The 1,029,922-nt window shown below is 34.6% G+C and overlaps 4 protein-coding genes and 2 pseudogenes across 10 annotated transcripts; 3 read left to right on the top strand and 3 right to left on the bottom strand.

The window, feature by feature from the left end:
- The first annotated feature begins 25,839 nt into the window (after positions 1-25,839).
- LOC149375645 (uncharacterized) lies at positions 25,840-34,683 on the top strand (annotated as a pseudogene).
- A 73,420-nt stretch (positions 34,684-108,103) lies between these two features.
- Positions 108,104-820,768, top strand: PIP5K59B (Phosphatidylinositol 4-phosphate 5-kinase 59B). Of its 7 annotated transcripts, none has more exons than XM_089598110.1 (17): positions 108,104-108,197; positions 108,284-108,520; positions 216,322-216,359; positions 256,659-256,787; positions 257,292-257,540; positions 257,753-257,905; positions 257,990-258,154; positions 258,229-258,444; positions 258,521-258,729; positions 354,772-354,904; positions 355,014-355,101; positions 452,400-452,462; positions 477,565-477,642; positions 530,922-531,230; positions 651,947-652,163; positions 652,404-652,624; positions 819,733-820,768. In XM_089598110.1, the coding sequence occupies exons 2-17, from the start codon at positions 108,409-108,411 to the stop codon at positions 819,762-819,764; spliced, it is 2,412 nt and encodes an 803-aa protein (XP_089454236.1). In that variant the 5' UTR covers positions 108,104-108,197; positions 108,284-108,408; the 3' UTR covers positions 819,765-820,768. The 7 variants fall into 7 exon arrangements, with proteins under 7 accessions (XP_089454236.1, XP_089454235.1, XP_089454239.1 ...); XM_089598109.1 differs by having other exon boundaries at positions 108,104-108,201; XM_089598113.1 differs by having other exon boundaries at positions 108,104-108,520; positions 530,922-531,013; positions 531,098-531,230.
- LOC149375644 (uncharacterized) lies at positions 559,847-578,301 on the bottom strand (annotated as a pseudogene).
- Positions 820,769-823,459: 2,691 nt separating the features above from the next.
- On the bottom strand, positions 823,460-827,350 carry LOC106638281 (uncharacterized). Its single transcript, XM_089598070.1, has 7 exons — positions 826,613-827,350; positions 825,914-826,333; positions 825,110-825,772; positions 824,687-824,752; positions 824,359-824,461; positions 823,862-824,148; positions 823,460-823,732 (listed from the first exon to the last, which is right to left on the bottom strand). The coding sequence occupies exons 1-7, from the start codon at positions 827,348-827,350 to the stop codon at positions 823,460-823,462; spliced, it is 2,550 nt and encodes an 849-aa protein (XP_089454196.1).
- A 517-nt stretch (positions 827,351-827,867) lies between these two features.
- LOC106647235 (uncharacterized) lies at positions 827,868-828,482 on the bottom strand. Its single transcript, XM_014363540.2, has one exon. It carries the CDS (start codon positions 828,480-828,482, stop codon positions 827,868-827,870), a length of 615 nt encoding a protein of 204 aa, XP_014219026.2.
- A 119,190-nt stretch (positions 828,483-947,672) lies between these two features.
- Grx3 (Glutaredoxin 3) lies at positions 947,673-1,021,933 on the top strand. The gene is made up of 2 exons (XM_014352208.2): positions 947,673-948,168; positions 1,020,876-1,021,933. Exons 1-2 carry the CDS (start codon positions 948,119-948,121, stop codon positions 1,021,792-1,021,794), a joined length of 969 nt encoding a protein of 322 aa, XP_014207694.2. The 5' UTR covers positions 947,673-948,118; the 3' UTR covers positions 1,021,795-1,021,933.
- The last annotated feature ends 7,989 nt before the right edge of the window (positions 1,021,934-1,029,922 follow it).

The following is a 1,029,922-nucleotide window of genomic DNA, read 5'->3' as shown; positions in this document are numbered from 1 at the left end:
TTGCGCGTCGTTCGGACGTCCAAAACTCGAAGACACAGCGCGCAAAGACCGAAAACAAAAAATCCAAATACCTAATCTCCCACAACCCACTGCGTTAAAAGTTTTTTATGCTTTTTAACGTAAAATATGAGTTTTATCTAATCTCAAGTAAACAATCTTAATCAATCAAATAAAATTACTGGTATTTAAATAACATTCTACCTCTAATAGCTTAAATCCCAAGCAGCGTAATCCCAGTATTCACTGCACTCGCTACTTTAAAGTTTTATTTGCTTGAAAAACCAACAAACTTCCAAACCAGTCTTCCTTAACGACCCAACGCGCTCGCTTGTCCGTGCTTCTGTTTATTACCTAATTAAACAAAATCCCAAGCAGCTCATCCTTAGTTATCCAATGCAATCGTATACCTGGATTCATTATGAATTTAAACATAAACGAAAACTCAACAAACTAATGAGAGTCCTACCACGCTTGCAGCTAGGCCCATGCTAAAAAGCTTTTCTTCGAAATTTAAGGAAAACTGAAATATCCTAGTAAGCACAATTAATACAAAACTAAAATTTAAATGGAATCAACAAAAGCCTAAACAAGTAAAGGTTGAGCTCTGGTACTGACCATAAACATATGTAAGTTTTAAAGTAGATAAATCATATTGAGAGTTAGCTCAGTTAGATGTGCGGTTTGTTTTGGATCCGAAGATCATGGGTTCAAGACTATGGTACGAAATTTTTTTTCTTTTTTTTGTCATTTCATATTTGAAAGTAATTGATATTTATTCATTGATACATATTTGTTTACTCATAAATTATTAAGTGCAGTAAAGCATACATGAATAAAAAACTCACTCCCTTAAGCAAATACGCAAGGTTCACTTATTTTTAAATACGCTTATTAATCTACGTTTATAGTAATTAATTTCTAGCTATTCAATACACTCCACTACGTGAAATTTTGTCTATTTCATTAATAAACAAAATTTCAAGCTTAGCCACGTTTTTTTTATTATGAGCATTTTGAGAATTGGTATTGGATAGCTAGCAATAAATTACTTTAAACGTAGATTAATAAGCGTATTTAAAAATAAGTGAACCTTGCGTATTTGCTTAAGGAAGTGAGTTTTTTATTCATGTATGTTTTACTGCACTTAATAATTTATGAGTAAATAAATATGAATCAATGAATAAATATCAAGTACTTTAAAATATGAAATGACAAAAAAAAAAAAAAAAATTTCGTACCATAGTCTTAAACCCATGATCTTCGGATCCAAAACAAACCGCACATCTAACTGAGCTAACTCTCAACATGATCTATCTACTTTAAAACTTACATATGTTTATGGTCAGTGCCAGAGCTCAACCTTTACTTGTTTAGGCTTTTGTTGATTCCATTTAAATTTTAGTTTTGTATTAATTGTGCTTACTAGGATATTTCAGTTTTTCTTAAATTTCGAAGAAAAGCTTTTCAGCATGGGCCTAGCTGCAAGCGTGGTAGGACTCTCATTAGTTTGTTGAGTTTTCGTTTATGTTTAAATTCATAATGAATCCAGGTATACGATTGCACTGGATAACTAAGGATGAGCTGCTTAGGATTTTGTTTAATTAGGTAATAAACAAAAGCACGGACAAGCGAGCGTGTTGGGTCGTTAAGGAAGACTGGTTTGGAAGTTTGTTGGTTTTTCAAGCAAATAAAACTTCAGAGTAGCGAGCGCAGTGAATACTGGGATTATGCTGCTTGGGATTTAAGCTATTAGAGGTAGAATGTTATTTAAATACCAGTAATTTTATTTGATTAATTAAGATTATTTACTTGAGATTAGATAAAACTCATATTTTACGTTAAAAAGCATGAAAAACTTTTAACGCAGTGGGTTGTGGGAGATTAGGTATTTGGATTTTATGTTTTTGGTCTTTGCGCGCTGTGTCTTCGAGTTTTGGACGTCCGAACGACGCGCAAACGCTTGGCCAATCAGAACCTGGCTGCGCACAAGTGTGCGCGAGTTCTCAGTACGATCTCGGGTATGTTCCAGTAATGCTCTCCGACAACTTACCGACAACTTAATTAAGTCTTACGATATCTTGCATCATGTTCAAGTTGTCGGTAAGTTGTCAGAGAGCGCTACTGGAACACACGGCTCGGCACACTGTCACACTGGCTGCCACTCTCACCAGGTCAAGAGTCTACTAATCTCTGTCAGCGTTTATTATGTATAGTATTTGAATAAAAAAAAATCGACTTGTCAAAGCTGCTGGGTGATTCAGTAGCAAAAATATATAAATGAACTATGATGTAAGAAAAAGTAAATTAAGATTTTTTACATCCTGTACAAGATTGTTGTCCCCAACTAAAAATCAATCCAAAGCACACACAATTATTTTTGTAAGTAGTTAGACGATATTGTCATAGCTTACATCAATTATCATTTGTATGGTTTGTTCCTATTTAGCGCATTTATTCTTGACAATAATTTATGTGACTCCATGAAATTTGAATTAAACATGCAAGTATACAAATACTCGTACATGGATACGTGAGTTCGCGTACGCAAATATAAAAATGAATTGTATACCTAAAGAATCTGAACACAATTACTGCATAACATTTTGACTACCGAAACGGAGCATAATTATTTTCTAAAACGATGTATTTTTAAATGAAAAGTAAACAAAAATAAAAATGTCTGCAAAATACTGAAAACGTGGGGACAAATATTTGTAAAAAGAATATGTATATTCTGTACAATGGAAATAAAAATTATTAAACTTAAACTACTGAAAACGCAATTTTTCTTTATGTCAATACATTACAAAAATCACTTTAAAACACATACAACGAAAAGATATGGTCATTGGAAAATGAAACAAAATACTGTCTAGTATACAATCTGGCATTGAAAGCCTTGCACGTTTCTTGATGTACATCCAGCTGTCCAGTTCTAGCCTAAAGCGTAAACCTGGGATGGTATTTTTACGTATTGTGTAATTTTATTTCAGTCAAGAAGCTTTTATGCTAAAAAAAAAAGTACGCAATTTGCTATGTGCACAATATGGGACAGCGCAACGTCACCTCAGCCCCAGTAACATTAATTTCTAGCTCTTGGAAGATGTATGTATATAAGTATGAAAAAAAAAAATAAATTCAATACATTATGAAATTGTACACACAACAAAATTCGACTGGAGCTACTCCACAAAGTACCTTGGCGTAACGCTAGACCGTCGACTCACGTACGTTCGGCACATCAATATAGCACCCGCGGAAAGGCATATGGAGCCTTCGTGCAACTAAAGCCCTTCTTCAACAACAAAGCCGTCTCCCAGAAGACCAAGCTGCGCACCTTCAACACCATCATCAAGAGCATTAGCACCTATGCGATACCAACGTGGGGCGCTGCAAAGGGAAACCGACTACAGGGCATCCAGGGCCCTTTCATGAAGATTCTGAGGTCGGTCCTGGGCATTCCGTGGTACATCAGGAATACCCAGATTATCAAGGAGTTTAACATCGTCCCTCCAACACAAGCAGCCCCCGTCTTTGAGTCTAAAATCCGCGCCTCCATTACGGACCACCCAAACCCCACCATCGCCGCACTCGCGAACCTCCAACCCGGTCGCTTCGACCTTATGAGGCTCTTTTACAGTCAAGCTTGAATTAGATGGCGCCAGGGTACGTCGCGGCTGTCATGGCCGTCTCACTTACACAACATTACTTTTCAGTGTTGTATGTATACAGGAAATTAAAGTGTAGTGGTAAAGCGCAATATTTGAAATTTTGAAATGAATAAGGAAGACAAGAAAGAATGGAAGCTTAAAAGTTTCAGACGTCCCTGCGCTCTAGCACAGAACCCCGAGGACCCTCAATACACTCTAGATCTTCAATCTCCCCTGCTTCCATCGGATGCATCATCTCCATCTCCATGATCTCGACGAAACGAACGCGACTTCAATTCGTGCGCTCCCTTCAGGAGCACCCTTCTATCCGCTGTATCCTCTACGGCCTCAACCCTCAACCCTATACAAGACTTACACTAATCACAAGTACGCTTCCAAAATACACAATACCCAGCGGACTCACACATCTACACACACACACACATACAATAACACAAAATTTAAGCTTCTCTAACTCTATTCCAGCGCAAGCCAAGATTCAAGCTTCGCCCAGATGCGTAAGTGCCCCCTCCTCTCATCTGTTTCTCCCTGCACCTCCCACACAAATTCTCCATAACCTCAAATAGCCTTCCACAAAATGAGATGGAATTCCATTATTCTTCCTGACAGCCTCCTAGTGGCCTCCACACACTACCTTCATAATGTTTCTCGACCCCCCCCCATTTTCTCTCCACACTTCCTTACACAATTTTTTGTGGAATTGAACTAAAACCTCACGTATCATCATGGATCCTGATACCTTCCCACACACATACATGTATACATATTATTTATTTAGAAAATGTATTTTATTACCAAACTATACTGGGACATAAGCTTTGCAAATACATATATGTTAGTAAAAATTATTTGGGGGTATTGAGTCACGTGGGAGCACAACAAGGTTAGTTTAAAAAAGCAGACGAATCCTCGGTGGTTGCGCTACTGTTTACTTCAGATTTGCAGACTCAAATTTTTAAATACCAAAAAATAAATATTTTTGCCGGCATTCCTAATGTATTTTCGTTTAATTTAGTTTCATGAATCTTACTCCACAGCTTTACTTAAACTTAAAAATATAGGTAAAAAGTCGTAAAAACAACGAAAACGAGACATATGTATCTCAAAATGCTAAACATAAAATTTTTGTAGGCTGAGTCTCTGAAAAATATTCTTGTCGTTAAGTTAGCTGCAAGCCAAATTTTTTCTGTGTATAATTGGGATAGGCGTGTTCTTAAAATCAAGCAGAGCTGCCAACAGGACAGTGTCTATTCGGACACGTTCCGTGTATATTCCGTGAAATAGTTCGTGTAGACAACATCTAGATGGCGTGCCTTTCCGTTATCTTCCGTAATCTTTCCGTAAAAATCGTTGTCTACAATACCTCACGTAGTTTCTAGTGGAAACAAAACTCCGTATACTTCCGTGAGGAAAAAAAAAGTTGTCCCTATCAATCCGTGAAGGCAATACCAAGTCCGTAACGATCCGTAAGAGAAAAAACAAAGTTCGTAACGGTCCGTGAGGACAACGCCAAGTTCGTAATGGTCCGTGAGGACAAAGCCAAGTTCGTAATGGTCGTATAAATCCATTACGAACTTGGCTTTGTCCTCACGGACCGTTACGTACTTGGTTTTATACTCACGGACCATTACGAACTTGGCTTTGTTCTCACGGACCATTACGAACTTGGCTTTGTCCTCACGGACCGTTACGTACTTGGCTTTGTCCTCACGGACCGTTACAGACTTGGTTTTGTCCTCACGGACCACTACGAACTTTGTTTTTTCTCTCACGGACCATTACGAACTTGGCTTTGTCCTCACGGACCGTTACGTACTTGGTTTTTATACTCACGGACCATTACGAACTTGGCTTTGTCCTCACGGACCGTTACGTACTTGGTTTTTATACTCACGGACCATTACGAACTTGGCTTTGTTCTCACGGACCATTACGAACTTGGCTTTGTCCTCACGGACCGTTACGAACTTTGTTTTTTCTCTTACGGATCGTTACGGACTTGTTATTGCCTTCACGGATTGATAGGGACAACTTTTTTTTTCCTCACGGAAGTATACGGAGTTTTGTTTCCACTAGAAACTACGTGAGGTATTGTAGACAACGATTTTTACGAAAAGATTACGGAAGATAACGGAAAGGCACGCCATCTAGATGTTGTCTACACAGAGTGTATACGGACTATTTTACGGAGTATACACGGAACGCACGGAATATGCACGAAACGTGTCCGAATAGACACTATCTGCCAACAGCATGATATTGGTTACAAGTACTTCCTCATTCCACAGTAGATAGCGTGCAGTGTTGAGAGTTCTCAGTGGATAAGAGCGCTTGCTGACTGCCTGCAGCGTTGGGTTAGGCGGATTCAATATCGGAACTTTTTCCCTAGATCGTATATATAGCTATACGATCTAGGGAGAATGTTCCGTCGAGCAGACAGCACAGCAGTGAAGGGGCATTGCCAAAGACACGCGGAAATTCAAAATTGTAATATTAATAACACAAGCGCCTATCACCCAATGACCCGGGGCGCTAACTGGCCACTCTTTTAAATTAATAATTATTAATAACATAAGCGCCTATCACCCAATGACCCAGAGCGCTTACTGGCCACTCTGTTAAATAAATAATTTTAAATAACACAAGCACTTATCACCGTATAACCTGGGGCGCTAATTGCAAATCTAGTAAATAAATAATTATTAATAAATATGTCAAGCACCTTTTTCCTGATGATCCAGGACACTTATTTGTAACACTATTAAATAATAAAAACTTGATCGATAACATATGTAAACATATCACAATTTTGATTGCCTATCTAGTACGACAAAGATCGTTTTAAATGGCGCTCTTGTAATTCCTTGATAATTTATTATTCAATAGTAGCCATATACTTCTATAAATACTATTATAAAGTTGTGTTACAGCTGCAGCTGATCCATAGTGAGTTGACGTTATCTGTTAATCAATTGAAAGGAAGTTATGAAACATGCACAATAGCTTTGATTTAAAAAAAAATTAACTAGTGCAGAACCAATTGTTAAGGGCATAAGAGAAGCTCTCTCCATCTCCATGTGCGTATCGTTAGATGGCACTAGGAATATGGTAAGACATGGTCACGGTGGTTGCGGTCCGCCAACACTGCATCGCATTGGCGACAGAGTAAGCGAGAGACAATCGAAGGGTACACATCAGGAACCGAGTTTGCTGGTAGTCTCGTGGTCGCGCTGCCCTCTCGCTGTACGTGCGTATCTTGTATTTGTATCATGACTCTTTTGTGATTCATTCAATAAATTGTTCTTTTCCATTATTAAAACTCCTCACAACCTAAGTTATTTAACCCGAGCACCCACCACGCCTGAGACAAAGACTCGAATCATAACAATTCAGAAGTGGGATAGTGATTCGCGTTTGGCCTTTGAGCAAGGTCGTAAAAAAAAAAGTTTGAGTCCGTGTTGTCTTCTCTTTTTGGTGGGACTAGCGGGGGGGGGGGGTATAGCGTTTTGCTGCATGAATAACGATTGCGTCGAATTTGAGCTCTTCGTGAGAGAAAATCACTTGGGTAACCTGCTCCACGGAAATCCAGCCATCGTGGAAACGCAGCTGCGGGAAGCTTTGGCAGAGATCAAGCGGCAGAAGAAGTCTCAAGCAGAGAATCGACAGGTGTACGAGAAGGAGGTGGAAAGAATTAGAGCGGAGGCTCGAACAAAGTCACATGGGGCGGTTGCAGGGAACAGCTCAGACTCCGCCATATTGGGTGTAGTGCAGTAGTTGGCCAACTTAGTGCAAGTCCAAACCAGTTCGTTTGCGACGTTGCGGGGAGTGGTTGCGAATGCGCAGCCGGCACAGTTAACGTTGATGCAAGAGACCGTTCGAGAATACTCCGGAAGTGAGGGACCGAAAAAGGCTGAAAACAATGAAAATACTTAAAACACAAATTAAGGAAACCTGAGGATGTTTGTGCTAGTTTATTAGGAGACCCAGAAAACGCCATTTAGTGTGGTAACATTAACAAATGTGAGAATATAAGAAGCCACAGCATCAGCTAAATGAAGAAAGAAGTGGTATCCTGTCACAGTGCTAGTGACATGTGGTGAATGCCATAGAACTTTTTTTTTATACTTTCGAACTTTATATATTATCAATATTTTGCATATCTCTTAGCTCCATAAACCTAAATTAGCCTGCACTTTTTAGCATTTTACTGCACATACTTCCTTTTATCCTGTAACCTTAGAACTACAAAAATAGTAAAAAAATGTTCATTAGATTTTTTTCTTAACTTACCATTAATTAAAAGTGTTTAAAGTGGCTCCTCACTATAAATCCTACAAAAAGAGTAAGCATACTGCAACACAGCTTTTCATTGGCTGTGGATATATATATAGTCCCTTCAAAAGAAGTTTAGTCACATCTACACCGTTGACCTATATCGTACGATACAGTGACCCGAGCAGACGTATGTATACAAAAAGTACATAAGTCAGCCCCGCATTAAATTATTTTCTTGGTTCAGCGTCACACTTATTTTTATTATAATTACGATTCCCCACAACTCCTATTCATTTTACGTACAACTTTCTGACCAATTCAAACTACGCGGGCTACCACTCCTCCGTGTAGCAGACGCCCCACACTTTTCATCTGTTTTGTGACTTGAACAGTTATCTACTATTTTCACAAAATATCCTATAGAACCCATGGTAATGTCCAAGTACTTGAATGTCGTTAGAAAGATTCTGATTTCTTCTATCTGCTACATAGTTTTCTATTAAGAACTACAGTATCTTTGCTGAGATATCATACAACCTGTGCCACCAATTTGACGACTCTCCATAAGAGGCTATGTTACAGAGTTTCCAGTTAGTTTTTTTCAACAATTTTGGTGGTGACGAGGTCTAAAATTTTGGGAAAAGACTCCTTGCACCTTCAAGAATCATCCTTTAAAATATCACTTAACACCATAGAGGTATAAGAATAGAGGGGAAAAGCGCTATACTAGCCCATTAGCGGCAGCGACAGCATAACTAAGTGTAACGGGGCATCTGCATGTCCTTGTTGCCAAAGCCACGTTATTGGCTACTTCTTCGTCCTGAATCCTACAGTTGATTCAATCTCATGTATGACTCGACCAATAACATAACTGCCAGACAAAGACAGATGCCTCGTTACGTAGCGAATTCTGCTGTCGCATATCACGCCCCCTTTTCTCCTCTATTCTTATACCTCTATGCTTAACACTCCAGTATTTTGATTTAGTGAGGAGCCACCTTAAAGGTTACCAGAGCTGACGCAATAGCATTCACAAAGGTGCTACATACATAGAGATATCCCTATTGATCGTGCCCAATAAAAACCAATTAAACTTTTCCAAGTTATATTTGGATTCAAGTAAGCCAAATAGAAGTTTTTACGTGTTTTTACACGTAATGTATTTGAGCAGAGAATTTTATTCGATTTTATTCCGTCAGACCAATAAAAATTTGTTAGATATAGATTTACTGAAAACTATAAGTCTAACTTAATACACATTTTATGTAGTTTTATTGGAAAAACTGTACGTATAATTTTATATGAGCATACCAATACAACTCTAATTAGTATATATACGAATTTCCTACGTACATAAATCTTACGTCTTTATGCGGGAAATTACGTAAATTTTTATTGGAACGTATTGTATTAAACATTATTACATTTTACAAGGTTATCCTCATGATAAGGGTATTCACTTTTGTCTGGAAAACCGAGTGATTGATTGTCTTTTTTAACAATGCATGTTTGTACGCTTGTGTTTGAAAATACGGGTGCAGATACCGATACAATTCCAATTCAACTCACATTTAATGGTAAAGTATGCGAAACGCCACAAAGAATAAGCAATTAGAACTCGATAGCACTAATGCACTATGGACACTAAGTACCTTAGGTGGGGGGGGTAGCGGGACAAGGGGATGCCACAACAGGTGTTCTGTGGGTGGGGAAACCACTCGGGAAAAACCTGTCCCGGAACGGCCCGGAGCATCACCCGAGTTCCGACCGGGTGTCTATGCCTAAATGCCTATATGAGCATTCTGGCGATCTCAGTGAGAGACAACTTCTCTCACTCGGCGGCGCTACCTGTAATAAGCGCATAGCGAATACTATACTTTTTACTGCTTTTGCATCACCATTCCACAGACATGTGCGACCACGGCCTAAAAGTCAGATTGACTTCGAGTGATTGATCGTGTTCGTGCTTCCTTGCTTCATCGTTATACAGAAACGAAATCCACATTTACAGTATTTCTTAATAAGCATCCATATGAAATAATACAGTTGTTGTTTCAATCATAAGTTTCCAATTAACCTACTCAGTATATTGTACTTATAAAATTATTTGATTTTTTTTCTGTGATTTCGTGTTTTAACCTGCATATTGGAATTTCGCAAACAAGCAACTGGCTCCATGATCTTTGTGGTTCTACATAGCGACGATAATGTTGATGAACAGAGTGAGGCAAATGGAGTCGAAGACGAACAAAATAATACAAACGAAGATGAGATAAATGAAGCATTAGATGATGAAGATATATCAGACGGAGATGCGTAAATAAAATAAATATAATTTAGTGAAACATGATAAAGAGCAAAGTAATATATAAGAGAAGTAAGTTCATACTAAAGTATATTATATTCGTTTGATAATCTGCGCAAACCCAAAAATTAAAGATTGACGTATGTTGTCACATATTAAGAAAATGGCGACTTTATTTATTACTTGATGCCAAAGTTAATTCTTCTTAGATGTTTGTAAGTTATTCTACGGTTAATGAGTTACCTCCTATTATTACAACGTGTTTACTTAAACCAGTGATGGTTAAATGTTTTTTTGTGGAAAATACGCTATAAGTACAAATTTGATACATAAAGTTATTTACTAGCGATTGAGATGTTTGATGAATAGTATAACAAATAAAAAGGATAATCTGAGCAAACTAATTTCAGTAAAAATCATACTTCTAAACAAGTAGTAGAAAATTCATGTACAATAATTATTAACAAAGCATCAAATGAAAATTTTACTCATGTATTTCTGATGAATGATAAAATTTACCACCAAAATCGATACAACAATTTTCTGTTGGAGAAAGTTTTTTTAAAAGCACTAATATGTCTTATTGCATAAAATCTGTGCATATTAACAACAATAATTTTTTACGAAAAATATTAAAAAAATCAAATTAGTTACATTTTTTTTTACCCATCATAATTTCAATTTTCAAAGTTACATACTTACTATAATAAATAACAAAAATGAGAAATAGGAAAACTAAAAATACACAGAAAAAAATGCAATGCAATAAAGTATATGCAGTTTGACAGTTACTTGTTTGAGTCTGAACTAAAGTTCATTGTTGTAAGTTATTGATAAGTTATTCTTAAGATGTTTTCTCAATGTGTTCAATTAAACTAGAGCTGATTAAATAGTATTTTGCGGTAAATAAGCTTTATTATGCATTCGAGACTTGAAATTACTCATTAGTATTTGATATTAGTTTTTAAAATGTTATAATTAAATAGTATAAGAGATAAAAAAAATATAGAAATCATAATTTCAGTTCAAGTCATACTTTTGGATCTTAGAGTGATAAGTAGATGAATTACTTATAAAAAATATGTACTAAGCATCGAAAAATAATTTGCATATTTGTTTCTAACATGTGAAAAAATTTATTATATAAACAAATTTTATATAAGTGAAGTGTTTTTATATGCAGAAATAAATAAGCTTTGATATGTATTTGAGACTTGAAATTACTTATTAATGTTTATTATAAGTAGTCCGACTTGTTTGATTATGAACGTGAGTTCAAATACAATGTGTAAAGTAATAAAATTACGGTAAACGTATATAATTGCAGTCGCTGACAAATAAGTGTTTTTTTGTGGTTCTCGTTGTATCGGACCGCACGTATAAAAACTAATAAATTTACAGTTCAACAAAATATTGTAGTGTCTTTTCATTTCTTTACCATGAGGCCGTATAATGTAGTTTGTATTGGATATTACAGCCATGAACAGAATAATTTGAATTTAATATGGGTCGTTCTGTATTTCTCCACATCAATTAGAACAGCAATTCCGAACCGAAATAAATGTATTAATAACAATTGCTTTTTCTCAGATTTCGACATGGAGAAGGGCAGCTATCTCAAAAAAAAAAAACATTTTAAATCTTGTACTGCTACAAAATATTTATAAATACACATTCCTAATTAATGTTCCATGCATTTATAGATAAAATTAGAAAGTATATGTGATAAATCAAATACGTTCCAATAAAAAAAAAAATAATACAAACACGCATTTGGGCCGTACCTCTGAATACTTTAGTCTTGTACACTTTTCGCTTAATCGGTCTGAACATATAAGAACCAATGAGTTTATGATTGAAGTCTGAAATCTTAGTCTATTTAAATATATTCATAAAATACATCCGTGTGACTTTAATATAAATATATATATATATATATATGTACATATTTATATGTCAATGCTACAAAAACATTTCAGATAAAAATAGCTACTTCTTGGTTTTTCCACATAAAGAATGACAGCGATTTTTAATGCAGGCCTATTTAAATTCGCGATTCCAAAAAAAATCCAATAAAAAATCTAATTCTCACAAGTTACTACCGACAATATCATTAAGTAGTTTTATACTTGAGAAATCCATTACTTGCAGATAAAAACCTCTCGCTAAAATTTATTTTTATCGTACCTTATAAAATACCATAGAATCTTCTTCTTGTATTCATCATTTTGGATTAAGCATATAAAAACGAATACTTCTAACATTTTATTCGGATATCTCAGTACATTTTTTTTTTCTTCGCGCAAAACCGCATTAAAAACTAACTAGTTTATATTTGACATTCCTTATACGTACATATAAAAACTAAATTTGTATTATTCTTAATTGGATATTACGGGTGCAGATACCGACTACAAGTGAATGGAAATTTTTTTTTTATCGTTCTTTATTGGTCACGATCAATAGGGATTACTAATAGAGTAGGTAGGGGAGTGACTGCAGTGTTGTACATGAGTGAGTACCTAACGCATAAGTGTAAATGTCTCGTTGGAAGAGAAAGACAGAGAATTGAAAGACCTTTTATCACCCCACCTACAAGCATAAAAACTTCGGAAGTATATCTATATAAAGAGGATCACTTCATTTGCCCTCTTTTTCTACTGACAGGACAGATTTTGAGTCGACTCCCCTACTTTATTAGAAATATATCTATGGCTACATTAAACATAACATTAAAAATATTTTTGCGTTCTTTAATTACGGTAATTATTTCGTAGGTGCTAAGAAATTTTCCGATGTCAGCGTACGCAAGCGTTGATGTTGTTTTCGCGCAATCAGCGCGTCCGTTACTCAACAGATACTTGTGTGTACTATTCAAAAAATCACAAAATTACGCGATTTGCCAGACAATCCGTCATAGTATATTGCTTATTATACTTTCTACACTTATATACATATAAATATACTCGGAGCGTGCGGTAGCTCAGTCGGTTAGGTAATGGGTCGATACGAGGGAGACCGCTGTTCAATTCCCGGCCAGTGCGACTTTTCCAAGCTAGTGCATGTCCTTTTTCACCAAGCAATTCTCCTTTTAAAGAGGATGGGCGACTTTCTCGCAGCAAAATTAACTATTTACCGTCTAGTCTTCTTCCTTGTGGGTGGACGTTGTTAATATTTTTCTTTTAGTTGTTTAATAGATGACAAGTTTTACTTGAATGGTCTTGTCGTTCTAAAGAATGGAGCCTGCATTGATCCAAAGCTGTTTTCAAAAAATAAACTTACCTTATGTGTTATGATTTACTGCATTTGCAATTTATTGTTACGTCCTTATATTATTTGCAAAGAAAGAATTATACAGTTATACATTGTTTTTTTTTTAATATATTAAATTGTGATGGTTGTGTTTTTTATTGGGTTTTATGTTCTTCAATGAGGGACGCTAATATGAAGTAGTTGTAACTGGTCAATCTACCCAAAGTAAACTTTTATCTGCATTCTAATGTTTTCCAAATAAATAACTTTTCAATATTAATATTTAATTGTAAATAATCTCCTAAAATTAATGCGTCTGACTTCAATGCTGTGCTGCAGATAAAATTATCTTGTCAGATAAGAGTGACAACGGTAGTTGGTTATTTTTTATTTATTTATTTGTTTTACTTTAACATTTTTTATTTCTTTATAGCTCATGCAAGAACCAATGACAGCTGTGAGGTCCAAGGTTTAAAACAATTAGACGGAAAAGTAATTTTTTACTAATAATAAACAATAATAATAAGCAATCTTAATATCAGATCTTTTTCCTTGATGATAAACATATTCTGAATCTATAATTATGGTTAGATGTACTAGACAGATCAAGTTGCACTTATGAAATATATTTTTTAATAATGAATATTAATTTATACGTAGTATTTTAATGTACCAAGTGTTGACTGATCGATCTTTATATTTTTTCCATTCAGTAGTATATTATCTTGCTAAAAAAAGATATTCAACTTACTTAACCTATAATTAGAAGCGTCATAACTGATTTCATTGACAGGTAAAAAATAATCTTTCATATGTTTGAATCAAGTTTGAAAATAAACGCAACATTTTTTTTAATCTAACGACACTAACTTGAATGAAACGCAACATTTTGACGTTAAGTCATTGCCCTTAACGATGTAAAAAAAAAATTTATTTACATTGCCTCATGTAGTGGACGATTTCAAGCAGCTTGATAATGATAAATACGTGAAATATGTCTAATTTTAGTGAAATTGCTGTGCGAATTAAATTGGTGATGCAAACTTGGCGAATAATGCTAAAATGAAACGATGACGATAGAAATGTGTCGAAACATTATTAGGCATAGTTAAAATTCCAAAAGTTCATGTATATTTTTGCAATTAGAAAAGTACAATTTTCTCGATCAAGCTGTGTTCATTGTGAGTAGAAAATCTCTCGTGGATTGAATAATTAATGTATCGAGTCCCTCCTGAAGTAAAAGTGTGTAAATACTGAAAGTAGAATGGCTTTTTGACCGTCTGCTTCGACAAATATAGATAAAAATTAACAGCTTTATCTTTAATGCAAATATCTTTTTTGTTTGTCCACCCACTAATGAACAAAAATTGCATCATTGTAGTACAGAACTTGCACTTGGATATAAGTAATGATAGTTATTATGATATAAATAAGACACAAATTTATTTAATTTAAAGTAAAAAATTATACCACGAAAGTGAATAAAGTTCAAAGAAACCGTTTGTATTTCCTTCTGTCTAAGACTATAGTTGCATAAGAGTTTACAAGAAAAAAAAAAAACCGTAAGTCAATGAAATCGCAATGTAAAAAAAATGACATACGTCTTTCACGAGCACTTTTACAAATTCTTTTATTTGATGCTTTTTGGAATAAGAAATACTTAATTAAGCGTCTAACACTATTATGTACTCAACAAATTTAGTACGTCCATCATTATTATGGTTATTAATAAACATCAGTTATGTATTCCTAAACCAACGGCTATGTTTTTGTGAGTGTGTGTGTGTGTGTGTGTGTGTGTGTGTGTCAATGTTAAAAAAAAACCTATCGACTATTATAAATATTATTGACTATACAATAAATTTGTATACACTTTTTTTAATAAAAAACATACCTACTAATTTTAAATCATGATGATATCTTTAAAACATACTTGACACGTGTTTTCCGAAGTATAAATTAACGAGAAGTTACTTGAGTTTCTTAAAAAATCTTGAAAACCTACAAGGGGTTTATGCCAGTATTGAAGCATGTATTAATTTTTGTGTACTTTTTAGCAATGGCAATTAATTGCTACGGGATTTAAAAACCACATTTGAGAATGTTTATAGTGTTTTGACACGTGAATTCTTTTTAAAATCGTTATTGCATAATAGTATCGAGAAATAATATGTAATATTTTATGTTTGAATTGTTAAAAATAATTTTATTGACCGAAAACAGTTTAAGTGTGTTTTAAAAACTCATAACACCAAGTTGTTAAATATTCGTGTGAAAAATTGTTTAGGATTAAAAAAGGTTTTCATAATGATTTTAATTCAGACAGAGAGTTATACACACAGAATCAGATTATGAGTCTACTGTAAAGCCTTATTTTTCAAGGCTTACTTCATTTGTATTACATTAATCATCATACCTCTAAAGTGTGTCCATCTCATCAAATATGCATTATTTAAGAGATTAAAAGGTATTAACTGTAAAACGAAATAAAGAATGTTAATTTGTGTTGGCTAAGAGCACATCTATACATTCCCACAGGTCACATATGTATACAGATATATAATATTTTAACGCTCTTTCGTTTGTAAAACAAAATGAGTAAATATAGGTATTAAGAATAAGGGTATGCAACAATGCGTTGATTTTGAAATCCACTTTTCGTATTATGAATAAGTACAGTAATTATTTTTTATTCTTTACTATGCTCATATATATAATACCATTCTTGTAAATAATTGAATGATTTATTCTTCAAAAAAAATGAGAATAACTCAACCAGAAAGTGTTGATGCAAAGCTTCGGAGCAGAAAGTAGTTATATTTCTTACTATGTAATAAAATGAGACTCAACGATTTGTCATTTAATACGAATTTCAGATGCATAAAGACTTTTATAACAGGAATACTTCATGTGTAACTTGCTTTTTTTTTATTTTTTTATTTCTTTTTTTTTTGTATTTGCAAATGAATAAATAAAAAATTATTCTTGTACAAACATATATTTTTTCAATATTTGATTTTAATTTAAATATAAAAAATAATTATCTTATTCATAGGTGTAATAAAAAGTATTCTTTGTGAAAAAGTTGAAAAACTAAAAACAGTTGACTGTGCCAATGCACTTTTTGTTTTACTCGCATTTCTCAACGTACGTGTGGCATGATAAATCAATATAGCTAATAAAATTAAAGAAAAAAAAAAAAAAAAAAAGACAAAGAAAGTGTAGTATCTGAGAAGAGCGTCCTACGTTCAAAATTATTGTTAATTTAACGAAAAACTAACCAGCACTTGAGTGTCAATTAATTGTTGGAGTTAACAATCGCCTTTTCAATTTTATGGGTAGAAAATATCAAAGTAAATTATTGATATTCCAAGTTTTACTTTTTTATTTGGTTTCTTTGACGCAACTGCTTGAATGATTACTTGACACTTTGATGGCGTTAGCATAGTTTAGAAAAAAAAAAAATTGTAGTTTCAAAGTTATACTTAGCTTAACCAAAATTGCTTAATGTGCATAGAAAAAGATCTATGATAAACGTATTTAGCCATTCGCAAGATATGTTAATTTGAGAATATAAATCTAACCTTTTATAAATAAAAATTTAAAAATGTAGTGATTAAAGAAAAATCTTTCTACAACGTTAAGTGCTATCCATGTCATGTCTCTAATCTGATGAAAGAAACCACGACTATGAAGTAGTGAGTGAATATTTTTAATAAATGGAACATCAAATGATTAAAAATCTAGTTGTATTTTTATTTCAACCTTATGACTCTGACCTAAATTCTGTAAATGTAAAGTGTTAGTATGTGTTAGTATTATGTTAAAAAATTTTTTGAAGAAACAATTAAGAAACATTTTCTGCAAACATGTGAAACAACATTTTATGTGCCACTTGCCGACGAAACTTCGTTTACAGTCTCCGTGCACGTACGTTGGCGCTGCTTAAAATCTGTTCGCAACATGCATACACTTGATCAGACTCTCTCTCAATTTCTCCTCAATACATTTTTGCTTATTCATCCCCGTATATCGACTCGATCATTGTCACGTATAATATAATTATGTATAATTTTTGTGTTATTATTTACATGTAAGTGAACGCAGTTTATTTTAAAAATGTACGTTCCCTCGTTTCTTACAAATTAATTTCATCAGGTAGATAATAGTTATCATAGGAGCTAGACGCAAACGTTTTCACTGGGAAAATGATCTCTCAGTGTTTATTTCTTTCCCACTTACTCCTGAGCAACATTAGTTCACTAAAAATTAATGTGTCATATTCAACGCTTATATTACATTGATTTTTAGTAATCAATCGCTCCGAGCGCGCACACGTTACGCCAGTGAATCTTTCAAATCTTATTTATAATCACATTGTTTTCGTGTCGTCAAACGTGTTGCGATTATTGATGATCCCTGTTTCAATTTTTTCGTCATTCTTTCATTTTCAAACGGATCCCTAATTCTTTTTATTTACAACAAATGCATACACATTTTAAAAAAATTTCAATTCATACCACATTGTACTCACTCACTCACTCACTCACAACTAGATCACATTCGATGATCTTCGTAATCTTTTAATCGCAGTTCAAGTCTTGTAATATCGTTCATTACAGCTCGAGCTTTCGCTTTGCAGTCTATCAGTCCTCCAGTGTTGACTGTTTACTCCCTTTCGCATTTTTTTTATTCCACATATTTTTTTCATTTATTATGCTTCATCTGTTTACGTTAGATTTTTTTTTTTTTGTTTTATGTAATTGATAAGTGTCTACTCGCTACGACTTGAGTCGATTTGACTCGACACATTGATTTAGACAAATTGAAAGTTTAGATAAAATGTACAAGACATAAATTCTCTTTTTTTTTTTTTTTTTGCTTTTTTTTGCTTTTTTCTTTTTTTTTGTATTTCTGTGAAGAAAAGCTTCGTATCGCGGTTTTTTCGTCTATTTTTTAGTGATTGATGTACTTAAAGGGATGAAAATATAAACAAAATTCCACCCTTTTACTTTTTAACGAGTATCAAACTCTCACTTATTGTATTAAGTATGCGCGCGTATCAATAATAGTACGCAAAAAGGAATTTTTCATAATGCACGCATTATTTTAACGATAATACTATATTTTATGAAAAATGACAGAGTACTTACTTCGTGACAATGCCATGCTCAGTTTGTTTGTGACTTTACATTTTTGTGTAAATGTAAAAAAAGTAAGAAAACTACCATTACTGATCCGTTTTGTTATCCGCTTATTTTTTGTAAAGTTATTTTATTTTTTTATGAATTATCGTTAAATTTCGGAGCCGAATACCAAGACGCCAAGTAATACTTTTGGAAAAAAGTATAAAAGCATTGTTTCATTTTTCGGGTCAGGACGTGCAGCCAATTGGCCTTCGCCATTTACCTCTAAATTTTGGTACAGTCTCCTAGTTTGGCGGAACAATAAAGCTAGTTGATTATTGTTATTATGATTTAAAAAATAAAAAAAAATTGTAATGTTGATTTTTCCTGGTGAGAAAGTTATATCCCAAATTTTGAATTCAAGTGATTAAATGTTTTTTAAAATTAATTTTTCATCAACGAAATTTCATACATCAATTTAAAACGCTTTGTTTTCACAATTAACAATGATGAATAACGCACTTAAAAAGTTCTTTGTTCGAATATAAAATGAATTATTTACACGTTAAAGCTGACAAAATGTTGAAAAATGCAATTAATAGTAAATGGGCGATTTTTTTTTTAATTAAAGGATTTATTACAATATATACATTTTTTGCACTAACTTTCGTGATTCGTGTACCATATTTAATGTGTCAATATTAATCTAATTAACTAAGACTTGACGAATGTTACAACTGCAATTTTCTAATTTCAACTAACGGTTAATACAAAAAAAAAGAATATTTTATAAAATACTTCAAAATTGGAAAACTTACTGAAAAGCTTATCTCGAACATATCGCCTTACAAATAAGGTTAAACTAATATACGCGTGCACGTTATCATGTTTGTACGTGCCGACTCTACTAAAATAAGTATTCAGGCCTTTGTTCGGCAGATTATCTTTAGTTTTGATCAATTACTTCATAGCTGTAATTTAAAAAATATTTTTTTTTTAAAGTACTTTATTTGAGGTAAAGTTTAAGCCCCGGTAGATTAAAAATAATGCTTGTATTATAAAGTAATACAAGGTTGAAAATCCCAAATAAGTAATTTTTCAAATTTACTTGCATCTTTGAAGAATTTTTTTTAACATGAGCCAATGATTGTGAAAAAATGGATTTTAAACTGAACTTTTAAAAAAAAATTATTAATGCAATTTTTTGTTCACAATTGATTAGCAACGATCCGAAAAATTAATCTACAAGGGCTTAAGTTTTACCTCAAGTCAAGGAATTTAAAAAAAAAAAAAAAAAAAAAAAAACCACAACTATGAAATAACCGATCAAAACTATGCCGAACGAAGGCCCGAACACTTTGTTTAATAGAGTCGGCACGTACAAACATAATAACTTGCATGCGTAGATAAGGTTTATCTTATCTGTAAGGCGATAAAGCTCGAAATAAGTTTTTCAGTAAATTTTCCAATCTATAAGCATATTATAAAATATTCATTTTTTCAAATTAACAGTTTGAAATGAGAAAACTGTATTTGTAATATTTAGGGAAAAAATTACGTTCATCGTGCTAAGTAGATTAACATACATTAAATTAATAAGCTAAAGTGGGCCCCATGTTTCTATGGGAACCCCTCTAGCTCTTGGATACCACGGGTGGAAGTAAAGAATGCTCAGATCTCGGCTTGGCCTCGGGTGACAATACATACGAGATCTGGATTATTCTTTACTTAACCACCCTAGGCGTGTGAATAGTTAAGTTTGCACAATTAACAGTCACAAATGAACATTAATTCAGAATTTATTAAAGTAATCCTGTTAAGTTTCCAAAATTTTATTTTAATTAAAAATAACATTCAAGCTGTTACTCAGATTATTTTGCTTCTTCGTCTTCTAAGAAACCTTTTTAAGGTTTCTTAGCAGCTATCTATTGATTTTTTTTAAATTTTAATATACAAAATAAAAGAGTAACAGGCACAAGTTAACCACCCAATGCTCTGCAAAATAAACATCTCATCATTTTCGATTACGCGCTTTATCACGAATTATCCACGCCTCTTAAAATTATTTCAGTATTTTATTATGTAATTAGAGACGCTCCGATACTCCAAGGAGCATGATGATGATTTTCGACTGCATCGACAGTTCTAACAATGATTGTTTACGCAGGCGACCGTGTGCTCGCGATTACGTTGCTATCACCATTACTCGTTGGTCCATTATTCAACTGTTGGACCGACGCTGGTGCTGGGTGTTGCTGATGATTGGGATTAACTATTACCACGTTCGGATTACCCAGTTTACCGACGCCGGTGAGATATTGATCACTCATGAGCTGCCCAGCTTTGATAATTGGCGTACCGATTACCTTACCGGCTAGCGGACCTGCTGGCGTAAGGATAACCTGACTGTTACTACCTTGCGACAGTACAGTCATTGTAGGACCAATGACCAGCGTCAGGCTTGCGAGTTGCTGATGTCCCGATTGCGTTGTTACCAAATGACAATTTGCTTGAATACCTTCGTGATGTTGTTGGGCAGCTTGTTGCCCTAAAGACGGAGGAGCTATTGAGTTATTGTTGCTCGACGTCGTTTGCTGAACGAGAGTCGTTGTATGGGTCGCGGTCGTGGGCTTTGTTGGTTGTAGCGAGACACCTGCATGGCTCAGCGTTACACCTACCAAAAAAAATGAAGTTAATGCACCATAGTAAGAATATGTATACTGTTTATACTTTATTTTCGCTTTTATTTGCCAAGGTTCTATTAACAGCAGCAGTTTTAGCACTTATATCAGCTTGTTCGTTGCCCCTCGTTTATACATGCAAAGGAATCCATACAAAGCGAATGAAATTGTCTAGCTCAATAGCAACTTACTGGCAACTAAAAAGCGCCCCGGGTTGTGTGGGGATTGGCGCTTCTGTTATTTTATTTATTGTATTAATTAACAAAGCAACCATAAAGTGTTCCAGGTTGTGTGGTGATAGGCGCTTGTGTTATTTTATTTAGTCAATTAATAAGCAAATCGGCCAGTAAGCGCCCTGGGTTGTGTGGTGATTGGCACTTGCGTTAATTATTTTTTTAATTAATAAACCAAGCAACCAAAAAGTGCCCCGGGTTGTGTGGTGATAGGTGCTTGTGTTATTTTATTTATTTAATTAATAAACAAAGCGACCAGTAAGCATCCCGGGTTGTGTGGTGATAGGCGCTAGTGTTATTTTATTTTTTTTAATTTATAAACAAAGCGGCCAGTAAGCGCCCCGGGTTGTGTGGTGATTGGCGCTTGTGTTATTTTATTTAGTCAATTAATAAACAAAGCGGCCAGTAAGCGCCCCGGGTTGTGTGGGGATTGGCGCTAGTGTTATTTTATTGATTTGATTAATAAACAAAGTGGCGAGTAAGCGCCCCGGGTTGTGTGGAGATTGGCACTTCTGTTATTTTATTTTTTATATTAAAAAATAAAGTGTCCAGTAAGCGCTTCAGGTTGTGTGGGCATAGAAGCTTGCGTTATTGTTTAATGTATTCTGTTAATTAGTAAAGCTTGTGATACTGCTTTAAGGTGCGTTGAGTTATTGGGTTAAATAGCTTAGGATTAATTTATCAAGTTATGGTGTATAAAATGTTGTCGAGTTATCTAGGGTTTTGCGTCTTGCTCCATATAGCCAATTTGAATTTCCCGCAAGTTTGCCAGTCACATTTGAGAGCACTGATTACACCCAGAAGCAGCGAATCGCTGCTAGCGATGGGATATAGTTCCAGCCAGATTTGGGAATTCTCTAGGACCCAATCTCTCTGACGTTAAAAATCACTAGATCCAAAAAAAAAATGGTACCGAAGGTGACGCGCGATATTCAAATAAGGTCCAATAACACAAGCATCCATCACCTGATAACCCGGGGCACTTACTGGCCACTCTTCGAAATAAATAATTATTGAAAACACAAGCACCTATCACCTAATAACCCGGGGCGCTCACTGGCCCCTCTTTTAAATAAATAATTATTGGTAAATAACACAAGCGCCTATCACCTGTTGACCCGAATCGCTTACTGGCCACTCTGTTAAATAAATAATTATTAGTAAATAACACAAGCGCCTATTACCTGTTGACCCAGGGCGCTTACTGGCCACTCTGTTAAATAAATAATTATTAAAATAACACAAGCGCCTATCACCGTATAACCTGGGGCGCTAATAGCAATTCTAGTAAATAAATAATTATTTATAAATATGTCAAGCACCTTCTTCCTGATGATCCAGGACACTTATTTGCAACACTATTAAATGATAAAAAGTTGATCGATAACATATTAAACATATCACAATTTTGATTGCCTATCTAGTACGACAAAGAGCTTTTTAATTGGCGCTCTTGTAATTACTTAATAAGTAAGTCTTCAATAGTAGCCAGTTAGTACCTCGGGTCATTAGGTGATAGGCGCTTGTGTTATTTAAATAATTATTTATTTAACAGAGTAGCCAGTAAGCACCCCGGGTCAACAGGTGATAGGCGCTTGTTTTAGTTACTTATAATTATTTATTTAACAGAGTGGCCAGTGAGCGCCAAGGGTTATTAGGTGATAGGCGCTTGTGTTATTTACTAATAATTATTTATTTAAAAGAGCTGCCAGTAAGCGCCCTGGGTTATTAGGTGATAGGCGCTTGTGTTATTATTATTTATTTATTTAACAGAGTGGCCAGTAAGCGCCCCGGGTTATTGGGTGATAGGCGCTTGTGTTATTTACTAATAATTATTTATTTAACAGAGTCGCCAGTAAGCGCCCCGAGTCATCAGGCGATAGGCGCTTGTGTTATTTTAATAATTATTTATTTAACAGAGTGGCCAGTAAGCGCCCTGGGTTATTGGGTGTTCGGCGCTTGTGTTATTTACTAATAATTATTTATTTAAAAAAGTGGCCAGTAATCGCCCCGGGTTTTAGGGTGATAGGTGCTTGTGTTATTTACTAATAATTATTTATTTAAAAAAGTGGCCAGTAAGCGCCCCGGGTCAACAGGTCATAGGCGCTTCTGTTATTTACCAATAATTATTTATTTGAAAGAGTGGCCATTAAGCGCCCCGGGTCAATAGGTGATAGGCGCTTGTGTTATTAATATCTATTTATTTAAAAGAGTGGCCAGTAAGCGCCCCGGGTCATCAGGTGATGGATGCTTGTGTTATTTACTAATAATTATTTATGTTACAGAGTTGCCAGTAAGCACACTGGGTCAACAGGTGATAGGCGCTTGTGTTATTTACTAATAATTATTTATTTAAAAGAGTAGCCAGTAAGCGCCCTGGGTCAACAGGTGATAGGTGCTTGTGTTATTTTAATAATTATTCATTTAACAGAGTGGCCAGTACACGCTTCGGGTTATTAGGTGATAGGCGCTTGTGTTATTTACTAATAATTATTTATTCAACATAGTGGCCAGTAAGCGCCCCAAATCAACAGGTGATAGGCGCTTGTGTTATTTCAATAATTATTCATTTAAAAGAGTGGCCAGTAAGCGCCCCGGGTTATTAGGTGATAGGCGCTTGTGTTATTTACTAATAATTATTTATTCAACATAGTGGCCAGTAAGCGCCCCAAGTCAACAGGTGATAGGCGCTTGTGTTATTTTAATAATTATTTATTTAACAGAGTGGCCAGTAAGCGCCCCGGGTCAACAGGTGATAGGCGCTTGTGTTATTTACCAATTATTATTTATTTGAAAGAGTGGCCAGTAAGCGCCCCGGGTTATTAGGTGATAGGCGCTTGTGTTATTTACTAATAATTATTTATTTAACATAGTGGCCAGTAAGCGCCCCAAGTCAACAGGTGATAGGCGCTTGTGTTATTTTAATAATTATTTATTTAACAGAGTGGCCAGTAAGCGCCCCGGGTTAACAGGTGATAGGCGCTTGTGTTATTTACCAATTATTATTTATTTAAAAGAGTGGCCAGTAAGCGCCCCGGGTCATCAGGTGACGGATGCTTGTGTTATTGGGCCTTATTTGAATCTCACGCTTTACCTTTGGTACTATTTTTTTTTTGATCTAGTTATCTTCTACGTCAGAGAGGTTGGGTCCTAGAGAATTCCTAAATCTGGCCGGAACTATATCCCACCGCTGTACAGGGGTTTCTCTGATTGGTCATAACTCCGATTTAGTTCTTCCTCGCATAATAGCTAATGAGCAGTTAGTGAATTACGATGTGCCACCTGCCACATTGTTGGCGTGTCATTGCCGTCATTGGTGATGGAAACGAGACAAATATATATTATAGGCGGCACAAGTCTCCCGTTTTCCCGCCAACGGATCTCTCCGGCACTCTCTGCCGTCTTTATACCTTCAGTCGAAGCACAGGGCTACGCAGCTATAGTACATAACATACATTGCAGTTTTGGCTCTTTGACGTATATGTATTGTAACTTACATCCAAAAGTGCTGGTGCTTGGTTGGCAAGTGTGCAACTGTGCTCTTGAGTGATTGTGAGCAGCGTGAGCTGCGTGAGCGCATTTTGAGCGCAAAAGAGCTATACTAACCTAAATATATTGGTGTATAAATTATGTAATATATAAAATATTTTGGAAATATAAAATACTTTGACCACACTCACGAAGTGCAGTCTGTATCTATATTGTGTTAAGTAGTTAGTGTTCTTGTCGCACGGTTGATTATAAGTTGTATCCATTTGATTCGCGCACCGAAATAATATATACTTACGTGGTGCTCTCTCTGTGCTGGATGTATGCTTACTTATTTACTTCGGTTCGAAAGTTTTTAAAACGCCTGCGACAAGGCCAATGGTGAGACAAAAGTAACGGAGCTCTTAGCACGTGGCAGCAACAACAGCAACATTGTATATTATATACAATCGTGCAATTGCGGCTTCCGAGGAGCCCAAGAGGAGAGAAAGGAAAGAAGAACCAACGAGTAAGCTCGATTAGCGTTGCCATCGGAGAACCGGACTAAGTTAATTCAGGTCACAGATACAGGTTTCGGTCAGTATTATATACCTATAAGTAATACTTAACACTTGAGAAAATGTTGCCGCGCGGGCGACTAAATTTATCATATAGAGTATTGTAAGTAGGCGGATTGCCTTCAGGTCAGACCTGATCTTTGTCTCTGGAGACGAGCCAACGAGGGAAGCTAAAGCCGGAGCGGGAATTGGGTTTTACAACCTCACGACGGGCGTCAACGCGCACTCTCGCCAAGTGTGAACGTCCGACATGCTTAGTGTGGCTCAAGCACGTCATCGTCGAGCCGAAACGCCGGCTTCAACATCGCAACGTTCTGCATCAGGTGAGTCTTACTTTCCTTTTACACCCAAGTACTAAGTATACACACACTATCATTTATACAGCTTAAAATTTCATTTTTTATTTTTCCCACTTATGCATGTGTGTGTACATTATATACATAAATATATACGTTCTTGCTTTATACTCGCTGGCTCTTCTGCTTCTATTCATTCTGCCGCTGCTCTCTGCACATGATGGCTCCCTCTCATTATTATGGTTATTTTGACAAACGGAGTGTTCCTACATCTTTTTGCTTTCGTGTCAACGTTTTAACTTGAAACTTCACTCCGCTAAAAACCTTTTTTTTTTTTTTTTTTTTTTTCCAATCAAGTTTTCGTCACGGTAAAACTGATAAGTAGTCTAATTACTTACCTATTATACTTGATAACAGCAATCCGACTCTTGTGATATACACATGCATACCCACATATACATAGGCACACCGGTAGACTGATTATCGAGAGCGATAATACAAACATTTTTGTAATTATTTCTAGAAAATAATTTTACAAAATGTTAGTAGCAATATATTAAACACAACTTTATTTCATTGGGTGGCCTCCTAATACATACCTTCTGGTCTCAACTGAATATTCTCAAGTTTTTCTGCTACTTGCTGATAATGCAATACTCTGGTTCCGTGCTTCTGCGTTTGAGCACATTAGATCTCTCAGGTGACCATGGATGTACTGTAACAGAAAAAAATTGTTATTTGACAAGTTTTTTTATTACAAATTATGAAGTTGGACTTTGTACACTACGGTGAACCGTGAACCGGTGAACCGTAGTGTACAAAGTCCAACTTCATAATTTGTAATAAAAAAACTTGTCAAATAACAATTTTTTTCTCTTACAGTACATGCATGGTCACCTGAGAGATCTAATGTGCTCAAACGCAGAAGCACGGAACCAGAGTTTTGCATTATCAGCAAGAAGCAAAACTTTGACAATAAGAAAAATTATGTTGAGAACATTCAGTTGAGACCAGAAGGTATGTATTAGGAGGCCACCCATCCCTTTCCTAAGTGTTGAATGCCTTGAGTATGCCTCCCTCTTATTATTATGGTTATTCCGACAAACGGAGTGTTCCTACATCTTTTTGCTTTCGTGTCAACGTGTTAACTTGAAACTTCACTCCGCTTAATTACTTTTTTTTTTTTTTTTTTTTTTTTCAATCAAGTTTTCGTCACGGTAAAACTGATAAGTAGTCTAATTACTTACCTATTATACTTGATAACAGCAATCCGACTCTTGTGATATACACATGCATACCCACATATACATAGGCACACCGGTAGACTGATTATCGAGAGCGATAATACAAATATTTTTGCAATTATTTCTAGAAAATAATTTTACAAAATGTTAGTAGCAATATATTAAACACAAATTTGATGAACCGTAGTGTACAAAGTCCAGCTTCATAATTTGTAATAAAAAAACTTGTCAAATAACAATTTTTTTCTCTTACAGTACATGCATGGTCACCTGAGAGATCTAATGTGCTCAAACGCAGAAGCACGGAACCAGAGTTTTGCATTATCAGCTAGAAGCAAAATCTTGACAATGAGAAAAACTATGTTGAGAACATTCAGTTGAGACTAGAAGTTACTCTGACGCTTATTTCTAAAAATAGGGGTTCAACTGCAATCAAGGAAATATATCAATACAACATCAACATTCCCAATTCTTTTGACGAAAGTTATGAAGAGGCTTGTGATGAAAGCTTTGAAAAACTCAAAGATGAGAAAGTTAAAGAAACATCCGTCAATTTAACTAGAAATAATGATTTCAGTTATCTTGAAAATTACAAAGAAATTAAGTTGACGAGAATTAATCGAACTGGAAGTATTCAAGTACTAAACTAAGATGAATTGCATAATTTATGTTTGCCTGATGAAGTTCATGCAAAAGATTCCGAAGCATGTTTACAGCTTGATGAATCAGAGGCTCAAATATCAACCAAGTTGGTTGCTGATCTTCCAGAAGTTTCCATTGAGCCTTGTTTAAGTAATGCTAAAGCCAAAATTTCGGAATCCAAACCAAAAAAGCGCAGATCACATAAAAAAACTCAAGCAAGGCTCGAAAGAGCTGCTGAAGTATTGAAACAGCAAGAAGTTGGAAACGAAATTGCTACTAACTCTGATTTAGAGAACTACAGCAAGGATGGAAAATTGATTTCATCTACAATTCCAGTCAATGATGAAATCATTTCTGACCAAACCACATATCCCGAGGTATGTTCTTCATTGTTTGAAGAACCGCAAACACCTATTATTACTTATACAACTGCCCCTACTGTCTGTGATTATTATCTCTTCAGTAATGTTGGGATTCCCGTTAAAACTTATTGGTCTAAAGACAAACCCTACTATGCTCATGGATTGCCAAACCCAGTAACAGAAAACAGATGTTGGATTAATGCAACTTTACAAGTTTTGTTTCGACTACCTGTTTTCAACCATATTAGCTTGTTAGATATATCTAATTGTTCTAAATTGACAAGGTCACTTGAAAGTATTCAATTTTACTGGAAAAGAGGAATGACCAGAAACTACGCTTACAATACAAGTTTTCAGTAAGTAATTAACGCTAAGCTTGCTTCCTTACACGATTTATTAGTTTCTTTTGCAATCTTTAATTGTGTTATTTTTTGTTATAGTCATTTCAAAGAGGAGTTATCAATATTAGACAAAGGCTATTCATCCAAAGCCCAACAAGACGTTTCTGAATTTCTTATGAATCTATTGAATTTTATTAAAACGGAATTCGAAACAAAGTCCAAAGAATCACATAGTAATGAAATTGAAGATATACCTAATAATGAGCAAGACACACCCAGAAAGTCACAAAGTACTTCACATGATTTGAATAAAAGCATTGGCTGATATTTCTGCATCTACAGGTCAATCTAGAAGCAGTCATGTAACAAATAATGAACAACAAGAAAAGGGAAGTACTACAACTCTTTCCTCACCAAAGTCTCAAAATGATAAAGCTGAAGCTAGGCCTAATGTCATTGATGACAATTTTTTACTATACATGGTAGAAAATTATTCTTGCCTTTAATGCTCTAAGAAAAGACAACAAAACATAGAAAATTTAATGTTATTGATTGATTTGCCGTCCGACGATTGTGATGGTACTCTTGACTTAATTGACATGATTAATACAACCTACCATACGGAACAAAGAGAACTGACGTGTGAATCATGCAAGCACGATAGACATACTATGGATACCAAGTTAAAGGAGATTCCAAAAATTTTGATGGCTCAAATAAAGCGGTATCAAATGACTAGCGAAGGTATCATCAACAAAAAATCGACTAAAATTGATATTCCACGGTTATTGCAGCTTGACAGCCTTGTTATGTAAGTCTTTTTAATTTACCAGTATGCTGTACAAAAATTTGTTGTATCATTAATATAGTATTGGCTTTGTTTCAGACAAAACGATTCAGAGTTGAGTCTTTCTCCATCATATGAACCTGTTGGTATAATTAATATCACACATTGGTGACAGCATAGACTCGGGACATTACATTAGTTTTGTGAAACACAAAGATGAATGGTTTTGTTATGATGATGCAAATGTAAAAATACTAGATGAGGATAAAGTTTTTAAATGTGTACAAACGAATGCTTATGTAACATTCTTCCAAGAGACGGGTCGGCGACATTGTGCCTAAAACTAGGCTAGTACTTTTGTTTTATAAAATGTCAGATTTAGATTTATTATATTACAGACAATTTCAAAGTCATTCTACAGCAGAGCCGCAGCGCTCGGAGACAAAATATTTTTTCCGAGGATGCAAGGTTTAAGTTGGTAGCACCTTGCATCTTCGATTCCAGTTCCCAAGTCCAAACCGATCCCGTTCTAAAGCGCGAGAATTTGAATTACAATTTATAGACACTTGAAAAAAGAAAAAATGTATAATCATAGGGAAGCCAGTGCAAATTGCATTAGAGAGCAGTAATGTCTAATTTATAAATATATTTGTATAATTACTAATACATAACCTAATATTCGATTTCAATGAGGTTTTTTTACCGTCAAGCTTGAATCAGATGGCGCCAGGGCACGTCGCGGCTGTCATGGCCGTTGCACTTACACACCGTCAAATTTACAGTAGTAGTGTATTGTGTCTGTGAGCCTATCTGTGTGATGAGCAAAGCATAAGACATAACCTTTGTAAATGATTGCTGTTGTTTGCATTTACGTTTAAAGATAGTAGGAAAAATGAAGTGCAGTGTAATATCCTGCGATAAGGAAGTGCAATTTAAATTTCCTTCTGATAGTGTGATAAAAAAAAGTGGCTCGAAGCAAATGGGAGACTAATCATTAGTAAACAAATACATAAATAGCCTTGTAAATATAAACTAAAATGTACACTTACCTGTCCACGAGTTCTGCTTTTCTTCCACTGACTCTTGCTCTTTTCCCTTTCAAAAGCTTCTTTAATTCCGAAACTTTTAAGCTCCCATAATATTCTTTCTTGTCTTCCTTATTTATTTCAAAATTTCAAATATTGCGCTTTACCACTACACTTTAATTTCCTATGTACATACAATACTGAAAAGTAATGTTGTGTGAGTGAGACGGCTATGACAGTCGCGACGTACCCTGGCGCCATCTGATTGAAGCTTGACGGTAAAAGAGCCTCATAGATGTTAACCATAACTATTTTTGTTATTTATAAAGTTGCTATTATAGTACAGCAATACTATATGATCTATAGTAATAATAATAATGATAATTATAACAATAAAATTATTATTATTACAATAATAATAATAATAAAACTTAATATCATTACTATTATTAATTACTGAAATGACAAAATATTGTAACTACTCACATGGAATTCTCAATTTTTTAATTTTTGGTCTTGAAATAAGGATTTGTCATTATAATATTCCGAAAAATTCAATCCCAAAAATAATTAAACCAAAAAATTGTGTATAACAATAAGACTATTATTTTGTTAATTACGAAATGATACGCAAATATGGCTCGACAATTAAAAACACCACTTAGTCAAGATTTTTGTTATTTACTTACGAGGCTTGATGAAGTTATTCTAAAACAATAATCTAGTTCTTTTGATCTTCAAGAATATTACTTCCTATACAAACAAATATATCAGTTTTTCTGCAGCATATCAGCGTTAGACATTTTCTGCTTGTACGGCAGTAATTATGTGAATACAAAATAAAAAGTTTACATTGTATATGCTGTTTGCGGCAAGTTTTCAATACGTCTTTTACCTAAATGTTGATCTTTTATATGTTAGTACTTTTGGGTAAAAGACAAATGGTAAACTTGCCGCCAATAGTGCAAACGAAATCATCTTTTTATTTTACATCTATGAAAATTATTACGGCTTGTTTATAATCTATTGTTTTGCTCTAGGGCCAAAAATGCCTGAAACTCTCGTTGAGAATTTTAGGGCTACTTTTTAGTTCAAAAATCCGCAACGCTAGATGGCGCTGATCAAATAAATTGTTACTTATACTTACAGAAGAGCCATTTCATTAATTATAAACCAGCCGCAACTAATCTTGTAGATATAAAACAAAAAGATAACTTTGATTGTACTGTTTGCGGCAAGTTAACAATTTATCTTTTTTCCGAAAATCTACCTCCAAAAGTGTAAATATGTAGGAGGTCGATCACTCAAAAGTGTGCAGCACAATGGTATTTTTGAAAAATGTATACTTTCATAAATAGGTACTACTTGATGTGATAACTGTTTCTTGAAACACGGCTAAAATATAAAATAATAAATAGGCCTCACCACGTGATCTAGACATATGTTAAGAAAAAACGTGAAATTTGTTAATCCAAGTAAAAATAAAAGTTTTTGCGCCGAAGAAAATATATTTATATTATTACATACGAGGTTGTATCAAAGTTATTGTTGATTCTGTTAATTTCAAGTAATATTTTTATACTTTGGTGTAAAATATTTTGCCTTTACTCAAAACAACCCAACTTGTAGCGATTAATTTAAAACTTATGTGTGTTTTATAACCACACTTGTTTTCTTGGATGACAAATGGATTGATTGTACGTTTGTATATTAAAGCATATATATTTTTGTTATCAGTACAACAGTCACTGTACCAAATTATACGAAAAATTAAATAGCACAGCATGAAATTTTTATCAGATGTGAAATAAAAACCAAAATCATAAGTAAAGTGGTGTAAAATTTATTTTAAAAAAATATACACATATATAAATATTAGACTGTTACAAGATACGTATTAATGACAAACTGTATCGATTGTAGAACTTAATTGGTTTTAAAATTTTGCAAAGACTACTTGTGTTACTAAAGATGTACATCATTTTGGAGCAAAAAACAAATTGCACCAAATCTTACATGTAACGACATACTTTTCAAAGAGTCTTACAATACAATTCAATTATATGACATAGAAAATCACATATTCTGTTTTACAAAAAAAAATATATACATATATTAAGTACATCGATCTGTACCGATTTAGTTCTCTTATATTTACATACTATACAAGTCACGCACAACGGGTAAAACATAAAATGTCAATTTTTGGCAACGTGGTCAACAACATTGGGAGACTACTGCCTTAAAAATATCAAAAAAAATCGGATGCTGGGTCAACATTAAATCTACAAAATCCGGCTTATTGATGATATTCTTCGCATTAGTCGCGATAAACCGAAGAGCCCTGTGCCTTAACCTGTCAACGTCGTGTCTATCCGCGAGGACCATGTACTCGACAACGTTGTCGGCGCTCACTTTTTTCACGAGTTTGTCCACACACATCTTTTTTAGCTGCTCGATCTGGTACTTGTCCGCCGCGTACAAAAGGTCAACGGCCACGTCACCCAAACCCTTGACCTCCCCGGTGTACATGAACCGCAGCATTTCCCGCAGAGTTTTGTACTCAATGTCATCGACGTGGATGGTGCTCGTCTTCTGCTCCACCATCAAAGTGCGGAACATGCTGTCGAACACCGGACTCTTCACCGCCAGGACGCACCGGTGGGCGTACATCATTTTACCACCAGCCACGACAACCACGTCGCTGAACTGCTCGTTGTCCAGGAGCATCTTGTAGTCGTCGAACGCCTTGGCTTTTTGCCGCAACAGAGCGTACTTCTTCGGGTGTTCGTCCAACTCCTCCCAGTCGCTTCCCGAATCGTCGTCCTCCTCGACATCCATCGTCAGATAAACGTCGACCTTGTGAAACCAAAACTCCACCATAAACACCTGTGGCCCGGCCCTCGTGTCGAAGCAATCGCACTCCAGCATCGTGGACTCACTCGACCATTCGGTCCGTGAGAATTGGAAGCTCCGCGTGCCCGTGTTGTTGAGGAACCGCACTTCCACGTCACACTCGATTTTTTCCTCGTTTTTCAAATTACAATGCAATATCTGGTCGTATTCCGTTTTTTCGGAAGACTGTGCAAACGGGAACGATTGGGTGGTCAGTTGGAGCTGCCACTTGTAGCCCAGATAAGGGTCCTTGAACACTGGCGACACTACTCTCCCGTTTTGGCTGATGTCGCTCAGAAATACCGTCCACCGGTAGTGGTTCAGTTTCTGACCGATCACGCCGGACGTGCAATCGGTGTCCAAGTTGAATGATGCCATTTTCTTTCTTGTATTGAAATCGCACTGCACAACCTGTCCTTGGTCAACTTGTTTGTTTTGGTATTCTTTGACTGATGCCTTTGCGATGATTTTCAAAAAGTGAATATTCGAGGTGATACTCGTGGAACAGATAACTATTCTTTGACACTAACTTATTGTGGAAAACATAAGCTACGACTGATGCCTTTGCAATGATTTTCAACGTACAAATGTAACGAAGTGAAAATGGATATTTATCATCGTTCATTTAGTTGGTCGTTAATAGCCAAGTCGGTCTTGGGATTGGTCAGCTACCTGATAAGCGCTTAATGAATTTGGCCCCGGGGCCTTTCTTTTACCGGTTCACGGTTCACCGTAGTGTACAAAGTCCAACTTCATAATTTGTAATAAAAAAACTTGTCAAATAACAATTTTTTTCTGTTACAGTACATCCATGGTCACCTGAGAGATCTAATGTGCTCAAACGCAGAAGCACGGAACCAGAGTTTTGCATTATCAGCAAGAAGCAAAACTTTGACAATGAGAAAAATTATGTTGAGAACATTCAGTTGAGACCAGAAGGTATGTATTAGGGGGCCAGCCATCCCTTTCCTAAGTGTTGAATGCCTTGAGTATGCCTCCCTCTCATTATTATGGTTATTCCGACAAACGGAGTGTTCCTACATCTTTTTGCTTTCGTGTCAACGTGTCAACATGAAACTTCACTCCGCTTAATTACTTTTTTTTTTTTTTTTTTTTTTTTCCAATCAAGTTTTCGTCACGGTAAAACTGATAAGTAGTCTAATTACTTACCTATTATACTTGATAACAGCAATCCGACTCTTGTGATATACACATGCATACCCACATATACATAGGCACACCGGTAGACTGATTATCGAGAGCGATAATACAAATATTTTTGCAATTATTTCTAGAAAATAATTTTACAAAATGTTAGTAGCAATATATTAAACACAAATTTAATGAACCGTAGTGTACAAAGTCCAACTTCATAATTTGTAATAAAAAAACTTGTCAAATAACAATTTTTTTCTGTTACAGTACATCCATGGTCACCTGAGAGATCTAATGTGCTCAAACGCAGAAGCACGGAACCAGAGTATTGCATTATCAGCAAGTAGCAAAACCTTGACAATGAGGAAAACTATGTTGAGAATATTCAGTTGAGACTAGAAGGTATGTATAAGGAGGCCACCCAATGAATTAAATTTGTGTTTAATATATTGCTACTAACATTTTGTTAAATTATTTTCTAGAAATAATTACAAAAATATTTGTATTATCGCTCTTGATAATCAGTCTACCGGTGTGCCTATGTATATGTGGGTATGCATATGTATATCACAAGAGTCGGATTGCTGTTATCAAGTATAATAGGTAAGTAATTAGACTACTTATCAGTTTTACCGTGACGAAAACTTGATTGGAAAAAAAAAAAAAAAAAAAAAAAAAAAAAAAAAAAAAAAAAGTATTTAAGCGGAGTAAAGTTTTAAGTTAACACCTTGACGTTGACACGAAAGCAATAAGATGTAGAAACACTCCGTTTGTCAGAATAACCATAATGATGAGAGGGAGCCATCATGTGCAGAGAGCAGCGGCAGAATAAATAGAAGCAGAAGAGCTAGCGAGTATGAAGCAAGAACGTATATATTTATATATATAATGTACACACTCATGCGTAAGTGGGAAAAATAAAAAATGAAGTTTTAAGCTGTATAAATGATAGTGTGTGTATACTTAGTACTTGGGTGTAAAAGGAAAGTAAGACTCACCTGATGCAGAACGTTGCGATGTTAAAGCCGGCGTTTCGGCTGGACGATGACGTGCTTGAGCCACACTAAGCATGTCGGACGTTCACACTTGGCAAGAGTGCGCGTTGACGCTCGTCGTGAGGTTGTAAAACCCAATTCCCGCCCTGGCTTTGGCTTGCCTCGTTGGCTCGTCTCCAGAGACAAAGATCAGGCCCGACCTGAAGGCAATATGCCTACTTACAATACTCTATATGATTAATTTAGTCGCCCGCGCGGGAACATTCTCTCAAGTGTTAAGTATTACTTATAGGTATATGATACTGACCGAAACCTGTATCTGTGACCTGAATTAACTTAGTCCGGTTCTCCGACGGCAACGCTAATCGGGCTTACTCGTTGGTTTTTCTTTCCTTTCTCTCCTCTTGGGCTCTTCGGAAGCCGCAATTGCACGATTGTATAATATATACAATGTTGCTGTTGTTGCTGCCACGTGCTAAAAGCTCCGTTACTTTTGTCTCACCATTGGCCTTGTCACAGGCGTTTTAAAAACTTTCGAACCGAAGTAAATAAGTAAGCATATATCCAGCACAGAGAGAGCACCACGTAAGTATATATTATTTCGGTGCGCGAATCAAATGGATACAACTTACAATCAAACATGCGACAAGAACACTAACTACTCAACACAATATAGATACAGACTGCACTTCGTGAGTGTTGTCAAAGTATTTTATATTTCCAAAATATTTTATATATTATATAATTTATATACCAATATATTTAGGTAAGTATAGCACTTTTGCGCTCAAAATGCGCTTACGCAGCTCACGCTGCTCACAATCACTCAAGAGCACAGTTGCACACTTGCCAACCAAGCACCAGCACTTTTGGATGTAAGTTACAATACATAAACGTCAAAGAGCCAAAACTGCAATGTATGTTATGTACTGTAGCTGCGTAGCCTCGTGCTTCGACTGAAGGTATAAAGACGGCGGAGAGTGCCGAAGAGATCCGTTGGCGGAAAAACGGAAGACTTGTGCCGCCTATAATATATATTTGTCTCGTTTCCATCACCAATGACGGCAATGACACGCCAACAATGTGGCAGGTGGCACATTGTAATTTACTAACTGCTTATTAGCTATTATGCGAGAAAGAACTAAATCGGAGTTTTGACCAATCAGAGAAACCCCTGTACAGCGGTGAAATATAGTTCCGGCCAGATTTAGGAATTCTCTAGGACCCAACCTCTCTGACGTGGGAATTAACTAGATCAAAAAAAAAAATAGTACCAAAAGTAAAGCGCGAGATTCAAATTAGGTCCAATAACACAAGCATCCATCACCTGATAACCCGGGGCGCTGACTGGCCACTCTTTTAAATAAATAATTATTAAAAACACAAGCACCTATCACCTAATAACCTGGGGCGCTTTCTGGCCACTCTGTTAAATAAATAATTATTAAAATAACACAAGCGCCTATCACCTGTTGACCCGGAGCGCTTACTGGCCACTCTGTTAAATAAATAATTATTAGTAAATAACACAAGCGCCTATCACCTGTTTACCCAGGGCGCTTACTGGCCACTCTTTTAAATAAATAATTATTAATAACACAAGCGCCTATCACCTAATGACCCGGGGTACTAGCTGGCTACTATTGAAGACTAAATTATCAAGTAATTACAAGAGCGCCAATTAAAAAGTTTTTTGTCCTACTAGATAGGCAATCAAAATTGTGATATGTTAAATATGTTATTAATCAACTTTTTATTATTTAATAGTGTTGCAAATAAGTGTCCTGGATCATCAGGAAGAAGGTGCTTGACACATTTATGAATAATTATTTATTTACTAGATTTGCAATAAGCGCCCCAGGTTATACGGTGATAGGCGCTTGTGTAATTTACTAATAATTATTTATGTTACTGCAAGGGGGCACTTCTACGATCTAGAATTTATAATACACGCTTTACATTTATACTTATATTCTTTTATTTATTGTATTTTCTTATAATAAAAAATCCGTCTAATAGACAATTCAAATTTTTTGTACATACATATATTTCATTTTATAAGAAAAAATAAAAATTCCTATTTTTAAATTCAAATTTGAACGCCGCGCGCGGGGAATGTGCGTCTAGTACGTTAAGAAAACGCTAGAGTGCGGGAAAACCTGCTACTCAAAAGGAAATAACGTTAGCATAAAAGGCACCATTGCGCAATGCAAAGGCAGTTCATCTTCCAGCGACCCTGGGACGCGGTATATCCGTTGCTCACCCAGACCTGGAACTTTCCCGTGCACCGGTACCATACCGCGACGAGCACGAAGGGAGAGAAAGAGACGAAGAAAGGAAGAGACGAAGTACGAAGGCCGATAGCTGAAAAGTAAGTGTGTACACCATCACTAAGGTAACACTTCCACTAACCGGTACCTACTTGGACTTTCGGTGCTCGACCGCTTTAAGCGTGGAGACGACGCACCCCCAAGTAGTCGAGGCACTAGGGTTAGCGATCACGTTCTTAGGCGAAGTTCCTGGGTTGATGACTTGAGCAGTGCTCAAGACACCCAAGGGCCCTGAGAACGACCTAACCTTACGTGACTTGGTCGGATAGGTAGTTACCTGACACTAACTTTCCGCGGCTGTAATAAAATTTCGTATTAGTCTAACCTAACGTGTTCTAGCAAAGATACTAAAGAGGGAAATTTCAAATTGTCATTTTGTAAAATTTTCTATTAAAAAGGCGGATAAATTTTAAGTGAATTGTCGAGTATAGTATATATTGTTTTTTATTATTAACGTAAAAAAAATTGCGATCACTCAAATAAAATTAATACATGTAAAAATTTAAGATATAATTTCCTTAGAATCATATGATTGAATAAATATAAGATAATAAAAAATAAATTGATTGTACTTATTTAAGCAAACCTTCCCCTCCATATAAGATTGCGAGTTCCTTTTTATAGTTTAAAATAAAAACTAGAAAATAGCTGTTAAGATTTGAAATCATTTAATAAACTGAGAATATTATCTGAACCCCAAAAAGGGACAGGAATAAAATAAAAAAAAAAGATATTAGATTAGAAAAATATTGAATAAGTAAAAAAAAAGATATTAAATTATTAAATTGATTAAATTAAGGAAATATTCCGGAAAACTCAATAAAGTAATGATCAATGAACAATTGCTGTATATGGTGCAGGAATTAATTGATTATTCAACAGATAAATTTTGAAACTTGATAATAAATTTTTTCTAAGTATTGTATATAATCGGCAAAGTTGAGCAATTTCGCTCTTTTACACAGGGCCACGAACCCGCCCTCCGACATATAAACACAATCATTGTTTGTATGTTGGTTCCTAATCTTAGAGTTTCCTCGGTACAGATAATATTCTTAGCCGATTGTTACTACCACAAATTAACCGGGGTTATACTCAAAGAAAGGGAAGTCGTAAATGGTACCCCTGGTGGGACTCGCAATTGTAAGAGGGAGTGTTTGAATGGGTGCAAAAAATTTATATTAGTTTCTCCGCAATATGTTGTAGATGCCAAAATCCAAGGCGAATAATAAGCCAACTGCGTACTCTGGGCTCCATTATCAGGCAATAGTGCGACGAATTGAGGAGCTCGAGAGAGAAAACGCTACACAAAAACAACAACTACTAGAACTCGAAGCACAAATCACACACATATATTCCCTAGAGCCAGTCATAGATACTATTAACAGAAAAATAAATAAATTAAAATTAGTCCGACAAAAAGACCTTACTCAAATAGCCAACGAACTCAACAAATTTTATCTAACTGATTGTAATTTTAACAGATACTTCACCTTCCTTGATTCGGAAATTACACATATTTATAAAAAACTCCCGAATTATCGAGCACTACGGGATTTTCCAAACGAATTTGAATCGATAGAGAATTTGAAAAGTGATCATAAAGTCACAGAAAAGTTTAGTACCACTTTGGCTTGTATTATATTATAAATAAACACATTATTAAATTTTATTAAAAGTTTTATATTATTCGTTTGCCTTAAAAATGGTTAAAACACGACGAGGGGGCAATAATGAAGAAACACAACAAGTAACGGCTCAGATCCACGGGGAAAACGAAGATAACTTAAGTGGAATTTTTCCATTAGAGGAGTCACCTCAGCCAAATACAGTGGGTGGAAATGATGGAAATATTTTCGAGGTTATAGGGGTCCAAAAGCAGCTAATGGCTGAAATCCTACCTCTCAACCCCGAGAATAATTCGGAACAAATTATTGACAAAGTAAATAAAGTCATCACACAAACGAACACACTGAAAGAACAATCGATGCGACTTACACATACGTACGATGCACTGGAGACCCATATAGAACGACTCACACAAACACAAAATCAAATACGTACTAAAAACGCACAACGTCAGGCAGAACTTATTAGACAATCAGAAATACTCGATAACTTAAACAAACAATTCGATCAACTCGCACTAAACATAGGGAAAACAACACAAACATTCCAAAAACTCAATCAAACAGTCACGGCACAAACACAAGCCATAGTCAATTTAGAACAGGAAGATGATCGCATATACGAGGCTATCGCCCAACACAAAAAAGACGTGGAATCGATCATCACCCGAAAATTAAATAACGTACAAGGCAGAGGAGTTTCTCAATTGAAAGTAGATTTACCCACTTTTAGCGCAGCTGCAAGTGATCGACCAATCAAATTCCTTAAAGCCTTAAAAACTTACATTGAAATAACTTCCATAGAAACTGACACGATTAAATTAGTATTATCTCAAGCATTAAAAGGCCCGGCACTTGATTGGTTTGAGCACATCGAAGAAAGAATAAATTCCATGAATGATTTCGAAACTTTATTTTTTAATAAATATTGGAACACGACGGTACAAGCTAAAGTTCGTCGAGCGCTCGAATGGAATGCATACGAAGCCACGAATAATATGAGCCGTAGTGAATACGTGTTAAATTTGTATAGTTACGTGAAGATGTTATCAGCACCACCCACTGAAGCGGAGGCCGTTGAGAAATTCGCAAATCATTTTGACGAAGTCATACAGCAGTCTATAATTCTTCGGGGAATTAACAAAATTGACGATCTCATAAAACTCTTAGATTCTATGGATGCAGTAGGCGCGTTAAATAGCTCAATTTCGATTCGAGAAAATTCATACATAGATTCCGGGAGACAAATAAACTCAAGCCCTACGCGGAATCATAGCAACTTCCGAGCCTCAACACCAAACCCTCCCAATAGCAATTGGCGTGACCGCGGTAACAATACAAATAATACCACCATAAACCGAAATACGAACTCAGGTCAACAAACTAACAACAACAATAATAATTCCAATCGACCATACGTAGAAAGACCACAAAGTAGCTCATACAATCGAGGGACCCAGGGAACTCAAATAAATTTAATTGAAGAGATCCCAAATCAGGAAAACGAATAGACGTTGTATCCCAAACCCCTAAAGATTATCAAACCTATACTTCATGGGATACAACGATCAGAGGGGGCATTACAAAGACAAGTATATTAAAAAATTATGAATCCAAGCCCGAACAAAAAAATAACATAAACACCTTACACACTACCACGCTACCACATGGAAATAAAAATTTAAAAATAACGTCGAAAATTAACAATAATCAAGGGAATCTACTTATCAAGGCTCAAGAATGTTTGATACCTCGTACATATACAGTTTTGGTTCCATTTGATAACCAGCTTGAAAAAAAAGTGACTGAGGAGAATAAGTCTAATATTGTTACAAATGCATGCCATTCCTACTCAATTTGCCATAAAAATCAAATAAAAAGTTGTTCAGTAGTCAAACCAGAAATACATACAGTATTCGAAGATTTAAGACAGACACTACTAGAAGAACCACACAGCGAAAATCAGTTAACCAATAAAGCTTTTTTATGCCCGGAAATCAATATTGAGATAAAAGGCGTTGAACTAGAGGCCTTAATAGATACGGGGAGTAAACTCACATGTATATCTGAAGACACTTATGAAAAATATAACGAGGCATGGAAAATTTTCCCTACCCTTCCGGTAATTGGATTCCAAGCATGCGGTTTTATCGGTGAAAAATCACTTAAAGTTAAAAAACAGTTCAGAGCAGAAGTAAAAATAAAAAATATTCATTTAGAGATTGACTTTCTTATAATACCAAAACTGATTCGGGGTTGCATACTAGGAATTGATTTTTTAAAGAAAAATAAAGTAGAAATCCACTTAGACAAAGACGAAATTATTTTCCCTTACGAACATAAACATAAGGTAATACAATTTAATACATATAAAAAAGAACTAGACACAATAGAATTTATCCAAAACGAATCAGAGCTCAGTAATTCCAATGATGAGGTTCTGGTTACAGATTTACAAATATCTGATGACGAGATATCTGAGAAATTACAAAAGCTAAAAAACATTAATAATACACAGAAGAACCAACTTGAATGCTTAATAAAACATTATAGACATATTTTTCGTAAAGAACCGGGACAATTTAAGTCATACACATACAAATTGAAAGTCACTAATGATGAACCTTACTTTTTATACCCTTACCCTGTATCCACCAAGCTAAAAGAAAAGGTCGATAACGAGATTAAACGAATGCTTAAACTTAATATAATAGAACACTCGGATAGCGTATACGTAAACCCGCTTACTATAGTTTCAAAATCTGATGGTTCGGTACGAATATGCCTTGATGCACGAAAGTTGAATGAACGACTAGTAAGTGATCACGATGGAGCCGAGGAAATGGACGAAGTGTTAAGGAAATGTAGTAACATTGGGGTAATGACAAGCGTTGATCTAACAACAAGCTTTTGGCAGATCCCGTTGCACAAAGAATCACGGAAATACACGGCATTTTCGCATAAAAAAAGAACGTACCATTTCAAGGTTGTGCCTTTCGGTTTGAAGATAAGTAGCGCTGCTTTAACTAGAGCATCTGATTTTTTACTCAATGGTATCCGAGATTTTATAATCGATTTTGTAGATGATTATCTATGTGTGTCTAAAACATTTCCTGAACACTTGAACCACCTCAGGATCCTTTTTGAAAGAATTTCAAACGAAAATATAACTATAAATTTTAAAAAAGTCGAATTTTGTCGGGAAGAAATTAAATTTGTAGGACATATGCTATCTCTACATGGTATTAAACCCGACCCGGAAAAAATAGAAAAAATAAAAAACTTTCCAATACCCAGAAACGCCAAAGAAATCAAAGGATTTCAAGGGTTAGTAACCTTTTGTGCCAAATTCTCACATAGTGTTTGGGGACAAATGGAACCATTACTGGAATTGATCCGCAAGGAAAAAACCTGGAATTGGGGAGACAAGCATTTACAGGCCTTTAACAGAGTAAAGGAACTGTTCCACGACGATTTATTCTTAAATCACCCCGATTTAAACAAACCCTTTGTATTGTATACCGATGCGAGTAATATCGCACTTGGAGCTATCCTATGCCAAAAAGATCAAGATGAAAACGAAAGGGTAGTATACATGGCCAGTCGTACGATAAAAGGGGCGGAGAAAAATTACTTTACTACAGAACTTGAATTATTAGCAATCGTTTGGGCATTACACAAATTCCGTTCTTTCATTTTGGGTACCAAGGTTTATATTAAATGTGACCATCGTGCGTTATCATATTTAATGTCATGCAAATTTTTAAGTGCCCGATTAACGCGATGGATGCTTTCCATTCAGGATTATAATTTTGAAATAACATATATCAAGGGAAGCGAAAACGTTGCGGCCGATTCATTAAGTAGATACGCATATGAAAAGGACCAAAACAGGATTGAGGAATTTAATATATTTACAATATTAACTAGAAAACCGGATAACAATATATTAAAACAATTTAAAGACATATCAAACTTACAATCAACGGATAAAAGAATACGCGCCATTAAAGAAAAAATAAAGAATGGACATGAATATACCCGGTATAAACTGGAAGGAGAAATCCTCTATCAATTATGTAATCATAGAAAGAAAATTCTCCTACCAACATGCCTAGCCAAAGAAATTATTATAGAAGTGCATGAGTTATATGCACACATTGGGGCCAATAAATGTGTAGCAATGCTCAAAGACGATTTTGCATATCCAAAATTTAAAAAATTTGCAGCAAGAACACTTCGTACTTGCGATACGTGTCAAAGAACAAAAATATATACTACGGGATCACATTTTGAAACACGACCAATCCTACCCGACGGACCCAAAGATTTAATCTCGATTGATTTCTATGGACCATTGCCCATTTCACGGGGAGGGGTGCGCCACATTTTGGCCGTAATCGATGTTTTTACGAAATTTGTGGTATTGTATCCGATTAGGCGAGCCGACACGACAACAACAATTAAAAAATTATTCAATCACTACTTCCCGACATATGGTAAACCTAATCGTATACAATCAGATCACGGAACTCAGTTCACCGCGAATAAGTGGCGGAAAACACTCGAAGAAGCCGGGATTAAAATTTGTTTTTCCTCTATACGACACCCACAAAGTAATACAATTGAACGGGTGAATCGGGAGCTAGGACGATTTTTTCGAGTATTAGTCAAAGACAAACACAAAAATTGGGGAAACTGGGTAGATTTTATCCAAAATTGTATAAATGAAAGCCACCATGACACAACAGAATACACCCCTACAGAATTACAACTAGACACCTTACCTATACGATTTTGGCATAAGCATATCGAGGCCCCTGATAAAACACCAATACCCTACATTGATAAAGTTAACTTAGCAGCTAATAGGATTGAAAGAAAAGGAAGAAAAAGGGCAGATAAACATAACACACTAAAGAAATACACAGATTATAAGTTGGGAAGTCTAGTCCTAATAAAAACAAACCCAGTATCGTTTTCGGAAAGCGGGATTACTGCTAAATTTTCAGAACTATATGAAGGCCCTTATACCATCACTAAAATTATAAATCACTCCACCTTTATTTTAACTAACGACCAAAATAAAATCAGGGGAATGTTTCATGGTATTGAATTGCGTCCTTACTTTACACAGAATGAGGACAAAGAGACAACAACAACGGCTTAACCGCAAAATAAAGCGGACTAAACAACGCCTAGAGACATTATTACGAGAATTAAACCAGTCACAAATGGACCCTGGTCCATCAGAAGGCCCACGTAACCCATCACAGTCGCCTACAAAAAATCCGCCGCGAGAAACGAATACGGAGACACACGATGATTATATCGATATCGAAAATGACATCGCGATTGAGGACCTCGAGCGCCTCACATTATAATAAAACAGCATGAGGTGAGGGAAAATGTGTTGTCAGTGTCGTCAGTAGTTTGGGACAAATATCAACCGTATAAGCATAAATACATAAACAACAAACCCTTAATAGATGGGGAAGAATGCCGAAAGAAGAATAAAAAAAAAATTAGAAAAACTACAGGAAAGGGAGAAGCAACTCCAAACAGTTTCCCATGGGCCACGTGACCAACGAAGACAAGTTTCCATGGCACGAACGGAAAGGGAAAAGGAGAAAATGACGAAAATCCAGCAGATACGAGCGGAGCAATGGGTCATGGGGCTCCCGTACCCAACAAATACTCAGGCTCCAATCGTTGCACCCTCTACATCTATCCTTCCTACGATTCCCCTTCCCCCACCCCTAACCCAAACCCCACCACCACTCACGACTCATCCTTTTCATGAAACCTCCACATCAATATCCATCGAAAAAAAATTACGAGACGCCCTCAACGAACTTTTCGGTCCACCACCAACCAAAACAAAAACCACCTGCTCCCGACTTTTTGACTGCGCTCCTGTTCAAATCAGCCAACCCATCATTCCACCCACACAACCAAAAATCAAATCAATCATAGTCATCCCACCTCATTCCAAATTCAGTCAACAAAACAAAAAAACACAAGAAAACACGACAAACACGCCACCCACACCCAAGTTGACACCTACAACCACACCCATCGCTACACCTACAAAAACCATCACACAACCTCATCCCTTAAACAAGCCTCGACCACATCGCCTCCGTAAAAAGTTCAAGCCAGTACAAAACATTCAGATATACGAGGTAAATAACAATAAATAAAACTCGTTACTTCTAATCTAATTTGTTCATAGAAAAATATTTTTTTTATTTTCACAAATTAGAGGGGGCAGATGCAAGGGGGCACTTCTACGATCTAGAATTTATAATACACGCTTTACATTTATACTTATATTCTTTTATTTATTGTATTTTCTTATAATAAAAAATCCGTCTAATAGACAATTCAAATTTTTTGTACATACATATATTTCATTTTATAAAAAAAAATAAAAATTCCTATTTTCAAATTCAAATTTGAACGCCGCGCGCGGGGAATGTGCGTCTAGTACGTTAAGAAAACGCTAGAGTGCGGGAAAACCTGCTACTCAAAAGGAAATAACGTTAGCATAAAAGGCACCATTGCGCAATGCAAAGGCAGTTCATCTTCCAGCGACCCTGGGACGCGGTATATCCGTTGCTCACCCAGACCTGGAACTTTCCCGTGCACCGGTACCATACCGCGACGAGCACGAAGGGAGAGAAAGAGACGAAGAAAGGAAGAGACGAAGTACGAAGGCCGATAGCTGAAAAGTAAGTGTGTACACCATCACTAAGGTAACACTTCCACTAACCGGTACCTACTTGGACTTTCGGTGCTCGACCGCTTTAAGCGTGGAGACGACGCACCCCCAAGTAGTCGAGGCACTAGGGTTAGCGATCACGTTCTTAGGCGAAGTTCCTGGGTTGATGACTTGAGCAGTGCTCAAGACACCCAAGGGCCCTGAGAACGACCTAACCTTACGTGACTTGGTCGGATAGGTAGTTACCTGACACTAACTTTCCGCGGCTGTAATAAAATTTCGTATTAGTCTAACCTAACGTGTTCTAGCAAAGATACTAAAGAGGGAAATTTCAAATTGTCATTTTGTAAAATTTTCTATTAAAAAGGCGGATAAATTTTAAGTGAATTGTCGAGTATAGTATATATTGTTTTTTATTATTAACGTAAAAAAAATTGCGATCACTCAAATAAAATTAATACATGTAAAAATTTAAGATATAATTTCCTTAGAATCATATGATTGAATAAATATAAGATAATAAAAAATAAATTGATTGTACTTATTTAAGCAAACCTTCCCCTCCATATAAGATTGCGAGTTCCTTTTTATAGTTTAAGATAAAAACTAGAAAATAGCTGTTAAGATTTGAAATCATTTAATAAACTGAGAATATTATCTGAACCCCAAAAGGAGACAGGAGTAAAATAAAAAAAAAAGATATTAGATTAGAAAAATATTGAATAAGTAAAAAAAAAGATATTAAATTATTAAATTAATTAAATTAAGGAAATATTCCGGAAAACTCAATAAAGTAATGATCAATGAACAATTGCTGTATATGGTGCAGGAATTAATTGATTATTCAACAGATAAATTTTGAAACTTGATAATAAATTTTTTCTAAGTATTGTATATAATCGGCAAAGTTAAGCAATTTCGCTCTTTTACACAGGGCCACGAACCCGCCCTCCGACATATAAACACAATCATTGTTTGTATGTTGGTTCCTAATCTTAGAGTTTCCTCGGTACAAATAATATTCTTAGCCGATTGTTACTACCACAAATTAACCGGGGTTATACTCAAAGAAAGGGAAGTCGTATTACAGAGTGGCCAATAAGCGCCCTGGGTTATCGGGTGATAGGCGCTTGTGTTATTTACTAATAATTATTTATTTAACAGAGTGGCCAATAAGCGCCCCGGGTTATTAGGTGATAGGCGCTTGTGTTATTTACTAATAATTATTTATTTAAAAGAGTGGCCAGTAAGCGCCCCGGGTTATTGGGTGATAGGCGCTTGTGTTATTAATATTTATTTATTTAACAGAGTGGCCAGTAAGCGCTTTGGGTTATTAGGTGATAGGCGCTTGTGTTATTTTAATAATTATTTATTTAACAGAGTGGCCAGTAAGCGCCCGGGTCATCAGGTGATAGGCGCTTGTGTTATTTACTAATAATTATTTATTTAACAGATTGGCCAGTAAGCGCCCCGGGTCAACAGGTGATGGATGCTTGTGTTATTTACTAATAATTATTTATTTAACAGATTGGCCAGTAAGCGCCCCGGGTCAACAGGTGATGGATGCTTGTGTTATTGGACCTTATTTGAATATCGCGCGTCACCTTCGGTACCATTTTTTTTTGATCTAGTGATTTCTCACGTCAGAGAGGTTGGGTCCTAGAGAATTTTCAAATCTGGCTGGAACTATATCCCATCGCTGGCAGCGATTCGCTGCCCCTGGGTGTAATCAGTGCTCTCAAATGTGACTGGCAAACTTGCGGGAAATTCAAATTGGCTATATGGAGCAAGACTCAAAACCCCAGATAACTAGACAACATTGTATACACCATAACTTGATAAATTAATCCTAAGCTATTTATTTCAATAACTCAACGCACCTTAAAGCAGTATCACAAGCTTTACTAATTAATAAAATGCATTAAACAATAACGCACGCTTCTATCCCCACACAACCTGGAGCGCTTACTGGCCACTTTATTTTTTAATATAAAAAATAAAATAACAGAAGTGCCAATCTCTACACAACCCGGGGCGCTTACTGGCCACTTTATTTATTAATCAAATGAATAAAATAACACTAGCACCAATCCCCACACAACCCGGGGCCCTTACTGCCCGCTTTGTTTATCAATTGACTAAATAAAATAACACAAGCGCCAATCACCACACAACCCGGGGCGCTTACTGGCCGCTTTGTTTATAAATTAAAAAAAATAAAATAACACTAGCGCCTATCACCACACAACCCTGGGTGCTTACTGGCCCCTTTGTTTATCAATTAAATAAATAAAATAACACAAGCGCCTATCACCACACAACCCGGGGCACTTTTTGGTTGCTTGGTTTATTAATTAAAAAAATAATTAACGCAAGTGCCAATCACCACACAACCCAGGGCGCTTACTGGCCGATTTGTTTATTAATTGACTAAATAAAATAACACAAGCGCCTATCACCACACAACCTGGAACACTTTATGGTTGCTTTGTTAATTAATACAATAAATAAAATAACAGAAGCGCCAATCCCCACACAACCCGGGGCGCTTTTTAGTTGCTTTGTTTATAAATTGTAAAAACAATGAACGCAAGTGCCAATTACCAAACAATCCGGGGTGCTTACTGGCCGCTTTGTTTATTAATTGACTAAATAAAATAACACAAGCGCTAATACCTACGCAATCCGGGGCGCTTACTGGTTGCATTATTAGTTTGGAGAAAACATCAAATGATAAATAAAGTCAAGCGCAACTAGTAAGTGCTCTTTATAGTTTGGTAATAGGCATTCGTGTTATTACTTTATAAATTTTATTAATTTTCAAAATCATCATCTAGCTCTCCGGAATGTGTGGTGATTGGCACTTGCGTTAATTATTTTTTTAATTAATAATAAGAGTGGCCAGTAAGCTGCCCGGGTTGTGCGGGAATTGGCGCATGTGTTATTTTATTTGTTATATTAATTAACAAAGCGGCCAGTAAGCGCCCCGGGTTGTGTGGGGATTGGCGCTTGTGTTATTTTATTTATGATTTTAATTATCAAAGTTGCCAGTAAGTTGCTATTGAGCTAGACAATTTCATTCGCTTTGTATAGATTCCTTTGCATGTATAAACGAGGGGCAACGAACAAGCTGATATAAGTGCTAAAACTGCTGCTGTTAATGGAACCTTGGCAAATGAAAGCGAAAATAAAGTATAAACAGTATACATATTCTTACTATGGTGCATTAACTTCATTTTTTTTGGTAGGTGTAACGCTGAGCCATGCAGGTGTCTCGCTACAACCAACAAAGCCCACGACCGCGACCCATACAACGACTCTCGTTCAGCAAACGACGTCGAGCAACAATAACTCAATAGCTCCTCCGTCTTTAGGGCAACAAGCTGCCCAACAACATCACGAAGGTATTCAAGCAAATTGTCATTTGGTAACAACGCAATCGGGACATCAGCAACTCGCAAGCCTGACGCCGGTCATTGGTCCTGCAATGACTGTACTGTCGCAAGGTAGTAACAGTCAGGTTATCCTTACGCCAGCAGGTCCGCTAACCGGTAAGGTAATCGGTACGCCAATTATCAAAGCTGGGCAGCTCATGAGTGCTCAATATCTCACCGGCGTCGGTAAACTGGGTAATCCGAACGTGGTAATAGTTAATCCCAATCATCAGCAACACCCAGCACCAGCGACGGTCCAACAGTCGAATAATGGACCAACGAGTAATGGTGATAGCAACGTAATCACGAGCACACGGTCGCCTGCGTAAACAATCATTGTTAGAACTGTCGATGCAGTCAAAAATCATCATCATGCTCCTTGGAGCATTGGAGCGTCTCTAATTGCATAATGAAATACCGAAATATTTTTAAGAGGCGTGGATAATTCGTGATAAAGCGCGTAATCGAAAATGATAAAATGTTTATTTTGCAGAGCATTGGGTGGTTAACTCGTGCCTGTTACTCTTTTATTTTGTATATTAAAATTTAAAAAAAATTAATAGATAGCTGCTAAGAAACCTTAAAAGGTTTCTTAGAAGAAGAAGAAGCAAAATAATCTGAGTAACAGCTTGAATGTTATTTTTAATTAAAATAAAATTTTGGAAACTTAACAGGATTACTTTAATAAATTCTGAATTAATGTTCATTTGTGACTGTTAATTGTGCAAACTTAACTATTCACACGCCTAGGGTGGTTAAGTGAAGAATAATCCAGATCTCGTATGTATTGTCACCCGAGGCCAAGCCGAGATCTGAGCATTCCATACTTCCACCCGTGGTATCCAAGAGCTAGAGGGGTTCCCATAGAAACATGAGGCCCACCAAAGCTTATTAATTTAATGTATGTTAATCTACTGAGCACGATGAACGTAATTTTTTACCTAAATATTACAAATGCAGTTTTCTCATTTCGAACTGTTAATTTGAAAAAATGAATATTTTATAATATGCTTATAGTTTGGAAAATTTACTGAAAAACTTATTTCGAGCTTTATCGCTTTACAGATAAGATAAACCTTATTCACGCATGCAAGTTATTATGTTTGTACGTGCCGACTCTATTAGACAAAGCGTTCGGGCCTTTGTTCGGCATAGTTTTGATCGGTTATTTCATAGTTGTGGTTTTTTTTTTTTTTTTTTTTTTTTTAAATTCCTTGACTTGAGGTAAAACTTAAGCCCTTGTAGATTAATTTTTCAGATCGTTGCTAATCAATTGTGAACAAAAAATTGAATTAATAATTTTTTTTTTAAAGTTCAGTTTAAAATCCATTTTTTCACAATCATTGGCTTATGTTAAAAAAAATTCTTCAAAGATGCAAGTAAATTTAAAAAATTACTTATTTGGGATTTTCAACTGCGTATTACTTTATAATACAAGCATTATTTTTAATCTACCGGGGCTTAAACTTTACCTCAAATCAAGTACTTTTAAATAAAAAAATTTTCTAAATTACAGCTATGAAGTAATTGATCGAAACTAAAGATAATCTGCCGAACAAAGGCCTGAATACTTATTTTAGTAGAGTCGGCACGTACAAACATGATAACGTGCACGCGTATATTAGTTTTATCTTATTTGTAAGGCGATATGTTCGAGATAAGCTTTTCAGTAAGTTTTCCAATTTTAAAGTATTTTATAAAATATTCTTTTTTTTTGTATTAACCGTTAGTTCAAATTAGAAAATTGCAGTTGTAACATTCGTCAAGTCTTAGTTAATTAGATTAATATTGACACATTAAATATGGTACACGAATCACGAAAGTTAGTGCAAAAGATGTATATATTGTAATAAATCCTTAAATTAAAAAAAAAATCGCCTATTTACTATTAATTGCATTTTTTTTTAATTTTGTCAGCTTTAAAGTGTACATAATTCATTTTATATTCGAACAAAGAACTTTTTAAGTGCGTTATTCATCATTGTTAATTGTACAAACAAAGCGTTTTAAATTGATGTATGAAATTTCGTTGATGAAAAATTAATTTTAAAAAACATTTAATCACTTGAATTCTCAATTTGGGATATAACTTTCTCACCAGGAAAAATCCACATTACAATTTTTTTTTATTTTTTAAATCATGATAACAATATTCAACTAGCTTTATTGTTCCGCCAAACTAGGAGACTGTACCAAAATTTAGAGGTAAATAGCGAAGGCCAATTGGCTGCACGTCCTGACCCGAGAAATGAAACAATGCTTTTATACTTTTTTCTAAATGTATTACTCGGCGTCTTGGTATTCGGCTCCGAAATTTAACGATAATTCATAAAAAAATAAAATAACTTTACAAAAAATAAGCGGATAACAAAACGGATCAGTAATGGGAGTTTTCTTACTTTTTTTACATTTACACAAAAATGTAAAGTCACAAACAAACTGAGCATGGCATTATCACGAAGTAAGTACTCTGTCATTTCTCATAAAATATAGTATTATCGTTAAAATAATGCGTGCATTATGAAAAATTCCTTTTTGCGTACTATTATTGATACGCGCGCATACTTAATACAATAAGTGAGAGTTTGATACTCGTTAAAAAGTAAAAGGGTGGAATTTTGTTAATATTTTCATACCTTTAAGTACATCAATCACTGAAAAATAGACGAAAAAACCGCGATACGAAGCTTTTCTTCACAGAAATACAAAAAAAAAGAAAAAAGCAAAAAAAAGCAAAAAAAAAAAAAAAAGAGAATTTATGTCTTGTACATTTTATCTAAACTTTTAATTTGTCTAAATCAATGTGTCGAGTCAAATTGACTCAAGTCATAGCGAGTAGACACTTATCAATTACATAAAACAAAAAAAAAAAAATCCAACGTAAACAGATGAAGCATAATAAATGAAAAAAATATGTGGAATAAAAAAAATGCGAAAGGGAGTAAACAGTCAGAACTGGAGGACTGATAGACTGCAAAGCGAAAGCTCGAGCTGTAATAAACGATATCACAAGACTTGAACTGCGATTAAAAGATTACGAAGATCATCGAATGTGATCTAGTTGTGAGTAAGTGAGTGAGTGAGTACGATGTGGTATGAATTGAAATTTTTTTAAAATGTGTATGCATTTGTTGTAAATAAAAAGGATTAGGGATCCGTTTGAAAATAAAAGAATGACGAAAAAATTGAAACAGGGATCATTGATAATCGCAACATGTTGGACGACACGAAAACAATGTGATTATAAATAAGATTTGAAAGATTCACTGGCGTAACGTGTGCGCGCTCGGAGCGATTGATTACTAAAAATCAATGTAATATAAGCGTTGAATATGACACATTAATTTTTAGTGAACTAATGTTGCTCAGGAGTGAGTGGGAAAGAAATAAACACTGAGAGATCATTTTCCCAGTGAAAACGTTTGCGTCTAGCTCCTATGATAACTATTATCTACCTGATGAAATTAATTTGTAAGAAACGAGGGAACGTACATTTTTAAAATATACTGCGTTCACTTACATGTAAATAATAACACAAAAATTATACATAATTATATTATACGTGAAAATGATCGAGTCGATATATGAGGATGAATAAGCAAAAATGTATTGAGGAGAAATTGAGAGAGAGTTTGATCAAATGTATGCATGTTGCGAACAGATTTTAAGCAGCGCCAACGTACGTGCACGGAGACTGTAAACGAAGTTTCGTCGGCCAAGAACTGCAATAAATGACGGTGTTGTAAATAATGAATTTGTTCTATTTTCTTATCCCTTAACAACATAAGATATGCACTGGAGCTGCAGGATATCATTTGTAAGTATTGCATCGTTCAAGTGGCACATAAAATGTTGTTTTTTATGTTTGCAGAAAATGTTTCTTAATTGTTTCTTTAAAAAATTTTTTAACATAATACTAACACATACTAACACTTTACATTTACAGAATTTAGGTCAGAGTCATAAGGTTGAAATAAAAATACAACTAGATTTTTAATCATTTGATGTTCCATTTATTAAAAATATTCACTCACTAATTCATAGTCGTGGTTTCTTTCATCAGATTAGAGACATGACATGGATAGCACTTAACGTTGTAGAAAGATTTTTCTTTAATCACTACATTTTTAAATTTTTATTTATAAAAGGTTAGATTTATATTCTCAAATTAACATATCTTGCGAATGGCTAACTACGTTTATCATAGTTCTTTTTCTATGCACATTGAGGATTTTTTGGTTAAGCTAAGTATAACTTTGAAACCATAATTTTTTTTTTTGTAAACTCTGCTAACGCCATCAAAGTGTCAAGTAATCATTTAAGCAGTTGCGTCAAAGAAACTAAATAAAAAAGTAAAACTTAGAATATCAATAATTTACTTTAATATTTTCTACCCATAAAATTGAAAAGGCGATTGTTAACTCCAACAGTTAATTGTCACTCAAGTGCTGTTTAGTTTTTCGTTAAATTAACAATAATTTTGAACGTAGGACGCTCTTCTCAGATACTACACTTTCTTTTTCTTTTTTTTCTTTTTTTTTTTTTCTTTAATTTTATTAGCTATATTGATTTATCATGCCACACGTACGTTGAGGAATGTGAGTTAAACAAAAAGTGCATTGGCACAGTCAACTGTTTTCAGTTTTTCAACTTTTTCACAAAGAATACTTTTTATTACACCTATAAATAAAATAGTTATTTTTTATATTTAAATTAAAATCAAATATTGAAAAAATATATGTTTGTACAAGAATAATTTTTTATGTATTCATTTGCAAATACAAAAAAAAAAGAAATAAAAAAATAAAAAAAAAGCAAGTTACACATGAAGTATTCCTGTTTTAAAAGTCTTTATGCATCTGAAATTCGTATTAAATGACAAATCGTTGAGTCTCATTTTATTACATAGTAAGAAATATAACTACTTTCTGCTCCGAAGCTTTGCATCAACACTTTCTGGTTGAGTTATTCTCATTTTTTTTGAAGAATAAATCATTCAATTATTTACAAGAATGGTATTATATATATGAGGATAGTAAAGAATAAAAAATAATTACTGTACTTATTCATAATACGAAAAGTGGATTTCAAAATCAACGCATTGTTGCATACCCTTATTCTTAATACCTATATTTACTCATTTTGTTTTACAAACGAAAGAGCGTTAAAATATTATATATCTGTATACATATGTGACCTGTGGGAATGTATAGATGTGCTCTTAGCCAACACAAATTAACATTCTTTATTTCGTTTTACAGTTAATACCTTTTAATCTCTTAAATAATGCATATTTGATGAGATGGACACACTTTAGAGGTATGATGATTAATGTAATACAAATGAAGTAAGCCTTGAAAAATAAGGCTTTACAGTAGACTCATAATCTGATTCTGTGTGTATAACTCTCTGTCTGAATTAAAATCATTATGAAAACCTTTTTTAATCCTAAACAATTTTTCACACGAATATTTAACAACTTGGTGTTATGAGTTTTTAAAACACACTTAAACTGTTTTCGGTCAATAAAATTATTTTTAACAATTCAAACATAAAATATTACATATTATTTCTCGATACTATTATGCAATAACGATTTTAAAAAGAATTCACGTGTCAAAACACTATAAACATTCTCAAATGTGGTTTTTAAATCCCGTAGCAATTAATTGCCATTGCTAAAAAGTACACAAAAATTAATACATGCTTCAATACTGGCATAAACCCCTTGTAGGTTTTCAAGATTTTTTAAGAAACTCAAGTAACTTCTCGTTAATTTATACTTCGGGAAACACGTGTCAAGTATGTTTTAAAGATATCATCATGATTTAAAATTAGTAGGTATGTTTTTTATTAAAAAAAGTGTATACAAATTTATTGTATAGTCAATAATATTTATAATAGTCGATAGGTTTTTTTTTAACATTGACACACACACACACACACACACACACACTCACAAAAACATAGCCGTTGGTTTAGGAATACATAACTGATGTTTATTAATAACCATAATAATGATGGACGTACTAAATTTGTTGAGTACATAATAGTGTTAGACGCTTAATTAAGTAACTCTTATTCCAAAAAGCATCAAATAAAAGAATTTGTAAAAGTGCTTGTGAAAGACGTATGTCATTTTTTTTACATTGCGATTTCATTGACTTACGGTTTTTTTTTTTTCTTGTAAACTCTTATGCAACTATAGTCTTAGACAAAAGGAAATACAAACGGTTTTTTTGAACTTTATTCCCTTTCGTGGTATAATTTTTTACTTTAAATTAAATAAATTTGTGTCTTATTTATATCATAATAACTATCATTACTTATATCCAAGTGCAAGTTCTGTACTACAATGATGCAATTTTTGTTCATTAGTGGGTGGACAAACAAAAAAGATATTTGCATTAAAGATAAAGCTGTTAATTTTCATCTATATTTGTCGAAGCAGACGGTGAAAAAGCCATTCTACTTTCAGTATTTACACACTTTTACTCCAGGAGGGACTCGATACATTAATTATTCAATCCACGAGAGATTTCCTACTCACAATGAACACAGCTTGATCGAGAAAATTGTACTTTTCTAATTGCAAAAATATACATGAACTTTTGGAATTTTAACTATGCCTAATAATGTTTCGACACATTTCTATCGTCATCGTTTCATTTTAGCATTATTCGCCAAGTTTGCATCACCAATTTAATTCGCACAGCAATTTCACTAAAATTAGACATATTTCACGTATTTATCGTTATCAAGCTGCTTGAAATCGTCCACTACATAAGGCAATGTAAATAAATTTTTTTTTTACATCGTTAAGGGCAATGACTTAACGTCAAAATGTTGCGTTTCATTCAAGTTAGTGTCGTTAGATTAAAAAAAATGTTGCATTTATTTTCAAACTTGATTCAAACATATGAAAGATGATTTTTTACCTGTCAATGAAATCAGTTATGACGCTTCTAATTATAGGTTTAGTAAGTTGAATATCTTTTTTTAGCAAGATAATATACTACTGAATGGAAAAAATATAAAGATCGACCAGTCAACACTTGGTACATTAAAATACTACGTATAAATTAATATTCATTATTAAAAAATATATTTAATAAATGCAACTTGATCTGTCTAGTACATCTAACCATAATTATAGATTCAGAATATGTTTATCATCAAGGAAAAAGATCTGATATTAAGATTGCTTATTATTATTGTTTATTATTAGTAAAAAATTACTTTTCCGTCTAATTGTTTTAAACCTTGGACCTCACAGCTGTCATTGGTTCTTGCATGAGCTATAAAGAAATAAAAAATGTTAAAGTTAAACAAATACATAAATAAAAAATAACCGACTACCGTTGTCACTCTTATCTGACAGGATAATTTTATCTGCAGCACAGCATTGAAGTCAGACGCATTAATTTTAGGAGATTATTTACAATTAAATATTAATATTGAAAAGTTAATTATTTGGGAAACATTAGAATGCAGATAAAAGTTTACTTTGGGTAGATTGACCAGTTACAACTCCTTCAGATGAGCGTCCCTCATTGAAGAACATAAAACCCAAAAAAAAACACAACCATCACAATTTAATATATTTAAAAAAAACAATGTATAACTGTATAATTCTTTCTTTGCAAATAATATAAGGACGTAACAATAAATTGCAAATGCAGTAAATCATAACACATAAGGTAAGTTTATTTTTTGAAAACAGCTTTGGATCAATGCAGGCTCCATTCTTTAGAACGACAAGACCATTCAAGTTAAACTTGTCATCTATTAAACAACTAAAAGAAAAATATTAACAACGTCCACCCACAAGGAAGAAGACTAGAGGGTGAATAGTTAATTTTGGTGCGAGAAGGTTGCCCATCCTCTTTAAAAGGAGAATTGCTAGGTGAAAAAGGACATGCACTAGCTCGAAAAAGTCGCACTGGCCGGGAATTAAACAGCGGTCTCCCTCGTATCGACCCATTACCTAACTGACTGAGCTACCGCACGCTCCAAGTATATTTATATGTATATAAGTGTAGAAAGTATAATAAGCAATATACTATGACGGAGTGTCTGGTAAATCGCGTAATTTTGTGATTTTTCGAATAGTACACACAAGTATCTGTTGAGTAATGGACGCGCTGATTGCGCAAAAACAACATCAACGCTTGCGTACGCTGACATCGGAAAATTTCTTAGCACCTACGAAATAATTACCGTAATTAAAGAACGCAAAAATATTTTTAATGTTATGTCTTATGTAGCCATAGAGATATTTCTAATAAAGTAGGGGAGTCGACTTAAAATCTGTCCTGTCAGTAGAAAGAGAGGGCAAATGAAGTGATCCTCTATATATAGATATACTTCCGAAGTTTTCATGCTTGTAGGTGGGGTGATAAATGGTCTTTTAATTCTCTGTCTTTTTCTTCCAACGAGACATTTACACTTATGCGTTAGGTACTCACTCGGTATGTATGTAGATAAACATGTATATGTGTACACGTATTACCTTGGAAAGGTAACACTTATTTGTCGATCATACCTCACAGATATGAGCGTGTGGTTGGGGCTCTCACCATACATACAAAACAACACGCTCTCCTACAGGCAAACCAGAGAGAAGGAAGCTGTGCACAACCCCTAGCGCTTCGTGCAGAGTCGTAGCTGTCCGCACATGGTCGTGCACGTGGGCAGGGAAGGGGACGTGTGCTGGATTCGGCGTGTGCTCGTATCGGCCTTGTCTATCTACTAGTGACACCAGTAACCACCCTGGGTTGTGTGGGGATAGGCACTTGTGATATTATTTTATTAATCACAAATGATTAAAGCAGCCAGTTAGCGCTTCGGGTTGTACGGAGATAGGCTATTGATTTACTTGTTATGAATAATAACGTACTCTAGTACTGCACATTATATTATACCAGAAATTACACATGAGAAAGTAATGTGAGAAAATTACATGAGAAAATCTCATGAGAAGTCTAAGTTAGATTATGGCATGGGATCTCACGTGAGAACTCACGCTTGCGTTATTATTTCATTAATCACAAATAATTAAAGCAGACAGTATAAGCACCCCGGGTTATGTGGGGATAGGCGCTTGCGATATCCCTACTGAAAATATTCACGTGACTTGTCATGTTATTTGTCAGGTGACATGTCAGGTGAAAACTCGTGCCATATAGAAGTATCATGCAGAATTGTTATGTGGATTTTTATAAGCTATTTTCTCGGTGACTGATAAATAAAAAAGTATAAATTGTACTTCTTACTGCTTAAAAGCTGTTAGAATAGCTAATATAAATAGTAAAATCATAAAAAAGCATCCCTTACCTCCAGTAAAGGGATATGAACTTGGTTCGGAACATTGGTAGTCGAGTGTCTTTCCCACTTGGCCAGAGTAAATTAGAAACTCGGGACATAATTTACGTTCTTATCAGGTACATGTGAAACTAATGTTTATTTTATCATTTCGTGAATAACATTTACCGCCTAAGTTAACTAATTGATAATTAACATTTTATAAATGTACATTGTACATTGTTTCGTGTCTTTCAATACGTTCGTCAACAGTAAATCTAGTAATTGATTTTACAACTTCTTTTCGATCACGGATTTTACTGAAACTTTACAGATACTTTTTACGTTCCAAGGGAAAAAAGTCTATTTGTAAACGTGGAATAAATTTGTTTTCACTGCTACAACAAAGTGGTGAATTACCTTTTCCTCTTTAATACTTTAATGTGCGTATCGAATACAACCCCAGTGGAAATTGAAAAACGTAAAAAAAATGTTAGAAAAAGTGAACATGTGTAATAATATGCCGTAACTCCCTAGAAAATGTAAGAAAATGTAAGGAACTGTAAAAGTCTCATGGATTTCGGACGTTTCTTACACTTTATTTTGTTGTGTTACGTTTTCTTACATTTTCTTTACGCTTTGATATGATTTACCACATGCTGTTATGCACTTCCTTACAGTTTATTAGAGTTTACTACAGTTGCTTTTTCACGAGATTCAAGTGTCTTTTTAGAATTAAAAAAAAATGTAACTGTTGGCATGTACGACTTTTCAATAGGCTGTATATATAGTATGTGAGACAGCGCCACAGGCAAGGTGATACTTGCGGCAGAGATTAGTAGGGAGATTGCTGACTGCCATGCTACGGAGTGTGCCCACTTTTTTCCAGTGGTTCGAGCGCCCCGCCGCGGCCAAGCGGCCGAACCAGGCGCACATTTTTTTTTTTATTTGAGAAGCACGGTAGGGGTATGAGAAGAGTGGATTCGCGTGGAAATGTCCATATAGGCGCACATTTTGGAGACGCGTGGAAGGGGTATACCGAATGTGCGCCTACGAGGAGAGGAGTGGAAATATCGGCTATATAGCTGTATATATCTGAACGCACAGCCAAAGCAAGCGACGACACGAGTTTTGCTTTTTTGAGAGTCTTTGGACTCAGCAACTGAGTACATGCTATGTATAATATGTATATATTTAAGGTGGTTCTTCACGATGGTGCCGTATCAAAGCGACACGGGACCCTGTGGTTTTCTAATTTTCGATTAGCGTATTATTTGCCACATAAAATATGTTGTACTGGCACTTGACTATAATATCATTGCATTTACATACAAATAAACGTGCTAATAAAGTCAGAGTAAGAGTTATGAAAAAATTTTTTTTTGACGCAAGGTTCTGAAAATGGCATGTACGCTCCTACTCAAGCAGACGTTGCCACCGATTTCTGCATGATCGATAACTGATTACGTTTACGATTAAATATCGTATACTATTTCCCTGATTAGCCCATACTTTTGTTATATTATTACAAAGCTGAAAAGTTCTTCTTTCACTACAAACTTTTTCTATTACGATCTTAAGTCTACTTTACGAGATATTACATGATATTGTAGTATGGAAAAGTAACCTACATAAGAATACATGTTAAAAGTGCATTTTTTGACTGAGTTGTTTTCAAAAATTTGCCTGATAAAGGGACTTGAAATTTTAAGAGAAGATGCCTTATAACTTTAATAACAATCCCTGCAAGTTTCTCTGTAAGTTTAAGTAAATGAGTTAGGTGAAGAACCACCTTAACTGACTTGCTCTCGCTCTGGCTTCAGTGTTATCCATAAATCTTATTTAATCAAATCGTGGAACTAAATGCTCATTAATTATATACACATAATTTTGATTTCAATACATTATGTTTTGACTCTCCCGTACTCTTAAAATTCCCAAATCCATTTATGTTTTCAAAAAATTAACCACTAATTTATTAATTTCACACATCCTAACTTCTGTAAACTGTAGGACAAGCTCCGGAGGATATCCATGAACATATGTGACTTCGAAGGAACTACATCCTGTCCTTCGGATAGCTAAGATGGATAAGGCTTATGCCCATACATAGATTGTTTTGCACTTAAGGGTTCAAATCCACTTTATGGTAGATATTTTTTTTTTTTTTTTTTATTCAATGTATCATTTTGTCTTCATTTCTTTTATTTATGTTTCGTTAAAATATATGTATGTAGTCACCATTTTTTTTCGGATACATCAAAACAAATTAAATTAATATTGATACTTTGATACAAGGCAATTCTATAATTTTATAATACTAAAATAACTTTTAAGGATTTTAATATAATTTGTGTATTTTAAAACTCTACATAGCTCTACACATTAATTATTGATAATCATAGCTGAATTAATTTATCATAAAGAAGTATGCACTTAACTACAATAAACAATAATAGTTTGAATACTTCACGATTTTAAGAATAAAATGGAAAACTAGAATAAATAATTGGTCGATTTTTTCAGTAAACTGCAGATTTTTGAAAGATTTTGCACTACAAACATTTACATATATGTTGATACTATTTTGAGGGGGTTGTCGTGGTACAGTCAATTTCAAAATTGAATTTTCGTGTTAGAAATGTTTTTGTTGTGATTATTCTTAACAAAACAGGTAAATAATTTAAAATTTAGGTATATGAAACAGAAAAATGCCCAGGAAAGTAAACACAAACGTTAAAACAACAAATTAACCTAACTTTCGCCTCGGACTGTACCACTATATAGGTATTCTAGTAACGTTGTAACTGAACTTTAAACTGTTATATTTTAAAAACAGTGAGGCTAGGCTTCCTCAATTTTAGTGTACTTATTTCAACTATAATAAACCCTAACATATTAATTTTTTAAAAGATTCTTAAGAAAATTTCAAAAGTTATGAGTAAAAACGTGCATTTTCCGACAAGTCCATCTAAAAGCATGTGTATGAGTGGCCAACTTCGCGATTTTATTTCTCTAAAACGGTGAAACTAGGCTCTTTGAAATTTTAACATGTTATTTATGATACTGAAACATACCTATACAAATTTTTTCAGAAATTTCTTCAAACAATGAAATATCACAACATCCCCGTAACTTAATCGAAGTTTTTGCTAGCAGAAATAGACCCAGACTCAGTTTTTACTAATATAGAAATTCGTAGTTAAAAAATTTTGTTAGTTCTCACAATTCCTGATTCTAAATAATTTATCACGTTAGCATAATAAAGAGTCTTCTCAGAGTAATAGGCGTAAAAGAGCCTTTTCAAACTGAATATAAGAAAGAGCCTTTAATTTTTATTTCTCCGATTTTAAGTTGGTACTACATTTATGTGTGTATGTATATAATTGATCTATAAAAATGTATACATTACTACCCTAAAATAGAAGTAAACTAATTAGTTAAAAAGGCATTGATATCTTTTTGTTAAACTCCTCGTTTTGCTCTCAAGTATGAATTAATCAAGCAAGAATAAATGTGTGGATTCGTACAGGGGTACGAGACCAACCGAGAGCTGGGTGAGGAACAAATAAGAACTCAAAAATGTCTAAGAATAATCTTGAGCGATGATTCGTTGGGCTCAATCATACCAATCGACGCCAACACCTCAGTGCGAGTGTACCTCTGTATAAAAAGGCTTTTTCTTTTAGTTTAAGAGAACTTTATTCTGCCCGAAAATTTAAAAAGGCTCTTTCTTGACTTTTACTCTAAAAAGACTCTTTCTTGCACTCACCCGATTGTATCATTGTTAAAAATATTACGATGCTTTTCCTGCATTCAATATAAATGATTAAAGTTCCTTTATAATCTACAGCCTAAAAATATGTTTATAACAATCATCACCCTTAAAGGTAATTCACTTTTTTTTTTGTTTTTAACAAAATACTGCGGTATTATAAAAAATGTTTAGTCTCAGAATCTTGCCGAATAAATTTCATTACTTATTCATCGAACTGTTTCATTCATTATTCTTCTTCTGGCTGTCTAAAAATAAATAAAAGTAGCACACCTTATTAAAGATTTGCAAACAATTTTAAAATATTTACAAAACTATTTTATATTGTGTTCATCAAAATCATTTACTAATTAAAATTTCAACATTCAGTAAATAGCAGTAAACGGGCGGCTTGTTTTTGTCGCAAATAGGATGTTCACAATTTCTTAGGAGTTTTAAAATACACAAATTATATTGAAATCCTTAAAAGTTATTTTAGTATTATAAAATTATAGAATTGCCTTGTATCAAAGTATCAATATTAATTTAATTTGTTTTGATGTATCCGAAAAAAAATGGTGACTACATACATATATTTTAACGAAACATAAATAAAAGAAATGAAGACAAAATGATACATTGAATAAAAAAAAAAAAAAAAAAAAATATCTACCATAAAGTGGATTTGAACCCTTAAGTGCAAAACAATCTATGTATGGGCATAAGCCTTATCCATCTTAGCTATCCGAAGGACAGGATGTAGATCCTTTGAAGTCACATATGTTCATGGATATCCTCCGGAGCTTGTCCTACAGTTTACAGAAGTTAGGATGTGTGAAATTAATAAATTAGTGGTTAATTTTTTGAAAACATAAATGGATTTGGGAATTTTAAGAGTACGGGAGAGTCAAAACATAATGTATTGAAATCAAAATTATGTGTATATAATTAATGAGCATTTAGTTCCACGATTTAATGAAATAAGATTTATGGATAACACTGAAGCCAGAGCGAGAGCAAGTCAGTTAAATATATACATATTATACATAGCATGTACTCAGTTGCTGAGTCCAAAGACTCTCAAAAAAGCAAAACTCGTGTCGTCGCTTGCTTTGGCTGTGCGTTCAGATATATACAGCTATATAGCCGATATTTCCACTCCTCTCCTCGTAGGCGCACATTCGGTATACCCCTTCCACGCGTCTCCAAAATGTGCGCCTATATGGACATTTCCACGCGAATCCACTCTTCTCATACCCCTACCGTGCTTCTCAAATAAAAAAAAAAATGTGCGCCTGGTTCGGCCGCTTGGCCGCGGCGGGGCGCTCGAACCACTGGAAAAAAGTGGGCACACTCCGTAGCATGGCAGTCAGCAATCTCCCTACTAATCTCTGCTTGCGGGCCCTGTAGTTAGTACAGTGTAAGCCACCGTGCCTTCCACACCTCTCGTCGTTTCTAGATTCATTGTCTTTGTCTGATAAGTCGGTTGTAAGTCTGTAAAGTCAGTAAATTGTATCTGTTGTGTTCTACGTCGGTCGGCAGTTTTTATTAAATAAACTTTTTGTTTATCTTGTAATACTAGTTTTTATTATTTCGCGCACCCTCTTTACTCACACCTCTACAGGTTATGGGCCCAGCACGCTTCCACTGCGCGTGATCTTTGTTTTGTGTGGGCGAAAGTGATAAAAGGGAGGATGGCGGAAAGGGCTGAAACAGCAAGAGATGGACGGGAGAGTCCGATCGAGGAAGCGGCCGAGAGAGTGACCCCTGGTGACCAGACCGAGTCCGTTGTCGACCAGGCGTTGTCGACGCCGGTCGAGGAAAGGGGAGCAAATTTGGACGCCGGAACCGAGATCAGCAGTAGGTCAACACTTTGTCTTTTTCTTGAGTGATGCCTAGGTTGGACGCTACGACGTCAGGTAAAAAAGAGGATTTCTTGTGCATTCTGAGAAATGCGCGGGATTCCAAGAAACACGTGGCGTCGGTAGCATGACACGCGCATGCAAGAGCGGGGCGGATCGAGAGGGGGACAACATAAGGCAGCTGAGGAAAGAGTTCGGTCTCTCTTTCTCCCTCTCGTGATGACGCGAGGCTTTTTGACTGAAGGCATATTACGAGGCCGTTTGTGTTTTGTTTTCGTGCTTTCTCGCGTCTCTTGTTCTTGTCGCCTCGACTGTTGTGTGCGCTTTACAATATAAATGTCTGAACTGGGAAAGTTTGAACGTGTGTCGGCAGAAAATTATATATGTCCTTTCCCGGTGTTTTTAATTGATTGAACTCTAGGCAATAAATATTCAAGGCAGTTTTCAGATTTAGTCAGAAAAGGCTGATATTTTAAAAGTTTACATTTTCTTTTAGACGAGCAAACTATCGATGCTCTGTCGAGAATATGTCGGGGAATTTCATCCCAAGTCAAGTCAGAGGGGCGACCACAAGCTGCTATCTTGTTGGTGGATAAAAGGGGAATAATGGCATGTGTCGGGCAAAGGGATATTCCCGCCAAAGGTGTGTAAACGAAATTATTTTCCGTGTGACTCGCACAGTCACGTTAGACTTGTGTTCGGTCGCGCGCGGCTGTGTGAGTGCCCAGCGTGAAATCGTGCTTTGTGTTCGAGCACGAGAACACGCTTCGGGCCACGTTGACTAGATTCGGCTTGCGTTCGGTCGATTTCTAGTTGACTCCCTGAAAACAATGTCCGTCTTTTGTTTTAGATTACCTGATCAGTGACGATTACAAATACATCGTTGAATTCCTTTGTAAAAAGGGAGGCAAAGTGACGTTGCCAGAAAATCTATTCAGGGAAGACGGGGAATGCGAGGAACCTGCTCGTGATAAACCCGGGTTATTTGAAAAGTCGGTCGATGTGTTTAAAATGTCAGATGAGAAAAAGTCCGAAATGTCAAAAGTCCGAAACTTTGATGAGATAAATGTAGACAGTGAAAATCTTTGGCAGAAATTAGGCGGAAATGAGTCTGTACACGAAGCACCCCCCTCTTCCCCGTCGCGCACACCGGAAAATACCCAACTTAAAATAAAGAAAGTGCAAACCATTGAAAACAAATATAAATAGATAAACGTCAGCAAAACGAAGTTGCATATGGCAGATAAACAGAAAAATAAAAATTTTTCAGAAAACACCATGCTGGCCAGGTTCGACTCAATGTTGGCCGCGATTAGTCAGATGATCGAAAGGCAGGAGAAAGCAAACGAGGAGGCAAGGAAGGCAGAGGAAGAACGGGCAAGGAAGGCAGAGGAAGAAAGGCAGGAGGCTGAGAGAACAAGGGAGGAGATATTTATGGTCATGCGCAATTTTGACCAGAGGTTGTCCCGGTTGGGCGAGCGGGTGAACAGGGTCGAGTCATCCGAGACCCAATCGTCAACCGGGGCACCCCTGCAGTCATCAACTCCTCGCAACGACAGAAAACGGGTGAGTCTGCAAGACAAATTGAAAATGTTCTTGAATGACACAAAAAATGAAAATTTATCAAAAGGCAGCGCGGAACTTCTCGCGACAACCATCAGTCAAATACATAAATTCGGCCGTGATACTCAACACATATACAATTACCATCTGTCTAAAGATATAAAGTTCGAAGTTTTTCTCGATAAATTTAAGTCTGAACTCCGGTCTAAAGGATTATTACATGTCATTGATTCTTCGATTAAAAATACGGAATTTACTAACGAAGACATGATCAAAGAAGACAAATTAAAAGTCAGAGATATTTTATTAAGTAGAGTAACAGAAAAATATCATTTAAGAACTTTTCATCTGCAAGATCTGGTTGTAATATTAGAAAGTCTGAAAAAACTTAAAAAGGGGGAGACGCCCCTTACAACGGCCGCAATTCGTAAAAAATTGCATGAAATTAAATTTTACAAAGGGAAAGAATCGGTTGCTAAATTCATAGAAAAATTTGAGGAACTGGTCAGAAATTATGAGACTGTAAGTACGTCTGGTCCCTTTTCTGAAGAAGAAAAGCGAGATGCTTTTTATACTGCCGTAATCGGAGCGGTACCTAGCGTGCAGGTGACAGACTTCACGCTTAAAATGCAAAGCAGAGATGGAAAGGGTATGACATATGAAAACCTCATGTCATACATGTTTAAGGTCGAGTCAGAAGGCCCAGCAGAAGCCACTGGAGGTCGCCCCACGAGGGCAGCTTTGACTGCCTCTTGGCCCCAGGACCGTCTCCGTTGCTTCAACTGTGATGACTGGGACCACATGGCTGACAAGTGTCCGAAGGCAGGTACCGGACTCAAGAAGTGTTACACGTGTGGCACGTTCGTGTATGACATCCCAGCTCACAAGAGAAGCAGCCCGAGATGTGGTGAGCAAAATAAGTCTGATTCATGGGATTTTAAAAGGCAGGGCCATGGAAGTCGAGGGAATCGAGGTGGCCGTGGCGGTGGCCGTGGCAGTGGCCGAGGCCGCTCCAATTCCCGAAACTTTGGGCAGAAAAGGGACTCTAGCAACGTCAGGGACGAAAAAGATCCCAAAAGGCAGAAAGTTTCTGACCAGGGCCGGGAGACGAAGGGAAAACGAGATTCTTCAGGGTCGAATAAAGGTGAGTCTCTGACGTTGATCGAGCCCCCCAATACTCTGTTTTCAAGTTCTGCAGGTTGGGTAAATAATTCAGAATCGGATGGAGAAAATAAAATTAAATTTATCGCTGATTTGGGAGCTACTGATCATTTTGCGAAGTCAGAAAAATTATTTACAAATATTGACAGAAACAAAATTGGTAAAATAAAATGTGCAAACTCAGACTCATCCGCAGACTTGAAAACGGAGGGAGTGGGAAATTTGCTGCTTAAAAATTGCAATAACGACGTTGAGTTGCAGGGAGTGGTGTGTGCTCGCGACTTGATCGGGAATTTATTGTCGCTTCGGAAATTTGCTGATATGGGCTTGTCAATCTATTCAGATGACAAGGAGATTAGTATTTTCGATCCTAATACGAAAAATGTCTGGATATCGGGAATATATGAAAAACCCTATTGGAAGGTTGAATTTGTTAAGTCGGACAACAAAAGAATGAAAGTCTTGACGGCTGAGTCAAAAGCACACATTATTCCTGAAAATTCAACTGCAGATATAAAATTAAATAATAAGTCGGAAAATTCAGAGAGCTCGGTCGGTAAGTTAAATAATGACAGTTTTGAAGATGTATTTTTAATAAATGACAGAAAATTTCATGAAGTCGGAAAAGTCCTGACCGAAGAAATAAAAGACATTCAAAGTCCGTTTAGCGAAAATTATAAAAAATTCAAAGATAACAACGGGGCCATGCTGTGGCATGTCAGACTGGGCCATGCTTCGTTGGGGTATCTAAGGGAACTGCAGAAAAACTATCCGGAAGTAAAAAGTCTGAAAGAAGCCATATTTGATGATGTGATTAAGACTTGTGATGTGTGTTTAAGAACAAAATCCCAAAAACTGCCTTTCCCTTCGGTACGCGAACGAGCATCCCAACCTCTACAAATAATTCATTCAGATACAATGGGAATTATTAGTCCACCCTCTTACCCAAAAAGATACAGATTTATTTCGGTATTTATTGATGATTATTCCAAATTTGCAATTGCTTACCCGATGAAAAACAAAAGTGATACGGGTAAATGTTTAGATAATTTTGTTAAAGGCTGTAGAAATCTTCTTGGGTTTGAAGCTAAAGTGTGTTATTTGAGGTCTGATCAGGGTACCGAGTACACGGGAGGCTCCGTGCGGAAAATATTAAATGACCTTGGAGCTGAACTCCAACTAAATTGTCCGGATACCCCTGAACATAATGGCACGTCAGAAAGGCTGAACAAAACAATTCAAATGAAAGTCCGAGCTCTGATATGTGATTCGGGACTCCCGGAAAACATGTGGGACTTGGCACTAAACGCAGCTGTATTTGCGTTCAATCGTACTCCGCATCGCTCAAATAACATGGAAATCCCTTTAATGAAGCTGGCTCCGAATAAAAGGACAGACCTAAGTCAGATGAAAAGATTCGGCTGCATCGCGTATTTGAGAGTTCAGAGAAACACTGAAACTAAATTCCATGCAAAAGGGAAACGAGCAGTTATGGTAGGATACACGCCGACAGGGTATCGTCTGCTTTGTCCGGACGAAGGAAAGTTTTATGAAAGTCGGGACGTCAGATTTAACGAGCGTTTTGTGTATGGAGACGTTTTTGGTAAAAATTCAATTAAAAACAGGGAAAATGTGACTGTAGATATTAAATTAGACGAGTGGTTTTTAAAATTCGAAAAGGAAAGAGAAGAGACAGTGTCATCGGAGGAAGCGCCCCCGGTGGTACAACGGAAAAGAGGAAGGCCGAAAAGGCTGATAGAAACAATGGAGGCCAACTTGGTCCAAGAAAGTCGTGTAAAGGACGTCAGCTTTGCGGGCTTAGCTCTCGGGGAAGAATTAACAAAAGACCTAATTTTTAAGAACGGTGATACTGAAACGTCAGGAAATAATGCCATTTATGCGGAAGATCTAGTTTACCACTCTTTGCTGGCAGAAATAAATAAAGATCCAGCTTCATATAATGAAGCAATGAAGGCTGTGGATAAAGAAGGCTGGAATCAAGCCATCCAAGAAGAACTTGACTCAATGGCAAAGAATCAAGTCTGGAAGTTGGTAAATAAACCTGCAGGACTGGTAAATGGTAAACGTCCGAATATCATCGATTCTCGATGGGTTCTTAAGAAAAAGGTAGATGCTCAAGGATGTGAGAAACACAAAGCACGGCTGGTAATACGGGGTTTTAAAGATAAAAATGAGTATGATCTTACGGAGACTTACGCCCCGGTGTCAAGACTGACTTTAATAAGGACTGCTTTGGCTGTAATCAATAAATTAAATTTAGATACATGTCAGCTTGACGTTAAAACGGCATTTTTAAATGGTACTCTTGACGACGAGATATATATGGAGTTACCAGAAGGTTTGGTCTGTTCCGATCTGGAAAAACAAAGCAAGGTATGCAAGCTTCAGAGAGCCCTCTACGGCCTTAAAGTCAGTCCGAAAAAATGGCATGAAAGATTCTCTGAGGCAGCAACGAAAATAGGTCTGAGATCTCATATCTTGGAACCTTGCCTGTTTACTTGGTATGAGGCAGACAAAATCCTGATGTTGGTTCTCTATGTTGATGACATGCTTATAGCAAGTAATGATTCTGGCAAATTGAAGTCTGTGAAGGAAAGACTGCAAAGTGAGTTTGAAATGACTGACCTAGGAGAAGTTAAATCGTTTTTAGGCATTGAAGTCAGAAGAGACAGAGAAAACCAAGTTCTAACTTTAACCCAGACCAATTACATAAATAAGATACTTAAAAAGTTTGGGTTTGATGATTCTAAGCCAGTGAAAACTCCTATGGTCACAGGTCACGTGTTAAATCAACAAAGAAAACAAAGAGAGCAATCAGAAAGGCAGATTGACTTGAATGAGTCCAGATCGACTGAAAGCGTTCCCTACCGGGAGGCTGTTGGGAGCTTATTATATGCTGCCAATACTGTACGTCCGGATATAAGCTATGCAGTGAATGTGCTGAGTAGGTATCAAATAAGTCCGACTAACGAAGACTGGAATATGGTTAAAAGAGTGTTTCGGTATCTGGCAGGGACCAAATCTTATGGTCTAAGATATTGTGGAAGACAGCAAGGGCTGGAAGCATTTTCCGATGCCAGTTTTGGCGACTGTAAAGGGTCTCTAACCACAAGCGGTTACGTAATTAAAATCTTTGGAGACTCAGTGGCATGGAGAACTCACAAACAAACGTATGTGTCTTTGTCAACATGTCAGGCAGAGTATGTGTCGCTGAGTAAAGCATGTAGAGAACTGATGGCAGTTGATAATTCGATTAAAATCATACTGAATAATACTTTGTGTCCGGCAGATCTATGGTGCGACAATAAGGCAGCTAAGCAAAATGCTAAAATTATAGGCAGTGGTAAATTAAGACATATGACAGAAATTCATGAGCATTATGTTAAAGAATGTGTAAATTATGGTAGAGTAAACGTCAGATGGCTGAATACTAAAGAACAGATGGCCGATATATTCACAAAACCTCTACCGATCGAGCTCCATGAAAAATTTGCTAGCAGAATCGCGAACAGCTTTTGCGACTCTGACTGGTAACTAATAAGTTGTCTCTGTTTCAGATAGGCGATAAAGGAGCCATGGATTACTTGGGTGCATTCCCAGAGCCGTGGAGCCGAGTCAAGAACACACATTTATTTGTCTATTTATCCATTTTAAATCACAATTTTTGTCTAATATACTTAGCTATCTTAAGTCGGGAGGAAGTGTTGGCATGTACGACTTTTCAATAGGCTGTATATATAGTATGTGAGACAGCGCCACAGGCAAGGTGATACTTGCGGTCCCTGTAGTTAGTACAGTGTAAGCCACCGTGCCTTCCACACCTCTCGTCGTTTCTAGATTCATTGTCTTTGTCTGATAAGTCGGTTGTAAGTCTGTAAAGTCTGTGAATTGTATCTGTTGTGTTCTACGTCGGTCGGCAGTTTTTATTAAATAAACTTTTTGTTTATCTTGTAATACTAGTTTTTATTATTTCGCGCACCCTCTTTACTCACACCTCTACAGTAACTATTCGTAAGATAATGTGTGGGGTTGTAGTTGACTATAATCAAACGTAACAAAACGTAACAAAATGTAACTGTGGTCCGAAATCCAACCAAACTGTACAGTATATCACAGGAAGTTACGGTTTGCTACGTTTTTTCACACTAATTTTTTCGGTTGGGGAAGCAGAAAAAGTAATTTCTTACTTGTTTGTACAGTACTCACATAAATTATACAAATTCCTGCAACGTAGGCTTATACATAAGATAAGATTTTTTCGAAAATTATTAAATTCAAATAAAAATATAAAAAATGTTATCTTAACTAGAATTGGAGATTGCAAAAAGCATTATCTTAAAGACATTTCTGCTGGTATTCGATACGCACATTAAAGTATTAAATAGGAAAAGGTAATTCACCACTTTGTTGTAGCAGTGAAAACAAATTTATTCCACTTTTAAAAATAGACTTTTTTCCCTTGGAACGTAAAGTATCTGTACAGTTTCAGTAAAATCCGTGAACGAAAAGAAGTTGTAAAAACAATTACTAAATTTACGTATTGAGAGACACGAAACAATGTTAAATGTACATTTATAAAATGTTAATTATCAATTAGTTAACTAACGTGTCAAATGTTATTCACGAAATGATAAAATAAACATTAGTTTCACATCTACCTGATAAGAACGTAAATTATGTCCCGAGTTTCTAATTTACTCTGGCCAAGTGGGAAAGACACTCGACTACCAATGTTCCGAACCAGGTTCATATCCCTTTACTGGAGGTAAGGGATGCTTTTTTTTTGTTTTTACTATTTATATTAGCTAATCTAACAGCTTTTGAGCAGTTACAATAGCTAATATAAGTACAAGAAGTACAAGTTATACTTTTTTATTTTTCAGTCGCCGAAAAACTAGCTTATAGAAATCCACATGACAATTCTACATGACACTTCTATATGGTAAATTGGCACAAATTTTCACCTGACATGTCACCTGACAAATAATTTGCCAAGTTACATGACAAATAGCATGACAAGTGACCTGAATATTTTCAGTAGAGGGTATTATTTTATATATTATAAATAATTAAAGCGACGAGTAATTACATGCCTCGTGTTGTGTGGGGATAGGCGCTTGCAGTATTATTCACAGGAGAAACAAGTCTTTCCTTACACTCCTGCTGTAGCTCTGCTCTGATTGGCTTCGGAACTTTTCCAATGGAAGGTTCCGATAGCGGTGGGGGTATGCGAAGATGCTCTTTGTAAACACTGAAGCTCACTACCCTCTTTGCGACAACAATGCAATACGTGTCGTAAATAAACTAAGTTAGTTGATTTTTTATGACCCCCTGCTATAAAAGGTCGATTTTAGTTGATTCAAAAAATTTTCAATTGGTTCCAATGGTGAGTCTTAATACCACAAAATCCCATTGGAACCGATTAATTAAATGAATGCCGATTTAAGTCGATTGGAATGTACTAATTCAAGTCGATCCAACCCGATTCAAGAGAATACTATAAAAAAATATTGAAAAAATTTTTTATTTTTGAATGATTGTACCACTATTTTGGATGTATATAAATTGTTTTAGATTCTGAATTTTTTCCTATGAATTTACTATATTAATTTAAATGTTACAGTGGCGGACATTTGAACCCGGATCCTTGGGGTCGGGAGGCTAACACTGAGTCGACTGAGCTAAAAGAAACTTCGACAAATAATGTAATTTTATCGTATATGTACTCTAGTTGAATTAATTCAATTGATATTCATAGAATTTAAAGTGATTTTTATTAATCAGAAGTGTAATTAATTCAATTTTTATTTATATTGAGGAAAAAAAAATTTTTTTTATATGTACCACGTTGTTTGTAAATAAATCGACTCTAATAATTAAAAGAGGTATTAAAGTCACTTGACTTGAATCAGCATTTTTAATCTAGCCAAGTCAATCGGCTTCAATAGGCAAAAAAGGCATTAAAGTCAATCGGCTTGAATTGGCATTTTGGACGGGAGCAATTAACTTGGCTTTAATAATAGATTTTTGAGTCTATTTTATTCGACTTTATATGCGACTTTTAATAGTTTTAAGTTAGTAATCTCTGTTATTGATTTTATTTTTTCTGTTTTTCTTTATTTTCTGACGAACTAAATTAAAGCTCGCTAGTAGACTATATTTAAGTTAACGAACGTTATTTAACTCAATCGAAATACATACACGATGAAAAACTTAATGATAAAATGCACGAAGTTACTAAAAATTTCATTCGAAAAAATAGGGTAACAGACTTTCATCAGTGAAAATTGCTAGTATACTAAAGCCGATTTAAATAAAGAGTGCATTGAAAATTTTTTAATTGTGTCAATGATATAAAAGTAGGAAAAATGGTCCAAAATGCCGATTCAATTCAGTAGACTTCAGTATCACTTTTGCCTATTGAAACCGATTGATTTGCTCAGATCCAAAATGCCGATTCAAGTCGATTGACTTTAATGACACTTTTTAGTATTACAGTCGATTTAACATGAAAATATCTAAAAGTCTCATTAAACTCAGTTCATTTTAATTGACCAAATAGTACGTGTGAGCCGATTGGACCTATTCAAGTCGATTCAAGCCGATTAATTTTGAATCGACTCTTGAATCGACTTGAATCCATCCTCAATAGCAGGGACGGCATATATGTATACAGTATCTTACGTGACGCTGATTGAATTGGTGACATGACGTAAATGATACGCCTATCCCAGCCACCAGATCGTGGAAGGATCGAGGTCAACTCTGTCGCTCTGTCTCGATGCTTTCGGAATATCCACTCTTATCTAAGCCAGCGATGGCAATGCACTCTGCAAAGGTGTAATGCACCTACACCTTAATGGGGAGGTGTACTGGCATGGGAGAGTTCACTCTTTATTCTAGGTGTACATGCTTAAAATATATACTGAGTTGCCAACGTAAATGTGTATATAGTCTGTCTTTTGCACTGCTACTAGCATTTGTGTAAACAATAAACCGTTTCATGTTATAATTAATTTATATGAAATCAGTAATTGCAACAATTCATTGTTCGACTCAAGGAATCTCAGTATTTCATATTATCTGTTTTTTTTGTGTGTTGGTCATTGATATCTGCCAAAATTATCTCACAGAAAACAAATTGTTGTTTATACTTTCATGCATAAACTTTTAAAAATCTGGTAAATAAATAAAAACAGGTATCAGTGGGGATGAAATGGTGCAGTTTTGTTTTATATTCACCTGATAAACCTACAAACTTAGATATTACTGTTATAAAATCTGATATTTGACAATTTCTGGGTTAGGTAATATAGTGCTTGTTTTTAACAGTGATGCAAAAATTTGATGCGATACTCACTGAAAAATGTAACAAATTTTTTTATTTGTGGTCATACTTAAAAATTACACAGTGTAATGAAATTATCGTACTGTTTCAGAGCATACATTTTTTCAAATTATTACGTGTTTCGACAAACAAGGATTGATTGGTCTGGATTTTCAAAACTACGCAATGATGAAACACAAAAAATTGAAGCTGCTATTTGTAATAATTGCAAAAAAGTTTTCCAAACAATAAGTGAACATCGATTCCAGGATCACAGGTATTTATTTTATATTACTATGTAATGCACTATGACTTTTCAATTGCAAACACTTCTCAAGCAAACATTCACATGCACTTACGCCCGACCAGTAGGAAGCCTTATCATTACATACAATGTTATATCGCGTATTTTTTAGGAACAACTGTAGCAGGGGCAGAATGAAGAATGATTTAGATCCAAATGATCTCAACTGTTCTATGGATGTAGACCAGGTAATGCCTTTTTTAATAAAAATTTTATCTCAAGACAAACAACAATTGTTGTTATACTTGTTACATAACTTAAATTTTCTTTTCGTACTCTTTTATTTCCCAATAAGACTTCTACGCTTGTTCAATACTTGCTATTGCAGAAATAGACAGTTAACAATAAAAAAAAGCGCTTATTGAAACACCTGTTTTTAAATTTAATTTTTAATGCAGCAGTACAAGATGAGATTTTGACATACAGGTACACAGTGATAATATATATGTATGTATAAATATACCTCCTTACACGTGTATGTGTCTGTATACAGCTTAAAAAGTACTAAATACTAAAGAAAAGCATTATTTATTAATAAAATCGAATCCTCTATAATATCGACAAAATCACTGATACTTTCCTGAATGTATAGATCACTCCTTAGGACATATAGAATTCAGTTTATTGTAGAATTGTACTCATTAAAAATCATCTACGTTTCAATCTACAAACCCTACTTTACTTTACGGACTGTCTGGAGATAAAATAAGTTTCCTACCTCATTGATGGAGCCGACTTGAATTTGTTAATAATATTATTTAATCATAACCAGCCTCTTTATCGAGAAAAAAAGTAGACGAACATTTTCCACAGAATTATTTAAGCCCTGTTGTAAAAAACCATATAGTTTCAGCATATGGTGAAACCATGTGGTGAAACCATGTGGCGAAACCATGTGGTTTTTAAAAATAATCATTTAATAAATGAATTGCTGTGTGTGCCTTGAATATGCCGACGCTTCCAATGAAGGCTAGCACAACTCAGGCTTTTACGAAAACTAGCACTACTCAAGGCATTTGACAAAGACTAAAGTAAAACCCCGCTGAAAATGTCCTCGAGGATTTCCACGAGGAAAAAAAGTCCCCGAGGATTTTTTTCTATAGAATTTTTTTCGCTGAATACGACGTCCAGGAGGTGCGCTTCAGGAAGTTCAGCTTTCTCAAGCTCCCAGCGGTCGTGCACGATGTCTAGGTGGAATGAGTAGCAGAATACGACGTCCAGGAGGTGCGTTCCAGGAACTTAGGGTTTTTTTAGCTTTTAGAGGTTAAAAGTGATGTCCAGGTGTATATGCATGACGAAGATGGTGTCCAGGTGTCACGCTCCTGTGTCTTATGGTTTTGTTAGCTTTTAGAGGTTAAAAGTGATGTCCAGGTGTGTGTGCATGACAAAGATGGTGTCCAGGTGTCGCACTCCAGGAACTTAGGGTTTTTTCAAATTTTAGAGGTTAAAAGTGATGTCCAGGTGTCACGCTCTAGTAACATTGGTATTTTTAGCTCTTAGAGGTTCAAAGTAAAGTCCAGGTGTGTATGGACGACAAAGATGGTTGAATTGACAACTTAGGGTTGAATTGTGCAAAAAACTTAAGTTCCTGGAGCATAATACCTGGACATCTTCGTCGTGCACACACACCTGGACATCACTTTTAACCTCTAAAAGCTAAAAAACAAAAGTTCCTGGAGCGCAACACCTGGACACCATCTTTGTCGGGCCCACAAATCTGGGCATCACTTTTAACCCCTAAAAGCTGAAAAAACCCTAAGTTTCTAGAGCGCACCTCCTGGACGTCGTATTCTGCTACTCATTCCAACTAGACATTGTGCACGACCGCTGGGAGCTTGAGAAAGCTCAAGTTCCTGGAGCACACCTCCTGGACGTCGTATTTGGAGAAAAAAATTACAGAGGAAAAAATTCTCGAGAATTTTTTTTTGCTCGCGGAAATCCTCGAAGAAATCCACGCCGATATCAAGGCGGTTTTCCTGGATAAAATTTTCAGCGGGGAAGCTTACATTCAACTATATCCAATCATATTGAAATTTTGCATGCACCTTAAGTTTTAAAGATAGTACAATAAATTATATTCAATTATAGAGTAAATTTAATATGACAGCTATCACAAAATGGCAGATTACATATTTTTTTATAACCCCCCCGCCCCCCGACATGGGTTGGTATGGTGAGTAGAGTACAGCAGGTTGTATGACATTGTTGTTGTTGTCATTTTAAATGATGCAAAACGGAGGATTATCGTCTTCTTTGAAACCCCCTCGATGTGGGTATCGAATGAAAGAAAATGACATGTCAAACACAACTAGCTGTGTGACGTCATTTCAAATTTGAAAACTTTCGTTTGTCAAACATTTTTTAACATCACTAATGTTGTGGAAGGATAAGTAATCTACCAGTTTTCGGCAGCCACTTTATTGGATTAAAGATAACAAAATTTACTTAATTGCATTCTAAACGTGAAACGCCCTAACTTACTATACCTATGCTAAGGAGGTTTTGGAAAAATAGTTTATACGCCATCTCAAGGCAGTCACCATATTAGATTTTGTATGGCGTCACTAAGTATATCGTAGAATACTCGCTAAATCCTTATATTCAATACCCATATCAAGGGAATTATAAATAAATAAATAGGTAACCCACCATTTTGTGTCGGCCACCATTTTAAATTTAAAATGACGTGACACAGCTAGTTGTGTTTGACATGTCATATCCTTCCATTTGATACCCACATCGAGGGGGTTTCAAAAAAGACGGTAATCCTCCATTTTGCATCAGCCGCCATTTCTTGTATTTACAATAATGTCACAATTCCCGTCGTATATGTACTACTTGTCATGTTCTTTTATTTGATACCCATGTTGGATGGATTGGGAAGAAAATGGTTATCCGCCATTTTGTAGTAGCCGCCATGTTGGATTTGAAATGACGTCATACAACTTGCTGTACTCTACTCGCCATTCCAAGGGGGTTATGAAAAATTATGTAACCTGCCATTTTCTGATAGCTGCCATATTCCCTTTACTATATAATTAAATATAATTTATTGTACAATCTCCAAAACAGAAGGTGCACGCAAACTTTCAATATGATTACATATAGTTGAATGTAAGCTTTTCCTATAATCTTTGTTAAATGCCTTGAGTAGTGCTAGTTTTCGTAAAAGCCTGAGTTGTGCTACTCTTCATCGGAAGCGTCGACGTATTCGAGGCACACACAGTAATTCATGTATTAAATATAGAGCGCTCCAGTGGCACAGTAGTAGAGCGTTTGCCTTCCGTCCGGAGGGCTCGGGTTCGATTCCCCGCTCCATCCACTCGCGGAACCTCTGTGGAGTTTTTTCTCTACATGTTCGATCATCACTGTGATAGCTCCTGACTCTTCAGTGAAAATCCGTGCCGTCGCAGTCAGTAATTGAAAAATAACGGTGCAAAAGCTATAAAAAAAGTCCCACGTGGCACAAACTGGAAATGTGGCGTATCGGAGTGTCATTTGTGCACCCACTGCCATTAAAATAACAATAACAACAACAACATGTATTAAATGATTATTTTTAAAAACCATATGGTTTTTTACAATAGGGATCCTTGACGATTCAACGAGATTGATTGAGAAATGAAGGAGAAAAATAGAATCAGACGTCAAAGTAATAACGTTGTATTTGATTTTTCGTCTTTCTTTATCAAATTAAAATCAGTCTGTCTTTAATGTAGCTCTATTCGTTCTTTGCAAAAACAAGAATATGCGACAGCTATTTTTCTGTAATAAGTTTAATTAAGAGGGTTATAGCGATATTCGACTTGTCGACAGATTTCGATAAAAAAAATTCTACAAGTCCATTATCATGTTTTCTATAACACATTAAAATTACAGTTAGCCTGCCCACGTGGTTTTCAAGAAATAAAATCATGAAGTTGGACTCTCTTACACAGGCTCTTATGGAGACGTCTTCACAACGCTTTTGCGACGTGTCCGTTTTCAACCATAACTCTAAAACCAGTCGAGAGAATTTTGTAAAAAAGTAATATGTTAGTGTATAATATGTGTTGAACAATATACTAAAATTTGAGGAAGCCCATCGTCATAGTTTGAGAGATGTTTCAATTCAAAGTTCAAATGTAATACTATTAGTATATCTATATAGTGCGGACTAAAAAAAGACTACATGTAGGAATTTGGTTTTAAAGCAGTCCTTTATTATTTTTTCACTACTTTTTAATCTCTTACTGTACAATACAAAATAGTTTGCATCATTCATCAAGGATAATCATGTGATGAACAAATAATTAAGTAAAACTAACTTTTGAGGTTGAATATACTGCAATAACCCCCTTAAAAATTAATTTTCCTACTTTGGGCGTTTTTGAAAGGCTGGTGTGGAAAAATAGCGTTCGCCACTTATGTGCATCCGACCAGGGCAGTCCCAACGGTCCCTCGGGCGTTGCTTCGCAACCGCCTTCGGGCCCAGGGACCACCCTGGAGAGATGCACATTTGTGATGAAATCTACTATTTCCGCCCTCGGGTGGTTTTGGGAGGCTAGTACTTCCTCGGGCGAAAAAGCAGTTTTCCGGAACTCGTTCGAAAAGTCTCCTTTACGAACCTCGTTACGTCCCTCGCCTTCGGCTTGGGCCGCAAACCTCTCGGTTCGCAAACAGAGACTTTTCAAACTCGTAGAAAAACTACCATTTCTCCCTTACGAGCGCAAAGTGAGGGCCCAAAGTTCTTTCGGTACCTGTGTCATGGTGCAAAATTGAACTTTCCCGCCCTAGGGCGCAAAGTACTTTCCCGCCCTAGGGCCGAAAGTACTTTCCCGCCCTAGGTCAGGAAAGTTCCCTCAGTAAGATCTTGGTGCATGAAGTTAAATATTGCACTCTAAATGCACGATATTTTACAAATTTGAGAAATATATACATTTTGTTAATCTATTTACGTCTATGTACATGTAGTTACGTATATATAATAAATACCTCATAAAAAACATAATATGAATAGTACATTACACACCTACAGAGTTAATATAAAGAAGGTCTCAGATCTTACGTGTGTTGTCGTCCGAAGCGAAGCCAAGGGTTATAAACGTGAGATCTAATTCCTTATTACTTCCCGTGGTGGGTATACGATTTTCTTCCCGCACGCACGAAATAAAAAAAACTACTTTTCCTACTTCGGGCGTTTTTGAGAGGTTGCTGCGCCCTCAGTAGGAAAAATAGGGTTCGTCCCACATGTGCATCCGACCAAGGCGGTCCCAACAGTCCCTCGGGCGTTGCTTCGCAAGCGCCCTCGGGCCCAGGGACCGCCCTGGAGAGATGCACATTTGGGACGAAATCTACTATATCTTAATGAACTTTCAAATCTTATTGGACAGTCGGGGGGGGGGGGAGCCTGATTTATTAATCGAGTCCGTTCTATGTTCATAGTTTGTTTTTTTTTCCTCGGAATAGTAGTTAGTCCCTAATTTTAGAAGTTGGATCTCAATTTTATATTGATCGAGTCCGTTTGATGTTTTTCAGCGGGGGCTTCGCCCCCGTACCCCCACCGGGGCTGCCGGCCCTGGACCCCGCACTACCTTTATTACAAACCTCAGTTCAAATCTTCTTCCAATAGAGATGCAAACTTCTGACAAAATATACTATTTTGATAATTTTTTATTTTATCTCTTATATATCGGCATTTTGATATTTTTTTAATCGTTTGTCCTAACTTTGCTCCCTTGAGGAGAGTAGTAGATTTCGTCACGAATGTGCGTTAGATGCGCATCAGTGGCGAAATCTATTATTCTCCTCAAGGGAGCAAAGTTAGGACAAACGATTAAAAAAATATCAAAATGCCGATGTGTAAGATAAAATGAAAAATTATCAAAATAGTATATTTCGTCAGGAGTTCGCATCTCAATTGCGAATTCTATTTTTCCTACCGAAGGTACACCAGCCTCTCAACAATGCCCGAGGTAGGAAAAGTAACCAATTATACTTCTTACATACCTATTTCTAATCAAATGAATCCTCAATTATATATAAATTGTATCCTCACTTTTCACCCTTAAAGAGAAAAATAGGATACGCAACTCGGGCGCAAGCCTTCGCGCCCTTGTGCGCACTTTGCACCCTTCGAACACTTTGGGCCCTCGGACGGAAAAGTACTTTCCCGCTCGGGCCCAAAGTGTTTGGCGGGCGCAAAGTGCGCCCGTGGGCGCGAAGTGGGACTTTGCGCCCTAGTGGCGTAATATCGACGCCTCCGACGAAGAACCGTACAGGACGTCAACTTACAATGCTAAAGTAAATGGTAACGTACCGTCCTGTACGGTTCTTCGCCGGAAGCGTCGATATACTATTTTTTGAAAATAATTGCACTCACAGTAAATAATTTGTTCTGCGAATTTGTCGTAGAAATAATGGCTGATACACATACTTCTCGCATCCGAAAATAATTGAAAATTTATTTCAGTATAATCTATTGTAGTTTAAGGAAGGCGAAAATTCGGATCATCCATCGTTTGTTTGATGCCTGACTTTTTGTCTGTCTCCTTCATTTCTTCTATCTCAGTAAATGAGAGCTTAATTTATTCTGTATAATGTTGAGGATCTGTCAACTCTTCTTTTCTCGATAAAGTTGCCAGTTGTTTATAAATAACATGAAACTATACAAGCATGTCGATTTCATCGATAAGATAGGAAACTTAAACTCACATCTTCGGACTGCTCTCAATTTCTATTTTTCAACAAATGCTTTTTTTACACTCATTAAGATATTTAAAATCTTTAAAAACACCTTCAATCACTTTTTTTAACTATGTAAATGCTAGTGTTCATTATTACTTGCTTTTAAAAGTATAAGTTTTTTATTAATTGCAAATATCGAGATTGTTATTAAAAAAATTTTTTTTTCAGGATAATTGTAATCCAGATCTAGATATTGACAATCTTCAAAAATTTTTGCACATTCTTCTCGTCAAGTTTTTCGTCACCGCAAACATACCCTTCAAGCAAGTTGAAAACAAATATTTTTTAGATTTTATTGAAGCCCTTATAAAGTGCCCATTTAATTACAAGCCTCCATGCAGGACATCTTTAAGCACGACCGTGTTGGCACAGTTGCACCAAGAATTACAGAAAAAAAAATATATTCTGCTGAACGAAACAGATAGCGTGATGCTCATTGATGGGTGGAAAAATAAAACCACAAATCAGAAGTTGTTAGTTTTCTCTCTTCGTAATGTCAATACGTTTCAGACATTTTTTAAATATTGTAATTTCACTCAAGAAAAAGAAGATGGAGAAAATCTTGCCAAGTTTATCAGTGAAGCCATTATCGAAGCTAAAGAGAAGTACCAAACAAACGTCTACGCAGTAGTTACGGATAACGACTCCAAAGTTGTTCGAGGTGTTAGATTAGCCAAAACAACTGACAATAGACCTTTAATTCAGTCAACCTGTTCAAGTCACAGCGGAAACTTATTGATAAAATCTTTTGTTGATGATGATCTGGTAAAAATGATAAGAGAAATTATAAATACTTTTAAAGTTAATTGTGCAATGGAATCATTATTACTAAGCAGAGGTGGCACTAAATTAAGAAGTTTAGCGGACACACGATTTTGCTTTCTGCGAGATACTTGCTTCAGTATAGTAAAAAATATTGATATTTTAATAGGTACTTGTGAGAGCCATGAACCTGATGTTCCTCCAAGCGTTAAGCATTACTTAAAAGATGCAACCTTTCGAAAAATGTTGACTGATATAGTTAATACTTTGGATCCAATATGCCGTCTTATAAATACATGCCAAAGCCCTGATTGTAACGTTGCAGACGCAGCAGAGGCCTGGCTTTCTCTACGCATGCCAACGGATGAATATGATGAAATAATATCCAGTAGAAAAGATAAATGTATATGGCCAGTTGTTTACGCTGCGAATTTGCTGCATAATAAATACAGAGGTAAGCTTCTCAACGAAGCACAGAAAATGGTAGCCAAAGAATTTTTAGACGAAAACATGAATGCACAAGTAAAAAAAGAGTATAAAACTTTTCAAGAAACTCAAAGTAACCATCAATTTTATGATGAAAACTGTGACGATGTAATTTCTTATTGGAAATTAATTGGTTGGACGCTTCCATTGCTATCGAAGTTTGTTGTTAAGTTAATGGTATTGCAAGCATCAACAGCACTTCTAGAGTCAGTGTTCTCAAACTGGACCTATCTACACAATTCCTGGCGAAACCGACTGGGAGAACATAAATCAGCTTGCCTAGTCGATATTTATTACACTTTGACTCGTAAGCCGAATATTTGATAATGTACTACGACACTCAGTGTTGGGTATTGGTTTTGTTTTATTTTAAAAAAAGCACCGTGCACGGAGAGAAAAATCATGAGGTTATCGCATGAGAGCAACGATGCGAAAAACCCACTTGTCGTGAGATGAGCTTTTACTACAGTGGCTATAGGATAAGCGCAGGTAGCGATGCGAATATAGCATCGCGAGAGCCTATGCATTAAACGTATCGTGAGACATCAGTTAAGCGCTGGACTTACATGTGTGTAGTACGTTTAATGCACAGGCACTTGCGATGCTACATTCGCTGCCTGCGCTTATCCCATGGCCACTGTAGTTCAAGCTCATGTCACGACACGTGGGTTTTTCGGATCGTTGCTCTCATGCGGTAACCTCATGATTTTTTTCTCCGTGTGCCTACGAGATACCAGGTAAAGTAATGAATTTGTTTTTTTTTAATAAAACTAATAGACTGTCGAATGTAGGAAAACTGTAGGAAAAATGTAAAAAAAATTCTCCAGGCTAACAAATTTATCGTAGTTCAGAAAAAAAGTAACCTACATAATAACTAACGAAACCAGTGTGAAATTTGCATTCTGCATTTGTGACTTAACATAATTTATTTGTAAGTTTAATAGTGTAAATGATGAAATGCAACGTCTCTACAATTTAATTTTCAGACATAACCTCAAAACAACCAATTATTAACATTCAGTTTTCATTATGTAGCCTCCACTTATGTTCTTTTTATACTTGTAGGTTATTTTACATTAAGAAGATTGTAATAACTCAATTATTACTATACGTTAAATTATATCACAAGTAAATATAGAAAAGAGTTAACATTTACACATAACCTTAAAATGCTAGTTTCATAACCTTTAACTAAGTTTTGGAAATTCTTTTGCTTAGTTTTCGTAACGTTGCAAAAAAATATTTGAAACTTTATTAACATTAGTATAGTACTACTGCATATAGGTATATCTTACAGTTGCAACATAACTTCGAAATACCGCATTAATAACCTTCAAGTGTTTTTTCTAAATCTTCTTGCTTATTTAACATACATAAAATTTTACAACATTGTTAAATACTTTATAAACATCAGCTTAGTACTTGTGCATGCAGAAAAGTCCAATAGTTGTAACATAACCTGCAAGTAATCAATTTTTAACTTTAAATCATACGTCTTTTCCCATTATTTTTGCTTATTTTACGTAAAAGAAACTAAAAATTAATTTTTTATGAATATAATGACGTACTAGTGCATAAAGAACAGCACTGCATTTAAAACCTAACCCTCATGAACCACATTTGTAACCTTTAAAAATTTTTTTTTTCTGTGATTCATTGCTTATTTAAAAGATATAATATTGTAAAAAACTATAACATACTTTATGAACTTCGGTAAAGTAGAAAAGCATACAATTAAGTATTACAGTTGTAACAAAACCTCGAAAAAGTTTGTTAACAATTAAGTTTTTTTCTCCTTCCTTCGACTTATTTTGCAGCAACAAAAGTGTAAAAAATTTTCTCACTCAATACTTTTAATTGAGGTATGCGTAAGTATATGTTAATCATGTAAATAAAACTTAACCTCCAAATACTTTATCATATGCTGCAACTATGGTTTTTCTCATACTTTTCGCTTATTTTCCATGAATCAAATTTTCAACAACTTTTTATTACATTATGAACATTGTTTGAAGACCACGTAAATACAGTAAAATATTGCATTTTTTACTTACTCTCTTAATACTGTATCAACAACCAGTAAGTAACTTAAAAAGTATTTCATAATTTTTTATATCTTCATATATTCTTTGTCTTAAAATAAGCAAAAATAATAAGGTGAAACTTACTAAAGGTTATGAATGTGGTATTCACAGGTTGTGTTTTAACTGTTTTATTTTTCTTTGTGCAGTTGTAATAAACTCATGTTACTTGTGACTGTAAGGTAAGATAAATGTATTAAGGTTATATCGGCAATTTTCTATGCTATTAAGGTTCTATGTTACCATTAACACTGTATCAAGGTGACAAAATTGAATTACTTAACATAATACATGAAGAATGCTCATATCACTCACTGATTTTATTAGTTTTCTTATGTAGTTTCATTTATTTTTCAAATGTCCATGAATTTATTATCCCAGAAATTTATTTTGTAATTTTACTTTGCAGTTTCTCTATATTGTACAACCTACTAGCTTCCGTTCAAAAAAAATGTATTATTACTCCTGCTTTCGTATAGGCGCAATGTTTTTTTGAACGTAAAAGAGACCAATATCCTTACTTTGCGTTATTATAAGACACTAGGAAGCAGCGCCCTTTTTGCGTTACGCAAGCCGCCCCCCCCTGCAGTCTAACATATTCATTTGTACAAGTTAAAAAGTAGTATTACTGTAATCTTAGCATAACGTGGGAAACAATTGTTTTTATTTTCTTTTAAAAATAACTATCTTATTTATACGCTGTATAATTCCAGAACTAAAATAACTGCCAACGCAAAATGGTAAATTAGCATGTTCTTCACGATTCTTTTGATATGGGTGTAAAATTTTTCTCTTATCTTGTAATTCTCATGAATATTATTTAATTTCCAACTATTTTTTCTCCAGTCACGTGTCTTTACGTAGGAGATGCGAATGTACGTCTGAAGTGAATGTAAGCAAAAAAAATCGTTTAGTAATTGTTTGATTGTTAATTTTGTGGCTACATACACAATTTTAACAAATTAAATGATAATAAGTGTAGTCATTATAATCAAAGTAATTTTTCGTAGCCCATAGACTGATGTAAAATTAGAATACTGGATATTATGTGATTTACTGCCGTAAGTATAAGGTTGGGTTGTTATATTTGTTTCAATAAGATGTATTTCCTGTATAAGATTAATTTTTTACCAAATATTCATTCATTAAAAAATAAACTTTTGAAAAATTCAAATGATACATAGACTTAACACTATTAAATGAACACAATCATTCATCCTAATACATCTCACTCAAGGACCCATAGAAAATGAGGAAGGGTATCCAACATCAAGAGCTTTTAGTACACTAAAAGGAGGAGTATTCACTATACCGACTTTATCACTGATATGAACTTTAATTACTAATCGACGAAACAGCTGTTGCAAGGTTACATAACGAGAAGACTTGCAACGTAGGTACTTTGCAAAAATTCATAACAATCAGTTGTTAATTGAAGAAACAAGCCACAACTCGCGAGCATATCAGAATTTGGAAATATTCTTTTTAATATCTTATGGTGTTTTTTTTTTTAACAAAAAATTGTTTGACTTGGTAATGGGATATGACAGTTTCTTTTCAATTCACAATAGATTACCATAAATTTATGAATCATTGATTCTTAGATGAACAACTATGCGGTTCTTTTAATTTTTTTTCTTACATAACTTGTATTCTAATAAATATAACTCTAGACTGTGATTAACTTTAAGGACGTTCGGTAGTGTTAGCGGGGGGAAACATTTGCGCGGTGAGGGGAAACCAGCGATGAATGAAGATTTGGCAACGTCGTACGGGTCTTAAATGTGTGAGTGTTCATGTACACGCATCAGGTGTCTCTGCACACTCTACACTGTCTGCTCGTCTGCTGCGTGCTGCGTCGGTTACGTTTTGTTTTGGGATTTGTAGACACTTTACCTCTTTTTAGAAAACATTTTCCGAATAGGAAAAATCATAAGCTTTCAGATCTTGGAAAAGACTTATTGACATTGTCTGTTGAAAACGCTCATAATGCAATAGTTGATATTGATTTATTAGAAAAATTAACCGCTACATATCTTTCATGGGATGATATTTCAACGAACGTGTTTTCCGTAAAAGATGTTCTTGCGAAAATTCAAAGAATTTCTGATGAAAAAATGTATTCGCCAACTTTTTCCCCCATGTCGTCTATCATTCCCAAAACAGTGATTAAAAATCTTAGTCAAAATAAAGTAGATTTTAATATTATTGTTGATAAATTTATGGAAGGTAATGATGGTTTAAGATCGTTTCTAATAAATGGGCAAAGCCCTTTAATCAAAAGAGCTACCAGTGTAAATAAAATACTTGAATTTTTAAATGACTTGACAAGTCTCATACAGCATGGGATGTCAGATAAGTAGGATGATTTCTAAGATGAGTGATTCAAACTATGAGCATGTGATTTTGTAATGTGCAAAAAAATTGTATCTTAAGAAGAAATAATAAATTTGAAATTAAAAAAAAAAAATAAATAGCGTGTTATTAACATTTATTGTTTTTTATGGGAAGGGTAGGGCGTTCTGTACATACACTCACGCACACACGTAAGCTTGTATTTTATGCGTGAATGCATAAATATCTACAATAATATTGAGATATTTACTGATCAACATCCTGGAACATTTTGAATTTCCCGCCACTTGCGACGTTGCCGTTGCGTTTCGGTCGAGCTTTTATTTAATTTTTTATTTATAAACGAATCAGACGATCGTCGCAAAACTTGGTATACATCAAATTAATAACATTATCTGTAACATATAAAAAAATTGGCCAAATTCACTGGCCCAATTTGCTTAAAACTGTGATTTAGTCAGTTCTCCCATAAGCGACAGTATTAAAATGACTTAACTTTGAAATTCAATATCTCGAAAACGAAACAGAGGAACCTCTTTAAATTTTGACTGGTTTATTGTAACAACAGTAAAAACGTCTGGTCAAAATTTCAGAAAAATTCGTTGGAAAATTCAATCACTACCGAACGTCCTTAAGTGAATGTAAGGCATAACACACTAAATAAACGTATACATAGCTAATTTTATGTAATACTTTCTTGTACAAATCACATTCCATCACAGTATTTTCTCGTAAAAAATAAGAAAAAAAGATAAATGTAAGGTCATTACAATTTTTTTTTTGTATTCTCGTGAACAATAGAGAATATCAGTGCATTAAACTGAATGCAAGAACTCTTGTGGCTCACGATTTTTTGGTAAATTGCTTTCATGTCTACGAGAACTGTGGTTCCAGTAATTTCAAGTAATTCTAACACAAATTCTCCAATAACTCTCGTTCTCTTGTCCGATAAAGCATTGCTCCAAAATCGGGAGCAATCATGTCCCTCGCCGTAAAGCGTTGCAAAAAACCCGTCTTTATCTTTATAGTACCCTAACGAACTGTATGCACCTTTTGGCGCAATTCTTCTGACATATGACTCCATTTCCGAAAATAAAGTTGTATACTCAGCGAAATGTTTTCCTCTCATTTCAGAATGAAAGTAGTTGCAAGCTAGGTGTAAGCTTTGCATACTCTGGTGAAGTTTATCTTTAAATCTACAGGCGTGTCGCAAGCTTTGTAAAATCGAATGATTGTTTATCACCGTAAACAAAAGCTGAATTGCTTCTGACATTTTTAAATTTTCTACAAAAATTTTTGTCTTTAAATTGTTTAAGTCTTCATAAAATTGTATAAATAAAGGCATGTCGGCGATTGAGGCACTTATTGGCATTGTCTTAAAACTGTCGATCACAAAATCAATGCTCACCGTTACAGTGTAAGTAAACTGAACTAATCTTTCATTTCTAATGTTATTTCTGATTTCGAAGACTAAAAATGAAACTGCTTTTTCGTGGTAAAAATCAATAACACCATCATGCATGATAAATTTAACGCGAATCTCGTATAAATTAAAAGTTTTTTCAACAGAAGAAAAACAAAAGTTTTTTAAATTTTCAATAATCTGCTCTTTTGCATAATGCTTATTAATTATGGAACAATTAATAAAAGATGGCTCCGAATTATCAACGGTAGCCAATAAAGATATAACAAAGTATGAGTCATCAACAGTGTGTACTTTGAGATGTAACACATGAGAGTGTTCTTTCGCTTTGTTCGTGTCGTAATTTGCTTCTGTGGCTTGCCTCGTAACCTTAGTTTTGAAGTAATCGATCGAAGGAGGATTATAATTGCATTCACATTTTAAAATATCGGCATTACGTGGTAGTTCCAAATCATTTAAATCAATATTGTTGAACAATAAAAATTTTAAAATTTTTATGTTCCTCATTTTTTCCACATCAACTTCATAAATCTTCCTTTTTTTCGCATGTCTAGCTGCTGGTTTTCCTGAGTATGAATGCTCGACGACCTAAAAAAATAAAGAAAAAAATTGTGATCACTAAAATATATGTCTTGTAGCTTTTGAATGATATTGTGCTAAGATGTATCATAAAAGAAATTGAAGGTGGCTATTTCATCTAATAATACTCATTAAATTACACTTAAATAATTAACAGACCTTCTTCAGACTATTTAGTTTGTCACTGTATTTGTAAAAAGTTTGCAAGTTAGATAGTGTTTCTGAGATTAATTATAACCTTCAAACTGAAACTCCGAACAATAAAAGTGGGTAATGAATTTGTAAAAACTCGGAAGTTTTCAATACTGCATTATGAATTAAGCCTTTAAACATGAGGGTACAAAATTTTGGATTAAAATATTGAAAAGAAAAAATTTAAGAATGGTTTGGTAAAAAAAATACTGCCACACAGCGCTGCAGCATGCGATTTGGGCCAATTTTTTCACGTAATCGACTATAACTCTAAAAAGTCTACGATAACCTTGTATCCCAAAAATGATAATTTAGTCAGGAGTTTATAAGCCTTAACGATATGTATCGCTTGTTGTGCCTTATCGACATAGAACCATTCATTTTTGCTGAAGAATATAAGAGTACAATGATACAATTAGTGTGGGCGATATAGTCTATTCGTTGAAAAAAATCCTCCCCCTCCCCACTTTTTAATGGAATAATACAGAGGAAAATACAAAAAATAGCTGAGTATATTTTTATACAGCCAATTTCCACGGAACTTATGTAAAAAAAAGTATTTTGAGTCCCAATTGGTCCACAACTTGTCGCAGAAAAATAAAAACCGATGATAATGTTTAATTTTTCACATTTAATTACAGGGCTTATAATGGTTATGGGAACTTTTTTCGGGGCTTAAATTACAAGTATGAGTTATATGCAGCAATGTTAAAAATTTTGTCAAGAAACTATTGTAATTTTTGTCACAATTTGCAAAAACGTAAAAAAAAAGTGTTTTGCGAAAACGGCAAAGGAATCACTTAAAGTTTTCTTATGTTAATTTTTGAAAATAGTATTTTTTCAGATGTTCCTCTACAACACCATGATCATTAGAAGCCCTCCAATTGAAATTTAAAAAAATTGCTATTCTCAGTGAACTTACACAATAGTTTACAAACTTTTATGTTAGGAACGCAGAGAAACTCGTTGCAATGAAATGACGGAAAAAATTTCAGTTCAGCCAAAGCAAAAATTAAGGAAGTTCTAGGTATGTCATATAGGTGGCACTGCCAAAGAACGTGATTTAAATCCTGAACAGTTTGATTACATTTACGATTAGGGTCTGCAACAATATTGACCCTCGCAAGTGAAGCTGTAATGTTATAATGATTTGAACGACTACGATTTATTGTAACAATGAACTTCCTTGTAAATTTTTTGCCTTTAAACCAGGAAAAAAACTATCACAGAAAAAATTTTCGAAGTATTACTTGCCCTTAAACTTACCCACCTCTATAAAACTAGTTTCAGTACAGTCTTTAGCCTCTTTTTTGAACTTATATCTAAGGTCTGAGTAAGGAACAGCCAGATAATCACAGACAGTGAGGTGAGTGGCAACTTTCACAACATCCGCTCTATCATTCCCAGGAATAACACAGTGAGAGAGAATCCACGTGAATATTAAAGAACCTCTGTTATCTTGATCCAAATGTATATAAATTAAATTCAGTGATTTATGTAAATAGGAATTAGTACTGTGAAAGTAGTCAGAGTTATTCAAACTTTGTAACACACTGAGGGAATCCGAGAGAATGAGAAAGTCGGACGAGGGGGCACCTAGGGCAATTTTAGCAGCCTCATACAGCGCAATACACTAGGCGGTAAAAATAGATGCCTCTTTGGAGATGCTCTTAGAAATTGTAACATTGAGAGAAGGGCAGATAGCTGCAGCGCTAACATGCTTACTATCCGCGATCTTGCTGCCATCCGTATTGATCGGAACGACACTTAGGCTGTCAATCCATAAGGAGAATGCATCTCCAGCACCAGATATACCTTGAAAATTAGAGCCCAAGAGAAGATCAACATGACAGGAGAAAAAGACTTTTGAGACATTAGGGGAGAACGGTAAAATTGACCGGGCCATGGCCAAGGCGCTGGAAACGCATTTACCCAGGAAGATCCACCGCCTGGGAAATTACAGAAAGTAGTGTAAAATTCATGTATTTTGGTAAATAACAAGTAATTAGAGCCAGCAAGGACTTTAGCGATACGGGTTTTAAGTAAAAATTTAATACTCTCTTTAACAGATATCTTGGATTCAGCAAGTAAAAAATTGTTAAGGGTGGATATACGGTAACCGTAGGCCATACGGATAGCAGCATTTTGGATCTTTTCTAGCTTAAGAGACGTTTCTTTTTTATCAACTTAGTAAGCAATGGAACTATATTTTACAATCGACCTAACATAGCTTTTATACAAGACTACAAGTAAGGTAGGATCACTACCCCACCAGGTACCACAGAGAAACTTGAGAATGTGCAGCGCTTTGTAACATGAAGGTCTTATGGAGTCAATCTGCTTACTAAAATTAAGTTTATAATCAAAATATATACCTAAAAATTGTACAAATTCAGAAGAACACACATTAATACCGTTAATATTTATCGAGAGAGAACCAGATACAACGTTTTTTTTGTTTAAATGGACGAGAACCGTCTTTTCAAGAGCCAAATTAAGGCCCAAATTTACAAGATTCTACGTGGTTTGGCTAATCCTGCTCTGACATAACTGAGCCCTGAGACTGGGATGATCCCCCGTTGCTTAAGCACTTGAACTATGACCTTATGTGGTATGACAGGGTTGACATTGGATAGAACAACTCTTTTATTCTTCTCCAGTAAGGACCGAACTTTGAGGGAAGCTCCACCTATTTGCACACTTTTATTGATCATAGAACTGACAGCCGCTTCACCACTCAGAAATAAGCACACCCTGGCTCCAGAGATTTTTGATATAAATCTGATTTAAGTGGGGTTGACAATGTTTTCTAAACCATTGATGTATTCGTCGATGGAGACAACATCGACAGCATCCAGTATTACAGCGTGATCCTTGGAAGGAGAGGAAACAGCATTTGAAAAACTTTTCTTTACTTGAGATTGATATTGAGAGAGAAAATTTTGAGTTAGGTTAGGAGTACCTCTTTCCTGAATCGATAAGCGTCTGGGTCCGAAGCCCCGGATCAAAAACAACGATAGATTGAAAACAACAACGAGGGAGAGAAAAACACGTGTGCTCTCTGAAGCTCTCCAACCTAAACCTCATTACAGATTGTTAACTTCTAAGCAGATTATATCTTTAGAGCTATGAGGTAGCCGTATATTTTTTTAAGTTTTAATAGATTAGGTGAAAAAACGGCCTAAAACACGTGCTGCAGATTTGTGATGTAGTATGGCTTTCGAAAACTCGTCACACACTTTTATCGTTTGAAGTGTTATTTTAAGGTAAGAATTTATTTCAAGAACGACATTCGACTTACAAATATGACAAAAACGATGAGATTGTAGAGTATCAGGAAAGCCTATGAATTTTTTTAATGTGGTTTAGATAAGTATTCTTTAAGTGCTGACAAGTGGATGGAATTTCATGATAAGCAACCAAAAGTTGTAATAGATACGGTGCCTCGCTGGAGTCCTCTTAAGGAGGTTTCGGGGGTCAGAAAACAGCCTTATTTAAAATATTCGTAAAACAGCTTAGAGAAATCTAATAACTAAGAGATCAGCCTGATACTAAAGTATGATATTTTAACATGTCAAAGAAAATTTTTTTATAATTTTTGGAAAATTGTTTAGACGGTTATCGTCGATTGCACAAAAATTTACTAAAAATGCAAAAAAAAAATTATTTTCCATCTAAATTGCTAAAAATTATAAAAAAAATTTTTTTGACAAGTTAAAATATCGCAGTTTAGTATCAGACTGATCTCTTTGTTATTAGATTTCTTCAAGCCATTTTACAATTTGTTCGAATGAGGGCAGTTTTCTGACCCCCGAACCCCCTTAAGGTATTACTGTCGTATTTTAATTGACCCACACGATTTTTATAAAATTTAAAATATTAGATTATAAGTACCCAAAAATTTTGTAGTTAAATTTTTGTGAACCTAGGGTGCGTAGGAAAATAAATCATGGGCATTTTACTACTCATCAGTTTAACACGTAATTCAATTATGAAAGACGGCAGTTTATTCCGTATTTTAAGAAAATGACCTACAATATATTTATAAAAATTTACGAAGACGCTAAATACATAAATAAGATTTTGGTCACTTCAAAATATTTATTAGATGCCTGTGAGATCTTTAATTAGCGATTAATGAACAAAATTAAGAGGTTAAGCACGGATATTATATCTATATGTAGATACAATACATATAGATATACTAAAGCATTGCTATTGAAATTAAGTTCTCAGTTGATAAGTGCGGTATCAACAGTACTACCTTAAGGTGGCTTCGGCATTAGGTGCCGTAACAATCGAGGGTCATTTAAATATTTAAAAAAAAGTAGGGTTATACTTATTTTTTAAATATATTGGTCATATCTTTAATTATACGTGTTGTAATTACTTTAAAAGTCGTAAAAAATTACTAATCGAAGATTAGACTTCCCTTATTACTATCTGCGCATGCACAGAAGACGAAAGATCACTTTTCTCTCGATTTGCTCAAAATCTCAATCGTCAACATATTGTTTTCACAATATCAATAGATTTCTTATGAAAAACAGTTGTATATAAACTATATTGTTTGAGGTGTATCGCGTACTTCGAAAGTTTTTTTCAATTTCTGGACGATTCCCATAAGTGTCCAACGTATTAAATTGGTGATTTTTAGTAAGCAATTTTTTCGACAACTATATCGATGACCTCAGTCTTTCTTGATTGCAACATAATCTGGCATATTTTGTAAACACAATCCCTGAATCTTATAGACTTTTGACGGGTAGTTTTGAAGTGCCGAAGCTACCTTAATTGCAATCATTGAAATACGGTCGAGCTACGGATAGTGCTTTCGAAAATCATGTAAATAAAAATGTTCTGTGAATATATTTCATATAATTATTGTTATACTTGTCACTAGTAGACATTACGTAACCTTCGACACTGACAAAAATGGTTGTTTACTTGTAAAAAAATACAAAAACCAGATAAAAACATTATCACTAGATATAATATCACACTGAAAAAAAAATTACTAAATCCAAGAAAATATTTACTAGAATAGTTCCAAGAAAATATTTTCTTGAAACAAGTGTAAGTTTTCTTACTATTAGTAAATTTTTTAATTTTAAAAGAATGTTTTCTTGTTGTAAAAAAATATGATCTCACTAGAGAATATTTTCTTGGAACTATTCTAGTAAATATTTTTTTAGATTTAGTGTTTTTTTTTTTTTTAGTGCAGCTTACAAAGTAATGTTTCCATCAAAGATATGTTTGAAACGGCTCGAATGGGTTTCTAATCTTTTGTTACAGAAAGCGTATTCATAATTTTTCCATCATAGTCATTTTTTTTTTTTTTTTTTTTTTTAATCGTAAGATAATATTTGTAGTTATTGAAGACAGAAACTTTTAAATTACTCACTTGTAATTTACTACATTTTGTAAATTTGAAGTTAAGGTAATTTCGGCGCTTCAAATTAAACTACTCGATGGAAGTCTAAAACTCAGAGATAATGTTAATAAAATATGAAAAATTCATTTGCAGACAAGAAATACTGAGGTCACCGATATAATTTTTGAGAAAATTGATTCCGTAAAATCACCAATGTAACACTTAGACTTATAGGAACCGTCAAAAAATTGACTGTAACTCCGAAAGTACGTGATAGACAGTCAATAATAAAGTTAATTTACAAACTGTTTTTATCAGAAATCTATTGATATTGTGAAATCAATATTTTGATGACTAAGATTTTCAGAAAATCGATTAAAAAGTTGTCTGCCGTCTTTTACGCATGCCATGATAATGAGGAAGTCTAATCTTCGTTTTTGGCAATACTGTACAACCTTTGAAGTAATTACAATACATATAATTGAAAATATCACCAAGATCAATATTTTTTTAGGGGAGTAACCCTACTTTTAAAGGGGCCCCTCGCTTCTTACGGCTGTTACAGCTAAATTAAAATAAAAACAATTATTCCTGTCCGTCCACTAGACATCAAAATAATTTTTACCATACTGCGCCGGAAGAAGGACTTTTCCCCCCGCTTCGCGGGAAGAAAATTCCTTCTCCCGGCGCAGGATTGGTGAAAAATCGTATACGCACCACGGAAGGAAATAAAGAATGCTCAGATCACCCGTTTTCCACCCTCGGCTTCGCCTCAAGTGGCAATACACGTGTGATCTAGAGCATTCTTTAATTTTCCTCCCTCGGTGCGTAATATACTATTATCTTTATAAAAATTCCCGACGCACTAATTAGGCATCCAAGGAGTGAATAGAAAAGAACTTTCCAAAAAAAAGTTATATTCCAGCCTGAGATCATACGAACTAGCAGCAGCCATTTTAGGTCCGTATATTGGGCTAGTAAATTGTCACGTGACTATTGCCGTATATATAGACAAGTGGGTGCAAAATAACAGGCTTTATAGAAAAAAATTAGTTTTTATTTTTTCTACACTAAAAACGATAATGGTTTGGTAAAAGCATGCAAACAACGGATTCTAGAAAAGATAACGATATCGTAGATATTTTTTTTACAACTCAATTGTTTAGAGAAAGCTCAAAAATTTACTTCGAAGCTACGAAACGTGACTGTAACCTGTACCAAACTCTTTTTTTTTTTATTTATAACTACGGTGGTTTTAGTACAGGTTAAAGTCGCGTTTCATAACTTCAAAGTAAATTTTTAAGCTTTCCCTAAGCGATTGAGTTGAAAAAAAAATCTACTATACCGTTATCTTCTCACGGATCCGTTGTTTGCATGCTTTTACCAAACTATTATCGTTTTTAGTGTAGAAAAAATAAAAACTGATTTTTTCTTACAAGGCCTGTGTTATTTTGCACCTACTTGTCTATATATACGACGATAGTCACGTGACGTTTTACGAGCCCAATAGGAGTTATAGAGAGAGAGGCAAGCATAACTGACCTCTCTCTCGCGCTTACATGCTCTAATTGTTACTGTTTTGCTAAAAGTACTTCAAATAATTTCAGAAAACAATTTTTTTTTAATCTCTTAAGGGAGTTCAGTCCCCCGCTATAGTCAACGCAGCGCGCTCTATACTTTGGTGTGTCGTCTTTCCTTCTCACTCGCGTATGAAAACATAAGCCTGAACAGTTTTGACTGCGCTTATTTATCGATTTCTCATCTCACAAGAACCCTCGGTAATACTTAAGCGGTTATAAACAATTATTGAACATTCTTTTATCACGGTAAAAATTTTCATTGAAAGTTCATCGTTAACTAGTGAAATACACGAAATGAAAGTACCAAAAAGTGTGACTTCTCATAAGGTTACGTGTTAAATCCGTCACAGAAAAATATTAATTTCTTGGCTCAGAGAAACCCTCATGCCTCCAAATTTCGACAGTGTTCTTTTAAAGGTTCTATTTATACGTAAATAATCTAATTTGTTATAAACATTTGTATGTTTAATAATTTCTCTCAATTGAAAAAAAAAGAAATTTTTACATGGTTATGCTATACATTTCTCTTTTCTATCGCTTTGCTTCTGAAACATTTTAGCGACTGATGGCACTGGTAGTTTACCTAACGCATAAAGATAAGTCAGAGCTCGTCATTGGCTCAGTTGATAGTGTACTACCTTGAGAAACAACGCAGCTCGAGGGGTCGTGGGTTCGATTCCCGGTCAGGTCACAGTTTTTTTCTGTGGATTCTGGCTGGGAAAAAAATCCATGACACCGAATCAGGTTTAAGGAAATAGTTTTAAGGATTTAATGAGGATTTAAATGAAAATGATCTCGAAAAATAAACCATACTAAATTGTGTATATGGGTTCGACTACCTAGAAATAGAAAGTCAAAAATATGTACAACAAAAAATTATGTGCTCTTTGAAAAGAAAAATTGTAATAACGACATGTGTACTCTGGCTGTATATGTATACCCCGCTTCAAAAGTCCACGTGGAATTTCGCATGGATTATCCACCTGGAAATCCACGTGGAACATGGAATTCCTCGTGGAAAAATATCCTCGTGGATTTTTCTCGTGGAATTCCACGTGAACAAAATTCCACGTGGACAAAATTCCTCGCGCATGTTTCACGTGAAATTTCACGTAGAAAAAAATCCTCGTAACATTTCAGAAAGTCTAGATGCACTGGGGTGCAGATGACGATATCTAGGTGTCACGCTCCAGGAGTTTGGGTGTACTGAGGCTTTTCATAATCTACGCAAGTGTCTAGGTGTACCAGGGTGCCGATGGAGATTTCTAGGTGTCGCGCTCCAGGAGTTTTGGTGTATTGAGGTTTTTTATTATATAAGCAAGTGTCTAGGTGTACCAGGATGCCGATGACGATGTCCAAGTGTTGTGCTCCAGGAGTTTCAGCGTATTAAGGCTTTTGGTAACCTAACTAAGAGTATAGGTGTACCAGGATGCCGAAGACGAGGTCCAGATGTTGCGCTCCAGGAGTTTCAGCGTATTAAGGCTTTTCGTATCCAAAGCCTTAATTCGCTGAAAATCCTGGAGCGCGACTCCTAGACATCATCATTGGCTCTTTGGTACACATAGACTTTTTGTAAGGTTACCAAAAACCTTAATACACTAAAACTCCTGGAGCGCGGCACCTAGACATCGTCATCGGCACCCTGGTACACATATACTCTTAGTTAGGTTACAAAGGCCTTAATACACTGAAAATCCTCGAGCGTGACACCTGGACATCGTCATCGGCACCCCAGTGCACCTAGACTTTCTGAAATGTTACAAGGAATTTTTTTCCACATGAAATTTTACGTGGACATCCGTGAGAAATTTTGTCCACGTGGAATTTTTTCTACGTTAAATTCTACGAGAAAAATCTACGAGGAATTCTGTCCACGTTGAATTCCACGAGAAAAATCCACGAGGAATTCTATGTTCCACGTGGAAATCCACGAGGATTTCCACGTGAAAAATCGATGCAAAATTCCACGTGGACTTCTGAAGCGGGGATAATTCATGCCAATAAAGATACTATTATTATTTATACAAAGATAACTCAAGGCAAAAATATATTAGCTATATAGTATTTTACTTACAAATTATAGCTGTAATTACTGATGTTATCACCTAAAAAATAGCTGTAGTTATCTATAATGAAACTAAGAAAATGTTTTACAAGTAGCTATCAATATAGACGTAAATTCAGATGTTTTCAGCTAAAAATTTTATGCAAAATTATAAAGAAAAATTATTTTTAAATCTTATTGATTTGAAGATATTTTTGCCTTCAGAGTTACCATCATATGTATGATAGTAGCAAAACGAGGAAATTTAAGTAATTTTCAGCAATTTTAAAAATTTTTAAATGCTTGGAAACATTTCATTTTTTAAAGGATTGCTTTTAAATACTTTATTTACCCAGTTTTTAAATTATCAGACAGATTATATCATCGACGGTGGCTGATATACCTGCAAATAAATTAGATATGAAAACAATTGTTAAGGAAATTTAAATGAAAAAACTTGGAATCTTGGAGCATGGCTATTTATTTCATATATTAGTTGGACAATGTGATCCAATATTTTGGAGTCATACTGACTCCCTCTTCAGGGAACTACTATGCAGATGCGAACATGAAAATGCCAAACGCAGCATGACTGATAAAGACTAGTGTCAGTCATAAGCATGGCAATGGGAGTACTAATAATTAAATAAACTTAATATTATAAACCTTACCAGTCAAAATGTATATACAGTTAAGTTATCTACAATATAAGTCACATCCTGACTCAGCACATATAACTCTAATTGTTCTTTAAAACAATTGTTCTTTAAAATTTTGCGCAAAATTTTTAGGTGTAAGCACCTATAAAAATAGTTAGATTTATAGCTATTTTTTCCACATTTTAATAGCTATATTGTAGGTGATTATACTACCTATTATTGTCGGTCATTATAGTGTTAATTACAGCTATAATTAATTTATGGGTTTAATAATATAGCAAATAATTTTTGACTGAGAAACCTTGTTACATTCAAGATGTGCTTTTGCAAAGATGAAAGAGTGTGAAAATTATTATAATAGAAACATGCAAAAGAATATTGTATATAGATTTATATTAGAATTCAAGTTTATGGTTTCTTTTACTTTCTAAAGTTAAAATTTTTCCACTATATGAGAAAATTCATGAATTTTATATAAAATCATATCACCTTGTCTTACAGCTAAATAAAAAGTCTGCTTTAACCTGGTAAGCGTAATTGCACAAGAAATGTGCACTTCGGTGTATGCACACAGCAGATAATTTCAAATCTGCTGCAAGTTTTTTCTTTCGGACAAATCATGCTTATATGGTTTATATTTATAATGCCCCAGACTGTGCTCCTATAGTTCACATTGTGTGTTGTCAAAACGCACATTTTGCGATCTTAAATACACTATAAACTACAAAGTTGTAGTATACTTATTTTAAAAGAAATATTTTCTTTCAATTAAAAAAAATTGGATAACGTTTTTAAGAACATACAGTTGATGATTGAACGAACTAGTGAAGTTCAATCATAATTATACGAATAACTTGTTCGAGGATATTATTTTTATTATGGTATTTAACACGTGACGTGAAAGATTTATCGAAAAACTTTGTTTATTATTTTTTTAAGAAGCACGTCAGGTAAAAAATCAATTAAGCTACAGTAAATTATTTGATATATACCTCTGAACTTGATTCCACACTAGTATCAGCCACTGTTTCTTCAGCAAGTACTAGCGGAAGGTCTAAGCCTTGTAAAACATCACCAGACATAGAAAGCTCCGCAGAAAGCATGTCTGGATCAAACACATCTTCATCTAGGTGACTGTTTGATTCTTGAATGGGTACTCTATCAAAAACTTCAATGCTGAATCAATGCTGAATCAACATTGATTTTACCGTTGAATCAACGCTGAACCAACGTTGAATCAACGTTGATTCCATGAATGACGGAACATTGAAATCAGTCGTAATTTGCATTGTTGATTCAACACTGATTCAACGTTGAATCAGCGTTGATTCAGCGTCGATCAAAACGTTAAAATTAAATTTAAAAAAATTACAAAGTAGTATAGTAACATTTGGGGCAGATATATTGACGTTTATGGAGGTACTGTCGGTATGGTAACACCAAAACAGGGGGGCTCAGTTATTTGATGTGAAACTGTATTGAATACGCATTATATTTTTTTATTATTAAATTAACGTTTAAATCAACACTGATTCAACGCTGATTCACTGTTGAATCAGTGTTTATTCAACGTTGAATCATTGTTGAATCAAAAATGTAAATTACGACTGATTTCAGTGTTCCATCATTCATGGAATCAACGTTGGTTCAGCGTTGATGTATCGCTGAAATCAACGTTGATTCAGCATTGATTCAGCATTGAAGTTTTTGATTGGGTAGTACTTCTTCGTTGGAAAGATTGTTTTGACAAGTATCCTTTTGTCCGCTAGATGATCCTTGGCAAATTTCTCTGTCAAACAAAAATGCACGATGAGAGACTTGAAAAAGCAGAGCATTCATCGTATGAGACAAAATAACAGAAATAAAATTGAGTTAAGAAGAAACTATGGACTAAAACAATGTTTTGCCATTGAAATTCAATGATATTACATCAATGTATAAAAAATGCATGATTATATTCAAGATTAGCATTCAGAAAAAAGTACTTGTGTCTTTTGAGAGACTTGGCATCTCGCTTCTTTAAGAGTTTTTCACAAAGATTGCATTTAGCATGAGTTATCTTATTGTTATCCTTAATTTTGGTAAATCCATGCCACTCATCGTGTTCTTTTCCCATCATGAATCTGAAACAGTTAACTCATTTAATACTTAGATTACATCAATGTTTTAATAAACAATGTCGTGTAATTTATCTTCAGTATGTTTTTAAGTTATTAGTAATAATATTTACAAAAAATATTTTGTAAAGACTTACTTGTGACACAATTGTTTACAAAAATGCTAGTAGCAGTGCAAAAGACAGACTATATACACATTTACGTTGGCAACTCAGTATATATTTTATGCATGTACACCTAGAATAAAGAGTATACTCGCCCATGCCAGTACACCTCCCCATAAAGGTGTAGGTGCATTACACCTTTGCAGAGTGCATTGCCATCGCTGATCTAAGCTTTTCGATCGGGATCATTAGACCAAGAACTGAGGCCAGAGGGAGGTCAAAATTTTAACTAGCCGCTACTTCTACCAGAATTGAGAAGTTCTCAGATTAGTTGAGATCCGAAATATTTCCGTCATTGTTTCTTCTGGTGGAGAGTGTTGCTGTGACTTAACAAGTGCCATGTGGTTTTTATAAACCAACCACAATTAAGTTATAAGAAAGACAATAAAAAAGTGTCATGAAAATGCTATTTGCGGCAAGATTAAAATGCATCTTGTACCCAAAAATTGACCCTTAAAAATATAGATATCGTATTTTTGTTTATAACATTATCTACAATGCCTCATCTATCATCTTTAATACGAATGAAAGATAAGATACGGAAGGGGGTCTATATTTTTTAAGGTCGATTTTTGGGTACAAGATAACTCTAATCTTGCCGTAAATGTCACTTTTGATTGACAACTTTTTATTTACTATCTATTAACCTAAAGTTACATAGCACTTTTTAAATACCAACAAAACTCTTTACTAGAATAAAAGATGACAAAAATATTTTAAATATTTATAGATCATAAAATTCCTCAATTTCGGTAAAAGTGGTGGCTGGTTAAGATTTTGACCACCCTTTGGTCCCAGCTTTTTGTCTACATGGGATGTGGCCATGTGGCACAACTTCATTTTGTTACTGGGTGTACGGTGTAATCCGCAATCACCGCCAGCAGTTAAATATGTAAGACGTGACAACGTTGCGTGGTTGGGGGCGCTACTGTCGATTTACTAGTAATGTGATCCGCAATCCCGCCAGCAGTAATAGACCAGACGACGGAGATTTTTGCCTGTATTTTCCGGGCGGTAGCAATGTTTTGATTGATTCTTATGTATTTTTTACCGTAGAATACAATTATCATTACCCGTACTTTGTAAAAGTTGTGCTTCATTTTTTAATTTAACAATTTGTGAAAAAAAATGATTTTTTTTTTCATTTTCCTTTATATCTCCTTTCCTGTGCATTTTTAGCATTATGCATGTATGTAGTTATTTGTTTCTTACTTAATTATCTATAAAATGAGATCTGGTGCGATATCCCAAGTTCCATTGTTAACCTGCAAATTGTGTTGTAAGTTGAAAAAGTAAGTTTTTTTAAACATTCAATATCTCAACAATTAAAATACCTAAGAGCTTGAAATTCTCAGAAAATGTTGCTATTACTAATATAAATAACTGCACCTAATTCCAAAACGATCGCTTTTTAACTTTTAGAGTTATTAACGATCAAAATTTTTTTCGAAGCTTGATTGCAAAATGCGCCAAAGTTGCTGTGATCGTCTAATTTTGATCCAACTGGTCTCAAAAATTTAAAAAACTATTCAGTTTAATATCCCGTTTGAATTTTTTTAAAAAGGTAATTAGAACCTATTTTATAGCGATTTGTTTAACACTAGTAGTTTTATACACACGTATAAAACTATATAACTTTTGCAAAAATCAATATTGATGATTCTCGTTTGCACAACTTTGAAGCTGGTATTTTTTAATAAATTTAAAAACAAAAAATTGTCCTAGCATGCACGGGAGCCGAGATAATTTTTTGTTGTTGAAAAATTCGTGTGGACGTAGTATACGTCGTACAGTGGTCAGGTTTGGAGGGATTTAAGTTCAATACTTGTACTTTCAATAAAAAAATATATTGTACCTGCAGCGCATCAAATAGTATAAAATAACAATTGTTGAAGTTGACCGTGCGAGAGCCGAGCGCGCCGGCCGACGTGTGCTGCAGAGGTGGGGGGAGCGACTGCTGCGGCGGCGGCTCTCCGAGCGCAGCTCGGCGACATGACAGCAAGTGGTTTCAAATCATTCATTCCCGTTAAAATATATTATTTTCTCAGCTTCCTCTGCACGTACAAAAATCCTTTAGAAATCAATTTGGGGTAGCTTGACGATATATTTTCGATGGTTAATGAAAGTATTGTTGTTGAAAAAATGTGTATAGCTTACAAAACTCACATGCTATTTAATCCATAAAATTATTATTTTCCACTGTGCGCACACTTATTAATTTCGGAGCAAAACGTTGTATAGCACTAAACGAGAGGACATGAATTGTGTGACGTGATTCTCATTCGGACCAAGTAAACGCAAAAGCACCTACATGGTTGAAAACCGTTGATGAGAGAGCACGCAGCTCGCCTAATTTTAAAAAGGTTTAAGAATCATTTTCCTAAATTATACTACAGAGACGAGGGAAACAGTGCTTGAAAATTTTTACATTACTTTGAATAATAATGTTTAAAAACTGTATTTAACGGCATTTTTTTAGTGCATTATATTTGCTTTGCATTAACCAACTGATAAAGACGAAAACCTCAATTGCCCATAAAAATAGTAATAACAATCAATAATATATCGTCAAGCTACTCCAAATCCATTTCAAAAGGATTTTTGTACGTGCAGAGGAAGCTGAGAAAATGATATTTTAACGGTAATGAATGATTTAAAACCACTTGCTGTCTTGTCGCCGAGCTGCGCTCGGAGAGCCGCCGCCGCCGCAGTCGCTCCCCCCACCTCTGCAGCACACGTCGGCCAACGCGCTCGGCTCTCGCACGGTCAACTTCAACAATTGTCATTTTATACTATTTGATGCGCTGCAGGTACAATATATTTTATTATTGAAAGTACAAGTATTGAACTTAAATCCCTCCAAACCTGACCACTGTACGACGTATAATACGTCCACACGAATTTTTCAACAACAAAAAATTATCTCGGCTCCCGTGTATGCTAGGACAACTTTTTTTTTTTAAATTTATTAAAAAATACCAGCTTTAAAGTTGTGCAAACGAGAATCATCAATATTGATTTTTGCAAAAGTTATATAGTTTTATACGTGTGTATAAAACTACTAGTGTTAAACAAATCGCTATAAAATAGGTTCTAGTTACCTTTTTAAAAAAATTCAAACGGGATATTAAATTTAAATAGTTCTTTGAATTTTTAAGACCAGTTGGATCAAAATTAGACGATCACAGCAACTTTGGTGCATTATGCAATCAAGCTTCGAAAAAAATTTTGATCGTTAATAACTCTAAAAGTTAAAAAGTGATCGTTTTGGAATTTGGTGCAGTTATTTATATCAGTAATAGCAACATTTTCTGAGAATTTCAAGCTCCTAGGTATTTTAATTGTTGAGATATTGAATGTTTAAAAAAACGCACTTTTTCAACTTACAACACAATTTGCAGGTTAACAATGGCACTTGGGATATTGCACCAGATCTGATTTTGTAGACAATTAAGTAAGAAACAAATAACTACATACATGCATAATGCTAAAAATGCACAGGAAAGGAGATATAAAGGAAAATGTAAAAAAAAATAATTTTTTTTACTAATTGTTAAATTAAAAAATGAAGCTCAACTTTTACAAAGTACGGGTAACGATAATCGTTTTCTTCGGCAAAAATATATAAGAATTAATCGAAACATTGCTACCGCCCGGAAAATATACGTTTTCATATTATTTCGTCCCCGTCGTCTGGTCTATAAAGCAGACGACGTCAGCCGTCTACTTGCTCTTTTTCGTGACAATTTCTGATTGTAAAAAAATCATATTGTGCTCGACGTAAGCAATACGCAGACCAAAAAAAATAGTTTCAAGTGCCAAAAAAAAAAAAAAATGAAAATAACAGCCTTACTGCTAGCGGGATTGAGCGGGATCACAGCAAAAATGTCACGAAAAAGAGTAAGTAGACAGACGTTGTCTGCTTTACGGCTGGCGGGATTGCGGATCACATTACCAGTAAATTGACAGTAGTGCCCTCAACCACGCAACGTTGTCACGTCTTACATATGTAACTGCTGGCGGCGATTGCGGATTACACCCACTGTCCTATACCGTCCAAATAGAAATTGGAAGTGGGCGAAAACTGGGCCCAAGTTTGGCTGCCGAGCCGCCTCAGTTAAAAATTCATAGCTATAATTATACAACTACCTATAAAACAGCTGTAATAATGTATAAAATTCAGCTATAAATATAGCTATAAATTACAGCTGTAATCTTTTCACAAATTTTGAATAAAAATCAGTTTAAAATCAGATTTTTTTCAACATATATCGATCAGTAAGGACGGTATCATCCATGTGATAACAGTAAAACTGAGGTCCTAAGGTATTTTTAAACAATTTTTAAGAAACTTGAAACCGTATATGATTTCTTGTTTTTTTTTTCTACTTATTTAAAAATACTTTAGGTCCCCAATTTTACTGTTATCATACGGATAATACCATCTGTACTGATCGATGCATGTTGAAAAAATCTGATTTTAAACTAATTTTTATTCATTATTTGTGAAAAATTTACAGCTGTAGTTTATAGCTTTATTTATAGCTGAATTTTATACATTATTATAGCTATTTTATAAGTAGTTTTAGCTATAATTATAGCTATGAATTATAGGCACATTAATGTCTAAAAATTTTTTACTAAGCCCTACCTTGGCCGCAACTTGGCACCTGACTTGGTCTCAGGGATGGCTAGGTAGAAAAACGGTTGTAGAGAAGGTAAGTTTTCTAAGCGTAGAAAACACGTGAAATACTGTAGAGAATTCTAAGGCTCTTCTACATAGTATTCTACATGGAGTTCTCGACCCTGCATAACCTTAATTTCAAGTAAATGCACATAAATTCAGTCCACTAAGTGAGTGTAAGATACGTGTTAGTTGTTAAAATAAGATTTTAGGTGCTTTTAAAACAAGTATTTTTTCTTAGTCATGTCCTTATCCGTATTTAGTTTACCTTTCTTGATTCATTTTCCTCTGTATCTCAACAATTTACAGTTAGTAAACTTACAAGCATGTACACAGTCCAATAGAGAAGCTTTATTTTTAGTTATATATCGTGTTGAGGTTAACAAAATATTTCGATTCCGTTTTCTACGTTTTCTACAGTTTTCTACGTTGTTGACAGTTTCTTCTGAATCTACAGTAGAATACTGAAAATTTTGTAGAAAACCCATCCCTGCTCGGCCTCCAGTGGGTTTGTATAATACCATAATACGGCGCTGACTTGGACACAGCTTGTCCTGACTTGGCATGACTTTCGCCCAGTAACAGTTAGAGCAATGATGCGTAACTATAGCATTAGCAAAATAACCGCATGACACTATTTCCAACCTTTTGTCTACTTAGCTAATGCTCCCCATTTATCGAAAACCGAGATATGGGGTGATGAAAAAATTTTTTTTTTTTGCTTGTTGTTTTTTTAAAAATAATTTTGTGTTTCAAATCAGCGAGTAAGTTTTGGCTGGCAAAAATTGTGTGATATACGTTAGGTATATTCTTTCTGTTTACTGTAGTTTAGTTTGGTTAACAAGCAAAAAAAAATTGTTTTTTATTGCCCCATACCTTGGTTCTTGATGAATGGGGAGCATTAGTTTAAATGGACAAAAGGTTTGAAATCGCATCTACTGCAATTTTACATAGTTTCATTCGGTTATTTTGCTGATGCTATAATTACGCATCATTTCTCTTACTAGTAATTACACTTTTGTCTGCAGATTAGTATGATACCGAGATGTCTATGTTTGCATACAAATATAGTGTGATAAACGCGCGCGCAGCCATAGAGATATTATAGATAGAGTAGGCAAGCCTAGAAGTGCAAGCGTTGACACGTTAAAAAGAGATGCAACATCGAGCTACCTTTCTATCTCTCTCTGTGGTCGCTACTGATTGCCTATGACCACATATACGTAAAACATCTGTAGCCAATCAGCAGCGAGCACAGAGAGAGATAGAAAGGTAGCTCAATGTTGCATCTCTTTTTATCGTGTTAACGCTGCCACTTACAGAAGAATCGGTGGCTTGCCTACTCTATCTATAATATCTCTATGCGCGCAGCACACACATAAATATATATATATAGAAACTTACAATACCAGTGTAGACAAAAGTGGGTGATTACTGGGATAAAGCCATGTCAAGTCAGGCCAAGCTGCGCCCAAGTTAGCGCCGTATGCCCGTATTACAAACCCACGTGCGGCCAGGTTTGGTTGCTTGATTCTAGACCAAGAGCTGAGGCCAAAAAGTGGTCAAAATTTTTACCAGCCGCCACTTTTATTAGAATCGAGAAAACTTATAATTCGTGAGGATCCAAAATATTTTGGTCATATTTCATTCTTGTGAAGAGTTATGTGGTAAATATAGAAGTGCCACATAATCTTTTCTATTAACCAGCTGCACTAATGAATAGAAATTATAAATTTGTTAACTGGAAGAATTATTTGCGGCCAGATTAAAATGCATCTTGTACTTAAAAATTGACCTTGAAAAATATAGATGATGTATTCGTATCTATAAAGTTATCTACAATGCCTTATCTATTATCAGAGATGAGTATCATAGATAAGATCGGGTAGGGGGTCTATTTTTTGTATGGTCGATTTTGGGGTACAAATTGCATTTTGATCTTGCCGCAAGTGGTACTTCCGGTTAACAACTTTTCATTTTCTATCCATTGGTGTAAATTGCGGTCGGTTAAAATTTAGACCATTCTTGAGCCTTAGCTATTAGTCTATTTGGACCATGCGTTTAAGCTGGGCTACCCACTTTTATTTCTACTCAGGCGGCCGTGACTTAACTCTCATAAGTGTTATAACTACACAGGTGGGGTTAACTATAGTTATTGTCCCTTCACAACAATCAGTTTGTCATAAGGCAATGATGTGTTGTATCAACCTATTGTTAGGCGTAGTACTAGTAGGTATTAATTCGAGTTGAGTTTAAAGGATACGGAGGGTACTTAAGTTAGTAAGTGCGTTGTGACGAAAAAACTTGAGTTGTAGGAACATGTGTTATTGGTGCTTCCAAATGGTCAAGCTGTACAAGCTCCCGTACTTTTGGAATCTTCAGAAGGGAGTAGCTGTACGAGCGGTACCCTAGTTGATTTAGAAAAGCGACAATAGTTGTGATGGCCTCAGACAACAACGTCGATGAGATCGAGGTGGTAGAGACAGACATCCAACATGACCAAGTCAGCCTCAGCTGCCAGCGCAACAAAGATCACTTTTTTTTTGATGATCGTGAGTTTTTTCGTAAATCTTTATTACCTTGTTCTTGCTCCAAAGAATGTTCAGATCTTGAGATGAGCTTTCTTGACATCTTTAGGCTTATTTGGCTCATTTATTTGAGATAATATAACTGACCATAACGTTCAACTATTGTAAATGGAGTAGGCTTACGTGTATATGTAAAAATAAATATTGCTTCCAATTTATTATCATAATCGGTCAACGCAACCTTGTGCTGACATAGTGTGCAATATCTTACAATTGTGTACTTGTAGGAAGAATGACAAAGGCACTCTCCACTTGAATATTTCGTTGTAGGTGTTGTTTAATAGTATAGTAAATACTTGCAAATGCACAAGTTTCCCCAGAAATTGTTCAAGAATTTGCCAAGGATGTAATTTCAAAGTATTACTAATATTAAATACTTTTTAAAGTATGTCAAAACTGATTTCATCGTACTTTTATAACAAGTAATAGTTTATAAGTACTTAAAAAAGTTAAGACACCAGAAAGCTTATTGTCCATGATACATTTATATATCAAGGAATACAGTAGTGCACTCATGAAAGGTTTTGTAATCAAATTTTTATGAGTATTTAAATAATTATCATTACATTTTATTCAACACTCTGTTTACAAACTAAGCTCTTGTAGTCAACAAAAATTGTTTGAAATCCTGAATTTGTTATTATGAATTTACTTCATAAGTTTAAATGTTACAGTGGCAGGGATTTGAACCCGGATCCTTTGAGTTGAGAGGCTAACACTGAATCGACTGAGTTAAAAGAGACTTTGACAAATAATGTAATTTTATCGTACATATACTGTAGTTCAATTTCAATTAATATTTATAGAATTTAAGTTGATTTTTATTAATCAGAACTGTATTTAATTCAGTTTTTATTTATATGAAGGAAAAAAATTTTTTTTTTTAAATATGTACCACGTGGTTTGTATATAGATCGACTTTAATAGTCAAAAGTAAAATTAAAGTCAATCAACTTGAATCAGCATTTTGGATCTGGCCAAGTCAATCGACTCCAATAGGCAAAAGTGGCATTGAAGTAAATCGACTTGAATCGGCATTTTGGATCTGGCCAAGTCAATCGACTCCAATTGGGATGTAATATGGGCCATTGGAGGGGATAATAAATTCAACATGGCGCGGAAGAGTCAACGCATACACACGCGCAGCATCAGGCTTAAAGGCTAGTTTTCCTTCGTGTTTAAATGTTTGATGACAATGAGGCCCGTGCGTTTTTCTAAACTATATTTACATCAGAAAGCAGCTCCCAGTGCACTTGTTTTATTCTCTAGAGCTATGTAACTCACAAAAATCCGTAATAAAATACGTAGCTGCTGATAGAGTGCTGTACCTATATGTATACGAGTACTGCTGTAGATTTATGTTGTTGTGTATGTGCGTGTGCGATAGCTGCAATGTGTATGTGTGTCGTGTGCGCGTGCGAGTGAGCAACGAGGATAGATAGCGAGCGGGCAAGATCGGGAGATATTGGGATTATGCCTCTACCACGTGACCTCAGTATATATATGACTAATATAGATGCGAAATAACACAGGTCTTATGGGAGGAATCTTGTTTTTATTTTTTTTTCGCACTTAAAAAGATATTGAGCTTTAAAAGGTTGTTAATTCCATGTTACTGACATTATAAGAGTTACGTAGTTATTTTTTTCCTTTGGTGAATTCGTTCATGAAGGTTGAAACAGCGTTTTGAACGTATACGGAGTGCCGTTTAACCCTACTTTGAGCTGTTTGTTTACCTCTGAGCATCAGCAGCAGTGGCGCAGCAGTAGCAACAGCTGAACAAACAGCTCAAAGTAGGGTTAAACGGCACTCCGTAAACGTTCAAAACGCTGTTTCAACCTTCGTGAACGAATTCACCAAAGGAAAAAAATAACGACGTAACTCTTATAATGTCAGTAACATGGAATTAACAACCTTTTTAAGCTCAATATCTTTTTAAGTGCGAAAAAAAATAAAAACAAGATTCCTCTCATAAAACCTGTGTTATTTCGCATCTATGTTAGTCATATATATACTGAGGTCACGTGGTAGAGGCATAATCCCAATAGGGTCCGAGAGACTCGAGCCGATTAAGAGAAGTCAGTCCGGTATACGACCTTGCAAGTACGAGAACGGGCGCGCACTACCTTACTCATTTCTGTACTTAACATTACACTTACCCACAATAAATAATTACTATAATATATAGTTTGGCTTATTCTCTACACCTACGCCCAGCCCTTACGAATACAATAGTGGCGCAGTCGGTATAAGTTTTTTATTTAGTAATAAACAGTTCCTTTACTTACAAATTCAATACCTACACACATACGCCACAGCACAAGTTACAGTGTGCTTACAGACATACATACAAAGTGCATCTTTACTCATATACGTGCAAGTAGTAAGAAGTCATTACAATTACGAACGAAGGAAATACATCCAGTACAAGTACAGAGAGAACATTGAAACCGATACAAGTGCCGATTCAACCTTTCATACCCGATAAATCGATATGGAGCCGTTGGCTGCAAAGGTTTGAGGGCGCACTAAGAATCATGAAAATTGAAGAAACGGAAAAAGCAGCGTACCTCCTGCATTACATCGGTGAAGAAGCTTACAATAAGCTTGGAGACCATTGGGGAAGTGATGATCCATACGCTAAAACTTTCCAAGAAATCAAAGACACTCTAAAAGACCTTTACGAGCCTGCAGCTTTAGAGATTGCTGAAAACTTTAAATTCAATTCCCGGAAACAGCAACCAGGCGAAGACATACAGTCTTTCGCTGACGCATTAAACAAGCTAAGCATCACCTGTAATTTCAGAAATTTTAAAAACACCGCATTACGCAACCAACTAGTATACGGACTAGCTAACAGACGTATACAAGGCAGATTATTGGAAACCAAAGATTTGACCTACACCAGAGCCATGCAAACAGCTTTGGCGATGGAATTATCGGAAAAGGAAACAAATAGACTCCAACAAAGCTCTAGCTCTGTGGACTATTTATACTACAATACACGAGCAAGTAAGAATTCTAAGAACATACCCAAAGGTACATCAAATCCTGTACACAAAAAATCGATGACTCATAGTAAAATTTATTGTTTTAAGTGTGCGGGGCTACACAAAGCAAATGCCTGTACACTCCCACCGAATATTATATGTAATTTTTGTAAAAACAAAGGACATGTTGAAAAAGCATGCTTTAAGAAAAGAAATGCAGTACATGAAGCGCAACAAGAATCCAGTGGACAAAGTTCAAGCGACTGTGATGAAGTAAATTCTTTTGAAGTTGAAGACATTTTCAACGTAACGGACCTTTTATCGGAACACGCAGCAAGCAGGAAGAAATATCAAACCACACTCATCGTAAACGACAATCCGGTGACCTTTGAAGTGGACAGCGGAGCAGCCGTCACATTAATGCATAAGGACCAAGCGTTTAAGTTAAATAAGTACGATGCGCTTTGTAAAACTAAATTGCGGTTAGTGACTTTTTGCGAATCAAGTATTGGAGTGCTTAGCTATATGGAGGTAAGAGTGAGTGTGGGTGATATTACGCTTGCGTTAAATATATACGTTACCGATTTTAAGAGAGAACCTCTTCTGGGTCGAGAATGGATTAGACAGCTGATGGCTATAGGGGGTAAAAATTTTCTAGGCAAATTATTTGATACGATTAATGTAGTTGAAAAAAAAAAATAATAATAATAAACGATAATGATAGAAATTTAGCAGTAAAAAATTTACTCGCAAAATACAAGAATATAACAAGCGATCAGCTGTCTAAAATTAAAAATTTCAAAGCAAGTCTTTCTTTGAAACCGGACGCGAAACCAGTTTTTTTAAGGCCTAGAGCATTACCGTTCAAACTTGTTCCTTTAGTTGATAAAGAAATTGAGTTTTTGATTAAAGAAGGTATTTGTGAAAGAGTGGAAACCTCGGAGTTTGCCACGCCGCTGGTGCTGGTTTTAAAGAAAGACAACAGTGTACGATTGTGTGGCGATTATAGCGTCACAGTTAATCCTCAACTGTTGATTAACGAGTACCCTTTGCCAACAATCGATGAACTTTTCGCAGAGATGGCAGGGTGCAACGTGTTTACTAAAATTTATTTAAAAATGGCATATTCACAATTAGAAGTAGACGATGCTAGTGCTAAAATTTTGACACTAAACACTCATAGAGGGTTATTAAAATATAACAGACTAATGTATGGAGTAGCGTCTGCCCCGGCCATCTGGCAAAAATAAATGGAAGGTATTTTAAGTAAGATTGCGGGAATTAAAGTGTTTCTTGATGATATTCGCATTGCGGCTACATCTCACGAAGAATTTTTGTGCAGAATTAATTTGATTTTTGAAACATTAAATGAATATAACATTAAAATCAGATTACAGAAGTGCGAGTTTTTCAGCACTCAGATAGTTTACTGTGGTTACGTAATCGGTAAAGAGGGAATTTCAAAAGATAGAACAAAGATGGAAGCTATCACTGAAATAAAAAGACCCGAATCAATAGATGAAGTTCGTGCATTTATTGGAATGATCAATTATTATGGAAGATTTATTAAAAATGTTAGTATGATTTTAAACCCTCTTTACGAACTGTTGCGTAACGACAAGAAGTTTTTCTGGGCCGATCGCCAGGAAGAAGCCTTCGTCAAAGCGAAAGAGGAATTTATTAGTGAAAAGTGCCTGGCTTTCTACGACCCCGAACTCCCACTGATTCTGGCAACAGATGTGAGTCCGTATGGAGTCGGAGTGGTACTGTCCCATCGATACCCGGATGGATCAGAGCGCGCGATTCAGTATGTGTCGAAAAAGCTGAATCAAACGCAGTGCAAATATAGTCAGATTGACAATGAAGCATTTGCGATAGTTTTTGCCGTTAAACGCCTGTACCAGTATTTATGTGGGAAAAGGTTTACTTTGATTACGGATCACAGGCCTTTGACGCAAATTTTCTCTAACAGCAAAGAGCTGCCGGTTTTCAGCGCAATGCGCATGCAACATTACGCTATATTTTTGCGTGGGTTACAGTTTGATATTGTTTACAGGCGCTCTAATCTACACGAAAACGCCGATTGTTTGTCGCGTCTGCCCGTATGTCATAAAGAGGATAACAATAACATCATTGATGTTCTAGATTTATTTTTTATTGACCAGAAACAAAATTTACTGGTAGACGCGAAGATGATTAAAACGGCATTAAAAAACGAGCCAGACTTGAATAAAATATATACGGCTCTGCAACAAGGCATTGAGTTATCTCGTAAAGATACATGGGGTGTAGAGCCAAAAGATTTTGCGTTAGAGCAGGGATTATTAGTAAGTGTTCACAAAGTAATCATACCCAAAAGTTTGCGTAACACATTACTAAAAGAATTACATACAGGGCATTTTGGCATCGTTAAAATGAAATGCCTCGCTCGTGAGTACATCTGGTGGCCAGGAATAGATCAAGACATTGAGAAATTAGCAAAAACTTGCTCCGAATGTCAATTATTAATGAACAATCCAAGAAAAGTAGAATTACATATCTGGGAGCCACCAATTGAACCTTTTTAACGCGTACACATCGATTTCGCGGGACTGAAACTGAATTTTTTTTAATTTATTTTAGTTGACGCGTATACAAAATGGCCTGAAGCTCACGTAATGCAAAATATGTTAACAGAAACAACCGTCAATAAATTAAGAGAAATTTTCGCTATTTTCGGAATTCCGCAAATCACTGTTTCAGATAACGGTCGGACTTTTATATCAAAAACCTTGCAAGACTTTACGAAAGAATTTGGTATACAGCATAAATTCACGGCACCGTACCATCCCGCTAGCAATGGCCAAGCGGAACGTTTTGTTCAGACAAAAAAAAAAATCGATAGCCAAAGAAAAGAATCACAAAGAGTTAATAACAAAAATACAAATAATCCTTGCTCAATACAGAATCACACCGCATATTGCAACAGGGAAATCTCCCTCAGAATTGATTTTTAACCGGCGTATTAATTTTCAACTAGATTTATTGAGAAAGGAAATTAACATGACTAAAAGCACTCATTCTGGTAACGAATGTAATTTTTTTACAGTGGGTAAAAGAGTGATCGCTAGAGATTACGGCAAGCAAAAGTGGCAAATAGGTAACATAAAAAAACGCGTTGGACATTTGCATTACGAGGTATTGCTACAGGACGGCAGAGTATGGCGTAGACACGTCGACCAAGTACAAGCTGCTCCACCCGCCGAGCAGACAAATGAGCCGAACTGGGATTTCGATCATTTTGTACCGTTCGAAGAAATGATCAAGGTCTCTCCTCATTTACACTCTCACCAACAAGAATCGTCCAATAAAGCCCCAGGAGCTGTACCTGTAGCAGGATCTCAACCTACCGGGAACAATAGAAAAAGCCGCGGACGAGGTAGAGGTTTGAGTTTGGATACAACAGGAGCAGCTGGAAGTCGTCCACAAAGAAACAGAACAGCACCTGTGTATTTAAGGGACTATGAATGTAATTTTGATTAATTGAAATTATTTATATCCAGACGCCATCACGCGCATTCTTTTTGTACAGAGGGAAGTGTTGTGTATGTGCGTGTACTGCGTGTGCGATAGCTGCAATGTGTATGTGTGTCGTGTGCGCGTGCGAGTAAGCAACGAGGATAGATAGCGAGCGGGCAAGATCGGGAGATATAGGGTCCGAGAGACTCGAGCCGATTAAGAGAAGTCAGTCTGGTATACGACATTACAAGTATGAGAACGGGCGCGCACTACCTTACACATTTCTGTACTTACCATTATTACACTTACCTATAATAAATAATTACTATAATATATAGTATGGCTTATTCTTTACACCTACGCCCAGCCCTTACGAATACAATAGTAATACAATGTATACACGAGAAAGCTATCAGCAGCTGCGTACTTTGTTTCAGATTTCCGTGAGTCACATAGCTCAACAGTATAAAAAAAGTGCACCAGGATCTGCTCCCTGATGTAAATGTGGTTCAGAAAAACGCTAGGCCTCAGTGTCATCAAACATTTAAATACGGAGGAAAAATAGCCTCCGAGTCCTATGCTGCGCGTGTATATGCGTTGACTCTTTCGCGCCATGTTGAATTTATTATCCCCTCCAGTGGCCCATGTATCTGAAGTTTTGAATGTTAAAATCCAAAAAAAATTTAAAAATATTATTTTTGGTTTTATAGTTAGATTATTTTACGAAAATGTAACCAAAAAAACATATGGTACAGTAATTCATAAATAAAAACTACCAAAAAACAACATCTAAGTCAAAGAAACGATATATATGTAACATATACACTGTAGAATTAAGGGTACAAGTAGGAATTTTCAAACACATTAACCTATTAACATGTGACCTTAACGGGATAAAAAATTTCAATCAGTATTTGCGTACTCCAGTAAGACTACTTTAGGTATCATCACCCGCAAACATAACCTCAAGTATTTGAAAAACATTTTAATCGTAACAACGTTTGAAGTTTTAATGTTTTGATGATAGTAAGCCAGTAATTCTCATGGATAGGCCGGGGGCACACATGATCAAGGCAATGTATAATAACATTATCATAAACATTTTCGACCCCCGCTAACCTAACTGCGCTCTAATTGATGAAAAAACGCATTTATTGAAACCTAATCAAATCAGTACTCATCAGATATAGATATGGAAAGCACTCTTTGTTTAACGTGTACTATCTACTTCTTGAATCTGATGCAGTTAGGTTAACCACAGAAGCTACTCTTTCAGAAGATATAGAAGATCCTTGGCACATCAAGTACTTTAGAACAAGTACTGATAAAACAGGCTTGAATTGTCTACTTACTGCATAACCAGAATTAATCAGGATCAGATTCTTGTTTCATGAGAGGTTGATCAAGGTATTTCTTTAGTTTATTTGGTACACTCCCAAATCTAGGAACTTTTTTAATCTTTGCACTCTGAGAAACAAGCCTTTCGTGTCGAGACCAAAGTGATGTATTGTTCAAGTCTGCTGTCTGTGCAGATCTACTGTCTGTAGATCGTTTACCTCTCTTTCGGTGCTCGAAGCGAATCTTATCGCTTGATTGTGTGATTACTCCCGAAACTGCTTAACTAGATGTGAAGTGTAAACACTTAAATCTAGGGTCTGAAACGGTCACTGCAGCAAGGACTTTATTATTTTCAAATAGATTAGTCTTTTTAAGGCATATCAAGCTAGTTGGCTAAAACCAGATGCCACACTAGGCATAAAGTTTACAACTTCTTGCTAATTTGTTACGTTAATACCGATTTTGTCGCTCATTTCCCTTTTCAAATAACGATGAAAACGTTAGCTTGATATCGAGCTAGCTGGCCACACGTGCGTACCTCCGACTAGAAGGCAGATTGCTCCACGGGATTTGCGCGATAATTTGTAGCTGAAAGATCAGCCTATTTCTAATTTTGTTACCGATTATGAAACGAGCGGGAACGCGATTTCTGTCGATTGTCATATCAAGCTAGCTGGCCACACGTGCGTATCTCCGACAAGAAGGCAGATAGCGAGATGACATTGGTATCAGAATAATACACTTTTTTGTCGCCTTAAAACAGTCCAATATCGTATCTCCAGTTAGAATGCAGATATAGCTCAACAAGTTTTTCACTGTTCACGACGATGCGGTCAAGTATGTATCTACCTAATGCTGTGATATTTGCTTCGTGCAGCAATTTGAAACACCACCTGCAGGGAAAAATATGTCGATGCTAACTAACAAGAATACACAGTATCAGATAGACAGTGATAAATTACAAGTGTTTATTTCAACAATAACAAATATTCAACAATTGAAATAAGTTTTTTCCGCCATCTAACCTCAAAATAGTATACGAAACTCGTTCGAAAAGGCTTCTTTACGAACCTCGTTACGGCCCTCGCCTTCGGCTTGTGCCGTAAATCTCTTGGTTTGTAAATCGAAGCCTTTGCAAACTCGTACAAAATGTACTATTTTAGTCTCAAGTAGCGTATTACTATTGAATAATACTTTTTTTTTAATTTCATGAAAAAAATTGCGAGTGCGTGATAGCGGGGCTCAACGTGCCAACCCCCCATTAACAGAGTAACAATAAAGTATCAACAGTAAATTACTTAGTTAAAGGTGCGTGTGGTGCCACTTATGTATTTAGAGGTTAATCAACCTCTTTTAATTTGGTTGAACTAAATAGGTAAAAAAAAAATCAGGTGTGGGCCCCACGACAGATGTGAAACATTAAAGAATATGTTATTGAACTTGGTAGTATTTGATTGTCTATGATAAAAATAGTAGTTTTCGCCAGATAAGTGCTGTTTTCTTTGAGGCTATTTTGTGACCCGAAGGACCTGCGGAACAGAGCCCAAGAGACGTAAGGCAGCCACGGAGCAATGTCGCGTATGTGGCGAATCGTATTTTTTCTATCGAGCGCACACCTGCCTTTCAAAAACGCGTGAAATAGAAATAGTATTTACTTATTTTTTCTCTAAATAATCTTCATTTCATATTTTTATATTAAAAAGACAGTTTACTTATAAATACATAGTTTTTTCAGTGAATATTATAGATTAGAAAAAAGCAAATCATGCTTACATTTTTGTTTGTTCATTAACATATAAACAACGAGAAGAAAGAAGAACAACAATACACGGCAAAAAGTATATCTATACGACCTGCCTACACATAACACATACATTAGTTTAACAAGTGATCGTGTATATTGCTTTCTCTGTCTCTCTTTCTCTTATTGGAGACCTGTTTACTGTGCGCAGTTGCGCACGTGCGCGAATTTCGTTGGCTCTTTATTAAAGATGAATTAAAATGGAGTTTAAATAAACATAACTAGAAAACCCCGGAAAAACTTTGCATTATGGTCAAACATTAATATTTTAAATTAACCCTGTTCACAAAGAAGAAATTTTTTTTGAATAATGAAGAAATGATACTAATTCTATCATTAGATCATCATTTTCTACATGTGCAAAATATTTAGCAAGCCATGAAAAAGGCCTACCTGTATGAATACTATAGTGAGAGAAAGAGATTGATTGATAACAAGGTTTATTATGCCAAGAATTCAAGACCCGAATGGCAACGGTATACATATCAGATAATAATGAAAATTTACGACGTAAAAATAATGGCATACACATCAGCATTAGCTTAAAATACAGCGAATCATAAAGCCACGCAAGCAAGGCATCACTAAAACAGAACCAACAATATATAAACAACTAGTTACTTTAAATCGTTACAATATTTACAGTATTAACACAAAAGCCGCTAGATGGTTTGCAAGGTAGGGCTACACTGAGTCAAGTAAATATTTGTATAGTGCCTCCTTTAATGAGGATGGTGACTCGATCGTTTTGATGCCAATAGGCAACTCCTCCCATACCTGTAGCGCCGTGAGTGCAAAGGAACGCTGGTAAGTGACCGTACGGGCCACTGGCCTAAGTAACGTGGATGCCCCGATTCTCTCGGATCTCCGCATGTCGACCACCTCAGGAAAAAGACCCCTAATGTAGTCTGGGCGGCCGGTCATCAGCGTGCGATGCATTACCACCCCAAGGAAATATCGTCGACGCAGGAACCTCACGAAAGGGCCTCACCACTGCGGTGAAGACGGTGGAGCACGCCATGAACCCTAGAGCACACCCTCGACACATGTCGGTTCCAAGACGGGTCCTCACTGAAGATAACCCCCAGATTTATGACCGAGTCGGTCAAGGCAACAGGATGGCCTGTCAGCAATAGTGCTGTCAGACCGGCCTTATCGATGCACTTATGATGTTGTACTGAGGCATATGGCAACGCGAAAATTTTCTTGTCATTAAGCGTAAGTCCTCAATCGCCCGTACATCCGACCACCGCCTCAATATCAGCATTAAATAGATGTATAGTCTCCCCCAGGTCCGACGGCTTACGTTGAATGTACAGCTGCAGGTCGTCCGCAAACAGCATTGCTTTACTGTATCTCAGGGCAGAAATAATAGAATTGATGAATATCAGAAACAAAATAGGACCCTGAGACGACCCCTGGGGAACTCCCGCGGTAACAGAGCATGCCTCAGTGAGTTCACCGTCGAGCCCCAGCACAGCAATTAAGTGGTCAGAGATATAAGAGTGCACCCAACGAATAGCCTCAGCCGAGAAATTAAAACGAGCCAACGAACGCAAGAGAGCCGCATGACCAATTGTATCAAATGCGCGTCGATAGTCGAAATAAACAGCCAACGTGACAAGACCAAGATCCATTCCCAACTGTATGTCATCCGGTACTTTAAGCAACGCAGACTGAGTGCTGTAGCCACGCCGGAATCCAGACTGTAACGGCGAAAGAAGCGACTCGTCCTCCAAGTATTCACAGATCTGGTTTGTCACCAAAAAGTCAAAGACCTTGGCGAAATTAGCACCATTAGCAATCGGGCGCGTGTCACCTGCATCAACAGGGCACGGCACCTAAGAGTGAGGTACAATGGTGGAAAGTTTCTAAAGAGAAGGATAAACACTTGTTGACAGAGATTCATTAAAGAGATGCACCATGTAGTGGGAAACGTCACCAAAGACCCCAGAAAAATAAGCCAGGGACAATCCATCACCACTGCGCCCCCTCGACGTGCCAAGACAACGCTCCATAGCCCGGCGCACCTGGACAACATTAAACCGACCAAACCGAAAGGGGTCAGCTGAAGACGGCAACGAGTCAAGAATCTCTTCTAGCTCAAGTTGGGAGCAAGGAGGAGACGAGCAAGACACCATGGAGTAGTGACGCAGCGAGGGAGAGAGAGCAATCGCGACAGCAGAAGATCAATGGCTCTCTCTATCTCACTTACTCCCAATAAGTGAACGACTTTTTACTTATAATTAGTCAATATTGACTAATTCGACTTATCTAACTTTAGAAGGTACTTTTACAGGATCTGCCAAAATGCCTTTTTCATTTTTTGCTAAACATTTTGCAATAGTCGAAACAAAATTAAAATTGCTTATTGATGTTTTTCGCCCTACACGCTGGTATTTTAATTTTTCCTGTTCATCAAACCGTTAAAAGATATAAGCAAAACAAAATTTAAAACACAATTTGACATAATTTTAATATTATTAGACCACTCAAAAACAGTCATTAATATTTCTTTCGAAATTGGCAGGCTCATATATATAATATAAAAAACACCCTTTTATAGATCAATTTTCTAATTCAGAAGTTTCTCGGTTGGTATGCATAAGTAATAAGAATAGAGATCAGATCGGCATGCTGCGTAGCACAATCAATAAGGTCCCTGACTACCAATCCACACAATTTGGGTTCGATTCTTGGAGTCCGTAACATTTGAAAATTTTTTTTACACATGTAATATATAATATACTAGTTGCCCCCCGTCTCGGCTTTGCCCGAGACTTTCTAAATGAAACACCGTAGTGTGTTGACACGTAACGTAAAACGTTTTCAGTTAAAAATTTTACATATATTCCTGACACTCCTCAGAACGAAAATCTTATTAAAAACATATTTGTTCAGAATCCATACAGTTTATTTGGTCAAATAATAAGCTGTAAAAATTTAAAAAAGTACAATTATGCTGAAAAGTACCGTGCGTTCCTTATGCCATAAAATAATCGTTGGCCATAAGGGGCCATTCATTTGCAGTTTCTTCCGTATAATTTACGAAAAGGGCTATTTTTTAAAGCTGCTAAGATTTAAAATACCGAAAGAATATATACTAAAAAAAATTTTGTTTCTTTTATCTTACAACTTCATTACCAGAGCTGAAGCTTAATCTCTATATTTTTTATCGCCACAAAAATACAAATACATTTTCTACTTATTTAAAAAACTGAAAGATTTAAGAGATTACTGTGAGGGTACAATGTAAAACTGAACTCTCACGTACTGGATTCTTTATTTGTCGATTTTGACGCTGCTATTCCAATCTCGATAAATTTTCTGCGTCAGTTTCTTGACGCCTGAAATTGTATTTATTAGATATATTTAAAGTTTTCTTTCAAATTCACCCTCTTGTGACTTTTAGCATGCTTGAGACTTTTGTGACCCCTAAATTTCTGTCAAAATTATTAAGTTCTAATATATTTTTTGGCTACGTAGTTCGACGTCCGATGGCCTTAAGAAAGACCGGTGAGCTATTAAGTAAACTCTTTCTCGACTGAAGTTTACAGTAATTGTGACTGCCTGGATACCTCAGGGTGATCTTCTCTGTCCTGCTCTTAAAGCCCCAGATTGATTAGGAGAAAAATTACAAAGTCCGAAGCAAAGGAGCATCTGATGGCATCGGTGCCCTATTCAAGAGAGAAGCAGCCCGTACCAGCTTATTATGCCATCCATCTAATGCCATTCTAACGCCGGAAAAACTTTTTAATTGGGATAAGAATCATTTTAAATCGATCGAAACATTTTTCTACACCAAGGTTGAACATGAAAAAATCACAAGAAAATTAAAACGAAGGTTTGAAAAAGTGCCTAGCGTCCCCGACATACAAATTAGTCATTGTTTCATAGTCCAAAAGACTAATTGTCTGCAAATTAAACGATATTCTAACGCAATAACAGCAACGACGCTTCAATATGACATGAAATAAACGCTGTATAATGAATTATATCTTAGGCTTCCCAAAGAGATTTTCATTTTAAAAATTTTGTTTTATTTAAATAACCATCCCAAATAAAAAAATTTTATTTCTATCAATAACGTTTTTAATGATTCAACTTTAATAGTGTACAAGAACCTCATTTTTTTTTAAATTTAATTTTTTCGCTTTATACCGTTGTTTTATGATGTTTGAAGGCAGTACACAAAAAATGGTAGTTCCGTAAGCTCTAAAGCGTGTATCTCATTTTTTGCCTACTAATTTAATGGGGAAAAGAAAAATCATCAGTCATCTGCATAGATTTTTGGGATGATAGTTATAGAGGTAAATAAATTTGACTTTGTTACATTATTTTTAGAATGTTTGAACTGTAATAATAATAATAATAATAATAATAATAATAATAATAATAATAATAAAAATAATAATAATAATAATAATAAAAAACGTATTATATGTAGTGTATTTGAATATAAAGGCGTGCTTGATGTTGGTTTGTTTCTTATTTTTACCTTTTTCTTCAAAATTTAGCAAAAACTACTATGCTCTTTTACTATTAAATTTAAACACTTTTTTGACGTAAGGGTTCGTTTATCATGTTCGAAACCGTGTTTAAATATGTTTACGTTCATCCACACCAAATAAGCAAGATTAGTATGTTTCATTGCCTCCAACACGTACAAGAAGATACTTAATAGCGGAAAACAACTTTGGTAGTCAGTGTTTTGAAGTTAAGGACGATGCCTTTAGTTTTCAACCCAAGCCGCTGTATACGTAGTGATCAGAAATAACAAACGCACAATAAAAACTCTCTTCCCAATCTCCAAAACGTGCTAGGAACCGTTTTGCAGCGTAGAGCAGCTTTGTTTGTCACGTATTCGAGGTTAGGGTTGCTCAATGGCATTTGTAGTCGTACATTAAATAGTTATAAAGTCAATATATGATATTAGCATGAAATTAACTCATCACCGTAACTCAGAAGTGATTCCAGTTGCCAAAAACACGTTTTTTTCACTTGTTGATCTTTTTTTTTGGGTTAGGGATGGTTAAATGTGTTTTTAATCATAGCACATGCCATGACTATGTGAACTTATACTGTCTCTATAAATAAAACTTCTAAACCCGCCTTTTAATAGCTTTTTGGGGCTAAATAATTAAAAAAATTTGATTTTTTGGGTCCTTTCTCCTGCTTCTGGTTGCCATATTGGTCAGGATTTTTCGGAATCGCCACTCTGCATTTGAAATTAGAGGTCACAAGCTAAATTTTGACCCATCATACGTTTCCAGACAACTCACCAATTTTTGGCGAGATGGGGGTCTCACGTCCACTAAGAATGCCCCATATATATATATATATACCTATATATATATATGGGTCATTGTAAAAAAACTAGGACTTTTCGTGTTCTTGCTGTTTGCAAACAGTTAAATTGTTAAAATAATGTCTATGCACAAAAATTTTATTTGAAGTAATTGTGTTTTTTTATTTTTATACGAAAAATCCCGAATCAGATGCGATTTGCAAGCTTGAACTAAGAATATAGTGTTAAAATGTCATTTCCGTAACTCGTCTCCAATAAAAATTTTACATTCTCTACCTTTATTAAGACAAAATTTCGATTCTTTTAATTTTTCATACCGAGATATCTTAAAGGTAAGTCAAATACACTCAACTGTATGGAAAAAAAAGTTCTTTAAAAATTTTCTGTAGTACATATTGTTTTCTGAATTGTGTCTCTCTATTTTGATAATTCGAAAATTCCCGCTCAAATTCTTGCAGTACAAATGCTTTTTCGACTTCAGTGGGGTTGATACTGACGCCATCTGCTATTATTTGCATGGACTATGTTCATAAGCCTGCAAAGCGGTTGAAAATTCGAAAAATTCTTCTTTGCGACAGTCTTTTTTTCGTGCAGTTGGAGAAATAATGAAATCGGTTGTTACCGTAACCAGCTGTATCTTGTCTTCAAGGTGCACATACATAATTTAAGTGATGAGAACTCGAATTAGATGGTAAGTACAAGTTATGAATGCGCGGAAAACATTTCAAAATAATTATTTAGTTCTATTTGGAAATCCATTTTTTAAGACGATGTGTCATTACCGTAACCCCATAAAATAAATTTTACTGTTAATTATTTAAGCATATATATTTTTTACGTAGGTTACAGGTTTAAGAATTTAGAATGGCCCTGGTTTTGAGAAAAAGTATACGAAGTACCGTAAAATTAAAAAATTTCGAAGTTAACAAAGAGGAAAGAAAATCAAAAGTGAAAACGGTGAAACATTCAACTGGTAGAATAAAAAAAAAGTGTTACAGAAAATTATATAAAATTAGCCGAAAATGAATAAAAAGTCAAAAAGTGGCGTGATAAACTCAAAGAAAATTCTGAAAAACATCAAAATTATCTTAGTTCTGAAAAAGTTCGATACAACAAGCATAAAAAAGATAGAAAATTAAGAAGTATTGAGGATTTATCAGAAAAAGAAAAACGATTCCGCCGTAAGCAAAACAAAGAATCTCAAAGGCGCTGTAGATTACGAAAAAGAATATTAAATGCCATGAATAACGAAGTAAGTGGTGATAATAACAATAAAGTTATAAGCCAAAATACTGTAAAACCAAGTAGACAAACCAAAATGAGAAAAAATAAATCTTACAAAGACAGTCGTGCCTTACGAGCGAAAAATGAATTGTGGCGTAAAAAATTGCTTGATTTAATTGAAAATGTACAACCATTAGAGGTCAGGGGTGGTAACAAAAAAAAGGATTTATCGTCACCCAGGGCTGTAGTTAATAAATTTTTAAATAGTAGAAAAGTCCTTGAAGATATGAAAAAATGATTATTATTTAACGAAGTTGTGAAAAAACAACTAAAAAGCAACTATGACACAACTACGAAAAACGCTTACAAGCGGATTATAAAGCAAGCTTTGAGTGGGCAAATAATTAAAAAATGTAAAATGATTAAGGCGTTACGTAGTTCATATTTACCTCCAGATATTGATTACACTAAAAGAGTTCAAAATTCAGTTGCAATTAAAATAAGAAAATTTTATACAGAAAATAGTCAAATAGACCCTGGTAAAAAAACTTGCAGAAAATTTCAAAATAATAAGTTTGAAATACATTATTTAAATTGTTCAATGATAGATTTATACAACAAATTTTGTTCAGAAGAATCAGTAAAAATATGCTATAAAACTTTAACTACTGACAAAACTTCCTTACTTTATAGCTCCGAAAATAACAGCTCGAGATACATGTGCTTGTTTCAAACATGAAAATTTCTCGTTGATAATTACAGGGCTGTTACGTCGGCGCAACGTATTATTTGAGCCTAAGCTTTCGCTCAATAGCTCGGGATTCACACTGGGCGCGTAGGTGGGACGCGGGGTTAAAAGGGTAATTCAGCTTAAAGACGCGTTACTCAAAAAGGGGTACAATTGCTTTCACGCGACTAAGACTGACTGCTGTGCAATATTCCGATGCACTTTCTCGCGGCTTTCTTTTGTCAAGAGCGGTGTATACCTCGTTCACGATCTGAAAACAGTTAACACCGTCACGAATAAGGATATCGTACGTAATTTGACCTTGACACACTAATATCACGGTAGGCATTTGCCTTAACCCGATCGTTCGTTGTTATTCTGATAGTATTATTACCACGGAGGGCAACGGATTGTCCGTGGCTAATTTGCTATTACCGGTGACCGAAGGGTGCCAATACTGTGGCGAGTAATGGCGTTCGCAAAAAACACTTTATACTGGAGATTAATTTGCTATTACCGGTGACCGAAGGGTGCCAATACTGTGGCGAGTAGTGGCGTTCGCGAAAAACACTTTATACTTCCCGGTGATCCGCGGGTATTAATATGGCATTCGCGCAAACAAAACACTTTATACTTCCCGGTGATCCGCGGGTATCAATACTATGGCATTCGCGCAAACAAAACACTTTATACTTCCCGGTGATCCACGGGTGCCAATACTATAGCGAGTAATGGCGTTCGCGCAACAAAAACACTTCACACTTCCCGGTGATCCACGGGTACCAATACTATGGCGAGTAATGGTATTCGCGCAAAAGGAAACACTTGATCAAAAGAAAGAATATGATATTTGGTCCCTTACTTTTATTTATACGTGAAAGTTGCTACAGACGTTGAACCAGCGTGGATGTAAGTCGCTCTCGAAGAAGATCAAGTGGCAGTAGAGACGGACTCTGGCAACCAGTTGATCGTTCGAGGGTGGTGGCGAGATTCGACTGTGTCCTCGCTTCGCAGAAGACTGGGTTGTAGCAGAGTCGGGCTCTCACTACTCAGTCTACTTCGAAAGGTATCGTCGAATTTCGCGTGCCGAACTGAATTGCTTTACCTCGCTTCGCAGTAGACTGGGTTGTAGCAGAGGCGGACTCTTACTACTCAGTCCACTTTGAAGGGCTATCTTCGAGCCGAGTCGAGTCGAGTCAAACTCTGAACTACGAATTGCAAACTGATTTTCCTCTGGGCCTACGGGCCTTTTTATTGCGAGAAGCGGACCTCGGTCACGCGCTCGCTCAAAAAACGCTGGAAAACTTGCCGGGGGAAAATTTTGAAGAAAAGACAATAGCCGAAAATCTAATTGGCTAGGACTGCTCTAGTTTAGCCACTCAGAAATTGGCACATCCCACATCTGGCTTGTTCTCCTCTGTGCGTCAAGAGAAGGGAAGGTGATTCACTTACTGATGCCCTTCCTTTCTCTTTTACATCAAAAGTTGACAGAATTTTAATACATTTTAATCTTAACATTACGACCAGGTATTGTTAATATTTACTAACGCTACACATTGGTTGTTCGTTCAGCTAAGTTCATTGCAAAAAGAGCGGTGAAAATCGCTTAACAATTCGGTTGATGCTAGGGTGAACGAACGATCGCTGAGTTGTTAGTTAATACTACTACTTAAGCGCCAAAACGGTGGCTGGGGCCGTACTAACTTATAATTAGCGGTGGTACTTATAATAATAGTAATAACAATAATAATAAGAATAATAGTAATCATAATAATGATAATAAGAATAGCAGTTGTTAGAATACTAGTGCTTTGCTTGTTGTGAGTTAACATAATTTGTTTTACCGGTAGTTTGAATGTTTATAATGTTACGAAAATAATGCGGAATTTTGGTATAATTTTGGTAAACATGTTTTTCTGCTGCTAGTAGTTGGAGAGGGAGTCGTCTCGTGGTACTCTGGGGAATCAGGACTCTGTTACCCCTATTAGAGGCAGGCATACTGACTCTCTCTCCGAGTCAAGTAAAAGGGAAGGGTTATTTTCTGTTTTTCCTTTACATTCGGGAAAAAGTGTTAGCAATCAACTAGATTACAAATTAGACTATTGCAGTATGTCTATGAAATTATTCATTCAATGAAAAAATGGTTACTCTGTAAATTATGAGTTTGCTAACTTGAATGGTAAAAATCGGATAGTTCTTTGAAGGTTACTAAAGTTGTGTACCAAAGTTGTTATAGTTAATATGTAATGTAGTTGTTTGCTAGTGGTGTAGTACGTACTGGTTGTTTGTGACGATTCTGGCTTGTAATAATATTTTCGTTTATTTCTATGCATTAATTCTAAGCTATCCTAATGTTTAACCTTACGTTTATCCAACATTATACCTGCATTTAATATTTTAGTTTAACTGTTCCCAGTTAAACTTTTGTATCTATGGTTGTAGAAAAATATTTTATTTTGCATTTCCGGTCAGCGTGGGCCAGCGTGCATGTAAGTGAGTCATGCATGGTCGTAGTACCTTAGATACGAGCATTCTTGTAGGTGATTCACCTCTTTGCAGATGCACATTGGCCCCTGCGTTTTGTATTTTAAAATTGGCACGGAAAGATTTGAAGCAAGAGGAAAAAAAATTAATGTGGATACACCGATGTTACAGGGCTTTATAAAAACAAATTATTTAATGAAAATACATCTGCAAAAGTAATTCAAAAAATGTTATGCGAACGTTCAACAGAGGAATGTTATTCAAGACCTTGTAAATATTGCGAAAAAAATGAGATTGTATTGAGTATTTCAGAAATGAATTAATAAAAAAGAAAACAAAATTAGCGAAAATTCTGGAATACCTATTGCAGTAACTATAACGAAAAAAGAAATATTATGTATTAAAATAAAAGATATCGATACTCTATTAAAAAATGAACTCCAATTATTACTAGACCACGAATATAAAATCCTGCATCAATATCGAAAAATTGAAAGAAAATTTAAAAAGTGAAGACCGCTTTACACAAATAGGTTTCAGTGAAAATTGTTGTTGCAATTATTCTCGAGAAGTCCAAGCTGTTAATTTTGGAGCAAGTCGTATCCAACTAACACTACATACAGGAGTATTTTACAGCGAAAAATTTCGACAAGATTTTACCACGTTATCAGAGTCGTTAAAACATGATGCTGAAGCAGCCATTGCACATTTAGAAAAAACTCTGTCTTAAATTAAATTTCCTCAAATAAAGATTTTACATTTTATGAGTGATAACCCTGCGACTCAGTATAGAAATTACAAGATCTTTAATTAATGACTCAGTATATTCCAAAAAAATTTCAACAGATAAATAATATTACGTATAATTTTTCTGAAACTGGCCATGGAAAAGGACCTGCTGATGGTGTGGGTGCAGCTGTAAAACGGATTTTAGATGACTCGGTAAAATACGAGGATGAAATATTGAACTTGGACGATGCTTCAACCATTCTTAGGAAAAAAAAAAAAATTATGTATAGTTCTTCGATGTCATTTAAAGAGATAAAAGTTATTGATAAATATTTACCAAATAATATAAAAAATTTTTCTGGTACATCAAAAGTACATCAGTATATCTAGGATCAACAAAATGTCAATAAAGTTTGGTTCAATTGTTTGAGTTGCTTTTATTGCTCTCATAACTCATCATGAAACACTACACTGTAGGCAACCTAATTTATTCAGAGAATAAATTGAAAAGTTCTGCTCATGAAACTTTAAAAAAAGAAAATTTTTTACTCGAAAAAAGAAATCAAAACCCATAGTTATAAAAAAGACAAAAATTTCTACAGGAATACTTAATCAAAGACCTTCTTTACTTGTAAAAGTACCAGTGAAATATGAGTGTTCTTAACTGTAATAAATAAATTTAAATTATATTAATATTTTATTTAAGAAGTTTATTTTAATGTTAATAGCTCATGTTAATTGTTTATTGATGTTACACATTCCAGTTTAGGTTATGACTAAGTATAAAAAATTGCAATTTTTGAACTTCTAAACTGTAATCCATTTACATTTTATCAATAAAATTTTACTGATAAAACTTTTACTTTGTATTTAAATGTTTTCTTATTGTAATTATTTCGTAAGTGTTTTTTGAAAAATTGTGTCATGACTGAAACCACCAAAAATTTGAAATATGTATGTATTCACAGATGTTAACTTATGTAGGATGTGCCAATACTTTTTTCTTCTAGTTTTTACCTTACAAATCATGACAGAGCGAAAAAAAGTGATGATAAGACTAATTTCGCTTGGGGTCAAAATAACTATACATATATGTACTCAAAAGTGTGAATAAACAAAAACTACGTAGTATTGTATAATTTATTTTGATCTGTGCAACTCGTTACATTTCTTCTATGCATTTAATGTACTATGTACTTACATATAGATTTTTATATATTGGATCAGACAATTGTAATGCAGGAAAAGCTTCAATAATGCTTTGTGAAACTTTGATCGTAAAGGAGTGGGGTATATAACTGTAGGAATAATGTTATCTTTTCAAAAAATGTTACAGTTATTTACTATAGTTAAGTAACTCAAATACAGGTATTAAAAAAATTCTCCTTACACAGTATTCCAGATCTTTATAATTTTTTCGCAAAAAAATCTTCCCAGTTGACATTGGTGTTTATGGTCTAAAACAAATCCATTTTTTATTAGATCAATGACTTTGAAATCTCTGGGGACTTCATCGAACTCGTGAACCCACTCTCTTACAGGGACAGGAGTTAGTTCAATCTTGGCCTGTAACAAATTCAGTGTTGGTATTTTCTAAACATTAACTCTTGGTGTAGTTTTTAATTGTATACAAATTGATAAGGATAATACAATGTATTTATAACTATAAAAAATATACCTTTTCACTACGTACATAATTTGCATTATTTTATTTAAAAATAGTATTTTTTATCCAATAAAAGAATTACAATAAGAAACACTAACATGAAAAAATTAACGAGTTTTCACATTATGCAGAAGACTTATTTTTGTTCAAACGCATTGAGAATGACCTTTGTGGACCACAAATATAATGAAATTCTTAATTTTTAAGAAACTATCAGAGCCTTCAATTGAATAATCAATTTACATTTTAGGTTTTTACAAAGTTAACTTATTTAAGAGTAATTTGAATTTGTTTTTACGCGTTGCTTCAGTAAATGTCGTATAAAATCTTGTACATTTTCAGTTTGGAATCTCAAATATTAATTTTTTTCATCTTTTTTCCGATTACTGTTGTTTAGAATACCATAACAAAGATATTATGCCTCATACAAAAAGGTTGCTATTTTAATTTACGCATTAGCGATAAAAAATTTTTATACTTAATGATTTCATGAATATAAGTAGTTTGTTAATACAAGTACTATTTAATGATTATTAATAATAACACGTACTTTGACTGTGGCATCACACCGGCAGTATGTCTTTTCTTTTATAACCCCTGCAGTAGCTGCAGCATTCTCTTCGATTTTTTCTGCATCTTCATTTGGGTTAGTTTTATCATTCTGAGAAACACTACCATTAGTACTGATACTTTCTTTATCCTCATTTTGTGTTTCTTCGTCGATGATGACACCTTCTTGTACACTTAAAGGCAAACTACTCTCTGCTCTAGCAACTACTGGAAGACTTATGAGGGTCTCCTAAAATTAAAAATAGATCTTATTAAGTTTCGCGGCATGTATCATATCTTCGTATCATTCTAATTTTTAAAATAAAAATGGCTCTCAATTTTTTATTACCAATTGTCAAGCCTATTCTAACAAAAAGAAACTTTTATCACAATTTATTTTATTAATATAATGATTTTACATAAAAGAAAATGAAGCAAAAACGTATAAACATATAGTAATATTTTTATATGTTAAAGCATTTTTAAATTTTTAAAAATGTTAAATAAATCTTATACATATAGATAGAATCAAGAAAAATAACCTGAAAGATCGTGATTTACTTTATGATAGGCTTGTCAATTAACGAAATTCGATAAAATTAAGTAAAGTTATTTTTTAATATATTACGGAGAATCGAATTATCCATACGATACATAACATTAATCAGCAAATTTTTATGAAATTCTGCAATTCAGCTATTAATAAGCATATATAAGGAAGTTAACTCGTAATAAAAAGATAAATAATATTCTTTGCTCATTAAATATAGAATGATTCAAATCACATAGTTTTTTCATATCGTACTTGATTAAGTTATTTTATAACTCCGAAAAGTTAAATAATTATGATATAATTTATACAAAATTGAAACACACAGATAAATTAAAAAATTAAATAAAGACTTCATCCATAATACATTATTTCAGACTTTCTGTTTCTACACATCACTTCTAGGTGTAAAAAAAATTCACGACATTTATATTTAGTTCATTGATAAATCCACGTAATTTGATAAGAGGACCCTTTTGCGTTATTCCAAAATCTTTAAAATCACTCTGCTCTGCCATCTATCAATTCATCTAAAAAGAAAAAGAATACATAAATATCATTTTTAACTAAATACTACAGCTACCTAATTTTTTTAAGAGCGATAACATTCAAATTCAAATTCACAGAGCATGTTCAAAATAAGCCATCAGAACGGTACAATAGTTACAAAGTAACTATTTTTAACGTTCTCTTTTTTTTGTTAAAGTTATTTTTTTCCGTTCACTAACGTAATGAACTTTATGTGTTGTTTAAACTTTTTACAAAAAGCGTTCGCAAATACGTAGCCCAAATATTATTTTTAAACTTTTTATGTGTGATTCATAAAGTATTATTTCAAAAGTAAGAACGAGTTGACAATAATTGCAAGTTAAGTATTATGTATGGGTAGAAATATGATCCTAGCTGTTGAAACCCGTTAAAAATATGCCCTATTTTTCGGTCACTGGAAGTTGTGACAATAGGACTGATCATGCTCATCGTTTCTGCACACTAATAAACACGCACATTCAGTTATTATTATCGATTTGTTACCTTAGCATACACATAATAATTTGATTTTTGTCTTTTACTTCGTAGATGACAGTAACAACATGATTGCATTACTGTTATACTTGTAATGTCGGTAGATTAAAATTACAAACAAATTCTTTTTCCCTGCACATCCCCTAGGAATGTTGTTTTGAAGGCACTCGTGCAAAGACCAACGTGCATCTGAAAAGAGATAACTTACCTGCAAGTTACTGATACCTGCAGTACTAAGATGATTTATGGACATGCACGCTGGCCTATGCTGACCGGAAATGAAAAACAAAATATTTTTCGACAACCGCAGATACAAAAGTTTGACTGGGAACAGTTAAACTGAAATATTAAAGGCAAATATAATTTTAGGTTAACATTAGGATAGCTTAGAATTAATACATAGAAATAAGCGAAAACATTAGCAAAAGCCAGAATCGTCACAAACAACCAGTACGCACTACATCACTAGCAAATAACTATATTACATATTAACTATAACAAACCTGGTATACAATATTAGTAGCCTTCAAGGGATTACCCGATTTTTACCATTCAAGTTTTTTGAGCTCATAATTTACAAAGTAAGCCTTTTTGCTTCACATTAATAATTTCATAAACTTACTGCAATAGTCTCATTTGTAATCTAGTTAATTTCTAACACTTTCTCCCAAATGTAAAGGAAAACAAAAAGTAACCCTTACCTTTTTTTTGACTCGGAGAGAGAGTCCGTACGCCTGCCTCCAATTGGGGTAACAGAGTTTCTGATTCCCTAGGGTACCACGAGATGACTCCCTCTCCAACGACTAGCAGCAGAAAAACATGTCGACTAGAATTTTACCAAAATTCTGTATTATTTTTGCAACATTATAAATATTCAAACTACCAGTAAAACAAATTATGTTAACTCGCGACGGGCAGAGCACTATTATTGTCATCATTATTCTAACAACGGCTATTCTTATTATCATTATTACAATTATTATTATTACTATTATTATTATTAATATTATTATTATTATTATTATTATTATTATTATTATTATTATTATTATTATTATTATTATTATTATTATTATTATTACAACTACGACCACTAAAATTATAATTATAAGTTATTACGACAGTAGCCACCGTTTTGGCGGTTAAGTAGTAGTATTAATTAATAAATTACCAATCGTTTATTCACCCAAGCATCAATTGAATCGTTAAGCGATTTTCACCGCTCTTTTTGCAACGAGTTTTATTGAACAAACGACCGGTGTTTAGCATTAGTAAATATTAATAATATTCTGTCTTAATGTTGAGGTTCAATCATATTGAAATCCTGTCAACTTTGTATGTAAAAAGGAAAGGAAGGGCATGAGCAAATGAATCTCCTTCCCTTTTCTTAGTGTAAAGAGGAGAGTGAACCAAATGTGGGAAGTGCCAATTTCTAAGTGACTAAACTAGAGCAGTTCTAGCCAATTGGATGTTCGGCTATTGTCATTTTTGCAAGATTTTCCCCCGGCAAGCTCTCCTGCATTATTATCGAACCAGCGCGTGACCGACGTCCGCTACTCCTTATAAAAAGGCCTGGAGGCCCCGAAAAATCCAGTTAATTTTTGTTTTTCACCCTCGAACGGTCGACTGAATAGTTAGAGTCTGCCTCTACTATCACTCAGTCCTCCACGAGCGCTTAACGTTTGAGATACTTTACTTACCTCGGCTCGTACTGGTTCGCCGTGTACTTCAGTTTATATCTACATAAAAGTAAGTGTGCAAGTTATAATACAAAATTTATAATATTCCTTCTTTTCTCGTTTTTATTTTTTTTCGGCCGGGTCTATAACTAAATTGTTTTGCGTGTGCACTATTATCTGCCACAATATTGGTACCTGTGGACCATTGAAAATTATTAAGTTTGTTACGCGCGCATCAATATACGGCACGGTATTGGTACCCGTGGATCATCGAAAATTGTTAAGGTTCTTTACGCGCGCTTCAATATCCGCCATGGTATGGTACCCGTGGATCCTTGAAAATTGTTGAGTTTGTTTTACGTGCACGCCACTTTCTGCCACGGTAGTGGTACCATCGGAGCAAGAACAACTTAATCAGATTAAAGCAAAAATCAGTACTCATGATGGTATTAGTACATCCGAGTCAGGTCGCGAGTCAAATTACCATTTACCCCCACGTAATCTCTAGAAATGAAACTTTTTCCCGTAACGGTGCCGGTATCATCTAGATCGCGGACGAGATACCCTTCGGTACGCTGCTCCGGATAAAATCGATTAACTTTAGGCGCGCCGTGAGCAAGTTAAGTGCATCAGGATATTCCTTGCATAGTAGTCGCTTCAAGTTGTGTTAAAACAGTCGTAGCCCCTTTGCAAATATTGTGTCATTAGTTAGAACTATCCCTTTAGCTCCGTATCCCATTTACGTGCCCAGCGTGTGTCCCGAGTTATTAAGCGAAAGCTTAAACTCGAATAGTACGTCGCGTTGAACAGACGTAACATACTCCGTGTAGAATAGGCTACAGGCTATGTTGGTAATCGATTTTAGAGGAATATTTCGTCATGGACTCGTTACACTGTATATTATTTGCAAGCAGATTAAATGTCCATCTTAGACAGTACACAATGGATACTATTTTTCATGATGTAATTTATTGATAAGATTTGCTTCTGGGAAAAGTCTTCAGAATTCTTCATTATGGTGCTTTTATAATTCGTGTAAGTAGATTGAAGAGATGCGCAACAGTTGTGGAGAAAATATGATTTCGTTGATTTTATTAGAACGAAGTTCTTTATGTCGCGTACTGGGGGGGCTGAAATTTTAAAACCGACAGATTTGATGAAACGAAAGTGGATTACTGGAAGTCTCTTCATCCTAAGTGTCCCCCCTTACCCCGTCGCCCTCACCTTCAGCAGAGATGAGTAGAGAGATTGTTAATGCCAATGCTACGATGCGAGATAACTTTTTGGCACTGATTGGAGCGCCCCGCCGCGGCCAGCCGTCGAACCGGGCGCACATCTCAGTACTCGTATCGGACAGCGTGCGCCTACGAAAAAAGGAGTGGATTCGCTTGGAAATGGTCATATAGGCGCACATTTTGGAGACGTGGAAGGGGTTTACTGAATGTGTGTCTACGAGAAGAGGGGTGGAAATGTTGACTATAGCTATATATCTGAACGCACAGCCAAAGCAAGCGACGACACGAGTTTTTCTCTTTTGACTGCAACCAAGTATTTCGTATATATATTAAACTGATTTTTTCTCTCGCTCTTTTTTCTTTTTCCCCTACTTTTAATACTTATTTTGAAATTCAGTATTATTTTGAAAAAATGTTTAGCTATTTTTTCAAGGATGGCAGTTCAGTTATAAACCCTTATTTATTATTTTTCCTCATAATTGTTATGAACTGTAGGACAAGCTCCGAAGGTTATTAATGAATACAAGTGGCTTTTAGATTTCGAAGGACCGAAGTTTCGGTAGCCAAGTTGCTTGATGCTTATGCCACCGCTCGAATTGTTTTGCTATCACGGGATCGATTCCAACTTTCTGTAGATTTTTTTTTTAATGCAGTTCATCGTTCAGGTTAAATTTCTTTCATTTACGTTTTATTTAAATTTATAAATAATGTTGTTAACTTTTTTTTTTTTTTGATACGTTGACATAAATACATTTTTTATACTAAATCTATTCAAGAATTTCGGAAGTTAATACTTCCCGTTGGCAAGGCCAATTCGCAATTTCATAATAATAAAATAAATTTCTTAAGATTTAAGTATAAATTATACCTCTTAAAACTCACAAGAATATATAGACATCTAATATATAAAGAGAGAAAAAATCCGAAGGTACAAGAAAACTTATACAAAACTGCCTAAACATTTTGATTTGCGTCTTTTGTTGTAAAATGTAAAACATCCCATCAGCGCCCATCTACTGCAATTACTGCAGGTTAAAACTTTGATCGGTAAAAACATGCAATTAACAAATGAGAGAACAAATCCGGAGGTACAAGAAAACTCACTTTTAGTACAATAGCATCAAATTTGATTATTACCAGCGAAATTTTTCCGTTCCTCACAATTTATACATTATGGTAACAACTACTTGTTATTTAATTAATAAATTTATAGTGAGTGCGTGTGTGTGATTTTTTTAAGGAAATGATGAAGCTGCTCCGATCAATAATATTTTATACGATAGTTAATTATCCATGAAAATCGTTTAAAATATGTAATAACCAAAAAACACCGCTCTTAACGCTTAAATTTAAAAAATACAATCTTTATTATTATTCTGCATCACCCTGATAAGTTACAGTATCTTTTTTTATTAACAAATTATTAATATATTTGAAAAAAATCGTTATGCCTTAGCAACATACCAATTTTTTTTTTAAATTATTGTTTATCAACTCTTACATTAGATGTTTATAATTTCTTGAGAGTTTAAAGATGTATAAATTATACTTACATCTTAAGAAATTTATTTTATTATTATGAAATTTTGAAATGGCCTTGCCAACAAGAAGTATCAACTTACTAAATTATTGAATAGATTTAATATAAAAAACATATTTATTTCAACGTATCAAAAAAAAAAAAAAAAAGTTGACAACATTATTAATAAATTTAAATAAAACGTAAATGAAAGAAATTTAACCTGAACGATGAACTGCATTAAAAAAAAAATCTACAGAAAGTTGGAATCGATCCCGTGATAGCAAAACAATTCGAGCGGTGGCATAAGCATCAAGCAACTTGGCTACCGAAACTTCGGTCCTTCGAAATCTAAAAGCCACTTGTATTCATTAATAACCTTCGGAGCTTGTCCTACAGTTCATAACAATTATGAGGAAAAATAATAAATAAGGGTTTATAACTGAACTGCCATCCTTGAAAAAATAGCTAAACATTTTTTCAAAATAATACTGAATTTCAAAATAAGTATTAAAAGTAGGGGAAAAAGAAAAAAGAGCGAGAGAAAAAATCAGTTTAATATATATACGAAGTACTTGGTTGCAGTCAAAAGATAAAAACTCGTGTCGTCGCTTGCTTTGGCTGTGCGTTTAGATACATAGCTATAGTCAACATTCCCACTCCTCTTCTCGTAGACACACATTCGATAAACCCCTTCGACGTCTCTCCAAAATGTGTACCTATATGACTATTTCCACACAAATCCACTCCTCTTCTCGTATGCGCACGCTGTCCGATACGAGTACTGAGATGTGCGCCCAGTTCGACGGCTGGCCGCGGTGGGGCGCTCCGATCAGTGCCAAAAAGTCGTCTTGCATCGTAGCATTGGCGTTAGCAATCTCTCTACTCATCTCTGCCTTCAGTTTTCTACACACACTTTCCCTCACCCCACCATGTATCTGCCAACCGTGCTGCACTACTCTCCTGCACACCTCTGTCCACCATTCCCCTCCACACTCCCAAGCAATTAATTTTCAAACCAATTGTAATTTTTTTTTCCTACACTAATTTTTATTTGACTTTAAATTTTTTTCTTTTACAATTCTAAAAAAAAAAGAAAAAATAAATAAAAAACACTTTCCAATAAGAAGATTTAAATCCTCGACCACCTGAATACGAGTTGAGTACCTTACCCACTCTGCTACGAGCGCTGCCGACTATAAGCAATCGGTTTCTTGTACTTATCCTGTGGTTCGCAACTTATTTTTCATTTTCAAATGCATTTACTGATAGTACGTTCAACTAATAATTAATTTTTTATTTAATTATTTTGTAAAATGAAGTTCTTTCTGTCGCGTGCTTGGGGGGCTAAAATTTTAAAAACGACAGATTTCCATAAAACGGAAGTCACTTACTAGAAGTCTGTTGCTTCTAAAAAAAAATTTCTTTTCTAAATAATAAATTTAAAAAATTGTAAAATTTAATTAGCGTAAATATGATTATGTAGATTAATTCAAATAAGGTGCGTTATTACGCATTAAATATTAGTATTTTATGCATTTGATGCATAAAATACCAACCGATTTTTTTGGAACCTGATTTTTTTTTTGGCATTAAAATAATGCTAATAATTACTGTTATAAATAAATTATTTAATAAATGAATAAAACATTAAAACATTAAAATAAACATACACAACAGAGTTGAGGAACTTATCAATGGTTTTCAAGAGCGCTTATTTCGAATTTGACAAACAAATTATGTTACTAAGTCACATAATTATATGAATTTAGTAAATTATTAAATTAATAGTAAATAAATTATGTAAGATCATTATATATGTATATTCCGAGTTACATATTAGTTTTACGGTTTTTAAGGGTGCTTATTTTGAATTTGATAAACAAATAATAGAAAAACATCATTACGTAATTATATGAAAACAAAACAAAAATTTTATTAATCGGCTTTACAATTGAAAAAAAATAAGTGATAAGAAAAATAAAAAAAAATTTAATGAAATGAAATATCAAAATAAAATGAAATGAAATCAAAACAGACCTGAATAAAAACAATGGAATGAAAAAAAAAAAAAAAAACAAAAAAGGAAATGATAAAAAAAAGATAAAATAGAAAAATACAAAAAGAAATGAAATAAAGGAAGTACAAAAAAATGAAAAAAAAATTAATGAAATGAAATATGAAAAAATAACGAAATAAAATATGAAGAAAAAAAAAAAAAAAAAATTAAAAGAGATAAACTAGGAGGTATAAATGGGTCATGGGACCCACGATAAGAACGAAGTTCTTTAAACATGACATGAGTACAAAGACACACAATTTCTCAGGTAACAAGGGGGTCGCCAAACCCATAGAAAGAATGAAGCTCTATAAAAATAAGTACTGCATTCATGTAGTTCACTGAAACAAAAACTTGAAAAACGAATAAAAAAAATAAGAAAATTTAGTTCAGTACTCACGATAGTTGAACTTCGTGAGTACTATATTTATGCATGACGTACTCACGAAGTTCAACTATCGTGAGTACTGAACTAAATTTTCTTATTTTTTTTATTCGTTTTTCAAGTTTTTGTTTTAGTGAACTACATGAATGCAGTACTTATTTTTTAGAGCTTCGTTCTTTCTATGGGTTTGGCGACCCCCTTGTTACCTAAGGAAATTGTGTGTCTTTGTACTCATGTCATGTTTAAAGAACTTCGTTCTTATCGTGGGTCCCATGACCTATTTACACCCCCTGGTTTACATTTATGATGTGTAGTAAGTGTGGATCCTGCGGTGACACTTTTTCAGATATGAGAAACGGAAAAACTCTTAAAAGGCACCATGTTTGTGCAGCTCGCTCCTGTAGTTTATGGTCTGTTACTGCATTTTTAATACCACTGTAAGTTAATGTTGAGGCAGGCTTGTTATGTATCTTTGCAGTCCCATAGTTGAACTTATTGATTCTGTTGTTCCAGAGATCTACACAGAAAATAATTTTGAGCATAAGGAGATCAAGTACGTGTGCTTATAGAGTTTAAATAATTTCGAATTCCTACTACACAAGTATTTGGACTATCTAAAATCAAAGATTGTGTCACACTAGTTCAAATGTGCATTGAACTCGTAAAGCACAAGCATGAGAGCCACGCTGCCTATAGTTTGTGCGCGCACAGTACGGCGCAGCATTGAACTGTAGAAGCTTGTGGAGGGGAGCCCCTGGAGCTCAGTGATCGTGCTCTCACAGCACCAAGTCTGGGCTCATCTTATGTGGATAGTATAGGTATATACTAACGTGTGTGTATTAACGTGCTTTTGCAGTGCAAGCCTTTTGTCACTCTTGTGTTTACATTAATGTGTAGTATAGTGAGACAGTCTAATACGGTTAATGATAAAAAGTGATCATTTTGTAACGACCAGATACGATATTTAAGTTGAAAAAAAGCAACTTAAACTGTATTTTTTAAATAAATTATTCATTACACAAGAAAACATCATTTCGCCCCCACCCCCTCCAATTTTTTTATTCATGTCACCATTTAATAAAATATCACGTTTATGAATTGTTTAGTTAACTAGCTGTTAAAAAGGATCTAAGACTCTAAGACTAATATCTATTAGATCCATTTACTATACTAGTGTATTGAGTAACAAAATTCATATTGGTAGTTGTGTGATTCGAACAATTTTGGTTAAACTTATTAGATCTTGTTTTGCTCAGCACAGCTCTCTCAACTAACATTAATTGTGGCCTAAGGTATGTTTTGTATAAATAAATACAATATAATTAAAATTTGTTTCAATAATTTTTTGAAAAAAGTTGCAAACCAAATAACGTTTGGAAAATGTAGTTCCACGAAAGTTTTTTGATAAAATTTATTGATATTATAGTTAAAACGATTCTAATAAAAGTGCGCTTTAATAACTAAATGTAGTCAATCTTTTGATGATTTTAAAAAAATATATCCAAAACACATTATTGTTGCACTCAAGTATTTTCAAATATTGTAAAAACTTACGAGATGTAATCTGAACAAATAACTATTTTATTGAAATAAAATAGTTTTCATATCTTTGTTAAAAAACTATTTCCGTTGTACATATACATATACTCACCGTGGTCATTGGCCATAAGCCTTTAGTATATTAATTTAAGCCCAATTACTAGGCTCATGCAGTTCGATGATGTTTAGGGCCGAGTAGTTATACGCACGATTTAGCTTTCTCAGCCCAAAATACGACATTGCAGAGCTCAATGAAGCTTTGAACGCGCAGAGCCCAGACTTTGTGCTGTGAGAGCACGATCGCTAAGCTCCAGGGGCTTCCATCCACAAGCTTCTACAGTTCAATGCTGCGCCGTACTGTGCGCGCACAAACTATAGGCAGCGTGGCTCTCATGCTTGTGCTTTACGAGTTCAATGCACATTTGAACTAGTGTGACACAATCTTTGATTTTAGGTAGTCCAAATACTTGTGTAGTAGGAATTCAAAATGATTTAAACTCTATAAGCACACGTACTTGATCTCCTTATGCTCAAAATTATTGCAACTTTAAATCATGTTGAGCTTGACCTTCTAAAATATCATGCATGATATCAAAAACGGAATTCGTGGAACAATGAAAAAATCGCACCTCATTCAATATACTATTTTCCTTAACTCCAAATGTCAATAATAAGTCTTTGCTCTTTATGACCTTTTTGACACGTTTGGCGAAATTACATCTCTTAAAGGAGCTATGTTATACGGTGAGTTTTTTCGTTCAACAGATGTCATTGTGCACAATCTGCAAAAATATGTTGTAGACGGACTTAAGAAGTCTAAAATCTCGTGAGCTGCTACAGAATCAGCGCAAACACTTAAGAGACACGCTTTGAGGTTGTAATCCTTGCCATTAATTTTTACAGATAGGCCAGCATCTCTTTCGAGCTGCTTCATGTCATATACAAAGGGTTTTAATATTTCATTAATTCCATACTTGTTTACGTCAGTATTATAAGAAAATGCCAGAACATGGACATTACCAAGGTAATTTTTTGAATGGTCTGGTAATTTTTTGAATCTTACAAAGAAAGCAGAAATTTTTTGGTCTTTCTTACTTCCGAGTACATTATTTACAAAAAAATCATCATAATACAGATGCATGCCTATCGCATCAGAAAATTTAAAGAGAAAAGCATTTGCTGTGAATACTTCTCCATCTTCATAACTACAAAGTAAATCATCTGGAGTAAAATGATGTCTAGAAGTAACGTACATCATGATCTCGTTATTTGACAACACAGATTTTAATGTTTCTATTACAAAAACGTAATAAAAATTGACATTCTTTAATTTTGTTCCCTACTGTGGAGTCTTACTGTTTAATTCCTTTACTTGTTCACACCCAAGAAAAATTTCCTAAGCTTCTACATACGAAAATTTTTTCTTTAAAGCTCTTATTTGGCCTTCCATACTTGTGTACTTTTTAAAAGATTCATTAAATTAAATATTCTTATACTCTAGAAAGCTCTCTATTTTTAAGGAAATATCCGTTAGCACTTTTGATTATTAATCCTCAATAGAATCAATAAACCGTCCAAGATATGATCCAGTGGTAAATGCGGAAAATCGCAATCGAGCAATTAATTTTGCAATATCACTATTTAGTGCTAATAGTAAAGGTGTCCATTTGATTTTTGATCGTTCATTTTTTGGAACACTTTGTTTTATTTCAGCCGTAGTTTAATTAAGCAAATGAAATCTTTCAGTATGTAACAGTAAGTCTCTCACATTGTTGAAAGTTTTTGTGAAATGCTGGTTTTTTCAAACTAATCCACACAGCACAGTTATGTAAACATTTATGCAATGTTCTTTCTTAAAATGATACTCGGGTAAACTAGTATTATTACACGTATAATTACAAAATGAGAAATTAACAGAATCCATGGCGTTTTATATTGGGTAGAAAATTGGGGAAAAAAATGAAGGAAACAAATGGGAAACGAAGAAAACTGGTGCCGTGTCAGTTTATATTTCCAACCCTTAAATAATAAATTTGACTGGGTTAGCTATATAGTACTTATTTATGTTTTTATTACAAATATTTAATACTAGCAGCCCCCTGACTCGGCTTCGCCCGAGACTTACTAAATGGAACACCGTAGTGTGTTGAAATGTAATGGGAACGTTTTCAGTTGGAAATTTTACATCTATTCCTGACACTTCTCAGAACAGAAATCTTCTTATTATGAACATATTTGTTCGCAATCCATACAGTTTAGTTGGTCAAATAATAAGCTGTGAAAATTAAAAAAAATGTAATCATTCTTTAATGTACCGTGATTTCCTTACGCCATAAAACAATCGTTGGCTATAAGGAGCCGTTGATTTGCAGTTTCTCTCGTATAACTTACGAAAAGGACTATTTTTCAAAGCTGTTAAGATTTCAAACTCCCAAAAAATACATATTAAAAAAAAATTTTTTTTTCTCTCATCTCACAACTTTATTACCAGAGCAACAAAGTCTTGAAGCTTAATCTCTATATTTTTTGTAGCTTAAAAAATACAAATACATTTTCTACTTATTTAAAAATCTGAATTTAGATCTTTAAAGATTTAAGAGATTACTGTGAGGGTACAATAAAAAGCCGATCTCTCACGTAATGAATTCTTTAATTGTCGATTTTGAAGCTGCTGTTCCAATCTCGATATATTTTTAGCGTCAGTTTTTTGAAGCCTAAAATTGTATTTATTAGATAGATTTGAAGTTTTTCTTCCAATTCACCGTTATGCGACTATTGGCATGCTTACGACTTTAGAGACTCCTAAGGGCTGTTTTCTGTCATTTTTGTTAAGTTCTAATATATTTATTGGCAAGGTAGTTTGACGTCCGATTATCCTAAAAAAGACCAGTGAGCTTCTAAAGTAAACTCTTTCTTGACTGAAGTTAACAGCAATTGTGACTGCCTGGATACCTCAGGGTGATCTTCTCTGGCCTGCTGTTAAAACCTCAGAATATGGAGAGATTGGTTTGTGATGCTTGCCCGATGGATCAAGTTTATTTTCCTTCATAGCTGTTAGATTCTCCCATCGAAGACCTTGGAGAGGATCGATGATTCTTAGTTAAATGCTTAAAATCGAGAGGGTTATATAGGGTCGTCAGTCACTGGGGTTCCCAGCCTTGCGAAGGACAAATCCGCTCGTGACGATTGCCAGTGAATGACTGACTTGGTTTAATAAAACCGATGAGATTGATGGTTAAGTAGGGAACGTAAATACTTATACTGATGGTTATGTATATATATACCAGCTGAGCACCAATCAAACGCAACAGATTCCGAGTGTCAAACCCATCACGCTCCTTGCGTTTACCGCTCAAGTTTACTCCAGGCTTTCAGTGCTGCAACTTCGTGCTTTCAACGCAAGGGAAGCCGCATGCGCTGAAAGCCAGCTAACCTCCATGCGTTCAACGTGTGAATTTCCTCTCCGTGTACGGAGACCGTACATAAAAGAGGTATGCCGCTGACCAAAGAATATCTCGTCTTCAGGTCGTTTTTCGGATAATCAACCGCTCATCGTTAGTTAGGAAAGTGGGCCTGGAGAATACCTTCTCTGTAGATATGCCATGCCGTTGGAACGACCACTAAGAAATTGGCCGTTGTGGCTGTCCGTACTTTTCAGGGCTTACTTCCCTGGCTTATATTTGTAGTAAAAAATTCTCTGACGGCACCAAGCCAGATTGTGGTACAGCCACATAACTCTGAAGTGTTGAAGCAGGTTGTGCTCTGGCTAAACACGTCTCCTGGTATTCCGCTGGAGACGTTATGGGTTAGAATAAATTTTTTATTGTTGGCACTCATCATTCCTGGAGGTTCAGGGTGAAAGTAGACCTCGGTCACTTGCCCATTAGAGAAGAGTGTCGCATGTCGTTGGTAACCGGGATACCCAGCTGCACGACTATTACTTACATTCTCGATGCAGCTCGGGGACTTGCCAGTAAACGACGGCAGAAATTTTTGAGACGCTTTGGCCTATGATAACCACACTTATTTAATTCTGTTGCAAAAAGCTTTAATTTTATGTCGACGCCACCTAGCGAATCCTACTGAACTAACGTGAAAAGCTGGCGTTTTTTGCCAAACTTAAAACTTATTTATTTCTATTGTTATTAAATTTTTTAAGATAAAACTATACTAAAACCATCTAGGAAGTGTCAAGAATCGGTATGCAAAACTTTTGCAAAATCGGTTCAGTAGTTTTTGTGGCTAGCGGTTGCAACGGTTTCAGCGACTTTGCTTTACATATTAGTAAGATTATAAAACTCAATTCCAAAATGTATTTTAAAAATTTATTTTAAAAAATTAAGGTCTCTACTGTTGATCCAATTGTTAAAATGTACTTGTCCAAATGTACATAATTTCGACAAGTCAGATTGGTTGCTGTCATATAATGGTCTAATTGGCTTAATTATTCGTACATTGTTTAAGTAAAATAGTGTTATCGTATGTCTTTAAATTATTATAAGTGTTATGAGTTATTTTTATGTAAAATAATATCAAGTTAAACGAGATTACATTTTTTGTGATAACGAGTAAGCATTTATCGAACACATCTATTCAAAATCATGGAAACAGTACATTTTGTCACTAGAACAGAAAATATAACTACCGCTTCCATAGTGCGTTGTTGTTTATTTTTGCCCAAATTGTGCTACTTTTCGTAGGGACTGTCGAAATGTAAACTCATAAATAGAATGTAGTCAGTAAGATTGAAATGCTTGTTCATATACTGGATTGTGTTTTTTATTATTAAAGTAGTTATCACGTAAAAATATAAAAGGACCCTCATAGAATTTTGATTTTTACAGCATCTACGAAAATTTTAGTTTGTTTGAAATACTAGTATTGATAAAAATGATTTTCTGATTCAATGTTATAACTGAACTCTTTCTCGAAATCACGGAATAGTAGTTTTTTTCGAATAAGTGTCATCGTCTGCGGGGCTATTGTGCTGCTCGAGGGATTTGCGAAGCAGGGCCCGAGGGACCTAAGGTAGCCGTGGAGCGATGGCCCTTATGTGGCGAATCAAATTTTTCCTAACGAGGACACACCCGTCCGTCGGAAAAATTATTTTTCTCTCTCTAATCTCAACCAATTACAATATATTACGGAGTCCTCTCTGAGCCACCACAGAGTTCGTACGTGTTCTCGTAAGTTTCGTCTAACGAGTGATACACTGTATTCCGATGCTAAAAAATGTATAACTTGAATACATTTTTTGAAAAATTAAAAAAAAACTTTTTTGTTTTAAAAAAGACCAGTATGAAAAAAAAAGTTCTGCAGCAAAAGTGACAAGTCAGAGTGTTATTTTTCAAATAATTGTTTTCAAGCAAGTTCTGTTAATATTAGGTATAATTGATCAGTAAATTCTATATCTACACCAAAACATGTTTCAATATGAGTATGTATTGACTATACGGGCCCTCTTTCGTTTTTTTGCACCAACAGCAAGCCTTACTCACGTAATGTATTGGTAGCATCATTAAAGACTATTCATTTTGCATACACAACACCTTTAACATTAACAAAAACTATGACGTCCTAAAAATCTATATTGTGACTACTAATAAAAGAAGTGCTTTTGAAAAGTGTGAAAACATTTATACATCAAAAGTTAGTAACAATCAAAGTTTTTAAAAAAGCGACATTTCAAATCATTTAAAGTTCATAACTTTTCAGTTGTATTTTTCGATAACCGCACTAAAACACCTTTCTTCGTACAACAATTCATTTATTCAGTTATAATTCAGTTTTCCAGAAAGAAAAGTAACCAACTTTAAAAAAGATTTTTTTTTATTAGATGAAACTATTGCGTTTTACACAAATTGCCAGAGTTTTATGTTCAAACGACGAGTGAATTCAGATAGTACGCCAAAAATTACATGTAAGTCACTTTATTTTGCGAGTAGACAGCCTGTTGCACGGGATACTACCCAGAACCAATAAATCTTTCATTCAGGTTTATTTTCTATTCAGAATAAAGAGAGTTCATTTGAAGAAAAGTCTCTAGCATTGCAACTTGTTAAAATACACAGGTTCTTAAAAATTATAAGTTGATTTAATATTTTTATCAATGGTGGGGGGGGGAGAGGTTTCAGATCTCTGAATTAAGTGTGATCACTTTAAAGCTAGAGAGACTCAAAATTTGACCTATGCGGTCCAACCGCCCAGATTATAAATTTTTCCTGGTCATTTTATATTTCAACAAACAATATATTTAAATGTAAAATGGGATTGTAAACAAGTTTGTGCTCTTGCGATTTTTTTGTAGCAAACTTTTTTTTGTAGAAAAAAAGTTACACAACATTTTAGGTTTTGATTTTTCAGACTGACTGATGGAATGTTTTCTCCAGAAAATCTATTATAAATATTGTTCGAAGCATCTTAGCAAGACATTACAAAATACAGAGAACCGTGGTGCAAGATGCAGTTCAAGTAAAGAATAATAGTACCCTTTTAAACAATAGACAGAGAGAATTTTCATTATTGAGAATAACAAATAACTTTTGTAAATAGACAAACTTCTTTTTTGAATTAGTAATCACTTGAATAGCTATAAGATTACCCATTTTCAAACAATGGAAACAACAAATGTTTATTTTACTGAAATATAAAATATTTAATTTTGTAAGCAATTGAAATATTAATATGTCCACATTTTTTTATACATTTCACTGAAAGACTGAATACAATACCTTAATTACCTTATAGATAAAACAGAAAACTTATAGATCAATTCAGTATTCAGACATTCTAATAAGTATAAAATTATACGTACATGTACTGGTTTACATCTCTGCATAGCTAAAGAAAGTGGTTTATTTCATCTTCAAATGAAATGAACGTGTGTCCTACACATGGTTTGGAATTATAAAATTCCATAAGTCTTAAAGTTATGACCAGTTTCAGAATGAGATTTTTCTAATATCAAAAGTTATTTGTGATTCTCAACAGTGAAAATTCTTTCTGAGTTCTTTTCAAAAATCTATTATTCTCTAATTGAACTGCATCTTGCACCACTGTTCTCTGTACTTAAAATATCTTGCTAAGATATTTCAAACAACATTTATAATAGATTTTCTGATGAAAACATTCCATCGATCGGTCAAAACAATCAAAAACTGAAATGTTGTTTAACTTTTTTTCTAAGTTAGCTGCAAAAACATCACAAGACCACAAATTTGTTTAGCATCCCATTTCGCGTTGAAATGTTATTTGTTGAAATATGAAATTGTGATGTATTGGGTTAATAAATTACAAAGTAGAATGAAGTAAATATTATATTTAATAACAAGAAAAAAAGGTACAATCGCAGACATAGGCGCGGAGCGTGTTAAAGGCGCGACAGCTGCATACGCTCTGCCGGTTTGATTGCTCAAGTTTACAGTATGATTCAACGCTGATACATATAATTGGATACCTAACGTACATGTACATCACAACTACCTCTCTCTCTTATGAGTAAGAGTTTAACCTCGGGGAGCGTCTTAAAGCTGGCTTTGTATTTTTACAATCAATTATCTGATCTGCATGACGTTTCCGTAATATGTTGTTTGCATCTTGTACTAGGTAAGTAGAGGGAGCGGTTTGTTTAATAATTTTACCCTCGATTCGTTTTTCTGTGCGAACACCGTAATTATCAATCATAACGCTATCTTTTTCACCTATGTTTAACTGCCTTCTACCATACCTCGCTTTTATTTGAGCGCTTTGATTTTTAAGGACAGTCTCTAATACATTCGGTTTGAGTAAATCAAAAAGTGTCCTCACCTCTCGCTTATACATCAAGTATGCTGGCGTTCTACTCGTAGTACAATGTTCAATGCTACGGTAATCAAATAAGAACATACTTATCGCTGAATGTACCTTCTCACCCCCTTTTACAATTTTTGAGACTTAGTTCTAAAATGTTTGGACAAAATTTTCTGCCGCACCGTTAGTGGTGAGGTGATATGGAGGTGAAAAGTGTGTCTCACTCCAGTTCTCTCTAAAAACTCGTGGAAATCCCTACTTCTAAACTGCGGGCCTCCATCTGTAACATAATGCAATGGTAAGCCAAAACGCGCGAACAAATTTTCTAAATTCACTTATTAGTCTACATGATCTTGTATCTGTCTTGAAATCAATAATTTCTGGCCATTCGAATGCACATCAATCACTATAAAAAACATTTTATCATAAAATGGGCCCGCGAAATCACAATATATGCGGCTCCACGATTTGTGTGGCCATGGCCATGTAGTCAGTGGTGTTTGTGGTGGTTTTTTTAATCAAATTAAACAAATTTTACATTCTTTAACTACACTCTCAATATCCTTATCGATGTTTAGCCACCAGACGTTTTTTTAATTTTTATTTTCGCTATTCCTAAGTGAGTAGCATGCAATTCATTTAAGATCAACGTTTTTATAGTATCTGGAATGACGGCCCTCAGCCCCCAAAATAGGCAACCTTTTTTCACTGTAAATTCTAATTTAAAAAAAAAATAGCATTTCTCTTCAACCGAAAGTTTTTTTGCTTCAGGCCAATCGTTCGAGGCATATCTTATAACATTATTTATTACTTTGTCTTTTTTACTTTCTGTAGCTAATAATTTATAATCAAAAGCATTTATACTTTCTTCGAAAAAATTGATATGAGAAAAATCTGTATCAATAAGATCAGTGTTGTCCTTGACTGGAAGTCGGGACAACGCATCATAGTTCGCGGTTGCTTCAGATTTGATATGTTCAATTTTGTATCGAAACCCAGACAAGTAATAAGCTTATCTTTGAAGCTTATTATCCGCTGTCAATAGAATTCCTTTTCTTGGTCCTAAAATTAACTTTAATGATTTGTTATCCGTTCTTAAGATAATTTCTTTCCCGAAAATGAATTGATAAAAACGCTTGAATCCAAAATAACAGCCATTGCTTCTTGATCCAGTAATGTTCCACTTATTTCCTTCTTTGCTATCTTTTTTGACGCGTAAGCAATCGGCCTCTCTGATCCATCTTTATATTTGTGCGATAGTATCGCCGAAAGCCCGTAATTTGATGCGTCGCTCCAATACGCTCATTTTGGTCATAGTGTGCTAATATTCTTTGTGAAATTAATTCCTCTTTTACCCATTTGACCGCTAATTCACAATCTTTATTCCATTTAAAATCTTTTTGATTTAATAAATTATACAGTGGTTCTAATTTTTTGGATTTGTTATTGAGAGAACGCGCATGAAAATTCACAAGTCCTAAAAACGAAGCCAATTCTTTATTGTTTGTCGGACGCGGTGCATTTACCATCGCATCTACTTTTCATTTTTCCTTACGTAAGCCATTTTTATCGATAACAAAACCTAATATTTCTATTTGATCTTGCAATAGTTTACATTTCGTTTAATTAAGATGCAATCCACGTTCTTGTAACCTTGAGCATACTTGTTTTAAATTATGCAAGTGCTCTTCTTCTGTTCTTCCAGTGACATATATGTTGTATAAATATGCAATCACGTTATCTATCCCTATTAAACACTCGTCCATTTTCTTTTGTACATCTGCTGGAACTGGCGAGACGTCCTCAGGCGCTTTCGTACATCTAAAAAGCTCTTCATGATTTATTATTGTTAGTAATTTTTAAAATGGGCTTAATGTTATTTTGAAATCGCCATATATACGGATATTTCCATTGCTTTTAAATATTGGCACTATTAGCGTGGCCCATTTGCTTACATCGACTGCCTCTAAATGCCCCAATTTTGTTAATCGATTAATTTTCATCTCAATAAGTGGCTTCAACGTATGCGCAACGTGTCTACATTTCATTGCAATACGACGCGCGTCGCTTTTTAAATATATTTTGGTTTTACTCTTATGATATAATCCTACCATATCACTTAATAATTCTTTAAAATCTTTACATACATGTTCGCATAAATTTTCTATATCAGTTTTGTTCTAATGTTTTATAGTAGCGTTATTTTCAATTTTAAGGGGCCGTAACTCGAATGCTGAGAGCCACTGACGGCCTATCAAGGCAGTACTAGTACCAGGCAAAACAAAACATTCCAAAATTCGCGTCTTATTATCAAATTTTACGGTTAAATTTAGTAATTTTCCAATGGGTTTCCAAATTCTGTTATCGTATGCCTTTAATTCCATATCAGTTTTCGCAATCTTAACTTTACTTAAATACGTATCATATACTTTCTCCGAAATAACCGTCGCGTATGTCCCCGTATCAATTTCCATCTGTAAATTAACGTTGTTGATGATAATATTTACAAACATAGGAGTCGCATCTATCAAAGTACTTTTATTTTGTTTACGCATGTATTCTTCGTTTGTTTGATTAACTTCTAATAAAAAAAAAACTTCTCTATGCTCCGATGATGTTGATGCTTTTTCGTGGTCCTCTTCTAGAAGCTGTACTTTCTTCTGCAACTGTTTGTTTCCTTTCTTCTGTTTACACACGCTGTAAATGTCCCTTCTTATGGCATCGGTTACATGTGTAATCTTGAAAGCGACAGTCTTTAGCTGTGTGGTTTGGCTTACCACAACAATAGCAATCGAAACGATATTTATTTTTGCCAGATGTTTGATGATCGACCTCTGGGGATTTTAATCTCTGCGCGTCTTTGTTCTTCTGATATTTGTTTTGCCTTGACGAATTTGGAACTGCGTGTACATCTTGTAACGTGGTCTTGTGCTCCAATGTATTTATCACCGTATTTGCGTTTTTCATCACTATTTCTTTTGTAGAGGCTTCCTTAAATGCGTCATCAAAAGTTAACGTCTCTTTTTTGAAAAATTCCACTTGCGTTTCGTGATCTTTTATACCACACACAAACTGGTCACGTAGCGCTGTTTTCAAATCTCCAAAATTACTATGTAGTGCCAATTTTTTCAGTCTACATGCGAATTCCGTTACTGATTCCGATGATTCTTGTTTTTCTTGATTGAATAAGCACCTTTCCATAACCTCCGATGGCTTAAGATTCAGATGATTTGACATCACCTTTATCGATTCCGCATATGTTTTATCTGAAATTTTGCTTGGTGACACTAGTTGTTTCATCAACTTAAATGTATCCTCGTCAAGACGCCTCAGCGTAGTTGCGCATTTTTTTGCATCGGCTGTAATATCACGATTTACGTAACACCACTCTAGACGTTCCTGAAATATTTTCCAGTCATCCTTTCCCATGCAGAACTCCAATTTCACACTTTCGCTGGACATTGTGCTTCCGCTGTCCTTGTCTGAGTTGCTTACGTTAGGATCTATTGAGTCTGCTTTTTTAGTTTCTTCTCTTGTTCTAACGCCTTATTTTCGTCCTTGACAATGTTTCTCAACCGATTACGTAAATCTTCGTACTTCTTTTCATTATCACACTCCACGCCTCTAAGTCTCAATTCTTCTATAAGTTGATCCTTATTTTGAACTTAGATCCATCCTGTTTTCTTCTTACCGGCCATGTACAGAATCTTCCTACTTGCAGAACTTTTGCAAGTTCTGTAACTATTCGATCACACACAACAACAACAACAAAAGTTCGTTTGTCCTCGTTGCCATAATTGTGATGTATTGGGTTAATAAATTACAAAGTAGATTGAAGTAAATATTACATTTAATAATAAGAGAAAAAGGTACAATCGCAGACATAGGCGCGGAGCGTGTTAAAGGCGCGACGGCTGCATACGCTCTGCCGGTTTGATTGCTCAAGTTTACAGTATGACTCAATGCTGATATATATAATTTGATCCCTTACATACATGTACATCACAGAAATGACTAGGAAAAAATTTCAATCTGGGTGGTTGGACCGCATAGGTTAAATTTTGAGTACCTCTAGTTTTAAAGTGTCGAAAGTTTAGATAAAATCACACTTCTGTCTATCGGTGGTATAAATCATTTTTTTACGTGATTTTCATCAGTTAGTTAGTAATGTTGAAACCACTTTTGTTGCTTAGAGGTAAGTGTTAGTAAACATCAGTCATGAAGTAGGTGTTAGTAATTAAATACAATTTGTGTGTATGTGTGTGTACGTATAAACATGTCAAATAAATTTAATGTATATTTTCTTACCCTCAACGATTTGTGTGATTCTTGCATTTACACTCCGAACCAAGAGCATGGTTTGACAATAGAAGGGTCATCCACAAAACCCCTGCAAATCGTGGAACATTTCAGTAAAAGCCATTATTACACAGCACATTTAAACTTATAAGTATCTAATGGCTTCGACACTGTACACTTACGTTGGGTACATTCATTGTTCAAATCCATAAGATGACATCTGAGTACATCACAAAGGCCTAACCTCTTTATAGCTGACGCGCGAAAGCAGACAACGCTAAATACAAAATACAAATTTACTCTTGTGAAAAGTGCAGTTTCTTGAATTTCTTCTTTTCGAAAGAGTAAATATCGTTTTTATACTTTTGAAAATAGAAAGTCATAACTCAGATTAAATTTGCTCTTTTCAAAAGAGTGAATTTACGAGTTTCCTCTTTTCAAAGGAGTAATTTTTCAAAATTCCTTGCTTGAAAGGAGTAAAAATACAAAATTCCTCTTTCAAAGGTGGGAATTCGTGATTTCCTTGTTTAAAAAAAGTAGAAAAGAAGTTTTACTACTTTGAAAAGAGTAATTTGATAGAATTACTCTTCCTAGCTCTGATTTTTACTCTTTTAACGTTAGAGTGTACTTCATTATGAAAATAATTATTTGGGATTTGAAGGGTGGGGTCCGAAATAACGACAGTTCACTTCAATTTTGCAGTAAAACTATGAATGTTCATTTCAGCGACGTGTATTCCGGCGACAACGATAGCTCAGTGCAGCGACTGTTCAGTTTTTCGACAGCCAATCATTAGGCAGTTTACTTTGAATTTCTTCTTATACTGCTTCGCTATATATACTGCTTATTTAAAATAATTACTCTCTTCAAGAAAATAATAAACTATGTTTATACTACAGAATTCCAAAAACGTCGTTCATAAAATGCACATTTTCATTGACCAAGATTGTATTTAAAAAATCTTACATGGAAATAAAAAATATTTTGATTCCATATAAGAGGGGGCTAAGGGGAGGATAAAAAAAGCGTAAAAAGAGAATGAGGGTGAGAGCGAGCAGACGTAAAAACAAATTGAGTGGCAGTGAAAGAGGGATGATTGGGCGGGGGGGGGTAATAATAATAAATGTTATTAGGTTGATTTCACATTAAAATAAAAACAATTTTGCTTCATTTTGAGAGACGGTGAGTGGGCTAAGGGGCCTAAAAAAAAACGTAAAAAGAGGATGAGAGGGGAAAAGCAGGCACAGAAACAAATTTTTGGGTGGCAAGGGGGGCTTACAGGTGCCTGACAAGGAAGGTAAAAATGTTAGGTGGTTAAAGGGGGTCAAATTATGATACCGAGGAGCTATATTTGGTTAATCCTCCAATGAAATAAAAACAATTCTTCCTTGTTATGAGGGTAGCCAAGTGGGAGGGGTGGTCAAATAAGTTTAAGGGGGGGCAGTCCTTTCTATACAACTATATAATATAGGAATATATATATGCGCGCGCGCGCGCGCACGTGTATGTGTATTCTTGTATTAGTGAACTAAATCACGCTCTGCGGGCCCACCCCCGTAAAAATTTTCAAATCTGTTGTGGATTCGATTGAAGTATATATTTTTAAAGATTAACATGTGTTTTAAGAATCATTCAAAGATAAATTTTTGAAATTTACATGCAATTGCAAAAGATTAAGTACAAAGTTAAAAAGCAAAAATTCAAGTTTAAACAAAAATAATTTTAAATATAGGTAACGCATCTTCATTGCCATTAAACTACAGGTTAAAAAAAAAAATTTTTAATTTTGTCTAAATTCCAATTCCATCAATTATGTCACTTAATTACGCAGTCAGCCAAAAAATTTTCGTTTACGAATCATAAATATACTTATCTCAATTTTGGATTATGTCAGTGTAACACAATTTTATAAATATTTTCGTATTTACATAAATGATGTTAGATTCTCTAAAACAAAAATAATACTTTGATGTATTACACAAAAATTCTTTTACTTTTTTTAAAAATTTTAATTTAATTGATGTTAAATATTTCTCCCCCTGAATTAATTTTCTCGAATTTCGTTTCATTAGCGTAATTGGTATCAATGTAAAAATTTTAAAAATTATATAAAAAAAAAACTTTCAGTTAAGCTCTTGAGTTTTTGTTTTCATGTACACGTTTTTTTATTAAAAAATATTTGATGTTATACATTTGTTTCCTAATATTAATCATTTTGAATTTTGAATGTTGTTCCGACAGCCCCCAAAGCAATAATGTAAAAGTTTTAAAATTTATATTATGAAAATAAATTTAAAGTCTAGTTCTTCAGTTTCGTAAACGTTTATAAATCATATTTTTTTCAGTTTACATTATGCACTGTCTAGGTTGAAGACAGTGTAGTTAGATGGTGGATTTTTGTCATCTCGTGGTACGTAGGGTTACTAGCAAGGACCGCCGTTTAAATACTTAACAAAATCATACACTCTTTTTTTGTCTTACTACGATATATCGTTTTGTTACTTGTTTTTAATAATAAAATTGACAAACGTATTAAAGATTTTAAGAAAATTAATCTAATCTGCCATGGAAAAACCTCAAGGTGGTTGAAAAATTTGCTCAAATTTTATATTAATTAAATTTTTTATGTTATAACCTAGAAAATTTAATACAGTAGAAATATTTTTAAAAATAAATATAAATTAGGAGACGTATCCTTGCAAACTTATTTTGATGGCTACTTTAACAAAGATTGAACAGTAAAGTAAATTTTTAGGTATAATTCTATTTTCTACGTTTATTTTTCCAGTTACCACCGAATTGGTTGAATTACTTGCCATCAAATATCATAAGATTATCATGTAATTTTTTTCATAAAATAAAAATTAGTTTAGTTATAAAAAAATTAAAAAAGAGTAAAGGGGTCAGGTGTTGCAAGATTCCAAAATTACTATATTAAAACAAACGAATTCAACCTCAGTAGTTGGCGTGATTATGATACAATCGGATAGGGTAGCGAGGGGGTGAAAAAAATTGCAAGGGAGTCCGAAGGGGGATCGTCTCTAACTTCTCAAAATGTTTTTTTGTTAAAATAGTTGAGAAGGAAAGCGAATATTTCCTTACTTGAGGGGGGGGGGGGCAATGAAAAAAATTTGACTGGCAGTGTGGAGGAGAGTTGCATGACCCTCCAAAATTATTTTATCACATGGAAAGATGTATCTTTCCATATTATATAGTTTTTTTGGGTACAATCGTAATTTACCTTCTCTCACTGCCTCCCGCTTCCACCGCTTAACCTCGCAGCCACCTCAGCTCCCCATCAAAAAAGGTAGTCATTTTGTAGTTTTTTCGATAATTTTAACAAAATTACATTACACTATTTCACCCGTCGCCCCATCTTACTCCTTCACGCTACCTCTCAAACTTTTCCTGAGCTTTATTTTAACAATTTTGCAGCCATTGTCTTAACTTTTAATAATAAATCACCTAATAACATTAAAAAACTCGTAGTTACGATACTTTCTCGATCAGAATCTGAAAAAGCCTAAAAAACATGATTCGGGCATAAATTGCTGTATGCATAAAATAAAAGGCAGTGGTGATGTATTCCTGGTACTGAGAGTTACATTTTGTCCAACATATTCTTATAATGGACAAGAATTTTCAAATTTGTTCTTGAGCTGAAGGAATATTCTTAGTTAATCCTAATATATGGGATTAATTCTATAGAAACTAAAAGTTAATAGTCAGAAAAGCTGCGGGACTTAATGGTTATACTTGTCTGCTTGAATCACATTAGAATTTTGAATTTATAAATAAATAAGCAAGCTTAACTCATACATTGTGTCAATAAGCTTTAAATAAGCTCTGAACTTATAAGACACCATGATAACAGAGACAGCCGCTTTGTTTCACTGTTTACATGAAGATTAACTATATTATAACTATTGTTAAGTTTGGGGTAATAATAGTCTCTCTTCGCGATAAATTGCCTACTTTACTTTTACAATGGGTCAAAAGTAATACTTTTATGCAAGTAAAAGTTAATTTTATACAATTTAAAGTTAAAAGTTTAGTGATATTTGTATTTCTTGGATTGGACTTCAATATCTACCATTGACGTTATTCTAAATGTAGTTTAAGACTTTTTTCGTGTGTAAAACTTTATTATTTGAAAATTATTGGAACAAAAATTATTTGAAAATCATCCAAGTTTTGAGGAAACATCGACTTGTAAAAAAAGTACAAATCAAATTATAAAAAAATTGAGTAATATTCTGATTCAGGATCATATTCTGGTTAATTGGAAAGGTGAAAATTTCCTTCAAAGGCATTCCATCATTCAGAAAAACATACTGTTACAAGTGTGATACTCTTGAGAGTGTTAAGCATCAATTAACAAGTATTGGTAAGTTAGACTAAAACATTTTACCGTGATCAAGTTAAGTTGGCTCCAGCAACCCTCATGCTACAGTTTAAATATCTCTACAAGGATATATTAAATTATTGAGTTCATAACAAAAAAATATTATTATTATTATTATTGTTGACAAAAACTTTTATCTATAACACATGTACACGCAATGCTAGCGGAATAATCAATAAATTGCTAAACGTATATAAAAATTCGTAGTACGTAAAAACAAATATGTCGAAATCAGATAATCAAAAACTAGAGACACTTAAACTATCATTTATTTTTAACTATTATTTGACAAAAAAAGTGATTGAATTACTACTGTGACACCGCTCTTCAAAGTTAATGCAAAAAATTAATTTGCAACATGCAGAAATGTGTTGTTAAAAATTTAGCATTACAATTATTAATATAAACATGAGTAATATCATTTACCTTTTTCACAGGTGACGTAGTGATTTTTGGTATACACAGTAAAAATGATGTGAACTAGACGTCCTTTGAACAAGATAATTAAGAAAATAGATAACCCCATAAAAAAAGACAAAGAATTCCTCTTGTAAGGAGTTATTGGGTATGAAGGACGTGGAGGACAAACGATCCGACGAAGTGCCGAAACCATAGGACATTACGCTTCGTACATATACCGTCGGGGAAACACAGATTGGATGTGTTGTGATGGTCTCAATAGTAGTTCTAGATTTGCCGAAAAGTTAAACAAAATAGTTCCAAAATTGATCGTATTTGTCAAACAACCAGAAAATTAAAGATGTTTTTTTGTACAAAAATATTTTTGAAGTTTTAAAATGTACATAATGTCTCCTAAGTTAATTTTATTTGCCTATTTATAATAATAATATTTAAATTGTTATTATCAGTAAAAATGTTGAAAAAAAAAAAAATTTTTAATCTTATTATATCATTATTGATATTGTTTATATAATTTTATCATTCAACATTTGCTTGTGTCTTCATGGAATGTTAAAAAATGCTATATGATTTGAAATTATGATAAAAAACTATTTTTACGTTCTATGTGACTAAACTGTATTGAATATTAAATTTGAACTAAAAAACCCTACTTGCCTTAATAAGGTGTAAATCTCAAATTTTTTCTTCCATCCGTTTTAAGCATCCGTGAACTAAAATCGTAAATCATGATTTTTCTCAAGTGGTAGTCGGTTTCCTGATATAAGAATAATTTATGTAAAATTCTGATATTTTAGGAGAAAAAAAAATATTCAAAGGTAATTGAAATCGAAAAAGTAAGTTATTTTCATGCTCTAGGATGCATAATTATTTTGTAATTCAAATAGACATTTTTTCACCCTGATATAAGTAAAAAAAACTTTTATTAAAAATAAGAAATGCGTTGTGTTTACTTTAGTTAGGTATCAAACTTAAATTTTTTTTGAGCTGCATCGGAATTACCAAACAAAAAATTTTAAGCCCAGAATCATGACAATCGGTCGATAGATTTCAGAGATAAGGCTGATTATACACACGCACCTATATTATTAGATTATACACACATACACACACACACACAGAGAAAGAGGAAGAGAGAGGCAGACAAACATTTTTCAAAAATGTCTGATTTTCATTCCCAACGCTACAATAAACATTTCTAACAAGTTATTAAAAAAATCCTTTGTTACTGATAGAAAGCTACGAACAAGCAAAAAATTTGTTATGTCTATGTATTGTAAATATGCACACGAAATGTGACATGGAACACTTACAAATAAACAGGTATCTTATTCGACAACGATAGTAAACTGTTCGGTTGAGAAAATTTTATTTTTTTTTTTTTAATACTAAAAATACCATAAACAAGTAGTTAAGTAACACGCATTCTAATCGTAACTCTTTTTGGGTAACACACCCTTGGAAAAACAAAATTTTCTGAATCTATGTTTAGACATGAATAAATTCCTATCATTTTTTTAAATTCGTACAAACAGATTTTTCTATGAAAGCCAAAAAAAGAGCACTCAGTATCACTTGAAAAGTTGCTACGTCGCGTCGGCTCGAGACTTAAACGAAGGTTGAATAATTTTTACTTAAAAATAAATTTTAATTATCCATGTAACTGTACTTATAACTCGTACACTAATTGAATTTTCTTGTACTTACTATGTAAAATGAGAATAAATCGATCAGTAACGCAAAGATGGAGAGTACGGTGGAATTATTGGTACTCATCAAGTCTAATATATTATAACGTAAAGTTTTATTATTTCGAAGCTGTAGCCGTTAATCAGCAAAATTCAATGTTTCAGTATTGCCTGGGATTTCCAGTAAAAGAAGTGTACAACATTACAATCATGGAAATAACATGTTAAACATAAAAGTTAAGGCAAAAGTATAAATTAAACAACGTTTGTACATAAATGTCTTCCAAGGCAGTTGATCGAATGTTAAAAAAGCGGATTTTCTTGGTGGGAGCAAGGTTATTAGTGATGCGTATGCGGTGGTAAGAAAGATTTTATGTGAGTCAAAACTGTTAACCATGAGCTAATTTTGTTATTTCGCGATTTGTCCCAAGAAAGGAAAGTTGTCCCTTTGCATATTTAGCTAACTTCTGTCTTGTACATTTTTGTTCCTAACATCACCCCCTCCCCCCTGAATTACGGCCTAATAGAAGTAGCAAAGAGTGTTTGTTTATGTAAAAGAACATTTGGGAGAAAAGCCTCTAAACTACAATAAGTACAATTTTATTTGACATAACGCATCTCAAACACAAATTAACCTAAAAAAGTAAAAAATTTCGTACAATTTTTATTTATCGAAATAATGGGGAATGGCGATCTCGCTCGTTGCATGATAAGCAACAAAATCGGCAGTAGGCTGATATTTCAGTGACAAATTATCGAGCAAATCCCTTGGAGCTATCTGCCTCCTAGTTGGAGATACGCACGTGTGGCCAGCTAGCTTGATATCAATCCAACGTTTTCATCGTTATTTAAAAAGGGGAATGAGCGGCAAAATTGGTTTTGACGTAACAAATTAGCAACAAATTAGCGACAAATTGTAGACCTAATGCCTAGTGTGATATGAGGTTTTGGCCAGCAAAGACATCAAACGTTCTGGATGTGTCTTGAAATTTTTTTTTATGCCCGCCCGACTTTTGCTGATCTGAGACGAAGCCAAGGTTCTTAGAACTCCTTGGAGTGAAGCTTCTTTTATGGTACAACTGAAATTACTTGAGGGAGTTGCTTGTTCTATGACTTGTTTTAATAAAGTAGCAATGGGAATGGTGACGTAACTTGACCCAATAATTTCTTTTTTTGCTTGTTTAAATGTATTAAGAAGAACAATGATATCTCTTATAGTATTAAGATGCGAGGAGGCAACGACATCAGGAGTTTTTTTATTGGATTGATTTCTTTCAGCTCAAACCTTAGCAACTATGGTTTCCAATAGCACAAATTTCTTCAACATATAAAAATAATAGTTTCAACGCGTGTCGATAGCTTGGATTAAGGTTATAACTTTTTCTTTTCGTTCAGAATCCTCTTGGTCAGCTCTCCAGAGATCCATAGCATTTACTGATTGCTTAAAATATGTGACAATACTCTTGGCATAGTCACAAATAGCAGAAAAAGTCTTATTGCCACGAAAAGCATCGTCTAATTGTAAGTGCAAACAGTGAGCCATGCAAGATATCCTTTTACCATCACCTAAAAGGAGTCTAATTGCAGCTGCAATGTTGGCTTCATTATCTGTTGTAATACAAACTAGCTTATTCTTTTTACTTCCAAACTCTGCCCACATCTTAGTCCAACATTCTTAGATATGATCTCCTGAATGAGACTAAAACAAAATAATTATAATGTTTATAAATTCAAGAAAACTAAACTAAACACTATTACCCGCAATACTTCTATAAATATACCTGAACGCGTCTTTCTACAGGTAAGCTAATGCTTCGGAGAGCTGATGATCCTTTCCCAGGATTTATGAGATGTACGGTCAACACCAAAAAACTTCGTGTTGAGTTGGTGACTGTCAAGATATCACTAATGAATGATACAAACAACAGATCATCTAACTTTTTTTTACAATGGCTTTTGTTGTTACGTATCTTATTTTTATTAACTTAGTCACCTATAGATAGAACAAAAATCAATTTCTAAGTAGTGCAACCTTAATATTATTTATAAAAATGCACAAAAAGTAAATAAATACTTTTCGCAATAGTGTGTGGAAAACACCTATTTTCCTCACACTTGTTGCGAAAAAACTTGTACGCAACTCGTACGGGACGATTTCCTGCACTCGTGTGATAGACTCGCACTCGTGGCCGGTGACAGTAACTCGTGTCGTGTGATCACACTCGTTAATCACGACTCGTGCGGGAAATCGTCTTTTCCGCACTTGTTACGTAAATAACTATTTTTATGGAACTAGTGAGATTTCTTTTGTCTTGATGGCAGTTTATAGAGAGGACATGCGGCATGAATATGGTATGTTGTCAGTAGTTCTATCTAATCGCTTAAAAGAGTAGCAATCGCCTTCAAAGCTCGCACTCTGCTCCAAATAATCCAAAGTTGTTGTTTTCGTTTTTGTGAGGGTTGTTTCATCACTGGTTCAGATTCCGAGTCTTCAGAGCTCGTCATTGCTTTTATTTCTTCATTTGCCCACGAATAAAAACTAATAGATGGCCTAATATACTAAAAAAATAATTGTTAACTCTGCAACACTCTACCATCATTATTATAATATTGTTTTAGTGCACTACGCACCTAGTGAGTGCGGTTCAGAATGCCGCAGATTTCACATAAATAGACGTCCGAGGCGAAGCCAAGGGCGGTTAATGTTACTTAACTATTTGCTTAAATATATTGATGCATCTGCTAAAAAATATTGGCGTTTCCGATGTATCGATATAGTTTAACCATCCCTACTGCACCCTGCTGTAAGTAATGGAAATACTAAGATTTGTAAAAATTCACATAATGTAGGCAATAGTCTTTCGTTTACCAGTAATAAAAATTAGACCGGGAGAAGGAGTCGATTAAAAAAAATATCAACCGAAATAGTTTGACGGATTTAAGTTCGTCTCCGTATGTATTAATAACGAACCTAAAATCCAACAGGGTTTTTTTTATTCGTCGGTAAAGTTGCGGAAACGTAGTTGATTAATTATTGCACTTAAGTTTTATATTTATGAATGACAATGTACAAAGTTGTACAAAAGAGCTTTGATAACTTTAGAAATTTAGTAAAAACCATAATAATTGATAAAAAACAGTAGCGATAATATAATATAATAAAGGTTGAGTGTATAGACTGAAAAAAAATTAATGCCATAATTCGTCTTACCTAGCCAAGCTACCCCAAATTCGTTGGTCATAACTTTTTGTGCGACCACGGATTCAAGATATCGATACTTTTTCGAGCACGCCTGATTCGAAACAGCCGTGCTCAATTCTCGTAGCACCTGATGTCAGCTATTCCTACTTTGCACATGAAATCAATGTCGAATTTAACATCAGTTTAGCAACAATATGTGGCACTAAAATAACATGTAGTATTTTTGTACCAAAAATGTAAGTATTAAAATTTAAACCCTCAAAATTTCAGCCTCTTTGGTTATAAAATAAAGTTTTAAAAATTTTTACAAAAAAAAAAATTATCTCTGCTCCCATTGGTCGTGGGGCCTGAATTCGTTTTCATCAATTTAGAAAGAAATCATGCCAATCAAACGGCAAATGTTTCAAAATAATTATGTTCATATTTATTGAGTTGTTTCATTTTGCAGCTTAGCACTTTTTTGCACTTTGATTTTCAAGACCCTAGTTACAATAACCGATTAGCTATAAAAAAAAAGACTAGAAGTACAATTCTTGTAAAAGAGGATAAGCCCAAATAAAACATTTTCCAACCTACCAAAAATTTAATAAATAAGTTGCAAAAAAGTGATTTGTTAATGGACAAATAGATTTTTTTTAAAATTTGCAAAGAAAAAAAAATACCACTAATACTACCCGTCAAAGCGTACAGTCAGTTAAAATTTGGGACGTCTAGATATAAAATTGTTTGTTAAAAACGTTATTCAGAAAACATCGATTTTTAGCGGTTTTTTGCATTTGATAAAGTGACAAAACCAATTTGAACTTACCTGGTCTCATTTTGTTATTTTTTTTAATATGTACAATTTTTTTTGAAACATTATTTTCGAAATAGTCAAAAAAAATTGTATTTGCGAAAAACTACGTTCAAGATTGGGTTAGAGCAAACCTGCAAGCAAGAAAATTTGTTGCTCGTTTGTTGATCAAAGTCTGTGCCATTTACTATTTTTTCGCTAATGTTTTGAAGACCCAAATATAAAAGGGCCCTTTTCGCAAACATATAAAAATCTGATCTGTATGTGATTTGCTCTGGAACAAATGCCTCGTAGGGCATGAGATTGTGTTAAATGCTGGTTAGTTTAATGTTTCTTGAATGGAAAGTATAGTTAAAATTTTGAAACCTGTGCTCGGATTTTGGTGTATAATTTTTTTTTTTAATAGGTTTTAATTCTATCTTGAAAGTTTTATGGCCTTAGAGTGAAACCTCAACAGCATTGGCTACTGACTATTGGCTTACATTCGATTGATCATTGTCATAAAAGAGCTTCAATTTTTCCATCTTAAAATTTATGATGTTTTTGGTTGAGACAAATCATGTAGTCTTGGAAGTAAATAAATTAAATAATCAAATTTTAAGATAATGAAGTAAATAATACAATAAAGAAGTAGATTAAATACTTGCATCGAGGTAAAAAAAAATTTGGTAAAAAACTATTTATTTATTTAAAATTATTCATTCACTTAATTTTTTCTTAAATTATAAATAATACAAACATTTAATAACATTTTAGGTACTGGTGGGAAAGCGTTCTGGGTGTGGAGCTTCCTAGTGATAATTAAAAGTCTTTGAAGTAAATAAATTGAATAATCGAATTTAAAGATAATGAAGTAAATAATACAACAAATAAGTAGGTTAAATACTTGCATGGAGGTAAAAAAAAATTTGGTAAAAAACTATTCATTAATTTAAAATTATTCATTCACTTAATTATTTTTTAAATTATAAAAAATACAAACATTAAATAACATTTTAGGTACTTGTGGCAAAGCGTGCTGGGTGTGGAGCTTCCTAGTGATAATTTAAATTAAAAATAAAAGTAAATTTTCTGTGATATTATTTTGTGTATCAAAGATGTATTGAACAATTGTAGTTTATTTTGTAAATAACTTAAAAAGGGCCTGTAAAATGAGAAATAATCTAGTAAGTGTCGGAGATTCTAGTATAACTTATGCTCTGACATAAGAGAAAAATATAATAAGATGCAACTATCTTAAATAAAGCTAAAGTGAGCTGCTCTGCTGTATCAAAAGGTCTTGTGAACAACCGTTTTCAAATTTGAATTGAATAGGATTAGTTGAGCTTACCTCCTTTCCATTTATCGGTCTAATCACAGCATAAGTAATTTAATGACGTATGTTGGCAAATAAAAATTGATGATAAATGAGCTGCAAGTTTAAAATGAATAAGTGGTTTCTAAAGCAAAACGACACTGCAGAACTTTTTCTTTCAATGTTCAATGCACAATATCTGATTATGTGATTTGGGGTGCAGTAAATGGTACACAAAAAGCCTAAACTAAAAGATATTTTTTAACCATGAGAGAAAATTGCATTGAACATAATGTCAAAATTTATAGGCCATATTTATAGTGATTTTAAATAAGTTAATTAAAAAAAACTCATCTGTAATTGTTTCAGTACAGTTTACTCATTGCAGGGCTCTTACGTATCCTATAGTCCTATCTCTACCATCCTTTAGAAGATCACGTTAATATTGTGCAGTGTTTTAGGTGTGCTGGCTATGGTTATATTGCTGACAGTGAGTGTACATATAGTGTACAGTGAGAGACAGTGGAACTTTGAAGTGTCGTAATTGCATGAAAGCTGGTAGTGAGGCGTTCTTACATTCTGCATTTGTTAAAATTAAATGTCCGATTCTCTGAAAGAAAGTTGAGCGTAAAGTAAGACTTATCGAGTATGGATCAGCGCACTGATGCCTTATTCAATATAGGCCACATAAACGCTCAGTCATTTGAACCGCATTTTTTGGACATATTAAAAATAACATTAGATAACAAACTACACTTACTTGCAATTAGCGAGTCATGGATTAAGTCTACCAACTTAACATTTTTCTAACAGATTCTCCATAAAAGACTGTACATTACTACGAGTGGACCGTGTCGTTAAAAACAGTGGAGGGGTCGCAGTGTATGTTCATGACTCCATTCCTTGTAGGGCTATTTGTTGGTCTAATAGCCACGACAAGTACTCAAAAAGACCAGAATTTCTTTTTGCCATGCTAAACCTTCACTGTACAAGGGTGCTTCTCGGAGTGGTATACTCGCCACCGAAAGGTGGTTACTGGTCTGACGTCGAGGAGGCGTTGGTGAACTGCAACGTTTCGAATGATTTAGTGGTGCTGGTTGGCGATTTCAACATCAACTAGACCTTCAACTCTACCACGCGCCGTATTATTCGCGGCTCACTTACGATTTGTGGCCTTGAGCCTCTTCATTTTTTACCAACACATCACGTTGGGGAGTTCTACTCTACCATAGACTACATTTGTATTAGTGTCCCGGAGCGCGTAAATAGTCATACACAGAGGATATGCCCAGGTGTATCGGGACATGACCTTCTGTTGGCCTCGCTGTCGCTCGAGGTGCCTGGTATACACAGCAGCAAATCACCCGCCGATTGTTTCGGGGTTTCAACATTGACGCCTTTCACGTTAATCTGCGGCAGACGGACTAGAGCAGGATGCACGAGTTGGGTAGTGCCACTCAAAAAGTTGAATTTCTAACGGACACTCTTTCGAGTCTGTATGAAGTTCATGCCCCTTACAAATCATACATTCAAAAAAGATGGCAGCCACCGTGGCTTACTGCAGAGTTGCGGAGCCTTATTCGAGCACGTAAAAGAGAATTGGATGCGTACAAGCGTTATAAAAAGGCCTCGGATCACGCGATCCTCGCTGATGCGTCTTATTATGCAGGGAGAATCGAGGGCTTGAGAAACTTGGCGGAGATATGGAGATGCATTGGTGAAATGGGAGCTACTTCGAGGGACGTTGAACCATTTGCTCTCCCTGCTAGCTGCGACGAAATAAATAAATACTTCGCGGGATCTGATTGTGTAGTGCCATTGACGGATCCACGGCCCTTTGTCTTTATTTCTCCTGACTGCCGCTTCTACTTTTCCCATGTTTCACTGGATAGTGTCATGAGGGCAATTAGGTTAGCTAGGTCAAATGCTGCTGGATTTGATAATATCCTGATCAGTTACATTAAGAAGTGCCTTCCAGAGATACTGCCGGTGCTATTGTATATTTTTGACTGCTTGCTACAATCATGTGAGTTTCCGGACATATGGAAGATGGCCATTGTTCGCCCCATACCTAAGAGAAAGCAGCCGACGGAGGTGAGCTATCTGCGACCGATTAGCATCCTACCAGTAGCATCAAAGATCCTCAAAGCAGTAGCAGCAGAGTAGATCATGGAGTATGTGCAGCGCAACGACCTCTTGGATCCTTTTCAATCGGGCTTTAGAAAGCGCCACAGCACCCACACTGCTCTAATCCAGATGGTGGATGATATCCGGGAGGTGGCAGATAATCAATGGGTCACACTGCTGATTGCACTTGATTTATCTCGGCCATTTGACCGTGTAAATGTTGCTATGGTGGCGGAGAAGCTACATCGACTGGGCTTTTCTGACTCGGCTTCTGCGTGGGTTACATCATACCTTTCAAGCAGGCGTCAGGTGGTTGTGGACAGTCAGGGTGAAAAATCTCTTCCCTTGATTAAGAGCTCGGGGGTCCCGCAGGGGAGCGTCCTGGGTCCCCTGCTGTTTCCCCTATATGTTAATGATGCTTCAGCGCTGCTTAAGTACTGCAAGTACCACGTATATGCGGATGATTTTACGATTTACATACATGGACGTTCAAATGAGATTCCCCTCCTGGTTAAGAGGATGAACAAGGACCTCAGTAGGCTCGATGGGTGGGCTGTGACTGGTGGCCTTGAGATGCACCCGAGGAAGATGCATGCGGCTTGGTTTGCCTCTCTCGGCTTCATTAGTTGGATTCGTGAGATGCGTCTACCGGTTGTGCGTGTTGGTGCCCACAAGATCGGGTATAGTGAGGCAATAAAGATACTTGGCATAATCGTGGATAACGCTCTAACGTGGACGTACTAGATCATCGAGACTGCAAGAAAGAGTTACGTGGCATTATCTAGTATATCTTCTAATATTATAGTTGATTTGGCGGGTCTGTCCGTATCCCCCCCCCCTTATAATCGCCCCATAGCCATCCTACAGCCCCTTAATAGCCCCTAACAATACAAGGGAAGATAATCTATATTTCTCTGTGAATTTAAACCAACAAAAATATGTACGACCACCTATGCCCCGCCCTTTTCCCCGTTGACCACTCTCGCGAATTTAGTGCCCCCCGTCACTAGTTGAATCAAATTAGATGAAAACTACCCACTATTAAATGATAATCTAGACTGGGTAAAAAAATTCTTTGTATAGATAGAAACAAACGTATCTAAATAAGGACCGAAAAAAATTCTAGCAATAGGTCCAAAAAAATGGTATCAACGGCCAAAAGTAGGTTTTTTTTTTACTGAAGAAGCTAAAATTTAGTCAAAAAAAAAATGCTCATGAACAGCAAATAGATTATCACAGAACCCATGCTCTGTTAAAGTTGAAAGTCAAAATGTTAATTAGAACTCCAGTTACGAACTACTAAATAATAGGGAAAAATTGCCACTTTTTGGCAATTTTCCGGAAAAATGGCTAGACCGATTTAGGTCCACCAGAACCCGATTAGTTTGACCTACAATAGCGTATTTTTTTTATACAAAACGTTTTTTTGTCCGAATTTCAGCTTGTCGGTGGAAGCGAAAAACCTCTTTCAGCCAGTTTTACCTTTTTTTAAAATCTATTTCTGACGTTTTTTCGGTCGTCTTGTGGTTACATTTGTTGTCGGGCTCGAGACCTATACAAAAAAATATTTTTTGTCTTAGTCTGGATATTTCAGCCAGAAATCTAGTTTGCTGACATACTGAAAAATATTGTATTAATCCTGGTTTCTCACGCCCCCAACACCCTCTATAGTCCCCCATACCCCTACAAAATAAGAGAACATTTCTTAGTGATTTTTACCCAACAACAAATGTGTGAACCCCCTCCCCCCCCCTGAAAAAATTTTAATTTTTCAGTGAAAGAGAATAGAGGATTAGCCCCTCTCAATCCCAACAATACGTCATCTCTCAAAAAATTCTAAGTTGATGTGGGAAGGGGAGTCTTAAAGGGGGGGAGGGGTCTGTATGGGTAAGTAACCCACATCAACTCTACGATAAAGTATCTTTACAATACATTCTGAGTTTTTGTTGGGGGAATGAGAAAGGAGGGTGAGGCTATGGGGTACAAAATTACTCTACATGTATACTTTTATAACATATGAAACAAAAAAACTCTAAGATTTTGTGAAAGGACTGTAAGGGGCTGTTACAGAGACACCTAAATTTCGGAGTGGTGTGTGACAGAGAGGTGTGACATTTGGTTTTGCACATTTGTTGTTAGGTAAAAATTATACTGAAATGTAAATCATTTTCCCTTATTTTAGAGAGGGTGGAAAGTACTAAGGGGGTGTAGAGGCGTCAGAAAACAGAATTTTTATCACGTTCTCTCGAAATATTTTGTGTTTTTGTGTTGGGCCATCAAATTCGGGGGATTGTAGCGTAGAGGGCGTAGGGGGTTTATACATTTTTGTTGGGTTAAATTCACAGAAAAATATGGAGAATTTTTCCTAGTTTTGTAGGGAGATCTGAGTGGAATATGGGAGTGTAAGTAAGACGTGTGGACAGACTCACTACAATAACGATACTATACAGCGAGATTTACACATACATATAAATTTTTTTTTTATGTGCGTCGAGAAATGTTAATTATATTTTGATTATACTTTTGAGCCACATAAGGCTGTATGTGCAATGTTAAGACTCGACCATTTATGTTATCCTTTAGAGGAAATAATTTTTTTTGTAAGTAAGCCTTTGAAAGCCACTCTTCTCTCATTATATATTAAAAAATTTTTTTTTCTGTTAATTTTAATTTTTTTTTGTGTTGTAAGACGTTCCTGATGATGGCATTACTAGATTGCCAAAATATTAAGCAAATTAAATAATTTGCAACAATAAATAGTCCTCCTTATTCAACCAAATTGTAATCCATTTTTTATATGACAACATTTATAGTTCCATAATATGTTAGCTATCCTTTTTAAATCTTACATTTAAATTTTGGTGCTATCAACTGAACGTAGAGTGCATATACCGTGTATGGTTATAATTAGCATATAATATAGAACATGTAGTGCACGGCATCTGTAGTGGGGATAGTTGAAAAAAAAAATTATTTGTTTGTCGGTAGTAATATTGTGTTTTTATTTCTACATATTTTTTTTAACTTGGCAAAAAGTTTGCAAACAGTCTAAATACATCTCAGTATTGCAAAATTTTTCAGAGCTGAATAATTAAAGTTTTGAGATCCTTGCAGCAAAAAAACTTTTTTTTTAATAAGGAGTGCGAAGACAAAATTTGACAATTATTTTAATTGACTTTTTTAACGTTGCTAACGATTCCGCATTTTTTTGCATTTTTAAAATTTATTTACAGGCACCTCTTTAATAGGTTCGCAAGTCTGACCATAATTGATAATAACTGAGTCATTTGAAAGAAATTATGCAAGAGGCTCACAAAAAAGACTTGCATACTTCCGGAAAAGGAAGGTTATTGACAAAAATACCAAAAATGGTAGGGATAGAAATATAGAATACGTAAGAACTCTGCCATCGTAAATTATACTGAAACAATTATATCTAAGTCCTAGACAACCACATAAAAAAATTATACTGATAAATTTGTAGTAGAGTGTATACCTTATAATGTTTTTTTTAATTTACTCATTAAAGTACTAGCAAAATGGCCTATAAATTTTGACATTATTTTCAGTGCAATTTGTTCTCATGATTAAAAGCAATTTGTTTTCACGGTAAAGAATCCATCAATCATTTTTCTTGTGTCTGAGTTGTGTACAGATTATATAAGATAAATTATTTTTATCTATTTGTAATTAAAATAAATGCTAATTCGCTACTGTAAGAAAGTTTTTGTATGAAGTTGAAACTAACCGAATTATATAGAAAATAGTTGACTAGTTAACGAGCTTAATTATTTAATTAGCAAAAATAAAGAGATTTTTTAAATTTTTTCTTGTTGTCTCACTTGCAAAAAGTTAAAACAATATTTTGTTTAATAAATAAAGAATATATCTCCTAATCAGACATAATTCAATAGTTTTTAAAAGTGTGCACATCGTCGTTTAGCAATAATTTATTAGTTAATAAGCGGAAAAAAACGATTTTTTTAGTTTTTCGAACTTTCCCGCAGTTTTAGACTCCACACAATATTGAGTTGACAAATAAAGTACGTATCTTCTAAACAGTACGTACTTTAGATAAATCAATACATGTTTACATGTATGTATACATACATTTATATATATATATATATATATATATATATATATATGTGTGTGTGTGTGTGTGTGTGTGTGTGTGTGTGTGTGTGTGTATCAATAGAAAATGATGCGCTAAAACTATCCACCTGCTGGAGTAGCCTGGCCAGAGTCGAATCGGACCTGAAGGGGTCCTGGGGCATAAAAATTTTTTTTGTCCCAATCTATTGAAAAACCTTAAGGACGTTTATCACAGTTAGAGGGTAAATGTAGAGAGTGCAGTGAGGGGGGAGCGAGCGTGCGGCAGAGCCAGCAACTGTTTTGAATGCATTTGTATACCTATATATAGGTGTCTGACACTGTTTTTTTTATTTATCTACAAAAATAACCTGTCAATCTCTCTGAAAATTGAGAATAAGACCATTATTGTGGTATTGCGTCATGCAAAAAAAAATTGGAAAAATTCTACGTACCATTTTCTTATAAACTCCATTCTTATGTGACGCCTCCATAAGTTTACATGTTAAATTGAAATTTTTTCAATATTCAATATTTAAAAAACGGTGTTGTGAAACGATCTCAAATTTTACGTGTAACTTTCTCACATCGTTACGAGCATTCTGTTGAAATTTCAGAGAGATCGTACAGGAAACGCTATGTGTGATGAACGTCCTTGATATGTGGTCGCAATTCTCGCATACGCAGTACCAAAAATTTTTTTAAGCTGTAAAAGGTTGCCAGACATAAGATACGAAGAGTCTTAAGCAAATACGTAAATACGTGTATACATAAAAAAATCGAAAAAATATTATAACTTTCTTTAGAGCTCTTGTACCACCTTGCAAATTATTATAATTCATTTCCATCACTCATATAGGGGAAGGTGGGGCATACTCGACGTAGTAAAAGTGAATGTTTGTAAAAAACGTAAAATAGAACAAATCAAAATTTAAAAAGCACTAGTAGATAGACTGACCACTCCTTCTCATTAATTGATTGGTTAGAATGCCATTTTTGATAGTATAATAGATATTTCGTCAACTAAGTGAAAAGTAGAAAATTGGCTCGGTGTGCCTGCCTGAAGGGGTGTGGGTCATACCGAGCCGAGGTGTGGGTCATACCAATGCTTAGGATCAGATATCAAATTTTGACGACTGTACACAATGAGTAAATATATATAGTAATAATTTTACTTGATACACAATCTGAATTAATTTATTTATACAATAGTGTACGTATACAACAGTTCATGATGTGAAAATACTTTTGTTTCTTTTTATTTTACATTTTCAAATTGTTTTCTTCAAGATAAACAGCAAATATTTAATCAAATAATTTTTAATACTATTATACATAAATGTACACCCGTTTTTATCGAGGTAGAGATATCTTTTTTTTCTTTTTTTGATTTAATTTTTTTACGAAGTACCCTATTATATGCCTATTTTTCTTATAGTAAATAATATAATTCATCAATTTTTATGATATAGAGACAAGAATACCAGAACATTTCTTATTAATAAAACGTGAATCATAATCAAGGATGAAAAAATCACTCTTGAGTAAGAGATTTGAACCCACGACCTTCTGATTCGTAGATTATTGCTCTGCCGATTTGGCTAACGAAAGAGACTATAATTTCATCTACCCTTAGTCCTTATTTATTCATGCTATGAGTAAAATTTTTCACGATAATTTACGTTTAATCAGTTCAGTGTCATGCAGTGGCATTGGAGAGGTTAGGTACGCAGTATAAACAGAGCCGTTGACTGGAATGTGTCTGTCCCACCATCTGTGGCTATAAATGCTTAACGTTTTTTTTTTTTCAACTAGTGATAGTGACTTTCAGTTGCAGTTAAAACAAATTTTTTTTTATTCGTAATGAAAGTCAAAACTTCCAACTTTCGATTAAGTATGTTTTCGAATCCATTTAAGACTTTCTCCATGTTTTTCCAGACGTTTCAAAAATGATGCTGCATGACAACATTAACCTCTAAATTTGTGCTTTTTTTTTCTAAAAAACTACGTAACTTTTTAAAACTTTTTTGTGCCTAACAAATACCTTATGTTGACTGCTGCCAATAAAAAAATGAAGAAGTATTCAAAACTTATTAAATATTTAAAAAAGTAGGTGACCCCTTCTAACCGCCTGGTTCCGTATACCCCACTTTCCCCGACATAATCTCTATACGTTTTCCCACTTGTTCAAGACTGCTAGGCTTGGAAAAAAAAAAGATTTCCAACAAAAAATGAATGCGCGTATACGGTAAATTTTTTTTTACAAAATCATAACTTTTTTTGGAGCTCTTGTTCTACCTTTAAAATTATTAAGGTACGTTTCTATTACTTCTATACGTAATCCCCGTAAGTTTCTATGCAGTAAAAGGCTATCAGGATTGGAAAAAAGAGTCTCCGTAGGTACGTGTATACGTGTATAAATAAAAAATAGTAAAAAAATGTATAACTTTTCTTGCAGCTCTTGTGCCACCTTAAAAATTAAAATAAAACGTTACTCCTACTCCGATATACAATTCCTATGGATTTTCTAAGCCTTAATAGGTCACTGGGCCTGGAAAATAAAGAGTTTTCCGCCGATACACAAATACGCTCAAACGAAAAAAATTGGAAAAAATTTATAATTTTCTTTAGAGCACTTGTGTCACCTTGAAAATGAATAGAATACGTTTTTATTACCTCCATACATAATTTCGATGGGTTGTCTAAGCCTGAACAGACCGTCAGGGTTTGGAAATCAAAAGTTTTCCATAGTAACGCGTGTACGCGTATCTGAAAAATATAGTGAAAAAATTTCTTTTTTTTTTGTTTAATTTTTGTGCTACGATAAAAATAAATTTAATATGATTTTATTATATCTACTAAAAATTCGAATGCATTTTTCAAGCCCCGAAAGGCCGCTAGGTGTAGTAAATGAAGAGTTTTTCGTAGATACGTGTATACAAGTATTAAATGAAAAAGTAGACTTATTGTGTACTGTCGATCTTCACTTTATTCGTTAAAAACGTGTTACAGCTGTTTCGGTATCACAGTACCTTCGTCAGACAGATGTACATCAAGACTTAATAATATACAGCGCTCTCTCAAGAGCATACACGTTGCGCCGTGGTCGACAATCAGATAACAGGGGCTATACACATACATACATTCACACATTCATACGTACAAACTTAAATGCATACAATTCGTATATAGTCAATAATACTGGTCATTTCAAAGCTAAATTAAGTAGAGGCGAATTATTCAAATTTAACATGTCATTCAATAAGATATTTAATTTAATAATTTCTAGTGCTTCTAATGCATCTAATTTTAATCCTTTGATACATGTGTGTAAAATCTTAAAATCGTTATTGTAAATATGATTACATTTAAGAATGTGATTGGCATAACTAGGAGTATCTAGTTGTTTTTCGTAGGCATTTTCGTGTTCCTTGAGTCTGAACTTGAAAGCTCTACCTGTCTGTCGTCTATATTTCTTATCACAAGAACCACAACTAAGTTCGTAAATACCTGATTTGTTTTCTTTTTCCGTCTGATTATTATTTTTGATGATAGTTTGTAAAGTTTTGTTTGATTTAAAAGCTATGTTTATATTGTACTTCTTCAAGTGTTGTTTAATCTTTTCTGACAAATTGCTTACGTAAGTAATTACATGATACGGTGCAGTTTCTCTTGCGGACTGAGGGAAAACTTTGCTTATAGCTTTCTTATACTGTATATTTTTAATTAACTTGTCGATAATGTTGTAATCATAGCCATTATTGTGAGCTATTTGTTTAATTATTTGTAATTCTTTAGTATAGTTCTCAGAGTTTAAAGGTATGGAAAGGAGTCTGTGAATACAACTATTAAATGCAGACATTTTATGCGAGTACGGATGAATAGAATTTTTATGTATTGTGGAATCTGTGTAGGTAGGTTTATGGAAAATACTATACTCTAGTTGATCGTAAATTCTATGTATTGTTAAATCCAAAAAATTAATTCTAATGTTGTTTTCTTGTTCCATAGTGAATTCAATATTTTTATGTAATGTATTAATATGTTTGAAAAATGAATTTAGTTGCTTTTTTGTACCAGTCCAACAACAAATTACGTCATCTACGTACCGATACCAAAAGAGCAAATTTTTACTAAGACATTTTCCATAATTTTATTTTCTAAGTCATTCATAAAAATCTCTGCTAAGAGTGGACTTATGGGATCACCCATTCTAAGGCCATCTCTAGCTAAAAATATTTGGTTTTGGAATTGAAAATAGTTTTGTTTCAAGCAGACGTCAAGAATGTGTAAAATTTCTTCTGAAAATAATTGGCTAGTAGTGGATCTACTAAGTAAATTTTAAATAATGTTTCTTACTTCTAATACTGGTACGCTTCGAAAGAGATTTTTTACATCAAATGAAATCAGAGTTGAATTTTTGGGTAGTTGTTGATTTTTAAAATTATCTATAAGTTGTATGGAATTTTGTATTCTGTAGGTGGATGTGAATTTAGTGTTATATGTAATTAATTTAATTCACTTTTTGGATACTTTATACGATGGGGAACTATTGAATGAGACAACTGGTCTAATAGGCATATTGTTTTTGTGTAGTTTAATTAAAGAGTACAGTTTTGGTGGCTGGGGATTCATCTGGACAATCGCATAGTACGGAAGATTTGGTAGAATGGTTAGGTTTTTATGTAGACTTATAACATCTTGTTGGAATTTATGTGTAAATTCCAGTTATGTGTAAATCTGATATGGATCTTCATCGAGTGACGACCGATAATATAGAATATGTATACAAGTATTTGAAAAAAATAAAGAAAACATTTCTAACTTTTATTTTTACGTTTGTGTTAGGATGAAAATAAATAAAATATGTTTGAATTACACTTAGTCACAATTCTTATGTATTTTTCTATCCGTAAAAGTCCGCCAGGCTTGGAAAACACTGAGTTTCCCATCGGTTCAAATACAGTCGTATACGACAAAAATGGGATAAAAATTTGTAACTTTTTAAAAACTTATTGTACCACTTTAAAACTAAATAACATTTCTTCAGTCACACACGCAATTTATACTATTTTTTTTAAGCTGTAAATGACTGCCAGGCTTGGAAGACACTGATTTTTCTATTGATACGTACATACGCGCTAACATAAAAATTGAAAAAAAAATTAATAAAATATATTTACATTATATCTACTTACAATCCTAATGCATTTTTCTTTATAAAAATCGCCGCGAGGCATTAAAAATGAAGAGTCACGATTCGTCTCTGGTCAGGCTTATTCGGCGTCGGGCTAGTTTCAGCTTATTTGTACCCTAGCCAACGATGATGCAGGTTTTGGGTGAAACACCTGCGGCCAACTTTTATTTGCCTTTATTTCACATGACATCATTGATAGATGACTTTCTTGATGCAATATGCAGTTGCTTTACAGTAAAAAGGTTTAAAAATTATTGTTTAATTTTAGAAATTTACATGAAAAATTAATATTTCACGATAGTAAAGATTACTGAATCGCTAATATTGTTGTTCTCTTGAAGAAATTCTTGTTATTCTTCTCTTCATGCGCGTAATATTTACAATACATATTACTTATACAACATTGACAAGTAACATTAAAAATTAGTACTGCAGTGATATCTCCAAAGAGTACTGGGCAATGAAACTGATTTTCCAGATTTATTTGACCATGTTATTACTTACCATGCTATTTCATGATGACGGGAAGATGTTTTGTGTAAGGCAGCTCTGGATTCAAAAATTTTGCGCTCAATGCATATGCAATCACATTTACTGTTCACTATCTTATACTTTCACTGTATTTTTATTTTCGAGTAAAATATTTACATTAATGTTATTGTTTTAGTACAAATGTCAAGGTGTCATTAGAAAAACGAGAAATGAAAAAAAAAACTTTTTTTTTGTAAAAAAATTGTGCTAAAATAAGTTATTTAGAAAATGGTTAAGCACCAAACCATCAACGTTTATTAACTTTGTGAAGCAATACTAGGTACATGGAGACCATTTTGCAAAGATGTGAATGAATACATTAACTGGCTAGTCACGGTATCGCACAGTCACAATGCTTGCATTTGTTAATAAAAAAATTTTTAGTTATGTATTCAATATATCAGAACTCTGTCACTTTTAGTGCATCAAAAAATGTGTAAAAATAATTTTGTCTACAATATTGACAAAGTAAGATGCATTATCAAACGATAGTGCTGCAGCTCATGAGACTGACAAGTGTAGTCATATTTTCAGTAATAATTGCGATACTCCTATACGGAATGGTACAAGTGTTTGCTTATCATAATAACACAGTTGATGTATTTCTGCAAAAATTTATTTCTCATTCCAAAGATGAAGTGTATTGTAAGCCAATAAGAGCGTACAAACGAAAAGAACTATCAGATAAGCTATTATCACGATCCCCGAAAATTTAAAAACATGACATGTTAAGCGCAAAATCGGACGACGAACTAAAAAACGGAAATTTAATGATACATCGGATGATTAAGTACTAAAAAACGTTAGAAGAGAAAATAAAAGCCCAGAGGATTTTGATTTTAATTAGTACTTTTTTTTGGAAAAATTACAAAACTAGCTACGAGATAAAAACATAGATATTGTGTAAGACTACATTTAATTTAAAGCTTTTGACCCTTTAATGGTTATTTTTTTTTACTCAAAAGCAAATAGAGTATCGAGTTTCAACCAAAGATCCCTTTTTATTTTTGGATGCTACGGGGTCTCTTGTACAGCAGCCACCCTATACACGGTCTTTAATGACAATTTATTATTACTTACTGAATCTAGCTGGATCGATAGGAATACCTCCATTAGAAGTATTAGAAAGTTATCTCTCTATTCACACAGAGTCAGCTGTAACGTTTGTATTGAATTATTTTCTTGATAACGTTTAAATGATATCTGAGTCAAACAAAATTTCAAAAATAGAATCTGACTTTAGCAAAGTTATGATTAAGTCTGCTTGTTACGCATTTAATAAAGTTAATTTATAAGATTACATGAATCTCATATTTAATGAGGTAGAAAAAAAACAAACTGTTAGAAATTTAACAGTTATTCAAATATGCTTGTCACACATCATTAATGCGCTCAGAAAAAAATTAATCAAGCTATTTCCTGATGAGAATACGAAAAATTTTGAAAAATCTATTGCAATCAAATTAATATCTTAATTGGTTCATACAACAAATTTTAATGATGCTGTATTTCGTTTCACATTGCTATTAACAATTTATGGTTTTAAAAAAATACCCGATCTAGAAGCAATGATTGACAAAATATCTGTTACAAAAGAAAATATGAAGATGACGAGGAAGATAACGTAGGACAAGATACTTTACTTGCAGATACGAAAGTTGTGAGTCAGGCACGAACAAAACAATCCAAGTACTACTTCCTTACCGCGCTGTGTGGTCAGCAGTTGGAATTTTTCGATTTGGTTTCAGACGAGATACTAATGCCGCATTCTTTCAAGTTAATAAAACACACTTTCCTCAAAGAGCAGTTATAAATAATTTTAACTCGTGTAATGAAAGATTCTGAGGGTGTAATTATGTCTAAGCTAAAGGAACGACAATTTTCAATTGTAACTACGCGCAGAATAATGTCCTAATAAATAATTCCTGTTAATTCATAATAATTAACATTCCTGTTTCGTCATTTAAATAATTCCTGTTCAAGTCATAGATGTAACCTTTGTATTTTTAAACATATATTAGAAAATTAATGTTTTATATAAAAACGTTTTTACAGAACCTCCTGGGAGCCTTTTGGAAACTTTTGGAAACTTTTGGAAACTTTTTTGTGCAAATTTTTTGATGACTGGTAAGACATGGACTATTTTTACCAAAAGGTCCATGAAACATGTGTTTGATAACTAATCTTTGTATTCGTGAATCAAGTAGAATTTCCGCAGAAATATATTTATCTATATCTATAGTAGTAAATCGTTTGTTAAGATGCAATGTTACAATAGTATGAAAATGAGGTAATTCTCTTTTTTGAATTTCAATGGTAAACGTAAGCAATGACTTTTCCAAAAATGTTGTGTTCAGTTATTTCGCCTAAAATTAATTTCAATTTTGTATGAAATAATCTAACGGTTATATTCGGTATATCATTCGGAGTGGTACCTTTAGAAAAGTTTTTTAAAATTTGCTTTATTTATTTTTATTTAGGGTTAAATGTCACGGTGATGAAAAAATCAGGTTGTCCAAACTTTCGCATTATTGCAATTGCATCTTGATAATGTTTCTGCATATACTTAATACTACCGATGTATGTTGAAGGTAAAATAAACATTTTTCCAACTTAATTGTTTTCAAAATTTTTATAGTTATTTGAAACACTACGCATTATGTGATCTATTAACCCTTGATAACATTTGATCCTTGAAAGTTTTTGGTTATTGCGAAAAAAATTTATTCTATTGCTCTCTATTATAATATGTGCATACGAAAAAAATTATTGCGTTAATCTTCCAGCATAAGGTATGGGACTAAAATTTTTACTATTTTGTCGATAAGAAGTACGATACAAGTAATACTGAAGCAACGTAAGATATTCTGCTCTAGTTAAAAATTTTCTGCTCTGGTTGAAAATTTTTGTCCATCGTATGAACGTCATCCTACATCTCCGACTGAAAATAATAAAGGAAATACCATTAGATCGACATGCTGTATTTGGCCTACAGCATCGATAATACAACCTATAAAGGTGTTAATAAATCAGATGGTAATATTTATATAAATTTTCCTGTAGAAATGTTAAACAGCATTCCTGACGGCTTGCCACCTCATGAACATAAATTTAAAAGAGGTACAATAGTAGCGTTAATTTGAAATTTTTGTACATCAGACGGCTTATGTAACGATTCATGATTGTGAATTACTAAACTGTTAAAGTATAAGGTAGAAGGCAAAACGGTTATAGAAAAAAAATTGGTAATGAAATTGTTTATTTCAAAAATTAGATTAAATACTAAAAATACTTCATTATTACCCTTAATTTTCTACAGAAGACAATTCCTATTTGTTGTAGCATTTTCTATGACTATAATCAAGTCTCAAAGTCAAAGTTTTGATAATGTAGGATTATTCTTGAAAAAACCTTTATTTTCTCATGGTCAATCGTATGTGGTTTCATCGAAATGCAAGAATAAAAATGAAATTTTTGTTTAAATCGATAGAAAAAACATTCAAGATACTGAAAATATATTTTGAAAAAAAATTCTGGATTATAAGTTATAATTTATTACCTAACAATACATCCTATGAACGTATATTGTGTTGATCTATCGTACCAATTTCAACATTAATTTAGAACAGAATAGAGATAGACCTAAGTCTTTGTGATTCAATAGGGCTTAATAAGTTGAGGTATAAAATATATCATCTTAATGCGAAACTTCCACGGTTCGTTTTAATGATCAAGTAAATGTAATTTGGATTGAAGTATGTATTGGTTTTATTAACACATATACAAAATAATATAATACATATACTTAAAAGTTAACATTTCACACATAGTTTATCATAAATACTAATAAAAAAAAAACTAAGCCTACCAAGAACTTTGTACTTACTAATAAACTGATATACAATTCATATTAATTGGTTTTTTATCGTTCTCTAAGTTGTATAAATAAAATGGTTAATAATTATTTGTATGTATAAAGTCCATCTATTTGCCTCCCGAGCGATGTAGAAAAATAGATGAAAAAAAAGTTTATTGAAGAAAAAACCTTATTTTTATTAGTTAACATTCTTTAGAATTGAACATTTTCACAGTACAAAAATATATATTGTGATGTGGCGAAGCGAAGGTGTGTACAAGCACGTCACAGAGCCCTTATCATCGCGAATAAACGGCGAGAGTCTCAAAGATAGCTCTCTCTTTCCCTCGTGTATGTGGCTTACTAAGTATAACACGCGGAATTTCGATACAAGGCCCGGAGGCCGTAATAATACAAACAATCTAAGAGCTCGGCTTGACTCTCCCTCCCGTGGTCCTACAAAGGCACCTTAGTAATGTGTACATGAGAAATATCATGAAAGTAGGCTGTATGTCCGTGAGCGATAGGTGTCAGTGTATAGGGAGATAGCTTGGTAGCGGTGGTCGACCGGTGAGGCCGTGTTGGGTGGTGTGTGTGGCAGACCGTAGAGAGTACGATGCGCCTGCGCGGCGAGACAAGGATAGACACTTGGGCTCGCTGCGAGGCTGGTACTGGTGCTGCACGACGTGGCATCGTTAGACTCTCGCCTGCCGAGCCACTAAGTAGTCGCAACACTGCAAGCTAGTGCCAACACACAACCTCGACGACGTTAACCAGGTCGCCCAAGCTCTCCGCTGCCCGTGACGCACGCAGCATCGCCGGGAACAAGACGATTAGTCCGGCCGAAATATTGAACTGGTAGGTGACGCCAGGTTTTCTTAGCGTTGTGCATACAGTGAATGAAAGTGGTCCTCCCATAACTACCCATCCCTAAACGTTTAAATAGAGTCAACCCGAAGCATCCCTACGGAAGTTAGTAACGTATAGCAACACATAGACTAGTAAGCCACATCAGAGGGAGCGTCCTCGTGGTGTGCCAATCGAATCTTATATTTTAGTAACTAGGTGGATTTTAATAAACGCTCAGTTTACAACCAGACGCAAAGTGTTATTTCTAATTGGAGGTGCGCCGTGCTGATTGTAGTGGCAGCAGACTAGTGCCGTTACATTGGTCATAAAAAGCTAGTCCACAATACTTGCTATATTGCACTACATGCTGCTGCAGTCAGCACTGTACACTGCCAGCGGAATCCCGGTCCCTTTCCCTAGTAGAATCTAAATATAAGATTGTACTGAGTGTTGCTATAACTAATTAAAAAGATTAAGGTAAAAACCACACACAGACACGCTAGTCGTAATCCCCGGCTACCGTATCACAAAATGGCGCTCGACACTGTTCTCTCCGCGTAAAGGGATTTAGCAGAGAGAAGCGGGAAGACTACTTTCACTGCACGTAGATGGCCATTGTTGGTACAAAACGCTGCTACTGTAGCACGTGTGTTGTTATTCACACATTTTTACATTCACACAAAATACAATAAATATATAATTCATAAATATACACGTTCAATTTCACGTAACAATAACAATTTTTTTTTGTGGATAATTGAAATATTCATTTTAAAACAGATTAATTGTACTATAAATACATTTTGAGTACAGATATACTCTCTCTTCTCTTTCTCTTTTCTTTCTCCTACTCTATCTCGTTCTTCTTTTTTTTTTTTTTTGCTATACCTTACAGAATAAAATACCCTACAAGCACAGAACAATGGAATTCAACAACAGCGATTTGGATTTTAGTTTTAATAATAGTTTTGAATTAGGAGACGAATTAGCGTCACTAGACCCAACAACAGGTGGGCAAGTAATTAAACGAACAGTAAATGCATTATCGGAAGAAAACGTTAGAGAGTATCTAAAAAATCTTAACCTAGTGTATCTAGGACCGTCCTTAGATGTCAGGGATAGACTTGTAAGATATTTCGAGAAACGTTATTACAACAGTCCGATGACTAGATGGTCTCACTTAGAGGATCAACTGTACCCTACAGGTAGGCTCGAATTACCTCGCCCACCTCTACCGCAAATAACTGACAGAAATAGAAGAAGAGCGATTGTCCAATTAAATACGAATAATGAACGTGAAGAGATAAACACTTTAAATAGGGACAGGAATACTTTTGAAGATGTAGTCAGACAACAAGTTGAAAGAAATTTACAGAACCGGATGTCACTAATGAGATTGTCTGAGAACCCACAAGATGAGCAAGTAGCGTCAAATGGAATGAATAACTCTAATAGTTCGTACAACAGAAACCAACAGGATTTGCTTACCGATGACATCCAGACTAGAAGGGCACACGTGGAACGACGTGGTCAGGTAGAATTAAGTCAGTTGTTGGAAGAGAGGAGAAGAAGGCAAACTGCCATCATAGGGGATGCAGGTATGGAGGAAAATGACGACTTGGAAGGACGTAGAGAGGATGTGTATACGGAAGAAATAGAAAGAGGGAATCGATTGAGAAGCGAGTTGGGCCCACAAGATCAATCGACGATACATCAACTAAGAAGGACACAACAACAGTCGCTTCGCCCAGATACACACCAAGAGTTACACGAGGCTTCTAGAAGAGCGTACGGATGGAATCCAAGTCTTTTATTACCGTCAATAAACCTCGAGAATACCGATGAATCTAGGCAGTACGTGAATATAGACTACACTTCAGATACATACGACAACGTCCTCCCGCGCATGAGTTAGAAACGTCCAGGAATTACACAACAAATCATGGACAAAATCAGCAAATGTACAGACAGCCAAGTCTGTACCAAGTAGATAACTTGCATAATGAAACAAGCAGGCAACGGTGCAGTACAGATTTCAGACGTGAATTACAAACAGTGGATATATTTCATAAATGGGGAATAGAATTTCGTAATATTAGTAGGGACGATCCAGAGGGGCTTATAGCAAAATTATGCGAATGTACGCTAACCTATAGGCTAACATTAGAGGACGTGGTACGTGCTTTACCTGCAGTATTGGATACTGAGGCAAACCACTGGTTCCGTAGAGAGAAATTTTTGTGGCGGTCGATTTGGGAACTAGCGGATGCCTTTCGATTTTAGTTCGGGGTTGGGGAGCTACAAGAGAGATTATTGAGAGAGATCGATAGGCGCACACAAGGGCCAAACGAAGAAGTAGCAGCCTACCTGTCAAAAATTCGAACTCTCTTGGATTAAGTCAACCCTCCCCTTACCCTAGAGCAACAAGTAAACAGAGCGTATCGGAATCTACATCCTAGCTATCGAGGCAGAATCAACAGGGCCCATATTAGAAATTTCACAGATTTCTTAATTTTAGGTAAAGAAGTAGAGTTGATCAAAAGCCAAGATAAAGACTATAGACCCCCTCCCAGACCTAAAGAATCTCTCTTTCCCTTTACTGCATACCAGCCCCGCCGACAAGTAACAACCAGGAAAGTCGCAGTGGTAGATTCCATAATAAATAATAATAATGCACTAAGTGCTATCAAAAACGTAGAATCAATGACCAAAATTAGCACTAACGATCAATCAAATCAGGCATGCACACGAACAAACCCTACGGCAGAGCAGGGTCTCAACGGAAACACCTCCAGCAGCGATGGGCAAAGGAGCACGAAGTCAAGTGCATGCTTTATTTGCAAGCAAGGTGGACACTGGCGCAGGGATTGCCCGGAAGCCATCTACTGCTGGAAGTGTGGTAAGATTGGCAGCAAGAGAGTCAGATGTAGGAATTGTGATGCTCCTAGGCCGGAAAACCTGTAGGAGGGGATGCGTTAGGAGTCGGTGCTACCTCTCCGAACCGACAAAAGGCTCAAATACTATATAAGGCTAAGTTACCAATCGATGTTAAGTATCATGTAAATAGTTTAGTTAATAAGTTTTCGTTAGTATGCGCTAGATATACACCCATAATTGGAAAGTTATGGTGGCTCATCATACAAATCCTCTGGGGGTATACGTTAGGCAACATAACGATAAAAGGATTCGTAGGGAGAGCATGTAGTGTCGTCCCCAAACGAATAATGGGAACTGACAAAACCTGCGCGAGTCTTGTTAATTTAGATAAAAGTATTAGCACACAGATAAAAAGAATGCATTCGACAGGCTTAGGAATATGTGGTGGCGGAATATCCCCCATATTGCGAAGCAGGCGTTTGGGGTGGCAGCTATTAGGAAATAGTGGCACAACGCCAAAGGATACGGGTAGGTTAAACGGTAACAAAATAAGTCCGTGGACACTTACAGGTGCTAATGGGATATTAGAAGTATTGTCATTAAACAGCGAACCAAGGCATTTTCTCACTGTATATATTAACGGGACACGGGTATCCGCGTTAATTGATAGTGGGGCGGCCCATTGTTACTTGGGTAACAATTTTTCAAAAAAATTGGAGAAATTTAATCCATGTCAGTCCACAATAACAGTAGCAAATGGTATGCCCATCTTGTTACAAGGTACGATTAAGGTAGACCTTGAAATAGGTCGTATAAAGGAATCAATCGAGTTTGGACTGGCAGATGGACTGAAGTACGAAGCAATTCTAAGTATTGACTTCCTACGCCAATTTAAATTTCTGATAGATTACAATACTGACTCATGGAGTCAGGATAAATTGACATGGGAAAAATTCTATCCAATAGCAGAGGATTCTGCTTGTTGTTCAGCCACAGCAACGGTTGAAGGATTACATTCCCTGTCCCCTACAGAATTAGATGAGTTGACCCAAATTTTGGATGAAATGATACCACCACGTCCCAAAAAACTAGGCGTTACGACTGTTGCAAAACATCGGATAGATGTACAAGGACAAGCACCAATTAAACAACGACCACGGAGATATGCACCTAAAGTATTGCAAATAGCATATGACGAGATCGAAAGACTCAAACAAGAGAACATAATAGAGGAGTCTGAAAGTGCTTGGTGCAGCTGTACACTATTGGCCCCCAAAGCTAACGGGAAATTCCGATTTTGCATCGACTACAGAAAGCTAAATGAGGTCACAAAAAAGAATGCATACCCGATGCGTTTGATAGACGACATTCTAGATAAGCTCCGCAAAGCAAGATTTATCTCAAAAATAGACCTTAGCGAAGCGTACCATCAAATATTATTGGAAGAGGGCAGCAAAGAGCTAACAGCCTTTGCAGTACCGGGTCGAGGTCTCTACCAGTACGTACGGATGCCTTATGGCCTCACGAATGCACCTGCCACTTTTCAAGCGATCATGGACAAAATCATCAAGCCAGAATGGGAGCCCTACGTTTATACATACATGGACGATATCATAGTCGTGACAGAAAACTTCCAGGATCATAAGAAATGGCTAAAAATTGTCTTGAACGCTTTAAAAGATGCCAACTTAGTAATAAATCGAGAAAAATCAGAATTTGGCTGTGCCGAAGTTAAATACTTGGGATACAAAGTGGATAAATATGGACTGAGGGTAGACCCAGATAAACTCAAACCAATTGTTGATTACCCAGCGCCAGTAAACTTAAAACAACTGAAGCGATTTATTGGTATGGTTGGTTGGTACTCGCGTTTTATTAAAGGACTTGCTGATCTTAAAACACCCCTAACGAAGCTAATGGCTAAGGATATTAAATGGGAATGGTCCAGCGAACAAGAGAAGGCATTCGAAAACCTAAAGAAAGCACTAACCGAAGCGCCAGTATTGGCTAGACCGGACTTCTCTAAGCCGTTTGTGTTACAAACAGACGCCAGCGACTACGCCATTGCTGGTGTATTGACTCAGAAAGTCGATGGAGAGGAGCACCCTATTTGCTATGTAAGCAGGACTTTGAGTAAAGCCGAGCGGAATTATACGGTGACGGAGAAAGAATGTCTAGCAGTACTTTGGTCGGTAGATCGTCTTAGAGGGTATCTGCAAGGAGAAAGTTTTACGGTAATCACGGACCACAGTAGCCTATTATGGTTAAACAAGCTCAAGGATCCAGTGGGTAGGTTAGCTCGATGGAATACTGCACTGCAGGCATATGATGTGAAATTCATGCACAGGAAAGGGAAGTTACATCAGGTTCCAGAAGCGTTGTCGCGAGCATATGAAGGCCAGGTAGCTGCAATAGAGGAGATAACCTTAGCGACCCCTACAGACGATGACTGGTATAAAAGGCGGATAAAATCTGTAAAGCGAACTCCCCATAAATTCCCCAATTGGAAGATCTCCGAGGGTAAACTATGGTACCATAAACCGAATGCTCTTATAGACCCGGTAATGCCCGACCTCAATGCATGGAAGATAGTTCTCCCGAAAGAAGTAAGACGTAAAGTCCTACAGGAAGTCCATGCAGAGCCTCAAGCGGCACATTTGGGGGTTATTAATACCTACGCACGGTTGATCATGTACCATTACTGGCCAGGATGCTACCATGATGTCGCGGAATATGTTAGGGCGTGTCAGGAATGTCAGAAAAATAAGGTCTTGCAGCAAGCCCCGGCAGGACTGATGGGGGAACGGAATATCGAACATCCGTGGATGGTGGTGGCCGCGGATATATTAGGGCCAAAACCACCATCGAAGATTGGGAACCGATACGTCATAGTGTTCCAGGACCTCTTCACAAAATACGTGGGATTGCGACCTCTTCGCAAAGCAGACGGAAAGAATGTAAGGAAAGCGTTTGAGGAACTGATATTGAATCGGTGGGGAACTCCCAAATACATACTTACAGACAACGGGACGGAATTTATTAACAAAGATATGAAGGAAATGTGCACTGACGCAAATATCGAACATACAACAATTCCACCATATCACGCGCAAGCTAATCCTGCCGAGAGAGTGATGCGAACGTTAAACACAATGATCAGTTCATTCTTAGAAGAAGACCACCAGCTGTGGGACGTTCACCTACAAGAGTTTGCTTTTGCTATGAATACCATGGAAAACGCGTCCACAAAAATGACTCCAGCCTTTTTGAATTTTGGTAGAAATCCATTGCCAATAACAAATTCCAACAAGCCAGGGAACGCAGATAAACTAGACATGAGGGACACGAAAAACTGGGAAGATCGAATGCAGAGGTTGACTCTTATAAGAGATTTAACTAAGAAGCATGTCGACGAGGCTAGGGCTCGCCAAGAGAAATATTACAATAAACACCGTAGGCCCGCACAATACCAGATAGGAGAATTGGTGTTACGAAGAAATCATGTTCTGTCTGCGGCAGGCCAAACATTTTCAGCGAAATTAGCCCCCAAATTTATAGGTCCATGCGCGATCGTTAAGGCATTGTCGGAAGTGGTTATAGAGGTTAGAGACATAAACACCGGGAAAACAGTCAAAGCACACGTGTCAGATCTAAAAAAGTATACCCCACCCCTAACGACTACCTTAACCCCTACAGAGAATGCATCTGAGGAACACAAGGTCAGAATGGTCGTGGCTGATCCACCAGCGCCGGGATCCCAGGGTCCAAACCCTATACGAAGAGCCAGGAGACGACGAGGAGGCCGAGCCTCATCCCTTTGCGCCCAGCAGAGGCTGGATTCCAGAGCCCTGGGAGACAACACCGCTCCCCGACCTGGACGAAGTCTGAGACAGGCAGCGACTGAGGTGGGAGAAGCGGTGACGCCAAGCAATATCCAACCCAATATCGCTAACCCAGCCGATTGGGATCGACGATTACGATCCCGGAGAATGGGCCGTGAATCCAACCCAGCCTGATCAAGCGCCCTGTACTCCCCGCAACACCGTCGAGGAGCAGGCAGAGCCCGAACAGATACAAGTGGGAGGAGTGGAGGAGGCAGCCCCGGAGTTAATGGACACTGAAGACGTGGTGGGCAGACTGGCCGAAGAGCCTATCCATCCAGCCCCGATCCCGGCACTAATGGCCTTAAAAGTAACATGGCCGAGCGACACCACGTATCCAATCCCGGGCAGCTCACAGAACACACCCTCACTCCCAGAAGAGGAGGTATTACCTCCGGAACCAGCTCCGGAAACTGCTTGCTGGGGTTGCGGACAAGCTGGGCACCGGTTCGTACGATGTCGCTACACCCGAACGTGGAAATTTTGTTACCGGTGTGGACTCCGGAACGTAACAGTAGCACATTGTCCGTATTGCCGCGAGGGCTGGCTGGAAGAAAGGCGACAATACTTGGCTGAGCTGGCAAATGGCCACCCTTACCGACCCCCTACCGCCCCCTAATATTTTTTTTGTTGTTTTCTTTTCACACTTTTTTATTTTTTTTATTCTCTTTCCTTTACATTTCTCTTTCTTTTCTTTGCCCAATTTAAAATAAATTGCTTAAATAACTTTATTTATTTTTTTTTTGTTAGTAAATTTTCGTTTTTTTTAACTTTTGTAAATTCCCCTAAAGAGACTCAGTGATTATAGAGAAAATAAATCAGTATTTTTTTTATCTAATTGGAATAATTTATTTAACAACTATCAAAACCACATACATAACAATATACTATACTACAGTGGCCAACATGTATAGCGCTGGTAACCTGGTCGTTCAAAATACGACGAAATTCGTGTACAATTACACGCCAAGGTATTGGCGAAATTTGGGCACGAGGAGGCTGGGCGATCAGGTAAGCAATACACATGTAATACTCTATGGCACTAGTACCTGAGGAAGAAAGCAAAGTGGTCACAAGATTTATGGAATAAATTTTTACATTTCAAATAAATTTTCAATAGTAAACGAATAACGTAACCCTTTGCTTTCACCTCACTAATATAATTATTTTTATATAACTTCCATTATTATTAATATATACTTTATAGTTCTAACCATTCAGTAAAAAATAATTCTGTAAACGCCTGTACATTTCTCAGCAACGAATAATGTACAACCGTCTAATTTTTTTTTTGTCTTTGTTTCTTTTGTAACGATTTTTTTAAAATTATTTTTTGTAATAATTTTTTTTGTAAATGTATTGGCACACCACAAACTAGTAGGGACAATAGCAATAATAATACACTGAGTAAATGACATAACAACAGTGCGACATAACTACAAATACATACAACAAGGCAACATAATGCCGACCAGTATATCCTGAAAAGATCCGGAAGAAGAAGACGGTACATGACACTACACGAACAACTACGCTTTACACACTCACATCAATGCACACTTTCGTCAAGTTTTTGATAGTTTCTATGATAGGACCTACACCTGCAGATTAACTTGAACTGCGCAAGGTGGAAGTAGGGTTTGTGAGGGGGGATTTGTGACGTGGCGAAGCGAAGGTGTGTACAAGCACGTCACAGAGCCCTTATCATCGCGAATAAACGGCGAGAGTCTCAAAGATAGCTCTCTCTCTTTCCCTCGTGTATGTGGCTTACTAAGTATAACACGCGGAATTTTGATACAAGGCCCGGAGGCCGTAATAATACAAACAATCTAAGAGCTCGGCTTGACTCTCCCTCCCGTGGTCCTACAAAGGCACCTTAGTAATGTGTACATGAGAAATATCATGAAAGTAGGCTGTATGTCCGTGAGCGATAGCTGTCAGTGTATTGGAAGATAGCTTGGTAGCGGTGGTCGACCGGTGAGGCCGTGTTGGGTGGTGTGTGTGGCAGACCGTAGAGAGTACGTTGCGCCTGCGCGGCGAGACAAGGATAGACACTTGGGCTCGCTGTGAGGCTGGTACTGGTGCTGCACGACGTGGCATCGTTAGACTCTTGCCTGCCGAGCCACTAAGTAGTCGCAACACTGCAAGCTAGTGCCAACACACAACCTCGACGACGTTAACCAGGTCGCCCAAGCTCTACGCTGCCCGTGACGCATGCAGCATCGCCGGGAACAAGACGATTAGTCCGGCCGAAATATTGAACTGGTAGGTGACGCCAGGTTTTCTTAGCGTTGTGCATACAGTGAGTGAAAGTGGTCCTCCCATAACTACCCATCCCTAAACGTTTAAATAGAGTCAACCCGAAGCACCCCTACGGAAGTTAGTAACGTATAGCAACACATAGACTAGTAAGCCACATCAGAAGGAGCGTCCTCGTGGTGTGCCAATCGAATCTTATATTCTAGTAACTAGGTGGATTTTAATAAACGCTCAGTTCACAACCAGACGCAAAGTGTTATTTCTAATTGGAGGTGCGCCGTGCTGATTGTAGTGGCAGCAGACTAGTGCCGTTACATTGGTCATAAAAAGCTAGTCCACAATACTTGCTATATTGCACTACATGCTGCTGCAGTCAGCACTGTACACTGCCAGCGGAATCCCGGTCCCTTTCCCTAGTAGAATCTAAATATAATATTGTACTGAGTGTTGCTATAACTAATTAAAAAGATTAAGGTAAAAACCACACACAGACACGCTAGTCGTTATCCCCGGCTACCGTATCACAAAATATATGAAATTATTTTTATGATGTGTTAGATTATATTTTCATTGAAAGACTTCGAGTATCTTTTAACTACCGATAAAAATAATTTTATATGGTAAAACGTTGCTTGGAATGCCCTACACAGTTAACTATATAATACAACGGTTAACTTTATAATTTAATATATAATTATAATAACGCTTTGCGTAACGACCCTCTATAAATCAATCATAACTTTATATTTCTTCTTGACGATAAGATAATTCATGTTGATTAGACGGTTTTCTTTTTAATTAACTTAATAATAGAGTTTAAAAAAAAAATAGATTAATACACATACGACGCGTACACGTCTATATACACATCAAGGTCCGAGAAAGACTGTATGATCCCTGTCAGGTTCCCCAAAAGTAGCGTGGGGCATAGGGGGTCACAGGGTCGGTGGGGGGTTGAAGGATGCCTGAGGGGGCCGGGGGGTTTTTGGAAAAAATTGTGGTGCGTTAAAATAAGCGAGAAAATGCGGGTTCTTACCTAGTTTTGTGGGGTGACAATGAGGGTCTGTAGGGGGGCTGTGGGGTTTTTGCGTGGAATGACCCACCGAGATAACTATATAATATAGAAAAATATGTAATTACACGAGCTAAACGCGCGCAAACATACACAGAGGCACACCTAAACAATAAAAATCACAAAAATGTCTGACCGTGTCGATCTTTCCATCTCGTCTTTTCTTGGACTATGTCGATGCCCTAACGAAGACTAGAACCATTAATTTTTTCCCTATGTTAATCTAAATGAAAAATTCTGAACGGTGCTAGATTTTTCGAAAGGCGTCTATTTGTTCAATATAACAGCAATATCATTGTATTAGGTAGATACATACTTGACCGCATCGTCGTGAACAATGAAAAACCTGTGAAGCTATATCTGCATTCTCATTAGAGATACGGTATTTGGCTGTTTTTTCAGTGATAGAAAAACGATAAATTCCTGTATCAATATCGTCTCGCCATCTGCCTTCTAGTCAGAGATACGCACGTGTGGCCAGGTAGCTTGATATGCCGATTGGCAGAAATCACGTTTTTGCTCATTTTATGATCGGCAATAAGATCTGCAATAGGCTGATCTTTCTACGAAAAATTAGCGACAAATTATTGCGCTCATCCTGTGGAGCTATCTGCCTCCTAGTTATAGATACTCATGTTTGGCCAGCTAGCTTGACATGAAGCTAACGTTTTTGTCATTATTAAAAAAAGGGAATGAGCGGCAAAATCGGTTTTGATGTAACAAATTAGCAACAAATTTGCGACAAATTGTAGACCTGGTGCCTAGTGTGGCATGAGTTTTTCGCTCGCTAGCTTGATATACCTGATATTCGCCGAAAAGGCATCGCGCAAGCAGGTTCAGCAACACGTGCAACTGGGAAAAGTGCTCGAGGATCGATGACTCGCAGGTTTGAGTATCATAGCTAACGGGTGGTCTAGAAGTCAGGCTAAGCGGTATATTGGGTGGTCATTCTGCAGGGATCATCGAAAACTAGGCAGGACCATTCTACCATGGTGATTGAAGGTGCAGGTTGCTCATGTCAGCGCTAAGGGTACCGAGGTCCACTGGATTTGTGTGTAATGTTACGTACTGACAGCTGCTCGAAGGGAGCATCTCTTGAATCTAAGCGATTTAACTGTTTACTAGTGCGTTCTTATTTGGCTAGTCTGAGCAGACTTACTGCAAAACGATCATGGAGTTACACCAGGCGTGGTATCTCTCCATATAGACACCCAGCTCTTCAGTGGTTATCTGAAATGGTTTGGCCGCCAGTAGCTGTGCAGAGTTCTAAGCGAAGGATCGGCATCTGGATGATTAATGAAGGTGCTGGCTTAAAGCTGGAGCCATGAAATCAGAGCAATCTTCATATGGGCGATGAGTAGGTGGCACTGGACGTTATCTGTAATATCTTGTACGTTGGAGTACACTACAGATATCATGGAACCTCGACCGGCGTTGGAATACGCGTGTTAATAAATTTCCGTAGGAGTAGTTGTGCCAATCCAGTGAGGTAAAAAAATCCGAGATGGCTTCGATCTCAACTGCAAAGGCTGTTTATCGACGGGTCATAGACTCGAGAGCAAAATTCTTCCCAGTCAAGCTTGGCCTGCCAAAGATCCTGTTGCAGAAGTTAGGGGTTAACAATTATCGGGGCCAGACAGTCACACGGATTAAGCAAGCCTACCAGGGCCGCGAGTATGTAACGCTTAGTGGAGTATTGGGTGATGGTAGAAAGGCGAAGTTAAAACTGGTCTGAGACTGGATTACAACTCTGAGCTCGCTTACAAGGCCGTCTGCATGAAGCTTGCGCCAAGTGGCGCGTAAACGCTCCTCTTCATGGACATCTTTTAGTAGATCTAGAGTATTGGTGACTGATTGTTGGATCAGGAATTTCCCAGCGAGCATGAGTCTAATCACTTGGTCGTGGTGGCGTCGAGCGGTTGTGATGTCGTCTGCGCCAGCGAAGATGTGGACGTCGTAAGGGTCACGCATGACTATAGGCACGGCTTCGGGCCAATTTTGACCTTTATCCTCGCACAGTTGCTGTATGGTGCGGAGGGACAGGTATGCCAAGCAACAGGCTCCATACGTCCTAGTAAGTAGGTGGTAATTTTTGGGTGGCGTACTAGTATGCGGGCTCCACTGAATTCGCTGTAGATCGACGTCCTGCTTGCCGATCCGAATTTTATGGAACATCATGCACATGTTACTGCAAAATGCAATGCGATGTCAGAGCCAGTGTTCATGTACGTGAAGCAAAGTGGCCTAAAGTTTTGGTACAGAATGAATGATATTGTTTTAGCTGTGGACACTTAGCATCGGTTGCGATACGTTAAGAACGACGCGCAATTTAAGGCCCTAATCGGAGGTTTGCCAAATGCCATTGTGTTGGATGTTATGCACTGGATGAAAGGTGTTATTAAATTGAAAGTATGGGACAGGTCTCATGTGTCCAAAAGAGAGATACTCTTCTAATAGCATCGGTATTCGACTGTTATTTCGGGATCGTGTTCAACGCCATGAAGTAAAGGTCAAGTATGTTCAAACTAACAAATTTTTTTTTTTTTTTTTTTTTTTTTTTTTTTTTTTTGTACGAGGTTACCGTGACAGCTCTTAGACCACTCGCCGCTGTGTAGCCATTCCCCGGAAAGAACTTCATATTTTAGGATGTCCACTTCTCGCCAGTTACGCCGGCGCTTTCTGTCGAAGCATCAGATCCAGGCTAATTAGTATCCCCGGAGGAGCCCCATGTTTTAGGGATCACTCCTTGTCAGTAAGACCGGCGATACCTGCCTGGTGTATCGGATCCGCTAACCTCTATCTATAGCCCTAACACTGTTTTGCATTCACCCAGGCCCGAAGACCTGTGGGGCAAGGAAAAAACTCTGGAATTACTCTGAAGAAAATTTACACGGAAAAATCCGCCCTGAAACAGCCGCGGTTACAATGGAACTTTTCCCGATGAAAACAGTTTTAAAAAAAATTTGCGTTCACTGCGAATTGAATGCACGATCCCTAAAACAGTGTTGTATCAGTAACAAGCACGCTTACCACGCAGCCACTGCCGCTCCTTTTAAATATCTATTTTTAAAAGCAAACACATGATGTACCGGCCATCCGAGGTGCGTTTAAGATACAGGAAGCAGCGCTCGCACTCAAGGTCTTGTAGGGATTGATGTTAAATCGGTGATATTGTTTCAAGCGCTCAGAAGCGTTACAGCAATGCAGTGAGCTCGTGGTGCCACGGTGCACAGTGGGGCAAATCGCCAAAAAGCTGGCCAAAATTCACTTTTTCAAGTTTCGAATTTGCCATTTTTTGTGATGTTTACTTCTTTTTGATAGTCAAGAGCATATAAATCAGTGAAAATTATCACCCAAAAAACTTGAGTCTTAAACGTACGCAGCTTCCAAGTAAGTGAATTTTTCTTTTTTCGAATTTTTTCGATTTTTTGTGTTATTTTTGTTTTTTAAATAAATTGTAAAATTTTTTGGTTTGATTCAGCCATTATTTTTTTATTTATTTTTTTATTATATACGATATCAAAGTCAAATGTCTTATTGACTTAGAAAAATAAATAAATCTTAGGGTATTTAATTTTATTTTCAGAAAATGGTATATTCACGTAAATATTTCAAGAAAACGTAGAAAATCGAAAAGGTTTTTCTCGAGCTTCCACGGGCTCTCTAGCAATTTCATATACCTGAACATACCTAAATAGTAAATCTATCAAAAAATCTTGCCCATACTTGCCCCTCTTTAAATAAGATGAAAAATCATTTTTTAAGTAAGTGCCATAGTCCGAGGGCTAGGTCTTTTCTGGTGTACAACCAGTCTGCACCTGACGGATGAGGGTTTTTTCAGAGTTTTTTTTAAGTGTACATTTTTACGCAAAATCTGAATTGACTATTTACAGTTTGTTTGAAATGCAATTGTTTAGAAAATTATAAAAATATTCATAAAAATCGAAATTTTGGTTTCAAACATTTTTTTCCTAAGAATCTGGCATATTTTTAGCAGAAAAAGTCTGTTGTATTTTTTTCGTAAAAAGCTTATAAAAAAGTTATAAATTTTTGAAGTCCCCAAATCGGGCTTTTTTCACCAACTGTAATTGTTACTATCTTTTGATAGAAGCATTTTACAGAAAAGTATCAAGAGAACATTTCTACTTTAAATGGATTAATAAATCAGAAACATAAGTTTTTTCAAATATAAGTAACACTTTTTCATATTTGATGAAATGATTGCCTTTTTTTAAACAACCATGTACCGAATCTGACACTACTACGTATAACCGTGTGACTTAGAATTTCGCGCTATTCAATTGGACTAGAACTAGCAAAGGTAAGATGCAGTTGCATAGTGCAAAGAAAGAAACCTATCAGTAATCTACTACAATATTCTTGTTTTAAGTAAAGTAATATTGTCTTGTACATTGTAAATTTTCCTCGCGTGTGTATACAATTTAACGATGAATAAAATAGTTCATTATGCTAACCGGAAGACCACTGGAGAATCAATTGCCGAAAGGAAAGTCGAAATTATACAGAATTGAATAGATAAATTTAATGTTTCTAACGATTGTTTTACAAAAAAAAAACTCTTCAAGATAAACTAAACTCAGGATTTTCCAATAGATACAATGAAAAATGGAAAGCATCAAAACATAATAATGATCAATTTTTAAATTAATTTGTTAAAGTGCAAGACTGGTTTAATACCAAAATAGATTTTACATTTAACAGCCACTCTCGTAAGTTTCATTTAGTCTTCCAATATAATACGCATTTATTATTATCATGATTAACTCATAGAAAAAGAAAAAAACGCAAAAAGAGGAAGAAAATGATAGTCATTTGGCAAAAGTTCTGATCGTAGTAAAAGACGGAAAACAGAATCTCTTCGTAGTTTAAATAGTGTAAATGCGTTAACAACTGCAGCATCAATGGCCCTACGTTCTGATGGAAATAACGCTGCTGCAAAACTGTTAAAGGAAACCACAGAAGGTTCTCCAAATCGCCTAAAAAAAATTTTAGATTCATAAAAAAACTCACATAACAATATTACTAAGTATACGCCTAAAAAGGCCTTAACTTTTATAATTAAAAACTGCTTTACTAAGCGACAATACGAAGCCATACATCAAAATGCAAGAGCAAAAAATTGTGATCCAACTTACAAAAACATTGTAAAAGTTTGAAAAGCTGCTCATCCAGCTGATATTAAAATAACGAAAAAAACTTCTTAAACTTCATTGCAGTCTTTGTTAAATAATACTTGCAGTAAGATACTTTAAAGTCTTCCGGTTTCTTATGCTGAGCATGAAAATAATTTTTTGATAATATTGAAATATGAATTTGACGGGAGTTCTGGATATTCCTAGTGTAAGCAATCTTGGCACCGATTTATCGCGAGTATCGAGAATTTAGTTTTTACATTGATAGTTCCATTGAAATTTAAAAATGTAGACACTGGTGTGGTAGTGTAAAGTAATCCAAGGCCATACTCTACAAGATTTTGTCGACCTGTACGATTGCAATGGCAACTTGAAACCAAGGATTTAATCCATCAAAAAAATGAGCGTTTCAAAAAAAAAATTTCTCAGTTGAAACTATTTTTCGAAAAAATCAAAAATACTATTCTCACTCTATTTGACTATGGCTGATAATAAGGTTAATAGGTTTTTATTTGTATCACACTTTTGTTGAAAAGTTATTAAATAGTGAAGAACATTTTTTTCAAATTAATTTTTTTATAAGAAACTTGAAAGTTCTCATTTATAACATAAAAATTAAAAAAATAAATTTTCCTTTTTAGATAATTAATGAATTGATTGAAAAGTCAAGCATGCCCTGCTCTATTTGCAACTCTTCGATATTACAAATAAATGATCTGAATAAAGTTATTCAAAAAGAAGAAAATGATTAAGCATTGTCTTATAGCTTTTTCATATTACACACTTGGCTGTACTTCTACGATTGCTGCTTGCATATTTTTTACCAACTAGATTTTAAGCAATGGAAGGTTTATTTAATAAATGTTTGTCATCGAAAAATTAACAACTGAAAGTATTTTAAATAATAGAACTGTGTAGACTGTTGAAAATAAAAACGAATGAACATATAATTTTTACCCGAATATTTTTAGGCTTCAGTAGAAAATGGATAAAGAAACAATGGAAAACTGAAAAAAAAAAATTCAAAAAAAATTTTTATCTCAGTTGTCAGTATAAGTTGACTTTTCAAAACAAGGATTTGGAAATTCTAACGATGAAAACACCGCTCGAAGATTTTTTGAGAACTATTCAAAATTTGCAGAAATAACTGGTAGAAATTAATATTTTTGCAATTGTAACTAATTTTATGATAAGATTCATTTTAATTGACTTGTTGTTAAAGATCGAGAAAGAGCTAATACAGAGATTTCATAGTATACTTATAACAATAAATTGTAGATATACAATTGATGAAGTCGCTTTTAAAAAGTACTGCTTGGAAACCACAGAGCGATATGTAATGTTGTACTCTTGGTATTACATGCCACCAACAATTCATAAGTTAACTATTTTTTTTTTAACTTATTAGCAGACTACAGGGTATAAAATTTATAAACCACGACTCAAGTTCGGAACAACTGAAAAAGCTCTACGCTTTGCAACCTACCGAACAGGACTGAATTAATTTATCACCAATCTTAATTTTAACCTTTCTACGTGTCGGGAAAAAATCAAATCATCTACTAACCTGTACTGCGTTCCAGATTTTGATTCATGGCGCACAAGTGATACGAAGTTGCGTATTACCTCTTGGTCGATTTTTAGAAAAAGTTCAAGAAACTTTACACAAGGTTAAAAAACTATTAGGAAGAGACAATAGTAGAAAAATTTCGCATACTAAGACTGACGAAGATATCATTTATGGACTTCTTTTACACTCGGATCCTTACATTTTATTATCAGAAATTAAACATAAGAAAACAATAAAGTCATTTTCAACTGATGTTTTGAAATTATTAACTGATACTGGTTGTATTACAGTTCCTACTAACGAAGAAAACGAATCTAGTGATTCCGAATCAGAATTAGAGTTTGATTGAATACTAAAGTTTATTTTTGAGGTTTTGAAATTGCATTACAAGAAAAATAGAGAAGATAAATAAAAACTTATGATCAAGAATTCATATCTTACTTTCAATTTTGATTTCTTTATTTATACATCTAAAAAAACATCATTAAGGGGTAAAGTAGGTAGATTTTTGTATGTTTGATATAAAATTCGTAATCAGTAGCCCCAAAAGTCTCGAAAATTGTATACGACTTCGTAACTTTATAAATTATGTGGTATATTATGCAACGGGGAGGTTTTTACGTAGCCGAGGGGGGTGGATTTTGGTGTATTTGATATGAAATTCGTAAACAGTGACCCTTAAAACCTTGAAAATAGTATACGACTAGGTAACTTTATAAATTATGTGGTATTTTATACAAGGGGATGGATCTTAAGGAGTAAAGAGGTAGATTTTTGTATGTTTGATATGAAATTCGTAATCAGCAACCCTAAAAATCTTGAAACTGGTAGACAACTTGATAGTTTCATAAATTATGTGATGTTTCATGCAAGAGGGTGATTCTTGAGGGATGAAGGGGGTGAATTTTCGTATGTTTGATATGAAATTCGTAAACAGCTGCCTTAAAATCTCTTGAATACTGAATTTTTTATCAATTACTTAATTTTTCGATTTTTGGCCATCTCTTTGACGATTTGCCTTACTGTGCGGCGGATCAGTGTTAGTTTGCAGAGTTGCATAAACGACTGATGCGGTCGAAGCTGTGCCTGGCGCGTAGCCCGTAACTATCCAACTTGGAGGCCTTAACTTTGAAACGCTGAATACACCCTAACCTCTAAACCTTAGGGTACAAGTAGGCCTCAACGAGGAGGTTGACATCACGGGGGTGCTGAACAAAGGATCGGCCAAACGCTTAGTATTATGCCACAGTTGAATCACTGAGCGATGTAGAGCGGCTGGTGGTGATATGATACCAAGTCGACCTAGGCAGATCCCAGTCACAGTGATTGTGGGTGTACCGTCTGGTGGCTTGAGAATCACACGAGTTTTCGCGATAGAGTGGGCAGTATGATTACCATCGGTGCCCGAAATTCGACCAGCGCAGTTGGCAGTACGGGAAGTTATCCATGTGGAGGCTCATCAGATTTATTAATGTTTTCCATCTTCGCAAGCAGCCGATTGGCGTGTATGGTTAGAGTCATGGAGTAGGCGTTTATACGAAGTTTTGCAGAATCTGCAGTAATTTCTGGAGAGGCAGGCCTTCGCCGCATGTCCTGATCGAAGAAAATTAAAGTAAAGATACTCGTAGTAGACCGATTCGTGCTTGGCGCCAGACTTGAGGCCTTGGAAGCTGATGCAGTGTCCCTAGTAGTGCGTTTTTTGACAGGTCAGGCAAGTTTGGGACTGACTGCTGATTGAGAACGAACGATATGTGCGTTTCGTCGAGGTTGATGAGTGGGGCCGTGTGCTTGGCGTATTAGGCATCCACGCCGGCCGTAATGTCTTTATCGAGCTGAGCGTACGGCTGTGGTGCCAGAGAGAGATAGTCAGCACAAGGAATGTGACTGCATTTGTCTCTCCTGTTAAACCCGCATCTTCCAGCTTTTCTGTTTCGTCCTCCCAAGCACGCCTAGTGGTCGGCTCCATGCTCGATATTGCGCAAGAGACAAACAAGTCATTCCAAGTTTCTCTTGGACGTCCTAGGGCACGAAATTGCTCTCGATGACATTCCAGCGTGTCCAATAACCATTGCTGTCCTCCCGCAGATTTTTCACACAGGGGCTAGATATTTCACAGAGCAGAGATGTGATCATAAACGAGCAAGGCTCTATTGGAAACGCGTTTCCAGGGCTGCTCAGGTGGAAGCGTTGTTAGCGTTGGCAACGTAAATTGCATCAAGGGCTTCCTTAGCTTCGTATTTTACGAGGGTTTTGAGATGGATATGACGCCCGACGTTCGTCAGCTGTTGGTCCTCATGGACAAGCGGGTGGAACATATTGTGGAACGACTCCCAATCATCTCTTTTGCTGGAGAACATAAAGATACTGATCGGTGGGAACCTTGACCCGCGCTGTGGCATCAAACTGTTCTAGTTAATGTTGGACTCACTTTTCTTTGCCAACTGTATTAGACTTTACCGACTGAATCGAATCGTGTCTCAAAAGGGGAGCCATATAGGCCAAAAATAATTTCACGTATAGAAAATAATTATTGAGAAGCAAAAATTTATGTTACACTTATTCATTCAAACAATCGTAACAATTATAAAAATATTAGTCATATCTCAAAGGCAAAGCGACATCCTATGTATCCTAGCTATAAATTGATTCACTTTCTTTTCTCTATCATGTATTATATGAATAATTGTCACGTGACCAAAACCTATATTCTTATTAATTTTAATATTAGTAGAAATTAGTTATAAGCGTGGGTAAACTTTAATAGTAATTTATAAATAGTTATAGATAACGAATTGATTGACAAATTACAACTTTACAATGGAAAAAAGCTATACGTCAGTTGTTTTCCCTAATCTTAGTCAGATAGAGTGGATTATCTTACTTTTATGGTAGCTAAAATTTAAAAAAATTTGTCGGATACACCGATTCCAACAAGAATCAACTGTACGTATATGATATCATATTAAATGCATGAATTAAAAATTTTAAATCAAAAGAACTTTTGTCCCCCGTTACCAGACAAAATTACCTTTTTTCGGGGCACTATAGTAAAAATTTCTGTTTCGTTCTGCATTACATAACCAACAATTCGTACATATATTAATTGATATATTATAGCAATCATGGAAGTACTTAAGATGCATGTAACATGCGTCACATGTAACAAAAGTATATGTATTTTATGCACGTGTGGGCTCGAATACGTAATAATAATAATTTTACGATTTTAATATTGGATTCTAAAAGATCTTTTACAATTAGGTGTAATATAATTTTCTCAGTTTCTGTTATACCGAGTTTAGTAACATTAAAATTCGAAGTTTCACTTCTGCCAAAGGTCCTGAGACCCACTCTTGGTTTTTTTTTTTTTTTCTCAAGTATTGGTTGAAAAAAATAAAATTCATAAAATTCAAACAGAGTGGTGTGGTGGCATGGCGTTGTATAGTGCGGAGGGGACCGGCGCTGGACGGTACAGCAAGGAGGGTAGGGCGAAGGGGAAGTAATATGCAAAATCCACTTAAATCACACTTTTTCTGAAGGTCAAGAATCTGAAATCGTTGATTTACTCTCATGTATAACGTGCCTATAGAAGTATCACATAAAAAATCTAAGTGTCGTTATTATGATACATTTAAAGCAAATTACAAAAACCTTTTTTTATAATGATTCTCGCACATTGCATTGTTAATTTGACCATGTTCCGAACCTTTGATTTAGGATTAATTTCAGGACGATGTTGCTTGCATAGAATCGAATAAAATTAGCTATGTCCTAACCCTTTCGTAATGAAGTAAAAAAATGACCCTCTTTCGTCTAGTTCTTCTGGCCTATATTTAATTTGCTGAAATTTATAATTATTCTTATACTTTGTAATGTACTCTGATACTTTTTTAGCTCCTTCTTAGCTACCTTTACAGCAAGGTAAAACTATTACTGTTAATTTGTTATAAAACTTTGTGAGGGGACAACTCCTTTTTAATTTTCACTCTAATGAATATAACGAAAAGTTTTTTGGTTTTTTTGTTTTATTTAACGGGTTGAATTTTCTATTTAGTGCCTTTAAACCTATCATAAATATCGGAATATAACTTTATTTTTACTTGCAGTATTTAAATAATTATGTTTGTGTTTAGTTAATTATATATAATTAAGAGTAAAATTTGATTCAATTATTTTTCGTGTAAAATTTTTTAGCAACTTTACGAACTAACATTGAGGTATTGCTACATTACGATGATTTTTAGAAAATTTTAAATAATTTGATGCATTGTATTACTAAGGTAAATGTACTTATGTTTTGCCATCGCAGTAGGCCAATTTTTAAAATTGAAAAAAAAAAAAATGAAATTTTAGGGTTAAATGGGTACTATTTGATTGTTATTACACTATTTTTATCAATTATGAGAAGAAATTTTTCGCAAAAACAAAAAAAAAGTTTTCATTTATTATTTGAGTTGGTCGAATATCTCAATTATTGGCCACTGTAGGAAAAAGTTGTTCGTGTGGCTAAAACTTCAACTCCCTTTAACTGGCTTTTCTCATGAATTGTAGACAGTTTACATTAGCCAGTTATTCGGACGTACCAAAGGAGAGGTTACGTCGACATGTGTCCCAAAGCTTGACCAGCTGATTAAAGTCACTTTTTAGAAACACTTTTTCTTTAATTATTGGATTAGAGTATTATCAAGATAACCTTCGAAAATGTAGTGTATTTAGTTTATAAACGTGAGATTTAAAAAAACTATTTCTCACCGATGCAAACGTTGATATGAATCGTTAAATTATAATTGTGGCCAGGCTTTCTGATCAATTTTTTGGTAGCCAAATATTGGTACATTTATCTCAAACGTGTATAAGAGTATTAAATGGTTATGTCTTACTCAGTCAAAAAACAATAAATAAGCTTTCAGAATGTTTCTTCAGTGGACGTCACCAGTATCACTTCTCACCACGCAAAGACAAAAAAACTCTTTTCTTTTTTACTGAATACAAAGATTACTATGAGTAATTTGAACCTTTTCTTTTTAACTTAACATGGATAATCATTCATGGAAAACGAATATCTGGCGTTTACTGCATAATATTAAAGGTAATAATAATGCATTTTTTGCATTCATAGTCATTTACGCTTTCAAAACTTTTTCTAATTTTGAATCTGTTCATAGTTCTTGCTTGATTAAAAAGAAAAAATGAAATTGTATGAAAAAAGGTCAATAAAAATTTTAATTAAAAAAAAAATATCTGGTTAGTAAGAATTCGGAGGTAACATATACATGTTATTTTTTTGGTTCTTTCTTGTAGAAAGAATCGTTTATTTTATTACTTTAGTAGCTACCTATATAGTTCTAGCTTATCTCAATAATTGTGCTGTCAAACTGTTAGAGTAATAAAGTGAATTATTAAACGTTTAGTTACATTAGTACAAATTCCTTTTACCAAACGTGACTTATGTCCATATCCATCACAACAATAATATAATGACTTAAATAAAAGATAAAGTGTCATTTAATAAAAAACATTGAAAAGTATTTGTAATGGAGGAGAAGTTAATAAACATATAATGCAATAAGTATACGCTCAATACATAAAAATATGTGCAGTTACATTTCACTTTTTTGGACAACGATATGTAAGTTGTAGTATAATGTTAATTTAAAAAGAAACATCGTTAACTTAACAAATTTTTGAAAGATTTTTTCACGTCTTAAAATGTTCATACTTTTCTATGACTTGAAAAGATGAGTACTTGTTATGAATTTACAGAAAAATACATTTTAATAAATTTACCCAACGTAATGAATGTCACAGAGTAATAAAAATATAAGCATTACTTTGAAAAAAAACATTCTTACCCAAGAATGCGTTTTTTGTCAATTATCATGAATATAATTATTAAAAAATTATTTTTAAGAAAATATTTTACAGGTTTAATAATGGTTTTTTCGCAAAAATATTTACCGAGGTTTTACAACATTAAAATTACAATATCTTGCAAGGCGCTATTTTTTAATTGCGTTGCCTTAAAAGAGTGGGTGAGATTTTTGTCGACACAAAGGATTGAAGCAGGTTACAGGTAAAGAAAAGTCGATGTGAAACGTGTCTAAATGTAAATTATTAACCTCAATTAATTCATGTAACAATTTTAAACCAATTGCTCAAACTCACTGGCTCGCACGCTTAATTTGTCAGTGACATAAACGTTATTAAATCGAATTTTAATCAGAATAACTGTACGTGTAATTTTAACATAGTCGAAAATCCCCTACATACATTGAATCAGATTAATAGCTACATGGGTGTTACGCTACAAACGAAGCCGCTAATCTCACAACAATAATATTGTCTAGCTTCCTCGAATCACCTTAATCACATCAATCATCATCGTCTCGAAGACTCGAATGCTTACGCATCAAGTTAAAAATCAAAGCGCTTCTATACCTATATTTGTTGGACGACGTATGAAAGCGAGGTTGGATACTTCGGGTGGACAAATCGTTACAATTTAAAAGTTTACCCTTAATTTAAAATGATGAAAACAAAAATAAAAATGCTTCGTTGCAACCTCATCGCCGATAATGCGAGTCTCGTTTCATTAACACTTTGCTTATTTGAACAATAATAATGTTTGTATACACGAATACAGAGTTGACGAAATTCTTGTTCAATAAATTTGAATATAGTGCAACTTTATCGTGAACGTGCTTATAGAGTGTCTTTAATTCTTACCTTACTATAAATAAAATATTTATACTGTTGAGTACCCTTACTTAGTGAACTTTGAAATGAATCCCTTAAGTCGTACTTGACAACTGACGACGCTACAATCACAGCAAGATCTCTGAGTTGTGCAATTCTTAACTTCTTACTATGAACTAAAAACTAAGAAGCATAACTTAATTGTAACAAAATAAAAAGCAGTAGATCGAGGGAAAAATCTTAACACAATTTTTAACACTAAAACTTATTACACTATTCACCAAAAGCCGCCAGTGAACAACTCAAAAAAAATTTTACTAATCACCGCTACTAGAGAGAGAAGGACCGGGACCACGAAAAACCAACGTGCTATGCGATCGTATTGACTAAAAGAAATAGCATGGGAATACGGACGATACTTCGAGAACAACTGCGAACGAATGTCCCCAAGATACCTGATAAATGGAATTAGGATCACTCTTCGATTGATATATTAAACAATCGATGGCTCAATATCCCAACTGAATCTTAAAAGCCTTGCAACTTACGCCCCTTTAAGCCATAAAAAAATTCGCTCACCTCAATTTCCTTTGTAGTCCTCGCAGCACACCTCGGCTTGTCCCGTTCGATCCTCATTCCTCACCCGCACAACCGTGATCGCCAATTCCGCTGTGATACGCGACCAATCACGTATTAATACAGGAATCAATGACATAACCATGTCTCCTCCCCAGATGCCATCGGTCTTCGACGGAATGTCCCATGCAGTAGCATTATTCGAAACAAATTTATTTAGGAACCCTTTAAATATGGTTTAATACCAGGAGACGTTGAGACAAAGCACTATAAATAACTTCAAAGTTTCAGAGTGCTGTATTTTTCCTCTTACACAGTGTGGTGCTATAGTAGCAGGCGAGAAAATACCAGTCTAAGGTATCCAGGAAGTCACGTGTGCTAGAAATGATAGTTAAACAGAGTTTAGCTCACTGGTCCTTTTTAGGACCATCGAACGTTGAATTATTTTACCAACAAATGTATAACAACTTGAGAAAGTTGACAAAACATAGCCCTCAAGGCTCACAAAAGTTTCAACAATGCTTAAAGTCTCAAGATGTCGAATTGAAAGGAAGACTTCAAATGCTTCAAATGTATAGAATTTTAGGTGTCAAGAAACTGACGCACACTATTCATAACACCGGCACACAAAAAAAATTATCTGTACTTTTGACCAGACCCACTTGTCTTTATGTATTTTGACGTGCTGAATCCAAATCCGAGGTCCGTTTGACCCGTACACCCTCAAAATTTCGAGTAATTTGCGAAAAACTGCGACCTATAGCCGAAAATCGTAAAAAATCACATTTTCAGCTCTTCAAACATTCGAAAACATTTTTGTAAACATGTGTCAAGGTTCATTCTTATGTATTTTGACGTGCTGAATCCGAATTCGACGTCCGCTTGACCCGTACACCTTCAAAATTCCAATAAATTTGCAAAAAATAGCAGAAAAACCGCAAAAAGTAGCAGAAAATCTCAGTAAATCGCAAAAAATAGAATTTTCATGCTCTAGCTGAGTATAAAAAAAAATTTCACGCAGATTTTGTCCACTTCTCATGTAATTAGACAATTTAAAACAATTTGATGGTTTAATGAGTCCCAAATTACATTTTTTACATTCTCACCTTGACTATTTCCCAAAAAACCTTTTTTGCAAATTTATTGAAATTTTGAGGGTGTACAGGTCAAGCGGACGTCGAATTCGGATTCAGCACGTCAAAATATATAAGAATGAACCTTGACACATGTTTACAAAAATGTTTTCGAATGTTTTAAGAGCTAAAAATATGATTTGTTACGATTTTTGGCTATTTTCTGCAGTTTTTTGCAATTTACTCGAAATTTTGAGGGTGTACGGATCAAACGAACCTTGGATTCGGATTCAACGTATCAAAATACATATGAATCAACCTCGTAACATGTGTACGAAATTTTTTTTTAATGTTTGAAGAGCTGAAAATGTGATTTTTTACGATTTTGGGCTATTTTTTGCAGTTTTTCGCAATTTACTCGAAATTTTGAGGGTGTACGGGTCAAACGGACCTCGGATTCGGATTCAGCACGTCAAAATACATAAAGACAAGTGGGTCTGGTCAAAAGTACAGTCTACTTTTTTTGTGTGTGCTGGTGTAATGTTTCAAACAATAGCATTAAAATCGACAGATAAAAAATCCATTAAGTGAGAGATCAGGTTTTCATAATAACCCTGACAGTAATCACTAAAATCCTTCAGCTTTTTAATAAGTTAAATAATATATGTTTATATTTATTGTGTCGATGAAAAATTAAGAGATGATGCTTTAGGTCTATGTTACTCTGGTGATGCAATTTGAATATTAAAAAAAAAAATTTTAATTATGTATTATTTATTAGTTTTAAATCTTAAACAGTTTTAATAAATTTTCCTTTTCAAATATTATAACGTGCAAAAGTGGAAATCAACGGCCTTTTCGGGCCAACAACTATTTTATGTCGTGAAGAATGTACGGTACTTTTAAGCATGATTTTTTTAAAATCTTTTGACAAATTCTTTGACTAAAACTGCATGAATTCCAAAAAAAATTTTTTAAATTAAAATTACGTGTCGACGTAATACGCTTCTTTATTTAGTGAATTTCTGACGAAGCTAGACGAGAGGACCACTATTTTTATACAATGTGGACAATAACGTGTATTATTACATGAAAACAAATTCTTTTTTTTGTACAAATTTAAAAATGAAGTCTATTGTTTGTTATTAAAAATAAGGTTTGTTATTCAAAATGATATTTAATAAAAATAGGGTGTTATTTAATGTATTAAAGTATTATTTGGTCGTTATTCGTTGTATTTTACCAGTATCTAGTAGTGGGTGGGTACCGTATGGAGAGTGCAGAGAAAAGGCTTACTAGTATGTTTATATGTATACGAGTGGCCCCTCCAGGCTTCGCCTGAAGCTCACTGAATAAAACACCGTAGTATATTGACACGCAACGTTAAACGTTTTCAGTTGAAATTTTTACATCTATTGTTGAAACTTCTCGGAACAAAAAACTTAATAATAACATTTTTGTTCATAATCCATGTAGTTTATTTCATCAAATAATTAGCTGTAAAAAGTAAAGATATAAAATGATGCTCAAAAGTATAATGCGTCCCTTACAGCATAAAATAATTATTGACCCTAAAGGGCTCCTAATTTGCACTTTTTTACGTCGTGATAAATAAAAAGAGCTATTTGTTGAAATTGTCAAGATTTTAAACTGAAAAGAATACATAACTAAAAACTTTCTTTTCCAATCTTACAAGTCATTTCCAGATCAGCTAAGTTCTGTAGCTTTATCTCTCCATTTTTTTATCGCCACAGTTAATAAAAATACATATTTTTCTACGTAATTTAAACTCTAGAAGGTTTAAGTTATTACTGTCAGGTTTATAATGGAAAGCTTCTTGCTCACTTCATAAATGATTTGTTTATCAATTTTGATGCTGCTATTTCAATTCCCGTAAAGGTTTTGTGCCACTTTCTTTATGCCTAAAACTGTAAACATTTAAAGCATTTAAAGTTTTCCTTCTAATTCTCCCCCTTACGACTACAGGCATACTTAAAACTTTTGTGAGCCCCAAAGGCTATTTTTTGTTAATTTTATTAATTTGGTAAGGTAGTTTGACGTTTTAGGGCCATCAAAACAGCGAGTAAGTTGAACTATTTCTTGACTGAATTTTTCAGTAAACGTGGCTGACAGGATACCTCAAGGTGATCTTCTCTGGCCTGCTATTGTAGCACCAAACTGATTAGGAGGAAAACTACAACTTCTAAAGCGTTGCAGCTAGTTGTAAAGCTCTTTCCCAACATTTCCTGATGTTACACCAGAGACGTGGGTGTCGAAAGCATCTGATTTTTTTGCAGAGCTCAGTCGTTTCAATGATCTACACGTAAGGTGGGAAAATTGGTTCGTGACGCTTGCTTGTTGAAGAGTGCCTCGTAAGCTCAAGTATTTTTCCTTTACAGCTTCACTGTAAGGTTCACTCAGTGCAGACCTTAAAGAGTATTTGAGACTCCTCGTTGAATGCTAAGAGTCGAGAGGGTAATGTAGGATGTAACAAGGCAAATCTGGTTTTATTCGTTATGGCTCCCTGGATAAAGAGGCTAAGACGCGGCACCGGGCACAGCAGCAACATTGAAGAGAGAGCTCAAGTGGGCTCGCGCGCAACTCAGTTTGGGTTGCAGTGGCTGCCCTAGGGTATGAGAGAAAATAAGAGAGAGAGAAAGAGCTGCAGAGCTAGGCGCTGTGGATGCGGGAAAAGGCGAGAGACTAGCCGAGTAAGTCTCGAGTCGAGAGCCATCGCTAGTGGAGAGCATGAGGATAGAGAGCTTTTGTGTGCAAAAAAAAAAGGTTAAGTTTAAAAGAGAAAGAAAAAGATGCGCTTGTTGCCATTTTTTCTTTCTTTGGGTGGGCAACTATTCTTGAGAGGCCATAAGAGGAGAGAGAGAGGGAAAAGCCAAGACGAGCGAGAGAAAGGCGTAGCTATGTGCCTGCGCTAAGGACAACGGCCTCTCGGAATGAGCGAGAATCTCGTCGAGAAAAAGAGGGATCTGACGTACGGCTAACAGCCCAAGGACCACCAGGCAGCCCGAGGACCAGCAAGACGAAAGAGCGAGATATAGCGTGTCTTTCCCCATTTTCTTTCGTCATGCTCAGGCTTGTGAGCGCTGGCTGGTGCTGGATACCTGGACACCGATTTAGAGTAGAGGCTAGGGACAAGAAGAGAAGGCTGTGTGTGTGTGAGAGAGATAGAAAGTAAAGTGGTAGGAGAGATCGTGGGTGCATGCTTGGGATTGCCGCTTAATGATGTTTGCGCGTTTCCGTCTAGGGTATGTAGGGTGGGTGAGGATAGACGGACCTAGCCGAGAGAAGGAGAGAGAGCCGGGACAGAAGGTATGAGGAATGTTTATATATATAGAAGGAGAGAGAGAGAGAGTGAGAGAGAGTGAAAAGCTTGAGTAGCGTGACCAAGTGTGTGGTGACCGAGGTAGGATAAGGACGAAAAAGAGTGCAGAGTGAGGGTTAGAGTTAAAGTTATTTACTTAGTACTAAGTACTTAAAGATCCTATGTAACACGGCACTGTAATTACAATCATTGCTAGTACAGAGACAAATATATATATTTAGATTGCAATGTGGCATGCAGAACTGAACACTTATAAATATGATAAGAATAAACAAAATTAAGTACAGCAACATTTATGCCTTAAAATAACGCGTGGTTACATAGGGGTTTATTAAGTGCTAGTAAGTAAATTGTACCGTGGATACAACAGATAAAAATGTGTAGAAAAAAAAAAATAAATAAAAAATTAAATAAACAATAAAAGAGAATAAATAAATAAATAAATACATCAAAATCAACGAGTAATGTGCGCATATCTAAATGAAATAACTTGAACGAAGCAAAATCACACCAATAAATAACGAGAGTTTGCGGCAAACGAATAAAAATAACACCAGGCAGCAAAGAAACAAACAAAACAAGGTTTTAGAAACCAGGCATATGATGTCAAACAGAGGACACTAAAACACATTATTACCCTTAAATATCCCAAGCGCCCTGCAGAGTCACGGTTCATCTAATCTCGACGCAGATAGATGCATCTAAAGTAGAATCTTAAAGCAAGAGTCATTAATTTGTCTTCTAATAGTTAAAGACTGGTTATTCCAGAGTTTTGCAATATTTACTGTTAAAGAATGTTAACAATACTCAGTGCAAGCAAACGGTATAATTAAGTCCAATTCGAAGCGTCTCTTGGATACTGGACCGCCAGGGGGCTGAAGAAACAGTCCATCAAGCAGATAACCCGGTACTCCGTGGTGAAGCACTCTGGCCAGCAGACAAAGGCACAGATAAATATGGTGGTTTCCGTAGCTGGGAAAATTAAGCATCCTGTAGGCTGGGATGATATGTTTGTATATCTTGATTCCCGTGATAAAACGTAGTGCAGCGTTTTTACAACTACGTAGCTTGGTTCTAAGTTCAAAAGACAAATCCAAAAACAAACCAGGACAGTAATCAAGGTATAGCAAAAGTAATGCTTTAACAAGCAGGAGTCTTACTGATCCAGGCAATAATTTACTGCACTTTCTCCGACGCATCAAGGATTCATAAAATCTTCTGTTTGTAGCGCAAGTCTGCTGAGCTCCCGAGAGCGTGCTATCAATAGATACGCCCAATATCTTCAAGCAGTCCTGGTACTCGACAGCGCACTCCCCAATGCGGACCGGTGGCAAAAGATCCGTCTGCATCCGACCAATAAAGTTTCTGGTGGCTAGCCAGTAGGCCTGGGTTTTGCTAGGTTTTATTCGCATATAGTTTGACTGGGCCTAACCCGTCAATGCCTTAAAATTAGAATTGGACTCGCTGACAATACGAGCAGTCTCTTCAAACGGACCACTTCTCCAAATAATGAAGTCGTCAGCAAATAAATGGTAGGCACAGTGGCGCAAAACTTAAGGTGCTTCATTACTAAAGAGAGCAAACAGCATTGGACTGAGTAAACACACCTTAGACTTCACAGCATTAATTGCATCCACAATATCCACCGAAGTAACGTAGTGAAAGTAGAAGTCATCGGCCCCAGGTCCAAAGCCAGGAGCCAACTCGAGGCACGGTGGGGTGGTAGCTCCGTCGTTATCCGCAAAATGCGCATTCAACGCATCGATATCAATGGTGAGACCACCAGCGAGACTGGCCTTCACACGCATGCCAAGCTCATCAATGCAGCACCAGAGCTCCTCAGAGTCCCTGCAGTTCACCAGCCTATTACGGTTATACGAGCATTTGGTATTGCGTACCTTTGTTTTTACCTGGTTACGCAGTTGTTTAAAATCCAATAAAAATATCTCTCTGCCTGTTCTTCTGAAAGCGGTCCATGCTGTGTTGCGCCTGGCAATGATAGCCTTGATTTGCAGACTAAACCAAGGCGTGGGTCGTATTCTGAGCGTGAAAGTCCGATAAGGGGCATGATGACCGTAGAGTCCAGTCAGAGTTGTGGTAAAAAGGTCAATCTTATCGTTCACTGATCGCAGTACATGCAAAGTGTGCAGAAAGATCGGGTGTAAAATCCTCATTATTTAATGAGGTGAAGTCTCGGCGAAAAATGCCCCTCACCACCGATTTAGGCACCAAAAAATCAAACTCCGATAACAATACATCGTGCCGGGAGATCGACGGTACTCAGAATTAGACGATCGTGGTGACCTTGCAGCGGTTGCTGACACGTATATAATTAATTGTAGTGTACGAAGATTTTGTGTGATTGTTAGGGCTAAATGGCAGAGGCTCGAAGCCCTACGCATCAAAAAAGCTGGTGACTATTCTACCTGGCAGAGTCCGCTGCACAGTTGATGTTGAAATCACCAACCAGTAGAGTGAAGTCACATGTGTGGCCGCAGTTCAGCAAAGCTTCTTCCACGTCAGACCAGTAGCTGCTCTTGGGGGAACTGTGAACTACTCCTAGTAATATCGAAGTGTTGCCAAATCGTAATTTTAATCGTGTTGCTGAAACAGAGAGCGCGCATCAATGTCGCTGCGATATGAATCACTCATTTACACCCCCACCGATTCTCCCCTGTTCATCCACGCATAATAAGTAGTAGACTGGCACATCAAGAATATTGGAGTGTCTCTTAGGCTTCAACCAAGACTCACTGATGGCTAGAATGTGAGAGGTATGATCAGTGGTTAACTGCCTCACATCCAAGTAATGATGCTCGAGCGATTGCGCATTCACGTGACCGATTTTAAAAACAGAGGCACTATAGGGCGCCATAATCAATCGATAATATTTTTTGCTCTATTTGTTTGCGTAGTAGTGGGCATTGACCTCTATTCGTGGCTGCATGTGAAGTGACTGACAATTTACTCTTAAAGCAGTTGTTACAGCACACCGCGTTTTCACGGGTGCACTGTTTGGACTCATGCTTTCCTGCACAGAACCCGCAGTAAGAAGCAGCTCTACAGTTCCTTGCAATGTAGCTAAACTGAAGGTACTTATAGCACTGTACCAGAGAAATATGATCATTAAAGCGATATGCCAGCCAGCTGATGCTGATTCTTTCGCGCTGACGACGTGCCGCTCTGGCAGCCGACTTGACCGCAATAACACATGATCGCGATTTCTTACCATCACGTACCGGATTCAAATAAACAACTTTAATGTCTTAAGTGGTAAAGTTTGTAAGTTTTTGCTCAAGATTAGAATCAAAAATGTCTTCCTTGTCAAGTTCTATCGAAATGTCTTGCAGAATAAATCGTAGATTAAGTTTAAGGTCCGGCTTAACTTGGAGGCCAGCCGCCGTGAGTGCTGTGAAGCCAGATAGTGCCGAGACGTCTAACGACTCACTCTCGATGATAACAGAGCTCTTGGGCCTATAAAGAAGGCGTTGTACGTCTACTTTAAGGCTTCTGGGATTTATGGTACAAAGAGCAGCTTCCTTGGTGGCTCTTGATGACGGAAAGTCCGGTCAGTGACTCTCTATTGGGCCAATCGTTAGCTGTTAGGCTTACCTCGCCGAGAAAGGCTTGCCAGCACCCAGCGAAATTCTCGGCGCTGCATCAGCACCTGACGTGCGCGAAAAAACATCAGCAAAAGACAGGCCCCCAGAATTGGGCTGGGAAGCAGTGGCCGTAGACTTAGCCGCCTTTTCAATACGCTGGCATGTATCTCGAACTACAGTGTGTCGCATGTATGAACTGATTGCCCTGCGTGGAGATTTTAGTCAACGCATCAATAAAGGAGCTTACAGCCAATTGAATGGTCTTCCATTTTCCCCGTCTCCTTCTCGTTGGCCAGGTGCTCAAGACAAATATCACGGTCTTCGCTCGTGTGCTCAATCAGTTTCTTTACCTCATCAGCTGATAGGTAAGGGAAGCTGGTAATGTCGCCGTCGCTATCATCCATGTCGTTGCGTGGTCTTTTTCTAGCCCCATGACCTATAGGCTCCCCGTCTTTGTCCAGTGCCATCGGCAGCCTAATAAAGAGCAAGCGCTCCAACTGCTGTGGCTATGAGGATGCTCAATGTTGCAGTGAGAATAGCCTCGAGCAAAAATGTCGCACCAAACAAAAATACAAGCTACAGTGGGCGAAATCACAAGAGTTAACGTCTACATAATGATCAAAGCACCGTTGGAACGAAGCCAGCAAATAAGCACTTATTCAAGCAACTACAAATACACTTAAAGGTACGCAAATAATAGACAGTTTAAGATAAAATCAAGAGCCATCGTAGACGTGTGCCCTCGCAGCAACACAACTCTTGAAAACCTGGAGTGAGAGAGAGAAAGAGAGAGAGAGAGAATAGAGTAGGGAAGGACTCGTCAGACGAAGGTCGTGCGTGTGAGGGTAAGCGCGCGTGCGCGTGTGTGTGTGTGAGCCGCTGTAGTGCTGTCGATGTAACGTGCTATAGAATTTGTAGAGACGCAATAAATCATTTCCTTAAAAGTGGTTATGTTTTTCCTATTTATTTTTCTCCTTAGAAAGAGCGAAATCTGGCATATATCTCCCTTATTTCGGGAGTGGATATCCAGAGAACGAGGAACAAAGGTGACGTACGAAACGAGAAGTGCCCGCATCTTCAGTACCCCCTCCCCTTTTTCTTTACAGGTTCAGGAGCAGTGTAACAAGGGTCATTCGTGGCTGGAGTTCCCAGCCTCATGACGAATAACTCCGCTCGTGATGTCTGCCAATAAACGATTGACTTGGTTTCATAGCGACCAGCTTCATATAATTTTGTAGTGGACGAATCGTTTTTAAAAATGGTAGTCAAAATTTATTTGTTAGCAAAGTAGTTTAACGTTAGATGACCCTAAAGATTCCGATGAGATCGATGGTTAGTTAAGCATCGTCAATACTAATTATGGCCCTGGAAAGGGCCAGTAGTGATACTTCCAGTCATTCCTTATTATTATTCTCGATGGTGGAGAGCCAGCTAAGGGTAGCTTGACTCTTACCCTCAGAGTCTCTACGTACGGAGACCATCCTGGAGGAAGATACGCTGCTGGCCGAAGATTATCTTGTCTCCCATTCACTTTCTGCATAACTAACCGTTTACTGTTGGTCGGTAGAGGGGGCCTAGAGAATACCTTCTACGTGGGTATGCCGTTGGGACGAACCACTGACGAGGAGGTTGATGAAATTTTCAGCTAATGTGACTGCTTAAACTCCTTAGAGTTGTTTTCCCTAGCTAGCTGTTGTAGAAAAATTTGAGCTGGTAGCACTAGATCTGTTCGAAGAACGACCACGAAATCTTTAACTATTAGAGCAGATTGTGCTTTGGCTTAACGTCTCCTGGTGTTACACCGGAGACTTTAGCGTTCAGAACACCTTTTACTTGTAACAATCAGTATTTTTGGTGGTTCGGGATGACATTTGACGTAAAACGCTCGTTTATTGAAGAAGAGTATCATCGGTAGCCGGGATCTTCAGCTGCACGACTCCATATTCTATTTTTGACGTACTGTCGGTGAGCGTGAGAAATAACGCCCTCGTTGCTATTTGAAATTAAATTTATTATTTTTAGTTTGAGTTCATATTTTAAACATAAATATGTGTATTTGAATGAGTAAACACGACTTGCTTGTAACACATATACTAATAACATGGTGGAAGTATGCGGACGTTGTATGGGTAAAATTAACATGAAAATCATAAGTAAATAAATATATGCACATAGAAAAATTTTATCTTATTAATATTAAAGAGTCACATCATTTTAGCCATAGGTTAATTTCTTTGTTAATTTTATATTATAAGTTTTAGGTTCCCTGACAAAAATTCAATTTGATATGTGATTAATAAATTGATGTACGGTATACATATATATTTGTCAAAAAAGTTTTAACTTATAAAGACGTACTTCTTTCTGTAGGAGACCTATATAAACTTGCCGCAAGTATGAAGTTCTTTGAGCGCTAAGCTTTTTCTAAAAATTAGTGATAAATTATGTCAAAATTTAAATTTTTTTTGTGTTTTTGTATGACGTAATACACACTTAGTTAAGCGATTGCACTGTTGACATTTTATCAGTGCTTATTATAGCTTTATAAAATGTACTAACAAAAAGTGGTACTCTTTATTTTTGTGTCTGGTACCGCTTGAGCTTTAATTTCAACCATTGTGGAGTAGCTAATATTTGTCTCAATAAAATTTTCATACTTCGTGAATTATAGTGAGAAGGGGTTGAAAAATTTTTTAAAATATTTAAAATAACAGTGTGTAAACATACTTTGACCTATCCAATATTGTAACTTTTGCCTATATAATTCTACATTTTGTATACTTCCAATCTTAAAAAAAAAATTTGCTTTTTTTTTATTGCAGATAAACCTTCAGCTGCCAATAAACTTAACACTTCTGATGTAAGTATAAAATTTGTATCAGTCATTTGTTACATATAAAAAATTTAATTTCGTACATAGAAAGTACAGTCTTGATTATTTTCACAGCAGAATTTGATACAAATATTTATTAAAATTTAAGTGTATAGTAACGTAGGTTTAAAGACTATATTAGTTTGTACAGTTGAAAAAAACAGAAAATAAGCCATCTTTCATATTTTTATGTTAATTAAGTAATGGCAATCACTCTCTATAAAAATTAGGCAATAATAAATAATAAAAGCCCCTTTAACCAAGTTAGTTGGGGCGCTCACTGGCTACTTGTTTTATTCATTAACCAATGATTGAACATCTGTCAAGTTGGCACGCCACTTTTTAATAACAGCTTTCTGATTAGCACAGGAATTTGCAGTTTTTTGCATTTAATTTGCAGTTCAAATCCCAATTTTACAGTTGTTTATGAAAACAATAACAACTAAGGCACTGCCAACTTCACAGAAAGTTAGCAGTTCACTTGCCTCTACAACGACAACTGTGCCGACTGCAAAATTCTGCGTGGGCTAGGAATTTGCATTTTTTTGCGTTTCTCCGGATTGTCTGATGCCGATTTTGCGTTTGTTTATTTTTTTAACAATAACGACGTGCGCTGCCAACTTCACAGAAAGTTAGCAGTCCACTTACCCCTCCAACGACAACCAAGCCGACTGCAAAATTCTGCGTGGGCTAGGAATTTGCAGTTTTTTTGCATTTCTCTGAATAGCCCGATGCCGATTTGCATTTTTTTTTTAAAAATAACGACGTGCGCTGCTAACTTCACAGGAAATTGGTAGTCCACTTACCCCTACAGCAATAAATTATCAATAGTAATAACTAACACCTTAACGTGTAACAAGACAATTACCCGTGCGTGTAAGTGTGTCGTACTGTATAATCTTATAGGAAGAAGGTTCAACTAAAAGTTCAGTATTATTAACTAGACTCTCTAGTTTCTTATAGTTTTTGTCAAATGTTGATGAGTTTTGTTGGTTTTTCAAAAAAAAATTATAACCTTCAAATTCTATGTTCAATCGATACATATGTGATGATAATGTTTAAAAATTTAGAATTTTTTAGTGTACTTTTATGTAGTAACTTTTCAGGAACATGTTTACAAAGTTTCAGATCAAAATGTCGAAAAAAAAATTTTAGAGAAGCAGTAAGATGAAAAAAAAATTTTCGAATTTCATTCAGTACCTCGAGTAGTGTTGCAGTCAGATTTGGTGAAGATGATTTTTTACAAAAATTTAGTGTTACAAAAAACTTTGAAAAAAAATTTGATCGTTTAAGCAAGTGTTACGTACGATAGCATATAGCTATGCGTGCGTGCGCCTCTGCTGGCTTGGACCTGGAAGGTAGGGAAATAGAGAAGAGAGGTAATAGGAAAGGGAGAGAGAAGGGACAGAGAAATCAGCTAGAGACGCGAGAGCGTAAGAACGAAGTCTGCGAGATGAGAATACACGTACAACTTCCCTCAAATATAAATAATTCTAATAAAGCATAAGTTAACAACAAGTCACGCTTCTATTTATTACCGCACCGAAAATCCCATATAACAGCTGGTGTCAGAAGTGGGATACAGATAAAAATTTTTTACGGTCTCTCGCGTGCGCGGAAATAACTTAGTCTCGCGGAACAAAAAAAAAGAAATTTTTTTAATTATTTTCTTTCTCGACTTCATGGATGTAACAAAATAAAGAAATAAAAAGAATATATCGCTCGTCGCAAAGGAAAAAAAGTGTCAAAAGTGCCAGACGCCAAATCCAGCGTGTCAAGTGCCACAATATAAGGGAAACTGGAAAATCTTCGATAATGCAAGGATACCAGACAAGAAAAAACTGCATATCAACCCAGTGGACCAATATACCAGGACACTAGAGGCAGCTACCGTATATCAAACCCAGGAAAATACAGACAAAGAGAAGAAGCACGGTACGCCAAGCCTGGACTACAGCCACAGAACACGGGATACACGGCACAGCGACCCATATTTGCATGCACAAGCATATAACCGATATACAAACGACAAACACCCCATACAAAATTTTTTAAATTAATTAATAAGTACAAGGAGTGGCTAACTGAAAACAAAAATGAAAAAAGACTATTGACTAACACTCAATCGAGTGCGCGTATCTATCAGGCTAACACAAAATACACAGAAACGACAGCGTCTTACGACCAGGAAAAAAAATATATATATACAAACTAGAAAAGCACAAGACGAAATACAAAAAAAAGAGACTAAAGAGCAACACCATAAGTGACGAAGAAACAAATGATACTCTGGGAAGGGGAGTGCAGGAAGTCGTGTACGCTATTCAATAAAACTAAAGGAACAGACGGAAGTAGAAATAGATAAACTACTGCAGCAACAAATAATTGAGCTATCGACATCCCCATATAACTCAAATATGTGAATTGTTCTGAAAAACGTGATACCAAACGAAGAAAAACGCTAGAGGGTCGTATTTCCGGCTGTTAAACGAAATGACAGTCGGTACGTGCTATCCACTGCCATTCCAGAATGAAATTTTAAAAAATTTAGCAGCTGCAAAATGTATAACCGTGGTAGATCTGAAGAGTGGGTTTTTCCAAATAGAGATTCACGAGAAGGATGCTCATAAAACTGCGTTCTCAGGACCAAACGGACATATTAACAAATGCCGATGGGATGCATAGACTCGCCAAGTACATTCATGCGAGTGGTAACACTGGCACTAGCAGGCTTACAAGGTCGGGAGATAGAGGTATATATGGATGACATCATGGTATTCGCAGAAAACTTGGAACAACACAAGATAAGATTCAAAAGGCTCTTAAAACGGCTAGCCGATGCAAACCTTACAATAGAGCCAAGAAAATGCCGATTTCTTAGAAAAGAAGTGAAAGTGCTCAGTCATATTGTAGGCAACGGCCAGATCAAAACTAATCTGGAAAAAATTGAAGCAGTAAAAAGTTTTCCTAAACCAACAAATGCGAGAAAAATGAAACAATTTCTCGGGTTGGCGGGGTACTATCGATGCTTCATCAAGGATTACGCAAAAATAGCCCAAGCTCTCTCAAAGCTCACAAGAAAAACAGCCGAATTTAAATGGGAAGAAAAACAAGAACATGCATTTATAAAACTTAAAAACGCTTTATGCAGTGAGCCAGTGCTGAGAGCTCCAGATATAAACGAACCCTTTATCGTAACAACCGACGCATCCGACTATGCCATCAAAGCAATTTTAAGCCAGGGAGAGATAGGCAAAGATCACTCTGCTAATATGCATCCATATGCTTGAAGGGCAGTGAATTACGATATCCGACATACGACAAAGAATTATTGGCGATAGTCTACGCCAAGAAGCAGTTCAGGCCATATTTGTTCAGTCGTAAATTTACAGTCATAATTGACCATGAACCACTCAAACATTTCCAGACATCGAAGAAACCGGACTTAAAATTCACAAGATTGAAAGCACAACTTTGTGAATATGAGTTCGACGTTGTCTAAAGACCTGGGCAGAAAAATTAAGCACTGGGTGCTCTTTCTCGCAATCCAGTACTCGAAGAAGGGGAAAAAAACCCAGAACTACCACGCCGGAAGCTGTAGGAGCTTGCGGAAAAACAGAAAATGGACAATCACGAAGACATAAATGCACCACCAGCACGAATATATAAAATGCGTAGAAGGAAACAGAGAAATCTAATAAGAGAGAACAGGAAAGTCAAATTAGAAACGTCCGACTCAGACAAACCAGACAAGAAGGCAATTAAAAAGAAGCCCAGAAAACTTAGAGAAAGCGAACAGGTATCAAGTACCCGCAGCTGAAGTAGTAGAGAGACAGGATCAGAACAGAAAATGACAGAAAAACTAACAGATAAAATAAATAAAAACACCCTAACAGTGGTAAACGATGAAGAAGAAATTTTGTCGCAAGGACCAGCGGATGATAAACTGGCGTACATGTGCAAAGAGAAAAACATGTAAAAAGGGGTAAATGAGTAAACGATGAGCACACCATTTATCAACAAGGGTGTGACAGAGAAAAAACAACACAAAACTCGTAAACGACAGTTAGATAATCTACATAGGAAAAAGGCAAATTTCTCTAACACCGCCGAGCAACCGCACACAACTTAAAGGAAATTATTATCGCGCATTGTGATACACTAGCAGCAATGCAGAGGGAAACCAAACAAGAAAAAGATTAGGGTTACCAACTATCGTGGAATAGCGAGGCAGCAGAAAGAGCGAAGAAAGAGAGAGAGTGGAAAGCTAGGAAGGCAATAGGGGAAACGGCAGCAGCAAAAACACCTAACAGAGACAAAGAAAGTAAAGAGAAATCGGTAAATAAAAGAGGGGTACATGACCAGAGAGAGAGAGTAGAGCCAAAGGTAGAAAGCAAGTAGATGAGCGGGGGACAAAAATGACCGAACAAAGCCGAACGGCACCGAACGAACACGAGAGCCAATAACCGCCTGATACACAAGTACCCAACGGTGGAAACGATAAGTATAATAATAACAAAGGTCAAGTTACCAATTTAAGGTCAACATTTAATGAATTAACCAATCAATTCCGAACAAAGGTCTCAATTGACGTTGAGAAGAAAGACATCAAAGGAAAAGGAGGCATAGAAATCGATGTATGGGAAAGCGATAGCACACCAACTGCAATGAACAAAGAAGAGGATGCAGAGACTCAAGTATCAGGGACCCAATGCGCAGAACCTCACAGACAGCTAATAATGGTCGATGTCCCTAGAGACGGAAGTTGTCTGTTCCATTGCCTAAAACTTCTATACAAATTGACAGAATCAACAAACGAGCTCGGAAGAATTCTACTTGGGTCAGAATGGATAAATAAATGAAAGTACCCAAAAGGAACTAAACAAATACTAAATAACAGCCATGAATTCGGCGACGGAGAATGTGCTTTTATATTTTCACAAGAATATGAAGCAAACATATGTATACACCTACAAGTATCACCCGATAAGATGGTATACCAACAATTCATGGGGGGAAAGACGAGGAATTTAAACACATGCATCTCGGAAACGAACACTATTAAGCCCTCGTAGACGAAACTAGTGGCGATTACTCACCCAAATATAATAATGAGAATCAAAACGACGATTCCGACACCCAGGTACCTCGAGATAACACAGATGGAAATTTTGAAGGACATAGCAACGACCAAGACGGAGAGAACGATGAATAGGACGCATGGGTTACGGAGAGCGAGGAAAAGAGTAAGAGAGCGGAAGAAAGAGTGTGGGAGCCCAACGAAAAGCGCATAAGGCCCTCACTTGAACCACCACCCCTACCAGATCCTGAAAGCGACTGTAAGCCATTAACTGAAAAGAGTACAATGACGATAGTTATAACAATATTAATTATGTTAATAATAATAGTGATAGTGATGGAATAATAATAATAATAACAGAAGCAATGCAGAGTATAAAAGTAAGAAAGAAAATGTACCGATATAGTATATCGTATAGGAAGACAGGATACACAGAAACGTACGTGTATAAATATATATAGGAAAAAGCGTTATTTTTTATTAATTCGTGGCCCTCGGACGAGCCGCGAGTAAACAACAAATTATACGAAAAAAAATATAACATCTTACTAATAGATAAAGCAAAGTTGCTAAAACCGTTGTAATCGCTAACCGCGAAAACTACTGAACCGATTTTGCTGAAATTTTGCACACTGATTCATGATACTTTCTAGATGGTTTTAGTATAGTTTTTATCTTAAAAAATTTAATAACAATAGCAATAAATGAGCTCAAAGTTTTGCAAAAATACGCCAGCTTTTCACTTTAGTTCAGTAAATTCCGCTAGGTGGTGTCGACATAAAATCGAAGCCACCTGCAACATAATTAAATAAGTGTGGTTATAATAGGCCGAAGCGTATCGATAGTGGTATAGTCGAGCTTCGGCAGCTCAACAAACTGTACAGAGAATGCTGGTGATAGTCCTGCAGCTGGTTATCCCGGTTACGGACTATCCCGGTTACGGACGACACTCTTGTCTAGAGGGAAAGGGACCTAGATGTCCCTTAACCCTGAATCTCGACGAGTGCGATAAAAAAAAAAAAATTAATTCCAACCGATGCCGTCTCTGCCAGAATACCAGAAGACATATCTAGCCAGAGCACAATCTGCACCAACACTTCAGAGTTGTGTGGCAGTCCCACCTTCCCACCTGGTGTAGATAGAGAATTTGTGGCTACAAATGTAAGCAAGGGAAAACAGCTCTGAGGGGTACGGGAAGCCACAACGGCTACCTTCTTGGTTGTCGCGTCCCCAACGCGCTTACCCACATGTTCCCGTTTCAAGATAAGCAGTTGGTTATCCGGGGAACGACCCGGGACGAGATATTCTTTGGTCAGCGGTGTACCTCCCTCCATCACAGTCTCCGTACATCGAGACTCCCAGGGTAAGAATCAAGCAACCCGTAGCCAGCTCTTCATCATCAGGAATAATAATAAAGAATAGCCTGGAAGTTTCACCACTGGCGCTTTTTAGGGCCATTATAAGTATTTACGTTCCCTACTTAACCATCAATTTCATCGGTTTTTCTTAGAGGCCACCTAAGTGTAAACTACCTTGCCAACAAATACAATTTTATTACCATTTCCGGAAGCGGTTCGTCGACTAAAAGACTATATTAACTAAAGACGGGCACTATTAAACCAAGTCAGCTATTCACTTGCAGACGTCACCTGCGGAGTTGTTCTTTGCAAGGCTGGAAAACCCGGTGACCGACGACTCTATATTACCCTCTTGACTCTAAGCATTCAACCAGGAATCACTGATCCTCTCCAAGGTCTGCGCTGGTTAAACCTATAACAGCTATAAAGGAAAAAAACTTGAGCCAACGGGGCAGCCTCCACTAGACAAGTATCACTAACCAATCTCCCCATCTAAGATCACCAAAACAACTGAATCTGCACATAAAAAAGGTACTTTAGACACCAACGTCTTTGACGTTATACCAGGAGACGTTGGGAAAGAGCACTACAACTAGCCCCAAAGCTTCGGACTTTGTAATTTTTCTCCAGTATGGGGCTTCAACAACCGGCCAGAAAAGATCACCCTGAGGTATCCAGGCAGTCACAATTGTTATTAACTTTAGTCTAGAAAGAGTATACTTAAGGAGCTCACCGGTCTTTTTTAGGGCCATCAGACGTTGAACTACCTAGCCAACAAATATATTAAAATTAACAAAGTTGACTGAAAATAGCCTTTAGGGGTCATAAAAGTCGTAAGCATGCCAATAGTCGCAAAAGGGTATATTGGAAAGAAAACTTCAAATGTATCTAATGAATACAATTTGAGGCGTCAAGAAACTGACGCAGAAAATTTATCGAGATTGAAACAGCAGCGTTAAAATCGACAAATAAAGAATCCATTACGTGAGAGATCAGCTTTTCATTTTACCCTCACAGCAATCTCTGAAATCTTTAAAGATCCTACTTCAGATTTTTAAATAAGTAGAAAATGTATTTCTGTTTTTGTGGCAATAAAAATGTTGGGTTTAAGGTCCAGGACCTTGTTGCTCTGGTAATAAAATTGTGAGATATGAGAAAAAAAAATTCTTTTTTAATATACATTTTTTGGGGGCTTAAAATCTTAACAGTTTTGAAAAATAGCCCTTTTCGTGAATTACACAGAACAAACTGTAAATCAACAACTTCTTATAGCCATCGATTATTTTATGGCATAAAGAACGCACGGTACTTTTCAGTATAATAATTTTTTTGAATTTTTACACCTTATTATTTGACTAAATAAACTATATGGATTCCGAAAAAATATGTTTTTAATAAGAAGATTTTTGTCCTAAGATGTATCAGGAATATGTGTAAAATTTTCTAACTAAAAATGTTTCACATTACATGTCAACACACTACGGTGTTTTATTTAGTAAGTCTCGGGCGAAGCCGAGATGGGGGGCTGCTAGTCACTAATAACTACGTAACCAAGAGACATTCAGACAATTAACACCCTCCTCTTCTAAAGGAACAATATTGATAAAATACAAAACAAAAAAAACTTTTTCTCGTTGTGATATTCGGACGCACGCGCAAAATAGAGGCAAAGAAAAAAAAATAAGAAAGAGAAGAGTACACTTATGTGAAATTTTTTTGGCTGTACAACATCCAACATACAGGAAAATGGGTAGTAGGATAAAAGATAGAGTTATTATATTTTGCAACCCTCAAAAAGAAAAGGTATTGTCAAAAAAATTAAAAAAACCAATAAAAAATATTGGTTATAATAAAAATATTTCATGTTTATACTCGAAACCATAAAAAAAATATAATAAGAATAATAATAAAGAAGTAAATAAAAATAATTATTATTGTTTGCTATAAGAAAAAAACAATCAAAAGAAAAACGTTATTAAAAATACAAAAAAAGGGATATAATAACAAAATATTTACAAGTACAATTACGATTAAATGTGACGCATTTCAGAATAGTGTTTTAAGCAGATTTTAAATGACGTGAGACATGCAAAGTGCAACAAAAAAAAAAAAGAAAAAAAAGTCTTACTTTAAAATTATTTTGATTTTAATTATTAAGAAATACAGCTGCAATTAAAAAAGTTCTACCAATTGCACACTCAGCTGTAATGCGCCAAGTACTCTATTCATAGTCAATCCTAATATTTCTAAATTACTATTAAAATCAACGATTATCAGAGGATGACAATAAATACTGGAAATTCTGGAGATTCGGTCACATGACAAGACTAAAATAAAACTGAACAAGGGAAATACTCACACACATTTGGGTTGGAAGCCACATAAGATAGGGTTTCCTCCACTGTATGAGGGATCAAAATCACAATTAAATTTGAGACAGCATTTCACCATGACCGTGACAATAGCATCTACATGCATAGTAATACAACATAGCAGAGCCTATAGGGGATGGTTCTCAACAAAACAAAAAAAAACATTTACATACATTACATATGTACATACATACGTAACGGTATGGAAAAAACCCTATAATATGAGTCATCAGTCTCATAAACGAAGCCAGAACATCCTCAGCAGACGCCTGTGATAAAATTTCTCAAAATCCACAGCGGACATAAAACATAAATTGCCAAAACAATGGAGCAACCCTGCTACTAAAACACTGTACAATATTATTAGTAAATGCTAGTACTACCATGGCAGAAAAGATACACACCAGAAAAAAAACAGCTTAATTATGACAACGTAAATAGAAGTCAAAAACCCTCGTATTGCCTGACAAGATTATGTATCCAGTGAAGAAAAAAAAACCAAACATTTGCGAATCATACAGAAATAAAAAAAAAAAAAAAAAAAAAACCAACAAATTGCTGCCAAAATACCAACGAATTTTCTATACATTTCCCTTCAAACAACGTACATGGTTAACAATCAGAGAAAAAAACAAATATGTGTTATAGCTGAGAAATATTTTAAATTGATATCGGGCAGAAAGAACAAAACGCACTTCGTATATGATTGAATCGCGTATGCAATCAACACATCCTTCGGAGTCCACTAATATAAGCAATGAAAAAAAAAAAAAAAAACAATGTTATATTTAATAAGAAAATTAGTATAAGAATTTTGTACACAAAAAAAAAAAAAGTTGTTACAGAAAAATAAGAATTTAACACGAGGCCAGAAAAATATATGTGTAAAAGGGGTGCAAAAAATAAGTACCTAATGGCAAAATCTATTAGCATATAATAAATTTTAAACAAATTATTTTTACCCTGTTACGTTGGGTGCAAAGATTCAGCATATTTACTCAACTTGCCTTTTCTCTCTTATCACAATGGTCGAATTTAAGTACCGTTCCCACAGAAGGCCCCGCTGCTGACTTGTTATAGAATGATTTCAGGTAACAAGCGAAAGAACACCAGTCGGAGAGCCAACGAGACGTCACTGGACTATAGTTTGGCATTGAAACCGTCAATAATTTTACAGGAAGGCATCAAGACAAATCTAAGTGGCGTACTGATACAAGGGCAACAATTGTCCAAGCAACCAAAAAAAAAAAAAATTTATTAATAATAAAATTAATAAACGCAGTAAGACCTTAACCCTCGACATCCTTGACATCAAAAAAAAAAAAAAAAAAAAAAAAAAAAAAATATGAAACTGACAATTATACTAATTATTATCCAATGCAAGAGTAAATTGTTATCATATCCCTGTATAGTGAATATGTACATAAATAAAAAGTGAGAAAAATATAGTTAAGCGTTTATATAATATAAGTAACTAAGCGAATTCTAGAATAAATTTTCTTGTACAAGGGAAACGTGCAAACAATAAACAAAAAAAATGTACACACATAAAATATAGCGAATTAAACCAGTAGAGAAAATAGGAATAGAGCGCTTCAAACCACCTTCTTTCCTCTAACCGGAAAATGCTATACATCACAAACAACACAACACAGACATGCACTTCAAACATAAAATCGCTGCCAAGGACGTCGGCGTCGCGGCCTTAGACGTGTTACGTACGATAGTATATAGCTATGCGTGCGTGCGCCTCTTCTGGCTTGGGCCTGAAAGGTAGGGGAATAGAGAAGAGAGGTGATAGGAAAGGGAAAGAGAAGGGACAGGGAGATCAGCTAAAGATGCGAGAGCGTAAGGACGAAGTCCGCGAGACGAGAATACACGCACAACTTCCCTTAAATATAAGTAATTCTAATAAAGCATAAGTTAACAACAAGTCACGCTTCTATTTAGTCCCGCACCGAGAATCCCACATAACACAAGCAAAAATGAGACAATAGGCAAATGTTGTAAAATATTAAAAATAGTACTTGTAGTGCTTCAAATTTAATAAAAATCGCGTATGCTGCAGTTTTTTATATGCTCAAACATTTGCTACCAGTGTGACAACAAAATTTTTAAATAACGGCTTATTACAAAATTGTTAAAATTTTTTTTTACCGGGTTACCGCGTTACTTTTTTGGCCTTGTCACCGGTGCTACTCACTCACCACCTATATGTGCAAGTGTATTACCGCACCCATTTCACCAATCTTCGAACAATTGTTATACCTTATCATAACCATGGCCACAGTGGCAATTTCTTCGGTGAATTACCTTGCCAGTTAAGCTGGCACTTTTGTCACACCAGTGGTTCATCGGGTCCACTAGTCACTGTGTAGCCTTTTCCCAGAGAAGACTTAATATTTTAGGACGTCTACTCCTTGCCTGTTGAGCCGGCACTCTCTGCCGAAGCATCGGATCCAGGCTGATAACCATCCCTATAGATAAGCCCCATGTTTCAGGAACCGCTCCTCACCGGTAAGGCCAGCGCTTTCTGTTCCATCGCCTGGAATCGGATCCGCTAATCCCTGCCTATAGCCCTAACACTGTTTCGCATTCACTCAGACTCGAAAACCTTTGCGCAAGGAAAATACTCTGAAATCACTCTGAACGAAAATTCCGCAGGAAAACACGCCCCGAAACAGATAGGGCTTTATAGGAACTTTTTTACCGATGAAAACAGTTTTTGAAAAAATTTGCTTTTGCTTGGAATCGAAGTCATGACCCCTAGAACGGTGTTGTATCAGTACCAAGCCCGCTTACCATTGAACCAACCTCGCTACTTTGCAAAATTGTTAACTAAAAATTTCCATTTCTGTACACTTAGTACGGTATGAATCTGTACGCTTGATACAATATAGACACAATATTAATTGACATGTACTTTGCAGCAATTAGTATATATATCCAAAAAATGATAGCAATACCTTAAAAATTAAGATTTTCATATAAATAAACAAAAAAGTTTTTAAAACCTTATTACTAAGAACTGTAATGTCATCGCTTTGGAACATAAAGTTTGGCAACAAAGTCATTCAATTTTTACGGTAAAAGCAAAGGTACAGTTGTGACAAACGAATCTTGACTATAGTTGTTTAAATAGCTTCAGGGTGATTTTTTTGTAAAAATCTATCTCAATTAGCAATACTTTTTACCGTAAAGCTACAGTTATCAGTGAATAAGGTAATAATATTCACTATTGACAAACGATGGACTGTTGACGGCATTGTTTTACTTAATCAGGGGAAAACTTACTGTTGCTTTCACGTTTACAATAAATGAAAATTTTTTGGTCCGCGTAGGAGCCGAGTTACGATACATTTTACTTTTTTGGGCCGTAGCAGCCTCTTTTATTACTATGTTGACTTTGGACCTAGCCTAACCACATATGGAATGTTTACTTTGTATAAAAGAAAAACTTTTTCTGGATTTATTTCACCATCCCTTTTGTCAAAAGAAAAAGATTCAGTTGACAAAAATTCCTTCTGAAACTGCCACCTTAAGCGTCCGTTGCCTGCCGCGAGCCGAGCGCGCTAACGGCACATCGCCACAAGCAGCCCGAACAGCGGAAGGTCAACTGACGAGTTTGTCGATGCTGTTACCCGATATTTATTTGTGTGTCTTGTGTAATTAATTAATAGTCAACAAAACCATCCATGAATTCGCGTTTTGATCTACTCTTATAAAATTTTTTCTTAATTACGTGCTGGTGCTATTATTTACATTTTTGTATCGTTATTATAAGTCACAGTAACGCAGTATTTTCCAAAATATTCGCTTTAAAATCGTTACCGAAAAGTACCAATACCAGTTTAATTTTATAGTAATGTGGTATTCTGTATAATATTACGTTAGTGGCTGTTTATTGACATTTGACAAAAGATACAGTGCTGTTACATTACGAAGAATGCGGAAAAATTGTTCTCAAGATACAGTAATATAAATAGCATAACCGTACAGCTGAGAAAAAATTCCAAATGTGAATGGATCAATACGCTATTTTGTAGGTCGTTTTGTGACGAGTATTTAATTATCTGAGTAAATATCGGGTGACAACAACGGCTACCGGCCGGGAGTGGACGCTCAAGGTGTCAGTTTTAGTATGAATGTTGGCTAATTTATTTTTTTTCTTATGACAATTAAAGTATTGATACAATTAATCCGGAAAAATTTTCCTAATTTACAAAGTAATCAATTAAGAAAAGATTAGGCCAGGTCCAAAGGTGAAACAATAATTATAAGGGAGGCCGCTACAGTTAAAAAAATAGATATATTATATACTGTCTCCTTTTGGCCCTACAAGTAACATTTTTTGTAAAGTTAATAAAACAAAACGTGCAATAGTTAACACTCTATTCAACATTGACGAAATTATAGCCTTAGTAGAAAATGTTTTTAAAGTTTTTTTGTTAATTTATTGAAAAATCATAATTTTAAAGGCATTTATGACATTTCTAGTGCTTACTAATTTCAGCAAAATAGATCTCAATTTATATCGCAATATCAATTGTATATTCCTAATTCCAAATTCCTAGTCCACGTAGAATTTTGCAGTCAGCTTGGTTGTCGTTGTAGGGTTAAGTGGACTGCTAACTTCTTGTGAAGTTGGCAGCGCACGTCGTTATTGTTAAAAAAATAAACAAATGCAAAATTGGCATCAGACAATCCGGAGAAATGCAAAAAAATGCAAATTCCTAGCCCATGCAGAATTTTGCAGTCGGAATAGTTGTCGTTGTAGAGGCAAGTGAACTGCTTACTTTCTGTGAAGTTGGCAGTGCCTTAGTTGTTATTGTTTTAATAAACAACTGCGAAATTGGGATTTGAACTGCAAATTAAATGCAAAAAAACTTCAAATTCCTGTGCCAATCAGAAAGCTGTTACTATAAAGTGGCGTGCCAACTTTACAGACGCAATGATTAATAGCAGAAGCGCCGTCAACCGAATAAGTTGGGTCGCTCACTTACCCCTTACTTTGTTAATCAGGTAACAATAAATGATAAAAGCGCTCTTTATCAAGTTACACAGGACAATTATTGGCTGCTTTGAAAATAAAACAATGATTGATAACAAATGCTTATCGCACTAAGTAACTCCGGGCACCTGTTGATAAAAGAGTCGTAGATATTTTGCTCGAACGAATCAAGTTCACAATCATTAGTAAGCTCACTGTTGGAATAATGTTTTTTAATAATTAATGTAGTAAAATCTTAATAAAATACTCAAAAAAATTCTGGACTATATTAAAGAAACAATTTTATAAAATAATTTTTTTTTAAATTCTTCACAACATGCTTTAGAAAATTCCTTAAAATATTATATAGAAAGTTCTGCAGAACATTCTATACAAAATTCTTATAATAATTCCAGAAAAATTTTTTCGGATATTTCTTAAAAAGATGCTTCAGACAACTCTCTGGTAAATTCTATTGAAAATTCCCGAGAGCGATCTTAAAAAATCCTGTAAGAAAATTTTAAAAAAAATTTTCAGGACTATTGCTAAAACAATTTGACTTGACTATTATATAAAATAGGATAATATTTCTATAAATAGGTAACATAAACATTATTGAACGTATTTTTCGAGATTATTAGGATAATTGTGCTACAAAGACCTAAACACTCTGATGAATTTTTAAAGTAAAAATATGCAAATTCAGAAATCAAAATTATTCTTTGCAAAAATTAAATTTGTAATAGACAGTAGTATCATTATTTAAAAATGCATATTTTTTTACGAGCAAATTATACGTATGCTATAAACTGTAATATATTTCTACATTTACTACCATACATTTATATAATAATATTTAAAAGTAAAATTATTAAGCAGTATAATTTAAAAAAAATCGGGAAAAAAACTAAAATTGTCATTTTTTTGTTGACGAGTGGTACATTTTACAGTTTTATGTAACTTTTAAAATGACTAAACCTTATTACTTTGTTTACAGAAAAACAAATTTTGTTGTATATTTGAAAACTGCTCATTAAATTTATGAAAGACTTTATTAAACGAAAATTTTAGTCAACAGAGAGAAAATAACAATAGATATGATGCAACTTGAGGTCAAAGTGAGAAACGGTAAAGTTAAGTGGCAATACTTCTTTTCCTAATAAAATAGTTATTTTTTAAATAATTTGGTTTATTATCTAGATACTCAGAGGAATCTATTTGTTAAGGTAGAAAATCTTAATTTTCTTTGGAATATCCGTTATTTATTATCTATAACTTACATTTATCATATAAATCAAACTCATATTTTTATATATTTCACTCACATGGTTAATGCGTGTTTACTAACTATGAAGACCATAGGAACGGTACAACTTATTACTTAACACTGTAACTAAAAAATTATTTAGTTTAAGGGGCACAAAATTGAGGGTTAGGATTATATCATGTAATTGAGATATTAAAATTTTCTTGCTTCATTTACGATTTGCTGCCAAGTAAGTCTTCTATCTTATTAATGCCTTGTCTTGTCTAGCTTTTTTTAATGGCTGTAAAACGCGCGCACATACACACAACTTCGATTCGTCACATATTTTTCATTATTTGTATTATTGATTATCTATGGGACGATTTTACTCTGGGAGAGTCATTTATCCGCCCCCCTTTTCTAAGGCACTGTTGTTCTTTGCTCTTATTTGATAATCTGTATGCCACAGTAAAAAGCATTTTACTAGTTGCCTACATATATGGTATCCTAGTGATTAGATCGTATAAGAGGCATCTTATAGTTAACCGGGAGGAAGTGACGGAGTGAAGTCTCGAACTTAGGCTCTTCCAGGTGGGAAGCAAGCGCTCTACTATCTTAGCTACTGAGAACTTCTAACGCTGCGTGCTATCTACTGTGAAATTACAAAATATCTGTATCCGATATCACACTGTTAGTAGCTTTGCTTAACTGTAAGAACACGCCTATCCCAACTATACACAGGGAAATTTGGCTTGCAGTCAACTTTATGGTAATGTGGCATCCCATGTCATATACTTAATATTCATTATTTCGAAATACACAGCTCCGTTAAAAACTTATAAAAAGCGAGTGCTCAGCGATTGTTGAACATTGAGCTGTATACCTGCTTCTGCAATCTCGTGACATATAACTTACTTCCTTTGAAAAGAGCTGCCGTCGCAAAACTCTAACTACGCGTGCAATTTCCAAATAATCTCATACAGCGCTCATCTTACAAAAATCAATTTGCACTAAATGTCTGCAAGAATGAAAACAATCAGCAGTTTTAACATTTATTACTGAGAATGATCCACAGCGAATATCGTGAACAGTTTCAACATCAACTGTACCAAATGCAACAACCGAGAGATCAGCGATTTTAACCATTGTTCGCGGTATAGTTGTTGCACCACGTTTATGCTTGTGTAAATTTAGAGTAATTGGGTTAAGCTCTGATTGGTCGTTCGGATCCCCAACTTGACGTGTCCTCTTTAAATGCAAGAGTATAAAAACTCCTTGCACATACCAATAATTGCCTTTTCTCTTTCATCAAGTGCTCCAAAGTAACTATAAAGGTTGGAGAGTGAGTTCTATTGCGTCATTTAAGTGGATGTAAGACTTAGTTCAGTGATTAAGCTACGTGTTGAAAGAGTGCATTTTAAGCGGATGTAAGACTTAGTTCGGTAATTAAGCTACGTGTTAAAAGCGTGCTTTTCAAGCAAATGTAAGACTTAGTTCGGTGACTAATCTATGTGAGAAAAACTCGAGCAAGTCAGGCCACTGTAAGCTTGCCTAAAAAGTGAATCAAGGAGGAACAAGAAAGAAAGGACCGTCGACTTGGGTTCCGATGGTAAAAGCAGCAGCCTAATTATTTCCATCTCCACGAGTACTCTCGTGTAGGATTAAGATCATCGTTGCGGTCAACTTTGTAAGATCTTGCGACTGCGTGCGCGCAAGCAGCGGTTAACCAACGATCATTGAAGTAAGTTAAGTTAAGAAAAATAAAAACTTGTTAAAATATCCTAAACGCGAATCTGAACCTTCATAATTTATATTATTTGTAAAATTAATTATTATCGGTATCACGGAATAATTAACTCATCAGATAAGACATAACTTGGTTGTTGATTATATTTCTTTTCTTAATTAAAATACTCCAATTACTTAATTATATAAAGTATTCCAAGAATCAAAATTTTAATTGATAGAAATATAAATTTTACCTTGATGAATAAATTATATACCAAGGATAAATTAAATACATAACGGATGATAAAAACCTTACAAGGACGTAAGATAAAGAGATGAATAAAATGTGCTATGACCATATTACATCAGATAAATTCAAACAGCAGGTCAACGCCAGCTTGGCGTACGATATACCAACACCTCTGTACACATACTATTCGTTGAAACCTAACACCACAACGCCGAGTCAACGATCTAAAAGAAAAGCATACTGTAAGTAAGAGCAAATAAGGCCTTTGGGCCGACAGCTGGTTCCTGACGAATAAAAATTAAATTTATTTGTTTGTAGAACGAATCTACGAGCTTCGCCCTTCACTTTGAAGTTCGGACGTAACAGTAAAAATATTTTCAGGATTAAACTGAAACTAAAGAAATTTCAATTTGAGAATTTTGAGATACACACGTCTTGTTATCGCTGTGCTAACAAATTTTCGGCCTGTATTTGTCGGTAAAGCTATGAAATAGGAATAAAGAGACTGAAGTAAACCAAAATACATCAGGAACACCGGCTAAAATACTTAATTTTTGACATTTGAAAACTCGAGTACACAAATCTGAAATTAATAGTAGCTCAGTCGCCTCAGCTTCGTCTGCTTTTTCAAACTTACATCGTCGCGCTCCCACGTGACTTGATAAAGGATTTAAGCAAAGCTTGATTTATATGTGTCATTTCACATTACGATCGATAACTCAATTTACAAAGCTGTATGTATGAGATACATATAATTTAAATATGACAAAGGCTTACTTCGGTAAGAAAGAATACTAGAAACCTGTACAAAGTTGATCCGTTAAATCGATACTTTTAATAAAAAGTACCATTGCTTTTGAAATAAAATGTTTTGGAAAATTCGATGTGAAAAAAGAATATTCGCAACCTGTCCAGCGGCCAGTGCAGGAAGCTGCGCCCGCTGCAGTCTCGGCTGAAACGGCGTTCCATGGGCTGCTACATGCCTAATTTTAGAAATTGTTTGATACTGTGCAAGTATTTTAAAACTTTTTTTGTAGTAAAGTGCAATATATACGTATGCTTGCGCGTCAGCGTGCCTGCAAGCATCTTTATTAATAGCAATAATAATAAAAGTTGCTCGTATGATAATAATAATTATATTTTCCTATGTACATTTTCCTGATATTTTCATGTAGGCCTTGGGAGCCTTTTTTCGGCTGATTTCCAGAATTAGATTAGTGAGAACATGATGTAAGCATAGATGGCCTAATGGATTTTTTCATATTAATAATTGCGTATGGTAATTAACCCCACTGAACATTAATCCAAACAAAGTTCTAAACTACGAGAAAGTTAGGTTAGGCAGCACACGTAAAGGACTGTAAAGTAGATTAATGGACATTTAATCTGTACCAACATCCTGTTTATGCACCTGTCTGCTGGATGCATCAGGTTGGATGGGAGGGCTGGTACTACTAGCCACTTTAACATTGTTTATTATGCGATGTAAGGATCGATTCACCGTTGCCAGCCTCTTGCTGTATTGATGTGACAGGCATCAAACTTTTCACCATCGCTGCCAACGTTAACGTGGGCTCAGGGCGTTTGAAGTAACTATAGGACAGCACACGTCATCTATCTAGCCCATGTATAGGCATTTGCGAAAGAGATGTTTACAGGTTAAATTTGCGTTTTGCACTTTCGAAGTAAGGTACTAAACTTGACGCAAGGATTAAGTAAAAAAAAAAATGATATGCTGTTCCGTTATTTTCTTGAAAACGTGTTATTTGCACGTTTTTATAATATTACAATCGTTGTGTGTGTAAGAAAAACATAAACAGACTTGTCCCGTAGGGCCTGTGTTAATTGTCCCTGACTTGGCTTTATGTATTGAAAAAGTCACGTGATGTCTTAGGATTCTAATGACGAATTACATTAGTATAAAAAATTGCTAATTGCACAAAATTTGTAACCACTAGGTCCAGTGGATAAGGAATAAAATATAAACGAAGATAATTTCAGTAAATAAATTTTAAAATAACATTTCAAACAACTATTGCCAACGTTTTAACTATTTCGCTCCATAATATTTAACACTAGAAATAAATGCCAATGAGGGCAGCTCATGGATGCATGATTTGCAGATTGCTTCTTTTTGCAACATAGTTGAATGTTTTTCACAAAAAAAAAAATGAAGCTTACTAATTTTTTTTATCACAGAAAAAAGCAAATTTTTCTATGCATTTGTACCTAACATAGTCACTTGTAATAAGTATTTATCGCAAACTTACCAATTAACCCACACTATCACTGCTCTGCTGTAGAGGTATTATAACTTTTGAAAAGCGTTTTGCACATCGATGTAAATGCGGAAAAAATATTCATGCTGGTTTTTTTAGCAACATAATTTTACACTATCAATCAAAGCATAAAATCCTATAATATAAGTTGGAGTGAAAAAAATTATGTCCATAAATTCTCTAATAGGACTAAAATAACAGGGCACATAAGTAAAAAGGTAAGGGAAAGACAAGATAACCGCAAGAAGTATTCACTTTTTATTTGACTTTTTATCTTTTCGAATAAAAACAAATTTCATAATTATTTTATATTTTGTGTAGTTTTTACAGCTAAAGTTGACATTTAGAGCAGATAGAAAGTAGTTATAGATTCATATGTATACTAGTGGGGATCTGCCCCCCCTGCACCCTCCGTGTGCTAATCCCCCATTTACAGTTTGAAATTAATTAGTAAAGTAAAAAATTGTTCTCATTTTTCGTTTTTTCTTCCTACAATCTTCTATCGAAAAGTAACTTAATCGAAAATATTAACACATTGAATTTCAAGATAAAATATTAAACTATAACTTTTATAATTTAATAGTTAGTAAGACATTAAAAAACACAAAAAAATTAGCTATACTTTTGACAAATTAATTATTCATTATAAGCTGGTCTTTGCACCCTATTCGCATTCTTACCATTAACAGAGTATTGGATGAAGTAACTTAGAAATATTATATACTTATCAATTATAAAATATTTCATTATATTATAAAAAAACGTTATTAAAAATCAGTGTCTAATATATTCAGAAAAATATGTATTATAAAATTATAAAAATTCATCGTTCCTTTCGTACATAAAAATAATTTAATAGAAGTCATTCATTGTAAATGTTCTGAATAAAAAATTTTCAATGAAAAACAATTAAAAATTTAAATAACATTCAAATAAAATTTAATTCTTTTAATGACTATAATTATTGTAATGATTACCTCTTTCATGTAAATGTTTACGGTCACATTTTATAGCATCTTTTCGGAAAAAATTTTTACCACGCTGACGACACAGTATTCATCTTTTTTCTTTATGTATGAGTAAATGTCAGTTTAATTTTGTTTATGTTTTAAATGATTTGTTACAAATGATACGTAGTTTTGATAGGTAATACAAAGATTTGATGTTACACCTCATACATATTTAAATCAATTATCGCATTTCGTAGATCCAATCGTATTTCCTTAATTTTTTCCATACAGAGATCGAGGATGGAGTATAAATTATATTAAAAATTCAGCAAATAAAAGAACAAATTAACATGTTTACAATATTATTTGTATAGACTTCCATATAAGCCAAACTCTGAAAAGTTTAATCCTTTACTGTACGAAGGACAATTGACTTAAAAATTTTTGTTACTTACATGCATTATGATGAAGAGCAATAGAACGGATTTTTTTCGAAATAGTAAAAAAAAAAAAGAATAGAATGTTACCAAGGATTATAAAATCATGTTATAAATAGTGCATCAAATATTTCAAAAAATTTTGAAAATGTAGAAGTTGGCAATCATTTTATTTTACTTTTAGCATGTATAGGCAGTCTTCGATACATGCAGCAACATTACCTAGACGATGTAGCCATTATGAGAAAATTCGAAAAACCAGAATTATTTGCAACAGTTACGTGTAACCTAAAATAGAGGGAATTAAAAGAAATAAAAAAAATTTTCTACGGGAATGACTCCCAACGATGTTCCTAATATAACTGTTTGTTTGTTCCATTCACAATTACAGTCAATTTTAGATGACGTTATTCAAAAAGAATTTTTTGGTAAAGTTATTGCATATGTTTATACAATCGAATTTTAAAAAAGAGGATTACCACATGCCCACATTCTAGTTATATTACATCCAAACAATAAATTAATAAAATCAGAAGATGTAGATAAACATATATCAGCTGAATTTATAACTGACAATAAAAATTTTAAAAATTGAATATGTAACATATGCTTCATGTAACTTATAATAAAAATACTCCTTAATATAATTCAAACAAAAAAATTAATAAAAAAATTTTTCCAAAACAACTTTGTTTTAAAACTTCCTTTAAAAAAGATACTCATCCCCAATATAAAAAAAAGACAATACAAGTGATAATCATAATTATAAAATCAAAGACAGTAGCATAAAAATGCCTGTTAATAATTTAATAGTTGCTTCTTACAATAAATACTTATTAAAAAAAAAAATTGTCACATAAATGTAGAATGTTGTGCTTCTGTCCAAAGTATTTTATACATTTTTGATAACATTCACAAAGGTAGTGGCAGGGTTTTTGTGAATTTAAAAAAGAATGTCATCTAAAAATCCTGAAATAACGTATGAAATAAGTCAATCCGTTGATGGACGTTTCTTGAGTCCCATGGAAGCAGCATGGAAACTTCAAGAATTCCCTTTGTGTGGTAAAGGACATTCAGTATTCCATTTGCCAGTTCATTTAGAAAATGAACAAAAAATAATTTTTGAAGAGAATAAGGTAGAGAAATCAATTTATAATTGAAAAAATCCTAACATAAGGTACAAGTAGTTCATTATCACTTTTATTTTGTACAGAAAACAATTTCCCTTTGTATTACCTTTTTCGATGACTATTAACAAATCTCAATATCAAAGATTTAATTCTGTTGGACCATATGTTCAAAAATCTTCATTTTCTCATGGACAGTTATACGTTACCCTTTCAAGATGTAAAAATCTAAGTAATATTTTCGTTCAAATTGAAGCTAAAAATAAATTTGAAATACAAAATAATGTTTGGTCCGAAATTTTGGAATAATTCAAAAAAATTAAGATATTCATTTATTCACATTATCTACTTTGAAAAATGTTTCAAAAAATTTTAAGAGTGAAAATTTTTTAATTCATTTACGAATGTTCTATATTTTATTATATTTTTCGTAATTTGTAAATTTGTAGATTTTGTATTGTTTATTTTGAAAAATAAAAAATTTAGAAAACAAAGTAATTATCTGTTTTTTTAATGTTCACAAATATTTTCCAGGTTCTTTGACAATCTAATAGAAAATAATGCAAAAAAAATTATAATAAATAGACATTATCAATTGAAAAACAAAATTTGTTACTCATTTTAGGTCACACAAAGCAGTTAAGGTAAAAATATATTATTGAACTCACACAATTATTTAAATACAACTTGTGATACAAACGATGTTTCAGTATGAAAGATTTATTCATCTGCAATGCATACAAAACAAAATTTTCGGACCCTGAAAAGTTATTAGAACGTAAGAAGACACATCGAAAATTATTATATGTTTGTGATACTTCCAAAGTTGTATTTATTCTGAACCAATTATTCTGGTTGGACATCAAAAGGAACGCATTTTAGAAAAAACAATCACATATATGTATTGTGATAAAAAATTTAAGAGATCATCACATTTTAATATACATGTGAAAATTCACAATTTATAAATTTATGATGTACAATTTTTTTTAAGTAAATTATCATTTTGGTACACAAATAGTTTATTTTTCTTTATAGAATATTATTTTAAAAAATTTTAATAACATACCAGTTTAAGACTTCTCAAAAATATATCAAAACCTCTTGTACAACACTTGAATTGATTCGCGCAATCAAAACAACTACCCAACAAAATGCAATCATTTTTTAAACTGTTAAAGTTGTTTAGAAGTAAAGTGGGGATATAAGATAGTAGGGGGAGATTTCCCTATCCTTATACATTAGCCGCCGTAGATATTTTTTTGCCCTGTAAACTATACAACTATCTTAAAAATTTTTTACTTCATTAGTATGTTACAAAACAATATGAAATGAAACCTGTATTGATGTTATAATCAAATTCTTATTACTTATTTTTTTAAATTTAAAAGTTAATAATAACGTAATTTTTTATCTTCACGTTTAAATATTTTGCTTCAAAATCTCCAAATGTTAATGATCTTGGTATTGATCGATGTGGAATATTTTTAAGGATGTGTGGCTGTTTTTTCAAAAAAAGTAAAACGTAACGAAAAGAGCTATTGCTAGTTGATTGCGAGTACAACTAACTCTCTCTATTCACACTCTAGTGGAGCAGTTAAAATTATGCAACTTTACGATTTTTTTACTTTGTTAATAAGCTCCTAATCGACTTAAAATTTTACAGAGACATGGCCTAAATAGTTGATCATCTATACTATTAATTTAAATATTTTCTCATTAGGGGCTATACATAAACCACATGGCTCTGTAAGGGGGGGGGGTAGAGGTCTGAAAAAATGCTATGCTAAGTCATGTGAGGGGGGGGGGTGAACGCTTGAACAACGTGGTCTTATATTTTAAAAAGCGTAAAGATTGTTGAATTTTTGGCGTGCCTGATTTTGAACTAAAGCAGGTGAGCCAACCTTCGAACTTCTTCATGGAATGCATATCTTGGGCTCTAACCTAACCTACCATACATCGAAGTTCTTTGTTTACTCGCTCTCACTTTGACAGGTCCCGGCAAGTTAATACTGCTATTTCTAGTCACGCGAGTGCATCTACCATGTATATTAAGGAAATAGTTTATTTGGTCAATAATAATGTCTTATTCCACGAAGCTTTTCGAGGCTTATCGTAATTGCCACGCTAGTCATTTATCGAAAGAAAAAATACCATGTAATGTGAATGAGTTATTGAAGTGTTTTAAATAAAATAAAAAATTGTTTCCTGCAAATGTTTAACAAAAGTTAATTGAATTAATGCAAACAAAAATAAAAAACGACGTCGCTTTTAAAAGCTTCTTTATTCAAACGGTACTATTTCGTAGTTTTTGTATTCAATGCGTAAGTATTAGGCAACATTTTATTAATTTATATACTTTTTATATATTTTTTTTAGAAATCCCGTAATCAGAGTACAATCAACATTCTTCCATTTTGTCAACTGGTACTAGTTGTAAATCAATAAATATTGAATGTTTGTCTAAAAAAATCGATAGTTCCGAGAATGGTAAAAATAATTAAAAATAGTATTTTATCAAAAATAATTAAAAACAATCATCGTGTATATATACATCGTAGGAGAGCATAGAGAAATTTAATCAAATAATGTAGATAAAGACAGTGAAGTGAACGATACGCCGCCCAACGTTACGACTACGCGATCGTATTCTACTCCTGTACAAGATAATTTAAAAGCAAAGATAAGCTTTTTGGAGGGTCGTGATTCTGGGCTTGCTACTCCTGGTATTCAAAAAGAAATAGATCAATATAAACAAGAAAAAAAAAGTAGTAGAAAATTATTAGCGGCAAAACATAAAAAAACAAAACGTGAAAAATAATACAGACATCATCGAAATAAGATTTTGAAAAAAATCAAAATAGACAATTCCAGTTTGGCTAAAAGTTTACACGTAAATTATTTTTATTAATGATTCCTTGATTTTATTCATGTAACAAAGATTTTTTTTTTTAAATGTGTCACAAAAAAATGTTACATTTTCGATCCAAAATGATCCAGAACGTCCTCGACTTGAATGCAATCAACCAGACTTGTTAAAAACCATTATTGATATTAAAAAGAGATACAGAATTACTGTGAGAGCTTAATCTGCTAGAGCCAATTATTAAATGAATTGAGAAGAAGAACGTTAAGATGGATAACTACATCTAATATGATTGGAAATGAACAATTTCCTGTAATAAATAATTTACCAGATTGACTAGCCCCAATAGTTAACGATGTTGATAATTTTTATTGAAAATCTATAATTTATATAATTATTTTTTTATTTTATTTGAAAAACTTGAAAAAAACCACGTTGTTTAAGGATAGAGTAGTCAAGATAAAACCATAATGAACCATGTGGGGGAGGGGGGGGGTCAAAAAGTGTCGAAAAAAAAGTTATGTGGTTAATGTATAGCCCCTTACTCGTAATACTCTTCTAAACAACCTTAAATCCTTAAAAGCCATTGGGACCCGTGGTTTAACCGCACATGCAATTCACCCCTAAAGAATTAAACTAGCCCCAAGATAACCAAATATACTTATATAAATAATCCTTGACCATAAAATGGCTTAAATTGTGGGGATAGGTGGGCGTGGAGGGGATTGGTATAAGGTTTGAGGATAAATTAATTCAAAATAACTATGTAATAATAAAATATATATTTTCCTATATTATATAGTCGTAAGAGTGAGAGCAAAGTTTTTCTCACCCCCCCTCTCCCCCCAAATAAGGTGGTTTTTCTTTCATTTTCTTGCATTTTTCGAGTGATTCTACTTTTTTGCAAGCTCCCCCCGCTCTCTCCCACCTCCCCTTTGCTCCCCCCCATACTCCCCCCAGCTCACCCATCTATAATGTGAATAAATTTGTAAAGCCATATACATTAACCGTTACAAATGGTCTAATTTTCACATACATTTTTATTTGACCATAACAAAAAATTTTGTTACAATTAACTAACTAACGATGTTTATTTTGATTACATACTCTAAAATGTTTTTTCAAGTGCTCTGCTCTTACATAACCTTTTCCACCATTTTGAAAAATATTTTTTTGAACGTTTTTTTCATGACTTTTCAAATGTCTCTGTAAGTGATAATTTTTTTTAAAACTTTTTTCGCATTTAATACACTTAAAATTTTCTTCAATGTTTTGGTATTCCTTTGTGTGACGCAAATAGTTTTTTTTGTCTAATATTATAATGCTACACAGATCACATACAAAAAATTTTTTTTTTGAATTCTTACGTACGATCATAGACACTCTTAATTTGAAAATTGTGAGTTACATTTGTCACACTGATGAAATTTTGCATCCATGATGGTGTATCTGAAAACATATTACATAAAACGGATTTTTCATGATTTTATAAATCTGGATCCTAGAAGGTACTAATATTTGCTTTTTTGATAAAAAAAAAATTTTCAAGAAGGTATAAAAATAGTAATGAACTATAGAATAGTTTTTTTGTTACTTTAAGATTTCATTCTAAACAATATTTTTAATTTCAAATTTGTTTTCTGATTTAATTTGGGTAAAAATTTTTTTTGGGTTTCTACATCTAGACAATGCAACATCTCATTGCCCATGAGAAAATAATAGTTTTCTAAGGTATAATCCTAAGGCATCAAAACTTTGACCTTGAGATATATTGATAGTCATAGAAATAACTAAGGTAAATGGAAATTGTTTTCTGTACAATATAAATGGTAGTAAAGAAAAATTGTTTGTTTGTAGTGTTATTCTTACAATAAAGACTTTATTCCTTTTTTTTCACCTGTGATTATATCAGCTTCGATGTTGTGTTTAAATAATTTTGTAATTCGTAACCTTGTACCATTGCTAAGTCCTTCAGATACGTTTAAGTTCCGTATTAACATAACAATAGCGTTAATTTTTAAATTTAATTCGTGTAGAGGAAGACCTTCTTTAATACTATTCGAATATTCTGTAGGAAAATAATTATAAATATTTTCGTCTTATTTATTTACTCCTTGGTGAGTTGCTTTATCCATACTTAAATACGTTGCAAATGTTCCTACCATATTATTTAAAATTTTTTTGTTAAAAAAATGTGTGTGTTCATTGTAAGATGTTAAAATAGCTTTACTTATGAAAAAATCATCATCATTATTAAAAATTTTAGAACTTGTATTATTTGTGTTCTATGTCTAAGGAATTTTAAAAGTTTAAATCTTGCTTTCTTCTATATGCAGTAGCAATAAAGAAAATTTTTTATCAATCGAATGTATATTATTTTTTATATAAAAAATATAAAACAAAGGCCAAAAATTAAAAAGTTTTATTAATTCTTTAGCAATAGTAATGTTGCTTCTGTTTTTTACTACTTGTAGAATTTGACGAAAGTCTCTACCTAAAATTATTATTTTATTTCCAAAAAGTTAATTACTACTAGATAAATCTTTTAAGTCCTATCAACGATTTTTAACGCTTTTTTCGGTATCATAGAAGCTTCATCCCAAATAGTTACTTCTACATTATGTTATTTTTGTTTATTTGGCTCAAACTGGAAGAACGCACTTTCGATGGTGCTTACGTCTAAAGGAAGTCTGATAGTTCTGTAAGTGGTCATTTCCTTTGGAAGCAGAATAGAAGCAATACCTGTCCAAGCCATTGTAAGAATTTTTTTATCAATTGAAATGAAATAATAAATTAATGTTTTATATAGAAACGTTTTTCAAGATCCACCAGGCCCATGGATGGAAAAAAATTTTTTTTTTTAATTTTATTATTTCTTGAAAAATAGTATTAATACTAATAATTTTTTTACACAAATTTATCTCCAACTTTAAATTTAGACTTAAGTTCTATGTGGATGTAAAAGGAAAAATTATTTTTCGTTGCAAATTAGGAGTCTAATTCACTATCACATTTTTAATTAGACATTTTGTAACTTTTTAAAACAAATTTAACGAAGTTAAAGTAAACGAAGAAAAAAATCCCAATGGGCCAAAATTTTAGTTATAAAAAAATAAAATAAAAACAACAATCAACTAACGATACTGCTAAAACAAAATCAATTTGTGATTCTAACAATATCGTAATTTTTTAATTTTTGACGATATATCGAATCTTTCAATACGTTGTTGTCCCAAATCTATAAACATAGTCATTAGTTAGGGAAAATAAAAAATGGTTGTTAAAAATTTATGTTATCAATCATGATCAATATACATTTATTACATATACGAATTTTAAATAACAATTAATATAAATGATACACTCAAATTTCAAATGAATATTACTATTGTACCTTTTTTAAATTTGAGTTCATGAGGTAGCAAGCCTTCATGAATATTGTTTAACATTTTTATGGAAAGATTTATATAAATATTATCATCTGATTTATCAACACTTTGATAGGTTTCAGTGTCGATGTTGTAATAAGTTTTAGTTTCTCCATTTAATTTACTTCAAATCATATTGTTTAAAAAAAAAGTATATTTATTATGTAAAATAAGTATTACGTCATTACCGAAACAGTTGCTGTGATTACTAAGTATTTTGGTACAGACATCATTTGTTATCCAGGAGTTAGGAATGTTAAATGTTTCTGTGTCCCCTTCTCTAATTCTTAACAATAATTTGAAAAATTCTTTATCCCTAGAACGAATATCATTTTGTTATCTTAAAATCTTGAAGCAGTACCATAAAAATAATGATTTCATAGTTTCTTCTATTATCATAGCTATATTATCGTTTTTTATAACTGGAAGGATTTGTCGAAAATCTCCTCCTAATACTATTAATTTATTACCAAAGCTATGTTTTTTATCACACAAGTCTCTCAACGTGCTATCAACGATTTGTAGAGCTTTTTTCGTCATAATAGAAGCCTTGTCCCATATAATTAAATCAAGTTCTCTTAATTTTTTTTTTTAGTTTCAAATTCTATAAATACACTCTCAGTATTACCTAAGTCTAGAGGTAAACGGAAAGTTAAATGACTGGTCATACCTTTTAGTTGTAATGCAGATGCGATTCCTGTCTAAGCCATTGACAAAATATTTTTACCTCTCGAAATAAAGTATTAAACAAGTTTCTTATGTAAGTAAGTTTTTCCGAATCCTTCAGGACCATCTATGAAATATACTTTTTCATCTTGTTCACAAATAGTTTGAAAAAGTTTTTTTGATCGAGATTTAAATTTATGACCATTATATCAAACATTCTTTTACTGAAAGATATTTCCTCAATATTGCAATTTTGTATAAAGTTGCTAATGGTTGGTGTCGGTAAACTTAAAGACTAACATGATTTACCTTTCGTTACTAAAATATTATCATATTATCAATTTTTGAATTATGTTTAATTAAACTAATTGCAATTGCAATATCTTTGAAATTTTCATATGCTATTCCATTACGTTTTTTAACGTCTTCGAATGATGTAGCCCCATGTAATTTATTTAAAATAAATTTTAAAAAATAAGTGCTTGTGATCTTTTGGAGATGCTATGTTTAATCTACGTATAGAAATATTTTTAATTACAAATTTACTTTTTTTCCAAATTTTAAGTTTATTGTCAGAAATGTAATCTTCTGAATCGTCATCATATTTCAGAGATTTTGCAAAATTATCTATTTTATTTAATTTAAAATAAAGTGTGAGGGGTGCATAATTATTTTTTATTACGCTTTTGATATTATTTTCTTCAAATATAAGTTTTTGATTATTTTCAAGACGAACAGCTAGATTTACAACTGTATGACTTCAACCACAAATTGGATATTCTTAAAGTCTCCAAGCTGCTTCCATTTGACTTACATATCTAACATCTACATAACTACTTATTTCATCGAATATTTATTCATTTGGTTCGTTTGATTTTTCTATTTTGATGTATGCTCTGTCTCTACCTTTATGTATGTAGTTATAAATATATTTTATGCTTAAAATTGATGAAAAAAGTCCCCTCACCTCCATTTTAATAAAAATACATGTTTACGCTCTGACTGGCGTTACCGAGTAGTGTTAAGGTGTAATCCACAATGAGGGAGAATCAAAAAATTAATCACCAGAGGGCAGCATGTGTTTGTGAAGTACTGTATCATACCGCTGGCATATGTATATTTCATACGACGCGCTCGAACACGCAGCTTAAAGTTAGAAGCGTGATTTTTAAGCAAATGTCAGAATTAGTTCGGTGACTAAATTGTGTGAGAAAAGCTTGAGCAAACCAGGCCACTGTAGACTTTCCTAAAAAGTAAATCAAGGAGGAATAAGACGGAAAGTACCGTCGACTTGGGTTTATGATTCACTTGGTCAATTTATATTGAATTATTTGTACAATTTATACATTTATGTCAAATGATGTGCATCGTCATGAAACAATATTTTTAAAATAATTTTATCTATTTAAAACATTTATTTATTATTCAAATGAACTATGCAAGAATATTTCGGACAATTGTATACTTTTGCTAGTGTAAAGAAATTTAATTTTTTTTTTATTTCTTTAGTTAGTTAACGTCATAAATTTTTTTTCAAACAACATTTTTAATTTTTAAATTATCATCACGTTTGATATGAGTATAAATTTTATTATATATGTGTCGCAGAATCCGAAGGCGAACGATGAGACTCTAGTGCCACTGAGTTGCCGTGTATATATTCCTAATTCAGGCACCAACCCCCTTTGCCCCCCCCCTTTAAGTTTCAAATATTTTATTGAGCTCTCCCTAATAACAAAAAAAATCTCGAAATTTCTCCCTTAAATTGACGCAGTAATAAAAATCTTACGAAGATAAAGACTCCCTCGCCCCTTCTCAGGCTCCTTTTTAATTAGTGACCTCCCAACCCCCCTCCGGCGGCCTCCCCTCTGATACCATTCATAGTACTTGTTAAAAGAAAATTATCAATCATAATTTATGGCTGTATGATAAAAGTACCAAACAGTATACAGTACAATTATTGTTTGGGTGGTTACTTTATTACCATAATACATTTGTGTCGATTCTAGAAATTCAATTATTTTCATACTATTTTTATTAATAATGACATATTTTACTCTGAAGTATAATTTGTGATAAGTACTGCATGTTCATGTATGAATCAAATGAAATTTTATCTGAAATATAGTTATCAATGTCTGTAATAGTAAATAACTCATTAAAAGGATGCTATGTAACAATATTGTGAGTCTGGTAGACCTCTTTTTTACAATTCAGTTGTGTAAACGTACGAAATAACTCTTCTGAAAATATTTTGCTTGCTTACATCGTTTAATATGGATTTTAGTTCTGTATGAAATAATCTGAGAGTAATATTTAGTATATCATTAGGAGTGGTACCTTTAAGAAGATTTATCATAACTGTCCTTATTTTTTTTTTGTTTTAGGTTAAACGTAGCAGTAATGAATAAATCAGGTTTTCCGAATGTTCGCATTATTGCCATTGCATCTTGGTAAAGTTTTTGCATATACATTGCAGCACCAATGAATATTAAAAGTGAAATGAAAGTGTTTCCTACTTTATTGTGTTTAAATTTTTTGATTATTTGATGCACTACGCATTATACGATCTTTAAGACCTTGTCAGCATTTAATCCTTAACATTTCCTAATCATCATGAAAAAAAAAAAAAAAACCAAATTCTATACTTTCAATTTGATTTGAATGTTAGTATTTTTTTGCATACTGATTTTGTTTCATTATTTGTGTTAGTATTTCAATATGTTGCTTGGATAACATATGGTTTTATTCGAGTGATCAGGGGAAAGGTCAGAAGGTACCTTTCCCTCCATGTCTCCCTAGAGAGAGAAAGATACTCTTTCAACTCTATTGCTGTCTCTCAGTGTGTGCTTCAGCCGCCTTCATAAGACGAATATACATTTATCAATATTATAAGACCTCGGGACGTTGTGTATCATGGGTCATTGACATTGAAAATCTGACTACGTTGCTACACAGTCCTACTGGAATATCTCATAAGTTGTGTTAAGGACAATACGAACTAAATTTCGTACCTACGAGTCCCCATTGTCCCCTATCCCTCTTGAACATGAATCCTATAATACTAATATACATAAATATATGACGTCACGTAAAAGTACTCTATTAGAATAGTAAAATTTATTATACAATAAATATATCTATATACAATCACGACTCTGACACTGTATGGGACCTAACATTTTGTAATGGTACATAGAATGCTATGAAGTACAAGAACTTTCGACATTACTCCTCTGAACACTTCTTAAAATAATTTTTTTTTTATGGAATAATTTTGTTTTGTCTCATAGTTTACAATTGTTTACATCAAGTTTAATTTAAGTGTATAATGAAATTTGTATAATTAATTTAGTATATCTTAGTATAATGATCTTTTTTTTTAATTTTGTTGATATTTTATTTTAGATTTTCCGTAGAATTTTACATAGTATTTTTTATTATGCCGCTTAACAATTATTTTTGTAGGGCTGCTACATAATGATAGTTCTTTGAAATATAAAAAAAATTATTTTAAACCTAACAATTTGTGACATCAGGTGAGTATGTATTAGCTTTCCTGTAAAATAGAGTAATTTTTAGTACTATTATAACACTTTTTTCAACACTACTTTTCTCAGTGTAGATACTTGAGTGCATACACCTCAATGCCAATAAACGTGTACAGACTATAAAAATACAAAAATGATTTTTGTTTCTGATATAGTTTGTATATAATTTTTACTAAATTCTTTTTCGGTTGTATTACGTACAAAAAAAAATTTAACTTTAACAACCTCTTAATAATTTTTACACTACGTTGTGCAGGAAAAAAAATCCCATATAAAGGTGTTATTTTCAAAAAAATCATGAATTTATTTAAGTGTAAATTCACTGTTACGAACCTAATTTCTTGCCTTTCCGATACTTCTTGGTCATTTTACGTTCATTAAGAAAAAAAATTTTAAAAAGAACTGTCTGCTCACTTTAGGGAGATATCGAGAAAACAAGGTTAAATAACCATTTGTAATGTTGAGATACTATTGTTCAGTTTAATGTGAACTTATGCTAAAAATGTGCCGTGAAATTTATTGTTCTTCTAATTGCAAGCAGAAATTGATAAGATATTTAAATGACTGTTACTTATTCGTATTATTTTATTCGCTTCGTTCTTATTCGCTTGCTTACCTTTCATACATAACGTTACTTGGAATAAAACAATACTCTAGAGACTGTGATACATTTACACTTTAAAGGATATTTACCGTTTATAATCTAATCAAAGGTTGTTATCTGCAGAGACTAAATAAACTCTTATCTAATCTAATATTACTTAAAACTAAATCTTTTCGAACATTCGCATAAAAGTTAATACATGTATACCATGCTCTGCGTAGCACAGTCAGCCCAAGCAAGCGCTGCTGATAAGTTGAACGCTTCACTCAGTCAGCAAGTATACATATACCAATTGATGAAAAACAAATGCCGCTTTTAATTTGAACTTTAAAATATCTCGTTTATCCTTTTGCAAAATCTGATTTCGACGTGGTCTGGGCTTAGCTAGCAACAGAAACGGCCCTTCTACGAACAACTATGTAATAATATTATAACTATGTAGTAATATTTATAAGATTGGTTTGTGATACTAGGCTCTCGTCAAAGTTTTCTATAGTTTTGTGTATAGTTTGTACTAGTTTTGTATTATAGTTAGATTACAAGAATAACAACGTCGTATGGTCCACGTGCGGTTGCCATGTATTCTAAAGTATAAGCTCCACATAAATCCGTAGGTTAGTTTTGAACTAATCACCCTTCATTATGTTAAATTTATAATCAAACTTGAAAAAAATTACAATTATTTGCATTCGTCTTCGTATATGTACATCAGCATCTAAATATGATAAAATATTATTAGAGAGGTTAACATTTTTTAAACTTATTTCAAAATTTTTTTAAAATCTACGTCTAATTGAAAAATAAGTTACGAAGAAAATATTATTGAATCAGTTTGCGTTTACAAAATGAGCGAAATATTAAGAACATCAAGAGAAAACGAGCAGATTTAATTTTAGCAGATTCAGTTTCCAAACCCTTCTTACAGTTTTTTGTACATAAATTTGAAAGTAGAAAGAAATTATTTATCCTCGTTGTCTGTGCTGTATATTAAAATATTCAATAAAAATTTAGGATTCTGGTTGATATTTGTCCGATTTATACTGAATTACAAACATATTAAAACAGTTGTGTTTTCGAATGTTGGCAAGATATGTCAAATTTCAGAGGTGTCAATTTCTATTTTTTTAAGTTTCTTCACATTTATGTATGGAATCTAGAAAAAACTGAAAAAATTTCTAGATTTAACTTAGTACAAGAAAGAATTAGCTTTTCATCCCTTTGCATAAGCAAAATACCAAAAAAATAGTCTTTAATGCTAATTTTTAGGCTTTGGCCGTATTTTTTCTCAAATTAAGATGCAATAGCGAAGTAAATGAAAAAAATAATTGATTTTTATGTCTTTTTTCGTTCTCCAAATATATACGATTTAAAAAAAAAAATTAAGTATGCTTACAGTACGACTTCTGGCTGAATTGCTGATATCAAATAGCATATCGCATTGAAAATGACGAGAGATTAAACTCGATTGTATTTTTTAACATACTCACATAACCTATTCAAACGTTTTGTGTATCCCGCCATCGATTATGAAGTAAAGAAATCTTAAAAGAGTGCGTGTGTATGTGTTTGTGCAGCTGTGGCTTAGTCACGTAAGGTCAATACAGAGTGCAAAGAATCTTGACTTTAAGGCCACAAGCTTTGTTATTTGCGCTCTGCTTCTGTTTGTGTAAAACGTATGATAAGAAAGGAATTTTAGAAAATCAAGGTCAGTATTTTGCTTATTGTATCCAAAAATTAGAAGCCAAAAATTATACAGTCGATAAAGATTTGATATTTTTATAATTTGTTCTGTTGTTTTTTGAAAATGTTTTGATAAAATAAATTATAAAACTGGTGTTCATAACATCATTAAATATTAGTTCATTCTATAGTTCTCTTAACTTTGTTGATTAAATTTTTATTCCATGTAAGTAGTTGAAAAATAAAAACTCAAAAAGGAAATTATTAAAAACTCTGTACATAAAAAAATAATACTTAGGCGAGTGTTAGCACTCAATAGCTTTTGATGCTGCAAGTTACACTGAATTTCAAAACATTTACTCTTCAAGCATATAAAAATAATATAAGTGCCAAAAACTTGACTCATAGAAAATTCCCATCACACGTATTTCTATATGTTACATAACACGTCATATACTTGATATTTATTACTTGGGAACACTTAACTTCAATTCAAATGTAAGGGCAGTAAGTGCTTAGAAATTTCTTTAACGCTTAAAACGTGTGACCGCCCGCGTGCTTGTATATTAATGAGTTTGATTTTGCTGACTGCAGCACATATTTTCGCTCACAACATAATATTCTATTATTACAATAGTTTAGTCTAGAATTGGCTTATGTGATACAGTCGAAGTCAGTATAATGTGATTCTGGTGCTTTGTTCTTCTAGCCAACTCGTGTCTTTGATCCTGGTTTTAACTGTTAACATCCTTATTTCAGAATAATGTTCTTTATCTCAAAATTTATCTGCTTAGCATTCAAATCGAATGGTCTGGAGTAAGGCAGGGATCCGAATTAGAGTATGAGGTGGCTTTCTGTCCACAAGGTGGGGGTGGCCTCGTGTCTGTATCATAACGAGGCATAATGAGAGTAAGGAATGGGGATACTTAAGAGAGATCAGTAAAAGATAGAGTTTTATTAGTTGCTGGACACTGTTTAGGATAGACGTGTCTGTTCAGCATTTTCAACACTGACTGAGCCTTCTAGCCCTCTTAGCACTGCTTTGTGTTGACACGGTAGTGGGTAAATAAGCAAAAGTGGTAGAAAGGAAAAGTAGAAATCAGGAGAGGGAAAAGTGGAGATGATTAAAGTGAGATTAAATATGTTGAAGAAAATAGAGGGGACACCAGAGATATACTTTTAAAGAGGTAAGGCGAGTACAAAGGTGCAATGAACACAGAGCTTAGACGAACACAGATGACGGAGGGGGTGTGTTTGTACTTAGGTGGGATGGTCTAGTAACTGTGACGGTGGAGGGTGGTAGACTTGACTTAAGATCTTCGATCTGTATGTTTGTGAGGCAATGGATGGGTAATGTCACTACAAGCATAGGAGTAATACGAACATGAAAGTGCTACAAGCATAGAGATGTGCTTGTAACAGAGCGGCTGTTAACCACTAGCAAGTTTTATTACATTTTAGAATGGATTGGGTTAAATGTTGGAAGTATAATAAAATAAAACTTTGTAATCATTATGTTAGTTCTTAATGATTAACATTGAAAATTTTATATTAAGTACGAACTAAAATCCAAATTTTTGTATGTAAAAAAAAAGAAAAATGGCTGTCCTATTTTGAACTTAAAAAATTGTTTTCCTTATCAATTTTTCTTTCAGAAAATTCTAACTTAAACAAAAACAAAATTTCTGTCGAAATCATACAAGTACTCTGATCTAACGCTCATGCAAGACATAATTATCGTTGTCGTTTTTAATATTTCTTATGTAGTTCTTTTTTCGCATTACTACTTTCTGATGGTTTGCTCAATATAGTTCAAATCATAGTATTCATAATAATTGACAGAATCTTATAATTCACAAATTTTTCAGTATAAGTTTCAATTGTATATTTGTCTAGTCTGTAAACGTAGTTCAGTTTTTTTAACAGTGTTAAAAGTTGATTAAATAAAATAGTTATGAAAAATTTTCGTACACTACTGTGCACAGTTTCATCAAAGTGAATAATATTTTCTAGCTCTTAAATTAACATTTTTTGTCGAATTATCAGATTTTTAAATTGTATTGAAGTATTTAACTTAATGTGTTATTGTTTAAGAAAAAGAAACAAAAGGTAATTAGTGCTTCTTAGCATCTCATAAGGGGTTGTTATCAAATTCCGTGGACAATTTTTTCGATTTTTTGACCCCCCTTCCCTGTGTAAACTTGGTGTAAATCAGAATTAATCCCCCCTCTCCAAAGTTTCGTTGACTTACTTTTTTTTCTACATTTTCGAAAAATTTTTTAAATAATATATCTTTTGATCAGTTACTGTTAAATTTTGAAATATTATAAGTTTTCATTATATTACAATGGCACTTTTTAAAAACGAAGTATAACAGTTAATGAAGCAACGTTAGTTATGATAAGTATGAATATAAATATAAGCATATTTAGCAGTGTTGTCGAAGAATACCTTAATCAACAAAAGTCATAGTGGGATTTCAAAAGAAGTGACTTTAAATGAAATACAACATTTTTGTTCTTCAACTATTAGGTAAATATAATTTAAAAGCTAATATTTTAAAATAAATCAGAGTCTTTTGTTACACAGAAACTCACTAACTGCCCCTCCCTCTCCCCCAACGTAAACATCCTTATGATTCAACCACACCCCCTTTCCCCTAAAACTGTCTACAGTATTTGGGTACGACACCTTATTGGTATTTAGATTTCTAGTACAAAATTAATGATCAAATGACTAGAAATATTTATGTAAGAATTTAAGAATAACGTATTTAAACATTAACACGTAGTGAATTGTAAGAAAAATAGTAAGGAGTCACAGCTGAAAAAAAATTTTGTTTTGCCACTCTACTAAAAAAATTATTTTGCATTCTGAATGTTTCCATGCCTTAAAACTATAAGTGATAGTTTTCTTTCTGTATTATGGGAATTAAGAAATGTCTTACTCTATGAGAGCCAAGGCTATGTCCATTCAAATGGCCATAGGCATAGAAATATGGACATTCTTGTATTTTTATTCACTTCAATATAAAATAAGCACTTCACATTTGGCTGTTATACTTTTCCGTTAATATTAAAGGTATTTATGTGGAAATAATTCAAACTGGCCATTAAATTTAAGTTAAAAAAACTTTTTGACAGTCATTCCTAACACAGAGTGCTTGAACCTTACAAAAATATAATGGTTTCATAATGTTTAAGGATGTTACCATCTAAATGTTTTTCACGCATTATAAAAAACTGAATTTTTTAACATTTTTTCACCAAACTTAAATTTTATTATACCAAGAGTAATTTTTAAATATTTAACAATAATTATGTACTAGTATGCACTATGTTAAGTACAATCAAAATGAATTATTTCGAAACCTTTTGACTTCCTCTTAAGTTCTACGTTTTACAGAAATATTTTATTGCAGGTAAAAAAAACGTAAAACCTTTTGTATTAGTCAGAGGGACAGAGGTAGTGAGAGTTGAAGTCTTTTCAATATTAACCAATTTAGTCTTAAAATTTGAAACAAAAAAAAAATAAATAAAAAAAAAAATAAAAGCACACAGAATATCATTCTGAAGTCTTAGTGTTATGTTAAGCAAGGTCGAAAACATTTTAAATTAATGCAAAATAAAATTCTTCGTCCAATCCAAACTTTATTTTGCAATAATTTTAGCGATATAAGAGTAATGGAATTCAATTTCTCTGATTTTCTCACGAACTGAAAAAATAAAGAAGTAAAATTTATTCTACAACCAACGATAACCACGATACTCTATTCTCACTTTTTGCTCGTAGCGATTGTTTTATTCACTTTTTTGACTTTGTACTGCGCCCAGCGTCTTTTCCAATGTTAACTAAACATTAAGAATTTTTTTGGTGTCAATTGAAGCAATCGTCTCGTCATAAATCAATAATAAAGTTAGTGCTCTTTGACGAGTGGCAGCCTGCCACAAGCTGAGTGTGGTGAAGGTGTGCCGGAAGTGGCTCGAAGCCGTACAAAGAGCGTCAAAGTATGCGTGCGTGCAGATATTTAGTGAATAACATGGATAAACGATTTGCCATTACAAATTTTGTGTAATTCTTCCTTCTTAATTCACTGGTACTATTTATTTTATCGTATCAATGTAGGAGTGCATCGTAATAAGCATCAAAATGGAAGAAAAAATTACATCAAACACGTGTTAATAGATTGTTTTTCCCTTTTATTTCCTGAGTCCATGCATTTTTCTATAGGTAAGAAAGGAGATACATACAAATAAGTTGCACCATATAGCAATTACATGGAAAAATAATGTAGAAATACATTTTCGCACACTTTCATACACTATTTTATTACTGAGTAATGAATTAAATTTCTAAAAATCTCTGGTGGCAAAGCGCACGAATACTTCAACGCTTTTTGTGCTGCTTCGAGCCGCTTCAGGTACCGTTGGCGTGTTCTACTTGTGGTGGGCTGCTGCGCGCCGAAGTGCACTAACTTTATTATTCATGTGTGACAAGACGGATGCTCTCATTGAACAAGGAAAAAACTCCTAATCTTTATTTAATATTGGAAAAGACACTGAGCACGGTACGATGTCAAAAAACTAAATAGAACAGCCTACAAGAAATAAAGTGAAAATAGCGTATATCTGCTTCTGGTGGTCATAGAATGAACTTTCTTCTTTGAATTCATAAAAAAATTAGCACCATCTAACACACTTATTTTCAGATCACTGAAATAGATATTGATGAAAATAGGATTTTTTTAAATAACTATTTTATTTATTTGTTTGAAAATTTAAATTTTTGATGGATCACAGATATTGTCATTCAGTTTTATTCTTTTCAACTGCTATTTTGTGACATTTTCATTTTTTAGCTTTTTTTGTCTTCATTGCTTGGTTAAACAATAAAAAAAAATTTATAATCTTTCTAGAGTCCTTATACGTATGTAAAATCATAGCCTAAACAACTTTTCGAGGTATTTAATACTAACAAAAAAAAAACAAAAAAATTTTAATGTGCATTTAAAAACCATATTTTTGACCTCACACAATGTCAAGACTGTATAATAATATTTTGTGTATTTTCTAACAAATTTTAACACCAAAATCATTAATATGGAAAAAACAGAAAAAATTTCGACTTTTGGCAATTATTTGGCGTCTGGTGCCCTGTCTACATGTACAACCTTTGAAAACGAGCCACCCAATAGAAAAAGAAAGTATCTTATTTTCGTGATAAAGAAATTTGACGTATTATAAATGATAGTATGGTAGAATCTGTTCTCTTTTCAATGAATAATCTCTATACTGTAATACGACAGAATAATAACTAATAATTAAAAAATAATCGGAGGAATCTTTTTGTCTTAGAGGTACAACTAAGGTTTTTTACAAAAATCATAACGGTTCATCGTCATACGGTTAATAATGGCATCTAAGTAACATCAGAAAGTTATGCTATGTAGACTAAAGATATGAAGTGTTTTTAAGACAATATGTGTAATTGATTGATTTAAACAAGTTGTTTTTATTACGTAGCTTTGAATTAAATAAAGTTCTTACTGTATGCTGTATTTTCTATGAAACGAAAAGCTATGAATACATAAATACTTTCTCTACTGTTATAATGACTTTTAAATTGAAATTATTATTTACAAACATATATAACTGTATGTCTATTTTTTGTCATAGAGTTCAGCAATACAACATGAAACAACAGAAGCCAAAGCATATGCAAATGTTTCCAGGCAAAAGTTCGAGAAAGAAAGAAAAATTGGACATCGAAGAGTGGGAGTGGGGGGGGAAATCACTTACAAAAAGGTATGTGCAGGTACATGCAGGCGTGTGCACACGTGCATTCGCATTTGAAAATCTTACTTTTTATCGCTTTAAAAATACTTTAGACTTGGTGATGATTTTACAATAATTTCTGTCCCTCTTTCTTTGCCTCTATTGTTCAAACATGCATCATTATTTATAACGATTGATATAATGCTTATAAGAATGAATGAACATTATTAACAAACAGGGTAAGAAAAGGAATCAAAAACCTATCGATGAAAGTTATTAAAAACATGTTAAAAACTATAAATCAAGTAAGCGGAAAAATGAGAATTACATTAAAAATTACACAAAGGAACGCAAAAGACATTTGTTTTTAATTTTTTTTTTTTTTAGTGGTTAGTGTTTTTTGAAAACTTAGTATTGTAGTAACATAAAAAGTTTAAAATTTAACAAAATCTTAGCAATACTTTCTAGAAAGTTTATTGAACAAATTTATCGTGAAGAATACTAGTAATGGCTTTTTGTTATGTCAACGTATAGATCCAAACGACACAAATTATGGGATCCATTCAATTGGGTATTCAACTTGCAATCGGCGGTCTCGCAAGCAAGCCTGAAAGAGATCTGTTAATGCAAGATTTTATGACAGTGGAAACGACAAATTTTCCAAGCATTGGATCAAATCATACGCCTGCGCATCACTATTCAGAATTTAAGTTCAAAAACTATGCGCCTATTGCATTTCGTTACTTTCGAGACCTGTTTGGAATCCAACCAGACGACTTTTTGGTTAGCTTAGAGACAAATAATTTACATTAAGTAATAAACTTTCGCTGTATGCAAGTTGTTGAATAGGCACTGAACATAACTGTAACTTTTTATTTTATGGAAACGCCCTGTGTTATGGCTAATAACGACTGTTTTCGTGAAATAAGAGTATTACCAACCTTGCTTATAGCGAATTGTGTTTACCCACGTAATATATTAATTGAAAATTACAGATGTCAATGTGCAGTGCACCTTTACGGGAACTATCCAATCCTGGTGCTAGTGGTAGCATTTTTTATTTAACAGATAATGATGAATTTATTGTTAAAACAGTTCAGCACAAGGAAGGAGAATTTTTACAAAAATTACTAGCTGGTTATTACTTGGTAACTTATTGTGTGCCTATCATTCATTTTAGTCTGAAATTACTAATTATTACTTCTTATCAGTAAATATTTTTGTAATCTTAGAATCTTAACCAAAATCCTAGAACCTTGCTACCAAAATTCTTTGGACTGTACTGTTATCAGTGTAATAGTAAAAATGTCCGTCTTGTTGTTATGAATAATCTGCTACCGTCATTTGTCAAACTTCATCAAAAATATGACCTGAAAGGATCAACATACAAAAGAAAAGTATACTTTTCTCTGAGTTATTTGCGTATGTTAAGTTACTTTTCATATTCAAAATACTTCTATTAATTATCTAGGCATCTAAAGTAGAGAAAGAAAAGCATTCACCAACATACAAAGATTTAGATTTTATGGAACATCACCCGGAAGGTATTTTCTTAGAATTAGACACACATACTGCACTTATAAAAACTATTCAGCGAGATTGCAGAGTTTTGGAAAGTTTTAAAATCATGGATTACTCATTATTGCTTGGAATTCATAACCTTGATCTAGCCACGAAAGAGAAAGCTGTAAGCAAATTTTTTTTAATTTTGATATGCAATTATTTTGAAACTCAATTATCTCTCTGTTTCTCGCTGACGATAGGAATATAGATTGTCAACAAGTGGTAAAGAAGAAATTGGAGAAACTAGTGCTCATAGTGGTGATTGGAATAAAGAGAGAGAAAGTAGAGATGGCATGGTTTCTCTCAATAGATCACGTAGTATCAATCGGCAGAGGTTAGTTGCTCATAGCACAGCCATGGAAAGCATTCAAGCTGAAAGTGAACCCATTGACGAAGATGATGATGTACCGTAAGTCTCATTAATTTTTTTTTGTTTATTTGATAAATTTGTTCTTTCACCTTGAGAAGTACAAAAAAATCTTTTTGCTCAAAATATTGTACAACAAAAAGTACCATAGTACTACATTACAATAAAAAGAATATGTTATTTGTGTCTTAAAACCGCAAAGTTTGCTGTAGCAAGAAAAAAAGTGGCTTGAAAATTTTTTAACTGTATCTTATTTAATGTATAACGTAGAATTAGTGCACAATTGCTTTATTTTTCATTCTTTTTTTACCCAAATATAAAAAATTAAGCTCTGTACTAAGCTAGAGTATTTAAAAATCTTACTAACTTCACATCTTTTTGGAATGTCTTAAACTTTAAAATAATTTTTTAAGCAATATCTCTGTTTATACAACTTATGAAACAACATAAAATTTCTACTTAGTGTAAAATATCCAGTTATCTACTACTTGATAGTGGTATTAAAGACATAAATGATAAAAAACAGACGATTGTGCCATGCATGACACCGCAGAAGTGAGAGCTTCGAGGGGTATTAAATGTATTCATACTGCATGAAAGTGCTAAAAAAGAATAAGTGAGTCAGAGGGGTTTACAGTTGTATGGATGAATTTCAAATATTAAAATTAATCATTTTGATCATCACGTGTTACTGTTTTGCACAGAGTCGATGGTGAGAATTTTTAATATATTTTTTAACTCAACAGATGAATTATAATTTTATGAAAGATTACTTGCTGAAGTAAGCACATAGATTTTAACTAATTGAATGATAGTGCTCTAGTAACTGTAAAATTAAAAGAAATCTCAGTAAAAATTATGTTTCATAAGAACTCAGAAAAAACGTTTTTAGAAAAGAAGCATTTCTTAATAGTATTGATGTCTCAAAAATAAATTGTATTTTTTAATTAAAATTACTTATATGTATATAATTTTTTTTTCTTTTTTTTTTTAATTACCCGAAATTTCTTGCACCTTGAATGATAGATAAAATCATACATTCTAGATCTCTGAGCTCTTAAAGTAAGTTATTTTCGTAAAAATTGAACGTATAATCTACATAATGACTTATGAAATAAATTAATATAAAACTGTTATGCTAAAATATATATATGAAACAAATTTTATCTTATTATCCTTTTACTGGCGTTATAGACATTTTATAATTTACCGTACACTTACATGAAGTTGCAATTTTACATTTAAAAACATTATAATTAGAAAAAGCCGTAGTTATTCGTAACAAAATTAAGGCCACAGCAGTTTGTTATTATATTTAATACTATATACCATGTTTAAGTTAACAAGTATTGTAAGTTTTTGTCAATAAAAAAATGGAGTGTACTAAAAAAAGTATTGTAGAAATGGGGACATGCATACTGACATATCAGAAACGTCTAAAAAAGGTTAAAAAATGAAATTAGACCTAAACTTATGTGTGGCTCATACAAAATAGAGTAATTGCAGAAGATCACGATTCGAAAAATAGTGTTAGTAATAATGTCTAAGAAAAATAGAAATGTGCTCATACTGATAGTTTTGCACTCAAATACATATTTCAAGCGATTATAATTCATAGCGATTTAAAATGATGTGTAAAAAGAAGGAAACACGGAGATGAATAAAACTTGATGTTTTGTATGTGAAGTGATCAATTGAGAATTAAATAATTCTAGAAAACCTTAGTGATAATTAACATAATTATTAACAATGTTATGTGAATAAGTACCTTAACGACTTATGCTAATTTTTTTCCAAATTTAATCAAAATTAATTTTTGAACAACATTTTCATCATCGTTATTAAATTTTTTACAAAAATTTTTGAAAGATATTTTTCAAGTAAAAAATTTTAAACTAAGTGTCTAAGAGTAAACCCCAAAATAATACAGACAACGATAGATAAAAAAAAGTATACGTAGGTAAGTATGTGACTATGCCCATGATACGTAACCCCACGAGTGTAGGGTTACTCCACCGATATCCGTGGTATATAGTCATTTTTTGGCTACATTTTTTTGGCGTTCTCTTTTTTACTTCCATTCTTTTCTGACAAAATGAAAAAAAAAGAAATGTCGTTGGATATAAATTTTTGACAATATTTAACATCTACAATCTGTTGGTTAAATATCAACTATATAATAATATAGTGTAATATTGGACACGTGAAAAACGAACGTCTGATTGCTCATGATTCATTGAAATATTCGTGACTATCGCCCCCCCCCCCGTCTCGGCTACGTCTAAGACTCACTAAATAAAACACCGTAGTGTGTTGACATGTAATGTGAAAAATTTTCAGTTCAAAATTTTACATCTGTTCCTGACACTTTTCAGAAAAAATATTTTCTTATTAAAGACATATTTGTTCGTAATCCATACAGTTTATTTGGTCGAAAGTAAAAAAAATGTAACAATGCTGAAAAATACCGTGCGTTCCTGCCACAAAATAAGTTGATTGGCAGTTTCTCCCGTTTAATCTACGGAAAGGGCTGTCTTTTGGGCCTTGAAGATTTAAAACTCAAAAAAAATGTAACATTGGAGAAAAATTTTTCCCTTATCTCACAACTTTACTACCAAAGCAACAAAGTCCTAGAGCTTAATCTCTACAATTTTTATCGCCACAAAAATACAAATACATATTCTACCTATTTGAATATCTGAACAATTTAAGAGATGACTGTAAGGGTACAATAAAAAACTGATCCCTCACGCAATAGATTCTTTATTTACCGATTTTGATGCTGCTGTTTTAATCTAGATAAGTGTTCTGCGTCAGTTTCTTGACGCCTAAAATGGTATTCATGAGATGCATTTGAAGTTTTCCTTCTAATTCTCCCTCTTGCGACTTTTGGCACGGTTAAGACTTTTCTGAGCCATAAAACTCTTTCTTGACTGAAGTTTCTAGCAAACTTAACTGCCTGAGTACCTCAGGGTGATCTCTGGCCTGTTATTGTAGTACCACACTGATCGGGAAAAGAACTATAACGTTTGAAACTTTAAAGCTAGTTGTACAGCTTTTTCTCAACGTTGATGTCTAAGGCACCTTCTTTTTTTGTGGAACTCAGTCGTTTTAGTGATCTAAGGTGGGGAGATTGGTTCGTGATGCTTGCCAGTTGAAGACTGTCCCGTTTGCTCAAGTTTATTTTATAGTTGTTAGGTTCTCCTAGCGCAGACCTTGGAGAGAATCTGTGATTCCTGGTTGAATGTTTACAAAGTCAAGAGAGTCATGTAATGTAGAGTCGTTAGTGGCCGGGGTTCCCAGCCTTGCGACGAACAACTCAGCTCGTGACGTCTGCCAGTAAATGACTGACTTGGTTTAATAGTAACCGGCTTTATATAGTCTTTTATTTGACGAATCGTTGCCGAAAATGGAAGTAAAAATGTATTTGTTGGCAAAATAGTTTGATCTTAGGTGGTCCTTAAAAAAACCGATGAAATTGATGGTTAAGTAGGGAATGTCAATAGTTAAAGTGGCCCTGAAAAAGGCCGGTGGGGAAACTTCCAGCTATTTCTTATTATTATTCTTGATGATGAAGAACTGGGTGCGGATAGCTTAACTCTCACCCTCAAAGTCTCTGTGTACGGAGACCATGATAGAGGAAGGTACTCCGCTGACCAAGGAATATCTCGTCTTTGGGTCATTCTCCGGATAACCAACCGTTCATCGTTAGTTAGGAAAGTGGGCCTGGAGAATAACTTCTTTGTGGGTACGCTGTTGGGACGTCCAATGAGAAGGAAGCCGTTGTGGCTGCCCGTACTACTCACGGCTATCTTTCCTGGCTTGCATTTGCCGGAAAAAATTCTCAAATGGCACCAGGACGGATGCTTAAACGGTCATAAAACTCTAAAGCCTCGAAACAGGTTGTGCTCTGGCTAAACACGTCTCCTGGTATTTCGCCGGAAACGTTATCGTTTAGAAAATTTTTTTTATTGGTGACACTCGTCAATCCTGGTGATTCAGTGTAGAGTTATACGTAGGTGGCTTGTCTTTTGGAGAAGAGTGTCGTCGATAGCTGGGATACCCATTGGCACAACTAACATCTGTATTCTTGATGTACTGCCGGTAGACGACTATTGAAATCTCTGAGACGCTCCGGCCTATTATAACCACACTTATTCAATTATATTGCAGGTAGCTTCGATTTTATGTCCACACCATCTAGCGGATCCTACTGAACTGACGTGAAAAGCTATCGTAGTTTTGGAAACTTTTGAGCTTATGTATTGCTATTTTTATTAATTTTTCTAAAATAAAACCATACTTAAACCATCTTGGAAGTGTCAATAATCAGTATGCAAAATTTCAGCCAGATCGGTTGAGTAGTTTTCGTGGTTACTGATTACAACGGCTTTAGTGACTTTGCTTTAAATATTAGTAAGAGTGAGCGACTTCTTCATTTGTTCATGCAAATTTTGGCATTTATTTTACGCATCATTAATTTTATTGCAACTGATTTATTTTTAAACAATTTTTTAACAAACAATTTCGAGTCATCTTGATTGAACCAATTCAATAATGGTTGCTACAGTAACAAAAGAAGGTTGCCGTTGATATTTGACTATTCCAAAAAGTGGCAATCTAGAAAATTTAATACCGGAATACGGGTCAGCCCTTTCTCCAAGACCACCCCTTGTTCTGTGCCAGCTCTATCCGTTTTACTTGGGGGAAGAGAGATTTACAACAACAGCTGCTTCACTGCTGTAAAATGTGTGTGTGGGAGGGAGGGGAGAACGATACCACAAAGAAACTGTTTGAAGAAACGTTCACAGTGATACCTCAATTTTTAAGTACAGCTACAAGTGTTAGTCATCAGGTATAATTAAAGAAGTATCAAACGACAGTAAGTGACAATGATTTTTGAGTGCTCTTCAAAGTCCATAAGATAAGATGTTTTTTATTGTGTATATATGCTCTTTGACTTATCTTTAATAAACATCAGAAGACCGGTTGTTTCTAGTAACGGCTACCTATTGACTTCTACTTTAAGAGTGAAAATACAAGGTGTTTTTTTTTCTTTGCTGACCTGTGAGATATAATCATTAACCTTTAATTATTTTTGGTCAACTACTTGCTACTTTAAAGTTAGTTAATGATAGTTCTCAATGTTGTATGCTATCACGTGTAATGAAAACGATTTAATTTATAAAACCAGTAGTTAGTAGGTGCTTGAATTATTAAGTTATACTTCTTTGGCAGATAATATATAAATGTAGATATACATTTTCCAAAATAATATATGAAATAACTCACTGCCATGTATTAAAGGTGATGCAATTAACCTTAGAATTTATCATATATAAAAGTAAGATGTGGTATTACTAAATGTTTTCATATTTGATAAGTGAAAAATCATGAAGAATAATTTATATTTATATTATTATATTAATATATTTAAAATAACTTTCTTGGCTAATAACATTTTTAACGGGGTGCTTTTATTTGTCTTCTACACTCACTCGCTCATACACTCATTTTTAGTCGGATAGATAACACTTATGATATGTATTTAAAAGAACGGCTGAAAATTAAAAAAAAAAAAACTACAGTTATTAACAAATGCTTGTTCAATTATATGAAATGACTGATTAACATATTGTTGATGAAATATATTGTGAACATAGTAATTACTATGCACAATAAACGAATTTGGATAGCACGAACTGGTATGTTTTTTATGTGATTCAGAGAAAGAAAATCCTTATTAAATATGTAACTGAATGAAATAATTACGTAAAATTGCATTTATAAAAAAATGATAGTGATGATGTAGAAAACTCCCGATTTTTTCAACATGATGGAATACCTTTAAATCAACATACTAAATTTTCGAATAAAACTACAAGTTGGTTTTTATACCAAAATCATATACAAGAAGTTGAATATGCTTGAAAAGGTAAGTATAGGTTTATATATATGGACCAAACAGTTGCCACCGTTGCTGTATGTTTGTGCTACCCTCACCTCTCTAAACTTTCTCTCCACAAACTGTGAGAAATGTCCTTAAATCATAAAATGACCGTAGTTGCTTATAAGAAAAATGATGAAAAAATTAGGTGCAATAAAAATCAATTATGTATTAATAGTACCTTAAGGAAATAAGCTATTAAACGAAAAATAAATGTAAAACTACTTAAAATACTTTGAAGAAAACAAATTAAATAAACAATTATTCATTTATTTAAAAATTGACCAATTAACAAAAATATAATATTCATTGAAATATGGAGTAGCTGTTACCAAAAAACATTTTTGAAATTCAACAATTTTACACTATAAGATAACACTTAAAAAAATTAAAAGTGCCCTACCCCAGATATAGTGCACATTAAGTGAATATCGTGCTCAGCTGGTGTGAAAGAGGTCGTAAGCTTAAGCTTGGGGAAAAAAACGTTTTTTCTTTTAAACAGTAAAAAAACCAAAATTAAGAATGAACTTTTGTTGCTTTTCTCTCAGTCCAAAGACTAAAAACAAGGATGGAAATTTACTTCCGTAACATATTTTTAGAAAATTCTTAAACCTTCAATGTGTTTCCGTGCAAAATGCGCCCATGTAAGTAAAACTTAAAAAATCTTTAAAAAATATATTATAAAACACATTTAATTTTGTGTTCAGTCGTGTGTGCATGTGTACGAAGATGAAACTTATACATTAATACTAGTGGGGCTATGTTTCTCTACCTAGTCAACATCTAATGCTTAAAGTATAATTTTTTTTAGAATAAGTGTTACAATGTTACCTTACAAAGCCTTGAAAGAATATGTAATTCATTGTTGAGAAGGCAAAAAAATATAATAAATTAAATCTTAGCAGATTAGAGGCCTATGGTATTTGTGGAAAGTACTCGAGAAAAAAAGTTCTACATAGGGAGCTAAGGAAAATTGTGTATCTCCTCCTATGAAAAAAAGGACTGATTATGGCAAATAAAGGCTGTGAAGCTCACATAGAAAAAAGGATCTGCCTTTGACCTCTCTTTTTTCGAGTGACCTTTAGTGCCAAGGGCCCCCTGCTTGAAATAAGTAGTCTACCGTTTGTACGTTAATGAACATTCCTATAACTTTTTTGTTAAGTAAGCACACCTTAAATATTTTAACCCTAGTAAACATGTTGTGAATAAGTCAAATTATGTTACAATACATTAATGTGCATGCTGCCTTATTGTATGTAATACATAAAAATAAATTTCAGTGAACTATATCTGTTCAAGTTTAAAGTCCAAACTTCTATAAGTAAAGGGTGGAACTCGTAGATTTGTTCTACAAACAAATAAATTCAATTTTTGTTCGTCAGGAACCAGCCGTCGAATCAAAGGCCTTAATGGCTTTTACTTACGGTATATTTTTCTTTTAAATCCTTGACTCGGCGTTGTGGTGTTAGGTTTCACCGAGCGATATGTATAGAGTGCCGAGCTGGCCTTGACCTACTGTTGAAGTTTATGTCTTATGTCATACGGTAATAGCGTATTTTATTAGTCTTTTTACCTCACGTCCTTGTAAAGTTCTTTGTCATACGTTGTCTATTTAATTTTTCCTCGATATTCGATTTATTCATGAAGGTAAGAATTATATGTCAATCGATTAGAATGTTGGATCTTGAAATGTTTCATATAATTTAGTAATAGGAATGTTTTTAAATTAAGAAAATTAATTTAATCAAAAACCAACAAGTTACAATTAATCTAATGGTTTAATAATTTAGAAAAGCCAGAAATAGTTAATTTTACAAACAGTATAAGTAATAAAGTCTCAGATTCGCATTTACAATGTTTATACAATTTATAGTTTCTTTAACTTAGCTTACTTCTATGATCGTTGGTTAGCCGCTGCTTGCGCATACGCAGTCGCAAGATCTTACATGGTTGACCACAACGATGTTCCTAACCCTACACGAGAGTACTCGTGGCAATGACAAAAATTAGGCTTCTGCTTTTAACGTCAGAACCCAAGTTGACGGTCCTTTTTTTTCTTGTTTCTCCTTAATTCACGTTTTAGGCGAGTTTACAGTGGCCTAGTTTGCTCGAGCTTTTCTCACATAGCTTAGTCACCGAACCAAGTCTGATATTTGCTTGAAATGCATGCTTTTAACACGTAGCTTAATCACCAAACTAAGTCTTACATCCGCATAATAGACGCAACAGAACTCACTCTCCAACCTTTATAGTTGCTTTATAGCACTTGATGAAAGAGAAAAGGCGAATATTGTTATGTACGAAGAATTTTTATACTCTTGCGTTTAAGGAGGACGTGTCAAGTTGGGAATCCGAACGACCAATCAGAGCTTAACCTAATTACTGTCGATTGACGCGAGCACAGTCGTGGTGTTATAATAAACGCAGTAATTAATGGTTAAAACTACTGATCCCTCAGATTTTCTATTAGGCACAAGTTGTTGTCGAAATTGTGTATGAAATTTCTTGTGGACATACGCAGTAAAGAATATTGAAATTATTGATTATTCACATTCTTGGGTGTACCACTGCGAATTGATGTCGTAAGATGAGCGCTTTATAAGATTGTTGTAGGTTGCACGCGTAGTTCAATTTTTGCGACGGTAGCTTGTTTCAAAAGAAGTAAGTTACATGTCATGCGATTGTCATATGATGTTTTTAGATTGCTAAACTTTAACTTTTTATAATTTAAAAATGAATCTCTGTATTTCAAAGTAATAAATATTAAGTACGATTTAGGGGGTGTCACAAATGTATCATATCTGGCTTTACAATTTCTTAAATATGTTCAATTCTTTAGGATAGTAATCAATTTTAAAAGATATAATTGAACTGAATTGAATTAGTATTTTAAATTATTTCTTGTAGTTACAATTTAATTTTTACATCTTAAATGGTACAAGTAGTGAGTTTCTTAGAGTAAGTTTAAGTTACTGGTGTCGTCCCTCACAGTTGTAGTTCTTATTTACTGGTACAAATAAGTGGACAGTAATAACAACAATACTTGTATGATTATGAATGCACGCTGAGAGTGTGTTTACATCAGCATAACTAAGCAACAATAAGTAGATTGTGATACTGGCGCCCGCTAAGAAATTTGCTATTAGTAGTGTTTTTTACATACCATCAATTCTTGTAGTCAAAATAAAATATAAGGCATTCACTTTGGATTGCCGCAAATCGTAAGGTCTTTAAGGGGTATTTATTCCTGAGCTACATATGCATAAGACTACACCTAGCCACTTCTTTTTGCAGCTAGTTGCTGTCTCCTTTGATTGGGTAACGCTTGCTGCTGCTAGCTGTCACCAGCGGTAGCTCTATTTGTTTACTATAAACTATTCATAAAAATAACATGGTTTCAAATATATTTCAGAGGGGTAACAAAAAAAATAAAGAAACACTTTATTAGTTTAAAATAAACGAACCTGTAAATTTCTCCCTCATATAGGAAGGTGAGGATAGATTAGTTACTCGTTTACCAAATATAGTGGGAGGAGGCTCTAGAAGGTTACAAAAATGTTGCAGGGGCACTAACTCACAGGAACAGAATTCTTATTGGCTTAAAATAACAGACAAATTAACGGAACTTTTCCTTATTTTGCTGCGATGGTTGGGAGGGGGGGCAGCTAGGGGGTTGAGGAGAGCTCTTCAAATGTTGTAGGGTGACAGTGTGGGCTTGGTAGGCTTTAGATATCATTTTAATTAGTTCAAATAGAATAGATAGAAACAAAACTATCCCTTGTTTTGCGAGGATGCAAGGAAAAAAATTCAAAGTTTCTCTTCTTAATTGAACCAAACAATAAATATCCTACAAAAATAAAGACTCCCTTGCCCCCTCTTAGGCTCCCTTCCATTCCAAGTGGCCTCTCTCCAATCCTCTAATGCCCTTTATAGTACTTGTTAAAAGCAAATTAAAAATCATAATTTAGGGCTAGATAAAAATACCAAATGGTACTTAGTGCAATTATTGTTTAAGTAATTACTTAATTAACATTTTACGTTTATGTTGATCCAGAAATTTATATAAGTGTTAACAATTTTTGATTTCAAAACGATTATACATCTACATTTTTCTCTTACGGGTTTATTGTACTGATGATTTTCATTGTTATGTTTTCTTAAAAAGTTAGTTTTGTAGTTTTGAAGGCGATCTATATTTACAATTTGATTTAAATGTTTATTTTTTGCATACGGATTTAGTTTTATTATTCATGTTAGTATTTCAATACTTTGCTTAAACAACATTGAGTTCGATTTGAAACGTTTTTCTACAGAAGTGAAATCGTCATGAATACATTTATACATATATTTAACTGTAAAAATCATTATCAAAATTGATCACAATAGATTTAGATGTCATGCAACAAAGTGGACCTTGACTCTGTAAACTATTAATAGCTTTTTCTTTACTCACAAAATTTGCACTTAATGATACAAAAAAGAAAAAATTATTATAATATAGAATAAAATATGTACAGGTATCACCGATCAGCAATAACTGCATTTATTTATTACTGTACAGGCTTAAAGCATGTAAATTATTTTACTATTTGTGACACAGCCAGTTTTTGGTTTTTCATTAAAAATTTTAATGTTGATAATAACGTGCGTAGCGTGCAGGGAGGCAAAGCCTCACTTGTATATATGCAGTGAGAAGGCTGTGAGAGAGTTCAGTGGAATGCCAAACCCATTTAACTATTTCATATAGAAAGGTGTATATATATATATATATATACATTTCTTGCTATATTATATAGTCGTAAGAGTTGGAGCGAGGTTTTGCTCCCCCCCCCGCTCTCCCTCAGCTCCCCCGAAATAAGGTAGTTATTCTTTTATTTTCTAGCATTTTTCAAGTAATCCTACTTTTTTGCTAGCTCCCCCCCGCTTCCCCCAGCTCCCCTCCCCACTCCTCCCCAGCTCCCCCCCAGCTTCCCCATATATAATGTAAATATATTCGTAAAGCCTTATATATTAACTGTTACAAGTGGTCTAATTTTCACGTATGATTTTATTTGACCATAACAAGAAATTTTGTTACAATTATCTTACTTACAATGTTCATTTTTAATACATACTCTAAAATGTCTTTATAGGTGCTCTGCTCTTACATAACCTTTTCCACAATTTTGACAAATATTTTTTTTTAACGTTTTTTTCATGACTTTTTAAACGTCTCTGTAAGTAATAATTTCTTTTGAAACTTTTTTCGCATTTAATACACTTAAAACTTTCTTCAATGTTTTAGTATTCCTTTGTGTGACGCAAATAGTTTTTTTTGTCTTATATTATAATGCTACACAGATGACATGCAAAAAATTTTTTTTTTGTGAATTTTTTCGTGCAATAATAGACGCTCTTGATTTGAAAATTTTGAGTTACATTTGTCACACTGATAAAATTTTGCATCCATGATGGTGTATCTGAAAAAATATTTCAAAAAACGGATTGTTGATGATTACATAAATCTGGGTACTAGACGGTACTGAAATTTGCTTTTTTAATTAAAGAGAAAATTTGCAAAAAAGTTAAAAAATAGTAATGAACTATGAAATAGTTTTTTTGTTACTCTACAATTTCATTCCAAACAATATATTTAATTTCAAATTTGTTTTCTGATTCAATCTGGATAAAAATTTTTTTGGGTTTCTACATCTAGACAATGCAACATCTCATTGCCCATGAAAAAGTAATGGTTTTCTAAGGTATAATCCTAAGGCATCAAAACTTTGACCTTGAGATATATTGATAGTCATAGAAACAACTAAGGTAAATGGAAATTGTTTTCTGTACAATATAAATGGTAGTAAAGAAAAATTGTTTGTTGGTAGTGTTATTCTTGGAATAAAGACATTATTTCCTTTTTTTTTCACCTGTAATTATTTCAGCTTCGATGTTGTATTTAAATAATTTTGTAATTCGTTATCTTGTACCATTGCAAAGTCCTTCAGATATGTTTAAGTTTCGTATCAACATAACAATAGCGTTAATTTTCAAATTCAATCCATGTGGAGGAAGACCTTCTTTAATACTATTTAAATATTCTGTAGGAAAATTAATATAAATATTATTGTTTGATTCATCTACTCCTTTGTGAGTTGCTTTATCAATACTATAGTACGTTACTAATGTTCCTACCATATTATTTAAAATTTTTTTGTTTAAAAAATGAGTGTATTCATTGTAAGATGTTAATATAGCTTTACTTATAAAAGAATCATTATCATTATTAAAAATTTTAGAACATACATCATTTGTTGTCCATGTCTGAGGAATTATAAAAGTTTTAATTTTGCCTTCTCCTATATCCAGTAGCAATGAAGAAAATTTTCTATCAATTGAACGTATATGATTTTTTAAATAAAAAATATTAAATAAAGGCCAAAAATTAGAAAATTTCATGGTTTCTTGAACAATAGTAATTTTGCTTCCGTTTCTTACTACATGGAGAATTTGATGAAAGTCTCCACCTAAAATTATTATTTTATTTCCAAAAGGTTTATTACTACTAGATAAATCTTTCAAAGTCCTATCAACGATTTCTAACGCTTTTTTTGGTATCATAGAAGCTTCATCCCAAATAATTACTTCTTTATTACGTGATTTTTGTTTATCAGGCTTAATCTGGTGATAATACTCTCATGATAATTCGAAAGTGTACGTATGTTTTATATGTAATAAGAGTTTTTCAAACAAGAGCAATTATAATCGTCATATACATAAATGCTATGCGAATAAAAAACTGTGATAGAATGTAATTTCATTACAAAATAAATATTTTTCACTTTCTAAATTGTTTTTTCGATGTTTTTGAGTTTGGATGAAAATATAAATATATTTTATGAACTAATAACAGAAGTCGTAAAAAAAAACATTTAAAAAAAAATAATGATAAAAGCAGGATAGTAGTAGTAGTAATAGTAGTAGTAGTAATAGTACTAATAGTAGTAATAGTAGTATATATATATATTTATTTATTGATCAGCCTATTGGCCCAGAAAAAGGACTTGGTTTACAAAAGAAAATAAATTACTTATCTGATCCCACACATTCCATCCACATCTTACAATTAAATACTCACATGTCCCAGATAAAATCATACAAACATACCTCACAAACCCAGCTCTGTGGCTAATTTTCATCGCAATCCTCGCTAACAAAATCATACCGTCCGCTCTCTTTTTTTACATTCCTTCTCATACCTTATGAACAGTTTAATTATCTCATTTATTCCGAGCTCGCTAGTAACATATTTATTGATTATTCTTTTTATTTCCGCTCTGTTTTCATACCAATCCATACACACCTCACACCTATTTATAATACGATACAATGTACCCGAGTCTCTTTTGCATAGCATACATAACCTGTCTTCCGCTTTTAACCAATATTTATTCCTCGCATCAAAATTACCACACCTTATCTTCGCAATTATACTAATCTCACTTTCTTTCTACATCTAGTCAGGTACTTCGGTACTTCTTTGGGTATGATACTCGCGTATTTAGTATTAAATCTAGATTCCCTAATTTTACTATCCAATACCTGCCTTTCTATATCTTTCATCCTTTGACTGATTTCCGCAATAATATCCCTATCAGAGTTTAATCCTTGGTTAAAAATCATTGTGCTTAGACCTACGTAGTTACAAAATTTTTTTCTTTCCGCACTATATAAATCACACTCATTCCATTCCTCTTTCTCACTTCTACACACCTTCAATAACCTATTCTCTTCTAGACTTTGTATTTTCCGTTGAAATTTTAACGCTCTCACCCGCCACGCATCACATAGTTTATCTATGCCGGTTTCCCTATAGACTATGTATCTCGGTGTACAAAAATCCAGCCTTAATACCCATCTAAAATAATCCAGCTGTATTTTCTCCAATTCCTTTTTTTCCTCAAAACCCCAGATCTCCGCCCCATATGACATAACACTTCTAACCAGATAATTAAACAACATCTTCCTTCTCCTGAAATCATTTTTACACCTTTTTTTCCCCAGCCCTCACACTCTTTTCGCCGCAATAATCCCCTTTTTTTTAAGCTCCTCTATATGATCTTTAAAATTCGCTTCCCTATTAAAAATAAAACCTAAACATTTAACGGATTTAACCTCCTCCATCTCCTCTCCCTTGTACAGCCATTTTTCTTTCCCACTGTTCCTGCCATTATTAAACACTAGAATTTTTGTCTTTACTACGCTTAGAATCAGATCTCTGCCTTCCAAAAACCTCTTTAATACCCCCAACATATCTAACATTGCCTCCCTGTTTAATGCTAGTAGGACTAGATCGTCCGCATAAGCTAACGACCATACCCTTATTCCTCCAATAACTACCCCACCTACATTCCTATTTTTATATTCTTTTTCTAAAGCAGCTATATAAATGCAAAACAGGATCGGGCTCAGCACGCACCCCTGCCTCACACCTTTCGAACTCCAAAATTTGTCGGAGTACGTATTGTTCACTTTTACCGCAACCATCGTTTCTTCATATAGTTCTTTCACTCTTTCAATTAAACCTTTGCTTATGCCTTCCTCCTTCATCACCTTCCATAGCCTCTCTCTATTAACCGTATCAAAAGCCGCAGTTAGATCCACGAAGCTTGCAAAAACTTTTTCTTTCTTAGACCTTGCCGTTTGAACCACACGATTCAGGATATAAATGTTATCCATAGTAGACCTCCCCTTACGAAATCTGGCCTGCCCTTCCGGTAGAATTCCTTTCGCCTCCACCTCCCTCACCAGTCTACACCTCAATACTTCTGTGTACACCTTATGTGAGGTCGGCAGCAAGGAGATCCCCCTATAATTTTTTTCCTCGTTGACGTCACCTTTCTTGTAAAGCGGGACCACTACCGCCAACTTCCAATCTTCGGGCAAACCTTCTCCCGCCCATATCTTCTTTAACATAAACATCAATCTTTTGGATAATTTTGGTCCACCGTGTTTCCAGACTTCATTCGAAATATCATCGCGACCAGCTGCCTTCCTTTTTTTTAACGAATTAATCGCCATTATTACCTCCTCCTCCATTTGACTTTCAGTATCCTCTGCCTCCAATTTCCTTCTTGCTCCCACCATTCTCTCACAGCTCCCCTCAATGAGAACTCTAAAATATTCCTTCCATGCATCCATTGAAATGTCATTCTCAACAAAATTTTTCTTTTTACCAGCGCCTAAGAACTTCCACACATCTTTTTCGTGCTTGATGCTCCTAAGCTGTGCTGCTTCCATCTCCTTAAGGTTAGCTGCCTTATCTTCACACATCTTCCTCCATTCCCTTCTCTCTTTCAAATATACTACTTTTCCTACCAGATTTTTTCTCCATTTATAATACGCCTTCTTCACTTTTCTTTTCCTCTTCCTACATGCACTATCCCACCACTTTCTTTCGCCTAACCTCCATACCTTGTACTTGATCTCCTTTTTTATAACAGATCTGTCTACTATACTCTTGATTCCCTTCCAAATTTTCTGTACGGAATCCTTCTCCGTTACTATGCATTCTTCGCACAAATCTTCTGCCGCCTGCTGGAATTTCGCTGTATCTTCTTACGACCATGAACAAAATTTTTTTTTCATTTGCGCTCCGTACTCCCGCTCCGCTCTACTTTCAGCATCGTGTACTTCAAGGTAGAGGGGCAAGTGATCCGCATCCACCCTTTCCTTTATATCAAATTTATTAACCCAGTCCAAAGCAAAACAATTAACTAGCACGTAATCAATTACTGTACTTCCTCTTGGCCCTATGTATGTAAACTCACCTTCCTCATCCCCCTCATGCCACCCGTTTAAAATATAAAACCCTTTATTTTCCACTACCTCTATCAAATGCCTACCTTCATTTCCAATCCCTGAATCTTTGCTTTTCCTTCCTTTAAGTTCACCCGACTCCCCTTCCACAAAACTACCTAGCCCTCCCGTTCTGATATTAAAATCCCCCCCAATAATTACCTTCTCCCCCTCAACAAATTCATAAGCCTCTAAAAATTCGACCACCTCCTTTAGATTACCGGAATTGTACACCGACCATGCATTTACAACCTTATTATTATTTATAAAACTACTTATCACAATATTTTTTTCAACTGTTACATTCAAACCATTTCCATTTTTTAACCAATTTTTTCTAATACCTAACAAAAATCCGCCTTTCGCTCTACCCTTTTTATTTTCTCTTACCGCATCTATAGATTTCCAAATAAAGTTTTTTGACAGTTTTCTTTCTAAATTTAACCAACTTTTATTTTCTAACCATGTTTCGCATAAGCTTATAAAATCATATTTTTCAACGAAGTTCCAAAAATCTCTATCTTTATTTAAAATTCCCGCGCAGTTCCAAAAAATGAAATTTCTAGAACTTTTACAATTATTATAACCTATGACGTTCTTACATGCATTACCTTTCGTCTTTCGCACAGCGTCCAACACACTTTTTCCGGGCCCTACCGAAAAATCTCTTCCATACTCTTGGTAAACTCCGGTTGCGTCAAGTTACTTTTCTTCTTCTGCTGTCGCATTGCACCATCTTCCCCTTCCACATTCCCCCTTGTCTTCTGCTCACCGCTTTTATCGCCGTTGCCGTTACTCGCACGCTCTATTCTCACGCATACTTTCTCTGCTGCTTCTTCACCTAACCACTTAAACCATTTGTCATTTAGCCAAAAACCACCCATGCTACTTTTTATTTGATAACCTACCTCCTTTTTACTCTTTACCCACTTCCCCAGCAACTCCTGCCTCTTTCTCTCTTCATAGCTTAAATCATTCTCTATGTAAAATTTCGAGCCCCTTAGCTTATGCTTATTTTGCCAAACTAGATCCCTATCCTCCTTCTTGCTAAACCTTACTATGAACACACTTCCACTCTTTCTCACATGCTCTACATTCACATCGACATACAATTTTTCTTTTAAAAACACAATCATCCCAACTCGCCACTCACCGTGCAGAGATAAGCCTCTAAAGACTAAGTTTGCTTGTCTCGACATCTCATCCTGCCATTTGACTAATCTTTTCATCGCGCTTACTTCAAAATCTGAGAAACAGCTCCTACCGGCCAGCGATTTCCCATCGTTAGATATCGACCCTCCTGATTGTCCCGAAGCAACACTACTACTCGTTTTACTGCCTTCCCTCTTCTCCGCCCTCAATGCCTCCCCGATGCTACCTGCTTTATCGACCATTTTCTCAAAATTATTCATCGTAGCTTTGACTTTAGCCCTGAAATCCTGCCACCCATTCTCCAATTTCTCGATTCTTTCAGACAAATCAACTTCTATCGCCTTAATTTCAACTTTGTTTTTCTCACACACAACATTTTCTTGCCTCATCTTTTTCAGCTCTACCTCCATTTTTTCTATCATACTATCTCTCACTTTGTTAAACGTCTCCCGTTCTTTATTCAAACATTCTTTTAATTCACACACCTCCTCCCTCAACAATTCACAACCCCCGCATTCCAACACTTTCTCTCTCTTGTCGAATTTTACCGTTCTCGCAAAGCTATCCGTTATAGCTGGCTGCCTGTTTGTAGTCACGCTTGCTTTGTTTCGCCTCGTTTCCCCTATACCTTTCACCACCGCCTTCCCCCCCGCACACACCTCCACCGTCACACTTTTCTCTTTCGCACTGTCCTCGCTTTTCTCACCCTTCTTCTTAATGTCCATCGTCTTCTTATCAACTTTCTCACCGCTCTTCCCTGACATATTGTCTTCCGTATAGAAGAAAATCCTTTCCTATACTTTGTCTAAAACGCACACAAGCAGCCCGCGTCTTGCCGCGCCGCACGCCCTAACCTATAAAACACACACCTTCACTTTTTCGCTTAAAAATAACCGAGACGCACGGTTTCCACAAAAACTACCTGCATGATCCGATCTATTCTTATAACTCACTCAAAATCACACAGTTAACAATAATAAAGAATGCTTAAAACACACGATACAGATCGATTGCCACAGAGCTTCTCTCGGACGCAACCACTCACTCGCGCGGCCATTAACCAAGTCCCCAGTAGTAATAATAGTAATAATATCGAAATTCAAAGTGATCAGTGATCCGTTGGGGGCGAAATGTAAGAAAATAAATAAATACAAGTAAAGTGTACTTAAATTTTCTGCGTTGATTTATTGATGCGCAACGTTTCGCTGGCAATATGCGTCAGCCTCATCAGGCTACAAAATTAAAATTAAAAACACACAATGAGTGATCTGGAAGGCTCAAACACAAAAATACAATAAATTTTTTTGTAAATTGTTACCGCAGGTACGCGAGAATTTGTAAGTTTGGTTGACTTACTCGTCACCTGTCGTGCTATTGACTGACAATAAATTACAACAACAAGCCAACGCTTATATAGGCGAAGCCGCAAAGGTAGACGGTAAAGGGCGATGAACTCGATCGGGACATTTAAACTTTCGTAGTAAAAGAAGGTATGCTCTATTAAAGGAAAGCTCATTCTCCTTTCTATTAATGTTGTGTTTGTCGAGTTTGACCGATCATTTGGCACCAAAACCATCGGAGGTCATGGAGTGGTGCAAATTCAATCAAGCACGACAAGAAGCGCAAGAAAGGGTAGCCGATTTCGCAGCCAAATTAAAAAGATTGTCATTGAATTGCAACTACGAAAACTTGGCCATCGCGTGCCGAGATCAATTTGTGTGTGGGATTCACGATCATGAGACAAGAATCACATTGTTTAAAATAGAAAATTTGACTTTCGATAAAGCGCTGGTGGAAGCACAAGCAAGGGAAAGCGCTGTGCGGAACGCTTTTAGCTCATTGAAGGCTCTAGAAGGTGGAAAAGGCAGCAGCAGTAGTGTGTACAAATTAAATTGGCGTGGCAAGGAAAGTTACCGTGAAAAAAGCCAAGGACAAACGACTAACACTAACGATAATAAAGATGTGGTCAAGTGTTATTGTTGTGGGGGAGCCAATCACAAAAGCAACGATTGTAGATTCAAACAATACGAGAATAACAACTGCCATAAGAAGGGACATCTTCGAAAAATGTGTAAACAACAAACGTCGAAACTGGCTGTAAAGTGTGTCAACGAAGAAGATGCCAGCGAAGCCGAGCCACAAAACGAACAACAAAGGAGAATCCCAGAGATAAAAAAATTTTCGACGGCGAGTACATCGTCAGAGGAAAACTACTGGTTAAATAACTTTCATTTAATGCGCAAAAATAAGGGACATAAATGGCAAAATGTCAATAAAGCGGAACCGATGTTTATTAATGTGAAAATTAACGACGTAAAAGTGCGTATGGAGTTAAACACAGGCACATATTATTCAGTCATTTCTGAGAATTTTAAAAACACGTTTTTAAAAAAATTAAAATTAGAGGAATTAAATAATATGTTGTGCGGTTTTGACGATCATGCTTTTAAAATCTCGGGTGAACTAAATAATTTAAAAGTAGATTTTTTAAGCATGCAAAAGCAACTTAATTGTTTCGTGCTACCAGGCTCAGGACCACTAGGTCGCCAGTGGTTAGACACGTTTGAGTGCTGGCCACTCGAAAAATTGTTTGAGAAAATTAAAATCTATAAGCGTGTTTTTAGAATCACGAATGATAATATTAAAGATTACATCACAAGTAAATATGCGTTATTGTTCGAAAATTCACCGGGGTTGTATAACAAAATCAAAGTCAAGTTACACCAACGAGACACTGCCAAACCAATCGCGTTAAAAGCAAGGCACGTACCGCATGCACTCAAACCTTTAATTGAAACAGAGATTGAACGACTGATTAAATTAGGTAACGCGGAAAGAGTGGAAACTAGCGAGTGGGCTACGCCGATAGTCCCTATTATTAAAAGCAACGGCCAAGTGCGTACATGCGGTGACTATAAACTTACGATTAATCCCATGTTAATTATTAATAAATACCCTTTGCACCAAATGGATAACATTTTTGCAACACTTCAAGGAGGGGAATATTTTACTCAATTAGATTTGTGTCACGCATACATGCAATTCGCTGTGGATGAAGAAACGCGTAAGTTACTAACAGTCGTAACGCACACCGGGTTGCTACGATATAAAAAAATGGGAGAAGGAGTAGCGTCAGCTTCTGGCATTTTTCAGCAAAAAATTGACGAATGTTTAGCCGGCATTCCAGGCGTTAAAGCCTATTTAGACAATATATATGTAACGGGGAGAGACAATGAGGAGCATATCAAACGTTTAGAAGAAGTGTGTATGAGATTAAAAAATTGTAACTTAAGGTTAAATATTAAAAAAACTGAATTCATGAAAGAGCGCATAGAGGTTCTGGGTTTTGTCATTGATAAAAACGGTTTGCATAAGGCAAGATTTAAGATTAAACCAATGGTGGAAGCACCAACACCTTCAAATACAAAGGAAATGGCGTTTTTCTTCGGGTTAGTAAATTTTTACGTGCAATTTTTAAAGGACAGAGCGCAGAACCTCCAGCCACTCTATGATTGTGCTAGTAGCAAGACGTTCTACTGGAATGAAGAATGCGAAAAAGCATTCAATTGGGTAAAAGAAGAATTAATTTCGCCAAGAGTCCTCGCACACTGTGACCCAGAAAAAAAAATCGTTTTAGCTTGTGACGCGTCAGCGTACGGGTTATCAGCAGTACTTTCACATGTATACGCGGACGGTTGCTAACGTCCTATCGCTTATGCGTCGAAAAAAATTCCTAAGAAAGAGATGAATAGATCAGTGATTGATAAAGAGGCAAGTGCGATCGTTTTCAGATTGAAAAAATTCTATGATTATGTTTACGATAAAGAAATTACCTTGCGCACCGATCATAAGCCGTTACAGTTCTTATTTGGGCCGAAAAACGGCATACCACTTACAGCAGCAAGTAGACTGCAAAGATGGGCATATTTCTTGTCAGGTTTTCGATATAATATACAACACATTCGATCTGAAGAAAACGGAAACTGCGATGCGTTGTCGAGATTACCGGTAGAGGACGATACAGTAATTTTCGATAACGACTTTTCTCCGGTGTATCATATTGAACAGGGTATAGAAGTAATGGATTAGAAAAAAATCAAAACGGAAACATCGAAAGATGATATTCTTAAAAAAATTGTATTCTATGTTAAAACAAGCTGGTCTACGTCTACTGGAAATGAAGAAAAAAAATTTGAAAATAAAAAAAATTAATTACACGTGGAAAATGATTTCCTTTTTTGGGGCTACCGCATAGTCATACCTAGTACTCTTAGACCTGCCATCTTAAAAATTGTGCATGCTTCACATCTAGGGGTAGTTAAGATTAAAATTTTCGCGAGATCATATGTGTGGTGGCCGAACATCAATGCCGATATTGAACAAGCAATAAAAAGTTGTGCAGTTTGCGCGGAACAACAAAAAAATCCAAAAAAAGCAATACTCACACCGTGTCCGTGGCCAGAAAAAGCGTGGTCACGCATACACATGGATTTCTTAGAATTAATGGAAAAAATGTATTTAGTTGTAATCGATGCACACTCGAAGTGGCCAGTAATCATAGAGTTTAAACAAAATACGATAGCATGCAAAGTAGTGGAAGAATGTAAAAAATTGTTTGCAAGACATGGGCTACCTATACACATTGTAACCGACAACGGAAGGCAATTTACGAGTGCCGAGTTTGAAAATTTTGCTAAAGTTTTGGGAATCACTCACACCTTTTCGCCGCCGTACCATCCTGCAACAAACGGTGTGGTAGAAAACTTTGTAGGCACATTCAAGGATAAAGTCACAAAAATTGTAAAAGCGGGAGAAAGCGTGGATGATGCGATCGGTGTGTTTATGTTTGATTACAGAAGCGTACCGCACTGTACTACAGGCAAAAGCCCTGCGTGGCTAATGTACAAAAGAGAGTTGCGCACTAGATTGGATCTATTGCATCCAAGAGAAACAGCATCTAATGTACAAATAAAACAGAATGCACAAATAAACGCGTATCAAGGAGCACGTAAGGTTGAGTTTTTGCCAGGCGAAGAAGTGATGATTTCAAACTATAGCGTTAGTAAGAAAAAGCAAATTCCAGGCGTGATCAATACACAACTGTCACCTTCGACATTCGATGTAACTGCGAAATCGGGCATCAAGTGCAAGCGGCATGAAAATCAGATCGTGAGTGCCATTCCCAGTAGTGTAAAATTACGAAGTTAGGCTCGCCTGGCTGCGAAATGAAAAAGTGGAGGAGTTGTGATGCATGATGATAAACGCGAAGTATGAGTAGGAGCGCAACGCGTGTGTCAGTGCGTTTATGGTAAGCGCTGCGACGCATCGAGCCTGGTAGATCAGCCAGTGTCGTGCCGATCTATGAACGTGTTAGGCGTTGAGTTTGTATCGCTAAGTCTGTTACATTCTGTGCCCTATTACTTTATAATTACTTATATAATAAACTATCATCTTATCTTCACTATTGGAATACTAGTATCCTTGTGTTACCTTATTTTACCCTGCATACTATATTTATAGTAATTACCTATATCACATAACTTTTTAAAATGAATTTACGAAGTAAAAGTAAACGAAGAAATAAATACCAATTGGCCAAAATTTTGGTTGTAAAAATTTACCAATGGGCCAAAATTTTAGTTTTAAAAAATTAAAAGAAAAAAAAAAAAATAATCTAACAATACTGTTAAAACAAAATCCGTTTGTGATTCTAATAATATCATAATTTTGTAATTTTTTAATATATTTAAAATCTTTCAATACGTTGTCGTTTTAAATATATAAAAATTAGGCATTAGTCAAGGAAAATAAAAAGTGATTGTTAAAAACTCATGTAATTAGTTGAGATCAATATACGTTTATTACATATATAAATTTTAAGTAGCAATTAATAAAATTTAGGTTTTTTTCCACACTTCGTAAATCTAATTTGCAATTACGGGGATTGGTGCGCAGAGCGTGCAGAGGACATGTATGGTTATAACAGCTTAGAAATATCCATTGACACGTACAGGATAGACAGTTCATTTAAAAAAGGGAGCCACTAGAATAAATAACAAAGCTCACTAACAAAAATTCAAGGGCACATCTCTCTGTTGATATAAACTTTACCACTTTTATTTGAAATTAGCAGCTTGTTCTTTATATTTCATTAAAAGTAGACCAGTAATTATTTCCCAGCGTAGAAAACTTATTCCCGAGTATTTTCGAAAAATGCCATAGTCTTCTGAATTCTGTGAAATATGCTTTAACATATTATTTTTGATACTAACAATTAATTTTATTATTTTTTAAGGCTTTAAAAAATATTAATACAAACCTTATTTTGAAAAAATTACACTTACAACACAATAAAATGGGGCGTTGGCTCGCGGAGCGCGCAGGGAGACGGAGCACCACTAGTGTACAAATATGTATGTATGTGGGTGTATATATATATATATATATATATATATATATATATATATAATATATACAGGGATATTCTTAAGTACTTGAGGAGCGGGGACCAGCGTGTGGATCAGCTTCCCCTGAGTCAAAATCCGTTTACAGAATAATTTTTTAACAATTATTCATTAAGTAAATGGATTTACAAAAGTGCTCAATTTCAGCGTGTTTAGAACGCAAATTTCAATGGCGCGGGCTGCCATGAAGTGCAGTGTCATGGATCGCAACAACATAGCAACAAACCTCTAGGTCGGTAAACAAAGTCTGAATAGATCCCCTAGCGGGCATGAGATGGCGCTCAAATGTGATTAAAACAGTAAAAACGTGTAGCTATAAAATTATTAGAAAGAGATGAAGGGCTGAGTATCAGAAACGTAAAAACAAATAAATAAGCGTACAAAAAGGTTATTTAGTTAACCAGAGATATTATTATGAGATCATTCTACATACGATGAAATTGACAGTGACGATGAAGATGATGATGATAATGATGAAGATAATAAACATGATAATTAATGTAATAAAAAAAAGAAGATACAATTGTAAACAACATTAATAATAATAATAAAGAAAATGTTTAGCTTGAGCGGTTATCAGGTAAGACTTGGGCCGCACTTGGGTAGTACTTGAGCAGTGGCGCTTGGGCGGCACTTGGACGGCACTTTGGCGGCACTTGAGCAGAATGTGAAAAGCGGCACTTGGGCGGTACTTTAGCAGCACTTGGGCCGTACTTTGACGGTACTTGAGCGGCACTTGGGCCGTACTTTGGCGGTACTTCGGCCGTACTTTGGCAGAATGTGAAAAGCGGCACTTAGGCGGTACTTGGGCAGCACTTTGGCCGTACTTTGGCGGCACTTGGGCAGAATGTGAAAAGTGGCACTTGGGCGGTACTTGAACAGTGTGTAAAAGCGGCACTTGGGCGGTACTTGGGCAGAATTTAAGCAGCGGCACTTTGGCGGTACTTGGGCGGTACTTGGGCCGTACTTTGGCGGTACTTGGGCACAATGTGAAAAGCGGCACTTGGGCCGTACTTTGGCGGTACTTGAGCAGAATGTAAAAGCGGCACTTGGGCGGCACTTGGGCCGTACTTGGGTGGTACTTGGGCGTCACTTGGGCCGTACTTTGGCGGTACTTGGGCAGAATATGAGCGGCACTTGTGCGGTACTTGGGTGGCACTTGGGCCGTACTTTGGCGGTACTTGGGCAGAATGTAAAAGCGGTACTTGTGCGGTACTTGGGCGGCACTTGCCGGCAAGTGCCGCCCAAGTACCGCACAAGTACCGCTTTTACATTCTGCCCAAGTACCGCCAAAGTACGGCCCAAGTGCCGCCCAAGTACCACCCAAGTACCGCCTAAGTGCCGCTTTTCACATTCTGCCAAAGTACGGCCCAAGTACCGCCAAAGTACGGCCCAAGTGCCGCTCAAGTACCGTCAAAGTACGGCCCAAGTGCTGCCAAAGTACCGCCCAAGTGCCGCTTTTCACATTCTGCTCAAGTGCCGCCAAAGTGCCGTCCAAGTGCCGCCCAAGCGCCACTGCTCAAGTACTACCCAAGTGCGGCCCAAGTCTTACCTGATAACCGCTCAAGCTAAACATTTTCTTTATTATTATTATTAATGTTGTTTACAATTGTATCTTCTTTTTTTTATTACATTTATTATCATGTTTATTATCTTCATCATTATCATCATTATCTTCATCGTCACTGTCAATTTCATCGTATGTAGAATGATCTTATAATGATATCTCTGGTTAACTAAATAACCTTTTCGTACGCTTATTTATTTGTTTTTACGTTTCTGATACTCAGCCCTTCATCTCTTTCTAATAATTTTATAGCTGCACGTTTTTACTGTTTTAATCACATTTGAGCGCCATCTCCTGCCCGCTAGGGGATCTATTCAGACTTTGTTTACCGACCTAGAGGTTTGTTGCTATGTTGTTGCGATCCATGACACTGTACTTCATGGCAGCCCGTGCCATTGAAATTTGCGTTCTAAACACGCTGAAATTGAGCACTTTTGTAAATCCATTTACTTAATGAATAATTGTTAAAAAATTATTCTGTAAACGGATTTTGACTAAGGGGAAGCTGATCCACACGCTGGTCCCCGCTCCTCAAGTACTTAAGAATATCCCTGTATATATATATATATCTTTTCGTATGATATAAACTGGTTATGGCATTCCACTTAACTCTCACACTCACAGCCCTTCCTTAGCCCCCCACACATCCCTCCTAACTTCCCACAGACCCCAGCAAAACAAGATAGAATTTTATCATTTTTTCCCTTGTTTTGACAGATCACGATTTTTACCCTAACCCTCCATGGCCCTCAACAGATACCCACGCATTTATTTGCCCTTCCACCACTTCAGGACAATCTGCTAAAAACCTATCGATCTGAACGGGCCTTGATATATGTACATATATATGTGTACACGTGTATGTGTGAATATTTTTTAACTTATTTATACATTTCATTTTTATTCCACAGGTATATATGTTTACATGTATAATAAGATACATCTGCTTACATTGTATAGTTTATGTAAGGCATGATGTACACCCCCCCTCCCAAATTCATTTAGATATTCATCTCAACATTAAACAAAATTTTATGTTTTATACAAACAATTTTAAAAATAGTATAAAACTTTTAAACGCAACTGACAGCTTGGATGTAATTAAATAGACATGATTATTTTGCACAATGAAAAAAGTACGTCAACATCTTAGAATGTGGCATTTCCAATAACAAGCTGAAAATTCGGGGAAGAAATGAAAATGTAATAAAAATGATAGCAATAGGTAGATTAAACAAAATATCCTCAAATAACAATAAACGTTTTTTTTTTAATTATTTTTATTATAATAAGTGGTGCAACATTTTTCAAAGACATTTAAATATATAAAGAAATTAAGCACCAGACGTTTTAAAATGCTGCAATTGCAATGGATTAAGTAGATTATAGTACTAAAGTTGATAATACTTTTCAAGAAGCATTTACTTTTGGGTTTCCTAATCAATTAAGATAATTTTTGCTTGATTTTTAGTTCAGGAAAATATTGAAGGTATCAAAATACAAAATGAGTATAAAAAAATACTACAGTAGATTTTGTCAATAATCGCGCTCTTTCATACATCAACTAGAATTCATAGTTAGAAGATAAATCTTGCAAATGCTTTAATCTATCTATACCATAACAAAATTTTATGGATAGAAAAATGTCTTATATTGAAAAAAAGTTTGACTCTTCGTAATAAAATTTGAATAATGATAAAAAAAAAAATATATACAATTAGCTAGAAAATGAAGAAATTTTTTTTATTGACGTTTTTGGAGGTTAAAAAAAAACGTATTATTATGAAACATCAAGTAATTATTTTATTTCTCGAGGTAAATAAATTTTTTGATGATTTAGACTAACATATCATCTATTTAGCTTACAAAAATCGACAAGTTATGAAACTTTCAGATTTCCGTTGGACTAAAACAATGTATCAAGCGTGATCTTGGAATATAAAAATGATATCAAAAAATTATAAAAGTAGATTTGATTATTTAAGATGGAGGTTTACTGATCCCAAATAAAGCCTTAGAATTAGTCGACGGAAATTTAAAAGATATGTATAATACGGGAATTTTTTTTGAAACTAAATTAATTTTTGCAGAAGGAAACTTCTGTCTAATTCCTTGAATAAAAACAGTGATAAAAGTATAATTACTGAAAAAATTATTATATAGTTATTTTATAGATATTTAAAATTTTTTAATTTCAAATAACTTTTTGTTATTATATTAAGAAATGTAGATCAAATAATGTATGTTCTTAAATATTTGGTGATTTTAATAGTTATTTGGTTAAAAGCATTCTACTTATATAACATAACGAGTGTACCAGTTTTTTAAATAAAAGAATTTTTTTTAATGATATGGAGAAACTGGAACGTGTAACAGCAAAGATAACGAACTTATAAAGGAGTTGATAAGTCGAAAAACAACAACAAGTTTACCATTTTACGAACTCTGTTGAAAATGAAGAACTATGGTTATGCTAATTAGAAACTTGAATATATAGACGGTTTACGTAATGTTACTTCATTAGAAATTATAAAATCGTTCAAATTAACGTAGACGGAGAAATACTAGCTAGAGAACATATTAGATATAAACTTTTTACCTTAAGAACAACTTTGAACACTAAAAAAACCTCTTTGTAACCTTTTATTTTATATCGTTAGCAATTTTGAAAAATGGTGACATTAATTACAACTATCAGTAAATATCAATGTTAAAGTTGAGAATGTTTGTTGATACTTAAGAAAACTAGTATTCTCTCACGGCTAGTTATGCGTAGCTTTAATAAGTTAAAAAAATAAAAAAAGTTCATTCATTTAAGATCAAAGAGATAATTCATAAATCAAAAAGTTTGTTTGAAAAACAATTTAGAAAAAACTTTACTTTAAACAAAAATTGTAATGTTCAGATATAATTATGACTTTCAACATTTATTTAAAAGCTTATCGATTAATTATCATTCTATTATTTAATAACAATACTTGACATAATGCGCCTTTTTCTATGGATAAATTATTTGTTAAAATTAGTTTCTTTCAAACCGTTATATAATTTCTATTATTATTTCAATTTTTTTTTTTAAATCATTCGTAAAAAATTTTAATATACTAACCCCATCATGGTATTCTATTTTTGAAAGATTTATAGAATTGAAATTAAAATAGTATGAAACTGAATTTAGTTCTACCATCAATTGTTTAGACATGATTGATGTACAACTCTCACACGTCGAAGAATCGAGTAACATTAAAATTATTTATTTTTGAGTTTCGGAAAGAGCTATTTAATTATACAAAAGAAATAGTTAATTAAATGAATAATTTAACAATTGATACAATGTATAATTGGCTAACTAAAGAATAAACAGTAAATAAGTATTAAAATTGAAGATAAGTTACGAACCACACGAGAGTAAGGAGAAAGAGCTTTATTCAAGGGTTGCTTGTAACAGAATGGATATAGAGTGCATAAAAGGGAGTCTGGCTAAAGTGTCTGAAAGTTACTGATGGGCTCTGTGGACTACTGGAAAAATAACAAGCCAGGCGGAGATATGTATATGTATACGTGGAAGTCTGTGTTTTCCTGTATACTGTTTATATCACTATGTGATCTCAAAAATGGTATTTTCACACAAACTTCCTTATACCCTTTTTAAGTAAATAGAGTACTTACCGTGTGTGCAGAAGTTTGCTGGTTTAATTGTTGAGGAAATCTTTTTTTTTTAGGAGCATTAAGTATAAAATCGAGATCAAATTTAAAATTATACATATATTCGTCCGCGTACATCACTTTTTTTATAAACACACGCACGTGGGCGTACCGAACTATATACTCGTATATACACTAGTTGGACTCTGTCCTTATGCGCGCTTCGAGTGATAACTCCCACAGTTATTTCTTATACATTGTAGGTAATAACAAATATGTTTACGTATAAATATTTTTGTGTAATATGGGACAGTTCTTAGTCGGAATACGTAAGATAATAAAGAACTGCTTGCATGGGTCTCCCATTTTTATAACTTTTCCAGATTCTGATAGTCCTTCTGTGATTGCATAAGGAGCATTTTTTGATTTCATTTTTTTCCCTATTTAATGATATATTCGCTACGTAGAATTCTCTCTCCCGGAATGAAATTTGTTCAGGGATTAGTGAACAGTTTTCAAACGAACCTACTGCTACGAGCTCAACTCACATGTTTTTTCTTCAACTTTAAGAATAGAAAACTTTTTTTCATTTATACTGTATTGTACTCGAAATAGAAATAGTTACAAAACTCCCTTATGAAAATGTATACATCTTACAAAATGGATATTTACACAGATATACTAGTGGGACTTTGCCCCCCCTTCCCTGCGTATTTTGTGTGCCAACTCCCTGTTAATACATTTTAATTTTCTTTATAAATATAGGCTTCGAGGTAAGAGACAAAAGGTTTGAAAGTTAAAAAAAATTATCTAACTGATTAACACGAATTACATTACTATTTATAATAATTTCACAAAAAAATACAATAAATACCTTTCACAATACATTACGTACTGTTGTTATAAGAAAATCAGTTTTAATTACTCTTAAATAAACAACAAAGTCAGATTTATAATAAATGTAAATACAAAATGATATTTTAACTACATAGACAAAAGTTTTAGTTCTGTAGTTAACACTTGTTCTTACAATGAATATTATTATTTATTAGTTTTCCTTTTACAAATTTTTTAAATCAGTTTTGCATTTTTGAAATCATGTACGAGACTTGAGCAGAAATTTTATTTTAATTATTGCCTTCCGTTATTAACAAATTAAGTCAAGTCATTGTTTAAGGGAAATTTGAAGTAGACAAGTTTGACCAGACTAACGTAGTCCATGGGTTTTCGTGCATGTAATAATCAGCTGATTATTATAGCGAAACAAAAAAAAGCTTAAAAAAAATATTAAATAAACTTTAAAATAGTAAGTATAATGATTTTATAGTTACTACGCACATTCATGAATTCAACCATACTTTCGATTTTGACAATGTTTAAATTTTAGATGTGTTTGTATTTCGACCATGTCTTCTTTTCCTTTCTCTCTCTCTTTCTCTCTCTCTCTTGCTCCTCTCAAACGTTTCGCTACTCACACCTCAGCTTACACTGCCGCTCACAGTAGTAACATATCATCTACTGACTCAAAAAGACGTTTGTGTTGTGTGAGGCACCTTTAATCTTACGGAAAGAATAAATCAGTTTTGTCAAATAACAACTTTTAATTTTTGGGTCGTGTAATTTTAATCTTGATAAATTCGGCAGCCGTAGAAGCTGCCGAGGGACCAACGACGCCCACGAGCCAACAATTTCACACAAGGTTATAGAGAGTGGCAATGTGTTAAAAAATAAATAATACAAGGATAAAGGCTTCAAAAATTTTCTATAAAGTATATTAAACACCTATTAAAGGGCATAGGGGAGTCTTAATAACTCCTAGCCACATTTACTACCAATATGTACTACTGACACAGACTAAAAGACAATATTCAGCGACGCATTGGGCAATGCCTAGAGTACTGGTTCAAACAATTTGTAAGACTACAGAGTTAGCAGGCGATGCTAGCAATGGACATATCTGGTACGTTATTTGCGAAGGTTGCGCTCAATATCATTGAATATCATCGAATCCTATGTACAACTGATAGGGAAAATGATAGCGCAAAGTGCAATTTTGTGCCCTTGGGCCCAAAGTAATTCCAAGGGTGCAAAATATGACCCAGGGGTGCAAAGCGGCAGTTGCACTTTAGGTCTATGGTAAGAAATAATAGTCTTCGTCAGATAAGTGCCGTCGTTTCCGGAGCTACTTTGTGGCCCGAGAGATATAAGGAAGCCGTGGAGTGATGGCGCTTATGTGGCGACTTTTATTTTTCCTACCGAGGGCAAAACCGACCCTTAAAGATGCCCGAGGTTGGAAAAATACATAATTCTACGATGCATCATAGTAGCAACATAACTGCACGGAACATCGCGGTCAATAAACTAAGAACTGTAACTGCGATTGAAGTAAAGTTTTTTTAAGCTATTGCTGACCGACTACTAACAATAAAGAGTTCCAAGGGAAATAATATATTTATTTAGATTAGATGACATAATCTTACCCTGTACAATAAAAGGTAAGGGCAATGTTCGCAGGCGCAGCATAATCAAAATTGAATACTGAAAAATTTCAATTTTTCAAACAGAAGAAAGCCAATGTTTTGCCACTGATAACAAAGAAAATTAAAATAATACAGATCCATTTGCACTCATAAGTTTTGAATTCATCCACGTTGAAAAGTATGAGAGATCTCACGTCAAATCTTAGTAAAAAAATATTTAAATACAGTGCAGTAGAGAATTTTATAACAACAGGTGACAAGAAATTTAATAAGTTAACGTATAAGTTTATAAATGGACTTTAATATATGGTCACAGTTTCTGATGAGGCTATGTCTATTTAAATATATTCCAGTAGAAGTAGCATTGATGCAAACGAAGCACTGCTACACTAAAATCCCTGTAGACAACAATAGGTGAACGATTAAAACACGGCTGTTTTAATAACCTATAACTCAGATCACAAGACTTAGAAATAAGTGGCATCTAGCTACTGAGAGATCGCATACTGTTTCTGATTAAGAAAAATGGCTTAGCTCATAATATGAACAATCAACGGTTATGATGTGGCCCATAATAGCACACACAATGATTAAGTCATAAAAATCGCTACATTTAAACTATCAAGTACTATGACGGGGTCATTTTTCATACTGGCCCAAAAAACACCAAAACTCGACTCGATGTAAAATTTGAGGTTTTAGGCTCGTTTTAATGCCCTGTGTACGTGTGTTTATATTTTGTTATGTTTCATGCGAGGAAAGAGGAGAGAATGACGGAGACATACAGCCAGTGAGACGAGCAAAGAGGAGCGCGAGCGGGAAAAGTGAGAATCATAAGAAAAAATGTGTAATTAAAGGACTATAAGTGATGTTAACGTTAATACTGTGTGCGCAGATATATCTTTACGCGTACCTTTTAGTGTGAATCGGTAGGTTTGTGGGAAAATAGATGGGTTGTCGATTCGTAGCGATTATTGTAATTATTGATTGTATTTTTTATGTGTCTTTTGAAAAATTGTAATGCGCCGGAAAAATAAGGAGTGTTTGTGTTTATACGTGTAGTTAAGGAGGAAAACGAGACATGTGCAAGCTAGGTCGTATGAGAGAAGTAGGGGAAAGAAAGAGATAGAAGAGATTTGAGGAGTAGGACGCGAGCAGCGAGACTGAGAGGACTCCATGACAAGCCTTTGAGAGAGAAGGATGTAGAGCGTGTGCGCCATCGAGACGTCGTCCAAACTACGTCCGTCACACAGTAGGAGATAAAGCACTTTTTTTCCATAAATAAAATAACTATTTCCACCCAATCGATTTGAACAAATTTTTTTTTTAAGTAAAGGTAAGAGCATATGGATGACTAAAAAATTAGTCTGAACTGTAGATGGTGCTGCTAAAATTTATGAAAAATGGCTGAATCGACCAAAATTTAAAAAAATTTAATAACGATTGAAGTGCAAACACTTTGAACACAGTTACTCTCACCAAAATAAATAAGAAACTATCAACTATATTGCCACGTAAGAATACAATGCATTGTGAGTCTACATGATATTAGTAAATTCAATATGGCCGCCAATAAACGGTAAAAGAGGTAGTTAAAAGGTCCTTTTTTCCATAAATGAAACAACTCCAGTTCTACCCAACCGATTTCGACAATTTTTGTTTTTTAAATGAAGGTAAGAGCAGACAGATTACTTGAAAATTAGTCCGAACTGTAGATGGCGCTGCGAGCATTCGTGAAAAATGGCTGAATTGACAGAAATTAAACAAATCTGCGTGATGATTTAAGTGTAAGGACTTTTGACGGACTTATTCTTACCCGAATGGATAAAAAGTTATTTACTCAATTGCTAGTAATCATTACAAGTATTGTCAGTCCATGTGATATTTGTAAATTTAATATGGCAGCCAGAAAGACTAAAAAAATTTAAGAAAAAGAACATTTTTTCTTAAATAAAATAACTCTATTTCTACCCAACCGATTTAAACCAATCTTTTTTTTAATAAAGGTGAGAGCATACAGATCACTGAAAAATTAGTCCGAACTTTAGATAGCGCTGCTAGAATTTATAAAAAATGGCTAAATTGACCGAAATTTAAAACACTTTCGTAATACTTGAAGTTTAAACACTTTTGACGAACTTATTCTTACATGAATAGATTAACCATTATTTATTCAATTGCTTTGTAATCATAAAGAGCATCCTAAGTTCATGTGACAATAGTAAATTTAATATGTCCGCCAAAAAGTCTGAAAAAATTTATAAAAAGGCACATTTTTTTCCATAAATAGAATAACTCCATCTCTACCCCACTGATTTGGACTAATTTTTTTTTTAAGTAAATGTGAGAGATACTAACAAGCTAAATATTTAATAAAATTGATGAGATTCTTGCGCTAAACTTAAAACACTGTCTTGCACCGATTGCCTCTGCTTAAGATAAAAAAAATAACGTTTTTAAGCAAATGAGACAATTTTGGACTTTACTAAAGGCATTGTAAATTTGCAGTGTGAACAATCGTAAATTTATTATCATGACTGTGAAAAAAAATTATTGCTATAGTTAAATTACTACGTCCAGCATAGATCTCATTATTATCAATGCTAATCGTAGTTTTTCAATGCTCAGCATAGCAAAATTACAATAGTTGTAGTATATATACAAAAAATTTAGTAAGAATACTCATTTGACGTATTTTTATAACATGGGACGTTGTCATTTTTACAAGAGGCATAGAAGTTGTACGTCTTGATTTGAGCATTTTAAGATAAACATTTTTCATTTTCCGTGTTCTTGCGAATTTCTTGTCACTATTTTTGATGAAGCTTTATTTTAGCCTCAAAGATGTAGAATTGTACCAAATTATTAAATGTGCATCAATAAAAATAATTTTTTTCACGATATAAAAATTCGAGTGTGCGATTCTCGAGTAAATAGTAGCGCGGTTGCTCGAGGCTTCGTCTAGTTTGCAATCTTACCTCGTAGCGCTCACGTATTACTTAATATGGCCACCAAAAAGTGTTAAAATATGTTTAAAGATAATTTTTATGTGTACATACCTTTTATTCATAACAAATTCACGTCCCTACATGGTTGAAACATTTCAGTTAAAGATACTACTTTAGCAATGGATACATTAAGCTCATGTTAAATAGTAGAGCAGGATAAACTTATTATGGATACAACATTAATTTTTGTTTAGTACATCTGTTAAAAAATGTAACTAGAGGGGAGTTAGTTTATTATATTTGATTTGAGCTAATTTTGTTCTAAAAAATGTATCAACTAGAAAATTACAACGAAATGCAGGTTATAGAGTAGGGCAACATTTGGTCATAAATGAAAATCTTTTTATTAATATTACACAAATTCATAAGCATAATTGTCCGAGTAGTTATCTAATTGAATGATTTTGCGATATGAGTAGTACCTTTATTGATGAATTGATCTAAAGGCATTTAACAGTATTTATTACATATTATACTGTTTCGTTACAAATCAATACATCCGGAGTGAGATAAAAATGTATCCTGCTACGGCCTTGTTACTTTTGTTTTATAATGACTAGGTTTTATTTCACAAGGCTATATGTTTTACTCAGGATTTGTTGAGCTACTATTTACTTCTCCATGAAAAAGTTATATTGTATAGTAATTAAATGTTTAATTTGAACCACGAATCCTTAAAGAAAGTATAGGGCAGTTATGTTTTTTTTTCCTTAAGAAATCTGCTTTCTCTGTTGCATATGTAGAAAAAAGCGATTTAACCATTTTCGTAATACCATAAAAGTAACCTCTGATAATAATAATAAACTAAGGAATTAAAAAATTAATATCAACTTTATCATAAGTTAGCTCTGTATACATGTTACAATTAATTATCATGTTGAGTTTGAGTTCATCGCCCTTTACTGTCGCCTATATAAGCGCTGGCGTGTTGTACAATTTATTGTCAGTCAATAATTCGACAGGTGACGAGTAAGTCGATACATTTAGCTCAACAACGAATTCTCGCGTGCCTGCGGTAATGATTTATATTGTGAATTCATTGTGTTTTTTGTGTGTGAGTCTACCAAATCGCTTATTGTATGATTTTTTATTTTTTATTTTGTAGCCTGATAAGGCTGACACATATGTCAGCGAAACGTTGCGCATCAATAAAACAAAGTAAGAGAAAAAAATTTAAATACTCTCTAGTTGTGTTTATTTATTTCTCACATCTCGCCCCCAACGGATCACTGATCACCTTGAAGTTCCAATTTCTTCGAAGGGCACTGATAAAGTTTAAATAAACCAATCATCATGTCACTCAGAAGTTTTATTTAATAAACAATTGTAGTTAGATACAAATCTAATTTTTATTAACATAATTATTTAATAAAATCGTTGTATCAGATAAAATAAAAGTTTTAATCAGTTGCCTATAAAAGCATAGGTTACTGTACTATCTTATAAGTTGAGTAGTATCAAACGCATCTCAAGATCGCATGCAGCTACATTTTGACACTTATTAAAATTTATAATACACACAGATAATAACATTATTTAAAGGATAATCTCAAATGTTGTGCAATATTTATAAATGTTTGTCAATTCAGCCATTTTAATAAATTCTAGCAGCGCCATCTGCAGTTCGGACTAATTTTTCAGTGATCCGTATGCTTTTATCTTTATTTAAAGAAAAAAATGGTCGAAATCGGTTGGGTAGAACTAAAGTTGTTTTATTTATGAAAAAAAGGACATATTCGAACTTTTTTTACCGTTTATTGGCGGCCATATTAAATAAACTAATATCATGTATACTCACAATGCATTGTATTCTCACGTGGCAATATAGTTGATAGTTTCTTATTTATTTTGGCGAGAAAAACTGTCTCCAAAGTGCTTACACTTCAATTGTTATTAAATTTTTCTTGATTTTGGTCGATTCAGCCACTATTCATGAATTATAGCAGCGCCATCTACAGTTTAGACTAATTTTTTAGCAGCGTTGACAGCGATGGTCAAAAATTTGCTGCTGACCACAACCTTCAGAGCGCTTCTTTATCAGTGCCACCGCTGGCCAAGCTGTGAACTATCGCTGATGTATACATATAATGTATATATATACCAACGCCTATCACCCCATGACTTGGGACCCCCGGCGCCTACTGGCCACTTTATAGATTTATAAAATGTTAATTAATAACCCAAGGGCCTATCACCAAGTGACCGAGGGCGCTTACTGGACACATTAAAAAATAATAAAATGTTAACTTATAACACAAGCTCCTATCACTGAATAAGCCAAGGCGCTTACTGGCCACATTACAGAATAATAAAATGTTACCTCATAACAGAAGTGTCTATCACCTAATAACCCGGAGCGCTTACTGGCCACCAAAATAATTAATAAAATCTTAAATTATACAAGCGCCTATGACCCGATGACTCGGGGCGCTTACTGGCAACTCTAATAAATAGTAAAATTCTAAATAATAACACTAGCAACTATCACCCAATTACCCGGGGCGTTTACTGGCCACATTAAAAAATAATAATATGTTACCTCATAACACAAGTGCCTATCACCCAATGATCCGGGGCGCTTACTGACCACTCTGTAGATTAATAGAATGTTAATTAATAACCCAAGGGCCTATCACCAAGTGACCTGGGGCGCTTACTGAACACATTAAAAAAAAAAAATGTTAACTTATAACACAAGCTCCTATCACTGAGTAACCCAAGGTGCTTACTGGCCACATTAAAAAATAATAATATGTTACCTCATAACACACGTGCCTAGTAGCCAATGATCTGGGGCGCTTACTGGCCACTCTATAAATTAATAAAATGTTAATTAATAACCCAAGTGCTTATCACCCAACGACTCGGGACCCAGGGCGCTTACTTGCCACTAGAAGAATTAATAAAATCTTAAATTATATAAGTGCCTATGACCTGATGGCTCGGGGTGCTTACTGGGAACTCTAATTAATAGTAAACCCCTAAATAATAACACAAGTGCCTATCACCCAATGACCCGGAGCGCTTACTGGCCACTAAAATAATTAATAAAATCACAAATAATACAAGTGCCTATGACCCGATGACTCGGGGTGCTTACTAGTAATTCTAATAAATAGTAAAATCCCAATAATAACACAAGCGCCTATCACCTAATGACTTGGGGCGCTTACTAGCCACCAAAATAATCAATAAAATCTTAAATAATACAAGTGCCTATGACCCGATGACCCGGGGCGCTTACTGGCCACTCTGTTGATTAAAAAACGTTAATGTATAACACAAGCGCCTACCACTAGATATTTGAGGGCTCTATTTACAATTAAAGAAAAAAAAATGATTCTAGACGAGTATGTAGTTAAACAAAATAAATAATAAACTATTAATAAACACGGAAGCTCTTATTGGTTTCTTATATAGAAAGATATTAGTAAGGGCGATAGTCCATTATTTATTAATAATATTAATTATTAGAAGCGCAACGACTCATGATGCAACGTATAATAACGACAAAAAACTCTTGAAAAGATTTTGAAATTTATTAGTCATTAATTATTAGGTCTTAAGAACAATGGAACAATCTTATGGTACATCCCTTAAAACACTTTTTCTTTGTACTGATATATGGAAATTTAGCGTCCAAAAGGTACTATTTTATAGGGTTGCGATGTCATCAATTTAATATTTCAATTCATTGTAAAATTTGACAAGGATCTTTGGTAATAGACGCATGTGTTATTAGTTAACGATTTATTATTTAATAGTGCGGCCAGTAAACGCCCCGGGTTATTGGGTGATAGGTGCTAGTGTTATTATTTAGAATTTTACTATTTATTAGAGTTGCCAGTAAGCGCCCCGAGTCATCGGGTCATAGGTGCTTGTATAATTTAAGATTTTATTAATTATTTTAGTGGCCAGTAAGCGCTCCGGGTTATTGGGTGATAGGCCCTTGGGTTATTAATAACCATTTTATTAATCTATAGAGTGGTCAGTAAGCACCCGGGGTCCCGAGTCATCGGGTGATAGGCGCTGGTATACATATACAGAATTTGTATACATCAGCGATAGTTCAGAGCTTGGCCGGCGGTGTTACTGATAAAAAAGTGCTCTGAACGTTGCGGTTAGCAGCAAACTTTTGACCATCGCGGCTAACCTTGTTTTTCAGTGATCCGTATGCTCTTACCTTTATTTAAAAAAAAAATTTGTTTAAATCGGTTGGGTAGAAACAGAGTTATTTTATTCATGGAACAACAGTGCTTTATCTCTTACTGTGCGTCACTAGTTCTTGGCTATCTACGGGAGGCATCATCTGCAGCTTGGCTAAAAACTCCCCAATCACGAGGAACAGGATAGCAGTGGGCGACCTCCTGAGGACACGACGCCGACAACTTCCAGGAGATGGTGGCCTGGAGGTTTTTCGCGTAGTGCGTGGTTAGCGAGTAGTGGGGAAGTGAGGGAGAGCAACGTAGTATGGGGCGTCGAGGTGAGGTTGTGTGAGTGTAGGATGTTTTGAGGGTAAGGGTAAAAAGCGGGAGTGTGGATGAGTGTAAGGGGTTGAAGGTACTGGGTATTTCGTTAGGGTTGTGGAGAAGAGTGAGAAGTGTTAATGGGGGGGGAGGGTCGAGATTGCTAAAAGAGTGAGAGAGCGAGAATTAGTTGTTCTAGAGGAAGACGTTCGGGTCGGGGAAGAGAGCTTGGTGGGCGTGATCGCTTGAATCGCGGGTGAGTCAATGCATTTGAGATGACGGAAAACTTTAGCACTGCGTGAGAGAGAGCGAGAGAGAGAGAGAGAGAGAGTGTGTGTGTGTGTGTGTGTGTGTGTGTGTGTGTGGATCCAAAGCGAAGCAATGTCCGAGTCTTGGTAGTCGGCGAGAGGTTGACTGTCCGCTGCGGTAGGGCATAATACGTGTGTGGATTCGAAGCGAAACGTTGTCTGAGTCTCGGCAGTCGGTGAGAGGTCGACTGTTCGCTGCGGTAGGACGTAATACGTGTGTGTATTTAAAGCAAAACGTTGTCTGAGTCTCGGCAGTCGGCGGGAGTTCGACTGTTCGCTGTGGTAGGACGTAATGCGTGTGGGTATTCGAAGTAGGGATGGGCAAAATGTATCGATGTATCGGAAACACCGATATTTTTTTAATGATGTATCGATATATTAGGCCGATAGTTTTTTTCACTGATATATCGTATATCGATGTATTTTTAGTAATATCGAAATAATATCTTAAACGATATATTTTAGTCAATATCAAAATAAGTTTGTCCAGATAATCAAAAGCAAGGAAAATTATATAAAAAACTTACGCACTACAGCTATTGATTAATCAAAATGAAAAATAGCGCTGCAATTTACGTATGTGTATACATGTGTCGATGCTCTGTTTCCGTATGTTTGAATTTCACTTATAGATTTGTTATTTGTGCCTTTAGTCCACTATTATTTAATCAATGTGTTTTATATTAAGTTTGTATCCACTAATATTTAAATATGAGGTCCCTATGGTTCGCAAACTCAGCATAGATTGTGTACTGTAGCTAAGAGAAAAATGGCGTCAGATTGACACAAATGTAGTATTCATGATCTCCTTACGTCAGCGTGATGGATATGTTGTCACAAAAGTAAGTCCACATTGCCGTATACCGTTGTCACTTATAGCCGTAGTGTGTCAGTGACGCCATTTTTCTCTTTGCTACAGCACGCCATCTATGCTGAGTTTTCTGATCGTAGGAACATCATAAACCCAATTATTGTATATATATGCTCGATATATCGATATATCGATATAATTTTTTTACCAATATCGATATGTTTTCGATACAGTTTTAAAATATCGATATAATATGTATCGACATATTTTGTTAATTTGCCTATCCCTAATTCGAAGTGAAGTGTTGTCCGAGTCTCGGCCATCGGCGAGGGGCCGGCTGACCGTTTCGGTAGGATGTCATAGAGTTCGTGTGTGTGTGTGTGAGTATTTGCAGCGTTGTCTGAGACTCGGTAAACCAGCTGGTGAAGCCGCCGGTAGGACACCCTGTGGACCAAGAGAGGATGTGTGGTGTGTGTCCTCGTCATCGAGTTGATGCGTTAGGCAGCTCGTAATCGAAGGCATTTCGTGGTAGCCAAGTGTTCTCGTGATCGAACCGGGTTGTCGTAACCACGGAGCAAGCCATTCTCTAGGTCGAGTGCGGGAACTTTGGGTGTGTGCGTGTGCGTGTAGGTGTTGGTAGGTGTTCGAATACGGGGTATGAGAGCAAAAGAGTGCGTGTAGTGTGAATTGCGAATTAGCGCCGGAGGTTAGCGTCGATTCTTTAGAAGTGCTCATCTGTTGTTAATGAAATAAAAGTAGTCTAAAGGTGAAATTCGTGTTAGCGTGTTTATTTGTACAAGTGTGAGATATTCACATCCTGATCATTTCCCTCGGGAACTGTCCGCCTTCCGACGGACAGTCCGCGGCGGGGCCTCCTCTAGGTACGGAGTCTACATCGGGAGAGCAGAGCTGAGTCAAGCCAAGGCGTTCGAGAGAGTATTGGGTCGTACAGTTTAGTCGTTTTAGGTGTAGTACGTGATCGAAGGTGTTTTAGTGTGTTGTATCGGGACGGCTTTGCGTCGACGTGAAAACGTCGATTTTGACTGAAAATGCAATGCTACAGTACATAATTGCATAGAAAAATTAGCCAATTTGAAATCAAAGTGAGTGTGAAACAAGTTAACTGACTTTTTGACTGCAACCGTTGGTTTTGTTCTTTATTTTAGTTTGTTAACATACTAGTAGAAGCCATGATTACTAGGACAGATCCAGAAAAAAATTTTTTGAACTGGACGTCTAAAACGTGTTTTCTTAAGTATTTTTTTAACTAAATTTGAATCTGAAGTCAGAATGAAGGGTTACGCAAGAAAACTAAAGTAAATCACTGTTAAGAATCATTGAAATGTAACATTCAATTTTTTGCTTGTTGAAGTATCTTTTGACCCTTGAAAAATCTACGCAGAGGATTTAGTGTGTCTGTACATAATTGGAATCTTTACTTCCTCCAATTTTTATTAAAAAGGATTTTTGAAAAAATAAAACGCAAGAAAAACCAAACAATTTATTTATAAAATCTCGTATCTGTAAACTAATTAGGAAAAAAATAATGAAAACAATGTAAAACTTGGCTAAAAAATATTTTGCGAAAAAAAAGGATAAACCTAAGAAACAGTTATTTATTTTTTTTTAAATTAACGGTTCGTGAAAAAAATTACATCTTCAATTGAGGTTTTTACTTAAATATATAGAAAACGGTACAATTGATTTGATTTTTCATCATATATTATGCGTTTATTGTCATTACGTGTGGGTGTTATACACGCGACTAAAGATAAATGTAAGAGCGTACGTGTTGAGGAAATATTACTTCCAAGTTTATTCAGCTATTTTACAATTTTATTGACGTTTCAGAAGATTCTGATCAAACAGATGGCTTCGTGAAGAGTAAAATAAAAACGTTTGATTAAAAATGAAAGGAAAATAAAAGCAAAAACAGTTCAAGTTCGTTCAAAGCTGATGAACAAGAAACGGAGCATATTTTAAGTGTGGTAAATATGGATACTTCAAGTTTCAATGTATAAAAATGAGACAAAGTGATACTTCATGGAACCAAGGAGGTGGCCGCAAACAACAGTAACAACATTGAAAACACAGCAGTGGTGGAAAGCTGAAGGTTGAAGAAACAGTAAAACCTCAAGTCGACACGTAAAGAATAATATATGCGCCTGCTTGTCTGTTCAGTCCCGTAGCGTACTAATGAAGTGGCCATTATTTGATCAAGGCAATGGATAAGCTGGCGATCCACTGTAGACGCTATAATTCTAGTATAGTACAGGAAAAGCTCCACTGTGGTACGTTCATAGTACTATACTCATTAGTAGGGTAGAATTAGTTTTTTGGCCCAGAAAATTCTGACTAGCTCGAAAAAAAGGGGTATTAGTTTCAATGTATTATAACAAGTTGAAACAGAATTTAAAAAGTAGAAATGTCTGCTAGAGCTCCCAAAAATGGCAAAAATGACCAAAACCGAAGAATTAGACATAAAAAAGTGTTTCGTAAAAAAGATGTATAATTTGAAGACAAAAAAAGGGCCGCGTTGGGTTAGAATTAGATAAGCCGTATTCTCGCAAATCGCAAACTAAAATTTTATAAAATATTTAGAGCTGAAATTTTAAAACAAGACAGATATCATAGCCCTTATTATACACTTAGAATTTCAGCTTAATCATTTCAAAACTTTTTGCAAACCGCAGCAAAAACCGAAAAAAAGTCCTCTCGAAAAATGACCATAAAAAAGTTGTAAGCAAACAGGGGTACATTTTTTAATCGTATTTCGCTTCGTCTATATTTACTCTACAGCTACCTAAGACGCTATTCATTTTTACCAATTAAAAGTATCTTCAAAATTGATTGCAAAAGACAGCTTTTTGCTCTCTGGTCAGTGGAATCGGTGGCTTGACTAGCCGTCGCTGGAGGCCTCACCCATTTTCTGCATGCATGTTTTCCTCCAGCGCGTTCAAAACAAAATGTACTTTTTTTTGCAATTAATTTTTAAAATACTTTTGATTGGTAAAAATGAATGGCATTTAGGTACTTGTGGAACAAATATAGAAGAAAAGTAATACATTCGAAGCATGTTTGTACGATGGCTAACAACTTTTTTTTGGACATGTTTGGAGAGGACTTTTTTTTCTTTTTTGCTGCGGTTCACAAAAGATTTAGAACCGATTAAGCTGAAATTTTGTGTGTGTGTGTGTTAGGGGTTACATTATCTCTCTTGTATTTGAATTCCAGCTCTAAATATTCTGTACAATGCGAGTTGTTGAATTTCGAAAAAATTTCTCAAAATTGATGTTTTACTAAGGATATGTTATAGCCTTCTTTTTTTAGAAATAAACAACTATTAAATGATTTGGGTTATTGGGCTATTATTTTAAACATAAGCAAAATTTAAAAGAGTAAGTACGAATCGGTTAAACGCTAATTTGGTGATTACTTAAAATTTATGGTGCAAGATGTGACATGCCAACTTTTCCCTGTGAGGCCAAAAGTATATTTTATACAATTTTTCATTTATATATTCGAATATACCATCAAACCGAAGCTATCATGAATTTGAACCTGCATGCCATTAACAAATATAAAAGCGCCTTAACACTCAAACGTATTATATGTAGATACACCTATACTAAAGCTCGCAACTATTCTATCTGAGCCATCAAATCAAAGCTGCTGACACTGATGCTCCTCTGAAGAGCATAAAGGCCTATGCCAGCCCATGTTAATCACTTTTGCCTTTAGCAACGAGTCCAGCACTTTGGCTGAAAAGCTCTGCTCTTTAACGCGCTGTTGTACATTTATAATAAATAATAAATAATAACATAATAAATAGCGAAATTATACATACATATTTAATTATTACTTTCTATATTATACCTTACATATTATATACTACTCTAGCAAAACGGGTGACGACGAAGCTACTGCAGTCTTATAGGTTTCCCCGTTCACCAGTGATTTATTTCTCGTGTTACTCGAGTAATAAGGGGATCTCCGAGGCAGTTTAAACCGAAGCTGTCCTTTACGTGAGGTAGCTGGTGAACTTGTGGATCTTCAGGGCATTACAAACTGAAGTAATCCTGCATGATTGGTGAATTACCGCACCCAAAGGTATCGTAAGAGAATAAATAAATGTATACATAGTAATATCAATAACATTCGGACGTGGCGTACCACGAGTCAAGGGTATTGTGAATCTGACTGAGTTCATACATACTCTCGCTGAGTTTATCTCGTAATATATGTTGGGGACACTACAAACCTAGCGCTGTACCTACGACTCCTCATTGACTCTCATTCTTCTTCAAGGTGGATCCCAGAAATATTAACACACATGAATAAATGACGTCGCGTATAAGAACTCTAGTAGAATAGTATACATTAAATTCCAGTTAATATATCTATGTACATATAATCACGACCGTCACATCCCTTAAAAAATTGTGGGTGCGTGTATGCACACGTCAAAGTGCTTAAAAAGCTTTCGTAGATTCAAGTGGGAGGCTGTTCACATAATTAAAAATTCAGTAACATCATGTGATTTAATACTTTAAATTTCAAGTAATAAAAAAAAAATTTAATGTTTTAAATTTAAATTACAAGTAAAAGTTTTTTCCATTTATTTTGATTTAAAAAATAAATACTGTTATGGCTTACAGTTAGTTTTTCCGTCTTTTTAATTAATAACTAAAATAAGTTTTTGACAAAATAAAAATAACCGTCCGTTAAAAGATTAACACAGCGCAGCAAAAAAAAAAAAAAAAAAAAAAAAAATTCGTGAGAGGTCTACGTACCCCTGGTTGAAACAAAGTTCCATTAGCTTTTTTATAAACGTTGGCTGTATGCAGTCATAATATATAAGATTAAATAGTAAGTTAATTAGGTAAAAAAATTTATGATAAAATATATTTATTACGAAAAAAATAAATAACGATATCTTACTACAATATTTGAAAAAAAAACAACACATTATTAAGACTGAATAGACCAAATAAATCAGTGATTTGAGTATATATTAGGTTCAAGTACAGTAATAAACTTTGTTAAGTCTTGGCACATGTCCTACAAAATAAGAAAAAAATAAATAAAAACATGAATTGTGAGTGTGTCAACACAACAGTACAATTATTCTTTTAAACCAGCAATTCAATTTGTAATAACCTTTCAAAGGATCACTTGACAAAATTAATCTACTTTAAACTAATAATTATTCTTTAATTTTATGTATAGCTTTTTATCATACAACGTTATATCTATGTTACCTTATAGTTACTGCCAAATTATTTTGGTAGTTTTTTTTCCTCGTCGATCAAAAATAATTTGGTATGAAAAATTTTTTTTTGCCGTTTGCTACCATTGGTATGTTATAACAACAAATAATAAATTTTTAAAGGTGTCTGTTTTGTAGGAAACTTAATGAAAAAAGATTGTCGGTCATAAAATTACTCTATGAGAAATATTGGTGGAGATAAAATCATAGAACTAAATAAAAATTGGCAGCTAATCTTGAATTCCTTAATAAATGAGCAAATAAATAAAGTTAACTTCCAATTTGAACAAAACTATTTTTCCCTTATTACTGGGGAAATGACCAATTTTTTTTATTGGAAAACATAAAGATATTGTATTTTTTATTTTCGGGCAATGGACTAAACAGCGACTTTCATAGCCAGTGCAATATGTGTAATATCGCGAGGTGTGAAAAGCGGAAAGGGACTAATACGTTATACGTCGAGTCAAGCTATATGTATACGCTTACAGCAGCGGCTGTAAATGTGTTGGTAGTGACGATGATACGTTGCGCAAAGAGAAGCTGCTGATGGAGTAAAAGTAAAATCGAAGGAGGCCGAATAAAAAAGCCGTCGACTCCTTCGGTGGGCGTGCAGAAAACTTCTTATTTTTAATTAGTAAATTCTTAAGACTATATTTGTAAACGTTGTGTATGCAAATTATTTATAATGTTACGTTAAGCATCATAACAGTATAGCTTAGAAATATTGCATTCAAAATGTTACTTTGACTAAGTCTGTTACGGTCAAACCAAAGAACTTGCCAAACGTGGGGATCTTTTAATATAAATTGTTCAGGAATTACCGAGGATCAAAAAAACTTTCATTTGTTGTTAGTTGTTTAAAAAGCATTTATTTTAATAGCGTATGTGTTTGTTAAAATAAAAGTTAATGGAGCACAGAGTGCAATTGATGTCGGCTATTTGCTAGTTGAGACGTGTCTGAATTTATTCCATTAATAGCGGAGAGCATATCTCAATTTAACTATATACAAATATTTACAAGTAGTCATCATCAGTATTAAAATTGTTTAAATCGAAGTATGTATGAATATAGAGAGAAAGTTACTAAATTGATAAGTGATAATTTTATACAATAAAGCAAAGTTACAGCTATTACAACTCTAGGAAATCTAACTATTACATGAAACGAATCATATCATGGAAAATTAGAAACAAAGACAAGAAATTAAAAGTTCACAGTTGGTGTGAACAAATTCTTATTTGGCAAAAATTAAAATTAATATTCGTTAGATATTATGTTATGGATTTGACTGATTCATCCGTAATTTAATCTTAATTTAAATTACAAATCATGTCTTCTTCTTAGCCAAAAAATCTTCCGCAGGAAGTCATGCATAAATTTTTTCGTTTAAAAATTTTAATAGCTGTATGAAAATGTAAGTTTATAATATAAAGTCAATGAATTACAAAGTTCTATAAACATCAAACTTGGATATAGTTGTCTTAGATTTGTATTATTCAAATAGTATTCAATTGTGATTTTACTGCAATATTATTGTAATTAACCCTTTTTTGCACCTAACAATTTTACTACTTTGCTTATGTTTAACGTTGGCATAGTTTAAAATGTACTATAACATAACTTTGACAGTTATTTACTAAATATTAGAACAATAATTCATTTGCAGGTAAGTTTTAATGAGTAATTTGGCATTTCCTAACAAATTTACTTCATATTAACGTCAAAATTAAGGTTACGTCCTATATAATCCTATATTAATTACATAATCTTCATTTGTATAGTTCTTTTAAGTGACCTGAAAAAAAATTATTGAAAAAATTCATAGAAATTTGATGTATTTAAGATTATCAAGAAAAATTAATAATACATTGATCTCTGTATTTTATTATTATTCCTGAACTTTCTTAATACATTTTTGGTGCTGTCAATGAATATAAGTTAAGTACAACAATTTAAAGAATTTAACGTTGTTCAGAACAAAATCTAACTGTGACTTGCTTAGTTCTAATATTCCTATTAATTTTCATTTATATTTCAGTGGTATTCAATCGTCATTTGAATCTCAAATCATAAACTATTTTGATGTCTTCCTTTTCAACCAAAAACAATTTTCTGTGACTTGCATCTAAAATTGATACAGTTTTTTTTAGACGTGCGTAATATAACTCCAATTAATAGTGATGTACCTGTGATTTTATGTTGATTTGAATCACAATCACGTTTTCTATTACACACTTTTTGAAAACACTGACAAGAATTTTTTTTACATTTATCGTTAGTTCAAAAATATAGTTAGAATATTAAATACAAACAGATAAGGACAGTTTTCATTAAAGCCATAGCAAGGTGTGCTAATTAGATCTCTAACGTTACATTCACATCTGTCACGTACGGTCCCAGACTTGTCCCTAGTCTGTATTTATTACTTAATATATAATTGTATCGAAAACGTTAAAAAAAAATCATCCCGTAGTATCGCTTTCTTTAATAGGGTAGTATTACATATCAGTGAATGTCCCTTCATGACGTTTATCATACGTTGATTTTTTGACAGATATTATTTAATCGTCAAACGTATATTCGAAATAGCATAAAAAATATTCACAATATATTTAAGAATGATACCCTTTTCTGTATGTTTAATTTGAAAAAATCACAATTTAACTTGTGTCCTTATGGAAAAGTCACGTAAAATTGTATTTATATGATCTGTAGGAATCTCCTAATTTTTGTTTTGTATGAAAGATTGCTTTTAAATAAACCTTTTGAATTTTCAAATAGATCCATAAGTTATGTTCATTTATTTTTGTTTTTTTATTTTAATAAAACAGGAAAGAAGGGGTTAAGTATGCGTTAAAGCGTACATGTAAGTATATACATGTGAAAAAAAAGTTTCCAACGTTGCTGCATATTTGCGCTCCTCTTACCTCTCAAGCTTCCCCCAGCCAACTGTGATGAACGTCCTTAAGTACCGTTTATCAAAAAAATCAAACAATTACCTATTCACGATTAAAAAAACAGTATAAGAATAAAACACAATAATAGTCAATTAATGTATTAATAGAACTTCAAATAAATGAACCATTAACAAAAAACAAAAATGAAAAAAAGTGTATAACTGCTGCAAAATTTTTGAAAATTAAAAAAAAAATTAAAAAATCATCGAAACATTATTTATTCCTAGTAAAGTGAACGAATCATTGATACATAAATGAATATTCATTAATACGTAGAAAAGATGTTGCTAAAGTATACTACTTTGTTTTTGAGTTTAAAAAAAGTTATTTCACAAAAAGAATGTGTTTATTAAATGCATACTTTATCGATATCATTTTTATTCAACTAAATAAATCATTAAACAGTCAGTAAAAAAATTTTAAATAAAAATAAATTATAAACCACACCAGAATAAGAAGTAATTAAATAATGTACATTAGAACTTCTCGGAATAGTGGGTAAGGAGCTGAGCTTGGCTTTTGTGCAGGAAATCGCCGGTGAATATCTGAAAAAAAGTGTGTGTTTTTTTTTTTTTTTTTTTTTCAAACCAGTTGAACAATACGAAATGAAATTTAATAAAATTTAAAATATTTACTGTGACGGCATGACGTGGCAAGGCGTGGCTAGGTGTGGTGTGGATGGGATCGGTGCAGGGTGGTGCGGCAAAATGGGGTGCCGTAAGGAGGGAGTGAAATAAAAATAATCCACTTTCGTCACGTATTTTCTCAAGGTCAGAATTCTGGAATCGTTAATTTACTCTAGCGCATAACGCACCTGGAGAAGTATAATAAATTACTAGGCAAGCAAGCGTTGGTAGTAGGTAACTCAGCTGTTAATAAGTATTGTGAGATATAAACATGATTTGCTGGGTAAGAGAGTTGGTGATGATAATTGAAACTATTTATCAGTAAAAATTAATATCCCTACAAAGTAAAATTTTTAACTGGAGTAAACGGTTAGGCAATTCTGACGTTTTCCATTTAAAGTGTACTCTATTAATTAAAAAAAAATAAAAACTTATGTTTTTTTTTGCCAGTTATGCGTTTTTCCTCTTGTTTTCTTTGAAAAAAATATGTAACTGTACTTGTACATTAATTCTTGTCATAAAACCAAATACATGATAAAATAAATTGCAAATCGTTTACACATTCTAGATGCAAAATCACGATGTTACTTTTTTACATTTCATACAACAGCTTTTGTATTAGTTATTAATACTGAAAAATCTGAAATAGTTTTGAGAGACACAACTTCTGACTTGCAAAGTTATCAAATTGATTCTAAAACGTCAGTTTTTTCATATTGAAGTAAGGTTTTACGTAAAAAAAAATCTTTAGAAAAACTGAAACGTTCCCAACCCACTAATTATACAAAAACTTTTTTTTTTATTTTGCATCACCGTTGCAAATGATTGTGATCAATCAACTACCAAATGTTACGTATGTAAGAAACTGCACTGGAGAGAAGATATTTATTTTATAAAAAGTAAAAAAAAATGTTTTTTCTATATCTGTTGAATAAGAAAATTTTTTCCACACAACTCAGACTGTAGGCTTTAAGGAGGCTTGGGCGTTGGGTGTCGTATCTATTGAGGGGCCCCTGTGGGGTACTTGTCGTACAAATGATCCTTTGTGAAATTTTTTTTATAATCATTTTGATTATACACATGTGTGAACAAAATAGCAATAATACGCGGAAAAGTCATTGGGAAAATCGATATTAAAAAATTTATTAGTTTTCCCGAGGTACCTTGTGTAAAGATGACGGCCCTGCCACGATAAAGCTGACAATACTGTACTCTCTTTCTCTCATCTGCTATTGTATACCTATACTTGTGTTAGACTTAAATTTTCATGCTTGTATGTTTATGAATGTACAGCGCATGCGCAGTTACAGTACCTGAACAAAACAATTCTCATGTTCGATGTTTTCCTCGCTATTTTCTCAAAATTAACGTGTTGATCCTTTTTTTTTTTTAAATAATAGATTCTTTATACTTTTAAGTACATGTACCAATTTAATGTGTGGGCCCACAGCTTTTTATTACGGTACGGTAGTCTATTGAATTTCGGGTTCCGTAAGGTTGCGTATTAAAATGACGAATTTTCACAAGCGATTTTCTCGAAAATAAATGTGTTCACCTACCTATTTTGTTTTCCTAAAAAAATCTAGCAAACTTTATCTATATAATCTCTGAATTTCAGACCTAGCCAGCATTTAATTCAAAATCGCCCAAGCCTCCTTAAAAGTCGTAATCAGCGTATTTTCTTGCTAATTTATCATAATAAAAATGCGTCATTATGAAAAATTTCAGTCATTTTGTTTCCTTTACTGAACTTAAAATTTAAGAATTTCTTTTTACCCATGTTACGTTAGTGTTACGTATCATTTACGTCTAAGCTTGCGTTTAATAACCCGAGATTTTTACGGGTTCTGTAGATAAGTCACAGGGCTCAGAAACTATGAAGATCTAGCAGATAAGTATGTTTTGCTCGTATCTTAACTTATCGGTTGCTGCCCTCGCTGACTAGAGTGAAGGGGCACAAATACCTTTAAGCATGGGAGCAAGAGTTTCAACCGTTTAAAGTGGCATATGAGTTACTACTGTCATTCTGAGCTGTGGTGCATACTCCAGGGTTAACGTGGGGACAAAAATTATATTTAAACACTCGTGACGCGTCTAAAGTCACCAGAACTATTCGGAGCTGTGGTGCACACTTTAGTGTTAACGTAGAAAGGAAGTCATATTTGAACTTTCGTGACACGTCTACAGTTACCACTACTATTTAAAGTGGGGGTGTATACTCAAGTCTTCACGTAAAAAATGCGGTATATTTTCATTTACAATCTAGAGGCCACCACTACTACTTCCATTAGCAGTGCATACCTTAGAGCTCATGTCAAAACTAGTATAGTATTGACTCGCGAAAGATCTAGAGGGCACCACTGCCACGTCCAGTAGTGGTGCATACCTCAGAGCTTATACACGCGTAAGTAATACAAAAAAAAGTTAGAAAGTTAAAAATTACTTTAAAAACTTGCTTTTATTTAGAACTTTATTTCTAGTCTTGAAGTTATGAGTCATGTGATTGTATGAGTTAAAAAGTAACGTATATTGCACACAAATATATTGAGAAGGAAAAATAGAATTTTTGGGACAAAAGTAAAATTAAAAAGTTTGGTTGAAGTTGATGATATTTGTGTAACAATTAAATATAAGAATTAAAATTTCATAGTATTGAAAATAATTTAATTAATTTAAATTTTTAACTGTTTTCTGGTAATAATAATAGCAGGAATCATGACTCAATGTAACATAATAATGTCAGAATGAAGAAAAAACTATAGGAAATTATAAACAAAAATTATTATAATTCAAAAAAAAGCTTAAACGATGGTATAAACATTACAAAGTTTAATGAACAACAAAAAATTTTAATTGTCACAAATAGTATAACAAAATTGAAAAATAGTAGTTTCGGGTAAAATGTGTCAAGAAATGGAACAGATACTAATAAAGATGTTAATCGCAAAAAACAAAAATTTACATAAACAAGCTATTTAAAAATTTTTTTTTTGCAGAAAAGAATTGATCACGTGTATACACATGGTTAACTGTGAAAAGGATTATAACAATCGTTTTTAAGAGATTAAAGTGTCATGTGAGAAATTTTACCATCCATTTGTAAATTATAAGTAGCTTTTCTTATCACGCACGATATTGGCACTTAATAATGTTTAAAAAAGAAGGTTACTGTAGTATCAAATAAAATATCCAGAAGTATCATTGTTTAGCAAAAGTTACTTCAATTTATTATCAGACAGACTTAAAGCAGGTAAAAATACTTTTCCACATTAACAATAGTCCGATTTTTGTCTTTCTCTTGGCCAAAATTTTTCCTAATAAAACTCGCTATGTTACTATTGTATAATACTACTATTTTAATTTAGTAACAAGAACTTGGTTGAAACGATAAAGACCTTGAAATAGTTTAACAATAGATCGAATACACAGAGTGTGTCCTAAGAACTCGGAGTGTTTTTTTAAAACTAATATTAAATAGCGTTGATGGAGCAGAATCATTTGAAGAGTTAAGAAAACTTGACGAAATATTTTATAGTACATTTAAAGATGCTGCTTTTGCTTTAGGCTTAGTGAAACATGATTTCCAAATTCATAATATGTTTGAAGAAGCATGTGACGCTATGCTGCCATGGCAATTGAAAAAATTTTTTGCGTGGTTTTTAATGTCTAAAAATATTTGAGGCAAAAAATTATGAAAAACTTAAAACAATTTTTTATTGAAAATTTTGAAGAAAAAAAAGAGAATTATAGTTCATCGCAGCTTAATTAAGTTTTTAAATTTAAAAAAAAAAAACTTTGAAAAATTTCCAAAAAAGCTTAAAAAACAGTTAAATGACACTACGTGATTTAGGTAATTTGAACATATATTTTGGTAATAAATTAACTGTTTTAGGAGGTGATTTCAGATAGATTATTTTAGTTTTGAAATATAATTATAGAAGCATAATTATATCATTTCCCGTTGAAAATTATCGAGATTTTTTTACGAGCTTTTTCGATAGGACGAGTACCCAGGATAATAAAACACCACTTATTCAAATTTTCAAACAAACAGCCAATTTTTTTGGCGATGTCTGGGCCTCCAGGGGCTTCCTTTTCGAAGGAAAGCCAACACCTGGCCAGTACGTCGGGTAAAGTCACTGTTGGTTATGAAAATGTCGGTACAGCGAGTTCGTTAATTTATTGGAAAAATATCTTTCCATCAAACTTGATAATAGCTGGAGTGTGCTTGAAACAGTCGGTGCGCCTTAGAAAGTACCCAGTAGGATGAATGTCCGAGTTGTCTAAGGGGAACTTTGCAAAGAGCCCACACAAAAGACTCGCATACTTAGGGAAACAGGGGATGGCAATTACGAAAAAAAAAACAAGGAAGGTAGAGATTAGGGACATAGTTTACGTACAAACCCTTGGGTATATGTTGGAATCTTCATACAATGCAATACAAATAAAAGCATGATAATACAAAAAGTATTTAATAAGTATTAAATCACATTATCCCTGGTCATTTTTTCGTATTCTAGAACCTGTTATTAATATTTATTCAATTGACAAAACGTTTGTAAAACTATTATTAGATATTGAAGAAGAAAAAATTGAATAATTGCAAGTGCTTAATAAATGAAAAATAACTAATGTTTGTTCCGATATTTTCGTTAAAGATATTAATAATAAATAACTTTTTAATAAATAACGTTATACTTCTCATAACAAGTATATATTTTCGTTTTTAATAATAAAATTCTAAATTTTGTAAAAGGAGAAATGAAAACATATTACACATAGATCATGCTACATACATGGGTGTTGATAAATCTGATAGTGTTATTTATAAGAATTTTCAATTTAATTTTTTATCAGTATTCATGAAGGCTTATCTTTGCATGAGCTTATTTCGAAAATTAGAACAATTTTTCTGTTGATACGAAATAGTGCAATTAAAAAACTTATAATGATAAAAGGTTTAAGATAAAAAGATCAGCCTGCCATGACACTACCTCCAGGGTGGTGTAACAATGTGTTAACAAATGATATAGATAAATTAATTATGAAGGGAGTAGTGAAAAATGGCTAAAGAGGGCTAGCACAAATATTGGAGCGTCGCTTAGACAATGTGTTTGAAAAATGTTAGGGAGATAAGGGAAATTTTTTAAAAAGTATGAGAATAGTAGAGAGAGATGGTGTAAAAAGTAGTGTAATTAAAATTGACAAGATAACTAATATAATGTATCCTCACTTATAGATTCAGCATAGATTAAGGGAGACTTATTAGGTTATCCGGTTATTAACCTGTATAATTGTAAGGGTTTGGTGAAGTGGGGCTAAACAATTATTTGACCTAATGAAAATGAGGTAAGAACCGATAAAATTTGACGTACCAAGAGAGGTGGCTGAGGGAGACGGTGGGTGGCTAAGAAAGGCTCTTCAAAATCAAGCAGAATGGATGAAGAGGTCAGGTGGAGCGCTTATGATAAGTTTAACCCAATAAAAATAAGGTGAAAGTCAAATAAATTTCACGTTATTTAGAAAGATGGCAAAGGTGATGCTGAGGGGTTGGTGGAGGAGGAACGTGTGGAGCGACTCTCTCAAATCACTCCATAATGTAGGGAGATATATTTTTTGCTTACTGCAGGTGTCGTAAATGTAGCATGCTTATTTTTTTAGCTATTTAGTTCTACCACATTTCAATTTTATTTAAGTCTAGAAGTTTTAATTTCTTATTATTATTTATCAGTGTAGCCGTGTCCAGCTTAATTTTTGCAATAATTCCTTACTAAAAGTTGTTGGATTCGATTGTACTAAAAGCATTTAATTTTTTTTTTTCTTATTTCTGGTCAGCATAGGCTGGCGTGCAATTTTGTGAGTCATGTTGAGTCTTAGTATAGTAGCTGTGAGTGGACTTGGAGATCATTCTTTTTTTTTTATGCTTCTTGGTCTGTGCTTTAAAAGTTGACAAATTAGCATGGAAAATTTTGAAGCAACTTTACCAAGATCTGACATCTCAAACTCAGACTATAGACGAATTTTAATTTTCTTTAGTTTACTTACACAATTACTTGCTATCATAATATCGTCTACATACAGAATCAAGTTAAAAAAGTTCTCTTTTTCTCTTCGTGTGTAAAGGCAAGGTTTACTAGTGTGTGATTGTAATGCTAGTTTTGGTGCAGCCACACAAAAACACTAGTTTCATCTTTTGATCTTGAGTCCATAAAGGGCGTTTTCTAAATTATATACTTTATTTTTCTTCAGTTTATCTTCGTCGAGTAAACTTTCAGGAATCTTCGTATATATGTCTTCCTTGATTAAACCATCCAAGAAAGCTGTCTTGACATCTAGTTGTCAAGTTTCCAGATTCAATTTATTAATAACTGATATTACCGATATCACAAGAGCCAACTCAGATACAGGAGCATAAGTCTCTTGCAAGTCGTACTTATTCCTATCTTAAAATCCACGAATCACCAACCTCGCTTTGAACTTCGTGTTTTCCATCTTTGTCTATCTTTTTCTTCAGGACTCCTCTTGAGTCAATGCTGTTCAGCTTACTTTCTTCAACATTGATAGTTGGTCTACCTACAATTTTCCATACTTTATTTTTATGCATTGATTCAAATTCTTCGTCATTTGTTTTAAAGTTTTCTTGAACAAGCTCTTTATTATTCTTCGGTCGTCGTTGTTTTCTCTTGAATTCTTGTTCTCCCTCCGTTTCTAATAATACTTCGAAACTATCTCCACCAAGTTTTATGAACCATGCATCTTGTTTAACATCTATCTTATGACTATTTCAGTTTGTTATTTTATCTTTTCCCCAGATATCTCTAAATACAAGTATTTCATAAAATCTTACGTCCTGACGCTCATAAAATTTTCCACCCTCTAGTCTTAAAAAAATGTAGCCGGTAGTAGTATAGCCAACTAGTACTTTTTTTTTTTTTTTTTTTTTTTTTGTGGAGGGAGGGGAAATGCATTGAGGCACACCGCAGGGACAGCGGTAGTGTAGGACTCGGTGGATTTTTTTTATTAGACCACCCATACCAACTAAAACCCCCCCCCATGCCGCGTGGCTTTTGATCCACCCCGGAACCGCGTTAGCATTACTTCAGGGTGGAGCCACCAGGGAGACCATCGCGTCTCACAGCATTAACGAGCTAACTCGCCACCATTTGCTAGAGGTGATGATGCTCTCGAGTCCTGGAAAGGACTCGGGGTCCCTGAGGACCTGCACCTTGTCTAGCGCTTCATAGCAGGCCGCCCACTCAGCCAGCACCACTATAAGCTTAATGCTTTCCCTTGCTGATAGGTAAAAAGTACCGAGCGCAGCGTGGGTCCACATAAGCCTGTCTTTCAACTCAAGGCCTTTTTGCCTTATTTAATTCCTGCTTGGGCCTTATCCCTGGCCTCTTTCAGGGCTCTTCCAAATAAAGGGCAGCTTCCGCTGCCTGCTTCGTGCTTGTTGTCCGTTGTTGGGCAAAGGAAGCACCGTGCTGGGCCTGGACACTCTTTCTTCCGGTGGTTTGAGCTTCCACACCGGAAGCACAGCTTGGATCTGTTTTCGTTCTTACAGTTGCCCGAGACGTGTCCATATCTCAGGCATTTGTAACATCTTATTACTTCAATTCTTCTTCGTATTCGGCAGCTTACGAAGCCAACTCGTAACCTGCCTTCCTCTTCTACTTGTCTGGCAGTTGTTTCGTCCACCTTGATTAAGGCCAGCCTCTGTCCTCTGGCATTTGGCTTTAAGAGAGTAACTTCTGGCTCCTGGCTCTTAAGTCCAAAAGTCCTAGCGAAAGCCTTTTTGACCTCGTCTTCCTCAACAATGGCATCCAGGTCTCGGACCTCTAAGGTCACTTTTCTGCTGCTTATTTTGACAGTACCTTGTCCGGCTACCGACTTTTCAATTTGCTGTGAGAATGCAGTAGCATTCTCTACACCTTTAGCCTTAATAAGTATGTCTCCTTTTTTTGTAGTGACAACACTTTGGATTGACACGTCAGTCTTATCGGGGTCAAAATTCGCCTTCATCGTCTTCAGCACCGTTGCAAAGGTCTGTCCTCCAGCCATCTTCACTACTACTGTTGTTGTGGCGTCTACTTTTTTATTCTGGCTTGTTTTGTCATTTAGGGGAATTTCTTCTTGTTTGCCACTAACTGTTTTCTTTTTCTTTAAAGACATAATATGCTGGCGTTTCTCAGGGCTGTCCGATTGGCTCCTGTTTCTTTTACTACGTTCTATTTGTTTTAGGGCAGTGTTCAAGGTCTTCTTCTGAACATGCCGTCGAAAATTATCTCGCCTTTGTTCCCTCCACTGCAGGGATTTAAATGACGACTTCCAAGCGTTTACGTACATTTCTTCTTCGTAAAGAAAGCCTTTTCTTAGCACCTCTGCCTCTTGAAGGTGTTCTAGCGCGGCTTTTAGCCCATTCTTAACAGCGTTCGCTGTGTTGCCGTACTTATCGTTAATTAATTGTAGCGTCTCTGTTATATCTTTCGTTGCTGATTGGACTTTATCAGCCATTTGCTGTCGCTTAACTCTAAGCTTAGCACCATCTTCTTCAAAAGAGGCAAGCTTCTCCCTTGTCTGGTTGCTGAATACTGGCACGTTGCTGTCCTCGGTGTCGTTAGTGCCTATACTCGACAGGCTTCCTCTTCGTCCTTTGTCCGTTAGAAAAGGCCATGAAACATTTAGCAGTCCCTGTTGGCCATGAGACACGTCTTTGTGGCCCCCCCCCAGGAATCCGTGGGGCCTGCGTCAGTCACCCGGGCTTTCACCGGATCGGAACTGACGGCGGATTCCCTCAGAGAGGTTACCGCCTGGGGTACCTGTTTTACATCGACGTTTTTCATTTTGGCATCTTTATAGTGTCGTACTGACCCGCGAAGGCCAGCACTACCCTTTTTTCGAGAAATAAGTATTTGGAAAGGGTTAAAACCAGGGCAGCAGCCCTCTCTGTCACCAGAGAAGACCGCTACTTGCTCGGGCCGGCCGGGAGTCGCCACTCTCCCTCAGTCCCACCCGCGGAGACTGCCCTGGCGTTGAGTAACAAGTGTGAGAAGGGTGTTCGTGTGTAATGTGTGTATTTGTTGGTACACAACGGTCATCCCAGCGAGACGAGCGGCAGGTGGGCAGCCAACTAGTACTACTCGTATACCTTGTGGGCTGAAATTGATTCTAGTGTTCCTTTGTATCTTAATAAAATATCCTACAAGCAAATCTTCTATTTGATTTATGTTTATCTTTAGACTGGGGGTAAACTTCTCTAAGGGGACTATTATTTCGTTGGACTGGTGTGGTGTGCGATTATATGTATATACTGCAGCACCCAAGGCTAGATCTCACATGTTCTTCCTGAACCCGGAGTCATATATGTAGGCTCGCACTTTGTCCTGCAAGTACGTTCTGAAACGCCATTGTGTTAAGGAGTGTCTGGACAGGCCAGTCGATGCTCAGCTCCCAATCCCTAGAGAACTTCCACTATTCGACCTCCTGTAAACTCTGTGCCTTGATCAGTTCTTTAATAGCACATCTTTGCATTAAAGTCTAGTAAATTTTTTGCGCTGATAGCAAATTTGTCCAGACAACTTCCTGCTTCACTTTTTACTTTCACGGTGTATGCCATCGTCAATCTTGAATAGTCGTCTATGTATACTGTTATATATTTGTATCCTTTAGCATGAGTTGCCGGATGAGTAACCGATCCCATTGTGTTGGCGTAAACTATCTCAAGTGATTTCGAAGCCCTCTCTTTTTTAATGTTAAAAGGCAATATTTAAATTTTAGCAATTTGGCACTCCTCGTATGTTGCAATGAAGTTATCGAACACAGACTCATTCAAATCCTTATTGTCCAGAAACTTTCTCTGCAAAACGTTAGGATATTCCGCCGATGAATTGCCCGAATCTTGCGTATCATATGATGGCTCTGTTATTTCTTTTAAATATTTTATACTTTTCTGAAAAGGGACTTTGATCTTCTAAAATCTCACCAATTATTTATTAGTTCTTTACTATAAATAATTTTTCTATTTTTAATAGCTTTCTCAAACTCATTTTGCTGAGTGGTATCTGAATAATCGCCGTTAAATCCATTGTTTGGAATTACAGGGCAGCTCTTACTATAATTTGTGCTAATTTGCTGAGCATTCTCGGTCTTTGCCGCAAGGGCACTTTCTATCATTAAGCAATCTATAATTTCTTCACACTTCTCGTTGTTGCTTGTGCTCTGACCATCTTGCACTAGTTTCACTATCCAATAAAGACTGTAGGCGTCGGAAATTAACGTTTTGTTAGAACGTGGGTCAAATATATCTGTCTTAGTGTTTTCTAAATGGATATCCATGCCTCTATCAGCAAGCCACTGAAGCGACAGCAAGTTTCCAGCAAGCAGTTCGGTGTACATCGCTCTATCTAGGACCATTTCGTTTTTGTTATTATTACCCGGATCCCACCTTTCTCCCTTGGCTCTCAAGTCTGTGGAAAAATTTTCATTCGCGCATTTAATCAATCTTCTTTTACGATTTTTGAAGTTTCTGAAGTATAATTTCAAATGCTCTGTAGCACCTGAGTCTGCTACAAACTCGATTTTGTTATTTCTACAATCGCTTACTAGAGTTTTCTCCGTGCGCGTAGAGAGCAGAGTCTTGGATTTAATAACAAACATACTACTGCATGCATTGTATCTAAGCAATTCTATATTACTTTTACCTTCTTTATCCTCTTTTTTCATCAAAGAATTCGCAAAATTTAGTAGCACTTTGCTTTTTGGGGTCAAATCTAATAGTGTAAATTTTGTTGTGTATTTAAAATGCGTTCATTTTTATATCATTAATTTTTGCACCAACACGGTGGGATGGGTAATGTGGTATACTCTGTTTTAATGATCTACGGGTAATCTGCCTAGTATTAAATTTAAAGCCTGCTCTTTATCTTCTATCAAATTTTAAATCTCCTCAATATCTTTCTTGTAGGCTCCTGAAAGTTGGTTTAATACGTTTATGAAACGATGAGTCTGAATGTTTTGGGAGGTACTTATAGTCAGTTCTATCTTAAGATCGCAATTCGTGCCCGCTATTTTCTGATGTGAATCATCTATCTGTTTTTTTAAGCTATCTTTTCTATCTTTCAGATCCTTAATATGCTATTTAAAGTCCATGTGTTAATCGAATCTATTTTTCAATTTTTAAATTGCTATCTTGTTAAAGTATCAATTAAATCTATCTTTCTGTTTTGAAATCCTTAATTTGTTATCTTTAGTTAAAGTATTAATCAAATCTATCTTCTTATCTTAAAAACCTTCAATTGAAATGTGCTGCTTGTGTTTAGGGATAGTGTCAATTATACCACCACATATTTCCATCAAATTTAAAGAATCTTCTCTATTATGATCATCACTCTTATCTCCTGTAATAAGCCAGATCAAGTTATGTATATTATTTCCCGGTAACCAGTCGAACACAAGCTTTGTCACCGGGAAAAATGAGCAAGCACGCACATACGAACGCAATGCATGCGCACCCCCCATGAGATAAGATACAGCAGATGGCTTAAGTATGCGAACGCAACATGTCTGGAGTCATCCACAAAAGCAGCACAATTCCAACACGATCAAGCACAATCGAAAGTATAACAAGGGTGGAATAATAATGTTTCTTAGTAATGAAACTTTATCATTAGGCGAAATCAACGTTACGTTTTCACTACGTGTCACCATCACTTCGTCGAATTTTTCTATATTCTGTTTTATTATTGTGTATACAGCATATACAGTTAATTCATATTAAAAACACATTCTGCATAATATTACGACGTGATCATGCGCATTATACCAACATTAGAAATTTCGAATCTATGCATTTGGTTTGAGTCGGCATCTACCTCTAGTCCGAGCGTCAAAATCCACGCAAAAGGACTAAGGCCGCACTGTACGGGAACTTGTAAAGTTATACAAAAGTATATCTAAGATGGCCGCTCTGTGCGCATCATCAGCTACTAAGCCTGTCAAAAGGAACACGCACGCCCGGCCTGACCGAACGCAAGCCATGGCTAAAAGAAGAGTTCCTCTCCCCGCTTTAAGGCGTCTCCCTCAGCTGTAGCTATAGTTGTAGCAGCTAAACAAAAATCGTCGTACCCCAATGCAAACCTGCCTCACGAAAGGAAGAACACGTGCCAGTTTCTGAACTTTGAGAATTTCAGAGTATATTGCTTTATATTATTATGAAACACTTCACAAATCCTATCTTCTGTCATGTTTATCATACCAATAACATTTATCATTACAAATCTAGTAGAATTTCATTGTCAAAAAAACAAAAAACAAAACACATTATATCAACTTAATGACCGATAAAGACACTAAAAGTATTTTCATCGGTAACTTATTTTCTTCCTTCTTTAAATATTTCACAATCTTTCTCACCCTGCTAGTTGTCACCTGTTTGATCTGCTCGGTCTCACTGGTGGCTGATGTCAATTTTAACGCCGCCTCGTCGGTGGCCTGCAAGAAAAAAAGGAAAAAAACGCGAAGGGCAAGTAGAACGCAATAAAACGTGAGGTGGGCTTGGAAAAAAATGGTGGCTAAAAAGGTCTTGAGTACACAACCATACTACATTTTTTAAGGCCTATAACCTGTTAGCAGTATGAATGTATAATTATGTGCTCAGAAAATAGAATGTTCGACACTGACACTCTCATAACAAAATATGAACACGTTTATTCTCACTATTTTAAGTATACGCTATCTTTGGTCTTTACAATCAAAAATACAATCGTAAGCTAAACTGAAATAAAGCAAGATCAAATCAAATAAGGAAATATGAAAGCAGGGAGTGAGTGCCGACTGACTGAGAGCATAGAAATAAATTAAACTATACGTTTCCGATGCTGCAGTACAGCGCTGCAGTGTCTTGACTCCTCGCTACTACGCATGCGCTGAAATTCAGTTACGAGTGCTAAATATATAATCTCACAATTTTCAATAATAAATTTAATTAAGAATAATCTTAGACTTAGTGGGAACGAGACTGTGGGGCTGGAAGTTGTTTTAAATTAAAAAATATCAAGATTTGCCTGATGTACAAAGCGTATGATAGCATTTCTAGTTCCAATATTTAAAGATTAGCAAAAAATTTCTCCTGTTTTTGTAGGAAATTTTCAATAATTTCCTACAAAAACTCTTTTATTGATCGTTACAGAAATGAAAAAAAATTTACTAGCTTATTAATAGTGTCAAATGATTTGAGTGGTATTTTTGTTAAAAGACAGCGTAAAAATTGTTATTTCTGATATTTTTCTCATCAAATTTTGTATACTTTGAGGGCTATACAAGTTAGTCTACTAGTTCCAAAAGTGTTGTATGAATACATTGATTTATACAGAGCGTTCTGATTGACTCTGAAGTTTGCAACGTTATGCAACGAAAATAAAAAAAAATTTTATGTTTTTTTTTTCTTAACTAAAATGCTTTCAACGCTTTAACAAGTAATAAGAAAAGCACCTAACAATTTTTTTGATCATTAAAATGTACCCTTCATTAGACATAGGCATTAAAAAATTGATTAAAAAGTGTGGGCGTAAAAAATGCGTTTAAGTTTTTGAAACTATTAATTTGCGATTATCGTCGTGTATATAAACTAAGATAAGTCTCTGTCTATTCAACAAATCATAAAAATCTTGAAAAAAAATATTTACTACGATAACATCACGATATACCAATGACCCAAATAACCCAAAAACCCAACGAAGTTGAAATAAACTGTATAGGCATGTACAAATGACTTGAAAAATAAAAAATCACCCATACCAAAACTGTATTCTTAGTGCTAGTAAAATAAAATAACTGAAAATGTACATTTGTCGTCCTTGAAAACTTAATATATTAAATATTTTTATTAAAAAAAAAACAAAAAAAGATACATTTGTAAGAAACTGATATCACAAACTGCACGCCGCTGATAATGCCTACACTTACAGTGATATTATTAGGTATATATAAAAGTAATAAGTTTCAACGATTCTCGTCTTCCGGAAATATTAATTTTAAGTGTTATATCGCAAAAATTATCGAAAAATCTTAAAAGTTATAGAAAATTTATTAACGCTGGCTGCATGCCACTGATAAGACCCAGACATTCATCAATATTGCTTAGTACATATAAAAGTTATTGGTTTCAACAATTTTTGTCTTCCTGAATAATTAATTTACATTAATATATCGCACAAATGACTGAAAAGTATGGAAATCTAGGGTAAACACAGCGTTACGAGCTGCATGCCACTAATAATGCCTGGACAGCTATAACTATTTCTTAGTTTGTATGTAAGGAGTAATTTTCGAGAATTTTTGTCTTTCGGAACTATTAATTTTAAGTGTTCTATCGAAAATGACCAAAAATTCCTAAAAGCTAGGGAATTTTTGTTATCACAATGCACACCACTAATAATGCCTAGACAATTATTATCATATTTTAGTACGTATAATAGAAATAAGATTTGTAAATTTTCGATTCCTAGAATTATTAATTTCAAGTGTTATATCGCAAAAAGGACCGAAAAGTACAAATATTTAGGGTATATATAGCTTTACGAGCTGCACTTCTCTAATTATGCCTAGACACTTAGTGATATTATTAAGTTCTTGTAATAGTTGTAATTTTTTTGTCTTCCTGGATTATAATTTCAAGTTTTATATCGCGAAATTCACTGAAAAGTACGAAAATTTAGGGTAAATGCAGCATTACGAGCTGCATGCCACTGATAATGCCTAGACAATTATTATTGTTTTTTAGCACATAAGATAGAAATAAGTTATAACAGTTATTGTCTTTCGGAATTACAAATTTAAATGTTATTTCGCAAAATTGACCGAAAAATTATGAAAGTTAGGGAAATTCTCTCATCACAAGCTGTATGCCACTGATGATTCCTTAAGAATTATAATTGTTTTATAGTACATATAATTAAAATGAGCAGCAACAATAATTGTGTTCCAGAGTTCCTAATTTCGAGTGTTATATCGCAAACATGACCGAAAAGTACGGAAATTTGAGGTATATACAGCTTTACTAGCTGCACGCCACTGAAAATGCCTAGACACTGAGTAATATTATTTGGTTTTTATAATAGTTATTTGTTCGACAATGTTCGTCTTCCGGAATGATTAATGTTAAGTTTTATATCGCAAAAACGACTGAAAAGTATGGAAATTTGGGTTATACACAGTGTTACGAGCTCCACGCCGCAGATAATACCTAGACACTTAGTTATATCATTTGGTTCATATGATAGTTCTTAGATTCGACAGTTTTCGTCTTCCAGAATTATCAATTTCAAGTGCTATACTTCAAAAATGACCGAAAGTGCGGAAACTTAGAGAAAATTTATTATTGCACGCTGCACGCTGCTGATAATATCTAGACATTTACTAATATTACTCAGTTTATCTAGAAGTGATAAGTTTTAACAATTTTCGTCTCCCGGAATCATTAATTTCAAGTGTTCTATCTCAAAAATGAATGAAAAATACGGAAAGTGTGGAAAATTTTCTTATTACAATCTGCGTACTACTGATAATGCCTATACAATGACTACCGTTTCTTAGGACACGTAATAGAAATAAGTGGCAATAATTTTTGTTTTCCGGAATTATTAATTTCAAGTGATACATCGCAAAAGTGACCGAAAAATCCGAAAAGTTAAAGTAGATACAGCTTTACAATTTGCATGCCATTGATAATGCCTCTACACTTAGTAATAACATTTGTTTTACAACGTTTTCATAATAGTTTTCACTTTCAACAATTTTCGTCTTCCGAAATCATTAATTTCAAGTGTGACATTGCAAAAATGACCGAAAAGTACGGTTAGGGCCTAGCCGGATTAAGGGAGTAAAACTGCTTTAGCTCTAAGAAATCTGAAAAAACTTGCGTATTTAGTGTGCTGCAAAAAAAAATTTTTGAAAATTTTTCCAGACTCCAATCGACTCATGGGTTTGCTACAGGCTCCAAATGGTTAATTTTGGTTTTTTTAAAGATGTTTCCGCTATTTCTTATCGGTCCCAAAAATTCTTATTGGAAGTTAAAGACAAAAATAACTTATATGAACTGAAATTTTTATAAACGTTTTGGCGACAAATTTAAATATTGCTATGAATTTTTCTAGATTTTTCGAGACTTGGCAACCTGGATAAAAAAAACCAAAAACCGTTTTTTCACCTGTTTTTTGCTATAATGGCTTTAATATGCCTTAAATGAACGATAGAAAAAATTAATATTTAAATTTTTGGCACCTCACTCAAATTATTTACTCTTTAGAATACTTTATCAAGATGTATACTTTCGTAAAAAAGTGAAAAAAAAATTTGTACGATTTATAAAGCTGAAAATAATGTGAAAAAATAATTGCTAACAGAATTAAGTATACGCTGAATATGAGTTAGAGTAACAGGTACGTGCAAAGTATTATTTAAAAAGATATACGTAGTTACATACCTTTAGTATATAATATGTGAATTTATGTTTTTTATTCTTCAACTACCTTTTGTTATCTGTATGCTCAGTAGATGTACTGTCTAAGGGCGACTAGTGCCGAGCCACCGTCCGCACTCACCTACGCGTACAGAAAAGGCCGGAGAGAGAAGGGTATAGTGCGGTAGGACCTTGTTTTGACCGAAACAGATATAAATATTAACTGTTGCATTAATTAGACTGATTTGGTCAGATCTTAATAATGAATTCGTAAAAATTTAACAATCTTATTAACTGAACGTAACCTTATAAAATGAAATATTATGCATTCACTTAATCTGGATTTATCGTTTCGGTTTTTTTATGATATGATACAGGTAACCAAAAGTAGTTTGAGTATAAATAATTACGTTATGTGGTTTTTTAACCTTAAAAACTTGTTAAAAAATGTTTCTTTTGAAATTATTACAAAGTATACTATATAAGTTGTATGAAAACTTTTTATCAATACAATCAATTTGATACTGCAACATATGTAAGTTATATGACTTCAATATTTTTTAAGAACTTATATCAATAAGTATAGTTAATTGATTAATTATTGGTTTCAAGAGATAAAATGCTCAATACACGTATTTTTACATTTTCTTTTTCCCTTCTGCTAATCTATTTCTTTTTTTTTATACAACCTATACCATTAGTGAAATTTTTAATAACAATAAAAAATAAATATACTTCTTTGTACTGAGAATAAAAGTAAAAATATACGAAAAATAAGTTACGGTAAAAAATAAGCGTACTCCAGCGTTAAAATTCTTTTTTCTTAATAAACATGCCCTTGTAAGTCGTTTATTAGTACATTACTCTACAAGTTTGGTTTCAGTGAAGTAACTATTTAATAGTTTGATAAATTTTGTCTTTTAGCTAGATCGTTTTGTTTAATAATTATTTGGAATCTTGATAAAAATTGAATACGAAGAAATATTAAAAATACAAATTCCATCATTATCTATGTAACCCGTGTAGCTATGTAAATGTTCCATAGTGTGTATTGTAAATTTTAGAATTCCCATACACTATCTACATAACATCATGATTTACTAACTTAATGTTCATTTGTTTATTGATATATTGTACTTAAAGTTTGTTTTCGTAATAAAATGAAAGGAGCTATTGAAAAGTTTTATTTTGTTAAATTACGAACGTAATGACCAGCTATGTACTCTACTGATACATCGAGATACCTAGTAATCTAAAACTAATAAATGCTTATCTACCTAATTCTTATACTAAAAATTTATTTTAACTTTAATTTTATTTACATTGTCTTATATTGCTGATACGTGTATAATTCCTCACTTTATTTTCTAACTTGATCTAAAGGTTAAAATATTCCTTATATTGACGTATATTGTGCTATTTTGAGTCTAATTTTTACGGTCAGTATTTCTTTAGATATTGTAGAAGTGTTATTTATTAACGTTTACATTTGAATCACAATATATTAGGAATAATACAGCATTTATCACATGTATTTCAGAAATATCTTGTAAAGGTAAAAATAATGCGTTCTTTGTAAGCTGATTTTCAGATAGTATAATGTTTAAGCTTTTCGGCCAATTATTTTTATTGGTTGCAAGTTGTTAGTTTGCATGCACATAGTGTATATTCTTGAAACTTTTTTTAACCATAATTCAAATAAAGGCCATAAGAAAGCCCATTCAACATAAGCATACACAATACAAACCTATTGTTAACAAAAAAAGTTTATCATCAATAAATTTTTTTTCTCACTACTGTACTACGATAAAATTAAATGTGTCAGTTGATAAACATCTAGTTTGATGTAATACAAAACTTTAATGATGTTAAATTCTTTGTTTTTACATTCTTACATTTCTCAGATTTATCATGACCGTTAAAGAAAACTCAATGGCCAACAAATGTGTGGCTTGTCAAATTCAAATTGAACATTTTATTAGAGGTACAAAAAAATAGTGGATACAGAAAAACTGGCAAACCAATCCTCGGATTATTTAAAAAAATTATTGTGATTAATGACTTGATTTGCCCAAAATGTTATACGTCTTTTTGCTCAAAATTATCTAAGCGAATAAAACTAGAAATTAATCAAAGTCGACCAAATTATAGTAATCTTGTAAGTCAAGAATGTGAGTCTAGTTCATCATCTCAACCGTTAAGTTGCAGTGATAGTTCGGTATATGCTTCTCCCGTTTCAAAACAGTCCAAAGAAGTTGAAAAAGTAGTATTACCATTTCCAAGACCCATTGCAACTCATTCATACTACTTCATATGTGGAAAATATTCTAATACAATACAAATACCATTGATTGCTCAAAAACAAGTTTTTTCTGAAGCAAGGATATACATTCCCGAAGGTAATCGCTGTTGCAATGATTACATTTGTAATAAAAAGTTTTATAAGGATGAAATTTATAAAATTAGAGTTGTATCGAGCTCACGTTCAGTTGCAGTACATGATTTATCAAAGATGTTAGAGTCGATGTACGTGTCAGCTGACTAAGAACTCACAGATAAGATTGACGATTTCATACTTTCTGAAGAGCGAATTAATGCATTCACTGGTCTTAGATTGGAAAATGTGATTCAATTGCGTGACATGTTGGTTAACATGAGAGACTCTGAATGCCGAAACTTTACTGAAGCTTTGGTCGTATTCTTATTTAAATTAAGAAGTGGCAGCTTGAACAGTTTTATTTCCTCTATTTCAGGGCTTGAACGACCACAACAAGTTTTCGACTTCTGTGCCTACATCTTAAAAGCTTTTGAAAAAGATGTATTACCAAAAAATTTTGGGCTAAAATCAGTTTATAGAAGCGATCTCACACTGTAATTACTGTTAAAAAAATGCCTGATATCGGTAGTGATAAACTTATTTTAATCGCAAATGATACTTACCTTAGATACGAGAAAAGCACTAAGAACGAATATCAAAGGAAATCGTACTGCGGTAAAAAAAAACTTGTCTTGTGAAGCCTTTTACAATCTGTACGACAGATGGATGTATCGCTGATGTGCGTGGACCTTTTTTAGTAAATAAAAATGATGCTGATATTCTTAAAAGTGAAATGGAAAACAATGAGTGTCTTAAAAACTTATTGCAAAAGGGTGATATTTTAATTGTAGATCGTGGCTTTCGAGATGTTGTAAATTATTTAGAATCAAAAGTCTTCAATGTTTTCATGCCATCGCTAAAAGGTCAAAGAAAACAACGTACTACAGCTGAAGAAAATTATTCTCGATAAGTAACCGTAAGTCGAAGGTTAGTAGAAGCAGTACATGGTGTAATAAGTCAGAAATAGAAGTTTTTCCATAGTCAATTTGATAATAAAATGCTTCCTGATGCAGAAACTTACTGTCAAATGGTGGGTTTTCTAAATAACTTATTTGGTAAGAGATTTTATGCAAATACATCAATCATAAGTAAAGTGTCATCGCAAGTAGAATGTCACAAAAACAAAGAAAATACGTTAGCTGAGAAAGCAGAATCAGGAAGATGGAGCCGTAGAAAAAGTAAATTTTTATAATTGTAGTCTTGTGATTTTAAAAATTTTTTAGAAATGACCGAAACAGATTTAAAAATATTATTTACAGCAACTTACCAGTTACACCAAGCAGTATCATATCTGGCAAAAATCATAGATAAAAACAATGAAATTAATATAGAATACTTAAAAGAGACACTTACAATTGTCAAATTTAAAGTTCGATCGCGACACATCTCCAAGAAGACATACAATTGCTTTATTGACTACATACTATTGGATAAAGTGCAATACAGAGATACTGCTGTGAGTGTGCAAACGGTATGAAAACAATCGGCTGTTGTTCTTACGTGGCATCAATTATTTACTGCTTAGCATATGCAAAATATCAGTCTAAAATAATTAGACCAGCTGAAAAACTATCACAAATTATTCTTCAGCATGATATAATACCTGTAATTAACAACGACAGTGACGAAGATTAGAATATGTTCTTCAATCATTTACATCTATTTTTTAAGTAGTCTTTTATTCAGAAAATTAGATGTATAATTAGTTGAATAAAATTATGATATCGGATATAATTAGTCATCAATTTAATGAATAATGAAACTCATTTTTTTCAACTATGTAGGACATATTTTAAGTTTGTCTTTATTTAAAAAAATTATATAACAAATTTTTATTCTTTTTTTTTATTTTTATTTGTTACTGAGAAATTTCTGAAAGTTTAAAAGTTGTTGCGTTCTCGAAAGTAAAAAACTTAAATTAGATTACATATTACTATATGCCAAAGTATCATAAGTTAAACAAATCCAGTTTGATTATTTTTCCACATTATCTTCAACTTTTTGAATCGTACAAATGTTTTCTTTACTTTTTTATGAAACCAAACGAAAAGTATACATCTTTATGAAGTATTCTAAAGTATAAATAATTTGAGTATAGTGCCAAAAAATAATATATTAATTTTTTCTATAGTTCATTTGAGGCACGTTAAAGCCATTATAGCGAAAAAATAGGTAAAAACGGTTTGTATTTTTCTAATGCTGCTTGACAAGTCTCAAAAAATCTGGAAAAATTCATAGCGATAGAATATAATACAATAAAATTTACAGATTTTCGTTAAGTTTGTACCAAAAAAATTCTAAGAAGTACGTCATTTTAAAAATTTGGTGCCAAAAATTTTGAAAAAAATCTCAGTTTATATGAATTATTTTTGTCTTTAACCTACAATAAGACTTTTTGGAATCAGTTGAAAATTAGTGGAGAAATCTTTAAAAAACCGTAATCCATACCATTTAGGGCCTATAGCGAACCCATGTGTGGATTGAGGTTTGGAAAAATTAAAAAAATTTTTTTTTTCAGTACACATACATAAATTTTTCAGATTTTTTAGAGCTAAGGCAGTTTTACCTCCCTCATCCGGCTAGGCCCTTTAGGGTAAATACAGCATTACGAGCTGCACGCCACTAATAATGCTTAGACACTAACTATTATTTCTTAGTTTTTATAAAAGTTATAAGTTTTGATAATTTTTGTCTTCTGGAACTATGAATTTTAAGAGTTTTATCGTAAAAATGACGGAAAAGTATGAGAGCTTAGGGTATATACAGCTTCGCGAGCTGTACGCCACTGATAATGCCTAGACATTTATTTATACATCATCTTTCATTTTTAAGCTGAATCTGCGTTTGGTACATCCTTTTTTGGTTGTCTATCTCCATATAACCTAGTAAAAAGTGAAAAGAAATAAATAACGGAGAAAAGGAAACGAAGTACTTATGAATCATTAAAGAAAACATACTTTGCAAGTTAACTTTTAAAACATTTTTCTCAATCATTAAATCTCAATTTAATAGTTAATCAAAAAGATGTTTCTTGAAAGAGCAATTCGCCGGTAACATTTTTTGGTCGGTCACTCTAGTTTTCCTGGAGTAGTGTACCTTTGGGTACTTCAACGTATAAAACTATGCTAAAAAAAAAGTAGGTATGTGTAAAGTGAAAGAGCTGAAATTATATTTTTTTTAATTCCAGACATAGCAAAATCATTGCAGCTTAGAACAACTATAATGACCGACAGAAAAACGTTTTGCTACTAATAACTGCGGATAACTCTTACAAAATACACCTTTTCGATTAACTATAAAATTGAGATTTTAACTAAGTTCACTGATAAATTTATGATAAAATGGAGGTTGGATTATTTAGGGTTTAATAAATTAATAAACTTGTTATTTTACGAAGATGTAACAGTAATAAATAATGTAATTTGCTGCACTTTTCGTACAGTTCGTTTTTACTTTCGGATGCCAGTTCCCTCCGTTACTTACTACGAGCGTTACTCTGGCGGTTAAAAAAAAAACAAAGATACGACGTACGTTTGGACTGAAAGATTTCTCGCCAGTAGTGCAGTCTGTAGACCAATCACTAAAGACGATAAAAAATATAAAAATTCTCCAAAAAAATATGGCGTCATAGTAAAAAATGTGTTAACAAATTTATTTTGCATATATCTCGTCAACGTGATACACACGCCAAACATGATAATGTTAGAGTGTACGGTGAAAAATTTTCCAGTAGTTAAGCACTATCACAACATGTTGACTTACTACAAATCTTCAGAAAAACAATCGTTAACACAATTTTGGCCATTACTGTAAGACTTAGGAAGAAGAAGCAAGCGGCCAATACCGGCAGTACCGGCAAATCCAAGCTATTCGCTTCGAGCAGCAATTTCAAACGACGGAGGAGAAAATATGTCGATGCTAACTAACAAAGAGTTCATATCATCTCATAGACAGTAATAGATTGCAAGTGTTCATTTCAACAATAAAAAATATTTAACAACTAAAATAAGTTTTTTTAGTCCCAAGTAGCATAATGATAGCAAATAATACTTTTTTTTTATTTTATGAAAAAAAAATAAATTCTTAGTATGAAATAAATATATTATATAAGTGAGCGTAATAAATACTATTTTCTAATGTGCTGATTAAAAAGTACTCCAAGAAATAAACTGATATTCGAGTAAAATCACAATACACACTCATAAAATATCAGCAAATTATCTTAAAAAAATTTTTTTGTTAGGGCACTATTAATATAAATTTTTCAACTCGTAAGTATACTCAACACCTAAAAAAACTAAATCAGTTGCTGAATATGCATTATTGTTGAAATAAATGCTTATAACATATCATTGTCCATAAGATTCTGTGTACTCTTGCTAGTTGGTATCGACAACTTTCACCCTGTAGGTGACGTTGTTTCGAATTGCTGTACAAAACAAATACTGTGCCTCACCGTAAGCAAGACAAAAATAACAATCTAAATAATGGTTGTAGAGAGAGACAAAAGATAAGAGATAGCAACCGAGCATAAATTGGATTGGATTTTTAATTTCAGTTTACGGGTGGAGCTCAGTTTTGTATTTTGAGTCCAATAAAAAGTTTTGACAGTATAAAAACTGTATCCGAGAGACAACTTTTTTTTTATTTTCTGAGATGTTCTATTAATTTAGGTAAGTATGAATTTGAGATTTTTTTTCTGATAATTAAATCAGTCAGTTTAGGAATAAATAACCTAATTACTGCGCAAGAACCAGCTACTATGTACTCAACGCTAATACAAAATAAGAAAAACAGATAGAAAAATTCGTGTGTTCAAATATTGTACCACGTTCAACATTAATACTGTTCAATCGAGAATCATACTTTACATTATGACATTTATCATTAGTCAACTGAGTGATTTTCAACGAATCTCACCGACAAAAATTTTGTAGTCGTGCGTAGTAATTAGTGCGCAGCAATTGAGTCTGGGCTTTAGCATGTAAACAGTATCAGAGATACCCGCGTAGTATATGGAGGCACAGCGACTGGTCTGATTTTCTAACCATGCGTAGTAATGCAAACAAGTGACATCAGCACTAGAACAATTATTTAGAAAAAAAATATGTAGCATATCAGAAAAACGTTAGTACTTTGAATGGCATAAGATGCTGCAGATGAAAATAAAGTGAAATTTCTTCAATCTACATCAAAAATCATCAAGAAATGAGAAATTTAGCATAGTCGAAAATTTCCGTCCGCAGTAAATAGGTCATTTAACCCTAGTTGATTGCCACGCTTTATAGTTACACAAGACCGATGAGACAATAGTATTCAATAACAGAATACTACAATGAAGAAGTACAAAATTATTCATCATCAATGTACCGTAGTAAAATAACAACCTGTAGAAATTTCTATGAAATAAGTAGAATGTGTTGGATGACTAGTGAATAATTATGCATGACGTGTAAGCAACAACTACTTAATAAATAAAGCAAGTTCCTGCCAGTACGCTTCCTTTAGCATTCTCCGACGTTATTGTAACGTCAATTTTTGTCACCTGGGCCCAGAAATACGGTTTCACGGATTTGCATGGATGTTCTTTTTTAATCCACTATTTGAAGCATTAAATAAAAAGAACACTTTTAATAACTATTATATTGCAGAAAAAAAATCACAAGAGGTTTTTCAACAGTAAAACAAAAAGGAAGTAAGCCTTGAAAAATGCTATTTAACCTGTTACAGTGTCAGAAAGGCGTAAAAATCCATCAATGTGACTAATTTCATTATGTTGGCATGTACGACTTTTCAATAGGCTGTATATATAGTGTGTGAGACAGCGCCACAGGCAAGGTGATACTTGCGGGCCCTGTAGTCAGTACAGTGTAAGCCACCGTGCCTTCCACACCTCTCGTCGTTTCTAGCTTCATTGTCTTTGTCTGATAAGTCGGTTGTAAGTCTGTAAAGTCAGTAAATTGTATCTGTTGTGTTCTACGTCGGTTGGCAGTTTTATTAAATAAACTTTTTGTCTAACTTGTAATACTCGTTTTATTATTTCGCGCACCCCCTTTACTCACACCTCTTCAGGTTATGGGCCCCAGACTCGCTTCCACCGCGCGTGATCTTTGTTTGTGTGGGTGAGAGTGATAAAAAGGGAGGATGGCGGAAAGGGCTGAAACAGCAAAGGATGGACAAGAGAGTCCGATCGAGGAAGTGGCCGAGCCCTGGTGACCAGGCCGAGTCCGTTGTCGACCAGGCGTTGTCGACGCCGGTCGAGAAAAGGGAAGCAAATCTGGACGCCGGAACCGAGATCAGCGGTAGGTCAACACTTTGTTTTTTTTTGAGTGATGCCCAGGTTGGACGCTACGACGTCAGGTAAAAAGGGGATTTCTTGTGTGTTCTGAGAAATGCGCGGGATTCCAAGAAACACGTGGCGTCGGTAGCGCGACACGCACATGCAAGAGCGGGGCGGATCGAGAGGGGGACAACATATTGCGGCTGAGGAGAGAGTTCGGTCTCTCTCTCTCCCTCTCGTGATGACGCGAGGCTTTTTGACTGAAAATATATTACGAGGCCGTTTGTGTTTTCCGTGCTTTCTCGCGTCTCTTGTTCTTGTCGCCTCGACTGTTGCGTGCGCGTCACAATATAAATGTCTAAACTGGGAAAGTTTGAACGTTGTCGGCAGAAAATATACATGTCCTTTCCCGGTGCTTTTAATTAATTGAACTCTAGGAAATAAACATTCAAGGCGGTTTTCAGATTTAGTCAGAAAAGGCTGATATTTTAAAAGTTTACATTTTCTTTTAGACGAGCAAACTATCGATGCTCTGTCGAGAATATGTCGGGGAATTTCATCCCAAGTCAAGTCAGAGGGACGACAACAAGCTGCTATCTTGTTGGTGGATAAAAGGGGAATAATGGCATGTGTCGGGCAAAGAGATATTCCCGCCAAAGATTACCTGATCGGTGACGATTACAAATACATCGTTGAATTTCTTTGTAAAAAGGGAGGCAAAGTGACGTTGCCAGAAAATCTATTCAGGGAAGACGGGGAATGCGAGGAACCTGCTCGTGATAAACCCGGGTTATTTGAAAAGTCGGTCGATGTGTTTGAAATGTCAGATGAGAAAAAGTCCGAAATGTCAGAAGTCTGAAACCTTAATGAGATAAATGTAGACAGTGAAAATCTTTGGCAGAAATCAGGCGGAAATGAGTATGTACACGAAGCAGCCCCCTCCTCTCCGTCGCGCACACCGGAAAATACCCAACTTAAAATAAAGAAAGTGCAAACCATTGAAAACAAATGTAAATAGATAAACGTCAGCAAAACGAAGTTGCATATGGCAGATAAACAGAAAAATGAAAATTTTTCAGAAAACACCATGCTGGCCAGTTTCGACTCAATGTTGGCCGCGATTAGTCAGATGATCGAAAGGCAGGAGGAAGCAAACGAGGAGGCAAGGAAGGCAGAGAAAGAAAGGCAGGAGGCTGAGAGAACAAGGGAGGAGATAATTCTGGTCATGCGCAATTTTGACCAGAGGTTGTCCCGGTTGGGCGAGCGGGTGAACAGAGTCGAGTCATCCGAGGCCCAATCGTCAACCGGGGCACCCCTGCAGTCATCAACTCCTCGCAATGACAGAAGACGGGTGAGTCTGCAAGACAAATTGAAAACGTTCTTGAATGACACAAAAAATGAAAATTTGTCAAAAGGCAGCGCGGAACTTCTCGCGACAACCATCAGTCAAATACATAAATTCGGCCGTGATACTCAACACATATACAATTACCATCTGTCTGAAGATATGAAGTTCGAAGTTTTTCTCGATAAATTTAAGTCTGAACTCCGGTCTAAAGGATTATTATATGTCATTGATTCTTCGATTAAAAATACGGAATTTACTAACGAAGACATGATCAAAAAAGACAAATTAAAAGTCAGAGATATTTTATTAAGTAGAGTAACAGAAAAATATCATTTAAGAACTTTTCGTCTGCAAGATCTGGTTGTAATATTGGAAAGTCTGAAAGAACTTAAGAAGGAAGAGACGCCCCTTACAACGGCCGCGATTCGTAAAAAATTGCATGAAATTAAATTTTACAAAGGGAAAGAATCGGTTGCCAAATTCATAGAAAAATTTGAGGAACTGGTCAGAAATTATGAAACTATAAGTACGTCTGGTCCCTTTTCTGAAGAAGAAAAGCGGGATGCCTTTTATACTGCCGTAATTGGAGCGGTACCTAGCGTGCAGGTGACAGATTTCACGCTTAAAATGCAAAGCAGAGATAAAAAGGGTATGACATATGAAAACCTCATGTCGTACATGTTAAAGGTCGAGTCAGAAGGCCTAGCAGAAGCCACTGGAGGTCGCCCCACGAGGGCAGCTTTGACAGCCTCTTGGCCCCAGGACCGTCTCCGTTGCTTCAACTGTGATGACTGGGACCATATGGCTGACAAGTGTCCGAAGGCAGGTACCGGACTCAAGAAGTGTTACACGTGTGGTACGTTCGTGTATGACATCCCAGCTCACAAGAGAAGCAGCCCGAGATGTGGTGAGCAATATAAGTCTGATTCATGGGATTTTAAAACGCAGGGCCGTAGGAGTCGAGGGAATCGAGGTGGCCGCGGCGGTGGCCGTGGCAGTGGCCGAGGCCGCTCCAATTCCCGAAACTTTGGGCAGAAAAGGGACTCTAGCAACGTCAGGGACGAAAAAGATCCCAAAAGGCAGAAAGTTTTTGACCAGGGCTGGGAGACAAAGGGAAAACGAGATGCTTTAGGGTCAAATAAAAGTGAGTCTCTGACGTTGATCGAGCCCCCCAATACTCTGTTTCCAAACTCTGCAGGTTGGGTTAATAATTCAGAATCAGATGGAGAAAATAAAATTAAATTTGTCGCTGATTCGGGAGCTACTGATCATTTTGCAAAGTCAGAAAAATTATTTACAAATATTGACAGAAAAAAAATTGGTAAAATAAAATGTGCAAACTCAGTCTCATCCGCAGACTTGAAAACGGAGGGAGTGGGAAATTTGCTGCTTAAAAATTGCAATAACGACGTTGAGTTGCAGGGAGTGGTGTGTGCTCGCGACTTGATCGGGAATTTATTGTCGCTTCAGAAATTTGCTGATATGGGCTTGTCTATCTACTTAGATGACAAGGAGATTAGTATTTTCGATCCTAATACTGAAAATGTCTGGATATCGGGAATAAATGAAAAACCCTATTGGATGGTTGAATTTGTTAAGTCGGACAACAAAAGAATAAAAGTCTTGATGGCTGAGTCAAAAGCACACACTAGTCCTGAAAATTCAACTACAGATATAAAACTTAATAATAAGTCGGAAAATTCAGAGAGCTCGGTCGGTAAGTTAAATAATGACAGTTTTGAAGATGTATTTTTAATAAATGACAGAAAATTTCATGTAGTCGGAAAAGTCCTAACCGAAGAAATAAAAGTCCGTTTAGCGAAAATTATAAAAAATTCAAAGATAACAACGGGGCCATGCTGTGGCATGTCAGACTGGGCCATGCTCCGTTGGGGTATCTAAGGGAACTGCAGAAAAACTATCCGGAAGTAAAAAGTCTGAAAGAAGCCATATTTGATGATGTAATTAAAACTTGTGATGTGTGTTTAAGAACAAAATCCCAAAAACTGCCTTTTTTTCGGTACGTGAACGAGCATCCCAACCTCTGCAAATAATTTATTCAGATACAATGGAAATTATTAATCCACCCTCTTATCCAAAAAGATACAGATTTATTTCGGTATTTATTGATGATTATTCCAAATTTGCAATTGCTTACCCGATGGAAAACAAAAGTGATACGGGTGAATGTTTAGATAATTTTGTTAAAGGCTGTAGAAATCTTGTCGGGTTTAAAGCTAAAGTGTGTTATCTAAGGTCTGATCAGGGTACTGAGTACACGGGATGCTCCGTGCGAAAAATATTAAATGACCTTGGAGCTGAACTCCAACTAAGTTGTCCGGATACCCCTGAACATAATGGCACGTCAGAAAGGCTGAACAAAACAATTCAAATGAAAGTCCGAGCTCTGATATGTGATTCGGGACTCCCGAAAAACATGTGGGACTTGGCACTAAACGCAGCTGTATTTGCGTACAATCGTACTCCGCATCGCTCAAATAACATGGAAATCCCTTTAATGAAGCTGGCTCCGCATGAAAGGACAGACCTAAGTCAGATGAAAAGATTCGGCTGCATCGCGTATTTGAGAGTTCAGAGAAACACTGAAACTAAATTCCATGCAAAAGGGAAACGAGCAGTTATGGTAGGATACACACTGACAGGGTATCGTCTGCTTTGTCCGGACGAAGGAAAGTTTTATGAAAGTCGGGACGTCAGATTAAACGAGCGTTTCGTGTATGGAGACGTTTTTGGTAAAAATTCAATTAAAAACTGGGAAAATGTGACTGTAAATATTAAATTAGACCAGTGGTTTTTAAAATTTGAAAAGAAAAGAGAAGAGACAGTGTCATCGGAGGAAGCGCCCCCGGTGGTACAACGGAAAAGAGGAAGGCCGAAAAGACTGATAGAAACAATGGAGGCCAACTTGGTCCAAGAAAGTCGTGTAAAGGACGTCAGCTTTGCGGGCTTAGCTCGAGGGGAAGAATTAACAAAAGACCTAATTTTTAAGAACGGTGATACTGAAACGTCAGGAAATAATGCCATTTATGCGGAGGATCTAGTTTACCACTCTTTGCTGGCAGAAATAAATAAAGATCCAGCTTCATATAAAGAAGCAATGAAGGCTGTAGATAAAGAAGGCTGGAATCAAGCCATCCAAGCAAAACTTGACTCAATGGCAAAGAATCAAGTCTGGGAGTTGGTAAACAGACCTGCAGGACTGGTAAATGGTAAACGTCCAAATATCATAAATTCCCGATGGGTTCTTAAGAAAAAGGTTGATGCTCAAGGATGTGAGAAACACAAAGCACGGCTGGTAATACGGGATTTTAAAGATAAAAATGAGTATGATCTTACGGAGACTTACGCCCCGGTGTCAAGACTGACTTTAATAAGGACTGCTTTGGCTGTAAGTAATAAATTAAATTTAAGGTGGTTCTTCACGATGGTGCCGTATCAAAGCGACACGGGACCCTGTGGTTTTCTAATTTTCGATTAGCTTATTATTTGCAACCTAAAATATGTTTTACTGGCACTTGACTATAATATCATTGCATTTACGTACAAATAAACAAGCTAATAAAGTCAGAGTAAGAGTTATGAAAAAATTTTTTTTTGATGCAAGGTTCTGAAAATGGCATGTATGCTCCTACTCAAGCAGACGTTGCCGCAGTTTACACGGCAGATATTTCGTTTACGATTAAATATCGTATACTAATTCCCTGATCAGCCCAAACTTTTATTATATTATTAGAAAGCTGAAAAGTTCTTCTTTCACTACAAACTTTTTCTATTAAGATCTTAAGTCTACTTTACGAGATATTACATGATATCGTAGTATGGAAAAGTAACCTACATAAGAATACATGTTAAAAGTGCATTTTTTGACTGACTTGTTTTCAAAAATTTGCCTGATAAAGGGACTTGAAATTTTAAGAGAATATGCCTTATAACTTTAATAACAATCCCTTCAAGTTTCCCTGTAAGTTTAAGTAAGTGGGTTAGGTGAAGAACCACCTTAAATACATGTCAGCTTGACGTTAAAACGGTATTTTTAAATGGTAACCTTGACGACGAGATATATATGGAGTTACCAGAAGGTTTGGTCTGTTCTGATCTGGAAAAACAAAGCAAGGTATGTAAGCTTCAGAGGGCCCTCTACGGCCTTAAAGTCAGTCTGAAAAAATGGCATGAAAGATTCTCTGAGGCAGCAACGAAAATAGGTCTTAGATCTCACATCTTGGAACCTTGCCTATTTACTTGGCATGAGGCAGATAAAATCCTGATATTGGTTCTCTATGTTTATGACATGCTTATAGCAAGTAATGATTCTGGCAAATTGAAGTCTGTGAAAGAAAGACTACAAAGTGAGTTTGAAATGACTGACCTAGGAGACGTTAAATCGTTTTTAGACATTGAAGTCAGAAGAGACAGAGAAAACCAAGTTCTAACTGTAACTTAGACCAATTACATAAATAAGATACTTAAAAGGGTTGGGTTTGATGATTCTAAGCCAGTGAAAACTCCTATGGTCACAGATCACCTGTTAAATCAACAAAGAAAACAAAGAGAGCAATCAGAAAGGCAGATTGACTTGAATGACTCCAGATCGACTGAAAGTGTTCCCTACCGGGAGGCTGTTAGGAGCTTATTATATGCTGCAAATACTGTATGTACGGATATAAGTTATGCAGTCAATGTGCTGAGCAGACATCAAATAAGTCCGACTGACGAAGACTGGAATATGGTTAAAAGAGTGTTTCGGTATCTGGCAGGGACGAAATCTTATGGTCTAAGATATTGTAAAAGGCAGCAAGAGCTGGAAGCATTCTCCGATGCCAGTTTTGGCGACTGTAAAGGGTTTCTAACCACAAGCGGTTACGTAATTAAAATCTTTGGAGACTCAGTGGCATGGAAAACTCACAAACAAACGTATGTGTCTTTGTCAACATGTCAGGCAAAGTATGTGTCACTGAGTGATGCATGTAGAGAACTGATGGCAGTTGATAATTCAATTAAAATCATACTGAATAATACTTTGTGTCCAGCAGATCTATGGTGCGACAATAAGGCAGCTGAGCAAAATGCTAAAATTATAGGTAGTGGTAAATTAAGACATATGACAGAAATTCATGAGCATTATGTAAAAGAATGTGTAAATTATGGTAGAGTAAACGTCAGATGGCTGAATACTAAAGAACAGATGGCTGATATATTCACAAAACCTCTACCGATCGAGCTCCATGAAAAATTTGCTAGCAGAATCGCGAACAGCTTTTGCGACTCTGACTGGTAACTAATAAGTTGTCTCTGTTTCAGATAGGCGATAAAGGAGCCATGGACCGACTCATGGACTACTTGGGTGCATTCCTAGAGCCGTGGAGCCGAGTCAAGAACACACATTTATTTATCTATTTATCCATTTTAAATTATAATTTTTGTCTAATATACTTAGCTATTTTAAGTCGGAAGGAAGTGTTGGCATGTACGACTTTTCAATAGGCTGTATATATTGTGTGTGAGACAGTGCCACAGGCAAGGTGATACTTGCGGGCCCTGTAGTCAGTACAGTGTAAGCCACCGTGCCTCCCACACCTCTCGTCGTTTCTAGCTTCATTGTCTTTGTCTGATAAGTCGGTTGTAAGTCTGTAAAGTCAGTAAATTGTATCTGTTGTGTTCTACGTCGGTCGGCAGTTTTATTAAATAAACTTTTTGTCTAACTTGTAATACTCGTTTTATTATTTCGCGCACCCCCTTTACTAACACCTCTTCACATTACTAAAAATACTAAATAAAATACTGTCATTTAAAATAGAGCCAAAATAATGAAAAGTTCTGAAAGATAAGGAAAAAATGTTTGTGCGTCAAAGATGTTTTTTTTTTACTATTAAAATTTTTTTTTGGGACCTAAATAATAAAACGTGTGCACTGCCTATAAGGAAGAACAGAAAAAACAGATCCAGTTTGTGCGCAGCTTTTGCCTCTCTTCCCACTATTATGGTGGAGTACATATTACATATAGCTTAGCATCGCCACCATCACCGGTAGTGACAGCTAGCTCGTTCTTCCGGAGTATTACAGTAATGGCCAAGAACATCAAGCAATAATAAATTTTCCGTAACTTTCCGTATTTATTGGTCATTTTTGTGATAAAGCACTTAGTAATAAAAATTCCGGAAGACGAATATTGTTGTAACCTATTACTATTGTATGTACTAAGAAATATTAATAAATGTCTAAGCATTATCAGTGGCGTGCAGTTTGTGATAATAATTTTTCCATAACTTTCCATATTTATCAGTCACTTTTGCTATACAAAACTTGAAATTAATAATTCCTAGAGACGAAAACGGTTGTAACATATTTCTATTATATGTACTAAGAATAATTAATTTTTGTCTAGGCATTACGAGTGGCGTGCAACTTGTGATAATAAATTTTTCCTGAATTTCTGTACTTTTCGGTCATTCTTGTGATATTTTACTTGAAATTAATAATTTCGTGAGACGAAAATTTTCGAACTCATTAAACTCATATGTTTCAAGTAATATAATGTTTACGCATTATCAGTGGGGTTAAGTCTGTGATGATATATTTTTCCTAAATTTCCGTATTTTTCGGTCATTTTTGCGATTTAACACTTGAAATTAATAATTCCTGAAAATGAAAATGTGATGTATGAGTTTGGGCAGGAGGAGTGGGGATAGTATCGCGACGATTGATATTTGTAAACAGCGATCGCCCTAGGTACAGATAAGAACACAGCAATTTTGTGTGGGAGTGAGAGAGTGTGTGTGAGCAGCTAGTAGAGTGCCAGAGCAACTAGGCACGTTCAGTTCAGTGTAGATAATTAAGTTCGACTGTTGTAATGTCGCGGAATATTGCCAATGTATCACCGTACTCGAGGTTTCACAAATATATGATTATTACTCATAGTATTTTATAGTAGTTAAATCCAAGCGTATATTTATTTGATTGGTCCCTCTTTACTCACCTCGCTCTAAGTCTTACTCACTACTCCCACAACATGACAGAAAATACTTGGATATCATCACTATCATATGTTGAAAGTAATATAACTGAATGTCTTTGCATTATCAGTAGCTGCAGCCTGTGATAATAAACTTTCTTTTATTTTCCGTTTTTTTCGATCATTTTTGCGATATGATACTTGCAATTAATATTTTTGAAAGTCGAAAATTGTTGAAACCTATTAATTCTACATGAACCTAATAATATCACTGTAAGTTAAGACATTATCAGTGGCGTGCAGTTTGTGATATCAGTTATGTTTTAAATGTAGCCATTCTTTGGTCTTTTTTCTAATGATAATCTTAATAAAAAAACAAGTTTCTTAAGATAAAAAGTAATATTACTGTTTTGCGTACTTTTCGATTATTCTTTTTTCTGCTATTTTCCGTAGCGTACAGCTGTTGTAATTGTCTCGAAATTTTTGTTTGTTTCTATTAGTTTCACAACAAAACTTTTAATATATTTAGTTTTCAAGGATAGAAAATCTACATTTTTGTTTATTTTATTTTACTAGCTTTAAGAAAATAGTTTTGGTATCGATGATTTTTCATCTTTTAAGTCGTTTGTACATGCGTATACAGCTTATTTTAACTTTGTGGGGTTATTGGGTCATTGGTATATCGTGACGTTGTTGTAGTGAAGAGTTTTTTTTTACGGTTTTTATGACTTATTGCGTAGTTAGAGACTGACCTTAGTTCATATATACTACTTTAATTTTTATTTAATAGTTTTCAAAGCTCAAACGCATTTTTCACGCCTATACTTTTGAATCAATCTTTTAACTTCTACATGTCGAAAAAAGTACATTTTTATGATCTAAAAATTATAAGGTGCCTTCCTTATTATTTGTTAAAGTATTTCAAGCATTCTTTATACAAAAAGAAACAAAATTTTTTTTTTATTTTCTTAGCATGCAATATTGCAAACGTTGGAGTCATCGTTCTAATTTTGCAATAACACTTGATATTATTAATTCTAAAAGACGAAAATTGTTATAACTTGTTTTCATTTTTTTTGCTAAGAAACAATAATAGTTGTCTAGGCATTATTAGCGGTGGGCAGCTCGTAATTCTGAGTTTACCCTAAATTTCCGTACTTTTCGGTTAATTTTGCGATATAACACTTGAAATCATAATCCAAGAAGACGAAAATTGCTAAAACTAATAACTATTATTAAAACCAAATAATTTCATTTATTGTCTGGGCATTATTAGTGGCTTTTAGCTCGTAAAGATTTACATACCCTAAATATTCGTACTTTCTGGTCATTTTTGCGTTATAATACTGTAAATTAATTATTTCGGAAGACAAAAATTGCTGAAACTAGTAACTTTTACAGAATCCAAATAATATAATTAAGTGTTTATGCATTATCAGTGGAGTGCAGCTTGTAAAGCTTTATATATTCTAAATGTCCGTACTTTTCGGTTATTCGTGCGATACAACACTAGAAACTAAAAATTTTAGAAGATAAAAGTTGTTGAAACTCATTTTTTTGTATGTACCAAGTAATATCAATAAATGCCGAGGTCTTAACAGTGGCGTGCAGCCGGCGTTAATGAATTTTTCATAACTTTATGGATTTTCCAGTAATTTTTGTGATATAACACTTGAAATTAATATTTCCGGAAGACAAGAATTGTTGAAACTTATTACTTTTATGTGTACCTAAAAATATTACTTTAAGTTTAGGCAGTATCAGTGGCGTGCAGCTTGTGATACTAAATTTTTTTAATGCATCTTTTTTTGGTATATTTTTCAATGATAGTTATAATAAATAACAAGACGAAAAGTGCTTTTACTATTACGCGCTCTTATTGATTATTTTGGTTTTCTGCCAACTCGGAAGGTGGACAGTATTTTTAATTAGAATATCTCGAAATTTAGTTTGTTACCGTCATTCTTACAATGAAACAGTTAGTATATTAAGTTTTCAAGGACGGGAAATCTACATTTTCAGTTATTTTGTTTCACTAGCACTAAGAATATAGTTTTGATATTGATGATTTTTCATTTTCCAAGTTATTTGTACATGTGTATAGTGTTTATTCTAACTTTGTTGTGTCTTTGGGTTATTTTGGTCGTTGGTATATCGTGATGTTATCATAGCGATGAGTTTTTGAAGAGATTTTTATGATTTATTGTGTAGACAGAGACTTACCTTGATTCATACACACAGCTATAATCCCAATTTAATAGTTTTCAAAACATTAAAAAGAAATTACAAACTTAGAAAATTTTACTACCTGAAGAAAAATATTAATTCAAAATTCCAGGAGTTAAAACCTGTTAAAGGTGTTGATACAACGCAGCTCTTTTTTTTCGAATTTTTACTATAAATTTTTTTTTTTTTTAATTTTAAAGAAATATCAAGGTTTAATGCACTTTCTCTCATAAATTTTTGAGAAGAATTTATTTCTTTCCGTTACATTTTTTTCCAGGCTTTGGAATGGCAGTATGTTATTTAATACCCTGGCGTATTTAAAACAAAACTAATCAATCTCTTATTCTAAATGGCTTTTCTCTTGCCTCTTCCTTTATTCACTTTAAATGCTGCATTAGGTTGCAAAAGTCATATGTATCGACGGTCTAATTGTTTTGTTATATTCAGAATTACGTTTTACCTTAACAACAACTGCTCGATGTGTCTTTCGTTGTATTCGATAACCAAATTAGCTCTTCGAACAATATTGTTGGCAAATCGTTGGGCCATCCCTCTTTCTTGCACCTCATCAAACGCTCGGACTATTCTCTGTCTGCAGTCCTCAGTGTCAACAGGTTCAGTTTTTTACACTGGTTTCTTGGCGCAGCCCCACAGAAAATAGTCCAGTGGGTTCAGGTCAGGGGAACAGGCTGGCCATACTATTAGACCTACCGACCTATCTACCTCTCCGAAAAAGTGTCGTTAAGATACCTTGTGATATTAGCTGTAAAATGGGCTGGATCTCCATCATGCTGGTAAATGAGCCTTAGTCGTGTTGCAAGCGGGACGTCCGCTAACAGCCCAGGTAACTGGTCTTGCAAAAATACAGATACACTGCACCATTAAGCCAAGGAAGCAAAAATACGGGACCAATCTACAAATTAAAAAAATGGAGGAGTCAAGAACAAGACGTATTTTAATGCTATTCATATATTGTTATTTCTACAAAAAATGACCAAGTGATCTGGTTTCATTAGTTTCTTAAATTTTTAATATTAAAATAGCACGAAATTATAAAAAAGCTAGCTTCAAAATATTTTTAATCACCATTTAAAAAAACAACAATCACGACTATATTTCTAATGATTCCACCTCAAACATTGATACTCCATCGATACCGGAAACTCATCGCCAGCGTATGGTGAGGATTTTCATGGGACCAGAAATAATAGTTATGTTGATTGAGCATGCCTTTTCTAGTGAATGTATACTCATTGGTCCACAAGATCGTATTTACAAAATCAGCATCAGCACGTGCTTGGGCCAAAAAATCATGTCCTCAATCAACTCCTCCATTTCTGGCACTAAAACCTCATGTGGGTGACCAGCATCCCCGCAAAAAGGCGAAACGATGTCTGTTTCATTAAAACGACGGGACAAACACTATTTGTCTCCAGGTTCGAGTGACGATGGTCAGGTCAACAAGCACGATATTGGCGTGCAGCTTCTTTAAGATTTCAACCGGCAAGATAAGAAAAAAGAGCCATCTACATATATTTTTTGATTGCGTACTTCCGCTCAGCACGATCCATAAGGACACTTAAAATCGGATACAACAGACCATGGCAACCTTCTTGCGTGAAATGATAAATACGAAGATGAGCGACATTGCACGAAAAAACAAATTCCTAATTAAACTATCGGATTCTTAAGAAAGCTATTTTCCGTAAACAAGTCAGTCTGACCTGCAAGAACATAAATGCCCACGTGCGTCATTAGATGACCGAATCTAGAGTTTAACGCCTTACCGATGTTGCCAACTTAAATTCTTATTTCAATTACCAATACAAGTGTAAAAGACTGCTTTATTATTCAAAATTCTACATAGATGTCCTTATATGTCAATAAAAAAACTTTATTGTGTTACAACGAAGAAATAAAATTGAAAATTCTAGTTTGAATTAATTCTTCTGATATTTTAATAACGAAGAAAAACAGTCAGGATGCTTCGATATGTTTTACGCACGCAATGCTCGTACCAATTCACGTAAATATTAAAATAAAAGATAATGAATACAAAAAATTTATATCAGGACGCTTCAAATTATTTATTAATAATTTGACACTTATTATTAATGATTATTTATTAATGATTTGCACTCGACGCTCGTGATGTACTTGCCCCTCATTTTTAATATGGTACTGGAAATTAAAAATATTCGAACGCTATTGTTTTACAGTCGAAGTAAAAAAGTAAAAAAGATGCACTGTGTCCACGCCAACAACGCGCATTCTCTCCTCGATTTCTTTTAACATTTGAAAAATTAAAATTTTGTTTTGTGAAATAAAGATTTGAAAGTTAAAAGACTTTCACAAAGCAAATGCGCACAACTTGCGTTACTTCTTTTTCATCCTCTTTTGATTTTAAAAATTGTTCAAAAACTAAATTTTTCTTTTTTAAAGTTGATAAAAAAACTTTTAAAAATAAATAAGTAAGGGTCTCCACTAATCAACCACGCTTTCCATGCTTGACTTTTTTGCCTTCTCCAACCCTTATTACCCCCCTCGCCATAAAAGAGTTCAGCTATCCGTAGTCGCTCCTCTACAATGCTTAGTGCCCACCTCCTGAGACTAAGTGCTTTGTGATTAGTGGGATTGACCAATATTTCATCTAACAATATCTGGTTGATTATACATCGAATCCCCGTTTTGTAAGGAGCTTTTCGATAGCTTTTGATGAGTTTAATCACGTCGTCGTACAGTTTTCTGGGCTCAAAATCAAAATGCCCTGTATAGTTTTTTCTTTGAAACTCTCTTTTGCAAAGCTATGCTAATTTAAATTTAAGTATAACAGTGCCTTTTGACTAATAAAACTAAATTATTAGTTGCTGTATCCAGTTTTGTGCCATACAGGTATTCGGATAATTATTCATATGAAGATACCCAAAACTGACTTGTACGTTGATTTTTTAGATCATGGATAATCTTAAGAAAATATATTGGCAGCTTACAAAATCCATTATACATTTTTGCTTAGATACTACAAGTTGATTAAGCACTTTAAAACTCTTTGTCAACTTTATTGCAAAATATAATGGGCAAGTTGATCAAGAATTATAAGGTGCTCAATTAACTTGTGGTTTCGAGCCAGTAATAATTTATGAGTCTTTCAATCTGCCAATATATTTTCTTAAGATCATCTACCAGCTCGCACATTATTATATAATCTAGTATCTGCATGTAAACACTTGTCTCAATGCGTGCATAATATAAAGTTTTTGAAAAGTTGTAATTAGAAAATGGTTTTTTAAGAAATGTCATTTATGAAGTTCCTTCAGTCCTTTTGTTCAAACAGCAGGATCTTATGTTCACAGTTTGAAAAGAAGTAAATTTTGAAACGTTTTCTAGCTTTTCCATGTCTCCCTCTGGTTATCGTCACTATGAATAGTCTTATTCGTACTCTGTTAACATGCATATATTCCTGCAATACAAAACACGAAATCAATCCTTAAAAAATAATATCACGCACTAACTAACCTATAAAATGATGTAATTTATACCTATCTGACATTATACAAAAATTATAAAATACATATGGACAGGCGGTGCTTAGGTATATTGGCTATATATGGAGACATAGCAGACGACCGCTATACTGATCTATAGTGGTTTGAACTAACAATTGCCTGAACAGCAATATCACACACTGTCGGCAGTACTGATTAATTTTAAGAACACGCCTATCTGAACCATACGTAAAAAAAGTTTGGCTCACAGCTAACTTAATGGATAGACCATTTCGTGTAAACTGAGCCTTATAAAATCTTGTTTGAGGCATTTTGAGATACACATGTTTCGTTTTCATTTTAACAACTTTTTGGCCAATATTTATCGGTGATGCTGTAGAATACGATTAAGGAGACTACATTGAACCAAAATATGTGAGGTATATCGATGAAAATAATTATTTCTTTCTATTCCAAAATTTGACTATGCGAATCAGAAGTAAATAATAGCGTGGTCACCGAGGTTTCTTCTGCTTTTTCAAACTTGTCTCGTGACTTGATTTTTCACGTCAAGCCATACAGTCAAAAAAAATTGGTTAAAAACAATAGTGATTGATAGTACTTGGTGTGACTAAAACTTATCTTTATGTAAGCCTCCTAGAGTCACGTCACAATCGTTAGTAGTGGTTTAAAAATTCGAATTCTAAATTTAGAGCCAAGCTTGTGATTTTTCTGGCTAATGAACGAAAATTTAAAAATAATTTAAAAACTGCATTCTATTAAGTATTTTTTTCACGTTACGTCGTATCAAAATATTTAAAAAATTTTTCGAGTAAATTAAAGCCTCCATATAAATGTTAGAAAGATTGAATAAGTTTTTTGTTAGGTTAGCTTGTTTTGAAGGTGAATTTTTCAAATTTTTCTACAGCTTTTTACAAGCCTTTTATGATCATTTTGGTTAACAATGAGCGATATGCATCGTTGCCCTCGATGGTCAAAAGTTTAATGCCAACCGCAACCTTCAGAGCGCTTCTTTTCAGCGCCACCGCTGACCAAGCTGTGAACTATCGCTGATGTACACATATGTATATATCTGTATATGGTTCACAGCGATAGGTCACAGCTTGGCTGGTGGTGGCGCTAATAAAGAAGCGCTCTGAAGGTTGCGGTCGGCATTAAACTTTTGACCATCGTGGCTAACGCTGGCAGTACGCAAGTTTTATCGCTAGATGGCGCTAACGTTGACAAAACCGTATTTAAGTATTTTTTTCTTACATCTACATAGTAATATTTTTTTTTTTTTTCAGTACAATTTAAAAGTTATTTTGGAGTTATTACTTTAAATTTTAAATATAACTATAGAGTAAACAGGAACTTTAATCTTGTAGTTAAAGCAAAGAGAAATGTATGCCCTATTTTTTTAATATGCCCTATAGTCAGGTATATTAAAAATACCGTACTTTTAATAAGCCCATGGGACTTGTGTCTAATGAATCTAGTAAGTTTGTAATAAATACCAGACGTTTAATAGACCTATTAGCCTGGCGTCTAACAGGTTTGATCAGTATGTTGAAGAGCCCCAAGCGCTACCCATCGGACTTGGATCTAATATTTTCGCTGAGATTGTAGTTCTCGTTTACTCTATGCTTATGTGTTAGGTTGCCTTAGCTTAATTGACGGACAAAAATTCTGCTGTAAAAAATTTTACAGTGTGTATTCTATCCCTTACCCAGGGGTGGTATTTCGTAACTTCACTCATTACACCAGTGCGTCAGATCTAAAATTTAACGAATGTTTAGCGAAGTTCGAAGTTTTAGTGAGTGTTTTTTTGCAAAATTAGTTGAATCTGGTCTGCCATATTGAATCTACCACTTTGAATATTTAAATTTTGATTTGAGGTTAAGAGTCAGCACTCGTAAATTACTTGCAAATCGTATTTAAAAAATTTAGAAAAATACTTAAATACGATTATTTTCACCCTCAGTGCCATCTAGAGCTGAAACTTGCATCATGTCCATAATAAACTGGCTCAAAAAATAATAAAATATTAGTTACATAAAGTCACGTAACTCTAGAAATCTTGAAATTTACATGACTTCTTGTCTCACCAAGAACTATCGATTACTTTTCTCAAAATTTTTAGTTTCAACATCAACTTCGAATCGCCATAAGTGTGGATTGTTCTGTTGTTTTTCAGTACTACAACCATAGGGGCAGCATACTCTGAGACATCTATCAGCTCCAAGTGTCCTAAATTGACTAGTCTCTATCTCATTTTCAGCTATCGGCTTCAAAACATCAGATACATCTTAGTGATATAGATTACGCATTTTATTTTTAGTACTACTGTCATTAGCCTCGGTAGCGGAAGTTCGAAGCCTGGTAAGATAAAACGTTTAAATAACTTTTTTTCGAGCTGTTGAAAACTGCTTGTAAATTAATGAAGTTTAGTATCGCTGCTAATAACTGAATATCCTAAGCCTTATAATTTTTATTTGTTTTTTTGATTTGAACAACTGTCAGGTTTTCATTATGAATTTTTTCGAAAATTACGGCAGCATGTGTGTTAATATCTGTTTCAAAATTTAATTTTTTCTATTAACATTAAGAGTTACTACCATGGGTTTTATTCCTTATATGTTACTCGCTGGATTACTTAGCTAATTATATTAAATTTCAATATTCAAGTGTACAATCCTAAATTTTACGCTTACATTTTCTCATGATACCTAAAAGTAACGAAATCGTATTTGTATTTTCTTTCTCAACATTCTTACTTGTTTTAGATATTTTTACCCTGTTTAAAGGATTCGACTTATTTGTCTTTATAATTTGAACATGAATGTCTGGAACATGAATGGTTTTTCTTGAGAAAAAATTTCTTATTTGTATAGTTGTCAATATTTCGTCTTATCATGGAGACCTTTTTAAGACTGTGAACACATTGACATATACATTTGTTTATTGTACTTAAAATATAATATAAAATAAAGATGAAGATGCAATACGTGTACTACCTCTCTTTTTTTTACGCAAAAACCTTACGCACTATAGACCAACAGTTTTATGTTATACACAAAGCATCTTATAAATAAAGGAGAGAATTTTTTCAACTATAAACTTTAGGTAGACTACTCACACCGACGGACAAACAGGCAATGAGATTACAAGGTACGCGGTCTTTATGTACATGTACACATTAGCGGTCAAGTTTAAGTATCTAGCTATTCGTGGAACTGTGTATAAATGTGTGAGCGTGGATATAGTTGCAAAAAGCATATTAATACAGATTAATACATTTTGTTAGTTTCGACTTAAAGTACAATTATTTGGTTGTTTTTTTTTTTTAAACTGAGATATGGTATATTTGTACATATTAAATAATTTATCTAAATCATTTTTTCTACCGATGTTATGGTCTAATTCAAAAATGTTTAACATCTCTATAATTTCTCTTTGTAACTGGTTCTGTTTGGTATCTATTATTTTGATATTTTTGTTATTTATGTTAATATTGAAGTTGAAATTATGATTATTTTTAACTTTGGCCTATATAGATTTTGTTATATTTTTGACATTTAATTCAGGATACGACGTGTGCTTTTTGTCCTGAGTTTAAGGTATCTTTTCCCAATCTTGTAATTGAAGATAATTGGTTGTTAATCCTGTTTATTACACTAAAATTTGTGGATTTCAAGAAATTATTGCATTTAGAAGCAATAACTATTAGCAGGTTTTTGGGTTCCTGAATAAAAGTTTGTTGATTCTTATTACTATAAGAGTATTTTTTAAATCTATTTCTTATTATTTTTGTAACAAAGTCTTCTGGATACCAGTTTTCAGACAACACACATTGCATCTACAAAATGTTTTTAGTTCTGAATTTACTATCATAGAGTTTCAAAATTCTGTCAATCATATTTATAACAATTCTTTTTTTTACCGACACCGGGTAGTGTGTGTGTAGGTAATTTTATACATGATTAGTACTGCTAGGTTTTTTGTACCAAACAAGAGAACAACTTTTGTTGTCATGTCTAATGATTAATATGTCTAAAAAAGGTAAAGAGCCGTCAACTTCGTTCTCCACTGTTAATTGTATGAAACTATTGCAACTGTTCAATTTATTTAGAATATTGTGTACTTGTGTTTTTTTAACTATTGCTAAGATGTCATCTACATAATGTTTGTATAGAAAAATGTCATCTTGTAGTTAAGATAATACATTCTCTTTAACCTGTTTTAAAACTATATCAGCAAACACCGGGCTCACACATCCCCCCATGAGACACCCCATGGTGTGCTGAAACAATGTTCAAGTTATCAAAAAACGAGCAAGTGGAAGTTCCGAGGGAGTTACTTTTTTCAATTTATTATGTTATCAACACAGCCCTCCTCTGACCAGTCAAAGAGCTCCATTAGCCCTATGTCGGTGTGCTTACATAGTATATACACACATTTATACGATACGCTTAAAGAACGAGGCCCTAGTTAAAAACTATAAAAAATAAACAGCATACGATATATTTTCTTGCATTTTAATTAACAGAGTTATTTGTTTTTATACCTGTGTAGTGCCGCTGATGCTACCTCTGGCTGGGGGTCCCAAAATTTTTCGATCGAGCGTTGTTTGTTATTGTATCACTTTTCACTGCTTTTTCTCTTATAGTTGCTATTTGCAGTGCCTAAAAATAGATTAAAATTTCTGTTCAATAATTTCTTCTTCATTCTTTTATTTTTTACATATATTTTACAGCCATTCTTATCTACTGTGCGTATAACAGCTCTGCATGGCTGTGTTACTCTGCATTAGCTTACTCAAGGAAGCAAGATGATCGAAATTTTTTGCGTTAACTAATTTTCATTATATAAACCGGTAAAACAATACGCTGATTACGATTTTTACAACCCACAGTGAAAAAAAAGGTTTTTTTTTACTTTTCGAGCTATAAACCAACAGCTCAGACCTTCTATACTGTTTATCTCTCTCTCTCTTTTTTTTTTCTAAACAATCTTCGACTTCAAAGATTTTCTAAGAAAATAAATATCTTCAGTTTTTATCACACGGAGATAGAAAAACTCACAAAGTGTAGATGTTAAAAAATGCACAGGAAAGGAGATATCCCGAGAAAAATTGAAATATGACTTTTTATTAGTGATTTTTAAATAAAAAACTAGCCTCCACACAACGCAGACTGTATGTGCGTTGTAACGAAAATGTCAATTTTCGAGGTAAAAAGAGTCTCGTTGACTGAGCTACATGTATATTCTATTGTCATTGGCATATCGTAAAACCATCTTTGATTTATTCTGAATCAATTATTCACACAGTGTAACAGGGGCATCTTGTTTCACATGGCTTCCAAACCATAAGACCACAGTTGAAAATATGCACATAAGAAATAAGTTTTCCAGCCGTGCAGGCCGAGTAAGTAAAAGCTAGATCTGGACGCATATGTTACCCAGCTCTCGAGCTCTAAGCACCGTAGTCTAAGCCTCTTAGCTATTGTGAGTGTAAAAATCTCTGTATGCTGATCTTTTTCTCTGCAGACAATCTGATCTGCAAACTATAAGTATGGTAGAGTTAGCTAAAAATCATATTAATATCCCGAAAATTCTGACTACCTTGAAAAAAAGGGTAGTAGTTTTAATGCATGGTAATAAATGGTCACAGAATTCATCAAGTAGAAATGTTAGAAAAAGCTCCAAAAAATGATGAAAATGGCCAAAGCATATTTTTTACGTTTAAAAGAAAACTTTAAAATCGCACATCAAAAAGAGTGAAAAAAATATGGGCAATTTTCAGACGAACGAAATGAGCTGTATTGTTTTCAAGTCGGTTCACACGTTTTTTCATAAATCGTAAGAAACTGCCATTTTGAGTCATTTTTTTGAAATATTTGAGTTATTATTTAGATCTAAAATTGAGCCACAAGGCAGATATTATAGTTCTTAACATATACACAAAATTTTAGCTTGATTTGTTGTAAACTTTTCGTGAACGGCAGAAAAACCGAAAAAAGGTTCTCTCCAAAAATAGCTACAAACAAGTTCTTAGCCAACATAAGTACATTTTTTAACATAGCTCTCTTCGTCTACATTTGTTCTCTAAATTAATTGCAAAAAACGTCTTTTTGCTCTCTGATCAGTGGTATTGGTGGCTCAGTGAGTCACCGCTGCAGGTCACGCTCCCTTTCCTCATGCATGCTCTGGAAGTTTTGAGCAAGCGCGTTTCAAATAAAAAGATGCTTTTGTTACAATCCAACTTTTAGATACTTCTGGTTGATTAAAATAAATAGCGTTTTAGATACTTGTAGAGGAAATATAGACGGAGAGAAAGACATTTGAAAAATGTACCTATCTTGGCTAACACCTTTGTATAGCCATTTTTCGAAAAAACCTTTTTTTGGTTTTTGCTGCGGTTGGTGACAAGTTTATAACCGATCCAGCTAAAATTGTGTATGTATATTGAGAGCTACGATTTCTAACTTGCATTAGATTATTTCTTAGTACTGTATAGAACGCAAGTTATTGAATTTCGGAAAAGTGGCTCAAAATCGCAGTTTTTTGTTATTTTGCAAAAAAAATGGTTTAACTGATTTAAACCTATGGCACCTTATTTTATTTGTATTAAAATTGCGCATCTTTTTTACCAAACTTTTTTATGTGCAATTCTCTGATTTTTTCTAGACGTAAAGACATGTTTTAGCCATCTTTCTGATTGATCTCACACCTGCTCCGAGCCTGGATACATCGACCCATAGAGATATTAAAATAGACGACGCCAGAGGTCTGGTTTACTGTAAAAGGGTGCGATATGCGGAGTGAGAGAGAAGACTGTCAGTGAGTTCCTCTTGTCCTTGACTAACTAAAGCATGCACAATTGCTCACTATCTGTGATTATAACTACTAGACAAAGACATAAAGGGACTTACTGGCAGCCTTTCTCTCACTCCGAGTATCAGAAGATTTTGCCCTGGCGTGCTCTATTCTTATATCTCTATGCATTGACCTTCTTTATTAGGGCCAAGACCTCGGCATACTTTTGCCTCCGGCTGGCTGAACTATTATCGCCTCGGGCCTGTCCCTCCGACATCTCTCTTTGGTAAATTTTCGAGGCCTAACTCCTTCCCCAGGGGATTTTTTCTCCTCAGCCTTTTTATTTTTTCTCCTTTCTTGGACCTTTGTCCATTTTTCTTTGGGTAGAGCATCAGCTGCACCCCACTAATAAGTATTTGACTGAGCGACAGTGGTCGCTTTTCTATAGAGATAAACTGAGCAGAAGCCGTCTGTTTTCATAGATATAGAGCAGCTGTACGAGTGTATGTCTATATCGCCTTCACTTGCTCACTCGCTTGTTTCACGAATCAACACATATAAATATGGCGTGCATACTAAAGATTCACCTAAATGTGACTGTGTGCCTCACCATCTTGTCTTTTTTAAGGGTTTTTTCCATCGTTGTTTTTGAATTTGGGTATATCAATGGGTATGCACTATAAGTGCCCTCCATATAGTCCATCAATGACCAGATTCTTCAATAAAAAAAATCGCCACATCTTTTTTATTTACAGACAGCAGCAGCACTACCGTCCCTTAATTTTCCCTCCGCTGCAAAAAAAAATTATTGTTACTAGCCAAGCAATGTTGGTAATTATATTTAAATTACGCGGATCACTTCCTGAAATTATGTTACAAAACCTCGTACCTTTTTCTGCGCACCGCGTATTAGATTATTGGGTTATTGGCTCTCTACACTGGGTTACGTGACGTCTCAAAAAAATATGACCCTGGATACCATGCCTCTGGCGCAAGCCGTATGACATATGTATGTATGACTGTGAGTGGAAAGTTAGTTTCCTTACTACTTAAAAGGTGTTTGATTACGTCCTTGTTACTTTCCGAAGTGTCGAGTGCCCTAAGTAATTGACCTGACTGTGAAACAAAGTTGAAAAACAACTACTGAAGGCATTTATATGGTATTTAAAAATTTCTATGTTCTTAATTATTGATTTTCTTTATACAAAATGTAGTAAAATATGTCTATTAATTATGTACAGGATGTTTCATGAGACCATAATTTATCAAAAAATTCAACTTTTATATTAAGTATATGCTGTTTTAATAAATGTGAGGGCTTCCTTACCTGTAAAGAATACTAAATATAAGTGTCTTTGTAAGCCTGGGACGATACATTTGACTGTATTTCAATTAATAAGTTGAAAATATGAAAAATCTCCATATTGTAGTCAATCTCTGTAGCGTTGAATAGATAGTTTTATGTAACGTTCTTGCCCATGATAACATATTTTATAAGTACATGATTACAAGTCTGTTTAGAAATATAGATTTTTTTTTTATGTGATGTGTTGATTTTTCTAACTAAACGTTATTTTTACAGCCCTGGAGGTATACCAGCTAGGAATGCCAGAGGTGAGCGCCTTCTGTTGTTTATTGGTATCATTGACATCCTTCAAAGTTACAGATTGAAAAAAAAACTTGAACATACGTTCAAATCAATGATTCATGATGGTGTAAGTATGAAGATTTAAAGATTAAAGAAAACTTGAACAATGTTTTACTACTGTTGCTTATTAGGAATTATGCTTATTAGTGTGTAGAATAAAGAAATTATATTTTTAGGATACGGTGTCCGTTCATCGGCCTGGTTTTTACGCCGAGCGCTTCCAAAGTTTTATGGCTAAAACAGTCTTCAAGAAAATACCTTCACGTAAGTACCATCCGAATCAGCCATTAGTTGCACATTTGACCTCCATGCTAGTTATTAACAAAGCTCACTCTTAAAAGCTTACATTGATCAAAGAAGAAAAAAAATATCAAAAGATTTAAACATACCTTAAAATTTTTGTCTTGTAACATTGCGTATAAGAGTTCACATCAATTTGTAATCTTATATTATGGTTCTTCTTGTTTGAAAAAAAATTCGCTTGTCCAGATATAATTATTGTTATAACAGAAAAAATGTAAAACAGATAATTGTTAGTGGGATTCAGTATTTGCAGTTTATTTAACCTGCAATATTTTTTGTTAAGTAACATGAATTTATAAATATAATATTTAAAAAACAGTATTCCTTAAGCTGTAAACTAGAAATATGTGTTTATGAAGTTAATTATAATTATTGTTACTGACGTATGATGAATTGTTCGAAATTCATTAATTAAAAAAAAAAGTAGGAAAATTTTTATATCAACCTCATTTCATAACAAATCTACACGTTATTAAAGTTAAATTGGTATAGTATTTGTCAAGAGTATGTAGGCTCTTTTCTGCGTACAACAAATATATTTTTTTACAAGAAATGCTTTAATGTTAAATTCTTACTGATCTTTGTTTAACTTAAATGTATAAAAATTTTTCTACTTACTGTCGACATCCATACTGCATTTAAAATGTTTATTATAGTTCGTAGAAATATTGAGTTTGTTAACAAAACGAAATGTTACTATAGAACAAAAATGCGAATTACTGTACACACAATCATACTGCGCATTTTTATTTGATTGATACATATTTTCATACGAATTCTGTCATCCTCTTAACATACAAGGTAGTTCTTGTTTTGTATGATAATCGATGGATTACTTCAAACTTAGTGTGCGTAATTAATATTTGGTTCAAAAGTTTTAGCACATCTTATTATCTTAAAAATCAAGGGAATTTTTAAAATAATCTGTTTTGAATTTAAAGTATTTGGTATAAGTGCGTATATTTATCTTCGAGTTAAAAATTTTAGTATTTCTAATTTGAACATGTCGATAAAAAGCAGGCTGTACATAAAACAATTGTATAAGTTACTATTCATTTAAGAAAATGAACACCGTAAAACGAGAGTAGTAAAATTTTCTTTCAAAGGGAAAATTGCACTTTTACACATACATGTTTTGATGCCTCAGAAGAAGCTGAATTCTGTTTACAAGCTGTGTAAGAAATGCTGCTTTTTTCATAACTACGATAAAAATAATAAGTTCTCCTCAATTTCACAAAATAAAGATGTAATGCGTAGTAATATCGACCCATCAGCTTTCTAGACTAGTCACTGGGGGTTTTTATATAAAAACATGCAAAAACCATTTTGACCTTTCCATTTTTTACCTTTTTGTGTGTAAATTTATCGCACCAACTCCGTAACAGCTGAAAAGTTGTGCATTATTGTTTAATTGTGCAATGAAGTCGTAAAAAAAAAAAAAAAATAGTTATAGGTATTAAGGTAGTTCATGCAAAAACCCGTTTTCTTAGGATCCTTTTGAAAATTTGTATGGGCATTATATTTATTGTCATGAATATGTACACAAAATTTTAGATTATTCTCGCCTACCGATTTTGAGATATTGAATTTTAAAAATGCAGTATTTAACATGTAATTACTATGCAACTTCTTAATAAAATGTATTAACCAATCGAATGCAATAAAATGGCTCTGAAGATTTAGCTAAAAAATAGATATATTTTACAATAAAACACACAGCACCTTAATACATAAAAATATAATCGAGTTTGCGTGACGTTTACAAGAAATTGTATTTTAAAGATTGATAATTTTACATTGAATGACTGCAGAAACGATGCAAGCGAAGAAGCAAAACAAATAACTGGCAGCGGTGCACTGATTTCGACAAGAGTAGTATCTACTTTAACGACTAATGATAATCCATTTTTTTTAAATTAGTCTGGTACATTAACGACGGCTCTCATGAAAAACAGTACAACTCATATTTTTCTATTGAAAATAACGTTGGAATTTCTGAGTTGTACTATTTTTCGTAAGAGCCGTCGTTACATAGTAAGTTAGTAGTTTTTTTTTTAATAACTGTTATAAAATTGCTATTATTACTTTTACTACATCATATTTTATATGATCAAATAAAATTTTTGAAATAAAAAACGCCAGTCTACTTATTATTTTTTATTTTTCGAAAATATGTACACTTTAAAATAAATTATGTATTCATGGTACGAAACAACATTAACTTTCTTTCACATTAAAATTTGAAATTTGTGTCATGAAGAAATTCTTAAGACAAGCAAATTTATTTTTGATCAACATTTTTTTTTTAAATTAATAATACTGTCCAGTATTCTCTTATTGTTAGTAAAACGCGGTTTTCCCTTTTCTGTTGCTTCACTTAACATATTTTTTACAGCATAATCACCTCCTTCAAGAAAAGCTTTTGAAATCTTCTCAAAGTTTAGATTCATTTTTTCCAATCTTTTCATCATTTCTTTTGAAGTAACGTTTTTTAATGGAAACAGATTTATAATATTTAAATGTATATTGTCAGACTCAATTTTTTCGCTTAAATAATCTTTATAGCTTTTTTTATACTTCATCAGTTTATTTTCTTGCCCTAGTTCAATTATTAATTCTTGTAAAATTTATACATCAAAATCAGCATCGTGAAAATTATCTTTTTTTTTGAGGCCCTAAAATATCTTGAGCTAAATTGCAAAGTTTTAACGCACCAGGACCTTTTATTTCAGGTAAACGTTTTTTAAATAATTTCAATGTATCTGAAAAGCCAGTTACAATATCAAAATTATTTTGTAACTCATATTTGACGATTTTTTTAACTAATCGGGGAGCGTCAAATCTCACATTATGAGCAACAAGTAAGATGGGTTTTTTTTGCCAGGTGTAAAAATTCTTGAAAAGCAAGTAAAGCTTCTGATAACTCTACAGTTAGTAACTCAGTTTTATAATGAAATAAACTGCTGTTTTTTACACTCAAACCCGTTTTCTTGGTTGCTAATGGATTTATTGCTTGCGTTGGTGTTATATAATATTCAAATTATGATTTTGAAACTTGGCAGCAATTTGTAAAATGTCGGCATCCATCTCAAAGCCATACGTCTCCAAATCAAAGTAAACAACTACATGCTCAGATATAGTTCTAGAAACATGTACATCGGAACTGAATGTATTTATGCAATAATCAGATTTGTGTGTGACACCTTCAGATCTTTCCTTCTGCTTTCTACAGAGCTCCTTTTCTTGGACGAGTTAAAGTCTTCCATATTTTTGTTTAATTTGTTTTGCTTTTAACGCTCGGTACTTTCTAATTCTATCTGATCTTGAAGCATGTTCGGCTGTAAATATTCCTGGAGGTAGAAGCATTTTTCTTTTAATATTTAATATGGATTATTCTCCATCATTTTTATTGCATACAGCACTCGCCACTCTAAGGTCCGCTGATTTACTTCGACTGTAGCAAATATTTTTTGGTAATTTGTGAGCAATGATGTTATTAACTGATTCGTTGGCCTGGCTGGATGCTGAAAAACAGAATTTGCTGGAATTTTTTCCATACTTATTAAAAATATCCTGTAATTTGGTGTGTAAATTTACATCTGTTAAATTAATGGTTTGATAGTTGAGATTGTCTTTCCTTTTACACCAGTCACCACATTGTTTATGCTGGTTAAATAAATGAGTAGGAATATTACGTAGTGTATCAGCAAGCTCAATGCTTTTACTTTTATTTTGCTTTACTGCATAATAAAAGCATTTTTTGATGTGGTTTAGGACTCTTTTCTTCTTTAATTCTTTATAATTGTTTGCCAAATTGTACAAATCTTTGCCAAAATTCTGATTTAAATTATTTTTATCTGATAACTTGTGGACTTTGTCTAGATTGGTTTTTCGTATAGAAGCTATAGTGCTACTATCATCATCACCAATTATAACTTCCACCTTCAAATTTTTTTCTTTACGAATCAAACTTCTATTAACCAACTCTTCTCCAACATGAGCTTCCATAGCTTTTGCACTGCCAGAAAAAATTTTTGCGGCAATCATGATTGAGTTTAGGACATCCTAAATCACATTTGGTACATTTACGGTTACGCGTCGCATAATCTAGTATTTTTCCACTTAAAAATCCTATTATAGTGCCGTACCCATTAAGGCTGTTATAGGCTCTACCATTACCTCTTTTACTCCACCCCATGTCATACGACACAATTATATTGACTATTTCATCAATAGATTTATAAAACAAAGGTTTGGATTCGTTAGGATTCTGGGTATGGTCATTCATGTTTAAGTGGAGTGTTTCTAGGTTAGGATAAGCATCTGTCAGGATATCTTGTGGTCTAAAGGATAAAAAAAAATTTGAATTACAAAATATAGTTTATTATAAAAATCAATACATTATGGTAACATTAATACTACTTATAAAAACCACTCTTACTGTACGACTAAAAAAATGAATACTTCAAACTGTTAAAAATGAATTAAAAATATTTTGTAAAATACCAAATTAAAAATGAAATTAAATATACTTTTGAGAAAACGTAAAATCAATTGTATATGAAAAACAGACTTACCAAAAAAAGTCGTCATTAAAAAATTCAATTTAATCCGTGTATCACTTTAAAAAAAATGAAATCATATCTTTCGCTTTGATTAACAAAAAACTTACAAAATATTTGACAACTCATTCATTTTTTTTTAAACTAGTTGCCTTTCTTCGTAAGCAGCTCGTCCACAGCTTTCTTCCGCAGCTTCTTCTATATGTTTTCCTACCTCCGACTCGTACTTTTTGTACACTCTCTCAGACAACATGGGGATATCAACACAGGACAAAAGTTTGGACAAGCAAGTATATCTTAAACCTGCATGTACCGCCCCTGTAAAAAATATGTCATTAATAAAATGAACTTCTATAAATTATTAATATTGAATATTTACTGTAGTAATCTTCAAACAATTGCCAAATACTACCAAAGTATTTATGTCAGATGATTTTTTTCTATTTATATCATGGAATGTGCCTGTGTAAATCTTATTTTGAATATGACATTTGTTACACAGTACAGTGAAAGTACTGTGGAGTCCAAAATGTGTTTCATCAGTGATTTTTTCCAGATTTTAATGTTCATTGCACTTAATACATTTTAATGTTTTAACTAATTCCTTCAAATTTATTATGCGGTGCCCTTCCAAAAACTTCTTTGAGGAATTAATATCACGGTCTAAATTCTTTTTCTTCGCTGCAGACATCGCTGCAAGTGCCGTTTTCTTTTTTTCATCCCTCCTTCGAACACTCAAATCCCCTTTAGAATTCCGATATTGATTTTTCCACATTTTATGACACTATGTAATAGCGCAAACACTAAATCATTTAAGACATTCGACGAATAAAGTGCAACCAAAAAAGTGTATAGGTTAACAGTATGTAAACAACATTTGGCTCGAGATAGTCGAGATACAATGTTGCCAGATTTTCTCTTCTGCTCATATACATGCACACAAATGCAACACATGTATGATGTGATATATGTGTGTGGTGCATTAATTCTCAATTATGGTCTCAGGCTCTTTATGTTTTAAAACTTAAATTATCATATAAGTTGGTTGGGAAACACTGAAGGTGCTGAACTACCTTAAACATAACAACCAAGCAAGTCCCAAAAAAATTTCGATCAATCATTTGGCTGTGTACGTATATAAAAAAAAATGCAAATAACGCGATTTTTTAAATGAATTCCTTATTTGAAAAATAAAAACCCGAGAGACTCGTAAGTTGCACTGAATATTGATTTAGTAGCGAATGATGAGAGATTTTTTTGGCAAATATTTATACTTTTTACCAAAATGCATTTATTTATTTAAAAGGAGTTTTTTTTTAAATTGCAGAACTTTTTTTTAAAATGTCACAGCAAAACGTACTGAGGCGTATTTTATTCTCAAAGACTTATACTTTTTACCACTTTTTTATGGCGAATCGATTTATTCAACATGGGCACCGCAAAAGACCTTACAAAGAAACGCCTACTTGCATCCGATTGGTGCAATTTTTATCTAAATTTAAAAAAAAAGTTTGTTGTACAACTTGTAGAAGCTGAATTTTTTCGATAAATATTCCTGATGTCTCATTTTACAATAAAAAAGGTTGAAATTTGCAATAATTATAGCTCTATATGTATATGTTTTGTGGGAAAATGTACTCTGCCGTTTTATCGGCGCAGTTTGTTGCATTGTTGCATTAACGCATCGTGGTGGCCGACGTGGTGGCGTATTTGGAATGACCAGCCTGTACTTGAAGAAATCCTTATCAGAAAGGTACTGTATTCCGTAACAATCGGCCGTGTACTTTGTCATAAAGTTAACTTACGGGCCTCCGATGGCAACCTCATCGTGCTATTAGGACGTGATACCAGGCGATTATACGGGCGGTGTACTTTGGCCACCAACTGCAGAAAAGTATAATGGTGAATACAGTGCCAATACTTGGGCCATAAAGATCCAAATTTAAGCTTATTTTTACCTAATTTGCTTTCATTTTGTCTGCTTGGCAGGTATTATTTATTATAAATGTACTAATAATTAGGTAGGCTTTAACAAAGTAAATGTCAATTTAAATAGCAATTCATTTTTGATGAATACTGTTAAAAAAAAGTTTAAACGTTGAGTTAAATGAAAATATTACACTCATTATTGTCACTATCATCCATCATTTTATGTTCAAAATGGCACTCTGAATCAATTGTAATATAACACCTATCTTTATATATTTCTTCCAACTTAACTTCCATTCGATTATCTAAATTTTTTAACATATTCATCCCCTTGTTTTCATTTTCACCCAACAGTTCGTTTTCATTGCTCTCAGATTATAGATTTTTGGTTGGTGTTAAGCATCTCCATTGCAGGACAGAGCAACATGTATGGTACTAAAATATTATCTAAAAAACTTAAGGTGGTTTTGATAAGAATAACTTGAAGTAGTCAAAAAACTCGATGACATATACATGTTTATTGATAGTGACTTATGCGGACTTTACGGGCTTCTAACATATATATTAATATCATGGTAGAATTATGCGGACGTCCACATAATTCCACTTTTGTCCTCACAATAACCCTTACATACCCGTGATTATCCGCATAAGTCACTATTCATAAACATATATTCATACATACATACATACATACACACATACATACATACATACATACACACATATACAAATCTGACTTACTCAGATCATTAAACACATTGTACTTGGTTTAAAATTTGATTTGTATCAAAAAAAGATGATTTAAAAATGGTCATACTTTTTGCTCTGACAAACATAACAAACACTTTGCTCACGTCTAAAAATGATTCATATAATGTGTAAGCGGTTTAATACACATATACAAGTGTATAAAGTACTAATAGATGTGATTTATATTTTTGGAACATTTGTTATATGTATACTATTGTTGTATAATTTTTTTCTTAATACGTCCGATGTAGCTTACTTTTAACTTGAAAAGAGTCGTGAATATACAAATGTTGTACGTTTTATACTTTAATAAAAATATAACTTAATGTCAGTAGGCCTTTACAGACCAATAATGCATTTAATAAACAAGTATTATTAAATTTAATTTTATTTACGTTATTGAGAACATTGTTGAATAATAATGATTCATAGAATGTGAGAACGGTTAAATACTCGTATAGTAGCGTATTAATCTGTGATATTTTGTGCAATCTTGTCGTGCTATCTCAGATCAATTGGTTATAGTTTTTTTGTACAATCTCAAGAAGCCCAGATAATAATGATCCTTTCAGTGCACATACTTTAAAACTCTCAAGTTTATTTCTTTAAGCACAGTCTGGTACTGATCCCCACTATGCCGCCATGTCGCCCATTACGATGCCTTAATGATAATATTAGTTTATCATCAAACTGCACGAAAGAAATGCAATAGTTCATTTTCCAACAGAAAATATAAATATAGAACTATAATTATTGCAAATTTTAACCCTTCTTGTTCGACTCAAAGTCACGGATGCGCAATGGATTGCACACGGACAGAAAAATATTTCGCGTGTGTACGCATTTTTGCCTTGTTCTGCTTTTAAATAAATAAGTCAGCGATGCTCAGCTGTCTGCATTAAGTGAAAATTTTAATCTTTTGATAAAAATTATTAAACAACCACACTGCCTGAAAAATGAATTTTCAAGTATTTGGTGCAGTACATTATTTTACGTAATTTGTTAGTTGTTTGTAAAAATTCATCATTTTTTGTTTGAATAATCAATGCTTCCATTACTCTTATAATGACTTTTTCTATAACACGCGTGCTGAAACTATTAACTTTGAAAGGCAATATTCTTCCCTTAGTACCTCTGGGTCTTTTAAAGTTTTAACAGTGAATAAAACGTAGCTAAAAAAACGTATGTTTAAGGGTTCAAGAAATTTTATTGTTTCTTCATTTCATTAACTACTACCTTGAGCAAATTTCAAATCGCACTAAAAATATGGTTTAAAAAAAAGTTGCTCTGTGAAATTTAAAGCCAAGTCACAAAAAATTTATGTTTTCCGCATTTCCAGGCAATTTTGCAATTATTTCGACTTGAAAATTGAACAGGATACACCTGCTTACATTCTACTAGTATTGTTTAAGTTTTCATACTCAATTATTCATGGTTGTTCGTATTCATGGGACAACGTAAACAAATTTTTCTAAAGGGCTCCTATTCATCAGGAGTTATTTTATACCATCCTCAAATGCAATATCATTTGACCTACTGTAAACATGAAAAAAATTGACAGCAAAAAAAAAAAACAGCCTGGTGGGCTGCTTAGCTCAAATTGCGACTTTAGGAAAAATGCCGCACGAACTCACAATTTTTTTCAATTTTTTAAATTTTGAAACAAAAATGTTAACGGTCATAGTACTCAAAAAACAATATAGTAATATATATTTACATACAATTATTTTTATACAAATTCCCGAAATCATATTGACAGAAATTAGGACATAGATGCTAATAATATGCCCATACGATGCATGAAAATATAAATTGCCATACAACAAATAAAAACGGAATTGTAAAATTAAAGATTTGTAGGTGATAAATAATGCAAAACGAATATTGTTAAAAAAAGGACAAAAAAACTAAGATTATGTAAAAAATCTACAGCCAGTTGTATATGGATAATAAATAAAAAACAACCAATAAACAAATCGTTATACAATATTTTAAAACCAAATATAAAAACTAAGGTCTATAGTATGTATACAAATGTGTAAGGAAATAAACATTAGGATACGCGAACAGATCAAGATAAGGTAGCAATTAATGAGTGCCAATAAGCAAAAGAAATGATGTAAAATAAATTAAATCATACGTTGAAATTTTACATACAGTAGTAAAAGTTGGTCCATTTTTGATATAAACATGATCATTCGAACATTTGATTGAAAGCAGAGTAGAAAGTAGGTGTTGTATCTGCAGAATTGTATGTAAATAGATATTATTATTTTTTTTTTTTTTTACTTAGACCATTGCCATTTTTGTTTTAAAAATAAAAAAATTTTGAAAAATTGTAAGTCTGTACGTACGAAATTTTGCCTATATCTGCATTTTCAGCTCAGCAGCCTTCCACCACCGGACTTTAGAAGCTGTTTTTTGCAATAAGTTTTTCTCATAATTTTAGTAAGTGGAATGATTTGGTATTTTAGGATGGTGTACAAAAAAATCTTGATAAACAAAAGCGCGTTCAAATTATTTGTCTACTTTGGCCCACAAAACCCGAAAACAGCGCATGCCCACAGCTCAGGATCGTAAGTTTTCTTAATATTTTTTTTTGTAAACAATCATAAACAAAAGCGTCTTAAAACTTAAAAATTAGTAGTAGAATGTAATTAAGCGCATTCTGTTAGATTTTCAAGTAAAAATGATTGAAAAACAGCCTGTAAATTCAAAAATTTCAATTTCTCACATCTTAACTCCAAATCAACTTAGTACGATTTTTTTTGGTTAATGTTTTCGCACTGCGATGTCAAATCCATTTGGAGAATTAAATTTAAATAAAAATTGGCTTAGATGTTGGTACGATATCGCTTATCAAAAACATTGTATCTTGTAGATAATTTCATGATGAACACTAAGTTTTTTTCAATTCTCTGATGCTTACAGAACCAGACATAAACGTAAAAAAACTAAGAACCATTCTTTTTATGAATTATTGAATGAATAAATCAAACTGATATCTATGTGCTTCAAAAAATTTTTCCCTCGTTCACTACTTTTCAAGAGAGTATTTTTTTGGCATTATTTTCACCGTAGTTATGCGAAAAAGATTACTTTTTATATAGAAAATATCATAGAATACTTGCATGTACGTGTGAAAGCTGTGTTTCTTTTGCAAAAAATCTACTAATATTTAGTAAAGATGAATTTGCAGGAGATTTTCAGGTATTTGTATTTGCTTTTATTTGGCATGTTGAAATTTAAATTAAAATTTTCATTGTACAAAGTATTGGCTTTTATTGAATATATTTTTATTTTACTGTAATAGAACAATGCTAATGTTATATGGTAACATTTACCTTAGTAAAAAATAACTATTGTTAAGACCTCTAACAAACTTGGTATGAATTGCAAAAACTATTTCAAAATGTAAGCAGTAAATATAACTTGTAATCTTGATAAAATTATTTACCATGTGCCGACTGCACCTATGTGACTTACTAACGTTTCATATATTATTCAATACTTCGTAAGAAATAATCTTTAAATATTATCTTTAATTTTTTTACCATCATTTTGTTATTGTTTGTATACTTTTTTTGTAACATCGATTCCCATTGTGCTTTCAATTTATAACATCAAAAAGCTGTAAAAAGTTCTGTGTCGATGGAGATAACCGAGTATTTTGTTCAGGGATGCAATTTTTAGTATAATATAACTATAGTGGCTACATTTAGAAAGGTATTGCGATCTATTTGATATCGATTTTATTGAAGCCATGTGGGTGACTGTGAGTGTACATATATGGGACATTTTATTTGAGATGAACAAAGTTAAATTTAAGATATGGCTGTAATTCAAAGAACGTTTCTCTTGTAATTTGGAAATCATTAAAATTAGTGAATTCAACTTTACGGCTCACCTGTTATGAGATGTATGCGTGCAAAAAAAGTTAATCAAAACTTCCCCACTTTAAATGAATTTTCATTATAATATTTATTTACTACAGTATATAATAAATTACGTAAGACTCATTCAAAGTTGAACAACTTGGTCAATTAATTTTAATGTTGATTTTGACATGCATAACCACTTATCGAATAACTAAAAACTCATGTCTGTAGTGTATTATTCAAGCTCAAAGCATTTTACTATGATTAAGTTGAAGTTTTGGAAGCCTTAAGTTGACTCAGTTGATCATAAAAAATAGTTAATTTAGTGCAGCTGCGTCTAAGAAGTAAGGATTTGAACTTAATGAAAGGAAAATGGAATTATAGATATGAATACTTTACCAGTGCTTCAAGTTCAGTTGATTGTTTATTTAATACTTGTTATTATAATTTTAATTTTTCTTAAATCTACGTAGCTAGTTTACTTGAAGTATCTTTTATCTTTAGTGTGGTATTCAGTTGGATATAAAATTCTACGATGAGATCTGTTATGCTCAACCCGTTAGCACTTGCATGGTTGTTGATAAATTATTTTTAAAAAGACTTGAAATTAAATAATGTAGTTTTTTTTTTATTCTTTGTTACCACCCAACTCCATTAATGACTCAGTTTCATCAGAATTAATTATAACTCTCAAACATACAACACGTCACATCATTAATTAACCAAGTTCTGTTATAAATTTTCTCAAACTCAAAAACTTTTTCGTATTCAAAATACTCATAACCTCTCTAGACTGTCAGTACACAATTTAAACTTCGAACATTGTTAAGAAAAAATTTTTCTAGCGATTTAGTAGAATTACACTAAGTAGCTTCCAGAATTTTAAGAAGAAACACGTGAAAGACAGAATAATTTTTTTATTTATTGTTATGATTTACCAGCCATTATGCAAATATAAGAACTTAGAAGCATAGAAATTCTAACCCAGCATATTTTCTAATCTATCAGGATTTTGCTTTTTCCACGTAAATTTAGGTAAATTTAAAATTAGTTGAAAAATTTATCAATTTATTAAATAAATGTAATTTGTACTCTTCATATACTTCAGAAATGTCAACTGTAGTATCGGTGAATCTGGACTATTAAAAATGATTAATTATTGAGTTAGTATACAAGGCGTTGCTTTGATGTAAGATGTGAGACCAAAAGAATTAGCGTTAAAAAATTATATTTATAGAGATTCATGTATTGTATTATATGATGTAAATTAACTTATGGATAATGTTGAGAAATTACAGCAGTTGTTTTATGTTTTGCATCTTAAAACTACTCTTTGTATTAATCTATAGCTATGTTTAATTGTTTGAAGTATTGTTGGAATCGCAATATAGATTTCGAAGATATCTATCAATTTAAATACTCAACTTATACGGAGTTTCAGCTTTACTTCCTCACCAATTTTCCCAACGAAATTGCTCAACCTACTAGTCATGGATATGCATTCGGTCTAATAGTATTGCCTACTTCTTAAGTATTTTTAAATTTATCTAGTCTTAATTTAAATCTTGTCTTAACGAACTTCCATATCAGATGAGAGAAAGTTAAAAGCTTTTTAAAAAATTCAAAGCTTTGTCACAGGCTCTAAGAATAGGTAACGTTATGTTGTATAATCTTCATAGTCTTCCGTTACATGTATTTTTATTAAATAAAAGCTTAAACTTTTTAAAACATGATGAATTTTGAATGCTATAATAAATCTGAATAAATTATTTAAAAATAATGCCTAAATTGAAAGTTTTTACGAGTTTTCTGAAGAGAAACAAAATAATCAAGCTGCACATTTACTAATAGGTTGAAGAATGTAAAAGCATAACCTTATTATTTTTTTATTTATGCTTTATCGTCATAAAAATGAATGTGTTCGAAATAAAAAAACACATAATATTTGAAAAATAAGTAAAATTGTGTAAGATTTTTTTTTCAAACACTTCGGTCACACTATAAAAATGGAAAAAAAATGTCATATTTAAAAAAAATAAACAAATAAACAAAAAAGAATTTACCTGACGATGATAGTCGTAGCCAGCTACAAAAAGCAGTGCAGAGTGCCAACCGATAATGAGAGGCCGCAACAATCATTATTTGGCAAAAAGGGGAGTGCCTAGGAGTAGTCAGTATCACGTTAAATGTAGTGTACGTTAATATCTAGAATATGCATATACTCTAAATAAAGCTGCTGCTGGTTACAACAGGCCACTTCTTTCAGTTGATCGCATACTCTTATTATTACCTAGCGTTTTTCGCTGCTTGCTGTAGTCAGTGGTTGACAGCAATGTTCCGTAATGTCTTTGTTGCCCTATATAAACGAACCTTAAAAAAATATTAAGCTGTTAAAAATGTACTGAATAGATGTGCCATATCCATGTGTTCCTTAGCTCATTTGGAAAATCAAATCACCATCAACTCACCAGTACTTAAAGAGTTGTCAATTCAAAAGTACCATGAAATTCAAAAAGCGTGTTAGTTTTTGTCAAAAACTCCATGTGATACTAGATTTGTCAGAGCTTAATTAAAAAACTAGAGCTATTAATTCTATCCATTTTTCAATGCTCAGCTTTTTCCGAAACTTCTATTACTTATTTTTTAAAGCTTGTATCAATTATTATTAGATGAGAGTAAGAACTCTGATTAGAGCTCAGATTTTTCTAAAACTTCTATTACTTATTCTGTAAAGCTTTCTTTTCTTACTAGATAAAAGTAAAAATTCTTTTAGAGAGTGAAAGTTCTACTAAATTTTCGGCCTTGACTAAACGAATTTTGCAGGAGTTTCTTCATGTATATGTGGCTGCTGAGATCTTTTTCTGTCTTGATTTTAGTTGGCATTTTTGAAAGTTAATAATTGATCAGAGATTTGTTTTTTCTTACTCTTTTTGTATGTCATACATAGTCGTATGAGATGTAGAATTTGCTATTTGCTCAACTAAATACCAGTACTGGTGTTTACTGGTTGCATATTTTTTAATGTGGTTATTTAGAATTTTGTGATGGATCCAACAATTGCTATCTTTATTTCATTATAACAACTCACCTGAGTGGCGTTAGCTCAGTGGTCAGCGTACTTGTTACTGATGCAACGTTGTTCTAGGGGTCGTGGGTTCAATTTCCTGTTACGTCGTGGCTCTTCGACGTAACTTTAGCGCGCAAGAATTTGAATACAGCGTGCAGCACGTGGACAGCAAATCCGTTTTTTTTCAGAAGTGATTGTAATGAAGTTAAAAGTAATTTACCAGTACCTATACGAGTAATGGACAATTAGCAGCTGACAGCTCTCCTGGGTTGGCCAGTGAAGTAAATTGCTTGTTAAGCCGATAACATATTATTAGAAAGAAAAAGCTTAATTGAATTGTTAGCAAAACTTACTTTATTGGATCACAAATAGTGTAATGATAATTTAGACAATCTGACGTTCAATAATATAACTCGTCTGTAGTTAATACCGGCTACTTGCTTGTTGGTCGACGGATTCTCCAGGAAAGAGGAAGAACTCGCAGGGCGCGGTTCTATTTAAACCCTAAATCGGATCGATTATCGGGGGTAGAACCGGTAGTGAGTTAAGGAGTGGAAGTAAATTTGATTAACATATTCTTGGAAAAAAAGCTGCAGGCGTAAGCCAGATGTTGAATTTGGTGGGGGTGAAGGTAGGGAGCAGGAATGGCTGGTGAGCATGCGATCGACTGATCGTGCGTTGTTATCGATTTATGGGTGCGGTCGCTATATGATGAACACTATATGGTATTTGTTACAGACAATGGGTAGACGTCACTAGACGTGACACGCCCCCCCTAAGTTCTTACTCACCGGGCGAGTTCGTGCCTGGTAAAATTGGCTTGTGTTTTACAGATATGTGTTTTACATAATTTGAATATAGCTAGGGTTGAATTTACATGAAATATTGTCTTTACGTATTAGTATTTCATATTACAATATGAGTTAATAGCTAACACTTATCTTTTTTTCTAATGATACAGTTAGTGATGTTTGATGTTTTTATATATTGTTATGTATATTTATTTATCGAGTATTATACATATATTATTAACTAGCTACAACTGTGCTTGAAACTAACATCCAAGCAATAAATTTTGTTAGCTATCGGGAATGCGCTTAATTTTTATTGTCGGTGAGATTTCTTAGAAATATTCTTATAGTAGATTACGATGGTATTAGGTTAATGGAGTAAAAAGGTAGTAATAATGACATGCTGATGGAATAATAGGAGAAAAGGAAGGCGGTTATCGCTGGACCACGATGTTGAAGTCAAATTTGTTTGAAGTGGACTGACAGTAATGGCAAACATCACTATGTGAGTTCTGGTGGTGTACTGGGTTGGGGAACTCAAACTGGCATCTCGCAATGGTGCCGTCTCAATTATCTTGGAAATTATGGTACATGCGCAGCAGTCTTTCCAGGGTTTAATGTTAAGAAGACAATGTTTGCATCATTGAAGAATTACATGACGTTCGTAACCCTTTTCTCCTGATGAAAACCGCTATAAAAGACCGGCGTATGTTATACCAACTGTACTGATCGCGGCTTGCTCTCGTTCACGGATTTCGGCTCAATCCCATTTGGGGTGTTCTATGAACTTTCTTTCTTCGCGATGTTGAAGGCTGCTGTTTAAGTTTCTAAGGGTTACCTTGACTGCTCGCGTTGCTTGGTGTTTAATGGTGATTTCAGAAATGGATTCGGGATTGTCCAGCCATACATTTATTGCCATATCTTCGTTTGCAAGTGTTGTACAATGAACGTATGTGCCTCATGCCATAGATGTAGAAAGCTGCTTCAAATGATATTTTTCCTGCTTCCAGCTTTTGTGTAATGGTTGGTTTTCTGTTTGCATGCGTGTGAGGCTGGTTGCATATCGGTTGGTATGCGATAAGTGATAGAGAGTCGCTCCCCCCCCTAGTTGGAAAAATCGTCCCGACTTTTTGTATTTTTTTAGCGATGGTTTTTGCGTATCTTCCCAACAAATATACAGTGCTCAGTATACAGTGCTCAGTAACTTTGTACGATGTTAATAATTCATAGAACATACAATTGAGGTTGCCTAGTTCTTGAATTTTGATTGCTGATTCTTCGATTGTGTTAGACAAGGTGTTAATGTAGATGTTCCTTTTCAGAAGGGTGGTTTTAAGATTGGTTAAAATGTCGGTGAGGTCATAATAAGCTTCTTTCAGATGTTTAGTGTCCATGCAAAACACTATGGACCAAAATTCGCTTATTATTCTCATATCTTGTATTTTTTCAAAAGCGATTCCTGGATTAAAGTTTGATTGATGAAATTCAGGTATTACCTCGGCACTCGTCGTTGTCATGGTTGTAATTATAATATAAATAAAGAACATTTTTGATATCTGAAAATAATAAAATAAAGATATTCTGAGTGAGAAAAGGTAAATTATTTTTTTCCTCTTTTTTTGTATTACATAGTTATATCTAAGTTTTGCTGCAGTTTTAGGTTTTTAAGATCTCGTAAGTGATTGTTGATTCGTTTAGCGTGTTAGTGGCACTCTTTGAGAGTGGCGTAGTACGTGGGTGGGCACATGTAGCGACCCACTGGGGCTTTAAGCCCTTTTATAAAACAAGCTTTTGCTAGTTTTTCATGCTCCTGGGGTGTTTGCGTTTTCTCTGGGTAGTTGTGTTGCGCCATTTTACCCGCTCTAATATATAACTGTAAGATATGGTCGTTGCTGTGAGAGTAGATAGTTGTTGATGCATTTCTACGTTGTTTTGTCCAAATTATTGCGTCATTGATATCGAATGAATGGTTAAGAAAATTTCGTTTTTAGACTAAACTAAAATATTTGTTTATTTCTTGTTCAATGTTAAGAGGTTTTTTTTTTTTTTTAAGTTATTCTGTACTCTTAGTATAGACGGCTAGAGATGAAATTCAGGGTTCATGTATTATGGGGTATACATGTGTGTCAGTTTTTGAAGGTGTGGTGGCTGCAATAGAGTCTATGAATATTGTTTTAGTGAGTTGCTTTACTGGTATTTGCTGATAACTTGGTGGGTTTTGTGCAGTGGCATTCCGTCCGTTACCTGAGTTTTCGCCGTCGGGTGGCGATCTGGCTAGATGTTGCAGCAGGTATGTGAGTGAATTCCAGATTGCTCCTAGAATGTAAATTGACTATCTGTAAATGCTACGTAGAATGTTACCGAGAACAATTGTGTCTAGAATAAATTTAATGGTCCGAAAAATAATTATTATAGTGATAAAAGTGGCACTTGCTGAGCCGAAAAAAAAGAATTTTTGCCACATTTTATTCCAAGTATTTTCCGTGAGTGTTTGTAAAGTGTTTTCGTAAAAAATGTGTAAGAGTGAAAATTGTTGTGCACGTCTTTTTTTTTCCTGTTATACTTTCTTCTACTTGATGAAGTACCGCTGAGCGTTCGAAAGGAAATATTACATAGGTTTTTAAATTTTTTATGTCGTTGTAAGAATAAATACCGCTACTTGCTAAGTCGAGGGGACTGGAGTATTTTCAAGCTTGTTTGGTGTCTGGCCTTAGTAACTGTGGATCATCTTGGGTTTTAATTTGTGGTAACATTTAACATTTTGTACCATCACGATCCGAAATTAAACATTACGGGGAGTACTGTAACGCATCCTGTTTTTGTACCGTAATCTTTAAGTACGTGTGTGCGTGGCGCTTAAAAATACGATTTCTTATTCCAAAACACTGGCAGTTCTTGGTAGCATATGTCAGTTTCTTTTATGCGCAAGTCTAATTGTACACACCTAATAATATGCGCTACCTTCCTGGGCAAAAAGCTGATGTAACCTGGGCCAGACATAAGTTGATAAACAAAATTATCTGGTGAAATGGCAACATTAAGTGCATTTCCGATTACTTTTCTCTCTAGTTCGTATTGTTTCAACAGTTAGTCTCTGTAAAGTTCCTTTATTTGTTTTCTGAATTGTTTTTCTGTAAAGATAAATTGAGAATTGACATGTATGAACATATCTATGTTAATAATATCGACGCTTTTTTCTGCTGAGAAATTCTGCTTTTAACAGTCGACTAGTAAAAATAATTTTGGGTGCTCCGTTTTTATAAGCGAAAAAAAGTATGTGTTTACTGTATTCATGTGTTCGAATGTGTACGACACATGGTCTGGTTTAAGTACATACAGTGATTTAAACTCATTTTCTTTTTCGAGTACTCTGTTTATGTATCCCTAAACGCTATCAATGCAGTGATCATCCGCACAGGTACATGATATTCCAGATTTGAGTTTCATTTTATTATTTTCTAAATCTATGGCATTGTAACGCTCTTCTAAAGTGATAGTACCGTAAACCTCGACGAATACTTTTTCATGTTTTCCGTAGGCGTCTGTATGTGATCCTGCGTTTTCACAGGCGCTGTAAGAGCCTATGGAGCCCCCTAATTTTACGAAAAAGGTCTTCGTATTGTTGATGGAAATATCCTGTATTATGTTGTCGTACAGAGTTATACTTTGGTGTAGGTGCATTCTATTGCGTTCGTCTCGTATTATTTCTGTGAGGTATTTCATTTCCTCACTTTTTATTGCTGGATTATGCGACCACATACCGCAATGTTGTATTGTTTTCTTTAGCTTGATTTTGCAATAAATGATACGTGTGAAAGCGTGTTCGTTTAATTGCATGAGTGACACGTGTACCCTCGTTAAATTTACGACTGGTTCTAGAATGTCGCATTCTCCTTCATTAACTAGAGAAATTGTTGTAAAATTAGCGAAATATTGGCCGCAGTCATATCCAGGGATTGCTGTGGCTCGGTTGACGTTAAAGATGAACAGCCAGAGGATTATCAACTGTAAAATAAGTAATTTTGTATTTGTTTTCCGTGATAAATATTATTGACTCTTTTTTAGCGTGGTCTTTACAGCACATCAAACAAAAATGACTTTGACATTACACACAAACGTTAAACAAGCAAAAAAAGTATACTCATTTGCGGATGGCGCATGCGCGTGTAAGTATGTGTGCATGGATTTTTTATTTTTTATTTATTTATTTTTTTTTTGCGTAAGTTTATTTATTTAGGGGTTCTGGAAAATGTATAAGTGGCGTAAGCGGTTGCTGTGCGTTTCATTGATCTTAATTTTTACGTTTCCATTTTTCCATGTGTCGAGCTCAAAGTAAAGTCCTGAATACTCATCCTTAAATTCATGACTTTTAGGACCCTGTAAGAGCCATACGTTGTCTCCTATTTTAATTAATTTAAAATTTGATTTTTTATCGTATATCTTTTTTTGCTCTGTTTTAAGCCATTATCAATTTCTCTACGCGATTTCAGGTAGGGTGTTTAGTTGAGTGACTAGATCTGTCATGTGTTGTGCATATGTGGGAAATAAATCATCTGCTTTGAGGGGTTCACTATTAGGCAGTCGTGCCATTTTTCCAAAAACTAATTTGAAAGGTGTGTGCTGTGAGATTTCGTGTTTATTAGTATTGAAATTAAATGTCGCCAATTATACCCATTCATTCCACTGTTATTCTCTTGTAATAAATATTTTAAGGTATTCAGAAAGGGTGTGCTGTGGTCTTTCAAGAGAACCGTTTGATTTGGGGTAAAACACTATTGTTCTAAATTGCTTGATTTGGAATCGACTAGCTACCCTCCTTAATTTGCTTAGAAAGTTAGTGCCTTGATCCGTTAGTATGGCTGCTGGAGCTCCGTGAATTCAAATGAATTTCTTAACAAGGCGTCTGCTATTCGTACAGCAATTTGATCTTTTAATAGCACTGCTATAGCGTATTTTAAGAATAAGCACTGCATTGTTACAATGTACTCATTGTTTTGCTGAGTCGCTGGTAACGGACCCACTATATCTAGAGCGAATTTAGCAAAAGGTTTGGTAGGTGTATCAATGATAATTAGTTTTTGTTAAGTTTCTACACCCATTAATTTTTTTAATTGGCATTCAAGACATTTTTGTATGGATGATTAGATGTCTTATTACTAATGCTCCCAAAAGTATTTGTGCTTTTGCTAATTGTAAGTTTTATTTACTTCTTTGTCTTCTCCTCCAGCGAAGTTATGTATTACTTTAAAAATGTTGTATCTTTCTTGTAGAGGTGGATGTTGTATTATTCCTGGACAAACTATTATTTTGGTTCGTGTAATGTGTTTTTGTGGCATCTGTAATATTTTTTGCAGCTCAACATTTTCTAATTTGGTGGTTCTAGCGATGCTTATTGTCGATATATTTTTTTCTGTCAATATTTAATTTGAATTAATAAGTGACTTATTGAGCACTGTTATTGTGTTTATTATGCTTTCTTTGTCTTGACCTATTACGGGTAAAACTATGTGAAAATTGGTGTTTTGTTGAATTAATTTAGGTGTGCCGATTGCTAATTTTTCCAAGCAGGGTAATTTTTTTAATAGGACAGATATATCTTGTGCTCCATCATCTAATGGTTGGCCGAGGTTGTCGGTGAAGAAAACATAATTGTTTTTTTCTCATATTGATCTTTTCCCTTGAACAAAATTATTTTGTTTTTTTGTGTGATTAGGGTAGCTGGGTTGTTATTGTTATTATTATTATTCTACGTATTATTTCCTTCGTGTTCTCCTAGAATAGATGCTTCGTAGAAGGGTAGGGTATGGAAAAAATTTTCTTCGCTGTTATGAGGGTCTCGCTACTGACTTTAATTAGTTTCGTGATGGGTGCTTGGCGAGTTTTCTTCGGTTTGCATTACTTCAATGGAAAAGACCGTCTGCTCTTGCTTGAAAATAGCTGAGCCGGATGCATGGTCTTTATTGTTATTGTTGTCGAATTTTCGTTTTTTGGGAGCTCAAACTGATCGGGCTTCTTTGTAGTGGAAGCTGATGCTATACCTGCCCTTTGGCCTGTCGTTACGCCGTATTGCTGGATTTCTTCTGATACGGTATTTGGCAGCTGCTGCGGCTCTTCTTTTATATATGTAGGTGAAAGTATGTGAGCGTTAATTGGGTTTCTAATTAATGCGTCTGTGTTAACGTTCTGGAAGCCTGGTTTGTATATTATATTAAATTGAAAATCAGCGAGTTTGAGTCGCCAGCGTGTAACCCGGGAGTATGGGTCTTTCATTGAATTGAGCCATACAAAGGATCGATGATCGGTCACTAATATGAATTTTCTTCCATACAGGTGGACTCTAAATTGCTCTATGCAATATGTTAGTGCCATGAGTTTTTGGTCGAGAAAATTCTTTAACTGCTTCTATCTTTCTTGGGTCGAATTTCAGCCCGTCTTTACTAACTATGTGACCAAGATAATTTATCTTTCGTTTTAAAAATTCGCATTTTCCTGGCTGCAAGACTAAATTTACTTTAGAAATTAAATAATAATTTAACAATGTTAATCCAATTCTTGCAAGTTAATACATACAGCATCGAAGAAAGAAACTTCTCTTTTGATGTTTAAAATTAAAGCAGCTATGAGTGCTAAAAATATTAGTGCACTTGTTTTAAATCCGAAAGGGTATTTTTTAAAGTGAAAAAGTTCTAGATCGCACATAAAGGCAGTTCTATGTCTGTCTTCTTTCCTTATTTTTATTTGGTGATAACCACTTTTCAAATCAAAGACTGTAAAATATTTAGATACGCCGACTTCGTCTAGAATATCTGCTATGTTCGGTACGGGATGATTTTGGTCGGGTATTACGTCATTGAGTTTACTAAAGTCTGTTAAGACTCTGCATGTTTTTTGTCCGTCCGGTCCTGGCTTTTTTGGCACGCAGAAAAGAGGTGCCGCGTAAGGGCTCACGGAGGGCTCAATAACATCGTTCTTAAGCATTTCTTTGACTTGTCTGTTGATTTTTTTCCGAAAGATGAGAGGTAGCCGGAAAGCCTTAATTTTAATGGTGGTACTAGTTATTGTTGGGATGTTTAGCTCCATGAGGTCCGTAGCAGGTAAACTTTTACCTTTGAGGTAAAACCTGTTGGCATAGTCTACTATTTTTTTTTTTATGGTTGTTAGCTTGCTGTGCTCGATGTGCTCAAGACGTAATAAATTTAGAATCTTTTGCTCTCATGGAGTTACGCTCGAGTTTATTGATGTGTTTAAGATTTTTTTATTATTGATGTTTCAAGCATATTTTCCTTTTATTTTTAATTTGACCTGTGCATGCGGTAGAATTTTCACGCTGTTTTTGGGAATTCCTTGTGTTATTTGTTCTGGTTCCGATAGGTATTGCGTAATTTTTCATTTTTAAATCATCTTCATAGTAATTGATTTGTACTTGATAAGTACAAAATATTTCGTATTAGGCCGTATGTTTCAATGGGAAAATCATTTTTAATGATGTGAAATTCGAAGAAGCATTCTGGAAAGCTTAGAATGATGTACCCTTGGGTTTTAATTTTCCTGCTCGTGATGCCTTTTAGGTGCAGAATACTATCTTGAAAAATTTTGATGTTGGGTAGAATGACGGATTCTTCAATGAGTGATCTTTCCGCACCGGTGTCGAGAATAAATGACAAGGGTCAATTGATTTCACTGAATTTGATTGTTACGGTAGGTGTTTGGGTTTTGATGTTTAGTGCGATGGTTTTTTTCACCATTGTCTGTTTTGGGAAGATGTTAGTATTACGTTGCTGGTTTTTCCCAAGTTCCTTCTCTGAAAAAAACCTGAGTCATTCCCTGATGCCTTTTCTTTGATTTAACCTTTGTAGGCTTTTTTTTACATTCACTTTCTCAGCAACCTAGCTTTTTGCAATAGTTACACGTTTTTTGATTTTTTCGATCATCATTATTTGAATTCAAAGTTTGTTGCTGCGTGTATTGGTTTGGTATATAATTGTTAGATAGATGTGTAGGTGCGGGATTATTATATGATGGTTGGCTCCATGACACGCCCTTTTTTGGGGACTGAGTGTATAACGGTGTAGGGGCGTGGCTAGGACGACGTTTGGTGGTGGATGGTGTGGCATTGTACATGGCCGTGGCTTGGTGAGTGTCGGCTTTGCTAGTATTAAAGCGATACCAGCAATTGCCTGCTGTGTGCCCTCGTCTTTCGTAAATTTGGCATTTTGTGGAGTTTGGATTAGGTTTGTTCGTGATCCTGACTTTGTCTATTAGTAATGATTTTTACTGGTTTTTGTAGATGTTCGGGTTCATAACATGCGAAGTCTCTTTCTATTTCTATAGCTTAAATTTTGGCAGTTTCAAGGTTTTTTCGCATGACCCATACGTGCTTTTATTACCCAGTGTAACCCTCTTATAAAACATTTCACTTTATCCTGTTCTAGTTGTGTATAGAATTCCTGATGTATTCGATCGTTGTGGAGAGTGGCTTCAATCAAAACTTCGATGGTGCCTTTAACTCTCGTAGCTATGCTACGTTTTTGCGGATCCAAAAATGTTTGTAAAAATGGTGCTGTTTCTTCGATGGTGTCAAAATTTTTATTTTTAATTGAGAGTTATGCTTCTTCCGAAAGTTGCATTTTAATTAATTTTGCTGGATCGGGTTCGTTTATTTTCGGAATTACGTGGCATGCTTCTCCGCAGCCGTTTAAAAAGGTTGAGAGTGGGATGTTTGACCCGTTATGTATAGGTATTATTTCGATTGCGTCTTTTATGGAAACATTGCAAATGGGTGCCAGAGTTGCATTATTTATGTTATACAAGCTATTTATAGTTTGGAAAGGGGTGCTTGATAAAGGCTTTTTAAAAAAACTGGATTGATTATTGTGAGTAAAATTGTTGCAGTTATGATTTTTAGGTATTTCCATAATTTTGCAAAGTGTGCCGGTGCTTGAAGTGTTAGTGATTTCGTTTTCAGTTAATTGAGTTGTATTATTGCCTACTGAAAATGGATATTCATAATTTGTTTTATTAGGGTTGGTGAACTGTGATACTCTTACGTATGGATTAAGTGGGGTATTGAGATCTAATTTTAAAAGATCTTCAGTGATTTCCATGTCGTTTGTTGAAAGTTTACTAATTTCTTGGTTGAAGTCCACGATGGCTTTTTTTTGCTTAATGGCAGCTATGATTTCTAAGGGATGTATGTTTTGAGTAATCGAATCTTTTAAGAAATCAATCAGTAATTCTTCTTGACAAACACTTGTGACGATTTCCGTGTCTATTATCCCCGATAAGGATGCGACTAATTTCTTGATTTTAGGAGTGTTTGAGAGATTTATACTGTCGGGTAAGTCTTTTTGTCTTTTTTGTACATTAGTCAAACAATCTGATAAAGTTAGTTGTCTTTTTTCAGTAAAAGTATGTTCAATTCTGCTAATGTGAGTGAGTAGAATTTTGACTGCGTCAGCGTTGCGTTTATCCATTATAGATGTGTAAGAGGTAATAGTTTTTTAGGATGAACCCACAATTGCTACGTCCCGGCTCTTCGATGTAACTGTAGCGCACGAGAATTTAAATGCAGCATGCAGCGCGCAGACAGCAAATGCGTTTGTATTCAGTGGTGTTTATAATGAATTTAAAAGTAATTTACCAGTACTTTTAAGAGTAATTGACTATTAGCAGCTGACAGCTATCCTGGGTTGGCCAGTAAAGTATATTGCTTGTAAAGCCGGTTATATATTATAAGAAAAGAAAAGTCAAATTGAATTGTTAGGAAAACTTGCTTTATTGGATCAAAAATATTATAATGATAATTTAGACAATTGGACGTTTAAAAATATAACTCCCTGTAGTTAATATCGGCTACTTGCTTGTTGGTCGACGGATTCTCCTGGAAAGAGGACAAGCTCGCAGGGCGTAGTTCTATTTAAACTCTAAATCAGATCGATAATCGGGAGTAGGACCGGTGGTGATTCTAGGAGTGGAGGTCAATTTGATAAACATATCCTTGGAAAAAAGGTGCAGCTGCTGACGTAAGCCAGATGTTAAATTTGGTGGGGGTGAAGTTAGGGAGCAGGAATGTCTGGTGAGCATGCGATCGACTGAGCGTGCATTGGTATCGATTTATGGATGCGGTCGCTAAGCGACAATCACCATATATGGTATTTGTTACCGACAGTGGGTAGAAGTCACTAGACGTGACACCCAGTGAATGCAGATTTTTTCAGAAACTGTTTTTATCGGGAAAAGTTCTTATGTAACCCCGGCTGTTTTGGGGCTGGTTTTTCCGTAGAATTTTCCTCCAGGGTAATTTCAGGGTTTTGCCTTTTCCTACAGTTCTTAGGGCCTAGGTGAATGCGAAACAGTGCTAGGGCTATAGGTAGGGATAAGCGGATCCGATGTGCCAGACAGGGATCACTGGCCTTACCGGCTAGGAGTGGTCCCTGTAACATGGGGCTTTTCTGAGGATGCTTATTAGCCTGGATCCGATGCTTCGAGAGAAAGTGTCGGCTTAACTGGCAAGAAGTGTACGTTCTGAAATATGGAGTCTTCTCCGGGGAAAGACTACAAAGTGGCGAGTGGACCCGATGCACCGTTGATGTAGAGAGTGTCAGCTTAACTGGCAAGGTGTTTCACTGTAGTTACACACACTGTGCCCATTATTTAGGTATGAATGTGTACGGCAATACACCCCCACACATAGGTGGTGAGTGGGTGGCATCGGCGACTAGGCCAATAGGCTACCCGGCTGTCGTGGTAACCCGGTTAAAAGGAAAAAAAAAAAAAAAAAAAAAAAACTTTGTGTGGCAGCAATCTCATAAAATACGAAATTCTTGAACTTGATTGTCGTATACTTATGATGCTGAATCCAGATATATGAATATCTATAAGTTACTACAAAATATGTAATTGTTATTTGCGCTTTAAAACAATTATTATAAATTGAAATAGTTAATTTTTCAAACTGGATCAGTCTACTATTGAAGTTATCAGTCTTATTATTATATTATATGGATGTGAAGCTTTTATTAGTTTTTTATTTGAAAAACTGAAATCTTTTAAAACTATTATCCAAATTATCTATGTATTTTGCAGTACTGTAACACAATAACTTCCTTTAAGAGCGTTCGTTTAATATTTTTCCTGAAGTTTATTTACAAAGCTGTGCACATTATAACGAGTTAAGAAAACAAAAAATATCAAAAAGATACAGGTGAATTGTAATTTAAGGAAAACTATAGCATATTCTAACGTATTTTTATTTAATACATAAAAATCAAAATCTAACTGCGTATGACTGAAATTTCATTTTCAGACTCATATTATGTCATACATAAATACACCATAACTGAAACTTCTGTTTTGTGTACTATGAGTTTTTCGTGTACAGAATTCTGATTCATTTTTTTCGATGTTTAAAACTGAAACATACTTCTGTAATATGAGTGTTTAAGGCTGAAAATTTCTTCGTTCTATGATTTAGTCTACATCCAGAAATGTGTGTGTATAAAATTTTTTCAGATTGTCTATTGCAAAATTTTTAGCCTTCTTGTGTAATCTCGTTTGTTTACAATAAATAATTATATTCAAAACCCCCTTTTTTAGTATGGCCTTCATAAAAATTATTAAATAGGACTTACTAATTGGTGAATTCATAACTCTTTTACATAATAGACCTTTTACCAATAGTTTTAATAAGTGTGGTGTTGGCTTATGGGTTATTGTGATTTGCATTTTACTATATAGTGTCTACTATTACATTAATGTCTTTGCTTTTGTCAACACGAAACAAGAGGCTACATTTAAATGGACATTACAAAGGTGCTACTATTCATCGTAATTTTATATTTTTAATCTTCTCAGGCGCCTAGATTACTACCCTTCGAACTTTGTTCATAGATTTAGAGCGATTATCATGTCAAGTAGGATATTTGTTAAGACCCTCAGTGTAGTGGTTGATGCTGACCCAACTACCCTGGTAGAGTTTTTAAGTATGAATCACTAAGCCGTAGTTATTCTGTTTTCGTCATTTTCAATGAAGTTCTCTCCCACCACACCATTTCTTTACGTATCAGTATTAGTTATAAGATTAACTTGTAGATCTATACATGTACTGTAAATTTTTGTCCCCAGTTCCCTACTCTCACTGCTGGTCTTGACTGTGTATTATAATCGTAAGGTCAAATGTCTGGTCCAGAACTACTCTCAATGTCTATGAAATTCAGTCATTGATACACGTCTTTATAAACTGGTATATTAGTAAAAAAAATCATACCATCTCCGGAGACATCTTTAGCAAATCTGGGATAACGTTTTCAGCTGTAAGGATGTGAATTTGATTAAGTAAAAATTATTCGTTACTGTGTATTAAGTACTCTTAATAGCGAAATATTTGCCGTCATTAATCTGAAGAATCTAATTAGTTGTCTACCTCTTTTATTTTATCTTTAAGACTTGTAAAGGTCTATTGCTTTCAAGGTGTTACAAGTTAATTTGAGGGATCACTATGCTTGGAACTGTCATGATGGCTCAGTACCTTTTTAATTATTCTCTTCCTTTCTAATTATGACTGTTTTTAGAAAACCGATATAATATTTGCAGTTCAGTGAATGTAGAGCTTCAAACTATAGGTCAAGCACTCGTATAACCCGAAGTTTACATTATCTCTGCTGTAATGCGCTCTGTTTCTTTGTTCCCTGCGATTTAATTAGGCTCCAAATTATCGTTTCAAAATTTTGTTAGTGCTCTCCCAGGAACTTAAGAATCTTAACTGGTAAAGTATGTACGTCTGAAGGAACTACAGCCTATCCTCTCACAATTGTTGTATTTAGATATTAGATCCTAAAACTATATATTTCTGAACAGCTCTTGCATGGAAGCCACAATTATGAAGGTAGCACCTTCGCAGAATAAAGCTTCAATCCCCTCATCCCTCTTTTATATAAAGCAAAGTCCCAAAAATCGTTGAAATCACTAACCGTAAGAACTACTTAACCGACTTTGATAAAATTTTGCATACTTGTTCTTGACCCATCCTAGATTGTTTTACATTGATTTTTTCTCGAAAAAAATTAATAATAATAGCAAAAAATAAGCTCAAAGTTTTACAGTGAAATTCTAACTTTTCGCTTTAGTTAAGTAGCATGTGCTAAGTGGTGTCGAAGTAAAATGAAAACCACCTGCAATGAAAGTCAGTGAATCTGGTTATAATAATTCCGAATATAACGTCGACTACCATTGAAGTTCACTAACTGTGTGTCAATAATAGAGTTTTAAGTCGTACAATTGGGTATCTGGGCTACCGACAACACTCTGACATTTTGAGATGGGCTGGTGACCTACGCCAATTTCTGACCTGGATCGCAAGGATTACCGAGCGCCATGGAAACAAAGGCGTTTGTAGCTTACGTCCTTGGTATATTACCAGGAGACGTTCACCTGGACCATAACTGGCTTTAATGCTAACGGGCGTCGTGACCGTTCGTTCGACCAACCTGATACTCCCGAAGCACCTCAGCAAGCTAAGAACAAGAACCTTAATGAGTTCAAGCAGGCACATCTGCAAGTAATATTATCAGCCTCTGACTAAAAGTATCACTGCTGACTTTTTTCAAAGCCATTATAAATCTTTACGTTTACTAAACCACCATCAATTTCATCAGCTCTTTTCAGGTCCGTCTAATTATCTTGCCAACAAATATTTTTTTTTAGAACTATTTATAAATAAAAAGTCACCACTTTCAAACCAAGTCAGTCATTCACTGGCAGACGTCGCAAGCAGATTCTTTGCTGTTGGGCTGGGGACTCTGACCACCGATGACCCAGCATTACCCTCTCGACTCCAAGCATTTAACAGGTATCACCAATCTTTTCCAAGATATGCGTTTAGCAAATCTAACAGTGAAGCTATAAAGGAGAAAGAAACTTGGGCAAACGGAACAGTCTTCAGCAGGTGAAGTAAGCGACACGAACGTCTCCACCTCTGATCAATAGGTAGTGTAATATCTGTTTGTATTAATTGTGATGATAAAAAATGGAGAGATTAAGCTCTAGACTTTTAATGCTCCGACGATTAAGTTTTGTGATGGAAAAAAAGAATTTAACTATCAATCTTTTATCAATTTTTTATCTTTGCAGCTTAAAAAAATACCCCCTTTTATATAGTATAAAGTAAGAAAGTGCAATTTAATGGCCCGAGAGCTAACAACTATTTTATGGTGTAAGGAAAACATGGTACTTTTAAGCATTACTTTTTTTTTGTCTACAACTTATTATTTGACGGAAACTGCTTGGATTAACGAAAATTTTTTAATCAGAATTTTTTCATTCTGAGAAGTGTCAAGAACAGATGAAAATTTTTAAATTGAAAACATTTTACATTACGTGTCAACACACTGAAGTGTTTCACTCAGTGAATCTCTGCAAGAGATAACCTGTACAAAGTTCTCCCAGTCCCGACTATGTATAGGAAAACAAGCGGGATTTTAATAAAGTTAAATGTGCGTTTTCGCAATTTCAAAGAAAAGTTTTAAGCTGCAAAAGACTAATTGAGTTGGAAAAAAATAGTTAAGGTATTGTCATCTCCTCAAAAATATGGTATTGAAAGTCTTTTATTGTATTACAATCGTTGAACGTGTAAAAAAATAAAAATACCATTGCACCTACAAGGCGTGTGTTATTTTTCCCCCAAGTGACTACATATAGCGAGATTCACGTGACCTTTTGGAATCCCAATAAATAAATAGATAAAAGAACCACCGAACGATGGATTGACAGCAACGAAGCATAATACAACCAATGAGAATGAAACTAGGTATCCGATCTTTTATTATTCTAATACACACACACACACACCCATATATATATATATATATATATATATATATATATATATATATATATATATATATATAAATGATTAAAAAATCATATTACACTAAGGAAAGTAAACAACCTAATAGTTGGACATACTGCTGGTCCCGCGGCCCGTCAGGAAGCGTGAGACTTAGGGTAGTTGTTTCTTAACATATAGGTCAATCGTATATATAGATATACAATACTAAGATTATGTTCATATATTATTTCGTATTCGAAATATCAGAGAGAAATGTGAATGCCTTTGCGTACACTTATACGCACATAAACATATACATATATCTACTTGTATTTATGTGACAATGCGACGTTGCCACATACACGATACTTACTTGGTTCTTCCAAAATCCATCGAAGAGAACTTTTTTGATTACTACTACTTTCAAACTATGTGGTAAAAAATTCTCAAGAAAATGTATGTGTTTCTTTACTGTCTAAGGTAGTTTTTAGTAGATATTCAATTATTTATAGATATGCGGTAAGTTACACTTTTTAAAATAATGGGGCCATGTAGTATTTGCACCATTGCTGCAATGTTAAAAGAGTGATGTTTTGACGAGAATATTTCAATAACGATGTTGTAAATCGATCTCAAATTTTTTACACATATTTCTCAACGATTATAATAGTTATGCTAACAGTTTCGTACCTTTTTAGATACTTTTGATTTAGGAAACAACTACCTTAATTCCACAAACATCCAGCTTTTACTGGATGATAAAGTAGAGTAATTACGATTCATTATTTAAGACTACCGTATGAGTAAGCAATTAACAGTGCCATTATGTATATATGAGAGCACAAGTTTTGGAGTTTTTTGTGCACAAAATTTTTATTTCCGTCCCTCTACCTTTATTTTGCATCTTGCATAACATTTGACAGTTCGGAATATGCATTTTCTTCAAGCATATGTTAGCACAGAAACTCAAATGTCAGAAAAAAATTCATTTCGTTACTACGAGTTTTACGAGCTTTGCAAAGCTTGAAATGTCCTTTTTATTTAGGTCTGTTTCTTTCACACCAATAGAAAAAATACTTCTTTTGCACTGTAGAGCAACGGATTATTAACCAAACCCCATTTTATTTATTACTGTTGACGTAAAGCATCAGACACGTGTTTTAGCAATTGTACAAAAAAGCCTTTTTTTGCAAGGTACATTGATAAACGGTAATGCTACTTTCAAGATCAGTAACGAAGCTAAGCACTATTTAAGATGAACCTAACTTGACATAAATAGACGGTGGAGTCAAGTCCTATCAGTTACTGAAAATTTTCTACTATTCAGTGCCACTAATCATAAGGTATAACGGTTACAAACAAAGTAACATATTTTTAGTAAACATTCAGAATACTTTGTGTTTAGCCATTTTCATTTCTCGTTCTTCAATCGCTGTAACATTTGAGTAGTGGCACTAAATGTGACAATTTTTTTTTATTGATAAATCTTATTCCCGCATTTCAGCTAAGTAAGGTACAAACACTCTTATTATATAAGTAGCTTACTTATAGGTACGAGAAAAGGACGGAGTTTTTTGAAAACTTAGCTAACATTAACTTGTACAGAATGTCACATAATTTTTTACTTTAAAACTGTTCACTAAGTAGGTTTACATACGTGTTTTGGATGATATTTTAGATGCAAATACTTTTCTCAAAAATCGTTTGGAGCTAAGTGACTAAAAACCATTAAATTGCTGTGTTATAGTCATGTAGTATGACCCTATATAAAGTGCCACAAAAATTATAGGTCTGCTTTGTTTAATATGTACTTATACTCTCTTTAATTTACTCTTACTCACTTTACGTAATAATGATGACGCCATACAGGTTTCTGCGTGAACTTAAACGACAGTATTTTCGTTATTGGACCTACCATATCTTTTGATGTAACGTGTTTTATAAAAAAGCCATACGCTTAACAGTATTTTTAATAAAAATTATTTTGTAACTTACAAAAAAAAAATAGTTAAAATTTGTCTTAAACTGCACAATGTTTCGCTCTGTCCATTCTTTAATTTTTATATTGTAGAATGTCCTACATATATTTCTTGAGAACTTCAATGTACTTTATAAACTGAAAACTTTGATCCCCACAAGGTTTTATTCAAACATTTTTTATAGTTTAATATCAATTTATGTCAAAAATAAAAATCTGAAACCAGATACAGTAGAGTTGTTTTATTCTGCTCAGGTCTTTTATTCGGCTCGTAACTTTTAACAGCTATGGTATTGCCATTATTATGATAGCTTCTTTATCGTATTTCTATGCATCCATGCTAATCTGTGCAATTTCACAGATAAAAGGGCTATTTTTTAAGGCTGTGGAGATTTGAAACTCCCAAAAAATGGATATTAAAAAAAAAATTTTTTTTCTCTTATCCTACAACTTTATTACTAGAACATCAAAGTCCTGGAGTTTTATTGCCACAAAAACACAAGTACATTTTAAACTTATTTAAAAATCTGAATTTAGATCTTTTAAGATTTGGGAGATAACTGTAAGGATACAACGAAAAGCTGATCTCTCACATAATGGATTCTTCATTTGTCAATTTTGACGCTGCTGCTCCAATCTCGATAAATTTTCTGCGTCAGTTTCTTGATTTATTAGATACATTTGCAGTTTTTCTTTCAATTCACCATCTTGTAACTTTTGGCATGCTTAAGACTTTTATGACCCCTAAAGCTAGACCCCTAAACTTTGTTAAGTTCTAACATTTTTGTTGGCAAGGTAGTTCGACATTCGATGACCCTGAAAAGGACTGGTAAGCTTCTTAAGTAAAGTCCTTCTTGACTAAAGTTTACAGCAATTGTGACTGCCTGGATACCTGAGGGTAATCTTCTCTGGCCTGCTGTCGAAGCCTCAGATTGATTGAGAAAAAAATTACAAAGTCCAAAGCTTAGGAGCTAGTTGTAGTGATCGTTTCCAACGTCTTCTGATATAACGTTGAAGACGTTAGTGTCCAAAGAACCCTTTTTTTTGCAGGCTCAGTTGTTTTGATGATCTAAGATGGGGATATTAGTTTGTGATGCTTGCCCGTTAGAGACTGTTCCGTTTGCTCAAGTTTTTCCCTTTATAGCTGTTAGGTTTACCCATCGCAGACCTTGGAGAGGATCGGTGATTCTTGGTTAAATGTTTAGAGTCGAGAGGGTAGTGTAGGGCTGTCGGTCACTGGGGTTCCCAGCCTTGCGAAGAACAACTCCTCTTTTGAAAAAAACTTCTTTATATACACGCTACAGTACAATCTTGTATATTATTAATATGCAATAAAGTAAATATTGTTATTAATACTATGTGTTAAGATGTTTGTTTTCAAAATCCAATTGCTATGGAAATTGAAACTCTAATTTAATTCGCAGGTTATAAATAACAAATTATACACTTTTTAGTCATACACTATTCAACAATTATATTGATATGTAATGAATAACTTATGATATTTTTCGTTAAAAGGAAAATTTGTAAATATAATATATTATATTAAAAAACTACATGGTAATTTGAGACAAAAAACTACATAAAAACGGAGTTATGAAACCACATGTTTGTATGTGGTTTTCTTACGTGGTTTTACTACGTGGTTTTCCAATATGATTTTTTTCAAAAGAGTCCACTCGTGATGACTGCCAATGAATGACTGACTTGGTTTAATAGTGGCCGTCTTTAGTTATCATAGTCTTTTTGTCGACAAATCGCTTCCGGAAATGGCAGTGAAAATTCATTTGTTGGCAAGGTAGTTTAAATTTAAGTGTCCCTCAAAAGAACCGATGAGATTGATGGTTAAGTAAGGAACGTGAATACTTATAATGGCCCTGAAATGGGCCAGTGGTGAAACTTCAAGCTATTCTTTATTATTATTCTTGATGATGGAAAGCTGGCTGTGGGTAGCTTGACTCTTACTCTAAAAGTCTCTGTGTACGGAGACTGTGATCGAGGGAGGTACGCCGCTGACCAAAGAATATCTCACCTTCGGGTCGTTTCCTGGATAACCAACCGCTCACCCTTTTTCGGAAAAGTGGACCTAGAGAATACCTTCTCTGTGGGTACGCCATTGGGATGACCACTGAAAAGGAAGCTGCTGTGGCGGCCTGTACTCCTCAGAGCTGTTTTCCCTGGCTTGCATTTGGAGTAAAAAATTTTTTGACGGCACCAGGCCGGATGGTTGAACGGCCTTAAAACTCTGAAGTGTTGGAGCAGGTTGTACTCTGGCTAGTCACGTATCCTGGTATTTTGCCGGAGACGTTATCGCTTTGAATAATTTTTTATTGGTGGCACTCGTCAATCCTAGAGGTTCAGAGTGGAAGTAGACCTAGATCACTTGCCTGTTGGAGAAAAGTGTCGTCGGTAACCGGGATACCCAGCTGCACGACTATCATCTTCATTCTCGATGCAGCTCAATGAACTGCTGATAGACGACTGCAGAAATTTTTGAGATGCTCCAGCCTAATATTACTACACTTATTTAATTCTGTTGCAGGTAGCTTTGATTTTATGTTGACGTTACCTAGCAGATCCTGCTGAACTAAAGTGAAAAGCTGTCGTATTTTTTTAAAACTTTGAGCTTATTTATTGCTATTGTTATTTAATTTTTTCAATATAAAAAGTAAACTAAAACCATCTAGGAAGTGTCAAGAATCGGTATGCAAAATTTCAGCAAAATCGGTTTAGTAGTTTTCGTGGTTAGCGATTATAACGGTTTTTGCGACTTTGCTTTGTATATTAGTAAGATAAGATTGAACTATTTATTGGAAACAACTACCTTGAGAAAGCGTATGACATCTAGCTGGAACAGCAGAAATAGAAGCAGGATCAAGGTTAGTTTTTTGGACTTACCCTGTGGGGTTAAGTACAACTTTTCGTTTCATAATTTTTATAACTTCTTTTCTGAAGTTAAACTTTTTTTCACAGGAATATTATTTTAATAAAGTTTTTAAATAAATATCAGGTTGAGAATGTTAAATAAGTAAAAAAATTAATTTTCTATGATTTTCGAAGTTTTTTTCAAGACTGTCATATTTAACAAAAAAAAATATTTCACTTGATTTTTTGAGAAATTTTGTAAATAGGTACGCTAGAACCATCGCCAAAAAGGCGTGGCTGAAAAGTTGCAAGTTACATGACGGATATTTGACTTACAATGAAAATATGCCAGTAGACAGTTAAAAAAATTTTTGGAAAATATTAATAAAATTTATGGCACCTACTGGTCTTTGAATTTAATATATAAATGATATACGAAGCAGTGATGCTAATAAGAAAGAGGTCTCGTGCAAGCGCACAACGATTTTACTCTCTCCACGTCAGGCAGGCACTGCCAGGTAGTAGAGGGAGTGCTCCCCCTACCGTACTTTTAAGCTAAGCCCCGCCCACTTTCACAGCTTAAATACAATCTAATGCTTTTACAAACCGTAGCTGTTATAATCGAGTTGACTAACTCTTTTGCCCGTGCGTTGAATCTGAAAAACTGAGGTTCAAGACACGCTGCCGAGCAATTTTTTTTTTCTTGTTACTACTTATCCTTAAGATTTTTTTGTGCTTTATTTCTATGATACAAATCAATGTTAAATTACTATTTACGGTTTTTATTATTGCTTATGTAATAATTAAAAAAAATTTATTTCATGTGTGCGAGATCTTTTATTTCAAAAATAATAAAATTAATTTTTTATGATAGCAAAGAAAAGTACGTCGTTTCCACACCACTTCGTAGTACGTTTTTTTTTTTTTTTTTTTTTTTTAAGAATAATTTATTCTTGGAAATTTCTTAAAAAACTAAGTAAAATTATATCGAATGAATAGATCTTACGATCTATGTTACAGACTCTACTACTGTATAGCTACTATGTCCAGCAATTTGATTTAATGTTAACTAAAAACAAGCTTAAATTTTTTCCAGGTGATTTTTTTCAGTAGTAAAATAATTAACGTCTACTTTTCTGTACTAATTAGTTTTTTACAAACGCTACCAAACAAATTTTGTGACCAACTGTCGCTAATTACACAACAAGAATGATGCTTCAGTCAGATTATAATCAAATTTTTCTATAAAAATTATTACTAAGTTGGAAAGAAATACGAAACATCGGAATGAGGAGAAGGAAATGTTATTAGTTGACTACTCCTTTCTGATCTTTTTTCCTTAAGTAGTTTTTAGCACAGACCACCTCCACTTGTAATAACTGATGGCGAGTTGTTCGTTTTGATGATATATATTCATTCCGCGTCCCGTGTTATTTTCTACAACTTGCAAATGTTTGGAGCATTAAGTTTTGCAGTAAAAACCCGAATGTAGCTCAAGATCTTAAAAGGTCTTTTTTTTACAGTGATGCAAACTAGGAATTATGAAAAAATAAAATCGCGTTATTTCCGTCATACTTTGTTAACGATGGAGAACAATTGTGTCAGTTAGGAGTCAATATTTTTTGGAATAAAATCGTTAACATGCGTTCTGAAAACAGTATTTTATTATTTCCAAATTTAAAAATATTGGTCCAAGCTATTCTAACTTTGCCGCACTCTAATGCTTAGCCTAAAAGAGTTTTTTCTATTGTTACCGACGTAAAGCAAAAAAAAAAATAATAAAATGAAAATGGATTTATTGGATGGAATTTGTTTTATTCGGTCTTGTTTTTCCGTCCGTGGTTTAACTGCATTACATTTTGTAGAAACACAAAAATCATTTTGATTTATTAAATTCAAAAAGGTATAAACATAAAGTTGATATCACTTGGAAACATAAATCTCAAAGTAAATAATCTTGTAAATATTTTAACTCACACCTGCTTTTAGCTTTTTTCGTTTGATTTTTGTGTATGTAATAATGAGTGTTATGTTTGTCAATGCGCTATTACAAACTCAATAACTAATCATATTTAGATGTTCTGCTTGAAGAATTTATTAATAGATTTTAAATGTCTGAATCAATAACGTGAATATAATTTTATTGTACAATCTTATTAGGCTTATTATTACTTAGTTTTTGCAACACACATCAGTATTTCATTTGTTGCTTTCAACGTTTTTTTACTATTAACTGACTATTCTCTGAATTGATACAGGTATAATAACGAGTGAAATAGGCCTACGTGGGAAATCATTTGAAGAAAAAATCAAGAGCTAGAGTAGTCACCACATCATAAACATTTCTTTAAAATGTTTATCCCGTATTATTTGTTCCTCTTGAACTACATAGTAATTATAATAATAACATTATTTTTTATTTGAAAAAAGGCACCGAAATACTTACCACAAGGTGATGTAAAAACTGTATTATTCTTTACTTAATTATTACTTTTGATTTCGAAACAAAATATTTTGCATAAATAATTTTTATTTAATACATAAGTAATAATAAAAACCGTAAATAGTAATTTTATATTATTTTGAAGCATTGAAATGAAGCAAAAAATATCTTAAGTATAAGTAGTTACAAGAAAAAAAAAAGTTTTTCAGCAGCGTGCCTGGAACCTGAGTTTTTCAGATTTAACGCTCGGGCAAAGAGTTAGTCAACTAGACTATGACAGCTATGGTCCGTGGAAGCATTAGATTGTGTTTATGCTGTAAAAGTGGGTGGGGCTTAGGTTAAGGGTACGGTAGGAGCAGCTCTCCCTCCACTACCTGGCCCTGGCAGTGCCTGTCTGACGTGGAGAGAGTAAAATCGTTGTGCGCTTGCGCGAGAACTCTTGGTTGCTAGCATCACTGATACTAAGTCTTACCACATGCATTTAAGACAATAATAATCAATGAGTTTATTGAGATTATGAGATTATTATTACTCACGTGCAATTGTAAAGAATACATTAATCCTACAAGTAACTTTCAAACTATTATTTACAATTGACCCCAAAAATTTATATCTAATAAAATGCCGTTAGTGACTAAAAAATTTTAAATCTATTATTTATTTTGATATTTCATTTATACGATTTTCTAGTGAAAAAAGTCAGATTCTTGATGTGCAGCATTCAGAATATTTATGAAAATCGGTTGTTACTTGATTAAAAGTACTCTGGATAGTAATAAAACAAAATAATATACGTTTGGTACAAGCTTTACTTATTTTTCTTTATTGCTACTTGTTATCGTTGTTTCGGTATCTTATGGTTGTGAGGTACTTGGTTATTGCAATTTGATAATAAACGAAGAAAAATTTTTCTTTTAATAATCTATAATTCCTTAAACTATAATTTATGTTCTCAAGCATTCTGTAAATAATTCAATAAAAAGTATATTACGCACCTAGGGAGGGAAAATAAAGAATGCCTTAGATCGCAGGAAATTGACGCCTGAGGCGAAGCCAAGGGCTATAAACTTGCGATCTGAGGGATTCTTTGTTTCCTCCTATGGGTTGTATACGATTTTTCACCAATCTAACGCCGGAAGAGGAAATTTTCGTTTCGCGAAGCGGGACGAAAGTTCCGTCTTCCCGCGTAGTATGGTGAAAATCTATTTTGAGATAAAACGAACCTTACATTTATAGTTTCTAGTGATGTGAACAAATTATGTGCCTAGCTAGTGTAAAAATTCTATTATAATTTAAATTATTTCTATTACAGTAATGACGTAATAATAGAACGTACTCTTTGACACTTTGTTTTTAATTACTGCAATTTGAAATTACCGGTTAACATAATCTTTGAACTTATAAACACTTACTCTACTTATTTCTAGTTAACAATTTGATTTCATTTTGTGTGTGTTCGAGCAAGCTCAATGACAATTTGAAATGTTATAAACGTAAGTGCAGTCACGAAATAATACCCTGTGGGGAAAGTGACATAGAGTGCAAAAAACAAAACGAGAATCTGAGCAACAAATTTGCAGGCAATAAATCGGATTTTTTGTTTTCTGGTTCACATGCACAAGCTACAGAACTTGCAGCAACTAGATCAGTATAATTAGGAATCTTGCAGTCAACAGGTGGCATTAAATAAACTGTAATCGTAGTATCTTTTACGACCTACAGTTATTATAACTTTTTCGTATAGTTGATCTTAAAAATACTTCTTATCGATGTATAAAACCTTCCAAACAAATATTTAAGTACAAGTCATTTTCCCGACATAACTCTGTTTTTGATACCTTTACTGATTCGTGAATGTTAATCTTACGCCTCTGTGGTTATAAAACAATACAGTGATTTTTGTGTAAGTTGTCAGCGATATATTTTATGGTTTATAGCGCCAGTTACATTCGTATCACTATTTTAATAATTTTTTGCAATGTTTTCGCGATCTTAAATTATCGTCACTTAATATATTTTTTTGAAAGTTTATCTTGTAGTATTAATCGATTATTTTCAAAGCTTAGGTCACTTGTTTCTATCTTATTTTTAATTTTTTTTTTCAGAGGATAGTACTGCTGTATCATATTTATAAGAAATAGATGAAAGTCACAGCGTTAAAGTGCTTGTTTTTTGATTATTATATTTTTGTCTATCACTCTATATCAGAAACTCTTTTACTTTGTACAAGTTAATTTGTCAGCTTAGGTTAAAGCCTACACATATATTTCTATATAATATAACTAGCTGCTCTGTTTCGGCTTCGCTCAAGATTCACTGTAGAATTAAGTGTAGAATCTTAGCGTGTTCACACGTAATAAAAAATATTTTTAGTTTTTAAATACACTGAAATTTTGCATCCATTCTTATCTCTTATTAGAAAAAAAAAATTTTTCAATTTAAAAATTCTTATTACGTAATCCATGCAGTTTTAGTCGAATAATAAGTGGTCAAAAAGTAAAAAAATATAATGATGCTGAAAAGTACCGTGCGTTCCTTGCGCCATACAGTAATTGTTGGCCCTCTAAAAAGGCCGTGGATTTGCACTTTCTCACGTTATAATACATAAAAAGGGCAATTTGTTGAAGTGGCCAATGCTCAAAACTGATAGAAAATATATAATTAAAAACTTTTTTCTTCATCACAAAACCTTATAGGCACAGTAATTAAGTCCTGGAGCCTTGTCTCTCTACTTTCAAGTATCACAATGAATACAAACACAAATTGTTCCACCTATTTAAGAAATCACCACAATTTAGTGAAGAGGTGATCTGCCACTTAATGAATTATTTATTTGTTGATTTTGATACTAATAATCCTACTATCTTAATAGAGGTTTTACGTCATTTCTTGACGCCTAAAATTGGAATGAATTTTTTTTCTAATTCGCCTTTTTTAAACTCTAGGCATTGTAAACATGTTTGTGAGCCATACATTTTTTTGCTAACTTTTTTATCTTGTGATATAGTTGTTGGCAAGGTTATTCGACGTTAGATGACCCTAAAAGAGGATCGGTAAGTTATACTATTTCTCAACTTAAGTTTTAGTTAGGTTTTGCTGATGAGTGCCCGTGAAACATTCGAGTTCGCAGAATTTTTTTTTCCGATGTGATTTTGATCTCCTGAAAACTATAAACCATGGTGTTTGTCTTTCTTTTCGCAATTAACAGTTAATAACAAATCCTATAAACAAATAAACAAATTTTACAATTTTAAAAACGAATAATTTGTTTTGATTCTTTAGCATATTTTGAACGAAAAATCAATGTTGATGTATGTATCTAAACCCTACAGATTTTTAGTAAAAAATCCCTTAAATTTAAGAAAACGCGTTTTTTGCTATTTTTAACCACGTGTTACTCAGCCGTTACCACATTATTTTTAACTCACCTGGGCTCAAATTTTATCTGAAGTTGTGTACTTCAAGATAAAAAAAAATGTATTACAATTTGCAGCTTGGCAACCGTGGTATGGTTTAATACCCCACGGTCATTTTAAAGTCATTTTTTAGGCTGTTCTGTATTGACGATTAATATTTTAGGGCACGATCTAAGATAGACAATAAGTGGTCCCACGTAGGCATAATTTTTGTGAAATATTTGTGCTGTTTAGTTTAAGTTCCAACAGATGGCACAAGGTACGTATAAACAGTGATTCTAGCAAAAGTATTATTTTCTCGTTGGTTAAAAAAAATTAATTCACATTAAACATTATTATGTGCTGTATGATAAAGTAATTAAAATGAAATATATTAATAGCAACTAGTAAACTAAGTTTTTAATAATTTTGATAATTTTTTGCGTTCTTTACTTTGTTTTAAAATGTCGTTATTTAATACTTCTGCTCATTGCTTTCATTTTATAAAGACGAAAACAGTGTAAAATTTCCGCAATCACTTGCTATATATGTTTATTACAAGAGAAATTATCATTTCGTATCATGCTTTCAATAGTTGCTTCATATAGAAGTAAGTGAGGGTATTTTTGCGGTTGCTCCGGTTATTGTGGATTTCTTAAATAATGCGTATATTTTAATTGAACTGATGAGTGATGGTGAGTAAATATTTAAAATTATTAAATTAAGTTATAGAGTATATGATTCATCAAACTTCAGTTCCGAAATAGCGTTGATAATCTTACATTTTCCTAACAAAGTATCACGTCCGCAATAACTGGTGTACACAACCTTTTTCACTATGATGGTATTATTGCGGATACCTTATTGATTTAGCATTGAAATTGACGACAAAAATTCGTTCAGAATAATACATACAGGCTTTCAATAATACTAGCATTGGCAACTGAACCTTTAAGCCTTTTTTCAAATTTTTTTCTTTTAGTTTTTACGTTCTTAAAAGCATAATCCAGTAGCTTTCGAGTTCAACGTGGATGAAAAAAAAAAGCTACCACCATTTGACGAACTGAATTTTTGAGATGAACGTTTAAAGCTTACCATTAACAGAAACTGCAATAATACCCTTAATTACACGTATATTATTTTGATTATTCTTCATGGGTTCAACAAAATACTTTTATGTATTTCTCAGTAAATCTTATAAAAGTTTGTTGACGTATGTAAGACCTCTATGGTTTTTTATGTTTACCAGTTCTGCCATTGGCAACTAACAATGTTGTAAGATTAGCAGTGAAAATGTGTTCTTAATAATTAAAATATTATATACAAATTAATGCAGAATAAAGGATTGATTGGTTATTTAACTCGGAAAATAATTTCGCCCCATAAGTCTTTAATGACATTTTTAATATTAGTGTTGTTCTCAGAAAAATGTTTATCACAAATATGACTATTTATTTTTATAACGACTCCATGAGTCACTGAGATAATTTTGCTGTAAGGTGTAAACAGACGTTCGTCATTTTTTGGTGCACTAAACGATATTGAACTATTTTTACAGTTTTTCACACAACTTTTTTTTCCATTAAAATGAATTTACATTAAAATCAATCAATACATATATTTATACATATAATTTCACAAGAAAATTTTTTTTATTTCTTTTTTTCAAAGTATCTACTGGCTCCAGCCGCTTGTCTTCTTTGTCCACATCTCTATTGCGATACCTGGTGCGAGAAAGCGGAAATGACACAAAATATCACAAAAATTTACTGTAGGTAATATAAACAATGGGACCACCTATATCTTACACCGTGGTCCAAGGTTATTCAGCCAAATACGTGCAACATTAAGTTTTTCAATATATTCGTGAAACCAATTTTTTTTAATTATATTTGTATTATTTTAAGTAAAACAGTTCTCTTGATAATGACTCTTACGAAAAATTTTTTAAGTTTTTGCGCGTTTTCATGTTTTTTGTCTACATTGAGAACCTTCGTTACTGCTTGCTGAATTTTTTAATTACGCGTTTAATCCAGATCGTTTACCGTATGGTTAAGTAAATATCAAGTCTATTGATTTATGATTGGTAGTTGAATAAACCTTAAAATGTACTATTCAATTAGACTGTCAAACGTAAATTGGCAATTCTATGCATGTTTTTTGTTAAGGCTCAAATGGAAAATTTGCCATAATCACCTTGTTTTGAAATACTAATTATTACCTCTTACTAAACTTTTTCATGTGTATCTTTTAACGCTTCCTTAGAATAAAATTACTATTTCTAATATACAATAAAGTTTAGGTCCACGATTTTGCGTATAAACGTGTGTAAATGTGCCTAAATTTTAATTATGAAATATCTTGTGCCACGAGGTTCTTACTTTCGCATTAACTACAATAATGTTGTGTCGAAAATCTTTCCTTGTAATCCTAAGTGCGGTGTAGTCAGTTGCTAATGCTGGTAGTATTGCAGGCCTGTATGTATGACTGTGAACATACTATTGTTGTCAATTTCAATGCTAAATCAATAAGGTATCCGCAATAATACTATCATAGTGAAAGAGGTTGTGTGCACCAGTTATTGCGGACGTGATACTTTGTTCGGCAAATGTAAGATTGTTAACACTATTTTGGAACTGAAGTTTGATGTATCAGATATGATTAGACAAATAATTTTCTTCTTTCAAATTGGCGCTAATAAACGGATCTTTTAAGTTGTACATGTAGCTGCAAGTTTTTACAAGAAAATTTAAAAGTACCATGCGCAACAAATAGACGCGTTGTGTGAGTGTGTGTAAATCTGAAGAGGTCGTGTACTTTTTTTTTTTTTTTATAAAGTGTAAGAAATAATTTGTTTTACAATAATGAGAAATTACAGTGTTATTGTACACATTCAATAAAAAAATAAGTTGGCTGAAATTTCTCCCAGTTACTCATGTTGTAGGCATGACAGCCTCTCTGGATTTCCTAAATGACGTTTTAACAAAAAAACCAAAACGTTTGACGTGTAACTATAGGTTATATTTATCGTGAAATAGCTTCTTACTTAATTTGTAAAATGATTTTCTTAGCCATAAATGGAACAGGATTTTCTTGGTAAATAACCCAAAAACCGTTATGAAAGAGCTTTTAAACAATATTTACATGAATACACGAAGTAGATCAGGCCTTACCAATGCTTTCAAAATGAAGTTTTTTAATTTTAAGTGCTTATCTTGGTTCGTATATTAATATTGTAAAAATAAAAAAAAAGTTTTCGTCACTTAAAACATAATACGTTAGTTATCATAAAAAAAAGTGTAAAACATTTTATGGAACGTTTTACTAAAAAAAAAAAAAAAAAAAAAAAAAAAAAAAAAAAAAAAAAAAATTGCTCTAAATGACATTCGAACTCAGTCCCGCAAAATAAGTCTGGACTTGAGCGCTAGCCATCCGAGCTATGACTGCATGGGGTATAGAAAGATTAAGTTACTTATGTTTATCGTCAACTTCCAAAGCTTAAGATTTAATTGAAGCGTTATCGTACCATTACAGTTAAGCTATGTATTAATGGTTAACAAATATAAATCATTTTAAAAATAAAAAAGACAGTGCACTAATGCGTTTGGGTAAAGGTGGTTGAATATTATTAAATAATATTATTTATTACAAAAAAAGATTTGAGCGTACTGGGTCGTTGTGGTAAATGCGTTCACTTATTATTCAATAATCTCGCTTGTCATAAAAGTGAATAATAATTGAGTGTACTGGGTCATTGGAGTAGAGGCACTCGTTTATTACTTAGGCACAATAGTAAGTTTATTGTGTTGAGCTCGTCATTTTTGGAAAAATAAAAGAAAAAATTTTTATAACTTGACAATTATGTTTTTGTTTCTACAGTTAATTGAATCATCAACTGCGTTTAAAAATCTTATATTGCTTTCAGGGGGTAGAAGCGAGAAAAGCAATAAGCGTAGCTCTTTTCAGCTCTTCTCTGTGCGTATGAGTATACAACCATAGCTATAGATATGTAGTCATTTATATGCATATACCTTTCCCTCTCTATCATCGATGCACACATTTGAACTTCTCATGTCTCACTCACCCATCTCCCCTCACGTCTCCCGCGAGCTGAGAGCCTTCGAGCCTTTAGTCAGTAGAAAACGTGTGCATAGTTACTCTGTTGGCCACCATGGATTAGAGCTTAAAACAGCGTTGAATCAACAGCACACTCTTTAGCATAGGCACTGCCAATCTTCCGACTCATCTCTGGCTGTGAACTGATTATGATACTCGGGAATATCATCAGACTAACTGACTTTGATTGCAGGTGGCTTTGATTTTACTTTGATGGCACTTAAGCGTGTCGTACTACACTAATGGGCAAAGCTGGCGTTTTTTTTTCAAAATTTTGACCATAGTTTTAACTATTGTTAATAATTTTCAAGAAAAAAATCATGTAAAAACTATTTAAAAAGTGTCAAAAATTAGTGTGCAAAATTTCAGAAAAATTAGTTGAGGAGTTTTCGTGGTTAACAATTACAACGTTTTTTAGGACTTTGCGTTGTATATTACTGAGATTATTAAGGTGGATTTTTCAACAAAAGCCTTTCAACGACTTCTATAGTCCCACACTGTTTCAAGGGGGCAATTTTATCACCTAGAAATTTATAACATACGCCTTTCATTTATGTTTATATTCTTTTATTTATTAGATTTTTTCTTTTTGAACAATTAATAAAATACACGTAATCCATCAAATAGACAATTCAAGGGGGGACAATGAAAGGGTATACATTTTTGAATAATTTTATTTTTTTCATACAAATATATATATATATATATATATATATATATATAAAAATTCATACTTAAAACACTTCCTGACTTAAAACATAAGAATTCGAATTTGAACGCTGTGCGGGGGGGAATTTATGCATAGTACGTTAAGCAAACGCTAGAACGCGTTCACCAAAAGAATGGAAAACCTTTTACACAAAAGGAGACAACAAAGGGATTAAAGGCCCCAAACGATCCCAGAAGAGATGTCATCTTTCGACTAGGACCCGGTCAACGGTATCACCTAGTCAAGGGCGACCGAGCGTCAAGCCAACGAGCCACATTATCGACTACTAGTTTGAAGCTGTATATATAAGGTAAATTATCTTTACGGTTTCTACTGGCAGATTAATACTTCTGTGTAAACTTCAGTAGTCAAGTTACTCTTGTAATTTGACGACGCTTATATATAGGGTGAAAATAATCTAGGAGAATCTTTATAAGCTGTGCTTATGAACCTACAGAGACCTAAATAAGCGACAGTCACTAAGAGTCTACTCAAATTGATCTCACCTCATGCTGCTTATCTGTTTGACGATACGAGCATTTCATTGGAAAAAGCGCAAAAATTAAAATTTAAATTATAGTATGTTTAAAAATCATTTCGACTTAGTGCGGGAACATTTAGATTCAAATTAAAATTCTAGTTCATGCCTGAGCGCAAAAATTAAATCATTTATTATATTTTCCTTGATAATTATTTAAATTATTTTTTAGTTAAAAATAAGCAAAGGATCCGAATAAATACAAATTATTATTGTAGAAATTGAAACTGCAATTTCTTAATAAAAAAAAGATTGAATAAATTTATAAAAGAAAAAAATAGGTGTACTTATATAAATTAACCTACCTGTCCACAGATGATTGCGAGTCTTTTTCTTATGATATAATAATGAAATAATTAAATTTTAGTTAATGAGACATTTTTATTAAGTGGTCAGGTATTCTTTTTTTTTTTTTATTGTATTGTATTTATTTATTTTCCATGTATTGATTCACATCTTTTTACATACCTCTCCCCCTCACACGACATGCCGTGTGCTTACAATTTTCGCTCTTAAATCTAGTATTATTTGATCTTCCTCATGTACATCAATTTCCCTTCTTTACAAGTACATTATCCTCTAGCTTCACAAATTCTCATTATTTGCTTAAATTATTTCTAAACTCCTAAACGCGTCCTCTCCTTTATTTAAATCCCCTTCCAATAGTCTGACCAATCTTTGTCTAATTGCCTCCTCCGATCCTTTTAATTCTACTTCCTCTACTGCTCCAGGCCACTCTATATTAATTTTTTTCCTCGCTATCTGACAATAAATGATATGCTGAATACTTTCCTCCCTTCTCTTGCATACCCTGCATGTGCCATCTAAAAATCCTTTTTTGCCTGCTTTACCTACACTCCCGCATCTGAGCCTCGTCCATTATTCTTTAACGTTTTCCCTCCACACACTCTATTCCCAATAATCTTCCGTTCCTAATTTTTGTTTAACATATTTATAAAAATCACAGTATTCTGATCTCTTAATTCTTCCCCAATCTAACTGCACTTCCTGGTCTTCTTTTATTTTTAGCCCATCTGTCATTCTCTTTTTCAAATCCCACTTCTCAAGTGTATCAAACATACCCTTTAACCCCACTCCATCACCTACTTCTATAAAAGTTTCCGCTACAAGTATTCCCCAACTTGAAGCATTCCCGTTCCCAAGTCTCTTTATCTCCTCCTTCAAGAAAATTTTTGGCCATCTTTTGTCTGTTATCTCCGCTATGTTTATCAAATAGTCCCCTGCCCTCCTCCTTGTTTCAATTTCCAAACTTTTCCTATTTGCTTCCCTTCTCCAGATATACGCCGGAGTATTTTTATTTAGCCCCAATGCCATCTTTACTAACTTTCCCTGCACTTTCTCAATCTGCTCCCACCTTTTTCTCCCTCATATTTCAACTCCGTATAAACAACCGGCTTTCATTATTGTGTCTAATAGATAAAATCTTCCCTTTGAACTACCTAATTTTGCTCTTTTCCAGACCCCCCACACCGCGTTTATTGCTTTCTTAACTTTATTGGTGATTTTGTTGACGTGCGTACTCAATGTATTCCTTGTCGAAAACCAGAACCCAAGATATTTATACTCGTTGACCACTTGAATTACCTTATCTCTAAATATAAATTTTTCGCTTTCTTTTTTCCTACCCCCTTTTCTAAATATTATTATTTTTGTTTTATGCGTATTAACCTCCATCCTATTTTTTTCTCATATTTTTGTTCATCATTCGGCATACATTGTAAACCTTTCCTGTTGCTGGCCACCACAGCCACATCATCCACGAATTTCAAGCTAAAGATTTTTTTCCCCCAATATCTATCCCTCCCTCATTTTTTGCCCTCCATTTTTCCTCTATATCATTAATATATGTATTAAACAGAAACGGACGCAGAGGACACCCTTGCCTAACCCCTTGTTTTGTCTCAAATTTCTCAGTTATACCCTCCCTTGTAATAATTTCATTTATCGTCCTGCTATATATGTTGTTTACTATTTCTAAGAACTTTCCCTTAATTCCTAATTTCCTCATTTTTTCGATTAATATTCCCCTATCTATCGTATTAAACGCCGTTTTGAAGTCAATGAAACACACAAAAACCTTCCCCTTATCCTCCTTCAAACTATTACTGATAATGCTATTCAACGCAAATACATGATCCCTCGTGCTTCTCCCTTTCCTGAAACCTGCTTGACTCTCGTCAATGGTACCCCTTAATTCTAGACTCCCCTTCAATCTGTCCGCCAATATATTAGTTGACAATTTATATCCCATGTCCAATAATGATACCCCCCTATAATTTTTAGCATCATTTTCGTCCCCTGCTTTGTAAATCGGGAAAATTCTCGCTATCTCCCATCCCTTGATCATTCTTACTTCTTCAAATATTAATTTCTTCAGCAAGGTTTCCGGAAGTTCCTTTAAAAATTTCGCCATAATCCCATCCTCCCCTGCTGCTTTTTTATTTTTCATTTTTTCCAACGCCTTCCTCACCTCCTGTTCACATATCTCTGAATTCAGTTTCTCCCATTCCTCATGAAAGTTCCCCACCCTCTCCCCCTCCATCCCTGTATCGCTCAGATTGTCTGCACCCAAGATCTTTTTAAAATGTGTGACCCGTTCCTCCCCTCTTATACCCCCCCCTTTATTTTTCCTCCGAACTGAGCTATTGCTGCCCAGAATTCTGTCATTTTCCTGCTTTCGTCGACTAATTTTCATTTTCTCTGTCTTTCCCCTTCCAGCTTTCTTTCTCACCCTTTTTAATTCCGCCTTGTCCCCTTCATCTTTGGTTTCTAGCCACTTCTTTAAAGCCCCTCAAACCTTTTTTTCTGAGCCTTTACCTCCTCATCCCATTTTACTGACCATTCGTAGTTCTCTTTTCTTCCCTTCTTTACCATGCCTACTCTCTCTCCCACCTCCCAAGTTGCACCAACCAATGCATCCCACCCTTCTTGCATACTTTCACCCTCAACTTCTAAGTCATTTCCCCTATTTGTCATTTTTTTTCTATATTGATCCTTTTTCTTATCATCTCATTTTAATCTTTTTGTTTCTTCCTCTTTCTCTTTCGTCTCCACTTTTTTCCTCCCTCCTCCCCCATGTAGTTTGAGCTTTATTGGTAGATGATCCGATTTCATTTTTATACCTATTTTCAATTCTTTTATCAAATTACCTTGTTCACTTTCAAGCTCCAATACCAGATCAAGCACTGAACTTCCTCCATCTTCCAAAAACGTTATCTCTCCTCCCCAATCACCTTTGGTTGCTCCGTTTCTTATAGTTAATCCCATCTCCTCACACATATTTAATAATTTTTTCCCTTCCCTATTCGTCGCTTTGTCACATGACTTTCTACTTTCCTCCCTTTCTCCCTCATTATTAATTTGCCATTCCCCTATACGCGCATTTATATCACCTGCTATTATCACTTGCTCACCCCTTCCAATTCCCTCCTTCACTATCTCTTTCAGTTTGCTTATCATTACATCAATATTAACATTATCATACACAACAATTATACACAGTTTTTTATCGTTTCTTAAATCTACACCTGAAATCACCACTCCATAATCCCATTTCCCAGCTTCCGCTTTTTTAATAGACTTCTTGATTCCTACTAATGCGCCTCCTTTTGCTCTTCCTTTTTTATTTTCTTTTACAGCCGCACACGCTGTCCACTTATAACTTTTGTCTAATCTCCCTAACCAACCTGATTCATTACCTTTTTCTAACTATGTTTCCTGTAACGCTATAATATCAAAATTGTACAAGTATTTTTTAATTGTAATAATTTTCTTCATACCCACTATATTCTAGAATAACATTCGAAGGTCCCTTTTTTCTTTGCCCTTCCCTCCATTGACAAAATGTCTGAATTTTTCCTTCCCCACTCTCTATTCGTCCCCCCTTTTCCTCAACCCAATTGTACCATGTTCTTTGAATTTTTATTTTCAAATACCCCACCTGAATTGAACATTCATATAACTCTGTAATACACTTATCATTTCGCTCCCTATGCCATTTCCCACGGTTCTAAATCCCCTTATCATTATATTATTTTTCCTCCTCTGTCTCTCTAATAACCTGGACTACTCGGCCAGTGATCTCTTTTCGTTAATTCCTCACTTTCACCTACCCACTTCTTCTCACCTGCTCCCTGCGAACTCGATTGCATTGAATTTTGCCCATCTCTCTTCCCTTTTCCCTCCTTGTCTACCCTCCCCCTCTGCATCTCATCACTGACTATATGATTAGCTATCGACTTTTTTAATTGTTCTAGCTCACTTTTCAAACTGCCCGTCGCACTTCTCTCACTGTCCCTTTGTTTTTTTAACTCTACAACTTTACACACCAACCTCTCACGCTCTACAATTTCACGCTTTAATTTTACCCTCACACTGCTTACCTCTGCGATCACACTGTTTTTCTCCCCGATTACCAAAACTAAACTTTCTTCCAATTTTGCAACCCGCACTATTAACTTATCTACTGCACCCTCTACTCTGTTATACCTTCGCATATCATCGTCGCTCCGCTACTTTTCCGACGTGTCCCTTTGATGCTGTATTTTCTCCGGCGCCTTCTGCTGCGAACCAGATGCCGTCTCCTCTGCTGCCCTCTGCTGCTCTACCTTTGTATCAGCTCCTATCATTTTCAGCTTTACCGGCGATTGACCTTTTTTTTCCTCACCAATTCTCTGTACCGTCTGCTCCCTGCTGTCAGTAATCAAGCATCTTTCTTCCGCACTTCAAAAAGTTTTTCATGATGCTCCTCTCCTCAAGTTCTTTTTTTTCCGCTGCATATTTTCTCGGCCGACCCTTACCTATCTTCTCTGTCTCCACTGGCGTTATCGCCTTTGTTTCCTCCCCATCTCCTCTTTCTATCGGCTCTCTATCTGAGTCACTGGCTCTGCCGAACTTATTTCCTTTCTTTTCCTGGCTTGCGCGCGTATTTACTTTGGATAACACCTGTCTTAATAAATAACCTCTCGCACTATCTTTTTATCACTTCCTTTTCACTTTTCTTCCACTTTGAACCGCTGAAGAAACTCTTTTATGCGGAGCTGCTTCCGCACACGTGTTACCCCTACGACTGCGCAACCCAATCCAAGTGGTCAGATATTTTAACGTGAATACATTTAACTTATTTAAGATTAAGCCAAAAAATTAATTTATACAAAAGAAATTAAACTCATGTACTTTCAAAGAAAGAAAGATCGATAAAGCAATAATCGACAATAATCGCTGTATAAATTGCAGGGATCAATAGATTATTTAACACGTAAATTGGAATTACGACTTTATCTTTGGATTTTGCTAAGCGTTACTTACTTGTCAATGAGTCGAATTGGGTTGTCACAGTATTAACACAGTGGATTATTAACGTACATAAAGCTTAATCTTTGTGACATTAAATAGTTTTGTTTATTCATGTGTTTTCTTATACTTAAGTATATATTTAAATGGTATAAATAATAGTGAAGTAAATAAAGTTGCATCTGAATTCGTTTTCATTCGGTTTCATTCTTTTTTTGTTACTTTAAAATAGTAATTGTATTTTACTGTTGTATCAATATTGTTTTTTTAATTCTTTGCTTGTTGACTCTGCAAACAACCATTTCCATGTTCATGAAAGAAAATATCGAGTTTTATCTTAATCACGTTCATGTGTTACTATAATTTTTTCAACTAAAATAAAAAATAAAGGTTTAAAGGGAAGAGTATTAACACTTTGCAAATTAAATGTCAAAGATAAGCCCTGTTTTATTAACTTAAAAAAATGGTCTTTTAAAAATTGCTGCTGTTGCAACCAATATTAATTTGACATTAGTAGCTTGCTCGTAGCTTTAGCTTATAGTTTTAGATGAATTACAAAAAATCATGCAATGCATTTAACCTCTTTAAAAAACAAATTATTTGAATTAGAAAAACTTCAATACAATTGTGAACAATTACGCTGGCACACTAAAATAATGACAGAAATTCTCGTGATAATACGTTTAAGGTTTAGTTTTGAAAATAAATAAAAACTGCTGCCAATTGATTGGCACGAAGCTTTTTTATTTTTTTATTTTTTTGTCTACGAATTTTCTTCAGTTACATTACTCAAGTTATAAAGTTTCTCGAACTTTATTTTGTACAATATTGTTATGATATACATTTGTCTTGAAAAATTAAAAAAATCTTATAACAGGTCAAACATAGTATACTTTAAGGACAAAGTTACAAAAGTCATTGACTTTTTAAATAAATGATCAAGTCAAATTAATATTTTTTTTTTAAGTATGTCAAGTAGGTCACTCAAACTGGTTACTGACGTCTGCCTAGTTATATCTACATCCTTTTCTATACTTTTATCTTATTGTTTTTAGTTTTAGAAAAAAAAATGTAAAACTTTTCTTCGATAAAAAAAATTTTAATCTTTTTTCATATAAGAGAATTTTTTTTATTTAGCGTTCATCGGACACACATCAGAGACTTGATGGTATTCAACAGCGTAGTAACGTACAGTTGCATTGTAGTTAAATACAAGTATATAAATACAAAATTTACTAATTATGATCATATAGGTTACAGTTTATTAACAAATAATACATTAAACACTGGACCTTACTAATATACGAAATTTATGATGTTTACAATCATAGGCAAAAATTTACATGGCCAACTATTTCTGCCTCTTCAAATTTCTTCTCTTAGTTTATATACATATTTTACTTAGCAGTCTCTTTTTAATCTCAATTACTGAATAGTCTTTTTGTTTTATTAATACAAAGAAAATACTAAATCTGCAGGTAAATAATCTATTGAAAATAATAGTGCAGCTAGTATCAATTGTAAGATTATATGTACCTAACGTGTTTTAATACTTTATACGGCAAATGACTTGAATCTTTATGATAGAATGATAATAAAAAGAATTGTAGTAAAAATACTTTAGTTTATGCGAATTAACTAAGTAATAACAATAAGAGCCAATTTTTAAAAAAAAATTTCACTTTTTTTAAATACATCTGAAATATAATAATTACATGGTACAATAAATACGTTGTTAAGTTAGAAAAAATCTCTTTCTATGTTAATGCTCCTTGATGTTTATTAGCGCCCTAGAAAACCCATTAAAATTGATACTTTTGGGTTTGCAAAGTTTTAATTTCATTTTATAATGACATGGCCAGAGTAACAATTGGGGTTTCATTGTCTTAACTAATGTCCGATGCCTGTGCAAATTATGGAATCTCTAGATTTTATCAAAGCTCCCTATGAGCAGCATACTAGCTGCCAAAATGTCGCACACAAATTTTATGTTTTTCGTGTATTGCTTTGTTTCTTACCCCAATAGTTCAAGTACTACTGAAGCATGTTTAAAAAATATTAAAATACCAAAAATCAATAAATTAAAAAAATTAACAAAATTATAATTTTGTTTATCAATGTTTAAATGTATTCAAAAAATAAACAGATAGGCCAAAGTCCATCAAAATTAGTCTAAAAAATCCTACGATATGAACGACTGTACCTGCGCTGACCACAACGGCTTTCTCCTCGGAGTCAACGGTTTGGTTTTTTCTTCGTCTCGATCACCAACGAGACGCCGTATTGGGCTTCTTCCGTCAAACTACGTTGTTACGGTTTAGCTGCCAAAAGGGCGATTCCTCAACACCTTTTGTCAACACTTCTCGCTCTCTCGCACGACGTCGCATTTGATAAGCCGTCGTTACAATTTTCTTCACGAATCAAGTTCAATTTTATTATCGCGAGTTATACATTGTCATCGCTCCGCGCATTTATTCGCAAGTGATAACTTTGAACCACCCTTGTAAATATTTAGTTTTGGTTTACTCTTTGAATAAATCTTCATTGTTCAATAAAAATTCAATTGTTACATTGTTGTTTATTTAATCAAGGTTGACGGGCTCTGGAAACTAGCCGTGTGAAAATTTATGATTTACGGCTCAATATAATTGCTGCACGAGTAACTCCATTTACGCTTGGTAACGAGATCAACGTGAGCTGGTGACCTCGTCGCAGCACTTACAATTTTACAGCTTCCACTGCGCACAAAGGCTACCATGCCCTAGCATCAACAAGGCATCGAGGCATCATAATTTGGTATATTATATTATCATATAATGATAATATAATCAATCCCGTTTAATAATGATAATATAATTATAATAACAAGAAGAAAAAGAAGTTTTGATAATTTAATATGATAATTTCACAATAGTGAGTTTTATGTTACAAAACACGAAACTGTCTCACAATTATATAATATGTCATATAGTAGAACAGAGCCAAAGAATTTGTCCGAAAGTTAAACATCTCCTAATAGATACTAATTAGAGGAGCTTTTTTTTAATCAAAGAGAAGACGGATAAATTAACAAATATTGTCAGTTAATGACATATTTAACCTATAAACATAACCTTGTTTAGTAAATTGTCACAAATAGTAAAATAAATTTTTTTTTTAGTATTGTAAGTGCTTGTTAAATGATTTTCAGAATTATTAGTATGTTACGTTTCATCGAAAAACAACTTTCTCGGTGACAAAAAAAATTCTCTTTTTTTTTTACTATTTGTGATACATTGACCAAGAGACGTTATGTGATGATGATTCTTACCCTTACCTGATAATATTTATAACGGAAAAGATGTTTTACGTAATCTACTCTGTCTTATCTTTTATTCAAAAAAAGTCTCTCTGTATATATCTCTCTATACCTGTATCTATTTAGAAAAATATTTGATTTCTAGAAAAATTCTTTTATTCTGGTCCTCTGTGCGTCATTCACGAAAACTTATCACTAAAGCACTAACGTTATATTGACAACGAGGAAAATAGTATCGATGACCATGTACAGAAAGATATTTTTTCTAAGAATACGTGAACCATCAAGTTACCTACAAATTTGCAGAAATATATTATCATTCAAATAAAGTTGTAAGGTTAAAATCAGTCAATAATTTCCAATGCTCATCACTTGTATAATTTCACAGGCAGTGCACTAACATCACTCAAGGTAAAGTTCAGTATAAAAAAGACTTATATTAAAATGGCTAGCGCAACTAAAGTACAGCTGAAAAAAGTTGGTATCTTAATTCTGTACTCTAACTTTCTTTTAATATGTAAATTATATATATTTAACCAGAACTCACCTCACAGTTTCTACGTAAGAAGCTTGTAATAGAAGAAGCTTCGGGGATTCTCGTGTAGATCAGGAGCAGGTCATTCCGGTGTAGAAAATGAATTGAAGTTGCTTGATTATTATAGTGAGTAGGGTTATTACCACTATATTTATTTTTAATGCAATGACTTATAAAAAAAGTTTCTGCACTAATGATACTTTATCAATAATATAATAACTAAAAGCATAAGCGTCTTGAACCAGATAATCGAGTGCCCTTCTTTGACAACTTGAGAATTAAAAATGAACACAATGGTCAGTACTAAAAGCGTCTCTAATGAGATATTTTAGTTCCAGTAATGCAAATTTTTTAGATATTGAAACACTGAACCATAGCAAAAGTGCCTTTAACCATGTACTTCGTGCTCTTGCTAATAACTATCTCACTTATGGGGCACTAATTCTAAATAAAACACCTTTTACTAAATAAGTTAGTACCCTTACTTAAAATATTACTATTCAGAATACAGTAAAAAAATACCTTTTTATAAGATGATCCAGTTTAATTGGTTGCAACTTCATATTTCAATACATTAATAATTGATAGCAAAGAAAACCTTCAACCGAATATTTTAGTACACTTACTAGCTATCTTACAAATAATGAATTTATTAATATCAAGGCACATTAAAACTTTAATTAAATATGTGATAATTTACCCTACAAAGCCTTTTTACACAAATAACTTAGCGAGCTAAATTATCTGTTCACTAATTTATGAGATATCCATTATTTTAGTAAATAGCTTTTCTCTGATAAGTTAATCTGCTTAGTTTTTAATTATTCTTTTAACTCTTCAAGGATTATAAATCATACAGTCTTCAGCAGATAACTTAGCAAGCTTGTTTATAATTTTAATAATTATTAGCGAAACCATCTCCAACCAAAAAATGCAGTACACTTATGACGTACTAATTAATTTTCTTCATAAAATTCATATATCCAAGAGGTTTGTATTTGTATCATATTAAGTAAACCTAGTCGTTATTGAAAACATCAGAATGGTGCAGCCTTCTTGTCTAAGAAGCACACTTATCTCAGTGAAAAGATTATTTTGCTGTATTATTATTTACAAAAGTACAAAATATATAAATCATTTTAATTATTTATAGTATATATATCTACTTGTCAAGTGAATAATAAAAGTAAAAGGTTAGTTAGGTAATTTTTACTTGATTACTTAACATTTAATAATAACGAATAAATGTGTGCTTGTATTTTTTAAAGTTATCATTCAGTCGAATATTATTTTATTAATTTCAATTCAAATATTTCATTTGACTTTAAAATTTGTATTTCTTTTTATAATGTCAAAATTAGGTCTCAAAAACAAAGTTCACGACATTATGTTGCTTTTCTGACTCAATTTTTCTGTAAGTGTACCTATGACTGGTAAAATAGGAATATCATAAGTGAAGGTAGCCTGGGCGATTTTCATCGGATTGATCAAAACCTCTGAAATTCTAGAATTATGTAAATAAAGTATGCCAAATTCATTAACAATAAAGAAATACTGGGGTCAATGCCTTAATTTTTTCACAAACTGCTACTGAAAATTCACCAATAAAACACCAACTTATTGTTTGATTCCAAGAACAGCTAATAATACAATAAATAATGACAAGTACTAAGGGCTATGCTGTTCAAATTGACTTTATTTGAAAAACGACGTTTCGACTACTCCAAGGCAGTCCTTATCAAGTCACTAAAAATTAATATACAGCAATGGTAATATAAATATGTATACAAAGATGTACACAACAGAAAACGCACTAACAATGTATATAAGTTTTATCTTTACTTACAATATTAAACAATAATCGCAGAGTGTCGTCAATGTAAAATGTTTATTCTACTCAACTGCGATATAGTACTATATATGGGAATTCTTTTTAAAGCTAAGTGAGAACATGTGTGTGTAGTACTACAACAGTGGTGAACCTGGTGTAGTACAAAATCAGCGGTAATTTATGAAACTGAGTTTATTTTTACTTTAAAGAATCAAACTCAATATCAAGGAAAGTGGCCACTAACCGATAAAAAGAGATCAATGGATATAAATTGTTATGAATTATCAAATTATGAGAATTGTTATAAGTATTTGTTTATATAAAATTCAAAAACTGAGCTTAAACTTTGTGTATCTGTAACTTTGTTAACTGTATTATATTTTTTTATAAAAACCATTTCTGATATTAAACGCTTATAAAAATTTGGTTCATTATCTATAACTTTAAAATCATCAAAATCAAATGAGTGGCCACTGTCCTGTACATGATTAAAAATAGCTGATTCGTTCTTTTTACTTTTCACATCTCTCTTATGTTCATTTATTCTTTTTGATACGACTCGACTAGATTGACCAACATAACATTTATCACAATTTTTACATTTAATACAATAGACTGAACAAACTTTATCCTTTAAAAAAATTGGAGTGATTTATTCTTTGGTCGATCGTGCAATTAAATTGTCAGACACTTGTTATCACAATAACAACCTAAAAAAGGTATATGAAATTTTGAAAGAAAACAATTACCCACCCGATTTCATAAAAAAACACACAGAGAGAAGAAAAAAAATTATATATTATAATAATAAAAATGATAATAATAATAATTCAAATAAAAAATTAAATGATGATAACAAAAACTATATTGTTTTACCGTATATAAAAAATTGTGATAGTAACTTCAAAAGTTTATTAAATAAAGTGAGTTATAAAACCATTTTTAAATCTGTAAATAAACAAAAATTCTTAAACCAATTGGGAAAAGACTCAATTAAAAATAAGGATAAAGTTTGTTCAGTCTATTGTATTAAATGTAAAAATTGTGATAAATGTTATGTTGGTCAATCTAGTCGAGTCGTATCAAAAAGAATAAATGAACATAAGAGAGATGTGAAAAGTAAAAAGAACGAATCAGCTATTTTTAATCATGTACAGGACAGTGGCCACTCATTTGATTTTGATGATTTTAAAGTTACAGATAATAAACCAAACTTTTATAAGCGTTTAATATCAGAAATGGTTTTTATAAAAAAATATAATACAGTTAACAAAGTTACAGATACACAAAGTTTAAGCTCAGTTTTTGAATTTTATATAAACAAATACTTATAACAATTCTCATAATTTGATAATTCATAACAATTTATATCCATTGATCTCTATTTATCGGTTAGTGGCCACTTTCCTTGATATTGAGTTTGATTCTTTAAAGTAAAAATAAACTCAGTTTCATAAATTACCGCTGATTTTGTACTACACCAGGTTCACCACTGTTGTAGTACTACACACACATGTTCTCACTTAGCTTTAAAAAGAATTCCCATATATAGTACTATATCGCAGTTGAGTAGAATAAACATTTTACATTGACGACACTCTGCGATTATTGTTTAATATTGTAAGTAAAGATAAAACTTATATACATTTTTAGTGCGTTTTCTGTTGTGTACATCTTTATATACATATTTATATTACCATTGCTGTATATTAATTTTTAGTGACTTGATAAGGACTGCTTTGGAGTAGTCGAAACGTCGTTTTTCAAATAAAGTCAATTTGAACAGCATAGCCCTTAGTACTTGTCATTATTTATTGAAAACACCAACTCTTACAGACAATGGCCACAAAATTGACTATATCTTTGAAAATCTTTAATTAACCCCAAAAGTTAAAATAATTCCTGTTTTTTTTTTTTCGAAGAATGTATTGAATTCTGAAAAATATAGGGTCAATGACTTAACTTGAAAGAAAATCAGAAGAAATGTACAAAATATGAATCGGGCCGTTCTGATTGCGTATGTCGGTGCGCATGCTTCATAAGTTTGGCAACAGTGCCTAGCGCCTTCATGCGCGAAATTCAAATGAGTTAAAAAAAAAGTAAATTTTTGTGAACTCATGATATTAATAGCATTGAGATAATTAATTGTTTCAAAATAATTTGTAATTGCTGTTAGTAAAATAGTGCAATCAAATAATGAGAAAACAAACAGTATTGATAAACATGATAAACATGATAAACATTTATTATGATAATTATAACATTAATAAAAATACATATTTATAGCGATTTCTTTTTTTCTCAATTTATTTAATCAAAAATACATAAATATGAATACAAAAATACGTAAAGACATTTCTCAATTTTCACAATTATTTCACTGCGCATCTCTGTCAATTTCTTAAACTTATTTTTTGGTTTCATCAAAATAAACACATTTATTAAAAAATTTATCGTGAAAAAGCAATAATTTTTTAGGCACCCCTATGGCACCCTACCCTAGGTACGACACCAACTGCCCCAGCCACCTTAAGAATCCTTCGCGAGAAGACGGAACGATTTAGTATAAGAAGTTAGCATGGCAGAGAAAACATACGTGCTGGACGAGGAAAACAAAGTGCTAACGAATCGTTTTTAACAAATTCTGTCTTTTTGTAAATAAAGTCCTCAATTAATTAAGAATTTTATATTTTGGTAAAGTACACATGGACCAGAAAGAAATTCCAAATGTAAAAGTTCAATCAAGTTAAACAAGGAATGGTCCTTCCAAGACATATAGTAAGTAAGGAGCAGAGAATAGCGGAGGGGACCTATGATTAGTGACTTAAAAAACCCTAAAAACGAGGTATGACTTGGGTACTAAATTACATACATTTTTTAACATTTCAGATGGTAAAATTTTCTATAAATAAGTATTTTTTGGGGGGAAGTGGAGAGGGAGGAGGGATAGCGAGGGGGAGCTAAGGGGAAGTTGGGGGAGGGGGGTGGCTAAGACCCACTTTCGTCAATACAATTTTATAATACAGGAATATGTATGTGTGTGTGTTTGTATGTGTGTGTGCGTGTGTAACATTCCACGTCATCGCAAATGCTCAAAAAATCGATTTTGATTTTACATAGATCGATCGATAGTACTCCTCGAAAAAATTATCCCCTTATTTTTCCAGATTGTTTGACCGATACCGTGTGCGTCAGTGACGGTTATTAAATCAGAATTTTCCTCTCTACACTGAAAATCATTATTTTTTCAGTAAAAAATGGAAAAATACACATACAAGATAAGGGTACTTCCTTAAGCATTTAAGGACGTAGATCAGAATAAAAATATTTTAAAAAACTTTAGGGGTAGTTTTCACCCTTAAATTGCGACTTTTTAAGTTAAAATCTACTTTTTTAAGAGAATTCAATGATTTTTTTTTAATTCCTTTAATTTTATAATATCTTCTTTCAATCTCCTTTTAATACGTTAAAGTCTCATGATGTGTGTCACCCAGTAACTTGCCCAAAATGAGGGTTTAAGTAGAAAATTCATAAGACCTTCGCATATCTTAGTGCACAAGACAAAAAAAAACGAGTTTAAATTGGATTTGTTTGTTTTTAAGATCACTGATTACGAATCTGAAATTGGATTTTAAAAAAAATAAGGTGGCGCACTCAATGTGGTGGCCATTTTTTTTTTAAATGTTACACTTCCCAAGTTTTTAAAAAAGTCCATCGTATTGTACGAAAAACTTTGAGTTAAAATATATGTTTTGAAGTTTTTTCTAAGTCACGATCATTGAGAAAACATTCATGAAATTTTTACGTTATCATACACGTACATGCATAGGTCAATCAGCCTTATTTATTTCTATCTGTCTTGTTGACAGTTTTTGAGGTCGCTTATTACAAATCTAGTGTCGGATTTCCGAAAAAAATATGGCAGATCCAATACGGTGACCATTTTTATGATAATCGAATATATTTCTTATTAAAAAATAACTGTTGTAATCTACGCTAAAATCTTGAGTAAATAGCATATTTAAAAAAAAATTTTTTTAATTACAATTTTTTAGAAAAATTTTAATCAAATTTTTAATCTAATTATCTACGTATTTACATAAGTCTATCAGCTTAATTTATTTCCAAATAGGGTAATACTATTTATTATAGAAACAATTAATCTTGTTGGCAGTTTTTGGGGTCGCTGATTGCGAATCTAGCGTTAGATTTTTAAAAAACGAAATAGCCATTTTAATATCACTTCCATCTTTTTTTAAACTGAATGGTTAAGAGCCCAAAAACGAGAAGACCGCATAGCCAATGCAGTTTAAATGGGATATGTAACCATTTTATTTTTAGCCCCGTAATTTTAAATTAAAAAGAAAAATATGTAATCTGTAAAAAATTTTAAGTAAGAAATATTTTTGTAGAAAATTTTCTAAAGTCTTCATTGTCGAGAAAAAATTGAGAAAATTTTTATTTTTATAATAGACGTATTTATACAGGACGATAGAGTCTTGCATGACATAGTAATTCAAAAATACCGTCCGTATGTGCACTGTGGAATAAAAAATAGAGCTCTGTGCACTTTCTTTTGATATTCAGTCACACAAACTTTTTGTATCAAGAAACTTTAAATAGAATCAATAAGATATGCTGAATCTTAGTTTATTTACAGTAATGACACATGTACATAAACAATGGGGCTATACGCATAGCCCATAAGTATATTGTGAACTATCAAAAATTGGAGTACTTAATCATTACATTACTTTTAAAGAATGTGTATACAAAATTGCAGACTGAAATATTGAAAACAATAATTTGGGAAGTAATTAAGAGAAACTTTATTGTGCAGCGCTGTGCTGGAGCACGTGTTTACATTTTTATTTAACGTGCTTATGCTGTATGTTGCTTGTTACCCAGCACTTGTTGAAACCTTTCTTTTAACTAGAATGTTGAAAAATAATGGTTACCGTGTCGTTCATGCAATTTTTATGTTATAATACACGTATATGCATAGGTCGATTAGCTTAATTCATTTCTTGACAGGTTATAAGTGTTTATTATAGAAACTATTGGTCTTGTTAACAGTTTTTGAGGTCGCTGATTACGAATCTAGTGTTAGATTATTAAAATACAAAATAGACATTTTAATATCGCAGCCATCTTTTTTACAATTGAATTTATAAACTACGTTGAATAGTTGCAAAAGATATTTTATCTTTGATTAGAAATATAAGAGACTTTTATTATTACCCAATTGAACGAATATAGAAGTTTTTTGGTGTTTTAAAAAAAAAAAATAAATTAATACTTTTATTTATGTTCACAGATAAGTAAATATTAAAACAAATAACCTTAACCGAAAAAAAGTACAATATCTTATAATCTTCTATTAGGCAATGCTTTTGCTGCAGACTTCATCCTACAATTATTTGTAAATCTTTAGTCTAGTTTTTTCTTTACCACGTCGTATACTTTTGGATCTAAGTATTCGAAATAAATACTCGGTTATCTTGGACTATTCTTTAACCAGTTAAACAGATCCTTAGCTTTTAAAATCACGTTTGTCGACTGGAGACTAGCTCGCACAGTACTGCATTTTACAGTGGCTCCTAGACCATCACAGGGACCTTTCCCATAGGCAGTGAGAAAAAGCGTCACTCCGCATTTACACCATAATCTTTTTCATAATCAGCCAAATTAATTTTATTTCTGTAATTTTTGAATTGCTGTAGAGCACCATCCATGAAGTGATAAGTTTTACCAAACTTTTCTTTCAAATAATTTATCACAATAGCATGGTAAGCGTGGACTGATACTGCACCATGATGCAAACATTTGAAAATAATGACCATACTACAATGATTCGACGAATTATTATCTTTAAAATTTACTACAGCGTTGTATATTGTAGCCTAATCATTATTCCAGTGAAATCCTGGAGCAGCATTTTACACGGTAAATGCATAGTTCTCCGTAAAATCTACTAAAACTACAAACTCACCGGTTAAGATGTTTTCTTTTACGAGCCGTAAGTGCTGCAACTGTTTTATAGCTGTAAAAGTATAAGGAAAAATTTTTGAAACTTTTTTACAAAACGTTTCTTCGAACTTACATGCGTCATTCGTCAGGGATTCTAAAGTAGCCCTTGATTGTAGTACCCACTACTTATATTTAATGTTTTCTGTGATATCTTTAAATGTTTTCTCTAAGTAAAGTTATAGCTTTTCATCACCTGGACATTTATTGCAGGATGTGAAATAGCATTCTTCATGTGATTCATCACAAACGATGAGCTTATGGATTCTTTATAAAAACTTAAATGAAAGGTTTTATTTTCTATTTTTTTTGACAGCTGATAATCCGTGAATATAAGAATCATTGATAGTTACAGTGTTGACTACAAAATTTCATAATTTAATAACGAAGTACTTTGAGCGTGCGGTGGCTCGATCGGCTGGTTTTTGGGTAGGCACGCGCAAGACTGTGGGTTTGATTCCCGACCAGTACGACTCTCCCGAGCAACTATCTCTGTAAATTTTTACAAGTGCTTTTTCACCATGCAATGCTCTTCGTGAAGGGATGGGGCGACCTTCACGCAGCAAAATGGCCTGCCACGGAGATCTTTCGCTTTCGAGATGGTCTATGTGACATCATCACCGTACCAACGAACTACAAAGTGTATCCAATAACGTGTAATCAATTATGTAACATGTATCAATACTGTAATATTATAACCAATGTAATGTTAAATGTGCCTTACTGTACCAAGGCTATATGTACTTGATTTTAATAAAACCTAAAGAATAAATACACTACATTAGTAGGTATTTATTTAAAAAAAAATAAATAAATAAAGAAGTACTTTAATAATTAGTATTACTTGCTTTCATTTACAGGCACGACTATTTTACAGAAATACCTTATATTTTTACCAAAGCAAAAAGTGTAACCATATATAAGTAATGGAAATGCATAATCATTTAGAAAGGTGCAAAAATAGCCAAAAACTCATTTTTTGGCTATGACAAAAAAAATTCACACTCTACGACTGAGCGTCAAATTTATATCGTTATAATAAGCGTTATAGATCTTTAAAAAAAAAAATTCATATTGAATTTTTTTTTTACAGTGTCATTCTAAAGCTTTAAAAATTGAAATTTATTTTAAATTGAAAAAAAAAATCATTTAATAACACCTAATTTTTTTATTCAACACATGAAACAAAATTTTTCAATAAAAAATTTCTAGATCTTAAAAAATACAAATTTTTTGTAACATGCATTTTACTCTAAAATGCTATTTCAACTTTCTTACTAATAAAAATCAGTTAAACTAACACAGAAAACCGTTTTCAAAGATATCACAAAAATTTTAGGTCTTGAAAAAATTTAAATTTTTTCGTTCAAATCCGATATTTTGTGCTGATTATGGATAAACTTTTTGCTCTGGTAATGCATGTGGCAGTCATGACTGAAATGCGAAAGCGGTCAAACATGCACTGTAAGCTCACTCATTTTATTTATTGTTATAACTCACCTGTTATTGTTAATTTGAGATTTTGGTGGTAAGGACAGACGCATGTACTGTGAGTACCACTGCTGCCTGCTGACACGCGATGCTTTGGTATTAGAGATGCAAATTTGCTAAACCCAACATGCAAGTCAGGGTATTTATTTTTAACTGAAACATATATCTCCTTTAAATTTAACAACAAGAGTTATTTTTGCACTTTCTGTCTTTTACCATTTTCCGTGGATACACTTATAATATCTTTTACTCCAGGCATAGTTGCAGAAACATCGTTTCTACTATGGAACTGTTTTACCAGAGTTACTGTATCTGTATCTAAACTTTTGCTTGTAAAATTTTTTATGAGTAAGATAAATTTCAGTTTTGCTGCATATGTGTAATATTTAGTTACTGTATTTAAAAAAAAATCTCAATAGGTTAAAATAGTGAGAAATTTTTAAGAAACAAAATAGTATTAAAGTATTAAGTATTTACGTAAATGGCTTTTCCTTCAAATGTCAGGTTCAATAATGGCAAATAACCCTCTAAAAGAAAGAAAAATTGTTATATTTAACATTTTTGCTTTGAGAAATTTTTAGTAATTTTTTTCGGAGCTAGGTTACCGTCATGTTTACTGAAATTTCATAAAAAGTTTTATATTTAAATTTTAAATTTTAAGTTTTCCTAAATAATTCTCATGGTAAAATAACTTGGTAAAACACTAAGCAAATTTAATTTCCGATTGTACGAGCATGATTCATTATGGAATACTAATTTGATATTATTCAGTAACTGTACCGACTCGCTCATAAGTTTGAATGGTAATACTATATCAGCCCCATCATCTATTCCAGCTTCCAATAAATTAAGAATACCTGCTGGAGTCAATTTACTTCCAAAGCTTTAATCTGCATTTACAATGGTTTCACTAATAACATCTATAATTATTTATTATTAAATTCGATGCAGTCATACTGGCACTAGGAGGGGTAGAGCATGAAATTAAGGTACCTTCCAGTACCTTACGTATTTGTATATTTTCAGGGTCGCTGATTCTAAATTTCGAGGGTACCAAGCCCAATTCTGGTCCCATTTTAAGCTAGGGCCCATTTTTGGCCCAAAATCGCTGTTTTTCGACTATTAACGGCAAAATCGATAATTTTTGCCTTTAAAACATTACGTTTACATCAATAAAATATTTTCTAAAATAGTTTTGTTATGTATAAAATATTTGTCAAATTAATGTTTAGACTGCAAAGCGAAGAAATCTTTAAGTACACTTATTAATTAAAGAAAATGTATTTAGTTAAACTACCTTAAATAAATTTTTACAAGTATTTGTTGACTTACATACACAAAATGAAGTGCAAGAAATTCCAGATGATCTACAAGGGCATTGTTTTGTAGAGCATTTTTTAGAATTACATTTCGGTGGCAAGTCTTCAACGGATGGGTATAATATATTTATTTTTTCTGGTACTAAACGTAGGTGACTCCTTATATCAGTTTTCCACGAAAATTTTGATATTATTTAAGATTTGTTTCGAGTGATCATTAAATGATTTAAAAAGTAATTTACATTCTCAAAAGACTCTTCGAAAAAAGCTCCCTGTAAAGTACTTATAGTAGTAAGCTGATTATCGTACACATTCCAATTACATTGACATAAAAAAGGTTCTAATTGTAATTTTTTAGGGCTTCTGCAGGTAGGAAAAATCCTTTTACACAGAAAATCTTGCATAGCTGAGCCATTCAATACTTGTTCTACTACATTAACTCCAAAAACGTCGGTTTCTATAAAAATATGAACTGCTCTACTATTTTTTTAATATTTTCCTATACAAGATAACAAAATTCTTGTCATGTGAGAACTTCCAAGCATTAACGGTAAGATTTTTAAAATCTTGAATACGTTAAGCTATGTGATAAGCCCCTTCTCTACAGAATACAAGAAAATACTTTTGATCTGACTGACTTAAAATTTCATTAATAGTACACATTGCTGTGTATACCGTAAGATACTGTTACAGATTTTGGCAGTATAGGCAAAAATCCAACTTTTTGTATTGGTCTATGACCTTGATTGCTTACAATTCAATTAAAAGCTGACCAATTTGGTATCGCTTGAACGTCCATATTATCAGGAGTATCTAATACATAATTAGAAGCTGGTGATATATTTAGATGATTTAAAAACCATGCAAAATCTGTACTAGTTACTGATTCGTATGCGTTTGGATTTATCGATACATCAACTGGTACTTCAGAAAAAATTGGAATTTTTCAGCGGGCTTGATAAAATGTTTGAAAGTTTGAAAGTTTGAAAGTTTAAAAGTTTTAAAGTTTGTCAAACTTTGTCAAGAGATATTTAAGATTTCTTAATTGTTGTACAAGAAACCTTAGGATTTTGTGAACGTTTTTGAGAATTTTCTTGAAAAAGTACTAAAACAGTGTCATGAGTACTGTTCAAACCAGACTTCATTGTAATCAAAATTATTCATAGCTCCTGATTTAAATTTTTATTCGTCAAAATGGCTAGGAAGAGGTGTTGTAGCAGAGCATGAGTTTAAAGTATACAATGATTAGCTAGTTTTGCACCTTAAAATTTCATCGTAAGAAATACTCAGTCCCAAATGATTTAAACTTTCAGTTAAAGTTTTACTCTTCCATGTTCAATGTGTAGCTAAGCCATTCATTGTGTGTAAAGGAGTTCAATAAAATATTTTCTAAAATAGTTTTATTATTAAAATTTTTTCCCTGCAAAAAAGCCTTACAAGTAGGCCTTCTACTTTACACGATGCGTCAGAGACTTAAGCTAAATACTTATTTTTAGAAATCGGTTGATTCTTAATTTGTTCATACTTTTTGAAAATATTTATTTTCTCAAAGTAACACTAATATAAATTATCACTAAGAAGTTTATTTTATTGTTAAAAAAAAAACTTTATTTATTGTTGAAAAAGTAAATAAAAACGTGAACAATTTTTTCTCACATTTAAAATACAAAATTAAAGATACTTAGATAATAATTTGTTTCTAAACTTGCATTGCAACTCTGTTTTCTATGTTTTTAGCCAAATACGCTCACATTTATAAGCGCGTTTGGACTTGTCACACGCTTGGACTTGACTCGTGTCAAGTGTTTTAACTTGCCAGTCACTATGCGAGTGCTAGTAAACCGCAGACGAATGTTGCAGTCATTATAGTTAAAATTCTCTATGTACTCGCAGTAAAATTATGTAAATTTAGTTAAAAATCATTAAAGATGGCACGAGCCAAAGACGAGGGCCGTAACGAGGTTAGTAAAAAAGCCTTTTCGAACAAGTTTCGTATACTATTTTTCCACCTGAGAACCCAATATCAAGCGGCTAAGGTGCTATTTTGAGGTTAGAAGGCGAAAAATAGAATTTTCTGTTTCATCAAATCAAAGTAAAAGCACTTTGTTTTATAGCTGTGAAATCTCGTTAGATCCATAAGTCGAAAAAATTCAGCCGGAAAATATTATGAGAGAGAGTGCCAACATAATTAAAAATTCATTACAAAAGGTTAATTTCGATCGTGATGATGAATTTCATGACAAAGATACACTGAGAAATTTTTGGGACAATGTTCGAACCGATAAAATTTCCTTATTTTTAAGTGTTGTATATAATTTCACAAGAAATGATTTTCATTCGTTAACAAATAAATATGGTTTAAGGCAAAAAGTGACAATGTCAAAGGAAAAAAGTTTAAAATAAAGTCGTTATTTTAGATATTTTATATTTTTAGAAATGGGACTATAAAAACTCCTTTACACACAATGAATGGCTTAGCTACACATTGAACATGGAAGAGTAAAACTTTAACTGAAAGTTTAAATCATTTGGGACTGAGTATTTCTTACGATGAAATTTTAAGGTGCAAAACTAGCTAATCATTGCATACTTTAAACTCATGCTCTGCTACAACACCTCTTCCTAGCCATTTTGACGAATAAAAATTTAAATCAGGAGCTATGAATAATTTTGATTACAATGAAGTCTGGTTTGAACAGTACTCATGACACTGTTTTAGTACTTTTTCAAGAAAATTCTCAAAAACGTTCACAAAATCCTAAGGTTTCTTGTACAACAATTAAGAAATCTTAAATATCTCTTGACAAAGTTTGACAAACTTTAAAACTTTTAAACTTTCAAACTTTCAAACTTTCAAACATTTTATCAAGCCCGCTGAAAAATTCCAATTTTTTCTGAAGTACCAGTTGATGTATCGATAAATCCAAACGCATACGAATCAGTAACTAGTACAGATTTTGCATGGTTTTTAAATCATCTAAATATATCACCAGCTTCTAATTATGTATTAGATACTCCTGATAATATGGACGTTCAAGCGATACCAAATTGGTCAGCTTTTAATTGAATTGTAAGCAATCAAGGTCATAGACCAATACAAAAAGTTGGATTTTTGCCTATACTGCCAAAATCTGTAACAGTATCTTACGGTATACACAGCAATGTGTACTATTAATGAAATTTTAAGTCAGTCAGATCAAAAGTATTTTCTTGTATTCTGTAGAGAAGGGGCTTATCACATAGCTTAACGTATTCAAGATTTTAAAAATCTTACCGTTAATGCTTGGAAGTTCTCACATGACAAGAATTTTGTTATCTTGTATAGGAAAATATTAAAAAAATAGTAGAGCAGTTCATATTTTTATAGAAACCGACGTTTTTGGAGTTAATGTAGTAGAACAAGTATTGAATGGCTCAGCTATGCAAGATTTTCTGTGTAAAAGGATTTTTCCTACCTGCAGAAGCCCTAAAAAATTACAATTAGAACCTTTTTTATGTCAATGTAATTGGAATGTGTACGATAATCAGCTTACTACTATAAGTACTTTACAGGGAGCTTTTTTCGAAGAGTCTTTTGAGAATGTAAATTACTTTTTAAATCATTTAATGATCACTCGAAACAAATCTTAAATAATATCAAAATTTTCGTGGAAAACTGATATAAGGAGTCACCTACGTTTAGTACCAGAAAAAATAAATATATTATACCCATCCGTTGAAGACTTGCCACCGAAATGTAATTCTAAAAAATGCTCTACAAAACAATGCCCTTGTAGATCATCTGGAATTTCTTGCACTTCATTTTGTGTATGTAAGTCAACAAATACTTGTAAAAATTTATTTAAGGTAGTTTAACTAAATACATTTTCTTTAATTAATAAGTGTACTTAAAGATTTCTTCGCTTTGCAGTCTAAACATTAATTTGACAAATATTTTATACATAACAAAACTATTTTAGAAAATATTTTATTGATGTAAACGTAATGTTTTAAAGGCAAAAATTATCGATTTTGCCGTTAATAGTCGAAAAACAGCGATTTTGGGCCAAAAATGGGCCCTAGCTTAAAATGGGACCAGAATTGGGCTTGGTACCCTCGAAATTTAGAATCAGCGACCCTGAAAATATACAAATACGTAAGGTACTGGAAGGTACCTTAATTTCATGCTCTACCCCTCCTAGTGCCAGTATGACTGCATCGAATTTAATAATAAATAATTATAGATGTTATTAGTGAAACCATTGTAAATGCAGATTAAAGCTTTGGAAGTAAATTGACTCCAGCAGGTATTCTTAATTTATTGGAAGCTGGAATAGATGATGGGGCTGATATAGTATTACCATTCAAACTTATGAGCGAGTCGGTACAGTTACTGAATAATATCAAATTAGTATTCCATAATGAATCATGCTCGTACAATCGGAAATTAAATTTGCTTAGTGTTTTACCAAGTTATTTTACCATGAGAATTATTTAGGAAAACTTAAAATTTAAAATTTAAATATAAAACTTTTTATGAAATTTCAGTAAACATGACGGTAACCTAGCTCCGAAAAAAATTACTAAAAATTTCTCAAAGCAAAAATGTTAAATATAACAATTTTTCTTTCTTTTAGAGGGTTATTTGCCATTATTGAACCTGACATTTGAAGGAAAAGCCATTTACGTAAATACTTAATACTTTAATACTATTTTGTTTCTTAAAAATTTCTCACTATTTTAACCTATTGAGATTTTTTTTTAAATACAGTAACTAAATATTACACATATGCAGCAAAACTGAAATTTATCTTACTCATAAAAAATTTTACAAGCAAAAGTTTAGATACAGATACAGTAACTCTGGTAAAACAGTTCCATAGTAGAAACGATGTTTCTGCAACTATGCCTGGAGTAAAAGATATTATAAGTGTATCCACGGAAAATGGTAAAAGACAGAAAGTGCAAAAATAACTCTTGTTGTTAAATTTAAAGGAGATATATGTTTCAGTTAAAAATAAATACCCTGACTTGCATGTTGGGTTTAGCAAATTTGCATCTCTAATACCAAAGCATCGCGTGTCAGCAGGCAGCAGTGGTACTCACAGTACATGCGTCTGTCCTTACCACCAAAATCTCAAATTAACAATAACAGGTGAGTTATAACAATAAATAAAATGAGTGAGCTTACAGTGCATGTTTGACCGCTTTCGCATTTCAGTCATGACTGCCACATGCATTACCAGAGCAAAAAGTTTATCCATAATCAGCACAAAATATCGGATTTGAACGAAAAAATTTAAATTTTTTCAAGACCTAAAATTTTTGTGATATCTTTGAAAACGGTTTTCTGTGTTAGTTTAACTGATTTTTATTAGTAAGAAAGTTGAAATAGCATTTTAGAGTAAAATGCATGTTACAAAAAATTTGTATTTTTTAAGATCTAGAAATTTTTTATTGAAAAATTTTGTTTCATGTGTTGAATAAAAAAATTAGGTGTTATTAAATGATTTTTTTTTCAATTTAAAATAAATTTCAATTTTTAAAGCTTTAGAATGACACTGTAAAAAAAAAATTCAATATGAATTTTTTTTTTTAAAGATCTATAACGCTTATTATAACGATATAAATTTGACGCTCAGTCGTAGAGTGTGAATTTTTTTTGTCATAGCCAAAAAATGAGTTTTTGGCTATTTTTGCACCTTTCTAAATGATTATGCATTTCCATTACTTATATATGGTTACACTTTTTGCTTTGGTAAAAATATAAGGTATTTCTGTAAAATAGTCGTGCCTGTAAATGAAAGCAAGTAATACTAATTATTAAAGTACTTCTTTATTTATTTATTTTTTTTTAAATAAATACCTACTAATGTAGTGTATTTATTCTTTAGGTTTTATTAAAATCAAGTACATATAGCCTTGGTACAGTAAGGCACATTTAACATTACATTGGTTATAATATTACAGTATTGATACATGTTACATAATTGATTACACGTTATTGGATACACTTTGTAGTTCGTTGGTACGGTGATGATGTCACATAGACCATCTCGAAAGCGAAAGATCTCCGTGGCAGGCCATTTTGCTGCGTGAAGGTCGCCCCATCCCTTCACGAAGAGCATTGCATGGTGAAAAAGCACTTGTAAAAATTTACAGAGATAGTTGCTCGGGAGAGTCGTACTGGTCGGGAATCAAACCCACAGTCTTGCGCGTGCCTACCCAAAAACCAGCCGATCGAGCCACCGCACGCTCAAAGTACTTCGTTATTAAATTATGAAATTTTGTAGTCAACACTGTAACTATCAATGATTCTTATATTCACGGATTATCAGCTGTCAAAAAAAATAGAAAATAAAACCTTTCATTTAAGTTTTTATAAAGAATCCATAAGCTCATCGTTTGTGATGAATCACATGAAGAATGCTATTTCACATCCTGCAATAAATGTCCAGGTGATGAAAAGCTATAACTTTACTTAGAGAAAACATTTAAAGATATCACAGAAAACATTAAATATAAGTAGTGGGTACTACAATCAAGGGCTACTTTAGAATCCCTGACGAATGACGCATGTAAGTTCGAAGAAACGTTTTGTAAAAAAGTTTCAAAAATTTTTCCTTATACTTTTACAGCTATAAAACAGTTGCAGCACTTACGGCTCGTAAAAGAAAACATCTTAACCGGTGAGTTTGTAGTTTTAGTAGATTTTACGGAGAACTATGCATTTACCGTGTAAAATGCTGCTCCAGGATTTCACTGGAATAATGATTAGGCTACAATATACAACGCTGTAGTAAATTTTAAAGATAATAATTCGTCGAATCATTGTAGTATGGTCATTATTTTCAAATGTTTGCATCATGGTGCAGTATCAGTCCACGCTTACCATGCTATTGTGATAAATTATTTGAAAGAAAAGTTTGGTAAAACTTATCACTTCATGGATGGTGCTCTACAGCAATTCAAAAATTACAGAAATAAAATTAATTTGGCTGATTATGAAAAAGATTATGGTGTAAATGCGGAGTGACGCTTTTTCTCACTGCCTATGGGAAAGGTCCCTGTGATGGTCTAGGAGCCACTGTAAAATGCAGTACTGTGCGAGCTAGTCTCCAGTCGACAAACGTGATTTTAAAAGCTAAGGATCTGTTTAACTGGTTAAAGAATAGTCCAAGATAACCGAGTATTTATTTCGAATACTTAGATCCAAAAGTATACGACGTGGTAAAGAAAAAACTAGACTAAAGATTTACAAATAATTGTAGGATGAAGTCTGCAGCAAAAGCATTGCCTAATAGAAGATTATAAGATATTGTACTTTTTTTCGGTTAAGGTTATTTGTTTTAATATTTACTTATCTGTGAACATAAATAAAAGTATTAATTTATTTTTTTTTTTTAAAACACCAAAAAACTTCTATATTCGTTCAATTGGGTAATAATAAAAGTCTCTTATATTTCTAATCAAAGATAAAATATCTTTTGCAACTATTCAACGTAGTTTATAAATTCAATTGTAAAAAAGATGGCTGCGATATTAAAATGTCTATTTTGTATTTTAATAATCTAACACTAGATTCGTAATCAGCGACCTCAAAAACTGTTAACAAGACCAATAGTTTCTATAATAAACACTTATAACCTGTCAAGAAATGAATTAAGCTAATCGACCTATGCATATACGTGTATTATAACATAAAAATTGCATGAACGACACGGTAACCATTATTTTTCAACATTCTAGTTAAAAGAAAGGTTTCAACAAGTGCTGGGTAACAAGCAACATACAGCATAAGCACGTTAAATAAAAATGTAAACACGTGCTCCAGCACAGCGCTGCACAATAAAGTTTCTCTTAATTACTTCCCAAATTATTGTTTTCAATATTTCAGTCTGCAATTTTGTATACACATTCTTTAAAAGTAATGTAATGATTAAGTACTCCAATTTTTGATAGTTCACAATATACTTATGGGCTATGCGTATAGCCCCATTGTTTATGTACATGTGTCATTACTGTAAATAAACTAAGATTCAGCATATCTTATTGATTCTATTTAAAGTTTCTTGATACAAAAAGTTTGTGTGACTGAATATCAAAAGAAAGTGCACAGAGCTCTATTTTTTATTCCACAGTGCACATACGGACGGTATTTTTGAATTACTATGTCATGCAAGACTCTATCGTCCTGTATAAATACGTCTATTATAAAAATAAAAATTTTCTCAATTTTTTCTCGACAATGAAGACTTTAGAAAATTTTCTACAAAAATATTTCTTACTTAAAATTTTTTACAGATTACATATTTTTCTTTTTAATTTAAAATTACGGGGCTAAAAATAAAATGGTTACATATCCCATTTAAACTGCATTGGCTATGCGGTCTTCTCGTTTTTGGGCTCTTAACCATTCAGTTTAAAAAAAGATGGAAGTGATATTAAAATGGCTATTTCGTTTTTTAAAAATCTAACGCTAGATTCGCAATCAGCGACCCCAAAAACTGCCAACAAGATTAATTGTTTCTATAATAAATAGTATTACCCTATTTGGAAATAAATTAAGCTGATAGACTTATGTAAATACGTAGATAATTAGATTAAAAATTTGATTAAAGTTTTTCTAAAAAATTGTAATTAAAAAAATTTTTTTTTAAATATGCTATTTACTCAAGATTTTAGCGTAGATTACAACAGTTATTTTTTAATAAGAAATATATTCGATTATCATAAAAATGGTCACCGTATTGGATCTGCCATATTTTTTTCGGAAATCCGACACTAGATTTGTAATAAGCGACCTCAAAAACTGTCAACAAGACAGATAGAAATAAATAAGGCTGATTGACCTATGCATGTACGTGTATGATAACGTAAAAATTTCATGAATGTTTTCTCAATGATCGTGACTTAGAAAAAACTTCAAAACATATATTTTAACTCAAAGTTTTTCGTACAATACGATGGACTTTTTTAAAAACTTGGGAAGTGTAACATTTAAAAAAAAAATGGCCACCACATTGAGTGCGCCACCTTATTTTTTTTAAAATCCAATTTCAGATTCGTAATCAGTGATCTTAAAAACAAACAAATCCAATTTAAACTCGTTTTTTTTTGTCTTGTGCACTAAGATATGCGAAGGTCTTATGAATTTTCTACTTAAACCCTCATTTTGGGCAAGTTACTGGGTGACACACATCATGAGACTTTAACGTATTAAAAGGAGATTGAAAGAAGATATTATAAAATTAAAGGAATTAAAAAAAAATCATTGAATTCTCTTAAAAAAGTAGATTTTAACTTAAAAAGTCGCAATTTAAGGGTGAAAACTACCCCTAAAGTTTTTTAAAATATTTTTATTCTGATCTACGTCCTTAAATGCTTAAGGAAGTACCCTTATCTTGTATGTGTATTTTTCCATTTTTTACTGAAAAAATAATGATTTTCAGTGTAGAGAGGAAAATTCTGATTTAATAACCGTCACTGACGCACACGGTATCGGTCAAACAATCTGGAAAAATAAGGGGATAATTTTTTCGAGGAGTACTATCGATCGATCTATGTAAAATCAAAATCGATTTTTTGAGCATTTGCGATGACGTGGAATGTTACACACGCACACACACATACAAACACACACACATACATATTCCTGTATTATAAAATTGTATTGACGAAAGTGGGTCTTAGCCACCCCCCTCCCCCAACTTCCCCTTAGCTCCCCCTCGCTATCCCTCCTCCCTCTCCACTTCCCCCCAAAAAATACTTATTTATAGAAAATTTTACCATCTGAAATGTTAAAAAATGTATGTAATTTAGTACCCAAGTCATACCTCGTTTTTAGGGTTTTTTAAGTCACTAATCATAGGTCCCCTCCGCTATTCTCTGCTCCTTACTTACTATATGTCTTGGAAGGACCATTCCTTGTTTAACTTGATTGAACTTTTACATTTGGAATTTCTTTCTGGTCCATGTGTACTTTACCAAAATATAAAATTCTTAATTAACTGAGGACTTTATTTACAAAAAGACAGAATTCAGGAGCAGGTATAATTAAATAGACAAACACAATCAAGCTTCTAAAACATTAATTCATTCTATTAGTTTAATGTTGTAACATTTCATGTGTCTTTTCAACACGTCCGTTATTTTAAAACCCTTGTCACATTTTTTACATATTTTTTTCATGGTTTTTATGAATCAACATATTCTTGATTAAATGTGACGATCTTTGAAGTTACATATTTTTAATTTACTGAAAAATTTCCTTCAAAAAAATGTTTTCAATTTCTTATATATTCTTGGATTCAATTCAAATATAAATTCTCTTTGGATTCTTACATCTTGATAAAGCATTGTACGATTGTCCGTGAGAAAATAGAGGTTTTTAAACACACAATTCCAAGAAGTCAAATCTCTGTCCTTGTGATTTACTGATAGTCATAGAAAATGCTAATACAAAGAGAAACTGTTTTCTATAGAAGACAACAGGTAATGATGATGAGGTGCCAGTATTCAATGTTATTTTAGGAATGTAAACTTTGCTTCCTTTTCTTTCTCCCGTTATTATTCCTGCTTCTATATTATACTTAAATAATTGTGTTATTTCTAATCTTGTGCTATTACAAAGACCGTCTGATTTACTTAAATTTCTAATTAACATTACTATAGCATTTATTTTCAATTTTAATCCGTGTGGTGAAAGACCTTCTCTAATATTATTGAAAAATTCTATCGGAAAATTAATATTTATGTTATCATCTGTTTTATCTACTCCTTTGTGAGTCGTGATTCCTGCTGTTGTGAACTCATTCTCAGCCTGCTATAATAATTACACGAGTAATGTCGTTACTTCATGTACTCAATCTGTTAGTGGGGGATCGGTGCACGGAGCCCGCAGGGGGGCGTCAGCCCTACAAGTATATATATATTGATAGCTCAGTTAATAAGTGTGCTAGCAATTTAATTAACACAGCTAAAAAAGTTACGGGTTAAGCTCCCGATTGCATTCGAATCTTTAATTTTGTATGTACATACACTAGTGGGGCTGACACTCCCTTGCGCGCTCCGTGCGCCAATCGCCCACTAACAGATTGAGTACATAAAATAACGACATTACTTGTGTAATTATCAATGCAGGCTGACAATGAGTTTACAACAGCTGAATATGCGACTCATAAAGGAGTTGATGAAACAGATGATAACATAAATATTAATTTTCCAATAGAATTTTTGAATAATATCAGAGAAGGTTTTCTACTACATAAATCGAAATTAAAAATAAATGCTTTTCTAATGTTAATAAGAAATTGAAGTTCATAAGACGGTGCCTGCAATGACACAAGACTAAAAATAACAAAATTATTCAAGTATAATGTATAAGCAGAAATAATATCGGGAGAAAAAAAAGGAAGCAATGTTTATATTCCTAGAATAACATTGAATACTGGCACCTCATTATCATTACCTTTTGTCTTCTATAGAAAACAGTTTCCTTGTGTATTAGTATTTTCTATGTTTATGAACAAATCACAAAGACAAAGTTTTGATTTCTTAGCATTGTATATTAAAAAACCTTTACTCTCTCACGGACAATTATACGTTGCTTTATCAAGAAGTAAGAATCCAAAAAGAATTTTTATTGAAATTGAATTTGAGAATGAATCAGAAATTGAAAATATTGTTTAGCAAGAAATTTTTCAGTAATTCAAAAATATGTAACTTCAAAGATCGTCGCATTTAAACAGACTTATGTTAATTCAGAAAAACCATGAAAAATGAATATGTGAAAAATGTGGAAAGGGTTTCAAAAAAACAGATGGGTTAAAATGACACATAAAATGTCACAACATTAAGCTAACAGAATGAATTATTATTTCAGAAGCTTAATTGTGTTTGTCTATTTTATTATACCTTCTTCTGAATTCTGTCTTTTTGTGAATAAAATTCTCAGTTAATCAAGAATTTCATGCTTGGGTAAAGTACACATGGACCAGAAAGAAATTTCAAATGTATAAGTTCAATCAAGTTGAACAAATAATGGTCCTTCAGAGACATATAGTGAGTAAGGAGGAGAGAATAGACAGAGGGAACCTATGATTAGTGACTTAAAAAACCCTTAAAACGGCTAGCTATGAGTAGTGAGTATTACTTGGGTGGTAACAACGGGGGCTTGGTAATCTGGATGCTGGTAGCTGTGACGTTAGATAGTGCCGATGACTGCCTTCGATTCCAGCTGCAAACTGAGCTTCGACGTTAGGATGGCTCAAGAGTTGCAGGCTACTAATAAGCTCAGCATGTAGTGAAAGACCTGGCAGTATATATATATTAAGTAAGCCAATAAAACATTCTCAAACTTATAGTGAGAGAAAGATGATCAAGCATAATCGAGTATTTCTTATCAGCGTCTTATCAGAATTTTTTTTTTTACTTCTCAAGAGCGTACGTATCCAGTTGTGAGGAAAAAATTCATACACTTTCATTGCGAAAAGTGGACCACGTATCTCTTTTAACTGACCAACGCTGGCTCGCTTATTTTGACGCAGTACTCTGCCAATGAATACAGCCAGCTAATTAATTAATCATTGAGTTTGTTAGGATAGTATGTAAATAGGTTCAAATAATAACACAAATTCAAATCCAATACATATATTTGTAATAGCTTGAAAAAATACAAAAAAAATTTTTAAAGTCCCAATAAAAACTAAGTATTGACTTTTTTTAAATATATTATATTCATCTTTCGTAAGTTGAGGGCGAATATTTTTGGAATAATAGTTTTCCTTGACTTTTGGTTGAAATGTCTTAACGTATTTTTCTATAAGATTTTTTCTTATTTTTTTGAGTTTGAAAACATGGATTTATCGTCAGAGATAATGAACAAGATGTCGGTAGTGGCAGGTAAAAGAGTGGATTCAATTGTTTTGCTACAAATATTACTCATGCTTATTCAGTGTGTTTTAGTCTCTTGCTAGCCATTATTTAAAATTATCGATTACACGACGAAAGTAAAAAACCTGCCTCTTAGCTTTGAATCTTTACCTAAAAAAAATCTTTAAGCCTTTTAAGCCAAAAATTTAAAAAATCTACACATCAACGTTTCAATCTGCTAATAGTAACAGTGGAGATGACAAAGCTTTTTCGTCAAATGGTACAATCAAAGACTATAAAACCGTTGTTAAAATAAATAGCGATGATGACTTACCGCATAATATCGATAAAAAGGTACCTATAAATCCATATTTATAAATACTCAACAAAAATTAGCCGGAACTAGATTAAATTTATGAGATGAGAAAAGAAAAAAATGGACAACATATGTGACTACCATGTCATTGTTTACATTAGATAAGTTGAGGCTGTTCAGCATACAGTCATAAGACTTACAAAACTCACAAAGATTATGACTGTACATGTACACATATAGTTTCACTGCAATAATGGACGATGTATATTCGTATATCTGTATATACATTCAAGACGCCATGGTAGATCTTCAGCCGTAGCGCTGCAGGTGGCAGTGTTTGGGACCAAACATTTTCATATTTAGTGATTTGCCTATACATTTCAAAAATAATCAAACTTAAATACAGGACCTTAGGTTATCTAAGGATATCTACATATCCAATGACTGATGGATTGATAGAATTACTTATGAAAAAGCATCTTGATAAAAAGCACGTGACACCAAATAGTTAAATTAAATAAAAACAAATCGTAAAATTTTAAATGCGCATTAAAGGAAATTCGAAAAAGATGAGACGATTCGTCCATACAATAGTAATAAATTTAATAATGTTACATCTCTGTTATTTAATCTCACACAAGTGAAGAAGAAAAATGGGTCTATACCTTCATTTAAAATTGCTAGGCTGATGTTACGTTGGCATAACGTATAGGATTTTGAGCTAAGCTTTTGCTTGTTGCTCATGATTCTTTTTGCTTGTGTCTCCCGTCCAGGCAGCGAGATAGACGAAGATAGGCCGCGATGCGGGGCGGTAAGGTCTGTGAGGGAGATGTAACCCCACGCCAGCCACTCTCGCGAAGCGGTGCAAAGGTGTCCGTGAGTAGATTAACTTGCTTGCTCCTTTGCACAAAGATAAACAGCCCGATGGATTTGGGAAGGCTTTGCGTAATGATGGGTGCGTAGGCGGAAATTTAAAAAGATTCGCTTTGTTTTGTTTTTAATTTACTGTTTTTACTGTCTGCCAATACTAGAGGCAACCTGAATTGACCGATATTTTAACTGAAGGAATTAAGGATGATTTGGAAGAATGCCGCCAATTGAGAGCAGCAGTGTAGGGAACTTGACCAAGACGAGTCAAGCAGAGGACCTCGACCAAAAGAGAGTCGAGGATAGTAGGATCGATTGATTAAGACTGGCTAGTGTAGGAGGCTTTGGGCCTTATATACGGTTTCACATGAGTTAATTCGGAGATGCCGTTCTTGTGTACATGCAAAGTTGGGGTATTGGGGAGAGGTCCTGAGTGTGAACCGGGGAAGCGATCATCAAATGGAAAAGCTTGATTTCTAGGTCACGTCCTTGCATAATTAGGGGCTGCCACTCAGGTTCGAGCACGTGATGGTTTGCAAATTTAAGAAAATCTTCTTTCCAGTCTAACTTGCTAGAGAGAGGGGAGACAATATCCTTTTTTCCCCCCGTCTCTCTTTACAGCTGGCATTTTTATAACTAATGTAATTGCTAAAGTAGTGCTAGTTATTAATGAAAGAGCGAGCACACTTAATTACTGAACAAAAGAAATAAAAGTGAATTTACTGGTAACGATGATAATAACGGTAGTAATTAAAGCAATATTAATAGTGATAATAGTAATAATAATAAAAAATGATAGCAAATATACTAAATATAGTTCCAGTAATGGTAGTAGTTGTAATAACAAAATAATAGCGAATATGATAATCGTAGTAATAATAACAATGGTTCTAGTAGTGGTAGTAGTTATAATATAAATAGTGGTAGTCGTAATCATACAAATAGTAATGACAATAATAATAGTAATAGTAATAATACTAAAAATAATAATAATAATAAACGTAATAGTAATAATAACAAAATTACTATTGATGATAGTAATTTCGCAAGCCGTGTTCATTAATAGAAGTATAAATATTATCAGTAATTATTCTTATGTTGTTTATATATGTTTCTGAATAGTCATGTTTTTAACGTACTGTTAATATTATGAAGAGTGAGAAGGAAAGCGGAAAAAGAGGCTGTTTAGTCGTACATGGTGGTAGTGGCATGGGGTTACTTATTTCAGTGCGGGAGTAAGGAGAGCACCAATGGCCGATGAGATGTGTGGCTTCGTTTTTATTTGACTAAAAACAACATTTAGTGTTTGTCTCATCTTGGAATTTTTCCGTCTGCTAGCGTGTTTGCAACGTCCGAGTTCTCACAGAAATTTTTATCCAGAGCAATAAAAGTGCACTGCATGTGAAACAGTTTTTTCTTGAAGGCAATAAGTAACGTTAAATGCCTTTCCTTTTTGGTGCTGTTTGTGCAGATGGATAAGAGTAGTAGAGAGCAAGGATGGTGCAAAACAGTGGGTGTGTCAGGCAATTAAAAAAATTTCGAACATTCGGTTGCTGACGTTACACTGAACACGAAAATTGACTACGTTTACTGGAATGATCTTAACGAACTAGTCAATCAGCTCATATTATTGTGATGTATTTGTACTGTAAGTACCTAGTAGTACCTACGCAAAACGATTAGAGGAGCCAAGTTATATTGTCTACGCTGAGCGCTAGAATGTACGAATCGAACAGTAGCGTACGAGGTCGTTGCGTATGCTCGCTCATGTACTATTTTAATCACTCTTGCTGTAAGATACTGAATACAGTTAATACGTATATTTCTTACTTAATAAGTTTACAATTATTCATCAATCAACCTCACTTACTCTTATTTGGATTATCTCGAGGTATAATAACTGGTAACAAGGATTTTAATGAATTCGTGAGCGCAGTAAGGTGCCACATTGCTAAGAACGCGTGTTAAGGTCACGTAGGAAGGTGCGTAGACGGCAAAACTGCGATTTGAACAAAAGCAAAGGATCAAAATTAACAAAACAAAATGAAGTTAAACGGTTTAACGGAAAAAGAAAAAAAAAAAATTGAAGATTAATCAAGTTTCTTGATGTCAAATACGGGAACTGTGTGGATCCGAAATTTGAATGAAGAGGAGATAACAGATAAACTATTAAAAGCAGGAATTACGTTTGATGCAAATGATAAATATAAAATTTTTTTCGAATTTCTGAAGGAAACAGTTAAGCGTCATGAAAGTCATGAAGACGAAGTAAACGCGACGATAAGTAAAAACTCAGTGAAACACATTGGAATACCGATAGTAGGATAGAAAGTAAGTGAGGAATCGAAGCAAGGTGATACAAACATGCAACACACCAAGGACATAACGAAAGAAAACGCTGAGTCAGACAAAAATATCGATATGGCAGAAAAAAAAATGTAAATTTCAATTAGACAACGATTGGAAATTATTTAAAGAAAAATGAGAACGCTACTTTATTACGAAAAAATCACTGAGGACAAAGTTAAAGTGGCAACGTTGGTAACTCGTCTGGGTGATGAAGCTCATGCACTTCTCAAGCAACTTATAGCTCCAGCTAAGATTATGTCAAAATCATTCATGGATGCTATGAAAATTATGTCTGATGATCACGCCTTAGCCGTTGGTTGTAATGGAACGGTGTTTTTTTCACACGGCGCGTCAAGATCATAACGAATCAGTCGTAGATTATGTCGCGCGGTTACGAAAACTAGCAATAATTTGTAATTAAAAAAAACTGGATGATACTTTAAAGGATCAATTTGTCTGTGGAGTCAAAGATCAAGATGTTAAAATTAAATTATTCTAAGAAAAAGAGTTATCTTTGATTAAGGCACTAGAAATTGCTACGGCAAGGGAAGTATCGGAAGGAGTGTGACAGCAGCAAGCAAAGCCCTTGACAATGAAATCTTTAAAAAATGAGATTGACGCGATTCAAAGTGGATCAAGGCAGTAACAGCATCAGCGCGATAATGGAGAAAAACCAAACTCGGGTGGCCGTACTCAGCAGCATCATAATCAGCAGCAATAACAACAGTCAGCCATCAAATTACTTAAAAGTGTAGAAAAGGGTGTGTGTAATTTTTTTGGAAAAGAAGGTCATTCCAGCCGTGAGTGTCGTTTTCGTGAGTATAAGTGCCGTAAATGTAATAAAAAAGGCATTTAGCAAAAGCGTGTCGAAGTGAAAAAAAGAAGCGCCGAAGTTTACAAGCAACGTAAAGAAGAGGTTTGCACCAGACGAAGAGAGCAAAGAAAGGGACCGAGCGTGATTTTTTTACGATTAATCAAAGCGATTATAGAAAAAGTGTAACTAGGCGCGTGAAACTTAACGTTGTAAATTTCAGTGACGAAAATGATAATAATTATACTAGGAATGAGAATGAAACGCTGAGTGATAGAACAAAAATGAATTATGCGAATGATAATGAATATGTGAAATGCAAAAACATTAAAACTAGTAAATGTTATAATGAAATTAGTAATGATAAGACTTTGTATAATCATGCAAGTAAATCATGAGGTATGATACCTATGGTACTTACTGTTCATATAAAAGAAAAAGATATTTATTTTGAAATAGATACTGGCACTTACGCTGCTAGAATTTCCGAGAATATTTATAACGAACATTTTCAAGGTGTCAGAATAAAGAACCCAAACAAAGATTTACGAGAATACTGTGGACAGCCATTAGTGCCTGTAGGGAAGTTAATAGACTCAAAAGCAAGTTTTAATTCAGAGAAATTGGTCAAATGTTTTATCTTGCCAAGTACGGGTCATGAGTTGATGGGTCGTCAATGGCTAAAGCAATTTGGAGCCTGGCCATTGACTGTACTAAACACTAACTTACTGGAAATAATTAAATTATGTAACGACTTGCATGATTATATAACTCAAAAGTATAGTATTTTGTTCGAAAACACGCCCGGTATGTACAACAGTACTACCAAAAAAAGTAAAAGTACTACCAAAATTTATTTAAAAGAAAAGACACGACCCATGGCGTTAAAATGTCGTCATATTGCTTATGCCTTGAAACTGTTAGTCGAAAAATAAATGGATAAACTTGTAAGCCTCGGACACTTAGAGCCGGTAACTGTTGGAGAATGGGCTACGCCTATAGTCTTGGTTTAAAAAGGAACGGGGAAATTCGAATATGCGGCGATTTTAAATTAACTTTAAATCCGAATATCATCATAGATAAATAACCGCTTCATACTATCGATGAGATCTTTGCAAGATTGCAAGGCCGTGTTTTGTTCTCCGAACTCGACTTAAGGCATGCGTACATGCAATTTCCTGTCGATAAGAGTAGTGCTGAACTACTGACAATTATAACTCATAAAGTGTTGTGTTAATACACCTAAATACCCGAAGGAGTATCACCGGCTCCAGTTGACGTGCAACGTAAAATGGATAAGTGCTTACGCAAAATCGATGGTGTTATCGCATACCTGGATAATATATATATAACTGATTGAAACGAAAATGAACATTGCGAGAATTTGAAAAAGGTACGTAAAAGATTAGCCGATTGTAATTTAAGATTGAATTTTAAAAAATGCAAGTTTTTGGAACTAAGTATAGAAGTTTTAGGCTTTGTCATTGACAGAAATAACCTACATAAGTCTAAGTCTAAAATAAAAGCCATGGTAGATGCACCTCGACCGCAAAATGATAAGTAACTTGCGTCATTTTTAGGTTTTGTAAACTCTTATGCAAGATTCTTAGAAGATAGGTCAATAAATCTAAAACCATCGTACGATCTACTCAGTAAGAAAAAAATAAGTTGGAACGAATCGTGTAATCAGGCGTTCAGGTGGGTAAAAAACGAATTGATCGTGCTGGATTTTTTAGCCCATTTTGATCCAAATAAACAAATAATCCTAACATGCGACGCATCAGATTAAGGATCATCCGCGATTTTATTGCACAGATACACAAAAAGTACGAAAAAGCCAATCGCTTATGCTTCTAAAAAAGTTCTGATATCAGAAATGGCCTTTTTTTGAGAGGACCTTTTTTCGGTTTTTGCTGTATTTTGCGAAAAGTTAAAAAGCGATATAGCTGAAATTTTGTGTGTATGATAAGGGCTATGATGTCTGTCTTGTATTAAAATTTCAGCTTTAAACATTGAATAGAATGCAAGTTATTGAATTTCGAAAAAATGGCTTAAAATGGCAGTTTCTTGCGATTTGCGAGAAAACGGCTAATTTGATCTTAACCCAATTCGGGTTATTTTGTTCGTATTAAAATTGCGTAATTTTAGTAATATCTTGGTTTGTTATCTAATATATTAGACTGTCTGTATTAATTGTGACGTAGCAAACCAATGTCACAGTAATAGTATATGCTTAGCAGACAAGAGGAGAGGCAGTATGATGCTTACTAGCCCTACCTTATCTAAGGCCCATGTATCTGTACCTACGTCTGCAATTGGTAGCACGGCCAATACTCGATCGTGCGCAACAGTTGGTATGTGTGCATACCAACCCATCCATGTATCTAGGGCACCAGGGCAACATGAATTGGTGCGAAGGCAGGAGATGCACTCTCTACCTCTTGTCTGCTTACTGTCACGACGTGTTTTATAAAGCGATAGCTTCGTGAGCAAGCGTGTGTGTGTATGTGTGTGAAAAGCCGAGCAGCAGTGCGAACAGCGATCAAAGTCAGGAGAAGTTGTGAAAAACTGTCTGTTGGCACCGACTGCTGTTGTAATGGTCTTCACGTATTCGCCACCTTAGAATGCTACGTCCAAGCGCTAGCCACTGTCTGTTGAGCATCCTGGTGCTCATCGACTACACTTGCTGCAGCAACCAGTTTACGCTGCCATACACCATGACAGGTCTACTCCTTTATATCCTATCTTTTACTTCCTAACAATCGTGCCGAGCGGCAACTGTCGAACCTATACCTTTGGGGCTAAGGGCTGACGTGATCACGTAGAGAGTTAGATAGTAGGGTGGCGTATACAGTTGTCAGAATTAAGTAGTGTTTGCAATAAATAGACTATGTTAATGTAAGAGTTTAATGTTCTCTTAACTAAATGCATGCTACCCATATAATTACCCGCCTTATCCCTTCATTCCGTTGATAAAATAACCAGATGCCATGCTTTGCTCTTTATAGAAAAGTGAGTGAGGCATGACATGTTACACAGTGTATAAGAGTTAACAATCATTTTTTAGTTTGAAGAACATATAACCGTAGCGACAAAGATACACAAGTGTGTTAGATAAGTCTAAGACACTAAGCCTTGTGTAAATTAGCTTTTTCATCATTACTTCTGTGCATTGTAGTTGTATGGCTATAAGATTTTCATCAAAAATATCACAGCTGTGAAAATTTGAATTTGCAGTGTATGCTGCCACACCATACCATCCATACCAATGATTAAGAAGTTTGACATCGATACGCTGTCTCATTTTTCACCATTTTCCAAAAACAGCATTATTAAATAGTTTGAAAAGCATTCTTCCAAACTCGTTGTTAGCCTTTTTCCTTTCATTGCTATTGAGATCAATTCATTCTTTAAGGCATGTCCTTTGCTAGAATACTGAGGCTATATGAATTTTTGTTAGTCGTAATCCCTGATTTATGGCTTGTTTGAGGGTTTCATAATAGAGTATGTTGCCATTTATTTAGGCTGCTTCGAACCTAGAGCTGAAATGTGTTCTGAACAAAATGGCATACTTTTATGAAAAACGTGAGTAACCACTACTCGTGAGTTCGAGTGAAATCTGAAAATAATTTTTGATTAATAAGAAAAGCACAACTGATATTGCATTTTTATTCATAAAATTTCCTTTTGTTTTTTCAACATGGCATCCCAATTAAAGATTTGAGTAGTAAATTAGAGTGTGGAATCTTATTTATAAACCTTGAGTCAATTATTTTCAAAGTTCTCAAATACTTTCTCTAAAAAAGTACATTATTTTTTAAGTAAAGATTTTGATACTGTCTAAGAGTTATAATACTAAAGCTTATACTTCTGCCTTCAACGTATTTCTTAAAAGAAATCTATTTTTTTTTCGTTTGAAATATAACTTGTACTCTTCGGGGGAAGCAAGTTTCAAGTTCTTGTATGAATAAGTGGGTATTATGATTGCTGAGATTGTGAAAAACTATTGGTACTGATCGTCAATCTTGATATTTGTGATAACATACATTGTGAGCTAGGCCTCCGTATCTGAGTAAAAAGCATTATCAAAAAAGAACCTTTTTGCCTTCAGAGTAAATTTATTACGTCCATTGAATTATTATTGCATTATGACATTAGATTGCCAAGGTATCATGATAAAATTTAAAAATTTTAAAATTACATGAATAAAAGTTGCGTACCATTCATAGAATACGCAGACTTTGAGTGTACATAAACACCTATACGAAATAGTGAGCGAGCAACACAACACCATATAGCATTAAGGGTTTGATATTTTTTTAAGTGCAGCTTTGATAAGGCAAAATCACGCTACATTAGTTATAGAAAGGGAACTGAAAGCAGTAATAATCCAGCTACCTGATTTGTGAAAGAAATGCAAGATCTTGCCTAAGATTTACAGAGAATGTACACCCGAGGGAAGATCATTTTTTCCAGGCACTGACTCTGAGTGGCTATATCGCATATTGTTTTCTTTTGGTTGACCAGAGATAGCGTTAGGGTATGTAGGATTGCCAAACTTGAGCTTCAGAAATCGTGAGAGAGAGAGAAAGAGATTTTGAGCAAGGACCACGCACATATTTACATGTTTTAACTAGCATTCTGCTAGTACTGCTGATAATGAGAGTTTGTTGACATGTAGGTAACAGATTTTGACATTGATATAGTGCATAATTTGCAACCCCGTCGTCTTCGCAGCCACAGAAATCTTAGCAACCAAAGCTGATGCACACCTTGATGTATAAGAAATCAAATAATTGTGTGGTACAGTTCCAAAGCTTCGTCATCATGGCTCTTAAAGTATTGTGAACATCAAATTTTCAGATAAGGAACTTATGATATAAATTAAAAAACAAATATTTTGAAGCGGCTCGATACTTTGTGACAATATTGTTTATTTTTTGAGGAAAGGCGTACATTGAATGAGAAACAAACAAGATTGGCACCAGAAATAACTATAAGACTCATTTGCATGGCCTACTCTCTGAAAATTCATTGTACGCGATTCCTTTTGGCGCAACGCATCACTGTGCTACTACTGATACTTGGCTTGATGTCATATTGGTGGATTCCGAGCATAAAGTGCGTTTTTTTTGGTCTTTTGACGCCCCGTGTATAAACGGACATGATTTTCTGTATGTCGAATATAATATTGCAGCACCCCGTGCAATAGTTAAGAATCCCGTACGTGATTTTCGCAATTTTAAAGTGAAGGCTTTCTTTCACTCATGGCTGCTAGACTTGAGCATTTCCGATGCGCCCCCAAGTATCGATCTTCTGGTGCATAATTTCAGTCATTCGTGCTCCCCCTTCTCGATATTTATGCCTCTTTGGTACAGCGTAGTGCACGTCATGGGCCCGCACTTTGGTTCAATTGTCAATTAAGAGCTCGGTGTAAGAGTCGCGATCGACTCTATAAGAAAACGAGGAGGATGCGGAGCGCTGAGAGGCTTGCTGAGTACCGTCGCATGAGAGTGCAATTGAAGAAAGATCTATCAGCGACACGAGATGAGTATCTGCAGCATTTACTAGAGGGTTTCCGTGACTTAGCGGTCTGTTGGAGGCTCTTGCGCAGATTTGGTTTGTTGGGTGGCACTTTTGATTCTCCACTGACATATATCACTCCCAATGTTTTGTCGCGTCATTTTTCTGAATTTCTCCTTTCAACATGTGTCCCCCTGGAGGTTTGTCAGGCCATAGCGAGCTGCATTACTGAAATCAAAGGCCATAGTTTCGATGGTTTGTCCCTGCGTTATTTTCGTGATTGTTTGTCAGTTGTTGTCACTTTTTTAACATCTGTTTTTAATCATTCATTCGCCACCTGTACTTACTCGACCGATTGAAAAAAGTCTGTTATTGTCCCTTTAGCTAAGACTTCTCGACCAACCGGTCCGAACGATGTACGGCCTATTGCGAACCTGGGCTACTTTGCTAAGGTTTTTAATGCGATTGTCGTGCGGAAAGTGTCACTAATCCTGGAAAAATTTACTTTCACCAATGCAGTCGGGCTTTAGGTGCCACCATAGTACGCAATCGGCACTTCTAAAGATTACCGAGGACATCTGTTTGGGGATAGAACGTGGTATGATTACAGTCCTTGTATTATTTGGCTTTAAAAGGGCTTTTGACTCGATCGATCATGCCGTGCTCCTGCGTATTATGGCCGGCATGGGTTTTTATGCTTATGCTGTTACTTGGTTTTACAGTCCAGTTTAATTGTCAGGTCGATCTCAGGTGGTGTTAGATCTGAATGGTGGTCTTACTGACTTCTTGCCCAGCACTTCGGGAATACCGCAGGGCTCTTTCACGGGACCTATTGTTTTCCTTATCTTTATTAATTTGGTGCTGTTAGTACTGCGCCATAGTATCGGCGTGCTTTTTGTGGACGACCTGCAGTGCTACATCCAATGCATTTCATCTGATGCGCGTCGCACGATTCATTTGTTGAACCAGGACATCTATGATATAGTAGCATGGTCGGGTGGGTATGGGTTAGATTTCAGCTGAAAAAAGTTTCAGGCAATATTAATTGGTACCCGTCAGCAATTGTTGCGCATTGACAACACGGCACTGCCGCCTATCCTGGCTGTCACTCATGTTATTCCTTGAAGTGACTATGTAAAGGATTTAGGTGTTTATATCACCGGCGATCTCACTTGGAGTAGGCATGTGGCTGCTATCTGCTCACGAGTGCATGATCTCCTCTTTTGTTTGCAATACAAGAGCGGATCGCTGTCTAGTAATTTTAAGGCAAAGTTGGATACGGCACTTTTATGGACGCATTTCGACTATGCCTGCTTGATTTTTGCGGGTCTTTTTGGTTATTTGGCCACAAAATTCGACCGCTTATGTAATACTAAAGTTCGTTTTGTTTTCAATCTTAGACGTGACACTGCCTTGGGGCCGTTCTACGCCAGGTTTAAGTGGTTGCGCTCTGATATTCGTCGGAATTACTTTCTTGGTGTTGGCACTTACAAGATCCTTACCACCGTGAGGCCGAGTTACTTGTTTGATCTTTATTCGAAATACCTCGTGCAGTGCTCTCTGCTTACGAACAATCGTTTTTGCAGATGGCTATGCGGTCCTGGAATCTTACACCAGCGTGTATTTGTTTGTCTGAAACTTTGAATGAATTTAAGAGCTATTTGTACAGGTGATTATTAACCGAGGCTGATGGCATGGTATGAGAAATTAAAAATAGAATGAAAATTAATCATTGATACTTATATTTATATTTATGAAACTTGGCAAAGTGTTAAGATAATTCTGTTTAACTGTTTGTTATTTAGATATTACTCGCTCACTATTTCGTATAGGTTTTTATGTACACTCAAAGTCTGCGTATTCTATGAATGGTACACGACTTTTGTTTCTGTGATTTTCGAATTTTAAAATTTCATCATGATACCTTGGCGATCTAATTCTATAATGCAATAATAATTCTATGGAGGTAATAAATATACTCTGAAGGCAAAAAGCTTCTTTTTTGAGAAGGTGTTCAGAGATTGTCTAACCCTGTTGGCTTTTGTCATCGTTTTAAAATAAAAAAGAAATTTTAAATATTTTTTAATTACCATAAATATTGCTACAAGCTATAGCTTATTAAACATAAGTACTTTTTACAGTGAATTTTAAATGGTTTTGTCTTATTTTCATTCATGTTTTAACATGTATGATTATATTTATATTTAAGTTTCTCTGTGTACATATTCGTACGTGTGTACAAGTATAATTGTGATTTTTGTTTTTATAAATATTTGTGTTTATTTTAAGTTTTGAACGTCAGTTTGCTTAAGTTTGAAAAATAAATAATGTTCTAAAATATTTGATCACTAATGATATAGCATATTAAAAAAGTAGTTTAGAAATCAGAAGAATAAAGTATAAGTTATGTTATCCTTGCTTAATATTAACAAAAAGTTAAAAATATGTGCAACATTATTTCTTAGTTACTGATGTGCTATTATTCCAGCAGTAAAAAAATTATATTTAAATAGAAGTGTAAGAAATGTAATGCTTCAGATAGATTATACTGTTGAAGTGACGTCAGTCTATAATTTTTATAATACAGTTATCCAATGGTAGAATTAATAGTTTTGGAAGTAGAAATTATACCGTAAGCAGTAAAAAGCGTTAACTATTAGGTGAGACTTCATAAAAATAAAAAGTACATATTTTTTCTAGATCTCAGAAATATTTGGCTATAAGAATGATGAAGGCACTGATGTAGATATCGACGATTCCCTCATAGAAATTATCTTTAGTTATCTATTATATATTTCCATTTGATACCATACCTATACGAACTATAAAAATAGTTATTCGTTTATTGAAGTTACTTAAATCTTAACGTATATTAAGGTAGCAGCACCAATAACAATCCCTATAACAAAATCTATGAGCAATTTTTGGCTCATTTGTTGCTTCTTTGTTATGCAAAAACGAAATTTGTTGCTATTCACAGAACTAAGATATAACAGGTGACGCTAGTTGGATCTCAAGCCAGCAGCACATACTGCTGCACTTGACTTCAGAAAAAGTTTCGTATTCATCTTTACTTTTTCAGTTAAATCTATCAATAAATGAAATAGTGTTAAAAAGCTGAAGGTTTTGATAAAAGTTAAGCTGACAATATCCCATTATTTATAATTAATGCTTGGAATTTTTTTATGTCCACAGAAACTGTAATAAAACAATTGTTATCATAATCAACAAAAGAAAGTAAAAGAAATGCGATTCGAGCTTTTTTATTTTTATTGTAATTATTTTATATTTATACTATCTTATTGATGTTTGAAAAACTTACAGTAACATCAATTAAAATAAATTACTGAATAATATTGGCGAGCAAAAAGTTATCCAATAGGTATTAAACTTGAACTACAGTTGGTATTTGTTTTATAACGAATCTCTTAGCTTTCGTTAATACACCGATTAATTTTTTCGTGTGCAAGATCAGCTCATATGTTAACAAAAGTGAGAAAAATTAATATTGAAGTTATTCCGAATCAGTTCTTGAGGTAAATGTATACATAGTTCTCCTGAACAAATTTATTTCCAGAACCTGTCCATCAACAGACTTGAGCGATTTATAAAAGTTAACATTGAGAATTTACTAGAGAAAGACATAAAATAGTTAATTTACTTATCCATAATTTTATTTGTGGATATGAATAATTCATTTATATAACATTACTGTCATACTATATAAATAAAGGTTAAATAGTAATTGATGTCACAAGTGTGCATTTCTTCTTGGTACCCTGGATTGTTGAGACCGTCCTCCTCAGATGCATATGAGTGACGAACACTTTTTATCTAACTGAGGATCCAGAAGTCACTTAAAAATTTCCAAAATAGAAAATAGTAGTTTTTGTACCACGGGGGCAAAGTAAAAAAGTCTCGCTCGAAGGCTGACAGTACATTCCCGGCTTAGGTGCAAAGTGATCCCGCAAAAAGCAATGACTTTACTCCCATGCTAAGAACAGTAGTTTTTGTCATATAATTTCTATTATCACTGAGGCTATTTTTCGGCCTAATGTACGGTAGGGTAACCTTGATTGGATAGCGATTGTGTGGCTAATGCTGTTTCTTCTACCGAGTGCGCTGTAAACGTCTAAATGTCATGAAAAAAGATCCAAGGGAGGAAAAATTGATTTTATTATTTATTTTTACGGTTTCTACTAATGTATTTGTCAGTAAGATTTCTTTAAAAGTATAAAGCTTCTGCAATACTTAAAATATTAATTCTGTGAACAATTTAAAAATCACTCATTAATTTATTTTATTGTCTCACTTTGGTTACCATAAAATCTATGACTCGAACGAAGTATCATTATATGTGGTGAATATTATATGAAAAAGGTTAATAACGTTATTTCTATAGTTTGCTGGAATGTATGCAACTTATAAACTAATGAAAAAGTAAGACATCTCTCAAAAATAGAGAAATACATACAAATGTACTAATGTGTAATTTCAAAAGAATTGCGGTATTATTTAATGAAGCTTGCGTTTGAAAACGATGATTTGATTTATTTTGAGACAGAATTTTATTGAAACTGTAAAATAGTTTTTCTTTAATATTTTTTTAAATTAAATTCAAATAATACTTCGCATTGCTGTAAGATGGAAGACTATATCAAAGTATCATTGATGTAACTTGAATTACTTGAAAATATAAGTTTCAACAGCTTTCAAAACGTACGTGCCAACTTTTTTTTTCCTGTAAATCTGAGGTGTCAAGCACTTTTTTTTGAAGCTCAGAAAAATAAAATAAAAATCTTTAAAAAAGAGTGTAATGTTTCCTTTGTAAAGCCAACTTAAGATAATTTTGAAGGCACCTCATGATCAAAAGTTCCGAACTATATGTCATTGAAAAACTTTATTTTAGAGCTTTAGAATCACCGAAAAAGTACTATTATGGTTAAGGTATACCTGTAATACTGTTCAAAGAATTTCCAAGAAGCCCATTTAAGTCACCATAAGTTGACTTAAAATGACCATGAAGTTCTACCCAAACGTTTTTAGCTTAAATTTCAACATTATGTGAGACTAGCGGCCCCCCGTCTCGGCTTCGTATTCGGCTTGAGCAAAGAATATCTCGTCTTCGGGTCATTCCTCGGATAACCAACCACTCATTGTAAGTCGGGAAAATATGGGTATGTCGATGGGGACACAACCACTGATAAGGACGCTATTGTGGCTGCCCGTGCTCCTCAGATCTGTCTTTCCTAGCTTACATTTGTAGCCAAAAATTCTCTGACGGCACCAGGCTGGATGAAGGAACGGCCACACAACTGTGAAGTGTTGGAGCAGGTTGGGCTTTGTGCTCTGGCTAGATACGTCTCCTCGTATTCTGCCGGAGACGTCATCGGTTAGTATAATTTTTTATCGGTTGCACTCGTTGACCCTGGAGATTCAGGGTGAATGTAGATCTAAATCACTTGCCCATTAGAGAAGAGTGTCGAAGGTAACCAGGATACCCAGCTGCACGACTATCATCTACATCCTCGATGCAGATTGATAAACTCCCGGTAGACGACTGCACAAATTTTCGAGACGCTTCGGCCTAATATAACCACTCTTATTAAATTCTGTTGCAGGTAGCCTCGATTCAATGTCGACGCCACCTAGCAAATCCTACCGAACTAAAGGGAAAAGCTGGCGTATTTTTGCAAAACTTTCGACCTTATTTATTGCTATTGTTATTAAATTTTTCAAGATAAAAACTATACTAAACCATCTAGGAAGTGTCAAGAATCAGTATGCAAAATTTCAGCAAAATCGGTTTAGTAGGTTTCATGGTTAGCGATTACAACGAATTTAGCAACTTTGCTTTATATATTAGTAAGATAAAAAAATATAAAAAGTTTTAAGAATGAATTTTTAAAATCTTATACAACATATGAAGTTATTATATTTGTGGTGTCATGACGCATAAACGTTTGTTTATATAAAGTCTTTATGCTCTCATGATTGAAATATAGAGACAGCTTTTCTCTTTTTCCTCCAGGTTTGTAACTTTTTTTTGTATTCCACTATTTATAATTTAAGTAACTCGTCTGGTTGAAAAAAAAAAAATTAGTGGGCAGTCATTGGACTGCCGACAGAAGTAAAAACTTAAAACTACGAATCATATTTTTACTTAAGTTCTGAAATGAATTAGTAGCTATCTAAATTATTTACTGTTTTTGTAATAAGTAATCTAAAATTATGATATTTATGTAAGTATGTAGGTCGTGGAAATACATATGATAACATGCATATCTGTTCATTATACATATTCTAAATAATGAATTATAAAGTTTATTACACGATAATACAGGTGTTCCTTAAGCTCAAAATTCTGAAAATTAGGCGATTTGTCATGAAAATATTCGTTTAAAATTTCACTACAACAGATACTGAGAAGTGAGAAAAAATTTATTAAAGAACTTAGACAATTTTTGTCCAATGTAGGCTTGTTATTATTTTTTAATAAATTTATTTGGAGTCCTTGACATGCAATTTTTGTATAATTGAATTGATTTTCCAGCAGAAACCTCAAATACTTACGTAAAAGAAAGTGTTATTTTGATTTTTTTTTTATAAATAATTGAGTTTTCAGAGAAGTCTATTAAACAATTTGTAGAATAATTGTTATTCACTACTAATAAATTTGTAACGAAGAGTGACGACGTGGCGACAGTTAACTGCAAATATATATGTGTGTATGTATGTGTACGATAATACAGCTTATAGTGACTCACTAGTCACGTATATACACCACGAATCGCCGCGCACGTGTTCAACTATACGCAGTTGAACTTAAATGGGTTATTGATACTGTAGGGTATACTGTATGGACTTATATAGTAATACTGTAGTAACATGCACTGTATACAGTTTACAGTTTATATATTGAGACATGAAAAAAAGTTATAAACCAATATAATACGTTTACAATTTAGTACACATAGTTAAAAGTTACCTCGGTAGCTCGATACTCAGTACCTGAGTGCTAGTTACGTACACCATTAACCCATACATATGCGATATGATTCGAAATTCAAATGCGCACTACACGCACCAGTGCACTGCGTAGTGGCTGCCATTAAACAAGGAGAGAGTACTCAGGCCAAATGCATACCCGTACTACCATACGCCGTCGCATTCCGCCGCGCCACCAAGCTACTCTCTTCTTCTCTACTGTCGGTCAATGCAATGCGGGCTTCCCCTCTCCTCCCGCGCATCTCGCCTAGACATTTATTCTCTCGTGCTTACACACGACTCTCTGCAGGGATCACTTTGCTTTTAAATGAGAGTGATCTGACGCGAAGTTATGAGTTTTTCCCTATCTGAAATCGGCTAACGCGCCTAAAAAAGTTTTGACTTCAAAAATCAGTGTTTAAATAAACACTGATTAGAATAATCATCATGTATTTTTTTACGGGTTCAATACATTTTTCTCATATATTTAAAAATGACAGAAAATGCTATGATAAAAGTGTGACTGACAAAAAAGTTAACCGAGCATACTATAAAAATTATTTTCAACAAACAGTTTTCAAGTTTAGCCTCTGTTATAATACTTAGCTAATCGTGAAAAATCAGTAAGAATACTACTTTTGCGGAGAAATTTCTACTGTACTTTATTTTTAAAGTATCTCTTAAAAGTATTGAAAAGCTAAACTCTCTAATCTGCTTAATAGGCCTCTCTTCACGTTTTTTCCGTCTTCTGATAATCATAGTAAATAGTTACACTTCTTAAAAACCTGTGCCTCTAAAGAGATATCTTGCTTATAATAAAATAATAATAGATTCACATATGCCAAGTATATTTTTTATATGCTGCATAAATAAAATGGTGTTGTCAATTACCAAGTTTTCATAGATATCGTAGATCGCTACTTAAAAATACCTAAGCCAAGCAATCTTCTTAAATCCAATAAACTTTCGTTTTTATTAGATAGATTTATAAAATCATAGGTAGCATAAGTTATTTAAACAACTTTTTAATCCTAAAAATAAACGTATTTCAGAAATCAAAGGTAAATAATGTTAATACATTTTATTAATACCTAAATATTACTATTGTTAAAGTCGGAATAAGATGCTTTTATCATAGTTCTGTCTTTGTCAGCTTCTATATCTGACATTAACCTGTGAATAATGACATCAGTGAACTGACAATAATGTTCACGTTCCATAACAAGAGCATACCTATTCTCTTTTTCCATTACATACATTCCTGTTTCAAGAATCACAGATTTGATGTCAGAAAAAACTTAAGGTTCAATGGCTAAATATTTCTTGTACATATCTATGTACTCAAATGTGCAATTGTTTTTCTGTAGTTTTGTGCGTGTGTGTGAATGTGCACGCAAATGTGAAATATACTTGCACGTCAGTGCGTGCACGTGTGCCTTAGGAATATTCTCGATGTAAAATAAAAAATGTGATATAGATGATTACAGATTCATCTTACGATATTGGTGTGTGACACAGCTAATCCTATTATTCATAATATCCTGCATTAAAATAATCTTATTCTAAGCGTTTTTTTTGCAAACAACTATTTCTTTTAATAAACATGCATATCTTTGTAAGTGTGTGCGTAGGTACATGCAACTACGTGATTATTTATGTTCTAACATATATTCGCACTACTCCTTATTCTATAATAAATAATAATCTTAAATAATTATAAACTTAATATTAATTTGTTTCTTACAAAATATAACGTAAGTTAAATTAATGTGATGTTTTTTGTTCGTGCATTACTTTTTCATCTTCTTCAACTCCTGTACCTGACGCAATGAACTGACAATTCATCTAATCTTGCAATTAAATTGCTTCTCGTTTTGGCAACGCAATTATAGTGGATCTACCCGAGATAAAAGGAAATCATCGTAAATTCCGTAACCTCGTCACCAGCTATATAGGTAACTCCATATTTCTGTTTTTCTGTTTGTCTGGCCATTTGTTTGCAGTACTAATTAGAAGATGTAACCATATTGTACTTTAAAATTTTAACTTATATTGTTTATCATCATCATCATCATCATCATCATCATCATCATCATCATCATCATCATCATCATCATCATCATCATCATCATCATCATCATCATCATCATCATCATCATCATCATCATCATCATCATCATCATCATCGTCATCGTCATCGTCGTTGTCGTCGTCATCGTCGTCGTGGTTGTCGTCATCATCTTTATGTGTCATGTTATGATCATTATCATACTTTTTTATTCCCATCTTTTTGTGCTTTTTTAATTATAGTGCTCATTTATTTAGTTTAATGTATTGAGATCCTTACATATTTTTGTCACCTGCCAAATAGATTTTTAAGTATTTTTTTATTTTAGCTGAGTTACCAATTCTTTTTTCTTCTAATTCTAATAAGATATATGTTCTAACCATTTATACCACGTTGAATTTAAAACTAAAACAAGATCAGTGAGCCTGAAAAGACTATTTTAATTATTAGACTTCATAAAAAAATTGTGTTTTTAAAAGAAACACAAGTGTGAGAGCTAGCAAAAAATAATTAAGCTTTTAAATGCAAGATTTAAAAGAAACCTAGAAGAAGCTTAGTAATAACTATTTGAAACAAAGAAGTACGGTAAATTAGACTGTTAGCAATTATTATTCATTAGTAATGGTTACTCCTGGATTTTTTAATCTGCAAAGTAAAACTGTAAATAACTTCAACCAAAATATGTACGGAGTACATAATTATTATGTATTTGTTGACTAGAAATATACATCTGAACGAGTCTATTAGAAACCAAAGTATTATACAGTAATACTTACGCAAACATAAAAATTACATATTCTGGTATATAAAAGAAATAAAACAGTAATGCAATCCTTTTAAATAACCAAGGTTTTAAAATCGAACTATACTATAATTTCATTTTCTGACGTTCTGCATAACTTCGGCTCGAAATGGTTTTGTCTGTGGACAGCTTTGATTTTTTAAAAAGTTTTCAATGAACTATTAAGGTAAAGTACCCAGTAGTTAAACACTTTTGACAGTCGAAATTTTCTTTGTTGATTTAGAAAAAACTAACAAAAAATGATGTTAAAAAAAAACATTGCATTAATTATATTGAATTTTTTATATTTACTAGGAAAAAAAAATTAAAAATATCAGCTTAATAAACAAAGAAGAAGTTAACATGAAAAAAAATCATCAAGACCCAGTTTCTGGACACCAGTGTCCAGGTACTGGGACCAACATGAGACTTGGGACCAGTAGTTGGATACCCCATGTTAATTAAATAGAAAGGAAGTTAGGGTAGACGTAACTTCAAAATGCTTTCTCACATCTCTCAACTACTTAATGATTATAATCTTTTTTACAACATGGTATAGTTTCTGGCCATCATTAAACTTCTTTTTAGTTTTCAACAGTAACATTTACATATTATATTTTATATTCATTGATAATTTTAAGTGTTTCCTACTGTCCAAGTACCAGGTATAGAAAAAATCTTATGTTATCGAATGCAAGCTGTTTTTGGACACAGTTGTTTATATTTTCTTAGGAGTTTAACTCTGATAAACATTAATAAAAATTATAATAATATCTATGTTGCAACATGACTTTAGTTAGAAAATAACTTAAGCGTTCTATGCCCAACTATAAATTATAATTTTTAGCGACTTCTTCCGTGTCCAAGTAGTGAGTATAGGAACACTCCTAACTTATTAAAGGGACCTATTATTCAACAGCCAGTTTACATGCTTCGCATTGAAAACATATTTTTTCACGTAAAAACGAAAAAGAGCTTTAAAGATAATTTTTTTCATCAGTCATTATAATACGATCCATTTAATAATTATTAAATGGATAGATTATAAATACATTTCTCTTTCCTATTTAAAAATGTCTTGTATTCGAGAATGTTAATTATATTAGGCTGTCCAACTACTGGTGCTATTTTTATTTCTGCCCAACTACTGGGTACTTTACCTTACTTACAACTTAAAAACTTAATGAATCGGATGTACATTCTTTATTTATTCTTTTATATTCTTTGTCTTTTTCCCAGGAATTTTTTAGAATCATACTCTTAGATTTTGTTTATTCCGATAGTTGATTTTTTTCAATATGTTTTCTGATTGAACTTTTTTTCTATCAACATTTAAAAATTTTTTTTTATTACAATTTAAAATTTTGCTTACCTAAATTGATTCTTGTATCTATTTTATTAAATCTTTCATTGCGATTTGGACATAAACGTCACTGCTTGCTTTTGTTCAATGCCGATTTTTTAAGAAAAATTATGTTAACAACACGTTTAAAGCTTTGATTATTTAACTTATAACTAAAAAAACAGAATTTGTAAGTATTTTATAATTAAATTGCGTTTTGCTAATCCTAAAAAATACAATTTCATCCTAAATTATACAATGGCACCCTAAATTTAATGCAAAGTGACGGCCTGCAAAAGTATGTATTTTGACCTGAATCACACTTATCTCTATACTACTGCACAAGCATTCATGGAACTTAATCATTACAGCCACTTGAAATTTTGCTTGCAGCAAGAATATTAAATAATTCTTGGTGTTTTTTTATAAATTGTTACTATCAATGCAGATAAAAAAAACTATGTACAAACGGCCCGACTTAGATATGTGGATGCTTTTACAGTCGCATTTATAAATTTTTTCTAACGAATTTTTTGAATACCTTATAAGAATGAAAAATAAATTTAACATAATATGATTTCTTCATGTATGAAGTTTTAAGTATACAACAAAAAAAAGTAAATGATGTTAAATTTGTTAAAGATTGTTTGTAGAAAACAATAATTACATTTGGACAATAATAAAATTGCTTAAGGTGGTTCTTCACCTAACCCATTTACTTAAACTTACAGGGAAACTTGAAGGGATTGTTATTAAAGTTATAAGGCATCTTCTCTTAAAATTTCAAGTCCCTTTGTCAGGCAAATTTTTGAAAACAAGTCAGTCAAAAAATGCACTTTTAACATGTATTCTTATTTAGGTTACTTTTCCATACTACGATATCATGTAATATCTCGTAAAGTAGACTTAAGATCGTAATAGATAAAGTTTGTAGTGAAAGAAGAACTTTTCAGCTTTCTAATAACATAATAAAAGTTTGGGCTGATCAGGGAATTAGTATACGATATTTAATCGTAAACGAAATGTCTGCCGTGTAAACTGCGGCAACGTCTGCTTGAGTAGGAGCGTACATGCCATTTTCAGAACCTTGCATCAAAAAAAAATTTTTTTATAACTCTTACTCTGACTTTATTAGCTTGTTTATTTGTACGTAAATGCAATGATATTATAGTCAAGTGCCAGTAAAACATATTTTAGGTTGCAAATAATAAGCTAATCGAAAATTAGAAAACCACAGGGTCCCGTGTCGCTTTGATACGGCACCATCGTGAAGAACCACCTTAAGAGAAGTTATCCTGATGACAAAGAAAAAAAAAAAATAAGTAGAATAACCATTTTTCAATAAGTTTTAAAAAATTTATGAGCAAAAAGGTATCTTTGATTAAAGCGGGTAAATTGATATCGATTTTTTTTTTTTTTTTAGTTATTCTAAATGATATAAAAATAAGATAGTAGAGCAATAATTTGTTAAATAGCCTCAAAGATAAAACATTTTTTTTTTGGATTATGGATCCAAACATTGTTTGTTATACATGAAAAAATTGTTTTTTGCGTTAATTTTTTGTCTTGATTGTTGAAAACTAAAAATTCTTTAGAAAATCAATAAGTATATTAAATTTTACTTGAACAAAAATTTTTCTGAAGGTGATTTTAGGTTGTTGAATTTGAAATATGACTTTTCGGAACAGTCAACATTATTGGACCATCATGTAATGCAAAATGAATACAATTTATTAGAAAAAAACCTAAACAACCGTAATGGTAATATAGAAGAGCGTATCCTGAATCCGAATCATCGTAAGAAATTTTTTTCAATAATTTGTTTTGATTAAGACACCTTCAAAACTGTTTGATTTCAGCCTAGTAAAAACAATTTTTTAGTAGCACAACTTCCCACAAAGTGTAGTTTTTTTATGTATAATCAAGTGCATATCGGCGAGTTTTTTGTCGCTAAGTATTCCAGAAATACGTCTTGAGTAACCAAGAGTTGACGCACTAATTATGTTGCAATGCGTGCAGTAACCGATACATACTTAAATCATAAAATAAAGTATCTCTCTTAGTATAATTACTTGACAACGTATCCAAGTAAGACCGCTATAATTCAGCTAACACGTAAGTACTTATTTTATGTGGAATAATTGATCATTACAAACAGTAAACTCGCAGCAAGGTCCAGTACTTGGCCAAAAATTAACTTGAGAGTATTTTGGGTAATAGTTGAACAGTAACAACATGTTACTTAATCATCACATAGCTTGTACTTAATTAGGTTTTAATCAGTAGTTACTAAGTTCTTTGTATCGGTTACTTAATGGGCATTTAACGGATACCTGCTGTAAACTTACCACATACTTGACAGGTACTTATCTCACACATGTTTTTGTGGTGGGAGTAGAAATACATTGACACACACCACTAGTGGCTCCACTCTGAAGTAATGCTAACGCAGTTTCAAGTTACAATTACAGCCACGCGGCATGGGGTAGGGGTTTACTGGGTATAAGTGGTCTAATCAAAAAAACTACTGAGTTCCATACTACCGCTGTCCCTTCGGTCTGCATCAAGGCATTCTCCCTCCCTCCACCAAAAAACCTCTACTACTACGACCTCTACCCCCTCTACGGTATTCGTAACCTTGTCGAAACTGACGGTATACCATCCCACCGTGTATAGAAGTAAGCGGAAGCTATGACATTCTTCTCAGATACATGCATAACACTCTCACTGCATTAACACAGACATACTCACAAGTTTTTTGAGATAGCAATTGGTGGAATCTCTCTCTCTCTCTCTCTCTCTCTGGCTAGTGTAGAGTGCCTACATTAACATTTACGACACACAATCACTACTCTTAACCTTCTTATAAAACGCCAGGGGCAGTCTCCGAGGGTGGGGCTGAAGGAGCTTGGCGACTCCCGGCCGGTTTGAGCAAGTAGCATTTTTCTCTTGAAATAGAGAGGGCTGCTGCTTTGGTTTGAAACCTTTCTAAATTTTTATCTTAGGAAAAACAAAGGGTAGTGCTGGCCTTCGCGGGTCAGCACGTCACTCAAAAAAATGCAAAAATAAAGAACGTCAATGCAAGACAAGTACCCCAGGCGATAACCTCTCAGAGGGAGTCCGCCGGCAGTTCCGATCTGGTGAAAGCCTGGGTGATTGTTGCAGGCCCCACTAATTCTTGGGGGGGGGGGGGCACAAAAACGCTATTACTGGCCAGCAGGGACTATTGGATGTTCTATGGCCAATTTTAGGTAAGGAACGATAAACAAGCGTCTCGAGTATCGGCAGTAACGTGAGTAAGGAGAGCAACGATACTGTTTTTAGCAAACAAACGCAAGAGGAACTCGACTCCATGGAAAACGATGGTGTAGAGCTGAGAGCAAAGCAAAATCAAAAGATTGAACAAGTTTAACTTGCAACAAGTGAGCTTGAAAAAACGCTTGAAGCTATAAACGAAAAGTATAGAAATACTGCCAACGCTGTCAAAAATATCATTAAGGCTGCGCTCAAACACCTAAAAGCAGTTGAGGTGACTAGAAAAGTTGTCATTACTGAAGAAGAGAGCTACACTTAATGTTGAAATGAATGCTTTAAATCCCTGCAATATAGGGTAAAAACAAGAGATAATTTCCGTCAACATGAGCAGAAAAAAAAAACCTTATACACTGCCCTTAAAGAAATCACATGGACGAAGCGAAATAGAAGTCCCTCAGAAAGTCCTGAAAAATGGCAAGGGCTGTGACCTCAAAAAAGAAAAAAACTAGTGATGGCAAGAGGAAAGAGGCTCCTCCTAGTCAAAAAAGTGCCCAGAAAAAAGCCATGACATGATGACAAAAAGTCTGGTGAAGGTTGGAGAAGGACAAACCTTTACCCGGGGTACTTCAGTCAGTGAGGGTGGGCTTCAACCTTGAAAAGACAGGAGCAGTAATCCAAAGTGTTGTTATCACCAAAAAAGGAACTTGCTTCTTGAAGTCAAAGGAGTAACAGATGTTGAAAATTTACTAAAAATGTGGAAGAGTCAGTAGTGGGCCAAAAAAACGGTGGTTACTACTGTACGAAAGATGATGCTAAAGATCCGAGATTTGGACATAATTATCGAAGAAGGAAAAAACCGAAAATCCATTGAGAAGATTGTCGGAAAATATAACTAAGATTTAAAGATTCAGCTGCTCAAAGCAAACTCTAAAGGCCCAAAGAATAGGGCTTGTAACCCTTGACAAAACAGTCGCCAAAGAAGTCAAACACGCAGGCTAGGTCAGAATTGGCTTTATCTCCTGCCATGTTAGGAAAAGGATAGCTGTGATAAGGTGCTTTAAATACCTTGGATAAGGTCATGTATCCCACAACTGTAAAGAGAAGGACCGATTAAAGAAGTGCTTCAAATGCAGAAGCTGCAACCACCGCAAAAAAACTGCGGTAATACAACACAGTGTTTCCTGTGCAAAACACAGGACACGAAACACGAAGTTGTAAGTACAAGCTGACCAATTTTCAGACAAGCGTTAGAAGAAACCAGGAGGAAACCTTAAGCGGCGCGTAGCGCAAAAATAAATAGGCAGAATTTCTTAAAGGACTGTGAGCTGATGTGGACCTACGCTGTGCTAAGTACACCTACTTATTAGCAGAAGAAAGCATTGAGCATTTTGAAGTGCCTACAATGAAGCGCTAGACACAAGTACTGGTCCTTAGGGACCCTGGATTTTTTTCAGGACCTGAAACGATTGTCGTCTCAAGCAATTAGTGGCGAGCTTGCTTGTTAATGGTGAGAGATACAATAAACTCCCTGGTGGCTCTACCCTAAAGTAATGCTAACTTGGTTTTGGGTTAGAACAGAAGCTACTTGCCTAGAGAGGAGTATTGAGTCAATCTCAGAGGTCCAATAAAAACAAATCATAGAGTCCCACACTACGTGTGTTCCTGAAGTGTGCCTCAATAAATTTCCCCCCACTCTACGAAAAAAAACAATCCATTACAACTTTCACTCCCACTACCACTACCACTGCCATGTCCACTACCACTACTACTACTACTGCCACTACTACTGCTACTACTACTGCTACTACTACTACTACTCCTGGGTGGGGTTTTCGCTAGTTTCTCCGTACCGGGCACTTCCCCGGGTGGCGGATAGGGGCATCCTCTTAAAATATGAGGTGACGATGGGCAGCTGGGGTGGCTTTCTGTGGTGGTGGTTGAGGGCGTGGATCAGGAGGCGTGTGTGGCGTTGGCATGAATATCTGCGGTGGTGTGGACGGGAGACTAGTGCCCCATGTCTCCAACGGTGTAAATGCATAGGCCGGCTCTGCTTGTGCTCCTTGTTCTTCGCTTTTTGCTGCTGCCGTAGGTGGCACTCCATTGCTTGATGCGGGCCAACAAAAACTAGCACCCGTCGTGTATAGAAGTAAGTGGCGGTTAAAACATTCTTTTCAGATACATGCATCACAAACTCTCACTAAACAAACACAGGTACACTTACGGATTGTTCTGGTTTGCGTGTGGTGGCTTCTTTTCCCGGCTTGCGTTGGAGGCCTGGCAGCGGGTGAAGCCGGACGATAAGGCCCAGGTAAGTCTGGATAACCACATCTGAAATGGCTGTACACCTCATAAACAAAAAAAAAGACGTGGAGGGCCGACTAATCTAGGCTTACTACCACTGAGGATGCTATATGGCGGCACCTTAGTGCCTTACGCCAGCCCGTTTCGTTGGGTTGTCTGCGCGGTCGTGAGACTGTACACCTGCAGCTCGTCTCACTGAGATGACCGTTGTGTACCAACATATCCATACATTACACACGAACACCATTTTTAGACTTGTTACTCAACGCCAGGACAGTCTCCACGGGTGGGACTGAGGAAAAGTGGCGACTCCCGGCCGGCCTGAGCAAGAAGTGGTTCTCTCTGATAATAGAGAGGGCTGCTGCCCTGGTTTTAACCCTTTTCAAATACTTATTTCTAGAAAAAAAGGGTAATGCTGGCCTTCGCGGGTCAGTACGACACTCAATAATATGCCAAAATGAAAAACGTCGATGCAAAACTAGTACCCTAGGTGGTAACCTCTCTGAGAGAATCTGCCGGCAGTTCCGATCCGGTGAAAGCCCGGGTGACTGTCGCAGGCCCCACGGATTCTGGGGGAGAGCTACAAAGACGTGTCTCATGGTCAACAGGGACAGCTAAATGTTCCATGGCCTTTTATTACAGACAAAAGACAAAGAGGATGCCTGTCGAGTATAGGCACTAACGAAACCAAGAACAGCAACGTGTCAGTATTTAGCAACCAGACCTGGGAGGAGCTTTCCTCTTTAGACGAAATTGTCGTTATGTTTAGAGTAAAGCGACAGCAAGTTGCTGATAAAGTCCAATCAGCAACGAATGACATTACAGAGACGCTACAAATAATTAACGATAAGTACGGCAACACAGCAAACGCTGTTAAAAATGGGCTCAAAGCGGCGCTTAAGCATCTTCAAGAGGCAGAGGTGTTAAAAAAAGGCTTTCTTTATAAAGAATAAGTGTATTTTAACGCTTGAAAGTCCTCATTTAAATCCCTGCAGTGGAGGAAACAAAGGCGAGATAATTTCCAACTGTATGTACAGAAAAGAACCCTGAACACTGCTCTAAAGAAAATTAAACGAAGTAAAAGAAACAGGAGCCCATCGGACAGTTCTGAGAAATGCCAGCAAATCATGCCTTTAAAGAAAAAGAAAACAAACAAGAAGAAATTCTCCTAATTGAATAAACAAGCCAGAAGAAAAAAGTGGATGCGACAACAACAGTAGTAGTGAAGATGGCTGAAGAGAAGACCTTTGCAAAGGTGCTAAGGACGATTAAGGCCAACTTTTACCCTGATAAGGCTAATCTGGCAGTCCACAGTGTTGTCACAATAAAAAAAGGAGACATAATTATCAAGGCTAAAGGTGTAGAGAATGCTATTGCATTCTCACATTAAATTGAAAAGTCGGTAGCTGGACAGGGTACTGTAAAAATGAGCATTAAAAAAGTGACATTAGAGGTCCGAGACCTGGATGCTATTGAAAAGGAAGATAAGGTCAAAGAGGCTTTCGCTAGGACTTTTGGAATTTAGAGCCAGGAGCCAGAAGTTTCTCTCTAAAAGCCAAATGCCAGAGGACAGAGGCTGGCTTTGATAAAGGTGGACGAAGCAACTGCTAGACAAGTAGAAGAGGAAGGCAGGTTACGAGTTGGCTTTGTAAACTGCCGAATGCGAAGAAGAATTGAAGTAACAAGATGTTACAAATGCCTGAGATATGGACACGTCTTAGGCAACTGTAGAGAAGGAAACAGATCGAAGCTTTGCTTCTGGTGTGGAAGCTCAAACCACCGGAAAAAAGAGTGTTCAGGCCCAGCACGGTGCTTTCTTTGTCCAACGACGGACAACAAGCACGAAGCAGGCATTGGGAGCTCACCTTTATTCAAAAAAGTGCTAGAAGAGTCCAGGGGTAAGGCCTTAGCAGGACGAAAATAAGGCAAAAAGTTCTTGAGTTGAAAGTCAAGCTAATGTGGATGCTGCGCTGGGTACTTTTTATCTATCTGCAAGGGAAAGCATCAAGCTTATAGTGGTGCTTGCTAGGTAAGCGACCTACTTAGGAGTGCTAGACAGGGTGCTGGTCTTCAGGGACCCCGAGTTCATTTAAGGACTTAAGAGCATCAGCATCTCTAGCAAATGGTGGCGAGTTAGCTTGTTTATGCTGTGAGACGCGCTGATCTCTCTGGTGGTTCCACCCTGAAGTAATGCTAACGCGATTCCGGGGTGGATGAAAAGCCACGTTGCATGCGGGGGGCTTAGTGGGTATGGGTGGTCTTATAAAAAATTCACAGAGTCCCACACTACTGCTGTCCTTGTGGTGTACCTTAATGTATTTTCCCTTCCTCCACAAAAAAAAAAAAAAAAAAAAAAACTTTGGAAGAACGCTTAGCTGTAGTTCCACTCTGGAACCGCGTTAGCATTACTTTAGAGGGAAGCTACCAAAAAGATTATCTTATTTCACAGTATAAGCAAGCAAGCTTGCCACGAGTTGCTAGAAGTACCAATCGTTTCGTGTCCTGAGAAGGCCTCGTGGTTCCTAAGGACCAGTACTTGTGTCTTGTGCTTTTTTGTTGGCTACAGTCTTCGCAAGCGTCAACAAATGCCTTATGTTTCCCCTTGCTGAGAAGTTTCTGCACCCAGCGCAGCTCGAGTCCACATTGAACTCCACCTACAATTAAGATCTTATCACCTCTGACAGCCTACTTATGGGACCCCGTTTCCTGCATGGTGGACTTCTTCTCATTCTTCTCTTCCTTTGGCCAGATGACGATTCCGACGAAGTCAAGTGCATTTGGGTTATATATTACTACCATACGCTGGACATTAGCATTAAGTTAGTCGTGCTTGGAGGGGGTGAAAAAGAAGTTTGTCTTTTCGTGTCTTCTCTATACCCATGGTTGTAGATACGGTATCAACCGCTGCGTCTATCTACCCACAGCAGACTGCTCCTACCCCTGTAGCCACATCATCAACGTTTTCTTCCGTTTATTGCTATCGCTTTCATCGCTGGAGCCTAAGAACTCTCTTTACTGCTTCAACGTAAGAAATAAAATGACTATCGATCGTGCTATCACTATACTAGCCGCAAAAGAGGCTGTGAGATTGGCGCACGTTATTCTCAGAGATCCGATGTGTGGCATCGTAGTGAGATAATCCTGGATGTCCCTTTTCGCAAGTGTATCCACCCACACCTCTGCCCTGTACAGCAGAATTAAGTTGAAATCTGATGCGAAAAGCCGTCTTTTGGCTTACCACGCCCCCCCCCAACGTTTGGCATTAACCGTGAAAGCGCCCCAGATACCTTAGCGGCTTTTTTGGCTGATCTCCTGATGTGCTTCCAAGAGGTGAGCCGTGAATCGATCTACACTCCCAGGTAGCACACTACTGGGCTTGCACTGATTACCTTACCCGCAACGTTTAGACGGAAGTGCTCCTGAACCATTTCTCCCTGGTGAGAACGTTCATCTCTGTTACAGTTCAAAATTGTGATCCCAAAGCCAGTTCTTATCAGCCTCAGTTGTCTAACATATCTAAGGGTTAAAATGACGACGGTATCAGGGGGGGGGCGGGTTGTTACCTTTTGTCCAAAAGAACAAGCCTTTTAATCTTTCAACGCTCTCTAAAAAGTCCAACGCGCAGGCAAGCATTGAACATGTTTTGCAAAACATACAGATTCTCCTCAGTTTTGACCTCAAGGACTGGAGACGCCAGCCCGTCCAAACCAGGGGTCTTTTACCCCAGCGTCTTCAAGGCTACCGCCCCCAATTCTTCAAAGGTAAAGGGACGCACTTGTCCTGCACTTGTGTCCTTCCGCTTTTCATCGGAATGCTCTCGAAATTTTTGAATGCGATCCGGTGGCCGAGGGTTCACGTATCCTTATCCAACTTAACAATGAGTTCACGCCATCATTGGGTCTTGCTCACCAGGGTTGCCCTCAGCAAGGCCTTTTTTGAGTTTTCCTACAAACGGCCACCTTTATCTTGGTGTTTTTGGAAGTTCTGTGTTCGAGTACCTCGACCTTCGCTGGATTTGGGATCTTGCTTGAATCAGCAGATGGAGGCACGCTCATCATGGCTTACTGTAGCAAATCTCGATTAAGTTTCGCTATATTCTATTCAGTAACGTGCCTCTGGATTACTACTTGCGATCTTGCACCACGGTCCTCGTTTAACCCGAAGCTGACATACTGGTGATAACTGGCCGTGTAGTCCTCTAGGACTTGCCAGTCAGACACCCGAGTCGCCATTTGAGATGACACCAGCGTAAGATTGATAATCGTGCCTCGGTTACGTGGCTGCCTGAACGTTGCTGAGTCCATAGAGCTTATGACGATGAGATGTAGCCTTGCCGGCATCTCTAGCACCGTTCGCCCCCTGAGGTCGGTTCTTGGCTTCCCCTAAGCGATGTGTCATCATTAATTTTCTTATTTCATTAGCTTGATATTTTATTTTCTACATTATGACTGTATGTAGCCAACGTCTACAAAAAAGCGAATGGAACTTCGTTTCGACCGGGAGTTCAATGACTCATCACGCCTGATTTTTTTTCTATTAACATTTATGAAAAATATATCTTCTATTTTTCTACAATTCACTAAATTTTAGAACAAGAGGGTGAGATAGTGCACTGAAAATAAAATTGTGCATCCTCCGCCACAGCACGTGCAAAAATCACACAAAATACCCTAATACTTTTTATCTCAGTCACTTGTGCAGCAGTCACACAAGTCAGGGGAGCTCACATTCCAGATTTGTACGTCAGTGGTACTTGCATCTTAAGGTGTCTGCTACTCATGCCTTCTATGCATCAGATGCTTCGTGTCTCTTGTGTGCAGTGCAATCAGTAAACGTGCCACAAAGAAGTTACCATGGAAACGTTGCGTCGAATTGTTGATATTCTTATGTCTCCAAGAATAAGTAAAAAAAATTCAAAAGATTAGATGATTTTAGTTGAAAAAATGAATAAAATGTATATTAAAAATGTTGGTTTATTAAAGCCAAAATTTTATTTTTTGACACATTATGCGCGAATTATTTAATATCCATATTTAATATAATTAACAAAGTACAAGTCAAGACGCAAGCAGACGTAAAATAACAAACTGATCAGTGAATATATATAGATGTATTTATTTATACATGTATGTATACAATTAAATTTTTATTCATCTAGGCTGACCAATCAATTATCTGTTAAATGTTGCATTACACCACGCACTATACTTTGATGCGTAAGCGTGTTATGAATTTATACCGATTTTTCTTAATGCATATATTGTTATGTAGCTTTCTAGAAATACCCCATGACTAGCGTTGCTGCTGCACCATGCAGTTTGCTCAATACGTACACAAAGGGGTTTGAGGTCACCGCCAGGCTAAAAAACCCTATGGGGATTCTGAAACAGACGGGATTATAATACAACTATTTCACTGTTTTTTAATTCCTATAGTTAACCTACTCAGCCTGGAAAGTGATGGGTTCAAATAAAGCTGTTGTGTGCATAATGTACGCGCAAAAGTGAAGATTATTATTTATTTTTTGCGTTACAATTACGAATTATCGACACATCAATAAGAGTCCGTATTGCATCTTTTACAAATAGCCTATAACGCTAAAGACTCCAGTAGAATTTGGCAAGGTGTTGAATTATTGACTCAAACGGTAATAGGTTTATGTAAAGCTGTTTTGTACAAAATAAAAGTGCAAGGATAAAGTTTCAATTTCATTTGGTGCATTACAATATGAATTTTGTAATAAATTTATGAGAGCTTGTAACGCTCTTTTTTTTGCGAACAGACCGTATTGCTTTGTTTCTTTGCTTAAGGTTGAATTGTTGACTTAGACAGTAAATTATACGAATGTTAATGGTAAGTACATGATAAAAATGTAAAAATAAAGTCGAATTTTTATTGACTGTGGTATTATTTTGATTGTAATTAAATTGTATAAAAGCTCGTAGCGCTCCTATTCTATTTTAAAAAAGAAAGGTCATCGTTGAAATTTTTCTCGTGCAGACCTAGCAGGGTTCAAAAAAATCTAGTTTATTTTAAACAGGGATGATACAAAAAACATTTTATTAGTTAAAACCTAATCATTTGTTTACTTCAGCCCTTCAAATACGTTAGACATCGTAGAATGTTCCATATATATTTCTAGGACAAACATCCAAAAATTTATTGTTATATATACTGTTGGGTGATTATTTAGTATTAACTGAAAAAAAAAAAAAAAATAACTGCCTATAAGGTATTAGTTAGGACTTTCCGTTGCATATTCCTCCTCATGCGGCTGATTACTGCCTCATGGTACTGTCTTTCGGTCACAAAACGTATGTTTGACGGTATCATCCAACGCAGAGCAGTAAGTGTATCTGGGTGATACTATCACCGCCATGCGATGGAGATAGGCATTAAACTGGCCATGCCTGGAGAGGAACTGGGTGAGATAGTAATTTACCTCTCCGTGTTCTCTCTCCACCTGTGGATGCAGGTGCGGTATCAACCGGTGCTTCCATCTACCCACAATAGCCTGATCCCACTTCTGTTGCCTCGCCGCCAAAGTTTCCTTTTGCCAATCGCTATCGTTTTCGTTGCCTGAGCCCAGGAAGTCTTCTCGCCGCTCTAGTATAAGCAACACAAGGGGAATCGTTCGTTTTATCACCATAGTCGCAGCAAAGGAGGCCGTGTAAAGGGCACATGCAATCTACAGGGATCTGATGTGAAGCACCAAAAAAAGGTGCTCCTGGATGTCCCTCTTTGCAAGCGCGTCCGCCGTTATCGCCACACTGTACAGCAAGATTAAGTTGGATACCGATGCAAGAATCCATATTCTTGCATCTTGCAGACCCCCAACGTTCGGCATTAACCGTGGAAGTGACCCGAAGACCCTAGCGGCTTTATCAGTTGCTCTCTTGATGTACTTTTAAAAGGTGAGCCGTGAATTGATTACCTTACCCGCAACCATTAGTTGGATGTGCCCCTGAACCATTTCTGCCTGATAAAAACGACTATCTCCGTCTTTTTTGACAGTTTAAAACCGTGAACCCAAAGCCACTCTGATACTATCGCGACTGCGCACCACATTTTCGCTCGGCCTCCTCTCCGGATCTCACTATGATGTGCAATGCTATGTCATCAGCAAAGCCTGTCAGCGTGACCCCCAGGGACATTTCAAGACGCAGAAATTCGTCATAGACCAGGCTCCAGAGGTTGGGTTCAAAAGCAGATATGTACCATCGATTTGGCGGTAGCATAGCCACTTTAATTTCGCCTTGATCTTCTCTGGTCTTAGCAGCTTCTTGAATGGCTTCTATAACTTTCTCTTTATTGGCGGCTGTCTCTAAGTTCAGTACCTTTAAGGTAACTCTAGGTTTCCTTGATTGTACCTTTCCTGCGGTACCGATAGCCAGTGAGATGGCCCTCGTCAACTTCTTGTCTTTGGTGCTTTTGGCGAGCTCTACCAGAATACAACCAGCTTTTGTGCTGCGTATTCTGGTAACTTCCGCGCTGCAGTCTCTCGGGTCGACCGCGTTGTGGAATGCTCCCAGTACTTCCGTGTATGACTTTCCTTCTGCTGGTTTAACGAGGATGGCCTCGTTTATTTCCTTTGCCTTTTTCCGCTTTTTTAATTCCTCTCCTGGCTTACTTTTGTTTGGAGTCGGTGTACTACCTACCGGCTTCTTTCTAGCAGCTACTTGCTTCTTGCGATTCGCAAGTGCCTGCTTTTTTTTGTTCACAACTTCCCTCCACAGTTCGTCGTCGTCGTCGTTCTTGCTTTTTTTCGATACACTCCGATCCTCGGTAGCACCATCGTCTCTACCTCTCTTTTTCGGAGGCTGTCTGATCACACGAGCTGGCAAAGATGTCCTCAGCACTAACATCCCCCCCCCCCCATAGTCTTCTGGCGGCGGCCTTTGAGGTCCTTTAAGAGCCCACAGATTTCTTCCAGGTGAACTCTGGCTTCCTTGACTGTGCTGCTGACGTTTGGCTGCTTGTCAATTGCTTTTTTAATACTTTGTAGGACGTCTGTATTTTACCTAGTACTTTTTTCTTCTTTTTTTTTGTGGCACTTAGGGTTTTCTGCAGGTGAGCAACTACCGTTGATTCAGCCAGTGCCAGCTGATGTTCATTCTGGCTATTCTGGTCTATATCCTGTGGTTCATTGGTCAGATCGTTTAACCAACCTCCAGTTGTCATTTGCTTTCGGATGTCAGAAAGCATAGCACTTTAGTGCTGGACGCCTTTGTGGCCTCCCCCAGAATCCGTGAGGACAGCACCAGGCACCCGGGCTTTCACCAGGTCGGAACTGGTGGCGCATTTCCTCTGAGAGGTTACCGCCTGGGATACTTTGTTTTCATTGGCGTCACCCATGTGTGGTTACATTCGGGAACCAACTCTAGAATTTTTTTTTTACGAGATTTTCTCCTCGTCGTTTTAGTCCGTAGGAACTATTTTATTTCGTTCGAACCACCCGCGGGTACAGGCTCTGACCGCTTGCGCCGCAGCGCCTCGAAGCCATACACCCGCAGAAATCTTGCCTCCATCCACTCGCACGCTCCCCACAGGCTGACTACCTCAGCCTGGGGATATTATTATTATTATTATTATTATTATTATTATTATTATTACTATAACTTTCACTATTGTTATTGTAGTGTCGTCAGTTAATGGCTTAAAGTTACTTTAAGGATCTAGTGGTAGTGGTGGTTCAGGTGGGGGTCTTATGCGCTTTTCGTTAGCATTATCATTCTCTTGCTTTCTCTCATTTTTTTTTCAGCATCTATGTTCTGTATGAGATCCTGTGTGAAATTTCTCTCGTTTATAAACGGTGTGCGCGTTGTTTTCACCTCTTTTTCCATATTTTCTTCTTTGAACACGTACGCTAGTTTATTGCCCGTTGGTCCTTGCGACAAAATTTTCTCTTTGTCGTTTACCCCTGCAAGGATATCTTTTTCTGTCTTTCCTTTTGGTTTTTCTGCTATCTCTCATTCTGGTCCCATATTTCTATCACTGTAGCTGCTGGTGCTTGATACGTGCTTGCTTTCTCTAAGCTTCCTGTTTTTTTTTTTTTTTTTTAATAACTTTCTCGTCTGACTCGTCTGAGTCGGATGTTTCTACCTTGACTTTCTTATTCTTTCGTATCAAATTTCTCTGTCTCCTTGTACGCATTTACTGTTTTTCTATAAGCTTGTACATCTTTCGGCGTCCTGGGTTTTCCTGCTCTTCTTTAAATACTGGATTGCAAGAAAGAACATTCGGTGCTTTATTTTATCTGGAGCTTTACATCCTGGTTCAGTGCACAGAGCGTCTTTTAGTTTCATAAGCGCATGTTCTTGCTCTTTCTCCCATTTGAATTCGACTGTTTTTCTTGTTAGCTTTAAGGGCCGTTGGGCTGTTTTTGTATAATTTTTGATAAAGCGTCAATAGTAACACGATAACCCAAGAAATTGTTTCATTTTCCTTGCATTTATTGGCTCAAGAAAACTTTGCTGCTTTAATTTTTTCTAGATTTGTTTTGATCTGGCCATTGTCTACAGTATGTCCAAGCACTTTTGCTGCCTTTCTAAGAAATTCGCATTTTCTTGGTTCTGTTGTGAGGTTTGCGTCGGCTAACCGTTTTAAGAACCTTTTGAACCTTATCCCATGTTGCTCTAAGCTTTCTGCAAATACCATGATGTCGTTCATGTATCACTCGCATGAATGGGCTTGGGGAGTCAATACATCCCATCGGCATTCAATTATATTGGTAGTGTCCGTTAAGTCCTGAGAACGCTATTTTATGAGTATCCTTCTCGTGAATTTCCTCTTGGAGAAACCCGCTCTTCAAATTATATATTTTGCAGCTGCCAAGTTTTTAAAAATTTTATTCTGGAATGGCATCGTACAGCACGTACCGACTGTTATCTCGTTTAATAGCCTGAAGTCTGTTACGACCCTTCAGCGTTTTTCCTCGTTCATTCCCACGGTTTTCGGGACAATCCACATATTTAAGTTATATGGGGATGTTGATGGATCGATTATTTGTTGCTGCAATAGTTTGTCTATTTCTACCTATATTTGTTCTCTTAGTTTTATTAGAAACCATACTTTTTTGCAACAGTTGGCTTCTCTGTTGACGTTATTATTCTATTTTCAAGTAAGTTTATAGCCTTTAGTGGCTTGCCGTCGAGGCCAAATACGTAAGGATTGTATTCTATAAGATTTTGGATGTAGTCTAATTCTTCTGTGTTACAGCTGGACGTATCGACGATTTCCAATATTTTGTTTACTCGTGCCGCTATATCTTATTTCTTATTGTCTCCAGGATTTTTAACGTTGTTATTAAAATTGTTCCTATCGTTCCTACTTGTTACCCTCCTTCCTCTTATGTTTTCATTATCTTTTATAATTTTGTTTGAATTTTTAAAATTGAACGACCCGATCATGGTTTCATTAAAACCGTCGGCATCGTCCTCAGCGACGACAAGTGGTTCCATCCCTTGTCTGATTTTGCATTCAAAAACATTTACCTACCTTAAATTATTTATCTGTTATATTTATCTTCTTCGCATATATTTAAGAGTTCTTATTTTCTTCTATAAAATTACCGAATAGAATTCTATCCTTTATGTTTTGTAGAGGGATCCAGCCGACTTGTATGTGACTGCTTCCATCTTTTATGCGTGCGAATATTGTTTTCCTTGACTTTGCGGGGATTTTTAAATATTCTGGTTTCAATAGTGAGATTCTAATGCCTTTCATTCCAAATACTTTTCTTTGGCGCTTATGAGGCCATTATATAACTCAAAAGCGTCCCAGCCAATAATGCCTTCCATCTCTATCGGAAAGATTTCTGGGACTACGTGCAGAGTAATTATGACACCTTTAAGAGGTTTTTTAGTCATTCCTAATGTACAGCGTGCTTTATGTGTGACGCCAGTTATTAGGACTCTGTCCCTGCTTTATATATGCGTGTCTGTAGTGAGACAGCATTCCTTTATAATTGATACTTCAGCATCAGTATCCGCCTAAAATTTTGCGAGTTGTGATTGCAGCTGATTACTGCTCAATATTACTGATGGTGGTGTGCTTTCAGTACTTGATACATTTACCTTGCGGAGAGGTAGGTTCATATTTTCATTGATGGTTTTTTAGTCAGCTAATGTGCTTCTAGTCATAAGTTCTATTCTAAATCTTCTTTCTTCGTGAACATTTTTAGCCATTTGAGGAGCCTGCTCGGGGTCTGTTTCTCCAATGTGTATTTTGTCAGATTCTTTTGGCTCCTTCTTTCCCTTGGCTTCCTCTGTCTCATCCTTACGCTCTATCTCTCTTTCTATTCTCAGGGCCTGCTCGGCGCTTGGGGAGCACGATGAACGTCCTGCGAGTTTAAATGCTCTGTACTTTAAGTAAATGTTTTTTTATCCGGTGCATTATTGATTTTATTCAGGGGTCCTCTGCCGTTATAATTTTCACCCGTATTACAATTTCTGATATAATTATAATTTTCCCTATAATTATTGTAGTTACCATCTCAGTTGTTGTATCCATTATTGTTATTTCTTGGATAATTAGTATTTCTGTGGTAGGTATTACTATATCTGTTGTAACCCGCTTTATTATAGGGGTTCCTTTTATAATCGTTGTTCTAGCTCGGATTATTGATGTAATTGTAATCATTCCGGTTGTCAATATTTCCTTCTGTATGATTACGGTTATCGTTTTTATAATGATCGTACTCATCGCTCCTATTTAATCTTCCATTCTATGCGTCTCTTACTAATATGCTACATTCTCTTGTATTGTGCCTTCTGCGTTTGCAGTACGTGCAATTTTTATCCTTTATATTTTGCACATTATGTGTTACTTGCGTTGGTGCGTTATTTGCTTTTATATCTGGATTTAGAATTTTTTTATTTGTTGGTTCTGCTACCAGTTTTATATATAATTTTGTAGCATGTTCCCCGTATTCATAGCAATATGAGCAAAATTGGTGATCTCCGATTATTTTATTTTTATCTGTCGTATCGTGTACTTCTGCCCGCTCGTGATTGTGCACCTAGTCATTTGTATCTCTCTCCTCTGTTCTTGCTAGGCATACTTAAACCTTGATTCGTGCTGGCATCATTATGTCCAATTACGCACAATCACGTAGATAAAGATCGTTTTCCATTTTCAAAGCGACTACAATGGCTTCGTCCAATGTTTTTGGGTTAATGCATGTTACCCTGTAGTTACAAGGCACTTGTATCCCGTATGTGTATTGCTTTATTGCTTCCTCTCTGTGCTCTCTTTTAACGCCTGTCATTGACTAGGAAGTAGTGTGGTATCTAAGTCGTATAGGGCTGTTATTCTATCGTACGTTTTCTGCACGCGGCTGCTGTAATCTTCTACTAGCTTGCCTCTGTATTGTTTGATTACGTTTAATTTCGCCAATAATGTATCGATGCTACCGACGCTGCTCTATCTATTTTTCAGTTCTACTAAAAATTCGTCTATGGAAGAGAACTGTGCTCGGCGTGGTATAAATTCAACTGTCTTGTCTTTAAATTTATTTGCCACCGAGCCTACAAAAAATTTTTAGTACAAAGGCTCTATACTCCATGACACCTATTTTACCATTTGTTCGAATGAAGGTAACTTAACGGGATCGCCGATAAATGTTGGCACGTTTGTTGCTAAGTGACTAAGTGACGATAACGTGTTGAACGATAGACTGAATTGGGCATTCATAATTTCAAATTTCCTGTATAATGTGGGGGTAATGTAAATTGGTCTTGGGCGTTTAAGTAAATTTTATTTGCCCAACCTGACTCGAACTCTTCTGCAGGATGACGTTGTGCCGTATTGTTTTGTTTATAGTTATTATCGTCATGACTTGCATTGCATCGCTTGTATTACGAGTAACGCTATTGTTCCTCATTACTTGTTTGCTTTGAGCTACTGGGATTCGCGTTTGTGTTTGACGCAGTGTAGCCTCTTCGCAAGTATATCTTACTGGTGGACGACTTGATTGTGTAAATGTAGGTAATGTTCGATTCATATAGTGTTGTACTGACTGTGTAGCTGCTTCTCTTGTGATATCGTTTAGGTTTGCGTAATGTTTAACTTGCGCTTTGTCGCTAGGTTGACCAGTGAATGGTCGATCCATGTTAGTCGTAATATTTTCGTGCTTAGCGTGGAAAGTTAATTTTTCAAATAAGAGGGGTCTGGTGTAACTCTGTATGGGGTGGTGCATCAATTTCGTTATCACTTACGTCCTGCCTATGGGATAAAAGTCCGCGTCTTATGTTTGGCGTTAATTTTCTTAGCATTTTTATCATGAAAAGTTTATGTTGTCATCTGGCTTTCCGACACTATAGCCATGCTTCTGGGTCACCTTTTAGGTTGATTCGTGTCACCTCGTCGTCTGTGTTATTCGGTTCTACTTTGTGCACATTTGTGCACCTCTCGACTTCCTGTACTACTCCTCCCAGTGTATCGTTTCTTTCTAAGTCACTGAGAATGTTGACCTCTTGTTTTTTCTGCAATTTTTCTTGTGTGTTCGTATATTTTTTTTTGTTTAATCATAAGACGCTTTCGTTGTTGTGAATTTTGTGTTAGCCTAATAGATATGCGCACTTCCAACAAGCGTTAGTTAATAGCCTTCTTCCCGTTTTTGCTTTTGGTTAACTATTCCTTTTATTTATTAATTAATTTTTAAAAATTTTGTATGGGGTGTTTTTCGCTTGTATATTGGGCATATGTTTGTGCATGCAATTATGTGTTACAACCAATGTCTTTAAATTTTTCGATTTAGTGATAATATCAACATGTAAAACCATCTCTTTGGGCGTGTGTTTCTCTCAGGGGTTATAAGTATAGTATATAGGAACAATGAAATTTTACTTACCAGATTCCTGTCATGATGGCAAGTATAATGATGATCTTGTGTATATCTATGCGTTGCCCTTTGATCCTCCTGTGAGTTGAACTGTCTTCGCTTTTCTCCGTTGTTTCCTTCTTTGGAGTGATGTATCCCCAGTCCCGTCTGTGGTGCTGTCTGGGCTCGGCGTACTGTGTTTGCTTTTTATCCGTATTTCCCTGGCTTTAGTAATTGGTAGTTGCCTCTAGTATTCTGGTAGTTTGATATGCAATTTCTTCTCTTATTGCTGTACTGGTCTTGTAGTAGTGTTGATAAATTTTTCGATTATTTCTCCCTCTCTTCTTCCGCTTCTCTAGATTTCTTTTGTTGTGACGGGTGGATTACTGGACCACTGAATTTGGCGTTTGGCACGTTTGACAGTTTCTTTTTCACTTTGCGATAACCGATATTTTTTTTGTCTTTATTTTGTTACGTTGATTAATAAAAAAAATATTTTTTTTTCGCGAGACTAAGCAATTTTCACGCAGGTTGAATTGTAGCAAGAGTGTTGCTGCCCTGTTGGCTGCGTCTATTTTGACGAAGTCAACTAATTTTTTACTTATAAATTTACGAGGGATTGCGGCACAAAAAAACTACTCAATTGACAAATAACTAATGAAAACCTACCTAAAAAAAACAACTTTGCTGAACTTATCTGAACGAAGGATGAGAATGAAATGGGTGAAATAAATTTAAAATGCACTGATTATGAGCCACGAACGAAGATATATTTTGTGGCTCAAGGGAGAAACTCCGAAGAGAAAAATCCAAAAGAAGAAGAATTAACGAAAATACAAACGAGAGAGGTTAAACTACAAATTTTGAGATAAATTTCCTGTAATAAAGAGTGTGTACTTGTGTATTGTGTGTAGGACGAATATAATACTCAACTATGCCAGATACTCGAGATCGCAGTTGACACCTGTACACCGCTCTGTATAGATAGATAGTTTGGAACCAACCCGACGCGCCCACCCAAAGTAGTCGTAAGACCCCCCTTCTCTTGTAATTCTTCCACCCGCTGCAGTCGTCAGGACCCGTCCATCCCTTACACCTTATCTGAAAAGCCAGGAAAGAGAGAGAGAGAGAATGATGTTAGCAATTAAGAGAGGGGGAGAGACTTATGACTCGAGAATACTTAATAAGAGCAAAAGAGATAGAGATGTAGGTGCATGGTAGAGATATAGAGAAATGTCAAGCTAATGAGAGCACAAGGTGAGAGACATAATGAGATTTGGCGCGAGAGTGATTAAATGTACCGACTGAAACAAAAGGAGAAAAAGGATGAAGGTAAGAAAGAAATTGACTGGCGCTTGCATGTGTGAATATGTGATAAAATTTTGTGTAAACTCGGTGTGCTGGTGACAGAGCGTAACAAATTTTGTCCGTATCCCATTTCTGACACCAGCTGTTACATGGGTTTCTCAGTGCGGGAATAAATAAAAGCGCGACTCGTGGTTAACTTATACTTAATAAGGACTCTTTGTATTTGAGAGAAGTTGCGCGTGTATTCTAATCTCGCGGACCTGGTCCTTTTACTTTCGAATCTCTGGCTAATCCCCCTTCCTCTATTACTTCGCTCTTCTCCTTTTATCACTTCTCTTCTCTAGTCGCCTACCTTTTGAGCCTAGGCCAGCGGGGCGCACGAACATATAGTTATATGCTATCTGACGTAACTTTTTTAATTATATCCATGTGAGGCACGTTAGGCTAAAATGTTTATGGAAACAAACATGCATAGAAATTAAAGAAAGATCTGGGAACACAATGAAGAAATTTTAATTTTATGATCTTAAATTTAAGAAAAAATTCATATAACTCTATTTTGAATTTGAATATTAAACTTGGACCATAAACATTTATCTATCAAAAGTAATTTGACGTTGAGTGAAAATTTTTTAAACGAAAGGTAGTGAAATTATTTCATGGTACCAATACGATTCAAGATTAAACGATTTAGTGAGTGGTATATAAATTGGAAAACTGTTGATGTCCATTACTCAATTTTGACAATATTTAAAGCAAGAGGTGGTAAAAATATTACATGGTGCCAATACAGTTTTAGATTAGATGGGGGAGTAGGTTGGATATCGGTCTAGATGAGTTTGTTTTAGTATACGAAAGTTGATTAGTCGTTGAATAACAATGGGTAAAATTAAAGTACTGTTTTATTTATAATGAAATTTACCCATTAAATTTTCTTTTATTTTGTATGTGTATTAAGTTTTGTATTTATTAATTTTTTTACATTTTTAGCTTATATGCTGAGAAGTAATAAGACTTTCATTCTGATATGATGTTTATATCGTTGGAAAAGCTGAAAAAATATCTTGCTAATTAAAAGCTTGGGAAAAATTTCCAAATTTAAAAATAATTGTAACTTAGGGATCATTTATAGTGAGCAGTCGGAACTGTCACCGGCTGCCGATGACTGCAGCTAGCATCAGCAAGCATCACCCAATCATAGAAAGCAGCAGCTGGTGGCATGGAGCAGTAGCTAGCCGCAGCTTTATGTATATTTTTTTATAGAACTGACCTATGGATAAACTATAGACTGAGCCCCTGCTGGCTGCCGTTAGCCGCTGTCTCGTGTCTCCTGTGAGCCAGCGATGGCCAGTAACAGCTCTGACTGCTCACTATAAACGATCCCTTCGTAAATAGTTGAACATACAGTAATCAGTAGTAAAAAATTAACATTTACCTGTATTTTTAAAATACAACGAAAAGTTAAGACTGTGTACTCCTTAAATAACTTTTCTGTATCATCGTAAGTGTTATCAGATCACTCAATGATAGGTCAATAACTAAACTGTTGTACTTGTACAACACAAAGACACGTTTTGATCCAGTTAAGTAGACAATTTTGTCAAGAATATCAAACATTTAAATATTCCGAGACATTTCATTTTTAATCACAAAACTAAAGGATTGAAAAGACGATAATTATAAATAAACAAATATGACCGAAGGTCAAGTAAACAATGTTTCTTTAAAAGTAAAAGATTGTTTTTTCAAATAATATTTAATTTGAAAAATAGCTTTATGTTACAAATAATAAAAAAAAAAAATTATTTTTAATAAAATTTCTAAGGAAATTACTATGGTCAGGGGTTCAGTATAGCATTATTCTCGAGTTTATGACATCCTTAAAAATCAAGCAATATTTATGAAATTACTAATATTACAAAAACTTTCTGCGTAGTTTTTTTTTAAGTACAATCAAAGTAATAAAATTTGGAATAAATATAAAGATTACTTTTCAGAAGATTTTTCTGATAGAAGAGATGAATAAAATTGTTTACTTATTAAGCCAAGCAACATTTTTAGTCGAAAAACAAGATTAGAATTTTACTTTAACTATGTCCTTAAATAATAGTCAGAAATATGTTACTTGTTGTGATTATATAGTAGGTTATATACACAGTGTACTTTCACTTATGTTCTAGCATTGAAGAACTCACCGTCTAAGAGAAAAAGTATTTCAAAACCAGTTAAGCAGATAGAAGGAGATTTTAATTCAACAGGTAAGACAACAAATATTTACTATTAAAACAAAAATACAAATGAAGTCAGGATGGCTTGTAAGTCTAAAGTTTATAAATAACATAGCTCTACAAAAATGTACCAGTTATTGCATTACACGATCTTTACATACTTTAAGCTGCTATATTCGAATCTGGCCAAAATATTAACTTTTCACCCTACAGTTACTCGCCAAAAACAAAAAATCTTTGGATTCTACAACACTAGTAACATTTAAGTAAAAATTTATTATCACATAATAACATTACATATGGTACAGAAAGACTTATAAAAGTCTGAATTTCAAATGCATAACTCAAAGCACTCATTTTGGATTAATTTTCAAAGTATTTAACATCCGTCCGAAAGTAATTGATATCTTATTTGGATTGCAGCTTACTCTATATGATTTAAGTCAAGTACTCTTTTGTTCTTTATTCTAGCAGCAAAATATTGCATAACAAGAATCGCAAATACTTTTGGTTATTAAATCAGTCTTAAAGGTCTATTTCTAATGATAGATACAGTGTTACATAATCACTCATTAAATGGTTATATACCTTAATTGAATAAACTATGAATGTAATACATGAATTATTATTTACTGTATTAGAAGTCTGAAATCCATGATGTTTTTTCTCTGTATCCGTTTACATCGTGCTTTAAGGTGTAGTTCAAACGGTTTTGGCTCAAGTTCCATGAACCACAAATTCATTTGAATCTAGTTAAAATTTTGGATTGTATTAAGTTGCTTAGTCATCACCACTTAGCACCTACACCATTGATTTATTTAAATATCGTTTTGATTTTTAATTTAAGCGGGTTAAGTGTCTTTTATAAGTTTCTTTTGTTCACAAATTATTTGTTAATTTCACGATGAATAAATATTTCAACAATTTTTTTATTTTTTTTCGGAATAAAAAAATTTTTCAAACATTTTTTTTGTGTTTTATGAATACGTGAATTAATTTGTAATGCGTTTTATCCTTTCACAATTTTTTTCATTCGTGACAAAGGTAATTTATTGAATTAGGGACGTTCATCATAGTAAGTGGGATGAGATTTGGAAGAGGTGAAAGAAGATTGCAAATACGCAGCAATGCTGGCAATTATTTTGTCACATAGATGTACTTACTCAACGCTTTCACGCATACTTGACCCCTTTTTTGCTTATTTTGTTCAAAAAATTACCTATAAATTTATGTGAATATTTAACAGGTTTACCTAAAAGTAACTTTTTATACAAGGAAATAGAAAGATTTCTATACATTATATAAAAGCAAGCTAACGTGGATTCTTCCACGAAGATACATAACGATTTTTAAAAATTAATGTTCGTATTTGCCAGACAAGTGCCATCGTCTTCAGAGCTATTTTGTGGCACCAGGAATCTGTAAAACAGGGCCTGAGGGACGTCAGGTAGCTGCAATGCGATGACGCTTACTTGGCGGATTCTATTTTTTCTACCGAAGGAGGGCGCACCAGACTTTAAAAAATGTCCTAGGTAGGAAAATTACCATTTAAAAGGGTAGAGTTAAATTATCTGACTTTTTTATGGGTATTTTTATGCTATTTCAAATTTACGTCCGATGTATAAACAATTTTTGTCGAAAAAACCTACATGTGATAAACGGCTGGATAAGACATTCACTATCATGTAATACTACGCTATTAAAGAGAGTGGTACTACAGAATTTTTTTTTGAACCTATTAGATAAAAATATATTTTAGGTACTCAATATGGACCATGAATGAGTGCGTTGGTTTATGTGACTTTAACAATAATTGCATTGCCTTCATACACAATATCGCTTCGTAGAAAGTATTTTTATATCCACAAATTATCTGCCACATAACTTTATAGAAGTATAACTGTATACTTGGGTATCCAAGCACCCACTGTCCACTGGTTAAAGCTTTTAAAATACATTACCAAAAAAGTTTTTTGACACCTGCTTTAAATTCGTTGTCAAGAAAATAGTTCAATGTTTATTTTGAAATCCTTATTTTATAATATTATTTATACTTAATTGAAATTGTTAAAATTAAAAAATTTGCAATGGAATTAAACTTACACACATAGAAGATCACTACTCCAAACCACCTCGTCTCACGCCACCAAAGCACTTATCTCTATGAAATAAACTTTAATGTTTGTTAATTTTTTTTCTTTATTCTTCAGCTAATTTTTTTTTTTTTTTTTAGTAAGAAATAAACAGTTTATTCAAGACTTCAATCAGTGATTTCCAGCACGCGAGCTTGATACCCTACTTTCTCTGCCACGAACGATCCTGATATTCAAAAATCTCTTACTTTTCGTTCTACTGTGATCTATACCTTACTTCAACTATAAACATTTATGAACTATTTGTTAATTAAATTGATTTAATCTTTAATAATATGCTACCGTTAAGAGTATTATTTTATTCATTACAAATTATTTATTAAAATAATTACTTCTCATTAAATTCAATCGTTTTACATAAATTGGATTTTCAAATGTCGCGTGCAGCTTTGATTTCAAAACTTTGCGCCTAATAGTAACACCTACCGCCCGCTAGGTGGCAACTACTAGCTTCTACCAAACATCGCAAATAAAAAGTTAGCTTACAGTATGTGAGAAGGGCTGCGCGACGTCATACAAGCATCCTTCCGGATCACACGATCTAGGCCAAAGCTAGGTTCTCGCTCACTTGACGAGACCTACGCTATGGCAGTGGCTAGAGTACCAATTAATTTGTATAAAATACCTATGTTTAATACCACGTTAAACCTAGTGTTTTGACTTTTATTTTTTCCACTCTTGCCTGTCCAGCTACAGTGAGAATCTGTCCAATATACTGACAACTAGCATTCCTTAACTGCTTTTAGTCTCTACCCTACCGCCCTCAAGTGGCAACAGCTCCAGTGGTGAAAAGGGATTCGAGCGACAGTACACTACATCTTTACATCTACAGTCACAAGCATAGAGTGCTTACTACAGCTCGATCCTGACTGCCAAACTACACATCAGCAACACTAGCTCCAGCGGTAACAACGGAATCCAACAGAAGCACTGCCTCACTACGCCTAGAGTCTCCATCCAGGTTTCTCTCCGTGGATTCATCTCTACGGCCAACTTGACTCCCTGGGAGAGGATTCTTGTCCACTCTGACTCTCTTTCGTTGTTCTAAGCCGCCCATCACAATAGGCCGCATATAAAAATTTGGCGCTCGACGTGGAGCGATGTGCACCACCTTTCCACGCATAGAGTTTCTAACACAGGGTGCTTATTGCTGCTCAATCTCGACCGCTGATCAATGTCCTCGAAGACGACTCCAGCCACCCTCAACTCTCCCGCTCGGTTCAAAGCCGCCTACCCCCCAAAAGGCCGCTCATAACAAATATTTGTTACAAAATCATTTAATCGTTAATAATATTTGTTACAAAATCATTTATTCAGTTAAATAATTTTTTTTCAATTTTACAAATTTTTATCTTAGTCACAGCTATTCTACACATTAATAAATGTTTATTGAATTTTTAAAATGTTCTTAACTCTCATTTTTTGTAACTATTTTTTTATTTATGAAAGTTTTATGAATAAATTTTAACATTTCCATTGCTTCATTTTATTGAAAATTTTTTTCATTCGTTAAGAAAGAGAAATTTGGATAATACCTTTACTGGTATGTTATACAATATTATTTAAGATAAAGCGGTATGACAGGATGTTAACTTTTTAGATTAAAATCAAAGGTACACATATTTCTTACCCAATTCCAAGCCAATCGTATAATTTCTGGAATGTAATTGGAATAAATCTAATAACGAGGTTAATTGATGTGCAGAGTTAACGTGAACCGTTTTCACTCATCTTTATTTTTTAATTTACAGTCATTAAGTAAGCTTACAATATCATTGTTTTGGTATTAAATTTTATTGACAAAATCATAATTATCCAGCTTACAAAATATAAAACTAAATAATTGCATGTTATACAAACTGATTTTCTAATATTTTCTAAGCTTTCTTTTCAAAAAACTATTGTGGGTGTCGTACATTTGACTAGTTGTTAAAATAAGTGTGTCATCGTATGTGAGAGATACGAGTGTGATGTTCAAGATGTTATAAAAAAGCAGTTGTTTTCGAATAATTTAATTATCCTATTACAGCAGGTACTTATATTCTAGCCAGCCTAGCAGCACGTCATACCATGGCTATACTCTATACCTATCTAATTTAAGTTATTACGTATCCAATTATAGTGTACATACTTATTTTAACAATAATTGCACTACCTTGATACACAATATCGTTTCAAAGAATGCTTATTTATATTCATCCATTGTCTGCCATACAATTATCATAAAAGTATCATTTCATACTTGCGTACCCAAACACCCACTGTCTAGTGGTTTTTATTGTAATTTCTAAAATAATTTTTTTCAGAAAATAACTTAAATGAATTATAAAATAAGAATTATAAATTATAACTTCGATCAGATTAAGAAAACGCCTATAACCAGTGACCCCTTAGGGGACAGCTGGCAGAGAGTTAATAAATACGTACAAAAATTAAATCAAGATTCACTGCCTTTTTATTATTTTGTGTCCGTTTAAGTAGGTTTTAATTTAATTGTCAGTGTTTATTTTATAAGAAAACTGTAATTAAGGGTAGTACTAATCGAACACATTTAAAACATCATCAATTGATTTTTTTTTTAAATAGTAATGCGTCGTTCACAACAAGAATAACAGGTCAAAAATAAATTATGCTCATTTTTTAAAATGAAATGACAATCACTTTCCATGTCATTCATTAGAAGGTCTTCGAAAAGAGAGAATAGAAGATCCCATGAGAGTGCCGAAAGTTTCTTGGTAAAATTTATTATCGGAAACGAAAAAAGTGTTGTTAAATGAAAAATTTATACATTTAAAAACTATATCAATAGAAATTGAACATTTATTCGTTAGACTTAAAGTTTTTCTGTCAATACTCATTAACATTAATTCTAATAAAATGTTGGTGAACAACGAAATAACATCTAGTGACATTCAATTGTCTTCAGCAGGAAGTTATATACTTCGTCATTTTTTCTTCGGTTCAAAACTATTATTTACGTATAGTTTTGGGATACAAGCAGCACTGTTGAGTTCGTTGTTGATTTTTTTTGCATCACAATGTGTGAGACTTTTTATGAGAAAACAATCATACTCAAGGTAATATTGACCTAATGAGTTTTTGTTAATCCGTAAAATTTGGCCGTTTACATCGAATTTCATGAAAATGATATGAATAAATATAAACACGAATTTTTTCTCAAGAAAGTATTTATCTCTTTACTGCAACAGTTTAAAAGTCCTAAAGGAGTTTAATGTACTTCACTTCCCTCACTTACTTTTGATTTACTGTCTATGTAACCGTAATAACTGGCATCGTGTACTTTCAGTTCATAATTTGCTTTTCGACAAGTAAGCCAGCATAATCACGGAACGTTTATATTCAGACCGTATCTCAGTTTGAAAGAGCGCCACTACTGGCAATAATTAGAACTTTACTGGGTATTTAAGTTAACTTGATTGGCTGATGGACAATTTGATAAGACTCAAAGAGTAGACCTGGCACTCAGTTCTACTGTTTACTCTATAATGATCAATAATAAGCAGTTAAGGGAAATTCCATTTAGCCTATAGAATCAGATACTTAGTTAGGTTGGATTATTTTAGGTCTAATAAAATCCACAAAAAATGTCAGATACAAGTTTGCGCACTCCTTAAAGGGGTTAGAAGATAACAGAATACAAAATATCTTAAAACGATTTTGGCAAGTTGAAGGAAGATTTACTATATCCTTGCCCCGTTGACCTAAAAATAATAAATGGGAGCAACGTATTTCTCGATCTCGATCATAATTCTCGAGACTCCTTAAATTGATACATTATTAGCTATACTTTCAGGGCTCAGCCAGCAAACACAATTACAAGAAATTCCTTTAAAGCTGGTTAAGCTATGCTTAGAACGCTGGAGATAATATTAGGTAAAGATCATGAATTTTGTGTATTAAATACTTTATTTATTGAAGGATAAATAGGTTCAGATCGTCTGAAAAAAGGCTCGTTTAAAAAAATTCAATGTTTTTTCACCTACCCATGACGTTGTTAAGACGTCAAATAGTGCTACCAAGCTAAGTATGGTATTAAACGGTGCTTGTCAGTTTTCTGTGTGCCCGTTTAACCCACTTTTAACAAATATTTATACCTTTGAATCAATAGACTGCTAAATTTGGCTAATCATATTTTCAATTAAAGAACTTAGTGTTATTCATTCACCAGTGACATTGCCAAAATATTCAGACGAGTAGCTGTACATGCCAATGATTAACCTTATTAGGCTATTTTATGGGATGACATTTTGTGTAAGCCTATAAACATTTACTTGTTGACTACTACAACGTACGCTCTAGCTAGTTTACCCTATTTGGCTTTTGGAGTCCTGCATCAGTTAGCTTTAGATCGCAGAAGGGTGAGGATCTAAAGCTCTGTTAAAATGCAAATGCATAGGTAATACATGTCAGGAGAATATAATTTACCAGAAAGTATCTAATATAGAAACAAGCTATTAAGTTTGACCGAAGCCAGATGTTTCCTTCTTTGAAACTAGAGCGTATGTTTTCCAAAGAACTTAGAGGATTTGTCACACTCGTTAATATGTGGTTTATTTGTTAAGTTTAATGATTTGACGGTATCAAAATGTGTTTTAGAACTTAGTTTAAATTCATTTCAATATTATTTTCAATCTAGGGTATCAAGTCTCTTGTTGACAAAGGGATATACTGATCGAAAACTTTTCTCGGAAATATCAAAGCTCTATGATCCCTTAGGTTTGTCAGCCCCTACAGATATTGTAGCCAAAACCATGACGCGATGTTTATGGCTCTTTGAATTGTGCTAAGAAAAACTTATTCATGTGTCAATGACTCAAGATTGGATCACCTCGTATAAGAAGCTTTCTGTTTTAAATAAAATTAGGGTTCCTTGGTTTGTTTGATAAAATGGTTTCTCATTGAGATAACTAAGTGGGGATAGTGCTGTCTTGCCAACGCTTCTAAAACAGCATATGGCTGTCCTGAATTCTTGGGTGGTAATTAAGAGGGATGAAGTTACCGTTTCTTTGCTTCAAGCCTAATCGAAGGTTGCACCAATATAAACTTAAAGTACCCTTGGACTTTAGCTATAAGGTGCTGACTTTTTTGTAAAATTAGTAAGCCATTTTTTGAGCAATAAAATTTGCTTCTATTATTCAATTTATAAATTGTTAGACTCAAAACATGTGCTATACTGGCTACGAGACGTCTCTTTACGTTATCCTATTTTTGGGGTGAATCGCTGTTGGAATAAACTCACTTTAGTTCCTTTCGCTCAATGGAATCACATATCAACAAAACTCAACTTAACTAATTTAGCGTCTCGAGACATGGATAGTAAGCTGTTTGTTTCACTGGAGTCCTACGTTAAGAGACCTCACTTCTAATATGAAAACGAACAAGTTTATCCCAAATTTAAATTTGACGATGAACTGATTTCTCAATTGTCAACACATGCTTGTATTTCAGTGCGATTCATGGAAAAAACTTCTCAAAACTCTTTGTCATTATATGTTAGGTATTCAAATTTAAAAAGACTTCTCGCAGTTTCTTCCTTTTTACTAGCAATGTTAATCAACTAAATCAATCATTTCTGCCTTTTAACGAATGACTGCGAGGTGTAATCATTACTCCAATCAACTTAGTGATTGTGAAATTAACTTTGTCAAGACGGCTGAGGAGTAAAAATCATGACATGTAGCTCTCAGAGAGGGATCCAAGCTTGCATGTCTGATAATGCGATTAGTAAAAAATTGGCATTTCCGCTCTCCTCATGCCACTCACTTTGGAATATTCCGAAAACAGTGATAAAGTCTGTCAAGTTTCACCTCAAACGCGTCATTGAAGAAATAATTCTTACATTCGTTAAGTTAAGCACGTTACTCTGCAAGATCAAAGCTTGTTTGAATTCTCGTCTGTCGACTCCATTATCGTTAGATAATACTGACTTGTTTCCTTCAACACCAGCTTGTAAGTACATCTTTTTTTGACGTTTCTTGAGTAAAAAGTATAAGACTTAGAAATAATTACCTAATGTGAGTTGATACGTCGTCACGTGTGTTATAATAATTTAAATAGCATTGCCTTAGCATCTTTTGTTGATTGTTTCACTAGGTGGTTTTTAAATTCTTCGAGTCAAATTTTTTTTGTCCACTGGATTTTATAAAATCTATTTACATGTTGCTTTTAGAATCATAGTAAGATTCTCATCTTAAATTTTAATTTAATGTAGAAATATTTTATACTAACTAATCATTATAATTCATCAATTTTATCTAAAAAATTTAGATTTGACTTATTCTAAATATAATTTATAAATTACATTCTCTAAGTTTCAGAACGGCAATTTTACATTTTGCCATGTAAAACACTTATTTTTCTAAGTATATGGTCCAACTATATTCAAAGTTTTTCTTTTAGAAATATGTATGGTCGAATAAACAGTTACAGCAAATTGTTCTAAAAAAAATTAACTGTTCTAAAGAAGAGCTGATTTTTTTGAGTAGTTCTTGGAATAAGTATTTAATTCCTTATGTGATTGTTGTATACTATTATTGTTTTAATTTCGTAAAAAATATAATTGTAAAAAATATAATTGAATTTTTTAAATCTTTTCTTGTTGATTTGCCAGTAGCATCTTAATTGAATAGTTATACGAATTGAAGATGTCACACTGGTACGTAGTTTAATAATAAAAAGTGATAATAATAATAATAGCAAATTATTTTATTTTACGAAATATTACTGCAGATTATAACACTGATAGTTAACCCGAAATATAAGTATACTTTCCTGTATATTTGGAACCATCAAATCTTGTGGTTCCCAATATACATGTAAGTATACTAATATTTTTAATAGTTACTTTTTTAAAGTATACTTAATGATTTGTGCATTCTCTTTTTTCCATTTATACCAGGAGACCATGCAATTGAACTTTTTTTTAGCAGAGAAATATTATTGAGCCACAAGGACGTTTGGATAAAATAATTCTTACTCACTGCGTTATAAAAACTTAAAGCAAATTAATGTTCACAATCATATAAAAATTTTTTTTAATTTATGATGTACAATACTTAAACGGAGTGTTAATAAACAAATACAAATAAATTTTAAATTAGTGTAACGATACACATACTAACTCCTTTTTGTATGTACTAAAAAACCTGAACTAATATTTTTTTGACTTGTGGGGGAAATTTTGACAAATAGTTATATTTATTTTGTCTGCATTTCAACAGGTAAAATATTTAATTTGTAGCAAACCAACCTTCATTATTACTTTCAATTTTTTTTATTTCATAAGAAAGAAAAATTGTTGTTGTTTGCTCGCATAATTTTATAAGTACGCTTAATTTACTTTTCATAAACGTTCGAGATATATTATAAGTAAGTTAGACAACAGGTATTCTGATTATATATATCTTACAATGATTGATGTTATGTTATACTGATAAATGATCCTACTGTTTTCAACGTCAACTTTTACCTGATAACAATTCTGTTAGTATTTTCAGATACTTGACTAGATATTGAGAGTACCTACAGAACCTAATATCATAAAAATACCAGGAAATTATTACTTATCTGAAGAGGCCGAAAAATTTCATAAGATTTCTTCGTGAGATTTGTATTTAGTGCTAACTTCTATATTTGTATATTCTAAGAGGGTGCTGGTATAATGTGCAAACTTCATGTGGCTGACTCTTCATGGCTATTCTTCCCGATTTATGTCAGAGCATGAGCAAGCTTGAGACTAAGGCTTTAATTTCTTTGTAATTGTCATTTAGTTTGTTCAAGATTATCATAATGGTTAAGGGTACAATATATACAGATAGTTAAAGTTGTCTGACTAAATATAAGAGTATAATTTGAATGTAAATTAAATTTTTTTATTCATCTGGGTGAGTAAGAGTGTTTTTTTCTAATTCACTTATTTTGTATTTCGTTGCGCTTTTGTGCCTTTGCCTTAAATTCTCTTGTTGTCCATGTTTGAGATTTTTTGCTGTAATGTGTTTTTTTTATGTGAAAATACACACCTACAAAAGTTGAAAAATAAACGATGACAAGAAGATTAAAACACGCAAGAAAAAAATTCAGAGTCAGGATTGTGGTAGGAGTTTCGATAAGGAGGGCACCTATCAAGAGGGCAGAGATAAGTCCGCCGAAAAAACAGCGTTGAGGTCAACCTTAGCTGTCAAGGAGATCAAGCAGGCTTTGGAGATGAAAAATGTAATGGTATACAAAATTCTAAAACATAGGGAGAAGAATGAAAGTAAGAAATTTTAATGTCACTAATGAAGTGTTATTTAAAATGGTAAAGAAATAAATGGATTTGTTTTGTGTTGTATTGATATTGCACTCCTTAATAGTCTGAGCAAATGAGTTACGATGATGGGCATACTAAGAGTTGGAATTTCCGAACTATTTGAATGATAGTATAAGAACAATGTTGGTAATTGACTAGGTTTGAGAGCTGGCACGTATTTTTTCTAGTATGAGATAGGCTTATATTGTGGTACGATTAAAGTTTCCAGGAATTCTTCAAGTCATACTCTTATTTGCGCGGTATGCTCAATAGTAAAACAGCGATTTCAGATTGGTGACCCTGAGAAAAAGTGTGACGGTAGTAGATTTTACATGTTACTCGTCCTTTGCCTCACCCTTGCCTTGCCGTCATGCGCTTTTTTAAAACTTTAAAAAGTGCTAAGACAGATGGTGCAAATAGTCATATTACTATAAACGACATGAAAACTGATATAACTTAACCTTATTTAGAGATACGGCAGCAGGGTGACTGGAAGGAGTTCCTTAAAATTAATCCTTAAAAGGTGCAAAAAGTAATTAAACTAATAATGACATGATAACTTATATAATTTTACTACATTTAGAGATGCTGCTGATGGAAGGCTAAACGGAGTTGTTTTAAATTCTAAAGGAGGCTTATTGAGTTATTCGATTAGTGGATTACAAAATTATAAGAGGGGGGGGTAAAGAGAGGTGGAGGGGAGGCTAAACCAAAGCTTCACCCAGTAAAAATATAGTTAAAACTGGTAGAATTTTACCTTATTTAGAAGGGGGCTGAGGGGAAGAGTGGTGAAGGAGGGGCTGAGGGAGGCTCATTAAAATTGAGTGGAGGGCTAAGAGGGGTTAAAGAGGGTTGGAGGAGGGCTAACTAAAAATTAAATCCAATAAAAATTACGTTAAAACTGTTAGAATGTTACCTCATTTAGAGGGGGGCCGAGGAAGCGTGGTGGAAACTGTGTGGAATGACCCTCCAAAATCACTGTATAATTTAAGAAGATATTTATCAAACTTAATAATTTTGGTGTATATTTCTTGATAATAATCTATTTAATAAAACGTAGATAAAGATGTAATACTTACTAAGTTCTGTTAAACATAGTGTGCCGTAGTATGCATAGTGTGCATATTTGGTGATAATCTCTTTAAAAAAATCTTAGGTTTTGTATTACTAGGTAAAACAGAACTTAGTTAGTATTACATTTTTATTTACGTTTCATTTGTGTATCTTACTAATATATAAAGCAAAGTCGCTAGAACCGTTGTAATCGCTGACTGCTAAAACTACTCAACCGATTTTGCAAAAATTTTGCACACTGATTCTTCATGATTCCGAGATGGTTTTTGCATAGTTTTTTCATCTTGTAAAAGTTAATAACAATGGCGATAAACAAGCTCAAGATTTTGCTAAAATGAGCTAGCTTAGCGCTTTAGTTCAGTAGGATCCACTAGGTGGCGTCGAGGTAAAATTGAAGCCACCCGCAACCAAAGATAGTGAAAAAAGGTTACAACATGCCCCATCGAGTAAACAAACATCGCAGTCGATCATCGACACTTCACCAAGAACAGAGGAGTCCATCGTGCAGCTAGGTATCCCAGCTACACTATATCCGCTATCCCGATGATACTTTTTTTTCATGGGCAAGCGAAATAAATTGGTTCTCACCCCAAATCCCCAAAATAAATGAGTGCCACGGAAAAAACAGGCGTTTGGAACGTCAACGTCTCCAATAGAATACCAGGAAACGTTTCTAGCCCGAGCACTACCTGCTTCAGCACATCACAGCTTTGTGGCCGTTCAACCATCGTACCTGGTACCATCAGAGAATTTTCTACTTTAAATGCGAGTCAGGAAAGACAGCCCTGAAGTGTACGAGCTGCCACAACGTCCACCTTAAGTGATCGTCCCAACGGCATATCTACAGAAAAGTTATTCTCCAGGCCCACTTTCCTGACTACCGATGAACGGTTGGTTATCTAAGGAATGACCTGAAGACGAGATATTCTTTGGTCAGCGGCTTACTTCCCTTCCTGTACGGTCTCCGTACACAGAGACTCAAAGCATAAGCGCCAAGCTACCTGCAGCTGGCTCTTCATCATCAAAAGAATAATAAGGAATAGCTGGAAGTTTTACCATCGGCCCTTTTCAGGGCCATTATAAGTGTGTACGTTTCCTACTTAACCAGCAATCTCATCAGTTCTTTCAAAGGCCACCTAAGTTTGAGTTACCTTGCCAACTAATACATTTTTACTACAATTTCCGGAGACGATTCGTCAACTCAAAGATTACGTAAAGCCGGCCACTATTAAACCAAGTAAGTTATTTACTGACAGATGTCAAGAACAGAGTTGTTCGTCTCAAGGCTGGAAACCCCTGTGGGGACGACCCTATATTACTCTCTCAACTCTAAGCATTAAACCAAGAATCACCGATCCCCTTCAAGGTCTGCGCTGGGAGAACCTAACAGCTATGAAGAAAAAATAATAAACGTGAGCCAACGGGACAGTTACCAACGGGCAAGCATTATGAACCAACCTTTCCACCTTAGATCACAAAAACAACTGAGTCTGAAAAAAAGTTGCTTTAGACACCATGTTTGATGTTATAACAGGAGACGTTGGGAAAGAGCTTTACAACTAGCCCCAAAGCTTCAAACCCTGAGTTATCCAGGTAGTCACGTTTGCTGGAAACTTCAGTCAAGAAAGAGTTTACTTAAGAAGCTAACCGGTCATCGGACGTTGAACTACCTTGCCAACAAATATATTACAACCTAATAAAGTTGAAAAAAATAGCTTTTAGGGCTCAGAAGAGTCTCAACTATGCCAAAAGTCATAAGACGTCGAATTAGAAGGGAAACTTCAAATGCATCTCATGAATACAATTTTAGGCGTCAAGAAAATGACGAAAAAATTTATTAAGTGAGAGATCAGCTTTCCACTATAACCTTTATAGTAATCTCTTGAATTTTTCAGATTTTAAAATAGCTTAAATATGTATTGTATTTTTGTTGCGATAAATAACGTAGAGATTAAGCTCCAAGACTTTGTTGCTCTAGTAATAAAATTGTGAGATAAGAGAAAAAAAATTTTCTGTGAGCATTGAATCCTTACAGCTCTAAAAAATAGCCCTGTTTGTAAATTGTATGGGAAAACTGCGAATCAACGGCCTTTAAAGGCCAAAGATTATTTTATGATATGAGGAATTTCACGGTACTTTTAACATACTAATTTTTTTTTTCACTTCTTACAGCTTTTTACTTGACCAAATAAATTTTCCCATTCCGAACAAATATGTTTTTAATAAAAAGATTTTTGTTCTGAGAAATGTCAGAACTAGATGTATAATTTTTCACTGAAAACGTTTCACATTACATATCAACACACTACGGTGTTCCATTGAGTGAGTCTCGGGCGAAGCCGAGACAGGGGGGCTGCTAGTATATTAATATTTAGGAATGATTGTCCACACCCTCCTCCTCTACCCCCGTAACCCCCTCGTTATTCCCACTGCCTTTTTTAAAATAAAGCGAAACTTCTAGTTTTTCTGTCAAATGACTTGATTATATTTTACTTTGGTCCACCCTCAGCCTTCCTTACATTTTTTTCCCGCTAGATCAGCTTCCCCTCAAATTAAGAAAGAAATGGTTTTATCGATCTGTAAAATTAACCTAATTAAATTTTGGGTATCAGCACATATTAATTGGAGCTTGATTTCGCTTATCTTAATGCTTTTTATCCCCCATTTTTGATCATATAAACATTTCTGTCACTTTTCTCTGCTTATGTGTATCAATAAAAACCAGCTGTAATCTGTAAGTGGCATTACCAGCAATCTTGACAAAAAAACTCACCGCTGAACCCATTTTAAAGTACCACAGTTAAACCTACATGTAAGACTTAAAGAATACATTGAACAAAGTACAATAAAAACTCTATAAATTTATTCTTATCATAAACATTGAAAATGTTTAAAGCAATGTCATAATGAGTAATGACATATGAACAGATTTATTTTACAGAATGTACTTGCCATGTACTACTTATGATAAGGCAGAAATCAAATCAATATACTGTGACATAATTTATTCCTCTCACCGACTATCTCAGCCCTACAACTCTTCTCTACTTCTACTTCAATAAATATGGAGAAAAAAGTCTTTAGTTATTTTGCTTTGTTTAACTTGTTAAGTGCCATTTTATCTTTTTGAAATAGTTGATCAAAATTTTAAACTCACTTGCACTACTTTACTCACTGTATTTTTTTTATAGTTTTATTTGCTTTGAGAGTAAAAATTAATTGCAATACACTTTTGTGTAAGATTTGTTATCAAGTTTTCAAACGACTATTGATTCATTGATATGGAACGCTGATTTTTTTTATTTTTAATTAGTTTATTATACCTGTTGTCAAACATAAATAAGAATATTAAATAGTTAAATTAGTCAAAAAACAATAAGTCAACTTACGAAATCCTTATACAGTGGATCTCGCCAATATTTTTTTATTTTTTTACCGCATAAACACATACATCTTCTTTTACTTTTTATTGAAATGTAAAGGTTACTTTAATAAAGTTCAACACTTTGTCTTTATCTTTAGATTTAGTAATTGTCATGGAAAACGCTAAGACTAAAGAATACTTCTTTCTGTATACAATACAAAAACTAAACTATGGAAAGTCATTTGTGAAGTGTATGTTTACTGCTATGAAGCATATATTTTGGGTATTAATACATTAAATGAGACACAAAATTCATCTTGTAATTCAAGAATTCTATTTATACAAAAAAATTTACTCCTTTGATTATGAAATCAATATCTTCTTTAAAATAAAATTTTAACTTTATAAACTAAAAACAGACAATAAATTATTCTAACTAAAAAGAAAGAATTATGAAACAAGTTATCTTAATAAATATTATTAAATCAAGAAATTACTTCTTTGAAACTCACAACAGTAGCATTTTTTTAAGGTTACAAAACTTATATTATTATTCGTTGTTCAACTTATGAACATTGTTGCTCATCGTACTTAAGTTTACATGAATTACAAGAAAACGGTTGTAATTATTTGAATGACAATTTTTTTTTAATTTTTGCAGACGCAAAAAACGAATTTATCATTTGTTACTTAAAACGAGATTAAATAATTAATTCAGGTAGGAAATCTGCAGCCACCAACAAATCAAACTTTTCTTGAATTTTAGACATGTTAAGCGCTTAATTTTTTTACATCATGAAGAATATTTTAAAGGTAAAGTATTGGTACTTATTTTAAAGATGTTTGGGTTTAAAATACGTTTTTTAACATGGGCTGTAATACGGTACAGCGATAACAGCTTCAAGGACGTACATAAAAAATCAGACTACTTTTATAAAAAATACCGCACAAATCTCTATTTCAGTCCTTTTAAATTAAATACAAAAAAAAATCAGTTTATCCACTAATATTGTTTCCATTACAAAAACATATAGCCATAACCTATAAGACTGTCATAAAACTCATGCTTGACTAAATTGGTTCACGGATTTTCTACCTTAAAGTTATCATATTTAATTAAAATTTTGATTTTTTTGTGAAATCTATCTGTCAAAATTAAGTTAATTTTGTAATTTTGCATAATAATATGAAAATTGTGTTATGTAATCAAGATATTGCAGTTTAAGCACAATTTTCTTTGACACATGTAAGTATTATCTTATAGTTTATCATAATATTTAATCACTATTTGGTAGTGGGAGGTCGGCCGGCGCTGTGCTCAAGGGGATAAAACCCTACTAGTATATGTATACATGTGTATGTATACCTGAGGATACAGATATTTCTATATTTATACAAACATGGAGATATGATGACTTATAGGCATATATGGATCATTATGCCGAAAGAGGTATATTTCGTAACCTAGTGAATAATAATACCATGTAAAAAGATGTCGACCTGGAAACTATTTAAATATTCAAGTAATACAAACTACTGAATTTAGATCATAAAAAAGTATTTCCTTAGCTTAAGATGCAAAGAAGAGACTGAATTAGCATTATAGGCTGGTGTTTTATTCACAAATTTGTAATTTTTATTAAAAACTAAGAGCTTATGACACAAAGGAATGTCATGTATCTTGGCAAGGTATTGGACTATCTACTGGCAAGGTGGTGGTTTAAAATAAGGCTGTTTATTGATGATATAAGTTAAATAGCGAAGTTTAATGTTTAATTGGTGCTTTACCATCTAGATTTTTTGGTTATCGATTCAGAAGGTGGTAAATTAGAATAAAGATGTTTTGTACTTAATGTAGGTGCAGGGGTAAACTTTAATTTTTATTTGGTGCGTCACAATATAGATTCTAGACGAATTCATTAAAGCTTGTAACTTTCCTTTTCTTGCTAACAGTGGACCCGTAAGGCTATGCCGTTACAATTAAAAACGCATTGTATCTTCGTTTAATGTTAGATTATCGACTGAGATAGTAACTTTTTCATGGGTGGATGGAAAGATAACTGGTATAGAAATTCTCTTAGAAGAGTAAGAAGAGTCTTTCACTGCTTAAAAGATACGGTTTCTCACGTTCTCATTTTTAGCAACAGAAAGCTGAAATCAGCGTGATATTAAAAGTACGGGTATACAGTTTTAATACTAACAGATTAAGAACATGGTTATTCATTATTATTGATATCAATACTTTACCTCAATAATCTTAAAAACGAAAGAGATTGAGCGCAGTCGAGAGATTCTTGAACTTACCTTATCGACAAAGCTTACTTGATTTTATATTTTGTAACTTATTGATTTAAGAAATGTACATTTTTCACAAAAAAAAAGAGTTAACAGTGATTGTTTGTGTTTGATGGAATAAATTAAGCCTGAATTTAATTTAAAACTTGCAAAAAATTGTGGGAAATACAATTTTAGATGAATGATGTATAATATACTAGTTTTGTAGTAATTGCAAGAATCTCCAGATAACTTGTAATGACTTGAAAATTATATGGCGAAAAAAAAAATCAATAAAATTTATTCATTTTCTAGGTACTTGAAAACAAAAAAATTTTGCAGTAGGATACGAGCCCACAACGCCTATTTAGACCCTTTTTTTATTTGTAAGAATAGAAATACTTTTTTCTTCTTTGTGATTAGTTTTTAATGTAGTTATAGCAGAAATTTATTTTTTATATCTTAAAAAAGTTTTTTAAGCAACTTTTAAGTGGTATTTTTTAATTGAGTGAGCTATAAAAAAAGTTACGTTTTCTTGTCAAATAATGCATTTATTTTTCTTAAACAACAAACTTGGTACATAACTATTAATGTAATAATCCTTCTAATATATATACTAGTAAGCTTCACGCCCGGCGCGTTCTGGGCGCCAACCCCCCAGAAGACTTTAATTTATTTTGGAAATCACTTTACATTCATTAATTTAATTTAACACTGCTAATTAAAGTTGAAATATTATTTCTTCAAAAGATAATAAACATTTGTGTTTAAAATGAATGTTTGATACAGAATAGGTGTGACAGCATAAAAAAAGTTAAGAACATTTGATGAAATCATTCATAAAACATGTATAGATACCGCTACAGCGATAGGATTGATGGAATATGATACTTAAATTGATGACATATTCAAAGAAGCAGCTACCATAATGTTGTTTTGTCAATTGAGACAATTTTTCGCATATTTTTCACGTTCAGGAAATATATTTGGTGAAAATGTTAGGAATAAATAAAAAACTTATTTTACAGAAGATTTCATTTTTAATCAAAATAATCTTGCTCTTTTGTAAGTAACTCAGATTCTTGTATAAAAAAAGTTTTATGAATCGTTTCATTTAAGTACACCTAAGAATATTGATTATGTACTAAAAACAGTTAACTTAGAGGAAATTGCTTTTTATGAAACAAAATGTTCGAATCGCTCAAGAAACGTGTGAAAAGAACAAGAAGGGGTAGAAGGCGTAAGAACGAACTAAGGTGTGGTGTAGGAGGGTTGAGGAATGGGGATCTAAGAAAAGCATAGAAAGAGTATTAGGGGGGCGAGCATTCATTATATGTATTCCTTAAATAATAAAGTTTTAAATAAGATGAAAAGTGAACTAAAGACATATTACATTATTGATAAAGCGACATTTAAAGGAGTTGACCAATCCGACGATAATTTCCATTAGAGTTTTCTAATGGGAATACTTAGTAATATTAATGAAGGTGTACCACCTGATTAACCTTATTTTAAAAGTTAGAGCAGTTGTTATATTAATAAGAAATTTAATGTATCGGATGCTTAATGCAATGGCACGAAATTAAATGTAACGAAGTTGTTAAAATTTAATATTTAGGCAAAAATAACAACTAGTAAAAAAATTGTTCGAAGGGTTTTTAAATGAAAAATCATTTTAGATACTAGAAATACACCTTCATTAGGATTTATTCTATACAAAAAAATTTTTTTCTTAGTTTTAGCTTTTGCAATGACTATAAATAAATCACAAATTTTTACTGCCTATAGGTAGGACTATATTTTAAGAAACCATTGTTTTTACATGGTCAACTATATATTGCCTAATCAAGATACAAAACTTAGGATAGCATTTTCGTATAAAATAAAAATTAATGACTCTAAGGTAACAAATATTGTGTAGAATAAAATTTTTTAATCATGGATCAATTGACTTTATCATTGTTTGTTTTGATTCTCTGCAGCTCTGTCTTTCCATGTTTTCTAGGGCTGATTGGCTTTTTACGTACAGAAATGTGTCCTATACATAAATATATATATGTACACGTGCACACACACACATACACACACATTATATTAATCAAAACTAAAAATATTTAATTAACATAAACCCACGTATGACGACATACTTGGATAGCGCACTTTTTTGTGGTTATGTTAAAAGCTAATGAACTTGCTCATGAATTAGGTATACATATACATATAAAATGTTGTACATGTAATATTTTTGTTTCATATATATAATAGCTTTTTAGAAGCAGAGTTGGCTCAGCGGTAAGCGTGCTTGTTACTGATACAACGCTGGTCTAGGAGACGTGGGTTCGATTCCTGGTGAATGCAGATTTTTTTAAAAACTGTTTTCGTTGGCAAAAGTTCCTATGTAACCCCGGCTGTTTCGGGGCGGGTTTTTCCGTGGAATTTCCCTTCAGAGTAATTCCAGATTTTTTTCTTGCCCCACAGGTCTTTGGGCCTGGGTGACTGCGAAACCGTGTTAGGGATATGAGTAGGGATTAGTGAATACGATGGGCCAGGTAGGGATCGCCGACCCTACCAGTGATGAGTGGTCCCTGAAAGATAGAGCTTCTCCAGAGATGCTAATTAGTCTGGATCCGATGCTTCGGCAGAGAGTGCTGGCTTAACGGGTAAGAAGTGGACGTCCGGAAATATGGAGTCCTCTCCAGGGAAAGGCTACACAGTGGCTAGTAGACTCGATGCACCATTGGTGCAGAGAGTGTTAGCTTAACTAGCAAGGTGCTTCACTGGAGATACTCGCACTGTGCTTATGGATTAGGTATAACATCAGTAAAAGGGTTCGAAATGGGTTCGGCAATACATCCTCACACTTAGGTGGTGAGTGGGTGACCCCGTTGATTAGGCCAGTAGGCTGTAGTAGTGACCTACAGTACTGACACTCTGTCACAGTTACACTACTATACTGGAGCTGCTGCAGTAGCTGTACCAACTCTCTTTCTTTCCCTCTATCTGTGTAAGTGCATGGTGTCAATATAAGAACAAAGTGACATTTTTACTGCCCGTGCTGTTATCTTGATTGTAAGAAAATTTTACCAGAGCTTGTAATGCTCCTAATTTTTAAAATGAAAATAAGAAAAGAAAAAAAAAAACTATTATAAACATTTTCGGCTTGCTGTGGTCATGGAAAATATGAAAAAAATTTTTAATGACATATTATAAATGTTTGTCCATTCTGCCTATTAAAATATTTTAGTCCATGTATAGTAACCCACACACAGTGTATAGACGTAAATGTAGTCGTATACATCTATTGTATATATTTTTATTTTTAGATATACTACATACATTGAAACAAATAAATATAAACATGTGTGTGAGGCGTTTCACGCGAAACGTCCCAGGTCTGCCGCGCAAGCTCTGAAAGTCACTGTTTTCAGATTATTTTCTTGGCCTCATTCCTATTCTAAAAAATGTTGCAAACAGCATTTTCGATGTATTTTTTAGTCAGCTTTCCGATGGTATGGTTAGTTTCCCAAAAAAATTTCACTGTCACTGAAAAAAGACATAAAACATGCTATATCTGGAAAAAGCCATTTTTAATATTTTTTTTCAATGCTCGATAGAAAGCTGAGGTTTTATTAGATTAAAAATGTCTTTTTGCACAGTGAGCTCTCACTGAAAAATTTGAGTAAAACAATACCAAAGAGTAGACGTTTCGCCGTCCAAACGCATGCCGCGCTGCGGTCAAAGTAACTATGAATATTATTAATTTAGAAATACTTTTTAAACAAATATTTTCTAATATTTTTTAGTTTTAGACGAAGTTTGAGATGTTGGCTTTTTGGTTTTATTATTTTGTTTCAGAAAGAGTTGATACTCAGAGCTCATACATGTTTTTTTTTTAATTTCAATGTCTTATTATCGATTGGAATGGCAACACGGAATTGCAAAGTACCTGGTATTAATTTTGCTTCATCAAATCAAGATTTAGGTATAATTTACATTTTTCATACGACTCTTCACTCAAATAAAAAACTTTTGCTTCCTTGCAATAATTCTTTGCTCAGTCGTACAAGTTTTCTGCTCTTAAAATTCGGTTATTAAAGAAAACTTGAAGACTTTCACGTCTTGCACCTCTCTTCAATACCGTTACATGCTCCCTTTTAGTGAGTAGTAGCAAAAAATGCGATTCACAATTATTAAAAATTTTTTTTTGTGGAAAAGTATGTTTTTAAAATTGCTCTTATTTTTGAAATGTTGACTGGCCCCATCAGTTATGTTAAAAAATTTTTTTCTACAAACTTGAATTTTAAATAATTTATTACAGCTATTTGATACTCATATACAGTAATCGTATCACAATTTAGATTATCGGAAATAATAGCAATACTTATGTGTTTAAGCTCATCTTTTTCTTTATAATAAATTACAACTGTAAAAATGGAAGCTTCGTTATTGTTTCAATGAAAAGATTGGGTTGAATTCTGTATAACAAACGCATAATTTTTCGAAAAATCACAATAAATTCTCCACTTTTACGATCTTTTTTTTGTTGATTAATAAAAAGTGATTATTTATTACATAATAAATTAAAATATGCAAGGCATTTATCATGAATTAAGAACTAAAATATGCTTTATGTTCAAACGGTTCTTTTAATTCTACCTGAAAATCATATAAAATAACAAAGATTCTATTTTAATTATACAAAACAAAATTAAGTAATAACGTAAAATCATACTTTATTGTCAAATGCATAATTAAATGTTACAAAACTAATAATATTAGTTAACTTAAGCGGAGTACGGCGCAGTGCCGGCCTTTAGGGCGCGTTTAGACGACCGAACGTCTACTCTTTGGTATTGTTTTACTCGAATTTTGCAGCGAGAGCACACTGTGCAAAAAGATGTTTTCAATGTAAAAAAACCTTGGCTTTCTATCTAGCCTATGCGCAACACTTTTTGAGGATAGGAATAATACCGAGAATATGAGCTAAAAACAGTGACTATTTGTGCTCGTGCGGCGGGCCTGGGACGTTTCGCGTGAAACGCGTCATGTACATGTGGAGGTATGTGCACACATTTATTGTCTATATTATATGTCCACGTATATGCCTTATATAATGTATATTATCCATGCAATTTCGTACACGTTTATTATATCAATATCAACATATGTGTATCTTTCGTATGTGTGAGAGTAAGTACATGTATGTGTTGACGTGTACGCATATACATACAAATATATATAGCTACTATTATACATGTACATAGACGTACAAATATGTACGTAAACATACAGCTAAATTAAGGGATTCGTTTTTTTTCAACTTTAACTTTTTGATCTTTTACCCTGTGAAAACTATCGTTGTACCAAAAAATGAAAATTTATAGCTTAAAAGTCAAAAGAAGTTTGGCTTGTTTTGTCCTAAAATCCTAAAATCCAATACAATTTAAACATCGAGAAAAAATACATCAAGTTTCCAAAAATTAAAACAATGTTGCAATTTTTATATTATACAAATAGGAAATCATTTTCTGTCAGGAGACATGTGTTAACGCAAAAATTGTTAGATTTTTTTTGGTATGGACTTCTATTTAGGGATACAACATAGAGTTTTAATAAAATATATGATGAAAAAATATAAGTTGCTAAATAATGGACACCCTAACGAATCTAAATACAAATACATTTTATATATGTGTGTATGTATGTATGTATGTCTACATATATCTCCCTATATTATATAGTAATATCGGTGGAAAATTCCACACAAACCCCCCCCCACAGCCCCCACTGCCCCCTATTAACCCCCCCACTGACCCCCCACAAAATATGGTGAAAACCTGTAATTTTTTCCCTTATTTTGACATATCGCAGTTTTTTCTAAGACTCCCCACTACCCCCCACAGCCCCCCGCGCATTTTTTCGTGACCCCCCACCGTCTGTCACACTTTTTTTGGAGACCGTGGATCACATCGTATTTATTGTATTTCTTGGACCTTGATGTGTATACAGACGTGTACGTGTCGTATACGGATTAGTCTATTATTTCTAATCTGCTTTAATGTTAAATTACTATAAGACAAAACTGTCTTATCGACACGATTTATCTCATCGTCAAGATAAATTTAAAGTCATAATTCAGTTATAGGAGGTCATTGCGCAAAGCATCATTATTATTATATATTGAATCATACAGTTAACTGTTAAATTATATAGTTAACTGTGTGGGGCATTCCAAGCAACGTTCCACAATATAAAACCATTTATATTTGGAGTTTTAAGATTATTTAGTCATTCATGTTTTACTCAGAGTCTTTTAAAAAAACATATAATTTAATATATCATACAAATAATATGTCATGTATATTTTTGTACCGTAAAAACGTTTATTTGTGAAGAATGTTGACTTATAAAAACATGTTTTGTTTCTTATAACATATTTTGTTTTCATCTATTTTTCCACACCACCCAGGAGGTAAATAGATGGACTTTATACATACGAATGATTCATAACCATTTCATTTATAAGACTCAATACGACCAAAAATCAATTTATATTAATTGTAGTTCCATTTATTTGTAAGTATAAAGTTCTTGGTGCGTTAAGCTTTTTTTTTAATAGCATTTATGTTAAACTATATGGAAAATTTTTATGTGTGTATGTAATATTATTTTCTATACAAATGAATATTACCAATACGTACAAAAATTTAAATTACATTTAGTTTATTATTCATACAAACCGTGGAAGTTTCGCATTAAGATGACTTATTTTATGTGTCAACTTTTAAAGCCCTATCAAACCACGAAGACTTAGGTCTATTCCTATTATGTTTTAAATCAATGTTGAAATTGGTACAATTGGTACAATTGGTACAACATAATATAGATTTATGAGATGTATTATTAAGTAATAATTTATATAGGAATATCAAAATCATGTTGTCATTATTAGAAACATTATAACTTATAATCCAAAACTTCTTTCCAAACTATGTTTTCAATATTTAAAATGTTTTCTTCATCGATTTAAATGAAAATTAGATTTTTATTTTTTCATCTTGATAAAGCCAGGTATAATTGACCATGAGAAAATAGAGGTTTTTTCAAGTACAATCCTACATTATCAAAACTTTGACCTTGAGACTTGTTTATAGTCATAGCAAATGCTACAACTAATGGAAATTGTTTTTTATATAAAATAGAGGGTAATGATGAAGTATTTCCAGTATTTAATGTAATTTTAGGCATAAAAACTTTATTACCAATTTTCTCTCCCGTAACTATTTCGCCTTCTATGTTATACTTCAACAATTTAGCAGTTCGCAATCGTGTACCGTTACATAATCCATCTGATGTACTCAAATTTCGAATTAACATTACCATTGTACCTATTTTTAATTTAAGTTCATGAGGTGGCAAGCCTTTACGAATATTGCTTAACATTTTTACGGGAAAATTGATATAAATATTATCATCTGATTTATCAACACCTTTATAGGTTGCAGTATCGATGCTGTAATAAGTTTTTGTCTCTCCATTTAATTTACTTAAAATTTTATTGTTTAAGAAAAAGTATATTCATTATGTGAAGTAAGTATTACGTTATCACCAAAAGAGTTGTTGTTATTATTAAATATTTTAGCACAGACATCATCTGTATTCCAGAATTTAGGAATGTTCAATGTTTCTATGTCCCCTTCTTTAGTTCTTAACAATAATTTCGAAAATTCTTTATCACTAGAACGAATGTTATTTTGTAATCTTATAATTTTTAAACACTTTCATAAAAATGATAATTTAATAGTTTCTTCTATTATCGTAGTTCTATTGCCGTTTCTTATAACTCGAAGGATTTGTCGAAAATCTCCTCCTAATACTATTAATTTATTACTAAAGCAAAGTTTTGTATAAAACAAATCTCTCAACGTACTATCAACGATTTCTAGAGCTTTTTTCAGAATCACAGAAGCCTCGTTCCATATAATTAAATCAACTTTCCTTAATTTTTTTTTTTCAGTTTCAAATTCTTAAAATACACTCTCAATATTATACAAATCTAAAGGTAAACGGAAAGTTCTATGACTGGTCATACCTTTTGGTAGTAGTACAGATGCAATTCCTGTCCAAGCCATGGACAAAATATTTTTACCTCTAGAAAGAAAATAATAAATGCGTTTCTTATATAAGTAGGTTTTTCTGGATCCTCCAGGACCATCTATTAAATATACTTTTTCTTTTTGTTCACAAATAGTTTAAAAAATTTTCTTTTGATCTTGATTTAAATTTGTGTACATTATATCAAACTTTTTTTCTCCAAACATAACGGTAAGTTCTAAAAAAACCTTTCACGTACCACAATAGTGCCTTCTGGATGGTGTGGAAATTTACTGATAAATATATAACTAATGCTTAACCATGTAGATCAAAAACTCTTTTTCCTCACGAAATTCTAGGCATCAACCTCTCCCCACTAACAGATAAAATTTTAAGACTCTCCTTTCAAGTTAGAACAGTAGGGGGTTGGTGTGCGGAGCGCGCAGGGGGGTGGAGCCCCACTAGTACATCTATATACACGCGTGTGTGTGTTGATAATTAAACACACACATACACTGCAGTACATGCTGTTATACATATATAATTACGTACTCACACAGATGCGCATAGTAGAGAGCAGTGCCTCGAGATTGAGAAAATAACTAATAATAATATAGAATCTGTTACTATCTAAGAGTCGAAAGAGCATCAAGATAATATCCAAGGGTATTAAATCGTCATAGGGCTCATTTAAGTGCACGCCATTTAAATATCGCTAAACTACTGAATACGACTAATCTCGTATTAACTTTTAAAAATAGTGCTAAATTTAACAAAACAAAGTTGTCAATTTTTAAACACCGGTGTTAAATAAAATTAATTTAACGAGTTCAAAAACTTGATTGAAAAAAACTTGTTTAGAATATATTCATATATATATATATATATGAATAGAATTACATTCACGAAATTTTTTTTTTTATGTCAGTAGTCAATAACATTGGGCTGGATTTACAAATTTTTTTAACATTTATAACAAACAACAGCATTAGCTAATCATTTTTATTATTAGATAGTTAGTACAATATTAAAGAAAGCAAAAATGTGGTATAATGTAGATGATTTCTAAGTATTTCAAATATTTTTAACTTTGACAAGTAAATAGTACTAAAATATAGAATCATCTGTATAATCTTATAAGGTTTTGATGAAAATTATAGTGAAAGTTGTAATGAAATCAAATATAAAAAAACTATATATTATTCACGTTAGTAGCTAACAAGTTAACGTAGTTGACTACCTTTGGAGGGAAGAACGGAAGAGAGATCCGATTTTGTGCTTTTTTTAGATTAAAAATGCGTGCGCATGTCTTATAATTTAATGTTGAGTTGTATATACACTCCAGATTATTCATTATTAACTTTTTTTACGTGCACCTAATCGATGTGCTTGGCTTACATAATTGTTAGATAGATATTAATTTACTGTTAAGTAATAGTTTTGTCTAAATCTGACTGTTAATTGTATGAAAATTTTTGACTCTAAGAGTCGCTTTTGACGATCTGCCATAAAAATGTATGTTACGTTCATTAAATTTGTTTCATCAATTTCTCATTTCATAAGCACCCACAGTTGTTGAAACATTGCATAAATTTTTTTTATCCCTTTTTGAAGCTCTGCTCAGCTCTCAGTTTAAAACTGACCGTCTATTACTTAAGGTAGTTAACCTTAAACCCAATCATATTGTGCCATAAAGGATCATTTTATTATAATTATGACAGAATAAATTTGATCAAATGGTTATCAAAAAAAATCTTTTTGTCTAGAATATAAAAAAACGATACTTATATATTTGGTTTTTAGAATTATTATGTTAAAAATAAGACAATGCATTGGCATGCCCCGATCACTAAGCGCCATGCAGTATCAAACGTACCGCGTATGTTGATTACTTTATCTACATATATTTTATACGACGTTGCGGAAAATTATGATTGCTTTCATCAGCACGAAAAGGCATTGAATAGTCACAATTTTTTATGATTTTTAACCGACTTGTGTGGCAGTTATTGACTACTTTAAGAATGATACTTTTATGATACACAATTAGGAAGCAACATATAATAAATTTTGAATTCATTACACTTAAGTTTGATTATTTTAATTTTGCATCTTAAAAAACAATAAAAATTTAGACGAGTTAAGCACCGTGTTATGCCTCCTTTAAGAAGAAGCTTTACTCAGATTATTTGTTCTTAAAAAAATATTTGAAAATCTGAATGAAATTTTTTTCCGTGAAAAGTGTCGTAAAATAATTGATTAAAGCTATATTGTTTCAAGTTTATTAAAAATTACTGTTTTTGAGCTAGAATTTCTCTAAAATACTGCGGATACTAGTAATCATATACATTGCATCAGAAAAAGAAACAAAGATTCAGGTTATACTTGGTGGTAGAGCCCTTACTCTAAACTTTTTAATGAAGGTAAGGAATAAATGTTTAATACTATAATCACACGATATGCTTACAAATGGCGTAGAATTTTTTTACTAATAGTCTAATAATCGAAGGCCTAAGGTATTCCAAAAAGGTGTATTTCATAATGTAACTAACCACGCTGATCAAAATAAAAATAGTAAAAATGCTGTAAATACTTGACTTTATTGTAAAAATAACATTTTTTTAAGCACAGTTAGCGCAGAAACAGAGAAGGGAGCAAGCAACAGGGAGCAGATGTGTGTAGATGCATATACCCACATGTAGAATACATGTATGTTTGTTTGATTAAAGTTAGGATGAAGTAAAATTACACGTCATCTTGAAATGTCCTTTATAATAACTATACCACGCAACATAAATTTTTACCAGATTTATTTTCATTAATAATTGATCATTTTCACAACTATGTGGCATTTAAACTAAAAGTTATTTTTAAGCAAATATTTTTGTAATTTATTGAGGATAACATAAATATTGCAACGGTAAGCTTCAGAGTTTTAATGTATATCGTCAAAAAGCATCGGATCTAGGCAAATTAGCATCCCAGGAGAAGCCCCATGTTTCAGGGACTACTCCTCGCTGGTAAGGCCGGCGATCCCTGCCTGGCGCATCGGATTCGCTAACCCCTACCTATAGCTCTAACTGTTTCGCATTCACCGAGGTTCGGAGACCTATGGGGCAAGGAAAAAGCTTCTGGAATTACTCGGAAAAAAAATTCTACGGAAAAACCTGCCCCGAAGCAGCTGGGATTACATATGAACTTTTGCCGATGAAAACAGTTTTTGAAAAAATCTGCACTCACCGGGAATAGAGCCCATGACTCCTAGAACAGCGTTGTATTAGTAACCAGCACGCTTACCACTAAGCCAACACCGCTCTCTTATAAAACCTTTATTTATTATTTTATTTCTGAAATAAAATATTCTAAAATAAATTTAATCAATAGCATGGACTAGCATAGAGTCAATTTTGCTTCCGTTACATAGCTCTAAGACTCTCTTAAGATCTTAATAATATAGATAGTACCTTTTCAGAACTTGAGTAAGATAAAAAAAAGTAAGAGAAGTTCATTTAGCTATTGAGTATGAGGTTTCAATAATTCTGAAAATAGCATCAGTAGTAGTAGTAGTATTTAAAAGATTTACGTAGTATTAAAAAATTTTTTGGAGATAAATAAATTATTTTAGGAAGTTTAAGTTGATAAAGCGGACGATAATATTAATATAAATTTTTCGGTGGAAACGTTGAACACTATTTCTAAAGGCTTATTATCTCATGAACTAAACTCAAATTTTGTACAACAATGATGTTACTAAGAAACATAAGTACATAAGATGGGCTGTGTAATGAAACACAAATAAGAATCACGATATTGTTATATAAAAGGAGGAATTATAACTGGCGAAAAATTAGAAATAGTTCTTATCCCAAGAATAACTTTTAACACATGAAACACCTTAACATTATTTTTTATTTTGTATTGTAAACAATTTCTAGTCGTTGAGGCAGTTTTTATTACAATGAACGAATCTGAAGGTTGAGGATTCTATTACGTAGATTTAAAGTTTAAGAAAACCTTTATTTTATCATAATCAGTTATACGTGGCTTTATTAGGATTTAAAAATAAAAACAATTTATTTATTTAAGCAGAAAGAGGAAGAAATATAGAAGTATTAAATATTGTTTGGTAAGAAATTCTTACATCATAAAAAGACTATACTTATTAATTTTATAGATTAATTGAAAAGATAAATGGCAATAAATTATATACTATTATAATGATAAACATTAATTAATTCAATAAAAATACATAACATGATGTATTCTCTTTTTTCAATGATACTTTTTTCTTAAAAAAGTTCGATCTTAAATTCTTGAGAATAAGAATCTCTAATTTTTGTATCTCATGCTTTTGTGTTAATTTGTTTATATCAATTGATAGTACATATAAAAAGTATGAACTTCCAATTCTTCTGCTAATTTTCACCTGGGAATAAGGAGCTCTATATCTTCGTCGTTATTATATAGCTTGATATAATAGGTTATTTACTTAACCTCTTTAAACTGGGAAATATTTACACTGTTAATACTATTTCATAATTATGTAACTTTATAATTTGTACATGGATTCGTATCATGTTATATAAGTACATGTAATAAAAAGTTATTGTTACATCATTTTAAAATAATAGCAACACAAAAAAAGTTTAATGCACCCAAAACCTTATACTTCTTAATAAGTTTAAGAAATTTGACAATCATTTAATTGGAACTTCAAATGTATTATAAACTAATATTTATCCACAAAAAATCTTAATTTTACATTTTATCAATATGTGTACAGCCCATCTATGTGCCTTTTGGGTAGTGTAGGAAACTACATAAAACGAACTGTCTTTTAAAAAAACCAGGTGTGGGATCCCTGGTAGAAGCGAAACTTCCAACTAAAATGTTACTAAACTTGGTACAATAAGAACTGAGAAAATTATAGAACACCTCGTTTCAATAGATCTTAAAGAATCCCACATTAAAATAGTAAAAATTTTAATATTGTTACGTATTTAAGCTCGCACGTGCACAGAATACATAAACATTAATATATTACTCATGTTATGATTCGCCTATTCTAAGTACCTCCACGATTGCTATGATATATGTGATACATGTACAAATTGTTGGTCATGTAATGCAAAACAAAACAAAAGTTTTCACTATACTGTGCTGATAGAAGGTACTATTGTCCCATTACACGGGACAAAAATTCCTTTTATTTAAAATTAATATTCGTGCATTTGATATGACATCATATGTATACAATAAAATATGGTTGGAATCTTTTTATCCGACAAACATAAATTTTTTAAATTTGGGCTCGCATCAAAGTAAATAATCCACTATATCTTATTGAGATTAAGGAAAACAATAGACATACAGCTATTTTCTGTTGTAAAATTATAATTTTTCACTTTATTTGTTTTCTATAATAACTTATAATTTAATATTGAAATTCACCCGTGCTTTACTGATCTCAAAATTAATAAAAAAAATATCGGTTTTGGTCACGTGACAAATTTTCTTATAATACATTGTAGAGAACAGAAAACAAATCAATTTATGGGTAGAATATGAAGGTTGTAGGTTTGTCTTTAAGATATGACTTATTATTTTCAGGATTATTACGATTATTTGTATGAATTCGTTTAACATATTTTTGCACCTCAATAGTTATTTTCTATACGTGAAATTGTTTTTGGCCTATCTGGCTTCCTTTTCGAGATACGACTGTTTTTCTAATTTTGGGAGGTTATGTTGTAACAAAAATTTTTTGAAAATTCTGTCATCGTCCGTATTAATTTTCCAAATATGCCATACTATATAAAATTTTTTTTGACTTGTTTTTTTTAAGATACAGTCAAAAAATCAAAAAATTGCGGTTATATTTGTTCATAGTCTAACCCCTCTATTTGTGCACCTCGATCATGTATCTCCTAGGGAACCGGTAGAAATTGTTATTTTTAACCAATTTTGCTTCCCTTTTGAGATACAGCGTTTTTACTTGTTTTCAGAAAGTTAAGTTGTATTATATATATTTAATATTTTATGTACATTTTCTTACATGCATGTATACATACGAAAAAATAAATAGGAAAAAGTACGATTTTTACTATGTTTTTCGAAGACTTTAAACAGATCAAGCGATGTTTTGAGTCAGACAATATTTACCTGACAGTATCTAAGCTGTAACAGAGGCCCAGTTTAGCCCAAATTACAGCCACGTTACGATTTTCACCATACGGCAGTAGTTATACCTACTACCGACACGGTGGCGCCGCGGTAGAGCTGCAGTCTCGTCGATCTGAAAAGTTAAGCAGAGTTGGCCGTTGTTGGTAGTCGGATGGGTGACCGCTCGACTGTTAATCCGTTCGCTTGCGCTGGTGATTTTTCGGATCGACTGTCTACTTTAAGTACAGAAATAGAAAGAACCTATATTATATATATAGATAGAGTGTTTGTGGCGCACTATTCTGTGCATGTGATTGATTGATTGAAAACGTATTTATTTATGCCAAGGGTGAAACACCCGAATGGCAAATCACCATAATTTTAAAATAGTGCATTACAAAATAATAAGTACAATAGTGTTACAATCAATTATTACAGGAATACAAGCGCAAATAAATGTACAAATGAATGCACAACAGAGTAATCTCTAATCACAGATAAACTAATAAGGAACTAATAGTGCTCGAATGCAATAATTAACATGAAAAAAAAAAATGTGTAACAAGCAAATATTATTCGAATTTAAGCTAGTTAACTATCGGTTTATAAAATCGTAAGAACAAACCTCATTCCATGTTAATTTTCATTAAATAATAGATACTCGTGCAAAGAGCTCTTAAATACGGGCAGAGTTTTAGCCAACCGGATGCGCACCGGAAAACTGTCCCAAAACCGCATAGCCAATTGCGAAAACGATTGTACATAAGGCACGAGTGTCGTGCGAGGTATCTCAAATGAAGAGAGAACGCGCCTCTCGGAACGCCTCAGTCCCTCATTTACCGTGGGTGAGAGATCATTTAAGTAACCATGTCTTCCTGTAGTAAGTATTTTGTACGTACTGGCACCCAAAAAATAGTTTCGCCTGACACCAGGGCGCAACCACTTGAGCCTAGCATAAAACGGCCTCAATGCAGCATCACGTCTAAGGTTAAAAACAAATCGAACAACAGTGTTGCACAAGCGGTCGAGCTTAGTGACCAAATACCCAGAAAGTCCCGCGAAAACCAAGCACGAATAATCAAAATGTGGCCAAATAAGGGCCGTAGCCAACCTTGCCTTAAACTCGCTAGATAATGATCCTCCCTTATATCGTAAACGATAAAGGACACCGTGCACCCGCGAACACACAACGGCCACGTGCTTATTCCAAGTGAGGTCATCGGCAAGGTGGACCCCCAAATCCTTAACATAGATAGCCTTAAGCTTGCTAACTAAAACCCAAGCCGAATTCATCCGCTCAAGCCACCACACTGCTAGTGTCCTGATTCAACAAGTGAATCACTTGGGGCATATCAGACGGGACGCACTGGATATAGCACTGCAGGTCGTCCGCGAAGAGCATGCCCATACTATGGCGCAGCACCGACTGCATAGAATTAATAAAAATAAGAAAAACTATGGGTTCCGTGGAGGATCCCTGCGGTATTCCCGAGTTACTAGGCAGGAATTCCGTGGAACCTCCGTTTAACGTCAGCACCGCCTAAGACTGACCCGATAAATATGAGAGGAACCACTTAATAGCATCAGCAGAGACGCCCATACCAACCACGGTACGCAACAGCACAATATGATCAATCGAATCAAACGTCCTTCGAAAATCGAATCAAACAGGAATAGTTATCATATTACGCTCCATACCCTGACGAGTGTCCTCGGTAATCTTCAGGAGCGTTGACTGCGTGCTATGATGACGTCTGAACCCAGACTGCATCGAAGATATTAAATTATGGCTTTCTAGGTAGGAAGAAACTCTTTGCTCAACCATCACATCAAATACTTTCGCAAAGTGGCCCAGGTTTGCAGTGGGTCTCACGTCATTAGGGCTGGCTGGCCGGGGAATCTTTGCCAAAGGGACAATAACCGACTTCTTCCATTCAATTCGATAACTCCATGTTGCAAAAGATTGGTTGAAAACAGACGTTAAGAAGGGAACTACAATAGATAAACAGCCACGAAAATAAGATAATGATAAGCCGTCAAAACTACGGCCTTTAGTTCACGTCATACAGATGTCTATTGCCTGGTAAACCTCCAATGAAGATACGGGTTGGAACGAAAAGCTCACCCCATCAGCCAGAATGGCAGCTAAAATGTGCTGGAGCTCACTGATACCGCACGGCGGACGCGACAGTACCTCAGGTGCGATAAGAGTCAGCGGAGAATCAAGGGTACCCACCCAGCAAACCGAATCGGCGCAACAACCTCCAACAAGTCGCTGAGTCGTGCGATCTCTCAAGTGAGTGCTGGAGGTAGTCATCACGCGCTGCCCCTATGTCTTTCTGTAGTTGAGCTCTCACGCGACGATACTCGACAAGCCTCTCGGCATAGTGCATCCTCCTCGCTTCCTTGTATAGTCTATCACGACTCTTGCAACGAGCTCTTAATTGTAGGCTGAACCATGGGGCAGGCGTGTAGCGGGTGCTGCGCTGCACCACAGGAACATGGGCATTGAGGAGGGGGAGCATGACACTGCTGAAATTATTCACCAAAAGATCGACATCCAAAGGCAAGCCGGCCATCTCCGTGCTCGTCAGCCGCGAACAAACATCCATACAAAATTCTTCTGCATTTAAACTCTGAAAATCGCGTATGGTATTTTTCACTAATATTCGAGGTGCTTAAATATCATACTCGACACATATAAATTCATGACCATTTATACACGGGGCGTCAGATGACCAAAATGAGCGCCCTCTATGTTCAAAATCCACCAGCACAACATCGAGCCAGGTATCGTTGGTGGCGCAGTGATGCGTAGCGCCAAAAGGGACAGCATACAAGGAATTTTCAGTGAGGAGGCCGCGCAAATGCGTCCCGTAATAATTATTGCTAAGGAAATCCGAATTCAAATTACCAGCAATAATAGTGCCTGAAAATCCGGTAGCCACATGCTGAAAAGTACTAAAAAATTTGGATAACACATCGCCCTTAGGGCGTCAATAAACTGAAGCCATCAGAACACGCGATCCAGGTGCGATTCTAAGGTCCAAAATTATGTACTCCGTCTCGTTTAGTCTAGTGATCTGGGGGGCTGAAACAGTACTTTAGCGAAACGTGTTGCGCACATAACATGCAACTCCGCCACCCTGCATGTACGGACGTCTACCGCCGGGCGCTCTCAAACCTCTATCGTTGCGCACCAGATTGTACCCGGAGATGTTAAAGAGGGACAAACAATGATTTGGTGTAAGCCATGTTTCTGAAACCGAAAGGTCATCGATGTCGTAATGTGATAAATAGTGAGACAAAAGTTGCAAATGCTCGCGGATCGAATTTGCATTTACATGAGCTACGCGAATGAAAGAGGACTCACTCCTGACAGACATCTCACGCCGCCGCCGTCTGGGTAGTCATGTAAGGGCCAACAGATCAGCTTCGGTGAAAAGGGTCAGACGCTTAGAAGTGCCATCTCGCTGTACATATGCCTCTTCACCGCGCGCCCAGACGTACGCATAGCCCAGTGCCTTGGCCCTCTCTTTCGTCTTCAAAAGCAGAGCATGAGTGGAGGAGGGCAGCATCTCGTATAGTTTTATCACACTATCGCCGGCAATATTGTCAAACAATCGCGGAAACTTTATTTGGCCAAATTATTTAGCAGTTTTTAAAATAAAGTCCCTGCAGCCATCTGATTTTAACTCTACTGCAAATGAGATAAACTAAACGCTCCTCCCCACCTTGCTCAGCACCAGAAGGACCTGTCCCGCCCTCGTGGCGCCGCAATGGAGTCACCCTCAGTATATCAACATACAGTCCCTGCAGGCTCAGCAATGTGAGAAGTCTTTTTACAAGTTCGATCGGTTCGACACCTGCACCCGATGGCACCCCAGTCACCTTGAACTCCCTTGACGCAGTAGTGCTCTTACTCAAATCTCTAAGACGCCGGACCTCCTTGCGTAAACCCAAGTCTTCTTCTCTAAGCTGTGCGATCTCCCTAGTATTTGCGCTCACACCAGTCTCCACCTTTTCTACTATTGCATGCACCGATGACATGTACTTAAATAGGGCAGGGAACTGCTGCTGGCCCGTAAAAGACTCCCAGCCAATGGGGATCCATCACCACCAAGATTACCGTGAGCCCGATTTGTCCCATGCATTGCGATGCCGGTCCGTCCAGGACCTCCCGCTGCGGAAACGTCACCGCCATCAACTGACACCGCAGTCGCAGCCACAGACGGTAGGTCTGACTCAAATGGCATTTCCACGGAAGGTCCAGCATTAGATAAATCTATGAATCTGCCGCCTGGTAACCGAGCAGAGTCAAAAGCACGCGAGCGTGAATCTACAGGGAGCTGCGATAGGTTACGTGGCTGGGTCGATCGCGAACTCCTAGCCAAATCTCTAAATTCCCTTGTACAACAGGACTCCGCGCTTTAAACAGTGAGTAATTGTAAAGAACAGCTTTTATGGTAAACGATGTTACACGCCGCACAAATTTTGCCATGACTAGAAACTGATCTATAGCACCTAGGGCACTGAGTAGTTTGGCTGTTCATTTACAAGTATGTAACAAAAAATAACTACAGAACATAAAAAGTTAATTTTGAAAAACTGGCAGAATTTTAGTCAATAGAATACTAAACGCAACTATACAACGCTCGCACGAGACATGTGAGAGGGGGGTAGAGAGAGGAAGGGAGACAGACAAACAGATCCCCTGCCTGTGGCGCAGCTGGTATACTCAGGTTAACTCTCCGTATACGGCGCGCTTAAAAAAGTTTCTCTTTAGTAAAGGTGGCTTGGGTAATTTCTACTCAAACGATTAAAATCTTTGAAATTTTGGATTTACGTAAATAAAGTGCTTCTTAATAATTTGTAATGTACAAAATAATAGGGTCAACTAGCTTATTTTGCGGAAAATCGCTACTGAAAACTTATCAACTTAACTCACAGTCTATGGGATTCATATATACACCAAGAGGATTCCAAAAATAGCGAGGAATGTATAAAGACAACAAATAACTTAACGGGTGATGCTGTTCAAATTTCAGTGTCAAAGTTCACCTACTTACTTTATTTCTAGATAGATCACATTTAAAAAAAAAAACTATTTACCACATTCTGATTATTATATTAAAAACAGTATTGAATTTGTTAAAGGGATTGCTAATTTTAGAGTTCCAGATGGTTACAGTTGCGTAAGTTTCGATGTAGTTGCCTTATTTAATAATATACACTTTCAAGTTATAAAACAAGCAGTTGAAAAAAGATAGCACATCGTAACATTAAAAATTAATTTACATCTTGATCAGTTTTTAAATTTCATTCAATTTATACTTAATAATAACTACTTTATTTTTAATAATCAGTTTTATAAACAAAAATTCGAATCCACGATGGGTTCGGCATGTAGCCCAAACTTATCTGATATTGTGATGCAGGATTTAAGTAATAATTTGTTTGCAGTTTCTAGTATACCAATGAAGTATTTCAAAATTTATGTTAATGATGCAATGGCTAGTATACCTACTGACAAAGTTGATGATTTACTAAATATCTTAAATTTATTCGATGAACACATAAGATTTACTATAGAGAAACCAAAATTTAATTCACTCAACTTTTTGGATACAACTTTAATTGGGATAATACAGAAAAGGTTATTACTAACTGGTATTAGAAAGACACTCAATTAAATATCTATTTGAATTTTTTGTCTCACTTGCCTGCATCACAAAAGATTGGTGTTATTTTTTCCTTGGTAGATCAAGCAATTGAACTTGCTGATTCTTCCTTCCACACAGAAAATTTAAAGAAAGTGTCATTAATTTTACAGGCAAATAATTACCCAAGAGACTTTATGCAAAAATATATGAAATAACGGTTTAAAAAATTAAAGTACCAATATGCGAACTGTCAAAGAATAGAGTGTTACGAGTCAACTAAAGAATTTATAGTATTGCCCCACGTAAAAGCTATCAATACAAATAAATCAAGATAAAAATAAATTAAGTACTGTTTTTTTAGTATTTTATAAAATATTGTTTAAAGATAAAAGAATAAATCTCGATCGAACACTTGTCCATTTTATTTTTAAATGTTGCACACTTCATACTGTACTACAATTAGATACTTGCCCTTTGTTACATACTTGCGTCAAAACTTAGCACTACCTGTGAGCCTTATTGTTGTCTAGTCATTACTGACAAGCAAGAAAAGATGTAACTTATATTAATTGACTTTGCTTTGTAATATTTTTGTCAACGTCTAACTTGTAAGTCTAATATTTAATCTATTTTTATCGTAAAAACTATGTTAAAAATTTAGAAATTACTAAAGCTGCTGTAATTATTATTAAAAAGTTTATTTTGTATTATTAAATTTAGTGACTTGGAAAGTACTGCAAAAGTATAGTCAAACCGTTGTCAAGACATAATAACATTTGAACAACATCGCCCGTAAAGTTATTTATTGTCTTTATGGGATTCATTACTAAAATGACTTCAATTCTGAAAATAAATGACAAGCCTGTGCAAATAGAAATTGTATTTTTTTCTTTATTTAAGAGAAATCTTTTAGAGTTGTGAAAATTATTTAGACCATTTGAATTTATGAAAAAAACTCTTAAACATAAATATGTAATTAAGATATTCAATTATCATGTCAATGAACAAAGCACATTTTTCATAGTGATAGTCCATAGTTCCATAGTCCATGGAACCATAAATGGTTCGTCACTTGGTATGGCACCAAATGCCAAAGCCACTGTGAGTGTGTATTTATATATTAAAAAAAGAAATTATTGATTCTTACCACGTATGGGAGGCTGTGAAGGAGTCCTGGGGGATGTTGATTAATGTTATTGCATAAGTAAACATGAATTTTATATTCCATTAAAATATATAAGGTCCATCTATAAGCTTCTTTAGCTGTGTACATAAGTAAATAACAAGAATTTTCTTTTAAATTAAGTATAAATTAATACATTCAAAATAGAAACTACTGTTTTTTAGTATGTAGGGGGATTTTTTTTTGGGGGGGGGGGAGAAATGGTGTAAGGGCTGTGGAAAATCTGTGGAGGGTTTTAGAAAAAATTAGGAACGTCCAATTAACGGTGAAAACGATCGAATTTTTCCTTGCATGTAGGGGGCTGTAGGATGCTGTAGAGGGGTCGTGGGGATCTGTGAATGGCTGTGAGAGGCTTATGTGAAACGTTCCAAACAAATAACTATGTAATATGGATATACATGTTTCAATATACATGTATGTGTGCGTGTGCGTGTGTGTGTGTGTTAACCGATTTCTCAAAATTTTAAACGCTTACATAAAATTTCGAATGCATAGAACATAAAAAATACGAAATGATTTTCTCATATCAAAACAATTAACAGAAACTATGGTAAAATAATCTACTAATAGCAAAGTATGGCACTCTTATAGTTTTAAATCCTGATTTATTATGATTATTAAAAATTATGATTTCCCCTTGAACACAAAAAACTTACCGAAAAGATATTCTAAATAAATGTGTTTAAATAAATTGTCTCATTTTGTTGATCTAATGGTTACCCATTATTATTTTATCAGAAGACTTAGGATGCAGTACGAATGATTTGTAAAAATTAATGGAAAAGTAATAATTAATAAATAACTTTTTTACAATAACATTTATATGGACTGAACAAAAAACATTTTAGTCCTTTGTTGTATGACAGAAGATTAACTTAACAATTTCTTGTGCATGCTTATGTTATGGTTGTAAATAATCGTTTCTTCTGAAAATGAATTACAATAGTCGACCAGTTCCTAAAACTTTTTCCTAATTATTGTAAACAATAAAAAGAGAACAAATTAAACAACTATGGTTTATTGTAAGATATAAGAAACGGAAAATTATCTTAGATATTTGGGCAAGGAAACTGATTGTTTAAGTTAAATAGTCCTACACATCAGCTATAACTTATGAAATTTATGAAGTAAGCAACGCAAATCTTATTTTATTTTATTAAATACTTTAGCAGACATTTGTTTACATTTTTTAAATTTATTAATTACATTAACAGATAATTGTTGTTCACCTACTCCAAATGTTAATATTTAATATTATTTTTAATTATGAATCATATTTTATTTAAAATTATTAAATTTTTTTAGGATGCTTACTTTCTAAATATATTCTACTGATGTTCCTCCTTAAAACTTCATTCCTAGAAAAGCGCTTACTTTACTCCAAGCAAAAAATTTTTTTTTATTGAGTTTGGCCTTTTTTGAAGTCTATTCATATGAGTTTATTTCTTGAATTTTAATCCACAAAAAACGCATTGTTTTATTTTTCTGTTTACATTTTCCTTCTTATGAGAGATAAAGTGCTTCTGGTTTTTATTATGACTGGACAAAGTTTTCGTTTAAAATACTTCTTGGTATGTTTTTCATGAATATTTAAAAAAAATGTACCCCCAATTATAATTGGAGAAAAATATCATTGAAATAAAATTATCAAATTAGAAAATGGTTTTATTTATAAATTTCTTGATTATTTTTAATTTTCAATTTAATTTTAAAGTTCACAGCTCCTGCTTTAGTTTAAATAATATAATTCTCATAGCAAATTTCAAAAACCTCATATTATAATAATTACTCATAAATAATCATATAAACTTAAATAATTTTATGCACACAATGTTTTTTAATAAAAATTACAGTTCAGGACCTGTCACGATAGTTTGACATACTTCTATTAACCTATAAATCAAAACTCTTTTGCCCATGTAAATCCAAAATATTTACAGTAATGGCATGTACTAAATATACACTAATACTTTATTTACATTGGTACTTGTATATAATAGGTAAAATTCACTTTATTTTTTATTGAATTGACAAAATCAATCGTTTCCAGTAGAATGAGCATGTTGATCGTAGAATGAATTTCTTAACGTCATGTAAGGACGTCTCGATATGAAAACTTTTAAATCATCAAGGGAGGTTTTCTACTGAAAATACAGCAGAATTAAGATTGTACAAAAGTATTTCTTTAGTTTAAGCTACAAAAAAATGGCTAAATTAAATTTATAGATCCCTAATTTAGAGAACCAAAAAAAATTATATCGAAGACTTGGATGGTATTAAACTGTGGGACCGAATTCTGACAAATTTAATATTTAATCGAAAAATGTAGTCAAAATTACGCAATAAGATTTGAGCGTTTTCATTTCAATGCTTTGTATTTTATGAGAATCAAACATGTTACACAATTTTTTTCTGATTTTCACGTCCCAACAGGCCAGTGCTACAGTCTTTTACATTTTTAAGTTCGATCTTTCCAAAATAAAAAAGTAAGAGCCTGCAACGCTTAAGAATGTCATGTATTTTTTGTATATCAGTATGTCTTAAAATTTTAAAAATATGCATGAAATGTTCATATCCAAACAATTTTATGCCAATACATATGAAGTGAGAGATGAACTGGTATTCTTGAAAACAATGTAATAGTATTTATGTAGTGACACTAATAGTTTTTTTTTAAATAGAAACTGGTAGGAATAGGAGTACTCGTCACTTTCTAGATGCGTATGGCTACTGGTTGTGACTACCACAATTCTACTTATTTTGTTGTAATGTTAAGTTAGATTTTTTAGTGTTATCTCGTATGCCATGTAATAACATTCATTTATTAAATAATACAACAATAAAATAAACATAATATTAACAAAAAAAGGTCAACGTGGCTAATCTTTATACTTATAAAAATTGTAGAAAAAATTCTTCAAACAACTGATTTAAACTATAATAGTAAAGAAATGTATTAATTTGCTTTGAATTCATGGGCACAAAGCAAATCTGTTTTCATCTTGGATGGCATAGAAGAATGGATGAAATTTATGTTGTTACATAACTGAAAGGAATTATCATATAGTTAATAATAAACCTAGACCTTTATTTAAGTCATTTAAATAAAAAATTTTAAAATACTAAAAAGTATAAGAGGCAGAGAAGTGCAGGAAATTTTTATTCATTACGTTATTATTGTGACAAGGTGTTAGGGGGTTGTGTATGTATATATATATATACATACATTTTGTGTGTGTGTGTGTACGCATATGTTTATGGTTATCACATACTATGTTAACGTACAAGCGTATGCATGCATATAATTTATTACTTCTCTTTTCATATGTATTACATGCATTCGCCTGCACAGGCCCAAAGTTTTTTTTTTTTTTTTTTTTTTAATTTAATATTTCTATCATGTGAAGAAGCATAGCTTTTACCAACATGTTTTGTATTTGTCGTCTACTTAATTTTTTTAAATGTTCCTATGAATTCCTGTATTTTATGGATAAGTTTAATGTTTCAGTATGAGTTCCATAAACTTTAATTAAAAGAAATTCCCAAAAATCTCTACCTAGAATCACAGTTTTTCCTCTAAATGGTAAATTATTATTCGTAGTCGGCGTTTTCTATCAACTATTTCCAAATCATACCTTGGTGCCATTGGAGCCTTATCCCAGATAGAAACTTTGATGTTCTTCAAAAGTAAATCTTCATTTGATTGCTTCTTAATATTTAATAGAATTATGAAATATTAGGACAAAAATTAATATTTTATAAACTGTTACACATACAAACATTTTTTTAGATCTTCCAGGCCTTTCCAAAAAAACATGTCAAATCATTATGATTTCCTTTACGAGAAATAGTTGAAATTTAATCTACTTCTTTTTTTACATATTTAATTTATTACACGATTAATATAATATGTCTAATGCTTTTGCTGTTGCTTCCAATGATGCGACTGACAAATAATTCGTATCATTTGATACGTTGATAACCACCGATTGTTTTACTGTAGAAAAGTAAGCTAAGTTTTGTCCTTCTCTATTTAATGATCTGTTCATTATACAATAAACTAGTTGATAACTAATTTCCTTATTATTTATTCGTAAACAATATTCTTATGTGGCATTTTTTAATTTTTTCTTCAATTCTTCAGAGATAGTGAGTTGTCAATTTATTAATATACGAACAATTAAAAGTCGATGTCTTTGTGGCATCATCCACATTTTAACTTCACGTATTGCCTTAAATCACTTTTCATCGCCTTCAATAAGTTTTAAAGATAATCCTGCTACTGTAAAAAAAAGTTGTAGAACACCATGAACTTTTCTCATGTTGTCATAACTCATTGCACCTTTGATTTGTTGTGATAAAAATCTTAAGTGAATAGTCCTACTTGAATTGGGTTTGTGGAAAACATGCGACAAATACAATTAAATCTTTCGTTTTGAGTATTTCATAAAGTTGTATTATTATTACCATACTATTTTTTAAATGTAAAATAAAGATTAAAGTATGAAAATATACTCGTGCGTGTTCACTAGTAGATTTTATTAAAAATAATTAAAAATCATACTGCTTAAATTATTTCAATCATTTATTATAACTAGATCTTCAGCACTCTTATGAATAATAACACATTGTTGATTTGGCTAATGCAGTGACAACCTAGTAACAGAGTGCCTTTTATCTTGCAATAGTTTACTCAATATACGATAACATACTTCTACAGGTCTAACATAGCAAGTTTTAATAAAGTTACGAATTGTATCATGATCCATTGCATTAATTTCTGCTCTTCTCCTATAGTGCCTTAGTAATATTGTTGCAAATATCAAGAAGAAACAATAAATTTTCAAAAAAGTATCGCAGTGTTACCTACGTGACTATTCATATCATTTGCTAAAATTTTCAAATAATCATAAAGACTAATAATTATTAGTATCCACTTTAAACTTTTCTTTTATCATTACAGAGTTGTATTCTATTCCTTACTATTTTAACATAACTATTAAGTAACCATTCTTGCTGTTATCTGCGACCCATGACAAAATAATTAAATTCTTTAGTTCTAATATCCATGCTATGTCCAACATAAGACATTCGTGCGATGCGTCGTTGTGAATTATTATTGCACATCATTTTTCGATGCCATCTGACATTTTTGAGTGTCATAAGAATAAAACAATGAATAAAAAATAGCAACTTCATGAACTTTTTAAAAATTGTACTTACGTATATCTTGTCCTGCCTTTTATGAAAATAATAGTTTGCAATTGTAATTATTGTTTGACTGTTATCTTAAAGTTGCTGAGCATTTTTTTCTTGTGGCATCGTTTCTTACGATTTTGCGATAACATTGTTATTTCGGATAATGGTATCTTACATCAGCAGAATTCAATAACCAGTGACTAGATTTTAAATGATACAGTAGATAATAGCTTCTTGTTGATCACCAATAAAAAGTTGTCCAAAAGATGGGTACTCACTATCACAAGAATGCAAGGATGTTTTAATCTAATATTGTACTTGACCTTGTATTTAAAAGCAAATATGCCCTCGTTGAGTAGACGAAAAGCTCATTAAGTTTGTATTAAGTGACGCAAAAGTCAACGAATTATTATAAAGACAAATGCGTTCAAAAAATTTATATATAAATTACTGTTCTCTTTAAAGTAAAGATTTCAGGTTATTCGGGAATTTAGGTAAAAAATAAAGTGAGAGCAAGCTATTTCTACAACAATTACTAAAAGATAAACTTTTATTAGAAATTTTTTGAAGTTGTCCTTTTATAGGTGCGTTATGTACGGCAGTAAATCAAAAAATTTTTAATTTTTCTTCCCTAAAAATATGTGACTGAAGTTAATTTTTACTGTCACTTCTGGTCTCCGAATTGAGAGAAAAAAAAAACATTTTCCACTGAGCTTGAACTTATCTCTTAGATTTCAGCCGTGTACGGTATTTATTTAGCCATGGGTTATGCCTAATAGTAGAATACCTGTACTTTTCATTTATTATGATCAAAATTTGTTTTTAGTTGAGATATTTATTGCCAGTTTATAAGTTTATGTGATTTTAAAATATTTAATGTATCAAATACATTAATAGTTGTTATTTATTTATCATAAACATTATAAATTATTATTTATTTATCATATACATGATAAGTTACTATTGGTTTATCATACACGTTGATACATTATTTATGTAGTTGAATACTTTTTTCAAAACTTGAAAAAATGTTGGGTTGGGGAAGACATAATTTCAGTTTTTCCCAATAGATTGCGTTAAAGTTGCTTGTTGCTAGTAATACTTATTTAATAAATCCATACTACAGTACATTTTAAAGGTATCAGTCCATAAGCCATTGTAGATATTCAAGTAGCGCCATTTGTGTACTCAGGCAAAAGTTATTGCGCTTTTCACTTTTCAATTTAGGACGAGCTCTGTATCCTGAAGTTGTGTGTAACTATGAAGCCATTTATGTAGATACATTTAATTCTCTCCTCATTTGTTGCATGCTCCAAGATGAAAGTACTGTGGTTAAAAGAATCATTTTACCTAAACGAGTACTTCATTTGAGATTGTGAGCCTTCAATCCGCAATTAAATTCTCATCCATAAGAAGGTGCGTGCTACATTTCTGTTTAATAGCCAATAATTCGTATCGTGACTTTTTGGCAGGTGTTATTTTACAATTCTACAATAGTAAATAACTAGCAGCCCCCCGTTTCGGCTTCGCCCACTAAATAAAACACCGTAGTGTGTTGACATGTAATGTGAAACGTTTTCAGTTAGAAATTTTACACATATTCCTGACACACATCAGACCAAAAATCTTCTTATTAAAAGCATATTTTTTCGGAATCCATATGGTTTATTTGGTCAAATAATAAGGTGTAATAATTCAAAAAAATAATTATGCTAAAAAGTACCGTACGTTCTTTATGCCATAAAATAATCGGTGGCCATAAGAAGCCGTTGATTTACAGTCTCTCCCGTGTAATTCACGAAACGGGCTATTTTTTAAAGGTGTTAAGATTTTAAACTCCCAAAAAATTTATACTGAAAAAAAATTTTTTTTCTCATATCTCACAACTTTATTACCAGAGCAACAAAGTCCTAGACCTTAAACCCTACATTTTTATCGCCACAAAAACACAAATAAATTATCTACTTGTTTAAAAATCTGAAGTAGGATCTTTAAAGATTTCAGATATTGCTGTGAGGGTACAATGAAAAGCTGATCTCTCACGTAATGGATTCTTTATTTGTCGATTTTGACGCTGCTGTTCCAATCTCGATAAATTTTCTGCGTCAGTTTCTTGACGCCTAAGTAAAATTGTATTTATTAGATACATTTAAAGTTCTTCTTCCAATTCACCCTCTTGCGACTTTTGTGACCCCTAAAGGCTATTTTCTATCAACTTTGTTAAGTTCTAATATATTTGTTGGCAAGATAGTTCGACGTCCGATGGCCCTAAAAAAGACCGGTGAGCTTCCTAAGTAAACTCTTTCTTGACTAAAGTTTACAGCAATTGTGACTGCCTGGATACCTCAGGGTGATCTTCTCTGGCCTGCTGTTGAAAACCCAGACTGATCGAAAGAAAAATTACAAAGTCCGAAGCTTTGGGGCTAGTTGAAGTGCTCTTTCCCAACGTCTCCCAGTATAACGTCGAAGACATTGGTGTCTAAAGCACCTTTTTTATTTGCAGATTTAGTTGTTTTGTTGATCTTAGATGGGGAGATTGGTTAGTGATACTTGTCCAGTGAAGGCTGTCCTGTTGGCTCAAGTTTTTTTCCTTCACAGCTGTTATAGGTTTGCCCAGCGCAGACCTTCGAGAGGATCAGTGATTCCTGGTTGAATGCTTAGAGTCGAGAGGGTAATATAGGGTCGTCGGTCACGGGGTTTTCCAGCCTTGCGAAGAACAACTCCGCAGGTGACGTCTGCTAGTGAATGGCTGACTTGGTTTAATAGTGCCCGTCTTTAGTTAATATAGTCTTTTAGTCGACGAATCGCTTCCGGAAATGGTAGTAAAAATGTATTTGTTGGCAAGGTAGTTTACACTTAGGTGGCCCCTAAAAAGAACCAATGAAATTGATGGTTAAGTAGGGAACGTAAATACTTATAATGGCCCTAAAAAGCGCCAGTGGTGAAACTTCCAGGCTATTCTTTATTATTATTCTTGATAATGAAGAGCTGGCTACGGGTAGCGTGATTCTTACCCTCGGAGTCTCGATGTACGGAGACTGTGATGGAGGGAGATACGCCGCTGACCAAAGAATATCTCGTCTTCGGTCTTCGGGTCGTTCTCTGGATAACCAACCGCTCATCGTTAGACGGGAACATGTGGGTAAGTGCGTTGGGGACGCGACGACTAAGAAGGTAGCCGTTGTCGCTGCCCGTGCCCCTCAGAGCTCTTTTTTCCTTGCTTATATTTCTAGCCAAAAATTCTCTGACTGCACCAGGCGGGATGGTAGGACTGCCACACAACTCTGAAGAGTTGGTGCAGATTGTGCTCTGGCTAGATATGTCTCCTGGTATTATGCCAGTGATGTCATCGGTTGGAATGAATTTTTTTTTTCGATCGCACTCGTCGAGATTCAGGGCGAATGGAAACCTAGGTCCCTTCCTCTTTACGGAAGAGTGTCGTTCGTAACCGGGATATCCAGCTTCAAGACTATCAACAACATTCTCTATACAGCTCGTTGAACTGCTGAAGCACGATTGCATCAGTTATCGAGACGCTCCGGCTTATTATAACCACACTTATTTAATTCTGTTGCAGGTAGCCTCGATTTCATGTCGACGCCACCTAGCGGATTTCACTGAACTAAAGTGAAAAGCTGGCGTATTTTTGCAAATTTTTAAGCTCATTTATTGCTATTGTTATTAAATTTTTTAAGATAAAAACTGTACTAAAACCATCTAGCAAGCATCATGAATCAGTGTGCAAAATTTCAGCAAAATTGGTTCAGTAGTTTTCGTGGTTAGCGATTACAACGGTTTTAGCGACTTTGCTTTATATATTAGTAAGATAAAATTCGATAGTAAAGTAATGAAGTTATTTTTTGATTTCTTACGATACTAAATAATAAATTAAAAGAATTACAATAAATACTTTCAAACATTAAAAGATTCTGCAGTCTGAATCACAGATAATCAAAGTTTTTTGTTATTGCACTTGATTGTCATAAAATATCTGCTTTGTTTTAAACCCAACACAAATCTTACTGCATTACATTTTAATTACCTCATCATTAATATTGGGATATTCATCAAGGTCATCGTATTTGTCACTATAACTATCTGTCCCAAGAATTGAAGAATATCTTTCAACTGCACTGTTTCTCGAGACTTGTAGTTGTAAAGTTATATTACATTACCTGTATCCTAGACTCTTGCAAGATTTAAAAACACACACAAATTTGGCTTTTAAATTTTTTGTCCCATTTTTCAGTGATTAGAGCAACATCTTTATAAACGCATTTATGATATTTTTTCTCAACGGATTACTTCTATTTGCTCTTGGCATTTTTAAAATAATAATAATATTCAAAACACTATTGACAAACCACTAAAAGCCATGCTTAAGACAATAGGAAACAAACGAAAGAGAGAATTTGCATCAATTCTTACTATGACTGCCGACACCGTGCAAGTTCAGATGTGCTGCCGTGCCATTACGCCACGTCCAGTTTTCGCCACTACGCGTGGAGAGCAATGTAAAGAAATAAATGTTGTTATTTACCTATTGCGAGTTACTAATTTTTGTTTTTACTCACTCATTCGTAATTGAATAAGGAATTGAAGTATGTTAAAGTTATTACCGTAACTGATTGAGAAGTACATGTAATTTGTAATTGTTTATAACTTTTATGAATGTGTTTGAAAAAATTACATGTGGCGTGAATTCTAACAGTACGCTCTTGAAGGATTGTTTTTTCTTGACTTATTTATAAAATTTCATAAAGATTCGTTGAGCCAATCAGGAGAAAATAATTTTTCTATAAAATAGGGGGAAAAATGATATTCTTTATAACTTTTGTAAAAATTAAATTAAAAAAAAAAAAAAGAGTATGTGTCTTCTATTTTTAATAATAGTATCAAGATACGTTAATTACTTTTTAGTATTTCCATCATTGATTCTTAGACTGCTCACTTTAATAATTTTGACTCCTATGCCTTTTATTCTAGTTACATAATTTCTCATGTTTTCAGATTTAACTTCGTATTTTTCATTAGGAAATACCTTTCACAACTTTTTAGTCTTATTAATTTATACAGTCTATGGCTAGTTTTGTGTTTCTTTATATACACGTTTTTTGCTTGTATATCTTGAGCATTAGTAAGTGTATATTCGATGTCACTTTTGATATTATAGAAAATTTTTTTTTTATCTTTGTAACACATTATTTATAAAAAAAAAATCTAAATAACACTTTCTTTTACGTAAGTATTTAGTGTTGCTGCTAGAAAATCAATTGGATTATGTACAAATTGCATGTCGAGGACTCCAAAAGAATTTATTAAAATATGATAACAAGTCTACATCAAACGTAAATTGTATAAGTTCTTTAATTAATTTTTTCTCAGTCCTGAGTATCTGTAGTTAAATTTAAAACGAATATTTTTATGACAAATTGTCTAAATTTCAGAATTTTAAGCTTAAGGCATACCTGTATTATCGTGTAATAAACTTTATAATTCATTATTCAAAATATGTATCATGAAGAGATATGCATGTTATCATATGTATTATCACGACCCACATAATTATATAAATGCCATGATTTTAGATTACTTCTTTCAAAAACAGTAAATAATTTGGATAGCTACTAATTCATTTCAGAACTTAAGTAACATTATGATTCATATAGTTTTAAGTTTTTACTTCCGTTGGCAGTCCCGTGAGTGCCCACTGATTTTTTTACCCTTCAAGATACGTATATTTTAAATATTATTAACGTGACTTTGAATGAATGTGTGATGTATATGAGTGTAAGTGACAGATGTAAGCGTGAAGTTTAGGATGTTATTAGCGTAGGTAGTAGGAAGTTATTATAAAATTATCGGAAGACTCGATGAAAGATTACAGTCTTGTATTAGCCAGCTTAATATAACAGCTTATTTATTAAATGTTAAAAAATTCATTCAAATCACGCCCAATTACCAAATACCTTTTTTTAAATGTTAATCGCACCATTTTGGATACATTGCAGTGAGATATTTTAAATATCGTTTTACATAAGGTATATTTTTACTTATATATTGTCTGACATAAAGTATAACTTTATACTTTGGTACTTAAGCACCCGTTGGCCACTGATTTTTACTAGAGTAAATATATATAATTGATTTTTAAATAATGCAAATTTTCATCTTTCTCTCATAATATTCTGAACTAAGTCTCTACTTTGAAATACTTTACTTCAAAAAAATAACATGAAACTTTTAAATACTGTCTTAGAAAAAAACGGCTTATTATACAGCATGATGGTCGATGAAAACGCACTTTTTAGTTCTTCCACTTCTAATTTTACCGTCTGATTTTCTGTTCTTAGAGTCCTACAATATTCCTTCTTAGGTTTTCTTTTAGTGGATTTTGAATGGTGTTAGGCTTATGAGACAATTATGTTACGGATTTTTTTATGCTCCAAAAGACATTATTTGTATTGTTGCCTACTTAAACCATCAGTTATACCTCATTTTAAATTACCATTGATACGTCTAAAAATCCAAGTAAAAAGCGGATTTCGTAGATTCGTTCTACAAGAAAATAAATTTGATTTTTGTGCACACACAGATCAACCTAACGGCTCAAAGGCCTTTTTCACGCCGACTTTACAGTATGTTGTTCTTTTTAATCCGTTGACTTGGTGTTATGGTGTTAAGTTTTGTTGAGTGATATTTATGTGAAGTGGTATTAGAGTATGAAATGTTGAACTGGTATTCAACCTGCTATACATCGGTATGTATGAACTTTCGTCTGATTTAATGCAGTAGTTGCGTATTCAGTTCGTCTTTTATTTTACATCCTTGTGAAGATCCTTGTATAAAATTAGTTGAGTGTTTCTTTTTTCTTTATAATTAAACTATCAGCTAGAACTAAGTTATAAAGAATAAAAATTTTAAATTCTTATGTTTGGGTTTAAAATGTTTTTAACAAGTTCGATTATTCTTAACTTAACTTACTTCTGTAATTGGTGTTTAGCCACTGCTTGCGAGTGCCTAGTCATGGGATCTTTTATGTTTGACCTCAATGAAGTTTTTATCGTACAAAAGCGTGTATCCTACCCCATCCTACAATGGTAATAGTAAGGAAGAAATGTGCTCAGTATTCATTGCAGATTTTCCATTGTGATCAATGTTGTAATTACTTATTGTTCACATTCTTATGTCTACTAGTGTAATTGATATTGCAAGATGAGCACTTTATGAGATTGTTTAAAGATTGCATGCATTCTTTAATTTTGTAATATAAGCTTTCCTTAGAGAAAGTTGGTTATAGGACATGCGATTGCAGGAATAAATACATAGCTTGATGTTAAAAATCCATAAGCACTTGATTTTCTTAATTAAGGAATGTAATTGAGTGTTTTGGAGTAAAAAATTTTGAGTATTTGGCTTGGGATATTGCATAATCATTTTTGTCCCAAATTTAATACTTACTTATATTTATTCCATTTTATTTTTCTTAGCTGTTGTACTCTAAATTTTTAATTTCCTCTTCTTAGTTATTTTTCTTTTTCTCTCTTATGTACGTACATTTTCATTGCACTTACACACTTAAAATTAAGGAAGCCAAGATATAGGGGAATAGGGTGAACAAAAAGTTTTTTAACAAACGGTTATGGTAAGAAATGTGCTTAAAGTATGCTATTAAAATTTTACCAGCTTAAATGCACAAAATTATTAATTGATTAGAAGAAAATTTTTTTGTTTACCACTTTAACGTTTCATGGATTATTAGCCACCATTTTTCTAACACTCTAAAAAATATTCATTCATTATTACTGTAAGTATGTTGTAAAATTACTTGTTGAACGCGGTGAAAAGTCATGGTTTTAATAAAAAGTGGAAAAAACATAGTAATAATAATTAAAACAGATGGTAGGTAGCATCTATCTTTTAGGGGACTTCAAAAGTAATATACTTTAATGTCAATCATTTTAAATACAATTTAGTCTCAAATTTGAGTTTCGAAATACAGTCGTTAAAAGAACTTCCAGATATCATATTCCACTAGATCTGTATAATTCATTTTATTTTACAAATTTGGGAAATGGAATATTATTGTCAAATTTTGTGCAAATGCATAGCACTTAAACGTATTACTTTATTACTTTTAGAGCTGCCAGGAAGCTACATTTTCATTGCCATCCATTGAAAACAACATTGCCTTGTTTTTCACTTTTTTGTTTGAAACCATGACTTTTCGCCGCCTTTAACAATAAATTTTACAATTCGCTAACAGTGAAAATCGATGGAAATTTTTTGGGGTAATGAGTGGGATGTTGACTACCAGTGATTGGAATGCTTAAGTGGTGGACAAAAGAAAAATTAAAAAAAAAAATTAATTTAATTAATTTATAACTGGTACACTTTAGGTAAAAATATTTTAGTGGCATACTTTGTATATAACCTTTATTTTAATAGGAATTTTTTTTGGTTAAGAAACGAAAAAAAATCGATTTTTTTTCTGTATATCTTGCCTTTCTGAAACTGGAGGTGCAATGGATATAGAAATATTAGTAATCGTTTAACGAGCATTCTTATCAAACTCCAGCCGTTAATATACCAGTTGACATATCGATACCGCATTTACGTTTTATTTCTTGGAATGTACTTACTTTATCGTCAAGTATTTAAAGAAGTTTTCTAGTATATTGTTTGTTGGTTGTTATTATTTTCTTATCTTCTTTATTCATTTTATTTTTCCTGGTACAATTTGTTTCTTTGTGTTTATTTCTATCATTTCTTCAACTTTTGTTCTGCGTATTTAACTGTTGCTCGTGGCAACTGTTACTTTTTTGCCTACCAGTCCTACGATGCTCTGAAAATTTTTTTCTGTACTTTGGCTCCTCTTCAGACTTTTTTTCTTTATTTCTCTATTTACTCACTTCTATATTTGGGCTACTCATTTTACAACTGGACTTTACTTAATTTTTTCTTACACCATATACATCTTGTATCCTTAACGAGTTTCTTAGTGAGGCCTATACTTCTCTATTAATTCTAAGCAAAGTGTAGTAAAAAACATTAGGCTATGCAAGTTTTAATCAACGTTAATATTGTTTTAGATAAGCAATAGATTTTTGTAATAAACAAATGTTTTTTTCTTTTAGTTCTAATTGTTGCCTAAAACAAAAATTAACAAAAAACACCATGGCTTATAATTTAATTAAAAAATTTTGTTCTAAATTTTTATTGAATTTACTATTGTTAAAAAAAAAATATCACAAAAAACACAAAATTTTCAGTACAATTTTATTTTATGTAACAAATACAGAATTTTGGGAAACTCAATAATTTACAATTTTTTTTTTCTTCAAATTCTAAGGTTAAACTACTGAATTCTGTAGGGAATGTTAGCAATCGTCTCTAGTATCTAACTTTATTACATCATACCAAGATCACCTTACTGTGAAGAGTGCTTAGACAAAAACCTTTACGTAAAACTGGTTTAATACACACTTATGATCGTACACATACTTATGTACGTACATACCAATAGACTTTTGTTCTTAAGGGTATTTATGATTTTACAAATCGCAGAATATCTTTTTAACACATTTAGAATAAAGTTTTTGTGTTAGTCCAAAAGTGCCATGTGAGAAAACAGAGAAAGTAAACAAAATTAAATTTAAGAAATGATTCACATTTTTAGACAGTTTTCTAGTATTTTTATAAGTCTAGTATTAGTGTAGTGCTGATCTTTTAAATGCACATTGAAATGCCTTATTTATCATGGTAATTTTGTAATAAAATTATTTTTTTGTAAATATTTTTAATCATACATTTTAAATTACTATGTGTATAACAGTGAGTCCAGAAATTGCCAACTCAGCTGGAATAACTGTGATATCAACAATTCCAGCTACTACGTCTACTTCTGTTTATACTTCAGTCGGAACAGTGAGTTCACCGCCTGTTCAGACACCATCTGATTTTAGAAATACTGTAAATAAGGCAATATTACAGTATCCTTCTGTTTTAAAGAGAAACAGTACCAGAACAACGGAAGAGTCATCCCTTCGTCCTCATCTTGTACCACCAGGCAAAGTACCACCACCTGTTCCACCTCGTGGCAGTGTTTCAGGCAAGGGACACACTGACTTTTCTTCTAGTCAAGGTGATGATGATTTTAATGTTGACCACAAATTCCATCATAATCAAACAGTTTGTGATCGCTTGCATGATCTGGATCACGTATCCTCAGTGCATGAGTTTTTAATTCCATTTGGACCATACACACCCTCAAAAAAAACAATACTATCAAAACTAACACTTCCTGAACGTGACTGTACCTTGCTGCCCAGTTTTTACAATAGTTCACAATTTCAACGTTATGCTGTCCCTTCCGTAACTCCAGTGCCCTGTAAAGAAATCACATTGCACAGAAAAAATATTGAACTCTTACATTGTAGAATTAAACAACCAAAACTTCTGGATATTTTTGACGCAGACGAATTTGTAAGCGTTGAAAAAAATCGACATTTCATACGTAGTTAAAACTAGTCCGTATCCATTCAGGCCAGAAAGAAAAAAAAATGTCATAATAGTCTGGCAGATATTACCATGAAATTTATAACAACATCACAACTTAAATCCACTAAACATGTAGTTAGTGGCTGCACACCATCATTTAGCATTGCAAAATTTACACATTTTATAAGTCCTGTGAAAAAAAACGAATTTATTTACTGGAAGATGTCAAGGAAAGACAATAAGTATTCAGAAACCTACGCAGACAGCATGCGCAGAATTAACGAAAATCACAAGCAAACAAATGCAGAATCCAATAACTTAAAAGCTGTGTAGAGAGTTTTAAATGGATTGTGTAATATCTATCTTATGGGCTTCAGTAATGCTGAACAAAAATTATAGCATTATTATGTTGAACATTCAACTACTCAAAGACTGTTATTATAGTTGAGTACCTGGATAAGTTCAATCTTTAGCATATTTAAGTCCAAGTACAAGAAATATATTCGTATCTTTTTTGGGAATACCCTTTCGAAAGGACATGATAATAAATACTACTAAGAAACTAATACAATTCTCAATTAGTAATTTTTTTTTTTCAGTTATCAGAAATTTTAAACACTGTATATTTTAAAAAATGCAGAAACTACTTGAACTAATCTTGAGCAGGCCACGATAATCTTATTATTATTTAGAACCTCATTATTTAAAAACATACTTTTTTTTTGCATGTGCAAATAAGATTTGATGTAACTCTGTTCCTCTCTTGATAGTACAAATTGTAGGCAAGTGCCTTATTTTTGAGTCTTAAAATTCTTCTAGATAAGACTATTTGCTTGTATAAGCGTGTGTTTGCTACATATCAAGTCTCCCAATAGTAGTAGGTGTCAAATTCTTATACTTATTTAATTAATGTTTATGTTGACATTAATTCTTCTACAAACGTCTACTGACGTACACATTTTTTTTTTTTATTTTCTATGTGCAATAAAGATCTAATTTTTTATTTAAAAAATAGTAGTATAGCCAGGGAGATACGGAGCCACCTGCCCTTGTATCCCTCTAGTATATAGAGCCACTTTCCTGAACAGAAATCTATTGAGGATACCTCCTTCGTTCGTGAGGACCTCTATGGGTATCCTACAGCGGACCTACTGAGGCAAAGTAACGCGGCATACTGCTGGTCCTCTTTAGGTGTCCTAATATTCCTTAATAACCGTGTACATAACCAAACTTAAAGCATTTTTCCAGTCTATAAATATATGTGTGAATTTAATAAAAGCAAGGGACAGAAATAGAGTTAATCTGTCAGAGTAAGAGAGCTGCTAGATTCAGGAAATAAATTATGATGACTTATGAAAAAATGAATTGTTACAATGGCTTGGACAGGGATGGCTTCTATTCTGCTTCCAAAGGGAATGACTACTCACAGAACTTTCAGACTTCCTTTAGACTTAAGCACTATAGAAAGTGCATTCTTCTAGTTTGAGCCAGATAAACAAAAATTACGTAATGTAGAAGTAATTATTTGGGATGAAGCTTCTATTATACCGAAAAAAGCGTTAGAAATCGTTGATAGGACTTTGAAAGATTTATCTAGTAGTAATAAACCTTTTAAAAATAAAATAATAATTTTAGGTGGAGACTTTCATCGAACTCTCCCAGTAGTAAAAAACGGAATAAAAATGACTATTGTTCAAGAAACCACAAAATTTTCCAATTTTTGGCCTTTATTTAATATTTTTTATTTAAAAAATAATATACGTTCAATTGATAAAAATTTTCTTCATTGCTACTGGATATAGAAAAAGGCAAAATTAAAACTTTTAAAATTCCTCAGACGTGGAAAACCAATGATGTATGTTCTAAAATTTTTAGTAATGATGATGATTCTTTTATAAGTAAGGCTATATTAACATCTCACAATGAATACACTCATTTTTTAATCAAAAAAATGTCAAATAATATGGTAGGAACATTAGTAACGTACTATAGTATGGATAAAGCAAGTCACAAAGGAGTAGATTAATCAGACGATAATATTTATAATAATTTCCCTACAGAATATTCAAATAGTATTAAAAAAGGTCTTCCTCCACATGAATTAAGTTTAAAAATTAACGCTATTGTTATGTTAATACGAAACTTAAACATATCTGAAGGACTCTGCAATGGTACAAGATTACGAATTACAAAATTATTCAAATACAACATCGAAGCTGAAATAATCACAGGTGAAAAAAAAAGAAATAAAGTCTTTATTGTAAGAATAACACTACAATTAAACAATTCTTCTTTGCTACCATTTATATTGTACAGAAAACAATTTCCATTTATCTTAGCTGTTTCTATGACTATCAATATATCTTAAGGTCAAAGTTTTGATGCCTTAGGATTATACCTTAAAAAACCATTATTTTCTCATGGGCAATGAGACGTTGCATTGTCTAGATATAGAAACCCAAAACAAATTTTTATCCAAATTAAATCAGAAAACAAATTTGAAATTAAAAATATTGTTTGAAATGAAATCTTAGAGTAACAAAAAAACTATTCCATAGTTCATTGCTATTTTTATACTTTCTTGCAAATTTTTTCTTTCATCAAAAAAGAAAATTTCAGTACCGTCTAGTACCTAGATTCATGTAATCATAAACAATTCGTTTTTTGTAACATGTTTTCAGATACACCATCATGGATGCAAAATTTTATCAGTGTGACAAATGTATCTCAAAATTTTCAAATGAAGAGTGTCTACCATCACACGAAAAAATTCACAAAAAATTTTTTTTTATGCGATCTGTGTAGCATTATAATATTAGATAAGAAAAACTATTTGCGTCACACAAAGGAATGCCAAAATGTTGAAAAAACTTTTAAGTGTATTAAATGCGAAAAAAATTTCAAAAGAAATTATCACTTACAGAGACATTTGGAAAGTCATGAAAAAAACGTTCAAAAAAACATTTGTCAAAATTGTGGAAAAGGTTATGTAGGAGCAGAGCACTTCAAAAGACATTTTAGAGTATGCAATTAAAATAAACATCGTAAGTAAGATAATTGTAACGAAATTTTTTGTTATGGTCAAATAAAATTATATGTGTAAATTAGACCACTTGTAACAGTTAATATATGAATCTTTATGAATTCATTCACTAAAAATATGGGGAAGCCGGGGGGAGCTGGGGGGAGTGGGGAGGGGAGCTGGGGGAAATAGGGGGAGCAGGGTGGAGCTAGCAAAAAAGTAGGATTACTCAAAAAATGCAAGAAAATGAAAGAATAACCACCATATTTGGTGGAAGCTGAGTGAAAGCTGGGGGGTTGGGGGGAGGGGGTGGCGGAGCAGAACCTCGCTGTAACTCTTACGACTTAATAATATAGGAATATATATATATATATATATATATATATATATATATATATATATATATATATATATATATATACTAGTGGGGCTGACGCCCCCTGCGCCTTCCGTGCGCCAACCCTCCACTAACAGATTGAGTAGACATAATAACGACATTACTCATGTATTTATGAATGCATGCTGATAATTATTTCACAACAGCAGAATACGTGACTCACAAAGGAGTTGATAAAACATATGATAACATAAATATTAATTTTCCAATAGAATTTTTAAATAATATCAGAGAAGGTCTTCCACCACACGAATTAAAATTAAAAATAATTGCTATAGTAGTGTCAATAAGAACTTTAAGTAAATCAGACGGTCTCTGTAGAGACACAAGATTAAAAATAAAAAAATCATTTAGGTATAATATAGAAGCAGAAATAATAACAGGAGAAAAAAAAACAAAGTTAATATTTCTAGAATAACATTGTATACGTGCACCTTATTATTATTACCTCTGTCTTTTATAGTAAAAAGTTTTCCTTTGTATGAGCATTTTTTATGTTTATCAATAAATCAGAAAAACAGAGTTTTGATTTCTTAGGATTGTATGTTAAAATACCTTTATTCTCTTACGGAAAATCATACGTTGCTTTATTCAGATGCAAGAATACAAAAAGAATTTTTATTCAAATTAAATCCGAGAATAAATCAGAAATTAAAAATATTGTTTAGCAAGCAAATTTTCAGTTATTCAAAAATATGTAACTTCGAAGATCGTCACATTCAAACAGACGTATGTTAATTCATAAAAACCATGGAAAACAAATATGTGAAAAATGTGGAAACGGTTTTAAAAGAACAGATGGGTTAAAACAACACATGAAATGTCATAACATTAAGCTAACAGAATGAATTCTTGCTTTAATAGCTTAATTGCGTATGTCTATTTACTTATACCTCCTCCTGAGTTCTGTCTTTTTGTTAATAAAGTCCTCAGGTAATCAAGAATTTTATATTTGGGTAACGGAAACATGGACCAGAAAGAGATTTGAAATGTAAAAGTTCAATCAAGTTTAACAAATAATGGTACTTCAGAGACATATAGTGAGTATGGGGAAGCGAATAGACAGAGGGAGATCTATGATCAGTGACGTCAAAAACCCTAAAATCGAGGTATGACTTGGGTACTAAATTACGTATATTTTTTAACATTAATGATGGTAAAACATTCTATAAATAAGCATTTTTTGAGGGAGTGGTGAAAGGGGGAGCGAGGGGGAGCTGAGGGGTAGCTGGGGGAAGCGGGGGAAGTTTACTCTAATATAATTTGTTAAAAAATGACGTTAAAACAAACAAATAACTACGTAAATCGAGGGGATGCTGCGGGGGAATTGGGGGAGCGGGGGGGCTGAGACTCACTTTCGTCAATACAACTATTTAATATAGGGATATATAAATATATATTTACATGTAAATTATTGATTAAATAAGATATTTTGTGTCTCAAAGTACTTAAATTGCTTATACTTTTAATATTTAATGTGTTTATTTAACACAAAGTATAAATTAAGTATTGAAAATGTAAGCAATGCCAGTAGTCGTAATTTCTTTATTTATTGTACAGCACGTAAAAGTCATTTAAACAAGTATACATTTTTTGCACCAATTTATTTTTTATTCTATATAATAAAATTATAAAACACCTGTAGGTATTATAGTGTATTTCATTATTATTCTATCTCACTCTCTCACATTGAATTTATATATATATTTTAACTCTAGAGACTCTTCAAGTTTAGTTAGGTTCACAGTTCCTTAGGGTCCCTAAAGAGGACCACCTGTACGCCGCGTTACTTTGCCTCAGTAGGTCCTCTATAAGCTATTTAGGTATCCTCTAGAGGGCCTCTTATTGCCTCAACAAGATTTCTGTTTGGCTGGTCTCGTAACCCCCTACGGATACGGAGCCACTCTGGCCTCGTATCTTTCTACAGAGCCACTCAGGCATACCTACTAGCACCGAATTGGCAGCTGGATCTGCCTTTTGTGCCACTACATGTGTAGCGAAGAAAATCTGAGAGTATGTGTTTGCAGCATACAATGAAAACTGATACTTGTTTAAAAGCAATCAAATATACTTTCATATATAGCTAAGTGCACACATTAGTGGGTCTAATTGTCTTTTCACGTATATTACCCGCTAGCCTTGACGAAAGTTTCCCATAGCACGTATACTTATTTAATACTCGTATTTTGTAACTCGTAAATAAATTTTCTGCATATAGTAATAATTAATTTATAGGTCTCAATCGTAAGGATAGTATGAGAAAAAGTTACTTAAATAATCATAAAAATCTCAAATGTAGTACTTTAAATTGAAGTAGAATTTTTTCATTCGATTTACATTGTGGACAGTACACATAGATCTATATGCACCATTATGGTTGGGGCATGCAGTAGCCAATGTTAAAGCTCAAATGGTGGGTAACAGTCATATTAATAACTTGCTAATTTAACCTTTCAAGCCACTCTTTCTTCAATTCTCCCATTACAAAAAGATTTTCTGTATCTTTGAGATTTTCACGAAGCACATTACCTATTTTCTTGTAGTCAATATCACCTGATTTCCAATCTATTTCGTGATAGGCTAGCTCAAACTACAAATTCTCGCGTTTCTACTTATCATTTAGTCTGTGCCAAGGAAATGGTGGCTCGAAGAGAAATCATGATTTCCATGGAGTGAAAGAATCGCCAACTCTTTGAGCGCGTAATCGTTGCCAGGTTTCTTAGAGCCCTGCATATCTACCGCGTACTCTATCATGTTGCAGACAGCGAATATTTTTTAATTTTATAGACGTCATTAAACAAGTTTTCTTACGTTACCACTTATAGGATTTTACTCTACGATACGATTATGTAGAATAAGACAGTAAGCAGATACCTTTTCTGAGAAATTCTCTCGTGCTCCAAACTCCAAGCATACGTCTACTGGCGCGCTTTTTAAAGCTTAATTTTGCTTGGAACAGGCAATTACAATGAGAGACATGCGTGTGATGAAATCTGTTTTATTTAACATAGGTTCTGGTTCTTTATCGTAATAGGCTGCTTGAAAATTTTTATACATATCGTATAATATTGAAAACTGATTCTTATTATTATCAAAATTAAGATTTCCATAAGGATAGTAGTGAGAGTTTTTAAAAGTTTCACATTGCTGATAGTACAATCATCAAAAAGACTGGCAATAGAAGTAGGCTTTTTTTTTGAAAGCCCAAAATAACAAAACTAGGCTTTTCCAACTAATTAGACGTTTTGACAGTCTCATCACTATTATGAAACGCTGATGCAATGTGGGGTCGATGTGCATAAATCCTGTAGTGCGCGACCGGCTCATCGAATACAAGTCCTAACTGAATGCTGAGAATCTCTTTCATCTCGACGTTTTTTTGTTTGCAGACAGCAAAAAAAAGCACAAATTATTTGTCACTAGAAGCTCTTACTTTTAGGCTGAAGTTTCTTAATAACTGCACGTTTTGACGTGTTAATGCTTTGGACAATCGTCGGCAACTGATCCGTCTCATCAATGTGGTTTATTTTCATAGCTTCGCCTCATTTTGGTGGCTCGTGAATGACGACTTGTTCTTACCCTCATCAATTTATTTTCATAGCCTCGTCTACCTTTACTTTTGTTGTAGTTTTTGTTATACACTATGCCCATTTTCAGTTAAGTTGTTTTAAGTGTTGTCGTATGTTTGTAACTTTACCACGAAAATTAATCAAGTTACCGTCCTGATCAATAATGCGCACTGAAAGATGATCTATTATTTTCACAGCAACGGGAAAATTAATTACTTACGATGGAACTTCGACAATTTTGTATCCTCGTGGTATGGTTATAAAATATTCGTGGATGGTATAAACTTTTTCTACGTTTATATAGGCTCTGGTAGTAATATTGCACTCAACTCTTAATGTGTTAAACTTGAGAATAGCAACAGGTAAATCCGAGTTATGATTAGTGGTATCTCTAAGAATTCATTTAGCAAAGCCTGAAAGATGGCCTACACAATATTTTGGTCTGAAATCAATAGTATGACTACACGTTATTACGCTGCGAAGAGTATTATTGTTTGGTTTGATGCTTATAGCTATATCGTCGGGTTGTAATACATTGATCAGAAATGACTCAGTATCTTTAATTTCTTAGCTGTCGTTCGAAAAAATAACCACTTGATTGCCTACGTAAAATTTATTATTACCTTCATCAATATTCGGAATTGAATTGAAATTTAGAAGTTCTACTACACCAAGAACGTAGCTATGTGCTGATGACAGCTCGATAAGTCAAAAATATTACGCTTCGAGAAAATATGATGTTCCTGATGAATTCAATGTCAAAGATTCTCCCATGACGGTTTTTTAATGGCTAATGTTACTTGAGTATTGAGATACGTTTATATAGGCTGATCATAGAGTTTTTTTACAAAGAAAGCTTAAGCAAAAATGACCGCAGTTGTGTGTACTGAAGTCTTGGTACCTCTGATAATTAAATTTGATATCATTAACACCAGCATTTAGCATTAGATAAATTGGTGGCTGCAGGTCACCTCAAGAAGCAAGAAGCATGTAACATTATACTGCCATGTCAATTAAGAAAGTTTTTTGAATATTTTTTAATGTCTGAAAATATTTGTAGCAAAAATTTATGGGATAAAATTAAACAACTTCTTGTTAAAAATTGGAAAAAATAAATTAATGATATACAACAGCTAAATTTTTTTTCAAATGTAAATAAAACTCTAAGAAATTTACAAAAACGCCTTAGATACAGTTGAAAAAATGTCTTACGTAACCTATGGGATACAAATATCCATTTGAGTAATAAATTAATTATTTTAGTAAAGGATATAAGACAGATTCTTCCAGTTTTCAAGAAAAGTTATAGAAGCATGATAATATAAGAAAGTATTGAATAAGTATGCAATTGCCGTTTCTTTGGTCATTGTTTTGTACTATCAAATTTTATATTATTATTCGTTCTATTCACAAAATGTTTAAAAAATTATGAATAGATATTCGAGGAAAAAAAAAAAATTGTTAAAAGAATCAAAAAAATGGAGGACAACTAATGGTTGAGTTGATTATTGAAGTCAGGCAGAGAAAACTTTGAAAAATAGATTGGAGAGACCTTCAAGCCTATTACTGATCCGCTTAATAAAATCATTTATGACAAAAAGAAGGATAAAAGCCTTTCACCACGCTTTGAATCTCTACCTACAAAGCCTTGCAAGCCTTTTAAGCCAAAAGTTAAAGATATCGATACATCGATGTTCCAGTCAGCAAGTAGTAATAGTAATAATGAAGACGATACTTCTTCGTTAGATTATTCTATCAATGATTATGATATCGTTGTTGAAAAAAGTAATGATGATGATTAAGCACATGATATCGATAAAAATTTATCTGAGAATCTGTACTTACGAATACTTGATAGAAATGGGCTGGAACTGGATCGAACTTATGGGATGAAGAAAGAAAAAAACTCACAACATAATCTTGGTGGTTCACCTGTATATTTCAAAAAAAGCCAAATTCACATAAAAGATCTAAGATATCTAGTGACTGATAGGTTAATGGAGTTACTTAAAAAAAAACATCCCGATAAAAAGTACATAACACCAAATAATTTAGCGCAATACAAACAAATCTTGGAAACTTTGAGTGTGCATGAAAGAAAATTTGACAAAAATGAGACGATTTGTATATACGACAGTAACAAATTTAATAATGTTATTGCCCCTTTGTTTAATCTAACACAAGTGAAGAAATAAGGTGGGTTCATACCTTCGTTCAAAATTTCTAAGCTGAACATGCAAGTGGACTACGTTTATTGAAACGACCCCAAGACAAGAAGACGTTGTTCTAACTGTTTAACAACGCAGTTTTTAGAAAAACAATGGAAAATGAGCGAAAATTTGTTGATGTAAAACTCGTTAATAAATGGAAAGGACAATATGGTGCAGATGCACTAATTGCTAGACCGAACTTTCATAGTTATGATATCTTTGACAATCAGCTTGTAGCAATACAGCTGTTACGCACTGAAAACTGCCGTAAAAAACCTGTATACGTTGGATTATGTGTCTTAGACTTATCAAAGATACGTGTTTATAGATTTCACTATGACTTTATGAAAAATTGTATAGAGGATCAATTTAATCTATTCTGTACTGGTCTTTTACATGAAGCAACTAACACTTATATGTATAAAGTCATAAGTGACAATCTCGAAGAATTCGATACATGGGATTATGCTGAAAACAATTCATTTAACATTAAACGAGACAATAATAAAATTACTGGCCTCATGAAAGACGAATGTAACAGAAATATCATATTAGAATTCGTAGGATTCAGGAGCAAGATGTATAGTATAAACATACAAAATCAAAAGCCATTAAAAAAAGCAAAAGATATAAAAAACAATGTGATACAGGCTACAATAACTTTTAAAGATTATATCAAATGTCTGTGTAAAAATACAAGCATGTCTCAAGAGCAGAAAAGTACCCGATCACGATATTATCAACTCTTCTCAGAAAAATAAAATAAAATAGCGTTAAGCGCCTATGACGATAAGCGTTATCTACAGCGTGGTCAAACAGGTACCTTACCCTGTGGCCACTATAGCATCATCTCAAGACCTACCAATGAAGGAGAAGAAACCACCTATCAGAGAAGCGAGCCTGGAGGAGAACTCACCAATCAACAGTCAAATTTATGTTAAACAAAGGGGGAGAGCTACATATGAGGAGCTGCAACAACCGACTGAGCTTAATCTGTCGACAACTCCCAAGAGGATTAACATTGAAAATTTTACAGACAAGACAGTGCGTTCTAGTAGGATTGTATACTCATCTAACTTTGTTAGTTGTGACACCATATGAACTAATGCCTCCTCGTATACCACGTTCAATAAACATAAGCATATCAATATCTGTTAAAAATTCTAATTGAATGTAAAAAAATGTCCTAATTCTTAAGATTTATCGATAAAAATTTATGTATTTAAAAACACAATCATTACCTTTTTATATTTTAACATTTCATCTCAGGTTAACCAAGGTGAAGTATGATAATGAGCTGGCTCTAATGCATATGCTCTAAGACAATTGTTTCGAAAATTTTTAAACACTTCTGCCAGTAGCAAAACATCTGTTTTCAAATATAAATTAGAATATTGTCCGATTGTCTTAATATTAAATGTGTTCCATATATTCATAGCATGTTCATACTCTTAATCAGAAATATGAGCATCGTATAAACTGCTATAAAAATCATTTATTAATGGGAGGACTGTTTTCTTGGAGCTTTTAAAATGAAGAAACATAATCATAAGGAAATACACCTCATCTCTTTAATAATCCGATTGGCTTAATACTCTATTCATCATCAATCATGAATGATCTTTCCAACATTTTAAAATCATCCAGATATGATGATAATTTATCTAGGAAAGAACCCATGAATTTTAAGGAGTCGATAAAACGAAGATTTATGTTGGTCCCTTTAACATACTTAGTAAAAGAAATGTAGTTTTTTTTTGTTCGTGAGAGAAGTTGCACCTGGCCTGAAAAGCTCATTGAAAGTACTTCTGTAAACAAATGTGAATCATAACCACTTAAGTTATGGAAGATCATAGGTATTATTCTTGAGTCCTTTTGGTTACGGTTACTCTTATTGTGTGCAGGACCTCGATACCTGAAACATATTTTATACATAATAAATTGTCTACATAGTACAAATAGTACCATAAAGTAATATTTTATTGTTTGATATTTACGCTCCAGTAAAGTGACAATGATCTAGAATCTTCTCTGCTTTTGATCTGAAAGACTCATTACAAATATGACACAGCAAAACATTACTAAATTCATCTTGTTCTTGAGTTGTTGAATTTATCATTTTGCATGGATTATCGTTTAAGTACTATAATTGAAGTGCTAAAGCAAGTAAACTCTTTACAAATCACATAGCAGGTGCTTCATCTTCTTTACAATTCTGTCTGTAACTCTTGTACTGTGATTTACGATTATCATAACTACACTTGATAAAAAATCCACTGCTAAGCGCCTTATACTCTTGAAAAACATGATCACGCTTAACAGGTTGTAATACACATTCAAAGTCTGCGTATACTACATATGGTACACGATTTTTATAAGTAAAGTTTTTAAATTAAAGTATATTTTTATAATTCTTATTTTTAGGAAGTATAATTTTACATTTATTTATACTCTTACAATCAGTTTTATGGGCTAGTAATTTTTGTGCTATCCAAAAATAATGAAGACAACGATCACATTTGAATGATGGACGTTTTTTAGAGAATATTCTGTGTACCAAGCGAGAAAGATTTTTTATCCATACGTAGTAAAGTCTGTTGAATACAATGAACATTATTACCCTGATGTTCTGTTTCTTCATTTTCATTAAAATAAAAACTTTCATCCAACGAAAGATCCACATTTTTTATTCTGAAAAGTTACATGACAACGAAAAACATAATATACATCACTTTTTTTTCAAAAAATATATATTTATTGAAACATCATTCTGTCTTTCAAATTTTTTAATTGTCTTTAGATGTACTGAAAATTCAATACCATTAAAATTTAATTTATTTTCATACTGAGTGCAGTTGGAGATTCGATACGCATGATTCTGCACTGGATGCAACGCTGATAGAATAGCCCATTTAAAGCATCGATCATCATTATTCATCGCATTTATGGAAGCCTGTTTTTTTTTAAATATTATTTGGCAATTTAATATAAGAACTTCCTCTTACAAGATTCAGTTTATTAATGTTTACGACTAAATTTAGTATAGAACGTAATGACTAACCAGATTCTTTGTCTTGAAAATCTTCCATATCTTTTTCAATTGGTTGTTGTACATACATCATAAGCAATTCATACAAATCAGTTGTTTGAAAAACAGCTTGTGACTTTGTATTGAAATATTTAATTTTAACAATTTCATTTTCATCTTCCACTTTTACATACTCAGCAGCGAGCACTGTATTTACTTTTAACGCTTGATATTCGTCCAGAGTTTGTTTTATTGGCTTAACAAATTGTTGTCGAGCGTCTTCCATAAATGTGAGGAGATCAAAATTTTTGCGATTCACGATTAAAGCAGTATTTATTCGATTTTCGAAAGCACTATTAATAACCTCCCAATCCACTGATGCATTTTTAAAGGATGTTGTGGCTATAGTATCTGGCGTTGCTGTTGAGATTCCTACTCTTTGTGTTACTTTACGGTAATCACTTTTTACTAGCTGAGAGTGTTCAAAAAAATCAGGTTCATTCTCAAATAATTTGACTGCTTCTATCATTTCTAATCGATCGTAAAGTTGTTGCATCAGCGTTTTAATCAGAGCCACAGCAGCTTGAAATTTCTGTTTATCTGATATTGTTGAATCTTGACGTTTGCAAAAAATATCAGTATTTTGAAGAACTGTGTAGCAATAACTGAAAATTTTATTTGTGTATATATCACTCTCACTTTTCATAACTTCTTGATATGATTTATGTATGCTTATTGCCTCATCTTTAAATTACTGAGCAGTAAACATGATTCACTTTTTTAGTAGACAAGTCTAATTCGCTTTGATAATTTTCATGAAACTGAACGGATCATGCAACGACGCAGGTTTTATATTCACGCATATCAGACTAGTGAGTTGGTTAACTCAGCAGAGGGCGTAAAAGAGGGAGTCCAGTCAATGGGAGTTATCATAGTACATCTATATACATGCAAAATATATATATGCCATCTAGTGCTTATGTCTACTACCCCATACTGTACATGGTAAATTCTCATTGGCTAAAGGCTCTTCTCATTTGCGCCCTCAAAGCTGAGCTTGCCAGCTCCATAAGACATGAAAAGTGTTAGTCATCACATCAACAGTATTAATAGTGGGGAGGGTATATAGTGCTAATTTTTAAATGTACCCTTCTCCACTGTTCCTATAGCACTGTATTCTATGTCGCCATTGTTTATATACACTCGCAAAAGAATGATTTTAGTCAGTAACGTGATGGCTGCCATCAATGACATGTTACCTTATGTGAACTCCTTAAATCTGCAAATGTTTACAAAGAAAGTACTTCTTTAATACTTTAGAGCTCAAATAGATACTACATATAGAAGCTCTAAGTGAAAACTTAAAAAACGACTCTGATATTAAAGAACACTAACGTTGTTATGATCATTATAATACAGAAAGAGATAAAATTTATGGTCCTGCACCAATGAAAAAAGATTATTCAATGTGTAATCTGAAAACGACTGCAGATACTAGTGACAAAAAAAAATTTATAGTCGATGTTCAAAGTTACCAAATTAACAAAAATAACTTCATTTTTAAAGAGGTAGCCATATTGAACATGAAGACGGACGCAAAACCATTAGTATTTTTTTTTTAAACCTTCTTATCCATAGATATTTTTATCTAAGACAAACATGTACCAAGTATAATGGTGGGAAACTAACTTTCACGGAATACTTTGGAGATCGGGAAAAATATCTTATGATAAAGTGCAGCATACAATACAATCAGTCATCAACGTGAGTGATGAGGTATATGTTAAAGGATTAGAAAAAACTAAGTGGTTGGCTAGAATTTTGCCTGAATGGTAAGTTTTTAAGTTTTCGACTGGCAAACAAATCATTAAACTAATGAAATTGGTTTTCAGCTTAATTCATAATCTCGAAAATTTTGGGTGCCCAGCGCTAAACACTTTGCATGATGGATCAATATTTTGTGCATAAAGCATGCAACTATATGCTGGCCCAGTGCGTCTTACGTTATACTTGTGCACTTAAAAAATGGATAGAAAATTCAAAATTAGGTGATAAACAAGTCAAGATTGACATTTCAGATAAATTTTATGGATAATGGATAAATGTTATTCATTCTAATAAATTGTTTACTATTTGAATTGTAGTGCATTTTTAGTTTGAATAAAATAGTTTATAGAAAAAGTGATGTCTCTTTTTCTTTGAACTAACCAATAAAACATATTTTGTTTTTAAGTTGGGTTTACAAAATTTAAATCATATGGTTAATCTTAAAAATATAAGTAAATTATTTTGACTACAAAAATAATAAAGATATTTATCAAGCATTTCTATCCTAATAAAGTATTTATACCAACTGAGGATCCCTATGGTCTTAAATTTTATTTATTTTGAATAATAACAAAGTATGCATGAGTAATTAGTAAAAGTAAATATTTTTTAGACAAAATACTTTTTAAATATGTCTTTATTAATAAAATTGCCCTTAAACATATATGACATATATTTTTATATATTTAGACTAATTTTGACAAAAAGAGTAGTTAGAACAGTTTTAAAACATAACTAAAAGAATTTACTAAAATATTTTAATAATTACTTTGATAACCATATATAATAATGATGATGACGATGATAATGATGATGATGATGATGATGATGATGATGATGATGATGATGATGATGATGATGATGATGATGATGATGATGACGATGATGATAATGATGATGATGATGATGATGATGATGATAATGATGATGATGATGATGATGATGATGATGATGATGATGATGATGATAATGATGATGATGATGATGATGATGATGATGATGATGATGATGATGATGATGATGATGATGATGATGATGATGATGATGATGATGACGATGATTACTATTATTGTGATCCACTTATTTCAATATTTAAATGCAGAGACTTCAGAACCACCTATTTAAACCATTATAATAACACCACTTTCGTCCTTTCTTTCTATTTTGATTATAATATTTGAGCTGACATAACGAACATTTATCCTAGCGCAAGATTTTTTTTCTTTTTACAAGTCCAATTATCATTGGTTTCATTATCGTTTGTTATGAAAATAACTGTGCACCTTCTTCGTCTTTTGAAAAATTAAAACCATTAAATGTTTCGTCAGAGTCAGAATCAGCGACACTTTTTTTTTTAAATACTGATTCACTGTCACTATCACTATTATGATAATCTTCGTAATCACTAACATAAATTGTGGTATCGACTGGTTCACTGTACCAGTTTGATAAATCACTTACTAAAACTAGAGATTCATAATCAGCACCACCATCACTATCACCAACATTATTGTCAACCACATTCCTTTTTTTAAGAAAGCTCATGATCAAATCCTAAATACCTATGTATTAAGGGTAGTGAGGTTACCGAAAAACCACCAACTGAAATAATAGAGTCACTTTCACTCACATATTCATCATCACTTTCATGATTATCATACTTGTTTTCATTTGTTTTATTTTTAATTTTATTTATGTCATTGTCACCATCACTACCACTAACACTACTTTCGATTACAATCCTTTTTTTAAAAGGAAGTTCACGATCTAATCTAAAGTATCTATATTTTAATTGTAAAGAGATTTTTGGTAAGCCTTTCACTCAAGTACGAGGTTCACAATCGTTTTCTCTTTTTAAATTTTCATCTTTATTAACACTGTCATAATCATCATCATCGTTTATATTTTTACTGTTATAAACACTATCATAATTATCATCATCGTTTACATTTTCATCATTATCAACACTATCATCATTATCATCATCGTTTACGTTTTCTTCGGTTTTAATGTTATTCGTATTACTATCACTTTTGGCACTATTGTCACTCACAATTATTTTTTTTCTTAAAAAAACTCTTCATCTATTTCATATTCCTTAAATTTAAGTGGTAAAAAAATTTTTGGTTTCTCATCTACTGATAACACTCGCGGTTTGCCCGGTGCATAACGCACCCTAGTAAATGAAACGAATACTTTTCGTTTTGCCACTGGTACTAAGCAAGATATTTTAAGCATGTTTGAATTTAAAATTTAAAAAACGTGAACGGAAATCTTTCCGATGGCTCATTCGCGTTATTTTCGAGGTTTGTAACATCTGAAGGTAGCAAATCATCTGCCTTATCCGAAGGAATCATACCCCTTATACTATTTTTCTCATGCCATAACTCTTCATGTATGCTTAGATTTTTGGGATATGTGAGAGCTGCATAAGAGTTAATTTTTTTATTTGTATAGGTTACATATACCGTGAAGATGAGAAGTGTACAAGATATTCAATTATTATATTTTACATATCATAAAGATTACTTTACTTATGACTTTATTCTCGGTACATAAGAGAATATATAAGAGCTACATGATGTAGAGATTTATTTTTTATATGTTTCGGTTATCTTTACCACGAAGAAAGAATTGTATTGTCGAGTATCTCAATATGAGAGCTCTTGTTGACTCATTGTGGCTCGATATTTTTTCCAGTGGTATCATAAGTAAATAGAGCCTTATATCTCAGCTCATCCACATAATATGCATTGTAGAGAAAGACGCATCGAGTCGAGCACGTTTATTCTTTCATTTCTTTCGAGTAACATAAGTACGCGTGCTATGGACAACTTTCGTCAATGACAGTGTGTATGAATTAGCAACTGTGTGAATCACGTCTACATTGGTGATAATATTACATTACACTTGATATTTGTGTTTGTGGCTCGACATTTTCTCCAGCAGTGTCATACTGTCTGCTATGAATTTAAAACATTGTCGTAGCTAACATCACACTGTTAGCAGCACTGTTTGGATTTAAGAACACCCCTATCTCAACCATATCAAAAAAGTTTGTCTCGCAGCAAAATTCACGATGAGACTACATTTCGTGATAGCTTAGCCTGAAAAAGTTTGTAATTAAGTATTTGAAGATATGCGTGTCTTAGTTTAGCAATTCTAACCACTTTCTGGTCCATAGTTGTCGGCAAAGCTATAAAATATGTTCAAAGAGGCCAAATTACATCAAAATACATGAAGCTTACTGACAAAAACAGTTTTTTCTTGCTACTTAAAAATTTAAGAATGCAACTATGAAGTAAATGAAAGCGTGGTTGCCGAGACTTTATCTGCTTTTTTAAAATTTACTTTGTAGGAGGGGGGGGGGCTCTCACGCTACGGTATAAAACGTTAATATTTAATATCTATGTTCAGACTGAAATTTTGCAACTTATTTTTACTGTTAGGTAACTTCTTAATGTATTTTAGTATCCAACTATAATCAACAAACTATTAATTTATAGTATTCATATCTTATAATATATACGCGTTATCTCGAATATTATGAGACACAATAGACTTTTACCTAAAATGTACATCTTCAACTAAAAATTATTGACGAAGCTAGGTGGTAAAAAATATTATTTCTGTGTTTCAAAAATAATATAACTTTCTTGGCCAAAAAAACCACGTTAATTTCGGCAATAATTATACTGTACACTATATCTATAGGTGACTTTATCTTTCAATTCAGTTGTAGCATTAATTGTAATATTTCTATTTTGTTAATACCTATCTATCTTTAAAATGAGTCATTCGCCTTAGTCTTCATACAAATTATGACTCTTTTACAGCTCCATCAAATCGGAATTCTTCTTAGTGCTCAGCTATGATGTGTTACTTCTTTATCTTTCCACCTAGTCATCGTTTTCATTAGAGATTTACGAAGGATTGACCTTGCTTCTATTGTGTAAGGTCAAATAACCCTAAAAATATTTTACAAAAATTCTTTTCTATTAGTTTTATTTTAAAAAATATAATATTTTCAACATTATTCATTATAGAAACCACTTTTTTAAATAAATTTAATATTAACTATGCGTTTGCAAAAATAGATAAATGAAAGTTGCTTACACTTTTTTATCACTTGTTTAAGCTAGCTTAAGCAATTGGTACCGTACCTTTGGTAGGATGCCATAAGGGCCCCTCATAAATCAACGCTCTTTGACGGTTAATTTTTCGACAAAAATAGTTATTTTGATAAAACCAAACGACGAGATCAAGTAATTGCCAGAAAAGTACCGTGAAATTATAATCGTTAAAATTGTAAGATGTTGCGAGATAAACCAGATTAATATTTCATAGTTTTTTGTTGATTTTTCCTTAAGTTAGGTCGTTGACCCTGTACATTTAAAAATTTATCAGAATCTTTGTAAAAAATACATAAAAACTATTCTAAATTTTTGAGGTTGATCAAATATTTCTGAAGGTATAGTCGATTTTGTGACCACTGTCCTTAAAAGTAGGTGTTAATTTAGTGAATTTTCATTAGCGATTTGCGAAAAAAGTAAGCCGTTGACCCCAGTATTTTCTTATCGCAAATAAATTTGGCATACTTTATTTACATGATTCCAGAATTTTAAAGTTTTTAATCAAGTCGATAAAAATTGCCTAAGCCACCTTAAGGCTGTGTCTTATTGTGGTCCTGTCTAAACTGTGTACATAAATTATTTAACTTTTGAATGTGACAGACTATTGTGAAAGAAATTGAAAAACTGCTCTTGTACGATAAGTAACTGAGCATACTTTACTAAAATAAGAAATAACATTACAATGTTAGATAAACACAACACCAAAAAGTTCGTTTGGTAACTGATTAGATCAGCCCAGGAATTCCAGTAGTAAACTGTATGGTATCTTAACAAGTGGTAACGTAAGATATTTTTGTCACAGTACTGTATAAATAAGTATAAGTGAATTTTTCTGGTTTTTTTTATGTACGAGCTCTAACCTTTAACTCATTTTCCTATATTCATAGACATAATAGAGTAAAAAAAATAAATTTAAGACTTTAGTCCTACAAGCACTTTCCATTTTTCTTACTATTGAATTAAAATATATACGTTTATTAAATAAAATCTCTACTTTTATTACTGCATGCCAAAAAAAATTGTTGATGAAATAAATTAGTGTCTGGTGTGCAGAAAGTTGAATATTTAAATCGTACGTGGGCAAAATTTTTTTCATTCCCTTTCGTTATCACACTATATTTATAAGTCTGTGTTTTCCAATTCATTACAATTATTTTATAAAATAAGCCATTTTTAATGTTTATTTAAAATTTACAATTAATGTAAGGCCTAAAAGTATCGAAGCATTCGTGTTAGGAGTGTTTGTAAGATTATTTTTATGTTTTCCTACCTAGATAAACTGTGGATGTTCTACATGTACCCATCACTTGTTTGCATATCAATCGAAAGGTTCCCCTTTTGATTGTAAATCTTCTAGTTTCTTTTTTTATTGCACAGGGTTACAAAAGAGATACAAAAATGCGTCAGTAACTTCTCAGGTTTTCTGCTGCTGGTAAATTGTTTACAGCGTTATACATGCAGTGGATTAAAAAACTTGATAATTTTGCAGTCTATTTTTTGCTTTAACATTCATACTACAAATTGTTTAAGAAAATACTCAAGCAAAATTTCAATTCATTAGAACGCTGTAATCGACAAATATTTTTCTAGAGCTCTGCGAATGAATATGGACTTGAAGAAAATTTATTATTTAAAATTTAATTAATAGAAAATTTAAAATTTAAAATTTAAAATTTAAGTTTGACTTGAAGTTTTGAATTAAGGAACGTAATACTTTTTAAATTTCTATTAACTCTTGTTTTGTACTTCTTATTAGGTATTTGAATAAGTTTTTGCTGTTGACTGACAGGTACCACAAACAGCACCTGTACATGTAGTATCGCACGGTAATGCATCTGTATAGAACTCCCCCATATAAATTTAGAGATCTAATGTCAATGAGGTACACAAGCAATATTGATACACTTATCATCATATCAATTGGTACATATGTAGAGATAAGGTCTACAAGAAAGAAAAAGGTGTTTAGTCCCGAGAGCATGCCAGGACTCATCAGTAAGGCTGATGACGTGCTCCTTGCCTTAGACACGAGAGAAGTGTGGACTTAGTCGGACTCGATCGCGCTTATATAGTAATCGATTGGGTATTTCGTTGCTTGCTGGGAGAGAATATTTAGGAGCTTGACCACCTAGCGAGCAGGGTCTGAGGCACGAGAGATGTGAGACGTTATACAAATATAGATGGTGGCACTTTTATGTAAGCACTTTTAATACTACCCATGTCTTTTTTGGATAGCAAATATACTCAAGATCGAAAATTGAAATTAAATTTTATTTTTTATTTCAAAAAATTATTACGAAATAAACTGAAATCTGAAAAATATTCTCAAGTGGTAGAGCAACTGTCTAGTCAACAAGAGGTTGTGTGTTCATTTTACACCCTGGAAAAATATTTTCCTCATTATTGCTTATTTCTTGATAATTTTTTAAAATAGAAAATAAAATTGAATTTTAATCTTTGATTTGAGTATATTTGCTATAAAAAAAGGACATGGGTAGTTTGAAGAGTGCTTACATACAAGTGCGGCCATCTATACATGTGCCAAATAATACAATCATGTATCAATTTTGCTCATATATGTCATAGAGTCACATCAAATTTCTAGTTAAATAGCAAACATTAACTTTAGGATTTGGTATGTTTCATACTATTTTAGTGTTATAAATAAATTTTTTTATGAAGTTAAAAATGTAATGAGAAAGTTCTTTGAGCATTTATTTACTTTTTTTTTAACTGTAGTTGCTAGTAGTTATTTACTTGTAAAAGCTAATAGTAATAACACTACATCTAGAAATAATTGTTGAAAATGGCTTGAGATGTTTGAAAACTATAACTACGACGCGAAAGATATAGAAGACTTTAGTGCTCCAAGAAACTCTAAGATTAAGAGTTGCAAATATTATAATATGTAGGGTCATATCAGACGTTGAAAGAATTTTGAATAATATTGAATGTTGATAAATTAACAACAAGCAAACGTTTAAGAAAAATATAATACATTTGTAAGTGAAACTATTAACAATACGTTTTGAAAGATAAAAACACTGAAAGATATTTTACAATTTTTGCATTGCTGCGTCAAAGACAGAATAGGAAGTCTTTATTATATCATATCGTTACCAATATCGTATCGTTACCAGTTATAAAGAATCGATTTACTGAGATAGTAAAAAAAAAAAGAAATCGTGGCTGATGCATGGTCAACCATAAACCTGGACAGCAAAACGGGAGACGGAATATATATAAAAGTACAACTAAGTTGAATAGCTCGTGGAATTAAAAATTGTGATATACTAAGAGTTGCTAAAATCAAATAAAACTAATAGTAATACTGCTGATGGCTTTTGACACTAAATAGTTCATTTGATAAGAATTAAGGATATAAACTGCTAAAATATGTCAAAAGCATGACGAAATAATTTTTTAATGTGAAAATATGTGGTGTCACATAATCAAATTGGTCAAAAAAGCGTTAGAACTACTAAACTAAAATTGATACTCCATCTACTATAATAATTAGATCTATATTCATCGGAACATTCCATAATACTCCATACAATGCAGGATAGCCTTCCATAGCAGTATTCTACTGTTTATTAAGATGTAAAAAATATCTTGTGAATAGATGGCTTTCAGTTTTATTGGTAGTGTGAATATAAATCAAAAACGTAGTGAAATCTCACACAAGTCGTGTAGGCTGGGGTCTTAGTGTATTAGTTTAAAGTTAACCTAGGATAAATTACAAACATACTTTTCATTTATTGGACTAGCCAAATTTTTTTTGTATTTTTTTTATAGTTGAATTGTCATTTAACATGACTTAAATAAATAGACTCAAAGTTGTACGTACCCTCCATTTTTCATAACAAACGTAAAACAAGTATTGTAATCACTTGGGAGCAAGGTAGATGGTAACTTAAAAGAGTAATAAATTTTCTGTGACAGCACGTACTTGCGACATATCGATGGATATCCGTGACAGTCTTATTAGGCTAAGAATAAGTTATTTAACTACGCATTTTTCATGCAAACGTACAGTACAAAATAGTAAAATATGGTGCCAGTTTTTTTCAACGTCATTAAAATCCATGTTGGTCAATTTGTAAACACAAGTAAGTATCTTCGTCAATGTGAGATTCACGTGCTCACTCGACAAGAAACAATGGTATCCTATAGTCACTACAGACGAAAAAACAATGTGGGTAACAAGAAACTAGTATAAAAAGAAAGCAGTTTGCTAAAGCCAGCTACAAGTATTTTAGTTTTGTATATGATGTAAGATACTACTTTTCGTCAATACACGTATTATTTACGTTATTCCACGTTCTTACTATTTGGACTTGTTGATGCGATTTTTCGAATTCAATTTATTTTGTCTTTGTAAGATGCTGGGTGCATGATAACTCGCTGCTTACACTTAATTTTCTACGTGACTTCGGTCTCATTGCATTTCTTGGTTATATCCTTGCCAAGCAATACATTTTTTTATTATTTTTTTATAAACTCATAGGTAAAAATTTGTAAGGTCTTGACATCTCAAATTTTTTTTTTAGATTTTAATATGAATATTCTACTTTTAAATAAGGAATGATTAATCAAGTTTATGAATACCTTTTCCAAGCTGATTAGATGATGTTTAAGGTAGTTCTGATCCGAATAATTGAGTTTTAAAAAGCAGTCAAAATTGAGGTTATAAGTGAGGAGGCTCAATTCGTAAAAAAAAGCATCCTGAAACCGTCTGCGGGATATACCATCAAATCCACTTTATCTCTTTAACTTGCGGGACACACTCCAACAACACTAAGTAACTCTGGGAGGGGATAAACTTCTTTACTACAATACTCTTCATGAAGGAAATGAGAATGAAGGATACCTATTTAAAAGATTTATTATTATCATAACAGCAGAAAATTTAAAGACATTATTTCGTAATCTGACGATATTTTGTTTATTATCTCAGGTGGAAATAATTAAACAAAAGCCTCAAACTGTCTGCATTTGTTTGGTGCATGCTCTGTTCAAAAATAAACAACAACTGTTCTATTATAGAATTTTCCGTGTAACACTAAATACAGCTATCAAACTTGATTTGACGAATTTATCTAGTACAGTCATGTGCAATTAAGAGTTAGCAATTATAAATGCTGGGTAATAATATTTTAGTAAACATGCCATACAGTTACGTTTTTTTATCTCTGTCAAGTGTATACCACCACATTATTTCTGATAAGTTGCAAACTACATACCATGACAATCGGATAAAATCATCTGCTAGCTGCTCATATTCTGTGTGCATTATCTTTTGTACCACAAGGATGCATTAAATACCTCACTTAAAAAATTTATGGGAACAGTTACCTGCAAAGTTGGAAAAAATTGGTAACTATTTCGAAAAAACGAGCGTTTAACGATCTTCTAAGACCTGTAACTGACAATGTGCTACATATTGTATGACGAACCTGAATGTACCCACAGAAATTATGTAACAATTATGAAGCTATTTCCCAAGGTTACGAACGTAAAAATAAGTTATTAAAAAGTTGGCATAATGGGTTTTAAATTATCGTAGGATACACGTATTAAAATATAATTATTTGAAATATAAATATTTAATTCATGATCCTTCAATTAAAAATATACAAATATTAATTTATAACATTATTTATAAAGACGTGGAATAGAAATCAATACCATTAAATAAATACATTTAAAAAAATATTCATTAAATATTGATTACATAACATCTGTAACATGTATACATAACTATTAAAATAATCTCTTGATGAACTCAATAATTAAAAAATACTAATACATTCTGCTATGCAGTAATATTTGATAATATAATATTTTAAGAAATGGTTCTTAATGAAACTGAATCATTACAAACACAAATACATCATACAATGTAGTAATATTTGATTACGTCATATTTGATTATTCTTTAGCTTTTATACGGTAAATTATGATTTTGATTCAAAAGATACAACTGCACGAAGAAATTTAGCCTTTCTCTTCCAATATTATATAGTTATAAGGGCGGGGATTTCCACACTTCCCCCCCACACTAGCCCCTTCACCCCTCCTGGCCCCCCGCATAATGTTCAAAGCCCTCTCGACCCTCCTTTGCAGCCCCCGTAGCCCCCCACAAGATAAGGATAAATTTCGTTAATTGCACCGTTATTTTCACCCATTAAGAATCTCTCTTATTTTTTTGTAAGCCCTCACGCCCCCAACCACTCCCCGCACATTTTTAACCTCCACCCGCACCACCCCCCTCTCCCGGCCTGTGGGCTCCCACTATATGTTACCAATCCAGCACCTCTTACAATATGAAGGATAATTCTGCAGATTTGTAGCAGCTCAGTCTATAGTACATTGATACGCTATTATGTACACAAACTGTACATGAGCTGAATCTAGCTATAGCCAGCAATCGCAAGCAGCAGCTCCTACAACTCCTGGTAAATGATCTCTTAGCTAAATACAGTTATATAGTTTTTCACACCGCCCAGGAGGCAAATAGATCAATTTTGTACTTATCCACTACGAGTAGTAGAAACATTGATTATAGTTATTACTTTACATAAAAATTGATAAGGATAAAATCTAAGGTGGGTTGACTTTTTTTTTCTTCGTATGATTTATTTTGTACGTTGAGTTTTGAACAAATATATATAATCGTATGACGTAATATGATCGCACATAGTTATTTAAACTCAAGTAGTAAAAAAACAATAAAAACTGAGGTAGTCATTGCTGGTAGCCCTATGAAACCGCGAAGAGACAGAACTCTTCGATGCCTGATTTAAAGAAAAAAACATAACCCTTAATAGGTATAGTAACTAAATAATAGTTCATTCCTACTTCTATGCATTTGCTTCTGATTTTTTTTTCTTTAAAAACCCATCTGTTTTAAGCCCATGACTTTGTATGTATACGAATTAAGAAACAACTGTATAATACGTAAAAGTTATTACTTCATACATAACTCTAGTTTTCATGAAATGAAATTTTCAGTACAAAATCTTAAAATTCAATTGGTTTAAATTATTACTTTTTTAATACGTGTACGAAGTTATCACAAAAATAAACCAACTTTGCTAAAAAACATTAAAAGGATGATCTTATTTTAGAAAATATTATGAATACTTATCCTGAATCAAAGTTTAAGCTTTAATGATTTTTAAAAATGTTGTAACATAATAGAATGAAAAATACTGTATCATATGTTGCGACTAAATAATGTTGTTTCAATTCATGAGGTAACTTTCAATTAGTTAATTTTTTTTTCTTTTAAAAAAGTGTACTTCCTCTCAATCAAAAATTGCTACCCAATCAACATTTTCCAATTCCAAATTATTTTCACGCTCAATTTGCATAAATATCCCTTCTGTAGTTCTGCATCTTAATAACAATATGTTTGGATATCCGTGAAAAAATGAAGGCTTTTTGAAGTATATACCGACTTTATTGAAACTTTTCCCTTGAGATTTGTTAATTATCATAGCAAATGCCAAGACTAAAGAAAATTGCTTTGTGTACAGTATGAAAGGTAACTACAAGATATTATAAGATATTGTATTTCAAGTGATTCTAATATAAACACTTTATTTCTAAGTTTATCTCCTGTTATAATTTCAGCTTCAATATAATACTTGAATACTTTTATAATTTTTAATTGTATGCCTTTGCAAAAACCGTCTTCTGTACTCAAATTTCTTAGTAACATAAGTATTGCTCCAACTTTCTCATTTAGTTTGTGCAGTGGCAAACCTTAATGAATTTTGTTTGATATTTTTGTAGGGAAATTTATGTAAATGTAATTATCTGATTTATTGACACCTTTGTACATGGCATGATCTCTGCGCTCCCTGCCATTTTTTTACTATCTTTTCAAATTTATTTCTTTCGAAGATTAATTTACGGAGCACGTATTAGGAGCCACGTGACAAGTTTGAAATTTAATCTTTTAAATCTTTACATTGTAGACAGATTTTCATTTTTGTTATATTCCGTTACTTATAAAAGATGCAAAACTTAAAAGATTATTGTTATATCTAATTTATATTCTAAAACTTTTATCATAGTTTAAAAAATCTTTTAATTTTTTAATATATTTTTTCAAGGGAGTTCAACAAATTTTTTCATTGTGACAAGTTAAATTTTTCTTTCTTCTTTCTAAAACATTGCTGAACAGTATTTACCTTTGTGTCTTATTTCATTATAACAAATTAGTTCTAAGAAAAATTCATCATTCGCTTCGTTATTTACATTACAATATTTTTTTGTTTTCTTATTTTTATAAGTTGACATTTTTGTTTGTTTCTGCTCAGATGAAGTAAATAAAAAATTTTAAATCATCTGCTAAAGTATTGAATGAATAGCAAATGAAACTTGTGTTGCTTAATTTATACATTTATAGAGAATTATCGCTGATGTGTTGCTTCCCTTCTTGACTGGGTGGAGGAAGGTCATGAGCACTAGCTCTTGGTAATAGGTATGAAGTTAAGGAGAAAACTTATCAAGCTCAGTCAGGACATTAAATCACCCATTACGCAAGCAGCAAACGATGCAGATAAGTGAACTACATCATTCTGAGCTAGCTCCGATTGGCTTGACACAATCCTGTACAGTTCATGGGTGTAAGGAGCAGATCTACCTCCTATTGCAAGTACGGAATTTTGTCATCAATGTTTGTGAATACGCTGTACCTTGCGATTTCTATAAAAATTCGTTTATTGTAAGTAAAAGGTACTCATTCATTAGTATTTAGAGATTTACTGTGATACTGTAGTCTCCAGTCAATCGTACAGTGTTGTCTTTCTTTAAAACTGACACTAGTAGAGTAGTAAAATTAAAGGTCTCCACTTTTTTACGAATCCCTTCATTTATTAGAAAATATATTCGATACTTCACTTCACATTCGATATAACTTCTTTATCGAATAAGAAAACTAGTATGGACTGTATTACTGTGAATTTTAAGTAACTGGCTTCACATACTGTTTCAAAAAAAACTGACTTTTAAACTTTTTTATTTTAGACAGCTGATTTCTAGTAATGTTTTTGTATTTTGTAAGTAGATTTTTTACTGTATTTTTATTCCATTCGTATGATTTTTTCTCATCTATAACAAGGTTGATGGTATCGAATAGTTGGTTCAAGAAATATTTTCATTCGAGGGCTATCAGCTTCCTCATCTACAATAGGCTTAAAAGCGGCTCTCTCTTCATGTCCATTGCATGTACATTAAGTTCAAGTCTAGTTTTACCTGCACAACACTCACTTCTGTACAACAAAGCAATCCTATGTTTGACTCACAAACAGACATCAAGAGCAACCTGATTTTATGTGAAGCATTATAATTTTTTAAACGAAACGCTTAGTCTTTCTACACCAATGAAACGACTGTGATACTTAACACTTAAAAATTCACTAATTAGTTTTTCACGATAAGTATGGCAAAGTATTTAACTTTTTTGATGCATGTTCCCTTAAAGAGTTAGTTGGGTTAAAAATCTAATAAATTCTGAAAAAATTGGTATCATCGATATCAGTTAAACTTTCTTAACTTAAGTGCTGTTGGACTTTAGTGTGTGGTATTTTTCTTTATAAATCTAGCTTTCTTGATGTATCATTTCTTTTTACAGAAATTTTATAGATAGGTATGGAAAGGAAGTTTATAGTAATTTGCTTTTAATGGCACTACACACTCAAAATGATAGATTTTTCTTTCAACATTTGTCTTTTTGTATTTATTAGTTGGTGTGCTGTTTGATTTATTTTTCTTAGAACGTATAGTTCTTGTACGTAAGAAAAAACTCACGCTCACGTGACACGCCTATTAGTATACATGGTGTCCACCGCATCTGCTGAAAAAAATTCCCTGAGATTTCCAGGTTTTCCAGAGCTTAATTTTTACAATTCCAGGAGTTTTATAATAATAAAAGTTTGTCAAATATGAGTTATAATTTTTATTTGTCAGCCAATCATTATCTAATAACAATTTTTTTTTATAATAAACATATAAAACATGTATTACATAAAAAATATTTATCTGTTAAACAAACTAAACTTATATCTGTTTCAAATTTAATATTTTTTTCTCTACTACAGCGCTTTCTTTTAATGCGTCATCTATTATTTTTTTCTCTTTTTACTTTCTAATTCTTTTAAAGCTAATATTTTTCTTTTTTTTTGCCTTTTTCTCTTCTAGTTCTTTAACACGTTTTTTTTTTTTTTTTAATTAAATCTTCTTTGTATAAAGATGATGACATGCGAACACTAGAAATTAACTTTTTGCTTATTTCAAATTCATGTAAAGGTTTTTGACTCGATTTAATTGCATCGTAAATCATTCTTTGAGCTATTAATGATTTTTCCTGTTGATTTTCTACAATACAGTCCTTATTAATAGAAAACCCTCTTTCAAGCTCAGTATTACCGTGTGAAAAAATCATAATAATTTTTATTCAGTCAAATAAATTACTATATTTACTAGCTCCATGAATATTTATTATTTTCACCCAGAACTCGTCTAGTCTGTCTTCTGACTTATAACTTTTTAATAATTTTTTAGTTGTTTCAAGCGATATAATTTCTTTGAATTCTCTCTCAATTATTTCAGCTGTAATAGCTGGTACAATACTACAATCGACTAGTTTTTCTAAAACTATTGATAAACGTTTTCGTGCAAGGCTCTCGTTTAACGTAAAAGATGGATCAAAACAAGATAAATCTCTAACAAACGGGTACTTTAAAGGAGATTTAAGAAAAGTTTTGTCAACCAAAAATTTTATGATAGTACGAGTACCATTTTTAAATCTCAAAATATCTAACTCTGAAATATTTTTTAATTTTTTTTTGCATTTTTAGTTGCGTAACCAATTTTTATTTTATCTGCTTTCAATAGAATACTTTCATCTAGTAAATTTATTTTTATGATATTTTTGGGTTCGCATGTGTACTCTGGCTTAACTATTCTTTCTAAAATATTAATATGTAATTTTAGTAATCTATCATATAAAAAAGGAGTCTTTGGTTCATTTGACTGAAATTCTGTTAAGAATGGTTCAATTTCTTCAGCAAACGATTGAAAAAAAATTAATTTGGCGTCTAGAAACTTATCACCTAATATATTTCTTACTACAGTGAAATAGTTAAGTACAGCTAGGTTCTGTTTTATCTTTTAATACTTTTTCCACGTATTTTCTTAAGAAAGGTAACATTTCTCTTGTTCGTTCAACTACTCTGGAGTTTTCAAGCCAATGAATACCACAAAAATAAAATGGAAATAGATCTGAATTAGAGGCTGCGATATAATCAGCTCTTCTACTAGGCACATTGTTAAACAAATTAAAGAGAGCTTTTAAAAACTCTGAGATATTTCATTTTGCAGCATTAAAACCTGATTTGAACGCATTATTCAACGCAACCGCGCTAAATTCAAAAGTATTATATTCAAGTAGATGTGTTATATTCTCCCATCTATTGTATGGATCATACTAATATTAAATTTGATAAATCTCTACCTTAATTAAATTTAAGTATTAATATATGTGGAAAATTGTTATGGATAATTTGTATTAATTGTAAAGTATAAAACTCTATATAAAATTTCCAGAAATATTTGAAAATTCCCTGAGATTTCCAGGTTTTTCCAGAGCAAAATTTATTCCCTGAGATTTCCCGGTTTTCCAGGTCTTCCAGGTACGGTGGATACCATGGTATAGTTTCCGTACATACAAACGTATATATACATACGCGCATGAATATTTATATACGCTAGTGGGGCTCTACCCTCCCGCGCGCTTTGTGTTCCAATCTCCACAATTATTTGTCATTCCATGCTTTTTTCAAGTGAAAAGAAATATGAAGTTACAAAATAAATGTATTTGTGCATTATGAGAAATTTCTGGCTTGAAAAACGTGTAGTAATGAGAAACTGTTTGCAAGTTGATGATCCGTGTGAAAGAGTTCAGCCCAGGAGCTCTCATAAAAATAAGCATACCTCAAGAGTTTTGCTAAAAAAAAGAACAACTCAGGTTTAGGAGAAGAAGAGACGAAAAGAACTTACGTGTTCAGACCAAAAAAAGCAATGCTTCGATTTTCAGCAGAAAAGAATTACAGCAAGTGCATTCAGATGAAAAGAGATATAGCTCACGTGTTAAGACGACAACAAGCATGGTTCATTACATTTTAGCAAAAAAAAGTACAGCTCAAGCGCTTCAAAAAAAATAAACATAAATAATCGGATCCACATAAAAAGAAGCACAGCTCAAGCGTTTAATAAAAACAGTTACGGCTCGTCATTTAAACTGATTACATACTTAGACTAAAAGTATCATAACTTAACTACGTCAAATAATTGTCTACATTTGATGAGTACTCTTGCAAATTTCTTGCTATATAATTGTTGATATTATTGTTACATCTACAAGTTTTATAGTGGGATTAACTTTAATAAATTGGTGTAAATCCAACGTGACATGTGATGAAAAGTTGCATATTATCTTTTTTTATATGACCGTTGCATTATCCTTTGTTATATTTAAATAACCTCCCTGCTCAGCCAGGGTAGAAAAGTTAATACGTTTATGAGTAGAATATATTAGTCTGTGTTGTATTATTTGAAAGTTCATATTCTAGCACGCATAGATTATGTTGACAGATCATTTTAGAGTACTGCAATATGTTCATAAATAAAAAAATTAAGATTAAACTTTATTTTTGGTCTAAAATCACTAGTTATGGAATACTAAATAATTCCAACAGCTTATTAATTAAAAAAAGTTGTTCATAACATCACTAAATTATTGCACTCACCAAACTTATACCTTGAGAAAAAGTGTAATGAAAGTGGATTCTGATTGATTCTCTCTCTCCCTTGCCCCACCTCTCATGACTTACTTCTGGTTCCCTGTACACCACACAAAGCCACCACACCCCACGCCACATAACATAATAGCACTACACTACAGCACACGTTTTGAATTGAATTTCTTTTTTTTAACCAATTCTATTAAAAAAAAAAAAAAAAAACGAATAAATAACAAAAATACATAAAAAAAAATTTCAAAAAAAAAACCGTTTCCAAATAGATTTGAACCTCCAACCTCTTGCACACTAGCCAGGGCCCTCACTCACTCTGCTTTAAACTGTCCCAATATAGGAATTCTGATTACTTAATCTTATCTTATAGTTTGTAACTTATTTTCAATGCAAATTTTTGTTTACTGTGTATTCATTCATTTGGCTTGATTATGCATTAAGTAAATAAACAATTCAGTTAATGAAGTATATTTCTTAGATACATGTTTTTTTTTAATTTAGAAATCAGTATACATTAATGGAGCAGCTTTTATATGCATAATTAAAAATTCATTCATTATGTTGTCACTTTATCATTAATTTGTCACTTTAAAAAATAGTCAATAATTTTTTATACAATTTCTTCACATTTTCTCAAAATTTTTGTAGTTAAAATGAAAAAATTTTCGTACTGTATAAATGCAACACTTAATTTTTATTAAGTTTTTTTTTTCACAATTTTTCCTTTGTGGTTGAGGTGATTTTTTTTGACTTAAGGACGTTTATCACATAGTTAGTAGGAGAAAAGTTCAGCGCGAAATTCAGAGAGGGGGGAGAAGCGCAAACATATGCAGCAACGGTGGAAATTATTTTTCTTATATGGATGTACTTACATACACGCTTTTACGCATACTTAACCACTTGTTTTTTGTGTTAATAAAAAAAAAAAAAAAAAAAATAGTATACGAGTAGATCTACTTAAAAATGAAACAGGTTTATCTAAAAGAAATTTCTTATACAAACAAAAACTAAGAGGCTTGTACAAATCTTGTAAATGCAACTTTAAGTGATTTTTCCATAAAGTTACGAATTAAATGGCAAATTTTTAAAAATAACATGTGAAAAAGAGTACGGTTACACATTCTACAATTTTTTTAGGGTACTTTTTGTGGTATTTTTAGTATACTTTTGATGCTTGAATAATATCTGTCAAAAAACCTATTCGTAAGGGACATTCACTGGCATGTACTACTATGCTATTGGAGAAAGCAGCACTGCAGTATGGTCTGTCTTAATTTTCGAGATACAGTTATATTTCGGGTATTAAATATAAACTAAGAATAAGTGTGTGAACGTATGTGGCAGATGTGAGGGTGGCGTTAGATATTTAATCGGCGTAGGCGCTAAGAAGTTGTTCTGAGATTATCGGAAGATTCGATGAAACTGCATAATCTCATACTGCCCAGCCTCCATGTACGTATATATGTTTATACTGAATTAACCCATAATATACTATTTACAATTATTCAGTTACCGAATATTAAAATATTTATAAAACCACGCCCAATTAACATAGGTGTACTTATTCCAACAGTAATTGGATCACCTTTGTTCAGAATATTGTTTTATAGAAGGTACATTTATATTTATAATAACATTGTCCGCCATATAATTTTATAGAAGTATAACTTCTTACTTGGGTACCCAAGCACCCACTCTCCACTGTTTTTCTTTGCTTTTGATAGTTCAGTATCGTTAATAAGTGTCCGTTATATTATATGTTATCGTTTATATAATAAATTATCGTTAATATTTATGAATGCTATTTTGGTTTGAAACATTTTTTTTCATATTCCTTGGCATATTTTTAATGAAAAAGTAAGGGTTACATATATTTACTAGTAGGGTATCGCCTTTGGCGCGATTTGCCCGATAGTTCCTCATTTTTTAAATTCAGTTGAATACGTAAATTACAATTGTATGCGTAATTTTAACCAAGAAAAAAAAACGTGACGACCGATAGAAATATTTTTCATTTGGAGGGAGATGATTTTTTATGATTGTGAGGGGCAGCAAAGGGAAACCTTTAAAATTGTAAAAGAATTCTAAAGGGTTAGAGGGGAGAGAACAAAAATTAAATCCAATTTAAAATAACGTGAGAACCGATAGAATTATACTATATGAGAGGGGTTGAGAGTGGCTGGGGGGGTTCTTTAAAATTTTAAGGGGGTTAAAGGGGGTTAATGAGGCACACAATAATTAAATCCAACAAAAATGACGTAAAAACTGATAGAATTTGACCTTCTTCAGAAGGGCTGAGGAAGTTGAGGGGGATATGTCTGGAATGAGTCTCCAAAATCACTATAAAATATATAAATATGCATAGAAACAAATACTTACACCTAAGCCCCTTCAGTTTTTGAGTAAAATATTTTTCGAGTTAGACAAAATGTTTGTAAGATTCTTAACTACGTATGACCTGTCTTTTACTGCATTATTTTCAACTCGCCTAGGCTTACATTTCGTAAGATGAGAACTTTCAGATAAATAATAATTTGTAACAATCTGCAGCTTGGCAACTGTGTCATTGTTAATAAACGCATAGTTGTTTTTAGACACTTGTGTACAATTAATCCTTAGTCCAGGCAATTTGAGCCAATTTAGAGCAAATTTTTTATAAAATCGATATGGTTTTGAAAAAGTTGTTAAGAGAACTTTTTTGCTAAAAATAGCTCAAACATGATAAAAAAGTTTTTTTGTTACATTAAAATATTGTTAATATTACAATGTTATTTACCATGGACATTACATTACATTTATTTGGCTCGATTTTCTTCACTAATGATCGACGATACAGAAGACGCTAATAAAGATTGTAAGTTGAATGATACAATGGTTGCCAAGTTACAGATTGTTATAAATCTCAATTCATCTGAAAGTAATGATTTAAAAGTAAATTTTAAATCTTGGTGAGTTGTATTTAACGCAGTAACAGCTGAGTAATACGTAGTCATATAATATGAAAACGTTGTTTTATTAAACTTATGAAATTTTCTACTTGAAACTTTATGGGGCTTAAGTGAAGGCGTCCTAATTAGTTTTTTGTTCCAAATGTACCAAAGAGTTAAAAAACAATTTTTTTTAGCAAGAGTAAAATTTTTTAAGTTTATTAATAAAAATGGTTATTAACAATCAATTAGTAAAAAATTTAAGGTAAATAGCTTTACTTACTGCATGTAGGAGGTCAAAATGCATCAAATCACTTGGCATATAGCAAAATTTCAAAGATCTTTAGAATTAAAAAAAATTCCAAGAAGTTTCTAGGATCCAGGCGAAAAAGTAAAATAAGGTTTTCGAGGATCTATACGAATTCTGAAATGATAAAATACTATTCTTTTGCCCGTCCTAAGAAATTGAAGAAGTGTAAGACTCACAATAAATCTAGATTAATTGCCCTTTATTAATAGACATACTAAACTGAATACAGTTCTCTTTACAATTTCCAATGAGTTTTTTTTAACAAAAAAAACATCTAAATAGTCAAAGTAATGTGGTTGTGCTATGAAAAATTCAGAAAATTATTCTACTTAAATAAATGTTGTTGAATGTAGTAAAGTGTAAGGGCTTTTGCTCGTGAGCAAAAGCAAAGCAAGGTCCTTAAACCCATTTTAATCGCTAACTGCAAGAACCACTCAATAAACTCTATTGATGTTGAATTGAAAACAGCAGTATCAAAATTGACAAACAAAAAAATCGTTAAGTAAGCAATTAGCTTTTCATTAAAACCCTGGAGGCAAAGAAGGCTTCAGAACTTTATTGTTCTGATGGTGAACTATTGTGATTAGAAAACGAATTGTTAGTTATATTTTTTGGTTTGTTTAAAATTTTTTTAGTTTTAACAGCCTTTTTTTATTGTAAGTTAGTAACTGCAACTCAATGGCTCTTAAGTTTCAACAAGTATATTATGGTGTATAGAACGTACTGTACTTTTTAACATCATGTTTTTTTAAACATTTTTATAGTTTAATATTTGATAAAATTACATGGATTTTAAAAAAAATTTTTTTTAATAATAATAGCGTGTCAACGCACAACGGTGTTCCACTCAGTGAATCTTGGATAAAGCCAAGAGGGCCACTAGTATATTGATAAAACGTGCTTTTAGACAATCAAAAATATGTGGTGAGAAACCAAATATTTTTTCTGTATTATTTATTAATAAAATATGCCCTTAGGTGAGCAAGTACTGGTGATTAAAAACTCAAGAGATTTAAAAAATTCTCTATTCATTATATGTGCCCTTAGGAAAACGAGCATTGGCAATTAAAAACCTAAAAATTATTTGGAGTTTTTTATCAACTGAATGTGTCCTAGGTGGGCAAGCATCGGTGATAATAAAACCTAACAGTTTTGAAGTATTATTTAATGATAAAATTTGCCCTCACGCAAGTTAGCGCTAGCGATTAAAAATCTCACAGCTTTTCAGTATTATTTATGAGTGAAATGTGCCCTTAGGTGAGCAAGCATTGACGATAAAAAGTTTAACAGTTTTTCAGTATTATTTATCATTGAAAATGTACTCTTAGCTACGCGTGCATTGGTGATTAGAAAGCTAACAATATCAAAATATTATCCGTTTATTAAATGTGCCCTTAGGTAAGCACAAAACTCCTATTTTGTAGAGTTATCAAATATCAAAATATTCCTTTGGTGAAAAGCATCGACTAGTAGATGATTCAAAAATTCACTTGTCGATCTGTTTAGGCAAATAAACACACAGTTCTAGACATGTTTATTTGACTGTGTGTAGTTATGTATGTATATTGTGTATGTAACTTTTACTCATAATTCAAAATATATACGTTCAATGTGAACTGTATTCCACGATTCGCTCCCGCGAAGTAAACAGGTTCGTTGTTTTAAGTTACTCTTGTGTTAATATGAGGTTTGATATTTAATGTAATACATACAGTTTTTCCTCAATTCGTTAACTCCTTTTCAGCCTGATGAGGTCAGTAAATATACCTGAAGAAACGTTGCAACAACGATGATAAAAAACACATTCAACAACTTCTGCGTTTTCTTTGTTTATTTGCCTAAACAGATCGACAAGTGAATTCTTGTACTCATATCAATAAAACTTAGCTATAATTTAAAAAAAAATTGTCACTGCTATAATGTATGTTACAATAGAGATTCCTCCCTTTCACCTACCTTCTGTATTGAAGGGTGCCTCAATCACGCTCTAACATGCAATATACAGTCACTGTTGCACTTCTCCATTAAGTAATTACTCTGCATCCATAAAGTCTACTAACAAAACAAAGTGTTTAAATATAGCTTGACGTTATGTACAGCACAATTATTTTCAATAACACTTTGTAGTTACTACAAACAAAGGATCTCAATTATATTAGTGGGTGTAAAACCTCCATATTATGAACAACTAACTTCGGTATACAAAGCCTTCCGCAAATACATTTCAAACATTATAAAAGCACTCTGAAAACTTAACCTATAATATTGCATGGTAGTTTACTTGTCTCCTATGCTATCCAATCATAATTAAACTACAGCTAAGTATTTTTTATTTTGTATTCGTCAGTAAGCCTCTTCCAAGGCATCAGGTTCTTAAATATAAACATAATTAGCCCGGCATTCTGTGTTGATGAAACTACAGCAAAAATTTTTAACACAGAGTAGCTTATGGGCTGTTTGAAGCCCTATATATAAGGAATGTAATTTATTCATTTAAGTTTTTCAGAATATTCTCTTCCAAAAGTTGATTTTATCCGATCTAAGTATTTTCTGTTCATCAGGCAAAATATGTAAGGAACTACGCGATGACAATAAATCTAGGTTTTGACGTTAAATGCCTATGCAATAGTCTGAGTATGCTGTTAACTCTCTTGTAACGGTTGCTTGGCTGCCTTAACTGCATAGTAATTTTTTGATATCAAGTCGCGTGGAAGTGCGACGAGACGAGTTTAAAAAGCAGACAGAACTCGGCGACCGCGATACTAATGACTTGCTATTCGTATACTCAAATTTTCAAATAACAAAAAAAAGTTATCACTACCGGTGTGCCTTCTGTGTATTTTGGTTTCATTTAGCTATTTCAATCCTACTCTACAGCTTTACAGACGAGTATGGGCCAGAAAGTCGTTTAAATAACGAAAATGAAATTGTGTACCTTAAAATGCTCAAAACAAGATTTTTTTCATGCTCAGTGTTTATGAAATAATCGAGTTAGCTGCAAGTCTGATAGTTGATAGATAGGTATGTTCTTGAAACGAAGCAGTGCTGCCAGCCTCATATGATGTTGGGTATAGGTATATTTACTGAGTTTTCTCTATACATATGATCTACACATAAGCAGAGAAGTCATTTTGTGTCTGCTACAGTTGTTTTGTTATTATTGTTTAAGGTTAATGTGATTGTATAGTTATGATAGAATTAGTAAATGTGATGACTTCATGACAAACGTATATACGAGTACAGCCGATATCAATATGAATCAGACAGCTGCAGCCAGATAATTTGTAAAAATAAAGGTGAATGAGCTTATCATCCTGCTGTAAAGAAAATTTTGTACATAGAAGATCTTGTCGTAGCCCACATGACAAAAAATGTGTAAAAAATTTGGCTTGTAAGAACATTAATATTGACTATACCTTTTTAACAGAGAACAAAAAGATAGGATAAGTATCATCAAAAAAACATTTCTCTCATTTTTCGTGCTAAAAAGTTATTGATCATATTTGAAAATTCAGTTTTATGGTCAAATCTCTTTTATTTCTCCAGAAATAACTCTTGCTTTTTTTTTACCTGCCTTAATACTCATTGATGATTAAAAACCTATTAAACTCATTGATTTCATTTTACCGGCCTGGTGATGGTGCCAACATGAGAGTGTATCTTACAAATTCAGAATCAAGTTAATAAATATTACCATCATAGTATTAAGGCGTGAGTATATACCATCGATTGTATAAAATAAATCCATTATTAAATAAAAAAATAAATCTCATAACATGAATAATATTTTATTTCAGAGTATTTATCTGTGGTGATGGAAGTAAAAAAGAGCAAGTCAAATGAGTTGCAAGAGGAGTTTAAATAGTCATTGCCACATCAGGGAGTCTTAGTTGAAACTGGGAATTCACTTAGTATAAAGTAAAAGTTTTAACGACACATGTGTATTTTATTTAGTTCTGAATGAAGCTATACAATCACATGCTGGATATGGGTTTAAGACACAGATGTTTTCTTTTTTTTTATTCTGAAAACAACTTGTCGACCCCTCTGAAAACTGAATATAATTTTATTTTTATAGTGCCGTGTGATACAAAAACTAAATGGATGAACTGTACAGACCATTTTCTAATAAATTCTATTTTGGACTCTTCCATTAAGTTATGTGTTAAATTCAAGTTTGTCAACATTTAACACCTCAAAAATAGTGTTGTTAAACAATCACAAATTAACACCTGATGTTCGAAAATTACTACGAACATCTTGATAAAATCTTAGGAAGATAGTACAGAGAACACTATGTGTGATGAACGCCGTTATGAAAAATTTGCTAAATATCATACCCGATTGTTAATTTATAATTAAGAAGGAAATTTCTCTTGTTTTAAATTGGGATTTTAGTTTAAATTGTGATATAAGATTTCTCACATATAAATTGAGTTTGCACGTAACCCTTAGCAAATTTTAAATGCAGAAATTATTGAAAAAAAAAATACAAAATATTTTCAGTAATCATTGCATAATTTAGTGAAAGTTATTTTGCAATTTACTCTGAAAGAAAATCCATACTACTTGAAATTTTTTAAGTTATCAAAACAAATTTTTAGTACATTTATCTTTTAGTGACAAAGCACTTGCGAAGCATTGATGTTTCTTATCGAACTGATCTGAGATGGTATTAGCAGTTCCTTACAAGGAGAGATCCCCACCACTTTGCAAATTTTTACTGCACTTCCATCCATGTCTTCTTTACTTACTATTTTTTTATCATTTCTATTTCCTTTTCTTTCATTCCTATATTCTCCTTAACCATTCGTTAATTTAAACAGCTCCCTAGGTAATATACCCTAGGTAAATAAGTAAGACGATCTAAATACCTCTCTTTGATTAATCACTTCCATATCATTCGGGTTCAAACTGTGTGGAGATGAAACGTGTTGTTGCATATTTTCCTCCCCAATGTCAAATAAATTTTCTGGAACTAACTGGCTTTTATTACTCCCGTTGTGACTATGTATTTCTTGAAAACTTTCTCTCACATTTTTTTCTTTTTTTTCTTTCCTAATTTTTTGTTTCTCCTCCTTTATCTTATAATGTCCCAAAGGTAATGTATCGGTAGAAGTAGTAAAATATATCTTTTATCACTATACGAGCTAAGAGATATTTTATTTTGTTTCTTGGTATGGATTTAATGATGGCGAATACTTATTTACTCTCGTGTAATACTTTTGTTAAAGTCATGTAGACACTCAATGTAAGCATCCAAATTGATTGTGGCTTTTGCAATATTTGTCTTATTACCCTTTCTTTTTTATATGCTTTGGTCCTGCATGAGGATACTATACATCTTACTTCTCAGACCTGCGAATTTTGATATAATATTACCATTACATTCGTCTTTTATAAGTCCTACAATTTTCTTGTTTTTCTAAGGTACATTAAATTTGTTGTTTTCTGGGTAATCAGAAGTATCAAATTTTTGAATATTCATTTTCATTGATTCATATATGCTGTGGTTTGTTATTTCGTATAACAAACTATCTGTGTCAGTGTATAAAAGTTTGCAATTATTATGCAATTTAGAGTGCATGTAATCGTAATGAAAACGATATACAAGCGTTTTTGATAAGTCCAATACACTGAGCCCAGTGTACATGGGTTTTCTCATCATAACTTCTGTTCGTTGTAGTTGAACTGCTACAAAATTTTCATAAAAAAATGTCACAGCTATGAAAATTGGATTTTTAAATGTAGGCTGCAGCACCATAACGTTCTTCCCGATAATTAAATATTTTGACATCTACTATTTTCCGCAGATTTTTAATCGTCTTGCCAAAAATGGCATTATTAAAAAATTTAAAAAGCATTTTTTCAAACTCGTTCTTAGCTTTTTTTCATTCATTGCTATTTAAGTCAATGTACGGTTTGAGCCATGTACTCAGCCAAAATTTTAAATTTGTTACTCGTTATCCATGTGACACTGCCTGTTTTAGTGCTTCATAATGCAAAACATGTTTATGCTTATCATCTAATGTTGTCATCAACTTCTTGTGTTTTGATAATGGAGCTGAAATATGCTCAGAGCATAATGGTAGATCCTCGTGGAAATTGTGAAGATCTATGGAACATTCTAAATCTATTTCTAAAATATAACCATAGGCACTATCTTTGCCAAGTTTATAAAAGTCATGTGATAGTTGTTGAATACTTTCAACCCACCTAAACTCACCATACGGTAGTGGTTGAGTCATAGCCCAACCATATAAATTTTTTACATCATAATAAACAATATAATTCATCTTTTTCATAATCATCCATGTACTAATTATTTGCCTCTGAATATCTGTTACAACATTGACTTATTCCTCCTCTTATACCTTTTTTAAGAAACATAAACATATTAAGGTCTGTTATGAGTTCAAGCGAAATCTATAAAAGTAAAAAAAATTATAAATAAAAAATTTTAATGTTAGTTACAAGTTTGTAATAATTTATTGTAAAATAAGTTGTATATAAATGTATAAAAACTTACGTTTTTTTTTAAACATAGCATCCCACGTGAAGCCCGGTGTAGTATAGTAGCGGGCAGGATCTAATTAGTATACTTTAAGACAATTAATCCTAAATTTTTCGAAAACTTCATATAACAGGAGCACACCAGTTTTAAGGTATAAACCAGAATATTGTCCAAGATTTGCAATATTAAAAGTTTTCCACATAGTTTGTGCATGAATGTAATTCTCATTACCTATGTGAGTATTATATAATTTACTGTAAAAGTGATATTTTGGCAGAAGCATTATTTCTTGAAGTTTTTTTAGTGATGTTGCATAATCGTATGGGAACACATCTTTTTTCTTAAGCAGCTGAATTTGTTCTATTTTTTCTACAGAGTAGCAATCATCTTGATTAAAAACATTTTCTAAAATAATATGCTGCTCCAAGTGAGATGCTAACTTTTCTAGATATGATGGTGAGAATTGGAACGGGTCAATGAAGCGTAAGTTAATACTTGTTCCTTCGACGTACTTTGTAAAAGAAATATACTTTTCTTTTGTTTGAGATATGACGTTTTCTCGACCAGGAAAACAACTGACGAGTTCTTTTATGAATAAATGAGCATCATAGTTACTGAGATTATGAAATACTATTTGTAACTATCGGGAGTCTTGATATTTTAGATTGCAATCGTTATGAGCAGGTCCTCTATACCTGAATAGAAAAATTATATTGAAGTTGGTAACAAAGTTTTATCTTTAGAGATAAATATATAGTGCTTACTCTCCTGTTAAATGTCAATGGTCATGAACTTTTTTAATATTCTTAATAATTTTTTCACATATGTGACATCTATCAGCATTAAAAAAGTCAAAATCTTTCTCATTAGTTAGTGGCCTTATAGGTACTGGATTGTCATATAGTTTTTGTAATTCTAAGGCAATGTCGATTATTTTTTTCACAAACCAAGTCGCTGAATTTCGTTGTCTTTACACGTTTGTCTATAGCACATATATCTTGATTTAGAATCATCAAAACTACACTTCATATAAAATCCTATACTGAGGATCTTCTGGTGTAGTATAGCACGTTCAGTATTTTGCACTGATTTTAACGTGCACTCAAAATCTCCATAAATAATAAATGGCACCATATTTTTATTCTTGTGATTTTCAAATTTTAACATATTGCCATCATTTCTCAGTAAAGTTACTTTAGATTTATTTACTTGAACACATTCAACTGCATGAGATATTAACTTTTCATTAGTTAAAAAATAATGTAGACAGCGATCACAGATAAATTTTTTATGATTGTGTTTACTTAGAGAATTACTCACAAGCCTAGATAAATCTTTAATCTAAACGTAATGATAACGATATATACATATATATATATATATATATATATATATATATATCATTTTCATGATCGTTATGATCAATACAAATAGAATCACCAGCTTGTCTCTCCTCTGATTCATCATCTTGTCCTCTTTCTTCATCCTTATCAATAATGAAATTTTCTCTTGAGACATACTTTTCGTCTTCTCCTCTTTTCTCCTCTTCTTCTCCTTCTGATTCTTCTACTACCTCTTTAACTTCATTGTGCAAATAAATATCATTTTCTGCATTAATACCTGCGTTCGTTTTTTTTATTTTTTATCTCACTATGCACATCATGGTAATATTTTTGTATAAGAAGCAAATTTTTGTGCTTATCTTCATTTTTCGCTGATAAGTGAAGAGGTAAAGTGGTTTTTTTATTTTTTAATTATTTTTTTTTTTTTTTAATATTAACTAAAATATTTTTATTGTTTTCAAGTTTTGGTAATTGCTTAGGTTGTACCGGAAAGATGATTCCACTAAAATCATAATTACTCTTATATTTTTTGTGACTAGAAACTCGATTTATATTATAATTCACACTGTAAAGAGCGGATAAAATTGCCTACATGAAACATTTTTGATCAGTATTTTTTACATTTACACAAGCTTTTTTTTATGGTGGAAGGAGGAAGCTCAATATACGAACTAACGCTCATTGCGTTATATTTATTAATATTCAATACAATATTTAATATTGCACGGATACTCCAACCAGAATCTTGCTGTTGAAATTCCTCTATACTAACAGTAAGTGGTTGTTTTATATTAATTTTGAACCATTCTGTAATTCTGTCGTACTAAGAACGCTCTCAGAATTAACTTCAATCGTCTTGGTATCTTTTTTTACTATTGCAAATTCTGTCGTAAGTATAGTATTAATTTTTAGAGATTTCAGTGTATAATTTCTTGCACTTTTAAAAAGAATTGTTTTTCAGCAGACTTAAGAAAGTTCACTATATCCAAGTGTTCACTATTTGCAATCACAACGGTCCGAATACGATTTTTAAATGCGCTTGATCTCTTCCCACGGAACACTTTGATTATCTTGCGTTACATACGTAGAAATACCTGATCCGCACACTTTTGTTTTTTTATAAAATGTTACTAAAAAAGTTGATATTAGTCATTCAACATTCAATAACTTTCGTTTGACATATGATGATAATTTTATAGTTTTTTTGTAGTCTGAAATACTTTAAATCACAGTTTCACAGTTATCAATAATAGATCTTGAATACTAGTAATATTTTCTTCATTCAGTTAACGTTAATGTTTAAGTCACACTATATGAAAAAAATGACAAAACGTTCAACAACATTGGCATTGTTAAAATTCTCAAAAATTTGATCCGTGTTGTTAACTGCGAGCTTCTTCGTACTTAAACTCTGGAAAGACAACTTTACTTCCATTTATAGCAGCGTATGCGTGTCATGTTTGTAAAAGAAAGACAACTAGCGAAAACACCATGGAACTAAAATGAAATAAATGAAAGAAATTTTGTTTGGAAAAAAACCAGAACAAGTCTTGTCTTGTTTAGATATAAGTGTACAGCAATATAGCAAATATATATGTTATCTCCTCAATGGCGTACACCTACATTATACTTGTCTCATACTTTTTATAGCTTGACGATTTCTCTCTTGAGTACCTTTAAGTTAAGCATGAATCACTCTGATATGATGTTCTTTTCCCTCACTTGATGAAGGAAGACTCGTTTCATATTTTTTCTCTTTCAACGAATTTAACCGGTTACGGTATGCATAAGTCTCATACCTGTTATATAGTTTATCCATTTTTCTCAGAAATATAAGACTATTTGGTTAAGACACTTGTGTACGATTACAAAATGTCTGTTTAAAACGCTCCTATTTATTTGTTATCTCCTTTAAAGTCCATATCTGCATTAGAGATGTCTCACTTTTTCTCCCTTGATGATTGCTCTTTTCAGTACACTTAAGTCATGTACGAATCACTCTGATCTGATGTTCTTTTCCCTTACTTATTAAAAAAAGTGTTATTACATATTTTTACCTTTTCAATAATTTCAATACGATCGCGCGAACACGCATACGCTTGCACGTGATGCACGCGTACGATTGCGTAAGCATGCATACGCTTGCACGAGTACGCGCAAAATCACGTGAGCATACGTACGTTCGCGCGTGGTGCATGTGTACGGTCGCATGTATGCGTACGCTTGCGCTTGTATGCGTGTGCTTTTACAAGAGTAACGTATAAGCATGTACGGTATACCGTAGGAGTGTAAGACTTCGCAGATGTATACGTAAGCGTGTGCATAAGAGGACGAACATATATACATACATACACATACATACAGCGCTTGAACCCTTGTCTAACAGCAGGAGGAAGAAAAAGAGAGCACTCTGCTGAGCAAGATGAATATATATGTACTGCCTAAAGTAAAAGCGAAAAGAGAGAGCTCATGCACGCAGTGTCCCCATCCACGAATCTTACATCGGAACGAGAGAGAAAAAATAACTTGCCCACGTGGTTTCCCCCTCCACCATATGCTGCAGTCCTTGTAAGACAACGTGAGCTGCCGGCGAGCGGATGCACTATCCCTCTCCATCCCACCACTACCACCACGGTCAAAATCACTCGTACAACAGTACGAGCTCCCCCTTCCCTCTTCCCCCTACCACCCTAGGAGGTTGAGTCCAGAAATGGCATAGCTTATCTACTTAAGCAAAAAATTGTCTTATGAATTTATAAAAAGTATTTGTAAGCATTTACTCAGGATGAATAATAAATATTACACTATTTTATAATAATAGTAACACGAAAAAAATAGAATGCCCCAAAAACTTTGTACTTATTAATGAATTATTTATCCTAATTAAAAAACCGTCTTCTTATCTATTTTTTCAACGTATAAGTATCATAAACAATATAATTGATGTCAATCAACTTCATAAATTAATAAATCAAAACTCATTTCTGCAACTGGAATTTGAAATATTAATGATAATAAGACTTATCAAATGTTTTGAAAACAATCTTATACTAATTTTTTTATAACAAGTATATCAAGCTATTACATTAAAATACAAGAAATTTTGTTTAAAAAATCAGAGATTTCTTAGTCTCAAAAGTTGAAAATCGAATTTTCTTAAACGAAAAGTTCTATCATAAAAACACAGCATTACGTTATGTTCTTTTATTAAAAAACAAAATATAAATTAGTATTATAAATTTCAACACATAGTCATAGATATTATTGATTTAATTCTGAAAACTCTAAAGTCATGTCTTTCTAAACATTATTTTCTACTTTTACATTTTTTTCTCTTTCTACTTAAACCAAAAAATTATTTTCATTTTTACATCTTGATAAAGCTGCGTATAATTTACCATGAGAAAATAAGGGTCTTCTTATATGAGCGGCGCGCGGCGTTGGCTCAGTGGTAGGCGTACTAAGTATTGATACAACGCTGTTCTAGGGGGTCGTGAGTTCAATCCCTGGTAAATGCAGATTTTTTTAAAAACTGTTTCCATCGGGAAAATTTCCTATGTAATCCTGGCTGTTTTGGGGCGAGCTTTTCCGTGGAATTTTTCTTCAGAGTAATTCCAGGATTTTTTCCTTGCTCCACGGATCTTTGGGCTTGAGTAAATGCAAAACAGTGTTAGGGCTACAGGTAGGGATTAGTGGATCCGATGCACCAGGCAGGGATCGTCAGCCTTACCGGCGAGGAGTGGTCCCTGAAACATGGGGCTTCTCCGGGGATGCTTATTAAGATGGATCTGATGCTTTGGCAGAGAGCGCTGGCTTAAGGTGGCTCATCACATTTTTGAAAGTCGAGCCATTGCACCCAAATTGAAATTTATGTTAAAATATGACTAAACGGACGTACAGTTAAAATTTTAGGGCATGTTGCCGGCCAAAATCGAAAAATAATCATATTGAAAGTTTGAAATTTTAGCATTGGTCTTATGGAGCAGTCTGATTTTTTCACCGAAAGTGTTAGATTTCGTAGGCTAAAAGTCGGGCCACAGTCTCCAGAAACTGAGAGCAAGTAGTTTAAATAATCCTCTTTCTAACAAAATCGCGAAAGTCCAAGATTACCGGTAAAAACAAAAAGATATAAAGTCTTGAAAGTTCTAACCGCAGGATAACCTCAATTTTGATTCTTGGCGCTAGCCCGGGAGATTCAAATGTCATATAAGAATGTGGGCAAAAAAATTGTAAAAATATTGTTTACATCTAAAACTGGAATGTCATGCTCGGTTTTGAGCGCATATTATTGCAAAAACTTTGTGTAAAAATATTAAATAACCATAATTTAAATAAATAGGTTGAATAAAAAATAGTTGAATATAAAACTTTTATATTAATTGTTCATTTGATGACAACATATCAATAACGCCATAAATAATATAAATTCCAATCAAATAAAATATCCTTTACTTTTCATTACAAACAAATATTTGGCTTATTTTGTCTAATACTTTTGTGTTAGTAGTCACCCGTGGCTTTTCTCCAACCATCAGCGACGATTTTCTTCATGAACTGACCTCGCTTTTTTCCTCTCGTTCGCCTGATATTGTAATTAGCATTCATTTTTTACAAGCATTAATTTAATATTTACTGGTAAAAAAATACACACAAAACAAGTATAAGAAAGTTGACAGGTACTGGAGCTGAGGCACACGCGCGAGTTCGTCTGCTTGGATAGGGACGTACGCAGCTTTTTCGATACCCTATCAATAGTAACTTTTTTCAATTACGGAATTTTTTCGCATTTTTTTGCTCATAAATCATGAATAAGACATGGCACAAACCACTAACTGTCTTTTTATTGGTTTATATTCAGTAAATTTATAATTTATAGAAAAGCCCCCCCGGTGCCCCTGCTTGATACGGCACCATCGTGATGAGCCACCTTAACCGGCAAGGAGTGGACGTCCTTATATATGGAGTCCTCTCCAGGCAAAGGCTACACAGTAATGAGTCAACCCGATGCACCATCGGTGCAGAGATTGTCAGCTTAACTGGCAAGGTGTTTTACTGGAGATACTCACACTGGGCCTCTGAATTCAGGTACAATATCAGTAAAAAAGATTGGAAATGGGTGCGGCAATACATTCCCACACATAGGTGGTGAGTGGGTGGCCCCAACGACAAGGCCTTAGAGCTGTCGCAGTAACCCGAAAAAAAAAACAAATAAACAAAGGTTTTCTCACATTTACACCTATATTATCGAAACTTTCATCGAAAGATTTGTCTATTGTTACAGCAAATGTTACTAAAATTGTAAATTGCTTACGGTACAATGTAAAAGATAGTGTACATATGTTTTTTGTGTTTAAACTTATTTTTGAAATAAAGACTCTTTTTCTAATTTTTTCTTTAGTTATAATTTTTCTTTTTATATTACACTATTTAAAATCGTATTTCATTATACTGTTCGTCGGATACACATAAATTTCTAAGTCACATCACAATTGCACTAATTTTTAGGTCTTATTCATGAGGTGGTTATCTTTCACAAATACTGTACAATATTTCTATCGAAAAATTAATATCAATTTTATCGTCCAACACATAAACTCCTTTATTAGTTGCGTTGTTCACACTACAGTAAATTTTAGTTTCTCTAGTTAGTTCTATTTTCCCTTCCCAATTTTCAATAATAATTTCATAAAGAGGAAGAGTTATAAATTTGTTTGATAATAATTTTTATGTGACTATTCTTTATCACTAGGATAATTTAAAGAAAAGTACTTTTTAAGATAATTAATTCATTCCCAAAATAAACTGTTGTATTACATAAATCTTTTAACGTTTTGCTACCTTTTTTTATCTTACTCAAGTTCTAAAAAGGCCCTCTCAATATTTTTAAGATCTAAAGAAATTCTGAAAACTCTATGACTTGCCATCACTTTTAGAAGCATAATTGGTGTTATGCCAGTCCATGCCCTTTAATAAGTTTTTTTTTATATTCAGGAATAAAATAATAAATAAACGTTGTGTATAAATAAGTTTTTCCTGACCCACCCAGAACATCTATAAAAAAACTTTATTTTTCCGTTTGTAAATAATTTATATATTTTTGGAATGAAGTTCCTTTTCTCACGTTATGAGTTTTGGGCGAATGGCAGCTTGACCGAAAAAAGTATTACAAGACTTTGTTCCGACCCTGCTATAGTAATATAGCCGTATATAAAGCTACACATATTGCCGCACATAGCTTTCGTCTTTCTGGGAGCGCACCAAATGACTTGATAGCTCTCTTTTGTTCAGCCTTCTTTAATTGTACTGGGATTACAGTAGCTCGTCTCCACGACGCGTGCCGTCAGCACTACCATCACATTTACAGCCGCGGCTGTAAGTATATACGTATAGCTTGATACGATATATAACAAATTAGTCTCTCCCTACTCCTCACACTCTGTGCTGTTGCACAGATTGCACTAGCTGTAAAAGTAGCTGTTTAGTTCATTGCTCGAAAACAAAAAATATGATTTAATTTTATGTTTTACAAATTAGAGAAAAAAAAGATCATTTTCCTAAAGAGTTTCCTAGAAATACGGAAAAAATAGTTTTATCTGAATCAGTACTTGATTTAATTTATTTATTTAAAAATTTATGAACGATTGCCAATTTTTCATTTAGTTTTTCCCTTCCATCTCAACTTTTATTGTTCATAGAGAATTTGTACGACGATATAACGTTTTTATTTTTTTCGGATCTCGTGGGACATGTGCCAAAACCAAACAAAATTTATGACTGTACACGAACCTAATACATACTTGAATCACTGATTCATTTGGTCGATTTATTCTCAATAATGTGCTGTTTTTTTAATAAAAAAATGTTCTTGTTAGTAATAGTTATTTATTTTATACATGATGAATATATATTATCATAATTTTTTTTATCTTATTCACTTGATATTTTATCCTTTACATTATGACTGTATACCTCCAACGTTTACAAAAAAGCGAACAGAACTTCGTCTCCCAACAGGGAATCCATTGACCCCTCATGGCTGGTTTTTTTCTAGTTATTATTTAAACTTATACATGTTGAGTTAAATATTTTTTACTGATACGTAATATTTTGTCTAGATTTTTTGTGTGTGTGTACGTAAATAAAAGCACTCACACGACTTATCTTCTGATTCTAAAATTTAGTTAATATGTAAGAAAGCTAAATCATTTTTAGCATCAGCCAAGTCCTTTTTTATAAATTCTTTATGTTAATTCTGTGTTTCATTACATTGAATGGCTTCTAAAACTAAAAACCAAGCTAAACTTGTCTCAATTAGAATGGAAATATAACAGTAATTACTTCTCTAAAAATATCTTCTATTTTTCCATCATCATATATTTAACTTATTGCAATTGCGATATATTTAATCATTTGATATGGGATTCCTTCAGTGGTTCTAATATCTGCGAACAATGTCAAACTAGTTACTTTATTTAATACAAGTTAAAAAAAAAAAAAAAGAAAAAAAAAAAAAAAAAAAAAAAAAAAAAAAAACATTTTCCAATAAAGAGATTCGAACCCTCGACCTCTTGCATATGAGTCCATTACCTTATCCACTCTGCTACGAGCGCTGCCGGCTATAGAAATTCGGTTACTGTACTGTATTTATGCACGACGTTCTCAGGAAGTTCAACCATCGTGAGTACTAAACTATTGTTTTTTTTTTTTTAATTCGTTTTTCAAGTTTTTGTTTTAGTAAACAACATGAATGCAGTACTAACGCTTACAGAGCTTCGTTTTCCCTGTGGGTCTGGTGACCCACTTGTTACCTGAGAAATTGTGTCTATACTCATCTCATATTTAAAGAACTTAGTTCTTACTTTAGGTCCCATGACCCATTAATACCCCCTGATTTGTTGTTTTAATTTTCTTTATGATTTTTTCTTTTTTTTTTTTTTTTTTTAATTTCTTGTTTTATTTTTTTCTTTATTTCTTGTTTTTTTTTTTTTTTCATTTCTTGTTTTATTTTTTTTCATATTTGATTTTATAACATTTTTTTTTCATTGTTTTGTATTTCCTTTATTTAATTACTTTTTTTATTTTTATATTTAATCTTTTTTTTCATTCCCTTTTTTATTAGAGTGTGAGGGAGAATGGTGGGTAAAGGTGTGCAGAAGAGTAACACGGCACGGTTGGCAGATATACATATATAGTGGGGAAAGGGGAAGTGTATAGAGAACAGTTGGTGAGGGGGACCGGGTAAGAAGGGAAACTTAGAGGAAGAGTAAACCACTTTCGTTTCAAAAAAAAAAATCTGTCGGTTTTAAAATTCCACCCCCTCCGAGTAACGCGACATAAAGAACTTCGTTCTAAAAATTATTTTTTATGATATTTTAAAGATATAATGTTTAATCTATCTATTGCATTCTTTTTTATAACATTTTTTCTTCTTTCCTAAATTTTTAGTTTACTATTAAAAATGTAGCATTTTGGAATGCTCACATACTTTATAGATTGTGCAAAGTCTATGTAAATTTCGTTTTAACCCGGCTGTTAACTGTGTTTCTTAACTTTTTATAACACCATAAAATTATTTTCTTTGAGTACAAGTTTTTGTTTATTTTCAAGATGAATAGCTAAATTTACGACTGTATGACTTCTACCACAAATTAGACATTGGTGCAATTTCCAAGCTTCTTTTTTCAAACATTGCTTTATCTTCGTCTTTTGATTTTTGAAGTCTTAGGTATGCTCTGTCACTAACTTCATGTACAAAGTTATAAATACATTTTATGCTTTGAGTATATGCACAGAATTCAACGTTAGTATGAAATTTACATTACATCCACAAAAATCAAATTATGTACTAAAGTTTTATCTTTTCTCTAAAGTTTATAAACATATAGTTTAAAATTATTATTTTATATTTGCTAGTGGGGGTCCCATTTTTTTAAATTACAGATATATTTGTAAAAGTTTTTGAAAAATTACTTTTACATGTTTTATTAACTATACGAAAATATTTCTCTGTATAAGGTCCATCAAGCATGTGATTAATCACTAATTTTGTAAGTTTTGTATTACCTAAAGGAATGTCAGCTAAAATAATTGCATTGATTTGTTTCGGTGTAACAATTTTTTTATCAGGATACGAAGTTTTTTAAATGCGTGCATGAGGTAGACCACTTTTTTGGAATTTAATGGTACACACGTATTCTAATACTTTACCGAATATATTATTTTTGATGATATTATCTAAAACTGTTATTAATTTCAAGTGAAAAAATCTAACAGTAATATTGGGAAAATCATTCGGTCTTATATTTTTAGGAAATTTTGATAAAACTAATTTTTTCCATGTATGGTAATATGTTACTGTTACACATAAATCTGTTCTACCGCATTTTCTTATTATAGACATACCATCTAATATTATAGACATATCTTATCTCATTAATTTTTCTGCACATATTTTGGACTTCTAATAAATAATGAAAGTATAAAAAGATTTCCAATTTTTTTCTTTGTCTCAAAATTTTTAGAATTGTTGGATGCACTATTAAAAATGACGTCTATTGAACCTTAATAACATTCCAGTCTTTAATTTTTTGTTTGCATTTAAAATAATTTAAACGGTTGTGTTTAATGATTATCTAAGAACGAATGAAAAATTGTTGTGTCAACCATCTCCCATATAATAATGGATTACAATTTATTTCATTTGTACTGTAAGACAGTCTGTATAAATAATATTGCAACATAGTTAGTTTTTCTCTCTTATCTAAGTTATTTTTTAAATAACCAGTACTCTATTCAAAATCTCTTAAGAGAATAGATAATAAAAGTACCAGAGGATCGATAAAATAAGATAATTTATTTATAGTTCTTAAATATCTTTCTATATTGTATGGTTTAATGTGAGGGGCACTTCACATTTCACATTTTATCAAAATGTAAGAATTTTCGCATTAAATAAAGTATTAACGTAAATCATATGAGACATGTTTTAATAAATTTTCACATATTCATATAACCATGATAATTTTAAGAATATCAACGCACTATACACTTTTTAATTAGGAATGGCGTAAAACTAATTTCTCAAACAATCAACATAGTGAATAAACTGTGTTTTGACAAACAAAAATCTTGTAAACATTATTTTTAACCATAAAGTTGATCCATCTGCCTCATGGGTTGTGTGGAAATGATAAATAGTGTATGATTAAAATAATTTATCCTGAAAATTTAAAAATATATTTAGAACGTCGAAGCAAATTTTTGCGAAATGATTCACTAAAAAGACATGAAGTTAATGTACATAAGCAAGCGGCTAAATTTATGCAAAATACTATGTCCTGCATGTCAGGCACGACTAAGCTACAAGATGCCAGAGCAAAAAGTATTATTTAAATAACTTAATTTAATTTTAATATTATTCCGTTATCGTATTTAACTAAGTATGAGTATCAATATGCTAACTTTGAATTTAAACTAACTAATGATTTTCCTGCCATTTTAAAACATTTGTCGAAATTAAGTGTCTTTATAACAGTACTATAAGTAAAATTAGTCAATACAAAGAAGTTTATTTTCAGAAGATCTACGATTTTTGTATAGAACATTTTGTCTAAAAATGTGCTGCTCAAAAATAAGATGATGAAAAACGAATTATTTAGTATTTTGAAACAAATTTTATTGAGTTAATCGATGAGATGGTACTTAAGAAAAAAACTTACTGTACAAAAAAAGTCTTATTTTGATTAGCTTGTTATGTGCAACTTGTGTATTTTACATTTTGTTTTACAATTGGTATTTATTTCCATAACACTCAAACACGTTTTTTTCGATGTTTTTGCATATATTTTGCTTAATAGACCGTCTGCATTGCGATATAGAACAAAGTGTATACAAAAAAGTTGTATTTTAACGAGATCAACAATTCCGTTTTTAAACGCGAACATGTGAATGGTATGTAAAAAAAGATATGGCTGAAAACCTATTTTTTTATCTCAGAACGCTGCACTCATTTGGATCATCATTATTTGAGTTAGTCGAAAAACTTGACGAGATACATACATACTTTTACACATTCAGTATGTGACCTACTCAGATCTTCTTGACACTATGAGAGAAATTTTTTTACACTAAAAATAGATGATTTATAAGTAGTAACACTTTTTGTTCTGACGGAATTATAAGGTATTCCTATTCTTTGGTCCTGCCTAACAATTATATTAAAGAATGTTTATTGTGTAAGCTTTTAAAAAACTCCATTTTGTAAAATTCATTAAGACAATAATTTTAATTTGCTTAAATTTAGAAGTTTATTAAAAAAATTATTATAATTTGTTTTAAATTAGGTTTACATAACGTCATAAAGTTTTATTTAACAAAATCAAAAAAAAATGAAAAATACTATTTTAATTAAATTTTTAGAATGTGTAATTTACAATAATTATAAATAAAATGATATAGAAGTAGTAAGTGGGATAACAAAAAACCAAAAAAGAATCTGTCCAAAAAAGTTTTGAACTGAAACTTACCATTTTTTTGGGGGGGTTGGTCGGCAAAGCACGCAGGGAGACGAAACTCCACTAGCATATACTTATGTAGAGAGGCACTTTGAGACTTTTAAATAATTTTATTTTCTGATGATGTTACAGTCACTCAGAATAACTTGTTTATTTTCATCAGAGTGATCTTGCTGTTGCGAGAACACATGCCTCGTTACTTGGTATTGATGATGTGTCACCCAGGACGACATGCATGGTACAGGTTATTTGATCAGATGCTTATGAGCCTCATGTCCTTGGCAAATTATTCAGTTTTTATAGTTGATGTTGTTTGTCTTGTTAGTAGAAGAGTGGACGTTTATGTAGTTTAAGGAATTGAAATGTATTCATATCTTCCTGGTAACAATATAGTCTCTGAGGATTGAGTGCCATTTTAACAATAGACTTAACTGTATAGTGCTGAGATTGATGTTTTTCCTAGAGACAACGTTTGGCAATTTATATTAAGGATAAAATAGGGTGCGTAAGTTTTCTATGAAAAAGTTCTTGTTAAATATATGCAGCAGTGGGGAGTTTCGTTGTGCATGTGAGAGAGTGCGGACGTGTCGAGAGAGCGCTCCGTAGGAAAGAGTAATTAAAATTAATTAAAGTGAAAATTAAAAGAAATAAAAGTACGAAGAAGTGTAAAAAGTGAAGAAGCAGCAGAGAAAAAAGTGTAAAGTGAATAATTATGAAAGTTTGAAAGGATGAAGTGAGATTAGTGTGGTAGTGTCTGGGTAAAGAGAACACGTGTAAGACAAGTAAAGAGTAGGTAGTAAGAATAGGGGATAATAAAGAAAGGTATTAGTGAACGGAAAAACGAGAGACAAGAGGACAGGAAAACAGTGTTAAAGTGGTGATAGTAAAAGAAAAAGTGCAGTGAAGTTCGAAAGAAAGTGAGGTTAGAAAAGATATTACAGGAAGAAAGAAGCGGCAATTGGAGAAAGAGGTCGTTAAAAGGGGTAATCTGAGAGGTAGATAAGGAAGGTCCCTGAAAAAAACAATAGTGAGATCGGTAAGGAAGATCACTACTTTGTCGAGTGAGGCCGGTAAATAGAATTTCTGACAGATAGAAGTGGTTGTCGGTAAAGCAGAAAGCTGCATTATCGGCAAAATTCAAAAATGGCAGGAAAGCCGCCTGCAGCAAGTATGAATACAAGAAATAATACAAGTACAAAATTAAAGGAACAGACTCTATTGAATTTTACAAAAGAAAATCAGGAGAATAAAGAATTAAACGAGAAGATGAGCAGGTTGGAGAGGAAGTTAGACAGCATGATTAGTAGTCTAGAAAGAAGAGAAGAAGATTGGAAAGAGGAAAAACAGATGTGGATAAAAGAAAGGCAACAGTGGACAGAAGAAAAGAAGGCGTTAAAAGAAAGAATAAGCAAGTTGGAATGGGAAACAGAAAAAGCTGAGAGAGAGAAAAGGAGACCGAACATTGTTATAAAAGGAGCAAATATTGAAGGAGAGAATCTGGAGAAGAAGGTCGAAGAGTATATTGAACAAAAGATAAAAATAAAAGTCAAGATAGAGAAGGCTAAAGTGATAAGTGTAAAGGCTGGGCAAAATGTGAGGAAGTTGGTGGTAGTAAGGCTGGCAAGTAAAGAAATAAAAGAAGAAGTAATGAGAAATAAAAAACATCTGGAGAGAGGAGTTTACATAGTAAGCGATTTAACAAAGAGAGAAAGAGAGATCCAAAGATTTATTTTAAACAAGTCAAAAGAGCAGAGGAACAAAGGAAAAAATACAAAAGTTGGATATATGAAGATTTTGATCGATGGTAAATGGCTTAGATTTGATGAAAGGAAAGGAGATTTTACAGAGGAAAGAAGGAGGAGCCAAGAATGAAGAGGACAAGAAGATGTAGAGGAGGGAGTGAGAAGAAGAAATGTTAGTGTTTGTGCGTGGAACATTGCGGGAGTGCTAAATAAGGACAGTGAAGTGTGGAAGTATTTAAGTGAGTTTGATGTGATAATGTTAGTAGAGACATGGTTGGAAAAGGACAAGTGGACTTATGTAGAAAGTGAGTTGCCAAAAAGCTATGAGTGGAAGTGTATAGCAGCGACTAGAGAGCATAAAAAAGGTAGAGCGAAAGGAGGAGTAATATTAGGAATAAGCAAAAAAGTGGAGAGTAGAAATCATGAAGTATGGAGCGATAATATAGTAATGCAGGAGATTAAACACGGAAATCAGAACTGGAAGATCATACGAGTATATAGTCAAAATGTAGCAGAGACGATGGGAATTATAAAGGAAAAAGTAAAAACGAAGGAAAGTGGATGCGTACTTATACTAGGAGACTGGAATGCAAGAACTGGGAGAGAAGGAGGTTGGAATAATGAAAGTGATAGTGAGAGTGATAGTGACGACAAGGACGTAAGGTTAAGAAAGTCGAAAGACGAAAAGATCAATGAGGAAGGTAGAAGACTAATAAAAGAAATAAAAGAAGAAGGATGGTGTATAGTAAATGGGCAAAAAGGAGAAGAAGGAGAATTCACATACGTTGGTAGCAGAGGAGAGTCGGTAATAGATTACGCAATAGGATGTCAAGAAGCGTTAGATCAGATTAAGGAAATGAAGATAGGACAAAGAACGGAATCAGATCATATGCCGCTAGAAGTATACCTAGAAAAGGAAGTAGAGGTAGGAATTGTAGAGAAAGAAGAGAGAACAAAGGCAAGGAGGGATTGGACTCAAGAATTGATTGATCAGTATGGAGAACGGTGTAAAGACTGGGAGCGAAAGGGAAAAGAGATTGAAGAAAGATGGAGTGAATTGAAAGAAAAAATAGATAGTGCAGTACCTAAGGTGGAAAAACAGTGTAGAGTGTGGAAGATGGGGGATGAAAAATGGCACGATAAAGAATGGAAGGAGAAGAAGAAGGATTTAAGAAGAATAATGAAAAGGTGGAGGAAAAAGAAAATAGAAAGAAGTTATTGCATAGATAAAAAAAGAGAGTATAGGAACTGGTGTGAGGCAAAAAGGAAAAGGTTTGAAAGATTAGAAGAAGAAGAGATAAAAAATGCAACATCGGAAGGCGAAGTGTGGAAATATATACACAAGTACAGGAAAAAACGAAGAGTGGAAGGTATGTGGTTCACAGTAGAAGAGTGGAGAAGGTATTTTATGGAAAAGTTAGATGGGAAGAATGAAGAAGGAATTGTGAGGGAAGAGACAAGAAAGGATGAGGCAAGAACAAATGCAGAGGATCAGGAAGAAATGAGCAAGGAAGAGTTCGAGAGGCAGATAGCCAGATTAAAAGTAGGAAAAGCACCAGGAGAAGATAAGCTGGAAAACGAAGTATGGAAGTACATGCCGGGAGAAGTGGATGCAGCTCTGTGGGAATTGCTGAAAAAAGTATGGGAAAAAGGAGAATTACCGGATCAGTGGAGACAAGGTACGATTTGTTTGATTCACAAAAAAGGTGATAAAGATATGTTAGAAAATTATAGAGGAGTTACATTGACATGTACAGCATATAAGATTTATGCGAGTATGTTAAATGAGATGTTAAAAAAGGAAATCGAAGGTAAATTATCAGAAAGTCAGTTTGGTTTTAGAGAAAAGAGAGGAGTAATAGAAGCTATATATACATTGAAACACATTGTTGAGGAAAAATTAAGCAAAAAAAGAGGAAAATTATTTACATGTTTTATTGATTTAAAAGAAGCATTTGATCGAGTGGATAGGAAAGTTTTAAAAGAAAGATTAATAGAAATGGAAGTGAGTGAAAAGCTAAGAAACAGGATTATGGATATTTATAAAGAAACGAGAAATGTAGTTAAAGTTGGAGAAGAGGAATCCAAGGAATTTTGGACAGAGAAAGGTGTGAGGCAAGGCTGCCCACTGAGTCCGACGCTGTTTAACGTGTACTTAGCGGATCTGGAGCAGGAATTAAAGAAAGGGCAGGTGGGAGGATGCAGAGTTGGTAATGAAAAAGTATGGAGTCTATCTTACGCGGATGATATAGTATTAATAGCAGATAGAGAAGAAGAATTGAAAGAGATGTTAAAAAGATTCAAAAAGTACATAAATAAAAAGAAGATGATTTTAAGTGAGGAAAAAACGAAAATTTTAGTGTTCGAAAAAAGAAAGAGGAATGATAGAAGATGGAAGTGGGGGAGTAAGGAATTAAAAGAAGTAAATGAAATAAGATATTTAGGATATATACTACAGAAAAATAGGAGAAACGATAGGCATATAGAAGAAAGGAAAAGAAAAGCAGTGATAGCTATGAAAAATGCATGGAGCATAGGAGAAAGAATATTTAAGAATAGCTACAAAAGAAGAAGAAAATTATTTACAGCCCTAGTAGAAAGTATAGCGCTATTTGGTACGGAAGTGTGGGGCTGGGAAGAAGAAAAAAGACTAGAAAGTATACAGAGAAGATATATGAAATGGATATTAGGATTAGACAGCAATACACCAAATTATATAGTGGAGGAGGAGTGTAGATTAGAAAGGATGAGTATAAAAGCGTTAAGGAGAGCGTTAAAGTTTGAAGAGAAAATTAGGGAGTCAGACATAAAATTAGTAAAAGAATGCATAAGAGAAAAGGACAAGGATAAGGAAAGAGAGACAATAGGAAAGGATTCAAAAAAGAGAGCTGAATTACTACGGGAAGAGAAAGTAAAAGAAACAAGATTTATGAAAGGAGTAGAATTTATGGAGGAAGTAAGAGAAAAAATATTAATGAACAAGGAAAGAAAAGAAAAAGAGAAGAGAATTTAAAAGATAGAGAATTCACGGTACAACAGAACATATAAAGGTATAAGAACAGAAGATGAACCAGAATACTTGAAAAAGGATATGCCATTAAAGGATAGAAAGTTAGTAGCAAGGTTTAGATGCGGAAATGAATGCAGAAGTAGAGAATACTGGAAAGGAGAGGAGGATAAAAAGTGTAGATTATGCAAGGAGGAGGAAGAAGATCTTAGACAAATACTAAAGATTTGCGGAGATACGAGAAATGAAGAAGAAATGGAAAAAATACTAAGCCACGATGCAAAAGAGATAGAAGTGCTAAGAAAAGTAATCAGAAAAAGGAAGGAGTCAGAAAAGATCTAAAAGATAAAAGAAAGTATGCAGAAAGTTAAGGTAGTAAAGAGAGAAGAAGGATTAGTAGGACAAGAAAGAAGAGAGAAAAAGAAATGCAAGGAAGAATGAAGAATACAAAAAATATATGGACAATTTAAAGAAAAGAGTTGTTAATTTTTGAAATTTGTGATAGTTAAGTAGTATTAGAAAATTTGTTTACTGAATTAAATATAGGAAATTTTGATAATTTTGATAATGTAAGTTGTAAATTTTTGAATTTTTGATAGGCATATGTTTAATTTTGAAGTTTGAGAATTGAGTTTTGTAGAATTGGAATTGTAGTGATATTAAATTTGTTTTATTTCAATATTATTATAAAAAAAAAGACAAAGTAGAATATTAAGAACAGTTAAAGTAAAAATGAATATAATATATAGCGTAGATTAAGTATATATTAAATGTACAAAATGTTACGGAACCCCTCCAAACCCGTAAGGGACGGAGTATGAAATAAATAAAATAAAAAAATAAAAATAAAAAAAATATATGCAGCAGTGCAAGTTTATAAGTACTGTAATGTATTGATACTTCTTTAGTGTTGAATATCGATCTGGGAAGAATAATATATACATACCATGCTTCATAAAATGTTTGTATGTGCAGTAATACAGCAACGCATATCAAGCAAGCAATGTAAGCGATACTTCTGCAAAAAATTCCAGAGACTTGCCAAATCGGAGCAGGAGAACGTATAGCGAATTCTCAGTAACTCTGTGCAGTGACAACTTTACTAAATATATGTTTTTGATCCATTAAAGATACTTTAGAAAAATTATGGGCTAATATCGTACTTGGCTCGCACCTTTGAAAAACCCATTGCTCATGTGCGTATTTCCAACAATGGTCCGATGGTTTAGAAGCTATGTAAAATAAGGTCCCCATTGTTGTAAAAGTGATTGATCATATTAAATCTGAAGCAGTTTCTTCATATGCCAATGATGATAGCATAAACATGCAGAGTAGCACAGCAATGTAAAGCCTATTGGACATTATTCTCAAAAATATTTTTAAAATATAAATAAAAGTATATATTCCGTCTTTTCTCAACTTCTCTCAGTCTCTACTGCCTGCATCAGGTATCAGCGCATGTGTATGGATACTTATATTTATCATAAGGCCACGAGCCTCGAGATTGTCATGAGAGTGTCCAAACCCTTAGACTTGTTCTACGTGATGCTTCGAACTCTCAGAGCTTGGCACTGCATCAAGCTTTACGAATACAAACATTGGACTCAGAGAGTCTTATGGTACGCACTTACAAAGTTTGACGTTTCTGTGGAATCTAACAACACGCGCTTAAGAAAGTTAATGCAACTCAAAAAGTTTCAATAAATTATCAAAGGAGGTCAGTAAAATGGCACTGATAATAATATATTATTTAAATCATTAAATTGGCTAACCTTACTAATACGATGTATTTATTCTACCTCATTTTAGTACTTGTAATCTTAACTTAGAAATATAAGCGTGCGCTAAAATTATTGTTAAAATGATTTTTATAATGTCTTTTGTTTTATTCTCCTTTCTTTTATCGCTTTCCAAATAATATGAGTGTGTGTATTCACGTATTGATTATCTTAGAAAAATGGATTTTGAAATGAAAACACTTGTTTTTATACGACGTTTGATCAACTGGTATGTCGACCTCTTCAGGCTTTTACTAAGAAAAAAATTTTAAGTACAATGACTCATGAAAAAGGTTTGGGTATATTTATTGGTAAAATATAAATGACAGTGGATTACCTTAGAGTTAAACTGTAAAGGAATTTATTGCACGTATCGAGTATGATTCCGCGCAAGTCAAATTGGCAAAGGCCTCGCCTCAAGACTGTGCTCTCCTTTTATAATGACACGCGTGCGAATCGAAATGTTTTGAGAAAAAAACAACGACCTGCTTTGATAAAACATATAAATAATAGTGATCCTGATTCAGTAGTATCATCGCATCAAACATCTTAAAAACACAAATTTCAAATGGGATGATATAAAATATTAGAAAACGAACACAATATAAACAAAAAGGAAGCTTTTTACAAGTAAAGTCATACGTACAAGAGATTTTTCAAATCGTACGTTTCAAGTCTCATAAGCACATACACAAATACAGCTATACCTATTTATCGAGGCAGGTAATTTTCTTTCAGGTAAGGTCTTTAAGGTTAGGTTCAAGACTTCTTAAAATTGTACCTTTCCTGCAATATTTTGATTCGTACGCGCGTGGTTATAAAGGGGAAGCACGGTTTTCTGGCGAGATCTTTGCCAATTTGACTTGCATGAGAGTTGTACTCGATACGTGCAATGAATTTCTTCACGGTTTAACCATAAGGTAATCCGCTGTACATACATAATCGTTTTTTGTTTTGCTTGTATGAGTCAGACTTCCTAAAACTACCATACTTGTCAGATATTTTTTTTAATTTTTCTTTTTATGACTTATTATTAGTTATTCTAGAGGTATTAACGTATTTAAACACTTTTATTTAACCACTTAAAATCTCAACTTACAAATACTTTCATGTAGTAATGAATTTACATCAGTATTTCATAATCTGTCATAACCTATTATCTTTCATGATCTACTTTGACTCACTTTCATTAAACTTCTTAAAATTAAAGATTATAAATGTGTTGCTATTACAACCTTAATTTTAAGTAAAACAAATTACAAGTGTTTTAGAGAACTTTCATATCCTTTTCTATTAAAATCTTATAATAGTAAAAAATGTATAACGAAGCAAAAATATATAGTAGGCCATACAATAGTTTTCAGAAACTTATCACAAGAAATCTTATTTTTTATACCCTATGTAGACCTCCTTATTTGAATGCTAACAAAATTATATAATCCTTACAACACGTGAAAATAGATGATGCAAATAAACATTTAACGGAACGGAATCCAAGCCTGCATGACAACTAAAAGAAAAATCTATTTCTTATCATACGTTGACTAAAAAACTTATACAATGCTACCTATGATGTTACACAACCGATGTTCTTAGTTTAAGTCGTCTATAGAAGTCTTATATCTTATAATCCCACATACTGTTTATTATATCAGATTGATCAGTCTTATCATTTTTGGTGGCATTCTGGATGGAGTCTTTCTAAGCTCGTTTTTGAAGCGACGCTTTTTATAAAACGTTCGAAATCTCGGCTTTGGAAGTGACTTTCTTAAAAACTCACATAATTTTGCGACATGGCCACGTGGTCACTCTCTCCTAACTCTAGTGGCTGTGAATTGTGCCTATACATATACGATACAGTGCTACTGGTGCTTGTTGGCGAGCAGCTCGTCGAGCTGGCCTCTATACTATGTATATGATATACTTACCTTCATAATTCAGCTGATACGTGCATACATGTATACATATGTATGAAGCAACAGCTACTGCAGTTATTGCTTATTCTTACTGACAACACATCTATACATACACGGAGAGAAATTTGTAGAAATAATAAAATAAAATATCCTGATGTGTCGTCAAACACGTGCATACACAGACAATCACATGTAAATGTATCCGTAGCACCTCCAGGTATATACATGTATAATAGAGTGTGTTGACGTACAGCCTCAGCTCGACCGCGTGGAAATAGACAGAGCTCAGTTTAGCTACACAACTATATATCCACATAGCGGTTCTTCCTTACTGCACATAAGGTAATTGTCCCTATTCGTGGAACGTGTCCCTATTCATGAAACATCTATTTATTTGTTATGTAATGTATTTAATAACAAAATTGTGGTAATTGTATATTTTATTCATCATCATAAATTCCCAAAAAAAGTTTTATTATACATACGACAAATAACCAATCCCAAAGATGATTCCACAAATTAGCAAAAAACAAATAAACGTTAAAACGTTGTACCATGCATGTCGTCCTGGGTGACACATCATCAATACCAAGTAACGAGGCATGTGTTCTCGCAACAGCAAGATCACTCTGATGAAAATAAACAAGTTATTCTGAGTGACTGTAACATCATCAGAAAATAAAATTATTTAAAAGTCTCAAAGTGCCTCTCTACATAAGTATATGCTAGTGGAGTTTCGTCTCCCTGCGTGCTTTGCCGACCAACCCCCCCAAAAAAATGGTAAGTTTCAGTTCAAAACTTTTTTGGACAGATTCTTTTTTGGTTTTTTGTTATCCCACTTACTACTTCTATATCATTTTATTTATAATTATTGTAAATTACACATTCTAAAAATTTAATTAAAATAGTATTTTTCATTTTTTTTTTGATTTTGTTAAATAAAACTTTATGACGTTATGTAAACCTAATTTAAAACAAATAATAATCATTTTTTTAATAAACTTCTAAATTTAAGCAAATTAAAATTATTGTCTTAATGAATTTTACAAAATGGAGTTTTTTAAAAGCTTACACAATAAACATTCTTTAATATAATTGTTAGGCAGGACCAAAGAATAGGAATACCTTATAATTCCGTCAGAACAAAAAGTGTTACTACTTATAAATCATCTATTTTTAGTGTAAAAAAATTTCTCTCATAGTGTCAAGAAGATCTGAGTAGGTCACATACTGAATGTGTAAAAGTATGTATGTATCTCGTCAAGTTTTTCGACTAACTCAAATAATGATGATCCAAATGAGTGCAGCGTTCTGAGATAAAAAAATAGGTTTTCAGCCATATCTTTTTTTACATACCATTCACATGTTCGCGTTTAAAAACGGAATTGTTGATCTCGTTAAAATACAACTTTTTTGTATACACTTTGTTCTATATCGCAATGCAGACGGTCTATTAAGCAAAATATATGCAAAAACATCGAAAAAAACGTGTTTGAGTGTTATGGAAATAAATACCAATTGTAAAACAAAATGTAAAATACACAAGTTGCACATAACAAGCTAATCAAAATAAGACTTTTTTTGTACAGTAAGTTTTTTTCTTAAGTACCATCTCATCGATTAACTCAATAAAATTTGTTTCAAAATACTAAATAATTCGTTTTTCATCATCTTATTTTTGAGCAGCACATTTTTAGACAAAATGTTCTATACAAAAATCGTAGATCTTCTGAAAATAAACTTCTTTGTATTGACTAATTTTACTTATAGTACTGTTATAAAGACACTTAATTTCGACAAATGTTTTAAAATGGCAGGAAAATCATTAGTTAGTTTAAATTCAAAGTTGGCATATTGATACTCATACTTAGTTAAATACGATAACGGAATAATATTAAAATTAAATTAAGTTATTTAAATAATACTTTTTGCTCTGGCATCTTGTAGCTTAGTCGTGCCTGACATGCAGGACATAGTATTTTGCATAAATTTAGCCGCTTGCTTATGTACATTAACTTCATGTCTTTTTAGTGAATCATTTCGCAAAAATTTGCTTCGACGTTCTAAATATATTTTTAAATTTTCAGGATAAATTATTTTAATCATACACTATTTATCATTTCCACACAACCCATGAGGCAGATGGATCAACTTTATGGTTAAAAATAATGTTTACAAGATTTTTGTTTGTCAAAACACAGTTTATTCACTATGTTGATTGTTTGAGAAATTAGTTTTACGCCATTCCTAATTAAAAAGTGTATAGTGCGTTGATATTCTTAAAATTATCATGGTTATATGAATATGTGAAAATTTATTAAAACATGTCTCATATGATTTACGTTAATACTTTATTTAATGCGAAAATTCTTACATTTTGATAAAATGTGAAATGTGAAGTGCCCCTCACATTAAACCATACAATATAGAAAGATATTTAAGAACTATAAATAAATTATCTTATTTTATCGATCCTCTGGTACTTTTATTATCTATTCTCTTAAGAGATTTTGAATAGAGTACTGGTTATTTAAAAAATAACTTAGATAAGAGAGAAAAACTAACTATGTTGCAATATTATTTATACAGACTGTCTTACAGTACAAATGAAATAAATTGTAATCCATTATTATATGGGAGATGGTTGACACAACAATTTTTCATTCGTTCTTAGATAATCATTAAACACAACCGTTTAAATTATTTTAAATGCAAACAAAAAATTAAAGACTGGAATGTTATTAAGGTTCAATAGACGTCATTTTTAATAGTGCATCCAACAATTCTAAAAATTTTGAGACAAAGAAAAAAATTGGAAATCTTTTTATACTTTCATTATTTATTAGAAGTCCAAAATATGTGCAGAAAAATTAATGAGATAAGATATGTCTATAATATTAGATGGTATGTCTATAATAAGAAAATGCGGTAGAACAGATTTATGTGTAACAGTAACATATTACCATACATGGAAAAAATTAGTTTTATCAAAATTTCCTAAAAATATAAGACCGAATGATTTTCCCAATATTACTGTTAGATTTTTTCACTTGAAATTAATAACAGTTTTAGATAATATCATCAAAAATAATATATTCGGTAAAGTATTAGAATACGTGTGTACCATTAAATTCCAAAAAAGTGGTCTACCTCATGCACGCATTTAAAAAACTTCGTATCCTGATAAAAAAATTGTTACACCGAAACAAATCAATGCAATTATTTTAGCTGACATTCCTTTAGGTAATACAAAACTTACAAAATTAGTGATTAATCACATGCTTGATGGACCTTATACAGAGAAATATTTTCGTATAGTTAATAAAACATGTAAAAGTAATTTTTCAAAAACTTTTACAAATATATCTGTAATTTAAAAAAATGGGACCCCCACTAGCAAATATAAAATAATAATTTTAAACTATATGTTTATAAACTTTAGAGAAAAGATAAAACTTTAGTACATAATTTGATTTTTGTGGATGTAATGTAAATTTCATACTAACGTTGAATTCTGTGCATATACTCAAAGCATAAAATGTATTTATAACTTTGTACATGAAGTTAGTGACAGAGCATACCTAAGACTTCAAAAATCAAAAGACGAAGATAAAGCAATGTTTGAAAAAAGAAGCTTGGAAATTGCACCAATGTCTAATTTGTGGTAGAAGTCATACAGTCGTAAATTTAGCTATTCATCTTGAAAATAAACAAAAACTTGTACTCAAAGAAAATAATTTTATGGTGTTATAAAAAGTTAAGAAACACAGTTAACAGCCGGGTTAAAACGAAATTTACATAGACTTTGCACAATCTATAAAGTATGTGAGCATTCCAAAATGCTACATTTTTAATAGTAAACTAAAAATTTAGGAAAGAAGAAAAAATGTTATAAAAAAGAATGCAATAGATAGATTAAACATTATATCTTTAAAATATCATAAAAAATAATTTTTAGAACGAAGTTCTTTATGTCGCGTTACTCGGAGGGGGTGGAATTTTAAAACCGACAGATTTTTTTTTTTGAAACGAAAGTGGTTTACTCTTCCTCTAAGTTTCCCTTCTTACCCGGTCCCCCTCACCAACTGTTCTCTATACACTTCCCCTTTCCCCACTATATATGTATATCTGCCAACCGTGCCGTGTTACTCTTCTGCACACCTTTACCCACCATTCTCCCTCACACTCTAATAAAAAAGGGAATGAAAAAAAAGATTAAATATAAAAATAAAAAAAGTAATTAAATAAAGGAAATACAAAACAATGAAAAAAAAATGTTATAAAATCAAATATGAAAAAAAATAAAACAAGAAATGAAAAAAAAAAAAAAACAAGAAATAAAGAAAAAAATAAAACAAGAAATTAAAAAAAAAAAAAAAAAAAAGAAAAAATCATAAAGAAAATTAAAACAACAAATCAGGGGGTATTAATGGGTCATGGGACCTACGGTAAGAACTAAGTTCTTTAAATATGAGATGAGTATAGACACAATTTCTCAGGTAACAAGTGGGTCATCAGACCCACAGGGAAAACGAAGCTCTGTAAGCGTTAGTACTGCATTCATGTTGTTTACTAAAACAAAAACTTGAAAAACGAATTAAAAAAAAAAAAACAATAGTTTAGTACTCACGATGGTTGAACTTCCTGAGAACGTCGTGCATAAATACAGTACAGTAACCGAATTTCTATAGCCGGCAGCGCTCGTAGCAGAGTGGATAAGGTAATGGACTCATATGCAAGAGGTCGAGGGTTCGAATCTCTTTATTGGAAAATGTTTTTTTTTTTTTTTTTTTTTTTTTTTTTTTCTTTTTTTTTTTTTTTAACTTGTATTAAATAAAGTAACTAGTTTGACATTGTTCGCAGATATTAGAACCACTGAAGGAATCCCATATCAAATGATTAAATATATCGCAATTGCAATAAGTTAAATATATGATGATGGAAAAATAGAAGATATTTTTAGAGAAGTAATTACTGTTATATTTCCATTCTAATTGAGACAAGTTTAGCTTGGTTTTTAGTTTTAGAAGCCATTCAATGTAATGAAACACAGAATTAACATAAAGAATTTATAAAAAAGGACTTGGCTGATGCTAAAAATGATTTAGCTTTCTTACATATTAACTAAATTTTAGAATCAGAAGATAAGTCGTGTGAGTGCTTTTATTTACGTACACACACACAAAAAATCTAGACAAAATATTACGTATCAGTAAAAAATATTTAACTCAACATGTATAAGTTTAAATAATAACTAGAAAAAAACCAGCCATGAGGGGTCAATGGATTCCCTGTTGGGAGACGAAGTTCTGTTCGCTTTTTTGTAAACGTTGGAGGTATACAGTCATAATGTAAAGGATAAAATATCAAGTGAATAAGATAAAAAAAATTATGATAATATATATTCATCATGTATAAAATAAATAACTATTACTAACAAGAACATTTTTTTATTAAAAAAACAGCACATTATTGAGAATAAATCGACCAAATGAATCAGTGATTCAAGTATGTATTAGGTTCGTGTACAGTCATAAATTTTGTTTGGTTTTGGCACATGTCCCACGAGATCCGAAAAAAATAAAAACGTTATATCGTCGTACAAATTCTCTATGAACAATAAAAGTTGAGATGGAAGGGAAAAACTAAATGAAAAATTGGCAATCGTTCATAAATTTTTAAATAAATAAATTAAATCAAGTACTGATTCAGATAAAACTATTTTTTCCGTATTTCTAGGAAACTCTTTAGGAAAATGATCTTTTTTTTCTCTAATTTGTAAAACATAAAATTAAATCATATTTTTTGTTTTCGAGCAATGAACTAAACAGCTACTTTTACAGCTAGTGCAATCTGTGCAACAGCACAGAGTGTGAGGAGTAGGGAGAGACTAATTTGTTATATATCGTATCAAGCTATACGTATATACTTACAGCCGCGGCTGTAAATGTGATGGTAGTGCTGACGGCACGCGTCGTGGAGACGAGCTACTGTAATCCCAGTACAATTAAAGAAGGCTGAACAAAAGAGAGCTATCAAGTCATTTGGTGCGCTCCCAGAAAGACGAAAGCTATGTGCGGCAATATGTGTAGCTTTATATACGGCTATATTACTATAGCAGGGTCGGAACAAAGTCTTGTAATACTTTTTTCGGTCAAGCTGCCATTCGCCCAAAACTCATAACGTGAGAAAAGGAACTTCATTCCAAAAATATATAAATTATTTACAAACGGAAAAATAAAGTTTTTTTATAGATGTTCTGGGTGGGTCAGGAAAAACTTATTTATACACAACGTTTATTTATTATTTTATTCCTGAATATAAAAAAAAACTTATTAAAGGGCATGGACTGGCATAACACCAATTATGCTTCTAAAAGTGATGGCAAGTCATAGAGTTTTCAGAATTTCTTTAGATCTTAAAAATATTGAGAGGGCCTTTTTAGAACTTGAGTAAGATAAAAAAAGGTAGCAAAACGTTAAAAGATTTATGTAATACAACAGTTTATTTTGGGAATGAATTAATTATCTTAAAAAGTACTTTTCTTTAAATTATCCTAGTGATAAAGAATAGTCACATAAAAATTATTATCAAACAAATTTATAACTCTTCCTCTTTATGAAATTATTATTGAAAATTGGGAAGGGAAAATAGAACTAACTAGAGAAACTAAAATTTACTGTAGTGTGAACAACGCAACTAATAAAGGAGTTTATGTGTTGGACGATAAAATTGATATTAATTTTTCGATAGAAATATTGTACAGTATTTGTGAAAGATAACCACCTCATGAATAAGACCTAAAAATTAGTGCAATTGTGATGTGACTTAGAAATTTATGTGTATCCGACGAACAGTATAATGAAATACGATTTTAAATAGTGTAATATAAAAAGAAAAATTATAACTAAAGAAAAAATTAGAAAAAGAGTCTTTATTTCAAAAATAAGTTTAAACACAAAAAACATATGTACACTATCTTTTACATTGTACCGTAAGCAATTTACAATTTTAGTAACATTTGCTGTAACAATAGACAAATCTTTCGATGAAAGTTTCGATAATATAGGTGTAAATGTGAGAAAACCTTTGTTTATTTGTTTTTTTTTTCGGGTTACTGCGACAGCTCTAAGGCCTTGTCGTTGGGGCCACCCACTCACCACCTATGTGTGGGAATGTATTGCCGCACCCATTTCCAATCTTTTTTACTGATATTGTACCTGAATTCAGAGGCCCAGTGTGAGTATCTCCAGTAAAACACCTTGCCAGTTAAGCTGACAATCTCTGCACCGATGGTGCATCGGGTTGACTCATTACTGTGTAGCCTTTGCCTGGAGAGGACTCCATATATAAGGACGTCCACTCCTTGCCGGTTAAGGTGGCTCATCACGATGGTGCCGTATCAAGCAGGGGCACCGGGGGGGCTTTTCTATAAATTATAAATTTACTGAATATAAACCAATAAAAAGACAGTTAGTGGTTTGTGCCATGTCTTATTCATGATTTATGAGCAAAAAAATGCGAAAAAATTCCGTAATTGAAAAAAGTTACTATTGATAGGGTATCGAAAAAGCTGCGTACGTCCCTATCCAAGCAGACGAACTCGCGCGTGTGCCTCAGCTCCAGTACCTGTCAACTTTCTTATACTTGTTTTGTGTGTATTTTTTTACCAGTAAATATTAAATTAATGCTTGTAAAAAATGAATGCTAATTACAATATCAGGCGAACGAGAGGAAAAAAGCGAGGTCAGTTCATGAAGAAAATCGTCGCTGATGGTTGGAGAAAAGCCACGGGTGACTACTAACACAAAAGTATTAGACAAAATAAGCCAAATATTTGTTTGTAATGAAAAGTAAAGGATATTTTATTTGATTGGAATTTATATTATTTATGGCGTTATTGATATGTTGTCATCAAATGAACAATTAATATAAAAGTTTTATATTCAACTATTTTTTATTCAACCTATTTATTTAAATTATGGTTATTTAATATTTTTACACAAAGTTTTTGCAATAATATGCGCTCAAAACCGAGCATGACATTCCAGTTTTAGATGTAAACAATATTTTTACAATTTTTTTGCCCACATTCTTATATGACATTTGAATCTCCCGGGCTAGCGCCAAGAATCAAAATTGAGGTTATCCTGCGGTTAGAACTTTCAAGACTTTATATCTTTTTGTTTTTACCGGTAATCTTGGACTTTCGCGATTTTGTTAGAAAGAGGATTATTTAAACTACTTGCTCTCAGTTTCTGGAGACTGTGGCCCGACTTTTAGCCTACGAAATCTAACACTTTCGGTGAAAAAATCAGACTGCTCCATAAGACCAATGCTAAAATTTCAAACTTTCAATATGATTATTTTTCGATTTTGGCCGGCAACATGCCCTAAAATTTTAACTGTACGTCCGTTTAGTCATATTTTAACATAAATTTCAATTTGGGTGCAATGGCTCGACTTTCAAAAATGTGATGAGCCACCTTAAGCCAGCGCTCTCTGCCAAAGCATCAGATCCATCTTAATAAGCATCCCCGGAGAAGCCCCATGTTTCAGGGACCACTCCTCGCCGGTAAGGCTGACGATCCCTGCCTGGTGCATCGGATCCACTAATCCCTACCTGTAGCCCTAACACTGTTTTGCATTTACTCAAGCCCAAAGATCCGTGGAGCAAGGAAAAAATCCTGGAATTACTCTGAAGAAAAATTCCACGGAAAAGCTCGCCCCAAAACAGCCAGGATTACATAGGAAATTTTCCCGATGGAAACAGTTTTTAAAAAAATCTGCATTTACCAGGGATTGAACTCACGACCCCCTAGAACAGCGTTGTATCAATACTTAGTACGCCTACCACTGAGCCAACGCCGCGCGCCGCTCATATAAGAAGACCCTTATTTTCTCATGGTAAATTATACGCAGCTTTATCAAGATGTAAAAATGAAAATAATTTTTTGGTTTAAGTAGAAAGAGAAAAAAATGTAAAAGTAGAAAATAATGTTTAGAAAGACATGACTTTAGAGTTTTCAGAATTAAATCAATAATATCTATGACTATGTGTTGAAATTTATAATACTAATTTATATTTTGTTTTTTAATAAAAGAACATAACGTAATGCTGTGTTTTTATGATAGAACTTTTCGTTTAAGAAAATTCGATTTTCAACTTTTGAGACTAAGAAATCTCTGATTTTTTAAACAAAATTTCTTGTATTTTAATGTAATAGCTTGATATACTTGTTATAAAAAAATTAGTATAAGATTGTTTTCAAAACATTTGATAAGTCTTATTATCATTAATATTTCAAATTCCAGTTGCAGAAATGAGTTTTGATTTATTAATTTATGAAGTTGATTGACATCAATTATATTGTTTATGATACTTATACGTTGAAAAAATAGATAAGAAGACGGTTTTTTAATTAGGATAAATAATTCATTAATAAGTACAAAGTTTTTGGGGCATTCTATTTTTTTCGTGTTACTATTATTATAAAATAGTGTAATATTTATTATTCATCCTGAGTAAATGCTTACAAATACTTTTTATAAATTCATAAGACAATTTTTTGCTTAAGTAGATAAGCTATGCCATTTCTGGACTCAACCTCCTAGGGTGGTAGGGGGAAGAGGGAAGGGGGAGCTCGTACTGTTGTACGAGTGATTTTGACCGTGGTGGTAGTGGTGGGATGGAGAGGGATAGTGCATCCGCTCGCCGGCAGCTCACGTTGTCTTACAAGGACTGCAGCATATGGTGGAGGGGGAAACCACGTGGGCAAGTTATTTTTTCTCTCTCGTTCCGATGTAAGATTCGTGGATGGGGACACTGCGTGCATGAGCTCTCTCTTTTCGCTTTTACTTTAGGCAGTACATATATATTCATCTTGCTCAGCAGAGTGCTCTCTTTTTCTTCCTCCTGCTGTTAGACAAGGGTTCAAGCGCTGTATGTATGTGTATGTATGTATATATGTTCGTCCTCTTATGCACACGCTTACGTATACATCTGCGAAGTCTTACACTCCTACGGTATACCGTACATGCTTATACGTTACTCTTGTAAAAGCACACGCATACAAGCGCAAGCGTACGCATACATGCGACCGTACACATGCACCACGCGCGAACGTACGTATGCTCACGTGATTTTGCGCGTACTCGTGCAAGCGTATGCATGCTTACGCAATCGTACGCGTGCATCACGTGCAAGCGTATGCGTGTTCGCGCGATCGTATTGAAATTATTGAAAAGGTAAAAATATGTAATAACACTTTTTTTAATAAGTAAGGGAAAAGAACATCAGATCAGAGTGATTCGTACATGACTTAAGTGTACTGAAAAGAGCAATCATCAAGGGAGAAAAAGTGAGACATCTCTAATGCAGATATGGACTTTAAAGGAGATAACAAATAAATAGGAGCGTTTTAAACAGACATTTTGTAATCGTACACAAGTGTCTTAACCAAATAGTCTTATATTTCTGAGAAAAATGGATAAACTATATAACAGGTATGAGACTTATGCATACCGTAACCGGTTAAATTCGTTGAAAGAGAAAAAATATGAAACGAGTCTTCCTTCATCAAGTGAGGGAAAAGAACATCATATCAGAGTGATTCATGCTTAACTTAAAGGTACTCAAGAGAGAAATCGTCAAGCTATAAAAAGTATGAGACAAGTATAATGTAGGTGTACGCCATTGAGGAGATAACATATATATTTGCTATATTGCTGTACACTTATATCTAAACAAGACAAGACTTGTTCTGGTTTTTTTCCAAACAAAATTTCTTTCATTTATTTCATTTTAGTTCCATGGTGTTTTCGCTAGTTGTCTTTCTTTTACAAACATGACACGCATACGCTGCTATAAATGGAAGTAAAGTTGTCTTTCCAGAGTTTAAGTACGAAGAAGCTCGCAGTTAACAACACGGATCAAATTTTTGAGAATTTTAACAATGCCAATGTTGTTGAACGTTTTGTCATTTTTTTCATATAGTGTGACTTAAACATTAACGTTAACTGAATGAAGAAAATATTACTAGTATTCAAGATCTATTATTGATAACTGTGAAACTGTGATTTAAAGTATTTCAGACTACAAAAAAACTATAAAATTATCATCATATGTCAAACGAAAGTTATTGAATGTTGAATGACTAATATCAACTTTTTTAGTAACATTTTATAAAAAAACAAAAGTGTGCGGATCAGGTATTTCTACGTATGTAACGCAAGATAATCAAAGTGTTCCGTGGGAAGAGATCAAGCGCATTTAAAAATCGTATTCGGACCGTTGTGATTGCAAATAGTGAACACTTGGATATAGTGAACTTTCTTAAGTCTGCTGAAAAACAATTCTTTTTAAAAGTGCAAGAAATTATACACTGAAATCTCTAAAAATTAATACTATACTTACGACAGAATTTGCAATAGTAAAAAAAGATACCAAGACGATTGAAGTTAATTCTGAGAGCGTTCTTAGTACGACAGAATTACAGAATGGTTCAAAATTAATATAAAACAACCACTTACTGTTAGTATAGAGGAATTTCAACAGCAAGATTCTGGTTGGAGTATCCGTGCAATATTAAATATTGTATTGAATATTAATAAATATAACGCAATGAGCGTTAGTTCGTATATTGAGCTTCCTCCTTCCACCATAAAAAAAAGCTTGTGTAAATGTAAAAAATACTGATCAAAAATGTTTCATGTAGGCAATTTTATCCGCTCTTTACAGTGTGAATTATAATATAAATCGAGTTTCTAGTCACAAAAAATATAAGAGTAATTATGATTTTAGTGGAATCATCTTTCCGGTACAACCTAAGCAATTACCAAAACTTGAAAACAATAAAAATATTTTAGTTAATATTAAAAAAAAAAAAAAATAATTAAAAAATAAAAAAACCACTTTACCTCTTCACTTATCAGCGAAAAATGAAGATAAGCACAAAAATTTGCTTCTTATACAAAAATATTACCATGATGTGCATAGTGAGATAAAAAATAAAAAAAACGAACGCAGGTATTAATGCAGAAAATGATATTTATTTGCACAATGAAGTTGAAGAGGTAGTAGAAGAATCAGAAGGAGAAGAAGAGGAGAAAAGAGGAGAAGACGAAAAGTATGTCTCAAGAGAAAATTTCATTATTGATAAGGATGAAGAAAGAGGACAAGATGATGAATCAGAGGAGAGACAAGCTGGTGATTCTATTTGTATTGATCATAACGATCATGAAAATGATATATATATATATATATATATATATGTAAAGGAAATATATTTCCTTCATTCAAATCTGCCGCGCTTCACGCATAGTAATAGTTTAGTTTTAATATGGTAACATTTAGTTACAGTTTAGATATACTGATAAAGAGAGATAGAAAGAACAGGAGATATGAAAACACGTGTATAAAATTTTCACAAACAAATTAAGATTAATAAAAAGTTTATAAAGATAGTGTAAAGGTATAAAAGTAACAGAAGGAATAAACTTTAATTGTCGTTTCTCTTGTTACAGGTAAGATTGTAAATATTGTACATAGAATTGTAATATAGGAAATAAAACTTTTCATCTCTTGTTACAGAGCAACAAATTGAGTTTTTATTCTTGAAAATCTTTAACGAATAATAATAATAAGATAATTGTCTTATAAAACGACAATTCTAGTAATAATGGCCAAAAGATTACAGTTTGAATTCTCACTGGTGGCATCACCAAAAGATTCGAAGTCAAATACCATGATCATAACCTCAATTACAACAGAAGAGGGTAAAAAATACATTCTACCAGAAGATACTATATACATAGGCACTCATAAGGAATTAATGAAGACAGATAATTCAACAAAGTAAAAAACAGCTTAAAAAAGAGACGTCAAACGATGAAAATCTGGATTACTTTATCACCGGATTTGGAACCAGTTTATATGGATGATGATGGTAATGTACAATTCATGGATATGTATTTAGAAGAAGTAGAAGAACAGAAAAAAAATGATAATTTGACTGAAATATTAGAAAAATTAGTGGAAACCACACAAAAAAAAGGTAATGAGCAAAATTTAAAAGATATTTCAACAAAATTTATAATTGAAAAATTTAACAGTAAAAATCCGAATGCAAAACAATGGATGGAAAATTTTGAAAAAGAGTGTACAAGATTTAATATAAGTAAAGATGAAACAAAAATAGAAGTATTAAGACTGTTTTTAGAAAAGAGTTGCCTGGATTGGTACAGTTCTATGATCACAAGACTCACAATCGAATCGACCTGGACTGAATGGAAAAAAAACTTTCTGGAGGTGTTTGCTAATAAGGGTTGGAGCACGGTAACGTATGCCCTTGCTTTTAGATACAAAGAAGGATTGTTAATTGATTATGCTTTAAAAAAAGAAAAACTTTTACTGGACATGAATGAAAATATCGATGTGAAGACGTTAGTTGCTCTAATAGCAACTGGATTACCAGACTTTATCATGAACAAGATAGACAAAGATGAAATCAAAGTATCAGCAGATCTATTTAATGAAATCAGAAAATATGAAAGCCTAGTAAGTAAAAAAAGCTTTTCAAAAAAAAAAGATGGAAAGACAGAAAACAATAAAAAAAATGAAGAAAAAAAGCCATGCAAAACATGTGAAAACTTGAATAAAGGTATCAGATATCATCCTGAAGAGTCATGCTGGTTCAAGACGAAGGATAGTGATTCATACAGAAGCAATAAATCCAAAGTCATTGGTAATAATTCAACTATGGAAGTACAATTGAACACAGAAAAAAAAAACTAGAAGTCACACCATTAGTTAAAGTTAAAGTTTTAATAGAAAATAAATTGAATTTAGAAGGGACTTATGACACAGGGTCTCAGGTCTCACTAATAAATGCAAAATTTTTTCAAATTATGAATGAAACTAATATTAATAAAATATATTTAAAAACGGCTAATGGTGTGAAAAAAACAAAAGGTATGATAACTGTTAAAATAAAAATTTTTGATATTGAAAAAGATACAGATATACATGTAGTTGAGAGAGATGACTTTGAAGATTTTATCATTGGATTAGACATGATAAAAAAATTCAACTTAGTTCACAATGAACATTTAGAAATTTCACAAAAATGTGAAATGAAAGATAAAGAAAAAAAATATATAGAGAATAAAATAACTGTATATTCAGTTAATTTTAATGAATACATACAAAAAGATGAATTTGAAATAAAGATAGACCATTTAGATAATGCAAAGAGATATAAGATAGAAAAATTAATTGAAGATTACAAGACAGTATTCGTAAAAGATAAGTACGATATCGGAACAGTCAAAGACTATGAAGCACATATAGATTTACTAGTCGATAAATATTGTTGTAAGAGACCATACAGATGCACAGCTGATGACAGAAAAGAAATAGAACAACAAGTATCCAAATTATTAGATAAAAATTTAATAGAAGAATCATATAGCCCTTTTGCAGCCCCTGTAACGTTAGCGTTTAAAAAAGACGAAAATAAACGGTCCAGACTATGCATAGATTTTAGGGATTTAAATAAAATCATAGTACCGCAAGCTCAACCATTTCCTTTAATAGATGATTTAATTATAAAAACCAGAAATTGTAAGTATTTTACGACGTTGGATATAAATTCAGCTTTTTGGTCGATTCCCCTACGCATTGAAGACAGAAATAAAACCGGATTTGTCACTCAAGAAGGACACTTTCAATGGACATGCCTACCATTTGGACTAAAGACTTCACCAGCGATTTTCCAAAGAATTTTAAGCAGTATTTTAAGAAAACACAAACTTACAGAATTTTCAGTAAACTATATAGATGATATACTAATATACTCTTCAACTTTTGAAGATCATATAAGTCATATAGAAAAAGTGTTAAAAGCAATAATAGAAGAAGGATTTAGATTGAAATTCAAAAAGTGCACGTTCGCCTCTGATTCGGTAAAATATCTAGGTCATATAATACAAAACAATTCGGTTAGCCCACTTAAAGATAATTTAGTTTCAATCAGAAATTTTCCTACTCCGAAAACTCAGAAAAATATAAGACAGTTTCTAGGAAAAATAAACTTTTATCATGAATACATACCAAATAGTGCAATAATTTTAGATCCATTACATAAACTACTCAGGAAAAACGAAAAGTTTGTTTGGACTGAAAAATGTCAAAATTCATTTAATAGAATAAGAAATCTTCTATGCTCCCAACCAGTATTAGAAATATTTGACAACAACTTGCCAATAAACATTTATACTGATGCATCATTAGAAGGTATTGGTGCAGTATTAAAACAGAGACAACCAAATGGAAAAGAGAAACCAGTAGCATACTTCTCAAAAAAATTAAACGAAGTTCAAAAAAAAAAGAAAGCAATATATCTAGAATGCTTTGCTATAAAAGAAGCTGTAAAGTATTGGCAACACTGGCTTATAGGAAAACAATTTATTGTATATTCGGATCACAAACCTCTGGAGAAAATGAATATAAAAAATAGGACAGATGAAGAATTAGGAGACTTAACTTATTACCTGTCACAATACAACTTCGAAATAAAATATATACCAGGAAATAAAAATATAGAAGCAGACTGCTTGAGCAGAAATCCAGTATTAGAGCCAGAAGAAAATAAAGAAGAGGATTTAAGAATAATAAACTTATTAAAAATAGAAGACATTAAGACGGATCAACGAAACAATATAACAATAAAAGACAACAACAAAAGACTGATAAAAAAAAGTGATATATTTTATAAAAAAGCAAAAAACAAAGAGAAAATAATTTTATCAGAAGAGTTGAGTAAAAGATTAATCAAAGATGTACATGAAACGTGGTGTCATATAGGCATTCGACAGATGCAAAAAAAAATTAGCCCTTTATACACATCGAAAAACTTGACAAAAAACATAAAAAATATTTGTAAAAATTGTGAAATTTGTAAAAAAAATAAGTCAAGAGGTCAAGGGAAATATGGACTACTATCGCACCTAGGCCCAGCATCAAAACCTTTTGAGATTGTTTCTATCGACACCATTGGAGGGTTTGGTGGATCCAGATCTACAAAAAAATATCTCCATTTATTAGTGGACCATTTTACAAGGTATGCGTTTATTGTTACTTCAAAAACACAAAGTGCATGTGATTTTGTTAAATTAGTCAAAGGAGTATTGGAAACAGACGGAATCGGAACAATCCTCACGGACCAGTATCCCGGGATTAATTCTAAAGAATTTAAAGAGTTTCTAGAAAACCATAAAATAAGACTGATTTTTACATCAGTAAATACACCTTTTTCCAATGGTTTAAACGAAAGACTGAATCAGACATTAGTAAACAAAATTAGATGTATAATAAATGATCTAAAAAAAAAAAAAGCCTGGACGACAGTCGCCAGAGAGTGTGTTGATAAATATAATGAAACAGAGCACACAGTCACAGGATTCTCACCGAAGTATTTGCTAGATGGCACTAATGTATCTGCTTTACCAGAAGAACTGAAGAAAAAAATTTATAAAGATGATTGGATCAAAGATAGAAAATTGGCACATGAAAATACTATTAAATCTCACAATTACAATAAACATTTATTTGATAAAAACAGGAAAAATCATGAATTTAAAATCGGAGATAAAGTATACGTAGAAAATGGCAACAAACTAAACAGGATGAAATTAGATGAATTATATATCGGCCCATTTGAAATAATAGATAAAATTTCAAACTCTATATTCAAAATTAATACAGGAAAGAGAAAAGCTGAATCAACTCTATTTCACGTAACCAAGTTAATTCCTGTCACAAAAGAAGGGGACACAACGGATGAAGAAACTGTCGATTAGATATAATGATATTAGATTAAACACATTGAGGATTTTCACGTCGGAGGGGGGAGATGTAAAGGAAATATATTTCCTTCATTCAAATCTGCCGCGCTTCACGCATAGTAATAGTTTAGTTTTAATATGGTAACATTTAGTTACAGTTTAGATATACTGATAAAGAGAGATAGAAAGAACAGGAGATATGAAAACACGTGTATAAAATTTTCACAAACAAATTAAGATTAATAAAAAGTTTATAAAGATAGTGTAAAGGTATAAAAGTAACAGAAGGAATAAACTTTAATTGTCGTTTCTCTTGTTACAGGTAAGATTGTAAATATTGTACATAGAATTGTAATATAGGAAATAAAACTTTTCATCTCTTGTTACAGAGCAACAAATTGAGTTTTTATTCTTGAAAATCTTTAACGAATAATAATAATAAGATAATTGTCTTATATATATATATATATATATATATATATATGTATATATATCGTTATCATTACGTTTAGATTAAAGATTTATCTAGGCTTGTGAGTAATTCTCTAAGTAAACACAATCATAAAAAATTTATCTGTGATCGCTGTCTACATTATTTTTTAACTAATGAAAAGTTAATATCTCATGCAGTTGAATGTGTTCAAGTAAATAAATCTAAAGTAACTTTACTGAGAAATGATGGCAATATGTTAAAATTTGAAAATCACAAGAATAAAAATATGGTGCCATTTATTATTTATGGAGATTTTGAGTGCACGTTAAAATCAGTGCAAAATACTGAACGTGCTATACTACACCAGAAGATCCTCAGTATAGGATTTTATATGAAGTGTAGTTTTGATGATTCTAAATCAAGATATATGTGCTATAGACAAACGTGTAAAGACAACGAAATTCAGCGACTTGGTTTGTGAAAAAAATAATCGACATTGCCTTAGAATTACAAAAACTATATGACAATCCAGTACCTATAAGGCCACTAACTAATGAGAAAGATTTTGACTTTTTTAATGCTGATAGATGTCACATATGTGAAAAAATCATTAAGAATATTAAAAAAGTTCATGACCATTGACATTTAACAGGAGAGTAAGCACTATATATTTATCTCTAAAGATAAAACTTTGTTACCAACTTCAATATAATTTTTCTATTCAGGTATAGAGGACCTGCTCATAACGATTGCAATCTAAAATATCAAGACTCCCGATAGTTACAAATAGTATTTCATAATCTCAGTAACTATGATGCTCATTTATTCATAAAAGAACTCGTCAGTTGTTTTCCTGGTCGAGAAAACGTCATATCTCAAACAAAAGAAAAGTATATTTCTTTTACAAAGTACGTCGAAGGAACAAGTATTAACTTACGCTTCATTGACCCGTTCCAATTCTCACCATCATATCTAGAAAAGTTAGCATCTCACTTGGAGCAGCATATTATTTTAGAAAATGTTTTTAATCAAGATGATTGCTACTCTGTAGAAAAAATAGAACAAATTCAGCTGCTTAAGAGAAAAGATGTGTTCCCATACGATTATGCAACATCACTAAAAAAACTTCAAGAAATAATGCTTCTGCCAAAATATCACTTTTACAGTAAATTATATAATACTCACATAGGTAATGAGAATTACATTCATGCACAAACTATGTGGAAAACTTTTAATATTGCAAATCTTGGACAATATTCTGGTTTATACCTTAAAACTGGTGTGCTCCTGTTATATGAAGTTTTCGAAAAATTTAGGATTAATTGTCTTAAAGTATACTAATTAGATCCTGCCCGCTACTATACTACACCGGGCTTCACGTGGGATGCTATGTTTAAAAAAAAAACGTAAGTTTTTATACATTTATATACAACTTATTTTACAATAAATTATTACAAACTTGTAACTAACATTAAAATTTTTTATTTATAATTTTTTTTACTTTTATAGATTTCGCTTGAACTCATAACAGACCTTAATATGTTTATGTTTCTTGAAAAAGGTATAAGAGGAGGAATAAGTCAATGTTGTAACAGATATTCAGAGGCAAATAATTAGTACATGGATAATTATGAAAAAGATGAATTATATTATTTATTATGATGTAAAAAATTTATATGGTTGGGCTATGACTCAACCACTACCGTATGGTGAGTTTAGGTGGGTTGAAAGTATTCAACAACTATCACATGACTTTTATAAACTTGGCAAAGATAGTGCCTATGGTTATATTTTAGAAATAGATTTAGAATGTTCCATAGATCTTCACAATTTCCACGAGGATCTACCATTATGCTCTGAGCATATTTCAGCTCCATTATCAAAACACAAGAAGTTGATGACAACATTAGATGATAAGCATAAACATGTTTTGCATTATGAAGCACTAAAACAGGCAGTGTCACATGGATAACGAGTAACAAATTTAAAATTTTGGCTGAGTACATGGCTCAAACCGTACATTGACTTAAATAGCAATGAATGAAAAAAAGCTAAGAACGAGTTTGAAAAAATGCTTTTTAAATTTTTTAATAATGCCATTTTTGGCAAGACGATTAAAAATCTGCGGAAAATAGTAGATGTCAAAATATTTAATTATCGGGAAGAACGTTATGGTGCTGCAGCCTACATTTAAAAATCCAATTTCCATAGCTGTGACATTTTTTTATGAAAATTTTGTAGCAGTTCAACTACAACGAACAGAAGTTATGATGAGAAAACCCATGTACACTGGGCTCAGTGTATTGGACTTATCAAAAACGCTTGTATATCGTTTTCATTACGATTACATGCACTCTAAATTGCATAATAATTGCAAACTCTTATACACTGACACAGATAGTTTGTTATACGAAATAATAAACCACAGCATATATGAATCAATGAAAATGAATATTCAAAAATTTGATACTTCTGATTACCCAGAAAACAACAAATTTAATGTACCTTAGAAAAACAAGAAAATTGTAGGACTTACAAAAGACGAATGTAATGGTAATATTATATCAAAATTCGCAGGTCTGAGAAGTAAGATGTATAGTATCCTCATGCAGGACCAAAGCATATAAAAAAGAAAGGGTAATAAGACAAATATTGCAAAAGCCACAATCAATTTGGATGCTTACATTGAGTGTCTACATGACTTTAACAAAAGTATTACACGAGAGTAAATAAGTATTCGCCATCATTAAATCCATACCAAGAAACAAAATAAAATATCTCTTAGCTCGTATAGTGATAAAAGATATATTTTACTACTTCTACCGATACATTACCTTTGGGACATTATAAGATAAAGGAGGAGAAACAAAAAATTAGGAAAGAAAAAAAAGAAAAAAATGTGAGAGAAAGTTTTCAAGAAATACATAGTCACAACGGGAGTAATAAAAGCCAGTTAGTTCCAGAAAATTTATTTGACATTGGGGAGGAAAATATGCAACAACACGTTTCATCTCCACACAGTTTGAACCCGAATGATATGGAAGTGATTAATCAAAGAGAGGTATTTAGATCGTCTTACTTATTTACCTAGGGTATATTACCTAGGGAGCTGTTTAAATTAACGAATGGTTAAGGAGAATATAGGAATGAAAGAAAAGGAAATAGAAATGATAAAAAAATAGTAAGTAAAGAAGACATGGATGGAAGTGCAGTAAAAATTTGCAAAGTGGTGGGGATCTCTCCTTGTAAGGAACTGCTAATACCATCTCAGATCAGTTCGATAAGAAACATCAATGCTTCGCAAGTGCTTTGTCACTAAAAGATAAATGTACTAAAAATTTGTTTTGATAACTTAAAAAATTTCAAGTAGTATGGATTTTCTTTCAGAGTAAATTGCAAAATAACTTTCACTAAATTATGCAATGATTACTGAAAATATTTTGTATTTTTTTTTTCAATAATTTCTGCATTTAAAATTTGCTAAGGGTTACGTGCAAACTCAATTTATATGTGAGAAATCTTATATCACAATTTAAACTAAAATCCCAATTTAAAACAAGAGAAATTTCCTTCTTAATTATAAATTAACAATCGGGTATGATATTTAGCAAATTTTTCATAACGGCGTTCATCACACATAGTGTTCTCTGTACTATCTTCCTAAGATTTTATCAAGATGTTCGTAGTAATTTTCGAACATCAGGTGTTAATTTGTGATTGTTTAACAACACTATTTTTGAGGTGTTAAATGTTGACAAACTTGAATTTAACACATAACTTAATGGAAGAGTCCAAAATAGAATTTATTAGAAAATGGTCTGTACAGTTCATCCATTTAGTTTTTGTATCACACGGCACTATAAAAATAAAATTATATTCAGTTTTCAGAGGGGTCGACAAGTTGTTTTCAGAATAAAAAAAAAGAAAACATCTGTGTCTTAAACCCATATCCAGCATGTGATTGTATAGCTTCATTCAGAACTAAATAAAATACACATGTGTCGTTAAAACTTTTACTTTATACTAAGTGAATTCCCAGTTTCAACTAAGACTCCCTGATGTGGCAATGACTATTTAAACTCCTCTTGCAACTCATTTGACTTGCTCTTTTTTACTTCCATCACCACAGATAAATACTCTGAAATAAAATATTATTCATGTTATGAGATTCACCATTTTTTTATTTAATAATGGATTTATTTTATACAATCGATGGTATATACTCACGCCTTAATACTATGATGGTAATATTTATTAACTTGATTCTGAATTTGTAAGATACACTCTCATGTTGGCACCATCACCAGGCCGGTAAAATGAAATCAATGAGTTTAATAGGTTTTTAATCATCAATGAGTATTAAGGCAGGTAAAAAAAAAGCAAGAGTTATTTCTGGAGAAATAAAAGAGATTTGACCATAAAACTGAATTTTCAAATATGATCAATAACTTTTTAGCACGAAAAATGAGAGAAATGTTTTTTTGATGATACTTATCCTATCTTTTTGTTCTCTGTTAAAAAGGTATAGTCAATATTAATGTTCTTACAAGCCAAATTTTTTACACATTTTTTGTCATGTGGGCTACGACAAGATCTTCTATGTACAAAATTTTCTTTACAGCAGGATGATAAGCTCATTCACCTTTATTTTTACAAATTATCTGGCTGCAGCTGTCTGATTCATATTGATATCGGCTGTACTCGTATATACGTTTGTCATGAAGTCATCACATTTACTAATTCTATCATAACTATACAATCACATTAACCTTAAACAATAATAACAAAACAACTGTAGCAGACACAAAATGACTTCTCTGCTTATGTGTAGATCATATGTATAGAGAAAACTCAGTAAATATACCTATACCCAACATCATATGAGGCTGGCAGCACTGCTTCGTTTCAAGAACATACCTATCTATCAACTATCAGACTTGCAGCTAACTCGATTATTTCATAAACACTGAGCATGAAAAAAATCTTGTTTTGAGCATTTTAAGGTACACAATTTCATTTTCGTTATTTAAACGACTTTCTGGCCCATACTCGTCTGTAAAGCTGTAGAGTAGGATTGAAATAGCTAAATGAAACCAAAATACACAGAAGGCACACCGGTAGTGATAACTTTTTTTTGTTATTTGAAAATTTGAGTATACGAATAGCAAGTCATTAGTATCGCGGTCGCCGAGTTCTGTCTGCTTTTTAAACTCGTCTCGTCGCACTTCCACGCGACTTGATATCAAAAAATTACTATGCAGTTAAGGCAGCCAAGCAACCGTTACAAGAGAGTTAACAGCATACTCAGACTATTGCATAGGCATTTAACGTCAAAACCTAGATTCATTGTCATCGCGTAGTTCCTTACATATTTTGCCTGATGAACAGAAAATACTTAGATCGGATAAAATCAACTTTTGGAAGAGAATATTCTGAAAAACTTAAATGAATAAATTACATTCCTTATATATAGGCTTCAAACAGCCCATAAGCTACTCTGTGTTAAAAATTTTTGCTGTAGTTTCATCAACACAGAATGCCGGGCTAATTATGTTTATATTTAAGAACCTAATGCTTTGGAAGAGGCTTACTGACGAATACAAAATAAAAAATACTTAGCTGTAGTTTAATTATGATTGGATAGCATAGGAGACAAGTAAACTACCATGCAATATCATAGGTTAAGTTCTCAGAGTGCTTTTATAATGTTTGAAATGTATTGGCGGAAGGCTTTGTATACCGAAGTTAGTTGTTCATAATATAGAGGTTTTACACCCACTAATAAAATTGAGATCCTTTGTTTGTAGTAACTACAAAGTGTTATTGAAGATAATTGTGCTGTACATAACGTCAAGCTATATTTAAACACTTTGTTTTAGTAGTAGACTTTATGGATGCAGAGTAATTACTTAATGGAGAAGTTCGATAAGAAACATAAATTAGCATCCACAAGCAATGATAGTTTTAACTGTTAAGATGAAGAGCTTGCTGAATTAGGATCACAAAAGGGGTTTCGAGTCATTGGCAGAAAATCTACCTAACAAATCCAGACGCACTTTTGAGGTAAGAAAACCTTGTGTTAATAAGTTATTATTATCACTTTTCTTCTATCATATCTTTTTTAATGATGTAGTTATAGAAACATAATTATCATTACTTGTAATTACCTTATTTATTTTTTACATAATATAATAATTTTTATTTTTTTACTTTTTTATATTGTTTACTTAACATCTTTTTTGTTAATCCAACTATTATGACTGTTATCAAAATTAAGCCATTTAACAAAAATTTTAATACTTAGTCGTTGGAGGATTTTTTCTACAAGGTAGATATCGAAAAACTTAGTCTTTTGCAGCTCCTGCTGGTAGAAGACCCCTGAGATTGGCTGCTTTTGTTAATCCCTCAAATGGTTAGTTGGTGGATTCGTAGGTATCAGTCTCATAATAGGTAATATCTCAGTCGACTAATTAAAAATATACCCTTTTTCGAAAACCTGCTTATTATTACTCACTCTATCTTTATCACCCACTTTAAATTTATGTTTTATTTTCACTTTTGCTATGGGTGTAAATTTTTTCAAAACCTTATCTTGATTAGCAGCTGACACATCCTTAGGTTTCATCGCAATTATTCGGTGTTTGTGATAATTATATATTGTGATAAACTCAGATTAAGTATCAATCCACTTATAACTACTGTGCAGACTAAAGTTTCTCCAAATAGCATGTTTTAGAGTGCGATTAAATCTCTCACGTATCGATGCTTTAAGATTAGTATAATTAGAGTATAGATTAATTTTATACTTTTGTATGAGACTTTAAAAATTTGAGTTGTAAAATTCTTTTCCATGATCAGTTTGTAGATTTTTTTATACTCGCCCTTTAACTAATATAGATTTCATAGCTGCCGTTACATTTTGACCAGTTTTATTCTTTACTGGCACAGCCCATACATACTTCGAAAATATGTCAATAACAGTAAGCATATATCTATAGCCCTCATTTTCTCAGGTATAGGATTGCATCTCAACAAAATCTGCTTGCCAAGTTTCATCTAAGCCATGCATGTTAAATTTCCGGTGAGGATAGTTACGTCTAGCGGGTTTGGGAAGTTCCTTAACAACTCCTTACATGTTTTAAGTTTCTAGATTAACAGTTGTTGTCAAAGCGCGAATAAATAAAAATTTTTTTTTCAAGTTGTCTGTGACAATTCGAATATTAACAATTTTTTCATTAATAATTTAAAGTCTTTTATCTAAATAAGCATGATTGACGGCATCCTGAAGCTGTATTGGTTTTTGCAACATTGCACAATCTTTTGTTATTCATATCATACTGGCCATCTGAAGTAAGTCCATATTCAATGCCTGGAGGGCCTTCAATGCTACCAGCCTCAGTTTTACGTAACTTCCGTACGAATACGTCAATACGCATACTAATACTGAAGTCAAGATTGATTATCAGCTTAATATATAATATCACCTTCTCGCAGCTTCTCGATGATAGAACGAATTTCATTTGGGTGGCTAGGGTTACCAGCTGATCTCTAGGCAACTAATAATCGAAGGCGATCAACTAGCTCATTGGAATCATTCGAATACACATAGTCTGTCTGCATATTTAAACGTGCAATTTTTTATTAAGGTAATGCACCACCTTGTTTTTTTGCAATAATTGTATTACACATTGGTCCAATTACTTTACTAATTTTTATACTATTTTAATTTCGTACACTTACATTTTTATCAAATTTTTTTCTACGAACGCTCGAAGTTTCCAAAAGAAAATGATAATTTATTAAATCATCATTCGTCATAAGATTTTTGTCAAAATGTTTTTTAATTAACAATTCCATGTATCCAATGGTTGTAGGAAATTTTTTTTCGTTTATTTGAATTTGATTGTTATCAAAACTTATTTTTGAATTACCAAGCATGTAAACTCCGTTTTCTTTTCATACACCATAAGTTGATCCAACTGGTTTAATTTTTTTTATCCAATATTTGAAGATACGAATTGACGCCATTAGGTGAATCATGTTCAGTGTCATCATACTCAACTACTGTGTCGTAGCCTTTTAAAGTACTGTCTGAAGAAACATTAACGTCATTAGTGTTATGACTCATAGGTATTTAAGACGTTTGAGTTCGGAAAGTATGCTTGTATAAATTATTGGTAGTACCATCGCTAAAAACATTAGCGTTACTATCATGAATAATGGATGGCTGTCACAGTAAAGATTGATGAACATGTTGTTTTCTCTTCTGCATGCGTTTATCTAACTTCTTTTGACCAACTAAGGGTACAGACTTATGAGAAGTCATATTTCTCTTGCTTTCATTGAAGATTTCTTGAAGAGGATCGATGATTAGTTTAAATGTTTCATCAAAGGCTTTGTTGAAATTTGATCTTTCATTTTTTAACAATTTATGCTTATGTCTTGTAGCTTCTCTAGACTTTTCAATCTGCTGGAGAACTTCTTTTTCCAGACTAAATTTAGACATGTTGTCTGTTTGCTGAGTATTAAGAGACTAAAATAATTTTAAGGTGTGTGTGTTATATTAATAGCGAAACAATCAAACCCTTTCCTGTATCTACCCTCCTCAACATCTCTATCCTCATCTATCACAATAAATCCATGTTTTCCATCTTTTTAACATTTTATGCATAAGTTCTTAAATTCTGCAAAAGACATGTCTGTATTTACATGATCATGATAAATGTATTTTAAATTCATATCATCCTGTCTGAATATTGCCAACAGATTAACATTATCTCGAACCAAACGTTTTGGAACTTATGTGTAAGATTGACATAGATAAAAACAATGAACCTTTCTGTGTCTTCCCATACAAAATGCTTTAACATTATCTTGCTTTTCACACGCTGTATCATCAAAAATCATAATAAAATTGGGAAGTGCTTTGTCTGGCGCTATTACAACTTTTAAAAAGCTCCTAAAAAAATTGTATTTTGGTTGATTCAATTATTTTAAGTAAATATATATATTGTTAAATCTTAACCTATTAGGATGAGTTATTAAACTAAGTAAGCTGTTTGTCTTTCCACAGTTTGAAGGACCACAAAAAACAGCCCTATTAGTGTTAGGGAGTAGATCTCCATGCTGTTTTATTTTTTTCTCTTGTTTAACAAGTGTGTCAAAATTTTCAATGGGAAGTTTTATTTTTTGCTCAATAAAACTCATGTTGACTGTGCAATGACTCACGTACAACTAATTGTTCAAGTTGTATAAAGGGTGTTTTTATAATTTTAAGATCATTTACAATCGAGCTTTTGAACAGTAATGATCATTCACGAAAAAAAGGTCGTACAGTGATTAATAGACTAATCAATAGTTTACCTGTAGAACTACACATACTGGGTTATCGATATCGACACGGTGATCCTGGCATCAATCCTCTGGATGAAGCTTTATAAACGTAGCAGACAAAATTCTTGCAGAAAGTGCTTGGCAACGCTTTAAAGTAAAAGATTCAAGTATTGATGAGAAGGCTGCTGCTTTTGCTGTAACTGGTGTAATAAAAGCAAAATCAAAACTTGGAATGGGCTTATCTAAGAATAAGATGAAAAAAATTGTGAAAAAAAAAGTTAGAAAGGTAAATACTTTGAGAAAATTTATTCAAAGTGCTAAAAAGTCTATGGTTTATAGTAAATGTGCTCGCAAAGCTGTAAATTTGGCTTTTAAGGGGGCTCGAGATGTTATAAAAAAAGCTGGTGGTAAAAAAAATGTTTCAACACCTCGTATTCTATCTATACCTCCCAAAATTGGTGGTTTTTACTCTATCTTATCGCTGCGTTTGTAGGTCTAAGTGCAATAGGTGCTATTGCCAATGGAGCGAGCGGTATACATAAGGCAATTAATGTAGCCAAAGCAAAAAAGTAGCTAGTAGAAAGTGTGTGGCATAATGGGCAAATGGAAGCTATTTTGCTTCGTAAAGGACTTTTTTTAAACCTCATAAAAAAAGATTGGGCCTCTACTTGAAACCAGGACATGGGCTTGAAAAAACAAAAAGTGAAGTGAAACTACCCAATCGAGCGCTAAAAAATCAGGATATTATAAAATACGCGCAAATTTTGAAAATCCCACATTTTCGAGGAGTGTACATAATGAATGATATGCCATCTAGTGGTCAACTTAAAAATAAACAGCGTTGGCCGCAATGGCCGAAAGTTTGATGATAAATTCCCCGGCACTCACTGGGTTGCCTACAGAAAACGTGGGAATGATGTTATGTATTTTGATAGTTTTAGTGATCTTCATCCTCTTTGGATTTAATTTTATATCTCAAAGTTGATTCTGTAAGGTACAATTATGAAAAATATCAAGAGTTTAATACATATAACTGTGGCCACCTATGTCTCGGATTTTTATCTAAGTACCTTAACCGCAAACCTGTACAAGCAGTAAATTTACGTTAAGTTATTATTTGTTTGTTAACTGTCATAAGAGAAACATTCACTTTGAGTTTAACTAGCTCATCGCCTGTTCTCGAAGCACAGTATTTTCCTCCGATTGAACTTTCACCGCATAAAAATTATGTTCTCGGGTTAGTAGAACTACTAACGTCTAATTCTATACCTAATATTCACGAGGGTAATAATAAACTTCATGTAGGTGGTGAAATATTTACTCTACCAATAGGTAGTTACGAAATCGAACACATAGAAACGTACCTTATCAATGAACTAAAATCAAAAAATGTCTCAATAAGTTTACGCCCAAACAATAATACGCTTCACAGCTTAATCAAGTGCAGTCATCCGATTGATTTTTGACCACATGACTCATTAGGGTCAGCACTTGGCTTCACAAAATGTATACTCAGATCAGACATAACTCATGAGTCAAATCAGCCTGTAGCAATACTTCAAATAAATGCACTTTGAGTTCAACGCAACATAACCCCTAAAGCATGTATTAATCAAAATAAAGTTCATACGATTCATGAATTTTTTCCTGCAGTTCCAACACCACTACGGCCAAAAGCACTCATACAACAGCACGAGCTCCCCCTTTCCCCTTCCCCCTACCACCCTACGGAGGTTGAGTCCAAAACCAGCATAGCTTAACTACTTGCTTGGTTGCAAATCTTAAAAACTATTTTAAGAATAAATTATAAATTGTTTTGTGTCGTGATGAGGTAAATTTTTATCAGTGTTTTATACTGTTTACGTTAATTTAAAGAACAAAATCATACTGTATTGATATCATACATAAATACGGTTTTTTACGTAAACTGTTTAGTTATGTTCTTTATCTTCACTAAAGAAAAAATCCTAGTATGTTGACATAAAATGTAAAATATTTTCAATTAAAATAACGACCAATGGTGGTACTTTCAAATTTTGTATTTCTTAATAAACAAAACAACGTTTCGGCCGTTTGAACAATGTCCCTCATTAGGTACAAAAATCAATAAATAATAAAAAAATTTTTACAATACAAATTTTGATAAATACAATAAACGCAAATTAAGTGAAGTGTATAATATACCTCTGACTCTTACGAAGGGGATGTAAGATCGTAATGTAGGCAGAGTTTCAAGCTTTGTTGCTTTTATACTCTGCACATATACAAATGACACAATACGCACACAATACAATCAAATAAGAATCGCAAGCAGTTCCTTGTGAGACATACGTAAACAGATCATGTTTTTCTAATACGATAAATAAAAGAGGCCCTCAAATCATGTACATAGAATAAGCTTTCTTCCTTAATTGATTTAACTAAAGACTTGTAACTATCTTTCAATTTTTCTGTATCTCGTTGTCTATTAATATTATTATTGAAATAATGTATACTTAAGATTTCGGAAAACAGGCGCTTTTTATAATTTTGTTCCGTGTCTAAAATTTTTATTTTATCAAAATTAAAGTTGTGTGTAAATTCAATGCTATGTTGTGATAGTACAGATGTATTCTTTTTTTCTCTATGTCTCTTCTATGTTCTGCCATTTTTAATTTTAAAGCTCTCGATGTTTAAGCAACACAACAACAGTTGCAATTTGCACATAGTATATAGTAAACGACCTTATTTTTATCTGAGTGGCTCTGTTATATTTTTTCCAAGTGAAAAGATCAAATTCAATTAATTGTTAAAACTGTATACAAGACCACTGTAAAGCTTTTTATAAAAATATATAATAGGACCGTGCAAGTGAGCAATATACGGTGATAATAAGATTTCTATATAATAATTATTGTTTCTATTGGAAATGTCAATCATTTTCATTTTTTTTAAGGTATTTATTCTTTTGTTTAAGAATTTATAATTAAATTCTTGAGGATAGTTGTTAGCTAGTAAAAATTTATTGATTAATTTTATATCATCGTTATGAATTTGAGTGTCTGCTTACTTAATGAAAGTCTATTAATGTGTAAATGATACCTATTTAATGTTGTATTGGATGGTGGGAGAGAAAATTCAAGTATCGGCCTGAATGCTCGGGTTTTTGGTACCAATTAGTTAGCACTGTGTTATTTTGTTGAATAATAATTTTTAAATCTAAGAAACAAATGCTGTTGTTGTTGCATGTCTCAACAGTGAATTGTAATCTACTTGTCTTTCTTTAAATGATGAAATTCTCCAAGACAATTTAAAGTAAACACGAGTGTTGGGTGACGACTTGCGTAAAATAATAAATTTTTATTTTTATTCCATTTTATTCTATTATATTTCATTCCCAATGATAAAATTTTAAGACTCTTTACAGAGTCATACTCAACGAGAGTTGTCGCCTTACAAAGCTGACTGTGTACTTTGTGGCTCTTGGAAGTGTCAAGTGACAACCGAAGCGAGCCATGAAGCTTAAACACATGAAGCCAGCAAGTACCGGCCCCATAGCAAGTAAGACGAAGAAGTTTTAACCAAAACTTCGTTCAAGGTGCATTTCTTCGCGCGGCGTTTTAGTTAGTAGCCCGCTGCCACTCATCAAATGCAGACGTAATAACTAATTTTTAAAGATTAACCAGTCGTTCCGTCTTTTTTATTCTTTTCTGTTTCCTTTTATATGTATACTAGTAACATGAAATAAAGTGACACATAACTAATTGGAAAAGGAATTTAAATTATTATAAAATAATAAATAAATATTAAAATAAATAATTATAAATCGACAGAAAGCGGAAGTACAGGTCATCCGAATTAATAATTGGTGGAAAGAAAGGTAAGTTAATCTGGATATTAAATTCAACACTCTGCTTCTTCCTTCCTTTTAATTTTCCTTAAACAAACAAATAGCTGGACTATCTGCTGTCCCACAGCCTGTGAATGAGTGTGAGACTGAAGTCTACAGCTTTTAGTTTTTGGTTGAAAGCTGAAAACACACTTAAATGACATTAAGCGTTATTTAACAAAATTGGTAGCAGAGCGTTGTTTATGGTCTCTAGCTATTTTTTTGTTTATTATATATTCTCTTATTACTATCTTTCTCTTAAGAAACACCAAACATCATTCAATGAAGCATGTTAATGAATGACGCGTAATACCTCATATAGTACACTGTGGGCGAACGCGTATATGCTGTGCTTTTGCGGACAGCATGGTATATGCGGTATTTCGTTATAACCGAAAAAAAAAAAAAATATATATAAATAGATAAAGTAAATAAAGAGAATAATGAATATAATACTACATTAACAAATGAACGAAAAAATAAATAAGAGGTAATTGTCGTTGAAATAACAGAAAAAAAAAATAATAACATAATATTGTGTTTAAAATGATAATAGAAAAACAAAAAAATAGTGACCTCTTATACTACACGCTTACAAGATAGAACAAATACACTGTTCTCACCCTGAATCTGCTAACCAAAGCGATTCATCCCTCTTGTCCTGCTTGAATAGCGGACATTCTATACCTAAGATCTGCTAACAAGAGCGGTCTTTCTCTTCCTACCCTGAATCTGCTAACCAGAGCGGTTCATCCCCATTAGTCCTGCTGGAATAGCGGACACTTTTTACCTCAGATCTGCTTCTTAAAGCGGTCTATCAAAATAACAAATACATACACACAGACATATTTGCACGTAATAGTGTTAGTAGAAGAAGAATTCTTAAAAAACGGAGTAGAGATTTAATATAATTAATGATTTCGCTTATATACCTACGATTGTTTATAAAATAATATTTCATGAGACTGCCAACGAATAATTTTGCAAGTAATAAAAAAGGTAAGAGAAGTGGTAGAAAATTGTTAATGCAGGAGCTTATAAGAGAAAAAAACGTTCTAGGAAAAAAATTAAATTTTATTAATAATCAGTAACAAAATTACTATAACTGTGATACATTTAACAGTAATTTATCAAAAAACAAAAAAGTCGAAAAACAAGTAGTAAGTACGTTTTAGAAAAATAATTTTTATAATTAAGAACTACCAATTTCGTTAAATAACGCTTAATGTCATTTAAGTGTGTTTTCAGCTTCAAACCAAAAACTAAAAGCTGTAGACTTCAGTCTCACGCTCATTCACAGGCTGTGGGACAGCAGATAGTCCAACTATTTGTTTGTTTTAGGAAAATTAAAAGGAAGGAAGAAGCAGAGTGTTAAATTTAATATCCAGATTAACTTACCTTTCTTTCCACTAATTATTAATCCGGATGACCTGTACTTCCGCTTTCCGTCAATTTATAATTATTTATTTTAATATTTATTTATTATTTTATAATAATTTAAATTCCTTTTCCAATTAGTTATGTGACACTTTATTTCATGTTACTAGTATACATATAAAAGGAAACAGAAAAGAATAAAAAAGACGGAACGACTGGTTAATCTTTTAAAATTAGTTTTTACGTCTGCATTTGATTAGTGGCAGCGGGCTACTAACTAAAACGCCGCGCAAAGAAATGCACCTTGAACGAAGTTTTGATTAAAACTTCTTCGTCTTACTTGCTATGGGGCCGGTACTTGCTTGCTTCATGTGTTCAAGCTTTATGGCTCGCTTCGGTTGTCACTTGACACTTCCAAGAGCCACAAAGTACACAGTCAGCTTTGTTAGGCGACAACTCTCGTTGAGTATGACTCTGTAAAGAGTCTTAAAATTTTATCATTGGGAATGAAATATAACAGAATAAAATGGAATAAAAATAAAAATTTATTAATTTACGCAAGTCGTCACCCAACACTCGTGTTTACTTTAAATTGTCTTGGAGAATTTCATCATTTAAAGAAAGACAAGTAGATTACAATTCACTGTTGAGACTTGCAACAACAACAGCATTTGTTTCTTAGATTTAAAAATTATTATTCAACAAAATAACACAGTGCTAACTAATTGGTACCAAAAACCCGAGCATTCAGGCCGATACTTGAATTTTCTCTCCCACCATCCAATACAACATTAAATAGGTATCATTTACACATTAATAAACTTTCATTAAGTAAGCAGACACTCAAATTCATAACGATGATATAAAATTAATCAATAAATTTTTACTAGCTAACAACTATCCTCAAGAATTTATTAATAAATTCTTAAACAAAAGAATAAATACCTTAAAAAAATGAAAATGATTGACATTTCCAATAGAAACAATAATTATTATATAGAAATCTTATTATCACCGTATATTGCTCACTTGCACGGTCCTATTATATATTTTTATAAAAAACTTTACAGTGGTCTTGTATACAGTTTTAACAATTAATTGAATTTGATCTTTTCACTTGGAAAAAATATAACAGAGCCACTCAGATAAAAATAAGGTCGTTTACTATATACTATGTGCAAATTGCAACTGTTGTTGTGTTGCTTAAACATCGAGAGCTTTAAAATTAAAAATGGCAGAACATAGAAGAGACATAGAGAAAAAAAGAATACATCTGTACTATCACAACATAGCATTGAATTTACACACAACTTTAATTTTGATAAAATAAAAATTTTAGACACGGAACAAAATTATAAAAAGCGCCTGTTTTCCGAAATCTTAAGTATACATTATTTCAATAATAATATTAATAGACAACGAGATACAGAAAAATTGAAAGATTGTTACAAGTCTTTAGTTAAATCAATTAAGGAAGAAATGTACATGATTTGAGGGCCTCTTTTATTTATAATATTAGAAAAACATGATCTGTTTACGTATGTCTCACAAGGAACTGCTTCCGATTCTTAGTTGATTGTATTGTGTGCGTATATTGTGTCATTTGTATATGTGCAGAGTATTAAAGCAACAAAGCTTGAAACTCTGACTACATTACGATTTTACATCCCCTTCGTAAGAGTCAGAGGTATATTGTACACTTTTCTTAATTTGCGTTTATTGTATTTATCAAAATTCGTACTGTAAAAGATTTTTTATTATTTATTAATTTTTGTACCTAATGAGGGACATTGTTTAAACGGCTGAAACGTTGTTTTGTTTATGAATAAATACAAAATTTGAAAGTACCACCATTAGACGTTATTTTAATTATCAACCAACTGTCATCGGACGTCTTATATTATTAAAATATTTTTAGTTAAAACTATTACCATTATTCCTGACATTTCTCAGAACAAAAATTTTCTAGGTAACAACATTTGTTTGGAATTTACACAGTTTATTTGGTCAAATAATAAGCTGTAAAAAGTAAAAAAAATATATAGTAATGCTGAAAAGTACCGTGCGTTTCTTATGCCATAAAATGATCATTGGCTCTGAAAAAACCGTCGATTAGTAGTTACTTCAATATGATCTACAAAAAGGGCTTTTTTTAAGCTGTAAAGGTTTAAAACTTACAAATAATATACAATTAAAAAATTTTTTTGTCTCATCTCACAACTTTGTTACAGACACAGACAGACACTAGAGACAGACAGCTTCTTAAAGAAAAAAAAAACAATATAGCGGAGTAAATAAGCTGGAAAATACTGTAAAATGTGGAAAACCTGCGAAACAACACCGATTTTTAAAATTCTTGCTGCTACGTGCTCCGTATACCCTCAGGAACATTGAACGACACTGACCCTGGTCCCACGTGCATAATTGGGGGAGAGGTTGATGTTAAAACCCTCCAACCACCCCCCAATATGAAAAAAACTATAAAAGTAACATTTTGCTCCAGAAATACCCTCTAACAGGTATTTTTGGCCGCTGATTACGAGCTTAAGGTCTAATTCAAAAAATAATATATTTTACTACACTAAGAATATTTATTTAATATTGCTTGGAAAGAGTTGGTCCAGCAATATACAAATATTTGTATAATAATTACCGCGAGACATCTGAAACAAATAACGATGAACTGATTTGTCCCGATGAAATACCAGATGAGGAGACCAGTGACGCCAAAGACGAAGCCACACATAGTACCTTCCCAGTTTTAGAAAATGATACAGATTACGAGTAAATTGCCCTTTTATATTTGATATAGATTTAACTTTTAATTTTTTTAATAAAGATTGTCTTATCCTTTCATTATTGTTTAAGTACGTACTGTATTGTCATTATTTATTGTTACAATTGGCTTCCTTTTCCCACCCCATACAGTAAGTTTGAAATATAATAAATGTTGAAATTATCATTATATACTAATACTTTTAGTGCTTGGTTAATATTTGTCTCGTGGCACTTTATTCTTAAAATACCACTGTAAGGTGCACTTTATTCAAAATTGGACCTCAGATTCGTGATCAGTGGCTGAAAATACCTACTAGAGAGTATTTCTGGGTCGAAATATCGATTTTAAATTTTTTACGCTGAAAAAATGGCTTTTTGGGACAAATATGGGACAAATACTGGTGTGAGGTGCACTAATCTTACAATTGGACCTCGAATTCGTGATCAGCAGAGAAAAATACCTATTAGAGGGTATTTCTGGGGCGAAAGGTTACTTTTACAATTTTTTTTACACTGGGGGTTGTTTGGCGGGGTTCCGACATCCAGCCCTCTTCCTATTTTGCACGCGGGACCGGGGTCAGTGCCGATGAATATTTCTGAGGGTATAAGGAACACGTAGAAACAAGAATTTTTCAAATCGGTGCTGTTTCGCAGGTTTTCAACACTTTCCGGCTTATTTACTCTACTAATAGTGAGCAAATGCATTGAAATATCAATAAACTAATATAACTAATAAAAAAATTATAAACAGTAAACAGATGACTGTATTGATTAATTATTGTTATTATTATTTTATTTATTCATTCTTTTTTTTGAAACCAGGCATCGGGGTGTTCTATCTCTGTAGTTTCGTAGGGCTTCGGGCGATGATAATCCCAGTTTTGATTACTTTTAATTACTTGAGTTTCGATAAATACGTTTAATCATATTATGTCACACGATTATACGTTAATATTCAAAACTCATTGTATAAAAGAAATATTAGAAACAAAAAGAAAGGTCAACGCAACTTATATTTTACACTGATTCAAATTCGTATTAAGTGATATTTGTATTCGAGATTTTCTGTACTTGTTGATAAGGGTAAAATTGATCGATTTTCCTTCTGGGTGGTATGAAAAAAAAGATAACTTTATACATACAGCTCAGAGATCGTTAACCATGAGTAAGAGGAGCTACCTCTGAAGACTGGTGACTGTAACCACCACCAATACAATGTATACAATAGCGTATCGATAAACTATAGATTGAGTTGCTACTGGCTGCAAGCATCAGCTGCCTCCTTTAATTAGCTAATGTTTGCTGCTGCTAGCTGTAGCCAGTGGTGGATTTAACTGCTAACTACAAGCTAAGCTGAAGGTTAATAGCGTTTGAAATATATATTAGAGGATAAAACAAGAAGACGTACAGAGCAACTTTAATGAGTTAACATAACGGACAAATTTATGAAATTATCTCTTATATTGCGAGGGGTGATGGAACAATAAAGCTCTGAGTATAGTGGTAAGGCTGCAGGGTGAGTGGAGGGATTGCGAGGGGACACTTAAAAGCGTGTGGTGGGTAGTTGGACGGGGGTAACAAAAAATAACAGAGACTTTTAATGGTTTAATATGACGATAATAACAACGGAATTTTTTATAATTGCGGGGAAGCTATGAGGGGTCGTAGGGGGGGGGGCTTTAAAAATATGAGGCCAGAGGGGCTTGGTGGTTTTGCCTATTATTTTATCATGTTAAAATAACGTTGATAGCAATTGAATTTTTTCTTATTTTGCGGTGGGTGTTAGAGGCCAAGGAAGGGGCACAGTCTGAGTGCGAGGGGTAGTGTGGAAAGACCCATCCCTACAACTACATAATATAGGAAGATACTTTTATCTTGCACCCATACAGAGCACTCAATCTATGTGTCGTATGGACAACTTATTGAGTGAGAGAACCTATTCACACTTGGAGGAAGCTGGACCCTGGATATGGTATCTGGAAACCCCCCCTGAGTTACCAGAGATTCAGAGTGCAGAGTCTTAGGGGGAACAGCCAATAGGGGAATTAATATCTACCCGATTGAAAACAGATTCTATGGAGAGTAAACGGCCCCTTCGGGATACCGTGCTGTTGGGATACGGGTGGTACACATTTTCCCAATGGAGTTGTTATGGTTTTTTACTAGGATTGTGTACAGTTTGTAAACGAGATCTGTATGTGTTTTTGGCTGTACGGTACCCATACACGGTCCCTGAACCAATATATAGTTATAATAAATATTTGTATATTTTAGATTAAACTGTATGTACTATTTATTTGTATTTATACGTGTTAGTAAAATACAAATGAACGTAATAATAAACACGGCGTATATGTAAAAGTTTTTTATGAACGAGACACGCAACTAATCTTCAATTTTAGTACTTTTTTCTTGTAACTTTAAATTAACCTCAATATTCTCGTCGTAAAAGTGAAGCTTTTTTAAAACATGCTCTTCTCGTCCACCGTTCTGCCTTCCTAATAAACATCAACTGATTTGTCAGCTGATATGTCGTCTCAAAATGTTATTTGCAGCTTAACTGAAAACATTAAAGTTAATAACAAACTGTTAAATTATGCAATTTACAGCTCTCTACTGGGCAAATTCGGTTATACAATCTGCACAATACATTGAAAAATACACCTATTGGAGCTGTGGAGTGTTGATTTTTGTTATTGAACATATCGAAAAAAATTCCATAAGACACGTCAGGTAATGTGTCAGCTGATATGTCAAGTGTTATGTCAACAGGTATGTCAGGTGCCATATAACATTTCGTGAATACTAGGCATGATAAAATATTGTTTTAAGCATTTCAAAATTACGTGTCTTATTCACGTTATTCACAAATGAGATTCATTTCTAATAATTGTGTATTCTATATGAGCAGGCTTCGAAAAAAAGTTTAAAAATAGTTATTGACAAGAGGGGGTCACCGAGACGTCATGTCAGTGGCGAGATTGGTAACGTGCTTTTCTGTCAAGAAAGAGTTTCAGGTTTGAGGCCTGGTCAAGGTGGCATTTTTTTCAATCACTTCGTATAACAATTTTTCTACAAATTAGTTGTTTTAAGTAAAAAATGAGTTACCTAAGCACACTTGTACTGGATGGGACGTGTTGATAGTTTCAATGATTTGCAATAATACTTTCGATCGATAAATGAGATTAGTTTTTAATAGTTGTGTATAAAATAAATTTTTTTTGCAGTTTAAAAATTTGACTATGCAAATCTGAAATAAACAGTAGTGTGTTTGCAGAGGCTTTATCTCTTTCTCAAACTTACCTCATAGACCTTCTGCGCAATAAAATTATAGGCAGTTTTTCTTCAATAACTACTATTTATATCATGTCTGATTAAAATCAATGATTTTTATGGACAAAGTGCAACGTTCACTCCGAAAGTAGGATTTTATCGTACGTTCGTGTCTGAGTCATACATGAAGTTTTTTGTGCTCTTGTTAAGTATTCAACTCAAGGGAAAAATAAAAAAATTTTAAGAACAAAATCATTCGATATAGAGCTTCATTCATTTTCTATCGTAGGTTGTACCTTATTTTCTACTATTTTCACGCTGAAAAATAAAACTGTTCACCTGCGACACAGTAAGAAAGCTTCTTCTTCCGATGCAGTAAGGTACAAAAAAATCTATAAATAGCTTAGACTGTTGCTGCGTCAGAATCATTTTCTACGATGATAATTAGTTATTGAACTTGACCATTCTTGAAAATGGAAGAATAGATAGAATATTTTGTCATTTAGGAGAAAAATACAAACCTGGCGCTGGAAGGGCCAATTGTTGTAAGTTCAACCATGAATTGCAAACAACGTTTTTATTATTGAGGGCGCAAAGTGCAGGTTTTGGCTCGTCGTCAACGTGGTCGTCGAAATTATTTTGTAAGCTTCTCCGAGCTGTAACAACCACCTTTTTCGCTCATTATTGTCGTGTGGATTCACTTTTCATCGTTTTTTAATTTCATTACGTTTCAACAGATTTAAATGTGAAAATTCGGTTCATTAAGTTTCTTAATGTCAGTTTATGTAAATCCTACGCATAAAGCTTCTTATAGTATCTAATTTTCTGTTCAAAACTATCCGCTGGTCGATATCAGTTCTTTAGAAACATTACGCAATTAAATATGGTACGCTATTTCAATTTTATAAAGAATTACAATGGCTTGCTAACCAAGTAAATGTTTAACTTTAGGATCAAAGTTTCTCCAACAAAATTGAGCAAATTTATTCTGATACTGGCGTTAATCTCAGCACTTATTAACATCAATACTACATGAATCTTAATGAACCAGGCCTGCAGGTTTCCCTCACTTCTTAGACATTAATGTTTGACACATTTCATTTTATTCGTCAAATAATTGAATATTTTTTTACAGTATAATATTATCAAAGCTCAGTATAAATTTACACTACTATGTAAAAGTGCTTGAGCATGAAATAAAAACCAAAAAAGATACTTAAAAACAAATTGCAACGTAGTAAAACATTCTTACGTATTATTTAATAAGCTTGTGTCATTTCTTCGAGGTCTATCTGGAAAGTATCGGGCCTACTTCTTCAACTCCGTGCTGTAGTGTTCGAGCGATCATTGTAGTGCATAAATATAAACAGTACAGCCTCACAAACTCAGCGGTTGCTCGTTGGTACCTTTCGGATGCATAGTTTATGCGCAGCGCGTCTATGTTTACAAAGTTATTTTGGAGTTTAGCGGATTTTGTGATTGTTAAAAATGACTGAAAAGCAAGATCAACGAATTTGCATTAAATTTTGCTTTCAGCTCAGATAAACGAGTTCTTAAACTATTCAGATTATGCAAAAGGCTTTTGAGAATGAGTGTGTAAACAAAACACTGATTAAAAGAGTGGTAATCATTTCAAAGAAGGCTGTACTTCTGTTGATAGTGATCATCGTTCTGGCCAACCTTCAATGAGAAAAATATTGTATAATGAGCGGGTGCGACTTGCGATCGAATAAGATCGTCGTATGACTGTGCAGGAATGAGTAGAAGACCTTGGAATACCAAAAACTATAGTTTGAGAAGTTTTAACCTCAAATTGACAAATGACACGCGTGTGTGCAAAGTTCATACTGAAATGGCTTAGCGCAGATCAAAAACAGCTCCGCTTAGAAGTTGCACAGAACAACCTAGAAATGGTCAATAATTATTATACTTTTCTTAGAAAGGTTATTTCTAGTGATGAGTCATGAATTTATGGTTATGATCTTAAAGCAAAGCAACAGTCTTCTCAGTGGAAACACTCTGGATTGCCAAGACCAAAAAAAAGCATGTCAAAATCGAAGCAATGTTAAGTTAATAATGAGTTGTAGAGGTAGGCCCCATATTTGTTGGACAGACCTCGTATTTTATAGGTGTATAAGATTCAGTACTCTGCGTCATAGCAAAATTTCTCAACGTGACTTTAAAAGATGACAAGTCATAGGACTTTTAGATGATTTTCAGATTTAAGTATGGTTAAAGTGTTATATTATAATTATAATCAGATAAAACAGAACTATGCAAAGCTGATATTATCAGTCAAAATAGTACATAAAGAAATGTTAGTTAATAAGACTGATGATAATATTTACTTTAAATTTTCAATACATGAAAACATTAGATTAATTTAAAATTCATGTACATCAGAAAGATTGTGTAATGGGACAAGACTTAGAATAACAATATTATTTGATTAAAACATTAAGGCTTAAATGATAACTGCTAAAGGAATTAGAAGTAAAGTATATATTTCAGGAAAAATTTTTAATACTCAAACATCTGATCCACTACTTTTTATTTTATTCAGACAACAATCTCCCTTATAATTGGCTTTGTTTTGACTATTAATACATCTTAAGACTCTGGTATGTACTACAGTAGTTATTTTAATGGCAAAAACTATAATCATTCCAAGTGACTTTTTTAAAACATGTATCATATTTCTAATACCACTTATTCAAAAGTATCTAACGAAATAAAATATTTCAAATGTATTAAGATCAACAAAAAAAGGTGAAGTTTGTTGCTACATCAAAGAGCTGATATTCTCTAAAAATTATTTAATAACAAAATACTTTTCGTTATTACAATATTTCAGTAAAAACTGTACAAAGTCAAATCAAAAATTCAGAAAGTAATTAGATAAATTGTAAAATTTTCTTAAGTTTGTTGATACGATAAAGAGTTATTATTTACTTAAAATAATTAAATAATGTACTAAATTATTGCTGTACAAGTAAATATTTAATATTATACACGAATCATAAGCGTTAAACTTTGAAATAAGTTTTTTATTATCCATAATGCCAGTTGTAATAATTTATTTATTATTTGTAATGCTATTGTTAGCAGAACTATATCGTCAATCGTCAACTATATCGTCCTTTTTAAAACAATGAAGTTTGTAAAATATTACGTTTCGAATAGCGATAACTATCATGGTCTTTACTATATGTATATTCCAAAACGGAAATTTTTTATAATTACTTGTTCTTATATCATATCATACATTAATTTGAATTTGTTTGGTAAACTATGCATTAAAATTAAAATCATACCAAAAAAAAAGACTAATCCATTTGCTTCATAGGTGGCGTGAGGAAAATGGGTACATTACATTGTACATTAAACTAAGTATTAATGACAAGCTTATTAGTTACTAGAAACAGACTCTGGACAACAAAATTGTACCAATAAAGTCTCATATTGCTAGTAATACTTATTCAATGAAGCCAGACTATAGCGCATTTGAAAGATTCAAGTCCATAGAACATTCTAGATATAAAAGTAGCACCATTTGTGTACTCAGATAAAAGTTATTGTGCTTTGAAAATAGAAATTCTAGAAGGTCTTTTTTGTCATACTTTGCTTTATTTACTTTTAATAAAGGGAAAAATGCAGCTCAGGCTCATCGAAAATTGTGTTGAGTGACAAATATATAATAGTGAAAGTTATTAAAAGGTAAGCGGTAGAGTACTCCAATTCTTCCTTTTCTCAACCTAATTTCGCTCCAGAGGCGTAATCGAAGGCGTCTGTTGTTAATTCAAACGTCTTCCTGAAGTCAGGAAATCGAAGTAAAGGTTCTTTACATAAACAATCTTTCTATATCTGAAAGTTTTTTTAATGTAATTTGGTCCATTTGAATTTTTCTCCCTTGGGGATGGAAGATCCTTTACAGTTTGTATTCTTTTGGGGTCCAGTTCAATTCCTCATTGACTCACCATATGTTCAAAAAAGATCATCTTTTTTGTTGGAATTGAACTCTATCTGGCCGAAGTACCATTTTTGTTGATCTTAGCCAGTCGAAAAGTAACCTCACTTTTCGATCATAATCTACGAGATCTTTTGCGTAGATGATAATATTATCTAAATACATGAGCATCTCAACATTCAGCAATTCCCTTAATATTGTATCAATTAGTGTTGAAAAGTAGCTGGTATATTTTTTAAGATCTCTGGCATGCTGCTGTATTAATAATGTAATGTTTATGTGGTGTAGTAAAAGTTTTAAATTAATTATATTCGGCCATTGGTATTTGTTAACATGACACCTGGTCGATCCATTACAACGGCTAAATCAGGCTGTAGGTATGCATAACCAATAGTTATTTCATTCAAATTTCCAAAATTAATCACTACTCTTGATCTTGGATTTTTTGGACTATCTGGTTTTATGGGGTTTTAAGGGGTGAATTTTATGGCTATCTCGTTCTTGTAAGTTCAAATGGCCTATATGCACATTTTTTTTTTTTTTACTTCAAAATTAATTTTAAACATAGGACTGTCCTCTTCACTATCAGTGTCAAGGTCACATTCAGGACTTGTATACTCAAATGGTCGACTTTCTTTTGGGTCTACTTCAATTATGACATCTGTATCTTTAGTATTTATAGCCATGATATAACACTTGCCATTCTCACTTTATATTATTACTTTTCTCAAATAAACATCATCATTTCCTAAATACGTATATACGTTGTAAGCAACCTTTCAATAATTCAGTGTTAATTAAATTAATTCGTGCAACTTGGGGTTTATGGGCTTTGATAATATATTTGACTGATTTATCGTTATTTTGCGGTCCAAAGTTAGAGTCGTATTATTTTATGTTGCTATAAACATTTGAAATGTGATCTAATGAGTAACATTTAAACTTGTTATCTAATGAGTTACTATATTCATACTGATTGGTTTTGTTACTTTTGATATCAAAACAATTAACGGTTTTAGAGCTGCCCCCTCACTCAGTTAAAATGAATTTGTCATAATTGTTTTGAAGTTGCATGTACGCTTGTATATCAACAAATTTATTATATTTAAATATATTAAATTTTTTCCGTGAGCCTATAACATATTCGTCATAAAATTCTTGTGGATTACTTTTATTTTTGAAGTATGTTGTATTTTTATTTACATTAATAGAGATAGCAAGAATTTGATTTTCTCAAGTTTGTTTTTTAAGGTTTTGAGTGGCTCGTTTCCTTTCTTCCTTTTTTAATGGTATTATTTCTTCGGGTATCTTTAAAGGTTAGATGGGATTCTTTACGCCATCATCTTAAACTATTGCATCATGATGGTATGTATGATAATGTTGCTTGTCTTTCTTTACAAAAGTTTTGACCGAGTAATCTGCCGTCTTTGACACAAAACTTGTCAGTTTTATCATCTACTCCAGATCCTTGACATGTACTGATGTGAACGGTCTCGATTTTGTTGCGATATTCATTACTATGCGCGTTCAAATGACGCAAGGAATACCTGCCTCCTGGATGTTGCTAATTTGAAAATCAGAATCGAAATTTTGTTAATTGTTATTGTTGTAAATACCACGATAATTATGTTGGGGGTGTGTATTAAAATTTTTATTAATGCCATTGTAATTTGAATTACTTCTAAAATTAAAATTCAAACCGCGTTGACAATAATATCTATTGGCGTCCTCATTAGTATAATTACTATTGTTATCTTTCAGGTAATTGGTTCTTCTTCTTTAATTTCCACGTTGGATTTTCCTCAACATATTCAGATTATTGGCCTTTCACACTGACACATGCATCATCACGCAAATTTTGTATAACGGCCCTTTCATATAGAATGTGTTTACTTCTTAGTCATTTCTGATCTAACTCTTCTCGTTTTAAATATCTCGTATGTAGTCCATAAGAGGAATGTTTTTGCCACCAAATATGGAAATAGATTTGATTGCATGTTACAACGAATAGTTGGTATTGAGGACCCCCATCAGCACTTTAGCTACTATCAAATCAGTATTATCTATATTGTAATTTTCATTCACCATTTGTAACGTTGCATTTTTCCACCCCTGTCGACGTTTTTATGTCAATAAAAGCCTGTCCCGATACAACGCACTAGAATCACCTCCAAACACCTATAACCCACATTACACCTCGTTCCACACCGCTGCTTGGCCCAGCTCCGCTCTCCCGATGTAACTCTTCACCTAGTCAGGGGCCCACCACGAACTGTCCATCGGGAGGTAAATAGTTCCCTAGGGAAATGACCAGGATATAAATGTGATCCACTTGTATAAATGGATACACTATTACAAATTTTACCTTTAGACTACTCTTTTAATCCATTCACAATAGATGAACACTTCAAGAGAGTGACGCTATTTCCGGCTCTGATTCGCAAGTCGCAGATTTATACACACACTTTTGTGTTCATACACCCACGTCCACACTCCTACATACATGCATACGCACACCCTAAGTTCCCCACACGTGACCTACGGAAAGGCTTAGTCCGAAGTTACGACAACCTGATCCGATCACAAAAACATTTGGCCACAACGTAACGCCTTTGATCACGAGCTACCTCACGCATCAACTTGATGACGAGAACACACACTGCATATCATCTCTTTGTTCGCAGGTTGTCCTACCAGCGGCTTCACCAGCTGGTCTCCAAGTCTCAGATGACGCTCGAATGTGCATACTTATTGTCGCAGGGAGTCCTACCGTTGGTCTTACCTGCTGGTTCACGGAGTCTCAGACGATACTGTAAACGTGGACACAAACACACTTCCTACTACGTCCTATTACAGCGAGCAGACGGCCCTCTACCCACTGCCGAGGCTGAGGGGACCCTTTGGATACGCACGCACTCTCTTCGTCCTATTTCCATGGGCAGGCGGCCCCTCGCCGACTACCGAGGCTCAGATGACTCTGGATACGCACACACACTCCTCACTCTGTTGCCATGGGCAGGCGGCCTCTCACCGACTTCCAAGCTCAGACGGCTCTTCGAATACCTACACACATACCTTTGATACACCTCTTTAACGCCAGTGCTACAGTTTCCCGTCATCCTGAATGCATCGGCTCACCCGTGATTCAAGCGATTCGAGTAATGACACCCGCCAAGCTCTCTTTCCTGACCTAAACATCTTCTTCTCGGACAACCTGATTCTCACTCTCATGTACGCGTTTCTCTCTCATCTTCTACTTTATTCTCACTCTCTCTCGCTCTCTTACTCTGTTCGCAATCTAGACCCCTCGTTTACACTTTTTACTCTTCTCCTCAGCCACGAAGAAACCCACAGTACCTACAACCACACACACTCACCCACACGCCCGCTGTTTACCCTTACCTTTGATATATTCTCCACCCAAACAACCTTACCTCAGCGCCACATTGGTCGCTAACCTTACCTCGCACTACGTGAAATATCTCCAGACCACCATCTCCAGGGTAGATGTCGGTGTCGTGTCCTCGCAATGTCGCCCACTGCCATCCAGCCTATCGTAATTGCGTAGTCTTCAGCCAGGCTGCAGATGATGCCTCCCGTAAATCACCATGAACTGGTGGCTGGACGGAGGTTGAACGACGTCTTGATGGCGCACACGGTCTCCATACGTACCTCTCGAAGGTCCGTTAAGGAGTCCTTTCAGTCTCGCTACTCGTGTTCTACTGTTCTCAAAATCTCTTTTATCTCTTTCTTCCCCCTACTGTTTCCACCAACCTACAGATACATACTAAAATTTACTCATATACATATACCCACGCACACAGTATTAACGTTAGCATCACTTATAGTCTTTTAATTACACATTTTTTCTCATTATTTTCGCTTTTCCCGCTCGCATTTCTCTTTGCTCGTCTCACCAGGTATATTTCTCCGTCTTTCTCTCTTCTTTCCTTGCATGAAACATAACGAAAAACAAACACGACACGGACATGTCCTCAGACGCTCCGTTCTACACCAAAATTGAACTGGGCCATTAAGATAACACAAGTTAGTCACCCTGGGCACTAGATCCAACAGCGCTGTCCTTCTACCTGTTTATCGCGTATCTCGCCCCCTGCAGTCCTCTTGATGGTCCAACCTGACTCTATACTCGCTCTTATCTGCTAGGAAATAAAAAAGGTAGAAACTGTAGCGCAGCACTTCGGCTGGTCACGTTTAGGTACAAATCGTTATTGGTTTCAAATGCCAATTCATTGTTTCTTCTGGCTTATCGCAAATCACAACAACACTGATAAATCAAGCCCCAACTATCTGCTGCTAACGTACAAACACACACACACATAAAAAAATAACTCATCGCTATCTCAACTATACGACGTTACCACTAAGCGCACCCTGTTCGATACGAAATTTTGTTCCAACCCACAAAAAACGAATCTCGAATATTCTCCCAATGCTCCCATGACCACGTCAATCTAACTTCTAAGGCATAATTAATTACTCACACTTCGCAATACAATTTCCCATGGTTGTCACTTTCCTCATCCACGCACACTTCTTAATACCTATACGACTTAAATTGCTACTGAAACTGAATAACACTAACGTTAACACAAGAAAAAAAAATTTTTAAATCTCTCTACACAAATACCAAAATTTGTACAACGCAACATTCTTCATGCAGCAGCTCTCCATTCACACGTCTTATTTCGCAAAACACGTTCACATCACCCCCTCTCACACATTTGATACCCGCCTTACATATCTTAAAACAAACCTCCCATTTCAACTATATGTAGACAAAATAATCCCCACAAATGATAACGCACTTTTGACCATGGCATTATGCACGAAAAAAAAGTAACTTGTTCATGGAAGAAAAACATGAGAGCAGCATCTAGCATCACTGTTCTCTAGCAGCAATAGCAGCAGCAACAAAGTTGCAGAAATGCTGCTCAGTTCTCATAATCGCGTAAAAACGACAAACTATACTCACTGCTCCTCCCCCCTCCTTTCCTGCGATCGTGGCTTGGCGCACTACTGCTTACTTTTCGTCCCCCTCTCCCACTCCTTACGTTCTTACCTAGTGTCGCCCGACCCAAACACTCCTAAAATTCGCTAAATGTTAGGCGGTTTCAAAAAAAATTATAGCAGCACCACTGATATACCCCTGTACCAGCTTCTGATGCTATGTTACACATTTTCACTTAACTTCACGCACTTTTATAAACGACCAACTTTACTCATGCTTACATCAAAACACACATCGTTCCTAATAAACCCGCGAAAACAGGCCCCTCGTCGAGCGCCATTTGTAACGTTGCATTTTCTCGCCCTGAGACATTTAGGTTGTCACAACCAGGGCGGTCCCAAAGCAACACACAAAGACCCGTTCACAAAGCCGTCAATGACCACTCTGCATCTGAAAAGCAAAACTTATTTCCCCACGATTCTGACGCTCACTGCTTGGCTCTTCGACTTTTTTCTCAGAGGAGGTCCCATCGGGGGTAGCTCGTTGAGAAGCAGACTGCTGTCCAAGGGAGAAACGATTCACGCGATCTGACAAAAATGACGCTGTCCGGAAAAGGACATGCTATAGATTTTTTTTTTTTTAAATATATTATAAATATATTACAGTGCTCTACGTCTGGCTCTTTTAATAAGGGCACTACTATGGGCACTAAGCACTTGAAAAAGAGACAAGGAAAGGGATGGGAGGCCTCCCATTAAAGCAGGGGGTAGAAGGAAATTAGACAATTTTTGCTGCGAGAAGGTCGTCTAAACCCTCCTCAAGGAGCATTGCGTGGTGAAAAAGCATATGTGAAAAATCACAGAGGTAGTTAGCCTGAAAAGTCACACTGGCCGGGAATTGGACCACGGCCTTTTGCCTGCCAATCTACGACCTAGCCGACTGATCCACCGTGCGCTCTACATGCTATGGGTCGATAACGAGGCAAAATTTAATCACTTAAAAAAATCACTTTATTCAATACCAGAACATATACGTGGACGTCTACGCCTGGAAATCTCACCACGATCCAGCGCTACGCACATGGCACGATACGTGACAGTCACACTTCTCTTTTCCTCGCTCTAGCTCTCCCGCTCTATTCGACTCGCAATCCCAGGGGCTGGCTCCTGTGGCTCATCCTGGCTATACATGGCTGACACACACACGCACACTTCCCTGTATAATTTCTCGTGACAGCACTACACGCTTCTTTACCTCGGGGCTTACCATCTTTGTTCTAATCTCTAGACAACCTTCGGCTATGGTGACCTGGTCGCTGGTTGTACTGCAACAGTTTGCAGTTGAAATGAAAAAATAGATGCATGTCTTTATATATATACATACAAGTAGGAGTCCATCCCCCTGCACACTCAGTGTGCCAACCATCCAATTTTTGAATGTCAGTTAAATACTTCATTTTTTTAGTTTGCCTTTTGAAGTTGAAAAAATACAAAAATCTTTGTAAAGTAGTCGAAGAGTTTGAACAGAAGTACATAAATTTAATGAATACTTCCTTATGAATGTATAATACCAGTCTCTATCACTTTTCTAATCTCAGAAAATATCGAAGGATAGATAAAATATTGTTTTATGACATAATGAAATAAATTTTCATTATTATTTTATACTATTTACTTTTACTACGATACAAAATTATACTGTATCATTATACGTAAGTAACGTTAGTGCGACGAATTATTCGAGTCTAAGCTTGTGCTTAGTAACTCAAGACTTACATTGGACGCGTATGTGAGACGCGGAGCTACAGAATAATTAAAATATGCAGTAGGGTAATCAAAAATGGGGTACGAATGCTTTCGAGTGAAAAGAATCAAGTTGCAATACCTTGGTGCGGTTGTTGTGCTATATCGCGATGCATTGACTCGCGAACTGCCTAAGGGTTTTCAATACTACCTGGAGCAGCGTAATGAAAGTGTCCCGTTTTGGAATCTAGAAGCTACCCGTACCATCACGAGTAATTGTTCTAGAGTTTACGTAATGGGCAATTTGTGATTTAGTTTGCGACTGGTCTAGAAGCCAACAATACTGTCACGAGTAAAGGTGATCGTTCTAGATCTTACGTATGGAACAATTGATTATTTAACCGTAAAATCCAGAGGCTACCAATACTATCACGAGTAATGATGTGCACTTTTTTTGCTATGCCTGCACCGGAAAAAAAAAAGAAGTTAGAAACATTTCATAAATTTTAGACACTTACTTTTGTTCTATTTTTTTGCAAAATAACTGTACACGCGGAAAGCCAGCGCATGGTGTCCAAAACCAAATTTAAACTGCGCTCGTGGAAGACCAAATGATAGCAGAGGTAAGCTCTAGCTACCCAGTCGACCTTTCAAGGATAAAAACAAACTGTATGTTCTTCGGAGCCTCCAAGCCTTGCTATAGGGAGTAGCAGACCTCGGTCACGTGCTAGCTCGAAAACGACGCAGGAAAACTTACTGGGGGAAAATCTTGAAGAAAAAACAATTGCCAAAAACCCAATTGGCTAGAAATGCTCTAGTTTAGCCAGTCAGAAATTGGCACTTCCTACATCCAGCTTACTTTTCTCCATGCATCAAGAGAAGGAAAGGTGATTCACTTACTTATGCCCTTCCTTTCTCCGATACATCAAAATGTTACAGATTTTCGTTGTGGCTTAATACTAACATTAAAATAGAACATTATTAATCTTTACTTATACTAAACATTATCCGGTTATTCAATCGAACTTGTTGCAAAAAGAGCGGTGAAAATCACTTAATATTTCGTTTCAGTTTTGATTAAATAAGCATTCGGTGCTGCGTTGTGATATTAACAATAATTTTAGTAGAACCTAATAACTATAATAGCTCCTAGATTTACTATAGGTAACACCTGTATACGTATCTACCAGTTAGACAAATTAGTGATAGTAATAGATTAATTAGCAACATTGGTATGTGTAGTTAAACCACTTACATCTATGGTAACAGTAGTGGGGTGCTTGTCAAGAGCCTTTGATTATTAACTTAATGAGATTCATCAGTAGTTTCAATTAGTTGATAGAAGCAAATGTACTTCGAAATGTTAGTAGCGTTTGGTCAACTTGTTTTTCGCTGCTAGTTGTTGGAGAGGAAGTCGGCTGGTGGTGCCCTGGGGAATCAAAAATTATGTTACCTGTGTTGGAGGTAGGAGTATAGACTCTATCTCGACATCTCTGAGTCAGGAAAAAGGTAAAGGGCTATTTCTTTTCCGTTTTACCTTACATTTGAAAAAGTAACAAAATTTATATAGATTACAAATTAGGATGTTGTGGATGGCTTATTAAACTATTAATGCGATAAAAAAAAGATTACTTGGTAAATCACGTTTCTGCAAAAATGAATGGTTAAAATTGGATAATTTCTTGGCAGTTAATAATGTTGCTAGGTTTAATTCAGTTAACATTTCTGTGTGTTACATGTAGTTGTTGCTTACTGCCGGTGTAGTATGTATATATTTGTATTTTAACTATATGTATTGATTCTAAGTTATTCTAGTATTGAATATTATTTCATGTAATCTTACTCTATATGTATTAACTCTAAGTTTTTCTGACATTTAATATTATATCTTAGTGCAACTGTTTCCAGTTTACGTTTGCACGTATTGTTTTTTACAGTTATTTCATTTCTCTGCATTGAAAACTATTTCGTTTACTTTTCATTTCCGGTCAGCATATGCCAGCGTGCATATGCATGAATGATAGTTGGTTATTGTGATACAGCTACTAGCAAACTTCCAGGTGATTTACTTCTTTTTAGAGATACGTTGGCCCCTGCTTTACATACTTCCGAATCAACATGGAAAATTCCAAAGGAATGAGTGGGAAAAAAATATTAGTAATTGTAGTTTACTGACATTTAACGAAAATACAATTTTTATGTATACAGTTTAATTTTATTAAATATCTACAATTAAAAAAAAATTTTTTATTGAAATTACTTATTTATTTAAAAAAATTATGTTTGTAATATTAAAACATTAAAGTAGAACATGAATGCATATGTATTCAAATAATATGTACATCAAGTTTTAAATAATATAAAGTTTTTATTTCATATAAATTTGTTATTTAAGTTGAAGATGAAAGGGTTAACTTTATTGAAATACTTGACATACGGCCCCTCCCAAATATAAGGTACAATTTCATTGTTCTCACCATTGTTTTGACATTTCTAATTATTTTCTGAAACCCCCCATAGTTCCTCCACAACCCCCTACACCTTTTTTTGTCCCTCCACGCCCCCCCCCCCCTTTACATACAAGTATTCATAATCTCTATTTTCAATATAATAATTAATACTTAATTTTAAAAATAATTCTTTTTGCCTATTTTTTTACGCTCTTAAAATGCAAATAGATAGACTTTATATACGTTGATGAAGTATAAAATTAATGTTTATTAATTTTACAAAATAATTGAGTAACATATTTAAAATTATAGTTTAATGATTACATTGGTTTCATTCATCAATTAGTGTAATGTTCTTGGTGTATTCCACTTTTTTTGTATTACTGTAATTATAAAACCATTATTTATTAGATGTTTCTTATTTTTATATTTTTTAATACTCCACAGCCATTTTTTAGAACTATGCTTAATAGGCTTTTCATTGCTGTGTTACTCTGCATGTATATGCTATTGTCATTGGCATATTGAAAAACCGCCTTAAATCTAATTCTTACATCAGTTACTTACACAGCAAGAAGAGAGTTATTTTGCATGGCTTCTAAACCAATGGACCATGGTTTTAAATACGCTTATAAGCTATTAGTTTTTCAGAAGTGCTAGCTAAGTGTGTAAAGATCAGATCCCTAACTCCAAAGCCTGTGTAGTCAAGCTCCTGAGCTATAAGAAGCCACATAAGCCACCGTTCTACCGTGGCTGCTATTTATTGCATGTATTTATATGATATGATACAATTACATATATAAACAAAAATGTTACAGTATTATTCAATAATATCCACCGAGGAAGTATCACCTGGTTTAAAGAGGTTAAATTACCTGTTAAATTCGGCTACATCAAAACCATGAAAAGAAAGAACTTCCCGTTCCCAAGTTTAAATTAGAAAAACAATCGCAAATTTATGTACTGTCTAGATAAATCATTAATTAATGTATATACATGTATATATGTGTGTGTGTATGTATATAATTAATTTATACCAACATTGAACGTACAAGCTAACGCAAAAGCATAAGCAGCCATTTAAATAATTTAAATTCGATAAAATAGCTTCTCGTTATTTTCTTAGAAGAACAACTAGTTTTTTCTTAGTTTGTGATAAAAATTGATTTTGTCGTTAAAAAATAATTGAGATATTTTTGATACTAAACCATCAAATTGGAATGATGGACTTTTTTCTGCAAATGTATGATAATATTACTATTGTATAACACATTTTTTTTCTTTGTAGTGATGGTGGCGCAGATTTTTCAGTATGTTATTTCTAGAATATTTATTAGAAAACTTATGTCATTAGAAAATTTGATTTTTTTCCTACAATTTTAATGTATGCATTTACATGCGCATTTACATATTTTCACGTTAGAATATAAATGGTGTGACGTGGTAACTAAAGCTATCACGTCACTGTATACCTATATTTCGGGGCAAGTCATCGGCGGCTACCGAGTCCTAGAATAACATATATATTTTCTATATGTACATCTATAACACATTAATTAATGTGTGTTCTCGGTGCAGCGGACTACGAGCCAGAGGAGAGAGAAGGGCCGAAGACCATAAAATGGATTGAAAGTGTGTGAGATATGATGGGGTGAGCATGTGTGTAAGATACAGAAGGAGAGAGGTGAGGGCTCGCGACACGTCGGAAAGGTGTGAGCGCCGAGCGGCCGCGTCGATTCCCTAGTTTTTGAAACCTCCAATAATTTACCGGTTTTTAGGCGTGTTGGAGATTTTTTGGATACACGGGAGGGGCGCGCGCATCTGTTGAAGTGTACTGCCATAACGCAGTCAGTATCGCGTGGAGCGGCATAGAGAGCAGATAGGATAGAGAGAGTGATTGAATATAGGAAAAAGTGACAAGTAAAGCAGAGAGTGAGGAAAGGGATCCAAAAAGAGAGCATAGGAGAACACTGAACAATACTGCCTGAGAGTTAACCGTGATAAATAAATAGCGCGAGAGCGCTGTGAACATTTATATCCACGAGTGTTTATTGAGAAGTAGTGCCCCCATTTGCCCCCTTCTATTTTCCTTTTAGGAGTGTCTGGTGTTTCCGAGCCAGACACCTGTGGCAGACCTTCCGGAGAAGAAATATCCAGAGTGTAGGGACATGGTAAGAAATTTAGTGAGAGTTTTGTGAGGGGATCCGGGACGGCTGTTTATCGGCTAGAAAAATCCTCGTCACAATGTAGTGACGTGGACTAAGGCGTGTGACTCTTGTAACACACGTATTAAGTAAAAGTACCTGGTGCTTGTATAATACTCAGTTTTTTTGAGTATGTTTAGGCTCTTATAACCGTGTGCGTGTCTCCCTTGGGGACGAGAGCTAGAGTTTTCTTTGAGCGCTGATCTTAAAATAACTTCTCACTTGTCAGTGAGCTGGCGCACATTTTCGCATAGCTAGTTACGCTAGAGAGTCAGCCCTTTCTTTAATTGCTGCGTACGGCCTTATCATTATGGCTGAGCTACTATCTTGTCTCACCTCGTCTAAATGATTTAATTAATTCAATTATTCAACTTGAATTTCTAGTGTTATGAGAAAGTTTTCACATTGTTATTTAGTTAAAGTTTTCTTCATTATTTTGGTCTCGTCAATTAAATTGGTAGCGCGTCGTGGGTTCTTTCCTCGCAATAGCGGTTAAATTCAGTATACGACTATTTTATTGCATAAATTTATTTGTTACTTTTTCGGAGAAATATATTAATGTTTTAATTTTATAGTTATTACTCACAATTTTAAGTTATTGCTGAATTTTTTTGGATTTCCGAGACGTTGATTCACGACAAAGGAAATAATAAGATTGTGCACATGATTCGAGGTTTGATTAGTTCTTTATCTTGCTAATTGAGCAATTCATAGAAACAAATCAATATGTATGTATATGTGTGTCAATCTATCTAAAATAGTCTATTTCGTCTTCCAGGAATCACAACTTCGTGTAAGGAGATATCGATCTGAAAATAGAATTGTAGTTAACTAAAATAGAGCTGTTTTCGTACGATCCAATACTTTTATGCTAGAAAATTTGGTATTAAACCCTGACATTGGCAGCACCACCTGAGGTATGCTCGTAGTCAAAACGAATAAGTCACTTATATAAACAAGTAAGTAAGCCTCTTGAAGTGAGTGGCTTAGAACGGTGAGAGGAAGTTAGGGGTGGCAAGAGTCGTCTTCGAGGATGTCGAATTGGCTATTAAGATTGATCAACGATGAGAACGCTGGGTTTTAGGCTCTAGGCGAGGTAAGACAACTGCTTCTGCTGAGATCCGAGTTGTTGCTGAAACTGGTGGGTGACTGACCAGTAAAGTGTAGCGTGCAAGATGAGTCGGTTGCCAGTGTAATGGACACTTAATTCCCTCGTTCGCTGTACGATCGTGCAAAGTGTAGATATTGGAGAACAAGTAGAAAAGAGATAACACGGTAGTGTACATATACAGTGGTATTTATTACATAAGCACTGCTCTAGCCATTGCTGCTACGTAAGTTTGCCGCGTAGGTTTCGATGAGCTTAACAATGAACAATTATTAAAATAATGACGTGCACGGTAGTCACTTAACTGCAAATTCTTAAGACAGTAATTTTTGACAATGTGACATATGGTCCCTTTCATCTTGCGTTTATAAAAATATTTTTAACTCTTTGTACTAACAAACCAAAGAGGAACCAGTCAGGAACCATTCGTTGGCTCAAATGCCTTATTTGCTTTTACCTACAGTATACTTTCCTTTTAAATTGTTGACTTGACTTTGTGGTGTTAGGTATCACTGAGTAGTACGTATAAAGTGGTGTTAGTGTGTCAGACGCTTAACTGACGTTGACCTACTCTGTAATTTTCTGTCTAATGGGATGCAGTAGTTACGTACTTCAATTAATTTTTTTATTTCACGTCCTTGTAAAGGTTTTAGTCATACGTAAGTCTGATTACATTTGTTTTATATTAAATTTTTTTATTCAAGCTAAATTTCTTTTGTATATGTAAATTTAGATACAAATTTAATCAAAAACCAATAATGTCTTATCTGATAATTAAATAAATCCAGTAAATCTGCTTTTAACATTGGAACGCAAGTCGATGGTCCTTTCTTTCTTGTTCCTCTTTGATTTACTTTTTAGGCAAGTCTACAGTGGCCTGGTTTACTCGAGCTTTTCTCACACAACTTAGTCTCTGAACTAAGTTTTACATTGGCTTGAAACGCACGCTTCTAACACGCAGCTTAATTATCGCATCAAGTTTTACATTCGCTTAAAAGACGCAACAGAAGTCACTCTCCAACCTTTACAGTTACTTTAAAGCACTAAATAAAAGAGAAAAGGCATGTATTAATATGTGGTGAGAGTTATTATACTCTTGCATTTAAGTAGGATACGGCAGGTTAAAGATCCGAACGATCAATCAGAGCTTCTGATGGGATAGAATTATCAGAAAAGCATGGTTAATTGGGGAAATTGCTATTAGCGCGAAAAAAATCGTGATGGTAGTTATTCGGTTTCTAAACAAATCTTAATAGTCTTAGATTCCAAATTGTGTCAGCTAACGGCCAAAAAAAATGGTTAATGTGGTAAAAAATGTTGTACTTTTGAAAAAGATGTGTTATTTCAAGACAAAGAAGATGAGCTCCAGGAGAATAAAATTGGCCCCGCCATTTTTTTGCAATTTGCTTAAAAGTGCTCTTTTGGACTGTTTTTTAAAAACCTATAACTCACGTTCATTTGAATATTAGAACTTGAAAATTAAATACAAGGTAGATCATGTGTACCTTAACATTCATACTCTATTTCAATAGGATCGGTTTTAAACTTTTTACAAACCACAGCAAGAAGCAAAAAATGGTCCCTCCGCAAAAAAGTTGGACACGGTTGGTTTTTTAACATATTGCCATTTTTCAAACGGCATTATACTTGTTGAGAGTTATTCTACAATCTACCAAAACGTCGTTTCGTTCGACATTCCGGAAGTACGCGAAAAATCGATGTCAAAAATCAGCTATTTTCCGTGGATGTGGCGACGGCACGGCGAAGATCATACACAGAAATAAATGTTGTAATTGTTGACACTTTACATTATTGAGGATATTAGGGCTAATTGATGTTGTAAAATGAATGCTTATAAGATAGTTGGAGATTGCACGTAAGAATTAGATTTTGAGACATAGCTCTTTTCAAAAGAAGTAAGTTATGTATCGCACTAGAAGTATGCTATCGTCATTAGTATAGTGAAAAACCGTCTCGGATTTAATTGTGACATCAATCATTTACACATCAAGACCCGAAAATGATGAACCTGCAATACCAGGCACGCCGAACTACGAGATCTGCAGCCCTAACCGCTGTACTTCCGTGGCCCCATACAATATATGAAGTATAGGAGTTATAGAGGAAAAACTATTACCATAATTAATATGGAAGTAAAAGTTATTTATATAAGTAAGTCGTATCATAAGATCTTATTAGCAATTATCAATTAATTGAAATTAGAAGTGCCAAAGTAGTGATTTCGTCTGCTGTACGCGCATCGTACTTATGTGGCAGACAAACGTGCATATTCATCGGTCAATCGGAGTTCTGTAATATTTTTGCTTAGACTTTCAACTATGAAACTATAAGTATGTTTTTATAAGTTATTGGACGTATGCTAACTAATGGAAACAGTGAATAACGTCTAGAATCACTAAACTTATTTGTTATCAGAATATTATTATGAATAGCATAATAATTTTTCAGTAAGCTTATATGTTTACTACCATAAAAAAGATACCTTCCCATACTTCAAAATGCCAGTTTTGACCATGAGCGGAGGGCGCTGCAGTCATTTTCGAAGCGAAGTGTCTAATTCAAATGTTTTTGATCTTTAAAATTTGGCTTAGGCACTAGTTCAATCAAATTTTTATTTAAAAAAAAGTGTTTTTGTGCATATAACCAAGATTAAATGTTATGCATAGAGCATTTAAAAATCATAATGAAGTTCACATTGCCACAGCAGGACTGTGGTATGATTTTACATATTCATACACAGTATTGTTGATTACTGTACCAATTACAACAAACTACCTTATAAATACTTTTTACGTAAGTTTAATCACTCATAAACAACAACGTTAACTTTTAAATAGCCATTTGGCTTTTAAATTTATTTACTGACGTTATACTAAGAAATCTACCTGTAAGTAATTTAATTTTTTACCGTATCCTTTACTTTTCGTACAGTGAATATACGAATCAGAGGACCAGACTACCAGTTTTTGTCGTGACACAGAGCACTGCATCTTATACACCTGATGAGTATAAACTAAAATTTTAAATACGCTGTCGCTACGCATCTACGTTAATGTATTCCTTAATGTGTACATTTTAATACGTAAACGTTAAACAATTAAGTAAAAATAATAGTGAGAGTGTAACCAATTACTGCGATGGTAGCAGTCATAACGTATTTATTGATAAGACAGAAAAAATAGTATATTACTCACCTAGGGAGGAAAAATAAAGAATGTCTCAGATTGCAGGCAATTGACAAGCATGCGATCTGAGGGATTCTTTGTTTCCTTCCGTGGGTTGTACATGATTTTTCATCAACCCTGCGCCAAGAAAAGGGATTCTGCTTCGTGGAACGAAAATCCCTTTTCTCGGCGCAGTATGATGAAAAATATATTATTTAAACCGCCAACGTTTTCAAAATAATTGAAACTTAAATTTGTTTAAATTTTATGTATCAGAACCTAGAAAAAATACCATTACATTATTGTTACTAGCATAAATATGTTATTACACCGTTTTTGGGTCGCATGCGACATTACCTTTTATTTTTTATTTCAAATAGCCTGCCACTATTTCTCCGCAAAACTTTCTGCTTCCTACAGCGTCTTTGTTTTCTGAACATCTTTGTACATATTTTAAACTGTGTATTACTCATCGCTGGATCTTATTGCTTATATTGTATATTAACATTTATGGTCTATCGTGTTTTTTTAGTTTCAATATAGATTCAGTGTATTTAGGCAATATAATTTCATTGGGTCGTAGATGTTATATGACTTAGATATCTTTTTATAATAATAATGAATTGTTCTTAGTATATTTTTAATGTAATAAAAATGGAGAATTTATTATTTAATTACATTTTGTACCGTGTGATGAACTTTCCAGATCAATTTTTAAATTTTTACGAGCATTAATCTCAGACTGTAATTTTTCTGTAGGTAGCACCTTCTCTTCTTCTTGCTCTACACCACCTCCACCTTTTGACGCTGCGGTGCATTCAAACGATCGAACGTTGGCTTTTAGTGGTTCTAACTTAATACAGCATTCATCTACCCATCAAAATCAACAATACAACAGCATATTATCAGGTTGCCATACGAGCCGAAGCAGGACATCGCATTATTCTCTTGCAAAAAACTACCATGACACTGTCAGGCATGTATATATTAATCACAGTGCTACGGGAATTTGTTAAAATTCGTTAGGAATTCTTCTTTTTTTTTTTTGTCATTAAAGTTGTATGTATTTTTTAAAATCTATTTTAATGCATTTTGTGCTTGATCTAAATTTGTTTTAATTTTTAACTTTTTCAACGTAAATTACTGATTCAACAACATTCCGATTGATCAAATGTAAGCTTTTATAAGTAATGTACCTAAGGATCTCTTGCTACAGCATATCAGATGTTCATTTGGAACAGAGTTGTAGTGATGGTAGTGGCAGTGGAGACAGCCGAAAAACCAAATCCTCCCTTAGCGTTGAAAGTAGTGGAAGCAACCATGGTCGAGGTGGAGTACTTACTTGGACTCCACCAAGTGGTAGTGCTGAACGCTTAACACCAACTTGGACAGAGGGTACACCTTCTTTTACTGAGAGTTCTAGCAGTGGTGATATAGGTGAGTATATTTACGTCTTTTTTCTCTTATTTAATTTAAAAAGAAAATCAAATGTGAGATAAGTATATTGTATTTATCTACTAAAACCGATCTGCAATTTATAAATAATCTGGTGCTGACGCGTCAATTATGTGATTTTCTTTATAATTCCCGATGAAACATTATTGTTGTTATGTGGGAAGGAGGAGATAGACTAGGCAGAAAGAAGACAAAACATTTATACAAACAATAAGAAGCGTGTAAGAGCGAGTGTTGGGGGATCAAAATGGTCACGTTAGGGTCTCTAGCTCGACTGCCACACGTTCATGAATATCTGAACCGCTTGTGGCTCAGCTCTGCTGACGTATAAAGGTTGCATGAACACAACACCATCCCTTTTTGATTAAAAGGTAGTAAAATGAATAATGTAGTTGTTGATTTGTATTTAACGCCTGCTACCGTCCCACCCTCTTGGCCGCTTTCTGGAGGCACGGCATGGAGCCGTGGCTGGTTATTAACGGTCAGACTGAAAAGTGAAAGAAGACCCCGAGAAAAGCGAGCGCAGCCGCTATTGTATCTTCAGCTGTACAGCATTTGTCTTCGTGTATTTATTTTTATGTTGTAAGCTCTGCTGAAATTAGCAGCCACGCATCATCGTCCTGTATTGATCATACATTCCTTTCAATAAATAACCAGTAAATCAAATATTGGTCCTTCGAGCCGGATTAAGTTAGTTGGAATGTGCAGCTGAGGACAGGTTACCTCGAGGCCTCTGTCAACTTAGGGACAGCCACAACTACGTCATCCTATTTGCAATATAAGTAAGTCGTTCACATGTGCGACAAAACTCCTGCGTCCGAGAACGCATCGAGAAAATTGGGGCTCTGCTGCACGTGATACAGTCACATAGAGTGGTGCCACGCCAAGAAAATTGCAAGGTTAGGAGAGAACGCGGGCCCTGATTGCACGTGGTGCAATCATACGGAGCTATACCAAATAACGAGCAATGGGGTTTTATGTGAGTCCTCGCTTGACGCTCTGAGAGGAAACCGTGCAGACAACTGCCGTCCAGTTTGTGTCACGAAACCCACGCCCGAATGCAATTACCCAGCTCAGAATGTTGACTGTATCATGTGCGATCAGGCTCCGCTTGGGAGACGAGTGTCAAGTCTAACATGTGATCTCTTTAAACGAAAGCTGGTCAGACGTTTTTGCCACGCAGCAAGCTCTTCTCAAGGTTCTTGACCAGTTCGTACAATTCATCCAAGGCATCGAAGCTTGGAGCATGGGTCTCGTCGAGGCTAGACTGGAGCTGCTCAGCAGCTATTCGACCAATTTTCAGGGCAACCAGCCCGACTTGGTTAGAGGTGCTTCCGAGGACAAAATCGCCCCCCTCATACTCCTGTATGGATCTGATGATGTGAAGACGCCAGTCTCTCCAACACGACGTAGAAAGATTGTACTACCTCAAAGCAAACGTCCGTGGCGAAGCAAGGGCAGTTCTGGACACCACCCAGCTGGTTAGGTCCAATTACTCGATGGCCTGGAACCTCCTTACTTTACGGTTCGAGCACCACTTTCTCCTCGTACAGGATCACGTCATGGCGCTCAGGGCGCTCAAGTCACACCACAACGAATGCGCTGAGGGTCTGCAGGGCCTGCTCGACACGTTGGAGAAGCACCGGGACCAACTGAAAGTACTAAAGCAGCCCTTTGAACACTGGGATTAATCTCCTTCGCATCAACCACCATGGATCCATCCACTCGCAGGGCATGGGAAGACGAGCTCGAGAAATTGAAAGCAACTCCCTCGGCACCCGAGGAAGTAGCTACGTTCACCGCACTGTCCAGCTTTCTCAGAAGGCGCGGCCGATCGTTGAATTCGATGGAGGCCTCGCGCGCTCCACCTACATCTAGCAGTTATCACCGAACTTTGGCTACCCACGCAGCTGAAGTGGACTGCCTCGCTTGCCATGCGCCTCATTACATGGACCACTGCAGCTAGTTTCTGGCGCTGAACGTGTCCGTGCGATGCGCCCTAGTGGCATAGGCCAAGCTCTGCTTCAATTGTCTGAGACTGGGACACCTGGCACACTCCCAGGGCGTATATCAACACTGTCGTGCGACGCACCTTAGCCTCATCCACGATGCCAGCCGAAAGCATCGGGCTGTGTCGAATGCCGGGTCGGCTCCCGTCAAACAGCCACTTCTTGATTCGAACCGCCAGAACGATCCTCAAAATTCAACTGGTGAGAGCAGGGGAGCGATCGGTCACAGCACAAGTTCTCGTGGACGCCTACTCAGAGATCACTATCACCTCCGAGAGGGTCGCCCAACGGCTCGGCGCCGACCTACAACCATCTGCCATAACCATCTCGCGCTTCGTGGGGTAGGGGGGCATCTCGCACTCACCATGGACAGCTCAGCTAAAGCTACAAGCTCAGCGTTCCACTTGGTCGCCGTCGCTGACTGCGCACTGCTTGCCTTGGATGGAGCTCCTGACCCCCGCGGTCTCGCTTCCCCCGAACATCCTCGAACTCTGGCGTGACTTGCCAGGCTTTGCAGATCTGACCTTTGACACCCCAGGGAACGTCGACATGTTACTTGGTGCCGATGTGTACCCTCATTTACTGTGTCCAGGACTCTTGCGCCGGGGAAGCCTAGTCAGACAGCTCACCGTTACTGGTTGGACTCTTGCTGGCCATGTTCCTAGTCACGCTGCCCTGACCTCAGCTGTCACCTGTATTGTGACACAAGACGAGGCCAAAGCGCCACCGTGGCATGATTAACTCATCGCACTGATGCAGCCCTACTAGGAGATGGAGGACGTACCACGCATCACGCGCCAGTCGCCGGATGACGTGGAGTATGAGGCCAGCTTTGTTGATCATCGTCGAGCAGCCGACGGCCGCTACATTGTTCACCTCCCACTCAAGCGCGACGGAATTTCCTTATTAGGCGAGAGCCTGACCGCCGCAGCGCCGACTGAAACGTGCTCCGGAAATGGCCATTGAGTATACTCGCTTCATGGGTAAATACTTTCAGCATGGGCACTTGCGACTCTTGACTGAAGCCGATCTGTGCTCATCTTTAGGCCCAGTACATCATATTCTGCATCATGGATTTTGGAAATTCGGGGACCAACAAAAAAGGCTGCGTGTTGTGTTCAATGCGTCTCGACCTATATCCAGCGGCCACAACCTAAACGATGCCTTGAACGCCGAACCAAAACTTCAAGCCTGCCTGCCGAGTGTCTTTGGAGGAGACATCCAATCTCTTTTTGTGTGGATATCCAAATGATGTTTCGTCAGACTTGGATCGATGAGTGTGACGTCAACCTGCAGAGGATTCTGTAGAGCGCTGACAAAACTGTCCCACCGCAGCACTTTCAGTTGCTGACTGTTACTTATGGCGAGGCCAGTGCTCCCTATCTCTCCTTGCGGACGATCTTGCAGTTATGCGATGACAAAAGCGAAGCGTGGCCCGAAGCTGTCCCGATCATTTGAGGAGATCGCTCACTAACGATATCCTGCCTGGCGCTGATGATGTAGAGACAGCCCGACGTTGCCACGATTAACTGCTCGGCTTGCTGCGGGCAGGAGGCTTTTCGCTGAGAAAGTGGGTTGCCAACGAGCCAGAACTACTGCATTATTACATCGAAGATTATTACAAAATATTAGAATGAGTAAAAGATTAATTATACAATTATTAAACTGAAGAATCTGTGTAACGCTTAAGCTCGATTTTAACTTCGGTTGGCTTCGGAAAGTCTTCACTTATATGTTTTTCTGCGCTGTTTTTATTATTAATATCTTTGATTGCTTCCGTATTTTGCATGACATTATTGCCGTTGCCGTTATTTAGAAGTAGGGCTACTGATAAGGCCGTTCTGAGTATGGCTTTTAGGATCTTACGTGACTCCATCAGCTGACAGGGAACGGCCCTGCGTATCGACGAATAGTTCATTTACTGATGTTTCATTCTGCATATCGTGTGTTACAATCGGTGCGTTGTTGCTAATGATCTTGATGTCATACCTGCGGGCATCATATCAAATACCTATGATTGCGCCGAATAACTGAGTGTTTCTTGATTTCAATCCAAAATAAACTTAGGTTTCTGTCCGTGTCGATAATAATTTTTATCAGCGTTCTGTATGAGACTAGACCTACGCTTATGTCATCGCTTTCTTAACGATACATTTTTCTATTTTAACAGGGGCTTTTAATACACTATTGTTCAGGAAAAATTTTGATGAGCTCTTCATATGCTAGAAGACGTTAGTATTAGCAAAGCATTTAAAGCTGGAAACAAACTGCATGCTGTTATGATCGATAACTTTCAGGAAGCCAAATCGGGCAAATTTAGTTTTCAGAAGACAAATTTCTAGGTATCTTGAATAGTAATCAGTGGCTACCAAGTATAATTTTATTTTCTTTGAAGAGATCTAGCTCGGTTTTATGCCAAGGCCTGTCAAAAAACTGTTCTTTAATAAATAGTTGGCAAAAATTTTTCTTTTCTTCTAGTCTTGCAAAATGATCTTCCTGCAGTCTGGATATAATTTAGAGTTGTATCAACGTAAGGATGACTAGTCTGAAGGAAAACAATGAGTAACCCTCACAGATAGTGGAGTCATCTTTGAGTTGAATGCAGGGTAGCGAACTGTCAGGTAATTGAGACTTAAAAATCCGTTCCGTTACACAGTAAAGAAAAATGCGTATTTTTGTTGCTTGGCCCATACAAACTGTGCAAACTTGACTAGCTGTGACTTGTTAAGTATAAACTTGCTAACGAAATTTATAGTACTTAGAAACTGCAGGAGTAACTCTATATCGCGCATTACGGAGAAATCCACGGTGGCCGATGTGCGTTTTGGCAGTACACTTATACCTCATTCTGAAATATCGTGGCCTAGGAATTCAACTTTTTTTGCTGTGAAAATATATTCTTTTCTGTTTAAGTCAAGGCCCTCATTAGTGAGTCCTTCAAGGTCGACTTCTAGGGTTAAATACGCTCGTCTAGTGTTCTCGTAATAGTTAATATATCATCAACGTAGATTTTGAAGTTGAATATGTCTGACAATAATTTCAAAAATTAACGGGAAGTATAATCTGAGGCTCAATTCGCTGAAAAGCAGATGCGTGTGTATGCACTTTCCGAATGTAGTTATAAAAGTTATAAGAGGCTTTTTTTTTAATCCTGTTTTGAACTCTGTTCTGTGAGTCTCCAGGACACCAAGCAGATTTTGTTTTAGATCACGCAGGACATAAATTTTTGAATCGTACGACTTGAAATTTTTTTATAAATTCAAGGATATTATTTGTAAAGCTACTTAGAATGCTCTTCTTACAAACGCATATAAAGTTTCTACTGGTTTCTATTATAAAGCGAAGGTTTGCTAGAAAACTGCTTACTTCAAGCTTAATCAGCAATTTTTTTTGTCGTTTATGGTAACGCAGCATTCGTCATGCCAAACAACGCTGTATTGTTTGCTTTCTTTTGTTCCGTTCTTTCGTCTTCCCCTCCTAATACGTGGATGTTGTCAGATCTGCATACGTGGTCCCAATAGCCCCCCTTCTTTCATCTACGGCACTAAGGATTCAAGACGAGACATGAGATCAGCTAACTGCATCGTAGCTTTCTACATCTGTAGCACGATTTACTGGAACTCGAGTTATCCAGCGTTGGCTGCCTGTCAGAGCATTTTCCAGGAATCAAACGAGCTTGATCTTCTTTATGCGTTGCAAAGTTGACTTATGTATTACCAGTGGCTGTTGGGTGTATGAGTTAAATTTAAATATTTTAAAGATCGTGTTCCTTTTTGGTAAAAACCATGTTTGGATCTCGGGATCCCTGGCAGAAGTAAAACTTCCAACTTGAATGTTATTAAACTCGGTATAACAGAAACTAAGAAAATTAGATCGCACCTAATTTCAATAGATCTTTAAGAATCCGACATTAAAACAGTCGAAATTCTATTATTATTAAGTATTCGAGCACGCGCATGCATAAAATACATGTACTTATGTTACATGTGATTCACCCATTCTAAGTACTTCCATGTTTGCTATGCTATATGTATTAATACATTAACAAATTATTGGTCATGTAATGCAGAACGAAACAAAAATTTTCACTATAGTGTCCTGAAACAAGGTACTTTTGTCTAGTGACATAGAAGAAAAATTCCTTTTATTTAAAATTACCATTCATGCATTATTATGTACAATCAATTTTTGTTGAAATCATTGTATCCGACAAATAAAAAGGAAAACAGTAGATACATAGCTATTTTTCGTTGTAAGGTTGTTATTTTTTATTTAATTCATTTTTTATGATTGCCTGTAATTTAATATTAAAATTTACCCGTGCTTATAACTAATTTTTACTTATCTCAAAATTAATTATAAGAATATAGGTTTTGGTCACGTGACAACTATTCTTATAATACATGATGGATCAGAGGATAGAAAAAAATCTATTTTTAGCTAGGATATGTAGGATGTAGCTTTGCCTTTGAGATATGAACTATTATTTTGAGAAATATTACGTTTGTTTGTACGAATTCGTGCAACATATATTTTGGCACCTCAAAAATTGTCTTCTATACTTGGAATTATTTTTGGACAATCTGGCTTCCCTTTCAAGATATGAGAATTTTTCTAAGATTTTGAAAATGTCTATTTTAATTTTTTAAATACGGTGGAAAAAACGAAATCTTTTTTTACCCGTTCTTTTTAAGATACAATTGAAAAAGGAAGTAATTAAGTTTATGTTTATGCATCGTCGAACCGCTCAATAATTCTGCACCTTGATCATATAGTTGCTCTTAAGGAAACCCATAAAAATTGTTATTTTTAGCCAATTTTTCTTTTCTTTCGAGATACAGCGTTTTTTTTGTTTTCAAAGTTAAGGTTGTCATATTATACATACTTAATACTTGATGCACGTTTTCTTATAGAAGAGAAGGGAGCTCGCGGCGTACATGCAAGAGAGAGAACGGAGGGGAAGGGAGCTGTGTGGCTGTGTGTAAGATTGAGGAGAGGGCTTGGGCCACAGGGTGGGTGGCTACGTTTTTTCGTAACGCATTGCCCCTCGCGGCTGTTCACGGCCCAACATAAGAAGTTTCACTTCAAAAACATCGAAAAATTCTCTTTTATGACTTTTAATGTCGTAGCTCAACTCATAGTAGGTAGGATTTTTCTCAAAATATCTTTTGATTTTTTACCAATTACGTAGCACAGCAGGTTAATTTTTTCCAGCTCAGGCTTTGCGTATAGGTAAGCTGTAGAGACGTATCGATAAAAGCGTTTAATTCAGGTTAGTTGCTTCTCAGATTTCTCAAAGTTAAACTTGTTTAGAAGTTTAACGACTAGCCCTGCATGAACAGTTGTGAAAGCCATAGTGGCATCATATTGCTGCAGATTTTTGTTACCTATCATCTTGCTACATGAGCACGGTAACTTTGTCACTTACGAACGTTTAGTCTATGTATCATGAGACACAATATTTTGACATCGGGAGAGTAGAATCGCACATTTCGTAGTGCACGTGGGAAAATTAGGTTAGACGAGACGTACTCTGTGCTGTGCTAACCAGAAAAAAACGCTTTACTCTCATGGCTCCCACTTCTGACCCCATATTATAATGTAGGGGGAAGGACTAGGACCAGGTAGAAGGAAGAGAAAATATATGTTTAATATACTGCTAATGAGCGTGTGGGAGCGATAGTGTGGGGGATCAACTTAGTCAGGTTATGGGCTCTAGATCGACTGCCATGTGTTTATGCATATCTGAACGGCTCGTGGCCTAGCTCACTCTGCTAATGTACATAGATCGTGCTCTCACAAAACTTATAGTAGGATCGTTTATCTAAAAATAATTATAACATTTTCCTCAAAAGAACATGTATTATGCTCATGTCCACTGCATGCAGTAATTAGAAACCGTAGGTTCTTTATGTTTTTGAAGTTATACCTTTATAAGTGCCTTATGCGCAAGAGTAAATCAACAATTCCAGATTGGTGACCTTGAGAAAATGTGTCACGGAAATGGATATTGCATCTTACTTTTTTCCCACTTTACACCTTTTCCCGCCACACTACACTACACGATACCACGCCACCACAGCACATCACGCGCTTTGAATTTTGTTGTAGTATTATTTTATTTCTTTTTCTTTGACCTATTCTAAAAAAAAAAACTAAAAAAAAAAAGTTTCAAAATGCATTTGAACTAAAGACCTCCTGCTCATTAGCCAAGGCCCTCACCCACTCTGCTATGAATGGTCCCGATAAGGAATTTGTTTACTTCTTGTCATGGTGCGGTTCATTATTAATTTTAAATGTAAATTTTTATTTACACTTCACTAATTAATTTGGTTTAATTCTAAATTAAATAAATAAATAAATTATTTAATAAACCAATTTTTTCAGTTGAATGTTTTTTTTCGGACACTCAGAATTTAGTATATTTTAGTAAAGATGCTTTTCTATAGAGTAGTAAATATTTATTAACTTTTTATTAGATTGTTACTTTTGCAATAAATAAATAACTATTTTTATAATTTTTTATTTTTTTCCAAAATTTTTAAAAATTACATGGAAACTTTTTTGAACTGTAAAAAAAAAATAACTGATTTTTAGTGTACTTTATTTTTTCACAATTTTTTCATTTATGATTAAGGTGATTTTTTAACTTGAAAACGTTTATTACATAGTTAGCAAGAGAAAAGTTCAGAGAGGTGAGGGGAACGCAAATATATGCATCGATGCTGGAAATTATTTTTTTCATACGGATGCTCTTACATTTTTACGTATACTTTACTTGTTTTTGTTGTATTATTAAAAAAAAACCAACTTGTAAATCTATTTAAAAATTAAACAGGTTTATCTCAAAGCAATCTTTTATACAAACAAAAATTGGGGGATTTCTACAAAGCATATAAATGCAATTTTACTTGATTTTTCCATAAGGTTACACGTCAAACAGCGATTTTTTCAAATTAAACACATATAAACGGTTGAATACAGTAAAACTGTAAAAAAATACAGTTAAGCGATCGGCTATTTTTGTGGCAATAAATAATCATTTATTAATCAAACATTAAAATATTTATTAGAACTCCACCCAATTAACGTAGGTTTACTAAATCCAACGATAATTACACCACCTTTGTAAACAATATCGTTTCATGGACGGTATATTTATATTTATAATTATATTATCTGCTGTATAATTTTATAGAAGTATAACTTCTTACTTGGGTACCCAAGCACCAACTGTCCACTGGTTTTTTTTTTTTTTTTATGTACAGTGCTAATAGCTGTTGTACATTGCTGTGTGATCTTACATGTATATTATATTGTAATTGGTGCATTAAAGAATTACTTTAAATTTAAAATTTATTATGAATTAATCCCTTATATATGTTATTTTACACGGCTGTCAAATCTCCATCAAACCATACTTATAAATTCGTACACAAGAAATTAGTTCGCCAGAGGTATAAGCTGAATGAATAAAGGTCTGCGTCTTGAACCTGTGTGCATGTGTTACTACTTACTTACTTTGAAATACCAGTAAGTTGTTTACAATGATCCTAAGTTGTTTGTTGATGAGAAAGCTAATAAATAATGACAAGTTATTTGAAACTTCCTTACAAACTACACCTAAGCCTGAGCTTCTACTTAGACTACAAAAAAAAAATTTGATAATACTTTATACTAAAAATAACTTTTTCACTTTTTTATTGCAATTTTTCACTTTAATCTGCGATGTAAACCCACCTGTAGCATCGCCCTTGTGACAATCAATGAAACTGACGAAAGGCAGGCAAACAAACTGAAATAACATGTCTGAGATAGGAGCCGTTGGAGTAAAAGTTGAATCTCTAATTAAAAAACTGCTGGAAACAGCCTACACATTGGTGCAGTGTTCCCCAGTGTAAATTAAAAAAGGATCATACGGACATCGATTTCCAAAGGATAAAAATGAATGCCAGAAGGGGATAGTAGCTTGTAAGATGGGCAAACGCATAACCTCGATAGTGTGTGGCTGACTTTTTTCATTAAAAATTCAACTTTTTCTTCAACGGCTCCCATCTCCGATATGTTATTTCAGTTTATTTACCTGCCTTTTGACAGTTTCATTGATTGTTACGAGGGCGGCGCTGCAGGCGGGTTTACATCGCGAATACTTACAAAGTCTCGTGAGCGCTTTTCTATCTATAAGACTACAGTATCACTTTACGACTCACCCTCTTTACATATCCATCATTCCCTAATGCCACTTTTTAAAGTGTCCCTCTGATTTTAATGATCCTAACGATAACCGCCTGCTTTGTCCTAAAGTCTTTAACCCATCCTGTGACTAGACCTATAACTTGATAAGGGGAATCTCTATGCTATGTAGTTTTTATCAGCATAGAACATACTCAAAGAAGCTCATTTTTTCTCATTATGTCAACCTGTGCTACTGGGGTGACATAGTAAACGTGTGTTAATCTCCTCCACTCAGCTATCCACCACTACTATAACCTTCTTATGCTCTTTCTGAACTTCACATCCTAGCTAGAACTCTGCCAACACACCTGCTGAAATGTAACTCTTAGCTCCATGAGATTAAATTCTTATTGATACCTCTCAATTGTCTCTGTTTTCTTTTATCTCATTCATCCCGTATCCTTAATCTTGGGCTTCTAATGATCTAATTTAGTACAGTAGCCTTTCTTCTTTAGTGGGAACTAATTCCTCAATTCTATTTCTTCAATATAATTAATAAGCCTAAGGTTTAAGTGGTGTTCCATTCTTAACCATGTTTAATTGGGTCGTTACTTTAAAAAAAATGAGAGCCCTTGCAAACGTTTTTCTTCGCTAGAACTCACTAAATGTTTTCCAAGTCTTGGCATTAAAAACCACGCAGTACAAACACGTTATTTTTTCTATAACAGCCTGTAACTGCAGATACAGTTTTGTGCGTGCATACAGCTCCTTCAAATGGGTGCAGTTGTTAGTTTTTTTTTTTTTAAATCTAATACAAGAAACTGATATGTACCTACCTCTGATAATTCATCTCCCAGTCAAAATTTTTCGAGCAAAATTTTGTCCTGACATTCGTAAAATGAGATAGCCTTTTACTACTTGAGGCTACATCAAGAATAAATAGTGTTTTGAAACATTTTTTATTCATGTGCAATCAGTATTTCTAATCCTTTACAGATGGTTAGTTTGACAGAACATGCACATAATGTTTTTTCTTTTATTGAATGGAAAAACTTAAAATAAGCATAATAAATATATATTAAGGGGGGTTTGAATTATAAACAACAGGCTTTCAAGGAGATTTATTAAACTGTTCAACTAAATACAGTTAACTTGTATAAAATGTGCTTTTTTCAACTTTTCTTACATAGATATAATGCAAGATTGTTTTTAAAAAGACTTTAAAAGGATCGACTTTAAAAAGATCGAGGCAAAAAATCACTACGCTTTCTCAGATGCATCAAGGCTGCATAGAATCTTCTGATAGTAGCGCAAGTCTGCTATCAATAGGAACGCCCAATATCTTCAAGCAGTCCCAGTACTCGACAGTACACTCCTCAATGCGAACTGGTGGCAAAAGATCCCTTTGCATCCAACCAATAACATTTCTGGTGGCTAGCCAGGAGGCCTGGATTTAGCTAGGTTTCATTCGCAGACAATTTGACTGGGCCTAACCCGTCAATGTCTTAAAATCAGAATTGGCTTTGCTGACAATATGAGTAGTCTCTTCAAACGGACCACTTCTCCAAATAGTGGAATCGTTAGCGTATAAATGGTGGGCACAGTGGCGCAAAACTGACGGCGCATCATTGATAAGGAGCGCAAACAGCAGTGGACTGAGTCAACACTCTTATGGAATTCCAGCTGTCCTGATCAGAGGTCAGGAGCTAGTGCCATCAGGAGAGACAACGGTCTGAGTTTTGTTCTTCAAGAAAGAGTGAATCCATCCTGATGCAAGGGCGAGAGAATCCAAGAGTCAAGAGCTTATCCACCAAAAGATTGACGTTCACCTGGTCAGAAGCTTTTTCAAAATTCACGCAGACCATGAACGTGACATCCCTTCTGTCAATGGCCTAGCGCAAACTATCGACCACCTGAATAAGCGCCAAGTGAGCGCTGAAACCCTTACGGAAAATCGATTGCATCGGGTCAAGCAGATAGCTGCTCGAAACATACTCATCCATCTACTGCAGTGCTACCAATTTGAATAGCTTAAGGGGTGCCCATGTAAAACTGATCAGCCTCCAATCAGCAAAATCCCGCGGGGAAAAGCATTTAGGCATTGGTCTTATAGTGGCGGATTTCCATCAGGACGGAAAATCCATCGATTGCAAACAGAAGCCGGTGAGTATTCTTCATGGCGCGGAGTCCGCAGCACAGTCGATGTTGAAATAACCAACCAGTAGAGTGAAGTCACATGCGCGGCCGCAGTTCAGCAAAGCTCTTAGTAGTGAGGAAGTGTTGCTGAATCTAAATCTTATGAGCATGAACTCTGTCGAAAGTCTCTCAGGCTTTAACCAAGACTCACTGATAGCCAGAACGTGCGGGGCATAGTCAGTAACTAAGTGCCTCACATTTAAATAATGAGGGCTCGAGCGATTGCGCATTCACTTAACCGATTTCAAAAGCAGAGGCACTGTAGGGTGCCATAGTCAATCGATAATATGATTCGCTCTATTCGTTTGCGTAGTAGTGGGAATTTACCTCAATCTATTGCATGTGAAGCGATGGACAACTTATTCGCAAGGCAGTTGGCACAGCACACGGCGTTTTTACGAGTGCTTTGTTGAAACTCGTGCTCTCCTGCACAGAACTTACAGCAAGAAGCAGCACTACAACTCCTTGCAATGTGACCTAACTAAACGCACTTGTAGCATTGTACCAGAGAAACATGATTATAAAAGTGACATGCCAGCCAGCCGATGCTGATTCTTGCGCGCTGATTAAACGCCACTTTAATAAACGGCTTGACCTCAATAATACACGACCGCGATTTTTTACCATCACGTACCGGATGCAGATGAACAACTTTAATGTCTTAAGTGGTAAAGTGTGTAAGGTTTTGATCAAGAATAGAATTAACAATGTCTTCCTTTTCCAGTTCCATCGCAACGTCATGCACAATTTATCGTGGGTTAAGTTTAAGGTCCAGCTAAACTTGGAGGCCAGCCGCCACGAGTGCCGTGGAGCCAGAGAGTGCAGAGGCATTTAAGGACTGACTCTTGATGATAACAGAGCTCTTGGGCCCATAAAGCACACGTTGTACGTCTACTTTTAGGCTTCTGGGATTTATGGTACAAAGAACAGTTTCCTTGGTGGCTCTTAATGACGGAAAGTCTGGTTGGCAACTCTATCGGGCTAATCATCAGCCGTTTGGTTTGCCTCACCGAGATAGGCTTGTCAGCACCCAGCAAAATTCTCGGCACCGCAGCAGCACCTGACGTGCTCGACAAAACATTAGCAAAAGAGAGGCCCCCAGAGTTGGGCTGGGAAGCAGTGGCCATAGACTCAACCGTCTTCTCAATATGCTGGCATGTATCCTGAACTGCAGTGTCGCATGTATGAAGTGATTGCTCTGCATGTAACTTACACAAACAGCTGTTGGAGATTCTAGTCAGCGTATCAATGAAGGAGCTTACAGCCGATTGAATGGTCTTCCTCATAGCCGTCTCCTTCTCGATGGCCAGGCGCTCAAGCAAAATATCACGGTCTTCGCTCGTGCGCTAAATCAGTTTGTTTACCTCATCAGCTGATAGGAGAGGGACGCACGTATCGTCGTCGTCGCTATCATTGATGTCGTTGCATGATCTTTTCCTGGCGCCATTACCCATAGGCTCGCTAGCATTGTCCAGTGCCATCGGCAGCCTATCAGAGCGCAAGCGCTGCCACTGCCATGGCTATGAGGACGCCCAATATTACAATGAGAATAACCTGTAGCAAAAATGTTTCACCATACAAAAACACAAGCCAAAGTAAGTGAAATCACAAGGGTTAAAGTTTATTCAAAAGTACACAAATAATAGACAATTTTAGATAAAATCAAAAGCCATCACAGACGTGTACCCTCGCAGCACGTCAGCACGACCGAATTTCTATACATGATCATATGCGCCAAAATAGCCAAAAAAGAGGAAAATTTGAATTAAAACATTAATTTCTTAAGCCCAAAAAATAAAAATTATTTTTAAATATGTCGTAATCGTTAAATACACAACAAAAGGGCGTAATTAAATCAGTATCTAAGTAAGGTGACATAATTAAATATATTAAATGTTTTAAAAACTAGAATGAAAATACAAAGTTACTACGTGTAGGCGTGGACCTTTGCCGATATCAAATAGTAATTAATGGATACAAAATTCTTAAAAATTTTTAAAAAATTTTAGAATGTACGTTTCAGTATAGTGCGTACACAGAATAGAGTAAAACTTATGTATGAGTAGTACAGAGTAAAATAAATACTTATAGTTAAAAATCTTAGAGTTTAGATGAATACAGAAAACTGAAGGACCCAGTAACAATCAAGATCATATTTTATTTCATCAAGACATATTTTCGGCAAGCTTTAAGTATTTGTTTTTAATTTTGCTGTTTGTTAGTTTACTTAAATGTGTCAGAAAACTTATTTTTTCATTTATTTAATTATACTCCCTTTCTCCCTGTTTTATTTCAACGCAAAGAGTATTAATAATCGAAAAAAATATTTTAAGTTTCTATGAATGATTCCATTTCGTATCCTCACTATTTTCTTCGAAGCTTGTTACTCTTATGGTTTGTGTTTTTAATGATTTTTTTATCAAAAATTTTTATTTTATTAATCCCCCCACCAGCCCCCTTAAAATTTTATAACACAATAACCATCTAACGCAATAAATCTCCCTCTTAATTTAAAAGATTTCTCTGAAGCCTTCCATCAGCAGCATCTCTAAATGGAGTAAAATTGTATCAGTTATCATGTCATTTTTAGTTTGATTACTTTTTACACGCACTCTCAGCTCTTCTTAGAGTTTTTAAGAAAATCTCTCAGCCCTCTCACCATTTCTAAGCAGCAACTTTTTGCCACTCCTTAACTCCACGTTATTCTTCTTATTCGAATGTCATGATTATTTGAGCTGTATAATTTGTTGGCACAGTTTCATACTGTCAGTTCTTACCTAATTTTTATTGGGTTCGATTTCTGTTTAGTCCCTTTCTCCTCTTCCCCCCCGCTTTACAACTTAATCAAGATAATTTCATAGAACTCTCTCCAGTTACCCTTTAGCTGCAACTCTAAATTAGGTAAAAATACATTTATCGGTTTTCATGTCATTTCTAGTTTTACGACTATTTGCACCTTTTGTCACAGCTCTCCTAACAATTAGTATAATTTAAATCTAGTATAATCTAATCTTATCTAAATTAAAGTAAAAAGAACCTATTAGACCTTTTTTTCAGAAACACTACACATCTTCATAGAGATTTCCTGCAATTAACAAGGCAAAATATTTTCTTATAAATTTATAAAAAGGTATTTATTGAAATAACACTACTTCTGTTTTGACTCTCTAACTACTTCACAAATATTTTTTTTTTTATTTCAAAAAGCAAACTGAAAAAATGAAGTATTTAACTGATTAAAAATCGGGGGGTTGGCGCGCATTGCATGAACCAAGTAAAAATACCCTACAAAAAAGTATCCCTCTTTGGCTCCCGCCCATTTTTAAGTAGTTCCCCTTTGTCCTACTAACTACTTCTTCCAGCCCGATTCCATAGTTAGATATTAGAATAGGATAATTTGATATCATTAGAATTAATATAATGAAAATACGTTTAATTGTCGATTGCTAAAATACCCTTCATGTTTTCTAGTAAGATTTTACTACATATGTATTTCCGTGCTCCTCCCCGGCTAACAGCTTCTACTGTAACTACAATCTATTACGAAGGAGATTTTTAACTTTTATTGCACTAAGCCTTTAAAAAAATAATTTGTGAACGCTTAGTATGCAATTAAAGAAATTAATTATAACATTTTATATATAAAAAAGTAAATATGAATTAAATTATTTTTGTAGTGTCTTTTGAAAAATTTTACTGCTTGTAAATACGTATATCTCAACTACAGTAAAAGATGTTAAAAAAAGCTGTCAGGCATTAAAAAAATGTGAAAAAGGAATTAGAAGGAGTATAATTATCAATCAAAATCCTGAATTCATAAAGTATGAAAAATATTTCACCTATAATTTTGTACGGTGCAGGGAAGAGAGAGTGGTGGCGTGTTGACACCTAGTGACCTAGTAATTCTTAAGAGAGTGATAGAACTATGTACCCACAACTAGATATGGAAGAGGGCTCTGACCATATTTAGATAACTATGGCTTTTATCAAGAGTGCTTTAAAATATTTTACGTCACTGGTGCTCCGTAAGTGAAAATTACTTCCCGCTTCACGGGCGAGATTTTTTACTTACCGAGCGCCAGGAGACGCAAAATCGTATACGCACCACGTTCGGAGGTTAAGAAATGCCCTAGATTTCATATTAACCACCCTCGGCTTCGCCTCAGGCGTTTATTCATGTGAAATCTGCGACATTCTTAACCTTGCTCACGAGGTGCGTAATGTACTATGTGAAAAACTTACATACCAACCAAACGATCTCAGTTGCTATAAAGGGTCTGTAATGAGATACGAAAGACTTCGGCTTTTCTCGGGATTACTAGTAAGTGGTTGTAGGAAATGTAGTGAACAATCAATATACCCTAATGATACAATAATTACCAAAACTATCTACAAAATTTTGAGGTAGCGCTGTGGAAGCTATAAGGGGAGAGACTTAAAAAAATAGATTTGGTCATAATAATGGAAAAATTGGTTTTACCTTTTTTAGGGGGGTCCGTGAGAGGGTAAAAAAATGTTGATGGAGGAGCTATGGAGGTAGCGTTGGAGCCTTCATAAATCTGTACTTAAAGGAAGATATATTTATATATTATGGCATAATGCATATTAAGTTAGACAATTCAAGAAATTTTTTTATGCGGAGTGATAGTCTTTAGTATAAAAAACGTATTCCTAATTATTTTTAATATTTGATCACCACTCACGCCATTAGTGATGGTGACAAAGTTGAGTTTTTTTTAAATTTTTACATACTTTCTTTAAAAGAACATCATAACTAAGGACATGACTGTGGAAATTTTGAGCGTAGAATTATTTTTTAAGGATCTTAAAACTTTTGAGGTTATTACTTTTTTTTACCATTCGAATTAAAAAATTTTTTTTAAAGTATATAATAAAAAAAAAATTTTTTAACTTAATTGTCATAAACTCTATTTACCATAAACTCTACCTTTATGACTTTATTAGTATTGGGCTTGGCTCAAGAATATGAGCTAGGTAGCAGTAAATGTTAAAATAGAAAATAAAACTTTTTTTGCTTAGGTCTTATGGCTACTTTGACATTTAACAACAAGCACCTCTTATCGTAGCAAGCTTACTACGAAGAGATTCATATTGGTTGCATTTGTGATAAAGTTTGATAAAAAACTTTTCTTGAAAGCGTGTTGTACTATGCCAAAATTATACAAAATTATACCAGAGTTATAATTTCTTTTATTACTTTATCAAGAAAGTTCGAAAAAACTGTAAGAAATAAAATAAAAAACTTTTAAGTTGTGACTGTCACTGAAAAATTGTGTGGGTGTCAAAAAGTCTAAAAAAATTGAAGTTAAGTTTTTTTTGTAAAGTATTGTTGATCAACAAAAGATTTGACAAAAAATTGTTTTGACTGTTTGACTTGACATAGTATATTTTGTGCTTAATAGTGCAGCTTTGCCTCCCTGTGCACTTTATGTACCTACCCTCGATTGACATTCATAATATTGTTCTATTAGTAATTGTTTTTCTTGCTATACATATTTACATAATCTGCTACAAGACCACTAAGTGGATCAGGGCAAAGCATTATTATATAACAGTAATGTAAGATGTTATACATAAAATGACTGTACATGATGCATGATATGGCTAATTTGTGTCAGAGTATTTCAATTTTTTGATTGTCTAAATAAATCCTTAAATTATTTTACAATAACATAATTTTTACTGCTTTTTTTTAACGTATGGTTAAGGCCTTCAATCTAGAATCATCTGCTACAGTTAACAAACTCATTTTAGACGGCGTACTGAGGTATGTGCATGAATTTTTTTATGTTAGTTACATAACAAGATTCTTGTATTTCTCTGGAATGCTAAAATAACTACCTAAATACTGCGGGTATAGGTTGCCAGTAGATAGGCTATGGGACTTCTGCACTTACCTTTTGTCCCTTTCTAGGTTAGTGGTAGGAAAAATGCGGCAGCTTGCGCTCTTGTTAGATGAAGGTGAAACAAGGGTAGTGGTCGTGAGGAAGAGTGATACTATGGCAGTATTTGGAAATCGTGAATTGAACGTATATGTATGTATTCATGTATGTATTGTAGATATGTATGTGTGTATGTGTGTATGCATGTATGTATGTACGTATGTATATATGTGTGTATCTTACGGTGGTGAGGCTGCTTTTTATATCTTGCTCTTTATATGCATGGTTGCATATAGTTAAATAACTGTACTAATGGAATGGTGTATGAGCTAACGCGTACACATAAGCTTACATAACCGCGTACACAAGCGTACACGTACTAACAAGATCTCTCGCGCAAGCGTACATGTACACGCACGAACATTTGTGCGAGCATACATGTGCACACGAAAACTCTCGTGCGTGCAGTAAGTATCGTACCTTAGCACGAAAGCTGAAATTAAAAATCTGTAGTGAAACTTTGATGGTCTAAATTATTTTAAATCATACAAGTCCTACATCGTTTAGCTAATTAATTATCTCATTACCATGAAGGGGTTAGCCATTTCTTAAGATATTAAGAACCTTAACTTCTAATTTTTCTCAACTACTTTTAACTTAGAAGTTTAAGGTTTTTTAGTACAATAAAATAAATAGGTTTTGATAAAAAGGTCAAGTAAGTACTCTATACTAAATGTATTAGTCTAAACTTAAGTCGTTGATATATACTATTTGCTTCTTGCAAATAGTTGATAGGGATAACAGAAAGGTATGGTAGAGCCCATGGCGAGAGAAAAGTGCGTTATTTACATACATTACAAAAATAAGTCGTTTGAAGTGCAATAGCTTACTAACAGCAAATGAAATAATATGATTAACATAATCACATAACTTGATGGAACTGTCACTAATAGTCACTCAAATTATACTCTCGCGTTACTTTTAGAGCTACTTTAGTTCTTTCTACTTTAACTCTATTTAAGCAAGCTTATGTTACTGGCTTTGGGGTTATATTGATTTCGTTATTAAAAGTACTAGTGTAATATTTTTCTTTCAAATTTTGTAGTACTGACCACTACGATAATCACAGTTATTGCAATTTTTACCGTTTAGCATTCTTATGAGTTGGTAAATTTGTATTATTTGACATTTATTATGCATTGAGTTCTCAAAAGTCCTAAAATGACGTACTTTTCTCAAAAGAGGAGATCTTGTAATGTTGATTAATCTTTACTTCTTGTGTTGAATAAATTAATTTAAGGGTAAACTAGTGTTATGTTAGTGATCCACTACCTCATAGTACATTTATTTGAGAGAAAAAAAAAAAGATTGTATTCTTAAGTTTTTTTAGGCCCAATCATAATTACAACACATCATCAACTTCACGTTTTTATGTATAATTATTAAATTCAATTTCAGCATTACCATGTACATAAATTTTTTTGAGATTTTAAATAAAAATTGAAAAATGATACTTTAATGTATTTGTGATAATATCACTCTTGTACCATTTAAATCCATGAATTTTCAGTGACCTGAAGTTATAACATTCTTTTTACGTCGTAGGGTAAATCATTGTAAGTCCAAGGTATTGTAATCATCCAACATCTAACAATGTGTTAAGAGGTGCATGTGGGAGTGGGCTCATTTGAATGATTTGGGGAAGTTGGGGGTAGTTTAAGTCGCCTTCAAGGATTTCTAGTTGGCTGTTGAGATGAATCAACAAGGACGACACCGTACTGGAGGCCCTTGGTAAGATAAGATTGTTGCTTTTGTAGGGACCCGAGCTGCCATTGGAACTGGTGGCTGCCTGGGTGGTTATTCTTAGCAGATGCGATAAGCTAGGCGTTAGTGCGATTAACGTTGATCTCCTTGGTCATTGAACAATAAAGCTAAGGGGTATGAACAATAATGGGTAAGAGCTGGTAAGAGAAAGATAACATAATAGTATCAATCTACAGTTTTATTACTCATGTTTATTACGTATGAGTAAAATTAATAAATTCTGTGAGCGATTTTGAGTCGATGTCTCAGAATTTTCTTGAAATTAAATCACATACTTTCTACCATCTGCTGAGTTAACTCACCAATTTTAAGCCAAAAATATCAAGTACAGCTATAGTTATGGACTGTTCCGTAAATTGTGCGTTTTTTTCAAAATTTTTTATCATGGCTCTAATAATACAAAAAAAAATTTTTTTTAACCGTATACTGACGTAAAATTTCTTGTTCTTTCCAATGGCAATGTCTATTTTGTCTCATCTGCATAAATACTGTAAAAAAATTGATGTTTTAAAAAAAAATCGATTTATTAGTGTTGTTACGTGGGAATTGTGGAGTTTCGGGATGTAAGGGGATTGAATACACGTGGAAGAAAGTATATGTTCGTTTATTAGAGTCTCAAGGCGAGAGCAGTCGCGTGCGTGGCGTTAGGTTCGGAGGCTGATCGGAGAGAGGGAGAGCGGGAGAGTTGATAACGCTCTGGCTCGCCGCTGAAAGGTGATCATCATACTCTGTATCCGCTGCTCATGCGCCGTGAGAGGTGAGTCTTGGGCGCGAACTTACAAAGGTTCTTGATACTGTACGTCACACGTCCGAGGCCACGCGGTCATCGTCCTCGATGGCCATACTGGTTTGTGTGTGCGAGTATATTTGTGTTATGTTGTCTGTGAATTATTTGTGTATACATAATTGTTCTTGGAAATTCAAAGTGATCAGTGATCCGTTGGGGGCGAAATGTAAGAAAATAAATAAATACAAGTAAAGTGTATTTAAATTTTCCTGCGTTGATTTATTGATGCGCAACGTTTCGCTGACAATATGCGTCAGCCTCATCAGGCGCAGGTACGCGAAAATTCGTAAGTTTGGTTGACTTACTCGTCACCTGTCGTGCTGTCGACTGACATCGGATCACTGATCACTTTGAATTTCCAAATTCACCGGAGGGCACTGATATATACTAAAAAATCATAATTGTTCTTGTTTGCGCTGCTCTCTTTACATTATTTTTGTATAATTATATTCTTTGTATATTTACTATTTATTAAATTATTCTTAGTATTTTTTTATTTATTGATTTATTTATTTATTTATTTTTTTTTTGTACACATCTTATGTATAACCTTTTTTTATTACATCGTCAGTCTCAATGATCATCGTGGATTGGTTGTTAACTGAGCTGGTAGTCTTCTGCCTTCTGATCCTACCCGCTCGCCCAGTAGCACTTGTACCTCTCGTGCATTAACCATGGCCCTCTGGGTTGACAAGTCTTGTAGTACTGAGTTAGTGTTTCCGCGGTTCCTCTCCCGTCCGCCTGTAATCATTCTCAAACCTTTAAGTATTATTGGACCCCCCCATTTTAAAAATCCAAAAGATCCGGCTGCCACTCCTAGTGCAATTTCCGTTGCCAACAATGCGTATTCCTTCCAATTTGAGAATTCCTCCTTTGTTTGTACTAACTCGTGTGCCCGTTGGAGTATATCCGCTAGCTTAGTACCTGTTTTTATCCTATCGTCAAGTCCGTGCTCTTGGTTATCGAGTTCCTGTAGTCCGTCTCTTTTTATCACTGCTTCCATTAATTCCAATAACATACCTCCTTTAGTCCCTTTCACCTTTTGTAGTATATCCTTCAAGTTAAGACTTGCACTTTCAAGCTTCATTATGCGATTTACACCTTCCTCTTGTCCTGGATCCAATCTTGTATCCGATGCTTAAGCTATACAGTCCCTTGCTAAGCTGACTACCCCAGAATCCACCACCTTCAGTGTCTTGTGTTCAGTGTGTTCACACTGTATGTGGACTTTGTCTTTTCTCGTGGTGGTAAAGGCATGTTGGTTTTTAGCATGGAGACGTGTCCAAAATGTGCCCTTTAACTTGGCTAATATTATCGGACATTCTTCTGGTTTCTTCACTGCGATCCCCAATATGATACGTATCTCACAGGGGTGGTCCTCTTCGACTTCTTGTGTTGGCTCCATTTGTGTGCATATTCGTGTTTTTCCTAGTCTTTTACATAGTCTTATCACCTCTTGCGGGATTGGCGTAAATCTTTTCTCACTAACACTGCTTGCTATGTATTCGTATGTTGGCTGCAAATATGCCACTAAATCCGTAGTATTTAAGCCTTTTTGTTCCACTGGCAATGATGATATCCTAAGAAGGTCCAATTTTTCTTTCGTAACCAGTGGTATCCGTATGTAATATATTATTCTGCCATTAAATGCCATGGTCGTTATTTCTGAGATTTCTCCAATTTCTTCTTCTGTAGTTATATTTTCGCTTACTGGGAACTGTAGATCTGATCTCAGCTGCTCTGCCAAAATTTTTGCTTCCAAAATCGCTCTCAATGCCGCATCTGGTATATGAGTCGTTCCCCGATTCGCCAAGTATATTATGTCCACCGTTGTTCCAAATTTTGTTAAGAGTTTCTCAGCTAAGTGTTCAAATTCGCCCACCATTTCTGTAACCCTGTCATAATTGCCGAAGTATTCTGCAAAAATTTTTAAACCTTCCTCCGTTATTCTTCCAGCTTTATCTTTAAACGATTTTATATCTTTAAGGTATCTTTCATGGTTTCCATATGTTATGACTCTAATTTGTTCCGTTAAATACTTAGTTGTTTCCATTGTGTTAGTCGGGAACGCCTCTACTAGCTTTTGTATTTTCTCTTTTTCCGCGTCAGTCACACTCCCCTGCAGCACCTGCACCGTCTTGCTTTGATCATCGATCTTTTGGCCTACTACTGTTCTATATGCCTCTTTTACCCTATCCAAGGCCGTTAGGACTTTTCCTGCCGTGTACTCTACTTGTTCTATACATTCGTGTTCCTTTTTTATCGTCACCCTGCACTTCCATTTTGCTTGCTTTTTCGCGTCTAAAAACGAATTTACCTTCTCGACAACGTCATTCCAATCTACATACCATATCATTTTCCAAGTTGATGCGACTGCTTGGATTGGGCCCAAGCTCTCCACCAATATTCCAGGGTTTCTTTCAATTTCCTCTATCTCTCCAGGTTGCTGTGTCACCGGCATGGTTCCAGCCCTGAAACATAAGATTTGTATTTTTTTTGTCCATACCGTTTTGATTGCTGATCTCGTAAGTCGTCCGAAGGCCACGCTTACGAGAGAAGTATACTATTTTGGTCTTGTTGTTTCTGATATCTCGTTTTTTTTTTTTTTTTTTTTTTTTGCTTCTTACTCTTATGCGATTTGTTTTTGTTATCCTGCTTTATTCCCCGAGTTCCCTATTATCTAATAATTGGGTTTTTATAACGCATGCTTTCTTGATTTTGTCCACGTGTGTAATTCTTGTTTCATTGCCACGTTTCAGTTTTATATTGTGGTTTTTGTAATTTATTCCTACGATTTCGTATGGTCCTTCGTAGTGATCCTCATATTTCTTTCTCGGCTCTTTAAGAACATAGACCATTTCCCCTTCCATGAAAAATCTTGTGTTCAATTTTTTGTCATAATAATATTTGGACCTGTACTTCGCTTGAACTTGATTCATGGCTGCTATTGTCCTTAGCCGCGTCATTGTTTTTATTACGTCTTCTACATATTCATCATACGTTTGTTCATTCATTGTTTTTTTAAAGCTAGATGGAATTCTGGCTGGGTAGCCCAGCAATACTTCTTGAGGCGCTATCCCCGTTGCTGAGTGTTTTGTCGAATTGTAAGCGCACATGCACATGCCCAAATGATCGTCCCAAAAGTCATCTTCATTTACGTACGCCTTTAAATATTCCGTTAATGTATGATGCATTCGTTCTATTGCGCCGTTACTCTGTGAATGGAAGGCTGTTGTTCCCATTTTGTCTATTTTAAATACCCTTGCGAACTCTTCCAACAGTTTGTTTTGGAAATGTGCCCCTCTGTCTGACAGCATTTTCTCTGGGGCGCCAAAGTATGCAATTACTCTGTTTAAAAGTGCTTTTGCTGTTTCTAACGCCATCGCTCTCTTTACTGGTACAAGAATTATATATTTCGTGAGCCAGTCCTGAATTGACAATATGTGACTATTGCCATGAGCCGATGGTTTGTTTATCGGGCCATAAAAATCAATTGATATTTTTTCAAATGGCCTAGCTGGTGTATCTGTTACGACTAGAGCCTGTTTTGTTCTTACTCTAAAGAGTTTTTTAGATTGGCATGATTCACAACCTAACACGAACTGACGTACGTCCGGTCGCATATTTCGCCAGTAATAGTCTTTCGCAATTTTGTTGTAAGTCTGGTTCATACCTCTGTGGCCTCCTACCGATGACTCGTGGTATTCTTTGAGTACATCAAATCGTTGCTCCACAGGTGGTACTACTAAATTATTCAAGTACAACACTGCCGATATTTTTGTGTTTTCGAAGGTGTTTTCAAATTGCTCTGCGAAATAGTCCCACTGTGATACGCTTAGTATTGCTGGATCTCGTATAATACCTACTGACGTCAACTTGTTAAACAACATGAGCTGTTTTAAAGACGATATGCATTTCTTAATATCCGATTTTAATCCCGCACTGTCAAAGTGCTCTTTCACGTATAACTGCATTACTGATACTTTTCTTGCTCTAGATAGGAAGACCTCTCCAACCCTCCTATTTTCTTTATTCATGGCTGTTGGATTTATATAACCTCTCTCGTGAAGCGCGTCTATGGCTTCTGTGTCCGGTATATTTTTTGTTATTGTACAGAAGGCTAAGTTGTCAATGTATCTAAATAGGTGTTCATTTATTTTCTTAAGCCTTTGGAATGGTGGTATATCCTTATCTTCCTCTGGCTTCCAGGGTGGTTTTTGTACTGGTAGTCGTGTCCGGCAAGCTCTGTACCTATCTAAACCTGGTATACTTATATTGATTTCGCCATCATCTGTACTTTCGGCATTATCACCTGCCACCATGTTCGCATTAAGTAACTCCTTTCCATTTTCATTATCGCTAACTTCTTTTTTGTGACTTTCATTGTTTACGTCGTCATCTGATATTTTTGGTGTTTCTTGTTCCGCTATGGGGCTAGGCTCATCCGGTGGTTCCGGTGGAGGTGGTGGCGGATTGCGCTTCTTTGGAATTCGTTTTTCTTTTGATCCAGAATCTGACTCATCACTCGTCTCGTGATCTGTTTTGTTGTCTTCCTTTGTTTTCTTATTAACTCTACCCTTGATTTTCTGTCTCGTATATGGGAACTTGTTTTCATTCCTTTTCCTCAATGTTGCTCGTCTCGCCCCTCGTACTATCTTACTGTCCTCATCACTTGAATTTTTGTATAATTCATCCATTGATTTATAGCGTTTTTATCCTTTTTCGCAGAGCGCCTGATAGTGCTCCGGCTCATACCGCATGTGCTCATATTCATCTCCTTTTATTCCTGTGTAGTGATGACACATTGGAGGTTCATCTCCATTTACGGAGTGCACACATATGTTCTTTTTGAACTCCTGAGAAAAGACAAAAATGCACTCTCCATTCCCAAACTCGTAATCCTTCCTCAAAATTCTCTTAGTGTTTTCCGGGTCGACGCAGTTTTTAATATTTTCAGAATGCAGTAAGATTTTTCTTAGCTGCTTTGCTGTTAAGTCCAGATCGGACAGTACAATAAGACTATAAAACAAGCAATTACCATCGCCCTTTACATCTAATAAATCCCACTCTTTCCATGGCTCTGCACAATTTCCGTCTGATCCACGTTTTTGCTCATTAAGTGCATCGTTTGAAATCAATTGGTTGTTTTTGCTTGATTCTTCATCATTCAAATTATCGAACGCCCCAGACGTCTCACCACGATTTAAGGATAGCCTTTCTCCCTGATTATCCCACGAAAGATTTGCTCCTTCGCTGCTGGTCTTGCCTTCACTTTTCTCTTCCTCACTTTTATCTTCCGTACTTACGGTTCCCTCTTTTTCTTTGTTTCGATCACCTTTTTTACTTGAATCCCTGCTGCTATCTTCTACCTCCCATACATCTATTCTGACTCCTGGTTTTCCCTCTACCTCTCTTTCTCTGATGTCGACAAAAACTTTTTTTTTGAGTCTATCTGTCTTTTTTTGTAACATGCTGGTAAGGTCGTTAAGTTTTTTTGGATCCTTTTTTGCAAAATAGTAAGACTCTTTTTGCCTTTCTCGTCGTGGATTTTCTGATTTTTTTTCTTTCCCGGACGTTCGATCCTCCGAAGTGCTACGACTTTTTGAGCTTCTCTCCCTACTGTCGTCTCTCTCTTTCCCATGCTCTGATCCGTTCAAGCCTATTTCAATTTCCTCCAAATTATTGTGTTTAATTTCTGGTCTTTTTTCCCAATTCAATATTATATTTTCTTCAGTCTGTGTGTTTTTTACAGGAGTGACAGAAAAATTCTGTCTCATTCTGTTTAGAGTGTCGAGCTGCCTTTGTCTTTTCTTCCTTTGCTTTTGCCTTGTTTGGTGGTCTATGACGACATAAGGTGTGCTCGTTTTTTGTACCCCTTTTATCCAGCCCTTCTCTTTCTTCATGTGCTCTAATTTATTTTTTAGTGGCCCCTGCGATAAGATTTTCTCTTCAGTTTGTTGTTTTTCCTCAACTTCTTCCGAACACAATTCCACTTCAGTCTTTTTCTTCCTGGGTTTTTTATGTGATGAATCTGAGTCTGATTCCACTACTACCTTCTTGAACTTACCGTCGATCCGTATTTTTGATTTTGCCCTAATTTTGAACATACGCGCTGGTGGGCCATCACTTACTACACCCTCTTCCTTCTCTTGTTCATCTGCCATTTCATACAGTTCTATTCGTGGTAGTTCTGGGTTCTTTTCGCCCTCTTTTACGACTGGATTTCTTGAAAGAGCATCTGGTGCGTTGTTTGAGATATCTGGGCGATAAAGTATATCGAAATCGTAACCATGCAACTCTGCCTTTAATCTGTCGAACCGAATGTCGGATTTTTTGGACGTGTTAAAATGTTTCAACGGCTCGTGATCTGTAACTACCGTGAACTTCCTGCCATACAGATAAGGTCTAAACTGTTCCTTTGCAAAAACTACTGCTAGCAACTCCTTATCATACGTTGGATATCTAAGTTCACTACCCTTGAGGCACCGTGACGCATATTCACATGGTCTATCCTTACCTATCTCTCCCTGACTAAGGATTGCTCCAATGGCATAATCCGACGCGTCTGTTGTAACAATGAACGGTTTACTTAAGTCTGGTGCTGTTAATACAGGTTCCGAACATAGCGCATCCACTAGTTTTTTAAAGGCCTCCTCCTCTTTTTCGCCCTATTTAAACTCCGTATTCTTCTTTGTCATTGTAGAGAGTGGTCGCTCTATCTTTGCATAATCTTTTATGAATTTCCTGTAATATCCCGCGAATCCAAGAAACTGCTTAATTTTCCTTGTATTTGACGGTCTTGGATATTCTTTTGCGGCTTCGATCTTCTTCGGGTCCGTCTTTATCTTACCATTTTCAACCACGTGACCAAGGACTTTTGCTTCCTTCTTCAAAAATTGACATTTTTTTGGCTCTATGGTCATGTTTGCTTTTGCCAGTCTTTCTATCATTTTTTTTGAAGCGTTTTTCATGTTCTTCGAGAGTTGCTGCGAACACCATGATGTCATCTATGTATACTTCAATTTCTCGCCCTTGTAGATCGGCTAGAGCTAACGTTATCGCCCTCAAAAATGTATTTGGTGACTCTGAGCACCCCATTGGCATACGTTTATATTGATAGTGTCCGTCGGGTCCTGAGAATGCAGTTTTATGCGTGTCCTCTTCTTGAATTTTAATCTGGTGGAATCAACTCTTCAAATCAACTACTGTGATGTACTTAGCGGCCGCTAAGTGCTCCAATATGTCGCTTTGAAAGGGTAGTGGGTAACAGCTTCCAACAGTTATTTCGTTCAGCTGTTTGAAATCTGTGACCAGTCGCCACCTTTTCTCGCCGTTTTGTCCTGGCGGTTTAGGCACTATCCATATATTTGAGTTATATGGGGACGTTGACGGTTCTATTATATCTAAATCCATCAATTTTTGAATTTCTCTCCTGATGTTTTCCTTCACCGCGGGCGGGTATCTATATCTTCTGACCACTACTGGCTTATTTGTTGTAGTCTCTATTTTGTGTTTAATTAAATGAGTTGTTTTTAACGGTTCTCCGTCCAACCCAAACACAAACGGGTTCATCGATATTAATTTTCTTACGTGCTGTAACTCTTCTTCGTAACAGCCCTCAGTGTCGATCAGTGTCATAATTTTTTCAATTCTTTCTTCGACACTTTTTATATCACGGTCTTTTTCCGCGTACGTGTCGATTTCTTTATCTCCATCTACGCTTTTATATCTCAATCTGTATTTTTTTTCTATTTCTTTTTCTTCCAATTTGACTTCCTCGAGCAAGCCTACAAATGCAGTCTCTTCTTCTCTGGCGCCGTCCCCCACGTTGCCAGTTATTTCCATTTTCTTCACTTCTTCGCACTCTATCAGATCCACTTCCGGTACTGTAATTCTCCTTTTTTTGTTTGAAAAATTCACGCATTCCGCATATATTTTACCTTTATTATTAGTGCCGTAAAAGTCTCCAAAATGCACATGTTCTCCCACATCTTGAAGTGGCACAAATCCAACTTGAATCTTTCCGAATTCTTTTTTGACTCTTGCATATATAACCTGCCTGGATCTCGCTGCTATCTCGAAATATTCTGCCGTCTTCAGTGGGGTTTCTACACCACATAGGCTAAGTGTATTTGTTTTTGCGCTCACCTCGCCATTGTATTTTTTAAACATATCCCATCCAAGGATTCCGTCTACTTCGATCGGAAAATCCTGCGGGACTACATGGAAAGTGCACTACATACCATGGATCATTGTGTCCACCGTGCCCTTCGTTTCACGTTCTCCATGAGTTACTCCAATTATTTTTACTTTTACATTTTCATCCAATGGCGAATTTTCTTTTATATAATCTTCTTTTAGTATCGAGATCTCAGCACCCGTGTCAGCATAGAAATCTGATCTTTTATTTCGGAAATCTTCACTCTCCAGCGTTACTGTTGGCGGTCTGCATCCTACTGCTGCATAGTTAATTAGTACCGTTGTGACTTCTTTCTTGTCTTCTTTTCCCATCGATATATTTTTATCTTTTAGACTTTTTTTAAAATTTGGTTCGATTTGTTGACGAGTATTAATTTTGTTTTCGTTTACCTCCTTTCCCCACACCTCCGACTGTATGGGTTTTTCTTCTTTCTCTCCAATTTTTACATCGTTTACTTTTGGTCCTTTAAAATACGTAGCCACTTTTTCCCGATGCTCGATGTTGGGGGAGTACTTCGAGCATTGTTCAAAAAATTCGGCTTCTGTTTACTAGAGATATCACCCCGTCTAGGTTCAGCCTCCCTTGCGTCTTGTGTCCCGTTTGTGTGTCTAGGCTCATAACGCTCGTTACTTTTCCAATCATAATTATTTTGGCTATCATCCCTGCCACTTTCTCTTTGGCCGTAATTTTTGCCATTCGGCTCATAATATCTATTATTACTATTATTATTGTTGTTATTGTTTTCGCGATAAGCATACCCTCTTTTAAAATCTCTCCCATATCTGCCGTAGTTGTATTTATTCTCTGCCTGAGCCATATTATTATGTCTGTAGTCTCCGGGTCTTCTTCCACTATCATTATATGATCTTCCACCTCTTCTTTCTTCACCCCTATCCTGGTACCTTGTATAGTACGGTGTTCTGGTCTCCTCACCGCGACCTTTCTTCACCAGCAGCCCCTTTTCTATGTCGTGCCACAATGAACGACACTCTTCTGCTTTGTGCCCAATTCGGCCACAATAGTTACACTTTTTTACCTCATCTTCCTTTTTGTTAAATTCTTTTTCCCATCTCTCATATTTATTGCTGTCTACTCGAGGTGATTTCATAGCCATCATGTCCTTGACTTTCAATGCCAATGTAATGGCCTTTGTTAGCGTTATGGGCCTATGCATAGAAACTTCGTGGTTGTACGGGGGATTAAGGCCTAATATATATTGGGTCACTACTTCTTTTTGAATATTTTTCTTAAATTCCTGCCTTAACATTTCAAAAACTTCAAGGTTTGCTTCTTGAAGCCCCATAGCCCTGTTAAACAATTTTTGCATGCGATCTGAGTATTCTTCTACAGATTCCCTATCCCTTTGTCGTTCCGACCTAATTTTTGCCATAACTGTCTCTGTGCTACTGATGGCCCCGTACCTTTCCGTAACCTCCTTGAGAAATTCTTCAATAGACTCAAACTGTGTGATTCTATCATTTAAATGTGCTGCCGCTCGACCTTTTAGCCTGCTGGATAGTGTTGCCAAAAAATATAGGACGTCTCTGTCGTCCACCTGTCGGCCTATTGCCCTCACTACCCTTGTGAACGCCGACATATTTATTGGGTCCCCTGTAAATATTGGTATTGTTGGGATTATTGTGCTCAATTCTTTAATTGAGTAATTTATATTCCTTTCATACTCCCGGTGATGCGGCGATCTGTGTGTAGATCCACCTGTTGTTTGCTTCCACCTCTCCTGGTTATTTTTAAAATTTTCGAACTCCCGCATCGGTCTAGCTTTCCTTCTATCTCTATTGTGGAATTCTCTTTCATTTTCTCCCCCCTCCCTTTCTGGCCGTCTCTGGGGCAACTCTGTCTCCCTTCTCCAATTGCCAAGCTGATTCCTAGCGGGCCCCCTATCTGACTCATCCCCTTCCTCTCCACTATCATCACTACGCAGGGGCTCTATATATGATCCTGAGGCTTCGTTTTCTTCAATTATTTGCTTAAGGCTCTCTTTTTTTTTATCTCTTAGTACGACCGTCTTCATGCCCTTAAAAATTTTTCCAATTAAGTCTTTTGTTTTTTTGTTCGACTTTTCTAACTCTTTGACTGCCTCGGGATCATGGCAAAATTGTAACCATAAACTGTCGTCTGTTACGACCTCCGCGTCTGCTAAGCGGTCCACCGCCCCACCTACAACGTTATCAATTTTTCCCGACTGCATTTTGTTTTATTCGCTTGGTTATTTTTTTTGTGTGTTTTTTTTTGTTTGTTTGGTTGTATTTGTTTGTTATGGGCCAATTTGATAAAATTTATCGCCCAGCAGTAATATTATTTACCGTTTATATAAATTTTATCTACCTGGACAGTATTGTAAGCAGTATGATCCAAAGCATTTCCGTGTCCGTAAACAAAGTGTCCAAAGAAAAATATTGCTACCAGAGGGTGCGTGGTGTGATGTAGTTTCGTGTTTTGGCTCTCCCTTGTTTTATTTCCTGACGGTGCCGGCCTCCTGGATGGCTGCTGAGCGCCCACGCTGGTACTTGACACCTGCTCGTTTCTCACGTGTCTCGCCGCGTGTGTCTTCTTAACACTGTATTTTTTTCTTTTCTTGTTATTATTCACTGTTTCTTCTATAAATTCTTTTTTTTTTTTTTTTCTTTCACTTTTCTTTTCACGATAATTCTTTTTATTTCCACTTACACTGCACTGTGGGTGCTTCCCGACGACGAAAGAAAACCAAAAAAAATTTTCTATTACTTTGTCGTACACAACTCGCCACACGTCGAGCGCCAAAAATTGGGGGTCGGGTTATCTACAACCTCCTGTTACGTGGGAATTGTGGAGTTTCGGGATGCAAGGGGATTGAATACACGTGGAAGAAAGTATATGTTCGTTTATTAGAGTCTCAAGGCGAGAGCAGTCGCGTGCGTGGCGTTAGGTTTGGAGGCTGATCGGAGAGAGGGAGAGCGGGTGAGCTGATAACGCTCTGGCCCGCCGCCGAAAGGTGATCATCATACTCTGTATCCGCTGCTCATGCGCCGTGAGAGGTGAGTCTTGGGCGCGAACTTACAAAGGTTCTAGATACTGTACGTCACAGTGTTATCCCATCAAGTTAGCTAAAATCTGAGTTCACCATTAGAAAGAGCAGGAAATTTTACATTACAAACAGTTATAAAAAATGGGAATTTGCATTGGGACTTAGTTGAAAAAATTAAATTTCAAACGTTGAAAAACGTGGTATTAAAGTTTTTTTATCCAAACTAATTTTTTACCGAACAACAACTATTCAGCATTAATATTTTATATCTATATGAAGCATTATTTTTTAAATACATTCTCTTAAAGAATGGTAGACTTTATAATCCATTATAAAACTTAAAAATAAAACTTACACATTGTTTAAATAAATAATTTTTTTTAAATCATTTTATAAAAAATCGCGCTCTTTCAGTAGTACTCTTTACTGATTGCAGGAGGCTTTCTTGCTTTTTGGTTACTTGTTCTGCAGACTCATAGCAAATGTCACTGTATAGATACTGTGACATGCGACTGTAATGTTAACTTCTACCTGAATCCTTATTTCCGCATTGAAAAAAGCTCTATTTCATTAAAAATAAGTGTTATCTTTAAAAATTACTCCGACATTATGCCTTCACGTAAAAGGTGTCTTAATCCATTTTAAAAATCAGCTCGTAAGAACATTTATCTCTAATTAATCTATTTTGGAGTTATTACATGCAATTGTTAAAACAAAGAACTAAATGTATGTTAGACAGTTCAAGTAAGGTTGATTTGAGAGAAGTAACTGATGATGTGAGAATTCAGTTTCCTGAAGCGTTAGGTAATAGTTTTATGAGCTCAGCTTGTCAAAAAGAATCTTAAGTTTAATCCATCAAGAGCGAGTCCTCAGACAGTCAATCAAAGAAAAAACGTCAAGTGAAAGTCAAACTCTCGAAAGTCAATCTTCCTATGAATGCTTGACGCAATCAATCGAAAATGTTTTGGATATGTCTTCAGTACAATAATATCAGTAAGCTCTGTGATTATAACAAATAAAATAGTTATCCCTCGAGGTCGTTATATAATTATTTTAATTGCGCGCTTATTTAGAGGTTGTAAAGTGACAAATATTTCAAGTAAAAATGGAACGCAATCGTATATTACTTGCCCTCTTGTCATCAAGTTACACAATGTACTTTACTTACAAATAATTACGAAAATTTTGAAGATGTGATCAAAAGTCTTAGGTCAAAAGGAAGTACGAAAAATTCATTACAGAAGTAAGAGAAAAATTTTAAAAAGATTTTGATGTTGACCCTAAATCAGAAAACGATAAAAAAGCAGAGAATTTTTATGAAATTATTTAAAATATAAAAGATCTTATCAAATTTAGAAAAAAAAGCATAATTTACGGAACAGTCATAACTATTGCTGTACTTTAAATTTTTAGCTTAAAATTGATGAGTTAACCCATGCAGATGATAAAAAGGATGTGGTTTAATTTTGAGCAAATTTTGAGACATCGTCTCAAAATTGCTCACAGAATTTTTTGATTTTACTCGTATGTACTGCCATAGCCGCTGTTTTTATGTAGGTTTCATCGTGCGAGTGAAAATCTAGCGATTGCTATGGATCGGGTAATCTAGTTAAATTTTAGTTGTCGCGCAGTTTCTCTTATACACTAAGAGTGGCTCTAATACTTGCGGTGTTCTTGAGAAACTAGTTCTTGCTACCTAGCAAGTCACCTGAAATACATTCTGTATTTGATAAGTATGCATCAGTTGTAACTTTTTTTAGAGTTAAATGTAATGATTTATTTACCTTCTTCCCGTCTTCGCTATTAATAAAGTACATATTTTTCTCTTTATTATCACTTTTACCCTGATGATTACAGAGGAAAATATTCATAGGCACCTCAGCTATCCAGGTGGTTGTATTGTATTCACCTGGTGTGCCTATCGACTAAAAGCTAATCTCCCCGTATGAGACAGGTCTGAAAGAACCATTCCTTTAGAAGATAAAAGGGGCCTAAGAGAAGAAGGGAAATAAAAAATAACAGAGAATTTTGAAGGCCAGCTTGCTCTTAAAGGGAGAAGAGGAGGGGCACTTCCGTATTTGGGTAAAGCTTGCATTAGTATATGATCTTGTGGTTATATTTAGTTGAATGTATCACATTTAACTAGAAATTCATGTACTTAAAGTGTCAATACAGATTAGTCTGATGCATGAGTCAATATCTAACCTGATATAAGTATACTAACTATACGCATTGTGAAATCTAATACCGATTCTATAGAGCCATGCAGTTGAAAAACATTCGAATGACTACTCTTCATTATGCTGTGAAGTATATTGTTGTTAGGTTTCAAACTTATAAAATATTCTTTTATGTCAATTCATCGATAAGATTAGTTTCTATTTCTTCGATTTCGTAACCGTCTAAGAGGTGCCTTGTAAACACAGTTATTATGTAACCACTTACGTGAAGCTTATTATTATCCTCAGGAAAATAAGGTACAGAATTAAACGTAAGTAGTTGTACTAAATTTAATAACATTATTTATGTGCTATAAAAGTTCAATCGGAGAAAATACATTAAAGAACAACTGATTCATTCTTTATGCAACCACAAGATAGCATATCTTTTCTTATGTTTACTTTTTGAAAATTTGGAATGAAAATTTTTTTGCATATTTTGCAAGGCGTTGATTTATTAGGGCTCAATCTGGCTGTTTTACTTTGAACATTTTGTAACTCACACCTTAATTTTACAGTAGAGGCTTTTTTTTATCAAGTTAGAAAAAAATTCTACATTATCAAAGATCACTTCTTCTTCAGATTCACTTTTTCATTATACCTTCACAATTTCTTTAAGTTGCTTCTTGGCTTATTTGTTGCAAATAGAAATATAACATAGGTTAAACAACCAAAATTCTTGAAAGCCGTAGGTAGTATATGAGGTGTTTCAATTTTTTTTAAGGTATACTTCTGTAAGTGCCTTATGTGTAAGAGTATGTTCGGGATTAAACCTACACTTAGGTCTTAGTTAATGTTTAAACATAAACTATAAATACCTTTACTAAACCTAAGCTTTCATGTTACGTATTTTCATATTAGTCTGCTTAAAACTCGATGTCTGCTGTTCTGTTTTTCTTTGAATCCACATAAACAATAGTTTTCACTGCTTTGTGTAGCAGTTCAAGTTCACGCGTACAAATACTCTACATTCATAATACATTCTTGGTCTACATGTCAACATACCTTTTGTAAACTTTTTGCTGCTCTGTTTGCTGCCAAGCCCTCTTGATCATATAATATAATTAGTCTGTGTATGGCTCGTCTTGAGAGCGCATCTCTCTTGGTCACACCGTGCTTGGGCAGTGTAAGAGCAAGCTGCTGTACACTCAATTTGCTTAGTCTTATCATTATAGTTGTTAATAGATGAAATTTTTTCAGCTTGTTACTAAGTTTGTTATTTGCCCTTTTCTTCTCCCTTATAAATTACCTTCATACAGTCCACTTGTATATATATTGAACAGAGTAGATCAACGATTTTAAATTTTTCTTTTGAATAATGTATGATGGAAGTAAACTTTTACTTTTAATAGCCAGAAAAAAAGGAATTCAAGTGAATTATTAACCATCACTCTTTGAGTCAATGTGTTAAAAAAAAAAAAAAAAAAAATAAGTCACTTCTCGCAAGGTTTGAACACAAGCCCTAATGCATGCGAGCCCAGCACCGTATATACTTAGCCACAAGCGATCTCTGATAGGAGATTACCTTTCACTGCATTTAAGTTGCGGATCATAACTTATTTTTAATTTAAATATTTTTTTCAAATATTTGATTCATTATGTACTATTCTATGCTATGAAAAATTTTTTATTTAGTTACGAAATTTTTCAAAACTTATAAAACTATATTTTCTAGTATCAAGTTTTCTGTGTAGTAATCGATTTTTTTTGATTTGTTAATTTTACGATAAATGAATGTTTTTCCATCTCATAGATTTTTTTTTAAATTTTCAAGCAAAGTTGCTCGCTATTCTCATCTTTTTTCTATTATTGGTTTTATAAAGTCTTAGTATAAAATTATTCAATTTTTACTGTGCATTATTCTTTCAATATTTTTTTCACTCGTGCATATGGTAATTTTTTGAGACAATCTACATTGATTGGCATGTAATACTATCAGAATTCGAATAAAGTGGTACCATAGGATATTTTTTAAAGCCTTTTTTTAGATATATATTACAGTTGTTATGTATGCAACTAACAGTTAGTATATGACAGCGTATGCAACAAGTGTTAATGGGCCGTTAGAGATTTTATCATTGTAGAAAATTGTTTCGTTCTTATCAGAAGATTTGATGTAAGTCGGCAGTCTCATACTGGCCGTAACCTGGCAGCATGCTGTATCATGGCTATACTCTATACTTTTCCTACCCGTAATATATATACTAGTGTGGATTCGCCCCCCTGCGTGCTTCACGCGCCAACCCTCTGCTAGTAAATTATAATTTTTCACGTCGGCTTGAAGGTATGAGGCAGAAGGTTTTGATTAAAAAAAAAAATTTTTTTTTCTCAATCAAAATGCATGAATTGTATAAATAATAATAATGTGTACATAAAAATTATAGCAAATACTTTTTAGATAAGTTAATTATGCTTGTCATGTCAGTTTTAGTGGGTCTGTGGTAAATAATCAAGAGTGGTTCATAATAGACGTAAATGAAATATGATTATTTAACTTACAAAAAAGTGAGTTCTAGCATGGTACTGGAGATATTTTTACAATAAATATTGTTATTTATTGTAAATCAGTTCTATTTTTTATTTTTTTTTCTCATTTACATAGACATTTTAATATTGAAAGGTACACATGGACCTTTAATTTCCATTAAAAGTAGTAAAATCTGTATTCTGTAAGAAGTAAGATAATTATTTATCAAATATTACTATAATGATTGAGAATTATTCACATGCTATAAAAATTTTTTAGTTACTTTTTTATGGACTCTAACAGTATTAATTTTTAATGCATCTTTTCCTAAAATTTTCTTCCAAAATGTTTACAAATTTTATTATGCTCCATGTTATGTATATTTAAATGATGCCGTAAATGTGTTGCTCGTATAAATTTTTGGTCACACATGGAACACCATATAATTTTACCGTACGTATGCTCCCTAACGTGGCGTACGAAATGATATTTTTTTTTTAATTATGTTACATACACTACATTTAAAAAATTTGTTGTGTTCTTTTCTTTTGTTAAATTTCTAATTTTTTCGTAGTTCCAAAAATATATGGCCAATATTTATACTTAAGTAATCTCATTGACTTAATTAACTTTAAATTATTAAATAAATTGATGAAATTTTGGATTTTTTTCACTTAAAACTTTACTACAAAAAATTTTTTATGGTCAATCTCATTACAGAAAGCACCCCTGTATTGTGACTAAAATTATCTTTAGTATATATATTTAGTATATGTTTGTTTATTATTTATTTTCGTTCTCCAACTTACTTAATTGTAAAAGTCCTTATTTCATATTTATTATTGTTTTCTTCAACTATTTTGAATCGATACAGGATATCATTAGATACCATTGCTCATATAATACTATAGCCAGTAATAGTTAACCGAAGAAGTTATCTGTATAGTAACTTGGTGTTAAGAAAATAACGATGCCAGCACTACAATCTACATAATGTAAAACCTTATGTTCGTAAAAATTGAAGCAACAGGAGCTGACTTCAATAGATTAATCTTTCTTTAATTATCAGAGGGCGTTAGGGCTTTAGAAACTAGGTTCTTATACTACTACTGCAGTATTTTATTTTCCATTAAATGCTTGTGCCATAAGCAACCATACATGTATACATGATTGCCTTTAACAGTGATAAGTAGTTTTAATTACTTAATTAGGTATTTAACTACGTTTTAATTTTAGACTACAAAAATAAGAATGAAAAACATTTTGACTAATAAGTCATTAAAATCATTAAGCATTTTGTTAGAAATAAAGGATTCCTTAAATTTTTCCCCTCTGATCTTGAGCTTTAATGTTAGAAATCTTGTTTATTTCTTGTAAACTATAACTGTATCATTATTTTTGTAATTTCTAAATATAATTGTTAATTGTATAATTATCTTGTCGTACAAAAAAATTGTAGGATAGAAAAGTACACAATTATAAAAAATATTACCAATTGTTCTATACCTAAGTCCTTATTATAAAACTTTTCTAAAAAAATGTGCCACTGGTTCGATCATTTTATCGTGAAAGAGTGCTCGAACCAATGGAAAAAACTGGACACACTTCGTAGAACTAGAGTCAGCAATTGCATTACTAATTTCTGCCTCGGATCTGCATTAAATTTAATACAAAAATTAAACTTTATACTTACTAATGAAAATTTTGTATTATTATTACTATAATAATAGGTATTAGATAAATTATTATGAAATTTTACGTATATTTTTATTATGTATTAAGGACGTGTCTATTTGCCTCCTGGGCGGTGTGAAAAATATAATTTAAAAAAAACAGGAAGGCTCAAGGTCATATTATGTAGTCAAATAATAAAAAAAAACTCATGAAAACAATAAAAGTGCATCGAAAAAGTCAAAAAATCGTGTGGTGGGCAATGGGGGACGGTGGGGAAGGGCAAGAAAAATTATGTGGAGTTCACTTTGAGCCTTATAACGAACGCTCGTATATTTAAAATAATCAAATTTTGAGTTTTATCGAAGGGACAGTCTATACTTATTACATTATAGATTATGCACAATATAAACGTAGTGATCGCACTAAAGATAATATAAATAAATTTTTGAAAATAAACTCTGAATTATATACATGAAGGATAACCCCTTCATGTTTCAAATAAAAAAATATACGCTATTGTTATCTTGATAAAAAACTTGAGTATATTTGATGGTTTGTGCAATGGCACTGGACTACATTTAACAAAAATATTAAAATTTAATTTAAAGGCAAAAATAATAATTTGTTTAAAATATAGTAACAGAGGTTTCAAACCCAGAATCTTTATAAATACCAGTAAAAATTTTTTTACTGTTAATTATACACAGAAAATAGTTTTTACTAGTGCTAGCTTTTTCTATGAAAATCAATAAATTACAAGATCAAAGTTTCGATGAATTGGGATTTTGCTACGAAAGACCTTTTTTTTCTCTTGGACGATTGTACGTATTGGTGTCAAAATGTAAGAATCCTATATTAATTCAAAATACTTTGGAGAAATCAATCAAACATTAAAAATATTTTATAAAAAGAGATTTTTTATCGTTAACTAATTGATGATTGTTTTGTCAAAGTTTATTCTTTATAATTTTTTCTTTTTGCTGTAAGAAATTTACTTTTGAAATAAATTTTAATTCATTTTAAAAATTAGACTTTCAACAAGTAAGCACAAAAAAAAATTACTTATTTATCACGACACTGTATTTTTAAATTCTTACTTAAAAAACAAGAAATACTCAAACTACAAAACTTTTTATGAACATCGTAACTTTGACCTTTATTTTGAAAATCTGAAGGCTTAGTTAAAAAATAATCTAACAAAATTAAAGAATAAGACATCCTATAATTTAAGATTCAAAATTTTACTATTACAAAAATCATCATCAATTTGAAACGCAAAATTTTTAGTAATAAAAGTTTCATTATTTTATTTTCTGACACAAACACAACATTGCTGCTATGAAATTGTTTTTATCTTTGTATAAATAACTTAAGACTTGGTCAATTGTGTAGACCGTCTTATTTTCAATACATAAATATTGTGAATCTTATTTTAAATTAATTTTTGTAATCTCATTTACAAAAAATTATTGTAATTATTATTTTAGATATTAATTAAAAAATATTTTAATTAATATTCTCATACAGACATGTACATTCTACAATCACAACAAAGTCTTTATAAAATTTCTATCTACGAATACTCTCTATGTTGTATTGACCATATAATAAACAATAGTCATACAAATCTATATGTTGTCTGTATACTTTAAATAATTTTAAAGATTGGCAATATCATCAAGAAATATGGATCAAACTAAGTAAAAGAATTTTACAGAGATAGAGACATAAACTGTTAGTTGTACTCGATCGTATAATAAGTCCTTCATTTCGTATATATATATATATATATATATATATATATATATATATATTCCTATACTAAATAGTCGTAAGAGTTAGAGCAAGGTTTTGCTCCTCCCGCCCCCCCACATCCCCCCGCTCCCCCCCCAAATGAGGTAGTTATTCTTTCATTTTCTTGCATTTTTCGAGTAATCCTACTTTTTTGCTAGCACCCCGCCGCTCCCCCTACATCTCCCCCACTCTCTCCCAGCTACCCTCCTCACTCCCCCCTAGCTTCCCCATACATAATGTAAATATACTCGTAAGGCCTTATATATTAACTGTTACAAGTGGTCTAATTTTCACATATAATATTATTTGACCATAACAAAAAATTTTGTTACAATTATCTTACTTACGATGTTTATTTTAATTACATACTCTAAAATGTCTTTTGAGGTGCTCTGCTCTTACATAACCTTTTTCATAATTTTGACAAATATTTTTTTAAACGTTTTTTTCATGACTTTTCAAATGTCTCTGTAAGTGATAATTTCTTTTGAAACTTTTTTCGCATTTGATACACTTGAAATTTTTTTCAATGTTTTGGCATTCCTTTGTGTGACGCAAATAGTTTTTCTTGTCTGATATTATAATGCTACACAGATTACATACAAAAAAATTTTTTTTGTGAAATTTTCTCGTGCGATGATAGACACTCTTGATTTTAAAATTTTGAGTTACATTTGTCACACTGATGAAATTTTGCATCCATAATGGTGTATCTGAAAACATATTACAAAAAACGGATTATTTATAATTACATAAATCTGGGTACTAGACGGTACTGAAATTTGCTTCTTTGATAAAAGATAAAATTTGCAAGAAAGTATAAGGATAGTAATGAACTATAGAATAGTTTTTTTACTCTAAAATTTCATTCCAAACAATATTTTTGATTTCAAATTTTTTTTCTGATTCAATTCATATAAAAATTTTTTTTTGGATTTCTACATCTAGACAATGCAACATACAATTGCCCATGAGAAAATTATGGTTTTCTAAGGAATAATCCTAAGGCATCAAAACTTTGACCTTAAGATTTATTGATAGTCATAGAAGAAGCTAAGGTAAATGAAAATTGTTTTCTGTACAATATAAATGGTAGCGAAGAAGAATTGTTTGTTTGTAGTGTTATTCTTGGAATAAAGACTTTATTTCTATTTTTTTTACCTGTGATTATTTCAGCTTCGATGTTGTATTTAAATAATTTTGTAATTCGTAATCTTGTGCCATTGCAAAGTCCTTCATATATATTTGAGTTTCTTATCAACATAACAATAGCGTTAGTTTTTAAATTCAATTCATGTGGAGGAGGACCTTCTTTAATACTATTTAAATATTCTGTAGGGAAATTAATACAAATATTATCGTCTGATTTATCTACTCCTATGTGAGTTGCTTTATCAATACTATAGTGCGTGACTAATGTTCCTACCATATTATTTAAAATTTTTTTTTTCCAAAAATGAGTGTATTCATTGTGAGATGTTAATATATCTTCACTTACAAAAGAATCATCATTATTACTAAAAATTTTAGAACATACATCATTTGTTTTCCATGTCTGAGAAAATATAAAAGTTTTCATTTTGCCTTCTCCTATATTTAGTAGCAATGAAGAAAATTTTTTATCAACGGAACGTATATTATTTTTTAAATAAAAAGTATTAAGTAAAGGCCAAAAATTGGAAAATTTTATGGTTTCTTGAAAAATAGTAATTTTGCTTCCGTTTTTTACTACTGGGAGAATTTGACGAAAGTCTCCACCTAAAATTATTATTTTATTTCCAAAAGGTTTATTATTACTAGATAAATCTTTCAAAGTCCTATCAACGATTTCTAACGATTTTTTCGGTATCATAGAAGCTTCATCCCAAATAATTACTTCTACATTACGTAATTTTTGTTTATCTGGCTCAAACTGGTGATAATACTCTCATGATAACTTGAAAGTGTATGCATGTTTTACATGTAATAAGAGTTTTTTAAACAAGAGCTATTATAATCGTCATATACATAAATGCAATGCAAATAAAAAACTGTGATAAAATGTATTATTATTAAAAAATAAATATTATTTACTTTCTAAATAGTTTTTTGGATGTTTTTGAGTTTGGATAAAAATATAAATATATTTTATGAACTAAAAACAGAAGTAGTAAAAAAAATAACATTTAAAAAAAAAATTTTAATGATAAAAGCAAGATAGTAGTAGTAGTAGTAATAGTAGTATAATAGTATTAATAGTAGTAATAATAGTAATAATAGTAGAAAGTAGTAGTAGTAGTAATTTACAATTTTCTCCCACAGATCTATCTCCAACTTTAAATTTAGACTTCAAGTTCTCTGTAGATGTAAAAGAAAGAATCTTTTTTGATGCAATTTGAGAGTCTAATTCACTGTCAAATTTTTGTTTAGACATTTTGTAACTTTTTAAAACGAATTTACGAAGTAAAAGTAAACAAAGAAAAAAATACCAATGGGCTAAAATTTTGGTTGTAAAAATTTATCAATGGGCCAAAATTAATTATATAAAAAACTAAAAGAAAAAAAACATCAACTAATGATACTGTAAACAAAATTATTTTGTGATTCTAACAATATCGTAATTTTTTAATTTTTAACGATATTTGAAATCTTTTAATACGCTGTCGTTTTAAATATATAAAAATTAAACGTTAGTCAGGGAAAATAAAAATTAACTGGTAAAAATTTATGTAATTCATTATGATCAATATACATTTATTACATGTGTAAATTTTAAGTAACAGTTATTATAATTCGGGTTTTTTTCCATACTTCGTAAATCTAATTTGCGATTACGGGGGTTGGTGCGCAGAGCGCGTAGGGGGCATATATAGTTATAAGAGCTTATAAATATCTATTGATACATACAGGATAGACAGCTCATTTAAAAAGGGGAGCCACTAGAAGAAATAATAAAGCTCACCAACAAAAAGTCAAGGGCACATCTCTCTATCTATATAAACTTTACCACTTTTATTTGAAATCAGCAGCTTGTTCTTCATATTTCCTCAAAAGCAGACTAGTAATCATTCCCCAGCGTAGAAAATTTATTCCCGAGTATTTTCGAAAAATGCCATAGTCTTCCGAATTCTGTAAAATATACTTCAACATATTATTTGAATACTAACAACTAATGTTATCATTTTTTAAGGCTTCAAAGAATATTAATACAAACCTTATTTTGAAAAAATTACATTTATAACACAATAAAAGGGGCGGTTGACGCGCGGAGCGCACAGGGGGGCGGAGCTTCACTAGTATAATTGCTTACTTACTGTTAAAATACTTAGTGAAACTGCACCTAATAATTAAATATTCTTATTTCAACCATGATTGCATCTCATTTGATACATCAAAGTAGGTTGAGGTTGTTTAAAATATCATTTCCTAAAAGGTGTCTATCTAGATCTATATACTGTCTGTTACAGAAGTATAAATTTATAATTGGGTACCCGAGCACCCACTACCTTCTGATTTTTTAACACTATTTTTTTAACAGCTTTTTGAGCCTTTTTTCGAGCAGAATTTGCAACTTTAAAAGCATTTACTCTGTACCATAGTTTTTTGAGCACTTTGAGTTAAGTTTCTCTATTTTCTAATTTTTTTCTTGTCAATTTCTTTTAATCTTATTTTTAGATAAGTTTATTTCAAGTTTTGACTTTGCTTTTATTACACTAATTTCAGCAAAAGCAGTAACTGTCTTGCTAAAGAAAAGAAACCAAAACATCATGAGAATCTGCTTCCCATTACTATAAGGGCAACTTTTTGTGCTCCTTAAACCGTGGAAAGATAAACAACTTATTAAGTTTGATTCCTTATTCTAATGGGTAAGGATTTTGAAATGTAAATATTTACTTTAAATCACTCAATCAGCCTATATGTAAGTTATTGAAGTGCTGTGATAACCTGGAAAAGATTTTTAATTTTTTTATTTAGTGAGCATAAAGTTAATATGACATCAACCATAGCACTTTTCAATTATAGCGTGTGAAAAGCTAGACGATGTTGAATCATTTTTTTCATAGGGTGACACAGTATGATTCATTGTTTTTATCTATGCAAACATTACGCTTAAGGTTCGAAGACATTTGACTCGAGATAATGTTAATCTCTTAGTAATATTTAAACAGGACAATATGTATCTGAAATACACTTATAATGATCATGTGAATACCTACATGAATTTGACTAAATTTGAAAAATTATGCATGAAATGTTGGAAATACGGAAAATACGGATTTGTTATGACAAATAATGATAGTGATGTGAAGAAGGGCAGATTTAAAAAGAATTTAAATTGTTATGCATGGGAAATCCTACATGCATTTTAAATTATTCTAAGTTTTTAATATTTAGCAGGCAGTCAACATGTCCGAACTTCATCGAGAGAAAGAAATTTTGGATAAATTGAAAAAAAAAAGCTATGAGACATAGGCGTGCAGTATTAAAAAAATCAAATTTTAACATAGCCTTTTGTTAGAAATTTTAACTAACAAGTTATCTTCTAAAAATGCTTTAAAAAAAGCAAGAAACATATTACTTTTTGAGAGCCTATACTCTTAGTTAATCAAAAATTAGAAAAACATATGCATAAAAGAAGACAACATGATCATAAATCTTAACTGTTTCAGTTATCACAAATTGAAATGTTCTTAGTAGCTATGAGTCACAGCATACGAGTAAATAATGCTTATGTTTCCACTGACAGTACCGTAGGAGCCTACATCACTATTTTTAAGTATGATGACTACGAAAATGATTTATTTAATGCCAGTAATTTCTATATTGTATCTAAATAAATTAGACCAATTAGATTAAATGTATGGTGAATGAAAAGAAAAGGATGAGAGTTTATATTCATGGTAATTTATATATAAGTTTTGATAGTAATTAAGCTTTAATAAATAAGAAAAAATATCCTATGACCAGTAGATTGGTGGAATTGCTTATTACGAAGAATTTTTTAATAAGGCGTTTTCCAACACTGCGATGCCAATGGCGTTTATTGCAGGTCATCCTGATCACCTTGCAGAAAAGAGAATTTCATTTACGTCGTCATCACCACGCACTGTTCTGCTCCGATATTCCTCTACCAGAAATTCACATGCAAAAAGGGGGGTCCCGTCGTAGGTGGATGGTTGGATACCAGCCGCTCCTAGTAAAGGAAATACTTATGGAAAATAAATCCCAAAACACAAAAAATCTTTAATAATGTTCTTATTTATTGTCACTTACTACGCAACCAAATATACTACAGGTCACTGGGTGCCATTCGATGTTACGCTGCAGTCGATTCCTGACACACACACACACACACGCACGCGCACGTGCACGCGTGTAAACACATATCCACACACACTGCCAGGCACCGTTACGAAAATTCCTAACCGGGGGCAATTCGCTGTTCCTGGAAATCCTCGCAAACTACACGTCTCTCACTTTCTATCGTAAAAATCCGTTACCCATGCATTTTGGATACCTTCCCCACAAATCACTCGAACTTTCACTCTCTCTATGCTTCGTCCTCGCGATTCACTTCTTTCTCTCTCTCTCTATCTCGCTTTCTCTCTTTCTATCTCTCTCTACGGTGTGTAGCAGAACATTCATCTATTGGTGCTCTTGTTTATTTTCTGTTTTGCGAGATCACTTATACCTTCCTTGGAGTTTTGTCTTTTAGATGCACCGTCCTTTTGGAGCAAGGGTTGGCTCACACCAAGCGTGTAGGTGCTCTTGGCTTCCTGGAGTCTCAGGGCAAAGTTGAACGATCCATGGGTTGCTTCTAACCTCAAAGTGCTGCAAAAGTGATACTGATAATTGGTTCAATCGTCATGTCTCTGGCCTGCAAACTGTCCTGGTGGTGAATATTGCTAATTGGTGTGTGGTCAGGTAGGCATTTTGATGGTTTGGGGATGCTCCTGTGGTGTGTTGTCCCCAGGAGGTGGCATTTCCTGGCATTGGTGATTGCATAAGTCGTTGTAGACGAGTGCCGTCTCGTGATTGTCTTCTCGGGAACCATTAGCCAAGTGATGGGCCCAGCCTATAGAAATACCCGTTAAGCTTTCACTTTTTTTGCTGCTCCCTAGTATTTCATCTTTACCAGCTGCTATATTCACATTTACTTCGTATACAGCGCTGCGTGGAGATATTATACATACGTTATTACCGAGAGACTATTTAACTTTATATTTGGTGTTCTTATATATTAGTTTTATTTATGTCATTTTTATTTATTTTGAGAGACGCAAATCTTTTAATGTTATGTATGCTATTGTTGCTTTTAATGTTTTATGTGCTTCAGGATACAAATTTTACATTTACTTCGTATTCAGTGCTGTGTAGCGATATTATACATATGTTATTACCAAGAGACTGTTTAACTTTATCTTTGGCGTTCTTATATTTTACTCTTATTATATATCGTTTTTGTTTATATTGAGAGACGCAACTTTATTAATTTTATATATGCTATTGTTGCTTTTAATGTTCTAGGATGTGCTTGAGGATAAAAATCAATACTTTATTACTTTAATTTTGTGACAGTTATTTTGATGTACAGTGTAGGCGAGCTAACATTTAGGCAATTTACATGTTTGATTCTGTATTGTGTGTGATTGTAGTGTTATCGACATTTAAATTACCTGTTTTAAATAATTACCACTCATTTTGGGACAGTTCGTTCGGCTTAGCATTATTGTGGTCGCGTAGAAATTTTGCGAGCCATACTTGAACGCTATCGTGATGAATAAATGCAAAAAGTGCACAAAGAAAATCGCGAACGATGCGTCGAGCTGCACCGTATGCCATAATGCATTTCACCTGGGTTGCATCGCGAATTATTTATTGTCGAAACCCGAGAAAGATTGTGCCCGCATGCATCGTTGCGAAAAAAAGAGGGGTGATAAGACCGTTGATCCGATTACTTCGCGAGCCGAGTGGCATGATATAAATCGTGGCCTCGTTGGCATTGCTGATTTGGACGTTTCGTCACCTGGCACATTGAGCCCGGAGTGGGCCACCAAATTGCCTACTGAGATTTATCATAGCGTGTCGGTTGATTTGGCTGACCAGGTGGCTCCGATACCGTTTGGTTGAAAAAGTTTTGATGAGAACCGCCGTTTTTTAGAACTAATGACGTCTATAAACAGCATAAAGTCGTATAGTGTCGGTCGCTTTGACACTATTCATGAGCGACTGAACTCTATGACCAGCCGGGCGTCGGAGCATGACGGGCGCATCAAGGAGCTCATATCCGAGAATACTGCTCTGTGGGCGCAAGTTGGTGAACTTGCATCCCAGATGACCGAACTGAAGGCGGAGGTGTGTGTGCGTAAGACCATGGAGAGGGCTAAGTGTACGGTCGATCTAAGAGTGACTGGAGTGCCTTGTGGGTCTGGTCGCTCATTGACTGAGATTATGACATCTGTGTTAGTTATACTTGGTTTACAACAGTTAAAGAGTGATATATTAAATATAAAACCCATGCATCCAAAAAGTGCTAAGACCTCGGTGGGGGCAGCTGGACCTGCAATGGCATCTGCGTATAATTCGTTCATTGTATCATTTAAATCGACCGCTACACGTGATTTTGTATTGTCTAAGAAAAAGTCTTTCGGTGAAATAAAGTACTCTAGTTTATTTTCGGATTTTAATACTAGCGCTGTTATAAAATTATATGAGATGCTTTCCCACCCGGTACACAAGCTTTACATGTGGACTAAGGATGTTGCAAAAAGTCGTGGTTATAAGTATGTTTGGGCGCGCGAGGGTGAGATTTTCGTGTGTAGGGACGATAAGTCAGATATTATTGCTGTTGCCTCGGATTCAAACCTAAAATTGTTAAGTTGACTGCATGGCGGACCTTCCTTGGCACCCCGTGTTGCTTGCGCCACTAGCTTGCTTATTGGACATGTAAATGCTAACTCCCTGGGGGCACATATGGATGACATTAGAGGGCTGATTAATAAGTTAGATCTTGATGTATTGGCTATATCCAAGTCGTGGCTTACCCTGGCACGCGACACGTCATTATATTTAATTCCATCGTATCGCCTATTGCGTAATGACCGAATGATAGTTAAATTGGAGAGTCGATTATAAATGTTGAGATAAGTTTTGAGGCATATATACATATTTATGTCATACACAGGCATATTTATGAGACACACAATTAATCTATATTGTATGGATTATAACCAAAATTGCGTTTTATAGATCATTCAAATAGCTGATATATAAGGAAGGAACAGTCATTGTGTATACTCATGTTAGAATTTATGTGTACATATATTTGTAAATTTATGTATTTTTTCATTGTCATACGGTTTATTAAACCTTGGGATTAATAAAATTGTTTTCATCATCATCTCTCTCTCTCTCGCTCTCTCTCTCTCTCTCTCTCTCTCTCTCATAAAACACCTGGATATCAGTTATGGCGCAATAATCACCTAATGACCTTACGTCAAGACGGGCCATTTTTTGGCGTCCTTGGTTCTCTCGTTTCCCATTGCTTAAATTGTTGCTGGTCCTCTCTTCCTTCTGGGCGTATGTTGACGTACTTTCTGGTACTAGAGATGCCTTTAGATGCAGGAGGCAGCAGATAAGCATGGAGAAAATGATGGAGTCCTCAAATAATCGCCACAAGTTGACAGGTTGTTGTACATGCACTCTTGCTTATACAATCTATACTACTTCTGATTTGCCCTTGCGCCTAGCCTATTGTACCATTCGTTAATATGCTCATACAATTCTTGTACACGTCCCTACGCTATTATTTAATGCTATTTATAAAAACTGCATGAGTACAACACTATTAAATAGTTCAACTTAGTTTTATCAATTATAGGCTCCATTCGCTATATCTTTAACATTTTGCGTCACATCTATGTACATTTTTTAACAATTGTATACATTTTTCAACACGCATCTTCGACTACGCACTTTGTGTATTTGTTACTTCTCTTCTTCTTTTTCTTGGCTACTGGCACCATCAGGGACTTAGTTGTTGCTTCTCTCTCTCTCTCAAACATAAATTAGTCACCATACTAAGTCCACACGCAGTAGCATTAAAATTAACGCTACATGCATTATAACTAACTGGGATTATGGCGCTCAAGGCTCACAGGATGAAAAATGACTCCATCAAATTTTTAACGAAAATCTTATTATGCAAGAGAATTTAAGAAGTTTTCATTTTCTTTCGAATACTTCAAAAGCTTATGAAAAAAAAAAATTCACATAAATTAAAGTATGTGACATTAAAATATGATGAAGTAAAATAAAGTAATTAGATCAGTGCAAGTAATTGAATTTTTTGAAATTTTTCCATCTATTACGAAATTGCCAAGGCAACTCAAATTCTTCAGTTAAAACTACGTTTCGTAGAAAAATTGTCATACGTAGCAATTGAAAAAAAGTACTACATCGACCAGGACTTGAACCTAGAACTCATTTCTTGCTGAGAAAGTGCGTTACCAATTTCGCCATCGAGGTCTCGACAACTACTCTTCTCAATTACTACATTTTATACTTTCGGCGATTTTTTAGTTGACGCCAACTCATGGTATATAAAAATATTAGAAATTATTCTAATTTTATCGATGAGTAAGTATTTATACGAGTAATGGAATTTATCGCCATTTTCCCATATAGTACGAGATTTCCAAGGCAACTCAAATTTTTCAGTAAAAAATACGTTTTGTCAAAAACCTGTCATACGTAGCAATTGAAAAATAGTGTCACCTTGACCAGGACTTGAACCTGGAACTTTTTTTTGTCGACAAAGCGCGTTATCAATTTCACCAAATTCTTCGAAAATGTAGAAATTAAGTAGAGGAATCTCCGAGACCTCGATGGCACAATTAGTAACGCACTTTCCTAGCAAGAAATAATTTCAGGTTAAAGTCCTGGTAGAGGTGGCACTTATTTCAATTGCTACGTATAACAATTTTTCTACGAAACGTAGTTTTAACTGAAGAATTTGAGTTGCCTTGGCAATCTCATACTAGATGGGCAAATGTCGATAACTTAAATTACTTGCATTAATACTTACCCATCGATAAAATTAGATCAATTCCGAATATTCTTATATACCATATAAGATGGTGTCGACTGAAAAGTTGCGAAAGTACAAAATGTAGCAATTGAGAAGAGGAGTTGCCAAGACCTCGATGGCGAAATTGGTAACGCGCTTTCCCGACAAGATAGGAGTTCTAGGTTCAAGTCCTGGTTGAGATGGCACTTCTTTGCAATTGCTACGTATGACAATTTTTCTACGAAACGTAGTTTTAACTCAAAAGTTTGAGTTGCCTTGGCAATTTCGTACTAGGTAGGAAAATGTCGATAAATTCAATTACTCGCATTAATACTTACCCATCGATAAAATTAGATTAATTTTCATTATTTTTATATTCCATAATTAGATCAGTGTTTACCATTATTAATACAGAAAAAAGTGATCTATTGTATTAAGTAAAAATTGCAAGACTTATTACAAAATGGACTATGCATGATGGGACGATCCTTATAAGGTAGTTGATTGCCTTCGATTGCTAGCTACAGAGCAATGAACTGGTAATCTTAGTGACATCAATAAAATTATCGAGAAGTTGTGAAAAGATCGCATTGTATATTAAGCTGACACCTAATTTTGACCTCAGTATCAATATGAGCATTGATGTTTTCAAATATAAGTTAGATAGCATTGAGGATGGTAGGAGTACTTGAGGCCTTCCAGGTATTGGTTACATCCTCACGTATGATGATCGATGTGACATATACATAGAATAAGTGGTTAGGAAACGGTACAAAACCCTAAACAGCCTAAAGATGCAGTTTATTATGCTTATTGAATAAAAAACTTAATATTTTTCATAGAAAAATCGGTAGCATTCGACTTTTTACTAATAAATTATAAAAAGAATGTTCTTACACTCTTTGACAACAACTGTTAATCTGAAAACTTTAACTATGGAGGGGGTTGTTGATGAACCTTACAATCTTATACGAAGTTATTACCTTTGCTGAAAATTAAAGTAGCAGTCATCGATATTCTTGTCAAGTGTTCATAGGTTATTTACGTAAAAAACAAAACTGGTGAAAGTGTAATGAAGACCTTCAAATTCTCATTAATAAAAAGAAGAGTACAAAAAAATATACAAATCAATCACAGTAAAGAATTTAATAATTTAAATTTTTGTTGTCTTATGGAAAAATATGAAATAAACTTGTACTCTTCATGCACAACCTCGAAGCTTCTATATGCTAACGACTTCATTGGACTCTAAAACATGCTTTAGGCAAACAATTTTCCATACAAGGCGACTAAAAATGGCTCGACATTTCACTGCAGCTAATAACTTTCTGCAATAATCAATAATATAGAACGGTTGGTAAAAAGACAATAGATCTTTCAGTCATCTCATACTCGTTCTCACTGTTCCTTTAGTGATCCTACAGAATATGATTAGAATAGGTTTCGCCATATTGACCCAAAAAAATGAAGCGCACTATATAAATATATTTCGAACCTCTTCCCCATATGTAGTACTACTGAAGTATACAACAAGTTGTATATACCGTGGTCCCTTGGGCTTTTTCTACAATTAGTCTTATCTTTTTTAGATTAACATGGCGGCAGTCAATATAAAACGCAAACATATACTCTAATAACTTCTTGTAGGATCAGTAGACCCTTTGAGCTTGTCCAGGTTGAATATACAGGTTGAAAATAAGGGTGGTATAGCATAAATTTTTTAGCTTTACTTCTAGCTTTACAGTGAATCTTGTTTAACGTTCACCCCGTTAACATCTGTCCTTTAATTATATTTTTTATAGTCCAATGGGTCATGGGCTGCAGGTTATTTGCTATTTATCTACAAAACGTGGTTAAAGGCAGGTTCTCATAAGTTGAGCGCTGTAATAGTATGACAAGCTGGACAAGAAAGATATACAAAACCACTCTAGGTGCGAGTTTTATTATTTATTAACAAGTGTGCAGTAATTGCTCAAAAAATTATAAGTAACAATACTAATAAAGAATAAATGACAAGTAAATAACGCCAAAATCATTCTTGTTGTCTCAAGGCTAGCACGCACTACACTGAGCTTTACTGTTTCTCCTAAACCATCCTATGGGCTTTTGCCATGGACAGTTAAAAAAAAATACCATTCTGCATTAATGCCATAATCTTTACAGTGTTATGCCAAGTTAATAACATTTTTGTAGTTCTTATACTGTTGAGGCGTTACATCAGTAAAATAATAATTATTAAATACTCTATCAAATTTACTTTTCAAACACTTTATTAAGATTTCGTGATAAGCATGTACCGAGATATCATCGTAATGCAAACAATCAGATACTACGACTGAACTATTGTGATCTGTTGGTTCCTTATATTTAAAATGTATGGCTGTATTATAAATAATAGCTTAGTTGTTGTTCTAGTGGAATTCTGAAGTAGCATTTTGTACGCATATTTTTTAGCAAAATTAGCAAGGATAATAAATTTTCTACGTTTTAATTTTTATTTTAACTAACGATTAAATTCTAACTGTTTTGCAATGGTGAAAGCATGTGAATGCACCTCCTGAACTTCGTCACAAAAGCAGCGTATAAATTCATCCGAATTTTTCACAAATATTTTCAGGGTAGCTGTTGGCTGCAGTACGCACTGCATGTTAGTAATTTCATTTGTTCTCTTTTCAAAAACTCTTTTTGGAAAATTCTCAAACTTGTCTGTTCCTGGGCATTAACTGCAATTTATGAAGTAACACTGTTCATTTGGGTTGTTACAAAAATTAATTTTCAAACTATTGTAACGTTGGCACATTAATTATTTATTCAAGCCTAAGGCTGTGCGTAGTACCTCAGAACTCATGCTGGGCGTGTAGGTAGGACGCGGGGCTAGATGATAGTTGAATTACGAGATAGAATATTTAAAAAAGGGGTACGACTTTTTTGGAGTCAAGGGAATTGAGTTGACTACTCGAAGCGGTTGTTGTGCAGTAGCCTAATGCGCTTACTCGTAGCTCGCCTAAGGCGTATCAATGTTACCCGGAATGGCAAAGAAAAGATATCCCGTTTGTGATCTAGACACTACCAGTACCGTTATGAGTACAGGTGTAGTTCTAGAGGTTATGCAAAAGGAGAAAATTGTGGTTTAATTCGCGACCAGTCTAGAATCCACCAATACTGCCACGAGAAATGGTATTCGTTCTAGATTTTACGTATAGATCAATCGATTATTTACGTCCTGGGGTTCTGAGGGCACCAATATACATATATATATATATATATATATATATATATATATATATATATATATATATATATTTATAATACTGTTGCAAGTAATGGTGTATACGTTTGACTCAATGCCCGTACTGGAAAGAAAAGAAGAAATTGAAAAAATTCTATAAATTTTTAACTCTTACTTTTATTTTAAAAGAAAAGACTTACAGACTTACACACGTGGCGAACCAGCGCGAGATGCCTGACACCAAAAATAAAACCACGTTCGTGGAAGACCAAATGATAACTGAAATGGACTCTAGCTATCCAGTCAAGTGTTTAAGAGTGAAAACAAAAACTGTATTCTTTGGGGCCTCCAGGCCTTTTTATAAGGAGTAGTGGACGTTGGTCACGCGCTGGCTCTAAAATGACGCAGGAAAACTTGCCGGGGGAAATCTTGAAGAAAAGACAATAGCCAAAAATCTAATTGACTAGAACTGCTCTTGTTAAGCCACTCAGACTTTAGCTCTTTCCACATCTTGCTCACTCTTCTTCATGCGTCAAGAGAAGGGAAAGTGATTCACGTGCTGATGCGTTTCCTTTCTCCTTTATATCTTAATGTTACAAATTTTCGTTAGGGCTTAATATTAAGATTGTAATATAATATTATTAATCTTCACTTATGCTAAACACTGTTCGTTTATTCAGTCAAACTTATTACTAAAAGAGTGGTGAAAATCGCTTAATATTTCGTTTAAGTTTTGATTGAATGATCGTTCGGTGCGTAGTGATATTAACAATAGTTGTAGTAGTAGTAACGTTTAAAAAGAAATAACTATAATAGTTGCTAGATTTGCCGTATCCATTAATTAGACTAATTCATGGTTATAAGAGATTAATAACCAACGATAAAAATAAGGTATAAGCGTTAAAAAAAAGTAACGATGAAAAAAGGGTTACTTGGTAAAACATGCGCCTGCGAACATGAATGTTAAAAATCGGATAATTCTTTGAAAGTTCATAAAGTTGCTTCGCAAGGTTTATCGTAATAATACTTCCACTGGTTACGTATTGTTGATGCTAACTAAGGGTGCAGCATGTATGGGTTGTTTGTAACTATACGTAACAATTCTAGCATTTAACATAATTATCGCTTGATCTTAATCTATATGTAATAACTTTGAGTTATTCTAGTATTTAGCATTACGTCATTAAATCTTCATCTATGCATATAAAAGTTATTCTAGTATTTAATGTTACACCTCAGTTCAGTTCTTTCCAATCAAACTTTTGCATTTATTGGTTTTTGTAGTTATTTGATTTCTATGCATTGAAAAGATTTTCGTTTGCTTTTTATTTCCTGTCAGCATAGGCCAGCATGCATGTGCATGATAATTCATAGTAATAAATAAACTGTATATTTAAAAATATTCTTAGAAACCAAAATGTTTTTCAAAACAACAGACAATTAATGTTTATATTTTTTTTTAATTTTTATATATATCAAGTGATTGTAATAAAATTGCAGTGAACCAAAAATATACGTAAGATTTTATAAATAAAGAATCACAATAACTTATTTCTTACGTACCCCGTTTGCTACTCAAAACATATAAAATCTCTTTTTCCGCTACTACTTGTCTCGATTGAATAGTTTTTGTATAAGAAACATCAGAATGACATTTAATCGTTGAATAAGTTAAGTTGCTTGGCAAAAGATCAAGTATTCTGCATTTCTGTTTGCTAGAGCATGATTTATCATGGTACATAAATTTGTTATGATATATAAACTGTAAGGCATTAGTTACTAGATTTAAAGGTTCTGATAATCCAGGATTCTCTATACTTTCTTCTGTAAAATTATCGATGGTATTTTTCGATACTAAATTCCCGGTATTAGTTTGAGAAGTTAGTAGATGCAGTAACAACATCTATAATATACTTATACGATAAATAAATTTTCTTATAAAAATAAATACAACTTTAACTCTTCTGAAAAATCTCACCTGAAATCTAACTTGTAATTTTCCAAGAAAAGTTTTTTCACAAGAAATTTAGTAAAAGTACATTTAGCATTACAAAACTATTCATCAATTTAATTCAGATATCAGTAATATGAACACAAATTAAATATTCTTAAGCAGCTATGAATTAAGGTGTTATACAATATTATTTTAATTTATATAATCTTACAGTGTTGCTTTAGCTCAATTCATAATAACATTAAATTAATATTAAATTTTACGGTTTGTATAATGTGCAGTTTAATAAGCTACTAAATAATAAATATAAAAGCTTAGTTAACAATATCCAAATTATGAAAAAAAATGTAAAAATTTTTAATTAGTTAAAATTGTGTAGATATGCAGTAGTGATGCTCCACCCTCAAATGTGTCTTGAAATTTTTTTAGGATAAAGAATGACCCCCTTTTATAAGAAATAACATTTTGAATGCAGGAAAGGACATTTTTAAGTTTATCTACCTTTATTTATTCTAATTTCAAGATTTTTTTAATAAATTTATTTACTTTTATTCACCTTGATTTTATACGTTTTGTCATGATTTCTAAATAATTCGCCTACGTTTGCATAAGCCATGCAGGGCTGGACCAAAGACTAATAATCTCAATGCTGCGTAGTGTATATGTATATATGTGCATAGATCGGCTCCGTTCGTGTCCTGGCACATGTGCACAGAAGTAATACATAATTTAGTAGCGAAAAATTACTGTTATACTAAATAATACCCATTATAACATGCTTCCCCCTTCTTAAATTCCTTAGTTCTACATTACACAATCTTGTAATAGTAAAAAATAGGTTTCTTGAGTCATTTCAAGGTGGAGCTCCGCTACTACCTGTTTATACTACATTAAAACTTTCGCAAATTTTTTTTCAAATAGTTTGAATTTTTAAATACTAGAACATAAAAATATTCACCAACCATTCCAAAGTATGTTACAAAACGTTATTTATTCGTTAAATCGTACAGCTGATCATAATTGTTATTAATAAACTGCAGAAAGTGATGTTTATTACAAAGGTAGTTATAATAATTTTTGAAACTTATTTTCGATCTAATTTTTCTACAGTAAAAATATGAATTTAACGATTAACTAAATTGTTTAAGTTGAAAATGTATATCATTTTAAGCCTTATCATAAATTATTCAGTTTTGCATTCAATTACACACTGATATATTTTACATATTACACATGTACAAAAATAAAATTACCTTGTTCCACCTCAGACGAAGAAGCAACATTCTGACAATTCTTTGTTACTTATAACCCTAATTTCCTTTCGACATACTTAAATTAGAAAATACTTTTTTGGCAGTTTTTAAAGACTTACGCAAGTTCATTTGTTTCGCATAAAAATTCAGTTGAAGTAGATTGCAACATCTATAATAACACACTTTTGCTGTACAGCTTGACGTTATCGTACGTTATTGTCCGAAGCACTAACTTATACTTGAAAGTCAAGAAACTTTAAAAATTATTCTTGCGTATGCGTCGCAAAAGGAGTTTTATAAAGTCATTCCTGTGCACAAAGAAAGAAAGTAAAACTACGGCAACAACACGAAAGAAGTATGAGTAAATCATTTATAGATATAACAAACCTTTCAAAATACTAGGCGCATGTGAGCGTCATCGCCATCGTTTCAGAATGTTCCCAAACACGAGATGGTGGTACACTCAATTGAAATGTAGTACTCCATCGTCAATGTCGTATACGTATAGAAAGTGTATTACACTACACGTATAATAAAGACTTGATTATACATTACCTAAAAAAATCATTGATTTAAAAACCCATATCCCTAGCTTTTTATTACAGTAACCCAGTTAGCACCGAGTTTATTACACAGCAAATGAATCAATCATGTTTTAGTTAAATGAATTATACATTTAATAACAATATAACCTTTTTTTCTGGAATTTCTTGAGTTTTCATCATAAAAATGAGAACAATTATCACAGATTTATTCGTCTAGTATGCCTAAATTATCCGAAACATTTGTTCTGAATACACTTAATAAAATAAAATAAGATTAATAAGCGCTTTTTTGAAAGCGTCTGCTTTATTTATTAATTTAAAAAATCATCAACTTAAAACTTAACGAGTGATGACATGATATTATATAACTTAAGGAATTCGAAAATTTTTTAAATATTGGTCGCCATATTGGATCCTCCATTTATAAGTTTAAAAGTCTTATTTTGGATTTGTTATCAGTAACCACAATAACATCGATGTAATAATTATGTAAGTGTTTTTGATTTTTTTTGTTTACGTAGTGGAGACACAATTGATGAAAATTAGTTCTTTTAAGTATTTTTTTGTACTAGGTGAGATTATCAAGGACATTTTAAAAATACTATTTCAATGAAAAATTTTACGTGTAATTTAATGGTATTCTTTAATTCCGAAACTCTAAAATTTGAAGCCTGTTTGTCACCATATGTGATCCACTATTTAGAACTCTTAAAATCTGACTTTGGATTCGTAATTAATTACCCTAAAAACCATTAGGATGTATGATAATTTTCTGTTTAACAATTTGTTATACTAAGATATAGCGGTCAATCCGTAGATTTTAATGTTTGGACCCTATTTTAGGCCTGTTCAAAGTCAGTTCTTATCATTAACTGAATATAAAATTAATATACATGAAAAAATAAAAATTAAAAAAAAAATTTTATCATGGCGAACTTTATGAATATTGAGATTTGAACTTCCAATTTCGAAAATAAGGGTAAAAACCATGCTCAGCAATATTAAAAGTATTATTACCGTATTATACGGCAAAAATACAAAACACTATTTTTGAGAACTTTATGAATTTGCACCAATGTACCCAAAAAATCGCAATTTTAGATTTCAAATAAGATTTCGAAATTTGTGACTATTACATCCGGTAACAGTGTGGGTTAAAATATCTGGAAACTTCGTGTAAAGTTTTCTTGACAAGCACTATCATTCCCCACATGCTTCGAAAACAAAATTTTGTGTCACTTCACGTTCACACAAAATGGCCCGTGTATTTATATCTATACGTATATCTTTCTATATTATACAATTATTTCAAGGGAATTCAGCCCCCTTCATTCCCCTTTATGACCCACCTATCCCCCTCAAAACAACTTGTTGTTTGTTTGTTCGCTTGCTAATTTTTATATTTTTTTACGTCTTCCTCAATCTTCCGCCACCCTCCGCCCCCTCCTTGATCCCTCATCTGTTTCCCATTCGTCTCTCACGTTGTTGATAAAAACCTTTAGTAAATTCAATGATTTGTGTAATGATACTAGACTTCGTATAACTGAATTATTTAAATATAATTTAAAAGCAGGAATAATTACGGGTAAAAATTTAGTAATACAGTTTTCGTACCAACAATCCCTTTTAATACTGGTAATAATTTATCGTTACCGTTTATTACATTCAAAAAACAGTTTTCATTAGTTCTAGTTTTTTCTATGGAAATCAATGAATCACAAGGTTAAAGTTTCGATGCATTAGGATTTCACTACCAAAGACCTTTGTTTCCTCATGGTCAACTGTACCTATTGGTATCAAGATGTAAAAATCCTGACAATACACTTGTACAAAATGATTTGAAAAATCAAGCAAACATCGAAAACATTGTATGTTAAGAAATTTTTTTTCATTAACATGTTTATTAATTTTTTGTCAAAATTTATTCCTTATAATTTTTACTTATTTCTCTGAAAAATTTAGCTTAGAAATGTGTGAAATGCTCCTTAAAAATTTGACTGGTATCTAGCAAAGACACAAAAAAAATTAACTTCTTTATCACCATCCTGGCCTTACAAATTTTTGCATTGAAAAAAAATTAAAATATTTACATTAAAAAATTCTTCATGCATATTGTAACTTTGACCTATTAATTGAAAATCATAATTTTCAGAAAGAAATTAATTTCACAGAGTCAAAGAATGTGACAGTCTTTAACTTGTACTCGAAATGTTATCATTACACAAATTGCCATAAATTTTCTATTGCAAATTTTATAATAATAGAAAATAATAATAGCATATGGAGCGCACAGGGAGGTGAAGCTCCATTACATTATTTGTATGTATTACTATAGTATATAGTTGCTTCGTATGAAGCAGTCACAATACCCCCCACATTAAACTGTAATATAAATATCCCCCCATAAAATAACGTGAAATTCGATCGTTTCATACATGATTTTGACATAGTTTAAAATATGCTAGCCCCACATGTAGCCCCCACACAATCACAGATGTTTTTGGGCTCCCCACAGCCTCCCGCACTATTTTAACGTACCAAGCGTAAGAGTAAAATTTATGCACCTGATTGTTCTAAACATATAGTAATAACGTAATTTTATAATTTAGTGCAATATATTTTATAGCAGATTTCTTACATTTTTCAGAAAAATTTAAGTAGTGTTCCAGTTTAAAGTTTAAAAGTTTTGTTGAAAAAGCTTTTGACATAAGCCCTACGTAACCATGGAAAGCCAGAACTTCTCTTTCTTAACTTTTTTGAAAAATAACAGTAATAAGCATTAATAAAAATGTTATTATTGTTATTTTTCAAAAAAGATACCGACTGTCCCTTACTAATTCCTTGCATTTGTACGTAGTAAAAGCAATTAAAAAGAATACTGAATTTAAAAAAACGTGCACAAAACTTTTACAACACTTTAATTGTAGTACTTCGAAATTTTATGAATATTGTTATTTTAATAATTAATTGAGTTAAATATTTATTTGTGAATAATTATTTTTAATAGATATGATAAAAATTTACGTAAAATAAAATTTTTATTAAAATTCAATAACTTAATGCATGATTTTCGTCATAAACAAAAATTATAACATTTTTGTTTTCTAACAAGACAAATTGATTTACTTTAACTAATTAAGCCTTTTTAGATTCTAAGCCGTACAAATAAATCATTTATTTTTTAATACAGTACACTGTGTTAATTTACTTTACTAAACTGTGCTATTTGGGAATTGTAATGCATTATGTCATGTGTTATATTAAAAAAAGGCAACATTTGTTTATATAAGAACTTATTCTTTAAATATTTGGTATCCAAGATATTTGATTGCCTTAAATTATTACAATTTATAAGTGTTATGTTATTTATATTAAAATGTTTCATCTCATCCTACATTTTTTATTTCTGAATCATTCTTGCAGTCTATTTGTATGAAAATGCTATTCTTAATTTTGCATCTTGATGAAGCAACATATAATTGACCATAAAAGAATAAAAGTTTCTTTAAGTATATACCAACATTATCGCAGCTTTGACCTTGAGATTTATTTCTAGTCATAGTAAATGCCATAACTGAAGAAAATTGCCTTCTGTGCCAATCAAATGGTAAGGGGAATATGTTTTCTGTGTTCAGTGTTATTTTTGGTATGAATACTTTATATCCAACTTTTTACTTATGCATACGAAAGCGCGCTGCAGTAGCTCTAGCTTTATATATCTATATACACTGCTTCTCTTCATACTGCTGGTTTGTGGTAAAAATCGTAACGTACAATATATACACACGTACATAGTTTTAATTGACGTAATCAATTATAAAAATAATAAAAATATAAGAAATAAATCATAGTCGACTTTAACCAATAAAAACAATAAGAACGTGTTTTTTTACAAAAATTTTTTTTTTAATCTATTTTTTCACTCCACTCAGATGACAAATAGATGCACTTTATACATACGAATAATTATTACCCATTCCATTTATAAAACTAAGATTACGATGCGAATCCAATTCATATCAAGTGTGTTTCAATTTATTTGTAAGCATAAGGTTCTTGGTACGCTAAGTTCTTTTTTTGTTAGCATTTATAATAAACTATGTGTAAAATGTTAATTCATATGTATATTTGTTATACTATTTTAAATATGTGTTAATAATAACAATAGATACATAAATTTAAATAACATTTATTTTATTATTAAAACAAACCGTTTATGTTTCGCATTAAGATGACTCATTTTATGAGTCATCTTATAAAGCCCTATTAAATCACGAAGACTTAGGTCTATTTCTATTCTGTTTGAAATTAATGTTGAAATTAGTACAGTAGATGAGTAGAATATACATTCATTGAATGTATTATTAGGTAATAAATTTTGTGTATACGTATAAAAACATTGTAATTGTGTTATTATTAGATACATTATAACTTATAATAAGAAATTTTTTTCCAAACTATATTTTAAGTATCCAAAATGTTTTCTATATCGATTCAATCGAAAGTTCTATTTTTATTTTTACATCTCGATAAAGCCACGTATAATTGACTACTAAAAAATAAAGATTTTTTCAAGAATAATCCCACATTATCAAAACTTTGACCTTGAGACTTAGTTATAGTCATAGTCAATGCTATAACTAATAGGAATTGTTTCCTGTATGATATAAAAGGTAATGCTAAACTATTTTTGGTATTTATCATAATTTTTGGAATAAAAACCTTATCACCAACTTCTTCTCCCGTAACTTTTTCACCTTTTACGTTATACTTCACGAATTTAGTAATTAGCAATCATGTACCGTTACATTAGCCGTCTAATATAAATAAGACAATAAATAAAGCAAATTTGAAAAAACTTTTCTAAAGGTACTGCTTCGAATGATATACCGAATATTACTGTTAGATTATTTCATACAAAATTGAAATTAATTTTAGACGATGTAACTAAACCCAATATTTTCGAAAAAGTTATTGCTTACGCTTATACCATTAAATTACAAAAAAGCAAATTACCTTATTCTCATATTATTGTAATATAGCATCCAAATAATTAATTATTTACTACTATAGACATAGATAAACGTATTTTAGCGGAAATTTTACTTGATTCACAAATAAAAACATTAGTTATTAAACACATATTTCGTGGACCTCATGATAAAGATAGTCCATGTCTTACCAGTCATCAAAAAAATTTGTACAAAAAAGTTTCTGAAAAAGTTCACTAAATAACAGTTCTTACAAAAATGGATACCCAAATTACAAAAGAAGTGACAATAGAAAATATTTCAGTTGATAATTCAATGGAAGTACCATACAGTTTATTGTTATCAACGAAATAGAATTGCCACATAAATGTTGAGTATTAAGCATCTATCTAAAGTATAACGTATATTTTTTATTATGTTTATAAAGGAGGAGATTGTGCATAACGTAAAAAAACAAAAACAAATACTAGTGATAAAAAAGACGATGTAGAAATTTACAATAATGTTGCGTCCGAACTTATATAAGTGAAGGGTGGAACTCGCAGATTCGTTCTATAAACAAGTAAATTTAATTTTTGTTCGTCAGGAACCAGCCATCGGCCCAAAGGCCTCATTTACTTTTACTTACAGTATACTTTTCTTCAAAATCGTTGACTTGGCGTTATGGTGTTAGGTTTCACCAAGCGATATGTATAGAGTGATGTACGCTGAGCTGGCTTTGACTTACTGTTAAAGTTTATGTCTTATGTCATACGGTAGTAGCGTATCTTATTTGTCTTTTTATCTCACGTCCTTATAAAGGTCTTTGTCATACAATATCCATTTTATTTTTCTTGATGTTCAGTTTATTCGTTAAGGTAAGAATTAGATGTCAATCAATTGGAATTATTAAATCTTGAAATGCTTCATATAATCTAGTAATTGGATTGTTTTTGAATTAAGAAAATTTAATAAATAACTCAGTGATATCTTATTTGATGATTTAATAAATTTATAAAATCCAGAAATAATTAATTTCCAAGTAGTATAAATAATAAAGTCTTGGATTCACGTTTACAATGTTATACAATTTATACTTTCCTTAACTTAACTAACTTCTATGATTATTAGTTATCCGCTGCTTGCTTGATGCAGTCGCAAGATCTTACAAGGTTGACCGCAACGATGTTCCTAATCCTACATGAGAGCAGTCGTGGCGATGACAATAATTAGGTTTCTACTTTTAAGCCACACACCTTAGCCACAGAACTAAGTCTTACATTTGCTAGAAATGCATGCTTTTAACAGGTAGCTTAATCACCGAACTAAGTCTTACATACACTTGAAAGACGCAACAGAACTCACTCTCCAACCTTTACAGTTACTTTGGAGCACTTGATGAAAGTAAAAAGGCGAATATTGTTATGTGCGAGGAGTTCGTATACTCTTGCGTTTAAGGAGGATGCGTAAAGTTTGGAATCCAAACGACCAATCAGAGCTTAACCTAATTACCCTCGACTGACACGAGCACAGTCGTGGTGCAATAATTTCACAGTAATTAATGGTCAAAACTGCTGATTTCTTGGATCTTATATTAAGTACAAGTTGCTGTCGAAATTATGTGTAATATTTCTTGTGTACATCCACAGAAAAGAATGTTGATATTATTGATTCATCACATTATTTGGTATACTTATGCAAATTAATTTTGTAAGATGAGCGTATTACAAAATTGTTTGAGGTTGCACGCGTTGATCGAGTTTTGCGACGGTAGCTGTTTCAAAAGAAGTAAGTCATATGTCACGCGATTTCAAAAACAGGAATACCGCTCGATGGTTTGAGATCACTGAGCTATTGCTTTTTATAATTTAAAAACATAACTCTGTCTTTTGAAGTAATAAATATTGAGTACATGACATGAGATGTCATAATAAAATATCAGAATATGTAGATGGCCTTTATTTTAGCCCCATGTAAGTAGCACGGCAATTGAAAGAGTTTCGTCTGTGTGGACGTAGTCATTTTGTATTTAATTTATCAGTAGATATTAAAAATATACAGAAAATAATTTTTCAAGAAAATGATACGTTTCAAGCTATAGAAAACTCTAAAACGGCATTAACGGCTTAAGTTGAATAAAATAGATAGTTTCGCAAGAAATTATATACGTCAATATTCTAGAACATTATTGTTTCAATTCGACAGTAAAAACTTGGGTTAGAAAAGAAAGAGTTAGACATAATTTAACAATAGGGTGACTAAATATAGTATCACCTAAGGACTCTGAATGTTTTTTTTTTTTAATTAATTTTAAATCGGAAGAGTGGAGTTGAATCTTTTATTACTTTGAAAACAGTTGATAACAAACATTACAGTACATTTAGATATATTGCTATTGCTTAAGGTTAGGTTAAAGACGACTCTTAAATATATAAAATATTTAAAGAAGCTTGTAACGTTATGCTGCCATATTGACTGAGAAAACTTTTCGCATGGTTTTTAATATCTGAAGACGTTTGTGGTAAGTCTATTTCGGAATCACTCCAAACAATTTTTATTAAAGATTTAAAAGACGGTAAACGAAATAATGCCTTATTACATTCAAATAAAATCTTCAAATTTGATGGAAATTTATGTAAAGGTTATGGATTACCAAAACCAAATGAAACAGTGAAATCTGAAAATATTGAGAACAATACAACTGTAGTTGATTTAGAAACAGATTTTAAGGATTTATTTGCTAACCTAAATTGTGATCAAGAAATAATTTTTATTTATTTATTTTTTTTTGTTTTGTTTGATGGAGCGGGAAGGGGAAAATCTTCATAAACACCCCAGCTAATCCGGTGGTAGTGTCGGATTCACCCAGTGTGCCTACCGACTAAAAACTAACCTCCCCGCATGGGACAGGTCCGTGAGGACCACTCCCCTAGAAGACAAAAGGGCATAAGAGGAGAAAGAAGAAGGAAAATAACGGAGAATTTCGGAGGCTGACTCGCTCTCGAAGGGATGAGAGGAGGGGGCACTTACGCATCTGGGCGAAGCTCGAATCTTGGCTTGCGCCGGAACAGAGTTAGAGAAGCTTAAATTTTGTGTTATTGTATGTGTATGTGTGTAGATGTGTGAGTCCGCTGGGTCTTGTGTATTTGGAAGCGTACTTGTGATTAGTGTAAGTGATTATATAGGGTTGAGGCCGTAAAGGATACGGCGGATAGAAGGATGCTCCTGAAGGGAGCGTACGAATTGAAGTCGCGGTTATTCGGCGAGATTATGGAGATGGAGATGATGCATCCAATGAAAGCAGGGGACATTCGAGACCTAGAGTAAATTGAGGGTCCTCGGGGTTCTGTGCTAGAGCGCAGGGACGTCTTATAAGGTCGAAGCGACCGGGTTGGAGGTTCGCGAGTGCGGCGATGGTGGGGTTTGGGTGGTCCGTAATGGAGGCGCGGATTTTAGACGCAAGGACGGGGGCTGCTTGTATTGGAGGGATGATGTTGAACTCCTTGATAATCTGGGTATTCGTGATGTACCACGGAATGCCCAGGACCGACCTCAGAATCTTCATGAAAGGGCCCTGGATGCCCTGTAGTCGGTTTCCCTTTGCAGCGCCCCACGTTGGTATCGCGTAGGTGCTAATACTCTTGATGATGGCGTTGAAGGTGTGCAGCTTGGTCTTCTGGGAGACGGCTTTGTTGTTGAAGAAGGGCTTTAGTTGCACGAAGGCTCCATATGCCTTTCCGTGGGTGCTATATTGATGTGCCGAACGTACGTGAGTCGACGGTCTAGCGTTACGCCAAGGTACTTGGCGGAGTAGCTCCAGTCGATTTCTACTCCGTTGACCTTTATCTTCTGCAGTTTCTTCCTTGGATATTTCCAGGAGACGAGCATGGCTATAGTCTTTGCCTCGTTTACGACCAGTTTCCAAAGACTATACCAGTTATGGAGAATGACGATGTGCTCGTTTAGACAGGTGGTGCACCGAGAGTGTTGTTTTGACGTGCAGCTGACCGCGACGTCGTCTGCATAGACGTACGTGTTGATGTTTTCGTGCTGGGGCAGGTCGTGGCAAAATATGTTGATAAGGGTGGGTGAAAGTTTGGAGCCTTGAGGGACTCTGGAGGTTAATGGACGGGGGTTGGAGAGGGAGTCGCCTACTTTAACGCGGATAAATCTGTCCGAGAGGTAAGATTTGATGGTGCCTATGAGGTAGTGTGGAAAATCTAACTGTATAAGCTTGTACAGGAGGCCTTGGTTCCAAACTCTGTCGAAGGCCTGCTGTACATCTAGAAAAGCTATCGCGGTGGAGTTTTTGTGGATGAGGCTTTTGGAGAGGTCTTCGGTGACTCTCAAAAGCTGGTGAACTGCCGAATGTCTGGCTCTAAAATCGTACTGCACGTCTGAAAGGATGTTATTTTCCGTGGCGTGCTTGTTTAGGCGGGTGAGAATGACACTTTCAGTGATTTTACTGGGCGATGAGAGTAGGCTAATGGGTCTGTGGCTCGCGGGGTTGCTGAGGGGTTTTCCCGGCTTCGGGAGGCGGATGACTGTGGCCACCTTCCACGCAGTTGGGAAATAACGAAGGCGCATCACGGCGTTGGTGATGTTGCAAATCGCCGTGATGAATTTTTGAGGGAGGATTTTCAGGACGCTATTGGAGATACCGTCACTGCCAGGGGCTTTTCGAGTTTTTAGGGATCGGATGATACCACTGATATTGAAGGGTGTGCAGTGTTCGAAATCTGGATTGTCAAGGACCTGTTGCTGCACCGTGTGGGTGATCCTCGCGTGTTCCTGCGCTAGTTCTTCAGCGCTAAGGTTGGGGGAGCATTGATTTTGCAGCGAATCTGCAAAGATCTCTGCTTTGTCCGAGTCTAGCGAGTAGAGTTTGCTTTCTTGTTGAAGGGGGGGGAGGGAAGGCCGTTTGTTACGGAGTTTTTTAACGACCTTTCAAGCATTTCTTGGGTGGGACTTTGCCTCGGCTATGAATTTGTTAATTTTCTTGTTTCGGAATTCGAAGACTTTGGATTTGACTTCCCTTTCAAGGGAGTTAAGATAAACTTTAAGTTCGGGGGTTCTTCTTTTTTGCCAGAGTTTCTGGACTCTTTACTTCTCCTTGATGAGACGCAGGAGGTCGCGAGGGAGTTTAAGTGTGTGTTGGGGAGCTGTGGTTGTTGTGGTGGCTTCGTGTGTGCATTTGTTGAGTTCGTCAGTGAATTCGTCTTCTGTTATGTTGAGGTCCGTTTGGGACCTGATGGGACGACATTTAAATGGGGAGGATTCGAGGTTATACGCAAGGTGGACCCAGTCTATGCGGCTGGTGGTGACGGGTATGGTGAGAAGGGATCTTGGGATCTCTAGGTAGACTGGGTCATGGTTGCAAGGGAGGTCTGGGGATGTTCGTGGTTCCGTAGGGATTGTCAAGTTTTTTGTCAGAAATATGTCTAAGATGTCTGGGTCTTGGTCTGGCGAGCTGGGGTAGTGAGTCGGTTCATTCGGAACCTCAATGTTGATGTTGAGGTTGCGCAAGTGTTTGAGGAGGGAACGACCCTTAGGATTTTCGTGTTTGCATCCCCACAATTTGTGCTTGGCGTTTAAATCACCAGCAACTATCGTAGGAATGTTGGAGTCAAACAGCGGGATTATGCATTGATGGTTTGAATCATCCGTTGGAGGAGAATAGAGGGAGATGATCCTGATGGAGGCAGAAGAGGTGGTGTGTACTTTAATGCCGACTTCTTCGCAGTTGGCAGCGTCCGTACTTATGACTCGATGGCGGATGTCCTTTCGTACAAGGACAGCCACTCTGCCATGGGATTTTTCGCGTCTGTCACGACTGTGTACCGTGTAGTTTGGTATGTAGAGTGTTTTTGTGTTGTCTAGGTGTGTTTCAGTGATGCATGCAATGTCGATGTCCTTTGTCTGGAGAATGTGTGTGAGTTCAGTCGTTTTGTGTGTGATGCTGTTCGCGTTCCAGTTGAGTAGCGTAAAGTCTCTGTCTAGCGTGCTGCTGTTCTGTTGCCTTCGAGACCGGACACTCTTTGGTCGAGGCGAGTCAGCAGGGTCATGATTAAGTGGAGGATTATCTCGGTATTCGGGGGTGTGTTGAGCAGAGGAGTCGGGGAAGGAGCTCCTGTTCGGTGTTGTTGTTGAGAGGATGTCGCATTCGCGTATGACATCCCCGGGCGAATGATGTTCGAGCCTTGGGCTGTTGTCCGAGGGGTGGGAGGTGGGGTTGTGCTTTTCTTTGGAGCGTGAACTCCTTTTTGGGGGATTTTTGGACAACCCCGGTAGAAGGCGTGGTGCTCACCATGGCAGTTAGCACAGCGAGGGGTGACTTGGTCCTTGTCCTTTTTTGGACAGGTTGCGGTAGCGTGGTTTAAACTGCAGAAACCACAGACGAAGGCGGCGCGGCAGTAGGTTGCCGTGTGGTTGAACTTTTGGGAGCGACGGCATTGAGGTACATCACTCGATTTGCACTTCTGTTTCACTCTGACAGAAGTGCCCCCGAGTGACCTGAGGTTATAGATGTTGTTGGATTTGGCATCCAACGCATCCAGGTACACGGTAACTAGGGACCAGGTCCGTTCACCCTTGATCATTTGATAGACCCGACGGGCGGATGCTACTTTTTTCTGGATTTCTCTAGGACTTCTGCTTCCGTATAGCCGATGTTGACCCCACGGATGACAACTATCATTTCACAATCCTCGTGAAGGGTGGTAAATTCGACCTTTTTCTCGTCAAGGTCGTGGACGATTCGTCGAAAGCTGTCGACGTTCTCGGGGTACACGCGAGTGCCTTCAGATGTCGTAATGGCACGGCAGATAGGGATGTTCTCTGCTATGAGGGCTTTGTTAATCCTGGGCCATAATTTTTGGTCCAGGATTGTGATCGGTGGAGGTGCCTTCTTTTTGGAGGCGCTGTTGGCTTCTTCCAAGTCATGTTGAGCTTGGTCCTCGAGGTGGCCTTCGAACGCGTTTTTCCCTGCTTGGGAGAAGCTTTGTGGGGGTTGGGAGTCGCGAGACTCTTCAAACTCCATATCGGAGAGTTTGGAGTTCAAAAGTGACACGTTTGTCACTATTTTTGTACGCCTTCTCTTTGCGGCGGGTTTCTTGACGGTCGAATTTTTGGAGGCATTTTCCACTGGCCTAGGGCTAGGCATGGGAGGGGGCTGCTTTGTTCCTGAAGTGGAAGGATTTAGCAGGTTTAGTGGGTTGCGGTTTGCGGGTGACGGGGAGATGAAATCCGGAACTTTTGCAGAGGAGTTTTCCGCTGTGAGGGGGGACTTTGTATAAATAGCCGCGATAATATTGTCCTTCTCCTCGTTGGATTGGACAAGTTTATCAATTTTCTGGTTGGATTTTTCCAGCTGGATAGAGTACTCACTCGTAATCTTTTCCAGGTACTCGTTCCGCTGCCGGAGTTCGGCGAGTTCGGCTACAATTTTGGCCAGTGTATCGCCACGGGAGAGCGGGCTGCGTTCACGCTGGGAGTCGTGTTGGTTGACGGGGAGGTATCGGCTTTTCAGCTCGAGGGATCGTTGGTCCTTTGGCCGGCTGACTGTCATGTCAGACACTGCGGGAAACTGTGCACTATTGTCACTTGCACTAGCACTGACACTTGCACCATTTAGCGCGGACATCTCGGAAGATGATGAGTCTGTTTCTTCCAACAGCGCGTCGAAGGAATTAGTCACACTGACTTTGAATTGTGGATTATCCACAGTGCTCATTTTTTGGCTGTGCCCTAGTGAAGGGCTAGCCAATTGGGCCACCCCTGAGGGCGGCTAGTAAGCGGGTGTATAATTTAGCGGAAACACAGTCGCGCGGTGCGACTACGTCGCGTTTCCTGAAAGAGAAATAGGTTAATTAGGTAGCCCTGAAAAGGGCCGTTTAGAGAGAACTTAAGTCTGAGTAAGAGCAATGCGTAACGGGCGTGCGCAGAAAGCGTGCGTTCGGTACGAGCGTTCGAGCAAGACTGAAATAATTTTTAATAGAAATATTAACAGTGATACAAAATTTTATTTCATTGATGGTCCAGGAGGTTCTGGAAAAATATTTTTATACAAAACATTAATTGTTTTTTTTTGTTTGGACAAGAATTGCTTTAAATTTATTAATTAAAGGAATGGCAAGTCATGGAACATTGTGATGACCATTAGATGTTAATAGAATTGCAAGTTTTTTCTTAGAACACTAAGCTGATTTTTAAAAAATTACGAGAAGCAAATGTAATTTTTTGAGACGAAGCTTTAATGATCCCTCAAAAGTTTAGAAATAGTAGATAAGACTTAGAAAAATTTATGTGACAGTAATATTCCATTTGGTGGAAAATTGTTTACTCTACGAGGTAATTTCAGACAAAGTGATAAAGCATAGGTGTAAAAGTTATATAATAAGTAAGTTTATAAGATATTCATTTCCATGGAAACACTGTAAAATTATAAAACTAAAAAGTTATATGCGGGGTACAGATTCAAAATTTTTATTTTTGTTAATGGACATTGGAAATGGAACAATAAAGTCTTTCGAAATTCCACAAGGGAGGGGAAACTCATTGTGTTTCTAAAAAAATTTATAGAGAAGGTATAAATAGCTGCCTAAACAAAGTAATTCCAACAACTCATAACAAATTGACATACATTCAGAATAGTGAGATTTTGATTTTTATTGCAGGAAATATATCCTACTAATATATAAAGCAAAGTCGCTAAAACCGTTGCAATCACTAACCAAGAAAACTACTGAACCGATTTCTCTGAAATTTTGCATAATGATTCTTAACACTTTGTAGATGGTTTTAGTACAGTTTTTATCTTGAAAAATTTAATAACAATAGCAATAAGTAAGCTCAAAGTTTTGCAAAAATACGCCAGCTTTTCACAATAGTTCAGTAGGATGTACTATGTGGCCTCAACATAAGATCAAAGTTACCTGCAACATAATTTAATAAGTATGGTTATAACAGGCTGGAGCGTCTTGAAAATTTCTGCCGTCGTTGACTGGCAAGTCACCGAGCTGCATCGAAAATGTAGATGATAGTCGTGCAGCTAGGTATCCCGGTTACTGACGACGCTCTCCTCCAATGCGCAAGTGACCTAGGTCTATTTTTCACCCTGAACCTCCAGGATTGACGAGTGCCACCAATAAAAAATTTACTCTAACCGATAACGTCTTCGGTGGAATACCAGGAGACGTGTTTAGCCCGAGCGCAACCTGCTCCAACACTTTAGAGTTATGTGGCCGTACCATAATATGGCCTGGTACCGTCAGAAAATCTTTCACTACAAATGAAAGCCAGGGAAGACAGCCCTAAAGAGTACGAACAGCCATAATGGCCAAGTTCTTAGTGGTCGTTCCAACGGCATACCTACAGAGTAGGTATTCTCCAGGACCACTTTCCCGAGTAACTATGAGCGGTCGGTTATCCGGGAAACGACCTGAATACGAGATATTCTTTGGTCAGTGGCGTACCTTTCTCATGTACGGTTTTCGTACACAGAGACTCCGAGGGTAAGAGTCAAGCTACCAGCATCTGGCTCTCCATCATCAAGAATAATAATAAGGAATAACTGGAAATTCTACCACTGGCCCTTTTCAGGGCCAATATAAGTATTTACGTTCCCTACCGAACCATTAATCTCATCAGTTTTTTTAAGGGCCACCTCAGTTTAAACTACCTTGCCATCAAATACACTTTTACTACCATTTCCGAAAACATTATTTGTCGGCTAAAAGACTATGTAAAGCTGGCCACTATTAACAAAGTCAGTCATAAACTGGCAGACGTTACGAGCGGAGTTGTTCGTCGCAAGGCTGGGAACCCCAGTGACGACCCTATATTACCCTCTTGACTCTAAGCATTCAACCAGGAATCACCGATCCTCTCTAAGGTCTGCGCTGGGCAAACCTAACAGCTATGAGGGAAAAAAAACTTGAGCCAACGGGAGTATACAACGGGCAGGTATGACGAACCAATCTCTCCACCTTAGATCATCAAAATAACTGAGTCTGCAACAAAAAGGTGCTTTAGACACCAACATCTTTGACGTTATATCAGGAGACGTTGGGAAAGAGCACTACAACTAGCTTTAAAGCATTGGACTTGATAATTTTTTTTCTTGATCAGTCTGGGGCTTCAACAGCATACTAGTGAATATCACCCTGAGGTATTCAGGCAGTCACAATTGCTGTAAGCTTCAATCAAGAAAGAGTTTACTTACGAAGCTCACTAATCTTTTTTAGGGTAATCGGATGTTGAACTTGCCAACAAATATATTAGAACTTAACAAAGTTGACAGAAAACAGCCTTTAGGGGTTACAAAAGTTTTAAGCATGCCAATAGTGGCAAGAGGGTGAATTACAAGGAAAACTTCAAATGTATCTTATAAATACAATTTTAGAATTTTACAAGAAACTGATGCGGAAAATTTATCGAGATTGGAACAGCAGCGTGCCGAGAGCTTCCGGGTCCGCTGATGGTGTTGCCAACAGGACCTGCAACTGAACGATTCTTGTGATGGAGCGAGTGTACTTGCTGGTAGCTGTTCTAATGGTGATAATCCTTACGAGGCCGTTAGGCCCAGAGTGCACAGACAAAACGCGTTTCAATAGCCATTGCTCGTCAGCTTGAAGCAGAGTTGGGTCGATGATTACCACCAACTCTCTTACATCTATATTTGGTCTTAGAGACGACCACTTGATTCTCTGACGCAGTATGTTCAGGTATTCCTTGCCCCACTGGTTCCAGAAAAAGTAGGTGGTGATGAGGAGGCAGAAGTGCATCAAAGTATCGACGTTTTCAACATCGCTGGACAGGGGCCCTAAAGGTCGGCAATTCAAGATTCTCTACATAAGTCAGAAAGATGGCAAACTCTTCGTAGACTAGCTACCTTGAGCCAGTGAGAGTTATGATGTGTTTCTTGGAGAATTAAGCGCTGGCCTCCCAAATACCACTGAAATCAGGGGTTTCGTGTGGTATGAAGTACAAAGTTATGCTATCCTACGCTAGATAACCCTCAATCAGTCCCCAATCTAATTCAACGTGTTAAGTTTTCGATGGAGCTCCAAATTGGTCCCTTTGAAGTTTGTACCGCTGTTGCTCCACATCTTGACGGGCTTGCCGTGATGTTTAATCAAGGGCTCCCAGGAATCTCTCCATGGTCAGACTAGTGACGTAACCTTTTATCATAACCACACCTTGGCCTCGGATCTTGAGAATAGAGAATGGGCCAGCATAATCCACACCGTTTATGCTGAATGATTAGGACGTATTAATGCAAGCAGAAGGCAATTGTCCCATCAGTTGCGTTGAAGGACGGCCCTTTACGTGGAAGATGACTGTGCACCGCTAAACAAAAGCTCGAACTCAAGTGGGGCCTTCTACGATCCAAGTTGATAAAACTGCCAGGCCTGAAGTGCCCCCGAAGTCTGTATGCTGGCTGCAGTCGTGCGTGCAGAAAAGTTGAGGCTGCGTTTGGAAGACGTGAGGTGCGAGGCATTAAAGAACAACCAAAGCTTGGGACGTTAGAGCTTGGATATGACCCAGATTGATGCACTTGACCATGAATCATTGGTACTTCCACGCCAGCTTGGAATCCCTTTTCATTTGCCTGTGAATCGCCGATAGCACTGTTGACATCTGCACGAAGCTTTTTCCGAGGGATGCTAGAACGTCGAGCTTTAGAGCGATGGGACTACGTACCAGGTAGAGGATTCTCTGGAGTACGATTCGTGAGAGATGTATTGGCTTTCTAGATCAGAAGAGGACTGCCTAGGGCAGGGAGGTACTTTCTCCAGGGACCAAAAGCGCTAGACCAGATTTGCGAGTAGCAGGGGTTCTCCTCTATGCGTCCGTTCAGTATGGTGCAGTTGGTCAACAGGCCATTGGTTAGAAAGCTGAACGGCACCAGGCCTATTAGCGCCTAGTTAAAAACGGTGTTCTGCGTGAACAGAGGGTTACGCTTGATTCTGGATCGTATTATCTGCCTATAAACATCGGCTCAGAGGACAAGGTCTACGCCACTGAGTTCTACAAAGTTAGGGTTTGCCGTTACCAATCCTTGAATCTCCTCTGCGCTTGGCGGCTTGGTGTTATTGAGGAAGGTGGCGCAATCACGTCGACTGAGCTCATCTCGTAAACATCTAATTTCTATGGCGCTTGGGAGGGAAGACAGATGTAGACATTGGCGTGGATGTGCGCGGAGTCTAAAGGGTCTCCTAAAAATTTGGAAACAGCCACGTTCATCTCCTTCATGTTTTCTTCCAGTTGCTTGGCGATGTGAAAGTTAAAAATCGGAGATTCTAGGCACGGGTACATCAGGGCGCGTATTTTCTCGGTTTGGTTTCTCGCCTCGCTCAGCAGGATGACTGTAATCGGCAGAACTGTGATCCTCTCCAAGTGATTATCTACGCTATCTGACGTAACTATGGTCTGAGTCTTGGTCTTCTTGGAAAGTTGATAATTCGACTAGCTCTTGGCAAAGCATTTCTGGCTGTCATTGTAGATCATGGCATGATGAGTACCCCCACGCTTGTGGCATGAGCCTTAAGAAGGAGAGCCAATAATCAGTTGCCTTGGGGCTTCGACATCCAGAGCCATGAAGGCAGCGCAATGTCTTATGTAGTGACGCTCCTGACAGCTTGAACAGGGTGGAAAGATCTGGTCGAACGTTGGAGCCAGTGTCTTGAGAGGCCTGCTTGAGCAAATCTCTTTTGTTTCTTTGCATGAGCCTCTGGACGCCCTCTTGCCTTTTACGAGCGTCTTGAGAATTCTGCAGCATCTCTTGAAGGAAGTACTCTAAATCTTTGAAGGGCGGTATCGGATCCTTCTCCAATCTGTCCTTTGTCCTCTTCTTCCGTGGCTCGTTGATGTCTTCCTTACAGGCTCGTCAAGTCACTGGGTCCATTGCTTCCGAGACTATGGAAACGAACCAGTTGTTTCACTGCTCTAAAGAACAGCCGAGAGCCCTTAGCTGAGACTGAATGCTTGACGAAGACTCGTTGTGGAACGATTTCAGCAGGGGTAGCTATGTGATTGTGAATGGTATGTGGTTTCTAATCGAACCAGGATTTCAACATTGACTAGGTGGTGGCATAGTTTTGGCCAGTTATTTAAAGAGTTTTCAGGGCTCTTTTTGCTTTCTATTGGATATGAGCTTTCAGATAGTACAGTTTTTTGACGTTGGTAAGGTGAAGGTCCGCATCGATGATCAAGCAAAATAAATCCCTAGGAATGACTCCTGGTCTGCCTGCGATCCGTTAAAGATCGGCAGGGAGATGGAGGAAAGCTGAGAACCACAGTGCGAGCCCGTCTCCGATGCGGGCCGCTTGCCGTTCGTTGAGAATTTCAGGCGATTTCGTTCGTCAAAGAGTTTGTCTCTAGCTTTGGTACAGCTTTCTTTCCGGTCGAGTATTGATTGGGATTCGAGTACTCAGATTCAGCTGCCTTAGGGTCTCCTAGAAGCATCACGTGGTTCTCCGATAATTTGTTCCAGTAATTTTTGACCAAGTCCAATTGGCTGTCAACTAGTCCAACTGTTTAGCTCTCCGGTGGTATACCCAAGATGGTCGTGGCCGTCCGCTGAATGATCCTCAGTAAGATCTCTTGCGTTCTTAGCAGGCTCAACCAAAAAGATTTGAACCTTGCATGAGTTGAAGTCTTGTGTTAAGAGTCTAACCCGTCCCATGCGGCTGATGCCTTGCCCGCCTTTCTGCGTAATGCATCTTACTTTTTTAATACGTACTGACTTTCTGAGTCTTGTGCCTTGGGCCCGAGGCGAGCAAGGACTCGACCTGTTGTCGTTTTCATGTATACAGTGCGAAATTGGAGCGTGAGGCCATCAGTGCTCGTCACATTTGCTATATCGTATTTGTGACAAGAACAAGGTGCTTATCAATTTGTTTAAGATTCCACTTCAGTGCGAAACGAGCTCTGCCCAACGCAGCCCTCTTCCAGAAGTCCAGCATAAGTACGAAACAGGAGCAGGCCTGATGCACTTCTCATGTGGCCTTGTAGCTTAAGCGCTTAATCCATTTGTAACCCTTTTCAAGCCTCGGGCAGACCAAGATAATCGTCTGGAAGTACATCATGAGCTGAAGTAGGAGGCGGCTCTCTAACCTCTGTTTGTTTGCAGGTACGTGATTGACTCGCTCTCGCATCCTGTAACGCTTGCCGCAAGCCCCGCCTGCTGTTTTTCTGATACTTCCTGGAGTCAAGTTTGACCAATGCTCTGGGTCCACCTCTTGGGAGCTCTCGTGTTGGTTCGTGACGTGTGGTCAGTGGGTTAGCCTTGACTTTCGACCTGATCTCTCACTGTATCCAGCTCAAAGGACCAACGTCTAAGGAAAACGAAAACACTGACATGAGACCGTAATTTGCACTGAATTAATCGTTTATTGAACTTCTGATTACAAGTTGGCAAGAAAGCTGCCTTATATAGATACACACATGCGTTATGGAAGACAGTGGCGTGTGCCACGCCGAATAATCATGGATTAAAAAACTTGTTTTAGAAAAATTGTCTTTTCAGTACTTGCAGTCGATGAAATAATGATGGATGCATGTATTTAAATTACATTCACGAAAAAACATATTAATTTGATTCTTCGATCATTACATTAAATATAACATAATTTTTTTTAAAACAGATAGAGTACTATAAAAATTGTATAGAAAATATGATATTTTCATATTCATTAAGTACTCATGTAATATCCGTAGCTGTCTTTTCTAAAGGTATTTTGTACAGTGAATCATTGGAAGAAATAGTAGAACTGTATTGATAATAATAAATATAGTAGACGCTCAAGTGATGCAGCCAACTGTTTTCAATTTTGTATAATAGATCCATAAACTGTTTCGTTAGTTAGTGTCGATGATAGATTATTTAACTACTATTTAATTTTATATAATAAGTAAATTAATTGTTTAGTAAGTTACCACTGGCGAAAATAAGACCAACTGCTTTTTAGTTTTATATAATCATTAAATTAATTATTATGTGAGAAAATGTCAATGATGAGTTTTCCCACTATTCTTGACAGTTTACAGTAATTAAACTAGTTTTTAAGTGAGTAAGAGCAGATGAGTATATCAATTGTTTTTAACTTTTGTATTGACATTTAACTGAGTCTTAAGTAAACAGGTGTGAAGGATAAGGTGCCCAAACATTTTTCACTTTTGTACAATAACTACATTCATTCATAGCACAGTGAGCAACTAACAGCGATGAGTAGCCTAAGTGTTTGGTAGTTTTGTATAAAAATTCAATTAATTCTTAGGCAATCGAGTGCCGACGATAAGTACTCCAACTTTTATTTTTTTTATTACAATTAATTAATGAATCTTTGGTTGACCAAGCACTGAGAATGACAAATCAATTTTTAGGCAAACAAGTGTCCCACTAGTGATAATGAAGCTAACATTTTTTAAGATTTACACAATAATTGAACAAATTTCTAGGTGAGTAAGCAGCGTCTATGAATACCCCAACTGTTTCATTCAATTCTTGAAAGTCTTCTATTTTAACCACTTATCTTATTAAGGTGTTGCTTAATGTTTTTTATTACCTTTAATTTATTAAAATCAGAATAAGATTTTTATTTTTATGTGAAAGAAAAAAATAGAAAATCGCCAAACTAATCGTATGCAGTACTTGAAAATGACTAAGATTCTTATCGCTGGTGCTTGTTCATCTAAAAAGTGATTCACTTAGCATGCGAAACTAAATAGTGGTTAGCATTTTAATTACTTACTAATTGATTTAATTTTATATCAAAGGGGAAAAAAGCAATTGGAAATATATGACTGGTGCTTGTTTGACCAAGAATCAACTTTATTATCGTAACAAGAGTAAAAAATGTTTGGGCTACTTATTTCTTACGCTTATTCGCCAAAGACTAAATTAAATTATTATTTAAAAGTAAAAAGCCACAGAAAAAACTGTTTGGAGCTAGCTTGACTCAAAACTTATTTAATTTTTATTATAGTTTAATGTTATAAGCAAATATGATGAACAGTTCAGCTACTTATCACTATCGCTCACTTATCTAGGAATGTAAATAATTATTATTTAAATCTCAAAAGCAGTTGGGTTAGTAATTTTTGGTGCTCACTTGCTCATGGATTTGTTTATTTATTGCACAAAAGTAAAAATCGTTCAGTTTCTTATCGCTGGTACTAGCTCGTTTAAGTAATGATTAAATTATTATTTAAAATTGAATTTAAAAAAAGTAAAACTAAAATAAGTGGATAAGCGAAAAAGACCAATAATAACAACTGCTCTGTATAACGGTTTAAGGGTGACTGTTTATTTCGTATTAAGATATTTTACAGTGAAGCTATACTAGCATATCAGTAGCGTTCAAGTATATGTATGGTTTAATCTACATATACTACATCCTTACCCTTTATTAATTTTTTTACAAAGTATATTGCAAAATCATTAAAAGAATAGGTTTGTATATTACATTATTGTATATTACAAAATTAAGAGGTAACATTATATCGTTCAACAGGCTTTTTTAAACGTGTTGACCTTCATACACTTTTTTCATTACCTGTTATTTTACAATTACGATTAAGTTGACGCCAGTGCTTTATTTGTTCATAATGTTGCTTATTCTCTGCACCCTCCTAGAATTTAAATTAACTAAATAACTGCTTTGAGAGATTTTACGTACTACGACAGCTTTTGACATTTTTGATTGATTTTTCAAAAAATTCATTGCCATTAGCAGATCTCCTGTACTGAACTCATCATTTCTTTTTCCTGTGAAATTTTTAATTTGTTCATCTAGTTTATTTTCAACTATTTTTCTACTGTCAGCACGAAGTAATTGCAAAGGTGCTCCTAATTCTGGATTATACAATAATTTGCTGGCGTTTTGTTTGTTGTAATATGTTTTGATGTCCTATAATCAAATACAAATTTTTTTATAGCTTTTTGTACGCTTACACTCTGACTTTCGACTATAGCCTTAAATTTTCTTTTGAAGTCTCGACAGAACCGTCTACAGCTCTATTAGTTACCAGATAATTTGGAACTGAATAATTGTGCTTTATACCTAACTTTTCAAAATAAGCTTGGCACTCTGCTCTTATAAATTAAGTCCCTTAGTTGGTTATAATATGTTAAGGTAATCTATATTGCGTCAAAATTTTACTAAAGATATCAATTGTGTACTTGGCCGACATATTTTTCAATATTAATTTCAGGCCACTTCGAGTATTCATCATTTAATAAAAAATACGTAGATTCTAAGTACGGTCCTGTAAAATCTGCATGTTCTTTATGCCTAGGTCCGTTGGGGCATAGCCAAGGCGATAACTTCATTTTAATTGGAGTACCATTTACTACCACACAAAACTTGTAATATTTAGCATTTTCTTATAATTGTTTCTCAATACTTGGCCACCCTACACAACCGGCTTGCCATATGCTTTATTCCTACAATTCTGTAATGACTTTCATGCAGTTTTTTTATAAATAATTTTTGTAGTTCTAGTGGGACAGTTACGCGTTGACCCCACATTAAACACTCTTTTTTAATCGTAATTTTGTCTTTTCTGAACTCATACGCCTTTAATTCATTGGATAGTATTTCAACTGACACTCTGGCCACCCATTTATTGCCATCCGTTTAACAATAAATAAATTGTTATCCTTAGCCGTTTCTTTCGTAATCGCCTTATGAGCTAAGCATACAATTTTACTCTTTACAACATCGGGTAAATTTGTGTATTTCATTTCTATATTTAATATTTCATGTTGTTTAGTGTTACTACTTAGTAATCTTGATAGATATAGATGTCTGCAACAATATTAATTTTGGCATTTATTTACTTCAAATGAGGTATTATATATACCATAAAGGTAATTATAAGACTTCACAACTCAAAAAATAATCGCTGCAGTCTCTCAATCAATTTGCAAATAACTTTTTGCTCTTTTCTTACACGCTTTGACGCAAATACTACCGATTATTCTTAGTCGGCATGGGGTTGACTTATACATGATTTTAAACGCTCTCCAGCAACATCCCGATCCAAAACAACTTCTCAAAACTGTTAATTTTACATAAACTGTATAAAACTTTCACTCTATTCTTAAACACTCTTGTGTAGTCATCTATTTTTCCAAGCAATAATTGTAATTCTTAACGATTTGACAGTGTTTTCATTTGAATAGTCGCTTTGTATTTGTTTTTCGTGTACACTAATATTACCATTTAATATTTTATAATCCAAGTAACTTATCTCTTTTTAAAAAAAGTGGCATTTATTTATGAGCCCTTTTAGTCCACATTTTTCTAAACGCGTTTAAACTCTATCTCAATTCTTTAAATGTTTTTTGCTCGTATCTCCTATAACTACTACATCTTTTGCTACAACTGCTTCTCTATCAATATTTTTCAAAATCTTTTCAATAGTATTTTAAACAAAATTCCGGATCTGGTGCCATACCATATATCACATACAAACACAAACAAAATTTTGTGTGTATTTATTGTTAAAAGGTTTTAGGATTCTTTGTCTACTGGAACTTGTAAAAAAAGTGTCTTTTAAATCTATATTCGTGTAACGTTAAAATTCGTCTCCACCAATATTTTAAGTTTCTTTCCTTTTATTTGTTTGTAAGCGCGCGATAGCGTGATCAAAGTTAGGCGGTGCGTATCGTTTTTTTTTCAACTGTGGGTTTACTGTAGCCTTGAAATCGTCACACAAACGTACTTTGCCACTGGGTTTCATCACCAGTACTACAGGTGTTACCCATTCACTTGCTTTAACTGGCTCAACTATCTTTTCTTTAACTAATTGATTTAATTCTCTATCTGCTTTTTCTTGCCATGCAAAAGGTACTGATTGTGCCAACATGTATTTTGAAGTCACTCCCTCTTTTGAATTTCATTTGAGTTTTTGATTTGTAAATAAACATAAAGTTTCCCCAAAACATTTTTGCCTAAGAATTAATTTAATTATCTTACAAAAGTATGGAACAGTTAGGTTGCTCATCTTTGCTGCTTAGTTGCCTAAAAATTAATTTAATTATCGTACAAAAATAGTTATTCTAATTATCAAAAGTGTTACGTGGGATTCTCCATGCGGGAATGAATAGAAGTGTGACTTGTTGTTACTTATGCTTTATTAGAATTACTTATCATTGAGGGAAGTTGTGCATGTATTATCGTCTCGCGGACTTCGTCCTTACCCTCTCGCGTCTCTAGCTGATCTCCCTGTCCCTTCTCTCTACCTTTCCTATCACCTCTCTTCTCTATTCCCCTACCTTTCAGGCCCAAGCCAGCAGAGGCGCACGCACGCATAGCTATATGCTATCGTACGTAACACGTCCGAGGCCGCGAAGCCGATGTCCTCGGCGGCGATTTTCTTTTTGATGTGTATGTCTGTGTTATGTTGTTTGTGTTGTATAGCATTTTCCGGTTAGAGAAAAGAGGGTGGTTTGAAGCGCTCTATCCCTATTTCCTCTACTAGTTTAATTCGCTGTATTTTATGTGTATACATTTTTTTGTTTATCGTTTGCATGCTTCCCTTGTACAAAAATTTTTTTCTAGAATTCGCTTAGTTACTTATATTATATAATCGCTTAGTTACAGTTTTCTTGCTTATTATTTATGTACATATGCACTATACAGGGTCATTAAATAGTTCATTCTCGCATTGGACGAAAATTAATATAATTGTCAGTTTCATATATTTTTTTTTGTTTTTGTTTTTTTTTGCGTCAAGGTCTTACTGCGTTCATTAATTTTATTATTAATAAATTCTTTCTTCGTTTTGGTTGCTTGGACAATTATTGCCCTTGTATCAGTACGCCGCTTAGATTTGTCTTGATACCTTCCTGTAAAATTATTGCTGGTTTCAATGCCAAACTATTGTCCAGTGACGCTTCGTTGGCTCTCTGACTGGTGTTCTTTCGCTTGTTACCTGAAATCATTCTATAACAAGTCAGCAGCGGGGCCTTCTGTGGGAACGGTACTTAAATTCGACCATTGTGATAAGAGAGAAAAGGCAAGTTGAGTAAATATGCTGAATATTTGCACCCAACGTAACAGGGTAAAAATAATTTGTTTAAAATTTATTATATGCTAATAGATTTTGCCATTAGGTACTTATTTTTTGCAGCCCTTTTACACATATATTTTTCTGGCCTTGTGTTAAATTCTTATTTTTCTGTAACAACTCTTTTTTTTTATGTACAAATTGCTTATACTAATTTTCTTATTCAATATAACATTGATTTTTGTTGTTTTTTTTTTCTTGTATTAGTGGACTCTAAAGGATGTGTTGATTGCATACGCGATTCAATCATACATGAAATGTGTTTTTTTTTTTCGTCCGATGTCAATTTAAAATATTTCTCAGCTATACTACATGTTTGTTTCTTTCTTTGATTGGTGACCGTGTACGTTGTTGAAAGGGAAATTTGTAGGAAATTTGTTGGTATTTTGGCGGTAATTTGTTGGTTTTTTTTTTTCATTTCCGTATGATTCGCAAATGTTTGGTTTTTTTTTCTGGATACATATATCTGGGTCAGACAATACGAGGGTTTTTGACTTCTCTTTACGTTGTCATAATCAAGTTGTTTTTTCATTTGGCGTGTATCTCTTCTGCTCTGGTAGTACTAGCATTCACAAATAGTATTGTGTAGTGTTTCTGTAGCAGGGTTGCTCCATTGTTCTGGCAATTTATGTTTTATGTTCACCGTGGATTTTAAGGAATTTTACTACAGGTATCTGCTTAGGATGTTCTAGTTTCGTTTATAAGTCTAATGACTCGTATTATAGAGTTTTTTTCATATAAATACGTATGTATGTACATATGTAATGTATGTATATGTTTTTTTTTTTTTTTTTTTTTCCTTGAGAACGATCCCCTGTAGGCTCTGCTATGTTGAATGACTATGCATGTAGATGCTACTGTTATTGTCGTGGTGAAATACTGTTTTAGATTTAATTGTGATTTTGATCCCTTATACAGTGGCGGAAATCTAATTTCATATGGCTTCCATACTAAATGTGTGTGACTATTTACCTTGTTCAGTTTTATTTTAGTCTTTTTATGTAACCGAATCTCTAGAATTTTCAGTAGTTGTTGTCATCCTCTAATAACCGTTGATTTTAATAGTAGGTAAGGAATATCAGGGTTGGCTATGAATAGAGTACTTGACGGATTTATAGCTGAGTGCGCAGTTGGTAAACATTTTTCAATTGCAGCTGTATTTCTTGATAATTAAAATCAAAATAATTTAAAAATGAGATCTTTTAGTTTTTTTGTTAAAACTTTTCATGTGTCACGTCCTTTAAAATCTACTAATAACACTGTTCTGAAGTGCGTCACATTTATTCGTAATTGTACTTGTAATTATTTTGTTATTAAATCCCCTTTTTTTTTGTATTGTTAACAATGTTTTTCTTTTGATTGTTTTTTTTCTTGTAGAAAACAATAATAATAATTATTATTTACCTATTCATTATTGTTCTTACTATATTTTTTTCTATGGTTTCGAGCATAAACATACAATATTCTTATTATAAACAATATTTCTTATTGGTTTTTTTTTGACAATGCCTGTTCTTTTTGAGGGTTGCAAAATACAATAACTCTATCTTTTATCCTATTACTCATTTTTCTGTAAGTTGGATTTTGTACAGCCAAAAAAATTTCACATAAGTATACTCTTCTCTTTTTTAATTTTTTTTCTTCGCCTTTATTTTGCGCGTGTGTCCGAAGGTCATAACGAGGAAAAGTTTTTTTTTTTTTCTTTTTTTTTTGCATTTTATCAATATTGTTCCTTTAGATTAGGGGGGTGTTAACTGTCTGAATGACCGTTGGTTACGTAGTTATTAATCATTTTATATTTTCTCTTCGTACAATTTGTTGCTTACTCTCACGGCTCGTTCAAGGGCCTCAAATAAAAAAAAAAAAATGCTTTTTCCAATACATATTTATGCACGTACGTTTATGTGTATCCTGTCTTCCTATACGATATACTCTATCGGTATACTATCTTTATTACTCTTATACTCTGTATTGCTTCAGTCAATATTTTTATTATTATATTACTATAATTATTATTATTAACATTATTAATATTGTTATAACTATCGTCGTTGCACTCTTTTCAGTTAATGGCTTACAGTCGCTTTAAGGGTCTGGTGGGGGCGGTGGTTTAGGTGGGGGCCTTATGCGCTTTTCGTTGGAATCCCACCCTCCTTCTTTCTCTCTCTCACTATTTTCCTCGCTCTCCGTATCCCATGCGTCCTCTCCATCGTTCTCTCCGTCTTGTTTGTTTACGGCTTGGTCATTGCTATCTCCTTCAAAATTTCCTTCTGTGTTATCTCGAGGCTCCTGGGTATCGGAATCGTCGTTTTGATTCTCATTATTATGTTTGGGTGAGTGATCGCCGCTAGTTCCTTCCACGAGGGCTTGATAGTGTTGGTTTCTGAGATGCATGTGTTTGAATTCTGCGTCTTGCCCCCAATGAATTGTTGGTGTACTATCTTATCGGGTGATACTTGTAGGTGTATACATATGTTTGCTTCATATTCTTGTGAAAATATAAGAGCACATTCTCCGTAGCCGAATTCATGGCTGTTGTTTAATATTTGTTTGGTTCCTTTTGGGTCCTTACATTTAATTATCTATTCTAACCCGCGTAGAATTTTTCTGAGCTCGTCTGTTGATTCTGTCAATCCGTATAGAAGTTTAAGGCAATAGAACAGACAACTTTCATCTCTAGGGACATCGATCATTATTAGCTGTCTGTGAGGTTCTGCGCATTGGGTCCCCGATACTCGAATCTTTGCATCCTCTCCTTCGTTCATTGCGATTGGTGTGTTATCGCTTTCCCATACATCGATTCTTATGCCCTCTTTATCTTTGATGTCTTTCTTCTCAACGTCGATTGAGACCTTTGCTCGGAATCGATTGGTTGATTTGTTAAATATTGACGTTAAATTGGTAATTTGACCTTTGCTATTATTATACTTATCGTTTCCGCCGTTGGGTACTTGTGTAACTGGCGGTTGTTGGCTCTCGTGTTCGGTCGGTGCCGTTCGGCTTTGTTCGGTCATTTCCGTCCCCCGCTCATCTACTTGCTGTCTACCTTTGGCTCTACTCTCTCTCTCTCTGGTCATGTACCTCTCCTTTATTTTCCGATTTCCCTTCGCTTTCTTTGTCTCTGTCCTGTGTTTTTGCTGCTGCTGTTTCCCCTTTTGCTTTCCTAACTTTCCACTCTTTCTCTTTCTCCGCTCTTTCTGCTCCCTCGCTATTCCATGCTAGTTGGTAACCCTAATCTTTTTCTTGTTTGGTTTCCCTCTGCATTGCTGCTAGTGTATCACAATGCGCGATAATAATTTCCTTTAAGTTGTGTGCGGTTGCTCGGCGGTGTTAGAGAAATCTGTAATTTTCCTGTGTAGAGTATCTAACTATCGTTTGCGAGTTCTGTGTAGTCTTTTCTCTGTTACACCCTTGTTGATAAATGACGTGCTCGTCGTTTTTACCCCTTTTTCCATAATTTTTTCTTTGCACATGTACGCCAGTTTATCGTCCGCTGGTCCTTGCGACAGAATTTTTTCTTTATCGTTTACCGCTGTAAGGGTGTTCATATCTGCCTTATCTTTTGGTTTTTCCGTTATTTTCCATTCTAATTCTGTGTCTGTACTACTGCAATTGTGGGTCCTTGATACCTGTTCGCTTTCTCTAAGTTTTCTGGGCTTTTTTTTAATTGCCTTCTCGTCTGGCTCGTCTGAGTCAAACGTTTCTATTTTGACTTTCCTGTTCTTTTGTATTAGATTCCTCTGTCTCTTTGTACTTATTATATATATTCGTGCTGGTATTGCATTTATGTCTTCGTTATTGTCACTTGCCTGGTTTTCTGCAAGCTCGTATAGCTCCTGGCGTGGTAGTTCTGGGTTTTCTTTCCCTTTTTTGAGTACTGGATTGCGAGAAAGAGCATCTGTTGCTTTATTTTTCTGTCCAGGTCTATAAAAAATATCGAACTCATATCCACGGAGTTCTGCCTTCAATCTTGTGAATCTTAAGTCTGGTTTCTTTGATGTGCGGAAACGTTTGAGTGGTTCATGGTCAGTTATATCCGTAAATTTACGACTAAAAAAATATGGCCTGAAATGCTCCTTGGCGTACACTATCGCCAATAATTCCTTGTCATATGTCGGATATCGTAATTCACTGCCCTTCAAGCATATGGATGCATATTCGCAAGGATGATCTTTGCCTATCTTTCCCTGGCTTAAAATTGCTCCGATGGCGTAGTTGGATGCGTCAGTTGTTGCGATAAAGGGTTCGTTTATATCTGGAGCCCTTAGCACTGGCTCACTGAATAAAGCGTTTTTAAGTTTTATAAATGCATGTTCTTGTTCCTCTTCCCATTTAAATTCGGCTGTTTTTCTTGTAAGCTTTGAGAGAGGTTGGGCTATTTTTGCGTAATTCTTAATGAAGCGTCGATAGTATCCCGCAAACCCGAGAAATTGTTTCAGTTTCCTCGCATTTGTTGGCTTAGGAAAACTTTGCTTCAATTTTTTCCGGATTTGTTTTGATTTGGCCGTTGCCTACAATATGACCGAGCACTTTCGCTTCTTTTCTAAGGAATTAGCATTTTCTTGGCTCTATTGTAAGGTTTGCATCGGCTAGCCGTTTTGAGAGCCTTTTGAATCTTATCTCGTGTTGTTCCAAGTTTTCTGCGAATACCATGATGTCATCCATATATACCTCTATCTCACGTCCTTGTTAGCCTGCTAGTGCCAGTGTTATCACTCGCATAAATGTACTTGGCGAGTCTATACATCCCATCGGCATTCGTTTTTATTGGTAATGTCCAATTAGTCCTGAGAACGCAGTTTTATGAGCGTCCTCCTCGTGAATCTCTACTTGAAAAAACCCACTCTTCAGATCTACCACGGTTATATATTTTGCAGCTGCTAAATCTTCAAAAATTTCATTCTGGAATGGCAGTGGGTAGCACGTACCGACTGTTATTTCGTTCAATAGCCAGAAATCTGTTACGACCCTCCAGCGTTTTTCTTCGTTTGGTCCTACGTTTTTCGGGACAATCCACATATTTGATTTATATGGGGATGTCGATGGCTCAATTATTTGTTGCTGCAGTAGTTTATCTATTTCTACTTGCATCTGTTCCTTTAGTTTTATTGGATAGCGTACCCTTTTGGCAACTATTGGCTTCTCTGTTGTCGTTGTTATTTGATGCTTAAGTAAGTTTGTAGCCTTTAGTGGCTCGCCGTCGAGGCCAAACACGAACGGATTGTACTCTACTACATCTATGATGTGGCTTATTTTCTCTATGTTGCAGCCAGATGTATCGACTATTTTCATTATTTTGCTCACTTAAGCCACTGTATCCGATTTCTTAATATCTTTGAAATTTTCAATGTTGTTCTTTATATCATCATTATTTTTACCGCTTATGGCATTTCTTACTTATATAATTTCATTATTTTTCACCTTTCCGTCTGAATTTTTAGTGTTCAAAAGCCTAATTATGGCTTCGTTTAACCCTTCAGCGTCGTCTCCAGCGATGCTGAATGGTTCCGCCCCTTGTCTGGTTTCACATTCGAAAACCTATACTTCTGGTACTGGCACGTTAATTTGTTTGTCTGTTATGTTTATAATTTCCGCATACATCTTTAAGTTTTTATTTTCTCCCATAAAATTTCCAAGTAAGATTCCCTCCTTTATATTTTGTAGAGGGACCCAGCCTACTTGTTTGTGGCTGCTCTCATCTTTTATACGCGCAACTATTATCTTCCTCGATTTTGCAGGAATTTTAAGATATTCTGGTTTTAGTAATGGGATTCTGATGCCTTTTAATTCCAAACAATTTTCTTTGGCGCTTATGAGGCCATTATACAGCTTAAAAGCGTCCCAGCCAGTAATGCCTTCCATTTCTATCGCAAAGGTATCGGGGACCACGTGCAGATTTATTATTATACCGTTAAGAGGTATTTTAGTCGTCCCTAACGTGCAGCGTGCTCCGTGTGTGACGCCAGTTATTAGGAGTTTTTCTCTGCTCTCTATATGCGTGTCTGTAGTAAGACAGCATTATTCTATAATTGATACTTCGGCACCAGTATCCGCGTAAAATTTTGCGCTATAAGATTGCAGCTGATTGCTGTTTAATATTACTGATGGTGGTGTTCTTCCAGTACTCGATATATTTACCTTGCGGAGAGGTAGGTTCATGCTCTCATTGATTTTTTTCTTTACCAGCTAAAGGGCTACTAGTTATAAATTCTGTTTTAATTCTTTTTTCTTTGTGAGCACTCTCATCCGTTTGAGGAGCCTGTTCGGAGTCTGTTTCTAGCAATACTTTAATAGTTTCAATTCTCGTATACTTTTCTTTGCGTGATGTCTCGCTATCTTTACCTCCGATGCGTATTTTATTTGACTCTGCTTGCTCCTCTTCTTCAGCTGACTCCGTTTTGTTTTTATGCTCTATCTCGTTCTCTATTCTCGGAGCCCGCTCGGCGCTTAGGGAGCACGACGAGAGTCCTGCGAGTTTCAATGTTCCGTGCTACGCGTGAATATTTTTTTATCAGGTGCATCATTTGTTCCATTCGGAGGTCCTCTGTCGTTATAATTTTCATTCCTATTTTAATTTCTGTTATAATTATAATTTCCTCTATAATTATTGTAATTACCGTACTGGTTGTTGTAATTGTTATCATTATTTCTTGAGTAATCAGCGTTTCTGTTGTAGTTATTACATCTGTTGTAGCCTGTATTGTTATAGGGGTTCCTTCTATAACCGTTGTTATAGTTTTGGCTATACGTATTAGGGGGGTAATTATAATTATTCAGGTAGTTAAAATTTCCTTTTGTATTTTCCCTGTTATCATTGTTGAATTGTTCGCGTCCGTCGCTCCGATTCATTCTCCCATTCTCTGCGTGTCTTACTAGTGTGCAGCATCCGCTTGTATAGTGCCCCCTGCGTTTGCAGTTAGCGCAATTTTTATCCCTTACGTTTTGTTTATTTTGTGATACCTGCACTGGTGGATTATTCGCTTTCAAGTCAAGGTTTTAAATTCTCTTATTCGCTGCGTCTGCTACAAATTTCATACATACTTTTGTAGCATGGTCCCCATATTCATTGCAATATGAGCAATATTGATAGTTACCTGTTATTTTATTTTTATCTGTTGTGTTGCGTTCTTCTGCCTGCTTATTGCTGCTCGCACGATCGTCCGTATCTCTTGTTTCTGCTCTCGCTTGGTATATTTGAGCCTCGTTTTGTGCCGGCATTATTCCTCGTAGGCTCAAGCCACTTTCCATTTTCAGCGAGGCCACTATAGTTTCACCTAACGTTTTCAGGCTAAGGCATGTTACCCTGTGGTTGTAAGGTGATTGTATATCGTACGTATATTGCTTTATAGCTTCTTTTTCCGCGCTCTCCTTTAATGCGTGTCGTTGCCTAGGTGATAGTGTCGTGTCCGAATCGTATAGGGTTATTATTCTATCGTATAATTTTTGAACACGCCTGCTGTATTCCTCTACTAATTCCCCTCTGTACTGTTTCACTACTTTTAATTTTGCTAGTCACCCGTTGACGCTTCCGATGCTGCTGTACCTATTTTTTAATTCTACCAAGAATTCATCTAGAGATGAGAACTGTGCCAGGCGCGGTATAAATTCGGCGGCTGCTTCTTTCAGCTTATTCGCTAGTGAGCCTATAAAAAAATTCTCATATACGGGGCTTACCGTCTATCACACCACTCTTACTATTTGTTCAAAAAGGGGTAGTTTAACGGAATCGCCGTCAAATATCGGTATGTTTGCTGCTAGGTGACTTTGTGACAATAGTGTGTTCTGAATTGGGCGTTCGTAATTAGGATTTCCTGTGTAATGTGGGGGTACTGTAAATCGGTCTTGGGCGTTTAAGTGATTTCTATTTGCCCAACCTAACTCGTCTTCTCCTGCAGAATAAAGTGGTGCTGCTGTGTTCTGTCTATAATAATTATTGTCATGGTTTGTATTGTGGGTGATGCCGTCGTTCCCGATTTCTCGCTCGCCTTAAGCTACTTGGGTTCGCATTTGTGTTTGACGCCGTGTAACTTCTCTGTACGTCTGTTGTAATAATGGATGTTTTGGTTACGTAAGTGTAGGTATTTGATTTTTATATTGTTGCACTGCTTGTGCCGCTGCTTCTCTTATTATATCGTGTAGATTTGTGTCATGTTTGGCTTGTGATTTATCGCTATGTGGATAAGTGACTCGTCGATTTATGTCAGTTGTCGCATTTTCACGTTCGTTATATGAAGTTAATTTTTCAAATACGAGGGGTCTATGTGTTTCTGTGTGGGATGGCTCATCGGTTTCGTTATCGCTTATGTCTTGTCCATGAGATAACTGTCCGCGTTTTATGCTTGGCATTAATTTCCTTAATATTCTCATCATAAAAAGCTTTTGTTTTTCGCTAGCCTTCTGCCACTCTGTCCATGTTTCTGGATCATCTTCTAGATTAATTTGTATTACTTCGTCATCTGTGTCAATTGGTCCTGTTTCGTGTATATCTGTGCACCTCACGGCTTCCTGTATTCCCCTTCCTAGTGTATCGTCTGTTTCTACGTCACTCATAGTGTTGCTCTTTAGTCTTTTTTTTCTGTAGTTCGTCTTGTGCTCTTCTAGTTCGTATGTATATTTTTCTAATCATAAAACGCCGTCGTTTCTGTGTATTTTGTGTTAACCTGATATATACGCGCGCTATATCGAGTATTAGTCGATAGTCTTTTTTGTTTTGTTTTTGTTTTCGGTTGGCTACTCCTTGAATTTATTAACTAATTAAAAAAAAATTTTGTATGGGGTGTTTGTCATTTGTATCGGTTAAATGCTTTTGCCTGCAATTATGGGTTGCCGCTAAGGTCTTAGGATATTGTGATTTAGAAATAATATCGATATATAAGTTTTTTCTTTAAGGGGCATATTTACCTCAGGGAGTAATGAGTATAGTATATACGAGTAATGAAAATTTACTTAGCAGATCGCCGTGACGATGTTCAGCATGACGATAATCCCGTGCATACTTATGGGTCCCTTCTTTGATTCTTCCTGGAGTTGCTCTGCTTCTGGTTCCGCTCGTTATTCTCTTCCCCTGTGCCGTGTATTCCGTGTTTTGTGGCTGTAGTCCGGACTTGGCGTACCGTGATTTTTCTCTTTGTCTGTATTTTCCTGGATTTAATGAATGGCAGCTGCCTCTAGTGTCCTGTGAAAATTTACTTAGCAGATCGCCGTGACGATGTTCAGCATGACGATAATCCAGTGCATACTTATGGGTCCCTTCTTTGATACTTCCTGGAGTTGCTCTGCTTCTGGTTCCGCTCGTTATTCTCTTTCCCTGTGCCGTGTATTCCGTGTTCTGTGGCTGTAGTCCGGACTTGGCGTACCGTGATTCTTCTCTTTGTCTGTATTTTCCTGGATTTAATGAACGGTAGCTGCCTCTAGTGTCCTGGTATATTAGTCCACTGGCTTGATGTGCAGTTTTTCCTTGTCTGGTATCCTTGCGGTATCAAAGATTTTTCCGATTATATCTTCCTGTTCTCCTCTACTTTTCCAATTTCCTTTGTATTGTGGCCCTTGACACGCTGAATTTGGCGTCTGGCACTTTTGACACTTTTTTTTTTCTTTGCGATGAGAGATATTTTCTTTTTATTTATTTTATTTATTACGTCAGTTAAGTCGAGAAAAAAAATAATTAAAAAAAATAATTAAAAAAAATTTTTTTGTTTTTTTGTTTCGCGAGACTAAGTGATTTCCGCGCACGCGACAGACCGTAAAAAATTTTATCGATATCCCACTTTTGACACCAGCTGTTACGTGGGATTCTCAGTGCGGGAATGAATAGAAGTGTGACTTGTTGTTACTTATGCTTTATTAGAGTTACTTATCATTGAGGGAAGTTTTGCGTGTATTATTGTCTCGTGGACTTTGTCCTTACCCTCTCGCGTCTCTAGCTGATCTCCCCGTCCCTTCTCTCTACCTTTCCTATCACCTCTCTTATCTATTCCCCTACCTTTCAGGCCCAAGCCAGCAGAGGCGCACGCACGCATGGCCATATGCTATCGTACGTAACAGTAGCGCTTAATCGATCAAAAATTGATTTAATTCTCATACAAAAAATGTCCAACTACACAATGCTGCCGCTTATTTACCAAGTATCATGATAAAAAGTATTTTGTAAATTCTTTTTTTAACATAGTAAAAAAATATTTTTATATAAGACTGTGTAAGATCTATGATGATAACTAACTCAATAAGGAATCATATATTGTCTACAATTTTAGTGATACTGAATTCAAATATATGCATCTAACCAATTCCATTGACTAGAGGCAGTGAAAAAAAAATTATTTTAAAATAAATTCCTTAGATCATCATTAAATTACTTTTGCTGCTTTTTTTGTTGATTAACTTGTTTTATTGCTTTAAGCATTGAAGTTGAGAGTTAAAAAATACTCTTTACTTTTATTTTTCAGTTTTTTAATATTTTCATGAGGTGCGCTTGGAATTCTATGAAGAAAAAAACCATATGCGAGAACAAATTTTCATTTAACTTCTGAAAAAACTTGTTATTCTTGAAAAAATGTTTTAAAAATGGCTTTAATATTTGAATATAATAATATTGAAAAATCGTGATTTATTACAAAGTTTGAAAAAAGATGAGAAAGTATATAGTATTGAAAATTATTTTCTTTAAACGTTCTCTAATTCAATAACATCTTAAGGTTATTTTTTTCCATAATTGTTATATTTCAAAACACAACTTAATATTATTTTAAGATGGTAAATTCTTTATGATTAGTTTAGGTTGGACAGTCTTTCATATTATTTCGCAATAAGACATCGTTTAATACTATTTGGAGATCGGATATTTTTTAAGTTCATTTCTGAGATAGAACGTCCGGTTTCTTAACTGATAAATTATTACCTTTTTACCATTTAAAAAAGTTGTACAGAAGTTAGATAATTACGTTTAGAAATTACATTTTAGGGCTTATTTATTTTTTAACTACAGTAATGTCTGAAACAAACATAAAAATGATTTCACTCTTACTTCCTGTATACTGGACTGCTGCGCATACATGTTATGTCTTCAACATTATAACTCGTCGAAATTGTTAGATCCAAAATTATGAAATATTAGTATATAAGTATACACATGATTTTTGTAAACAACAAAAAGCTTTGTAACCTTACTAATCAGCAGATAAAAAAATTAGTATTAACTACTAAATTATTAATTATAAAAAAAACAGTATTAATTATTAACTTTGAGGTGAAAAAAAAGTTGATGTATGCATGGTTGTTTTGTCTTTTGTTTACTCTTGAATTTCAACCACACTGGAGTGCTTATATTAAAACGGTAATACTTTAGTATTCGTTTTTATCAGCAAGTTTTTTTTTAAGATGTGATGTTCCTGTATAAGAACTTTTATGGCAAATTTTTTAAAAGTTCGTACTGAATTAATTTGTAAGTTAATTCCTGAAATGTAAATCAAAAGAATTTTATCAGTGTTAAGTGACGACTTGCGTCAATGAATAAATTTTTTTTTGTTTTTTATTCTATTTTATGTTTGATTCATTCCCTCAATGATAAAATTTTGAGATTTTCAGAAGAGTCATACGTCACCAAAGTTGTCACCTAACAAAACTGACTGGGTACTTTGTATCTGTCGAAAGTGTCAAGTGACAATCAAAGCGAGCCGCCAAGCCTAAACACATAAAGTCAGTAAGTACCAGCCCTATAGCATGTAAGACAAAGAAGTTCAACTAAAGCTTCACGCAAGGTGGATTTCTTCGCATGGTGTTTTAGTTAGTAGATTTTCACCACTCATCAAGCATGATTTTTTATTTATTTATTTAATTTATAGACACACTTCTGATGTAAGAATATAAGATGTGGCGTTCCAAGGTCTCATTTTCGTGCCATTCTGCGCCTTCTATCACGACGCCATATTTGAGGGAGATGTGATTACTACAGCGCCGAAGAGCCTATACAATGAAACGAAGTAGCCAAAGTTGAAACTAAAATCCACCCCCGTATCCACCTCGAAGTGAGATATATATATACATATATACAAATGTAAACATGCATATGTCAATTGATGAATGTTTACCTATTTAGTCAGTTTTTCTGCGTGAATATTTACGAATTGTACGTTTGGTCACTGAAACAACTGGAATGAAAATATTGAAACAAAAATTATATATTGTTTCACGAGTTTCTTGATGTAAATATGCTTTGTATTTTAAAAGCTTTTGAAATTCGCAGACAGACATGGCGGCGCGATGAAAGCCTTCCTGATTGGTCAATCAAAATGGATGCGCAACGCCACACCTTATATTCTTACATCATGGACACACTATTAAAATCATAAGAAACCTGTTTAAATTACAATTTTAATATAAAAATAAAAGTATAAGTACAACGAAATTGTATAGAGTGCCTCAACGAAGAAATTAATAATACCAAAAAAAGAATTGTACCGAAGGTTTGTACAGAGTTAATGTGCTGAAATTATAATTTGATTGCACGTCATAAGTCGAAGTTACATATTGTCTGGGATTATGAGTTGATTGGTGACATTAAAGACATATACTAAAAGGAAGGAAATAAAGATAGAGGTATTATAATATATTCATTTCACAAACATAACATCTACTCTTTTGTCTTTTCTATAAACTGGTAAATAGTAAGACAGTCCGCTCGTCCCGCGGCCCGTCAAGGAGTGTGAGACCCAAATCCACGAATATCCAATTTTTACTGGATGGTAAAGTTAAATAAATACAATTGATTAATTAACAAAATTGGTGGCAGAGCGTGGTGAAATCTCTAATTATTTTTTGGATTATTATGTATTTCCTTATTACTATTTAAAAAAAAAATAATAAACGCCATTTTAAGAAGCATGTTAATAAATTGCGTGTAACACCCCATGTAGCGCAGTGTGCGCAAACATGTATATTCTGTGTTTTTGTGGAAATCATAAAATACGCGGTATTTCATTATGATTAATAAAAATAATAATAATAAATAAGTGGATGAAAAAAAATATTATACATTAACAAACAAACCATGAAATACAAAAGAAAAGTTTACCGTCAAAACATTGAAAAGTGAAAAATAAGATAACATTGTGTATTAAATGATCGTAAAAAAATAAAAATTAGTGATCTCTTACACTACACATTAAAACTATTAGCTGAAAAAATTTTCCTAGAAAATAAATTAGATTCTATTAATAACCAATTACAACATTACTATAATTCTCATAAACCAAACACCAATTTAAGAGAAAATAACAAGTACAAAACACAAGTAGTATGTGTGCTTTAGAAAAATAATTTTTACAATTAAGAAATGAGCGTTCAGTAAAAATGCTACAATTTTAAAATTCAACTAAATATACGATTTAATGAATTAAATGATTTTGCGAACAAAGAGTTTCTTAAAAGCCCTCAAAAACGTATAAGCGCATGAGCAAAAGACCACTCACAAACACACTAATGTATGGAATTTGTTAATACAGTGTTCAAGCGTGAGCCATCGTGCTCCCTCCTAATCTAAAGAGGAAAAAGTGCCAAGGTATATGTCGGATACTCTTTGTCTGTGCAGAAAGAGCCTTCAATCATTCATCGCGCACTAGGCGATGATCACGTAGCAATTCAGTATATAGCCGCACATGCTATGTTAAAAATTCTTGAGCCGTATACTCTTTTCCTAGCGAAAAGCAGAAGGTACCATATTTTCACGCTTGACTGCATTCTCCCACTTTAGTTTCTGCACATTACACGTTTATTATCTGGAAATATTCTGTTGGCAGGCGTACACTTATAAGAAAAACTGCAATTTTATTGTACGTGCATAATTGTATTATATGCGCCAATCAAGCATTAACACTGGAAATATATACATATACGTATTTATGCACACGCATCGGAAAAAGAAAAGCATTTTTCTCTATTATTTATGATTAGTTGTGTGTAGCACGTGAAATGCATGATTATTGATATTATTTGTAAATGTATGTATCTAATTATTGTTTTATTCTTTGTGTCTATTATGATGTATGGCAAGGACCTAGTGGAATATTCTTCTGAACCAAATAAGCAAAATAAAATAAAATATAATATTAAATTTTTCTGTCGAACGTGATTCAGTCCAAGTAAAAAAAATAAAATAAGATAGTGTGGGGTTTTTTTTCTTATATGGGATACAGGATACGATGGAACCAGGAGCACAATGTATTAAATAACAAAAATACGAATGATAATAATTCGATTCCAAAATATATTCAAAGCTCTTGTCTTATAAAATAGTTACAAACTTTGGTCTTGACGCAAAGACTAATTTATTTAAGTAATGAAAAAAGAAATGAGAACATAATAAAACATAACGCAGTTATCAAACACCATTCAACCCCAATTAATCGTTGATTTAAAATAAACTAAATAATATGCTTTTCTTGATTCGCACAACTCACTTTTTAGTATCTTAAGATTATATAACTTTTGAATAAACTCGCTTCGTAGCACATCAACGCTACTTCCCCTATCACAATGATTTAATATTTAACTGACGAGAAAACACCCTTTTTTATATGAGTCTTACACAATATTTACGATTGACGTGGCTCTAATATCAATAAATCATAATTTTAATTAGTTAAATGACGCACTTCAGACTTTTGTTTTTATTTTTGGAATTATCACCATTGAACGCAAAATAATAGTTGTAACTAATAATCGAAATCCCTTACACTCTATACTCTATTGGACTCAATAATATCTTGGATATAATATAATAAAAACATAAGGAGTACAATCGTGGGCTCCTTGCAGAATCAACGGGATATATCGGCTAGACAACACGGTAGCATGGTATATAAAAACAACAGAAGAAATGAACTTTAAAAAAAAGGAGGTAGGCTAGTTAGTCAGCAAAGAGAGATAAGTACGCCTACGAAGCCACCGCAAGGGATTTATTGCTTTTGTGGCGAGGAATTATCGTAATGATAATTCGCGAACTCCTTTCGATTGCCTATTAAATAGCCCCCTTTTACTCACGCAAACCGGGAAAAGAAAACAGGCAGTGGCAAGGGGCTTGGGATGAAGAAGGCCTTGTCCCCGAAAATGACCCAGAGAAAAAAGCCTGCGGTTGCTGAGCACCCTTCAACCGCTCGACCGATTAGGTCCAGTTCATGAGGAACTCTTCCTCTGAATGCCACTCCCGTCTTTTCTCTCTAGCCTCTCCCTGCTTTTCCCTTTCTCTGTGGCAAGCCGCCGAAACCGATGCCTGTATTCGGGCATTTTCGCGTTTTCTCGCCCCCAGTTGGGGCCCCACGCGTCTAGTCCCTGCAATAGAATATAGTATAAACATAAACAAGAAGGCAAAAACACGTACATAACCTAAATTATACAACAAAGATGATAATTAAACGGTGAAAATGGTCAACGAAAGCTATCATCCAGCTGATGCTGATATAACGGTCGTCCCTTAACACTAACTTCTCGATTTAACATGCAAACTTTATAAAAAATGTTAGAAACAGAGAAAGTTGGGTCAGAGATGACCAAAAAGATTTATAAAAAAGAGCCGTAGTCCAAAATCTGCAAGGTACCGCACATGAGCGTAAGTGGCCAAAGCTTCAAAAATCTTGAGACATTTATAATAGATTTAAAGAAAAGATATGTGACAGGAAAAATCTTTGCTTCCTATCAAACTTAGCTGCAGCTAGAGCGCCAACGATACGGTCAATCAGTAGGTGAATATTATAATTATGTAAACCTACTGCTGAGTGGTGTGGAAAAGACTTTGATGAAAGATAAGGCCAATGTGTACGACGTGCATATGAGGCCAATGAGAGACATGGCACTAGACATGTTTAGAAAGGACTAGCACCTATGATAAGCCAGCAGGTAGATGCGAACAAATCTGCATCCGTAGCCGATGCCTTTGAGTATGCGTTGAGGTTGGACAGCCAAATGAGAGCAGGTATAATGGTGGACACACGATACTAAGGATAAGGATTATCTCGCAGTGATTTTAGAAATAATTTAAATAACTCATGTCAACAGCAGAATAGGTACCCTGACCAGCCATTCTCATCGCATCAAACAGAACAAGTTGATAATTACGAAATCAACAATCAGAATAACAACCCTAATAGACAATTCAATAATAATCTAAATTTTCGAGGAAAACTTAGGAGGAATAAAAAAATTGATATCATGAATATCAACAAAATAGATATAACTATGGGCAAAACAGTTTTATTTAATATAAATAAGGTCACTACAAATATTTAAACCAACAAAATTTTAGTTCTAATTATTAGAGAAAAAATTTTCAGAATTATGAACAGCCAAGAAACAATTATTCGCCACGTCATTTAAACTCGCAGATGGCCCAGCCCTAACGTCATACGGAGGTGAGCCTCCAACATTTTAATCAGAACCAAACACCCATTACTACGGCTCAGGTGTCAAATATTGCAACAGAGTTGAAACCGTCTACATCGGTAGGTGCCAAGGATTTGGTGTAAACGACGATCTTACAAGTTTAAGGTTATCAATCCCAGAAGAAAAAAATCATTCTATCATACTCATATTTGATGATGGCGCAGCCACAAACCTAATTGAATTAGACCAGTTGCACCCATATTTACGCGTAGCGACTAGTGAAATGATTAATCTTACCAAAATTACTCCACACTCAGTTTTAACTCAAGGAACAACGTATAATATACCAAGAAAACCTACAATTTTTCGTGTGATCCCTAACGATTTTTCTATCGAAGATGGCGGTCTATTAGTTCGAAACTTTTGTGAAGATCGTCAAGCCACATTATCATATTATCATGATGCTATAGTATTATACGTAATGAACCCTATTTCTTTTTTTAAAAACTCTTAAAAAAATAGAGCAATTGGAAAGAAATAAAAAAGAACAATAGCAATAAATCTTAAACTTTAAAAATAAAAAACAAGCGCAGGAGAATTAAGTTCTAGCTACCACCCTTAATACTAACAGACAAACAGAGTTTCCTAGGAATAAAATTGATCAACAACATTTTTATGACAAATACATCGTAGGCCAGCACAAAAAGTCCAATATTCCTAAATACAGAAATTCTGAAGACATAAAAGCTAATATGCATTTTCGAGATAAATATGACAGATTGATTTTATCAGAAAGGGGTGATAATTTAATGAAGCCCACTGATAATAGGACTGATAAAAGTGGCACGCACAGTGAAAATAATAAATTAGACAACCAAGATACACTTAAACTACATGCCATTTAACGGAGGAAAATACTCCTAATACGGAACAACGTTGCCTTAATGAGGAACAAAAAAAAACAAATAAATTAACTAAATATACGATTGAGGCTCAAACACGTCAAACAGTAAGAATTAATTCAATATAATATAATAAATACCAATTTAACTAAAAATTACTTACTATGAGTCGATGTAGGGCATGATGACATGTATCTAGAAGAAGAAGTAGTAAAAAATGAGAACGGTCAATTTAATATTATGGCAATAAACACTCATGAGGATAATGTGACGATTGAAATAGATATAAGAGAAATTCTACTCCTTGAATACATTGCACCTGAATTTAAATGCAATACCAGTAGCGAATAAGGAAGGACAGTTATTAAAAACATACAAGATATAACAAAAGACCAAAAAGGACGTGTGCGTACTAGTCACTTCCATCTGGAAGTATGAGACAGAATTTACCGACTGATTTCTGAATTTCCAGATATCTTCTTGTAATTAGAAGACCATTTACCTTGTACTCATCTCGTTGCACATAAAAACCTGATAGAAAATAACATCCCCATTAATACTAAACAATTTCGTCATCAACTGGTACATAGAAAAGTTTTAGAACAGCACGTACCAAAGAAACGTAATGACGGAATAGTTAAGCCTTCATCATCACCGTATAATTGACCTCTCTGGATTGTTCTAAAAAAATCTGATAACTATAGAATACCAACATGGAGAGCAGTAATTGATTTCCGAAAACCAAATAAAAAGACCTTTGGTAATGCATCCCCATTGTCTAACATCGCAGACGTTATGGACCACTTGGGAGGATCTGTACATTTTTCAGTTTTCGATTAAGCAAGTGGATTTCAACAAATTCCTATGGCTGTCCAAAGGCTTGAAAAACTTACCTGCCACATTTTAAAAACTAATAGATCTCATATAAGGAGATTTGATAAATGTTAAAATGTTAGTGTATTATAATTATTCGTTTTCGATGATATTATTATTTACGCAAAAGGTTTTGTAGATCATGACTGTAAACTTAGGTTACTTTTCAACTGGTAAAGATTATTAACTATGGTACTTAGCCAGATAAAGTTGAATTTTTTCAAAAACGAGTAATATTTCTTCGGCATATAGTAAGTCAACGAGGAATTAAACCAGCCCCTAGAAATGTACAAGCCATTAAAGAATTCTCCAAATCAAAAACTATGAGAAATATTAGACAATTCTTAGGACTAGCAGAATACTATGGACGTTCTGTTAAAGATTCTTTAAAAATACTAAGCCGTTATTAGATTTATTAAAAAAAGGGAGAGAAACTTCAATGGACCAAAGTGCAAGAAAAGAGTTTTCAAACACTATAAGACCATATATGTCAAGAGCCTATTTTACAACTTTCCGTCTTCAATAAATTATTCAAGTAAATTACAGATGCATCTGACTACGCTAGTGCCGAAATAAATTGTTTCATGGCTAAAAAGAAATGCTTAGCTGCACTGTACGCAATCCATCATTTCCGTTTGTATTTATCAGGAAATAGATTTTTTCTTGTAGCTGATCATAAGCCATTAAATGGATGCATACAAAAAAAGACCCAAGGCAGCGTTTATTACGCTAGATAGTTGAATTGACCGATTATGAACACACTTTCAAATACAACACAGGAAAACTCAACACTAATGCTGATGCATTATCTAGAAATTCAGTAGGACCATTTTTATGTGCAGAAAATAATATAAATAACTGTGTACTATTATGAAGAGTTATGATGATATGTCGGAAAAAATAGAAGAAAAAAAAGGAATACTGAATTCCAAGGTCAGAGAAAAAAGATAGTTGGATCTTATTTTACGACTATCAAAACAAGAGCACTGCTAACAACCTTTAAGGAGACAATAGAAGTAACAAAACCTAGAAGCATGATCAAAGTAGGAACAAATGTTCCTAAATTGGCGAGAGGCCCTAGACGACCTCTTGGTTCAAAGACGAATAAGAAGCGGCCAAAGTTAGATCTTAGTGTGATTGCTCAAAGGACTTGAACAAAAACCTTTCCTCAACCACTGATATCATGTGCATCTTGATCAAGTATATTAAGAAATGTCACTAAAAATGCGACAAAAGATTATAGCTTATTAAAAGTAAATTTTTTGAAATCACTAGCCTCATTACCACATGCTTATAATACGAATACACAAATCACCGGAATAAAATCTAATAGTTCCAAAAATGAGGAAATGTCACAATTACAAGCCAGAGATACAATTAACCTTGGTGTACTGTCAAGGACAAGTATGTTTTCCAAAAATGACTCTAGTGATACTGGAAAATCGTCAGGAGAAGATACACAACCACTAGTATATAACCCTAGACGAAGTGGACTACGGCAATAATTTACTGACTCAGAAGTAGACTCAAATACAGATACTGACCTTGATTAAGACGGGACACGCACTGAAATCTTAATAACACCCATTTAATTTAGTAAAGGTTCAAATGACGACGTTTAAAGACCAACCTCAAACTACAAATAATATTAATAAGGTTACTATAAAAAAATACAAAATTTGATAAAAAAATTCAACCAAAGTCTTCAAGAATATTTGGACAAGTCTAACAACAATGATAAACCCGAGCAAGCTAATACGGTTTTTTTATCAGTAACCAGATTTCCTGATGGAGACACGCCAAATACCGAAATTCAAGACATATTAACCGACATAGACACCTATAACTCCAATAATTTTGATGATTCTACATTAGATGGAAGAATTGCAGATATATTAAGACGTACAACTGGTTTTAAACCCCTATTTGATGAAGATAAAATTTTAAGAGAATATATGACGAGTAAAAAATTATTAATTACCCCTTGTATTCAGGAAAATACACCCTTAAGTTCTAGTACACTGACGCTCACAAGTACTTCTATTATTGCAAAAGATAGACGATCCAAAGCACCAGATTTAAAATAAATAACAGCAAAAACCCTGTATATCCTAAATAAAAACAACGACAAACAAACAATCTGCAAAAAAAAATCATTAAATCGAAGTGTTGCACCTGATTTTATGCTACTATCGGACTTATACTCTTTTCAACCAATCAATCGATACAAACAACAGTACAGAAATGTGTATGTAAGTCTTAGTGATAGCAGCAGTAGTACTGACAATAATACGAACGCATATAGAGCTTATCTCATAAACAATATAATTACCACTAGATATTACCATATATCCACCAGATATATAATAAGATATAATCCCACGTGATCGAGGGATAGTGATATGGCTTGATATTAATAAATTCATATTGGTGTACACTTACTCGAGGAATAAATGAAACCATTCGATATTGTATTGTACAATTTGGTTATTCTTATAATACTTACTAACTGAAAATGGATCTTGTGAATTTCAAGATGATGCGATTGAAAAATCTTACAGTAACACTATTAAACATAATAAATATTGTAGAAACACATGCGGATAATAACATCATTCCACTTCCCAGCATATGGAAAAAAAGACTGACACCTTTTGGAATTATTGAAAGCATTGCTAAAAGATTTTCTGGCTTAGTCACAGAAGACGATATCGACGTTATAAACACTAACATTTACAATTTGCATACTGATTAAAAGGATTATATTAAATTGTATCAACATATTAGCCATATATTTAAAGTTTCACTCAGAAAACTATGTGACATTACGAAACGCCATAAGCATATTTTAAGACAAGTTGATGATGGCTATATTGACTTTAGGACAAGATTTTACTCTTGACAGATATTTAATAAATTGATTAACTAATATTAGAAAAACTACGACTACCTGAGATCATATTATTCGTTTCCATAAGGACCTCGTTGAACTCTTACATAATTTACAGAGAGGTCAAGCACATCAAAAGCTATTTTTTCCAAATATATTTAGAACCGTAGCCCAGAATGTAAAGAACCTAGCAGAAAATTTAGAATTTTTAGCATTTATGGAAAATTTTTTGTGGCGTTTTCTTTTTGATTCAAATAATTTACACGTATACATGAGCCCAAAATAACAAGATTCTATTTATTGTTGTATTCATTTAATTTAATGCGTCACAAGTTGGTGTCTGGCAAGAAGCACATCTATATACACATCGTTTCTCCTAAATATTTATATTTAATTTTACCTGGTACCCATTGATCACAGAAAGATGTTTAAGGAGGATAACAGATGTGATTGGGCCTTTGTTACTTAACGTATTGGGACGCAAGCTAAAAGATAATCCGTAGGTGTTTTATGAGCCCAACCTTTATGATGTTATAATATCTTACCTTTATCTGTAATTCACAACCAATAGTAAGAATTTAATCAACCTTCTAACAACACACTATACTATTGTTGAAATATTCGTTATTTGGATATATTGTGGGATGACGAATAAATCATGTTTAACGAGAATTTATAAGAAAATTAACGGATTATATATTTACTTAAGAAAAACTGTACATAGTGACAGCACGCAAGCTGTAAGAACTCAAAAAAAATTATTTTTAATCACCATTTATGTTGTACATTTTTAATTTGACTAACTTACTAAATTACAACGATAATTTGGTTTGAAATTATTAAATTTTAAAATTGTAAATGTACGCGTGTATGAAATACAAGTCGTAGCACTCCTATGGCATGCACAAGCACTTTTATACCTTAAGGGTACACAACAGTATAATTCCAAAAGACAATTCGTTTGAGCATGCCAAGTAGAGCAATCTTGGATGGTTACTTCAAATAAATGAAAATTTCCTTTGACTCGGTTACTTTTGTCATCATATAACATATATGTATCGCTAAATATTTATGTTATTCGATATAGGTCTTCGAAAAGAGAGCGAAACTTAGCTTTTCACTTTCTGTCGTGACAAAAGTTTTTAAGGTTTTTATTAACTCTAAGTCGTTTAACTTAAATGCAAAAATTTTTTTTCTTGATTTCGCTTATTTACGCGATTCCGTAGATATGTATGCATATTGAATTTTGCTAATTCTATCTTATCATTGTACAATAATTCATGTCGTTTTTGAACTTTCATGTATTTTTCCTAAATTCTTTCCAGTTTTTTATTTAAAAATAACTCAAAGGAGTAAACTTTACAGTTTTATTCATTGTTTCGTTAATAATACTGGTAATTAACTCTAAATAAAAATACCAACTACCATGATTGTTATTTAAATATCTTCGAAACAAGCAAGCTAATCCACGATGGATTCTTTTGACTATGTTAGATTGTGGATGTTTTATACTTGAGAATATAATCCAAGTCATTTCTTTTTTTAATCGGTTTGACCACTTATTCGATGTAAACTGAGTACCATAATATTATACGACACGTTTGGGTTTTCCATATTTTATAGCATAATCTTGAAAAATTTTGTTTATTACATTGTCTGTGGTGGTCTTGCGCATAGGGTATAGAACGACATATCCAGAAAAAACATTAATTGTTGACAAGATGCATTTATAGCCATATTTAGTACCTGGTAACGGGCCATCAAAATCAATCGACAGCAAATCCAACGATTTAGCGGTATAAATCAGGGTAAAGTGTTCATGATATTTAATAGTATTCATTTTATTTATCTAACAAATGTGGCAATGTTTCATAATCTTATAAATAATACTTTTTAATTTTGGAGCAAAAAGATTTTTTAAAATAAGTTTATATGTTTTTTATGATCCTACATGTAAATATAATGTGTGAACTTCAGATGTGAATGATGGTAAAAAGTTTTGTGGCAAAATTGCTTTTAATATATCATTTTCTCTTTTATGTAAGTAATTATTTTGATAAACAAAACAACGATTTGTACGGTTATTATTTTGTTTTAGCAAGATTGAAATCTTTTGAATTTACTCATCGTTTTGTTGTGATTGTTGAAAATGTTATAATGATTGTTTTAATTCTTTACTGGGTTCATGTGCTAAGATTATTAATATGGAAAATTCAGCAGGATCTTTTCTCTGAGGAAAACATACTGGGCTTAGAAAATCTGCGATGGTATTATTTTTACTCTTAACATGTCAAATTTCTAAATTGTAACTCTGCAATTCTAGTTGCCAACGCTGTAACCGAGAATTTTTTAAATTACAAGTTTTTAAAACTGTAAGAGCTTTATGATCAGTGTGTACAAAAATTTTAATTGCCTCTCTTAAATACATATGTAATTTATCTAGTGATCATACTATAGCTAATTTTTTTTTTCTGTGGTGTAATAATTTATCTCGCTACTTCGTAGCGTATGACTAATGAATGTAATTATTTCTTCTTTATTTTTATCATTAAATTGAGATAAAATACTAAAAAGCATCTGTTGTAAGAATGTAAAGCTTACGAATATCGGGAAATTCCAACATCATATTTTTATTGTACGTTTTTCTCATATTATCGAAAGCTTGTTGATGTTCATCAGTCCAAATAAAAGGTATATTTATTCTTAATAATTGATTTAATGGTTTAACATAATATAATTGATTTTTTACAAATATAGCATAAAAGTTTGCGAAATCTTAAAACGATTAAAGCATATTTACATTGCGTGGCACTAGGAAATTCTTTATAAATGCAATTTTATCTGGTTGTGGCTTAAGATCGTCAGCTGAGTGTGCCCTACAGATTCAATTTTCAATTGAGCGAAAAACGATTTTTTAAATTTAACCTTAAATTTTGTTTTGCAATTCTATTAAACAATAATCTTAAAAGTTTTAGATGTGTATCAAAATCTTCAGAGAATAAGGCCAAATCATCCCTAAATGTTCGTGGAAAATTTTCTAAATCAAATAGTATCCCATGTAACGCTCGCAATAACGTGGATCCAGAAGCTTTAATGCCAAAAGCAACAACATTAAATTCGTAAACGTGATTGTCCATTTTCAATGCAGTATATTGTTTCGATTTTTCAGCCAATATGAACTAGTTAAATCTAAATTTGATATTATTTTAGAATTCTTACATAGTGGAAAATGCTCCTCTAAACTTGGCGGTGATTCATAGTCGTCAATTAATTGTTCGCTTGATTTTCTAGCGTCCAGACAAAGACGGACAGTATCGTCTTTTTTTATAACGACTCTTATAGGATTCATACATGGACTACACGATTTTCGTATGATATTTAATTCTTATATTTTCTGTATGTCATCCACTATCTTTTGTCGATAATTTAATGATATAGGGTATTGTTTTGTATAAAACGGGCGACCATTTAAAAAAAAAAAATATGTTGATAATTATTTATCAAACCTGGGCGGTTTTTAGAAATATATTTATACTAGCGGCCTCCCCGTCTCGGCTTCGCCCGAGACTCACTAAATGGAACACCGTAATGTGTTGACATGAAATATGAAATGTTTTCAGTTAAAAATTTTACATCTATTCCTGGCACTTCTCATAACAAAAATCTTCTAATTGAAAACATATTTGTTTAAAATCCATACAGTTTGTTTGGTTACGAGTGAAAAAAATATAAGTATGCCGAGAAGTACCGTGCGTTCTTTATACCATAAAATAATCATTGATCCTAAAAAGCCGTTGATTTGTAGTTTTTTTCCATATAATCTACGAAAAGGGCAATTTTTCGAAGCTGTAAAGATTTAAAACTCACAAAAAATATATAAATAAAAAAAAATTATTTCCCTAATATCACAATTTTAATACCAGAGCAACAAAGTCCTAAAGCTTAATCTCTACATTTTTTATTGCCACAAAAATACAAATACCTATTCTACCTATTTAAAAATCTGAAAGATTTAAGATATTACTGTGAGGGTACAATAAAAACCTAATCTCTTACGCAATGGTTTCTTTATTTGTTGATTTTGACGCTGCTGTTTCAATCTAGATAAATGTTCTGCGTTAGTTTCTTGACCCCTAAAATTGTATTCATTAGATGCATTTTAAGTTTTTCTTCCAATTCGCTCTCTTGCGACTTTTGGCATGGTTCAGACTTTTGTGAGCCTTAAAGGCTGTTTTTTGTCAAGTCTGTTAAGTTTTAATATATTTGTTAGCAAGGTAGTTCGACGTCCAATGGCCTTAAAAAGGACCGGTGAGCGTCTTCAGTAAACTCTTTCTTGATCGACTTTTTTGATTTCCAGCAAACGTGACAGCCTTTATTATCTGGCCTGTTATTGCAGCACCAGATTGATCAAGAGAAAAACTACAATGTCTTAAGCGTTGGAGCTAGTTGCAGAGCTCTTTTCCAACGTCTCCTGGTACATGGAGGAATATTGTCTAAATGAAAGTTGATTCTTAAAATAGCGTCCTCGTTAATTGATGTATCACAATCAAAAAGTACAATGTATGACACAAACATTTCAAGTGCACACAGACATCATAAAATTAAGGTGTATGTGAACGGCTATATTACGTGCATACATTGCTAATCTCGATGTCACATTGCATACATCAAAGTTTTCAGTGAACGCTCTTGCATTCATCGAAATTTCCAGTGTACGTTGAAGCGTACACCGAAGTTGTCAGTGTACGTTTCAGTGTACATCTAGAATTTCGAGGTACTGTGAGATGAGCACTGTATTTACGTTGGTACATGACTTGCAGCATCCATTACGCTTAACATACACGTGCTATATATTATTTTTTATACAAAGGCCGACGAAATAAGGTCATAAGTATAAATGCATTTTTACGTAGGTTCTTATGATACACTTAATTTTATAAGAAATAAGAAAAAGAAAGTAATTTTTTTAGTCAAACGAGGGAAGAAAATATTAATAACTTTATTCTTCACAGTAGTTTGCCTAATAATAGGAGTTTTAAAAATGCAGTTATATGGCTATCGATATTTTATTTTGTCTCTTAATTTAATTAGTTTAAATTGAGTAGCTATAAGCTCGTCGCACTTTCAGTTACATAGTAAAGTTTGAACGAAAGAGTCAGCCATTTAATATTTATGATCTTAAGCTTTTTTTTTTACTAATGAAAACAGCTGTACACAACCAACGGCGAAAAAAAATGCATTGGTACACAAACTCATGACCACATTACATGGGCCCCGTAACCTGTATGTGTCAACCTATAAACATCCTACACGGCATCTTAAGTTTCATCGAGATTTTTGATGCATGCTGCGTCTTACATCAGAAATCTTGATGTACTCTAAGTCACACATCGAGAACTATGATGTACGATATATTTACACGCAAAGTAACTGTGCACACACATCTTAATTCTTTATTCTCAGTGTACGTTAAAAATAACGTGTCATATATCATACTTTATTTTTTATACATGCTTATTGACGATGCTCTTTTATTTTTATCTAAGTTCTAAATGCTTGCATGTGAGAACAGTGATTATTTAGGACAATATTTCTTCGTATATTATGCCGGAGTCGTTGGTGTCTGAAGCACCTTCTTTTATTGTAGATTCAGTTGTTTTGGTAATCTAAGGTGGAAAAATTGGTAAGTGATGCTTGCCTGTTGGAGACTCCCTTTTTCAAAAGTTTATTTTTCCTTTGTAGCTGATAGGTTCGCCCAGCGCAGACCTCGTACAGGATCAGTGATTCCTGGTTGAATGCTTAGAGTCAAAAGGGTAATACAAAATCGTCGGTCACCGGGGTTCCCAGCCTTGCGACGAACAACTCCGCTTGTGACGTCTGACAGTGAATGACTGACTTGGTTCAACAGTGGCTGACTTTACACACTCTTTTAGTCGACAAATCGTTAATAGAAATGGAAGTAAAAATGTATTTATTGGTTACGTAGTTTAACTTTAGGTGGCCCTATAAGGTACCGATGAGATTGATGGTTAAGTAGGGATCATAAATACTTATGATGGCCCTGAAAAGGGCCAGTAGTGATACTTCCAGCTATTTCTTATTATTACGCTGGCTGTAGGTAGCTCGCCTCTTATACTTGAGTCTCTGTACACTGATGGAGAATTGGTGGGGATGCTCCCTCGGATCAGAAGAGCCACACCAACATAGCTCTAGTAGAGCCTCTCTCCTACAAGGTGCAGCTGATCTCCTACCATAGGCGAGCAGCTGCTCAAATGTGTCAAGGGACAGCTCTTCTAACCTATTAAAGTGAAATAGCCTCCACTGTGGTGTCTCTGTTGCTTGGGCTAGTGGCTCAGTGCTCCTGACTGGAGAAAAATAGCCTCCAGTTTGGCAGAAAGGCAGTCCTTCTGAAAGAGAGCAGCACTACCAATTTTAGTGGCGAGGAATCTTCAGTCGGTGGAAAGGCTCTCCCAAAATTCTCTGAGTGTGTACGAAGACCGTCCTGGAGGGAGGTACGCTGCTGAGAATACGTTTTCTGTGGGTATACCATTGGGACGACCACTGAGAAAGAGGCCGTTGTGGCTACCCTTACTCCTCAGGACTGTCTTCCTTGGCTCTCATTTGTAGTGAAAAATTCTTTGATGGCACCAGGCTGGATGGTTGAAAGGCAACAAAGCTCTAAAGTGTTAAAGCAGATTGTACTCTGGCTAGACACGTCTTGTGGTATTCCACTGGAGACTTTTTCATTGAGAACATTTTTATACTGGTGGCACTCTTCAGTCCTAGTGGTTCAGGGTGGAATGAGACGTAGGTTGCTTGCCCATTGGAAAAGAGTGTCGTCGGTAGCCGGGTATCCAGCTCCACGACTAACAACTCTATTCATGATGTACTACCAGTGGATGACTGTGAAAATCGCTGAGACTCTCGGGTCCATTATAACCACACTTGTTTAATTCTATTGCAGGTAGCTTCAATTTTACGTCCACGTCACCTAGCGGATCCTACTAAACTAACATGAAAAGCTAGCATATTTTTGAAAAACTTTGAGCTTATGTATTGGTATTGTTATTAACTTTTTTAAGATAAAAACTTTACTTAAGCCATCTATGAAGTGTCAATAATCAGCATGCAAAATTTTAGCCAGATCGGTTAAGTAGTTTTCGCGGTTAGCGATAACAACGGTTTTAGCGACTTTGCTACATTAATTATTAGTAATTATTTATTAGTAAGATTGAACATTCCTTTTACAGACATTCAATATAGCAATTAATAATATTTTATTACACAACTAGCATTTAATATTACTTACAATTCTCAAGACATCGATAATTAAATTAATAAAACCCAGTTTCAAAAAACTATTAAATACATTTTTCTTGTGCCTGTGAACGCCATCAATACATTTTTTTTATTACGTATGGGGCAGCTATCAGATATTATCTACTAGCGTATGATAAAGTTGTTCAGTAATGAGGCTCTGAGAACTAATAAAACCTAAAAAATATTGTAAAAAGTAACAAAATAAAAACAAGTAAAAAAAATTAGCATGTCTTTATAATTCACAGTACAGCACATGTGATAAAAAATACTGAAGCCAAATTGGAAGATCTTTTGGTTTGTGTATGACATATCGTTTTAGAGCACGAATAAACAAGTTTAATACTATGAAAACCATGTAATAAAATTTAATTATAGTTTTAATTGTAAGTGTAAGTTTTACACATGTATTAAAAAAGAAAAAAACTAGATCTCTTATAAACAATTTCAATTAATAATCTGAGTGACAGCGATAAATTACTAAATTTTTAACTTGATTTGAATTATTCACCTTTACTAAATTTAAAATAACTGTACAATGTGCACAATAAAAAATTCCATATGAATCAGTACACTGACCGTGTTATGGGATGTACGGTGCCCATACACGATACTAGTAACAATATATATTCGGGCCATAAAAATTTTTTTACAGATTCTATTAGGCACAAGAATATTCTTACGTCCGTATACTACCTTAAAGAATCCATAATCTTATTTCCGATCGGATTGTTTCAATGTTATATTTCTACCCACATGTACATGTATTTTTCTATTCACGGTCCCGGTAAGAAAAAATTTTGTATTAATTCATACTCAGTCTGTGTTATCAATTTGTCTAATCAACGTACAGGGTACCAAAACAGCTGGTAGTCTTTAACAACGCCACGAAAACATCTGATGACGATGGCTTGCTGCTTAGGTGTAAAAGAACGCGCACCTGTAGTAATATCACGATAATACTTTTAAATTTTTCGTGTAGATACAAAATGTATTGGATTAATCTTGTCAAATACTAACGCTGTTTATTTAAAAAACTATTGTGAAAACAAAACTCTCGGAAACTATATTTTTTTTACCGGACAAATTTTTTTCTTTTACCTTGTTAATTTTCTTCTTCAATTGGGCCAACGTACAAGAAAAAAACTTGTTTGGTACAAAAAATATAAGTAGATGAACAGTGTTGGTTCAAGAAAACTTGTTCTTCTTTTTCCTAGCCTGAGGTGACTATGCTCGATCAGCCCTGTCTTGCGGCGACTATGTTTGAGCGGTCTGAGTACTTTTGATTGTCGTCTCGATTTTTTATCTCCTTACCGTTACTCTTACGACTTGGATCACATTAGTATAACTGAGAATATAACAAGATACAGCTAGTATAGATAACTTCTCCATACATCACAGCTAGTGATATGTTTTCACCCACAGCACTGCTTGAGTTTGTGTAAATTGTCTGCAGCTCCCCCTCTTCATAAGGGAGATGCAGCTTTTCTTCTCTCTGACCCTATCACCTCCCTTCCTCCCCTATAAGCAAGTCTAAGACGCAGCTTCCTTTCTCTCCGAGCGCCTAAGCCGGTCCACGTATGCCCGAACTCGTAGGCAGCTGTGACTATACTTGAATAGTTGCAGTTGTACTCGAGCAGTTGAGTAGCTTATAAGATCTACTTTACTTTTTCATTTTTGCGTGCGCTGCTTGAGTTTGCATTTGACACCGATAGGCCAACAGCTTTCACTTTCTGCACGTGTCGCTTAAGTTGACATGTGCCACCTGTAGCGCTGCTTGACTCGCAGCCCCCTCCCTTCATGAAAGAGTATGAGATGCAGATTTCCTTCATCTCAAGACACAAAACTAATGTTAAAAGTTCTTTTTTTTCACTCAAGTCACAATACTTTACTTTTTACGTTAAAATTTATGATATCTCGCTCTCTCTCTATCTTTTTCTTTCTAGTAGCTGGTTACCTAAATTCGGATCTTCTAGGAGGGGACTACTACTCGAATCATCTGTAGAATTCAATTTTCGATAGTTCTCCTTATTTGGTCCCCTTCGGGGCTACACATCATCGTGACACCTTGCACACTTAGCTGGATGTGGTCTTGATGGATTTTAGTGAGTTGATCCTGATGTCGTGGTTGTCCAATGCATCTTATATAAATGGTCACGATCACTTAATTATTGATTATAATTTGGCTAAAGACGTCAACGCCTGCCTTGACAAGTTTCGAAAAATCGTGATAGGTGCACTTAACTCTCATGTGCCTATGAGGATGCACCCAAGCGCCGCTGCCCACCGGCACCACAATTCGACTGGGAACTAAAAGCCAGGTGCAAGACGAGTGACTTTTTATATGATTTGGCGAGGAGGACTGACAACGTGGCGCTTCTCACTCAGTATCGAGGGTGCGCATAGGGCTGCAGAGAAACATAAGCTTGGCTCCTGATGAATACCTGGGGAAAGCCCTGGAGGGTGAGGTGAACCCGACTTGGCTTTGGATAGTTTTGCGCAGATATGGTATTCTTGAAGGAAATGGTGAGTTTCCCTTGTGTCACATTTGAGTGTTTGTTGCGCGTGATGGGTAGAATGGAATTTATGCCCGAGTCTATGAAATGGTTCCACTCAATGCAAACCGTGCAACCTTCCTAGGGCAATTGACCTCTTAAATGAGGACATTGTGGGTGTCGTTTTCTAATCTCAAAACTATGGCTTGGAATTATATCTCAGCAAGTTGTTGGTGATCTTATTTGATATCTTCCAGCAACTGATGAGTGTGAACCGAATTCAGCTGCCTCCTGTGATGGGCAATAGTGTTGTGGTCTCTCTGGTCGATAGAATTAGGAATCTAGGAGTTACGATCTCGAGTGATTTGATTTAGAATGCCCACTTGTCTGTTATTTGCTTTCAGGTCTATAGCAGATTATACAGACTGCAATATAAGGGCCGCCTCCTATCAAGTTCATTAAAATGGGAGCTAGCATCCTGCCTGGTTAGGCTGCACTTCGATTATGCCTGTATCGTGTACATGAGCCTCTCAAGGTATCTTGCGCTGGAGTTAAATCCACTTTGTAATACAGTTATACATAACATCTTTGGTCTTCTTCGTCACGTGGCAATGAGGCTATATTATAAAAGGTTGGGTTGGCTGCATCCCAGTAAGAGATATGAATATTTTTTGGGAGTATCGACTTGCAAGTTCCTGACTACACAAATGCCAAACTACTTGTTTGATTTTTTCCACCGGTTTCTGATGAGCCTTACAGACCAATGTGCTGGGCGTTGACTGATCTACGAATCCTGCATGCTCCTCTTGTATTTCATGCCTCCACGTTTTCGGTGACGGCAATGAAGTTTTGGGAGTCTATTCTAGCTCATATTAGATTAAAAGATACGGTAACAGCATTTACAGCTTCATTATATAAATACCTAATCTTACTACCACCAGAGTAGGACCTAACTACCACACGTCTATCACCACTACGAACGGTTGTTGTTGTTAAAAAGTAAGAAAGAGATCATATAATAACACAAATTAAGTATTATTGTTACAGCAGTTTTGAAGTTTTTAGTCTGACATAAGTTGTACTGCGTAATAAATTGTGACTGATTGGCTCTATATTAAAATTCATTGTATGCTTTACTCTGTTTTGCTTAATGTAATTTATATTTAATTTTTAATTATATTAATATATTGTTTATGTATTAAGAATTGCTATTACTATACTGACGACATGTCCTTGGCATAATAAATGTGTTTCAAGTCTCTCGGCTTATATATTTTTGACGGCAAGTAATGCAGTATACAGAAGGAATAATTTCATTAGAAAAATGAAAATAAACACTTCTAATTAGTGATTCCAGTTCAAATATGATTGCTTGTTTGTGTACAATATAAAATTTGTTTATGCATTAAATAAGAAAAAACGGTCTTATACGTAGAATCGAGAATCTGTTCCTATTGTTGTAATCAAAGATTTCACATCTATTTTTTCAACGCCATTGAATTTTTTGCAGCACATGATGATTCAATGCTAAAGCTTTGGTATTTGCATCGAAAAGTTCAATTAAAAAAAAATTAATTCATCCCACACAATTAACATTACCATAGATCGAGCTTATACTATGTCAATTAGGCAACAGCCATTGATTTTGTCTTCGGTTTAATTTGGTAAATTCTCCTATTTAAAAGATGGCTTCAGCACGATTACAGTTGGCATAAAATATTTTTTTTCTTCTAACTTGAATGTATGAAATTTCTTGCAAAATAAAATTTACTGAGGGTCTCAAAACCCTGAATATCTACAATGTATTCCATTTCTATAAAGAGAAATGTATGCTTTCCAATCGAGGATAAAATCTAAAGTATAAATTATTTAGTAAAACAAGCTACATTTTGTACTTATGTAGTTAAGCTCTTTTCTCTCCTTCCCCGCTTCTTTCTTATCTTACCTTCCAAATTAATTATCCAATCTTCTCCTTTTTTGTTGACTACTTGAGTGAAAGCATTTTGCTTGATCGGCTCACTTTTACATATTTTTTTGACGGACTACCTGTTGCAATTGAACTGTGGCTACTGTGCAATATTTTAAAGATGTGGCTATGGCAATTATATCAACAAGTAATTAATAGTAAAGTTACTACTTTTCATATTCAAAAATTAATTATTAAACAATGGTCTTGAATTTATTAAGGAGGTTCATATTTTTAGTTTAAGACATGTCTTATCGATGTTGAAGAAACAAACTTTAATCTGCTACGGTATTATTTAGTACTATTATACTGCTATTTTACGATTGCTTAGAAGTGGTAGAGGGGAAAAAATATTTGCGAATGAAACCAAAGTTTTCGTAACAGACAGTGACCAAGAAATTTCAGCAGCTGTCGTAGCATTTGAAAAGGAACCGCAATATTTCACACCAGAAATTGATCAAGTAGTGCCAGTAGCAGAGCCTCTTGAAAACAATGCCGCATTATAGTTTCAAGGTGAAGATGTAGCATTAGGACCAGTTGTTAAAAATGTTGCATCTATTAGTCTGCATAATATAAATAGTGCATTTGAAAACCAAATTACTACGGCTTTAATAGTTAATTTGAAACACTTATATTTACAAAAGCTTTTTAAGGACACTGGAAAATATTTTATTCAACGAATACAGAGATTTCTTGAAAAACATTATGAATTGAAAGTAAATACAGTACTGACAGCTAAGTGTGTGATGGTTAAATATAGTATTTAAGGTGGCTTGGGTGGCTGGTACCGTACCTAGGGTAGGGTGCCATAAGGGCCCCTAAAAAATCAATGCTTCTCAACGGTAAACTTTTTGATAAATATTGTTATTTCGATAAAACCAAAGTGAAAGATCAAGAAATTGCCTGAAAAGTAGCGTGAAATAAAAAATGTAAAAATTGTGAGATGTGAGGCAAGCCAGATTAATATTTCGTACTTTTCTTCTGATTTTCTCTTAACTTAAGTCGTTGACTCTATATTTTTAAGAACTTAATTGATTCTTTGTGAAAAAAATACATAAGAACTATAGCCGAAACAGAACTAGCGGAAACAGCTGTAACACGTTTTTAACGAATAAAGTGAAGATCGACAGTACATAATAAGTCTACTTTTTCATTTAATCTGATATGGATCTTCATCAAGTGACGACCGATAATATAGAATATTTAAAACAAGCTGATACAAGCTTTCTGGTCACCTTGTACTACAAGCTCATACTGCGTTTAAGAACATGCACGCAAAATATATGGTTTTATAACGAATGTATAAAACATCAACTAGTACCCAAATACATTTTGATAAAAATCAACTTCAACAACTCGTCGGCGAAGAAAGCAGTGGCCGGGGCAATTAGAAGATGGCTAGTGAAAGATGGAAGAAAAGCATACAAAAAAAGAGACGTTGTGAGTGTTTACCTTAAAGTGGTTCATACTGAACTATTATCCAAACTCCATAACATTGAATTTACGGCACTTGACAGTGATGTAAGAGTGAAAATAGATTGTATCGTTCGGAAAAAGTACATAACACAAAAAAATAAAGTAAATAGACTGAAATATTTTAAAAGAATAAACACATCTTACACAGGCACTAACACTAATAATGAACATAGATATTCTGACCAAAAATTTTTTAATAGATTCGTTAATTTGTCAAACACTAATTTTTCAGAAAAAGAAACCGCTCTACTTGAGAAAAGTTTTAAGCTTAATTTTAATATACAAAATTTTGAAAAAGCAAAAGAACTCATAGCTGTCGAATGTGAAACTATACTGAACAACAAAAGACTTTTACCGAACAATTTAGTCAATAATTTAAACAAAGAGAAATATTTTTTACTTAGTTTAATAAAAGAAAATTCAAATTTCGTGATTAAAAACTATCAGAAAATAGCCATTAGTATAAGAAACAAGTTGAAAAATAATAATATTATTGTAACTCGAGCGGACAAATGGAATACAGTTATAGCTATAGATAAGCATCACTATGGCTTGAAAACCTTTGAATTTATAAATTCTGGTCATTTTCAAGAACTGAAAAAAGATCCTACACATAAATTTCAATAAGACGTTATAAGTCTACATAAAAACCTAACCATTCTATCAATACTCCAGTACTATGCGATTGTCCAGATGAATCCCCAGCCCCCAAAACTATACTTTTTAATTAAACTACACAAAAACAATATGCCTATTAGACCAGTTGTCTCATTTAATAGTTCCCCATCGTAAAAAGTATCCAAAAAGTTAATTAAATTAATTACATATAATACTAAATTCAAATCCACCTACAGCATACAAAATTCCATACAACTTATAGATAATTTAAAAAATCAACAACTACCCGAAAATTCGACTCTGATTTCATTTGATGTAAAAAATCTCTTTCCAAGCCTACCAGTATTAGAAGTAAGAAACATCATTAAAAATCTACTTAGTAGATCCACTACTAGCCAATTATTTTCAGAAGAAATTTTACACATTCTCGACGTCTGCTTGAAACAAAACTATTTTCAATTCCAAAACCGAATATTTTCAGCTAGAGATGGCCTTACAATGGGTGATCCCATGAGTCCACTTTTAGCAGAGATTTTTATGAATGACTTAGAAAATAAAATTATGGAACATAGTCTAAGTAAAAATTTGCTCTTTTGGTAACGGTACGTGGATGATGTAATTTGTTGTTAGACTGGTACGAAAAGGCAACTAAATTTATTTATCAAACATATTAATACATTACATAAAAATATTGAACTCACTATGGAACAAGAAAACAACAATAGAATTAATTTTTTGGATTTAACAATACATAGAATTCACGATCAACTAGAGTATAGTATTTTTCATAAACCTACCTACACAGATTCCACAATACAAAAAAATTTTATTCATCCGTACTCGCATAAAATGCCTGCATTCAATAGTTATATTCACAGACTCCTTTCCATACCTTTAAATTCCAAGAACTATACCAAAGAATTACAAATAAATAAACAAATAGCTCACAATAATGGCTCTGATTCCAACATTATCGACAAGTTAATTAAAAATGTACAGTATAAGAAAGCTCTAAACAAAGTTTTCCCTCAGTCCGCAAGAGAAACTGCACCGTATCATGTAATTACTTATGTAAGCAATTTGTCAGAAAAGATTAAACAGTACTTGAAAAAGTACAATATAAACATAGCTTTCAAATCAAATAAAACTTTACAAACTATTATCAAAAATAATAAAGATCAGACCGAAAAAGAAAACAAATCAGGCATTTACGAACTTAGTTGTGGTTCTTGTGATAAGAAATATGGAGGACAGACAGGTAGAGCTTTCAAGTTCAGACTCAAGGAACACGAAAATGCCTACGAAAAATAACTAGATACTTCTAGTTATGCCAATCACATTCTTAAATGCAATTATATTTACAATAACAATTTCAAGATTTTACACACATGTAACAAAAGATTAAAATTAGATGCATTAGAAGCACTAGAAATTAATAAATTAAAAGACTCTAATATCTTATTGAATGATACGTTAAATTTGAATAATTCGCCTCTACTTAATTTAACTTTGAAATGACCAGTATTATTGACTACATAATAAATGTATGCATTTGTGTGTGTACGTATGAATGTATGAATGTAGGTATGTATATAGCCCCTGTTATCTGATTGTTGACCACGGCGCAGCGTGTATGTTCTTGATAGAACGCTGTATAATATTATTAAGGCTTGATGTACATTTGTCTGACGAAGGTACTGTGATACCGAAACAGCTGTAACACGTTTTTAACGAATAAAGTGAAGATCGACAGTACATAATAAGTCTACTTTTTCATTTAATCACATAAGAACTATTTCAAATTTTTGAGGTTAATCGAATATTTTCGAAGATATAGTCGATTTTGTGACCACTGTCCGTAAGAGTAGGTGTTAAATTGGTGCATTTTAAGTAGAGATTTGTGAAAAAATTTAGTTGTTGACCCCATATTTTCTTATCGCAATCGAATGTGGCATACTTTATTTACATAGTTCCAGAATTTTAGAGGTTTTGATCAAGCCGACAAAAATCGCCCAAGCCACCTTAAAATCGAAAAATAGAATACTTTCACACAAAGTCACAAGCTATTTATCACACAATAGATTTGAGTGATTGGTTTGATGTAAATGTACGCCTACCAATTAAAATTTCAAATGATTTTAAAGAGAATGGACTCAGCTCGGCATTACGATTAATTTTAAATTTATTTGTAAGCATAAATAAAGTCAACCCCCTGCGATGCAACTCTTCTATTGACTTACCAGATTATACTAAAAAAAGCATACGTAAATGTAACGAGCACAAATGATGATCAATGTTTTAAATAGGCCGTTATAGCAGCAATATACTTTGTAAAAAGTATCCAAATCTTGTCTCCAACTACATTTAATTTGAAAAAAGTTTAAATTTTAATGGTATCAAGTTTTCTGTAAGCCCTCAAAATATTTTCATATGTAAAAAGCATAACAATGTTGCAGTTTATTAAAATTTGTTTAAAAAAAAAAAGTAAAGTACACGACGTTTTTCCTGGCCACTTGACAGCTAACAAAGAAAAAAACACGTCAATTTTTTACTATTCGAAAGTTTCTATCTAGACCGTGAAGAAGAAAGTAACAAAAATATTATAATTGACAATGATGGTATTGAGTTAAAATATCATTACGGATGGATAAAAAATTATCTAGTACATAAGCAGTTATCTGGACATAAATATGCAGAAAATGTATGTGATTGCTGCCCAAACTATTTTTGGCCCAAGCAAAAGTTGGAAGCACGTAAAACTGGGTGTAAAAAGAGCTTTTTATTTCGTTGCTCTGAAACTGGAAGAATTATATAAAAATCCACTCAAAATGATTCATTTGGATCTTGAAGAAAAAACTAAATATAACAAAATATCTTTGTGCTACTTATGCGATCAATTCTTTAGCTTGAACAATGTAAATGTTCAAGATCACTGTCATTTTTCTGGAAAGTAAGTGTAATTTATTATGATAATAATATTTAGCTAGTCATGTGTTGGTGTTTTCTTGTTCTCAGATATCGTGATCCTGCCTATAACAAGTGCAATATTAGCTATCAAGGTTCAAGAATGATACCTGTAACTTTTCATAACTTGTATGGTCATGATTCAGATTGATTCGTACAGAACATTGCGAAGTGTCTCCCAAGAAATATTTATCTTTAGTTTATTGATTCCTTAAAATTGATGACCTCGTCTCTTGATAATTTGTCATTATATTTAGACCAACTAAAAATATTAGAAAAAGTATTTTTTTGGTGATGATCAGTATTCAATATCCCAGGTAAACTTATTAAAATGAAAAGGCTATATGCGTATGATTATACTTCTTTTGAAAAGCTAAAAGAAAATGAAATTTTATCAGAACAAGATTTTTATAGCAGATTATGCAACTGATAAACAGTATGAACATGCTAAAAAAGTCTGAAATACTTTCAATATTCATACTCTTGGGCAGTACTCTGATTTATATTAAAAGACTAACGTACTACTTCTTGCTGAAATATTTAAAAATTTTCGTAATAATTGTATTGAGACGTATACATTAGACGCAGCTCATAACTGTACAACACCTGGCTTAACTTGGGACTCTACGAGGTCTAACGAGGTATTAAGCGAATAGGGATGAAAAATATATATAATGTATGTAATGTATTATGATTTTAATAATTTATATGGATGAGCAATGACTCAACCATTACCTTCCGCAGGTTTTAAATGGGTTTAAAATGTTAACTCATTAGGTATTTTAAACGTGTCAGATGATGTGGAAATTGACTGTATACTTGAAGTTAATCTTGAGTATACTTAAACTCTCTACAATGCTCATAAGGATTTATCATTCTGTGCCGAATGTATGACACTCCCTCAATCAAAACAAAATTAACGACTGCGCTGTATGATAGAAAGCATTATGTGATCCCTTACCGTGCACTTAAGCAAGTTGTAAGTCATGGGCTTCGTATAAAAAAAATTTCTAGAGCAATACGTTTTAATAAAAGTTCATGGTTAAAAAAATTTAAAGATTTAAACAGTGAAAAGCGTCAAAATACGAAGAATAAGATTGAGAAGATGCTATGTCAGATATTCAACAGTTCTATGTACGGGAAAACGATGTAAAATGAACGCAAACACATTAATGTTAAACTTGTCAACAAGTAGGATGGTAGATATGACATATTTGACGTGGAACTCCTAGCTGTCCAATTGTTGCACACTAATATATACATGAATTAAAAAACCAATATATGTAGGATTGAGTGTGTTTGATCTATCAAAGACACACGTACGAAGCTAATCATTTTCCTTCCAACAACAAAAGTTATTGATATGGTTCTAGATCAGAATCACATGACAATGAAGCTTAAGATGACTAATCATCCTTGTAATATCTGTTTGTGTGAGATAAGACTATCACACCTGAACATGTTAAGTAGCAGACTCAATATGTACACCTATAGATACGAATCTGCTTGTTTACGTGCTAAGATTAGTCTATAGTTTTGGACTTTCAACATGTCATACATTTATTTTGTTGCTTTTCAACCTTGGACTTTTGTGATTTCATTAGAAAAAAAATTATTTGAACAACCTGTTCATAGTTTTTGTAGCCTGTGGCTTGACTTGTAGCCTTAAAAAACTAAAGTTTTTGGTGAAGAAATCAAAATGCCCCACAAAACCAATGTTAAAATTTTGAATTTCAAATGTATTTTTTTTCGATTTTGATCGGCAATTTGCTCTGAAATTTAAAGTGTACATCCATTGGGTGATACATTACCATGGATTTTAATTTTGCTCCAATGGCTCGACTTTCAAAAAGGTGATGAACCATCTTAAGAAGGTAAAACAAAGTATGGATTAAAAATAGTTTTAGAGCTTGCACATGAATTTTAATTTGGAGAATGACAAATTTTTCAATGAGTTATTAGAAGCAATAGATAAGTTTAAATTGTTCGTAGTATAGGATGGCGATTACATTATATTCTCGTATGCATAAGTTTGTACATGTTATGAAAATAAATAACTATTTATTTTACAATTAAAAGTGTTAATTTATTCAAAATACATGTCTTCTTTTTATGATATAAAACATTAAGTTTCCTTACTTGGATATTTTTATAATTCATTTTTACTAATCCAACTGTATAAATAGAGTCGAATAGCTAAAATTACAAAGAAAATTTATGCCTCTAAGTCAGAAAAAAAGCAGCTAGCACAGAGTCAGAGACATAATCAAACCATGGAAGCTGTTTCCCGTGGAAAATATATTATTACCTCAAATATATTACCTCAAACCACATAAAACTGGGTTAGGAGTCCGTTCAAAGTCTTACGCTGGGAACGGTTTGAAAAAAATTCTATTATTAAGGGTCAAGAAAATAAAATTATCTGATGAAACTCTGACCAACATAGATTTAATAAAATATCATAAACAGCTGTAGTAAATCTTCATGATAAGAATAAATCTGGAACTCCCTGGGTGGCTTATCGAAAACGTGGTGATAATGTTGTGTACTTTGTCAGTTATTGAAATCTGCAGCTACCGGCTGACTTAATGTTGTATCTAATAGTTAGTAAGGTGAAATATAATCATAAGAGATATCAATAATTCAACTTCTACAACTGTGGTCATTTGTGCTTGAATTTAAACAAGTATAACTTTCTTACACCAGGGGAAACCATTTAGTTACGCTATGACAATCATGAAAGAAACATTAATACTAAGCCTCTCTGGTACTTTTGCTATTTTAAGAGCACAGTATTTTTTACCGATTAAGTTATTGCCACGATACTGCTACGTTCTTGGCTTAGCAGAACTTTTGTCATTTAACTCAATCCCAAATATCAATAGAAAATGTAACAAATTTCATGTCGGCAAACAACTTATTGTGTTACCAACAAGCAGTCATGAGATTAAATATATTAAATCATTTTTAATAGAGGTATCAAATTTTCACATTTTTACTCGCAACATAACTCTGAAAATTAAGATGAATAGTAATACGCTTTGAAGTGTCATCAAGTGCAGTTAAATTATTAATTTGAGACCTAAATATTCCATGGGCTGTCTTTAAAATTTCAGTCAGTGAGTTCTAAAAAATATCAACACTCATATTACAGACTAACGTGTAGCTATTTTAAAGATAAACGCATTAAGTGTTAAATATAACATCATGAGCGGAGCTTATACAGCTCCGCATAGTAGATCAGGATGGTGATTTGGACAAATTTCGTGGAAGAGCCATAACTATTAGATTGTACATAAAAATTGATGAACAGCGCCATCTGCCACTTGCGTGAAGAAATAAGCAAAGTTGGCCGCAATGGTAAAAAGTTTGCTGCCAACCGCAACCTTCAAAGCTGTAAACTATCGTTGATGTACACATTTGTGTATACATATGATGTATATATACAAGCGCCTATCACCCCATGACCCACAAAGCTTACTGGCTACTTTATTAATTATAAGATTGTTAATTAATAACACAAGCGCCCATGACCTGGTGACCCAGGGTGATTACTGACCACTCTATTAACAAACAAAATGTTAATTAATGACACAAGCGCCTATCTCCTTATGACCCGGGAAGCTTACTGACCACTATATTAAATAATAGATTGTTTAATAATAACACAAGCGCCTATTACCTAATAATTCGTGACTTTTACTGGCCACACTATTTAACAATAAATTATCAACTAATAAAACGAGTGCTTATTACGAAAGGTCCTTGTCATGTTCTACAATTAATTTAAATATTAAATTGCTGATATCGCAACCCTATAAAATAGTATGCTTTGAATGCTACATTTTCACATAACTGTACCAAAAGAAAGTATTTTAACTCATATAATTATCCTAGTGTTATAAGGGCCTATTTGTTATTAAATAATAAATTTAAGAATCTTTTTGAGGTTTCTTTATCGTTAGAACACGTTGCATCATAAGTCATTCCATTTATAATCATTATTATTTTTAATAAATTGACTATCCCTCTTACTAATATCACACTACATAATAAACTGATAAGATCCATCGTGCTTATTAACAGTTTCTTATTTGTTTTGTTCAAATACATACGTTTCTAAAATCATTTTTTTAATAGTAAATACAGCCTCTAGTCATCAAGCAGTAGGCGCTTGTGTTATACCAGTCAGCACTTAGGGTCATCAGGTGATGGGCGCTTGTGTTATAAGTTAACATTTTATTATTTTATAATTTAGCCAGTAAGCGCACTGGGTCATCAGGTAATATGCACTTGTGTTAATAATTAACAATCTACTGATTAATAGAGTTGCCAGTAATCACCCAGGGTCATCAGGTAATAGGTGCTTGTGTTATGAGTTAAAACTTTATTATTTTATGATGTTGCTAGTAAGCGCCCCAGGATATTGAGTGATAGGCGCTTGGGTTATTAATTAACAATCTATTAAATAATATAGTGGGCAGTGAGGGCCCTTGGTCACTCGTCAATAGGCGCTTGTGTTATTAACTATCACCATCTCATAAATAATTAAGTGGCCAGTAAGCGCCTTGGTCACAGGATAACAGGCGCTTGTGTTATGAGTTAACATTTTATTATATTATAATGTGGCTAGTAAGCACCCTGGGTCACTGGGTAATAGGCACTTGTGTTAATAATTAACAACCTATTTATCAATAGAGTGGCCAGTAAGTGCCCTGGGTCATCAGGTGATAGGCGTTTGTGTTAACAATTAACATTTTATTAATTAATAGAGTGGCCAGTATGCGCCCCAGGTAACTGAGTTATAAGCGCTTGTGTTATAAGTTAACATTTTATCATTTCATAATGAGGCCAGTCAGCTCCCAGAGTCATTGGATAATAGGCACTAGTGTTAATAATCAACATTCTATTAATTAATAAAGTTACCAGTAATCGCCCCGGGTTACCGGGTGATAGGCACTTTTGTTATTAATTAACAATCCATCAATCAATAGCGTGGGCAGTAGGCTCCTTTGGTCAATGGATGATAGGCGTTGGTATTTATACATCATATGTATTCACACATGTATACATCAACAGTAGTTCACAGCCTGGCTGGCAGTGGTGCTAATAAAGAAATGATCAAAGATTGCGGTTGGCAGCAAACTTCTAGCTATAGTGGCTAACGCTGGAAATAAGATAAGAGATAAATCGTATAAAGGTGGAAAAGTGAAAAAATGTTGGATTAACAATCCTTTTGAAAAACTGGCTATCGTTTGGTCCTGATAAAAAAAATCTGCTATAAATGTAGGTTGGCTTAGCGTTGGAAAATAAGATAATAGTCTTATTAATAATGACGGCTACTTTGATATCATACTTCCACTGAATATGATCTTGGATTTCGCTGAAGACTATTGAAAGTTAAGATTTGTTTAAAGAATTCTGCAAAAAGACAAGTTTATATCGATGAGTTTTTTAACTTGTAAATAATATGAGTATCCCCTCTTACCAAGCCCATTCAAACATATCTGGATAGTTAAAATATGTAATCAGTTGGAAAAGCCACGCTACGTTATTTTAACCTCCTAAACTAACCGAAACAATCAGATCGATGTAAGTGCTAGTTTGTTTGATCATTGTAATATAAAAAACATGAAACACGATTTAAATTCACAATAGTATTTTTACGTTGATCTGAATCTTAATATAATGCAGAGTCATTATGCATTGCTACATAGTATGTATGCCAATTTTCAAAATTCATAATATGGTGAAGATTGTATGTCTTTATTAGGAATAAATTACTTCGTAAATCGAATACCTTTGATTGTCCTCGATTGTTCCAAGCAAAACGAGTCATTAAAAAATACTCTAGTAAATGAGAGGCTACATTTTGAGCCGCATAACAATGTTTCTGCCAATACATCAGCTCATTGCTTTATTTTTCATAACCGTATCGTTCAGCATAGTCCAATAAGTGGAAATGTCAAGAAATTCGTGTAAAGGTATATGAAGCTGATTCATGGGCACTGCGAGCATTAGTTTATTCTTAACCATCATGGATAAAGGCAAGAGCAACAGTTGAAGAAGAGAAGAAACAAAATAAATGACGACAAGAGTTATGGGAAAAACTTATGAAAAAAACGATGAAAGAATGATGTAAAGGTTGAAAAAACAAAATCTGTGAAGGTCAGTAAAAAATCTCCGTATGATAACATCAAAAGTGGAGGCCTTAAGCATTTTTGAATAAGTAGAAAATAAAAACCAAAAATTATGAAAAAATGTATGTTTTTTTTTAAATTGTTAAGAAATACATTCAGCCTTCAGTTTTAATGTTACTGTACGAATGATCGCTTCAGTATTGGTCAGTATTAGAAAGTACATTTTATGAATTTGAATCTAAAAATAGTTACGTGATTTTGATTTGATAATTTAGAGCAAGGCTTCTACGATTCCAGAATAGCTATATGGATAAAATTAATAATCTTATTAAAAGATTTTTATCAAACGCTCCTGGTCACCAATAGCAGCAATGAAAATATGGTTGTATTATACACTATAAAGTCAGTGCAATAAAAAATAAAAGCTGCCTAATGTAAAATATTACTGTATTATGATCTGATTTAACAGAGATATCAATATTTTCGATTATATATTTTATTTTAATACTGTCATGGACGTGGCTTGCCTTAGCTAGTCAAGCCAGTACCCGTGTATTAACAAACTATTGTACAACTGACGACACAATATAGTGAACGTAATAGTGGTAGTGGTAGTAGCTCAGCTGTGAATGTAAATTCTCGTGAATCCTTAGCTGATCGGTTCCATTCCCCGGTCTGCCTTTTCGAAGAAGCTACTCACTACAATATTTCTGCTACTTTAATTTATTTATTTAATACACCTTAATTAGGTGTTCTTCATCTTCATGAGAATCTCTAAAGCTTTTTTCGTAACAATACACATTGATACATTGGAAATTTCGTTTTCATCGAAAGTTGCCCTACCCGTTTAGTTTTTTTTAAACATATTTTTGTTACTATGTTATAATTATTTATCGTTTATTTACAAGTTGGTATATTATATAACATTTAAATATGAGTGTTACATTTGTACACTATGTTTATGGTAAATATCTTACTCCAGCCTCTATAGAACTTGAAACACCTTGATTAAAAATATTTGTTTTCCTTATATATAAGTACGAGAAAACTCGTATAATGTGGTTAAAACTGCCATGTGGATACTTACTAAAAGCCCAAGGAATATTCTGAAATCTTAGTTGTACATAACATGTTATACTTCCTATTTTATCTCTTGTGAATTAATGCAACTTTTATAATCGTTTTTTTTAGCTGTTTTCATGGAAGGATATATATATAAATATATATATCACATGCGGAGGGACAGTAAAAGTAGGGAAACTTGAGTATATACTTCTTCGAGTTGTACTCTAGTTGCGCCAGTGTACAGCTTGCGAGTCTCTAGAGTATTGAAATCTGCTTTAAGTGGAATGCTGTCCCATCTAGCATCACTTTTATAAATTTGTTTATATACCTATATTGTAGAAAAATACATGCATACGTATTGTAGAAAAAATAAAAAAAATGAAAAATGAGAAACTTTTTTATTTTCTAATCAGGTTTATACTAGAAATGGGGAGTTGCTGCATGTAGCACGCACGTAAGTGGAGCCTCACTTGCATATATATATATTAGTGGGGCTTCACCACCTGCGTGCTCCGCGCGCCAACCCTCCACTGTTCTAACTTATGAGGAGAGTCTTTAAATTTAATCTGTTAGTCGGGAGAGGTTGGTGCCCAGAATTTTGTGAGAAAAAAGAGTTTTTGATCTACATCGTTAAGCATTAGTTATTCATATATCAGTGAATTTCCACACCACTCAGAAAGTACTATTGTGGTACGTTGAGAATTTTTTTTAGAACTCTTCGTTATGTTAGAGAAAAAAGGTATACATTATATTTTTAATGATTAAATTTTAAACAACAAAAAGTTTTAATCACTTTAATCACATATAAATAATTCAAATTTTATATAACATATACTTTATATTTTCTTTTTACTATTATGCATTTTATATTTTATCAATTGATATAAGTGGTTAGAAAAAATTTTTCATTTTCAGATTCATTGACAAATATGGAAATAATTTCTTCACAGTGTTCCACACTGTACATTGGAAAAATCGTTTGTACTTTGTACTATTACAATTTAGTTTGAAATCAAACTAAATATTTTAAAAAATTTTTAAAATAAACAATATAGAAGTTAGCGTACAAGGGGACGAAAATTGTTTATTCAGAAGTTTTTCTTATTTTCTGTACAGTGACGAAAATTTTCACATGAGAGCTCGTTCCTTAGTAATCAATAATGTTGTTAATACATGGCAAAATTATTATGAATTTATAGTAGGAAATGATTATCATTAAAATGTAAAAAGTAGTGATAAATATATTAACATAATGTCAAAAAATGGGACTTATGGTACAAGTGTTGAAATTAATAGCTTCTCACATTTATTACATGTTCACATTATAGCTAATTTCTCGAAAAACGATATTTAAACATATGGAAATTCAAATAGTAATCTTAAACTAAAAGTTAATTCTAAAAGAAAAATGTAATAAAAATATTGCAATTGGTCGATTAAACATTGTATCTCCAAAAGATCATAAAAGATTTTTTTTAACTTGTTTTAAATAAAGTAACTGGTTCGACATCGTTAAAAGACATTAGAACGTATAAAGGAATAACTTATAAAACTTTTAAAGATACTGCAATTGCAATAGGTTTAATAGACAATGATGAAAAAATGGATGATATTTTTGAAGAAACAGTTGCTGTTATGTATTGCTTCCATATCAATTAAAAAATTTTTTTCTTGGTTTTTAGTTTCAGAAAACGTTCAAGGTAATTAAATATGAAATAAATACAAAAAATTGTTTATGAGGGGTTTGCCTAAGAATGAAGATAATTTAGCTCTTTTACATATTAACCAAATTTTGAAATCAGAAAACAAATAATGTGGATGCTTTAATTTACCTACACCAAAAAAATGGAGAGTAAAAAAGAAGATATAGATGATGAAATACGTTTCAGTAAAGAAATATTTAACTTCTTGTATAAAAGTTTGAATAATGACCAGAAAAATATTTTTCATACTATTTGCGAACAAAATAAGAATATTTTTTTTGTAGATGGTCCTGGGGATTGAAAATAACTTACTTATATAAAAAGCTAATTAGTTTTTTTAAATCTCAAAGTACAAAAGTCATAATAGTGGCATTGACTGGCATAGCATCAATTTTGCTTCCAAAGGAAATGACCAGTCATAGAACTTTTAAACTTCCCTTAGATCTTATTAATATAGAGAGTGCGTCTTTAAAATTCAAATCAGATAAAAAAAAATTAAGAGAAATTGATTGTATTATTTGGAATGAGGCTTCAATAATTTTAAAAAAAGCATTGGAAGAAGTAGACAGAACGTTAAGAGATTCATGTTATACTGAAAAATATTTTAGAACTAAATTATTTATTTTAGGAGGTGATTTTCGTCAGATTCTCCCAGTGATAAGAGAAGGTAATAGAAAAATTATATTTGAACAAACTATTAAATCTTCATATTTATGAAACTTATTCCAAATTTTAAAATGAGAAGTCATATTTGTTCTAACAATAAAGAATTTTCAAAATTATTATTAAACATTGGGGAAGGAGAAACAAAAACTTTTGACATTCCTAAAAATTGAATCTCAAATGATGAATGTCCTCAAATATTTTCCAATATCTACAATTGTTTGATGAATAGTGTTATACTTACATCGCATAATGAGAACACCTCTTATTTGAATAATAAAATTCTTAAAAAATTAAGTGGAGAAATTAAAACTTTTTATAGTGTAGATAATGCAACTAATAAGGGGGTTAATAAGTCAGACGATGATATTTATTTAAATTTTCCGGTGAAAATGTTGAACAATATTCGTGAAGGATTACCACCTCATGAACTAAATCTAAAAATTGGTACAATTGGGATGTTACTCAGAAATTTAAGAATATCAGATGGACTCTGTAATGGAACACGTTTACGAATGACAAAATTATTACAGTGTAATATAGAACGAGAAATAATAACTGGAGAAAAAATTGGAAAAAAAGTCTTCATTCCAAGAATAACTTTAGACACAGAAAACTCCTTAACATTACCGTTTATTTTGTATCTTAAAAAATTTCCAATCGTTGTGGTATTTGCTATGACAATACACAAATTTCAAGGTCATGTTTCGATAATGTAGGTTTAAATTGAAAAAAAAAACCTTATTTTTTTATGGTCAATTGTATGTAGCTTTATCACAATGCAAAGATAAGAATAATTCATTTATTCAAGTGGAAAGGCAAAAAAATAAAAAAATAGAAAATACTTAAGAAAGTGATTTATACATAATTTATTGACTTTACTTGATGATTTTAATAACTAAATTAGCAATATTTATGGTAATAAATTGAAAGTCACTCATTAATGTTTCATCATTTGTCAAGTATACATGAGATGATGTATAAAAAATAGTAAGGGGGCTGTGATGGGTCTATAGAGGAACAGGCAAAACTGTTTGGAAGGCTGCGGGGGTCTGTGGGGGGTCTGAGGAAAAAGTTATAAAATTTCAAATTAACGATGGAAACGGTCGAATTTCAGCTTATTTGTGGGAAGGCTGTGGGGGGTCCATGTGGGGGGTTTCTGGAGGGATGTGGAGGGTCTGTGGGGGGGAGCTGTGGGGAAGATATGTGGAGTGCCCCACACAAATAATTATTTAATACAAGGAGATATATATATATTTTTTATATATATGTATAGTATTTAACAATCATATAAGTTTAAGACTTCTTAAAAATACACTAAAGTCTCTTGTACAACAGTCGAACTAATTAGTGCAATTAAAACAACTATCCAACAAAACGCAATGATTTTTTCAACTGTTAAGATTACTTAGAAAAAAGGTGGGGTTGGAGGGGGATGGGGGGAATGTAGGGGTGTTTGAGGCCTTATTCACTTAAAATAACTATGTAATACAGGAAGATTTATATATATATATATACAGCATGATATGTAACGGTGGCATTTCCCGAGAACCGCATGTAGAGCGATTTTTTCTGACGCGAACCGCGTTGGAATTATTTTTTAGGGCAAATAGCTTTTAAATGGGAGCCGATTGAAAATACGTTCCAAACTACCCCTAAATGGGGTTGGAAAGCTATAGCGCGCCCACATGAACTCGCGACGTTGCCATATTGTTATTGTAGCTTAGTCGGTAAGCAGTGAGAACTATATCCATGTGCGCACGCAAGAGCGTCAGCTACTGCTGGTAACTTTAAGGTTGGATATAAAAATTTTTATACCTTAAGGTAAATATTGTCTGCTCCTTATGTTGTCAGTTGTTTATCCACGCGCTTACTGTCTTTCTCACTCTCATGTAGGACAAAAACATCTTTAAATTTTTATATTTAAGTAATGTTACCTCGAATGTAAGTAAAATACCATATCAGTAGGGATTTTTTCACTCTACACCACAGTATTTTTGCAAAAATAGTCGACCACTCGGTCAAAAATATTGTTGTTAGGTATGTCTTGCTTACGTTCCTGGGTATGTCATCTGTACACGATTTAGAACGAGTCCATTCATAAACTGCAATAATCAAGTACCCGGGAAGTGCCCGGGAAGTACCCGCCAAGTGCCCGGGAAGTACCCGAGGAAGTGCCCGGGAAGTACCCGCCAAGAACCCGGGAAGTACCCGCCAAGTATCCGGGAAGTGCCCGGGAAGTACCCGCCAAGTGCCCAGGAAGTACCCGCCAAGTGCCCGGGAAGTACCCGAGGAAGTGCCCAGGAAGTACCCGGGAAGTACCCAAGTAAGTGCCCGGGAAATACCTGCCAAGTGCCTGGAAAGTACCCGAGGAAGTGCCTGGGAAGTACCTGCCAAGTACCCGCCAAGTACCCGAGAAGTACCCGAGGAAGTGCCCGGGAAGGACCCGCCAAGTGCCCGGGAAGTCCCCGCCAAGTACAATACAGTCGGGTACTTCCTTGGGTACTTCCCGGGCACTTCCCGGGCACTTGGCGGGTACTTCCCGGGTACTTGGTGGGTACTTCCCGGACACTTCCCGGGCACTTGGCGGGTACTTCCCGGGTACTTCGCGGGTACTTCCCGGGCACTTCCTCGGGTACTTCCCAGGCACTTCCTCGGGTACTTGGCGGGTACTTCCCGGGCACTTACCGGGTACTTGGCGGGTACTTCCCGGGTACTTGGCGGGTACTTCCCAGGTACTTGGCGGGTACTTCCCGGGCACTTCCTTGGGTACTTCTCGGGCACTTGGCGGGTACTTCCCGGGCACTTCCCGGGTACTTGTTTATTGCAATTTATGAATGGACTCGTTCTAAATCGTGTACAGATGACATACCCGGGAACGTAAGCAAGACATACCTAACAACAATATTTTTGACCGAGAGGTCGACTATTTTTGCAAAAATACTGTCGTGTAGAGTGAAAAAATCCCTACTGCTGTGGTATTTTACTTTCATTCGAGGTAACATTACTTAAGTATAAAAATTTAAAGATGTTTTTGTCCTACATGAGAGTAAGAAAGACAGTAAGTGCGTGGATAAACAACTGACAACATAAGGAGCAGACAATATTTACCTTAAGGTATAAAAATTTTTACATCCAACCTTAAAGTTACCAGCAGTAGCTGACGCTCTTGCGTGCGCACATGGATATAGTTCTCACTGCTTACCGACTAAGCTCCAATAACAATATGGCAACGTCGCGAGTTTATGCGGGCGCGCTATAGCTTTCCAACCCCATTTAGGGGTAGTTTGAAACGTATTTTCAATCGGCTCCCATTTAAAAGCTATTTGCCCTAAAAAATTAATTCCAACGGGGTTCGCGTCAGAAAAAATCGCTCTTCACGCGGTTCTCGGGAAATGCCACCGTTACGTATCATGCTGTATATATATGGGGCATTCTTTTTCAACCGGACATCCCATCTTCTCCAGAATTCGTTAGTTTCCAAAATATTGTCCAGCAGTGCAAATAAAAGCTTGGAATCTCTACTTTTGAATGCTGTCTGGCCAAATTCGTACAACTCATTTTCAGATACAATATGGCGACTTTAAATGACAATAATAACCGAGTTGAATAATAATTTCAAAATAATTTTTGCACCACTGATTATAGTTTGGCCGCCATATTGGATCTAACGTTTTTTATTATTTCATGTACTACTAATGCCTAGGCTTATAAAAACGTGAGTCACTATGAAAAGTTGGCTTAAAAAAAATCTGAAAATAATATTGGCTCTGTGAATAAACTAAGCCACATTGCAAAGCCGCCATATTGTGTCTAAAAATGAGTTGTACGAATTTGGCCAGACAGCATTTGAAACTAGAGGTTCAAAGCTTCCATTTGCATTACTGGACAATATTTTGGAGACTAACAAATTCTGGAGAGGATGGGGTGTCTGGTTGAGAAAGAATGCCCCATATATGTATAAGAATACACGGTGGCTTAGTTGGCTAGGCTGTGGATCGAGATCCGGGAGACCGTGGTGCGATTCCTGGCCAGTGCAGACTTTTTTGAACAAGTGCCTCTGTGATTTTTCACACGTGCTTTTTCACCACGCAATGCACCGCAGCAAAATTGCCTTATTCCCCCTACCTTCCTTTTTGTAATAGAAGATCACTCTATCCCTTTTACCTTCCTTCTCCCAAGTCCTCAGTGCTCATAGTAGTGCCGTTATTAGAAGCCGGATGTTTATAAGTCTGCAGCCCAACCAAAGCCGCTCGACTATCTCTAAGGCAGAGGAATTTCGAGGGGGGATTGGAGGAAGATGCGTGGTCGTTAAAAGGAGATGGAAGGGGATGAAGAAGAATGTAATTAACTAGATAAAACAGTAAAAGAATAAACGAATAACAAGGTAATTTAGGGGACGGGTGGAGGATGAAGGGGTTGAAGGGGGGTTAGACGCTGAATCCATTTGAAATAACTATATAACATAAAAAGAAATATATATATATATATATATATATATATATATATATATATATATATATATATATGTATAAATATGTAAAGAAAATTTAGTTTTTTAATCTTAATTTAGCCCACCATATGCGCACTTAAAGAATATAGTCGTAACAAGATAAGAGAACGACAAACGTAGAGTCAGTACAAGGCCCAATAGAAGCACAGAAAGTATACACGATAGGCTGATACGTAGAGGCACTACCTAGCCGCTTGTGTTAAGGCGTAGCTTAGCAGTGCACACTTAGAGACAGAACAGAATCCAAAACAGTTGAAAAGTGGATAAAAAAATATTAATTATCGTTTTTTTATTTACAGGTTAGACCGCGTATAATATCTATCATTTGTAAATAGTGTATAGAGGGAGAATAGTTAAATAAAACAACAAATAAAATTAACTTAATTTACAAACAAAGGTATTGTGTTTATTTATTAATGAAATTCAAATTTTTCTATATATGCTTAACCCAAGCCCGCTTTACAGCATTTATATATATTACGTTTTTAACCCCATGTTTCATGCTATGCTGTAGCCGAACGGGTTAGATCATATTTGTTTTTTATTATTATACCTTCGAATCGCTGCAGTCTTGTCATTCAAAATTAAATTGTTAGTTGATGAACACAAGACCTTAACGGAACATTTCAAGTGTTTTTAACCTCTAATCATCCTGCCTTTAAGATTTTACTTTTTTTATAATTAGAACTTTTATTCATACTTAAAAAAGCGCTCTGAATTACTTAAGGCAGTGCATGAAAATCCTTCGATTATATGTATTTCTTTACTAATTATTTATTGCATTTATTACTCATGAGGATACTTAAATGCTGAGTAGAGTATCAATGTGACAATATATTTGTACAACATAAGAATATTAGACGAACAAAAAAAATGATAGTAATGCATTCTTAAATCGAAATTCCTTATTCAATGATAAGCAATGTTCATGATAAACAATAAAATAGAGCTCATTGCATTATTCTTGGTTAATTAATAATTCACTTTTTATTTATTAAAGACTGAGAGACTAGAGCGTACTAGGTTATTTGGTTATTAGCGTTTAATCATATACTAATATCAACAGCTATATACTGAGTCTCAAAGCTCAAACTGTTACAAAAGCATAAAATAAACGTAATTTTACAATCTGCAACACCTCACTTTAATATTTAATACTATTCAATAAAAATAATTGTAAAATTTATTTGAAAAGCACGGATTTCAAATTTTTTTAAGCCTTATCACAAAAAAAAAAAAATAAACCATCGAACTAAGTAAGGGTGAAAAAATTACAAGCGTAGAATGCATGTATTGTATTCAGTGCACCTTATTGATTCTTTAGATATCACTGAGAAAGAATTTAATTAAAATTGTTTTCGAATATTAGTATCATCAAAAATTAAGAAAAAACAAGGCAAGGAGATAATGCTTGGCACGCTCGTTTAGTAAGCCTAGATCAATGACTTTTTCAATTCAGGGTAAAGGTTTTGGTTTAAATGAAAAATCAATCTAATCTTATATTTTTTACTTTTAAATTTTCAATATAACATGATAGGATTCCAATATTTTAAGAACTCCAGTACTATTTTAGGAAAAAAGGGTGGGAAGATAACGCCCGATGAGCCTGTTTATTCGGAGCCACTTTTTTACTTTAAAGAACTTACTTCAAATGAAAACCAGTGGACAGTGGGTGCTTAAGTACCCAAGTATAAAGTTATACTTTTATAAAGTTATGTGGCAAACAATATAATTTTGAGTATAAAAATACCTTCAATGAAACAATGTTGTGTACGAAAGTGGTGAAATTATTGTGGGAAACGATTAAATATATATTCCTTCTAAACTTTATAACCAGCCCAAAATAATTAGCTAGAAAAAATGAGAATATTTTGTGCGTTGACGCAGTGCAGCTTTTTTACTCTTGAATATTTATTATAAAAGAATAAGATTTAAATATTTTTTAGAATCTGTTAAAAAAATGTTAGTATCAAGGTAGAAATTAAAAAAAATAACGCAAGAAGAATACGCGCGTCGAGCTCGTTTATTTAGCGCAATGTTTTCACTTTTAAAAACTTACTCCAAAAGAAAAAGGTTTGAATTTCTATGAAACCTTATCACTTGACGAAAAATATTAATTAAAAAAGGCGAGAAGATCATGCGCGTCATGGGCGTTGATATAGTGGAGCGCTTTAAATCTTAAATTTTTACTATAAATATATAGGATTTAATTATTTTTGAGGATTCAGAACTACATTAGAAAAAAAAGGTGAGAAGATAATTTGTGTCAAGGGCGTTTATTTAGAATAACTGCTTACTTTTGAGAGCTTATTTTTGAAGAAAAAAATTTTAATTTCTCTTTCACTGTATCACCTGATCAAAAAAATTAATCAGAAAAGGTGAGAAGATTATGCACCTGGAGTGTGTTTATTTAGCGCAGTTCAATAATTTTTTTTAATTTTACCAAGCAAGGATTGAATTAAATTTTTGTTTTTTGAAACAGTATTATATTCAAAATTAAAAACAAACAAGGTCAAAAAATTAGTCGTATCACTCGTGGTTATTCAGAACCACGTTTTACGTTTAAAGACTAACTTAAATTGGATAGGTTTGAAATTTCTCTTAACCTTTATTACCTGATCAAAAAAATTAATTAGAAGAGGCTAGAAGATTACGCACATCTTGGGCGTTTATTTAGTGCGATTCTTTTATTCTCAAACTTTTATTATAAAAAGATAGGATTCAAATGTTCTTAAACATTAAGTACTATCTCTAAAAAAAGGCGAGAAGATTATGCATGTCAAAATATTTTATTCAGCGCAGCTCAGGGACTCTTTAAATTTTACTAAGAAAGGATATGAGAAAAATCTTTTTTCGAAATATTAGTATCATATTAGTACTTAAAAAAATAATAGCAAAAAAATAACGCATATGGGGAGAATCACGTTAACTGTCCCAGCGCCGCGGTGGACGGCCCGCGCGGTCGTCAAACACGACGTTTTCAACTCGTCGTTTCGGTGTCAAAACTTTAAAAAAAAAATAATCTAAAAACATATTCTTACGTATTTTTTCCTCAGCTCTCCAGTGGTGGCATCAGTTTTTCGAAAATTTGCTCCCATAACCTTGAAAAATGCACTTGTTTGAAAAACACGTTTTATCTCCATGATCTTCAACTTTTGGAATTTTTTTGATAGTCTAGATCGAAAGATGAGACATTTTTACGTAGATATCGACAATAAAAAAAGAGGGGTTTTTTGTTTTTATAACGTATTTAAACGACGAACGAGACGATGCGAGCCGTGGCGGCCGGGCCACGCGCGGCAGCAGCGCGTCCGCCGTGTGTCGTCTGCTACGGTGAGTCTGTTTGGCTATATAATATATAATGTAGTAGTGGCGATGAAAACAACAATTAGTTAACCGGGGCTTACAGTGGATAAATAATAAATGTTTTGATAAAATTTATTCATACATACAACAATTTTATAATAAAGAAATAAACAATGATTAATATTGATTAAATATTAGATATTTACATAAATAAAGCAAAAAATAAAAACAAATTTGTTCTTCTTCGTTCTTTTTTTCTTTTTAGGCATGGTAATCGAAGTGACACTTGTTTTACGTTCTTTCAGTTTCGGAAAAATTTTATACTGGTTACTCAAAGAAGTTTTCTTCAACATTAATTTATTATCCTTAATGGGGATAAACGCATGATAATTCAGTGTCCCTGAAATCAGTTTCGCACTGGAAATTTCGTCTTTTAATCTCAAGGAAGTTTCTTCGTAGTCAGATTTGCTACTAAAAAAACCTTCGTTTCTTTGCAGTAAAACCTACGAAAACTTCGACTTACGATAGCACAACCTCAAGTGATAAAAATAATAAATACTAATATTTAATTAATCAATCGAAACTTGTTGCGAAGTGCAAACCATCACGGTTAGGTGTATTTGTTTACATCCAGTCAGAGAGACTGTAGCAGACGGCGCGCTCCTGCCGCGCATGGCCCGGCCGCCGCGGCTCCCATCGTCTCGTTCGTCGTTTAAATATGTTATAAAAACGAAAAACCCCTCTTTTTTTATTGTCGATATCTAAGTAAAAATGTCTTATCTTTCGATCTAGACTATCAAAAAAATTCCAAAAGTTGAAGATCATGGAGATAAAACGTGTTTTTCAAACAAGTGCATTTTTTGAGGTTATGGGAGCAAATTTTCGAAAAACTGATGCCACCACTGGAAAGCTGAGGAAAAAATACGTAAGAATATGTTTTTAGATTATTTTTTTATCAAAGTTTTGACACCGAAACAACGAGTTGAAAACGTCGTGTTTGACGACCGCGCGGGCCGTCCACCGCGGCGCTGGGACAGTTGACGTGATTCTTCCCATATAGTGCTACTCATTTACTCTTGAATTTCTACCAAAAAAATGGGATTCAAATATTTTTAGAACATAAGCACTGTATAAAATAAAAAAAAGGGTGAGAAGATTATTTTTGTTGAATCTGTTTATTTAGTGCAACACTTTGACTTTTTAAATTTTACTTTAAAAGAAAAGGATTTGAATTGCTTCTGAACTTAATGACCTATCCTGAAAAATTAATCAGAAAAAGCAAGAGTATTACGCAAGTTGATGGCCTTGATATAATGCAGTTCTTCTAGTCTATAAGTTCTATTGTCTTTTTAGTCCATTTGACAATCCGTGAATTAAAATATAAGGGTTTAAGTTTAAGTTTAAGTTTGAGTTTAAGATTATTTATTAATGACAAGGGACTTAAAATCCTACAGCGTCGTGACTTGAGTAGCTTGCCAAAATGTGGCTAAACTTACACTTGAGCTGTAGTCTTACAAAAAAATACAAAAAGTTGCAGTACATAAATTATATTCCGCTTAAATTAAATTAAAAAAAAGTAGAAATAAAGAAGTGATAAAAAAAAAAATTATAAAAAATAGGAAACAAATAAAATAAAAGAAAATGAAAAGTAATAAGGTGTAAAATGTGAAACGTAAAAGAAAAAATTAAACAATGTTATAAACAAATAATAACGACAAAAATAACGGTACTATTAAAGATTTATAAACTAAAAATATAATAATTCGCATTGAACAGCTAAACAAGTTCTCTTGCAAGTCAAACCTAACTATTTGTAAAAGCTCAACCAACAAGATGCCTATGGAGGTATCCACCAAAATTTAGGATGCCGAAGTCTGAGTGCAATACATGTGGCAGATTATTATAAATATGGAGAATAGCAACGAGAAAGGCACTCTAATAACATGAAGTGGATACGTGCACTACACTTAGGTCAAACTTAGAGTTAGGGACTTAGAAATATAATTTATATGATCTGAACGGCTAACGCTAATGACAATTCGGGGGCACGCATTTTCACATCGAGCTAAATTAGTAAATTTGGGGGCACGCATTTTTACATCGAGCTAAACTAGTACACAACACACCGAACACATTCAAAGCAATTACAGAAAAGTAATCAAAGTACGGAAAAATTAATGCGCTTACTAGAATTAAGCTAATTAATTCAGTGAGTTCTATATGCAGTCCATTAAAAGTAAGGGCTTGGTCAGAGAAACTGCCAACAGTGACCATATAGCAACGTGAGCCAAACTAGGCTGCCAGTGCTTCATACTATTCGTTGTTAAACAGTTAAAAAGAGCCCAATATAAAACACGATTTAAATCAAAGTTGACTACTTGAATGATCTCCCTGATCTGGTGCATGAAGCTCAAGTATTAAAAAAAAAATCATCTGCATATTTGAGTGGTAGCTGCATGACGCCAAAGATGATGGCAAGTCGTTGATAAACAAAGAGAATAAAAGTGACCCACATAAACTTCCCTACAGCACTCCAGTCGTACGATAAAGCCAACCCAAAATAGACCCATCTGACAACTTAACAGCCCGCGACCGACAAGCAAGAAATTACTTAACCCAGGCGCAAGCCGAGTCTGAAAAATCTTTCGAACAAAGCTTTCATATTAAAAGCTCGATAATAACCTTGTCAAAAGTTCGTTAGAAATTCACTGCCAGTAGAGTGTAACTTTGCCCTCATCTATTTCCATTCTTTCGTCATTGACAACATTCATTAGGACAGTGTGCGTGCTGTGGTGTCTATGGAAGCTAGACTGGGGCATAACGTTGCAGTCGATTCCACAAAATCTAGCAAGTGCCACAAACTCAAGCAGCTTGGAAATAGCGCACAGTGTGCTTATGGCGTAAAAGTGGCTGAGATCAGTGGGAAGCCGTTGTATAGGCAGCAGTATGATCTGCACCTTTTTCCAACAAGACGGAAATCTGCCTGACTGTAACAAGCAGTAAAAAATATGAATGTTAATGAGTTAAATTGTGGACATAGTAAGCTTGAGTAGTCTCAAAGTTATTCTGTCCGACCCACGTGTGTTAGAGTTGACATGGGAAAATGCCTCATGTATGTCACGTTCGCTTACACGCCCAAAGTAAAAGTGTGAGTCGAATAGCAGTGAGGTACTTAAAGAAGCAGAGGCCGAGGATGTTATGGATACCAGAGCTCTTACAAAGTGGTGATTCAAAGCGTTATCGATAATCGAAAGAGTAGGTACATTATCAGGTATAGGAGTAGTATCGATATATCGGAGACACCTCCATGTGGATCCGCCAGACACTTACACGACCCAAGTTTTTGCTTGCTGTTAGCGTGAAGTGCATTTTGCGTTAAAGTTCATATAGGAGCGTGCTTATTAAACAAATCCGAAAGTGGGTGAGTAAAGAAAGGAACCTTGTCATTAATATCATGCCGATTAGTTATGTAGTACCAATTGGTTGATTCAAGGTCTCAGCTAAAGAGTTCCTGGTCAAAAGCTCTAAATAAGCGGATGGATATATGGTGCTTAATACTTACTAAAAGTTTACAACGGACCTGTATAGTAAACATACTGTACTTGGAAATTGCTGGAGCATCAAATTGTCCACTCATATTGATGAAAGTCAGGTCACAAATACAAATGTAATTTACCGTAGTGGCAGAGGAGCCAGTGCAATACGTTGGATCGAAAGATACAATCGATAGGCCCAAGGTAATAAAAGAATCGCTAAGTATTTTACACAAAGTTGAGTCTGCCTTCTAATCAAGGTTAAGATCACTCAGTTGTAAAAAATAATCAAAAAGCACTGCACAGTTGAATACCGTCTCCTCAACAGCCAACCAAAAGCCACGTTTAGGCGAACTGTACACCACCGTACACAAAAATTTTTCATGCAAGACGTGTAGCTCCAGCAGCATAAATTTGGGCCATAAATAATAAGCACTTCCCTCCACTAAATATGGAACTACGCAGAGGTGGACAGAGTTGTGTATGTACGCATAAATTTGGCTTAAGCCACGACTCACTGATGATAAGTACATAAAGTTATCATCGAGAATGACCGATCGAATTTCCTAAAAATGCGTTTCAATTAACTGTACATAACAGTATGTTATATTTAACAGAGAAGACTTTTGGACCATAGTCAAGTATAGAAATTGTAAATTTTAGCATCCTTAGATTGCACGCAATTTATACAAATACGCCTTTTCTGATATTTCGCATGGCACTAATGACCTGAATGCTGGCTACTGCAATACTCACAGCACTTATGCTTATTACAACTAATGGCTATGTGTCCAAAATCCCAACAATTAAAGCATTGGCAGATTGATACATAGCCATGAACCTGACAACGGTGCCAGCTAATACTCACGCGCCCCAATTAAAGTAGCCAAACACGACTGGCTGGAGAAATCTCAACCCAGCTGCTAATGCAGACGTATATGACGTTGTAGTGTCATTTACCGCAAACTGTGTAATATACGCATTAAACACTCTTGTAATCGTGTTGCAAAATATACTCGTAGTATCGAAAATCGTCTATCGCCTAGGTTATACCTTCTCACTGCCATAAGCACTGATGAGCCGAGCGATGTGTCTATTTATCTCCTCTAGGAGTCGGGCCATATCCCCGTTCGTAAGCAGGGCAGTGGCCGAGCTTACCACCGTCCTAAATGCAGTCCAGTAATAATCCCACAGCAGAAGAAGCCGCCAGTAAAGCAGGCAATCCATTAATCAACAACCAACACAGTGCCCAACTAGGCAAAAGCGGGCACTGAACTCTCAGCAGCCACTTGCTGGTTATGTAAGTCAGTGCCAGCAGGAAAATGTAATACACTGTATACCTACTTTGCTTACTTTGCTGTATGTTTCGCTTCTCCTCTGTGCATACGTTAAAGTAACGTGTCATCGATAAATTCTCAATTTGTTAAAGAATAAAAAAATGAAATATTTTTTAGAATTAAGCACGCGTGCTTCAATGAACTCTAGTGAGCGTAAATCACTAATATTAAGTTAATGAGTACATGGCAGAACACCATCTGCCTAATAGATTTAATTTTTATTTGAACCTTAAAAAACACATCAAGATTGGATGCACTCTCTATTACAGTTTAGCATGAGTACGTATTTTTTTTCTTCACACTTTTTCCATGCTTCGGGCTGTCAGTGTATTACTTGATACTTTGACGTATAAAGAAAATTAATTTCGTCACTTTCTTAAAATGGCTCTTTTCTTAACACTTCCTTTATTAACTGTAACTACTGGAATAGGTTAAAAAAAGTAATATTGATTTATGGTCAAATATTTAAATTACATCTAGAATTGCGTTTTACTTTTACAACAATTGGTTAATGTCTCCTCTGTTGTTTTTGATAATTTAATTGGCTCTACGAACAAAATTGTTGACAGACCTTTACGCCATTCCTCTCTCTCGTACTTCATCGACTGCCTGGACTATCCTCTGTTTGCAGTCCTCAGTGTCAATCGTTGTGCTTTTATATACCGTTTTCTTGACATAGCCCCACAGAAAATAGTTCAACTGGTTCAGATTAGGGAAACGTACTGGTCATGCTATCAGACCTATCCAGCCTATCTATCCTTCTGGAAAGGTGTCGTCAAGATGCCTTCTAACATTAGCGCCAGAGCTCCATTGTGCTGATAACTAAGCCTTTGTCGTATCACACTCGGGATGTCTTCGACTAGCCCAGGCAACTTGTTTTGTAACAAGTCCAGATATGCTGGACCGTTGAGCCGAGGAGGCAAATAATATAGGACCGATCTACAAATTTATTTTTGTTCTACGGCGTTACACACTGGATCAATACTTCTACAACGAAATTCATTAGTAATACTTATTAACTTGTTTACTTTAATGTAATAAAATTTTGAATGAATTAGTTTTGTTTGTAATTTGAAAAGTCAAAGGATAAAAATCAAGACAAATTTTATCGCTATTCAGATAATTTATTTCCACAAGTAGTTGCTAAATGATGCTATTTCAATATTTTCTTAAATTTTTGATATAGTAATATCACAGAGGCATAAAAAGTAGCTTTAAAGTATTTCTTGTCAATTAATGGTCATGTATTATATTCTGAAGGCAGTTTGATAAAAAAACACATCAATGCGCAGAGTTAAGATTTGTTTTAGACATTGATACTTTAGTGATACTGTAAAATAGTAGTACGCGTAAGGCGAATATTTTTAATAGACCAGAAAAAGTAATTATGTTGATTGAATGTTAATTCATCGATCCTCAAAATCAAATTTGTGAAAGAGGATCAGCATGTGCTCGAGCCAACAAACCGACACAGAAATGCACATGGTCCTGATGATCTTGAAGCATCAACTCTTGCAAACGCCGATAATGATACGGGTCAGTGATTACGGGTGTTTCCGAGTATCTATGGAAGTTTGTACAAGTAAAAAAGATAAATAAACGCGCTTGATGCACATTATTATCATGCCTTTTTTCTGATATGGTACTGAATTTAAAAAAATTTTTAAATCTCATTCTTTTACTATAAAAATTTAAGAGTAAAAAAACGAAGCTGTATTAATGCCCTTGACGCACGTAGTCTTTTCGCATTTTCTAATAAATTTTTTTTATCAGGCGATAAAGATTAAAAAGAATTCAAATCCTTTTTTTTTAAAGTTAGTTTTAAAAGTAAAAGGGATTCCTCATTAATTTTGCTGGTCAGGTAATAAAGATTTAAAAAGAGTTAAAATTAGGTCGTTTCGAAGTGAGTTTTAAAAATTAAAAGAATTACGCTTCATAAAAGAATTAAACTAACGCACTTGACGCGTATTATCTTCATGCGTTCTATCTTTAATTTTTTTTTGGTCGGGTGACAGAGTTGAGAAAAAATTGTAATCCTCTTATCCTGACGTAAGTTTTAAAAAGTAATAGAGTTGCGTTAAATAAACTTGATAAGCATGCATAATCTTCTTGCCCTTTCTCTTAATACTGTGCTTATGCATTAAAAATATTAAAATTCTTGAAATCTTTTTATAGTTAAAATTTAATAGTAAATAATGTCATATTCGCTGGGTGCAGACAACTGGAGGTTATAGCAGAAACGATCTAAGCACCCATGGTAAGAATTTAGTGCAACTTGGGTGCCAAAGCATGAAGACGACGCCATAAACGCGTGTATACATATGTTGGTCAAGTAACCTCAAAACTGCTCTGTCCTGCAAGTTTTTCCTCTCAGCTGTGGTCTGTTGTCTGCACACTTTGGCACTCGATTTTATTTTTTTCGATACTGTACTGGAAGCTGTCGTTTTTTCTCGCACGAACAGAGCGAAGTATGGTTGGAGCTAATAACAACAATTTGGCCGACGGCGAGGGCAACAACGGAAGCAATAATAACGGAGGCAACCAGAACAACAACGGTGACGTAACTCCTCCTGCAGCAGTCGAGACGGTGCGTAACTGAAAGCTGTAACCCTTCTGGAGAGCATCACCAGAGGCACGGTTTTTTCAAATCGAGTCAGCTTTTAGCTGCAATCAGCGTACGTTCAGACTCTACGCATTTTAATGTGGTCGTGGCAGGCAGGATATTGAAGCCTGAGTGAACGAACGAACGAATCGAACGATAGAGGTTGTAAGTATATCCGTGTGTATGATTCTAACCTTTTATTCGTTTTTTCGCTCGTGCTTCAATAGCCTCCCAGCTCTAGACTGCAAGATTACGCAAGAGCTTCTCGATGTTTTGCGCGTTGTTCCAAACACAGAGAAGTACGAGTATTTGAAAAGGTATGTGCTCGCGCGTTTTGCCGATACCGAGAAGAAGCGCCTTCGAACGCTTTTCACTTAGCTGCATGTGGACGATCGTACTCCGTCGCAGCTCGAAGGCCAGCTACACGTTTTCGCATACACACAATAGGACCTCCAGTCTACGAGCGTCCACATGGCCTGCATGGTGAGCGTCTGAGCGCAGCCAAGCGCATGTTCAACGATCTTCTGAACCAGAAAGTCGTGCGCCAGTCTTATAGTAAATGGTCCAGCCCTCTCCACCTCGTGCCCGATCCAGGAGGAGCATTTCAAGTCACACGCGACTACCGGCGTCTAAATGCGTGCACACAGCCAGATTGCTACCCCTTACCACTCATAGAGGATCTCATGCACCGATGTCATGGCATCAAGATCTTCTCCACTGTGGACCTGGAGAATGTTTTCTATCAGGTGCCTATGGCAGAGAAAGATATCTGCAAAACCGCTGTGGCAACGCTCTTTGGGCTATATGGATTTATAAGTATGCCTATGGATCTCAGAAATTTCACTCAGACTTTCCCGCGCTTTATGGACTCGCTGCTGCGAGACCTCCCTTTCGCTCATTCTTACGTGGACGATATTATTGTCGCATCTAAGAGTCACGAAAAACACCTACAACACTTGAGAAAGATCTTTGAGATTTTGCGAGCTGCAAGGCTCCACGTGAAACTAGAATAGTGTAACCTGAGAAAAACACAAGCTTATTTCCTAGGATTTTTGCTGACACCCGAAGGTTTCAAGCCACCAGCACAATAGGTGGACGCCATTGATAAGCTGAGAGCTTGTATCAAGCAAGATCTCGAAGCATCACCAGTAGATATGGTGTTTGGCACCACGCTACGCTTGCCTGGTGAGTTTTTTGTTTCCAATAGCGTCCAGGCAGAGCCACACAAGTTTCTCAATCAGCTGGAAGACCTCACGAGAACCCTCCAAGCAGTACCAGCGTTTCATCACGCCAAGTATCGCGTCTTCCACCACAAGGTGCTGGATACCTGCACACACGTCTACGTCAAAGTTGACAGTATCCGCAAGCCGTTGCAGCATCCATACACAGGCTCCCGTAAGCTTGTCAAATGCCTCAACAATAAGTTTTTCGTTATTTTCGTAAATGGCGTTGAGAAAACTGTGTCAACGGACGGTATCAAGCCAGCCTTCCAGGACAAAGAAGACGTCCCAAAAACTTTGGCTACACCACCGCCAGCAGAGAAAGACACCCTGCCACCAGCACAGCAAGCCACCCCACTGCCAGCACAGCAAACCGACCCACAACTGGCCCAGAAGCAAACGTCAATTCTAAAAGCCTAAGTCAATCCTCAAAAAGACTCAGTCTCCCATGCCAACACCTATTGCAGCAAGGCAAAGAGGCTCACCGTCATTCAAAGCAGTGCCAACAATTTTACGCAAATGGGTTTCGTTTCCTTCGTGCCTCACAAAGGTCTTTACGGGGCGAGAACCTGTGGGTAAACCAGCGCTACCACTTGATGACGCTACGCGGCAGCTCCGCCGCAAGCAGAAATCAGAGCCACGCAACTGGTTCGCGTTGATGCAGCCCAACCTGACGACCAGCAGATTCACGCCCAACTACGTACGTTGAGCACGCGTCAATAACTCAACAACTACATGGCACTACTTTAACTACCACATAAAGTATTACAAAAAAGTTATACATAGAAAAAAGTGTCTATAAATATAAAAAAATTTATGTATTAGTATTCTTATTTTTGTATAAATTATAAGAACAAAGCTACTCGAAATAAGAGCTGAGACATTCCAACAACCATTGAACTGACATACCTCCGACGGTGGACATCTTAGACGCCTATTTCCGAGCTGTAGAACTTCCAGCTTCGAGGTGCAGTAGTCAGTGCAGCTTCGAAGTCAGTTACTTCGATGCTAGTGTTGTGGGACTCCTAATTTAGAAACAGTGCAACTCAAACACTTTTGAGTTGACTTACATACAAATAAGAGTTAACATAACTCGAATTTAGAAGTATAAGAGCTCAATATTCATTGAGCTGTAAGATAGATATCAGTAAGTTGGTCATCTCCAAGTACTAAATTTTTTTTTACGTACTCATTTGTGATCGAAGTACGATGAAGTACGTAATTTCATATAATTTCATTTGATTTTTGTTAGGGTAGAAGAAAAATTAAAGATGTGTACTGGTTGGAGGCAGCGGCTACGCGTAGTGGTGATGTAATTTCACATAGTTTTCTTGTGAAGATGAAAATTATTAAATAAAGTTTTTGCACGTATAATCGAGATTATTATCAATACAAACACATACCAAGTTGAAATTGCAAAATAAATATAATAACTCCAGCGAGCCCCGATGTTTGAGACAAATTGTGGAGCTTTATTATAAACATAAGTAACTTTTTGCTGTAGTTTACATAGGTTTCCCTTAGGAGAGATGGCTTGCATGTAAGTTTGTCGTTTCGTTGTTGCATTCTTGGGCTCGAATCTTTGTCGATGTGATCTGACTTTTTGTTACAGTTTTGACGATTTCATTAGTTATTGGTTAACTTTTTTGTCCTCAAAGTCTTCTATTACTATTAATTAGACAGACATTTAGGCTTAAATTAGACGTTAAATACGTTAGCTAATGATTATATTAGAGCAAAACTTAAGTGTTTTTTGCACATTTCTACAACAAATAAAAAAAACTAAAATTTTTTAATCCATTAGTTCAAAATTATTACGTTTATGCATGAATTATTTATTGTTTTTAAACAATGCTTCACTTTTTTACACTTAAAATCACATGAAATACGTTATCGGTATGATTTGAAATAAGAACTGAAGATTTATTATTAAGTTGTAAGGAAAATTCTCATACGACATCATCTTGGGTATTTTTCTCTTCAAATAGGGAACCACTTTTTTTTTATCGAAAAAAATTTATAATGAAGTAACTTTCATGAGATACAAAAATACAAGCTAGAGCTTGTTGGATAATGACAATAACATTAATCATGGTATTTAATATTTAATTTTAATTTCAATGTTTTTAAGAAATATTCATAATATAAGAGTGTTAAGAAAAAAAATCAAAGAATAACCAGTAAGACCACTGAAACAAAAGAAGTCATCGTCCATACTGAGATTTGAACCCGAGAATGCAAAAATAAATTGCTAAATATGCGTGCGAGCCATCTGTGCTACAAAAGCTCTGTGTATCTTATTGTCAGAAGTTAATCATGTTTATGGTAAAGCTCCAAAGCTGATCCTAAACATGAATGCTCACTATAATTATTACATTTATTTTGCGATCTTAATTTGGTATTAATTTGTGACAACAATAACTTTTATTACATGTTTCAAGACTTTAATTTATAATTTGCGTTGTTTGATCATAAACTTACTATTATACATTATTCAGATCGTACGACGTAATTATAATATGTACAGATTATTGCGCGTGTAACAAAAAGTTATAAAATAACGTTGTCGAGAAGCGAGAAGAGCAGAGAAGTTTTTCATGCAATTTTTCAATCATATAAGCTCATTCAAGAATAAAGATTATAGTATTTGTATACATTTAAAGTAGGCGTTATTTGCAAACTCCTGAATCTTTGACTGTCGAGCATGTTTGTATCACATATGGGCTCTAGCTAGCTTGAGTTCGATTCCACTAGGCTGCTGACTTTTTTTTTGATACAAGTGTATATAGGAAGTTGGAGTTAAAAATTTCAGAAGGGAAACCTTCTTCTCAACGAAATAGTTTTTCATTTGAATTTTACTTTTAAGTACCGTGGGATCAAAATAAACACTTTTAAAACTCTTTATGAATTGAAATCGTAGAAAAAAGAGCTCTTGACAATCTCTTAGAGAACTAAAAAAGGGGTCATACGTCGGATACTATAAGAATACTTTAAAAACTTTTCAGGAACACTTTGTGAATAAAAAAATAAGTCAGTCAGTGAATTTGTAAAGAACTCTTTAAGCATTGTGAATGCCGGCTGGATTTTACATCGTGTTCAAGAGAAGAAGAGATTTGATTGCTTGTTTATTTTAACCTTGTGGTATTCCCACATGTCCATCTCAGATGAGTTACAAATAGTTCATTAATTAGAGAAGCTTAGTAATCAATACATTATAATATTAGCTCATATAATTACTGAAAAATGATATTTCATAGACCTGTAAAATTTAATAGCATCACGCCATAGAATGTAAACGGGTTTAAGAAGTAGAGGGTGTAAAAATTTTACTGTGTCACGAACTGTGTCAAAAAGAGTAGATGATTTTGTTTTTGCAAGTTTACTAAAATTTTCTAATATCTGATATTAAATATCTAGTAAATTCATACGGACGTTCACAGCGTGAAATAGTGACCTTTGGTCATCCTCATTAGATTTTACTTTTGGTGCCCAATCGCGTATACGAACAACATAACAAACAAAATCCTAACAGCCTATTGCTTCAAAAACGCTTTTGACAAGGTCTTGATGGCTGAGATTTATTTATTAAGGGATACTAGTGATGATAAATTTAGCAGTTTTCTTGAATAAACAGTTATCAAAGATTAAATTATATTTTGCATTGACAAATACTAACTTATCATTAATCTTGGTCATTTGTGGGTTGAAAGTAGTTTCTAAATTATGGATACGCAAATGACGCCAATGTCTGACTAAATTTTAAGGATATTGTCACAAAATTGTAAAGGTAGTGATTATCGATAGATATTATTACTATCTGGGATATTATTTTGTAATTACTAAAATAATAATTATGTATTAATTGTAATCCTTTTACATCAATTTAGAATTTCAAACATCGCGAGCAGTTTAAATTTTAATCTTTGTGCCTGATAGTACCACCTACAATTCGCTAGGTGGCGATTACTAGTTTCTGAAGAACACTAGAAATATTAAAATGACTCTTAGTATATAAGGGAGACTGCATGGTGACTTAAAATCATCAACCTGGATCACCCGATCTGAAGCCAACGAAGGATTTCTCGACAAAACCTACGCTACGGCAGTGGCAAGAGCACTATTTAAATGCAATAAATACCGACGTATAATGTCACTTAAAATCTCAGTGTGTTTACTTTCTCTTTTACTCACTCTCATTAACTATCGTCTACATTACTTGGCTCTATTGTTCAACGACCGGGAGAATCAGATAACAAGTGCACTGGCGACGGAATCATCTCAACTGTTGCAAATCACCAGCCAACAACCCACTCGCGACACCAGTTCCAGTGGTGGCCTAAAATCAACTGGAAGTAATGCCACGTCATGCCTAGAATCTCTAACACAGGGTGCTTACCGTTGGTCGGTTTTGGCATCCAATTTGATACCCTTGAAGGCAACTCACGCCACTTCCAACTCCTCGTAGCTGTTCAAAGCCGCCTACCCCACAAGTTGGTTTTAACAATATATTTAATGTAGTTTACTGTATACTTTTACTATAGAGTTCTTACCCGTGATATCATATACTAATATCTGTTCGTATTTCTGAGATACACACCTTTAGCAAAGATGAAAGGCAATGAAAACTTGTAGGTACAACGCTAAAATCGTAGTGCTACCAACATCTATTACGAGATACCTTAGTGGGTGTATATAGGGACGTAATTAGATTTTCAATGCCTGTGCTATGCATAAATTATATACTCTCTTATGTTATCTTTGGGTGTGGTAATTCACCAATGATCCAGGATCACTTCAGTGCACTTCAGTTTTACCATAACTGTGATATACTATACATTATATGCATTTTCGTCCATTCATTGGTCTTCTGCATTAGTGTCTACTGAACCTTCGACAAGAACATTATCAGCAAGAACAAGCATATAAAATTAGGATTACCACTGTGCGTCAATTGCTTAAAATCGAGGCATCGTTACATATCCGCATGTACGAGGCAACAATAAGTACAATGAGGCACCACCAAGGCACCGGCCAGAATCTCACGAAACCATGATGAAAGCCCCCAACTCCAACAACGCAATCGATGGAGAACCCTATAAAGCCACAAGCTTATACTTGAGACATGACGATTCCAGGATAGGTCCTCACTAAGGGCAACACCCAAGCTATTAACTGTAGGGGTGAGGGCGACTGAGTGACTATTTACCATTATTGGGGATAGGTCATCCTTAAGTATACGCATATGCTGCTGCATGAAAGCACATAACACAACATGGATTTTTCTATCATTAAGCGTGAGTACTCTATTACTCGTCTAGCGAACAACCTCCTTAATATAATAATTAATATCACCGTTAGGTCCGATGGCTTACATTGGATATAGACCTACAGATCATCTACGAACAACATGGCCATACAATATCTTAAAACTGATAATATAGAACGTATAAAAATTATAAATAAGATAGGACCCTGTGATGATCCCTGAGGAACCCCGGAGATAGCTGGGCGCGCTTCTGTGAGTTTACCATCCAACCCCAATATGGCAAAACAATGATCAGTAATGTAAGAATGTAACCAACTATAGCATCAGCTGAGAAGTTAAATCCAGAAAATAAGCGCAGCAGGGTCCTATGGCAATTGTGTCAAAAGCACGACGAAAGTCAAAGTAGACGGCCAGTGTGACAAGACCCTGGTCAATCCCCATCCAAATATCGTCCGCCACCTTAAGCAATGCAAATTGGGTGCTGTCTCTACGTCGAAAACCAGACTGCAGTAGCAAGAGAAATAATTTTGCTTCCAGATAGTCGTGTATCTGTTTGGTCACTAAGAAATCCAAAACCTTTGCAAAATGGGAGCCATTGGCAATCGAACGACTATCCCCAGCCTCTATAGGATTTGGCACCTTTGAGAGTGGGACACTGGTGGAAAGTTTTCAAATTGATAGATAGACACACGTAGTCAGAAACCGATTAAACAGATGAGTCAAGTAAGGGGCAATATAACCAAAGACTCCCAAGAAGAATTCTGGAGACAAACCATTACCACTGTGGCTCCGTGACGAATAAAGAAAGCGCTCCATTGACTGATGAACCACATCAACCAGGCTGAAACGGAAGGGGTCATCAGAGGGTGACACGATGCAATGATGTCCTCCAGATTATAAAAGTAACAGGATAGGGATGAACAGGACGCCCAAGAATAATGCTACAACAGCGTATCCAAAGTCATGGTCATCAATGGCGGTCGTAGCTTGGCAGATACCATACTAAATCGGCTTAGAATACGCCAATATTTAGCCTGATACTTTGAACTTGTGAGCAATGACCACAGATACGCCTGCTGTCAACTCTTAATAAGAGCCTTCAAACTTTTTCAGAGTGTCCTGAATTTAGCTAGGCCATCCAAAGTCCCCCACCACCGCCCCCTCCTATATAAATGATTACGACGCCTACACTTATCACGGATCTTATTAGTACACCAGGAAGCCAGCACTCAACAGAAGTGCCTCTGGCAAAAAAGTGCATGCATGTCGAAGGTCTCCAATCTCGCCCTACGAAAATCTGACAGAGAAAACTAAACGTTCTGGCCACAAAGCTTTCTCATTTCAGCGCTGATCCGGTTTTACAGCTCAAAAAAAAAGCCTCCATGGAGAATTTCCTAAAGTCTCGGGATCTATAGACTTGATCAATCTTCAGAGGTTCAGGGAACTCCTAGTCAATAAACAGATAATTATATCCAGATATAAAAGGCACCTGCAATTACTAAACTTGACAAACCCTTTTAAATCAACAATGAATGTGTCTAACCATGTATGAGATGCGTTGGTATGATGCGTAGCATTGCACGGCATCAGGTGAAGCGAGTTTTTGGAAACAAGACGACAAACATGTTCAGAATAATAATTATGTTCAAGAATGTCAGCATTAAGGTCACCTGCCATCACAGAACTGGTGCACCAAAGTGTGTGTTAACTAAAAGACTAAAAAACAACTGTGAGTGCGTGATCCTTGGGTCATCTGTAAAAAACTACAACGAGGAGCGTACGTACAGGTAGAGTATCAATCTCAACAATAAAATACTCTGTGCTGTTAGTTGTGTGATTTGTGGGGCCTCAATAAGTTGAAATTTTAATTTAACTGCAATTTAGATGGCAAACCCTCTGCCGCATATATTGTCTCTTGTCCCTTGTAAATAGTAAATCACGCTATTTTCTCACTAAGCTACATCCCGGGATTTAATAAAGCAAAGAGCATCTAGCCAGAGTGAACCAGATCTTTGAAACGCATAAAATATTAATATTGTGATCACTCAAGAAATTCCTAATATCATCATAATGATCATCAATCAAGAAAGCATTAGGATGAGCCACCCTAACTGTTGCACGGGACGGACACGGGGCAGCGATGGGAGACTGTCGTACATGTCAAACCAGCTTTTTAAGATCAGCCTCATTACATATCAGTAATTTTTCAGACTCATCCTCTCTACGCTCATAAATGTTACTCTCCCTGGCCCAGACATACTTGTATCCCATTTTGCCAGCTGTATCCGTGGTTTGAAGTGAGGGATTAAATACGACTTCAAGGAGTATCTCATATAGACCAATTAGCGCGTCTGACGGAGTATCTGGCAGAAAAGCACTTAATTTAAGTTCACTGTGTTTCTTAGTAGCATGAAGTATGTGGTCGCGAATAAGTATAGACTTAAAGCGAACGGCGTATGAAGAAAGCAAGCTGGAACTACTTGTCTGCGATCCAGGCGGCATCGCTGGACTGGGGGGATGTTGTTTATTTTCCTTTTTACTTGGAATACGTTGAAGTTCGAGAACACCACCTCTAAGATTAATCAGACTTAGAACGATCAAAATTTTAATAAACAATGACATAAATGATTCGACAGAATCAGCCAGTATACCTGTGGCTGTGTTACAGCAACATAATAATTTTTGAAATTCATGCATCTCTTGCCGCAGTCGACCTGTCTCTGCCGCAAGCAAGTCGATGCGCTGCGCGTTGACCTGGGTAGCTATGTCTTCAAAAGAGAGAGAGAGAGAGACTTTCGTTGTGCTTTTGATTTCATTGAACATGCGGTACTGCTAAAAATAATGGGTCGTGTGGTTTGAGTGGAGAGTGCGTTACGTTGGTTCCATAACCATCTTTTGGAACGTTCACGTCGGTAGTGGGCTCGGATGTCACCTGGTCGGAGTTTTTTGCGTCGTCGTCAGGTGTGCTCCAAGGGTAGTCTACCAGATCTGTACTGCTTCTTCTTTTTATCAACAGTATCCTATACGTTTTTTTTTATGCATCTGAGGTATTGTTTGCTGATGATTTACAGCTCTACCTTTTATACAAGCCTACCGAGCTTGGACTGTTTATCTCACGGTCCAATTACGACATTGGCAGGATCGTGAGGTGGGCGCAATACTTACGTCACGGCCAGCTCGCGGATCCGTGGAGTGTTCTATGGTTTGCGATATCAGGTTGGACTGTTGAGCAATATGCGTAAGGCGATGCTAGTTTCCAGCCTTATCATACTTCATTTCAGTTATGCATACCTGATTCATGGGGTTCTTATAAGGATGTATTTTCATCAAATTGGATAGGCTGTGTAATACAGTTGTTAGATTTATTTTTAATCTTAGACGGGATGCGTCGATTGGCCAATACTACATGAAATTAGGATGGCTGAGCCCAAGTGTTAGACGGGACTACTTTTTAGTTGTAACGAATTACAAAGCCTTGAGTGTGCGAGAGCCACAGTAATTAAATAACCTTTCTCCATCTGCGGGTGAAGAACTACGTCGTTCCAAACGTCTGCCTCGATCTGATTTTGATGCACCACGTGCCTTGTTAAATTGTTATGCTTCTTTTTTTTTAGTGTGCTATAAAGCTTTGGAATTAAATTCCTTCGTGTATTAGGCAGAGGGATTTGCTTGAGTCTTTGTCTACTTGTGCAAATGACGTCGAGAAGTAGGATGTCACTCGACAAGTGGGCATCCAGCTTTGACTGGGTAAGAAGTCACTTCGGCATCTCATCAGCAGAGACTACCGAACTGTCGTTGCCTGTGGACGTTTTTGGGTCCACCTTGAGTATGCTTTGGAACCCCATACTGGACACGCTTCAGTACAAAGTTAAGGATGTGTGGGTACGAGACACGGCACCTACGAAGCGTCAAATACCGTTCAAAATCTCTAGATTATACGACCCACTAGGTTTCCCATATTTAATCGTCGCCTGAGCTAAGCTGTTGATTCGGAACTTATGGTTACACGGAGTGGACTGGGACCAACCTCTCTCAGCATCAATCACGCGAGAATGGCAAGAATTTTGCCTGGACCTGCTAAACGTGCAATCGATTCAGGTTCCAAGATAGTTACAGTTACATTCTGATACCCCATTCGAATTGCACGGCTTCTGTGACGCTTTGAAGAAAGCTTACGCAGCCGCTGTATACATTCTTCATCAAGAAGAAGGTAAGGGTAGCTCCCAGCTGCTTATCGTCAAGACGAAAGTCTCACCGATCAAGATATTAAGTGTGCCTTGACTCGAGCTCTATAGAGCACAGTTATTTGCACAATTAATCAAGTTCGTAGAAGACAGCACCGTGAAGGTGGTAAGGATGGTGCATTGCTGGTTGGACTCTGAAGTCGTGCTGGTGTGGCTGTAAGTCCATCGTTTATGATGGAAAACCTTCACAGTCAATCGGGTCAGTGAAATTCTTACACTGCTGCCTAAAGCTGTCTGGAGGCTCGTGCCAACTAAGCAAAACCCAGCCAACTGCGCCTCACGTGGTGTCACGGCAGCCCAGCTTTCAATATATAAACTTTGGTGGCACGGCCCGAGCTGGCTACTTTAGTCAGACCAGTATTGGCCTACACCTCATGTACAGGAGCTCACCTTAGAACCGGAACGTCGATCTTGCCACGCTGCATACGTTACATCTCCACAGGATTGAAAGAACTGGCAGCTCTGGTTCGGTAAGTTCTCTTCGTTTCACAAACTAATCCGTATTTTGGTGTACATAGCTCGTCTTAAGACCAATGCTCAACGCCCCGTCTTAAGACCAATGCTCAACGCCCCGCTGAGAAAAGGCTTTGTTGGCTGTCGGCCTCAGAGATAGTTGGCGGTCTCATTTTCTTTTAGCGTCTTGTCCAGAAAGGAGCGTTTAAAGCAGAGATTTGAGCTTTGCTTGACAATAAACTAATCAGTTTCTCGAGTTGCCTCCGCAGACTTGACCCTTTCCTCGAATTGGACCAATTGTTAAAAGCCAAAGGACGCTTTCACAATGCTGTACTCTCTAAGGCTGAAAAACACCCCAATATCTTGCCAGCAAGACATCAGGTCATCAACTCACTAATACGTGATATATACATCCACACCATTCATGGTGGTCCACAGGTCACGCACAGTACCATCAACCACCAGCATTTGATACTGCGGAGCAGGAACATTGTAAGAAGCATCATGCAAGGGTGTACCGTCTACACCCGATAGTCCAGCCAAGCAGCGACGTAATAGATGGTCCCGTCGCCGCGCCGCTGTATCAAGTTCAGTCATCAAGACCTTTTACCCATACCGACGTCAATTACGCTGGACTTTACTGGTACACCGCTTTTTTACACATTGAGGTAATCTCAGACAACTTAACTGCAGCGTTTTTTGCAGCCTTTCGACGCTTCACTTCACGAAGAGGTCTCTGCAAGTACGTTTACAGCGACAATGGGACCAACTTCTAGGGTGCGGCCACCAAACTCATCAAAAAGTTTCACGAGACCTTTTCATTCAGTCAAGAGATTTCTGTAGCAACTGCACGAGACGGTGTTAACTGGAAATTTACGCTGCCTAATGTGCTTCACTTCAGAGGACCTTGGGAATTAGGCGTGAGGGCCTGTAAATTTCACTTTAAACGTGTCTCAGGCCCAAAGATACTTACTTTCAAGGAGTTACACACGCTCACCTTGCAAGTAGAGGCTTGTTTAAACTCCAGGCCCATTAGTCTGTTGAGTGCAAATGAAGAGGATCCTACGCCACTAACTTCTGGACACTTTCTCATTGGCTCAGCGCTAGTATCTCCTCCGGATGCTGATAGCATAAAACAAGACTACAATCCAAACACTAGGTGGAAACTAATACAACGTTTCAGACACGAGGTCTGGAGACATTGGAGTCAGGAATACCTCATCCAATTACAACAGAGGACTAAATGGTTGAAACCAAGGCCAAATCTTATGATCAATGATGTTATTTTAATCAAGCGCACTTAAAAATCATCCAGCCCGTGGCTAATAGGTCGTAAAGCTGGAGTATACCTAGGAAAAGATGGTCTCTGCAAAGTCACCCACTTTAAGAATGCTATGTCCTTGTTTAAGCGCCCCATCGCCAAGCTGGTCCCTTTACCAGTTTCTCATGCATTAACAGAATACTTATCTCACGATTCCGTCAATGTGGACGGCGATAAGAATAAATAAACCATTAGACGAAGATAAGAATAAAAAATTAAAAAATAAAGAGAATATGTCAGTATTTTATATGTACACTTAGCTTAGGGTCGAATGATCTCTTTTCAGTTCGTATCCATTGTAATACCCGAAACAACTAATTTTGATTTCTTTTTCTTTCAAGTCAAAATTTAATTATAATTTAACATTTTTGTCTTATTTTTTTTTTTAATGAAGTCACTTGATGACCATAGGATATAATTAAAATAGAATGCGCTGTAAGCAACGTTGGCGGGCTGTGTGTTCAAGCCATTTATGTCTTACTTCAAATCACCGCGCTATGAGAGTCGATTTTAATCGATCTATGTATCTGAAAAGAAGCTCCTCGCTTCCATGTCAAGCTAAAGTTAGGTATTGGGCAGCCTCAGAGTGAGAAAGATGTGGTGAAAGGCAAAGCCTACTAAGTTTATTACATTGTTTTTTTTTTGGTTTTGAGAAGCGCTCCCGCGTTTTGCTAACGTTTTCCCCCCGCTCCTACATATCTTCGGCACCCGCGAGCTCTTTCCGAGCCACTACGGTAATAAGCAATGGAAATATCGTAGCAGTTAAAGTAAAGGCTTAACAGTCTCAACAGTCATAGTTTTATTTTATCTCTTAGAGCCGTATACGTAGTAATACGGCAGTGTCCTAATGAGCTTAGGGATCAGTATTTTTCTCTGTCTCCTAATTGGAGGTTGGCTCGGTTAAATAAATAATCATTTAAAGGATTGTATGGGGTGCTCACGTCAGATACTGAAAGACGGAAAGTTAAGTGGCATATACAATAATATTCACCAAAAAGCCTGTGTTCTTACTCTCACGACCAAAAAGCACTAAAATTTTTGCGGTGTGCACGCCTTATTGCACAAATCGTAGCGATCGCGTGTGTTGCCTCGGCGTAATACACTTCAAACTCAGCCTTACCCTCGGGCGAGTAAATTTGGCTTGGAGCGCGACGTTGTATCGGATAAGACGATGATAGCTGATGTGCAGGATGTACATAATAGGAACATTACCGCAGGTAGCCGCTATGATCAGGGCTACGATAATTTCGATAACACTTCTATTATAAGCGCTCCTTCTGACCACGAGAAACCGAGTGTTGGTGTGTTACATCCTGAGTTGATACAAACAACTCATACTATAAGTAAAAACGCAATTCATCTGTTAAAATCATTCAAGAAGTATTGTGTATATGCAGTAGGTTCATATGACAAGTGGAACTCATACGTCACTTACATGCGTGTATGTGTGTATAAGCTTGAGGGTAAATGTTTCATAATATGCTGAAATAAACTATGGCCAGCTTCGTTGTAAATATGCATGTATGTATTTAAAATGTACATAACATTTATAAGTGCATAAATGGTATTGTACGTACAAATAAATAGTTCGATTGTGTATTGATTGTGCATTACTAATAATGTATACCGATTTAAAAATTGTAACTTACACGTTATTTTATTATACTTAAAATTGATTTTAAGTTCCCTAAAAGGATCAATTACTGAATTTATATTTTTATTACTTATATTTGGCGTTCTTTTATTGCTGATGCGAGCTTTCATCATCACTGATACAAAAAACTTAATTACACTTGTCAGAAAAATGCGATTGGTACTCTTGTATTGTTATTTCGTAATATATAAAATCATAACGAGATACACTATCATCCAAGCCTACTGTTGTGCTGTCAACCCAGTCTGCAAGAACATCGCTCATTGGTTCACCAAGTTCAACCAAAAGCCTTTTTTACTTGCTCTGACGCTATAAAAACCAAACGTTAAGAGAACAAATTGCTCTTTTCACGTCTGTCATCTGTCTTCTAAAGTTCCAGTCTACTCTTGATGATTCGTGAGTACCTTATACACGTAAGTCATAACATATTGGCTGACATGCAACTCGAGTGTATTTCAAAAACACTAATAGTATCGGACTTTGCTAAGGAGCGAGGTGCAACGAAGAAGGCCCGCCGAAAGTGATTTCAGCGATGGCAGAGAAAGCAGAAACCGCAACATCTTACTGGCCACGAACTCATTCGTGTAATTTAAAGAATCACTAAAAATTACTGCACAAAGCATCAGGGAACTCCGTAGCAGCAGTAACAGGAATCAGTGACAGATGTAAGTTACTTATCAGTAATATAATTATCACCAAAAACTTGTGAAAGTGATCTGAACAGCGAGGCTGTAGTAGATTGCAAAGAACGTCACTATTGTACAATATTTATAAACACACGAGATGAGCCGACAAAAATAAGAATACCCGCACAAAAACTTGAGCCTTTTGATGTCATGAAATCTGTAAACTTTTTCGACACCAACTTCGAAGAAAAAGATTTAAACGTTAAAGAAGACTACGTTGAATTTATAATAGATTAGCTAAAAAGATCTCATCATTTAAAAGCTAGTCTATCAAAAATAAGAAAAATTGTAGAAAATTACGCTCAATTATCTTATATTTCAGGTGATCCGGCTCCTCACACTCCTCTTATGACACATAAAATACCTACGACAGACGACTGTCCTGAATATGTCAAACAATATCACTACCTCTTATCGTTGTACCAAGAATCTAAACCTCAAATAAAAAAATTATTAGGAGATGATACAATCATTAAATAAAACAGCCCTTACAGTAGTTCTCTCTAGATAGTACCCATGAAACAAGAACCTGATGTAACAAAAAGATACGGATTAGTAATAGATTACCGTAAACTAAACGAAAAAACTTCAATTATTTGGTTACAAAAAAAATACAAACATTAAAAAAAACATACAATGTAATTGATACCTAATACACGCCACTTTATTTAACAACTTAATATCTACACTGCTTTACGATGAAAGCAGAAGTGTAAGATAATTGAATAATCATTACCCCAACAAAAAAAAGCGCTTACCTTTAAAACAATATTATAAAAACTCGTCTTATCAACTTGCGTCAATTCTCGATCAATCTGTTGTTGCCGAGGGTGGCAACAATCTAAGAAGGGGGTGTTACATCTAGAGTTGATACAGACGAATCATATTATAAGTCAAAACGCAATTCGTTCGTAAAATTCATACAATACGTATTGCGTATATACAGTAAGATCATATGACAAGTGGAGCTCATACGTCACTTATATACGTGTGCGTGTGTAAGGCGAATGTTTCATAATATGCTGACATGTATGACGGCCAGCCTTGTTGTAAGAATGCATGTATGTTTTAAAATTATACGTAACATTTATGAATGCATAAATCGTATTGTATGTATGAATGAATATTTTACTTGCGCACTGATTGTCCATTTCTAATAATGTACACAAATTAAAAAATTGTAATCAACACGTTATTTTAGTGTACTCAAAATTGATTGTAAATGCTCCAAAACGATTAATTACGAAATTTTCAAACTTACTGTCACACTTGAACTTGTTTTTGACCTTCTTTTATTGTTGATTCGAGCTTTTATCATCACTGATCCAAAAAGCTTAATCGCACTTATCAGAAAAATGCAATAGGTACTGTTGTATTGTTATTCCCTAATATATAAAATCATAATATGTATTATCTTCGTGCAAGCCTACTGTTTTTCTGTCAACCCAGTCTGCAAGAATATCGCTCATTGGTTGACCAAGTTCAACCAAAAGCCTTTTTTACTCGCTCTGACGCTATAAAAACACAACATTAAGAGAACAAATTGCTCTTTTCACGTCTGTCACCTGTCCTCTAAAGTTTCTGTCTACTCTTGACTTCCGCGACTTGCGAGTACCTTAAATACGTAAGGCATAACATGTTTGCTGAGGCAACTTGGGTGGAATTCGAGATTATCAATAGTATCAGACTACACGAAGGAGCGAGGTGCAACGAAGGAGGCCTGCTGAAAATGGTTCCGGCAATAGCATAGAAAACTGAAACCGCAACATCTTACTGGCCACAAAATCATTCGTGCAGTTGAAAAAATCAATGAAAATTACTGCACAAAGCATCAGGGAACTTCGTAGCAGTAGTAACAAACATCAGTGATAGATGTAAGTTATTTGTTATTAATATAATTAACACCAAAATCTTGTTAAAGTGATCGGACCAGATTGTGTTTAAAAGAATAACTTTTGTAAATTGTTTCAATAAAGGTATCAAATATTAAACATTAACTACTATTATCCATATTATTGAAATAAATATTTTTACTCAACTAAAAAGAGCAAGTAGAAATCACAAGCTAAATCACTAAGAGACCTACGAATGACACTCAAATAAAACGGTTAAGACCATTCTCTAAACAAGTCCAGTCATAACAGGTGCGCTTCTAGAGGTTTGGGAAAGCTTAATGCCAGCCCAACAATTTAAGCACGTGTATGTCCATTAAAAGTTCTAACCAAGAGACAGAGAAGAAACTTAAAAAGGTCGATAATCGCGTGGACAGAAACTCATTATAAATTACTAGGCTCGAAAACAAAAATGCAGAGCTTCGTGCTGAACTTGAATAAGTTACAAATTTGCAGCAAATCATGGAATCGTGGAATGAGCTTAAGATCAGTGGCTTGCCACGGTCTGGAAATATTAATGTTTGTGATTTTTTTAATAATTTTTTTGCACGGCTTTTATTGAAGCCTTTACTTCTAAATATAGTTTAAACCAGACTTCATAACTATGCACAGCCTTATGGCACGGCCAGTGTGAACATGAATGTATCCGACACATCAATTGTGACTTTTAAGTCTAGCGTGGCATGGGATTTCGAAGAACAAAATTTCCCCTGACGAAATGTAGTTGAAGGGCCCTGCCTCTCATTTATAATGCGATAATTTTATTCGTTTGTATGAGATGCTTACACCGGGTACTTTTGCGCTACTTATTAAAACATAGGTGAAAGCTTAAGCACTTGGCTATGCCTAAGTTTAGGAAGAACCTAGCTCTGTATATGTTTAGCAAAGCCATGACTCGCCCTACCAGTGCATTTTCATGACAAATGATCTGGGTTCCTTGCAGTGACTTCTACTTAGGTGCCTGCCTACGTCCACTGCACCTGCACCGATTCGAAGGTCAATTTGCATTGCGCATCTGAATGCTAATTTAATTTAGAATCACCTTGATGACATATCAATTCTTCTAGACGAATTTAAGATGGATATTTTGTGCATAACTGAAACCTGGCTAACCTCATTACAGTATTCATCTTTACTCCAATTACCAGGCTTTGTACTGGTACGCAAAGATCGCGAATTGCTGGTGAGGCCCCCACCGTGGAGGCAGGCTTGCTTCAATGTGTACACGGTAGTGGCGTGGCTTATAACTTGGGTTCGCATCTACATTTTTAAGTAATTGCGTCACCGCAAATTGGACACATAAACTCCACGGAATACCTTGTCAATGTGCGTCAAGAAGGGGAAGGTGAGCATGGTTTGCTCCTTGCTTTAGTTTATCAATGGCCTTAGGGTGGAGTTCTCATTGATTTTTTTGAGGTTACACAGAACGAGGCACTAGGATTTTCAAATGTGCTTGTTTCTGGGGACTTTTTTTTCTTTGATGGAGCAAGGAGGGAAAAATCTACATAGACACCCCAGCTAGTTTTTTATTAGCTACACCTTCTCCTGGGGTTCAGGTAGGCCCCCGTCTGTGTTTTGGCGTTAATGGCTTTTTGGATGTTTCGGGATGAATACGGATCGAAATTTTCCTAATTTCCCCAGCTATTTCTAAGGGATAGCTAGACAGTGGCTCAGGAATACCAATGCCTGCACTGCAGTAAGCAAGCACCACAGGACTCGGTAATCATATCCAACGCTGCTTGAGGATAGGAAATCAGGAAAATTTCGATCCGTATTCATCCCGAAACATCCAAAAAGCCGTTAACGCCAAAACACAGACGGGGGCCTACCTGAACCCCAGGAGAAGGTGTAGCTAATAAAAAACTAGCTGGGGTGTCTATGTAGATTTTTCCCTCCTTGCTCCATCAAAGAAAAAAAAGTCCCCAGAAACAAGCACATTTGAAAATCCTAGTGCCTCGTTCTGTGTTACCTCAAAAAAATCAATGAGAACTCCACCCTTAGGCCATTGATAAACTAAAGCAAGGAGCAAACCATGCTCACCTTCCCCTTCTTGACGCACATTGACAAGGTATTCCGTGGAGTTTATGTGTCCAATTTGCGGTGACGCAATTACTTAAAAATGTAGATGCGAACCCAAGTTATAAGCCACGCCACTACCGTGTACACATTGAAGCAAGCCTGCCTCCACGGTGGGGGCCTCACCAGCAATTCGCGATCTTTGCGTACCAGTACAAAGCCTGGTAATTGGAGTAAAGATGAATACTGTAATGAGGTCAGCCAGGTTTCAGTTATGCACAAAATATCCATCTTAAATTCGTCTAGAAGAATTGATATGTCATCAAGGTGATTCTAAATTAAATTAGCATTCAGATGCGCAATGCAAATTGACCTTCGAATCGGTGCAGGTGCAGTGGACGTAGGCAGGCACTTAAGTAGAAGTCACTGCAAGGAACCCAGATCATTTGTCGTGAAAATGCACTGGTAGGGCGAGTCATGGCTTTGCTAAACATATACAGAGCTAGGTTCTTCCTAAACTTAGGCATAGCCAAGTGCTTAAGCTTTCACCTATGTTTTAATAAGTAGCGCAAAAGTACCCGGTGTAAGCATCTCATACAAACGAATAAAATTATCGCATTATAAATGAGAGGCAGGGCCCTTCAACTACATTTCGTCAGGGGAAATTTTGTTCTTCAAAATCCCGTGGCCACGCTAGACTTAAAAGTCACAATTGATGTGTCGGATACATTCATGTTCACACTGGCCGTGTCATAAGGCTGTGCATAGTTATGAAGTCTGGTTTAAACTATATTTAGAAGAAAAGGCTTCAATAAAAGCCGTGCAAAAAAATTATTAAAAAAATCACAAACATTAATATTTCCAGACCGTGGCAAGCCACTGATCTTAAGCTCATTCCACGATTCCATGATTTGCTGCAAATTTGTAACTTATTCAAGTTCAGCACGAAGCTCTGCATTTTTGTTTTCGAGCCTAGTAATTTATAATGAGTTTCTGTCTACGCGATTATCGAAATTTTTAAGTTTCTTCTCTGTCTCTTGGTTAGAACTTTTAATGGACACATACACACGCTTAAATTGTTGGGCTGGCATTAAGCTTTCCCAAACCTCTTGAAGCGTGCCTATATAATAACACTAAAGAAGTGCACAGCTCCAGATACTGCCTCTGATTTTTAGCCGATTGGCATACTATTCTTGCTGTCTAAGGCACTGAAAAGGCTCGTGCACAATAAAATTACGAAGTATCTAGTTTTACACAGTATTCTCAATCCCTTTCAAGCGCACTTTAAACGACACAACTCGACACAGATTTCCTTACGAAACTAACTGATAACATATGGAGTGGCTTTTCCTGAATTGGAACGAACCTTGGCATTCCGCAGGGCTCGGTCCTGGGTCTCTTGTAGTATTGCATGTACGCTAACGATTTATGTGACGTTATTTTTCCTTTGGGGATCCGGCACATCGTGTATGCCGACAACCTTCAAATTTATTATGACGTGCCTAAGGATGCACTTGAGGAGAGGATGGCGATGATGGGGCATGTCACAAGCGATTGCAGATTGATTCTTTAGCTCAATATTGGGAAGACACAAGTCATTTTATTCGGCTGCATCAGAAGAGTAAACAAGCTCTATTTTAAAGATCTTCCCAGGGTTTATCTAGAGGTGGGAAAAAGGGAGCGTCTCCCTCTAGTGTTCTGATACCGTCATGAGTCTTGGGGTCGTTCTCGACCCTAAGATGACGTGGTGGCCATAGTCGTGGCGGTTGGGTTTTGAAAAAATTAAAATACTTTATTTTCGTAGTAAGCATTAAAAAGTAACAAAGTTGCGCTGAATAAACGCTAAATAAATCTTCTTTTTTTTTTTTAATTTGACACTACAGTTTTGAAAATATTCGTATTCTATCTTTTTATGGTAAAAATTTGAGAGTAAAATAACTACGCTGTAGTAACGCCCTTGACGCACGTAAGCTTTCTGTCTCATTTTATTTTCAATTGCTGATATGATATTCATATTAAAAAAAAAAAATTTGAATAAAATTATTTGTTAGTAAAATTTTTAGAGTCATTGACTTGAACTAAATAAAAGCCCATGACTTACGTAATTTTTTTTCCTTATTTCTTTAAAATTTTTGATGTGTTACTTGTGTTTCGAAAAACATTAAATTAAATCCTTTCTTCGTGAAATCGTAAGACTGTAAGCTGCGTTGAATACATGCACTTAACGCCCGTAATCTTTTTGCCTTTACTATTTTTTTTCTGTAGAACGTGAGAATGCTTAAAAAAATCTTAATATACATTGAGAGTAAATTTTAAAAGAGTCACCCCTCTTTGATGCATAGTGCCCTGAGCGTTCTGTGATTAGATGGATTTGTCGATGTTTAAATTCACATCATCTTGATGAGTATACATCAAATCTAAATTTTTTTAAGAGCTTTTCGAAATTTTTTGACAAGCTCAATCTTGTGGTATAACTTCCTGGAGCAATATCAGAACATCTTGTATACATATGAGTCACTGTTCATGCGAATCAGCTATATGTTATGTATTCATGTGAATCCATGCCATCTGTAGTATTGGTTTTGCCAGTCAACAATCATAACCTTATATTCTTAGTTCCTTAATCATACACTTTATTCCAAATGAACGACAGTGTGTACTATTCAAAATAGATCATTAGTGGCTTAGCATTATAAGGGTGAAAAAGAAAATAAAAAGGACATTCGCGAATAAAAAATTTCTAAGTTTAGCAGAAACAGACTGTAGCTTTCAGTTCATCAGACTGTATTCAGACTGTAGATCAGTTGAAGAACGAAATGATCATCGTTAACAATGTATACAATAGTCTTAATTATTATAATTTTCGAAAATCGCTGCAATTGATGGATTCAACAAAACTTTTTTTATATTTATAACATGATGGCAAAAGCAACAAAAAAAATTAAGTGACAATTAATAAAAAATAGTACTTGACGTACAAGAATTTTAAAAATAAATTATGGTGAAAGTTTTGCGAGAAATCTTCGTTATTTAGAATGCGATGAATGAAAAAAATGTGGTTTCTTCATTCTTTTAATTATGATATGTTCTTTATGCCAAAAATAAATACATTTACTAAGATTTAATGAATTGTTTACGTTGTCATTAAAAATTTAATTTGTATTTAGCTAAGTGTAAATGTTTCCTGTGCTTATTTTAGAGAATATTAATTGAGTTAACAGAATTTTTTTATTATTAATTTTTTGTTTTTTAGGTATGACTGATGGAGTTTCAGGAGGAACATAAGTCAATGAGTTTTAACTCCTTTTGATGAGCCAGCATTACAAGCTTCGACATTTGAAAAGTATGAAAGAAGTGTTGAGGCAACTATGGAAGCTGTAGCGAGAGTATACTGCCACAAAATTATTAGTCCTGAAAAACGTCTGACGTTGTAAGAGTGATAAAATAATTTGGAGTAGGTGTATTTTATAAGTTAGAAATACTCAAGTGAATGTAAACTGCGTTTAATGATAATTTTTCTTAAGTGCTAAATTTGTTTTACTTCTTTTATGTTTTAGTTTATTAATTTTCTTCTTCAAATTCAAAAAGCCAAATATTTTTTTTGTCTATAAGGAACTGTCATACTGACTTTTTTGTTGTGATCTTCACAATGATAAATATCTCACAAATAATAAAATTTATCATAATGTACTATCTTTGATTATTTTAATAATGTATACACTATTTCTCTGTCTACTGCTTAGCAACACTTTACAACTTTTTAGTGAGCCAAATAGTTTACCGTATAATTCATAGCACATTTCCATGATTTTATAATAGCTTAAAAAATCAACCAAAATAATGACATTAAAGTTTAACAGTCAATTAGGACTTTAGCTCTTCATTTTTTGATGGCCACTTAATATGCCAAGATAGTACAAAAATTATTCATGATAAATATGAGCATCTATAATTATGGAACGGAAAGGTATAAAAACATTTTGATATTTTATAAGTTTCATTTTTTTGTCATCCACGACTTATAAGACGTATAAATTTAGGGTACAAAACAACAAAATATCAATGTTAAAATCAAAAATATTATTAACTATAAAAATTCATTGAAAGTAATTGTTATAAAAAAAGAAATGTTCTCGAGTCACATTGCATGTCATTAGAAACAAGGGACTGGTTACAAAAATTCAGTGTTTTTGATTGGCAATTCTGAAAGTAGGATAATCTACTGAAGTTTTACGTATAAATAATGGTATAATTGTTATTTATTACTTGAGCACATGTGGTATTCTAGTATCCGATAAAATATTGACACTAATTAAATATTCCTTTGATTACGATTGTTTTAATTCACAAATTTTTTGAACATTTACATTGTTATTCGGATTTTTGAGTTAGTAGATAATAATTCATTTAATACTCATATGATTCTGTCAAAGAAAAGTTTAAAAAATGTATCTTATGTAAGTGTTCTTTACGTTACAAACAATAACTGCAATGAAAGACGAGATTTTAGCTGTATTTCAGTCTCTATTGTCCAAGTGCATATATCTTACTTACTAACAAAGTATAGGAACCTCTCTTTGTATTATTTTTTCTCCATATTTTTTTTTTATTTTGTTTGTTTTATTCATTATTCGGTTACATCCATTTAATCAAAAAAAGGTTAAACTTAATTTATTTAGCCTAACCAAACGTAACAGCTGATGTTGATCAACAACTGGTTGTTCAACACCTAGTAATTGAATGACCAAACGCTAGAAAAGTATTCATCTGGAGGCAGTCAGATGCTTATAAAGTGATCTTACGAATAAAGCTAGTAGTTAACCACTACATTTTTATTATTATTCAATATATTGTACTGACTCTAACGGCAAAAAAAATTTTCTTCTTGAAAAGCTCTGAACTATTTAAAAATTGACAAGTAAGATCATCGATTTGTCGTTAAATCCATAAATATACAAATAACTGGTCTAATTTGATGGATAAAACATTGTTTCAAAAAAAGTAGCCAATATATAAAATTGATAATACATATTTTATTGATATAAATAGCTTAATACAAATTTGTATTGGAAATCAGTTCTCATTAAAAAGTTCTTAAAAACTGTTAATGTTCGAAACTTGTAACTTGTAATTTCATTAAAAACCTAGATTATAAGTTTATAATACAGACATACGAATCATTCAGTTTTTTTTGCTTTGTTTACTTTTGCTTAATAATACCCATAAAAAAAGAACGAACTCATGACAAAACTTGTTGCTAACTTCAAAAATTAAAAGCATTTCTATTTATTCTGGAAAATGCTAAAAGACATGCATAAAAACTTCTGTTCGTGTAAAACAAGTTTAATTAATGTGTTACGTCTTAGCTCTTTGACGTTACTTTATCGTGCCAGTATTTGAATGCAGCGTGCAGCGTGCAGCGCGCAGACAACAAATGTGTATAAAAAGGTCAAAAGCCAGTAAAGCTCCTGGTCTTTTGTTGATTTTTTGCCGAGACTGGGAGCACACCAGGTCGGGAAAAGGACGCTGGGCAATGAAGGGGCGCCGTAGAAGGTGTTAAAATAGAATGACACACAACATTGCACTTATTTTAAACAACAATAAACACTACCAAATTACTTTATTCAAGCAAATGATAAAAGGTATTATATGACCTAGAAATCACTATTGAGCGTATTGGATCGAATCACTTGAAAATAGAATTACAAAACAATCGCAGTAGATGAGAACTATTATACTAGTTGTGAACAGAGAGGTTAGTAATAAAACTGAATTTACAGTGGTGTTCAAATAACCGAAAAGAAAAAGATGGCAGAGTTATGCCCGGTATACGTGTGAGCAGCGCAACACGTGAAAAGGAGCTGCAGGAGCAAAGACGATGAAACACGTCTGTCGAGCGGCGTTGGCTCAGTGGTAAGCGTGCTTGTTACTGATACAACGCAGTTCTAGGGGTTGTGGGTTCTATTCCCGGTGAATGGCAGATTTTTTCAAAAACTTTTTTCATCGGAAAAAGTTCCTATGTAACCCTGGCTGTTTCGGGGCGGGTTTTTCCGTGGAATTTTCCTTCAGAGTAATTCCAGGGTTTTTTCCTTGCCCCACAGGTTTTCGGGCCTGGGTGAATGCAAAACAGTGTTAGGGCTATAAGTAGGGATTAGCAGACCCGATGCCAGGCGTCGGGCAGGGATCGCTGGCCTTACCGGCGAGGAGTGATCCCTGAAACACGGGGCTTCTCCGGTGATGCTAATTAGCCTGGATCCGATGCTTCGGCGGAGAGCGCTGGCTTAACTGGCGAGGAGTGGACGTCCTGGCATAATGGAGTCTTCTCCGGGGAAAGGCTACACAGTGGTGAGTGGACTAGGCCAAGTAGGCTATCGTGGTAACCCGGTATGAAAGAAAAAAAAAAAAAAAAAAACACGTCTGTCCGCTAGCCATCTACGAAGGAGAATCTTCCGCACATCGCGTGTATCAGTGCATACATTGCGCAGAGCTACACTCTCACCCATGCATACACACACGCATACAACTAGTCCTATAGTCACATGCTAGAGACTCCTAAATACAATGCAGTTAGCTAAGGCAGTCTATATTTCGTTTAATGCGCCCAACAAAACCCGATAAAGACCTTGAATTTTAAACATTCCCCTGGGTTGGTATGTCTGAGTATAATGACAGAAAGACAGACTAAGTAGAAGATAACGAAAAATTACACTTAATAACAGTTACAAACAAAAATAATAATTATGTTAGTCACTTCAGTTCTACAAATTCCCCGGGTAGAGGCAAGGGCATTTTCTTTAACGGGCAGCACACCAAGTATGTAATTTGTTTTTAGTGTTATATCTAACTACATAATAAAAAAATAATAATTGTAAAATGTAATCAAGGAAGCCCATATTATTATCACCTTTTAATAAACTTATGAGAATATGTGGATTTGAAAGATTCAAAGACCGCTGTCCTTTTACAAATAACGAAGCTTGCTAACTATTAACATCAAACTCCTTGGCCGGTAGAACTAGCACGAGCTTGACCACGGGTCGAGTGAGAGTAGAGGCAGCGGTACGGACTTCGACAACTCTAACAGATTCATTCGATCCTGCGAATACCTGAGTCACCCGGCCTAAAGGCCAATGAGAAGGTGGAGTATTCTCTTGGAGAATTAGTACTAGATCATTGACTCGAACTGCTCTTTGTTTGAAAATCCACTTTTGTCGAACTTGTAATGACACAAGATACTCGTTAGCCCATCTCTTCTAAAAATGTTGGAGACAGGATGAAATGAATTTCCATCGTCTTAATGGGTTAAATTCTTCTCTTTTTAACTGAAATTCGGGGGTTAGGAAGGTAGGTTTGTAGCTCAGGAAGTGGGCAGGCGTGAGTACCTCTAAATCGAAAGGGTCATCTGATTGTGGAACTAGGGGGCGAGAATTCAAACACGCCTCTATTTTGCATAAGAGAGTGGAAAATTCTACGAAGGTGAGCACCTGGTCGCCGATAACTTGTTTTAACAACCATTTAGCTGATTTAACAGCGGCTTCCCACAAACTACCGAAGTGGGACGCAGAAGGTGGGTTGAAATGCCAATTGGTTCCAGATTTCAGCAATTTATTGCTGAGGTTGTATGACCTTAAAAACTGGCAGAGCATCTCCTTTAATTCAGAAGATGCACCTACAAAATTGGTACCCCTATCACTGCATAAGTGTGAGCAGTACCCTCGCCTGGATATAAACCGACTGAAAGCAGCAAGAAAGGCTTCAGAAGAGTAGTCTTCCGCTACTTCCAAGTGTAATGCTCGAGTGACCATACAAATAAAAACACAAATGTACCCTTTCTAAGTTCCCTTTCCTCTCTATTTGTTCAATCGGATAGCGTAGGGACCCGCGTAGTCCACACCCGTTTTAGTAAACGCTGGACACTCCAGTATCCTGGATGATGGTAAATCTCCCATTATTGGAATTTGTACATGCGATTTGGCATTATACTGAATACAAGGGATACATTTAAAGATTTTATTACGAACTACTTGACGCCCTCGCACAATCCAGTAGGTTTGGCGAATAGATGTCAAAGTAAGAAGAGTGCCACCATGTAAAACTAAGTTACGATGATAATTAATTATCAAGTTGGTCAGATAATCTTTGGGAGCAAGAATTAAAGGGTGCTTAGTTTGGCTAGGGATCGAAGCCTTTCCAAGTCTTCCCCCTACTCTAATCACTCCATCGACAAGAACAGGATTCAGCTTGGCGATGCTGCTGCTTCTGTTTAATGGAACCTGCTCGGATTCAGGTAAGGACGAGTTTTTTAAAAGTATAGGGTATTCGTGCGGAAAGCGGAACATCTGATGAACACGAACCTAAACTACTCGAGCATTGTCCAGTTCTGATAATGTCAAACAATGGCTATCTGACCTTAAAGTATCGAATGAATCCAGAAAAGACAACTCTTGTGACGTCAAAATTTCAACGTCATTACGTTTAGCAGACTTTATTTGATTTGAAGTATGTTGGCATTTGAAAATTAACCTAAATATAAACCTTAGGCAGTAACTTGTAACCTTGAGTAATTTATGCCAACTACTGTAAGCGGAGTAAGTGTCTGGTAACTTATCTTGGCATTTTAATGCATTTACAGAAAGCATTTCATTCAGAACAGTGTCTTTACCTTCAGAAGAATTTTTAGGTGCAATGTCGGAAAAAACGATTTCAATACCCCTCAAAAAATCGGGCCCTTCAAACCAAAGTTTCTGACCAATAAGTTGCTTGGGCAGAACCCCGCGAGAGGCGAGATCTGCCGGATTCTCTTTAGTTTTGACATGATGCCAATAGGCTGTAGGTGTCAAGGTTTGAATTTTAGAACACCTATTAGCAACGAAGGTAGGCCACTTAGATGGAATCGACTTTATCCAACACAAAGTGTCCATAGAGTCGGTGTATAGGTGAATAGCCAAAGCCTGAATCTTTGTAGTTGAGACATGATGATTTACTAGCTTCGAAAGTAAGTAAGCACCACACAGCTTGAGACGAAGAATGCTGAGCGTCTTTAGTGGTGCCACCTTGGTTTTAGATATTTCTAATGAAGTAAAAACCATGTATGTTGTAAGTGTACTAAGATAGAGAACCGCAGCATAAACTCGTTTAGAAGCATCAGCAAAGCCGTGGATTTCTATTATCGGGTCAACGGGTTGGAAATGATTCCAACGCGGAATTCTAATCTGATCCAAGATTTGGGCTTCATTGATCCACTCACTCCATTCCTTCAAAAGATTAGAAGAAAGTTCCTCGTCCCATGGTACCTTCAGCAACCATAATTCTTGTAGTTACATTTTAGCTTTAATAATTACCACAGAAATCCAATCAAGTGGGTCAAAAAATTTGGCTAACTGAGAAAGCACACTGCGTTTAGTCCAAATTGGATGAGAAGATGGTAAGTTGACCTTAAAACTGAAACTATCGAGATCGGAGTTCCAGTTAAGACCCAAAACTGATGTGACCTCAAGGTCATCTTGCAGTTTAAGCGGATTGGAAAAATGAAATTCTTCAGGGATCTCGGCTAATATCTCTTTGGAGTTGCTTGACCATTTTCGTAACTTGAAACCGCCTAGCTTGGTCAGGTTATCCAGCTGTTCTACCTTTTGCTTAGCTTCTGTGAGTGTATCAGCACCCGATATGAAATCGTCCATGTATACTTCAGTATTCAAAATCTCTGCTCCAAGAGGAAGAGTATCATGGTAAAGGACAGCTAAATCTTTCGATACCCGAGAGTCAAGAAAGGGTGAAGAAACTAAGCCGTAAGTAACGGTATTGAGCTGGTAAGTAGATAGAGGTTGCGAAGGGTCTTCTCTCTTAAGGATAGCCTGAAAGAGTCGATCTGCCGATTGAACATTCACCTGACAAAACATTTTCTCTGTGTCAGTGGAAAAGACGAACCGATAGAATCTCCATTTCATTATAAGATCAAATAACGTAGCTAAGAGGTTTTGTCCCTGATATTGAATAGAGTTCAACGGAATACCCGATTTTGTGAATGCTGAACCATTGAAAATTACACGCAATTAAGGTGACGATCCTGAAAGGTTTAGAACTCCATGATGCGGGAGGTACCAAATTGTCGAGTTTTGGTCAGCTAAACACACATGGTTCAAATCGATGTACTCTTGTATGAACTCCCTGTACAATTCGATCAATTTTGGGCTTAGTTTGAACTTAGATTCAAGACGAAGAAGCATGGCACGAGCTAACTGGAATGACTCTTCCCGCGAAGCTACCAAAACGTCTGTAGAATCCTTGAAGGGCAGGGACACTGTGAAGCGCCCCGCTTCATCTCGAGTGTAGTTTTCGACGAACATTTTTTCGCATATCTGCTCATCTTTAGTAAGGATAATCTTACAGCTCAGAGGCTCTTCTACTTGCCAGAACTTCTGCAACAAATCGCTAACATTATCTTCGTGACAAATATAGAGAGATACGACTTGATTTTGGACCGTACTGAGAGAACTTATAGCACCTGATAGAAGCCAACCGATTGATGATTTTACAGCAGTGGGGTAGTTAGGACCTTTCTTTATTATGGGTCCCTCGATAATAGTCGTGTAAGTCACAGCATCAAGAAGGAGATCAACGGGATCTTTGTTCAAGATGTACGGATCAGCTAATTGAATACCTTTAAAACAATCCAATTGCCCTCTTTGACTAATGGCAGGCGGAAGGTAAGAGGACACTCTGTTTATGACAAGAGCGCTAGTTTCCAAAGAGAATTTGGACTCAAAGTGCGGCTTAATTTTGAACGTAACTAATTGGGTAGCATTTGCTTTGACTACTCCTCCAAGTCCCATCAAAACAGCACTAGTTTTTTGAGGCTTTAAACCTAACATCTGGACAAGTGACCTAGATTTAAGCGATGCTTGAAAGCACGGGTCAACGAGTGCTCGGACTGTTAGAACTTTACCTGACGGAGAGACGACTTGGATTCTCGCAGTAGCCAATAACACAGTATTGGAGCAACAAGCAGATCTAGTATCTAAAATGACTTTAGCATCAGGAGCCTTGTTAGCTTTGGTGATGTTTTTTTGGTCAACACCTTTTTCTTAAGATTGAGAAGAACTGAAATCTCTATGCATCAGAGTATGATGCTTTTGTTGGCAGAAGGCGCAAAGAGTGATAGAACGACAATCCCCGAACTTGTGCGGACCAAGGCAGTTGAGGCATAGTTTCGCCTTGGATTGAATAGACTTTTTAATTGGCCATGGCTTGGACTTAAAAATCTCACATAATCGAACATGGTTTCCGCCATTACAGCAAGGGTATACAAGGTTTGTGGACGTAGTCTGATTAGACGAAGAAACAAATGAACAAATCTCCTGAACCGTGTTCAGCGCGCTCAAGGTTATCTTAAGCTGCAAGAGGCCTAAGAGTTTGGCTAATCAGCTGTTTGAGCTCAACAGAGGAGCTATTCTTCATAGATAAAGCGTTGTGTATCGAGTTTACATAGCTGGAAACTAACCTCCTTTTATTATCGTAGTAGTCTACTAGAGTTGTCCAAGCCTGATTATAATTTTCCGACGTAAGTGGAATATTTTTTATCAAATCTGCAGCTTCACCCTTGACTTGGGTCCGCAGGAAATGATGTTGCATTGTTAGAGAAATTTCAGCTTTGTTATGAACCAAAGCTTTAAAAACATCATGGAAATGAGGCCAATCCTCTCTACTTCCCAAAAATTGTAGAAGATCGACCCGAGGAAGGCTCGAATACGAAGAAACTGGATCGCTACCCCTAGGAGGGTCATGAGAACCAATATCAACTCTAATACAATCAATAAAATTGGTGAAATCCCCTAAATTTAAGTTATGTTGCTCCTTACCCCTAGGATACACGTCCTCCTTCAGATAAGGGTGATCCTTTGCGATAAGGGGGTCCTGGCTCCAGGTTAGACTATGAGTAGACTGAAATTCCGAAAAGGCATCGTCCAATTGTTTAAGCCGTGCGGTCGCCTGCCTGCAAGTCATCTTGGCTTGGCCTAACTTTTTAAAATTTGCGTAAGAATTCCAAATTTTATTATATGTTGCATACTGAGCTGAAGTAAGAGCTTCCATTTCGAATTTGTTTACAAGAGTGCGAGGGAAAAAAAAACTGACGGAAAGAAAAAAGAGAACGAGAAACAGATAATATCAAGGTGTGGAAACAAAAATCTAATCTAAAGGTGGGGACTATTTCCCTTTCCCCTTTCTTTTTCGATTTACCTTTATCCTCACTTAACCAGCAGCCTTGCCACCATTCATAACCCAAAACCTTCTTTTACTTCTTAAACCACGGATGGTTTTACTTTATCGACGTGTTGCGCTGATCTCTAAAACAAAATAAAGTATAGTTGACAAACCGAACTTTTACATGAAAAGGAAAGGTTCTAAAAAACAATGCCGATATAATTGTACTTATTAAATACGAACGGTGTACTCCGTGAATCAGCAGCTAGCAAACAGCAGCAGTGACATGGATAGGACCCGTACCAGCATGTAGAAGCAGTAGCGCTGACAGTATATAAGCTGCACTGATGTCAGCGGCGGCAGCACAACGAGGGCGGAGGCCTGCACCAGCAGGCTGCAGCAAAGGTGTAGATGCTGTAGATGCGCTCACAGAGGCGGAGGTCTGCACCAGCAGGTTGCAGCGATGGTAGTGATACCCCAGGTGTATGCTGGATCGTAGATGTATGTGTGTGTGTGTCTAGAACGGGACGAGTGGAGTAAGTACAATGTTAACTCGGTTACCGTCAACAAACACGCAAAACAAGAAAAAAAAGGTGCTCATGTTACACGAGACTTAAGCATTTACATTAATGCTTACAGAGAGATGTAAGAGAAAATATAAGTGCAGAGAGTGCGTGTGTGTGTGCATAGGGTACAACACAGCAGCCGCACTGCAACAGAGACTGCGTGCTTGAAAGCAAGCGCAGAGAGTGCGTGTGTGTGTGTATAGGGCACAACACAGTAGCCACACTGCAAGATAGAGTGCGTGCTCGAAAGCAAGCGCAGAGAGTGCGTGTGTGTGTGTGTATAGGGCACAACACAGCAGCCGCACTGCAAGATATAGAGAGAGAGAGGAAGAAAACGCATGCGCTAGGGCACTACTCTCCCTCTCCCGATTCTCCTTCTATCGAAAGCACGAGGCGTCGCCAAGATGGCCGCCGATACATTTGGTTAGCCGAGATTCAACAAAGAGAAAATGGCGAGGTATGCCACGCGACCCCCTATTCCCAAAACCTCATCGCCCCCAATCCGGCTCGAAGAACCAAAAAATGTATGAAAAGGTCAAAGGCCAGTAAAGCTCCTGGTCTTTGGTTGATTTTTTTCCGGGACTGGGAGCACACCAGGTTGGGGAAAGGACGCTGGGCAATGAAGGGGTGTCATAGTAGGTGTTAAAATAAAATGACATACAACACTGCACTTATTTTAAACAACAATAAACACTACCAAATTACTTTATTCAAGCAAATGATAAAAGGTATTATATGACCTAGAAATCACTATTGAGCGTATTGGATCGAATCACTTGAAAATAGAATTACAAAACAATCGCAGTAGATGAGAACTATTAAAATAGTTGTGAACAGAGAGGTAGGTAATAAAACTGAATTTACAGTGGTGTTCAAATAACCGAAAAGAAAAAGATGGCAGATTTATGCCCGGTATACGTGTGGGCAGCGCAACACGTGAAAAGGAGCTGCAGGAGCAAAGACGATGAAACACGTCTGTCCGTTAGCCATTTACGAAGGAGATTCTTCTGCACATCGCGTGTATCAGTGCACAGGTTGCGCAGAGCTACACTCTCACCCATGCATACACACACACATACATCTAGTCCTATAGTCACACGCTAGAGACTCCTAAATACAATGCAGTTAGCAAAGGCGGTCTATATTTTGTTTAATGCGCCCAAGAAAACCTGATAAAGACCTTGAATTCTAAACGTTTGTGTTCAGCAGCGTTTTTGAGGTGGTTCAAATATTAAAAGTAAATTTGATTTATTGATTTACAAATATTATAACAACAATTTAAACAATTAGACGGATGTTTAATAATACAACTCGCTTTAGTCAATAACGGCTATTTGCTTGTTGGTCGGCGATTTCTCCAGGAAAGAAAGTGAGCTCGCAGGACGCAGTTCTATTTAAACCCTAAATTGGATTGATAATCAGGGTTAGGACCGATGGTGAGTCAAGGAGTGAAGGAAAATTTGATTAACATATTCTTGGAAAAAAGGTGCAGCTGCAGGCGTAAGCCAGATATTGAATTTTTTAGGGGTCGAATTAGGGAACGGGAATGGCTGGTGAGCATGCATTCGACCGAGCGTGCGTTGATATCGATTTATAGGTGCGGCAGCTAGGTGACAAACACCATATCGCATTTGTTACCGACAGTGGGTAGACGTCACTAGACATGACACCCCTCCCTAAGTTTTTACTTGCCGGGCGAGCTCACACCTGGTCACATTGGCTCGTCTTTCACAAATGTATGTTTAACCTAAAAACACAATTTGAATATATCTATGGTTACATTCGCATAAAATATCGTATTTACATGTTTTTATTACAATGTGAGTTAATAGTTAACAATTGTCTAATTTTTTAATGATAGAGTAAGTGACACGCAGTTTTTCGGGATATTATTATTCTGTATGTTGTTACATTCGGTTATTAATTATTTATTTATTATTTTTTGTACTTTTATTATTATAATTTTTGTTATTGTTATTTTTTATTGTTTTTTTTATTTTCTTAATTTTTTTTTTAACTTACTAGTTACAACTGTATTGAAAATTGACACCGAAGCAATATCTTTAGTCAGCTTTTGGAAATACGTTTAATTTCCATTGTCGGTACAATTTCTTAAAAATATTACAGTAGGTTACCATGGTACTAGCTTAATGGAGTAAAGAGGCAGTAATGATGACATGCAGTGTCGCAACACGGTTATCGCTGGACCACGATGTTGAAATCAAATTTGCTTAAAGTGGACTCACAGTAATGGCAAACATCACTATGTGAGTTTCCGTGGTGTACTGGGTTGGGCCACTCAAACTGGCATCTCGCAATGGTGTCATATCCATTACTTTGAAAATGATGGTACATGTGCAACTGTCTTTCCAGGGTTTAATATCAAGGAGACAAAGTCTGCATCAGTGAGGAATTACATGACGTTCCTAACTCTTTCCTTCTAGTGAAAATTGCTTTAAAAGACCAGCGAATATTATACCAGCTGTACTGATCGTGGCTTGCTCTCGTTCACGAGTTTTGGCTCCCATTCAGGGTGTTCTATGAACTTTCTTACTTCGCGATGGTGAAGACTGCTGTTTAAGTTTTTAAGGGTTACCTTGACTGCTCGTGTTGCTTGGTGTTTAATGGTGATTCCGGCAATGGATTCGGAATCGTCCAGTCATACATTTATTACCATGTCTTCGATGAAGCCATCCAAGTATGGTTTACAAGTGTTGTCCAATACACGTATTTGCCTCATACCATAGATGTAGAGAGCTGCTTCAAATGAGATTTTTCTTACTTCCAGCTTTTGTGCAATGGTCGGTTTCCTGCTTGCATGTGTGTGAGGCTGGCTGTCTATGGGTTGGTATGCGACAAGTGATAATGAATCGCCCCCTTTAGTTGGGAAAGTCGTCCCAACTTTTCGTATTTTTTTAGCGATGGTTTTCGCGTATCATCCCAACAAATATCGAGCGCTTAGTATTAGTATTACAGTCCATGGGTCTATTGATGCGATGCTAAGTGAATAAAAAAAAGAGTAAGTTAGGGGTTGATGTTCAGATGGTGGGATTTGAAAGTGGCGTACACATTACGAAGGAGGAAAGATTTAAGTGATGGGGAAGTGAGATATATGCATCATTGTGCATATATTATTATCCTAGTGCGTTTAACTTGTAATATATGTATATGTGCGAATTTTCGTCGGAGAGTCACAGTAGTGCTCCATCATACATGTTTTTTTTATTAGTAGTGTTCTGCGTATCTCTTATTTTGTGTCTGTTTTTTCTTTTTGCTTTTTTGTGTGTATTTATTAATTTATATTTTTTGTTCTTTATACGTATATATATAACTACATTTTATTTTGTTTTTTGTAAAAGAGAAAGAAGGACATACATATCATTCATCTAGATCTTCTAATTCGGGTGGATCGATGATAGTTACACTTAACTCCGGGGTCCTCCACAGCTCCAATAGTATCGTTGATTCGCCAACTCCCTTACCTGGTCTACTTTGGTGCATTCAAACCTTCTTTGAACTGAATATTTTCAAACCTATAATTGATGTTATGGTGGTAGCACTGCTTACATGATCGCCAGACTGGCAATCCGGTTCTACAATCTTGGCAACAGCTAAAACTAGGCGAGTTGGCTAGGCTGGCCTTTCCTTCAAGATTCGTTACTTTGAGGAGTCCAGCGAAAGTTATTCCACGATCGTCAGTGGCTGCTTTCTATCGGCAAAGGAGCTCGTACGCATCATTCCTCGGGTGTCCGGATAGTGGTGATATCTCGCGATGTATGAACCTCAAGCTCAGTCCCTGTCACGTTGCTTTAGCTAATGCGAGGTCTCAGCTGATTTCCTTGATGGTGTCGTGGAAGAACTCTTTTTCCCACCGGATTTCATTCGCTATAAGATGAATTTTGTTTTCGAAGCTTTCCTGTGGCAGCTTTTGTTGTTTGTGATAATGGTGGGTCAAACCGTATGTTAGCGCCCACAAGAGATCTTCACCCTGATGTTTTTCTTTTCTCGATTTTTTTGAATTGGCGTATTTTGTTTTTGTTGTGCGAACTTTCTCGCGCTGGTTGAGATTTATGTTCTTGGTTCTTAATTGCGTTATGCGGATGACTATCCAAAAGGCTAGCAGTCCTAGGCCGAATAATACAATGTCTCCCGGAGTCGCAGTAAACTCTCCGTGTTCAGTTGGTATCGTTTTTGCATCTTCCTTTCCTTGGGGGTAGTAAGGACGAAAATATTAGTGCGAGAGGCTCGAGAGTAAATTAAAAAAAAAAAAATGCGCTGTGCTTAATCTTATATACTCTTTCTTACGCCCTTCTTGAAGTGTGGTACGCAAGAACTGAGCATAGCTATCCATGCTTTCTTTACTACGATTGGAGCTGAGAAAAGGAAAACAGTCTCAAGTACGGAGAATTCGGGACATGTTACTGCTCTCATTTTCCTAGGATGTTTTGAGTTATTTTGGCTGCTTAAGTGAGTGTTATAACAGGATAAGTTAATAATATCGTAATAATGTCATTAAATTATCCTTGCGATTGCTTGAATAGTGTACAGCCTTTCTCGTGCCTGCTTCTGTAACTGTGACTCGTTTCCCATCACTATATATGCTATGATGTGAGCAACTCTTATAAGAGGAAAGTTCGGGACGTCGTAAATTTGCTCCGTCCCTTTGGCAGCTAGGCTCGCATTATTTTCTGGAACGCTCGCCGGACCTTTGAAGTCGCAACGAAAATCAGGGTCAATGTTACTGATAGGCGTATAGCTAATGCTAGTTTAATCCATTTTTACTATTAACTTTTCAAAAGCTGTTTTAGTGAACATTACGTAACATATAATAAGAATTGATAGGGCTAGCGTTATGCTTATCAAGAGTATTGTCGCGGCTATGATGAGATTTGTCTGGATTTTTGAATTAGCTAAATGATACATTTGTTGTTGTGGCGAATTCGTTCAAGTGTAGTTTAAAATTTTTTCAGGTTCGTGTATCGTGAGAGTGAGAGGTGAGATGATTATATTGCTGTTTACGTATCTATTGGTTTCAGAGTCGAATCGTTTTTCTGCGTCTTTTATGGAACATCTGAAATCTGCTTTTATGATGCCATATCCAACTGATGGTGGGTGATATTTATTTTCTCCGCAGAGAACGGTGATGTTGTATTTATTTTCTGTTGAAAAGAGCCACTGAGACGGGTTGTATGTTCTATTAATAAAAAATGGCCTGGCGTTAAATACTTGGATATTACACCTGTAGAGATCGATATTTTTAGGATTACAAAATACTTCTATTTCGCAAAAGTTTGGTTTTATGTCACGTGATAGTGGTTGGCATAAGTACACGTCGATGAAAAGACATTTACTTAGCTCTGACTGTTCAATAAAATAGTATTCATGGTGACAATCTGTTAGCGCTACATAATCTACTGTGGGTATTATGCGAGCAGCGATCGTGCTATTGCGGCTATTTGTTTTTTGAAATACTGGACATAATATGCATTTGTGTAGTTTAGAAGTCATCATTTGTACGAGCGGAAATATTAATTGTAATATGATTTTGCTGTTGATTACCTGAAATCGAAGTTGACTGTATTTATATAAAGGTTGAGTATTCATTGCTTCGACTGGAATCGGCATTTCTTGTTAAGAAATGGTGTTTATAAAATAACTAACATACTGTATTAGTCGTACTAAAAATATAAACTTATTTTGCTGCATTGAGCTGGTAATTTTTTCTATGAGATTTTTAGAGATGACAAAGATGTGATAGGTTTCAAGTAACAAGACGTCTGGTTGCGCTTGTGCCTTAGTGGGTGTACTGGTACTCTTTTTAAATTCAGTAAGGTTTGCCTGTAAGTTTTTAGTCGCTCCGTAGCTGATTTCTCGCTTTGATTTATTTTATTGTTTATGTAATAGGTACATTTTTCGCGTTCAGCGATGATTTGCTGCTGGAAGCTATACATATGTTTAAAAATTCTGATTTTTTCGAAATGAGTTAGGGTATTGTTAACTTTGTACGATGTTAATAATCTATAGAATATAAATTTGAGGTTGCCTACTTCTTGAATTTAAATTGCTTATTCTTCTATCGTGTAAGACAAGGTGTCATTGTGGATGTCTTTTTTTTAGAAGGGTGGTGCTAAGATTGATTAAAATGTCGAAGAGGTCATAATGAGCTTCTTTAAAATGTTTAGTGTCTATGTAAAACACTATGAACTGAAATTCGCTTATTATCCTTATATCTTGTATTTGATCAAAAGCGATTCCTGGGTTAATGTTCGATTAATAAAATTCAGGTATTACCTCGGCACTCGTCATTGTCATGATTGTAATTATAATACAATTGATGAACATTTCTGATATCTGAAAACGAAATAAGAATATTTTAAGTGAGAAACGGATAATTATTTTTTTCTTTTTTTTTATCACATAGTTATATCTAAGTATTGCTGCAGCTTTAGGTTTTTAAGATCTCTTAAGTGATTATCGACTCCTTCGGCATGTTGCTGGCACTTTTTGAAAGCTGCGTAGTATGCGGGTGGGTACATGTAGCAACCTACTGGGACTTCAAACCCGTTAATGAAACAAGGTATTGCTAGTTTTTCACGCTCCTGGGGTGTTTGTGTTATTTCTGAGTAGTTCTGTTATGCTATTTTACCGGCTCCGATATAAAACTGTAGGACACGATCATTTCTGTAAGAATAATGTCGTTGATTTATTTCTACGTTGTTTTGTCCAAATTATTGCGTCATTGATATCGATTAAATAGTTGAGAAAATTTTGTTCTTGGACTAAGTTAAGAGATTTATTTATTTCTTGTTTCATGTTAAAAAGGATTTTTTTTTTAAACTTGTGTTTCTGCGTTTTTAGTATGGATGGCTTAATATGAAATTTGGGGTTCATGTATTGCAAGGTATAAGTGTGTGTCGGTTTTTGGAGGTGCGGTGGCTATAATAGAGTATATAAATAATTTTTCTGTGAGCTGCTTCACTGGTGTTTGCTGATAACTTGGTGGATTTTGTACAGTGGCATTCCCTCCGTTAACTGAGTTTTCAGGGTGTCGATTTGACCAGATGTAGCATCAGGTTCGTGAGTGAATTCCAGATTAATCCTAGAATGTTATGTGACCATCCATAAATTCTGTGTGGAGCGTAACCATGAATATTCGTATCTAGAATGAATTTAGTGGTTCCAAAAATTATTATTAAAGTGATAAAGGTGACACTTGCTTAGCCGAAATAAATAAATTTTTGCCACATTTTATTTCAAGTACTTTCCCCGTGTGCTTATAAAGTGTTTTCGTCAAAGATGTGTAAGAGTGAAAATTGTTGTGCAAGTCTTGTTTTTCGATTCAAAATCAAGCCGACCTCCTTAATTTACTCAGAAACTTAGTGCCTTAATTCGTTATTATGGCTTCTGGAGCTCCGTAGATACAAATGAATTTTTTAATAAGGCATCTGCTATCCATACAGCAGTTTGATTTTTCAACAGCACTGCTATAGCGTAATTTAAGAATAAGCACTGCATTGTTACAATACACTCATTGATTTGCTGAGTCGCTGGTAACGGATCCAATATATCCAGAGCGAATTTAGCGAAAGATCTGGTAGGTGTGTCAATGATAATTAATTTTTGTTAAGTTTTTACACCCATTATATTTTTTAATTGGCATTCAAGACATTTTTGTATGTATGATTAGATGTCTTATTAATAATGTTTCCAAAAGTATTTGTGCTTTAGCTAATTGTAAGTTTTATTTACTTCTTTGTCTTCTCCTCCAGTGGAGTAATACATTATTTTTTAAATGTTATATCTTTCTTGTAGAGGTGGATGTTGTATTATTCCCGGACAAACTATTATTTTGGTTCGTGTAATGTGTTTTTGTGGCATCTGTAATATTTTTTGGAGCTCAACATTTTCTAATTTAGTGGTTCTAACGATGCTTATTGTCGATATATTTTTTTCTATTAATATTTCGTTTGAATTAATAAGTGACTTATTGAGCACCGTTGTTGTGTTAGTTATGCTTTTTTTGTCTTGATTGATTATGGGTAAAACTATGTGAAAATTGGTGTTGTGTTGAATTAATTTAGGTGTGCCGATTGTTAATTTTTCCAAGTAGGGTAATTTGTTTATTGGACTGATATATCTTGTGTTCCGTCATCTAATGGATGGCCGAGGTTATCGGCGAAGTAAACATAATTGTCTTTTCTCATATTGATCTTTTCCCTTGAACGAAATTATTTTATTTTTTTGTGTGATTAGGGTGGCTAGTCTGTTATTATTATTATTATTATTCTACGTATTCTTTCCTTCGTGTTCTCCTAGAATAGATGCTTCGCATAAGGGTAGGGTATGGAAAAAACTTTCTTCGCTGTTATGAGGGTCTTGCTACTGACTTTTATTAGTTTCGTGATGGGTGCTTGGCGAGTTTTCTTTGGTTTGCATTACTTCTATGGAAGAGACCGCCTGCTCTTGCTTGAAAATAGCTGAGCCGAATGCATGGTCTTTATTGTTATTGATGTCGAATTTTCGTTTTTTGGGAGCTCAAACTGATCGGGCTTCTTTGTAGCGGGAGCTGATGCTTTTACCTGCCCTTTGGCGTGTCCTTACGCCGTGTTGCTGGGTTTCTTCTGATACGGTATTTGGCAGCTGTTGTGGCTCTTCTTTTGTGCATGTAGGTGAAAGTATGTGAGCGTTGATTGGGTTTCTAGATAATGCGTCTGCATTAACGTTCTGGAAACCTGGTTTGTATATTATATTAAATTGAAAATGAGCGAGTTTAAGCCGCCAGCGTGTGACCCGGGAGCATGCGTCTTTTATCGAATTGAGCCATACAAGGTGTCGATGATCGGTCACTAATATGAATTTTCTTCCGTATAGGTATACTCTAAATTGCTTTATGCAATATATTAGTGCCATTAGTTTTTGGTCGAGTAAATTCTTTAACTGCTTCTATCTTTCTTGGGTCAGGTTGCAGCCCTTCTTTACCAACTATGTGACCGAGATAATTTATCTTTCGTTTTAAGAATTCACATTTTCCTGGCTTCAAGACTGAACTTGCTTCTCTTAGTTGCTTTAAAAATAAAATAATAATTTTACAGTGTTTATTGAATTCTTGGAAGTGAATGCGTACATCGTCGAAGAAAGAAACTGCTCTTTTAATGTTTTAAATTAAGGCAGCTATAAGTGCTAAAAATATTAGTGCACTTGTTTTTAATCCAAGAGGGTATCTTTAAAAGTGAAAAAGTCTTAGATTGCACATAAACGCAGTTCTTTGCCTGTCTTCTTTTCTTATTTTTATTTGGTGATAACCAGTTTTCAAATCAAAGACTTTAAAATATTTAGATGCGCCGATTTCGTCTAGAATATCTGCTATGAACATTGAGTTTTCTAAAGTCTGTTAAGACTCTGTATCTTTTTTATCCGTCGGGTCCCGTCTTTTTTGGCACGCAGAAAACAGGTGCCGCATAAAGGCTCATGGAGAGCTCATTAACTTTGTTCTTAAGCATTTCTTTGACTTTTCTGTTGATTTCTTTCTAAATGATGAGAGGTAGCCGGAAAGCCTGAATTTTAATGGGGGTACTAGTTATTGTCGGGATGTTTTGCTTCATGAGGTCCGTAGCAGGTAAACTTTCACCTTTGAGGTAAAACCTGTCGGTATAGTCTACTATTATTTTTTTTTTGGTGTTATCCTGCTGTGCTCGATGTGCTCAAGACGTAATAAATTTAGAATCTTTTGCTCGCATGGAGTTACGCTTGAGTTTATTGATGTGTTTAAGATTTTTTTATTTTTATTGTTTGAAGCATAGTTTGTTTTTATTTTTAATTTGACTTGTGCATGCGGTGGAATTTTCACTCTGTTTTTGGAAATGCCTTGTCTTATTTGTTTTGGTTCCGATAGGTATTGCGTAATTTCTTATTTTTAAGTAATTTTCATAGTTATTAATTTGTACTCACTAAGTACAAAATACCTCGTTTCCTATTGGGCCGTATGTTTCTATGGGAAAATCATTTTTCATGATGTGAAATTCGAAGAAGCATTCTTGAAAGCTTAGAATAATATACCCGTGGGTTTTATTTTTCCCTCTCGTTATGCCTTTTAGGTGTAGAATGGTATCTTGAAAAATTATGATGTTGCGTGGAATGACGAATTCTTCAATGAGTGATGCTTTCGCACCGGTATCGAGAATAAACGACAAGGTTCGATTGATTTCACTGAATTTGATTGTTACGGTAGGTGTTTGGGTTTTGATGTTTAGTGCGTTGGTTTTTTTTACCATTGTCTGTTTTGGGAAGATGTTAGTATTCAATTGCTTGTTTTTCCCAAGTTCCTTCTCTGGAAAAAACCTGAGTCGTTCCCTGATGCCTCTTTTTTGATTTAACCTTTGTAGGCCTTTTTTTAAATTCACTTTTCCAGCAACCTAGTTTTTTGCAATAGTTACACGTTTTTTGATTTTTTTGATCATCATTATTTGAATTCAAAGTTTGTCGCTGCGTGTATTGGTTTGGTATATAATTGTTAGATAGATGTGTAGGTACGGGATTATTATATGATGGTTGACTCCATGACACGCCCTTTTTTGGGGACTGAGTGTATAACGGTGTAGGGGCGTGGCTAGGACGACGTTTGGTGGTGGATGGTGTAGCATTGTACATGGGCGTGGCTTGGTGAGTGGTGGCTCTGCTAGTATTATAGCAATACCAGCATTTGCCTGCTATGTGCCTTCGTCTTTCGTAAATTTGGCATTTTTTTGGAGTTTGGATTAGGTTTTTGCGTGCATCTTGACTTTGTCTATTAGTTATGATTTTTACTATTTCTTGTGGATGTTCGGGGTCATAACAAGCGAAGTCTTTTTGCTGGAAAGGGGTGCTGGACGTAGGCTTTTTAAAAAGACTAGAATGATTATTGCGAGTAAAATTGTTGGAGTTATCATTTTTAGGTGTTTCGATAATTTTTAGGAGTGATTCCGTGCTTGAAATGTTAGTGATAATGTTTTCAGTTAATTTGGTTGTTTTATTGTCTAGTGAAAATCGAGATTCTTAATTTGCTATATTAGGGTTAGTGAACTGTGATGCTCTCATGTATGGATTAAGTGGGGTGTTTAGGTCTAATTTTGAAAAATTTCCAGTAATTTCTATGTCATTCGATAACAATTTAATTATTTCTTGGTTGAAGTCAGCGATGGCTTCTTCTTTCTGAATGATAGTTATTATTTCAAAGGAATTTATGTTTCGAGTTTAGCAAATTTTTAAAGACATCAGTCATTAATTTGTCTTAACAAACACTTGTGACGATTTCCGTGTCTATTATTTCCGAAAAGGATGCGACTAGTTCCTTGATTTTAGAAGCGTTTGCGAGATTTATACTGTTGGGTAAGTCTTTTGTCTCATTCGTAAATAAGTTAATCAATCTAATTAAGTCGGTTGTCTTTTTACTGTAAAAGCAAGTTCAAATTTGCTAATGTAGTGTGTAGTATACTGAGTTGGTAGAATTTTGAGTGCGTCAGCGTTGCGATTATCCGTTGTAAAAATCTAAAAGGTAGTGGTTTTTTTAGGATGAACTCCAATTTTTTACGTCGTGGCTCTTCAACGTAACTTTAGCGTGCGAATATTTGAACGCATCGTGCAGCGCGCGTACAACAAATGCGTTTGTGTTCAGCATTGTTTTTGAGGTGTTTCAAATATTAAAAGTAATTTATCAGTACCTTTACGAGTAATGGACGATTAGCAGCTGACAGCTTACCTGGGTTATCCGGTGAAGCAGATTGCGTGTTAAGCCGGTAATATATTATAAGAAATGAAAAGTCTAATCGAATCGTTAGCAAAACTTGATATATTGATTTACAAATATTATAACGACGATTTAAACAATTAGACGGATGTTTAATAATACAACTCGCTTTAGTTAATATCGGCTATTTGCTTGTTGGTCGGCGGTTTTTCCAGGAAAGAGAGCGAGCTCATAGGGGGTGGTTCTTTTTAAACCCTAAATCGGATCAATAATCGGGGGTAGGATCAGTGGTAAATCAAGGAGTGGAGGAAAATTTGATTAAAATATCCTTGGAAAAAAGGTGCAGCTGCAGGCGTAAGCCAGATGTTGAATTTGGTAGGGGTCGAATTAGGGAATGGGAATGGCTGGTGAGCATGCGTTCGAACGAGCGTGCGTTGATATCGATTTATAGGTGCGGCCGCTAGGTGACAAACACCATATCACATTTGTTACCGACAGTAGGTAGACGTCACTAGACGTGACAGATGTGAGAGAGAGGAGGGGTTCGAGTGAGGTTACGTGGACAATTAAAACTATGAGTGCGCCTTTATCAGAGAAAATATAATATATCTTTCTATGTATACAAGGCCTGGGGAGGCCTTTCGTGTTTTCAACTTCTACGGCACATAAATTTAGTTAAGTATCCCACAAGGCAGGTGGTGTCAGCGTAAAGGAAAGAGTACCGAAGCAGAAACTGTCGTTACCATGTAGCTCGGTGCTGTAGGAAAATGTTATCAGATGCTTTGTCGTAGTAGGCAAACCAACTGAAATATCAAAAAATGCTCCTTTTGATAGTCTTAAATTGTTTATTTCTACACTTAGTTTGCCCAAATAATAATAACGGTTTTTCTGATGCCTCCTAATGATACTAATTATGAAAAATTTATTGGATAATTGCTCTGAAGTAATTAACAAGAATAGGAAACAAGTAGTAACATTAAATGGAGTTTTGAATAATGAGACCTAGGCTAGAGTATGGATAGAGTATGCTTTGAAATAAAATGAAAAGATTAATTTCATCACAAACACCTTTGTTATCATTGGCAAACGCGGTGTAACGAGATTTGCATTAGAATTTGTTTCTATATTTATAAACAAGATAACCAGCGACATGTTTCATAGCACATTTTCTTTAAGAAACGTTTTGTTAAGAAGTGACCTGTAAAGCAAAATTTTCTTTTTGTCATAATCATGATCTTTTTTGTCTCAAAAATACGTATATGTAGCCTGGGTCTCGATGTTTAAAACTCCATTTAGTGTTACCTCTTATTGTGTCCCATTCTTATCAATAACTTCAGAGCAATCGTCTGATAAATTTATCGTCTTATTATGTTCACAATTCGTATTTTCGGTAGGCAACAAAAAAGTCGCAATTATTATTTGGGCAAATTAAGTATAGTAATAAATAATTGAGGACTATCAAAAGGATAATTTTTTTGACATTTCAGTTGGTTTACCTACTATGACGAAGCATATGATAACATTTTCCTACAGCACCGACCCACATGAAAACGACAGTTTCTGCTTCGGTACACGTCCTCTAACACTCACGCCACCTGCCTCATGGAATACCTAATTAAATTTATGTGCCTCAAAAGTTGGAAACAAACAAAGGCCTGCCCCGACCTTCTATACATAAAGAGATGTATTCTATATTCTATGCCTTTATTCTTGAGTAACTTAAGATGTGTGCATGGCCATCCACTACGTTCCTTCTTCCAGGCCCAGCACGTTTGAGGTAAGTACTCTGATTTCCTCTTGTTCTTCCGTGTTCAGCCGTGGTTCAGCTAACAGCTCTTAGCAGCGTACGACTAGAATAACACGGCGAAAGGGCGGCTTTTCTCGTTTTTTCAATCTATCACAGCAATCGAATTTTTTTTTACCTAAGTAGGTAATCTAGGCCAATTCTGGCTTACACCATATTGAGCGCATACCGGGTACTTGATTTTTTTTTTTTTTTTTTTTTTTAAAGAAAAATTATGGCAAGTGAGGAAACATTCCTTTTTCTCTTTCTGCGTGTGCTACTTGTGTTGACAAATGCGGAGCGCATATTGGGTACGTGATATTTTTTTAGGTATATCGAAAAATAATTGTAACGCTTGTTAATTAGTCAGAAATCTAATATGACACTAAGAGGTATACAAGCAATATAGATACATTTATCATTGTATCAGTTGGTGCATATGTAGATAACGGTACTTCTATGTAAGCACTGTTAAAACCATCCATGCCCTTTTTTAAGGTAGATACACTAAAGATTGATAATCCAAATTTTCAAATTTTCTTAAGAAATGAATAAGAATGAGAAAAATATCCTCCCTGGGTGCGGATCGGACACACAACTTCTTGTTTACTAGACTGGTGCTCTACCACCTGAGCTACCAAGAAGCCGTGCATTCACTCGCATCGTAGGTTTAGATAAGTTCTCACTCTTATTTTTTTTGAGCTTTCTACCTTTCTTTTATTGTATTGAGTGTAACGGTCAGGGAATACACAACCTTAATAACAGGTATTTTCGAACACTTAAAGTGAACTAGTGTTACGCCAATTCATACTTTTAGGAAAATTTTTTTTTTAATTTTTCATATTTACAGTGTGAACTAGTTTTTCTCTTTTTTCCTGTCTTTACCACTTCCACTGCAATGTATTGCAATAGTCAACGAACTTACAGTCTGAGTCATTGATATCCCAAAACAATGAAACTGCGTACCTAGTACTATCTTAGCTCTTATATTTTGAAAAATACCCTCTCTCCAATCTCTTAACGAGATGATTCGATGGTTTGTTTAAATAGATTTGCTATCCCTGTATCAATTAATACTTTCCTAAGCTCTCAGTACCCATTCTCCCTCAAGATGGTTAAGAAGTCATCCGTAAATGATGCAGTTCAAGTATCTAAGCCTAACAAGCCGAAGAAGGTAAATCCTGAATCAAGGTCTTCAACATCCCAGACGCCCTGACTTGCTGCAGGAATATTTGTAACTCCATCAAATAGTTATTTTTTTCAGTCTTATTTATTTATTTTTTTTTTTCAAGTTTAATTTGATGGTAAATAAGTGAAAAAAACTTTTTTTCTCAAACAATATTAAATTAGACTTCTTGTATTCAATTTTATGCATTTATATAATGACACGAAAAATCTACATTCACATTCAGCAAAATATTGTGACTCCATAGATGTGGGTTGAAAAAAAAACCTAATTTAATCATTTTTATTTTTGCTTTGACTCCAAGACTGTCATGAAATTAATTCATGCTTCTATTGTCATATATTTTTGTCGACTTTTTGTAATACATAATTGTTTGTTATTTACAAAATCAACATTAAAAATTGTTTGACTCAATTCCATTGGGCCAACCATTTCGTTCACTAATCAATGAAGCACCAGAGTACCAAACATGCTGCCACAAAATTTAACAGCTGCAGAAGCAACAACAGCAATAACGCTGGCAGCTGCAGCAGCAACGCTACCACTATATCCAGCAGCAACGTTACCAGCAGTAGCAAGAGCAGCAGCAGTGCTACTATTAACAGTAGCAGCAGCAACACTACCACCACCAGCATCAGCGCTATTAACAGCAGTAGCAGCGCTACCAGCGGCAACAGCAACGCTACCACCACCAGCATCAGTGCTATTAACAGCAGTAGCAGCGCTACCAGCAGCAGCAGCAGCAGCAACGCTACCACCAGAAACGCTAGCAACAACAGCAGCAATGCTACCACCAACAGTAGCAATTCTAGCACCAACAGCAGTAACGCTAGCACCAACAACAGCAATGCTACCAACAGCAGCTGCAGAAACTCTATCTCCTACAGCAGCAGCAGCAGTAGCATCATCTTGTGTACCAAATGTAGTGGATATACCTTTACCTAGTGGACGCCCTGTAATATGGTGGTTGATGCAACAACCACCACCCCCACTACCATCACCGTCGCTAAAAACACCAACACCACCTCTACCACCAATAACATTACTATCACAGCTCGCTCAAACACCAGTAATAGCATACATAACGCTGCCAAAACCAAGACCACGATTGCGAGTGATAAAGGATGAAGTAATCAGCAAAGAAAGAATATTTCAAATAAAATCACTTTTTTTGAAAAATAATGTGGTAAATGAACAAGTTAAAGGAAAAATGAAAAAAGAAGAAGAAGAAAATAAATTTTAAAAAAAATAAAGAAGAAGGAGAAGAAAATAAAGAAGAAGAAGAAATAAGTAATTATAGAAAACAAGTATCAATATTAAGTGAGAAGGAGGAACGAGAAGTTGAAATTAGTATTCAACCTTAACATAGAACCATGGAAAATAGGATAACAGCTAAGGAAAGGAAAATAATGATAAAAGAAAGAAATTAAGCAGGAAGAAAAATAAGCCATGAAAAAAGAAAAACACCGTAAGGCTGCAGTTAAAAAAGAGCGTTTAAAAGTAAAAAGGCTCCAAAGACAGCTTAACAAAGCATCAGCTAAAAGAAAGCAAGTTTTGGAAGATGCTAGTAGCTCTTCTGCGTCGAAGCCGTTTCATTTGGAGTAGAGCTTCTTTTGAAGCTGACTATGTAATATAGCTATGAAAAATATTTTGTAATTTTAGGTTATAACAATTTTAATAACAATGTAAATATTTTGTAACGTTTTATGACTGTAAATATTTGATTCTTATACAGTTGCATGTACAATAGAGAATACAAATTGAAATCCAAATTATTACAACTTTTGTTTTAGCATGGTCCTTATACATATATAAACAAAAATCGCTTGCTGTTTCGTTGACAACGAGTGTTTTTTGTTGCTTCGTTTGAGGGCGCTATTTGCAAGTCTACACAAGGCTCATAGTGTTTAATGACTACGCAAAACTGTCTTATATTAACCAATCATGTACTTCAATATCCCTTCCTATCTCTATTACTTTAAACCTAATGTAACTGTATAAATAGTCCCTTAATTTCATTTTTTTATTACTTGACCCCTTAAGTGGTTTGAAGATAAATCTAACCATGTCTACAGCAGAGTACTTTACAGATGCAGCTAAGAAAATTTTGTTTCAAAAAAAAAATTGTAGAAACAAAGGATAATACGCTAATGAAAAAACTGATGGACATGGTGAACGCACTTCTCGAACAAGCTAAAAGTTTCAGTCAACTATCAGATTTAACTAAGTCTGATAAACAGAAATTACAAGTTGCAAAAGTTTTGATACAAACTTCCACAAACGTAGTGCTCAACAACTTAGATTCAAGCAAAACAGTATTGAAACAGTTCAAGGCGCAGAAACAGAAGCTACAGCATCCTATAACGAAAAAAAATTCTGGCATTAAAAGTAAGTGGAATTCCGATGAAAATGTATTTCTTGATTGGAAAGACGTAAATAATGCTTTTGAAAATCGAACAAGGACTGCACTTATTATGAACTTCAAACACTAAGACCTCAAAAAAATTTTAAAAGATGTTGAAATACAGTTTGTAAAATTTTTCAAAAAGTTTTGAAAGATCATGAAAGTTTGAAAGTGAATACAGTACTAGATGCTAAATTTTCAATTACAAAAGATGACGTAAAAAGTTTTGACATTAAATATTTCCATACAAAATCTCATGCACTTCATCAAACAACAGATTTAAGTAAGTGGTTTGATGAAAATGTACAACAGCCAATAGATAAAGATTTAGAAGATTTTTAAGAAAAAGAATCGGGTTGGGTCGTTCACTGCATACTAAACCTAGTTGTTAATATCAATAAATACAGTTCTATGAAAGGAAGTTCTTACATTTCACTTCCGATTTATACAAGACATAAAAAAGCTTGCGTTAATGTAGAAAATAGTGACCAGCATTGTTTTAAATGGGTTGTCTTTTCAGCATTGCATCCAGTGCAGAAAAACACATCTCGTGTCGCTTACTACATTCCATATCAAAATAAGTATAATTTTAAAGGTATTAAATTTCCAGCAGATAAAAGAAATATAGCCAAGCTTGGAAAACAGAATAATGTCTTCATGAATCTATATTTAAAAAAAAAAAAAAACTAATATTTATAATGATTCACTAAGTCATTGGACAAGTGAAAAAAAGCACGTCAGTTCTTTGCTTCTTGAAAGCTTTTACACAGAAGAAAATAAAATAGAGAAACATAATGTCAATACAGAATATAAATGTTACTATGTTTGAACAAAAAAATTATCCCGTTGTGTAAACAAACAGTAACCTGAATATAATCATAGAACATACACGTGTGATAGCTGCCTTTATTACTTTTGAACCGAGCGAAAATTCAATACTTACGAAATTGTTTGTATAAATTTTATAAATGTAAAATGATACTTTTCGATAAAATAAAAAATGAGTATTTACTAGAATTTAAAAATTTTATATACAAGAACTATGTGCCTTTCGTTGTATGCGCAGATTTCGAGTGTTTACTAAAATCTGTAAAAATTAAGCGTGCATATCAACATCATAAAGCATTTAGGATTGCTTATTGTAATAAATGTAGCTATGACGATTCTGAGTCGATGTATAACAGCTATAGATACAGTAAGGAAGATGATGAAATGCCTGCTACATGGTTCATAAAAAATCTGTATTGTCTAGTTGCAGAATTGGAGAAAATTTACAAAAATCCATTGGAAATAATTAATCTCACCTTTAACAAACAAGCTGAATTTATAAAATGCGACTCAATGTCAATCTTTCAACTCAACTGACACAAAAGTGAGAGACCACTGTTATCCAACAGCAAAGTATGTATGATTGTATGTTTCTTACTGTATAAAATATGGTCTATTTTACAAAAAAAAAAGAATTTTCTGACTATAGCTGTCGAACCACTGCATACAGAGAATGCAACATTAATTATCAAGATTCAAGAGTTATACCAGACATATTTCACAATTTGAGTAGATATGATTCTCATTTATTCATAAAAAAACTCTCAAAATGCTTTTCCGGTAGAGTACAGCTTTTATCCCAAACCAAGGAAAAATATATTTGGTTTACAAAATATATCGAAGAAACTGATATTAATCTTTGTTCTATCGACTCCGTTTAGTTCATGGCTCCTTCCCTCAACAAGTTGTCATCTTATTTAGAAAAGTTTGACACATTGAAAAAAATATTTTTAGACAACGATAAATATACAGTAGAACAGATAAACTTATTAAAAAAAAAAATATATTTCTATATAATTAAGTCTCCTCTTTTAAAAACTTCAAGAAGCCAGTATACCTTCGAAAGATAATTTTTTCAGCAGTTTATACCAAGCCCATACATCTGACGAAGAGTACAAACATGCAAAAAAAGTTTGGAGTGCTTTTAATATCGAAACGCTTGGCACTACTCCAAATCGTGCTTGAAAACAGATGTATTGCTTCTTGCTGTAGTATTTCAAGGCTTCCAAAAAATTTGTCTTGCAACGTAAGAACTAGACCCTGTACATTATTACACAACACTTATTCTAACTTGGGACGCAGTACTTAAATATACGAAAGTAATTTATATTATTTAAGGAATTAAAAAAAATAGAATATAATAAGAATTTGTGTACGCTATCCATACAACAGTTAATATTATAATTGTTAACTGAAATCGACATACTTATATTTGTTGAGCAAGGTATATGGGATGGAATTAGTCAGTGTTGCAATCAATATGCAAACAATTCGTACATGAAAGAAGGCTCTTAACCTAGTGAAAACGGAAAATACATTATGTATTACGACGTCTAAAATCTGTACAGTTGGGCTACGACTCAACCCTTACCTCCAAATGGTTTTCAGTAGATAAGAAATATTGATCAATTAGATATGTCTACTGTAGATATTGGCTACATCCTTAAAGTAGACGTGGAATATCAAAAAAAAATTCATAATGCTCATAAAGATTTACCATTTTGTGCTGAGCATGTAGCACCACTGGGTTAAAAAAAAAGAAGTTCATGACTATGTTGTATGATAAGAACCGATGTGAGGCATTTCACGTCAACCTCGAAACATATAATAGCGTTGACTATACAGTTCTTGACTCCTTCCACTTTTTTTACGGGTTTTTGATCTTGTGTTTCAATACTATACATTTTGCGGCGAAGCCCAGCAAATTTCAAAATAATTTTTCCGTTGCATTCGACTTTCATTAGACCAACAATTTTGTTATTTTTTCAAAGCATGTTAAAGTCGTAGTCTCTTGCATAATCCCATGTATTGGATTCTTGAATATTTATTTGTATCAATTTATAAATATTAATATTTGACACTTCATACATCAGACTATCAGTATATGTGTAAAGGAGTTTGGACTGATCTCCTACACAACTTTTCATAAAATCATAGTGAAATCTGTATACGACTGTTTTAGACAAATTCAAAACGCTTAGTCCAACATAAATCAGTTTTCGTATAGAAATTTCTTTACGCAATAACTGTATGGCAACGAGTTGTTCATTAGAAATATTGCAACTATGGAAACTAGGACCGGCTTTGTACACTTTAGAAAAAACAGAAAATGTGTTATATCTCAAAAACGGCATTTTTAATATTTTTTTAACCATCGCCAATCGAAAGAGCAGGATTTTTTACGTCAGTGTAGCGATTTCCAGAGAGTACTTTTTTCATTTTAGCGAGATATTAAATGACAAAGTTGGACGCAATGACACAGTGGCAGCGGCTGCTTGACTCGCGCGATGGTATGCTCTCTCTCTCTCTATATATATATATATATATATATATATATATATATATATATATATATATATATATATATATATATATATCGCCAAGCAAACATGGTTAGTTTGCGCTGTTTTGATTCGACGTTTTGATGGACGATTGGATTGCATACTTTTCTTGTTAAGTGTATTTATAAATAAATTTGTTTTTATTGACACATAAGTTAAGAGGAATCGACAGATTAATAGTTTATCTTGAATGGAGCAGTATTTGAGCTGTGTATTATATTCATTGCTCGTTTTTGAGGTTCCATCAACTGGTAACCAAATACGTTATTATGCACGCAGAAGATGAAATGTGAGGTAATGATTTTACTTGCCGAGCGTTACTTCGCTGCATTGCTTATGAAGGATATTTTTTAGAGGGTTGATAATATTTTAATTCGATTCTTTTTACGTAGGTGAGGCCTAACTTAGGGTGAAATTAAAGTATGTCGTCGTGTCTACTGAATTGAAAGATCGTATGCTTCTTGCTTGCTTTGACAATGGCTTTCTCGTCTCGGTACTGTAATCCTTTGGGGTTGTCCAATCACAGCAGTATATTTAAGAATTTGTTAAACTTTCCAACTGATTTTCGAGAGACATACCCTGCTGTTTGTGGTGGATCAAAGATTTGTACAAAGTGCAGATTTGAAATTTACAAATTGAAATCTCAAAATTCTGATTCCCATCCCAAGAACAAAAAAGCAAAAATTGAAGCAACTTGCGATGAAAGCTATCATAAAGCTGGTGTCGCCGTCCTTGATCAAATCAAAGAAAAGTTTGCTTTTTCAAGTAGTAGAGATGAAAGAATTTTGTTACTTACTCTGTCTCCAAGATTCTGGAACCGTAATGACATGATAAAAGAATTTAACTGTACAGAACGAGAAGCAAGGCAAGCTACAACTTTATTATCTAAAAACCACATATTAACAGCTCCCAAAAAAAATGAGGCAAAGTACTTCCTCTCAAAACGGAAAATTTAGTTAAAAATTTTTATGTACGTGATGATGTAAGTCAACTTATGCCTGGCTTCAAGGATTTTATTTCGGTGAAACAAGAAGATGGTAAAAGAATTCACATACAAAAAAGATTATTACTTGGCGATTTAAATGATTTATTTCTACAGTTTAAAATACAACACGAAAATATCGAGATTAGTTTTACTAAATTTACTTTGCTTCGACCCGTCCACTGCATTCTAGCTGGAAGCAATGGAACGCATACGGTTTGTGTTAATTTGCATACACCATAAAAATGTTTAATTGATGTTGGAAGGGGCTGACGTATCTGAATTAACAAAACTTAGCAAATTACAATTAAACAACTACCATGATTGCATTGCAGCCCTAGTATGCGATAATCCGTCAGATGAATGCTACACGAAAGACTGTCTTGATTGCCCGAATACAGCTTAGTTTAAAAAATCATTTAATTTAAGTATTTAATGTCAACGATATTTGTGAAGTAAAATTCCAGAACTGGTTTCAAACTGATCGGTGTAATATAGCATTACAAACGCTAAATGCTCACGAATTCACTGCTTTACTCTGTGAAAAGTTAATGAAGTTGAAAACCCATGATCATTTCTCGAAAAAACAATCACAGTATTTTCAAAACCTCAAAAGTAACTTGAAAGATGGTCAATTTATCGTGTGTTGTGAATTCGCGGAGAACTACGCGTTCGTTGTGTAAAAACTCGACCCCATCGTTTCATTGTAACAACAATCAGGCAACTGTATTTACGATGGTTATTTATCATAAAGAAGGAGATGAAGTAAAACATAAAAGTATTGCCATTATTTCCGATAATTTAGCACATAATACCATAGCTGCGTATGAGTATCAAAAAATCATTGTCAATAATTTAAAAAAGAACTTTAATCCAAAAAAATTTTTTCACTTTACCGATAGAGCTGGCCAACATTTTAAAAACAAAAGTAATTTCCAAAATCTTTTATTCCACGAAACAGATTTCGGTATAGCAGCTGAATGGCATTTCTTTGTCACTGCACATGGCAAAGGTGCTTGTAATGGCATTGGAGCCAATTTAAAACGAAGCACCAGAAAAGCAAGTTTGCAACTGACGTTGGAAAAGCACATTACCTCTGCTAAAGCTCTAAGCAATTGGGCAAAAAGTCACTGCAAAGAAACTGAAATTTTTTTTAGTGCGAAATCAGATTATGAAGCAACTTCATTATTTTTAAAAAGTAGATTTGAAAAATGCAAAGCTTTCTTAGGGACGATTAATTATCACGCAATCATTCCCATTGATAACAAATATTTTATGCTTAAAAATACATATTTAGCCACAAAATACCAAAATTTTCCTAAAGTAAAGAAAGAAAATCTTAAAGTGACGAGCATTAAGAAGAAAACGTGTATATCACCGAAGAAAAAAAGTAAGTGACTATTGTAAAAATTATGTGAGAAAAATAATTACACATTTATCAAATGGTGTAAATAATTAATTGCAATGTAATTATGAACGATGTAAATAGTTTATTTTATCTCTCTGTCAGTTTTGGATTGATAAATACATTTTTAATACTTTTGTTTTGTTAAATTCAATTTTGGTTTATTCTTTTTTAATGGCAACTCATTAAAATAACATAATTATTTATTTAATTACTTCTTTTGCTGTGTATTAAAAGTCAAATCAAAACAGCGCAACCTAACCACGAAGAGAGAACTTCTTACGAGACTCTCGCCATTTACTATCAGTGACAAGGATTCTGTGACGTATTTGGACGTATTTTCAATTTACAACGTCACAAATTCTCCTTCACAAACCCTACGTCTACCTCGAGCCGTTTATGTTATTCTGCAGGTGTAAGACGTGATGCCGGAAGCTATAAAAAAACATGACAGAAATGTACTTTGATGTGAGTGTGGAAAGCGTGATTGTTTGTATGGTGTTATACATTGTCTTCTTCTTCTAGATCTATGCAAGATATAACTGGTTGGCAAAGTGTACCCTTTTTTTGTGTAGCTGTAATATATGTCACACTGATATAGTGTCATTTGCTGTGAGTTTTAGTGTGATAAATGTCCTTACAAGCTCGTGATGTGCCCAAGTATTTAGAAAAAAAATGTTTACATTTAAAAAAAATAGAAGTTATCAATCACTTAGAGACTTACAAGCCTCTTTCTTCCAAAATTTTCTGACATAAATAACATACAAAATTAAACTTGTAAGGTACAAGTAAAGAGCGATACTTAAAAAGTTGCTAATTAAAGAAAAGTTTATTTTATGAATCTCATTATGAGCACTGCTTTACTCTCACCTCAAGCCCCAGTTTCGTAGTGTATAATATTGCTCTTCCTTACTTGGCTATACAGCCTCCCAGTGCCTAAACGCAGCCAACACCTCGACTAATAATTACCAGAAGCCGCTCGTGCTTTATCAGTTAACTAGAAAGTGATATTAGTGCTGTGCGCATCAGTCATTATTAACAAAGGTGTTGTATTTAAACATTTTTTTGTGAGTTGTGTTGAATTTATGATACGTTGATAACGGTGTCTACGTGATAGATTTTTTTTTAATAACACATACAACATCGCTTTATATTTATAAAACGCCCCTTTAGGGAAAGTAAGATAAAAGAAGACACTTAAGGTTATGAGAAAGAAAAATAATAATAAAGACTTATTAAAAGACCATTATGCTAGCGGGTGGACACTAAATTACAATAATGAAAGAGATAAAAGAAGAAAGAAAGAAAGAGAAAAAGGGAAGTTTTAAGAAAAGTCATTGAGGGGTGGTCAAAAAAATCATTGAGGGGGCAGGGGTGACAGTGTCCCTGTTCAGCAAGGCATTTTGGGCACTATGCCAGAGTTACGCTTCTGGTACCGCACCAATGTCAAAACTTGCACGGCTAGAGCCAGCGATAGCACGCAAATTTGTGTCTTGACCTTCCGCATCTCCAGCAGTCAGAGTCAGATACTGGTTCTGGTGTTGATGGCAATTCTTTCATTGGGCTCAGAGCGGGATTTCTGGTGCTGCAGGTGGGTGGGCGTGGAACGTTGTCGGGTACAATAACCGTCATTGACCTTAAATTGACCTTAAGGCTGGGAGAGTTACCTGAAATCCTTACTTTTTGGCCATTTCTTCGCCCGTGTCCTGCTGACATGGCAACTTCGGGACCGTCCCCTTTTCCTCTCTCAATGGCTGCTGTTCCGGCTCTAGCTGTTTCTTGATGGTGTTGAGGTGTCGGGTTAGGCTGGTCTAGCTGCACGATCCATTCGCCAGGATCGCAGTCTTCAGCCCCAATCAACTAAGCCAAGGATGCTATTGCAAGGACATTGGAAATTTGCTTGCGCGTGGTATGGTGGTATTGTAGTAAGTTCCACACCTCAGTTAGTGCACGTTTCTTTAATATCCTTATTTATAAACTCAATACCGTTATCCGTGAGTATGTATTTTGGGGTTTCCCACTAGTTGAAAATCCGATCCTAAAATACTTTCCTTACGTTTGTGCCATTCGCTTTGCGAAGGGGTCGCGATTCCACATACTTGTTGAAGAGATCTTGAAAAACTAGGACAAGTTGGTTTCCGATTAAGATGGCAGTTTTGGCCCGAGTATATTAGTGGCCACTACCATCCAGGGTTATTCGATGTTCCGTTTCCCCATCAAACCCGCAGAAACCTACTGTAGCACTTTATTCCTCTGGCATTCTTGACACACCCTAACATATCCAGCGACGTCATGATAGCATCCAAGCCAATAGTGGTACATAATTAGGTGCAAATAGGTTTTGTTGACTCTCTAATGCGCAGCCTGTGGCTCTGCATGTACTTTCTGTAGTGCTTTTAATCTTACTTCTTTTGAAAGGATAATTTTCCACGCATCTAAATCTGGCATTACGGGATCTATTAAGGTATTCGGTTTGTGGCACCACAATTAGCACTCAGAAATCTTCCAGTTACAAAATTTATGGGGAGTGCAATTTACTCACTTCATACGCCTTTTGTGCTAAGCATCTTCCGTAGAGGTAGCCGAGATAACATTTCCGAAGTCTGCTGCTTGACCTTCGTATACCTGTGACAAAGCATCAGAAACTTGATGCAGCTTTACATGCAACTTATCATGACTTCATGACTCCATGCCGTAATCTATTTAAAATTTAAATTGACGTAAGGAATCAATACCTAGGATTGCTTCATATTTTAGGCCATCTGGGAGTCCAAACTCGATTGAATCTTTCATATTATCTATTTTGAGGTCGACTTTAATAGTGCTTTATAATGAAATGGGTATGACATTCGCTACCGTAACCATGGACTGGCATGGATCAAATTTCTCCAATATTTTCAAAAAATTATAACGTAAGTAACAATGGGCCACCCCACTATTGATTAACGTAGAGACCCTTGTCCCATTAATATTCAAGTTGAAGAAGTGCGTTCGGCTGAGAGATAATACTTCTAATACTCCATCAGCACCTATAAGTTCCCACGGACTCGTTTTGTTACCATTTAATCTACCTTTATCCTCTGATATTGTGCCGTTATTATTCAATAACTGCTGCCACAAACGCCTGCTTTACAATATAGCAAATACTCCACCACCACATATTTCTAGGCCTGTTGAATACATTCTTTTTAACAGTGTGCTAACACTTTTTCCGAAAGTAACAATACCCATGTAGGTTGTGCCAATTTGTGCCATTTTATAAGGGACTGCACCTTGTGCTCTCCTTTGGCATTCACTTAACATTACGTTGCCTAACGTGCACCCCCAAAGTATCTGTAGGATTGATCACCATAGTTTTCCTATTGCAGGTATGCCCCTAGCGCATATTATAGTTAACTTATGAATAAAACTATGTACATTTTTTCTTACATCGATTGATAACTTATCTATAGGTTGTGCTCGAGCCTGTTGTCAGATTGGAGAGGTAGCACTGACTTCTAACGTGTCTCCTCACATTTGCATTCCTGCATTTTACACGTTTGTTACTGATCTTTTCATACTTCTAGCAGTAGATGGCTTCCAGAAAATCCCTGCGTCAATATCTACCTTTCTTGCAAATGAAACAAGCGCTCAATTTTGCGCCCCCTTTTTACCTTCTCTGCTTAACGTGTTTTCGTTGAGATCCTGCTCTGTCGTTGACTTTGCTTGCGCCCTTGCTTGGTATGACTGATCGTTTTTACCAACTTTGGCCGATAATTCTATACTTTTGATGGGACTTAGTGCGCCACTTGTATTAACTATGAATTCTACTGTTACTAATTTTCTGTTTGTTTCCTGTTCGCGGGGTTGACAAGCTACAAAAGGAAAAAGGGATTCTTCGGGTCCGGAAGGGGATTGATAATCCCGATTTATTCGGCCTCGATAACTAGGGTGCAGATTTCTGTATACTCTATTGACTTGCTGTTCCAGGATAAAAGGAGGGTAAATTTCATCCATAAGAGTTCGGATTTTCGATAGATAGGCCACTACGTCCTCGTTTGGTCCTTGTATGCACCTTTTAATCTCTCTCAAGAGCCACTCCTGCAACTCTCCAATCCCAAATTGTAATCAAAGGGAATTTGCCATTTTTCAGATTGACTACCACAAAAATTTCTCTCTACGGAACCAGTGGTTTGCCTCGGCGTTCAATACTGCAGGTAAGGCACGTACTACATCTTCTTTGCTATAAGCTCTTTCAGGTTATCCCTCATTGTGTTGCCGAATTCTATCTCCCTTTTGGGAGCAATGTATCTTTTTTATTATAGTGCTTTATGTCTGGCTCCTATAAAGGGCACTATTTTGGGCAGTTAGCACTTGGAAGAAGGAAGGGAAGAGGGATGGGAGGCCTTCCATTATAGGAAGGGGGGTAGGGGGAAATTAGGCAATTTTGCGGTGAGGTGATTGCTAATATCTTTCCTCAAGGAGCATTGCGTGGTAAAAAAGCACATGCAAAAATTTACAGATACTTACCCGAAGAAGTCCTGCGTGCCGATCCACGACCTAGCTGACTGAGCCACCGCGTGCTCTGGAAAATATATCTACCATCTGCAGTTCTCCCCTAAAATTTTTACTACCACTCCATTGTCTGTTCACTTGATTATGCAGATTGCCAGCTCCCCGTACATCTGCTGGCTTCGTTCATAATCTGAAGTGTATCTTCTTGAGGTGTCATATGCATGCGTGGGAGGGAGTTGACGCATTCTTTTTGAAGAGTATTTATTATTTACATAGTGCCTTAATTTATTAGTATGTTCAAGGTGTATTGACAGTAGTAAAAGACTTAAATTCGGCTCGTATTCTCTTCGAGGGACATTTTTTGAATCGTTTTGGATCGTTTTTGGCTGAAGGGACTATTGTTGTCTTCTTCGTAGTTGGTGAATCGTCAATTAAGCTTGTGGATATAACTCACTTCTCATTAAATTTCCTCATTCCATCTCTTCCAGATATACGTCTTCTCTTCGTCTCCCTGAACTGTCATTTCCACCTATACCGGAATCTCCTCCAGTGGTATAAGTTTCATTTATCTTATCCTCTCCCAACAACTGACTTAACAACCCGTGGTCACTTCATTCCCACTGTACTCTTTTGGTCTGAATATTTTTTGTGAGCAAATCTTGTAGGTCAGTGTTGTGCATACTATTTAAATTGTGTGCGCCGTGTGATACTACTTGTTCATTCAGTGGCCCATCAGATAATCTTAGCAGTGACATTTGATTATATAAATTCCTTTTGACTTGCTGTCCAACTATGCCTTCAAAGGTGTTTGTATCCCTATTAAAATTTTGCATCTCCTCCCGTTTGCTAGTTATATTAAATTGGAACATAGCACGCCGTTTATCCCTGCCAGCTAATTTTGGTAAGGGTGGGTGCGGTAATTCTAGCCTACCTGTTGGGTACAATTAATCTTCTCAATGAGACTATGAAATTTCAGTTTTAGTATAAGGGAAAAGAGAGATGGATTGTGAAAGACAGTAAGGAATCGATAAGTCTAAAAAAAAGTTGTTGTATTAAAAAAAAAATATACATATGTGTTGAAGACAAGAAACAGAGAGAAAAAAGAATTTTTAATGTGAAGCTAAGAAAGAGAAAAAAAAAGAGAAAAAAAAATTGTATTGTCTAGTAGGTATTGGGCTGTTATATAACTTTCTAATGGTTTACAATATGAATTTAATAATTAACTAAAATAATCTTAAGAGTAATTTGAAAGTTGATACTTAATGTAACTAATAAAGTTCATAATAAAAATGTAAAATAATAAAATGCATAATATCAAAATAAAACAGGTACTAATATTTAACTACGGCAAAAATATGTTTTATGTTATTAATCGTATTTAGAGAATATTTGTAACTCGATTTTATTAATAATGTACTTAAACGCGTATATTCCTATTTAATGTAATATAAATTAGGTGTTCTATGTATATTATGTGTATGTGAAATATGTTTTAAACACGTGTGCTATCCTAGCAGCGTTTTGTCCCCCGTCGAAGTGTTGAGAAAAAAGTCATCCCGTTCATCTCTGCTAAATTCCCTTACACAAGAGAATGGTGTCAATCACCATTTTGTGACATGTTAGCCAAGATTACCTTACTTATTCTGTTATTTAGAAAGGGATAGGGTTATTACAGGTCTTTAATAGCGCCAATCGCAGCAACAGGTAGTATAGTATAGATTTTAAAATTGAATTGCCTTCATACTTTATGAGGAGGCACTCACTAATAAGACGTGCATCGAATCACCATAACAGCGACGATCCCAGGGTCGTGACTTACTATTACAAATACAATTTGTCATCAACTTAGTGTCTTTCACCTGGTAACTTACAAGAAAGGACTTCAAGTTAACTCTATTGCATTCTGGTAGGGTAACTAGGGATGACTAATTTTACACAACACAACACACAGCATCAACACCTGGTATGTCCACCTACCAGGATACCTCCAGTAGAATGCTTGTTGATGGTCTCGGTGATGCTATCCATGTAACGGGCACTGCGGTGCCTGGGTGACCACGTATACACGTGCTAGTTTTTGTGAAATCTAGAACTCGGCTTTAATAGTATCTCTGCAGGTGAGGGTTTGCCAATGCCATACCGTGCTGCTCCAGTGCCTACCTCGCAACGAGCTCAACTGTCTCTCCTTAACTCATCGTGAAAGCGCATAGCATGCTATTTGGCCCACTACACACCAGCGATCTCAAAAACAGCAACCAATATAGCACGCGCAATTCAAATTGGAAATAGCAACGAAAGTTCCTCCAAACAAATAATCCTGCACTCTTCCTTGTATTCTTTTTTTATAAATTACATAAGCATCTTTAACCACATAACCTGGGGCACTTTCTGGCCACTCTTTTAATAAATGAATTATTGAATAATAACACAAGCACCCATCACCAGATGACCCTGGGCGCTTCCTGGCGACTTTATTCATTAATAAAATGTTAATTATTAACACAAGCACCTATTATCAAATGACTCAGGGTGATAACGAACCACTTTTAAATAATAAAATATTAATTAAAACACAAATGCCTATGACCAGATGACCCACGGAGATAATAGGCCATTTTTAAATGATAAAATGTTAATTAAAACACAAGCGCCTATCACCAAATCACTTGGGGTGCTTACTGGCAACTTTATTAATTAATAAAATGTTAGTTATTAATACGAGCGCCTATCAACAGATGGCCCAGGGTGATAACGGGTCACTTCTAAATAATAAGATGGTAATTAAAACACAAGCGCCTAGCACCAAAAGACCTGGGGCGATTACAAGCCACTTTTAACAAAATTTTAATTAAATCACAAGCGCTTATCACCAAATGGAGTGGGTATTTCCTAGCGACTTAATCAATTGATAAAATATTAATTACTAACTCAAGCGACTACAGCCCAGTGATGCCAGAGACCCAAGACTTTTCTTGGGTGCTGCCAGCTAGCCGTGCAAGCACAGAACAACCCTACTCTCTCTAAGCAGATAGGCAAGGGTAGAGGAGACCCTCTTTCCGTCCTTTAACTTAAGCACTGCCCACTTCTCAAAACTAAAAATACTTTCTTCAATACCCCTACAACATATGTGACGATGGTCGAATGGACTATGTCTTTTGCTCGACGTTCAAAGACAATTCAATTCTGAGCCAATGTATTTTTTTCAAATTCTAAAATTAATCGATACTGTTCTCACACCACCTAGCGGTAAGTATCTCAGCGCTTTTTGTTTTAAAGAAAAAATGAAGGAATATTAAAATTTGTATACTTATCAAAAATAAGCCAGAATAAAATTACTTTCAAGTTTTAAAAGAAAAGAAAAAATTACCGAAAATTAAGAAGAAAAAAAGTATATAAATTATTCCTGCAATTTGTTCCTCTAGTGGTGTCTTCAGATGGCTTATTCCACTAACAAAATGTTGGAATCAATTTTTGAAAAAGTAAGCAAAGCGAACAGAAGTATTGTTGTTATAGTGTACCCGTAGGAGAATTTTTTAATTGATGCGTTCTAATTGACGAAGGGAGGATTACTGATTTAGTTATTCTAGTCACAGTTGCAGTGAATTTACTAAAGTAATTATTTAACAAGGGATGTCAATGCTTATTTTGAATTAGTGGAAATACAGGTTGGCTTAAGGTGGTTCTTCACGATGGTGCCGTATCAAAGCGACACGGGACCCTGTGGTTTTCTAATTTTCGATTAGCTTATTATTTGCAACATAAAATATGTTTTACTGGCACTTGACTATAATATCATTGCATTTACGTACAAATAAACAAGCTAATAAAGTCAGAGTAAGAGTTATAAAAAATTTTTTTTTTGATGCAAGGTTCTGAAAATGGCATGTACGCTCCTACTCAAGCAGACGTTGCCGCAGTTTACACGGCAGACATTTCGTTTACGATTAAATATCGTATACTAATTCCCTGATAAGCCCAAACTTTTGTTATATTATTAGAAAGCTGAAAAGTTCTTCTTTCACAACAAACTTTTTCTATTACGATCTTAAGTCTACTTTACGAGATATTACATGATATCGTAGTATGGAAAAGTAACCTACATAAGAATACATGTTAAAAGTGCATTTTTTGACTGACTTGTTTTCAAAAATTTGCCTGATAAAGGGACTTAAAATTTTAAGAGAAGATGCCTTATAACTTTAATAACAATCCCTTCAAGTTTCCCTGTAAGTTTAAGTAAATGGGTTAGGTGAAGAACCACCTTAATTATAATAGTTTACCATCCGATTAAAGTTGAGACCGTACAACAAAAAGTCTGAGTAAAACTCGCACGATTCTGAAAATAATTTACGTACGGCATAAGAAAAATTTTATTTCTGCGCTCAAAAAATAAGCACATGATGAAACGACAGCGGTGGAGAAGCAACGAACTCGCACGCCCAGAAATAAGGCACGTGTTGCTGGTGTTTGTTTTGATTCTACAGCTAACTATATTATATTAACTATACCTATACTGTACTTCTGTGTAGACGCAGATGACAGTGTCAAACTGTCAACTGTCTTTCTGCGCTTGCCTTTGGAGGAAACAGGTCAGTGTAAAATAAGTTAGCATAATTTAATCGTAGGTATGACAGTTGAATTATAGAATTAGCGCAGTTTTAAGTTGAGTTTTGATGTTGAAGGTTTACTTATACTTTGTTGCATGCTTAGAACGCAGGTAATTAACTGCTGACTTCAAATATAGTATAAGGACTTGCGTTTGTTCGTACGGAAATTGGCTTAACTATTGATAAAAAGCGGTTTTGTTCATATTCGAGTTTCTTTTTTTAATATCATAGCCATACAACTTCTATCATATCGTATAATACTGCTTCCAAATGGAATCAAAAATGAGCAATGACATCAGCTCACGAAAAAAAAGCAAGGAGAGTTTGTATTTTTGTTTTGGCTTGGTTGCTGGATCCATTATTTCGAGATTGGCTTTTGGACGATACATTGAACGATGAAAAACCAGCTCGTTGTTCTTTTTTCTGAATTAATATTACGTGCTATAACAGGCAAGATTTGGTGAAGCACGGTGAGTCTGTAAAACATTTATAAAACGTAAAAGCCGCGAAAGAAAAAAATGTTCTGACTGTTCTTTCGCCAGTGGAAGATATTAATACTCAATTTAAAGAGTTTGAATTAAAAACTGGACTTTTTGTAGCAGAACATAACTTGCCTATCAAATTTATGTATCACTTGATCCCTTTCATACAAGAGCTCTGTAAAAAACTGAAGGTTGTTGAGCGAATAGGCATCAAAAGGGAAAAGCGCGCCTGTTTAATTAAAAATGTTTTGAGCGTTTGCAAGTTTTTAAAATTTCTTGTTATTTAAAGAAATCAATGCTTTTTAATTTTACTACACTGAGAAAGATTTGGTGCTGCAGTTGTCCCTCCCCCTACAGCAGCTATACCAAATCACTGTTAGTCTGCTGTCTCTGACTACTGGGATAGCAGGTATCCCAGTCGGAACAGCGTACGTACGAGCCCAAGTATAGTAGCGTTACCTATAGTGTGGTTCGACGTACATATCATAGGTTAGGTGCATCGCATATACAGGTCTTGTGCAGCTCTCGTCTCAACTGGTATTGCTGATGCACTAAACTTCCGAACTAGCACTGTACTACCGGTGGTACTCTGACGGCGCCAAATCTTTCTCAGTGTAGATGAGTCAACGGATATAGCTCTAATAAAAATTATGTTCATCATCGTTGAATATTTGAATCCATCAACCGGTAAAGTCTTAACTTACCTATTGAGTTCATTAGAATGAAATGCGAAACAGTATGGTGCTAAAGAACTTTTTGAAGTTTTCGAAAGTTTTTTTACTATACATAGAATTCCTTTCGACAACATTACAAGTTTGGCATGCGATAATGCTAGCATAATGACTGTCTCGAAAAATTCTTTTTTTAGTTATTTAGGAAAAAAAATTCCTCATGTTATTTTACTTCCTTGCATTTGTCACTCATTGGCTTTAGTCGCGAAAAAAAGTTGCGCAAATATACCTTCAGAGTTCCAAATTTTGCTGCAGTTGGTTGCGAAATATTTTTGTAATAGTTCCAAGAGATCTGAAAATTTCAAAAATTTTCAAATTTATTACGAAGTTTCGACAAAAAAATTTTAAAGTTAGCTAATACAAGGTGGCTTTCACTTTTAACTGTATTGATCGAGTTTTAAACTAAGCAACTTTAAAAGCATTTTTTTTTTCTCGAATCTACTGAGAATCCTACTGCTGAGAAAAAGAAGAACTCGCCTCAGTATATTTATTCTTTATTAAGTTATGATATATTGCTTACATACATTTCTTGCACTTCACATTAACTCATTTCAATAAATTTAATGTATCGTTTTAATGAAAAAAAAAGACAAGTTATTTACCAACTTCGGCATTCGTGTTAAAAAATCTTAGTATTTATGGCCTCTAACGTTCTCAATGACACAGCAGTAGGAGAATCATAGAAAAATATTAACTTTAAGGTAAACAATGAAGATTTCAAGTCCTTAAGCGATATTGCTGTGGGTGATGCTTACATTTCTATTTTAAAGTCTCTTCCAGAGCCTAGAATTAGATGTTTTTTAAAAAAAATTATTGATTCGCGCTTAAAAACGGAGATGAAGAGTTCCCAAATTGAAAAGTTTTATTTATAGCTCTTTTTTCATTGCCACACTCTAATAAAGAATCGGAAAGAGTTTTTTCAATTGTCACTGATACTAAAGCAAAGAAGCCGAACAAAATGGAGATAGGTTTGCTAAACGTGATTTGTTTTGTTCACAGTTGTTTTCCAGTTCGCAACATTAATGCATTGAATTTTAAAATTTCCGACAAACATCTTTAACTATTTAACTCTAAAATGTATAAATCTGATGCTGCCACAAGTTAAAAAATCAAAATCTAAGGCACATTATTCAAAATTGCAGTTGTTTCAAATTTTTATTATTTAAGTAAAACTATAATTTGAATAAATGTTTGTATTAAATTGAAGTCAAAATAATTTTTGTGATATAAAAAAGACTGCTTGAATTTGTATTTAATTAGTGGATACGAAAGTGTATTAGTAAAAAAGCTTTAATTAATAATAAAGACTCTAACGTACAAATTAGACTAATTTAACTGTGTGTACTTAATATTTAAATTAATAATTAAGATTGCTTTAATAAAAATTTAAATGTAAATATCATAGTTCTACTATATTAAGTGTAAAAAAAAAAAATTCGTTATTTATTTAAACGATTTATTACTGTTTTATTGTATGTTACTTTGGATAGTTTTTATTCAAGTATCTAATGAAATAATGTTCCATAAAATAATTTGACTCTAATTTACAAGTTGAAATTATGTTTATATTTTGATCATTAAGAATATCAATGTTTAATTTTTAAAACAACTCTGAAACTGCATAGGATAAAATGACTGAATCAATAATTCTTCCTTCGTCAATTTAAACGCATCAATTAAAAAAATTCTACAGATATACTATAATAACAAAACTTCTTTTCGCTTTGCTTACTTTTTTCAAAGTTAATTGCAACATTTTGTTAGTGGAATGGGCTTACTGGGGACACCACTAGAGGGAAAAATTACAGGAATAATTTACATACTTTTCTAATTCTTTATTTTCACTAATTTTTTTTTCAAATTTTTGAAGTAATTTCATTCTGGCTTATTTTTAATTAGTATATAAATTCTATTATTTCTCAATTTTTTCTTTAAAAAAAAAAAAGGTCCGAGATACATACCACTAGGTGGTATGGAAACAGTATCGATTAATTTTACAATTTGAAAAAAACACAATAAAATCAAATAAAATTAAGTGACGTTTGGGTTGACCATGTACTTGCACGCTGGACTACTCTAGGCCCGTTGTATTATTTTCTGTATTATATATAAGAATATTAAGTTCTTGAGTCATTACAATAAAGATACGACGCTGGTCTAAAAGCTATTTCTTGCACATTATTGAAAGGTCGAGTAAGAAAAAAATCAACATCGTAGATACAATCTTTAAACGTAACAGCACTATTATAAATATAAAGAAGCAGAAATTTTTCGTAGTTTAAAACAACGGGACAAGTCGCAAAAAAAAATTTTTCTTCGAGTTTCTTACTTTGTTTTGAAAAAACGAAAGTAGTACATTAAGTAAAATAATTGAATGCGCACCTTTGTATGTAACTGGATGAAAAATTTTCAATGAAAAAAGTGATTTCAAAAAAACCTAAAAAAAACTTTTTTTCTCTATTTTGGTTAAATTTTTTGTAGTTTAAAAAAAATTGCAATAATTTTAGTCTTTTTTTTCTACTGATTGTAAATTCTAAAGTGTAGTTATTGGTCACGATTAGAGAAAAAAATGTAAATCAAATGTTACACAAATCTTTCAAAGAATAATTTGCCCGAATTAGTAAACTGTGTTTGGAGTAAGAAGTGCTTACGTCAATTAGATAAGGTTTTGCTCTGATCATGATTAAAAGTGTCGTGATGGAGTATACGTCCCTATAGACACTAAATGCAAAAACTTAAGTAGAATTTTGACTGGATATCATATTTATAAACTATTTCACTAACGTCTGAAAGAGTCACTACTTTCTTTGTAACTGTTAATTAAATATATAGTTTATAAATATTTCATCCAGTCCATATAGTAATACATATGTTAATGTATATATGTTGAAATTGTGATGGTTAAAAGAATATTTATAAATTCGTAAAATTGCTGTCAATTGCAGAACTTTTAAATGGACGATTCATGAATAAAATATTTTTTTTAATTCAACAGAAAAATTTTCTTATAAACTGAAACCTACGTTAATAATACTTACAATTAAGTCAAAATTAATGTATCTCTACGTACGAATTGCAAATTGTGTATGAATATGTTAATGCAATAATATGCTTCTACGTATAAAAGTTTAAATTGTAATATGAATTATCCTTAGTACAAACATCAAAACCATTGATTTATTATTCTTTGATAACAATGAAAACATACATTGTGAACTCTGAAAGAGCATAATTTAAAATTCAATAGAAAAATAATCGAAATGTTGTAGAATGTTACTAATCTTAACAACTAATACAATTATGAAAATCATATTCTTTATATAAATGTTATTTTATGAAAGCCTCACAAGTGATACAAATGCAGGGTTCTTTTTTCTCAATAAAACCCTCAGTTAAAATAATGACATAATTATCTAAAAAATAATCTTAACTTAGATTACTTCGAATTTTGTTACAGTATTCAGTAATGGTACGTATCTTTTCGGTTATTTGTTCGAGTACTTCCTATAAATTTGATATTTATTTTTCTTTAAAATTGGTATTTCAATCGTCATTTTGGTTCTTCGTGATATTAACGTTATCTATTCGAGTGGTAATTACAGAGTCTTGTCGATTAAAAATTATGAGTAGGATTATTGTGTTTTATTATTACTTTTTTTTTACTTTATCGTAGAAGAACGTTCCGTAAAAACTATTAGCGTAGCCAATCACAACGGTAATTATTAATAATTAGAAATGAAAAAAGTCATAAGAGTCAACGAATTTGAATCAACACTGTTTCTTCAAATTTAATAACTGCTGGCCTCCACGTACTTGTTACTTTGATATACACAAATAATTAACATTTTATTTTGACTATGATTTTTTCACATTTTAAATTGTGATTTTGCAAAATTTTTGTGTAGAGACAAACGTATATTCCAACTAAAGAGATGTCTAAATACGAAGCACTTTGAAGAGACAATCACAGAATACCCTAGAGCGCATATTTATGACAATAAAATAGACTTTCATAAATGCTTCACAATTTACTACTGTCACCTTAATGTATAATAAACGATTTTTTCTTATAACTGTCATATATATTTTCTTATAAAAGAGCATAAGTAAAGTACATTACAATACTAGTGCGCGAGGAAGGCTAGGCGATTGACGCACGCGTGTCAGTTCGAAGCAAGTGTGCAAAGACACGGGTGGGTCAATCACCTAACTTCTCGCACGTGTGATGTATACAACTTTTCGACACATCGTGTGCGGGGAACGAGATTATGAGTCATCTAATGTGGCTCTGCAAAGATCTTGACGTACACACGCACTCGCACGAGTGCGTAGCACGAGTTTTGAGTCGCGTGTGGAAATCGAGGTCTTTAGAGCCAAGATGGCTCATAATCGATTGTAAAGTAATAGATTGTAAAACTTTAATTTTAAATTCAGAGTGTCAAAATATATACAAAATTAATCTTACAATGACTGCTCATTCATCCTGGAAAGTATCTACTGGAACAGTAATTGATTACTCACTCTTATCGTCTGATCTGTAATTGAAATTTTCAAAGTCCATCATACCATCTTCGGTATCGGAATCGATGATTGGTTCTTGAGCTGATTCTTAGTCGTCACTGATAGGTTCATCTGTGCGCTAAAAAATGTATTAATGTATTATAATTGATTATTATGGGCAAGATGGCCTCATAAAGTACGACTTAAAGCTGATGAGCTTCGTGGGTTATATTTTATTTATAGAAACCAAGTTTGATATTTTAATCACGATCAGGGCAAAACCTTATCTAATTGACGTAAGCACTTCTTACTCCAAACACAGTTTACTAATTCGGGCAAATTATTCTTTGAAAGATTTGTGTAACATTTGATTTACATTTTTTTCTCTAATCGTGACCAATAACTACACTTTAGAATTTACAATCAGTAGAAAAAAAAGACTAAAATTATTGCAATTTTTTTTAAACTACAAAAAATTTAACCAAAATAGAGAAAAAAAGTTTTTTTTAGGTTTTTTTGAAATCACTTTTTTCATCGAAAATTTTTCATCCAGTTACATACAAAGGTGCGCATTCAATTATTTTACTTAATGTACTACTTTCGTTTTTTCAAAACAAAGTAAGAAACTCGAAGAAAAATTTTTTTTTGCGACTTGTCCCGTTGTTTTAAACTACGAAAAATTTCTGCTTCTTTATATTTATAATAGTGCTGTTACGTTTAAAGATTGTATCTACGATGTTGATTTTTTTCTTACTCGACCTTTCAATAATGTGCAAGAAATAGCTTTTAGACCAGCGTCGTATCTTTATTGTAATGACTCAAGAACTTAATATTCTTATATATAATACAGAAAATAATACAACGGGCCTAGAGTAGTCCAGCGTGCAAGTACATGGTCAACCCAAACGTCACTTAATTTTATTTGATTTTATTGTGTTTTTTTCAAATTGTAAAATTAATCGATACTGTTTCCATACCACCTAGTGGTATGTATCTCGGACCTTTTTTTTTTTTAAAGAAAAAATTGAGAAATAATAGAATTTATATACTAATTAAAAATAAGCCAGAATGAAATTACTTCAAAAATTTGAAAAAAAAATTAGTGAAAATAAAGAATTAGAAAAGTATGTAAATTATTCCTGTAATTTTTCCCTCTAGTGGTGTCCCCAGTAAGCCCATTCCACTAACAAAATGTTGCAATTAACTTTGAAAAAAGTAAGCAAAGCGAAAAGAAGTTTTGTTATTATAGTATATCTGTAGAATTTTTTTAATTGATGCGTTTAAATTGACGAACCAATAACCACTTCTATTTTATGCCACTATGCCGAAGAAAATCCAGAAGTTTGCCCTCAAGAAATAAAGTTTTTGAAAATTATATAATTATGGAACTGGTATGGAAAGCAGCAGCATCACCACGCAATATAAAATACCAATACATCATGTAGTGCTAAAGTTAGTGGCTAGTATCAAGATATTATTCACCCTATTTGATGAATTCAAGAATTTAGTAACACAAAGGGCTCAGCCGGTTTCAAAATAATTTTCAAAAGAAAAAAGGGAACCTAACACAATTTTATTATTGAGCTTCACTTATTATTTTATTTAAATTAGTATAGTAAAAAAGCTTATATAAATTTGACTTTTTGGCTTCGGTAATTATTTACATTTAAATTCTATAAGTAATTAAAAAGTTTATTGAGTAAAATGCAAACAAACATCCATATATTGTACAACAGTTTTAAATCATTTTTCACAAGTGATATTTTAGACACCTTTTTTATTAAAATGTGATTAACAGATACACTTACAATGTGAATGAATTGATTACTTTAATTTTTATAAAATTAACAACACCTAGTTTATTTTCAGCTATTCCATCTTGTGACTTTCTAAAAGCACAACAAGTTGGGCACGTCCGTGTAACGAGACAAATTGAGCCTCCCGGCTCATGTCGCTCTCACTGACGCAACGCGTATGACGTCACCGGCAAAGACTTACCTTCCCGGAATTCTTCTTTTGTTTTGGCTCCCGGAAAAGAAGAAGAAGAGGACGATGCGACGATGGGACACAGCAGCAACAGCGGCGAGAAAAATACGCGTGAGCGCGCGCACCACTGTTCGGATCGCGGCGGCGGCCCTCGGGTATGAGAGAGAGAAAGAAGGAAAAAAAAAGTCGAGAGGGGACGAACCGACGAGACTTTGCGACCTGGGAGGTATTCTGCGAGTCGTTTAAGAGGCAGTTTGGTGGAGAATACCAGGAGGAGGATTTACTCCAGGATTTGTACGCCCGGACCCAAGGAAAGATGGAGAGGATCTCTGTATTCTTGACCAATTTCCGATACATTGCCTCCAAGCTAAAAATTCCTCTGTCGGAACGGACTCTGGCCGACAGGGCCTATCGGAACCTCTTACCAGAGTACCAAAGAGCCATGGCAGACAAAGTGATCTGCCATCTGGAGGACATAGAAAACTACGGACGGCGTTGGGAAAGTCAGAAGGACTTGGATGGACGGTACCGCCCTCCCCCTGGCATGGAAATCATGCACGTCCAGGGGGCAGCTTATCTGAACCCAACGCCACGGAACAGGATATCGGAAATAACTGAAGTGACTGAACTACTAGAGGGGTTGAATCGAACTCCACCTAGCAGTAATATTGAGAACGAGGACTATCAGAGAAGTATTACCCTGAACTCAGAAGAGGACGCGCTTTTGGCCACCGTACTACTCAACCCGGTTGATGAAGACGCCTATGCGCAATTGGCTGCTCTAAGGGCCCAAGCCCACGCCAACAGCCAACGACAATCACCAGGACTATTCCCTAGGACGACCAAGCCGGACTGGAGTAACAAGCCTGCGTGGAGGCAAGCGACAAGCCCCGATACGGGAACGGCCGCACAATCCAACGTCAAGGAATCCGATAGCTCGTTTCTTGGGGCATGCTTCCTATGTCGTGGAGTAGGACACCGCTCTGCCCAGTGCCCCCTGGTGCAATGTTTTATATGCAGTGAGAAGGGTCATTTGGCGCACCGATGCCCAATAAGGATTATCGGGACCTCGGACAGCTGTCAGAACTGCGACACCCCCGGGTATACGTTCAAGACGTGCCCAAATTGCGAGGAGTCCAGGAAGAAATTGGGAAACGGGAAGGCGGGGGACTCGATTCGATAGACGCATCCACGTCCCCCGCAGTACTGTTGAAGGAGTTGTTAGGGGACTCGATCGGGACGGACGAGGACAAGGACCACTATATCAAGCACATCGGAGGGCTAACTCAGTCTGGAGATACATCCGATGCCGAGAGCTCCGGCTCTACATCGGGCAGCGTGCTGGAGGACTTATCGGACGAATACCGGGAAGAGGCGATACGCGTAATCCGCGTAGAGGACATAAGAGCCGAGGCCAGGAACTATATGATCGTCGTGCTCGGAGGACAAACCTTTCGAGCGCTGTTTGACAGTGGCACGCAATCTTCCATTGGCGGAAGCCGCCTAGCGAAGTTATTCCAGTCACGGTTAGTTACAACTAATTTGGCGACCGAAAATGTAAATGGTGGTATTACCCCAATATGCGGACTGCTAGAACTCAACGTGGAGTTAGCCGTGTTGTCCAAACCCCTTATCTTGCGTGTAGTGGACAACATCAAAGAGGACATGATCCTAGGAATGGACTTTATACGGGCGTTTGAACTTGAAACTCGTCTGGCCCAAGGACATTGGAGACTAATGGACGGCGTATGGTATGAATTCGAGGGAGAATCACGGACAAGGCTACCCGAAGTCGTAGCTGAATGTGCTGGCATCCACGAGCTGAATCTCAAGGAACGAGAAAGGGTAGACCAGCTTGTCTCGCACACTTTGGCAAAATTCCCGGACGAGGTGGGACGGACTTCCTTGACGGATCACGTCATAGACGTAGAGGACCCAACACCCATAAGACACCGGCTTCGCCGCATGTCCCCGAAAATGCTGGAGATAGCGACCCTCCAGGTTGATCGCTTGGCCCGGGAAGGAATAATCGAACGATCCTCAAGCGATTATTCTAGTGCCCCGGTGATGATAAGGAAACCGGACGGCACGTACAGATTCTGCATAGACTACCGAGACCTGAATAAGGTGACTAAACGGGACGCCTATCCACTCCCAAGCATGGATTTAATACTGGACAGGCTGTGGAAGGCCAAGTACTTGTCAAAGATCGATCTGAAGCAAGCTTACTACCAGGTTCCCGTGGCTAAGTCGAGCCAACGGTATACGGCCTTTGCCATGCCTGGCTCGAGGCTCTGGCACTTTACTAGGATGCCCTTCGGACTTACAAATGCCCCGATGACGTTTCAACGTCTTATTGACGCACTCTTTGGCCCAGAGTTGCAACCCCACATTTTTGGGTACCTGGACGATATTATCATTGGTACTGACTCCTTTGACGAGCATCTCCATTACTTGGAGCTAGTGCTTACTAAACTACGACAGGCCGGACTAGAGGTAAAATCTAGCAAGTGTGAATTCTGTGTGTCAGAGATAACCTATTTGGGATTTTTACTGGACAAAAACGGACTAAGGCCAGACCCGGACAAGGTAGCGCCCATACTCGAGTACCCTCCGCCTGTCAACGTGAAACAGTTACGGCGATTCTTAGGAATAATGGTGGGCTGGTATTCGAGATTCATAGATAAGGACTCGGACTTGAAGGTCCCGCTATCTCGCCTACTGCGAAAAGGACAAGAATGGACATGGGGGGACGAACAACAAGAGGCCTTTGAGGGACTGAGAGTGGCCTTGATCACAGCGCCCGTGTTGGCTCGCCCGGACTTTAGCAAACCCTTCACTCTACAAACGGAGGCTAGTGACTATTCTCTCGGAGCCGTCTTAACCCAAGAGGGGGAAGACGGCGAACATCCCGTGGTGTACGCGAGTCGCGCCCTGACCCAGCCAGAGAAGAATTACTCCACCACGGAGAAGGAGTGTCTGGCAATGGTATGGGCCATTAAAAAACTAAGGCCCTACCTAGAAGGTTATGAGTTCACCGTTATAACGGATCACAGCTCGTTAAGATGGCTATTCGGCTTGGCTGAGCCCTCAGGATGAGTGGCTCGCTGAGTGATGGAGCTACAACAATGGACATTCAAGGTGATCCATCGGAAGGGAGCGCTGAACCACGTGCCGGACGCCCTTTCCAGACTATATGAGGATCCAGAAGAAGTGGTGGAAGCCATAAGCTTCACCACTCTCGAGGATCCGTGGTATACTCGGATGTTGGGGGATGTGGCCCAAACCCCGGAGAAGTTCCTGGACTGGCGAGTTGAGGACGGACGGCTCTACCGGTTCCGGAAGGACCCCTTACTGGACCCAATAATCTTCCGGGAAGAAAGTTGGCGACTAGTCGTGCTGAAGGACTATCAGGAGCAAGTGCTGGAAGAATCCCATTGCACACCCTCCACCGGACATCTCGGGATTGAAAAGACTTACAATCGAGTCACCCGCGAGTACTACTGGAAGGGGATGTATCATGACGTGCACACTTTCGTGCGCCATTGCGATACGTGCCAGCGAAATAAGGTGCTGCAATCCGGACCTCAAGGACTAATGGGAACCCGTATAGTGGAGCGTCCATGGGCTGTAGTGGCAGCCGACTGCATGGAGTTCCCTCCAAGCAAGCAGGGATTTAAGTACGTAGTGTTGTTTCACGACCTCTTCACTAGGTGGATAGAGGTCAAACCCCTGCGGAAAATTGATGGGAAGTCGATCGCCCGTGCGTTCGAAGAGCTAGTCCTCTTTCGCTGGGAAACCCCGGACTATCTATTAACGGACAATGGACGTGAATTTGAAAATGACTTGTTGAATAAGACTCTGGCGGACTATGGGGTAAAACATGTTACCACCCCCCCGTATCATCCCCAAGCAGACCCAGCCGAACGAAGCATCCGGACGTTCAAATCGATTATCTCCGCTTTTGTCGGCAAGGACCATCGGAATTGGGACACCCACTTACACGAATTCAGACACGCCATGAACACAGCCGTGCAAGCAACCACCAAGGTTTCGCCGGCCTTTCTGAACTACGGACGACACCCTAAGCCTGTAAACAGTCTGCGCAGGACTGGAGAGGCAGTACAATAAGGACAAAAAGGAAATACATTTTCCTTTAGGAACGCTAGTTCTACGACGCACCCATCCCCTTTCGGATGTGGCTAAAAGGTTCTCCGCAAAGACCCACTAGAAAAGTTAACAAGGCTCATGTCTCTGAGTTGAAGCGATACATTCCCCCTAGGGGAGTGTCTCCAGGACCTGGACCGGGGGGGAGAGACCCTACTTAGTCATTAGACTAATCTTTTTTTTTAAGTTTCAGGTATTGAAGCCGAAGGACCACCCTCAACGGACATGGCCGCCAAGGAGGCAAGGACATCTGATCCCTTTTCTCTGGAGGGGGATGCTTCGAAAGATATCGTTTTCCTGGAGGTAGAGGTCCCAAGGCACGAGCTGATCGAAGTGTCTTCCGACGGTCAGTGCGGACTTCACGCGCTGCGGGAGTCAGCGAGGAGCCTAGGCGTGGACGCGGTTATCGGGGGTACCTTGCAGCGTCTGGGCTGGACCAATGTACCCCGACAGTGGCAATGGACTGACGACGCTCTCGGAGCCATCGCCTGTACCGCGGGGGTTCAGCTCGTCATTTTTGACGTAACGGCTAGGACCGCGGTTAGTTATGGTTCCCTCGATGCCGTGACCACGATTTTCGTGCACTATGTTGGAAAGCGACTGTGGGACCACTATCGGGGAGTCAGGCCCCTGGAGGGAGGATCGGGTTTGATTCTCAACTCGGCCCACACGACCTTCGTCGACCCCCAAGCAGCCATGGCCAGCATGGCCGGGCTGACTCTTCCCCCAAGACGTTGCCACAAGAAACTACCCCCGAGCCCTACCGTTACCTCATCTCTGAAGGACCGCCCCTTGGCACCCAGTGCCGCTCCCCAGGATCTGATTCCCCTGTCGAAGGAGGATGAACTGCTTCAGTCGGACAGTGAGGACGAGCTCTGGACCCTGGGGGAATTGGAGCGCACGAAGATCGAGGAGATGGCAACGGACGAGCTGGAGAAGCCTTCCCTCGAACCCACATTTAAGGTACCTCTACCCCGGACTACTAAGGACACCCTCATTCCCGCTCGAGCTCTCTCAGGTCTGACGCTAAGAGACGGGGTTGAGCGCCTGGTAGAGATCCCCATGGAGGTAGAATCTCCCGGTGCGCCCTTACCTTTTTTGGCAGACGTGGAGATGCCGGGACGGACCGAAGAAGCCAACCCCCTGCCTTCTCTTCGAGGAGATCGATGGAGAGGAGGTGAGACGATTGGAGGAGAGAGAAGCGTCAAGAAAACCTAAGAAAGGCCGAACTTCAAGGACGGCTAGATGCGGAGCTGATCCGCCGTCGCCTTGAGAACCGCGAGGACCCAGAGATGGTTGACGAGAGGACCCCCATTACTGGACCCTGGGGCGTCGCCGGTAGCCGCACCAGCCCTGATGATCAGGTGGTCCAGCCGCCGGCTCCTCGACCGCGATACGTACCCATCCAGAGCTCGTGGAACCCCCAGACTACAACCAGCCTGGGAGGCCCTGAAGGTCAAGCGGGGTGTGCAGCTGGTCGAGGAAGCTCCTCTGAGGAGAATTATGAGCCTGGAGACAATGGCGTGAGAGGAGGACGCCCAAAGAAGGTCCGACGGCTGCGCTGGGGAGGCCACACCCACCCCAACAAACGACTCCCAAATCCCAGTGAGGGAATCTTGCGACTGGAGGACTACGTGGCGGCAACTCCGGAAGCTGATTTCAGAGATCATCAGTCGGAGGCGGGTGTCCCAATCCGGCTCAAGGACAACCCCGTCACGTCGCAACACGCGCATCCCGCCCCCGAAGGTGAACGCCAGCCTCGCACCATGGGGGTGTTGTTCTCGGGATTGCGACCCATCTGAACTGACCCCGCTCTAGACCCCCCTCCTCGAGCCTGCTTTAACTGTTAGCAGCCAGGACATCGAGCCAAGGCGTGTCCCAAGCCCAAAGCCAACATCCACTGCATTAACTGCGGTAGATTGGGCTTGAACGCGCCCGAATGTCCTCGCTGCGACACCGGCTATGTGCAGTACCGGAAAAGGCAACGGGACAGGCAACGGGACTCCGCCCCCTCGCCCAGAGCCGAGGACGTATGGGGGAGAACCTCTACCCCGATTGGAGATCCAAATGATCGCCTGCCCCAAAGCCATGGACGGAACATTTGGAGCCAGGCGACGAACCTCCGAGATCGCTCCGTCGAGGACGCACGAGACCTCTTGCAGGGGGCCCCACGGCATGGAGCCTTACACCACAATACTGGAGAGGGGCGACACCGGGATGTAGCTCTGGTGTCTACCACCGTGCAGCTCTCTCAAGTGATATCCCCGAGCCGCCCGCTTGCTGAACGTCAGCTGGAAAGGGATAGGGCGCAACGGACTCAGGACCACCCTAGCTGGCCTCGGGAGCGAGTAAATCAGGTAGAGCGCGTCTGGGGGAGTCTTCAAGACTATTCTCAGGACTTGTAGGAGCTGGTGCTCCGTAGGGTGTTCCAAGCGGAACGCGATAAGTAGGCCTGGGGCCTCCACCCGGACGAAACGGACAACGGACTAGGACCGGGGGAGAGGACAAAGGACTAAGGAAGTAGATGGCAGGATAGGAGTAGGACCACTAGACGCGAATTAAGGTTAAACCTCCAGGACTCACTCAAGGACCAAAGGACTAGCGGACAACTACCATCGAAGATCATCCAGCGGGGGAGAGGACACCACGGATCAGAGAGGGACCACCCAGGGAGAGGACACCGCTACGGAGCATCTGGACTCTGGGCCGCGAGGCCAACGTAAGTATTTTTCCATCTTCTTTCCATTTTTATAGTGCTGCGTCAGAGACAGAGACAAAGCGAATCAGATCGGCTTTCGAGCAGCTGAGAGTGCTCTAGCCTAGGGGGGGAGGGTTTGTAACAAGGCAAATTGAGCCTCCCGGCTCATGTCGCTCTCGCTGACGCAACGCATATGACGTCACCGGCAAAGACTTACCTTCCCGGAATTCTTCTTTTGTTTTGGCTCCCGGAAAAGAAGAAGAAGAGGACGATGCGACGACGGGACACAGCAGCAACAGCGGCGAGAAAAATACCCGTGAGCGCGCGCACCACTGTTCGGGTCGCGGCGGCGGCCCTCGGGTATGAGAAAGAGAAAGAAGGAAAAAAAAAGTCGAGAGGTACGCGCTGTAGTTGCAAGGGGACGGAGAGTTAGTCTCGAGTCGAGAGCCTTCGCGCGCGTATTAGCCAGATTTGTGAGCGAGAGAGAGAGAGAAAGAGAAAGTGCGAGAGAAAGTTGTTGGCAGATCAAGAGATACAGGGAGAGAAGAGGAAGCTGCTGTGTCCCCGTCGTCGGAGATCATCACCGCGAGGAGAAGACCCAGGACAAGAAGCAGAGCGACTGCAGGACGAGAGAGAGAGAGAGAGAGAAAAAGGACGAGAAGCAGAGCGGCTACAGGACGAGATAGAGAGAGTAGGACCGCCACCGTCAGCTTCACAGACTCACTAGCAGCCCGAGGCCCAGCCGGACGCCATACGCCGTTGCCGCGAGTCAGAGAGCCGAAAGGTAGCGTGTTTTCCCTCCGTTCTTTTTGTGCGTCGTGCTAGGGCTCGCAAGCGCCGGTAGACCTCCGGGACTAAGTCCCGGAGTATACAGAGGACTGAGAGATAGAGAGAGGGATAGAGAGCCAGGTTACGAGAAGTCGCGGGTGCATGCTGGGGAGTACCGAATCTTGGGGGTGTTCGCGCGTTTTCCGCTCTAGGTGTGTAGAAAGGACGAGAGAGAGAGAGAGAGAGAGAGAGAGAGAACCGGGACTAGGGACTGAGAGGGATAAGGAGCAGGTTAACGAGGGACAGTGATAGTGTGAGAGAGAGAGAGAGAAAGACAGGGTGAGAAAGGTTGCCAAGGGACGAGAAGAAAAGGGCGCGATAGTAGAGAGCAGGTGTGTAGTAGGCGGGGAAAGGACAGGGACGAGAGGTTACGTGTGAGGGTGCGCGTGTGTATACGTGCGTGACGTGGCTGGGAGCGTTAGGGCAGCGGCCCCTCCTGGTCTCAGGACCCCGAACGTGCGCTCGCGGTTCGCACGGCGAGGCGAAACCGCTGTAGCGCCGTCGAGGAGTTGTGTAGAGCCGTGTGGAGAGTGCAATAAACAATTTCCTTACTTGACACGGTAGCATTTCCCAAAATTATTTCTTCTCGGTAGAACGAGAGGAGAAATCCCGTACAAACTCCCCTTTTCAGGAGCAGAATCCAAGAGGACGAGGGACCCGGAGGACGTACAAGACGAGGCAATCCACTTCCTGCATACCCCCCCCCTTTTCATTTCCAGGTACAAAGGCAGTGTGACATCCGCGAAAATTAAACGCGATACCCTGGCAAGCGATGTATTTGAAACACATAAAAAATTTCATGACGTGGCATTTGACGTGGACACGATCGTGGAAGCCAACGATCGCAAATGGGAAGAAGAGATATAGCAATACGACGCGAAAACATTGAACATAGTAAGAACTGTACAGAGCGTGCCGCGCAAAATTCGGCAGATCTGAGCAAAATTTTCCGCAGAGCCTGTAACGGAGGAAGAAACTTGGCCCCACCGTATAAGCCGAGGCCCGAAATCGTGGATATCCGGTAGTATAATTCGGAGTCCGAGAATAAGCAAACTTTGGGGCAGAGAATGAGACAGACTAACCCTTTCTTAATAGAGAAAAAAGAGTTGCATGAAATCAAGAAAGTAGGTAAACCATGGGGGTTTTGGTACCCCCCCCCAAAGCTCCCCCCTGGGGTGGTGGTAGGGGATAAGCTGGAGGAAAGGCGGTGGTGGGAGGAGAGGCTGATCGGGCGGCTGGAGAAGTTCAACCTATAGCACGACCGGGTCGTGGGGAGAGGTGGTAGGTTAGGCGGGATTGGGCCACTTGATGGTGGGGGAGATTAAGCAGTAGGGTGGTAAGGATTACTCATGTAGCAGGGCCTTGTAAGCCGGATGCTAGTAGCTGTAACATTGGATGGTACCGACGAGGCTGAGGGTGTTGAGGGTTACTCGGGAGGTAACGTAGGGCCTTATGATCCGTATACTGCTAGCTGTGACGTTGGATGGTACCGAGGACAGCCTTCGTTTCTGGCTGCGAATTGACCTCTGGCATCAGAATGATTCGAGAGGTGTAGGCTACTAAGAAGCTCAGTGTATAGCGAGAGAAAGATGATCAAGCCTGAACGAGTAATTCTTATCAGTGGATGTTTTTCTCCCTATCGGGGTACTACTTGCAAAGTTTCTTACCAGGTGCGCGTTTTTTTCTGTCATTGCCTTACAGCTATAATTTTCGCTCTCAAGCCTCCCTTTTTTAGTAATTGAGTTTCTCGCTGATTGTAGCGAAAGCATATTCCCTAAAGAATAAATACGAATAAGGGCGTATTCTTGATTTTTTACGCCTTCCGCAACCCTTCAAGAATTATTTCTGGGGATACTCTACTTTTATTAATGTTGGGATTGTCTGCCAAATATGTTACGGGATTGTTTTGATTCTCAAATAAGTAAACTATGAGGGTTCTGGGACCCCCCAAGCTCCCCCCTGGGTGGTGGTAGGGGAGAGGCTGGAGGAGAGACTGTTGGTGAAGGAAAGGGGGGAGGTTCAAGCTATAGAACGACCGGGTCGTGAGGAGAGGCAGTGTATGGGGCTGGATTGGGACACTTGGTGGTGGGGGAGATTAAGCAATCAGGTGGTGAGGATTACTCGGGTGGTAGGGCCTTGTAAACCGGATGCTGTTAGCTGTGACGTTGGATGGTACCGACGAGATGGTAGGTAGTGAGGATTACTTGGGCGGTAACGTAGGGCCTCATGATCCGTATGCTGCTAGCTGTGACGTTGGATGGTACCGAGGACTGCCTTCGTTTCTGGCTGCGAATCAACCTCTGGCATCAAAATGGTTCGAGAGGTGTAGGCTACTAAGAAGCTCAGTGTATAACGAGAGAAAGATGATCAAGCCTGAACGAGTAGTTCTTATCAGTGGATGTTTTTTTTTTTCTTCCATGCATTATTTTAGGAGGTTCTTTCATGACTCGCAAGTCAAAGGTGCAACTGTCAAGTTGATATTTATTAATGCTGCTTAAATTTTTAACGATTATTTGTTAATATTGTTTATTGAGGCAAATTAAGTACTGATTTAAAATTTTAGATCATAATATACGATGTATAAGTTTGTAGGAATGATTATCCAAAATTCGCGTTTAACCTCAAAATACCAGCAGTGAATGCTTACGTATGCTTTCAACATGGGAAACAAAATGTATGCCTTTGTTTCTTTTACTATCTTTTGATTAAGTCCATGATCACATATATTTTAAGATAGTAGTATGTTTGTAATTTCGTAAGCTTTATTGTGTCAGTCTTTTACTTAATTGCACTCAGCAAATAAATAACTAGGCCACATTTTTCAGTAAAAAATGCTTAGTTGCCATAAGATCACAAGTTTAAAACTTAATTTTTATTCATCATTTTCTTGCGTTTTTATTCGTCAGCCTTCTCTGAAATTTGAAGGGGTAGTATTGTAATTAAATAAATGATTTTTCAGGATTTTATGCCATTCTCTTCATAATTATTTTATAAAAAAACCCCCTTAAGGCATCTCAGCGAAATCTTTTCTTTTCAAGAGCAGACGTAGCAAGTTGTTGGAGAGAAAATGAGTACTATTCCATTCAACTGACCTACACTGGCTCGCTCGACGCAGAACCTATGAAGCTATTGTTTCTTATCCACATGGATCCGTTAGCCTTGACCGATATAGCTTTTTGCTTGTTATTTAGGCGAATAATAAATCAGCATAATATTTTTTATTCTCGAGTACGGGCATATCGAGTGATAGGAGATGTCAGAGAAAACATATATACTAATCTATTACCAAAGCAGATCGCATATCCGTTTTAATTGCTCAACGACTGCTCACTCATTCTTGACACTGTACCTTGCCAATAAATGTAGCTATCATGTCTTATCTACATGCATGCATCAGTTGTGACCGATGATTTATCGCTTCTTACTTAGGCGTATAGTGTACAAGCGCAATATCTTTTTTTCTTGAGAGCAGGCACATCGAGTGATGTAACCTTTTCTTCTGGAGAGTGGGCGTATCGAGTTGTTGGAGAGAAAACGTATACTCTTTCGTTGGGAAAACAGACGCCCTTTCAACTGAGAAACGCTGGCTTACTCGATGCAGTACCTTGCCAAGTGTTGGAGCTATGCTTTCGTATCCACACGGATTTGTTAGCTGTAGCCGATAACTTTTTGCTTCTTATTTAGGTATATAATGTACCAGAGTCTTATTTGTTTTTTTCTCGAGAACGGGCGTATCGAGTGATGTGAGCTGTCAGAGAAAACATGTATACTATTTTATGATTAAAAGTAAATCATGTACCCCTTTTAATTTTTTTAACGCTTGCTCTTTCATTTTTTGACGCAGTACCTTGCCAATCAATATAGCTATCATTTTTTATGTTCATGCATGCTTTAGCCGTGACCAATCATTCACCGCTTCTTACTTGGGCATATAATGCACCAGCGTTGTATGTTTTCTTAGCAAGAGCGGCCGTATCGAGTGATTCGAGTTGCTAGAGAGAACATGTAAACCATTTCATAACCGAAAGCGTATCCCAACATTGCTTGGCTTACTCCTCGTCACCTCAGTACCTCGCAAACGAATGGAGTCAGTTAATACGATAAAGTTATTATAATCGATGCAGTAATAAGGAGGTGTGAATAAAAAAAATTGGCATAGTTTCATGAAGAACTAATTTATTGCATAAGTATTTTGTATCAGGTCTACATTGAATAAAGAATATCGTTTTGTCGTTACTGCTCATTTAAAATCCATTTTTTTTAAGCTGTAGCACTTTTGACAGCACAATGATATGAATTAAATTGGTGATTCGTGCATTCAATATTTTTCATCCTAATTTTTTTTAAACATGGACATTGCTTAATATAATAAATATACTCATAAAATAGTTATATTACGCAAACATTTAGTTAAATGTATAAATCATTTAATAAGTGATGTACCTATCAAATAGCACATGGCGCAACCATTCAATTTTTTTAAGACTTTTTACTTAAATAACATCATCTTCTTTAATAATGGCTTGGAAGATTGTAGCTAGATCCTTGAAGGGAACTTCTTCCGAGCTCGAACGAAGATCGTGGTAATGAAACTCCAACCATTCATTTTCACATTTGTTCTTAGGTAAGAGTTGTGCCCAGCATTTGAAGGATTATCAAAATCAGCAAAGTTCTGGAGGCTTCTACGAGCAAGAACTGCAGAAAACCAAGTATCCTGATACTTATCTTGTTGAAAAAATTCTTCGTCAACGAGAAAACCAAATATTCGTCAAGTGGTTAGGCTTTGATAATACTTAAACACTTAGATTGATGATAACAAAGAATTAAAATGATATGTACCGTAAAATTATTAAAATTGAGAAGTTGTAAAAAATTTGTATAAAAGTTATTATAGTCTTTCAATGTAATCCACTATGTGAGCAACTGAAATTTTTTTTACTATACGTGCAAATGTAATGTCTTACGCAAGGTTCATTGAGATAAATAAAAACTCTCAACATGTAATGGATTGTATCATTTATTTTTCTCACGTAAAACTTGTTTTGCAAAGAAAATTTTTTCTTGTATCTCTATAATTAAACATTTATGGGTTAAAAAATTCAACACTATCACCATTATCGCGAACTGACAGCTTCTTTCTATCGATGGATTCCAAAAAACTATTGAATCATAGTTCATCACTCACAAGATACTCAGATACTTGATTAGGTAAAAGTATCTGAAAGTGGCCATCTAGTTCGCCGATAGTTTTCGTGAAAATTTAGTGTTAGTTTTTCTTAGCTTTGTAACCACATGACTTTGGCCCTTGACCATTTCGTTGATCTTCTTTATTGGAAGGAATCTTCTACAGGCTAGTCAATTGAGTGCTGCTAACTCAGCGATCTAAAAGATAAGAAAATTACATGAGTTTTAGAATAGTAAAAAAAAGATATATGAATAAGTAAACGCATCACAAACTTTTATGTCTGAGCTTTGCTGTCTCACACAAATCTGCTTATTTCTATAGAAATTTTCAACTCCAAACCTGTTCTTATGACAGCTTATTGTTGACCTGAGCTGCCTGTGTTCAATGGTGAAGTAGTAAATACTTTTAGATGCTCACTGCAGTTTTGACTAAGTTCTATTGCTGATTAATGCTACTCAAGATGTAGATTTTCTCCCACTTCTGGAGAAATATCTACCGCTACATTGGCTGCTTTTTCATCAGTTGCTGGTATGCTATGATTTGTGCTTGATAAAAGGTATCGTTTATCATCTGGGAACTAAGAGCAATTTTATGTTGCCTTTCAATGTAGGGCTTATGATGACGTTATCTTACATTAATTTGCTCTCGATTAATACTTATATTTTGATCACGTAAGCATTCAGTGTAGTCACTAAAATTGATAGTTGCTTTTACTACGTTACTCTTAACACCCTTCGCTTTTTTAATCACATTTTTATTTTCAGCGAGGATACTATATATCTTACTTCTGAGCCCAATAAATTTCAGTATAATATTGCAATTGCACTCATCTTTCATGAGCCCAAAAATTCTCTTATTTTTTAATGGCTTCATAAGCTTGTTATTTTTTGAATAGTCTGATGTACCGAATTCATCAGTATCAGATTTCATTATTTTATAAATATCATGGTTCGTTATCTCATATATCAGACTGTCTGTATCAGTGTATAAGAGCTTACAATCATTTTTGAGTTTGGTAAGCATAAAATCGTAGTGAAAGCGATACACAAGTGTCTTAGATAAGTCTAAGATACTAAGCCCAACGTATATTGGCTTTTTTATCATCACTTCTAGACGATGCAGCTGTGTGGATACAAAATTTTTATTAAAAGTATCACAGCTGTTAAAATTCGACTTTGCAATATATGCTACCACACCATAGCGTCCATCCCAATGATTAAGAAGTTCGACATCCATACACTTTCTCATATTTTCAATCGTTTTTACAAAAATAGCATTATTAAATAGTTTGGAAAGCATTCTTTCAAACTCATTCTTAGCCTTTTTTCTCTCATTGCTATTGAGATCAATGTACTTTTTAAGCCATGTGCTTTGCCAGAATTTTAAGGCTCAATAAATTTTTGTCAGTCGTAATCCATGATTTGTGGCTTGCTTTAGGGTTTCATAATAAATTACATATTTATGCTTGTTATTTAGTATTGTCGTTAATTTAGGCTGCTTCAAACCTCAATGCGTTTGGAGCAAAATAGCAAATCTTAATATAAATCGTGTAAATCCCCTGGACACTTCGAATCCACTTCTAAAATATATCCGTAAGCACTTTTGATGCCAATATTATAAGAATCATGAGGCTGTTGCTCCACCATTTTCACCGCATGTATTCGCAGGCATAACAATGTCAAAATGTACGTACACTGCAACCGCGTACGCTTTGAGACTAGCATTGTATCGTCCCAAGACGAGCAGGAATAAGACATCGAGCTATCCATATGCCGTTTATCTCACGCAGACTTTTCAGCCACGCCCACCATTGAATACGCTCCTCCTTACACAAAGGATCGTTCCATTCACCACTGCTTTCCCACACGTCCTGCATGATAAGCTTTGCCACAGAAATCGTTACGCTGCACGATCTTCTTCACGGACGCAGACACGCATATACGTGTCCTTCATATCTACCTTATAGACCACTGCAAACTGATGGGAGCGAATGAAGACTACTGGCAGAAACTACAATAATTCTGGACCCGAATCGAGTTAGTCATTTAGACTAATGTCTGAAGACTTGGCCACTGAATTGAACACTAACCCGAGTTTTTTCGGTGTATTGACGTTGCGTATGCCAAAGTGTGGCAAGTACCATATTCTATTTCGTGTCACGTCGTATATTTTCATGACATAGCCGTTCCTAATAAGTTGGTTAATCTCGCTATAATACAAGATCACGTAATTTGCGTCTCGATCTAATTTTTTCCAAGTGTCATTAATCGTTTGAACGCCGTCTGTTGGACAGATACCTCTAGGAGTTTGTGGCTCTTCCACAGAAAGCCAGTTTTCTTAACTATTTTACGGTACTAATTAGTGTCTTTTAGAACTTTTAAAATGCTTTTTATGCTACGACAATTTCTAAAACGCTTTCTAGTTGGGATATCGTTGATGGATCTAATACTGCTAATACTGATAGTGACTCTGAAACTAATAATAATGTTGATGTCAAAAACGCTGACTTTATGTGGTACAAAGACATTAGTGCCTTTTTTAAGCTGATAAAAATTTGCATGTAGCTTCAGTTATCCTGTGACGATTGAGCAAGCAACATAAAAACACATGGGTCCGTACTTTAGCAAACCAAAATACGAGAGCCTCAATAAGGAAGAGGAGGAGGATAAAATAGCCGAAAATCTCTTATAGATAGCACGTTGAGGCATCTCAACAGAAAGTCAGAGGAAATTATTATTCCGAAAATATTTGCTCTCATCCAAAAAAAGATGGATATGATATATTGCAAAAAAAAATCAATAATCAGTCCTTGCTACGACTATCAAAAATTGTTTGTATTTTTTGAAGCTACTACATACATATGTTTCAAATTAAAATTTTGTTTTATAATTCAAACCATTCACATACTATCCTAATAAACTCAAACTTGAATTTATAAGCTGGCTGTATTACTTGGTAGGATACTGCATTGAGTCAGCCATCATTGGTCAGTTGGAAGGGCATCCACTTTTTCCAATAAAAGAATATTTATTTTCTTGCCAACAACTCGATACGTTTACTCTCGAGAAGAAAAAATTGCATCACTCAATGCACCTTCTCTCGAGAATAAAAAATATTACGCTAGTACATTATACACCTAAGTAAGAAGCGGTGAATCATCGGTCACAGCTAATGCATGCATGTAGATAAGAAATAATAGCTACATTTTTTGGCAAGGTACAGTGTCAAAAATGAGTGAGCAAGCGTTGAGCAGCTTAAAGCGATACGCGATTTACTTTTAGTAATAAAATGGTATACATGTTTTCTCTGACATCTCGTATCACTGGATACGCTCGCTCTCGAGAAGAAAAAAGTTGTGCTGATTTATTATTCGCCAAAATAACAAGCAAAAAGCCATTGGTCATGGCTAACACATCTGTGTAAATGAGAAATAATAGCTTTATAGGTACTACGTCAAGCGAGCCAGCGTTGGTCAGTTGAAAGGACGTCAACTTTTTAAAAAGTACGCTGATAAGAACTACTCGTTCAGGCTTGATCATCTTTCTCTTGTTATACACTGAGCTTCTTAGTAGCCTACACCTTTCAAACCATTCTGATGCCAGAGGTTGATTCGCAGCCAGAAACGAAGGCAGTCCTCGGTACCATCCAACGTCACAGCTAACAGCATCCGGTTTACAAGGCCCTACCACCCGAGTAATCCTCACCACCTGATTGCTTAATCTCCCCCACCGCCAACCAATCCAGCCCCATACACTGCCTCTCTTCACGACAATTGCTTTCTACAATTTCTAGCTACAATTAGCCAGAAATTCAATTACTAAAAAAGGGAGGCTGGAGAGCGAAAATTATAGCTGTAAGGCAATGACAGAAAAAAACGCGCACCCGATAAGAAACTTTGCAACTAGTACCCCGATAGCAAAAGATGTAGTTAGAGTATGTACAACAATTGTGGAAACAGCATACATGGGATTTCTAAAAACCCCGATAAGATCTGAATCGAATGACCAAGAGTATGCATGGATGCATAAACGCCTACTTGCCCCTCAACCTAAGACGAAAACATCAACTCCCTCGCCCAAGAAGCAGAGGAGTTTACAGTTACCACGAAATTCTCTTCCTTCGGTTTAACTCAGAACAAGCTTACAACAGAACACACATACTATGCAGCACCCCATTCCTCCACCACGCTTCAAAATGTTGTCAGAAATCAAGAAATATCAGACAGTCACACATCATCAGCATTGCGTTTCCTCTCGAAACAATAGGAGAGCGATAGCATCATCCGTAGCCCGATATGTTCATCCAGATGACTACGGTTCCCAACTTCACTCAAGTGACCACGTTAATGTACACTGTATGTGCGTTATTTCTCCCGATTCAATAAGACCAGTGAAAAGCGCACCTCCAACTCAAGCGTCTTTCACAGCTTATGCACACACACGTTCAGCGTTCGTACCCACACGGCCAGTGCCAACGACCGTACGAGTAGACTGCTGTGCTGGGCCATGTTTACATGCACACTCTGGAGGAACATACTCGCACAATGTACAGAGAAACGGCCAGCTTTTAACAGACCCGGAAAGAACATCAGAGGTACATAATAGCGCAAGAAATCAACCCCTTAAACTAAACAATGCAACTACTAATACTTGCTGACTGTCCCTTAACAATCAACTTAACGCCGTACCGATATTCAAAGGCAGATTGGTAACTCCTACACTTCTAAGCGCATTGATCAGGGGTATAATGCGACGCTTTCGGATAAACAAGATGATGTATTATTCGCATCCACTGCAAAAATTACAGGAGGGGTGGCTGCGGTAATTGAGCCCTGCATAGCATATTACGAATCAGTCGAGGAACTTTTATCGGATCTCACCACGCAATATAACAACGCTGGGACCGCTGAGAACTTCCAATCTCAAATAAAAACAGTTTATCAAAACCCAACGAAATCAGTCACAGATTACGGACATAGGTTACAAATGATTTGTAATATGCTGATGTTCATTTACGATGAGGCTACAGACCTAAACCTAGCTACAAAAATGTACTTGAAGGACATAGCAGCCAAAGACGTTTCATAACACTTTATGTTGGGGCTGATAGCACCATTGGACATGTAAGTTCAGTGCGAGAGACCGACGAACTTCAGGGAAGCTGTCAGGCTAGCTAGAGAGTGTAAAGCAAGACTATATACGCGTCAACAAATAGGACCAAATGTTTTAATGCGTAAAACAGTTATCTCAAATATTATACCAGTTTAGGTGGCGGGCCCAAACTACTCACAGAATGAACCCTCAACCCTTACAATCCCGCAAAATCCGAGTCAGCAAAGTATTAATTCAGCCAGCATTTTTGCTATATACACGGGTAGAAGCTTCAACTGCAGGAAAATAGACCATTTACAGAGAAACTGCAAGAAACCCCGGGCCAACACTACGACCAGAGTAGTTAACGGCAATACCTCTACACAAGACTCACAAACCGGTCACGGTCACTACGGAATAAGGTACCAAGCAGCATCCATGTGCAAGAAATCAGCCTACGATATAAAGCTTGGAGGACTCAAAAGGCTGAAAGAATTTTGGGACGAGAAAAAGGAAAGAATAGAATAAAGGAACAGCGAAGAATCACGCACTAATCAAGATTCAAAACACAAGAACGAACGTTAAAACGCGAAGGGTGCTCGGGTCAGTCCACAGAAGCCGGACAGCCAGTAAAAAGAAAGCAAGAAGCCGAAAAACTTAAAGTAGTAATAATTAACTTAACACAGTCACGCAGATTACCACCAGTGGTTAAATTAAGAAGTAATGGGATAAACAACGAAGCAGCATCATTCCTCGTAGACACAGCAGCGAATATCTTAATAATAAAAGAAAACTGTTTGAGCGCATTATCAGAAATAAGCACAAATAAAATACTAGACGTACACAGTATAATAGAAGGCACATGCAAAACTTTAAGAAGCACTTGTATGATGCTTGATAACCTCCTCTGCAAACTGCATATCGTTCCCACGGAATTTTCTCTAAGCAGAGATGGATTCATAGTCTGGGACACGTTAGAAAAAATAGGTGTGTGTACCTAAACAAGACTAAGTTCTCAATAGAAGAAGACGAACGTTTTGAAATTTCGGTGCACTCTAAACAGATAATACACACAATAATTAGCTCACAGAAAAATGAAGACTACGTAGAATGGGTTCCTAGACAAAACTTACGGAAAGGTATTTATTTTGAAAATTTCGTAGTGAAGCGTGACAGTGACAGGACGTATAGTGTACGCATCAACACTACCAACTCCGTGGTCAGAATAAGAGTACCTGAGGTCGAGCTCTTGAATTATTAAACTACCCGAAGTCTTAGGCTCGCAACAGACAATGGGGACAACGAAGTTGAACAAAAAAAAGTAGGCATCAGTATTTTTCTTCGTATTCTTTCTTAATTATTGATACACTGATTATCACCTGTCTTTGTTCATTTTCGCTTAACTTAAAGCCAACGTTTCATATTATGTTTTGTCTCTACCATTTAATTTGTATACATACTCTTTCATAGCTTAATATATGTTGTTTACTTTTACATACGTCTCGACCGTTATATCTGAAGATATTAATAAGTGTTTATAACTTTCATGTACTACTACAAACTTTTCCTAATGTCCAATTTTAAGTGTAGTGTAATATTATGCGTAAATATCCGCGCAAATCATGTCTAATCTGTCGTCGCGCTACTTTTACAATTGGGCAAAACGAATGCCTTATTTGTTCTATTTGCTGTAAACCTTATCATAGAAAGTGTATTGACCCCAGCTGGTTGTCAAATTCTGCATCTAATATCTTTCACTGCTGCTCTCTAATACCCCTACGTCCCAGTCCCCCCAATTTTATCTCACAGCATCATTCACAAAATTGTAATCTAACAATCCACTACACAAATCTTCCTCATAAAAAAAGCTTGAAGCGTTTAATCCTAACCGATTTACTTGACAACAGTTATTCCTTTCCCTCAGCAGCCAAGGCCCCTAGACTCTTTCTCTCTCGTCCGCATTTCGTGCATTTATTGAGCAGTATGAGCGATAACGGCGATCAAGAAAATAATACGGGTATGATGCTTCTTCAAAGTCTTGTCAAAAATTTCGAGGATTTCTGGAAAGAAAATTGTGATGATATGATAAAACTTCGAGATGACATGAAACAATTTCATAATGATATAAGGGAGTTTCGTGATAATATGACAGAATTCCGTCAGTCATTGTTGTTGGTCAATACACGTATCGATAATCACGAAACTACCTTAAACTCACAAGTAGCCAAGATTAATGATGAATTAATTACTGTTAATGCAAAATATAATGCGATCTCTGATGTCTCTTTATACAAGGAAACTGCTGAATTAATTATCACTAATATCCCTTCATCAATCAACCTTAGTAATCAAGATATCATCAAAAGCGTTTTTCAAGCAATAGGCTGTCAAGAATTTATTAGTTTTGTTACACATATACGTGATAAGGCTCTGAAAGTACAAACTAATCAGAGCAATCAAAGACCATTATCTCGTGCCGTTTACGTTCGCATGAACTCACTGGACATTCGAGATCAAATATTAGAAAATTCTGATAAACTTTCAAAATCTAAATCATCTTCTCTCTTCGGCAATGGTGGTGATACAGCAATATATCTACGACCATTACTCCCTCAGCCTGTTTATAATCTATGGTGTAATGCTATTAAGGTTCACAAATCTATTAATTACTATTTTCCTGTAATGAAAAATTTAACGGTTTGTATGCGTAAAACAAAAGATTCAGCATGGATTCCAATTCGATCTGAAAATGAATTGAAGGCCCTCGTTAATGGTATGAATAATTCTCAAAATTAACGCCAATTAAATAATAGTACTCAAATTTCTATCCCCAACTTTTTAAAAATAGGACATATTAATGCGAACTGCTTAAAAACGCACTTTAATGAGATTGAACTCAAGTGTATCGATTCTGATTTTGATGTATTTGCAATCACAGTAACATTTCTTTCGGATCTTGATGATGATTCAGTCAGTCAAATAGCTGGATATCGACTTCTTTGAAACGATCGTCTAGGCAAAAAAGGTGGCGGCGTCGGAATCTATTTACGAAATTGTTACCAGGTCAAATCGCTTGCTCAGTCAGATTCATTTTTTGATAACACACCTGAATTTTTAATTATCGAAATTGCCTGGCATATGCACACCTTGTTATTCGCAGTCATTTACCGACGGCCTAACGCAGCACTTCCACATGCTTTTTTCGCAACATTATCTACATTTTTGCCTAATTACAAAAATTTTGTAATCACTGGAGATTTCAATGTAAATATGCTATATGAAGGGCCAGCATCTACTTTTATGCATACAAGCCTGAGAACCTACTTTCTTTTCTTGATACCATCTGGCCCAACACATCATACTATTTTAAATTATTTTTAATAAAAACAAATTTATACAATCTTACGACAGAGTTAAAATAAGTCTAATCAATTACGTTAAATTTATTTATTGCCAAATTACACGATTATTACTATTACCAATTTTATTAATTATTTTGTCAATTCTAATTATATGTATATTGCGAACTATTACTTTTGTCAACTTCACTTTATTCTTAATCCATTGTTATTAATTTTGTTGAATAATTGTTATGTATCCTATTATTATATTAATCATCTGTAAATTATTTGAGAACCATACGTGGTTATACCACAAGGTTTGAATAAAGAAATAATCTAATCTAATCTATGCTGCTTAAAAAAGTACAGAGTTGAAATGGACACTAGTCGAACACGAAGCCTTAGAAGAACTATCGGAAGAATTATGCCAAAGGCAAAGAGCCAGTGCTAGCAGCTCCAGACCTCAAAAATTCTTTTATTGTAAGGACAAATGCATCAGAATATGTGTTGGGCGCTGTACTCAGTCAAGGTAAAATAGTGAGCGACCCCCCTTGCAAGTACACTTCACGCACCCTAAAAGGTGGTGAGTTGAGATATTCCATTTACGATGAGGAGCTTCTGGCAGTTTTTGTGAAGGAAAAATTTCGCCCTTATTTCTACGGACGTTAATTCACGGTTATAACACATCACGAACCACTGAAACACTTTTACACCACCAAGAAAGATGATTTGAGATTTAAGGTTGTATAGGACACCTCTTTTACACTAGAGAGCACGTTTAAAATACAATTTCTTATTAAGTCTTCCGAATACTTAACGATAACATTGTTAAAAAATTATAAGCGTATAGTGTGGCTAAATCAAGAGAAATTTTGTTTGAACAAATCGCTCAATTATTTATAACAATGTAGCCATTAAAAAAAAATCTACCTTATGGTTATTAACTTACATATTTGTTTTCCGATCTCGATCCAGAACATCCTAGTCTCTTAAGAAATTAATCATCTACAATCGTAACTTTTTTTTATTGTAAAATATTGATTATTTATGATAAAAAATGATTGTTTACGGTAATTTTTATAAAAAGTAACCACCTAAAAGCACAGCTATTAGGATACGAATTCAACGTATTGTATAGATGGGAAAAAGATAATTACACAGATGCCCTCTCCAGGAATTCAGTAATCAAAAAAGGTCGGACTAATCTAGAATTGCCAAAAAAGGACCTTTATGTGCTAACGGAAAAGCAGGAGAAAGACGAAATCTGTCTTGAAAGCGGACTACCATCAAGAATGTTTGCAGTTCGGGCAAAAAAGGTACGGAATAGCGAAGGAAACGACGAAAAAGTAAAAGTGAACGAAGTCGGCTTACTGGAATCTAATCTAGACTCTTTCTTGGCTAACTATCACAATACAGACGCCGACAGAAAACCGAACACTGCACATGGGCGCAGAAAACTATTCCAGCAGCACAGAAGATTTAAAAAACTTTCTACAACTCAGATGTAAGCGATAAGAGAGAAGGAGAAATTAGAATTGAAACTGAGTCAGATAAGATAGCAGAATTTTCCCTAGATAGGAGCTTAATAAACACTGAAGTACAAGGAATAAGCACGCAATTAAAAGAGATCTTTGTGCCAACACGAAAAGGCGATACAACACCTCACACGACTCACATTAGGTACAACGTTCATACTGAAGAGTCAAACTATTCGAATATTATAGAGAAAATAACAATAGCTCAAAAGGAACAGACAAATAAGAAAGAACTCAACCCAACACAACAGATTAAGAAAGTCAGAGTCAACAAGAGACATTAAAGTGAAAACAATAACATACACTTGTCACAAGGGCGACAGAGAAAGTTTGATTGAAAGGAAAAGCGAGTAGAATTTTAAGTTGCAAACTAGAAAAAGCAGTCAACCTATCAGTAGAAATAGAAGAAATAAAAACACCAGAAGGCAAGCAAGGTGCGAGAATAGACATATGGGACGAGCAAGTAGTAATGTACGGTACGACTTCCCTTTCTTTGAGTATAACCCCGGTTAATTGGTGGTGGTAACAATTGGCTAAGAATATTATCTGTACCGAGGAAACTCTAAGATTAGGAACCAACACACAAACAATGTTAGTGTTTATATGTCGGAGGGTGGGTTCGTTGCCCTGTGTAAAAAAGCGAAGTTGCTCAGATTTCCGATTATATAAAATATTTAAAATGATTATTATCAAGTTTCAAAATTTATCTGTTGAATAATCAATTAATTCCTGCACAATACACAGCAATTGTTTTTTTATTATTACTTTATTGAATTCTCATTGTTTCCTGAATATTCCCTTAAGTTAATTAATTTAATGTCTTTTTTAACTTATTCAATATCTTTCTAAATCTAACATCTTTTTTAATTTATTCCTGCCCTTTTTTGGGTACAGACAATATTCTCAGTTAATATAAACAATTTCATAAATATCTTAACAGCTATTAGTCTAGTTTTTATCTTAAACTATGAAAAAGGAACTCGCAATCATACGTGGAGGGGAAGGTTTGCTTAAATAAGTACAATCAATTTATTTTTAATTATCTTATATTTATTCAATCATATGATTCTAAGAAAATTGTATCTTCATTTTCTAAATGTATTAATTATATTTGAGTAATCGCGATTATTTACGTTAATAATGAAAAAAGGAAATATATAATATACTCGATAATTTAGAATTTACTTAAAATTCATCTGCCTTTGTTTAATAGAAAATTTTACATAAACGACAATTTGAATTTTCTCTCCCTAATATCTCCGCTTAGACACGTTAGGTTGGACTAGCACGAATTTTTAGTACGACCACGGAAGGTTAATGTTAGGTAACTACCTATCCTGCCAAGTCCCGTAGGGTTAGGTCGTTCTCAGGGCCCTTGGGTGTCTTGAGCACTGCTCAAGTCGTCGACCCAATGACTTCGCCTAAGAGCGTGATCGCTTACCCTAGTGCCTTTACTACTTGGGGATGCGTCGTCTCCACGCTTAAAGCGGTCAAGCACCGAAAGTCCAAGTAGGAACCGGTTAGTGGGAGGGTTACCTATAGGTGGTGTGCAAACTTACTTTTCAGCTCTTGGCCTTCGTACTCAGTCTCCTACTCTCACCTCGTGCTCGACGCGGTAATGTACCGGTGCACGAGAGAGTTCCAGGTCTGGGTGACCACGAATTTCCGCGTCCCAGGTTCGCGGGAAGAGGACTGACTTTACATTGCGCGCTGGTGCGTTTTATGCTAACGTTCCTTTTGAGTAGCAGGTTTTCCCTTCTTTGGGTGAACGCTGTTTAGCGTTTTCTTAACGTACTAGACACACATTCCCCGCGCGCGGCGTTCAAATTTGAATTTTTGTGTTTTAAATAGAAATGAAATGTATGTATTAAAAAAAGTATACTGTTGAATTGTCTATTAGACGGATTTTTTATTAAAAGAAAATATAATAAATAGAAGAATATAAATATAAATGTAAAGCGTGTATTATAAATTCTAGGAGATAGAAGTGCCCCGTTGCAACGGGAACAGCCTAAAGAAGTTTTCATATCATAACGAACTATCAGCACACCAAAAAGGAACAGAATTAGATCCACTCACAAATCGATACAAGGAAAGTACCATGCAACGCGAGTTACAAAAAGTAGGAATATTTGGTAGCTGACAGTAGAAAGCCAAAGGGCACCGTCTCAGAGCAAATGCATCAACAGGCGCTACCAAATTTTCAGACGTCATAAGTCCAAAACGAACGTAGGGCGTAACCAAGACAAAATTAACAGAATTACCTAAGATCATAACTTCAGAAGCGAACACCTGCAGTGAACCCTGGCTAGAACTCAGATTACGATCCAGCCTCACTAAATCAGACAGCAACTGCTTGTTCCACTCCTTAATTAACAGTTGTCAACGGCAGCTAACAGCCAGTGAATAGGGCAGAGCTGCTAAAACCATCACGCTTAAGTGAATATAAATTTTCCGACGAAATTGAGGAGATTTTGAGTTTGGATAGAAAATTTGGAAATAGAGATTGTATTTTTTTCTCCTCACAGCACTTTGAATAAAATGTATGTATACACATTTGCCTTTCTAACAAAACAGGATGGTTGAATAAATATCTATACTTCCACTTCAAGAGAGAAAAAAAAGGAAATGTATACAGATTTACCTGCAAGAGCAGCATTATATCCCTCTGATGAGTATCGCCTCCCCCCTTATAAAGACCAAAGCGAACCACCTAGTCCCTTGGCTAGAAGCTTAACGCAACATAACGACTGTGAAGAAATTACCGACAAAAGTATATATTGCAAAAATGAATTTGTAGCCATTAGAAATGACAGAAAAGGATACTAGTTATGCCAACTTAAGCAAGATGTAGTTGGTAACGAAGAAAATATAAAGATAATATAGTTTACACAATCTGAAGTAAATGACTCTTTACAAAAAGGACTATGAGGGCGCAATTCACTTAAGAACGATACTGGTAGATGTTCAGCTTACAAAAAAATAAAATAATTGCATCCTACCCCGAGAGCAGGCTAAGACAATTACTCAAGTACTACCCGACGAATGTGCTGGGCAACAAAGGGCAGAAGGAGAACACAAAAATAGTGACACACATCCAGAAAGAGCAAACGCTTAAGTTGTAAGCAAAAGAAATGATATCGATTCGCCAGAAGTTTGTGGATGAAAAAATTCCGACCAAGAAACAAACTCAGGGGATAATACTGCATAAGTTAGCACTTTAGAGTTAAAATTAACTCGCTACACTGAGGCCAGAGCCCACCCGCTTTAGAAAAAACCACCATAGCCACAGCGTAACGAGATATTTCATAAAGTCCAAAAGATCACTCAACACCTGGTCCGATACACAGAAAATCTTGAGGTACTAAGCAGCACATCAGTCAGTCTCGAGTCAGAGATAATGGAAGCTTTAATTTTAAGAGGCCTAATAAAACCATAAGAATTGTACACTGAAGTGTTGGACGGATGTTTACAGCCGACTAGCAGAAACAGTAAAAGACAATAGATGGATACTCACAGTGCAGTACGGGCTCATTAAATTCATAATTTTAATACCGGTAAGGCAAGCGAATGCAATGGAAACAGCTAAAAACGTCTTAAATAAAGTCTTTTGCGTCTTTGGACGTGAGCGCTTTTTTCAAATCGAAAATCATTACACTACTGCCTACAAGTGACAACCCTTTGGTAGCATTAAAAGAATGTACCATACAATAACTGAGTATCTAAAAGCATATTGTTAAGATCGACAGGACTGGGACAACTGGTTAGGCCTTTGCATTACCGCATACAATACCACAGTGCATGAGAGCACGAGATGCACACCACATGAATTAGTACTCGGCAGAGGAGCACGAACCCCCACGAGCCTTTTCTCGCGCTCCCAAACCACAGACACACATAAGTACACAAATTTTTTTTAAAATACTGCAAGAATTACAAACTATAGTAGCCATGAATCTGGCATACTGAAAACTGCGCACCAAATATTTTTACGACAGAAAACTAAATTCTCAACACTTCAGGATAGGGGAGCAGAATTTTTTCTAAAAGAGCCAAATATATATAAATTTGATGCACAATATGTAGGACCATACAAAATCATAGAATAAGGCTATGGCTCTCACATTGACAAGCTTCGAAAAGGGTACGAGTTAAAAGAGTTTCACATAGACATATCAAATGGGTAGCTACCCTTTTGTCACCACTAATTGACTCAAAGCATGTCTTCCTTCTTTTTGCAGCCCTCAGAAGCAAAAGAAGGAAGACACAAGCACACATATTCTTCGCCGCACCAGACACTTAACCATTTTTTTGGTTCGAAATATTATCACTACAACACAAGAGTAGTTTATTAATTCAAATAAGCACGAGATACAATTCACAAATAGTATCCTACTACATACCACAATCTGTCACTAATTTATGCTTGAAAAATTATATTCCCAGAAAGGCAACTTCTTTTTGCAGCCCTTGGACGCAAAAAAAGAGATTAACGCAAACGCATAGTCAAATAAAAAAATTTATATATACATTTTCTTTAAAAAAAACAGAAAAAGATCCACTAAAACAACAGACCATATTGTGGTTATAGGATACAGACGATTATAAAGGAAAAACTATGGAGAATCAATAAAATATAAGGAAATCCAGGACTTATAATTAAGCATAAATCACACCTGGTGACGTCCAGCATATCATGGAAAGTTATCGAAAGAATTTATGTGGCAAATATCATGACCAAACGTGAGAACCTACTTTAGGCATGGAGAAAACTAGCAGAATGATTAGAGTACACGTCATATACATACGAGCAGCAGCTATTAGGCATAGAGAGTACAGTAAACTTAGGCAGTCAAGAAAATAAGAAATACAATTAGAGAATACAATTGAGGACAATTCCAACATATCAAGTTAAATAGCCAACCTGATTCAGAGACAAACGTTAAGTAAATATAAATTCGTGGAGGATCTGGAGAGTAAGTTAAACATAATAAAATTAGAAAATGACTTGGCGAAATTTAACGCTGGAAATTCGCTCAATGTTCTTAAAATTAACAACATAATGCTGGCAATAACCATCCAAGCTGAGAAATTCTTAAAAGACGTAAACACAATAACCAACGCTATCTTATTTGCTATAAAAAGAGCTGTGTGCACTAGATTCATTTATCTGGAAACATTTTGCACTATAGCAATCACCATAAATGAAACCATACCAGAAATTATTTTTCCACCTAAATATGCCAAATCAATGACAGAACTTCTCGCAATATCCGAAGTCACCATTTTCCTCAGGCATCCTCACCTGATCTACCATATTTCAAAACCCCTGTTAGACCTCCTCATGTTCGACCTTCATAAAGCGGCACTCTCACCTATTAAACAAGGCTTCAGCAATACCACCAGCTTTGCATACTTATGGCCAGAAAACCTCACCTGGCTCTTAACAACGCGTCCCATATTTATATGCTAATATCAGCAGAAAAAATTAATAATTGTAAAAAACGAGGAAACATAAAGATTTGTAAAGGAAGGGAATCCATAAAGGATATCACCAATTATTCGGCATGCGAGGTAAGGTTATAAACAGAATGGGGTGACTCACTCAACGATGGTTCTAAGATATGACTTGCACAGCTAAAAGAAATTTATTGGTATAAAATGCACGCTCAAAATACTTAGACCTTATCCATGACAGATGAAATACCATTCGAAGTAAAGTTCACTAGCTCCAATGACTACATGACTACAATTAATGTAATAGGTACCCTAACACATCACGCAGGATGCAAGGCACTCTTGGAGGGTACAAGACTGTTATCAGCGTTGACAGTAGTCTCTGAAGGCAATATTACAATATTTTCGGGCGCAGGATTAATCATAAGCAAAATTATCAATAACGCGACCCCTTTCAGCAACTCATCAAGGTTACAAGAAGCGATTCAAGAACTACTACTTAGGGAGAGAGTAACAACAGTAAGAAGCCAGGGTAAGATCTTGGAAGAGGAGTTGAGTCAGAGCCCAACTCTACACGACATCATTTTACAAGCTCAAGAGCTTCAAGAATATAAAGGATTGAATTAAATGTAATAAGGGTAGAAAACAGCATAGGAAGATACGTCATAGGACTAGCCAGTATTTTGTTAGGTGGACTCGCAGTTTGGCAAACAATCATTCTGGGAGGGGATCCCTACTACTAACTATATTAAGAATTACATAAAGTCAGGAGCAGCCACACGAGGAGCGGCCCAGCAGCCCAATTGCTTCGATCAACATCCATTGTCCTAAATAAGTTCAGGCCAACACCAGCAGACAGCAGTATAGCTAGGATGAACAACAACCCAAGAGGCAAGTTCGAACGTTCCATGAGTCGATTGTATAGCTCAGCAAGCTGATTTAACCCAAGACACCTACGGAAACAAGACGGGTAATAATACAGAAGAAAAAAAGTTATTAGGTAAACGAGCAAGTTGAAACCATAAGCGCAGCGACGTTGTCAGCTCCCCAAGCCGCTCCCGAGACTACAAGAGACATCAGCAAAACCACCAGAACGATGCACAACGATGGGTATAAATCCAGTCAAAAAATGGTAGCTCGGCATCCTGTCCAGCATAGTACCAGCGAAAAAAGGAAATATAAAAGGATACCAAAAGAAAAAAAAAGAAAAAAATAAAAAAAGAGAGAGAACGAAGCGTTGCAACATTTCTACTAATTTTTGTTATTAACCACTACCACTTGCATTAAAGAAAAACCATAAGGATATCGTTAAGTGCGTTATTATAAATACATAAATTAAAAAAAATAATAATAATAAATCTTTGTTTACAAATATGTATTTTTATAAGTAAATACTATAAGTTAGGAACAAGCAAATAAAAAATAATGTAAGAATGTTTTTTGTTAATTTAGTTAATAGAATTAAAAGATCTCAAAAAAACTTTGAATTATAGTAAAATTTTTATTTTTTAAAATAATCCTGTTCACCAAGAAGTAGTTTTTTAAAAATGATAAAAAAATAAAACTATTATCTTAAAATTCATTCATCATTTTCTACCAGCGCAAAATATCAACAAAAGCAATAAAAAGGCCTATGAGCATATCTGTATAATTTCAATGAAGAGAAAGAGAGGGCGTGACAGTGGACGATAAATGGCTCTTCTTATCTCACTTACTCTCACACGTACTGCCAAAATGCATTTTTCTTTTTTTTTCTCAATATTTTGCACTTGTCAGAATACAAAGAAAATGGCTTATTAATACAAAAATTTTCAAGCTACACGCTGGTATTTTTTTTTTTTTTTTTTGCATCTCAAACCGTTATGAGAAATAAGCAAAACAAACTTTAAAACACAATTTTAACTTTATTCGACCACTTAAAAATAATTATAACTATGTTATTCGCAATTGGTAGGCTCAATTACATATTATATGAACAAAGCCGAATTATCGATCAATTTTTTAATTCAGAAGTTTGTTTCTAGTTCTTGAACAGAAATCAGACTTGCGTGATGCAAAGCATAATTGACATGGTCCCTGACAACCAATCTTAAGTTTGGGGGTCAATTTTCAGTCTTAGAAATATATCATATATGCTCACTCGTATTCTCATATATAAATATATACGATGTATGCATAAAATATATGAAATGTAAATTCTTATATATACACTGTATATGAATAATTCTTTGACAAATCGAATGGATTTTGAACTTCACCCCTCTGATTCGGCTAAAAATTTTTTTCTAGTTTCAATGTTAAAAAATGAGAGATACGCGTCAGAAAAATTTTTTTTTATCGCCTATTTTAGATTTTATAAGTTATAACAAATTTTATAATAGTGGTTGGAGACTCATTTTGAACAATGTACAGCTCCAAATCCTTAAGAGCTACAAAATTTTGACCAATAGAACTTTTGTAGCTAAAAAGTAGAACTTTAAGAAAAAAAATTATCAACAAATCAATTTTGTTGTTAGTAACTTAATTATTTAAATCGATTTTTAACAATTGCCCTCAAAATGAGTCGAGTTTTTATGATCACCATCGTGTTCTGCGTCAAATTTTACGTTAGAGTCACGTTTTTAAAATGTGGAGACTTTTCAATTGTTATTGTTAAGATATTAATTTATGTAGCGCGTATTGGTAAAAAAAATTGTTTTTTGAGTATGAAATGATATCTGTACCTCGTATCAAAAAAAGTTAAACGTAAAAGTTGTAGATAATTGAAAGATCTACAATTTTTGTATTTATTATTTGTCAGTATAATGTTAAAATTTTGTATTATCATGCAATCAAGTGAGAAATCACCATTTTATCATTTATTAAGAGAAATTTTTTACTTTTAAAACGGAGATGAGCAACAATAACTGAAGAAATTATATTTTATTGAAATAATAAAATTGCGTGATAAAAAGGCAAGTAAACGTTATGATTGCTAACTATTTATTTATAGATATAACAAAATTTTCATGTACAAGTAGAACTTTTCTCACAGTTTCATAACAAAATCATGTCACAAAAGAAAACACCCTCGTTTCTAATTCTTGAATTAGAATTGTACATAATTGAAGTGGAATCACGCTATGATATTTTAGCGTTTCCTCCATTGTTGTTGCTCTCAAAAATCTCTTTTACACTAATTTTCTTTCTTCTTCGTAATCGTAATTTGTAGAATAACAACAAGTAATATTTGACAGTGATTCTGTGGTCCAATCAAAAAGTTCTCGTGGCGTTCGAATGGGGTTGTTAATTCTCTGAAGACTTGCTCTGGCAGCTAGTCGTTTTACAGTCCCGCCTATTCTGGCGCATCGCCCCTTTCCATATGAAGTAAGAAAAAAATGCCACTCTGCTGCTATTTTAAAGCCTTCAACGTGATGAGTGAAATTTATGAAGTTCTTTTTATTTTTATACTGTCCACTCGCACCGTCAGTCATGTATATTGTTTTATTATGTTTTATTAACACACGGGAAATTTATTTTAATAAATTCAATCAACTGCTTTTGATACAGATGTACGGCAATAGTGTCACGATGTAAGCATTCAGAAATGCAAATAAAACTTAAAATTTTTAATTCATCCAAGTCGTTCCTATAATAAATTGAAAATGCGTGCACGGTTGCCTGATCATTGTTCCAATAAATACCCTGAACCTTATTTAGAATTATGAAGCATAATTTTCTGAGAAGTCGCACATTACAATTTCCTCGTTTTCCCTTCAGTTTATTTTTCATCTCATTTAAAAAATCCCTTTGTTTGTTAACCAAAAATATGTGAATCAACAGTTCTTTCAAACCTTCACTTAACTTCTGTAAGAATTTATCAAATAGAGGTATTAGGGTCTGCAATGAAGTTCTTTTAACCGTAACCCATTGTTTTTAGGTACCAATTTTAATACATTTTTCTTCAAAAATTTCCTCCAGTTGCTCAATACCATTCGTCACGCCTGGGCACTTCTTACAAGAATTTAAATAAAAATCAGTCGTTTTATTTTTGGATACCATACGATCCAAACAATCCTCACAACTGATCAATGGCATCTCAGAACCAGAAGGAAATGATTTAAAATTGGCACCACTCACTAATTAACTAACATTTTCATGTATAGAACATACAAAAACAGAGTGAGTACCAGAAGCATCTGCCAAAACACAATATTTAGGCTTTAAACTATCAAACTTTGAGAAACTACATTTTATAGTTGGATACGTACTAGTAAAAATTTCATAAAATTCTTTCAAATTATTTAATACTAGTCTTTTTTTATTAGGTACCGATTTACCGTCTACTTTTATCGGAACGTAATTTTTTTTTTCCGGGCATATATTGGGTGTAGTCGTGAGACTGGTACAAGCTAACAATTATATCGATAACATTATCATCTAGAGATGGATGTTGTTTTGGGTTTGGATCCCCAATTAATCTCTTATCTCGAGCAACATTTTTTGCTATGCCTATCATGTGACGAGTTGCGAAAGGAAATGTGTCCTCAATTTTTTTATAAGACCACGATCGAAAAATACTCAAAATTTTCATTTTATGAACGCGGTTGGCCGAAGTATTGAAACTATCTTGCAAAGCACTTATTATCGAGGACTCGTCGTCATCTGCTTCAAGATCATCTGGATCATCTTAGCTCTAATTAAAAATGTTTTAATTAATTACGGACGGTATTTGTTTTGATTTTTCTTCCAAATGCCTTTTCGACGATAATTTTTGTTTTTTGGTGGGCGAAGACCCTAAAAAGCTTAACCCTTTGTTGAAAAAATTCACTCGTTTACTTTGCAAAGATGTATTATCTCCCAAAAATCCAGATGTACTGTCACTGCTCCCAACTTTTATATCAGATTTTTCACTTGAAGAATCCTCCTTTTTTAGCGTTTAAAAAAAATTAGACTAAAACATTAACATAAAAATTTACGAGAGGTTAGGTTTGTCTGAACTCAATATAATAATCAAAATATTGTACGTACTAATTCTGGTAGTTCATTTTCACACTTTTTCGTATCTTCTTTTTGTAACTTTGATAACTTCAAGCGGCAACAAGAACAAATTTTTTGTTGCCATGCATCTGACAAAATTGCCAAGTCCAGTTTCAAAAATTGGTTTTCATTTACTGTCCTCAAATCAGAAGTGTTTATTGTTAGATATTTGAGATTAAAAGGATTAAAACATTTGTCTGATTGATATTTGGTATTTTGCATTTTACGTGCCTCTTTCCGTGGCATTGTTACAAAGTAAAAATTATTTAACTTTAAATTACAACGAGTGAGAATATGTCTTGATAGAGGACCAAAATAAACGCACAGCTGATCCAAAAGCCAACGAACTTGTAATACGGGGAATGTCCACGAGTAGTGTGGTCAACACTTTGAATCATAGATCGCACAGTAGACAGGCTTCCCTGCGAAATTTTAAAATTCCAAAAAATCAAAGATATGAAAAATTTATTTTCTATATAAAAGCAGACAATTAATAAAGCAATAGAAAACAAAGTAGCAATAAAAAATTCGAAGAACAAAAAACAGTTTACGTGTGGATGTTACGTTGAGCATTGTTATTATTATTTTTTTGTCTAGTGATTAATATTTTTTTTTTCTTTAATGAAAATTAGTTTTTTATAATCCAGAAGATAATAGTGGAAAATAAATCACTAATGATTCAATTTTAATGAAAATTTATAGTAAATAAATGATGAAATGGTGATTTCTCGCTTTTTTGCATGATAATACAATATTTTAAGGTTATACTGACAAATAGTGCATACAAAAATCGTGGATCTTTTAATTATCTACAACTTTTACGTTTAACTTTTTTTTATACGAGGTACAGATATCATTTTATACTCAAAAAACAGATTTTTTTTTACCATTACGCGCTACATAAATTAATATTTTAACATTAATAATTGAAAAGTCTTCATATTTATTAACAATAATTTTACGTGAAATTTGATGCAGAAATTGTTAAAAATTGATTAAAACAATTAAATTGGTAATAAAAAAATTAATTTGTTGATAACTTTTTTTTTAATTTTTTTCCTAAAGTTCATTTTTTTAGCTACAAAAGTGCTATTGGTCAAAATTTTGTAGCTCTTAAGGATTTCTCGGACACGCATCTCTTATTTTTTTATATAAAAACTGGAAAAAAAATTTCAGCCGAATCGGAGAGGTGACGATTAATTTTTAGCAAAATCTGTTCGGTTTGTAAAAGAATAACCCATATACGTATTGTGTAGTTATACACACCTCCAAAAAGAAATAAAAGTCGGTTGCCTCTCTAGTTCGTGGGGCTTTACTTAGGCAGCCAACTGAGGGTACACGTAGGCGTGTTAGGGGGCGTGCGTGAGGTACTCCTTAGGCAGCCTACGTAACCTACCTTTATCTTACCTCTCGAATTGTATACACAGATGTATCAACTACAGTTGCAGTGTAAACTGTAGCGTAAAATTATAAATAGGTACACAAGTTACAAGTGTTTTCCATTGAGTCGTTAAAAATCGTACTTAGATTATAAAATTTTCACATCCAACAGTTTGTACACTGTCATTTAGACATCCACCGTCAAGTCAAGTTCATCTATCATTTAATTAAGTCAATATGTTTTTGTATGAAAAAAAAGTTAACTGCAGCGTGAGCACTTTATTTGTACTCGATAAAGGAATCCATGGGTTTAACACATGGAGGTTACTTGGCTTTCAGAGCATGCGATCTCCCTTGCGTTGAAAGTACGAAGCTGTAGCGGTCAACGCCAGCAGGCGCTCGCGTTTGGGCCATAAAGTATGACATGCAATCAAACCAACGAGCACACGGCTGCGAGGCAAGAGCCACGGTAGCCTAAACGCCTAGACTATACCTGAGCTGAAAACGCAAGGAGCGTGACAGGTTTGACGTGCAGAGTCTCTTGCATCGGGTGTATCAGCTAACGTTGTGTTAGTTTTTGATTGTTGTAAAATTTCATGAACAAACATTTTTTATTCATAGTAGTAATGACATTGATTTCAGTAATACTAATAATAGCAATAGTGAAGTTCTTTGGTAAATAACTTTTATAAATTAAGAACTGTGTAAAATTAAAAATGCATGTTAGGAAAAAATTGCAGCCCACGTTGCCTATTTCATGGGGAGTGCTACATTTGTGCGCATTACGCGTAAGGATAATGATTATGCTTTTAAAAATCACAACTATCTCACGATTATAATGATTACGACACAAAATTCATACGATAGTTTATCGCGTGTATTTATTTCAAGTTTAGTTAATCATGAACATTATCGTTTAAGTTGCAACTTGATTCTTTAACTATCATTACGACTTTTTTTGGACTTCATGTTTCTCTTCTTTATCTATCTCTTCCACTTTATTATCCTTCTCTCCATCATCATCATCATCATCGTCGTCGTCGTCGTCGTCGTCGTCGTCATTATCATTATCATTAGTACCTGACTGCATACACTTATCTTCTTTGTCGATGTATCTGTCAGCAATCGTGGCTATCATTCGTGCTTTATTATTTCGTAAGTAATTATGATTTATAGGTATTTATGTTATTTTCATTAAGTTGAAAAGACATACAGCCATTATATTATTGACAGCTACCCCATACTTAAAAAAGAACCATCAACATAGTTGTTTTTAATTCCATATTTACATTCATAAATTTGCATAGTCTCTTTTTTTATTCTCACCTTTCAGCCCTCTGGTGATCAAACTTGGCTTGTATAATATGTACGGCAGAGAACAATCTCTTTCTCTCCACCTGTTCAATCGGTGCTGTAACTTAATAGCTTATGCCGTCTTACATTTTAATGTGTATCGCTGAAAATCACTTGAGCTACGTCTTTATAATAGTTCAATCATGGGAAAAGTAGCGTCACAAAAAAGAGTGAAGGGCGATAGTCAGTATAGTCAGTGGTACTTTGGTGGTCACGTGTACTGCAAGTACAATGAAAGAAAAGGTGTTGTGTAAGTCACGCAACATCGTTTTATTGTTAAAATAATACAACTGGTGTAATATGTTCTTTTGATGTATCAAAGAATGCTACCATCAAACATCCATTTAGTATAGCATTTGGCATGAATATTTATCATTCACATGATACGGTTCTTGTTTGTAAAACTGAGAATAACAATAAATAGCGCATGCTACCTAGCGTGTGCTGACTGTATATTTACGAAAACATAAAGCGTGTTGCGAGAATGACAGCGATAAACATATGGATAAATTTCGCTTGCATAATTACGATGTGTTAGTGGACAATCTTAAATAATAAAATAAAGAACAAAAATGGAGTATTAGAAGTATTACACATCAAGACAAGATGCAGTGGTTCGTCGGATAAGCCCGATTTTCGCATGTAGCGTGAACCAGTACCACACCACATCATTAGTTAATTATTTCGCAGATTCCTCTAATCTATTTTCGAAATGTTTGTCGATAAAAATTTAGTGACTCGTACAAAAATCACAATTGGAACTTAAACTCGGTTTCAAGAAAGTCTCATACTCAATTAAGTGTTTACTTTGTTTGCGAATGCTAATTTACGTACGCCAAAACAGTAACTACAGAACCATCCGCGCGCTTTCATATGGACTATTTATTTGATTGCTATTTTACTTATGAACGTGGAAGTTTCCATCACACATCCCAACATTTATTACTCGTGTTAATGCTGCTTTCTTACAAACATATGAAAAAAGGAGCAACAAAAAGTTTTTAGAATAAAAGAGTTGATTTTGTTTCGCCCAATAATGTGTGGAAAAGAGTCATTTCCTGCAAGGTTTTTAGGGCGTAAATTCGATTTTTACGCTTAATGTGCGGCATAGCTGTGCGCATGGAATTTTTTATAACTGTGTAGTATTTAACTCCTATGCAAATACACCTATGGCAGTAGTTTTTACTAACTTTTTTAACAAATTACAATTATGTTAACAATAAAAAAAATGAAATAGGTTATTTCTCGCAAAAACGAAATAGGACCTTTCTTAGAGCAAATCTAAAATAGGATCTTTCTTAGAGCGAATCGTAAATAGGATCTTTTTCCTCCCAAGCGACGATATCGGGTTTACCTGAGATTATAGTTGTGTAATTACCGTATCATAATACGATTTAAAATATAACTATTCTAAATTTAAATACGTTATTTTTTTGACACCTATTTGTTCAGCGTAGAAAGTGTGTGATATGAGCATCGTCTGCCATTATATACATTTAGTAGCATATAGGAGCTGAGATTCTAGCTAGAATAGTTGCAATATTTGTAAAAAAATGTTGCACACTAATGGATGTAATCACTATCTTGTAAATATTCATTTAAGTATACGTTTTCAGAGTTTAAAATGTAGCTTTTAAGGTCCCCATGCGCATTGTAGGTCCAAAATCCAATGATACAAATATTTTGAGAACCCAAGCGACACGAACATTCCATCGAAGAAATATTCGGGTCATAAATTTGGTACCAAATTAAGTAGGGAAGCATTCGCTCCCACATTGAAGTACGGTCAAACAGGGGAGCTTGTTCTATAAGTTAATATTGAATGGTTTGAAGTGAAACTGGAAAAAGGCGTGGCACATGATACGAATGTCTATTTATTTGATCGAATTTTTTTGAAAGCTGATTTCGATTGAAATGTTATCAAAGTTTTCGTAGACGGTACTTTTTGTACTATTCCAAACATCATAGGTACCTATCAGTTTGTGACCATCATGATAAAAGTCCCAAATGAAGCAATCAAAAAGGTATTTAATCGTTCTTTACAATTTCAGTTTCAAAATCAGCGTATCGTTTTCTGGTAAACAAGTTTAAAAGAAGTGCATGCCCTTTTTTTTAGTCTTAAAGCATATTGCAATACGAATTGTAACAATACGGTGTTTATAAGTCAAAATCCCAAAAAAAATCGAATTTTTCATCTCCAAAAAAACTCTTAACATTTTTACATAGGTTCCATCGAAAGCGCAAACATGTTTGCACTGTGGGTGATAGTTTTCTTCATCTTAAAACGAGAAATATGTTTTGCCCCGCGGGGCCCCCTCTTTTTCGCTATAGAAAAAAGTACGTCAAGAAAACTTAAAGCATCTAAAAAGTAAAAACTCACCTTTTTCACTGAAAGTCTGAGTTCACTGGTTTTGAGGTCACACGGCCCAGGGGCATGTTAAATTTTTTCCAAGATAATGACTCAAAAGCTCTTGCAGTAAGTTTTAATTTGAGCCCTGCATGGTAGAGCTCAAAATCTCTGACACTGGTTTAAATCTCCAAGTGACAAAATTAGCGATTTTCAGGCAAAAATTTGAACCACTCGTAACTTCTGCCCCCTAATGTTTCAAACTCTAGCCAGCATTAAATTGACGCTTTTTTCCAGCACTTTCGATCACCGTAAAAGTGAATACTGTAACTCCATTCTTTGCTGAGCAGTGATCGAACTCTTACGTACCGAAAATTCAGAATGATCGTAAAGTTTCTACTCTGGCAGTAAATCAGCTCTGAATTCGAATATCTTACTACATACAGATTTTTACCTGTTTCAGAACACAACTTAAAATCACTCATAGTTTTAGACTACACAACTTTTTTAAACTTTCCCAGGGCTTGAATAAGGGTTTATTTCAAGAGACGGCAATAAGATTAAACTTGAAATTTTAGTGAAAATAGTAGTTTTCCTACGAGTTTGAAAAGTCTTTGTTTGCGAACCCAGAGGTTTGCGGCCCGAGCCGAAGGTGAGGTCCGTAACGAGGTTCGTAAAGGAGACTTTTCGAACGAGTATCGGAAAACTGCTTTTTTGCCCGAAGGAAGTACCAGCCTCCCAAAACCATCCGAGGGCGGAAAAGGTACATTTTCACATTTTAGATGCGTTAAATTTTCTTTTTCTTAACGTATCTTTTTTTAGAGAGAGAGAAAAAAGGATCCCGTGGGGCCAATCGTATTCCTTGTTCTGAAACTAAGACAACGATCATTCACAGTGCCAACATGTTTTTGGAGGGTGGTATGCAGAAATTTAATAGCTAGGTAGGTTTTTTTACGTCATGTGCATTGCTCCAGGGCTGCCTCTGGGTCCAACGGCTGTTGCGAAGCAATATTTGTATATGCATGTGTGTATGCATGTTCGTGAGCGTGTGCGACTTTGAAGACGGACGTTAAAAAATTACATTTTTCCCGAAACCTTGTGAAATCCTTCCTTTGGGTGTATAGCTTCCGATAAAAATCTTTCTATTTGCTTAACATATATCTTGCAGACTTTAAATACCAGAAAATTTATGAAAACAGGTCATTGGAAAATCGAAGCCACTTCCAAATAATATCGTCAAATTTTATATAAAATTCATTGTCATCGAGATAATTTCCTAAACAAACTATTACACTATAGTTAGCAATGATTTTTAGCAGCTGAATCTGGTCTATTTCTTTAAACATAATTAAAAAATTGTCTTATAATGCGAAAAAAATGCAAGAATGCAATGATATGTGTACAAAAGTTGAATATATGAAGGAAATCGTAATGGAACTGTTGCATGATAATGAGGCAAAAAATTTACAAAAAAATCGTACTCGCGCCACGAGAAATAAATTTCTACTCTGTAATGATATAAATGAATTGACGCTGTGAAATGTAACTTAGTAATTATATTAATCTGGTCCACGGAAGTTTATAGTTACATGTATCACTGCAGTAACAAACTTGTTAGCTTTTCCGATAAAAAGTTTTGTTAGTGCTCAAGTTGTTGACGGAATGTACGTCCACTTGTAGTTTGTAAGTTTATAAATAAGAATCTCTATATAAATGTTAACTTCATGTAGGAGAAACAAAGTATGTTTCGTAGGGAATTTGATGATTTTCTAGAATCCTGTTTTCCTGGTCTTATCTCATAAGGTTCTGATAAAATATTAGGTACAGAAATTTAATTAGAGCTCTTTGATACATTAGTTCAGGAACTATACCTAATATTAGTTTTAGTGTTAATTATGTAAGTAGATTTTAAAATTGTTATGATATTGTTTATTATAAATATGCTTTAAGAATTTTAAAATATTTGTAACAAAAGATTTTAAATTAATTTTTGGAACAGAATTTACTAATAATGTTATAGATTGCTATGTCGATGTCGATTAGGCAGGAGATATTAGTACTAGAAAATCAACGATAGGTTATGTCATACGAATGTATGGAAATGTAATCTATTATTGGAAATCTAAGAAGCAAAATAGTGAGACAAAATCCTTGACATCAGCTAAGTTTGTAGCGTTGTCTGAGAGTGTAAGTGAATCGAAAGTTGTAAAAGATTTGCTACTTGATTTTAATATATACTAAAGCTCATGATCCAATGAATATATGAAGCTAATTCTGGTGCTATAAATATAGCTAGATTTGAGAATTTCCCTAAAAAGTCGAAATACATTGAAACTCATTATCACTTTGTAGACGAAAGTTATGCGAAAAACGAGATTGATATTTTAAAAGTTGATTTATAAGAAAATATAGCAGATATTTCTCTCAAAACATCAGGCAGAAATAAGTTCGAGAGATTTAGAAATATGCTGAATGTAAAGTAATTTAAGATACCAAAATTGTGATTGTAATATAAATTTAAGAAGGCGTATTAGAATATGAGTAAATTTATGTTAGATACACAAACAGTGACATCTATTATGCGGCATAAACACTATTTGAGTGCAAGATGATATGTATATGTACTTTGTACAGTGATGCAACTTAGAGCAGACAGAACATGGCCTCTCTCGGTATCAAGAGAAGAGATTTTTGTAATCATTATTAATCTTTATTTATATTGTTAAATATATTAATTTAAGTGTTATTAAGTAGAACATCATTGATCCACTACCTCCTAGAATATTTATTTAACACTTATGTCTTATGTTTTTGTTTATAACGGGCTAATGGGTAACGGCTGCACAATAGACCACGGCCACTCTTGCGTTTGGCATCAAGGAGTGGAGAGGCATTTATTGTGTATAAATTCTATATATAGCTACGGAAAGTTGATGTAACTACCAACCTATGCTAGCCTACTACACTGTAATACCTTTTGTACAGGCACACAAGTACAATAAGTACATCCTAGTTACAATGTTTATACAATGTATGCTTCCCCACTCCTTGATGCCAAGTACAAGAGAGGCCATGGTCTGCAGATTACGGCAGCCTTGCGATGTGTCCATGCTGAAGTGTCGTACGATAAACACACGAAACGCTCGAGTTTGGCGCACAACCGTCGTGCTACGTAGCCAAGAAAGGTTGTCGTTGGCTATTCTCATGAAAAACTCCGAGCGTAAATCCCAAGATCTCGCCCCGTGAATCAGCTTGTGTATAGGTAGTATGTACACATGCTTACAACGTCGGGACAAAGCAGACAATTTTACTATACTTATACTTGTCGTATATTTATATTCCTGTATACCACGTGTTTATATAGTATTACTCGTATATTTTTTTTTACATTTTCATCAGTCTGATTATTTTCTGTATCTACGACTGTTTAGCGTCCTGTGTAGTGATCACTAGAAGTATATTGTATTGCTGTACACAAGACTATCGATTGCGATTATAATTACATCCCAGGTAATAATAATGTATTACTTGTGAAGAAAATTTATGAGTAGAATGCAAATCTTATAATTATTGTCGGGCAGCTGATCAGTTACATGTCTAAGTCAAATTGGTTTTATTTTGTTAATGTCATGTGTACTTGATTATAAAAAAATTTTGTAACAGCACCTAAGCTTTAAATATCCTCAGTTTTTGTTTCAGATTTGTTGTGACCTCCACAACACTGTGAATAGTGGTGTTACCCATATTGTTTAAACACTTTTTTGTAACAAGTGATTTAAAAAGTTACAAAATTGGTATTTAATTCAAGTAAAGAAAATGATTTCTTACATTGCTAATATTATCGCATTATTAATCATTCTAACAAAAAAATTATTTAATTTACGTGTGTACATTTACAGGTATGACGTAAGAAGATCAAACGAAATTCGCTCTTTTCTAGTGGTTAACTGACAACAATCTTCTTACTAGAAATACACGCTTTAAGGACAAAACTGACTAATTCTGGATCGTAAATAGTACAGTGATTTTCAATGAATAAAACATAATCAAAAAAATGTCGTGTAAAAAACTTTTTTTTTTTTAGCAAAGAAACGTTATAAAAGAAACTTGTAGAAACAAATATGAATTTCAATGTTATACGAAATTAATAATACAAATTTTAAAATATATCAATTTTCTTTTACACACAAATACAGTTTCATCAGATTTATACTTATTTTTTGTCACTTAATTGTTATTCTGTCCTATTTATTCGTCCGGTAAATAATAACTTAGAATATGAAAATATAGCATAAATTGATACAAGTTCAGTAAGGTAATGTTTTACATTTTTTGCAGGTTGACACATAATGGAAGGTACAGTTCTCTATGGCGTTTACTAAAAACCTCTTTATAACGATTCTGATACGATTGTTACCGTTCGTGAAAAAGGCCTACAAGCATAAGTTGCTAAAAGTTGGGAATTAAATGACGAGAAGTGGCACGTATGGAAAAATCTAGCGTCAGTTTTTTTCACATAAAGTATAGGAAACGTTACACCCTCAGAAGTGCAGGCTCTCGAAAGCGAAAAATTAATACTTCACCCGACGTACGAACCTCGACATCTCCGTTGGATGAAAGTGCTATACCTTTGCACTGCAACTTTGACTTTCCTACGCACTGCCTGTTTTGTGAAAAAACTCTGTATGAAGGTAGGAAAAAAGATTTTTAATATTGCTTCAATGATTTCTCGAAGTCGATTCAATGAAAAAAGATATCGACACCGATCTCATTTCTCGGCTTACTTTCCTTGTGCATAGTATAGACATACAATAATTGTACCACAAAGAATGCCAGTTGCGGTTTTATTCTCAATTAGTGGCTACAACTTCGACTACAATCCCTGGCTCGGAAACAATAAAGCAACCTATCTTTGACTGCATAGAGAGCTGCAGAAAATTAAAATTTACATTGGTTGAATTGCGATCGATTGTGGGCAATGTGTTAATTAGCAATAAGGTCCCTATAACAAAACCTTACCAGAAATAGAAAAGTGACATGTACATTGCACAGCATAAAGAAAAGCAGCCCCTTTTTTACTACAAATTTTTTCGCATAGCAGATATTTGTCATGAATGCATCATGGAAGATGAGGTTGAAGATGCTGAAGACTTTTCAGACAAAGCGGCTTCAATAAAAAAATAATGGACCAACGTCCAAACTATGGGTACAGTACTTTGACTGTATTAATACAGTTCTAGAGTTTTTAGAAGCTGAACGTTTAGAGTAGGTAAACTGTGGGGATTCTAGGACAGTGGAGATTTTAGGACAATTCGGATTCTACAACAGTGGGGATTCCAGGACAGTAGGGAGGATAATCCACTAACGTGGGTTATCTTGCCGGCCGCAACGCTACTGCATTGAGTCCCATCACCCTACTACCTGTTTCGCTTTACTGTGCACGTTACTGTGCAGTGAGGGTCCTTACTAGCTCTTATCAGGCACTTTAATACCTCCACTCTTTTCTGCACACATTACTGCGCAGTAGCAGCAAACAGCACGTAAGTGCTGTTGTCGCACAGCAGTTCCACTGCCGCTCTCGGGTGTTCGACTATTCGTTCTTGCCCGCTATCTTCGTGCTACCTTTAAGTGTATGCATGGTGGTTGTACTGCAGCTGGTGCCGTCGATGTTGCTCTTACGTACAGACCTTGTGCTGCCGTTAAGTATCAATATGGTGGATGTACTGCAGCTGGTGCTATTAATGCTGCTCACAGGTATTATCGACGTCGATCTCACGTGTTGACCTCGTCATTAAGAGTGTTCGTTGTTGTACTACTGCTAGTATCGTCGATTCTGCTCTCGGGTATCATCGACGTTGCTCTTACGTATAGACCGTGTGCTACCATCAAGTATGTGCGTTGTTGTTGTATTACTACTGGTATCTTGGGAATCACTCTCGGGTGTTCTCGGTGCTGCTCTTGATTGCTGCTCCACTTGAACACGTCATCGGCCTGTTATATTAAGTACGAGCACCATCCGCTGGTACACATGTTTGTGTTAATTTTTTTAGTTATAAGTTTAAATAAACATAACGCATATGTTTATTTTATGATTATTATAGAGTGTGTTTTCAGTGCTGTATCTGTCGTCGACCTCGATCGCTGGTCTACTTGAACATGTCATCGGCCTGTTACATCAAATACGAGCACCATCCGCTGGTACACATGCTTGTGTTTTTTTTTTTACTGATCAATTCAAATAAACATAATACATACACTTATTTCTAAACATACGTTTATTTCTCTTTCTCTCTATCTGCTCATGGTGATTTGATGACGAAGTGGTGCTCTCTCCGCTGCAGTCAATGAAGCTGCTCTCTGCTCTCGATGAAGACGTGGTGCTCTCTCTCTGTTGCCCATTATGGTGACGTAGTGCTCTCGATGATGATGTTGCTCTTTGCTTTCGACGATGACGCTGTTATCTACTGTCGACGATGACTTGATGCTGTTTTTGTTGTCTGCGATAATGACGTAGTGCTCTCTCTGATCTCGATGATAACTTGGCACTCTCTCTGTTGCTAGTGGTAATGAGGTGTTTTATAGCAGACGGTCTCGCTACATCATTACAGGAAGGTGATAAATCTAAGAATATTAAATTATAAATTAATTCACATTTTAGTAATGCTGAGGGTACTGTAACACCTTTTTTTGGTTAAAAGATCGTGCTGTAGGATAGAAAAACCACACGTGTAAAATGGGCCTGGGAACGACAACCCAACCCAGTTCCAACACCAGTGAAACATAAAAAAAAAATAACGATAATAATAAAATAAATAAGTTGTATTTTATTCTATGTATTGTATTTCTACAATTTTGTAATTACGTATAATAAAGGAGGTTATATAAAAAGAAGTTAAGGGAAAGATAAATGAGTGGTTATTCTTCAGGAGTAAGGGCGTTGGTCAGAGCCCTTACAACTTCTTTTTCTTCAAATAAATATCTTAAAAATTTTTTTTATTTACTACTTACTACAACAATTAAGAAAAAAAGATAATATTAAATAAAAATGATGGATAATTAAAAAAAGTTAATAGTAAAGCGGAAATAATAAATGGCTTAATAAAATAGTATTTTAGAGAACTAAGTGTGTATAAATTTATTATGAAATTATAAAAAAGAAAGAGAAGAAGTAAGGGCTCCATTCAACGCCCTCACTCGCAAGAAACAACCTCGTATCATTTTGTCCCCACAAATTGTCTTTCTGTAATCAAATTGTCAATTTTTAAAAAAAATTAGTTATAAAATAATTTATAAAAGTCAGTGGTATCTTCTCCTTCCACTTGAGAAAATGGTAGTAATCAGTAGTTCCCAAGCCAATTTTTTAGTGTGTATACATTCCTTTTCGCACACACTGGATTTTTCTTTCCTAAATGATTTGAACAAAAAATTCTTTCATTATCGTTCAAGCTCTTTATTGAAGAACATCCCATCTCATTTATATTGTAGATTACTCTTTAGGTTAAAAGCATCATAACCGTTTTATCCTTACTTATCTTACAAAATTTCTTTAAGCCAACTTTTCTTCTCTAATTCTTTTACAAATATTTTCCTAGCATTCTTCATAGGGTTTTGTAGCGTAAAAATTACTTTATTATAGTGTATAGAACCAGATGCCTATGGAATGCCCATGGATGCCTATTCTAACCATTTATTAATCCAGCATTCACCAGGTGACAGCTTTGACCACTTACAAGGCAATTGAAATTGGTAAACTATAGGTGTAGCACCTTCTCGAAGTGTCATGATTGCTGCCTCCTTCAAGATGAAGATATTAAAACATTTTTTAAAGCCCTGCAGGTCAGCTACGTAGTCTATCTGGCTTAGATTGGTGTTAAGCGCTTAAGCTGCTCTTCATCCAGGAGACCCTTTCGGTTCGGCGATTTACCGTTGAATGACCTCTCTGCAGCTTGCAACCTCCTTATATAGAGGTTCTGGGTGATTGTCACCCCTCTTACTCACATGCGCATGCGCACATTACTCCCACTTCAGTCATACGAGGATATGAGGTAGCACTGAGCATTGAAGCAGTCATTCTTCGTTTGGAGTCAATCGGAAGCATAACGACAGCAGCAGAGACTACGAGCTTTAATACGCCTGCGCAGTGGGTCTTTCCGGGTTTCTACTTCAGTGAGAGCAAATGTGTACGGCTTCTCCACTGTAGCAAGACCGATATAAGGTGTGATTGAGCAGAGGAGCAATTATTCTTCGCCTAGTGTTCGTCGGGAGCACATTAACGAGTACTTTCTAGGAATCATTTCAGCTGAATCAAGGATTAAATATACCATGGTAGATTTTAAAATACTTTAAACTGACAGTGAAAATATTATTGCAATCATTGGATTATGCAGCTGGTATGGATTTAAATGGTTCAGACTTAAGTAGATGGCTCCAATTATCTTCAGAGGCAATTGCTACACTAGAAAAGTTTCTTACTACGTCAAAATTAACCAGAGCAAAAAGGCAACGTGTAGCGCTAACAGCTAATTTAGTAACCATTAAGAATTAGCTTACAACGTTTTTATTTAAAACTTGGAGAAGAGTTAAGAGCACAATCGAATATATCAGTAATACCTAGAAATACTGTTTAGTGGAATGATGTTATGTCTGCTTTTGATAGACGTATAAGATTAGGTATCATTACAAATCTTAAACTCCTAGACATTGAATCATTTTTAGATGATGCAAAATTTTCATTTGAAGAAAATATTATGGCAGCTCTGCAAGAATACAGTGTATTAAAGTTGAACGCTGAGCTCTCAAGGAAATATGTTCTACATAAAAATGACTCTGAGAGTAGTGAAATTAAATACTTTGATACTAAAAATGCTCCAATTCATAAATCAACAAATCTTAATAAGTAGTTTTATTACCATGTAAGTGAGCCATCGAAACAACAGATAGAAGAGTTCAAAGAATGAGATTCAGGAACAAATTTTACATTTGATGATAAATATTAATAAGTTCAATCAGATGAATGAAAGTTTATACATTGAGTTACCACATGTTATTCAGAATAAGTGAGCTTGTGTTAATGTAAAGAATAATGATGATAAGTGTTTTATGTGGGCAGTATTGTCTGCTATTCATCCAGCAGAAGTGAACAGCGAGCGTATAAATCAGTACATACAGTATAAAAATGAACTTAACTTAAGTGGTATAAAGTTTCCAGTATCAGTGAAAGATACTGTAAAATTTGAAAAACAAAATCCTTTATTCGTGAATTTTGCACACCACCTATAGGTAACCCTTCCACTAACCAGTTCCTACTTGGACTTTCGGTGCTCGACCGCTTTAAGCGTGGAGACGACGCATCCCCAAGTAGTCAAGGCACTAGGGTTAGCGATCACGTTCTTAGGTGAAGTTCCTGGGTCGACGACTTGAACAGTGCTCAAGACACCCAAGGGTCCTGAGAACGACCTCACCCTACGTGACTTGGTAGGATAGGTAGTAACCTCACATTAACCTTCCATGGTTGTATTCAAAATTCGGTCTAGTCTAACCTAAAGTGTTTAAGCGGAGATATTAAGGAGGGTAAATTTAAATTCGAATTGTCGTTTATGTAAAATTTTCTGTTGAATGAATGCAGATAAATTTTAAGTAAATTCTAGATTATCGAGTATACTATATATTTTCTTTTTGCATTATTAATGTAAAGAATCGCGATTACTCAAATATGATTAATACATATAGAAACTGAAGATACGATTTCCTTAGAATTATATAATTGAATAAATATGAGATAATTAAAAATAAATTGATTGTACTTATTTAAGTAAACCTTCCCGTCCACGTATGATTGCGAGTTCTTTTTTTTTTACAGTTTAAAATAAAAACTAGAATAATAGCTGTTCAGATATTTATGAAATTGTTTAAATGAACTGAGAATATTGTCTGTACCCAAAAAAGGGCAGGAATAAATTTAAAAAGACATTAAATTAATTAACTTAAGGGAATATTCAGGGAACGATGAACATTCAATAAAGTAATAATCAAAAAACAATTGCTGTATATTGTGCAGGAATTAATTGATTATTCAACAGATAAATTTTGAAACTTGCTAATAATCATTTCAAATATTTTATATAATCGGCAATCCGAGCTACTGCGCTCTTTTACACATGGCAACGAACCCGCCCTCCAACATATAAACACTAACATTGTTTATGTGTTGGTTCCTAATCTTAGAGTTTCCTCGGTACAGATAATATAATATTCTTAGCCGATTGTTACCACCACTAATTAACCGGGGTTATACTCAAAGAAAGGTAAGTCGTAAGGTTTGATTCTCGCTGGACACTGTTCTTTTTTTTGAGCGCTTTAAAGGAAATGGTCGTGCTGCCATGCCACGCCGTCATGTCACCGGAGACAAAAAAACTTTGAATTTATTTTCTACATTTAAGATCCATAACTGGACAAAAGCTCAGCTAAAAAATTGTGAAGACACCAAGCAAAAAGACAACCCACTCGTCTGATGTAAGTCTACCGTAGATCAACAATATGTAACTGTGGGATACATCATGCGTTTACTTTCCACATTCTACGGAACGCAAGTCTTGTGAAAGCTGTGCGCAAGAAACAAGCGTACTCGTCTGCCACAAGTCTGCCAGAAATCTGTTGTAATTGATCATAAGATGAGGGTGAATTCGACTTCTGCACTCTACTAAACGAAAGTCTTGTGCAATTCTTTCGCAAGAAGCCATCGTACTTGTCTGCTGAAAGTCTGCCACACATCTGCGGAAGCATACACTATGTAAGTCTTTCGAAAGTTCTCCAACGACAGAAACTTAGCGTAAGAATTACGAGAAACTTGTGCTTATGATACTTCCAGGGTACTAATTAACCAACAGTGCTTGTATGGAAATATTGATTTATTTACAAAAGAGTCATTGTTCAATCAATCATTTTACAAGATACATTGTTCCACTATTTCACTTAAGTTCTCCCCTGTTTCATTTTCTAGTCCATTTTCTAATCTGAGCTAGGCTACCACGAATTTTTTACTATTGGACGAGTTTTTCCTGCCATCGATTAATACAATACCATTCACTGGTTGATCTTCTAGAACTAAAGTTTCAGAAATTTCATACGTTTTTTGGGAACGGTTTCCAATTGAAAATATCCAAGTGGATTTCCAAGTGGATATCCACTTAAAAATCTAGCTGGATTTACAGGTGGGTCCTGGATTTCCTGCTGATTATTATTTTGATAATTATAAAAATTTGTTAGTTTAACTTACAGAATGCTTAATGGATTATTTATAAAAGAAGAAAAATCAGCAACGACAAAGTCTGATAAATGAAACCAATAAATATAATCACTATACATAACAGAGAAAATAAAAACAGTGATCACCAAAATAAAAAAGGTAAGAATCGTCTTTAAGACAAAAAAATTTAACATAATAAATTGATAAACATTAATTTTCATCATTAATTACTATCTTTAAAAAATAAGTATGTTGTTTTAGTAAAGTCTAAATGGCTATATTTAAGTACGAACTTTCAATAGATCACTTAAATTATCATAATTCTCTCTTGTACCAAAGGATGTTGTAAGAACAATTTAAAATGAAATAAAGAGTAATAATAAAATAACTTACAACTTGTAATCAGCTCGCACATGCGTCGTTAATACATTTTATAATAAACACTAAAAAATTACAATATAACATGTATTAGCAAGGATAACAACCTTAATTGACGTAGGAAATAATCTTGGTTAGAAAATCCACCCTGCAAGTTGACCTAGAAACCCACCTAGATTAGTTGGAAAATCCACCCAAAATGGCTGAAAAATCCACGTGGATTGGACTGGATTTCCACCTGGATGGTCTGGAAAATCCACGTGGATTGACCTGGAAATCCAACTGGATTGGCTGTAAAATTTACGTAGATAGACCAGGATCAGCTGGAAAATTCACGTGGATCGATCTGGAAATCCACCCAAATTTGGCTGGAAAGTCAACGTGGATTGACCTGGATATCTACGTGGATGGCCTGGAAAATCCACAAAACAAATTAGCTAACAAAACATTTCTAGTTTATCACTGTCAACTAGATTAGGTTGTCTTCGTAGCAATCCTCCCTTGAAATCAGTAATAAATGATCAATTTGCTAATTTTTTTGTTTACCACATTTATCCTACAAAATTTTGTAACTTCTTAGTATTGATAATCAATTAATGCTCACTTTTCATCTGGCACTATTATTCATAAGAGTTACTTAAAACTTCACTGTTATTGTAAACTTAATTTTTGTGTTGTTATATTCAAATTAACGCAGATTTGTGGTTAGGGAAAATAACCCGATCGGAAAGTGAACTGGGATACTCTGTTAGTTAGGTTGGCTCAAGGTTAGCTACTAAGGTAGGACCTACCTGTGTTCTATACGCAGTGCAAGCGTGGCACTGCTTTGGTCCAAGGTTTCTATCTACTATCTAACCTTTTCTGATATGAAACTGTGAACAAATGTTTTGGAGCAATCTATTTAAAAATAGACGACTCGCTTAAGCTCTGAGTTAGAAATTTGTTGTCCAAGAGGGCAAATTATGTTTTTTAATGTATTTTTTTCGCTGAGTACGGGAAAAAAAATTAAAAACTTAGAAGTTTTGAAATTTTATTTCGCTTATATTTCTTTAACAGTAACAAATATGACAAAAACAAAAATACCAGCGTGTAGGAAGAAAATTTTTCCTTAGATTTGATCCATCACATATCTTCAGACAAGCGCAAAATAAAGCTAAAAAAATTGATTAAGCATTTTCTACCTTTGCTATAAGAGTAAGAGAGAAGGAGAAAGTGGCAGTCACGATGAGCTACAAAGTCTACTAAGTATACCCCCTCTCCATGCTCTACTACATGCGTGCGTTGTATACATAGATGATGGTGTGGGGTAAGAGAGAGAAGCAAGAGTTGAAGCAGAATTTTTCTTTTTCAGGTTGCGGGCCTCACACTAGAATACTTCTAAGTCCTCAAAAAGTATTTAATAATGAAAAAAAAGTCTCCGAGGAAAAAGTTTTTTTTTACGTTTCTTTGTATTTCCTATTGATTGGTAATAGTGTAAAATGAAATTTTCTTTTCTTTCTAAAAATAGTAAGCCGAACTTTATCGTTATTTGGTTTCAGTTAACACGTAGGTTTAAGCATATTGTGCATAAACGTGGAAGAAAGATTTTAATTTTTGCTTTTTTAATAGTATTTCAAGAAAAAAAACTATTTTACAATTCATATACTGCAAATATCTCGGCTGATTTTTTCTGTTTTTTATTCAAACAAACGGCAAAACTGTTGTAAAAAAATATTAATTACCAAAAAAATGGATGGTCTATCTTGCTTTAAGGATTCACAAAAATTTTCTGTGAATTCGTACACGTCATGTTCGGTATTACTTTGCACGGCACATATTTTATTATCATATCGTTTGTATCCTCTTCTTCCTGTATTGCACTAGTGCAATCAAAATTTCCATCATCATTTGTGTCACCAGCGTCCTCTTCATAAACGTACGATTCATCTAATTTTGAAGTGTTTTCGCAGCTGTCTTCATAACAACATTTGCAAAATCGAGTACATGACAGTCCTGTTTTTTTACAAGTACAATTTCTTGTTTTACAACCAAATTGGCATGAGCAGGAAATCTAGTAAATTTAATTGTGTAAAATATTATTATTGAAGAAAATTCAAGTTCAAGTAGTTTTCATAAACAATTTATGTGACAGTGTGTACCTGAGACAACAGTCTTTCCGGTGCAGGTGGAGCGGTCGTCATTACCAGGAAAAATAATGTTTTTGTTTTTCTCGAGCCCCAATCAGTTTGATCTAAGGAATTGCCTAACTATGCTTGAATTTGAAGATACACTCGTTTAACATGCTCTTTCAAAGCATCTTTTGTTGGTCGAAGCATAGCTAGTGATACTTTTTTTTAGCTACACTAACTAATTTACAGAATAATTTGTATTTTAATGAGTTTAAATCAGTGTTACCAATTTCATGATTTGAAATATATAGATTGAATAGTACCTTTTTAGCTGCCTCACAATTCTTGAAATACTGTTTCTTGTAATGCTTTTCGCATCGGATTGTTGTATTTCTACCACTCTTCTTCGATATATTCTTCCAAGAATTAAAAAAAAATACTACATATATTTATTAATTTAGGATGCTCCTAAAAAATTGCAATTATTTTTTTTTCTTTATTAAACATAGAACTAGTCGTATCTGAACCCGAAAAAGCATGAGCGAGCAAAATAAAAGGTTTTTTAATGAGCATTAACTTGCGTTGAGTATAAAGTATCCTCTTTTGCTCCGGTACAATTTTATAAAAACAAACATTAACATTTAAAGGAACTAAAGCAATCATCAGAAATAATAAATGTACATCGTTACTGGCCACTGCTATTGACTCCGTTGAATCAACTGCTAATTTCTAATTCTATTGCTCTGTTGACTATTGAACGGTCAGCATCTTCTACTGCAATTTTGACCATAATGTTAGTTCTGATCAAAAATCGTGATAGCAACTTGACAAGCTGATATTTATTTTTCATGTTCGATATCTGAAAATTGAGATCAGGTCAAACAAAAACGACAGTAATAGCCATTAGTATTGTTAAGTGTACTGTACATTTAGACCAACTTGTATAATGTATATAAGTATATGTACGAAAGATGGACTAGGGGCGTCGTCTCTGGAAAATTTTAATTGTATGATATGTGCGGACACTTGGCGCTCGAACGCAGGTGCAAGCCAGATCTCGTCTGTCCGTCCAAGCATGCGGTCATGTATGCAAGCAACCGTTTGTCGTTGGCTGTATTGTGTATCGTTATTATAATTATATTCTCTTTTCACAGAATCTTATTAACTAAAACAAGATGTGTTTACTCATTTCCCAATCTGCAGAATAAGTTCCTCATTATATTAACAAGTATAACTAGAAAGACTTTCTGACAAACCTTTCATACGATTTAGTCCCAATGCTTATTTGGCTGTATCCATCGATAATGACTACACAATTCTCACCAAAGTTGTTGCAAATGTATTTCAGGGAAGATAAAAATATTTGTTCGCATTCTATGCAGTGTAACCTAAAGACTTTGTGTAATAACCATCCCTCATCGACTACGTATTTAATTTCTTTTGAAAACGATGGTAAACACAGAGAAAATGTCATTATTTCATATCAATGTGATTTCGTTGATTTTCTTATGAATCCGTCCTTTTGGGTCATTCTTTTACAAACTGAACGGATTTTGCTAAAAATTAATCGTCACCTCTCCGATTCGGCTAAAAATTTGTTTCCAGTTTCTATATTAACAAAAAAAAGATACGTGTGCGAGGAATTTTTTTTTTATCACCTATTTACGATTTTATAAGTTAAAACAAATTTCATAATAGTGGTTGAAGACTCATTTTAAATAATGTATAGCACCGAATTCTTAAGATGAATTAAAAATTTCAAGTTTTGTTTGCATTTCTGAATGCCTACATCACGACACTATTGCCCTACATCTATATCAAAAGCAGTTGATTGAATTTATTAAAATAAATTTACCGTGTGTTAATAAAACAATATACATGTCTGATGGTGCAAGTGGACAGTATAAAAATAAAAAGAACTTCATTAATCTCACTCAACCCTTTGAAGACTTTAAAATAGCAGCAGAGTGGCATTTTTTCCCCACTTAACATGGTAAGGGGGCATGCGACGGAATAGGCGGGACTGTAAAACGACTAGCTGCCAGAGCAAGCCTTCAGAGAAAAAATCACAGAATCACTGCCAAATATTACTTGTCATTATTCTACAAATAATGATTACGAAGAAGAAAGAAAATTAGTGTCAGAGAGATTTTTGAGAGCAACAACGATAAAGGGAACGCTAAAATATCATAGCATGGTTGCACTATTTCGTCAAGAATTAGAAGCGAGGGTGTTTTCTTTGCACAAAAAAACAAATATTGTAAAAATTTTCAAGTGACATAATTTTGTTATGAAATTGTAAAAAAAGTTTTACTTGTACATGAAAATTTTGTTACATCTATAAATAAATAGTTAGCAATCATGATGTTTACTTGCCTTTTTATTACACATTTTTATTGATTCAATAAAATATAATTCCTTCAGTTATTATTGCTCGTCTCCGTTTTAAAAGTAAAAAATTTCTCTTAATAAATGATAAAATGGTGATTTCTCACTTGATTGCATGATAATACAAAATTTTAAAATTATACTGACAAATGATAAATACAAAAATTGTAGATCTTTCAATTATCTACAACTTTTACGTTTAACTTTTTTTGATACGAGGTACAGATATCATTTCATACTCAAAAAACAATTTTTTTTTCCATTACGCGCTACATAAATTATTATCTTAACAATAACAATTGAAAAGTCTCCACATTTTAAAAACGTGACTCTAACGTAAAATTTGACGCAGAACACGATGGTGATCATAAAAACTCAACTCATTTTGAGGGCAATTGTTAAAAATCGATTTAAATAATTAAGTTACTAATAACAAAATCGATTTGTTGATAATTTTTTGTTTTCAATTTTTTTTCTTAAAGTTCAACTTTTTAACTACAAAAGTTCTATTGGTCAAAATTTTGTAGCTCTTAAGGATTTGGAGCTGTACATTGTTTAAAATGAGACTCTAACTACTATTATTAAATTTGCTATAACTTATAAAATAGAAAATAGACGATAAAAAAAAATTTCTCGGACACGTATATCCTATTTTTCAATATAGAAATTGGAAAAAAATTTTCAGCCGAATCAGAGAGGTGAAGGTCTAAATGCGTTCGATTTGTAAAAGAATTACCCCATCATCAAGTACTGCTGATGTTTTCTGAAACAATAAATTTTTATGCACCGTAAAGTTGGATGCAACACTTAAGTGACTAATATTCTTAATGGCTGATAAAGATTGAACATTGTTAATGATTTTTTGAATGCTATCCATGTGTTTTTCCACTGTCATATGGCAATTTTTTCTTGGATTACCAATAAGACCAGTACTAGGTGATTTTGAATCACTATAATACGCAAACGGTTGGTAATTATCCAGCTATTTAAGTAATTTATTGATATATACAAAATCCTAGATTCGTCTGCTACTATTTAAATATGATTTAAATATGCGTGCTGTTTACTTGAGTTGGATCTAATACCGCAAAAATCTTCAAGGTATTCCATTATTAAAAAAGCAGCTGGCATAGGATAAGTAGCCAGACACTACACCTGGCGTAACACCTCTTTTATATTTTAAATTAACACCAAGAAATCGGTTGAGTGAAGTCTTAATCGTCATGTCTGATCATACTCCTGACCAAAGCTTCTCCATGCTTCTAATTGTAAAGTATCCACAACGCATGAACTCACTTTCAGGCATTATTTCTTCCAATTTTTCTGCGTCTTGCAGGTATATTTGAGTGCACTTTGCGTACGAAAAACGCTCGGTCGCATGAAAAAGTGACAATATTATAAAGAAGAACTATAATTTGTTTTTTCCAGTTTTTCTCAAAATGCAAATTTCGAGAGCTAATTGTAGCCTTGATGAAAACAACCTTGGTCGAAGTAATGTCATGACTAAATGAAGAATATTTTTGACTTGAGCTGCCGTAGTTAAAACGAAGTTTTTTTTTTTAAATTGCTGATTTTCTGTTCTTCCAAAAACCACTTGCTGCAAATATTTTCTGTTCTAAAAATTCCATAGTATATCACAGGCTGTTTGCCCACACCTTGCACTATAAAAATTTGTAGTGAGCTTTCAATTTGTCGAATACGTTTTTTACGAAGTTTACCATTATTTTCAATATACTGGCATACTTTTTCTATAACTTCATTAATTTGACGTGAGTCTTTAAGTTTTTTTGAAGGTTCCTTAATGTGCATAAATAAGAACCAGCTTCTATATGTTGCATGGTACAAGCACCGAGGGTATCTGAGACGTTTACGTTGTCGTTATCTTTCTATGATAAGTTTGTCATTTTCGTCATTACTTCTGCTGCGAAAATCAATATAATCGTGTATTCTCGTTTGTTATTGTGCAAAGAACGCTCCTTTTTTTATCGGCTGGTAAAGCACAAATAAAATAGCAATCTTGGAAATTAAAGTCACTTGGTTGGCCAAGGGGATCTACCTGGGCCGGGAAATCAAGCATGTCTGTTTCTGATCGTGCCGAAATAGCGTCAAAATGACTTTGCTCTAAAGTGACTTGAACATCAATGTCTTGGGTTACTTTTCTTTTTATGTAAGCGGTTCTGCTTATTTTTGAATAACTTCTCCTTTCATGCAATTTTAAAACTTTTTTCCCTTCCCACTCATGCCAATAGTTATCGCCTCTCATTTGACTCTTTGCTATCAAACTCATTATCCGTTTTTCTTTGATATCAGTTAAATCATCTAAATAAAACATCACTTATTGATCTATGATACGTATTGTAATAATATGTATTTGACAACATTGAATAGTGAAAAACAGAAAATATAATTGAAATTACCACTTCTTTTACTTCTAAACGATACCATGTGTGTAAAATCAACAGGGCAATCGTCTCGAATGAAGAGCGTCAATGATCCGCGTATTCTGTAAATCTGCCTGGGTCCCAAAATAATTCAGAGTAGCAAGCATAGATATCTGGAACTTAATACGAAAAGTAACATGGATACCCAGCAAAAAGAAAAGGATCCAAAAAAAATAATAATGCTGATACAGTAGATTATAAACAAAACTTGTTGTATAGGAGTAAATTACGTCTAATTACAACTTAACATTAGTGCAATAGAAATGATAATAAAGATGAATTCCCTCCTTTAAAATATATACCCGTTTGAAAAACAACAGTGTAAAGTTGTGTCATAAAATTGACGTAAAGTCCATCCCACTTTGGCGATTGTTCTTGTGAGAACGACGCTGTCATCAACCCCAGCTTCACCGCAAACGCGATGGCAGTAACCTGTAGGTGCGAAAAAGAAAATGAAGTTACATACATCATACTAAACATAAAAGAGTAATACGACCAATCTTAGAAGTATTACTCTAACCAGCCGTGAGTCGAAATTGTTAATCAGCTCTCGTAGACCACTCACAAATTATTCACGATGTCTGACTGCTCAGTCAGTTGACTCAAAAAGGGTGTTCGTACGTGGAAACATTATACCTGTTTTCAATAAACCTATTTTATTGACTAAATAGTTGGCAATACTAGTTTGAAGTTTCTTCAGAATCTTCGGCAGCAACCTCGTGCCACTGTTGCAACCAATGACTGTTCAGGTACACTCTCGAAAAAAACGTTGTCATCAACCCCAGTTTACCAGCGAGCTCGATCGCAGTAACCAAGTTACAGAAGGAAAAGGAAGTTATTGACATCATGACAAATAAAAGTGCTTAACGCTACTGTTCTAGAGATACTACACGATACCTGCTCGTCTAACAAGGAGGTTCGGGAGTTTTTCGAAAGTCACTTTGATGAAAAAAAAATAGATAATTAATTTTTGATGAATATAAGATAGCAGGAATTTTTAAAATATTGTTTTATCGTACAAATTTTCAAGAAAAGACATCACCAATCTCGTATTACGTAAAGAGAGCGATTTTATAATATTTGATTTAAAATTCTAGATATTAGTAATTTTTTCACAATACAAAATAGCTGATGTAGATAGCGTAACACTTAACCAAGACACTCGTATCAAAAATAAGACTCTTGTCAAAGATTTAGATTTACAAACAACGTACTCAAATGCTTTGGCTCTCCTCGCAAAAACGTATGAACTTCCTTAAAATTTTTCAGCTGCATACGCACACAATTTGCAGCTTTTCAATACTGATGCTTAAGGCAATGACAGCTTAAACTTGTTTTTTAAAAACGATCAAATGTACTTACTTCAAAAAAAAAGGTCAACTTCGCTGATTATACGCTTTGCCCACAGGATTGCCCTCAATGCCACTCCCTGCCGATGCTTGCAAGTAGACCCTCGTAAGGCAGAAAAAAATCTGGATAAATGATCAGTACACATCACAAATAATTACTGTATTAATCAAAAATAATACTTACTAAATCTTTTCCCCCCGGGCTTGGATAGCAAACAACAAGGACCAGTACCTTGCGTTGCAGATTAATCGTAAAATTATTTTCTATGAATGCATCTGATTAAAGTTAAAGCTTTTGTGTGTACAGCAATGCATACACAGTTTGATCATTTGGATTTAGAAATTGAATTAAAAATCTTTTAAAAACAGTACAGAAAATAGTTTTTTACACTCAAAAATCAATCCATAATAAAAAAATCTTTGCTAGATAAACTTAAAAAAAAGGTTACGGTCGCATAAACATTGTAATAATGGAAAAACTTTGGCTAAAAAGAATATTCAAGATATTTGCAATGTTTGAATTGCAAAATAGTTTTTTTCCTGAAATATTGTTAAAAATGCAAAAATAAAAATCTGTCTTTCACGTTCATGCACAGTATGCTTAAACACACGTGTTTACCAGAATCAAATAACGATAAAAATCAATTTACTGATTCTAGAAAGAAAAAAAAATCTCATTTGACACTATAACCAATCGATAAGAAATACAAAGAAACGTAAAATAAACTTTTTCCTCGGAGATTTTTTTTTCATCATTAAATATTTTTTTGAGGACTTAGAAATATTCTAATGTGCGGCCCGCAACCTGAAAAAGAAAAATTCTATGCAGCATTTTCTTTCACTGCCACTTTCCTTCTTGTTTCTCTCTCTTTTCCCGCATCGTGATCTATGTATACAACGCACTCATGTAGTAGAGCAAGGAGAAAGAGTATGTCTCGTAGGCCTCGTATCTCATTGTGGCTGCAGCTCTCTCCTTCTTACTCACTCTTACAGCAGAAGTAGAAAATGCTTAATTTTTACAGCATAATTTCACGCTTGCCGGAGAATATTTAATGGATTAAATCAGTAGAAAATACTCCGCCCTATACGCTGATATTTTTATTTTCGTTGTATCTGTTGCTTTTAAAAAGATATCAGTAGAATAAACTTCAGAAACAATTTTCACATGGATCCATTTCATTAAAAAATTTTTCAATTTTTTTTCCCATAATCAGCGTAAACAAATACGTTGAAAAACATAAAACGCCCACTTTTAACTCAGGGCTTAAGGGAGTCGTCTAAAATACGTGTAAAGGTTAATTGTGGTAATAAATTATTGAAAATAAGTGTGAAACTAAAACGTTCTTTATACTAAAGGAGGTTTTAAGGACCTTAAGCAATGGACACTCGTTTTTTAAGTAGAATTTGTGTAGAACTTAAAAAATTGATTTAAAAAAATGATGCAAAGTTTCAACAACTCTGGATGCTGATAAAACAAGAAATTAATGAAATAAATTTTGTAAATTTTATATGCGTTTATGTAATATCGTCAAAAGTGACTCTTGCAATAACAAATTTTAATACAACAAAAAGTTAGATTTGGACAAAACTGTAGTCAACAGTAAATTAACATCTGCTTTTCATTATGTATTAAAACATACACGTCAATTAAGTCCTCGAAGAAGTAGTTATAAATAAATAATCTAGAGTATCAATACAACTCAATATGTAATCTCAGAAGTAGTAGATGATCTAGCGCAACGTTTAAATTAGCTATACGGAACATATCACAAAACTCAAATAACTCAACAGCATTTTCAATAAATTGATGAATTAACTCCAAGCTATTTAACCCAACGCACCCATCATCAGTCTTAAAAGCTTACTGGTCGATTTATTTACTAATAAAGCATAAAATAATAACGCAAGCACAATCACCACATAACCTGAAGTGCTTACTGGTTTCTATCTTGATGAATAAAATAAATAAAAAAACGCAAGCGCCAATAGCCACACAACCCAGAGTCCTTACTTTAAGCTTTATTTATTAATAATAAATATAATATTAACACAAGTGCAAATTAGTAGTAAGAACGTCAACGTCTCCACAGACCAGACGACGGGAACGAAATAATACGAAAACGTGCATTTTCCGGGCGGTAGCAATGTTTCGATTGATTCTTATGTATTTTTTACCGTAGAATACAATTATCGTTACCCGTACTTTGTAAAAGTTGTGCTTCATTTTTTAATTTAACAATTTGTGAAAAAAAAATGATTTTTTTTTACATTTTCCTTTACATCTCCTTTCCTGTGCATTTTTAGCATTATGCATGTATTTAGTTTTTCGTTCCTTACTTAATTATCTACAAAATGAAATCTGGTGCGATATCCCAAGTGCCATTGTTAACCTGCAAATTGCGTTGTAAGTTGAAAAAGTGCGTTTTTTTAAACATTCAATATCTCAACAATTAAAATACCTAGGAGCTTGAAATTCTCAGAAAATGTTGCTATTACTAATATAAATAACTGCACTAAATTCCAAAATGATCGCTTTTTAACTTTTAGAGTTATTAACGATGAAAATTTTTTTCGAAGCTTAATTGCATAATGCGCCAAAGTTGCTGTGATCGTCTAATATTGATCCAACTGATCTCAAAAATTCAAAAAACTATTTAAATTTAATATTCCGTTTGAATTTTTAAAAAAAGTTAATTAGAACCTATTTTATAGCGATTTGTTTAACACTAGTAGTTTTAAACACACGTATAAAACTATATAACTTTTGCAAAAATCAATATTGATGATTCTCGTTTACACAACTTTGAAGCTGGTATTTTTTTATAAATTAAAAAAAAAAAAAAGTTGTCCTAGCATGCACGGGAGCCAAGATAATTTTTTTTTTTTTTAAATTCGTGTGGACGTATTATACGTCGTACAGCGGTCAGGTTTGGAGGGATTTAAGTTCAATACTTGTACTTTCAATAAAAAAATATATTGTACCTGCAGCGCATGAAATAGTATAAAATAACAATTGTTGAAGTTGCGACCGTGCGAGAGCCGAGCGCGCCGGCTGACGTGTGCTGCAGAGGTGGGGGGAGCAACTGCGGCGGCGGCGGCTCTCCGAGCGCAGCTCGGCGACAAGACAGCAAGTGGTTTCAAATAATTTATTCTCGTTAAAATATCATTTTCTCAGCTTCCTCTGCACGTACAAAAATCCTTTTGGAATTAATTTGGGTAACGATAATTGTATTCTACGGTAAAAAATACATAAGAATCAATCGAAACATTGCTACCGCCCGGAAAATACAGACAAAAATCTCCGCCAACTGGTCTACTAAGTATACTCGATCGAGCTGCAGCTTTAAATTAAATATGCAAATATATTTTTTTTTTTATTAGTGTATTCACTTCTCATGAGGTATTTAACTTGATGTACTGCTTAACAGCTTCGTCGCTGATGATTCATAATTTTTTCAATAACTCGTGAAAACAAACAGCTAAAGCGTTAAGTGTATATATATCTATATATACAATAGTTGGGACTGCAAGCAGAAGACGGAACTGAAAGGTGAGAATTGAGAACCTCTGTCACGCTGTCACCTTCCCGCACTCTCTCGTAATTGCGTCTGCACATTTCTCACTAGAATTTGTAGCGCTATATATCTAGTGAAAAATATGCAAAATTAAATCCTTTGGAAGGATTCCTTTCACCCCAACTGTTAGTTTAAATATATTTTATTGGCTTTTGTAATTTTTACATATCGCCATAACCCAACTGTTCTCATAATGTGGGAAACTTGTCACCCTGAGCAGGAGTGTCAGAGGATGGCAGCCCACAGCTGCCAGGTACGTGGATGGAAGAGAGAAAAGTAACCCGATCTAGAGACAAAGAAACTTTATTAGGCACGAGTTACATTACAGCTGATACGTGAGCTAAAACATGTGCTCAGTTTAAGCAGCAAGCAGAGACTGTCGCATGCGCGCAAGCCACGGCACAGGCGCCGAGCCTGATCGGTCAGGCAGAGCGGAGAGTTGCCGACTTAAAACTAACGCAAGGGCTTAATGCTAATTGTTACTAAGGCTAAAGGAGACTTGGCGAGGAGTCCGACGCTGATCTGAGCGCGAGTAAGTTTTTACTATGGGAACAGGCCTAGTGGGGTCAACGCGCGAAACCGAGAGATCCAGAAGCGGAGTGGCGAGACTTTCCGGAACAAAATAAGCCGGTTTTAGCAATTCCGTCGATATGACCTTAGGCACTCCCTTCACCTCTATCTTGAAATCGCGATCTGAGACGCGCTCGAGAATTTTAAAGGGGCCAGAGTAGGGCCTCTCGAGAGATTTGACTGCTGGAGAGCGCTGAAAAACATGCGTGCACGAAGCGAGGTCCTTGAAGACAAAGGGACGCGTGCCGTGGTGATGTTCTACTGGCACTGGTTTGAGCTGACGCATGTGCTCACGGTAATCCTCAATAAATATTTGAGGATTAGCCATAAAGTCATCGGAGATGAAAAATTCGCCAGGAATGTGGAGGCTAGTTCCATAGCGGAATTCGGCGGGAGACGCGCCCGTGTCAAGACGCACGGCTGTGCGCAAGCCAAGAAGCACGGTTGGAAGGACGCTTCTCCAATCTGGATTGTTGTGGCATATGAGTGCCGTTTTAAAGCTGCGGTGCCAACGTTCAATAAGACCGTTGGTGGCAGGATGATAGGCGGCGGTTCGCTTGCGTTGACAGCCAAGGAAGGCGAGGTACGCGTTGAAGATCTTCGCTTCGAATTGCGCACCCTGATCAGTAGTGAGGAAGCGAGGAGCACCGAACCGCGCGACCCAGTACTCCTGGAACGCACGAAGAACGGTAGAAGCTTCAATATTTTTAAGAGGCACCGCCTCAGTCTAACGCAAGAAGAGGTCAATCATGGTCAAAAGCTAAGTATAGCCATTGCAAGCCTTGAGGGGCCCAACGATATCCATATGGATGTGACGAAAACGGTCGTCAGGAGCCTCAAATTTGAGGGGCTCGTTCTTGACGCTGGGAGAGATTTTTGCTTGTTGGCAATCGGGGCAAGCTTGACACCAGGCTTTGATGTGTCGATGCATTGCAGGCCAAACGTACCTTTGTCTAACTGGATCGTGACTTTGGAGCCAGGATGCGAAGGCGAGTGAAAAAGGTCAAAAACCCTTTGACGGAGAGTTTTCGGGACGTAGGGGCGAATTATGTTGCCCGTTAAGTCGCAATAGAGACGATTATGGTTATGGCTAAAATCAATGCTTTTGAGATTAAGCGAATGGTCGGACGATTCGAGGAGCTCTTTCAACTTTGTGTCATGCTTCTGATGCTGCACCAGCTCAGACATTTCGAAGTCTAGGGGAAGACGAATGATTTCGACGCGCGAGAGAGCGTCCGCGGCCACATTGGCTGTGCCAGGAAGGTGCTTGAATCGCGTGGTGAACTGGGAGATGTAGCACAGCTGGCGGCGCTGACGCGGAGAGGCCTTATCAAGCTTTTGAGAGAAGGCAAAGGTTAGTGGCTTATGATCCGTTACAACCTTGAAGGCACGACCCTTGAGAAAGTACTTAAAGTGCTTGACCGCTTCATAAAAAGCGGTAAGTTCCCTATCGTAGGCGCTGTAGTTACGCTGGGACGACGAGAATTTTTGAGGGAAGAAGGCGAGAGGCTTCCAGTCACTGTCAACGAGCTGTTCCAGTGCTGCACCCATCGCAAAGTTCAACGCATCCATAACTAAACGAATTGGAGCGTTGGGAGACGGGTGAATAAGGTGGCAAGCGTTCACGAGGGCATCTTTGGTCTTCTGAAACGCCTCGACAGCCTCAGGTGACCAATCAATGACTCTGGTGTCATTTTTCTTGGAGCCGTGGGTGAACGAGTGCAGTGGAGCTTGAACAGTGGCTGCGTGAGGAAGGCTTTTGCGATAGAAATTGATGAGACCAAGAAATTTACGAAGCTCGACAACAGTCTTGGGTTGAGGGTAATCGAGGATTGCCTGAACTTTCTCACGAGAGGGCCTGGAACCGTGCTGGTCGATGAGTTGGCTAAGAAAGACGATCTCGGACCTGCCGAATTCGCATTTAGCAAGGTTAAGTCGCAGGCCAAATTTCTTGAGTCTCTCTAAGACGATGCGAAGGTGCTTCTCATGCTCTTCCGGTAAAGAGGAGAACACGAGGATGTCGTCGAGATAGGCGAAAACGAAATTAAGGTCCCCCAGCGCTCTGTTGATATAGCGTTGAAAGGACTGCAAAGCGTTACGAAGGCCAAAGGGCATAAAAACGTACTCGAAGAGACCAAAGGGTGTCGTGACTGCCGTCTTTAACACGTCAGTGGGAGCTACTGGGATTTGATAGTAAGCTCTGAAGAGATCGAGCTTGGTGAAAATTTGCTTGCCCTTCAAGAGGATAGAGTAGTCGTGCAAGAAGGGAATTGGGAATTTATCCGACACCGTAAAAGCGTTGAGGTGCCTGTAGTCGCCACAAATGCGCCAAGAACCGTCCTTTTTCATGACCATATGAATAGGGCTGGCCCAGGGACTTTTAGAAAAGCGACAAATGCCCTGTTTGACGAGGCTTTCAAACTCGTCACGAGCCGCCTTGTACTTCTCTGGGTCTAAACGCCTAGCACGCTCAGTGACGGGAGGACCAGAAGTTTCGATGTAGTGAGAGATTTCTTTCGCGGTGAGGGGATTGGAAGGTTTCTCCCCAGTCACCGCGGGAAACTCTGCCAATAGTTTGGAGAAACTAGAGTTGGCATCGAGAACACTGATCTTGGTCACTTGAGTTTGCCTGAAGCAACCGATTGGAAAAGTTCTGGAGTGTGGATCGACGACCCTACGCAGTTTGAGGTCGACCAAAAGGCCGAAAAAATGTAGAAAATCAGCACCAAGAATTGGAGTGGTGACATCTGCGCGATGAAACTTCCAAGGGACGACGAGGAAACTGAGTCCTGAGGCTACGTCGCGAATGTGGAAGCGCTTGGAAGAGTTGCCAGCTCCGCTTGAAGTTTCCGAACAAGGGAGACGGTTTAGTTTTCCGAGGGGGCCGGGCGCCAAGAGCAATTGCCTCTGCAACGGTAGGCTTTACTGCCAAATTTAGCGTGCAGATAGCACAATCCATCGGTCCCGGCCTCTTGGTCCGAGGGTTTTTTATTACGCGATTTAAAGCGGCCATGGTTAGAATTCCTGGTATGAGAACGGCCTCGGTTTTTCTCGAAAGATTCAAGGCGGTCGGAAATGCGAGCGATTTCTTTAAGCAGATCTGAGAGGGACGAGGTAATAGGGTTCACGTCCACCGCGTTGACGCGAGAAACTTCGGTGCCAACGGAGGCCATAAACTTGTCGGCTGCTTCAGCGAGTTTGGTCAGGTCAACGATTTCTGAAATGGAGAGCGCAGCACGACAATCGAGAGGCAGTTGTTCGAGGAAGATTTTTTTGAGCACGTCTTCCCCGCAGCCAGAACCAAGGAAACGCATGCGGCTAAGCACTAGAGAGGGCTTCTCTTCGAGAGAGTATTGAGTGCGTAGAAGTTGACGCAACCGATCTGCCGCTGAGCCACTGAAAGTGGACAGCAAGCGATTTTTGACTTGTTCGTAAAGATCATCGGGACGCGGAACGCGGTCAAGCAAATCGATAACTACATTCATCGCGTCGGCATCGAGCTTTTCCGCGACAAAATCTGCCTTAGTGGCAGACGCAGTTATTCCTGCATTCCAGAGAGTAATTTCGCACTGTGAGAACCCGACTCTAGGGTCATTGCGCAAAAAGCCCGAAATCTTCGGAACCCTATAGGCCGCTATCTGAGGTGCAAGACGAGCTGCGGCAAGGGCAGCTGTGAGCTGCTGGTTCTGATCAACGGCTTGGCGGAGGGCGTTTTGAAGCTCCTCGACCTGTTCCTGAGTGGCCATGACAAAGCTGGTGGAGCGCTATCAGTGTTGTCAAAGGACAGGCTAACTTGCACTCGCTGGTGCAGTACAACAGTAAAAAAAATAATAAACCGACACTGATAGAAACGCAGCAACAGGTTACGCGTGTGTCAGTGTTGCCAAAGAAGCTAATGTGCACACGCACGTGCAGCACAGACGAAAAGCTACACGACACTGACCCAACCTAAAACCGTTTAATATTTACGCACTGAAGACAAGTTGGGAGGCAAAAAAAATTGTCAAAATAGAAAAAAAAAAAAAAAAATAAACTCTTGAACACTAGCCACGTAAATTAATAAAAGATTCCGACGTGCGCACAAGAAAACAAAACAAGAGTTCTACGAAATGCTCGCTTGCAGTGTGCAGTGTGCTGAGCTTACTGTGTGCTTGCATTACCAGTAGCGCGCTATTTATGAATATTATAAACAGGTATTAAATTTGCGAAAATATAGTATAAGTTTCTTTGCACATTTATGGTGCTCTTATTAAGATATATACTTTCTGACGATACATTATGCTGTTTTGTCTGAGCTCCTTGAACAATACGAAGTCACAAGCTACCTGCAAGCAGGTGATTTTATTATACCAGCTTGAATTAGTCTGTTTATTCAATAAAGTTGATGTAGACATGCTTTAAGGAAACCAAGGTCTTGTTAACAAATATGCTAGGAATTTAAACATGGGCATCATATTTTATCGTTTTTATTACAGCTAACGCCTACAAATAGAAAAAAAACCACTAACTACCTACACTCACAATTAATAAAACACTGTTCAAAACTGATGAAGTAGACTTATCTGACATAAGTAGGTTAGTTCACATGTCATTTATGATTTCAGACGAATACTGATTGCATTTAGAACTACTGTGGGATTTCCTTTTACCAAAATTTAACGTGCATGGAATGGTTTTAAAGTTGACCTATATTTAATTTAGGATTACATAACAGTTTTAACTTTCTTGCAAAACTTGACAATAAACCATGTTTTTGAGGAAATACAGTAATTTCGTAGATATACATATATAACATGCTTATATACTCCAGAAGCAGCAGACGGCAATATCACGTGATATGAATCACGTCTGTTAGTGTAAGATTACATGGAGTCTGACAGTCTGCAGACTGGCAGAATCGCGCTAAGTTTAAAATATGTTTCAATATTAATATTTAAAACATGTTACGTAAGCAAAAAAATAATTATCGTAATACATTTTCATTTCTGTATTAACCAATATTTATAAAAAAAAGGCGACGAAAAACGTTTTGTCACAGTTACATGTTGTTATACATACCAGGTTACATCAGTGACCCTACTGACCGACTGTGCGATGTTTACAGAAATCTATAAAAAAAGTTATAAAATAATTTTTGACACGTTTTATTGTAAATGAAATTGATTCTAACTAAGCCTTTATTCTGTTATGACAATAATTACAATTTTTTCTTTATTTTACTAAATTATTCTGAGATGTTATAGTTTAAACATAATTTAAACTTAGCGCGATTCTGCCAGTCTGCAGACTGACAGACTCCATGGCTCTGTTCGGAAATGATACGTTGGTTAAGTTTTTGGTTGGTACCTACCCCCATCCTGGCTTAAGTAACTGACCGTGCGTTCGCACATGTAAACAATAGTTAATCAGCTGATCACGTTTTGGCGCACTTTAAGCGCTTTTAAGGCTAAAAAGAGGACTTGAAAGCGCTCAAAGTGCGCCAAAACGTGATCAGCTGATTAACTATTGTTTACATGTGCGAACGCACGGTCAGTTAGTTAAGCCAGGGTGGGGGTAGGTACCAACCAAAAACTTAACCAACGTATCATTTCCGAACAGAGCCATGAACATGTAATCTCGGAGCTGTTCACATAGACATTTTTTGCTTAATTCAATGTGAACGTTCATATTGAAAAGGAGGTTCCACTGTTCCGCTAAACTCAAATTGAGTAAACAGACTGAACAGACCCATACTGTGTTCTCTATCAGTCAACGTAGTTGCGACCATAGGCTTTGTTGCCTGATGGAAAAAGAGGTATAGGTCTGTTCAGTCTGTTCACTCAATTTGAGTTTAGCGGAACAGTGGAACCCCCTTTTCAATATGAACGTTCACATTGAATTAAGCAAAAAATGTCTATGTGAACAGCTCCCTCACCCTTACCTGTTGTTCCGTACTAAAACAAGAGAGCCTGAGGGCCCTGAGGCCCAATGGTATTTAAAAATCTAAACTAGCCGCAACTTTCACTTGAATTGAGAAACCCAGTGATTTGAAGAGATCAGGAGTTTTTCTTCTCATATTTTATTTTTGTGAAAAAGTTATGTGGTAATTAAAGAGGTGTCGTGTAATTAATTTTATAAACCAACCGCAACATATACCAGCAGATAGAAAATAAAAAGTTGTGAGGTCAAAAATTATTTGCGGCAAATTCAAATTGTTTTTCTATTCGTAATTCGACCTTAAAACAATGGATCCACGATTGATTTTCAAGTAGGAAATAAATTCTAATTAAGCCTCGAATGACATTTCTTCATGTAACTTTTTTGTGTACTATTCTTTAGTCAAAGTTTCGGCTGTTTTATAAAACTCATCACATGGCACTGCTTTATAACTCTTTACCAGAATGAAATATTTAAAAAAAAATTTCAGATATTGCGGGCACTGCGGTGTGCGTGGACTTTGACTGTTAAAAATCGAACAAACAATATCAACTTTGATCATTGTACATACGCAAAATGACGCTTAGAGTTACCAATAGCTGATAAATGTGACTTTCGAGTTTGTAGCCATAGATGCCGCAACTTTCTTAAAACCCTCTGCCTTCCTGTCTGTCTAAACTTGAAACCTACCCAAAAAAAGTTACTTGCCGAAACTTTGTTTTTTTTTATTAAAGCTTAAGGTTTTATGTATATGTATAACAACCTATGAGAACAGTCTTTATTGTTATCAGTTGAGTTACCGTGTTGTACGTTAAAACTATGACTACACCGAGTTTAATTATTAAAATAGCCAAGAACTAATAAAAAAATGGTTTTTATGTTTTAATTTTTTAAAAGATGAGTTATTACTACGTCAATTATAGCAACGCGAGGTATAAAGCCAGCACTTTATATTGAGCATATTTACAATGAATTGGTGAATTTTGATGTTTTTAATAATGATCAACTCAAAGGAAATAGCGATGAAGTATGGACGAGTATAAGCAGCAAATTAAGTGACGTCATCAAAACTATTAATTTATATTTTAAAGTTGCCAAAAACACCCATGGCTTATTAGATAAGTACCCCAACAGAAAAAGTTAATGTGAAAAAACGTAGCAAACGATAACTTTCTCTGAAGTAATGTAAAGTTTGGTTGGATTTCGGACCACCGTTACAGTTTGTTACGTTTTGTTATGTTTGATTATAGTCTACTACAACCCAACACATTATCTTACAACTCATTACATATTTTACTAATATATAAATCAAACCCAGACGGCAACCACAAATCATAAAGAATTTTTTATGAATTCACCAAGGAACTTGTTTTTGTATTCGCAAAGTGTTCCTGAAGTGTTCTTAGAGTATTCCTATAATATTCAACTTATGTCACCTTTTTTTAATTCTTTACAAGTTCGCCAAGAATTCTTTTTTTTTCAATCTTAATCCAGAAGGAGTTCTTAAAGTATTCATTTTGATCCCACGGTACTTAAAAATTAAACTTAAATGAAAAATTATTTCGTTAACAAGTCGGTTTTCTTCTGTACACACTTATTCACTCTGGCTTCAGATATACATTAATATCCGAAAAAAAGTCTGCAGACAAGTGGAATCGAACCCAGGTAGCTAGAGCCCGCGTGTGACACAAACACGCTTCACCACTCAGCTATCGAGGATTCGGAAATTCCCTAACATTAAACGCCTACATTAACTATTTACAAAAACTATGATTCTTTGTTATTTTAATTCCCTCTTATGATTAAAAAATTGTGTGGAAAATATCTCTGCTCTTCTCGCTTAAGGACAACGCTATCTTATAACTTTTTATTACACGCGCACTTATCTCTACATATTATAGCAACGTCGTACGATCTGGATTATGTATTATGTATTATTGTAAGTACATGATCTTATAATGCGAATTATAAAATAAAGTCTTCAGACGTGTAACAAAAACTATTTTTAACTCAAATAAATACCAAATTGAGATTGCAAAAAAAAACGTATAATCATAGCGAGCTTCCATATTTAGGACAAGCTTCGGAGCTTCACCAAAAACATGATTAACTTTCGACCTTAAGACTCCCAGTGCTTTCGTATTACAGGTGGCTTGCACGCGTGTCTATCGTTTCGTTTTTGCATTCTCGGGTTCGAATCTTAGTATGGAAGATGACTTTTTTTGTTTTGTTTAAGTGGTCTTACTGGTTATTATGTATTTTCTACTCGACAAACTCTTTTATTATTAATACTTATGCAGACATTTTAATTTAAATTAAATATTAAATACCATAAATAATATTATTTTCATTGTCCAATAAGCTTCAGATTGTATTTTTGTATCTTATACATATTTCTTCATTTAACTTTTATTCGATTCATATACATAAGTTTTTTGCTATTTCGAGAAAAAAATAATAAATAGGATGTCGTATAAAAATTTTTCTTGTAACTGAATAATAATTCTTCGGATTTATTTTGAATTATAGCGATAGCTTATTTCGTGTCGTTTTAGTTGTTAAAAAGTAAAGCAGTGTTAAAAAACAATAAAAAATTCATGCACAAACCAAAAAAGTCTCAAAATGATATCTAATTTAAGTTTAATTTATTTTTTGTAGCAACAGGCAAAAATCAATTAAGTAGTGCACCATAATAAACTTTTACTACCTTATTAAATATTTAATTTTTACTTACGTGTCTACCTCGATCATTAATAGTAATAGAAGACTTCAAGTAAAAAAAGTTAATAAATAATTAATAAGGCCTTCAAAGTGATTTAAAAAAAATCAGATTACATGGACGAAGAGTCGAGTCCAAGAATGCAAAAACGAAACGACGAACTTGCATGCGAGCCATCTGCGTTAAGGGGAAGCTGTGTAAGCTACAGTCAAAAGTCACTTATATTTATAACAAAGCTCCAAAGTTTGTCCTCAACATCGCTGGGGCTCGCTGAAATTGTTATATTTATTTAGCAATCTCAACTTATTATGTGTTCGTATTGATAATAATTTCGATTACACGTGCATAATTTTTAAATAATAATTTTTATTGTTGCCAGAAAACTCTGTGAAATTACATCACCGTAACTGCAACCTGTCTCCAGTACACACCTTAAATTTTTTTCTACCCTCACAAAAATTAAATAAATCTATGTGAAATTACGTGCTTCACGATCACAGATAAGTAGAAAGATTTATTAATTCGACTCTTCGTCCATGTGATCTGTTTTTTATTAAATCACTTTGAAGGCCTTATTAATTATTTATTAACTTTTTTCACTTGAAGTCTTCTATTACTATTAATTGGGTAGACACATAAGTAAAAATTAAATGTTTAATAAGGTAGTAGAAGTTTATTATGGTGCACCACTTACTTGATTTTTGCCTGTTGCTACAAAAAATAAATTAAACTTAAATTAAATATCATTTTGAGACTTTTTTCGTTTGTGCATGAATTTTTGACTGTTTTTCCATGCTGCTTTACTTTTTAACAACTAAAACGACACGAAATCAGCTATCGCTAAAATTCAAAATAAATCTGAAGAATTATTATTAAGTTATAAGAAAAATTTTCATACTACATCCTATTTATTATTTTTTCCTCGAAATAGCAAAAAACTTATTTATATGAATCGAATAAAAGTTAAATGAAGAAATATGTATAAGATACAAAAATACAATCTGAAGCTTATTGGACAATGAAAATAATATTATTTATGGTATTTAATATTTAATTTAAATTAAAATGTCTACATAAGTATTAATAATAAAAGAGTTTGTCGAGTAAAAAATACATAATAACCAGTAAGACCACTTAAACAAAACAAAAAAAGTCATCTTCCATACTAAGATTCGAACCCGAGAATGCAAAAACGAAACGATAGACACGCGTGCAAGCCACCTGTAATACGAAAGCACTGGGAGTCTTAAGGTCGAAAGTTAATCATGTTTTTGGTGAAGCTCCGAAGCTTGTCCTAAATATGGAAGCTCGCTATGATTATACGTTTTTTTTTGCAATCTCAATTTGGTATTTATTTGAGTTAAAAATAGTTTTTGTTACACGTCTGAAGACTTTATTTTATAATTCGCATTATAAGATCATGTACTTACAATAATACATAATACATAATCCAGATCGTACGACGTTGCTATAATATGTAGAGATAAGTGCGCGTGTAATAAAAAGTTATAAGATAGCGTTGTCCTTAAGCGAGAAGAGCAGAGATATTTTCCACACAATTTTTTAATCATAAGAGGGAATTAAAATAACAAAGAATCATAGTTTTTGTAAATAGTTAATGTAGGCGTTTAATGTTAGGGAATTTCCGAATCCTCGATAGCTGAGTGGTGAAGCGTGTTTGTGTCACACGCGGGCTCTAGCTACCTGGGTTCGATTCCACTTGTCTGCAGACTTTTTTTCGGATATTAATGTATATCTGAAGCCAGAGTGAATAAGTGTGTACAGAAGAAAACCGACTTGTTAACGAAATAATTTTTCATTTAAGTTTAATTTTTAAGTAGCGTGGGATCAAAATGAATACTTTAAGAACTCCTTCTGGATTAAGATTGAAAAAAAAAGAATTCTTGGCGAACTTGTAAAGAATTCAAAAGAGGTGACATAAGTTGAATATTATAGGAATACTCTAAGAACACTTCAGGAACACTTTGCGAATACAAAAACAAGTTCCTTGGTGAATTCATAAAAAATTCTTTATAATTTGTGGTTGCCGTCTGGGTTTGATTTATATATTAGTAAGATATGTAATGAGTTGTAAGATAATGTGTTGGGTTGTAGTAGACTATAATCAAACATAAGAAAACGTAACAAACTGTAACGGTGGTCCAAAATTTGTGGTAACCGTCTGGGGTAATAAAAGATACATGTACAGAATTAAACTTGGCCATTATTAAATGAGTATACATAAACATATGTTTATAGTATCATAAACACATTTATAAATAAATATTTTCCACAAGGTTAACCTTGAATATTGTTAAAAATTAATATTAGCTTTTATGTATTGCATGTGTCATAACAGCCTTATTCCTATAGCTGGATTATTAATTTAGTGTACTTTGTGCAAAAATTATAATTTCAGGTGTTTCCTGGATCCAGATAGTAAAAATTGATGTACTTTAAATAATTACGTGGCCTGCTGATCACATCATAGCTGACAGAGTCTTAAATTTAGAAACAATAAGAAAATGACTTGAAAAAATATGACCGGTATAATTATCTTGTTTATTGCTTTTTGTTGTTATGAAAGCATAGTTTTGACCTTATCGCTGGCTCTACATGTGTTGATAAGACTTAGACTAAGGTGTAGTGACTTTTTTTAACTACAACTTTTGTCTTATTTGCTGTCTCTTAAGAGCAATTGCTACAGAAACACTCAGCCAGAAGACTCTTCAAAGTAAAACAAAAATATAAAATCCAATGCAGTTAATCTTATTGGGACCAACATTGGAGTATTTACAAAAAAAAAGGCTCTGGCAAAAAGAAAACACCGGAAACACTCTATACACTGCAGTATTCAGTCAATTGGGGAAGCCTGTATTCCCCAAGGTATACATGCACGAAAAAATTATAAATTTGCCACCTGAAGAGAGATCAGTTAACACCCTGGGTCATTATGTGATACGAAATTGTGTTATTAATAATTATTTATCTAACAAAGTTGCCATTAAGCGCCCTGGGTCATGAGGTGATTAGCGCTTGTGTCATTTTAATAATTATTTATTCAACAGAGTGGCCAGTAATCGCCCTTAGTCATTGAGTGATTAGCGCTTATGTTATTTCAATAATTATTTATTCAACAGAGTGGCCAGTAAGCGCCTCATCTAGTCACTAAGTGATAGGCACTTGTGTTATTTTAATAATTATTTATTCAACAGAGCGGCCAGTAATCGCCCTTAGTCATTGAGTGATTAGCGCTTATGTTATTTCAATAATTATTTATTCAACAGAGTGGCCAGTAAGCGCCTCATCTAGTCACTAAGTGATAGGCACTTGTGTTATTTCAATAATTATTCGTTTAACAGAGTGGCCAGTAAGTGCCCCAAGTTACTGAGTGATAGGTGCTCGTGTTATTAAGAATTATTTATTTAACAGAGTTGCCAGCCATCGCCTTGGGTCATGAGGTGATAGGCGCTTGTGTTATCTTAATAATTATTTATTCAACAGAGTGGCCAGTTAGCACTCCGGATAATTGGGTTAGTAGCGCTTGTGTTATTCTTATAATTATTCATTTAACAGAGTGGGCAGTAAGTGCTCCGGGTTATTAGGTGATACGCGGTTGTGTTATTTTAATAATTATTTATTTAATAGAGTGGCTAGTAAATGCCCCAGATAACTGAATGAGAGGCGCTTGTTTTATTTTTTTATAATTATTTATTTAACAGAGTTACCAGTAGTTGCTCCAGGTCATAAGGTGATAGGCACTTGTGGATTTTTTATAATTATTTAATTAAAAGAGTGGCCAGTAAGTGCCCCGGGTCACAATGTTATGTGCGCTTGTGTTATTAATAATTATATATTGAACAGAATTGCCATTAAGCGCCCCGGGTCATAAGGTGATTAGCGCTTGTGTCATTTTAATAATTATTTATTTCACAGAGTGGCCAGTAAGCGCCCCAAGTCACCACGTTATAAAGCCTTGTGTTATTCTTATAATTATTTATTTAACAAAGCAGTTAGTAGAATTCTCAAGACACTGAGTGATACGTGCTTGTGTTATTGTAATAATTATTTATTTTACAAAGTGGCGAGGAAGTGCCTTAAAACACTGAGTGATAGGCGCTTGTTATTTTCATAATTATCTATTAAAAAAAGTGGCCAGCAAGCCCCGGCCCTGGGTCATTAGGTTACTGGCGCTTGTGTTATTTATAATTATTTATTTAACAGAGTTGTCAGTAAGCGACCTGGTCGAGGAGGTGATTAGCGCTTGTGTTATTTTGATAATTATTTATTTAACAGAGTGGCCAGTAAGGTCTTTAAGTTACTGAGTGATAGGCGCTTGTGTTATTCTAGTAATTATTTATAGCGCCCTAAGTTACTGAGTTATAGGCGCTTGTGTTATTTATTAATAATTATTCATTTAACAAAGTTGCCTGTAATTATCTCGGGTCTTTAGGTGATAGGTGCTTGTATTATTTTAACAATTATTCATTTAAAAGAGTTGCCAGTAATCACCCTGGGTCATAAGGTGATTAGCGCTTGTGTCATTTTGATAATTATTTATTTAACATAGTGGCCAGGAAGTGCCTCAAGTTACTGAGTGATAGGCGCTCGTGTTATTTTTACAATTATTTATTTGAAAGAGTGGCTAGTAAGTGCCCTGGGTCATTAGGTGACAGGCGCTTGTGTTATTTTAACAATTATTCATTTAAAAGAGTTGCCAGTAATCGCCTCGGGTAATAAGGTGATAGGCGCTTGTGTTAGTAATCATTAATTATTCATTTAACCGAGTGGCCAGTTAGCACTTCGGGTAATTGGGTGATCAGCGCTTGTGTTATTCTCATAATTATTTATTTAACAAAGTAGCCTGTAAGCGCTCTGGATTATTGGGTGATATGCGCTTGTGTTATTTTAATAATTATTTATTCAAAAGAGTTGCCAGTCAGCGCTTCGGGTTATTGGGTGATAGGCGCTTGTGTTGTTTTAATAATTATTCATCCGAAAGAGTGGCCAGTAAGCGCCCTGGGTTTTTGGGTGATAGGCGCTTGTGTTATTAATTATTATTTATTTAATATAGTTGCAAGTAAGCGCCCTGGGTCATGAGGTGATTAGCGCTTGTTTTATTTTGATAATTATTTATTTAACAGAGTGGCCAGTAAGTGCTTCAAGTCACTGAGTGATAGGCGCTTGTGTTATTCTAATAATTATTTATTTAACAGAGTGGCCAGTTAGCACCCTAAGTTACTGAGTTATAGGCGCTTGTGTTATTTATTAATATTCATTTTCTTTAACAGAGTTGCCTGTAATTACTCCGGGTCCTTAGGTGATAGGCGCTTGTGTTATCTTAATAATTATTTATTTTAAAGAGTGGCTAGTAAGCGCCGTGGGTTCTTGGGTGATAGGCGCTTGTGTTATTTTAATAATTATTTATTTGAAAGAGTTGCCAGTTAGCGCTTCGGGTTATTGGGTGATAGGCGCTGGTATTGTTTTGATAATTATTTATCCAAAAGAGTGGCCAGTAAGCGCCCTGGGTTCTTGGGTGATAGGCGCTTGTGTTATTAATAATTATTTAACAGAGTTGCAAGTAAGTGCCCTGGGTCATGAGGTGATTAGCGCTTGTGTTATTTTAATAATTATTTATTTAACAGAGTGGCCAGTAAGTGCCTCAAGTCACTGAGTGGTAGGCGCTTGTGTTGTTATAATAATTATTTATTTAATAGAGTGGCTATTTAGCGCCCCAAGTTACTGAGTTATAGGCGCTTGTGTTATTTATTAATAATTATTTATTTCAAAGAGTAGCTAGTAAGCGCCCTGGGTCATTAGGTGATAGGCGCTTGTGTTAGCAATAATTATTTATTCAACAGAGTGGCCAGTTAGCACTTCGGGTAATTGGGTGTTCAACGCTTGTGTTATTTTTATAATTGTTTATTTAACAGAGTGGCCAGTAAGCACTCCGGATTATTGGGTGATATGTGCTTGTGTTATTTTAATAATTATTTTTTTGAAAGAGTGGCTTGGCAGCGCTTCGGGTTATTGGGTGATAGGCGCTTGTTATATTTTAATATTTATTCATTTAACAGAGTGTCCACTAATCGCCCCAAGTCACTGAGTGATAGGCGCTTGTGTTATTTCAATAATTATTTATTTAACAGAGTGGCCAGTAAGCACCCTAAGTCACTGAGTGATAGGTGCTCGTGTTATTAATAATTATTCATTTAACAGAGTGGCTATTTAGCGCCCCGGGTCATTGGGTGATAGGCACTTGTGTTATTAATATTAAAATTTTGAATTTCTGCGTTTCTTTGGCAATGCCTCTTCACTGCTGTGCTGGCTGCTCGACGGAACATTCTCCCTAGATTGTATAGCTATATACACGATCTAGGGAAAAAGTTCTGATATTGAATCCGCCTAATTCAACGCTGATGATTAGCACGGGATGATCAGAAGCCGTACCATATAACTTTTTTTAGCTTCGCGGGCCTATGTTATAACATAGGCCGATGTACAACAAAATAGTTATATGGTACGGCCCCAGGCGAAAGAGAATCATGCAAATATTGTAGCTGCAAATAATACGCTAATCGAAAGTTAGAAAACCACCAGGGTCCTGTGTCGCTTTGATACGGCACTATCGTGAAGAACCACCTTAACAGATGGCGTAACAGAGATTGTGCTGTAGAGTACTGGGTAAACGGTGCATCCGCATGTTGGTCGTATTTTCGCTAAGATACTGACTTTACTAATTTTCATGTGAATTTGAGACTATTATCTCTTTTATTTGAGGAAATATAACATAAAAAAGTAATCGAACAATTATTAGGTTTGAGGACCGTTGAATAGTACCTTGTTTGTGGCAGAATGAAGGACCCTTATGATTCGTGGAGATCCGAACTATTTTTGTCATATTTCATTCTGGTGAAGAATTGTGTTGGTATTGAAGTGGTGCCATATAGTTTATTTATAAACCAGCCGCAATTTTCATCAAGAGATAGAAAACATAAAGTTGTTAACTCCTCAGTTACTGCTAAGAAATCCGTATTAAGTGTCATTGCACACAAATGTGATAAAAAATAATAGACCAGAGCTGAGGCCCGAGGGTGGTCAAAAATTCAACCAGCCGCCACCCGCATCAGAATTGAGGAACCTTATGAGGCTTATAATTCGTAGATATTTATAATATTTTGGTTGTATTTTATTGTAGTGAAGTTTTATGTTGTAATTAAAGTTGTGCCATATGTTTTGTATTATTACCCAGCCGCAACTTACATCGCTAGATATAAAATGAAAAGTTTATTTTAAAAATGCCATTTGCGGCAAGATAAAAATACATCTTGTACCCGAAAATCAACCTTAAAAAACAATAGATCTCCTACTTGATCTTATTTATAATACTCATCTTAGATAATAGATAAGGCATTGTAGATAATATTGTAGATAAGAATACTTTTTTTTTTATTTTTGGAGGGCGATTTTCGGATACAAGATGCATTCCAATCTTGCCGCAAATGGCAAATATTTCGGATCTTTACGAATCATTAGGTTCTTTGAGTCTGGTGTGAGTGGCGGCTGGTCAACATTTTGACCATTCTCGGGCCTTAACTCTTGGTCTACTAGTATATGTCTATTCTGCACGAACTAAACTGAGAAAGGGTGGGGGAACTTTCTCTGGGGCAGTTTGAGCTTTTTCTTTTTGCCCACGTGTGATCACGACTCAACCCTTAATAATTACTCGCTAAATTAAAAAATTTCGTTACGTTCGATTATATAAATTGATGTACATTCGTTATTCACAAGTAAAGAAAAATCCAATCAAACAGGCAGAGTTAATTTTTAACACTCTTTTGCGCCTTAAATAATAGTTTTTGTATTCCAGCTCTAGGCTCATATATACTTTTTATTTTGCATATCTCGTAAACAATTGATTTACGAAAAAATTTAAGTGGCGGTTGATTTTGTAAGGAACGAGTAATACTTGTTCACTAGTTTAGAAGTCTCCCGATTTTCCTTGTCTTCTGTACGGACTCTAGCAGAGCTTGCTTGACTACTCTATGAGTACCATCTCTGGGGTCCCATTTTAGTATTTTTAAATTTGTAAAACAGTATTAACAGTTTAAGATGTCTGTCGTTCAAGTCAACTCAAATAAAGATTTTCAGGATATTATTCGGTACGTTTTTCATGTTACTTATTTTTCTCATCTTGTTTGTTTGAGAATAAATTTAAGTGATGAAATAAGTTATGCAGCTCTTTTTTTAAGTCAGTATTGTAACATTGTCTATAACTAATCTTAGAATAAATACAGCATATTGAAATTTGGTTTGACTTCATTTCTCAGGGACTTATTGTATACCAAAAAAATATTCGAAAGTTTTTCCAAAACCCTTCAGGTGGTTTTTTCATGAAATGATTATTAACAGAATGGCATGAAATCTTGAGAAATCATTTATTGAGTTACAATAAACTACCCCTCAAAATTTTAGAGTAGGCTGACGAATGTAAAAGCAAGAAAATGATAATTGAAAATGAAATTCTAAACATGTGCACTTATGGCAACCAAGCATTTTTTTTATGAACGTTGTAGCCTATAGTTATTTATTTACTGAACGTCATCAAGTAAAAAGTTGACACAATAGAGCTGACGCGATTACTAACACTGCTATCTTGAAATGTATGTGCTCACAGACTTAATTAAATGATATTAAAAGAAACACAGGCATACATTTTCGTTTTCTATGTTGAAAGCATAGGTAAGCATCCACTGCTGGTATTTTGAGGATAAGCGCGAATTTTATATTATCATTTCTACGAACTTTCACATCGTATATTACGATCTAAAATTTTAAATCGGTACTCTCTTTGCCTCATTAAACAATATTAACAAACAATCGTTAATAATTTAAGCAGCACTAATAAATATCAACTTGACAGTGCAGTCGCACCTTTGACTCGGGAGTTATGATAGAACCATCACCTTAATGGTGTATGAAAAATTGATTCATAAAATAACAAAGCTCTGTATCATTGGTATACTCTAGTGATCATCTACATCAAACATACCTTCTGACTAAAAATGCTCATAATGCAACAGCCTTGTTACAATATATTATGACATTTACATAATAGGGGCTATTGGGACAGTGTTTCTAACAATCTAACAACCAAGAGTTCTCGCGCAAGCGCACAACGATTTTACTCTCTCCACGTCAGGCAGGCACTGCCAGGCAGTGGAGGGAGAGCTCTCCCTACCGTACCTTTAACCTAAGCCCCGCCTACTTTCACAGCTTAAATATACACAGAGAGGGAATTCACACGTTGAGCGCATAGAGGTTAGCTGGCTTTCAGCGCATGCGGCTTCCCTTGCGTTGAAAGCACGAAGTTGTAGCACTGAAAGCCTAAAGTATACCTGAGCGGTAAACGCAAGGAGCGTGATGGGTTTGACGCTCGGAATCTGTTGCGTTTGATTGGTGCTCAGCTGACGGTTATGTATACATATACCAGCTGAGCACCAATCAAACGCAACAGATTCCGAGCGTCAAACCCATCACGCTCCTTGCGTTTACGGCTCAGGTATACTCCAGGCTTTCAGTGCTACAACTTCGTGCTTTCAACGCAAGGAAAGCCGCATGCGCTGAAAGCCAGCTAACCTCCATGCGTTCAACGTGTGAATTCCCTCTCCGTGTAATCTAATGACACTACGTTCCGTAGCTGTCGTAGTCGAGCGGATAAACTCTTTTGCCCGCGCGTTGAATCTGACAAACTCAGGTTCAAGCCACGATACCGATTTTTTTTTTGTTTTTTTTCTTGTTAGTATTAATTTAAAATAACTATTTATAGTTTTCATTATTGCTTAAATAATAAATAAAAAAACTTACTTCATTATTCCGAAATCCTTTTTTTTTAATAAAAATTGAAGATTAAGTAAAGAATGAAACTGTTTCCACACCACCTTGCGGTAAGTACCCCGGCGCGTTTTTTTTTTTTAAGAAAAAATTATGTTATTTTTAAATAATGACTAGAAAGTTGAAAAGGAATAAATGTTATTGGATTAATACTTAATCGAATTTCTTATAATTTGACGACTACTATAGCTCTTAATTTTTTTTTCGAGTGGTTTTCCCAAGTAGGCCTAGTCCACTTGTTATTATATCTGTATTGATTTAAATAGTAACAAGTTAATAGAAAAAAAAGACGTTAAACGCAACAGATAAAATAATGATGTATATTACAAAATATAAGTATCAATAAGCTTTCTTAAATTGTACAATAAAATAATATTTACATTATTGATTCAGACATTTAAAATCTATAAATAAATTACTTAAACATTACATCTATACATGACTAGCTAATGAGCACGTTTGTAATACTGCATCAATGAACATAATACTGATTATTTCATGCATAACAAGCAAACGAAAAAAACGAAAAACAGATGTGAATGAAAATATTTACAAGACTATTTACAAAATCATTTACTTTGAGGTTAATGTTTTGGAGTGATATTAACTTTATGTTTATACATCGTCGAATTGAATAAATCCAAATGATTTTTTGTTGCTACAAAATTTAATGCAGTTATACCGCCGACGGAAAAATAAGACCGAATGAAACAAATTGAATCTAATAAATCAATTTCCATTTTATTCCTTTTTTTTTGCTTGACGTTGGTAACAATCGAAAAAACTCTTTCTGGCTCAGCATTAGAGTGCGCCAAAGTTAAAACAGCTTGGACCAATATTTTTAAATTTGGAAATAACAAATCACCGTTTTCAGAACGCATATTAACAATTTTATTCCAAAATACATCGACTTATAATTGACACAATTTAGCTTCATCGTTAACAAAATACGTCGGCAACAACGCGATTTCTTTTTTTTCATAATTTATAGTTGACATCGTTGTACGGGAAAAACCTTTAAAAATCTTGTACTACGTTCGGGTTTTCACTCCAAAACTCGTTGCTCAAAGCATTTGCAGGTTGTAGGAAATGAAGTGAATGTAAAATGTCATCATTTTTAAAAAAAGATTCCTGAATTTCTGTTAACGCTGTTGTCTAAAAATTTTAAACATTTTTTCGAATTTCTAACTCATCTGTTTTTGGAAGATTCTGCAAAATCGAAGCACATGCACCACCAACATCTACATCTGTTAATGGCTTATAATCTTCATTACTCACTTTGTAATTACTATCTTTAGCAATTTCTTTTATAGCAGTGGCATTGAGAAAATTTGAACTAATATACGTTAAAATTTCTGAACATGAGGTGCTGACTTTGTGAATCACAGTGTTTTTTGTTTGAAAAGTTGCATTAAACTTATTAAAGCCTATTAAAATGTAGTTTAAAAATTCCAAATATGCTATTACTTTATCGTCGTCTAACAAATTGCTTATAAAGTGTAGTGAGCTCTTCTTTTCATCATTACCACTGTTGGGCGGACTTTCATGACATTCGAGAAAGAAATAAGACTTTCGAGCTGGCCAATTATCAAGAACGCGATCAGTACAATTACGAAGAGAGAGCCATCTGATGTTAGCTAGCTTTGAAATTTTTTTAGTCGAAATTTGACAAAAAATTTGAAAATCTTTAAAATTAACGTTTCTTTTCGAACTGTTGGAAAAATATTTTGAAATGGCTTGAAGCAACTGCTAGCACTCTACTGTAATACTCGCGCAACTTTTTTTGGCAACTAACGCAGATGTATGACATATACATGGTAGTAAAATAACATTAGGAACTTTTTTTTTAACAAAGTATAAAAAGAATTTTTTGAACCCGTCATAATACTAGCATTATCACAACTTAAACTTGTAACATTTTGAAGAGGAACTTCATTCTTTACAAAATAACTTTCAAATGATTCGAAGAGTTCCTTAGCACCACATTGTCTCGCGTCTAGTTCAATCAATGTTAAAAGATGTGATGCAAATTTACCATTCTCAGGATCAATATAATTTACGACGCACAAAATTTTTTTTAAAGTAATTTCCGTTGATTCGTCAATCAAGACGGAAAATCGTTGATTTTTAAAATATTTAATACTTTTTGTCGGTCACAGACGCTCAAAACATTAGTAATTAAACTTGCGCATTTGTCTTTTTTTATGCCCATTTGTGCAACAATCTTCGGCTTTTTACACATCTTCTGCATAAAAGGGATGAGATCGTTAACAAGCTGAACAGGAACGTTATGCTAAAAATACAGCGGTTTATAACTCATACTCTTTAACTAGAATGTCATTTTCTTCATGACTTACAACAGAAATGTTCTTCTGTTTTGTAACAACGTTAGCATTATCTTTATGTGTTTGAGTTTCAGCGTGCCTGATCAAATCTTGTTTATCGTAGCACGTGATATTAACACCGCAAAGGGAACAGTGAGCAGGTTTTTCGAGATTCATTTCATCTTTGGAAAGCCAGTGTTTGAATTGAAGCTCTTGTAACCACCTGTCAATAAAAATACATGATTTCTTGGATTTTTTTAGTGTGTCAATGTCAGTGCCGCTTTTTCGTTTCCGCTTTGACGAATTTTTCGCATTGAAAGACATGTTGATTTATTTTATTGTTAAAATATTAAAAAATTGTAGTAACAAATTAAAATAATATGAAATTTAGAAAATAGTAAAAGAAAAAAAATTTACAGTTTATGTGAATGATTGAAGCTACAATTAAATTATTTAAAAAAAAAAAATAACTTTTCGGAAATTATATACTCTTTTAAGACTGCTAAAACTGCTGCTTTTTTAAATTCTGATAAACCTTACCACTGAAAAAAAAACTTTATGTTTTGTAAAGTTGAATGCAGCAAGCAAAAAACAAGAAAAGTATCAATTTAATGTAATAAATTTTAAGTTGTAGACAAAGATGTGGATATTGGTGATGCATGTGCTTCGATTTTGCAGAATCTTCCATCTTTTTTCGTGGTGGAAAAGGTGTTAAATGTAAAGTTATTGGAGTACATGATTTTAATCTTATGAGAGTTGGGTTGTAATTTTCTTCATATGATGAAATCGTTTATTAAGGTCTAAAACATTTTTTTGAAGGTACGAATTGCAGTTAACTCTACATTGAGCTACTCGTTTCTGATACTGTTTCGTCTACTCAGAGGTTAACAAACAGCTTGATGTTAGGTTAAACTGTACTTCGTACGTTTAAAAAGATGTTTTTGGCCTTAATAAACGATTTCATCATATGAAAAAAATAACAACCTAACTGTCATGAGGTTAAAAATATGTACTTCAATAACTTTTTATGTTTAACACTTTTTCCACCATGAAAAAAAAAAACTTTATTTATCCCACAAGGTCTGTATTACTTTTCTTCTAGTAGTCATATATATCTCTGGCTTCCCGGACAAACCGATTAACTCCATTTTGTTTTCAAAATTGAGTTAAGACCGGAAATTATATCCTTTTTCAGTCCACTTTCGTCCAAACAATTTTTTGAAATGATCCGAGTTACCAATTTCCCGTAATCAGCATAAAACCTAATTGATTAACTGCCATATTTTCTCAGCCTAACCGATTAAGTGACTCTTTTCCTGGTCCAATCGAATAAAAGTGATATAAAAAAATTGTTGCTGCAGCAAAAATTAACAGATTTGAGGTGCAGAAATCATGGGAAAATATTGTATTTAGCCATTGTCACCGTAAGTATGTGGATTGTACAAATAAATAATCAAAGTCCTCGTATAGTATGCATACGCAAGGTATATGTGACTTCACTTTTTAGCTGTTCTAAGAGAGAGGTAGTGTTTAAGAAGTTCATTTTGCCTTGGGGAAGATCCCCATCTGGTCACGTTGAGTTACGTAGTCACTGGCAACTTAAAAAATAGTACTTAAATTCTAAGATTGAAAGCAAGTGTTAGGTCTAAGGAAAATACTAGTAGATGTAAAAGTATAGCTACAAACAAAAAATTAACGCAAAATAAGAATAAAAATATTAAGTCTAATGTTTACAAGAGTGCTAAGTTGTCATAAATAGATGGCGTAAAAAGGCTGGATAAAAGATTTTAATGGCAAAAAAGGCAGGATGATTGAATTAAGAGGGCAATAGAAGGTTGGTGAGGATAATAATAAAAGATATGAAACAAGTCGGGTGAGGAGTGGGAGTTAAGGGTGTATGATTGTGAGTTAAGAAATGACGCGCAACAGATTTGGTGAGATAACTAATCTTGGAATGACGATGTGTGGGGTGAATGAAGGTGTCTGGGTATTGTGTATAAAAAATGACGTGTGACGTTTATGCAACGACGAGGCTCAAGATGAAGATTTGTGAGGTGCATGAGGGTGATGAGGCACGATATCGAGGGTGCCAGATGGTCAACTACACCAGGTCGCCCTCACCACCTAAAGTTCAGGCAAAGAGGCCGTTAGTATTATTCTCTCACGCCCCACGCGCTCGTTTCACTCGTTCCGATCGTGTGAAAGAAGTAAGACTATGAAGATGGGATAAGGACGGGGCAGGGTACGGTGGCTTGAGGTTGTTTAAAGTGTAAGGCGGAATCGATATGCAAGATAAGCGGGGCATTGATGACGAATGATGTTGAACGCAAGACACCTCAGGTGATACTCGTGCGTACGTCGGACTGAAAGCCATCCTAGATCCAGTCGCAAAGATATGACGTGTGCCCTCCTTGGAATAGTACCTATCAGGAAGCGTACACAGGTATTGATGGCCCTTTGCATTTTCAGATCCCTAGTGGCATCAAGCCCAAAGAAAACCGACGAGGCGTAATTCAGGTAGAGGAAAGCCAAGCTTTCAACAAGGGATTTTCTCAGACTGCGTGATAGGGCGTGTCTATGGAATCGAAGAGAGCGCAAAGTGTGATGCACTCTCTAGTTGATTTTGTTGATTTGAGGGGTCCAATAGAGGATCAGGGTGGAAATGACGCCTCAGTTCGACGCCCTCTTCACAACGGGAATCCGGGAAGCCATGTATATGTATGGGGATGAATGAAGATGTGTTTAGTCGGGAGATGTATGCAAGGCTGCCGAAAATCAGGGCCTTGGATTTACTTGGCTTCAATTGGAGACCATGACGATGAGCCCAAAATGCTATCGACTCAAGGTCACGATTTAAGCGGGCAATGTCTAGGTTGATGGAGGCGAATGGGCAATGAAGGTATAATTGTGTGTCGTTGGCATAAATCATATGGTTGCTGTGAGAAAGAGAACCTGGAAAGTCATTGATATTAAGAGAGAAAAGGAGAGGACCAAGGACGCTGCCCTGAGGCACGCCTGCGGGTGCAGGGCACCAGTCAGAGACAGCATCCCCCCCCCTATGGCCTGATAGCGATTGAGAAGATAGCTGCGAAGTAGAGTTATAGCACTGTTGGAGAGATGAAAGTGTCGGAGTTTCTGTAGTAGCCTCAGGTAGGGGACTGTATCGAAGGCTTTTAAAAAGTCAAATAAGACAACGATGGTGACCTCCTGACGGTTTATTGCCTCTGGTATGTCCTCAGTCACGCCAAGAAAGGCGGTCGGAGTGCTGTATCCCCTCCTGAAGCCTGACTGACTTGGGTCTAGTGAATTATTGTCTGAAATGAGATTTGAGAGTTGTCGAAAAAGGATTCTTTCAAAGGCATTAGAGATTTTACCAAGAGAGGCTATAGGGCGAGTATCAGAGAGGGTAGTAATTTTCACGTACTTTGGCCAGAGGGAAGAGGAGGGCCCCCTTTCACAGGAAAGGAAAGTGTGAGTGCTGTATGAAACTATTGAATAGAAAAGTGAGAAATGGTTAGATGACAATGAGGGCGATACGTAATATTTTATTAGATGTATCATCATGACCCATTGCCGTTGACGTAGATGAGAGAATGGCTTGATGGGTTTCGTCTGAAGAAGTTGGCTTAAAGCTGAAAAAAGGAGCAAGGGAGTTGAGTGGAGATATGCTATTAAATACTTGGTTGATATCGTTTGAGGTGAGTGGTAATGCTGAGATTGTGACAAAAGCATAAGCATTTATGAGGGTGTTTAGGGGGAAGAACTGTGTAGGCGATGGTGGTGTGGGGTCTGTGAAATTTAGTTTGCGAAAAGCGGACCATTTGTCTTTGGGATTTGTGGATGAGTCAACGAGTTGAGCGAAGTACGAATTTTTGGTTGTGGAAAGGCTATTTGAGACTCTGTTGCGGAGGTGGCATTAAGGCTCTATTTCTGTCGGCAGTCCTGAGTGCCGGGCATCGTGATAGGCTCGGCCTCTAGCCAACGTCATGTCCCTAATCTGAAAGGTTACCCAGGGCTTTCTACGCGACGACAGGGTGATTTGCTTAATTGGGCCCAGGCTGTCGAATGCTTTCAGCAATGCCGTCAAAAAACGAGCTATGAGGGTGTCCAGTAACTGTGGATTTAAATCAGTAATGGATGTGGTGAAAGATGAAAGTGTGGCAGAGATATGAGATGTGAGTAATTCGGTGATGATGTGTTTGAGGTTGCGTGATGAAATGATTTTCGAGATGCGTGGAACTTGTATAAAACGGAGGGCGATCTCAATCCAATCGTGCCCCGTGACGAAGAGAGTGGTGGACTGTTGGTAATGGATGAGCGTGGAGGGATCTTTTATAATAAAGATATCGATCCAGGTATGCGATGGGTTATTGCCATCAAAGGCATGATGAGTTGGATTATAGGGAACGAGATATAGCGAGTTTTCGAAAGTTTTAGTAGAGAGAAATTGCGATGAAAAGGATGAAGTGAGCATGTTGATATTGAGATCACCCGTGATGATGATGTTTGAATAGGCAGAGAGATGGTCTGAGAAAATATCAAAAAACTGATGGGGGAGTGCTGCAGAAGGGCGACGGTAAACTATGGCTACTAAAGCTCTGTGAGGTGCTATGGATGCTTCAAGGATGAGAAATTCTGGGGTGTTATCGAAGTCCGGGTCAGAGCTTGCGAGAATAATACTCTTAAAAGAGTCACGGATGTAAGCACCAACGCCTTCCCTCTTCTTTCCTACTCTATCATCACGAAATAGCGAATACCCTTGGAGGCCAACCACTGCATCTGAGGTATCGGAAGTAAGAAAAGTTTCGGCGATGGCAATGATGTCAGGGGATCTGTCAGAAGCCAAGAGTTCAAGTTGTGCATGGTGGTGAAAATGATTGAGTCTATTTATGTTGGCATGGATGATGCTGATGGAGTTTGTGGTTTGACAAATGAGATTGCGCGGAGAAGGCGTAGCTAGTCATTGGTTAAGTTGAGGCTGCGGTGATAGGCGGGCTAGGTCTTTTTCTGTTGAGATGGGTGTAAGGTCGGCAGAGTGGTTCGGTCGCATGAAGACCTTTAGGTCACGATCAATTGGGGGCAGATAGTTAAGGCGACGCTGAGCCTCTCGTGCTTTGATCAGGAGATTGTGTAGCGGCGCTGGCCAAAGAGGGTGGCAGAAAATAGAAGTATTTCTACCAAACCCAAATAAGTCCTGGGCTTTAAGGTTCCTCAGACAGTAGGACTGGGAGACCACTAGGTCACGAATCCGAGTGGTGGTAAACTCAGCCATCAGCGAGAGCGGCTGGGCGTTGCTGGTCCCCGGGGTAGCAGCCGAGGTAGCAACGGGGACTGGGGCCTTATCGATCCAAGGCCGGATCTGGACAATAAGGGGTGAGGGGGGTGAGATGAAATGTTTAGTAGCTGATGTTGGAAAAAGCGAGGAAATCGAGGGGGGGGCCGGTCGACAATGCGGGGGTGTTGATGGGTAAATCCGATAAAGCTGGAGAGTAGGAGACACGTAAGAAGTGTTGGGCTATACAGCAGTTTGGACGCCTGTTGTTAGAGAAATTGGGTGTCACCGGGCAGAACGAGTGGAACGATCCCGAGCACTGAGTGCAGACTGCTCTGGTGTGTGTCCTTAGAATGGGTAATTTGCATATGTGACAGGATAGGCATTCGCCAGGCAACTATGCATGCATAGGAATAAAAAAATGGTAGAAAATTAATAGAACTAAATGATACAGCAGGCAGATAGGTATACGTTACAGCTGGTCAACACAGTAGGCAAACGAAGTGTCAAGGCAGTTCACTCGATAACGTAAGGCATTAGGCATCAAGCAGCAGACCCCTAGCAGCCAGGCATCAAGCAGCAAGACAAATAGCGGGCGGCTGGCAAACGTCAAGCACAAGCAGCAGACAGCCTAAAAAGGTATAGAAAATAGCAGGGCAGCTCTCACGGCCCAATAATAATGTATGTGTAAGTACGCATGCAGCAAAATCTGAAAGGCGTCAGTGTGAAGTATAGCGCAGGCGTATGCCAATAGATGTTGTAGGTGGTGCGTTAGACGTTTTGACCGACCACAGAGAGAGAGAGAGAGAGAGAGAGAGAGAGAGAGAGAGAGAGAGAGAGAGAGAGAGAGAGAAAGAGAGAGAAACTAGTATCGAGAAACGTCAAATTTTTGCTGTAATTTATAAGTATAATGCTGATGCTTTATTAAACTCAAATAGCACGATAACCACATATTTATAAAATTTTAATACAGGGGTATAAAATATGGGCACTAATGTCGAAATTATGCCGTAGAAAATCCGACTCCTCTCGCAGATGACAAAATTTATCATCTAACATGAATTTACTGTGGCGATTGGTGCTCAAAATTAGTTAAGATTCCTACAATTGCAGTCCAAGCCTTGTTGCCGATGAAAAGTAACACGATTCAAAAGTTTAAATGTCATTTTAAACGAGGAAAAACGAATCGTGTCACTTTTCGTCGCGATCATCTTTTTGTCGGTAGAACTGTACGAAGTACTACAGTGTTATATTTGAGTAATAAAAATATACTACTTGATGACAACTATTTAGTAAGCACGCATGGCATATATCCTTGTGGTTAAATGCATTTTTTTGTTGAATATTAATAAATTTTAATAATGAAATTAGTTCTATATTCCTGGCCTAACCGAATGACTCCCAAAGCGACTTGTAGCAAGGAATTTGATTGCATTTTTTTATCACCCACGTAAAATCATAAAGTCTTGTGTTAGTACCTAACGTTAGGTACAGCAAGAAACGCGCAGTGTCTGCGCTGTCGAGAAGTAGCTTTTCAATATTTAAAACCGTTTTTCTTAAAAATCACAAAAATGGAGTTAATCGGTTTGTCCAGGAAGCCACAGATATATCGGGGTGTCACGTGGTACAGGCATATTACCAATTGGGATTGGCAACACCGCGCCATCTGACAGCCAGCTTGCAAGCAGCGAGAGAAGGCTACTTTGCCAGACTTAAGTGCTCTCAAGTGCAAAATGAGGCATAATAAGTTATTCTATCCAAATGCCAATGTAACTGTTGTAACGATTTGCATGTATGTTGAGGTAAGTAAAAGTACATGTATAAACACTGGTTAAGCTCACGTCAAAACTATGGTCTTGCTGTTAAATAATTAATCGTAGTTATTTAACTTTATCATCCGGTAAAAACTGGATGTTTGTCAATTTGGATCTCACGTTACCTGGCGGGCTGGAGCGGGACTAGCAGACTGTCCAACTATTTGTTTGTTTCTATACCGGGGAAAGGAAAAAAAGGAGAGTGTTAGGCTTTGTAAAATACATGTATCAACATACCTTTTCTTTTGCAGGTTAAATTCTGTATGATTTTTCAGTACTGCTTCTTTTGACATTATTAATTTTATTTCGTTTTAACTAATAAAATATTCTGCACAAGATGGTATACTTGTTCTTTTTATTTGGTTTCACAATAAATTCCGATGAATTTATCAAACAGTTATAACAACTTAGACTGAAATATTGAACTAATAATTAAGAACCACACTCGATGAGCAGTGGAAAGCTACTAACTAAAACGTCACGAAAAGAAATGCACCTTGTGCTAAGCTTTAGTTAAAACTTCTTTGTCTTACATACTATGGTGCCAGTACTTACTGATTTCACGTGTTTAGACTTAGCGGCTCGCTTCGGTTGTCACTTGACACTTCCGAGAGCCACGAAGTACACAGTCAGCTTTGTTATAGGTGACGATTTTTGTTAAGTATGACTCTTTTAAGATTCTTAAAATTTTTTCATTGAGAGAATAAATACAATATAAAATAAAATAAAATAAAATAAAATAAACATCTATTTATTTACGCTAGTCGTCACCTAATACTTGACAATTAAATGTTTCTTGGAAATGTATTAATATTACCATTCACTTTGTTTACTTGGCCCTCTCTATCTTTTCACAAAATTTTCTATGACATCGTTGTGATAAAACGTGTTCACATTTTAATTTATAGTATAAATGATCATCAATGGCAACGGATCGGGATATCCAAAAAAAAGGTTTATTGTATCGTGTATGGAATATGAATACTGACACCGAGATTGTACACATGAACAGTCGAGCTATTATTCTGTGTTAAATTTATTAAACACCAAATTGTCTGTCACAGATTTGAAAACACAAATGTGTATAATTATACACAATCTAAGTGTTTAATTTTAAAATCAAGCGTGGAGTTTTAAAACGTTAAAGGTGTTTCATTTTCAAATTAAATTAAAAGTGTTTTAAATCTGGGACAAAAACTAAACAATCAAGTATTTTAGTGTGAGCAAACTAGATGAAAACTACCCCTGTTTGGTGTAAATCCAGACCTGGCCCAAAAAAAAAGTTTTGTATAGATCTCGAGCCCGATAACAAACGTAACCACTTTCGTACAAATAAAAAATGTCAGCAAACGGCCCCAAAAAATGGTAAAAATGGCTAAACAAGTTTTTCTCTACCGTAGAAGCTGTAATTCGGACAAAAAAACTCTCCTCATGAAAAAGATGCGTAATTTCAAGATGAACAAAATGAGTCTCTGTGAATCTAAACTGGACGTGCCGTTTTTCCATAAATTGCCAGAAAGTGCCAATTTTACCCAGTTTTTCGGTAGCTTGTAACTGGCATTCTAATTAATATTTTTACTTCAAATTTTAACTGAACACAGGTTTTTTGATTCTAAACAACCCTACAATTTCAAGACGATCGGATGCAAACTTTTTGCAAACCGTCAAATAAACTAAAAAAGTCCTTCCGGAAAACGGCTCTAAAAAAGTTGTGAGACCACGTAGAACAATTTTTCACAATGTTTTCTTTTAATAAGATGTTAATCTAACACTGGTTAAATTTTTGTTCTTAAAGGCATGAAACGCATTTAATCTGTATTGATACATCGATTTAAGTAAATTTCATGTGTTTTACGAGTAAACTTTAACATTTACCTTAGTTCACGATAGCCTAGACGTATTTTAGCGCTTTCTAGCTTGATTACCGCGTTAGCTTTGATAGATTTCAAGATATTTTCAAGCACGTATCTTTATCGATCCAGTTGAATTTTTCATGCCTTTTTAGTAGTTTTCCTAAAAATACAAAACTCTGAAGATAACTTTAAATCCAAAGCTGGAAGTCCCTTTTGGAATCCTTACGGAATCATATACCCGCTTGCTGCTTCACAGCTTTTATGTCTCGTCAATTCATGTCGATTAAAAATTTTGCACATTCCTATCCATAAGCTTCTGAAAAGCGCTGTTTCTATGAGGCAACATTTTTTATTTTATCGTCTTTCGGATATCTTGGGATTAACTTCGAGCAAACCAGTTGATCCGTATCAGATGATAATCAGCTGATAATCACCTGACGTTTTGGCATGATATTCACCGAATATTCACTTGAAATGCACATAAGTACCCCCTGAATTTCAGCTGACTGTCATCTGACATGCAGATGCTAATAATCACCTGATTATCAGGTTATTAGATAAGCTGTTTAAAAAAAAATCAAAGCACAGCTAACCTGATATTCATCTGATTTTCCTGTGATATTCACCCGATTTTCGCCTTATCATCAGCTTATTATCATCAACTGCATATCACGTGATAATTATGTTGAATTCGGGTAAATATCATATCAAAATGAATTGTCAGCTGATTTTCGTCTGACGTTCAGTTTTCTTTTTCTCCTTCAAAGAGTTATGTAATTAAAGTTTCCTTATCCATGTATCATAAACCAAACGTTGTTATTGATTTAATAAGCGTTAAACTAAAAATACGTGGCTGTACTCAAAAGGTAACGTCACAACAATACAATATATCGATGGTTGAGAGGAAGATAATTCCAGCGTCACGTCACTCCGTGTTATTTCAAATGGGGTGACGTCACGCTGGAATTGTCGTCCTCTTAACCATCGATATAATAAAGTGGGAAAAATTTACCTAGCTTTTTCTACCGATTTTCCATCGTTCGTATAGCTCGCTGAGACCCAAGTTCCGACTTCTAGCAATTATAACTTGAAATTCAGAACGAAGGCCCCACTAATATCGATACGCGTTGTTCATTATTATGCAAACAATCAATTAGAATTACAAAATTAAGAGAAAAAACAAAGGACGACGTTTTTTCCCCCGAATTTCCATTGATCGCGCAGCTTGCAATCACCCCAGTACCGACTACTAGCGCCTATAACTTAAAATTGAGAATAAAGACCCCTCTGATATTGATACACATTGTTTATTATTATACAAATAATGAATAAGAATACAAAAATTAAAAGAAAATACGGAGGACGATATTTTTTCCACAGTGTTGATTCATACATAGACAATGAATGAAAATTAAAAAATGAAGAGAAAATAAGAAGGATAAGTATTATTCTTCCGATTTTCTATCGTTGGTGTAGCTCGCAGAGATACAAGTTCCAACTTTTAACGTTAATCAATTAAAATCTAGAACGAAAGCCTTGCTGACATTAATAGACATTGTTAGTTTTCAATAAAACAACAAATTAGAATTGAAGAATCCTGGGAAAATACGGAGGACGATTGTTTCTTTAATGATTTTCTTTCGTTTGCATGGATCGCCATAGATTTGTTTTTTAATTTTTGATTATTAATAATTACGATCTAGGACAAAGGTCCCGCTGGAATTAGTAGACATTGATTAACACGTAATAAACGACTGTATTCTTAAACATTCTTCTGATTGTAATTTTCGTTTGCAGTTTTTATTTAAATTTGATTCAACTCTAATGTGTTGGCGTTGCGGGCGGTAACCGTGTGTAAATATGTGAAGGCAGATTCGCATAGTAGATGGTTAGGTTGCGTTTAGTCGCAGCTAAAGCTAAGTGTTAACATTGCGGCATAGCGCAATGCTGCCAGCCAATCCAGTAGCGGTATTCACAATATGCTTTATTGTGATTGGCTTGCGTTCCACCCCATCTTATTGGTCATAATGTATTGCCACTCTGTCGAAATGCAGACTTACAGTTCGTTGTCCACGTGTTAAAAAAACAACTGAAATATCTACCCATATATATCCATATTTAGATTCTTTGATTAATAGCGCTAGTAAGCACATGTACTTAAAGGTCAGGTTTTATTGTTTTTTACCACTACGGAAAATTATGGATTTTCTCATTGTGGTTTTAAACCGTTTATTGTGGTTTTATTAGTATTTACGTTATTCGCATTACAATCACATATTAAGAAAAAAATGATTATTGATGCAATAAACTTGGAAACAAACAATAACATAAAGCCTATTACGAAAGGGCGATTGCTTGCTGTATATGTGGATGTTAGGACGGGTAACATTGACCGAATCGAAGATGTGAGTTTTAAGTTGGAATCTACTGTTTGCGAAAAGCAATCTGATAAAACGCAGAAGAAGACGCCCATGCAAACGGTATGCTGTATGGTTTCCTTTTTTTTTCTGCACAGCATAACATTTTTAACCGATTTGAAGATATAAAAATAAATGAATTCAGTAAACCATTGAATTAGTTTTTTTTGCAATTTTAATTATTTTTTTATTTGCCTTGACATAGAAATTAATTTTATTGTCTTTTTTATAATAACATTTCTTAATTCAGATTGGTTTTAATCGCACATATTATTTCAACGAATCTGTTGAACTTTCAGTTATTAGATTTTCAAAACAAACCGTAAATTTATAATAAAAAAAAAAAAACATTAAAATGATTTTACCAATTCAAATTGACTCATGTTTCACGCATCAAGATGATATGCAAAAATAACAATAGCTATCCTTAACATTGCATGCTTTTCTAAAAAAATGGGTATTTGTCCAGTGCTGTAGCCGGTCATTAGTAATTAAAATTTCTGTCAATTGTTTGATTTGTGTACGAAGGTATATTTTACATCTTAGTTTTTCCTTAAAACTGTTACGATTTTTAGATAATTTTTTTGTAAACCATGCTACGTTTGTAATTGCATCAATCACAAATGTTTTTGGAAGACTTTCTGATTCAATCATTGGACACATTTGAGATAAAGGTGAAACTCTTAGTGTGTACGCGTGTTCCCTCCATCCTTTTTCACAGTATCAGTTAGTAATGTAAAGAAATTTTCATCCTATATTTTCAACTATAACAATTATAATGTCACTGTGATTATCCGTTGTTACGTAAAAGTTTTGATACACTTATCCTGCACTTCAGTCGATTTTTAAATGTATGGGGTATTAAACAAGTTTCGTACCTTCGGCAAATAATATATATTCACTGTCACTTTTGTCTACGGTACTGTACATATTGTTTTATTCTGTAAGTCTTGTTATGCGTAGTAAATATAAATCAAAAATACTTTTTAATCACTACAATTCTTAATTATGGCTTGATTACAAAAAAGCCGTTTTTTTACTACAGAACAACAAATTCATTAACTTTGATTTAATAAAACGGGTCGTATTTATCGTCAAACATGCATAGGTTTCAACATTTTATTTAAATACATTTTTTAGTGCATTTTAATATTTACTACAATATGTTATATAAAATTAAGGCTAGTGAATTTACCTATGTAGTAGGTGACCATAACTAACCTATGTTGTAAAAACTAAGATAGTTATTAGAAGTTTCAATTATAAGTTATAAAATTTTTTTCACACATAACATCGATGGATGAATTTGGAATATATATATTCAGCCAACAAGCCCAGAAAAAGGACTTGGTTTACGAATAATAACTAATATCTTATCCAAACCAGACACATACCACATCCACATGCCGTCCACACTCATACTCTCCAAATCCACGTCCGAGTCTCATCTCTGTCTAACGCTACTACTGCTTACTTATAAAAATAAACATTTTTTCAAAATATTTTATTTACCTCCTTCACACTTTTTCACACTTTTTCTTGCATTCTACCTCATACCTCTTGAATAGTTTGACTACCTCACTTACTCCTAATTCACTCTTCGCATACAAGTCAAGAACCCTCTTATATTCCGTTTTATTTTCTTTCCACTCAAAGCATACCTCACAATTGCTTATTACATGCTCGATAGTGCTAGAATCCTTACCGCATAGTACACATTACCTCTTTTCCGCTATCCAATTCCAATACCTATTCTCTAATTCTATATTACCACATCTTACTCTCGCAATAGTACTAATATCAAAATCCTTACGAAATTTACATAGATATTTTGGCAATTTTTTGATTTTTATACTGTCATACCTTTTATTAAACCTTGAGTTTTTAATACAGACATCCAACCTCTGTAACTCTACATCACACATTCTCTGCTTAATGTCTCTGTTTACATCGACCCCAGTACCTATACTAATATTTACAGCTAACGCGCTTAAACCAATTGAATGAAAACATTTTTCCCTTTTCACACTGTATAAATAGCGATTACCCAACTTTTCCTTTTCTTTCCAGCATTTTTTTACCAGTCTATCATCCTCCATTTGACTTATCTTTTTCTCAAAATTTAACGCACGCATTTGCTCCACGTAGCACTTAATTTATCCACTTTGGTCTCATTAAACGATATACCTCGGTGTACAGAATTCCAGCTTCAAAACCCATTTATAATAGTCTAGTCTAGTTGTATTTTTTCAAGTTCAGTTTTTTCTCCCAACCTCATATCTCTGCCCAATACGACATCACGCTTCTAACTAAGTTAAAAAGCATCCTCCTCCTAAAATAATTTTTGCACCTTCTTTCCCCCAATCCCCACACCCTATTAGCCGCAATTATCCCTTTTAACCTAAGCTCCCTTATATGTTCCTTATAATTTTCCTTCCTATTAAAGTTAAAGCCTAAATATTTAAATGATGCAACCTCCTCCATCTCTTTACCATCAAATTCCCACTTATCTTTTTTACCAGCCTTGCCTTTATTAAACACCAGCACCATTGTTTTTTTAACACTTGATATTAAATCCCTACCTTTCAGAAACTTTCTCAAAGTCCCAAGCATATCTAGCAACGCCTTCCTATTCAAGGCCAGCAAAACCAAATCGTCGGCATAAGCTAGCGACCAAAGCCTCGACCCTTCTACAACAACCCCACCTACTGCTCTCGTGCCCAACTCATTCTCTAAAGCTGCTATATAGATACAAAATAGAATCGCACTCAAAACACAACCCTGCCTCAAACCCTTCGAACTCCAAAACTTGTCCAACCTCTCATTGTTCGCTCTCACCAGCACTATAGTTTCCTCATACAGTTCCATGATACGATTAATCAAATAAACACTGATCCCTTCCTCTGCCATATACTTCCACAACTTTACTCTATACACCGTATCAAAAGCAGTGGTCAAATCCACAAAATGGGGTTATTGGGGTTATTGGGTTATTGATTATCTAATAAATTAGAAATAAGACGGGTATGTATTTTTGGACCTCAAAAAAATATTTTTTTAAACAAACTCTAGTTCAACAGTGAGTTGAACATAATTTTATCGATTCGGTGGTTCATAAAATTAAGAGTAAGGAATAAACTCTTTAATTATAGGATAATCAAAAATATTATGTACTTTGTAAGTAGCTGTGCGTATCTGTAACTAAATTTTTGAACCAGACCTTTTTTTTATAACATAGGATCTTGGTTCCATTCATTGTTTCCTCTCTTTCTCGCAGTTTCAAAGCAGAATATGGATTTTATGATTTTTTTTAGCTTCGTTTAGGTCCGTGGTTTTAAACTGTGTGTATGCAGACACTACTGCATTTTAAAGAGCACAGAATGCGTCTGCCACTACTTCTTGAGGGTTGGGGACTCCCTATCGATGAAAGACACGTATAAACATTGCTATGTACCTTGAAGCTAAACGCTCTCTAATTCTGGATGCTATTTAAGGGAGTTCTATCGATTACAGAATCAACAATGAGAAATTAATGGAAATTTATTTACAAATGACTAAAGTCATGAAAATAGCGTTGTCAAAATTTTAAAGCACGAGCGTTCCTGAGAGCCGAGTAATTAAAATTCATATTTATCTAACTTTTACATGTAGCTTGTGGGCTGTAATCTTTTCAAGCGCTTCTATTGCATTTACCTTGCTGATTAACACCGAACTTTAGAGGAAAATCTTATCAATGATTAAAAAATATATAATGATCGTATTCAATTTTATTGAACATCTCGAGGGTCCTTGTAAGGAAAAAAATTAATTAATAAGTGTGGTAAAAACTAAAAAAGATTATGTTTCCGCAGGACAGCAAGAAAAACAGACGACATACCAAACTATAGAAAGTGTCGCATGGACTACAGTGAGGGATTGAACCTCCTTAACAAGTGTTAGTCCGCATGCTAGTACAAGGAATCAATTCTATGCTCTAAAGAATTAATCCTATCCTATAAGGAGTGAGTCATATGCTAGTAAAGGAATTAATAAACAGAAGTCATTAGTCACATATTTAACGTATCTAAAATCTATAAAATAAAATTATCCTATTTACACGTTTTACTACAGTTAACGTATCATACAGAGTATTCTGAAAATATTTCAAAAAATCTGTTAATAACTTTAAACTGACCAGTAACTTTTTTCTGAACTTCGATCCAGTGCATACTTTTCAACATACATAAAAATAAATGAATTTGTCAGCATAGGAATCGGCAGAAAGGCTTTTTGAGTGTGCTTTTTAATGCTTCTCTTGATTTTATTCGACAATATCTTTAAAAATATGAACTGATTCCAAATTCTGTTAATATCTTTTTGTTTATTTTGAAAAATTTGAATTGTATCTCCTCTCGAAAAAAATTCATTTAAAAATCTTTAAAAAAAAAAAATATTTTTGTATCTTACCAGACGATTAATTAAATTTTTTAAAAGTTCAACTGTTGAATTTTTTCTATTAAGGTATGAAACAAAAAAAATTTATGAAAATATAAATTCAATTTATTTTTTTTAATCATGGAGTAAGTAAAACGTGTGCAATCCTTGGAAAATAATTCAAATCAAGTTGTACACAATAAATATAAAAAAAAAGTTTAACAATTCTTTCAAATGTGTCAAATCATGTTTATTTTGATGTTAAGCTCATATTGTGTTCTTATTTGTAAAGTCTGTAAATTTAAATAACTTGTTCAGAGGATTCTAAAATTTTAAAGAATAAAAATACTTTTTACGCATTTAAAAGTTTGAGAAGTCTTACGATCTCCCAACCTTAAGGAAAATGAATGTAGCGAATGATTTTTTTAAAGATAATCATAGAAATTTGTAATTGAACGTAATATTATGCATGCCCACCTGTAAAATAGCTATTGTCTCGTTTTACAGATTTTTTTTATAGTAAAAATATGTACTATGAAATATGTATTTTTCATAGTATATTATACAGGGATATTCTTAAGCACTTAAGGAGCGGGAACCAGCGTGTGGATCAGCTTCCCCTGAGTCAAAATCCGTTTACAGAATAATTTTTTAACAATTATTCATTAAGTAAATGGATTTACAAAAGTGCTCAATTTCAGCGTGTTTAGAACGCCAATTTCAATGGCGCGGGCTGCCATGAAGTGCAGTGTCATCGATCGCAACAACATAGCAACAAACCTCTAGGTTGGTAAACAAAGTCTGGATAGATCCCCTAGCGGGCAGTAGATGGCGCTCAAATGTGATTAAAATAGTAAAAACGTGTAGCTATAAAAGTATTAGAAGGAGATGAAGGGCTGAGTATCAGAAACGTAAAAACAAATAAATAAGCGTACAAAAAGGTTATTTAGATAACCCGAGATATTATTGTGAGATCATTCTACATACGATAAAATTGACTATGACGATGAAGATGATGATGATAATGATAAAGATAATAAACATGATAACTAATATGATATAAGAAAGAAGATACTATTGTAAACAACATTAATAATAATAATAAATACTTATAATAAATACAAATGTTTAACTTAAGCGGCTATCAGGTGGAACTTGGGCCGCACTTGGGTAGTACTTGAGCAGTGGTGCTTGGGCGGTACTTGGACGGCACTTGGGCCGTACTTTGGCGGTACTTTGGCGGCACTTGCCAGAATTGGAGCAGCGACCCTTGGGCGGCACTTGGGCGGTACTTTGGCGGTACCTTGTCGGCACTTGGGCAGAATTTGAGCAGCGGCAATTAGGCGGTACTTGGGCGGCACATAGGAGATACTTGGACGTTATTTTGTCAGCACTTGGGCAGAAATTGAGCACCGGCTCCTGTGCGGTACTTAGGCGGGACTTGGGCGGTACTTTGGCCCCACTTGGGCAGAATTTGAGCAGCTGCACTTGGGCGTTACTTGGGCGGCACATGTGCAGTACTTGAGGGTACTTTGGCTGCACTTGGGCAGAATTTGAGCAGCGGCACTTGGGTGGTACTTGGGCGGCACTTAGGCGGTTCTTGGGCGGCACATGGCGGTACTTGGACGGTACTTTGGTGGCACTTGGGCAGAATTTGAGCAGCGGCACTTAAGCGGTACTTGGGCGGTACTTTGGTGGTATTTTGGCGGCACTTGCTCGGCATTTCGGTGCATTTTTAGTAGAGGCACTCGGGTGGTACTTGGATAGTATTATTTTTGTACCTTACTCAATTTGAATAATTCTTCTTATTGATTGGTATTGTTTGCCATAAAGTCTTTATTGAATTTAATTTATAGTTATTTTTAGTTTTCTTTTAGCGCTCCGACGACGAGACCTAACAATGATAAAGTATAATAGAATACTGAGGTGAAAGTGAGTCAGGGGAAGGGGTAGGTGATTCGAGGCAAGCGTGGTTAGGTAAAATAAATAATACAAAAAATATGAGTATTCAAGTAAATTTAATTTTCTTACGCGTAATTATTTACACAAAATTGTTACATACGATAACATATAGCTATGTGTCAATGCGCCGCTTCTAGTTTGGGCCCCAAAGGATAGAAGAGCAGGGAAGATAAGCGAGTCAGAGAATATCAAGCAAGGGAGTCTGTCGTGAGAATTGAGACGAGTTGGTCAATAATACACTCTTCTTACTAATATATAAAGCAAAGTCGGTAAAACCGTTGTAATCGCTAACCGCAAAAACTACTGAACCGATTTTGCTAAAATTTTGCACACTGACTCATGATACTTCCTAGATGGTTTTAGTATAGTTTTTATCGTAAAAAATTTAATAACAATAGCAATAAATGAGCTTAAAGTTTTTTAAAAATACGCCAGCTTTTCACTTTAGTTCAGTAAAATCCGTTAGGTGGCGTCGACATAAAATCGAAGCTACCTGCAACATAATTAAATAAATGTGGTTATAATAGGCCGAAGCGTATCAATAGTGGTATAGTCGAGCTTCGGCAGCTCAACAAGCTGTATAAAAAATGCTGATGATAGTCTGGCAGCTGGGTATCCTGGTTACGAACGATACTCTTCTCTAAAGGGGAAGAAAACTAGGTGTCCCTTTACCCTGAATCTCGACGAGTGCTATAAAAAAAAGTAAAAAAATAAATTCCAACCTATGCCGTCTCTGCCACAATACCAGGAGACATATCTAGCCAGAGCACAATCTGCACCAACTCTTCATAGTTGTTTGGCAGTCCCACCATCTTACCTGGTGCAGTTAGAGAATTTGCGGCTACAAATGTAAGCAACGGAAAACAGCTCTGAGGGGCACGGGAAGCCACAACGGCTACCTTCTTGGTCGTCGCGTCCTCAACGCGCTTACCCAAATGTTCCCGTCTAACGATGAGCAGTTGGTTATCCGGAAAACGACCCGAAGACGAGATATTCTTTGGTCAGCCGCGTACCTCCCTTCATCACAGTCTCCGTACATAGAGACCCCCAGGGTAAGAATCAAGCTACCCGTAGCCAGCTCTTCATCATCAGGAATAACGGATAGCTGGAAGTTTCATCACTGGCGCTTTTGAGGGCCATTATAAGTATTTACGTTCCATACTGAACCATCAATTTCATCGGTTTTTTTTAGGATCCACCTAAGTGTAAACTACCTTGCCAACAAATACGTTTTTATTACCATTTCCGGAAGCGATTCGTCATCTAAAAGACTATATTAACTAAAGACGGGCACTATTAAACCAAGTCAGCCATTCACTAGCAGACGCACAACGTCACCTGCGGAGTTGTTCTTTGCAAGGCTGGAAAACCCGGTGACCGACGACCCTATACTACCCTCTCGACTCTAAGCATTCAACCAGAAATCACTGACCCTATCCATGGTCTGCGCTGGGAAAACCTATAACAGCTATGAAGGAAAAAAAAATTGAGCCAACAAGACAGCCTCGACTGGACAAGTATCACTAACCAATCTCCCCATCTAAGATCACCAAAACAACTGAATCTGTAAATAAAAAAGGTGCTTTAGACACCAACGTCTTCGACGTTATACCGGGAGACGTTGGGAAAGAGCACTACAACTAGCCCCAAAGCTTCGGACTTTGTAATTTTTCTCCCAATCAGTCTGGGTCTTTAACAGTAAGCCAGAGAAGATCACCCTGGGTATCCAGGCAGTCACAATTGCTGTTAACTGCAGTCAAGAAAGAGTTTACTTAGGAAGCTCACCGGTCTTTTTTAGGGCCATCGGACGTCGAACTACCTAGCCAACAAATATAATAAAATTAACAAAGTTGAGTGAAAAAAGCCTTTAGGGGTCATAAAAGTCGTAAGCATGCCAAAAGTAGCAAAAGGGTATATTGGAAAAAAAACTTCAAATGTATCTAATGAATACAATTTGAGGCGTCAAGAAACTGACGCAGAAAATTTATCGAGATTGAAACAGCAGCGTCAAAATCGACAACTTAAGAGTCCATTACGTGAGAGATCAGCTTTTCATTGTACCCTCACAGCAATCTCTGAAATCTTTAAAGATCCTACTTCAGATTCTTAAATAAGTTGTAAATGTATTTGTTTTTGTGGCAATAAAAATGTAGGGTTGAAGGTCCAGGACTTTGTTGCTCTGGTAATAAAATTGTGAGATATGAGAAAAAACAATTTTTTTTTAATGTAAATTTTTTGGGGGTTTAAAATCTTAACAGCTTTAAAAAATAGCCTTTTTCGTGAATTACACAGAAGAAACTGTAAATCAACAACTTCTTATAGCCATCGATTATTTTATGGCATAAAGAACGCACGGTACTTTTCAGCGTAATTATTTTTTTAATTTTGACACCTTATTATTTGACCAAATAAACTATATGGATTCCGAAAAAATATGTTTTTAATAAGAAGATTTTTGTTCTGAGATGTGTCAGGAATATGTGTAAAATTTCTAACTGAAAACGTTTCACATTACATGTCAACACACTACGGTGTTTATTCAGTAAGTCTCGGGCGAAGCCGAGACGGGGGGCTGCTAGTCCCTCACTATTATAAATAATAAACGATTTTCGATTATAAAACGTTTTTGAAATTATACTTCTATAGGCGCGTTTTGCCCTACAGAGTAAATGCACGATTTCAGATTGGTGACCTTGAGAAAAAGTGTAACGGAAGTGGATTTTGCTCGATTCTCCCCCCTTCGCTCCACCTCCCGTGACGTACTTCTGTGACGTACTTCCGTTCACCCAACCCTTTGCATACTAGCCGAGCACTTTACCCACTTTATTACGAACGCTTCCGACAGTAGAATCTCGGTTTTTGGTACTTATCTTGTGGTTCAGAACTTATTTTCAGTGTAAATTTTCATTCACTGTTTATTTATTGATTTGGTTTGATTACAGATAAATAATTTATTTCATAAACTAATTTTTTTAGTTAAATCTTTTTTTCCACAACATAGAAATTATTACATTTTAGCAGAGCAGGTTTCTTACGTATTAATAAACATTGATTCACTTATCATTAGTTTGCTACTTTTAAAATAATTAATTGTTTATACAATTTCTTAACATTTTTAAAAATTTTTATAGGTAAAAAAAAATTTTTTTATTTTGTATAAGTAAAATAATTTATTTTTATTGTGGTTCCTTTTTTTATGTGTGATACAGGTGATTTTTTGACTTAAGGACGTTTATCACAGTTAGTGGGGAAAAAGTGTGCATGTACTCGCATAGTAGTCTATGCTATTGAAGAAAGTGGTGCTACAGGATGGTTTGTCTTAATATTTAAGACACAATTATATTTCGGGTATTACATATGGAGTAGGAATAAGTGTGTGAGTGTGACGTTATAGATGTAATCAGTGTAGGCGGTAGGAAATTATTTTTAAATCATCGAAGATTCGATGAAACCGATGAAACTACATAGTCTTATACTGGCCAGCCTTCATATTGTTTATATTGTACTGTGCCATAATATTTATATTTATATGCCGAGTGCCCAGAGAAAAACGTAATGCACTAAAATATGAAAAAAAAAATTTATGTTTATAGTTGCATTATTTGCTACATAATTTTATAGAAGTATAATTTCTTTCTTGGGTACCCAAGTACCCACTGTCCACTGGTTTTTATCTTGCGTGCTCCCCAAGCCTCCGTTTTTCTACGAAACAGAGTGTAGCTAAGTACTGATTTCAGCTGACTTGCCACATGCCATCTAACTTTGACGCACTACACTTTGTTCACATTTAATTTCTATACTGACGTGGACTAGCTGCGTGCGCATTTTGGCATTTTTCATGCTTTTGTAATATCAAAATTTATATATTGTGTGTATACCTTGGCCTCGGCCTTGTTGAGCCGCAGGAAGAAGGTTTCCGTCATTATAACCACGGTTGACAGCAGCAAGAATGGTGTTTGCAGCTGGTCGACGGCGTTCTGGAAACCTTTGAGCATACATGAGCGCAGCACCTTCAGCATTAAAATGGCACCAACCTTACATAAGCACCATATCCATGTACTCGCGATAGTTGTGTGCCTGCGCTCCACCTGCACGAATGCCAGCCATTCCTATATTCGATAAACAATGAATTTGTTGGGTGCTAATATGGTTAGTATGGCTAATATAGCGCCATAATACCTAAGTTATTAGATTTTTTTCTTTAACATGTACGATATATAAGGAAAAGCCACTGTTCCAGAGCAAATTTGCTTTGTTTAATGAACTCAGCGCCGCGTAGTGGTTGAGTATAGAGTATGGTCCTAATTTTATCTTGTAAGAGGCATAAAATTGCATTGCAAACTATTTAAAAAACGAAAATAGAAAAAAATGAAGACTTTTATCCCATGGGATGTATACATTTTTCAAAAACCCTGTACAGAAAAGTACCGACTTTTGATACAGTGTGGTAATAACAGTAATATATACTCTCTCATATTAGTCGGGCCTTACTGTGTTTTTGCTTAAATTTAGCCGCTTGTTATCTTATATCTCCGCTTTTATTAATTTAGGAGAAATTTTACGACCATCAATATCTTTGTCATCAAATTTCCTACAAAATAGATACTTTTTCGAATCCATTATTGTTAGTAAAAATTTACGATCGACGTAGAAAAAAAAACTTTATCAATTTGAACGTAACTACGAGAAAATACAGATATAAGTTGCACAGCTAAAAGCTATTTGTAAAATTGCCAAATAATTACTATTTTTCAGTTAATTAATATTTTAGAGCGAAACTTTGAAGTGTTATTATATACTTTACGTATTTTTTTCCCAACAAACGGCATAGAATTTGTCATTAAAAAACACATTATAAAAAGAATGTTCTAGCTTACTCTGAAGCCGAGATACAAGAAATTGACTTTTTTTGCAAAACTTTATTGCAAAAAATTTGTATATCATCTTCAGGTACTTGTGCATCACACTAACAGAGCACTTTGTTAATTTTATTGAAAATAAAGCTTAAAAAATCGAGAAAGTCGCATTGTTACTGCCAGCATCAGCCATGTGCTCCCATCTGTACCCCCTCCCCCCCTTGCGACTATAGGTGGTCGCGTTGTGGTGCACATGAAGCAAAATACGGGCTGCGGCTGGCGTTTGAGTTTAAATAAGTTGTTGTACATATTTGTAGCGTTACATACATAGTATACTGTATTAAAAAATTGGCGTTATGTAGTTTAAGCATTTTATCCCTGAATTACGATTTTTTTTAACTTCACCGAGTACATTTTCATCGTATCATAGGAAAAAAATTGATACACTGACAAGGAAGATTTTAACTTTTCTTATGCAATGGGCACTTAAAATTAGACTTGGCAAATTTTTGTTTTATACATTTTTCTTAATTAACCTTGCATTACGATTTATTATAGCCCCACAAAAATAAAAATCGTAGCTACGCTCCTGTACAACTGTAACAGTCAAATATATTTTGCTAAAATAGTTTCTTATTCGTGTTAAAAAGGCTGCGGAAATAATTGTTGCTGCAGGGAAGTGCATAAGTGTATATCGAGCATGTTAAAAAAATATCTTTAACCTCGGACAAAATACCGGACAGAATAGACGACGAAACTGATACCGATGTCACGCAAGATTTTGTAGATGATAACAACTGTATCTATATATATAGTATATATGACAAATGGTGCATCAGATACTGAGAAAGACGATAGTTATTGCGAAAGTAGATAATAAAAAATTCTTAATTTTAATGTATTCAAAAAGTTGAAATTTAATGCAAGGTAAAGGACCTAGTAGATAATAACGACCCAGTAGTCGATCAGTCCTATCCCTGGTAGCACAATCTTACGCACTGGCAGTGCGTAAGTCTGCACCTGGTCAGCTTCCGGGATCTTGTGTAATTCTGATGCATGACAAGTGCATAAGACGCTTTGCGGCAGATTTTCGCAAGATTAGCATGTAGGCGAGTGCGCAAGACTCTTGCGTAAGAAGTGCACAAATCTGACGATCAGTCGAGTGCGTTATTCGTCTTGACTCGACGCACTCCTGATTGCGGCAGATTTGCGCAAGATTTGCGTGCACGTAAATTTGCAAAACTCTTGCGTAAGAAGTGCACAAATCTGACGATTAGTCGAGTGCGTTATCATTCTGACTTGATGCACTTCCACTTACGGCAAATTTGCTCAAGATTTGCGTGCAGGCAAGTGCGCAAGACTCTTGCGTAAGAAGTGCACAAATCTGACTGTAAATCGAGTGTGTTAGTATTTTTATTTGATGCACTCCTTCTTGTTGCAGAATTTTGCAGAATTACCGGGAGACAATAATTGACACAAGATGTTTTAACTATGGTTTTGACTTATTTTGCTTGTAATAACATATTTCTTACGTTTTTGCTGGTGTAGAAATTGTGAAGAAATTTCTGAAGTGAGATTTTAACATCAGAAATTTCTTGAGATTTTTTAACAGGGTTATGGAAGACATTTATTTTTGTGCACTGACATTTTTTTAAATACAATCGGCACCATAAGATCACAAATTACCTTTGTATAGGAAAGAATCAGGAAAATACTATGAATACACTAGTTTTGCTAACTCATTAAGGAAATTTCATTGTATCGGCGAAAAAAAATTTTTCTGGAATTCAGTTCCCAACGTTTTTTATAGTGTTCAGAATGAAAATAGTTCATAATTCAAAAATGTACGTACGTGTGTGCTTATGTATGTATGTGTATTTGTATATGATCGGTCGCGTCTCAGAGCCCTGTGGTCAAATATTAATAATTTCGGGTTCAAACTTATTGTTTTTGCATACTTCTACCGGCTCGAAAAAGAAATTTTAGTTTCGCACCGTATCAAGGTTGATGATGTTCATTTTCGATTATTGACACTGTTTTTAAAAACATTTGTTTTTGCTTTTAAAATTATTTTTATTTATTGCGTATAGAATCAACACTATTTTATATTTTAAATCCTTTCAAAAGGTTTTTTCTTTTACTTCGAATGTATACAATACTTGAATTTCAAGATTTGTTAATGTGTCAGAAAAACAACTATAGATAACAAAACAAATGTATTTACACTTTTCTCTGATAAAATTTGTATCAAAAGGATTGAAATAATAAAGTGGCACGAAAAAAATAGATATATTAGATTGTAAACATAAATAAAATATTTACTATAATGGAGTCACTAGTTAACAAATTGATTCAAATTTATTGCAAAATAAAATATTTGGCGGGTATCATGGCAGGAGTGTGAGGTGCAAATATAAATATTTGGGGTGGGGGTATAAGTGCTTCTCATAACGAATACACCCTATAAACTTGTTGAAAAAAACAAGCAAATTGTTCCTTACTTGGCAATGTGGTTGGAAAGGTCAAGATATCGTGACAGAGGGGGGTTGAAATAACCAGCCAAGAAAACTGTATCATTAAATAGAGAAACAGATATGCGTGTATACAATGACAATTACGAGAGCTTAGGATTTTTAATAATTTACCAATACAAACAGTACATTTTTCACTAAACACTAACAGTATGTTTTTCGCTAACAATTTTTTCTGATTTATATAAGAAAAATTATTATCAATAAAAATAATACCTGTAGATTTTATTTTTTATAATGATATTGCAAATACGTGTTAAGCTACAAAGTGCAGAAAAAGAATAGAAAGTCGAAAAATACTGTTATATATTTTTTTATAGGAAACAAGTACAAACCCACGAATTGTGCTCTTCATACGCAAAGATCTTGGGTTAAAAAGCCTTGGGTTATAGTTTCAAGCAGTCATTATTCAACATCCTCCTTATTCTTGATAAAAATGACTGGAGTTTTGAATGAAGGTTATCCCCCAGGCTGCCACAGGCTGTTACTGTCGCCCTTTATTCTTCTTGATTAACTAATCACACATTACATCTATAAACTCTACACTGGATTCACATAAATTTAAACTAATTCATATAAATTTAAACTAATACATGTGACTTGACCATCACTTTCTTTAATTTTGTTTTGGTTTTTCTGCTTTTTTTTTTGTTTTTATATAACTTGTATTTAATTCTGTACCTTTATTTTTAATTCAACTTCTATTTTTCATACATTATTTTTTTTTATTAATGAATTTTTCTCTTAATTTCAAATGTAAATCTATTTTTGTCAACTAATTTGTAACTTTTGCGCATTTTATATTATACTCTGTAAAATTAAAATTTGAGACCGAACGTGGTTATACCACATGGTCTTATAAACGTTACTTACTTACTTACTTACTTGTGTACTCACCTGCACGAAAATTTTGCGCAAATCTGCCGCAATCAGGAGTGCGTTGAGTCAAGACAAAAAACGCACTCGACTGATTGTCAGATTTGTGCACTTTTTGCGCAAGGGCCTGCACGCTAATTTTGCGCAAATCTGCTGCAAGCGGAACTGCCTCAAGTCAGAAAAATAACGCACTTGACTGACCATCAGATTTGCGCACTTTTTACGCAAGAGTCTTGCGCACTCGCCTGCACCCAAATCTTGCGCAAATCTGCCACAATCAGAAGTGCGTCAAATCAAGATAAATAACGCACTTGACTGATCGTCAGATTTGTGCACTTCTTACGCAAGAGTCTTGCTCACCTGTCGTGCATCAGAATTACGTTGGATCTTGGAAGCAGACTAGATGCAGACTTACACAATTTCGCTGTCACTGTAAATCTTGTGCAAGAAGTACGTTAGAATTGCAAAGACTGTGCTACCAGGGATGATTATGCATTGAAAATCTAACCTTACTTACATATATAGTAATTCAAAATGCGTTGTTGATCGACTGCTGGGTCGTTATCGACTACTAGGTCCTTTATCTTACAAAAAAATTCAAATAAAGTTATTTTTTACTGCAATTAATGCTTATATTTAGTTTGTTAAATAAGCATGTCCAATGTATAATACTATGTTTGTTACGGTACAATCTTGTACAACAACTTATTTAAACTCTAACGCCAGCCGCAGCCCGTGTTTTGCCCCATGTACACAGCAACGTCGGCCACCTAGTCGCAAGGGAGGGGTACAGACGGGAGTGCATAGCTTCCGCCGGTTGTTACAATGCGACTTTCTCGATTTTTTTTAGCTTTATTTTGAATAAAATTGATAAAGTACTGTCAGTGTGATGCACAAGTACATGAAGATGATATACACATTTTTATGCAAAATAGTTTAGTTATTAGTTTGTTATTGCAAAAAATATTAATTTCTTGTATCTTGGTTTCAGAGTAAGCTTGAGCGTTCATTTTTATTCAAATTTGTTTTTTTTATGACAAATACAATACCGTTTGTTGGGAACAATATACAAAATTGTCTGAGATGTTGGCAATTGTTTAGTTTGCAAAATAAAATTTTTCGTGGCAAAACGTGAAAAGTTTACAAGAATCGTATATGGTTTAATGAGTTAATAAACAGTGAAACTGAATAGAATAGCAAATTTTAATAGCTGTCTTTTTGAAATTATACCTACTTAATTTTAAGTTTGAAGATTTTATGATGCTGATTTCTGCTATCTCCTCACACCTCGAAATGGTCGTTGCGGCTGCAGGATACCAAAAAACGTGGCTACTCAACGAAGATTTCTCGCCAAAATATCAATCAGCAGTGGCCCAGGAAAACAAAAAAAATATAACAGGATAGACCTCCCAAGCTCTTGTGCGTGTTTTGTTTTAAGCCGCTTTTTGTCCTTGTATGTGCTATCTTTTTTTTTTTTGGCTCGCGTTAAGGTGTGCGGTGTAAGTGTAAGTCACGCGTTTATCGACCGCACCTATCTATATATGCGCACACATTGATACATATATGGGTCATTCTACTAAAACCGGCATATTTTAGGGCTGGAATAGACAAACGTTTAAAATGGATTTTTAATTGTTAAAATATATTGTTCATACTGTCCGTGACCATAATCAGCTAAAATTTTTGGACTCTGCTAGATCCGCACGTGAAATGTTTCTACGACTTTATTTTATTTTTGAAAAATAGAAACGTTACGGGCTCTTATAAATTTGTTAAATCGATATTGTGATGCCACCTTCCGAGTCGATAACCGAATGCATCAAAAATATACGTGACATTTTGTAGCGTTATGGGTTTTAAAAAAAGGAGCGTTACGGGCTCTTATAAATATATAAAATCTAGATTGTAACGCACCAAATAAAACTTTGCTACTGTATGTATATCATATACAAAACAACAGATATATTTAAACCGGCACCTTCCGAGTCGATAATATAACACCTCTCCAAGATACATGATATTCCTGAGCGTTACGGGCTCTTAGTTTTTATTTTGAGGAGACAAAATCTTTAAATTCACGAGTCTGTAGAACTGGCTTATTGGAATAGGAAATTCAGAAAAAATTTCTGCAACATCCTTGACTTTCGTAGAATATAAAACTCTAATTGAAATGCCCAATTTCCATTGCGTGCGTTTGTAAAAGAATTTTTCGTTGAAATGTTAAATTTATAAGATTTCAGTCGCTAGTGTTTTACATTTTCTATAATAAAAGTTTGTAACTGCGTACGTCAAACAATTTGAATTGGCCTTTTAAACGCAGCACAATAAAGGAAAAATTGGAAGAAATATTGTAGTAGCTATTTGAAAAATTTTACACGACTATTTCTGTTTAAATCTATGACTTTATTTTATATTATAACTTGGTTTAATGGTAAGTGCGTATTAAATAGGTTGCCACATTATATTATATTTATGTGAGAGGTAATAAGAGATTATTATAAAAAATGTGAAAGGATAGAACGTTGTTGTCATGGCAATATACATATATTTTGATTTACATTCTTATATTAAAATATAAGTCTGTTGACAGCAAAAAAAAGTAAGCAATCGGAAAAAAAATATCTAAGTAGGAAATAAGAACATAGTTAAGGATATTGTGATTGTCTAATAAGAATTTGGTTAGTAATTTTTTTTGGAAAAAAGTAAATGAAGAAACAAAAGAAAGGTAGTGACAAGATGTTTTCGTTGGTACTATGGGATGACATGAAAATTACGTGGAATGTGCTCAAGACCACGGATGTAAAAGTCAACCCAGCAGAGACAATCGCTGAATGGGGGAAACGATGGTATCCTGCAAAAGTGTTGACGACTAGTGGTAAATAGTGAATATACCTTCGCTGTCTTCTAACCTTACAGTTTTACCTTCGCTACTTGATTTTTTTTTCTCAACGGGAAAATAACATACGTAAATCGTTATTTAACACTGCTTGTACACGTGAAAATAAAAAGGGGGGGGCTGATGTAGTGTTGAAAGTTGTCTCCCTCGTACATCTGTCATGTGTCCCTCGTTAGTCTGAACTTCGGCTCCTAATAAGGAGGATTTGCGTAGGAGTTCTCTCGTTCTACGGGGAAAACTAACAATTTAGCATCAGCAGATCTCTTTGACTATGTTTATTTCAAACAGATATCTGTTTTCCCATCTCTATCTGTCTGCCAGCACTGCTTTTTGCTGTTCTTGATAGCAGCTCGCATAGTCTTTCTTGTAAGCTAGTGCTCTGCGTACCTTTGTTAGGCCTCTGGTCTGTTTCTTCCGCTTTAATAAAGGCGTCTGCGTTTGAGAAATTAGTGCCTTAATTTGTCAATTTAATCATTCCATCAGTAAGTTGCGCATTTGCTGTTCCACTTTTTTTCTCTTGGCATGGAAGCCTCACATGCGGTTTTTAAGAGTTGCATGGTGGCCTCGGAGAGCTTCTGCACTCCTACTGTGTTCAGGTTTGGTTTATCGCTGTAAATAGCGGCGAGGCCGTTCTCGACTTTCTCCGCCAGTCGTTCGGTATCCAGCTTCTTGACATTCCATCCTGTTGTGCGTGCAATACCTCTTTCGTTTATTGTATCGGTGATTTTAAAGACGATATATTGGTGATTGCTACCATTTTCATCCTTAATCTTCTACCATTCCTTCACTCTTAGCACAAGGCTCTCCAAAGCCAGTGTGATGTCTGGTATTGACTCACCAAATTTCAGCCTTTGGAAAGTCGAGGTCCTTCTATCGTTTACAACGACAAGTCCTAGCCTCGCCACCTTACCTGGGACTGCCGAGCCTTTAGAATTTGTTGTAGGCGTTTCCCATTCTACTGCTCTTGCATTGAAATCTCCAGCGACTATAAGGTTGCCTTCCATGCTATCTTTAATTGTATCTTCGAAATAATCTATTCTTCTTCTGTGTTCCTCAATACTGGTAAATATTATTATTATTAATGTTGTTATTATTATTATTATTGTTGTTCCAACAATACAGCCGACCAAGCTCCTCGGTAGCTCAAGTGGTAGAGCCACTGTCTAGTAAACAGGAGGTTGTGTGTTCGATCCGCACCCCGGGAGGATTTTTTTTCGTTCTTAATTATTTCTCCAAAGGAAAATTTCTTGAAAAAGAAATTATGTGGATTTGTATTATCAAGTATTTTCTATATCTTATATATTGAAAAAGGGCATGTATGGATGGTAATAGAGAGTGCTTGTATAAAGAGTACCGCCATCTATTCATATGCGCCTATTAAAACAATGATTAAAGTGTATCGACGTTCGCTTGTATACCTATTGGACGTATTGAATTCTAATTTACCGACAAGCATTAAAGTCACATGCCTACTATTATTACCATTACAATCATTATTAATATTATTATTTTTGTTACGATTATTATTATTATTATTGTTATTATTATTATTATTATTTTTATTACTATTATTATCATTTTTATTATTATTAATATTACTATTGTTTTTATTAGTATTCTTATAACTATCATTGTCATAATAACTTTTTATTTTGTTAGACCTATAACTTTTACTCTTTCTGATTGATGCATTTCATAAAGACAGACAAGGCTTGATTGTTCTTTAACAGGTGTCGAAAACAGCCATTAGTTATTAGCTAATAAGTCAACCCATCGTCTTTCAGTTCTCTGTATAAATATAATTCGATAGTGTTCAAGCACTTCTGATCCATGTCGAAATAGCATAAAAATTTCACACTCGGTCATAGAATAGGGTTCTTTTAATAGTTCCATAGCTTAGCTTATAGGTTGATATACTATTTTATCACATAAATTAAATGTAACTTCATTTAATCTTAAGCACGAATTATGGTCTGTCGCTACTACTAAGTAACGGTACAATAGATTTATGTAGGCAGATCCATTTTGTCTAGGTCGAGGTATCATGACTAGATGTAGTCTGTAAAAATTAGAAGGTGTTTAATTAACGCGTGGCCTAAGTAATATAAGTATGGTTCTTATATCTTGATGCACAATATCTGATTTTCTTGTAGTGCTTATTTTTCTTGCATTGGTGCTACAAACTCTAGGTTCTCTGCTAGGATATTAATTTCCTGGGCTTACTTAAGCATCCTGGGCTACTACGGTTCTAAATATTTCGGAAGAAAATAAGTTCAGATTTGCGTGACCTTTTTGGACATTATTTATGATTTTAATCAAATTCTTATGGGAATGAATAAAATGATATACGGTCACCTCAGTTCTTGTAAGTTAAGTTGATAAATGTATCAGATATGTATCAAGAGTCAAATCTTGTCCTCAAGTCAATATGTTAGCAACTTATTTTAAAACATACTTAACGCGTTTCGTAGTGTTATTTGGTTCTTTAAATACAGTTGTAATGCTATGGATATTTCGTTCATACAGTTTAATATATTCTGTTTTTTGGGCATTCAAACTGTTAACGTCAGGGTTCATAGTACTAATATCGTTTTTTTCCTTAGCCAGAAAGTCTTTTAGCAACACTTTTTATAGTTTCAAAAAGTTTTAATCTTTTCGTTTTTATGCTGGAAGGTAGAATTACGATCTCTTCCGCATAGGTTCCCACATTATTTATTATGTTCGAAACTGTTGCTTCGAGATTTTTTTATTGCACTATCTTGAAATTCAAAAAATCCGTTTTCATATAATCAGTACAATATGGATAACCAAGTTGTATAATATAATATCGAAAGGTTTCATTACATTTCTGAGTAGGTGTGTGTTCCAAGTTAAGTTTTTTTAATACTAAGCCATTTTACTATCTTTTAATTAGCTCTTGTAATTTTTGCAATATTGATTTGTTCATAGTATGTTTCAGAGTTCGTTTTTTGTGGTTCTATACTATAGTTGCCATGATTGGCAAAGTCTAAATCTGCGCAATATTCAGGTACCATTATCATTTATAAGGCTATCATAATATGCATAAGTTGTTCTTTCTGGAATTAATATAGAATATAATTGAAACCAACTGGTTTCCATGGTCTAAAAAAACACACACAGAGATGAAGTTAATTATGTCAAAGATTTTATTTTAACATTGACATCATTTATAAGTTTATTTCGCACGAAGCTTCAGACCAATCTTAATCTGTTGCTTGTTTGCTTGTCCTGTTCATTTCTTTTAAGTTTAAAAAAAAAAAAAAAAAAAAAAAAACTTGTTGTTAAAGGTAACGCTAATAATTTTCCAAAAACATTGTTTGTTTTTCTTTGTATTAGCAAAAAATATGGTAACCTTAATTCACCCTCTCTTTCTCCCTACCCTGTCCCATAAACGATCGTCTTTCTTTTATGTGAACGTCTTTCGATCACATCCACGAGTAGAAAGAACTTTCTACTCCCTCCCTTCTCTCTCCCCGTGTTTTTGGCATGAGAGCCGCGCTTTGAGCCGATATGTAGCCCTGTAGGTACTTCTTTTTCGGACCGTCAAGTACACGAAATTCGATATAACCTTAGCTAAAATGTTTGCCATGTTGAGATATCCCCATGAGATAAAAAGAATTTCACATCAATTATCAACGAGGAGACTAGCGCGTTATAACAAGTAACAATCAAAAACTGTGTCGGGATCAATATACCTGACCAGAATACTGTTATTTAGGAACTAGTTAAAATTTATCTGTGTGTTTTTGTATGGTTCCGCTATTATCTTTTTTAAGTAGTTTATCATCTCTGTCGTAAATGGTTCTGAATTATAGGAGCTTATCATAGTAGCGATCAAATTTATGAAAGAGACTTTCCTTTCTTTACTTACCCGTAATATTCTAGTTTCACATTCAAAGGCTTCATTTTGTTTATCATATCTTATTTTTGCTTGTATTTTTATTTTTATTTGTTGATTTCCTGTCACTGGTTGCATTTCTTGAAGTCACTGTCGCCTAATAAGATCTTGTAAATATAACGGATAAGCTCGTTACCTTTCATCTTTTGGTATCTTTATAGGCAATCTTCCTACTCTCCGAAATACTTGTTTATAAAGCGTAAAATTTATTGCTTAATGTACACTTGTCTTTTATATAAAAGCTGCGAAGACTTGCAAGATGCCGCTAAAGTGTTCTACAATCCTGACGTTAGTCCGTCAACCATTGCTACAGCCGGTAATAAAATTATATCAAAACTATACACTACTGAGAATGAAAAAGGGGAGCTGAACGAGCTGAGATTTATGCATTTCAGAAAATCAGCGAACAAATCCGCTTCCGTATTGAAATCTCTCTCACCTACTCAGGGTGCTGGTGAGCAGCATGGTCTTAGAGTGTATCTTTAAGTACAGCAATGGATAGGCAACGAAAAATCAGCATTGCAGTGGGGCTGGAAGCAAATACCTAATGGTTTAAGTTTAAATTTCCTTTTTCTTGTATAAAATCACATACATTGTCATTATTATATTGTGCACATACTGTTATATTCTATTGTTAAAATAATCGTTGTAAAATGTTGGGTGGGGCGTAAAAAAGAAATACATCAATATGTTTGCATTTGATACATTCTGCATATTTGGACATGCATACATACATCCCTGTCATTGATTAAAAAAAAAAACATTTGTTTAAAACATCCTTAGTTATCTACTGTTTCTTATTCTTCTCCTTCTTCTTCTTCTTCTTCTTCTTCTTCTTTCTCAGTATATACATCAATTTCCAATCGGTCTTCCGACCCATCTATTTCAGCTCTAGTGGCAGTGAGTACTTCCTCAATAGTTTCATCGAAATGCATAAAATCGTCTTCTACCACAGCTGTAATAACGTCCTCGTTTGTGCACGATTCTCCATGACAGCTGGAGCGCAGTGAAGTGCATTTCAGCCCATGTTTTCTGCAGCTGCATACATTTGACTTGCACTTCGAAGCGCACCGGCATGTTATTTTTCTCAAAATGGTTTGGGGAATCAGTTCTGAGCAAGAGTAAACGGGGCTTAAATCATTAGGTGTTTGCTTCCAGCCCCACTGTAATGCTGATTTTTCGTTGCCTATCCATTGCTGTACTTGAAGATACACTCTAAGACCATGCTGCTCACCAGCACCCTCAGTAGGTGAGAGAGATTTCAATACGGAAGCGGATTTGTTCGCTGATTTTCTGAAATGCATAAATCTCAGCTCGTTCAGCTCCTCTTTTTCATTCTCAGTAGTGTATAGTTTTGATATAATTTTATTACCGGCTGTAGCAATGGTTGACGGACTAACGTCAGGATTGTAGAACACTTTGGCGGCATCTTGCAAGTCTTGATTATTGTTAAGAACTGTAATCAACTTATTTTTTGCTTTTTTGCAAAAACAAGAGGTCGTTTCCGATCCCGTAAAGGCATGCAAGAAAGCAACTATGTTGATATCGTTCAACCGTGATACATGTGTACATCGTTCTTTGTATATAAGGTCTAAGGTGACCGGAGTGCGGCCTGTGCGGAAGAGCGGGAGAACGTAGATATTTATTCAACCGGCGAAATATGTACGGACAAAGTAGCACACATATATATATATATATATATATATATATATATATATATATACATATATAACACAAGTAAAAGGAAATTTTTTGCTTAATTGTAATTGTCAGATAAGTTTAAAGCGAGAAAAACGATGTCTGCGTTCGCCGACAAATGTTAATTGTTAAATAAATAATTTGCAATTAATTTTTGAAAATCGACATTATGTTCAATGTTATTATTTTGACGAGCTACCTTAAATTAAAAAAAAAAAAGGTTGCTCTACCACCTATGGTTCCGGAGATATCGCTAATTTTTTCGGCCGCTGCTGTTTTGAAGCTGATAGAAAGATCTCTGCGTGCCGCAAGAGTGCGGTTGTGACGTCATCACTCGAAAATCCGCCTTTATCGATTGAAAAATCATTGCTTTTGAAAAGGCCGTTATGCAACAATAGCCGGTTTTATCAATCTGCTATTTTAGTATTTGAAAGATGAGCATTCGATGCATGCACTGTGTAAATTAAAAAAAAAAAAATTTATTTTTCACCGAGATACAATAAAAACAAAATGAAAAATTATCTCAGCTTCTACGTTACGTAGAGCGACTTTTTTTTTTTTCAATTTGTAGAAAAATAGCAGCTACAACATGCGCCTACTCCTGTTGTTGTACGACTGAAAATGCAACAGTTATTTCATTTATTTATACTGTCAAAACGTACCTGTTTTTCAGTAGCGTTTTACAACAATAAAATGTGTAAAAATCAATAAAATCCACTTTCTACTTGATAAAGTAACTCTTAGGGAAGAGAATCCTAACAAAATCAGTAGTGTAAGTTGTTGAAAAAAAAAATGAGAGCGATTCTACGAAAGCACCTTTTTAATAAACAATTACCTTTTTGCAAAAACTATTGAGTTGATCGATTTGAAATTTTCAGGGCTTATTAACACCATCAAGGTGCATAATTTCCAATTATTTTGGGAACATTTGCTCTGAGGGGGTATTTGTTATTAACATTCGAAAATAACGCTATTTTTAGTGGTTTTTTTAACTTTGAGTACGAACGAAATAACCGATTTTATTTATTTTTTTTCTTGTAGGTCTTTTTAAGAGCTACATTTTTTGTCTGAACCACTTTTTTGTATGATTTACAGTTTTCACGCAATATCAAATTTGGTGATTTTTGCTACTATCCAAATTTTTTTAACAATGTTGCACTAAAAATTAGCTATTCCTGAAGACGGATATTGAAAAGTCTAAGTTTTTTGTGTATGAATAAATTTTTTTTTTCTGCAGTATCTGTGAGTTTTCAGAATGGGATCCACAGCAGGTAGATCTCTTACTCTAAATGTTTCTAATGAAAAGTTTAAAATTTTTACATACATGCAAAAAAGGAAAAAAGTTAGATTTGTTGGAAGCATTAGAGATCAAAAAGTTAAAAAATTCAGATATATTATTAAATGATATGTTGAATTTGAATAATTCACCTCTGCTAAATTTATACACAACAAGATTGTATTTACTGACTATTTATTGACTATGTACGATGCGTATGTATTTTAGTCTGTGGTTAAACTGTGATTTATGTGTGTATGGTTTTAATGTAATAACGCGGTATAAATTATTTAGCCTTGATGTACACACGTCTGAGGAAGGTACTGTGTACCGAAACAGCTGTAACGTATTCATACGAATAACGTAAAGTGAAGATCAACTACAAACAAGTCATTATTATTTAATTTACTTTGTTATATATTTATTGTGTTTTTTTATTTTTCTTCTTATTTATTTGTATACTATATTCTATTATCATGTGTTGTATTAAATAAAATTAAGAGGGGTTTACTACGTTTTCTTTGTGTAATTAGATTTTATCAGATTCGAGGGAAAAAAAAATTAATAATTACATTTCTGTTTTATTTTGTTGATTTGTTTCACGTAATTAAAATGAAATGAAAATATAACAATAAATTTTTTGTTACATGAATATTTATGTCTCCACTGTGAAAGTTCGTTTGGCACACGCCTGTGCAATAAAGTTGCTATATGTTTTATAAGTGTACGCCTGCCGACAGAACGATAAGTGCACTATGTGTTATGTCCACTAACTAAAGTGAGAGAGTGCAATCAAACGCTCGTATATGATTTTCTTTAAGCAAATGAGAGAATATACGACACAGGGTTTTCTAAGATGGCATGTGTGGCCATATACCGAAATTGCTACATGAGCATCGTCTTTAGATTAGGAGAGAGCTCTGTGGTCTGCTCTCCAATTGAGTATTAATAATAACAAACATATTTGTATACATGTGTGTAATCTCCTGTCTGTACATTTATATTATTTTTTATATAATTTTTTTTCTAGAAAAATTTCCTAAACTAATAGTTTTTCAGGTAAGGTTTTTTTTCCACTTCGTTTAATTTTCTTGTAACCCGTCCACGTTAAAGAATTCATGCACTGGTATTACTTGTATTTCAAATTTTCATTCATACATTTCTTTTTACTCATCTACTGAGTTATTGTGTTTTTGTAAATCAGAAAAAAATTGATTCAATAAGCAGATCCTGGATTTAAAACGCATGCTATTGAAGCAAGGCTAAGGAAACAAACCGTTTGGATGAATAGATTAAGGTAGGAGTTGATAGACCGCTTTAGTTAGTAGATCTGATGTTGAGGTGTTATCTGTATATTAAGTGTAAGAAATTATCAATTTACTATTTCTTTACTATTATTAAATATACAATTTTATCTTATTTTTTCTTTTATTTTTCATGTCAATAAAACTACTATCTTGTAACTTCATCGTTTATTTATTGATGTATCATTTATTTTTTATTTTTACGAAATACCGCATGTATTATACTCCCCACAAAAGCAAAGCATATACACATCCACACACACTGCGCTATATAGGGCGTTTCACTTCATTTATTTACATGTTTCTTTGAATTATTTTTTTTATTTTATTTTTTTTCAAATAACAATTACATAGTATAGAATGAACAAATAGCTAGGGGCCACAACTATGCTCTGCTACCATTTATGCCAAAATAATAATGACTATCATTTAACCCTGCCTTAAATTTAAAACTGAAGGTTATAGACTGCAGTCTCACGCTCTTCTACGGGCAGTTAGACCAGCAGACAGTCCAGCTATTCGGTTATTTACTTACTAGTTAAGAAAACTAAAAGAGTTGTCTTTTTGATTTTTTTTTACAACGTTGTTACTACGTTCTGTCATTATTTTTGTTTTCTTCGTATACTCTGGTTTAACTACTAATCTATCAGGGGCAATCTTCTCACTGTTTAATAGAGATAAACTTTGATTTTCCATATCTTTACTGAGATTTTATAAAACCTATATCAATTATAATAAGAGGGATATTAGGCTACATTATGTGCAAAAAATTCAGATTTTATAACCATTTTATACTTAAAATGTACATAACCGTTAGAGGTAATAAATTTTTATAAAGATTTTTGTATTGTAGTTGAATTAGTGTACGAGTAGTAGAAAAATTTTTTTAAAAATTTTTTATCATGGGTAAACGGTGGCAAACCGTTAAAGAAAATATTTGTATAATACCATTTTAAAGTTTTTTTTTTTTTTTTTTTTTTTTTTCAATGTACAGCAGAGTAAAGTTTAGTTTACAGTTATGGAGAATAATTCTGGTATATGGAATTACTTGTAAACTTGACAACTTATGTTATTTAACATAAAAACTAATGGCTGATAAATTACTGTATGTTGAAAGTTTTGAACCTGCGGTATAGTTGTACAGATTGGATTAAAAGAAATTTTTTTTAGTATTTTTATTACCGATGAATAGAATACTGTTTCCGAAAATATGTGAGTTTTAGCATTTTTTTTTATGTTGTTCACATGTACAGCAAGGTAATTTTAGGGTTGTAAGGCTAGAAAATAATTGTAAAAATGTACTTACGTGTAATCTTGACGATGTATATCAGTATTCATGAAAACAATTAGCTAATAAAACTCTATTCGCGACAAATGAAAATTTCTCACTTTTTTGTTTTATTTTATAAGAACACAATAATTAGAGATAATATTGGTGGGTGCTAATACTTAAGGTATATTTGTACTAGGGTCAATTCCTTCTCGTACCCTTAATTTATCTATTTATGTGATGTATTTATATATATATATATATATATATATACACATCGATTTTTTGACATTTAAATTGTTTTATAATTTTTTTCCTTACTAATTACTAAATAAGAAGTTTGTTCAACGTATGTTCGTTGGTTACTATGACTATTCAACCAAAAAAATTGTTTTGGATTTTTGTTGAACTTCAACGTTTGAAACTTTAACTACATTTTCAACTGTTAATACAAACATAGGTATAGTTTTGCAAATTTTATTTTGAGTATTGAGTAATACTAACAGTTATTTATTATTAACAAAAAAAAAAAAAAAAAAAAAAAAAAAAAAAAAAAAAAAAAAAAAAAAAAAAAAAAAAAAAAAAAAAAACAGGAAAAAATCAGGTTATAAAATTTCTCAACAGTTGCATTTAAATTAATAGCAAAAAATACATATTTTTATTTGATTGTCATTAATGTTTAAATAATTATTTTCTAAAAATAATAGTGGTTTTTTTGTACTTAAAAAAAAAATTACGAAATCGATGAATGGAGAGAAAGCGTCATTTGTGTTTCGCACTACTTTATAATTTGAAAAGTCATTTCACTACTTTTTTGTTACAAGAATCGCAAAAAATGTCGCTACAACTTAAATAAGGCACAAAATTGTATCCGTACGTGTAAACTCTTTAAAGGATACGAAAATAGAAATTTCAAGCCATGGATGATTCAAGTAGGCCAATTTGCACATGCAAGCATTCTAATTGCGCCATCTCATCAGAGAACTTTTTGTTAACTCCATCGAGTTAACTCAAAGTATCGGTGAACCAAATCAGCTGACAATTGAAGAAGAAAAATTCGGTGTTATTACTTTGTTAACTGTAAAAAAGGAGACCATAGGTAAATTAAAATTTTGTGAGCAGGTCAACATCACTCGTCAATCTAATGGTTCAACAACAAAAAGCGGTAAGAAAGGCTGTTCTTTTCTTCAGTAGGAAGTTTTTGTTATCAGGTGTTCGCTCGCGTGTAAATAGTATATCTGTGTACGTATCTATATAATCAGCTCTACATTAATAGTGCTGATCAAAACATCAGAGCAACTGGATTGAGTACCAGAACGAGGTAAAAATAAATAACTTAACTACCTTAAGTATGATTTTAAAATACGTACGGAAAAACGTATGTATGCAAAAGAAGGGCACGCTTTTAGTGCTAATCACTTGATTTCATGCAATGTCAGTAAAAAAACGGAAGACAAGGTCAAAGTATTTACTTTGTGTTTGAAGAACAGTAGGCTTAAACATCATCCCCACAAATTGAGCTTTGATTAAAAAAAAAAAAAAAAAGTAAATTTATGCTAGAATGATGTTATTGCGCTGCTGGTATACAAGGTAAATGCAAGCATAAAGTTGCATTGCTTTTATTTTTTTGAAACAGGTTATTTTTAACACTAGAGAATGTAAAACGATTGCCGAAAATATGTGTTTTAGCATTTTTTTGTGTTGTTCACATGTATAGCAAGGTAAAATCAGGGTTGTGCGGCTTAAAAATAATTGTAGAAATGTACTAATGTGTAATCTTGATGATGTATGTCATTTGGCATAAAAACTGTTGGCTTATTACGTCCAAACTTCTAAATGAAGGGTGAAACTCGTAGATTCATTGTACGAACGAATTAATTTCATTTTTGTTTGTCAGAAGCAAGCCGTCAGCCCCAAAGTCTTACTTGCTCTTAGTTACAGTATACTTTTCTTTTAAATCATTGACTCGGCGTTATGGTGTTAGGTTTTACTGAATGGTATGTAAAGAGTGGTGTTAGTGTGTCGTACGCTGAGCTGGCGTTGACTCACTGTTTCAATTTATATCTTATGTAGTTCAGTAATAGCATATGTTATTCGTCTCTTTATCTGATGTCTTTGTAAAAGTCTTTGTTATACGTTATCTGGTTATTTTTGCTTGGTGTTTAATTTGTTTATCGAAGCTAGAATTGTTTTTCTATTAATTGGAATTTTAAATCTTAAATGAAGTGGACAATCAATGCCCAAGTAAATTATTCATTCATACATACAATACGATTCATGCATTCATACACACAACGTACAATTTCAATACATACGTGCATTCTTACAAAGAGGCTGGATGTATTATATGTCAGCATATTATGAAACATTCACCTTAAAGCTATTACACACATGCATGTAAGTGACGTATAAGCTCTTCTTATCATATGAGCTTGCTGTATATTCACAATACGTCTTGTCCGAATTTGACGGATGGATACCGTTTTTAGTTATAATTTGATTCGTCTTTATGAACTCGAGGTGTAACAGTAGTGCTTATAGTTTTTTTCACAGCGATTTCTTAAAAAAAAAAAACTAGACTAAAATGAAAAAGTCAACAAACATATTCATTCGTTGTTCAAAGAAAATTTGAATACATTACATGGTTTAAGATAAAAAAGTGAGGTGATTAATGTCTACAAAAAAAAAAAAAAAAAAAAAACAAAGAAAAAACTCTCGAAAATTGGTTTTCTAGTTAGTCCTACCATACCTTGGGTTGGTCTTTTTCCTAATAGTATTATACGCAGAGATCAACTAATAGAGGTAAAAAGTCCTATTGCTGGAAAGACGGTATCTATCTAAGCTTGTGCAAATAATCTACCGTACAAAATATGGTAACAAATACTATTTGAGATGTAGTTATACATATTTTTGCCAAATTATGCTTGGAACGTTTGTAACAGGACGACGGTAATGTAATTTTTTAAATTTACTGCTCATTGAATAAGAGGTTTGCCATCTTAACGATAAAATTTGAATTCGAGTTAGTAAATTCATACTTTTGCAAATTGAGCACATTTATATTTTCTTGAAAATTTCTTCCAGCATTGACTGACAAAAAAAATACGTAGACATATTTAAACTCTCAGATTGAATTAGAAGATAAATAATATTCTAATAATTATTAGTAAAGTATAAATACCGTAAGATTACAAAAAAAATTTTTGTTTACAATAAAAATTTAATGACGGAGTCAGAGAAGGTACTAACATACTACAGCCCTTTCTGATTATCAACAGCTTGTATCAACAAAGCAGTTTTCATTTCTGCAATATTTTCGATAATGAATTCATCTTGTTTATTTTGAGGAACGCTTGATTGTTCTTTTTGAGTTTCATTTTATGTCATCATTGAAGTGATCGTCCACTTGTTTTGTTTTTGTAAACGTTCAAATCTTTTAATATTTTCCTCTATTTTTTTTTGCGTTACTTGGAGGTATACAATAACGATGTGGTATATTTCTTGAAGATATTGCTCTAATTTTCAAATATTGACGCTTATTTACCTCTGAAATATATTTTTAGCGTTAACTTTTATCTTTGTGTGATCCTATGTGCAATTTAAATATCAGATAAACTCATTGCTTCCTGAAATTCTGCTCTAAAAAGTGTTGACTATGTATCCATGTATTTTTCGTTAGCTCCTCAAGTTCCAATTTACGTAAAGTGTCCCACTTGCGTTGTTTGTTGTATTTTGGAAATACCTGAAATGATGTAGATTCCATAGGAATAGCTTTGCACATAAAGATGTTACAAACTTTTCTACTTTTCTCTATTTCGAAAGATTAAAATACTTACGTATGTTAGTCAATATTTTTAACCTGTCATGTAGACATACTATATACATACGAGCGAACACTTCCTACTGCAGAATAAGAACGGTCTTCCTTACCGCTTTTTGTTATTGAACTGCCATATTGACGTGTGATGTTGACCTGCTCACAAAATTTTAATTTACCTATATTTTTTTTTGCAATTGACGAAATATTAATCCCGAATATGTATCTTAACACGTCAGCTGATTTATTTTACCGGTACAGGCTTTGGGATAACTCCACCAGATGGCTTAATGAGGCTGCCTGTTGTGGAAAATTAAAGATGTCAATGGCTTGTCGTTAAAGCTGGTTGCTAGACAGCCCCACTGCTGCCGTATTCATGTAGAGATCGAGGATTGGAAAGGACGAAGTCTTGCTTGTTAACGATAACAAGATTTTATTCTTGGTTGAAGCAAATTACAAGGTGCCTCGCAGGGCACAAACGTCTAGCAGCGTCCGCGTCAGAAGACGCAAAGAAACTGGTTGGCTGTGCGAGCTCACATGTGTACAGCGCATATTTATGAAGAGGGAGCGAGAGAGAAGACGCATTATAGGGAAGAGAAATCTCCACACTGTATATACGAATTGATTACTGATCCATAACTAATCACACACATTTTGACTACACACTTGGACATATGGTTCCCTAATTTGACGTTATTCGATCGTCTATGCTGTATGAACAATTTTGAAATTTTTTGAAAGATAACGTTATTTTTAATTGGTTCAAGCCTGTTTAACAAGTAATTAAGAATATTCTCATAACTATATTATCATTAATTATTCATATAATCGAGCTCTTAACAAAACAAATACCTTAAAATTCTGTGTAAAAACGATTTGTTGTTGACGATAAAATCACCTCACTTGAGTTAAAAATGTTACTAAAAAAGTTTGGAAATATGCTTATAACTATATTTGCTCTGATATATCTTAAAGACCATGCCGTGCAACTCAGAAAAATATTTTGAGAAATTTTCTCGCAAAAACTTATCTATTATTGGACATAGATCACTTTTTATGTTATTACCAAGGACTACCCACTTATACAGATAGAAATAAATATTTAAACAGTTCTGTTTCTGATGATATTTCCCCAGTCCATATATCTCACTTATAAATAATGCAAAGTCGCTAATACTGTTGTAATCGCTAACCACGAACACTACTAGACCGATTTTGCTGAAATTTTGCATACTGATTCTTGATAATTCCGAAATAGTTTTCGCATAGTTTTTTTCTGAAAAAGTTAATAACAATAGCAATAAACAAGCTTAATGTTTTGCTCAAATAAGCAAGCTTTGCGCTTCAGCAATCTCTGCTTGGTGGCATCGAGGTAAAATTAAAGCCACCCGCAATCAATCACAGTGAAGAGTGGTTATAAGATGCCCCATCAAATTGTCGATTGTCGTAATCGGTCATCGACAGTACACCAAGCATAGAGTTGTTAGTCGTGCAGCTGAGCATCCTGGCTACCGATGACACTCTTCTTTCATGAGCAAGCAAAATAAATCGGTTTGTACCCCGGATTGCCAAGATAACCGAGTGCTACGGTTAAATAGGCGGTCAGAACGTCAACGTCTCCGGCGGAACCCCAGGAGACGTGTCTAGCTATAGCACAACCTGCGCCAATACTTAAGAGCTTTGTGGCCGTATAACCATCCGGCCTAGTGCCGTCAGAGAATTTTCTACTTCAAATGCAAGCCAGGAAAGACAGCCCTGAAGAGTACGGGCAGCTACAACGGCTTGCTTCTTAGTGGTCATCCCGAAAGTATACCTTACAGAGAAGGCATTCTTCAGACCGACTATTCCAACTAACGATGAGTGGTTGGTTATCCAGGGAACGACCCAAAGACGAGATATTCTTTGGTCAGCGGCGTACCTTTCTCCATAACAGTCTCTGTACACAGAGACTCCAAGGATAAGAGTCAAGCTATCCACAGTTGGCTCTCCATCATCAAGAATAATAATAAGGAATAACTGCAAGTTTTACCACTGGTCCTTTTCAGGGCCTTTTTTAGTATTAACGTTTCCTACTTAACCATAAATCTCATCGGTACTTTTAAGGGCCACCTAAATTTAAACTACCTTGCCAACAAATACATTTTTACTATTATTTCTGAAAACGATTCATCGACTAAAAGACTATTTAAAGCCAGCCACTATTAAACCAAGTCAGTCATTCACTGGCAGACGTCACGAGCGGAGTTGTTCGTCGCAAGGCTGGGAAACCAGGAATCACCGATCCTCTCCAAGATCTGCGCTGGGAGAACCTAACAGCTATGAAGGAAAAATAAACTTGAGCCAACGGGACAGTTTCCAACGGGCAAGCATCATGAACTAATTTCTCCACCTTAGATCACCAAAACAACTGAGTCTGCAAAAAAAGGTGCTTTACAAGCTTTAGATACCAACGTCTTCGACGTTATACCAGAAGACGTTTAGAAAGAGCTCTACAACCAGCTCAAGCCTTAAACGTTGCAGTTTCCCTCCCGATCAGTGTGGAGCTACAAAATCAAGCCAGAGCAGATCACCCTCAGGTATGCCGGCATTTACGTTTGCTGGAAACTTCAGTCAAGAAGGACTTCACTTAAGAAGCTTACTGCTCCTTTTCAGGGTCATCGGATGTCGAACTATCTTGCCAACAAATATATGACAACCTAATAAAGTTAAAAAAAATAAGTCTCAGGGCTCACAAAAGTGTTAACTATGCTAAAGAACACAAGAGAGCGAATGGGAAGAAAAACTTCAAAAGCTTCAAATGTTCAAGATCTTTAGCGTCAAGAAACTGACGCAGAACATTAATCGAGATTAAAACAGCAGCTTTAAAATCGGCAAAGAAAGAATCCATTGCGTCAGAGATCAGCTTTTTATTGTACCCTTACCATAATCTCTTAAATTTTCCAGATTTTTAAATATGTAGAATATGTATTTGTAGTTTTGTGGTGATAAAAAATGTAGAGATTAAGTTCCAGGACTTTGATGCTGTGGAAATAAAGTTGGGAGATAAGAGAAAAAAAATTTTTTTTAATATATATTTTTTGGGAATTTTAAATCTTAACAGCTTTAAAAGAATAGCACTTTTCGTAAATTATACGGGAGAAACTGCAAATCAACGGCGCCTTATGACCAACGATTATTTTGTGGCATAAGGAACGCACGGTACTTTTTAGCATAATTATATTTTTTCACTTTTTACAGCTTTTTACTTGATCCAATTAACTGTATGGATTCCAAACAAATATGTTTTTATAAGAAGATTTTTGTTCGGAGAAGTGTTAGAAATAGATGTATAATTTTTAATTGAAATCGTTCCACATTACATGTCCACACACTACGATGTTCTATTCAGTGATTCTTGGTCGAAGCCGAGACGGGGGCCCGCTAGTTAGAATATGTAAAAGCGTTTTTTCCAGTACTTTCTATATCCACAGCTGAATTTAAAGCTCTTAGCGATACCTTGGATTCTTTCGTTGCTTTTGTATACTCTGACTGCGAATGTTTTATTTTCTCAGATTCCCCAAGTATTTGAACAGCTCTCTGTCAACATTGCTTTAAATTAAAATTTATTTCATTTTTATTATAAATAGATGTAAGACCAATACTATAATATCGTTAAATGAAAACCACTGAATTCTGTGACGTTCTATGAGCAAACAAATTCAAGTGATAAATAACGTGGTATTATCAAAAAACACAAAATTTCGCGTGAATAACTATTTCTTAGGGGCTCAGTTGATATTTTAGTCCTTAATCATTGATGTTACAGCTGCACCTAATTTATTCTTTTACGAACTTCTTTAAAAAAGGACTAGAAAACAAATTTTTTAAAACAATCACCAACTTTTCTCAGGGAAAGGAACCCTATTTTCTGTGCCAAGTCCAATCAGTGATTTTATTCAAACCAGCTAAAAGGAGATATCTTGACAATTAATTTCATAAAAACGAATTATTACAACTTTGCTGCGTCCTTAGCAAGAGTTAAAATTGTACTAATTTCTGAATGTCATTGTAATTCTGGATAAGTACTAAATCATGTTACCTTACAATGCCGTTTATGCTTTAATCAACGCAAAAAACAAATAACTTCCTTACATTACTTGAAACTCTAGTTTTTATTATAGGTCGATTTTTATTTCGGAACCATTTATAAACGCTTGTAAATATTTTTGTTTTTTTTAAAGACTGCCAACTAATAATTCAATAAAAAAAAATTAACTAATTAGCATTTAACATTTTATCAACTTAACTTGTCCAAGTGCAACTCTCAGTGCTTACTCATACACACGTAACTGAATTTTTTTTTTCATAAACTGTCTTATTAATCACACTTATTAAAGTACATTCTGTATTTTCTGTACTTTTATTGACCTTCATAAAATTACGTACTCCTTATGTATAGTCTAAATGGTCTAATATTTTAACTGACTTAATATTAAAAAGAGAATACTAAAAAAATTTGACAAAAGTTTTTTGCCCTTTGAGTTCTAAAGTTCTTAAATACTTATTCATGTAAACAATATTACCGCTTTCATTAATGCTTTAGCTAATGAAGCTATAAGTAGCAAAACTTATTATTTTTTGAACCCTAAGCTTACGAAAACAGATGTGCCATCATTAAAAATAATTTTTTTAAATTTACGTTTTCTCACACATCCCATGGTGATCAACTATCTTAGAATAAATTTTAAATGAAAAATAACTGATGAAAAATAATAAAATATTAGGTTTGTAGTAACAGTTATTGTTGTGAATCAAATAATTCTGCTATTGTACAAGTACTGAAAGTAATTAAGTTCTAGTCTGATACTGAAATTTTTATTTCATTTTATTTCCATCAGATCTAATTTAATATGTAGGTTGTGCTTTAATCGTTGATTTTAATAAACCTTAGGTGTAGGCATAAGTACAAAAAGTAGATTTATAGATGTATGGAATGAGTCTGTAGACCAAAATTGTATCTTATATTATGAGCACGAGATTTTGTGTATTTTTTGCTGAACTGTTTGTAATTATAAGCTCAATTTATGGAACATGTACTTTTTCAGAGCCGTAGACAGTCTATTATGGAAGTCTGGATACGCCACCCAACGGCAAGCTAGCGAAAGTGGCTCTTTTTGATAGGAACGGCAAGTCCTATCCCTTGTCGAACTGACGAAATGTAAAATGTAGGTATACTTAGAATTATAATACGCTCTTCCAAATTTTTTTTATTTACGGAATGTTTTCAATTTGTAATGTTAGCTACATCATCAGGAGTTGTGTTTTAATTATCGCTGACAATAATTTTTTATTAATGAACATATGATTTGTTCGTTACTTTAAATTATTGATGTAAAAGTGTTTCTTTTAATTTTAGGAGACAATGATCAAGGCAATGCAAATTTATTTAATAAAATTTACAAACTGTTTTATAAAAATTACACCTACTTATGTATTTTATTGAAATTAAAAAAAGAAGTACCTCAGCATTACTCTCAGAACGATATCTTTTACTTCCTCGAGGCATTTTATATGGATGACCTTTTTTGTTTACCCTGATTCTGACATCTACAAAGTAAATGAAAAGTCATCCTCACTTTTTACAAATGTACGTGATGTGCAAAATAAGAGAGTGAGTAATTAACAAAAATACTTACGATTAACGAGTAGTGCTCATTCATAAGACACCTTAGCTTTAAACAAATCAAAACTTCTTTCTGATGTAGAATAGTAATTTTCATCTCGAAAACATTTCATAAATAAAAAAAATTTAGATAAGCACAATAAAATTCTAAGTATACCAATATATAATGTTTCGTCAGTTAAATTGACGTTAGACTAAAAAAGGGACTTGCCTTTCCTTTCAAAAAAGCCCCTCTCGCCAGCTTGCCGTTGGATTTCCGTGGTCTATATACTAGCCATTTATTGATTAGATAAGCCCCATTAGCATGGATCACAATAAGTTATGAGTACAGAGCTGCAGACCCATGTATATACTATTATAAATAGTTTAAGTAATAACCATATTTAAAGTTGTTATGTATTTGCAAAATCGATTTTTATAGTTATTAAATGCTTTACAGAATAATGAAATATACGAGATCTAATATACTTCGTTTTTATACGTGCAATTCAAAGACTTTTTAAGGTAATTGTTTTGAAATATGTTAAGTATACATCAAGTTTTTTCATGGAACCATAGTACATGAGATGTGTGAAAAAAGGATTTAAAAAAAAATAATAATAATAATTATCATAAACGTAATTGATAACGATAACGAAATTAAAACCCAAAGACAAGCTTTTTTTCATGTTTAGTGAGATTGGTTATTAGAGAAAAAAATGACTAAAGAAGACTATTTTTATGGAAATAAAAACAGGTTTCAACCTTTTACTAGTAAAGAAGAATTCGAGTTAGAACACTGTGATCAGACTAATGCGAAAAACAAATGATCTGTTGCTCAAATGATTAAGGAGCGTACAAAAGATTGTAAGGCTTCTGATACCCACATTAATTACTTGTTCAAAAAATTTTTGTTAAAGAAAGTAATCGACACTAATTTACCACAATTATACGAACCACATCTTTAAAGAATATTTATCAGTCCACCAGTATCTTAATTGTTTGTTATTCCTGTTTATTTTGGCTCTGCTTAACGTACATCTGTTAACACTTTTTTGTCAAAATTACATCTAGTAACGGAGAGGGGTTTCAACCCATAAAGCTACTAATTGTAAGTTAAAATCTGTAAATAATCGTGATAAGTTTCCGAGAGTTTTTATTACATGTATTGAAAGTCATACTGGATTGAGTTCATGTGAACGATGTGAAACAAAAGGTAACCTAAGAAGTAGTAATCAAAGTATTTTTGCTAATAACAGTACGCGTAACGTTTCATTTAGGGAACATAGGTATGTTGCCACTCATAACATTTTTCTCTGTCATCTTTAAAAAATAGATGACCAATGATTTTGTAATTGAATTTAAACACTTGAAAAGTTCAAGTGTCATATAAAAGCTTGTTAATCACTGCTGTGCAAGTAACAGTAACAATAAATTACTTGATACTAATATTCTTGTGCTACAGCCAAAATTATTAAATTTTTTCAGACAAGCTCCATCTAATCTTCAAAGATGTACGAGGTCTTTCAGAAAAATAAATAGTTAAGAGGTTACTGAATATCGTTTATGATTTGATTGTCGTGGGCCATTTGTTTTCCAATATATCTTACCCAGCGCTAAACTTGAACGTGCTTTAATTTGTTACGTAGCATCTAGAAAAATCTCGAGCCACTTTTGATTGCAAAAGTATATCTACTATTCATGAATACATTTCAAAACATTTGGTTGCTGTGCATTAAAATATATCTAACTACTGCCCCCCCTCCCGTATCAGCTTCACCCAAGATCCACTAAATAGGACATCGAAGTGTGTTGACACGTAATGTAAAACGTTTTCAGTTAAAAATCTTACATCTATTCCTGACACTTCTCAAAACAAAAATCTTCTTATTAAAAACGTATTTATTCGAAATTCATGCAGTTTATTTTGTCAAATAATGAGCTGTAAAAAGTGTAAAAAATATAATTATGCTGAGAAGTACCATGCTTTCCTTACGACATAAAATAATTGCTGGCCCTGCAGGGCCCTTGATTTGCACTTTCCAATGTTATAATGAATGAAAAAGGCTATTTGATAAACTATAAATATTTAAAATTGACAAAAATATGTAATTAAAAAATTGTTTCTTCCAATCTTACAACTTTGTTACCAGAGTAACCATGTCCTGGACCTTAATCTCACCATTTTTTATTGCTGAAATACATACAAATACACAGTGTTTTACTTATTTAAAAATTTGAAAGATTCAAATGATAACTGCCAGGGTTATAATAAAAATCTGATCTCTTATATCATGGATTCTTTATTTGTCGATTTTGACGCTGCTGTTTCAATCTCAATGAATGTTCTGCGTAAGTTTCTCGACGCCATAAATTTTATACATTTGATGCATTTAAAATTTTCTGTCCAATTCGCTCTCTTGTGACTACAGGTATAGTTAAAACTTTTGCGAACCCTAAGGGTTGTTTTTTTTCATCATTGTTAAGTTGTAATGTATTTGTTAGCAAGGTAATTCGACGTCCAATGGTCCTAAAAATCACTGGCGAGCTAAACTATTCCTTGACTGGAGTTTCCAGCAAACGTGACTGCCGGGATTCTTCAGATTGATCTTCTCTGATCTGCTGTAGCACCGGACTGGTCGTAAAGAAAACTACAACGTGTCAAGCGTTAAAGCTAGTTGTAGAGCTCTTTACCAACGTCACCTTGTGTTACGCTGGGGACGTTGGTGTCTAAAGCATCTTTTTTTTTTTCAGAGCTCAGTCGTTTAGGTGATAGTTTTCGTGATACTTGCTCGTTAGAGACTTTCTCGTTTGCTCAAGTTTGTTTTTTCTTCATAGCTACTAGGTTTGCCCAGTGCAGACCTCGGAAAGAATCGGTGATTCGTCGTTGAATTCTTAAAGTCAAGAGGGTAATGCAGGGTCTTCGGTGGCCGTGGCTCCCAGGTCACGATCGTGACGTCTGCCAGTGAATGACTGACTTAATTTAATAGTGGCCGGCTTTATATAGTCTTTTAGTCGACGAATTATTGGCGAAAATGGCAATAAACATGTATTGGTTGTCAAGGTAGTTTAACGTTGGTGGTCCTAAAAAAACCGATGAGATTGATGATTAAACAGGGAACGTAAATACTTGTGATGGCCCTGAGAAGGACCAATAGTGACACTTCTAGCCATTCCTTAGTATTATTCTTGATAATGGAGAGCCAACTGTGGATAGCTTGACTCTAACCCTTAAAGTTTGCGTGCGAAGACCGTGCTGGAGGGAAGTACATCGCTGACCAAAGAATATCTCGTCTTTGGATCGTTTCCCACATAACTGTAGTCGAAAAAGTGGCTCTGGAGAATACCTTCTCCGTGAACATGCCGTACCTACGAACCACTGAAAAAGCTGTTGTGGCCGCTCGAATCCTGGGTTGTTCTCCCTGACTTGCTGTTAAAATATAATCTGCTCTAGTAGCAGCACCATTTTGCTTGGAAAAATGGCCATAAAACCCCTAATTGCTAGAGCAGAGTGTGTTCTGGCTAGACGTTTCCTAGTATTTCGTCGGAGACGTTATCAGTCAGTCCGTCTTAGTATAGAAGGCTACTCGTCATTTATAGTGGTTCAGAATGGAGTTCGAGTAAATCGCTTGTTGATTAGATGTGTCGTTGGTAGCCGGGACACCCAGCTGCAAGACTCTTAGCTTTAGGCTTCATGCACTGCCGGTGAACGACTGTGTATTAGGTACGTTGCTCAGACCACACTAATTTATTTTAATTGCAGGTTGTTTCGATTTTACTTCAATGCCACCGAGCGAATTCCACTGAATTAAATCGCAAAGCTAGCGCAGTTTTGCAGAACTTTAAGCTTATTTATTGCTTTTGTTATCAATTTTTTCAAGATAAAAACTTTACTAAAACCATCTAGGAAGTGTCAAGAATAAGTATGCAAAATTTCGGCAACATCAGTGGAGCAGTTTTTGCAGTTAGTGATTACAACAGTAATAGTGACTGCTTTGTATATTAGTAAGATATGTTTTCAATATGCACAGCTTAGAGAGGCAACAATAGAGAGAAAAAGGAGCAAATTGAAGAATAAGTGCAGGTTAGCTTAAAAATAAGTTTAAAAAAAATGAAAAAAATCTTTGAGATATCGTAACAAAAAACTTCAACGAATTTATTTATTTATTTATGTATTTATTTATAAAATTAACATGCCTTGGGCCCAATTATAATAAATATACAAAGTTTGTTACCGATCGCAGCCCATAATAGATTAGATTCCATTGTAGAGAGCTTGTTATATAGAGATCTGACACTTCGACAATAAACTTATATCTTTACATTGTTATTACTATTAAGGGTTTGTGTTTGCATGAAAGGACTGTTGATCTTTAATAATAGTTGAAGTGCCTCTGATGTATTTTATTCTCTTCCTTATAGCAGGGTTAGTTGAATTATGACGCTTAACTTTATCCAAAAGCCAAGAAAGATGCCCTCGCTGTGCCGTGGTTTTGTCAGAGGAAACGCTGATACTCTGTGGCAGCTTAGAGCGTTGCAAGATCAAATGCATAACTTCACCTTTTCTGTACAGAGAGACAAGCAGGGGCCTAGGTCTGGCTGCAGAAGGAAATTTGCCAAGACAAACTAACTGGTTAATGTTGGTGATTAGTTGACAGCACATTCCTTGCAGACACCTCACTTTCTGTACACTGATCAGACCCAGCTGATGACTCAGGAACATTGTAAAGAATTGAATTTGAAGACCTCTTAAGCCTGTCCTCCATTTCTGTCGCAAAGTTATCTAGAGTTGCTTCATAAGGAAGAGAAGAGTGGCTCTCAACTTCGGCAAGTCTGTCTTGGACCTCTTTAAGAGTCCAAGGAGTAAGTGGCTTGTAAAGATTGTAGCGTTCTCATGCTTTTATATTTTAAGCCACCTGAGCCTTAATAGAGGTGTTACTTGCATCTACTTTGTTTTCAAGCGTAGTGATTTTAGAAAGCAAGGAATTTATTAGATTCTTTATGTCGTCAAGCGTAGTACACGCAACAGTGTGCACATGTGGCATATCTGCAAAAGTTGATAAACTGTCGGTAACTGTAAGGGAACTTTAGGAGTCACAACGCTGCTTTTTTTACTGCTGAAGAACTGGAGGTTAACCGTCAGGAGGCAAGTAGGAATCTTTGCGGCAACGGTATATTTTATAATGTAATTGATAATATGACGGCACTTAAAACTGATCATTTTCAACCATAAATGTCTTTTAAATAAATCAATTATAAACAATTTTTAAGGTAACTTTCTTGAGAAAATGTACGTAGTAATGCATGTTTAAATTGGTTGGCTGAATCCATAAGTATCCTTGTGCATACCAGAAGCCTGATAAAATCATGACAAAGTTTTTATTTTTAATATTATTTTTTATAAAATAATATTTACAAAATGGTTTATACACGTTTTTTTTAAAGGAAATTAAAATGTTCCAGCAGACACAATATGAGATACTTGTAGAAAAATTTCTCTTGATTTGAATGCCACTTAGCATGGCGTAGGTATCGAGATTTTTTCTCGTAATATTTGTAAAGAAAAAAGTAAAAATTCATTTTAGACGGTTATAAGACGGTAATTTGCACAGTTGTGTAACTGCCATATTTTTATCATTGATATTTGAAAATTTTGAAAAACAAGTAGTATTGAACATACTATTGTGACAAAAATTTTTGAGCTGGTAAACAGCCGTTCTGATACCCTGTCACAAAATTCTCTCGTACATCACTTACCTTCTCTTCTAATTCTTTCGAATTACCATCTTCTCTTCCCACTAGGCTTCCCTTATCTCCTGCTCTACCTGGTCGTGCTGCTGGTGCACGTCTATCTACCTCTTTTTGGCCCGTAGCTCCTCCAATTGCTTTCGCAGGTTTGGCGGTTGAAGAGTCTGTTGTCCCTTAGTCATTTGATTTTTAGCTTTTCCGGGTTTCCCCTCCGTTTCTTGAGGTTTCTTTGCCCGATATTGCTGGCAGTGATCTTAAAAACGGTGGAGATACTTGCCATGGTGGATGAGTGGTCTTTGTTTTCCGTCCCTGGTTAGGTCCAGCTGGGCTGCCAAGTCAGTGACACCCTTGCTCCCTACGGTTAGCTGAGGCCTTCTTGTTTCACTGGTGGCTTCAGGCACTTAACCGCTATGTATCCCGTCTGGCAACGATTCAAGCATCGGAATGGTGGGGGGTCCCGAGAGGGGTCGATCGGAATAGGCTATAGGTTGCCGAAGACTGTTCCCACCGTTTTGATCCTTGGGTGGACAATGGACGACTTATTCACCTCCCGATACGGAGGAAGAGAGACCTGGACCGCCTTTATGATGGGCTCCTTCTTCGATAGTGGATCCTTGGGAACGAGGTCCTGTCCTCCAGATACTCCTGAGGCCCTGAGTTTCAACGATGCTGGAGGGGTTCGATCCCAATTTTCTGCTCCGTCTATAGACAGGGCTCTCTGGGGTTGTTGGGGATGTAAGGTTGGGAGGGTCCTCCTGCTCCATGAGACCCTTTCGAGACGATCCCTTCCTCTTTATCTGATACAACTTCGGCTCTTGTATTTCTACGAGGTTCTACCGTCCAGGATATGGTTCCTTCTGACTGCACAGGGGTCGGAGGTGTGAGGGAAGTCGCTAGTGGCATGTCAGGAGTCTTTAATTCCAGGCCACTTTCTCTGAGTATGATGAGGTTCGGTCCTCTGCTCGTTGGATTGACGAGAGAAACGCCAGTTTTCCTTGAGACGGCCACCAGTAGTTTCAGTGTGTCCCCAAGGACACTAACCAATTACAGGAGGGTTTTCACACTGACGTAGTAGAGGTAATACATGTGGCCCACATCCCGATTTAGCTTACCAATTTTTTGAGCTCTCCCTTCGAAACTAGTGGTCGAGAGAGCCTCTGGACAAATCTCTGAGACTCAACGGTGTAAAAAGGAGTGATTTCTAAATCATCTTCTCCCTTTTTTTTTCGATTCTGGAAGGAGCTTGTTCCTAGCCTGCTCCAAAATGGATACCTCTCTAACATCCTCCAGCGACCGGTCCAACTCCTTTTCTAGCCCCTTATCAAATAGCTTTACCAGTCCGTAGTTCTCTTTTTTTTATCCTCTAACCTCTTTCTTTGACCCATTTTTCTCTTTCTCTAACTACTCCAGCCCGTCTCCCTCTTCCTTCCTTTATATTCCTCCGGTGTTCTCAACTCTTTCTTCATCCAGATCGGAGCCCAGCAATTCCTTTTCTCTCTCCAAACGTATCTTTTGGAGGTCCTCCGATAGACCAGCAAACAAAAGCTCTCTACGTTCCATACCTCTGCTTCTGTTCACTCGGTGGATCCTTTTTACCTAAACAAAAAAAATTAAAGGAAACTTTTTTTATCCTATCCGTATCCTCCTTTTTCTACTTTTATCCTCCCTTTAGCACGTATCTTTTAAGTTTCGATACCAAGCTTCTTGAAACAGCGACTTATCCTTTCCCTTACTCCTAACTTATAGACTGGTGGTTACTTGACCTTCAGTATCTCATGGAGCTTTTCAAATTTGGGTGTAAGTTTTACTGCGAACTTTTTTATGCGTTATTTAAAGGGTGGGTTTTGTGCAGTACTGCGATTTCTGTCGGAATTATAATCTCCTTATTCATGTTACATTGCTCCACCTGAGCTTCCCTTGCAGTATCTTTGTGCTTGACTACCAGATCACGTAACATATGGAACCTCTTTATCCCATCTATCTATGCTTCAGGTCCTATCCTTTCAATAGTCTCTGTGGCCTCCACTTCTCTTCGTAAACTCTTCACTGGTCAGGAGTGTCAGCCATAATTTATATTTACAGGGAACACCTTGGTTGTAGCTTGGGTTGCCGTATTTATCGCATGTCTAATTTCGTAGAGGTATTGATCCCAATTTTGGTGATCTTGTCCCACAAAAAAGGCGATGATAGTTTTTATCGCCCTGTTGCTGCTTTCTACCGAATCTGTTTGTGAAGAATATGGTGGTGTAAATACATGTTTGACTCCATATTCGTTCAGAGTCCTTTTAACTAACTAATTGTTGAACTGCTTCATATTGTCTGTGAAGAAAAAGTCCGGAGCTTTTTACCTAAATAACACCAACTTATCGAATACTCTTGCCACCGATTTTCCGTCCTTTCTGAGAGGTTTCACTTCAATTAATCTCGTAAAAAGGTCTTAAAAGACGACTAATTATTTATGTCCACTCTTACTGAGTGGGAACTCCATATAATCGGTGGCCACCACTCCTGGAGGTGTTTCTACTGTCCGCTTCACCATTAGTTCTTGAGCTCTGGATTGTGGTACCTTATACACCTGACACTGTGGATAAGCTTTTATAAAGTTCCACATATCGTAATACATTGCTCTCCAATAATAATCACGAGCTACTCGGTCGTACGTTTTCTGTATTCCCAATATCCACTGGAGGGAAGGCATTGTGCATTGTAAAACATCTTTTCGCGGGATTCAGCTGGCACTCCCAACCTTTAGTTTTCGTCCGCGAACGTAATAGGGTCCGGTTAAAGATCGTAGCGCCACCTGTAAAGCCTATCTTTGTCGACCAATCACTATCCATTTCGACCCTAACTGAGTGTCAATCTCCTTCGAACATTTGAAATATCCCTTGGCCAAATCGCTGATCCAGAAGGAACATACCTTAAATATCCCGTCCCAGAATAATGTCTTGATTGATACACCCGAACCTGTAGTTCTCGTACGTGGCCGTCAGTCTCACAGCTCATTTCCAAAGCCCCAAAAACCCGCGACAAGGTAGCGTTTACGCTAACGAAGGCCGCACTAATAGGTACCAACCTACTTCAGAATCGTTCGGATAGTTTTTTGGTCCCACCATCGACAATTGAGCCCTGGTATTGAGGAGGACCCTATACTCCTGGCCCCCTAACATTATCGATAGATAAGGTCGATGCTCGCTATTAGTAGCTGCCACCTCCTCTCGTGGGATCTCTTGGTCGTTATGCTCCCCACTCTGGCTTTTCTTCGAACTACCATCATAAACGCCTGGTAGCGTGGTGTGATAGTGGCCCGACGCTCTGTCTTTCTCCTGAAGAACTGCGTCTGTGTTCGTTTCATGAAAATTTTGATTCTCCAATTTGTCTCCAAAAGCCTTAGTAAAAAAGTCCTGAAAGTCCTTTATACAATTTGTTGAGGTTCATTTTTATTCCTGGACGTCGCAACCTGCTCTTTCTTTTCTTGTCGCTTGATTTTTTAATCAGTCGTCGTCCTGACGTTCTTCGAGTTCAACTCGAAGACCTCCTCTTTATAACGAATTCTCCCAGTTTTTAAATCCACTTAGGCATCGAAGTCTTTGTCTAGGCCTAACACTTCCTTGGTATACCAAACCCACTCGTTTTTCTCGTTAACCTTTTTCTTTCACTCTATTTTTCATGACTGTCTTAAAGGTTTGTCAGATTTCCACGAGACCAAACTCCCCTCCTTTTTCACAATATCACTATCTCTATCCAGAGACCGTGACTCTAATCTCTCACTCATCCTCACGTATTTCCCAATCGGCTTCTCTTTCGTTGTGGCTTCGTTCAACTTCAACGTCTGATTCACACTCTTCTTTCTCAGCCTTTCCAAGCATTTTCAAGAGAAATTAGCTGCGTCTTAAACGTTGTTAGTCTCTTGCACACGCTTATTCTCTAATGGTGCCTTTAACCGTTCATCCTTCCTCTTACTCTGTGACTGTTAAAGAGTCTTTCTAGGGACTAAAACCAATTTGCCATCCATTCCCAGAATCCACGTTTTCTCGCTATCTGTTTCCTGCCCTTGACTTTTCCCTCATATTACCGAATCTCTTAACTTACTCTCAACCTCTCCTCTCTGTCTCATCTCAATCCTGTTTTCCTCTAATTATAGCCCCGGGCGGAAACGGAGGATCACAAAAGTTAACTAGTTTAATTTTAGCCCCGCACGCCCCGTTTCCCATCGTTTTTTGCCAGAACTGACATTTTGGGGCACACAGAGAAAACTACTTCTGGAGCACCACAGACCTGGTATCCCATCTCAGGCTTCGGTTTGAGTTCCGCCGGGGTATTCCTTAACTGTCGATTTTGTGCCAAGTGTCCTTTGTTCCCACAAGCGTAGTAAAGCACTACCGGATCTTGCGCGGAACGATGACCTACAGCCCGGCAGGCGTAGCATGTGGTATAAAATCCACTCCCCCTCCAGCTTCATCTCGACTGGCCGTCCGCTTAGGGATGGCTCCTTGTTGAGCCCCGTTAGAAGTTGGTACTATTTTCCTTCCCTTTGTTTCCCATTTTCTTGTTGGACGTACTCTCCTCTCTTGATTGTTCCCCATCACATGCGTTGGCCAAGCTCACTGTCTTGACCTTGACAACTTGAGCTGTGGAGAACCCTGCACCAGGCACGAGCATTTTGTCAGCTGGTGGTGGTGGGACATAACAGCTGTCCAGCTCCTTCTGCTTCTCCCACTAATCATAAGGCGTAATATCGTTGAGATTTATGACCATTTTATCGGACATCGCCTGGCAATATTCTGGCAGCAAGTTCCGTCGTGCCAGTTCTAACATCGATCTTGTAGGGAGTGGCACTGTGAATCGCAAAACGATGTACTTAAACTTTGACAGATAACCACAATTTTATCTGTTTTGGCTTGCGTGCGTTCGTGCAAGTCATCTCACATATACTCCTCATGATACTCTACTAAATACTACCTCTCGAATGACCCTTAAAAGTGTCCCAATCTCTTAACTCTCTTCTGATTGCGGGTAATTGAATTTATCGACATTTCTCATCCAGTTCGAGATTAACAAAGCAACTCGATTTTTTCAGTTACAACTAAAGATTTGTGAAAAAATTGTCACATGTAGCAATTCAAAAAAAAGTGCCACCTCGACCACGATTTGAACCTAGAACTCTTTTCTTGCCGGGAAAGCGCGTTACCGATTTCGCCATCGAGGTCTTGGCGACTCCTCTCCTCAGTTGCTACATTTTATAGTTGTATACTTACCCATCAATAAAATTAGATTAATTTCTAATATTCTCATATACTATATGAGCAGGCGTTGACAGGAAAACCGCCGAAAAACTATAAAATGTAGCAATCTTGCAATAGCAAGCTTAGCCTGCGCTGCCAATGATCTTCTGTACGCCGCTCGTTACCTCTATATACGTGATTATCTCTAAATCTGTGCTGATCGTTATATCTCTTACTGGGTGAACTTACTCGTCTCCTCTGGTAGAGCTGTAATTTAGACCAAGATCTTGTTGGAGGCCATCTCTAAACACCTGTTCTGCCAGCTCGGCTTCTTGTATCTCTTCTGCTGCACCCTCTTGTGCTATAGTGAAGAAGCAAGGCTTTCTCAAACTACGCCAATCCCTCTCTGAGTCATCCTGATCTATCTCCCTGACCAGATTTCTTACAGCCCTTACACCATCAACTCCCCTCGGTTTTTCAGGCTCCAGCGTTCTTTGGGTAAAAGGTAGTCTCCTAAAATGAGTTTCCTCAGCACCTGACTCTTTGCTTGTCAATTTCTCACTCTGACTCCCACTACTCCAGATACACTCCTGCTTATACGAAAAACCTCTTCTCAAGTCTTTTTCTCTATATTTCTCTTCTAACTCTCTTGCAATTCTTGCGCACTCTAATCTATACTGTTCCTCGGCACGACGGCCCTGTACGCTCGAAACCTTGTCGGTTTGACTAGGTTCCGTAGTTATTAAATTGAATGGAAAGAGAACGGAAAAAAACACCGCACTTTGGGAAAAAAGCTCAATTTATTAATGAACAAAAAAATACAAATACAATCCGGATTTAAAGCAACTGAATTCAATTTAATAGTATGAACGTTAAAATGATACACTGAATAAACTGACAACCAAAAACAATACAGAGATATAGAGATATGAGCCAACGTATCTCTCTCTCTCTCTCTATCTCTGTGTGTGTGCGTGTGCGTGTGCGCGTGTGTGTGAATGCAACTCAGATCTGCACGTCAATGGCGCGTTGCATACCTTGTGGTCCGTGCCTGGTCGTTCGTGATGATGCGAGAGCGACGGTATCGTGGGTGGCTGGGCCATTGAGAGAGAGCTTAAGAAAGAGCACTAAAAAAAGCACAATGAATAAGCACTGCGTTATTTAAACGTAATCTATGTGAGCGAAACACGAGGTCACAGGAAAACCAGGTGCAAATTACTACGCTGAATCCCAAGAGAGCTGACGTAAGTATCTCAAGAGAACAAGACGTAGAATGCCCTAATTAGTTAAGCCACGGCTGTCACAAATGTATATGGATATTCCATACGGAATCGACGAAACATTCTCCCCGCGTTGCGAGTAACCGAGAAAAATTGATATGGGTTGTGTATGTGAGAATATTCATGAGTTTTTAAGCAGGTTCTCTTAGGTCAGCAATAAGCAAAACAGTAGTACGCTGCGTGTAAAGGTGGAGTTTTTGGCCTTGATTGCGGTAAATCGAGTGACCTTGTCGTCACCTGAATGCACCTTAAATACTCTTCCCAGCTTCCATTGAGCAGTGGGGATGTTTTTGTCGATGATGTGGACGATTGTGCTTGGTTTGAGGTCATTATCTTCTGTAAACCATTTTCGTCGCTTTTGTAGCTTCGTGAGGTACTTAACTTGCCATCTCTTCCAGAAATGTTGTCGGGCCTTTGAAATAAATTGCCAGATTCAAAGGCGATTGTGTGGAACAGAAAGCAAATAACATTCTGGCAGCATCGTCATGGGGTGACTTACTAGAAACTGCGCTAGTGTTAAAGCGCTTGGGTCGTTTAGATCGGTAGGAAGGGAGTATAATGGTCTTGAATTTAAGAGAGCCCCAATTTTAATGGTAACGGTGTTTAATTCTTCTAATGTAAGCAGTCGAGCCACGATAATGCGCTTGAAGTGGCGTTTGAATAATGTTATGGCTCCTTCCCAAATATCACTAAAATGGGGCGCGAGAGGAGGGTTAAAGTGCTTATGGCATAAAGATTATGCCCTTATGTGAAGAAAAGTGCTCCACGCTGCTGTCTCGAAACTATTCAGATTGCAAGAGCGCATATAGTTCGCAAAGTTAGTCGTTCGCGCCGATAAAATTTGACCCGTTATCAGAATAAATGTTAGATCGCCGTGCTTGTCTACCGATAAATCGTCACAGAGCACCCAAAAACCCGCCGGATGTCAGATCGCTAACGATTTCTATGTGCATCGTCGCGGTAACCATACAAATAAAAATACACCCATATGCTTAAACGCGTGCGTGATTTCTGTGTTTCTTTTCCTTAATAAATACTGGACCGACAAAGTCAACCCCGACATGCTTGAATGTAAAGACTTTTATGATGCGTGATTTATGCAAATCTCCCGTTTTTATTTAAAGAGGGGTTGGTTTGCACCGTATGCATGGAATGCAACGGCGAACGATTTTCAAAACTTGGTTTTTTCCGTTCAAGAGCCAATATCGTTGCCGAATGGCAGAAAGCGTGCTTTGAACTCTACCGTGGTAAGGGTTTATATGCATCTCACCAATTATAAGGTCGGTCACGTGATGGCGAGAAAGTAAAAGTATCGAAAATTGGCGGTCTTAATCTATTGGCGCTTTGGTTAATCGACCCCCGACGCGAAGTAATCCGTCTCCGTCAACAAAAGGATTAAGCTCTGCTAGTCGAGTTTTCTTGGCTCCCCTTGCGCTTGTTATGAGGTTGATTTTGGATTGATATTGTTCGGATTGAATAAGCCCAAGAACTATTTTTTCCGTCGCGATTCTTTCTCTCGGACTAATATTTTTACCGGTATAAGTATTTGATTAGAGTAGCCGTAAATAATATGAAACAGAATTAATTAGAGTCGAATATGACGAAAATCGGGAAAAAACGTTCCAAGTTGAGTGATTTAATACAAGACACGTAATTTTTCTTAAGCCGGGTAATCGCGAGACAGCGGGGACCACGTTCGCTCGCAATGGATTTTCTGATAAACGAAGCCACGATGGCCCTTCAAACCACAGTCTGTTTCGAAGAAAGTCGCCAGGGAGCTGACCACGTGATAAAGCACTGGCTGGATTGTCAGCTGTTCTCACGACTTGCCATTCTATCTTATCTCTGAGCGCCTGTATTTCGGCGACGCGATTACCTTCAAATGGTTTGAGAACGTAGGATTGTTTTTTATGCCAATCAAACGCGATAGTGGAATTGGACCAAAATACAATTCTGTAAACTGATTAATTTATCGAGGGACTCATTTCCTTATACACTCGGGCAAGGACTCGCCCCCACACAGCTCAAGCTGAAGAATCGTGGCTTTCTTGATAGGAGAAACTCGAGATTTGGCACACGCTAGACAAATGACTACGTGCCCGCGGCTATCGCCTGAGCGAATGTAGATACAAGCACCGTACCCAGTTTTACTCGCGTTGCAAAAACCATTTACCTCCGTGCGCGTTGAATTGTCAATAATAAGTCGACGTGGTATTCATAAACTGAAAATTGAAGAAAACTGTTCAGCGACAACTCCCTATTGTGAGTTTAACTCTTGCGGTAAAGACTCGAACCAATTTATCTTCAATTTCCAACATTCTTTGAATAATTCTCTTGGTATGCAAAATTGTGGACTCGAGAAGTCTCAATGGGTCAAATATAGCAGCGATTTTCGACAAAGTTAAACGCTTTGTGTGTTTTTCAACCGAATCACTGAGATGGACTGAACATAAAATTTTATCGTCGTGCGAGTTCCAAGCAATTCCCAACGTTTTTATAACTGTATTCGTCTTGATCACGCAATCTAAATTAATTATTTTCTCTTCAAAATTTTTCAACGCGTTGTGATGGTTTAAAGCTCAACGACGTATATTAAAATCTCCCCTCTGCAAAAGAGAAATTACCTCGTTGCGAATTTTGAGCACTTGTTCGATCGTATCGGCACCAGTTTAATTGTATCGGCATCAGTCAAAAGATTGTCAACGTACAAATTGTTTTTGAATACTTGAGCAGCTCGCGGAAAGTGTGCGCCATCGTCATCAGCGAGTTGCTGAACTGTGCGTATAGCAAGATGAGAGGCAGAAGACACGCCGAAAGTAACCGTATTAAGCTCGAAAGTTCTCACCTCGCCTTGGTGCTACCACACAATACGTTGAAACCGTCTGTGATCGGGGTGAACGAGTATTTGCCGGAACATCTGTGCAATGTCGGCCGTGATGACATATTGATAGGTGCGGAAGTGCAAAAGCTGATCAAACAGTTTAGACTGGATTGTAGGACCAACCATTAAAACGTCATTTAAGAAGAAGGCCTTACTGACCTCAGCGGGTGCATCGAAGACGACGCGCACGTTCGTAGTGCTGCTTGACTCTTTTATTATCGGGTGATGAGGCATGTAATAGCCCCTCGAAGACTCGTCACGCACCAATGACATGTGATCTAACTCAATATACTCATTCATTGCCTTTTCGTATGCTACCTTAAGTTCGGGATTAGAATTAAGACGAGTTTGTAACGCGTTGAGGCGTCGGAGAGCTTGAGGCCTTGAATCGCCGAAATTCTTATTTTGTCGTTTGAACGGTGATTTGACAATATAACGGCCGTCTTTATTGCGCGCAGTGTGTTCAACGTAATGAGCTTCGCACCGTGTCTCTTTAATTGATTTTGATGATGTTGATCCAATGTCTTTAATAACCCAAAATTTTACCATTTGACGCGTGAGTTCGATTAAATAACAAAAAAACTGCTGAGTCCCCGCTTATTTGTCCAGTACCACCTCCTACTATCCATCCGAGCTGTGTCTTTTGCAAAATCAATCGCCGTTACCGCGAGATAAATTTCATTGACCCACACTAAAAAGCGATGAAGTCATGCCAGCTCCAAACAGAACATCTACAGATCGTGGCAGATGGAATAGTGGATCGGCTAAGTGTACGTTGGAGGGAATTTGAATCAAGTCGTGAGGAAAAACTTCGTCCAGAACCAGTTCGGCGATTTTTGGTATGACTAAAAAATTCGAAGTTTTACTGAAAGTCTTATCTGTTGATCAAAAATAAATTTCGACTTGACCCTTAGACATGATGCGCAGCTCATTAATGGCGCCTACAGGTTCGTTGGGCGAACGCGTTGGCAAATTTAGGAGTCGCGCGAAACTAGATGTTATAAAATTCGCGGTTGCACAAGTGTCAAGAAGCACGCGTGCTTGAATAAATTTTCCGTCAGCGTTTCTCATTAGAGTCATTGCGCTCATTATCAGCTGAGCTCGCGGCATGTTAGAAACTAAACTGAAGCACTCCATACCTAGTCACGCAGATTTTGTGTTTTTGGACGACTCAGGCTTAGGAGTCTGCTTGGGATTCGCGTTGCGGGTCGGGTTCGAGTGCAAAAGCGTGTTGTGATACCGCTTGCACTCTTTGCAATGGGAAAGCGTACAATTGCCAGTGCGCGGGCGAAGAAAGTTCCGGCACAATCCTCTGTCCTTGACTGCGTTCCACCGCAGTGAAACGGTCAGTTTCAGAAAGTCGCAGCACTTTTCACGAAGCCGTTTTCTAAGGTCACCTTCAGCGATTTTAACATGTTAAGATGCTCACGAGCATTGCCCATGATTTTTATCAAGCCTTCGGAGGTCGCGTGCGTGAGCGCTGGAATATAGGTGGTCCCGTCGAAATGTTTGTCTATGAGTGTACGCGGCTTTTGGTATTCACTAACAAGTATTTTTCACGCTGTTTTATAACTCTTATAGCAAGCATCGTAAAGCGAGAGCTTGTTAAACGCTGGGCCCTCTAAGTAGTCTCTCAAATACAAGAATTTGTTCAAATCGTTGATGTTGGTACGCAAATCTATAATTGATAAAAAGGTGTCTTTAAATGAACGGCATTTATCGTGATCGCCGTAAAATTGCGGGAGATTTGCGACCGGTCGCTTGAGAGAGCGTTGTTTTTCGACGATGGTTAAATGCCTGAGTGGATTGCTGAGGCTTGCGTTGTGACTACCCCCGGGGGCAGGCGCACTTCTGATACGGACAGCGAGCTCAATGTAGCTGTCCTCTAAGCCACCATATGCTCCAACTCGGCGTGTTTATCATCAATCGCCGCAAGATCATCGTTGAGGGAATCGTATTTATTAAACGCGCTCTTAAGGCGCTCGAGACGAAGTACCGCTTTCGCTTTATCCAGCTTACCCGCTTCTACCGCGGTTTTTAACGGGGTTATTTTCCCCCTAAAAATTGGGCGTTTGCGCGCTAATAACGCTACTTGTTCGACCATAACGATTGAAAAAGAGAAAAAAAAAAAAAATAACACGAAGCCTAGGCGAGAAAGTGACAAAATAATACGCACACGTAGGCAAGTCTATGCGTGGAACGAGGTCTAAGCGAAAAACCAAAATAAACAACACGCACTTGGGCAATTGATGCAAGCATACAAAGCCTGCGCGGGTAAAAAGAGAAAGTCACGATGTCTTCTCTCTTGTGTTTTCGCTCTCCCGTCTACGTGGCATTGGTACGGGTGACCCTCTCGTTTAACCCGTAGCCCTTGACCCAGACAGATACACTGGACTTTCTACTCTTTTTGAATTCGATCCATCACTGCACAACAGTCCCCTGGATATTAACTCAATCGTGGTACTTGAATGCGTTGTCCGTGCAGTACTAGACCCCAATTATTAATCGGTGTCCACTGATACGTCTTCCTCGTATTGAGGTATCAACTCATTGCCTGGCTCTATCTCCAACATCAACACTCGAAGAAACCTGTCTTTCTGGACGTCTTCGGTCCCCTTGACAGTAAATCCCCTCGAAAAAATTTTCTCACTACCTCCTCTGACGGCATTGTCATGATGCTGCGTTTAAGTGCTCGTAGCTCCAACATATTTACAAGCGCCAGTGTACGAGGCGTATGCGTTAGCACACACTAGGCTCAGATAGGGTGATTGGGAAAACACAATAAAACACAATAAAATTAAACAGCATAAAAATAACAACTTTTAATGTCACTCACAGGCCAAGAAAACACAGTTAATATTCACAAAAATTGTAAAGGTCAAATTTATACCGGAGAAAATAAATACTGTCTATATTCTTAAAGCAATGAACTATTGAAATATATAAAGGTGAAGAATGTAGAAAGAAAAGAGTCAAGTTCAATAACACGATTTGTAAACACGCACTGGCCTTGAGCTCGCAAGAGATTTTGAAAGTTACTCGAAATAAATGTGAAACTGAAAGCACTGATAGAGTATAACTGATTGAAATATTGAATAACTATAAACCACTGTCTGTAAAAAATGCACAATTACTGTCTGTGAAAATACACAAGAGTTTCACTGAGTTTTGCTGTTGATAATCACTGGTAGTTCGATGAGATTAACTATTTGAGCTGGTCTGCAAATTATGCAATGAGCAACTTAACCAAAGCACTAAGTGCACTGCACTGCACAACTGAGTTTTGTCCACTGTATAGCGAGAGTTAATCAGAAGATTTACACTAGCATTTAAGCTGATGTATGCATCTTTGAATGCTAAAGTTTGGCAACGTAACTTAAGAGAGTCTTTCTTTGACGAGAGCTGAGTATAATCTGGCGCTTACAGTATACAAAGCTTGCCGCATGAATACGCACACACACGCCTGCAGCGCGCCAAGTCGACTAAGCGCACACGCACAGAGCGTTGAGCCGACAGAGACTACAAGTGTACACAGTGTACACAAAAGCCGGGCCTACTGTCGGTCGCTCTCATTTCCAACAGCCAGCATTAATGCTTCGTGAGACGCCATTTTGCTACCTGCGCTAAAACACGAGAAAAACGACAAAATGTTAAATCCTTAAAGGTCTACTTGACTGGTATGCTCGCTTTTAAACTGATCACGACAAGTCAATTTTCACCTCGGAAAAACTATTCAGACTTTTAGATGAGGATTCGACCAAATGTTTTACTAGGATACATCCAAAAGCACTAATCTTTTGGCTAGTGTGCACTTGATTTTTTGACTACTCATTTTTTTGTCAAAACGTCCAAGCTGAAAGTGTGAGTCAAAACAGATGATAATTCCTATTACTTCACCTCAAGTTTTTATCGTTTCTGTATAATCATTTATCCTTGTGTACGTGCAATGTAAGTTTTATGAAAAAGTACGTATATTACAAGTACACTTTTATAATCATCGGTGATATTTGTTAAAGATGATTATTCAGTTGTGACTATTAAATTTATTACGGCAAACTAAAATTTTTTGTGTATTTGTAGTTAAAACAATACAACGTACTATAGTCAGTAACTTAAGGATAGTGTTTAAGTCTGCCTGATTTAGTATACTATATGCCACTCGTTTGTGTTAGAGTCGTTTTTCTTAGAAACTGTGAGGTACTTGTGCCCGATAAATAATGTAGATTTGTACAGTCCAGTATCCTGGTGCATTTGTGCCTATGGTAATAAAATTAATTTTTCACCCTATAAGAATGTATTATTTTATAAAAGTTTATGGTACTTATTGTCTAGTATTTTTACTCGTACCTTATTCAGTACAAACACATTTAATCTTCACGCTCGATTTTTTTTAACAAACATAAAAAAAAGTTGTTACTTGAAAAAAAAACATTGATCTTCTAAGGTACTTACAAAAAACAAAGTCAACAATACTAAATGGCATAATTTTTCTTGTCGCAAAATTTTCAAAGTTTAACAAGCATTATACTTTTGTTTCTTCATAGAGGAAGCATTGAGTTTATTTCGATTGTTAAAAATTGGTTTCAAAAATATTTAAATCCAATTTTTTACATATATTAGTTGTATGAAGTATTGTTATAGTTATATTGCCCTTTTTAAATCATCTAATCCCGTTTTTTGTACAGTTTTTATTTGGATAGTAGGAAGATTCTTTAGAAATATTTCATACATACATGATGTATTATTATATCTACATTGAGGGCCCGTTGACAGATTGAAATAATTAAGGGCTTCAAATGTTCGTTCTTTCTAATTTATAGTGACCAGTATGCATGAGGAACCTTAATTGATAATTTATAGCCAGTAACTTTTGCTAACGCTTCTTAAATGTAGATAAAAATTAATACACTTAAAATAAATAACTAACGCAACTTCTATAATCATAAATGTATTTTTATAAGAATTTGGAAACGGTGGCTATAAAGAAAAAAATCCTGCAGATGAGATTTAAAGGTGTGGCCACCAAAAACAAACATCATCTAACCCACTCGGCTACTATGTTCTATATTAGGGGAGGTATAAATGAAATATAAAAGCTGTAAAGAAAGCTTGGATCAACCGTAGAAATTTTACATGGTGAGGAAACACAGGAGTAGGGGAACTGTGTTAAAGACTCCTTCGACCTGTATTCTGGTTGCGCTAGCCTATAGCTTGCGAATTTTGATAGTACTGAACTCTTCTTTAAGGAGATTATCGTTCCATCTGGCATCACTCATTGTAATGTTTCCTCCAGTAGTACATTGTTTAAGGACCCGACTGTGTAAACCTCTGACACTAAGAATCAAATTTGTTTCAAATAAAAAAAATTACAATTTTTTTTTCAATCAAAACTTTTGGTTGTTATAACTAAAACTTTAACATTTAGTCTTGTATTGGTTGTCCAAAATGTTATACACTGAATTTGTAGCATTACAACTGCAATTAAGATCTGCAGTAAATGTTGTGAATCCAAAAATAAGTTATATTACCAAATACACATTTGTTTTGCTACGTTCTATATTTTAGCAAGTTATTCCCTTGAAAGATTAGACTTATAAAAAAATTATGACCCAGAGGTTTAATTTAAGTTTCTTCATATAGATCAAAATATAACATAAACAAATTTTTCTTTAATTATCACATAATGAGTTATTATTATCTTGCAGGTCGGATTTAGCAATTGTTCATTTTTCTGCTCCATGGGCTAGACAGTGCACGCAAATAAATAATGTTCTAGAGCAAATGATAAAATCAGCCGATTTCAAGAATGTTAAGTTTGCCAATGTTGTGGCCGAAGATTTTCCAGAAATTTCAATTGAATGGGACATCAGAGCAGTTCCAACAACTTTATTCTTTAAACACACTGAAATTGTTGCAAGAATAGATGGTGTCAATCCTACAAAAGTTCTTGAGCTAATAAATAAGCAGTTATTAAGAGATCAAAACGGATCATTTAAATCAGAAAATACTGAAGAAAAAATTAAAAAATTAGTTAATCAAGCTCCCTGTGTGCTTTTTATAAAAGGTACTAAAATTTCTCCACGTTGTGGATTTTCAAAGTCGATGATAGCACTGGTGGAAAAGCATAAAATAAAATATGAAATATTTAATGTATTAGAAGACGATGAGGTCAGAGAAAGCCTTAAAAAGTTCAGCAATTGGCCAACATATCCACAGTTTTATGTTAAAGGTAAGTTCATCGGAGGTTTAGACATTGTAAAAGAATTAAGCAAAACAGGAGAGCTAGATCGTATGATACAAACAACTTACCAAAATTTAGAGCACAGATTAAAAGAGTTGATAAATCAAGCTCCTTGCATGCTATTTATGAAAGGAAACAGAAATACTCCTCGATGTGGATTTTCTAAAATGATTGTATCTTTGTTAGATGAATATAATATTGACTACCATACATTTGATATTCTAGAAGATAATGAAGTAAGAGAGGGATTAAAAAAATTTAGTGACTGGCCAACATACCCACAGTTATATATTAATGGTGAATTTATTGGTGGATTAGACATTGTTAAAGAGATGAGCAAAACTGGAGCCTTGCATAATATAATGTCAAGAAAACAGATATAGCTGGTTTTGATGGTGATAATCTATTAACTGGTTTCATTTGAAAACGAGCAAAGTAAGGCAGATTAGTACACAAAAAAAATTTTCTTGTATTGAGTGCGACTTGCAATAAAAATGCCCATTTTTAAATTTATATCTCTTATTTATAAGCTTCTTTACTTTTAGCTTAACATCCTTAAAGATGTAGACGTAAAAGAATCTTAAAAATCATTATTCAAGCATACAAAAGATTATTTTTAGTTCAACTGTTTTATCCCATATTGTTTTCATTGTTATCTCGCAGTTACAAAAAATGTTGTTTTTAAAAACAAATAATTAAAAAAAAAAAAAAAAAAAAAAAAAAAAAAAAAAAGGTGCATAGGATAGATTGTTCGTCAACATATGATCAGTAAATATTTTACGTTCAGGAATACAAACATCATGTAGCAGCAGCAAGAGTAGCAGTAGCAGTAGTGGTAGTAAGTTGTATTTTTTTGTGATGGGGGAAATGCATGTACGTACTCTGCTAGGACTAAAGTTTTGTGTGACCACCAATACTTACTAGACCTCCCCCCTATTTTGCATAGTTTTAGATCCACCCCAGAATCGCGTTAACATTACTACAGAGTGGAGACAAAAGAGAAGACATAGTACCTCACAGTATTCGTGAGCAAGATTGACACCAGTTGCTAGGGGTACTAATTCTCACAAGTCCTGCAAAGGACTTGGAAGTCCGAAGAACTGGCACCAGTCTCTAGCTCTTCCCAATAGCTGCAAATTTTTAGAAGAGCAACATCTTGCTTGATGCTTATCCTTGATGATAAGTAGGAATACTTAGTGCAGCGCCGTGTTGTACAATTTTATCAGAGAGCTACCTGGATTTTTTTTTTCTTTTCCCTGAGAACTGTCCAGGTAAACCTGTCAACAGCCCTCCAACATGACGCCGGTGATGTTTTCAGGCTTAACAGCCTAATTTAATCGTCTCTCTAGGTACTGTCACTGCTCGCATCACCTACTTAACTAAAAAAAGGGCATTTGTATCATTCACCACAGGACAGTAATTACCACTAATTGTCGGTCTTAGTTCCATGAGGTGAAGATCCGTGTTGAACTGTCGATGGCCCAAAAGAAGCTGAGTGTGGTAATAGTTAATGCTTCAGACAAGGATGTAGGACTAGTATAAGTTGGTACATCGACCTACCCACAACACCCATATCCTACTACCGCTGCCAGCGTTGCACGCTTGACTCCCTACTCTCGTCGTTCGGCTCGGTGAAGAATCTGGCCCTGCGCACCTGCGCCAAAATAATGATTGGCACGGTTGTCGCGATCATCATCACATTGGTCAAAAATACCATGTGGCACGCACAGTTGACCTGCAAGGCCCAAGCCCGCTGTACCGAAGTTGAATGGTTTTTGAGCCACGCCAACGCCAACGTATATTCCCAGACCTCCGAACTGTACAACATGATAAAGTTCACCACCGACGCGAGTACTCCCCTTCCGGCTTCAGGCGGCCCACTGATACTAGGCATTAGTCGTGACAGAGTTCTAGCTACCCTCTAATGTCTTTTTCATGATTTTCTTAATGTGTTCCCTGAGTGTGAGCCTAGAGTCAACTCAAACTCTGAAGAACCTGACCGCGGGGCTCTCACAAATCGCCTTACCCGCGACGTTTACACGAAAAATATTTGCCAAACCATCGCTGCTTAGTGAGATCAACCGTCTCTGTTTTATGGCCAGCGAGCTCGAAGCCATGGTCCCCCTGCGGCTTTCATACCCTAGAGGTTCTTCTGATAGGAGTCCATTGCACAGGGGATTCCAGAGGTCGAAACTCAACACAGAGCCCTAAGCTGCCTACGACATTAATCTTACCTCGCGTGGTCCCTCAGTTGTGTTGTACCAATGTGCGCGATCTTATAGATAGTTTTCCAGGACCTTTCTCTAGCCAATTGGTACCTCCAGGTCGCAAAGTATTCGTTTTATGTTAGACCACCTCGCCAAGTTAAAAGCGTTCTTAACATTTGTGGTGATCAGGACACAAGCATTTGTTGTTTTGGGGGAAGCTTGCTATGCCCTTTTTACATACTCCGAAATCTCGGACAGCGTGTGTGTAGTATGTTGATCTGTTGATTCTAAGACCGTCCTGGTTGTAGCTTAGATTCACCATCTAGCATAAGCGAGTTTGGATAATCTTCTCTAGTATCTTGCTCAAGTCGTCCAGCGTACACAACAGCATAAATGACGCTGGGGTCACAGGTGGACCCTTACCGTTATTCAGAAGAACGAGACCTTGGAACTTCCACGCCCAGCCGAATGCACCTGCTGGATAAGCGTTAAACATATCCTGTATAACATATGATTTATTTGCCGCCACGATATTAAGGACTTTATTTGGTAAAAAAGAGAATGAACAATGTTTTGCATAAACTAAGGCTTTATTTCTATGCAGTAGTCCAGGCCCCGGATGTCTCTTTGAACATTGTTAACGAGATCACATTAAAAACAGGTTTGGGTGCTGTTGATTGCTCTCACCAGTTTTTTCTTTGCATCCTTGTAAAGTGCCATTGTCTCCTCCTCATATCTCCTTCGTTGAAAACGTTAGAATCGGTGACGGATTGTGTAAAACTGCCTGCATAATCAGCGATTTTTGTCCACCATTAGCTCAGTCTTCAACTCGACCTGGCCAATTACTGAGGCATACCTGCGTCACACTATTCACTGATGCGATGCATGGTATCCCTTAAGAGTTGCTCTGCTTCCGCTGCACTTGAAATCCTGCTTAGGTCAGCTGGAGGTGACATATTTCTGCGGGCTTCACAAAGTGCTTCTCGCGATCATGAGAGAGCAATCAAGAGCAAAACTTTACTTATCGAACAATTTTGATAACTACCAAAAAAATTATCAAAAACATCCTGGGTTCTCCCTTTCTTTGGAATTTCAAAGTATTACATTTTTCTTTCCCCTATTTTCAACAATCATTTTGAAGATAATTTATCAACCCAACAAATGGTTACATTTAATTTGAGAATTTAAAATTTCTCACCAAGCCATGGATTTGTGTCACATGTATTACGTAATGTTTTATGCTTACAATTTCGAAAGCTTCCTTAGGAAACACAGAGGCTTTATTTCAAATAATTAAATCTATTTTTTATAATTTTCTTTTATTACTATCAAATTCTAAAAATGAATTTCTTCATTCTGTAAATCTAATGATAATGAAAATCTTCCATGGCTCGTCATCCCCTTTGGTAGTAGTACAGATGCTATATCTGTCCATGCCACTCATATAATTTTTCATCCTTTGAAAGAATTAGTACATCAATTTTTTCTATTAAAATGTTTTACTCGAAGCTCCATGACCATGAATGAAAAAAATGTCTGTTTTCCTTCACAAATAGTTTTAAAACTAATTCTTTCATTTGTATTTAATGGTGCTTAAGTAGTATCAAACATTTTTTTACAAACAGAAATTTTCCCTGAACTATTCTTCGATATTCGTGCAAATTATGTTGACCTTGGGTAATTTAAAATTTTACAAGTCTCTTCTGCTATTCAAAATTTTGTTTTCTTCCAAAAAGAGATTTGTTTTCTTTATTCCAATCGAAGTTCTCTGTAAAATATTTATGATATTTATTCCATATCATAGCTCTATCAATATTTTCTGATAGTTATAACCTAGAAAAAGAAATTCCTAATTAAAATGGAATGATAACACTACAAGCTATATCAAAAATGGCTTTAATATTCGGGTCTTTTTCTAACCCTTAGCAGTTGTAGTTTAGAAGGACACTACGTCCTTAAAAATTTTATAAGCAACTCCATTGTATGTTTTTAAATATGTAAACGAAATTGCGCCTTTTACTTTATTTAATATTAATTTCAGGAAAAACGTTCATAATCTTTGGGAGATACAATATTTAATTCACCTTTTGCTATAGATTTTCTTGAACGTTAACGTCTACACCATACTTTTTTGACTTGCTCTTTGAGATAGTGCAGTCAGTTTTTACGTAAAAAATTTATGTTGATTAGGTTAATTTTACAAAGAAATAAAACAAATTCGGCTTTATTTCAAGAAGATTGAGGGGGTTGCAATGGGGGTAGAGGGGGGCTAAAGTATGCTATTCTTAAGCCATTTTACAGGGAAACAACATAAATTTTTCTTAATTTTAAGAAGAGCTAAGGGGGATTATGAGCAAGTTGTAAAACAGCATGTTACCCGACACTCACCGTGCACCAGCGCTAGACTACACCCCGCTATCTTCAAGTACATGTAATTTGTGAAGCTTTATAGGTCCCAACTTGAAAATTTGCATGTCTGTAGTTGAAGAATTAAGCTTTTGACTAATGCAAGTTAAAAAAAAAAACGTACTTTGAGAAAAAGAAGCCTAAACAAATGTAGAATTCGAAAAATGCTATTTATCGACAAGGGTTGTTGACTTATTTTCACATGTAATCAGTTGAATATGATTTTCAGGTTATTGAAATAATTATCAAACTCCTTTTCAAATCTAAGGATGCGGTATAGTTACAGAGGAATTGATGCACAGTATTCAGGGGGCGGAAATAAATTCTACAAGAGACTTATGCAGACAGAAAAATTGCTAGAATTCTTAATATATTGAAAAAAAATTATGTTGACATTCCATAATAAATAATTTCTACAAAGAGTCTTATTAATATGCTAAAAATACTGCCAGCCGTAAATTTCAGGATTGGGAGCGCTGGTGTTACCACCTATCAATTGTGGCTTCATTCCACTTAACTTAATGCATTCTCAGCCTGTATTGACAGTTATACAAATAATGCTGTTACTTTTGGGTGCTTTTTCACATCAGTAAAGTAAGCTGCATCTCGTTAGTGGCATAACCAGCACTCTTAACATAGAAACTGACTGCTGGACCTATTTTAAAACACCAAAATTAAAACTACAAGTAATTCATAAAAAAAAGATTAAATGAAGTACGATAAAAGCTGTTTAAATACATTCTTATTCTAAAACATCGGAGATGTTTAATACAATGTTGAAATAGGTACTGATACACTTACACTTACAGATACACTTCAATAAATAGCATTTTGGTAAATATATCGTAACATAATTTAACTCTCTTGCAGAACATCTTAGCCCTACAACTCTTATTTTATTTTGTTAGACAGGTTCAGTACTTTATTATCCTCTTGATATATTGAAACAAAAAGTTATTTGCACTTGCATTACTTCAATAACTATATATTTTTGGTTAATTTTATTCAATTTAAGTGTAAAAATTTTATGCAATATTATTTTTTCTACAGTTTGTTATCAAGTTTTCAAACCAATATTAATGGATTGCCATGGAATTCTGATTTCTGTTATATTCTTAATTAGCTTATCAATTGTATTACTAAACGTGAATAATAATATTATACGGTAAAATTATACCCAGTCACAAAACAGTAAATAAGCTTACGGAATCTTTATACAGTGGATTTTGCCATTATCCCTATTTAGGACACAAAGACATAAATCCTCGTTTCCTTTTTATTGAAAGATGAAGGTTACTTTAATTAACTTCAAACCTGGGTCTTTAACTTTAGATTTGTTAGTTGTTGTAGAAAACGCTAAGACTAAATAAAATTGTTTGCTGTATTCGCTATGTAAATTTCTGTTAGCGACTTCTGGTGGTTCCAAACAGGGTCAGCTCTTGGACAAATCATATAGCTCTGTATATAACATGCGCAAAAACCGTGCAACTCATTTCGCTGAAATCTTAAAGTCAAAGTAAACTTTTGACTAACAGTAACAGAAAAAGTTGTAGATAATTAGAAAACGAGCTTATACGGCCATATTTGACAAAGATATTAACAGTTATTATAATTTCATGCATAAAGATTCATCTAACCACGAAAGTACCTGCAGGACTGTAAACTGACATGCACTGGGCTTGTGCAGCAGATGACAAAGAGAATACAACATGTTCCTTCACTCGTTTTACTTTGTCATAATCACTCATAGCATTTCTGTTATTGCAAATATTTCTACCAAATACAGTTATATAGATTCGTAATTTTTTCAACTACAACTTTTACGCATGTAAAAGGTCAAAATAGTGTTAAGTTTCGAGATCTAGGAGAAAAAAGTTGATCGTACATTAAGTTTAGGCTTCAGTGTTCTGAGAGCTAATAATATTTTTGCTTCCATGGGCGCTTTGATCTATTTTCTTATCCTCTCCAAACAAACTCGCGTAGCAAACGAAATAAATGGTAATCAAGATGCATTTTTGTACTTTTAGTGAGTTGTGTTTGAAAAAAAATTTGTTTTAATTTTTTCTCTGTTTATAATTGTTAATATATTTTAATAGAAAAAAATCGTATAATCAAAGAGTAAAAAAATAATTTAAATTAAAAAAAATTATAGTTAATAAAATTGTTTCGGTTAAATATACGTAATTTTTTTTTTTAATTTTTTTTATTTATTTATTATTATTTTTTTTTTTTTTCGGGAAAAAGTTCGTACATTACAGTGACTTTATACCTAGTTGCTTATCTTAAGAAAGCTGGTTTATTTATTTTTTCTAATTTAGAGCAATAATATTTCAAATTAGCTTGTTTGCAAAGCAAATGTAACAATTTAATTTTAAAATCCAGAAATAAAACCAACAAAATGGTTTTTGAAAAGTTTCTTTTGTAATTATTTATTTATTTGTTTATTTATTAAACAAGTGCCACCCTTCCCCCTGTCACACTCGGCTTCACCCCAAACTCACTGAATAGAACATAGCAATGTGTTGACACGTAGTGTAAAACATTTTCAGTTAAAAAGTGTACATCTACTCCTGACACTTCTCGAAACAAATATCTTCTTATTAAAAACATATTTGTTCAAAATCCATGCAGTTTATTTCGCCAAATAATAAGCTGCAAAAAGTAACAAAAATGCATGGTGTATCGAAATAGATTTCGCAAAATTATATGAAGAAATTAAGCTCGCGGAATGAAACAAAAAAGCTCATTGCACTTTCACGATTCGATGCGTTTGTTAAACAGTATGACGTATAAACTGTTTACGAAATCAACCAATCAACAAGAGCTATACGATGTAGAGGCGTGTCCACATTCAGAGGAAAGAGAAGAAAGGCAAGTAGTAGAAGCAGGCAAAAAGGTAAGCCACGGTGTTGAAAAAATGATAAAGATCCAACCATAGTAAAAATCAATACAGTAGATGTTGTACCTTCTTAATGTTAATTAAAGTGTCGGGCTTTTTCAAAAGAACCAAAATTACGATCGCAGTTGATAACAAACTAAACGGAGAAAGTTAAGCACATTGTATTTTTTTAACAGGTGCTGAGTTACCATCTTGCTCTTTGTGGTGACTTGATAAAGTATTCGATTAAAATGTCAGAAAGCATAAATAAAAAGTGATAAAATATTAACTCACGTACTTTTGATACTCTAGTAGGCAAGTTTTATAAGTTTTGTATTAGTGACTCACAGCCTATCAATAAGTAAAGAATTAAGTATCAGAGCTAAGTACTTTAGTTGTTTCCGAATTCAAAATCATAAATTACTAATACGTAGGTGATAGAGATTCAAAGCTAAACACTCTAATTTTTTTTTTTTTTTCCAAATAAAATCCCAAGCAGCGTATTCTTTATACCACGACGCACTTACTACCTGCGCATTTATTTTCTAATTTAGATAAAATTCTGAGCAGCTAATTCTTTTCACCCCGAGGCTCACACTACCAGTACGTTTATTTTTTTAAACAAATTACATCACGAGCAGCGTACCCTTTACAGCTCTACGCGCTTAATACCAACCCGTTTATTGTCTTATTTGAATAAAATCCTTAGCAGCTGATACCGAATACTCTGCTTTAAGCCCGTTGATTTTTTAATTATAATAAAATCCTTAGCAGCTCATCCTCTATGAATAGACGAACTTACTACCAGTGCGATTTTTTTTTTTTAATAGAATGAAATCTCCAGCAGCGTATCCTTTATAACACGACGCCCTTACTCCCAGCCCGTTTGTTTTTTAATTAAAATAAAATCCTAAGCAACTCATCTTTTATAACCAGACACGCTTTCTGCACGTGGGTTTATTATTTTAATCCAATAAAACTTTGATCAGATAATCCTTCATAACCCAACACGTTTACTAA

The sequence above is a fragment of the Copidosoma floridanum genome, unplaced genomic scaffold, assembly GCF_036245765.1.
Source record: "Copidosoma floridanum isolate Cflo_tuat_1 unplaced genomic scaffold, Cflo_Japanese_pri ptg000005l, whole genome shotgun sequence".
Classification (NCBI taxonomy): domain Eukaryota; kingdom Metazoa; phylum Arthropoda; class Insecta; order Hymenoptera; family Encyrtidae; genus Copidosoma; species Copidosoma floridanum.
Note: the sequence above shows the minus strand (reverse complement) of the source record. Positions and strands in the feature narration are given on the sequence as shown.

What these genes read in the sequence shown, in the direction of transcription:
- PIP5K59B (XM_089598110.1), top strand. Translation starts at nt 108,409, where the DNA reads ATGGCCTCAGACAACAACGTCGATGAGATCGAGGTGGTAGAGACAGAC. An exon ending in ATAAACTTAACACTTCTGAT is followed by an intron (nt 216,360 to 256,658) that starts GTAAGTATAAAA and finishes TTTTTGTCATAG; the next exon opens with AGTTCAGCAATACAACATGA. An exon ending in GGGAAATCACTTACAAAAAG is followed by an intron (nt 256,788 to 257,291) that starts GTATGTGCAGGT and finishes GTCAACGTATAG; the next exon opens with ATCCAAACGACACAAATTAT.
- LOC106638281 (XM_089598070.1), bottom strand. Translation starts at nt 827,350, where the DNA reads ATGTTAGGTTTAAAGCCTCAAAAAACTAGTGCTGTTTTGATGGGACTT. An exon ending in TTCTGAATGAAATGCTTTCT is followed by an intron (nt 824,753 to 825,109) that starts GTAAATGCATTA and finishes GAATCCGAGCAG; the next exon opens with GTTCCATTAAACAGAAGCAG. An exon ending in TTGTCGATGGAGTGATTAGA is followed by an intron (nt 824,462 to 824,686) that starts GTAGGGGGAAGA and finishes CCTTGTATTCAG; the next exon opens with TATAATGCCAAATCGCATGT.
- LOC106647235 (XM_014363540.2), bottom strand. Translation starts at nt 828,482, where the DNA reads ATGACTTGCAGGCAGGCGACCGCACGGCTTAAACAATTGGACGATGCC.
- Grx3 (XM_014352208.2), top strand. Translation starts at nt 948,119, where the DNA reads ATGTCTGTCGTTCAAGTCAACTCAAATAAAGATTTTCAGGATATTATT. An exon ending in GATTTTCAGGATATTATTCG is followed by an intron (nt 948,169 to 1,020,875) that starts GTACGTTTTTCA and finishes ATTATCTTGCAG; the next exon opens with GTCGGATTTAGCAATTGTTC.